This window comes from Mesoplodon mirus (genome assembly GCF_964341445.2).
Source record: "Mesoplodon mirus genome assembly, chromosome: 20".
In the NCBI taxonomy this organism is placed as follows: domain Eukaryota; kingdom Metazoa; phylum Chordata; class Mammalia; order Artiodactyla; family Ziphiidae; genus Mesoplodon; species Mesoplodon mirus.
The window spans coordinates 27,030,807-27,997,568 of record NC_138996.1 but is presented as its reverse complement, the minus strand read 5'-3'; the positions used below and the strand labels follow the sequence as shown (position 1 = coordinate 27,997,568).

The 966,762-nt window shown below is 40.2% G+C and overlaps 14 protein-coding genes and 2 long non-coding RNA genes across 35 annotated transcripts; 8 read left to right on the top strand and 8 right to left on the bottom strand.

Moving 5' to 3' along the window:
• The first annotated feature begins 59,985 nt into the window (after positions 1-59,985).
• Positions 59,986-64,185, top strand: SLC25A4 (solute carrier family 25 member 4). The gene is made up of 5 exons (XM_082608779.1): positions 59,986-60,119; positions 60,472-60,666; positions 61,956-62,442; positions 62,968-63,108; positions 63,996-64,185. Exons 2-5 carry the CDS (start codon positions 60,556-60,558, stop codon positions 64,151-64,153), a joined length of 897 nt encoding a protein of 298 aa, XP_082464905.1. The 5' UTR covers positions 59,986-60,119; positions 60,472-60,555; the 3' UTR covers positions 64,154-64,185.
• Positions 64,186-73,992: 9,807 nt separating this feature from the next.
• On the bottom strand, positions 73,993-107,658 carry CFAP97 (cilia and flagella associated protein 97). Of its 2 annotated transcripts, none has more exons than XM_082608356.1 (5): positions 107,565-107,658; positions 99,115-100,172; positions 84,338-84,606; positions 76,853-77,003; positions 73,993-75,496 (listed from the first exon to the last, which is right to left on the bottom strand). In XM_082608356.1, exons 2-5 carry the CDS (start codon positions 100,166-100,168, stop codon positions 75,369-75,371), a joined length of 1,602 nt encoding a protein of 533 aa, XP_082464482.1. In that variant the 5' UTR covers positions 100,169-100,172; positions 107,565-107,658; the 3' UTR covers positions 73,993-75,368. The 2 variants fall into 2 exon arrangements, with proteins under 2 accessions (XP_082464482.1, XP_082464483.1); XM_082608357.1 differs by having other exon boundaries at positions 107,463-107,624.
• A 10,013-nt stretch (positions 107,659-117,671) lies between these two features.
• SNX25 (sorting nexin 25) lies at positions 117,672-232,970 on the top strand. Of its 5 annotated transcripts, XM_082608473.1 has the most exons (20): positions 117,672-118,135; positions 144,512-144,596; positions 148,450-148,666; positions 153,202-153,374; positions 154,498-154,684; positions 182,094-182,164; positions 199,571-199,752; positions 203,320-203,451; positions 205,708-205,980; positions 208,914-209,078; positions 211,942-212,073; positions 213,407-213,523; positions 215,174-215,314; positions 217,721-217,834; positions 221,811-221,975; positions 223,760-223,877; positions 227,526-227,592; positions 230,356-230,537; positions 231,029-231,129; positions 231,617-232,842. In XM_082608473.1, exons 1-20 carry the CDS (start codon positions 117,770-117,772, stop codon positions 231,695-231,697), a joined length of 3,069 nt encoding a protein of 1,022 aa, XP_082464599.1. In that variant the 5' UTR covers positions 117,672-117,769; the 3' UTR covers positions 231,698-232,842. The 5 variants fall into 5 exon arrangements, with proteins under 5 accessions (XP_082464599.1, XP_082464596.1, XP_082464595.1 ...); XM_082608470.1 differs by lacking the exon at positions 213,407-213,523 and having other exon boundaries at positions 215,174-215,218; positions 231,617-232,372; XM_082608469.1 differs by lacking the exon at positions 213,407-213,523 and having other exon boundaries at positions 231,617-232,372.
• LRP2BP (LRP2 binding protein) lies at positions 230,428-272,948 on the bottom strand. Its single transcript, XM_082608797.1, has 12 exons — positions 272,928-272,948; positions 271,506-271,632; positions 270,665-270,774; positions 267,662-267,775; positions 255,254-255,396; positions 255,067-255,172; positions 254,869-254,959; positions 253,906-253,957; positions 252,809-252,983; positions 235,009-235,121; positions 232,755-232,800; positions 230,428-230,557 (listed from the first exon to the last, which is right to left on the bottom strand). Exons 2-10 carry the CDS (start codon positions 271,609-271,611, stop codon positions 235,056-235,058), a joined length of 963 nt encoding a protein of 320 aa, XP_082464923.1. The 5' UTR covers positions 271,612-271,632; positions 272,928-272,948; the 3' UTR covers positions 230,428-230,557; positions 232,755-232,800; positions 235,009-235,055.
• Positions 272,949-281,299: 8,351 nt separating this feature from the next.
• ANKRD37 (ankyrin repeat domain 37) lies at positions 281,300-284,077 on the top strand. Its single transcript, XM_082608765.1, has 5 exons — positions 281,300-281,539; positions 281,745-281,897; positions 282,755-282,846; positions 283,390-283,593; positions 283,845-284,077. Coding segments are annotated over exons 1-5 (477 nt in total). The 5' UTR covers positions 281,300-281,512; the 3' UTR covers positions 283,846-284,077.
• A 69-nt stretch (positions 284,078-284,146) lies between these two features.
• UFSP2 (UFM1 specific peptidase 2) lies at positions 284,147-307,916 on the bottom strand. The gene is made up of 12 exons (XM_082608390.1): positions 307,863-307,916; positions 299,761-299,839; positions 297,033-297,216; positions 296,885-296,951; positions 294,136-294,293; positions 293,556-293,748; positions 292,094-292,240; positions 289,279-289,443; positions 288,944-289,068; positions 287,669-287,745; positions 286,639-286,763; positions 284,147-284,313 (listed from the first exon to the last, which is right to left on the bottom strand). Exons 1-12 carry the CDS (start codon positions 307,863-307,865, stop codon positions 284,227-284,229), a joined length of 1,410 nt encoding a protein of 469 aa, XP_082464516.1. The 5' UTR covers positions 307,866-307,916; the 3' UTR covers positions 284,147-284,226.
• Positions 307,917-308,077: 161 nt separating this feature from the next.
• CFAP96 (cilia and flagella associated protein 96) lies at positions 308,078-454,126 on the top strand. Of its 4 annotated transcripts, none has more exons than XM_082608353.1 (8): positions 308,078-308,374; positions 309,617-309,804; positions 311,044-311,263; positions 313,065-313,202; positions 313,303-313,378; positions 315,771-315,950; positions 319,793-319,962; positions 321,520-321,714. In XM_082608353.1, the coding sequence occupies exons 2-8, from the start codon at positions 309,705-309,707 to the stop codon at positions 321,566-321,568; spliced, it is 933 nt and encodes a 310-aa protein (XP_082464479.1). In that variant the 5' UTR covers positions 308,078-308,374; positions 309,617-309,704; the 3' UTR covers positions 321,569-321,714. The 4 variants fall into 4 exon arrangements, with proteins under 4 accessions (XP_082464479.1, XP_082464478.1, XP_082464481.1 ...); XM_082608352.1 differs by having other exon boundaries at positions 308,078-308,399; XM_082608355.1 differs by lacking the exons at positions 319,793-319,962; positions 321,520-321,714 and adding an exon at positions 453,872-454,126 and having other exon boundaries at positions 308,078-308,399.
• On the bottom strand, positions 330,810-342,691 carry CCDC110 (coiled-coil domain containing 110). Its single transcript, XM_082608635.1, has 8 exons — positions 342,609-342,691; positions 342,159-342,269; positions 335,828-335,883; positions 335,497-335,562; positions 334,084-334,194; positions 333,925-333,984; positions 331,179-333,249; positions 330,810-330,872 (listed from the first exon to the last, which is right to left on the bottom strand). Exons 1-7 carry the CDS (start codon positions 342,616-342,618, stop codon positions 331,225-331,227), a joined length of 2,439 nt encoding a protein of 812 aa, XP_082464761.1. The 5' UTR covers positions 342,619-342,691; the 3' UTR covers positions 330,810-330,872; positions 331,179-331,224.
• Positions 355,440-385,507, bottom strand: PDLIM3 (PDZ and LIM domain 3). Of its 2 annotated transcripts, XM_082608350.1 has the most exons (8): positions 385,348-385,507; positions 376,396-376,547; positions 374,683-374,767; positions 366,225-366,292; positions 361,221-361,484; positions 359,485-359,612; positions 357,750-357,861; positions 355,440-356,415 (listed from the first exon to the last, which is right to left on the bottom strand). In XM_082608350.1, exons 1-8 carry the CDS (start codon positions 385,438-385,440, stop codon positions 356,226-356,228), a joined length of 1,092 nt encoding a protein of 363 aa, XP_082464476.1. In that variant the 5' UTR covers positions 385,441-385,507; the 3' UTR covers positions 355,440-356,225. The 2 variants fall into 2 exon arrangements, with proteins under 2 accessions (XP_082464476.1, XP_082464477.1); XM_082608351.1 differs by lacking the exons at positions 361,221-361,484; positions 366,225-366,292 and adding an exon at positions 366,678-366,865.
• On the bottom strand, positions 428,916-638,319 carry SORBS2 (sorbin and SH3 domain containing 2). Of its 4 annotated transcripts, XM_082608349.1 has the most exons (26): positions 637,256-638,319; positions 601,825-601,961; positions 524,420-524,469; positions 519,552-519,644; positions 514,873-514,899; positions 514,507-514,631; positions 499,423-499,561; positions 495,618-495,790; positions 489,914-489,980; positions 489,164-489,208; positions 486,439-486,628; positions 483,881-483,995; positions 476,153-476,311; positions 475,379-475,462; positions 473,531-473,587; positions 469,271-469,320; positions 466,400-466,587; positions 462,482-464,062; positions 460,025-460,113; positions 458,609-458,655; positions 454,358-454,472; positions 454,144-454,272; positions 452,578-452,781; positions 436,559-436,608; positions 432,757-432,863; positions 428,916-431,050 (listed from the first exon to the last, which is right to left on the bottom strand). In XM_082608349.1, the coding sequence occupies exons 3-26, from the start codon at positions 524,427-524,429 to the stop codon at positions 430,989-430,991; spliced, it is 3,906 nt and encodes a 1,301-aa protein (XP_082464475.1). In that variant the 5' UTR covers positions 524,430-524,469; positions 601,825-601,961; positions 637,256-638,319; the 3' UTR covers positions 428,916-430,988. The 4 variants fall into 4 exon arrangements, with proteins under 4 accessions (XP_082464475.1, XP_082464472.1, XP_082464473.1 ...); XM_082608346.1 differs by lacking the exons at positions 462,482-464,062; positions 475,379-475,462; positions 476,153-476,311 and having other exon boundaries at positions 637,256-638,308; XM_082608347.1 differs by lacking the exons at positions 462,482-464,062; positions 473,531-473,587; positions 475,379-475,462; positions 476,153-476,311 and having other exon boundaries at positions 637,256-638,307.
• A 166,278-nt stretch (positions 638,320-804,597) lies between these two features.
• TLR3 (toll like receptor 3) lies at positions 804,598-836,216 on the top strand. 3 transcript variants are annotated; one of them, XM_082608671.1, is made up of 7 exons: positions 825,309-825,331; positions 826,550-826,641; positions 827,387-827,838; positions 829,344-829,535; positions 831,966-833,818; positions 834,057-834,225; positions 836,006-836,216. In XM_082608671.1, the coding sequence occupies exons 3-7, from the start codon at positions 827,395-827,397 to the stop codon at positions 836,018-836,020; spliced, it is 2,673 nt and encodes an 890-aa protein (XP_082464797.1). In that variant the 5' UTR covers positions 825,309-825,331; positions 826,550-826,641; positions 827,387-827,394; the 3' UTR covers positions 836,021-836,216. The 3 variants fall into 3 exon arrangements, with proteins under 3 accessions (XP_082464798.1, XP_082464797.1, XP_082464796.1); XM_082608672.1 differs by lacking the exons at positions 826,550-826,641; positions 836,006-836,216 and adding an exon at positions 804,598-804,680 and having other exon boundaries at positions 825,240-825,321; positions 834,057-835,179; XM_082608670.1 differs by lacking the exons at positions 825,309-825,331; positions 836,006-836,216 and having other exon boundaries at positions 834,057-835,179.
• A 10,905-nt stretch (positions 836,217-847,121) lies between these two features.
• On the top strand, positions 847,122-877,416 carry FAM149A (family with sequence similarity 149 member A; the record flags this gene model as incomplete). Of its 4 annotated transcripts, XM_082608666.1 has the most annotated exons (15): positions 847,122-847,813; positions 857,262-857,372; positions 857,659-857,797; positions 860,038-860,180; positions 861,507-861,632; positions 862,607-862,777; positions 863,360-863,550; positions 864,361-864,515; positions 868,017-868,120; positions 868,590-868,799; positions 872,103-872,223; positions 872,771-872,831; positions 873,452-873,579; positions 873,666-873,744; positions 876,043-877,416. In XM_082608666.1, 15 exons carry the CDS (start codon positions 847,122-847,124, stop codon positions 876,114-876,116), a joined length of 2,505 nt encoding a protein of 834 aa, XP_082464792.1. In that variant the 3' UTR covers positions 876,117-877,416. The 4 variants fall into 4 exon arrangements, with proteins under 4 accessions (XP_082464792.1, XP_082464793.1, XP_082464791.1 ...); XM_082608667.1 differs by lacking the exon at positions 872,771-872,831 and having other exon boundaries at positions 873,409-873,579; XM_082608665.1 differs by lacking the exon at positions 872,771-872,831 and having other exon boundaries at positions 873,388-873,579.
• LOC309795847 lies at positions 873,752-880,985 on the bottom strand. Its single transcript, XR_014292378.1, has 3 exons — positions 880,882-880,985; positions 878,913-879,030; positions 873,752-875,719 (listed from the first exon to the last, which is right to left on the bottom strand). It is a non-coding gene; the product is annotated as an uncharacterized lncRNA (long non-coding RNA).
• A 15-nt stretch (positions 880,986-881,000) lies between these two features.
• LOC309795844 lies at positions 881,001-934,638 on the bottom strand. The gene is made up of 3 exons (XR_014292377.1): positions 934,519-934,638; positions 919,378-919,429; positions 881,001-882,073 (listed from the first exon to the last, which is right to left on the bottom strand). It is a non-coding gene; the product is annotated as an uncharacterized lncRNA (long non-coding RNA).
• On the top strand, positions 882,862-900,028 carry CYP4V2 (cytochrome P450 family 4 subfamily V member 2). Its single transcript, XM_082608547.1, has 11 exons — positions 882,862-883,421; positions 888,162-888,274; positions 888,662-888,747; positions 889,547-889,737; positions 890,121-890,190; positions 891,671-891,797; positions 893,745-893,930; positions 897,043-897,145; positions 897,953-898,087; positions 898,181-898,360; positions 899,592-900,028. The coding sequence occupies exons 1-11, from the start codon at positions 883,208-883,210 to the stop codon at positions 899,762-899,764; spliced, it is 1,578 nt and encodes a 525-aa protein (XP_082464673.1). The 5' UTR covers positions 882,862-883,207; the 3' UTR covers positions 899,765-900,028.
• LOC309795843 (coagulation factor XI) lies at positions 906,834-928,893 on the top strand. 3 transcript variants are annotated; one of them, XM_082608663.1, is made up of 17 exons: positions 906,834-907,093; positions 908,155-908,210; positions 914,854-915,016; positions 916,293-916,399; positions 917,072-917,231; positions 918,463-918,572; positions 919,277-919,436; positions 920,848-920,877; positions 921,530-921,639; positions 921,732-921,894; positions 921,985-922,091; positions 924,600-924,768; positions 925,993-926,168; positions 926,744-926,839; positions 927,404-927,543; positions 927,817-928,012; positions 928,088-928,893. In XM_082608663.1, the coding sequence occupies exons 2-16, from the start codon at positions 908,156-908,158 to the stop codon at positions 927,976-927,978; spliced, it is 1,908 nt and encodes a 635-aa protein (XP_082464789.1). In that variant the 5' UTR covers positions 906,834-907,093; position 908,155; the 3' UTR covers positions 927,979-928,012; positions 928,088-928,893. The 3 variants fall into 3 exon arrangements, with proteins under 3 accessions (XP_082464789.1, XP_082464788.1, XP_082464790.1); XM_082608662.1 differs by having other exon boundaries at positions 927,817-928,893; XM_082608664.1 differs by lacking the exon at positions 920,848-920,877 and having other exon boundaries at positions 927,817-928,893.
• Positions 934,639-966,762: the final 32,124 nt, after the last annotated feature.

The following is a 966,762-nucleotide window of genomic DNA, read 5'->3' as shown; positions in this document are numbered from 1 at the left end:
ATTTGTGAGGAAAATTTTTTCTATCACATTTTACAGATAGAGAAACTAAGGCACAAGGACTTTAAGAACTGGTTTATTTGAAGTCAGACAATGACTGAAATAACTCCTTCTTCCCATTATGCTGCCTACTCTAATTAGAAAGAGTTGCTGTCTAATTTAGCACTGTCCAACTGGAATACATTACAAGCCCCATAAGTAATTTAAACATTTCTAATAGTACATTTTTAAAAGGTTTTAAAAAGGTTAAATTAATTTTAATAATTTATTTTATGTAACCCAATGTATCCAAATAATTATCATTTCAACATGTAATCAAACATAAAAATCATTAATGAGATATTTTAACATTATTTTTATTTTTTTATTTTTTATTTTTTTTGCAGTACACGGGCCTCTCACTGTTGTGGCCTCTCCCGTTGTGGAGCACAGGCTCCGGACGCGCAGGCTCAGCGGCCATGGCTCACGGGCCCAGCCGCTCTGCGGCATGTGGGATCTTCACGGACCGGGGCACGAACCCGTGTCCCCTGCATCGGCAGGCAGACTCTCAACCACTGCGCCACCAGGGAAGCCCTTAACATTCTTTTTTTAATGATACATCGTAGAAACCTGGTATCTTACACTTATAAAAATTATCAATTTGGGTCTAAAAAATCATTAATAATAAGTGGCCAAAAAACATTATTTCCTTGGAATCTCTGACTGTTTTATTTCATGTACTCAATAGCCACATGTAGCCTTACTGGTTAGTACAAATTGCTCCTACTTACTGTCCACAGAGGCAGGGTAGTATTAGGAATCAGCCAGGCTGGATTTGCATACTGGCTCCATCACTGCTAACTGGGTGACAGTGGGTAACTGACTTCCTATGCCCCAGGCTTCTTATACATAAAATATTTAATAGGGATGTTTTAAGAATGAAATGAGTTAATATTTAGTGCCTGACAAATAGCAGGCATTAAATGTTAGCTATAGTTGTAGCTATCTCACAGAACACATGGGAACTCTTATTTGTGCCTTCCCCCAAAGAAATCTGTAAGACATCCAACACATTAGGTCTGTAACAGGATTTGTCATGTGTTGAATTATCGCCAAAAAGATATGTTGGGGCTTCCCTCGTGGTGCAGTGGTTGAGAGTCCGCCTGCCGATGCAGGGGACACGGGTTCGTGCCCCGGTCCGGGAAGATCCTACATGCCACAGAGCGGCTGGGCCCGTGAGCCATGGCCACTGAGCCTGCGCGTCCGGAGCCTGTGCTCCGCAATGGGAGAGGCCACAACAGTGAGAGGCCCGTGTACCGCAAAAAAAAAAAAAAAAAAAGGTATGTTGAAGTCCTTACCCCTAGTACCTCAGAATGGGGCTTTATTTGGAAATATGGTAGTTGGAGATATAATTAGTTAAGGTGAGGTCATACTGGAATAGGGTTGGCTCTTAATCCCATATGATTGGTTTATAAGAGGAAAAATTAGAGACAGAGACATGCAGGGAGAACACCATGTGACAACAGAGGCAGAGACTGGAGTGATGCAGTGTCAAGACAAGGAATGTCAAGGATTGCCAGTCACCACCAGAAGCTAGAAGAGGCAAGGTAGGATTCTACGTAGAGTCTCAGAGAGAGTAGAGCCTTGCTGTCACCTTGATTTCAGAAATCTAGCCTTCAGAATGATGAGAGAATAAATTTCTATTACTTAAAGCCACGCAGTTTGTGGTACTTTGTTATGGCAGCCCCAGGAAACTAATACAGGGTTCTTCACCCAAAAGGAAGCACTTTGTCTTACAAACTGCCAAGGTCTGGATGACTGACAACATGGCAACTGCAAAGTCTCCCAGAATCAATGGAGGCTTTTATAAAGTCTGGACAGTCCCATGTTCCAAAGGGATCTTAAGCTGGTCCCTAGCTCCATATATACACTTTCGAAGGAGAATCCTGCCCTTGGAGATGGTATCTTAGTGGGACAGCTGCCTGTAAAATGAATGAGCTAAGTCACAAACCCAGAGAAACAATTCCATTGGTTCCTTGGAAACCATACTGGTGTGAGCACATCACAAAGTCTAGCTTTTGTTTTTAATGGACTTGGTAATTTTTTGGCCACATTTTTTTCCAGTCTATTTTGACCAAAACATATTAATTTTAATTGGGTTCTTTACGAAGTTTGAGTATTTCTGTATATCCTTAAAAACTAGGGTACTAAAAGGTGGGGCATACAAATAAGTTAAAAAGAATAATCTAAAGTGATATGGATTTTTATATTTTTAATACTCTCGGCACTGTTAACTGTTCTATAGTTTTCTACAGTTCTTTGTTCTCCTAAATTATTGACAGCTCCATTCCTTTCCTCCACATATATATACATTAAAAATATTTTAAAATTATGCAGGTTTTGTGACAAAATTAGCAAAGAAATAATTTCTTTAAAAGAAATATTTGTTTTCCCGATTCAGGAGTGCTTGACTGACTGAAAACCCAGAAAATACTCAGTACATGTTTACTGTATTGATTTTAATCTGGTGATTCTAAAATACTTTTATTTCAATGTTATGTTTTGTTAATTCTTTGTATTTGCCAGGAAAACATGTTTCTACTAGAGCATCATTTAAGTATATTAAATGACCCCTTCAAATCTCCATTAATATTCATAAGAATATAAACTGCTTCAATCCTTGTTTTCTTCCAAATTTGAATGTAGTTTTGGAGGTGCTTTTTATAAGAGGAAGAGAGGTTTGAGACAGCTTCCCCAGACCACTCCATGGGAACAGATGAAGATTATCTATAAAATCTTTTTTAAAATTAAAATATATGTGTGTGTATATTTTATATATAAATGTAAGGAATTTTTGAATAAATATGGTAAGGAAGAAAATAAATAAATAAACTGCTTCAAGCAGAACTTTAAACCTAGAAAGGACTTCGGAGATATTTTGACCTAAACTTTTCATTTTACAGATGAGAAAACCAGAGCAAGGAAACATTAAAGCCTTGACCAACGTCACAGAGTTATTAAATGAAAGTTCAAACTATAACTCCTATCACCCAAGTCTCCTGAACCCCAGTTCAGGGGCCCTTATCCGACAACACCAAGAAATAAATATGATCATCCTGTCTGGCAGATGAGGTGGATAGCTAGCAATCAATCAGTGAATTTAAGCAGAATTTAGAAGAACGGTCTCTACCATTAAATGAAATAATGCATGTATAGCTCTTTGCACGACGTGGGGCAAATTATAAACACTAGTTAAATGGAACTTCTCTCGTTGTTGCTGTGTAATTCAGAGTTACACTGTGGAATAGTAGAAAGCCTGTGGACTTTCAAGTCAGATGGACCTGGGTTCAACTGGCAGTGTCTACTCACTGTTTTATGTCATCTGGGAAAATCACTTAATCTTTCTATACATCTGTTTTCTCACATGCAAGATGGCAATAATAATGAGATAACGAATGCCAAATATCAGATTGGTAGAAGTATTTGTTAATATCAATAATGAAGCTACAGTCTGTTATTTGGTAACTTTAATCAAGAATATAAAGAATGAAGAGAGCTGTCTCCTGTCATTAAAGCGTATCCACCCGAAATGGAAAAGGCCAGGCTGACACCAGCTGTACCATCATTACCCCTCTACTTCACTCCTTCGCCACCTCACACCATTCCTCTGGCACTGACACTTCAGCCTAAGTGCCCTTACACTGCTGCCTGAGTGTTCAGGAAACGCCCCCAAAGCACCCTGCTTGAGTCTCTCTCTGTAAGGCTCCATATTTTTTTTTTTTTTTGCAGTACGCGGGCCTCTCACTGTTGTGGCCTCTCCCGTTGCAGAGCACAGGCTCCGGACGCGCAGGCTCAGCGGCCATGGCTCACGGGCCCAGCCGCTCCGCGGCATGTGGGATCTTCCCGGACCGGGGCACGAACCCGTGTCCCCTGCATCGGCAGGCGGACTCTCAACCACCGCACCACCAGGGAAGCCCAAGGCTCCATATTTTTAAAAACTCTCTGCCTTCCTTCACTTCATTTTCTCAGACACCTGATCTTGACTTTCTAAGGTAAAGACTACTTAACGGATTAACTTGTCTAACTACGGTAGCTTTCCCAAATTATGTTCTGTGGAAAACTAGCCTCTAAAATGCTCCATGAAAGAAGGTCAGGTAAGTTTGGGAAATGCTGTGTACTGAATCCCACTGTAGCAGATGCCACACCTTTAGACAAGGCCTACCCATATCTCCTCAACACCCCCAGTACCCTTTTACACTGAGGGCTTTCTACTGCAAGCACCTATGGACTCGGCCTCAGGACACTCTCTGACTAGGAGCACGTTCTGCCAGACTCTGTGCAGAGCCAGGTATTTATGCTGCCGAGAGTAGCCCTCAACCAATGGCAGGTGGGAGTTGATGGAGATCTACTCCAGCTTTCTTTTCCTCAGCTGGCACAGCTCTGAGACAGTTCTATACAGTTTCCAGAGGTCGTTGGCAAGAGAGAGCCCCAGATGCCCACGCCAATAACCTGCTCATTAATGAATCCTACACTGGCTTTCTTCTCTTCCCTGTCACTTTACTTCCCTGATAACTTACTAGTATTTCCTGGGATCATCGTTGACAAAAACTACTTGTCTTAGGATCTGTTTCTTCTCCCTTGGAGATTCACAACACACGCTAGCAATATTAAAGGTTATGTGAAGCCTTCGTTTTCTTTCAGGAAACGAATTCATTTTTAGAAACTTCATTTAATAAGTTTCTCAAACTTATTTGGGCACGGGAACCTTTTTAAGGGTCAGAGCTTTGACCATCCTATGAAACCAGTGTTCCTCTGATACACTTTGGGAAATGCTAAACTAAACATTAAAGACTGACAAATTAAAGTATCACCCCTCTCAGAGATATTAGTATCTTAACAGCTTCTTCTGCAGATCAGTACCTTCTGACTCCAAGAACTGGGTCTCTTAAGGTGAGAACTTCAGACCCTATGATAGGGATGATAGAAAATAATTTTGGAGAGATGTGTCTTGTCATGCCCTTCAAATCAAATCAGGTCTACTCTGCTATCAAAAAGCTAACAGGAAATGATGGGTGGGTTTCATGGTTAAGGAGTACAGTTATGTGATTTGGAAGATGGTGTAGGAGGTTTATGGGATGAAGACAGTTATTTCCTGAAATTGCCTTGGAGAAAAGAATTGCCTTTAGGAAGAAGGAGACCACCTTTCAGCGGTCTCAGCCAAAAAACAGCAGATGTCTGGGACTGCAATATCCCTTACAGTATTTGATGAATAATGGTCAATACTAATCAGAACTTTTAATACTTAAGCTTTGAACTACTCTGTGAAATAAAAGATTTTAGAAAACAGTTAGATTGGGAATATTTTAGGAAGCATTCTTGCTCTGCTTTTAACACAATCATTGGCAATAGCCATGTACTCTACTGTCCAACCTGGACTCCACTGGAAGGAAGTAGTAAGAAGTCTTGTAAGTGGGTAGCACCTGGGAGGTAAGTGAGGGGGCATCTCTAGGACTTGACTTTTGCCACTTACAATTCTCTTCCCAGCTCTGCAGTTTACACTCCTCTCCCTTTGTGACCTCTGTTTCACTATCCCTTCTCATCTCAGTTTTTCAGATGTTGAGGTATTAAATATTTTTAAATGAATTGCCATGAATTGATGTTAAAAGATTCTACTTTTTTGTTAACATTGCTATTTCGAAAATCTTTGTCACTTGTAAAATATTAATAAATGAGATACAAATCCATAAAGAGAGTTTTTAAATAACCTTAATTCTTTTGGGGGTCTATTCTCTGAATTAAAAACATCAAGAATAGGGAGTTCCCTGGTGGTGCAGTGGTTAAGAATCCACCTGCCAATGCAGGGGACACGGGTTCAAGCCGTGGTCTGGGAAGATCCCACATGCTGCGGAGGAACTAAGCCCGTGTGCCACAACTACTGGGCCTGTGCTCTAGAGCCCGCAAGCCACAACTACTGAGGCCGCGTGCCACAGCTACTGAAGCCTGAGTGCCTAGAGCCTGTGCTCTGCAGCAAAGAGAAGCCATTGCAATGAGAAGCCCACGCACTGCAACAAAGAGTAGCCCCCGCTTGCTGTAACTAGAGAAAGCCCACGTGCAGCAAGGAAGACCCAAAGCAGCCAAAAAATAAATAAATAAGTAAATAAATTTATAAAAAAAGAAAAATAATAAAAACATCAACAATAGAAAACTACTAAGGAATGAGAAAATGTGAAAGAAGAGTACCGCGAATCAAACATGGCCATGAATTGGAGGTATCTGACATTTCCATCTTCATCAAGGGGGATTCTGTCAAGTAGCAACTCAAACTCTTCATCAGTAATCTCCACACCAAACGTGAAACAAATAGCAGTTAGCATCAGTCACCCCCAAGTTCACATTTGGGTCACCCATAACCACAATACCCTAAGCATATGGTTGCCATTAACGCTTTGTGACTGCTGCAGTCCTCAAGATCAAGAGCACCACGTGAATATCAGAGGTTAATCAGGGTTTTGATCGCTTCAGCTTTCTCAAAGAATGAGAGTCTACCACAGAATCCCTGCGTTGGTGGTGCACAGAAATAGAAATACCGGCATGCTGAATTGTGTGTGATTGTCTTCTATAAAAAGTTATTCATTACACTAAAACACTGGTATTGCTTAAACAACTCTGAAAGGCCTTTCAACTGGACTGCTTAGCATGAAAGAAAAGGTAGGAAAAAAAAGTGCCTTTCGAAAAACAGCTTCCTAATGCTTTTGCAAAGCATTTCATAATGGCTTTAAAGACATTCTGCATACAAATATTTTAAAAGTGGCAGTGTTTATTCATCAGCAAGAAAGTGTTTTCATCTCTCAAGAACAATCAAAACATAATCCTTGAATTACTGGCATAAATAAGAATGACCTAAGCAATAATAATGAACAAGGCATTCATTCATCATTTTGCAAAGCTGATAAGACCCAGCTGACTTTTGGAAAAGAGAAGAATATATTTTCTTTCAGCAAGAACATGAAAAAGTTTTTTTTCCATTTTCCTTATTAATTCCTCAATAATTACAAAAGAAAACATATGTGTCATCAAGAATAATGCAACAAGCAAAAATGACTTTCTCATAGGTTGCAAAGAATTAAGTTATCACATTATTTGTATTTCACAAGTACGTGAATTTGAACAGCATCTCAGGGACTTTGCAATTGGGTGTCCTCTTTTCACTCGCATAAAATTAGCAAAAAAGGATAGAATCAGGTATTTAATGAGACATATAACACTTCTTACCTTAGTCTCTGTTATTCTCTTTTCTTTTTCGTTTCTTAACAGTGAAGTTACCTGTACTAATGAATAAACTTTGCCTGAGAAATTAAAACTAATTCTCAGGTTTTATTTGGACTTAAACTCAGTACTTAAACTCTTAAATTCAGTACTTAAAAAAGAAAATAAGTTTTTCATAGACATACTGGAAAAAATACCAGACTAAAAGTCAAGAGAACTGAATCTAGTCTATATCCACCATTACAGAGCTGTGCAATCATGGCAAAATCACTTAACTTTCATATTTCAGCTTTCTCAACTCTCAAATGGTCTGCAAGTTCTCTTTATCTTAATTAGTAGTGGTCACAGGATAATGAGATAATGAAAATAAAAGTGCCTTGAAAAAACAGCAAGTATCATATGAACATTATGTATTGTGCATTTTTATTATTGATATAGAGTACAGGTTTTTAAAAATCCTCAAAAAGATATTAGAATAGATTGCTTAAACCTAACAGTGACACAAGGAGCCCTTTTCCTCAAGAGGCCTTCTTTTTGGGTGGTAGTATGATATGATGGAGACAGCATGGGTTTCAGATTAATTGGGCCAGCAGCTGAATCCCAGGTCTGCTACTTAGCAGCTATATGTGGCTTCAGTGGTTTACTTAATTCCCTGAACCTCGGTTTCTGTATCTATAAAAAGAAAGGTTACTTTTAAAATTTAACAAGCGAATATACATATATATAATATGCACATACTCTCTTTAATGGGAAGTGTATTTTCTTAACAGTTAAACTACCTTCATTTTATTGATAGATAAAATGAGGCTTTCCCTAACACTTAACTTCAATCCCACCTCTGTGTCCTAGTCACTGCCATATCACACTGTTTTTATTATTACTTTCTTTATCACTGCCTGAAATTATCTTATTGGTTTACTGACTACTTGGTTACTGACTGTCTTTTGTTTCCACTTCTCATGTAAGCTACATGAAAAGAGGTACCTTATTTGTCTGGCTCACCACTGTATCCCTAGAACCTATAACAATGACTGGAAGGTGCTCAATAAATATTTAATAACTGAACAAGTGAATAGGTCATGTCTCCTATAAGGGTATATGTACAACTTTTTTTTTTTTTTTTTTTTGGTACGCGGGCCTCTCACTGTTGTGGCCTCTCCCGTTGCGGAGCACAGGCTCCGGACGTGCAGGCTCAGCGGCCATGGTTCACGGGCCCAGCCACTCCGCGGCATGCGGGATCTTCCCGGATCAGGGCACGAACCCGTGTCCCCTGCATTGGCAGGCGGACTCTCAACCACTGCACCATCAGGGAAGCCCTGTATACAACTTTTTAAAGCTACCATTCTATTACCCAGTCTAACAAAAGGTATCTGGATGACCCATAACAGTGAAAAAAATTAAAGTCAGATACGTTTGATTTGGAATACATTTTACACTTCTAATTAAGTATGGATATCTTATATTCACAAATTTAACCAGACTTCTAATAAAATAATAAAACCATATTTATTCATTCTTCTAGCTATTCAACAAATATTTGGGGACCACCTACTATATGTCAGACACATATTAAATGCTTGGAATACAGAGATAAGACATCTTACTCTGTAGCAAGGAAGACAGGCAATAAACAAGAAACCTTTATTTAAGGAATGAACAGAGAACGAGGTGCTGGCAAGAGAATCTAAGAAGTAGTAGAGTGAATGACAGAAAGGAAGCAAAGAGAAATGGTAATGGGAGCCAAGAACACAGAGGGTTTCCAGAAGGAGGCAGTGGTCAGTTGTTTCAAAAGCAGTCAAAAGGTTAAGCAAACTATGAATTTCTATTGAATTGGGACATATGGAGCCAATGACTCTGGTGAGAGCAGTTCTAGTAGAGTGATGGGGTTCAAAACCATATTGTAGTGGATTAAGGGGTGAGTGGAACTTGAGGGAACAGAAACAGAGCATGAAGATCTCTTTCAAGTTTAGATGACAAGGGAAAAGAAAGAGAAGACAAAGAGAAAGGAGAGGTGGAGTCAAAAAGAGAGTCTTTTTCTTTTTTTCCTTTAGATGAGTAGTACAAGCACTGTTAAACTATTAAATGTTGACAGGGGCAGTATCAAGGCAGAAGTTAAAAACAGAGAAGAAAGACAGGGAATTACTGTCGGATCGGTGAAAGAAAGATCAGGAACACAGGGAGACAGAGGAAATGAAGAAACAATAGGCTTGTAAGCTTTTAAATATCAGCTTCCCTTTTTACTGTGAAGTAAGATGCAAGGTTATTTACTGAGAGTGAGGCAGGGAAAGAAGGTAAGTGAGAGAGTATGTGTTTTGAAGAAATTAGAGAACACTGAGAGGGTATATAGGTTAGACAAGTGGGGGGTTACATCACGGGTAGTGGGATAAGAAAAATGGGTGTATGGCCACATGGATTTAGACTTTAGAAGAAACCTTCAAACAGAACCATCCAGCCCGTATTTTTAGCTCATATCTCATTCTGTCTCTACAGGCAACAATTTAAATAAGTAACTTAAATTCTCAGACTGTAATAATAGCCAATATTTATTGACTGTTTACTACATGTCAAACACATTACATGTATTAAGTTATTTAATCCATACAACAACACTAGGAGGTATGTACTGTTATCATCTCCACTGTACAGTGAAATCTTAAATAGCTAGTATCTGGTAGAGCTTGAACTTGATCCCTACTCACTGACTCTGGAGCCCTAAAGCTTACCATGTTGTTATTCTTACTACTTGATCAGGGCTGTCATTTCTCTCCCTACAATTGTCTTTCCTATACTGTACACTTCCTCTAGCAGATAAAGGCCTCTCTATACATTAACATTTAAGAGAAACTTAATGACAGATTATGACAATATCAATATATCTGAAACTAACCTTTAACAATATACTCTATAAGTGGATTTTGAAAAAAGGACAGTCATCTTGGACTTTATCCAAGAGAGCTTACATTCTTCAGCACCGAAAGATATCCCTTACTTAGAAGACAGTCTTAAGGCATATGGACCAAACATAGTACTTTAGCACAGATCTAGTGTGTTTAAAAAAATCATCTGTCACACAATAACTTTATTCTGTCCTCAGGGTGGAAACTAGCCTCTGATATTTTTTGCTGAGGACAAAAAATAAGTTACTGTCAGGCTTGACATTTTAAATTCTGTAACAGACGATGCCTTGGGTTGTTGTTGTTTTCAGCTCCATATATTTTTATGTTTATAACGAAAACCACTATCAAAGTAGCTTTCATACTTATAAAATGAGCAGAAAGCCCATTATAGAAATCCCCCTTTTCTGTTATTTAGCAGTTTTAAAATATCAAAGCACAGTAGTTTCCCCTTATCCAGGGGGGATATGTTCCAAGACCCCCAGTGGATGCCTGCAACCAGAGAACCCTATATATGCTGTGTTTCTTCCTGTCACACATACCTATGATAAAGTATAATTTATAGGTTAGGCAGAATGAGAGATTAACAATAACTAATGAGATAGAACAACTGTAACACTGTTCTGTAATAAAAGCTGTGTGAACGTGGTCTCTCTGAAAATACCTGTTTACTGTACAAATTTAACGCCTTCCCATCTTAACTAAGCACTAATTGTGGCTGTGACGTTTGCAGCCTGAGGTGCGCCTGCAAAACCAGCACAAATTTCTTCCTCCTTCTTCACAATTTCATGGATACAAGATTCAGCCTTACCGTAGATCTTAGCAACCTCAGCATACAATGTCTTTCCTTTCCTTATTACGTCGAAATTTTTCACCTTTTCATTTAAAGGAAGCTCTTTACGGCTTCTCTTAGGCATATCAGAATTGCCAGCATCACTACTCTTTGTGCTTTGGGGTCACTATTAAGTAAAATAAGGGTTACTTCATAACACAAGCACTGTGATACCCTGACAGTCGATCTGATAACCAAGACAGCTACTAAGTGACGAACAAAAGAATTACACTGGACAAAGAGATGATTCACGTCTGGGCAGGACAGAGAAGGATGGCAAGAGATGCCATCACACCACTCAGAACACTGAGCAACTTAAAATTTATTAATTGTTTATTTCTGAAATTTTCCATTTAATATGTTCAGACTGAGGTTGACTTCTGGTAACTGAAACCATGGAAAATGAAACTGTGGATAACAGGGGACTACAGTTGTCTGTGTATAGAATGCAAGAAGTAATAAAAAGTAGAGATTCAGGACTTCCCTGGAGGCGCAGTGGTTAAGAATCCACCTGCCAACGCAGGGGACACGGGTTCGAGTCCTGGTCCGGGAAGATCCCACATGCCGCGGAGCAACTTACTTGTGCACCACAACTACTGAAGCCTGTGCGCCTAGAGTCCGTGCTGCGCAACAAGAGAAGCCACTGCAATGAGAAGCCCACACACCGCAACAAAGAGTAGCCCCTGCTCTCCACAACTAGAGAAAGCCTGGGCGCAGCAACAAAGACCCAACACAGCCATAAATAAATAAATAAATAAATTTTAAAAAGACGTTAATTTAAAAAAAAGTAGAGATTCAGCAAAGAAACAAACCGCATTTCGATTCTAACTATCTTAATGTTGATTTAGCAATCAGACTTTGCTGTAAGTGGGTGGCATTTCCAAGGACTAAAGGACTTAAATAGAAATGTGGTGTGAGGCTTCACACTTCATGAAGATCTTTTATTTACTCCAACAGGTAACTACAATAGGAAAGCTTAAAATTGAAGTATTTATATACCAATTACTTTTGAGCTCTTCAGTAAGGACTATAATTTTTACTAAAAGATCTTCTTCAGAAACAAAAAAGAGTAGAATTTATATTAGCTAAATATATTTTGGAATAGAGATAATATTATGTCTGCTATCATAAATTTAGGTTTGTTTCATTGTATTTTAGCATTTACTCTTCAACCAAATACCTGGGGATGGAACCATACATTTTCCTGATCAATCTAACTTTAACTGGATACTTAAATTATTTTAGTGTGATTAAATCACATTCAATATTCAAAAAGTACTTAAGAATGATACTCTTTTCTTTAAAGCAGTATTTGGTGTTTGTTTTTACAACTTTAACTTCTTACATCAAGCTTTTTTCCAACTAGACCACTTTATCTTTAAAATATAGACAAGGATATACAGTGCAGAAAAAAAAGTGTTCATCATCCCTGTTCCCTTCATTATTGTCAAAGTCCTTAATACCATGTTCTCTCAGAAAACATCTGTGTACTATTATAAAATAAATTCTCGGGCTCCAGAAAAAGTATCTTAAGCCTTTACTTCAAAATGGAGAAATAATCTAAGGTAATGTTCCAGGAATATATTTTGCTAACATTATTAGATGTTAAAAGCACAATATCAAAAAACACTGATCAAACCCAGGGTGACGGAAAACCCATTAACCCAGACCAAGTATGCCAGATCTCCTGGCACATGACATACCCGCTACCTGTCCTGAGTAATATGTATTGTCTTTTCTCCATCCTGTATTCCAAAGTCAAGCTGAACTACCCTAGGAGATCCATGGGATTGAGCTTGAAGGGTTCAGGGGACCAGGCGGAACTGAGCCTAAGATGTGCGAATCACTACTGTGATGCTTGTATTATCAACCACAAATGATCAGGGTCATTCCAAATCCCCAGAGGACCTTCCAGGTGCTTTTTGAGCCATATCACATAGCCAGATAGACAGACAGTCAGACAGACAGGCAGACAGACAGAGATAAGAGATGTATATGTATCTGGGGGGGGTGCTGTTTGCCTTTTTTTTTTTTTTTAATCAGACTACCCTCAAAAAGAAAAAGATACTTGATATTGTAGGGTAGTCTTTTACTGATGTTAACCAAAATGAACACCAGTGAAGCACTTTGAATAATGGCTTCTTTTCTTTTAAGGAATTTCAGCATATGGGTAATACAGTGGGAAGTCCTGGGTTTCAGTCCTCGGTTCTGCCACTTACTAGATGTGCGACTTTAGCCAAGTCTCAATCTCTGACAGATTGCTTCTTCATTTGTGAAATGAGCAAGATAATCACACTTAACGTACCCACCTACAGGATTGTTTCTAGCGTCAAACTAGTTAATAAACATGTAAAACTACTCTATAAATTCTAAAGCAGTGTCTTGATGTCTGACATTCATAATCTTTTTTTTTTTTGCGGTACGCGGGGCTCTCACTGCCGTGGCCTCTGCCGTTGCGGAGCACAGGCTCCGGACGCGCAGGCTCAGCGGCCATGGCTCACGGGCCCAGCCGCTCCGCGGCATGTGGGATCTTCCCGGACCGGGGCACGAACCCGCATTCCCTGCATCGGCAGGCGGACTCTCAAACACTGCGCCACCAGGGAAGCCCTATAATCTTAACAATACCACTGGGTAAAGTCTGCATCCACTTCAACACTATAACTGAAAGTGCGTGGCTAGTTTCCTCACACTCCCTTTGCATTCCCTGTTCCTCCAGACAAAGTAAAACCTGGTTCCTGAAGAATATGATTTAATTTGAGTTACTGGGAAACAAAGCAATTAGACAATGAATAATGGCCCAGACAGGATACAGCTGAGGATCTGTGCAAAAGAATGAGGAGCTGTTTGATTCTGAGCAGGTGTTCTCCCTAGACTGTCTAACCTGAAGATGATTTAATTTGGAAAATAGGGCTTGTTCCCGGGTGGGAAAGCCTTGGGGCCTTGTCTTTTTGGGACTGGGACAGTCACAGGAAACCCTGTGGGAGGAGGTCAGGGAGATTTTCCAAGTATTAAGGGCCTGGGTGGAAATCTTACCTTGAAGAAGTCTTGTTACCACACACAAGCCCTTTTCCTGAAGTAGTGGCAGGAAAACTCCAGTCTGTGCCGGACCGGCCCAGAGACTGCTGTGGAGAGACGCCCCTCAGAGAGAGTCTGCTGCAGCGGGGAATGCCGGGAAGACGCGAGGAAGGCCGGGAAGGTGCAGGGCATGACGGGAAGGTGCGGGGCCTACTGGGAAAGTTATGGGGCCTGCTGGGAAGTCGCCGTGCTAACCCTGAGGGAGGACGAATGGAATGCAGGGCCCTGGGACCTTTACGGGACAGAGATGGCCCTGGAGCAGCACGTAAAAAAAAAAAAAAAAAAAATAGCAGCATTTATCTCAGAAGTAAAATTGGCCTAGTAGTGTCCATTTTAGAGCTGTTCTCACAAGACAGCTTGGATTGTTTCCAACTAGCATCTCTTCTCCAAAGATGTCTCCCCCTTTGGGTTTCCCTAGTACCTCAGCTTGGTCCAGATGCCCCGAAGTGGACTGTTTCCTGTGGCCTCTTCCCACTGTTCCGAATGTTAACGATCCCCGCCTGTACTGTCTTCCTCATCCTGGCTTGTTAAGCCTTCTCTACCTGGGCTCTAAGTTTTTACAACACTGCGGGGAGAAATGTCTCTGAAGTTTTACTTTTCCACCTGAAATGGATAGTCCAGGCCCTCAAAACTTTCCAAAATCATGCTTTAAATCCCAGTGTAAGTTTTTTCATTTTAGAAAAATTCATTTTACGCTTGTGTTAATTTGGGAGAGAGCCCCAGCCCTATGTGAGTGGATTATAGATGAAATCCTATTAAATAGAACTCTATCGGACCTGACTGCAATATGCAAACAAATTGGAACACAGCTTCTGTCTGGGTCATTTTGAACACAATAAAGGATTTACACTTTTTCCTCTCTCTCCTACTTGCTCTTCCAGCATTTTTTTTCTCTCTCTTTTTCTATATGACTGTGCCTGAGATTGACAATGCACTGGATAGATTCTTGGTCTGATTTCACACTGGAGGTTTTCCTAAGTAAGTGGAAGAATATCCTAACTCCCAGGTGGAATTATCATCATTACTCTCTTTTTTATATGTAACCTAATCTAGTTAGTTCAAAATTTAGGGCAATTAGATCCATCTGTACAGATTGATCATTGCAATCCACTTAGCATTTTCTTTCTTTTCTTCTGTTTTCTTAAAATCTGATTTAAAATATTCTGTTCAGTGTAGTTTAATACACTTTTTAAATGTTTCTTGGTTTCCCTTTCCTCTTAGTGCTTTGTAATTTGTGGGAAGGATTGTCTTTAAGTTAAAAGCAATTAAAGTTGCTTTATGAGATTTTAAAAATATAGCAGAAGAGTTGAAGGGAATAATCCAAGTTAATCAGAAGAAAATATTCAATCATTGACAAAGTATTAAATACATCAATAAGTAAGTCATGGATTATGTCTAATATTCTACTTTAGAGTGAATACAGTATAATACAGAACACATTTATAATCATCATCATCATCTATTAAAAGTCTATCACTTGTGTCATTTTAAACTAACAATTTTAAATGCAATTAAAACTTTTACTTTGGGATCACCATTTCATGGATAAAAATATAGATATAAGTATAGATAATAGACACACCTCTGTATAAATTACTTCAATGTTAAGTTTTACTGCAATATATCTCTTCAACTTTACATGTACTGTTTCTTCTTTGCAATGTAACTTATTTCTATACTTGTTATTGATTTTTTTCCTAATATACAATGGAAATTATATGAATTTTATAAAAACTGTCTGGAAAAGCACAAAAATGTGTAATGTAAAACATAACACCCTTCCACAATAAAGGTTCCCTTCCTCACCCAGAAATAACTATTGATAGGGCTTCCCTGGTGGCACAGTGGTTGAGAGTCTGCCTGCCAATGCAGGGGACACGGGTTCATGCCCCGGTTTGGGAAGATTCCACATGCCACGGAGTGGTTGGGCCCGTGAGCCAAAGGCTGCTGAGCCTGTGCGTCCGGAGCCTGTGCTCTGCAATGGGAGAGGCCACAGCAGTGAGAGGCCCGCGTACCGAAAAAAAAAAAAAAAAAAACTATTGATACCTTTGGCTGCTTGATGCTTCATCCTCCAGATTTTTTATCACATATATACTAACGTATATTATTATTTTAAAATCAAATTATACTTGACAAATTATTCTGTCATTTTATTTTTCCACTAAATCAGTCTCCAGATACCTTTGTTAATATTTGTATACTTAATTCTCTTTAAAAGCCTATATAGTATTCCTTGTGTGGATGTACCATAATTTACAAAACCAACCCCTTACTAATGTATATATTGGTTGTGTCTAATTTCTCCTTACATTTCAGCCTCTTGAGCTGTGTCTTTTTTCCTTTCCATTGCAAATCACCACCACCCCAAATTTTGTGTTTTCTTGTGACCAGAACCGCTTCATTCCTTTTTCATCCAGCCTGCTTTCTGAAATGTTTTTCTGACTTTCAGGTCTTGTCCTTTCGTTTTGAATCTTCTCTTTTTATTCTCCTACTTTTTTTTCCCCCATTAAGGACAAAAAACCTCTTATACAAAATCTCTCCTTTCTAGTACCCGTGTGCTCTCTTCACACTCTTCCCAACCCCAGCAGGGAAGAAAAAGAGGTGCTTAATATCAGGTTTCTGATAAGAAACAAGGGGCTGCTACCAGCAGGGAGCCTTGTCAAGATCTCCCTCATTCTGAGCACTCCATTCCCACGTGAACCACAATGAATGGAGATTTCACCCACCCACCCCACATTGTTCAAGTTGTCCTTTGCCCGTCCTGTCAAACCTTGGCACCCAGGAGACAGCAGAACATGTTCTGAATTCACCCCTGGAGAGCTACCAATCCACATCACTTGACTCTTCTTCCCCATTCGTTGTTCTCTTTCTATGCCTGACGTGGAGCGAGGCCTACGCTGTTCTTTGTCGTGGCCCCTTCTCAGTTGGCCCAGCTAACCCCTATAGGGTGGGATGGCTCTGTGCATCCCCTAGGCAGAGTGCCACAGGCAGAGAGTAGAACAAGGGCAAAGTACAAGGCTAAGTCTTAGGACATAGGTTCTCTTACTGCTTCAGCTGCAGGCTCAGAGTCTGTGCAGATCTTCTTGTGATCTTAGTTATCAAATACCAGTTAAGAATATTAACTGTCCACTTAACTCACAGAACACTGTAAGAGTGGAAGTCTATAAAACACTTTGAAAATAAAATTCCAAAGAAACAGTTTCTTATTGTGTATGTCTCTTCTTTTTTGTACATATGTTTTAACTGACTTCCTTTGTTTATATCTGCAACTCATTTCTGTTTTTTCCTGCTATACTTGCCTATTCCTTCCCAGGACTTAGTTCTTATTTATGAAACCCAACAGTATATGTATATTTATTTCCAATGAAACCTTCTTCCAATGAGACCAGCAGAGGTTTTGGTGGCTTTTTCTTTTGTTGTTTGTTTTTGAGGGGAGAGGGGTGGATTCAGAGAGGGAGAAAGACATGGCTGTTGTCATGTTTTTTAATCTAAAATTTTTTTAGGTTCCTCAAATTTCTTTTACATCTGAAACATTCTCTGGAATTTTTATGATTATTAAGGCCTTAGTTTCAACTGGCAATGTTCAAATAAGCAAAAAAACTTTATAGGAGACTAAACTGTCTGATAGTAAGTTAGGTACTTAGAAAATTAGAGTAATTCTTCTAAGCCATAGATAAGTTGGTCAAGAAAAACCAAAACCCTAAACCAACTCGGTGTTTGATTGACTCTGGGCCAATGTCTTAATCTCTCTGTATTTGAACCTTCCAACTTTTTTCTTTTTCTTTTTTTTTTTTTTTTTTGGCTGCATCGGGTCTTCGTTGTGGCATGTGGGATCTTCATTATGGCATGTGGGATATTTGTTGCAGCACCGCAGGCTGCTCATTGCAGCGCGTGGGCTTTTCTCTAGTTGTGGCCTGCAGGTTTTCTCTCTCTAGTTGTGGCGTGCGGGCTCCAGGGTGTGTGGGGTCTGTAGTTTGCGCCACGTGGGCTCTCTAGTTGAGGCGCGTGGGCTCGGTAGTTGTGGCGTGCAGGCTCAGTTGCACTGCGGCATGCGGGATCTTAGTTCCCCGACCAGGGACTGAAGCTGCGTCTCCTGCTTTGGAAGGCAGATTCTTTACCACTGGACCACCAGGGAATTCCCTGAACCTTTGAACTTTAACACTGGTGGAACTTTGATACCAAATGCCAATTGCCTTCTAATAATCAAATGACAGATTGTGGGATGGTTAGAACAAATCTAAATGACACTGAACTCCTTAGGAAAAAGGTGTTTTAATGCTTTTCAGGTTTAAAATAAAGAAACATTTTAGGAATTTAAAAGGGACAAAATTTCAGAAATTCCAGCTCTCATGGTAAAAGAAAAGGATGAGAAATTCTGTTTTAACTGTCATTAAATTTGTTTTTCAATTATAAAAAAGAGCCTTGGCTATGTGTAAGTGTTCTTTTTTTTCCTTAGTTGAAAACAGCCCATTTCTAAGCATCCATTAGTATCACTTCCTTTCTAATTTAGTTCTTCCTTCCCCAGTGAATTTTAATACCATATCAATAAATTCCAACAATACACCATTGTTTTGGCCTTTGATTCTTAAGGAAGGGGGAAAATGCAAATTTGTCTTTTATTACTAAGTGCATAAATTCTAATAGATTATACACAATCTCATAACTCATCTCAGTCTGAATAATCAACGTCATTTGAATTTTCAAAGGTAACACTTCACTGTAATGAAAGAAAGCCCAGTGACTCAGCATTCCGTAGAACTATACAATAGTGGATATCATATTGCTGATTAAAGTGATTAAATTTAATGATGCCACCAAGCATTTCATCCTTGCTGTGCAAACTACAGAGACTCAGGCCATCAAGTAGAAGGAAGGGCCTTAATAGAATTTGTGACAAGTAACATGAGACTGCCAGTGGCCCAAACTTACAGTTCCAGTAAACTATAGAAACTTCATATCTTCCAAATTGGAAAACATTAGCGTATTAAAGATTTCAGAAGGGAGTTGAGTGTAAATAGTGTTAATCACTAGGATAAGGTTCCAGATAACTACATGGCTTTACTGAGGAGATCTGAATTAAGCAGTACCAACAAAAGAGTTGACTACAAGAGTTGATTACATGTAAAATTATAAATCAAGCCCTCACATAATAAAGGGTTGAGGAAGTCACTACAGAATATTCTTTAACAAAGGGAAGACCTTATGAAATGTTGGCAGAGGATGTGGTAAGCCAAATGGCCTGCTAACTGGTTAGATTATCTGAGGCAGTTATGCTTCTGGATTTGTATTTATATTGGTCTAATTTGGCTTAGTTACCCTGGACCCTCCGTGAAGTTACCCAGGCTATCTAGGGGATTAGGAACTGGAAGCATGAACAGCTCCTACAAAAATAAGTCTTGGACCTAATCTCTCTCCTCCCCTCCCTGCCCCCAGTCCCTGCTTTCTCCACACCCTGCCAAAATCTATATTCAATATATCTGAAATCAAATGAGTCCAGAACATGAACAGAGCATCCATGAAGAGCGTGAGTTTGGGAGTTAGACAAACCTCCCTTGGAATCCCAGCTCAGCCACTTACTAGTTGTGGGATCTCAGTCAAGATATTTAATTTCTCTGAACCTCATTTTCCTCATCTGAATATCTGAATAAGGAGGACAAAAATATCTATCAATACTTCACAGAGTCACCATAAGGAGTATTTATTTTAGCCCAGTGCCTGGAATGTAGCATCCAGAAGAATGTACCAATATTATTATTGTTAAGTTTCCTGATTGGTCTTTATATGTCTTCTCCCTGACCCCCGCATGCACACACACAAATAGAATAGAATAGAAGATAGAATTAATACCTAATTCCCAGAAAGTACTCACCCTTCCCACCAAAGAAGGACTTTGCTGATAATAACATATGAGATACTGTGTAATTTTACTATTAATACCACCTTACTTCATCAAAAACAAAGGCTTTATAAGTAGATATGTCCTCATAATACAACAGTTGGATAACATTTGTAGAATTTTGGGATGGCAGCAAAATAGCCTTAAAATAGTTGGAGTTCACAGCACTATTTTAAAATGTGTTCTTCTGTTTCCTTAAAATTAACACTTCTATTCTTCAAAAGATATCATTAAGAAATGAAAAAAGCAAGCCACAAACATATGTTTGAAAAAGGACTTACATTAAAAACTAAATATATAAAGAGAAAACTGGACAGCTACATGTAAAAGAATGAAATTAGAACATTTTCTAACATCATATACAAAAAAAACTCAAAATGAATTAAAGACCTAAATGTAAGACAGGAAACCATAAAACTGCTAGAAGAAAACATAGGCAGAACACTTGACATAAATTGTAGCAACATTTTTTTTTTTTGGATTTCCTAAGGCAAAGGAAACAAAAGCAAAAATAAACAAATGGGGGCTTCCCTGGTGGCGCAGTGGTTGGGAGTCCGCCTGCTGATGCAGGGGACACGGGTTCGTGCCCCGGTACGGGAGGATCCTGCATGCCGCGGGGCAGCTGGGCCCATGGGCCGTGGCCGCTGGGCCTGCGCATCCGGAGCCTGTGCTCCGCGGCAGGAGAGGCCGCAGCAGTGAGAGGCCCATGATCCGCAATAAATAAATAAATAAATAATAAACAAATGGGACCTAATTAAACTTAAAGTCTTTTGTACAGCAAAGGAAACCATTAACAACACAAAAAGGCAACCTACTGAATGGGAGAAAATATTTGCTAATGTATGACCAATAAGGGGTTAATATCCAAAATATATAAACAGCTCATAAAACTCAACATCAAAGAAACAAATAACCTGATTACAAAATGGGCAGAAGAATTGAACAGACATTTTTGCAAGGAAGACATACAGATGACCACAGGCATATGAAAAGACGCTCAACAAAGTTAATCGTCAGGGAAATGCAAATCAAAACCACAATGAGCTATCACCTCACACCTGTCATAATGTCTATCATCAAAAAGCCCACAAATAACAAGTGTTGGTGAGGATATGGAGAAAAGAGAACCCTCGTACACTGTTTGTGAGCATGTAAATTGCTGCAGCCACTTGTGGAAAACAGTATGGAGGTTCCTTAAAAATGAAAAATAGAACTACAATATGATTCGGCAATTCCACTCTTGGGTATATACCCAAAGAAAAGGAAAACACTAATTCGAAAATATATATGCACCCCAGTGTTCATAGCAGCATTATTTACAACAGCCAAGATATGGAAGCAACTTGTGTTCACCAACAGATGAATGGATAAAGAAGATGTGAGATACACACACACACACACACACACACACACACACACAATGGAATACTACTCAGCCATAAAAAGAATGGAATTTTGCCATTTGCAACAACATGGATGGACTTGGAGAGAATTATGCTTAGTAAATTAGTCAGAGAAAGACAAATACTGTTAAGATATCACCTATTTGTGGAATCTAAAAAATAAAACAAACTAGTGAATACAACAAAAAAAAGGAACAGACTCACAGATATAGAGAACAAACTAGTGGTTTCCAGTGGGGAGAGAGAAGGGAGGGGGGAGGTAGGTGTAGGGGATTAAAAGGTACAAACTACTATGTATAAAATAAAATAAATAAGCTACAAGGAAATATTGTAAGCCAGCAAATATAGCCAATATTTTATAATAACTACAGATGGAGTATAACCTTTAAAAATTGTGAATCACTATATTGTACACCTGAAACTTACATAATATTGTAAATCAACTACACCTCAATAAAAAAAGTAGAAAATATAAATAACTCATAATGCAGTAATAAGAAGATAGACAATCCAATTAAAAATGGGCAAAAGATTTGACCGGATTCACAAAAGGAGATATATGAATGGCCAATAAACTCATGAGAAGATGCACAACATCCTAAGTCATGAAGAAAATGCAAATTAAAACCACAATGAGTAAATACCCTATACATCCATTTAAATGGCTAAAATTAGAAAGACTGACAATATCAAGTGTTGGAGGAATTGGATTCTCAAACATTGTTGTGGGAACATAAAATATTACAATATTACATTTGGGAAAACAGTTTGGCCATGTCTTATAAAGTAAACCAATGCTTATCATCCGACCCAACAATTCTACTGCTAAGCACTTACCCAAAGGAAAGTAAAACATATGTCTACACAAAGACCAGCAGCTTTGTCCGTAACAGCCTAAAACTGGAAACAACCCAAATGTTCAACAGATGAATGGATAGACAAATTGTTGCATATACAGGGAGTGGAATGCTACCCAGCACCAACAAATTACTGCCGAACAATGGATGAATTTCAAAAACATGCTGAGTGGAAGAAGACAGACATCAAATAAAACATACTGTGATTCTCTCTCAGATAGATAGATAGATAGATAGATATAAATTTTAAAATATATGTCATAGGGGACTTCCCTGGAAGTCCAGTGGTTAAGACTCCATGCTTCCACTGCAAGGGGCGCCACACTGCACAGCCAAATAATTAAATAAAACACCTTTAAAAATAAATGAAATATATGTTATATATAAACACATATATATATTTATATATATGATTTTTGCTGGGTCATCTTTGCTCTTTATTGGCCATAGTCCCTCCAGCCTTCAGTCTCATCAGCACACAAGTGGGGTGAGGGGTGCAGGGGGCATGGGCAGGCTGCCCCTCGCTGGGCGGGGCAGTGAGGAGAAGTGGCAGCCCCTCTGGCTGGATCCTTCCTGTCCCCTAGGCCTGGATCCTTGCCTCCTTTCAGCCCTCTCATATCATATATGTATGTATACACACACACACACCCCATTGCCACTCAGGCAACCAGTCATGCCAATGTAATGGAACTTGAGTAAGAACTCTGAACCACAAGGCTCAGGCAGGCTTCCCTAGTGGCAATATTCCATGTGTTACACACAGGTACCAGGAAAATAATGCATACAAGACTCCACGGAGAGGGCTTCTCTTCCCTGGTGGCGCAGTGGTTGAGAGTCCGCCTGCCAATGCAGGGGACACGGTGTCATGCCCTGGTCCGGGAGGATCCCACATGCCGCGGAGCGGCTGGGCCCGTGAGCCATGGCCGCTGAGCCTGCGCGTCCGGAGCCTGTGCTCCGCAATGGGAGAGACCACAGCAGTGAAAGGCCCGCGTACCGCAAAAAAAAAAAAAAAAAAAAAAGACTCCACGGAGAGAGGACCATGGGAGCTCTGTATTTAGTACTTTTCCCGGACTCTGCCCTGTGCTCTTCTTCCCATGGCTGATTTTAATCTGTATCTTTTCCCCAAAATAAGCTATAACTGTGAGTTTAAGAGCTTTCAGGGTTTTTTGTTTTTTTTTTTTTTGAGTCCTGCTAGCAAATTATCGAGCCTGAAGGTAGTTTGGGGAACGCTCCGACTCCGCATGTGCAATTAGTGTCGGAAGTGAGAGTGGTCTTATGGAGAACTGTATTCCTGTTAATTCTGCAGTTTCCAAAACTCCCAAAGAGTTAGCTCTAAACTTTAGCAATATCATAAAGGTGATTTTTTTTAAGTGGTCGTTTTCTCTCATCTACTACGTATGCATGTGTGTGTATGTGTTTGCTCATCTGTGCATGTAATCAAGTATACACGCACATACCCACATGGAACACTGTGCTTTTAATGCTGGGAAAGAGAGAATCTCTTAAAAAGGCAATTTTGGAAGCACCTCACTATTTTGTACTTCAAATTTTAAAGGTATAAGTAGATCTTTATAAACTTAGAAGAAATATGAATGAATGAGCATCAACTAATTAACAGAAGGAATCTAGACAAAGTAGGGAGAGAGAAGATAACAAGAGTTGCCATTTACTATTCTCTAAAAATATCTAAGTGGTATGATTAAGGGTCATTTTTGTGTTTTTATGTTTTTCAGAATTTTTCAAATTAATGAAAGAATAAATGTATCCTGGACAAATTTAGAAATATATATATATATATATTTAGAAATATAAGAATTTCACACATTACTTTATGGTCACAGGAAATATAAAACAATTTATTTTGTTTATACACATAAGTGTTGTTCTCTTCTTGTTGCAGAGAAGAAAAATAGGGTGGTCAAATCTTTTAAGCATAAAACACTTTCTATTAGTATAAAATTCTGTGAAGGAAATAACAGTGAAAAATAAAATGCCAAGGAGAAAAAGGAGTGATATTAAGCATCCACCTGTAAAAGACAAGCTCATTTTGGAATTTTTAAAAATAGATGATGGGGCCTCCCTGGTGGCGCAGTGGTTGAGAGTCCGCCTGCCGATGCAGGGGATACGGGTTCGTGCCCCGGTCTGGGAGGATCCCATGTGCCGCGGAGCGGCTGGGCCCGTGAGCCATGGCTGCTAAGCCTGTGCGTCCGGAGCCTGTGCTCCGCAACGGGAGAGGCCACAACAGTGAGAGGCCCGCGTACAGCAAAAAAAAAAAAAAAAAAAAAAAAAAAAAAATAGATGATGGCTATCAACCCCCTACAATATTTTGTATTCAATTAGATTTATTTAAAGGAATGACATAAATTTTATTTTTAAATTTCAGTATTTACAGTTTGCCAGAAGTTACCTCTCTTTAGTTATTTAAACTTTTGTTGAATACTTTTATACATAAACTTAAAAGTTTGTGGAGGGTGTATATGATTTAAAAAATATTTTAGGCATACATGAGTGAAAGGTTTGTAGGCCACTCACGTTAGCTATAAACTACATTTGGCGATCAGTGGAAAACTTCAATACTGTTTAATCTAAGCCAAGGATACTCTGCCACCTGGTGGCTTAGAAATTTTCATGGTCACTAGACAGGAATAAAAACCTCTCCTCAGACCAGGCGTGATGATGAACTGATTCTTAATATACAGAATCAGGGAGATGAAGTCCTTGATTACAAAATGTATGGATACAGAGGAGGAAGCAAAATGATTGATTCTGAGTATTATCACTGCAAATCCAGGGAAGTACCATTGGTAGTTTTTTACAGGGTAGGAAAATATCTAAAATCTCTCACCTAAGATCAACTAATTTCAGAAATGCTTAAAATGATTATTCTGTGAATTTGAGTAAAAGCAGATGTCTCTGTCATTTTATTGTGGAGAAACAGAAAAAAAAGTTTTGATCCATTTCTGTGCACTGTAGAAAATTTAAATTACCAAAGATTCCATACTTTATTGAAAAAAAGTATATATGTAAATTCTTACTACCTGCATTTTTTTTGGTTCCTTGCTTTAATTTAATTTAATTTTTCCATTGTAGGATTTCATAATGAAAACAAGAACTCTCTTCTAGAAGTTGGTGGGGGATTTTTGGTTTATTTGTTTTGGGTTTTGGCTTGCATTACTGATGATCCTTAAAAGAAAAAGCCCAATTTATTTAAACATATTATGTTAATAAAATAATATACTAATATATGTTTATATAGTGTTACATAGTGTGTGTGTGAATATAAACAAGCTTTGAAGGTATAGCTCAGCACTAAATGGGGCTAACATTACAAAAATACACCTGCAAAAATAACCGAGCAAGTTTTAAGGAAGAGTAGTGAAGATGACCAGCCCTACCAGATAGTAAAACATAAAGTTACTGTAATTAAGATGGCCATACTACATGTGACTAGACACCTTAGCAATAGTAGAAAAGGACTGGAGTACATGTGGAGGTGAGTACATGATAATGCTGGCATTGCTGAGTGAAAACAAAGCGCAAAAAAATGTATTGGCACATATTCATTTGTGTATGTGTAGCCGTATAAAGGGAATAATATTTTTAAATTATTAGTGGACTCTTCTCTTTGTCTTTCTGAGTACAGGCTTAGGACACTTCAGGTGTCTACCTGCCCAGGAAAAAGACTGGGATCTGCTTCCTGTGGTAGATGCTATTGTGACTTAGCCAATTACACTTTATCTTCCCCTTCTTCCACGGGGACAGACAGTCCCACAATAGATCCTGTGGAAGTGCCTGACATTTTCTTCCCCAGTCTTCCTTTCAGCTGTGGGTATCCATGTGACATGGTTATGGATAATATGAAATACAGAGAAATCTGTTGGAACTGCTTCTGGAAAGATTTTTCACCATGACAAAAAGTAGAGAGACATGGGGAGATGTTTCTCCACTATGAAAGCCCCCTTTCTCTTGCCTTTGAATGAGGCTGTCTGAAGTGATGTCCAGAGCAGCTGCAGCCATCCTGCGACCTTGAGGTGATAAACCTGAAGATGAGACATCAGCATGCTGAGGATGGCAGAGCACAAAGTGCTCTTTGTGGACTTGACAAACCAACTCTGGAGGCCCTTAACCCTCAGAGTTTTTGTTTTGTAAGATAATTAAATGCCTTCACTGTTTAAGCCACATTTAGTTGATGTCTTCATTGTTTAAGCCACAATTAGTTGGATATTGTCACTTGTAGCCAAAACCATTCTAACTTCTGCATTACAGAGGAATGGCTAAAGACTGACAGAGGTCATGTGCCATTACTGATATATAAAAACAGAAATTTACCGAGAAAAGAATGTTCAAACTCCCTTATCTGTCCCTTGAGTATATCAGCATCCAAGGTCAGAGGACCCATGTTCACTGGGTACCCCACATGGTGAAGAAGTTAGCACCTCTGTCAGGGACAATCAGACCATGTGTTTGTCTTTTAATAAATGACCTCTGGTGCGGGAGGAGGTTAGACAAGCACGGGTGACAGTGAGGGCAGGGGGGGAAGCTGCACCCGCTCCACAATCCTCTGTCTGACTCTGCGAGGCGCCCCCTCACGGGGTGTCCCATTCCAACCTGGTGCGGCCACAGCAGGACAAACACCATCGTGCTTGTGTTCAGGTGGAAGGTCTAACCCCAGGGTTAGCTTTGCTGAGCTGCCCTTGGGTCTCACGTGCTGACAGGCCCCAGAAGTAACTGAGAACCTGGCTGGGCAGCTGAGCCGAGGCAGCTGCCAGGCAAGAGCAAACTGCTGTGGGGAAGGCTGCAGAAGGGGGCATGTCAGCCCAACCCAGGAGGGCCACAGGGCCATCAGAAGCCAGGCTGCACTCAGCCCGGGGCAGCCACCAGGAGTGGTGAGCCAACAGCAGGTCACGGACCCTCCTCAAAGGTCTGCAGGGTAGCCCTGACCAGAGGGATAAAGCTCATGGCCCAGAGGCAGGAGCCAGAGGTCAGCGGACACACACCAAGTGGACTTGAGAATATTGGCTGAAGGTCACATAAGCTGCCCGCTCCCCCTGTCCCCCCGCCGCCTTCCTGAAAGGTGCAGGGTGACGGACAGGCTGTTGAGAGACTGACATTTTTCATCCAAGTAAGGCTGAACACCTCTCCTAAAGGAGCAGCTTAAACTACCAGGTAGACTAGGGTTTAAACGAAACTGGACACTGGGTTAGTTTTTCTGCCGTTAGCCCATGAGTAGGGGTGGTGGAATGGTGGAGCCAGGGCGGGAGCAGAAGGAACGCCAGATTCATTACAGGCAAAAATAAAGAGCACAGGGCTTCCCTGGTGGCGCAGTGGTTGAGAGTCCGTCTGCCGGTGCAGGGGACGCGGGTTCGTGCCCTGGTCCGGGAAGATCCCACATGCCATGGAGCGGCTGGGCCCGTGAGCCATGGCCACTGAGCCTGCACGTCCAGAGCCTGTGCCCCGCAACGGGAGAGGCCACAGCAGTGAGAGGCCCGTGTACGCAAAAATAAATAAATAAATAAAGAGCACACATCTTATCAACACATCTAAATTGTAACGTGAGCTAAATGTATGACCTTGCTACACACAATATTTCATAAAAAAGACCTAGGAAAGTGACAGGAGTTGGCCCTGGGGGAGGGGACGGGGAGGCTGGGAGTCTGGAGGAGGAGGCTGACTTTCCTCTGAACACTTTGTGCAGTCTGAATATCTTTCTGTGTATATATTACTTTTTCAATTAAAAAACAAAAGAGGGGCTTCCCTGGTGGCGCAGTGGTTGGGAGTCCGCCTGCCGACGGATTCGGCGGGTTCGTGCCCCGGTCCGGGGGGATCCCGCGTGCCGCGGAGCCGCTGGGCCCGTGGGCCGTGGCTGCTGGGCCTGCGCGTCCGGAGCCTGTGCTCCGTGGCGGGAGAGGCCGCAGCGGTGAGAGGCCCGCATACCGCAAAAAAAAAAAAAAAAAAAAAGAGTACTTAGTAAAAACCAGTGAAAGTAAATGGTATGGCACTTCCCTGGTAGTCCAGTGGTTAAGACTCCACACTTGACTGCAGGGGGCACAGGTTTGATCCCAGGTCGGGGAACTAAGATCCCATGTGCCATGCGGTACGGCCAAAAAAAAAAAAAAAAAAAAGTAAATGGTATGAAAATGGTAAATAAATAGAAGATAGATAACTAATCATTCTTTTTCATAGAAACATTGTTTTAAAAGCTAGGGGTAAGACGGGAATAAAGACACAGACCTACTAGAGAATGGACTTGAGGACACGGGGAGGGGGAAGGGTAAGCTGGGACAAAGTGAGAGAGTAACATGGACATATACACACTACCAAACGTAAAATAGCTAGTGGGAAGCAGCCGCATAGCACAGGGAGATCAGCTCGGTGCTTTGTGACCACCTAGAGGGGTGGGATAGGGAGGGTGGGAGGGAGGGAGACGCAAGAGGGAAGAGATATGGGAACATATGTATATGTATAACTGATTCACTTTGTTATAAAGCAGAAACTAACACACCATTGTAAAGCAATTATACTCCCATAAAGATGTTAAAAAAAAAAAAAAAGCCGTAGTAGATCAGCCTAGAAATTATGTAACTTGAAAACCACATCTAGCAAGTAAAACTAAACAGTGGTGAAGGAGGGCAGCACAAACGCTCGTCGAGTCACCAGGGCACAGGGAAAGACTCCTGCCTGCCATGCACAAAGGTGAACGGTCACTAGCGGGAGTGAGAACGTCTAACTGCACAGGCCGTGTGGGGAGAGGCAGTGGGCTAGGTGGCTGCACCGATGGACCTGGACACCACTCTCCTTTGGTTTGATCTAGGCTGCCACTTACTAGCGGATAACTCTGGGCGAGTTACTTAACCTCTCTTGCCTCAATTTCCTCATATGTCCATGGAGAATAATATTAATATAGTCATCATAGGGTTGCTTAAGGATTCAATGTAAAGCACTCAAAATTGTTCTTGGCACACAGTAAGCACTCAGCTATCACAGCCATTTCTGGAATTGACTGAGGGGGGAAAAGGTGCTGAGTCTTCCACCTTCTAAGCTCAGAGAAGCGCCATGTCTTGGGGCCAGTCATCATCCCACAGGGGCCAGTCAACAGAACTGGCATCAACACCCTTCCCATCCCCTCAATCCAGCCCCATCAATATGGCAGAGGACTTGGGTTAAGGAGAAAGCACAGTGTCCATGAAGAGAGGCTAGCCCCATCACCTCATCTCACCTGCCCAAGGAGAGGGGGCAGTTTTGTGCATGGGTGGCCAAGGAAATAGCATGTAGAGCTGTGGAGGCCCAGGAGCAGGGGGATCCTGACATCTCATTTCCTGGTGAGGCTGCGGCTTGGCCATGGGACTTACAAGAGAAGGGAGGAGATGGCATGGTTTGACAGCTAGAGAAGAGGGCAGTGAGTGTACCTCCTGGCTCTGAGAAGTGGAAGACGGACCCTGCTCCTGTCTCCAGGCCCCTGGAGCTATAGAAGGCAAGTAAAATTGGGGGCATAATCACCCTGTGCTCTAGATAAATATGCTCAATTAATTGGAAAAATTAAAGTAAAATTTGTAAATCCAATATAAATAGACCAAGTCAAAAATGAATTCAGTCTTTAAGGAGTTTGCAATTTAGACACAATTATAATAGAGTATGTAATGAGTTTCATGAGAGAGTTACAGGAACATGGAGCAGGGTATCTAAATCAGATGGAAGGATCCAAGAAGTCTTCCTGGAGGAGGTGACACTTAAACTGAATTTAAGGGATGAGAATGAGCTAACTAGAAAAAAGGGGAGGGATGGGAGAGTAGTTCAAGAACAGCACATGGAGAGAAGTGAAGGTAAGAAATCATACACTACCTTTTAGCACTTACATCTGGTCTAGAGTGGCTGAGAGGGAGGGTGGATGTGGGAGTGAAAGGAGATGAGGCTAGCGAGGAACGTATATCCAGATAATGCAAGACCTGGCATGCTAAACCAAAAGGGTTTTAATTTGTTCTTTTTAAAAATTATTATTATTCTTTTTTTTGCGGTACGCGGGCCTCTCACTGTTGTGGCCTCTCCCATTGTGGAGCACAGGCTCCGGACCCGCAGGCTCAGTGGCCATGGCTCACGGGCCCAGCCGCTCCGTGGCATGTGGGATCCTCCAGGACCGGGGCATGACCCCATGTCCCCTGCATCGGCAGGCAGACTCTCAACCACTGCGCCACCAGGGAAGCCCTTTAATTTGTTCTTAAATCAGTGGGGAGTAATTGATTTTGAACAGGGAAGCAACACGATTACATTTGCAGTTTAGAAGCATCATACATCCAGCAGTGTGGAGGCCTCCAGGCTGAGGCAGGAAGGCCAGCTAGGAGGCTACTGCTTCCACTGAGGCAAGATGACACAGTGACAACACGGCGCCTGAGTGAAGGCAGAGATGAGGGAGACGATCAGGAAGCAGACTCTATCCTTGGTGACTTTAAATGTGAGATGAGGAAGAATGGAGAGTCTAGGATGCTTTCTAGTTATATGACTTGGACAGATGCCCAGACAGGAAAAGCAGAAGGTGGAGCAGGGATTTTTTTTCTTTTTAATTTATTTATTTTTGGCTGCTTTGGGTCTTCGTTGCGGTGAGCAGGCTTTCTCTAGTTGCAGCGAGCGGGGGCTACTCTTCATTGCGGTGCGCAGGCTTCTCACTGTGGTGGCTTCTCTTCTTGCAGAGCACGGGCTCTAGGCACGCGGGCTTCAGTAGTTGTGGCTCGCGGGCTCAGTAGCTGTGGCTCTCAGGCTCAGTAGTTGTGGCGTATGGGCTTAGTTGCTCTGTGGCATGTGGGATCTTCCCAGACCAGGGCTCGAACCGCATGTTCCCCTGCACTGGCAGGCAGATTCTTAACCACTGTGCCACCAGGGAAGCCCAGTTTGGGGTACTTTTTGTCCAAAGAATATTATTTCGACTTTTGGAACTCTACAGAACAAGGTATCATAATGACATAATTTTTTCCTACATTTCTGAGAATTATGATTGTTTATTTGTACATATATCCACTAAGTTTTATATCAGTAACATACACTCACAAACTCGTAAAGTAGTACAAAGTGTGAAGCAGTCTTTACCAAAAAAATTCCTGAAGGCATTTTCACCGTGATTTAGAGGATGCTGTGGGAGAATCACAGTAAAACATTGGAGAGGCTCCTCTCCCTCAAATCCTAACAGGTAAAATGTTGTGTTTCTGTTAGAAAGATTGCCAGAATGTACTGTAACCTCACACTTAGAGAAGAACTCCTGCCTTCCAGTCATAAACAAAACCGAAAGCACCAAGCCAAAGGCCCCTCTCAGAGCAGATTTCAGTCATCCTCTGACATCAACCAAAGGACATGCATAATATATCACAGGGCCCAGTCTCAGGTGAGGCTTGGAATTTCCCTTCCTGGTTCTCTCTATTGGAGAGCAGAAAAAATAATCCCTCAAGGTTGGAACACACTGTCAAGCTTGACATCACTTCGGGCTGGAAATCTCCAGAGTTTTCTCCTCACGATTCAAAACCAGGGCAGGTATTAACACTGAAAATCATGCTGACAAGTAAATTAGGGGGAAAAAAAAAGAACCGACTGTTAATAAAAAGGCAAGCTGAGTGAGATTCTCCGTGTCCCTCTTCAAACAAAGCCCACATACGATCCGGGACTGTGTGACATCCTCCCTGATGGATGTGCTGTTCTTGGGAGCACTGCCCAGAACCCCGGCCAGGAAAGCAGAAGCAGCCCTCTCAGTTCTAGAACGTTACTAACTAGCTGTTTGACTCTGAGTCCCTCTCTGAGCTTCAGTTTCCCATAAATAAAAAGTCAAAAAATTGAGTATGTGATTGCTAACAGCCCTTAACCCTTAGCTCTAAAAATCACTGATTCTTTTTTTTTTATCATCTCAGGAAATATGTGTATTAAAGTGTCTCTAAATGACAATAGGGCACATGGTAAACTCTTAATACATGTTCTTTGAACTAATTAATTAATTTGGGCACTAAGAACAGGAGGCTCTTCTTTGGCAATTATTTGATAAGTTATAACTGCGGACATTTTTCTCTTTCAGACGAGGAGGGGAGAATGCTACATAATAGCAAGCAGCTGAACTAAAATATCTCTGGTACTCTGTTGGTGACTCCACCCTGTTAGATTTGTGTGGCTCAGGAATCAAGTTCCCCCATTAACCTAAAAAAATCCCTTCATCCTGCCAACAGGAGTCCCATGCCCAGAATGGAAAGTCTTGATCATGCGTGGAATGTGTTTTACAAACAAAACTGAAGCAGCACAATCCCTAATTAAAGTGCTGGGTACTTTCTGAACAAAGAAATAACCTGGGCAGATGATTTTGTTTCAAAGATGAAATGGAATATTAGAAGACACAATTGTTTTTAAACAGCTAAATACAGAGTAGAAAATAAAAGCATTAAAAGGGCTGTAAATTGTGTGAAAGGACTAAATATTTACCTCTGTTACTTATTTTTATATTTGTTGGGCTCACTTTTGCCATTATTTAACGTTTAACGTTGAACGAGTTACTTTTCTATTTCTGGGTCTCTTGTCTAGAAAAAGTAAAGTTAGGGGTGGGGGAAATTGGTCTAGATAAGTTCTAGAGTTATTCTAGCTTCTATGATTCTATGCAAAACTTCTTTTCTGGTTAAAGAGGTAATAGAATTTATACCAAAATTTGGGGCTTCCCTGGTGGCGCAGTGGTTGAGAGTCCGCTTGCCAATGCAGGGGACACGGGTTCGTGCCCCGGTCCGGGAGGATCCCACATGCCGCGGAGCGGCTGGGCCCGTGAGCCATGGCCGCTGGGCCTGTGCGTCCAGAGCCTGTGCTCCGCAACGGGAGAGGCCGCAGCGGTGAGAGGCCCGCATACCGCAAAAAAAAAAAAAAAAAGAAAGAAAAGTGCTGGTGGATGAGGGGAGGAGGAATCAGTGTCCAGTGGGTATGGAGTTTCCGTTTTGCGAGATGAGAAAGTTCTAGAGATCTGTTGCACAACAGTGTGAATATAATTAACACTACTGAAACGTACACTTAAAAATGGTTGAGATGGTAAAATCAATATTATGTTTTTATCTCAATAAAAATTTTTGTTTCAGTATAAGAAGAAAGAGGAAATGTTAAACCATCCAATATTCAATCACTCAGAGGAAACTTCTATTAACCACGTGATACTTATCTGCCAGATATGGTCACGGTCTGTTTTTCACCACTTAATGAGTGCCTACACTCTGGTACAGAACAAAATAGTGGACATGACAGACATAGAACCAGCTCTCATGGGTAAGGAAATAAGCAATTACACTAAAAAGCAATACGTTCTACCGTAAGGGGGCATACAGAAGGCAGTGGAAGAACGGAGAAGGAGCTTTCCCAGGGAAATCATTTTTTTTAATTAATTTATTTAATTTATTTATTTTTGGCTGTGTTGGGTCTTCGCTGCTGTGCGCGGGCTTTCTCTAGTTGCGATGAGTGGGGGGCTACTCTTTCTTGCGGTGCGTACGCTTCTCATTGTGGTGGCTTCTCTTGTTGCGGAGCACGGGCTCTAGGCGTGTGGGCTTCAGTAGTTGTGGCACACGGGTTTAGTTGCTCTGCGTCATGTGGGATCTTCCCAGACCAGGGCTCGAACCCGTGCCCCCAGAATTGGCAGGTGGATTCTTAACCACTGAGTCACCAGGGAAGCCCAGGAAATAATTTTTAAAGGCTGCATGGTAGCTCGTTGTATGGATATTCCATGATTTATTTAACTACTCTTCTATTTTTTGAAGGGAAAAGCTTCTAAGTTTTTGTTATTCTAAAACAAGTGGGAAGCAGCCACATAGCACAGGGAGATCAGCTCCGTGCTTTGTGACCACCTAGAGGGTGGGATGGGGAGGGTGGGAGGGAGATTAAGAGGGAGGAGATATGGGGATATATGTATACGTAGAGCTGATTCACTTTGTTATACAGCAGAAACTAACACAACACTGTAAAGCAATTACACTCCAATAAAGATGTTAAAAAATAAAATAAAATAAAACAAAACAAGTGGGATGAATATTTTTGTATAAGAGCCTTATTCACATTTTAAAAATATTTTCATGAATGTTAAGATTATACTAATCTCTTGCAGCAGATGGCAGAAGAGATGTAAAAGAAAAACCATTGTCTTACCAGACACGCAAGGCAATGGTTTGGTTTTGTTTTTTTGCCCCCCACCCCTGCACCTCACGGCATGTAGGATCTTAGTTCCCCAACCAGGGATCAAACCCGTGCCCCCTGCAGTGGAAGCACACAGTCTTAACCACTGGACCACCAGGGAAGTCCCTAGACATGTAAGGCAATGTTACCAAAGAGGTGTGCGTGCATGAGTATCTCTGTGTGTGTGTGTGAATATAAACCATTTTGCTTTGTCCTAAAAGACCATTCTGGATTGCAGATCTTCCAAAGAAGGCATATCTAACACATACATGCCCTACATTGCACGGGACAGGGAGGGTTATGGGTTTGAGCTCCACAGAACATTGCTCTATCCAGGCAAAAGGTCAAGTGCTGCAGAAGACCAAAGCTAAAAATAAAGTGTGGCGTTGGGAAAATTACGGAGTGAGTCAGACCATATTAGCACTTCTGTATCCTCCCATGCACTGTGGTAACCTCCTCAGCTAGCGAAGGCAGACTGATTCTTCCATGAAAGTCATTGTTATAATAATACTAATAATTTTAGTAACAACGCAGAGTAGTTTCATGTTAACACCTTTGTTCCTAAAGGCCAACTTCTCGTGGACTATCTATGGACCAGACTGCCTCTTGTCCACAGTTCAAGGTCTCTGGGAAGAAATAGCACCACAAAGGTGAGGAACCTAAGGAGCTGAGTCTCCTTGAAAGTTTATCAATAGTCGGTAGGGGGCTTCCCTGGTGGCACAGTGGTTGAGAGTCCGCCTGCCGACTCTCAACACGGGTTCGTGCCCCGGTCCAGGAAGATCCCACATGCCGCGGAGCGGCTGGGCCCGTGAGCCATGGCCGCTGAGCCTGCGCGTCCGAGCCTGTGCTCCGCAACGGGAGAGGCCACAACAGTGAGAGGCCCGAGTACCGCAAAAAAAAAAAAAAAAGTCTGGTAGGACTTAGTGGATTAGAAGAAAGGAAATAACAATATGGAGCATGTGGATGGGTTTAGGGAGGATTTTGTGTGTGATCCCTTCCTTCATCATTGTGATCCTGCATATTTCTCAGAAGATCCAAATAATTAATGCCATTGGGACTATTTACAAGGTTGTATCTCTACAGGAAATTGTCGGAATACTCCTCCTGCAGATGTAAGTCAAACATTTTCAGGACTGAAATCTTTCTTTCCAACCTCCGAGAGAATGAGAGAGAGAGAGAGAGAGAACCACACACTGCTACTTACAGACTTGCCACATAAATCATAGGTCTGGGTTTTTAAATTTTTTCTTCCTGTTAGGAGTCATCGGGAGGATGGTGGGGGACAATTTGGGGACTGCATTTAGCATATTTTTTTAGAGTATCTACTGTGTACATATAAGACACAATAGGGCTGTAAAGTCATAGTGACTATCTTCTTGGGGTTTATATTACAAGTGGAGAATTAAAACTCCATGTTGATAGTCATTTATACAAGATAACAACTACACATAAGATGCTACAACAGTCCAGAGAGGGAGAGCTCATTCCCTGCTAAAACATCCAGAAATAGGAAGGCAGCTGCAAAATTTTTTAGTGAAAGGTTATTTCTTTCTAATTAGAACCTGTATATTTAAGACTAACTTAATTTAAAATTTTATAAAATTATGTCATTCATAAAATGATGAAAGAATATACACAAACAAATGCTCAACACTTAGATCAAGTATCTTTTCCAATTGATAACTTAATCTCTAGGTTCATTCTCAATCTTCATTTAACTCAACTGATTCATACCTTTGGCAGAACTAAAAACCAAAGCAAATTAGGTTGACTTTGCATTTTGTTTACTGTGTCCCCACCTTGCCTAGACTTCTTGAGATTTCTAAAAATCAGGGAAATGCTTTTCAGAGACTCACAGTAAAAGAAGAAGAAAGCAGAACTCCTTGATAAGATGCAAACTGGATAATCAGAATGGGGAATTATTTACATGAATGACAACTATGTACCTTATGAATATTGAAATTAAAAAAAAACAACTTAAAAGAATTTAATAGAATTTTAAGAAATTAATAAAAACAACTTAGAAGAAAATAAGAATTCTAACCAGGCTAAGCCTGCAGAGTCTACTAGCCTCTTTGTCTTCAAGTTGATTCAAAAATGTAATTCAAATGGTAAGTATTTACTAAATGCCAATTATGTGTTGCCCAGTGGGGTCACAAAGATCAGTAAGACAAAGGCCCTAGCTTCAAGAACTACTGTCTAGTATGGAAAATAAATATGTCAATACAGGTTAAATGACACAATACCATTTACAACCATTAAATTGATTTTAGAAACTGTTGAGATTGACAGACCCAAGTACTGCAAGTGTTAGAGACTGAATTGTGTCCTTCCAAAATTCATATGATGCTGTTGATGTTCTAGCCCTCAGTACCTCAGAATGTGTCTATTTGGAGAGAGCATCTTTAAAGAGGTAATTTAGGTAAAATGAGGTTGTTAGGTTGGGCCCTAATCCAATATGACTGGTGTCTTTATAAGAAGAAAGTAGGACACAGACTCTCACAGAGGGAAGACCAAATGACATCACAGGGAGAAGACAGCTATCTGCAAGCCAAAGAGAGAGGCCACAGAAGAAACCAACCCTGAAGACACTTTGATCTTTGACTTCCAGCCTCCAGAATTATGAGAAAATAAATATCTGTTGTTTAAGCTACTCAGACTGTGGTATTTTATTATGTCAGCCCTAGCGAACTAACACAGCAAGGATATAGGCAAAGCAGACAATTTTATACATTGCCGTTGACTAAATTGCACAACGATTTTGGACAATGATTCCATTTGAGGTGTCTACCCTGGAGAAAGTCTTGAAAATGTGCTCCAGAAAATGTATAGAAAGCTGTTCAGTGTAGCATTACCTCTAATGTGAAGAAATTGAAACTAACCTTCCCTTATGAGAACATTGATACAAATAAGTAGAAATCAAAACACTGCAAATAACCTATAAGATAAACCATTATCTTTAAAACCTCTAATAAATAATACCCATGTGGGGCTTCCCTGGTGGCGCAGTGGTTGAGAGTCCGCCTGCCGATGCAGGGGACACGGGTTCATGCCCCGTTCTGGGAAGATCCCACATGCCGCGGAGCTGGGCCTGTGAGCCATGGCCGCTGAGCCTGCACGTCCGGAGCCTGTGCTCCGCAACGGGAGAGGCCACAACAGTGAGAGGCCCTCATACCGCAAAAAAAAGAACAAAAAACAAACAAACAAACACATAATACCCATGTGAATATGTCTTAAAGAAATAGGAAATGAGCTAAATAAATAAATGATTCCTTCACACCACAGAATACTACACAGTAGCCAAAATGACTGAACTAATGTATCTGCATGTATCCACTTGGATAAATCTCAAAAACAATGTTCAGCGAAAAAAATTCAAAAATACTTACACAGTATGATATGTATGTATAATTTAAAAATAAAGTTGTATATATTATTTATGGATATATACATATGTATAAAGTACAAATACATACACAGGCATGAGAAGCATATAAGACAAGACTAGTTAAGAGCATGGACTGTGGGGCTTCCTTACTTACCAGTTACATAATCTTTGATAACAAACAAAAAAAATCTGTCTCAGTTTCCTCATCTGTAACATGGGATTAATAATAGTGCCTACATTACTGGATTTTTGGGAAGACTGCATGAAAAAGTGTACATAAAATGCTTAGTTCAGTGTCTGGCTAATTGTAAATGTTCAATAAACATTAGTTTACTAGATAAAATATTAACTTAGAAAAAAAATGTGTTCAACTATACAGGTAATCAAATGTAAGCAAAGTAAAATAAAATTGAGTTGTTAGTTTTGGCAAAGCTTTATCAAAATGAAAATACTGTGATAGTCTCCAGATCTTAGTGTGCATGCCCTTGTATAATGCCCTCCCCTTGAACATGGGCTGGACTCAGTGACTTGCTGTAACAAACAGAATATGGCAACATCATGGGACATTACTTCCAAAATGAGGTTATAAGAAGACTGAGCCTTTGTTCTTGGGTACTTTCTCTGTCTTGCTTGCTTGCTCTGAGGGAGGCCAGCTGCTGTGTTGTGAGCTGCCCCATGGAGTGGCCTACATCACAAGGAATGAATGTGTCTGGTTAACGGCCAGTGCCTGAACTTGGAAGTGGATCCTCCCCAGGTTGAGGCTTCATTCAGCAGCTCTGGCTGACAGCTGAACAGTGTCTCATGAGAGCCTCTGAGCCAGAGACACCCAGCCCAGCTTCCTGACCAACTGAAACTCAGAGATAACAAATGCTTACTGTTTTCAGCTGACAAATTGGGGTGGGAGGGTTACTTGTTATACAGCAATAGATAACTAATACACCCAATGTAGGCCAGGGAAGCTAATGCTGGCGTATGTATATAGTGTTAGTAAGAATGTGAATTGGAATTTCTAAAGAGCAATTTTGGCAATATTCCTAATGATATTCACAATTTTTTTGTCCTAAAGAAATAAATACACAAAAATTGATGCATATTCATTGAACTATTAAATATAATAAATATAATAGTGAATAACTGGTAATAACTTACATGCCCAACACTAGTTGGAGAATTGTGATGTGATATAATAAGAAACACATATTTTGTCTTTATCCCTGGTTCCTGGCCAGAGGTCCCACAGCCTTTGTAATTTCCTAAGTGATAAAAGTGCTAGGAGCATCTTTTGTTCTAATACATGGTCTTTGACCCCAGTTCCTGACGCAGAGCCCCTGATGAGCCTAATTTTTGGAATGTCCTAAGTGATACAAATGTCTTCTGTTCTAATGAGGTAACTCTTGCTGGGCTCCTAGATGGGGGCTGCTCTCCAGAAAGACCAAGCCATGATTTGAAGCTTGGGCTGCTCAGCCCTGCCCCACCCCATCTTTGGTGAAGCAGGGGCTGGAGATTGAGTTAATAATCCATTATGCCCATGTGATGAAGCCTCCCTAAAAATCCCTAAAGCACAGGGTTTGGAGAGCTTGTGGGTTGATGAACACATGGAGGTGCTGAGAGGGTGGCATACCCAGAGGGGCATGGAAGCTCCGAACCCCTCCCCCATACATTATCTTCTGCATTTCTTCCATCTGCCTATCCCTGAGTTGTAGCCTTTTATAATAAAGTAGTAATCTAGTAAGTAACCTGTTTTCCTGAGGTCTGTTAGCCATTCTACCAAATTCTTGAACCTGAGGAGGGGTCATGGGAACCTCCGATTCATGACCAGTTTGTCTGAAGCACAGGTGACAACCTGGACTTGCACTTGGTGTCTGGAGTGGGGAAAGGCATTCTTGTGAGACTAAGCCTGTAACTCGAGGGCTCTGATGCTATCTCCAGGTAGCAGAATTGAATTAAATCATAGGACCCCCAGTTGGTGACACCCACAGAGAATTGGAGAATTGGTTGGTGTGGGAAAAACCCACACACATTTGGTGACAAGAAGTGAAATATTGGAGCGTAGAGTGTTGAGAGTAAAGTAGAAAAAAGGAGTTTTTTTTTTATGGTCATTTGATAAAATCTTGAGCAGACTTTAAAATTCATGTGAAAATTCTAGTTAGTGGTTTGTTGAAATGTTCACAATATAATAGTAACTATGTTCACAAATAAAAGTAATTGGGGCTGACCCTAATTTTTGTTTTATTTATTTCTTTACTTTTTAAAGGACTTGATAGAAATATACCAACATGGGGACTTCCCTGGTGCGGCAGTGGTTAAGAATCCGCCTGCCAATGCTGGGGACACGGGTTCGAGCCCTGGTCCGGGAAAAGCCCACATGCTGCAGAGCGACTAAGACCGTGTGCCACAACTACTGAGCCCACGTGCCACAACTACTGAAGCCCACGTGCCTAGAGCCCGTGCTCCGCAACAAGAGAAGCCACCGCAATGAGAAGTCTATGCACTGCAACGAAGAGTAGCCCCCGCTTGCCGCAACAAGAGAAAGCCCGCGCGCAGCAACGAAGACCCAACACAGCCAAAAATAAATAAATAAATAAATAAATAAATAAATAAATAAATAAATAAATTTATATTTTTTTTAAAAAAGAAAGAAATATGCCAATATGATAATGGTGATGGTCACCAAGTAATGGAACTATTAGGTGATGTGTATTTTCTTGGTCATACTTTCCCGTAGGTTCTAATTTTTCCACAGTGAATATGTATTATTTTTAACCTGAACTATTCTTAAGTACAAAATAATTAAATGTGGGCCTAGTATGATTCTTAAAACACATGTACCTTACCTATTTTTTCTGGGTCATATTTTTCAAATTCTTCTCTCAAGTTTCTGAATCCTTCCAGCCACTTCTCAGCATCAAGTAAATCTTCTTGTTCTTCCTCTATTCTTGATATTTTTCAAGACGGTCTCTAGATATGACTGAAAAGGAAAAACACCAAAGTAAATCTTGATTTTAAATTATATAAAATCTAGGGGTTCCCTAGTGGTCCAGCGGTTAGGACTCTGCACTTCCACTGTAGTGGGCGTGGGTTCAATCCCTGGCTGGGGAACTAAGATCCCACATGCCATGTGGCTAAAATAAATAAATAAATAATATAATATAATATAAAAATCTCAAAAAGGTAAATGGATTTGACCCTTTGCATAAAGTATGATTTTACTTCAGGAAATAAAGATTTAAATAAGTTTACATAAAAATCCAAAATGTATTTATATAAGTCTGCATTTCTTAACCCAGGCTCCATGAACATCTGGGGGTTCACAAGTGGGTTTTAGGTAGTTCATGTAACTTTACACAAAACATCAAGTGTTATTTGCCTCTTCCTTGGAAGAGAGTTCATAGTTTAAGTAGGTTCTCAGTCGGGGCTGTAATCACAGTGACAGCTGTCCTGGTTCGACCAGCACTGTTGCTTTTAGCACAGAAAGCCCTGAGTTTAGGAACCTCTCAGTCCTAGGTAAACCAGGATGGTGGTTACTCTATCTGAAATCCAAGAAAGACCAATGAAAAATAACACAAAGATTTAATTAAACTCAATTGAATGTACAAGTAAAAATTAGAAGACTACTTCTTAAATCAGAATACTGCCACTTCTTCTTATTAACCCTATGTCCTGAGAATTATTTTGTATATAAACCAAAGCTCCTGGTACCTTTCCTACTTAGTTTCTAGACTAACTGCAATTTGCAAATGACCCCGCCTTGTTACTGTGAACTTGTACCTTTTGTCCTGTGTATTTGGTGGCTCCTGCATTACTAGGTTGAGGTAGGAGTGCCCTGGCATGATCACCCCCAGAGTCAGGCCCGAAGGGAAATGCATGTCATCACATATGAATCCAGATCTGTGGCTGGATGGGGAACTCAGGTGCTTTCCATTGGGTTAGGTGTCGGGGCACTCCCAAATGGTGGATATTAAGCTAATTTCTGCCCTCCTTGGGGGTAGGCTAGAGATCAGTAGAAAGGACCCAGGAGAGGCCTTTCCATTTCTGCAGAATTCCATGTAAGGAAGGATGGGGTCTATGAGCTCCGGAGATAAGCTCTATCTGATTAGGAGTCCTCACATTATGGTGTATCTTTTTATTTCTCTTTTGTAATCCATCGACCTTTGGTAAAGTCTTTTTGAACCATCAGCTTTGTGTCAGCTGTGCCTCAGAGAATCATAGGGGGACTTTAGGCTCCAGCTGGGGAGAGCAGTCCTTCTGGAGGGAAGAGTGGCGGCAGCAAGAAGTAATGAGACTTTGATGCAAAAGTGCGTCTCAGGGGCTTCCCTGGGGGCGCAGTGGTTGGGGGTCCACCCGCCAATGCAGGGGACACGGGTTCGTGCCCCGGTCCGGGAAGATCCCACATGCCGCGGAGCAGCTGGGCCCGTGAGCCATGGCCGCTGAGCCTGTGCATCTGGAGCCTGTACTCCGCAACGGGAGAGGCCACAACAGTGAGAGGCCCGCGTACCGGGGGGGAAAAAAAAAAAAAAAGAGTCTCATGGAAGGGATGTATGTGTCATTGTTGTGGGAGGCCGTGAAGTTGGCACCATGTAACGCTGTTCAACGGATGGGAGGATGCAAAGCAACTGCTCACTAGGTGGTGTACGGGTGATGTGCTCATTGAGTGAACAAGGGAAACAGCTAGCTACCCAGGTGTCTAATATCCTGGGAATGAATGTGTGTGACATTGACCTGTTGATGAAAGACAATGGCTCCTTCTGTGTCTGCGAGGCCAATGCAAATGTAGGTTTGATAAGGCTTGTAATCTGGATGTCGCTGGTATCATAGCGGACTATGCCGCCTCCCTTCTGCCCTCTGGCCGGCTCACCTGGCATATGTCCCTGCTCTCCGCGGTGTCCATGGCCATGGCCAGTGAGACTAGTGAGCCAGAGCTGGGCCCCCCCAGCCAACACTGCTGTCGACAACCTGAGCGCAACTTCCAGTTCTGTTGACAGTGACCCTGAAACCACGGAGCGAGAGCTGCTCACCCAGCTCCCAGGGGGCCTGTTCAACAGGAACCAACCGCTAGCCAATGAAATCAAACTCCTGGTGGAGTGATTCCACCAGTAAATAATTAACCAACAAAACTCTTGTAAAACTTTCGTTTTCTTCTTTCCCTTTTTTTTTTTTTTTTAAGCCAACTTGCAGTGCTGTTCATGGAAAATCCTCAGGAAGATGAGAGAAAATTTGAGTAGGATTAGTTAGGAGGGAAGGAGGGGGAGATAGACGAGACCTTTGCTGCTAAGATGTTACTGACTTTGATTTACAAATCCTACAGACAGAGGCAGAAGAGGTGAGATACAGAAAGATGTCAGGCTCTCATAGTCACCCTTTTAAATTACTCAAAAATGTGTAGGCTCTCAGGCCACGAAGAACATAATTTTTTCATGGTCTCTGGCTTTTGTTTTTGTACAGTTGGTACAAATTTCAGAGTCGTGTAACTTCACATTGTGTTGTAATCCATGAGGAAGACATCTACCTAAATTGTAATTTTTTAAATACAAATCTGAAAATTCAGCCTATACACTATTATCTAGGAGCTTTATGTTCATAGTTATGAAATCTTGAGGAGCTCTTTTATTGACTTTTTCCCCCTTAATTTGGGTAGGAGGGCAACATGAATGTGACCCAATAAAGGTTTTTTTAATGATAAAGTTGGCATGTTTGCATGATAAAAGGGAAATGAACAGTATTGCAATGTCTGGCACACAAAATAACATTTACTCCATTGTGCATACAATTGCACTAGTTAAAAATATGTGCATTGACTTGTATTTGTTAGTGTTTTAGCCTTTTTTGAAAGATATATGCTCTGTTTATGTTGCTTTTTTAAAAAATACATGCTAGTCTTAACATTCCCTGATCTATGCCTGCATCTTTAACAATGCAAAGTGAAGAAAATGCTACCTTTTTTGTTAACAAGACACTGACGTGAAACATGTGCATTTAAAGCCTTTTATTTTTTCCTTTTTTCTTTTGGTGGTTGGGCATCTAAAGAATAAGGACAAGGAAAAATATTTTGGGGGGGGGAATGAAGGGTCTATAAGTTCCTAAGTATGAAGTTGAAGTGATTTCTAATACCAGAGTTATATATCTGCATTTTTCACATTTTAGGAGGGTGTGTGTGTGCGCATGCGTGTGTGCGTGCGCATGCACACTTGCATGTTTATGTGCTTTGCTTTTTTTTTTTTTTTTTTTTTTTTTTTTTTGTGGTATGCGGACCTCTCACTGTTGTGGCCTCTCCCGTTGCGGAGCACAGGCTCCGGACGCGCAGGCTCAGCGGCCACGGCTCACGGTCCCAGCCACTCTGCAGCATGTGGGATCTTCCCAGACCGGGGCACGAACCCGTGTCCCCTGCATTGGCAGGCGGACTCTCAACCACTGCGCCACCAGGGAAGCCCATGTGCTTTGCTTTTTGTTTACACCAACCAATCAAAAAGATTCTAGAAAATGGAGCATAATGGGAAACAGTTTTTTACTTTAAAAAGAAAAAACAACTGAGTTGTTTTCATAACTATAATCTACTGGGTAGAGGTACTCACCTGAAAACATAAGGAGAATAGCTGCTTCTTAGGCTTTTGTGTAAATGTATGTTGTTTGCTTTTTTTTTCTTTGGTTCTAGACTGTTCAGTGTGTGATTTATTCCACGCTACATGCTTTTCCTCTGCTTCTTGCTGTGCATTTTCTCCTACTACACATAGGTTTTGGGGTGGGGTGGACTGAACATTTTTGTTTGGGGACTTATTTAGCAGTATTGAGTCTTTTATAGCCCTACTCTGAAGCCTTCAATATTCTACTCTTTATATTACTTTACTTCTGAATTTATAAAAGCCCCCAGACTGCATATAATATGAGCCTTTAAACATGGGTAAAACTATCCCAGTGAATGGTTTGGAAGGTGTGTTAAGAAATGGAGATGCTCCAGAGCTCTATATAATTTTTTTAAGCAGCTAGTTCCATCTCCCTACAATCCTCTGAAGCTTTTTACCCAAGTCCTTTCTTGTCTCTCCAGCGCTTTTTTCCTTCAGATGCACCTTAAACATAATTTCTTGGACTCTACTAGAGAGACTTCGAGGCAATAAGATCAGTATTAACCAGCTCTAACAGACGTTTGATCATGCTTACTGGCACAGTTTTCCCCCCATTTTAAAAAAGGAATGCAATAAAACTTGTTTTTTCCATAGAATTAAATAATATTAAAATGGAGTGAAAGGTTGATTTTTGACAAACAGAATAATACCTCTGATCTGTGCAGTGTCTCATTTCACCTTAGAAAAAGATACATAAGAGAAGTTTCTAATTTATTTTAGGATATTCTCATCTCATCTAAAAGAATTTGACTTGTACAGGGTTATTGTGTGACATATTGTGGAATATATAAGTATCTCTGGCTCACTTGGTACTTCTTTTACTAAATGACCATACTTTGGAAGATGCACACTATTCTGGTTAGAGAAATAAACAAGGGAGAAGGAATCGTTTAATTAAATCATCATTCATATGTGTGTAGAGACCATCTGGTTGCCACATAGATTTATGATACATATACTTTGAATAGTTACATATCACATGTATATAGATTAGTGAATTTTAAAACACAAATAGAACACCCTCTCTATTTGATGAAAAACTCAAGGCTTCTGTTGGGTGGGATAAGGCACCAGGAAAAATGTAGGTAGCCTTTTAAAAAATTATCAAATTAACCAAGTACATTAGAAGAAATATCTGAGATTATTTCACTGTTAGTTTTACTCACTATCCATCTTTGTGCATACACACTATGTTAAAACATAGCCTTACCAAACTATTTCTGGATCGTACACTGAATGGACAGGAATGGACATCTTAGAGTTTAAAAACATGAATATCCTCTTGAATTCCCTCAAAAAGTAAAGTAAAGAATATGAGCAAACCATACTGGAAGAACCCAAATAAAACAGCCCAGATATTAAGTGAAAGTTAAATATATTTTCATATTGTTTAGTAACTTTCTTAAAATCTTTGCTATTATGAGAGGTAAAAATGTGTATTTATCAAATATGCATAGTTGTTATTTTATCATGCAAAAATCTGAATTATTGTAAAACTATTGTACATTGTTAAAATTGTAATTCTGAATTGTATTTAAAAGTAATTCTTTCTGGGGCTTCCCTGGTGGCGCAGTGGTTGAGAGTCCGCATGCCGATGCAGGGGACATGGGTTTGTGCCCCTGTCCGGGAAGATCCCACATGACGCGGAGTGGCTGGGCCCGTGAGTCATGGCCGCTAAGCCTGCACGTCCGGAGCCTGTACTCCACAACGGGAGAGGCCACAGCAGTGAGAGGCCCACGTACCGCAAAAAAAAAAAAAAAAAAAAAGTAATTCTTTCTGATATTGTTTTTATGTCACCCATGATGAAAAGCAGACTGTATATACACAAACACACAAATACGAACTATTCCATTTAAAATTTTTAATAGTTTTTTTTTGATTGGTCATTTCTGCTGGCTTTAACTCCACTGAACTTTGAAATATTTCTCTATATGTTATCAAATAAGAAAATACCCTGGAACATTAGAAAAATCCATCAAGAGACTTGCTTTCATCAAGCGCTTTATCAGACTTTTGAAAAGGTATCGAAGGCGTTGAAAGAAGAAATTGACTTTCAAGATCATCTCTTCTTTTTCTCAAGAAGAAAACAAAGGAAAAAGAAATTCTCTTCATTCAGTGAGTCCCCAGTTTGGGGTCTGGGGCGCTTAGAGACATTGTGAAATCAAATCTTGTGTTACATTTTTCTCCTGGCTCACTCTTTTTTGAGAAGGTTTATGGGCTATATGGCTGGTGAGACACCATCCCCTCCTAAGAAAATGTAGGTGCTCAGACAGGTAACCTCTGTAGCTACTGTTTTTATTTGTTTTGTTTGTTTCATTTTTTAATAATTTGTTTTTGTTGTACTAGGATATTTTTAAATGTAATATATTGCAGGATTCATAACCAGGTTCACTGCTTTCTTTCCTTTTTTTTCCTTAAAAAAACAAAAAAATTTTTATTTAAGATACATTTAGGTGCCTTTGAAGCTTGGATTTTGGAATGTTTCAGTAGTGGACAGAAATCTGCTGTTGGAATCTTCTAGTCTTCCAGGTTTAATTTGAAATGTTTTTAGTTTTGTTTTGGATTTTTGTGTAGTATTTTATTTCCTTTATACCAATGTCCTTTTGCCATGCTGTTTTGGGGTGGCTGCCTAACTCTAGTGAAAATTCTTTCTATATTAACGAAAATGTGGTGTTTTAAATTCCTTAATGTTTTGCATTTTTAAAATTGTTTTTAAAGAAATATTCTAACTGCTTAAAAAAAAAAAAGGAGTTTGCATGCCACAACTAAGGAGACTGCCTGCTGCAACTAAAGAGTCTGCCTGCTGCAATTAGGGCCTGGTGCAACCAAATGAATAAATAAATAAATAAATAAATATTAAAAAAAAAATTCTTTGGCAGACCATGTGTCCTGATTTGGGGCTTGAAAAAAACATATTATCACTGTATGTGGGACTACATACACCTTTACATACATAATTATGGAGAAGTACAGCCAACTGTTCCTGCTTTGCCCTTACAGGGTGACTAATAAACCTTTGGCTTGTTAGTGGGTTCACTCTGCCCTTCCTGATATCCAATGTATATATATATATATATATATATATATATATATATATATATATATATATGTGAATCATCTTTGGCTTGAAGTCATGATCAGAAATGCAACATATGAAGAATCAGTACCAACACAGTGGTTGAATAGCACAAGCCCTGGAGTTTGACAGTGACTAGGCTCTGGATCTCTGTCCTGACTCTGCAGTTTGTAACTTCTAATTCTCTCTCTCTGAGTCTCAGTCTCTTCACTTATGAAACGGAAGAAATAATACTCACCTCACAGGGTTGTTAAGAAGTAAACGGTATATTGTATAAAGAGCCTAGGACAGAGTGTGGCAATCAACAGGCCCTCAACGAATGGCCTTCATGAACACTATGTTGGAACTAGACTAGAGCTGACCAGAGCTCGAAGCCGAATGTAACACAGGGGCAAAAGCTGAGAGAAAATTACAAAGTAAGGCTAGGATTCATCCGTTCAACCAGCATTCACTGAGGGTCCACCATATGCCAGGTACCACGCTGGGTGCTGGGGTCAGGAAAGAGAAGGGAGGAGTGAGAGCAGAGGGCAGAAGTCTCCCTACCCCGGGCCCTCCCTGTTATCACCTATCTGGATGGGTATGTCCACACTCAAGTCACCTGCTCGGATTCCTCGTGCCAATGACAGGGACCTGGACAGCCAAGGAACTGACAAGGAAGATAAAATTAGGAGCCAAGACCTCACTAGTGAATGCAGTGTGGATGAGAAAACACGGACTTTAGAATCAGACAGACATAATTGTTTGTTTTTTAATAGTTTATCTGCTTACAGAAAAAATGTTAAATTTTTGGTAAAAATTCATTTTAATAAAACTAATTTTAATAAAAGATTAAAATAACAAAAGTAATAAATGTAATTTCATTGCTCAGGGATAATTGATGGTAACATTTTGGTGTTTAGCATTCCTGTTCTTTTTCTCTGCATATTTTTTAATGGTTGAGATTATTATGTATATTATCATAATTAATTACTAATAACTATCATCAATTCATTATTATAATTAATATAATAGGTAAAAATATATCCTAACATCTTGTTCTTTTCACCTAACCTTATTACATGAACATTTTCTCACAGTTTTACAAACTTTGGGGGAAGGATTATTTTACCAGCTGTGTAATATTCCATCCCATGGAAGCTCCACAGTTTACTGTTTCCTAAGCCATTTCCCCAGTATTGGTTACTAGGTTCATTTCACGTCCTACCTGTTATGAATAACTCTCTAATGAAGAATTTTATTCAATAAGCTGTTCTCTATATTTCAAACTATTTTCTTAGGATAACTTTACATTAGTAGAATAACTGAGTCAGAGAGACTGAATATTTAAGCCTCTTGATAACATTTCCTTCCAAAAGTCTATAAATTGGTACTTTCTCCAACAGTGTCTAGGAGTGCCGGGATATGAGTTTGAATCTAAGTCTACTTCTTATTGACTGAATGATTTGAGGCAAGTTATTTACCTTCTCTGAGCCTCAGGTTTGTCATCTGTAAAATGGAGATGCCTGCCTAACAGATTTATAAAATTTAAAAGATGTGACATGTGTAACTTGGCACAAGTTCTGGTACACAGTCTAAGTTCTCAACCGAAATATTAGTTCCCTTCTCACTTTCCCCTATTGCTTTTTCCACTGTTGAGTAAAAAGGAAATACTAAACTTCACGTTTGTTCTATCTCCTATTAGTCAGTCATTTAGAGCACAGTTGAAACTTCTTAACCACAAGGCATCTGAAGTAGTTAACTGTACAAATATAGGCACATTGTTTGTATCTGGTTTATAGAACCCACTAGATGCTGTGTCACTGAACTAGTAATAAATATTTGGTGTATCTGTTACTGTTACTGCATTTCTGAACAAGATTAGTGTTTTATATGTTTTTCTTTTTTATTCTTATGCAAATTATTTACCATCTCTGTTCCCAGTTTCCCCACCAGAAAAATAAAGATAATACCTGTCCTATCTTATTTGTGTAATGAAAGCACTTCTTACTAACCACTGAGGTTTTCACTCACAGATGGACTATATGCACACTGAGTAAGATATGGGTGGGATTTGCCACACATGTCAGAGAGACATGGAAGGAAGAGGAAGGAGCTGACCTTTTTTTTCTTTCGCTGTACGCGGGCCTCTCACCGTTGTGGCCTCTCCCGTTGTGGAGCACAGGCTCCGGATGCGCAGGCTCAGCGGCCATGGCTCACGGGCCCAGCCGCTCCGCGGCTTGTGGGATCTTCCCGGACCGGGGCACGAACCCGTGTCCCCTGCATCGGCAGGCGGACTCTCAACCACTGCGCCACCAGGGAAGCCCAGGAACTGGCCTTTAACCAGAGCCTGCATTTCACACACATTCATCACACACACACACACACACATATTCATCACACACACACACACACACACACACACACACCAATCATGATAGGTGCTTCAGTTTCTCAAATGTTACAGGTAAAGAAACTGAAATGCAGCAAATTTAAGTAATTTCTTCAAGGTCCCAAGCTACCATGAGGTGCAGACACAATTCAAATACTAAACTGTATCCTGAGAAGCAGAAGGGCATTCTTATGCTTTAGCAGCTAAGTCATTATTAACACCGTTGTGGGACTGAATGAGAAAATCGTTTTTTTTAACTTCCACTTCTTTGCTCAGAGAGAAAAACACAAGGTAAATTCACCTGCAAAATTTATTTTGTTAGTTCTGAATATAAAATATGTAAACAAACTCCATCTGGAAGACAGTTCTATTACTGTAGCAAGTACTGAGTATGACCTCTGTGAGGGCATTATGTGCCTGTGACCATGTGTAACCAACATGAGCTTCCTGCTAAGATGACAGTCACGTGCAGCTCTTGGAAAGGAAAGGCACAGAAGGAAAAGGATTCTTATAGTACCCAGGGCTCCCTTCACAAAAGTATTCTTAGACCAGTCAGAGTGATTTCCCCACACCCCAAAAGGAAGAAAGATGCAGGCCCAAACTGGCCAAGACTGTAAAATAAAATAACTAATATCACAGTAAGTTAAGCCATATGAAATTACGGTTTTGTAGGCCAAAATCAGTCAAATGCCATCATTTTCATATGGTTCAACATATACATATGACATTGTTCCAGAAATCGAGAAAGGATTGTTTCTGGAACTGATTTCAAAAGTGACACTTGGTAGTTAGGTTTTGATGAGCTATTCCCTCTAAATTATATCCATCACTTTTATAATGGAACTATGAAATATTTTGATGGATATTTCAAACTACACAAAAGGAAAATAACTTCATTACAACAAAATCTCTTGTTTTCTAAGTCCTAAACTTCTTTAACTTCTGCACCTGAAAAAATTGCATGTATAATAGGTGGAATAGTATTTGTGTACATTGTGATGGCTGAAATGTGTGATACTTTATAGGAATGTCTATATTACTGCAGATATGGGGGGGTATTAAATAAGGAACCAACTGCCTTATAGGTGTGTGACCTTGGGCAAATCTGCTGACCCTCTCTGGGCTTCAGTTTACATCCATGTAAAACAAAGATAATCACCTGCTTCATGGAGCAGCTTGTGATTATGACAGGAACTGTAATAAAGTAAGGGAGAGAGGACTTCCCTGGCATTCCAGCGGTGAAGACTCCGAGCTTCCACTGCAGGGGGGCGCCCACTGGATCCCTGGTTGGGGAACTAAGATCCCACATACTGAGCTGTGGCCAAAAAAAAAAAAAAGTAAGGGAGAGATCTTTACAATGATAAAGTGTTATTAAAAGTTGGTTATTATATGTCAATAAAGTGTAATGCTGTAGATGACTGATGCATTATATCCCTGGTTTGAAAGGAGCTTAAATAGATTGTTTCCAGTCCCCTCTTGCAGGGTAAGGAGACAGCCACCTACAAAGACGGGCTTCTGCTAGATCCCAGTTGCTGAATTGAACGAAATTCACCCTGAGGATGAATGGCGGGGCTTTTAACAGCCGCACTCTTGTGGAGGCTGAGACCAGGCCACGGCTGGAGGTGCTTCACATTTCTGCCCTGGTCTGGAGAGGTCATACAGGGCAAGGGCCTCTTCCCAGACTCGAGCAACTTAGTCCCAAAACAGAGGTAGCACCGCCTACCTGGGTTTTCTGAAAGAATTAAACGCGATGATGGATTAAGAGCCTAGTACGGTGCGCAGCACGAAGTCATGGCTAAATTAAGTTTGTGGGAGACCGGTGTCCTGCAGGGCGGTAGACTCGAAAACCAAATAAAAGAACCTCTGGGGACGGGTGAGGGGCCGGTAGGGAGCTGGATTTAGAGAGTTCGTGATGCCGTTCGTGATGTGTCGGTGTCTCACGGATGCAGGACGACCCCTCCCGGAGGGACCGCGGAAGCTCGGCGGCGTTGACCCCGGGATGTCGCACGCCCGCACCTGTGGGCCGGGGCCACTGGGGGTCAGCCCGCGGAGAGCTGTGGCCACTGCGGGGCTCTCCGGGCAGCGTGTCTCCGGGTCGGTGGCTGCGCAGGGTCCGGGCCGGGCGCCGCGGCGGGACTATGGGGGCGGGAGGGGGCGCGCGCATCCCGGGCCCGCGTTCCAGGTTGACCCGGGCTCCCCCAGCGACCGAGAGGCGCCGCCGAGAGTCCAGGCGCGCTGGGCTGCTTGGGCTGAAAACCAGGCACCGAGAACGTAGGGGGCGCTGATCCTACCCGGCTTCCTTCCAGCCTCTCTTCGGCCCCCGTCGTGCCCCTAGTCCACACCGTGGCCGCGTCCCCGCAGCCGCACGGCTCGGCTGCTTGTTTCCCGGAGTCCGCTCTCCTGTGCCGGAGGAGCCGAGAGGCGCTGGGGTTGGCGCCCTGGGCTCTGCTAGCCGCCGGGTGCGGGTTGCCACGGCAACGGGCCCAGCCCCCAGCCCCCAGTAGAAGCCCGGGGCAGAGCCCTGGGGCTGAGAGGAGGGATGAACGCAGGAGGCCGACCCCCGCACCCAGGGCTGTGTGTCCGCCGCCCCCAGGCCCGACTTCGCCCCCGGAGGCACGGGGGAGCGGACAGCAGAGCGGGCGCCAGCCTGGCCCTCCGCGACCTCCTGGTCGCGCCCCTGCGCCTCGGGGTTGTGGCCCGGGTTGGGGGACCGCGCTTGAGGCGCCTCCAAACGCAGGGATAGCGGGGTTGCCCGAACTCCAGAAAAAGGCCTAGCAAGAGAGGGTAACTGCAAGAAAGGGGTTAATCTAAAGGTAGCTCCGTTCTTTCTACATTAAGCAAATAACCCCGCTGCTCTCTGGGTAAATCAGCCAACGTGGACCGAGTACTGTACCAGGTGCTGCTCGGAAACGCTTTCTACCGCCATCCTAGCCGTCTCTGCTTTCTCAAAACAAATTCTGGGGACTTACTGTGTCCCTCTCTACCCAGCTTTTCGGACGAAGAAGGTTAGAATAGTTAAACAGATCTTCTCTTTACCAGGCCATTCGATTAGCATTTCCCTGCGACGTTTTTTGTATTTTCTTTTGTTTCTCAGCGGAATGGTGGTCGGTGGAGTTAGCGCATGCGTAGCGTTAGCGGGTACGATCAAATATTTTTCCAAAGTGGCTCTGTCGTTTTACATTTCCACAAGCAGTGTATGAGGATTCCAGTTGTTCTGCATTCCTGCCAACGTTTGGCAGTCTGTCTTTTTAAATTTTAGCCTTCTGAGATGTGTGGTGGCATCTCACTGTGGAGTTTTCTTTAGGTTGAATCATATGAAATTGCTGAAAACTGACTTACAGAAATGGCAGTGTTATACGATTGAACCAAATTTGCATTTCCCTGGTGAGTAATGATGTCAAACGCCTTTTCATGTGCTTATTAAACTATGAATATAACCCCTTTAGCGAAGTCTATGTTTCTGTTCAAGTCTTCATCCATTTTTAAATTGGGCAGTCTTTTTTTCTCTCTGATTTGTGGTTTGTCTTTTCACTCTTATTGGTGTCTTATGGACTGAACTGTATTCTTCCAAAATTCATATGTTGAAGCCCTAACTCCCAGTACCTCAGATTGTGATCCTATTTGGAGACAGAGCCTTCAAAGAGGAAATTAAGTTAGAATAGGGTCATTGTGGTAGGCCCTAATCCAATATGACTGGTGTCCTTACATGAAGAGGAGATTGGAACACAGATACACATAAGAACAACCCCATCACAGAGGAGCGATGTGACCAGGACACGGCGAGAAGGCAGCCATCTGCAAGCCAAAGAGAGAGGCCTCGGAAGAAACCAAACCTGCTGACATACTGATTTCGGACTTCTAACCTATAGAATTGTGAGAAAATTAATTTATTGTTTAAACCACCCAGTCTGTGGTATTGATACTCTGTTATGGCATCTTTCACAAACTGATACATGGTATAATAGCTACATGTGATCCCCCCCTAGTGGCCACATTGAATAATGTTATGAAATTCAAGCAATTCTTCCAGAGAGCGTCTTAGGCACAGCAAGCTGCACATATTTGACAACTGTGTCAGTTCCTATTTAATTTGACGTTAGTGTTTTCTGCAGCAGCAAATAAACTGGCATCACAGTCCAGAGAGATACTCAGTGCCTAAATAGACTAAGAGAGGAAACTTGCCATTCTCAGAACCTGGCAAAACAGTTGCCACCTAAAATAATTAATAACCATTATAGTTTTATTAGCACCTTAATATGTAATTCAGAAACATATATAATGGTTGACATAGGATATTCATGGTAGATAAATAATGTAAATGGTAACTTTCAAGGACATGAACAAAGAGGACAAATAGAAATTATAAAATAAAATGGCACAAGTAAACTTTTAAAATATGTGTAGTGATTCCCTTGCAACTTCCTGTGAATCTATAATTATTTAAAAATAAAAATTTTAAAACACCAATGGTCACAACAAATGGAAATGGGTCCAAACTCTCCAGCTAAAAGAATAAGAGTATCAATTTAGACTTTTTTAAAAAGGGGAAAAGAAAATATAAAAGTTTATGGAAAACATACCTCAAATATACAGAATGGTTGAAAGTAAAGGAGTAGAAAAAGATAAACTAGTCAAATACAAACCAAAGAAAAGCAGGTATTGTTCTGTTCATTTAGGGGGTTAAGAATTTAGGGCACAAATATCACTACAGATAAAGAGGACTAAAACTTAATGATAAAAGTTAAATTCACCAAGAAGGTATAACAATTCAAATTTTCTTTGCCTTTAAGAACAAAGCCTTAAAACGTATAAAGGAAATTTTGTCACAACTACAGGAGAAATTGACAAATCCACCACTGAATTGGCTATGATTTTACATGGCGGACACACATTAGAGACAATCATATTTCTGCTAGTATATTTACTCCTACTTTATATGATGAAATTCTATGTACCCACATTTCAGAGTGCTACACAAAAGTTAAGGTGGGTTCCAGGTGCTCCATTATTGAAAAATGTAAGAACTAGTAAACCAGACAGAAAGCGAAAGGCAAATACCATATGGTATCACTTATATGTGGAATCTAAAATAAGACACAAATGAACTCGTCTACAAAACAGATACAGACTCACAGACATAGAGAACACACTTGTGGTTGCCAAGAGGGAGAGGAGATGGGGGAGGGATGGTTTGAGAGTTTGGGGTTAGGGTATGCAAACTATTATATATAGAATGGATAAACAACAAGATACTACTGTGTAGGACAGGGAACTATATTCAATATCCTGAGATAAGCCATAATGGAAAAGAATATAAAAAAGAATATATATGTATATCTGAATCACTTTGCTGTACAGCAGAAATTAACACAACATTGTAAATCAACTATACTTCAATAAAAATAAATAAATAAAACATCATATAGGTTCACTGTAAAAAAAACAAACTAGTGCACTAGAAATTGAAGCTTGATATTTCCCTACTCATTTAAAAAAATTTATTGAACAACTATTGTGTTTAATACATCATGGAGCTTGTATGTTAAACGAGTCAGTTACTGTGCCTATTTAGTTTAGCCATTTAATAGCAATGCAGAAGTTGGAGTCTCACCGAGATTTATAGAGTAAACTGCCCGAAGGTCCTCCCTCTCAACACTCTCTCCTTCTGTCCGTCCCCCTTAATTAAGTCTGCATCTCCTTCTTAAAGAAATGTACTTAACAGAATGAGCAACAGTGGTTTCCGAAACTGTGATATGCCTTAAGTATATATATTTTTTAATTAAGAAAATACTATAGCAAGTACAAATACTGCCCCACGAACTCAGCTGTGCAAAGCAATTTAACTTCTATGAAGAGGCTCCCTTTTGCCAAGTGGTAGAAACTGTTTGGGTCCCCTTTTTCTCTCCACCGCTTTCCGGTGGATTCCATCTACATTCCAGGGATGTCTGTAGCACTAAGGCTGGGGAGGAAGGGCACGTGGCCTGGATCACCCCGCGCTGGCATCAGCTGCCAGGTCCTCCCTTATTCCCTTCTGGTCTTCAGTCATTGCCCCGCCAAGGTCACGCCTGACACTTGCCTCATTTCCAGCCACAGGGCTCTTCAGGTCGGTCTTGCCCTCGGCTGGCTGACTTTGGTGTCCTTGGTTACAGAATGGTATTCCGGTGCTCCCACACCACACAGGGGCAGGAGGAATGTAATGGGTTTTTCTAGGGTCCTTCACCCGAGCAGGCTAACCTGCAGGTGCCTGGGATTTGTTCTGCTCCATTTCATGCTGGATGAACTCTGCAAGGCTGTCTCTGACTGTGTCCTAAACCACCACCCAGCCATGTCTCCCTGGCTTCTCACAGCCTCCCCAGGCTGGGGAGAGTACAGGGCCCCCTCTCCTCAAGACCCAAACGAACATATCACTCCTTGCTTTCTCTCTAACTCTCTTCCTTTCACCTCAGGTTTGGGAAAACTTGAGGTAATCTTTGGAAGGACGGGCTGGGCAGGAAGTTCTGCTTTCCCTCAGGTATTCTTCCAAATCTCCCGTGTAGACGTGAATTCTTTCTCTTCCTTTGGAAATTCGAATGCTAAGAATAGACTGTTTATTTTCTTTGCTTTCTGAATGTTTTCCTTTTCTGAGACCATGACACAGAATGTCTAGCTGACTGAAAAAGGAAGGGTCATGGGGTAAAAGCAAGCATACGGGGGAAAAGACTTCCTATATTAAAATAGCAACATATAGTTATTCAACAGTACAGATGACAAAAATGGACTCCTGGATAACATTTATTAAACACTGATTTAAATAATAACAGGAATAAAGCAAGTATTTAAAAAAAAGCAATTCTAGGATAAGGAAACACTAAATACTGGGGAAGCCAGTCTGAAATGTACAACACTTAGAACACCAGTCAAGACAACTCCAGGTGAGTATTGGTTTTATTCATAGAGGCTGTAGTTCAGTGAAATCAGAAGCCCGTAAATCATGAAGGGTGGATGGTTACGATCAGAAGACATTATTACACATCCATAAAAATAAGCTTGACTGTATCACAGAAGACTGAAAATGCTTACTGGGGTTGCGGATAAAGTAAAGAGGGGGTACTGAGATTGGGTGGGAGAGAAGAGGTTATGGGTCTCTTTAGGGAGGGGGTGTCCAACTCTGTGAGTGGGGGACAGGCTGCAGGGGCTGAAAGCTTGCAGCCTCCTCCCACCAGCAACTGCTGAGCCAACTTCTCCAGGGAGGAGGGACTTCTGGGAGAAGAAATCCCTCTGACCATCTTTTTGATGATTCAGGGGCCTCTCTGCCCCAGAAATCACCTCCTTTAAGTAATAATGCCTAAGAGACTTCTAACAAAACTTTTGTGTCCTAAGCATTCCTAAAATAAAAATACAAGTTCTGACTCAGGTAGCACATTGAAAGTCACTCACCTGGAAGTACAACCACAGCCCTACTTGGACCCTTGTCTCACCACCTTGGAACACCCTTATAGGCAGCACAAGTACGTCTGTGCCTGCCATGTGAGCTTCTCTAGGGCAGCACCCTTACCTTTCTGATTTTTGTATCACCAGTGCCCAACAGTGTTTGGTGTCTAGAGTAGGCATGCAATAATGCTTGTTGAAAGATGAAAAGGAAATGAATGAATGAATGACTGAATGGTGAGTGAATGGTTCAGATCATTTCTATTTTGATGGAAAAGGAAGGAGGAGAGTGGATACCCAAGGGAGTTGATCACTAAAGGGTAAGTGGTTTCTACAATGAACAAATAGGTTAAAAAGGAGACACATTTTGCAGTTGCATAATTTTCTTGGCATGAGCTAAGTAGGAGCTGGTAGTTGGAGTGTTTTGCATGAATACACGTGATTTCTGAAGGCATGTGATGTGTGTGTGCACTTTAATAAGGACTTTACTCTTAAGACACTTTCTTATAAAGAATTTGTTAATTAAGGTATCATTCTAATTAATTAAGCTACCCCAAGTGAGAACTGTGGAGAAATATAGCATTTGTTTTGTTTGGTCTTTTGGAAACGATGCATCAATGCATGAAAATGAATGAGTCTACTTCAATCTTTGATTGAAATTCAGCAATTCATGTATGGTCTTATATGATCAAAAAATAAATTTTCAGAATTCATTCCTCTTTGTTTAAGGCCAGAGTTTACCACATGAACAAATAGTAATAGTGTGTTCTACTTCCTTGCAGTTTTAGAGGTACACCTACACGCAGGCAGTGCATTAGCCCCACCATCACCAAGTCCTTAAGTGTTTTTTTGTTTTTTTTTTAAATTTCTTGTGCCTTTTTCTCTTTAGCAGCTCCCGTTCTCTAGTCCCAATTTGGTAAAAAAGAGACTAATTCTTTAAAAGCTGCCACTAAAATCCAAAAACCCGCTCAATACACTACTCTTATTTCTACATAGCCCTCCCCCCATCCCACCCCAGTCTCCAGGACACCATGCCACATTTGAAAGCAGAGTTTTCTCTCTTATCTCAGATGCCTTGTCCATCCTCAGGCTGGCAGAAAGCCACCAAGTACTGGGATTAGCAGGCAGATGCATGTTCTACTGAGCGCCATTTTCACCCCTGCCTGTGTAAGTGATACCCAGATCTTGTGATCACAGACAGCCCATGCTCCTGGGGGCATCTGAGGCCTCTCCTTTCTGAGAAAGCCCATGGAGGGAGAGGACAGTGTGCAGATGTCCATGGAAAACCTCTTGTCAAGGATTCCAGCTACAGCTCCTCTGACGTGACAGGATAATTGGACAGAAGCCAAGGAGAGATATGATATCTCCCACTTAGGAAATACTAAAAATTCTGATCGGTAAAATTAAGTGTAACAAAGATAATAAAACTTCCTGAATTAATATAAGTTAATATTTAACTTAAATGTCTGTTTTAAAAAATCTTCTTGTGATGTTTAAATTGAACCGCTCGACAGTAAAAATAAATCCAGGCATATAGGCAAAAATTTTTTTTTTGGTTTGGCCACATCTCACAACTTGTGGGATCTTAGTTCCCCAACCAGGGATTGAACCTGGGCCCCGGCAGTGAAAGCACGGAGTCCTAACCACTGGACCACCAGGGAATTCCCAACTTTTTGAGTTTTAAGTGGTTGTGGATTTTTCTGTTTATGCTGAATCCTTGACCTTCTGCCTGCTCTGACCTTGGTAAATTTGCACTTTGCTAGCTTTCATACAGCTCACCTGGATTTCTGGACTCTAGTCTTCTCCAACCTCAGATAAACGTGTACCCTTTGTGGTCCTGGCACCCAACTAAGTGACCTCAGCTCTACTGAAGCCTCCAAACCCAGAGTGACACAAAGCTGTGTCTCACTCAATGCCTAACATGATATCTGTCTGCACTCAACAGCAAGCTTGTGAAAAAGGTGAATAAACTTTGTCCAGTGTACAAAGGAACATTAACAAACACGGCAAGAGAATTGGATAGTGTAAAGAGTTTAGAGCAATCATTCTGGGGGAAGGAACAGCTGTATTTGAAAACCTGTATGATTATATGAACTGTCTAGAAAAAATGTTAAGGAAAATCAAAGCTCATAGTAATATATTTGCTTTAAAAAAACTCCACAAATGAATTGCAATCAATTCCTAGGACTAGATAGCATATATCTCCCCCAACCCAGGTGTCTATTAAAAAGAGGCAAATACAGTCAAGGATTCGACCTCCTCTTACTTAACATCCCGGTCACCCAGCTGCTCCAATGGGAAGGGTAACAGCACTGACCCTCCGAAAGCCGCCAGCTGCCTGAGAACATTCCGCCCAGAATGTGTGCTGAGATTCCATTGAGCGCAAAGTGGAACATTAAGCCCTTAAGTGATTTAAAAAAAAAAAAAAAGGTATCCTGTACCCTATAAGGTCCTTGGGGCTATGTATCATGGGGTCACAGGCTGACCCAATAGAAAAACAGCACACACACACACAACTTGCTAAAATAAGTATTCACCTAGTGGCCCCCTGCACTCGGCCTGTCCTGGTGGCGCAGAGTGCCCGGCACAGAAACATTTGATAGCAGAATGAAGGATTGAACGATTGAATGGTGAGAAGAGGGGATTCAGCAGGTTGCCAAGTTAGATGAGGCAACCATAGCATCAAGTGACGTTAGTGTATTTATTTTGGCGGATCTTATTTGTGAACGCACACAACTCTTTAGAGGCCCACATCCAGGCAGGGAGCTCTGGTGAGGGACACAGTTACAAGGAAGAAGAAGAAAAAGTAGCATTTCAGGCCTTGGCCAGGGGCGGGTCGCGTGCAGGCCCGAGGCTAAAGCGAGCTGGGCTGGAGGCTGCAGGCAGGTCCTGTGTCTGCGTCCAGGTAAGGCCCGGGACTAAGCCTCCTTGTGCTATAAATACAGCGACCCACATGCTGCGCAGACACGGTGTTCCCTCTGCTCGCGGGACAGATAACATGAATTCGCCCTTTAAACGTCCCAAGTAAAGGCACAGTACCCGGCCCACCCCTGCCTCCCGGAAGCGCCTTGCCCCCTTTGCCCTCTGCAGAGGAGGGGGCCGGCAGGGGTGGGGGGGTCCGGCGCACCTGCCCAGCCAATGCGCGGGGCGCGCACGGCCCCGGGGTCCCTACTCCTCTCGCGAGAGGCTGGGCGGGGCATATAAGGCCGGCTGCGGGGAGGGGTGGGGGGAACGACCGGCCCCTTCGCGTCGCGCAGGGTCAGAGCCGGGGACTCTGTGCCTGGCCAGGAGAAGAGAGCGAGAGCGCGGCTACCGGAGGCGGTGTGCGCCCAGCTGTCACCATGAGCGACCAGGCTTTGAGCTTCCTGAAGGACTTCCTGGCTGGCGGCGTCGCCGCTGCCATCTCCAAGACCGCGGTTGCCCCCATCGAGAGGGTCAAACTGCTGCTGCAGGTGAAGACCGAGCGGGCGCGGGCGCGGCGAGCTGGGCGCGGGGCGGTGCGCGCGGAGCCCGGGCGAGCTGCGGGGCGAGGGGAAGCGGGGCGCCGCCGAAAATCCGCTCTAGGCCTGGGCCCGGCGCGCGGCCTGCGAGAAGGGGAAGGTGCCCTCTGCTCAGAGAAAGGTCCAGCGTCAGTCAGTAGCGGGTTCCCGGTGTCGGGTGGCGCCCCGCGTGCGGGTGTCTATATATGGAAACCCACCCGGAGTAGGTTGCAGCTAGCCAGATCCTGCTCGGGGACAGCGCGGGCACTCAGGGTTCTTGGGTCGGCCTCACCTCTTGATTTTCAAAGTCCCTTGCATCCTCTTACCAGCATCTACCTTTTACAAGAAAAACATCAAAATAATTTTTATTATTTGAGATTATTACGATGTCCCGTGCGCTGTGCTATAGGCTGACATATCTATTATTCATTCATCTTTGTATGACCACTGTAAGGTAGGTATTATTTTTCCCCATTTTGCACATAAACAGGTTTTGAGAGACTAAGAAACAATTTTCAGAATAAACTTAGATCGCTTTACTCATCCTTTCCCCAAATCTTTTCCTCCCCAGCCTGGTCTCTGAATGGCTTGTCCTCATCATCCCATGTATCCTTTTTTTTTTCACTTGCCCAAAAGGCAAGGGCCCCTCCAGTGAGGAATTGGGCGTTCTCAATTTGCGAGTCAAAATGATCAGTAACAAGAAAACCCCCAACAAATTGCCCACGGCAACAAACCCCTCAATAATTAATTACTTGGATAATCCTCTTGAAAAATTTCAGGCTTGAATGCCTAGTGGATTCCTTCTCCTGCTGTTAGAACATCTACTACTCAGAGATCCTGGTCTCCAGGGAGACTAGAGAGAGACTGAGGAATTCTCATCTCCTGCCGATTATGTCTGTCAAATCAGAGCAGGTGTCCTTTGGGGCAAGGATCTTTAATCATTTCTGTCTCCCAGTAAGCCCCTAGTATAGTTCTGGCACCTAGGAAAAAATGCAACAAATAAATGACTCCCTTTATGTAATCAAATCATCCTTTCTGTTTATTTGGAGCAGAAACCTTTCTCTCAAATGCCCTGATAATTGAGGCAAAATTGGGTTTGGGGGGCGTATTATCCAAGTAGCTAACACATTTACTCAGTATTCACTTGATTTCCCCATACTTTTTAAACAAGGAAATCCAGGAAGTGCACACCTCGTTCTCCTGTCGTCTTTCCTTTTCTCTGCCCTGCCTGTCCTCAACCACCCTCCTCCTCCCCTCCACAGGTCCAGCATGCCAGCCAACAGATCAGTGCTGAGAAGCAATACAAAGGGATCATTGATTGCGTGGTGAGAATCCCCAAGGAGCAGGGCGTTCTCTCCTTCTGGAGGGGTAACCTGGCCAACGTGATCCGTTACTTCCCCACCCAAGCTCTCAACTTCGCCTTCAAGGACAAGTACAAGCAGATCTTCCTGGGGGGCGTGGACCGGCATAAGCAGTTCTGGCGCTACTTTGCCGGTAACCTGGCTTCCGGTGGGGCAGCTGGGGCCACCTCTCTCTGCTTTGTCTACCCGCTGGACTTTGCTAGGACCAGATTGGCCGCCGACGTGGGCAAGGATATTGCCCAGCGTGAGTTCACTGGTCTGGGCAACTGTCTCACCAAGATCTTCAAGTCTGATGGCCTGAGGGGTCTCTACCAGGGTTTCAACGTCTCTGTCCAGGGCATCATTATCTACAGAGCCGCCTACTTTGGAGTCTACGACACGGCCAAGGGTGAGAGAAGGGCATCAGGGGGCGCAGAGCGGGGAGGAGGAGGGTGTGTGCAGAGAGGATCCTGAGGGATCTCTGACTGATAAAGGACTTTGTATTTGTTCATCTTGTGTGTCTCTTGCCCTGGCCTAAACTGAGGCTTCTCACTGAGGAGGTGTTGAGGCGTGGATCAATAGCTGGGGGATTCTCCTTGTCCTCTACTGAAATAAACTGGCCTTGAGTTATTGGTGAGGACGGGTGAAGGGGGAGCCCAGCTCCCTCTATCAGTTACCAAGTTTAACTTGGAGCCGCTTCAACGTGCCCTGTGCACTGGGCACAGCTCTGGCTTTGCGGATCCAGGGAGGGTGCCACCAGCTTTTGTTGGCTGCCTGGTTACTCATGAGGCACCCCACGAAGGGCGGACTCTTCTGGAAGGGTAGGGCATGGAGTTGGAGGTGTGGTGGCCTGTTCTCCATCCCCACCTGCCTTTTGCTCAGCTGTTCCGAGGAATCATGTCATGGTCATTTGGTTTCTTGGCTCTGCCCACAGGTATGTTGCCTGACCCCAAGAATGTGCACATTATCGTGAGCTGGATGATTGCCCAGACTGTGACAGCGGTCGCAGGGCTGGTGTCCTACCCCTTTGACACTGTCCGCCGTCGGATGATGATGCAGTCTGGTCGGAAAGGGGGTAAGCCTGAGACCTATCAGAATCTTATTTTTCTGCTCAAGGAGAATATTAGTCAGTGCTCTTTAGGGCCTTCACTATTCTAAGTCGTTAAAATTGTGCTAAGAATTTAGGAAAGAAAGATGGTAATGAATCCTCCCCAACATTCTCAACTATTCCTTTAAAAAAAGATTTTTTATTTTTATCAAAGAAATGATAAGAACACCAAAAATGGGATATTTAGAAGTGAACTTAACTAGGTATCTAGCATCATAGAGGCCTTAGGCCCTTTTCCTAGAGCCTGGGTGCAGAAGCAAGGGGGAAGAATTGAAGTAGTCAGCTAGTTTATTTAAAAATACTTCTTCTCTTATCTAGTTATTACAAGTTTTACTGGGGAGGGTGATTTAGCTGGGCGAGAGATGGCCTGAAGCAGTCTGTCGCGATAGTTAAAGTTTTGGCTTCCATAGGTTGAAACATATGAAATTGCCATGTTTACAGTAAAAAGACATCGAATGTTGGCAGTTTCTTATGGTTCAACCTGATAATTGCATCTCTTATTTTAACCTTAGGCAGTATAATCTGAGATTAGGCCTCAGTTTTCTCATCCATAACAAAGGGGACCACCCAGCTTAATACTTCCGCTCCAGCCAGCTCCCTTCCTGTTTCTCTGTTTGACTTCTGTGAATTAGCTCGTTCATCGTCCCCAGTTCTTCAGTTGATCTTGAGTTGAGCTGAAGTAGGAATCACCAGAGACCCCCACCTCAGCAGTTATGCAAGGGGAGGGGACGTCCTGTTGAATGTGCATAGAGCTGGGCGGAAGGCTCAAAGTGACTATGTGGGCAGATGTCTTTTGGAGGAAAAGTCTCTTTCCCCCAGACTTATGGAGCCCTTACCAACATTTGTTTCCACAGTGGATATTATGTACTCTGGGACAGTGGACTGCTGGAGGAAGATTGCAAAAGACGAAGGACCCAAGGCTTTCTTCAAAGGCGCCTGGTCCAATGTGTTGAGAGGCATGGGCGGTGCTTTTGTATTGGTATTGTATGATGAGATCAAAAAATATGTCTGATGTAATTAAAACTCAAGTTCATTGGTTCCAGATCCATTGTGTGGTTTAATAGTCTCTTCCTAGGGGAAGTAATAAGAAAGATCTGGGATGAAACCAGATTGAAAGGAATACCTCAGGAAAAAAAAAAAAAAGGCTTCATTGAGTATTCATTAAACCACAAATGTATTTTGTATTTATTTTACATTTAAATTCCCACAGCAAATAGAAAATAACTTATCGTACTTATATAATTAACTGAAGATACAATAATGAATAACTGAATGTGAAATGTCAGTGAAGACCACTTAATGCATGCTATTTTACTGAATTCTTATCAACTGCCAAATGGATTAAAATCGTAAGACCATCAATCTTATTTTCTAGCATGACTCATTTATAACTCCGTGGCCAAGCTTCTAAATGTCAGATATTATACTGTGTATCATGTGAGCACCTACAGGGCTTAAAGTTCTGGTTTTCAAACTGAAATAGGTTATGCCGTCTCTCTTCACCTTACCTCCTACGATGCTGCTGTAGACTCTTAGTGGTAACACGGATCGTAGCTTCTATAATCTTACCTTATTTTATGCACTTTCATACTGTCTTCAGGAATTCTGAGGTTCCACTAAAAGCTTTAAATCACAGCTTCAAGAGCTTTGCATGATTAGGAAGTGCTCTGTGTTAGTGCCTTTAGAGAACTGTGATACTTGGAATTTTATGACAGGTGGACAGTATTCATTGAAAATCAGTTAGCAAGCTGGTATTTAATGCCTATTAGGTCCTGTGGAAGATACAAAAAGGCAGGAGGCTATTCTGAAAAAAGCTTAAGTGGGGTTAGGAGAGAGGAGTGACATGGCATTGTTAGATTATGTAACGTTTAATGCAGTGAATCCTGGCTGAGTAGGACTAGAAGCCGGGAGATGAACTGGGGGCGGGGGTAGCAGGTGGGCCTTGAAAGAAAATAACTAGATTTAAATACGTGGGTATAGACAGTATCTGCCAGCACTTCTTTTCTGCAACAATTTATCAAGACCTAGAGGAAAAGTCAGTTTTGGGTTTGACTCTCATAAACCTGTTTGCGAGAGGAAAGTAAGCATTATTGGTCCAGAAGAACACACAGTTCATGTGGTCCTTGCTTGCTGGGAGTGACCTGGAGGAAACAACCTGCTGGCGAAGCCTGGAGGGCAGGCACATGTCTTTTATGGTTCTCCTGACGGGTGTTTGAGGGGCGTCTCGGTACCCTCTGTGTTTTTGTTTTTGTTTTTGGCTGCAGGGCCTTAGTTCCCCGACAAGGGATGGAACCCAGGCCATGGCAGTGAAAGCGCAGCGTCCTGATCACTGGACCACCAGGGAAGTCCCGGGACCCTCTGTTCTTTACCCTTCTTCCCAATCTCTTCTCCTTACTCCCGCCTCCCCGGGAAAAAATCGGCTGCCTCGTTTCACTCTAGTAACTAAGGTCTGCGTTTGGCCACCTCCAAGGTTACATCCTTCCTAATCTAGCAGTTGGTCTCTGCCGCTGGAAAAGGCCAGAGAGCTAAAAAGAAAGTCTCTTAAGGCCATCTCGAGGCCAGGCCACAAACGCTGGTTGTTAGGCGCCTTCTGGATACCTTGTCCTCATTGGCTTTCCAGTGCTAAGGATGACAGAAACGGCGCAAGTTCTGTTGCTGATGGAGAGAAAAGAAAAGCAGGGCAGGCTAGGAGGACAGATATTTTTGTGAAGTATATCTCAAAGTAAGGCCAGCCCTTTGAGTAATTTCAAGCCTAAGAGTTAGCCGGGGATGCGGGATGTGGGGTATGAGAAGCAGGTGGGCAGTGTGAGCAGTGAGTGAACAGCGGGCTCTCCCTGGCAGGAGCGGGAAGTGGACTGAACATTTATCAGTGTCACTGTCTCCCTTCTGCACGTGACCCAGATGTTGGCCTCCCCCATCCCCGTGTTACCCCTGAGGCATCCGGAGCGGAGATTTGGGTAAGGAGCCTGTGGAATCTGTCCTCAGCCTGGCTCCTGAGCGCACCCAGAACCCCCAGCCCCCTCAGCCTCTGACAGGCAGTACCTCCGCTTACCGCCCTAGCTCTGTAGTCTTCTCACTGTGCAGAGCTGTCAGGCTTGAAGGTCTGGAGGGCTGAGAAGTGTTTAAAGTAACAACTGGGAATGGAGTGTCCCGCCCCCAGGGATTCCTCACTAGCCCTCTTTCCTGCAAAGCTCTCTCCCTAAATGCACCCCTTCTCTTACCAGCACCCCCAATAGGCCCTTTTCATTTTTTATGGATATTCTCCCTAAAAGCCTCACCTATGGGTATCTTCTGTCTTTTTAGCCACCTTATTTTGTATTTTGAGTGTATGGGAAAAAGTATGGAGGCTGACAGAGAAGAAGGCAGCTCATAAGGGTAACTTTGAAAGAAAGCTCGCCTCCACGGTTTGTGTTTAAACCTCAATTAATGGAATAATGGCTTCCATTCTGTTTTACTTTGTGTAGAATATGGACCATAAACTGTGCTGAGGCAAAATTTAAAAACACCTACAGCATGCAACGCAAACTCTCAGGACAGTGATCATCTTTTTCAATGCCTTGTGCCTGGGACATGGGTGGTGTTTAATATGTATTTGTTGAATGCAAGAATGAATGAGGAAAAGGTGCATCTGAAAAAAACATAGAGAACCTGGGGAGTATTTGGGGAAAGTCGAGTCCTCCAGTTGGGTGGGACCTTTTTTTTTTTTTTTTTTTTTTTTGTGTGTGGTACGCGGGCCTCTCACCGTTGTGGCCTCTACCACTGCTGAGCACAGACTCCGAACGCGCAGGCTCAGCGGCCATGGCTCATGGGCCCAGCCGCTCCGCAGCATGTGGGATCTTCCCGGACTGGGGCACGAACCCGTGTCCCCTGCATCGGCAGGCGGACTCTCAACCACTGCACCACCAGGGAAGCCCCCAGTTGGGTGGGATCTTGAACAAGCAGAGGGTAGTAAGTGGACAACTACGTTGGGGTCACATATTGACCCCAATATAATGTTATGGATGAAAATTTATGGCTGCCTTAAATTCAAATTTCAAGTCCTTAAATACAATTTTACAAAATCTATCATGCCATAAATTCCTTTCATTTTTCTGCTTCTCTTGAATATTAGTTTTTATCAGTGCATGAAAAAGTACACTTGTTCCTCATTTGCAGATTCCATATTTGCAAATTAGACTCCTCTCTAAAATTTATTTCTAACCCCTGTGTGTTCATTCTTGGACATGAACAGAGCAATGAAAAACTTGCCTGACACGTGTCTTCCCAGCTGAGGTCAAACTAGTCCATGACCTGCCTTCGTGTTTCCGTTCTGCTCCCACTCTGAAAACGGGGCCTTTCGTGACCTATTCAGTGCCATGTTTTTCACCTTTTTGTGCTTTCTGTTGGTGATTTCATTGTTTAAAATGGCCCCAAAGCGTAGTGATGAAGTGATGTCTGGGGTTTCTAAGTGCTGGAAGGCTGTGCTGTGCCTTATGGAGGAGATATGTGTTAGATGAGCTTCCTTCAGGCCTGAGTGCTGTTGGCCATGAGTTTAATGTTAATGGATCAACCATATATATTAAGTATGTGGCTTTAAACACAAACACACATAAAACAAGGTTATGTATTGGTTGGTTGGCAAAAATGTGACCAGAAGCTCAAAGGAACCTAACCTGTATTTCCCTTAGGAGCAGTGAACCAGTATTTGCTAATTCAGTGTTCCTGCTAACACTATAGGACATGACTACCACAAATAATGAGAATCTACTGTTTTATAATTGTTAATGTACAGTGTATGTATTAAGGTTACCTATGTCTCATAAGACATTTTGTAGAATATAATTTTTCTGTATTCTATTCATTTTTAATTCTTGTAGCCCTTTACTAGAGCATCTTTAAACATTTTATTGTAGTTCAGTTTCCCTATTTCTTGCAGTTTCTTGCAAATATCGATGAGCTAAATATTACTAAGTGACACCCTATGGTCTCACATGTGCCTGGATGCTGTGGCAGATCCAAAAGCATGATGGGGTCTCTGCTCTCAAGGATTTTCTTTTGCTTTATTTGGGATGTAAAACACAGACTAAAGTCAATACCTGAGACCATGTGACTTAAGTACCAAACCACATGATATATAATCTAAAGTCAGTGCTTCCTAAGCTTTCTCTAGCTAAAAGCCTATTTTAGTAATCCAAATACGATGTGATAAAGGTGTGGATTAGAGTGATGGCAGTGAAAATGAGGAATGTGTTATATCTTGAAGAATGACAGGACATAATTCAGACACTGAAGAAAAATGTTAATCAGCAAGAATGCTGAGCTTTAATGTTTGAGAAAAAATGACACTACCCTGAGGGCAACAGAACTGCGGAGGCAGCACTTGGGAAAGTCAGTGACTTCAGTCTTGGATATAAGGATTCTGAAGTAACTGAAAACATCTAAAAGGGATCCTAAAAGTAAAGGACTATGTAAAAGTAAAGGAAAGAAGACTAGATAGAAATTTGGAAACTATCTTAAATGTAGCATTTTTGGTAAACAGTCCTTAAGAATCAATAAAATGAGTAAGTATAAAAACAACAGAGAAGGGACTTCCCTGGTGGCGCAGTGGTTAAGAATCCGCCTGCCAATGCAGGGGACACAGGTTCGATCCCTGGTCCGGGAAAATCCCACATGCCTCAGAGCAACTAAGCCTGTGTGCCACAAATACTGAGCCTGCGCTCTAGAGCCCGTGAGCCACGACTACTGAGCCCGCGTGCTGCAACTACTGAAGTCTGTGCACCTAGAGCTCATGCTCCGCAACAAGAGAAACCACAGCAATAAGAAGACCACGCACCACAACGAAGAGTGGCCCCCGCTCGCCGCAACTAGAGAAAGCCTGCACGCAGCAACAAAGACCCAAGACAGCCAAAAATCAATCAATCGATCAAATTAAAAACAAAAAACAACAACAGAGAAGATGACCGAGATGGCCTTAAAGAAGAGTCACCACCATTAGGGGTTGGAGAGACAGGTGCTAGTCCCAGTCATCAGGCAAAACCCAGGGAAAGAATTGAGGAAACCCATGTGGCATCAAAGTAAAGCAGAGGATTATTTCAAAGAGGGTCAATAATAGCAGATGCCCCAGAGAGGGTAGGAAAGAAGGAGGTAGAGAGAAAGGTCTTGGGATTTGGCAAGGAGGGAGCCATCAGTGACCTGAACAGGTTCAGTAATGGTGCTGATGAGGTAAGGCAGCAATTTTTTTTTTTTTTTCTCGGTACGCGGGCCTCTCACTGCTGTGGCCTCTCCCATTGCGGAGCACAGGCTCCGGACGCGCAGGCCCAGCGGCCATGGCTCACGGGCCCAGCCTCTCCGCAGCATGTGGGATCTTCCCGGACCGGGGCACGAACCCGTGTCCCCTGCATCGACAGGTGGACTCTCAACCACTGCGCCACCAGGGAAGCCCTAAGGCAGCATTTTTAAGAGGTTATGGAGGGAGTGGGGAGTGGGGCAGAAGAGGGACGACACACATTCACCCCCCACACAGCTGAGCACATGCCAAAGCAGCAAGTCAGGCCCTGGAGCCAGAGTGAATGCCAGACTGACCCAGTCCCTGTCACTGAGGAGGAGTCTTAACAGAGGAAAGAATGTAAATAAATAACTGCAGTAACTTAGAGACTACAAGTCCCAGAGCAGAGGGCTGGTAAGAGAGAAAAACCAAGTGATGGGTTATTGAGTGAATGTGGCAGGCCTGCAGCGAGATGTCAGAGGATTCAGAGTACACACCCTTGGGCTTCTGGAATCCAGTGGACCAGGGGAGACAGGTGGCAGCCAAGGTGGAAGGACCCGTGTGTACAAAGAAAAAATTCTCACACAGCATTCTCAACTTAGTACAAAGAAATAAAAACAGGGTAGTAGCCAGAGGGTCGGTTAGACAAAGGGAATTTTTGCCCCCAAATTTGGAAGGTGGGCTCATTTGAAGCCCGGTGACTAAGAGGACAGAGAACGGTAAGAATAAAGGGAATGGTAAGCATGGACACAACTGTTTGAGCTTATCCACCAGTCCTTTCATACCAGCGTGTGAATACCTACACTGTGCTAGACCCAGAGAACATACAGTTCCAGTAAAACATGACGTCTGCCCTTAGGGAATTTACAGTCTCGGGGGAGGCTGAGCCTTAAGGAAGGCTGAGAGAGGTGTGTGGGCGTGATGAGAAGTGAGGCTAAATAATGAAGCGCTTAGTGGGCTCTTCTGAAGAACTTCCATTTTTCTACAACAGTCTCTCGAGAGCCGTTGAACTTTTACAGCAAGGAAGTGACGTGACCAAGTTTCCACTTCAGCACTTTGGCAGCAGCGTGGAGAAGGGATTGGGGGCGAGGAGACAGCAGTGGAGGTGATAAACGATGACCTGGAATCAAAGCGATAACCGCAGGATGACGTGAAGACCTGTGAGCACGGGGGAAGAGGCTGGGGTTATTCCCGGGACTCAGTCACTGGTGGGAACCAGACGAACAGGGATCGTGGCCACCACCACCCTCAACTCGGGGGGGGCTAGAGGGGGGATAAGAAAACGGGGCTGCTTCATCTGACAGCTGCTCAGACCCCTCCAGGCTCAAGATGAACACGAGTCATTTGGCAGTTTCACTGTAATATCGAAGAATCCTCTCAAAGCAGAGTGTATTTATGATTCATAAAGGATTTCCATACTGGCAGACCAGGTAATGCCAACCAGTGGTCTCTCTGCAAACGACTAGAAAGAGGGTTCAAACGATTAAAAATTTGCTTGAAGGCACCGGGGAGCTAACGGGGCATGGGAAATTGGGGCCAAGATTTGGGGGAAGACATCCTGAGAAAAGAGTCTGGTGTTCGGGGTCCATTTCCCCAGGAGGTGGGAGGTGTCTGAAAGTCGTGGAAATGTGGCCGGAAGGCTGAGAACTAGAAAGCGATTCTGAGAGCCTCTCAGGGAGGGAAGCGGGGCCCGCCCAGGGAGGGAAGCCCTGGGAGCCCTCCTGAAGCAGGAAGAGGGAACCGGAGACCGGCTGGAGACTGGCTGGCTCTGCAGTCACTGATGCCCGCCTTCAGACCATCTCGTCCCTTCAGCTGGATTAGGGCGATTTGAGATTGTGAGCACCCCTGCTGCCTGCCAGAAGCAAAAGTAAATCTCGTCTGCAAGAAAATATCATCCAGAGCAAGAGCCAACAAACGTTTTCTCTGAAGGACAAGGTAGTAAATATTTCAGGCTGTGGCGGTCAGATGGTCTTTGACACAGCACAGTTCTGCCCTATTGCAAAAGCAGCCCTGGTTAAGACAAATGAACCCAGCGTGGCGGGTCCATAGACCTTCATGTACAGACACTGAAATGTGAATTCCATATAATATTCACACGTCACAAGATATGCTTTTAAAAAAACATTTAAAAAGGTAAAAGCCACAAAAATGGGCTCTGGGCTGCTGAATTCGGCTAATGTGCTGTAAGTCGCTGAACCCTGATCTAGAGCTTCTAGTTTTTCCTACAATGTTTCATATAAACTAAACCAAAACCACAAATATAACTTTAAAACATCCTATAAAAATATATTCTAAAGGGCCACGGTGTAAAAAGTGGAAATCAGAAGGGCAACTCGAAAATATTTTGAACTTGAAAATAAAAATACCATGTTATCAAAACTTGTGGGAAACAGCTAAAGCTATGCTAAGAAGAAATTTATAGCCTTTGATACATCTATTGGAAAAGAAGGGCTGAAAATCAGTGAACTATACATCCATTCCCAGAAGTTTAAAAAATAACAGCAAATTAAACCCAAAGAATAAAGCTGGAAGTAAATAACTAAAGTAATAGAATTAATGAAAAAAGAGATAACAGTGCCAGGTGAACTACATATTTAAGTGTGAAAGGCAAAACTTTTAGAAGATAACTGAGCAGCATTTTTTCATGTCCTCGGGTAAATGAAAATGTATAAAGGCCAACATTTTTAAAAGTACTAATCATGCAAGAAAAGACTGACAAACTGGACTAAACTAAAATTAAGAATTTCTGTTCAGAGACACCATTTATAGTGAAAAGGCAAGCCAGACTGAGAGAAAATTTTTCTAACATGACTCCACTGGGATTGATCATATCCAGAACACATAACTGCTCCTGTAACAAGAAAAAGACATCCAACCAACAGAAAAACAGGCCAAAAGCTTGAAAAGGTACCTTACAAAAGATATCCTAGGCTTCCCTGGTGGCGCGGTGGTTGAGAGTTTGCCTGCCGATGCAGGAGACACGGGTTCGTGCCCCGGTCCGGGAAGATCCCACATGCCACGGAGCGGCTGGGCCCGTGAGCCATGGCCGCTGAGCCTGCGCGTCCGGAGCCTGTGCTCCGCAACGGGAGAGGCCACAACAGTGAGAGGCCCGCGTACCGCAAAAAAAAAAAAAAAAAAAAAAAAAAAAATCTTTCATAGAATCTTATTAAAAAGGATGTAACATCAGTTTAACATTTGACAGATATGAAAATAACTCTCAATAAGAACCTTGCCCAGTAATTGTAGACCTTGGATTAGTATAATTCCTAGTTGCACGTGTAAATCTTCCAAATACATCTCTTAGGTACAAGTGAACCAAGTGTAAAGTAGTGCTTGATGATCCTTCACTTTTTTTATGTTCTTGAAAATGAAAATAGTATACTTATGATTCCTTCAAAAAAATACCCCTTAAACCATGACATCGTAGAAGTACCTTGACTTATATCAGAGAATATCACATTTTTCAACTCCTGTCCCTCTATTAATACTTATCATATCAACGAATCATGACAACAGAATTGTAAATTCCACTTTGAGAAGATGAATATTGTTGCTCTTCCTGACTTTTACTTCAAGTTGAACCCCTGTTATCAGAAATACTTAGATGAACCTCCCCTGTTAACGTAGTAAAAACTAAAGGCATTATATTAGTATCTAAAATCAAAATACAAAGAAAAAAATTTTTAATGATCAAAAATAATAGTACAGCTTTATCTATAAAATTGTAATTGTATCGTGACATATGGTAGCAAAAACCATACAAAATGTATTCAGAGACTAATGCTGTTACATAAAAGGTTTCATACTTTTTTTTTCTCTAACAACTTAAAAATCAATTTTAAAAAATTGGCTAACTCGGGCTTCCCTGGTGGCGCAGTGGTTGGGGGTCCGCCTGCCGATGCAGGGGATACGGGTTCGTGCCCCTGTCCGGGAGGATCCCGCATGCCGCGGAGCGGCTGGGCCCGTGAGCCATGGCCACTGGGCCTGCGCGTCCGGAGCCTGTGCTCCGCAGCGGGAGAGGCCACAGCGGTGAGAGGCCCGCCTACCGCAAAAAAAAAAAAAAAAAAAAAAAAAAAAAAAAATTGGCTAACTCACTATTGAGCAGATATTCAAATGCTGAATTTTAAATTCAACATTATCATATCGCTCCTTAAAGACAGGTTGTTATACAAACATTAAAAGTGCAATAAGTTAAAAAACAAAACAGAAACCTTGGTTTAGTATAGCCAAAATTTATATATAAAGCGGAGCACTAAGTGATGGAAAAATCTGTTCACCAGAACAGAATATCAGAGAACAGCGAACGAACATTATAAGCTCAAAGAAAGCAGCAGAAAAACCTCACAGTCAGGTTGTGTTCACACAAATTTTTTAACCCCTTCTTTAATCCCTTCTTCCCACGTTTCACGGGCCCTATCCTAAACAAAATCTATCAATACAAACTAAGACCAAGAAATTCTGAATTGATGTTCAGTAAAATGCAGTTTGGCTTACTGCCAAAGGTATGAAGAAAAGTAAGTCCGGCGTGCACACTACAGAGCTTGAGTTAACCCAGAAAAACAAAAAACAAATCTTACTGTGGTTACAGATCAAATATTCACACTAAGAAAAGGAAAGATTTGGCATTTAATATAGAAACTTTCCGATACATTTTAAGGTATACAGAAAAGGCCAGTAATGAAAACAGTGATAATTAGGACAGCAGAAGCAACATGACCTAGATATACTTTGTTGTATAATTGACATAAAAATATCCTAATTTTAAAAGTCAACTATATTACACCGTACTCGCCATTACTAATTCCATTTAAGATTATTAGGACTTTAAAAGTGGGACTGATAAAAATGATACTTCCAGGATTCAACACAAATGCCCAAACCATAACAAAGCAAGAAAGTTAGCTGACATTTAAAGTAGCCTCAACAAACGTGATTCTTTTCCCCTTTATCATTCATATGTTTAGTTTTCTTTTTCAGCCCTTAAGAACACTAGCTGGAATTTCTAAAGCTGCGAGACAATGCATCTCTTTCTTTTCTCCTCACTTAAAACAATAAACTCTAAGTATCACACAACTCATTAACAGCATCACTTAGAACCCTGTCCTGACACAACTCAGGATCTGCTTCTTGGCTCTTCAAACTGGTGGTGCTACTTTGCTGACTCAACAGATACTTGCTTTTGCTTATGATGATCTGGTCCTTGGACGAACTATTCACAATGCAGTAGCTCTGAAGAAACCTAATTTCTCAGAATCATTAACTACTTTCCCTGAATATATAAAAACATGAAAGAGGAGCTTCTAAGTTGAGCTTTCTAATGCTCACCGTTTGACATAGTTCAGAACGGCTGGTAACGTGTTTGAGATCTAACTCAGTTCTCTTCTACAGAAGTAGTAGGCACCTCTGGTGAATCACAAGGATTGCCCCAGTTCAAGCTTCACTCAATCTGCTCATCAAATCTAAATCAGCTCCACCAATTAAAACAAATTTCAAGATTTGTTTCATAATAACTATCTTACAATTAAGTTATAAGTCACACTGCCCAAGTTCTGAAGCAAAGAGAAAACAAAGTCAGTCAGGAGCTATGCTCATGGTATAAAGCTTACAAGAAATGAAAAAAACAACAAACACGAACTATATAGCTGACATCTTGGGTCCAATGTTCAACGACGCTATCACAACTGTTCTGTCAGTCTGACAGCTGAACCAATTTCTATGTTGAGAAAATACACCGGCAAACCACCATTTCTCTGTACAATACATACAAGTCTCATATAAACTCCTCCTCACAGGAAACACTGATTTTATATTAAATTGTCTTTTTCAAAACAATTTTGCATCAAATTACAATAAATTACAAGTCACTGTTGTACACCTTAAATTGCTTAAAGCAGTATTTAGATGTTTATACAGAGAATGATAGTAATGTACAAAAGCACTTCAATGAGAATTTGATGATCAATGTTTAAAGTAAAAAGAGTTTTTATAACCAAGCTGTACGGACATTAGGGGGCTTAGGTCTTAGCAACAGGCCACTGGATGTGTCAAAAGCTGATTGCTCACTCTTACAACTGAGATCACTGGTAGCACTGGATGTCCTGGAAGCCCCTCCTGAAAATATATAAAGAATAAGAAATGATTTGAATTATTTAAACTAAATATATAAATCATCATCTAATAAACTTCCTCTCCTATCCTGAAGCCCAGAACAAAATTTTCTTCCCTGTCTCACAGGTGTTTTTAATAGTCTAATTTGATTCTCAACCAGGAATGTATTTCTGAATTCCCCGTGGAACTTAAAAATATAATAACAAACATGCCCAAACTCTGTATTAGGGCATTTTGATTCAATAGATTTGGGGTGGGAATAAATGTTTTTAAAAGCTTCTCAAAGGATTCAAGTGGGAAAAAAAATCTCTATGTATAACCATTTACACATTTATTCAACAAATAATTTACTGCTTTCAAGGTATAATGCTAAGTGTGAGTAACTGGAATAAGACCCTTTCTTAGTCATGAACTCTGCCAAGGAAATGATGCTTGAAGGATGAGTGAATGGAATTACTAGTCATTTGAGTGTTTAAGATTACAAGCGGTTCCAACTTTCTCTTAGGATTAGCTTCTACAGACTTTACAGTTTTTTTTCGTTTTTTTTTTTTGCGGTATGCGGGCCTCTCAACTGTTGTGGCCTCTCCTGTTGCGGAGCACAGGCTCCGAACGCGCAGGCTCAGCGGCCATGGCTCACGGGCCCAGCCGCTCCACGGCATGTGGGATCTTCTCGGACCAGGGCACGAACCCGTGCCCCCTGCATCGGCAGGCGGACTCTCAACCACTGCGCCACCAGGGAAGCCCCAGACTTTATAGTTTTGAACATATACACGAATTAACAGCACAGACTTCTGTAAGGAAAAAGGTCTGGCCTTTCCATGCGTCACACACTCTAGCACTCAGTGGTCACCCCCACCTGCGTTCTCCGGGACACACTACCAGCCAGGCATGTAACGGATCATATATTAAGCATTAAGAGGGATTAATCTAATGACTACAGATTGCTGATTCTTCTTTTAGTTGCCAATGAGGAAGAAAAAGCACATATTAGGGCTGGAATATACTACTAAAAATTCTTAACTGGCTAAAGAGAATGTTTCAGCAACTTTTGAATAGCATATCTGTTCATTTCTTCCTTAAATAAACATATTGAAAGTAAAAGTCTCTCCTCCATTATCTAAGAGATAACTGATATTTTCAATTGTTTTTTCTCCTGGTTTCCTTCCTATGCTGCCATTATACACTGTAAATGAAACCTGAAATTAATGAAGTAACACAAATAAAACAAAGCATGCCAGTGAAAAACAGATTGCATTCCAGAAGTCAGCATTTTAAAACTCTATCATAAGAACCGAAGTTATATGTTTTTAAAAGGACAAAAGACACGAACAAGTACAAAATAATTTTGAGTATGCTTACTTAACGGGCTGTACTGGCCAAGAGTGGACCTCACTCGTCTGGAGGTCGGGGATGAGCTGAGATAACCCATGTTGCGGTGATAGTCCATCAGCTGTTCTGAGCGTTTCATACCAACTGTTGGTTTCACAGCTTCAAGCCGTTTCAGTAAAGCCTTCATTTAAAGACAACCAATTTAAAAGCCAACGTCAGATAAATAGCAATAGTTTTTAAAGAAGGCGAATACTTTCTAGAACTTGAAATTCACAAAATAAAGTAGAAAAGACTTTAAGTCACTGTGAAAAAATATTTCAAATAATGTACTTTCAGGAAAATCTAAGGGTTTTCACCTATCTTATGGCTAACCAAAACCGCTATGATTTTAACAACCAACTGTAGGCATATCTCTCTTCTTTGTCGGGTTACAATCTTAGAAAAGGTGCTGTAAGCTGAAATACATTAAACCTGATTTTCTCATAGAAATGACATAATGTGAGCAATAATGCTAAGAGCCCAGTGTTCAACCCTAGAAATGACTGTGAACATATCTAAGCTACTATTAAAAGTTCTATCTATATATGCGCACAGAGTAGTGACTGTCAACCTGTTTACTTTCCAGTGGTGCCTCAGGGCTCCTAGGACGTTGAGGAAAGGCCAATGGGCCGGCCTCTCAGGTCTCCCACTCCTAATTTCTACTGACCCAACTATGCTTTCTGTATTGTCTGTTTTATATATTGAAGATTCTGCATAAAATTGTTTGGGAAAAAAAAGTTTTTGCTCTTAAGAAGTTTGAAATCAACTACTATAGAACATAAAGCTTTTTAAAGATTGTATAAACCAACTAGCCAAGGCAAGACAGTATCCAGTAGCATGGTATGTGCATTAATACGATTCTGTAACAGAGGCTAATGTGTAATGTCCCTAATTTTATTCATAATCCTTCCTTCACAAATCAGAAGGTGAAAGAGTTTCTTTTGTTTGATTTTCACAGGCTTCGGTGAGAAAGGAATGTTTAAATAGACCAAATGGATTGGGGAATTGATCCATGGTTGTGTTTTATTATTTTCTTTATTGACTTAAACTTTCTCTTTAGCAAGTTGATCTTTATTTGAAAAGAGAATGCTGTCCTGCACTAAAATTCACATTATTAAGTTAGCCTCATGAGTTTAGTCATAGGACAAGTCTTCTCTGGACAATCTTTTTTCCTTCTCCCTCAGCTTAGTTTTTTCTTTGCATTGTGGTATAATCCACATAAGATTTACCATTGTAACCATTTTTAAGCCTACAGTTCACCACCACCAACTGTCTCCAGAACTTGTTCTCAACTGTTATCAGCCCCCTCCCGCCCTGCTATTCTGAGGCTCCATTATCAGTGTTCCTGCGTGATTCTAGAGAAGCCAAAATATTCAGGGAAGAGCTATCGAGGAAAGGAGAGCAAGGGTTGTAGAGTGAAAGGAGCTTGCAGACGAAGAACGGCAGAGGCGCAGGACACTGGAAGCAGCAGCCGGACCCACCCAGAGGACTCAGCCTGCCAGCTCATCTTCCTGCATGAAGTGCCCGTCTTCAGTTCTGAGCCTTCAAAAGCTAGAAAAGAGCCAACTCCTCAGTGAAGTCTTACACAATTAGAGTAACGGTTCTCTTTGCTGAGTTCAGAGTCAGGATTTATCTGTGGTTCCACCTGACTATGAAGTCTACGGTCTTTCCATCATAACATGCTGTCTTTCTCTCTTTGTAGACAGAGAACCTGTACAATTTAGGTGCCAAGACCTACCAACTAATATATCTCCTCTACCTGCAGTTTATAACTGAGTAAGAAACTTGCTAGGTATCACATCATCAATGTTATTTTACTGGGTAGAGAACCATTCGCTGTTTTATCTGATTACCCTATTAACTACCCATTGAGCTGTGCACGGTGGGATGGACAGCACAGAAAACTTGGTATTTTCAGTTACCTACTAATTTTGTTTTCTTGCTGGTAGAACTCTCAATGTTTATTAGATAAGCTGCTAATTCCCTAAATTTATTCATTTGGTTGTATGTATATTTTTCTTTTACAAACTTTAAGAAAATTGCAATGCTTATTTATCAGATATAAGACATATAAAGTAATGTGATCAAAATCGATTTTGAAATAAGTTAACAATAAGGCAAAAAGTAAACCCATTCTGTAATGCTATGTCACTTATCAAGTTTACATGCAGAAACCTGGGGAAATAAGAGAGCAATGATTTGGTTCAGCCATCCAAATCACACAGAACCGTGCCATGTATCTGTGTGCGATATGAACACAAGCTCAGCAAAAGCTAAAGGAGTGATTTCAGATACAAACAGCTCTTACTTGTAGAAACAATATTGATAAAAATATGAAGGATTACAGTAGAAACCCTAAAATCAAAAGTATATACATTTCAATCTAGTCATCAATTTACAACTCTTGAGTAAGACTTAAAAATGATAGGTCAAAATACTGTAACACTAGTAATTGAGTGATAAAAAAATATAAGTTTTCTAGTCAGAAAGACCTGGATTTAAACCTTTGCTCTGCCATTGATTGTGTGACCTTGGTCAAATGACTTAATAGTGATATTAACAATGAAATAAAACTCAAAGATCCAGTTTAGGGTAGTAAGTGAGATAATACATATAAAATGCTCAGAACAGTGCCTGGCATATAGTAAGGACTTATTAAATATTAATTGCTATCCTTAATACTGCTTTATTTTTTGTTGTTTGACACACTCTAGTATTAACTTCATAGCTAAGTTATATTAAATGACAGGGCAGTATTTTATATTTTTTCTTATATCCATTCCAGTTTCTTACATAGCTTATAGCAGACATTAAACAAATATCTGTTTAATGGATTGAAAAATGTAAGAATGGTTACTTATATTCCCATTTATGGTTTACAAAATCTTAGAACTGCTACTCAAATCAGATTCTAATAATGAATCTGAACAGTTTGTTCAAATATATCTGTTCTATCTAGGAGGTATCATTCTTTTTCGAAAGAAAATTAACCCAGCCTGAATCCTGTCTGCTGAGGTAGAAAGGTTAAAACAAATGAATGGACAAACAGTGAGTTAATGATTTCTGCAGCTGTTGGCAGAGGAGAGTTGCTTTATTGTTTCTAAAGTGAAAAAGCAAAGACCCTGAAGGACATTAAAGAGTGACAAGTGTCCTACAGTCTGGGACAATCAGGACTGTTCTACATATCTGTCTATAGCTGGAGTCTTACTCAGTTATCATTAGCTTGTTTTCTTCTATGGAAGGAGATAATAGACATTAAGCAGAGGAGGAAAACCAGAGTGAGTGAACTGTAAATTATTTCAAGACCTTGGAACAAAGGTACTGAGTAACCCACAGGTAATACTCATACTTGGTATGAGATTTGCTATAAACCTTCATCTTTGTGACAACATATCACTCTCTCTGTAATAGTTTTCACATCTATCTAAAATTACCTCCCTAAACCAGCAGACAAAGAACAGAAGAGGGAGGAAGGATTTTATTGCTCATTTAATGTTTTTAAGACTGGTTTGAATTTTATAAATTTACATTGGGTTGGCCAAAAAGTTCGTTGGGGTTTTTCTGTAAGATGTTACAAAAGCCCGAACAAACTTTTTGGCTAACCCCATACATGCGTTACTTTTACTTTAAAAATAATATTTTAACACAGTACCTCCTGAGTGGAAAGATCATGGTTTACTTTATTCAATTACTCCTCTCCCCACCCCCTTTTCACAGCTCAGGAAACTGACATACATACATCTAAGAGCATGAAATAGCCTCATTACTTTTAGAGTAAGGTGAAACTATAAAGTAAGTATCCTCACTGACCCCATCTCCTTCTGCTAAGGTTATTCTTGCACTCTTTCATAAAAACAATTCATATTATGTCCAAATGAATATAAAGAGACATAGTTTAACAAGAATATTTCAAAATTCATGAATTAAAAAATTTGTTCCCTTTTGAAATAATGAAGTTCTAATATAATTGAGTCTATATGTAGCAAGCACGCCCTCTACTGGATAGAGGGCTCTCCTTTTCTACCTCTTCTGCACAGCACTACTTTGTCTCAAGTCTAACAGCCTCTGGATTACTAAGGAACTAATTTGAGAGTCCTGGAACAGAACTGCTTTAGTCATCATGCCTGTTAGCCATCTGAACTGGCCTCTGTGAACACGTCTGTACCCATGCATGTGTGTTTTGACTACGAACAGTTTAGCAAACAGGTTAAAAAGTATATCATCGGGCTTCCCTGGTGGCGCAGTGGTTGAGAGTCCGCCTGCGGATGCAGGGGACACAGGTTCGTGACCCGGTCCGGGAGAATCCCATATGCCGCGGAGTGGCTGGGCCCGTGACCCATGGCCACTGAGCCTGCGCGTCTGGAGCCTGTGCTCCGCAGTGGGAGAGCCCACAACATTGAGAGGCCCGCGTACCACAAAAAAAAAAAACAACTATAAAACCTTACTAAGGCAGAGTATAAGAAGGCTTGAGTAAATGGAAAGACATACCATATTTCTAGACGGGAAGGTCGTATTTTAAGAGTGCCAAACACTCTGCAATTAAAATGTAAAGTCAACACAATTCCAACAAAAATTTAATAAAAATATGTTTTATAAAGAAAAAAACCAGTTAGTATGAAGAATAAATGCAAAGGAATAGCCAAGAAAAAATTTTAAAAGGTATAGAATTAGTTTTATTTTGGTATAGACGATGAAGAGTTAAGCATAAATCTGGAAGATAACTTTTCCTTACAATAACATAATAATATTTTATAATAAATTATGTTTATTTTCCTGTTTAGCTTTAAGCTACTTTTTCCACTTTTTATGAATTAAGCTTTTGTTTCAGAGCTGCACTGCCCAAAGCCACATGTAGCTACAGAGCATTTAAAACGTGGCTAGTCCAAATTGAGATGTGCTCTGAGTATAAAATATACAACAGATTTCAAAGACTTAGTACCAAAAAAAGGTAAAATATCAATTTTTTATATTGATTACATGTTAAAATGTAATATGTTTGATTTAGTCAGTTAAAATATTATAGCAGAATAATCTCACCTGTTTCTTTGACCATTCTAACGTGGCTACTAGAAAAATTTAAATTATACATGTGGTTCACATTATATTCTACTGTCCTAGAGTATAACAAATAAGACCTTACTATGAAATGGAGAAAAATATGCTCACATTTACATATTACTAAGCATACAAAGTAAAAAGAATACAATAGTGGTAATTTTCCACTCTTTATTAAAACAGCTGAGATGTACAACTGATATGGGGGATGATAAAAGCTGTAAACAGAAGCTGCTTAACGGTTTTCATCCCGTTCATACTAGTAAAGCCACTAGACAGTATGGCTTCAGCTTCTCAAAAGTAAACCCAAGTTCCTCAAAAAGATAAACACATAATTACCATATGACCCAGCAATTCCACTCTTAGGTATGCACCCAAAGGAACGGAAAGCAGGGACCTGAACAGATACTTGTAGTCAGTGTTCCGTGCAGCATTACTCACAATAGCCAAAATGTGGAAACAACCCAAGTGTCCACCATCAGGTGAATGGGGAATCAAAATGTGGCACATACATAGATGGAGTATTATTCAGCCACAAAAAGGAATGAAGCTCTGATACAGGCTACAACATGGATGAACCTCGAAAACATGCTAAGTGAAATAAGCCAGACACAAAATGACAAATATTCTATTATTCCACTTATATGAAATATCTAGAATAGGCAGATTTAGAGATAAAAGGTAGATTAGAGGTTACCAAGGGCTGAGGAGAAGGGAGAGCAGAGTGTTATTGTTTGGTGCAGAGTTTCTGTATGGAGTGATCAGAAAAGTTTTGGAAATAAGTAGTAGTGACGGTTGCCCAACACTGTGAATGTAATTCATGCCACTGAATCAATCACTTAAGAACAAAATGGCCAATTTTATGTTACATATATTTTACTACAACTTATGAATTGTACACTTTAAATGAGTATAGTATGTGAATTATAGCTCAAAAAAGCTGTTTAAAAAAAGTAACCCCAAAGCTAGGTGACCGGGACATGATTCTGCCACCTGCTCACTGTGTAACCTTGAGGAAGTCCCTGCGCCCTCCTCGGTGTCTCATTTTCTCCTTCACAACAACAGTAACTGTGTCGTTATGTTGCTACGAGGATTAAATGACCTAAAATCGTAAAACAGTGTGCACTATGCAACTGCTTGTGAAATAAACAAAACAGACTCCAGAGCCATGTGGGAGAGCGAAAATAAGGTAAAACCAGATGTTCGTGACACACACTAATTCCAAAGTTTCTTAAATCATGAATGAATCTTGAAACTGCCAGTGACATGCAGGAAGTTATCATGTAGCTCACTACCCACCAACCTCACTTCAACTTGTTTTGCTGTTACCTACTTCCTGCCACATTCAGGGTGACTCTCCTGAGGGGCCCAAGAGTTTACTATTTTTGTAAATATACCAACCCAGCTCACCAACTCCTGGTGGTAGTCATGGTAACAAAGAAATTCACAAGAGTTGTTACTCTTGCAAGTTCAGGTTAAGTACATAGTTAAATAGAACTGTACTGATGATGAAACATAATCAGGGTGAATTTTGCGAATTATTCTCGTAATTTTAATAATAGCTTTACCAATTATTTTAGCTCCAAATGTACGTGCTCATTAAGGGTCTAATTTTAGTTTAAGATGCTACCTGGGTTTAAAATCTTGGCTTAGCCACTTACCAGCTCCTTGTCCATGGGTTAATTATTTAACCCTTTTAGGTCTCAATTATTCCATTTGTAAGATGTGGATAAAAATAAAGTACCTATCTGAAAGAATTATTGTCAGGATTCAATAAGCTAATATTTAGAAGACACTTAGAACAATGCCCAGCATTAAAGAGCTCAATAAATATCAGCAATTACTATGGATTGCATTTTATAAAGAAAATGATATGCTATGAATAAATAGTTTTTAATGTGAAGATTTTCAACAGTTTCCATATATATTCCTTAGGACATCAAAGGGTACTTATATGGTTTGTAACAATCAATGTCTTTCACACATTCAAGCAGCAGGGCAACAAATTTGACCTCTCTGAGAATGTATTTACTATTTAAAACAAATGATACATAAATTATTTTAGCTTTCGAGGATAAAATGAAGTGAAATAGATTTAGCTCTCCAGAAGAGATATGTATCTCACCCTTGGACACCATTTCCTGTACTACTATAGTGATTTCACAGATATAGTCAAATAAATAATGGAGCTTTCAGTATTTTTATTTAATATTCCCTTAAAATATAGTTTCCTGGATAAAAAAGCACACATTGTACCTTCCAGACTCATAGCTCATCATGTTTTTCAGGCCATACATATCTATTCCTACTTTTATATAAGCAAGTTAGAAACTTTAGCTGTATTGGGTTTCCTGAAAGTTGGACTAACAAATCAGTACAAATGCATTTTCTTTGATGACTAAAAAAATCTCAGTTACTTACCAAATTTTCTCTTTCAATCCTCTGTTGTTCCCTCTGTCTGTTGAGAGCACTGTGATATAATTTAGGGGGAGGACCAGTCGATCTTCTTGGAATCGTACTTTTGCTTCCTGGTTTTTCAGCCTGTCTCGACAGTTCTTTCAAAAGCCTCTGATTTTCCCGATCAATCTGTCTCACCTCCTCTCTTGTGAAAGAGTAGTTTTTCCTAGGTGCTACTGAAGGCTGATCAAAGTGATGTTTTTCTGGTACCTTTTTATCTAATTGCAGAAAAGCTACAGAAGTGAGCAAAAAAAGGGAAAATGGCTAAACAAAGTAGCACAGAAATGTGATGGTATATGCTTTAGCTCCTATAAATGGAAACTACATTAATTCATGAAAAGGGATGTATGAAATAATGCCAGTGACATCCAGACTACAATTGGGTAGGAAAAAAATTCAGAGGCAGCTTAGAGTTTTATGCTCGTTGGGTTCTTTGGGAATAAAATGCTAACATAAAACCATGAAAATATTTTAATGAGAAATGTTCAGGGCACTGGTTGTACACTGCCGGTATAATTTATGGAAAATGCCTTTGTCACATTTGTTTTATGTTCTCCTAAGGCAGTTTAAAAGTTAGAAACCTCTGGTGGAGTGCACTGACACAATCCTTAGTTGAGGTGGTTTTTGTTGGGTGGAGGGTATACTTCAAAAAATAAAATGTCCTCAGCAATGCAGACAATGGCCAGAAAATGGCAAAAGCAAACCCAGAATATTCTGAAACCTTCAACTTAACCTGAAAATATTTTACTAAACAAGACTTATGACCTTAATATTGGCATTAAAACAAATACTTGTATTGTAAAAGTCAAACTTTTATTCCTGACTAAACAAAAGCCAAATAAATACATTATATAAAAGGAGTTTTTAACAAAGAAAAATATTTTCCATACTATGATTATCAAATGAAGCTTTTATCAACATGCTAAATTCTTAAATTTTCATTATCATAACAATTTTCAGTAAGTCACAATTATTACTAAACATTTGTCAGAAGTTTCTAAAAATATTAAGCTGGCTCAGTGTTTTGGCTTAAGTCTGTGCTAAAAATGAATACATTATATCAGATTAACAGAATGGTACATTTGTTTTGTTTTAACAATATTTTTTTAGAGTAACCATTACTTGTTTTTATTAGAGTGTAGCTTTATGTAAACTCTTTTACTTCCTTAGTATTTTATACTGTTAAAAGCACAGTGCTGTAAGGCAAAGAGGCATTTTAAACTCCATTTAAAAATGTGACTGGTGCAAAAAAGTTAAATCCTTTGAGCAAAGTCACAAAACCTGTAAATCCACCTCCCAAAGCTTAAACTGAACACTATCAAAGATTACAGAAAACTTAAAAAAAAATGATTAACAGTGGCTTCCTCACAGGAAAAATTAGGAAATTAGTGGTTGGTAATTTGTTGAAAACCATACCACACTAAAGACAAAATCTGAATAGGAACCCATTTAGAAAGATATATATGGGGTTCAAGATGGCGGAGTAGAAGGACGTGCGCTCACTCCCTCTTGCGATGAGAGCACCGGAATCACAACTGACTGCTGAACAATCACTGACAGAAAGACACTGGAACTCACCAAAAAAGATACCCCACATCCAAGGACAAAGGAGAAGTTGCAGTGAGACGGTAGGAGGGCCGCAATCACAATCAAATCAAATCCCATAACCGCTGGGTGGGTGACTCACAAACTGGAGAACAACTATACCACAGAAGTCCACCCACTGGAGTGAAGATTCTGAGCCCCACGTCAGGCTTCCCAACCTGGGGGGTCCGGGAACGGGAGGAGGAATTCCCAGAGAATCAGACTTTGAAGCCTAGCAGGATTTGATTGCAGGACTTCAACAGGTCTGGGGGAAACAGAGACTCCACTCTTGGAGGGCACACACAAGGTAGTGTGCACATCGGGACCCAGGGGAAGGAGCAGTGACCCCACTAGAAACTGAGCCAGACCTACCTGCTAGTGTTGGAGGGTCTCCTGCAGAGGCGGGGGTGGCTGTGGCTCACCTCGGGGACAAGGACACTGGCAGCAGAAGTACTGGGAAGTACTCCTTGGCGTGAGCCCTCCCAGAGTCTGCCATTAGCCCCACCATAGAGCCCATAGGCTCCAGTGCTGGGTCGCCTCAGGCCAAACAACCAACAGGGAGGGAACCCAGCCCCACCCATCAGCAGACAAGCAGATTAAAGTTTTACTGAGCTCTGCCCACCAGAGCAACACCCAGCTCTACCCGCCACCAGTCCCTCCCATCAGGAAACTTGAACAAGCCTCTTAGATAGACTCATCCACCAGAGGGCAGACAGCAGAAGCAAGAAGAACTACAATCCTGCAGCCTATGGAACGAAAACCACATTCATAGAAAGACAGACAAAGTGAAAAGGCAGAGGACTATGTACCAGATGAAGGAACAAGAGAAAATCCCAGAAAATCAACTAAATGAAGTGATAGGCAACTTTCCAGAAAAAGGATTCAGAATAATGATAGTGAAGATGATCCAGGACCTCAGAAAAAGAATGGAGGCACAGATCAAGAAGATGCAAGAAATGTTTAACAAAGGCCCAGAAGAATTAAAGAACAAACACCTAGAAGAATTAAAGAACGAACAAACAGAGATGAACAATACAATAACTGAAATGAAAAATACACTAGAAGGAATCAATAGCAGAATAACAAATGCTGGAGAGGGTGTGGAGAAAAGGGAACCCTCTTGCACTGTTGGTGGGAATGTAAACTGATACAGCCACTATGGAGAACAGTATGGAGGTTCCTTAAAAAACTAAAAATAGAACTACCATATGACCCATCAATCCCACTACTGGGCATATACCCAGAGAAAACCATACTTGAAAAAGACACATGCACCCCAATGTCCATTGCAGCACTATTTACAATAGCCAGGCCATGGAAGCAACCTAAATGCCCTTTGACAGAGGAATGGATAAAGAAGATATGGTATGTATATACAACGGAATATTACTCAGCCATAAAAAGGAAAGAAATTGGGTCATTTGTAGAGACGTGGATGGACCTAGAGACTGTCATACAGAGTGAAGTAAGTCAGAAAGAGAAAAACAAGTATCATATATTAATGCATATATGTGGAATCTAGAAAAATGGTACAGATGAACCAGTCTTCAAGGCAGAAATAGACACAGATGTAGAGAACAAATGTATGGACACCAAGTGGGGAAAGTGGGGGGCGTGGGGGGGGTATGAATTGGGAGATTGGGATTGACATGTATACACTGATGTGTATAAAGTGGATGACTAATAAGAACCTGCTGTATAAAAAATAAATAAAATAAAAAGATATATTTGTACTACATATAATTGAAGTATCTTCTTCCAAGAAATATCCATTTTGTAGAATTTAATAAGGTTTCTTGATTAATTTAGCCATTTATGAGAGCCTTTAAAATTAAATTCTAGAGGGAATTAAAAGTAAGCTATTTTCCTAATATCATTTAAAAAAAGGTTTTAAAAATAAAAGAAGGCAATAGCTAAAAAATCAAAGAAAGGAAGAATTTCAGTCTAATTCATTTAAAAAGATACCATTCTAACTCTCCTTGATGGAGAAGTATATGTTGGATGTTATTTACTGACACCAGGTATCACTGGCACATTTTTCTAAAGTGGCTGCTATGTGCTTTAGTACATGGCAACCTCCAATATATAATCCATTGTCTTTCCAATTAAGATCTAAAAAAAGTTAACCTGAATAAACTTTCAGGGCTACAAACGTATTTATATAAATATGTACATATTTAAAGTCACACATTTAAGAAATATTGCTTTTTCCTAATTTTCTTTCATGAAACAATTTTGCTCAAACTCTTTACAGTATTTCAATATGTCCATCATAGCTAGAGCCACTTCTTGACTCATCTAACACCATTTACTGGAAGTACCAGCTTAACTTGCACCTAAGCTAATTGAGATACGACAGCATTTAAAAATTTTATGTGTAATGTTATTAATGGAAATTTTATCCCAAGCCATATTAGGTCCTTATTCACGTAATATTAGTTCTTTAAAAAAAATCCATCCTGTAGGCATATTCATGACCCCTATTTAAAAAAATCAATGATATTTGCTTTTTAAAATGATTTTTAAAGGTTTAAAAAAAATCCAGCTCTTATAATTGAGAGGTGACAATTCAAGGAATAATAACTAAGTTTACTGAACTTCTTTGTCTTCTTTATGAACATCCTGTCAGATGAGAACTTCTGTGACATTCTTCTGGTCTCCTTCCTTTGCATCTCGGCAGGCCTGTGATGGCATGGACCAACACAATATAGCCCAAGGCTCAGCAAAAATGGAGACAGACAGAGGCCACCCCCCCCCCTTGCTGGCTGGCCCAGGGGCCCAAGCACAAGGATTCCAGCATCCTGGAAGTATCAATGGTTTATTTTACCACAATAATAAGACAGGATAGAAAGAGATGAACTGAAAAAAGGAACTGGGGGGCTTCCCTAATGGCGCAGTGGTTAAGAATCCTCCTGCCAATGGAGGGGACACGGGTTCGAGCCCTGGTCCGGGAAGATCCCACATGCCACGGAGCAACTAAGCCCGTGAGCCACAACTAACGAGCCCGCGCGCCACAACTACTGAAACCCGCGAGCCACAACTACTGAAGCCTGCGAGCCACAACTACTGAAGCCTGCATGCCTAGAGCCTGTGTTCCGCAACAAGAGAAGCCACTGCAATGAGAAGCCCACGCACCGCAACAAGGAGTAGCCCCCACTCGCCGCAACTAGAGAAAGCCCGCGTGCAGCAACAAAGACCCAACACAGCCAAAAATAAATACATAAATACATTAATTAATTAATTTTAAAAAATGGAATTGGTCATTTTTCAAGCAAAATTTAGAGAGAATATGAGCCAGGACTTTTGGGGTTCAAAAGTATAACTACTACTTCAGCTTCCTAGTCTCTCCCAGCAGAAGATTTTCAAAGTACTCGAGCTATAACCGAGGAACCACGCCCGAGGAGCCACAGCTGCACCTAGACTCGATTTAAACCCTGGATCTCCAGGTTGGAGGGATATTTGGAAAGGGGGCACATACTTTTGCACTGGGGAGGAATGTAAATCAGTGTATGGCCAGAGGCTGGACTGAAGAGGTTTTGAAACATGTCCATGTTATTTGACACTCCTCCCATTAAGGAGGGTCTATGCCCTGGGAAGGTTTATAACCATTTAAACCAATAGAACATGGAAGAAATGATGCTATGTGACTTCCGAGGCTAGGTCATAAAAGGTGATGAGGTTTGTGCCTTGTTTCCTGGAACACTGTCCTTGGAGCCCTGAGCCAGCTAGGCTGAGGCTGCGGTATGTGAAGAAGCCAGGCCACGGGGAGAGGCCACACGTGGGTCCTCCGCTCAGCAGTCCTGGTCTTCAAGTCACCCCAAGCCCAGATATCTGATGTGTGAGTAAACCAGCACTCAGATGATTCCAGACCCCCAGCTGTCAAGTCACTCCTGCCTTTGAGTCTCTCCATACCCTAAATGTTGGGGTAATTTGTTATGTAGCAACAGAAACCGATATTTCATCACTTAAAAAATTTTTTTGTGTGATAGACAAACAAAATACCCATGGTCAAGAGCAGTCTACATGCAGGTAGTTTATGTTTTTGGTTTTTTTTTGGTCTGATTTGGTCTAACCAATTTCTTCCACAGTGATTATGGCTTTGTCAATTTGATCATCTAGTTCTGCTTTGCTTTTATTATACATTTTAAATCAATGGCTATTAAATCTTTTTAGTATATTTGGTCAGTTTATTAATGTAAAACACTCTTCTTTGTCCCTTTCAGTTATTTTCACATCCTGAATTCTATTTTGTGTACTACTAAGATTGATATTTCTATTTTCTCCTTGTTACCTGTTTGGCATATCAAAGCCTTTATTTTCATTTTTCCTATACTATTTTAAATATCTTTGCAGGTTGGATTTGATTAAAAAATTTTAACCCCCTCTGATATTATCTTCTGATAAAACCATTTATTATATTGTTTGATCTCTTTTCTCACAATTTTATTTCTTTAAAAAATGCTTTTTGGTTATTCTTTTTTCCCCATTTTTCCCCCTTTTGGAAGACTATGATCAATTTTTTTTTCTCTAATAGACTACAAATGCTATATTCTAATTCCATTCTTCTAGAAGAGAAGTTCTTAAACTTCTTGGTCTCAGAACCCTTTCATTACATCTAAAGATTATTGGGGACCCCAAAGAATGTTTATGTGGGTTACATCTATCAATATTTATCATGTTAGAAATTAAAAGGAAAAAAATTTTAAGATATTTATTAATTCATCTGAAAATAACAATAAATCAGTGATATTTTTATCACTGGTTTACATTTTTATAAAATGTGAACATCACATTTTTATAAAAAAGTTTAGTGAGAAGAGTAGCAGAGTTGAACATTTCTGCAAATATTTTAATGCCTGCCTTAACAGAAGACAGCTGGATTCTCATATCTGCTTCTGCACTCATTCTGTTGTGCTGTCATCGTCATGTAGCCCCTGGAAGACTCCACACGTGACAGGAGAGAGTGAAAAGCAAATCATGCCTTCGCTTTACGAGTGAAAATAGTTCTGTCCTGGCAGATCCTCTCTAAAATCGCTGAGCTTGCTCCTTTAACACTGTTTCAGGCATTAGGTTCTTCACGTGAGTCTGGTGCCTCTGGTGATTTGAGCTTTTCTCAAACCTTCGGTAGTATCTGGTGGTGGACCGAGGGTATCTGAGATTTCCTGCCTGCCTATCTGAACCCCGTCTGCTGCAGCCTGCCAGCAAAGACAAACAACGTGCTGCCAAGGGATGTGCCGGCAGCCACTAGTCCCAGCGTGGGCATCCTCTTTCTTACCGAGGGTAACAGGGTCTGTATCTTCCCCTTGAATAGCGTACTGTTTCATTTCCTCCTAGGCTGCTATCAGTTTAGCAATAGGTCTGACAGGTTTCTCTGCTCATCAATGCTTCCTTATCCCGTTTCTTTCTCTTATGTTAGTTTTTCTTCCCAGGATACACCCTCTAATAATGTATCTAATTATTTCCTACAGAATCTAGGTGGTAAAATCTGAAGTGGTGCATTTCTAAACCATCTCTGTTTCGCCCTCCAGATTCTTCCTAAACTGACCTCATTTTACCGTTACAAAGGATGAAAGGTACTTTAAAATCTAGTCATGTCAACTTCACTGCTCTCCAAACACGAGCCATTCATGCCAAAGCCAATGCCTAACTTTGGTTTCCTCCACTACTCCACTTTTTAATGCTCTCTCTGCCTATTCAGGGATAAACAGCCTAAGGCCAAAGAACTAATTCCAGTCATACCCTTTCGACATTTGTACAGCAAAGGAAGGCTGGGGACGGGAGTGGGAAGTCCCCCCAAAGTAAGATGTCTAGTAATTCTAGTCTCCACTGACTTTCCCTTCTCACATTCTCACAGAACCCCAGAACCCTGAATTTAGAATGGACCTTAGCAACCTATATCAACTACCCCCATCTTACAAATGAAGAAATTGGGGCACAGAAAAGTTACTGCTTGTCTATGTTCACGTGGATGACACCCAGAAGCCTAAAAGTTTCTTTTTTTTTTAAGTATTGAATTTGTAACAATATTGCTTCTGTTTTATTTATTTTTTAAATTAATTTATTTTTGGCTGCGTTGGGTCTTTGTTGTTGTGCGCGGGCTTTCTCTAGTTGCAGCGAGCGGGGGCTACTCTTCGTTGCGGTGCGTGGGCCTCTCATTGCGGTGGCTTCTCTTGTGTGGAGCACGGGCTCTAAGCACACGGGCTCAGTAGTTGTGGCTCGTGGGCTCTAGAGCGTAGGTTCACTAGTTGTGGCGCACGGGCTTAGTTGCTCCACAGCATGTGGGATCTTCCGGGACTAGGGCTGGAACCCGTGCCCCCGGAATTGGCAGGTGAATTCTTAAACACTGCACCACCAGGGAAGTCCCTATGTTTTGGTGTTTTTGGCCCCGAGGCATGTGGGATCTTAGCCCCCTGACCAGGGATCAAACCCACACCCCCTGCATTGGAAGGAGAAGTCTTAACCACTGGACCACCAGGGAAGCCCCAGCCTAAAAGGTTCTGATTCCGCCTTCAGAATTTTCTTCACCCCTCTATGTGAGTATTCAAGTTCAACACTGTTTCATTATTCCATGGCCTATAATTGGGACACTTGATTTTATGTTCTTTTATTATTAACTTTTCTTTCACAGGTTTAATACTTCTTGGTTTGAACTCACAAACTTATTAACAAAACTTTTTTTTTTTTTTTTTTTTTTTTGCGGTACGCGGGCCTCTCACTGTTGTGGCCTCTCCCGTTGCGGAGCACAGGCTCCGGACGCTCAGGCTCAGCGGCCATGGCTCACGGGCCCAGCCGCTCTGCGGCATGTGGGATCTTCCCGGACCGGGGCACGAACCCGCGTCCCGTGCATTGGCAGGCGGACTCGCAACCACTGCGCCATCAGGGAAGCCCAACAAAACATTTTTAAACCAATAAATAATGTTAACACTGTTAGCTAATAGAGGCATCCCTATCTAAAGTCTCGCCCAATATTTGCTGTAATAGCTTGCAAAATATTTACCTCAGAATTCACTATCTGAACAAATGAAGTGTTTTCCTGTAACTGTACTTGAGCTAGTGAGAATGTTTAAACTGAGAGGATGCACAGCAGGCTGTGTTCCTACTCGGATGGGATCACAGGTCCTGCTCATACTTCTTAAAATGTGTTATGCATTATCACTATCCTCTTCCTCTCATTAAGTGAATTTAACTTCCCAGGAAGTGGAAAAGGCTGTGAAGAAATTAGGTGAGCCAAGGAGGCCTAAAAGGCCCACAGAGTGGGGTAAATGTTGGAAGTAATAAGGCTTATTGAGATATGAGTGCAGAGGGGCATAGCTTGGCCATGCACACATCGCATCTCACATGTCCGTGGAAACTGGACATGTGAAAACTTAATGAAAGAAATGAAGAAAACTTAATGAAAATATTATTGGATCTGAAAAGTTTCGCTGGGTAAACCGAGAATGAAAAATAATTTGAAAAAATCTGAAGAAATACCTTATGCAATAGACTGATCTCCATAATTAGTATTTAAAATACTTTACTACTATAAAGAATCTTTGGTGGGTTATTACTGACTCCAATAACAGATGTATCAAGGGGCAAAACGCTGCTTTGTTCCTGTGCCTATAGAAGCCCTGAATACCGCCTACTGGCAGGTCACTGTGATCAGGGCTCCCTACGGTGCAGCAGTATGAATAAAGCTTTCCTTTTACATTTTAGCTCAGTTTCCAAGTTAAAACAGTGTTTCACTGTTTCAATTATATTTGGGAAACGGATAAGGGATTTGGGGTGGATTAACATTTTTCCAACTTAAAAATATATAGGCCTTCTGTATCTAAAAAGTTTCAGAAATGGATTAGATAAGAGTTGTGAGGGATACCCCTTAATTATTTTCAATGGAACCAGGTAGTTTTTTTAATGTCTTGATACTCAGACTAGGATCCTTGAATCAGCAGCGCTGGTATCACCATCGGGCTGGCTAGAAATGTAGCTCCTTGGATTCCACTCAAGATTAACTGAACCTGAATCTGCATTTTAACAGGATCCCCAAGTGATTTGTATGTATATTGAAGTTTGAGAAGCTCTGGCTTAGTGGATAAAGCTGGCTGCCCAATTAGCATATATTCCTACTGTTGGGGTTCTGGGCAGGTCACCGCCAAATATGCCTAAGTGCCATATTGATGATTTTGAATTAAAGTTACTTAAGAAAAAGCTGGTGCAAGAAGGACACTTTGACCCTCCCATCTCCCTGAAAACAAGAACTGAATCTCTCAATGTGAAAGGTGCCCTCCCTGTACCAGGAGGGAGAGAGCCAACCTTATCACCAGTGATAGGGAACTGGGGACCAAGAAGGTTGTATAAACAAGCCTTGTTCTTCTTTGCTGATTTACTACTCCAAGCCCAATCCCTGTTAAGATTCTTCACTAATTAAAAACCCAAACCTAAGTTTCTTTGTCCTGTCAATTCCTCACAAAATTTATTGTTTCTTTGTCTAAAAAGTATGAAAGCTGCCTGCCTTGGTTACTTTTTAGCTCCTATTTCTCTGAGACCTCCGTAAGTACAATTTAAATTTGTTTTTTTCTCCTGTTAATGTTTTGTCTCAGTTTAATTTTTAGGCCAGTCAAAAGAACTCAAGGAGAGGGGGGAAATTTTCTCCTCCCTGACACTACTTTCCTCCTTCTTACTTATTAACACATCCTGATTTTTTTTTTTTTTTTGCGGTACATGGGCCTCTCACTGCTGTGGCCTCTCCCGTTGCGGAGCACAGGCTCCGGACGCGCAGGCTCAGTGGCCATGGCTCACGGGCCCAGCCGCTCCGCGCCATGTGGGATCCTCCCAGACCGGGGCACGAACCCGTGTCCCCTGCATCGGCAGGCGGACTCTCAACCACTGTGCCACCAGGGAAGCCCTGATTTTTTTTTTTTTTTTTTTTTTTTAAGACATCTAGCTCCTCCCCATGAAGCTGTGTCCTTAAGAGGAAGCTGACCTCCCTCTCTGGACTCCCAACCCTGACTCCAGAGTGAGTTTACTGGCCTGGAATAATCCCATTCCCCTTGCCAATCACTGTTTCAGGAATGGGAGTGTAACTCAGTTCTGAGCAATGAGACAAAAGTGGAAGTCAGTTCAAGGTTCCTCCACTCTAAGAGAGCCAGACGCAGAGGGATCTTCCGTTTCTCTGGACACTGTCATGTCTGCATGTGGATACTAAAAGTTGCTGCAGACATCTCCTGGTAGCCTAAGGATGAAGCCAACACCAGGGCTGGGGGAATACAGTGACAGAACCTGGGTCCCTGAGGACATTTTTAAGCCACTGAGTCAGTCAACCCTCAAGCTGGTCTATCTCTGGACTTCCTCTTATGTGAGAAACATTGTTTCATTAGGAATTTCTGTTTCTTACATCCAAAATCACCCTAAATAATATAAAGAGATAGTCATTGATGGTACTGAACAAAAAGCTCAGATATCACAGACTATTTTCCATTAGATGTTTTTTTTTAAACCTGACAATTCCAAAAGGGTCAAATGTTTTCTTCCTAAAGCAAGATTTTTATTGGCTGTGTCCTCTCTCATTCCTAGAATGGAGTGATGCTTATAATTTGTGGAATAAAATAGTACTTATAAAAATAAAAAAATGGAACAGTGGGCCCTTAAAATGAACCTACAAGTCATATTATATATTTTCATTTATCTTCTGTAACATTTATTTTCAATATACTTACTTTTCTAATCTAAGAAAATTTTGTAAGATACTTTATAATGCCAAACGTTTGGCTGCTACTTTTAAACACATATAAATCACAGTAGAAATTATTAAGAACAATGTAGCAATGGACATTTGACACAAAAGAAAAAGCAAATATATTAAGATGCATATTATTAATACAAAATATTAGGAGCAGTCTGCATTATCACATCAGATAGATTTTTATGGTTTAATTTCAACTACCTTCCAATTTTTTGCATTACAAATATGATTTTAAGAAACCTGTCACTTCAAGAAAAACAACTGACAGTATCTGTTGGCAATCATAAAATCTGAGCATTTTAGCAAAAATTAGAATTTTTGATAAACCTGAGTTTGATAGCTTCCCAAGAGCTTTCTAGTGAGATTGGTAGTGATATTAACAACTGTGATATCTGTATGGTGTACTATGAAATATGTCAACATTTATATACTCAGTGAACCAACATTTTCCAAATAACCTATATATCATGTTACAAAACCATGCAAGGGCAAACAATACGTTCAAAATGTAAGACTGAGCAATAAATTCTAATGTAATGGACTACAAATTAATATCAGTTTCAAACTGTACATTGCAACTAACATTTTAAGAAACTACTACTTGTGGAATCTTAGTGTGGTATCAAAAAAATATCTAAAATTAACGGAAAAGGCTATTAAAACACTCCATTTCCAGTTATATATCCTTGTAAAGCCAGATTTTCTTCATATACTTCAACCAAAACAATATATCACAATAGCTGTATGCAGAGGCTGACATGAGAATCCAGCTATTGCCAGGCATTAGAAACTAGCAAAAATCACTAACTTTTTTGGAACTATAGTTATGTTGTATAGAACATGTTACTTATATTAATACATAATGGGTTTACTATTACTATTCTTAAATGAAGTAATAAATATTTTTTAAACTTCTGATTTAATTTCTAATATGGTAAATATTTATATAGATATAACCCACTAAACAAAAGCTTCCTGGGGTCCTCAATAATTTCTAAAAGAGTGCTTTTAGTCTTAAGGTCAAAAAGTTTGAAAACTGTTATGCTAGAGCACTGGACTGATGCTGGAGATCCGGAAGAGATGAAGACAGAGGCAGCCCTCAACCTGACGAATTATCAAACCGACTCATCATACACCCGATCTTACAGACTTCAAAGTGGCCATTACAATTTTTTTTAAGTGAAAATTGTTACACTGAATGGCTTGATAAAAAATTAGAGATATTGGGGCTTCCCCGGTGGCACAGTGGTTGAGGGTCCGCCTGCCGATGCAGGGGACGCGGGTTCGTGCCTTGGTCTGGGAAGATCCCACATGCCGCGGAGCGGCTGGGTCCGTGAGCCATGGCCGCTGAGCCTGCGCGTCCGGAGCCTGTGCTCCGCAACAGGAGAGGCCACAGCAGTGAGAGGCCCGCGTACCGCAAAAAAAAAAAAGAAAAAAATTAGAGAGATTCCCTAGAGAAGAATACTAATCAAACATGTTAAAGATTGTAACGCAGACAGAGGCACAGACTTATTCTGTGTATTTCAGATGGCAAACCTAAGGCTAATGCGTAACTGTTACAAAATCAAATTTCAGTGAAACATGACAAACACTTCCTGACCATCAGAGCTGTGAACAACAGAAGAGCTCTCACAGTCCTTCAGTTAATAAATACTGTCTATTATGTGCCAATACTTGGTAGATTTGGGGATTCCATCACGGGATAAGATGCTGCCCTCATGTTGCTTACACTAATTCCAGAGTCTCATGGAAGGAAATATGTTTTTGTGACAGAGAGGCAGGGGTGGGGTATACAGCTTCTACACAGAATGTTCAGAGAGAGTATCCCTGAGAAGGTGACATAGAAGCTGAGACCCTAGAAACAGACTGAAGTAGCCTCTACAAAGAGAAAGGCCAACGGCAAGTGCAACATGCCTCATGAATGCAAAGTATTCTGAGAACAGTAAGGAAGGAGTGTGACTGGACCAAGAGGTAATGAGAGAGAGGAAAGGAGATGTAGGCAAGTATCCATGTGACGGACAGCAGTGAATCATTCATCACTCTTAACTGCATATTAGACCAAGTGCATCAGAATCTCATGGCAGAGCCTAGGCATCAGTATTTAACAGTTTGTTTTGATAATTTAACAGTTCTCCAGGTGATGCTAATATACTGCCTCGGGTGAAAATCACTGATATAAAGTCTGTTAGCCTATGATAAGGAATTTGGATTTAACCTAAGAGTAAGCCCACTGAAGAGTTAAGAAGGAATCTAGTAGGATTGATTTATTTTTTAAAAGATCACTCTTGGCTGTTAGGGGAAGAAGGAGAGGGGCAAGAATAGAAAACTCAATCCTGAAAGTTTTAAGAGACTGAATGAGCATTTATCAGGAAAGATATATTGAGTAGAGCCTTAACCACTAGATGGTAATAGCCAATGCCGAGAATCTGATTTTTCAGACACACTAAACAATCAATAGGTACGATCAGAGCAAAGAAAACCTATAAAAGAGGGAACATTCACAAGTGTAAACTGCTCCAAAATACACTTCATCAGTCTATGAGACTCATTTGACTAAATAGGGGATTTATTTATGCCCTTACATTGCTACCATATGTAAATTATGTAGCTGAAGATTTATTCTTTCAAATAACATTTCAAACAAACGAAGACAGTGAGTCCTATTTACAACTTAAAAATTTTATCTCCAACTGCCCTAAAACCTAACCAGCAAGCTCAATATTTTTACAGTTTTATATTAACTAGTCAAAGAGAAAGTTCAAAGTTGCTTTTACTTCACCTGGAATAGATTGTTCCTTTCAAACTAAATAATGGGTAATACTACATTGAGAAAAATACAGCAACCAGGATTATCCTAATTCTAAAATACTTCTATCTTAAAGCAACTAAAACTTGAATTATGCTATTTTATCAACTTGGTAATTATTTTCAAGTAATGCTCTTTAGCCTTTAATTTAAAATCTGAATAGTTTCCCACAGTTTACTTTAAGTTCTCTAATTTGTCAGCATTCTTGCCACTTTCCCTGAAACAGGTCAGGTTATTTTAACCCTAGTGCTGCTGCCTTTCTCAAAGAAGAAAGTGAAATATATCTTACGCCTGTGTCTCTACCAAACGTGGGAAAACATCTGGCTCCCCTTCTCTTGTTTACTTTATCCATCTGGTCTCCCCAGGCATTTTGAGTTTGTCAGGCACTAAACAGAATCAGTATGAAGTAGTTTCTAGTCCTAGCTGAGTAGCTTTGCAGTAACAAAAACAATGATATTCCAGATATTCTTAAATGGAATATTGGGTAAAGTTATGATAATATCAATGATCCCAAACAATAAAACGGACCTACTAGAAAAATCAAGGCAAATTCATATCATTTAATATTTAAGCTCAATATAATATTAAGTTTAATATTTAAATTCAATACACAGTTTTTAAAATTACCTTTTAAAAGATGATTCAGGTCCATTGTGTCATGTAAGACTTCTTGCTTGTATCTGTGGTCTAAATTGGAATCCAACACTGCCGACGTTGAGGCAAGACTGGCCTCGTGTTTTTCTTTCTCTTTTTTGGCTGATTTCAAAGACTTTGAATTATTTTTAAAATCCTCGGCATTTTCATATACTTCTTGACTCACGTTCTCTTGCCTTTTAACTTTCATTTTTTGATCGTTTGATGCACCCAGTTCAAAAGACTGAACAGGGCTGATGTCCGGAGTCGATAAAGGAGTGACATCTGTCACAGTATCTTCCGATTCCTCAGTGTAGTCACCGACTTTTGGTTTAGTACTTGAAGTTTGTGCTCCTGTTGATTTTTCTCCCAGTTTATATTTCTGTTTTGGTGGCAAGTGGGTTACACCAGAGAGACGCTTCTTTAATGATGGAGATGAATCAGATAAACAGACATCGGACCCGGTATTTGAACAGTCTGTATCAGAACTTGAAGACGAGGAGGACAGAGAGGAAGAGGAGGAAGAGGAATTACTTCTGGAATACTTTTTACTTATGCTTTTCTTCAAGTTATTAGATGGTTTAGCTGACTTTGACCTGACATGATGCTTTTTCTCATCATCACTGCTTTCCTCTCCATCTGTAGAGTTATCACGTTCACCTTCTTTTACAATTTTGGGAATGCTACTTGGGATGGGCAAGTGTATTTTATGTTCTGTAGCATCACACAATTTTGATCGTGAAGAAGTGGTCAAGGACAAAGAACTCCTAGCTTGTATATTATCATTTTCTGTGGGGTGTTCTTCTGGAGGAATTTTCTCATTTCTTTCAGTTCCCTTCTCAGTAAGATCATTTTTCCTTCTTTGTATTCCAAATTTCAAGCTTACATTTTCCGTATCTTTATCTATTCTCTCTTCAGCGTCATCATTTTGCTTCTCAAAAACTGAGTTACTTTCACATTTCTCTGCTTCTTCAAAGTCACTGTCAAAGAAAGAATGGTCCACTTCACCTTCTGATATATCTCCAAACCGATCCATGACGGCAAACATATATCTGAAAAGAGGGAAAGTGTAACCATCAGATGAAAGAGTAATTTCCAAATACTTTTCATTTTTATACAGTAATTGCAAATTTTCCAAAACTGAGAAGTTTGGGTAATAGATAAAGAGAAACATGAAAAAACCAAAAAAAAAACCACCACCAAAAAACCAATAACTCAGACTTCCCTGGTGGCACAGTGGTTAAGAATCCACCTGCCAATGCAGGGGACACGGGTTCGATCCCTGGTCTGGGAAGATTCCCACATGCCGTGGAGCAACTAAGCCCGTGTGCCACAACTACTGAGCCTGCGCTCTAGAGACCATGAGCCACAACTACTGAAGCCCTCTTGCCACAAGTACTGAGCCTGCACTCTAGAGGCCGTGCGCCACAACTACTGAAGCCAGCGTGCCTAGAGCCCGTGCTCCGCAACAAGAGAAGTCACAGCATTGAGAAGCCTGCGCATCACAATGAAGAGTAGCCCCCACTCGCTGCAACTAGAGAAAGCCCATGTGCAGCAATGAAGACCCAATGCAGCCCAAAATAAATAAATTTATTTAAAAAAACCCCAATAACTCAGTGAAATGATAATGGAGCTACAGGGATAATATCAAGTAGCACCAATGATCTGAACAGTAAGTCAGTCTAATAGTTTGGTTCACAAGAAAATAATAAGACATCATCAGGCATATCACAAACATGGATACCTAGACTGAACTCCAAGGAAAACCTGAATTCTATAAATTAAGTACAGTTAGAATTTAGAATAAGAAAGGATGGTGTTAAAACCTCTTCAGATCAGCCTAGCCAGCCCAAACACACATCATTCTGGTAGAAATAGTTCAATGGGGATTAACAAACTTCCCTGTTTCAGTACTTGTCTTTGTCCTATTCTGTTCCTTCACTGCCCTCACTGGGGGAGCAGCAGGAGATAACTCCTATTAAAAGTAAAAGCTCCCTTTGTCCCTTCTTAAAGAGGAACAAAACCTCTAAGACACATGTATACACAGTACAGGGAGCTCGGAGGAAAAACTTCCGAATATTTAATCACTTATTGTTACATAACCACAATAAAAAGGGGAAAGTATGCATGTCTCACTGTGCTAAAGGGAGTCCAGCGTAAGAGAGATTTAGTATCTACTGAGATAGTAGGCTTCTAAAATGGAAAAATTAAGGCATATTATTTAGACACATGGAGTTAAATATTAGAAATGGATTAAAAAGTTCAAAGCAATTGCTGCTAACGTGGTGCTGGGACCACTATTTTGGTTATAAATCTTAAACTGTTAGTTGACCTGTAAATTTATACATGTACTACTAAGGTAAAAAATCAAAATTGATTTTAAAGTATTTTAATACTTCATGCAATTGGGATTAAACTGGAAACGTCAGTATAAAGTCATAGTTTTCTTTCTCTCTTATTACAGGGGTCTACGCAGCAGTGTCACAGTATCTGTCACTAATAATCTAGAATTCAGAGTTTGACCTCTCTAATACTATTCTCCACTAAAAGCACCCCCCAAAACCAAGATCCTTTGGAAGGCAGTTGATTCCATTTCTGGAGGTAAAGACAAACAATAAGCCCAGAGTAGTGGTAATAAAACAAAGGATTCAGTTTAAAGGGGCTTCCATTGTCCAAGCTGGAATCCTGCACTGAAGAACAAAAAAACACAAAATACACTTAAAAATAAAAAAGGAATTCTGTGGAAAGCCATTAGTTGATAATGATATTCAAAAGAGGCAAATAACATGAGCTATGTCAAGGGAAAGGTATATACAAAATTCCAATAATAGTAATATGTAGCCAACAATCCAATTATGGGTTCACTATATTCAAATCATGATTAATTCCGTTACACTACATCAAGCAATAAAAAACTATGTAATCTGTATCCTAAATCAGCCATGATACTCAGCAGCCTTTGTTTAAGTGACCCTGCAATCTATAAAAACAAGTAAGTAGAGACATGATTTAAAAAGCAACCAAACTTATACTATTAACACTAATGTGACAGATTAATATGATAGGTTAAGGTTTCTGCCGTTAAAGTTTTGAAAAACTTAAGAGATTCTGATATATTAAACTTGCAAAAATTTAACTGTAATCAACTTTTAAACACTTAAGGGAATCTGATTAAATCAGTAAGTTTAGACTTAGGTTTATAAAAAACATCTAAGTACTTAGGTTTCCTTTGTGAGATCTATAAGTGTGTCTTGTTAGCTGTTTGAGGTACTTAAGAAAATCAAATATACTAAAATTGTAATCGTGCCATTAATTAAGCAGGTTTGCAAATGGTATACAGTATTCAGGAAAATTTAAGCTAAATGAAGATAAATTGAGAGGATTAAGTACAAGTGAGTTTTAAAATTCGAACACATTATTATATTTAAACTGAAATAAGATATAAGTAGACTTCAAAGATTTCGGAGAAATTAGACTAAAACTTATTCCTAATAAATATTAAATACAAGAAATATTATTTCCCGTAGCACGGATTAATGCCCTCTTTATGTTTTAAAATTCAAATCAACAGAAGGAAGCCTTCTCCCCAAAGGTTTTACATATGTTAAAAAAAAGAAAAATTCAAACAAGTAAATTTTAAAGAACTAATTGGCTTTATTGAACAATTCATGAATCAGACAGCACCCCACCCAGAAAGTAGAGGGGAGCTCCAAAGGGCTACAGAAAGGTTAAGGTTTTTAAAGGCAAGACAAGGAACTCATATATAAAAAAGACTATTTCAGGCTTAGGTAACCTACCCATGGGGGACGAAAGAGGTCTGTGTGGCAGTTTACCTCATCTCCCTTTGGAGGATGGACAGGGCCCTGTGACAGATTACCTCACTGGTGCTGACCAGAACATTTCTGACTGACCGGTTAAGACTACATTTCTGGGGGAGGTTGAAGCTTCAAGTAGGTTAGGTATGAAGCCCCGGTTCGGTGGGGTGGCCCAGCAGACGTGACTCCATCTGGAGCCTGTAGTTTTCTTTTTAACAACTCCCCTATTTTGATCAGACTCAGCTTAAATGAGAGATTTAAGTGGTTCAAATCTAAGGCATTAGCACCACTCTCAGCTACTGCTCTGAAGTTCTCAAAGTTTGTTGTTCCTTTGTGTGGCATCCAGAGGTTATGATGCTTTTGCTTAACCCCTGTGACATTCACAGGTCACAGCTTCAGGCTCAATCTTTAAGTCAGTCATTTTCTTCTTTACTTTTCTGATGTTCAGTCTTAGGGAGATCATTTCCTTGATGGTTAGTGGCTGTGACTTCAGCGTTACAGCATTTCTTTTAATACAGAAAAAAACTTGAATATAGGAATATTATGAATCCATTAAAATAATTATTTAAATCAGGGGTCAGCAAACTACTGTGCCTGGGCTAAATGCAGCCCACCATTTGTTTCGTAAATAATGTTTTATTGGGACACAGCCCCACTCACAGGTTTAGGAACTGTCTCTGACAGCTTTCCCACTACACCTGCAGAGTTAAGTAGCTGTGACCGATACCATAGGGCCCACAAAGCCTAAAATATTTACCAACTGACCCCTTTAATGAAAAATTTTGTGGACCCCTGATTTAGGTGCTATTATCAGCATGAAAAATGCATAATACAAAATTGTTATCCATCTTAGGTTAATAATACAATTTAGACATTTAAACAAAAACTAGGGGAAAAAAGAACAAAAATGAAGAGTTGAAAAATCAACAATCCCGCTGCGTTTTTAATATTTCCATCACTGTTATTGTAATAGTGTTCATGCAATAAACTAAGCAAGTAAGTGATGACAGGGAGTCTGCACAGTGAAAAAAAACAAACTGAGCCAGACACTCAGGCTCAAAACTTGGTTCTGATGCTTCCCAGTTGTGTGTTCCTGGGCACAAGTACAAGGATGTTCATCACAGCCCTGTTTGTAACAGCACTGACTTAGAAAAAACTCAATGTCTAGTAAGAGGAAAATGGATAAGCAAAATGTTGTATATGATATATTATATATCAGTCAAAAAGGATAAGCTGAGATCTACAAAAATTATGTTTACCAAGAGAAAAGAATTAAATGAATGACAATACAATTATGAAAAACAACACACACACACACACACACAAAACAAAACTAAATTCTCAAGGGCACAAACATATCAATAAAATTCTACAGCACGGGCCGGGAGGACGTACATTAAACATCTAAGAGTCTGAGCCTATAAGCGGGGGAAGGAATGAGGCTGGGAAAGTGGACAAAGGAGAAAAGTTAAGAACCTGGGCAGAGGCCTGTGACTACAGGTCATCACAGACCTAAAGAGTACGACTGACCGTTATCAATCCAATTCTGCCCACCTGAGTTCAAACAGAAAAACAACAAATCAAGTCAGCTACTGAATGATGGACAGCTCTTATTAACAGTCATTAAATTCTCCCCAAAGTCAGCCTTTTTTGTAAGATAATTCACCCTTTAATCCAAAATGTCAAGGGCTGGAGTAAAAGAGCTGTGGTTACTGTTTTTCCCATGGTTAATGCTGCCTTTAGGACTCAAGAAATTTTTTTACAAGTTTCTTAAAAATTTCAAAGCGAATGGTTTCATAGCACAGCCCAGAGCACAAATCTTCCTAGCCAGTTTAAAAAGCAAATCTTTTAAAAAGCTAATCATCCAAATCATGCCAACTTCCATCCCTCTGCAAAACTTGTTTACATTTCTATGGAAATAAAATGACTAACAGAAGTAAGTCTCACTTGTACTTCTGCTGTTATTCTACTACTACCAACAGCCAGAAGTATCGAGTACTTACATGTTAGCATTGTTCTAAATGCATTACAAGTATTAACTCATTGAATCTCTACAGTAACTTTAAGAGATTTCATCCCTCCCATCTGGCAGAGAGGAAGCTGAAGCAGACCAAGAACTTGCCCGAAGCCATACAGCTAAGAAGCGGCACAGCCAAGATTCTAAAGCAGGCTGTCTTGAGGATCATGCTACTAACCACTGTTCTACTCTGCTTCAAAGTAGGGTCCTTCCAAAAGGCTAGGGACTGAGACTTCCTTTTTTGAACTTTAAAACACATTGTTGTGATATCTATTATTTATTTGATGGTAAACAGTGGGCAAGATAAGAAGACCCTCCCCTCCCAGGGATTTTTAAGGGAAATGGGACTTGTTTAGCAATAGAGCTTTAGAAACAGTTCTTTGCAAAAAAGGGTGGTCTGTACAGTTAAAATTAGATACATATGCCAGTGTTTGCCACACATTTTACTAGATATATTTGCTGTGTAGCAGTTTTCCTCTAACAAAGTAATCTGGAACAAATTTCATTGCCATTGCAAATTAAATAAACCAGTCACCTTAGGTAAATTGTTAACCTAGGTAATAAGAATTCAGAACTTTGAATTAACTTGTGACTCTATCCCAAGCTGAGCTTGGGACCCAACCCCCTTTCCAAAGAGAGTACTGAATTCCAAAGGTATTTCTGGCAAGGAGAGTGACATTTCTGGAAGTCATTAAAGCTGGGGTAGCAACATACAGTGTAGGACAACTTGCATTACATTCTCCTTGGTCAAACCACTGGGTTGGCCAAAAAGCTCATTCAGGTTTTTCCGCAACATCTTTTTGAATGAAGCACTTAGCCCTGGGTGCTATGGTGAAGAGTCTAGAACTGAAGTTATGATTAATTGGTTTACAGACCAAGGGCTCACAGGAATAAAAGAAATGACTAAGCGAAAGGGTGTGTTCAGATACTTGAAGGACTGGGATATGAAACAGACTTGAGAGCTACTATTTGTAGCTCCAGAGGTAGAACTTGCATCAACAGATGGAGTGCATAGGAAAGCTGTTCTGAGTTTAACATTAGAATTGCTGAAAAATGGAATGGGCTGCCTTCTAAAATTAGGAGCCGTAAGTCACTAGATAATGTTGGAGCAAAGACTGGATGGCCGTTTGCTGGGATGCTGCAGAGGGAATTTATAAATTTGGAGGCTATGACCTTTCCCCACCCTAACATGAACTAGGTCTAAATCCCAAAGTCTAACCGTAAGCCAAATGATTACAGATCCTTCTTTGAAATCCCTGTTTTTCAAAGCTGTTTCCCGCCTTTCCGGTCTTACCAGACTGGGAACTCCTGGTATCTTGCTCATCTTTATATCCTAGTGCCTAAAGGAGGACCTGACAAATACTAGACATTCAAAGAATGTTTATCTGATGAAGGAGTTTGGAGTTAGGAGATTTAAGGCTGGGCCCTGGTTCTGCTCTTTGCTAGCCGGTTATGTAAGCACAAAAATCACCTCTTTCACCTGAGCTAGTTTCCTACAGCTGTCCCTCATCACCCCCCTCTCACACACACCGGAATCAACTATCCCCTTATCTGCATTTACAAGGTCCCTGTAGTCCCCAGTAGGTGTAAGCATCTGTCTCCCTAAGTGGTCACAGTTCATGAGAGGGGTGCATAGCCCATTGCCTGGGAGACTTTTCAGGTTTAAGTTCAGGTTTAAGTTTAGGTTCATAGCATCCAACAGACCGGTTATTGTAAGGACTTAAACATTCAGGTGATTTAATTAACGGAAAAATTATCCAACTGTCCCACTAAGCAATCCTTTTGATAACATTCACTTCAAAGTTAGTGAGATTCAAATCAACTGACAGTTCATCAGGCTGCAATAACCGTTCTCGTGCTCAGTGAGGACAAGTACTTGCCAAAGGTGCCCGGGAATCACTTGAACACACAATTTGTACAGCCCCTGCAGAACCAGCAATAGAAATACTGATGTTTTCACGTTACATCGAGAAAACACACAAATAGGAATCTGGCATTTTTAACTGCTATTTTGATACTGTGACATTACATTTCTGTAGTTTGACATATGATTTGGTCCAAAGAAGGTAACCGATTGGGTACACGAAAATCTCGGGCCAACGTAAACACCTGTATTCCAGGAACTCAGGTTCCTTACATGACCCCCTCCTGATCCCGCTAAGTAGCGGATAATAACTGACATCCCCCTCCCGCCTCAGGGGTCAGGGTCAAGTCCCCGGGGTGGGCGGCGGTGACCTGAGCCGGGATTCCGGTCGCGACCACGTCTTAAATTCCCGGCCGACCCCGACCCCCAAGCCGCCCGCGAACGCGCTGCAGGGCAGGCCGGGCCGTCCCACCGCGGCCGGCTAGGGCTGCGGGCTGCGGGCCCCGTGGTCCCGCCGGCCCGGACGCCTCCGCGGTTACATCCGCCGTCCGAGGGTCTGCCCTGGCCGCAGAGGAGGCGGGGCGCAGGGCTGGGGGCCCGGCCGGCCCGCCTTCCTAACCTCCCGCGCCGTCTTCCGCATAGCGACCCTGCGTGCTCGCCGAGGCCTGGGCTCCGGAGACGAAAACGGATCCCGGACGGGGGGAGGGGGCTCTGCGAGGGGAGGAAGGGTAGCCCGCCCGCCGCTCACCTGGGCACCGCGACCACCTCAGCAGCCCAGCGCCGCCCGCGGCGTTCCGGCCTCGCGCACGCGCACGCGTTCCCGCAGCCCCTCCACGCGGCCCTGGCGGCGGCTCGAGCTTCCGGAGGCGGAGAGAGCGGAACGGGAAAAGAGGTCGCAGGGGGACGCGGCGAGTCCTGTGGGAACGGGGCGGTGCCAGAGGCCCTGCGCGGCGCCGCTCCTCGCGGCGGGCGTTACAGAGCGCGGCGGGCCGGCCCCGCTCCGGCCGGCGGGGGGCGCGAGGCCTGCCCGACGACCCCTCCTCTCGAATGGCAAGGGATGCGGAAAGAGAGTGATCTCCGCGCCCTCGGCTGCCCGGTGCCCCGCCAGGGTGTTAACTGCTGCTGCCTCTCGGCTGTTAACCGCAGTGCGGGGAGACCTAGTTGTTGCAGTGGCTGATGTCATGGGGAAAGCTGCTTTAATTATCTTGTACCTGAACAGCAGCAATGATAATAATACGGAGGCGGCTGTGTCTGTGATTACTTCTATCAGCAAAGTTCAGTTCAAAGAATTAGTTAGCTTTATGGGCCAGGGGCTGCTAACACATTAGAAAGTCCTCTGACTACTGGTAAATGAGATGGGTAGTTAAAACAATGTAGGAGGGGCTGAGCTTCCCTGGTGGCGCAGTGGTTGAGAATCTTCCTGCCAACGCAGGGGACAAGGTGTTCGAGCCCTGCTCTGGGAAGATCCCACATGCCGCGGAGCAGCTAGGCCCGTGAGCCACAACTGCTGAGCCTGCGCGTTTGGAGCCTGTGCTCTGCAACAAGTAGAAGCCCGCGCACCGTGATGAAGAGTGGCCCCTGCTTGCCTGGCACGGAAACGAAAACCCAACACAGCCAAAAATAAATAATCAATTTTTTAAAAGTTGAAGAAAAACGATTTCTGTCCAATGTATTGAATGCAGCAATTTTTCGCTTTTGAACTCGCAGGCACATAGTAGGTGCAGTAGAACAATGGTGCCCCATAGATGCCCACCTCCTATTCCCAAACCTGTGAATATGATGCTTTACATGGCAAAAGGGACTTTGTGATTAAGGATCTTCAGATGGGAAAATCAACCTAGGTTATCCCAGGTGAGCTCAATGTAATCATAAGGGTCCTTATAAGAGGGGAGGCAAGAAATTCGGGGTCAGTAATAAAAGACATGGCACTAGAAGTAAGAGGTTGTAATACACAGCATGGTGACTATAGTTAATACCCTCTTGTATATTTGATAGTAGCTGAAAGAACTTAAAAGTTTTCATCCTAAGGAAAAGAAATGTGTATATATGTGTAATCAACGTTAACAAGACTTGCAGTGATCATTTCGTAATATGTACATAAATCATTTTGTTGTACACCTTAATGTTATATGTCAATTATACCTCAATAAAACTGGGTTAAAAAAAATTTTTTTAGAAAAAAGCAGCAAGAGGTCGGAGTAAGGGGCCGTGAGCCAAGAATTGAAGGCACATCTGGAAGCTGACAAAAGGAAGAAAGGGGATTCTCCCCCTGAAGCCTCCAGAAGAAATGCAGCCCAGCCCATACCTTGATTTTAGATTTTGACCTCCAGAAAGGTAAGAGAATAAATTTGTGTTGTTTTAAACTGCTAAGTTTGTAGTAATTTGTTACGGCAGCAACAGGAAATTAATACAATAGGTACCCAATATTTTTTACATGAAAGTATAGGGAAAGGAACTCCTGGTTAGCCATATCCTAGGGAGTCTCATTAAGGAATTGGTTCCATTTTTGTTCTTCATTATGCATTTCGTGCTTATTGGTCGTAACTACCAACAAGCACAGAGAATCATTTCTCTGTCGTTTTAGGAGGCTAAAAGGAAGAATTTCACTTAATTTTGCTTGAAAAAACTATGCTGACACCATTTTCCAGGGATGGTTGTCTACCCTGTGGTCAGAAGTTTATTATACAAAGGAGTTGAATAGCCATTTCTCCAAAGAAGATGGCCAATAAGCACATGGAAAGGTATTCAATATCATTAATCATTAGGGAAATGCAAATTAAAACCATGAGAGGGCTTCCCTGGTGGCGCAGTGGTTGAGAATCTGCCTGCCAATGCAGGGGACAGGGGTTCGAGCCCTGGTCTGGGAAGGTCCCACATGCTGCGGAGCAACTAGGCCCGTGAGCCACACTACTGAGCCTGCGTGTCTGGAGCCTGTGCTCCGCAACAAGAGAGGCCGTGACAGTGAGAGGCCCGTGCACCGTGATGAAGAGTGGCCCCCGCTTGCCGCAACTAGAGAAAGCCCTCGCACAGAAACGAAGACCCAACACAGCCAAAAATAAAATAAATAAATAAAATTAAAAGTGTTTCTTATATCCCTTAATAAACCTACACATATACTGGTTAACAGCTGGAAAGAGATTGAAATAAATATATTTATATTAAAAAAAAAACCATGAGATATCACCTCGCACACACTGGGATGGCTATTAAAACAAAACAAAATAAACAGAAAATAACAAGGGTTGGCAAAGATGGGGAGAGATAGGAACCCTTGTGCATATTGCTCCTGGGAATGTAAAATGATGTTGCTGCTGTGGAAAACTATGGCAGTTCCTCAAAAAATTGAACACAGAATTACCATCTGACCTAGCAATTTCACTTCTGGATGTATACCCAGAAGAATTGAAAGCAGAGTCTCAAAGAGATATTTATACACCCATATTCAGAGCAGCATTATTCACAATAATGCTTCCAAAAGATGGAAGCAACCCAAATGTCCATCAACAGATGACTGGATAAACAAAATGTGGTATATACAAGTAATGAAATATTCAGCCATAAAAAGTAACAAGATTCTGGGGCTTCCCTGGTGGCGCAGTGGTTGAGAGTCCACCTGCTGATGCAGAGAACGCGGGTTCGTGCCTCAGTCTGGGAGGATCCCACATGCCGTGGAGCGGCTAGGCTTGTGAGCCAAGACCTCTAAGCCTGCGCGTCCGCAGCCTGTGCTCCGCAATGGCGGAGGCCACAACAGTGAGAGTCCCACATACCGCAAACAAACAAACAAACAAACAAAAGTAACAAAATTCTGACACATGCTACAACATGGATGAACCTTGAAAACATTACACTAAATTAAAGAAGCTAGACAGGAAAGGACAAATATATGATTCCACTTACATGAGGTATCTAAAGTAGACAAGTCATAGCAACAGAAATTAGGGTAGAAATTCCCAAGGGGAGAAGGGAATGGGGAGTTATTGTTTAATGGGTACAGAGTTTCAGTACGCAATGACAAAAATATTCTGGAGGTGGATAGTGGTGATGTTGTGCAACAATATGAAAGCATTAATGCCACTGAATTATATTAAAAATGACTAAAATTGTAAATTTTGTGTATACTTTACCATGATAAAAAATAAGATTATTATATCTCAAGCTTTAATTTTGGCTCTTTTCTGTGCTATGAATTTGTAAGTTTTGCCCTTTCCCTGATTTTCTTTTCCTGAAGAAGCATCTATATTGAATGAATGAACCAATGAACTATATTGTAAATAAGCTCCTTCATGACAGAGATTTTATTTGCTTTGTTCCTCTTCATAGTTCATATGAGGTCATCAACTCATAGGTGAAAAAAGGTCTTTCCCCAAATTCACTGAATCTGGACTCTATTGTCAGAAGAGATATAAATATTATCCCTCCTGTCCTTTTTAAAAATTGTTCCTCACTTATTTGTAAACCTCCCGAAACAATATAGGCTTGACTATTTCTATAGAGAGCTATTAAAAGACTCTTCCATTTTATCTGGCAGTTTTTTCACTACGCTAAACTTCCTTTAGGTTATGAGCAAATGTACACCTATTGAAAGACTTTTGTTTTTTAAATTTAGGAATCAAGTTTTGAAGGGTGAAATATTTACTGTGTTAAAGTTTATAAACCAACTTAAAAATTGTGTAGTGTAGTCCCATATCTTTTGAGTATCTAAAAGGTTAGTTCAACATACCTAAATGCTATAATAAATAGAAGAAATTCAGAGAGCAAAATGACTTAGATTCCCAGGAAAGGTAACATTTGAAATTTCCTTAACTCCCACAAAGCAGAAATAGCTCTCCTCTTGTCACCCTCGGTAATACCTTTCTTATAATATGTATTACATTGCTTTATGCCTCCCTTCCCCACCCCCTTTTTCCTCCCCCCCCAACCCCAATTAGACTGTGAGCTCTTCAAGGACAGAGACCGTATTTTATGCTACTTTCTAGCAAAGCCCCTGGCTAATATTTTTGGACTGAGTGAGAGAATGACTAGAAGTCATGTACTGCCTTTCAGAAGTTTACAATCTGTTTAAAATACAATCTATTTTAAGTATGGAATTCCCTGGCAGTCCAATGCAGGGGGTGTGGTTTGGATCCCTGGTCAGGGAACTAAGATCCCACATGCCGTGTGGTGTGGCCAGGAAAAAAGCCAAATGAATGCCATTATTATTGTATTGGTTTTGTAAGGACATTTTCATGTAATGTAGAAAGCAGTTTGTTTTGTCCTTTGACATTACTTTTAACTATTATATTTGAAGGATAGCATAACGAAGGAGAATCCTATCATTTAGGTCCTACCACCAACTAGCTATGTGATTTTGGGCAAGTCATGTAACTTCTTTGAACCTCAGTTCCCTCATCTGCAAAATGGGATTTTAATATTTAACTCTATATTCCTTTATAGAGTTGTAGTGAGAAACATATGTTTTAAAAAGGATTTCTGAAAGTTAAAGTTCCTGTTCAAATATGAAACATTTTGATTACTGTTATTTTGTCTGTTCAATTATTCTAGATATATTTTCCTAGAAGGATAACATTTATTCATTGAAAAATATTTAAATTAAGGGCCTACTCTGTGCCAACCCCTGTTCTGAACTGTGATTAATTCTCTAATACTAATTTTTACTTCCCCAAAATATGTTCTCTTTCCTATAGCAAATAAATGACAAATCAGAGACACTGACTTCTTTTAGATAGTGTATAAAAGCTTTATATAATCTTAAATGCATAGTGTTAATCTTAAAATATTCAAGATCCTTTCCTAATTTATGCAAGTACGTGTAATAATTGTGCACTGCCTACTTTATATTTTATTCTACTCATGACAAATATGAAACAGCATATAAGTCAGTTCAAAGTTTTTCAGCGTGCATATATTTTGGAGAAATTAGATAAAAAGTAAACAATTTGTTTTCTTTCTCTATAATCTGCTGTCCAATAATACTGGATATCAAAATCTAAATGCGCTTAGAATTTTCTTTTATGCTTTGTGTTTCATAGCTTGAATATGTTAGGGTAAAAGAAAGCTAACGGCTACATCACCAAACTTCCAGCTGACAAACATAGTTGTACCACTGCCTCCTATGTCCCTATCCTTATCCAGGCCCTTTTCTCTATCTCATAGGTAGATGGAAGCAGATTACGAACAAGAACAGGAACAAGAAATGTGAACTTTAACATGTTTGAGGGATAAGTCCTTAGATGCTACTGATTTTGGTGACCAGCCGGATGATCCACCAAAAACTGATTAGTATATTCTGTCAAATTGTGGTGGGTTGTTAAAGTAATGGAACCAATGAATTACACCTCCCAATGTTTAAATCCACGCATAGGCCCCCTCTCCTATTTAACTCCTGGTTGGGTCATATGATTTGCTTTGGCCAATGGGATGTTAGCAAACGTAACACGAGCGAAAGCTTAAAAAGAACTTGAAGTATATATCACATCTCTGAGATTGCCATGGGAAGAAGCCCAAGCTACCTCTTGGAGGATAAGAACAAAGGGAGCAGAGACAAACCATCTCAATGGAGGCCCCATAGCCCGAGCAGCCCCAGCTTACGCCCCAGGAGATCACAGCATTGTTAGTGACCCAGGCAAGAAGAACAGAACTGCCCAATGACCCCAGCCCAATTGCTGGCCTACAAAATCATAAGCAAATAAAATGGTTTTTATTTGGTGGTAGTTTGTTATACAACAGCAGATAATTGACATACTCTGTTTCTCTAAATTTCAGGTAAAACTTTAGTAAATTGAAATTATCCTTTTTTTTTGTGATCTACCCTTGTCAATTCTTTATCTTGATACCAGCTAATTTAGTTTACAGTACTTTCCTTTGTAATTCTTTCTCTTTGAAGATTAATACAAAGACACTTCTGCCTGAAACTTTCCCAATATGAATATTTTTACTTACTAATAAGGAGCCCCACTCAGCATAATTTATATATCTATGTTCTAAAATTTTGTTCAGAGATTCATCTTCCTCTTCAAAATGCTGCAGTATGTTTCCTTTAAGCTTTAACAGTCTACTATTTTTTTAATAAATTCATTTATTTTAGTTATTTTATTTTATTTTTTTGGCTGCATTGCGTCTTCGTTGCTGCTCGCGGGCTTTCTCTAGCTGCTGTGAGCAGGGGCCACTCCTTGTTGCGGTGCGTGGGCTTCTCATTGCGGTGGCGTCTCGTTGCAGAGCATGGGCTCCAGGCGCGGGCTCAGTAGTTGTGGCTCGCGGGCCCTAGAGCGCAGGCTCAGTAGTTGTGGTGCATGGGCTTAGTTGCTCTGTGGCATGTGGGATCTTTCCGGACCAGGGCTTGAACCCGTGTCCCCTGCATTGGCAGGCAGATTCTTAACCACTGCACCACCAGGGAAGCCCTACTATTTGTTTTTAAAGTATTTTATAATTTTTTCACTTTTACTTTTTGAAGTTTGGCCATACTTATATGTGTATTTTCTGTAAACCACACTCTGCTTGAAAGTTACAGAAAAGAGAGGTTAACGGACCTGTTAGGGTCTTGCAGTGAATCAGTAGGAGAAACTATAATGATACCTAGGTCTTTTGATTCATGTTAATACCTATTCACAATTTTACCCAAAGTGGTCAAAGGCAAATACTGTGGTTTTCTCTCTAATCCCGTGGTTTTCTCTCTAATCCTGTGGTTACCTTCAAGGAGAGCCAGGGGGTTTAAGGAGAAATATACTAAACAGTGAAGAGGAAGATGCATCACATATTTTGACAGAGATTGGGTGTTGTCTACCTATTTACACTATCTAATATTTTAAATGTCAATTTTTCACTTAATTTGTCCTTATAATATCCCAGTGAGTTCAGACAGACACCATTCCCATCTTACATAAGAGAATAATGAAGATAGCCTGTGGAGCATTTAATCATAACCCGTCAGAATATGCTGGCCATAAGGAATATAAATAAGGCATCTCTACTTAATTTTGTCTTTAACTTAGACCTGGTAGGACTCAACACCGACTTCTGGGAGGGAACACCGGATTCTAATTTAATACCTGACTTCTCCCTCAATACCTCCTGATCCCAGGCACTCCCTTGTATATCGTACCACCTCTCAGTGTTCCTCAGACCTTGCACAGGGTAGAAACCCAACTACTAGTTGTTAAGTAAATGTTTGAATTGTCAGTGCTGACTTAGCAATACGACATATACTTTAAGGAAGTTTTCTGACCACGAGTGTACATTTCTCCAGATCTGCATTCCTGGCAACAATATACAGGTGTGTTGGAAAGATCATGGTCTTAAGAGTTACAGACCAGGGCTCCCAATAAAAGATAGTTTCCCCTTTACTGATTGTGGTTTTACTGACTTTAGTGATTATTATAAATCACTTTGCACTTGTCAGGGGGCTGGCTAAGATACGAGCCATACTCACAAAGCAACAGAACTAAACACTTTTAAAAGCATGGAATACAGGTACTAAGCTCATGGATTTAAACCCTGTTTTTTCTCCTTTGGAATATGGGATGATGAAACGAGATGGAGTTTTTATGAAGCACCATGGCATAGTGCTTAAATGCACAAGCTCTAGAGCCAGACCACATCAGGGTGGATAACCAAATCCTAGCTCTGATATTTATTAGCTTTGAAACATTAAGCAATTTATTTTACCTTCTGTGCCTGTTTCCTCATGGGTAGATGGAGATAACATTCTAGGGGTTGTTGTGAAGATTAAATGAAGCATGTCTAGTGTTTAGAACAGTATCTGACACAGTAGGTGCTCAGTTAGTTATTATTGTCAACTATGGTAAACCCATATTTTGGAAAACTTTAAATATATATAAAGTATGTAAAGCCCACAGCCCACTGTCCCAGGCATGTAAATGATAAAAAAAATATGGATATGAGTGTTGGTAATAACAGGCTACCATGCTTTATTTGAAATAATTTGGAATTGTAGGTATACTTTGAGGAGCCCCAGTGGGATGAACATTAACTATTTTAGAGGCAAAAGTGCTCCTTCAAAATCAGTTACACTGCTTTATTTAAAACTAAAAAAGAGAAGACAAGGAGGACAGGAAGGTGGTAACTTCTTTTGATGTCTTCACCTGTAATTACCTAGGCATGGCAAAGTCACATCTAGCCTAAGGCACTCATTATCTCCTTGTCTTTGACTTACAAGGAATAAGAATAGAGTGGTCCATGAATACTGATATTAAAAACAATAAACTTTTAAAAAATGACAAACGTGAACATTTATTTTTATATAGGTACATAAAATAATTCATTTCTACAGTTTTGTTAGAGCTTAATATTAGGGCTAATTTTTTTTAGACCTCCTACTTCATCTCCCACTTGAAATCCATGCCATTCCAGGAAAATTTATTACAATGATGTGAATACATGGGTGGGCTGTGTATGTCTATGGACACTGGTGTTTCTTCTTTTGATTAATAACCTCTTCGATAATACTTTGTTTTAAAAGAATAAATATCCTCTAAATAGTTTACTTTGTATGAATGTTGTATTTTTTTCCTCTGTTGAAACGACAGATATTCGTTATAGAAAAACCCAGTAGAGTCACAGTATTTGAAAATATATTTTAATGCTTACTTTTCCTAACTATGTTTCCTGGGAAGCAGGACATAACTCAATTTATTGGGAAACAATAGCGCTTTCAAACTGTTGAAATTCTTCTTGACTGCTGGATGGAGAGAGTTCTGGGCTTTTGCTTTTTAGTGTTTTCCCGTATCCTTCACGGCTTCTCTCATCTGTTTACCTCCCTTTCCCTTTCTTCCCCTTTCTGTTGTTGATTTGCCCTCTCTATCACCCCCTTTTAAATTATCATTAACGTCTTTAGAATTCCTTTATTCATTAAAGATACATCTGCTGCTTTGCTGGCGTTCCTAATTTCTAGTATTTCACATGTTGGCGTCTTCGCAGTAAGCATTATCTGTATATTAACGCTGGGACCATGATAGAAGAAAATATGTACTCTCAAAATTATTTGGACTACTTTCACTTGCGTGGGTCGTAGCATTTGTACTGAATCGTTGGCGACAAAAATACAGGGACTTGGAGCCAGTGACTATGGCAGCTGTGCACACCCTCTGGCACCAGGCAGACTTTTTTGGGCCTTTCCGTAAGTAGGAATTCCAAGCTTCATCTACTGCTCCACACTTGCCTGATTCCGTTCCTGAGGCGGCTGCGTGGGAAAGGGAAGGTGGTTAGGAGAACCGTGTTAAAAGTGAGGATCAGGGACGGTTGTCTATTTAAATAGCAGGTGCAAACGGCACAGAAATTTTGCGGGCTGTAAGCACGCGAGGAGGTTACTTGTCAGTGATGAGCGAGGAGAGGATTAAGGGATCACCTGAGCTCGAGAATTACAAATGCTTCTGACACCTGCAGCAAAAATTTCCATCAACAGACGGTATCCTGGGGGAGGGGCGGGGAGGAGCGGAGGGAAGCAGTTTTCGCCAGGATTGGCGGCGCCCCTTCTCGGGGAAGCGGCGGGTCGGACCCCGCCCCCGCACCGCGGGTGGGCGGCCGGGCGGCGCGGCGCGAGGCGGGGCTGGGCACCTCCCAGCTGTCTCTCAGCCGGCCGCTGTGACTCTCCACCCCCTTCTGACACGCACTCCACGGCCGCCCCCGTCCCCGTCCCCGCCCCCACCCGGTCGGCTCGAGTCCCAGCCGGGTCCGGCTACCTGGGCACGCCCGGCCGGGCAGCTGAGGGCCTGGCGCCGCGTGGCGGCGCTGAGGGGTCGCGGAGAGGAGCTCGGCGGCGTCTCCTAGAGCCGTTCCCTCGGTGGGCCGCCGGCGAGGGCATGAGCGCGGACTCCCCCTGCCTCCAGAGCGGCGGGAGCGGCGAGGGGAGCAGGCGCCGCTTGGAGGCCACCGTCCAGGGCAGCAGCGGGGGAGAGCAGGGCGGGAGATGTGCCTGTCCTTAGCGGCCCAGGAAGCAGCATGCACCCCGATGCCACCGACAGCAGCGGCGCCGGCCTCAGGGGCGCCCCGGGCGAGCGGCGGCCGGATTCCCTGGAGGACACGGCAGCCCCCGGGGGTCCTGGCGGCGGGAGCTGGCGGGCGCCGGTGGCCGTGGCCGCCCTCGCCGCCGTGTCCCTCTGCTTCCTGGGGCCCGGCTGCTGGGAAGCGGGAAGCGCGGGGCCGGGCACCGTCCTGCTCAGGCTCAGCCTGTATCTGGTCTGCGCTGCGGCCGCCTTCCTGCTGGGGACCTTGTTCTCCCTGGTCTGCCGGAGCCCGCGAGCTTCGCCGCGCGACTTCGCCGCCGCCTGGAGACGGCTGGCCGCGGCCGCCCGCCGCCCGCCGGAGGTGAGTACGGGTCTCCCCGCCGCCGCCGCGCGCGCGCCCGCCCGCGGCCTCGCCGGGCCCGCCCGCTTCCGGCGCCCGCCGCCAGCTCCGGGAGGGCCGGGGGTCGCGGCGGGCCCGTCTTCTCGTCCCGGCTCGGCGGACGCCCGAGGGAAACGGGGCTTGGGGTGGGCCGGTCCGGCGGGGGGACGCTCGCGTCCCCTCGGCCCCCGCGCGGGGCGGGCTCCGGGCTCCGTGGGTTTGCCGAGATGCACGTTAGTAGGCGATGTAGTTGCTCGACACCATTCTCATTTCCAGCCTCGGTAGTTGAACAATCCTTCCAGACCTTCGCTGTGGCTCTGCAGCTGGCGAGTGGGAGCGAGGGGAGCGCGGCGGTCGCTGTACGCAGGCGCTGCGCCCTGGGATGGTCATTACCTTGGGTTCCGATAACCGTTCCCTGTCGGGGTGACTTTATGCCCTTTTACAGACGAGGAAGCTTGGCGCAGAGGGGCTGACTTGGCTTAGGTCACCCACCCGGTACCTCATGCCCAAGCCTGGGTACACTTTTTACCACGCTGTCCTGTCTTCCACCATGTTAAGTATCGCAGTTTCAGTGATTTAGGAAGGGGATGCCCGAAATCACTGTACTTTGCATCAAAAGGAAGGCTATCATCAGTGAGGTGTGGCGATATAGTAAAGAACGGTGGTTATATAGGGAATATAGGGAAGGACAGTATTTTAAATGAGCTCTTCGCTTCCTTAGTGCCAAACCACTGCTTCCCCTACCTCCCAGCATCCGTCTCACCGCCCTTTAAAAGAAACTTGAGTCTGTCGTAGCTTTACTCTTCGGGCTTGACTGAATGATACTGTCATTAAACTGAAATTGACCAAGCACTCTGGGGTAAGGGAAATGGCAGTGGCTCAACTTCCTAAGAATATTTGTTGGAAGCGTCATTACCCCCTGGGTTTTGTGTTTGCTTATGATATGACCTGCTTACTTTTTTGTGAAAATCATCACACTCTTCACCGAAAGTACCGTTTCCTCAATGTGTCAGTTCCGAATGCAGAGCTGAGATAATGGCTGAAGGGTTGTAGGTAAAAGAGTGGGGCATCCTCACTGTGTAAGCTGAGCAGCAATTCAGTATAGTAAGGGACAGGAACTTCTGTTTTCATTAGTCTCAAATTACGTAGTTATGTTTATTTCTCTTAAAAACCTTCACTCAGCTGTCCATTTTTTCATATCTAATTTAGCAAGACTTGGTGAGTAGGTGTATTTTTCCTCTTGCTTTTTCTCTACAATGATAAAAAAAAATAAAGATCCCAAGATTTTACTAGTTGGTTTATCGATCTGTGAATGACGTTAGAATTCTTTAGAGTATTGTAAGACGTTGTAATTCATTCAGTACGTATTTATTGAGTATTTTATGCCAGCCAGGTATTATTTTGGAAGCTGGGGTTGAATCAACAAGGCAAAAGCCCTGCTTTCTGAGACTATATACCTATGGGGGAATCAGGAAATAAATAAATAGAGTTACTTTTGGGTAGTGGTAAATGCTTATGAAACCAAAAGTAACTGAGTCAAGTGATTAAGAGTGCCTGGTACGTGAGGGCAGGAAGTTTAGATGGTGGGGTCAGGGTCAAAGCTGTAGGATTGCAGCTCACTCTGAGGATTTGGAAGCCTCATGCTGTGGGTTACCTCCTCTTTTCCTGGAAAATACATCCCCTCAAACCCCCCAGCTCACTTGTACCTCTGGTAAAAACTTGGGTTATCATCCGGGAAGGTGCTTTAGTAGAGAAAGCAGAAAAATACTACATTAAAGGCGACAGAAAATGAAGCAGCATATGTAATCTCTCATGTATACTACCCGAAGATTTCAGGCAGTAGAAGAGGTGAAGTATGATTTAAGGAAAGTAGATTATTGGTCATTCTTTTTGAATTCAGATTCCTACAATGTTAAATAAGAAAATAAGTACACTAGGATGTTTACTTTCTAGGTTGTGTTACTTAGAATTGAAATGCATGTTATTCACATAAAGTTATATATATATGTATTTACAGTACCAGTGCAGTTTACTCAAGCCTTTTGTTGTGCTGTATTTCCAATAATTGATGCTTAAGGTTTTATTTAGTTTTTTAATTAATTTATTTTTTTGCGGTACGCGGGCCTCTCACTGTTGTGGCCTCTCCCGTTGCGGAGCACAGGCTCCGGACGCACAGGCTCAGCGGCCATGGCTCACGGGCCCAGCCGCTCCGTGGCATGTGGGACCTTCCCGGTCCGGGGCACGAACCCGTGTCCCCTGCATCGGCAGGCGGACTCTCAACCACTGCGCCACCAGGGAAGCCGTATGCTTACGGTTTTAAAACAATGTTCTTTATGAATGGAAGCATAAGCATGTGGTGTAGTATAAACTCTCCGTTCTGTGGTGGTAGGAGCTGGACCACACCGGTCATCTAACATAGGTGGAGGGGAGGCTATTTTGGAGTGAACCAAATGGTGCCTCTTATGATACAGTGACTACTTCACTACAGAAGTTTTGATTCAGCATTAAGAAAAGAATCCTCATTTGTTCTTACATATTTTGGGTTCTTCTAGTGTTAGCTAGACGTGTCAGACACGGGGATCTATCCTATCTGTCCATCTTTCCTTCCTTCTCTTTCCTTTTTTTTTTCCTTCTTGGCTTCCTTCTATAGAGGAAAAAAAATGCATACACTATTAAAAGCAGGTAACCAGAGAAGCCTAAACTAAAAGGGAAAAGGTGTTTTCATGTCTAGGAGTGTTCAAATGCTCCTGCATGCTTCACAAGGTAGTTATTGGCTGTCAACTCTATGTGGTTAGGACTCATGACTGACATCTTTTGTGAGTGTTTGCTGATGATAATGAAGAAAGTTATGTCAGTTTGCGGTCACTAACTCTGTGCTTTCCCCCTTCAGTTAATCTAATATTTATTGGGCATCTCTTACGTGCAAGGATTTTGATTTTACGTGGCTGGGAATCACTATTGATTAAAGTGGTAAAACTAAATTTTCATCTTGGGTAGAAATAACATCAGTGGTGTATTCAGGTGGCAAAAAAACTTGTGTAAGGTCAGAAAGGTTGATGGTAAAGTCTTGACAGTTGCTACCTGGGCCCCGCTTTAGAAACACTTGGGCTTTGTTGTAGGCCAGCCGACTGGAGCCGTGATGCTATGGGGCTGGCTTGCTCCTGGGCAGCAGCTGCTAGCCCGCCTTTGCTGAGTAGGCTGCCAGAGTGTGGTGTTCCTAGTCCAAAGTTGTAGTTTGGTCTTGTGCCAGGCCAGTTAACTCACGCAGACCAAGAGCCTTAGATTCACTAGCCACAGTTACTTGACCCTAGCACGTGATCTAACCAAGGCAGCAGCAAGAAGAATATGGGAATAGTGAATCACTAGTTCAGAAAACTTATTTTCATTCCTGGACCAGCAGGATCTAAGTGCATCTTCATAGAATGGGAAAAAGGGAAATGATTTCTTACATTTTGGCAATAGGAATAAGAGGGAATAACTTCTTTAAATGTCAGTCATGGGCTTCCCTGGTGGCGCAGTGGTTAAGAATCCGCCTGCCAATGCAGGAGACACGGGTTCGAGCCCTGGTCTGGGAAGAGCCCACGTGCCGTGGAGCAACTAAGCCCGTGCGCCACGACTACTGAGCCTGTGCTCTGGAGCCCACGTGCCACAATTACGGAAGCCCGCGTGCCTAGCCCACGTGCCACAACTACGGAAGCCCGCGTGCCTAGAGCCCGTGCTCCACAACAAGAGAAACCACCTCAACGAGAACCCTGTGCACCGTAGCGAAGAGTAACACCTGCTCACCGCAACTAGAGAAAGCCCGTGCGCAGCAATGAAGACCCAACACAGCCAAAAATAAATAAGTAAGATAAATAAATTTTAAAAAGTCAATCATTCACATAATAATTATGGATTTTTCTCTTTTACATTGTATTTTATTAGATACTTCTTGATTTACATCCCATTAAGTTAAAAAATAAGCAGTTAACTAATGAGGATTGGGGGGCTGATGCAGGAAAGTCCACAAGTCAGGCGATTAGTAGCATATGGGAAACTGAGGTCCATTGCTATGTGAAGAAAACATTAAAGACTTCCAAGTTTAGACAGATAGTTCAAGAAGTTCAAGACAGATAGTTCAAGAAGTTCATCAAATCTCTTACGCATTTACTGAAGATCTGCTGCATATCTGCTTTTCTGATCTCGTGAGATCAGTTTTGGCCTAGTTAGTTGCTGAGTGTCAGTACCAGGCACATAGTGAGTTCTCTATAGATGGATTTTTGTCCTGAATGAATGGGTTATTGTTTGAGATGAGAACAGACTTGAGAATCCAACTGACATTTTTAGATTTGAAGTTTCAACCACAGTTCCCTAGAGAAGAGATCATAGTCTTGAAGTAGGTGTCACTAAGAGCTTCGATAATTGCTTTCTGTTAAGTGCATGGCAGTGTTTTTAGTGTTGGGGAGGAATCAAAGGTGAACAGGACGCCCCCTGTTCCTGTCCTCTTGGACTGAGTAGATTAGACTGATAGGGAAGACTGGAGGGGAGAGCAGATGTTCACAGAGACAGTAAAAACATTCACACAGCAACCCATGGTGCCACTTGGCTTGGGTAGGGCTTCTAGAATCCCTAAATGAGTTCTTTTTACCAATACAGAAGTTCCTTTGAGTAAAACAAACTTGATTTAGTTACTCGAGGGAAAAAGGAAAAGAAACAAGACTTATGGAGACTATACACAGCCTCTTTGTGACTTTCCTTTATTATGCTAATGTGATAAACTAATCCTCAATAATTTGATAGTGGATAGTGGCATAATACACTTACTGTCTTCAGAATATTTGATTGTATTTTGACCGGGGGATTTAAGTCATGGTGGCTACTGGGAAAAATGTTTTTGAGGAAGATGGCTTTTGAGATGCCCTTAAATCTACCTAACTCTGTAGTGTAAGGTTTGTTTGCTTTAAATTCATTCTAACCATAATTTTAAAATTTAACTTTTTATGCAGGTTTTACAATCACATGGCTTTAATAAAAAAACATGTAACAAGATATGCAGTGGAAAAAAAATCTCCCTTCCTTATAGGCAGCCATTATTAACAGTTAATTATTCTTCCAGAAGTATATTATGTATATACAAGCAAATACTAATATGTACTCAAAAACTGGAGCTTTTGATACCTATACTCTCTTGATATATAAACAGTGATTACACATAAAGGAAAATTATTTTCTGTATCTTTATTATGAAGGAACTATTTCTAAGGGTTAGTAAACATAAGAAGTTATATATGAATAGTGATAACTTCAAAGTAGGAAGCTACAATACACGATTAAACCTGAACATAAAAAAAAATGCTCATCAAAACCAGCAAATGTATTCTAAGAAATGATGAGTGTGTTTTTGAATTTAGCAAAACTGTCTGAAGGCGGCAATATGTATTTTCACAATTTGTACAAAACCGAAACAAACCCAGCAAATCGTTTTAGAGACGGAGTACATGTACTTTTTGGGGTTTGAGTTGCCAGCGAGTGTATGAGATGAATCCCTGGAGGTAGGATTGAGAGGTAGTTTGGGCCAGTGGAAGTCCTCAGCTGAGAGAGTAGGGTTGGATTATAGTCTGTAGTTGGGGCAGCTACTCACACTTTCTGAGCTCTGGAGTAGCATCAGAGCTGGGCTTTAGAAATGTTAAATGGAAATGTGATCGGGAGGGACTCAGGAGAAACGCTGATCAGTTGCAGTGATAAAAAGGGAGAGTTAGTGAAGCTGTGTGAATGGAGTCTGGAGGCGAAAAGTCAAGATTGAGTGAGACGGTTCTTTCCTGTTAATTATCAGTAGTTATTACAGATTGGTTCAAGAACCTTTTCTAGGGTATCTTAACATTCCCTCTAAATAATAAATTGAAGCCCCAAACCAAAGGGTCTTACTGTTTATTCACAAATGTGAAGACCACAGTCTCCAAGCTTGAGTGGTCTGCTTGGAAGCTTATTTCTAACTCCCTTGAATCTTAAGCTGCTTTTTTTTTTTTTTTTTTTTTTTTTTTTTGCGGTATGCGGGCCTCTCACTGTTGTGGCCTCCCCCGTTGCGGAGCACAGGCTCCGGATGCGCAGGCCCAGCGGCCATGGCTCACGGGCCCAGCCGCTCCGCGGCATATGGGATCCTCCCAGACCGGGGCACGAACCCGTATCCCCTGCATCGGCAGGCGGACTCTCAACCACTGCGCCACCAGGGAGGCCCTTAAGCTGCTTTTGATTTGGGGACATGCTGCGATATCACCTTAGTAATTGGATGTTGCCTTCTTAAAAATATCTTAGGTTTCATTTCCTAACCTTATCATTTTGGGGGTAGGAAGGGCCCTAGATTCCTTAGAATGCATGAGCCCTTGTGCAGTCAGAATAGTGCACACAATTGTACTTAAAAAAGGTGACTCAGCAACTTTGGTGCTGAGGGCTTAGGCCTTAGAAAAGGCAGTGTCTGTAGAAGGCTGTTAGATTAAAATGATGGCATACAAACTTGCCTTTTTTTTTTTTTTTTTTTTTTTTGCAGCTTTGCTTTTGAAAGACTTGCAAACTTGGAACTTGTATTTTTACCATCTTCACTGTTAGGTCACTTTCTAAATGAGGGTTGGTTGTTTGGGTGGAGGTGACAGATGACAGGGGTAGATAGGCAGCCCTTCTCAGGGGCTCTGCTGGGTACCCTGGGGGGCCAGGGCTTGGGTTCAGTTACTCACTCCTACACCCTCCTTTAGTCCTGGGGTGTGTTATTTAGTTTCTCTAAACACAGTGGAGCTTTCCAGAAAGCCCAGTGGGGTTTGGTTGCATTTTGCTGGGCTTTTCAGCTCAGGTGCTGCTTTGGGAGAATGCAGTTAGGAGAGTGAGCTGTGCCAGTCTGTCCCCAGGGCTGGCCCGTGCTTATCAGTGACTCTAGGCTCTGGCCAGTCCTGGTACATTTGTCAGTCAGCCTGGGGTTTCCATGTATGAACGCCATGAGCTGGATATAGAGGAAAATGGATATAGTAACTCCAAGTAAAATGCCTCCGAGGCCAAAGGGGAAACCAGAATGAATACTGCATTTTTAGAATAAGATACTGGAACTTGTTCAGGTCACTAAGATCTGTTTAGTAAGCTTTCTATTTTAGTGTAGAATACACTTCTTAGAAAGTTGGATGCATTTTTAACAAATACTCACTTCTAAAGTTACCTGAATTTCTGTAGTTCTCACCCACCTTGTATGTATGAGTGAGTTTACATTAATAGCAGTAACTCAAATTGTATAGGGTTTGCTCCTGTCTGCTCATGCAGGACCGATCCTGCAGCTCTCCCCTCATTTCTGCCAGCCCACAGGCAGTATTTATGTGTTTATGAGTATGTTCACTTATGTTCTTCCGTTCCTGGTGCCTGCAGAACATTTGAGAGAGCCTTCTTTCTGTCACCCGTGCCAGTCTGTGAAAAAGCACATTTCTTCTTGGGCTATTGCTGTCTCAGTCCCCTAAAACTGGATATCCAGGAGTGCTTGGTCCTTCTGTTTTGTTTTTGTTTTTTTCCTGAGTCAAAGCCACTTTATGTGCTTTTTGGAAGTTGAGAATGTAGCCTTGTTTCTCTCACTCGGGTATACTTAAAATTTTTTCTTTTTTACCTTGCAATAGAAGCTGAGGAGCTTATGTCTCTGTTTGCATCTCCTGTGAAGACAGCCCCATCCCTTTTGTCTGGCTCCTTTCTGTACCTGGCTCAGAGCAGCCCCTGGGGTCAAGCTCGGGCTTTCTCTCCTACCTCCAGAGCTTTCTCTGTCTCCAACCTTGAGCGGCTACACACAAGGCACCTCCCAAAGGCCTCTTCCTCGTATACAGATATACTCCAACGAATATACACCTGAGGGCCATGTGCGAACCCTGCCAACTTGTTAGGCGTGGAATTAACACCTTAAACATCCCAGAAATTGTGATGTGTTTTTCCTGAGTCACAGTTGTTAATCTCATATTGTTCCTTCTGATTTTTTTTCCCATTTCACTAAACCTTTCTGAGATTGCAACCCCTAGATTAGCTCAGGATGTTCCTTTGTTTTCTAGATTTGAATTTTGATCATTCTTGAGGTCCCATTTTTGGAAGTATCTCACTCTTAGGCGGGCTTCCCCGGGGGCCCCTGCAATAGCCATCTCTACATGGAGGAGTTGAGATTTACTCCTCAGGCTTAGACTCACTTATTCAGCTGCTTAACTTGACCTTTCCACTTGGTACCCTCAGTGGTGCCTGAAACTCAACAAGTCCAGGGCCCCATCTGTCTTGTGATCAGTGTCTCCGTCCCTCTCCCCTTGCTCCTTGCGTCAACGACTAGCGCCTCAGAAAGTCCTGCAGCTAGAAGCCCGAGTCCTTCCTGACCTCTCCTTCTCCTTCCTCCCCGCATGCAGTCCGTCCTCCAGACCTGTCTCCTTACCTCTTGAGCATCTTACGTCCATCCACTTGTTTCCATCTCTCCTGCTTGGTCCTAGCTGCCATCATGTGCCTCCTAGGTGACTGCAGTAGCCCCTCAGTTCATCTCCCTGCCTCCCTGTCGGCTCCTCCAATTCCTTCTCTTAAAAATGCACACCCAGTCCAACCCCTCTTCTGCAGCGTGTTTAATTAAGAGCTGTCAGCCTCCTGTTCTTGCCAGCTCTCCAGCCTGGTCTCCTGTCATTATTACCTTCACTTCTCATGCTCTATCCTCAGCCCTCAGAGTGCCAGCCTCGCTCTTTGGATGGCAGCTTTGAACATTGCTTGCTCTGCCTGGAGCCCCGCTGCGCCCTTACCTGGCTAACTTCTCCTCAGGCCTCAGCCATCACTTTTGCAGAGAAGCTCATATATTCTTGTGGCACCGTAGACCTTTTCTTCATTGTACTTAGCACAGTTGTGATTTTATACTTGGACGGTTCCTTGTCCGTCTTTCTCATTAACCCTTGAACTCCATGAAGGCAGAAACTCCCCCCTGTGTCTTTAACATCTAGCATGATTAACTAGGTAAGCAATAAATATGTCCGGAGTGACTGAATCACTGGGGATCAGTAGAGCCTAGGCATTGAGAGAATGGTTCTGGGGTCAGCCAGTTATTTGAATTTGAATCTGGCTCTGCTTTAATAACCCTGTGACAGTGGGCAACTTACTTAAGATTTCTAAGCCCCAGTCTCCTTATCTGAAAAGTGGAGATTGTAAATACCTTAAGAGGTTGTTTGGAACAATGCGATAGTGTTTGAATACATAAATACTAGTGTTTGTAAAAGTGCTTTGAATTAGAAGGTGTTAAATGGTAGATGTTACACTTTTACCTTTTTAAAAAAACTTTTCTATAAGAATAAAGACGCAGCTTCAGAAAAATTACACAAAATAAATATATAGTTGGATGAGTGATTATAAAGACAATACCCTTGTAACTTCCAGAAGCCCCAGAAGCCCCACTATATCTCCACCCCAATGGCATTCCCTTCCCTTCCACCTAAGTAACACCACCTTGACTCTATAATAATCACGTCCTTGCGTGTTGTTACAGTTTTATCAGTCAACCATGCATCCGTGGACATTATGGTTTAGTCTTGCCCATTTGAAAAAATCCCAGTATCCTTTTCTTTTCCCTATGGGTTATCTATTGAAGAACCTGGAGCAGTTGTCCTGTAGTGTCCTATAGTCTGGATTTTGCTGGTTGCATATGAATGATACAGCTCAGCTTGTTCCTTCCTCCTTTGTATGTCCTGCAAACTGACACTGGACCCAGAGGCCTGGTCAGACTTGTGTTTGACCCCTTTGGCAGGACTGTAGGTGGTGGTGTGACCTTTCATCAGGAGGCACATAATATCTGATTGTCTTTCTTTTTGTGATGTCAGTAGCTGTTGATCCTCAATACCTGGATCTATTAATTTTGGGGGGGTGACAAATAGCGATGTTTTTAATTCTGTCATTTGTCTTATTTATTGGTTTGAATATTTTTTAAAAGAGACATTTTTCCATCATCTACTATTTGGTTGCACAGTGGTACAGTTCCTATAGAAAAGCAGGATAAATGCAATGTAGATTCTTTCCCATTATCAGTTTTCCAAGATAATGAGTTGGTTCCCCATCATCCTCTGAAGGTGACCAATTAGTTATGTGTTTAAAAAAATATTGTGAACTCATAGATTTGAATGTATTTGATGGGTTTCAATTACTTGTAATTATTATCTTTTTTGAAGCTTAGGCAGTCCCATCTCTGCCCAGTGGGAACCTTTTCAAGTTGGCTCCTGAGTCCTTTTGATATGACCCTACTAAGTCTGAGAGTTTTCTTGCTATCTGGTATCATAAGATATTTCAGGTTCATTTTGAGTGTTTTCTGCTCACACCTGGAATTAGCCACTTCTCCACAAAGAGCCCTGATTTCTTTTAAGGGAAAACAGTATTTCATGAACTCATTCTGTTTCAGTTCTGAGCAGCACAGCCAGACTCAGAGCCAACTGTTGGGATTTCACCTGCTCATTTGTTTGTAGGGTGACCAGTTGTCCTGGTTTGCTCAGAACTGTCTTGGTTCTAGCACTGAAAGCCCCGTGCCCCTGAGAGAGTGGGGGACTCATTCTAGGTGTTAGGGAGGCTCATTGCTGTTGGTTTGGTCATTGTGTCTTGGCCTTCTCTATGGAGAGATTGGAAGAAATATGTATGAGATCTGTCTTTTGCAAAGAATAATCACTCAGTAGTTAGATTTATATACTCTCTGTCTTCTTCAAGACAGGTAGCACTTAGTTTGAACAGTACTTTTCAGTCATCTTTGCCATTTGCTTATGATAGCCTGTAAATTGACATTGTTTATGGGTTCAGGAAAATGGTTTCTATGGCCTCAGTTTGATTCATTTTACTCTAACCCATGGCTGTGAATACAGTGGGCAAATAAATGCACTACAGGAGTCATAATGTGAATGTCATAAAGTGAATGCCTTAGTAATTGCTATAGCTAAACTTAATATTTATTGCATTTACTGTATGCAGGTGCGTACATGCATTACCCAGTTAAATTTTTATATCTTCCACGTGAGGTAGGGACTGTTAATCTCATTTTACAGATGGGAAAACTGAGGTTTAGAGAAGCTAAATCATGTGCCCGGAGCAAGTGGAAGAACTAAAATAAACGAGGTCTTTCTTATTTTGGAGCCTCTGTAGTTAACCACTTTATTACCATTTTAATTATTAAACATTAGTTTGGTCTAATTTAAAACCTGATTCACGTTTTAAAAAACTTGAGACTCTTTGGGCTGGTTCTAGGATCTGTGTAGGAATTAGTGTCACTTTAGAGGTCTCAGAATGATGTCACAGCTGCCCTTTCTATGCTCATGACAGTCATTGCTAATCAAGTAAGGCAGCTTTTTTTTTTTTTTCCCCCCTGAGTCTGGATGAAGCCTAAGAACCCTTTTCAACGTAGCATTCCAGGCAGCCACTAAAACTTTACTAGAGTTGAGATATGACGTGAGACCCATCTGCCATTCTGAGTGAGAACCTCGTAGAACGGCCGTGAAGCCTCTGGGGTCCCACATGGCACTTTCCCTGTGCTACTCTGCTGTCATTATACTGTATCATAACAGTCAGTCATGCATTCTTTTCACCTGTTCTAGGAAAAATCAGTTTTCTAAGCTATGATCCGTAAACACTTAATTTCAGAGATGCTTTTAGGTATACTGCAAAAACAGAAGAGGCAGGATAAGAGGCTTGCGGGGGGGGGGCGTTGCATAAATTTGAGAAACCAAGTTCTTGAAGCTTTACACTGTGTATTGCTATGCTAACGTTGTAAGAAATCCTAGTAAAGGAGCCTGTTTAGCTGTTTTTTAACCCAGTGTTTTCTGAACATGACTTATACCTGTATCCCCACTTTTTTTTTTTTTTAAGCAACAAGGAGATACATAAGAAATGATACATAACCCAGAGGTAGGACAGGCTCAGGAGTGGTAGGACAGGCTCAGGAGTAGTAGGGCAGGCTCCACGTGGGAATATCCAGCCTCAGCACCATCTCTCTGTATCTTTCTTAGCTCTGCCCTCCCCGTGGGTGCGCCTGACGCCCTGGCTAGTGGCTAGATGGCTGCAGGCATTTCAGGCACCATAGCCACACAGGATGAGATCTAGATGGGGAAAGGCCCTTTTGGAACAAGGAAAGTGTTCTTTGAAATGCAGTGGCAGTGTTCCCTTCATGTCTGTCTGGCAAGGTTCGGGTGGGTACCCGCCCGTATGGAATTGGTGGCTGCGGGAGGGGCCGTGATGCTGTGATTGGCCTAGCCGGTCCTTTAAGGAGGAAGGAAGCAGTGGAGTCAAAACAATGAATGTTTCGCTTCATAGCCAAGGTTTTCAGGATAGGAGGAAGCTCTCTTTTTAGCCTTTCGCACCTTCACTTACTCTTCACTTTAACCAAGCTTCTCGCTGCTCCTGAATTTACCTTTATGGGGCGTACGTGTTGCACCCATGGGCCCCTGGGAAGACCTCTGCCCCCATTTCTGCACATTCAGTTCTTGCTGTTAAAGACCTAGTTCAAGCTCTTCCATCCGGTCAACTCTACCACGCTCTTCAGTTCTGCCCAGTAAACGTTTGTGGAGGGAGGAGAGGGAGAAGTCAGGTGAATTCCAGGTTTCTGACTTGGGTGGCTGAATGGACACGGTCCACGTGGGCAGGTTTGGGATGGTGGAAAGGGAGGAGGTGAGTTTTGACCATGTGGATTTGGAGATGCCTGTGGTTATGTTCAGCCTGCAGGTAGGCTTGCAGCTCTGCCATTAGAGGGAGAGATCGGGGGAACAGAGCTGGTGGGGGTCAGTGTGCACGTGCAGTTAGAGCTACAGGTCGAGGAGACCGCCGAGGGTGGCCTGCAGTGGCTGAAAAGCAGCCAGCTGAAGGGCAGGCAGAGGGGTGAGGAGGACGGTGAAGAGGACAGAGAAACCCAGAGAAGCCAAGAGAGCAACAGGGACCCCGTGGCCAGAGGTGTCGGGTGAGGTGGGGGGAGTCCAGAAAGAGGGCAGAGAAGTGTCCCCGGATTTGACCCTGGACACCTGTGCGGGTGGTGTCTGGGGAGGGCAGGGTGGACATGAGGCAGACGTGGTATTGATCCTCTTAGGTGAGGAGTGAGGGACAGGTGAGGAGGCTGAGACGGGGTGCACGGTGCTCTCTGGAAGCTTGGACGAGAAGGAGAGAAGGTGGCACTCACAGGTGTGTGTGGTGCGTGTGCTTTGGGAACTTTTGTTGTTGAGGAGAGATTTAATCACATCTTTGGGTTTAAAGAGAAATCTTGAAGAGTAGAGAGGGAAATCCCAGAGACAGAGGATGCTTGCTAGAGCAGCGCCCAGGCCGACAGGACCAGAGCACCGGTGGAGGGTTTAGGCTTGAGACTGATGGGAAAGAGGTAAAAGCGGGAGCAGAGAGAGAAGCTCGTAGGCAGCCGGCCGGGAACTGAGATGTTTCAAACTGGGTCGCCTCGACTGTCTTGGTAACTGGGAGGCAAATTAATTGCCCACAGTGAGGAAGGAGGATGACGCGTTGAGGGTAATTTTTAAGACAGCTGGAAAGAGGTTGGGTGAATCTCCTGTGACGGCCCCAATTTATGTAAAATGATCGGTCTACTCTTGCATTAAAATAAATCGTCCAAGGAATAAAACTTCTCAGCTCTTTTCAGGGATCATAATCTTTTGTCGTCATGACCACTTAGTGGTGTTTCTCAAGATGTGGTCTAAGGATTTATAAATAACTTAGGAATTCTTGCTAAAAAATGCTGTATGTCAAAGACACACCTTGTAAACTTTCTGAATTAAGAATCTTTGTGGGGGGAGGGAGGAATAGGATCTAGAAATCTGCCTTAGAACAGATTCCCCAAGTGATTCTTGAAAATGAGTTAGTGTATTTTCAGGCAGCGGATGGGGGCCTCCGGCTGTCAGCAAGGGCCGAGGAGCCTCAGAGCCGCGTGCAGTGTCCGCGTCTGATGGACCCACACGTGAGAGTAAGCATCGCTGCATTCTCTCTGCTCAGAGGTGGAGTGGCTCCCACACTAAGGCTTGTCTTTAATACCATGTTTCTCATAAGGGAAGGTTTTATTCTTTGAATTTGAGCACATTTATTTTAGATAGAAACGGAAGAAAGAATTTTTATGATCTAGACCTAGGCTGGGGCAGATAATTTTTACTCTCCAGTTAGGAGGGATGTAAACATCGGCCCGTTTGAATTGTATTTTCGGTTTTTTGCAACTAGCAGTTTTATGGCAGTAATCCATCTCACGCACCTCAATATCTTGTACATGTATGTTATCCGGGCCACTGCCCAGAGCTCAGCTTTTCGCTTCAAGGGAACTATGAAAATAGAAATCCCGCTGGAATTGGAATCAAATTACCAGTGTGATATTTTTCCAACCAGGTCCTTAATATCTTATCACCAGTTTTCATTTAAAAGCCAGTCAACAAATTTAATAAGAATGGTATTATGGTATCCAGGACCGTAACAGAGTTAAAAAAAAAAAAAGAAAAGTGATTGTTTTCATTACTGAAGATCTCTGTGAGAAAAAGCAGTTCTGTGTGACTCATTGAGTTGTTGGGTTACATGATAGCTTTGAAGCAGGGGCAACCACTCTTCTACATTTATATTCAGTGGTTTCAGTGCGAACTCTTATGAAGTGAGAATGATTTTTGTAACTTACTTCAGTGCGTATGAACTTCAGAATTGTTATGAAATGATCTCATGGATTGGTTGTATATTTGAGTAGCCGTTCTATGACCTGGACCGGCGTGTGGAATGTAGAGGAGAATCCAGAACGGGAAGAACGTTAGAATTCCTAAGCAGAGCCTGCCCCATTGTTAGAGCTCATTAGTTACTCGATTATGAGCTTCTGTTCCATCCAGGATAGATTAAGCCCCTTGAGCACAGAGACTGTCATGTATTTACCTGTGTCTCTGGAACCCAACTAAGTGGCAGATGCACAGAGTCCTCGGTATGTGTGAGATGACTGAATGAGTTGATGGAAAAGTGATTCATATCGTGGAAACCTCTGATTTCCCTTATGAGCTCAAAATTACAATGGAAGCCAGTGATAAAATGGCTACAGAATTTTTATTCCTACAGACCTTTGCAGGAATGCAAAAAGCTAACGCCAGTTTTCAGTGATGTTTCCTAAGCCAATGTGCTTTCTCTTCATTCTTCTCCCCCAGCCTTAGTCTCTGTTCTATATCTGCCAGTTTAGACAAACTGCTGCTGCCTGTATACTTTCAAGTGCATGTTATAATTTCAGTTTCCAAATCTGGGTCTGGTTTGAAATATACTTAAATTTCTCTTGTAATCAAGTGGAGAGTGTTTTCTAAGGATCTTCAGTTTTGAGTCCTTGACATTAGAAACGAAGCACATATTTTCTTCCCACGAGTCTAATTCTTCCAACTGAATGGAAGAACAATCCTTAGTATATTAGCCTATCTCAAGAAATACCTCTATTGATCAGTTAATAGAGATTTTGTGTTTGTATTAATAATCATTTTTCTCTTAGCGGATTAATCACCAAGAAACATTATTAAAGGAATCTGCTTGTGATACTAGTCAAATCTGAAAGTAGGATAGGTCATAATACTAATCACATGTACTATAACTATAATCATTCTTTGATTAACATTGTAAAAAATTTGGACGATGACTTGGCACCATAGTAACAATCTATATTTGAATACTGTTTTGTCATGTAAAAAAAAACCCTTTTACATGCATTATCTTTCTTGAGGTGCATAATAATCCTTTAGTATAAATAGGGCAGACATTATTTAAACTGAATCTCAGAGAAATGGACATTCATTATAAGTCAACAAGAAAATGGCAAAGAATCAACTATCGCCTACTTTTATCTGAGTCTCAATTAAGTGCTCTTGCCACTATCATGTGATGTCATATGCTTTTGCCATAGTAATAATAATGGGGTTATGCTCCATCCTGCAGCACATTTGAGTTTCAGGTTTGTTCAGAGAAAAGATCTAGCTGATTTCATGCCCAGTCATAGGATCTAGTCTCAGGATCTATGCTGATTATCTTTCATTGTAGAAATGGAAACAGAACCTTGATTCCTACATCTGCATGCAGGCAGGGGTTGGCCTTTAGCCTGAACACAACAATACTTAGATAACTGGAATAATAAGCTACAGAAGCTACTGATAATCTAATCTGCCATTGATCTCTTGCCGAGTTCATTTTAGGTAAAATCATGATAGAGATGTATGCTTCCGGAGGCCCAAGTGGTTTACTTTACTGTGTAAGTATCCCTGAGGGTAGAGAAGGCCCTGACCTGCCCGTGTGGCCATTACTCATCTCCCCACCTGGAGATAAATACCTTGCAGCGTTGGGCTTTCAAGGCACGTAGGTTACTGTTGGTTGAAGAGTCTGGAAAGGGACTTTTCCTGTTCACCTTTGCATAGTTTGTGCTTTAGAGTGTCCCCTACCCCCCATGCCGTGTTGTCCCTTCAGTTTCTCATTGGCTGATAGAAGACTCTGCTTGAAGCACATCAACATTCTCGAGGTGCACAGTCCTTTGAAGTCAGAGTCCAAATCCACTGTATGGTTCATAGACACTTTTAGTATTTTTTAGAACGTTTTTGGTGGTACTACACTTAGATCAATAGCATGGAAATGAATATGTTTTTCATTTAAAATAGGAAAAAATGGTGAGGCCAAAGTAAATACACAGTAGTTATAGTTTAATTACAGTATAAGTCATTCAAAATAATATATTCCAAATCTTTTATTACATAAAAGATGCTCATGATATAATATTGAGCGTGAAACACCAGGTGCAGGACTGTGTGAGTACTGTGATCCTAATTTCTTCAAAAGTGTGTGAGAATAAAGAAGCACCAATAGTAATTTTTATAATTAATAACGTGATGTCAGGCACTGTTTAAGTGCTGCACGTGTGTTAACTCACTTAATGCTCGTATCAAGCCTAAGAGGTAGGTACTGCTGTTACCTTTGCTTTACAGGTGAGAACATGAGGTACAGAAAAGTACGTTGTCCAAAGTAAGTAATGGTAAGGATTGGAGTCGCTAACTAGGAGGAAGTAGACCAAAATATCAGTAGTGATTATCTCTGGATAATGGTGTTATCAGTTGATTTAATTCTGAATTGCATCTATAATATAGAATGTGTCTCTACACTTGATATAATTAGAAATAGTATTTTTAAAAGAAATTGAAGCATCTTTGGAATCTAGAAAAACCATATGAGAACATTTGTAGGTTTGAATTTCAAAGAATAGCTTCTCCTTCTAATATCTAAAACAGAAATTATTCTTAATTAAGAAGGGTGAAAACACACAAAACCACTACTTTCTATCAATACAGTCTCCCTAAATGATAACCTCTCAGTATATGTTTGATAAGTTTCTTTTATCGATAAGGAGAACAAGACCTTTTTAACTCATGGTTAAACATTATATGATTTCAGTTTTCTTAAATTTACCAAGGCTTGATTTGTGACCCAAGATGTGATCTATCCTGGAGAATGTTCCATGTGCACTTGAGAAGAAAGTGTAATCTGCTGTATCGGAAGGAACATCCTATAAATATCAATTAAATCTATCTGGTCTGTTGTGTCATTTAAAGCTTCTGTTTCCTTATTAATTTTCTGTCTAGATGATCCGTCCATTGGTATAATAGTGGGATGTTAAAGTCCCCCACTGTTTTTGTGTTACTGTCGATTTCCTCTTTTATAGCTGTTAGCATTTGCCTTATGTATTGAGGTGCTCCTGTGTTGCATGCATACATATTTATAATTGTTATATCTTCTTCTTGGATTGATCCCTTGATCATTATGTAGTGTCCTTCCTTGTCTCTTGTAACATTCTTTATTTTAAAGTCTATTTTATCTGATATGAGTATTGCTACTCCAGCTTTCTTTTGATTTCCACTTGTATGGAATATCTTTTTCCGTCCCCTCACTTGCAGTCTGTATGTGTCCCTAGGTCTGAAGTGGGTCTCTTGTAGACAGCATATATACTGGTCTTGTTTTTGTATCCATTCAGTGAGCCTGTGTCTTTTGGTTGGAGCATTTAATCCATTCACATTTAAGGTAATTAATTATCGATATGTATGTTCCTACTACCATTTTCTGAATTGTTTCAGGTTTGTTTTTGTAGGTCCTTTTCTCCTCTTGTGTTTCCCGCTTAGAGAAGTTCCTTTAGCATTTGTTGTAGAGCTGGTGTGGTGGTGCTGAATTCTCTTAGCTTTTGCTTCTCTGTAAAGCTTTTGATTTCTCTATCGAATCTGAATGAGATCCTTGCCGGGTAGAGTATTGCTGGTTGTAGGTTCTTCCCTTTCATCTCTTTAAATATGTCATGCCACTCCCTTCTGGCTTGTAGAGTTTCTGCTGAGAAATCAGCTGTTAACCTTATGGGAGTTCCCTTGTATGTTATTTGTCATTTTTCCCTTGTTGCTTTTAATAATTTTTCTTTGTCTTAATTTTTGTCAGTTTGCTTACTATGTGTCTCGGCATGTATCTCCTTGGGTTTATCCTGCCTGGGACTCTCTGTGCTTACCAGACTTGGGTGGCTATTTCCTTTCCCATGTTAGGGAAGTTTTTGACTATAATCTCTTGAAATATTTTCTCAGGTCCTTTCTCTGTCTCTTCTCCCTCTGGGACCCCTCTAGTGAGAATGTTGGTGCGTTTAATGTGGTCCCAGAGGTCTCTTAGGAGGTCTTCATTTCTTTCCATTCTTTTTTCTTTATTCTGTTCCACAGCAGTGATTTCCACCATTCTGTCTTCCAGGTCACCTATCTGTTCTTCTGCCTCAGTTATTCTGCTATTGATTCCTTCTAGTGTATTTTTCATTTCAGTTATTGTATTGTTCATCTCTGTTTGTTTGTTCTTTAATTCTTCTGGGTCTTTGTTAAACATTTCTTGCATCTTCTCGATCTTTGCCTCCATTCTTTTTCTGAGGTCCTGGATCATCTTCACTATCATTATTCTGAATCCTTTTTCTGGAAGGTTGCCTATCACTTCATTTAGTTGATTTTCTGGGATTTATCTTGTTCCTTCATCTGGTACATAGTCCTCTGCCTTTTCACTTTGTCTATCTTTCTATGAATGTGGTTTTCCGTTCCACAGGCTGCAGGATTGTAGTTCTTCTTGCTTCTGCTGTCTGCCATCTGGTGGGTGAGGCTATCTAAGAGTCTTGTGTAAGTTTCCTGATGGGAGGGACTGGTGGTGGGTAGAGCTGGGTGTTGCTCTGGTGGGCAGAGCTCAGTAAAACTTTAATCTGCTTGTCTGCTGATGGGTGGGGCTGGGTTCCCTCCCTGTTGGTTGTTTGGCCTGAGGCGACCCAGCACTAGAGTCTATGGGCTCTTTGGTGGGGCTAATGGCAGACTCTGGGAGGGCTCATGCCAAGGAGTACTCCCCAGAACTTCTGCTGCCAGTGTCCTTGTCCTCATGGTAAGCCACAGCTGTCCCCTACCTCTCCGGGAGACCCTCCAACACTAGCAGGTAGGTCTGGCTCAGTTTCTAATGGGGTCACTGCTCCTTCCCCGGGTCCCGATGTGCACACTACTTTGTGTGTGCCCTCCAAGAGTGGAGTCTCTGTTTCCCCCAGTCCTGTTGAAGTCCTGCAATCAAATCCCGCTAGCCTTCCATGTCTGATTCTCTGGGAATTCCTCCTCCTATTGCCAGATCCCCCAGATTGGGAAACCTGATGTGGGGCTTAGAACCTTCACTCCAGTGGGTGGACTTCTGTGGTATAAGTGTTCTCCAGTTTGTGAGTCACCCACCCAGCGATTACGGGATTTGATTTGATTGTGATTGCACCCCTCCTGCCATCTCTTTAGGTCTTCTCCTTTGTCTTTGGATGTAGGGTATCTTTTTTGTTGAGTTCCAGTGTCTTCCTGTCGATGACTGTCCAGCAGCTAGTTGTGATTCTGGTGCTCTCGCAAGAGGGAGTGAGTGCACATCATACTCTGCCATCTTGAACCAATCCATGGTTAAACATTATAAAGCACAATCCAGGAAACTGATTCTGATCAAACCAGGTTTTGTTTGAATACTTAAAAACTTCACCAGTGATAGAAAGTGTAAAGGCACATACGCAGTAGAACATCTCCAGGGAGTGGACACTTTGCTCTCTGGAAAGTACAGCCTCAAAAGCAAAAATGCTTTGGGAACACTATGTCCTATTATGCAGTGTCTTAACTTTGGTGACTTAACTTTCAGCCCTTCTCTCTTGCTTTCGTTTCCACTATACCTTTACCTTCAGAAAACCAAGAAATCAGTTGTTAAACCAACCAGCTGATTAGCCTCAACTTGTTGCAAGTTCATAACATTTTGAGTTTTATTAGTGATAATAGCTGTACTTTGCTATATGTGCCAGGAATACTGCTAAATGTTTTCCGTGAGCCAGCAATTACAGACTAGATGCCCAGCGTTCCAATGTGGCTCAGGATTTGGTCCAAACAGTGTAAGCCCACATTGTTTGGAGTAAAATGAATTACTTGGAGATATGATATAAAATTCTTGATTTACATTTTTTGTTGAAAAGAATTGGGACCCCTAGCAATCCCCTTAACTCATTTATTTTCCTTGCCAGGCTCTTGTTGTCTTGTTTCTTTTTTGGACCCCTGATATTATTTTCTTTAACTTTCTGAGGTGTTATAAGCCCACTTCAGCTAGAGAGGGAGTGGCTGGGACAAGGACCTACCATTAGTAAGAAGTCCTATTGGACTTGGGAGCCCTCATACTTCCTCACGGCGGCCACTCAGCTTCCATTCTGACATGACTTGTCATTCATGTCACAGCCTTTCGCCAGGGTCTTAGTCAAGTCAGATGGCCTTTCCAGTTTCTCAGTCCCTTCCTATCTTCCTCAGAAGGGATATGTGTGGGTCCTTTGTTTCTCTGGTTTTGATTAAATTATTTTTTGAGGATGAGACAGAATATGGTTGGTTTGAAAGGAGCCATGGTTTTGAGAATAACATAGTTTAAGAATGAGAATATGAGTCATGAGATCCCAGTAGACTGTCAGATGCTGAAAATACTTGGAAAGACTCGGCCACGTGACAACGCCAGTGGATAATGATGATTGGGGGTTTGTGTTTGTTTTCCTAACGTAAGTCACTCTTTCAGTAGCTTTACAGGAAATTATACCCATCGCTCCTTCAATTGCTTTTCTTTTTAAAATAAACCAAAATAATTTTTTTTTTTTATTGTAGAAGTGTATAGCAAAGGAGAGAAACACTTGTTTATCTGAGTAGCTCAGGTAATCAGCATGAAAGGAATTACCAGTCATGGACTGGCTGTTCTAGCCCCATCTCTGCTCCCACAGGAAGGAGCACAGTAAGCAATGTCATCCTTGTAAACAATGGAAAATGAGGTGTACGTCTCAGCTGGATTCCAGATCATTCCTGGTTGTCTAGTTGCTAATGGTGTCAGAGTAACCAGGTCTCTGCACATGGATTCTCTCCGAGTGTTGTTCCCTCAGGAGAGGGTGTCTTTACTCTGACACAAAGACAATTTGAGTGTATTATGGCTGTAGACTAACAGCTGACGTTCAGGAGTAAACAGAAAGCTGATATGTACTCAGGAAAGGGTTTGTTGATATGGCATCTATTCCTGTTGCTGAGAATCATACGTCAGAGAAGAGCTTTCAGGTTTTGCCCTGTCTTTGGAAAACGTTTTCTTTTAATACATTTATTTATTTATGTATGTATTTATTTATGGTTGCATTGGGTCTTTGGTTTTTATTTATTTATTTATTTATTGGCTGTGTTGGGTCTTCATTGTTGCACACGGGCTTTCTCTAGTTGTGGCGAGCAGTGGTGTGTGGGCTTCTCTTGCTGTGGAGCATGGGCTCTAGGCACGTGGGATTCAGTAGTTGTGGCTCACAGGCTCAGTAGTTGTGCCTCGCGAGCTCTAGAGCGCAGGCTCAGTAGTTGTGGTGCATGGGCTTAGCTGCTCCGCGCATGTGGAATCTTCCCGGATCAGGGCTCGAACCCATGTCGCCTGCATTGGCAGGCGGATTCTTAACGACTGCGCCACCAGGGAAGCCTGGAAAACGTTTTCAAAATAAGCAATTATATGTTGAGGCTGCTCACCTTCTCTCCCCAGGGAACTCACTGAGTGATTAAAAGTGATCTTGACAAGTTGGTTCTAAGCTAGGTTTAAATCCTAAAATGAAGATGGGTTTCATTTGTTTTAATTAAGTAAAAAATAAGGTGTATTTTTTACATGGCAGGGGTTCTGGTTCACCAAACTCCCATCTATCTTAATATTGGGATATGGAGGCCAAACATCAGATGAGGGCGGACTGCTCAGACTGCACTCGAAGTCCTCAGTTCTGGATCGAGTAGCGAAGACTTCTGTCACTTACCCTTTGTGACAGAGGGAGAAGGACGCACACTTTTCCTCTCACCTTTCCTAAAACCGGCATCATTAGGAAAGTGATTGTCAGGAAGAGGCAGGCTTTCCCTGAGGAACGGGAGGGACCTGCGCAGCGCAGAGAGGGAGGTTAGCATTTGCTGTAACACGTCTTTTGGGGAGGTCTCTGCCCTGTGGAGTTCCTTTTTTCAAACCTATAAATGGAAGGAGAATGAAGGCAGGTCTTGCTCTACTGCCCTCTGGGCCGCAGGAGTGCACACGTGTCTCTGTTTCAGGGCCGGCCTTCTCCCCGTCTTTCCCTTCCTCCCCTCCTTTCTCTCTTTCTCCACCTCGGGATAATGATTAATTCGTGAATTCCATCTCTGTGATCTGAGAGAAAAGGAGTATGTAGTGACTCATCTACACTCATGTAGTAGTTTAGTCATGAGGAGATTCTGGCTCCATAAATATTAAAGCCTTAAGAAAGGAATTTCCGTGCATGGTTACCCAGTTACTTTGGGCCCGTGATGCTTTCTTTTATCTTCCTGTTCTTACAGACTCGCCATCAGGCTGTGAGGATGGGACAGGGCTGAAGAACATTTTTTTTTTCTTTCTATTAAGGGCCAGTGACCCCCTGGGGGATGGGGTGCAGGGAAGTCCAAAGTCAGGTTGGAAAATGAGATGGAAAAAATAATAGCGCTTTTAGGTAAAGAACCAGCATAGAAAACGTTATTCTCATATAATCTTTTTAAATTAAAGAGAGTAAAGGCCTAATTCTTCAGGTACAGTGAGTAGTGACAAACATGTTTATTGTAGGTATTACATCTAAGTATGAAGCAGAGAGAGAAAAGAAATATGCAGACAGATGGCAAGAATTAGTAAAGCCATAACTAGGGAGAGAAAGAAAAGATAAAAAGTAAGAAACTGTTTTGAAGGAAGTTGTAACAATAGACACAGGAGCTCACAATATGCTGAGATATGCATGTGCTGTTGTATTCACACCTGCTTCTCTCCCAGCCCTTAAAGACACTTTCCATTTTAAGAACCCAAATTCAGGAACTTCTCAATTAAGTGTTGTTTGGCTGCGGTTTCATCATCGGGTTAGTACTGTGCATGAAAACTGCCATACCTATATTTGGGAAGCTGTAACAGACTGCTGAAGACTTGAGAAGTTGCGATTAAAGTTATTTATCAGTATAGCGCTCTAAAAGTATTAACTCAATTAAAATTTTGTCCCCAGTTCATAAGTTGTTGAAATATCTGCCTGATGTTCTAAAAAGCACTAGAATTTAAAAATTCTCATCTCTTCAATTTTTTTCTTTCACGAACTAAAATTTTTTAAATTGCAGTAAAATGTACTGACCCCTTAATTTTATAGCAAGCTACTCAGAGACTAGAAAATGGTTTTAAACGCATGAGAGTATATTTCTTTTAGGAATAAAGTAGCTTTTGTCTGTAGGATTATGTATGATTAAGGTTTTTTTTTTAAATGATTCCTTGGGAAAGTGTTGAATGTTATATGTTAATTTGTAGCATGAAGGGATTCTTGAGGCTTTTAAAAGTGTTTCAGCTAAGGAATCTCAAGACTATGGCATTTGAGACTTCCCTAGTGGCACAGTGGTTAAGAATCCGCCTGCCAGTGCAGGGGACAGAGGTTGGAGCCCTGGTCCGGGAAGATCCCACATGCTGTGGAGCAACTAAGCCCGTGCGCCACAACTACTGAGTCTGCGCTCTAGAGCCCGCGAGCCACAACTACTGAGCCCATGTGCCACCACTACTGAAGCCCGCGCGCCTAGAGCCTGTGCTCCGCAACAAGAGAAGCCACCGCAATGAGAAGCCCGTGCACCGCAACGAAGAGTAGCCCCCGCTCGCTGCAACTAGAGAAAGCCCGCGTGCAGCAACGAAGACCCAGTGCAGCCAAAAATAAATAAATAAGTAAATTTACTGAAAAAGACTATGGCTTTTGTTTTTTAATAACAGTGATCACAAAAATGGATGATACTCTTGGCATTTGACCCATGGGTAGTGTGAAACTAAGCCAAGGACTAGAAATTCCCTGCTCGTGGTCGGGTGGTCCAGGGCCATGGGGTTGACTGCAGCTGTGTTGGGGTGGCCTGCCCGAGAACAAAGGGATTTCCTCATGCTCATTTGCTGGATGAAGGTGATGCTAACATGAGCCATTTAGCTCTCCTGAGTGACCGTGGCGGTGCTGGTAAAGCACTTGTAATATTTCCTATGCCTAAAGAAGTACTCTACGTTCCAGTACTAGTAGCTTTTTTTTGTGCTCTGTAACCAGTAAGTGGCCCAATTACATTATACATGCTTTTGATCACTTTGGCATGTGATCAATTAAAAGTTTTCCTCTTTAATGTCGCCTTACTAGCCAGATAGTGGGATTTAAATCTGGTACATTGCCTCTCTCTGTTTTTGTTTTGTGTTTTTGCCTGCTAGTATCTTTTTATAATTAAAAATTTTAAATTTACTGTTACACAGACATATGTGGAGGAAGAAGTTAAAATCCTGTGCCTCTGCCTCTTAAAGGAAACCACTTTTAATAGTTTAGCATATGTGCTTCCAAGCATTTTCCATCATGGAAAACTTTCCATGAAGGCATATGTATCCCTAATTCATTCCTTTTAAGGGTTGCATTATATTGTAAAATATGAGCATATCATAATTTAACTCTTTGGCTATCGATATACACTTGGGTTATTTCCAATTTTTTGCCCTTATAATCAATATAGCAGTGAAATTCTTGGTATATATACTTTTTTGCAATGTGGAGGTATTTTATGCTGGCTAGATTCCTAGGAGTGGAATTGCTGAGTGAAGATAGTGCATTTAAAATTTTGACACGTGGCTCAGTTTTCTTAAAAGCTTGTAGAAATGGACATTTCTCCCAACAATGTATGAAAATGACCATTTCCACATATCTTTGCCAACATTAGATATGATGACTCTTTGCCCCTGCTTTGGCAGTCTGATGGTATCTCATTGCTCTGATTTGCATTTCTCTAATTGAAAAGGAGTTTGCATATTTTTTTCATGAATTGATTGGTGTTTATATTTTATGATTGTCCTTTCAATTTCTTTGCTTGGTTTTCTTTTGAGTTACTTTTTTTGTCTTAGGATCTCTGTATATAGGAAATAATAGTCCTTTGTTATACATGTTGCAGATATTGTCTGTCAGTTATATTTTATAGTTATCTTTTGTCAAACAGGAATCTTATATTTTATATAATCATATTTGTCAGGGTTTTTTTTCTCCTTATAACTCTTATATTTTGTGTCTTATTTTAGAGAAATCTTCTCCATCCCAGGATTAAATACAGCATCTCCCTTGTTTCCTTTAAATGCTTTTTTAGTTAAAAAAAATATTTAGCGCTTTAATCACTTTGGAGTTATTTATATATGAAGTGTGGGATAAGACTCTAATCTTTTTTTTTTTTTTTTTTTTTTTTTTTTTTTTTGCGGTATGCGGGCCTCTCACTGTTGTGGCCTCCCCCGTTGCGGAGCACAGGCTCCGGACGCGCAGGCCCAGTGGCCATGGCTCACGGGCCCAGCCGCTCCGCGGCATATGGGATCCTCCCAGACCGGGGCACGAACCCGTATCCCCTGCATCGGCAGGCGGACTCTCAACCACTGCGCCACCAGGGAGGCCCAAGACTCTAATCTTTTTTACCACATGAATATCAGATTGTCCCAACACCACTTATTGAATAGTCTGTTTTCCTCACAGATTTCAAATTCTTTCTCATTATGTTCTTAATTCTCATATATATATATATATCTATATATAGATGTTTTTGTACTTTCTACCATTCTGTTAATTTGTTTATTCCTACACTGATATCATACTGTTTTGATATCTGGTAGGGAAAATCCTTCCTTAATTCTTCTTTTCAAAAATTTCTTAACCTTAAGCATTTATTCACTTTTCCAGAAGAACTTTATAATCTGTTAAGCAATATTTTAATGCCTGTTTAAATGGTTTTTCATACCTTTGGTTTTATTTTTATGTATGATTTATTCATTCAGTAATATGCATCTTTTCTTCTTCTTCTTCCATTTCAGAGTCCTGTGTGTGGAAACTCACATGAGTCAGTTCAGTCTAGAAGGGTAGTCATTTCTCATAACATGGACAAAGCTCTGAAAGAAGGTAAGGATTGAATTAGGATATATAATTACCATGGGAAGCAATTCGTTATGTTCTAAAAGGAAAATAATAATTCCTAGCAAATTTATCAATCCTTGTCTACATGTTACATTTGAATTTTTTCTTCATGAATTTTTACTTGAAGACTTAATAAATACATCCATGTTTTAGTTAAATGGATGGGATCTAAACATTGATTAAGTAGGAATTTGCAGGTCTCATGAAACTAGCCAGCTAAGTGGAGCTAGTTCCAGGATAGGAAGCAAGGATCTGCTCTGTGTTACCTAAAATAGGTATCAGGAAACTTTGTTTCTTTTAGATATAACCTAGAGAAGGTGTGTTGGAGATAAATACACTCAGGCTTGGTCATGGACAAACCAGTTAACCAAATTAAGGGATATCAGTCAACCTTATAAAAGAATGAAGGACATTCACGTGAAACTTGCATTAAGGATGATTGGAAAGGGTATTGTGGCGGGTACAATATTACATGTCCAGAAGTGGGGACAAGTAAGTGTAATTACAAATACTAAAGTTTAAAAGAGAATAATATATTTTGATCAAATTAAAGTTTAAAAAGATATTTTAGGGGCTTCCCTGGTGGCGCAGTGGTTGAGAGTCCGCCTGCCGATGCAGGGGACACGGGCTCGTGCCCCAGTCTGGGAAGATCCCACATGCTGCGGAGCGGCTGGGCCCGTGAGCCATGGCCACTGAGCCTGCGCGTCTGGAGCCTGTGCTCCGCAACGGGAGAGGCCACAGCAGTGAGAGGCCCGTGTACCACAAAAAAAAAAAAAAAAAAGATATTTAAAAAATTAAATTTCTAAAAACTGATAATTTCAGTTATATGTACAGAAAAAAATGTCTGAGGTTTTTCAGATGAAAATACATGGTGTTAAATATGAAGTTAGGAGAGAACTGGCAGCTATACCAGACACCCTTAAAAGGTTTTCTCCTGAAGTTGCATTTCCTAGAAAACTGACAGAAGATAGACTTTTAAAAATCTTTTTGATTTACTATTAAATCTCACTAGATCTATTTGCTGCATTGGGTCTTCATAGCTGCACGCAGGCTTTCTGTAGTTGCAGCGAGCGGGGGCTACTCTTCGTTACGGTGTGCGGGCTTCTCACTGCCGTGGCTTCTCTTGTTGTGAAGCACGGGCTCTAGGCGCGCGGGCTCAGTAGTTGTCACATGTGGGCTCAGTAGTTGTGGCTTGTGGGCTGTAGAGCGCAGGCTCAGTAGTTGTGCACGGGCTTAGTTGCTCCGCGCATGTGGGATCTTCCCGGACCAGGGCTCAAACCCGTGTCCCCTGCATTGGCAGGTGGATTCAACCACTGCGCCCCCAGGGAAGTCCCTCATTCATGACTCTTTACCTAGTGGTATGAAATATCTGTCCGTTTTTGTTGAATGAATGAATAGATCAACCAGTGACATAACCTAATAACCTCAAAATCTTCCCAGAAGATGACTTTCCTTCTGCACACAGAGAGTAATTATTAATTGCATTTTTGAAAACTTTGTACACCGTAAAGGGCCATCTGTATGATCAATGAAATTGTTGTTCTTATCATTATCGTTGGGGCAGTTCCTGGTGGAATGAGGACTGTTTCTTTGTGCCAAGAGACTCAGGTCATGGACATTTACAACCTGCAGGGCTCTACCTCTTGGGCATGGAAGATTGCACCCTGAGTTATCCTGGGGAGAAGGCAGAGATGGAAAATGGCTCTCTTGGAGCTTCTCTCTCATAGTATTTACTTAGGTTGAGTCATTCCTTGTTCTGAACATTTATAGATAGAGACTTACCTAGCATCACATTTTCTAGACTAAATGGTAGCTTTTTAACTGGTCTCTTCACCTCTAGTAATTCTCTACTTTGTTACCCTAAATCCTCTTTTCAGATTAATGTTACCCTAAATCCTCTTTTCAGATTAATCTAACTAAAGCTGAAGTTCTTTTTTTTTTTTTTTTCGGTACACGGGCCTCTCACTGTCGTGGCCTCTCTCCCGTTGTGGAGCACAGGCTCCGGATGCGCAGGCTGAGCGGCCATGGCTCACGGGCCCAGCCGCTCCACGGCCTGTGGGATCCTCCCGGACCAGGGCATGAACCCATGTCCCCTGCATCGGCAGGCGGACTCTCAACCACTGTGCCACCGGGGAAGCCCAAGCTGAAGTTCTAATCATGTTATTCCATTCTCTCTAATCTTCAGTGATTCCCTCTTACCTGCTTATTTCTTTGAGAGCCGTCCTAGAAATTAGATGTATTTGAGTGATAATAGCATCTGAATTTTTGTTGGCTGTTATGCCTTTAGAAGAAAATCTCTTTGCTTGGCAGTGAGAATGTGTGCTTTCACTTCTCACTGTGGTTTGTTACATTACTTATGCTTATTTCTTAATGAAGGCCGTAAAATGATTTTATGATCACGAATTTGTCTCCTTGAATTGACCTGAAAGGTATATTTAAAAACATTTTGTTCATATGTGTACTTGTGTAAGTGAGTGTATGTAGTTAGGTAATACATACTTAGAATTATGGCTTTGTTTTACTTTTTATATTTGTTATGTTTTTATGATACTTAGTTTGAAGAGGGGTGCTGATGAGCTATCGATGGAAGATATGCCTGTGGCTAATACATATCTCTATTACTGAGTACAGATTTTTGTCAGTATTTATTTTTATCCATTTTTCACCAAAACCTATTATCAGAGGAGTACTTTAGGTGTGTAATAATTAGAGTATGCAGTGTGGTTAACAAACGTAGTGAGACATTATGTAGGTGAATATGTCCTTCACATAAATCTTTTAGCATGACGAAAAGATCTTATTTTCAGAGATTAAGTCTCTTATAATTGCTCTTAATTTCCTGCTTTAATTTGAAATTAAATTTTAATGAAAGGAAAAATGCTTCTATTTTTCCAAATGTTTTGGTTTGCAGATTTATTTGCTACTAGCTAAAAATTCTTTAGCATGAAAACTTTGTTTGATACAAGAGTACGAGAGAAAGAATTGTGCGTGAACAAATGAGCAATGTTTTATTGGCAAGGTGTGTGTCATCATGCTCTTGTTGCTTGGCATTGGGGCTCCCAGAAGGAGGGTAAAAGGATATAAAAGCCTGGAGCTCATGTAATCCAGCCCGCCATCTCAGGAAGTAATTTTTCCATGTCATCCTTGTCCATTAGATACTCAGCTTGTTTAAAAATTTCTTATGATGGAACATTCGTCATCTAATATGGCAGCCTCTCGAATAGCTTTAATGTTTTTATTCAGTTCTTCCTTATGTTGAACAGAAAAAAACAACTTTCCTGTGATTTCCACCCATTGGTCCTATTTGTACTGTCTAGAGCAATTTAAAATTAAAAAAAGAAAAATCAGAGTTTGGTACCAAGATAGAATATTTAAAGATTGGGCTATCTGAGAAAATCCAGTATCTACGGTCACCACACCCCCAAAATTCTAGTTACATGAGAATCTCTCATTTTGAAAGGCTTCAAGAAAGAGTATGTCTTCCCTTGTTTTGCTTTCTACTCTCTTTAAATTTTAAACAGTGAGGGACTTCCCTGGCGGTCCAGCGGTTAAGACTTTGCCTTCCAGTGCAGGGGGTGTGGGTTTGATCCCTGGTCGGAGAGCTAAGATCCCACATGCCTCTTGGCCAAAAAACCAAAACATAAAACAGAAGCAATATTGTAACAAATTCAATAAAGACTTAAAAAAAAAAGGTCCACATTAAAAAAAAAAAAAAAAAGTCCACGTATTTTAAACAGTGACTACTAAATAGCAGATGGCCAGCTTCCAGTAGAAAAGCCGTCTCGGTGTCTGCTGCTTTCACCCAAGTTTGACGCGTTGCTCTGTATCTTCCTGGTAGTGTTTGACTACAGTTACAGAGACTACATCCTGTCCTGGTATGGAAGCCTCAGCAGAGACGAGGGGCAGCTCTACCGCCTGCTTTCCGAGGACTTCTGGGAAGTTGCCAGACAGCTGCGCCACAGGCTGAGCCACGTGGACGTGGTCAGAGTTGTCTGCAATGATGTCGTGAGAGCTTTACTCACTCACTTCTGTGACCTGAAGGCAGCTAACGCCAGGTAACTGTTATAATGGGAACAACCTCCCCTTCACCTTTATTCACAGTAAAATATTCTCCTTATTGAGAAAGTGGTTGAAGTCAAGACAAAACTCTGGCATATTCAGCCTCTTGCTGGCACTTGGCTGGAAATGTAGACCTATTGGGGGGGATAATTATAATGTTCTGATAGAGTAGACTTAAAAAATTTTTTAATAGAAAACCACTTTGTAGACTTGTTTGATTTTGTAAATAACTGAAACAGTGAAATGAATTTTATGGCGCCAGCAGCACTGTCATGAATTTCTTTAGACAGTATTAAGGGTACCTAGAAACAGAACATTTAAATATAGTGCTTTACACTCTGAAGAGTGTCCGTGAGTTTTCAGTCTTCAGGAAAGTTTAAATGAAGTTTATTTGTGTGTGTGTGTGTGAGTCCTGTGTTAAGAGCTCTGTTGCATTACAATATCCTGAAAATTGATTTTTAAAAGGAACTCAGTGTTGGAGCATGTGGGCTGTAATTAGAGAAGCTCTTCCAACGTGAAAATTGCTCATATTTAGGCTTGTTAGCCTTTTGTTCTGTTCCACGGGAAAGGTTTGTGCCTGTGAGGTGACTCTGCCTATGGAAGAAGACTTCAACAAGGCCTTTCTGTGCTCCTAACAAATTCTTGCTCTCTTAGGTTTGCTGATCTTAAGTGTTTGTCTTACTCTTGTGTGAGTGACAGCATGGTGACTCATAGCACCTCTAACTGGGACATAAAAAGCAGTCTTACTGCAGTAAGTAGCCTGCCTGTTTGGATCGGGGCTCCGTTGGAGTAGCAGCGGGCTCCCTGCAGCTCCTGTGGCCTCTTCTCACTGATACTGCTCTGCCACTGCTGTCGGGGACGGGGACGAGAGAAAGTATTTGCAAAATGCGGAAGGGGATGAGTTAGCAGAGGCATCCTCGTGGGGCAAGTGGTAACTCACATTCTTCTAAGAAGCCCTGCCTTGTGGCTCCATCAGAAAGCACTCCCTGTCCTGCCTGTGAGGTTGCTCTGGGGCCTGGCTGCCAAGGGCGGTCGGTCGTGCAGCAGCAGCCCTCTGTCCTTGGCTGTGCCGCCTCTTCCCACGAGTCGTCCTCTCTCCCCGTGTCCACCCAGCTCAGGTTCATGTGGCCAGAATCCACAGGGCCGCCATATGCCTATTCTTTTCCAGCTTGCTGCCCCCAGTGTTTTTTGCAAACTTTAAAAATAAAACCAGGAATACATTTTATATTGTGATGCAGTTTCATCAAATAATGCTCAGTACCTGTGAAAACTTTGATATTTTTTGTTCTTTACCATTAAAAAAAAATGGCATTTGAGACTAAATTTTATTTTGTTCCTTGTGGGTCACAACCCATGGTTTGAAAAAATTACTGTAGAGCTACGGTTTTCAGATTTCGTGGTCTCAGAATCCCTCTACACTCTTAAAAGTTATCAAGGACCTGAAAGAGCTTCTGTTTAAGCGGTTAGAGCTCTGATGTCCCAGGGCCGGCTTTGCTGGGTGTGGGAGCGGACAGTGCACATCTCTCAATTCTGAGGTCAGTGATGACCACCTTGTCGGTTTGTAATTGGCCATGGCATGGGTATTACACCTTGAAATCGGCAAATGCTACAAATTGGAGCTTTTTTTCCCCCTTGGAGAGCCAGTTGTTGAACATTTACCAGCTCACCACTCATCCTGTCTGTCAATATTTACCATATTAGATATTAAACTAAGACTTTTTTTTTTTTTTTTTTTTTTTTTTTTGCGGTACGTGGGCCTCTCACTGTTGTAGCCTCTCCTGCTGCAGAGCACAGGCTCCAGACGCACAGGCTCAGCGGCCATGGCTCACGGGCCCAGCCGCTCCGTGGCATGTGGGATCTTCCCGGACCGGGGCATGAACCCGTGTCCCCTACGTCGGCAGGCGGACTCTCAACCACTGCGCCACCAGGGAAGCCCTAAACTAAGATATTTTTTAAGTGTAGGAATACACAGTACATTTTCCACTTACCATCAGAGTGATGATGTCACCACACATCAGGTAGCCTGTGGAAAACTCCACTACAACTTGTGAGAATGAAAAAGACATATGGAAGTTTTGTGTTACTATGAATATGGTTTTGACCTCACAGATCCCCTGAAAGTGTCTTGGGGACACACAGGAGCCTATAGACCACCCTGGGGAAACCATTGTTTTTAGAGAAAGTAACTTCCAATAAGGGGGTATGTGAACTTATAAGGAAAGCAGAGAAATAGGACTCTTGGGTTACCTCCATGGAGTCTCAAAAGCTTAGCTTCTACTTCCGAGTGTTCAGAATCTAATTTGCTGTGGTATATGCCTGGTGGATACTGTCAAAGATTTGTTTGAATTCAGTCAGTGGAAGCTCATTTTAAAGTATTTAAATTATGGTTCAGTAGAGGACAGTATTTTATTATTATTATTAGTTTTTGGCCACGCTGCTCGGCGTGTGGGATCTTAGCCCCCCAACCAGGGATGGAACCTGCGCCCCCCTGCACTGGAAGTGTGGAGTCTTAACCACTGGACCACCAGGGAAGCCCCTACAGGACAGTATTTCAGATCATTGTTTTATTCCAGTTAGAAGACTGCTGAATTTAGGTTTGGGAGAGAAGCAAGTGGTTAGAGAAACTTAGTGTTTTTATGATTATCTGATTTCAACATGAGAATATATTTTTCACTGAGACATTTATTTACCAGCTTCTGAAATTACTGCTTTTGTGGATAATATAAAGATATTGTGATGAGTAAGCATCAGAATAATAGAAACAGAGAATTGATTCCATTTTAGAAGCTCCTTTCCTGTGGAATTCCAGTTTTCTCGTGCCAAGGGTACACTTAGGCTATGCCTAGAAGCTTCTAGTTGATGATTCTTATTAAAGGAAAAAAAAAATCTACCATTGTTCTCTGACATTATGGACATTTGAAAAAGTGCCAGCAGGGTCACTGGTGTTTTGCATGTAGATGATCGTGCCCTGGAGGTGAATGCTGGGGACCTAACATCTGATTGTACATCACCTTCTACAAATCACACAGTGAGACTGGCAGAAACCTAGGTTCGATGGTTATCTCGGTGCTTGCCTGCCCCAGGTAAACAGTGCCATCGCCCTGGAAGTCACCGTTGGTGTACACGTTTCCACGGGCTGCAAAATGACTGTGGCAGCCAGGAAGCACCCAATTGAGTTGGCCACTATCGGGCAAGAGAATCATAAATTGCATTAATAAAAGCAACACATCCTCTGGTTGACTGTCAGGCAACTGTGTGAGGCAGTTTTCCGGTCGGCCTGTATTTATTTCCCAGCTGACGTTCTGTTGGCTGCTTTAAGCCAACCCAGATCACACTTAATTGTTGCCTCTGCTTCCTCGTCCTTTGCCCCATCTGCCTTGTCCCAGCATGTTTCAGGAAAACCTAAAGAAGATTCTTTTTATGCTGTGTTACATCAATGGCATCTTTAATTTCACAGCCTCCTTTTTACAATCTGTGCATTTTGTTTACTGGTCAAGCACAGGCATGTTGTTTAAGGCACAAAATAGTGCTTGTTTTCACATATATTTCTTCTGTATCTCTGAAATTTATTTCCTTTTCACTTTAACAATCTCTGATTGTGGTGTAGCGTTAAAGAGTCTGGACTTGAGAGTCAGACAGAACAGGACTTGAGAGTTATTTCTACCAGTTATCACCTCTGTGACTTTGGACTGTTCACGTAATCATTCCTTAATACTCTCATCTATAAAATGGTGATGATGATACCTACTTCTAGATGTGGGTGGGAAGATTAAATAATACTGCACATATGAAGTGTATTGAAGGCTAATGTCCTTTTGCTCACTCACGGCATGAGAACCCAGAGGTAAGTACTAGCAGTTGGAGTAAACAAGTGGCGGATCCACACTGACAGGGGGACGCTGCCGGGAGCTGGTGACCCTGGTTTAATGCTTTGTTAGATTTTTTTTGTTTTTTGGAGAAATGAAGCTACAGATCACATTTAGGGAGAGAGCTAGGAGACTTAAAAATAATCTAGTTAAAGAGCTACTCACCCCTTTCTAGATTGTTGCTGTGACTTGGGAGTCGTGTATGAGGGCTGATGCTACTTAAGGTTGGAAATCCCGAAAGGCCATGCATTTGCATTTTTCCAGGTTAGTCTGTGGTTGAGAAAATTATTGACTGTTGATATAGTCAAAGAGTGGACATAGTTATTAAAACTGTTGCGTTGCCCATCTGAAATTTTTTTTTTTTTTTTTTTTTTTGCGGTACGCGGGCCTCTCACTGTTGTGGCCTCTCCCGTTGCGGAGCACAGGCTCCGGACGCTCAGGCTCAGTGGCCATGGCTCACGGGCCCAGCCGCTCCGCGGCATGTGGGATCTTCCCGGACTGGGGCAGGAACCCGTGTCCCCTGCATTGGCAGGCGGACTCTCAATCACTGTGCCACCAGGGAAGCCCCATTTGAAATATTTTTTTACCTAATGGTACATAACCAAACTGTTTCCAGAAACGTCTTTCCTTCCCTTTACCTCTCTTCATGTATTTATTTTTTTCAGAAATGAAGAACAGCCGAGGCCTTTTGTGTTGCATGCATTCTTGAGGAACTCAGATGATGAAGTAAGATTTCTACAAACGTGTTCTCGGGTTCTGGTGTTTTGTCTCCTCCCCTCAAAGGATGTCCAGTCTCTCAGCTTACGCATAATGCTCGCAGAAATTCTCACAGCAAAAGGTAGACTTTCATAAGTAATTGATATTACTAATGCGATACTTGTGCAAGCTAACATGCTACATACGAATGTGATAACACTTTATATGACACCTATGCTGACCTTGTATACTGTGGGACATACGGGAATTAAAGTATTTTCAAAAGGTCAGGTTTAAATGTCACTCAAAGAAGGCATCGCTTGGCCCTACGTGATAAACAGATGTTTCATATAACATATTACCAAATACATAGTCCACTCTGCTGTTTATAATAGGTAACCAGTCCTTATGCCCACCACAGTGTAGCATCCATTTGGGATAGATTTTGAGTTACCCAGGCCAGTTATGTGCTTTATGAAAGACTATCTGTACTCAAACTCTAGTATGCATTTGCTTAAAATACCTTTGCTTCAGTATTCATTGACAATGCCTATATGTAACTTAGAGTAAATAAAAGAGGAACTGTACCACAAAATAATGTGGTTATTAGAAAAAAAGTATATCCAAGGAAATGCTTAGCTAGGATAAGAAAAAATGGAAGAAAATATCATCTAAGAGAAACTTTTCCTATCTCAGAATCTCAAACAGATAACGTTGTGTTTGATATGCAGTGATTTAATATCTCATTTATTATCTCAGGATTAGCCAGCTATACCCATTAGCTGATATAGCCAACCACAGAGAAAAGGGGAACTTTTTAACCTAAAGTTAGTAGGATGAATCTGTCATAGTGTCATTGACTTTTTTTAAACAACTTCCTCCCTGAGGTCTGTTTCACCAGTTGGGAGAATGTTAACTTTCATCTTTTGGCAGACAAAACATATTGAGCCTTATAAAAGAAATCAAAGGAAAAAAATGAATGTACTTAATTTTGATAGCTTTGTTAACAACTTGGGTTCCAAATGGCTTTCTTCCATTATTCTTTTACACGTAACTCATTTGTTAAAACAACCACTTGGTTGTAGCCATAACTAGTAGCAAACCCAGAGGGATGGGTGGCTGTGTGTGGGGGTGTGTGTGTGTCTGTGGCCCATGTGGGTAGTTTTTAAATGTTTCCCAGATGTAGTTTCAATTATATAACGTGAAAGCAGTTCCTTTAAAGGAGAATACCCTTTTTAAGTGGTGCTCTCTTCTTTGTCCCACAGTCTTAAAGCCAGTAGTGGAGTTACTTAGTAATCCAGATTACATTAACCAGATGTTGCTTGCCCAGTTGGAGCACAGAGAACAGATGAATGAACATCACAGGAGAGCCTACACCTATGCTCCCTCCTATGAGGAGTTCATCAGGCTTATTAACAGCAACTCTGATGTTGAGTTCCTGAAGCAACTAAGGTATCTGGTCTTTAATTATAGCATATGACAGTGCTACTGATTATCCTCCTCTACCTAGTCAGGTAACAAGAAAAAAAACACTGTGGTTGTCAGGGAAGCGGGAATAAAGGAAGTCCGTAAAACTTACTGACCAGTAACAGCAGACTTTATACAGCTTCTCCCTTGGCAGTGGAATTCGTTCCAAGTATCATGTTTTTAAATAATTAGGCTGTAATAGAAAGCTGTTCAGTTGTTAGAACCTGCGTAGCTGCTCAGATGCTTACCTTGGAAAAGCAGTGGAAGGAAATACTGTTTTTTGGGGTTCTTTTAAAAGGATAACTTTAAATTTTTTATTTATTTATTTATTTTTGGCCACGTTGGGTCTTCGTTGCTGCGCGCAGGCTTTCTCTAGTTGAGGCGAGCAGGGGCTACTGTTTGTTGCGGTGCGCGGGCTTCTTAGAGTGGTGGCTTCTCTTGTTGCGGAGCACGGGCTCTAGGTGTGCGGGCTTCAGTAGTTGTGGCATGTGAGCTCAGTAGTTGTGGCTCGCGGGCTCTAGAGCGCAGGCTCAGTAGTTGTGGCGCACGGGCTTAGTTGCTCCACAGCACGTGGGATCTTCCCGGATCAGGGCTCAAATCCATGTCCCTTGTGTTGGCAGGTGGATTCTTAACCACTGCGCCACCAGGGAAGCCCAGTGCTGTGTTTTTAAAATTACAATGTAGACCATTTGTGTTGATTTTCATTTTTCTTAGAAAATACAGAGGCCCAGGTTTGGGAATAAAGGGTTCTTGACTAATTGTTTTGAGAAAACACATTTGAAATATACCCCAGGAATCTAATTTATAGGGGAGTTCAGTCTCCTTTACGGTACTTGAGATATTTTTAGGGGTGAGTGTGTGTGTTTATTTTTAATTTTTAAAATACAGGTTATACATATACAGTATGATTATATAGTATTGTGTAGTTTGTGGATTTTCTAGGCTTCTGTTTCTCTAGTTACCCTTCTGTTTTAGTGTCCCCAAATAAGCATTCATGGGAAGAAGGGAAACTCTGGCCTGTCAGTTTTGCTTCTGATAGGTAATTTTTGTAAGTCTCTGATGGAAAAGTAAAATATTGGCTGAAATTGGGTCTTTGCACTGTTTGAGGGCTTTGGACTTGCCCCATTTGCCCCTGAACCAGGGTCAACATTAAAGTGAGTTATGCTGCTACATTTTCTAATCTGAATAATACACCCTCTAAGAAGTACACACTGTGGATGCCTCTGTGTTCTCGTAAACTGTGCTGTATCTTAATCTAGGTCCCACAAATGTATAATGATGGGTTCGATTGTATGACTTTGTTTACAAGTAATTTAATTCTTGTGAGATATAGTCTCTGAAGATTTCAATCATGTTTCTCTTTCCATTCATAATCTTGAATAGGCTCTATGGTACTTATTTATTATAGATTTGTGATTATTTATGTCTGAATCTAGAAATTCCTTTTTCATAATTGTGACGCTTGAGCTGACAGAGAACCCAAGAGCCAGTATTCCAAGTTTGGTACCTGAGGCTTACAGGTCACATCTGCTCAAAGATCATCCTTACTGTGGCTTCCTCTGACTCCTTTTGAAGTGTCATTCCACAGAAAGTGAAAGAGCCCACAATGTCAGACACCCTTGTTGCCTCCTCGTCGCCTTAAAATTCTCAACACAACAACACACACACACCAAGATCTGGTTCTAGAGACGCTGTTCAAACTTATACTCTAATATTCCTCTCCCTGGTGCTTTTATAATATCGTTCCCAGATGTGCTGTGTGTGATGTGACCGAGGTAATGTGATGACCACGCTCCATGGAGTTACAATTTCCTCCTAAGACGGTTTATGAGCAGGTGATACCTCACGTTGATAAATTGTGGGTGTATTGAATTCCTGAGCATTTTCCTCTGCCATACAGTCTCTCCACAATGAGGTCAGACATGGACCATTTGAAAACTCCAAGGAAGTTTAAGATAACAATCTAGAATCAGTAGTGGCAGATACTTAAGTGAAGCCGTATTCATTCTTCTTCCAGACTTGTAGCATGAGTGTTCTATTTTCTGAACCAAACAAAAGATTCCAGCACTGCACACATGGTGGCATAGTTAATGGTGTAACAGAAAGGCGCCAAAAGACATCTTTTGATCAGAACTCATTATTTTGAATGATCAGCTGTTGGTACTCTAGCACCATCTGTCATTTTGTATCTGAGCACAGTTCCTCTATTATGAGTGGATCTTGGTAAGAATTAATGGTTTATCTTCTTTAAAATGTACCAGCGAAAGTCTCCAGACTATTTGAAATACTATGAATGTCTTAATGTTGGCAGTTTGTCATCGAGGAGGTAAAGAAGTAGCTCAGCAAGAACTGCCTTTTAGAAGAACAGAAGCATGGTATCTACTGTCCCAGGATGATTGGACAGCCTGCTTTTGTCACAGTCGGAGTGTTATGGATTGCCCTCACCGTGTGGCAGAAGATTACACTGGAACTGCTGCGTAATCATTTTCCCCTTTCCCTCTCGTATGTGATGGAACAAAACCAGTATAAGCACTTAAATCTTTTTTGACATCACTTCCTCTTGATCACACTGAAGGGTAGCCCACTGGGGGTCCCAGGAAGCAGGCCCTCTGTTGAGCGCTGGGAGACTTAAGGGGCAGTAGACAAGCTGAACTAAAGAGTGGCTTTTTCAAAAATTGACATATAAGTCGCATACCGTAGAATTCACAATTTTAAAGTGGACAGTTCCGTGGTTTTTAGTGTATTCAGAGGCCGTGCAACCATACCCACTAATTCCAGACTAGTTTCATCACCCTAAAAAGAAACCTTATATCATTTCCCATTCTTCTCCTCCCCGCCAGCCTTTGGGAACCACTCATGTGCTTTCTGCCTCAGTAGATTTGCCTATTCTGGACATTTCATGTAAATGGAATCATACAATATGTGTCCTTTTGTGTCTGGCTTCTTTCACTCGGCATAATGTTTTCGAGGTTCATCCATGTTGCCGTATATATCAGTACTCCATTTTTTTGGCTGAATACCATTCCACTGTATGAATATACCACATTTTGTTTATCCATTTATCAGTTAGTGGAACATTTAGGTTGTTGCACTTTGAAGAATGCCTTTTGAATGATCATTGAGCATCTTCAGCAGTACTATGAGTGACTGCTGATAAATGAGACTAAAATAAAGTGTTGCAGGTTCCTAACCTCTTCCTCTCACCACCTCCCCTCACTCTAAATACCTGCCACCAACAGGGAGTTTTGGAGTACAGACACCAGGAAGGGGTGTTCGTTTAGTGCATTATTCCTTTTCCACATATTGTCTTCTCTTTTGTGTCCTCCACCCTACTGTTAGAAACACCTTACTTTAGGTTTCAATGGGGAGAACACTTGCAGGTACTTTGGTGATTAGACAAACTCTTAAAGTGCCTTGTCTGTTAGAAGCACAAAGAATCCATTCTCAGATTTAATTAAGTGCATGTGACGACCTATTCTTCTGACCTCCATCCCTTTATAAGCTTTCAGTTCCTCATGTAAATCTTGGGAAGTATGTTGATAACTTCCTTTAGACAGGCTGCAAAATTCTCTTGTAACGAGGGGCATGAACTTCTTCAAAGAGTCAAATGCGCCTGGCAACATCAGCTCTGGGATCGTAATCCTGAAGAATGTATAGTCTTCCTCAACAAGCTTGGCAAAGAACCTTAGGAGAAAATACTGTGAAAGGCATTTTTGTCAAAGGCATTTTTGTCAATGATAGATACACACATCCAGAGTTGCTCTCTGTATACTTGTGTAAATAGTGCATTGTCCTGGGGCATCTTTCCTGGATCTGTGACTACGAGGCAGTTCCTTGGGCATTGCTTTATTGTGACAGTTTAGGTAGTTCTCTTTCATATGGCACTGGTATATCTTTTGTCCTTGGGGCGGTTGTCCCTATTCATTGTATCTGAGGCACAGATCTGAGGACTAATTTTTACTCCCTGCTTCTTGCACTAGAGAGGCTGCCAGGAACAACTCTGTGATGGCAGAGATTGATCTTTTTGCTCAAAGAGTAGGTGCTGCTGCATAAATAATCTTGTTACTTGGCTACTTACTGTTCACCTGATTAAAAAAAATTGCCCTCTATTTAAGGGTCAGTTCTGCTCACTCGTATTGACAGGCAGCATTGCTTTTTATCAGACTTCTGTCTAAAACCCACGTTGATGAGGCCTATCAGCCACATAGCATGAATGGAGCTGCTTCCTTCAGTCATAGTTTCAACTGTTCTGTCCTTTTTCTGGTACAGTTAGAGTCCTCTGCCCTCTGACTTTATTAGGGTTTTAGGTCATTATCTTCAAACTGCTCTCAGTAAAATTTTGGGGTAGGCTGCATAAGCCAGGGAGTGCATCTTATTTAGACTAAGTGAAACCATTCACTTTTATTTTATACATATTTGGGAGTTAGATGAATGTTTTCTAAAGGAAATAGTCATTCAGCTCTGCCAGGCTGGAGTGCATTAAAAATAAACAAACAACAACAACAAACCCTTAAAGGTGCTATTTGTAATTCTGCAGTAATTGTTTTCTCTGAGCGAGCATGAGATCTTTTCACAGTAGGACTATAAAGCTAGAAATATGTCCTTCAGGTATACTGTTAGTGGGGTTTTTGTTTTAACACCTTTATTGGAGTATAACTGTTTCACATTGCTGTGTTAGTTTGTGCTGTATAACAAAGTGAATCAGCTATACGTATACTTATATCCCCGTATCCCCTCCCTCTTGCGTCTCCCTCCCACCCTCCCTATCCCACCCCTCTAGGTGGTCACAAAGCACCGAGCTGATCTCCCTGTGCTATGCGGCTGCTTCCCACTAGCTATCTATTTTACATTTGGTAGTGTATATATGTCGATGCCACTCTCTCACTTCGTCCCAGCTGACCCCTCCCCCTCCCCATGTCCTCAAGTCCATTCTCTACATCTGCGTCTTGATACCTATCCTGCCCCTAGGTTCTTCAGAACCATTTTTTTTTTAGGTTCCATATATATGTGTTAGCGTACGGTATTTGTTTTGCTCTTTCTGACTTACTTCACTCTGTATGACAGATTCTAGGTCCATCCACCTCACTACAAATAACTCAATTTCGTTTCTTTTTATGGCAGGGTAACATTCCATTGTATATATGTGCCACGTCTTCTTTATCCATTTGTCTGTCGATGGGCATTTAGGTTGCTTCCATGACCTGGCTATAGTAAATAGTGCAGCAATGAACATTGGGGTGTATGTGTCTTTTTGAATTACGGTTTTCTGAGGGTATATGTCCAGTAGTGGGATTGCTGTGTCATATGGTAGTTCTATTTTTGTTTTTTTAAGGAACCTCCATACTGTTCTCCATAGTGACTGTATCAATTTACATTCCTAACAACAGTGTAGGAGGGTTCCCTTTTCTGCACACCCTCTCCAGCATTTATTATTTGTAGATTTTTTTAAAATTAAAATTTATTTATTTATTTATTTATTTATTTCTGGCTGCGTTGGGTCTTCATTGCTGCACGCGGGCTTTTCTCTGGTTGCAGTGAGCAGGGGCCACTCTTCGTTACGGTGCCTGGGCTTCTCATTGCGGTGGCTTCTTTTGTTGTGGAGCACGGGCCCTAGGTGCGCGGGCTTCAGTAGTTGTGGCATGTGGGCTCAGGAGTTGTGGCTCACAGGCTCTAGAGAGCAGGCTCAGTAGTTGTGGCATATGGGCTTTGTTGCTGCCGTGGCACGTGGGATCTTCCCGGACTAGGGCTCGAACCTGTGTCCCCAGTTGGCAGGCGGATTCTTAACCACTGCGCTCCCAGGGAAGCCCTGTTTGTAGATTTTTTTGTTGATGGCCATTCTGACCAGCGTGAGCTGATACCTCATTGTAGTTTTTTTTTTTTTAATTTTTTGCTTTATAACAAATTTAATCAGTTATACATATACATATGTTCCCACATCCCCTCCCTTTTGCGTCTCCCTCCCACCCTCCCTATCCCACCCCTCCAGGCAGTCACAAAGCACCGAGCTGATCTCCCTGTGCCATGCGGCTCCTTCCCACTAGCCATCCACCTTACATTTGGCAGTGTATATATGTCCATGCCGCTCTTTCACTTTGTCACAGCTTACCCTTCCCCCTCCCTTTATTCCTGTCTTACCCGTATGTTCTTCATGACATTTTTTTTTCTTAAATTCCATATATATGTGTCAGCATACAGTATTTGTCTTTCTCTTTCTGACTTACTTCACTCTGTATGACAGACTCTAGGTCCATCCACCTCATTACAAATAGCTCAATTTCATTTCTTTTTATGGCTGAGTAATATTCCATTGTATATATGTGCCACATCTTCTTTACCCATTCATCCGATGATGGACACTTAGGTTGTTTCCATCTCCGGGCTATTGTAAATAGGGCTGCTATGAACATTTTGGTACATGACTCTTTTTGAATTATGGTTTTCTCAGGGTATATGCCCAGTAGTGGGATTGCTGGGTCATATGGTAGTTCTATTTGTAGTTTTTTAAGGAACCTCCATACCGTTCTCCATAGTGGCTGTACCAATTCACATTCCCACCAGCAGTGCAAGAGTGTTCCCTTTTTTCCACACCCTCTCCAGCATTTATTGTTTGTAGATTTTTTGATGATGGCCATTCTGACCGGCTCGGACCTGTGTCCCCAGTTGGCAGGCGGATTCTTAACCACTGCGCTCCCAGGGAAGCCCTGTTTGTAGATTTTTTGTTGATGGCCATTCTGACCGGCGTGAGCTGATACCTCATTGTAGTTTTGATTTGCATTTCTCTAATGATTGATGATGTTGAGCATCCCTTCATGGGTTTGTTGGCAATCTGTACATCTTCTTTGGAGAAATGTTGATTTAGGTCTTCTCATTTTTGAATTGGGTTGTTTGTTTTTTGATATTGAGCTGCATGAGCTGCTTGTATATTTTGGAGATTAATTCTTTGTCAGTTGCTTCGTTTGCAAATATTTCCTCGCATTCTGAGGGTTGTCTTTTCGTCTTGTTTATGGTTTCCTTTGCTGTGCAAAAGATTTTAAGTTTCATTAGGTCCCATTTGTTTATTTTTATTTTTATTTCCATTTCTCTAAGAGGTGGGTCAAAAAGGATCTTGCTGTGATTTATGTCATAGAGTGTTTTGCCTATGTTTTCCTCTAAGAGTTTTACAGTGTCTAGCCTTACATTTAGGTCTTTAATCCATTTTGAGTTTATTTTGGTGTATGGTGTTAGGGAGTGTTCTAATTTCATTCTTTTACATGTAGCTGTCCAGTTTTCCCAGCACCACTTATTGAAGAGGCTGTCTTTTCTCCACTGTATATTCTTGCCTCCTTTATCAAAGATGAGGTGACCATGTGCGTGGGTTTATCTCTGGGCTTTCTGTCCTGTTCCATTGATCTATATTTCTTTGTTTGTGCCAGTACCATACTGTCTTGATTACTGTTGCTTTGTAGTGTAGTCTGAAGTCAGGAAGCCTGATCCCTCAACTTCGTTTTTCTCTCTCAGGATTGGTTTAGCTATTCGGGGTCTTTTGTGTTGCCATACAAATTGTGAAATTTTTTGTTCTAGTTTTGTGAAAAATGCCATTGGTAGTTTGATAGGGATTACACTGAATCTGTAGGTTGCTTTGGGTAGTATAGTTGTTTTCATAATGTTGATTTTTCCAATCCAAGAACATGGTATATCTCTCCATCTGTTTGTATCATCTTTAATTTCTTTCATCAGTTTCTTGTAGTTTTCTGCATACAGGTCTTCTGTCTCCACTTGTAGGTTTATTCCTAGGTATTTTATTCTTTTTCTTGCAGTGGTAAATAGGAGTGTTTCCTTAATTTCTCTTTCAGATTTTTCATCATTAGTGTATAGGAATGCAAGAGATTTCTGTGCATTAATTTTGTATCCTGCTAGTTTACCAAATTCATTGATTAGCTCTAATAGTTTTCTGGTAGCATCTTTTGGATTCTCTGTATAGTATCATGTCATCTGCAAACAGTGACAGTTTTTCTCCTTCTTTTCCAATTTGGGTTCCTTTCATTTCTTTTTCTTCTCTGATTGCTGTGGCTAAAACTTGGAAAACTATGTTGAATAAGAGTGGTGAGAGTGGGCAGCCTTGTCTTGTTCCTGATCTTAGTGGAAATGGTTTCAGTTTTTCACCATTGAGAACAATGTTGGCTGTGGGTTTGTCATATATATGGCCTTTATTATGTTGAGGAAAGTTCCCTCTATGCCTACTTTCTGCAGGGTTTTTATAATAAATGGGTGTTGAATTTTGTCAAAAGCTTTTTCTGCATCTGTTGAGATGATCATATGGTTTTTCTCCTTCAGTTTGTTAGTATGGTGTATCACATTGATTGATTTGCGTATATTGAAGAATCCTTGCATTCCTGGGATAAACCCCACTTGATCATGGTGTATGATCCTTTTAATGTGCTGTTGGATTCTGTTTGCTAGTATTTTGTTGAGGATTTTTGCATTTATGTTCATCAGTGATATTGGCCTCTAGTTTTCTTTTTTTGTGATATCTTTGTCTGGTTTTGGTATCAGGGTAATGGTGGCCTTGTAGAATGAGTTTGGGAGTGTTCCTCCCTCTGCTATATTTTGGAAGAGTTTGAGAAGGATAGGTGTTAGCTCGTCTGTAAATGTTTGATTGAATTCGCCTGTGAAGCCATCTGGTCCTGGACTTTTGTTTGTTGGAAGATTTTTAGTCACAGTTTGAATTTCAGTGCTTGTGATTGGTCTATTTATATTTTCTATTTCTTCCTGGTTCAGTCTCAGAAGGTTCTGCTTTTCTAAGAATTTGTCCATTTCTTCCAGGTTGTCCATTTTATTGGCATATAGTTGCTTGTATTAATCTCTCATGATCCTTTGTATTTCTGCAGTGTCAATTGTTACTTCACCTTTTTCATTTCTAATTCTGTTGACTTGAGTCTTCTCCCTTATATTTTCTTTTTTTTTGTGGTACGCGGGCCTCTCACTGCTGTGGCCTCTCCCATTGTGGAGCACAGGCTCTGGACGCTCAGGCTCAGCAGCCATGGCTCACGGGCCCAGCCGCTCCGTGGCATGTGGGATCCTCCCGGACCAGGGCACAAACCTGTGTCCCCTGCATTGGCAGGCGGACTCTCAACCACTGCGCCACCAGGGAAGCCTGCTCCCTTATTTTCTGGATGAGTCTGGCTAGTGGTTTATCAATTTTGTTTATCTTCTCAAAGAACGAACTTTTAGTTTTATTGATCTTTGCTATTGTTTCCTTCATTTCTTTTTCATTTATTTCTGATCTGATGTTTATGATTTCTTTCCTTCTGCTAACTTTGGGGTTTTTTGTTCTTTCTTTAATTGCTTTAGGTGTAAGGTTAGGTTGTTTATTTGAGATGTTTCTTGTTTCTTGTTTCTTGAGGTAGGATTGTATTGCTGTAAACTTCCCTCTTAGAACTGCTTTTGCTGCAGGTTTTGGGTCGTTGTGTTTTCATTGTCATTTGTTTCTAGGTATTTTCATTGTCATTTGTTTCTAGGTATTTTTTGATTTCCTCTTTGATTTCTTCAGTGACCTCTTGGTTACTGAGTAGTGTGTTGTTTAGCCTCCATGTATTTGTATTTTTTACAGATTTTTTCCCTGTAATTGATATCTAGTCTCATAGCATTGTGGTCGGAAAAGATACTTGATACAATTTCAATTTTCTTAAATTTACCAAGACTTGATTTGTGACCCAGGATATGATCTATCCTGGAGAATGTTCCATGAGCATTTGAGAAGAAATTGTATTCTGTTGTTTTTGGATGGAATGTCCTATAAATATCAATTTAGTCCACCTTGTTTAATGTGTCATTTAAAGCTTGTGTTTCCTTATTTATTTTCATTTTGGTTGATCTGTCCATTGGTGAAAGTGGGGTGTTAAAGTCCCCTACTATTATTGTGTTACTGTTGATTTCCCCTTTTATGGCTGCTAGCATTTGCCTTATGTATTGAGGTGCTCCTATGTTGGGTGCATAAATATTTACAATTGTTATATCTTCTTCTTGGATTGATCCCTTGATCATTATGTAGTGTCCTTCTTTGTCTCTGATAATAGTCTTTATTTTAAAGTCTATTTTGTCTGATATGAGAATTGCTACTCCAGCTTTCTTTTGATTTCCATTTTCATGGAATATCTTTTTCCCTCCCCTCACTTTCAGTCTGTATGTGTCCCTAGGTCTGAAGTGGGTCTCTTGTAGACAGCATATATATGGGTCTTGTTTTTGTATCCATTCAGCCAGTCTATGTTTTTTGGTTAGAGCATTTAATCCATTTACATTTAAGGTAATTATCGATATGTATGTTCCTGTTACCATTTTTAAATTGTTTTGGGTTTGTTTTTGTAGGTCCTTTTCTTCTCATGTTTCCCACTTAGAGAACTTCCTTTAAGCATTTGTCGTAGAGCTGGTTTGGTGGTGCTGAGTTCTCTTAGCTTTTGCTTGTCTGTAAAGGTTTTAATTTCTCCATCAATTCTGAATGAGAGCCTTGCTGGGTAGAGTAATCTTGGTTGTAGGTTTTTCCCTTTCATCACTTTAAATATGTCCTGCCAGTCCCTTCTGGCTTGCAGAGTTTCTGCTGAAAGATCAGCTGTTAACCTTATGGGGATTCCCTTGTATGTTATTTGTTGCTTTTCCCTTGCTGCTTTCAGTATTTTTTCTTTGTATTTAATATTTGATAGCTTGATTAATATGTGTCTTGGTGTGTTTCTCCTTGGATTTATCCTTTATGGGACTCTCTGTGCTTCCTGGAGTTGACTATTTCCTTTCCCATATTAGGGAAGTTTTCAATTATAATCTCTTCAAATATTTTCTCAGTCCCTTTCTGTTTCTCTTCTTCTTCTGAGACCCTTGTAATTTGAATGTTGGTGCATTTAATGTTGTTCCAGAGGTCTCTGAGACTGTCCTCAATTCTTTTCATTCTTTTTTCTTTATTCTGCTCTGTGGCAGTTATTTCCACTGTTTTATCTTCCAGGTCACTTATCCGTTCTTCTGCCTCAGTTACTCTGCCATTGATTCCTTTTAGAGAAGTTTTAATTTCATTTATTGTGTTGTTCATCATTGTTTGTTTGCTCTTTAGTTCTTCTAGGTCCTTGTTAAACATTTCTTGTATTTTCTCCATTTTATTTCCAAGATATTGGATCATCTTTACTATCATTACTCTGAATTTTTTTTCAGGTAGACTGCCTATTTCCTGTCCATTTCTTTGGTCTGGTAGGTTTTTACCTTGCTCCTTCATCTGGTGTGTATTTCTCTGTCTTCTCATTTTGCTTAACTTACTGTGTTTGGGGTCTCTGTTTGCAGGTTGCAGGTTTGTAGTTCCCGTTGTTTTTGGTGTCTGCCCCCAGAGGGTAAGGTTGGTTCAGTGGGTTGTGTAGGCTTCCTGGTGTAGGGGACTGGTGCCTGTGTTCTGGTGGTGAGGCTGGATCTTGTCTTTCTGGTGGGCCGGACCACATCTGGTGGTGTGTTTTGGGATGTCTGTGAACTTATTATGATTTTAGGCAGCCTCTCTGCTCATGGGTGGGGTTGGGTTCCTGTCTTTCTGGTTGTTTGGCATGGGGTGTCCAGTACTGGAACTTGCTGATTGTTGAGTGGAGCTGGGTCTTAGCGTTAAGACGGAAATCTCTGGGAGAGCTCTCACCGATTTATATTACATTTGACCGGGAGGTCTCTGCTGGTCCAAAGTCCTCAACTTGGCTCTCCCACCTCAGAGGCTCAGGCCTGATATCCGGCCGGAGCACCAAGACCCTGTCAGCCACATGGCTTTTGCGAAGTCTGAGGTCTTCTGCCAGCGTTCAGTAGGTGTCCTGTCGGAGTTGTTCCACATGCAGATGTATTTCTGATGTATTTGTGGGGAGGAAGGTGATCTCCACGTCTTACTCCTCCGCCATCTTGAAGGTCCTCTCTCTTCACACCTCCTGTTTCTAGAGGATCCACATTTCCTCTGGAAAAGACATAAACCTGGCAGTCTCACTTCAGGCCTAGCCCTTCCACCTTTTTTCCCTTTGTGCTTAGTCTATTTCACTTGCTCATAGCGGGCCCCGTGCAGAGGCCTTGCCCCCGGCCCTTCAGACCAGAGTTCCTCGGGAAACGGCTGAGCCGACACCTCAGCTCGGGACGTGCGCTGAAGCTCCTCACAGGACACTCAACTCCAGATGGCGTAAGTTAGTGGTTTTTAACCCTGTCTGTATGTTAGAATCAACCAGGCTTTAAAACATTACAGTTTGATATCCTGCTGTCCCTTTGAGGTACTTCCTTTTCTAGCATCCAAGATGTCAAAATGAGGATATGGGAGCTAGACTGGTTTAATATTTTGAATTTTCTGGGTCTTCTAGTAGGAGCAGTGGTCAACTCTGCTAACAAAAGAGGAGCCAGAAATCTGAGTGTCATGTTGATGCATGATGTTAAAGGGCAGATGAATAGATTCCCACCTGGTGTGGCTGGTGGGGGGTGGGTGATGGCCACCGTCAAGGAAGGCAGAGCAGTGTTCAGAGTCCAGGTGCATCCATTTGTGAAACTCCACGTCACAGCCATACTAGAGAAAGGACTGTGTGTTCCTTTATTTTGAAGATAAAGCAGCAGTCAAAGTGAATGTTAAGGAAAGGAGCAGTGAAAGGTTTTGCCCCAAGGAACCTCTTGTAAAGAAGTAGGCAGACCGTGGTCCAGGAATCTGGCACATCCAGGGCTGCCTGCATTCTGTAATTCTTCAGCGCATTTGTGAAAAGTACCCTGATGAAGATTACTTGGTCCTCCATGGAAGATACAGATGCCTAGGCTTCACCCCCAGGAACTTTTATGTAACTGGTCTAGAGTGGATCTTGGGCATCAGTTCCCCAGGTGATTATAAAATGCAATTCATACACTGAGAATCTCTTTTAAACGTAATGTGCTTTCACATGCTGCCAGTCTGAAGTCTCGGCTAGATGTCGTGTCATGTGATTCATTATATTCTGATTCTTTGAAAACTGTTGATTACTGTTTGAGATATATGGTAACTCTGTTGAGGAGAATACTGACTAATCAGGACGGCTCATTCTTCTGCCATGATTATTGTAATGAACAGAGGGCATTTTATCGCTGACCTTCCTAAGAGATGTGTTGAACCCGAGGTTTCTCAGCCTTGGCAAAACTGACATGTGGGGCTTGATAGCCCTCTGTTGTGGGAGTTGTTCTGTTAACTGCGGAATGTAAGCAGCATCCCTAGCGCCTCTACCCACTGAATGCCAGTAGCACCCGCACTGCTGCGTCAACCAGAAATGTCTCTGGACGTCGCCAGATGTCCTCTGGGGGACAAAATTGTCCTTTCTTAAGAGCCACAGGTTTAACCCCGTGAACAGTTTGGAGGTACTGTACTTATATTAGTTAGGATTAGATTCAGCTGAAAATTATAGAAAACCCACAAAATAATGATGCCTTGTCAAAGTACAGAGGGTTTTTCTTCCTCCTTGCTTAAGGGAAGTCTGCAGTACCCAGTCCAGGGCTGGTACGGGGCCCTGCCTTCCTCAAGGACCCAGGCTCCCCCTAGCTCACTGCTCCGCCATCCTGTGTTCCGGAGTCTTCCTGGTTCAGGATGTTCTCTAGGATGCCCTCCGTCATATCTGAATCCCAGGAAGTGGGATGGAGGCAGGGGAACATGGTGGCAAAGGTCCTGTACTGCTTGTCTTTTAAGGATATTTCTGGAAGCTGCTACATGACATTTTTGTTTATATTTCATTGGTCGAAACAATTGAGAAAAAGCAAGTAGTCTCATTCTGGGCACCCTTAGGCTTCATTAAAAATGGAGGATTCTATTACTGAGGAAGGAAAAAGAATGGGTATGGAAGAGGCAAATAGCTGTTTTTGCTACAGTACTTCATGTTTTGTAGTTATAGTGAGGCAGGATAGCACTGCTTCCCACACAGGCATTGGAGAAATGGCTGCTTCCCTGGACTGGGCATTTGCCAGGGTTAAAGAGATGCCAAGCAAATGCTCAAGAAAGGAAAACTTTCTTTGTTTTTAAGCTCCCATTTGTTGAGTATCTAATATGTGTCAAGCACAGTGCTAGGTTCTTCATAATCATCATCTGATTGTTATAACCACCATGTGAAGTAGGTACTGTGATTCTCATTATTTGGATGAGGAGAGGGAAGCAACTTGCCCCGGATTACAAAGCTACCAAGTAACAGAGCTGGGATTTGAATTCAGGTCTGTCTGACTTCACACCCCATATGTAAAGCTGGGTAACTTGCTAGCCAGGTGGGCAGAGAACAGCAGTGACACAGGGCCCCAGCCTTATGGGATTTTCTGCAACTGTGGAGATAACTCTCTGCTGTTCGTGAGCCTTTGCAGGCACTAATCCTTGTGTGGGGAACAATACCATCAGAAGTACCATCATCTTTTATTAAGGCAGTGACAGACTGCCAGAGAAACAAGTAGTAAGAAAGAAAATCAGAGCAGCCTCTCACTGCCATAATCTCATTTACCACCAGCCCAAGTCTTTATTAGATTTTTCAGTTCTGTATTTGTTTACTTCTGACCCTCATTTAAAGAGCAATGTGGGGCTTCCCTGGTGGTGCAGTGGTTCAGAATCCGCCTGCCAATGCAGGGGACATGAGTTCATGCCCCAGTCCGGGAAGATCCCACATGCCGCGGAGCGGCTAGGCCCGTGTGCCACAATTACTGAGCCTGCATGTCTGGAGCCTGTGCTCCTCAACGGGAGAGGCCGTGACAGGGAGAGGCCTGTGCACCGCGATGAAGAGTGGCCCCCGCTCACCGCAACTGGAGAAAGCCCTCGCACAGAAACGAAGACCCAACACAGCCAAAAATGAATATAAAATAAATAAATTAATTAAAAAAAAAGAGCAATGTGGAGAATCTAAAAATAGATAGGAAATTCTAATAAGGAACGAAAGGTTTAAAATTAAAGGGATTAAGGATTATTTAGTTTGGAGAAGAGAAGGGGAACCTTTTATGTGGCACATTCTGAGATTGGTGTGGTGCTTTTCAGTTTTACCATTCTAAAGTGGGCATAATGAATGGATTAACTTAAGAGATCATGACTAGCAATGGATTGCTGGGGGGTTGCTTAGTATTTTTTCTTTAGATGTCATAAGGGGGTGGATTTTCAAATCTGAATCAGTTTAGGTGCATTTGCACATGAGGATAATATTAAAAGTATTAAAATTCTTAAAATTGCATGCTTCTGTGTAGGAAGAATTTAAATTAGTTGAATGTGCAGTGTTTTGAACAGTGATTCTGAAAATGTGAATCTTGAAGTAAAGTAGGATTACATTGTAGAGGAGCAAGAAAAAAGAAATCAAGCGTACCTAAGACAGCCTACTGCAGCGTGTAAGAAATCACTGAGCGCGTGTGAACTGCCGAGGAAGGCTTGTGTGGGTGGACAGGGAGATGGAACTTCGTAAGTGTAAAACAGAAGCCTGGCAAATTTTTATGAAAAGAATAAATGAATATAAATCTAGTTTTAAAAAAACACACTAAAATGTGAGGCTGCCTATGAAAAGTGTTCTAAAAGATCTTTCAGTTTTATGAAAAATAAAAGTACGTTGACTTTAGAATATAACTGCTGCTAGTGTCTGAGGAATAGCAGAGGGCACAGAGGTGGGAGTTAAATGTATCTGAGACACAAATTATTTTCACTTAGGAGGAAAGACCGTTAAGTGTTGGCAGCAATGTAAAATTTGGTATGAGAAGGGGAGTTTTGGTATGAAGAAGTTTATGATGTCTCTGAGATGAAAGAATTCATTATGTGCTTGTGTTTGGAGCAGCACTGGTGCCGTGTTAGGTGTGGGTCGAGGGTTACCTGCTTTCTGAACAACCTTTAGGACCACAAGTCAGTTTATGTAAAGCACTTGGCCCAGGATCTGCCTATTCCCAACTGTTAGCTTACACGACACTATTATTGTCATTGTTTATGATCATGAGACTGAGGATCACAAATAGATTTAATTTCTTTGTGAAGACGGGGTGGTTCCTCATGGCCCACTGGGATGCAGTGTCTCATCTTGGGGTTTGAGGAGGCCTCATGAGTAGCAGTGGTCCTCTCTCCATCCTGAAGTCTGACCCATCTTAGGGCCGAGAAATAAGGCAAATGAAGACCACCGCGTCACTCTTATCACTGGAGGTCCCGGACAGTGTGGTTTATATACGCAGGCAGTGTGCTCTCTAAAACTGAGTTGCACAACTAGACATTCTTTCCCACCTGTCGCTGCTGGGTCGGAATCCCTCTCCTTGTCCCCGCTGCTCCCTCCTTCCGTCTCCCTGGTAGGTGCAGTCGACTTGCTGGCTGCCCTTTGGAGGCAGAGAACACATGCCCTTAAGAGGAAGGGGAACAGAAGGGCTGTGCTTCACGGGCCCAGTTCCTCCTCCTCTGCGATCAGATTAGAAGCTTATTCCTCTCCGGGGAGGAGAGGAGAGGCATGAGTGAGAGGTGGAGGGAGGCCAGAGATGGTGCTTCTTGGACTTAAAACATGAAGAGTTGAGGGAGGGGTGAGGTCAGTAGGTACTGCTTGTTTTTTTAAAAAACAAAGACAAAAATTGTGCTGAGTGCCTCCTCAACAGAAAAGAACTTTATGGTTCGCAAGTAGAGAAGGCTGGAGACTTCCCTGTGGTCCAGTGGGTAAGTTTCCATGCTCCCAATGCAGGGGGCCCAGGTTAGAGCCCGGGGAACTAGATCCCACATGCATGCCGCAACTAAGAGTTTGCATGCTGCAACTAAGACTTTGCATGCCTCAACTAAGGAGCCCGCATGCCTCAACTGTGAGCCTGCATGCCGCAACTGTGAGCCTGTGTGCCTCAGCAAAGATCCCGCGTGCCTCAGCAAAGATCCCACGTGCTGCACCTAAGACCTGGTGCAGCCAAAAAAAAAAAAAAAAAAAAAGGTAGTGAAGGCTGGTGGAATGGGTGTAAATAACCTCGAACATAGGTAATAGTAAAATGAATGAAATTATTAGGAAACGATGAGTTTTGAGTACTTTTACTTTTAAAAAACGGTAGGTTTGTGTAATTTAATTTTTTTTTTTCTTTTTTTTTTCTTTTTGCGGTATGCGGGCCTCTCACTGTTGTGGCCTCTCCCGTTGCGGAGCACAGGCTCCGGACGCGCAGGCCCAGCGGCCATGGCTCACGGGCCCAGCCGCTCCGCGGCATATGGGATCCTCCCAGACCGGGGCACGAACCCGTATCCCCTGCATCGGCAGGCGGACTCTCAACCACTGCGCCACCAGGGAGGCCCTGTAATTTAATTTTAATAACGATGGGTTTAATTGCTGAAATGCAACAGCCAGCTCTCCTGAGCGGGCCTAGGCCTCGCAAGCTGACTTCAGCCCAGCACTGAGTAGCAGCAATGCATGCTCTGTCTTGTGATTCCCCAGCGCTTGACAGAAATGCAGTTCTAGAGGCTGAGGCCGAGGAGCATTAGCAGCACAGAAGTCAACCTGTAGTGACCAGTCCAGCACCAAGGCAGACCCTGGCCACGAACACAGGCTCAAGGGTCCGGCAGGCCTGGATTTCACAGACCTGGTTTGCACTGTGGCTTCACTGCTTGCAAAGTGCATGGTCTGAGGCAAGTCATTTACACTCTGAGCCTCAGTTTTAACTGTGAAATGGAGAAAATAGCTCCTACTTCATAGGGTTGCTGTGATAATTAAATGAGATGATGCATGTCGTGCGGGACATCTAGGCTCCCAGTAAGAGCTGGAAAAAGTTACAGCTGTCGGGAGCAGGCTAGAACACGCTCAGGCCCCGACTTGAGTGGGGTTAATGGGTGAGCCGAGGCGGCAGCAGCTTCCTTCAGAAAACTGTGTTCAAGACGTATAAGAAGGGCTTCCCTGGTGGCGCAGTGGTTGAGAGTCCGTCTGCCGATGCAGGGGGCGTGGGTTCGTGCCCCGGTCCGGGAAGATCCCACGTGCCGCGGAGCGGCTGGGCCCGTGAGCCATGGCCGCTGAGCCTGCGCGTCCGGAGCCTGTGCTCCGCAACGGGAGAGGCCACAACAGTGAGAGGCCCGCGTACCGCAAAAAAAAAAAAAAAAAAAAAAAAATGTATAAGAAGTCATTAGGACACTTTAGATATGGAACATAAAACTAGGCAACTGAAGATGATATTGAGTAGCCGTTCTAAATGAAAATGCTTTAGGTAAGGACTGGGAATGGAACATACTGCAGTGGTGCTAAACATACATCCATAAATACTTTATAACTATATTAATAGCTGATGTAGAAATATGAGGAACACAAGTAGAAACTAGATACAGGCAACAGAGAGGAAACTTTGGTTTTCTTGAGGTTAACTAAAGGGCACCAGCTGGCCTGTGGTGACAAAGCTTTGGCCACTTCTGTAACATGTAATTTCTGTAGGCTCTGGGAACTAGAAAATGAATATATGGTAGTTATTTTAGGAAGATTAAAAGATATAAACAAGATTAAGAAAATGGAAGTCACTTATTGCAGACAGATAAAAACTGTGAATACTTGGTGTATATATATTTCCAGATTATTTTCTGTATATATAACATGAATCCTGTATATGTGTGTGTGTGTGTGTGTGTGTGTGTGTGTGCATACACTCAGGATTCCTTAGGCTGCGCTGGTGCAGAACTTTCTAGCTGGTGTAACTCAAATACAGTGCATGGGTGTTCAGAGATGACCGGTCTCTTAAGCCCACGAGGTAGCTGGGTAGGGCCTGGGATGGCTGGTCACCCCAGTGTCCTGATCAGATATTGTCACTTGCTATGTGTGCCACGAATGGAAAAAGGCTGGGAAACGTGCCTTAGACTCTCTGTGAAATCGGCTGCCCTCTGCACACTAGAAAAGTGGAAAACAGGTTTAAAAGCCCCTTTAGTGGAAAGTGCCTCTTACTCCTCTGAGCCCTAACTGAAAATGTTTCCCCTGCTTGTGTCACAGCTCCGGCCACTTCCTGTTTAATACCATTAAATATGCCTCCTGAAAAGATAGCTCAGGACCTTGTTGTTATCCTCAGTAGTACTCAGACATAAAAGCTAAAATGATATACTTTTCTTTGTTCATAATATTGGTGAAGATTAAAAATTTAACACCTAGTGTTATCAAGAGTGTAGGAAGATAGACAACTTCATGTCCTGCTGGTAGAAGCAGAAATTATGCCCTTTCTGTTGCAGTTTTTATAATCTGAACAAAGGTCACAAAGTGTGCATTTTGTGATACACTTTTGTGATACAAAGTGTGCACTTTTTTTTTCTTTTTTTTTTGTGGTACGCGGGCCTCTCACTGTTGTGGCCTCTCCCGTTGTGGAGCACAGGCTCCTGACGTGCAGGCTCAGCAGCCATGGCTCACGGGCCCAGCCACTCCGTGGCGTGTGGGACCTTCCTGGACCGGGGCACGAACCCGTGTCCCCTGCATCGGCAGGCAGACTCTCAACCACTGCGCCACCAGGGAAGCCCAATACAAAGTGTGCACTTTTTGATACATTCATTATTCATAAGAATTTATCTTAAGAAAATAACCATGATTACATGGAAAGATTTTTCCAAGAATGTTTCTTGTAATTTTATTTAAAATAGAGAAAAGCTCGAAATAATTAAAATGTCTAACAATAAGGGTTTGGTTTTAAAGGCTTTGGCTCATGTATACAATGGATTGCCGTGTAGCAATGATGTTGCATCAGAATATTTAATAATATTGGAAGATAGTAACTATACATTTATAAATTAAAAAGGCTCTAAGCCAGTATTTATTAACATAAATCCCATCTTATAAAACAAAAAAAATTGTGTTTGCATAGAAAAAAGGTTATAAAGATATACCAAATGTTAATAGTAGTTAACTTTGAATGTTGTGCTTTGTGTATTTTCCCATTTTCTTGGAAGAGCATATGTTACTTTAGAGAAAGTAAAAATTGGCTCGGACTGAGAAAGTAAAATCTTCCTGTCTGTTCATCAGGCTGGGATAACAGACACTAAAACCAGCTACCAAGTTAACAGGAAACAATATTTCTTCCAAACATATTCAGTGGCTGTAAAACGTCATAATGATTCTCGCTTAGTGACTACTGCTTTCTTATTCACTGAGAAGCATTGCTCTCTAAATTCTATCAGAAACTTTGCTGTGTGAAATTATATCAGTAGGAATGACACATCCTCTCCTTGCCTGGAGGATTTCAGTCACTTTGACACAGAGAAGCAGTCTCATTTTAATCCGGATGCAGAGCTGCAGATAAAGGGTTTCTGGACTCAGCATCCTACATTTATCTTAACTTTGTAGTTTCCAAGGCAATGGGACCCTATATCCATCTGAAATTGACCCCTTTACAAGCCCCGCTTTGAGCCAGTCACAATGCTGCTTCATTTAAATTTCATCCACACCCCACCCTTCCCCAGAATCCAGTAGTACTTTATCTTTTTCTTTGTCTGGGGAGATGTCCCATGGTTCCTCTTGCTGATGGCAGTGGGTCAGTAAACCTGAGGCTGTTGGACTACCGTGACCCTGGTGGTCTTCGATTGATCAGGCTGAGACACTATTATAGTCCGGAAAAAAAGTAAGGTTACTTAAAATGGCTTTTATATATATTTTACAAGCACACACACATACCATTTCCCTAAACAGCACATATCTGAAGAGCCAGCAGCAGTGTTAAGGAACAGTAATTGTTAACGGTCATTAAACTCTCACTGAGGGGGCTTCTCTGGTGGCGCAGTGGTTGGGAGTCCGCCTGCCGATGCAGGGGACACGGGTTCGTGCCCCGGTCCAGGAAGATCCCACGTGCCGCGGAGCGTCGGGGCCCTGGGCCATGGCCACTGGGCCTGTGCGTCTGGAGCTGGTGCGTCCGGAGCCTGTGCTCTGCAACGGGAGAGGCCGCAGCAGTGAGAGGCCTGCGTACCGCAAAAAAAACCAAAACAAAACAACTCTCACTGAGGGCAGGTGCTGTTCCAGATATTTTAAAGGTGTTCTCTCATGTAATCTTCATAGCAACCCTATGAAAAATGCTGTTATTCTGCTTTTTGCAGGTGAGGACTCTTCAGTTCTAAAAAGCTTGAATAATTTTCCCAGGGTGACACAGTAAGTGTCGAAAGCAGCATTTGAACACAGGCCATCTGGTTCCAGAGCTCACATTCTTAGCTACTCTGACCCACTCCCTAAATAACCCAGCAGACCTTGTCAATAGTGCTGTGGATGTGGGAAGCAGCTCCAGCTTAGCTAGCGGAAGTCACCATGGTTTCATTTCTTAAACACTTTAATTGAAGTCTCTTTAATGAAAACATTATTCCTAGCCTAGTACAAAGTAGCCTGTGGCAACTCTGAAACATTATTTTTAAATTCCTGATTTTTTCTTAAACATTTGTATGTATATGGTATTCTATTCCATAATAGATCCTTGCTAATTTTGATATAAAACGGTATTTTAAACCATTTTACCATACGATACACTTAGACTAGGGTTTGTCCAGCCTTTGGCTCCCCTAAGACATTCCAGCATGTGCACACCCAAGACAGCTCTAAAGTAACACTTAAAAGGTGTGCCTGATGAGATGACGAGACGAAGTTTTTTGGTTTGGCTTCTAAATAACTTTGAAATCAGTTCTGATAGCATCCCAAAGCTGTTCTGAACATTTGACAGTAGAAGATGTTGATTTCTAAGGTGATTACTTTGAAGGACTGTGTAGCATTCAGGCGAGATTAACATTGGTGGGAAGAGTTCATCAAAACAGTCTTGTTCCAAATCTGTTACTTTAGCGAAGTGTATAAAACTAAAGAGAGGTGAGGTGGCAACTCAGAGGGACATTTGGCAGCTAGCTTTGTGTGACATTTTCATTATCCAGAGACAAGGGGTGCTCTGGGGAGGATCTTGCCAGAATTGGAAAAGAGCTGAATTCTTGATTCGCTGCTTCCTCCTAAAACTTGAGTTTACAATGTCATTTTGTAAAAACGTACTAACAGTCTCTGGTTTTCTGCTCAAGAGCATGTTGACAAAGATTAGTCCTCCTGATTGTAGAGCCTCACTTGGCACGAGCTAGGCCACGTCCGCCTCTGGAGGAGGAAGGCCAGGTGAGTGCTGGCTGCCCCCGAATACCCCCCAGATGACTAAGAATCCTGTGCCGTCGAGGACGGCCAGCATTTGGACGTATGTGTTGTGTGGTTTTGTTGAGAATGAGGAAGTCTCTCATTTCCTACTTTGCCTTTTGGTATCGAGTGAAAGTGAATTCTACAGATTCAGTGATCATCTTCAGACGCCTCCTGTGCGCAGAGCATTGTGTGAGGAGGGCCTGGTATCTGTAAAGATGAATTGCTTGCGGATCTTTGGATTCTTTCCCCGCCATCAAGGTGTTCCTTGTTCAGTGTAGGAGACCCCTGTGGGTGTAAATAGCTAAGTATGAAGCAAGGTAGGCCAGAAGCAGAGTGTGAACAGCTGAGGAAGTGGGTAGGAGCAAATCTTTCATCCTGTAGCCGAGAGGAATCTATGAGACCTGGGTGTTTGGGAGTGAACAGGATTTCAGCGGGTGACGGGGGAGGCTGTGTATGAGAGGGAGAAGAAGGGGAGCAAAGGCTGGGAGGCAGGAAAGAGCTGCGTTGTGTTTGGGGTGTTGCACGTGGTCTGGTTTGGCCAGAAAATGGTATGTATCCAAGAGGGATGTGGAAGGCAGTGCGGCTGGAAAGATGGTCTGGCCTTGGCCATGCTGATGTGCTTTGAAGGGCCTTAGACAAGATAAAACACTAACCTATATTGAATTTTAGGGCAGCCAGAAAATGGTTAAGAACGTGAGCTTCAGAATCAAGCCCTAGGTTGTAATTTTGGCTCTCGTACTTAAAAGCAGTGAGACCTTGTATGGATTTCTTCATACACTTGAACTCTAATCTCTTCCTCTGTAATGTGGGGTTAATTACAGCACCTTGTGAGGATTAAATGAGATGCTATAAATTATCTAATCAGGTACCTGGTACCTGATGAAAGGACTCTGTTAGGTGGTATTACTTTATAATTTTATGGATTTGTTTGGACATTTTACCTCTTTCTCAGATGGCGTGTATTTTCTTCAGTACCATTGATGACTTATTTGTCCCAGAGTGTGAATCGCTAAGAATATCGAAAGAACAGATTGTTCAGAATGTTATGTGTGCCTGTTAAGTGTTACAGATGTTAACACTTATTAATGTAGCTCATTAATAAGTCAGTTTAGACTGCTATCACAAATATACCATAGAATGGGAGGCTCAAACAACAAACAGTTATTTCTCCTAGTTCTGGAGGCTGGGGAGTCCAAGATCAAGGTGCTGGTAGGCAACTTGGGTTTCTGGTGAGGGCCCGCTTCCTGGTTTATAGACAGCAGTCTTCTTGCTCTGGCCTCACGCGGTGGAGAGAGCTCTCTGGCGGGGGGTCTCTTTTGTAAGGGCACGAACCACCCTCGAGACCTAATGACCTTTCAGAGGTCCCGCCTCCAGATACCATCACACTGGGCATTAGGCTTCACATATGAATTTTGCAGGGGACACAAGCATTCTGTCCCTAGCACTCATTAATATTTACTGCCAAGCTAGGTTCGGTTGGAGAATCCAAGACTCAATCCCTATCTCCAAGAGGCTCATGATCTAGTTGGAGAGAAAAAAAAGGTAGCATATCTTTTTTTATACACAAAGCCACAACTTTGTCTTAGGCTCAGACGTGTGACCATTTTAAAAAGAAGGGTGAGGCCCTGAACACACTGGACACACCGTTCTCTTCGTTCACAACATTCTTTGTGGAAATGTGACTCTTTAAAATAACAGTATAAAATAGTAGGTAAATGGGTACTTTTTTTCTTTTTCTTTTTTTTTTTTTGCGGTATGCGGGCCTCTCACTGTTGTGGCGTCTCCCGTTGCGGAGCACAGGCTCCGGACGTGCAGGCTCAGCGGCCATGGCTCACGGGCCTAGCCACTCTGTGGCATGTGGGATCTTCCCGGACCGGGGCACGAACCCGCGTCCCCTGCATCGGCAGGCGGACTCTCAACCACTGCACCACCAGGGAAGCCCCAAATGGGTACTATTATAGAGCAGAAGTAATTTAGGGTTTCAGCAAGGAGAAATATTAATGTGAATCAGGGGGATTGGGAATGACTTGAGGGAAGAAATAGCGTACGTAAGATCTAATTAGGTGGACAAGAAGGGAGATGGTTTTCAGAAGGAAACAGCATGAGCGAAAGCCTGGAAAGTGACTACAGGCCGGGGAGAGCAGTGTGGAAACGGTGGTGGCTTCAGTCCAGGCTTATGTGGGGGTCGGGTGAGGGGGCCAGTGCCAAGGTGCAGAGCGAGCGGGAGGCTGGAATGGAGGCTTCCTCCTCTGGGGGGGGGGTCCCTGGAGGGGTTGAGCGGGGGTCGAGGAGCTGAGAGTGGTCTTGGAGGAAGGTGTTTTGACAGGGGTGCTCGAAGTGGGCTGGGTGGGAGATAGAAAGCTTGACATCAAGGAGACAGACCGTTTAGCTAATGCAGCTGACCCACGGGTGAGAACGCCTGAAATAGGGCGGTGACAAGAGGAAGAGGAGGAAGGGAACTTATTGAAAGATTCAAAGGACTTTGAGATTCCTATTTATGGGAGGGCAGATATCTAAGATGATGAGATTGCAGGCCTAAAGGAGAGAAGGATGGTGAGGCTGGTACAGAAATGGAGAGGTAAGGAAAGCTTCCTGTGCAGGGAAGAAGGTAAGTCTGTTTGAACTGGCTAAGATAGATGAGCAGTTTGGGAACAGTTTTAAGATGACTTATAATTCTACCATTTTAATACAGTGCCCTTCATTTTTATCTCTGGTTTGCGTTGTAGTCCTGGTTCACATACCCACATCTTTACGAATCTGCAATCCTAAGTGTACACGCCATTTTGCATTTTAGAATCCGTGTGTCATTAAAATCTGTTTTTATGTAGTCTTTCAAATATCATAGGCTGAGCGTTTTCCCCTTAGTCTGATATATCCCCAGAGCTTTCTGAAAGCAGATACCGTATTGGTGTTGTTCATTTCAGTGTGTCTAGAAACTGATTTAAAAAGTGTTTATTTAGTGAAAGCATGCTGACCATACAGATTATTCTCATGCTTTTCTTCGTAGAAGTTTCTGCAACAAGCATATGTTTGGAGTTGGGTGACATGTGTTGGAGTTGAGTGAAAAGTCGGTGCTTTCTGCTTATAGAACCTAAGTCCAAGGTTAAATTAAAGACTTGGTTAAGGAGTGTTTGACTTTGATGATTCCAGGTTTGTGTATGCTTCTTATAAGCTGTTTCCTCATCTGTTCATAGCTGGCAGGAAAAGTCACGTGAAAAGCTACTTTTGTGTTTTACCATTAATGGAGGAATGAAGGCAGTTCCATCAGACAACTTTATTGATCATTAATGTCCTAGCAAGGCCTCCTTTTGGAGAGCATCGCCTGAGTGTGTATTCAGCCCGTAGGTAACTCCTCTATGGATGGAGACTTCAGAGAGCTGTCTCTGAGGCAGACAGCATTTGGCCCTGAGACATGTCGACGCACAGTTACTTAAACAAGTTAGGGATTTATTCTCCTCCATAACAAGATGTCCTGAGATGGACAGGCTGGGGCTGTTATCATGGCTCAGTGATGTCCCTGGACACCTGAACTCCTCCTGTCTTCTCCCGTCGCCACGTGGCTTTCATCCTCATGGCTGCTGTGCCTTCATCCAGCTGCATCCTTGTTCCATGGAGGAAACTTGAGGAAGGGCAAGGACAGAAGACTGAAAGGGCTTTTCCGTGGAGTCTCTGCCCCTTTAAAGAACCTTCCTGGAATCCCCTCCCAGCAAGTCCTGCTCATATCTCACAGGCTAGAACCATATCAGATGGCTGTCCCTAACTGCTAGGGAGAAGGTTCGCGTTTTGAGCTGGGTGCATTGCTTTCCCCCATAAATGTGGTCCAGTTACCAGGGAAAAAAGAGAGGGAAGGGCTTCCCTCGTGGCGCAGTGGTTGAGAGTCCGCCTGCTGATGCCGGGGACACGGGTTCGTGCCCCGGTCCGGGAAGATCCCACATGCCGTGGAGTGGCTGGGCCCGTGAGCCATGGCCGCTGAGCCTGCGCGTCCGGAGCCTGTGCTCCGCAACGGGAGAGGCCACAACAGTGAGAGGCCCGCGTACCGCAAAAAAAAAAAAAAAAAAAAAAAAAAGAGAGGGAAGGGTGTTGGCAACCAGTAGTCTGCCAGAGTCTCCAGGTGACCGCCGGCAGTGCCCCTGACAGCCTGGTCTCTGAGGTGGTGAGAGAAGGCATCGATATTCTTACCGCACAAGTGAAGAAATAAAAAGATGTAAAGTAGTGAGGTGTCCATGAATAGCTGTGACAGATGAATTCACGTCTGTCATCTGGGTTTTAGTTGAAAAGCAAAAGGACATATCTTGTGTTCTGAAAGCCAACCAAATGTAGCATTAAGTCTTAGAATGCTGCAAAGTTTGTGTTCAGATAAAGAGTTAATGTTAAATAGCTTTATTATAGGCAGATTCTTAATCAGTCAACATAATTAAGGGCTGAGAAACACTCAGGATAGATAAGTTTGGTTAGGGCAATACTTAATAATAATTAAATAGCACTTAAGAACTTGGGGTCATAACTCACCTGACTTGAATATGCTCAAAATAGCCCCAGTTCTAGGGTTGTACTTGTCACTAAAAAGACAAGCTTTTCTTTCTCCTCACACAGAGGCGACCTCAGTCACATGTACGTGTACCTGGTGTTCTGCCCCAGTGACCGTCAGCTCTCTCTGTGCACGGGAGTGACCCGGGGAGCTTAGACACTGTGGGCACCAGAGTCCCACTGCAGATACTTTGAATCTGTTGGTCTGGGATGCTCTTCTAAGTGAGGAGTAATGCAGGAAATCACGAAGATGGTGACAGTGGGACTGGAGGGGAGAGGACAGCTTTGAGAAGTGTGTAGGACAGTACCATCCAGTGGAACTTTCTGCAGTGATGGAAGTGTTCTCTTTGCACCGTCCCCTCATGTGGCCCATGAGGTGGCTGAGCACTTGAAATGCGGCTGGTGCAACTGAGGAACTACAACTGTGGTTTAACTTAAGTAGCCCACGTGGCTCGTGGCCACTTCATTGGACAGTGCAGGCCTGGGAGGTGGAGTCAGTAGGCTCTGGTTACTGGTAGCGGGGAGGAGAGCAGAGTTGGGGGTCGGGGAGAGGGAGCAGCTGCTCATAACCTCAAGGTTTCCCTCTTCAGCGGGGGGCCAGGTGGGAGTGTGTCTGTACAGGGAATGGAGTCGGGGAAGTACGTTCACAGCTCTTACATTCCGGTCTCAGAAATGAGTAGCGCATGGCCCAGCACCCGGACCAACGACTTCATCCATGTTGGGTGGTTTTAGTGATACTTGGGCAGGATTCACAGTATTATAGTTGATTAGCACAGTAACGCATCTCTGAAAATAGTACTTTTTTCCTATTCAATCTTTTCTTGTTTTCTCTTTTTAAAACTCAGGTATCAAATTGTAGTGGAAATAATCCAAGCAACTACAATTAGCAGCTTCCCCCAGCTGAAGAGGCACAAGGGTAAGAACCAGTTTGTTTTCTTCACGTACACATACTAAAGGTCCTAGGTCTGTCTCCAGCCTTCTCTCTCCTGTCAGAGCTTTGACAAGTATGAGCATATATTTAGATATTTCAGATTTGTTTAAATAACGGTGTAACAACATAAGAGAAGGTAAGTGTAATTTCATCCTAATAAAAATCTTTGTTTGTAGTTTTGTGTTCCCTTATAAACTTTATTCATCTGTAGTCATAATTTTTAGAATATTAAAGTCAGTGGGTACATATTGCTTCTGTTCTGTTTTTAAACTAAACATGGTTTCATAATTTTTTCTCATATTAAAATTTAATCTTAATATTCATTGATATTTCTATATTGGAACCTAATCTTGATAGTGATTTGAATGACTTTTGTGAGTTGATGTTTCATAATTTACTTAACCTTTTCCTTTATATTTTTATTTATTATTTTTTAAAAAAATATTTATTTATTTGGCTGTGTTGGGTCTTAGTTGCGGCACGCGGGCTTCTCTCTACTTGTGGTGCGTGGGCTCCAGAGCACGTGGGCTTAGTTGTCCCTCGGCACGTGGGATCTTAGTTCCCCGACCAGGGACTGAACCCGCGTCCCTTGCATTGGAAGGCAGGTTCTTAACCACTGGAACTCCAGGGAAGTCCCTCCTCTAGTTAAACATTTGTATCCTGAACATCTTTCCTCCTCTACTCTTGTAGATTTAGAAATACACATAAACATGTTCTATAATTTTTTCCTGTTTGTTTCTCTTCAAATAAAGAGTTGGTTATCCAGGCTTTGATACTGAGGAATAATCAAGGTCTGAAGTTGGCTCCCACCTCCCTACAGTTTGCCCGGTGTTTCATTTATGAAGTTGCAGGACGTGTTACTCTGTGGAGGGCAGAGAAGGTCAGGATTCCCAGCTGACAGGCACCAACACTACTACCTTGTAGGCTAGACTTCCCACAGAAAGCTCCAGGCCCCCTCGAGTTCCTGTCTGGGAGTGGAGGGTCCCGAAAGGACAAGAAGACTTGGGCCAGAGACTCTAACCTGTGCCCAGGTTTCTAATCAGCACAGAGGCAGAGGGGTGCTTGGAGACTTTTACTTGTCTTTCTGAGTCTCTGACAGAAGGTAGGAGCCATGTTTTTTTTTAAAAAAAAAAAAAACAAAAGAGGGTATAGACTCTGAAGAGGCACTTACTCTTAATCTCAGCCCAGTGAGGAAAGTTGCGCAAATGCATTCATTAAAAAATGTTTATTGAACGCTGACTAGGTGATTAGGATTCAGCAGTGGACACGGGGAAATCTCTGCATTCACTGAGTCCCTGAACTAGGCTGGGAGGCAGTCGGACAGTCAACAAATAAAATGCACAGCATTTCAGACGGTGAGACGTGCCTTGGGGAAAAACAAGTTCTCCCTTCTAGTTGAACTGTGGCGAGGTGTGTGTGTGGGGGGGGGTTGATAAGGGATGCTGGCTCAGCCGGAAGGGGAGGATTTTGCACTTGGATAGGGTGACCTGGGGAGACCTCGCCCAGGTGGGGACCTGTGAGCAAAGCCCTAGTGGCCCGAGGGGGTCTGGGGAAGGACAGGTGCAAAAGTCTGAGGCAGAAGCTCGCAGACTTGCTTGAGGGGTGGGTGGGGGGAGAGAAAGCCAGAGATCAGAGGTGGCAGGAGACCCTGTCCTGAAGGGCCTTACTTACGCTATAGGGGCTTCAGCTTTTACTCTCAATGAGGAAGTCTTTGGAGGCTTTTGAGCAAAGGAGATGTGATCTGATTAATTCCTCCAGGAGTACAGGCTCTGGTCCTCTCTGTTTCCTCATGGTTCCTGCAGAGGAGATAGTTTATTTTCAGACAGTTTGACAGACATTTTAAGGAGAATACTGGAGAGGGATTTCTTGTTGCCACCGTTGTCTGGCTTTTCTCAGTGCTTCTCCCTGTTACGTGAGTTTAGTCAGAGACATCTTCCTTATCTTCGTTATTGTGTTAGTTTACTAAGGCTGTGTAACAGAGTGCCACAGAGTGAGTGGTTTAAATAACAAAAACATTTTCTCGTAGTTCTGGAGTCTCAAAGTCTGAGATCCAGGTGTTGGCAGGGTTGGTTTCTTTTCAGGGCAGTGATGGAAGCGTATGTTTCGGGTCTCGCTTCTTGGCTCTTAGATGAGAGTCAAGCAGTACATCTTTGGCAGGACATCTGCAAAGACCTGTTTCCAGGTAAGGTCACATTCACAGGTACCAGGGTTTAGGACTTAACCGTATCTTTTGGGGGGACACAATTCAACCTGAAACATTATAACTGGTAAGTTCAAGATAGCATTGTAGGGACTTGCCTGGTGGGGCAGTGGTTAAGAATCCGCCTGCTGATGCAGGGGACATGGGTTTGAGCCCTGGTCCAGGAAGATCCCACATGCTGTGGAACAACTAAGCTCGTGCACCACAACTACCAAGCCCGTGTGCCACAACCACTGAAGCCCATGCACCTAGAGCCCGTGCTCTGCAACAAGAGAAGCCACTGCAATGAGAAGCCTGCACACAGCAATGTAGAGTAGTCCCTGCTCGCTGCAACTAGAGAAAGTCCGTGTGCAGCAATGAAGACCCAACGCAGCCATAAATAAATAAATAAATTTATTAAAAAAAAAAAAAGATAGCATTGTAGTTCCTCTTTCGTGAAAATGCTAGAAGCATTTATTTTCAGTAAGCTCTATAACCACATTAAGATTTGCTACATTACTCTTCTTTTGGGTTAATTCTGTTACCAGTAGTTGGCTTTTCCTAAATTAGTCTCTTTTAAGTCTATAATGGGGTTTAGATTAAGAAGTAAAATCTCAGAAAAAAGTTGGGCAGCCAAAACCATATAGGCAATTTCAGCTACCGTGTGTCTTCATGTCCAGAACAAAGACAGGTTCCATGGAATCAGTATTCTAGCAAACTGTGTGGGTCTGTATAAGAATGAAGGGAAGTATAAGTGACCAAAAAAAGGTAAATTGGATTTCATCTAAAGTTAAAAACTTGTGTCTTCTGCAAGAAAGTAAAAAAGACAACCCTCAGAATAGGAGAAGGTATTTGCAAATCATGTATATGACATAGCGCTTGTATCCAGAATATATAAAGAGCTCATACAACTCAGTAATCAAAAGACAACCCAATTGGATAATGGGCAAAGGATTTGCATAGACACTTCTCCAGAGAAGATACACAAATGGCTAATGAGCACTTGGAAACGTGGCCTCCATCATTAGACATTAGGAAAACGCAAATCAAACCTAATACGAGATACCACTTCACACCCACTAAAGTGGCTAAAATAAAAGACAGAGGATGACACAGTGTCCAGGAGTGACGTATAGCAATCAGGGTGTAGATAATGGTGTTGAAAAGGAAGGGGTTGATAAGGAAGGTTATAAAGGAAAGACAGCCTAGTTGGCAGCTAATTGGATGTGGGGGGGGATCGGATGGTGGGATGTGATGGCGCCGGTACCACCTGCTGCCTCCACAGGCGAGGACGTGGCTGTCCAGAGCTCACGTCTGAGGTCCCAACAACTCCTAGTCCGCTGCTGTTCCTGTGAGGTTCCGCTGCTTCAGGTTGGTGAGATGAGGTTTGGGTGCAGAAGAAAAAGTGTGGGAGCTGGAGTTTAGGAGGCCTTGGTTCTCTTGCCGGCTTCCCAGTGAAACCTGGGTACGTCCTTCACTTCTCTAGGCCTCAGTTTCCTCAGTCTTTAGGTTGCCCGCTCTTGGTGATCATAAAGGGTTTCTCAGTGAAGACACTCAGAGAGTCAGGGGGTGTGTAGGGGTCTGGGTCGGGGGTGAGAGAGCTCACCGGTCCTGGTGTTGTGGACCTGGGACGACAGCAGGGTGGAGAAGTGCCCATCCGGCGTTTCTAAGCTGGGATTCACGCTGTGGGGAGAGAGAACCCTGAGGAGAAGCGCTTGGAAGTGACAACATAGAGGTGATAGTTAATCGTCTCCTATTTCTGTGTATCTTTGCACAGCCCGTTGTTAGGGGAGAATAATGTGTTAAGAGTCTGAAGTGACTTCCCTCATAAATGATACCATCTGCTGTCTTGCTCTTGAAGTTCATGTGTAGGTGGTTTCAATTTTAAAGAATTAGGTTGTTATAATTTAAGTTCAGGGTTTGTTTTTTTTTTTTTGCGGTACGCGGGCCTCTCACTGCTGTGGCCTCTCCCGCTGCGGAGCACAGGCTCCGGACGCGCAGGCTCAGCGGCCATGGCTCACGGGCCCAGCCGCTCCGCGGCATGTGGGATCCTCCCGGACCGGGGCACGAACCCGTGTCCCCTGCATCGGCAGGCGGACCCTCAACCACTGGGACACCAGGGAAGCCCAGGTATTTTTTTTTAATAAAAAGGAAGGTCAAATTGAACACTCCCCATTGTCCTTTTTCTTTTAATAAAATGTCCGGTAACATATTATTATTGGAAACAGTTCTTATTTCTCTGTGACCTTTAGAGTTTTGATGTACAGCTGTCACATAAAAAGTTACTTTATCTCATTCTTTCTCAAATTAATCTGTAATTTATTTCCAGACAAATGTTTTTCGTCTGTGTGTTTTTTCCTCCCTGTAAAAGGCACTACGGAAACTTTGATTTTTTTTACCATTAAAAGGCTTCCCTCAAATAGAATCGTTTTGTTGTTTTTTGAGGATAGTGCGATCTAGTGAAAATATCATCGGGCGGAGAATCCGGGAGAAGCCTCCGTCTGTGTGTTGACTTCTCGTCACCAGCTGCACCTGTCTGCACTGTTTCCTTAAACCTGGAAAATCGGGCTGTGCTCACAGTGACTGTGTAATGGTGCTGCCAGGTCGTGTGTGAGGTTTTAAGCAGTTTCGTTTCCAGTGTTGTTTCTCCTTATTTCCATGTCCTCCTTGTGAGTGGGAAACTGAAGAAGTTTAAAAAAAAGAATGACCAGATGGAAGATACTAAGAATACTTAGGGTTCAAACTAGAGATGGGAACTTTATTTATGCAAATAGTATATATATGCTAAAGTATAATTTTGTTGCTACGTATAAATATGTTTCAGGCAGGTCTTTTTCAACTATAATTGTTGATGATTAAGAAATGGTATGCAATTGTGAAAATATTTTGAGGATTCAGAGGAAAAAAGGTCGTATAACCAGTGGGGAGAAATTACCTGATTGTGTTTTCGTCTGAAACCTTAAGGAATTAACCAGCTGACTCTGCATTGACTTTTCTCAGGACGATAGACTAGGGTCGGGGGGGGGACCACTTCACTTTGTATACACAGGAAGGTTCAAATAAGGCTTCTGAGCGTCAACAGACTCCAGCAAATTCACACAAAACTCTGTACATGTTTCAGGTTCATAGTAGATTAGTTTATCTTAAATGAAGAGCAAGTTCCTCTCTTTAACAATGTAGACATTTCAATTTGATTCTTTTCTTGATGGCTTTTTTCTTATGGTATTTTGATCTTTTTAAGAAAAGGTATCGAATGATTTTAAAAGTCTTTACAGTGCCTCAGCTAGTTCAACTGCTGATACAATTCTAGGGAAAGTAAATAATCGTAAAAATAAAAAAGTTTTGAGACCATCTAACTCAGATCCTTATCCTATGGGCAAGAAAATTAGGTATGATTAGAGAAGGAGGTTGTTAGAGCAAATTCATAGATATTAAACAATTTGAAGCACTTGGTCTCAGAAGTTTTAAGTCTGCTCACAAAATTTTCTTGCCTCTGACCTTATTTTGTCATTCATTCTGGCCAAACATATTGACGGAGGCCTGAATTTTACCCGCTAATCACATCAACTTCTTGTTGGTGATGGAATTTGGGAAGTTTAGTAAGTCCAACCAGCTAGTTTCAGTGAACATTTTTCCATTTTCATCTTTGACTGTTCGGCAGCATGGGACATTGGTGACTACTGTCTTCCTGAGCTTTCACCTGCCCTGGCTAGCAATCTGTCATTCTAGTTGTTTGTTTGTTTTTCTGCTTGCTTATTTGTCTCTCTTCAGCTTTTAGATGTTGGAGTTCCTCAGGATTTGTTTCTAACTCTCGTTATTTTATACCTGTGCTGTCCAGTATAGTAACCATTAGCATATGTGGCTATTTAAATTAACTGAAAGTAAATAAAAATGTAAAATTTTGTTTCTCAGTCACACCAGTTATGTTTCAAGTGTATGTGTGGGTACCATATTGGAGAGTGTGGAACATCTTCATCACCACAGTTTCCTTGGGTAGCACTGCTCTGTGTTCTTTGTCTGGTTAGTCTTTCCATTATCTATATGCTGATGACTTTCCAAATTTCTATCTACAGAACCTCTATTCTCTGCTTTTCTACTGACCTACTGTTTACTGCACATTTTTATTTGGATATCAAAAGACACCTCCAAATGAAAAGGTCCAAATCAGGGCCCACGTAACTGGTCATCTTCTGTAGTTTCTTGTCTCTGTGAATGGCATTGCCATTCATCCAAGTAAGTCAGAAACCTAGGAGTCCTCCTCGTTCATTCCTTCTCCATCACGCGCTGTATCTAGTCCATTATCGTCCCACAGACTGACCTCCTAAATATATCTCAACTTGGTTCTTTCTCTGAACCACCCATCTCTCTCAGACTAAGGCAGTAGCTTCCTAAATGGTTTCCTTGTATCCACTCCTGCCCTTATTCAATTTATTTTCCATACTGAAGCCAGAGTGATTTTTTAAAAATACAGATCTTAATCATGCCACCCCCATGCTTATCTTTCATTGTCTTCCCATTGTTCTTAGGATAACAACGCTTTGATGTGAAACCTGCAGGGTCCTGCTTGCTCTGGCCCCGTCTCTATCTTCAGCCTCATCTCCCGCCAGACCACCCCCTCCCTCTGAACTCCAGCCACACTCACTTCTCTGTTTCCTCAACTCACCCCAGATCCTCCCGCCTCATATTCTTTGCACATTCTGTTTCTTCTTCTTGGAATGCTGCCCTACACTCAGAGTCACTCTGCCTAGATAACTCCTACTTATCCTTTATATTTTATCTCGAATTTCTCTGCTTTGTTCACAACACGTCCCCCCCCGCCCCGCTCTGATCCTGGGTAGATGAAAGACCACCTGAGTTCACAGAACCCTTCACGGCAGTAGAGAAAGGACTCTGAAGGATATCTTAATCACCAGAAGTAGGTCTTCCGTCACTCAGCAAACGTCTTGCGAGTGCCATTATGTATGAGGCACAGCTGTGCAATGCATGAAACTGTCCCCGACCTTCAGGAGATCAGAGTCCAGTGAGGAGACAGGTGGACACACGAACAAAATCACGATACAACTTGATAAATTCAGTGAGCGTTGCAGGTTCAGGATTGAGTAGTGGCACAGATGTGTGGAGTGTCAGCTCTACCTGGGCCAGAGCTCAAGAAAGGCGCTCTCTTTAAGGGTAGCAGAGTTGAGTCCAAAAGATCGAGTGGCTCTCATCCCCTTTGGGCTTGTTGGGTGGCTGCGGCTGGGTGCTGCCACGTGTGTGTTTGTATGTGGGTTCTGTCAGCTGAGGCACTGTGCAGGTGCTTGGGATGTAATGGAGAGATGAGCCTTGATGGGAAGATAAGGGCCGATCCTAAAGGGCCTTGGGAGCTGTCCTGAGAAGTTTGGGCTTCATCCTGGAGACCAGTCGTTCTCAAACTATAGTGTGTGTCAGAATCACCTGGCGGGCTTGTTAAGATGCAGGTTTCTGGGCCCCAAAGTCTGTGATTCTGTGGCTCTGAGTGGGCCCTGAAAGTTTGCATCCCTCACAGGTCCCCCAGAGATGCTGGTGTTGCTTATCCACTAAGGGCACCGTGAGAACCGCTACTGTAGAGCCAGTGATCTGTTCGCGTTTGCATTTTAGTGCCCAACTCTAGCTTTTTATTTACAGTTAGAACAGCCCAGGTAGTTGAGAAGTGGTCTAGTAAAATTAGCTGGCTGCTAGGGTCTCAGTAATCGTGTTCCCCCAGAATCCTTGCACTGAAATCCTAACATCCGAACTTGATGGTATTAGGAGGTGAGGCCTTTGGGAGGTGCTTAAGTCGTGACAGTGGAGCCCTCACGAATGGACCTGGTGACATATAAAAGAGGCTGCAGAGAGATCCCCAGCCTCTCCCATCATGTGAGGACACAGCGAGAAGGTGGCAGTCTGCCACCGACCAGAGGACCTTCACCAGTACTCAACTGTGGTGGCACCCTAATCTTGGATTCCCAGTCTCCAGACTGTGAGAAATACATTTCTGTTGTGTATAGCCAGCCGGTCTGTGGCATTTGGTTATAGTTACCCGAACTAAGATACTGGCCAAGTGTAGGAATTCTAGTAGTAATTGAACATATGCTACATTTTCCCTACAGGTGGATGTGAATGAGCCCAGTATATCAGCTCCCTTTAAAGCTTTCCCCCACCCCACTGCTGTTCTGGATCCTGAAATGTTATCAAGAATAGTTAAAGTGGGGCTTCCCTGGTGGCGCAGTGGTTGAGAGTCCACCTGCCGATGCAGGGGACATGGGTTCGTGCCCCAGTCTGGGAAGATCCCACATGCCGCAGAGCGGCTGGGCCCGTGAGCCATGGCCGCTGAGCCTGCGCATCTGGAGCCTGTGCTTCGCAGCGGGATAGGCCACAACAGTGAGAGGCCCGCGTACCGCAAAACAAACAAACAACAAACAAACCAAAAAAGAATAGTTAAAGTGATAACTAATTAAGAACCTGCTGTACTGCACAGGGAACTCTACTCAATACTCTGTAATGGCCTATATGGGAAAAGAATCTAAAAAAAAAAAAAAAGGGTGGATATATGTATACGTATGACTGGTTCACTGAAACTAACACACAACGTTGTAAATCAAATATACTCCAATAAAAATTAAAAAACAAAGCAAAACACATAAGCTGTTTTCCCCGGTAGGAAATAAAGGATCCTCTGTGGACAAATAGTTCCTGCAAATTAACAAGACTTCTGATTAATGATACAGAAACATTAAATGAATTGTTAAAGAAAAAAAAGAATGAAGTGATTCAAGAGTACTATTTATTCAGCTGACTGCAGAGAGGGACATAATGTTGATTTGAGTCTGATAGAAACTGCCGTATATAAATACTGCACTCTTGGGGGTGACGTGCTCATAGTGTAGATTGGGAGGTGTTGGCAACATTGTGTGTATCTTGTTTAGAGTGTAAGTAAAGAGTTTTGGAACTGAATGTGTCAAGCAGAAGTGTAGAAGAACTTCAGACTGTATTGAGTATGTACATACACACAGTTACTTGTTGATAAGAACCATAATGATTTCCATTAGGAATTATTTTTTTAAATAGTATTTCTCATCTGATTTGGGATGTAAAGGTGTCCCTGCCTGAAAGAAGGAGCTACTCTGTAGACTCTAGCGGACTTCTCAGAGTCCTTTCTAATGCTCTGTGATCTAACTTCCTAGCATTGCAGTAATTTGACACAGTTTCTAATTTATGAATGACCTAAACTTACAAAACACCCCAGGCCATTGCTGCAGGGCGCTTGCCAGGGTTTCCCTCTGCCCAGCCCTGATGCTCTGAGTGTGGCAGCGTCCAGAGCCTGCGGTTCCTTCCCTAACATCCAACACAGCCCCATCCCTTACCTGCCTTGAGGGACCGAGGGCTCAGGGCACTTCCATTACACTCTCCACAGAGAGTGTAATTTTATATAGTTACATATATATAATTTTATATCCAACTCTCCTCCCACCTCTCTTCTCCCAGAAAACTTTAGTCATCTTCCATTCTAAGACCTGCATTTATACGAATAAAGTTCAGGTCCAGAGATGTTAAACAGGTACCTGGTTAGTCTCACGCTGATCTGAACTTGAACCCACGTCTCCTGGACTTTAGTCCTGGACTCTTCCCACCGCACTGCTCACTCACACAAGGCAGATGCCATGCGAGTCATGCTCAAAACTTAGAAATCGTATGCGTCAGAACTGCGTTCTAAGTGTCTGTCTTCTATCTGTTCAAGTCACAGTTCTAATGTAGGAGAAGGGTTCTCCTGGCAATTTGATGTGTGGATTTAACTGATAGGACGCTATTATTTAAAAAATCGATTGCAAGCATGCTGAGGGCCTTAAACCAAAGGAAGTACTGGAAGTTTCAGCCCTTGAGATGTTTAAAGGAAAGAGGTAAAAGGTGCACTGTAGGCACCCTGACTCGGCCTTGCCTGGCCCGTGAGGCCCCTGTATTCTTCTCCACTATAACGTGAGAGGCTCCACCATCAGCTCCTGCCATAGGATCTCTGCTTATTCCTCAAATATACTTTCTACTAAAGCGGAGTGACACACTCCAGGCTTTGAAATTTCAGGTGTTTGGTGTGGTAAGAGAATCCCACTTGTAAAAAAGAGAACATTCCGGCCTCAAGTTGAAAAGAAAGGTAAATATTGTTTTAGTTCCTGGGCAGCTTTTGAGGTGATTTTCAGATAACTTTGAAGAAGTTTGAGAGGATCAGTAACTACTGAGAATTGCCATCAGCTTCACAGTAAGAAGGAAGCACCATTTCTCCTTTGGAAACTGGACTAGTCCCTGAGTAAATCCATACCTGTTTCTTGAACCCTCTTCTCAAGGGGGTTTATTGAAACTTGCATTTCAATGTACAAGAAAGATTCAAAGACTTGTTAGCCTGTTGGTGACGTTTTCTAGCGAGGAACCCCCTAATCCCTTCCCTTGATTGCGTGGGGTGTGTGAGGAGACCTGTGCATCGTGGGGGACAGAACCCAATGCTGGGGAGTCAGGGGGTAGTGTAGCCTTGCCTTCTGCACTCTCACAGGAGCTGTGCCTCTGTATTAATACGTCTCAGTGGGGTGGGAGGACAGGGGCATTTGACAAGGTCTGGAGGCATTTTTGGCTGTCACACAGGGGGAAAGGGATGCTACTGGCATCTAGTGGTAGAGGCCAAGGATGCTGCTAAACATCCCGTGATACAGAGGACAGCCCCACAGCAAAGATTTATCCACCCAGAATGTCACTGGTGTGCAGGCTGAGAGAGCTTGCTGTGTGTCGTCCGTGGAATTCCTCAATCAGCCTGCCGAGGCTGTTGCAGTTGGGCTATGCCTTGGAATTTGATAGCGCACTATGAGAAAAGAAATACTCTTTGTTGATACTTTTGAGTACTTGAAAAATACAGTGGTGCTATTTGAATCCACTTATACTTGTGCTACTTCTGGAGCCCTTGGTTTGCACTGTAGGTTACTTTACCCTCCTTTGCCACATTGGAAATAGTATCTAACAGTTGTCCCCTGGTGTTTTTGTTTTACTGCAAGTTGCTTTACTCACTTAAGGAAGAACTATTTCATGGGCAGAAGGCTTACAGCAAAAAGCAGTTCTGTGATGTTGTTCATAGGTCCACTGAAATATCCTCATAGGGTTCGCCTAAGGTCTAATCCAAATGTCTTTTCCCGCAAATGACCCCCTTTCCTTTTGCTCTGACCTCAGTAGAATCTAGACTCTCTAGGAAGGAAAACAGTAGACATTTATAATTAATTGTTTTAGAAGATTATATCACTCGTGTGTTCTTCTCGGCACCCACGTAAAGAGCCACTGCCACCCAGTGTGTCACCTGCCGCTGTTTGTGGTCTCGGCCTTCTTTTTTAATCTGGATTAAACATTGTGTGGTTAACCGGTTTTTAACAGTGTGCAGCATTACCTAGGTCTCTGCAGAGGGACAGCTGCAGGAGTCTCGCTTGAGCTGGGCAGTGCATCTTCCACCCTCTTGACTGCGCTTCTCGTGGCGTGAAGATTTCTTGGATGGACGGGTTCTCAGGTCACAAAGAAGTGTATTCATCTGCATCGCTGGATTTACTGGGATTTTTGCACGGCAGTCGCGTGCGCTGCAGGAGCGCCCTGTTAGTCATTTAGCCCTGAACATGGCATTGGTTTTCTGAGGCAAAAATAAACAGAATTGTCTAAGCAACAAGTTGCCGTAGCGTTTGTTAGCAACAAGCTTTGTCATCAGACAATGGCTTTGTCTTGCCCTTAACAAACAGAATGCATTCACGTGAGCAGGGGACATTCGGGCAGGACTCCAGAATGTTTTCTCGGCTCTGCAGCTGGGTTTTAGGAGAAGGTTTATTCTCTTTCTTCCTTCCCTTTGGAATTTGCCTCAGTTTTTGTCCTTTTAGAAAGACTTTTAAGCCTCCCCAGGAGAAGAATTTGGTTGTTGTTAAATGTGTGTCAGTTTCTTTCTCTATATCTTCCTTTTTATTAGTCTGTTTTAACCCAAAATTAAAATTGCAGTCTAGGTTTATTTTATAAAAGGCAACTTTTTTTTTTTTTTTCGCGGTACGCAGGCCTCTCACTGCTGTGGCCTCTCCCGTTGCGGAGCACAGGCTCCGGACGCGCAGGCTCAGTGGCCATGGCTCACAGGCCCAGAAAAGACAACTTTTTGTCCCCCAATTTTAAAGTAGCTTAAATGTTATGTACAAAATTTAGAGTTTAAGGATATATGTTTAGAATGTTTAAAGTAAATGTAACCAATGCAAAATAGTTTAAGGATATATGCTTTAAATCTATTGAAAATAACTGTAATCAGTGCAGAATAGCGGAATATAACTGTAGGAGTTTAAGCTCCTTAGAATCTAAGTATAATGGAAATAACATGAGCTTTGGAGGTAGAAAAATAAATGAAAACTTTTCTGAAAAATTCACTATTCCCAGCATGTATTTCTTTAGGTACACACATGAATAGTTTTAGTTTGCAATAGGCTAATTTGGGGACACACTACATTTACTTTTGTCTTCCCACTAAGGGGGCTCTGAAATATGCTTTTTTCCTCTCGAGATGAGTGCTGAGTTAAGTTCTTTGGTCAGGGCCTCTCTGTCAGCCAAGAATAGGATATGCTGAGAAACCATCATTGAAGTCAAATGAAAATGTCTCCTCAGCACATGTATGAAAAACACCCTGTAATACCTGACAGACCCTCTTGAGCGAGGCTGACTGCTGACTTGAAGTCTGCTTATGACCGTTGGTGATAAATATCAGAAAAAGCTGCTCTGAAAGACAGTGTTTTGTGGTCCTTGCCTGAGTTTTTCCAGTTAATTGTTCAGCCTGCCCAGGCGCTATTATAAGCATCTGCACGATTGACTCTGTGACATGAGGGCGGTGACGACCACCCTAGGGAATTGGAGGTCTCCCTAGGTGTGTAAAACTTCACTTAGACTCCGTGTCCAGGGGCACCGAGAAACACAACACCAGTTGTTGTCTAAGTTTGTTGTCGCCAGTTCCAGTCTAAGTCAGGTGTGTTCTGACCTGCCCAGGAAGGTTTATACACATCCAGAGGTCGCCTCGGCCCTGGACACCACCTGAAACAATCCTGCCGTGTTCCTGAAGTGAGCTTGCTCTTCCGCTTTCCACAGTGGCTTTCACACTTTGCCCACTTTCCTCAGGCCTCTATCCCCTCCCCCTTTTTACACACCTCCCTCTGAGCAGATAACCTCCCTCCCCACTTCCAGAAACCAGAACCTAGAAAGGGAACTGCTCCAGCTCCCCATTTGCTTGTGTCTGCATCCATCGCTGTGCCTTGCGTGTTACCACAGTGGAGGAGGTGGCCTTTCCCAAAGCCAGCCTCCTCAGGTGTCTACTGGGTACCACTCTCCATCTGTCACCGTTTTTTCTTTTAACTGGTTCCTGCTCATCAGCATTAAAACCAGCTCATTTCTTGCCCATTAAAAAAAAAAAAAATGCCTTCCCTCAACCCAGCCCTTCCTTGCCTTCAGGTGTGTATGCAAAGCCAGTCTGTTCACAAGGAAATGCTCAGCACTTACCGTTTTTAAAAATTAATTTCGTGAGTCTTTTGCTTTATATAAGTTATATAATGTCAGCTTAAGGAAACAAACCATTGTATATGTTTTTGAGGTGATTTTCTTCTTTTTAAAATAAATTTATTTGTTTTTGGCTGTGTTGGGTCTTTGCTGCTGTGCGCAGGCTTTCTCTAGTTGTGGCGAGCGGGGGCTACTCTTCGTTGCGGTGTGCGGGCTTCTCACTGCGGTGGCTTCTCTTGTTGTGGAGCACGGGCCCTAGGCACGTGGGCTTCAGTAGTTGTGGCACACAAGCTTCAGTAGTTGTGGCTCGCGGGCTCTAGGGCGCAGGCTCAGTAGTTGTGGCGCACGGGCTTAGTTGCTCCGCGGCATGTGGGATCTTCTCGGACCAGGGCTCGAACCTGTGTCCCCTGCTTTGGCAGGTGGATTCTTAACCACTGCGCCACCAGGGAAGCCCCCTTAAGTTAAATTTTTAAAAAGTCTCACTAAGACCATGTAGCTCGTGGTGGTAGAGCCCGAATTGTAGTCTGATTCCAGACTCTACTGACAACTGTCTACTGCATTTGATGTGGAGGTCCACTAGTGATCTTGGCCACAGCAGATTTGATGGAGGGGAGGGCTAGACACCATAACAGAGTAAGTTGAAGAATGGGAGGTGAGGAGACTCACCCTGGTTCTCTCCTTCACAGCCAGAGTTCTAGAAAGAGCACAATACCTGATCCACAGCAAGCACTCAGCAAAATGTTAGCTGTGTTGTGTTGACCTCTCAGTAACATTTGACACAGGTCGTACATCCACTCAACACATTTTTTGAGTCCCTCATGTGTTGACAGGCACTCTCGTAGGTGCTGATGGTACAGCAGCATGTGAACAGACAAAACGCTACCTGTATGAGGACATACAGGATAACTAAGTCGAATATGCAGTTTGGCAGTTGTGCTGTAGAGCAGGGGTCCCCCAACCCCCTGTCAGGAGCCGGGCTGCCCAGCAAGAGGTGAGCGGCGAGCCAGCGGGGAAGCTTCATCAGCTGCCCCCCATTGCTCGCATCACCGCCTGAACCATTACCCCCTCACGCCCCGTCTGCGGAAGAGCTGTCTTCCACGAAACCCACCCCTGGAGCCAAAAAGGTTGGGGACCGCTGCGCTAGAGAAGGAAAGACGGGAGAAGACTGGTGTTTAGGGTGGAGGTTGCAGGTAGAAGGAGAGTGGCTGGGGAGGTCTTCCCTGAACCCTGAACTAGGGACCTGAAGGGGGCGGGGAACTGAGCCAGGCAGATTCCATTGGGATGAAGGGGCCAGGCTGAGAGGATGGATAGTAAAGCCCCGAGCAGGGAGCTACCCAGTGTGTCCAAGAAGCTGGTCACCGTAGACCACGTAGTGTGTGACTCCATTCATACGAAGTGTCCAGGATGGGCAGTCCAGAGACAGCCCTATAACATAGTGATTCACTATTTTTATAGATTATACCCCATATAAAGTTGTTATAAAATATTGGCTATATTTCTTGTGCTGTATGTTATATCCTTATAACTTATTTATTTATTTATGCCTTACACGGGCCTCACTGTTGGGGCCTCTCCCGTTGCGGAGCACAGGCTCCGGACGCGCAGGCTCAGCGGCCATGGCTCACGGGCCCAGCCGCTCCGTGGCATGTGGGATCTTCCTGGCCCGGGTCACGAACCTGTGTCCCCTGCATCAACAGGCGGACTCTCAACCACTGCGCCACCAGGGAAGCCCTATAACTTATTTATTTTATACCTGGTAGTTTGTACCTCTTAATCCCCTTCACCTATGTTGGCCCTCCACATACTCCTCTTCCCTCTGGTAGCCACTGGTTTATTATCTGTATCTGTGAGTCTGTTTCTGTTTTGTTACATTCATTCGTTTGTTTTAGTTTTTTTAGATTCCACATATAAGTGAAAACATATAGTATTTGTCTTTTTCTGTCTGACTTATTTCACTAAATATAATAGCCCCCAGGTCCATCCACGTTGCAAATGGCAAAATTTCATTCCTTTTATGGCTGAGTAATATTCCATTATATATATTGGGTGGGTCAAAAAGTGCCTTTGTTTTTTTAAGTAAAAATAAAAGACACATTTTTCATTTTCACCAAGAACTTTACTGAACAATGTATTCACCCTTTTGTTCCACTACCTTCTGCCATTTTTCAGGCAACTTCATAATTCCACCTTCCCAAAACTTATCTTTTTGAGCAAAGAACTGTTCCAGGTGCCTTTTACAGTCTTCCAGGGAATTGAAATTGTTTACATTAAGAGAAGTTTGTAAAGACTGAAATAAATGGGAATCTGAAGATGCAATGTCTGCTGAATACGGCAGATGAATCAGAACTTCCCAGCCCAACTGTAACAGTTTTTGCCTGGTCATCAAAGAAACACGCAGTCTTGCGTTATCCTGATGGAAGATTATGTGTTTTCTCTTGACTAATTCTGGACGCTTTTTGTCGAGTGCTACTTTCAGTTGGTCTAGTCAGGGGTAGTGCTTGTTGGAATTAATTGTTTGGTTTTCCGGAAGGAGCTCATGATAGAGGAACTCCCCTCCAGTCCCAGCATATACACAGCATCATCTTCTCTGGATGAAGACCAGCCTTTAGTGTGGTTGGTGATGGTTCATTTCGCTTGCCCCACGATCTCTTCCGTTCCACATTATTGTACAGTATCCACTTTTCATCGCCCGTGACAATTTGTTTTAAAAACGGAACATTTTCATTACGTTTCAGTAGAGAATTGCATGCGGAAATATGGTCAAGAAGGTTTTTTTTTTTTTGCTTAACTTACATGGAACCCAAGCATCAACGCAATTAACATAAAACCAAGCTGGTGCGAATGATTTTCAATGCTTGGTTTGGATATTTTGAGTGTGTTGGCTGTCTCCCACGTGGTATAACATTGATTGTTCTCAATTATTGTTTCAATTTGATTGTATCAACTTCAGCTGGTCTACCCGCCCATGGAGCATCGTCCAGTGAGAAATCTCTAGCACAAAACTTCGCAAACCACTTTTGACACGTTCGATCAGTCACAGCATCTTCTCCATATACTGCACAAATCTTTTTTTGCATTTCAGTTGAGTTTTTACCTTTCTTGAAATGATGAAGAATAATATGCCAAAAATGTTGCTTTTTTCTTCCATTTTCAATATTAAAATGGCTACACAAAAATTCACCAATCTTGATAAGTCTTTTTTTAATGCACGCTGATGTGACAGCTGCCCCATACAATCTAACGAAATCGTTTCAAATGAAGTTAAAGACAACTGAGTGCTGCTGGAGCCATCTTACGGAAACAAACAAACCAACCTTTTGGCCCACGCAATAGATATGTGTGTCACATCTTCTTCATCTGTTCATCTGTTGATGGTCACTTAGGTTGCTTCTGTATCTTGGCTATTGTACGTAGTGTTGCTATGAATATTGGGGTGCATATATCTTTTTGAATTCGTGTTTTCATTTTCTTTGGATACATACTCAGGAGTGGAATTGCTGGATCATATGTTTGTTCTATTTTTAATTTTTTGAGGAACCTTCATATTGTTTCCATAGTGGCTGTCCCTTAGTACCCACTGCTGCTCAGAATGTACCACAGCAGACATTAATTTGTCCCACAGTCGCTGTGCTCCCTCTTTTGTACCTTGTCCTCTGAATGTATACTGTCCCTCTATCTCATTCAAGGGAAAGAAACTGCTGCCATGAAGGCTGATCTCCTGAGGGCCAGGAACATGAAAAGGTACATTAACCAACTGACTGTGGCAAAGAAGCAGTGTGAGAAGAGGATCAGAATCCTGGGAGGCCCTGCCTACAACCAGCAAGAGGATGGGCCCTTAGATGAGGGGGAAGGGCCTCAAAGCCAGAAGGTAGAACTTTGTAGTTTTGCCGTTTCGTATTTGTTATGAACACGGGTTTAATCACATAGACAATCTTTTCACTTCTTGGTATTTAACCTAAGACATATATTCCAGAACATAGACTCACATGTTTACTTTTATGAGTCCAGTAGCTGTATTTCTTGGTGTGGGGTGCATGTGTGTGCACATGCCTGTGTGTGTTTTACTGTCCCCCTTTTGCCCTCCCACAATCCCAGAGGAGCATATTTATATTTTCAAGGGCTTAGTCAGGTTACTCACTACGAGTTGGATAGAAATTACCACCAGTGAAGTAGAAGGTCTTATTATAGGTTATTTTACTTAGCTCTCTACACAGTGCTGTGAATATGTACTCCATATCCCCATTTTACAGGGGAAGAAACAGTTGGTTTAAGTAAATTACCTAATAAGGCCACGTGGATAAGAAGAGGCAGAACTAGATAAAAACCCAGATCTGGTTGATTCTCAAATCTGAGTGTAGCCCAGGACGCTGCACTTGAATGTGATAAGGTTCCCTGACTTTGTTTCTCCCAGAGTTCTTGTAGGGCTCTCAGTCCGTCTTTCCTTCTTGACTTCCATACTGTTTTTAGTTTGCTAAATTTTTTGGCCTGAATACAAATCAGGTAATTTCTTAAAGAGAGTAAGTATTTTATTATAGTTAAGAAGCTGTGCTACAGAATCAGAAAGCCTGGCTTTTAATCCCAGGTCTGCTGGGGATTGACTCTGGGCAAGTTAGTTAGCCTCTCTGTACTCTATTTGTAAAGTAGGGTTAACTGTACATACCCTGCAGGGCATGATAATCATTAAATTAAATAATGCACATAAAATAGTAAGTATGGTACTTGGTGTATAATGAGCACTTAATAAACACTTGTTATTACTGGCAGTAATTATTCGGGGGGGTATGTTTAGTGATGTTATAAATGTAAGAGGAATCCAATTGTGCTCTCTCCTTTTAGGATAAAACATCAGTCCCAAGATCCTAATTCTCCACGTTCTCATTGTACGCTGTAGATGGTCTCCTGAGTGTATTGTAGATATTCGGCAGCTAGAGAATCTTGGGCCTGGGTCCCTCTTGGGAACATGTTGGGTGTTTTAAGAGCACACTTACTTACTCTTCTAGGCCTTTTGGTCCTTTTGAGTGCTCAGGGGATATATTTCCTAGAGAAAAATTAACCTGCTGGTCAAGGGGTAATACACACAAAACATAACACAAAGTTAATAGAGTACGCATCATGAAACCAGATCCAATGGGTTTGGGAGATAGTGAAAAAGCAGTAAATAAAAATCCCTGAGGGGAATAAAGAACAATCTGCCTTCATAGGCCGCCTTCCAGCCTGAAATACTTCATGGTCTTCGGCATATGAGACATCCACCGGGACAATTTTTTGTCTTCTGCCCAGAGATTATTGATTGTGGCATCAGCCCTCCCAGAATTACCAGAAGTTTTAGGACAGAAGGAAACGTGCTGATCCAACAGGAGGAAATTAATGCAAGAGCACAGTGTTTGCTATATGGAAGCCCTTAGTAAACGTTCATTGGTATTACATTGTCTATATATATATATATTTTTTAATCATATATTTAGCAGTCGTGTCAACTTGGACCTACCCAGTCTTTTCTTGCCACTTCCACGCAACAGTCTCAGGATTACTGGGATTAGTTCATCTCAAATTAACACAATGAGATTGAGTTCATCTCACGTTAACACATTTGACCCAGAAGTGTGCAGTCTCCTTATCCTGGTCACCCAGACCCACACCGTTAGTGTAGGTGTGAATCAGTGAAAGGCTTATGCAGGCTTCAAGAGAAAACAGAAAACAAATGGAGTGGAGAACTTGGTTAATTCACCAGCTAAGATATGAGATACATCAGATGTTTAGTTAGACTTGAGATATATTTGCTGTCATTTATTTGTATATATATTTGCACTTTTAGAACTAAACATAAGAGTGTTCATAAGACACAATAAAAGAATCTAAAAGTGGCTAATATTTTAGAAGATGTTTTGGACTTGATTTTGCAAATATGTGGATTTGTATCTAACTTGAAATTCATTTCAATCCATGAAATTATACTGGGAAGACTTGCTTAGAGTTGTTGAGAGTCTTTCCTGCTCAGGTCCTCCCCATGTTAAAAATGGATTGCTGTCTGTCATTCCTAGCCAGAGTCGACATGGGAGCCTTCAGACTTCTTTGGAGCCTGTACAGTTAGGATTTGTACCTAAAAATGCTTCACTGGTAGGTTTACATAAAGTGAGGATACATGCTACGGTCTCCCAAAGTTAGTAAACTAAATCCTAAATATTAATGGTCTGTAGCAAGGGATCACTTTTGATTACTTAGTTATCAAAAGTTGTTAGAAAAATGCCTGCCCCTTTCTGCCCACAAAACAGATTGAGGACTTGCTGTCAGTGGCAGAAAGAGTTGAACATGCATTGATCATATGCACTTGATTTTAGAAAGATCTTAACTGGTAACATTTCTGAAATTTTTCCAATCGCCACAATATTAATTTTAAAAATCTTAAATGTAAGTTTTCTTTTCGTTGCAGTATACATAGACATCTTTTTTTTTTTTTTTTTTTTTTTGCGGTATGCGGGCCTCTCACTGTTGTGGCCTCCCCCGTTGCGGAGCACAGGCTCCGGATGCGCAGGCCCAGCGGCCATGGCTCACGGGCCCAGCCGCTCCGCGGCATATGGGATCCTCCCAGACCGGGGCACGAACCCGTATCCCCTGCATCGGCAGGCGGACTCTCAACCACTGCGCCACCAGGGAGGCCCCATAGACATCATTTTTATTACTAATTAATAACTAAGGATATAGGAGTTAAATTCCTTCTAAATTAATTTGAGGCATTTCTCCTAGCTGAGTCATGAATTATGATCTCATCTGCTTTCTCATATTATAGCAGTCCATACTGAAGATTGATCTCACTGTGTCTTCAGATAATGGTTTTTCTTTTCTGTAAGCATTCAAAATAGTAAACAAAGGAGTAATTTTGATACATCTCTACAGTAGTTTTATGGGCCAATTAAAATGATGCATACAAAAGATTTTTTTAATGAATGTGATATTATAAACAAAAAGACAAGGTATGAAATCATTTGTAGATTTCCTCAGCTATATGAAAATAGGGTGGAAAGCAAAAATGCCAAATTATTAGGCTCCAGCTTCCTGGTCTTTTATATATTTCTCTTCACTTTTTCTATTATTGGCATGATTGCTTTTAGCAATACATCCCATAAGGCAGGGATTTTTGTCTGTTTCATTTCCTAGAAATGTGCCTGATACAGAGTAGATGCCAAATAAATCTTTTGCTGAATGAGTGAATGATTAATAGAAAATTGGTATTTATTGAATATGTGCATTTTGAATATTCAATAAACTTTTTAAATTTAGAATTTAGGAAGGTGAGAGAGGTACTGTATTACATTGACTATGAACTTAGAAAATCAGACATTTTTTCCTGAATGTAGAAATTAATCCATTGGAAGTTAAAGCAAACTGATATTTAAAATTTGATTTTTAAAAACTTTCTCTTAAACTCCCTTCATAGATTCTTCAATTCGAAGATATCTTGGCCAGTACTTCCTACCGAGAGCACTTTCGAACGTACATGGAAAGGACGGACAAGAGAGCTCTGATTAGCTTTTGGGAGTCTGTGGAATATTTAAAGAATGCTAACAAGGTAGGATATATAAGCCCAAAGGAATATTAATCACTAGCTGATGAAAACTTGTATGTTAGGCAGTATGTCTGTGTTTCTCAATCAAGCTGTAAGATAAGATACATTAAAAGAATACTTTAAACCAAATATATTATCGGCATTATGTTCTAGCCCATAATGGTAAATAGAGTTAGATTTCATTTTTACAAAAAGTGCTTTTGAATGTGTAGTCAAGGAAAAAAGATTTACAAATAGACCCAATTACTGAATTTAGTTTCAGGTAGTTATTTTTTAACCCGTTATAAAAAAGGCGTATACTTATTACCCACATGGCTGTTACAATAAATTTGGTCTTACCACCTATACTTCAATCTCATAACCTTATTATTTTTAATATCATAATGTGCACATTTTACACAACTGGCCTCCTTTTATTTAATTTAAAATATGATTGTGTTAAGGAAGACAAAAAATAATTTTTGGTTACAGATGCCTATTACAGCACAAAGCCCAACAATAAGCACTGTGTTTTGCACTTGGCAAGTTCTCAATATATATTTAAGAATTAAATTGAAGAATGTGAAATATAAATGTGTGTATATATATATATATATATATGTCTAAAACATATATAACAATATGTACAACATATATAATACATGCATTTTGAGAGGCTTATTTATTTTTAACATTTTTATTGGAGTGTAATTGCTTTACAATGGTGTGTTAGTTTCTGCTTTAAAACAAAGTGGACCAGGTATATATGTACATATATCCCTATATCTCCTCCCTCTTGCGTCTCCCTCCCACCTTCCCTATCCCACCCCTCTAGGTGGACACAAAGCACTGAGCTGAGCTCCCTGTGCTATGTGGCTGCTTCCCACTAGCTAGCTATTTTACATTTGGTAGTGTATACATGTCCATGCCACTCTTGAGAGGCTTATTAAAGTAAGCATAAACAGCACTATGTACATTAAATTACTCATTTGCACTTCATATGAATGTTGCTAGGGCTGAATACCAACTTAAAATACATTATAAATTACAAACTACTTTGGTTAAGGAATAAATCCAGTCTCATAGTATTTTTAAATCTTCTTAGGAATGTCTTTCATTGTTAATTTATAAGCCACAAATTACCTCATTTTACTCAATATTATATTTGCCAACTTTATTACATATTTTATTTACCAGACTTGACTACAAACTTGACTTTTGGCTGCTCTCAGAGGAATATTGAAAAGAGCAATCTAAAAAATTTTCCTAAACTACTGAAAACAAGTTGAAAAATGTCAGTGCAATAAGAGGATATAGCTTCCTCAAATAGCTATATTTTGACCTAGCAACACTGATTTGGATGTAAAACTTCAGGATTGCTTGTTATATTCATAATATTCATTAAGTCGTTTGTCTTCATTTTTTGCTACCGTCGAAGACTCTTCATAACATTTCTAGAGTTAATAAGTTGTCTGTAGCGGAAATGTAAAGGTTATGTTAGATGTTTGCACTTCTGAATTAGGATTAGTACACTTAGGCAGAGACCTTGTTTAAGACCAAGCTGTGTAATACAAGCTTGATTACAATGTAGTAAGTCATCATTCTGAAGAATATTTCTCTTGCTGTCTTTAATTATACAATTATTATTATTTTTTTTTTTTTGGCGGTACACGGGCCTCTCACTGTTGTGGCCTCTCCCGTTGCGGAGCACAGGCTCCGGACGCTCAGGCTCAGTGGCCATGGCTCACAGGCCCAGCCGCTCTGCGGCATGTGGGATCTTCCCGGACCGGGGCACGAACCCGTGTCCCCTGCATCAGCAGGCAGACTCTCAACCACTGTGCCACCAGGGAAGCCCTAATTATACAATTATTATATTTACTTTCTTCTGGAGTGAGAAGTTGGCATTTCTAATTATTTTTACTAGATGAAAAAGTCATACTGAATTTAGCTGATCAATTGTATTCCTGTGGAACTGAGATTTATGAGAAGGAATCCACTGCAAGAAGAGAACTGTTTGCATTCTTATTTTTTTCCTTCCAGCATTAAAAAGAAATTACATTTGTTAACTGTTCAACGTAAAGTGTTCCTTTTAAGGAACCAGTTGTTTTTTCAGGGTCTGACACTCACCCCTTGGGCCTGAATGTGCCCACAAAAGCCTTTGCACATTCATCCTACATTCTACATGTCTCCCTTCCACCTTTAAAATGCAGATAATTCAGAAGAAAATAGTTTTTCTCAGAGATGGTATTATTTACTTTGTTCATCTTCTTGTCTTTTCAGAACCAAATTCCACAATTAGTTGGTGAAATTTACCAGAATTTCTTCGTGGAGAGCAAAGAAATATCTGTGGAAAAATCACTTTACAAAGAAATCCAGCAGTGTCTTGTAGGAAATAAAGGAATCGAAGTGTTCTGCAAAATCCAGGGAGACGTTTATGAGATGCTGAAGGATAGGTATTACCCTTCATTTATTGTCAGTGACCTGTATGAGAAATTGATGATAAAAGAGGAAGAAAAACATGTCTCCCAGTTGATTTCCAACAAGGATGAAATGGTGAGTCACGTTTAACTTCCTGCTCCCTTTTGAGTGGATAAGCTTTGAATATGATTATGTGGGTGCAGATTGTGTGAGCCAGATTTGGTGTGCACCTTTATCTTTTGGCATACAGCACTTTTTTTTTTTAACATCTTTATTGGAGTATAATTGCTTTACAATGTTGTGTTAGTTTCTGCTGTATAACAAAGTGAATCAGCTATACATATACATATATCCCCATATCTCCTCCCTCTTGCATCTCCCTCCCACCCCTCTAGGTGGTCACAAAGCACCGAGCTGATCTCCCTGTGCTATGCGGCTGCTTCCCACTAGCTATCTGTTTTACATTTGGTAGTGTATACATGCCCTTGCCATTCTCTTACTTTGTCCCAGCTTACCCTTTCCCCTCCCCGTGTCCTCAAGTCCATTCTCTATGTCTTAGCATACAGCACTTTAAGTGGAACTTTAAGTTGAATTTCCTTGTTGCTTCTCGTCCTCACTTCGGTCTTGGTCCTTCTGACCAGCTGGGTACCACCACCCGGTGCTGAGTCAGAGACCGCCCCCTGCTCTGTCTGCCTGAGACACAGCTGGGTTTGACTCCTGAAAAGTGAGGGCAGAAAATCTGTGGGGTGGGACATCTGTGACCAAGTAAGAGAATCATTACCACAACAGTCCAGCTGGAGAACAGACAAAAAGGATGGGGAAGAAATGAGGAGAGGAAGAGAATGCAGGAAGAGTCTGCAGGAAATATTTTGGAGTTTAAAAAAAATCAGATGAAATTGAGATGTTTTGAAAGAAACCTTGTCCAGCCATACCTGAAGTCTAATTTTCTTATAGTGTCCTGGATCATTTTGGATAGCCCCAGTTGACATCTCCCTTTCACTACTAATGACCTATATGAGTTTGAAGGTTTTGCAGGTACAAAGGAAAAGTGTTTTAGAATCACCTTATATAGAAAGATTATAATTTATCTTGGATTATTTCTTTCTGTCCAGTTCACTGTATCTCAAGCCCTGAGGAATCAGGTACTTGTTCATGATGGTATTAGAAGCAGATGTCTCTGAACTGTTGGTAAATTCATTCATTCAGACTTTTGAAAAAATGTTTTGTTACTTGGTTCTTTACATTTTCAGTGTATAAAACCACTGAACTAATTGGTCCAAAACTCGTTACTCATTGCATTTTATTTTTAGGATAGCACAGCTAAAACAAACCGATCTCTCTACCTCAGAAATTAAAATGGTTAATATTCAAATGTTGTGAAAAGTTTGTCCAAATTATAATACCCAACAGATAAATTGAATAAGGAGTTGAACTGACAGTTAATATGAAAGGTAATAAATAGTAAACAAACATGAAGAAATGTGCAGCTTCACCCAACATTCAAAGCAGGTGGTAAATGTATCACTGATCTTTTGAAAGCTCCTACTCTTTGTTCCAGTAGTCCCGCTTCTAGAAATTTATCCTATGAAAAGAACTAAAATGTAGGGGAAAAAAAAGTTTATGCACAGTGGAGTTTATTTTTAGTTTTTGGGAAGGCAAAAAAGCAGAATCAACCCATTGCAATAGGGATATGCCTCAGTATATTATCAATTCACAGAATACTATGCAGCCATAGCAGTTATAACTTTGAAGACTACAATACCCTCAAATATACGGCCTTGTATATTATACGAAAAAGGCAGAATACCCTCTTGAATGTATACAGGGAGTAGGATGATGTCATGATATATATACTCGTGGACAAGGATTAGAAAGAATATACAAAAATGCTTGGTGTTCTGTGATTATTAATACTTTATTTTTCTTTGAAAATTTTCTTTTACTGTTTGTCACAATTAATAAAAATAAGAAGAAAAATATCTGGAAGAAAGTTAAGGAGTAAATGAACCAGAAGACAGTTCTCAGCAGTTCTTTTCATGCTGTTCATGAATCTAATTACTAATATGCTATTTGGTGGTAATCTGTTCAGGTTTTTCCAAATTCTGTAGTCCTTTATGAATCTTAAGTCACTTTCAATGCTAACCATTTTACTTGTAAAATAAGCTACCTGTTGATTAGTAAAAATAAGGACTGAGCAAAGTGTATACTGAAAATACTTTGACTAGTGGGAATTTGGGAATTCTATTTTAATGTATTCATAGGTTCTGAAGATTAAGACATGCACATCTTTTTTAAAAATTTATTTAATTTATTTATTATTTTTGGCTGTGTTGGGTCTTCGTTGCTATGCACAGGCTTTCTCTAGTTGCGGCGAGCAGGGGCTACTCTTCATTGTGGTGCGGTGGCTTCTCTTGTTGTGGAGCACAGGCCCTAGAGCACGGGGGCGTCAGTAGATGCAGCGCACGGGCTCAGTAGTTGTGGCTCGCGGGCTCTAGAGCACAGGCTCAGTAGCGCACGGGCTTAGTTGCTCCGTGGCATGTGGGATCTTCCCGGACCAGGGCTCAAATCTGTGTCCCTTGCATTGGCAGGCGGATTCTCAACCACTGCGCCACCAGGGAAGCCCGGAAATTCTATTTTAAAGGGACACGCATGAATTTTTCATAATAGTCTTAAGAACCCAAAAGGAAGCCAGGCCTCAGTGTTTTTTGTCAAAGTTTAGGCACAGAACATTTGGGTTGAGTTGGGAAGATAACTCAGTTGCCTTCCTTGTTCTGTGCAGGTTCCCTTGGGTATACCATTTGGGAAATAGTGGTGTGGCCTTTCGCTGGGCTATTAAATGTTTCTTTTTTTTCACTGCAATTCCAAATACCAGTTACTTTGATTCTAAATATTGATCCTTTGCTTTTTCACTTAGCTGAGAAAAAACAGTCTACCTCTAGACTTTCTACCATGGATTCTTAGTGGAATCCAGTGCTTTGGAGCAGTGTAATATACCTATACTATAGTTAATACTTAGGGAATATTCCACCACTATAAGTTATGGTGGTTCATGTGATGTTTTCCCCCAGGACCCGGGAGGTGAGGCTGGTGAGGAATCTGTGGATGAAGGCACCAGTCGGATTAATGAACAAACCAGTTTTGCTGTAAACAAACTACGAGAACTAAATGAGAAGCTTGACTATAAGAGACAAGCTCTAAATTCTATTCAGAATGCACCAAAACCTGACAAGAAGGTAACTCTTCTGCTTTCAAGGTTGTCTTTAAAAGTTTCCATTTTTCTAACTTGATAAATAGTAGTTTTCAGTTTATGTTGAGAAGTGTTTCTTTAAAAAGAATTTCAACTCTAAGTTCCATTGGCTTTGTCTGTTTTTTTGTTTTTTGTTTTTGTTTTTGCTTCTAGTATAGAATTAGCAAAGCATTTGTCTTTTATCTGTTATGATTTGGGGTTCTTTCCCATCCTCAGCTGTAACTCTGTGTCTTTTGTCCGACTTGCCTGCAGTGCCTTTGGGGAAGGGGCTGCGCTTCCCCTTGTGCCACAGTTGTTTCTGGAAGTGAGTTAACTCTGCAAGGACAATCTTAAAAATTTTTTTTCTTTTGAACACTGCAAGTACAACTTAGAGCACCTCACAGAATATGCAAGAAATAGATTGTTTCACTAGAAACCAACAGAATTTGAAAGTTTAAAAAATGTAAACAGCATCTCACTCTCTGGCACTCCTCACACCCAAGGGGTGGTGTGGCTTTTTGCTTTGTGTTCATGCCTCTTTGGTCGAAAAAGGAGGTTTCCCTAATGTAGGAATAGCTGGCACTCTTTGCTTTCCCAAAGTGATCTCCTCTGGTACTTTGTGAATGTGCATTCAGAAGCCTGAGTGATGAGTAAGTGCAGGAGGCTATGCTGGTCACCATGAAGAATCAGTGAAACAGAGTCTAACACCTGCCCTTGGAGAGCAAATATGCTGACTGTGGAACCGAACATTACAGCCCTTACTGATAATAAAATGCAGGATGTGCTTCCTGCAGGCTTTCTGAGGAGGGTCCTTGTGGGCTGCATGTTTAGGAGAGTTGAACATGCAGCCATGAGGCAAAGTTGAGGCAAAGCTGCTGTCCTCAAACTACAGAGTTGCATAACCTTATAGGTTTTCTCATTAAAAGAGATCCAACGAGACGGTGAGCATAGAATTTTTAAAAATTATTTATTTTTTTAAATTGTAGCCAAGTATACATAACATAAAATTTACCATGTGTACAATTCACTGGCATTAAGTATATTCACATTGTTATATAACCAGCACCACCATCCATTTCCAGAATTCCTTTTCATCTTGCAAAACTGAAACTCTATACCCAGTAAACAGTAATTCCCCATCCCCTTACCCCCAGTCCCTGGCAACCACCATTCTCCCTTTGCCTCTTATGAATTTAACTACTCTAAGTACCTCCTGTGAGTAGAATCATTCAGTGTTTGTCCTTTTGTGACTGGTTTGTTTCCCTTAGCATAATGTACTCAAGATTCATCCATATGGTAGCATGTGTCAGAATTTCATTCCTTTTTAAGGCTAATATATTCAATTGCATATATATACAACATTTTGTTTATTCATTTATCCATTGATGGACACTGGTTTGCTTCCACATTTTGGCTATGGTAATAAATGCTGCCTTGAACATGGATGTACCAATATCTCAGGACCCTGCTTTCACTTCTTTGGGGTATTGCTTGGTCATATGGTGGTTCTGTTTTAATTTTTTAGGAATCTCTGTATTGTTTTCCATAGTGACTGCACCATTTTACCTTCTCACCAGCAGTACATAAGGGTTCCAGTGTCTCGGTATCCTTACCGGCACTTGTTGCTTTCTGTTTTTTGATAGCGTTTGTTCTAATGGGTGTGAGGTGGTATCTCATTGTGGTTTTGATTTGCATTTCCCTAATGATTAGTAATGTTGAGCATCTTTTTATGTGCTTTTTGGCTACTTATCTGTTTTCTCTGGAGAAATGTCTATTCAAGTACGTTGCCCGTTTCTGAATCAGGTTGTTTTTTGTTGTTGAGTTTTAGGAGTTCTCTATATATTCTGGATATTAGCCCCCTATCAAATAAGTGATTTGCAAATATTTTCTCCCCTTCTGTGAGTTGCCTTTTTACTGTGTTGATAGTGTTCTTTGCACAAAAGTTTTAAAAATTTATGAAGTCCAGTTGGCCTGTATTTTCTCTTGTTGCCTGTGCCTTTGGTGTCATAGCCAAGAAATCATTGCCAATCCCATGTCATGAAACTCCTCCATGTTTTCTTCTAAGAATTTTATAGTTTTAGCCTTACGAGTATGTCTTTGATCTATTTTGAGTTAACCTTTGTATATGGTATTATGTAAGGGCCCAACTCCATTGTTTTGCATGTGGTGATGATCCAGTTTTCTCAACACCATTTGTGGAAAAGACTGTCCTTTCCCACTTATGGTCTTGGCACCCTTGTTGAAAATCATTTGCTCATATATGCAGAGGTTTATTTCTTGGCTGTCTATTCTATTCCATTGGTACATGTCTGTCTTTATGCCAGTAGCATACCGTTTTGAGTAGTGTAGCTTTGCAGTAAATTTTGAAATCAGGAAGTGTATGTCCTTCAACTTCATGGTTCTTCTTCAAGATTGTTTTGGCTATTCAGTTTCCCTTGAGACTCCACATGAATTTTAGGATGGATTTTTCTCTTTGTGCAAAAACATCATTGGAATTTTGATAGAGATTGTGTTGAAACTGTGGATTGCTTTGGGTAGCATTGAGTCTTAGCAATATTTAGTCTTCCAGTCCATGAACATGGGCTGTCTTTCCATTTATTTATGTCTCCTTTAATTTCTTTCATCAGTGTTTTGTAGTTTTCATCATAGAAGTCTTTCACCTCCTTGCTTAAGTTCATTTCTAAGTATTTTATTATTTTTTATGCTATTGTAAATGGAATTGTTTTCTTAATTTCCTTTTTGAATTATTCATTGCTGGTGTGTAGAAACACAGCTGATTTTTGTGTGTTGATTTTGTATCCTGCTACTTTGCTGAATTGCATAGCATTTTAGATGGTTTCATAACTCCCAGGATCTTTTTCCTGTGGCAGATTGTTTCTAAGTTGAAGGAGGAAATAATTCTAATAGATAAAGAACGCACAGAACTTCAGCTGCACATGGCAAGAACAGATTGGTGGTGTGAGAACCTTGGTATGTGGAAAGCCTCCATCACCAGTGGAGAGGTAGGTTTGTCTGCTTTTCTTCCCAGTTTATTAGGTATTTATTTCCAAAGTTTTAAGTTTGACTTTATCAGACAAGATTTTGTTCCAAATAATTAAGGATGAGAATAGAAAACTTATATTCATTCTTCTAGACTGCATTGGTCTTGCCTTCCTCACCCTGTATTTTCACTCTGGTTCATGACTGGGAGCTGTTACTGGGTTGCCTGGTGTAGATCTGATCTCCCTCCACTTCAGACAGAAAGTTGTCCTTGTTCATTGGAAGCATAAGCAACTTTCAGATAGGAACAATTAATGTCCTTGAATTACCAATTTACTTTTCCACTGAGGGTTGAAATAAAATGGAAAGCACTGCTTGAAATTTGAAGATGAAACATTTTAAATGTGTTTCTGATGGATCCGTCCTGCTGACTTCAGTGGCTCAAATGTCAATAGCTCTCAGATCTTTAATAATGAATATTTTTTCCCTTGAAGTAGAAAATATTTTGCTATTCTCTGAGGGATATGAGATAATAGTTTTCAGAATACATTGTATCCCTTTTCTTTTGTCTGTAAAAATAATTTCATTTAAAGGAAAGATATGTCTATGCATTTACATTGTTAGTGTTGACAACTCCTTCCTTCCCACCTGCCCGACTGTCGAAACCTGGAGATGAAGGTCAGGTCCAGCGTACCTAGAGATGATGTTACTAAGTGAAGTAAGTCAGACAGAGAAAGACAGATATCATATGATGTCACTCATATGTAGAATCTGATTTTTAAAAATGATATAAATTAACTTATTTACAAGAGAAACAGACGCACAGATTTCTAAAAGAAACTTATGGTTACCAAAGGGGAAACATGGCAGTGGGGCGGGGATAAAATAGGAGTTTGGGATGAACACACACACACACTACTATATGTAAGGTACATAACCAACAGGGACCTACTGTATAGCACAGGGAACTCTACTCAATATTCTGTAATAATCTATATGGTGAAAGAATCTGAAAAAGAATGAATATATGTATACGTATAACTGAATCACTTTGCTGTACACCTGAAACTAACACAACATTGTAAATCAACTATACTCCAATAAAATTAATTAAAAAAAAAAAAGAAAGTCCAGTCCACCGTATAGCACACAAATGACAAGATCCTGAGTAAGTCATTGTGACGGTTTGGCCCCATCATTGCCTCAAATGGCTTGTCAAATTACTCAGCTCCTGAGATTTGCAAGGGCCCATCTGCCCAACTTGTGTGTCCATCCCTGCTTTTCCCGTCAACTCAGTGGCCTGACACTCTTACCAGGGGAAGGGCTTAGAATTCACAATCTTAAATTCCCTTCTAGTTTAGGCAGCAAAACCGCGCATGTTCTCCAGGAGCCAGCCTGAAAGCACACGCGTTACGTGAGAGCTTACCAGGCGCCCTTAGTGTGTCTTTGGTGCTTGTTGAGCCTCTCTTTAAGGTGAGCTCAGGGTCAGATACCTTTCTTGAGGGGAGGGGAGGGCAGTGGAGAGGGAAGGTTGCACAGAGCCTGGAATACCGTGTGGAAACGCTTGGTCACCGCAGATGGAGTTGCCTCTGGGATGGACATCTAGGAAGGGGGGCTCGGGGGATGTGATGTCAAAAGGTAACAGAGGAGGCCCTTGGAGGGCAGAGAACACACATTCTGTCACCTTCTCACCTTTGCCTAGAGCTGCCTCTGACATTTCACAGTTTATTGTAACTGTCTTCCAAAGGCAAATACTGAGGGAGGGAGGAGAGGAGGAAGAACCCTCCCGAGGCCCTTTGCCCTGGTGATCAGTTGTCGCTCAGGGGCTTGCCTCGACCTTGGTCCCCGAAAAGATAACGGAAATGGACCCAGAGGGGTCACCTGACTGCCGGGAGTTCACGAAGCAGCCCCGTGTGGGAACCTGTGGAGGATGTGTTCACCTCACGCCAGCCTCCCTGGAGCTGTGAGACGGGCTGAGCCGCCGCGCGCTGTGTGCGCGCCTCCACCTCCCGTCCTCACAGAGGGACGGTGATCCTACCTGGCGGGGCTCAGCCAGCGCTCAGCAAGTTCGCGTCTCCTTCCCTTGCCTTTCTGTTGATTCTTCGTCTCTAATTTTGGTTCATGACACTAATTCAAGCTTAGATTCAATGTATTTTCTTTTTGTTTCTTCTCTTACCCATTTACATTAAGAGCAATGGTGGCTATTCTGAATTATGATAGGGTGTGTGTGTAAGTGTTTAAGAATTAAGTTGGGAGGTAGGGGAAATTAGGTCTCCCAATGTGAAATTTCTCGAAAATGGAAATCACAGTTTGTGGAATCCTGTATTAAACTGGGGAAACCCTCATCCTTCTCTGAGAGAGGTTTTGGTGTCTCACACCTGTTCGCTTCCTGTTAATTTGCTTTTTCAAGGAAACCCAGTTAGGATGTTAGCTTTCTATGTTAGTTTTATGTTAGTTAGTTAGCTATGTTAGTTTTCTTTTGCTGCACAGCAAATTACCACACATTTCATGGCTCAAAACATCACACATTTCATGGCTCAAAACATCACCCATTTATTAGCTCACAGTTGTGTAGGTTGAAAGTCCAGCACTGTCTGACTGTGTTCTCTGCATCGTAAGGCTGAAATCAGGTTGTTGGCCAGACTGAGTTCTTGTCTGGAGAATCTGGGGAAAATCCACTTCCAGGTCCATTCAGGTCATCGGCAGAATTCAGTTCCTGGTGGTTGTGGGACTGAGGACTCTGTTCTTTTGCCGTCAGCACGATGCCGCTCTCAGTTCCTGGCAGCCCTCCCAGACCCTTTCCGCATGGCCCTCTCCATCTTTACAGTGGCACAACCTGTCAGACCTTTCTCGTGCTTCCTCTGATTCCTCTTCTGCTACTCGCCAGAGAAATCCCTCTGCTTTGAAAGGGCCCACATGGTTAGGATTAGGCCCTAGTTTAAGGTTGGTTGTCCATGTAACATACCCTAACTGCCAGAATAGAACCCATCATTTTCAAGTCCTGGGGACTATGTGGGGCATACATACCAGGGAGAGGGAGATCCTGGGGGACACTTAAATGTCTTGCCTACCGTATCGCTCACCATGCTTTTCGTTGCTGTTGTGTTTGTATGTTTTTCCAAGGTTACAGAAGAGAATGGTGAACAAATGCCCTGTTACTTTGTCATGGTAAGCTTACAAGAAGTTGGAGGAGTTGAAACTAAGAACTGGACAGTCCCCAGAAGGCTCAGTGAGTTTCAGAATTTACACCGGAAACTTAGTGAGGTATGAATTCTTGTGAACACAGATTTAGAATAACTGAAGAAGAGATTTAAGAGCTCATTTCAATTTTTACACACAAACTGATTCATCTTTCTCCTTTGCTGTTGATACTGGCAAAGTGGCATTTTCAGCTTGACGTTTAGAAATTTACTTGAAGATCAACCATCTAGTCTAGTCTAAATCCTTCAGGATAGATAATTGTCTGACCTCCGTTGAACCCCCCAGAACCCCCGAGCTGGAGGAGAGCTGGGGAGCATCGATGGCCAGTGGTTTCAGAGCTGCCAGTTGTGACCCATTGTGGGTAGTGAGATCAATTCTGGGCTGCAGCAATAGAAAGAGGATAGAATATATTGCATTTCATCACATAAAGGAGTTGAATCAGTGGAGTGCGGTGGTTGAGAGCACAGACTCTGCATCCAGGCTGCTCGAGTTTGGATCCAGTTTGGATCCTCACTTTACTATTTACCAGCTCTGTGACCTGGACCTGTCACTCTGTCTCTTTATACCTCTCTTTATTAATATCTGTATTCTACTGATATTAATAGTGCCTTCCTTACCTATCTCACAGAGCTGTTGTAAGAATGAAGGGAATAAGTGTGTACAGAGCATTTAGAAGAATGTGCGGCACAGAGTAAACATGATTTGTTTTTATTAGCAGTATTTACAGCAGCAGTAATGAGCATTGTTTCATGGTACTTTTGCTTCGGTTTTATGGGTGTGTATATTGCATATATGGATGTGTATATTGCCCATATGGATATGTGTATTGCATGTATGGATGTGTATACGTTTGGGTGTGTGTATTGTTATGTCTAAGTGTGTGTATTATAAATATATGGATGCATGTATCTGCATGTGCATTGTGGGTTGCAATGTGGTGTGTATTTCCTACTGTGGATTTTAGTTTAAAATGTTTGAAAGCTACTAATCTAGGTCAGTTCTTTTATTTGATAGATGAGGGAACGTGATCCCAGAGAGTTTAACTGACTCGTAGTAGGATGTGTACATAATGGCCAAACCAGGACTAGAATCCAGGTTGTCTTAGTTTCCATTCATGATTTTCCCATTTTTCTCAGGAGTTGCATCCTCTCTAACTCTCCATCTACTGGAGCTAATTACCCTTTACCCCAGCAATTAAAGGGTTCTTCGGTTGTTTCTACCTTCATTTAAGTCCATTTTTCTCTTGCTCAGAATGAACTGATGCTGGTAAAACCCTACGGTCACCTCTCAGACCCTTCCTTTGCAAAGGAAATATGTCTGTTTCCTTTCACCTTTTCTTCTAGGGTGATTTTTTAAAAACACTTTCAGTCAGTAATTTCTATCAAAAACAATTGCTCTGAAGCATTAGAGGAAACAAGCCTTATAAAATTTCACATCTGTCCTTTTGTCTCATTATCTTTCTTCCTCTGTGGCCTGATTCCTGGGTTCTTCTCTCACCTTTGGTATTTCCTATTGTGTGAGTTTTTTCTTTTCTTACTTACTTTCTTTTTTTTGGAGTTTTCATTCTTTGAAAGAACTCTTCCTGTTGACAGCTGTGATAGGTCCCTGTCGGGGCTGCTGTGACCCTGAAAACAGCAGGAGGGAAGGCCATTGCAGGCAGACTCTGTGCTCACTTACTTTTCAGCACCAGTGATCTAGTCAGCATATTCCAGTGGCCCCAGTGCCTTAGTGAAGAGGCAGCGTCTGGAGCATTTGGAAGCCACTGTCCTCCTGGCGTCTGAGGGGCAGATGCAGAGTCCTGCGGGCATTGCATGAGACCAGACTTAATGGTCAGATGGATGTGGGTTTCAGTCCTGATCCTCAGTCGTCCCATATGTAAAACAGGGGTGACTCAGAGCTGTTACACACACCAAGCCTCTAGCACAGTGTCTGGCAGAATGCAGGATTTAATTCACAAAGGGAAGTTTATTATCTGTTAACATATTTTATTATTATTAATGTATTTACATTCTGCAGTTTGCCCTTGAAAGGCAGTAATAAAGCTACAGCCTGAGTTATTCTTTCTTTCCATGGTCTTCCTTTGTCAACCTTGATGACTTTTTACAGAGATGTTGTAAACAAAACACATTCTAAGAGAAAAGTTCTTGCTGGGAGCCACGTGTCAGTACCCCAAACAGTGTGCTCCGTGCCTGTGGTGCAGACCCACCTTCCCAGCCCAGCTCCACAATTTCCAGCTTCCAGGCATTTGTAAGTCCAAGGACAGGGGTTAGCTTTTTTCGTCACATGTCCTGTTCCTCTGGATTCCTTGAGCCTGGTTAGAACAGGTAGGTTTTCAAGGCCTTCAGTCTCAGAGGAACCTAGTATAGGAAGAGGATACTCGGTTTGTTCTTATTAAAAATCTAAAATTTTTTTAAAGATTTAAATGTAATTTCAATATATACTAACATTTAATTTTTTTTTCCCTCACAGTGTTTCCCTTCTTTAAAAAAAGTCCAGTTGCCTTCTCTTAGCAAGCTGCCTTTCAAATCTGTAGATCAAAAGTTTATGGAAAAGTCAAAGAATCAATTAAATAAGTTTTTACAGGTAAGCAGACTTTCTGGATATGGGAGGAAAATTAGTCATTTGGGGGTTTTGGGGTGTTGAACTGTCATCATTCTCAGAGTTTGCCTGTTTGCTTCCTGTTCTCACAGGTCAGGACAGATCCTCAAAATATCTTTGGTTTTGGGTTCTGGGGGGTATTTTTTTTTTGGTGATATATATATATGTATATGTGTGTATATATATGTATACTCTACAGACAGAAAATGCAGATACCATGTGTACGGCTTTCTCCAGTTTCACAAACTGGACACACCCTCATAACTAGCACCTAGTCCCAGAGACAGAGTGTCACCAGTCCCTCCAGCGTCACCACAGGTAACCGTGGTCCCGACTCACGACCACGTGCTTACAGCTGGTTTTGAACTTCACGTGAGTGGAGTCACAGGGCGTGGACCCCCTTCACTCAGGATCGTGGGCCTGAGGTCCTCCCATAGGGCTGTTTCAGTTGCAGACCGTTCTTTGATTTCATTTTGGTTCTCGTTTTCATTGTTGAATGGGCTTCTCCTGGCGTGAACCTCCTGCAGTCTGTTCGTGCTCTTGTTGATGGGCATTGGGAGAGTTGCCAGGTGGAGGCTGTTAATAAGCTGCCAGTGCTTGTCTTTTGGTGAATAGCTGCTGGGGAATCCCCGGGCATTTGGGGTTTTCAGTTTTTCTGAGTGGTCGTGGCGGTTTGTACACTCTCACCAGTGGCATGCGGGCTTCTGTTCACTCCACACTGGACGGTTTCTTTTGTGAAGTTAAAGTTGTGTCTGCTCTTCTGTCGTGTTGCCTGTCTTTTCCGTATTGCTTTGCAGGAGTTTCGTGTGTGTTTTGGATGTGCATCTCTTGTCAGAGCATATGTGCTGTGGCTATCTTCTTTCTGTGGGTTGCCTTTTCGGTTTCTTAATGAGCATAAGTTCTCAATTTTAATTTAGTCCAGTTTATCCATTTTTTTTTCCTTTTGTGGTGAATGCCTTTTGTGCTCGTGGAGAAATCCTTGCCTGCTGCAAGGTTCTAAAGACAGTCTCCTTACTTCCTCTAAACGCAGAACTGGTTTCTTTCACTCTATCCGTAGAGCGTAAGACCGGACCAAGGTATACTGTCTCCAGTAGCAAACCACTATTTATTTTTTCCTTAGCTGGGGCCTCTGTATTCAGGGTATAGTTAAGTTGCTTACACCATGGCCCCCAAAGCCCGTATAGTTCTCGGGGGGGCATGGACCTTTGCCTTGTGAAACACTTTTTGCCAATGCAATAGTAGCTAGAAATCCTGAGACTTAATAATGGATGTTGCCAAATTCTTAGTAAAGGTTATGTTATATTCAGTTGGATCAGGGTGTGAATCATAGTTAAAGTAGGTACATTTTAGCTAGAGTTCCCTTGCAAGTGTTTCTATTTTTCTCTCATATATTCATCTCTCTCTAAATATATATGTATTGTTTATAAATATATAAGTGTCTGTGTGTATGTATATATATGTGTATGTATATATTTCCCTCAGGAAATAAAATAATTGCACCTGTGAAAAACGTTCCGAGTTTAATTATGGCAGAACTGGGATAGAGAATCATTAACGTTTAAATGCTGTTACAGGAGGGAATTTAAAACTGAAATATTACCATCGTTGCTGATTCAGAACATCTAGGAAATATTAAACCCACTCAGGCATTGTACCTGATTAAATTGTTCAGATGAACTAAAGGTCTTGTTTGTGAAACGAATATGTATTATTCAAAATCCAAGCTTGTGAAGCCCCACGTGTGTAGCTCTGGGATCTTGCAGCTGATGCTTCCGTTTCCTTCCAGCCTCTGCTGCTGGGGGAGGGAGGGTCTCAGGTTGTCCGGCGCTTCCAGCCCTTCAGCTGCCTTTCCAGTTGTGCTGCAGAGACCAGGGTGCCCCCTGCACTTTTGGGGATGCGGGGAGGGGTCACTCGTGCCCCTGTTGGGTTGCTGGTGATGGAAATGGGTTAGTGATTCCTGCCCTGGTGCCAAGAGAAGCATGTGCTCTGCGCTGCCAGTAGGTGGCGTGGGCGAGGCTGGGGGTGGGGCCCATCTGCCTGAAGAGGTGGAAGGGGCATCTCGAGGGGCCATTTGTCTTTTGATCAAGAGGACCGTAAGTCAGAAAGTAATGGTTTAAATTGCTTTTCATGTCCTCAAAGACTTTATGTGAAAGTGCTCACTATTGAATAACTTTAGGTAGATTACACAGCAGACTGAAGTTTCAAAATATCATCCCACCAGCTGCAGACAGGAAAAGCAAGATGCAAAAGGTTTAGTCTGAAAGGCAGATATTAGGTCCACAGGACCTTCCAGAAAAGAGGATTCCATTGAGTGTATGTTTGTGTGAGTGTTTATAAATGACACACGGTTCCCTTCGAGGTGTACTGATAACAGATGAGAATCCAGCCAGTCGTCCCTCAGACACAGGCAGCTTCTGGGTGTGCACGCGCTGTTCGCTCTTCCTGGAATGTCTTACTCTCCTCACCTAACACTGACTAGTCCTCTTAGAGGCTCCACCTGTGTAGAGCAACGTGCTCTGAGCCTTCTGGGGGAAGGAGTGGGGATTAGGATTATATTCTCAGCTTAAAGATGTGATAAAATCCCAGTTATACCTTGGCCCGTAGACATAATCTTTGAGAACATTTCTAACTTCTCCTACACGTTCACTTTGGTGATTTTCCTTCATGATAGAGTCTAACTTAGTCCACAGACTTGTCATCCTTCATGACTTCCTTAGTTATGTTGATTGCATTATTTGAGACTTTCCGTTGGTTATCATTTGCTACTATTTGACAAGAGTGCTGGAGTGGAGATGAGCTAAAGGAAGTCCAGGTGGAGGGAGACCGTCTCACTCCTAATCCACCCTCACGTGCAGCTGAGCATTTAATGCTCTACAAAAAGGAATAAAGGCTCAAGGCCCTGCCCCGGAAGGCAGTAGTGACCCCAGCTGCCTGTCCCCTAAATCTCCTTGCTCACGTCTGAGGCAGAACCTCCATCTTCAGGCCAGTCTTCCGCAGGACACAGGAAGCTGACAACCACTGGAATGCGGGGGGTGGGGGTGCCCCAGGACCCCCGTCCCCAGTGTGGCACTATTGGGCACTCTCGGAGGTGCTTTTCTAGGGAGGGTCACAGGGTTTGTCAGATTTCAAGTTTCGTCTGAACAAATATAACGTGAACGTCATGGACCAGCTCCTCTGGGACCAGAATGTAACCTGTTCTCCCAGCAGAGAGGGTTCTGCCATCAGAACCCCAGTGTTCCACCCCCCAGGGGGGTTACATCATCCATGGGGCAGGATTTCTCATTGGTTCATTTATTCCTAAACCCTGTATCTGTGGGTACCAGACACTTACACATGCTTGTGGTCACACTGTTCATGTGCCTGTCTCACCGGTAGCACCTGCTTTGTACGTAAGCTTGATGCATGTTCTCCTGTCCTTTCTCCTAAGGCCAGAGAAGTACAGAGAACTTGAGCAAATTTCCACTTTATGGGCCAATAAAAACAGTTATAAAATTATGTAAACATACGCTGCCTGTGGAAGGTGGAGCACAGGGACAGAAAACTACTGCCTGGCAGGCAGTTACCACCATGTGACAACCCAGAGCTCTTTTTTCAGCTGATGTACAAAGTCCGCACGTAGCCATGAAGGGGTTGGGTGGGACCCTTGTGTGGTGTGTGAAAAACACCCATGACTTTCCAAGGCGGCAGCCCCTGGGCCTGCGGGCGGTTTGTACGGTGAGACTTCACGTCACCCTGAGCACGATCAGGGCGCTCCAGTTAACCCACAGAGTGCTGTTTGCCATCAAGCTCCGTGAGAACTCGTCTAATGTATTTCATTTCAGGAGGAGAGGGAAGTGGTTTTAGGTTCAGAATTGCGATGAAAGTCAATTTCCCGGGACAGCCGACTCCTTGCCTTCACTCCTGGTGGCTCCCAGCTCACAGACGAACCACGCAGGAGGAATTAATCCTCTTTCTCCCACAGAATCTGCTTTCAGATGAAAGACTGTGTCAGAGTGAAGCACTTTATGCCTTTTTGAGCCCTTCTCCTGACTACCTCAAGGTCATTGACGTGCAGGGGAAAAAATCCACTTTTTCATTATCCTCATTTCTGGAAAGACTCCCTCGCGACTTCTTCTCCCATCAGGAGGTGAGCCGTCTGAAGGTTGTATGTTTTTGAAGCATATTTAAGCAAACGTCTTCTGGAAGGCTGTTTGATGTGGCAGGTATTTGTGGAAGGCCTGCTACACATGGGGAGAAAGCAAATACCTTGAGTCACCATTGCTGTCATATTTGGGGACAGGGTTGATTACAAGGTAGGTGAGGGGCATGTGGATGGCGGTTCTGTGGGAGGCCCTGTACGGAAGGTGGCCTGGCCGGTGCCCGGGACGGGGGCGGGCACTGCGGAGGGGTTGGAGCTAACGTTGAGGTTCGGGAGAGGAGGGTGTGTGTGGGGAACAATCAGCAGGCCTCTGGGCCAGGGGAGGGCTTTGGGAGCGCGCGCTGGAGGAAGTGAGGCCAAGGGTAGGAGGAGGGTCAAGGCCTCGACGCCACGCTGAGGAGTTTAGGTTTTATCTCAGGGAATGGAAAGCCGTGTCAGGTCCTGGAGCAAGATGCACCTCGCAGTGATGCGGTGGGTGAAGGAGTGAATAGAGAGAGGCTGCAGACATCTGCCATCTCATACCTGGCCCTCGGGCTTCCCTCCGGGGGCTCCTTACTTGGCTGAGGCCTGCGACCCCTCGTTGGCTCTCCCACAAGTTGCCCGAGACCATCTCCGAAGTGTGGCGTCTCCTTAGTTCAATGCCAGACGCCACCGCCTCTTCACCAGAATTGGTTTAATGAGCTTGGACAGAAGGAAGTAACCATGGAAAGGCGCGTCTGCGTTACCGCGTCCTGAGCTGGAGCGGAGCCCGCGACCCACAGGGGGTCCGCCCGCCCGCCCGCCTCCCTCCTGGGCGTCTCCCCGCCTCTTCCCCGCACGCCACACGTGTCTCGTCTGGCCGCACTTGGCCTCTCCCCTCCGTCACCTCCCGTGTATCCCTGCACCTCTTGGGATTCACCCTGTGGCCCAGTCACTCCGGGAAACTTCTCGGAAGGAGGAAGGCCAGTGGCCGAGCAGCAGCCTCCTCCGGCCTCTGCGGCCTCTGATGCTGCTGGACTTGCAGTGAAGCCGTGAAGTTGGGGGTACCCCTCCGGCCTCTGTGACTTCTCAGCCCCCTGCTCTGCTCGTCACGCCCCCACAGCCCTGTCGTCAGGCCGCTGCTCGTTCCCGCAGCTTCAGCTGCCCCCCCGCACACATCCGAATGAACTTCCTCAGCTGTCCTCCACTGCCTCGTGCCTGCACCCCTGTTACAGCCCTTCACCCTGCTTGGAGAAACAGCCACGTGTATACTGGCCGCCTCCCCGCAGAGCTAAGGGCCTCTTAAAGTCGGGATCCACGTCACACTCGTTGGCACTAGCCTGGTGCCTGGCATAAATGAGTTTTCAACTGAAATTTGCTGATATGCAGATCAAGAAGTGAGACTAGCTGAAGTACAGAATAAAAGCTTGAATCAGAGCTCTAAAAATAACTAAATTACTTTATATTATACATGTCTTTAAAAAAAACAGTGAATTTAAAATATTTCAAGTTAAAAAGCCTTCCTTTAAAAACTCAAAATGGTTAGAAAGCTCTTTTATCATCTCCAAATTCACTCCTCATTAATACAGTGACAGAAGCTTTTCAGAATTATTTTAGACCCTGAATAAGGCTTTAGGATCAAACTATGCCCTGAGTTTAGATACACTGTGGCCTCTTTGTGAAAATGCATAGGTTTCCGCATGTAGGGAAGTTGAAGGATTGTGTGAGGTCGAACTATAAGTGCATCGTTCGGAATTGACACAGGGAGAAGGAGAACGTACCACCTGCTTCCCGTGACTTTACTGTTCCCCCAGGAGGAGGCAGAGGAGGACAGTGACCTGTCAGATTATGGTGATGACGTGGATGGAAGGAAAGACTCCTTGGCTGAACCGTGTTTCATGCTGATTGGGGAGATTTTTGAACTTCGAGGAAGTAAGCTGCTTTATTACTATTCAGTGGTGTTTGCTGGTTAAGTGGTTACACACACACACACACACACACACACAATATCCCTTTGTTCCTGAATCAGACATGTATTTATATTCATTCAGCAAATACTTTCACAGGCCAACCAGATACCAAGGCAGGATCTGAGGACACAACCTTAGGACAGATATCCCTGTACTCATGGAACTTAGGGTCCTGCTTTACCCTGCACCATGTTCCTCTGTATACAGAAAGCTGGAATGCTTTGAATTTCTTTTTATGTGACTTAGCATAGTCTCATTGCTTCATCACCAGAAGGTAGACAAAAATTAATTTTGCATAGCAGAGGAAGAGCCCTGTTGTTAGAGGTGGGTGTGTGGCCAGGGACACAGGGCTGCCCAAGCCTGCTCTCAGCCTCCCTTCCTCCCTAGAGGACTGGTCATCTGTGGAGGCGTGGGGGAATTTCGTCCCCAGGGGACACTGGCATGTCTGGAAACATTTTTGGTTGTCACAGCTCGTGGGAGGGTGCCACTGGCATCTTGTGGGTGGAGGCCAGGGATGCTGCTAAGCATCCTCCAGTGCACAGGACAGCCCCACAGCAAAGAGTTACCCTGTCCCAAATGACAGCAGTGCCAAGTTGAGAAATCCTACCCCAATAGTTCCTGAGGGAGATGTACTTAGAAGAAACAAGAGCAAAAAGAGGATCAAAATACTCTTTTGTTGAGACCTGCACAAGTGCCTCTCTCCCGAAGCAGTACCGGGGTGAAAGGTCAAACGGTACTTCTTGGCTTTAGTCTTGAGTCCTGAATAGGACTCTCTGCCCACCCTCACCTTCCACAGTCCCCAACCTGTAAATCACGCCGCCAGCACACTCGGTCACACCTGGAGCCTCGAGTCCTAGCTAGAGATGTGCCGGGTGCCTAAAGGCACAGCTGAGCGCCTAGCAGAGCAAGCGCACGAGAGGAGCAGGGTTTCGCGAGGCACAGCAATGCTCCAGCTGGTAGCACGTTGCTCGGAGAACGTCCTGGGCTCTGCCCACTTGGGTGAGCATCTTCTCCCTTGGGGCAAAGAAGGTGGGCTGGGAGTTGGTCCTGTACAGGAAGCCAGCTGTGCATTGCTTCTTATTTATATATCCCTTAACATGTCGCTTAAAGAATTCTTTGCAGATGAAGAAACTTCAAGTGCTGTTATAGGCTTGAGCGTGTCTTTTATGTCTTTTAATCCTCGGAATCTTTACAATGATTGATCCATAGTAGGTGATCAATGAAAATGCTTGGATGGATGGATGGATGGATGGATGGATGGATGGATGGATGGATGAATGAATGAATGAATAGGCAAGAAAATTTTCAGTGCTGGGATTGTTTTGGTCATTGAACTTTTTCTTCCTCTAAGCCAAATCTTAAAATAATCAGCAAATACTTTGGGAGCTTATGTTTCAGATATAGCTCCATAGGGGAAACAAAAATATCTCAGAGGTAGATTCTTCCTTCAGTGAATTTACAACATAATGGTTTCAAAAATGTAATTCACATTAAGCAATAGACACAAATTCTAAACTCCAGGCAGAGATTTTATATATAAGCATGTTCATTTGAGCATAATTACAGTGAGGAAAATTGGAACTAAGCTAAATTCAGAAATGGGTGATAAATTAAGAAATATCCACATGATGGAATATTGTCCAAGTATTAAGGATCCTTTCAGATGAAAAAGCTATAGCTGGTCCGTATTTTCGACACTTTACGATGTGTGCTGACGTTTAACTTGGTTCAGTACAGGCAGGAAAAAGCAGCTCTCCCCCCACCCCGGAGGCTGGCTTCTCCTCAGTGAAGTCTCCCATTAAATCATGACCCCTCCCCGTCTCCCACAGAGTCGATAAGAATGAGGAAGCCCCGTCTTGGCCTTCGGTCAGCGTGTTCTCTGCGACACAAAGAGACCGAGAAGCCTGGTGGACGTGTCAGAGGCAGGCAGGGCAGGAGTAGGGCTCCAAGTTCTCTCTGTGGTGTGCATTTCCTACCTCATGTGCCTGCTCAGAATATTTGGTTTTGCTAGTGACTTTCCAGAGGGGAATAAACAGAACATCACTGACAATGAGATGTGATATATTTGCCATCAGCAAAGTCCTAGGGTTGCTGCAGCTGCCTCCATGGCTTTGAACGAATGAGTCCTTGGAAAGAATAATGGGGCTGTTCTGTGTTGGAGCGGGGACTAGGGAAGGGTAGGAAAATGTCGTAGAGTCAGGGCCATCAGTGATGGGAGAGAATCTGTAGCAGAGCCGTTTTGGGTTCCTGCTCTAGTTCAGTTTATGAAAACGGAGCTACCTGTCTGCTGCCTGAGAAAGGTGGAGCGAAGTTCTCATCCCTGCCAGACACACCCCTCCCAGCCGGAGCGCCAGCCTCAGATGGGCACGCCTGCAGTGCACTCTGAATTCCATCAAACACTTAGGGCACTTTTGAGGCGTGGTCCTGACTCCAGGACTTGACGCTCACTTGAAGGATTACCACCACTGCACCTGGACACTTAGATCCATTTTTAAAGTTAGAAGTGACTTGAGAATGTGTTAAAGTCTAGTACCAAGTCTGTATTAACTGTTGATTTCTGCTTGTGTGCCTTCCCTTGTACAGAGGTGTTTGTGAATTTACTCCTTTTTTTTTTTTTTGGTGCAGGAGCCCTGAATTCTTGGCCCCATCATAGCCAAGTCATGTATCACTAGCTAAACATTGCAGTGGATGGAAGTGAATATATAAACGGAATATTTGGTTTCGATTCCAATTTGCAGACCAAACATATCCTCACAGCATTTCTTTGCCTTCTTTTGGTTTATATTCATATTCTACACTTATAACAATGTGTCTCCTAATCTAATGCCAACAGTAAAAGTTTAGATATGTAGGACCTTCACAAAACTCTTTCACACAAAGTATTGCCATGACTCTCCAGCAAAATGAAAGTACATGCTAACACTGTCCTTTTCCAGATGAGGACACTGAGGCTCAGAGAAGGTGATGGTGGCCGCCTGCTCCGGGCGGTGGCGCAGGAGCAGTGAGTCCATGGCTCACTCGGAATCCTGGGGCTTCCCAGTTGCCCTTTCTTCCCCCACGGGCATAAAATATATAAAAATGCATGATCTACAAACTACTGTTCAAAAGGGAGCAGTTAGACCCATCAATTTGTTAATATTTCAAAATATTTGTGAACATCTGACTACAGATGCTTCTCGTTCAGAGCCGTGTATTAGAACATTGGGTTCAACAAGCCAGGCACAGATCTAAAAGGAATTGCATTGTCTGCTAGTGGAAAACAGACGTCAGTAACCCGGGGACACGTGAAGTGAAGTTTTAGTTCCACTTGGTAGCTCAGCTGTTGTTAGGCATATAAGCTGTTAAGTCTTAAGTCTTCTTACATGAAAAGCTGTAAGAAGTCTTAAGTTTCCTGTCATCAGTTGCTAAGTAGAAAATGAAAGCTTATTCATTAGTGTATACCTGGGCAGGTTTGCTAACCTAGACCCAAATTCTGTGGATATCAAAGCCCCTGACTTAGTGTCCAGACTTGGTTTGAGTGACGTGGTTAAGATTTATGCTTTGTGCTGCTATGAAAATGTCACGATTGTGGTAGCCTGTGGTAATGCTTTTCCTCTGATTTATATTTTAGTGTTTAAATGGGTGAGAAGAACATTAATTGCTCTCGTTCAGGTCACTTTCGGAAGAACCATCAACAAGTGAGTTGCACGAAACTAATGTTTGAATTCATGCCCTAGCCTTTGCCTTAATAGTCCAATTACATCCCCAACTCAAGGTTTTTTCGTTTCTCTTACTTTTTTATTTCTGATATGATTTTAAGATTGGTTAGGGAAGCAGATTTCTACAAGACTCTCTCCCCCAGAATGTGTGGTGCACCAGATAACAGAAGCTTGGGCTGGCTCTGGCAGGCTGGTTGACGAGGGTCAGAAGATTGTTCTGGAAAGTTCTCTGTTGACCATGATGACTGGTTTTAATATCTTGGGCACAGCATTTTTATGTCACATGATGGGGGTCAGTTTAAGGCTTAGACTCTGAGCCAAAATGAAAGTAGGATGAGCATCGCACGGCAGGTATTTATTTGAAGGGAAATGCAAACCATATATTTTTTTAGAGTTGGGGTGATACTAAAATAGTAATTCCTCTTGTTAGTTGATAGCTAAGTATCCATGAGGGGTGTGTGTACCCTATAACACTATTACAAGCCATATGTGTATTCTGAATTGTATCACGTTACCCATATCCCTGAGGGTTATACTCTATGCCCAGCACCCAATGCTTACGAGGCTGTAGCATTATGACTTCCCCACACACAAACTGGGAGTCAACTGGTAGAACTAAGGGGGAAAAATCAGTTACTGTTGTACAGCAAAATATGTTTTACGATGAAACTGTCAGAGTTTTCCAAGTGAAAGATTAATTTAGTTGTCAGATGTATGTATGAAGTTAACATTATAGTTTTATCACATAAATCTTATACATTTTTTGGGGAAGCATAATGAAGATCATATTATATTTTTATTCAGTTGCAAATCGAATATATTTTCCTTGTGGTCATAAACCAAGATTTACTTCTGTTTATTTCTAAGATTTTTTAAAAAAAATGGTGTTAGTGGCTTGTTTAGTTGACTTTTAGTATCGCGGGCTTTGAAGCAGAAAAATGCCCTGTTTAACTTACAGTTTCAGTCTGAGGCAAACCTCTTAACCTTAGTACTGACAGGCCTTGGATAAAGACGTTTTCAAAATGGCCCTATTTTTCTCAGAACTCCAGACTTGCTCATTTATTTTCTTTTTCAGTTTCAGAAAATTATGCATGCATTCCCTGCTCCTATTTATGATATTGGCTCTTAATTTTGCGACGAGCAGCTGTGGTTTGAGAGTGGTGAATACATTAGGCGGTTCTTTACATGGGGCTGGGGGAGGGGCACCCTGTGGGGAAGTTTCAGCCTGTGGGTTTCAGTGGGCTTTTTACCGGGGAGAGAAATTACGGAGCACCTGGCCCTGTGCGGCTTTGCCTCCGGCGGGTGAGGACACATCGTAAGCTGACGTAGCGGTACAATATGTGCCTCTCGCCTTGTACCAACTGTAAGTTCACATCCCAGAATTGCTGCAAAAGCTTCCTCCAGTTTTGGCTAATACAAAGCCAGACCTAAATTGATAGAAAATGCTTAGGTGATGGCCTTTGGTAAGTCGCTCACCTAATTTTAAGTTGCAAACTGAAATTTTCCTTCTTCATTTCTTCACACAGTGCTGGTGAGTAACCCGAAGACTACAGGCAAAACAAGCTGTGTTTTTATGTAGATTTTACTTAGGCAGGCAGGTCAGCAGGTTCTCAAAGCCAAAGTCCCATTGAAATAATAAAATTTTATTTGATCTAGATATGAATTGCACAGTTCTAAGCAGTATTGGGAAGTATCTTAGGAGACATGCAGTTACAAACAGGATTACCATGGTTCTGACTCACAGTGGAATTTAGACTTCATTGGTGACTAGTTACTGTGTGCAAAGTGCTGGGCTTGAAACATCTATTTCAGATACTATTTCTGAAAACCTCACATTGTCCCTTTAAAAATCTGGTTGAGAAGTCAGATTCTTAAAGGGCTTTTTGATTTATTATTCGTGAATTAAGTTTGAAACTTCAGGTCTTTCTTGCACCATTAGTCCAAGGTGATTCTGCTCCCATGTTCTGCAGAGAGACTCCCCCCCAACCTCAGCACTGCTCCTGGCTCTGTGCGCTGTGCTGCTCTCTGCAGCAGTCCTGTGGTTGGCTGGAATTTGATGAAGTAGGGTTCATGGAAGACCTGGGTAACCAGATAAAAGCCACTTATTTATAACCGTGCAGGTCAAGATCTACCCGATTTTCACTCCTGTGGGAAGGTGACGTGGCTGGGTAGCACTGTATCTTTTCAAAGTCCCCCCCTTTGTGGTGAAAGGGGGGTGTCTTTTCCCCCTTTGCCTCGTGAGCATGTGAGACGTTTCCCGGGTCGGACAACTCTGCCCAGCGTCCTCTGCCGTGGCCGCCCCAAGGGACAACTAGTGAAGAAGCTTGGTTCTCCCCAGGACTACCAGAGCTCAGGGAGCTCTTCACAGCCTTTAAAACGGATGGATGCTTTCAGTTTATACCCCTTCATGGAGGAATTAGTATGTTAAGTACCGTGCACAGTTAAGAGTAGTTGCAAGCTTCAAGCAAATCAGTCTCCTCTCAGTTCTTGCTTTTCCAGGTTGAAAGACACCGTGCAGCAAACATTTAAAGAATTCAGTACCGGTGAAAATGTGAGCTCCAGGAATGAATGGCTATCAGTGTTATCAAAATTAAAAAAAACTTTCCGAGTCAGAGTTTAAAAATCCAATTCCTAGTTTATTCATCAAACGCTTATCTTAACCTACCCATTGATAAATGCCTTGTGAGAATAGAGAATAAGATTTTTAAAAACCTCACCCGAGAAATATTTTGCTCTTGAAAGACAACTCCGGGACGCGGTGGACTGGGCTCTCAGCGAGCAGATGGTGGTCTACTACATCGGCGCCCTCCGGGATGCTTTGTGGCCCGGTGGGAATTTGGCGCCTCCGAACACAATCCCAAGTGAAGAACAAAGCCAGGAAACAAAGCGGAGAGCACAGCAGAAGCTGCTTGAAAACATTCCAGGTGAGGCCTGGGCTCTGACCCTGAAAGTCAGATGAAAAGGGAGTGTTGATGGCCCTTCTCCTTTTTCACTTAGGAAACATTATTTACAGTGAAAAAAGTGATCATACTTTTTCCTTTTAAATCTTGTCTTGTCCCTTGCTAAAAAATTCTGCTGAGAATCCCAATAAGAACAGTACTGGTTATAATTTAACTAGAAAAATGTTTTAGAACAGATAATAAAATTTTATGCTTTAAAAACCTTGTTAAAGTACCCTATTTTGAGAGCTCAGTTTTTAATTGGGGATCCACATATTAAAATTAGTTTGTATAAATGCCTTATATTGAAAAATTCTGAATTTTCTCCTTAAACATTGGAAAGAGCTGGTCACTCCTGTTCCTCACGTCTCTGTGCCTTTATGTGCTGTGTGTGCATATGTCGTGGCCCCTCACTGAAGGTCCATGCAGGGTGCACTGTATCAATAGCAGTGTGGAATATAAACTTAATTTTTCAGATATGCTTCAGAGCCTTGTTGGACAGCAAAATGCCCGTCATGGTATAATAAAAATATTCAACGCACTGCAAGAAAAGAGAGCCAATAAGCATCTGTTGTATGTGAGTAACTTAAAGCCTCCCAGAGGATTCAGTTTCTTCAGTTCTACATTTCTGTTCATATACGGGGGTAGATTTTAACTCTTTATATGCTTAATCATTCTTATTGCTTGTAACTCTGAACCCATTCTCTCTGCTTCATTTTTGTTCAATTTGGTTAAAAGAAAATACTCCCCTGTGGGTGCAGCATCCCCCTCCTCGCCTGCTGGTTGTTTCTCTCAACTTGTGCTGTAACATTTCTGCCTGAGTGCTTGGTTATTTCAGCAAAGCAAACTGTTTCCCAGTAGTCTGATAATACTGTTGATGGTTAACGGACCGTGAAATAAGTCAATCTGATGCTAAATGGAGTTTATAGAATACTAATTCCTTTTGAGAGTAACTTGTTCACTGAGCATCATCTCAGACTTAAAGTTAGACTTTTGTCTTAGATGTAGCTAGTTGAGTAAACCCTTAGAGAAAAAGACATCTTTTTCTTTCTTTCTTGGTTCAGGTGCTGATGGAACTGCTGCTAATTGAATTGTGTCCTGAGCTGAGAACTCATTTAGATGAACTTAAAGCTTGTCAGGTTTGAGACTACACAAATAAACCACCAGAGAAATGTCTGTAATAATAGACATGAAACATTTTCCTCTTTTCCACAGAGGGCTTGACTGAGAACCATGCCGATCTTTTAGTTACCTCCCTCTAGTTTTATGCGAATTAAGCAGAATTGGGGGGAAAACTTGATGCTGTATATTAGGCAACGGAAAAAAACACTTGTTAATTATTTTTATTTTAATATAAGTCCTTTAAAGGTCAACATACTACTGACTGAAATATAAGTGTTAATACGTGATAAGAACCTAGGAAATATTTTAAATATTTATGAAGTTTTGTTTTAAATGAAGAATTATGAATGTTGTACAGTTAATTTCCTCACTGAGGATTCTGAACATTCCTATATTCATGTGTATTGAATATTGTTGTGCAATGCTTTGTGTGAAGTTATTGTGAAAATTTTATTGTCTTTATTTTTACCAAAGACTTCCCATAGTTTGAAGCATCTGCAGCAATAAAATATAAAAATGAATCATAGCGCTCTGATGTTTAAGATGCTTACATCTCAAAACAAGTTGGAACACTTAAGGTAGTTCAGATTCTTATCCAGTGCCTTGTCTGTAGAAACCATTGCACGTGTAAGTACTTCCGTAAGGAAGTATCAAGTTTGTTGCCTTTCTCCAGACACAGTGAATGTGAAAAGTATGACTTTTAGCGTGAATCGGTGCTTGAAGTGCTGTATTAGGGAGGCGGGCTGGATGGGCCGGAATGAGATGGGAAAACAGAGGAGGGAAGCTACTTCAGGCTGTTCAGGACTTGATTGTGTCATCAACTCTTGCGGACTAGTAGGGGCATCAGGCGAAATCCAGGGTACAGATGTTGCTTTGTTTTTAGTAGTGGGACCATGGACAAGTCACTTAATTTTCCTGGGTTTTACCATTTATTATGCAACACTTTCCCCTTTCTAACCCCCAGGAATACTGAAAGCAAACCAATTAAGCAGAAATTCAGTTTGAAATCCATGAAGGAAACATACTATGTATATATATATATGTTAAAGTGGTATTAATTATATCATTGTTAGATCATACCTGCTGAGTTCCTAATATGCCAAGTTCTTGATATGACACATAAGTGCTGAAAGACAAATGATTAAAAATTAGTAAAGCAAATTTTATCTTTGATATTCTTTTAGCTACAGCTCTTTGATCCTTATTTCAAACCAAGATATTTGATACTTTCGAAAAAACTCAAAGTTGGCTATTTATATGGATAAGAATTATCCCACATAGGGATGTAGAAAAGACATTCAGGAGAAAAGACATTCAGAGAAGAGAAGCAGTGTGAAGCCACCAAGCCCCAGGAACTCATAGCAGTTACTAAAAGTGACCATCTTCTGCATAATTAAACCATGGCTGTTAGGACTCCTCAATCCTTAAGAAGTCGTCTTACTTTTTCATAAGTTATCAACTATAAGGACTCTTACAGAAGTTTTGATTTTTTTTTTTGAAAAAAATTAATGACCTTGAAGCTTCACCTCACTTAAAGGGTGACTCCAATCACAGGTCAAGGTGTGCACCATGGTTGGGAGTAGTGGTAGTTTGCAGGGGCTCACCTGTGCCAGGTATGCCAGCTTTATGGTAACTAGAGTAAACTGAAATTTTAAATTCTGTGTTGGGTTCACTTAGGACATTTAAGCACAGCATATTACCAAATATGACATGTCAAATTCCTACCTTTAGGATTTCTCAAACCGTGTTTTAATGGCAGTTAAAGTGGCCTTCACTTTGGGGATGTAGAGCGAGCTATGCAAAGTGCCATTACAGTCCCCATACACTGCCTTATTACATTTCTATTTTAAGATTCTTAAAGGCTTAAGGAACTGGATTGAGTGTGGAGAAGAGAATACCGTTGGGAATTTGGATCTTCAAACCACTGAAGGAATGTTCTGTGGATGGTATTAACAAGAGCAAAAGCAAGTGGGCTTGTATTGTAGAACGATTTATGTTAGGGCTAGAGACATGGAAATGTTACTGGGGAAGAAGAGTCTTCAGCAGAGATTTTAAAAGCAAAGGACTGGGTTTCAGGGATGATTTAAGTTTCTACTCTAAGATTTAAAGGAGAAGTATATGGCCTATGTTTGTCTTTAGATACAGGGAAGAAATTTCAACAAAGTGAAGTTCAAATAATATATAGACAAACCAGAACATAAAACAAGAGCAAGTAGTTTTGTGCCATATAATACTTCTTTAATGACAGGCACCTATATATTAATTGCATTTTCCCAGTGCTAAGACTAGATCTTGTAAATCACTTTGGAAAGGATGGTTGTGATTTTTAAAATAAAGCCATAACATTTACAAAGAAGGTATTGTTCAGGTATCTTAAACATTATTTTTAATATCTGTTTTCACAGATGTATATTTCTTTAGAATCTTTTGCATATGGATTCTATTTTTACTGTCAGATTTTGCCTCTGTAGATGTAATTGATAAGGAAAGCCTCTTGCTAATTTAACAGTTTAGTTATAGTTATATTGGTAGATGATTTGAAATTTTATCTTGTTTTGAAATACATTGAGGGTTTTTAAAACGTAGAAAAAGACCTGAAGCACAGGGAAACATCTTGTTTCAATTGATTACCAGGAACATAGCAGTTTTACTCATTAACATGTTTAGGGGAAGATATGGAAAGGCAAGATTGTAAGCAATTTCTTAAACCCACTATTTTGAAATTTAGATTTTTAATTTTCAATGTGGAATTTTCTATTTTAGAAGTCTTCGATGACTGAAATAAAATGAAAAGTTATTCAAAATTCACAACACTAAGGATTAAAGAAATTTAAAGAATTAAACTTCAGATTTTTAAAAAATAAGTTTGTAGCATTTATACTTCTGAAGTTATTAAAGCTAAGATTACACTAAGTCTTTCAGGACACTATTTAAGAAAGGAAAAAAATACTGGCTTTATGGAATGGTTTTCAATATTTGACATGGTCTTGGTCAGTTTCTAGCCTAAGAGCTGGATCTTTGAAGACTCTTCCTGCAGTTCAATCCTGTAGCTACGTTTCAAGTTGCAACATTTTACAAATTCAAGAGGGGTGGGATGGGGAGGGTGGGAGGGAGACACAAGAGGGAGGAGATATGGGGATATATGTATACGTATAGCTGATTGACTTTGTTATACAGCAGAAACTAACACACCACTGTAAAGCAATTATATTCCAATAAAGATATTAAAAAAAAAAGAATGAAGGTAACCTGTCATCAGTAAAATACCCAGGATAATGTAATGTGGGAGAGAGAAAACAAACATAGCTATTATAAAAATTATAAAAATACATACATTCTAAGTTGTTAGAATCGATGATCTTTCTTGAAATACATTGTAGTCTAAATTCTTTGACGAATAAGTAAAGTGTGAAGTTCATCTGCCAATGAAGGATTCAGACGACAAGCCTTAAAAATCAAAGAAAAAGTTATTTAGACATATTTTGAATTGTTGGATCTTTTGTTTTTAAGAAATAGAGTGGGGCTTCCCTGGTGGCGCAGTGGTTGAGAGTCCGCCTGCCGATGCAGGGGATGCGGGTTCGTGCCCCGGTCTGGGAAGATCCCACATGCCGCGGAGCGGCTGGGCCCGTGAGCCATGGCCGCTGGGCCTGCGCATCCGGAGCCTGTGCTCCGCAACGGGAGAGGCCACAACAGTGAGAGGCCCACATTCTGCAAAAAAAACAAATAAATAAAAAATAAATAAATAAATAGAGTGCAATGATTTAAGGGAATTTCGTAGTTAGTGATACATTTCTATTATGATTTCTTAATTAGGGAGATTCAAGTTAACCTATGCAAAGTATTAATAGATCATAACTAAAAATAACCATGCTATTATCCTTTGGGAGAGAAAATTCTCAGTGCCAAAAATAATGGATTTACACATTGATAGTATTCTAAGTTATGAATTATCAAAATAAGTAAAATAGAAAGCATTAACATTTGGCCTCAAACCTGTTATGTGAGTAGCAGCATGTATAATTTTTTAAACATATGATTTTGTTATGCCTAAATTAGCAATAAGGTACATAATTTCATAGTATGTCAGGAATTTGAAAGACAGAAGTTACCTCTTCCAGACCTTACTCCATGCAGAAATTGTCCCTTTTAGTACCCATGACAGTTGGTTACCAGATATTTGCTTGGTTGCTTCTAGTGGCAAGAAGTCAGCACCTTGGCTTCTGCACACAGCCCCCCAAGCTGAGGTGTTGGCACAGCCATTTCACACTAGGTTCAAGGCCTCTACATGTGGCACCCTATGAGCTAGTCAAACTAGACTAAGCACAAAAGGAAAAAGAATGGGACTTACACCATTGGTTCTCCTGGTTCACAGGCCTTCAGACTCAGACTGGAACTAAACCACCAGCTTTTCTGAGTCTCCCGGCTTGCAGATGACAGACGGTCTTAGCAGTCTCCATAATCATGTACAAATTAGTATATATAGGGGATAAGGATAAGATGGCAGACTAGAAGGACCTGAGCTCACCTCCTCTCACAAAAACACCAAACTCACAATTAACTGCTGAACAAGCATTGACAAAAGACTAGAAGCCACCAAAAAAGATACTCTTCTTCGAAAAACAAGCCACAACAAGATGGTAGGAGGGTTGCATTCATGATACAATCAAATCCCATATCCACTGGGTAGGTGACCCACAAACTGGAAAATAATTATATTGTGGGGTTCTCCCTTAGGAGTGAGAGTTCTGAGCCCCCATGTCAGGCTCCAGTGGTCTGGCATTGGGAGGAGGAACCACCAGAGCATTTGGCTTTGAAGGCCAGCGGGACTTGATTGCAGGAGCTCCAGAGGACTGGTGGAAACAGACACCACTGTTGGAGGGTGCACACAAGGTCTCATGTGCACCAGGACCCAGGGGAAAAAGGAGTGACTTAATAGAAGCCTAGGCCAGACTTACCTGCTTGTCTTGGAGGGTCTCCTGGGGGAGGTGGAGGGCAGCTGTGGCTCACTGTGGGGACAAGGACACTGGTGGCAGAGGTACTGGGGAGTACTCATCAGCGTGAGGTGTCCTGGAGGCTGCCATTGCAATGCCAAGACCTGGCCCCACCCAACAGCCCAAGGCTCCAGTGCTGGGAAGCCTCAGGCCAAACTACCAACAGGGCAGGAGCACAGCCCCACCCATCAGCAGACAAGTTGCTTAAAGTCTTCCTGAGCCCACAGCTGCCTCAATACACCCCTGCCCATCAAAGGAACAAGACCCAGCTCCACCCACCACTGAGGAGGCATCAGTCCCTCCCACCAGGAAGCCTGCACAAGCCTGTTAGATCAGCGTCACTCACCAGGGGGGCAGACACTACAAGCATGAGGAGCTACAATCCTGTAGCCTGCGGGACGGCAAACACAGAAAGTTAGATAAAATGAGACAGCACAGGAATATGTTCCAGAGGAAGGAACAAGATAAAACCCCAGAAGAACTAAGTAAAGTGGAGATAGGCAATCTACCTGAAAAAGAATTCAGAGTAATGAAGTAAAGATGATCCAAGGTCTCAGAAAAAGAATGGAGGCACAGACCAAGTAGCTAAAAGAAATGTTTAACAAAGAGCTAGAAGATTTAAAGAACAAACAGTTGGACAATACAATAACTGAAATGAAAAATACACTAGAAGGAATAGCAGAATAACTGAGGCAGAAGAACAGGTAAGTGAGCTGGAAGACAGAGTGGTGGAAATCACTGCCCCAGAACAGAATGAAGAAAAAAGAATGAAAAGAAAGCAGGACAGTCTAAGAGACCTCTGGGACAACATTAAGCACACCAACATTTGCATTATAGGGGCCGCAGAAAGATAAGAGAGAGAGAAAGGGCCTGGGAAAATATTTGAAGAGATAATAGCTGAAAACTTCCCTAACATGGGAAAGGAAACAGTCACCCAAGTCCAGGAAGTGCAGAGAGTCCCATACAAGATAAACCCAAGGAGGAAAATGCTGAGACACATTAATCAAATTGACAAAAGGTAAAGACAAAATATTAAAAGCAACAAGGGAAAAGCAACAAATAACATACAAGGGAATCCCTATACAGTTATCAGCTGATTTTTTAGCAGAAACTGCAGGCCAGAAGGGAGTGGCACAATATATTTAAAGCGATGAAAGGGAAAAACCTACAACCAAGAATACCCAGCAATGCTCTTGTTCAGATTTGGAGAAATCAAAAGCTTTACAGACAAGCAAAAGCTAAGAGAATTTAGCACCGCCAAACCAGCTTTACAGCAAATGCTCCAGGAACTTCTCGAGGTGGAAAAGAAAAGCCCACGACTAGAAGCAAGAAAATTACAAATGGGAAAGCTCACCAGTTAAGGCAAACATACAGTAAACATAGGAAATCATCCACACACAAATATATCGAAACCAGCAATCATGAGGAGAGTACAAATGCAGGATATTGGAAATGCATTTGAAATTAAGAGACCAGCAACTTAAAACAATCTTGTATATATATAGCCTGCTATATCAAAACCTCATGGTAACTGCAAACCAAAAATGTACAATAGATAAACATGCAAAAAAGAAAAAAATCCAAACACAACACTAAAGTAGTCATCAAATCACAAGAGAAGGGAACAAAAGAGGAAGGGAAGAAAAAAGACCTACAGAAACAAATCCAAAACAATTAACAAAATGGCAATAAGAACATACATATCGGTCATTACCTTAAATGTAAATGGATTAAATGCTCCAACCAAAAGACACAGACTGGCTGAATGGATACAAAAACAAGACCCATATATATGCTCTCTACAAGAGACCCACTTCAGACCTAGGGACACATACAGACTGAAAGTGAGGGGATGGAAAAAGATATTCCATGCAAATGGAAAGCAAAAGAAAGCTGGAGTAGCAATTCTCATCTCAGACAAAATCGATTTTAAATAAAGACTGTTACAAGAGACAAAGAAGGACACTACATAATGATCAAGGGATCAATCCAAGAAGACATAAAAATTATATATGCACCCAACATAGGAGCACTTCAATATGTAAGGCAACTGCTAACAGCCATAAAAGGAGAAATTGACAGTAACAGTAATACTGGGAGACTTTAACATGCCACTTACCTCAATGGGCAGATCATCCAGACAGAAAATCAGTAAGGAAACACAGGCTTTAAATGATGCATTAGACCAGATGAACTTAGTTGACATTTACAGAACAATCCATCTGAAAGCAGCAGAAGCCACGTTCTTTTCAAGTGCACATGGAAAATTATCCAGGATAGATCACATGCTGAGCCATAAAGCGAGCCTCAGTAAATTTAAGAAAATTGAAATCATATCAAGCATCTTTTCTGACCACAATGCTATGAGATTAGAAATCAACTACAAGAATTAAACTGTAAAAAGCACAAACACGTGGAGGCTAAACAATATGCTACTAAACAACCAATGAATCACTGAAGAAATCAAAAAGGAAATCAAAAAATACCTAGAGACAAAAGAAAATGAAAACAATGATTCAACCCTATGGGACTCAGCAATAGCAGGTCTAAGAGGGAAGTTTATAGCAATACAGTCTTAACTCAGGAAACAAGAAAAATCCCCAATAAACAACCTAACCTTACACCTAAAGCAACCAGAGAAAAAGAACAAACAAAACCCAAAGTTAGCAGAAGGAAAGAAATCATAAAAGATCAGATCAAAACTAAATGAAGTAGAAATGAACAAGAGAAAAGATCAATGAAACTGAAAGCTGGTTCTTTGAACAGATAAACAACACTGATAAGCCTTTAGCCAGACTCATCAAGAAAAAAAGGGAAAGGGCTCAAATTAAAAAGGAGAAGTTACAACTGGCACCACAGAAATACACAGGATCATAAGAAACTACTTACTACAAGCAACTTTATGCCAATAAAATGGCAACCTAGAAGAAATGAACAAATTCTTAGGAAGATACAATCTCTCAAAACTAAACCAGGAAGAAATATAAAATACGAACAGACCAATTACAAGTACTAAAATTGAAACTGATTAAAAAACTCCCAGCAAACAAAAATCCAGGACCAGATGTTTTCACAGGCAAATTCTATCAAACATTTAGAGAGGAGTTAATACCTATCCTTCTGAAACTATTTCAAAAATTTTCAGAGGAAGGAATACTCCCAAACTCATTCTATGAGGCCACCATGACCCTGATAACCAAAACCAGACAAAGATACCACAAGAAAAGAAAATTACAGGCCAATATCACCAATGAACATAGATGCAAAAATCCTCAACAAAATACTAGCAAAGCAAATCCAGCAATACATTAAAAGGATCATACATCATCATCAAGTGGGATTTATCCCATGGATGCAAGGATTTTTCAATATCCGCAAATCAGTGTGATACACCATGTTAATAAATTGAATAAAAACCATATGATCATTTTAATAGATGCAGGAAAAAGCTTTTGACAAAATTCAACACCCATTTATGATAAAATCTGTTCAGAAAGTGGGCATAGAGGGAACCTACCTCAACATAATGAAGGCCATATATGACAAACCCACAGCTAACATCTTAGTAGTGAAAAGCTGAAAGCATTCCCTCTAAGATCAAGAACAAGACAAGGATGTCCACTCTTGCCACTTTTATTCAACATAGTTTTGGAAGTCCTAGCCACAGCAATCAGAGAAGAAAAAGTAATAAAAGGAATCCAAATTGGAAAAGAAGTAAAACTGTCACTGTTTGCAGATGACATGATACTATACGTAGAAAATCCTAAAGATGCTACCAGAAAACTACTAGAGCTCATCAATGAATTTGGTAAAGTTGAAGGATACAAAATTAATAGAGAAATCTCTTGCATTCCTACACACTAACAATGAAAGATCAGAAAGAGAAATTAAGGAAACACTCCCATTTACCATTGCATCAAAAAGAATAAAATACCCAGAAATAACCTAGCTAAGGAGGCAAAAGACCTATACTCCGAAAACTGTAAGACACTGAAGAAAGAAATCGGATGACACAAACAGATGGAAAGATATACCATGTTTTTGGATTGAAAGAATCAATATTGTCAAAATGATTATACTGCCCAAGCCAATCTACAGATTCAATGCAATCCCTATCAAATTACCAATGGCATTTTTCACAGAACTAGAACAAAAAAATTTTAAATTTGTATGGAAACCCAAAAGACTCCAAAAAGCCAAAGCAATCTTGAGAAAGAAAAACGGAGCTGGAGGAATCAAGCTCCCTGACTTCAGACTATAGTATAAGGCTGCAGTATGGTGCTGGCACAAAGACAGACTTGCAGATCAGTGGAACAGGATAGAAAGCCCAGAAGTAAACCCACGCACCTATGGTCAATTAATTTACAACAAAGAAGGTAAGAATATACAATAGAGAAAAGACAGTCTCTTCAATAAGTGGTGCTGGGGAAACTGGACAGCTACGTGTAAAAGAATGAAATTAGAACATTCTCTAACATCATACACAAAAATAAACTCAAAATGGATTAAAGACCTAAATGTAAGACTAGATACTATAAAAGTCATAGAGGAAAATATAGGCAGAACACTCTTTGACATAAATCACAATATCTTTTTGGTTCCACCTCCTAGAGTAATGAAAATACAAACAAAAATAAACAAATGGAACCCTAATTAAACTTAAAAGCTTTCGCACAGCAAAGGAAACCATAAACAAAATGAAAAGACAACCCACAGAAATAATATTTAATCCCTTGTTGGTTGCATCATTTGTAACCTCCAAAATATATTGGGTTAGCCAAAAAGTTCATTTTGGTTTTTCCATAAGATGTTATGGGAAAACCCAAATGAACTTTTTGTCCAACCCAGTACAAAATAATTGCCTCATGCAGCTCAATATGTTAAAAAAAAAAAACAATCAAAAAATGGGCAGATCTAAGACAGACAGATGGCCAAAAAGCACATGAAAAGATGCTCAATGTCGCTGATTAGAGAAATGCAAGTCAAAATTACAGTGAGGTATCACCTAACATCTGTTAGAACAGCCATCATTAAAAAGTCTACAAAAAAAAAAAAAAGTCTACAAAAGGAGGTTGGGGGAAGATGGCAGAAGAGTAAGATGCGGAGATCACCTTCCTCCCCACAAATACATCAGAAATACATCTGCACGTGTAACAGCTCCTACAAAACACCTACTGAATGCTGGCAGAAGACCTCAGACCTCCCAAAAGTCAAGAAGCTCCCCATGTACCTGGGTAGGGCAAAAGAAAAAAGAATAAACAGAGACAGAAGAATAGGGACGGTACCTGCACCAGTGGGAGGGAGCCGTGAAGGAGGAAAGGTTTCCACACACGAGGAAGCCCTTTCATGGGCAGAGACGGCGGAGGGGGGAGCTTCGGAGCCGTGGAGGAGAGCACAGCAACGGGGGTGCAGAGGGCAAAGCGGAGAGATTCCCACATGGAGGATCGGTGCCGACCGGCACTCACCAGCCTGAGAGGCTTGTCTGCTCACCCGCCGGGGCAGGCGGGGCTGGGAGCTGAGGCTCGGGCTTTGGTCGGAGCGCAGGGAGAGGACTGGCAGCGTGAACACAGCCTGAAGAGGTTAGTGCACCAAGGCTAGCCGGGAGGGAGTCCGGGAAAAAGTCTGGACCTGCCAAAGAGGCAGGAGACTTTCTTCCCTCTTTGTTTCCTGGTGCGTGAGGAGAGGGGATTAAGAGTGCTACTTAAAGGAGCTCCAGAGACGGGCACGAGCTGCAGCTCTCAGCGTGGACCCCAAAGATGGGCATGGGACGCTAAGCCTGCTGCTGCCGCCACCAAGAAGCCTGTGTGCGAGCACAGGTCACTGTCCACACCTCCCCTCCTGGGAGCCTGTGCAGCCCGCCACTGCCAGGGTCCCGGGATCCAGGGACAACTTCCCTGGGAGAACGCACGGTGTGCCTCAGGCTGGTGCAACATTACGCCGGCCTCTGCCGCTGCAGGCTTGCCCCGCATCCATACCCCTCCCTCCCCCCGGCCTGAGTCAGCCAGAGCCCCCGAATCAGCTGCTCCTTTAACCCCGTCCTGTCTGAGCGAAGAACAGACACCCTCAGGCGACCTACAAGCAGAGACGGGGCCAAATCCAAAGCTGAACCCCGGGAGCTGTGCAAACAAAGAAGAGAAAGGGAAATTTCTCTCAGCAGCCTCAGGAGCAGCGGATTGAATCTCCACAATCAACTTGATGTACCCTGCATCTGTGGAATACCTGAATAGACAACGAATCATCCCAAATTGAGGAGGTGGACTTTGAGAGCAAGACATTATTTTTTCCCCTTTTCCCCTTTTTGTGAGTGTGTTTGCGTATGCTTCTGTGTGAGATTCTGTCTGTATAGCTTTGCTTTCACCATTTGTCCTAGGGTTCTGTCCGTCCGTTTTTTTTTTTCTACTTAAAAAATTTTTTTTCTTAATAACTACATTTTGTCTTTTATTTTAATAACTTTATTTTATCTTACTTTATTTTATTTTATCCTCTTTCTTTCTTTCTTTCTACTTTTTCTCCCTTTTATTCTGAGCCGTGTGGATGAAAGGCTCTTGGTGCTGCAGCCAGGAGTCACTGCTGTCCCTCTGAGGTGAGAGAGCCAACTTCAGAACACTGGTCCACGAGAGACCTCTCAGCTCAACGTAATATCAAATGGCGAGAATCTCCCAGAGATCTCCATCTCAACACCAAGACCCAGCTTCACTCAACGACCAGCAAGTTACAGTGCTGGACACCCTATGACAAACAACTAGCAAGACAGGAACACAGCCCCATCCATTAGCAGAGAGGCTGACTAAAATCATAATAAGGCCACAGACACACCAAAACACACCACCAGACGTGGACCTGTCCACCAGAAAGACAAGATCCAGCCTCATCCACCAGAACACAGGCACTAGTCCCCTCCACCAGGAAGCCTACACAACCCACTGAACCAACTTTAACCACTGGGGACAGACACCAAAAACAACAGGAACTACAAACCTGCAGCCTGCAAAAAGGAGACCCCAAACACAGTAAGTTAAGCAAAATGAGAAGACAGAAAAACAGCAGATGAAGGAGCAAGATAAAAACCCACCAGACCTAACAAATGAAGAGGAAACAGGCAGTCTACCTGAAAAAGAATTCAGAATAATGATAGTAAAGATGATCCAAAATCTTGGAAATAGAATAGAGAAAATGCAATAAACATTTAACAAGGACCTAGAAGAACTAAAGAGGAAACAAGCAATGATGAACAACACAATAAATGAAATTAAAAATACTCTAGAAGGGGTCAATAGGAGAATAACTGAGGCAGAAGAACGGCTAAGTGACCTGGAAGATAAAATAGTGGAAATAACTACTGCAGAGCAGAATAAAGAAAAAAGAATGAAAAGAACTGAGGACAGTCTCAGAGACCTCGGGGACAACATTAAACGCACCAACATTCGAATTATAGGGGTCCCAGAAGAAGAAGAGAAAAAGAAAGGGACTGAGAAAATATTTGAAGAGATTATAGTTGAAAACTTCCCTAATATGGGAAAGGAAATAGTTAATCAAGTCCAGGAAGCACAGAGAGTCCCATACAGGAAAAATTCAAGGAGAAACACATCAAGACACATACTAATCAAACTGTCAAAAATTAAATACAAAGAAAACATATTACAAGCAGCAAGGGAAAAACAACAAATAACACACAAGGGAATCCCCATAAGGTTAACAGCTGATCTTTCAGCAGAAACTCTGCAAGCCAGAAGGGACTGGCAGGACATATTTAAAGTGATGATGGAGAAAAACCTACAACCAAGATTACTCTACCCAGCAAGGATCTCGTTCAGATTTGATGGAGAAATTAAAACGTTTACAGACAAGCAAAAGCTGAGAGAGTTCAGCACCACCAAACCAGCTTTACAACAAATGCTAAAGGAAGGTCTCTAGGCAAGAAACACAAGACAAAGAAAAGACCTACAATAACAAACCCAAAACAATTAACAAAATGGGAATAGGAACATACATATCGATAATTACCTTAAATGTAAATGGATTAAATGCTCCCACCAAAAGACACAGATTGGCTGAATGGATACAAAAACAAGACCCATATATATGCTGTCAACAAGAAACCCACTTCAGACCTACAGACACATACAGACTGAAAGTGAGGGGATGGAAAAAGATATTCCATGCAAATGGAAACCAAAAGAAAGCTGGAGTAGCAATTCTCATATCAGACAAAATAGACTTTAAAATAAAGACTATTACAAGAGACAAAGAAGGACACTACATAATGATCAAGGGATCGATCCAAGAAGAAGATATATGCACCCAACATAGGAGCACCTCAATACATAAGGCAAGTACTGACAGCCATAAAAGGGGAAATCGACAGTAACACATTCATAGTAGGGGACTTTAACACCCCACTTTCACCAATGGACAGATCATCCAAAATGAAAATAAATAAGGAAACACAAGCTTTAAATGATACATTAAACAAGATGGACTTAATTGATATTTAGAGGACATTCCATCCCAAAACAACAGAATACACATTTTTCTCAAGTGCTCATGGAACATTCTCCAGGATAGATCATATCTTGGGTCACAAATCAAGCCTTGGTAAATTTAAGAAAATTGAAATTGTATCAAGTATCTTTTCCGACCACAACGCTATGAGACTAGATATCAATTACAGGAAAAGATCTGTAAAAAAATACAAACACACAGAGGCTAAACAATACACTACTTAATAACGAAGTGAGCACTGAAGAAATCAAAGAGGAAATCAAAAAATACCTAGAAACAAATGACAATGGAGACACGATGACCCAAAACCTATGGGATGCAGCAAAAGCAGTTCTAAGAGGGAAGTTTATAGCAATACAATCCTACCTTAAGAAACAGGAAACATCTAGAATAAACAACCTAACCTTGCACCTAAAGCAATTAGAGAAAGAAGAACAAAAGCCCCCCAAAGTTAGCAGAAGGAAAGAAATCATAAAGATCAGAGCAGAAATAAATGAAAAAGAAATGAAGGAAACAATAGCAAAGATCAATAAAACAAAGCTGATTCTTTGAGAAGATAAACAAAATTGATAAACCATTAGCCAGACTCATCAAGAAAAAAAGGGAGAAGACTCAAAGCAATAGAATTAGAAATGAAAAAGGAGAAGTAACAACTGACACTGCAGAAATACAAAAGACTATGAGAGATTACTACAAGCAACTCTATGCCAATAAAATGGACAACCTGGAAGAAATGGACAAATTCTTAGAAATGCACAACCTGCCAAGACTGAATCAGGAAGAAATAGAAAATATGAACAGACCAATCACAAGCACTGAAATTAAAACTGTGATTAAAAATCTTCCAACAAACAAAAGCCCAGGACCAGATGGCTTCACAGGCGAATTCTATCAAACATTTAGAGAAGAGCTAAAACTTATCCTTCTCAAACTCTTCCAAAATAGAGCAGAGGGGGGAACACTCCCAAACTCATTCTACAAGGTCACAATCACCCTGATACCAAAACCAGACAAGGATGTCACAAAGAAAGAAAACTACAGGGCCTCCCTGGTGGCGCAGTGGTTGAGAGTCCGCCTGCCGATGCAGGGGGTGCGGGTTCGTGCCCCGGTCTGGGAGGATCCCATGTGCCGCGGAGCGGCTGGGCCCGTGAGCCATGGCCGCCGGGCCTGTGCGTCCGGAGCCTGTGCTCCGCAGCGGGAGAGGCCGCAGCGGTGAGAGGCCCGCGTACAGCAAAAAAAAAAAAAAAAAAAAAAAGAAAACTACAGGCCAATATCACTGATGAACATAAATGCCTAAATCCTCAACAAAATACTAGCAAACAGAATCCAACAGCACATTAAAAGGATCATACACCATGATCAAGTGGGGTTTATTCCAGGAATGCAAGGATTCTTCAATATACGCAAATCAATCAACGTGATACACCATATTAACAAATTGAAGGAGAAAAACCATATGATCATCTCAATAGATGCAGAGAAAGCTTTCGACAAAATTCAACACCCATTTATGATAAAAACCCTGCAGAAAGTAGGCATAGAGGGAACTTTCCTCAACATAATAAAGGCCATATATGACAAACCCACAGCCAACATCATCCTCAATGGTGAAAAACTGAAACCATTTCCACTAAGATCAGGAACAAGACAAGGTTGCCCACTCTCACCACTCTTATTCAACATAGTTTTCACAGTTTTAGCCACAGCAATCAGAGAAGAAAAGGAAATAAAAGGAATCCAAATTGGAAAAGAAGAAGTAAAGCTGTCACTGTTTGCAGATGACATGATACTACACAGAGAATCCTAAAGATGCTACCAGAAAACTACTAGAGCTAATCAATGAATTTGGTAAAGTTGCAGGATACAAAATTAACGCACAGCAATCTCTAGCATTCCTATACACTAATGAGAAAAATCTGAAAGTGAAATTAAGAAAACACTCCCACTTACCATTGCAACACAAAGAATAAAATATCTAGGAGTAAACCTACCTAAGGAGACAAAAGACCTGTATGCAGAAAATTATAAGACACTGATGAAAGAAATTAAAGATGATACAAATAGATGGAGAGATGTACCATGCTCCTGGATTGGAAGAATCAACATTGTGAAAATGACTCTACTACCCAAAGCAATCTACAGATTCAATGCAATCCCTATCAAACTACCACTGGCATTTTTCACAGAACTAGAACAAAAAATTTCACAATTTGTATGTAAACACAAAAGACCCCAAATAGCTAAAGCAATCTTGAGAATGAAAAACGGAGCTGGAGGAATCAGGCTCCCTGACTTCAGACTATACTACAGAGCTACAGTAATCAAGACAGTATGGTACTGGCACAAAAACAGAAAGATAGATCAATGGAACAGGATAGAAAGCCCAGAGATAAACCCACGCACATATGGTCACCTTATCTTTGATAAAGGAGGCAGGAATGTACAGTGGAGAAAGGACAGCCTCGTCAACAAGTGGTGCTGGGAAAACTGGACAGGGACATGTAAAAGTATGAGATTAGATCACTCCCTAACACCATACACAAAAATAAGCTCAAAATGGATTAAAGACCTAAATGTAAGGCCAGAAACTATCAAACTCTTAGAGGAAAACACAGGCAGAACACTCTATGACATAAATCACAGCAAGATCCTTTTTACCCACGTCCTAGAGAAATGGAAATAAAAACAAAAATAAACAAATGGAACCTAATGGAACTTCAAAGCTTTTGCACAGCAAAGGAAACCATAAACAAGACCAAAAGACAACCCTCAGAATGGGAGAAAATATTTGCAAATGAGGCAACTGACAAAGGATTAATCTCCAAAATTTACAAGCAGCTCATGCAGCTCAATAACAAAAAAACAAACAAGCCAATCCAAAAATGGGCAGAAGATCTAAACAGACATTTCTCCAAAGAAGATATACAGATTGCCAACAAACACATGAAAGAATGCTCAACATCATTAATGATTAGAGAAATGCAAATCAAAACTACAATGAGATATCACTCACACCAGTCAGAATGGCCATCATCAAAAAATCTAGAAACAATAAATGCTGGAGAGGGTGTGGAAAAAAGGGAACACTGTTGCACTGCTGGTGGGAATGTGAATTGGTACAGCCACTATGGAGAACAGTATGGAGGTTCCTTAAAAAACTACAAATAGAACTACCATATGACACAGCAAATCCCACTACTAGGCATATACCCTAAGAAAACCATAATTCAAGAAGAGTCATGTACCAAAATGTTCATTGCAGCTCTGTTTACAATAGCCAGGAGATGGAAGCAATCTAACTGTCCATCATTGGATGAATGGATAAAGAAGATGTGGCACATATATACAATGGAATATTACTTGGCCATAAAAAGAAGCGAAATTGAGTTATTTGTAGTGAGGTGAATGGACCTAGAGTCTGTCATACAGAGTGAAGTAAGTCAGAAAGAGAAAGACAAATATCATGTGCTAACACATATATATGGAATCTAAGAAAAAAAATGTCATGAAGAAACTAGGGGTAAGATTGGAATAAAGAGAGAGACCTACTAGAGAATGGACTTGATGATATGGGGAGGTGGAAGGGTAAGTTGTCACAAAGTGAGAGAGTGGCATGGATATATATATACTACCAAACGTAAAATAGATAGCTAGTGGGAAGCAGCCCCATAGCACAGGGAGATCAGCTCGGTGCTTTGTGACCACCTAGAGGGGTGGGATAGGGAAGGTGGGAGGGAGGGAGGGAGAGAGACGCAAGAGGGAAGAGATATGGGAACATATGTATATGTATAACTGATTCACTTTGTTATAAAGCAGAAAGTAACACACCATTGTAAAGCAATTATACTCCAATAAAAATGTAAAAAAAAAAAGTCTACAAGTAACAAATGCTGGAGAGCGTGTGGAGAAAAGGGAACCCTCCTACAAAGTTGGGGGGAATGTAAATTGGTGCAGCCACTATGGAAAACAGTACGGAGTTTCCTCAAAAAGCTAAAAATAGAGCTGCCCGGTGCTCTGTGACCACCTAGAGGGGTGAGATAGCGAGGGTGGGACGGAGGGAGATGCTAGAGGGAAGAGATATGGGAGCATATGTATATGTATAACTGATTCACTTTGTTATAAAGCAGAAACTAACACACCATTGTAAAGCAATTATACTCCAATAAAGATGTAAAAAAAATAAAAAAATAAAAAAAATAAAAAATAAAAATAGAGCTGCCATGTGATCCTGCAATCCCACTCCTGGGCATATATCTGGAGAAAACCGTAATTCAAAAAGAACATGCCCCTCAGTGTTCATAGCAGCACTATTCACAATAGCCAAGACATAGAAACAGCCTAAATGTCCATTGACAGATGAATGGGTAAAGAAGACGTGGTACTTTAGTTGCAGCATGCCAGGTGTTGAAGATGCTGCAACTAAAGATCCCACACACTGCAACGAAGATCCCACGTGCTGCAACTAAGACCTGGAATAATGGAATAATTCCATCTGCAGCAACATGGATGGACCTAGAGATTATCATACTAAGTGAAGTAAGCCAGAGAAAGACAAGTATCGTATGATATCACTTATCTGTGGAATCTAAAAGTGTGGTACAAATTAATTTACTTACGAAACAGACTCAGACTTCAGAAACATACATGGTTACCAAAAGGGAAAAGTGGGGCAGGAGGGATAAATTTGCAGGTTGGGATTAACATATACACACAACTATATATAAAATAGATAATCAATAAGGATCTACCGTGTAATACAGGGAACTCTACTCAATACTCTGTAATAACCTATATGGGAAAGGTATCTGAAAAAGAATAGATATATGGGGCTTCCCTGGTGGCACAGTGGTTGAGTCCGCCTGCCAATGCAGGGGACACGGGTTCGAGCCCTGGTCCGGGAGGATCCCGCATGCCGCAGAGCAACTAAGCCTGTGCGCCACAGCTCCTGAGGCTGTGCTCTAGAGCCTGCGAGCCACAACTGCTGAGCCCACTTGCCGTGACTGCTGAGGCCCACGCACCTGGAGCCTGTGCTCTGCAACAAGAGAAGCCACCACAATGAGAGGCCCACACACTGCAACAAAGAGTAGCCCCCACTCACTGCAACTAGAGAAAGCCCACACGCAGCAACGAAGACCCAACACAGCCAAAAGTAAATAAATAAATAATTAAAAATAAACAAAAGATATATGTATAACTAAATCACTTTGCTGTCCATCTGAAACCAACAACATTGTAAATCAACTATACTCCAATATAAAAAAAATTTTTTTAAGTCACCACCTTGGGCTTTCCTGGTGGTACAGTGGTTAAGAATCTGCCTGCCAATGCAGGGGACACAGGTTCGAGCCCTGGTCTGGGAAGATCCCACACGCCACGGAGCAACAAAGCCCGTACACCACAACTACTGAGCCCACGTGCCACAGAAGACTGTGCGCCTAGAGCCCGTGCTCAAGAGAAGCCACCGCAATGAGAAGCCTGCAAACTACAATGAAGAGTAGCCCCCGCTCGCCACAACTAGAGAACGCCCACATGCAGGAACAAAGACCCAACCCAGCCAAAAATAAATAAATATTTAAAAAGTCACCACCTTTAGGAAATAAAAACTAAGGTTTTACCTATAAACAGTTATTTTAGAAGATTCTTTGTATTAAGCTTAAATCCCCCACCCCCGACCCTTTAGAATCGTTGACTGTTCCTAGGAGGACATACATTGCTGGTTTCCTGGAAACTGAGAGGCAGAGGAGTGGGTAGTCACCCAGCCTGAGGGTGGCAAAGCTGAGACCAGGCCTGGGGCTCCTGACTTTCAGCCCAGGGTCTCTTCATCTGCGGCCTTATCTTTCCTGTAACATACTGCCGTGGGCTGTCATTCTCCCTTCCCTACAGTGCCTCTTTTGTAGGACAGCCTTTCAGTCTGATGAAGACCACTATCAGAAGCCCCTTAAGTCTTTTCTCTGAGTAAAATACTCAGTTTGTTATTGTGCCTCATCTGACATGATTCCAGATCCGTCACTGGCTTACTTTTAAAATGGAGAAAACTTAGAGGAAGTATCTCCCATAAAATCCAGTGGCCAAAATTGAGTAATGGGGCTGTATTATCTCCCACCATAAGGAAAATAGTTTTAAAATTGTAATCTGTTTATTATGCTCTTTTATTTAGGATGAACATATACCACATTTCAGGATATTTTTCACCCAGAGCTCTCTGCTTATGTTTACTTGGAAAGGGTACCAAAGATAGCATAGAATTTGAAATTGACTTGGTTTGGAAATTGGTATAATATACAGAACATTTAGATTAAACAAAGACAGCTGTTATTCATACTAATGGTATAATGGTAAATATCTAAAAGGTTAGTTTTTTTTTTTTTTTGGCTGTGCTGGGTCTGTGTTGCTGTGCATGGGCTTTGTCTAGTTGCATCGAGCTGGGGCTGCTCTTCTTTCAGGTATGTGGGCTTCTCATTGCGGTGGCTTCTCTTGTTGCGGAGCTTGGGCTCTAGGCCCGCGGGCTTCAGTAGTTGTGGCTCACGGGCTCTATAGTGCAGGCTCTAGAGCGCAGGCTCAGTTGCTTCACGGCATGTGGGATCTTCCCAGACCAGGGCTCGAACCCGTGTCCCCTGCGTTGGCAGGTGGATTCTTAACCACTGTGCCACCAGGGAAGCCCCAGGTCAGTTGTATTTTTGTACTGTGTTCCTATATTTGTGTTGGTATGGGTTTAATACTCTGGAAGTTTTAAATTTCCAACAAAATAATTTAGGTTCCAAACTTGCCTACACATTGGAACCTCCTGGGGAGCTTAAACAGATCTGCTTGTGTCCCATTCTGGGAGATGGTGATTTAATTTTTCTGAAATAAGGCCTGAGCTTTAGGAATTCTTAAGAGATTCCCCATGTGATTTTAATATGCAAATAATTTTGAGAACCACTGCTGTAACGTGATCAGATTTAGGCAAGGGACTTAGAAAATTGTTCCTTGCCTTGTTCCCTGCTCCAGCTTGAACATTTTGGCATTGCATGAAATTTTATGATCTAATTCTCATTTGGACTTACGGATGTCATGGACCTAAGGTGTGCAGTTTTTGTTTTCTTTTTTAAAAAAAACTTGCAGTTACTATTCATGATTCCCTTTCACACTCCCTCTGCACTTTTTAACAGTTGATTTTAGATGTGAAATCCATTCGCTATCTAAATAAACTGATCACATGGATTAAAACATGAAAAGGCTTATTTAAACTGGTTAACTCAAATTCATCAATATCCACCTAAGTGTGGTAGATGTCATGCAAAAAGAAACCTTAATGAAATGTACTCTAATGTACCAGAATGAAATAGAGATTCACACTTTTTCTGGGTGAAAGAAGGCATGCTCGTTCTGGGTTTAAGGTCTTGGTGCTGGGCCTTAGGTGGCAGACAGTGAAATAGAATAATTTGCATCAAAAATAGAAATTTTACCATCTGTGCTTAATTATTTAAAAAAATGACAGAATTGTTTTCAAACAAGCTGCATGTCTGACAACCTCTTGGCAGACAGAGGTTATCTGCACAATAAGTAGGAAAAAAAACACTGATTTAAAAAGATGTCCAAGTCTTAACTAAAAACCCAGAAATTTCTATTGAGTCAATTTGTATTTGTTGTCAGGCTTACTTTAGAATAATAGTGTTTAGCTGTTGCTTCATCCTTTGTGATACCCAAGCCAAGCTGCAGACACCGTCCGTGGTAGAAAGAGGCCATGGCTATGCCTCTGCTGATGAATTCTGGGAGACAGTCTGTGACCTGGGCTATCATGGGGATGTCATGAATCTCATCGTAGTCAGCAATCCTGTTACAACATCCAGTTGTGAAATTAAAAACGGTATCAGTTACAGTTTACATTTTTATAAACATGCCCAGAAACTGTCCATGTGCCCCAAGTGGTTTCTCTATTATTTCTACCAGTTTGAGAACAAAATTGTTTGCTCTGTGGTGAAGGGTAAACAGAATAGTCAACTGACACCAGAAGAAGAGGAACTAACTACAGTGGTTACTATATGGCTTCCTAGGATTATACTGGTCAGGCTTAATAACCACTAAAAAACATTAAGTTTAAAATATTACAAGAACTCATCACTTTGCAGATTTAAACAATGGGGATAAAAGCATTTTTCTATCTCTTTGGGTATTTAAACATCAACCTTGAATTTGGACTTTAGTCACACAGGACCAGAAAACACATTAACAAACTTGCACATCTATGATAATGGGCAATAAAAAGTCCTTCTCTATAACCCAGATACAGCAATGGAGAACTACATGAAAACAAGTCAACTCCACGTCAGCCGTAATACTGTGGGAAATAGGAACATGGACAATGATGGAAAGTTCCAAAATTTTTTAAAGAACTGTTTGAAGTCTTAGTTTTAACCATATGGGCACTAGAGGATTTGAGACATCAGAGACCACACCTTTAAGTGGCCTGCTGCCTGGAGGCCATGATGTTGGGCAGGAGAGGGTAAAAGCAATTCCTTCATCCTGCCATGTGGATGTCTGCCTCACACTGGGCTCGGGGTGAGGGGAACCTGTGGGCTCCGTGGGAAGGGCATTATTGAGAGGGAAATGGCAGCATGGCCTTAGAGCCGTTTTAGAGGACACCCAGGTCTGCTGCATTTGTACATTGTGGGTAAATGCAGGAAAGTACATGGCCTCAGAGAAGAGAAATTTCCATATACTTTATGTTAGTGTTGGAGTCTTTTAACCATTCTCACTGTCCAGTCCTCATCAAGCTATACTGCAATTGTGCAGTTATAGAACCTATGGCTAAGGGTGTAGGAAAAAAAGTTTAACATTTCTCATGCGCCAAGCTGTGTTAAACACTTTATATTCACTATTTTTTTAATCAAGAAGAAAATGCTTCTGCAGGATTACAAAAGGACAATTGATGCCCCAAAAGTTACACTTGTGTAAGATTACTTAGCTGGTATATGGAGTAAATAGCACTGAAGTTCTGCAGACTAACAGATGTACATCCAATAAAATGCCTAGGAGAAAGCACAGTTCCCTAGTACTCACAAGGTGGATTATAAAGGGAATATCTCTATAAGACAGTACTATTAATTCATCTCTAGGACATCGTTCTAACCCCCTGAACGTATGTCAGGCTAGCACCAACTTCGCATGCCTGAGAGAGGGTGCTGAGGGGAGCCCGCCTGTTGTCTGCCCACAGTACAGGCGAGGTTACTGGCTCAAGCTCAGCTGTTCAGGTTTCAGGATTTTCAGATTTTCCAGAGGAAGGACCAAGAAGGTGGGAAATAGGAACCAAGCGTCTGAAAGGCTTTGTAATGGGGCACAGCAAGGAGAGGAGAGCAGCTGATGTTGTGAGATTGCGGCCATCTCTCAGATCCTCTTGGAGCTCCAACGGGATCAAAGAAAACCAAGGATAAAAACCTGCATGTGGTCCAAGCACGTTTGCTCAGTACTCAGGTACAGTGAATCTGAGTTAGTTCAAACCGATTTCCAAGTAGCTGCTCAGTTATCTGACAAGGATCTTGGGGGTTACATGCCTCCTACAAGTTTGCCCTTAATGCCTCATTTCCTTCTCCCTATAAGATTTCTTGGAAAGGGTTTCCATCATTGGTGATTAAAGAGGTTGTACTGACTCTCCCTCCTCTTTTACCTTTTATGGTAGAATATTTTGTATGTGTGCTTTTTATAGCATACAAAGTACTCACATCCGTGGTCTCCTTTGGTAGAGGCAGGGAAGGCAGCATTCATAGTTGAGGAAGGGTGAAATGAGCTTGGAGATCCTAAAATGTAAGCTTTCTTTACATTGAAAGAAATATAAGAAATATTCAAGACTACATACTTACTCCTCACCAAATATTAATCTACACAGGATGCCAGGATTTAAACAAATAAATCACTGTTACCTTCTCTAACTCTCTGGGTTCCTTTGTTGAGTAATACAATCCTAGGATACTTTGAGCCTTCACACTAGCTTTTGGATTTCCACTGTCTGCAGCAAAAAGCCACAGTCTAGAAGAGAAGGGCAAGGCAAGTTATTCTTTGTTTAAAGCATTTGATTAAAACAAAAATCTTGTTCTCAGGTCAGATTACCTTTCAGCTTCCTCGTCTGATTGTTTAACACCTTTTCCTTCATAATAAGCTCTTCCAAGGTTATAAGCTGCTGCAAATTTTAAGTGTCTTGCTTTGGGACACGGAGAATCAATAATTTTCTTCATATATTCCACTCCTTTTTCCTTCCACAAAGGAAAAGAACAAAACAGAAAGTCCTAGTTTAGTTTTCTCCCAATAATGCTGTAAAGCATTCACCCTCCAACATGAGGTAGAATGTCATGAGTTTATACCTAATAGGTATGATTGTCCTGGACTCTGCAGGGCTAGAAATAAGTAAAAGTCCATCTCCTGGGTCAGCGTTCCCAGGAGCTCTGGGATATAAAGCATTCCCTTCATTTTATAGCTTCCACATTTGCATTACATCTCAATATGGTTTCCTTCTTCTCTCCTCATAGCCCTTATTCTGAATCAGCACAGTTCTTAGAACTTAAAGTGTAAGAATAGCCAGTAACTTCCACATTTTTAATCCTTACAGGACACGTGTGAGCCCCAAACTCTGTCTTCTCTCTTCAAGCACACTTTCCCTAGCTGTGCTCAGTAATAAATTTACGTCTACTACACTCATCTTCATATGACATCTGCATAGTCACAAAACACAGAAGACATTCTAACCACCAACAAAAGCTTTCCTCCCTCCAAAAACCCAGACACAAACTGTTTACTAGACTATGTTCCTCTTGTCCAACGCACAGCAAGCCAAAATGCTGAGCCCACGAGGTTTGCAGCAAAGAGGGTTTACAAGGCAGCCAAGTAGGAGATGGGAGAACAAATCTCAAATCCGCCTCCCCAAAGGCAAGGAGCTCGGGGTATTTATAGGATAAAGAAGAAAGCAGCTGGGCAGTTGGAGGTGTGGGGAGCGTGGAGAAAGGCGATTGGAAAAAGGTGCAGGAATCTCTGCTCTGCACAGGTGTAACTAAGCTATAGGCCTCTGCACGTTCAAAAAGTCACTAAGCAACAGACACGCACGCCCAGTTGAAGGGTCGGTGGTTCTCTCCAGTCTTAACCAGCTCAGCTCAAACTAGACACAGCTGATTCCAAGTTCCTAGAAAACAACCCGGGCATTTTTAGGCTACATGCTGCTTGGAGCACGAGTCTTAAAAAACCACCTTGATTAGTGAAGGCAGGTGAAGTGGAGTTGACCCACGGTTTCAGTCCCCCCTTGCTTTTTGATCATTCCTCAACTCTTGAGGAAAAAGGGTAAGGACAGCTCTGGCTAATTCCTGCTGAAAAGGGACATAGGCCTAACAGGGGCTTGAGGAATCAAACTATTTAGCACCCATTTGAGAATATTCTCTTGTTCCTGGTTTCAAGTTAACATTTTGATCCCAAACAAATACCACTTATGCGCCAGCTGTCAAGGCATTCATAGGCCCAAGATTGGTAATAAAAACTGTAGACAAATAGGTACGGGGTGGGGCAAATATGTACACTGTGAGGGCATACAGAATGCCAGACATGCGAACATTTCGACTCTCATTTTTTAGGGATTTTACCTAGGACACTGGCGAGCCAGGGATCGGGGTCTTACTTTTTTACGAATTGGAGTGTGTTGATGATTATCACCTTTGACTGAAACACTTAGATAGTATCGAAGGAACATAGGCTGAGAGAATTAAGTGTGGTTTCTACAATATCCTCACCAAATAGAACCGTGACAAGGGTAGGTGCCAGGGATTTTTGTTTTTTGTTTTTTATTCTGAGGACATGAGGAGACCAAATTTTGGCTTATTCAAGAAAAAAACGCGACAGGACATTTTGTTGATTAGCCTAATTTGATATGTTCACACCTGAAGTCACAGTGAAGTTAGGGATGGTCAAAAATTAACGACAGGCACAACCAAGGGGTCAGCATGATCAAATACAGAAGGTTTTAGATGACATATCCAAAAGCTAGAGAAATTACCTACTTTTGCCAAAGATTGAAAAATCCTAATCACTGAATTGTCCAAGCCTGGGAGGTTAGAAACAAAGAGAAGGCAGAACAAAAGAAAACAATCAATCTGGTTACTAGCAAATTATTTAAATTGCTTTCTAAATTTTACTTTTCAAAGCCACCACTGCAGCAATCCCACTCACCTTAATTTATTTCCCGTGGCTTTTTTCTGGGGGTTTGCTCGCCCACTCGGGAAAGTCAGCATCAGGGTTGGAACCACTGCGGTATTCCTCCTGCAATGTGCTTTCCCTTTCTCAGTGCATTCCTCATAAGGTCCCAACCGGCGAAGATGGAGCTGGTCTTCAGGATGTTTATCCTCCATGATTTCAGTATAGATGTTCATTGTCTCCTTTAAGAGCTTCCTAAATGGGTTTTGCTATGAGTCCAAAGTTGGGGACCCAAATACGGCAGAACCCAGCCATTCCCAGAAATTCCTGCAATTATCTCTTGGTGGGAGCTGCAGCCCTAGCTAGAGCTTCCCTTCCATTAGAGGGCAAGTCTCTCTGTCCTTGTGAGTTCAAAACCCAAATATTTAACAGAGGGATTGAGAACTCTGTGCTTTTTCTTGGATACCTGATAGACCTGTTCAACCAAAAACATTGAAATCAAAACCATATTCTGAAAAAAAAAAAAAAAAACCAGAAAAACCCATATTCTGGTCTCAGGTGTCCCTTGTTTTACTGGTAATAAGTATCAACCACGTCCTGGAGCAGCGCTCCCTCATTTAGTTGAGGGTCCCTCAAATCTCTTGCCAGGATGTCTCCAAACATCGCGGGTAAAGTTTTAAATCCCTGAGGAAGTAACTGTCCAGCAGTACTGTTGTTTAATTCTTAGTACCTAGATCTTCCCATTTGAAAGCAAACAATTCTTGGGATTTAAAACAAGGATATGCAAGAAAAGGCATCTTTCAACTCTAATACAGTAAACCAACAATGTCTGGACAGATTAGTGAGCAGAGTATATGGGTTAGGGACTACTGGATTAGTCTCTTTTACAATCTAATTGTTCTTAAATCGTGTACAAGCTGACCTCAGGTGGTGCCCTAAGCTGTATAGGCCTAGCTCTTTGCTATTCCCAGCCTCCCGTCTGCCCAGGTCCTTTGGACTCCTCTTTGCAAATCTCTTCTGGAACAGTAGCAGGCTGTTCTTTTTGGGATTGGAGTAACAGAGCCTGCAATGCACAAGCCTGCTCTGGTGGTACTTTAATGTCTGTCCACTCAGGGGCAAAGGTAACGCTGATATTTAGTTAGTAAATCTCGTCTCAGAAGCGGAATGGGGCATTCACGCATGTATACAAAGCTATGCTTCAGAGGCGTTTTCCCCATCTGACAGTTTAGCAGCTGGAAAAAAAAGGCATTTTCAAGGTTTCTTTGTACACCCCAGTTACTAACAGTTTTAGAAGGAAGCTTAGAAAGCCAGGTATTTAAAACTGAGTAAATGGCCCAATATCTATCAAAATCCACAAGTTAATTTCCCACGGTCATAGTCATCCAGGGCTCTGCTTGGAAGATGATGGACTTCACAAGATTTAAAGGAACCCCTAGGGCCTGTCATTCTTGGTCACTGTCTTTCTCAGCTAGGGCATCTGATGTGCCAGCTGTTTACCTTCAAGAGTCTTACTTAGGATGGGACCCTCTTTTCCAGTGTCCCTCCTGTTTGCAATATGCACACTGGTGGGGTCCCGCTATCGGGTGCCCGTTGGAGTGGAAGCTTTTGCCGAGTCCCTTGTGGGAGTCCTTGATTCCAGCCAGCTCTTCCCGGTGTTAAGGTAGCCGCCCGCAGAGCAGCCTCTTTCATTCTCTATTGTTCCCTTTTCTCCTGAACCTGGTCTCTGCTATTAGAAACTTTGAAGGCAGTTTCAACAAGTCAAGACATAGGCATTCCTAAAGGCCCTTCCATCTTTTGCAGTTTCTTCTGTATACTGGGTGCGCTCTGACCAAAAAATGGTCACTCTGACTTTTATAAGTTCTCTCTGTATGTTGCCTATAGGCTTTAAAGACCCTTTCTGGAAATTCTGAAGGATCCTCACTTGGTTTCTGTTTTACCCCCTGTACTTTATTAAGGCTTGTTTTGGCATCCCTCTTCGCAATCCTGCAAGAATGAAATCTCAATAATTCGGGCCTGTCTCCAGCATTCACATCCCCATCAGGATCTGCTTTTGGTGCAGCCCCGCATGCAGCAGCCCTCACCGGGTTGCCAGGGGTTTCTGCACGAAGCAGATCTGCCTCCTCTCGAGCTTTATCCAGCACCATCCTATGCTCTTCTGAAGTGAGGAGGGTATTTAATAAATTTTGAACATCTGCCCAGGTTAGGTTGTGGGTTGAAAAAAAAAACAATCAATGAAGGTTTTCCATTCTCGAGTCATCTCCATAAGTTGGCATATTGTTCTTCCAATTAAATAAATCCCAAGCGGACAGGGAAGTGGACCCAGATCCATCCCATCAGCTGCCCAGTCTCAGCATTCACAGCCCCAGTGGGGACTTGCCTTAAGGGATATTGCCCTACCCGCATTTGGGTAGCGCCCTGGCCAAGCTGCACACCCTGTCAGGTAGTAAGAGGGGAGGCCATTCCTGTTTCTCAACCCTCAGAGACTGGGGTGGGGGGAGGGCACAGGGGCCCAAGAGCCTGAGGCTCAAAGGCTGACAGTGAAGGAGCGGCAGCGCCACCCTGTAAGGGTGGAAGAGGAGAATCTGAGCGTCCACTCAGTCCACAGCAAGTCACCCTCCTTTTCATTAGAATCCAGCAAAACAGGTGTCTTTGCTTTTCCTTCCTGTTGGACCATTACCTTACATCTACTCTATGCAGGTTTATTCTGATACAACAACATAAGAGACTGTACATAAGGTATTTCATCCCATTTTTATTCCTGTTTACAAAATAAACCTACTTGCAAAGTTTTATTGTAATTTAAGGATCCATTTTCAGGCCATTGTGCTCCAGTGTCTAGAGGATATTATGGTCATTTAGTGTTACAAAAAATAACCATCTTTTATTTTTCCATGGATTCATAACTGAAAGTCTCCCAATTTTGGAGAATGTAGCCTAGAGGGCTGTAAGAGGGAACTGAATTAACATTGCCCATTTTGAAAGGGCTTTGTTCCCAGGTGGGTGCAGCAACAAAATCTAAGGGTCCTTGCTACAGTCACCAAGAAGCTCAACCCCTGGTAGCCAATTCCTAACAATTAAGACAATCAGACATAGATAGACATGGACAAACAAGACCAAAACAAAACTAAAAACCAGAGCCCTGGGCCTTTAACTCAGGCACAGAGTACCTCAGCAGCTATAACCTTTTATATTGTCTGCCAAAATCCCATCAGGTGGGCCTCTGACCCATGATCCTTCAGGGTTCCCAAGACAATCTAGGCACAGGTGCATTTCTTTAACGAGGTTTACCCTAAAAACATCTTCCAAATCCAAAAGCCCAAAATCCCAAAAAATGTTACTGAAAGTCGGGTCCACCTGCTCGCCACTCAAACGCCAATATTCGAGAGGCAAGGCTAGTGGAGAGTTTGCTTTATTTCTGAGGCCAGCAGCGGGGAGAATGGTGGACTTACGTTCAGAGACTGACTCCTCACTGACAAATCAGTGGGAAAGCACTTTAAAAGGGGAGTTTCAGGGGTGTTTAGGCGGAGGGAGGGACTACATGCAGAAACAGCCCAGTCAGCTCCGGACAGTCACCTGGAAATTGGTCACGTGGTGGTCTGGTCGGCGTCATCTTCATTGTTTTAAGTATAGTTAGTCTTCAGTGCCAGGGTCGGTTTGTTCCCATTTCTTTGAGGCCAGTTCTCAGAACTGTGGCAGCTTAGGTCATGGCTACAGCCTGGTCATCATGTAGTTAATTTCCTTCACCTAGTGGGGGTTTCAGTAACTATAAAACAGCTCACAGGATACGGCCCAGAGTATGATCTACAGCCCTTGAGGAGGGACTCATGGTCCCTGACTTCACTCAGTGACTCAACTATTATTTCTTGGTCTTGTTTTCCTTCGCTTCTGCACCGTCTCACTTCTCTGGATTTATTCTTTGACTAAAGGCAGGCAGAGGACATGGAGGGGAAGCACCACAGGGTCCTGCTCCATTTCCTCTCTTTGCTACAAGACGAAATTAAGCATGGAAGGTCAGCAGTGCCTCCCTGAAAACCCAGGGTCAGTCTGGGAACGGACACGCCAGGGAGCTGCTCGGGCTGGTCCACAGGTCCTCAGTGCCTGCAAGGGGCCGACGAACCATGGGCCAAAGGTTCACCTGGACTCACCTCTTGGCTGGCTCACCACATGTGTTACCCAACCAGATCTGTCTTGCCATACGCACAGCAAGCCGAACACGGAGACACCGAGGTTTGCAGCAACAAGAGGCAGCCAAACCAGAAGACGGGAGAACAAATCTCACACCAGCCTCCCAGCAGGCAGGTAGCTCGGGGTATTTATGGGATAAGGAATAAAACAGCAGGGCGGTCCGAGGCATGGGGAGCGTGCGGGGCGTGGGGAAAGGTGATTGTGAAAAGATGTGGGAATTGGCGGGTAATCTTCTCTCTGCGCAGGTGTAACTAAGATGCAGCCTCTGCACGTTCAAAACATCATGAAGCAATGGACGCCTGTGGATGCCCAGCTGGAGAGTCGATGGTCCTATCTAGTCTTAACCAGCTCAGCTCAAACTAGATGCCACTGGCTCCAAGTTCCCAGAAAACAACTCAGGCAAACATCTTATTGTTTATGCAAGTGCAGCTTGGAGGACACATGAGTCTTAAAACGACTTTGATTAGTGAAGGCAGGTGAAGTAGATTTAACCCACAGTTTCAAAACCTTCAAAAATCACTCCAAAGAAGAAAATAATATTTGACAGTCAAGTACATTTGTATACACTGCATTCTAACTTTTACTCCTCACTAGTCTCTCAAAGTGCTATTGCTGGCTAAACAACACAGTAATAGATGAGAAAATAAAGGTGTTTTACTGAGTCCCAGATCATGTGGATTTACTTCTGTGAGTGTGAGGTAGGTGTCTACCATTTTTTTCCCCAACTGGTTAGTAAGAGAGAACTTCCGGTATAATGGTAGTAGAGTGAAGTGTTCGTGTAAATCCTCCCACAGATAGCAGTGATTAAATCAGGACCAAACATAAAGAACAACTTTCTAAAGGCACTGGGAGGGGCTTCCCTGGTGGCACAGTTGCTAAGAATCCGCCTGCCAAGGCAGGGGACACGGGTTTGAGCCCTGGTCCGGGAAGATTCCACATGCCGCGGAGCAACTAAGCCCATGCGCCACAACTACTGAGCCGGTGCCCAAGAGCCTGTGAGCCACAACTACTGAAGCCCGCGCGCCTAGAGCCCATGCTCCGCGACAAGAGAAGCCACCACAATGAGAAGCCTGCGCCCTGCACCAAAGAGTAGCCCCCGCTCTCCACAACTAGAGAAAGACTACACGCAGCAACAAAGACCCAACGCAGCCAAAAACAAATAAATAAATTAATTAATTAAAAAAAAAAGTTCTTAAAGGCACTGGGAAGTTTATCAAAGCAAACACAACTGGAAGAGGAATGACTCTTGAAAACTGCAACTGAAAGGGATCATTGAAGTTCAATGAACCCCAGACAGGATAAACAAAAACCCTCTCCTAGGCATGCATCATAGCCAAACTGCTAAAATCCATAGAAATCCTGCAAGCAGCCAGAGAAAAAGGACACATTATATACAGGGAACATAATACAATCAGAGACTGACTTCTTGTGAGAAGCTAGAAGATTTTACAATGGCATTTTTAAAGTGAGGAAAGAAAAAACCAGCAAAACAATTCATCAAAAATGAAGGCAGACTGAAGACATTTTCAGGTAATTATAATTGGAGATAACTCATCACCTGCACACTTGAAAGAAATGCTCTTTAAAGGAAGTTCTTCAGGTTGAACGGAAAAGGAATATGGTGCCAGATGGCAACGCAGATTGATAGGGAGGAATGAAAAGCCCCAGAAATGGTAAATATGTACAAATATAAAAGGATACCCAGGCACATATATACATACCTGTGTATTTATTTTTTCCTTTCAATTTCTTTCAAAAGATATATGACTAAAGCAAACATAATGCGGTTTTGTATCAATATTTTGGGGTTTATAACATGTAAATTTCAAGACATTTCAAACCTACCACACAAAGTATATTTGGTTCAACCAGACTCTGGACCAAATTACTGTCAAGAACTCGGTAAATTAATAAAATGATAAACATTAAAAGAATTTGCTCTTTGCCCCTTTACCTTGGGTTAACTGAACAGACCTACAGAGAACATCTTCTTTTTTGCTCCTCTGGCCTCCATATGTAATTACATTCAAGCCATTGTATTTTGGAGTTGCCATATGCCAACCCGTTGAATCTACCAATTTTCCTGGTCTTTCTACACCTTCGTGTTCTTCCCACATCAGCTTATTCTGTATCTGTCACCGTACTCATTCCTTTGTCCCTCTTTCCCTCCATGACACTCACTCATGTGGCAGATATCTTATTTCTCCAGCTACTCTGCTGTACTTAAACCACTGAACATGGCTGGAGAAAAACATAACCATGCTGACAGGTCCTTCTTACAATTTGTGACTTCAAATTTCAGAGCGAGCTCTCCCCTCACAAGCAATACTATCAGTTTGTCTCATCAATGATCTCTCCCACTTCTCTGGAAGAGAAGATACTACTTCAAACCTTTTCCTTTCTCTTCAGACTTCTGCTGTCCCCTCACTCCCTCTCCTCAGTCTCAGCTCATGGCTTCAACTTTTTAAATATTTTTATTAAAAATATAGAACAGTTCATGAATTTGTGTGTCATCTTTGCACAGGGGCTATGCTTATTTTCTCTGAATTGTTAGAATTTTAGGATACATGCTGCCACAGCAAACACATGGCTTCACTTTTATATCACTGAGAAAACAGAAAGAATTGAAAGAAACACCAAATCTATCAGTTTACCTGATTCATCATCAATTTTTTCCTCTCTACCAGATCTTGTGTGTCAATTTACAAATAACACTGTAATATCTTTGATCTGGGAGATAACTCTCCCTTGATCCCATGATCCCTCCCAGTTATTGCACATATATTTGTTCTACTTTATAACAAAGCTCAGTGCTTATCTCCACTTCCTTACATCCATATGTCTCCTCCACCCACTCCAATCTTGGTCCCTTATGACCTTGGTCCCACTGAAATGCTTTTGTCAAGATCTCCAGTGAAATTCGTCTTAGTGTGTCTGATAGTAAGTGCTCAGTTTTCATTCTACTCACCTCTCAGCAGAATTTGAGACAGATGATCACTCCCTCCTTCTTTTTTTTTTTTTTTTTTTGCGGTATGCGGGCCTCTCACTGTTGTGGCCTCTCCCGTTGCGGAGCACAGGCTCCGGATGCGCAGGCTCAGCGGCCATGGCTCACGGGCCCAGCCGCTCCGCGGCATATGGGATCCTCCCGGACCGGGGCACGAACCCGTATCCCCTGCATCGGCAGGCGGACTCTCAACCACTGCGCCACCAGGGAGGCCCACTCCCTCCTTCTTGAAACAATTTCATCGTTTGACTTTCAGATCACCACACAGTCCTCATTTTCCGCTGTCCTCCCTGTCTTCTCCTTCTCCTTCTCCTTTGCTGGCTAGCTGTTCTTTCCGTTCTGACCATGAAATACTGGAGGGCTTCCAGTCCCTGGCCTTGACCTTTGGCTCTTGTCTATGATACTCACTCATTCTGCAATCTTATCCAAGCTGGTGCTGTAACTCCCACTGCTCCACAGATAGACCCCCACTGATTTCTCTAGTCCTGACGGCACCGTTGAGCTCCAGACTCTCTACCTGACATCTCTACTTAGGTGTCTTAACAGGTACTTCAAATGAAACATTCAAACATAAATGTTTGGCTTTTCCTCCTGTACGCCAAACGTGCTTCTCCCTCAGTCACCCCATTGTTATTAAATGGCAACATCATCCACTCAAGACAAAAAGTAAGAATCACCCTTGACTCCTCCCCTTATCTCTGCCCCTCTCCCAATCCATCAGAAAGTCCTGTATCCTCTTAAGAGCATATCCTAGATCTGTCCCCTTTTCTCTGTTCCCACCACTATAATTCCAGTTAAAGCTGCTATTTTACCTGAACTATTGCAGTGGCTTCCTCACTGGACTTCCTGCTTCTACTCCTGCCTCCATTCAATCCATTCTCCACACAACAGACAAAATGATCTTTGAAAATGTTCATCATATTAATTGCACTCCTTTTTGGTGTCTTCACACTGCATTGAGAATACAATCCATTTGGCCGTAGTTTGCCAAGTTCCACGTGGTTTGGTCCCTGTTTCACTGTTTTGACTGTATTCCAGCTGTACCATCCTTCCTCAGGCCTGAACACTAGCTATTTCCTCTGCCTGGAATGTGATTCACCTAGACCTATACGTTGCTCCTTCTTGCTGCTCAGTTCTTCATTCAAGTATCAGATAAAATGGTGGAATGACACAGGGAGGAAAATGTAATCCCAGAGCCAAAGTCTTCAGGTTAACGTTAGAAAATCACCAACAACCAGGAAATTGATAGAACTAGGAAAGCAATGAGTTGGAATGAACTTCAAAGTAGGTATACTTTGTGCCTGAGGTGGAGGAGAAATAATAGCTAGAAAGTGAATTGGGAAATGAAAATAATACCAGCTCTACCTTTGAGCACTATGGTACTTTGGGAGGTTGTAAGGAGAGCCGTCCTCTAAAGAGGGCTGCTTGTGGGACAACCAAGTTTCTGATAAGGCAAGGAAGTGAAGGAAGTAGTCTGAGAAAAAGGCTGAGAATACAGAAGATCTTAGAATGGCATACAGAAAAGTAGAAAGAATATTACATAAAAATTTGCATAGGGCTTCCCTGGTGGTGCAGTGGTTGAGAGTCCGCCTGCTGATGCAGGGGACACGGGTTCATGCCCCGGTCCGGGAAGATCCCACATGCCGTGGAGCGGCTGGGCCCGTGAGCCATGGCCGCTGAGCCTGCGCGTCCAGAGCCTGTGCTCTGCAGCGGGAGAGGCCACAGCAGTGAGAGGCCCACGTACCGAAAAAAAAAAAATAAATAAAATAAAAATAAAAAAATTTGCATAACTACCACATAGATTGTCAGTAATAACATTTTGCTATATTTGCTTCATCTGTCTTTTTTGGTGACTTGTTTCAAGTTATATGCCGATATGAAAATATCAGGACACTTCACCCCTAAATATTTCAGTATGCACTACAAAAGAAGACATTTTTCTGCATAAGTACCATATAAGTGTCACTTCTAATAAAGTCAATATTATGAAAAAAAGGCAGGAGAGAGAATTAATCTAGATTAAAGAAACTTGCAGATATTACAACTCAATGCATTGGGTGGTCTCTGACTGAATGCTGGCTTGAAAGACCACTTTGGGACAATTTGAGAATTTTGAATATAAACTGGGTATTAAATGGTATTAGGGAATATGTGCTGGTTTTGGTAGATGTATTCAGTATAAATTCTATTTTTGGAAAGTAAAATTTTTAAAGATTTGTTTTCACAGGTTTAAGTTGTTTCATTGCAATTTGTTCCCCAGTCTTCTCATGTTTGATTGACAAAATGTGTTTTCTTAACTTTTTGAGACTAGAGTTCAATTGTCATCTAATTTCTATTGTATTTCTTCTGGTTAGGCCCTGTCAGAAATTAAGCATTTTATTGCTTTCCTCTTTATTTTTGTGCAGCAAATATTTTTCACTGGTATTATTATATTTTTGGTAAACTCAAATTGTTGATTCTTTTTGTTTATGTAAATTCTTTCTGGTTAGATTGTTTAAAAGTTTTAAAAAGATATAGTGATGAATATTATCCTACTGTTATTACCATTTTCCAAGGACCTATTTCTAAATTCCATGTTAAATAATCCTATAACTTGGGTGATGGTGCAGTCATGATACCATTTAAATAGAAATAGGGGACCACTGAGTTAGAAAGCACGAATAAGTATAAAACCAATTTTTCAAAAAAATTCGCATTCTAGAGAGAGACTTAAGAAGTTTCATGGCAAGTGTGACTGTCTAATGAACACATTCTGGTTTCAGCTTATCTTTTTTTTTGCATAGGGCAATACATGGAAGAATATACTCTAAAATAATAACAAAGTTCATATTTGTAGTAAAATTTGGAGTGATCTTATTTTTGCTTATTTTCTAACTTTTCTCCATGTTCATGTAGCTTTGAAGTAACTTTTAAAAACAAAGGAAAACATTTTAAAGAAAAAATGTTATTGACGGCTAACAGTAGCAAGGAGAAGGGCAAAAAGAAATTTGTTTTTCACGTAAATGTAAAAATGACAACTGCTATCCTTTAAATGCTGAAAGGATAGATAATTATTTAAATATAAGTATAGAAATATATTATTAAAATATAAGTTTAAATATATCAAATAATCCATAAACAATGAAATCTTAAACACTGTGAACAAAACAACAACTTACAGCGTCTGCGGTCATCCCCAGGCCATCATAATACATCACTCCTAGCTGGTAAGCTGCCTGATGATCCTTTTCCTTGATTTCTTCAAACTGTTCTAATGCTTCTTCATACCATCCCTGTAAGCTCCCAGGAAATACTGAATTATTTTCATTATTACCTTAAAGTAATCCCAAATACTTAGTTCCCACCTAAATCTAGCTAGCAGCACCAAAACACAAGACAGCAACAAATTTATGGAATTTGCAAGTAAGCTATTGACAACAATCAACACACTATAAAATCAATAAAATAGACCTAAATATGGCAACTGAGGGAACTGACCGGGAGGAACCTGGGTCAGACTCTCTTTAGCTTTCACTCTTACTCTTGGCTATTACCAAACTGCTCTCGAAATGATAGCCTAGCCCTCTGCCCATTCCAGCCTGCCATATCACCCGCTACTCCTGGAGCCTGAGAAAGTTCAGAGCTGGGGCCAAAGACTATGAGAAAAGATAAACATCAGGATATCCGCTACTACTAAATATCCACTATGATATGGCTCTTCCAGTTTTGCCATTTTCTAGCTAGGGAGAAGACACAGAGAAACAAACGTGATTCTCCAAAATTATCTTCCTCCCATACTTCCTATAAAAACCTACATGTTATATGTCATTCATTCAAGGCTCCTCAGCGTTATAGGATATAATAACAAATATGCTAAAGTGTAAGGAACAAAAATGGGGCTTGGGCTTCCCTGGTGGCGCAGTGATTGAGAGTCTGCCTGCCGATGCAGGGGACACGGGTTCGTGCCCTGGTCCGGGAAGATCCCACATGCTGCGGAGCGGCTAGGCCCGTGAGCCATGGCCACTGAGCCTGCGCGTCCGGAGCCTGTGCTCCGCAATGGGAGAGGCCACAGCAGTGAGAGGCCTGCCTACCACAAAAAAAAAAAAGAAAAAAAAAGAAAAAATTGGGGGCTTATGTCTTAATCCACCATGGAAAATGCCTTACGCTAAAGAATAAATCATTTGTAACAGTGGAAAGAGAGTCTCTGAGTTGGAAGGTCATTACTAGGAAGAGCAGGCTAGAGAAAAGCAACTTTTGGAAAACACAGAAACAACTGAATTTCTCTTTTCATAAACTGTAATTAATCAACAAACTGATAAAATTAATAAAAACGGTACCAAAATGCTAACAAATATTTATCTTAAAGAACACGTAACAATGAGTAAATGACTGATTTGTAAAGATTCATTCTCCTTTCTGGCTAGTGTTTGGCCAACATATAAGAGGGCTGGAAAACTTAGAATACTCTATACAGAGGAAGAGAAAGGAAGTCCTTTCAGTTGTTCATGATTTTAAATACCATATACATGCTGGAAAATCTCAGATATATACTTTCAACTCAGACTTCTCCTTTGAGATCTAGAGTCTTACATGTAGTTTCTACTTTGAAACATGTATACTTGGATGACTGAGGGAAATCTCAAACATAAAATATCCAAAAACTGACCTCCTGTTGGTTCCCTCAAAACTCACTCCTCCCCACTTCTCTATTTTTCAGTCCATGATGCCATTACTTGTATCTCCAAAATAAACCCAGGACCCAGCTCCACTGCTGGGTCAAGAGCACCATCCTCTCTTGACCCAACTAGTATAATTTTCCCCTAAACTGGTCTTGGTTCTATGCTTCCCTTCCAATCCATTCATCACAGTCTCAAAACACTTCAATGGCTTCTCACTACATTTTAAACAAGGCTTATCTAGAGTCATTCTCTGCCTTGCTGACTATGACATTGGTCTGTTAATTCCTAGAGCTCACCAAACTCTTCCTCATCTCAGAAACATTGCATTTGTTCTCCCTTCTACCTGGAATGCCCTTCTCTGTGGCTGTTTGCATTAACTGTTTCCTTCTCTTCAAGTTTTAGTTTCAACAACAGGTATTTCCGCCCTATCCCTAAGTTATTCTCTCTCAGAGTACTCAGTTAATTGCTTTCATAGTACTTTAACTTATTTTTAATTACATATTAATTTAATTTCTTTCGCTAGACTGTAAGCTCTATGAAATGGGGACCATTCTAACTCCCTCATCACTGTATAGCTAGTACCTAGCATAATAGTAGCAAATACTTATAAAGCACTTACTAGGTGCCAGGCCCTGTTAGTATTTTTACAATTAATATACCCTCATAATAGCTCTATGAAATGCATATTATTACCCCCTTTTACAGATGAGGAAACTGAGGCACCAAGAGGTTAAGCATTTGTGCCCAAGAATACACTTAACAAGCAACAGAACCGTTTTGGAACCTATGCCCAAAGCTGAAAGATCATTCTCTGAACCATTATGGTACATGATCCTCACAGTGACAGGTGCATTATGAGTCCTCCACAAATATTTGTTGCCAGAATGAATGAGGGAGCCATCAAAAGATAAGTAAGTGGGATATAGGTGAACAGCTGCCCAAACATTCAATGGATAGTGAGGGGTTGGGGACAGCTGGTCCCTTTTCACATCTTCCCTTGGGGTTCAATGAACAACTGAAGCTATATTGCTGAAGTTGGAGTGATAGTTTGCATAGGTCCTCCTAGACCTACTTTGCAAACCTCAGCATAATGTGGATAAAGAGGGAAATTCCCTCCTTACTCCATATAGGAACATATAAAGCTGCCTTTAAGTACTAGATAAGAATCAGGATTTTTAATTGTTAATAAAATGAAAATATTTTATAAATGATGTTGAATATATCAGGCAAAATATAAAAATTAGATTTTTAATTTATCATGTGAAAATGGATTTCATACCAAAATGACTCCTGTAAATGACATTAATTAGAATGACTTTTATGGAGAAAGGATGAATATCTCCATAAGCTGGGACCAATTTATCATACTTAAATCCACAACCATAATCTATGGAATTTGACAGAATTTCCCTGGTTTTAACAATGTAAGGAACTCTATAGGAAATTTTGCTATGAAGATCTAACAGCAGCTTTATATGAAAACAAATCAACAAAAAATGATACCTCTTCAAAATACAGTTGACCTCGTAGGAAATACGCCAGAGCATCCCCTCTTCTTATTCCTTCCTTCAAGAGGTGCAATGCCTTATCCACCAAACTAGCATGGCTGTAATGATTTGATTTTTTAAAAAGTAAAGAATTCCATCTTTATCTATAAAATATGAATTTTCTCTTAAAGTAATAAATTAAATAGAATTCATCTGACACTGTTTATACTAGTTTCCTTCCTAGTTCTCATTCCTAAAACTGACCTCCTTAGTTCAAGGAAAAAGCACTACCTTAGAAAAAGAAAGCACTATCACAATACCTGACACTGTGGCCTTATATAATTAAGAAATATATTGGCTGTTTGTCAAACTAACCCTCTTTCCTACTAGGCAGGAGCTCTAGCAATGCAGTCTATGTGGAATTCTTTAGACAAAGCTGGCCTGTGGGTGAGTGAAATTCTTAATTTGAGCCTTAATTAGAACTACTCTAACTGGATGAGCTAACCATCCCCAATTTAATTTTTTTAAGTCTATAGAAAAAAATGGTAGCTTTAAATGCTAATTTCAAGTAAAGTATGGTACTATTCTCTTTAACAGAACTGACATCTGGCTTCTCTGTTCCAGAAGGGTGTCCTAAAGTCCTGAGAGTAAATCAGGATCAGGATCTCATTATGAAATCTCTTCACTGATGATTTGCTACCAGGTAGGTTCAAGCAATTTCACAGATTCCTACAGAAAAGTTAGAAAGGACTGTAAACTTAACCACTTTCTTGCCAGCAGTAAGACTCATATTTCTTGTCTCTTTTGCTCTGGTGTACCTAATTAACTTTTAGTTAAAATATTATCAGGATTTATACCAGTCTTTTCCTTCCTCCATTGGAAGAGTTTTTGGTTCTTAGCAGCATAGTGGGATAGAGAAGTATAAAAGGGGTTCTTGGGCAACTTTTCACTGGTCAACTTCATCCTGTCTCCACAGTGGGTATTCTGTAAATTAAAAAATTATATTAAAAAATAATATGGTAGAATCTTCCCCCAGAAAATGCAAAAAAAGACTCCACTCCAACTTGGCAGTCATTATAAAAAGCATCTTCCTCTCATCACCTAGGGATAGGGCACCAAACTACCAGCTCTGGGATGTGAACATTCCTTCTTAGGAAACCAGGACCCTCTATAGCTATGAGAAGCACAGCACTCCTCCATGTCTGTTTCCACAGCATGGGATTAATGATCAGAGCTGTTTGCAAATCCTTTCTGGCTATGAGATCACACACTCCAGTGAGTCATGTCACCCACCACAGCTGCTGCCACTAGTAGGAGTTGGTGACACTGCCCATAGATGCAGTTCCTGTGCACTGGTACCTTCCTGTTGCCTTGTAACTGAAGCTCATCAAACTAATCCATTTTAAATGAAAGCATTTGTCTATTTTACCTGGGAATACACTTTATTTTAGCTGTGTTGTTCAGTTTTATCTTCCTGTCTGTATTGGATTGCCATGTCATAAGGTGGATCACAGTTGAAGGGAAAATCAGAGCCTTCATATAAAATGTAGAGGCCACCTCATCTGGGATGAAGGAGTCCAGGTTGGCCTAGGCTCAGGGTAGTGAGACAGCAAACTCAGTTTTTGCTATGCTTTTTTGGAATCCTTGGAATTCCACTGTTACAGCAGGCTTTCACCAATCAGGAACAAGCTTCCAGTAAAGGTTCCTGATTGGTGGTGAAGAGAACTCAACAGACCTTTAGTATTATTGGAAAGCAGCATTTATACAATTTTATGATACTATTTTCGACAATAGAGTGCTTCATTAATGAGAATGAAGTGCAGAAAAGGTAGATAATTTAGTATATCAGAGAGAAAAAATCACCGAAGTATCTGTGATTTTGGAAGAGTCATATAATCTTAAGAGTCAAGTTCCTCACCTGTAGTTTAGACTATAAGTAGTTTGAACTAGAGGATTTCAAAACGTCTGTCCCTAGATATGTAAAATTCTTTGATTATAGAACTCCAAAAATCTATGGTTGCACTAGTAAATATAAAAGCTTCCAATGAACTTTAGGGTGAAGCAATATTAGGTGAAGTATTTAGAAGAAAGACAATCCAAACAGGATGATGTCCATAGCACCATCAGTTTACTCAGAAACTGGTTATAGAAGTCTTTATTTCACTGGAGACTTAAGCCCATGTGCTATTGTATCCAAAAAGGCTAAGAAAAAAGTTGACACATTCAGGAAGGTCATCAGAAAAGAAACAAATCAGAAAGCAAAATCCATTTAAACTCACGTTGCCTTCTGTGGTTACAATACTCCACAGGGTTTCTGTTGCTGAAGCTTAAAAGAATATTTGGGGAGGACCTAGAAAATATAAGCAAAGATTTATTGAGCTCTTACTATAGGCCAGGATTTGTTCTTTGTTCTAAGTGCTTTACAGGTACAAACTCCTACAAAACTTTATGAAATACAGGCTGTTATGAGGCCCACTTAATGTGGGAGGAGACTGAGGCACCAGTGAAGAAGTTAAGCAACTTGCCTCAGATCACAGGGCTGGGAGGTGGGACAGCTGGGATGCCAGAGCGCCTGTGTACTTCATCATTATTCCATACTGTTCTCCAAAAAGCAGAGCTAACATGATTGTTTAAAATGGCAGGACTCCCATAAGAGGGTAAGCTAAAATTCAGTACTTTTTAATTTCAGAAAATGAGAACTAAGAGAAGATTTTAAACAGCAAGAGTATATGTTTATTTCTGCCAAATCTTGGGATAAGATATAAAATTATAATTTGAAACTTGACAAGTGTTTGCATAGCATGCAGTGAATTTAGAAAATGCTATAATAGAAATTATAGACCTTAATCGATGATGTAAAATCTGAAAGAAAGATATGATTTTAAAAGGAAGGGCAGGTGTAGTAGACACTGACGGTGACCTTCCCAGACCCTCTTTACTAGTTAGTGCCCTGTCTCCAGTGCTGTGAATGTTAACTGTTTAAGGTTGTGCAACCACCACCAATATCTAATTCTGGAACATTTTCATCACTCCAAAAGAAACCCTGTAGAAATTAGCAGTCACTCCCCAATCTTTTCCTCCTTTCAGCCCCTAGCAATCTCTAATCTACCTTCTGTCTCTACAGGTTTGTCTATTCTGCATATTCCATATAAATGGAATCATACAGTATGTGGCCTTTTGTGTCTGGCTTCTTTTACATAATGTTTACAAGGTTTGTGCATGTTGTAGCATGTATCAGTACTTTGTTCCTATTTTTGGCTGAATAATATTTCATTATACGGATATAACACATTTAAAAAAATCTGTTCATCATCTGATGAGCATTTGAGTTGTTTCTAGCTTTTGGCTATCCTGAATAATGCTGGTAGTTTTCACGTACTTGTTTTTGTGTAGACATAGGTTTTCAATTCTTTTGGGTATAAACCTAGGAGGGGGATTGCTGGGTCACATGGTAATTCTATGTTTAAGATTTTGAGAAATTGCCAAACTGTTTTCCAAGTGGCTTTTTGCTTTTCCACCAGCAATGTGTGACGGTTCCACATCCTCACCGACACTGGTTATTGTTCATCTTTCTGATAATAGCCATCCTAGTGGATGTGAAGTGTTATCTTGTGGTTCTGATTTGCATTTCCATAGTGAAAAATGATGTTGAGACTCTTTTCATGGGCTTATTGGCCACCTGTTTATCTTCTTTGGAGTGATGTTAATCCTTTGCCAATTTTGTAGTTGGGCTGTCCTTTTATGGCTGAGTTATAAACATTCTTTATATATTCTAGATACTGGACTCTTATCAGGTATATAATTTGCAAATATTTTCTCCCATTCTATGGGGTCTTTTCACTTTCTTGTTTCTTTTGATCCCTCAATTTTTTTTAATTTGATGAAGTCCATTTAAAAAAATATTCCCACATCTTTTCTTGTAATTTTTTTTAATCATTTTGAGGTGTGACTGACATATAAAAAGCTGTATATATTTAATGTGTACAACTTGATGGGGTTGGACGTAAATAGATACCCATGAAACCATCACCACAATCAATGCTAAGTATATTCATCATCTCCAAAAGTTTCTTCCCACCTAATTTATTTGAACACTAAGCATAAGATCTACCCTCTCAGCAAAATTTTAAGTATACAACACAATACTGTTAACTGTAGGCACTGGGCTGTGCAGTAGATCTCTAGTGCTTGCATAACTGACACTTTATACCCTCTGCCCACCACCTCCTCATTCCACCCCCCCAAACCCCTAGGAACCGCCATTCTCCTCTCTGCTTCTATGAGTCTATTTTAGATCCCTCGTACAAGTAGGATCATGTTATATTTGTTCTTCTGTGTCTGGCTTATTTCAGTTTGCATAATGTCCTCCAGGTTCTAAGGCTGAATAATATTCCATTTACGTAGCTACCACATTATCTTCTCATTCAGTGACAGGCATTTAGGTTGCTTCCATGTCTTGGCTACTGTGAATAATGCCACAGTGAATGTGGAGGGAAAAATCTCTCTTTGAGATTCTAATTTCACATCCTCTGGCTATATGCCCAGAAGTGGGGCTGCTGAATCATATGGTAGTTCTATTTTGAGTACTTTGAGGAAGAGCGATAGATACTGCTTTCCATAGTGGATGCACCGATTTACAGACCTAATTCTCAAAGTATTTTGGTTACTTAGTTCTTAAAAAACATTAAGCATGTAAGAAATTTATCAATGGCACCTGCATAAAATAATTGGATAATAAAAATGATTTATTAGATAATTTTGGAAAATGTGTCAAAAGTTTGAAACTCAGTTGTTTTACTTAAAAATTACACATTATTTAAAGTAGCTGGAAAATGTAGAATATTAGATATATGCTTTGAGTAGAACTTATCTTGACATCATATATTACTATTATTTAGTTGTTTTAATTATTACTTGATTAGTAAAACCAACATTTTATCTATATATTTTCTCCTCTTAGGGACAAAGATTAATTTGAGTAGGATGTTAACAAATTTTGACAAATCTGAGTTACTCTAAGAAAATGAGTTTCAACTTTCTACACTAGATAAATTATATATCAAATATATCAATTAGCTATGGCCTACACAAAAAATATAATGCATGCTTTTTCTGAAGGTATTCTATATATTCAGCTACTCTGTTTCCTAAATGAAAGAAATAGGTTGCACAATGAATGCAGTAAGAGCCCTCTTATCTGGTATTATTGGGACTTGTAGTTTATCAATTAAACAAGAATCAAGTGGAAATTAATGTGAGTATACAAACATATTATATACATTTTAACTTAAAATATGTAAATATATAGTTATTTTCCCACCTTTTCACTTAGGGTCAGAAGCTATTTCTTTAAATAGAGGATGAATGTGAGAGTTTGGAACTGTCTTTCTTGCATAAACCATATGCATACAAATTCCAGATTACGTTTCTTTAAAATGGAATATGAATTGACAAATGCCTGTGGAACAATTTGAGGGTAGAACTCTTTCTCCCCATCCTTTACAGTTGATTTATCCTCACCTGCTTTGAAAGCATTTTTCTTAGCTACTTGAGGAATCTGAAAGCATTCAATTTAGTCTTCTTAAAAATTATAGCTCTCACTTCTTTTTTTTTTTTTTTGTGGTATGTGGGCCTCTCACTGTTGTGGCCTCTCCCGTTGCGGAGCACAGGCTCCGGACGCGTAGGCTCAGCGGCCATGGCTCACGGGCCCAGCCGCTCCGCGGGATGTGGACGAGGACACGAACCTGTGTCCCCTGCATCGGCAGGCGGACTCTCAACTACTGCGCCACCAGGGAAACCCTATAGCTCTCACTTCTTACCCATATCTCGCCAGTTATATAATATTTAATTATATTACATATTATAATAATCCTTATAGTGTGAAAAAAAATTCAAACTGATGTGATCCCAAGTAACTGAGTATTCTACAGAACAGCCTGATAAGATCTCCCAGTGACCAGTGCACCTGGCAGTGTGTTTTACAGAGGAACTAAAGTGTATTGGTTAATCAGAATAAGAAATTAAATAGTGATCAGAATACAAAGTAATAAAGTTGTGAGAAATTGTGAGATTTTTCATTCCTTGTTTTATTAAAACTAGCTTCATACTGGTTTAGGTCTCTTCTGTCATTACTAAATCTAGAAAATTAACTAAGTGTAACTTTTGCAGTTTGAGGTACGACAGCAGAACTAGCATAAATTTTTTTCCTTCTCCACAATTTCACAAACAGGAAATTTGTTCCTACTGTTGATCTCAACAACCTCAGTGTTTGATTTCTTATCTTTCCTTATTACATCAAGGATTTTCACCTTTTTACTTAAAGGAAGGACTTTAGAACTTCGTTGGCACATCTGAATTGCCAGCATCACTACTCTTGTGCTTTGGGGCCATTATGAAGTAAATAAGGGTTACTTGAACACGGTAACCCAGTAAATCTGATAACCAGATGGCTACTAGGTGACTAACCTTGACAAAGGGATGATTCCCCACCCAGGAGGGATGGAGATGGAGTGAGACTTCATCATGTTACTCAGGGCGGCATGCAATTTAAAATTTAGGAATTGTTTATTTCTGTAATTTTCCATTTAATATTTTCAGACCATGGTTGGTCTGAAACCACAGAAATTGAAAATGCGGATAACGGGGGACTACTGTAATTTTCTCTTTCTGTTCCAGGATCCTATCCTGGTTATCACACTACATTTAGTCATCATGTCTCCTTAGCCTCCTCTGGTCTATGACAGATTCTCAGGTTTTCCTTGTTTTTTTTATAACTTCGACAGTTTTGTACTGGCCAGATATCCTGTAGAATGTCTCCCAACCTGGGTTTACCTGATATTTTACTCATGGTTAGACTTGGGTTATGGACTTTTGGGAAGATGCAGAGATGAAGTATCCTTCTCAACACATCATATCAGGGGTGCATGCTATCATCATGACTTATCACTGATAATAGTAACAAATACCTGGCCAGGGTAGTGTTTCACAGGTTTCTCCACTGTAAAGTTACCTTCCCCTCTTCCTATACTCTTACTCTTCAGAAGCAAGGCATTATGCATAGCCCACACTCAAGAGGACAGGGTGGGGAGAGGATTAATCTCTATTTCCTGGAGTGGGGAGTGTCTACATGAAGTATTTGGAATTCTTCTGTAAAGAAGAGTTGCCTTTTCACTCCTTCTCGCCTTCCTTCCCTTCCACCTATCTATCTGACTATCTAAATATCTATCTATCTATCCTTTATGCCACAATATCCTGGAGCAGCAGTTGTTTATAATAACTATATAATTTATCACCTTCTCCAAGAAGTTTGAGTAAGCAAGGCTGGAAGGGTTTATATAATAAGGCACAAGAAGAATTTATTTGTGGGAAATCTTTTGCTTTTACAATCATCCAAGGATCATACATGGATTTCCTGACTGCGCATGCCAGTGAAGGCAGAATTACATTTGATTAGTTCAAACACATCTACCAGCAAATTAAACATAAGTAGAATCAGCAATGCTTGGAAGAGTGACTGCTGAATATGCATCTTAGACCATCTTCCACTTTAGAAAATTGATCCCACTTGCTACATGTTCAGTAAAATCTCCAGTTACTTGCCAGTAAGATATTGTCCCCCAAATGTATTTATTCTGTATATTTTTGTACTCTACCAGCTTTGTTCAGTTTTTAGACGGCTTTTAGGCCCATTTTTAAGACTAAACCAAATACTTACCTGAGATATAAAGAATTTTTTGGAAACATTATGAGCAATGGACAAATATGCAGTGATTAAAGGGACAAAAGCTTTAACAACTACTCACAACATTCCCTTTCCTTCTGAAATTTAAATATGTCACAGGAAGTTAACAATAATTACCAGATTTAATGCATGCTGAACAGAATCTTGTTTTCAAGAGAAAGGATGTAACGTGGAAGTGCATGCATCACACAAATACCCCACTGCATAATATGTTAAGTGCAAAACCTATGTTTAGAACCCTAGGAACTTCTTTGATAATACCTTGTATTAGTTAGGAAATCCTGAAAATGAACATCTGTGCAAATTTGAAGCTTTATTATATGCTTTGAAAAACAGTACCTACCTAATTGAAAAACATGAGAAAAGGAAAATTGGCAATATGGACATGTGTTCTCACGTATCTCTGACATTCTTTAAATAGCATAAAAAAGGTACTGTGAATAGTTTAAATATTAAAAAAAAAAGAACACAAGTACGATTCTATATATGTGTTTGAACATAAATACATATACACGTTTATGTTCGAGTATGCATATAAACAAAGACGTTTAAAACTACCTCTTTGCAAATAAAAGAGCAAAGAGCATTTTGCTCACCATCCAAGTCTTCAAAGATTAACCCGCTGCAGCCGCTGAACAATAAGGCACTGGATGCTTCAGATGAAGAGATTAAGGTGATAACAGGATGGGCACTCTGTGCTTCAGAGGAAATTTAAAGATGAAAACGGGAGGCTCTGTGCTTTGGACAAACAGGCCCTTAGACAGATGCATTTCACGAAGTTGTTTTCTTTTTTTTTTTTTGCAGTACGCGGGCCTCTCACTGCTGTGGCCTCTCCCGTTGCGGAGCACAGGCTCCGGACACGCAGGCTCAGCGGCCATGGCTCATGGGCCCAGCCACTCCGCGGCATGTGGGAACTTCCCGGACCGGGGCACGAACCCGTGTCCCCTGCATCGGCAGGCGGACTCTCAACCACTGCGCCACCAGGGAAGCCCTCACGAAGAGGTTTTTTTTTTTTTTTTTTTTTTTGCTGTACGTGGGCCTCTCATTGCTGTGGCCTCTCCCGTTGCGGAGCACAGGCTCCGGACACACAGGCTCCGCGGCCATGGCTCGCGGGCCCAACCGCTCCGCGGCATGTGGGATCTTCCGGGATCGGGGCACGAACCCGTGTCCCCTGCATCGGCAGGCGGACTCTCAACCACTGCGCCACCAGGGAAGCCCCACGAAGAGTTTTAATGAACCCCGCTTCCCATACATAGAAAAGCCCTATAATCATTAACTTGGGATATCTGTGACCTTTTACCAAGATACATTTGACTGCACGTGTTCCCTAACAACAACAACAAAATCACATATAAAGTAGCCTCCCCCCACCTCTCTGGAGCAGTTCCTCAGAGCTATCCGAAGGCTGTCTCTGGGGCTACAGTCCTCAGTAAGACCCTGAATAAACCTTAACTCACACCTCTCATGTTGTGCATTTTTCTCTCAGTTGACACTTTGGATCACTGCATAAGTCTAGTAATATGAATTACTGCAAAATTATTTTATGGCTCTTATTACAAAATAAACAATAAACCGTAACCAAAATTAGAACTAAAAGGCCACCTATCTTCACAGGACAATGAGCTCGCCCTCTACAAGCATAACAAACTATCTTTCAGTCCTGCTCTCAAAGGTATCAGCAGATAGAAGGGAATCGCTGAAGATGTTAGGGAAAATACATATATGGCTGGAGCTTTAGCTTTCAGCTAGATTAACCCGAAAAAAAAAGTGCTTAGGAAAAGAGTCCAGAGATTATCTGATAGGCGGTCATTGGCTACGGTTTGAAGTCAGGATGTCTGTCTGTTCCTAAAGTTTTACAAAAACGAATGACTCAAGCTAAAGGAATGGCTCAGCATGAAGAGCTCCGGGGAGCCTTCCTCCCGCCACGCCCCACCGGTTCAGAGCAAGGCAGCCCTGCCCACGGGGAAGAGCCCCACGGGTCCTCAGGGTCCACGGCCCGGGCCCTTCGTTTATCCCCTAACTCTCCACATGATGAGTGGGGGGCTCCCGCCTCAGCAAACTCAGGGCTAAAAGCTGGGGACCCTCAACACCTCCCTAGGCGCCAAGGCCAGCACTGCGCCTAACCCACTTCCAAGAGGGGACCCATTACAGTGGTTGGCTCGTTTTACATCGTTCCCAGAACGGACGTGGTATAATGTTAAACCCGAAAGGGTGGGGTTTGATAAACCATTTAAACCAGATGTTCAGTCCCGGGAGGGCGTGAGCCCTGACAAAGGCGAGAGGGGTGCTGGAACTGAGGGTGGGGGTGGGGGCAGTCCCTGCGGGAAAACCCATCCCCTTAGCTCACCTTAGCCGCCCCTCCGCCTACCCCCCACATCGCCCCCCCAGCTTCCGCTTTCCTCCCTAAACGTCCAAGGCCTTGAGGGACAGAGCCAAGCCTGGGGCGACTTTGAACGTGAGACAAGAAGGAATTTTCATTCCTCAGGAGCCGGAGGTTGGGACCCCGGCGCCAGCACCAAGCGTAGCAGCTTCCAAAGGTCGTGTTGCAAGCCGAGCTCCTTGTAGCTCCCTGGTTTCCTGGTTACGTGCGTGCCAGCAAAAACCAAAACCTCCGCCCGTGACTTCCGCTTCCCCCAAGGGCGTAAAGAGGTGAGCACGACAGCCTGAGACGTGTCGAACTCAGCGCGCCTCATGGCGGCCGCTGAAGCCCAGCTGCCCGGAATCCCGTCCCTCACGACGCACGCGCACAGGGGCTCCGGGGAGCGGCCCGGGGCCCCGCCCCAAGGTGGGCGGGCCTGACACCTCAAGCTGGGCCAATCAGCTGGCAGACCCGCGCTGCCTCCTCCTCCTTTCTCCCCGCCGGCCTTTCTGGGTTCCCGGTTGCACGTGTCAGTGTTTGTGTACGTGCGGCTGCAGCTGGGCGGAGAAACCCCGGCAGCCCAGGGTTGGGCTGCTGGGGCGCAGCCAGAGCTGTGGCGCGGCGGGGAGGGGCCGGCCCGCTGGCCCTGGGGATCTTTAAATTCTCCTGCTCTTGGGCGGCCTGTGCTCTTACCTGTTTGTCTGCAGCGAGCGCCTCACCGCTCTGCTCTCCCAAGCACTCCAGTCCTCTACTTTAGGTGGGAGATGCTGTTGCTCGATTGCAACCCCGAGGTGAGACTCAGGCTGCTTTTGCCCTGCAGGCTTAAGTCTTCTAGTGAGGGCTAGCTAGGGTGATGGCTTACTGACCACTTGGCGTTGCCAAGTCAAGCCTCTTCAGAGTTGGAAGGTTTTTGGAGTGGAGGAAGATGTTCAATCCCGGGAGGGCGTGAGCCTTGACAAAGGCGAGGGCGGTGCTGGAGCTGTTCTTTTCTCGCAGGTGGATAGTCTGAGTTATCTGCTGGAGACCGGGGCCTCCGTCAACGCACCCCCGGATCCCTGTGAGCAGTCGCCTGTCCACTTGGCCGCAGGTGGAGGCCTTGCTTGCTTTCTTCTCTGGCAGCTGCAGACCGGCGCTGACCTCAACCAACAGGTAACTAGGTAACTGATGGTTGCCATGTGCAACCCTCCCCCTCCACCCCAAATCCACACAAACACTTCTTAGACGCCGAGATATTCAGTCGTTTCGGTTATTAGAAACATGACTGTCGCAGCGATGTCCAATAGAAATATAATGTGAGACACGTATGTTAAGATTTTCTAGTAGCCACAGTAATGAAGTAAAACGAAACATGAAAATTTTAGTAACCTAACCCAATTAATCCAAAATATTATCATTTCATATGTAATCAGTATAAAACATTACTGATAGATATTTTACATTTTCTTTTCATGTGTCTTCTCCATCTGCTGTGTATTTTACATTTACAGCACATTTCAATTCAGACTAGCCACATTTCAGGTGCTCATTAGCTGGATATATGGTTGCTGGCTACTACATCGGACAGCATTTACAAGGTCCACAGTTCATTTCCAAAGGAACAATTGCTCCATTACCAAATTAAAAGTCTCAGGATCGCAATACTTGTGAGGCATGCTCACAACCAGTACAATTCTGTACAGAACTTTCTTAGGGTAGTTTGCATCTTCATTGAATATTAAAGTATGGTGAATTTTAAATTGTAATTTTTTTACTTCTGTAGGATTCTATTTTGCTTTTATTCACTTAAAATTTAATGTATGTTTGTAGCTGTGGCTGCACATATTTTTATTAATGACAACTTTGTATTTATTAGGGCACTAAGTGAATTTTATTTTTAAAAAAGAATTTAAAAATTCGGTCCAGTACACTGTATTTCTAACCCCGCTTCCTCAAACAATAGACTTGACCCACCAACTTCCACTAGAGTGTTTCGGGGAGAGACTAAAATGTGCTGTTTTGTCTGTAAGGATGTTTTTGGAGAAGCTCCACTACACAAGGCAGCAAAAGTTGGAAGCATGGAATGCCTCAGCCTGCTTGTAGCCAGTGATGCCCAAATTGAGTAAGTATGAAATCAGTGGCTTCAAATTTTATATTTTCTTGGATTAAACTAATCAGACTCCTACAGCTTACTTACATGATGCTTGCCATTGATAATTTAATGTTAACATTTAAATGTTAACTTAGGCTGTTAATGACATCTAATACTATGTATTCGTCAATTTTAATAAATAAAAAATGGATCCTAAGCAATCAGAGATACAGTTCTACTCATCTGTCATGGCAGTGTTATATCTTAGTTTTGGTTTAGAAAAGCCATTCTATAGGAGTTCTCGCTGACTTCCTTTGCGTACTTAACTCATTGTAGTGAACAAAGAATACTCTTTCATTCGTGCAAAAGTAAAATGCCCACTCTGTGCTGTACTCTGTGCTAGCCATTGAGGATAAATAGTGAGCAAAAATGGAATTCCTCTATGCTTCCTTTACCTCTTCTATTCTGCAACCAACATTTGTATGAGCCCAAAGCGCCTTTGTTAGGAAGATATAAAAAAAGGCTAAACAATTGTCAACTTTTACTTAACTAAATTTTTTGTCTCAAATTCAGTTTATGTAATAAGAATGGGCAAACAGCTGAAGATCTTGCTTGGTCATGTGGATTTCCAGAATGTGGCAAGTTTCTTACAACAATTAAATGTATGCAGACAATAAAACCAAGTGAACAATCCAATAAAGATCATTGTGTTCCAGTGCTCAGACAGAAACGAAGTTTTGCAAGTAAAGAAGATACAAATGGGAAAAGGAAGTGTTGGTACGGAATTCATAGTTTCTTCTTTCTTCCTCCCTCAAGGATCTCTTATTTAGTACAGAATTTATTGTTTCGTTTAAATATTGGCAGTCTTATTTCTAGTATAACTTTTCATTCTCATTAACACATTTTAATACTGGTTGTAGTAACTACTACTAGATTCTAGAGACCTAAAATTGTCCTGCATCGTGGAAGATTGGGAAGGAAACCTTTTTTAAAAAAGTTTTTAATGTTAATATGTTTTTTAACAACAGATGTATTGGTTATGAAGAGGTGTGGAGAAGGTCTTCACTTCATGCAGATTTACTGCTCAGCTACAAGCTATGGCTTTTGGCTCATCAAGTGTGTCTAAACACCTTCTAAGAAGGAGGAAAACTTTCTTCTAAGGGAAGATAACATTCAAGAATACATGTATTTACATGCCTGTAACATTCTGGTTGTGCATGCTTTGTCTTTTAATTTATTAAAGGAATGTCTAAAGAATAAATTCTTTTCTTTGTGTAATATTTACAACCTTTACCAAAAAATCATAGAAACCATCACACTACACCCAGGATTTAATTTGAAATTAAATTTATTCTTTATCAACAAATTTATAAAGTACAACTTTACTACAGTCTTTGAGTCCAAAATATTTTAAATAGTATTTGGTCGCTGAGGAAGACATAAGTTATAGTAAGCATCGTTGTTCCAGAAGTCTGGACCCTTCCATCCACACCAGCCCTAGATTTGGGAGAAGGGAAAGGAAAACCTTTTACAAAGCTATAGGACTACATAATTGAAACTGTAACATTTTACAATCCTGCTCTGTCAGCAGGGTCTTGGAATAAGGCTCTAAATACCTATATAATTCAAATATTTGAGTTCCTGTAAAACATAGAAAAGTAGCTTATTTGGTTCCATTTCAGACAGAATTTAAAATTTTTTAATTCTATGATATTTAATCATAGGAATCATTAAAAATGAAAAGCTTCATTATGGTACTGTTACTCAATACCACATTTTATTGATCTTCAGATGCATAGTTTTATAATTCTGTCAGTCGATGGCGTGTGATAGTTTAACTGGCATCTGTCCATAAAAAGACTGTATAGACAGTGAAAAAGACTGAACTAGAAAGTGGGCCTCCCCAGCCACCAAATCGGCCACTGCCTTGATCCCGATTTCCCAGCAGTGGCATCTGAGCAGTGATACGTGGCAGTGAGAAATCTGAGATTGCCCTTGGAGTTGCATTCTATGCCCTTCATTTTCCTCAGGCTGTAATCATGCCACTTTCCAATTTTATGTCAGTATTAATCCTTTTCCCCAGCAGAGAAAATTGCTTTCAAACAAAATCTCATTGTGAATATAGAAGTTTATCAAATTTCTTCTAAGGCCATTGATTTATCAATATTTTCTTAAAGACCCAGCTCACAACTTGTCTGTGTTACATCATTCTGAAATGAAATGCTTTGTTTGCAAATACTTGTGAGGAGACTAGTGAGGATTCAAAATGCCACCATGTGAGTGACAGGTGGTAGTTTTACCCCTTACCCTACCTAACTGGGAAGCTGCTGGGCATTCTGGCAGCGACCTGAAGTCAAAGGTCATAGTTCCTACAAGAGAGGCCACCGCAATGAGAAGCCCGCCCACTGCAATGAAGAGTAGCCCCCGCTTGCTGCAACTACAGAAAGCCTGCGTGCAACAACGAAGACCCAATGCAGCCCAAAATAAAACAATTTAAAAAAAGAAGATTATTGCTAATCACAAAAAACAGACATCTCAAGTTAATGCTTAAAAAAAAAAAGAAAAAACTAGCAAAGCAGAGTGCAGTTCTCAGAGAAAGCAAGCAGGGACAATGCCTTACTCTATCTGATCGCATCAGAAAACTCTACCTAGATAATTCCATTTAGTCCAAAGTCTGTCAAGCCAGCCAAAAAGAAGTAATTTTCTTATCTGTATTATGCCTCTAATTAAAATCCTAAGGCGTCTCACTGCCTTTAAGATAAAATCTGAATGCCTGGCTCCTCTGCCTGGCTCCCGGCGCTCATCCTCCATTTACCTCCTGCCTGTCCCTCCAGCTATCAGCCACACCGCTTCACCAGCTCTAATCATGTTAAAACAGCCACAGCTCCTGGAACATGCCCTGCTTTCCTTTCACTGTCTCTAAGTGATGCCTCTGCAGGAGCAGCCTTGTGAGCTCCAAGACCCAATGCAGCCAAAAAAAAAAAAAAAAAAAAAGAGCAGAGAAACCTTTTTATGGGTACTAATGATATTGACTTAAGTGACAACATGACAAAAATGAAGGGTAGTGGATAGCATATATTCACTGGCTTATAGCTGGAAAGGCTGTATGCATTCTTTGTAATTTTAATATATTTGGCAAAGAATATAAAACTTATTTAAAACAAGTGTTATGTCTTATAACACTTGCCTCGTAAAGACTTAGTACTGAGTTTCATGAAAATTTAGTACTAATTTCTCATGAAAACTCAGTACTAAGTCTGAATTAGTTGCCTATAAATTAACTTAAATTTATACCTCCTTTAGCTGGTAGTTTAAGCATCAACAAATACTCTTAAATCTGTTTCAAATATAACTCCTTCATAGAATGAGATGAAGTTATATGTAAATAAATTAAAGGCAGTCAAGCCTCCATAATGTCCAGCATACTGCTCAGCTAATTTCTGGTTAATTCTAAAATTATAAAGATTATATACTCCACTCTATTTCAAGGCATTGATATATCTCACTATATTTATATTTATGCAAAGCTGTAAGTCTCCAGACGAATATATTTATGACTTTCGCATTCTATTAAGTTTAATAACTGAGAAAGTCTTGATAAATCTAAGCTAAATTTTGTCTTTCACAATTTACTTTAGTGCCTCCTTGTCCTCTGTATCTAGAGAGACAGTTACTCATCTCATCACAGCCTTAGAATACCTCCTTACAGGGAGGACCCCTGCCCTCACTTCATAATCCATCTTTCTGTTAGCTGCCAGTTTTCTATCCTTTGGTTCTGGGTTCTTTGCCTTGTATGTAAATTTGTGTTAAACAGACACTTACCTTTTCTAAAATAACTTGCAGATCTTCAGCGCCTGTATAATGCGGATCTAAAATCAGAAATTTTATCTGTCCTGTAATCTCATTCCATGCAACTCCTAGTATTGTGTGGGCCAAAACTCCTCCCCCTATTGAAGAGGAAATATGAAATGAGAGGGCATATATTAATCTCAACTTCCCATTCAATTTCAATAGATTATTTTGCCTATTGATTGATCTAACAGCATTAAAATCAACTGGCGTACACTGTAAACGACACAATGTCAAATATACTCTGAAAAGATAAAATTACATCTTTAAGACAGAAAAGAAACAATCGTATCTGTCATCATATTAGGTTTATATTTCACTGCAATATCCATGGAATTACCTAGACTGAATTTCAAAAGGGCCACAGAGGGTCTAAACTCCACCCAACGGAGTAACAGTCGCTGCTGTTGGTACCTCTCTCAGCAGCTGGGCAATGCTGCCTCTGCACTGAGTACCTCCAATGGTGCTGCCCATCTACTCTTTCAATACTTTCTGTATTTTGCTGAAATCTGCCTACCCACGTTTCTTACACACCAGTCTTACCTTGCCTTCTGTCATCACAGGACAAGTCTTATTTCTCACAGAATCGTGAATCTTTAGATCAGCTAATCCAATCTTCTTATTTTACAAATAAAGCCCGAGAGGTTAAGCAATTTGCATAATGTCACACAGCCAGCCAAGTTAGTGCTAGCCATGACTTACAATGCTCAGCTCAGGGGCCACTGCCTCTTTTCCATTCTGCTCTCAACTCTTCAAGTATGTGAACACAGTTTTCATTTCTCTTCTGAGCCTTTACTACTTCTGGTTATTATCCTTTTTGTAACTTTCCTCCTGCCTTGGAAATTTTAAAATAACATCCAGAGGACAGTATGCATGATGTAAAAGCTAATTTTAATATGTTTAAAAATGACTGATTTTATATGCCATTACATATTTTTATTAACTGTAAGTTTCACATACTCTCCACTCTACCAAAAGAACCCGAGATATCCAAACACCTTACCGATCATTACTGGCGTTCCTTCACTCTGGAAATGATTAACCAGTTCCCGTCCCTGAGAGGCCATTTCAGAACCTTGGCTAGAAAGAAACCATCTTCTATCAGATGAACTATTTCTAAGATAGTTGGGAATGTATGAATAATGTTTTGCTGTGCCAAAACTCATTTTTTAATCACCATGTGCTTCACTACTTAATCTATCACTTATTTGTTAGCACTGATTTCCACAGCCAATACAAACTGCAATTGTGAAATCAGAGGTATTAAAGTACTTGGACAATAAAAAATAATAATAACACTATAGTTAGCAAGGTTGTTGTAATAGAAAATGTATTGAAAACATAAGCTCATAAAAAGGAGTAAGCTAGTGATGGTCATAGATATCTATCTTATATTAATATTTGCTCATATTTTAATATTAGAATTGTGATTAAAATATATTGGAAAAGATAAAATGAATGTATTATTTGGACACATTATTAATTTATTAAAATCTTAGGAAGAAAAAGAGTAGGAGATAAACAAAAAGGTCAGTCATAGATCAACATTTGATTTTTTCCTTTCAAGATGTCTCTGCCTTAAGCATTAAAAAATTAGACTTTCTGGGGACTTCCCTGGTGGTGCAGTGGTTAAGAATCCGCCTGTCAATGCACGGGACATGGGTTCGATCCCTAGTCTGGGAAGATCCCACATGCCGCAGAGCAACTAGGCCTGTGCGCCACAACTACTGAGCCTGTGCTCCCTAGAGCCCGCGCACCACAACTACTGAGCCCACGTGCTGCAATTACTGAAGCCCGTGCGCCTAGAGCCCATGCTCCACAACAAGAGAAGCCACCGCAATGAGAAGCCCGCGCACTACAATGAAGAGTAGCCCCCGCTCACCACAACTAGAGAAAGCCCATGCACAGCAATGAAGACCCAACGCAGCCAAAAAATAAAATAAATAAAAAACTAAATAAAAAGAAAAACAAAACAAAAAAACTAGACTTTCTGTAACTCTACTCAAAACTGACATATTTGCAACTTTTCCTCTTCCAGACTAAGATTAGGCCTAGAGCATATACGCAGATACCACAAAGTTTACTCATAAACTCAAACATCTTCTAAAAAATAACAAAAAAATTTAGGGCTAAAAAAATGAGATTTATAAAGCAAGGAGGCAATGTGGAGGAAGAGAAAAGAGTGACAACAAATGTGGGGGAAAATGCGCTTTTTCTTTTAATAAAAATGACAAATTCTCTTTGAAATGATTTCTCAGATTTCTTAAAGTGTCCTTACCTGACAAACAGTATTTTTGAAGTTATACCAATCAAATGGTTCAGTACCAGCTGCACCTCGATAGATCCAATCCACTGCCGTGATCCGACAAATGTTGCTGGTTTGTCCCCAGCATCAACTAGAGCCTTTGTGTATTTAAAAATACAAAAAGATCCATACACAAGATAGCTATTAAAAATTACGTTTAGGGCATTTTCCCTGATTACCAGTATTTATATTTTTTTCCTTCAAAACACAAATAAGTCTGCACCATGAGGTAGGAATAATTATTAATGGTATATTAAGGGTTAATGAAACATCCAACTGATTACAATTCAAAATGGCATGTTCTGTACCTGCTGAATTTCTCTGTGTGTTGGAATGGATCTCTCTGTGTATCCCTGGTGTTTGAACCAAGAGCAGATAGTCTGCAGAGACCGATAAGCACAGCCCCAGCCATTGTCATCTATCCGATCCTGCATATAATGATGGTAACCATATATGCCCTGGACCACAGAAATCTATATAAAAAGAAGAAACATAGTAAAATATTAACTTAAGATAGATGTATATATTATATTACACATACACATACCAAGTCATTTTACTATTCTCGGAGCTAGACTTACTTTAGTTCCTTATAAACATTTTTTTTTTTTTTTTTTTTTTTTTTTTTTGTGGTACGCGGGCCTCTCACTGCTGTGGCCTCTCCCGTTGCGGAGCACAGGCTCCGGACGCGCAGGCTCAGCGGCCATGGCTCACGGGCCCAGCCGCTCCGCGGCATGTGGGATCTTCCTGGACCGGGGCACGAACCCGTGTCCCCTGCATCGGCAGGCGGACTCTCAACCACTGTGCCACCAGGGAAGCCCATAAAAATTTTTTTAAAGAAGAGGAAACACTCCCCAACTCTTTCAATGAGCCAGTATACTACTGATACAAAAGTAAAGTAAGAACAGTATGAGAAAAGAAAATTATAAGACAATATCATTCATGAACACAGATGCAACAATCTTAACAAAATATTAGCAAATTAAATCCAGCAGAGAATAAAAAATAATAATTAATCATAACCAAACTATCATAAATGCAAATCTAATATTGTTTGGAGATTTCCATTGGAAGTATTTAGGAGTAAATAGCATGATGCCTGTAATTTTCTTTGAAATGGCTCAAGGGGAAAAAAGGAGAAATGAAGCAAATATAGCAAATTGTTGACATTGTTGCATATATGTAACAAGAGACATGTACAGTAACGTTCATAGCAGGGTTGTCTAAATAGCAAAACAACCTGGGAAAAAAAACATACCAAGGTATATTATCCAGCAATAAAGATAACTGAACTACAGTTATACACAATACCATGGATAAATCTTAGCTACATGATATTGAGTGAAAAAGCAAGTTGTAGAAGACTACACACAGAATGACACCATTTTGGTAAAACTCAAAATCAAGCAAGACTAAAAGCAACATTGTTGAGAGACATATATGGTGAAACTATTAAAAGAAAGCAAAGTGAATGATGAACCCCAAACTCAGTATAATAGTTCCTCCTGGTTGTCGGGGAGGCAGAGGAGTGGATAAGAAGGAGAACACAGTCAGACTGGCCACGTCCTAGTTCTTAAATGGGGCAGGGAGCTCTCCAATATTGATTTCTTTACTGTGCTTTATAACTTACATGTATGTTACATGCACACATTAAGTATCATATAATAAATATTAAGAAATATATAAATGCTTCTTGCATTTTTGCAATACAGATAACCAACCCATTTCATTGCCAAAAAACAATCAGTATTTATTCAGTACCTTCTGAGTGTCCCGGCGCTTAGTAAAGAACTATTAGGAATGAAAAATGAATATATGATATAACACTTACCCTAGAAGAGTTCCAAATATAATCTGAGAGAGAAAACATTTATGTAATAATCTACGGGAAAACCATCAAGAGTTATGTTGCTTGTTAGAGACTCTACGTTTTGTATTTCCTATTCTATGATTCTATGACTGTGACAGAACAAGATTTTCAATCAGGAACAGGTCTCTCAAGATTTCCTCCCATATAAGCAGAATAAGTGAAATCATTCAATGTCACTGAAATGTTGACTAAAGTCTCATTTGTATGCATGTAACGGTGAGTGCCCAGCCAGGGCTGTTCTATGCGAAGCTGGTCTGCCCATAGCTCTCGCAGGTGAAGCTGCTGTCCCAAGTGCTTGCTGATGGCCAGAACCGGAAGCAGGCCCCTAACTGCCCTAGGGTCAACGTTGTATCACGTACTCATCTTTAATTCTTAAGATTTCCTTACAAAGCACCTGGAGACTCAGCAGGTATTGAATAAATGCCATGACAAGATGGGCCAATCAAGTTTTCTCTTTTGGGAATTTGAATTGAGAGGTGCAGAGTGAATCAGGCAGTAAGTGCAAGGAATGAAGCTGAAACAATGCATGCAATGAGCAGCTCTGAGGGAGAGTAGGAAAAGTTATGTCAGGCTGAAAAAATGAGGAAACAGAAGACAGGGCTGAGAAAAGGTAGAGTAAAGGGAAGGAACAGGCCAGTTAGGATCAAAAGCACCCCCAAAGAAAGCTGAGAAATGCCATCCAGGAGTGAGAGTAGGCCTTGAGACCGAGGCCAGTCACAGCGCTGCTTTGTTCTAAGAGGCCCAGCTGTACAATTCCTATTCTTGGTTGCCCATGAGATCCTCTCTTACTAGCCTGCATGCATCCTTAAAGGAACCCTTCCCCCACACTCCTTTTCTGAGCTACCTTTAGTGAAAAGATCTACCCCTTACAACTAGGTATGTGCTGTACAGGAAACATGTAGTGCTTTATTAGCCTTTTCCTACAGTGTGAGTTGTGTAGAAATATGCCCTTAATTAGCATGATTTCTCAGGTTCAGAATGGAAATAAAGCGGGACAAGCCTTTAAAGAAATTAAGGAATGGAATTTTAGTAAGAGAAATGTGCTACACACTATCTATTCCTAACCTTTTTAGACCACTGTGAATTACTGCTATCTTAAGCAATGATCATTAAAAGAAAAAGGTGGCAAAGTATGTTTTAGGGACGATGATACCCATTATGAATTGATCCTTACAACTTCCACTGGGTACAGACAAAAAACAACTAATGACACTTATGATCAATTGACTCACATAAAGAATTATTAAACTCACCATACCAGTCTCTATGTTAGGTGGATTGAGATAAGTATGTGGATTTCTAATGTAACCATCTTTGTATGGTTCATCTGGAAAGTGATAAGCATTAGACCTTTTGAAATAAGGTCTGTCATGAGGCAGATTGAAGAGATCGTGTAACTCCTAAATGAAATCAGAATCAAGAGGAAAGAAGAGAAAAAAAGTTAAATGATTAGATTCCTAGTCAATAAATAAACTCAAACTAGATACAAAACAGAATATTTACTATATATTGGTTATAAACGTTATCAAACGCACTTATGATTTAATTCACTAAGGTCAAAGAAAGTGAGATTTAAACTAAAACCAAAAAAGATTTATTTTTGTTTATCTATGTATATGGATAGAAACTGGAAGGGAATGTAGAAAAATGATAATAATTCGTTAGAGTAAGAGAATTGAGATTATTTAAAATTACTCACTATAACACACTCTGTTAAAATACATCCAGGCTAAAGACTGGTTTTGAAACAGCCTCATAAATTATAATTAACAATGATATAATTATATCAAAATATTAAAAAAAATCATGCTTAGAGTACTTAACAAATAAAAGGGGTAGTGATTATAGAGATTGGTGGCATGAAACCAACCAATATGGCATCAGAATAAAAATACACATACATGTTTAAAAGGCAATATATTCCTGAATGTGTAAAAACATGTAATAGTTACTTTGAAAAGTCTGACATCTTCTTTTGCTATTTCCTATGTATTCTAGCAGTTTGAATGGGATCATTAGCTTATGTAACTGTTGCCTCTGCAAATCAATTCATCTGGCACTTACAGAGAGGTACAGAGGGTTACATTGTTATATCTCTTTTCAGGGACAGAGACTGGGAAGATAGTCCCATGGTATAATTTGATGGATGCCAGGCAAGGCCACACATCAAAAATATGTACTCCCAAACCAGTTATTTTGCCAAGAAATCTCATTTCTTTGAATGCTGATCATGTTTTCTTCAAAATGCCTCTAATAAAACCCAAATAACCCTGGGATGTGGGGGATGGAGTAATACTATAAATCCTCATTAGAAATAGCATAAATCCTAATTTCCTTTCTCTGACTCTAATCTTGTCTCTTTCACAAATCTGGAAGTAACGGAAGAGAAAAGGAATATATTAAATAACACTCATCAGCTGCTCTAGGCATGTAAGCATCTTTTCAGTTCTAAATTTCATTACAGAAAAATAACATATGAACTACACTGAACATATGAAATTAAAATGTTACATATGGTTTAGCAAAGTATTTTTTCATTAATAATACTTAAAAAAAGTTATAGAACAGAAATTAAATAAGGTGTAAAGCTAATAGTCTGCGTCCACACTTTAAAATTAAAACACAAAACAATGTCCATTTATTAGAAACACATAATTAAACACAAAATGAATCATAGCTGTATTTTTTTTTTAAGAAAAAACGAATTGGTTTCACCTTTCTATAGGCCTGCAGCTGATCATCTGGAATTCCTGATGGATATGAAATTGTTACAAGATTTTTTTCCCCTGGTAATAAAAAGTGCAGTGGTTCAGGGACCACGATAGATGTTCCTTTCATGTATTTCAAAATGCATTTTTCCATATCAGTTAGTTGATTATGAATTGCATCAACTAGACATTTACGAACTCTGAGGGGGGGAAAATATACAAGTGCATTAACAAAGTTATAGTAGTTTATGATACATGAAAGTGTTGAGTGACTATATTCCTAATATATCCTCGATTGGACCAGGTTTATTAAAGGAAGTCTAAAAAATGCAAAGTTAAATGTTAAATAAACTAAATTTCCTCTGTGTAGATAAAGGGAAAACCCTACAGGTTTTGCATATTACTCTACTTCCTCCAATAAACGTCTAATTACTAGATGACTCTTAGTTTAACAATAAACAAGGAGTAAATCACAGTAAAGACAACAACAACCCTGAATATGCCTATATGATAATTTAAAATGAGCTCTGATTACTTTGGGAGAGGGTCCTCATTTAAACATGGCAGTAGTATTAGAAAATACCTACTTTCCCCACGTTTCTTCTGGAGCAACAGATACAACTGCATCAACTGGTAAAGTCATATTAACATAGTGGTGTCCTCCACTTTCTCTTTCAATGATGGGTGTTACAGCTGCCAGAGGGGTTGACATTTCCAGCATAAGATCTATATTTACTATTTGATGCTATAAAGATAAACAGTAAAAGTTAACTTATAGTACACTGAACAATAATATAAAAGGTAAGTAAAAGGACTTTTTAAGGACCATATAAGCTATATTACAGTAAATTACCGAAAAGCACAAATCTTAGCTTAAAGAAAAAATCTTCCCTGCTTCAAAACAACCTGAGGAGAAGGGGAAAGTGAGTGGGAAGTGAAGGTGAAATCAGATTGATCACGTACTGATAAACATTAAAGTTAGGTTCACCAGGCTTCATTTAACTATTTTCCCTACTTTTGTATACATTTAAAAATTTCAAAACAAAACAAAAAAAATCAAATGAACAAGATACAGTAACCACACACTGAAGCAACTTTTAAACATATATTATGACTATATACCTGTGGTCTAAAGACATAAAAAACTATAAACAAATACTGAACTCTATTAGTAGGTTTGATTTTGATAGTGGTATGGGAAAACAATTCTGAAAATGATTTCTGTATACTAAACAAATTTAGCAAAATATTAAGAGTACTGGAAGCCAGGTTTCTCACTGGAAAGAGGTCAGGAATTGTGTGAGGCTGAAGTAGAACTGGAGGTATAATATGATTTACACAGATAAATATGGATGTATGTGTTATTTATGTATAGTATGTATATATACATGTGTGTGTTCCTTGGGGAAATGGCTGATTCCTGAGCTAGAACAGGGCAAGTACAAGATGTGTCTGGAACATCCTATGGAAAAAGTAGCAAGTACTCAAAAATATGGTTTCAAGAGGACACCGGAGCCAGCATGAAATTTCTATTGGCCAAATCTTAGAAAATGTGAGCATCAAAATAACTAAGGACAGTAACAGTCACAGATAACTCTTGGTATAAAATAGGAATCCACGCTTCCATGCAGTTAATAAACAAACAGGGAAATGGAAAATCTCCCCCTCACAGTATAATGTCATCTAATAAATGTAAAAGGAAACGATAGACTTAGAAAAATCACTATTTTGCAACCATCAGATTAATGCTAAGATTCTGGCAAAAATTATCAATTGATGTTAGAAGTGATGGGTAAAAACGTGATGAGGAACAGGATATATATATAAACTCAAGGTATCTTCCCACAAAATACTTACTAATTATAAGGGCAAAAAATAGTACCCTCACCGTGGAGAACACTGGCAGATACCACATTAAATGATCAAAGTTACCAGCACTAATACAAGAGCCAACTGAGCATATGCTTCTTTCATACGACGTGCTGAGAAGGACACACATTACTTCTGTGGTATTCCTACCGACAATGACCACATGAATCTATCATGAGGAAGCCTAAAACAAACCCAGACCCAAACTGAGGAACATCCTGCAAAAGAACTGACCCGTATCCCTCCAAATGTCAAGCTCCAACGACTGGTAATTCTCAAATCCTTACCCATAGCCCACAGTTTTTTTGTACACTCCACATTTATAAATCTAACAGCTCATGTGGACCCCCTCACTGCTGTCTAAAACATAATGTGACCGAAACTGACCTCATGTCTTCCCCATCTTCCATCTTTACCCAAGCAAGAAGCTGGTCATCCCACATCCAATTAGTTTCCAAGTATAATCTATTCGATCCCCTAAATAGTTCTTGTATCCATTCCCTCCTCTTTATTACCGTAGCTACTGTTTTGGTTTGGCTTCTCCTGAGTGGTCCCTGCCCACATCTCCAACCTCACGTCCACTCTATTTTCCTTACTGGTCTGGAAAAACACTAAAGGTATACTAACTTTGTACAACTTCCTGCCTTGAAGCAGCAGCTCCATTTTTCATCTCCAATATCTGGCAAAGTTTGTGGCATGTGGCAGGTACTCAATAGTACTGGTTCAAAAATCAACAGAAGCAAAACAGTGTGAAGAAAAGTAAATCATTTATTATTTACTACCTCATATGGCATAATGTGTCACTGTCATGTTTCGGAATGATCCCTTTTTATTTGTTTTTAAATAATTTGTAAACGGACTCAAGCTGTTTTATTTCTGTGGGAGCGAACAAAGCATCCAAAAAACCCATTTAAGATATATATTATAATGGGACAAAAGTTTAGATATGTACACCAGAGATATAACCTCTGGCAAGTCGCTTAATTTTTCTGGACCTGAATAATCTGATCTGTAAAAAAAAAAATAGGGCTTCCCTGGTGGCGCAGTGGTTGAGAATCTGCCTGCCAATGCAGGGGACACGGGTTCGAGCCCTGGTCTGGGAAGATCCCACATGCCGCGGGGCAACTGGGCCCGTGAGCCACAACTACTGAACCTGCGCGCCTGGAGCCAGTGCTCCACAACAAGAGAGGCCGCGATAGTGAGAGGCCCGCGCACCGCGAATAGTGGCCCCCACTCGCCACAACTAGAGGAAGCCCTCGCACAGAAACGAAGACCCAACACAGCCAAAAAATAAAATAATAATAATAATAATAAACCTTCTTGATAGTTCTTAAGTATTTAAAAATAAATAAATAAATAAATAAATAAATAAAATAAAATTGGGTTAAGTAATTTCTAAGATCTCACTCAACTCCAAATTCAAGGATTGAAAATTTTTATCACTAAGAAGACAGGTGATTTGCTTACCATGTCTGACAACTTTTTGTCTTTCTTCCTCATGAATTTTCGTTTTGTATCTTCTTCCTGTTCAAATCTAAATTTTTAATACACAAAGATGTTTACCATACGAAATGATGTTGTGAAAACACTTCTAGCCATCTTCAAGCATACTCACTGAATAAAGCGCATTATGTTCTTACAGGTGGAACTATCAGTCAGTTCTCCTGGAATGGTGTTCATGTCACTGTTAGGCCATATGTACACTGAACTGTGGCAGATTCTGAACACAAGTGCATTTGAAGAAAGCTTGGTTGACAGGTCACTCAACATATGTTTTAGTGCTTTCTTGATAAAAATTTCTAAATTAAAAGAATATAAATAGAATAAGAAAAATTGTAAAGTTTTCAACATGAATGCTTCCAAGCACACAAAAGTACAGCACAGTAAAACTGACCCCAAATATCCATTCCCTATATTCAATACTATAAAAACATTTTTTTTGCCTTTTCGGGCCTCTCACTGTTGTGGCCTCTCCCGCTGCGGAGCACAAGCTCCGGACGCGCAGGCTCAGTGGCCATGGCTCACGGGCCCAGCCGCTCCGCGGCATGTGGGATCTTCCCGGACCAGGGCACGAACACGTGTCCCCTGCATCGGCAGGCGGACTCTCAACCACTGCGCCACCAGGGAAGCCCGCACTTCACTCTTTTTTATGGCTGAATAACACTCCATTGTATGAGCAAAACATGTTTTGTTTATCCATTCATAAGCTGATACACATTTGGGTTGTTTCTACTTTTTGGTTATCATGAATACTGCTGTTATGAGCATTTGTGCACAAGTTATTGTGTGGACATACGTTTTTAATTCTCTTAGTTGATCACCTAGGAAGAATTGCTGGGTCATATGGTAACTGTCTTTTTGAGGAACTGCCAAACTGTTTTCCAAAGAAACTGCACCATTTTATATTCCCATCAGCAATGCATAAGGATTCCAATTACTCTCAAAATACTTTATTATTTATAGCAATAAAACTGTTGAATGAAATTTAAATTTCTTTATAGTTCTATTCTTCCTTGGACTATATCCTACTAAGACTGTACAAAGTACTGTGCTCTGAAGTTACAGTTTTTTTCTCTGTGTGGTATGTCATCAACCTGATATTTGTCTGACTTCATTTTCAGGGATTTCCTTTTTACTTTATAGAATTTTTTAAATATGAAAAACATTTTCATGGTTCCAAAGTCAAAACTATAAAGAAGATATATCTGAAGAAGACAATATTTAAATACTTGTCCTAGCTTTATACTCCTAAATCCTAAACCTACTTAACCTTGTGATTAAAATATTTATTTAACTATCACACTGATATCTTGATAAATAAATACCTTGAGACTGTGGTAGAGAAAAGATTACTTATAACAAGTCAGATTAAAAGATATCTTGATATGTTTCAGAAAGCCAGATTTAAAGATTTTTAGCTGCACTACAAAAGACAAACATAATTCCTGGATTACCTTCTGTTTATCCCTGAAGGACCATGAGGTAAAGTACCTAAATAATTGTGATGTCTTTAAGTTAAGCACCTTCTTCCCCTCAATTTCCTCATTAATGATTCCCTTCATTGAGTGTTTCAAAGAGTTTGATACAGGAGGAGGAATACTATCAAGTCAGAAGACAAGCTCAAATACATTAATTACTAGGTAAAAAGTATCTGTAGTCTTTACATTTGAAATTACATCATTATATTTGGTGACTAATATATTAGTTATACTTTGTGATAAGTTCATAGCAAAATATACCTTCAATTTTATTAAGTTGTAAAATGTAAGGCTTTATCCATACAAGTAACATATTAAGGAACAACAATACTTTATTGATAAGACAGGCCTAAAAGTGAGTTTTAGTCCTTGCAAAATGATTCTCATCCGGATGGCACATTAGAGAATCACCTAAAAAGCTTACTGATGCCCGAGTCTCTGTCCTTAGAGACTTTAATTGGTCTGGAAGTGGGAATTAGAATGTGGACCAAGATTGAGAACAATTGTCTAATATGAAGGGATGGGTCAGAAAGAACATTCAGCATTCACTCCCTCTTTCCAAAGAGCCAGTAAATAATCGCCAGCTGGTGATCTCCTTCAAGGAGCTCTGACACTGCTTATTCCTTATCTTTCTCAACTTCTTTGTGGCTCCTGACACCATTGATCATGCTTTTCTTGAGTGATTTCATTTAGTATCAAGGTATTAACTATCATCCTTGAGAGACATTAAGTTCTCTTATCTCCAGTTCTGACCACTCTCCCCTAAGTTTCAGACTCAAATTACCAAATGCCTGTTGGGAGTTGGCACTTGGCTTACTGTGGCATCTCAGATGAAACACATCTCAGACACAGCTCCTCATCTTCTTCCTCTGTTATTCTTTGCCTCAGTTTGTAGCAGTAGTCAGAAACAGGAAGACATCCTAGAATTTGGTTTATACAAACACTGCTGATTTTTCTCCCGTAGAGCTTGCCTACCATTCCTAAACAACATGACATTCAAGAGAGTGGGCTCTGGAGACTCAGGGTTATGTACAGTTGTAAGTCTACAATGTACAAGTCTGGGCACCTCTTTATATTGTGCTCATGGTGGATATTTATATTTATCATGACAATTTTCTTTGAGAGGGCAGTAAAATTTCTTAAGTAAGGGGATACTTCTTCCTAATGTGCACAGAGAGCCCCATGGGCTAGAGGTGGTGGGGAACAGTGTCTAAGTTTAAATCCTATTTATATCACTTACTAACTATATGACCTTAGACAGTTTATTCATCCTATCTCTCAGTTTCATGTGCAAAATGGTAAGAATCTCACTATATTTCATAATCAACTTTATAATAAAAAAGCAGAGTATTTTAGCAGACCTACCATTAGGAGTAGCTAGCTGAAAAGCTAGATCAAGGCCACCTCTCATTCTGAAGAGTATATCCATAGTCTCTGAAATAACCTAAGACAAATAAAACCAGAATTTCATCGTAAAACAAAAACTCATCCTCATATAAATTACAATTGAACTGAATTTAGGTTTAGGCATTAATTAACCTTGATTTTTCAACTTATTTCACGAGTTAATTCCTTGTTTTATGGAGAAAAACAAAACACTCTAAATTCTAAATTAGAGGTTCTCAACCTTTGTTCCACATTGAAATCACCTGAGAAGTTTAAAATACTGATTCCTGGGCTACACTCCCCGAGATTCTGATTAATTGGTCTGGGGAGGGTTTGGCACAAGGATATTTAAAACGTCCTCCATGTGAATGAGTCTAATGGGAAAAGGTTGAGGACCACAGCTCTAAGAAAGTATTTCTAAATTACAGTTTTAATAATTATAGGGTTTAACAATGACATGAAAAGATCAATGGAAAATAACTAGTTTAAGAATGGGACAAAAACACTGACCCTATTATGATAAGAACTGATGGTCAGGACAATGAGAGGAAACTAATATATCACTGACAGTGGGAGTATAAACTCTTAGAATTCTTCATAGGGTGATATGGCAATAAGAATCAAAAGCCTTATATTCACGAGCAGAAGCAAGAAGAACTACAATCCTGCAGCCTGTGGAACAAAAACCACATTCACAGAAAGATAGAGAAGATGAAAAGGCAGACGGCTATGTACCAGATGAAGGAACAAGATAAAACCCCAGAAAATGAAGTGGAGATAGGGAACCTTCCAGAAAAAGAATTCAGAATAATGATAGTGAAGATGATCCAGGACCTCGGAAAAAGAATGGAGGCAAAGATCGAGAAGATGCAAGAAATGTTTAACAAAGACCTAGAAGAATTAAAGAACAAACAAAGAGAGATGAACAATACAATAACAAATGAAAACTACACTAGAAGAAATCAATAGCAGAATAACTGAGGCAGAAGAACGGATAAGTGACCTGGAAGACAGAATGGTGGAACTCACTGCTGCGGAACAGAATAAAGAAAAAAGAATGAAAATAAATGAAGACAGCCTAAGGGACCTCTGGGACAACATTAAACACAACAACATTCACATTATAGGGGTCCCAGAGGAGAAGAGAGAGAAAGAGGACCAGAGAAAATATTTGAAGAGATTACAGTCGAAAACTTCCCTAACATGGGAAAGGAAATAGCCACCCAAGTCCAGGAAGCGCAGAGAGTCCCATACAGGATAAACCCAAGGAGAACCATACTGAGACACACAGGAATCAAATTGGCAAAAATTAAAGACAAAGAAAAATTACTGAAAGCATCAAGGGAAAAACGACAAATAACATACAAGGGAACTCCCATAAGGTTAACAGCTGATTTCTCAGCAGAAACTCTACAAGCCAGAAGGGAGTGGCATGATATACTTAAAGTGATGAAAGGGAAGAACCTACAACCAAGATTACTCTAGCCGGCAAGGATCTCATTCAGATTCGATGGAGAAATCAAAACCTTTACAGACAAGCAAAAGCTAAGAGAATTCAGCATCACCAAACCAGCTCTACAGCAAATGCTAAAGGAACTTCTCTAAGTGGGAAACACAAGAGGCAAAAACAAACCCAAAACAATTAAGAAAATGGTCATAGGAACATACATATTGATAATTACCTTAAACGTGAATGGATTAATGCTCCAACCAAAAGACACAAGCTCGCTGAATGGATACAAAAACAAGACCAGTATATATGTTGTCTACAAGAGACCCATTTCAGATCTAGGGACACATACAGACTGAAAGTGAGGGGATGGAAAAAGATATTCCATGCAAATGGAAATCAAAAGAAAGCTGGAGCAGCAATACTCATATCAGATAAAATAGACTTTAAAATAAAGAATGTTACAAGAGACAAGGAAGGACACTACATAATGATCAAGGGATCAATCCAAGAAGAAGATATAACAATTATAAATATATATGCACCCAACATAGGAGCACCTCAATACATAAGGCAATTGCTAACAGCTATAAAAGAGGAAATCAACAGTAACACAATAATAGTGGGGGACTTTAAACCTCCCTTATACCATAGACAGATCATCCAAAATGAAAATAAATAAGGAAACAGAAGCTTTAAATGACACAATAGACCAGATAGATTTAATTGATATTTATAGGACATTCCATCCCAAAACAGCAGGTTACACTTTCTTCTCAAGTGCGCACAGAACATTCTCCAGGATAGATCACATCTTGGGTCACAAATCAAGCCTCAGTAAATTTAAGAAAATTGAAATCATAACAAGCATCTTTTCTGACCACAACGCTGTGAGATTAGAAATGAATTACAGGGAAAAAAACATAAAAAACACAAACACATGGAGGCTAAACAATATGTTACTAAATAACCAAGAGGTCACTGAAGAAATCAACGAGGAAATAAAAAAATACCTAGAGACAAATGACAATGAAAACACGACCATCCAAAACCTATGGGATGCAGCAAAAGCAGTTACAAGAGAGCAGTTTATAGCTATTCAAGCCTACCTCAAGAAACAAGAAAAATCTCAAATAAACAATCTAACTTTACACCTAAAGGAACTAGAGAAAGAAGAACAAACAAAACCCGAAGTTAGCAGAAGGAAAGAAATCATAAAGATCAGAGCAGAGATAAATGAAATAGAAACAAAGAAAACAATAGCAAAGATCAATAAAACTAAAAGCTGGTTCTTTAAGAAGATAAACAAAATTGATAAACCATTAGCCAGACTCATCAGGAAAAAGAGGGAGAGGACTCAAGTCAATAAAATTAGAAATGAAAAAGGAGAAGTTGTAACAGACACCACAGAAATACAAAGCATCCTAAGAGACTACTACAAGCAACTCTATGCCAATAAAATGGACAATCTGGAAGAAATGCACAAATTCTTAGAGAGGTATAACCTTCCAAGACTAAACCAGGAAGAAATAGAAAATATGAGCAGACCAATTACAAGTAATGAAGTTGAAACTGTGATTAAAAATCTTCCAACAAACAAAAGTCCAGGGCAGATGGCTTCACAGGTGAATTCTATCAAACATTTAGAGAAGAGCTAACACCCATCCTTCTCAAACTCTTCCAAATAATGTGGAGGAAGGAACACTCCCAAACTCATTCTATGAGGCCACCACCACCCTGATACCAAAACCAGACAAAGATACTACAAAAAAAGAAAATTACAGACCAATATCACTGATGAACATAGATGCAAAAATCCTCAACAAAATACTAGCAAACGGAAACCAACAACACATTCAAAGGATCATACACCATGATCATGTGGGATTTATCCCAGGGATGCAAGGATTCTTCAATATACGCAAATCAATCAATGTGATATACCATATTAACAAATTGAAGAATAAAAACCATATGATCATCTCAACAGATGCAGAAAAAGCTTTTGACAAAATTCAACACCCATTTATGATAAAAACTCTCCAGAAAGTGGGCATAGAGGGAGCCTACCTCAACATAATAAAGGCAATATACAACAAACCCACAGCAACCATCATTCTCAATGGTGAAAAACTGAAAGCATTTCTTCTAAGATCAGGAACAAGACAAGGATGTCCACTCTCACCACTGTTATTCAACATAGTTTTGGAAGTCGCAGCCATGGCAATCAGAGAAGAAAAAGAAATAAAAGGAATACAAATTGGAAAAGAAGAAGTAAAACTGTCACTGTTTGCAGATGACATGAAACTACACATAGAGAATCCTAAAGATGCCACCACAAAACTACCAGAGCTAATCAATGAATTTGGTAAAGTTGCAGGATACAAAATTAATGCACAGAAATCTCTTGCATTCCTATACACTAATGATGAAATATCTGAAAGAGAAATTAAGGAAACACTCCCATTTACCACTGCAACAAAAAGAATAAAATACCTAGGAATAAACTTACCTAGGGAGACAAAAGACCTGTATGCAGAAAACTATAAGACACTGATGAAAGAAATTAAAGATGATACAAACAGATGGAGAGATAGACCATGTTCCTGGATTGGAAGAATCAATATTGTGAAAATGACTATACTACCCAAAGCAATCTACAGATTGAATGCAATCCCTATCAAATTACCAATGGCACTTTTTAAAGAACTAGAACAAAAAATCTTAAAATTTGTATGGAGACACAAAAGATCCAGAATAGCCAAAGCAGTCTTGTGGGAAAAAAACGGAGCTGGAGGAACCAGACTCCCTGACTTCAGACTATACTACGAAGCTACAGTAATCAAGAGAGTATGGTACTGGCACAAAAACAGAAACATAGATCAATGGAACAAGATAGAAAGCCCAGAGATAAACCCATGCACATATGGTCAACTAATCTATGACAAAAGAGGCAAGGATATACAATGGAGAAAAGACAGTCTCTTCAATAAGTGGTGCTGGGAAAACTGGACAGCTACATGTAAAAGAATGAAATTAGAACACTCCTTAACACCATACACAAAAATAAACTCAAAATGGATTAGAGACCTAAATGTAAGACTGGACACTATAAAACTCTTAGAGGAAAATATAGGAAGAACACTCTTTGACATAAATCACAGCAAAATCTTTTTTGACCCACCTCCTAGAGTAATGGAAATAAAAACAAAAATAAACAAATGGGACCTAATGAAACTTAAAAGCTTTTGCACAGCAAAGGAAACCATAAACAAGACAAAAAGACAACCCTCAGAATGGGAGAAAATATTTGCAAACGAATCAACGGACAAAGGATTAATCTCCAAAATATATAAGCAGCTCATGCAACTCAATATTAAAAAAACAAACAACCCAATCCAAAAATGGGCCGAAGAGCTAAACAGACATTTCTCCAAGGAAGACATACAGATGGCCAAGAAGCACATGAAATGCTGCTCAACATCACTAATTATTAGAGAAATGCAAATCAAAACTACAATGAGGTATCACCTCACACCAGTTAGAATGGGCGTCATCAGAAAATCTACAAACAACAAATGCTGGAGAGGGTGTGGAGAAAAGGGAACCCCTTTGCACTGTTGGTGGGAATGTAAATTGATACTGCCATTATGGAGAACAGTATGGAGGTTCCTTAAAAAACTAAAAATAAAATTACCATGGGCTTCCCTGGTGGCACAGTGGTTGAGAGTCCGCCTGCCGATGCAGGGGACACGGGTTCATGCCCTGGTCTGGGAAGATCCCACATGGCATGGAGCAGCTGGGCCCATGAGCCATGGCCCCTGAGCCTGCGCGTCCGGAGCCTGTGCTCCGCGACGGGAGGGGCCACAACAGTGAGAGGCCCACGTACAGAAAAAAAAAAAAAAAAAATTACCATATGATCCAGCAATCCCACTACTGGGCATATACCCAGAGAAAACCATAATTCAAAAAGACACATGCACCCCAATGTTCATTGCAGCACTATTTACAATAGCCAGGTGATGGAAGCAACCTAAATGCCCATCGACAGACGAATGGATAAAGAACATGTGGTACATATATACAATGGAATATTACTCAGCCATAAAAAGGAAAGAAACTGGGTCATTTGTTGAGACGTGGATGGATCTAGAGACTGTCATACAGAGTGAAGTAAGTCAGAAAGAGAAAAACAAATATCGTATATTAACACATGTACGTGGAACCTAGAAAAATGGTACAGATGAACCGGTTTGCAGGGCAGAAATAGAGACACAGATGTAGAGAACAAACGAATGGACACCGACGGGGGAAAGGGGCGGGGAGGTGGGGATGGTGTTGGGATGAATTGGGCGATTGGGATTGACATGTATACACTGATGTGTATAAAACTGATGACTAAGAAGAACCTGCTGTATAAAAAAATAAATAAAACAAAATTTAAAAAAAAAGCCGTATATTCACATTCTTGGCCTAGTAATTCTGCATTTAGAAATTTATTTTCTAAGGAAATTTGCAAAACACACAAAGATTAGGGTTTACAGATGTTAACCTGTCAACAAGAGGAGACTGATTAAATGATTATGATTATACAGTAATGAAAAATAATGCTTTATAAGAATATTTAATGTCATAGGAAAATGCTTGCAACTTATAAATGGGGAAAAAAGCACTTGTAAAGTGGAATCTATTAGCAGTTCTTAATTTGGGTCCATACATTGCAGGTAGTTGACGTATGACAAAGACATATATCATTTTGCTGGGGGAGAGGAGTGGGAAGGAGGAAGGGGCTTCAAAGATTTCATCAGATACTCAAAATATGTCCCAAACAGGCTGAAGAACCATACTACACAGTAAGAATCCTATTTTGAAATAAATGAGTAAGTACTAACATTTACTGAGCCCTTAAAAAGAAAAAGGCACTATGCTAAACGCTTGGACATATATTAACTTTGATCCTCAGAACATTACAAAGTAGGTACCATTACTATTTTTCTCATTTACAAGTCCTTGACACATTGTTTTTTTTTTTTAGCCGCGCCACGTGGCATGCGGGTTCTTCCCCAACCAGGGATCGAACCCGTGCCCCCTGCATTGGGCGAGGAGTCTTAACCACTGGACCGCCAGGGAAGTCCCCTTGTCACATTTCTTTAAGGGTGACTGATTTTATTTTCCATAAATTGTAACCTGTTGAAAGGCCATGCCCTTTTCCCCAATTATACTTCGTGGAGTTTATCCTAAAGAAATAATCAAGAAAGTTCAGACAAATTTAGTTTGAATGTTACCCACTTATCATAGTGTTATTCATCATAGCAAAAAGCAAGCAAACAAAAAACCCCACCTAAACACTATCAATAACAAGTCTGTTAAGCAAATAAGTCAGTTAAATACTATGCACCTATTTGAATAAAAATATTTACTGGCACCGAAAAATACTAAAGATAAGAGTTATAAAGACAGGCAACAGCAACATTTAACTGTTACTTTCTGTATGACCTTGTAACTAATCACTCAAGTCTGTCTTCTCTTCTGTAAAATTGGAAAAATATACAACTTCACAGGGTTGTTGTGAAAGTTCCATAAGAGATCTTATGAGAATGCACTAGAAGCTCCTTACACTTCTGAATTGAGATCCTTTCTGAAGAAATAATATTTAAACTGAGATCTGAGGGGTAAGTACGTAAGAGGATGAGCAATTCCAAAGGAAAGATGGGGGTGCAGGTGGACAAGCCCATTCCAGGCAGGGGCTCAGATTGGTGAAGGCCTGCTTAAAAGACCACTTAAGAGACCACAGCAGATGGTTAGATCTCCCGGTGCCAAGGACAAGGATAGTTAGAGACAGTGACGACTGACAGCCATTTAGAAGTAGATTCCATAGCATTTGATGAGTGAACAGATGGTCAGGAGTTGAGAAAAGGGCGATGTCAAGGATGATTTCCAGGGTTTTGGCATAACAACGGTGGGGTGGATGGTAGCGCAATGAACTGAGATGGGGATCACTGGAGGAAGAGCAGGGGTGGGACGAGGGGAGGTGGGAATGGTGAGTCAGTTTTGAACTTGCTGAGTCTGAAATACATATGAGCCATCCAAGTGGAGGTACAGTTTAGTAGATATGAGGATCTGGAGTTCAGAATACATCTCTAAGCTGGAGATACAAATTTTGGACAAAGCATAGGGTGTAAAAAAAAGTACTTAACGCCACGTCTAGGATACGGATTGGAGGACGTGCTTGAGCAATTAAGAGGGAAACCAGGGGAGTGTGACATCACAGCAGCTAAGAGAATACAGTATTTGCAAAGTCACTCGTATCTTTCCCAGGTCCAATCCTTCCTCGAAACCTTCAAAAACGCCTCATAATTCTCTCGTTCTCAAAATGCATGCACAAGTAGAAGGTGCAGGGAGCGCGTATCCAAAGGCGGCTGCGCTGGGGCCGGGGGTTCAAGGTTGTGAGGGGCAGTTTCCCTCCGGTCCTACCGGGAGAGGCCGAGGACAGGACGGCCCAGACCACGGAGTTCGCAACTACCACCGTGGGCCCCGGCAGAACCAGTTATTTCAAGGGCCATAAAGGCTCGTAGCAGCTAGTGAAGTCTGAGGGGAAACGCTGGGGTGGGGGACGAGCACGGGTACTCACCATGGCGGGTACGTGGAGCTGAGAGGGGCGCCAACAGCCGGCCAAGCACAGGATGCTGGCCCGGAACTGGCGTCATCGGGGGCGGGGCTTGGGAAGACCGACTACAATTCCCAACATGCCGTGCAAACATACGTCACGGGGCGTACCACCACGCCACATCTCGCGGATGGATAAAGGGCGGGAAGCAGAAGTCTCCAGTTCGGTAAATTCTGTTGAGTGCGTCATTCGTTTCCTGCAGACACTCTTACGTCTTTCTTGATGCGGATTCGAACCCTCCACGTATCCTCCCGTAGGGTTCGTTCTTGGAATGGATTCTTCCATAGCCGGGGTAACGCGCCGCAATAAACCCTGCGGCGAGCGGAGCGTGCGGAGCAGCCTCGTAGCGAGGTCCAGAGCGGGAAGCACTCTTGAGGCTATGGCTCGTGTTCTCGGTTGCTCCTGCGGCAGACTTAGCCCGGGCTGGAGCTGCGACGCTTTGATCTCGCTAGTCGGATTGGGTGCCCTTCTCAGAGGTGACTTGGTCCTCGCAGACGTCAGGTGTTTTCCTTTAGATACCTACATACTCTGAACCTCCGTTTCCCTAATGGGACATCATTTTCCTCATCACCTCAGCCAGTTTTCTGTCCTTCCTTCACACGCCGCCCCCCTCCCCCCCCCCCGGCTCTTTATCCGTACCTTTCGAAGGGAACTTGAACTGTTCCACTGTGTTATATTTAATTATGTTTTGTTTACTAGAGTGTAAGCTCCCTACGGGCAGGACCTATGCCTTTTAAAATCTCAGTTTTCCTAACTTCTACCAGCGAGTCCTACTCAGAGGAGGGGGTTGCAAAACGTTAAATAAATGAGTGAGTGGTTTTGTAAATGTTGCTCAAGAAGAGTTAAGTAGTGGACAAATTCAAGGCAATAACTCCTTTCCTTGTCTCCCCCTCCTTTTCTTTTTTCTTTTTTTTTTTTTGCGGTACGCGGGCCTCTCACTGTTGTGGCCTCTCCCGTTGCGGAGCACAGGCTCTGGACGCGCAGGCTCAGCGGCCATGGCTCACGGGCCCAGCCGCTCCGCGGCATGTGGGATCTTCCCGGACCGGGGCACGAACCCGTGTCCCCCGCATCGGCAGGCGGACTCTCGACCACTGCGCCACCAGGGAAGCCCCATTGTGGATTTTTGTTTTGCTGATCTTTGTTTTTATCTTGCCTAGACAGTTGTCCTCTCTTCCCATCCCCTTTGTGAACAAATTTCACCGGGTGGCACATTTCTTACATACATTTAAACTTGAAAGAATTCAAGAACTATAGGGTAATACCTATGTGTGTGGTGCATTCTGAAAAAGTAAGTTATAAATTTTAATACAAGGGACAATGCAGTATGTTTACATAAAATGATTTAAACTGAAAATGACTGCCTTACGTAATTAAGATCTTTGAACTTCTCAGAAGAAGGATGTTGTTTACACAGTATTTATACCACACTGTACAGTAATAATTTTATTATCTAAGACAGATGAATGGCAGTGCAACAGATACGCATTTCCTTGTAATTTGTTGATACTTCACCTGGACAGTCAAGGGGAGGGTTTGTGGTGATAATTTTGAATCCCCATTATTCCCCCTCAGCCCCACAAAGTAGATTCTTTCCCCACATGGTTTGAGACTGTTGTTTTATGATGTAACAATATGCATGTTAACTCTCAGACTGCAAGTAATTTGGACTGAAATTTAGTAATCACCTTTTCCCTAAACTTTTCCCCTGTATTTTTCAGTGTAGAGTAGGATTTTGCTATAGAAGAAGTAGCCCTCAGGGACCCATTGAAGTTACCTATATAGAGCACAGCACCACAAGAAGCAACCATGCCTGTGGAAGGAGGGAAAACAGATATGGAGAGGATTGGGCTCTTCAGTGAGATGGAATATGTTACCGTTGGTGATAAATATGTGTCACAATTTAATCGTAAGTATATTTGGTTTCCTTTACAGCCTAAGAGTGATGTTTTCTGTATAAAATTTTGGCTTTAACGTTTGTTAAATGATATTTTTTAATGGTCTGTATTTTATGGTCTTAATTTTATAAGAGCAGGAAGCTCATTTTATTGGGCTACCCTACCTTCATATATTCTCCTCACAGGTAATTTTATTTCTTTCCAAGGTGCATGGCAGTTTTCTCCCAGAATATTTTGTTTTTAGCTTTTTTTGTTCCCTTAGCTGGGACACTCTGCTATGCAGACAGCATTAACATTTGCATCTGAAAAGGCCATCCATGATCACTTTCTCGAAAAATGAAATGCTAAATGAAAAGCTGAGGGATTTTTAGAAGAGTCATAAATAAAACAATAAGAAAGAATACACTGATATGAAACATCTCCAAGATACACTATTCTGCACCTTGCCTTTTTATTTAATAATGTATGTGGTATGCTAAACATTGAAAATGGAAAAGGATAAATATGAAAATATTCACTGGAACATGCCTAAACATTCTCTGGAAAGCAAAATTACTATCATGGGTGCCTGTGGGAAAGGAACTGGGTGACGGAATGTGGAAGGAAAATTTATTGTAAAAATATTTATACTATTGAATTTGGAACCATGTGAATATATTATTTCAAAAACCTAAGTTAAATAAAAATCAGTGATACAAATTCACATTTAGATAACCAATTGAATTAAGGGTTATTTGCACTTTAAAAAATTCTTTCACGTTATGGAAGGACTTTACAAATTGAGTTCTCCTAGATGCAAATTACAAAAGAAGTTCTAAATATTCATAAAACCAGCCTTTTTTTTTCTTTTTTTTTTTTCTTTTTTTTTTTTTTTTTGCGGTACGCGGGCCTCTCACTGCCGTGGCCTCTCCCCTTGCGGAGCACAGGCTCCGGACGCGCAGGCTCAGCGGCCATGGCTCACGGGCCCAGCCGCTCCGCGCCATGTGGGATCTTCCCGGACCGGGGCACGAACCCGAGTACCCTGCATAGGCAGGCGTACTCCCAACCACTGCGCCACCAGGGAAGCCCTCTTAGTTCTTATTGTCAGTGTAGCCTTTGACACAGACCTTTCAGTAAATGTTTTGAAATAGTGTTTAAGAGCTCAAAACTCACTGGTCCAAATCACATTTTGAAACTTTTCAAAGTCGTTTTTCAAGTCCTTTAATTACTAGTGAGCTCAAAATTGTGATATTCCTAATTTATTTTTAAAGGGCCGTTTAATGAAGCTGCAAGCAAAAACAGACAGATGCTACCTGGGGGATCCAAAGAAATGTCAAATCTCCAGGCAGGTTATTTTGATCCCCATTTTGTAAGGATTTTTGAAGGTGAAGGCTACGTAAACCTGAATCAAGTGAGGAGACAGCATATGATGGAAGAAGCCAAAAAAAATCTAGGCAAAGCGTTCCTTCCTAGTAATGGAGATAAGAAGCCGTAAGTATTTTGGAAAAAGTCTTAAATATTGATATATCTCCTGCATATCTCTCTCTCCTCCATCCTAAATTAAGTTTTGGTTTTTTCGTAGGACTTATTTATGTATGATTCATTTTCAAAAATATGATTCTTAGGTTAAGTTTGTCTTAGATGAAGACAATTATATTGGATGATTTAGGTTGACAGGTAATTTTGATTAAGTAGATTCTCATCACATTAAATTTTTGGTTATCTCTGTCACTATTCTCTATCAGTTTATACTAATGAAGTCAACTAAATAATGAAAATAAGTTCAGTTGAAAACCTTGCAATAGTCAGATTAGGAAGAAAATTGCCTTGGGCCATCATATCTGTGCCCTTGACTATTTTATCTGCTTTTTAAAACTTTAAGAAAAGTGTAAATACAAAATGTGAAATTAGGAGAAATCTTTTTTGGATAAAGAGGATAATTTATCAAAGATACGTTATTTAAAAGTCATGCATGAAGATACATGTATGGGGTTTAACAATATTTAAGTTGTGAAAATTGTCAATGTGAGGTTCTTTTTTTCTTTAACCTTTAAATACTTAAGATTGTGTAGTCTATGTGATATCATATAATATAGCTGAGCTTTATAATATGATGGTAATTCACACTCAATAATGTTGACTCTCAATCTAGAGTTTATGACAGACGAGGATTGGTTGAAAAATAATTTGGGGCTTATTTATGGTTTTGAGATGAGTAAAGCTGCGGTCTTCAAAGTTAAATTATTAAGTTTTTAGTAAGAGTAGAGAATGTCTTCTGTTATTATAGTTTATCTTTTTCCACCTTTTCACACTTTTGAGAGGTTTGAATTATTTATTTTTTAATTTATTTTATTTATTTATTTTTGGCTGTGTTGGGGCTTTGTTGCTGCACACAGGCTTTCTCTAGTTGTGGCGAGGGGGGGCTCCTCTTCGCTGTGGTGCGCGGGCTTCTCATTGCGGTGGCTTTTCGTTGTGGAGCGCGTGCTCGAGGTGCGCGGGCTTCAGTAGTTGTGGCACGTGGGCTCAGTAGTTGTGGCACATGAGCTTCAGTAGTTGTGGCACGTGGGCTTAAGTAGTTGTGGCTCATGGGCTCTAGAGCGCAGGCTCAGTAGTTGTGGTGCACGGGCTTAGTTGCTCCGCGTCATGTGGGATCTTCCCGGACCAGGGCTTGAACCTGTGTCCCCTGCATTGGCAGGAGGATTCTTAACCACTGTGCCTGGAGGGAAGCCCCTACTTATTTTTATTATTACTACTTTTTCTTGGGTTTCTTTGTTTTCTTCTTAGATATAAATTCAGACGTGCATTTATTGGGTCACTACTTCATTTCTTTTTCATGTAATAGATGTATTTTATCCTTTAAATAACTGTTTTGTATTTTTCAGCCTCCCCCACCCTCTGGAACTAATATAATATTGTAAATCAACTATACTTAAATAAAAAATAAATAATTTTAAGAAAACAAAGATTCTATTTGTTGTTATAGTTAACTGAATTAATGTAAACTCTTCTAACTTCCTAGAGATTATTAAGTTTTGTTTATGTAGAACATTTAAAATAGGCATAAAAATTAAAAATATTATCTCAAAATCTGTGACTTTGAAAAATAGGGTAAATTAGATTACAAAATAAGAAGAAAAATTTTTTTCTTACCGAAGTTAGGCAAGTCAGTTCCATTGCATATATTTTGCTCCCCTTTTAATAATATTTTATAAATTATGGTAAAATATGTATAACACAAAATTTGCTATTTTAACTTGCTCCTTTTTGTTTTTGTGGTTAAACTGTATTTAAGATGTGGATTAGGAAGTTACTATGGAACAATAGGTAGACCAGTCCCATTTTTCAGCGCACAATCAAAACCCAAAGAAAAATATGAGCCACCTGGAAAGAATTTGTACACAAACCCAGGAAAGAAAGGAACTGGATATGGGTAAGATATTTTTAATACTTTTGTATCATTTGTTTTGAATTAAAAAAAAATTTTATTTCTGAACCCTGAAGTCATCATCATTATTGTTTTCCTTCTTTAGCTATGCAGATGTTACCATAGGTAAACAGTTTTCACACTCTGCTGATTTCTATGATGCAGCAAAACTAAATGACAAGGTAAAAGAATCTATTTTAACTTTTTCCAACCTTTCTCTTATTTAGTTGACTTAGAGAATTCACTTGTGATCTAATTAGGGTTTGTTTTGTTCTATCTATTTGTATTACTTGGGCAATGGCAGATTGATGTTTATGAATTGTGATAATTTTACCTTTCTGATATTAGATTCCCAGAATGAACTTTAACCCCTGCTATAGTTTACCACGTCTATCCTTTATCTCTCCAAACCAGCTGTGAGACTTCTGTTAACTTGGCCTGATCAACTATGCTCTATTTTGATTAGAAGAGTCCTAAAAGTATCCTGGTCCTTAGCCGTGTTCCCACCACACCCTAATATATTGTGCCTAAAAAAGTAGTGGTAGTGGGCTTCCCTGGTGGCGCAGTGGTTGAGAATCCGCCTGCTAATGCAGGGGACACGGGTTCGAGCCCTGGTCTGGGAGGATCCCACATGCCGCGGAGCAACTAGGCCCGTGAGCCACAGCTACTGAGCCTGTGCATCTGGAGCCTGTGCTCTGCAACAAGAGAGGCCGCGGCGATGAGAGGCCTGCTCACTGCGATGAAGAGTGGCCCTCGCTTGCCACAACTAGAGAAAGCCCTCGCACAGAAACGAAGACCCAGCACAGCCAAAAAATAAATAAATAATTAATTTGAAAAAATATCCTTACAATCGAGATATTATTAAAAAAAAAAGAAAGTAGTGGTAGTGCTTTTGGGCTGATCAGGCCATTATGGTGAATGAATGGGATGGAGGAGTGATGGGGAGAAGGGAGGGAGTGGAGAGTAGAGAATGAAAACCTACAGGAGAGAAAGTGAAAGGACGGGAGAAAACGACTCACTTTATTACATGGCAGAAATAAAAACTGAGATGTACTGGCATAAGCCTCTTACACTCACTTTATACAATATTTGACTTACAGTGAAGCATATTCACATTTCTGGAGAGTGCCTACATGTGAAGGAATAGAGGAACCTGTAGAAATTTTGGAACCATATCAACATAATTTAACAATATTGATATAACTTAAAGAATGCTGGTAGTAATGAAAAGTCAAGTTCATTTGGATGTTAAGAAACAGAAATTAAATGGCAACTATTTTATAAGTTTTTAAATTTTTGTTTTTTTAGGCATGCAGTCTTCAATAATTTTGGCTGTGGTGATTTTAAGTGGCAGTGAAATAGAAGGGTAGTAGCCAGTTTTGCAAATGGGCATGTTCAAACCCAGGAAAAGTTTTCTATTAAATTGGGCAGAAACCTTGGTCATTTGAAAATAGGCATCTTTTGTTTCTATGCATGGATTATTCACTTTATATAAAATTCTATGTCACCTACTTTTTATATAGAATAGGAATAATAATGCATAATATTCTGTAGGAAAAATAATACATAATTTATAAATACATACAAGGCAATTTTATCAATGGCTCAGTAATTAGTCTTTCATCCAAAGTGTATGGGTATAAGATACTTTTCTCTCTTTAGAATTCTTACTTTTAGAACTTATTTATAAGTCAGAAATTTTATGTCCCTGGATTTCCTAAAATACTATTGTAATATAAAAATGTTGTAATGTAAAAAGTAAGTATTCCTTATTCTTAGAAGTAAAAGCTGACATTCTTTTGAAGCCCTATCATATGCCAGGTACTTTGAACACATAATCTCATTTAATCTTTACAACAGCATTAAGGGTGGGGGGAATATTATCATCATTATTTACACTTAAAGAAAATGTGATGCTAAAAAAGTAAGTAGGGCCTCCCTGGTGGCGCAGTGGTTGAGAGTCCGCCTGCCGATGCAGGGGATACGGGTTCGTGCCCCGGTCCCGGAAGATCCCACATGCCGCAGAGCGGCTGGGCCCGTGAGCCATGGCTGCTGAGCCTGCGCATCCGGAGCCTGCGCATCTGGAGCCTGTGCTCCGCAACGGGAGAGGCCACAACAGTGAGAGGCCCGCATACAGCAAAAAAAAAAAAAATAATAAAATAAATAAATAAATAAATAAATAAATAAATAAAAAAGTAAGTAATTTTCCCAGTGTCCCTGAGAAATGCTAAAAAGCAGGAAGGAGTTAGGGTTTGAACCAGAGACTGACTTTTTTTTACTGCCTTATATCACCCAGATAGTTGATACAGATTTGTTCAAGTGATAAATAAATCTCTATACATCAAATAAATTTATATCTAAAATGAACAATCATAGCTGTGCTTATTCATAAGTAAGCATATCTTCTGTATCATAAAAATAGAACATAACAAAGGAATGTTTCAAAAAAGTGAACCCAGCAGTATATATTAAAAAATCTACATGCTTATATGAAAATTTAAAGGTATATTAACTCTACATTACTTCCAGTTTGAGTAATTTTTGCTATATAATTTCAAACTCTTTAATTTACAGAAAGAGAATGAAGAACACCATCGTTTACTTAAAGGGACACCTTTCAAATTAAATCTTTACCCAAGGGAATATTTTGATACCAATCCTTATTTGTTTGAGAAACCTTTACCACCAATTAAAAAAGCAGAGAAGAAAGAAGCACTTGCAAACCCATTTAAGCCCTCTTCTCCTGGTAAAAAGGTAAGTTAAAAATTTTAGAATGAAAAAACATTAAGCATTATAAAGAAACGTTGCCTCTTGCTGTCATATTATTTTATTACCCATGTAAATAATAAACTTTTGTTTATATTCATGCCATGAATCATGAAACTCGTTTTTATGAAATTATGAAAAGTCATAAAACTAGATAGCATAGGGAATAATGAAGCTCTTATAATGATATAATTATTAACCATTTCATAACCATTTCAAAAGTATTTTACTTTACAATGAAGTTTCTAAGTGCCTCTCTAGATTTAGGCATAGTTTTTCTCAAAACCATAAAAAGTCAGATCATCTTTAGTTTTTGAAGTGGCGATTAAACTGAACTGTCTCCCTTCTGCTGAGGGAGAAGTGTGAATAAAAATGAAAATGCTTCTAACAGTAAACCTTAGTTTATGCTTTTGTTTTTCTTCTGTGAATTGCCTGTTAATTTTCCTTGCGAATGTTCCATTAGGATATTTGTTTTTTTGATACTGATTTGTAAGATCTTTTCATATATTAAGGATATTGTTTTTTTGTTGTTGTTGTTGTTTTTTGCGGTACACGGGCCTCTGACTGTTGTGGCCTGTCCTGTTGCGGAGCACAGGCTCCGGATGAGCAGGATCAGCGGCCATGGCCCACGGGCCCAGCCGCTCCGCGGCATGTGGGATCTTCCTGGACCGGGGCACAAACCCGTGTCCCTTGCATCGGCAGGCAGACTCTCAACCACTGCGCCACCAGGGAAGCCCAAGGATATTGTTTTATCATTTGTTTTTAAAATAATTTTTCTAGTCTGGTAAATCTTTGACTTTGGTTATAGTGTTTTGTGCTATTCAGAAATTTAATAATTTGATGTAGTCAAATTTATCAGTCCTTTGTGCTGAGTTTATGTCATTCTCAGAATGACTTTTCTTCCCAGCAGTATTAGAAAAATATGCATTCCTGATTTCTTTTACTGAAATGTATTTTGGTGTAAAGAGCAAGGTAAGGATCCAGCTTTTATCTTTTTCAAAATTCAGTTTTAAGGGCAGAAGGAAGCTTTGTGGGAGGACACGTTCTGTGCCTTGACTCTCGTGGTTTCAAGCGTGTATACATCTGTCAAAGCTCATAGAATTGTAAACTTAAAATGGGTGCAGTTTATTATACTTAAATTAGATTTACGTAAAACTGATTTTGAAAAAATTCAGTTGTTCCTGATCTCACCGATAGGATAATTAGCACCCCTGCTTTGAAATGCCACCCTTATCAAATCAAAATTCCCACTTTTTACGGGTTTTTTTTCCTGAATTTTCATGTAATTTGATTGATGTTTATTTCTGCCAGTACCAAACTACTTTTAATTATTTTTGCATTTTAATATTGGGTGGGTCTAGTCTCTTCTTACTCTTTAAAAAAGTTATATGGCTGTTTTCCAATATTTATTATTTAGAACTTTGGAATTATTTTGTAAAGTGCTGGGGAAAAAAAGACCTTTGGTATTTTGCTCTAAAATTAGATCTTTAGATTTTTGCTTGTATTAGCATATTTATATTTTGAATCTTCTGATCTAGAATTCAGCTACTTACAAAAACCTTTATTTGTCTTGTAGATTTTAATATTTTACTTCATGTAGATTTATCTACTTATATTTATTCCTACTTATTTTAAGGTCCTGGTCAATGCTTTTTTCTCCCATCAATCCACTTACATTATTTGTTCTTATTAAAACATCTGGTTTTTTAAAATAACTGGCCACTTCATTAAAGTTTCTTATGTCCTAATGGGTATTCTGTTGATTCTCTTTGGATCTTTAGATATATGATTATATATCTGCAAATAATTTTGGTCCTTCCTTTCTAATATTTATATCTCTTATGTCATGCTCATTCCAATATTTGGATATGTAATGGGGATCATGGGAATTCCTCTAGTGTTCATTTTTATAGATGCCAAAAATAAGAATAAATCAAGAATGTATGTAGAATTATACTGAATGTTTTGGTGTAATCTGTTTAGACCATCTTTTTTTTCTCCATTGACTTGTTATGAGTAACAGTAATAGATTTCTTGGAATGATTCCCACTTGACTGTGTTGTATTAATCTTTAAGTGTAACATTGTGTTTTATTTGTTAATATTAAGTATTTTCACATCAGTAATTTTAAGGGTTGTGACTGGTCTGTAATTTTATTTTTATATGCCTTGTTCTATTTTGGTATAAGTGGATGCTAGAATCTTAAAATAATCAGGAGATTTCCTTCTTTTTCTATGTTCTGTAAGAGTTTAATAGCACCAGAAATATCTGTTCCTTGAAAGCTTGAAAGAATTCTCATAGGAGATGTTCTGGGCTTAACGTCTTGCATGATGCCCATCTGTTTTCCGTAGGTGGTCTCTCTCTTTTTGAGTCACTTTTGACAATATTTTCTTCAAAAATCATTCATTTCATTCAGATTTTCAAATTTATTAACATAGAGATGTACAAAAATACTATCTTACAGTTTTTGATATTCCATATATGTACAGGTTTCTTCCACCCATTTCTCAATCTTAATTATAATATAGACTTACCTATTTATTTTTTAAGTATCATCTGGTGGGTTGGTTTATTTACCATATATATTTTTACATTTTCAATTCATCTGTTTTGCTTTTACATTAATTAATTAATTAATTTTATTTTCTTAAGATTCCTTATTATTTGTTGCTCTTAAAAATAATCCATGTGTCTCTATCTGGAAAACTTGAAAAATTATAACCATATCTTTCAAACGAATCAAGTTTTCATGTATATCTGACTTAGACACTGTAAGAGAAAGGATGCCTAATTAAATGGGTTATTGTGATTGTATAGAGTTTTCTTGGTGACCATATATAATATAATAAAAATCCTGTTAGTAAGTAAGTTTAAAAGGTCAAAGCAAATGTTTTGTGTATAGCTTAAAAAATATTTTGATTGACTTCTCTTAATAGATTACAAGAAAAGTACAGTATATGGTACAGTATCCATGGGGGATTGGTTTCAGGACTCCCCCCGCCCCCCCACTCTCAGGATACCAAAATTTGAGGAAGCTCAGGTCCCTTATATAAAATGGCGTAGTATTTACATGTAACCTTTGCACATCCTCCTGTATACTTTAAATCATCTTTAGATTACTTATATCTAATACAATGTAAATGCTATGTAAAGCACATGTCAAGTTCAAGTTTTTCTCTTTGGAACTTTCTGGAGTTCTTTTTAAATATTTTCGATCTGAGGTTGGTTGAATCTGAGGATGCAGAACTTGTGGATACGGAGGACTGACTGTGGATTATGTTTTCCTCTCTCTTTTTCTATGTGCTCTTCCTTTATTTTTATCAAAAAAAAAAGTTTTTATTTCTGTTATCTTCCCCATCATTTACTGACATTTAGTGAACTCATGTTGTGCCAGGCTCCCTGTTGGACAGACCTTACCCTTGGCCTCTTCTCTCATCTTCTGGTTCTGAGGCCTAACTCCTTTCTCTGTCAGAATACATGTGACCTAGGTCTCATTCCCTCAGTAATGGGCTCACCTCCTATGTAGATGATAGCCTGATCTGATAAATTCTCACTAAAATATTAACTGTTGGCAACAGTTTAGAATATTACCTTCTTATAAATATTTGCATTTTAATAGAGAACTTTTGGAATTACAGTGTCTTAACCCCATAGAATTGGTGGTAGGGAGACACTTTGGTGATATTTGAATTAAACAGTATAGACAATTTTCTTTAAATGTAAAACCAACTCCATGTACAATACACAAATATGTATGAACTTCTTCAAATCTAATTTTGTTAGAAGCATTTTTACAAAACCACATTAAAATGTCTCATTTTTATTTGTAGGCTGGTGGAATGAAGGCAGGAACATTTGATTCTTACCCTTCACATTCTGCTGACCCTTATGGGGTTAAATTGACAAGCCATATTTCCAGCAAAGGTGCTAAGGTTTTCCATCCACCAGGTGGACCAAAAAGCAGACCAACTGAAAGTATAATGACTTTGAATGTCAAAAGGTAGTAATGTTACATTTAGCCCATAAACCAAGACAAATTATTTTCAGCTTTTAGATTTCTTCAAAATAATGTCTTTTATTTATACATACTTTAAAACATGACAAATTTGGGTGACTTTAGAAATCTCAGCTTCTTTCGTATACCTGCAGAAGTTCTTTCCCATCTTCTGAAATTCCCAATTCAAAAAGCTTAATTTATCTGTACCAAACTATTCTGTTCATAATTTTTAAAGCAAATCTATATAGCACCTTATTTTGAGTCATTTGAGACTTTAGATATATACAGTTCAGTTAGCAGTACATGTTAACATTGTCTGTTTCTCAGTCTTTTGACCCTTGTTAAATTATTATCTCTATGTGGGCCCCAGGATCTCAGTAATTGTGTGGAATCCTAATGACACTTATTCTGTTCTTAACTTTCAAATAACCTATGAAAGCAGGAAATATTGTGATTAATTAAAAATGCTTCGAGGAAAAGTATATGTATATTATTAATGTATCATGGAACTTCAATTTTACCTAGATTTTGAGCACTCTCAAAACTGAAAAGAAGTTCTTAGAAGTTCAGAGTGTAATTTAGAATAGGACAATCCATCATTCTTTTGGTGTGTGTGCAAGATCATAAATAACTGAAGAATTCATTTGATTACCTTTCCACCTATTCATTGGAAAACTTTTAATGCCAATTTAAAACTAACTTACATATTTCTAACTTCAGTGTAATCATAGAATGGATTAGGTAAAGGACATCAAATTCACATTCTTTCCTTTTGTAAAAGCAGTAGTACATCTTCATCACTTGTGGACAGTGATTGTAATACCAACATCATTATTATGTCACAAAAGTAAGACCTGCCCTTCATTATTTATGTAATTTGACTGTTGTCTATAGGAATAATATTCTTTGTGGGCTAGTTGGTAGATGATTGGTCTGGGAAACAAAGATATGGAGCCTTTTTTCCATGTGTTTGGACCTTTATCCTTTGGCAAGTTACCTATCAGTACTCTGGCCAACTTTAGTTATACAATAGAACTGACAGTAAAATTGGAATTTTCCTCACAACACTCACCCTCAAATAGATGGAATTCTTTTGGTGCAGGGTGGTTTCAGGTTTTCTGGCTATCCAGAGGACATATCCAAGAAAGCTTTATGATGCCCTAGCATATATGTTTAGAGCAGAGTAAAGAAAAAAGTAACTGATTGTTCTTTGGGAAAATCAGAAGTTTATCTTTTGTTGAGTAATTTTGAGTTTATTCAATCCCTCTTTTTTTACATGATCACAAATATTATCCTAAATCAAGTTTTAGCTTCTTTTATCCTAATTTTAAAACTAATAAACCTTTGGGCAATAGCATTTAAAATTGGTATCATAAACCAGTTATTCCCTCTTAAGTTACATTTTAAAAGTATATCTGACATACAAAGTGAAGCTTTTTATTTGGTGAGAAAATTTGGTTTCAGATTGGTAATTTTTTATTGCAAAATGTTTTTACAATAATAAACAGATGTATTACCTGCACCTATAAAATTAAATGTGCGTTTATTTTCCAATTTTAGGGCACTAAATATGAAGAACTACAAGACTGCTTCAGTACAGTCCTATTAGCATCTGGAAGACAAATAGCCTTATAGGTCCTGACAACCAAAGATTCATTATCAAGTGCTCATTATTTGAAAAGATATAAGATATTGTGGAACAAATAGCTCCAGCATTAAAAGAAATTTAGGGCTGTGACTCTAATACTCTTCCATCTTTTAGTACTATTACATAATAAATAAATAGTATTTGTTAATAATTTAACATATGCTTGCTGATCTGTGTTTAGATCTGTGTTTCTGAGGAGATGTTTAGGAATGTTTAGAAATGTTATAAAATCTTGAAGTGTAGTCTGTCATTTGAAATATTTTGCTCCTAACGTTAAAAAATTGCAGGGTTGGAGGGTAGGGGTGGAAATGGGGGCTGGAGGGGTAGAACATGCACAGTGAATTCTTAATTTGCTGTTCCTTCTTGGAGGTATTTGAAGGTTGCGTTGATAGTTATCCTAGTGTCATAGCCCGTTAAAGCATTCTTAACATCAAAGAGAAGTATTGATCCAGTCATATTGCATAGATTCATGTATACACACATTATATAGTGAGGCAGATAGCTCAATTTATGTGGTATCGTGCCTTCTATTTGTGGCCTATGTAGAGCATCAGATCAGCCACTGGCAGCCTCAGGATGAGCAGGGGGAAGGGAGAGTGGGGATGTACTTTAAGTTCAGTATCTTACAAAAAATGGCCAGGTTCCAAGATAGGTGCAGTTGGTCTTTGGTGTCCTCTCACGTTCCTCGGTAGCTGCTCAGAGCTGCCTCTCTCGTACCTGCCTCTCTAGGTCTTACCCTCTCCTTCCCAAGTTCTCTCTTCACTCGTCCTACCACTTAAAAATATCTGTTCTTAAAAGATATGATTTAAATACATTACTGTAATTCATAGTGAGGTCTCTCTCAATAGTCCTCATTCAGTTGGGGCAGGGTGGCGGTGGTATTTAAAAAGAGAAATTTACAATATCTATTAATATAATGTATTGCGGGAATTATTTTTGATCCGTGGTTTTTTCTTAGTCCTTGTCTCTCTGCCATTCTAGACCTGTCAGAGCTGAAAACCAGAATATATAGGGGTGGCAGTAGTCTCCTTCTGGACCCACTTTTTTTTCAGTGGGGGGAAACCATGTCAATCCAGATCGACACCTGGCTTTTAAAGGGGTTGCAGATGGTACAGAGAATTTTTAATGTTGTCAAAAATCTGTTTTTATTTCCATGCCTCATAACCGTTTACTTTTTTCTAAAAGAAAATATTTTTTAAAAGATTTTTTTAAAAGACTTAAACTTTTCTAAAATATTTAAAAATTTTGTTTCCTATCCAAAGGACAGTGTGGAATGAAGACCTTGAAGACATTGTCAGGGGTATAATGAGACTCAAAGGGGAATACATTTGTCTTCAGAATAGCAAAGGTTTTGCCAGGTGGACAAAACTGAATAAAAACTCATTTAGTTGCATATTGATAAATGTTACCAAACAAGCTTTATAAGTATATGCATTATTTTGAGGAAGAGGTTTATATATTCAGATTTTATTAAAATCTAAATAATTGCTCATTTTCACCTCTGCCTTTTGTTAGCTATTTATTTCATTAATGTGCCTCTCATAACAATGCACACTTCATATAATTAATTCATAGATGCAAATACTAATCTAATGCCTGCTGAAGGGTGTAAGAAGCAGTGTGACAGTTGACAGAGCTTATCTAGAGTTTACATAAATATATTGTGTCAAATAGAGAAACCAGTAATAGGAATAGTGAAGCCTATAGAAAAGTTAAGATCTTTGAAATGATCAGAAATAGAGGAACGTTAATTAAAAAAAAAAAATTAGGGGCTTCCCTGGTGGCGCAGTGGTTGAGAGTCCACCTGCCGCTGCAGGGGACACGGGTTCGTGCCCCGGTCCAGGAGGATCCCACATGCCACGGAGCGGCTAGGCCCGTGAGCCATGGCTTCTGAGCCTGTGCGTCCGGAGCCTGTGCTCCGCAATGGGAGAGGCCACAACAGTGAGAGGCCCATGTACCGCATAAAAAAAAAAAGAAATAGAGGAACACATACAAATTTGATTTGAGGGGCACAAACTATTTACGATGCCCATTGTTTTCTTACAATTAGTGTCTCTCCTTTTAGTTTTGAAAATATAACAATACAATACAACATTAGGTGGTTTCCTGTGAAACAACTTTTTTCCCCAGAGTCAGATGTGAAGAGTTAACATTAATGGACACTGGTGTCCTGTCTCTTGACAACTCAGGCGTCTAGTTATCTACTGCCCATTAGGATGCCTGTATGACTTGAGTGGTTTTCTGCATCCACCATCAGAGAATAAGGGAAGAAATAATATGCTTGCTTAGTAGTTGTTAATCTCTGTTATGAACCATCCAACCACACCTATTTAAGGCTCAAAGTTGAAACAAAGATTAAGGATGTTAACCTGATCATGGAAGAAATGCTTAACTTTGAGAGAGACTTAGATCAATAAGAAGCTCCAACAGGAACTGGAGGGAATGTTAAGCAGTAGCATAGTGTATTTTTGGAAACCTTACCTTGCTTCTTCAGAGATTGCTTGCTCCTTTTGTATGCTAATATTGTGGACTGTGTATTAATAATAAGCCAGGCTCAACCTCTGACTAGCTGGGTAAATTGGAGCAATTTAATTAAGCTTTAAACCGTATCTCCAGCTTACAACATTATCCTGAATCAGAGTTCTATTTATAACTGCCTACAAGACGTCTTTTCTCTTTTTAAAATGATCTCCTAGAGAGCTCAAATATAATGCTTCCAAAATGAAATCTATCATTTTTACCTCTTAAATTAGCTCCTCATTAATTATTCCCTCTCTCGGTAAATTGTGCTTCCAGATATCATGTAACTTAAAACAAATCTTGAAATTATTCAGAAATCATCTCCCTTTACCATCCAATCCACTACTTCACTAAGTTAAAAACCCTTTAGTGGATTCCCATTATCCTTAAGCTAAAGGCAAAATCTATATGAGTTAAAAGGCTCTTCAAGACTTGACTCATTTCTTTTCCTTTATTTCTTGTTACACTTCTTTGCTCTTTTCATTCTACCTAGGGTAGACTTATTTCACTTTTTATAATGACAGACATGCTGTCCCTTGCCTGGGAGGGATTTATCCACTTTCTATAGCTTGGAACCTTTCCCACCATCCATCATCTTCTTACCTTACTAACTCCAATTTGTAGACTTTCAGATCTCTTCTAAAACTGTTTCTTCCTTAAGTAAGGCCTTCCTGATCTTTGAGAGGAGGTTGGATCCCCTTGTTAAGTATTCAGATAACACCTTCTAACTTCACATTTATAATATTTATTAGCCTGTATCTTCTGTGATATTATAAGTACTATAAAACCATGTCTATTTTGTTTATGGTTATTAGCACCTAGCATGGCACTTGACACTTTTTGTAGGCACTCAGTAAATATGTGTCGATTGAATGAACGAATATACTATAGTGGCCATATTTAATCATCTTTCCCCTTCACCTTGAATTATTTGTAATTCCTTGAAAGTGACCTGTTGTTCTGAGCTATTATGATGGCTCACATGCTTTTCCTTTCCTGGAATACCCTATGCCTTTCATTGTCTTGCTAACTTCCCAATTATTACTCAAAACTGAGATCAATACATAATAAAAAACCAAAGCTGCATAAACAAGATGAGAAGACAACCCTCGGAATGGAAGAAAATATTTGCAAATGAAACAACTGACAAAGGATTCATCTCCAAAATTTACAAGCAGCTCATGCAGCTCAATATCAAAGAAACAAACAACCCAATCCAAAAATGGGCAGAAGACCTAAATAGACATTTCTCCAAAGAAGATATACAGATTGCCAACAAACACATGAAAGGATGCTCAACACCATTAATCATTAGAGAAATGCAAATCAAAACTACAATGAGATATCATCTCACACTGGTCAGAATGGCCATCACCAAAACATCTACAAACAATAAATGCTGGAGAGGGTGTGGAGAAAAGGGAACCCTCTTGCACTGTTGGTGAGAATGTAAACTGATACAGCTACTATGGAGAACAGTATGGAAGTTCCTTAAAAAACTAAAAATAGAACTACCATACGACCCAGCAATCCCACTACTGGTCATATACCCTGAGAAAACCTTAATTCAAAAAGTGTCATGTACCAAAATGTTCATTGCAGCTCTATTTACAATAGCCAGGACATGGAAGCAACCTAAGTGTCCATCAACAGATGAATGGATAAAGAAGATGTGGCACATATATACAATGGAATATTACTCAGCCATAAAAAGAAACTGAGTTATTTGCAGTGAGGTGGATGGACCTAGAGTCTGTCATACAGAGTGAAGTAAGTCAGAAAGAGAAAACCAAATACCGTATGCTAACACATATATATGCAATCTAAAAAAAAAAAAAAAAAAGTCATGAAGAACCTAAGGGCAAGACAGGAATAAAGACACAGACCTACTAGAGAATGGACTTGAGGATACAGGGAGGGGGAAGGGTAAGCTGGGACAAAGTGAGAGAGTGGCATGGACATATATACACTACCAAATGTAAAATAGACAGCTAGTGGGAAGCAGCCGCATAGCACAGGGAGATCAGCTCGGTGCTTTGTGACCACCTAGAGGGGTGGGATAGGGAGGGTGGGAGGGAGGGAGACGCAGGAGGGAAGAGATATGGGGATATATGTATATGTATAACTGATTCACTTTGTTATAAAGCAGAAAACTAACACACCATTGTAAAGCAATTATACTCCAATAAAGATGTTTAAAAAAAAAAACACCAAAGCTAAAGAATTAATCAGACGGAAAATTTACAGGCTTACACGCTGATGTTAATATTTGAAAAGATTGAAAATCAAATCGAATAATTCAAAGAGAGAGAAAAACAACCAATTGAAAAGTAGATCTGAAAAACTTAAAATTGGTTTTTTGAAAAGCCACCTAGAAAAAAAAGAGAGGTGAGAGAGAATACAAACTATACTCTGAGTAAGGAATAGAATTAACCACAGATGTAGCAACAGTTAAAACATGTACAATTCCATGTCAAATACATTTGAAAATGCAATGTTACCAGAAGTAATTCAACAAGAACTGAAAACATGAATGGACCAATAAAGGTAGAAAAAAATGGAAATAATAGTTAAACTTAGTAGCCAAAAGGTACTGTGTCTAGATTATTAAGGAGCTAAATCCTATCAAATCTTCAAAACAGAGAAATCTTTTGTTATTTAAATTGTTTTGATCATAGAAAAATATGAAAGAGTTTTGATTTATTTTATGAGGATAGCATCAGTGGACAAGGATAACATAAATAGGAAAATAATATTCTAACTCATTAAAAAAAATCCTAAATCAAAAACAAGCCAATGGAATCCACATTTTAAATGAACATAAAATGATTTATTATTCTATGACTCCTAAAATAGCTTGACATGAGTGAATCTCTTATTATAAAGTTCTTTAATATATTAAAATGAAAAAAATACATGTTCCCCTAATAGATGCTAAAAAGCCATTTGAAAAATTAAATACTCTTTCCACTTAAAACCTCTTAGGATGTGACAATTAGGAAGAACTTTCCTTACTTTCTAAAGGATATCTATCACAATCATAACAGACATTAAGCTTGAGCCATAAACAAGACAAACACTGCCCTGGAAAATATATTAATATAAATATATTAATGCAGGAAGACAAGAAAAAAATCCCAAGAGGAAATAAATATTAGAAAAAGACAATATTATTGCTTGCAGGTGATATATAGTTATTTACCTACAATGTAAAAAGAATCTATTGAAAGATATTTGAACTAATAAAATTGTACAATAAACAGATGTATATAATGATCTGCAAAAAAAGATAGTCTTTTCCATATGTCCATTAGGAAATGTGAAAACTATTCTATTTACAATAGGAAAAACACTGTGGAAACTTAGGATTAAAATGAAGATATAAAAGGAGGCTGGAGCAATAGACCATGTTCCAGGGAGACTAAATATTGTAAACTTGCTGTTTATCTTTAATATATCAATAAATTTAATGCAATTTACTAAAAATCCCTACAGAATAAAAACAATAAAACTTGACTAGCTAATTTTAAATTTTATTTTGAAGACAAAACATGAAAATATGTCATGAAAATTTGAAAGAGGATGTTTGTTCTAAGCCAAAATATACTAAAAAGCTACTTATACTATAATCAAAAACACTAATGTATTAGGGGCTTCCAATTAAAACTGGCAGGCAGAACACACTTATTTGCTGGCTCTCCTCTGACCCTAATAACACAATAGTAAAATAATGAGTCCAGAAAAATGACTCATAAGGGGATCATCAGAGAATAAGGAGTTTCAAAAAAATTCTGTAGACAAAAAAAGTAAGAATAGAGCCAAAAACGTTTAATTAAAAGTGTGTTTAGGAAAGACTTTTTCAGTCAGTTTCTTTTTTTCCTCCTACCTCCTTCCCATCCTCAGTGCTTTCCCAGTTCAGGCAACCCAGAATTTTACCCCCAGATGAAAAACTAAGCATCTTGCCTCTGAACATTCTGAAGAGCTACCTAAGGAGAATTGGGACTACAAGAGTAAGGTTCTTGTTCTGGCATTATTACTCCAATAAGAATAATTCTGGTTCTCTTCTGGTCAATAGCCCTGTACACACATACTCCATAGTTACAGGCATCTTCTTTATAGTTGGGTGAGATCTGGTGGAAAAACATACCTACATATACCAGCTACCTAGAAAAGTTAACACTGTGTTCTGTCTGGTCATAGGACTTGATTTTCCAAATTTCCCAAACTTGACTACCCAGAAATGGCTTCTAGCCAAGATAGAGTATCAGGAACCAGATTTATGCTTCTTCTTTAGGCAATTAAAAACTGTACAAAACATACATAACAACTCTTTTTAGATACTGGACACAGACAGCGCAGGATTGTGATCCGTGAGGAAAAGGAAACAATTGAGGTGAGCCCTGCAATTGCTTTTTGTCTGGAGGCACTTTTGGACCAGAGAGGATGGAGGACTTGGAATCTCAAAGTATAGTAGCCTTGCTGAGTTGAGACAGAAATTGGAACCCAAGGAATCTAAAGTGGCTCAAATTTGTGGGGTTGAGTTCTAGAGAGGAAGGATCTACACAGGAAGAGTTCAGAAATCCGCATAGGTATCCCCTTAACCATGCTGACATCTAAGACAGGCATGCATAAGGTTAAATTCCATGAGGCAGAACAAAGAACAACATGGACCTGTCATGGTTCCCACAGCTCACAGAAGGCCAGGAACCATTCAAGGCTGGGACATTCTCACCTCTCTGCATTCAGTGGTGGTTCCAGAGGATCTAGAGTAGACTAGAGGCTACTCTACACCCACCCTAATAAAAGTTTAAAAAACAAGCCTCAAAAGCATCAAATTGAAGCAGAAGTAATGTAATGCCTAACACAACCAATTCCAACAATCTGTAAAGGAATCAACAACATTCGGACAATCAACAATGTAAAATTCACAAAAACCCATCTTCCAGATGGATTTTTGGCATACTAGGTATGCCAGGAAGCCAGAAAATATGACCCATAACAGGGAGAAAAATCAGTCCATAGAAATAAACCCCCAAACAGTAGAGAAGATGGAATCAGCAAATAAAGACATTAAAATAGCTACTTGAACCATGTTAATGTATTTAAAGGAAAATATGAACATATTGGAAAGAAAAATGAAAGTTATAAACAAGAACCAATGGAAAAGAGATGAAAAATAACTGAAATGAAAAACTTCAGTAAGTGGGAATAGTAAAAAATGAGTCATGGCAAAAGAAAACACTAGTGAACTTGAAGATATAGAAAGTATCCAAAGTGAGACACGGAGAAAAGACTGAAAAGCAAATGAAAATAATACCAGTGAGCTCTAGGACAATATCAGACAGTCTAACGTGTGTTATTGCATCTCAGAAAGGAGCAGAGAGAAAAAGATTTAAAGAAATAATGGCTGAAATTTTCCAAGTGTGATGAAAATTATAAATCCACATCCAGGATGCCCAAAGAATCACAAGAACCCCAAATTATCAATGTCAGAAGTGAAAGATGGGACATCACAGGTCCTCTAGACATTAAAAAGATAATAAGGAATATTATAAACAACTTTATGCCAATACACTTGAGAACTTATGTAAAATGTACAAATTCTTCAGTACAACAAATGATCAAACCTGATTCAAGAAGAAATAGAAAATCTGAATAGTTCTATATTTATTAATGGGGTTGATTTTGCAGTGTAAAACCTTTCCGTTTAGAAAACTCCAGGCTCTCTGGTGAATTATATTATGTATTTAGAAAGGAATAATATCAATAATACCAATTCTACACTAATCCTTTCAGAAAATAGAGGAGGAGGGAACACTTTCCTATTGGAAAACCTGACCTTATATTTTATGAGGCCAGGATTTTCCTGACACCAAAATCAGATACTAAGACATAAAAAGAAAATAATATAGATACCAATATCCTGAACATAGAAGCAGAAATCTTTAACAAAATATTGTCAAATTGAATCCAGAAGTATGTTAAAAGGATGATATCTGATGAAGTTTATCTCAGCAACTCAAGGTTGGTGTAATGTTTCAAAATTAATCAATGTAGTCACCATATTTACAGATTAAAGGGGGAAAACACAGGATCACCTCAATAAAATGCTGAAAAAGCATTTGACAAAATTCAATAAGTTTATTTGTATAACAAGCAGTCTTGGAAGCTAGAGATAGTGTCTCTGCTGGAGCAAGGGCAGATATTCTAACTGTCCTGTATAATAAAAGTAATGTTTCCATCTAGAGCAAAGGGCAGGCATGCTTACTGCACTCAGAAAAGTAATGGTTCCCTAAGCTCAGAGTTTTCTCTTGTAATGCAATCACTGTATGACTCTTTTCATGTTGCCTATAGGAACTGGGGCTTGGAGAACCCATGCAAAAGTGCTGTTACTCTGGCTCCTGCTATTGCTGTGAGCAACAAACTGTCCTTTATCTCTGACCCAGGAATCTCATGTCTTCCACTAGAACCCATGAAACTGTCAGGCTAACATACTAGCTTACAAGTTGGATAAAGTCTCAGAATGTTTACAGTTCTTGACAACATAAAAATATATACCTAATTCCAATATCGAATTTAAAAAAACTAGTCTAATCAATTATAAGGTAATTGTAATCACATGTAAAAGTGAATTTAAAATTTTTTGTTGAAAAAAGTACTTGGACAAAGGATTTTGAAACATTGATTTTAGAAATTTATTTACATGGTTTGGATGGAAGCAATTGATATGGTTTACTTGGAATTCCTGGAAAAAAAGAAGAATTTTTTAAAAGGTTGGACTTCTAAGTGTATTACAGAAAAATAATAATTAAAAAAATCCCTGTTTGCTGCCAAAGTTGCTTTGGTCATATACAATGTATAGAAGTAGTATAATAAAATAATATGAATTTTATCAAAAGAGCAAAATCTAAATAATCACTATATAATAAATTGGGTACAAATCTCACAAAACTGAATTGTACTCACCTTCTTATTACTGTCCTCTGGCTAATGCCCAATAGGCTAAAAGAATCTTAAACATATTTCTGCTAACCCACCACAATATACATACCTTTCAAATCAGGGGCTAAAGGCCTACTCCTAGGACTAGAGGTGTCTTATTGAATACCATGGATGGCAATACGGAGTTCCTGTCTTCTTGAAAGGTGACACATTTTTGATAGGTCAATATGATGATTATAGATTTTTTCACTTAGATTTAAATATTCTCTTTGAAGATTCCTCATCTCAAATTCCAAGGTATCCCTTTCATTCTCTGTACTTACATAGTTTTCTAAACGTATTTTGTCTTCCTCAGGTCTACTGATGCTGTTTTCAAATTTTATACTTTCTTGACTATGTTCTTTTAGTTCTTCTTTTAGAATCTGATTATCAGTTTTAATTTCCATTAACATTTTTGATAACATTTCACATTTTTTGCCCATTTCTGACAAACTATTCTTATAAATACTTGCTTCTGATTTTGCATTTTTTATTTCTTGCAGAAAATACTCTTCGGCTGTAGATTGGTATGTTTGAATATCCTCAATTTCTCTTTGCATCATTTCTCTCGCAGCAGTAGATTCTTGTAAGGTTGTTTCAAGATTAAGCTTTTCGTTTTTAACTGTTTCTATTATTTGAAGAAGTGTCTGTTGTTCAGATTTGGCCAATCTTTCTTTCTCTTTTAGCTGCATTATCTCTAGCTGGTTTTCTTTTCGTTCATTTTCAAGTGAGACTTTTTCCTTTAGAAGCTGGTATGTTTTTTCCTCTAACATTTCTTTTTCCTCTTGTATCAATAGAATATTTGTTTTCATTGATTCCATTTCTGTGATCAATAGTTTATTTTCATTACTGACAATGGCCATGTCATTTTGAGCTTTGTGTTCCTTACTTCTTAGTTGTTCTAATGTTTCTATCATTTGTTGCTTCTCCAAAGAAAGTTGACTATTTTTTTCCTCTAGGGTTTTATTTTGTCCTTGGAGAACATTATAGTTACTAATTATTTCTTTCAATTCTTTAAGACATTCTTTGCCATCTTCTTCTGTTTTAATTAACTTGGACTGAATAGTGTTCTGTTCTTCAACCAATGTCTTAAATTGTTTTTCATACATTTCAATTTTCTGTATCAGAGATTGTGTGGTAAAGACAAGAGGTTTAATTTTCATTTTAAGGGTTAGGTTTTCATTCTGTAGTTTCAGTACTTTTTTCTGTATCTGCATAAATTCTTTCAGGTAATTCTGTAAGTACTGAATTTTTGCTACACGCTGTTCAGTAACAGAATTGACTTTGGATGTCTTCTCATTTTCAAATATTATTGATCCTTCTTTCACTGCTAATGGTTGTCTTTCTTTGTCTTTCATTGCATATTTTGTTGGGTCAGAGAATGCCAGTGTATGTCTTGGAACTCTGGAATGGAGTTTTAAATCTGCAATATTCTTGTCAGTGATAGGAATTTCTTTATTATTTTTCTCATTCTTTTCCCCGCTGTGTATTTCACTCTTAGATAGTTTTGTATATTTCCTACAAAAATTCACATGGAATTTTGACACTGTTTCCCTAAGTGGGGGTAATTTGTTTACTAGTGCCTCTAATTCCAAAATTCTCTTTGATTTTATATCTTCATTTAAGTTACTTTCAATATTTTCTTCCTTAATAAAGTTAATTTTTTCCTTGTGAGTGGGGGGCAGGTCATAGTTACCATTCCTTGGAACAGCTTTTAAAGTTTGCAGTTCATTTGTAAGTGCCAGTTCCCTGTCACGTGACTTTTGAAGCTCTTCCTTCATTTGTTTGATAGAATGGCAAATATCATCTAAATTTTCACAAAATCCATGCTTGAGAAAAGGCACAGTAATTCTGGACTTATCCAGAATTACCATATCAGCTTGAGACATCCCGTTTTGAGGTACATTAGGTAGGAAATTATAAAGGTTATTATAATTCTTCAAGTCAGAATTTTCTGAAGCTGGATTATCTGTCGAAGTTAATATGTCCTTGAAATGTGTCTGGCATGGGATATTTATACCTTGAGAGAGACTGTTAACACTGTCACTACTGAATATTTCTTCTACTGAATGAAGAGTCCTAGGATCCTCAAAATGCTGAATTTTCTCCATAGAAAGGGTTTCTTCTTGATTCTCTGTAGGCTAGTAACAATAAAAATCACACTATAAATGTACTATCATTTGCTACATGACCAACAAATTAAGATAATATTTTGTGGAGGAATTGTTTTTACTACAACCAGCATGAACGTTCTATCCATTTCTGCAGCAAAGAGGCTGACAAGTATGATTCATTTTCTCCAGAAAATCTACCCTTATTTTGAGATCTGTAACTCTGGTCTTCACAATTTGCTTAGAAATTGCACTTATTTCCTTAGGGGGTGAGATAGAAGGGCCAACCCCTCAATTCCAGAAATACAAATTCAGCATTTCTCAAGAGACCATCATAGATAGGTGGGGAAGAGAGAAGCAATAGTTCAAAGGGAAGTTTAAGGAAAATGAAAATTTCTACTTCTGGGCTATTTGTCAACCTTAGCTTGTCTTCCTCATTTCAAATGGATCTAGGGTTGTGACTCTTCAGAGAAAGCGTGAAGTTCTAATAAGTATAGACACAGTGACTCTAGTTTGGACCTGTTTTAGAGAACTCAGTCTAGGTGTAAGTCAGTCCTAAAAGTAGAAAAACTCAAAGTGGACAGAAAAACTGCCGTGTATTTCAGTTTACGTGGGAATCTTTAGGTGTATGGACTAAGTCAAATGCCCCTCACACGCTCTCCTAAGAGAAACAAGAAAATTGCAGAAGTACAGAGGTAAACGCACATCTTTTAGAGTTTTCAGGACAGGAGTTTCCTTATTTTCATCTTTGACAATCCAGTCGCCCTGTGAAGAAGGGGAGAAGGTAAAGGTGAAGGTAAACTGGTTGCAGTTACATTTCTGAAGTACCTAAATGTAGGAATGATTTTGTACGGAAACACATACCAAAGCTTTTTCATTGCGTGTGCCAAATACTAGATTTTTTTCTGAGCTAAGTTGTGGGTTTTCTGCTTCAACAATACTTTTGTTCAATATTTCACTGATTTTAGACTGCATCTTTAAAAGAGAAATTAAGAATGTCAGACTTTGATTTCACATTTATAAAGTTATGAATGCACAAGGATAATAGATATTATACTTGAAAGATACCGTTAAATTTCCTATGCATATTCTTTTCCATCATATAAAATAAAAATTAAATTTAATTTATTGTAATCTCTATCACTGAAGGAATCTTTAAGAAAAGTATGTCTTTACTATGAGATTATAAAATCAGAAAGACTTAATTTAGGAAAACAATAAAATCTTATGAATTAAAATAATTTTAGATGTTTGATTTTTACACTGTTGAATAAATCAGCGGTCTTTGATCTCTGTCATCAGAATGCAATCTATTCTGTCAGCCTCAGGAGGATTTTATCTTCTCTTCCCATTTCCCTGCAGTTGCTTCAAGAATATCAGGATGAAGTTTATATTGGGTCTTTAGTGACTATGCGTTGTGTTATGTGCCCCCAGAATCCATGCCCTATCCTTCTGTTAACACTACCCCTTACTTCTGGATAAAGTCCATGTGCCTTTGGTGATACAGATCCCTCCTCCAGCTCCAAGGGGTGGGCATGTGACCCAGAGCTAACCAGTCAGAGCGCTGCCTCCCTCTCAACAGTGATTGCTTCAAGCACTGCATGTGGGGCTGTCAGAATCAGGCCAAGAACTCAGTACACACTGTTAAGAGAGAAAAGCATGGTCTCATCTCTGTCTAACTGGAATCTGGAAGGATAAGGTGTACCAGCAGTACACCTCCAGGTACTGCTGGTGAAGTTTTTGCTGGTGTTCCGGCAGGTTTTTTTTGTTCATGTCCTTTTGTAGTGGGGGAGGAACTTCTAGCAACCCTTTTGCTACCACATGGAGTCTGAGAATACGTTACTGTCAAAAGCAGAACCAAGATGAGGAGTGAGGCTGGTTCCCTGATGACGTGAGTCCTGATCACGTGGATGAAGCCATCCCCAAGTGAACTGTACCTAGGGTTTGCATTACTAGAGCTAATAAAGTACACTTTTCCCTTGGTCAGTTTGACTTAGATTTTATATCACTTATAATGAGAGTCCCTATTTGTAGACTATATACAGGTAGCACTTTAAACATATGTTTTAAAAAAAATCAGTGAGTGTTATTTCTTTTGGCTCATATCCAAATGCAAGTATAACAGAATATAGTTTCCTGCCAATTTTGTGTCTAGAATAGGTTGTGGCTTTATTACATTCAATACCAACTAATCAGTTGGCTAGTGATCATCAGCTTAGAAGTGTGTGATGGTATTCTAAGTTTGGATATTTTCTATGTAAGTTAGAAGAAACATACCATGCTAACATTCTGCAAAGTCTGTATTCGGAGAGCCTGAAATGATTCCAGCTGATGCTGAAGGGCCTACAACAAAATTACACAAGGTATGAAATTGAACATTTTTAGGTGAACATACATTTTGTTACAATTAAAAAAAAAATCCCCCGAAGTTGCCTGTTACAAGGATCATGTGAGGGTCAGGTGACTCACATTCTTCATCATTCTTGCTCACTCTCCAGTGCACTTTGATGAAGACTTTTGTGGAAAACCCGTATATATTTAGGAAGTATTCTGAGAAAGATCAGACTTTACACAGATTTTCTGAGAAAATAAAATGAAATATACTCACTTTCAGTGCTGATTGTGGTTGGATTTGATTTTCTGATTCTGTTATGCAGTCGTATTCTAAAAAGTAAAATTGAAAACGATGTGATTTAATTCTGAAGTGTTATTTTTAAACAATGTTGATGGAAAGCAGTCTCCTATAGCTTTCCTGGATGGTGAGGCAAAGAGATAATGAGACGGTTGATGTTCACATTAAGAAAAACCCGATGCTAGCTGCATAGTGAGTTTAAGAGATAATTCTCATCTGACTTACAATACTGCACCTACCTAAGGTTGTAATAGTGGTTTTACTTTTATAATAAACCCTTAACTTGTAACACCAAACTGAGAACTCTCAGGAGCTCACTTTGTTTGTTTCTGGGATATAAACTATATTTTTTGGTAAAAAAATTAACAATTCTTATGTTAAGGGAGACCCTTGGCAAAGTCCTATATAGGCCTCAGTACCTACACAATGGCCATGTGATGTTTTTCTTCCTTAACATGGAAAACAATTTGGATTAATAGAACATAATTTTTGTTATGCTCTTAAGCAAAGTGCTATAAGGATCTGTGTGTTCCTTCCTAGAAAATAGATTTTAGATCTGCAATAGGGGAGAGACTATATAACGTTTGCAAATTTCCTGACATACGTTCCTCTTTTTTCCCAAATGTTAGGCTACTTGCTTTGTAAATTTTTATTTAAAAAAATTAAAAAACATGTCCTGAGTGAAATGAGAGTTATGTTAGAATTTGCCCCAGGCTGACAATTTCTGCTGTAAGAGAAGGTTTTTAAAGAAGTCAGTGCATCTCTTTTGGAATGGCAGTCTGCCAGATGTTATAGAATCTGGTTGCAAAGTATACTTCCTTCCACCCAGTCCCAATGTGGCCCTCATCACTGAGAGAGCTGCTGTGCTTCAGAGCCTGGAGCCATTTGGCCAGTTGAAGAATCCCACCTTCATCACAGGGCAGGGATGGACTGTGTGTGGGGGCTGGGCAGGGGGTGCATTAATGAGTATCTTCAGGATTCTGGCTTTCTTTATCGCCTCTGAAAGTCAGAGGGAGCTATGAGCCATGCTATAGATAGCCTTGCCAGCATCATCTGTTTTTATCTTTGGCCTCCACTCTCCAATTTTATGTCCTGAGGGGGTGCCCCCTTCCTTCTCCAGGTACTGCTGGTGACATTTTTGCTGGTGTTCTGGCAGGTTTTTTTTGTTCCTGTCCTTTTGTAGTGGGGGAGGAAGGTCTGGGATCTTCTTTGGCTCTAAAATCTCTACCTGAAAGTCTAGAATAATTTTGATAAGTTCATGATTTGGCCTTAAATATTGTTTCATGTTCAAGTGGTTCATTCCTTCAATAATATCACACATTCAGATTTTGAGTGTCTACTATGTGGTGTGCCCCACTGTAGTTACTATAGACACAGCAATGAATAAATCAGCCGGAGCTCCTGTTCTCACTATGCCTACCTTCTAAAAAGAGTAAACAGAAAAAAAGCAAACAAAGATATAAACAAGATACTTCCAAATAGTGATAAATAACACAAAGAAAATAGGCTACTGTGACAGTGAGGGGGGGATGAGGACAGCACTGGGGAGGGCGGTTAGAAAAGGCCTATCTGGTATTTTGTGGCTTCAGCCGAGACTCCTACGTGATAAGCAGGGGCCAGCCGTGTGGACATCTGTAGGAAGAGATTCAGAGCAGAGGAAACCGCAAGGTCCTGAAGCGGAGCACGTGTTACCTGTGTTTGGAACAGAAAGAAAGCCCATGTGGATGCAGCTTCCTGAGCAGATGGGAGCACGGTGTGCTGAGCGTTCAGGGGGAGACGGGGGTGAGGTTAGAGAGAATCTGGCAAGCCATCCTGAGGGGTTTGGCTTTTATTTTAAGAGAAATGAGAAGCTTTGGGGGGTTTCAATCACGAGAATGATTTGATTTGACTAAAAACTTTATAGGACACTCTCCAGCATGGTAATGGATGAGAAGGTAGCAGTTGCAGGACTATTGGAATAATCCAAGGGAGAGACAGGTACCTTGGACTAGAATGGCAGTGGGGGAAAGGGAGAATAATAGGTGGATTCAAAATACGTTTTTGAGATGAAGCATCGCTGGAGGATTAGATGTGGCCAGTGTCGAGGGAGGAAAGGTGACTCCTAGGTTTTTAGTGAGAGCAGGTGGACAAATGAGGATGCCATTTACTGAAATGGAAAAGAGTGGGGGAAGAACATATTTTAGGGAAAACTCGTTTAGGTCTGTTAAAGTTAAATTTTCTGTTGGACATCAAAGTGGAGATGTCAACAGGCTGTTGGATAGTCCAGGCTCTGGGTCAGGGGAGTGCTTATGAGCACTGTATTGGGAAATATGGACCCTGCTGCTGGCCTAGACAGGGGCACTTTCTGTGCGGTGAGCAGCTCAGAACCCCAGATGAAGTGGCTCGAGGGGAGATGGAACGTGAAGGTTCGTGGGCAACGCTTTGTGGTTTTACTGTGGCAGGGGATAAGGTGCCTGGTGGGGATAGGGGTTTTTGGAAGAGACGTGAAGGTTAAGAAGAACTTTTTTTTAACCATGAGAGAGTCTAATGTGCCTGCTTACTGCGGGAACCATATAGTGGAAACGGAGGACAAGAAGAATTCTGGAGAATGAGGAAGGCTGATGGCCAAAGCTGAGTACTTGAGAATTCCAGGAGAGGTACGATCTGGAGGAAATGACCTGTGATTGAGCAGGGACAGGCCTTCCACTGAAGTGGGGGACAGCAGAGAATATGGAACACAGGCGGTAGGTTAGCAAAGTTTAAGGTTGAAGGTCAGGGAGTTTGGGTCTGATTGCTTCTAGTTTTTTCATATAGTTTGAGGTCATGTTACATATTGGGAGGCAGCGGTGAGAGGTGTTGGAGATTTGAGGAAACCAGAAGAGTGGACTAGTTACCTTGGACAGGGCTTGCAGAAGCATTTACTGGGGAAATAAAGTAACTTTTCCAAATAGCATTGAGATCCGTGGTATGACTCAGAAGTGAGTGTTTTTCTCCAGCAAAGTTCATATGATTCAGTGAAGATACAGAGTAGGCAGAGAGTTGGATTCATCTATTTTTAAAAGCTACGAAAATAACTTTTTGTTTTTCTTATGAGTTTCAGAGACATTGGCTACTGCTTATTCCCAAAGGGAAGATAATTTTAAAATGCATCAGTACTTAAAGAAACACATAGGATTATGTGATTCTAGAACTGGAAGGGAAATTATCAGTGAAGCACAGGAGAGGGAACACAGTCACAGGTCACCGTTTATTAAGTCCTTGCTAAATGTACAATGTTGGGAAGTATTTAGACTAGGTAGTGGATATGGTGCCAGCCCTGAAGAAGCTTATACTCTATTCAGATTGCAAGAAATATTATTCAGATTATATTCAACTTAAGTTCTCTAGCTGTTTCATATTTAAGTGTCAAAATTTAAAAACAAGATAGTTATCAGCAGGATGACTTTTGAGGTAATTAAGGTAAAGATATAGGGAATTCTGAAGTCTGCAGAAGATTATGTCATATTCAATGTATAGAGAAAGTTTTAAGGGCATACCTGTAGCTAACAGAGCAGGGAGAACAAATGAGTTTTAAAAATGCAGCGTCATAACGATTCTGTATAGGATGTTAGACACTCTGTAGTCAACGCCTTTTAATTCTCAGGTTCAAATACTGAGTTTTGCTGTGACAATTCACACTCACTCCTAGAAGTAACTGTTTTATTGAAGCCTTGTGAGCTGTTCTACCCAAGCCTTCATTCATTCATCTAACAACTATTTTTAGGCACCTGCTATGTATCAAGTACTGTCCAAGGTGCTGGGGATCCTACAGTGAACAAAATTTGCAAAATCCCTGCCCATGTGAGGGGAACAAAGGATATTGTGTGTAAGATGGGAGTGAATCCTATGGAGAAGAGTAAGGCACAGAGCAAGGGAGTGTGCATATCTGCACGAGGCTTTGTTATGGGAGCTATGGAGCCAGGCTGCCTGAGCTTGAATCCTGGCTTTGCCACATGCGCTCACTGTGAGGGATCAGTGTCTCATTTGTAGGTAAAGCCTTCCACAGTGCATGGCACACAGTAAATGCTCAAGAAAAATTTACTTTCTTACTGTAGCAGCAAGGGTATTATCAATATGATGATGATTTGGTAAATGTAAAATTTCTAATAGAGATGGAAGGGAGGGATGACTGCTCAGATTCTCCAGTGCTTCCCATTTTGCTCAGAATAAAACCGCACATCCTTACATGGAATTACAAAGCCCAGTGTCCTCTCTGAACCCTTCTCCTGTCCTCCTCCTTGCTCGTTCTGCTCCCGTCACCAGCTGATCCTCCAACATGCCAGGCATCCTCCCACCTAGGGACCTTTGCAGCTGCTGTTCTCTCCGCCTGGAATGTTCTTTCCCCGGAAATCTGCACTGAGACTACTCCTTTACCTCCTTCAGGTCTTTGCTCAGATGTCATCTGCTAAGTGAGGTCTCCTACCATCCTATTTGAAATAAAATTGCACACTCCCCACCCACCTCTGACACTCCATATGTATACTTCACGCCATATACTAACTCCTTGTTCTTTTAAAATCAGAGACCTGAGAAATATATACGACCTTGCAATTCGGCACTATTTATGCAAATCATGTCAGTGTTCTGTTGGTCAGTACCCAGCGAATGGATCACTTGGTGACCATGACGTGTAGCTAAGAGAACAGAAAGTGGGGAGGGCACAAGGTCACACCGCCTAGTTTTGCCTTGAGCTGTAAGCAGGAAGTCCCTGCCATCCTTGGTGGCGCCTAACTTAGAATATCTCTCACCGATTGAGTCCCTGCCCTTATACCCGCCATGCTCTAGCAAGAAAGACTGTAACTCTCACACAAGCATATGTGCTATTTGGTATGTAACTTCATTTTCTGTGAACGCTGGCATTTTCCTCCAGAGCCTTCCATCTCACTCACATTAGAGAACACACGGTCTTGCCACATGAAGCTCTCTCAGTCTCTTCTGACCTTAAACACTCTCTCTTGGTATGGAGCTGTCTCCGTGTCTAGACTCTCTGTGAGGGCTTTCTGCCCCACTCAGGGCTTCTCGTCGCCCCTCCTGTTGCACAGGGATGCCTGCCTGGCCTCATGCAGGCGGGCGGGGCACAGAAGAGCAGAGAGGGGGCAGGTCAGTGAGGTGTGGCTTAGCCTGGTGGTCACTGGGCATCCAGTTGTCTTGTGTTTTTTGTCTGCCGGGTGTGGCTGCTCCAGCCCTTTTTTTTTTTTTTTTTTTTGCTGTACGCGGGCCTCTCACTGTTGTGGCCTCTCCCGTTGCGGAGCACAGGCTCCGGACGCACAGGCTCAGCGGCCATGGCTCACGGGCCCAGCCGCTCCACGGCATATGGGATCCTCCCAGACCGGGGCACGAACCCGTATCCCCTGCATCGGCAGGCGGACTCTCAACCACTGCGCCACCAGGGAGGCCCTCCAGCCCTTTTTTTTAGAGCCCTTGACAAGGCCGTTGTGAAGGTCCCCGGTTCATGGAGGTGGACAAACCCCAACCTGACCTCAGGTCTCGGGCTCACCACTTGTTGCAGCACCTCTGCGTCTGGATTGCCCACGTGTCCCGCGTGGCTTACGGGCAACTGTAGGATCCCAACGCGGCCCCTCAGTTTAGATACTGCCTTCCACCCACAGCGCTCTGCTTCTTCCCTGGTGTCTCACTTGAACACCAGGCCCCTCTGAGAGCTGTGTAGCCTCCTTCAGCTTCTCTCAAGGAAGCGAGACTCCAGCTTCAGTGTTCTCAGATCCTCCACACATCTTATTCATGGTTTATACGGAACTTGAAAACTGCAGCTTTTTAATGATTTCAAACATCCTCCCTATACAGTATCCTGTAGTCCACAAATGTTTACTATAAAAGTATTTCTTTTGGAAAAAAATAGGTATCTTTTTAGTGACTGTCCAAAAAAATCAGCAATTCTTATTTGGTATTCAGAGAAGCAGTACAGTGTAGCATGGAGGTTAAGGCCTGGACCCTGGAGCTACCCTGCTGAATACTGGCTCTGTCAGTTGCTGCCTGTGTGACCTTGGGGAGTTAGTTAACATCTCTGTGCCTCAGTTTCCTCACTTGTAATATGAGAATGGTAGTACCTACTTCATAGGCTTGTTGTGAGGATTAAATAAGTTGACACATTTAAGTGCTCAGAACAACATCTAGCACAAAGTAAATGTCCCGTGTTAGTTATTATTAGTATCTTACGAGTAGTCACCGGAAGCACACCAGTTGGGCCAGTGGATTTAGGTAATGTACCGGTTGCCTCTAGTAAAAGGCAGAAACATCACTGCCATCGGAGCTTTGGCCTGGGAGGTTTTACCTGTTTCACTGCCACCATTTTCCTTTACCCCCTCAGGGGAATTTAGGATCTTGGGTGCTGAAAGGAGAACGCAGTCAACCTCCTCCTCTTCGTCAGGATGCTTTTCTGTAACTGAACAGTACGCGGCTTTTGGTTTTGCTGGGAGAAAGGAGGCAAGGCGTGGGGATTCGGGACGCGGGCGCGCAGAGCGGCCACGGGAGGGCGCGCTGGGGCCACGCCGCGGCGGAGGGCCGCGCTGCTCCAAGGCTGGAAGCAGGGCAGGCGCAGGGACGAAGGCGGTGCTTTCCTCCCGGGGCGGGCGGAGGTGTGCGGCTTGTCTAGGAGATCCGCACTCCAGACGGGGCCCGCCCCGCGGGGGAAGGAGCCGGGGCGGGGGGAGGCGGCGCTCCCCACCACGCGTCCACTTCCCAGGGCGCCCCCTCCCAGGGCAGCCCTCGGCCCGGCTCTTACCCGGGCTCATTTCTGCTGCTCAAGCTCCCTTTCCAACCGCCTTCCCCGAGCAGTCGTCTCGGTTGCTTCCAGCCTGGGCAGCTCGTTGCTTGGTAACGGGGTGGCCGGGACACAGCGAGCGGCAGCGGGGCGCGCGCGAGGGTGGGGGTGGGGAGGAGGAAGGTGCGCGCCGGGGGGCGGGGTGCAGTACGCCCGCCCCGCCGGAGCGGTGCCCGCGACAGCTGCGTGCTACCTTTGTTGTGCCTCCCAGGCCCAGCGACAGTCTCACTAGGGTGTGTCAACCCCCCACGCCCCACCCCCGCCGCTCCCCTGCTGACCCAGAACTTGATCTCGATCTGACTCTGATTTAACACAGCACCTGTTGGACCCAAGCTGTGTGGAGAAAGGGGAATGTTTGGAGACACGCAGACACCTAGGAACTTCCCCCTCCCCCTTTCTGATCGCCATTTCATTGTTTTATTCTGTTCTGTTCCTCTTGTTTCAACCCATCGGTCGAATTAGTTTCAGCGTTTGGGGATTTGAACGGTCCTAGACCATTATTGTGAAAGGACGTCTGTTTGCTGTGGTTAAAAGAAGACCCGTTTCCGATAATGAACTTTCAATAACCGTGTATGGAAATGTACACATTAGAGCTGTCGCAGAGGCACCGGTCTTCATCTGTAGAGCATGCTCATTTCCTGTGCACCTGGGCAAACCGCTTGCAAAAGATGAATGTTGCGTTGGAAGCTGGGGCTTGTTCAACTGAGGACTGGTTGGCGTGGCCGCAGTCAATCCCTGTGCCCATCAGGAAATGGAGCTCTTTAAGTAAAAATTTTAAATGAGTGTATATTATTATTTTGTGATAACAACCGTGACAGATAGAATATAAAATAATTGAAAATTCAAATTTTAAGTCACAATAAGGAATTTAAAGTCATGATGACATAACATTATATAATAATTATGTGGCTTGCTTTCATGGAAATGAAATTATCAGAGGTTCAATGTTGCTGTAATTTCTTGTTTCTTAGCCTATAGAAATGGTCTCTAGAAGATTCGACAGTCTTGTGGTGTTGCAGACAATTTCAACAAATTGTAATTTTGAGAACTTAGGTTCTCCATTGATGATTGATATTGACAAAGTTAATTTTTTTCCGAAGAACTACGAAAGTTTTCATCAATGTGTCTGTTAAATTACTATTCTGAATAAATTACAGTATTTTGAAGGGAGAATGTAGATAAAAAAGCATTACATTTTAGTAAGCTAACTTCCATACTAATGAAATTTCCATAACAAATAAGAACTTACTATAAAATATTCTATTTTATGTAACATTATATTTTAATATGTAATAACCTGATAATTAACATAATGTAATATTCTATAATAACTAATTTGGCCATGTAATATTTGTGGATTATTATGGCAAATGTATACAGAGAAGTTACTTGTGGATTTAAATTAGAGGATTCAGCCACGCCATTTAGCACAGAATATAAAAAGCAGATGATAAGAGCTATAATATCAAAAACTCAAACTTAGCCAGTGTGCTAATTTCAGTAGAGAACCTACTCTAATTTTAAGATACTTCCCAATCAGTTCATCAGTTAGAGAAGCAGTTCTTTACTTAGAAGGTCAGTTGATTTTAGATGTTAGGTCAACAAGATCATTTGATTATCAAACTCATTTCTCTTTAGTAAACTAAATCACATATGTGTATTCTCAGGATAGGAGTAATTTATTTGTCAGAAAATTATTGTAATTAATATATAAAAAGCCCATCTTTGGAGCCAACAAAGATAATAAATTTAAAAAATGTCTTTAGTAATTACAGTGTCTATGATATGAATGGCATCCCCTCAGAAAAGGCCCCATGTTAGGGCCTCACATCAACAGTTGCACATGGAGACCCTGTTCTTTGGTGAGAGAGAACCTGGAAGGGTAAGAAGAGAACATGAACCCCCAGAATAGGGGTGGATGGTGGACACATCATTCTGGGGGTGTTCATTGCATTTGTGAATGTATGTCGAGGGAAGTCTTTTCTGATTACTCATGGCCACTTAAAACTGTTGTCACCAATCACACCCTGCGTGAAACTCCCTCCATTCTGAACTTTGCAGGTAATGGTGACTCGGTGACTTGCCGTCTCTGAGCATGAGTTTACTTATCTCCACAACAGACCAGGATTGTTGTAAAGGGTCCTACTACAGTAGGTTCAGTAGTTACATAGGAGGCTGCCAATGATGGCAGCTCTAGACCCCAGAGTCTCAGGTGAGATTCCATTAAGAGTGCTGACATTTTTTCCTGTGATTCATTCTTATTTTTAAAAAATTGACACTTTAATTGGAAAAGATTCAACTACTTTAGCTCAAATACCAGAACACGTATATATTTTAAAGAGATAGTTTGTGTTGTCTAATTTGTATTGTGCACCCACTTTGTGATGAGCTTGCCAAAATTCAAAAAATAAAAAAATTTATAAGTTTCTCAGTCAATGCACATTTATATGGCCTATAAAATGTAAAGTCCTCATTACGTTTTATTTATTAAATTATTTTTTGAGAAATTTAAAAGTGATGGAATATGCAGAGAAGGCTATAATTAACCCTTTGCTTCCATCTCCCAGAATTAACAGTTATAATTATATCGGCATATTTGATTTTTATTTAGAAAAAATAAAGAATCACATAGGATGGAACTCCCCACCACTTCCTTTTCTGTTCCTTCTTCCCTACACTCCTCCCATAAGAAACCATTGTCATGAATTTAGGGTATAATTTTACAGTCCATTCTTATATTTTTATACTAATTATAATGAGTAATAGAGATGATTGCCTTGTTTGTTTTAAAGTTTTTCATAAATGGTATCATAGTTTACGTTTTATTCTGCACCTTGCTCTTTTTCTTCAACAAATATGTTTTTTAGGTCTATGCATTTTTAAAGAATAGATCTTTAATTCAATTGTAAAAATGGACTTGAGATACCTTTCAGTTCTTCCAGTGTTTTTGCCCTTTTGGTCTCCATTATGTTTTAAATTTTGAAATGAGATCACCAACTTATAATAAAGTTGGAAGTATAGTCTGATACATATTTCATTTTCTCCTGAGCCATTAAGAGTGAGTTGTTGACATGTTGTCCCGTCACTTCCGAATACTTTGATGTGTATCTTGTAAGGACACTCCAACATAAGTACAATACAGCCATTAAAGTCTGGAAATTAGCATTGATACATTACTGCCATCTAATCCTCAGACCCCACTAAAGTTTGACCAGTTCTTCCAATAATGTCCTTTACAGCAAAGGGATCCAGTCCAACATCTTGCTTTCCATGTACTTGTCATGACAGGTCTCTTTACTCAGAGTCTCATGGACCCAGAGTTGCCTGTTTTATTCAGTGGGTTAGAATGGATTATCTCCTGTTGCTGACATGATTTATATTGTTGCTTAAATTTCCCTAATTGGGTCAGTGGGAGTGTCTCCAGCTGGCCTCTGCGTACTTTTGACACATCTCCTTCATTACTAGAGCACTTTTTAATTTGCTTGACACAGTCAGATGTTTCAGGCTTATCCTGTATTTTCCCTGCCCTAGCCCTGAAATCAGCCAATTCTCCGAGGAGTCTTGGTTTCTTTTAGAGGAGAATGGTATTTAGAAGCCAGGATGTGAGTGCTAAGTTGCTATCTAGGTGTAGCTGCTCCCAGGCCATCTTAGTAGATAGAGCAAGGGAATGTCTGCCTGGGTATGTATATACATATACACAAGCACACATGCACATTCGCATCCACGTTTGTTTATCTATATTGAGAACCATGAGTTCACAATGCCTCCAGTTCCAATGCAACATCACATTTCTAGTTTTCTCCCTTTCCAGATGAGAAAGTTGACTTCCATTATCCCTTATATATTTACTTATATGCTCTCTCATGCCAGTCTTTCACCATCACCCCCACGTGGATGCCCTCGTTATCCTACTTAGGTTCCAGTACTCTGTATCGCCCCTTCCCAACTCTGCTGAGACCCTGAACCCTATGCTGGGCCTCCCCTCCACCTAGACACACTCCTCATCCCTTTGGGCTCTGTCACTGTAGGCTGGACCTCCTCTCTGTGGAGAAGACCTTCACGTCCTCCCTGCCTCTGACACCATGCACCGCCCAGTCCCATGCAGGGCCACCCTCTCCACCTGCTTGAGCTCTGACCACTGATGCCAGTGTTCCCACCCATGGGGATGCTTTCTTTTCCCACCTTGGGATGGGACACCCAAAGCCTGCTTTTGCAAGGTCATGAGATGATTCTTCCATGCTTTTTTTTTTTTTCTAAAAGCTTTATTGTTTTACCTTTCATTTTTAGACTCACTATTCATCTGGAATTGATTTTTATATAGAGTGTGAGGTAGGTAGGTGTCAGTATCCATTTTTTATATGCCTATCCAATTGACCCATCATTTATTATAAAGAATGTGATTTTCCATACCAGCTATATATTTTAATATATTTTACAATGTGTTTTTCTTTTGTGTGCTTATATTCTACTAATCTTGAACCTAAAGTTCCTCATTGCCAAGTTGCTAAAGTCAGGTAAAGTGATTATTTGCTTACCCAGCATATAGATTAGAGTTAGATAAAAGGAATAGTATAGTGAAATTTCCTTTAGACTGCAGAAATGGGGAAAACCCCATTCTCCTGAGTGAGACTAGGAGAACCCTGGGTATCTGAGATTCTCTGTTGAGCACCCAGTGTTTTCTATAGCACTCAGGTTTTCAGTACATAGAAATGAAGGCTCAGTGATATTCAGAAGAATCTGGCAAAAATTTGCATTACACTTGCCCGGCCCTACCTATCATTGTTCCTGCTCCTGTGACACGGAATGGGTTCATTATCCCATTTGAAATCGGTAAACAAAGTTGAGAATTAAAACACTTACTCTGGTGGATGTTCAATTTTCTCCCTCCCTGATGTAATTATCCCCCCCCACCAACCCCCAAATTAAGTTTTTGGTGAAATATTCTTGCTTTTACTTAATGGTGTTGAGAATTGTGGAATTTTATGGAAAAAAGTTATTTTCAAGATTTCTGTGGGGAAAACTGAAACATGGGGAGGTTTAGGAACTTTTCAAAAACTCTCTTAACTGGTCAGTGCTAGACTTCCTGATTCTGAAACCCTGGTTTTGCCCAAATCAGTTTATTTTGATGTTTTGTCCCCCATAACAAGTTATAATTTTATGAGATAGGACAATATTTCATCTAAATTTTCCAAAAGTATAAAGGAGTATAAATATTAATGCTAGAAACTAAGAGTTCCTATTTCCTGATACGGTGTCACACATCACCTGTACTACTTTCTCAGTGTAGTGAGATTGTTTCTATTTCATTCGACCTCATATCAGATAGACAGTGGAGCATTTTCTGTCATGGGGTATGCTTTCTCTGGCCACATATGTCAGTCAGTCCAGCAACTGCCCTGAAAAAATCTGACTTATTTTTTTATTGTGAAGTTCATTGCGAAAGCTTGGAATTAAAATCTGTACTGCCAATCTTTTTTTAAAAAACTGTGAGTCACAATATTTCAGAGTCTTCAAAGAGTAGCTCTTCTTAGAGAATCCATTTTCATCTGTTGACTAACAGCTGCAGATTCAAGAATCTGGAACAAATTCAAGAGCTTGGACAAAAACAAGGTAGTCAAATCTATTCTTAGCAATTGATGATCAGACTAAAATACTTCTGGGTTTTTCAGCTTCAGGGGATCTTTTTTAAAACCTGAGATCACAAGGCTATCATTAATCATAGCTGAGATCTATAGTAGTGTGAAAAAGTGACCAAACCACTCCTAAAACATAACAAATTTGGGCAATTGTCATAAGGTTGGTGCTTTGGTCAGAGACTCTTGGATGGGTAGTGGGGCCTTCAGCAGCTTAAAGGCTTGGTGCCACAGCCAGCTTTAAGCTTCTTTTAGAGTTAATTTTAACCTGATTTCATCTATATAAGAGAATGAACTCCACAACTCACTAAGAATAACCACAAGCTTTGGCTCTTAGGAAGTTGGCTGCAGTCTTAGGGGACTTATTAATATATACTATAGTGGGGATACTAAGAAAGTGAAGTCCATCTACCTGTATGAAGTTTGGTGTGCTCAAGGGTAGGCAGAGGAACATCAAGGGAGCTTGAGAAGGAATAGATGTTCGGGAAAGAGAGATTTCTGGGCTGGTGTAGAGTACTTGAGCACGCTTGCAGGCTGAGAAGAGTCAGTGACACAGAAAGACTGAGTGGGAAAAATAAATTGGAAAGAGAACTTGAGGAATAGAGTGATGGAGATGAGTTGGACCAAGAAGAAAGAGGGAAGAACAGTCTCTTTAAACTTGGGAGGGTTTGGTCGTTCTATAGAGATGATAATATAGAGCTTTCCTCCCTCTGACCAAGGCAGAAGTGATGGGGAATGCACTTTCTCTGGACTGAGGCATGTAGGTCAGATAAGTGCTGTTTGTGAAGCTTATCGAGGCTACGTGGGTGTTTATTGGTTTGAATAAATATAGCGGTCGGAGTCTCTGTAGCTTCTTGTAGACTTTAATTCAGCTCGCAGTATGTGACCTTCTTCTTCCTAATGCTAAGCTGCTTTATGCTTTTTAGATACCGAAGGAGCTGCACTAACTCAGGTCACTTGATCACACATTAATAATAGGAGTTCGTTTCCCTTGCTATATAAAGATACCTAGAATATGTGCTTCCAATGGAGCTAATGAATTTGCAATGATAAATTCATATTCCTTGCTTGATTTCAACTGTGAGCTATGACATGAGTCAGAGGTGGTATCCGTGACCATGGAACAGAATGAAACTTCTAAATTGAACCAAGAGCCTGGTCACATTGACAGCATGCCTTCACTAAATTGAATGTCTAGCCAGTTAACACCAATAAAGACAATGTCAAGAACAGATCAGTGACTTTTTGAGCTGGTAGAAGTCTCAGGGGTCATCCAGTCTGTTTCCCTCATTCTGCAGAAAAGAAGTTGTAGCCCAGTGAGTCCAGTCTTTATCCAGAGCTATTTTCATGACAGTCTTCTTACTTACGCCTTACTTAATCATATCATTACTTAATATTTTTATTATTCCACACTACCTTTTTCTAGCACTCATGGAAGAAATGATTTTTATTATAAAGAGAACAAACATAGACTATAAGTAAATATCGATGTAAATAAAATAATACAATAGAGAATTATAACAATGTCTAGGATTCATAGGTTTAAAGATTTCCAAGCCGTATGACTTATTACTGGGGAATATTAGTGAGGTTAAATGCTATTTTTTCCCCTACTTGTTTGGTCCTGTACCAAAGTTAAACTCTGAAACTTCTCATCTATAAAATATTTAGTTGGCAAAGTTGTAAGGAAAAAATTACATTTGAATGTGACCAATATTATGTCAAGAATTTTGTAAGCATTCAATTAAAAATATATATACTAAATAAAATAGATGTAGGCAATTGAGGGACCTTAGTTTTCTTTCTAGCTATAAGATTATAATGTAGAATATTGCCAGTGAGTCTTTGGTGGGGACAGGTTGCTTGTGAGCTCAGGCTTTTAAAATTGTCCTCCTCAAATGAAGAAAAGTTCCAGTGGACTTCCTGAACCTGATCTGTCTTCGTGTGAAATGTCAGTTCTCCTGGGTCACCAAGGATAGGAATCTAGTTCTGGGACTCTTCCAATTTGACACAGTTGTGCTCATTGTAATTGGACCCGGATTTCCAACACCAAAGAACAATTAGAAGGAATAAAGCCACCATTTTGAATCTAGGATTAAACAGTGAAAAGTATACATAATAGTTAGGTGCTTACTTACATATTACTTGCTAGGAAATTTGTTAGATCTTTTGATACGAATTATCTTGATTTAATCCTTATAACAAACCTGTAAAGTAGGGATTATTGTCCTCATTTTATGGTTGATGAAACTGAGGTCTGGAGAGATTTCATGATTTCCCTGTACCTTACAGCTAGGAGATTGTAGAGCTTGGTTTCAACTCAGCTCTGACCGTGTCCAAAGCTCATTTTTGTAACCACCAAGCTCTAATACCTGGAGTATGTTATACTGAAATGGAATCTAGGTGATAATTTTTACAAAGCTTACTGAGGGCTTTGTTGTCCCATGAAAGCCTTATAGTCATCTTAAACTAAAAGCTACTAAATCTCTTGTGCAGAGATAATGTGAGGTGGTCTAGAGCATGGATTTGGAAGCCAGGCCACCTGCGGTCAAATTCTGGCTCCGTCATTTACTACAGGAGAAACCTTGGATAACCTCTTTGTGTTTCAGTTTCCTCAACTGTAAAATGGGAAGAAAAAGAGGACCCACCTCACAGGGCTGCTGTTAAGATTGGATGAATTAATATCGTTAAAGCACTTAGGACCCTGCTTGGTACATAGTAAGAGCGATATAAGTGCTGGCTATTGCTGTTGTATCAGCAGTGATCAAGCATTTTCCAGAAGATGAAAATGAAGCATCTAAACAAGAACGAACATTCCTACCCATGTTGTTTCTTTTGCTCCTGTGCATTTCTAGTCTTAGGACTCTATCTAACGGATTAGTGACAAATACATATTTATATTAATAGTGTTCTTTTTAAAAATAACAGCATTGTTGAGATATAATTCACATACCACATAATTCACTCATTTGAAGTGTGATTCTATGATATGTAGCATATTCACAGAATCGTGCAAACTGAGTTGAAGACTCTTCAGTCTAGAAGAGGCTACAAGACCCCCCAGTGCTAAATTTACTCAAACCAGTAAACACCTATGCACCCTCAGTGAGATTCACAAACGCAGCACTTACCTAATCTAAGTGCCTTGTTTCAGAGAAACTGCATTCCCCATTGCTTTGGCCTTGGTCAGAGGGAGGAAAGCTCTAGATCACCTGTACAGATCGGCCAAACCTTCCCAAGGTCCAAGAGACTGTTAGTCCCTCTGTCTTCTTCTTGGTCCAGATCATGCCCATCACTCTATTCCTCAAGTTCTCTTTCTAACTTTTTTTTCTATATCTAGAATTCCTACCCTTGAAGGCATTCCTTTAGATTAAAGGGCTGTCTCCAGAGCAAAACACAAGTATTAGACATAAAAGGGGCAGTAGACAATTATTAGTACTTGTTAGCAGGAATTAGCCTTTTCCATTGGCTGGCAGAGCAAGCATTAATCTGAGGATTGGGATCAAGGACGGTGTTCATGAGGAGGACTGAGAAGGTTTGCAGCGTGAAGCAGTGTTCTGGAAGGGTCATGGTTGGGAGCTTTGGGAACTTGGACAGCAGCATCTGGAGCCCAGATGTGTGAAGGGGCAGGCAGGGCAGCGTGTGCAGCTGTGTGTGGCATAATGGTCCACAATGCAGGCTCTTGCATGGGACGTTGGTAGCATAACCCTGGTGTTTTAGTGAACCACAGATATACGTGCACTTTGGCATTTATACACGTGATGAGTAATTCACACACCTGTGTTTTTCAACCCCCCCCCCACTTCAGAAAAGGAGATGGAATGGGAATTTGGTCTCATGAGAGGTAGTTCCGAAACTCACAACATAGTTTTGCTCTTGGTACAGAAATAATGACTTGTGTGTACTCCTTCGCCAGATGAATAGTTGAATAAATAAATGAATGGAGTAATTTTTAACCCAAACAAATATTTGGCATTTTGTATCTTAATTTTAAATCTATATGCTTAATATTTCTGATAGGGATAGCAATTAGGTTTTAAGAGCAGCTCTTGTATTATTCTTTGGATAATGGAATTGTGCTTTGGGTTTTTCATAAGTTGAGGTGTGCTGACATGCCTTATTCTTAGAGGAAGGAAAACATGTTGTTAGACATTCTCTGCATACTTGGACAAACTTTTGAGGTAATTCAGAAGATAATGTTAATATCTCATTTTATGTTCTTCTGATGTGAGCAGTGATGAATCATAGTACTACAGAATTTGAAAGAAAGAAATTATGATAAAGCAACCACTTCTTCTAGGTGCTTTGTTTTAAACTTAGTTGCATGAAGCATTCTAATTAGCTTGAAAATGTCAATTTGTAAACATAGCCAACGCATTCAAAAATCCATTTTCTTGTTGTGCCTAGTATTGAACATCTCTTACTGGTAGGTGCTCAACTAAATATTTATGAGTACTCTACAACATGAATAGATGCTTAAGACGATTATCTTGAAATAGTCATGTAGATCAGGTAAATGATTTATTTACTTCAATTATCTGAATACCCTCAATCTGTCTCCAATTTTCCTTTTTTTATGCTTAAGATTCAGATGGCACAGCATTTAAAAAAAAACATTGGCCATGATAACAGGATAATACAGAATAATGGTTGTAAGTAGTAGTCTCCCAGGACTGAAATAAATCTGTTCAAAGGACAACTTGACAAACTTTTGCAACTCAAGTTGTTAGTACAAGAACCCCAAAGCTCCATTCTGCCTATCTTGGGATATTCCTGTGATGGACAAACTTTAGATTAGCTTATGTAGAGATAATCTAAACTGTTTGCACGTCACATTAGCCATTAGTTTTACCTTTGCTTATACAGGTGCAAGTGTATGTGATAACTAGAACTGTTTTTCACTCAAACAGTCGTCCTATTGGTAGAGAGTGTAGCAACTCTATTCTGCATTTACTCTGAAAAAACAGCAATTTAGTTAATCATGAGTCCAAAGTTTACAGATGCCCAGTTCTGTCACGGATCATTTCATTGCTCATTGCTAGCTTTAATAAGCTTATAAATATAAAAACAGTGACTACTCTGCTTTCTAAGAAGACATGGTATTCTGAGAGCTAAATAAAAACTAGTTGGCATCCTTTGTTCATGGCATGAATTCCTATATAAGACCTGGTATGAATTCATTATTGAAGGACAAAGTGCTAGTATGGGGGAAATCCTGTTATTTGTTTGCTTTTTAAACAAAGTTTTAATTCCTTTCCATTTTAACATTGCTATTTTCACCCTGTATGTTACATATTTTAAAACGATTTTTATATTGCATTCATTTCTATTGATTAATTCTGTCATAAATTCCTCTATATGTTTAAATTTCTAGATTTAATCGTCAAAAGAATAAAAATAATGAACATGCAATTTTAGAGTATGCTTCACAAGCCTTAGTCACAGAGACTGAATTATCAGCTTTAAGCCCTATCTTTCCTGAATTTCAGATTAGAACTATACTACTACTTTTTTTCAAACTGTACTACTTTTTTTTCTCATTATTGAACATCTGAACTTAAGTTCATTATGTACTCTACTACATATAAAATGTGTAAAATATAATTTTAAGGAAAATACTGTCTGATATCCAGCATCAAATGTACATTAATGTACAATATACTGTCTAATCTACACTTTCCTTCTCATGCGTCTTTCATTCTTATCTAACTTCTTTTTAGTGTGGTACACATACCTTCAACGGCACTTCCTGACTCCAGAGATGCTGTTTGACCTTCTCCAGATAACACCAGGCAGACTTACACTGACAAGTGCCTTGGGTGTGTGAGGGGGAGGGGCAGAGAGGAGACACAGTGGGGATTAAGCGCTTTTCAAACAGCTTGTATGTGATCCTCCTTATCATAACTCTGCCTTTATCCCCTAGTCCAGAAATGCCTGGTGCTGTCAATTCCCATGCTGTTTCAAATGCTGGAGAGTAAATTGGGTTGGTTTTCAGTTTTCTCCCGTTGCTGCTTTGGATTTTAACTTTCTCAGGTTTCCTAAGTCAGTTACCATGCATTTGCCCTCTAGCTTCCAAACTTTTAAGATTATATCCTTACCAGAAAAAATATTTTAAAATAATATCTGAACAAAAAATGTAATGTATTTGAATACATTGATTTCTTTGATTGCAGAATTTTCTATTTTATTGGAATAGCTTTGTGAGTGAATTTGTGTTTTGGTTCAGGGGTTCCAGTTGTTTTTTTTTTTTTTTTTTTTGGCTCACGGGCCCAGCCGCTCCGTGGCATGTGGGATCTTCCCGGACCGGGGCACGAACCCATGTCCCCTGCATCGGCAGGCGGACTCTCAACCACTGCGCCACCAGGGAAGCCCAGGGGTTCCAGTTTTGATCTCAGATGCCCATAGGGGCCAGGCAGGTGTTCTGGCTCCTCTCACTGGTTCAAAACCTCAGACAGGTCAGGGTCAGAAATAATTAGTTAAGTTTGGGAGAACCCCAGAGCAATACAACCTGGGCCCTATTTTCCATTTGGGACAATAGGAGAATCCTTGCTCCAGGCCCAGAGGCAGCAGCTGCAGTAGGGTAGAGATGACTTTGTGACACAGTGGTGAGACTGAGGGCTTGAGACAGTCCCCACCTCCCCAGCCTGCTGGTTCCCATGTTTGTACTTGGAGAGGACAGTTTAATCAGCTCCCCTGGGTCCCCAGTGAGGATCATGGGAAGTAGGTAAGACATGCAAGTAAGGGGGCATTGCCGTGGAGCCACCATAGTGAGAGGCAAGGTGACAAAGCAGAGCCAGGGGCCAGATAGCGTTCATGTCTGAGATGCAAAGGATCCAAGAATCCAGGGAAGGCTGAGCTGAGACTCTTGGACGTGGTGGTAGAGGTGGGCTTGTTGCCTGGTCCCAACTATGTTGAGAAAACAGAGCACAGGTGGAATCATGGATTTCAGCAGAGAATACAAGCAGGACCCCAGGAGACCAGCAGACCCCTCCCTTCCTCAGGGGGTCCCCTAAATGTCTCCTCTTGGAGGTGCCATCTTGGGAAGGAGAAGGTGGTGGTGGTCAGCCTTGAGAATAAAGAACTAGCCTTGATAGAGTCTGAACCTTGACTTTGTATATTTATCTGAAAGAGACATTTAAAATGAAAGAGACTATTTCAAAGCAGCAGAAACTGTTTTAATCTGAAAGAGACTGCATCACGTTTAACTAGCAAATTTAAAATTTCCCCTCCTATCAGCAGAAATTGTGGGTTCAGAAGAGTGAATGAGTTATGAAAACTAAAGAAGCCACATTTTTCTTAAAATACCTGAGTTGTTAGTGTACACGACGAGATATGACTGGGCCCTCTCATTGGAATGTTGATTTTATCTGAATTCACTGAGTGCCACTTCGTTAGGTATTTTATTTTATTATTATTTTTTTAAATGTTTTATGTATTTATTATGTATGCTGCATCCAGTAGTATAACTGTTTGAATATGAAACTAGAGAGATCTAGGGAATTTCTCCCTGACATGCACTATTATAGTTAAAACAGATAACAGACACCTGCAGGCGGTCTTAGAATACAAGATTGTCATTTGTCGTAAGTACTGTAATTGCAAAATCAACTGGTTAAGGAAGGGCAATTAGACTCCCCCTAAAATCTTGATGTTTACATGTTTGATGGTCATATTATAAATGTAAAATATAGAGTGTGACATAAAAATTATTGCTCTAAATTTCATTAAGTTATTGCTAGCCCCAAAGAGAAACACAGTTGAATGTATGTTTCTGTTAGCGCAGGCATCTGCCTCCCATTCCTTCTCCTGAGGATACAATGAGATAAGTGTCTAAAAGCTTGGTTCTAGATTTGGAGTCAGCCCTTTGCGCTACTTCTGCCCCGAGCCGTTAACGTCTGCCTGTGAGGGTGCGCCTGGGTGAGTGCGTGTTCCGTCTGCCGGAGACTTAAGCTTTGGGATAAAGAGTGACTGTGTCGTAGCCCTCTGGGGGCCTCATGCGGGCCCGCGCGTGGGTTTCGCAGTACAGCTCCCCCTCCACGAAGAAGTAGCCCTTTTGTTTGAGGTTGAGGTTACAGTCAGCACACACGAAGCACTCTGGATGCCGATGCTTGTCCCTTGCCTTCACAACCGCACCACTGTTGGGGGAAAAGGAGGCCTCATGAAAAAAAACCCCACAAAGCCAGAAACATGATACAAAGGCAGACAGCACTACAGATAAGGCAGGTGTTATCTGTTTCACGTTCAGGAAACAATAGCTGCAAAGCTGGGCACAGCTGTGGAACTGATGTAGTTGTCAGGGAGAGCCAAGACAACCATAGTAAACCTTCACATGTGTCTCTCTGTCGTTGACATGTGAATATTTTTCAGATCTTTTTCAAACGGGTTTTTTTTTTTTTTTTTTTAGAAAAATGATAGGATCCTTACTTCATGATCATTCCCCGTTGTTTCTTTGAGAGAGGGAGAGATGATACAGATAAAACAGACACCTCTGCAAAGGATTCTGACTTTGGCCAAGGTCGTTGTCTACACAACTAAAAGTCCCTCTGCTTACTGTCTAGCTTGGTGGTCCAGCCTCTATTCTATGGAACACAGAGAGAACAGATCAAAGGGCAGAGATAGAATTTCCCCTGGTGGGTGGACTTGGCCTCTACCGTCAAACCAGTTTAATTCCAACTTGGGGGCAATAATTGCTTCGGGTAACATCACAACCTGTCGTATGTTTTGAGGTCCTGTCTGCTCCCATCTCCCTGTCCTGCTTGTTTCTCTGTCTCACAGCCCCTTCTGTGCTGTAACCAGGCTTATCTCCCACTGCCCTCCTGGGATGAGTCCTGGGTAAGTAGACAGATGGTGCCTCAGTGTGTGAGCTAATGACAGAGGAACAGAAAAAAGGGATGGAAGAGGCGACCACATGGGGCATGAGGTGGAGAGACTGAAATGCTCTGGTTCACTTGAAGGTTTGAACTGGCAAGTGTGGCTATTCACACATGAAGTGCCTTGAAATGGAAGCTGACTATGTCTAAAAATCATATTTCAATATTTCTGCAACTTAAGAAACCACGTAAAGATAATGTGTTTTAATTAATAACTGGGTGACCCCCATATTTGTTTTCCTGTGTTTATACAGAAAAGGAAGTGTTCAAAGACTATATACATTAACAAAGGGAGGGCTTTTTGAAGTGAAGTTATTCTTGGAAATGGCTTTGTAGATATACTTCTGGGGCAGTTTCTTTTCACCAGAATATGTCTGAAATTATAAGTCAAGATATCCGACTCACATTCTATGCTAATTTGGGGGTACATCGAAGGAATTCTGGTCAAAATGTGCAGACATTATATTTCAAGTCAATGAATAGAAATTTGTTTTTCATAAAACTTAAAACCTTTTCTATATACGGAGTCTTAAAGTACAAGAAATAGAGAACTGACAGCAAGATTTATGATGAATTTTGGGGTTGAAAATGAAACTTACACAATGCCACTCCCACATTTGTCACAGAGTGTCATCTTCTGTGTGCTGCCAGCACCGCATGGGACTTTTGTAACTGGAGCTCTCACACTCCGAGTTCCAGCAGGACGGTCATCTGAAAAACAGAGTGTTTCCATTTATGGCAAGGGAACAGCTGGCAACAGTTTATACTTTGCTTCTATTTTAAGGTGTGCACTTTAACCTGAGGAATTCTTAGTTGCGCCCACAATATCATTTAGGAAGAAGCAGGACTGGTTCAAGCATAATTTGTCTGAAACGGGACCTTACAAAACAAAATTAGTTAAAAATTGTCATAGTTGTTGTCACAGGGAGCTGTTACAAAATGCCCAGAGGGGCAGAGAGCATTTTGCATTCTTCTTTTTTTACCTGTGGTTAAAATATACATAAAATCGACCATCTTATCTATTCTTAAGTGTGTAATTCAGTAGCATTAAGTATATTCCCAATGTTGTGCAACCATCACCAATATCTATTTCGAGAACTTTTTCATCATCCAAAACAGAGACTCTGTATCCAGGAAACATTAATTCCACATTCCCCCCTCCTTCCAGACCCTGGTGACCTCTATTCTGCTTTCTGTGTCTATGACTTGCCTATTCTAGGGCCCTCATATAAATGGAATCGTACAATATTTATCCTTATGTCTCTGGCTTATTTCACTTAGCAGAATGTTTTCAAGGTTCATCCACGTTGCAGCATGTATCAGAATTTTCATTCCTTTTTAAGGCTGAATAATACTCTACTTTATGGATATAGCACATTGGGTGTATCCATTCATGTGTGGATAGACATTTAGGTTCTTTCCACCTTCTGGCTGTTGTGCATAATGCTTCTATGAGTGCTGATGTACGAGTATTGGTTTGAGTCCCTGCTTGCAGTTCTCCTGAGTATACACGTAGCAGTGGGATTGTGGATCCTATGGCAATTTGAAGTTTAACTTTTTGAGGAACCACCTTACTGTTTCTCACAGTGGCTGCACCATGTTACATTCCCCATCAGCAATGCACAAGGGTCCCCATTTCTTCATACCCTCACCAACACTCATTTTCCTTTTTTTTTTTTGATAGTGGCTATATTAATGGGGCATTTTGCATTTTTGTGCAACTTCTGAAGGACAGTATATCTTTTGGAAGTGGAAAAACATTGGTAAGAGTATGAACTCTGAAGACAGCAGGAGTGGGCTGGAGACCCAACTCTGTTTCTTACTTGCTGTGTGACTTTGTACAAATCCACCCTCTCTATGCCTCATTTTCTCTTTTGTTAAATAGAGAAAATAATAGCTCCTACCTCACTGAGTTATTGTGAGGATTAAATGACCATGTGTGCAAAGCACTCAGCACAGGATTTGGAACACAGTAAGGGTTCATTCCAGTGTTATTTAAAAATTTTGATGATCATGATACCCTGGAATATGGGGGAGGCTGAGAAATTTTGCAACATTTTATGATCTATAAGCTGAGCTAGCCCTTGACTACTGTGGATGGGATTTATCTTCAGCACCCTTTAATCACCAAGTTGGTGGCTACCTGGATATGTCTGGAAGCTACTTTCCTTAACCAAGCACCACCTGAGTCCTTTTCAGCAAAGAAATCATTTGATGACTGATTAAAATCGGGTTTTAGACTCTCATTCCCATTATGCTTGCTGCCCTCCCCCACCCTGCTCCTTCCAATAGCCTCTATCAATAACGTTTCAGCAGATGTTCACGACTGCTCACCATCGTTCACTAGTTCCTGGAGCACCCTGAAGGAGCCTGACTGGCGAGGCTGAGTCGGTTCATTCCGATTGTCGTGGAGCATCCGGTACACATCCGACTGGGGGGGCACTGGGGAGGCCGTGGGTTCACTGGAACACAACACAATGGTGGGTGAAGCAGCATCAGGAGTGTGTGTATGTGCAAGAAGCCACAAGATATCAACAAGCAGTGATCACTATATTTACAGCAACTCCTGGACAGAAGTTCAGTATTTTCAAGTTAATCTCTGTTATATCAATAGCTAAAAATATAATGTGAATTCACACGGGTTGCCTTAAAAATATCAGTAATTAACCTGGGGGTCACATCAGCATTTCTCCATGTGGCAGAATCCTTTGGAGGGCAACTAAAATGTGATTGTTAGGAAATAGTAATTTAAAAAATAGTGCTTATATCTGATGGATATATAATTATAATGTGAACAAAATTAACATTTCTCAGAAAAAAAAGGACAACATACACGTGATAGAAAGTGCACGAGTGAGCCCAGTTTGATTATTCTCAGTCATAAAGATGTCAGTAAAATTCAGATTCATTTCTGATATTAAACCAACAGTGTATGGTTTAGTTTTGTTAACTCCTGTAGACAACAAAGGTATCATTTTGCTTGTAAATTGAAGAAATTCAACTTGTCAGTCTTTGAAAGTGCATAATGTAGCAACTTTCACATAGAAGTCAGCTTTGTTGGCTACTAAATAGCCACATTATAATTCATTTACAAAAATGATAGAAGCTTTATTTTAATAAACTTTCTACAGATACATTCATGATGAACAATAAAAAATGCCACAATAAAAATAGATGTCAGGCACTGAGTTGCTTTATTATTTTATGTCATTTAATTGCATTATCTAGATAAGGTAGTTGCTATTTGCACATATTTTTATTACCATTGTCATATTTGGAAATAATCATCTTATATATCTGAAACTCCTTGCAAATGGCTTTGAAATACATTATGGTATTATTATCACATTGTATTCATCCCAAGAGTTATCTTTGGGATATTGTTACATAGCATTCATAAGCATTATCATACTTTATAATGGCCCTATAATATTGAAAGAAGTAATAAGATTTTACCTTATAATAAATATTTTTAATTGAAAGTGCTTGATGGCAAAAGTACTTTGAACAAATATGCATACTAAAGGAGAAATGAGCCAAAATAGCGATCAATGGAAATTAAATATCTATAGCAGTAGCTTGAGATATTCACTTATAAACCATTATTCATGGCAAAAATTTTAAATGAAAAATAATTAACTCTCCACAAGATGCCATTAGAAGAAAAAAGAGGTATCATCTCTTTTAAAACTTCTCTGAACCTCCCATCCCTTTCCCAGTTTTTGACCCCCAAAGGAGAAACATAGATTATCCCAGATTATAAATCACTTTTAAGAAGTATTGTACCAGACATTCGTAAACTACACTGTAGTTTTTCAAAAGACATATACATTTGGTCCTTCCATGATTTCAGTTTATTGCGATCTGTCACATAAAACTCTACTTGGTTAATTTTTCAAATCGCCCTTATCATTAGGCCTAGGTATCTGCAATAAATCCTTAGTATTTTTTCTGAAAGCTTTTCACAAAGCTTTCTTTCAATGATAAGACAGTGTTACAAGACACCAGTAAAGTTGACATTGCCCATGTGTTTAGTTAATATGCCAATGGTTCAAAAAGACTCATATTACCTCATTGAGGGTGTTTCCCCTAGAGCTGTTGAAACCTGACCCTGAAGTGTTTCCATAATATTGTCATCTGAGTACAACTGCATAGGTGTATTAAACTGAGCATGTATAATCTTCACACCAGGAAGTTCCATTTCCAAAGGAATGTTAGGGGCCATCTTAGCAGCAACTTTCAAGTCACCTGGGTAAATAGTACTAAGAGTACTGACAGAAGAAGGGGTGCTACGTCCACTGCCACCGTCAATACCGGACGGAGTACTGCATCCACTGTGTTAATGACCACGTTACACAGAGATGACACAGGAACCAGAAAATCCAGACAGGAGAACACAGAGAACAAGTACAGAGAAGTTAAAAGTAAGAGGTGAATTAAATCAAATGAAAAAAATATTTATTTCTGGCTAGAAGTTATTTTCAAAAGGGAAGACATTTAAAAATTCATGATTGAAAAACGTTTTAACAAAATTAAAAGGTACAGGTGATATTGCATTGTTTGGCTCTGTTCTACTAGACAGTATGTTCTACAAGACGAAGGCTTCATGTAAAAAGAGCTGTGCATAAAGGAAGTGGCTCAGGGAAATTACATTAGCGGGACATCCTTTTACATTTCTGAGCTGCAGTTTTTAAAACTAAAATATTAATGAATGATCCTTCACAAATAGTAATATGAATATGCAGCATGAAGATCCAATCAAATATTTAGGCTAAACATTTCAAAATAAGAAGTATTTTCAGAAATGCAGTTGGGCCTTAATTGAATAGTAATTGGCAACTTGTAGGTTATGTGATAGAGATTATTTTTTAAGACTATTTTGTAAATATTTTATTGTTACTATTTTAACTTTTTCTACTTTCATTCTTTCATTTTGTGAAGACTACACTTTAAAAAATTGTTCGGTGATTTGATATAGGCTCTAGAAACAGCCAATAAATGCCTGTCACCTTGAAATGAATGATTAGAGGGGAAATAAGGTGATCTCAAACTCTGTGAATGCTACTTAGAGCTAAGATATATATATTTCTTTTATACATAGCTATTTCTTGTAAAATTTTGGAAGCACGCATATATTTCCATGCATAGTTCTCATTTCCTTTTAAAGACAATTTAAGGCAACTCATTATTAAAACATCAGAAAGGCCAGTCATGCAATTTTAAGGACAACTACAGAAATTTCTTATTCTCTATGAATAGAATTTGCTGTGGATAGGAGGTTAGTCATAACTGAAGCCAATGACTAAAAAATCATTTCTCTACATGTATTTTAAGTGCAGCATGAGAAATGCATTTTTTGAGAAAAGGAATATATTGTGTTTTTTTTAAGCACAGTCATTTAAGACAAAGCTAAAAGAAATAGTAATATTAATGTGAACTTCAGTCATGCCTGCAGGTTAGTGCCGCTGTAAACTGAAGGCAGAGAACAATTTATATAGTGTGTTTACCTGAAAGTCAGTGTCCTCTGAGGGCTCAAGTATGGCCTCATACCTGCATTTACTCTCTAGGGCTACTAATGCCAGCCTCAGCCCCGTTCAGAGAGCAAAACCCAAAAGCATATATTGGGCATTGATTTTACTGACTTCATCAATGCTGCAGCCTGGATAGTCTGGGCAACCCATGTCACTAGATGAATTAAAATTTTTTGTTGTGTTGTGTTACCCAGTTCAACCACCTGCAGAGACTGAATGGGGCAGGTACATATGAACTTGCTCCTTCACTTCCCGACTACTGAGAACTTGTTTGAAACTTAATCAGTAAATTGGTTGATCACATACAAAAATGTCAAATGGTTTATTCACCATTTTCATAGGCTCAACACTCTGCTGAAATTGACTTCAGTTGGTAAAAGAAGAGAAATAACATTTCAGTTATAGTGCAGTTTAGTCAGGATCGTATTGATTTGACCTCAGTATAATGAAGCTTGTTAAATTGTAATTTAGGGATTTGAAACACTGAGTTTCAATATTGGGAGGCTTGGGCTTAAAATAGCGGACCTTTTGAACAAGGATTTATAACTACACGACCTTACTGTGTGCCAGGCATGGTGCTAGATAGTGGAGAAGTAAACTATGGTCAACTCAGAACTTACAGATATACCTTATTTTACAGTTGTAATTAGTATTACATTTTTTTCTGTTATTAGTGTTCTTATACACATGCATGCTTGTGTATATAACTTTATTTAAGCAGAGACTGTGTCTTCTATTTCCTAGTTTCTTTATCATTCTATGTAGGGGCCCGTGTCTATTGAATAGATAGGAAATAAACCCTAAGCAAAAAACAATTATTTTTTTATAAATTTCTGGGACAATTTTAAAAGAGCTCTTGAACTGACGCTTTAAATAAAATAGTTTTCATGGACTCTAGTCACTGTGGAGATCATCATGGGTCACCATGACCTATTCCTGTGACCTGGAAAGGTAGATACCATTGAGATTTCTTGACATTGACTTACTGGCTTGGCAACGTGTAAGGTTGATGATATACTCAATTACTATCATACACCTGGATAGATCATTAGACAGAGAACTGACTTCCTTGGTGTGTATATAGACTTTTGGGGACATGGTTCCAGAAGCGACTTGTCCAAAAATCACTCACCAGATTGTATTTTATCATTTGGATCTAGCCTTATATGTATTTTTAATGATAGCTGTGGCTTTAAACATTTACATATTTTCATATGAAAATACTGGTCTTTTAATATGCTTCAATTAGGATGAAACCATTGAAAGAACCCTAACTAATAGTAAGACCCAGGGAAATGAATATATTAGCATCTCCAACTTACTTCTGATTCAAAAGTTGTTTATTAATGGTGTAGTTATTGCTTGGTAAGTAGCCACTCAAAATTCCACCTTGATGAAGAATCATTTGGTAAGAACAAGAAATTCAGAAACTAGAGCAAATAGTGAGGGGGCACAGGAAGAAAGGAAGGATAATAGAAGCATTTTTATAATTTTTTTAAAATTTGTGTACTGGTACCTGTTTTTTAAGTAGATCCTCTCATCTCTGTTTTTCCACTCCCCTCTTCCAAATTTAGCTAGATTGAAAGGCACCAGCTTACAATGACAGAATTATGAGTGGCTTATTATTATCACCATGTTTGAATTAAAATGAAAATGTAAAAGAAGGGCATTACATACCTGAATCTCCTTGACTTTCCCTGAATTTTTATAAAATTAAATGTTATTGGTCTTCAGCAAAAGCAAGATCTGTGTTACTCTAATGTATCATTTTATTTGAGCCTCGTGGAGTCCTATAGCTCAAGTTAGTGAGCTTACCATTATGCTAAGCTCAAAAGAATGCAAGTACATCCATTTTACTCTGCTTCTCTGGGAAGATGTATATATTATGTATATATTTATTCAATAGTAAAAGAGCATTTTAACTTTTAATCCAGTTTTTTTAATGTTATTTAGAGTGGGGTTGGGAAGCTGTTGAATGTGGAGAAATAGAGAAAAGATACAGAGGAAAATGGAATATGAAGGAGGCAAAAACTAAGAGAAGCAAAAAAAGGATTGTTCAGAGTTGCCAGTATGAGGGAAGGGTAACAGCTCCTGATTCTTCTTGCTACTCAGGAAGTCTGATTAGGTCCTCTTGGGCTTTTGTTCCTTTACCTAATGAACATTTGTTGAGCATGTACTCCGTCCCAGCCCCTTTTCTAGGTGCCGGGGATATAATATGTAGTGGGGGCAGATGTATTTGGTAGTCATTGCCTTTTTAGCATCTTTCTCCTGCTCTTTTACTCCACTCCTTCTTTCTGAGTCTGATATCACAAAATCGTCTGACTTATTTTGAGGTAATCCTCCGGCCCTGACTGTAGCTTATAGAAAGGTCTGCACACGGAAATCATATATCAAATGATGACTGACCGTCCACAGCAGGCATCATAAACTCAGATGTCTCCAGGGGCCAGGAGGGTCACACATATATGAAAATGGGCCAGGTATCATACGCTTAGGCATGATGGGCATTTTGGCAGGATAGAGAGTAGATGTTCCATCTTAAACTTAAATTCAGTATTTTTAAAAACGGGAGGGTTAAATAAAACATTGTCAATTGACTCCACCTATGGACCCCTATTAGTGACACCTGATGTAGATCATTATTCAATGATCCTAACCTGTTAGGATTGATCCAGCCTAACCCCCAACTTCCTTCCTCTGGGCTGATGGATGTAGCTGAGGTCAGAGGAATGTGTTTGGGTTTGAGGTTTCCCGAAGTCACTATTTCCTGATGTGGCAAGACAGGGCATTGATTTCTTTCCTCGTAGGTTGGAATTCAGTTTCTAGAGAAGATTTGAAAAGGATCATCTGAAGATGATCTGTTTCTCTAACTGACAGACAAGAAGAGATCTTGCTCATTTTTATTCCAATGTGTGCACAGTTATCCATGAGGGTAACCCAGTAAATCCTCTGGCTCCAACTCTTTCTTTCTTTATACTTACTTTCCCCAAGTGGAAAAGTTCCTTTTCAAGTGGCTTCTCTTCCTTTGCAAGTATCCATAAGAACGCAAATTTATTTTTATGTAAGAGCTAGAATGAGTGGGGTTACCCACTGGGCTCTGATGGTGCAATGTGAATTAGGTGCTGAGATGAGATGATCAGAGACTGTCAAACATGGAAAGCTACACCAGCCTTTCCACGTTTGCCTCACCTGCTTCCTTACTCCTGACTGGGGGCTGGTTTTCATTTTTGTTCCTGCTGACTGGGGCTTCCTGCCCTGGGATAGGGTATGTCTGCCTGCCTCAAAAGGTCACTGTGTTCTGGATGGGATCCTCAGAACAGCAGTTATAAATACACACAGGGATTGCATAATATTTCACAGCTCTATAATCTGGTCAATATTTATTCTCTTCTCTGCTAAGTGAATTTGTTTCTTTTGCTTTTGAAATAAGCTTCAAAATGAGAAAAGTCACTCCAAACACCTAAGAGTTATGTGTCTTGGTGATTAGTAGGATTTATTAAAGATGCATGCACTCCAAACTTCACAATCTTAAAGCTTTATGACCTGCTTCGGCCTGGGATTGTGAAAGGTTTGGGCCGAATATTGTGCTTGTGTTCAAAGTAGTTCACAGCCTGTAAAAACAAAGGGTTAAAAAAGTCCCTCAGTGGAAGACTAATATATATATATATATATATATATATTTAGATAAAATTAAATGAACAATAATCGTATAGAAAGGATTATTTACCACCAAATATTGACATGACTAAGAAGGGTGATGATGGAACCAGAGCGATTTCTTCCTTTTAACCATCTATTCACTAAATGTTCTGGAACTGGCAGATTGGACTCCAGAACATTAGAACCATGTTCTAGATGCTTGTCTTTAAGATAAAAATCTGATCGTGCCTTCAGGAAAGTAAAAATAAAACAGCAAGAGCTGGACTTTTGAAAGGAAGAGAAGCCATACTATCACCATTAAGAACATGGTGGCCAGAAACCAAGTGGAGTACTTACCTTTGAGGTGAGCTAGGAATGAGCCCGCGCAGCTGCCCGTGAAGCGCATCTTGTATATTGCTGGTTGAATAGAGCCCAATGGGTGAGTTATAGGAAGCGCTCACTACCTGTCTTTTGTCATCAATGTTTGCTGCTGCAACAAAAGGCTGGGCCCTTCTGTTGTACCCGGCACCAATGGGTTTGAACTCCTGTACAATGGCAGACAAAATACACAGAGCCACAGAACGCACAACAAAGCCGTTAATGCGCAAATCAACAGCATCGCTCTTGTTAATCAAGGTTTCTTTACCACTACGAGATTAATGGCCAGGTTAAAGGAGGACTGCATTCGCCGTGAACTTTACATGTGCTGTAATCACCCACCAGATGTTCAGGGGCAAAGGAACTGACCTTATTTGAAATATTATAAAATAATTCGAATATTAAACCTCTTGTCTGCTCCCTACTGACTTCTACATCTAGAGCTTTTAAGAAATTCTCATAAGACTCATTTGAATCCAGAAATTATGTGTTGGAAGTGAGATTTTTGGCTTAGAAGAATTATTCTACTTAACATTGTCTTAAGTAGAACTTACATATGCTGTCTCTTCTAGTAATATCTTAAAATTTCCCCCATTTTAGAAAATGGGAGAATAAAACAATCAGAAAGGGAGTGAGCATTTATAAATAACTGTACTGAGTCATTATAACTAATCCAAGTCTTTTTCTTAATTCCTACAACAAACAAAATTCTTAATTTGCATTAAGATATAACCTTAAATTTAGAAAAAAATAATAGGAATTAAAAGACTTTCCTTATGAAAGCAGGAATAACATTTATAGAAAACCCTCCCTTTCTATTGTGATGATTTCATGTTGTACGTTCATGTTTACTCTAATCCCAGAAAGACTTAAGTCAGCAATTTAGAGAGAGCTAATTTATATGATTCACAAAAGTATTTTCACTTCATTGCTTTGGGAGAAGGACCAAACTTCACTCCTAAACTCTGGGTGTGAAACATGCCTGAATGATCTGAAACTCTGTATTACTGTCTTCTAATGTAGGAATCACTTTTTCCAGTTTTTATACAGATTTATAATTTCGTAAAGTTCATTAAACTTTTTTTTCTTCTAAGCAACAGAAGAAAACCAAAAGGGAATGCTGAAATACACACAAGCTGGTTCTCTTTCCAAATCTTTTCATTTGGCAGAATTAGTAAGATCAGTCTTTACAATATTTTTGCTCACACATTCACATCAACTTCCTTTACTTTTGACTGTGCCGCCAGTGTTTCACATGGATCTCAAACAGCACAAACATTTATGATTATTTGAAATGGTTAATGGAGACTGTTTTGATTAAAAGAAGAAAAAGGTCTTGTAATATTCGTATCTTTTTTTTTCTTGTCATTGTAGGTGAGTAAGGTGTGGGATGGTGCTTTTAAGAAAAGAGATTGTATTCCTTTCTTAGGGGTGGAACCACAGTTTTGCGTGGTGATTCCAGAGAACACCAATGACTTCCTTTAGAGACCCAAGCAGCACACCGCTTCCTTTTGGTTCTCCTGAGCAGGCAGTTGTCACACACCCACTCCCTATTCCCCCATCTAGGCCTGTTGGCAAAGCCCACTTAAAAAATCGTTATGACAAGGCAAATGGGGTGCAGCTTCAAATACTAGCCCTGCAGAGTCTTTGACTCCAGGTGCCCCAAATCTCATGGTACCTAAAAATCTGTGATGTGGTAAAGAGGAGCTTTTCTCTCATCAACATTGGGCAGCAAAATTTAACAGCCTCCTGAACTTGAAAAGGTCTGAGTTGAATACAAAGCCTGTGATTCTATAGTATGATTGAATTGACTAATATCTTATTGATTCAGTTGTTTTATCTCCAGAATAATGACTCACTGCCTAGAAGTTGGTTGGGTGACAATGTAGTTGCTGATATTAGATAGCAGAATGACTGAAACAACCGAATACGGCTTTAGAAAAATGCTGAATCCCAGAACATGTGAAAATGTGTGCAAACATCTATATACTGGTACAATCTGATTGCTTTGGCTGATTTAATAATGAATTTGGGGTGGCTGTGTTTTTTGATTAACCATTATGATTAGCTGTTATTATGGCATGAAAAAAGTGAATGGCAAATAATCGTAAGTAATGACAATGGCCATGATTCAAGCCTTTGCTCCTCTTTTGGATATGAAAGAAGACGGAAGACTAATTGCCTAATTTAGTTTTGGTGGACTATAAATCTCCCAGGTTAATTAAAAGAGTGAATCAGGAAGTACTGAAGGAATCAAGCTTTGTGGAATTTAGCTTTTGTTTTTTTTTTAACTGAGAGTGATATGCCTTAAAGATCTTCGTATATAGAATTGAATTTACAAAAATTAGGAAAAATAATGGGATGGCTTTATGGGGGAAAAAATGTCTGCCCTTATTTCTTCTGTCTTAAAATTATAAATAAACACGGTTGGCAACTGTCCTATAAATGAGGCATCTTCTCTGAAAATATTTGTGCAATAATAGTCTCTAGTAGTACTTCCAAAAAGCAGCACTTAGGTTAATTAGCTCCAAGCTTTTTCTTTGCCATTTTCGGTTTTAGTTACATATTGCAAAAGTCACAAAAGTGTAATTTGTTAAAATAAAACAGTAAAACTCTATTTTCCACTCAGATCATAATAGGAAGTGTTTCTAATACAGGCTTCAAACATTTGTATTTAGCTTTTGCAAAGCATTAGTTTATGGGCTGCTGTAGTCATTCCAAAAAAAGCACAGTGAAGTGTATACACTAAAGGTAAACAAAACATTTAAATATGGCGCAGAAAGGCAACATTCTATCCAAGTCTTACATCATTGTTGATGGTCAAACAGAATCAAAAGACAAAACCAATGGGAAGTTTGCTATTCCACTTTAATTCCTTTTTATATTTTCCTGGAAAATCATTAGTAATGGAAAATACTAGTAAAAAAAATTATGTAGCAGTTAATAGAGTCCAGCTCTTGTGTTTATTCTACTCAGACAAAAGCATCTAAATGATTCTTACGTCTTAAGAATTCAACAAATAATCATTGCAGTTAACTAGATTTTTAAATATTATTTTTAAGTGTTAGGAGCTCATATTAAGGAGTAATATTCTGAATTAATGGAATGCTAGAGCTGCCAGAATCAAAGCTAAGTAACTTGACAGAGATCCGCTGCCATTGGGAGAATATGCACCTCTTGACAGCAATCTCCCACGTCCTTGAAATGACCTCAGCAATGATGTCATTCAAAGACAGTTCACCTTTCAGTTTCTTACTTGGATAAACATTCAGTCTGAGAACTGAGACAATAACCAGCTCCAACAGATACAACATGTTTGATACATGTGTGATAATATACAGATCTATTTATTTATACGAAAAAAATGCCTGTGAAATAAGGGAAACTATGTCAAGTGATCATATATTTGATCAAGCCACACTGAGTAAATGATGATATTTTATCATGTTTGGAATTTATGAACAATCCCTACCCCCCTCCTCATGCTAACCCCTTAAATGAAAAATAAAGCCACCCTTATAATTATTTTTTCTTCAGTGATCTGTTTCAAGTGTTCCCCATATCTCATTGGGGAAGAGTTTGGGGAAATGGGGATTTTATGAAAATTTGTTTTGTATAGGCTGCCGTCCAGTTATGAAAACATTGTAGAATAAAGTTATTTCATGAAAATATGACAATTTAAACCCATACCCCACTTGATTGTGCATATAGTATGTCTTTATTATCAAATCTTTTATGGAAAGGATGCAATCCTTTCTCATTTAGAAAACAGCATTTTTATTTCTGAAAAGCATCTTTCCTGCCTTGTGGTAACTGCATTATAATTTTGAATTGTTCAGCGAATATTAAACAAAGATGAGGGTAATGTTTTATTGGAGAATATAAGCTTTGAAGAAGGACAGAGAACTCTAGCACATACCTTTTCTCTAGAGCAATGCGTTGTATAGAAAAATGCACCTGCTCATAGGCCATGTTCAGGACTGTCTGGAAGGAGTTTATCCAATGGCCGGGGGTTGATCTAAACAACCTCTAAAGTTTCTTTTAAGCCTAAGATTCGAGTCTAAATTCATAAAACCAAAATTTAGCTATTTAATAATAGCATGGAAATATGGAAAAATCTAGATATTAAAATTTTGTATCATTATTACTATAACTGTGTCAGAAAAAGTCCCTAAAGCCTAAACCTATTCCTAGGGGAAAAAAAAACTGGAAAAAATACACTAACATTTTATTATTTGTGGCTGTACTCAGATGGTAGGATGTAATGGGTGTTTTTTCCCAAAGACTATATATTGCTTTTAAAATGAAAAATAGTATTTAAGTCCAATAGCAAAGGTCGGATAACTTACAATAGAAGTTTGACTTGGGTTGAGAAACGCGCTCAAATATTGTATCGCTCAATGGCATTTTACTATTCATATAAGATGGCATTTTATTTTATTTTACTTTATTTTATTTATTTATTTTTTGGCTGCACCGCGTGGCTTGTGGGGTCCTAGTTTCCTGACCAGGGATTGAACCCGGGCCCTTGGCTGTGAGAGCGCGGAGTCCTAACCACTGGAGTGCCAGGGAATCCCCTCATATACGATGGCATTTTAAACATTTAACGGTATTTGTTTTTCAGACTGACACACCTTTGTTGTCCAGAAGGGGTTGCTTTATTTGTAGAAAGAAAAGACATCTCTTTGCATAACTTTGTATTAATTAAAAAAAAATAAAGAATACAAATATAACCACAGTTTAGCCTTTCTCCAATCTCAGTCTACAAGTTAAATTCACTGTTTGATATTTATCAGTGCAGTTTGTTCTAGTTTGTACTATAAGGATTTTCAGATAGGAGAGGTTATGCTGAAATTTAGCTATATTTCGTGGGGAATGTCCTGAAGTGCCAAGTTATGTGAACTGGTCATGCATAAATCTGGCCTGAGGTTCGTAAGGGGTAGGAATATTTTGGTCCTTTAGGGGAAGAACTGAAATGGTCCTTATCTCTGAGCCCTTCAAACGTCCACCCTTGGAGAGGGTGCAAGTAAGAAATTAGTCATGACTCAAACTAATAGAATGTTCAAAAGCTCCATCTGACTGACTTCTGTAGCCCTTAACCCAATCTTCACCTTTTTTTAAAAAACCTATCTCATTCTTTATCTTTTCCCCCTTTGCAGTATCATAAATATCCATACTGTCTGACCCCAAAATTCAGGACACATGGGCTAATAAATGATTGACAAGAGGCCAGAATATTTAAAATCTGGATTATCTTTTAAAATTAGTTCTTAGAATAACCATACTCATAAATTAATACTCCTAGATCTGCAAAAGGGGGCTCTTCTAGAGTAAAGCTCAGACAATTGCCTTGAAAACTCCAATTCTGGAGAGATGTTAGCAAAACACAGGCTCCAATCATGCGTGCTCTAAGCTCACCCCGTGCTTAATAAAATACATACTTGCTGAGTCACCCACATGCCAGAGTGGGCGCTGCAACATGATCAGGGATCACTGGAGATTTGGTACTTTGGTCAAATATGTGTAGTTGGTCCCATATCTTAGCATCTTGTATTGATGAAACCAGGTTTCAAAAATTAGGAGAAATTGTGAATGGAAATGTGCAAAAGTGTGCAGTACAATTTTGGATGTGTACTCTATATCAGGGGTCCCCAGTCCCCAGGCCACCGACCAGTACCTGTTAGGAACCGGGCCGCACAGCAGGAGGTGAGCGGCAGACGTGCGCGAAGCTTCATCTGACGCTCCCCATCGCTTGCATTACCGCCTGAAGCATCCCCCCCCCGCCCCCGCCGTCCATGGAAAAATTGTCTTCCACGAAACTGGTCCCTGGTGCCAAAAAGGTTGGGGACCGCTGCTCTATATGGAAAAAGGAAACTCAGAATTCTGTGTGGTTTGTCCTAGTGATGATGAGAGGTTGGGGAGGTCAATATATGCGTGCACGTGAGCCTTAAATTTCCCTTTTCTGTCTTTTAAAGCACCACGTGATCTCTTTCTCGTGTGTTGCCTCTTAAATGATGAGTTGATGAGGGTTGCAGGAGGCAGGTAGGCTTGGGCATTCCTGCCAAGGGCTATCTACAGGTGACAGCTCTGCCTGGAGAACTTTGTTCTTATTCCTTCTTGCAGTCTTTCTTCTGTCAGGAAGACGTCGATTAGAGACATTATTCGCCTACCCACCTTGGATGTTGGGGTAAGCCACCATCAGCATGCAGAGCGCTTCTCACCACATTGATTACCTGTCTCGTCCATTTTACCTTTTACTCACCTACCCTGAAGAGCGGCACTCTTACCTGACCTAAATATCCCCCTCAGCTTTCGTGATTTCTTTGCCTTGCGTGCAGCCCCTGGGGGTGGCAGTCTGAGAGTTGGTTCCCAGGCCTGGGGTGTTCGAATGAAGTTTATCTTTAGGGCCTCCAGTTCCTTTCATTCACTTGTCAGCTATTTAGTGAGCACCTGCTGTGTGCCATGCCTGGGGGACTCAGAGTAAGGAGAATAGACACACCGGTTCCCCCTTCTTGAATATTCCATATCCTGCTCACTCCCTTTGGGGCCTGTTTTCTCCTCCTTTTGCTTTTAGTAATTTTTAGGCTCAGGCTCTACCTTCCCTCCAATCAAAGTCTAGGACAAGGATCTAACAAACTCATTCCCTCTAAAAGTTAGACTACTTAGTATGTTTTTTTCTCCTGGGGTTGGGGTGGGGGTTTTATTTTAACTGAAAATAAGGTTTGAATCCAAAGTAATTTGTAATGACCCTTGGATAGTGATGAGGAAGACATTCCTGGTCTCCAGGGAGCTCTGCGCCGCCTTCTATCTCACTGTCAAGAAAGTCCAGGAGGCCTTCTGGTCACAGGCTGGTGGGAGGGGTGCCATGCCCAGCGATAATGAGAGCACCCACTTAACTGAACATCTCTGAGAGCAGTTCATTGTGCCAAGTTCTTTTTCTATATTATTTTATTTAAATTTTTAGAAGCTCTATGAGACACATGTACATATGGACTCTCCACGTTTTTACCAAGAGTAAAATGAATGGGGGCCTATGGGGGTAAATGGAAAACTTGAAGGACAAATTCAGGAGTTGATGGTCCTGAAAGGGGAAATCTTGCTGAAGCATAGATTATAAATATACTTTCAGTTAGTTTTCATTAGATATATAGAAAAACTACACTTTGGGAATGTCTAATCAGTTTAGTAGGGATACTTGTTTAAAAAGGGATATTCGATTTATATATCTCTGTCTCATTAAACTTGGGGAGCTGCTGACCAAGCAGAGGTTCTAAAATCCTTTTCTTGATTACATTTCCCATATAGCACAATTGAGGGTTGGTTTAATTGCGGTTTTTTGGAGGTTTTGAAAGTAGACATGGATAAGCATCAGATTATTAGATTAATTTAGCTCATTATATAGAGTTGCCTGAAGGGAAAATCCTTTATCTTTTGTAATTCAGCAGCCCAGGCAGCATATCATCATGATTACATAACGCAAAACTCTTCTCCTAGAGTAAACTTAATTATAGAATGCCAGAACTGATAATTAAAGAAGGATGTAACATAAGAGCTGGGTGAAGACCTTGAGGAATTGAAGTTCACAATAACTGTAAGATTAGAGACACCTGTTTCAAATGGCTGACCCTATTTTTGTTTTGCTTTGTGTTAACATCTTAAATTTCTTGGATTACCTCATGGTCATTTGGCAGATGTCCATCATAAAAAATGAAAAAGTAAGTGGACTATACACAGATATAGCTGACTTTTTCCTCATGAGAACATATTTGTCTTTTAACAAGGTGTTTGCCTAGGCATACTTCTCTTTCTTTCTTAATGTAAGAAGACACGGATAATATAAATTAATCTCGGAGAGTAAAGACAACCACTTCATCAGGTGGCTTATTCCAGTTTTTAAAATATTTGCCACTTTTCCCTCTTGGAAGGTATCCACATCATTTAAAAGGAAACATAATGTGAACATTATTTACTCCAAAATTCATACCTGTGGTTCTGATTCTAAGTTGATTTTGAAAGGATGAGCCTTTCCATCTTCAGTTACCTGTGGAGACCATAAGCGAGTTTCTGCCCTGTAAATAAAAACAATGTTTGTAAACCCCAAATTCTAATGGTACTTCTAGTTTTAGTATACTTTAATTTCCTATGTTTCTGAAAATACTAACAACCCTTGCAAAAGCAATATTCCTTGCTCATTATCCTGTATTGTCTTATTGAATTAGTCTTACGTTTTTAGTGTACTTCTGGGAAGACTTGAATGGATCAAAATTGCTTGGAGGACTGCTATGGACTGAATGTTTGTGTCCTCGCCCCACACCCCAGGTTCAAATGTTGAAATCCTAATCCCCAGTGTGATGGCCTTTGGAGGTGGGGTCTTTGGGAGGTAATTAGGGTTAGATTAAATCATTAGAGTAGGGCTCTCATGGTGGGATTAATGACCTTATGAAAAGAAGAGGCATGAGATCTCTTCCCTCTCTGTGTGAATGCACCAAAGAAGGCCACGTGAGGACATGACCAGGAAGCGGGCTCTCACCAAGAACTCGACCATGCTGGCTCCCTGACCTTGAACTTCCAGCCTCCATAACTATGAGAAGTAAATGTTTGTTGCTTAAGCCACCCAGCCTATGGGATTTGATTGTAGCAACCTGAACTAAGGCGAGGACATTGTACAGTGTCTGGAGAAAGTGGGTCTCCAGTGCATGTGGGAAGCAGTACAGGACAGGGAGATTCTGGAGGCACACCCTGCAGATGACCACAGGACAAACTAGATCCCTAGATCTCCTCAACTTCCTTCCTGTCCTACCTGGGGCACCACAGGAGGCAGTGAATGATTTGCCAGGTGGATTTGCTGTTGGCATCAAGGAAATGTGCTTTGTCCAACGCTTCTCATGTATCTACTTGGGATCATGTGGCTCCTACGGGACTATGTGCTTGGCAGGAACACAGGTTATGCATAGATAGGGAAAGAGTCAATTTCACCTCGTGAAATGGCAGATTGGCTGACTGATTGTGCCTTTGGACCACAGCAGGGAAAATTGTGAATACAACAGCAAGAGGATAAACACACATGCTAACAACCACTATAACAAATCATTATTTTCACAATTCAGTTTCAGATCACGAGTCTGATGGCAATAGATCAATTTCCTAATGTTGTTTTTGGTCAGAAATGTCTCATTGTCTAAAACCTTCATGTACCTTGTGGGATTCTTCTGGGCTGAATTCAGTACAAAACAGCCAATAGCATACAGGATATTAGCAACCAGATTTTAACATGATCACATCTTGGCAAGCACGAGATTCTTTTAGGAGCATCTCTAAATTCCACTCCATGTTCTCTACCGTGTTTAGAATAGCAGTATAACTGGACATGCTATTCGGTATTTATGTGGCCAATACCTTAAATGGTTCAATTTTCATGGTCAACTAACTGCGTTAGTACAGGAAAAAAGTTATTTTAGCCTCTTTCATTATTCTGACATTCCAGAGGATTCTTTTTAGAAACCCTTTGTTAACAGCTACTAGATTGACTGACTTCAGTGAAGAACAGAGCAAAGTGGCTGATACATTAAAAAAAAAGCCAGTCAAAATTCTGGGTCCTTGATACTCCTTCTCACTGGGAAGATGAAATCATTTATACTTCTGGTTCAGGTTCGTCTGCAAAACAGATCAAATTTTAACACCATTAATTAAAGAGCACCTGTCAATTTTGAGACACAGCTGGTGTGCTGCTGCTTTAATCCTGTCCTGTGCATCAGCATGAGTCATGGACTCAGTACCGAAGCCATCAATAGCCAGGATGACATCTCCGGGACACAGGTTGGCAGCTGCCGCCTTGCTTCCTGGAGTAATCTGGAAGAAATCATCGCACATTTAAAATCAACACCCTGCAGCATCTTGAGTTTTGTGCCCAACGTTTATGTTTCACCTTGGTAACATTTTAGATGCTTCACTGGGCAGGACATATTAAATCTCACTTAAAATAACTCTTAATTGATCAGTTGTGCTATTTCTATTTTCCCATTATGTGAAATAATTTTGTTTCTTACTAACCACATTTCCTCCATGATGACATCTCTGATTCTCTTTTAAAACATCTTCCATAACTCCCTGTTCGGATCATATTTTCTTTGCTTTAAAGAAAATAATTTGTTTCTTAGGATTTTTTGTCACCCAGAACTCTCTATTTGGGAATAGAACTTTACTACATCTGGGGAGCCTTAATATTTGAACTGAAACTACTTTAGCATCCCTATAATGTACCTGGGATACAGAAAGCTGGAAAGAGAATCACTCTTGTATTAACAAGAAGAAGCCAAATAATATGCAAAATTATGACTTTTCGTGGACTCTTCAGAGAGCTGAAGTTGCAGGGCAACCAACTAGCTTGGAATCTAAGGAAAGATGGGAGTCTCCAAGGAAAGACAAGCATGGGCTCACCTGTACCAGAGCATGGAGGAAGATGGGGCCAAATGCACTATTTGTTAAGAAGAGTTTAGCTAAAATTATGAACAAATTGCTAAAGGCCAAGTATGAGTTAAGCATTGAGGGTCTAGAACCCGTGGGAACCACAGATACAAGAGAAGTTTGTATCTACTCACAGTCTCTTCTCCATGAATGAAGAACAGATGGAACAAATAGAAAACAACTAACAAGATGGTAGCTTTTAATTAAACCATACCAGTAATTACATTATATGTAAATGGCCTAAAAACACATCACGTTCTGTTTTTTAGCAGAGTTTGTCAAACTAGGTAAAACAAAAAAAACAACAACAAAAAAAGCAAGATCCTACCTTATGCTGTCTACGAGAAATCCACGTGGGTTTCTTTTTTGGAGGGGAGGTGGGGAATGATATGAGAAATGATAAGGGGGAAATGATATGAGAAATGATATGAGAAAAATATGGTTGTTAAATGTTTAGAAAGTGGCATATCTGAAATTATTTCAGATATTTCAAATTATTTCAACAAAAACATGTTGAGTATACAGTTAAAGGCGATGATTGTTTTGATGGGTATCTCCCAGTTTTTCTGGGTAAATCCCAACTATTTACAACTGCCTAATAGTCCTCACCCGGTCTCACCCTGCCTACTTCTCTAACATCATCTCACACCATTCTCGCTCCTCCGCCCCTCCCAATCCACTGCTCTACAGCTAGTCCGATTTCCTTTTAATTCCTCAAATAGGCCAAGCTTGCACCCTCTTCTGGGCTTTGTGCACACTGTTAACTTGCTCCTGAAATGCTTCCCCGACTCTTCACCCGGTTGCTTCTTCTCCTCCTTTTGGTTTAGGCTTAAATGTCATGTTCTCAGAGAGACCTCCCCAGACATCTGACGTAGTTTCTCCAGCCCCCTCCCCATCATTCTCCACTGTTACACCCTGTTGTTTTCCTTTATGAAGACAGTTTGTACTTTCATGTTTGTTTATTTACTTGTGTAGTGTCTGTTTTCCCAACTGGAAGTTCTTGAGGATATCTATAATATTATGTATATTCCTAATGCTTCACAGTGTATACTCAGTGTTTGGAATTGATGGATAATTACTTGAAAAATGAATGAAATGGACATTTAAATCAGAACTTGTGAAACAAAAATAACTAGTCCTTATATACCCAAAGATTATGGCTATTAATGTCAACCTGTCATTGTTCCTTTTGCAAGTTCCCACTGTTTAGATCAGAATAATATGTAGAACTTGACTTAAACCTCAAACTGCTCCAGGAATAAACTAGATCATTCCTAACGTTTAACTTGAAGATCAGTCATTAATTCATTTTTCGTCTCTGCTTAATCTAGTCATCGATTCGATTTAACTCTGTGGCTCTAAGAGAGATCCAAGATTCATATAAATGAATAAAATTGCTAAAATGACAAATTCTCAGTCTAGATCTTCAGTCTCATCACTAAACTGTTTATTGTACTCATTTCATGTCTGTGATCACCTCACTGTAGCAATCATGATAATTTCCAGAAGGGACAGATGATGGGGGCTGGGTGAAGACAACTGGAGATTATTACATCTCAGCTTTTAGGAGGCATTTCATAGATGTTTTTCCATTTAGAAATTCTCCCACACTCAGAACTGTTAGAAGAATAAAAGTTTCCATCCCCAGTGTGACTTGCAGTGCTAAAAATAACCTCAAACTTTTAATTTTCTCTAGCTATAGTTCATCAAAATCAGTACCATCTATTTTTAAACTTCTAAGACCAAAATGTTTTTCTTTGAGTTAAAACATGAGAAAGCATGGCTCAATGTGTTTGCTTTTAAAGCCTCACCTAGCTTTTCTAATATAGTTTAATTTGGTTTATGTATAATACTCGATCTAGGTTTAGAAGAGCCTAACATTATTTCTTAGCTCTGGTTCAGATGAGTGGAAGGTAGGGTTGTATGTATCTGTCTATATAAATTTTAAATGGAGATATCTGGGATGCTGAACTTAGATACTGAATATTACTAAATGTTATTAACAATGTTAATATGGACGTTAATAACTATTTTATATTAATGCAAAATATTACATTTGCAAAGCTCTTTCTAATAACTCTCACCATTACAACTCTAAGATAGTCTGGACAAAGAAGGCTGCTTCTCTTTTTCAGAGAACCTGTGGCTTCTCACTAAGGTGGTTGCAGTTGTACAGCTATGTCACCAGAGGTTTCATTAGTTAAATAGGAAAAGTGGTCGATAGTGATGCCAGAACCAACTTCTGACTTTGCGTTCAACCTGGAGATTGATGTCCTGGGACCTCCACATTAGGAGTTGATAAGAAAGAAAAAAATCTGTAGAGAAATGGATGAGAGACAAGGAGAAAACATGATCCTTCACTTCTTAGTTCTCAAGTTCAGGGAGGCTAGTGATCAGCAAATGACCACTAAACTGGCCTGGTTTTAGTAAGGTAGACTATCTGTTTAATCATAAGAATGTATTATTTTCCAGCATGACTTTATATTATTTCTTTGCAGTTTATTTATATTACTTTATATTATTGCTCACAGTTTATTTTTAACGTTTTCCCAAATGATGAGAAGAGAGAGCTAAAATGAGGCCAAGAGTTTTTCAGTGGATTCTTCATTTTCAGTTTCATTAGGGTCTCAAATGTCAAAAGCATTCGAGAGATCATTGGAAATAGTACTGCTGTCAATCACTTAGCACGTGTTTTCTAACTTGTCTCATTAGAAGGATCACCGAGCGTCTTTGCTTTACATAAAGATTCCAGTCCAATCCAGATGCCTGGAATCACAAAACAGAAGCTGCAGCAGAGGAACTAGGGAATTTGTGTTTTTAACAAGTTCCTTAAGATGATTTCTGTTTTTCACATCAACCTATTACTTGGGTTTATTTGGAAAATACTAACTTAAATCACAGGTAAAGCATCTATCAATGTCCTATTAACTGTGGGAAACATAAGGGAAGTCCAGAATATCGCCCTGGCGGGATTTCTGTATTAAGAATAAAAATGGTTGAAATAGTTATGGAGCAAGACAAGTATATACGGAAGGGCTGTCCTGTGGGGTGTGGATCTAAATAATGAGAAATCCCATTGTTCAGTTGTTCTCCATTGCCTGCAAATAAACTTCAGTACCTCACCTGGCATCAAAAGCCCTTCAGCACGTAGCTGCAGTCTACATTTCTAGTTCAATCAGAATCGCTGCAAGTAGCACCTGGGCATGGGTATTTTCAACTTATCTGGGTTAGGCTAATGTGCAGCCACAGGTGAGAACTATTATGGTGTTGTTATAATGTTGGTATTGGTATCTTTTAAGATGAGAAAACTGTTGCTCAGAAAGTATAAGAAACTTGCTTAGGGTCACACATCCAGTGAAAATTTGAAATTCCTCGTGGGTCTGTCTAACTATAGCTCAAGCTCCTCCGCTATCCCAAAATGCCACCCCTGCAGGCACTCTCTCTCCCCTGACTCCGCCCATCTCTTTGGCCATACTTTTTTCATGGAATCCTGGACAAGTTGTATCATGGTCATTTGTGTTCATGTCTCTTCTGCTGATACATGAACTTCTCAGGGGAGTAGAAACCCATTAAGTGATGACTGTATCCCGCACAGTGCCTTCCACATACAATACCTTCTGCGCTTAGTAGGTACTTGTGGGATGTATGAATGTTGGGAACAGATGAACCATCGCTTCCATGCAGACACGTCTTTGTCAAAACACAATTAAGTACAGTCACCCCTCTGAATCCGTGGGTTCTGCATCCAGGATTCAACCAACCGAGGGTTGAAAATATTTGAAAAAAAATTCCAGGGAGTTCCAAAAAGCAAAACTTGAATTTGCCACATGCTGGCAACTATTTACATAGCATTTACATTGCGTTAGGTATTAGAAATAATCTAGAGATGATTTAAAGTATAGGGGAGGATGTACCTAGTTTATATGCAAATACCATTTTATATAAGAGACTTGAGCATCCTGGGGTTTTGGTATCACTGGGGGGGTTGGGGGCATAGAGGAGTGGGCGTCCTGGAACCAATCCCTCAAGGATACAGAGGGCTACCTGGAAAAAGACTGTATTCAACTGTAAACATTTCTTCCTAAAAGTTCAAATTTCAAATATAGTTTATATTAAAGTACTATTCAGTGTTAAAGCCTACAAAACTTAAGAATACACTAACATTTTCTATGTTGGTACCCAAGTCCATATATAGCATTCTCGGTTACAGTGATCTTGATCCTGGGTGTGGTCTGTATAGAAAGGAGGGAAGAGGAACTGAGTGGGAAGGGACATAGTGGCATGAGATGTGTACAGTAGTTTTACATCGTGTACACAAAAGAGGCTGTGCTTTATTCCAAATTGGACCATTTATGAAAACAAACCATCTGTAACTTGGCTGTGATAGTAGATCCACCTTCTGGGTGGTCCAAACATTTAAGAAAGAAAGAGACTCCTTAGAATGTTCTTGCCAGAAAAAAAAAACAGCTGCTCGCTTAGAGATGTGAACCTTAAACTTTATCCTGTGAAATGCCTAGGCCAGTTGTATATGGTGTTTGCAGTAGCAACACCCTGCTGCATGCTGAACATCCGAAACTTAAATTCATATTGCACGCAGTAGAGCACACCCTTGCCTAGAAACTGCTTTCCTACAAATCGTATCACGACCAATGGCTCAAAAAATTTTTTGAGATTGTCTGGTGTTTGATTTACCTTACTTCTAATGTTTTTTATGATACAAAGTTTCACCCAGCTGATTAACTGGATGGTAAACAATTGTAGGGTGGGGACCCTTTGTCCTAATTTTGTGAATTGTAATTTCAGCTGATGGAGAGAATTACTTTGTCAGTCCTGCCCCCGGCAGAGGGTGGAGCAAAGGACCACGGTCTAAGGAGCATTTCTATAATCTGCTTTTGTAGAGTGGGAGGAAGGGAGGGGAGGGCATTGCTTATAGGACGAAAATTGATTTAATTGACTTGAGGACTGTATCTCATTCATGGGACTTTTTGTGGTGTTAAGTGAAGGCATTGGCATTTTCATTCTTTGTATGCTTAAGAACTTATGTAAAACAGACAAATCAATGAACAATAAAACAGTTCTCCTTTTTCTTTATTGTGGAATACTTCTGAGGACACAGTTTGCACCTATTCTGAAAATAAATTGATGTCAAAAGTGAACAATTTATTCACTCATATTGTGTCTATTTGTATTCTGTGACCTGTATGAGGTACTAGACACTGTGCTTGGCACTGAACAGCCCCCACATTTGCCAGTTGTTGCCCTGAGGGGGGAGCATTCCATCTGTGGGATACAGATGTACTCAACCTTCTGTGGTACAAGGCATGTTATAAGGAGAGGTTGTAGGTCAAGAGCTACAGTAATTAAATGGATGACTCCTGGAAGAAGGCTGGAGAAGTGGTATTTGAATGGGTTCCCACAGGCACAGAGGACAGTGGAGTGGGTGGGGAAGAGAATTCTGGAGAAAAATGATAGCAGGAGCAAAGCCATGTTACAGAAATCATAAGTGGTCCAGAGTATGGGCACCACTACCTATTTATGGAGTGAGAGGAGGAAAGGAGAGAGGAGGAAGAGAGGGAGGAAATGGACTTGAAAACCTGAGCTGGCAGAGAGGGTGAAAGCCATGAATTTCATGCTACAGACCACACATTTTATTCTCTATAAACTGTGGATGCCACTGAAGGATTTTTAAGAATGGGGAAGATAGGAGCAACCAGCAACCGTCTCAAAGATGGCTGGTGAGAATATGCAGGGTGAATTGGAGAGGGGAGACAACAGCTAGGTGTGAAATTAGGAAACCTTGCCTGGGGACAGTGGTAGAAAAAAAGGAAAGTGGTAGATCTTAAAGATGGAGCGTCAGTAGGACCAGGTGATGAGTTGCATGGCACAAAACGCCTGTTTGGAGATATCTGTACAATAAGCAGAATCTTTCACATGTGTGGGCTTCAGGATGCAGGCTTTGGAGGCAGGTCGACCTGCATCAAATTCTGCCCTGCCACTTGTGGTCATGGACAGGTTAATGAATCTCTTGAAGCCTCACTCTCCTCATCTGCAGAAAGGGATATTACTACTACTGCTCTGATAGGATTATTGTGAGATCTAAGTGAGTGTATACATAGGGCTTAGAAGAGTACATAGCAGGCAAAAGAGTATACTAACACACACACAGCCTCATTCACTACCTTTTAACACAGCATAAAAATATTAATAGAATTATTCTACTACCTAATTACAACACTGATAATTATGTTTGTGTAATATTTTTTAGTCTTTTTTCCAAATGATTTTTAGTATTCTTATAATTTCAGAGGAAATACTCTCACTTAGGTGTTCACTAAGGCAAAAAAGTTCACATGAATATGTTTTCATTTATTCAACAAGAATCTATTTATGTGAATGGCTTTGGGTACACTTGGAATACAAAACAGTTTAGTTCACCCGCTCTCCTTGAGTTAAATTAAAGAGAAAAGCCATAGTCAAATGAAATAATCAGATGTGTTCGTGCACTGTTATTGAACCAAGTGTCAATATGAGTGATACAAATTAGTTGAGTTAAAAATTCAAACGGAATTGGCTTCCCAAACAATAACTGTCATCAGATCAAATATATTTACCGATGGCTCCTGCAGTCAACTGCAAAATGTTAAGTTCTGCTTTGAAATAAACACTGTTTATAATGTCAACAACTCAACATTTCAAACATAAGATTAATCATATTGACATGTTCCACAGTAATAGTGAGATATTTCTTTTATAAATCACTGACAGGATTTCCGTAACAAAATTATTCCTTTAAGGTTTAATATAAATATGGTTTATCCTTTGTAAGGATTCAAAAGCTTATTTCATTTAATATAAACAAATGAACACTATACTTCAGAAACTTTAAAAATATTTATTCGTAGAGATAATGGAAACTGTTTCCTTTGGTAAATCCATAAAAGGCATTGCTTGGCCCAGGTCACTGAACCATTTTCTGCCTAATTTACTTAGGAACATTTTTGGGGTATGTTAAGTTTTCATGTCTCATATGAAAACACATGTCAGATATGTTTATATGTTTTCAAAAATTGTAAAACAAAGCTTGAAATGTTCCATGGTATGCATCTGTTCCATGGATACATGTTTTGAGATATTATAAAAAGCCATTCATTCTTAGAACTCGTAAGTAGAACAGAATTTAAAAAGTATTACCTTGTTCAAAGCCTATGTGAGGGTATCAGATTATAAAGTATACATTTATAAAATATAGTATAAGCAGTAAGGAACAAAATAAAGCATAGTAAAGGTATAAATATTCTGAAAGTTTATGTTTTAAAATTAGGTTTAATAGGCTTTATATGTGATAATTGAAATAATAGTAATTTTCTGTTAAGACAAACACATGTTGGAAAAAAGATCAACTAGACCATCTAGAAATTTACTGACGACAGATCCTGATGTATCCATTTTCTTTTTTCTTAATTAGACAATACTTTAGAGAATATTAAGTAAGGAAAGCTTGACTTTGATGGTCAAGTATTCAGAGCTATTAGGCTGAGGATGGTTCTCCATCAGGTAAACGAAACTATCTGACACATTTTCTTTGTAGTTTGAGTTGTAGATGATGATTTCTAAGCCAAGTTCCAGCTTTGGAAAATATTTATTCAAAATGCCTGGAAACCTAGGAATACAGATAAGTGAAATTGTCCCTGTCTAGGCTGATATGAGCGCCTCCAACTTGGCCAGCCGAGGTCTTGCCCTGCGAACAGCGCCCTGCTGAAGTTTTCCTCCAGACAGGGAAAGCGCTCAGTTGCCTGTCTCTCTCCAACAAACAGCCACCACTGTCTCTCCTTCTCTGGACCCCATCTCATTTGTTACTGAAAGGAGACCCGGAGTGGAGGGTGAGAAGGCAGCCCACCTCGCAGCCTCGCCTTCTCTGAGCGCAGGGAAACTGCGCGCCGTCCGTCCGTCTCTCCTCGGAAAGTTGCTGGAGGCCAACAGGTTGCAGACAGAGACCATTGGAACTGACTGGATTAATTCTCTAAGCTGCTCTGCATCCTCCAGACCTAGTTTGCCAAGGTGCTGTCCTCCCTCGAATCGTGAACCCGAAGCCGAGGCCCCACCCAGCGCACCCCAGTGCCTCTCCAGGGGGGCCCGCGGCACGCCAGAGTCCCCGACTTTCAGTAGAAGAACGGAAAACACCTACCCTGGTGATGATCAAAGGCTGGTTGAAGTCTATGCCCCCCGAGAGTCTGAAGCCCCAGGGCGCAGGGCCCGGCAGGACCACGTTTTGGGGCATGGTGCCTCCTGGCACGGCCTTCCTGGAGCGGGGGCGCAACGAGTGTCCCCGAGCGGAACAGCCCACTCTGCTCCTGGGGCAGTGTCCTCGCCGGACCGCGGCCGGGGAGCTTTATCCCCGCTCCCCAGTGACGTCACTGACCTCCCCTCCTCCCCGCCTCCTCCCACCAAGGAGAGCTCCAACTTTGGAAGAAAGAGACGCGCCAGACCCGCGGGAGTTTACAGACGCGCACCGGGCCGGCGCAGCCTCCCAGACCTCTTGGGCGGACGCTGAAGGAGGCTTCGGGTTACAAGTCCCATCACTCTCCCTCTTTTTAACATCTTTATTGGAGTATAATTTCTTTACAATGGTGTGTTAATTTCTGCTTTATAACAAAGTGAATCAGCTATACATATACATATGTTCCCATATCTCCTCCCTCTTGCGTCTCCCTCCCTTCCACCCTCCCTATCCCACCCCTCTAGGTGGTCACAAAGCACCGAGCTGATCTCCCTGTGCTATGCGGCTGCTTCCCACTAGCTATCTATTTTACATTTGGTAGTGTATATATGTCCATCCCACTCTCTCACTTTGTCCCAGCTGACCCTTCCTCCTCCCCGTATCCTCAAGTCCATACCCTACGTCTGCATCTCTATTCCTGTCCTGCCCCTAGGTTCTTCAGAACCATTTTAAAAAAAATAGATTCCATACATATGTGTTAGCATATGGTATTTGTTTTTCTCTTTCTGACTTACTTCACTCCGTATGACAGTCTCTAGGTCCATCCACCTCACTACAAATAACTCAGTTTCGTTTCGTTTTATGGCTGAGTAATATTCCATTGTATATATGTGCCACATCTTCTTTATCCATTCATCTGTCGATGGACACTTAGGTTGCTTCCATGTCCTGGCGATTGTAAATAGAGCTGCAATGGACATTGTGGTACATGACTCTTTTTGAATTATGGTTTTCTTAGAGTATATGCCCAGTAGTGGGATTGCTGGGTTGTATGGTAGTTCTATTTTTAGTTTTTTTAAGGAAGCTCCATACTGTTCTCCATAGTGGCTGTATCAATTTACATTCCCACCAACAGTGCAAGAGGGTTGCCTTTTCTCCACACCCTCTCCAGCATTTATTGTTTGTAGATTTTTTACTGATGGCCATTCTGACTGGTGTGAGGTGATACCTCATTGTAGTTTGGACTTGCATTTCTCTAATGATTAGTGATGTTGAGCATCCTTTCATGTGTTTGTTGGCAATCTGTATATCTTCTTTGGAGAAATGTCTATTTAGGTCTTCTGCCCATTTTTGGATTAGGTTGTTTGTTTTTTTGCTATTGAGCTGCATGAGCTGCTTGTACATTTTGGAGGTGAATCCTTTGTCAATTGCTTCATTTGCAAATATTTTCTCCCATTCTGAGGGTTGTCTTTTGGTCTTGTTTATGGTTTCCTTTGCTGTGCAAAAGCTTTTAAGTTTCATTAGGTCCCATTTGTTTATTTTTGTTTTTATTTCCATTTCTCTAGGAGGTGGGTCAAAAAAATCCTTTTTGACCCATCACTCTCTTAAAGTAATGCCTGTCCTCCTGTTCATCTTCTGCTTGGAGCTCAGCAGTGAGCTTCATTCGAAGTTAGCACAGGGAACTCTACCTAATGCGCTGTGGTAACCTAAATGGGAGGGAAGTCCAAAAGGGAGGGGATATCTGTATGTGCATGACTGATTCATTTTGTTGTGCATTGGAGGCTAACACAACATTGTAAGGCAACCATACTCCAATAAAAATTTTTTTTAAAAAAAATATCTCCACCAAAAACAAAAAAGCAGTTAAACCATGGCCTTCTGATTCCCAAGGAGAGGGAGATGGATGAGGGATGAGAAGTGTGAAGTGCTTTAAAAGCCCAAGAATGAGAGTCTTGGACTTCATGCCCAACATGATAGGGCTGTATCAGTCCAGGAGAGCAACACACTTGATTAACAGCATAGTCTGTTTGGATGTGGTTTTAAGACTGATAGAGAAGGGAGATTCAGGAAGCTGTAAGCAAAGTGGACTAGCCTGGTGATAGTGTAAATCACAAAACCTGGATTGGAACTACTTTGTCCACTGTGGTAGATTATATAAAAGTCCCAGGGGGATAGGTGTTTTCTAGTCCCAAACATTTTCCGGTGCCCCACCTATGTTGGGTTATCAAGGAAGTAATCATATATTCTTGTTGATTTTTGCCTATTTGGGCTGGCTATATTGTCACAAAGCACATTTCCTTTGTCAGTCACTGGCTGTGTCTGCATGATAGACACACACACACACACACACAGGTCAATTCAGGAAAGAAAATCAGCTAAGTTATTTAGTATTGTGTAATTGTAACAATCAGTTGTCTATACCTTATCTCATGAGTGGCTTATGTAACACGTTGATCGTATGTTTTTATTTTTTGTCATTTTTGTTTTATTTTTCTGTCTTTTTACCGGTCATTTTGGCATCATGTAGATATAAGCAACATCTTACAATATTAATATAATACCTGATGAGTTTGTAAGGCTTTGCAGAGAGCATGGAAATCAGGGACCTGAGATAAGCAGTTTTCCTATATCCTACGGTTCACTGACATCACCAGAAAGGTGTTCAGAGGTGACTCTCAAGGTGGAGGTGAGAATAGCCATGAGGCAGTGTTCTAAGGAAGAAAAAACAGTGACCCAGTCCTAACTAGTCCTAGAGGTTCCTGCTTTTGGTTTGGGTACTGTCCTAAGAAGGAGTTCTTTCTGGATGAGGCTTTCATTTATTTTCTTTTTTATATTTGCCTTTTGAAAGGATTATGATAAACTATGGTTCCATTAAATATTACTTTTGTGATTATTATTTGAAACTATGTTTAGAAAGCCCTTTAAGGTTTTCCTTTTAGAAAAAGTTTAATAAAATTGTTCATTCTACTCTAGTATAATTGGAAAACTTTTCTGTTAGTTATAATAATCATCTCATCTATTTTAATCCTCAAACCTATAATCTTAACCTTGAACTTTCATTTATTTTCTGATCCTGTTTTTCTAACCACCTCCTGGTACAAATACAGTTCAACCTGTGAAAAACCAAATCCATCCTTTAATCACCTCAAACTGAATTCCTGGCCTCCATGCCTTTTCATTTTCTCGTTTCTGTTCATTTTTCTACTACTGTTCCAGGTTTCTAGGATAGATGTTGTAAATTTTCCCTCTTCTTTATTTTGTATATGTCAAATATCACTATGTATTGTGACTTCTTTTATTCATTCATTCAACAAACATTTATTGAACATCTGTGACATACCAGGCACTGGGAATGCAAAGATAAGATGAACTTTCTGTCCTCTAGGAGCCAGTAATAAAATAAGGGAGATGGAGATGTAAAATGTGATCACATTATGTGTTGAGTGCTGGGACAGGATTTTGTACAGTGATGGAACAAGAGTAAGTAATCAGCTCTCCTTGAGGAAGGTATCCATGAAGGGATGCTGGATCTTGATGGGTAAGAGTTTTCCAGGTGATTGGGGAATGGAAAGGGAACAGGAAGGAAGATGTTCAAGGCAGAAGGACCTGTAGAGGATGTGCGGTGGCAGGGAGGCAAGAAACAGGTGGCAAATTAGGAAATAGCAAGTGATTTGTATGGACAGAGTTTAGCCCACTAGGTAGGAACTGGAGGCCAGGGTCATAGCAGTCAGAAGCCAGATAGAGGGAATTTTGTGTGTTACACTAGCATTTTGACTTTATTCTATTGGGAGCTTTGGAAGAGTTTTAAGCAACATGTATGATCATCAAATTTGCATTTTATTGTCATCATTCTGGGAGGCGGGAGGATGAATCACACTTGCAGGAGATAGGAAGCAAGGAATCCAGTTAAAACTTAACGGCAATGGGCTTCCCTGGTGGCGCAGTGGTTGGGGGTCCGCCTGCCGATGCGGGGGACGTGGGTTCGTGCCCCGGTCCGGGAGGATCCCACGTGCCGCGGAGCGGCTGGGCCCGTGAGCCATGGCCGCTGGGCCTGTGCGTCCGGAGCCTGTGCTCCACAACGGGAGAGGCCACAGCGGTGAGAGGCCCGCGTACTGCAAAAAAAAAAAAAAATGGCAATAATCCAGGGGAAGACGTCCATTTGGGTAGTGGGGATAAAGAAGTGTGGCAGCTGTGAGGACCTTAAGTAGGTTCATTGACACAGTCTGGGAACAGTTCTCACATGGGAGATTAGGGAGAGGCTAGGCAATGGCTCCCAGACTTCATTGCATGTTACATGCATGGTGGAATTATTAACAAGGAAAAAATATATAAGAAGGACAGAAAGACATTTTTGTTTTAATGAGGGAGTGGTGGATTGAAGCACAGTTTTTGTCATGCTGGGTTTGAAATACCTGTAGAATATGTGTGCTGTTTAGTGTACTGGTTATAAGACTACAATTTGGAGCCAGACTGCCTGAGTGGTATCTTAGTTCCATTGTAGTTGTTCTGTGAGCTTAGGCAAGATTAACATTTTTGTTAAAATGATGATAATAATAGTACTTGCCTTCTAGAGTTATTGTGAGGTTTATATGAGTTAATAAGTACAAAATTCTCAGAACACATGCTATGTGTGTATATTATACGCACATGCTCTGTGTATATATTATACGCACATGCTCTGTGTATATATTATACACACATGCTATGTGCGTATAATCCCTTGCCATTTTTAGTGGTAGTAGTGTAGTAAGCAACTGGATATATAAATTTAGAGCAATTAGATATATTAATCTAGAGATCTCCACTGGAATAGTTTGGAACTATAGTAGAATCTGTATCTATGAGTGCTAGGGGTTTTTTAAAAAAAATTGGTTGCAGTTTCTTTGACATTCCTCATTTTGAGAGATGGAGTTGATGTTCCCTCCTCTTGAACTTGGGTAATTGTATGTGACTCATGTTACCAGTAAAATGTGCTTGAAGTGACATTGTGTGACTTCTGAGGCTAGGTCAGAAAGGGTGATCTAACTGCTGCCTTGTTGATTGTAATACTTGTGCCTGAAGCCCTCAGCTCCCATGTAAGAGGTCTGAGGTTCCATGCTGTAAGGAAGCCCAAGTGCATGGAGAGGTCACATGTCAGTACTACTATTCGTAGCCCCAAACCAGACCCCAGACGTGTGAGTAAAGATTCCTCCTTCCAGTCCCCAGCCCTTAAGTCACTCAAGCTTCCAAGTCCCCTCAGCTCAGGCTTCAGACATCGTCAGCTGAGGAGAGTCCTCCCCACTGTACCCTTTCCAAGCTGTTGGCCTGCACAATCTGTGAATAATAAAATGGTTGCTTTAAGCTTCTAAATTTTAAAATAATTTGTGACATAGCAATAGTAACAGGATGAAATCACCCAAGGAGATTAGATGATCAAGGCAACAAAAGAAGATGATTAATGATTACGCTCTGAGGAACAGCAGAAATGGGCGTTTAATGGGCAGGAGAATAGGAGGATCATAAGAGAAGAAGAGGCTCTTCCTCTTACAAAGTGTTTAAAGGAAACTGTGAAAGTGGTGGCATGGAAGGCAAATGAGGAGAAAAATTCAAGGAGAGAAGGCAAATATTATTGGGAGGTGAAATGAAAGTTGTCAGAGCGCCTATTAGATTTGGTAATTGAGGCGTTCTAGGTCTGAGAGCAGTGAATCACTTTGCCCTACACCTGAAGCTATAACACAACACTGTTAATCAATTATACTCTAATATAAAATAAAAACTAAAAAAAACATTTAAAAAATGGTGAGGACAGAAGCAGACTGCTGTGGTTTGAAGAACAATGGGAGGACAGGTGAAGATGGACTATCTTTTTAAGGAATTTGGTAATGAAAGGAAAGGGGAGACCGAGGATGGTCAGCTGGGGGGTGGTGCAGGTCAAGAGAAAGAACTTTTTTTTTAAAAGATGGGAAGCTTAGCAATATTTGCTGAAGTCAGAGAAAAGTAGATGCTGAAGAACCATGTGGAATGTGGAGGAAGCGGCTTTGACACGAGAGGTGGAAGTAGATAGAGGTCATGAAGAGGACAGACCCTTTTCTTCTGAGGGTGGATGGACTTCCCCTAAATTGAGGTGTGTTAGCAATAAAATAGACTACCTAGTTCTCTTCATCTAAAATTCTCCCTGCCTGTTTCAGGCACTCAGTGGCTTCACCTTTTGACAGTGGCAAGTGTTCTGAGACTGCCTCCTTGCCAAAAGAATCTCTCCTTCTCTTTCTACCTCATGGTCTACTGCCAGATTGAAATCCTGTCTTTCTCTTGGATAGGAACCTACAATAGCACTTCCCTGCCCCTAGGACGGAGCCAAACTCTGTTAACGAAGGGCTTTTATCATCTGACGCATGCCATGGATGCTGTTCAGACTTGGTCTCCTGATCACACACAGTCACTGTGGCGCCTGCATGGTGGGCTCTGACTCCCCTTCTCAAGCTGTTTTCTATAGTTAAAAATGTTTTTCTCCCTCCCTCCCTTCCAACCTTCATCTCTTCTTCCTTCCCTACTTCCCTTCCTTTCTGTCTTTACAGGAGGAGTATGTGTTTGTCTAAGTCTGAGATCCCTTAGCCAGTGGTTCTGAATTTTGATGTGCATTAGGAGAGCCTAGGCGCTTATTAGAGATGCAGATTGCTGGGCTCCACTCTCCAGAGATCTGAATTCAGTTGCTGGGGCCAAAATCCGTTGTGGGTGGTCTGTGGACCACACATTAAGAAAAAGTAATTCAAATCAACACATAGGATTATAATTTCTTATACTGTGTTTTTATATGTGTGGTTCATCCTTTCTGGAATGTTCTCTGTTGTCTATTGCATCCCACTCTCTTTCCACATTTTCTGGGAAGACTCGATTGGCCACCAGTATCTACATCACATTTTTTCTCTACTTAACTCTTATTTCTTGTCAGTATATCTCAAGTTTGAATTTAGCTGTTCTCCAGTATAATCAAGCACCTGGCAATGGGATGGGTGCTGGGGCTAAACAGTGACAAGGCATGGATCTGGATTTTGAGAGGCACATAATCTTACAAGGATGACTTTTTCATGAGAGCTGTTTTTGCATTTCCAACCAGACAATAGGCTCCTCCAGGTAAAGGGTCTTATTTCTTTGGAATTTACCATAACTACCATCCAATGCTGGGCCCTGAGGAGGTGGTCAGTAATTACTGATAGGTTGAAACAAGTTTTGGTCTTGATTGGAGTTGGTCGGGTTGGGGAAGCTCATTCCTCCTTCTCAATTCTTCCTTCTACAATTGTCCTGCCAAGAAGCACCTTCATGGACAGTCCCTGTTATGCCCGTTGTTTACGGTTGCAGCTTCCCCAACTCTACCTTGCTGTTGCTGTATTTGCATGTCCTTGCTGGTTTGGCTGCACAAACCAACTTTTCCAGGGGCCGGGCGGCCAGCCAGAGCTCCCAAGCCTTTCCATGCATTGTCCCCGACTTCCTCTTTGGTAAGAGCCTGTGTGATTTTCATGCTTTGGAGGATTTGGGCCCTTGTGAAATGCCTTCTGGGGAATTAGCCACACTGAATTCCATGCTTTGTGTCTGCCCTCAGTGCTGTCAGGAGCCTATATTGTTTCATTCCCACGTCGTCACACTCCTTGGGACAATGTGACGGTTCAGCTCAAGTTCATTTGGTATTCCCCTCTGAAATGTCACTTTTTCCCACCGTTTTTACTGAATTAACTAATAACAATCAAGGGACTCATCAGTATGCTGGAAACATAAACTGAGGCCTTGTAGAATGAGCAGCAAATAGGGGTGTCTCCTCTGTTACTGCTGATGGCTGCCATTAGTGCTAAGAGCCTTTGCAAATTGCAGGGTCAGAGAGAGAGAGAGAGAGAGAGAGAGTCGGTCAGAGTAGGGGAGATTTTAACATGTTTTCCCATTGAAGCAGCTTATCTGGGGCATTTGTATCCTTACTAAATTGTCTTCTGGGTGGATTTCAAGCTGACTGAAGGCAGGTTGCTTCCTGCCACTGGCAGGTTGAGAAAGATGCTTCTATCTTTGTGGACTATTTACCTGTTTCTGATTCTGCTAAAGTGATCTTGATCAGGAGAACTACTATGGGGTGTCAGGCATTGTGCTAAGCATTTAACATGCTAGTTATTTCTAATTCTTAAGACAATCCTGCGGAATAGATATTACTATCCTAGGATACAGGGCCTGTGAGAAGATGAGGAATCTGCCCAAGATCTTATACCTGGTAAGTGGCAGAGCTGGCTTCAAACCTAGATCTGCCCCTTTCTGCCACTTCCTGATTCTTCTGCTATTTCATGTTGCCTCAGTGCACATTTGCTAAGGTTTATTGACCCCAGAGCACTGCTAACAACCTCTACAGACTGTTTGGTGCCATAGTTTGAGGTCTTCGAAGAGCCAGCAGGTCATTTTCCCTGGGGACCAAGGTGGCGTCACAAATCCCAGTGGAAAAGGACTCCTCAGAAAGTTGGAGTTGCCCTCACTCACTGCAGCCTGTTATTGCTGTTATCAGGATCCTAGAAATTCCTGCCTAAACGTGTCTTGGAAAATCAAAGACCTAATCTTCAGTCGAATGGTATTTTACTTGGTAGGGTTAATTTCCCTCAGATTCTATCTAGATGTACCTTCACATTTTTCACAACATTTGCAAGCAATCAGAAGAGCCAGGATGCATAGTTATAATAGAAACACATTGGAACCCATTCTTTGGTAACAGAGACCATGTGTTTCAGGGCTTTTCTATTTGGAGTCGGTTTATCATCACTATAAAAACATTTCAGATGAGAACGGAGTGTGTGGAAACCCTGGGGAAATGTACAGGGAGCTCTAGATCTGGATGGCTGGATGCCTGGCCTGGGTTTAGTCACTCAGAAGGTTTAAAGCGAAGCACTAATGCTAAAATTTAATCTATCACAGACGCCTTAGCCATGTCCCTGAGCGTTTCCACCTGCTTCACTGCTGGGCTGGTATCCTAATAAATAAAATGTGTGTGTTCTGTACTTAGTATATCAGTTTAGTCAAGAGAGCACTGGGTCCCATATATAGTCATCTTAGTGGGCCCTCGTTTTCTTTTTTTTAATCTTTTAAAACTTAAGATGAAAAATGGGGATAATAACTAATGAGTAATTACTTTATATAGTCCGTGTTTATATTATCTGGAAAATGTTATTCCTATTCTAGAATACTGGGCTCAGCCTCCTCTTGTGTGGGAGACATTCAGGAGTGGAGGAAAATTAGTTCTTCTGCCCTGTTTTTCCCAGTTTTCTGGTGACACTGGGAAGGAAATGAGCATTTTAGGTTCCAAGTCCTGGCAAGTGGTAGCGGTTGGAGGAAGGCCTTCTCTCTACTGGAAAGGCATCTGCAAAGAACATACATTTGTTGCTCCCCTAGAATAATGAACTCACTAAGTTTTAGACATAGAATTGGATGCTCGAGGTGCAAGTTAAAACCAAACTCAGCAAAGGCTCTGGGCCGAGGCGTCCGGACCCTGTCATACCAGAATCTTCTGGATTTTCTCTGACATACATCACTGGAAGCCCCTTAGTTCCTTCAAAGGCCTCTTCGATAATTGCCTCTTAAATGTCAATGATTCCCAGGCTTATCCCGTGTTCTGGAATTTCACTGGGTGGTTTCATGAAAACCCATGGCTTTTTTACTTAAAAATTAAAGCCTGTCTCCCCCAGTCCTTTTTTTTTTTTTTTTAACTGGATGCAAGATCCATATATTGAAATACTGAAATGTCTGTTAACTTTTTCCCTCAGAGAAACTCAGGCTCGACTTTACCAAAATTCGAATCTTTTGCTTCTTTCCCTTCCTCTCCCCTCTGTTCTGGTGAAGAGCTCCCCCGGGGATTGTTATTCAAGGCTCAGACCTGAGTGTTATCTTCCCCTCCTCCCCTCAGCCACTCTGAATAATGAGCGCTCCCCACATGTTGTTTGATTCCATGGATATGCATATTCAGAATAGGCAAGTCCATAGATACAGAAAGCAGATTAGTTATTGCTGGGGCTGGAGAGTGTGGGAAATGGGGAGCGACTATTTAATGGGTGCAGGATTTCCTTTTGGGGGTGATGAAAAGATTCTGGAAGTAGACAGTGGTGATGGTTGTACAACATTGAGAATGCACTTAATGCCACTGAATTGCATACTTTAAAATGGTTAAAGTGTTAAGGTTTATGCTGTGTGTGTTAGCTTGGGCTGCCATATCAGAATACCACAGACTGGGAGCTTTAAACAACAGAAATTAATTTTCTCATGATTCTGGAGGCTGGGAAATTTAAAATCAAGGTTCCAACAGGGTTGATGTCTGGGGCTCTCCCCTTGAGTTGCAGATGGCTGCCTTGCTACTGTGAGCTCGCATGGCCTTTATGCCCTGTGCTTGGAGAGAGGGTGAGCAGGCTGCTCCCTGGTGTTTCCTCTTATAAGGACGCTAATCCTATCAGATCAGGTTCCCACCCTTATGACCTCATTTAAACTTAATTACCCCCTCACTCCACATACAGTCACACTAGGGGTTAGAGTTTCAACATATAAATTCTGGGGGGACACAATTCACTATGTGACACATAGCATTATGTATATTTTACCACAATAAAAAATATTATTTGAGCTACTGTGTGGAGCATAGATTATAGTGAAAGGAGCGAGACTAGTTAAGAAACTAATACAGTAATCTAAGTGAGAGATGATGGCGGTGGTAGAGAGGAGCATTTAGTTTCTACCCTTCTTATTTTCACTTGGAGAGATTCGCTACTTGGCTTCTCACCCCACCCCTTCCTCTTCCTGTTTCCTAACTGGTATTTGAAAGCCGTTGGTCCACATTTCTTAATTGGGTGGAGTTACTCTAAGGATGGGGGATTCTGTGCCTTTTCTTCCCTCTGCTCTTCAGTGTGAGGTAGTGGTCCTGTTCTGCAGACCCCAAATTCCCCCTGGAGCACTGGCCGTGCCCAGAATGGGGTGCGATGGGGTGGGGGGCAGAGAGTATCAGCGGGCTCACTTGACTACAAACCAAATCTCTGACTCTAATCAGCTTCATCATAATGCAGGTGATATTTTGGTTTCCATCTTCATGGCTCGTTTAGCCTGCTCCACAGAGCCTTCAGATCGCAGCTCCAGTGTTACTTTTCTCTGAGCAGTATTCCCTGGCCACCCTCCACCCCCAGTCTCCAGTATGGTTTCTGTGCATAGGCCCATGTGCATTCCCCTAGCTTAGCACATAACAAACCATACGGCAATCACTATTAGTATCCTCCCCGGGAGAGATAAAGCCACTGCATTCCACATACACATCATACTTCATGCTATTTCAATGCAGGGGTCTAAAGACATCTTAAGGGTGAGGTCAGTCTTACTTTCCATTTCCTGTGCCTGACATAAGGTCTGACACACCGTAAGCGCTCAGTACGTGTTTGCTGACTGCACAGCTCCGGTAGCAGAGTTGGTGTTCCTACTCCACCGTCTTTAAACAACAGAACATCAGAAAGGCCCTAAGCCTTTATAACTGACCATCAAAAGTTGACTGCTATCAAAATCCGAAAGATAACAAGCATTGGAGAGAATGTGGAGAAATTGGAACCCTTCGACACTGTTGGTGGGCATGGAGAATGCTGCAGCCACCATGGAAAAGAGGATGGTGGGTCCTCAAAAATTTTAAAATAGAATCACCATGTGATCCAGCAATCCGACTTCTGGGTATATACCCCAAATAATTGAAATCAGGGTCTTACAGAGATATTTGAACTTCCATGATTACTGCAGCATTATTCACAATAGCTGAGATATGGCAACAACCTAAATGTTCATTGACAGGTGAATGGATAAAGAAGATGTGGTATATACATACAGTAGAATATTATTCAGCCTTGAAAAATAAGGAAATCCTGCCATATGTGACAACCTGGAGGAACGTGGAGGACATGATGTTAAGTGAAATGAGCCAGTCACACAAAAGGACAGATACTGCATAATGTCACTTAGATGAGGTATTTAAAATAGTCAAACTCATAGAAACTCAGAAACAGAAACAGGGGCCTGGGGGGAGAAGGAAATGAGGAACTGCTCTTCAGTGGGTATAAAATTTCAGTTATGCAAGGTGAATAAGTTCTAGGTCTGCTGTACAACACTGTGCCTGTAGCTAGCAATACTGTACTGTACACTTAAAAATTTGCTAAGGGGGTAGATCTCATATTAAGTGTTCCTACCACACAAAAAAGTTAACTTGAATCTTCGAAGAGACTGGATCCATAATTCACATGTAAATTAGTCAGCTAACAAAAGATGGTCAGCGAGGCAACTGGAGTTCTTTCATGCTTTTGATAAACTCTCCACTGTGATACTCAGCTGGAGTTTGTAGTCTTCTTTGAAGGTTTTCTGAATTCCTACATTTAAGGAGTGCTATTATCTTCTTGGAGCTGATTGCCTGAAAGTTAATCAGCACATGAAACTGGTTTATGTTTTCTGTTCTCAGGACAGTGAAAGGTAGCAATATTCTTGGGGCCATCTATAGTCTCAGAAAATTGAAAGATGTAGATACAAACTATGCATTTCTTTAGGTGTAAAAATGAATTCCGTTCAAGAAGTCATGGGCTTTGGGGAGTTTTCTACCAACAGTTATGAGTTTTTGCTGTTCTGTACGTATGTTCTCATCTAATTTCCCTGTAAGTAGTGTCCTGCATACTTTAGGTGGTTGGCTGGGCTCATGGCTGTGGTCTAAGGGCATGACATGGGTTGAAGCCAGCTTGCCAATATGACAGCTGAATCCTTTGATTTGTATTTCCTTAAGTTCCATTCTCCAACTAGCAAATTGACCTACCGCGGATTACAAACATCCTGAAAATGAAACCATGAAATGATTTAAAAGCTATTTTGAGATGTGTCAAAAATTGAAAAATGTTAGTTGATTATGTATTTCTTAAGATAGTGTGCTGCCTAAAAATATCAGTGAAATACTTTGAACATTATGCTAGTCTGCAAGTGAAACATAAATAATGAGTTGTACATTTACCTGGCATCATGGCATTTAAAAGAAGCCAAAATGAAAATGAAAAAGTTGCATCTGTGGTATCACAGAGAAACTACTGAAAGACTGCCTGCCATTCATATGCTACATGTTCATCTATTTAGTGGAGACATGCTCCTTTGTCCTAGGAAAATGCCCTGTTTTCTCTCTCACTCTTTCATGGGTTAAATGTAGCACACCCCCAGCCCCAGTTTTACAATGTACTTTTAAATAACACAGGGCCTCATTGGAAGCAATATATCCTTTTAGCTAAATATTTTTTGAAGGTGGATGGGATGGTGATTGACTTGAGAGGTTGGTAGGAGGCTTAGCAGGCATTCCTAGAATTGCAGGCATGTCTGATTACATTTTACAAAGCAGTTTAAAATAGATGACAGAGAATTAGTGTGTCTGGGAGCTTTCATATTTCCTGGTCATCCTGCTGTGATGGGGAGGCCAGAGCAGTAGCAACCAGGGCATTCAGAACCCTCAGAAGTATGTTTTCTTCTGGGTCTTTCACTGGGGTCCTCAAGTTAGAAAAGCTCTCTTTATCACAGAGTTGTAAAGGGAGTCTTAAGATCCTTACATTGTGATATCCAGTTATGAAATGCAAATTCAGTTGATTACTGCAGTTTTAAATGAATTGTCAGGAACTCGAAACTTCGTTTCTTGATATTAAGTATTTTACCATCTCCTGTTAACGTTTGGAGGGGTTCTCTTAGAAGTAGGACACAGATTTTCACTTATTTAAAGAAGGTCATGAGGTTACTTCTAGAGACACAACAAAAGAAAACAAAGAAAAACAAAACTACCAAGTACTCAAAATTGAGCTGAAGCAACTTAAGTTTTGAACTTCTAGGTTTGTCCACCACTTGGTATAAACAAAGGTAAGACCATTTCTTATTGTCTTTGACGTAAATACTCTCAATAAAAGAAAATACATATCTGCAGCAGGCAGGTCCTGGAATTCAAGATTATCTGGGCATATGTTAAGGACTTGTGAGCTGAGCGGGTACTAAGTGGATTTTTAAATGAAGAGTAGTTGCACGAGTAACCCCTTCTGAAGAATCTGATCCCAGGGGAAGAGAGAATAAGAGGTTGATAAATACTCAGAGGTTGGTGCAGGTCCATAGACTGGTTTAAAAGGGCAGGGGTGTTGTACCCAGTAGTTATCATTCCAGATCAGCCACATCACTGTGTTTCAAAGCCCTAGGGCAAGAAGTTATAAGAACGAGAAAGAGTGGTTTCATGAAAAGATCGATGTGATTTAAGCACACATACTGCCAGTTACACTAGTACCACCAAACTGGTGGCTTCAGAGGTCAACTTCCTTAGCCAGAGGCACCCTCAGCACTGGGCATGGCCAGCTGCTGGGGATTGGTGGCCCAGGAACATAAGTAGACGTTAGCAGCAATATCATTGCCTCTGGGAGGGAGCACATTGCAGACTTGGTGCAGCCTTATTGTCCACTTTCCTTGGAACTGTTATGGGGATCAGTGACTTCAGTGGGCATAGGCAGGAGGGACGGCAGCTTCTCTGGGCACTGGCGGTTTTGACTTCATCATGTTACGGGAGCAGAAGCTGTCATTTTTGGTGTAAATAGTTCTAGGAACTAGACTATGAAAGATGGCATCGTGGAGTATATGTGAGCTACTACTCCTGGGAAGAACAGGGAAATTGGCATTACTACACAACTGTGGGGACAGACCCAGGTTGTAGTCTTCTGCCATTGATTGTGACCTTCTTTTTATCCCGGGTTAAAGCAACCTGAGAGCGAGATTTGACCAGTTTGGGCCAGATAATCAGTTTACATTTTGATGTTTTGAAGTTTTAGACATTTAGAGGGAACCAGTGAATAATTGAGAAAGGAGAATTGTAAAGCATTCCTTTCCTTTCTGTTTTCTTTCCATCTTCCTTCTATTTATGTTAAAACTGTTTAAAATTTCCTTAATTCCAAGATTTTCAACTTAATTTTGTTAAAAGAAGCTTTTGTAAATATTGTTTATATTCTTTCCACAAATGTAAAAAGAATATAAACAAAGATAAGTTTTATTGAAGCCCTACAGGCCAGAGTCAACTAGATAGATCCTTTAAAAAATATATGATGGCAGTTACTCTGGAAATTAAGCATCATTATTTTCCATTCTGTCATTTTCTTCTCAGTGGCTCGGCTCCATATTGATCCTTAGAATCAAGCGTCATCTCTGAGTTTGGCAAACAGCTGCCCTTACTTGGTTTAGGGCTAAAGCCTATTTTGGCAAAGAAGATGGGGCTGCTCATTCCAGATGAGATTTGGATGGAAACGGTGTGGCTGTCTGCCAGAGCTTTGGGGATCAGAGTGAGGGTTGAAGTACACGTATGTTGTGAGCTGGACCCAGGAGTGTGGATCAAATCTACAGGCACTGGAGCCTGTTTGCTAAAGGAGCAGACGTCGAGTCCTCCAACCAGCAAGATCCAACCATGGAACAATTGCGTAGTCTTGAACCTAGGTGTGTTGCATCATATCCCCTGAAAATACTTACACGTGGCAAAGGTCAGTTATATTTCAGTTCTCGTAGCGGAGGAGAATTAGCCTGGTTCCTCATAAAATTCCTTGTCCGTATATCATACTTAATGATAATAGAAATAGTGATTTATTATTCCTACTAGAAATATTTTTGGATAGTATTGTGTTAGATTAGCCATTAAGTAGCCATTCTGAATCTACCAGCTTCTCACTTATTCATTTATTTAAAAAACTTCTATATGTCTAGCATTGGGTGATGACAGAAAAAAATGTGACAAGAAATGACACTCCCTGGCTTTGAGAAGACAAATACACTTGTATAAAATAACTTCAGGGTAATAAACAGGTCGAATGAGTGTTAGAGGTTTCAAAAGTTAAAGAAAATTCTGAAAAACAATCTCAGGGATGGGAAATAGGGAAGGATACCTGAATGTTTTGCACATCGTGAGGAAAATGTTTGATCTTAGTTGGCAGAGAAGAGAGGATTTGGCTTTGCAGGCTGGTAAAGATTAGCAAAACTATGTAGGTGGAAAAAAGCATCTTGTATGATTGAAGGTAAAGGAAGAGACAGTGGGAAGCTTGGATAATGGTTAGAGTGGTAGGGGAAAGAATGAGTAACAAGAAGACCAGCCTAAAATTTGTCTTGTTAAGGTTATTGGAAGGGAATGTTGGATAGGATGAGTGGATCCATCAGATGGAGGTTCTTAAGTGTCTGGCAAGGGCCTTTGTGTTATCATTCATTTATGCGTTTGCTCATTTATTTATCAAATGTTTATGGGTTAGGCACTGGACTAGACATTGGAGATGAACAGACCTGTTGCTTGCTCTAAGGAATTCACATGAGGGAAAAGAGGCACATAGACAGTCATTACAACATAATAGTGGTTCTAAGAGAGGTCTGTAGGAAATAGCCTAGTAATAATGCAGAAGATTCATTTTGCCTGGAATGGAGTCAGGGCTGAAAAATCTTGGGAAAATATATGTTCTCACGCAGATGGAACTGATGAAGCAGCTCTAGAAGCTGTTGCAGAACGATCGAGACACAATGAGAGGAGTAAATGCTGTAACATAAATTGGGGTGGGGGCCAGCAGCCAAGGAGGACAGCAGAAATACCTTCAAGATGCACGCAGCTTAGGTGTGAGTAGGCCTATGTTTGGGCTGCTGGGAAGAGGCAGTGACGCAAAGCAGTTTAGCACTTACAGTTAGAAACTGCTGATGTTGTAAGCAGAGATGAATTCCTGGCATCACTGCAAGTAGCAACACGCCGTGTGGGATGACTGTTGGACTGTCACCCAAGTTCCCATTCACAGAGACAGCATTCTTGGTCATTTTCTTTGCTGGTCCTCCAGCACTTCAGACATTTTTTTGTGCCTCTCAATCTGTGGATATTTTACTCCTTTCCCCTTCCACCCCCCAAATGCCCTTCTTCTTCTGGAGAAATCTTACTCATCTTTCAAACGTCATTTCTCTGACACCCCAAGGAATTCCTCATTCCTCTTGGTAAATATCTCTACTTTGTATATATATATTCTTCAAGGATAGGGATTATGTCTTATCTATAGCAAAAGCAGGATTGAACCTAGTCTTGGCTTCGAATCCCTGTTTTACCACTTACAAACTCTGAGACCTGAAGAAACATGGTTAATCTCTCCTTACCTGTGTTCCTCACTTAAAAAACAGGGCAAATAATATCTACCTAATAAGGTTACTAATTAAAAACTAATTAGGATAATGTATGTGAAACACCTATCAGAGTGATTTATTCATGAAAACTCAATAAACATTAATTTTTTTCTTCTTCCTTTCTTGTCATTTGTATTCACAGTGCTCGGCACAGTGCCTGGTACATAGTAGAAACTCAATAAATTTTGGTTGAATTTACAAACATTAAAGTTTACTGATAGTTTACCACATCCAGGCACTGTTCTAAACCTTACAGATATATACTAACTCATTTAATACTCTCCGTAACACCATGAAGAAAACATTTAATATCCTCCTTTTATTTATGAGGAATCCAAGACACAGAGAAGTTAACTACTTACTGAAGCAAGCCCAGAGAATAAGTGGCAGAGGCAAGATTTGAATCCAGATAGATGCCACCCTGAAGCCCATGCTCTTATCTTAACCTTAATTCTACAGGTTGATTCTACATAGTTTACATATGATGTGGAACCTTCTGAAATTTTCTGATGGTGATGATCTGGCCCACTCAGAGAGTTCCAAAAGTAGGATTGCCCTATGCCTTGAACAAATCTATTCCTAGTATACTTCTACAGGGACTTCTGACTGCTCTTAAATTCTTGAGAAATTCTTTCCCAAATAAAAAAGAGCCAATTCTTTCTTTCATGGGAACTCCAGCTAGTATGGACATCCACAGAACTTATTCACGTGAACCATACTTAGAGGCTGCTTAATTGTTGTTAAGCCATAGAGGAGTTAGACATGGCAGTTGCCTTTGATGAATAACTACCACCAACAGCAAACAACTACCATTTCCTGAGCTTCTACATGGAAACACTACAGAGTAAGTCTTGCTATAGCTTCATTTTGCAGCTGAGAAAGCTGAAGCTCACAGAGGTAATTAATTCGCCCATGGTCGTAGAGCCAACAAATGTTTATACCTAGGTCTTCCTGACTCAGGCACTATTGGGGAAGCAAGAGCAGCAAAATTAGAGAAGCTGAATGATGGCTCCATAGTGGCTTGTCCTTGATTTGTCTCAAGAGGAAAGAATGCAATATATGTTATCAGTACTCTCCTGGGTAGAGTTTTCACTATCTGTGTGGCCTTCATGAGACTCTCCTGTTATTTTAAGTTAGTAGCAGCGCAGAAGAGGAGCAAAAGACATAATGCAGGACGTCTTGGGTTTGAGGCTGGTTCCCCACTTAAGTCACCTAACGCCTCAATTTCTTACAAAACTGAGAATAATAATGGTACTTGAACTTCCCTAGCTGTCCAGTGGTTAAGACTCTTTGCTTTCACTGCTGAGGGACCGGGTTCAATCCCTGGTTGGGGAACTAAGATTCTGAAAGACACTCAGCCCGGCCAAAAATTAAAAGAAAAATTGGTACTCACCTCAAAGGGTTGTTGTGAGAATTAGTTGACATTACAAAGGTGCTTCAGTAAGGTAAGGCGTTTTGAGGACATCTATTGTTTTGTCTGCCCAGCTTCTACAAGACAGAGAGAGACATTCACTTATGAGTGGGAGCATAAATAGAGAAGACACACAGGCAGAGAAGCAAGGATGTGGGCTGTTTATCACACACAGATTGGTAGCATTGTCACATGTATATCCCTGAGGGGCAAGAAGGTAACCCAGTGCATTAATTTTCTATTGCTGAATAACAGGTGACCACAAACTCAGAAGCTTAAGACGTATAAATTTATTTTACCACAATTTCTGTGTATCAGGAGTTCAGGCACAACTTAGCTGGGTCCTGTGCTCAGGCTCTCACAGGCTGAAATCAAGGTGTCAGTCAGGGCTGTGGTCAGATGAGGCTCAGGGTCTTCTTCCAAGCTCATTGCTTGTTGGCAGAATTCAGTTCCTATGGTTGTAGGACTGAGGCTCTCAGCTCCCAGAGGCTGCCTGTCATTCCCTGCTGCATGGCCCTCTCCACACATGGTAGTTTGCTTCTTCAAGGCCAACATGGGGATCTCACTCCAGTCTTTTACTTAGGTGTCTTATGTAGCAATGTAATCAAGGAGTGACTATCTTACCATAGTCACAGTTCTCTCCACATTCAAGAGGAGGGGGTTTTACAGGGTGTGTACACCAGGGAGTGGGAATCTTTGTGTCCATCATAGAATCCTGCCTACCACACCTAGTCTTGTCCCAGGGTGTCCCTAGAATCTTTCAGTTCTTGATCTGTATTCCAGCGTCCTGGCTTCCCACACAATTCCTGTGTCTCTCATTGCTAAATATTATAATTCCTTGAGTGAATCAAAAGACCCTATTTAACACATGTAAGAAGGAAGCATAAGAAAAACTTTCTCTCTTGCGATCTGAGAAATGAGCATTTCTAGTGAAAAAGGAAAAAGTACACATCAGACATTTTAATTACTCCTGATTAAAATATTAGTTTAATATGAATTTTGATTTCAGAAAAATAGTGATTACATGACCTAAAACTATAGTTCCTCTAAAGTCAGACTTTTTCGTCAAGAAAAATAGAATGCTTCAAAATCAATTCATTTTCTGACTATTTAGATGGAAGGATATTTTTCTATGATAAATTTCACTTTAAAATTAGCCAATGGGACTACAATAGTTTTCTCTTTTTTCCTAACTCACTATGTAGTTTTTCAATTTATGGGGAAGCCAGAAGATGAATTTCTTTGTAGGAAGTGAAACATAACATAAATATTTTCTCAGAAGAGGCCTGCACAGACAATATTAATTATAAGTGATGAAATGGTATAACCTTATGACATCTAATTTTGGCTGTGTTTTAGTGTATTGATTGATGGAATTCAATTTCCTTTTTACTTTATTTAAACCCATTTTATGGTTCCTGAGCAAAAGCCTGAAAGCGAGCAAACATGATAAGGCTAACATGCACAAAGTACACATTCCTTTCCAAACTGGAAAGTACATACATTCCTTTTTTTTTTCCCCCTTTGGTTACTTGGCCAGATAAGCACAGACTGTACTTGTGAATAAGTCAAGGACAAAGTCATAAACTTCAGGAGTGCAATGTTGAAAATTAATTGATGTATGTGAATTTCCACGTAGATGAGATTCCATGGGAAGTCAGTACTGATGCCCAGCACAGAGATGACTGTGCCTCTCATCCCTGGTTTGGGTCTCCTTGGGGCCCTTCCTTTCCTCCTGGCATTAGTGGGCTGCAGGAATCAGTGGATGGTGAGGCCACCTCTGTCGCTGGGAGAACGTGGGGCAGACATGCTCCAAGTTTTCTAATGTTATTGTTTTTGCAGTGGATCTGGGTCTCTTTTCCTCAGATACTAACCCTCAACACAATAGGATCAATCTGCCCAATTTGCTCTTTCTTGTTCTCTTTCTTTCAATATGAAGGCAGCCCAGATACAGGTGGTGAGCAAACACTTGCTTCTGTTTTGCTACGAGTCGTACTGGAACTTAAGTGATGGTATCTATATTACGGGTAGACCCATGGGGTTCCTGGGAAGATGGAGCCTCTGAGCTGGATGCTAGCACTTCTGGCCCTGTAAGGCTGGCCCCCGCACCCTCAGGTCTCCCTGGTCACCAGCATCTCTGTTTCCCAGGGGACTGAATGGACTTTTTACTTCTGGTGGTACCTCAAGCTTATGTTCAACCAAGAATATCCCACAACAAAACTCCTTGAGTCCCAAGCCTTACAGCTCTTGGTGATGCATCTCTTTCCATTACCATGGGTAGCCATTTGCCTTTTAGCACATACACTGTGACAGCATGGCTGGAACATCAGCTGCACACTTGGCCCAGGATCCACAATTTTTCTACCTAGGCCCTGCTGTTGTGTCTGGATCCTTCCTCCGGGCACCCTTCTCCCGTCGTTATGATAAATGTCTCTATGGTCCTTTGCTGTTCTTGGGATTCACATAAGGTTATGCCAGTTCATCAGGCATATTTTGAAATCTTCGGCTTTTCAACAGAAAAGATCAAGACACTCATCAGTTTTCTTCTAGGTCCTCTGCCCCTTAGTAAGCTCATGGTTGTAAAATGATACACAGGGAAAGGCAGCACCCAGTCACTTTTACAGCTGAAATGCAGATAGATATGTTGATGGGAGCTGACATCTATCTCCTCAGCCAGTGATGTCCAGGACTCAAGATCTTGCCATGCTCTACATGATGTAAGGATAAGGAAGGGATTTGAATTGGATCCATACGGTGATGACTGAGTGCTCACAACATTCTGGGTTTAGTGCCACTTACTTGCAGGTAACAGTGTTTCTGCTCTCAATGGTCCTCTCTGACTAGATTCCATTTATTTCTCTTTATGTGTTGAAAAGTTCTGCAGTTGCCTAGAGGGCTTGTGTGACTTGTTTATCAAGTGGTGCGATGACAGAGGGATTTTTCTCCAAAGCACTGCCATTATAGGCAGGGTTCTGTCACTCTCTTGATTCCAGAGCAATACCTTCATGTTGAAGTGACATTTCTTCCTGGAACATTTACTAATTGTCTCCTTAGGAGTGGACCTGTTTCTCTGAGTGATAAAATTCAGGTTTGGGGGCCTTAACAACATTTTCTTCAATGTTTCTTTCCTGTATTCCTGAAGCAAACCCCTTCTGGTTCTGAGGGAACCACACATCTCTCTGCATGCCAGAGGGTGTTTGCCAGTGCCTGCTCCTTGGAACCAGAGATGAGCTTCTGGAAAAATAGAACCATCCTGGGGCCAGAGAGGAGCTAAGTCAGAAGTTGCCAGATAGCTTGAGGAAGGAAAAGTACATTTATCAGGATAAAATAGCGTTAGCCTGTCAGTATACCTCTCTCCCTCTTTTTTTTTTTCTGTCTCTATAGATTTACTTTTTCTGGACATTTTACACAAATGCAATCATACAATATGTGGTCTCTTTCCAAGTTTTAGAGGAAAAAGCATTCAGTCTCTCACCAATAAGTATGATGCTAGCTGCAGGTTTTTCATAGAATCCCTTTATGAAGTTTAGGAAATTCTTTCCATCTCTGGTTTTTGAAACTTTTTATCATGAATGAGTGTTTGATATTGTCAAATGCTTTTTTTTGTCATGTATTGACATGATCATGTGTTTTTCATCCTTTATTCATATTATTATATTAAAATGATTTTACATTGATTTTTAGATATTAGTCAACTTGTATTCCTAAGGGAAATTCTACTTGGTCATGGTGTATCATCCTTTTTATATGTTGTTGGATTCGTTTTGCTAACGTTTTGTTGAGAATTTTTGCATCTAGACTCCTGAAGAATATTGGTCTGTAGTTTTATTTTCTTGTGATGTCTTTGTCTGGTTTTAGTATTAGAGGAATACCAGCCTCATGAGATTAGTTGGGAAGTATTCTCTCTTACTTTTGTGGGCTTTCATGCTATGTAAGATGTTTAGCAGCATCCTTCCCTGGCCTTGGGCAACCACTCATCTGCTGTTTTGTCACTATGGACTTAGTTCACATTTTCTAGAATTTTATATAAATGGTATCATGCAGTATGGACTCTTTAGTGTCTGGCTTCTTTCATTCAGCGTAATGATTTTAAGATTCACCTATGTTGTTGTATTAGTTGTCCAACCCGCCTCCTCTCCTGGCTTTTTTTTTTTTCCTAAGTAGTATTCTGTAGGATGGATATTCCACAGTTTATCTTTACCTGTTGATGAAGAATTGAGCTGTTTCCAATTTTGGGTTATTATGAATAATGCTGCTTTGAACATTTATATATAACTCTTTGTGTGGACTTATGGTCTCATTCCTTTTGGGTGAATTCTTAGGAGTGGACTGACTGGATCCTATGGAAGGTGTATATTTAACTTTTTAAGAGACTGACAAATAGTTTTTCTATGTGGTTGTACCATTTTTCCTACCAGCAGTGTATGGGAATTCCAGTTACTCCACATCCTTGACAACATTTGGTATTGTCAGTATATATCAAATTTTCTTAAAGTATAAATTCATGTAAATAAATGGTTGCAAATGTAAACAGTTATGTATATTACAGGTAATCCTGAAGAATTATTGTGTTTTAGTAACTGTAGTAGTTTTTAGATCTCCCCCTCCTTTTCTTCTCTTATGTTGTATTAAATTGGACACTTAGGAAAGGAAATTCATATGCTAGTCACTAGTGGACAATTTAACCCACTATAGCTGAAGTTAACAAAAGGCACAACTGTTAGTATCCTGGCAGGAAAAAATGTATTTCTCAAATCTCTAAATTACAATTGGGGAAGAATGGAGAAGAAAAAAAAGTGATTAAAAAATTGTATGTGGAGGAGAGGGACTAGGTTGGAATATGGTGATTTCCACAATAGTTCTAATCATATATGGTCACATTGTTGTCCTCAGACCAGAGCTCCACCTTTAGATTTCAAAGGCTGGGCAGCCAAGTTGTGCCAGACCGTATCTATTAACCTCGAGTATGCTTTCCCCTCAGTTTTCCATTTTCCACCATCACTCTCTGGCCATGTTAAGAGGGCCTCCTAGGAGATCGGAGGTCATGAGAAGTTGGCAGTAGCTGTAACTGATACTCCAGTTTTCTCTGTAGGCCTTGATGCTGCCCATTGCTGCCTTTACTATTAAGTTATCAGCAAACAAAGCAGCTGGAGTCGGGCTGGGTGAGTCGGAGGATGTGGGTAGGGTGATCACTACCGGCCATAGCGAGTAACCTGGGAAGTCGTGAGTTCACGCAAGCTCCCCTGTGAGGGTGTCGCAGAGCGCGTGGGGCGCCAATGTAAGATGAGTGTGTAAAAGTGGAGAGAAAAAGGAGAAAAGAGGAAGAGGCAGAGGAAGAGAAAATAAAAGGAAACATTTTGTGACCAAAGAAAAGAGCTTTTAAAAATACAAACAATATACAACAAAGTTTCCCATTTTTACAGTAAAAATACTCACTGTGATGTCTTCCTGCTCGTGCAACGGCATTTTTTTGGTGGTGGTCGGGGGACCAGCACCGTAGGAGGCACCTGTTATACCCACATGTGTCAATGCAGCCTTACCTAACTCACAGAACGTGCAAGATGGAGGCTGGATGAAGAGGAGAAGCGGTCCTGACTTAGATCGGAAGCCTGGCTCTGCTGCTTACCGACCTCAATTCCTCTGGGCCTCAGTTTCCTCATCTGTAATGCAGTGGAGATAATATCCTTATCAAAGGGCTATTGTGAAGATCAAAATGAGACAGCGTGAAAGTTGGCACTCGATATAAAGGCTTTCTGTTTACCATATTTTTGCATTTTCCAGTTTTGAAACATTATTCATGAGGGTTCAGTTTTGAATAATCTCTTAATTGTCATATGTCTTCGAGGACCTAGTGAGAAGATAGGATTAAAATAATTTCTTCTGGGTGTCTTTTACTTTAATTGCTTTGATTATTAGTAACCCTGATACTTGCAGACAGGCAGCACTTAAAAGATCATGGCTCACAAAGGTTTAATTCTTTCCACTCAATTACTGAAGCTTAGCATATTTTAGTTACCCTCATTTTAGATTTCATACTATCTAGACTTGCAGAATTGCACCAAACTGTCCTTCCCTCTTGAGGATTCTCTACAGTTTTTCTCCAATAAGCCCTGTAATGAGTTTTGTTACCAAGATGCCTGCTGTTTCCATGCCTATAAGTCCTGTTTTCCAAACTGGCTGTTCTCAGGCTGGCAAGAGTGAACCGATTTAACTCCAGAAACATTGTAAACTTCCTGAAAACTTCAGTAGCCAGGGGTGCTCCCACAGATCCTCTACAGTATTCTTTTTTTTTTTTTTAACATCTTTATTGGAGTACAATTGCTTCACAGTGTTTGTTAGTTTCTGCTTTATAACAAAGTGAATCAGCTATACATATACATATATCTCCATATCTCCTCCCTCTTGCGTCTCCCTCCCACCCTCCCTATCCCATCCCTCTAGGTGGTCACAAAGCACTGAGCTGATCTCCCTGTGCTATGCGGCTGCTTCCCACTAGCTATCTATTTTACATTTGGTAGCGTATATATGTCTATGCCACTCTCTCACTTTGTCCCAGCTTACCCTTCCCCCTCCCCATGTCCTCAAGTCCATTCTCTACGCCCTTGTCTTTATTCCTGTCCTGCCCCTAGGTTCTTCAGAAACTTTTTTTTTTATAGATTCCATATTATGTGTTAGCATACGGTATTTGTGTTTCTCTTTCTGACTTACTTCACTCTGTATGACAGACTCTAGGTCCATCTACCTCACTACAAATAACTCAATTTCGTTTCTTTTTATGGCTGAGTAATATTCCATTGTATATATGTGCCACATCTTCTTTATCCATTCATCTGTCGATGGACACTTTGGTTGCTTCCATGTCCTGGGGATTGTAAATAGTGCTGCAATGGACATTGTGGTACCTGTCTCTTTTTGAATTATGGTTTTCTCAGGGTGTGTGCCCAGTAGTGGGATTGCTGGGTCGTATGGTAGTTCTATTTTTATTTTTTTAAGGAAGCTCCATACTGTTCTCCATAGTGGCTGTATCAATTTACATTCCCACCAACAGTGCAAGAGGGTTGCCTTTTCTCCACACCCTCTCCAGCATTTATTGTTTGTAGATTTTTTGCTGATGGCCATTCTGACTGGTGTGAGGTGATACCTCATTGTAGTTTTGATTTGCATTTCTCTAATGATTAGTGATGTTGAGCATCCTTTCATGTGTTTGTTGCAATTTGTATATCTTCTTTGGAGAAATGTCTGTTTAGGTCTTCTGCCCATTTTTGGATTGGGTTGTTTGTTTTTTTGATATTGAGCTGCATGAGCTGCTTGTAAATTTTGGAGATGAATCCTTTGTCAATTGCTTCATTTGAAAATATGTTCTCCCATTCTGAGGGTTGTCTTTTCATCTTGTTTATGTTTTCCTTTGCTGTGCAAAAGCTTTTAAGTTTCACTAGGTCCGAATTCTTTTCTTTTTCAAAGTCAAAGTTTCTGCTGTCTTTACAGATATGACGTTTTTCTGTCTATAATGTAGCATCCATCCAGGCTGTTCCGCAGTTGTCAACAAAAAACCCTGTCTTCCCACTCCTCCTCCTTTCCAGAATCTCTTGAATGCTTTGATCTCCAGCTGCTTTTTCAGTGATTTTGGTTTCCAGAACTTTTACCTGTTCTGGATGAACATGTAATCCTTGAACTGCCTTGGCGATGACTTCCCATGGCGTCTGACACTGAAGACTAAAAATAGCAAGATGAAGCCCAAAGCATTCTCCAAGGAAATAAGGTCGAATAACGTAACTGGATTATTCTTGGTTATCTTGCAGATATCCGTGTGACCAGACGTCTGCAAATGGCGGTGAGATCATTTCTAGTCGCCTTTTTAATCTGTTGGCAGCTGGCTTCTGAAAGCTTCTTGAGAGTTTTTTCCTTTACTTCTCCAAGCCAAAGGCAGCCAGCAGTTTTGAAATTTTCCATACTGGATTGTCATTTTGACTTTCACATGTAACTTTGTAAGGTTCCTTTTCCTTTCTTTCCTCATTTCAGGCTTGTTTTGGGGGGGGGAGGGGAAGGTAGCATTCTACTTTTTCACAGTGGTTGCTAAGAAAGCATCTTCTCTTTTTATAGGTCCCTAACAAATAGTGACAGCTGAGAGACAAATATGGTGTGGTGTTTGCAGGAGGAGGATGGAAGGCGGCCAGCAATTAGCAGCCTCTGAGCACCAAAGCTCACAATGAGGCTTTTGAGAGCGGGGGCTGGCATCATGCTTCCACAGATTGCTTGCAGTAATTTAAAAAGGTGCTTACCTCATGCCTTCAATGACAAATGTATTTCCAGAAATCAGCCAGGGTTGTATAACTTGATAGGATTGTAAAATGACATCGTCTTTTCTTTTTCAAAGAAGCCTTTGCTTATGAACAGGAGCCGAATCTCCATAAGGTCTATATCTATTTTTAGAACAGGGTTCTCGGACCTTCGGGTCAGAGGCTGGAGTGTCACCAACCAATAAAGGGAAGCCAGGAGTAGTTTCATTCATGTTCACCCTTTGTTTGGGGGTCTTTAGTCCATTCTGGTGGTGTTGCCCTAGAGCAGGATGGTGCCAATTGGGCTGGAGTTTGGAAAAGCATTATGCAAAGAAAAGAGAAAGTGAAGTTGTCTTTCTGTCTAATATCTCTGTGGGTATTTGGATTCTTCATTTCCTAATTGCAGTATAAAAGAAATGGTTACCTGGGATAAAACAGAAGGCCCTGAAACGAGGCTTATTGTAAAGGAGGCCTCGTGGAAGGGGGGTGAGCATCTAGTCTTCTTTCAAGGAGAACAGAGAGCGATGGGTGATGGCGGGGATGACAACAGTGAGGGCCTCGTCTAGTGCCCTTCACACATGTATCCGCTCATCCAGTGCCCGCCACAGCCCTAACGGGTAGGCCCTGTAATGACTGCAGTTTACAGGGAAACAGAGGGCATATGTAACTTGTCCAAGATATGCCGTAAATGGTGGAGCTGTGGTCTGAATCCAGGCAGCTTGGTTCAGAACCAGTGCTCAGAACCATGGCACTCTGTTGCTTCTACTGGGAGGCCTCGGTTCTCAAAACCTCAACTCGTGTTCTCCATCTTTTAGTTTGACCGACAGCACTTCTGGTTCGGGGGAGACTGCACTGAAAAAACCTTTCCACCGATTTAGTGGGGAGAATGCCTTGCTTGCCTCTCTTTTTTCCCCTAAACCTCCTCTAAGGGGACACTGTGTGTGTAAAATCCTGAAATGACTGTGGGGGAAAAGCATGAAACTTGGATATGCTAAGAATGGTAAAAGATTTAATGTTAATTTTTTCCCCACCTCTGTACACAGTACACGATGTGAGCTTCTCAGTTCAGTACCACTATCTCCGGATTTTCTTGAACCCAGGAGTGCCTGGATTTATTTTTTCTGGGGTCTAAATTATGTCAGAAACCATCCATAGGCACGTGGTATCAGGTCATCAGTGGAGAAAAATTCGAGTTCCTATTGGAGGGACTTCAATCCCACTGGAGAGCTGAGATACATATATGTCAATAGAAAACTGATTAAGCAGGGTTTGTCCTTGGCTTCAGGAGGAAATTCAAATTTCTAGTCATCAAGGTCCCTCCTTGCCTTTTCATACTCTTGTCGATGATTCTGCAAATGTGATTCTCTCCGCCTTTAATCCCTTCTTGTCTTTCTTCGCTTCGGAACCTCTAGTGTGAATTTTCTCCTTTACTAGCTCAGATGATTATACAATAATTTAATACTTATTTAAAAATAAACCTGAAGAGCAAAATACTGGGAACAACATAAATTCCCATAGACAGGAGCCTACTTGAAACTGTTCGGGGCTGAACGGAGACTTCTTTTTTATTTTATACTCATGTGATTATTTTGTAAAATTTGCATGTTATTTTTTAAAAGAAATCTAGCTAATTAAAAATGACAAGGCTTCAATTACTTTTAATGTTTATTGAGCATACCTTTTATGGGGCAAGGATATGAGGGAGGCCTTGGGAAGCTTCTCCCCTGGGCAGTGAGGGACAGGTGGGATTTATAACATATGAGAGATGATACACATACAGTGGCTTATAATACAGCCTGAAGATGCTCCATTGGCAGCAAGATTCACTTGTCATGGGAGCACAGAAGAAGCAGTGGAGGGTGAGGAGGGGTGGGAGCATTAAAGAAAGGTTTACAGAGGAGATAATATTTTAGCTGAATTTTGAAGGATTTATTCACCCATTCAAAAAATATTGTTGAGTGCCTACTATATGCTAGACTCTATGACAGGCTCAGGGTGGACAGTGGAAAAAAAAGGCCCAGGCCCACTGTCACTGTGGACACAGAGGATCGTGAACTGGCAGAGGCCAGGAGCTGGCAAGAGGAGGCTGCCATGGGCAGTGGTCTGGGTGGCTGAAGGCAGTGTCGGGCTCAGATGTCAGCGGCAAGGGAAGCCATCATCTGCCAAGAGTCCAGTTGGGACCAGCTGTGCCGAGGGGCACAGATCCAGAGCCCAGCGTTGTCAGGCCACTACTGTGCAGAGGCCAGCAGAGGAGGACAGCTCCCCCCTACCAGGGCTAGGAGGACTCCTCAGGTTTCTGCTATACCCAGATCGATGTGGGAAGGAAGAAGGAAGGGGAGAAGCAATCCGTTAGTGAGTGTGCTTTAAGCTTAAAGAGTCTTTACCAAAGTTAAATTCTCTTAAACTGGAAACGTCTGAGATATTAATTGCTAAATTTGAGCGAAAGTAAATTTTTACTGCCACCCAATGGGGTAAGAGTTCATAGGGGCAGTTTGGTTGGTTACACAGTGTATGATCCAACTGGTATGAAATAGCTAAAATGGGCAAATGCATAGAGACAGAAAGTAGATTAGAGGTTACCAGGGGCTCGGGGGAGGGGAGAGTGGGGAATGACTGCTAATGGGTGAAGGTTTCTTTTTTTTATTTTATTTTTATTTTTTAACATCTTTATTGGAGTATAATTGCTTTACAATGGTGTGTTAGTTTCTGCTTTATAACAAAGTGAATCAGCTATACATAAACATATATCCCCATATCCTCTCCCTCTTGCGTCTCCCTCCCACCCCTCTAGGTGGTCACAAAGCACTGAGCTGATCTCCCTGTGCTATGTGGCTGCTTCCCACCAGCTATCTATTTTACATTTGGTAGTGTATATATGTCCATGCCACTCTCTCACTTGGTCACAGCCTACCCTTTCCTCTTCCCATATCCTCAAGTCCATTCTCTAGAGAAAACCATAATTCAAAAAGAGTCATGTACCAAAATGTTCATTGTAGCTCTATTTACAATAGCCAGGACATGGAAGCAGCCTAAGTGTCCATCAACAGATGAATGGATAAAGAAGATGTGGCACATATATACAATGGAATATTACTCAGCCATAAAAAGAAATGAAATTGAGTTATTTGTAGTGAGGTGGATGAACCTAGAGTCTGTCATACAGAGTGAAGTAAGTCAGAAAGAGGAAAACAAATACCGTATGCTAACACATATATATGGAATCTAAGAAAAAAAAATGTCATGAAGAACCTAGGGGCAAGACGGGAATAAAGGTTTCGTTTTGGAGTGACAAAAATGTTCTGGAATCAGACAGTGGTGATGGCTGCCCAACTTTGTGAATATATTAAAAACCACTCGATTGGACACTTAAAAGGGACACGGTATGTGAATTACATCTCAATAAAAAAATACATGCAAAAGATTAGATCAGTTAAAGAACATAAGGAAGCTACGACTTTCTTTATACATCTGAGTAGTTATATGAGTAAAGTCCCCTCCAGATGATAATTGTTAATCAAACACTGATTTTCCAAACATCCTAGTCTGGTACCATGTTGGATAACAGTCTACATATAGCTTTACATTATTTCTACCAAAAGAATAAACTTCAAGAAAACCCGAAAAACTCAACTAGTAATCAGAATTCAACTCAACTACCACTTGGAGCAAAAAGTACTTAGATAACTATGCAAAAATAAAGCAATCCACAAGGTGTATAAACTCAATGTGAAATGACACTTGCAAATTCAAAAAATTTTGGTTAAGTCAGTGTTTTATCTTTCTGATTTCTTTTATCCCTTGAAGATAAGAAATGACAAACATGTTCTAAATTAGAGTGCTTCTTACTGCTATTAAATGTACTGATTCAGAACAAATTTTTGAATTTAAAAAATTTTCCTTCTTTACTTTTACGTCTATTGATATTGTTATCACAGAAAACTTTTATGTGGAAAATAAATTACCATCATTCTGTTTTAAGAGCAAGACTGGAAGTGGGCCATTTCTCATCTTTTTTTTTTTATCATTCCTGCAGTTGGCTTGGCTTGGAGCCTAATAGTTGTCACGGACCCCACCATTTCCTTCCATCCTTAATCCAATCATTGGCCAAGTCTTGCTTATTTTATTTTTGTAACTCCTCTCACGTGTATTCCACTGCTGCTGCCTTAATTTAGACTATCCTGGGGACTTCCCTCGTGGCACAGTGGTTAAGAATCCTCTTGCCGATGCAGGGGACACGGGATCAATCCCTGGTCTGGGAAGATCCCACATGCCGCGGAGCAACTAAGCCCATGCACCACAACTACCGAGCCTGTGCTCTACAGCCTGGAGCCACAACTACTGAAGCCCGCACGCACAGAGCCTGTGCTCCACAATGAAGAGTAGCCCCCACTAGCTACAAGTAGAGAAAGCCTGCATGCAGCAACGAAGACCCAACACAGCAAAAAAAAAAAAAAAAAAAAATTTAGACTATCTTTTCCCCCACCTGGACCAGCATGGCTGCTGGCTTCTTGGCTTCCATCTTGCTCCCTCTAAAGCCTCCAGGGTCGTCTTCTTAAAGCTTTGTGCCACCCAGCTCACTTCCTACACACTCTTTTTTTTTGAATTGTTTTTTTTTATTTTATTTTTTATTGAGGTAGGGTTGATTTACAATGTGTGCCAACCTCTGCTGTACAGGAAAGTGACTCAGTTTTACACACACATATATTCTTTTTTTAATATTCTTTTCCATTATGGTTTATCCCAGGTGATTGGATATAGTTCCCTGTGCTGTACAGTAGGACCTTGTTGTTTATCCATTCTAAATGTAATAGTTTGCATGTACCATCCCCAAATTTCCAGTCTATCCCTCTCCCTCCCCCATCCCTTGGCAACCACAAGTCTGATCTCTATGTCTGTCCCATACACTCTTAGACCACGCTTTCCTTGATTAAATCATCACTTTCTTCCATACCTCGGTTTATCTTCTTTACAAAGCTATATCATTTTCAACATTTCTTTCTTAATTCTTTTTCTGTGTGAACTAGAGAGTTTACACCTTTAAATGCTTCTAAAATGAAGAAACAGTCTTTTCTTTTTTGAAGTTCCTTAATCATATACCATTCATTTTTCGTGTAGGGTGAGAGTTATCCCTGTCAGCTGCTTGGAACCCTTTCTGGAACAAGTCAGTAGAGAAATAAACTACAGACACTGGTGTCTTGATTATTTATCTTGGTCTCCAGAAAGTTTTATGCCTGTAGCAGGAAGATTGTGTGTGTGTGTGTGTGTGTGTAGCATAATTATTTCTCTCTGAAGAAACTTGAGTACGTAGAGAAATATCATATTACAAGCACATAGGACATTTTAGTTCTTATCTCTCAAATTTTCTCTATATTTTGTACTGGTTTCTAATTACCTTCATTAACTTTTAGTGTCCTCCAAGTCTCAGTTCACCTTTTCTTGGTGTCTGTTTTATCTAGGTACATACTTAGGCTGACTCTTTTTCTTAAATAACTTTATAATGGAGATACAGTTTTAAAATATTTAATTTTTTCCTTTCTTGAGTCAAAAACCTTTGCCACTTCTGCCCTCAGTATTCATTTACATATTTTTTAAAGGAGAAATGCCAAGAGAAAGACCAAGGTAATATTCATTATTAATATTATATGATTGAAAAACAGAAGGATATAAACTATTGTTTTTGCAAGCTATCTCTTGAGAAAGGCTTCCTACTTCCCATTATCAGATTAATAACTGAGCATAGATGCCTCTGTTCAGAGAGTTTTTTAATAGTGCAGAGAGAGAGCCCGGCATTTAGCTGGAGTAGGTGGGGGGAGGGGCTGGGTATAATGGAAGTAAAAGCAAAGCTGGGCCATATTCTGTCCTGGGAAATGGAGGAAAGATGGAGAAGGAGAGGAAGAATGGAGAGAGTCGGGTGTCTCTTGATTTCCCCCCCAGAGGCCTATGATTTCAGGTGAATTAACTTCAAGAGAGTCTGGACCTCAGGCACATCAAAGTAGGCTGGGCAAAGCAGTGTGATCAGGCAGACGGGGCCCTGGGGTTTAGTTTTGCCAAGCTACCGTCATTCTTTGTCCGATGGGGATGCAGAATTGAGAAGTGAGGAGACTACAGTGGTGCACATGATGGTAGGGTGAGGTGACCCCACAGCAGAGGCTGGAGGAAGGGCACGACAGATGTTCAGGAGTCTGCAGCCTGCAGAAGGTAACATGAGGCTGACTCAGCCAGGAAGTGACCATCCTGAGCAAACCAAGGGTGATCAGGTCGCCAGTTACACCATCCTCAGATTTCAGCCCTGAAGGCCAGGAGACCCCCAGGGGACAAGGGACACAGCCCTGGAGACCAGAAGAGGTAAAGGACATCCTGCCCAAGACCCCAGGTCTTTCCCACTAACATGAGGACATTAAACCCTCCTTCTTCGCATTCATCTGGGAACTATCTTGGGAAGGAAGCATAGGAGGGGAGGCTGTTCAGAAGGGCTAAGCATTTTCATCCTGATGAGTGATTCTTTCCTAATATGAGTGCCTAAATCTTTGGAACAGATTGCATTCAAACAGTGTTAGACATTTGATTAATTTTACATATGTATTTACATAATACATAAATATATATTATGTTATACATATATATACACAGATTATGTGTATGTATATATATATATTTCTATTAACCAGAAGGTGGCGATTTGAAAGCCACAGTAGTTAAGAAATTACATATTTTAGGCTTTTTTAACTTGTGTGTAAATTAAATCTTTGACTTCATTACAACTTTTTCCTTACATCAAAAGAAATACATCTTAATTATAAAAAGTTTAAAAAATAAAAGTATCTGTAATCACTGAAGATATGGCCATAGTCAACATTTTTGTGAATATTTTTATAGTCTTATATCAGTGTCTATACAGTCATGTGTTAGGTTGAACCCTATGAAATGACTGGTGTTTGACTGTTTTTGTCTTATAAAATTGTTATTTCATAGGACAAACCTAATACATTTGTTTTAGGTACACACACACCCCTCTATTTTCTAGGCATATGTAAAAATATACATTCTTACAAAAATGGGATCACATTGTTTTGTAGCATTTTTTCACTTAACACTGAATTGTGAACATGTTTATACATCATTAAATATTGTTCCATGAGGCTTTTTAAAATGATTACATGGTATTCTATAGTAAAAAGTGCCACAATTGAACAATTCCCCTATTGTTAGATATTTAGGTTTTTTATAATTATTTGATGTCAGAAATAACATGACAATCATATTTGTAGCTAAAAATTTGAACTCATTCATAATTATTTGTGGTGACTAAATATATATAGAATAAATCTATAGAAATAATAAAGATATATTAGAAATATATGTATTTATATTTATTATTATTTATTATTAAATATATATATGTAGAATAAATACAGTGAAATGGCATTATTAGCAATGATTATATAGTACTTACAAGTGTTTGTTATGAATTGTCAAATTGTCATTGAAAAATTTTATCTAAATTGATAAAATGTAAATTTATTCCCACAAACATGATAAGGAAATGAACTTTTGCATGGTTGCCAATTTGCTAGATAAAAAATAATAACATTTTATTTTTGATTCCTGGGGTTGAATAATTATTTATACACGTAATAGTTTCATGTTTATTTTGTCTTTATCTTTTAAAGAAAACTGTCTCCTCCTGCCCTTTGTTTTGTGCTGTATGAATCTGCCCACAAAGGAGACTGAGCTCATTGTCTGGCCTCAAGTCACTAATTCCTGTTCCCTCCCCAAGGGCAGAATTTCTTGCCTCAGAACCAATTTTTTTTTTTTTTTTTTGCGGTTCTCGGGCCTCTCACTGTTGTGGCCTCTCCCGTTGCAGAGCACAGGCTCCGGACGCACAGGCTCAGTGGCCATGGCTCACAGGCCTAGCCTCTCCACGGCATGTGGGATCTTCCCGGACCAGGGCACAAACCCGTGTCCCCTGCATTGGCAGGTGGACTCTCAACCACTGCGCCACCAGGGAAGCCCAGAACCAATGTTTTTGAATTTCCATTTCTTTGAGATCCATATCCAGTTGCCACTCAGTCTGCTGGTATTTCAGGAAAACATTTCCCCTAAAGATTTCATGGATGGTTTAGAAATGGAAGGAACTTGATGATTCAATAGATTTTCTTCATTTTACCAATGAGGATATTGACCTTTTGGCCATTTCAGTAGCTTTCAATGTCACAGATCACATGAGGAGAATTCAGGGCCCTATAATGGCGCTCTAGGCTTCTAGTCTGGTTGTATAATAATATATCCATCACCCCCAGTCGCACTGTGGTTTCGGCAGATAGACTAGATCTCTGTGTTGGAACCGTCAAAATAGCTCATGGCTGGTAGCACTTTATCCACATTTCCTGCTCTGTTCTTTTTCTATTTCTAGCTTCTAACTGTTTTTATGTCACTTCCTTCTTAAGAACAATTAGCTTATATGAAAAATTACAATACCACCTGTTTTATATGATACAATATATGCTTTAAAGATCTTATTAATTAAAAACATTTTTTTACGCTCTATTCTGACTGCCCCCTTCAAACATCTAGACTCTAAAACTTGGTAGTGCAGCCAAGAGGAGCATTTACAAGTAAATCCAAATGTTTGATGCTAATTAAATCAGTGAAAATGGTAACTTCAAAAGGAAAAGAAGGGCAGGGAACTAGCCTTTATTTAGTGCCAACTATGTGTTCAATTCTGCTTTTATATTTTTATCTCCTTTACTCCTCAAACATTATGTGGTTTTTTAAATTGTATCCATTTGCAAGCTAACTGAAGTTGTCACAGTTCAGGGCCACTTCCTTAGAAACCTGAGTCTGAATTTGAACAATATGCTTTTCATACTGTTTTACTGATTTGTGTTGGCAAAGCAAGGCATTTGTTCTATTATACTTTTTCTTTTGGTAAATCCTGAATTCCAGAGCGATCCTCAAATAATATGTCATTATCAGCACCCACACACAGTCAAAAAGGAGGCTTAGCTATATTTGGATTTGAAGTTTACACTGTGGTCTTTGTTGTTTCTTTAAATCTTTTCTTGCCGGGAAAAATAGCTCCTGAAGTAGGGATATTATTCACGACCCCGTTTAGAAAATAGGTCATTTCATCTATGCATCATCAGTGTTGAGAAGTATGCTGTGGTTTTCAATACAGCTGTCTAGCAATTTATCTTTAATAGTGAAAGAAATACTAAGCCCATTAATCCCAGGGCAGATGTCTACTAAGCATGTTGTCATATCATCTGACAGCTGACCAAAGGCATAGCTGTGTGTGTTGAGGGATGTTGGGTGGGTGGGAAGACTAGATAGCACTAGCTCAGAGTTCATAAGCATTTTGAGATTCTTTCATTAGAAGAGAGAAGGAGAGAAAGAGAATGAGGGAGAGGGAGAGAAGATTATATGTTAGAGGCCTCATTATAAATACTTTGAACAAGTAGTACAGTGTTTTTCCTAGGGAGTAGGTCAAAGATCAGCTTGCTAATTCTAACTCATTTCTGTCTGCCAATAACTATCTTTCTTAGCTGAAGAGTTGGGGAGAAAATGCCAGTAATTCTAGGCAGAAGCCTACACTATCAGCAACTCTGATAAGCTATCTAACAACTGCTTTGTTTGTACAGGAGCAGCCTTTGAAGGGGGTATTCTTACTAAAAAAGTAAGCCTACAGATGGCCAACAGGCACATGCAAAGATGCTCACCATCTTTGAATTAAACATCTTCTATCGATATTGAGTCACCAAAATGAGCTCAGTGGAATGATCAAAAAGAGTTGTGTCTTGCTGTGTCAGAGCTCTGTGTCTCAGGCCCCAGGGGTGCTTAGTTGAGAAGTTGGCAGCATTCAGTCAGGAATCTTCAAGCCAGAATGCCTTGAATGTGTGGTCTTGATATCCTATTCCTTGTATCAAAACTCATCTGCAGAAAAGCCTAGGGATACTGGCTCAAATACAGGCTAGCGTTTTTTGAGCAACAAAAGTAAAAAAGTGCTACGGGTTGGCATTGCATTAGAGACCCAATAAAATCAATGTTTATGCCAATCTAATTCTGAGACCAATTTTAGTTGATATAGTTAAAGAATAGTGAGTGAGTTTTTAGAAAAGGTATGCTGATTCCTTGCCATTTTTTGTCCAAGGGAATTTTTCCAGGATAAGTATTATCTATAAATTCTTGAGCCTATACCTCATCATGACCTTATCAATACTCACACCCTTAGGAAAAACATTGATATTTCATGAGTATCCAGTCAACAACTTCTGATATCATTAGCTTTCATTTTCTACCTTTTTGTATTTTAATTGTCCATATGTATCATAGTGCATATCTCTCTCTTTCTCTCTCTCTCTCTATATATATATCTAAATATCTATAGATAGATAGATAGATATTTATAGATAGATAAATAGATATTTACTCACTGGCAAACAGAGTTGATTGAGTGTTTCAATACTATCTTCTGTCCCTTGTGGCAAGAAAACTAGCAGGCTGCTGACACTTCCTTTGAAGGGTCTTTTGAGTGTGTATTTGAGATTACTTCTTGAAGATCATTGAGAACATACGGTGAAACAAAGTAGATCAAATAGTCTGGTCTTGTGGAATTAGGGGCCAACTAGAGATCTCAAAGGAGCCTGAGAGCCCGAGGCATCATCTGAAGAGACATCGGTATCTGTGTCCTTTCTCTTTTTTGTCTCCTCACCTCACCCTTTCCACGCTGTACAATTATAATTTAGAAATGTTCTGTGCTTCTCATTGAGGGTGTAGCCATCATGGAAGCAGCATTTGCAAAACTTGGGAACCCAGGGTTTTGAAAGGTTAACAAGAGAATAATCCAGAAATCCCTGGAGCCTATGGAGACCTAAAAGTCTTTGACTGTCTTCTCAGTAGACCCCATACAGAGAGCTTCAGCCACTAAGATGAGGTCAGCCAATTTGTCAGAAGGAGATGGTGCGTCAGTACCTAGTCTTATCTTCTAAAGATTCAGCAAAATGTTGTTTAATGACTCCATAAAGTATTTTATTACTGAACTCACTGGAGGTACTGACTGGGCTCTGATTAATGTGCAGTCATGTAAAAGACAATGGAGAAAGTTAAGATCAGAGATAGGGACTCATCTCCCTATGAAGGATATCCTGTAGACTCAGAGCCTCTGCTGTGGGATGGCCTGATTGTGAGTTTCCTAGTCTGTGCAAGTTTGTATGTAATTAACAACGAGTAAGAAGATCTTGGTAAAATTTTACCTGTCGGGGAACTAGAATTTTTTCTGCATTACTGAATATACCACTGGTTATTTTTTATTGGGGTGTCTCTTTATGTGCATGAGTGTGTGCGTGTGTGTGTGTGTGTGTGTGTGTGGTATGTGTAGGGGAGAGGATTCTGTTCTCTGTGAAGGCATAAGCTGAACTATTTAACAGTTATCCTCTGTTATATCTTGTTTTTATATGCAAATTTCAAATTGAGGATGGGGGTGGGAGGATGGGGAATTTCCATGTTGTCACCCTCTGGGGAAAGATATTTTTTCTGTATTTATCACCCATCAACAACTGGGGAGCAGAGAAGGAGTGGGGATGAGCAACCCAAAGAGAAGGACTGTACTGTTTTCCTAGGGCTGCCATAACAACATACCACAGAATGAGTGACTTAAAGAAATTTGTCTTCTCACAGTGTCTGGAGGCCAGAAGTCCTAGATCAAGGTGTTAGCAGGGTTGGTTTCTTCTGAAGGCCTCTCTCCTTGGCTTGTAGATGGCCATCTTCTCCCTGAGTCTTTACATGGTCTTCTCTCTGTGCTTATCTGTGTCCTAATCTCCTCTTCATGTGAGGACACCAGTCATATTGGATTAGAGCCCATCCAATGATCTTATTTTAACTTAATTACCTCTTTAAAGCCCCACCTCCAAACACAGTCACATTCTAAGGTACTGAGGGTTAGGACTTCCACACGAATTTGGGGAGATACAATTCAGCCCATAACAAGGACTAAGCTCCTCGTTTTGTATTTAAACACAGTCACTATTACTAAAAATGTTGACTAGAGATGAGAATATTCCCACCCTTTTATTCACCAGGAACACAGGTGTGACTCTCATATTGTAGATGGTGTGAATAATTAGAGGGGCACAGTTGGATGCCTCAAGGGAAGCCTAAGGAGGTGGCACTGTCAACTTCTCACTCAGAGCTCAGGCTAGTCTTGTCATAAGTTCCCTACCATCTGTGTGTCTTTGGGAAGGAGGTGAAGTCTCTCCTTACCATCCATGGGACCTCTGATCAGGTGACTGATTTCCAAACTTAATCTACCTTCCCATGCCCAGCCCTTGACTCCATCGTAGGAGAGATCAGCCTCTCTGCCCTGGATGGGCTTCAGTATCAGGCTCAGATGCTTTCACAGAGGCCCCATTTTGCTCAAGGAGATTTTCCACAGTTTAGTGTTTATCTGTAAGCACTTGTTGGTACCTTGCGCAACCTCACTGACAATCTCACTCCTGGCATCCCTGGCCTTTATGTACCAGATGCCAAGAGCACCTACATTTGTGACAACAAAAAATGTCTCCCTGCATTGCCTTATGTCCCCTAAGAGAGGGACAAAGTCACCCTGGGTGAGAAGCACTGTGTTATACATTATGAAAATATTTTGGATCTAACTTTTCTGGAATGTATCTACTTTCAAAATAAATTATTATCTGTTCTCTCAGTTTTGATTCAACACTTGTACACTTAGCTAACTCCCAGGATGGTTTGGATGCTGTATCCAACTGCTCTGCAGTTTATATATTTCTCATTTTAATATCTCTCTTCCTTTAGCTACCCCTTAGCTATAAAAATGCCTAATGCATGTGGTGGCTTATGGCAAGGAGATGATAAATACTATTTTCTTCTCTCTCTTTATCTTTTCTTTCCTTCCTCTACCAATTCCTCAGATTGCAACAGATTTTCTAGCCTAGTGGTAATTCTGTAGTTCTTGCCTCTTGGCTTTGTATTAATTGCATTTTCATGAATCCTGGGGATTAACTTTGGCTTTTTCTCACTTTTTATAAACCTTGGTAATGTTGAAATGACTTGAAACATGATTTATTCACTTTATTTCAGAGTCCTGTTCAATGTTAAATGTAGGTTGTAAAATAATATGTTCAGTATGATTCTACTTTTGTTCACATTACTAAACACACACACACACACACACACACCACGCTGATACACATGTGTAGAACACACTCTGGAGGTATATATTCCAAATGGTAATCTTTACCCTAAATGAGACTCTTAGTGATTACATGTTTTTTTCTTTTTACTCATTTGTATTTTCTAATTTTTCCTACAATATACGTCTGTTGCTGGTGTAATTTAAAAAGACAAAAATGCTTTACAAAGTCATTCTCAAGCTTTCTGTATGATCAGGGCAAGATTTGACACTCATCCACGTGTGCTGTTAATGGTAATAAGAGTTTTGTTTGAAATGGCACTTATTTTTGGAAGACACCAGGACAACTGAGTCACCCGTTGTATTTTAGGGAAAAGGATGAAACAAGAAACCCCAAAGGAACAGGTGAAGATTCACTAGGCAGATTTCTGTCTTGTACTGAAAGTTTTTTGGGTCAAGATATATGTATGTGCATGAGCTCAGATGGAACTTTCCTGAGCTACGGAGGGGCTGAATTTAGCAGTGAGCTAAAGCTCTCAGTCACTCAGCACATCATCCAGCAGAGAATGGCTAGTGTGTCCTGGGGCTTTGTTTACTGGAAAGAGGCCCAGTAAGCACACCATGTTCTTAGAGCATGCTGGCCTTGCCTGTCGCCAAATGGCTCCACAATAGCAAGCATTTCCCAAAGCACCACCAGCTGCCAATGTGACTCATAGGCAACAACCTCTAGGATCTCCATGAATCACAGCTCATGGGCAGGCTCCTGTTCAGCTGAGACATGTCAATAATTGAAATTATATCCTCACTGGTTACTGTGTACTTTTAGAAACCCAAATTAGCTTTCCTCAGGGAAACACTGTTGTGCTGGGCAAGGCATACACCTGTTTCTCATCATCTTGTGCACAGCTCGATGCTGTTGTGAGTGCCTGGCCATTCATGATGGCAGAATTTGTGAGAGGGAAGTGGTGGAGAGGGAGGGAGGTGGATGGATGTAGTTGTCTGACTCGGAGTGCACAACTGACCAAAAGTGTTTAGCACCGGCCTTGGCTGGCTTAGAAGAAAGAGTACAAGCTTGTAAATAGATACCAGGTTTTGAATCCAATTTCCATCACATATTTTGTATTAACATCTTAGAGCCTCAGCTTCCTCATCTATAAAATGGACACAGAGCAGATTTCCTCTTAGATTTGTTGTGAGGATAAAGACATGGAATACTTGTAAATAACACATACAGCAGACAGATATAGCAGACATTCAGTGTTTCTTTCCCTCTAGTCACTTTCTAGGTTTGTTGCTGACAGTTGGAATAGACCAGGGGTTCACAGGTTGTTTTTTCTATAAAGGGACATATAGCAAGTGTTTTAGGTTCTGTGGGCCAGGAGGCAAGATTGAGGATATTATGTGCATACTTACGTTACAGAGAGAAAACTAATTTCCATCAATTTTTAATTGATGAAATTCAAAATATAATAATAATAGGTTAAAGTTTTTCTAATATAGACCGACCAGTGAAAAGAAAGGGATTCTTTTTCTGGGGACACAGCATTTCACTTAATTGGGGCTCAAAGTTATCATCAAATTTATTGCCCATGTTCATCTGTACAAACCATTCTTAACTTGCAGACCAAATAAAAGCGGGTAGCAGGCTGAATTTGGTCCACAGGCTATAGTTTGCCAATTCCTGGTGTAGTCCGTTTACCGCTAATGCCAGTCTCTGCTTGTGCTCTAAACCAATCATCCATGATGAGTAAATAATTTGAAATCATAACTGCTACATAAACAACTATTGGAGGGCTACAATCTGGAAAGGAAGATGAAATGATTCAACCTTTAAATAAACAGGCTTTTAGAAGCTGACCGAGTGCTTATTCTATTTGATCAGCTTGTGGCTGCAATCTGGAAAACAGTGGGAAGAAATTATCAGGCCACACAAAGTGACCACCTACGCACAGAGATCAAGCAGTGGACCATCATGGAAATAGTTACTCAAACGGGTTCTTTCTGCTTCCTGTCAAATAAGAAATGGACATGCCCGTTTGTAGTAATCCCTCTAAAGGGGGGATAAAAATTTGGCACATAAAATAATGAGGGTCCCTTCCTGATGCCCTTCCACTGACCTGGCTGGCCAGTTAGTGGACAGATGTGAGTCCACAGCAGATTGGGGCTGGTGAGTAGAGACGGTGCTTTACGGGGCTCGTTGTATTGGATTCCCAACGATGGATCTGACTCCACCTACCAAGGTGGCCATGAGTGGCATAAATGAGACACACTAAGGAATTTTTGGTGTGTATTGATGATCGTGCACTGACATAAAATCAAGTAAAACAGGTCACTAAGCATCCATTTTTGCAGCAAAAATAAATCCGTTCTACCCAGAATCCTGGCATTCACAGTGAGGAAGCACGGCAGGAGGGTCGAACTGTGGCTGTAGCTGTTCTGGACCCTACAGCAGTGCCTGGCTGGCTGTGACAGAAGTCTAGGCAAAATGAAAAGCTGTCTAGGGGTTCTTCAGCTCGGGGCTTTGACAGAGTTTCTGCTGCATCTCAGCAGACTCTACAGAGAAGCAGATGATAAATTCTCAGGTGGGACAAGGGAATCCAGATTTTGATGCATGTGGTTTTAAAATAGCAGATTTATATTTTTAGTGTGCCGAACACTTGGCAACAGATTCTCTTGAAGAGGGTAATGACAAGCAACCTCTGAGTACACCAGCAGCATCCTCCGTCTGATCAGATTCAGACTCACCTATAGTTAAATTACCCATAAATGGTCTCCTGAAAACAGGGGCGAAAGAATAACATGGGTCATATTCTTCCTACAAAGGGAACGTGTGTTTGTGGAAAGCTAATACATAGTGGAAACTATCCAGTGGAACAGAGGGGATCAGGATGGGTATTAGGATGAAGCAACATGATAAGACATTGTTGATAACTGAATTGCCAACACAGGAACGTACGTGTTTCTAAATACATGAGTGACAGATATGGAAGAGGGCTGAAGCACATAGAGCAGAAAGGACTACGCTTTATTAGAAAGGATCCAACTAGAAGAGCTAGTTACTTACTATCTGTGTGACATAAAGGATGACCCCCAACGGCAGTACATAGTTTGAGAGTCATGGAGAGCTTGTGAGTATTAACAGAGTCTGCCATGCCAATGGTGATAAAGCTTTTTAGGGCAACCGAAGAAAGGTGAATTTGGAAAGTGCTTACAACTTCTTGTAATTAACTTCTTCTTAGAAAAATAGCTGTTTTTGAGGCAGAAATATTTTTAAATGTGTTGTTTTAGCTGAAGAGCAATGTTTAGCCAAGGAGTATTTAGCAAATGAGCTTTGGTGATGGGTTTAGAAAATATTTCTTCTCTGAGCTTATGCAAAGGCATCTTTCCTCCATTTGTGTGTCCAGAGAACACAGAGCAAATGCATTTCCTCTGAGGTTTATCTAACAGATTGGGATAAAATACACAATTCATGTAAGATTAAATGTCAAGAAGAAAAACTGAAGTATATTTCCAAGCCAAATTTATTAGATGTCTATTCAAGAAAAACACAATGACCTTTGCTTGTAAGAATTCAAAGTCAATTACCTAAAAGCTAGGTATGAATATTTTTCCTTTTAAAATCAGATACAGAGAATAGAAACATTAATTTTTCTTCAATATGACAGGCAACAGATATTGAATTTTTTCTCATAAATGGCATCAAAGGTAATTATTCATTTATCAGCAAAGCTGCATGCAGTTGACCTAATTTCAAACCCAAAGCCTTTAAAATATAAAGCTGGCTGTGAACTTGACAGTAATCAAGGTAGTAATCAAGGCTACTCAAAGATGTTTCTTTACCTTCTTTCTAATGAAATTCCTCTCTAATGGGTATTTATATACATTTCAGTTTGGCTGCTAAGATGTTTTATATTCATAAACTTTTGCAGAAGTGCTATCTTACAGAATTGCACTGTCAAGGCATAATGATGATTTGTGGGAGATGTAAAGGGTAATCTGTTGAAAGTGTTTTAGCTTAGTTTAAAGGAAGGATAAAGACCAAATTAGGAAATTCCCCTGTTTTCTCAACAACTAAATAGTCCATACAAAAAATGAGCAAACATATGTACAAAATTCTAGAGTCTACATGCATTGTGAAAAGATCAAGCACTGTTCACAGAAGAAATGTCATAAAAAGTTTTGTCTATAAGGTGCTCAAGATCCAAATATGAATAGTTCTTATGCAAAGTCATAAGAAATACAAAGCTAGTTCTCGGGGTATGTGTAATTCAGGCACTGTTAACCACATTAAATCTTTCAGGTCCCAATATCATCTTCAAGGTTTCTACTTCAGGGCAGAAAATTTAACCTGAATGATTTAACATTGCCTCTAAAAAGTGCCTAATGTATTCTGAGGAAATATTTTACACACACGAGGAAAATCAGGCTCAACATATTCCTGTCCTCAAATGTAGCCAGGATTCTGAGTTCCAGAGAAGAAAAATAATTATCATAGTAAAAATAATTGTACTGATCATAATCCTTACTAAAACCAGCCTTAATACTTGTGATGCTTCTGAAGTACTCTATTTCTATAAAATAATATGTGAGATTCTTTTACATTTCCATAAAATGTACAACATATCTTATGGATTGTCCTCATACAATCTCAAATGTGTATGTGTACACACAGTGAAATCTTACCTATGAATATTGCTTACAGATGCTTTCAAGTGTCTATGTTAGAATGATTCTTTGCACCTCTCACTAACACTGCTTTTATTTAACTTTTATCAGATAAATAAAACACTAAGAGCTCATTGTTCATGATGCTGATTATTACATTTTAATATAAAATAGCAATGCAACTTTACAACACAATAGTTTTCTGTAATCTAGCTAAACCTCTTATATTCTCCTGATTATTACCAAAGGCTCTTATTCACTTATTGTTTGCACTTCTAAAAAGTACAAAAAAAAAAAAATCCTGCAGAAGACCCCTATTTGAAACTCACATTCAATTCAACAAAATCACACTCATTCGAATTAACTTTCCTACTCTCGCTTTAGATTTTGTAATCACTGTGCATATTACAACATATAAGTGCAGGCAAACAATAGCTGAAGTACAGTTGTCATATCGTGTAAACCAGGACACTAGGCAAACTCGTGAAAGGAAAATATACTGCCAAGCTAAGAAGGTGAGAATGCAAACCCCAGGAAGTAGTAATAAACAATCTTCTGGTTGCCTGAGGGGAGAACATCTTCCAAAGGGGACAAGAGAGCCTCCTTGAGACACTTACTTTTTTGCCTCAACTACTCAACCGTTATTAAGTATAATGATTTTCTTTCTGCTGCCGCATATTGACTTTCCAAAGTTTAGAGCAGACGGCAGGAATATGCACTTTCACACGGAAGCAAATCCTCCAATCTCCCCACTGCAGCGGCAGTTCCATTGCTGGTGGTTTGGTGGCAGATGGAGATGGTGATGGTGGGTGACTTCTATTGGAAACCAGAAGGCATAACAGCAGGAGGCCTGTGGAGATCTTTCAGGCAAGGTTATGCAGATGTGGTGCTGAAATGCAGCATAAATAATGGGGAGAGTGATTCACAGCCTCTTGACATAGTTCCCGGGAAAAGTACCAAAGAATTTGGTTCTTCTTGAGGTTCCTGAAAATAGAAGTGATAAATGAAAGAGGGGTAACAGCCATGAAATGTCACTTCATATATGTGGGCTTGAAAACTCACTAAGAGAGCAAGCCCTCAGGGTTTGGAAAAGAGAGAAAACTCAACTTGAAGAGATGGGAAGACAAAGTAAACAGTTTTATCTGTATTGCCTGATGCCTCTGTTGCCTCTTGAGCTTAAATGCTGTGCTTCCATCACACCGGGCTGAACAGAAAAGCTCAGCCTCTCAGTCTGAGGGGAGGGACAGTCTTGCTGAGGAGGTGGGCTTTTAAGTACAATGATACTCAAGTCTGATGAGGCTCCATCACCGAGGCTGCTAGACAAGAGTGAGGAGTGGAATAGGAAACGCATCTGGGAAGTGACATTTTCAAATACAATCTTCTCAATTAGGATAAGGCTGGCCATGTGATAAGGTAGGCTGGAAAAGCACCACAGCAAGGCTTGGTTCTGGGAGCAGGACGTCTGTCACAGCTCCTCGGCACAGTGTAATGTGAAGGCTTTATTGGGGATGCCATCACTATCCAGTTTTATTATCTCATACAAGATCATGCTGAACGCCACAGCCTCCATTTACAAATAGCGCTGCCAGGGTCCTTAATAAAATATAGAAAATTTGAACTATTTACCAAGTCGCTAAAGAAAAAAAAGATAGACCACTACTAGCGGGTGGGGGTTCTATCACTGAGCATGTTTCTAATATGAGGAGTAAAACCAAATGCATAAACGGCCATCATTATGGTCACCTTTGGATTCGAATAACATGATTTCTTTGAAACTGTTTGGAAGAGCTAGTGCACTAAATTCTTCCTTATGATTTCCAGCTCACATAGAGCGAACAGGGTCTCTACACTTCCCTTTTGCATTTACCCTCTGGAGCTTACTGTCCTGGTTTGATGACTGATTTTCTTTATCCCTGTGTAGGTAAGCCATTTTACCTTCTTCTAAATGGGAGATTAATATAAACAGAGGCAGAGGCTGTGGCTGCTAATGTGGCCTTTGCTCTTATATTTCCCCACTGTTGGCCTGTCTACAGAAAGCCCTTATTCCCTCATCTTTTGTCTCCTCCATCCTCCTATGCCTGTTTCCTCTTTACCTCTTTCCTCTGTGACTTAATATATGATACTCTCATCTACAAAATTTTTCTCAGAAAACCTCTAGTTTTCTTTTAAGACAGTAAGAATGGGATTGTTCTTTAAGTGGTAGGAATGGAACTTCTACTTGGACCACACATTAAAGCTAAGTGAATCACTGGTGTTTTAGGCACCTACAGCAGACCTAGTCATGGGTGACTTGTTCATTTCATCTTGTTTTCTCGAGTTAGATCCTCACTGCTGACCACTAACATTTACCACTCAACAGAGTATTGGTATTTTGCATCTAGGGAGCAGTTTCGTTGTTTTTGTTCTTAGATCTCAGTCTTTCCTGGTTGGTGCTATTTAAAGAAATTTTCTTACTCTCAGTTGAACTGGAAATAAAACCAGCATAAAGTCACGTATACCTGAAGCAGTAAATACTAAACTATATTAAAAATGCAATTGCCTTGGGATTACGTAGTGCATATGGATGTGTGAAAGATCAAAGGCATTATGAAATCAAAGAAAGCTTGACTATCACATCCAACTGTGCAAGGGAGCAAACATAAGCAAATTACAGAATGGCCAAATGTGTCTGAAAGGAAATATACACATACCCACAAACCATCCATCATCACATTTTTCCATCACATCAATGACATCACTTTCTCTGAGCTCCAGCTCATCTTCATTCCTAGGAGTATAGTTATACAGAGCCTGAAACCTTAAACAGGACAAATGGATGTGTTAAACAAAATCTTTATGCCTCTGTGAAACTACAGAAGAGAGTATAATATTTATTTTACTTTTAACATTTCTATTCTTATTAACATACTAATTAGGTAGTATAAGTCTTTGGTAAGCATGTAAAGTAAGTAGAAGTAGTTAGGCTTTCATGGGAATTAGACCACTCTAATAGCATTTCAAAACTCATAATGAGGAAAATTTATGGAAGATTCTAATATCCATAGTTGGATTAAAACATTTATAAATTGGGCCTGCATTTCAATTGTCCAGTCATGGATAGCTATCATTCGGACATTAAATGATAGTACAGAATATAAAAGAAGTGATATGTGCATTATTCAGCTATATAAAAACAAGAAGGAATTACAGTTTTAATTAGCCATAATCAGAAGCAAGTAATTGCGGCTTGCAAGTGGAATTTTCAAAACATTCTAAATTGAGATGCACAAAATGTCTCAGATACAACTTCTAAATCACTGTATGGGAATTACTATAACAGAGAAGTGGGGTTTTTTTTGGTTTTTTTTTTTGTTTTTACCAGGAGGAATTCTTTAAAGCAGTTTAGTTTCATAGTTTGAGTCAGTGTAAGTGGTGATCTCAAACAGTAGGTTAGGGACATACGTTCCTTTTTAAATGGGTCTCAGAGAAATTGTGTTCAATGTAAAAACTCTGAAAATAATCATATAAAAAAGAATTACTGTTAGAATGCTGCCACTTTCTCTGTCTGAATTCTTTGAGAACACATATTTTGTTGACATTGATCAGTAGCAAACTCAGACATTGAATTTTTGGTAATAAAATAGCATGCATATGCATATGGACTGGTATTTTGGAAAGACACAAGTTCTAGCAGCTCGGGGTCAGGAAGCATTTGATATGCAGTGAACATGAAAACTTCATATTACCACTAAAATATTACCAGTATGTGAGGGGGATTTTTTTTTAACAGTTAGTGAATTTGTTTCTGCCGTTCTTCATAACAGTTAATGTAATTCTGCCAGTGTAAGAAAATAAGAACCACATTTCAGGGCACTGTGAATTTTTTCAAGCCAACTTTAAAAGGTTGATAATATTGGTTACTGCTCAGGAACAAGAATGATTTATTTTAATTACTTCATTCAGTCAGAAAATCATACTTTGGTAGAACAAAACTATTCTGTCATGTCACCTGAACTCAAACATCATGTGATAAACTGGGGCCTCGGCTGCATTGGCTTCTTGCCCTGTCCTTGAACTTTTTCACATTGGATAAAGTTGAATTGGGGGAGGGTGTATTGGGGAAAGAGCTGATAAGATGTGGTGCCTAACAGCCTCTCCTAGAAAACATTATCTTCCCTGGCCTGAGAGCAAAGCCTGAAATTCCAACATTAGAGATATCTTCCCCTGTTAATATTTTGTCCTCCTAGTAAACCGTTTTAACCACTTGAGCTTTTGAGGTCTTCTATGGAAAAAGGATTCTGCTTATGGGGAAGGACAAAGAAAGGTAGCCTGAATCCCAGAGCCGTGGCGAAACAGACAGGAAGGTCTTGAATACCGACGTTCCTTAATTTGGATGTTTGCATGGGCCAACCCTGGTTGGAGCAAATTATTCTGCTGTTTGATTTGAGGATGCTCAGGTGAAGGAATGGTATCTCTTGTCTATCCCTGGAGAAAGTTAATTTCACCATAGTTCCTTTTACGATCTCACATTTGAGGGAGATAGGCATTCCTGGGCTGTTAATTCCACGGATATACATTGCATCTCTCACTTTGGGAAACACTGATTCTCTGAGCTTTTCAGGCTTCAGCCTTCACCCAGGCACATCTCCAGCCACTTACAGAGACAGGCCTATTTAAGGCCACAAACCCCAGCTGCTTGAAGAATCTCAAGGTCCCAAGAGACTAAAAAAAAAAAAAATTGGCACGAACTCCTTCACTTTGATATGATGAAAGCCACTGTGCTTATCAGAGTTTACTTACCATTCTGGTTTAATTAGACCACCAAAAAAAAAAAAAAAAATTGGAAGTTTCATGGAAACATAAACAAACCTTCCGGAAATCCTCCTGCCTCTGCTGGCTTTCAAAATCAGTATTGCATGACAGGAAATGCAGTCGAATTACAATAAAAAAATGCTGTTTTGAAAGATGTGTTGGTGAGATGAATGATGGTGGTGGGGTCAGGATGCCTCAAAAAGAAATCTGTCTTTTAAATAGGAAATGCTCAGCCAAACTTGAAGCTACCTCTGTAACTTGCAACTTCTTCTATAACATATTTTATCGTACTTCTGAATTGCAGTGACATTATAACATTATGTTCCTATTTTCACTCAAAACCTGTTTCTTAAATGAAAGAGATTAAGTGATACCCATATAATTGGCATTGTGATCAAATAGAAATTTAATAAAGAATGTTTTATAATGTCCAAAGCAGGACACTGAAAATGTGCCTTTTTCCACCTGTGAGCTCATAAACACGAGGAAGCATTAACTTCATGACATGAAACAGTGTGACATCACCTACATCTTGATTCATAAATTCATTAAAAGCTGCTGATATAATGTGTTGATAATGCAGTAAACCTAAGCAGCCTTGGGATTTATTTTTTGTGACGTGATCCCTTCATCATTTGTGTAAATAAGGAAACAAAACAAACCTTTAGAGTTACAAGTTATATTTAACATTTTTCCAATTAAATGAAATTTTAAATTATTTGTACCTCCAAGCTATTTTTTTCATAGTCTTTTCCTTAACAAATAAAACCTTTCTGGCTGTACTTCGTGAGGGCCAGTCTCAGGTTAGAGGTGGTTTCCGAGGAGCGTGCTTTTAGCTGAGCACCAGGTCTGTGAGGAGTGAGGTCACCAGGCCACACCCCAGGCCCCCCTGGTTTGCTCTGCTGCAGGGGAGCGGAGCTTGGACAGTGGGCAGGAGGCACACTGTGTGTGTGCTCAAGTCAGCCTGACATGGTTTAGTCCTGTAAGTGTTCCTTCCCAGGGTCTGGCTCTGCACTCAGAATAGGCAACGGCCAACAGGAAGTGGATAATCTCTGAATATCTCTCATGGACAAAATGGAGCAGAAAGAGAACCTAAAAGACAATGTGTGACACCTTCAGATTGATTTGACTTAGAAAGGAGAGGGGATTTGAAAGAAAGTGTGAAAAGGCATTTTCCTGGTCCTCTGGGTAGTGAACATCGTGTAACTGAATGACAGTGCACGTTTTAATACTGCCATTTCCAAAAGAATGGAACTTCGGAATTATGCTACTAACTTATCACTGTAGGTCTACTTTGACATTCTCCTGCTCTTCAAATATGTGTAAAAACAACGTGAGAACATTTTCAGTGTATCTTTAAGGCTGTAGTTACTAGAATCTACGTGGTGAGTAGAACAGAGTGGGAGACAGATTCATGAGTCTTAGGAATCACTACAGCATTGGAAGGTTTTTTTCTTAGTGCATAAATCAGAGTGTTCTCCACAAAATCACGGATTTTTTTTTTCTTAAATTAGCTTCTGTTCTCTGTTGTGAAAGATGGAGACTATGGCAATTTCTCTTAATCTGGGAGATGTCATCTCATGTTAGTTACTCTGATCTCTTTCACTTGCAAAGTTGTACCATCCTCGCTTATGGTACATCAGTGGTCCATTTTGTGGGTCAAGGTTAGTCTCGAATTTAGAAGATAAGAAGAATACTTACGGTTCCCCCCCACCTTGAATGTTTTCATGAGTAAACACAGGACGCTGTGGCTGAAATGAAATGATTTTCAATGTAATCAGTGTTTAAACTGGTACTAATTAAAAGATAATTTGGATAATGGCATGGCACTTTTCTTGACATTTAATATTTCCTGTTGTAAAAAACCAAGAGGAAGGAAAAAAAACCAAATAAAGGGTTTCTGCTGGATTAATAATTAAAATATTTTGAAAGGTGCTTTAAATTAAATCGAAATAACCAAGGTTCAATTGTTTTGAACATATCTGCAATCTTGTCTGCTCAAGCTTTAAGGAAGAGTCAGGGTTTAGTCCCATTGATTTTTCAAAGGCCAGGAACATGGCAAGAACATAGACACCAAATCACTAGACTGGGAAGTCTGGACACCTTCATACAACCTTATTCTTCAGCGTTTTCTCAAACAAGCAAAGAATAAACCACATTTAGTCTAACAGCAAAGTATCCACATTCATTCTAATATACTTTTCCTTCACAGACAACATTTTCACATACAGTACAGATAAACATGTCAAGAGGCAGACATGTCATGCTACATTTGAAGTTACACTCTCTGTTCTCAATGTGGAGGAAACACATGCATTTTTAAAAAGAGAAAACAGAGAGTATGAAATAGCATGTAACAAACAATATCCAGGTAACATGTAACATTTTACCTTAGAAGAGACATATTGGTAGAAATTCCCAGTGCACTGAACTCTCAAAAGAGTTTCCTTTCTTTTTAAACTAAGCATCAAGACCAGTATCTGTAATAGATACTTATAATATTGGAAATGACAAGCCTTTGCATCCCATATATCCACATAAATATTGCAATGAATGAAAGTTAACACGTTTCTTGAATATGTAAACTCAATGTAGTTTATACCGACTACCTAAACGTTACCTTTTAAGGGGGAAAAAAAGAATTTCAGTTCATTCATAACACACTTCAAAAGCATTCTCTTCTAAATGATGGCTGCGTGGTAAAATGAGATAAACCAGAGTTTGCATGGTAATTATAAGTGATTCTTTACTGATGACTGCTTTAGTTTTTAGATCCATGTCTTTAGACCTCAGGGCTAATTCCTGGATCCCGGAGTTAGGAATGGATTACTGAGAGCCTGGGAATTCCCCCTGCAGACTGTCCATAGAAACCCCATTGGTCCAAGAATGGAGGGGGACTCTGGGGCTCCTCTGAGTCTTCGAGCCTATAATCTACTCCCTTCCTGCGTTCTTTATCCACTCCCTTCCCATTCAAGCTGTCTGTCTAGCATAGTAGACTAGGTGCTTACTACTAAAACTTTAAGGTTTCAGTTATAGTAATTGGAAATGTTTACGAACAGTATTCTTAGAAATTTCACTCAACAGTCTGTGCATGGAATATATAAGCATAAGATTAAAGAGTGGATAAAAATTATCAGACACATGTATGACTTAAGAGTATAATACTTACCCTATAAATCAACATAAAATAACTAACAATGTATCTATTATTAGAATTATAACGTATACTATTTTAAGAATGATTAAGACTAAACCATTTTCCAGCCATTTTTAAGGTCATTTAATTCAACATATTATTGAAGTCAGTTTAAATGTATGAAGAGGTAAAATAAGTCATTCATAAGCCTATATCCTACTACCTTTCTACAAGTTCTCATCCAGTCATATATATATGATATATGTCATATATATCTTATATATATATATATATATATATGTTTTATGCAGAAATAAGATGTGTATATATCAATTGCTATTAATTTTTGTAATTATTTCCAGTCTTCTTTTCTCAGTTTTCCTTTTCATTTTAAATCACTGCAGAATATTATTCCCTCACATATATGTCTATATCTTTTTTGGTTGTCTTAACCATTTCTCTCTCTCTTTTGTTTTTGAAGTTCAGATTGATCTCGCCTTTTTCACTCTCATAAATAACAATACTATACACATTTTTATACAAAGAGCTATTTTCTTGTTTTGAACTATCTCTTAGGACACATTTCCAGGAGTAAAATTTTGGGCCAAAGATTATGCATTGAAGCCGCACGATATTGAAAATGCTGGTGTTAATTACTCAAACACACTATATTTAAAAATGCAATTTAAAAAAATCTAAAATGCCATGTTTTGAATCACATACCAAGATAGCAACGGTTCTCTCACAAAAACAATCATAGCGCAGTTTACAGTGCACAACAAAGTTATAAATAAGGAAATATTATTTGTTCTTGTCTTAAGAGAGAATGTTTTGTAAAATATATTTTATTGTGCTCTAAAAATGGCATGCCTATTTCCACATATTTAAGCCATTCTAATATTTTTGAGTTGAGTAGAAGTTTCACTTTGATATCACGGCATCCAGTGCTTGGTAAAACTGGCTGGTCTAATTTCATTGCTCCCTTACGTTAAAATGTGACTGCATGGTTGAGAGTCCGCCTGCCGATGCAGGGGGCGCGGGTTCGTGCCCCGGTCTGGGGGGATCCCGCGTGCCGCGGAGCGGCTAGGCCCGTGAGCCATGGCCGCTGCGCCTGCGCGTCCGGAGCCTGTGCTCCACAACGGGAGAGGCAACAACAGTGAGAGGCCCGCGTACCGCAAAAAAAAAAAAAAAAAAGTGACTGCAACTTTAAGGATTAGACTGTTCATTAACATAAAACAGCCTACTTATAAAACCCGTATAGCACCTTTCCGTTATTGTGATTGCAATTCCACTGGTTTAATTCCTTTAATTCAACTCATCTCACAAATCATTTAAATGAACCATCTCTGTGGCAATTATGAAAACTGGGCTATTGCCAAAAGTATGTGGCTTCCTTAATTCTACAGGCTCTATGTCTTAAGAACTTGTGTTCCAGGGTGTGTCAGCCAGTAACATCCTTGTTTTTACTCATCTTTCTCAACACTTCCTTCATACGCTTTAAAAGGATCCACCCCCACTGTTTTTCTTTTTCTGAATCACTGGTTTTCTATACTGTTCACATACTGAGGCCAGGATTTATCACAGCTTTTATTAGCAGAGAAGTTGTATATCTATTATAATGGTGACTTTTAGAACTTTTCTGAGGTTACTTTTGATAGGAATCATCTCCATGTGAATATGGATAACTAGGAGCCAGTTTTGAGGAAAGATGACCAGTTATAGCAACTGAAATAATTTATTTTAAAAGTCTTTTGGGACTTCCCTGGTGGCACAGTGGTTAAGAGTCCACCTGCCAATGCAGGGGACATGGATTCGAGCCCTGGTCCGGGAAGATCCCACATGCTGTGGAGCAACTAAGCCCGTGCGCCACAACTACTGAGCCCACATGCCACAACTACTGAAGCCCGCGCGCCTAGAGCCCGTGCTCCATAACAAGAGAAGCCACTGCAATGAGAAGCCCGTGCACCGCAACGAAGAGTAGCCCCCGCTCGCTGCAACTAGAGAAAGCCCGCGTGCAGCAACGAAGACCCAATGCAGCCAAAAATAAATAAATAAAATAAATAAATTTATATTAAAAAATAGTCTTTGGTCAATAGAGGAATAAGTAGCACAGATACTTATGAGGGCATGTTTGTGTCTTTCCAGTGTTGGCGATGACTAACTATATGACCTTGGATATGCACCTCAGCTTCCTTATCTTTAAAATCAAGGAGGTGGACAAGTTGATGGTTTAGATCTTGTCCCCCTCAGGGAATCCATAAAGGAGTCCACGTTTCCACAGATATATTTCCTCTGATACTCATTCAGTTGTCAGAGAGCTATGACAACTGGCATTGGTTAATTCCCAAGTGTCTCAGTCATGTAAAAACAATTAATTTTAAAACAATAATTAAACTTCATTTTTCAGATCAGTAAACCAAAACCCAAAGATAATTTCTTAATATCGCAAATAGGCAAGAAGAAGGAACAGAATTACAATTCTGACTCTCACTCTTTATTGCATAAAAGCTTACTATGATGGAATAGGTAGTGCGGGCTTTTTAAAATCAACACCTTAATTTTTTTCCTTTAGGCAAGTGTTTATGTTCTGTATGGATACCCAAACAAATTGTCGTAGAAGGTTGTCTTTTGCCTTTCCCCCTCCTTATAACTGGGCACCAACCCTGGGGCAAAGACCTGTGAGGTATCTGCACTCTTTTGCCACCTAATGGTGAGTAATGGCAGCAACATGTTAAAAGTTGTTTTGCCTTTGGACAGCTCTCACCAAGTTGCTTCAGCCTGGATTCATTTTGAAAGGATATTTTAAAGACCACAGAGCGATGTGGAATACATATTCATCTGTTTTTCTGACCATGTTCTTCCTATCCCACGTTTTAAGTTCTTGAGAAAGGATCAGTCTTTAGCCACCAGTATTTTTGGTCTGTGTTCATTTGTATTTTCACTATCTGCTCAGGCATTTCTATTACTCATAACTTCTTAGCGGTTTTGTGATAAATATAGAAGATACATTAGTGACATTCAAGAAGCTCATATGAGCTATGAGTTTAAAAAGATGATTTTGAAGTTAGCAGATTACAGTCACTGTGCTGGAAATTTTAAGCGAGAATTATGTCATATTTATATTTCCTTAATGAGTCTTAAGAGCACAATAAAAATTAGAAAACCCAATGAAACATGCTGTTTTTATAGAATCCTAAATATTTAGCTTTTTCCCTGGCAATGCAACAATCTTTTTTTTCTTTTAGTGTAGCTATTTTTTAGTGTTGTCAAAAACAGACACAAATGAGACAGGTTTTAAACACATGCTAATTTTCAAAGCCAGAACCAATCACAAGCCACTGCTCATAAGAAAGTTGATTTGAAATATCCTAGAAGCTTAGGTATCAGTAAAATATATACTCTTCTAGCTGAGATAGTAAGGCACAGTCTATCCTAAACCTATCTTCTTATCTGTGCTTCTGCAGAGGCACCTGGAGGATTAACTATATCTAGTATTAGGTAATTCTTAGCTAAGGATTGACCATTTCTTTAAATACTAATGTGGGAAAATCTTTGGAAGAGCTATTAGCAGTTCTAGAGTTCTTTTTTTTTTTCCCCAGAAAATGTTAGGTGTGGTACTTGCCAACCAGAATTAGATGAAATTCTCTTAATAACAAACAGTACCATGTTCATGTTTCTAGGTGTATTTTTCTTTCTTACATTATACAATTATTTTAAATATTTAAATTATTTTTTAAATTGTGAAAACACAACTTTGCCTAAATCTAAAGAATATAGAATATTTGTGTTCCACACAAACACATATAATAGAACATGTAAGTACATAATGTAAAAATCTGACAAAAAAACTTATGGTGACCCAAAGCATACCATCTCATTGACACATGGGAATTTATGGATGGGCCATATTAATTTTGGAAAAAGTTTTCTTTGTTTTTTGTTTTTGTTTTTTGGCTCTGGAAAGCCCTTCTGTGAGAATCTCTCCCAATCAACATTCCTCATTCTCTATGGCAACACAAATCTCTGCCTCAGAAACAAAATCAGGTCTTATTAGGCAAGGCAAAAAGCACAAAAATGGCCTAAATACAAAGAAGTATCTACATTTCTTAAAAACGGAAAAGGAACTCTGTCATCAAGCCCTTACAAGCTTGCAGAGCCATAATCATGTAATGAAGCATGTAAGATTAAACCAGTGTCCATCAAAATAGAAATGGGAAAGGACCGATTCAGGCAGAGATGAAAATTCTCAAACTCCTCGGCTGCTGTCCTCAGAATTGATGGTACCAATTAGAATCCATTCATTTTCAAGGGCTGTCGATGCCATAGAACTAAGTAGTCAAAGGGAAAGTAATCTGACCTTTAAGTTCAATCAGAGCTGTCAAGAGACTGGGAGCCCCTGGAGTCCAGAGAAACAGAGTTGGCTTGAAAGGGTCATGGAGTGAATGCGGCACATGTCAGCAGAGCAACAAGATATTTTACAACAAGGGCCATGGGTTAAAAGAAATCCAGATAAACTGAACGACACAGAAGCAAGCATCCCTGGAAGGGTGTGAGTTCAGTATATGATTGGCAGCAGCTTTATTCTTTGCACTAGAAATAGTGATGGGAAAGCAGTGATTTACACGAGATGGATGTGGAAGACAACATATACCACACCCTTATTTGTACAGAGGAGAATTGAGGCATGTCTTTGTCGCTTTTGGAAAGCTTACGCACACACATAAAGGGGAAGCTCATCATCATCAGAAAGGTCATTTCCTTTCAACGGTACCTCCAGCCCTACTTCATTGGCAAAGCACAACAATGACAACTAAGGAAGAGCCAGCCCACTGATGGTGGAGGGGTGGCCAGGGTGCCTGGCTCAAGGTGGGGCGTCTGATCCTACCCTGTGGGAACCGCTGAGCCCTCTGACTGGTGAACTGCAGGATCTCCAGGACATCACTGGGCTACGCGGAGGCTTACCCAAGACAAGTAGATCGCTTTTTAAATCAGCCTGGAAAAGCCGTAAGAAGTTAATTAGTTCTCATCTTCATTACCCAGCCTTCGGAGAAGCTTTCCTGTTTTGTTTTTTTTCCATGCACACACAGCATGCCAAACTCCCGAGTAAGAGCAGAGCAGGAAGGGTTAACAGTCTGCAGACAGCTCTTCTGGCGGCGCCGAGTTTTCACAGCACAGGCATCAGTCGCTGCTTTACTAGGGAACTCACAGGCAGAGCAGAGAGAGACTTACAGAGGGAAGTTGGCATAGGGAAGACGTTTGAATGCAGTGTGGATGGCTAAGAACACTTACAAGAAATTTTATGTCTTTAATAGAATGCTTAACAATTGGTTTCAAGATACTCTCAGATCTGACCTGTTTTCTTTGTGTTTATTTGAATAGATGCAAGGTAAGAGCCAGGGAAATTTTGCTTCATATCCATCAAATTTCATAGACAGTGTCAATCATTTGTCACAGGTAAATTTTCTAATAAAACACATACAAAGAAAATATGGGGAATTCCCTGGCGGTCCAGTGGTTAGGACTCTGCGCTTTTACTGCTGAGGGCCCAGGTTCAGACCCTGGTTGGGGAACCAAGATCCCACAAGCCTCGCAGCATGGCCAAAAAAAAAAAAGGCTTTTCTGGGGGAAATCGTGAAATACTGTATAATTAAATACAGAATATTGTTCTAACTCCAAACACCTTGTGACTATTTTGGTGTTCTTTCAAAGTAAGATTTTTAATACGACAGTGAGTAAACTAACCTTTCTTGTGTGTATGTTTTATTTTCTGTCCATTCATGGACAAGACCTAGCAATGTACTGTCTGGTATATGATTTGGCTTATGGGAACTTTAGCAGGACTAAAGGACTTTTAACTAAAAGCATGTGCTTTTCTCAACTCTCATTTAGGAAAAAGTTCATAATAATTAGTAATGATTGACCTCATATCTTCAGTCTCTGGGGATGAAATGCATCAGGCATTTTTTTTTAAGGCTTGTGGCAGAGAATGCTTCATGTTCTCCAATATCCATTCTCTTCTTTGTCATCCCGGTAACGGAATCCCAAATGTTAGGTAGGCATACGGCCATTCTGAATAAGGTCTATTTTCCCAACTTCCTTGTATCTAGATGTACTTATGTGGTAAGTTCTGACAGATGGTATATGTGCGGTTTCTGGAAAATGCCCTTCAAGGAAGAAGACATAAGCTTCCCTCCCCTTTTTTCCTTCCTGCTGGCTGTAATGAGAAAGGGACTGCTGGAGCTGCTGCAGCCACTTTGGACCATGCAGTGGAAGCTTTTCATTGAGCATGGTGATGTGCCAAAATAAAATGGAATCTCCTGGGATCCCTGATGACTGTATAGCCACATACCAACCCTGGATGCCCTACATTTATGCATAAGAAATATATATTTCTACCTTGTTTAAGCTCTAATTATTTTGAGTCTTCTGGCACTGCAGCTGCCCCAATCTTGACTAATACAAGGGTTCTATAAACATCAAGACTCATAGAGAAAAAAAAGTAGCTGTTGGAATGATGTGGATAAACAACTGGAAAGATCATTTGAACATATTAGGAAGAATCAGGGCTTAATTTCATGTTGGAAACTGTGCTCAAGGGGATTACCTTCCAGTGGGATGGCTTTAGGGTGAGGAGACTTCCTTTTGGGACCATAATAACTGAGTTTCTTGGAAGAAACCCAAGAAAGAGTCTTTCTCTCTGTTCACAAAGCGCTTCCACTGCAGCTTGAGTCCACATTGCTGCAAGACTCTTTTATAGAATATTCTTAGATGGAATTGGAAGCTCAGCTTACAGCAAAGCTGAGGATTATAATAATTTGTATTATGAAAAACCAATATTTAAAAGATGCTCAAAGACTAGAGAAAATATTGGATTCTGATTTATATATCAAACTCATAATTTATATGTACATTTCAGTCTTCCGTCATCTATAAAGTCGTGGTAACTTTTACTTCCATGGAAGATTTTGGATTGCATATGACAGACTTACATTATCTCAGAAAATACTTTAAAAGAACAAAATTGCATTAAATTAACATGAGTTAAGTAAAACAATGGCTGATAGGGGTTGATAACGTTGTAATGATTTCATGCATACTATACTCTGCCTATTAAAACATTATTAAAATTTTATTTTCTCTTTGCTTTTAGTGCTAGGTTACTTTCCTTCTTTGTAATGAGCAAAATTTCTAACATTCTTGAAATGAGAGAAATAGGAAGCCTTCTTAAAGGATTCACATCAGTTTGTTACTGTGTCAGATGTGGATTAAACTATAATAATGCCTAAAATTTGTAGTTGGTTCAATTTGTATGTATACTTACAAGCATAACTTCAGTCAACTTATATTCTTTCTGTGAGTAAAAAATAGGTTTATAAGGTTTTCAGAAAAAGTGGGGGATTAAAATTAATATTTGCTCTCAAATATGAGATAAAAAAGAGAAAAAAACCTCATTTTTCTGGAGTTAGTTTTTTGATGTAGTTATTAAAGTATTCTTTTAAAACATGGTTACTGTGAATATCTCCATTCTCTCATACCATTCTGTGAACAACTGAAACATACAGAATGTATGAGATGAGCTTGGTTCTTGCAGGAGAATAAACCTGTTTAAATTCTGGTTTTGTCCTTGACACTACAGTGGTGTGTTCCATCTCTCTACATTAGAGAAGGCCGATTCTCAAGTTACTTGCCCACTTATTGACTGAGCATAAAGGCTGAAGAACAAGTTAGGGAAAGGCAAGGAATAAATATTTTGGCCTTAAAAAGAGAACCACAGAGAGAGAAAAAAAAGGCAAATTCTTAGTCTCAGACATTATCTAAAGAATTATTATTATTTAAAATTTTCCTAATTATTTCCTGCCAGCTAAGATAAAAACCTCAAAGGGCAAAATGCCTTTAAAATATACTACATTTTTTTCAAAGATTCCTTTTCTACGTAAGATAAAATTCATGTAGATGGACTATTTTGGTGGATAGATTTGGTGATGGGGGTTTGGAAGATTGCATAAATGGCATTTCTCAGGTGTTGGTGCTTCCTAGTTCAAAAACATGACTCTACCAGAGCCTTCGTTTTGTTTTGTTTTTTTACTTATCTGCAGAGGCTCTCATTTCAAGTTGAGAAGATTGAGTGTGAGGTTGAGTCGTTATTTGAAGTCCTTTTGTCTAAAGGAAAAGGTTTCAGGATCATTCTGGACATAGAAGTAAAACTTTTCTGAGATGGATTGATTTCATGCCGTGGCGGTCATTGAATCTCTTTCCAAGGCCAGTCATTAACTTTGTTAAAAATCTTTTATTGGGCTTGCCTGGTGGCGCAGTGGTTGAGAGTCCGCCTGCCGATGCAGGGGACACGGGTTCGTGCCCCGGTCCGGGAGGATCCCACATGCCGCGGAGCGGCTGGGCCTGTGAGCCATGGCCGCTGAGCCTGCGCGTCCGGAGCCTGTGCTCCGCAACGGGAGAGGCCACAGCAGTGAGAGGGCCGCGTACCGCAAAAAAAGAAAAAAAAAAGAAAAAAAAAAATTTTTATCATGGTATCCTAAGAGGGAGTTAAACACCAGCAGAGCTACCAGCCAGCCAACGAGTCTCAGAGATGGATGCTTTGTTAACTGCTACAAAAGAAGCCTCCTTTCCACATCCTCATTAATTTACTTCAATTTTGTGGAAGAACAAGGCTCAAGACAGTGCCAGAGATCATCCACCCCTTAGGCTCTGCTGAACCTGCTGATTAGTTGGGGAACTTGGGAGGCAATGAGCCCACTGAGAAGTGACAGAGGGTGACAGGCACAAAGCTGACACCTTTGAATGGGATGGTTCTCCTGCTGACCCTCAACTTAAAAAAAAAAATCCAATAATCACTTTTTATTCTTGTATGAAGTTGAGTTTGTTTTTCTCCTCAATCTGAGTGTAGCTGCTATGCAAATATATCTTTCAAATTTTTGGACAGAGGCCATGCTAATGATGTTAAAAGTTAGCAACCAATATCGAATGACTTTTTAGATCTTGTAAGATGGCACGAATCTAAAGACGTACATCTAATTAATTAAGTTCATTGAAAGACATGCAATAAACCACACTCAAGATGCAGTTACCTTTAATTTGGGTGAGCTTATCTCCTGTTGATAAGAGTATTTAGGGAGGAGTGGAGATGAGTAGGGCTGGGTAGGCTGAGGAAGTGTGTGGACCAGGTCAGAGACAGTGGCCAAGGAGGAATGAAAGGGAAGGGAGGAAAGCAGACAGCTGGGAAAGGATGCAGATGTTCGATCTCCCGAAGAAAATGAAGATGGCTTAAATATTGAGGAAAGACAAGATGCAATTATGCTTGTGTCCAGCATGAGGTTACATGCTTTTTAGAGAGTACCCGCCGCACCTAAATAATTTTAAAGTTACTAAATACCCTGCAGCGTGTGACATTTATGACAAATTCTTGCTTTGAAAGCACTGACTTTTTCGTCTGCATTTGATTCAAAATTCCCTGGGGTGTGTGACATTTATGACAAATTCTTGCTTTGAAAGCACTAACTTTTTCTTCTGCATTTGATTCAAAATTCCCAATGGGTATGATCAGTTTCACTTTTTTCTGATATGAGCGGCTGGAGATAAGAACCCCCATAATCTACAATTGAATAATGTAATTTGTGGGATGGGTCCTTCTAAACATTGAGGAAGAAAGTGTAAAACCCTGCAATGACTCTTTGTAACTTGCTTGTGAAGTAGATCACAATTTATAGTCAGTTTGCTGCAAAGCTAGGGAAGTTACGACCCCTGTCTGTGCGTGTGCATGCATGGTGGGAACTGGCTGTGAAACTCACCCCCTGAGCACCACGCTGTGGGTGCTGCCTGCAGCCAGCAGTAGCAGTTCCTGGGAACCAAGCCACATGTCTAATCACATCTTAAACTTGATTAAATTGAAGGGGAAATTAGTTATTTAAGTAATTGACTTAGAAATCTGTTTGACTTACTGCAATGAATGAATGATCTCTATTACTAAGCAGTGTGTTTATTTTATACAAATGCAGACATGGCTATGTTCTTTGTCCAGATGACATTTTCTCACCTGGTTAGGGGACAGCCAAGACTCAGGGTTTTGTGGGTGTCCGGTGGCCTAATGGGCACTCACCATTATTTAATCCCAAGAATATCCCATATAGACCAAATGCCTCTATGTTTGTTATTGGTAAGATCTTAATTGGAAATTATGGGGGTTTTAAACTGATTTTCATTTAAAAAAATTTCTAAATAGAGGAGCCATGGGGGAAAGTGACTTGCTTAGTGGCATAATATGAATCATTAATTTTGTTCCATAATTTCAATATTTGCCAGTAATCATATTTGCTTTTTAATTCACAGATTAAATATTTGAGAACCTTGGTTCTTTGTTTGTAAGGTGAATATGTAGGACTCAACTCTTAGGTCGTCACCAACTTAAAGCAATTACCTCTTCAGAAAGAGTTGAAAGGGAACTGCAGTATATTTTTCTTTTTTGTTTTGTTTTCTTTCTCTTTCTCTTTCTTTCTTCCCTTCTTTTTCAAACTGCTACTGCTACAAAGATATGGTGTATAGTTTTCTCACCCTGGAGGTGAACTAATCTCTCTGTGTAGGAACTTCCTCATCCTGAAAGTGGGAATAATAATATAACCCACCCTACTGAGCTTTGAAAAGTAAAGATGTAGCATTCTTAGAAAGCTGTCTGACACTCAGTAAGAGCTCAACTATTAGCTATTATTATGAATATTAAAATTAGAAAGACTTTAAATTACAAAAATGTTTAAATATGGATTTATAGTAATAAATAAATAATGGAATAATACCACATATTTACATCATCTTGTTAAAATTTGGTGTATTTCTATCCATCCCTCCACCCCTACCTCATATAGTGCTGTGTTTCTTGCATGGAAACCTTCTAAGACAGTGTCAAAATTGATGTTTATTAATATGGTTAACTGTACTAGCTAACCGTAGTAAGACTGGTTAGTTCTTCAGGAATTAGGCAAAATTAGAGTACCTCTTCACTGGTTTTTGCTGCATCGCTGTCTTCCTTGGGGCTCCTAGGGTCTGTGGGGATTGCTATTGGAAATTTTAAGCGGTCAGCTTCCCTCTCCTCTTCCTCCTCCTCTATGTGCAGGAGTGGTGTCACCTCTGTGCCATCATGGCCACACCACAAGGCATCTGGCTCTTGAGATTCTGGCCCTCTTCGGATACCTGCCATGACCCCCTCATAGATTTCCTCATCTTCTTCTCCAATGACGGGGAGGGTTTGGGGCAAGGGACCCACACTAGCGTGTGCAGAGGTCACGAACTTATCACCTAGGACCTCAGGTACTTTTTCAGGGCCTGCAGAGCCCTTTCTCATTGTTGTCAGATCTGCAAACTGGTTTTGAGGTGTCTTTCTGGAATCCTGAAGCGGCGCTGCCTCAGGGGGCTGGGCTGCAGCTGAGGTCACACCCAAGCCGGGGAGAGGTAGCAGCGAGGAGGGTGGCTTGGCAGGTGCAGATGCTGTCGGCAATGGGAGGACAACAGAGGGGTCCTCCTTAATTTCAAGGGTGATCTCCTCTGGGGTATTTGGTTTGGCTTGGTCAGCAGGTAAAACTAAAGCACCAAGCTTCTCTAATTCATCCAAGAAGTTGTCCAGAAAAGGAGGTAGTGTTGGGGCCAAAGGCTTTACCAGTGGACACTTGGCTGTCAGGGACAGCCACCCCGGGGTGATTCCCTGGAGAGCTCCTTTATCTGGGCCACATGAAGCTTTGTGCAAGGGAGGGGGGACTGGTTCGCTGGAAGCCAACTTAGAAACGAGCAGGATATATGAAGTTAAAAAAAAACATGAAAATAATAATAATGCATTAAAACACAGAGACAGAGAAATGCAGAAAGGTATGATGGTGAATATAAAAAATATTTTATGCTATGGTCTAGATTTGCTTATAGTTTTTGAATTTAAATACATAAAATAATTAGTATGTTAATTAAAGATTTATCTGAATACTTTATACTAGTATTTGGAAAAGGTCTATTAAATGTCAAATGACAAGATAAAGCTGTCATAGAGATTGTAAGAACAGACAGCAAAATCTTTAGAGATTTAATTTAATAGACTACTTCTTTCAAAGCAGGTTTCCAGATATTGATTTAATATAAATGACTCTGAAATAATGTTAATGTAGAATGAAAACCAATAATGAAACCTTTTTTATTCCCAGAATCTGTTTAGTGTTCTTTTGTCCTGTGCCAAATCTTTTGAAACCTTCATCATTTTCTCACTTGGGTTTGTGAGGTGATTATAACACATGGCATAAAATATTTTTACATCATTGTATGTTAACACATTTCTAAATGAATAAGTTCTGCGAGATATTTTTTAAGAACAGAAACCCATGATCAAAACGAGACTGAACTTACATAACTACTATTTCAAAGTTTTAAAAAATCCAAAGTAAATGTTGACATAGAAAGGGAGCATATGATGTGAACAGGAATAAACTTCTGCTAGGGCTTCCATTCTCATTTTCAAAAGCTGGATATTTTATATAATCTAGTGGAGGTCTAATTTATGAAGCTTAATCTCCTGAAGTAAAAAAATACTTCTGTATATCTTAATATTATCGCTATATTTTGGATACATTGAACAAAACAGAATTTTTAATGTAAATTCATTAAAAGTTATTCTAGAAGTGTTGCCTAGAAACACTCTAATACATTTATATATTGTTTTTGGACTAGGAAGAATGCTATATGCTACACATATGAAGGCCTTGAGAGAGGCTGGTGGGAGACATTTTACTTTGGTTCTTTCCAGGTCGATGATTTGGGTTTGGAAAGAAAAGATCTTCAAGAAAGATTGCTCTTGCTGGTTGACTGTTTAGGCTGACACGTCACTGGTGCGCTCAGCACTCTTGGTCCTTGGGCCTTAGTATGGATCAGTGCACAGTGCACGCTCCACTTAACTTTTGACTTCTGTCCTATGATAGGAATGGGGCTGTAATAGAATTTATTTAGAGTTTTTAAAAGCAGAGATGTGATGCCGTGTCGCCATGGGGTGGGATAGATGAGATTAAGTGTCACAAAGCGCCTGTGAGCATCCTTACAGAAGACTCAAGACTGAAGGCTACATAGCACCTTTAGTGCTAGGAACCTCATGTGGCTGAGGAGGAGAGGCCTTTGAATTCCATTATCGTCATGGCTGCTGCTATCCCATTACTACCTGCTGCTACTTCTCCTCCAGCTGCATGACCGCCACAGTCACGAATATACATGTTAATGGGTTCAAAGTGCTTAGCCTTACCGTGGACTTGCTTCTACTGAAAGTTAATTTAAGTATCCCGAGATACCTATGTCACAAAAATATACCTATAATACAAACATCATATAATTGTCTTGTCTTCCAAAAGCATTAGAATTGGATTCTACTATGTTAAAGGCAGAAATATCAGAAATAAGGTCAACTTACATTTGAGTCCCTCCTAAAATACAGATAGTATGTCAAGAAATGTGATTTGAGTATGTCCAAGAGTGACTCATAAATCACAATGAATTCCCTCCTCTATTTATAAATATCAGTCAGAAAATAGGATATTTAACGTTTAGTATATTTTGGGTATCATGGTTTTAAAGTACATTACAGTTCTTTTTCTGAAAATGATTCAGTTCAAAAACTACTGAGAAGTTCCCTTCATTTAGCCAATGACATCATAGTATACATTACCAGTTGATAAAACCATTAAATATTTTTCAAAATTTATGAACGTAAGCTTTTCAACGTACTTTTCCCCAGCAGTGAGAATAAAACACGAATTAGTTATTAGTGAAATTTGTACACTTCTCGATTTATAAAATGTAAAATCTGGTATTCTAAGAGAAAACTTAGGAAACTGAAAATACGTTTAAATCGTATTCTCAGCAAAGATTAAAACATTGTGATCTAAAATATTACATTGCCAATATTATGACATCATGTAAGAATTTCTTAAATTTTAAATAAGCCTTTGTAGATACATACTTATTCTTCCTTATAAACTTTTATTTGAAAGTACAGTCGCTTTGAAATTTATCTGGTAGTTCTTTTAAGATGACTGAATGGTGGATAAGACAAAGATATGGATGAAGATTCTTTCCTTTCTAGCAGTAGGAACTACTGAAGGAAGGATGTTGCTCTCTAAATGCTGAGCTCTGCTAGTGAAGTAAATGTACCTAAGAAGATTCTGGAAAATTTTATAACCAATCAAACAAAATTGGAAAGTACCAAACTGTTCCATTATCCAGTGATAAAGGATTGAGAGTAATTGCTCAGCAACCCAGTCTTCAAAGAAAAGTAGAATAAATAAAATGCCTATCCTTAGCCCTTTAAAAGAAAATGCTTCTCTTAAGATAGTAGATTCTTTATGTAGTTTCCCTTTATGTAGCTTAAACCTTTATGCCAGCACCCATAGGAAAAATTAAATTATATTGGTTTGACCTGGCACTTAGAAACATAACATGTAAATCTTTTGCTTTGCCATAGATATGATGTTGCAATCTAATGTCCTAAAATCATGTACCGGTTATGTTACTCTGAGCTCCCCAAAATGATACTTAATATGCTAGAATGTCTTCTTACCTTATTTGAACTTAAGCTGTGGATTCTATCACTAGAATAGCTGTGGGGTATTGGAGGGTCAGGGTAATCCTCAGCACCTTTGGTTGTATTCTTCTTGATGACTTCTACGTAGGAAACAGGGAAGATGCCTTGTCTGTTGGTTCCTGGAATTTTACCTTCATACCAGTTTTGATCAACTCTTTTAAGAAGAATAATTCTATCTCCCTGTAATGAATATTAGGAAAATGCATTAGAAATAGAGATGTGATAACATAAAAATTATAATTGTCAATGTTTTCTAATAAACAATAGTTTTCCATCCGGGAAAGCCTTATACTTCCAGTGTTTTGTTTTCATTATGAGAATGCAACTAAAGCCTCAGAGCTTACTCCCAAATTATGGCTTATCAACATATATGTGGTTTAATCATCCATTCACAGCATTAGAATCTTTCCTAAGGATATTTGGCCTTATACATGTTCATGTTGGTACTGTGGGAAATGACATGTGTAAGTTATTGCAAAAAGCACAGTAGTTTAACCTGCAGTGTGTCGATGACAGTACCATCATCTGATCACTGACAGATTCAAGGGAATGACCTTATGTAGGAGGAGCTTCACAAAGTGCACTATAGGGGCTTCCCTGGTGGCGCAGTGGTTGAGAGTCCGCCTGCCGATGCAGGGGACGCAGGTTCGTGCTCTGGTCCGGGAGGATCCCACATGCCACGGAGCGGCTGGGCCCGTGAGCCATGGCTGCTGAGCCTGCGCGTCCGGAGCCTGTGCTCCGCAGCGGGAGAGGCCACAACAGTGACAGGCCCACGTATCGCCAAAAAAAAAAAAAAGCAAGTGCGCTATAGCTTGCTGTGATGATGTATCTGAAATGGGTTATAGAAGTCAACCCCTGCAAGGGATGAAGTTGGATAGCACAATATTTTTCTTCTTTATCTACATGTTCTGAGTTGTAACAAAGAGTGAGGCTAACAGGACGGGGCAAAGCTAGCATCCTAGATTATGCATAGCTGTGGCCAGGGCTGACATCCACCCGGTCTGCATCAAGATTGGCCAGCACCAGCATCCATTCTGATTGTTGGGTGGCCATGCCATAGCGGTCAATAATATTTTTTATAAAACCCCTTTTTTGCAATGATAGAACTTTCTACAGTCACTATTCCTGCTGGCTGCAGTATCAAGCCAATGCCACAAAACCCAGTTTAAATTTTGAATTTGGTATAATTTTTGAATAATAAGGCAGCAGAAGAACACTATTTTGAACTGTATTAAAGTGCTATTTTCTTTTGATGTTTCCACATGTACAGCTCCTGATATTTAGCCCGAGGCACCCCTTGGAGACAATTTGGAGCCTCCCAGGCTAAACCACAGAGCGAAAGTCTCTCTGAGAAGCTTTGCATCCCACAGGGACCTCATCTGGAAGGACACAGGAGTGGCAGGTAACAGTGACTCAGGGCAGCCTGATGGAGTCCTTTGCGGAAAATGAGGGAGACACAAAAATATCTAAGGAAAAAGATGACCTATCTTAGTCGTGAAAATATACAGCCTTTCAAATGCACCAGTGAAGAAAGCAGGTTACCTTTCTCAGCGATAGCTCTACATTTGTGTCAGCGCTGAAATTGTATTTGGCTACAGCTTCTCCGATTTCTCCAGGCTGGGCAGGGGGAGGTGGTCTGGCAGGCTGTGCTTTTTCAGGAGGTGTGAGTTTCTGTGAAGGAGAACAGTTACTTATGCTTGACCTGTGGTAACCCTGGAAACAGCCACCACGTAAGGAGGAAGGGGAAGGGACTTACCTCTACGTATGAGATTGGGAAAATGCCCACTCTCCCGTGGTGCTCTCCCTCATACCAGTTTTGATCAATTCTCCTGAGGATGTAGACAGTATCTCCTTTCTTAAAGGACAGCTCCCTAGAAGAGATACATTTGAATGTTTTTTTTTTTTTCCGGATGTATGGCGATTATTCTTAAGATCAAGATTCTCGCTAGATCTGTATGTGGCTGGGAAATATACTTCCAATATTGAAAAAAATCTGTTGAGTCCAGTTAGATGAGGCTTTTCCTTGAAAATTTTTAGAATTCCTTTGAAACATTGTAACTTTAGAAATGATTTCAAAAAGAACAAATGTAAACATCACATCTGATTTAAATCACAGGCAGATTAATATGAAATTTAAAGGCGGGGACAGACTTGCTGTCTAGTCATTGGTTTATAGTAGAGGAGTCCGCAAGCATGCCATAAGGCTGGATTCATTCTGCACCGAGTTTTACTTGTCCTGAAGCTAGTTGGTTACTTACTTACTTCTCTCTCTCTCTCTTTCTGTCTCCTTTTGATATGTTAAAGCTTACAATAAGGAAACCAGTATCATTTAGCCTTAGCACAGAAGTGCCAACATGAGAAAAAATTTTATTTGTGGATCCTTGAAGCTGGTTGATAGGCATTTAAGTAGAATATCTTGATAATGAATTTATATTGTGAAACAGAAAAGATTTTATACTTTGATTTTTCAGTGAGGCACAAAGATAAACATTTTTAAAAAGTGGAGTATAATTGACCTGTAACATTATATTAGTTTCAGGTGTACAACATAATGATTCAGTATTTGTATATATTGCAAAATGACCACCACCATAAGTTGAGTTAACGCTGGTCACCACATATGTCACAATGTTTTTTTTCTTGTGATGACAACCTTTCAGATTTACTCTCGTAGATACAGTACAGTATTATTAACTATAGTCACAAAGATAAACGTGTTTCAAGTGCAAAGACATGCACAGATTGCTTGTAACCGCCTTTATATCTTTCGTTTTTTAAATAGAAAAATATTTTCAAGAAACTAACTATGCTTTTCCATTTGGGCTGTTTCTAAGGAGATAGTAGGTAAATTGGAGTATTTCGTTTTAAGTTATAAAGACATTAGTCATCATAAATAACTCACGCCTAAATTCTCACCCTCACTGCTTCAGGTTTTCATGGCTTCATCCCCCAGGTAATTGTGTCTCTGTGTTATTTTGCCTCCACAATTATGTCTTATTGGAGGGTACTTATTTCACATCTTTTGCCAAGAGCCCCATTTTCACACACATCTGCCTTCCCACTCCCAAATCTTCTGCGTTGCTTTGTTCAGAATCTTGAGTTGGATCATTTATGTGTGCAGAATACATAATGGAGAGAGGTTTATATCAGATGTAGAATACTTCGTGTTGATCAAAAGAATTAATTGAAAAAAGTTGCATAGTAAAAAGAATTATTACACATTTAGAAGTGCTAAAACTTTCACATTGAATCTGTGTTAAATTTTCAGTAACTCTAAAAGCAAACAAGATTCACAGGGCCTTACATCCAAATACAGTACTTCCCTCTTTTATGCAAGTGCCTAATGTAGAAGATAAAACCCAAAATGTTTAATGTTTACAATCCAACTGTTTTATTTATACCAGGTATGTTTTATTTCTGGAAATGAGAGTAGGAAGCTTAGCTTAAAAGAAAAATAATTAGTTGTCTCTTATTTACTTTTTTTTTTAAGTGTGAAAAGATGTCTTTTCTACGTGTAAAGACTTGTATTTAAATTTTTGAAGTCATCTAGAAAAAAGGACAGTGGTCTCACCCTCCAGTTTTCAAAATTATGTTCGTCTCATCTCAGAACTAGAATTTCTAAGAGTCCCATTTTGACCAGTTTGCTCCAACCAGTGCCTACCACCTTTGAACAGTGGCCACTGACAACCTTTGGGAATAGCATTTTATCTCGTTTTCCTCCTTAACAGGTGAGACATTATGTTTGGTGAGTTACTTAGGTGTCTTTTTGAAAATTAAACTTTCTTGTGTTAGGTAAAGAAAAACAGCTTTTAAAACAGATAATTATTTGAAACAGAGATATCTGTCTCTTGTTTGTAAGATGTTAGGCACAAAAAGCACTCACATCTCTTGCAGGACATTTGGTCCACATGAAAAGGTCCTTGATATTTGGTCCTGTCCAAAACAGCTCGGCATGAGCCAAATATGCTCATGGACATTTTGGATAGGACCAAATATCTGCTAACCCTCACATCTAGCTAATGATTGAAATGACTTAAAAATGTGGCTAGTCCTCCCTCTCTGGGTGTGTGAATCTTTTTTTTTTTTTTTTGTTGCGGTACGCGGGCCTCTCACTGTTGTGGCCTCTCCCGTTGCAGAGCACAGGCTCCGGATATGTAGGCTCAGCGGCCACGGCTCACAGGCCCAGCCGCTCCGCGGCATGTGGGATCTTCCCGAACCGGGGCACGAACCCGTGTCCCCTGCATCGGCAGGCGGACTCTCAACCACTGCGCACCAGGGAAGCCCTGTGAACCTTTTTTAAAAGCTGCATGAGTCATCCATAACCTTGATTTTTGTGTCAGGTACATAACTGCATTGGGGGTGACAGACAACCGCTCATTACATCTCCTGAGAACAGAACAAGAGGAATGTGATTAAGCTGAAATCAGATAAATTTACTGATGGTATGGGGGAAACAATTTTTTTTCTTACTAAAATTATGGGATGGTTTCCATGGGTGATTGTTCAGTCCACTTCTCTGGAGGCTTATAATACAATTAGATTTCGTTGGTTGAGGAAGACCTTTGTGAAAGTGGGATGGTGCAAACGGCCCTTCAGAACAGCTGTGTCATTTACACTCCCACGGGCAGCGTGTGGGAGAGTGGGTTTCCCTGAACCTTTGCCAACATCAGACGTTCACAATGAGGATGTGGTCTTGGAGGAGGGTGAGGGGCTGGGCACTTGGAGCAAATGCAGTCCAGTGACAGAGTCAACAGCACAAACACCCTTCCTCTGCACTGTACCTCATCTTTCTTTCAATGCCTGTTTCTAATTAAGGTTTCTCAAAAAGCTTGTGAGCCCTGGGCATATTTTATATGCCCTGTTATTCCTCAGGGCTTCATACATCTAAGGACACTTTTGATTGATTGTCACAAAGAAGAAATGAAATTTACATGTTTTATGTCATTATCTTATAAAAGTGACATGCCTTGTACAAATTATCACACCATATCCAAAGAACAGTAGCTAGGACCATAGTGTAGTAGAAACAGAGCAGATGTTACTTATCTCATCAAAAAAAGTTGTAAGCTTTCCTTCAGGACTTTTTTAAACCCCAGATTTAAACCATGTTTGACATCTTCACTTCTAAAGAGAATTTTCTTATTTAGTTAATCTAATTCTCAAATTCTGAGTGATTTTATTTTTATGTCTTCTGCCAGAGATAGATTCTTTAACTACTAATTCATATAATATGCATTTTTATGAATAAATGCTTTGGTTATTGTATATATATTCAGCTAAACAGCATGGTATAATTTAATGCCAATATCTTGAATTCTAATGGAGACCAAAGTTTCTTAAGTAACGTCTGTGACATGGGCCATAACAGAGCTGGAAAACTCACTCCTATTTAAGCCTCCTCATGTGCTTAGTACTAGCCTTCCCCAACCCCATGCTCACCTGATGAACAAATTCCTAAAAAAAAGGTAAAAAATTTACGACACAGGAGTATGAAAACACCAACATCAAAAGACCACAGGATAGAACTGTGCTCAGAGTCTCGAAGCTCTGAGTATTGAGAAATGGAGATTTTACTGCAGGAGTCTTCACACACAATTCTAGTCTTTAACCACAAACTATCCTTAATATAGTTGGATAAATAAATGATATAAAATTCTCCAGTTAAGTGTTACTCCCCCAACAATTTATTTTTACTTCATTCTCCACATGAAAATTGTAGAAACAAAGATCCTTAATTTCGTTTTGTTTTTCCTATCCTTTTGAACGCATTGTGCTCTGACATGTTTGGTGTAATTTAAAACTCAGTGTTTCTCAACTAAACTCAAAATGAAAATAAAATTACCCACATCCCAATCAATTCAGAAGGAACCATTTAATTAGAGTAGATTGCTGAATTGGGAATTAGGTCTTATTTGTAACACATCCCAGTGCAATATTTGTCTTTTAAAGTATCATTAATGTATTTAAAGTCAACTTAAATCATATGACGAACACTTATCTTACTTACTTGGATGTCTGAGCCTTAAAATCGTAAACAGCTTTTGCAGGCAATTTCTGAAAATGAAGGAAATGGTTAGCGCTAACTTAAAATTATGGATTTCCTATAAAAAAGAAGTTTCACGTGAATTAAAGAGAAATGAAACCTCAAGGAATGATTAAACATATACAATTTAAATCATTTATGCAATTTATAAATAAATCAATTAGTTCTTTATTTAGATATTTAAACTATCACAGGAATGTAACAGATGACTTATTCACCCTAACTATTGAATATGATATTTCATCTTAGGAACTAAGGTAAATGAATGCCATAAAAGGGGACTAAAATACCTGCAGAGGATTCAGTCCTAGGTATAATTTTGGCTTTTCCTGGGGTAATTGTGGGAGGTCAATTGCTCTATGTCCTAAGTATTGACACAACTTCTGAATCATAATAAAAGGACTGGAAAAAGTCATGAAGGAAGTCATTACCCCTTTTACTAAACACTAATTGACATAGTAGCGGAGAAATATTAGCCCACTTATCACTGAGAGGCTCGTTAGTGGCCAAAAGTATAGGCTGGTCATTTTATATTCCCTGGAGAGTTCAGGAATGCCTCAGCACACAGTAAACCAGCTGCTCATCTTTGAGTCGTGATACGATGTGACTCTTGCCCACACTCAAGCTTCGGGGTCCACAGATCTGCCTGGGCCACCTGTAGCTGCTTCCTCTCTGATTCCAATAATCCCCTCACCTCACTCTCTTTCCCCGTGACGCTGGTGAACTTTGGGCAACCTGGATCATTTCTGACTTCTTTGGGGGTCCACAGGCCCTGGACTATGTCAGACACCTGTAGAGAACTTTCTGGAGTGCCTGCCAGTCCAAGACCAGCCTTCAGTTTCTATCAAAACTTCATGGCTCCAGGATAGTACAAGCCATACCTCCAGCCCTGGCTCAGGACCATGGACAAGAGCCAGTAGGTAGGTGGTTCTCAGGGGCAGTGTTTTTTTATTTTTCAGGGATCCTCTCTAACAAAAGCAGGCCAGCAAAAATTGTTTCTATGGAATTTGTATTGATTGGCAGCACGGCTGACCTAGGGCTGTCCCCTACATCACTGGGCCAGAAATTTGTACAGGGGAAACCTTCTTCCTCCAAGGGGCGGCCCAGCTCAAGACTCTTTAATTTATGGGTGTCAGGTCAAGACTCAGAGAGTCACTGTCAAAACTGGATTACAACTGGGGGAGGCCTGCCGCTAGGGTCAGAATGCAGCTGGCTTCAAGTCCTTTGCTTGGGCTCCAGGGAAAACTGTTTCTAGTTTCTCTGCCATCACTTTTGTGTTTTTAATCTGGGTTCTTTACTGGTTTTGGAGGTAACTTCGGCTGGCAAGTGCTGTATCAAGTATATTGGTGAAAAAGACTCAAATGATACTAAACAGACTACCTCTTTTTCTGGAGTTCCTCTTCTTTCCCTTGGTACACTTCTCCCCAAATCAGTCAGTGTGGATGAGTAACTTCTAGGGGACTCACGGTCTATTGGAAAGGACAGGGCCAGAGTGAGAATCCACTTAATCAAAAGCAGACTTGTTTAGCCATTTTCCCTGGTGGCAACTATTTACCCTTCACATTTGGAGAGACACCACAATGGAAAACATGGGTCTAAAACTTATGGGTAATTATAAAGTTGTGATATAAGACAAAAACAGAGCATTTTAAGAGGAAAAATGGATATTTTTCCATTTTTTCCTTTTTCTGTAATACAAGATTGCAGAAGTATTATAATCATAAATATAAATATAACTGTAACATTGCTGATATAATTATACCGTAGCACCTGGTATAGACAATTTGAAGTTACAGGGATTGTTCACTTCAAAGATTTAACACTTTCTATTTCTATTCTTTTTGCCACCAGTTAATGATTACTATGATAGGGCCTGGAGAAGATGGAGAAGGTAGCAACGACTTATAAAAACTGAAACATGCTGTGGAACAATTTAAGAACATAGTAATGAAAAAGAGAGAAAACTAAAGTATGATGATGACAGAACTATGTCATGGCCATTCTCTTCCCTCTTTCTCTCTGTTTTTAATTACTTTTTGAGTCTGAAGATGGCATCTTAAAGCTTAAGGCTTAAAAGGCTATTACCTGTTGCCTTCCTTTGTGCTCAACTATCTTATTAGAAAATGAATATCTATTCCAATAAACAAAGGGATAAAAATTTTCTAAACAGAATGTGTTGCATTGGTTGCCATAGTACTTATGAACTATTGCATTGTTTTTGTTCACCTTAGAACAAAATATACATGACTAATTACATTATAAAATAATGATTGCAAGTATCTATTAATGGTATCTTATATCGCATGCATTATACGGAGAAATGTAACTGATATTGAATAACTGGAAAAGTAACTAATTTACTAAAACATTAGGTTATGACATGTCTCAATCAGTGAAAATTTCAAATTGTTGGCATTGATCTAGAAAATTTGAATTTACTGTTTTTGAAGCATGTCGTATAGTATAAATGAAAGCAAAGATAAATACTAATAAGATAAACAAATTTGTGCAATGGTAACTAACAATTGGGCTATATATAGTACATTAATATGAAATCTGAATTATGTCTCTTTTTTGCCTATAGAGATTATATTCTTTGCTACAAATCTGAATTACATGAGTTTGAATCTTGTTTCTGCTACCTACTGTCTGTGTGACTTTGGTCAGATTTCTTGTCCTCTTTGGGTATTGATTTCCTCCACTGTAAAACAGTATTTACAATAATATCTATCACCTAGGTTTATGCCGTGTTAAGTAGATAATGTATGTAAAGCACTTTGCAGTGTCTGGTGCATAGAAATCTCTCTTGACAATCCAAGTTTCAGCCTGGAATATTCATTCCAGCTTCCTAAAATTTACACAGTAAACAGATGTACTTTAAGCATTAATGAAAAGAATTGGATAAAAATAATCAAAACATCCTGTGTTTTTCAGTAACGTAAACCTGAAAAAATATCCTCTGTATTTGAATTGCTATTTGTCCTTGTGTTCCACTTTCAGGAATAATCCATCTATGAAAATGAAGTTGAGAGTCACTTTTATCCTAAATAGTCTAATTCAAATGTCAGTATAGGGTTGTTTTAGCAGAAACAGAAAATAAATTAATTAAATAATGGAAGGGAAGAGAAAATGAATACAATGAATGATGGAAATGAGACATATATAGAGAGAGCTTAAAGATACATTCACAAAAATTTTATCCCAATTGTATCTCTTAAATGGAGAAAGTTATTAAACAAGTCCTATTCTCTTTTAATCGCCAATCAATTACTATATTACATATTTTGGTTTGCTTCCTGAGTGTTATGATTTAGTATCTTCTCTATGGAATGTCAGCAAATTATTTATTGAATGAATGACTATAAAGTTAATAGAAGAATCAAGGAAAAGACTGTTAAACTATTGGTTTTGATTCATTTTACAACAAAAAAAGAGCTAACGCAAAGTTGTCAGTTTCTTAAGGATACTGATATTCAATTATGATTTTTGCCTTGAAATTCTTTTAAATTGGTAAAATAAGTTTAATTGGTTGTTTCTATGTAACAGTTGTTTCAAACCTAACATCAAGCTACAAAATGGTTTTTTCCCTTTCGATTTTGAATGAGTAAATTTTTGTGAATTGATGATCACTTTAAGCCACACATCAAGTCCAAATATCCCATGAGTAAATGAGAACTATTCAGTAAGGCATGTTTGCACAACAAGCATTTGCTTCACAATACATAATGAATCCAAGTGGTCTCACAGCTCAAGAATGATGAATGTAGGAATGGAAAATGAAAGAGCTGGAGGGTGGGCATCTGAACCACAAGGGAAAAAATAGAAAAGTGGATCCACCTTGGAGGCTCAGTGCACTGTCGTGGTCTTGGAGGTGGTAGTTGTTGTTGGTGTCGTCTTGGAAGGAGGCACTGTGAGGCATTCTCCCGCAATCGTTCTGGTACAATGGACAATGAATAGCACCTTCTTGAGATGGTGGGTGGAAAGGCTGGTGCACGGGGCTCCTTTTTAGAGCTTTGAGTGATGAATTCCTTTCAGGAATATCTGGCAGCAGTTCACTGATAAGACGGTGCAGTATACTGTTGTCTGGCAAACTTCCCCTTCTCTTTTCAGCCTTAATTTGGTCACAGATGTCTTTAAGGGCAGAGTCCAGAGCCTCAAATACAGACGTTTTACATTTTGCCTTTTCCATCTGTTTTTTGGGAGTTGAATTTTTTTTCCTCCGGAAAGGCACAGGACTGACTAGAAATGCCAGTTTAGAAAGGCCAGGGTCCGTTTCTTGTCTTCTGGGCTCTTCAGTATTTTCGTGTTTAGCTCTTTCATGTTTTAACATTGTTGTAAAGCGAGTATAGGAGGCAGGGCATCTGCCTTTGCAGGAGCTGATGAGGTGCCGGTGATGGTGGTGGTGATGGTGGTGGTGATGGTGGCTGGATCCATAAAAACTTTCAGAGGATGTGAAAGAAAAGTGATCAAAATCACTCTCACTGCAAAAGGACGATCCTTCTACATGAATGTAATCACTGTGGTCAGACACAACTCCATCCTGGTCACTGTCAGAAAACTCCATATGAGTTCTCGGCTGCTCATCACTGGTGACTTCAATGTGGATCGGCACCAGGGTTTTAGACTTGTAGCTTCGTTGTACCTGAGAAGGGTGTCTACTTTGATTTTCTTCCTCCAGCAAAGACTCAATGGAAAATCGCCTTTGGGGACATAAACCATTTTGTTGTGGTTCTAGGGTGACAGGAGATAACATTTCATCTCCTAAATTTGGCATGGATTTTGACTTCTGAATCAACTTTTCAAATTCAGAAATGCGGGTGGGTACCATGTCCCTGGGCACCTCCTCAGTGGAGGACTGGCTGCATCCATGGAGCAGACCCTTGTGTTGCTGCTCCTTTTCATACTGCATTATTCTTGACTTTACAGAGCAAATCACCTCTGAATTCATTAAATCCTTGCGGTTGATGCGGTGCATTTTCTTGTACAATTTTAGGAACCCTGGGGCATCGTGGGCTGACCTGTGTCGGAGCCTTGATCTGCTATTACTGCAGCCCTCCTGGATGTAGGGGGAAGCCCATGTTACAGGGCAGCTCTCCTTGGAGTCCTCTTCACATAACAGAGAACCCATACTTTCTGACTTGGCTTTCGGATCAGGAAAACTATCGCAGTCATCGTTCAAAAGGTCATCGCAACTACGGGATTTGATTTTGGGGGAAACCGTTTCTTCAGTGCTGCTCCAGATCTCTGCGTTTTGCCGGGCCATTTGCCAGCCATTTTTGAAAGTAATGGCCCTCTGTGAGTCATGTGGGATGTCCAAATGCTGTCTGTAAGTGTTACAGTAATCTAACTCATGGGAGGGGTTGCCGTTGAGCCCTGAGTAACTGCAAAGGGATGGACATATTTTGCTATCGTCCCCACCTTTTATTCCAGGGCAGCGTGGTGGAAGAGAGACGGAGAAGTTAAAAGGCTCATAAAGAGGAGAGCATGTCAGTTAGCATCAGATAGCACAGCAAAGAGAAAGCAGTTAGTGGAGTTTAATCTAGACACTGATTGTTATACGTGTAGCTTCAACTTTAGAGAAAAAAGCCTAATTCTAAAGCAAGGCAATACTTAGGCAATAAATGTAGCTTTGCAGATGATAGTTAACAAAACCATGTATAAAAAGTAACTGGTGTCGCTAATACGCCTATTTCTCTTGCATATTTCATCCATCTTTCTGCAAATATGGTATTCAAAAATCCAGTAGTCCCTTGTAAGCTAATAGCATGACCTGGTAGTGACTTAAAGGTTTTGTAATTAATACCAAAAATGCTATAGATTTAAACATCTGAATAGGGTCAGGATTTGAATCTTATTTGATTTATAATAATAAAGAGGTAAAGAGTAACTTATAAATTTACATTTAATTAATACTCCCATAACCGTATCAAATAATTTTTCATGGGCATTAGATAGAAAAAGCTGTAAGACAAAATACTTTCCCAAATTGCAAAATCAAGTTCAGTTGCTGTGAACTATTGCTGCTAATATTTTTCTAAGAAAAAACCCAGCTAGCACCTCTTTAAACGAATGAATTTACCTCTTTAATTTCTCTAACTTCAACCTCTTATTAGGCAGTTTCCCATAAGGATAACTGGATATAATGTAAAACTTTCATCAGAGGTAAATGCACTTGCTTTTTTCCAGGAAGGGTCTTTTTAAAAAATCATTTGCAATATAATAATGTAGAGCTAACCCTGACATCAATTTCGAATATCTGTGGAAATTGTTTTTTCTTTTGTGTTGCTGAGTTAATTAATACATGAGAGGCCAAATTACATCTGATGGGACATTTTCTTCTTAGAAAATAAGTCTAGTGGAGGAAAATAGCTCTATTGACAGCTCCTGCCTTCTCCAAATTCTTCAAAAGTAGATAAGCACATTAAGTAGTTATGTAGTATTTGAGAAAGGAAGTTGACTTAACACCCCCTAGGATAAAAACAAATATCTAAATTAATCAGAACCCTTTTAACTTTTGGGTGGTATCTAAGCATAATGAGTCAATGGCATTTCATGACCTGTTGGTTTCCTTGGGATATTTGTTTATGTAAATGAGTAGAATCTGATACGGGTACTTCTGTTAATTTGAGGAATGGTATAGTGAAAGGGGATCCCTCCCTGTGAATCTCCCAGTAAGCAGTCACAGCTTTACTAGCCCACGGACAAGAGCTAGCACCTCCTGCCTATCCAGAGCCCAATCATCAAAACCAAAAACCTTTTGCACACAGACCAGCTAACTCTAAGCTTTAATTTCATGTGGCAACACTTTCAGTGCCTACATTCAATATGTGTAGCTGAATCTCTGCTACTTTATGGAAACTTCAGTTACAGCTCACTTTCTTCACACACTTCAAATTTCTTCTCTCTTATATTTCAACCCCAGAGGATTGGAGGAGCCCCCGAGTCCCCAAATCCTAGGTACCTATGGATACTGGTTCATTCCTAGGTCTGTATCTTGGGAATATTCCTGCTACAGCTGCAGTAATGTGTAACTAAACAGAGACTTGAAGGAGTGACATCTTCCTTTCAACACAATTCACTAAATTTCCAAAGAGGAGACAGGCCATACAGAAAATTGGCTTGGTGATATCTAAACTTTACAATTATGGCCTGAAACCAGTTAGCTCTTACTAGTGGACTGTTTTGAATTGAACACTATGTTACATGCAGAACATGGATATTCTACTGTATGTATAAATATTGACCAAAATATAAAGCAAGTGATTAAAGAAGCAACTTTCATAGGTTAGACAAACTTTTGTCTAGAATTAAATAATTTTAAAAATCCAAAACCAATTTGTGTTTTACGCAACAACATTCTCTGTTGCTACTTCTAGTTTCTATTCTATATATCTGATTAATTTTTCTAGTTGTAGTAACATTAGAAAATGTTGAGAATATGCAAATGTTTGGAACTGTAGTCTTTTAATAGCCTGACAATACAATATTTGATACTTTAAATTTGTTCCAGAAAACACACACAATATATTTGGAGAAAAGAAAGCATTAACAGATGATAAGAGTCCTTTAAGCCACTCAAATGGTTCACCATCCTGATTTAATCTGTGTATAAAGAAAGCTATTGTTCTGAAACTATATTTTATTTAAGACACTATTTACCTGCTAGCTATTTCTGGGTAGTTATCATTGGAGCAGCTTTCCCCAAGTTAAAACTTAAACTAGTAAATTGTTTATATGTCATTTGTTGCTGCTCACCTTTTGCTCTTGATGGGGAAGAAGGAGAAGAGCTAATGAAGGACTTTGTCAGGGTGGGGCTTGATCCTGGGAGGTCTGCTCGACCTGGGCTAGTTCTGCTCGCAGTCGGATCCCCCAAGCCCCTCGGCTGCCCCACCGCAGGCTCGCTCTTCCTCCTTTTCCTGAAGTCACTGGCCATGCTTGCAGAACTGAAAGAAGGAATCAGCTTCAGTTTGGTTGGTGTTGCAGGGGTTTCAACTCTGAATCAGAAAGACTAGTGGAAGGTGCTGGTGGCCATGGTATGCCTCTTATCCCCCATCCCCCAAACTGCATTCTTAGGAATTCATTCCTTGATATTAAAAACTATTTCTTTATAATCAACTCTTTGAAAATTAATAGACTCATCTGCAAACAGCGACAGTTTCACATCTTCCTTTTCAATTTGTATTTCTTTTATTTCTTTTTCTTGTTTGATTGCTGTGGCTAGGACTTCCTAGACTTAATTTTTTTAGAGCAGTTTGTTTTTTATCTTAAATTCTTTTAAAGCAGTTTTATGTTTACAGAAAAATTGATTGGAAAGTACAGAGAGTTCCCATCTGCTCCCTTTCCCTTGCACACATTTTCTCCTGTTATTGACATCTTCTATTAGTGTGGTACATTTCTTACAGTTGATGAACCATATTGATATATTATCATTAAATGTAATTAAAGTCCATTGTTCATATTAGGGTTCATGTTTTCTGTTGAACATCCTATGGGTTTGAAAAATGTATGATGACATGTGTCCCTCATTACTGTATCCTATAGAGTAGTGTCATTGCCATAAAAGTCCCCTGCGCTCTACCTCCTCATCCCTCCCTCCCTGTGAACACCTGGTGACCACTGATCTTTTTACTGTCTCTAGTTTTACCTTTCCCAGAATGTCATATATTTGGAACCAACAGTATGTACCCTTTTTAGATTGGCTTCTTTCATTAGCAACGTGCTCTTAAGGTTCCTCCATGTCCTTTTGTCGCTGGATAGCACATTTCTTTTTATTGTTGAATAATATTCCATTATATGGATGTACCACAGTTTGTTTATCCATTCACCTATTGAAGGATACCTTGGTTTGCTTCCAAGTTTTGGCAGTTATGAATAAAGCTACTATAAACATTCATGTACAGGTTTTGTGTATGAACATAATCACCTTTTAAAGTAAAAATTCTCCTATTAGTGTAATATTTTGTTACTGACAATTCAGTGTTAAGATTTGTACCATACATCTCTTCTCTTTACAGAACAGTTGCAACAACATGAACATATCCGGAGGAGGGATGCCAAAATGGAGGAAAGGATTGGAAAAAAGAAGGGACTCTGGTAAGACCAATTTTTCTTACCTCGAGCTTTCCCTATGGCTTTTCCTAATAATCTTAGCTTTAAAAAACTTACACTGCAATTCCAACATTTTTCTCTTTAAATAATGAATGACCAATAATCTGGTCATCAAATAAACTGTTAGAGTCCTTTTACCCAGTTGTATTAAAAGGTGTCGACAGTCTGTAAGGGCAGGGACTTTATATCAGGGTTCTGGATCTGAGTGTAGTATCATTTAAGACAAACATGGGTGAACGAATATCTCCCTCACATAGCATGCTGCCTGTCAAATCACTAGACAGAATTCCACCAACACCAGCAGCAACAGCACGCCAGCTCCACTGAACCAGCAGTGTGCTCTTTGCTTTACCGTCATTATTGCCTTACACAGCGTGCCCAGCAACCGCTGAGCTCTGTGCTGCCGTCACTGTTCTACAAATGAGTAAACGTCAGCTGCAAGCTTTGCACGTATACAGGTGGAGCCAGACCTCAGAAGTTGTCTGCATTCTTCTAAAGAGGACGCCCATGTTCGCCTAGACCTGTTTTTGCTGTCATTATCCTGTCACATGAGTGTCTGTGTGTCTCTACCTAAATCCTTAGATCAGATTAGAACTAACTAAAATTCAAACATTTCAGGTGCATACATAATTGTAAAAGATATAAAAGAAGGGGTTCAGGGTGCTCCTTTCTCAGCGACATTAATGCTGCTGAATGGCACACATGAAACCAATGTACCAAGGACCCAGTTTACTTTTCCATTTATGATGATAGAAATCTGTAGAAGGGCAAATTATTGTTATATAAATATTTGTTGTTGATGATGTGATATGGCTGGGAGTTTGCATTATTCGTTATTGTCAGTCTACTGTGTCTGAACTTCTGTAATATTTTAAAGTAAGAGTGATATTTAAAGCCTACGAACAGAACTTGCCTTGGTAGACTCTTAACGCAGTTAGGACCTACAAGTTATTTTGGTTCGATTCTACTTTGTCCTTTGCCAACTGTGTAAACTTCGTATGTTATGGAGCCCAAGTTTCAGTTTACTAGAGATAAAATCTTAGGGATTGAGTATGTTTCTGTACTTAGAATGCCTGGTATATAGTAAGTTCTCATTTATCAGTTGTAACAGCATTCCTGATTTGTGTGGTCAGAGTATAATGAACAAACATATGTAGAACATAATTTACAAAAATTTTTCTAACTTATTACAGTTTTTTCAAATATATCATCACATCATCTAACAATATTGAAAATTAGATGTTTATTATACTTATCTAAGGAGAAGAAAACTGGGTATGGAGGAGACAGGGAAGGCAAGAATTTCTCAGCCTGTAATGGAATCTAGAATTATTTTACTTAATTTTTATACATTCTTGAATATGGTCATATAAAATGATGCAGAAACAAGTTAAAACAACTTCATGAATTATGGTGCTTAAAATAAAGATGAGGAATACATAATTTTTCATTTCTATTTCACTGAAAAAGAAACCACTGGTATAGGATATCCTGGTTACATAATAATGAGACTCTTACCTAGTGGGTCTTTCCAGGCTCCTGTCTATAGAGGATTGATACAAGGAGGCCTGTTAAGATAGAAAGATAGTTCCATGAAAATTTTTACCATAGCAAAATTTTGTTTGTCTCTGGACATTATATTAGGTATCCTAAAAAGAAACTGTCAAAATTGAGGTTAAAAATACCATTTATTTGGGGCATAAAAGTGTTTTCCCAAAGAGAAATCATGCAACCTAATTTCTACTTTCTTCTTATCTACTTCTTCTTCTGATATACAGTCATCTCTTGTGGTATCTTATGGGAATTGGTTCCAGGACCTCCCCAAGGATACCAAAATCTGAGGATGCTCAAGTCCCTCATATACAATGGCATACTATTTGCATATAACCTACCTACATCCTTGCATAAATTATCTCTAGATTACTTATAATACCTAATACAATGTAAATGCTATGGAAATAGTTGCTAGCATGGAAAATTCAAGTTTTGCTTTTTGGAAATTTCTGGAATTTTTTGGGGGGGAATATTTTTGTCCCTAAGTTGGTTGAATCTGTGAATGTGGAAACCACAGATTTGGAGGGTCGACTGTACAGCACCGCTCTTCTCCGTGTAACTCAAAATATTCATAAATCAAACATTGCCTGAGGGGGAAAAAGAAAAATTAATAAACACTCCTTCATGTAGAAATAGACTATAAATAGAAATTTCTTACATAAAGGAATGGTTTGATGTTTAAAGAAATATTTGTAGTCTTTAATCCTTATAAAACATAACCTTCTTTATAAATTTTTGTCATGTTGCCAGGTGTTATTTTTATGTAGACATAAAATGTAAGCAGAACTTCTTTCATCTGTCAACATAGACATGACTTTTTAATAAAAACCACAGAATTTGGTTTGAAATTAAACTAGACTACCTGGTCCTTAAATCAGGTACAGATTTATATCTTTGAAATTAGTTATGTTCAGGGTTAGTTTAAAATAAATGATTTAATGAATCAAAATATAACCTTTTTTTAGAAAAGTGTACTTTTAACATTTTAGTCAGAAAATCAGTTCTCAGTTATCCATGGTTTTAGGGACAAAGAAAAATAGATGATACAAATTGATAAATAATTCCAAATGCTTGTCGTACACACCATTTTCATACTTCTTCATTCTGAACAATACAATGAAACAGATATTAAACAAAAATGTTAGATATGAATTTGAGATGAAAGTAGTTGTGGTATGACGTATGATGTCTAGGATGTATAGGGAAATGCCTACCAAGTATACACACACACACACACACACACACACAATCCCCCTTATGCATAACTCTAAAATTGCTTCTATTAACTAATATTTTCATTTTTACTGAATGAGAATGGAATTGCCCAAAAACAAACAAAAGCTTCTCTCTGCAAGAGAATATTACCCTCTCTTTTCTCTAGACAGAGAAAAGCATATTATAGTACTTTTAGTTCCTGTAAAACATTTAGATTCTGAATTTCTCAATAAATATAAAGATAGAAAAAAATTGGTCTGCTAATCGGATAAGTTTACATGACTATTTTAACTTGCTACTCTGAATTGGACACTGGAAAGGTGGAAAGATAAATACTAAATAAGAAGGATGGCAAACAAGTAAATAAATAAAACCAGACAATTATATTCTGATTTTGAAATATTAATTCTACATGTTTGCAGAAGAGCAACACCAAAGAGCCTCAGAGTACTGCCACCTGTGTGGCTCACAGCTTTCATGGGACATCCAACCACAAACCACAGTTGGCCATCAAAAAGTATCCATTGTGGAACACTCTTAGAATACCCCTAGAGTGATCAGAAATTTTGAATCACCAGCTAAATGATTTTGAATCATGAGCCTAAACAATACTGTAATATGAAATAAAACATAGTGTAAGAAGTGAAGGCTCTATACTGATAAATTAATTGTGTTTTAGACTTAGGTTAAGAAACTACAATTACTCCTCCTTCGGCTGGTTTCCACAGCCTAAAATAAACTGAAACCAGTATTGTGATGGGTGTTCAAAGGAAAGGTTCAGTATTAAATTATAAGGAAACAATAAAAAGTTTAGATAGATGACTAAGAGAAAACCTTGTATGAAAAGTATATGAATAGTACTCATTCTGAAATGGAAATTGTCTCCAGAAAGGAGGTAGCTATTTTGCCTATTATGATCTATTGAGTATTTACATATTACCATTATTTTAATACGCCTAAATGAAGGTCATTTTAATAAAATACAGACACTGAATTGCTCTTTCTGCTATGTGATCATGTGATTAAACTTTGCTTAAAAGTCCTTAATTGTTCCTTATTAATGCCAGCTTCTCACTTATATTTATGGATTAAAAAGTATGTTATTCATAGCATATAGTAGGCAATTGATAAATGGCAGCTAAGATAATGTCTAATCAATTACAAATTTTACCAGAAATGTTTTACATAAGGTTATTAGAGACAGAATCCAGTACCTTATCAGAGGATTTTTTAACACTGAAAAACCATGATGTGAAGTTAATAATATAGTTAATATGCTATCAGAATATACAGCACCCCCTTCTCAATCCCTAAGAGATAATGCAAAATCAGTTTACCATCAGCAAAGTGCTTCTTTATGTGATTTTTTTTGCCACTACCATTAACATTACAGAATGCACAGAATTAAGTTTCTACTATTTTTATCCCGAGGATTATTGTGTAATGTTAATTATAGAAAAGTATTTCACAGAAATTAATGGTTAATGAGAAATAGTATTAAGTAAATAATTTGTTTCTAAAAGATTTGAGCTCTAAATATATCTTTTGGAATTGCTAAGAAGTATGGTATAAAGGAAATAGCACTGAAGTGAAGGTTGAGAGATCTGTTTTTTAATTTGCCACCATATTATCATTGGATTTTGGACATATTTCTTAAAATAGTTGGGCTCTACTTTTCTTGACTGAAAAATGAGTGAGTTAGATATGGTGATCTCTAACTCCATTTCAGTACTCACTGAACTAACTGTCTTAAAAATATCTTGGAAATATCTGACCAAGATATCTGAGAGAAATATCTGACCAAATTGAATTCCAAAGTAAATTCTTTGGCTGTTCGTATGTTTAAATGATACCCTTTCTTCAGATCTAGAGGTAACATGACACACAGAATAGAACTGCTTGTTGTATTTGATTTTCTTCAGATTATACACCTATCTACAGCAAATAAGCCTTTAGAAATGATTGAATTCAATAACCCAGAATGTTTCTGGTTACTCTATTTTACTTTTTATTTAATATATAAATATTTCAACACTTCTCTGTTTTAACATACACTGTGATGCATACCTCAGGGGAAATAATTTGGAATTGCAACTTGGTCTAGAAAGTTGGGTATTTCCTCCTGAGACTGTGCCTGCAATTCCAGTTGTCACCATCGTGTGTCAGTAGTATATCCTGCAGCATAGGTATTCTACTAGTTTTGTTTTCTAGTTGCACACATTTAACTGAGTTAAGACTTTTCAATGAAAATATTTATTTTTCATACTCTCTTTGACTAATTCAAATAACACTTTACATTGCCAGGCATAAATTTTTTTTTTTTTTTTTTTTTTTTTACCTATCAGATTGTCATGAGCATTCCTATACAGAGATGGAAAATGCATTTCATCTCATGTGCCAGTGATAATCTATTGGAGTGGCTGCCTGGATTATAGCATTGAGAAGGATTAGTAATGTCTGCCAAGGATGTCTGACTGGGAAGTTGTGACATGTGTGCCAGTTATTTGTCAGCCCTATTCTTGATTTTATCTGATGCTAAAGTCCACAAATTGTATTTAGGAAAATGAAAGAATTAAAATAAATTTTAGGAATATGTGAGGCATAAAAATCTGATTATCTAAGAATATAAACTGTTATTCTACACCTCCAAGCATGATGATAAAATGGCTCTGAAGAGATTTCTAGCAGTATTTTACTCAGTCTAATCAAATATATGCACTAACACTACTACTTTTGCGTTTTGATTATCACACTCCTGGATACCAGGATGCATTGAATAGTTCACCTGAAAGTAATGATCGGAATGATTCTTCACCTACGTTTCAGAAAGAGCCAACAATTTTGGTATAATTAATGTCTAAGCAATGATACTGGATACAATCTAGTGATGCAAAGACAGATTTTCAAAAACAGCTCAGACACTTTAGCGAACTGTAAAACACGGATGTTCAGAATCACAGTAACAGGTCCTAAGAGAGAAATCTGAAAAAGAGAATAATTTGTTTTTACCTCATTGGAAACACCAGAAGAATGATCTTGAACATAGTCCAGAGCCTTTTTAGGAGGCTGGGTGTAGATGCACCACATAAGCAGAAGTGTAGAGATGGAATGGAGGAGAATCAATGGCAGCAAGGAATGAACATGTGGAAAAGGTGACAACAGTTAGAAATTGAGCGCTGACAGTATCAGATACACATATAGAGTGACATGAATGGAGCAAAATGGGTGTAGCCCAGGAGGAAGAGTGCGACGTTCGTAAATATTCTCAAGCACTGGGCAAAATTACTAGTGATTTGATTAGTATATTTATAAACTCATTTCATCAAATCAAAATTAGCATTCCTAGTCTCTAGCCACGGAGGAATGCAAGGTACATTAAAAAAACACCAAAGGAGCAGGTGGATAGCATGCTGGTGAGTTTCCATGTGTGGCCTGAAAATGATTGTAGAAAAATGCTGATAATTTAGGCTCAAAACAGAAATTGGTCCTATCCCTATAAACTGTCTAATCAACAATAACAACACATATAAATGAAAGCTAGGGAATTTTTTTTCTCTAAAGTAAAATGCATTTATGTGAATACTTGGATTCAAATTAGGAAAAATATTCTTCCTATTAGTTATAGAAATGCTAAAAATATTATTTGGTTTATACTCATTTACAGTCACTTTTGATCCAGTTCAATAAGATACAATGAATCTAACCAAGTCTCCTTTGCATTTTAGGGGACAAAAGGGACTAACTACTATAACCACCTAGTATATAATATATGGTCAGTATATGACTGTATAAATCAGTCTATGACATGATAAAAGAAAGATTGTACTCTCTGATCTTTAATAAAACTTCTGTGCGGTGTATTCGGTATGTTCTTTAAGGGTTTAAAATTCAGAAACACTAGTGAGAGTATAAAAACTATGTAACTGACAGACATCAAATGCACTGCTGTCGGCAGCTGCAATTCCCCAGTAAAACTCGAGTTAATAAAGGAAATTGCTATTTGAAGCTTGGTTTGATGCTTTATCCCAAACAGATTAAGCAGTTCTCGTAAGGTCCACCTTTGGTGGAGGTCTGGGGACTAGAGGAGTTGTGGTAGTTTTCAGTAGCAGGAGGAGAAATCAAGGTCCACAGGGTTTCCTCATTTTTCCTTTTCCTTATATCCCTAAGAGCAAATGAGACATTTTATAGTGGGGATATTCTGGCAGTATATTATAGTGGGGATTTGCCACAAGTTTTTGTTTGTTTTTGTTTTTTTGATAGGTCTGAGTTTAACTTCTGACTCTGCCACTTAACTCTCTTGGGCAAATTACTTAACCCCTCTGGCCTCCGGCTTCTTACTAGACAGACATTGTGAGGACTCAGATCATTAGTATGGAACCCAGCCCTCTCCAGGTGCTTGGTGATTCCTCAGCAAATAGGAGCTGTCGTAATAGTAAGTTTTATTATTGTAAATTTCACAGTGCTTTTCTGATTGAGCTAGATCCAAATGCACTGTAAACAAATACAAATCTTCTATAAATCTGTAATAATTGTCTGACTATTCTAGGACAGATACTATCTCAACATTTTGAATCTGTAATCAATCAGATATAAAATAATCTAATGCATGATTTGGTGGGAAAGAAAAACTATATAGGAAGTGTCTGACATGTTTAAATGTTTGGTAGAGAAGTGAATGCGGGATAAGCTGTACCAAACTTGTGTGTGTAGAATATACTTTTTTCAGAGTATTTTTGGTGTACATAGTATTCAGCTTTTGTTCTCTAAATGACACCTATCTCTTCTGATAACGATATGTTTTATAAATCAAACAACATTCTCCTAATTGTTTTATATTAACAGTCTAGCCTCACTTACCGGGCGTCCAAACTCCAGTTCTGAAAAGAATTTATACCAGGGCTCATTTTCTAAATCTATGTCATCTGGATTTATGCGATCAGTCTGGAGCAGATGTGAAGGAAAAGGGAAGGAAAAGTCACACTGAGCTAAGTGAGGGCAACGCTGTGAGGCATGAAAAACACCACATTCGCACACAAACATGCATCAACTCTCACCCAACAAATCTCAGCCAGAGAGAACAAAGGAAGTAAAGTAAAATGGGCAAAATTAGGATATGAAGATAAGCTTTGATGGCATCACTTAGGCCCCTAGTTATTTTCTCTGCCATCATTTCTAGTTTTCTCCTTAGCTTGATGCATAAACTATGACAAACTCTCTGTGACAGTGAGATTGAGCATTGATAGCACAGCAGGATATTAAAACAGGCTCAACTCAGTCACCAAGTAGCTCTTCTGGGCGAGTCACTCCATCGCCCCTGCCCTCATTGGTCCCAGCGTGTAAGCCTGGAGTCAGCAGACAGTTCGCTCAGGTGCAGGCACTTGGAGAGCCTGGGGGAGGCAAGGGGTAACGTGGGAAGAGATACAGGGTGGGGGAGGAGTGAGAAGTGCTGGGAGACTGTTAGCGGGTTGTTTGGCATGAAGAACCCGGGGTCTCGGTGAGAAAGAAAAGGGCAGCAAGGTGGGGGTGATGGTGAGTAGCCAGCCTCTGATGATCTCCTTAGCCTCTGGGGAGCAAGGGCTGCACCTGAACTTCCCGACAGCATGAGATAAGTTAAAGAAGGAAGGAGCTCACCCAGATGGGAGAGAGAGCCGGGGTGCACGCGCTTGGTGTGGGAATGCTGGTCCTGGGCGGAGGGGAGGGGCTACCAGTTACTTCTCCATATGGTGACAGAGAAATAGGCTTCCGGCCAGGGTCCCTTGGAACAGGTGTCGGAGTGGTTGGGAGAGGGGGCTGTAAGAAAAAGGGGTGAAGGAAAAACTGCTTCATTAGATGGAGGTTCTTGATGGAACCAAGAGGACACCAGCTAGCAGCACTTTGTGTCCTGCCTTTCGTAAGGCAGGAGGAAACGTTCGGGAAAAGTAAAATGTCCCCAGGGTGTCAGATAATTTAGGAATGGTCCGGATCACTGAAAAGGTGTAAAGACAAGGAACCTTCACAAAGTGAAGAAAGGCCACGTTTTATGAGATACCCCGAGTATCATCTTCTACCGGTCCACCTTGAGCTAGAGAAATGGACCTGGGTGGAGTTAGGTTTTTCATATTACTGTGGTCGGTCAAGGTTGGGGAAGAGAGAGGGAGAAAATCCCACCCTAGTTTGGTTAACACTTTAGAGAAAAAGTTAAAAAAAAATTTTTTTTTTGGTAATTGACTTATACCCCTCCACTGGTTTCTGAATGTCATATTTAAGATACAAAACCTAGGACTGTTAATACAAGCAGGTTGAGAAAATATATACATATTATATATATGCTTTAATAATAGAAAAAAAGACAGAGCATTTATTTTACCCCGTGATATCCTTAATGCTTTTAAATAATACATGCCTGACCAGATTCATTCAGGCCATTGATTTTACATTAAAAAGGGATGCTTAAAGTACTACATATGGGTTATGACTTCTTTGAGAATTTATTACATGACACTAATTAAGCGTGGAATGACTGGACAGTAATATTTTAAGTCAGGGGAAAAATAAAAAAACTCCAGTTCTCTAAAAGCCATTCACCTGGGCCAGGAGAGGACATATTCCAGGAGATATATGATGTGCTCATGGCCTCAAAGCAGATCTGTATCATTCCCTTCCAGTTCCTAAAGAACTCAAGGACCTCCATGGAGAAACTAACTACATCTCAGCTCCAGAAGAAATGCTCTACAACCTTGTGATACTGGGTGCTTTGAGATATGCTATATTCAAACAAAAGCCGTTATTGGACATTAGCTTGTCCGAGTGTTTTGTTGGCCTGTTGCATTCCCAAAAGTTTTGTTAATAACACACAGTCTGTATTTAAAAATCAATTATATCCAAAGCCTTTTTAGAGATGTGCTTTTTATTTCAGTATTTTGTGAGATTATAATAGTAGTTACAGGCGGTGATAGAAAAGTTTGAGACATCATAACACAAGAGCGAAAGGGCCTATGGTATCCAGAATATGTGGTGACCATAATGATAAAGGCCATGTAATAACCCTGTGACATGTTTACCGTGGAGCACTAGGGGATTAAAAACAGACTATGATAATAGTTGTGGTGGTGTCACAAAGCCTGTGTCTGGACAAGCACATTGAGATTGTTCTGTTCTTTCTTTTAAAATATTATTCTCCTTTACTGTTATAACGTTATGGAGAACATCGTATAATTACTATGAGAAATGTTACAGAAATTTTAAGATATATTCTCTTACTTAGTCAACATTATATTTGGTTTACATTTCAGAAGTAACAGTGAAATTGATTGAAAATATTCTGGTAATTAATTTACCATTTTCTGTTTAATTAAAAAATTTGTTTCAATTTATCTCTGGTTCAATAGTGCAAAAGTAGTAACTGAGATTCTGATAGTACTGAAATACTGTTTTTCTCCAATCATCATTTAGATTATAGCTGCAGTATGTAGGTATTTTGTGGAATAGTTTGGCTGGAGCTGATATTTAAGGTAGTTGACACTGGAGAGAATTTTCCAGTAATTTTGTTCTGTCTGTAGAGACCCAGGACTGCTTCCACAGGAAAACTAATCTTTGGCTTTTTCAAATCTCGCTGTTTCTAATGTTATATCCTTAATAATACTATTAATTCTTGATTTTATAATCTCTGTTTTCATGTACAGTATTTTATTTTGCTAAGGGGAGATAGAAACTTCTCTTAGAGGAAACATTTGTTTAAAAAACATTTTGAACAGTAGAGGGCAGCAAATTTACTAGACAAATAAGTATATTTGGTTACAACTTCACTTTGATTTCCACCTTAAAAAATAGATACAACAAACAAATATACTAAATCCTGATTTATAGAAATCTATTTCTATGATAGACTATGGAAAAGGGAGAATACCTACCATCCTGCACCCTACCTTAGAATGGCAACTTCCCATGAATTACGATTTTGTAGATTAAAACTTGAATTTATCGTCTCAATGGGCAGCTGTCTAGAATTCATGCCAATAGATATTAGAAGAGAAAACCCCCGCAAGGATAATTGGTAATTATCCATAACTTTGGAACTTAATGAAAGGCACATGCTTGAGCAGAGAGCCTCGATGGTAAAGAAATGGTAAGTGGCAGAACTAGAATTTTCTCTATGCCTTAGTTGACCTTTCGAATCCCTTTAGTCAGGCAACAATTAAATGTATTATGTAGCAATCTTGAGTCACTCTAAGGTACGCAGAGGCCTCACAAAAGTCAGTGATACACATTCAGATGGTCGGCCGACAGACAGACAGACATACTAATGATCTCACTAAATCAGCACTTTCCATGAGGGACTTGAAAGTTTTTTAGTCGTTCAACATGACTGTTAACATTCAGAAACTCATTTAGGAAGCATGATCATGCTCATAACAGACAACAAAAGAGCAGAGATACTGCTGCGCCTCTTTCTGCCCTCTTTTGATCTCTTTTCATTTTGAAAAACTCAGCACACCTGGGCGGGCTTACAACCAACACCGGGTCCTGAGCTCAAGAGGAAGTTAAGAAAACATAAAATTATAAATCACACACAATTCTTATTTAAAGGTAACCTATTTTTGAAGTTTTGTTTTCTACAGTTTAAAAGCATTTTGTTGCTTTTCAGGTTATAAAAATTCTACTGTTCTCAGAATTCTTATTGTGGGCATGGGATTTCTATGTGCTGTTCCGAACAGAAAAATTGCCAACATCATTTGGTCCTTTATAACTTATGCTCATTAGATTTTTAAGCTTTAATGACATTGGCTACTGTGTTTTATATTTATTGAGATACCACAGTAAATGCTCTACACATTGTTAGTTGGAATAATTTTTTACGGTTCAAACCAACAGATGAAAGTCTCAGACTTTTTATAGCTTAAGCTTTAAGTGACAGTCTTCACTGCTAAAGAAGCTTAAGTTTACTGAGGGTTTAAATTGCATTTCAACTCTGCCCTGTGTTTTCAATGCTTTTTCTTTTCACTTTTAGCATTATGTGCAGGTTTAGTTATTGTAGAGGAAGATAACATCTCCCCATTATTTTCTATTTTCAAGCATAAAGGTGTCCTAAATAAGTGCTTAATTGAATTTATATTATTTTATTTTAATGTGGTTCACCTATAAACATATCCAACCCAGATGGGATGTAGAATTTTTATTAATATAATCCAAGCAGAGAGTTTGCATGATTGTCTCATGGAATACATTGCGGTTCAAATCAGTTTAAGATAAATTCCTGGTGATGGCAAAGTATTTTTCTAGATCAAACATTTGGCCCATTTAGTCATCATTTCTAAATTTATAGTCAAATGAGCATCTAGGCACTTCAAAAATTGTATTCATTTTTACTTTCCTGTCAAAGAATATAAATGCCTATTCCATTGATTTCTAAGGAAGAGGAGGATCCTTTTGGCCAGGGTTGGGGGAGGACTTCTCTTCCTCTACCCGCTTTGTATGCTAGGGAATCGTGGAATTCGGGAACCACAGTTAACTAATAGCAGTGTGTGGAGTTCCCCGTGTGTGCTTTGATGGAGACCCATGGTGCCTTTTGTCACTAGAAATGTACAGACTTCATAGATAAGCAACAGAAAAGGATTAGGTCCCACCAACTTTACCCACTAACTGCAAGGGTAAAACCTATACTCATTCCCTTACTATTAATTCAGTGTGTATTCACCGAACACCTACCATGTGCCAGGCATTGCGCTAGGTGCTGGGGATTCGACTGGTGCACCAGACGGGGTCCCTGCCTTCAAGGAGCTTAAAGTCTAGTGAGGGACACAGACAAGTAAACAGGCCATTACAATTCAGGGTGGTGAGGGGTAATGCAGTGTGCTGTAGGGGGGCTCACAGCAGGCAAAGCTTGGCCCCAGTAGTGTCCAGTAGTCGGGATGGTGCCCTGGGGGAAGTGAGACAGGCCAAGGAGGAGATGGGATTTTCCACAGGAAGAAAGAGATGGTGGAGAGAGCATTCCTGGCAGAGACACAGCCTGTGCAAAGGTCCGGTGGGGGGGAAGATTGAGAGCTCTCTGTGGAGCTGGAACATGGTGAGTGAAGCAGGAAAGGCAGGAAGATACTTGAGGCTGGAGAGGTCAAAATGGGGGCCAAACCACAAGGTTTTTTGTATATTCCATGAAGGAACTTGGATTTTGCTCTAAGGACCCTTGACAGCTGGGAGAAAGTTTTGAGCAGGAGGTTTTCTAAGATTGCCTTAGCCGTGGTGTGGAGACTAGATTGGAGAATTAGGGGAAAGAGTTAGTGGCTGTCATTCTAATACAGGCAATGAACAATTGTGGACCAGAAGAGAGGAGTGGCTGTGGCATTTCTCCTGGAAGGCAGGACTTCGAGATGGCTGGGGAGAGGGGAATCTGAGATGACACTGGGAAAACTGGGCAGACGATGGCATCATCTTGGAATTCAAAAGAGCAACAGAGAATAACCCAGTGGCGGTGTATAATTTACAGACCTTAAAGATGAAAAGAGCAAAGGAATGCTCACAGACCGTCTTGGAGGAAAAAGACATGAGAGTGCCTAAGTCTTGCGGTCCTTACGTGTTGTCCACATGCTGTTCCATCACCCTTATTTAGCAAACCTGCTTTCTATCCTCTCTCTCATGTGTGTCCAAGACACTCTCGAATCTTACGTAAACTCTATCAAGATACAGCCACTCTCTGCGACAGCACCATGCCCTGAGCCCTTTGTTTCTGTTTTTCTGATTTAGAGAGGCAGCTGGAACGGATTCAGGGTTGATGAAAAGAAAAAGATAATAGTCGAGTCCTGTAATAAAAGACTGGCCAAAATGATAAAGATGATTAGCTCAAATCATTTTGCATAAGGCTGGCCCTCAGCAAAATGGTTTAGGAGGGATAAACATTTTGGTTCTTTCCATTTCTTCATAAGATCTCCATTTTCATTTCCTTCCAAGCTTCTAGGTTCCTTCCACTGCTCCTTTCCTGTGGCAGCAGAGACCCATGCATACCCAAATCTTCAGCCATACCCACATTCCAGATCTTTCCATTCTTCTTAGAGCTAGTTAAGTATACTGGTCTTGTGTCCTAACTACTCAGGGCCCAGGTTGCTGGTAAAATAAATCCAGTACACTAATTTATTATAAATGAACAAATAAACTAACTTATACTGCAAAATAATTAAATAATCAAATACTCTAATTAAGGTGATAATGGCTACCAGCTAAATGTGTTTTCGATTTAGCTAATCCTGGGTGTGCAGCAGTAGGGTGGTACTTAAGTGCACCAGGCATGAGTCTGCCTGGGCTCAACTTCCAGGTCCCGCGCTCACCAGCCACGGGAACCTGAGCAACGTTACTTAAAATGTGCTCGGCCTCTCTCTCTGTAAAACGGGAATTACGTACATGTACGTCGCTGGGTTGTTGGGATCATTATCTGATATAAGGCATAAAGTCCTAATTATTAGGCTTGACACATAGGTAAGTGCTCAGTAAGGGGCTACAACTACTGATATTGCTGCTGTTATTCTTACTGCCTTTTTTTTTTTTCCCGGTACGCGGGCCTCTCACTGCTGTGGCCCCTCCCGCCGCGGAGCACAGGCTCCGGACGCGCAGGCTCAGCGGCCATGGCTCGCGGGCCCAGCCTTCAAAGCTTTAACCCAAAGACATGAGTAAAGTGGAAATTTCAGTCACAATGACAGGGCCTGTGAATAAGCTCTTGATGGGGCGAATTCATTTGGTGTGTCTCCATTTTAACCATACAGGACATGGTCTACTTCTCACAAATGTGGCGCTACTCTGCATGTTAATTAAATGATAGACTCCAAGTTCCTTGAGGTAGAGACGATGTTTTGCTCACTGCCGTGTCCCTCACACGTAGTACGATGCCTGGCACGTAGGTGGGGCTTCACGGGTTTTGCTGCATGAGTAAATACCAGAAATATCCTGACGGGATTGCTTCCAAAATCAATCCTGTTTCCTGACATCACAGCTACAAAAGCATTCCAGGACAGTGACAACCCCCAGCATCCTAAGAGTCTCAGACATGGTTAGAATGATCATTAATGTTTCGTTATTTACATTTAAATTTGAGACTCATTATTTTGCATGATTATTTTGTGATTTTAAATTTTATGCAATGGTGATATCATGGTTCACCCAGTTCTCATCTTAGAAATTTCAGAGATCATGATATTCAGTCATATAACTTAGTGAGTGGGTTATATGTTTGCAATGGAACCTGCAGTTCGGTGGTGTTCCTTTTTTTTTCTTTCAGTTTTTCTGGTAAAGTCCTGTTACTCTAAAAGATATGAGTTATTTGAAGAAAGGCAAAGAAGGCTTAGAAAAATATCCTGTATGAATTATGTGATTATAAGGTTTTTGAACATGTTTCTCAAGAACATAATCATAAGTACAGGGTTTCAAAAACTAAATCAAGGACACTTATTTTGGGTGTGGTGAGCAACGGTTTCTAATCAAATTTCAGGGCTGGCCTTATGTTATATATAATAATGTGGTTTCTTGGATACTCTTAAAGGCACTAACAAAGAAAACTCTCTTTTTCCTGTTCACTGACACCTAAAATTCTTTTAAGACAAAGACAAGAGCAAATCGCAGCCAGGTTTTGATAGAGGGGATGCAGAGGAATTATAGAATTTCAGAGAGATCCTGAGGGCATTGGTCTAGAGGAGAAAGTGAGGACTGGGGGAATCAAAACAAAAGAGGGCCAAGGAAGAGCCTATTTGTTCAATGGTACTTTGAGGAGGCAAGTGGTTATTTACAACTTTCTATGTCTTTTCCTTTGCTTGTAATTAAAATATATAATTGGGAAAAACACTGCAAAGTTAAATGTAATCTTGATCCATTAGATTGACAATCAGTCAGGAAACTTGAGGCTTGGTAACCTGAGGGAGATTTAATAAGAATCAATTAAAACAACTTGTTATAACAAAGGACATTTGGAAAATTTCCCTTTAAGCCAAAGAAATATTAAGAAACCAAAATGGAAACCAAGGGATGGAACTGCCTGGTCCATTTGTATCAGAGAGAATGAATGATTGTTCTCATTAGCAATGTAGACTGGCAATTCAGTGCTGCATTTGAGAGTTGTTCTTTTTCTTCTTTTAAAAATTAAACTCAGGATCACGATTAGGCACATTTATAGTTACATGAGAATGAGTCCTATATTTGATGAGTAGGGACAATATAGAGACTGTATCTTTAATTCTGAGATAAGATACACAAATCATGATACAAAATAAACATGATTTCTAAATAATGCCAAATAAATAAATTACCTTTGTGATTAAAAAATTGCTAAACGGTATGAAATTCAGGTTTATTTGGGAACCCAGGAAACCTAGAGAACTGGCGTTCTGTTTAATGACAAGTGCTTACTGGTCTTTCGTGCTGTAGAATGGATGACTTCCCAGGTTCATATTCAAAAATACTCCTTGGCTCAGAACGAAATTTCCTTGTGTCCACTTTTCTGTCTGGAGGGTCCCAGTCATGCCTAGAAATCAACAACAAATTACATATTAAAATAATTCTCTGTGCTTAAAACTGTTGTATAAAACCACTGATTATCTGTTTTCAAAGCTAATTTTAGTATAGACTTTTTTTTTAAACCGTCTCAGGATAAAATGTTAATATGCAAAAAAATACCGCATTTGTGTTCTGTTTTTCATAAATGATTTAAAGAAAGCCATTTCTTTGATTTCCTTTTATATTTTCCTCTACTTCTTTTCATACAAGGACTATTCTCCTGCTGGCTCAATAACTCACATGAGGGGTTTGTATTGATAGAAATGCAGCCAGTTAGCTGCTGGTGAACTCTGGGGTCACAAATGGCAGCTGTGTATTTTTGTGTTTAGAGGAAGTGGCGGTTATGCTCCATTAAGTTATGTGAGTTTATCCCATCACTCTGTGACCTGGCGTCCTTCATCCGAAGTGACAAGGAGTAATGTACACATCATGTTTGATCTTGTTTATCTTGCAAGTGGCATCATAGTTTGTCTGTGAAAAGTGCAAAAGTATCACTTGGGCTGCCATCCATAAGAGCAAGTTGTATGGCAGCAGAGACCCTCCATGGTTTTACCCTTGAAAAACCAGAGGCTGGCATCTATTCCATCGCATAGGAGACCCTGGAATCAGCTCTTTTTCCTGAACTAATATCCCTCAAGAGGCAGGCAAAGAGGGACTTCAAAAGTAAAGCTTTTCTAGGTAGCTGAGGCTGAAGAAGGCTTCCTTTGGGAGGGTCATATTTGAGGAAGAAGGATTTTCTGACTGTAGATGGAGGCAATTCTTTTGGTTTTTTTCCTTTTTTAAAAAAAAATATTTTTTAATTTATTTGGCTGCGTTGGGTCTTAGTTGTGGCATGCGGGATCTTTGTTACCTGTGAGGGATCTTTGTTGCAGCATGCGGGATCTTTAGTTGTGGCATGTGAACTTCTTAGCTGTGCATGTTGGATCTAGTTCCCCGACCAGGGATTGAACCCGGGCCCCCTGCATTGGGAGCTCGGAGTCTTAGCCACTGGACCACCAGGAAAGTCCCATGGTGGGGGCAGTTCTGACCCATAGAGTGGGATGAAATTCTGACTCCATGCATGTTGGAAATAGAAGTTTCTACAAGACAGGAGAATTAGGGGCAGGCAGGTCCTGGCTTTTTAGTAAATTGATGAGCAATATTCAGCAGACGTACTTTGAGCATCACATAAGACAATGTATATGAAAACATTGTAGAAAATTTTAAGGGATTATCATGTTTCTCAATGAAAGATTTATTTTTACTAGACATATAGGACAAAATGCATTTAAATCTGAGTTCACTTTGGTTCTTTTTTTATGGCAGAGATAGCATTTTGTGTCTAGACAATTATTTCTCAAATTTAAGACATAACACCTATAAACACATAATCATCATGAGGAGACAGGCATTAAAATAAGAACTCTTCACACATAATGTATGTCTATCTTTGTGATATCTTATACCCTATATGATCATCAGTTACTTTTAATGGTACAACAAGGTGTGGAATATAATATTTCTGGGATGGGTATGATAGATGGATGCTTAATAACCATATTAATACTGAATAATCCTTATATTCTTATTTATTATTGCTGGTATAGCATGAACTATGGCTTTAGTTAGAGCTGAGTGTGAATCCTGGCTTGGACATACTAGCTGCGTGAGCTGAGCAACTTACTTTAATTTTCAAAACCACAGCTTTTTTTTTTTCTCTCTCTAAAATGGGTTTAAAATAGAACATATCTCATTGGGTTGTTCTCAGAATTAAGTAATATAATACAGGAAAAGTGCTTAGATTAGTGGCTCATAGTGAGGTCTCAATGAAGGTTACCTATAAGTGGTACTATTAGTCATTATCCTAATAAAAATGGCCCAATAGAAGTGTGTTTATAAATTTTTATTTTTGTTTGAATAGTTTCTATAAAAATATTTCAGTGGGGAAATTAAAATTAGTGTGTGGAAATGAGTCACAGGTAGACACATTAACTAATGCCTTACTTATGATTTATGAATAACCTTTTCTGTTTTCAAAAAGATACTTCTGTGATCAGAGGGGAAATTTTAAATCATTAATAGTCCTAACATTTCAAATCTGAGGAAACTGGAAATTAACTGCATAGTCTCTGACCTGCTATGCCAAAGGGAGTGTCAATTATTTCTATTTATTTGTCTCATATGCATTTGTTGATCAAAGAGTGGAGATGACGCTCAGTTACTTCAAGTCTAACTCAGGTGACCCTGATATTATGAACCAATATTGTGAAAGTGTTTGCTACACTCTTGATAGGGGAGGTGAACATGGCACCTTTATAAGACTGTACATATACTATCTCAGAAAGGTAAGCAGTGATTCTTCTGCTGCATGCCCTGTGGGCTTATTTTTATCCTAAGCTAAATACAGGACACTTTAGGGGAAAATGCCTTACTTTTCTGTTGAAGACCGATCTCTTGGTCGAAGTGGTGGGACTGGAGGAGGAACGTGCGGGGGAGGGACAGGAGAGGAAGCATCCTTAAAGGCATCAGTGCCATTGTCGGAGTGGCTTTTGGAGAGGGGTCTGTAGGTCTGGGTCTTGGCAGCAGGATGTGACTGAGCTCTGTAGGGTGAGTTGTACAGGCCTATCAGGAAACACAACACAGCAAAACAAAAACAGAACAGAAACAAATAACATTTTGAAAGTGCGTTACATTATTTATACCCCACAAAAGTATCCCATGATTTTACCAAGATTATTATCAGTAAACATATTCACAATGCATGCATTGGATGGTATGCTCTTGATTTATTAATATTATTAATTTATTAATCATTATTAATTCATTAATGGATTGAATACACGAGCAGTTGGTTACAGTGAATCCTCATCAATTATTATGGAATTAGTAATAATTCCAACTGGTACTAGAAACAAACTTACAGATACTTAGCAAATTTTCTCGTGGATGATGTAAACTAATAACACAGTTAAGATTTTAGAAGAAGATTAAAAATACTTAATAGAACCGTTTCCAAATATCTTCTATTACTTTAAAAGCTCTGATTTGCATATGCTCATTGACATGTTAATTGCAATCAAACAAAATATTGAGCAAGTTAAATACATGCGGTGCAAGGCAGAAGGAAACATCAACTCAGTGAGCTTATAACACATCTGGGGAAAAGAGACATGATTCGAATTGTGATCGAACATAATTGGTAGCTTATGATAAAAGCCACATGAGGAGAACATAGTTTAGGCATTAAAGAGTTTAGAAGATGGTGATTGGTCGGAGAAGATATCACAGAACTGATGACACTAGAGTGAGCCCTGAAGGATTGGTTTGGGTGGGTCGGGGAAGAGGAGGTGGCAGAGGGAAAAAAAGCATCAGAAAGTGCAAGGCATAGAACAGCGCGACGTAAGGTTAGTAGGAGGGGAAGAGACTAATCAGAGTTTCTTTGTCTACCGATTAAACGGTAAAACTCTAAAGGGCCCTGCAAGTTTATATGTAACTACCGTTCAATTGACTAATTCTAATGGATGCAAACTTCAATATGAAAAATAATTATAGAAATTCTGAATTTCCTGCCACCTCTATCTTTTGAGCTAAGTCTATTTTCATTCATCTGCTTCTCCTGAAGTTCCATGCAAATTGGCTATGACAGATGAGACAGTGTCTGCACTTCTGTTTTGCCTCAGTGCTACAGTCAGACTTCAACTTGAGCGCTTGTTCAGAACGAAACAGCAGACCCAAAATGGAGTTGCTCATGCTAAGCCCCACAGCACCAAACCGAGACTTAACTTAGTTACAGTTTTGACTCTGCCAGAAATGGAATCTTCAAGCAGTCCATCAGGAATGGCCTGGCCAGCACGAGTTAGATACTCTGCCTGACAGCCCCCTGCCCTCCCCTCGGGGGAAAGGGACCTTGCAGTAACCCACCCGCTGTTTTTCTTAGTCTAACTTCCCTGTTCCTGCTCCCTTCTGCCTATTGAAAGCCTTTTGTTTTGTTCAGCTCCTTGGAGCTCCTTTCTATCTGCTAGATTGGATGCTGCCTGATTCATGAATCGTTTAATAAAGCCAAGAAGATCTTTAAAATTTTCTCAGTTGAATTTTGCATTTTAACAAGCTAAACACAGCAGAGGAGTTAGGAGAACTGAGACCAGGAATAAAAGTTGAGGGACTCCTAGCAGGCCACCTGCTATCATCTGGAAGAGTGAGGACTGAAAACCAGATTTTTGCAGCTTGCTGAGCTTGTTCTGCTTGTTTTTCCCCCTTACTTGTCGTCGGACACTAGTAGCAGAATCCTCAACAGTGAAAAGGCCTGAGTGCTGGCCTTCAGGCCTCATGGAGGGGACAACCCCATCCAGTTTGGGGGTGTGGCTGGCAAGGGGACCTTGATGGGAGGCGGCAGCTGCTGAATGGGACGTGGGCCTTGGAGACTGCTCTACAGAAGGGAATAACAGGCACTGTGCAATCGTCCTGAGCCTGGGGCCGGGAAGTGACAGGCGGCCCCGTGTGGGGTCCCCTGATGTGACATTTAGGAGAAAGCGATGATGGAAACATTTTTCAGGGGTCCCTCACTCCAGCCTGCAACGATTTCACAAGATACCAACTCACTCAAGTTCAAGTGGAAATGCCCGGAATTGAAGTCGATCCATTATGACCGCTGGCAACTCTGAGTCAGAAAAGTGGTCCAGCCAACTGGGATGTTTAAAAATCCTTCAATGAATGATTGCATTTGGAGCAAAAGCATGGACAGGGTCACAAAATACTTTGCTTGACTTGTTTTTGGGGAAGTGTATCTGAAAGATCTTACGCAATTGTAATCATTCTCTCTACTGATAAAAGGAGATCTTTATCTTATTTTGTACCCCCTGTTACAGTATGTTCTTTCCTGCTGTCCTTCACACTTTGGTTAAACATTCCTGAAGCCGAGAATAAACTAACAGTGGGGATGAAGGAGGTAAAATAGTATTAGTTCTCATTTCCATGAGGAAAGATCAAATCTTTCTTTATACATGCTGAGAAAAGAAAAAAAAAAGCATCTTCCTAATTGTAGAGACTGAAATCGTGCACTCAGAGTGGTTAAAAAAAAAAAAAAAAAAGTGACTGGGAAGTTCTTCCAAGCATGGGAGGGCACAGTGTAGTCATGGCAAGCAAGGAAACCCATCCTACCTGCATTATATGTATAAGGAGTATTATACATGTCTGTGTCATCATCTAGAAAATGAAACATAAATATTATGGTAATACAGATTGGTCACCACATCCTAACAAGATAGCAGAACTTCAGAGAAACAACAGATTTGTTAGAAAACCAACACATTTTGCCTAGTTCATAAAACCATTTTTAAATTTTCAAATATTATGGTGTTTTTTGTTTTTTTTGTTTTTTTTTTGCTGGGCCTTTGCAAATTGACTTCTCTTGGCTGTTAACAGGTTTGCTCTGCTGCCCACTTCACAACATACAGATATCAGTCCCTCTTCCTCCTTTCCACCCGTCCTGGATCATGAATTTCCTTTAGTAAGTGCTTTAAAGATCCCTTGTCAACTCTGTGAGACCCAGCTACAGTCACTGTCTTGATATGGGGCAGATACACGTGGACAGAAGAATAATGCGTCTGTTTAAGCAGATAATACACCAGGCCAGTTTATACTGTGGATAGGGAAGGATGGAGGCATAAGGCCAGAGCCCCTGGCACTACTCCAAGGGCTACCTTCTAAGAGGCTTCCTGGCAGCTCAAGGGTGAAGCAGGAGTGCGGGTGTCTGGGAGTTGAGGGGTGATCTAAGAATAAGAAGTGTTGAAAAGAAGGGAGGGCCATGAAGTTTGCTGGGGTCTTGACAGTTTGTGTGAACCAGAACTACACAAAAGAGTATACATCCTTCAGCCCACAAGGACCTGATCAGAGAACAGAACTACATACCCGGCTTGTGCACCATGTGGATTTGCTTAAACATGGTCTTGTACCAGTCCTTTGGCCTGTCAACTGTCTGTAAAAGAAAATGTCCAACAGTTACAAAACTGGTTCCAAATAAACATTGTTCCTCTTTGTATATTATATCTTTTTAAATAGCAGATGTCTGTTCTGACTCTTTACTATGTCATGATGACATATCAGTCGTTTATCCAGGGATACATGCAATTTGTAAATATATTACCCTTTGTTTGAGTGGAGGCTGAGTTGGAATGTTATACTCTATGGTTTTATTTCTTCCAGGTCACAGCTGTGCCCAGCCCTAGATAGTTGATATTTGTGCAAGCTTATGTATATAAGCTTTTATATGTATATAAAATTAACTGAATAGAAGTTATACTGTTGTAATTGTTTGCTTTGCTCCTTTTGGTGATAATTATCATTATCCATAATAACTTGTTAGTGAGTATAGTGTTCAAGACATTTTTTTTTTTTTTTTTTTTTTTTTTTTTTTTTTTTGTGGTATGTGGGCCTCTCACTGTTGTGGCCTCTCCCGTCGCGGAGCACAGGCTCCGGACGCGCAGGCTCAGCGGCCATGGCTCACGGGCCCAGCCGCTCCGCGGCACGCGGGATCCTCCCGGACCGGGGCACAAACCCGTGTCCCCTGCATCGGCAGGCAGACTCTCAATCACTGCGCCACCAGGGAAGCCCTCAAGACATTATTTTAAAAATTAACTAGAGAATATTTTGGACTCGAATTGTATTCTGATCATCGGCTTAGAATTAAAGAAATAAAAATTTGGTATTTACTAGTCTAAGTTACTAAAATATTGACTATAGTAAACAATCTAGTGTCCTAAAGCAAGTCACAAAATATAGATATTGTTTCAAAATTTCTTTAACGTGATAATAAAATGTTGGCAACATTTGCTGTGCTAAACTGTAAGTTCCTTAAAAGCAGAAGCTCCTTATCCACCCCGCTTTTGACATAATATAAATAGTAGGCTGCAGTGGAAAGCTGAGATTAATGTCAGATCAACCTAGATTCAAATCTTGGTTCCTTTCATTACTGTTTAATACTTCCAAGCAATAAGAATTTGGGCAAGTGAGGTAACCTTTTAGAGCCTCAGTTTTCTCTTCTCTAAGATGAAATAATTATATCCACATCGTAGAATTGTTACGGAAATGAAAGAGACAGTGTATACAAAAAGACCTAGAACAATGCCTAGAATATACGAAATGCTCAATAAATCATAACAGTAGGAAACCTCAGATATTTACAGAATAAAACAATGAATGAATCCAGGTTATTGGATGGAAGTCTACCTAATTGTATACCTGTGAAAGTGGACATAGGCCTTTTTAATCATAATTCAAGATTTTGCTTGGAGTGTCTTCATTTTAACTCTTCCAGGGTTATTCTGGTAAGAAACTTGACCATTCTATATATAGTGACTAAATATACAGATTTTTCGAGGCAGTTCTCTTCATAGAAAATATTCTGTTAGGAAGGCCACAAAAGTATTCTTGTATTTGTTAGACTGAGCTTTGGTGTAGATTTTACATCCTGATTTTTCTTTCCAATGTGGTCATCGTGTTTTCCATCTGGAAACTGAGGGTTTTGTGCTATATCTAGACTTATTTTGATCTCTAAGAATATATGATTCTGGTAATCACCACAAATACAGAGTAACATCAAGGGCTAATTGACTTTGTTGGGAATCACTTCTTCACTCATTCTAGGCTCTTTCTACAATGGAAATATTGAGTGGATCACTGGTGGACTTTATACTCAAATGGTGGGAGCTGGTGGGAGAGGCAGTGATAAAACAAGAGTCTAGCTGTTATTTGCTGGGTTAAACAAAGTACATGAACACGTATCTTTAAGGGACATTTACTTTCATAAAAGATGGATTTCTTTTTCATTAAGCTTGAATTCCTTTGCAGTCTTTAGCAATAAAAAATAAGACATAATTTTGTGTAAAAATGTTGCCCAGCCATACCTGGACACAACCAATGGCAATGAGGAAGCTGAATAAGTGAGTTATATCGCTGTATATGGCAATGCATCCTGACAGACAGGAGTTTTTCCTTCACTTGCTGGAGGGCACATATCCGGCAGGACCTCTGTTGTGCCATCTGCTAGCTTTATATGGTGAGCACAGAGATGCCAGGAAATGCCCAGGTTGCTTGGCAAAGAGGAATGTGAAACTGATAAATGGGAATACTAAAACTCTATGTCCCTTTCTAAAAGAAGTCCTCTAAGCATTTAAAGTCCCTTTTATAAATGCCACCATGTAGGTTGTTATGGCAAACATTGAGATTAGGTAAACGGAAGTCTACTCAAATTTCAGGAAGTTTACTTGTGTATTTGTTCTTCAAAATGATTTTGCATGGACAGTAACTACTAGTAAATCACTATTTGGTTGTTTTCTATAACTTGGCTGCATAAACCTGAAGTTTTACACTCCTGTAGTTTACAAAACATCAGAACTCTACATTGATTTATCGTGCAGAGATTTCCAAAAAGGGAAAAGACACATATTTTCTACAGTTTTGGTGATAATTATCATTATCCATAATAACTTGTTAGTGAGTATATTGTTCAAGACATTATTTTAAAAATTAACTAGGGAATATTTTGGACTCGAATTGTATTCTGATCATCAGCTTAGAATTAGAGAAATAAAAATTTGATATTGGGCTTCCCTGGTGGCGCAGTGGTTGAGAGTCTGCCTGCCGATGCAGGGGACACGGATTCGTGCCCTGGTCCGGGAAGATCCCACATGCCGCGGAGCGGCTGGGCCCGTGAGCCATGGATGCTGAGCCTGTGCGTCCGGAGCCTGTGATCCGCAAAGGGAGAGGCCACAGCAGTGAGAGGCCCACGTACCACAAAAAAAAAAAAAAAAAAAAAAAAAAAAAATTTGGTATTTACTAGTCTAAGTTACTAAAATACTGACTATAGTAAACAATCTAGTGTCCTAGAGCAAGTCACAAAATGTAGATATTGTTTCAAAATTTCTTTAATATGATAATAAAATGTTGGCAACATTTGCTGTGCTAAACTGTAAGTTCCTTAAAAGCAGAAGCTCCTTATCCACCCCGCTTTTGACATAATATAAACAGTAGGCTGCAGTGGAAAGCTGAGATTAATGTCAGATCAACCTAGATTCAAATCTTGGTTCCTTTCATTACTGCTTAATACTTCCAAGCAATAAGAATGTACACCAGTATACATTATTCTATTCTATTTTTGCCCCTTTCCAGCTTGGAAAAGACTCAAACGGTGTTATATTTGAACTAGAAGGAAAGAATCTTACATTTCACTTAACTACTCGCCTTAATTACACAGTCTCGTGGTATCTGAACCCTAGCGTTTTTTGTTGTTGTTATTTTTAAGGATGGCAGTAAAAGGCTAACATAGACGTCCCAGGTCCATGAGAGAGGGCAGTCTGGGGAGCTGCTTCCCTTTCTGCAGATAGCTCAAAGGTACATTTGGTTAATTCTTGGCTTTCTAGAGTTTCCATGTTACTTTTTGAAATTGTTTCCTTGGTCTCTGCTGGTTGTCTAAAATGAGACTCTGAGATGATACACTGGGACAGTACTGCCTTTGGTGTGTACACTGAGCAGAAAGCCCCTGTGAAGCAATGTAAGTCTGATAATCATTACTTTCTATGTGGATGAGAAAGAAAAACAGCCTTGGAGATTCTTGGCCTGCCGTGGCTCAGACATGGCGAGACTCCACATTTATAAACACAGCTATACTTGGGGATGTGCTCTGTGGGGCTGACAGATAAGAAATGTGAATGAGTCTTCAGACCTGTGCCTTCTCTGTAAACTTTGAACAGTCTACATAAGAGCACAGCTGTACATAAAAATGCTGGTTCCTTATAAGGAACTTCTGAGTTGCTTATATTTTTATTTTCTATTTTATAGAGGGGGAACTTGCATTGAATGTCTAGTATCTGCGTTTGTTTATGCATATCTCAACATGCTTTTGATTTGGCAGTAGATTAAAAATATATAAATTTTTAATATTTCTTGATTTTTCACTAACCATCTATAACATCTCAGTTTTTTCCTTTAAAACGTAAAAAGCAAGGTCTTGCTATTTAAGAAAATCATATCTTACAGATAAAGACAGTTCCAGCTTTGCATGTCCATTTGTGTCTATCATATATTGACTTAAAAACATACCTAGAGGTCTCAGATAAAATCAGACAATCTATAACTACACAGAATCAGGGATCTCCTAATTTGTCAAGGGTCAATTAAACAAAACCAGTGACACTGTACCTGTCTGACACTGTATCCTTATGTTATTAGGAAAAAAAAAATCAAATTAAAGCATTTTGAGTCAGAAATCTTAAAAGAGAAACAAACAACAAAGTGCCACCACCAGAAACATGCAGCCACCCTAAGATTAAGAATGTTAGTCACAATCCCTGAACTTTTCCTGTCACTTAAATATGACAATCATTGGTTCCAACAGAGATTTTTAGGACTTTATAATTAGTCACATTCAACATCCCCAGAATCTAATGAGTCTAAAGCCCCAGCAACTGCTCTACAGATTTACTTTCTGGCTTCCAATTCTAATACAGATGCTTGGAATAATCAATTTTCAACTCTCCTCTCCGAGCACAGGATCCCCATATGATGAATGCAAATCCAAGGAGACAAGAGACCCCCAGTCTTTGTCTTTCGTTCTTTCTGAGCGATTCCAATCGTCCCTGATCTCTTTTTCTGATCTCTTGCCGGTTCTTTTCCTCTCTCCACCCTTGTCTTTGGCCCCCCAGGTTTGCCTTCCAGGCCAGTAGCTCTCGGCACCAGCCCAGCCGCATACGTGGGTGTTGCAGACCGAGTGTATGCAGTCGGCGCTCCCTTCTCTCACCACCCCCCAGTTTCACCTGCAGAGGTGCTGCCGCTCTCATCCTGGCGCCCCCAGTATTCCTTCGCGCAGGCCAGCACAGACCTCCTCTGCAAGTGGGCTGGATCAGCAAGCAGCTGCCTGCCCAAGCTCAGCCTCTGCTGCTGCTGAACTTTGCCAGAAGGGGCTGCCCTGAAACACCGAGCAATGTTCTGGCAGAGTTTAAAGACTTCAAAAAAAAAAACCCCGAACACTTTCACTTATCGCCCCGGAGAGCTCTCAGCAGGCACAGCTGACGAGGGACACTGAAACGTGATGTGTATTTTCCTCAGACAGTTTTTCCTTTCCACGACATGAACTCCCTTCCCTCCAATCATCTCGCTGCCCAGCACCCAATTCACAGCTCCCAGTCTCCTGGTGGTAACACACACCATCCATCTCAAGAAACAAATCACCGGTTTATTCGCAATGCACATGGGAATTCAGTGCAGCCAAAGAATTCACATTTTCTACTTCATTCTCTTTTCTCTCTCTATTGCCCCAACAACACTCCGTGGAAGAGGTAAAACCAGACAAAGCCTACTTTTATCGTTTAACAGAATCACAATTTTCGTGATTTTTTTTTCGTGATTTTTAATTGAAATGGAAAAACAGATTGGGTCATTATCTTCAATCGACAGTTCCATTTCTCTGCCACACACAGCATAATATTCATGAGAACTCAGATGGCACGGAGGGCAATCCTCATTATATAAGAGCATAGGAATGCACAAAGCCATTGACAATCCATCCTTTGTGGAGCCTGTGCACAGCCCGGGAGCAAGGCGCGCTGGCATTTCCTACCGTTCTAATTGCCGTGGGGATTCCGGATTCATCCACCGGCCCGATTCCCGGGTAGTGCGGTGCTTTGATGACTGTCACTCTCTTCTCCTCCTCTGAGGATCTGTACAGTGGTATCGAGCTGCCCATGCTGCCGTCCAGAGACTGTGCATGCTGGGGGTATGTCTCTGAGGAATCTGCGGAGAAAATTTGGTGACATATACTTGATGCACGAGGAATCAAATTAATGGAGCCTCATGCCTACCATAATATAATATATTTAATTACATGTAATTACGTATAATTACATAGTTATATGTAAATATATAATACTATATTATAATATATTTATAAATAAATATAAAGTGTATTTCTATCACTCTATCTTTTAACTCATTGACCTTAAATTTGAGCCACTCATTGGTAACATGTAGGTATATACTGAATAGACCTCTAACAACAAGATCCTCATCTTTCAGTGATGAGGGGAAGGGCAAGAATAATATCTGTTGAAAGACCATGCGGCCACGTGGCAGCCACTGTGTTAAGAAAGCATTGTACCTGCATTACTTCATTTTATCCTTCTAGTCATCTTGGGTGAGGGTCCATTTTATACATGAGGGGGCAGAAGCTGAGACAAGTTTAGTCATTTCCTTCAGGGCATCATTTACATTACTATTATTTTGGTGAAACTGCTGACTACCATTTTCTTAAAGTACTAAAGTGTACTTTTAGGATGAAAAATATGACTATTGAGTCTATGACAGTAATCTTATAAAAATAAAGTGAGGGCTTCCCTGGTGGCGCAGTGGTTGAGAGTCCGCCTGCCGATGCTAGGGGACGCGGGTTTGTACTCCGGTCTGGGAAGATCCCACATGCCACGGAGCGGCTGGGTCCGTGCGCCATGGCTGCTGAGCCTGCGCATCCGGAGCCCGTGCTCCGCAACGGGAGAGGCCACAGCAGTGAGAAGCCCGCGTACCGCAAAAAAAATAAATAAATAAATAAAAATAAAGTGAAAGCAAAAATCACATAAGGAAATCTTCACATCCAAGGCTTATGGGTAGAGAAATGATCGTAAGCTATTAATATTAACCTTTATTTAAGTCTCCATGATGGCCACTAAACTAAAGTAGCTTCGCTTTTACTTTAAAGTAGCAAAAACCATGACTCCTCACCCCTTGGATGTGAAAATTGCCCTAAGCCTACATTGTGACTGAGATTTATCATGCTCTTTATGCCATCTTCGTTAATTTTTGGTATACTTTCATAAGAAACAGAGAGGACATAGGTGTACTCTATATTCCACTTAGAGTTTACAGGTATTTATGAAAATCTACATTATCGTGTATTTAGTACAGTTGATAATATGACCTCCTGTTTTTCTACAATAAATTTCAAAATTTCGCTGACCAAGAATGACTCTTGGCCATGGTTTGTCAGATCTGTTAGTCAGGTCTCTTTTTATGTGCATATGGAAAAGTCCTTATGTCAGGGCAGCAGTCATTGATTACGTATAGGTATAGATATAAATATAGATATAGACATTTAAAAAGATATGACTGTTTTTGTAGCAAATTTATACACAATTTCATAAGATTTTTTAAAAATTTAACTCATCATTATAAGGATAAGTAGAGATAAGACCTTTGTAAACTCATATCCATTATAATATTTGTAACTGCTGTTACTATGACTGTGTTTTAGTTTGCAACAGAAAAGCATTTTCAATCCATTTCTGATGAAGAATGAATAAGGCTAGGAATAAAACTGCTTTACATGCCATTGTATGTAAAAGTAGTATCTTTTCCAAGCAACCCTGAATTAAGACGCAAAGTGATATTTGACTCTGATTTTCCATTTAATTACAGAAAGGATTTGATTGGGCAACCACGATGCTAGTATTTCTATCAAACACTTTTTGAGCACTGAGTATTTGCCAAGGCCTAGCCTAAACAAACAGTGTTAACTCTCTTCATATGTGGGTCATAAGATTCTATGAACTTATAGCTTACAAGTTAACCCTTTATTTTATTATGCTCTTATATGGTCCACTAACTCTCATTTTTGCAGCTTTGTCCTCAACTTTATAAAGTTCCTCTAAGGCAGAATAGATTTGTGTATATTCCTCAGGACCTATCTCAGCACTGGCCAATTGGAATTTGTTTAGTATTTATCTACAGAATTTCTTTCTCTGTAGTATACTTTATATGTAAAATCCACCCATTGATATGTTCTAATATAAAAGCCTGTCCATACTTAAGTATTTATATATTTTGTTTGTTGGGGTGGGAGGGACAAGACTGTGTTCATTAAGACAGGCAAAGGGGACAGAGTCCAACTTTGATAATAATTATTTGGAAAAATATTATGACTGGGATAATTTGTAGAGTTTTACTATAGATGTGTAATCATGCATAGCTCCATAAAGAATCTAGATATAATGGACTCCTATTATAATACTACACCAGGGACTGATTATATAAGGGCAGTATTTTGGCACAAAGCCGTTCTACTCTCTTATACTGTAAAAGGACATCATTATAAGATTCACAGATGATCCCAGGAGCAGCCTTAGAGAAGGTGCAAGTATATTTAGACTTTTCTTTGAGTCTCATGGCTACATGTAAGTCTTATAGTTAGAGAGGCTTTGTTGGCTATAGAAGTTGAGTTCCACAATCCATAGGCTGGGTGTTCCTGGGTAAACTAATAGCCTCATCTTCTTTCCATACACAGTGTCGGGGAAGAGAAGGCACTGTCTGCTGTCAACGAGGACATGGGAGTTAAAGCCCTGTGTTCTAGTTTCTTTCTCTCTGCTGGTTGGTGGTGGCCAGAGGATCGGTTTGCTTTTCTGAGAGGTATGTTGTGGTCACGTGGTCCTGCGCCGTCTTCCCTGTTTCTTGCTGCCCTGCAATCCTTCTAGTTGCTCAACATAGAACCTTTCTCAGCTTGAATTCAGATGATGGTTCGATTTGGGTTGTTTTTCAATGTTTGTTTGTTTGGGTTTTTTTACATTTTTAAAAACTAAGAAATATTTATTACGTTATTTTCTAAATTGTCCTAATATATTTTGCTGCATAAAAATATTTCTAACATTATATAGCACAGCTTCTTTTCCAGGAAGCTTTAAAGAGTTCATGAGCCCCATGAAATCATATGTTTAAAAATTTATATGAATGCTCTAATGTTCATTTTTCTTGGGGAGGAAAAGAGCTCTATCTTTCATTTAGTTCTTAATTCCCAAAGGATTAAGAACTATCTTTCTATAAAATTCTGCATCATTATTTAAAGGAACTCACATCCCTGACTGGTGGTCTTCTGGTCTCAGTTTGAATAGTAGTTTACTACTTTGGGAGGCAGCCTATCCCCTTGTTAAACTGTTTTAACTGTTAAATAGTTCTTCTTTATATATATCAAAATAATTTTCTACAATGAAAGCTTTTCCACAAAAAGAAAGGACTGTCTCGAACATGGATGGTATTTGCCACCCATGGAAATTCACTACATGAATGTTCTCCTGGTATATATGCACACTCCTCTCCCCAACTGGCCATCTTCTTCTTTCTGTCCCATCATCCCAAATATCTAATAGCCTTCTCCAGACTCAGATATAGATGCAGTCATCGTCTTGGAATAGCCGGGTCCCTATTTTCTCCAGTGTTAAATCCTCTGCCTTTGATTCCTCCCCTAGGAGAGGCTCATTAAATAGTGGAGTATTGAATGTTTCTGCTTCCTTTTCCAAAAATTACTTGGATGCTTTATATTTTTCTCATTTGGTTTGTACCTGTTATATTGAAATTGTCATGAAAATCGTGACTGTCAGATGACTTACCAAGTGACCGGCCATGCTGCATGATAATGCTTGAATTGAGTGAGCCTGGTAGCGAGTAGGCGGAAGGGGAAAACGGCCTTTGATAGTAACTCAGTGGACTCACGGTGCCTCCAGAGTTTCCATTCACTGTTATCTGGCTCTGAGAAAAGTGCAGAGACATCCTGTTAAAGCGCACGGTCCCCTGTAAACATCACTCCTTTAGATGACAATAATGGCTTCCATTCACATGACAGTAATCAGCTGTCAACTATTTATTTACTAACTGATGTCGAGAAGGGCATGGGACGTCTTTTTTCAGTGTCTTCTCTATCTTCCTTTACTCTGAAAATCACTCTCTTTGTATGTCAGAGGGCACAGGAGGTGATTAGGAGAATGGAAGCAGCTGACCAGTGGGCATATTGCTCTGCCAACAGTGATGTCCAAAGATACCAGAGGAGCCAGTATAAAATAAACGTGGAGGGTGAATCTGCTCTAATGTCGTGACTTAAATCACACTGCTCTGGGTGTAGGATTTTAAAAGAACATTCTTTGAAAAGAGGAAAGTGATCGGTTCTCAGGCTTAATCAGGGATATATATCCTGTAGCGAATCAAGGTTTCCAGGGCAAGGTGACTGACATAAGGTGGACAATTGTTTGGATTTATATATGTCATGAAGCAATCTATCCTGGAAGAATCAAATACCTGGCAAAGCATCAGAAAATGGTGTTAACCCCCCGGCTTCTTCCTACTCATGTTTCATTTAGCACGTTATGGGCCTCTTTTTGGTTCCTTAATAATTTATTGTTTTGATTGCTTTATATTTGAGTATTTTCATAGCCCCAGTGGTATTTCAAGATTCTTGTTGAAGATGGTCGTATATATGCTTTTTAAACATATTTTTCTGTATAACATGCAACCTGGTGCTAATAGGATAGTAGATATTCAATAGATACATATTCTAATTGAATTGAATCAGCTCAGTTAGAGAAGTTGAGCTCACTATTAAGCATGCCTGTCTGTCCACAACATAGCACTGAGCATTGTGGAGATTGTATAATGCATGCAAATAAGATAAAACATTAGTAAGAGCATTTAGTTGAAATACCTTACAGCTGAATACACACAAAACACACATATGCACATAGATAAAGAACCATAATTTGTGACCTTTATCTGCTTATTTGAAAACAAATTAAACTTCTGTCGTATAGGCCTGAAACATAGGTAGTCAATTAATTGAACATTTCCATGACTTTTCACTTTAAAGCAGATGTTTTCAAATAATGTAGAATTAATCTAGTTTCATTACTTTATAGCCATACCACATCTGTCCTAAAGTCAGTAAGCGTATCATTACAATGATTGTGCTTAATGGTGAACTACTGCTCTTGAGGGTCATCTACCTTAGAGCACTGGCCATTCAGATCAGTGTGATGCACTGATCTACCCAGATGCTTCAGAGTGCTTATATATCTTTGATGAATTATTCGAGACTGTTTTTGCCTCCTTGCCCAAATCCAGTTTTGTTGATCTTTGTAAATATAATTTAAATATTATTGTTATAATTAATGTTAAAGGCAGGAGAATTCTTCTTATTAAAAACTATCATGTTACTATGTAACTAAACTTAGGAAAGTTGCCCTGCCTCCTATTTTGATGGTTCCAATAACATTGGTTATGGGTTAAACAAAATAAAAGCTGCAAATAGATTTAGTCTTTCATCATGCTAAATCAATTAGGATTTTACTAATGAAATAATACTACTAGAATTTTAGAAAATACTTGATTGTTATAGTGAAATAATTATTAGGAAAACCATCTCATGGAGAAGGTACGTGCAATTTAAACTGTTACTTGAAACTAAGTTCAGTTACAGTTGGCTCCACAAAGCTATATGTATGCTTCTCAGGCTCCTGAAGAGTCTTAGAAACAGTAAATTAAATAGGCCCATACATAAATAAATACACTATCACTGCTTTGTATTTTTGGGTAAAGGCATTCCTTAGAGTTTTAAAAGTAAAGAACCATTGAAAGCATAGTAGAACATGGAGAGGCTCATGCCTGTTGCGCTCCAGGTACTAGTGGCAGGGGAGGTATTAGCCGTGGAAAAGGAGGTTCCTTCCGTAGCTAGTCTCTGAATGTAACATTTCAGGGGGAAGTTTTATACCCAGCTGTTGAATGAATACTGAAACCCATCTAAAGTATTATTAAGTATTTAGTAAAGATACTAAAAAGTATCTTTTGTCTTCTGTAATTGCAATGTCTTGAAAAACATATAGTTTATAATATTTCTTCAGGCAAGAAATTCACAGATTTATGACCTTGATGCAACATAAAAATTATGTAGCACAGCTAAAATTTTCTCTATGACAATGCATATTTAGAACTTCATTATGAAATCAGTTTTAGAAAAAAATACCCTTTATTTTGCCTAAAGTTATGTGCCTTTCAAATTGAAGCTATTATCTATACTTTATATGCAATAGAAAATCTGCGCCATAAAATTTTGAAACACTTTAGGCATTTATAAATCATTTATTAGGGACTGCTTGTCAAGTAGATATATTTAGATGAAATAAATATGTATGGGAAATATTTATTTATTGCTCTAAATGGAAGACAAATTATTGATATATAAAACAATAAATATTCATAAATTTCTATACTGGGGTGTCTTGGGAAAATAATTCCAACAAAATCCTAGGGCTAAGTTTCTGCCATGTAGATTAAGGTTATTTACATCTTTCACTCCTGTTGGATAGGTGGGTTCAAAAGATGTAGCTGTTAATGAAAGGGGAGCAAGAAGAATTAACATCATACAGTGAGTAATCATGTATGTGACAAATAAGGAGATGTGAACAGTTCACACAGGGCACATTCATATAAATCTCTGAAGTAAACTGTTATCTACCAGGGTTTAATACTGTATTAAAATTTTAGACTTTCTCTATTAATCATCATCATATTATATGTATACCTATCTAAATTTCTGAGAAAACTTCTTATTAAGGCAAATCACTGTACAACTCATTAGCTAGAGCAACACAGTGTAAACATAAGTGACTCTAAAATGAATGAAGAGAATATAATTGACCTTTTTAGCCCAAAATAGGTTTATGAGGATGAATGTAATGTATTTCCATAACAGACTGTACAGAATCGGTTTAGATGGAATCAACATGTATGCAAATAAAAATGCTTGGCTGCAAAATCAGATGGCAGACAAGAAATTGGTCCTTTCGGTCTTTGGAGATCTGTTTAAAAATGATGGAGCATAGGAAAGAAGAATAATTACATGCATGATAGCAGGGGTGGTTAAAGTGATGCCATCTGTCATGGCAGACTGCTGACCCAAGGTTGGGGAAGGTGTTTCAGAACAGTCAGTTTGTCAGAGTCAGCTATCTGCAGCTCATCTGGGGTGGCTGGGGAGTACTCCCTGGAGGAGCAGGAGGGGTGCTCGCCCTGGGAGGTCTGTAGTGAGAGAGCCTGTGGCGTTGCTGTGGATAAGGCAGGCAGGAGCAAGAAGAAGGGGTTTATAAAAACAATGCAAAAACATCGGGGGTCTTTGCAGGTGTGAAGGCCCCAAATCAGCAGGTTGTAGCAGGGTAAGTGATGCTGGGCTGGAGCCACTATCTGGTGAAAAAGTGGTTGGGTTAAAAGGTACCACAGAAGGAGGGCATGAAGAAGAGGCTTCTGGTAGGGTTTGTCTGTGTGTTTGTGAAGCATTTACCTCCAGCACATTGGCAGTTAAGTTCTGGTTTCCAAGCTGGGTTTGAGGAAAAAATAATGAGAAGAGATATAAATGATCCAATTAATAAAAACATCTCTTTTTGCAATGTGGCAGAGAAGGCAAAGCATCGGCTTTATTTGCAAGCACTCTAAGAAATATATTCAGAAGAATTAGGTGCCAACCACACAGTAGAGGAAAAGCATGAAAACATGCAGAAAAGGAATCCAGTAAATGTTTTTTGGAAATAAGACCAGTTTTCACACAGCTTTAGTTTTGGGTGAGGGCTTAAGAGTGTTGGTATAATGGAATTTTTTTTTTCTCCAAAGTTTTGGTTTTTGTACTTGTGACAACAAATTAATATCAAGCCATTCATTGGTTGGCAGAATTAGTTTTCCCTTCACCAGAAAAATCTGATAGCGGATTTCTCCCCACTGCCTCCTTGTTGGAAAATGTCCCCCAAATATAAATCAGTTTGCCTCATGTTTTTCTGATTTTCAGATCTAGAGACTGATCAAATTAAAAACAACTAAATGGAAAGGGAATTTTGTTTCCTTTCCACTCATTGAATCTCTATGTTAATTTCACGATAAAATACTAAAGGAATTGAACTTTAAAATATCCTAGCAGTGCAAATAGTGGTACCTTTGTGTGAAAATGAAATGAAAAAAAACAAAAACAAAAACAGCCACTGATGATGTTAGAGTATGCCCTAGCTGGTTAGAACTACTGTTGGCTTAAAATCTTAGGTAAAGGAGAAAGAAACTGAAGGAGAAAGAAAAGGTTTAATACCTCCAAGGCTAAACATGGCGGAGGGGTGGTCTGTAAAAGGAAGAGAGTGGATGGCCCATTAAAGATGTCATAGCTATCCATTTTCACCTTCATGATAGCTGACCACACAGGGCAAATATGATGATAAGTGAATTCACTCAACATGAGTGAATGAAACTCTGAAGCAAATTTTTTTTCTTACTCCTCACCCCCACCTCCAAAATAAAGGTTTTTTTGAGTGTTCAGTATGGGGCCAGTTGTAGCATAGATAGCCAAAGTATTATAGGATATTAATACAAGGATGGGGAATGTGTTAAAGAAAACTGTATAAACTTAAAAATCTTGCCTAGTAAAGATTTAAGTGATTCTTGGCCAGCCATCATCTTCCTAACAGTTGATGTCATGCAGGCTGTTGATCTCATAAAAAGTTGTAATTAATTTTTGTCCTCAGAATTTTAATTAGAGAGTTTTAAAAAATCCAATATATAAAAAGGTCTCTTGGCCACAGATACGTTAAAAATCTGAGAGCTATTGATCCTTCTCTTAGGAAAAATGCACAAATTCATGTATGCATGAAATTTGCATCAACTTTAGGGGTTCGTGGATACTTGAAAACACATTTTTAATCTAACAGGTTAAGAAACTCCAACCCTGGATAAAAAGACAGATTTTTCTATTCTATTCTTATCTAGTGAGCTTTTGTTGTTGTTGTTTAAAGACACACATTTTAAATGTGATACTTTTATACTCATATGTGGGCATTGCAAACTCAGGTGCTGACCCTGGGCCAGGAATGTATCCAGAATGTGCAAATCAGGCTAGGGGTTAGATAAGAGGGAATGATGGTCCAATCTCTACGTCTGCATCTTTATTGCTGTCCCGATACAGGGAGGGGGAAGGGTAAGCTGTGACAAAGTGAGAGAGTGGCATGGACATATATACACTACCAAATGTAAAATAGATAGCTAGTGGGAAGCAGCCGCATAGCACAGGGAGATCAGCTCGGTGCTTTGTGACCACCTAGAGGGGTGGGATAGGGAGGGTGGGAGGGAGACCCAAGAGGGAGGGGATATGGGGATATATGTATATGTATAGCTGATTCACTTTGTTATAAAGCAGAAACTAACCCACCACTGTAAAGCAATTATACTCCAATAAAGATGTTAAAAAAAAAAAAAAAGAGGGAATGATGGAAACTGGTAGAAGGCAAAGGCCATGTTGCCCCAAGGCAGCCAAATTAAAAATTAACTCAGTGGCAACCAAACAAAGAATATCTATAGTTATAAACCCTTAGGCCGTCTGTTTTTTGGCTCAGTAAATGTAGAATCTGGAGGTGGAAGGGGAATAGTTGGATATGGGCTTGGAGTGGAGCTTGGGGTACAGAGAAAGGGAGCTGAGTCTGGCAGGGCCAGGCTGAGGGTGAGGTGAGCAAGGCACTTATCTTGGGTGCAAAATTTAACGGAGTGACAAAAACTAAGTCATGGAGATAAACACTATTTTAATGCAATCTTATGAAAAAAAAATCAAAGTCAATACAAAAAAAATCCAAACTGAGGAAAATATCAAAAATTTAAATAATGAACAGTGCCATGCCAGGTCATATTGAAGACTGAGGAAGAAGGAAAAATTTGTAGCCTGGATTTTAATGGAAGCAATAATATTATAATAAAATAATAATATTTTCAAAATCTGTTTTTTCCTGATCTCATTTTCAGTTGAGATAATAGCCATGCCTGACAAATTTCCCTTGGCCAACGATGATCTTAAACAATTTTTAACCAATTTAAGATGAAGTTAAAATTGTAATAAATTCTGTTTTGGTCAAAATAAAATATTTAAACTTAAAATAATGTTCATTTTTGATACGCTTACTTTTCAACTTTTCAATATTTTTTAAACTGCTGAAATGTCCTAGAAAAAAATGACATACATACATAAAAACATACGTATATGGGGGAAATATTTTTCTTTCTGTCTCAGACTCTAATTGGCTTGCCATGGCACTGTAGTCTGGGATCTTAACACTTCCCTCTTGAATGTCTTTAGTGGTTGAACTTCTAGGCCTCATTTCTCAAGAAACGTATGAAATATGTCTTAAATATCAAGTGAAAGGATGTGACAGGTTTTGTTCTCTACTTTTCAATAGAGCTGATAGTAATTTACTTGAAAAAAATATCTAGGGGAGAGTTATACAAAAATCAATCTTTATATTAAGAAATTATTTGTATCTTATTAGGTGTCATAATGGTATTTTCATTATTTTTTTCTCTTCACCCATTAGATAAAGGTCCTAAAATTTCTACAGACCTAAGGATATCATACCTTATATTGGCTTTAAACTACTACCAGGATAATTGAAGTTGACAGTTGAAAACAAATGACAAAATAATGAAAATTGCTGAAGGCTTGTGATGGGCTAATTAAAATGAGTTTTATTCTATAATTATCCATATCACTGTTAAGATTTACAATTTCCATGGTAACTTTAAAAGAACCAATTTAAGACTTTCTCTGAAAAAAAAAGTTCGCTTTTACATACCACCCCATCTCCTTCCTTCTGTGATAATCACCCCCCTCTCTCACAGCCCTCCTGAGGGGATGAGGAGGAAGTCCCTGGCTGCTGTGTTTGTACCAGGCAAGCCCATTTTATTGTTTAGGAGGGGGAATAACTGAACTTAAACTGGGTCAACGAGGCACTGACTCTTTCCAGGGCATTTGAATTAAATGATACTGAATGCCCCAGTCAGGTAATCGTGTACCCCACAGTCCCAGATGCAAGTTCACACATAATCAGAGCCAGGGAATGTCATGGAAATCCACAGGCAACTTGGAGAGATGAGAGGGCAGAAGCTAAGAGAATGTGGCCAACTTGCAGGGAAGTGAGACAGAAACTGGGTGGCCTCTAAGATGGACAAAGAGAGTAGCTAACTGGTCATTCCCCAGGCCCCCTAGGACCTGGCTTTACTGCCTGCATTTGATGACACAAAACTGCCCTGTGGCCTCAGAATAAAAACCCTTTTTACCAGAGGTCTTAGCGTTATAGTCCCTACCCACAACCTGAGTGACAAGTGATCTAAGATGGTCACACAGATTTGGGCACATTGATGGAGTGTGTTGTCTGGATCAGGGGAGTGGATATTTCCACTGTGCTACTCAGATCAAGAATATGATTTTGACTCCGAGAAGGTGTCACATCTTAAGAACATTGCCAGACATGGGGTTCAAGTGTCAGATTATATCAGAAACTAAAGGCACTTGAACCTCCTGGTTGAGCTGTGGGTCTGGAGTCAGACGGACGTGGCAAGCTGTCTACCTTCCCTTGGCCTCAGTTTCCTCATGTGTAAAAATGCAGACATTAATAAAACCCAACTCCTAAAGCCTGTGAAAATTAAGTGAAAAAATATATGTAAAGTGCTAGTCCAGCATTTTGTGTGCTGTAATAGCTCTTAATAAATGAGAGCCATTTTTTAAAAAGTAAAATGCTTGGAAGGCATAGGAATGCTTTGCCCAAAGCAAAGAGCAGGGTAGAGAGAAGAGTAATATGAAAAGGGAGAAACTTCATCTCTTTTGCTTCCTGTTGATGAAGTACAGAAGTTAAGGAAGGCGGAGTGCCTCAATATGAGAAATACTTTCTAATACTTAGATCTGAGAATTGCCCAAGCCCTGACTAGCTGTTCCTACACTAACTGAGCTCTCCATACCTACGTGTATTCAAGAAGAGGCAGGCTGCGCTTCTATTTGGAGGTGTTATAGAGGGGCTCCTAGGTGATTTCTAAATTCAGGCTGGAATCCCAAATATTCTCTACTGTTCAGTCATTCAAACACACACACACACACACACACACACACACACACACACACACGTCAGGTGGAGGATTTGCCATAGACCTGATCAATTGATCTCATAACAAACCCATAAAAAAGAAGTCATGAGATATTGGCTGGCCATCCTAATAGAACACATGAGTGATTAGAGCTGGTGTTGATGGGGTTGGTCCAGAAAGCATACTCTGTATTCTACACCTTTTCTATCATCCCACACTGCTGACATTTATTCATGATTCAGCCTTCCTTAAAACTTCTACATCTTGATCCCATGGAGCAAAAGAGACGAGTTTTCTCCTTTGTCTGCATGACACTGAGACAAAGTCCCCTCTGAGTCCCCAGCATATGTGCCGGAGGAGTGTGAAAATGAGGCTTTGGCAAATGCTTGATGACATTATTTCATAATAGAAGGGCCAAGTTTATCCTCCTGAAGCAAAGGGCACAACACTAACAAATGCCAGAGAAAATGTCTAGGGTGTAGATTTTGCTGTCTTTCAAAGCTTCTGGTTTAGACATTCACTTATCTGACACTGAGAACAATGTGACATTTTTAGCAACAGGATGTCTGTTCACACAGTGACAGAGGGCAACATACCTCATTTTGTGTTCTCTCTCTCTATTAATTTGTAGGAGGTAAATTAAAACATACACAACTTATAAAACAATATGTTGTATTATCAGATACAGAGAGAATTAAAATTCCTAATGGTAGGCTGCAGTTTTCTTCTTACACTAATGGTCAGACTTTAATGAAAACAGCAAAAGTATGTAAATGAAACTTCCAGAACACTAAAGTTTCCTTTTCACCTCTCAGTGTAGAGCATTTTTGTTTCTTGGGACTGCTAATTTCTTGGGAGGATAATTCTTTATAATAGGGCATATATTTGGCTAATTCATGATGTGTAGCTGACAGCTCTTGGCATTTACTGAGACTTCTTGCAAGAATGTGGAATGTAAGTATTTAAAACGAAAAGGTCACCACCATGAAAGGCCATTAGGTGGAAAATGAGACAAAAGTAAAGTGTATCACAATAGGCAAGATGTGCAAACATGTCTAGACACCGATCAGTGGCTGAATGGATAAAGAATATGTGGTATATACAGACAATGGAAGATTATTCAGCCTTAGAAAAAGAAGGAAGTCCTGTTATATGAGACAACACGGATGAACTTTGAAGGCATTATCCTAAGTGAAATAAGCCAGTCACAGAAGAAGAAATACTGCATGATTCCACATATATGAGGGCTCTAAAATAGTCAAGCTCATAGAAGCAGAGAGTGGAAAGGTGGTTGCCATGGGTGCGGGAGATGGGGAGATGGGAGTTGCTGTTCACAGGTGGAGTTTCAGTTACGCAAGAAGATGACGTGATTACATTCTAGAGATCTGTTGTACAACATCACGCCCATAGTTAACAGGACTCTATTGTACACTTTAAAATGTGCTAAGTGGGTAGATCTCATGTTAAATATTCTGACACAATTTAAAAAACTCAGAACTGCAACAGTTTTATGCCACCTTTTGAGAAAGTGTTATAAAAGACTATACACTGGGGCTTCCCTGGTGGCGCAGTGGTTGAGAGTCTGCCTGCCGATGCAGGGGACACGGGTTCGTGCCCCGGTCTGGGAAGATCCCACATGCCGCGGAGCGGCTGGGCCCGTGGGCCATGGCTGCTGAGCCTGCGCATCCGGAGCCTGTGCTCCGCAGCGGGAGAGGCCGCAGCAGTGAGAGGCCCGCGTACCGCAAAAAAAAAAAAAAAAAAAAAAAAAAAAAGACTATACACTGTAATCTCGGAACCTACTGTTGGTTGGATGAAACAAACTTTTATCCACCCATTCAAAAAATGTACTATTGAAAATAATATATTTCCTTTTCCCAGTCAGATGCATAGTTTGGAAAAAGGATATTATTTTAAAATAACAACAGTTACTCCATAGTGAGGGATAATTATGTAGCAGGCAGTGTGTTATTCAAACCCCACAGCAATAGTGTGAGATGAATGCTATTATTATCCCCATTTTATAGATGAAGGAAGTGAGGCTCAGGGAAGGGGAATAACTAGATGAAAGATCTTACATTAATAACCCCTTAAGGAGCTGATTGTCCAATTGTTCTCCTCCCAGTCTCTCTTAAACTCACAAGAAAGTTCCCCTCCCCACTTCTAGGTCAGTGGTAGGTTAGCAGACCTCATCGTACACATGTACTGTCAGCAGCATTTATGCAGTTAACCACCTCTCCTCGATATACTTTCCTCACTTTCCTGGATTTCCTCCTCCCTTGAATCTCCTTAGCTGATACCTCCTCTTACTGTTGGGATGCCCTTGGGCTCAGTCCTTGGGCCTCCTCTTTTCTCCGTAGTCATGCTCTGGTCATCTCATTCAGTCTCATGGCTGCAAAACCATCTAGAAGCCGATGGCTTAGATCTCTAACCTGGACCTTTCACCTGAACTCCAGACTCATGTATCCAACTACATAGTGGACCTCTCCATGTGGATGTCTCATAGACACCTCAAACTCACCATGTCCCAAATGGGACCTCTGATCTTTCCACAGACCTGCTCTACTCACGGTTATCCAGCCTCAGTGGACAAAGGGTGGCAAATTCCATTTTTCCCCGTTGCAAAGATGCAAAACTTTGAAGTCAGTCTTGACTCCTCTCTCTCCCTTACCTCCAACATGCAATCTATCAGGAAGCCCTATTTACTCTACTTTCAAAATACATTCAGAATTCGATTTCTCACCACCTCCACTGTTTCCACCCTGCTCGGAGCCACCGCCATTTTTCACTTAAGTTGTTGCCATAGCCGCCTACCTACCTGGCCTGCCGACTCTTCTTGCCCTACTATAGTTTGTTCTCCACTGAGCTGCCAGAATGATTCTGTTAGAATATAAGTCAAATGATGACAGCCACAGCCTTAAAATCCCCCAATGACTCCCATTTATATTGGGAGTAAAAGTTGAAATCCTTGCAATGGCTTCTAGGAGCATCTGGCCTCTGGCCTCTGTTACCTCTGACTTGACTTCCTCTTACCTACGCCTCACACCTATGACTCCCTTGCTGGTCCTTGAGCAGCCCCAGAGTGCTTCAGCCTTAAAGCCTTTACACTAGATATTCCCTCTGCCTGGAATGTTCTTCCCCCTTCAAAGCTGTTCTATCTACTGCGTGAAGACCCTCTGACGATCCTATTTAACATGTTCTCTGCTCCCCACATCCCTGCGCAGTGCTGCTTAGTTTATTTACATAATCTCCTTCTAATGTATGTAGTCGTCTGCTTATCTAAGTTTTTATTAATATTTGTCCCCTCTACCCCCGACAAGACTTTAATCGTCAGTGGTTTCAGATGCAGCTCTGTGACCAGAACAGACGACGCATGCCCAGTAAATATTTGTTGAATGAATAAAAGTGACAGCATCTCAGATCTTCACTTGTGGCTCATGCTGATCCCCTGAGGACTGTATAAGGAAACCATCCGTCTCCGGTCAGCCTGGACGGTGACAAAGCCATAGGGAAGAGAGTTATCAACTTAAGTTTCCAAACATAATAAAATGATTTAGAAGAACCAAACTATGTCAGATGAGTGAACTGAGCTGTGAACGTGGTAGCATTTGCTCTGATTGCTCCTACACCTTCTTCCAGGGACACGTCCTGGGGCACAAGTTAGTCTGCTGTCTGACACTAGCCCAGCCCTGTCTGTGGTGTCTCAGCTTGACTTTGCTCCCTACCTCATGGGATTGTGGAAGTTATTAATAAATGTGAATAAGTTGGAACAGCATCTGCATATAGTGAACTCTTAGTATTTGTTAGCTGCTATTGTTATTATTTCATAAGGGCTTTTAGAAAATACTACCTTTATTCAAAGAATTTACTCTAATGAATGAATGTTGCATATCATGATCAGCTGATGAAGGAAATGTTTTAGCAGAGGTATAGAAATACCCACTTGTCTTTTTAATCATCTAAGCTTAAGGTTTCTGCTCTGTGGGTGTGGCGGGGTGGGGGAGAGGATTTTCGTGTCAATCAGATGCCTGTTGAAGATTTTCTATAAGGCTTAAAAATATATCCCTTCAAGGATATGTCTTGAATTATCTTTAATAGCACAGCTACAGGAAGTAGTATTATACAAATTATTTACTCAGGTGTGAGTGTTTTCTAGACTCCCACTACTGCTGCAGTTTCTAGTGTATCTTTATAAATGGCTACCGTTTACGCAGGGCTTGCTCTGTCCTAAGTAATTCACCTCTACTATCTCCCTACTCTTATCACAACCTAAGAATTAAGGATTAATTAATATTCTCATTTCTTTGTTCAGACTCACAGAGTAGTTAGGATGGTTGCCTCATCACATAGCCAGTGATAGAGCTTGGATTGAAATCTACAGTTTATCATTAAAGCTTATGCTCTTAACATTACATCATTTTGTGGAAAAGCCAAGAAGACAAACACATTTCTTTTCTAACTAGATTAATAAATATCAGCAGAATGACACTATGGGAGAATTTTACGTATAAGCAAATAAAGATTTACTTCTTAATAGTCTGAGTACTAAAGATTGATTAATATACTTTCTGAAACTGTAAACTTAAAAAGGTAGAAATTGATCAAGTTTCAATGAAAATGTATATTGAACTACAAGAAAATAAACTCTGGTGGAATTAAGATGAATGTTTCTTGCCAAAGTGAATTATAATGGACAATTATTTTAAGAGATTTTACACATGTAAATAAAGTACGATCTAGGTACTCAAAGGTCTGGCATGAAAAATATTTCTTTAAAACTTAAAAGTACTTTGCAGTCTTAAGTGATAACCAATCATCAATGATTTCTAATAAATACCTAGAAGGAAGAAACTGTTAAAACATTATTTCTGGATAAAAGATCTGTAGATATATATTTTTTTATGTAGATTTTTTTTTTTTTTTTTTTCTTTTTGCGGTATGCGGGCCTCTCACTGTTGTGGCCTCTCCCGTTGCGGAGCACAGGCCCCGGATGCGCAGGCCCAGCGGCCATGGCTCATGGGCCCAGCCGCTCCGCGGCATATGGGATCCTCCCAGACCGGGGCACGAACCCGTATCCCCTGCATCGGCAGGCGGACTCTCAACCACTGCGCCACCAGGGAGGCCCTGTAGATATTTTTTAATTAAAAAATACCTAGAAACTTGTCGATGAATTTAGTAGGGTTTTAAATAGGAAGATGGTTTCTTTCTCCTTTCCTGATTGCAAACTAACAAAGCATTGGATTATATAAGAAGCCCAAACCAAAGGAGTTAGGGTCTCTACAGAATGCTCTAAGAAGAGATTGGAAAGTGTAAGGTACCACTTGGCAGTCTGAGGACTGAGAGGCCGCAGCAACTGCAGGTTTTTGTCTCTCTGGCTGAAGAGGTATCTTTGCAGTCTCTGGAGAAAGCTCAGGTGGCTGTTTGTGGCTTTCAGGATCGTGTCCTGAAAGGGGAGCTATCTGAATGGAAAGAGATGCTGTGTGTATCTCAGGCAGTGGGTTAGGGGGTGGTGAGCAAGGCCTTTTGTGAAATGATGGTACTTCAACAGATTTGGAAAACTGTGGAGGATTAAAGGGGATGCTACTTCCTGGATCCTGGTTATGGATTAGTTTCAATGTAGAGATTCTCCGAGTCTGAGAATCTTGCATGTAGTCCTCTTGTAGAAATGGGGTACTCATGTCAGCTTTTGGTGGGGGACCTGTGCTGGAAGGTGGTGGTAGTGGATTAGTGATTTTTTGTGTATACGACACAGTTGTGTTAGATTCTTCAGAATATACAACTGTCTGGCTGGACTCATCATTAGAATACATAGTTCCTTGAAGAGGTGTTTTGTTAGTAAAGAACTCTGTACAGGAGGGAATTTGTGTGTTAGTTACTAATTGGTCTAAAATGTCACCCTTTGTGTGACTGGTTATCAAGGAGCTACAAAAGCTCTCTTTTCTGGGTGGTGGAAGGGGTGCCTGGATTACCAAAACATCCGGAGAAAGAAATAATGTTGAAGGGAAAACAGAGAGAAAGTCAAAGTTAATCATTAAACCAGTGTTAACTCTACCCTTAAAGAAAGTAAAGCAACGTGATACCTTCTTATTATGCTATACATTTTGATGGCCAGATTGAATGATCATTTTTCTTTTGTTTAGAATATGTTTTAATTTATTATCAATAGTTGCCCTCTGGAGGAATATAGTTTTATAGAGAATACATTATAAAGTTTGTCTCCATCTACATTCTGGGAAATTAGGTTAAAAGTGAACATATGTTCTCTTGGCATATTTTTAGACCTTGAGGTGTGTGTGTGTATATATATATATATATATATATATATATATATATATATATATAGTATTTACTCACATTGTTTTGGTAACACTTTTCATGCCTGTAACACAATTTTACTAATATCTCCAACACAGAGTTTCTTTAGTTAATATAATGAGCAGTTGTATAACTCATATTTATTGAGTAAATAATATATTGCTGACCTCATAACTTTGAAATCCAAATCATCAGCTGACATTTTTTTAAGAATTAGAAAATATCCTAAAAATTATGTCAGAAACTGACCTGCTTTTATCAGCTGAATGAGAAAAAATATTCAGACACCTGTTTTGAACTTAAGACTTGTCTTCCATGTTGTAAATACAAGTCAATATGAATACAAAAGCAAAACCATATCAAAAATGAAACATATCAAGGTATGCATGTTACTAGAAAAGAGGCTCTAGAGCAGTGGCCTAATAGCTGTGCTTTAAAATAACACAGTAGACAACAGTGTGCAAGATTACCTGAGCTGGTGATTTTTTTTCTTGTAGATTTGGTCGAACGCTTCTAAAACCTTTTGCTGCAAGAGAGGAATATGTAGCATCTCCAGTCAGTGTCTCTTGATTTCGATCATTGTAACATCTCCAAGCTTTTATTAAGGGAAAGCAAATCGGATACAAAAATAGCTACATTCACTTTTAACATTTTTTAAATAGAATTTATTTTTTATTTCCAAAATGGAAGTTTTCTTCTTTCTTTCTTAAAAGTTTAATATGCATAAATGTATATGCAGTTTAAGTTTACGGTAGGATTAATAATGTGGCTATAAATATATTTTTAAAAAAACTCACAACAAATGTAGTGGTTATTCAGAACAGTTTTTTTTGTACCTGAGTCTGGTGACTGAGAATCACGCCCTAAAAGAAAAGGAAATGTTGAAATTAATACTCCGGTAAAAGAAACGAACAGTCACGTAAAGATCATTTGGCCAAGAGCTACATGTATTTTTTGGCAAACATTATCTCAGTTCTAAAACTCTGGGTACATCAAATAAACTAATGGAAGTTTGTGCATTTATTTTTACTCCAATTAGAATGTAATTCATTAAAAATCTATAATATATAATTAACACATATATCAAACACTGATTTTTCCCTCAGTAATATTGCAGCCATTCAATTTTATCTTATTATTGCTTAAGCTGGATGAATTTCTAAATATCAAATTAAAGGATCAAATGGTTTGTAAACAATGAATGCTTCTCCCAGCAGTGAATCAAACCACCAGATCCTTAGCTTTCAATGCCATCGATTTTTTGTAGTTTGCAGGGTTTTTTACCTTAAGAAAGTGTAAATACCCTACCATATTATGTGATATTTTCAAATTATTCTCTAGACTTTGAATTTTCTTCTTATTGCCATTTGAGTCATTTTATATTCAATTCTAAAAGAGCTGTTACAAGATATTCCATTGTCTTGCAGTAAGCATTTCAGTACTAATAAATTGCTTTTGATAATGCAGTTGGGAAGTGGCGCAATGACATATTTACTCTCAGTTTTATTGGAATTATGCATTCAATTATCTCCTATAACTTATGAACAATTTTATGTAATTAATTTATGTTGCTTGGCTCTATTATAACACATGGCCAACTTCACCTAGAATCATAAAGCCTTAATTTTGGAAAGGATCTTAGGGGTCATTCAGCCTAACTTTCTGTCCAGGTCCTAGATTCCTTCTGCATGTTCCCTGAAACCATTATTAATTGCTGTTATTTCAATGCCTAATAGAACATGAAAGTTGTGTGTAAAAAGGACTCTCTGTTTTCTTTCTAATGCTTAAGGAATAGTTATTTTGAAATCTAAATACATAAATTTGGAATGATAAACATTAGTTGAGAAATACAAGACTTTGATTTTTAGATAAAATATTTATAATAGATTCTTTCCAAATCAAAAGAAGAAAAATAAGTGTGAATTGGTACAGAGTACATTAGAATGACTCCAGCTTTAGGTGAGTTAGAGGAGACTAATAAATCTTCATTCTTTATGATAGTTGCTAGTTTAGTATGGACTTATCTCCAATGAACTCAAAATCAGAGTAATAAAATGGGTACCATGAAGTAAAAATAACTTTGAAAAGTTATACATGAAATATTTATTAGACTTTACTTCTAGAATTTGATGGAAGCAGAAATGATTGAAATTCTCAAGCACTTAATTGATGATGAGGATGCTCTATAAAGAAAGCAAACACAGTGTAGCAATACAGAGTGATCAGAGGTCTGCTTTGGGGCACCCAAGGAGAGCGATTTAATAACCACCTGGGTGCCACATACTGTTTGTGGACAAGGAACAAGTTTTGGGATTCGGGGAAGTGGCAATGAAAAGAGAAGCAGCATTAATAATAATTATTATTACTTATAGTGTAATTATTTGCTTGAGAATAGGGAGTTAATTTTACTCTTGGTTTGATTAAACTGAGCTTATAAACAAGGGTACGTGCTGGGGATAGATGTGATAGAAGCCAGATGCTTGGAGGTGTGAGAGGTGTAGACTTGGTGAGGAAGAGGAGGGTATATTGAGCAGACTTGAAGGACACTTGAAATAAACTTCCTGTAACTGACAGTTTGTAGAGGGCCAGTTTTGTTTCTTCTTACTGGTCACCATATTGGAGGTTATGGAACCTTCATTGGGATAAACATTAGGTGCAAGAATCAGAGGATAGTCACTCTAGGCTCAACTAGGGTCTATCCCTTTCCCCTCTTACCAGGCCCAAGTATCTCCAAATGAAACTGTACCTATGCTACAGGAAATATGAGATATTAATAATGGTGAGCTCTACGGAAAAGCCCTGCTTTACACTGTAGACACAAGTGTGTAGAATTTTGAGAAAGGAGAAAGGATAAAAATGGCCATGGATCAAAACTTCAGGACAAAACCATATTTTAATGAAGCTTACATTAATGATTAAAATCCTAGATCCATGTCAAGTAAAGAGAATAAAGTTTTTTTTTAAGGGTTGGGCCAATAAATGACTTGGAAAATGCATGGAGAAAATGGTTTTGATCGATATCATGAATATTATTCATGACCATTCACTTGTGAAAAAAACAGAACTAGAATTCTAGGGATCAGAGCCCTTAATTTCTAGTATTCTTTAGTGGGTAGTCATTGCTTCTTTGAAAATTTAAGAATGAGGAAATGGGACAGATTTATTGTTCCCTGGCTGTTCTGCATGTGAAAATCAATAGGGTCTTTGAGAACTAAGAACTATAACTGCTTTTCACTCTTACAATGAGCACTCCCTGTGTCCTGGCAGAAGGTAGGGAACACCTGTCAGAGAAGTTGTCAAGGCATTCCTGGCTTGGTGTCGGGCATTGGACTTGACGTCCTTATAGGTCCTTTCCAACTTTATGATTCCAATACATGAATTGTCCACTGGGACTCTACTTCTTGTAACAGCAAAAGAGAAGGATAGACTGATTTAGTGGACAAATAGTTGATGACTAGCAGCTCATATTGACTCTCTGATCTGGGAGGAGAGATTGGGAAGGTTAGAATCTTTTGTGGAGGTAGTCTAACAGCCTCTACCTAAAGGCTGTTCTATGTTAACAATATTTAAAGCAATAAATATTTATTAATCTTCCTTTGATTCACAAAAAGACTGTCAAATAAGTTCTTATTATGAAGGCTACCATATAATGTGAGTGGGCATACAAAGAGGCTGATTTCTTTCTTCAAAATGTAATTAAAACTTCTTTGAGAAGGGGCTCATACCTTACATGTCTAATTAATACAAAAGAGATCTATTTTTAATGTAACAATTAAATCCAAAATTGAGGGGACCTCATTCTCTAGAATTCTTACTCCTATTTGATATAATAGGAGTGATACGAAATTTAAAATGGTCCAGAGCGACTACTAACTTTTATTACTGAAGATTATTTTATATTCCCAAAGTATTTAACATTTTCGAATATTTTGATTCTGAAGCATTAAATATATTATGTTAAGTTGAATGATATGAAATTACTAATCTTCTAGCTTTGACTCTCCAAAATGGCAGTCTCTAGTTCAACCTAATAGTATTCTTTCTGTGGTTACTTTTATAAATAACAACAGTATGGCATTTTTGAAGCATTGCCATGTTCCCTAGCATGTGCCTTAATGGTCCACATCTGAGTAGCTTGGGCTAGAATTTTACTTGGTTGAAATGTCAGTGATATTCATGGTATACACATTCCAACTACCTGATGTCCCTGGACTTTATTTTATTTACTTTCTTATTTCTCTTCATTCTCATTTCCCTCAGGTGTCCAATGTAAACATATTTGTAGTTTTCCTAACATTTTTCATGCTCACATACACATGAACAAACATGTACAAATACATATATAAAGAGAATTTTTTTCAAACCAAAATGAGATCATACTGCATACATTGCAATGCAATTTACATTGTTTTAAAAAATGTAATATATTATGGAGCCACCTGGCTTCGGATTTAAACTTAGACATTGAAATCTATTTATGGATTGGAGGTGGTGGGCAGGAGTGGAATTCTCCACATGGAAGCTTGTTTTTTCCTCGACGAAGCTGGGTAGTTTAGGATCAAGTGGCTTTAAAGCTAAGGACATCCTGACTATTTAATTAACAACTAAATGTGTGTGTGTGTAAAAGACACTAATATGCACTGTGAGAATTAGAACTATTTAAACACTCTTCATCCCTTTCCCACTTCTGCTCCAAAAGCCATGAATATTATAAAAAAAAAAAAAAACAAGGAACCCTCAACTAACCAACCAACAATCAAACCAGCCAACCAACTAACCAGTCACCAAAACATATGGGTGTATTTCAGGGTCTAGAGAGGCCGGGGTAGAAGTCATGAGAGATTATTTATTATAAAGAGACTCACTTTAGTGGATGCTGAAATATCACACCCCCAGTTACTTTCTAGAGTATATTTATACTTGTGGGTGCATGTTAGTCTTAATTGGACCAAGGTGTTTAAAAATATATATTAGAAGGTTCTCTGCTTATTGGATTAAAGGAAGGTTTAAAGTCTCTTTCAAAACTAATATTCTATCATTATATTTGCAACCTCTGGTATAGAAGCAAATTAATAAAGATTCAGTTTCCGGCAAATCCCACTTCCTGACCCTCTGTGTCCCCACCCCCCAACAATTTTTAGGTAAAAAACAACAAAAGCACCTGTGAGTTATCTTAATTAAATATTATGTTCCTTTAGTTCATGCGATACAAAAACTTCAAGGGTTATTAACACTTGCATTTACTTAACACATTTTTGGCAAGTGACTGTTGTTTTTAATTAGATTTTTAAAATGTTTTCTACAAGATATCAGTTTCCTTTGGCTTTTTTATTTTTAGAGCAAAACAGTCATAAGGGATAGGAGCTATTCTTGAGACAAGAAAAATAAGAACTTGTGGGGCATTAGAAAGGTATTTACAGCCACTTTCATCATCCAAACAGGGTAATTCTGGAAAGAAAGAAAGGTCAGAGAAAGGCATTCAAGTATGACATTCTGTGAGTTAGTGATATTATACCTGCAGCCAATAGGTTTGGAGAACTTTGAACTCTCTTCACAGATGTTAATGTAACAGACATGGCAGCACGTTTGCGAGCACACCCACCGCTATCTGGAAGCAAAAAAATGATATAGCAGAGGCCACAGCAAAGGATAAAGCACATGCAATATCATGCATTTTCAGTGAAAGGTGGCAGACATCCATGAGAAAGATGGTCAGAACTAGTAACCATGGAATACATCTGCAGAATTTACACCCACCCCAAACTAAAACAAAACAAAACAGAAGAAAAAGCCAGGGGTCTGTCTTAGAAATAGATACCAATGATTTAATAAAAAATCAGATTTTATACTTAACATTTTATGGGTTTTCTTTAAATAACACAGCTATAGAATTCAACTTTGTTTATACCAACTTTGTTTTAAATTCAACTATTAAATTTACAAGCAGTGTAACTAGCTTTTAGAGTTATGAATAACCTGTATTTCAGGATTAAGAACTATGGTATAACATACTTTTGTATCCATCATATAGGTTTTACTGTATTCTAGCTATTATGATTCCTGCAAACAGCTTGAAGAACCTCTTGAAGTAAAAGTTGTTAGCTGTTATAGGTATAATATATTTGATACATAAGATTCATAAAGAAAAACAAATGGTGTTATGGCAATACTGTGTCTTCCCATGATTATTATTAGTTATGGGAATAATTTGCCTAATTGAAATAAAAAACAATGTTGATATATACAGTACTGAAATGACCATGTTTTTAAAAATTAGTTTTCGTACTTTTGAAAAATATGTATATGATCTATATATTTTCACTTATGCAAATCACAACATGAAGCAAAATAAGTGAAAATTCATCAGGTATTTTAATATGATTTGAGAAGTTTAACATAACAAGACTTCTAAAATTGGAAGGTTAGTGTTCTATTTACGGACAGATTCCAATTCCATTCCCACATTCCTTTTTATTTGGAATGTGCAATAAATAGTTTTGCTCATTCCCCTGCAACCAAAAGAACTTAAACTTAATTCTTTTTGAAAGTTGTAACAAGAAGATAAATTCTTTAACCACCAATATTAAACATAATTATTATATATTGCTGCATGCTAGTCTTATATATTATTTTTCTTTATTTCTTAAGGAGTGTATCCACTTTGTTTATTGGATGTGAGAGAATTTAAGAGTGCTTGAAGGTATGATTTGGACTAATTGTTGGTAAAATCACAAGTAGTAAGGTCAGCAGACCTAAAAATTGATAGAATCATTCTCATGTCAAAATATAATTTCTTAAATATTGATATATGCTTAAAATAACAATTTCGTAATGCAGATAATAATTAAAACAGAAAAATGACTTGAAACAGCATACGAAAGTAAATCAAACAAATCAAAGACCAAATACAGAAAGACATAAATGGTAGAAACATACAACAAAATGTATCTTCAGGAGAGGCACCGATAGGATTTTAGCAATCTCTGCAAACTGAAAATAGCTACGAGGGATGAGTGTTTCTGATAAAATGGAGGTAATATAATTGAATGTGCAGTATATAGCAGCTATCAATGTCTAAAAGGGTTAAGTAGTCCAGGGTGTTGAAAGTGTAAATGGAAAGCTCTCTAAGAGATTTAATTTTCTAGTTCTTTTAATTTTGAACATCTGAAAACAAGCAGAGATGCAAAGGGAAAATTTCAGAATGAGGAGACCCAAGGTCACTGGTTAAACCTTTGGTTTCCAAAACTCTGTGTTGAGCACCCACCTCAGTGGATTCACAAGGGTTTGGGGACACAGTTCACATTTTTGAGGAAAACACAGCGATATCTATCAGACAGACTGCATACACCACTGTCCTGAAGTAGTTCCCAGTTTCAACATGAGAGGTCGTGTTATCTTCCTGTAAATGATGTCACATCTTTGTAAAGCTGGGTTTTTGGTGATTGCTGTGATGGAAAGCAAGTGCCCTGTGAAAGTAACCTGGACCAGTAAATGGGAGTGGTGACGTACAATCTAATTCCAAGTCTGAGAAGTTTTGTAGCATCCAATACGCACAGACATCCCAATAACAAGTAACTGTGGTTATAAAGAATGAGATAAAGTGATTACTTTTCAGTTGAAGTATATTATTTTTTCAGATTGCTTCCAAGTTGATAGAACATGAGTACTTACTAAGTTGTTTGCACCTAACTACTTAATAAATACAACTGTTAGGTACTTCTTTTGGCTTCAGAGTGTGGTGGAAAATTACTGAACTATCTTGGCACCGTAAACCAAGAAAGTGTGGGAGCCTCTGGGTTAAATAATTTTTGTATTCTAGGTAACTCTAAGAACTAGATAAAATGACTGGAGAATGAGTCTTTATTAACAGGTTAATAAAGAGCTTAATTTGAAAAGTTGAGGCATTTGTGAAATCGCTGGAACAGAGAAACTATTCTATTCTGTTTCTACTTATTGTGTCGATACTTTCTGCTATTTATTGAAGATATCTTTAAGATCACAAAATGAGGGTGCTGTCTTACATACTTAGGTCATCCCAAAGAATCCTAATGCCACCGTTACCTTCACACTCATTAATGACCTGCACATTCTTCCAGGCAGCGGCAAGACTCTTAGTAGCTGTTTCTACTGTTGGAAAACACTCACAGGAGTAAACCACATACAGTGAATCATTTGATGTCTTACTCTCTTTCCTCCATAGCTAAGATTTTCCTTAGAAAATAGTGGATCGAAAATTCCAAGAGTACAATATACAAAACATGCTGTTTTGTATATTTTTATACATTATTTAGATACTTCAGTATGAAAAATGTATCACAATTCCCTTGGCTTGTTTATTATGTATTTGACTAAAAACAAAGAGCTGCTTTAAAAGAATCTTTTTTTTAAAACATTAGTGATGGAACATTGAACACTTAAATAGTAATATATCCCTTTAATGATTGATAGGTATTTAAATAATGAAGACCCATTTTATTTATTGGATATTTAGGAACTAATTTCTACTTCATTTTGAGATACAGTGACAATGCTTTTTTCAACTTCCTACAGTATTATTTATATATATTTTCAAAAGTGGTATGTTTTTAGAGCAACATTATAGTATTTTAACATTTTAAACAAAGGGTTCCAGTCACTTCTAATTAATTATGTATGCGTATGTTTGAATATCATATTTTACATGCATATATAGATGTATAAATTCACTCATATAATCAAAATATCTATGCAAATTAGCATTCCATATAAAGCCCAGCTTATTCCTTTTAATGAGAGGATGTTTAGAGGGTTGTATTCATGCTGCTGTAACAGTAACTTGGCTCAAGTACCCTAGAGAACTAAACAAATTTACAAATTTCTATTTGCCTACTTTGTTATTATGGACTGAATTCTATGAATAGAAAGGTTAATTACTAAATGCATTGTAATGAATATGGCATATTTAGTATAATCACATATTATACCTCTGTCATAATAGGGTTATAATAAATAGGAAAATCAGACTCCACAAAATGAAGGATATTGGGAAGTTATGCTCAACTTAGGTCTGCAGGAAAATGCTGTAGAACAATAGGTAACTATAATTTCCTCCTGTGCATGTCCTGCTGGAGTGATTTTGCAGTTTCACAGCATGACTTACCATAGCTCAGCTGTGGGCTCCCTATTCTATTTGCTTTCTTCAATCACTTTTGCCTAATAATATTTTCCTTTCATTTCCCATGTATAATTCTGTCATCTCCAGTTGTCCAAATGACTTTTCTTGGTTCATTTCCAGGGTTATAACTTCTCTTGATTTCTAAGCCTTCCTTGTATATTTCAACGGTTTCCAATATCCTCATCTTGCCTGGGCTCTACACACCGACGGGCTGACTGCATCTTCAGGGGCCAGCCCACCTCGAATTCTCTGAGGTCGCTTACGGCAGGTTTCTGCTAAGGGGCAGCCTCAGCATCATGTTCAATAGCGCATGGCTCTACACTTGATCTAGGGATTAGATATTGGTTTTCACCAGTGGTTGTTAATCATCCCTTGAGGCATTTTGATAACAAGAGACAGCAAAAAGGCAACCAGCTTGACGTGAGGAAAATGTCTTCCACTATCCTTTCTCCTTTGCTGTGGAGCGACAGCACTAAAACAACTTCCCAGTGATCACTTGTGGGTAGGCAGTGCTATTTTTAAAATACAGGTTACAAAATTTCAGTGAGACAGTCGTTTTCCAGAATTATTCAACACTGAATATAAAAATTTCAGGGGGAGAGGAAGGTGAAAATATAAGCTACAATGCTTATATTGTGGAAAAAAATCATATGTATCAAGCAAGTATCACAAACATTTTTACAGTTAATCTGTATACAGCACAAGAGTTCAGAGCATCCCTGTTATTAAGCTATTTGGAGATACTGTTCCCACATCAAAAAATAGAATGCTTAAGACTTTAGGTGTATTGTGTCTGTGGATTAATGAAGCTGATTTCCTGTGAAGCTTTGGCACTCTATCTATGGTCGCTGTCAACATAAAATGTTTACAGAACGGGGGGTTTTAAATATTTTCTACTAGAGCAACTTGCCTGTGAATTTAACCTATTTTAAGTGAGAGATTTCAAATGTATGCATTGAATGGCATACCTCTTCCTAGGGTTTACAGGAGTTAATGTCATGATGTGATTACAGAGAAAGGGAGTAAGAATAGACAGCAAAATGGAAAAGTCTACTTTTGATAGCTATAAGATTAAAACACAAAAACAAGGCAATCAGGTAATGAATTTAGACTATCTAAGAAACTCAGTATCACATTTAGGATCAGCAGAGTGCTAAACTAATGATTTAGGGCCAAGATGATATTTAGAGAGCAAGGCTGAAGAGTTAAAACTAACAGAGACAGCATACCTGTGTTCATTTTGACCTTGGAGGGTTTGTTATTAAAGTCTTCAGTTTTCCTGTAGAAAAAAAATGATGTATTAATTTGTTCACTAGCATGGGGAACAAAATATCATGAAAGAGTGTTTTTGTTTTTGTTCTGTTTTGGTGTACCTGTGAGTTAATATCACATGATCATTAGTCTTATTTAAATTACAGTTTAATAAGGTGGCCAGAATTTATAATTCTATTCAAGTTAAACTTCAATTATTATTGGTCTTATTATCCTAAACATAAACTTATGTTTTTGTTTAATGGTGACCATTGACGGATGAAAATGGAGTGGGGTTTTCATTGTTAAAAATTAAATTGCTAGGGGCTTCCCTGGTGGCGCAGTGGTTGAGAGTCCACCTGCCGATGCAGGGGACACGGGTTCGTGCCCCGGTCTGGGAAGATCCCACATGCTGCGGAGCGGCTGGGCCCGTGAGCCATGGCCGCTGAGCCTGCGCATCTGGAGCCTGTGCTCCGCAACGGGAGAGGCCACAACAGTGAGAGGCCCGCGTAGTGCAAAAAAAAAAATTAAATTGCTTTCATAAACATTTATAATAACAGTTTTTGTTCTCTAAGCCAGAAAGGATCACTGGTTGTTAAGCGTCCTCTTCCAGAATTTTAATAAGCACTCTGGTACTTTGAAATCATTACCTTACATTATTCAATTTATTATACTCAATTTGTTAGAGTTAATTTACTACCAGGGAGTGTTTAATGTATTTAATATGTATGTTGAGCAAATAGTCAAAGAAGATAAGATTCATATATTTTTACAAAGATGCAAGAAATAAATGATTACTACAAAACCCACTTCTGTTTCAGTATCAGATATGGTGGGTTTTCCCATTGAAGTGTTTGCTGTATAGCAATTGAGATTAATTCATTAGAAATGGTGGGGAAAATGGTGCTTGTTGTAGAAAAAAATTTTTTAATATTTGTATTATTTATTGATGTGTGAGATGACTTAGTTCTTTCTCTGCGTATTCTCTTAGCCCATTTTTAGAGTTTCTTATTTATCCATACCCTACAACCAAAGAGAAAGGATAGGCTCTTCAGGAAGCAGTTCTTTTAAGAGGAAGAGCTCTCTGAAAGATGTTTAACCCTGGCCACTTTGCCTTGGCTCCTGAGTAGGGCCTTGTTAATGAACGTGAACTTCCCCTGTACCACACATTCAGTTTCCATGTGCGTTAGCACTCTAACATCTGATAGTTAAAAATTTTTTTATCTATACCTCATGGATGAGTAGGGATAGGGTTGAAATGAAATCATCTGTCATGACCTGTCAAGAAAGACCTTCAGTAAATAAGTTTTTCTTCATTCTCTAAAAAGAGCACCAAATGAGCTTCCTGGCTTTCTGGTGTTTGCCCGTCAGGGTTCTGGCCCTGTCCTCTTTTCTGACCATGTCTCCGGTCCTCATATGTTCTGCTCTAGTCACCATTCATCATTTTCTTTCAACATGGCCATCGAAGTTCACCTCTTATAGAAAGCCTGGTTCTATTTATTACTAATGTGAAATTCTAATCATAAAATTAAAGTATCCAATTGGGAAGACTGGACAGCTACATCAAAAGAATCAAACTGGACTACTTGCTCACACCATGCACAACAATAAATTCAAAATGGATTAAAGACTTAAATGTAAGACCTGAAACCATAAAACTTCTAGAAGGAAATAGAGGCAGTATGCTCTTTGACACTGGCCTTCATAATATTTTTTTTGGATATGTCTCCTCAGGCAAGGGAAACAAAAGCAAAAATAAACAAATGGGACTACATCAAACTAAAAAGCTTTTGCACAGCAAAGGAAACTATCAACAAAACATAAAGACCTCCTACCAAATGGGAGAAGATATTTGCAAACAATTTATCTGATAAGGGGTTAATATCCAAAATATACAAAGAATTCATACAACTTAACATCAAAAAAATCAAACAACCCAATTAAGAATGGGCAGAGGATTTGAATAGGCATTTTTCCAAAGAAGACATACAGATGGCCAACAGGCACGTGAAAAGATGCACAACATCACTAATCATCAGGCAAATGCAAATCAAAACCACAATGAGATATCACCTCACACCTGTCAGAATAATTATTATCAAAAAGACAACAAATAACAAGTGTTGGCAAAGATGTGGAGAAAAGAGTATACCCTCCTGCACTATTGGTGAGAATGTAAATTGTTGCAGCCACTATGGAAAAGAGTATGGAGATTCCTCAGAAAATTAAAAATAGAACTACCGTAAGATCCAGCAATTCCACTCCTGGGTATTTATCCAAAGAAAACAAAAGCACTAATTAGTAAAGATATACACACTCCTATGTTCGTTGCAGCATTATTTACAATAGCTAAGATATGGAAGCCAACCAAGCACCCATCCATACATTAATGGATAAAGAAGATGTGGTATATATGTACAATGGAATATTACTCAGCCATAAAAAAGAACGAAATCTTGCCATTTGTGACAACGTGGGTGGAACTAGAGGGTATAAGTGAAGTAAGTCAGGCAGAGAGCCACAAATACTGTATGACTTCACTTATATGTGGAATCTAAAAAACAAAATGGAATTCCCTGGCAGTCCGTGGTTAGGACTCTGCACTTTCACTGCCAAGGGCGTGGGTTCAGTCTCTGGTCGGGGAACTAAGATCCCACAAGCTGCACAACATGGCCAAAAAAAATTTTTTTTAATAATTAAAAAAACCAAAACAAATGAACAAACATAACAAAACAGAAACAATCACAGATACAGAGAACAAACAGGTGGTTGCCAAAGGGGAGGCGGGGTGGGGAGAAGAGAGAAATAGGTGAGGAAGATTCAGAGGTACAGACTTCCAAGCTGCAAAGTAAAGATGTCACAGGTATGAAATGTACAGTGTGGGGAATACAGTTAATAATTATGTAATATCTTTGTATGGTGACAGATAGTAACTAGACTTAATGTCATGATCATTTTGAAATGTATAGAAATATTGAATCACTATGTTGTGTAACAGAAATTGACATAGTGTTGTAGGTCAACTATACCTCAAAAACAAACAAATGAACAAACAGACTCGTAGAAAAAGAGATCAGATTTGTGGTTGCCAGAGGCAGGGAGTAGGGGGAGGGGGAATTGGATGAAGGAAGTCAAAAAGTACAAACTTCCAGTTATAAGATAAATAAGTACTAGCGATGTAATGTACAACATGATAAATATAATTAACACTGCTTTATGTTATATATGAAAGCTGTTGAGAGAAAATCCTAAGATTTCTCATCACATTGAAAAATATATTATTTTCTGTTTCTTTAATTTTGTATCTATATGAGATGTGGACGTTCACTAACTTATTGTGATCATCCTCTCACGATGTATGTAAGTCAAATCATCATGCTGTTTACCTTAAACTTATACAAGTGCTGTATGTCAATTATATCTCAATAAACTGGAAAAAAGTTTTTTAAACCTACAAAAATTTTTAAATGTGAACACCAGCTAATTATAATGATACCTTCTACCCCAGGGTAGGGGGAGAAATGGGGTAATAAAACAGCATGAAAAAAATACACATAAATGATATGAGATGTATATACAAACCAAGTAGAGAAGGATTTTATCTTTTTTACACCTAGATTGAATTACTAATACCCGGTACTCAATAAATACTAAAGCGATGAGCATATAGAATGGATAAAATCACAGTACTGATGTTCATCCCAGTTTATATTTTAGAGCTATAAACTGAAAACAACACAGATGACATCCTCATTATGTAGTGTTTTGGTATCACCTGATTGTGTATAGTGTCACATTCTGGCCCATCCACCCTGGAAGGACACTGCAGCAGTGTAGGAGAAGCAGGGCAGGAGTAATGTGTACGGTTGCCACATCTAGGACTGAGAGAATTACCACAATGTTACACTGAATTTTACAGTAAAATTTCACAGGCCAATTGACGTTAAATAGTGAATGAAGGAATCTTTATTATGATGAGTTTTATCTCTTATTTTTCAGCTGGTATAAAGAAAGAGGCACATTTCTATTTTCTTTTTCAGAATACAAAAATAAATGTGGTACATAGCTAAGTATGTAGCCTTAATACCTAATGTAGCCTACTTGGTAGCCTTAATACCGCCTGGATTGAAGGGAATGCCAATGAAGTCAGGGAAGAAGGCAGTGGTCAGTGCAGGAGCCTTGAGAAAACTCCATCAGATGTATTTATTTTAATGTCTCAGTAGCAAAACTCCTAATACGTTAACCTTAAATGGACAAAATAAATGGAAAAGTAAAGCCTCAGGGGATGTCTGTGACCACGGCTGACCACGGCTAAAACAAGAAGGAATAAACAAGTCTCCAGAAAAATGAGGACTGTAAAGACATTTCCCAAATTCTATTTATCACTCCTTTTCAAAACACTTGATGTTTAAAGCTGTTTTAAGTTTTAAAACTGAATGACAAAGACAGTGTTTGAGCTGGAACAATACTGATTGATAAAGAAAACATCAAACAGAAGGAAAGTTAACTCTCAGAACACAAAACCTGCTACTCTAATAATGTTTTTTTACCAAGTTAGGGAGCTAATAATCAGCATTTGTTGTTTGAATTCAAATGCCGATATTTACAAATATCTGACACTGAAAAAAGTAAAATAGGATTAACGGGAACAAAGAAAGGCGCCACAAATCCTTGAGCTTTTCATCTTTAAAGTGATGTATCCTGTTACTTATAAATGTAACACGTGAGGTTTTTTAACTTCGCATTGTTTTAGATGTCAAAATGTGAAATGACTAACTTCCTAATCAGGCAAGACATTTTCCAAGTTTTAAAAGAAGAGCCACAGTGATTGAGCTCTGCAGAAGAACCCGAAACCGAAGGCTTCTTGGGTGACTAATAAAAATGCATGATTCTATTTCCATTATTTGTACTAAAGCCATTAACAAGTCCACAACTGAGAACTCTCTTTAGACAGTTTGAACTAAAGCGAATCTAATCTCTTTTGTTCTGTTCTGAAAAAGTGTCTTTGATTGTACTTACATAACAAGCACAGATTATTCTGGAAAGCATCAAATTCCTGGAGTGTTTGCATGCTACTAGGAGAGACAGTATTTCAAGTATTCTCTTAAATTGGAAGTGAACCAGGTCCAAGACTATGAAAACTGACCATAAAATGCAGACTACCTTGAACCTCAGCAGATAATCCACAGAGCAAAAACTATCTGTACATTAGAGTATCTAAATGATATTCAACAGGTGGACCAGAGATGTATTTACTTAAGTTCAGTTCTTGCTGAGGTTTTTATATAAAAGGCAACATTATATGTATCCAATTTGTGTATAGCAATGGATTTGTTTTTCTCATAGGTCAGAGTAGGGTTCTTTCCCAATATGCATTGGCGGTAGATTGTGCTGGTTGTTTGTGCATGGATAAGACATGATTTGGTGGCTATGGTCTTTTAATTCTGCTTGAATTTCAGTGATCAGATCTCTCTCTCTCTCTCTTTTTTTTTTTATGGATCAGAGTCGGCTTTATTTCCAACATGCGTATGACAACAGGTTGGGTAATTTAAGTTTTGAATGAGGATCCTAAGATGTTTGATTGTTCATTCATGGGCACCAACATGACTTTGTGCCCATAATCTTGTAATTCTGCTTGAAATCTTTTGCTCATGAGGCGTCCCATTCTGAAGAGGAGCAGAGGCAAATTCCCTCCTCAATTTTGGCCAAGAATTCTGTGTTAGTCATTTTGTTTTTATAGACTTGATTTTAAGCACCAAGGCCAGCTATACAGCTATAGGACTACATTTTAGCTCGGCTAATGTGAGGAGTTTAAGATTGGAGCCCAAAAGATTTTCCATGGAATAATTTTAATCCAGTAAATTGCTAGGTTATTTTAAATGTGAATTTATTCTATTCACAGTTCATATATAATTCAGAAAAAAAGGACTCACAGATAGTCAAAGTGGTGGGAAAACATTGAGGGATGTTAGATCTCTTAGAGATATTTTAAACACAAGAATAAAAATACGGTGCATATTAATTTTATGCACCAGATTTTAGCCTGAATTTACTTTGAAATGGTATATGTACCACTCTTTCTGCATAAACTACCCTGAGTGGTCAAATCCTTTCTCTCTCTGTGGTAGGATTAGCCCTATTCATAAATGCCAAATGATTTCACTTTTCAATTATAGCCAAATGACTTAATTTAGGTTGTTGACAATTATCTTTAGTTATCTCTTCTAATATATTAATGTGCTGCTTTGAAATGTTCATAGGAAATACCCTAAGTAGTTTATTATGTCCTTTACAGTCCCTGAGCTTAGAAAAATGAGAATCCACGTCTCCCCCTTTTCTGAATGGTTTCTCTGCGTTAACAGCCGGTATATGACGTCAACTCAGGGACTCCTTTGCCTCTTGAGTGGGTGGTACAAATCATCTCAGTCAATAATGAGGGCAGGGCTTCCCTGGTGGCGCAGTGGTTGAGAGTCCGCCTGCCGATGCAGGGGACACGGGTTTGTGCCCCGGTCCGGGAGGATCCCACATGCCGCGAAGAGGCTGGGCCTGTGAGCCACGGCCGCTGAGCCTGCGCGTCCAGAGCCTGTGCTCCACAACGGGAGAGGCCACAGGGGTGAGAGGCCCGCGTACCGCAAATAATAATAATAATAATAATAATGATGAGGGCAGCCTCCACATAAGAACTTAAATCCCTCCCAACATTCCTGAGCTAATGGTGCCTGAAGATGGGTCCTTAGTATTCAGAAGCCAAATCATCCACAGCATTTATATGTGAATGGTGGGATCAGAACACATATAACATCATTTCTAGGAATAAGGCAAAATCATTACTGTGAATAGTGATGAATGAAAGGACACGAGGCCATTGACTATTTTCATAAAAAATACACAGTGTTCTTTCTCATTATACCAAATTTCATGATACCTGGAAAAACTTCCTGAAGAGCACCATATGTTTTTCAAGGAAACTAGCAATTTTCTTTCTGAGACTTTACAATGCAAGCTAGTCAAAATGCGTGTAGATTTTCTGTAAAATGTATACTAGTTAGAAGTCAATCCTGGTAGATAATTTTCTTTCTGATGCTATTCAAAGCCTCAAAGTCTGTGATTTACTCTCTTTTTTAATTATAAAAGAATACTGGTTTCTTTTTGCACTAAATTGTCATGTGATTTAATATTGCTCTAGTATCCTGCTTTCATGGTATCTTTTACTTTTATACTACAATACCTAAGGATGATTATAGGATACATCTAAGTACTTACAAATGCATTTTTTCTAAGACAAAATTATTGATCAACTTGATAGTACAGTACTAGAAAATTTCCATTGGTTTCTATTCTATAAATCAAAAGCCAAGTGTATTCCTAATGAAAATAAGCCAGAACCTTAATGTGGATCTGGTGAGTCAGGCACATCATCAAAGAAACATAGAAAGAATTAGACTATAGAAATACATGTTATAGGTGAACTGAATAGTGTTGGAAGGATAGGTCTTGAAGTCAAGTGGGCCTGGATTCAAATCCAGTTTTGCCCATTTCCAGCCATCTAAATGATTTATAGCAACATTGTTATCATCTTCGGCAGTAGCAAGTAGCAAGTAGGCAGTAGCAAGATCAACCCCCCTCCCCCCAGTGCAGCAAACCATCCCCGAATTGGATAACTGGCATCATGCCCAGTCACCAATATTTTGAATATTTTGAGACAGACTTTTACCTTTGATTGAGTCATGAGAGTATAATCTAGACTTTCCTGAAAACACACAGACTATATTTTATTGCTTTAAATTAAACTAAGCCACCACAGTTCGTAAGGTTTATTTGTATGTATTTTCCCATTACTCAATTATTCCATGCCCAACTTAGCAACATACTGGAATTGAAAAGGAATTCTGCTTTCCAGGCAGCTTTTCTTTCCTCCTTAAACAGAGCCTTCTTTTAGCAAAGTTCTCCCCCTGCCCCCCTCCACTGCAGTGAATAAGAGGAGACAGACCTAAAGAAATGGTTCAATCAAACACTTGCCTCCTATGCCAGCTAAGTCATTGCTATTGAACCTAAGGGAAAGTGACACTTAAAGGTTGTGATAATTAGCCTTTAAAAAAAGACTTTCCATTACCTTTGACAGCTTATAACCCAAGGTGATGGTTGGAGGAAAGAGATGTCTGTAAAATGTCACATAAAGAATTGTGTGGCAGATTGCAGAGTGATAGCATCCTGATGACAGCCATTCCTGTTTAGTTCACTAAGTGAAAGTATCTCCCCTGCTTTCCACCATTGCAGAGAGTACCATAAATTTCTACTTTGAGGAGCAAATCTTTGATCTTTGGGAAAAAAAACGTTTACTTCTTTCTTTCTGATTTGGAAGAAGTAAAACTGTCTCTATTTGCAGATGACATGATATTACATATAGAAAACCCTAAACATTCTACCAAAAAACTTTTAGAACTAATAAACGAATTTGGTAAAGTTTCAGGATACAAAATCAATGTGCAAAAATCAGTTGCATTTCTATACACTAATAGCAAAATATCAGAAAGAGAAATTAAGAAAGTAATCCCATTTAAAAATGCATCAAAAAGAACAAAATACATAGGAATAAATGAAACCAAGGAGGTGAAAAATCCGTACACTAAAAACTGTAAGACATTGATGGAAGAAAAGGAAGAAGAAATGGAAGAAGAGATAAATAAATGGAAAGCTATTTCAGGCTCATGGATTGGAAGAATAGTGTTAAAATGTCCATACTACCCAAAACAATCTACAGATTCAGTGCAATCCCTACCAAAATTCAAGTGGCATTTTTCACAGAAATAGAAAAAACGGTTCTAAAATTTGTATGAAATCACAAAAAACCAAATGAATAGCCAAAGCAATCTTGAGAAAGAAGAATAAAACTAGAGGCATCACACTTCCTGATTTCAAACTATATTACAAAGCTATAGAAATAAAAAAAATGGCATTGGCATAAAAACAGATACATAGACGAATGGAACAGAATAGAGAGCCCAGAAATAAACCCATGCAAATATGGTCAATTAATTTATGGCAAAGGAGCCAAGAATATACGATGGGGAAAGAGGATAGTCTCTTCAGTGGTGCTGGGAAAACTGGCCAGCCACATGCAAAAGAATGAAACTGGACCGCTATCTTATACCATATACAAAAATCAACTCATGGGAATCCCTGGTGGTCCGGTGGGTAAGATTCCATGCTCCCACTGCACGGGACCTGGGTTCAATCCCTGGTCAGGGAACTAGATCCCGCATGCTGTAACTAAGACCCGGCACAGCCAAATAAATAAATAAATATTAAAAAAAAAAATCAACTCAAAGTGGACTAAAGACATGAATGTAAGACCTAAAACCATAAAACTCCCATAAGAAAACATAAGGCATAAGCTTGACTTTGGTCTTGGCAATGATTTTTTGTATTTGACAACAAAAGCAAGGCAACAAAAGCAAAAATAAGCCAGTAAGAGTACATCAAACAGGCTTCCCTGGTGGCGCAGTGGTTGAGAGTCCGCCTGCCGATGCAGGGGACGCGGGTTCGTGCCCCGGTCCGGGAAGATCCCACATGCTGCGGAGCGGCTGGGTCCGTGAGCCATGGCCGCTGAGCCTGCGCGTCCGGAGCCTGTGCTCCACAACGGGAGAGGCCACAACAGTGAGAGGCCCGCGTACCACAAAAAAAAAAAAAAAAAAAAAACCAGTACATCAAACTAAAAACTTCTGCACAGCAAAGGATATCATCACAAAAGGAAAAGACAACCTGCAGAATGGGAGACAATATCTGTAAGTCATATATCCGATAAAAGGTTAATATCCAAAATATTTAAAGAACTCATACAACTCAACTGTAAAAAGCCAAAAACCAGATTAAAATAAAATAAAACTCAAAAAACCAAATTGATTTAAAAACAGGCGGAGGCACTGAACAGACTTTTTTCCAAAGAAGGACATACAGTGGCCAACAGGTACATGAAAAAGTGCGAAACATTACTAATCATCAGGGGAATGCAAATCAAAACCACAGTGAGATTTCACTTCACACCTGTCAGAATGGCTATTATCAAAAAGACAAGAGATAACAATTGCTGGTGAAAATGTGGGGAAAAGGAAACCCTTGTGCACTGTTGGTGGGAATAAATTGGTACAGGTACTATGGGAAAAAATATGGAGGTTCCTCAGAAAATTAAAAATAGAACTATCATGTAATCTAGCAATCCCACTTCAGGGTATAAATCCAAAGGAAATGAAAACAGAATATTGAAGAGATACCTGCACTCCCATGTTCACTGCAGCATTATTCACAATAGTCAAGATATGGAAACAACTTATGTGTCCACCAACTGACGAATGGATGAAGATGCGGTATATTTACACAATGGAATATTTATTCAACCGTGAGAAAGAAGGAAATCATGTCGTTTGTGACAGCATGGATGAACCTTGAAGGTATTATGCTAAGCAAAATAAGTAAGACAGAGAAAGACAAATACTGTGTGGTATCACTTATGTGTGGAACCTAAAAAAGAAAAAAAGTCAAATTCATAGATACAGAGAGTAGGAAAGTGGTTGCCAGGGGCTGGGGGGTGGGGGAAATGGGGAGAGTTTGGTAAAAATGCACAAACTTTCAGCTATAAGATAAATAAGGTCTGAGGATCTAATGTAAAACATGATGACTATGATTGATAACACTGTATTGTATAATTGAAATTTGCTAAGAGAGTAGAACTTAAATGTTCTCACCAAAAAAAAAAAAAAAAAAAAAAAGATTAATATGTGAAGTGATGGATGTGTTAACTAGATGGGGAGAATCCTTCCACAGTGTATACGTATATCATCGCTATGTACACTTTAAATATGTTACAATTGTATACGTCAATTATAACTTCCATAAAGCTGAAATTTAAAAATGTTAATAACAGTTATGTTCAATGTAAAAACATTGAAAATAAAAGAACCATTTTTTTAAAATTTGAGCTTTGCTAAATTTCCTTTTTTTAAAAATTAAAAAACTTTTTGTATTGAAGTATAGTTGATTTACAATGCTGTGTTAATTTCTGCTGTACAGCAAAGTGACTGAGTTATATACATTTATAGATTCTTTTTTGTGTGTGTGTGTGGTACGCGGGCCTCTCACTGTTGTGGCCTCTCCCATTGCGGAGCACAGGCTCTGGACACACAGGCTCAGCGGCCGTGGCTCACGGGCCCAGCCACTCCGCGGCATGTGGGATCCTCCCGGACCGGGGTACGAACGCGTGTCCCCTGCATAGGCAGGCAGACTCTCAACCACTGCGCCACCAGGGAAGCCCTATAGATTCTTTTTTATATTCTTTTCCATGTGGTTTATCCCAGGATATTGAATATAGTTCCGTGAGCTATACAGTAGGATCTTGTTGTTTATTTATAAATTTCCTCCTATTTTTAATTTTAAAACCTTTCATTTTGGGCTTCCCTGGTGGCGCAGTGGTTAAGAATCCACCTGCCAATGCAGGGGACACGGGTTCGAGCCCTGGCCCGGGAAGATCCCACATGCCACAGAGCAACTAAGCCCGTGTGCCACAACTACTGAGCCTGCGCTCTAGAGCCCGCGAGCCACAACTACTGAGCCCGTGTGCCACAACTACTGAAACCCACGCGCCTAGAGCCTGTGCTCCGCAACAAGAGAAGCCCCCGCAATAAGAAGCCCGCGCACTGCAACGAAGAGTAGCCCCCGCTCGCCCCAACTAGAGAAAGCCTGCGCCCGGTAACAAAGACCCAACGCAGCCAAAAATAAATAAATTAATTAAATTTTTAAAAAACCTTTCATTTTAATTTTTATATATTGATATCACAAATCATCGGATATAAAAAGAAATTATGTCATCTCATTTAGTTTTTTATATATCATATTTAGACTTTAAGTGGAAACAAACATTAAATGCTGTGGCAGTAATAAAGATGTATCATTTTATGTGTGTTTTATTTCTTAAACCACAACTTCTGAAAAGGACCTTGGATCAATCATCTTGATTTTTAGATTAGGCTTTTGAGGATAAGAGAAATGACTGCTCCAAGATCAAACAGTAAAAAGCTGACCCTCAAAAATGACTTAGCTTTCTTGACTGTTAGTGAAAAAAAGGCGTCTCCTTTTAAGGCATCTTGAAATGTCAACTGAAATCAAGATAATTCCCCTCAACACATTACAGTTAATTATAATACATTACATTAGGCATAGTTGCCTAATTGAGTGGTGATATGTTGGGGGTTCCAGGAGAGAAGGAGGTGTGGTACGAGGCAGGCCTGGCTGATGAATAAGTAAGGGCTGTTAGCAGAGGACCATAGGATTTATTCTTCTAGAACTAATATGGAAATAATGGTTGCTTATGACAAGGATTTCTTTTGCCCGACGACTGCACAAGCCCAAATAGAAGGCTCTATTTAGACTTAAGCCTAGACCAATAGCTATTGCTATTTTTTTTTCAGAAAACGTCAGGATTTTAAGTTGAGAATGTTTATTTTAATGTATTTCCATGGCAATGTTATTTTATGAACTAACCGTTAAATAATTCTGCTTATTGTTAATTGACTATTAAAGAAACAGTCATATTTTTTCTTTTGATTGAACGAACACACCTGCTTCCTGAACACCTGAAATAACGTTTACATAACTTAGCAAGGGCAAAAGCCTGCTGTATACCGCCAGTGGTGGTACAAACCTGTGTTTGTGTGTGCCTCAGATATGAAATGGTGGAACTCTGCTTGCTACGTGGAATTTGAATTTTGGGGGGGTGGTGGTGATACGAAATTTGCTCTAATTTGGTCATATAACATTTAAAGAGTATTTCTCTTGCAAAGTTTATTTAGAATGAAAATGTATCTCAAGTCACTTCACATATACCTTAAGGTCATTGGACTAATTTGTGAAAATCCAAGGAAGAAAATAAGAGACCACTGGGGGAAAATACTGCCTCTGAAGAAATTTTGAATCTATTAAAATTTGAACCTTTTGATATTTTTGTTGGCAAAAATATCAAAAAGTGGGCAGCTTATGACACTATTCATTCGGAGCCAATGAAAATAGATAATAAAGATAAATATCTTCCCTTTTCATTGTTAAAATTATTTATTTCTGTAATATTTGGAGTGCAAAAGTAGTTCACTAGATCTTTAACGAGAAGTCTGGCAAAATTCTTCATGACATCTCTAGGTACTAACTGTAAAAGTGTTAGGTGGAATTAGAGGTGAATGAAAAATCATTTTCAGTAGTGCCTTCCCCTGCCCATGTATCTTCAACATTTTTATTTTGGGGAAGAATACCTGGCATGCTTATCAGTTCTACAGAAGGCATACATGCGAGAGAGGATAGGTAATAAGTAGAAAAACAGATTATCTTGACAGGCTGAATTAAACTTCAACAGGGATAAATAAGTCTTGCAATTTAGCTAAACCAAATTATTTCATGATTAGGTTGAAAAGATTGATTTCTCAAAACTTTATCTGAAATACATCTAGGAGCTTCAGTGGGCTGTGAGCTCAGTGTGACATAGTGCTTTAAAATATAATTATATAAAAATGAACAGTGGTTGCAGAAATCAAGGAAGATTATGATCCCACTTTTATGGCCATGTTGGCACCTCCTCACCGCAATTTTAAAATGTCGTCTTTTTGCTGTTGTCCACGAACCAACTCGGTATGGATGTGAGTGTCTCACCAGGTTTTAGGGCCTGGCACTGAATGCTGAAGGGAGGTGGTGAGGCCACTGTGTGATTTGGTGGAAAGAGCTGCCACGAGAGTGTTCGCAGCAGCAGGAAAGTTACTGACCGTACCCTGATTTGTTGTTGTTGTTATTGTCTTATCTCAGGGAAATCATCCCAGTGGCTTTTAGGATTCATGCTCTTAAATCATCCACACTTATGCTTTGCACTGACAGGGAGACAGATAACAGTCATAACTAGAAGTTTCAATATTCCCTTCAGATGTCCCTGCATTTAAGAAAGATGATATACAAATGAGACTGTTTTCTCCGTGCTGGGTTTTTAACAATCTGTTTTACAACTCTCATCAGAAAGGATGTAAATGACTCCATCCTAGAACTAAGTGCTTTAATAATTCGGAATTATACAACAAAACTGGGGTTGCTATCTATTGCTCTTTTGCTCAGCAAAATGCCAATCCAAATGACCTCACTTCTAGGTCTTACCCAATTCACATGTACCCAGCATTCTTCATTTTTTATACCTAATATAGTTCTTTGTACCCTGGCACTATTTAAAGCTAAAACTTTCACTGAGTCCACCAAAAATAGGCAAAGAAAACAACCTACAAATTCATACTTAAATTATACTTCGGAGAACAGTGAAAATTATTTGAACAAAGATTTTGTCGTTTCATAACACCTTTACCTGACACATTTGCTGCATCTAGAAATGGTTGGAATAGTCTTTTAGATGATTGTTGGGCATATTTTAACATAGATAGTTAAATCTTACTTGATCTGTTCTTTATTAGTCTTTTTTCCCCCTTTTACCTATGGGAACAAGCCTTCCACTTCCTTCCTTTTATTTTGGACTGCCGCTGCTCTTTGAAAAGCAGAAAGACTTCATCTTGACATCACAACTGCATGAGGAGAGGAACTCTTTCAGGGCAGGCTGGGTTCCCCTGCAGGGTAAGCTGTGGCATGAGGTCATGACCTTAAGGACCCACCCTGGGCTTTTTGTTCACGCTGACTCTACTGTGTTCTACTTCAGGTTCACAGGTAGAGACTCTCTGCCATGAACATTCCCATGACAAAAGTCTGACACTCACTGATTTCAATATCATTTCTTCTCTGTTAATACAGAGCAGAGCATTCCCTCATTTCTCTCGCAACATTTGGAAACCTAGAAACGGTGTTGTGCCCATGTGCTATCACACCGATTCTAGCAAATATATTTGAGGAGAGCGATCACATTTCTATTTTCTAATGTGAACTCATCCTTGTGGGAATGGTGCCTGTCTGCCCTTCCTGTGTCAGGGTAAGAAAACGGAGCTCATCATATTACAATTCATAAATGTATCAAATCGACAATTTGTACACCTTAAGCTTACAAAATGTTGTATGTCAGTTACATCTCAATTAAAAAAAAAGAAAATATAGCTCATATTGGGAAGGAGCAAAAGATAATGGGTGGGCCAGAACGTTAGCAACTTTCTTTTTGTGGGAGGGGCGACTTCTGAAATATACATATACCCTCATCAGCAGCTAGTAAGTGGCAGAGTCAGGATTTAACAACCCATGTTTTAGGGAACTTTCAGGTACATGCTCTTAACATTCCATTATATCCTTCACTGTATTAAAGTGGGTATCAGTGTTTAGTCTTATGTGTGTATATGTGCTTGGGCAAATCTCTGTACTTCTTTCTGCCTGAGTGTTTTAATTTATAAAATGAAAAGCTTGTTTTAAAATTCAAAAGCATTTAAGGTCCTTTTATGGTGTGAAATTTTCTTAAATCCAAGAAGGGTATATTTAGCTGACTTATATTTATTGCAAACCTTTACAGTGCAAACCAATATGCTTACTAATATGATTGTATATAATATAAAGCAGAATCTTACTGGAAGTCAATATTTTAATGACTCATTTACACATTAAAATTCAGAAGAAAGAGATTTTAAAAGATCTGTATTTCTAATAGCATCAGTATGAGATAGATGTGTATTAGTACAAGTCCAAGCCATCATCCAAGGATGTTTTCCTCTTAGCTGCTTAGTTTACTTAAATCCAGAAATGAGATCTATAGACCTCTTTCTATATAACATGTCTTCCCATATTATCTCACGTGTCCTTCAATGGAGATGATCAATTTTAGGATTTCATCTCACCTAAAACAATATCCATTTTATAAATGTACATCCAAAACTATTTGTCTAAAATTAAACTTCAGTCAATAAATTATTACCACCTTTTTAAAGCTTTCTTCATTATGGGTGGTGTGATGGTGTCAGGGATATTGGGAGTGACAAGAATCATTGATTTTTTTGGTTTTCTATTAGGATTTGCAGTGGAAAAAACAGGTCAAGAATGCGGTTTCAAATTCCAAATGTTACATTATTTTGCATATCTCGTATTTCAGAGAGTAAAGTCTGTTGACCTTTGAGGAAACAAAAGCCTAAAAGATCTCAGCACATTGTGTTCCAAACTAGTATTTTCATTACATTTTCTTACTGACTGAATTAGTCATGTCATCACTTGCTAAACTATAATAGCATGGGAAGTACAGTGGTATTTCACGTTATTTTTCACGTGGATGATTGCTGTTACATGCTTTGGTTAATGTTGAAGTTTGGCATCAGGCTCACAAGCAAGTTGCCAAAGTCTTATGACCCACAGAAATTTCAATCAGCCTGTTCCCCTTTTCAGAATCTTTGGAATTTGAATGTTTACTTAGCATAAATTATGATTTAATATATTAGGTTATTTGTATGGTAACTATGTGATAAATGTGTCATTAAGTTAAAGTCATTGAGAAAGACAATCAAATTAAGGAGAAGTATGAATTAGCGAATGTTTGTGCAGAAACAATTTATTTTCCTTTAAAAACATGGATTAACTCTAGGTCCAGGAAATAATGCCAAAACTGGGTTCTTTGGAGTCCTAGTTTAATAAACACATAAGAATGATTAGTATATATGGCATCAAATTACATGCAGTAAATGTTTCATAAAAGGTTTTTTATGTAGTTTAGGTATTTATGCTAGCATTTTCTTTAAGAACCTAGCTTTTAATATCATCAAAAGTAAATGGCAGCCTAGACCCTGATTATCTGATTATCCTCATTTGTAAATTGATACATTTAAGTTAAAACTCAAATATACTTCATATTTATTTCCCATTTCATGCTGGGTTCATGGTATTCCCCTCTCCCCAAACCTCACCCCATTTTCTAGCATGCCCTACCTCAGAGAACGGCAGCATTCATTCATTATTTAATGCATTAATTCATAACTCAAAAAATTTGAAAGGCAGGCACTGTATAAGCAGAACTTGGGGTTCACCCTTGACAACTCCCTCTCCGTCTCCCTCAACTCTGTATTAAACAAGAGACATTTAGCCCTGGAAAGGATACTATGCCTCTATCTCAGCCGCACAGCTCATTTGGCCAAGAGATTTGGGTGTGAGAGGATATGCATTTTTAGCTCTCTGGACTTTACAAGGGCCAGATACAGGTTAAGCATAATTTAAAATCCAGAGTCAGGAGATGGGAGTGCATGAGGGTTAACAGTGATACAGGGACTAATATTATTGCTTCGTGTTCCTAGGACAGCAATGAACACTAAATGGATATCTTCCAGTGGTATATAGGTAGGGGACAGCAAGGCAGATAATATCAGCTCTTCATATCTAGCTTACCACTCCTTATCCCAACACAATGATTGCTGTTACTTTGTTGGGGGGTGAGTGGGTCTCAAGTATACACAACTGGATAAATTGTAATCCTTGGCTTGTGACAAGGTCTAATCATAATCCATGTACATCTCCTTCCCACCCTCCCTCTCTTACTTATCACTAAATACCTACATACCCACCATCTAAAACAAAAGATAGCCTTTGAAAGGAAGCTACATCTAACCAGATGGTCTTGGCCATTATTCTATCCTTTGCCTCCGGACACCTGAAATAACCATCACTCTGAATTCCATGTGGGTCATTCTCTTGCTTTCCTTATTATCTACTTTCATTGAAGATATATGTTTATACATCTTCTACAAGTACACTCATTTTTGTTGTTTTTATCTTTGTAATGATGTCATTGTTCTGGATATAACCATATTCCTAAGATTTATCCCTATTGCTGCCTGTTTCTGTAGTGTGTTCCTTTTGCCTTCCCTATAATAGTCTATTGTGTGAATATACCACAGTTTATATATTTGCTTTCTTCTAAGTGAGCATGTGGGTTGCTTCTAGATTTTTGCTATTCTTGTATAGAGCTGCCATGAATATTTATATACATGTTTCTTATTGCTTTGCTTATCAATGAACTCCTTGCCAGAGAACTTAAATGATAATAATAGCTCCTATTTAAGTGCTTTCTATGTGTTGGGAACTATTCTAACAATATTACATACACAGTAATTCACTTGAGCCTCACAGTAACCAAACCAGGTAAATACTATTGTTATTTTACTGACTAAAGAAACAAAAACTCAGAGAAGTTAAGAAACTTGCCCAAAGTCACACAGCTATTAAGTAACAGAGTCAAGCTTGGGAACCTAGGCAGTTTGGCTTCAGAGTTTGTGTTCTTAAACACTGCACTGTAATGTCTCTCCTAGATCTAAGAAGCTTTAGAATTACAACAGTTTATAATATATAGTTTGGCTATTGACCAAAATTTGAGTGTGGGACTGTCATAATTTGGATTGATCAATGTACAGTATACCTTGTAATGAACAATACTGAAAATGCACAGGCCTAGCATAACTACTCTAAAACACATGTTCATGTAAACTTCCTTGTATATCTTTTATCATTGGCACAAGGCTCTTGGCAAATTTGTTTCAGTGGGATGAGCCCTGTTTTTGATGCTGAAGGTATCATTGCTTGCCCCGCCAACCCAGTGGTGGCAGTTCTTTGATGCATTTGTCACATCTCTCTACATCTTTTCATCCCTCTACATCACAATCAGAGGGTGCTCATCTTTACAGTCACCCTGCGCATCTTCATCACTTTAAGGTGCCCAGGCTTCCTCTATGCCTTTGTGCTAAGGGCACAGTCTGGACCCTGGGTGGCTCTCAGGGAATCAGATAATGAGCTTAAAGCAGAGACGACTTGGACTCTTACTTCCTAGAGGAGAAGACACTCCTACATGAGGAGTAAAAACGCTCACACCCCAGTAAAGCAGCATCTTCAAAAACGTGTGGACATCCTGGCAAACAAAAGGTTACATGTCTCTCCTTAAGTTTACATATGTTACTACACAATAACCCATAATAAATAAATTTGGTCAAGAAACTCTATTGCCATAAATACACATAAAATATCAAAGACAGGAAGCACAAACGGCATTTGAGTCCTTTGCCAGCACAAAAGCCATCATCAGAGCCACCATGTATGGCTCCATTAAGCCCTTGTTCATCCTGATTCTGAAGGTTTAGTCTCAAGAGGAAGAATGAACCATCAGATGGATGAGTCATATTTTAGTTAGAATCACAGGAACATTCAAAAATGAAATCACTTTATTCCACTGAACAAACCTTATAAAAAGTAAATTACTGCATATACGTTTGGCAAAAGACTAATTAGCTATTTTGGTTCTCCCTGGAATTATCTCACCCATTCTTTCCACCCTCTGTGATGCCTGCTTCCATCTCTCTCCTTTCCCAGTGCTTTCCTGGTCACGCCAATAAAACAGGAAAAAAGCAGGAAATGTGGTTTTGACAACCTTCACATCGTTGAGGTGAGAGGGAAAAGGTCCCACAATCAGTAATCTTCTAAAAACAAGCATCTTTCAAAGAAACAAATACTTTCAAGACAGTTTAATATTATCTTTATCATTGCTTTTATATATCTGAACCTTTAAAATCTTCATCTTTTAAAATCTGAATTAAAACACTATTTCTGGATTTCCAAACTTCAGCTACATCCGTACCTATCTCTACATGTGTAAGAGTGTACAGCTCCCCGGCTCTCCTCTCCCTTTCTTCTCTTTCTCTCCATGCAGGTTTTTCAATATTTATCAATACTTTATACAAAAGGCTGAGCCGATTATGCTTAAACTTGAATTCCTCTTCTTTTGTTCATCAAAAATTTCAATTCAGTCCTTCTGTGAACCAAAGAGCTCTTCAGGTTCTTTTTTTTTTTTTTTTAATAAAAGGAAACTAAATTTACAATAAAACAGCTTACATTTTGCTGAAACTAAATGGCAGGTTTCAAAGACAGACTAATCTTTTATATTAGGGTAGGGGTAATTATTGGTGACTTTCTTCTGCAATTTTCCAAGAGTTTGTGATGCATTTTTGTTACTTTTAAAATGAAATAAACATAAGCATAAAAGTAAATTATAGCACACCCACACACCTACATTTAAAAGAATATATCCCTGTGACCCGGCAGAAAAATTCCCTAACATAAACCTTCATGCGCCCTTTAATATCTTTGATGACCTCAAAATCCCGTCTTCCTTTATTGAAAGCATGCTCACTTGCTTTTCAAAGTTTGGTTCAAGCTCTTCATATCTCCCACTCTGGCCCAATCACCCACATCTTTGCATACTTCTACAGGCTCACCACATATGCCATTCTTCTGACACTGAATCATAAACTCTCTTGCAACATTCTGATATGACTGCCATTGTATTTAACTTTTTAACTTTTTACATGCATTGCCTTTCCAGCAAGTTGTAAGTTCCTTCAGAGGAGAGATGAAGTCACTTAAAGTTTTTGGCCTCAGTTTCCTCATATGTAAAATGGGGGGGGGGGGATTTGACCTCTGATTTTCCTTACCTCTAGCATGCTGTGCCTCTTCTTCCCAGGACTGAAAATCATCATTATTATTTTAGCTTTGCTTTCACAAAACTTCCCCTAGCCCAGAGATCTTAAAGTCTAAACTAGAAGATACAAAATACTGCCTCAGTCTTGAGGCCTGCTGGCTGTGAATGCCTTTCTTGTTCCTCATCTTGGGACACAAAATAACATCATGTTAGTGGACAAAAAGTATGAAGTGTTTAAATTTATTACTTACATCATTTTTTTATTAAACAGGCAAAAGGGAATTTTTCTACTGCTGATTAAGTGTGTCTGAGTTGTTTTGTTTTTGATTAGATCTACATTTACCCCCAAACTGTCAAGATGGATTAAATGTGTTTTGCCCAATATTTACCACTTAAGTTCCTTCCCGCATGATGGCATGATACCTGTCTTTGTATTATGGTCGTTAGTTTCCAGCACTTGAGTTGTTTTTGTTTCTGTCTTTGTTTTCTGTGTGAGATATACAGCTGCTTTTGTGCTGTGGGAGCCCCTGTATTATGAGTTATGGACCTTGTGTCATATCATACATTAGCGGGGGATGCTAATGGCAAAGTGAGCACTCACCAGTCTGCTGCCCACACTGCGTGGGAACAAGCGGGTCCACTGGCAGTGGAGATGCAGAGAGACCATGTGCCTGATGGGGCTGGGAGGAAATAAGCTCTTCGGGTAAACGCTCATGGGCCATCAGAGATGCAAAACTGAGTCATAGCTCTATTCGTAAATTGCAAATAACTATATCCCAAACATAGCAAGGATCCTACTAATTAGATATTTGGCATTATTTTAAAACCAATGTAATGCCTTCTACAAAGAGATAGATTTATGTAACAGATCTTGACAACTTTTTATTACAGATATTTCATTTCTCGAGTTCAGCTAGAGCAATCTGCAGGAATTTACAGGTGTAACCAGTGTTTCAGTTCACACAGTCTCTTGCTGCACAGCCTCATCGAAGTGAGCTCTAAGGGTCAAAGCACCTGCAAAAATGGCAGAGCCGGTGAAGCACATCTCTGGTGTCCTTCCACCCTTGGTCTGTGTTTTTACCTCCATCATCTTTTTGTATTATTTTTTTGTTTCATCACAATTGGGCCTACACTGAACCCAAGCAAAATTCCCCAACTTATGTTGGGGTTTAGGCAATCATACTTGAAACTGTGGCAGAGTAAGATATGAATGTGTTTGAAAAAGGGACTATGTAACCTAAAATTACAACCATTTGAAGATTCCTAAATTTACTTCTCAAGCCCCTACCTGTCTTCAGCATGCCAGGCTTGGAACATCACCTGCCTATTGACCGTGTCCACTTGGATGTCCACCAAGCACATCAACCTGACCTTTCATTTCACCTCACCACCCAGCCTCTCCCCCTGCAGCCTTTCCCTTCTCCGTAAACAGCGTCACCATTTCAGTTACTCTGACCAACAGCAGTGACATGACAGTTGACTCATATTTTCCCTTCCATCCCTGACCCTCATTTATGAGCAGATCCTACTATCTCTGCCTTCAAAATATATCCAGAATCCAAATACTTCTCACCACCTTCTCCACTACCACCTTTCACCTTAGTCTAAATCCGAACTATTTCAGGAGGCTTATGATTGGTCTCCTTTTACCTGCTTATATCATCTGCATTCTCCTGTTCCCTAAGTGCTCAGAATGACGTCTCCAGAGCCCGAGAGCGATCACTCAGTCCCCCGGTGGAAACCCTTCATGGCCTCTCCCCTCCCATGCTTACCACCGCCTGCAGGGTCCTCCACGTCCTGGGCCCTCACTAGACCTCAGGCGCCATCCTGCCACTCCCTCCTTGCTTACTCTGCTCCAGGCTTGCCACCCTCCTCCCTGCTCCTTGAACATGCCAAGCTCAGATGGTCCCAGGGTCTCTGCCTCTGCCTGGAACACTAGGTCCTTATCCCCGGCTCTCTCCTTCAGCCCTTCAGGTCTAAGTTCACATGGCACCTTATCAGAGAGATCTTTCCTAACCACCCCATATAAAATTCCTCCTCCATATTTCCTTTACCCTTTACAAGTATTTTTCTTCAGAACCCTTCTTATCTCTCATCTTCCATGTTTGTTTATTACCTCTTTCCCACCTTAAGAATGTAAGCTCAGAAGACCAGGGACTTTTATCAGGGGAAAGTGATTCAGAGGCAGGAAATTCAGTCATGGGGTGGAGCTTCCAGAGAGGTTCCGCCTACACACTGGCATCCTGTGGCTCCTCACAGCGTAGTTAGGGGAAAAGGGAGGAGATTACAAATTCTTGAAATCAATCTTTTTTCCCCCCTTTAGTAAATGCAAAGAGGTAGTCAACGTTTCCACTTAGGCAGCAGTGACAAACATTGCTGTTGTGGACCAGAGTGCAAGAGAAAGTCAAAGAGTGGACAAAGTCAGTGTTTTATAATTGGATCAATAGAAACTATAATCATTATTATTTGCTAATTGCTCTGCTGTCATTATACTGCAGCATTGCACAGATTAATACTGTTCATACTGACCAGTATGAACATTATTTGCCTTTGTTGTCTTCTCATGTGAAACCAGACAAACAATCACCATCCAACTTTGGACTCTGATCACGGGCATTGATTCCACACAACACTGACGCCGCAATTCAGTGAAATTTAGAATCACTACCACTACTTGTGATCTTAACTTTCAATTCTATAAATGGGATAGATAGCTATCACCTATCCTAAGTATAATGGTAAAATTACTTTCTTGGTGGTAAGAACCTTCATTATTTAATTGGCTGTATGGCGGATGTCCTATCTTACATTATCAAAACATCGAGTTTTGTTAAGATTCTGAGTGGTGAAGTTTTGCCTTATAAAAATAACCCATTTAAATTTTATCGGGTTGTCTTCAATTTCTTTCCAAAGGAGTATCTCGAATAATGGGAGCAGCCAACAGGCTGGAGTGTAGTATATTTTTGAGCAATGTCTTACAGTGAACCTCGAAGCACCGCTGGTCCCCATAGCTAGCCCTCTGATTCTATACTCCATCTATACATGGTCCATACCAGGTCTATACTGGAGTTTCATGGATACACTGAGCTGGCATCACGTAGAATGATGGCAGATTACACAGACTTAATGTTTATTTAAATCTGTACTTAAATTTGCTTTAGGTCCTTTTCTACCTCATTACCACAGAGAACTTGTATCCTAAAATTTGCACAGAGATGTGTTTTACAATAGCAATAAGTAATACCATCTTGCTACCTGTGTATCTCGAATGATTTTAGACTTTCACTTAAGTCAACTTCAGAACACATGATTCTATGACAAGATAAGAAATTGTGTTTTGGGACCACAAGTTAAAGGCTTGTAAATCATTGTCAAAAAAAAAAAAAAACAAAACAAACCTACTTTACAGTGGCATTTTTCAAGAAAGGTTTCGGGAAATATCAAGATTTTCTAGTAAATATACATGAATTCATTTGCAAATAAAAACAAACTTACTAATCATTAGCTTTATACTGCTTTTGGAAAGCATGTCTATATAATTTGCCTAAACAGAGAGCAGTGTTAAGAGTGAAAGGGGGTGTCATTCATACTTATGTTGACATAACAGGCGTAAAATGAAATTATCCCAGACAATAAGGCAAAAAGGGTCTTAACAAAATTCATTCTATTTTAATATTCATTTAGTCTCCAACACTTTATAGCTTTTCTCTCCAGGAAATATTCCTGCATGCTAAGAACGAGATAACAAAGTTAAGAAAAGGCATAGAGCAAGACCAGAGGGACAGATGTAAAACAAAATAAAATAACTTTTCAGATTAAAGAAGAAACATTTTAATTCAGCCCAGAGTAATCAAGGCTGAATAAAAATGGGACTGAAATTTTAAAATCAGAAAAAGCACTGGTAAAATTAATTCTACTTTTCCCCTAAGCCCTCACTTAGCAGGATTAAGACACTCCTTGCGTTTCAAAAGGTTTTTTTTTTTTTTTTTTTGATAAATGTAGACGAAACACTGTTTTATGTAGTGAGCAGAAAGTTCCTGGGGCTCAATAATTTGAAATATAAAGACTGAAAATGTAGACGGAATTAGAATCCTCACAAGTATGCATGAGTGACAGCCCCATTCATGTTTCTCTCTTGAGTATAAATGGCTTAAAGACAGAGATCATAAATAATAAATGAAAAATACTAAATGCTCAAAAGATAAATAATAATACTAACTGCTCAGTAAGTGTTTTTGGAATATCTAACAGAATATTTTTAAAAGAAAGCTATTCATGCTCACTGCACAGTGTCCTATTATGCAACTCTACTGGGGGGGGCACCGAGAAAACCTAAAGTTGATTACATCTTTTAGTCTGCTCAGAACAAGAATACTGTTCCATATACAAACCACAGCAAGAGACCTAAAAGAAAGCAGTCCTCTTCCTTTTCTTGAGAGAAAGAGACGTAATTTCTGCATCAGAGGATTTCATAGAAAAAGTATTTCAGAACTAATGTTTACGATCTGAATTATGAGCACTTTCAAGAACTGTAGCATCATTGCCTTCTGCCCTCAGTTTCCAGACAGAGAGCTGGGGTCGGTGCAGGATAATGCCTGCTGCTGGGGTGGGGGGGTTGCTAGTGCGGTGATCAGGACTTTGGGGCCAAGCCAACTGGGTTAAAAGCCCATTCTACCATATCCCCGCGGATACCTTCTGGCAACCTACTTATCCTCTCTCTGAACCTGAGTTTTCCACTCTGTAAGTAGGAATAACAGTGGTGCCAGCCTCCTAACGGTGTTAAAGATCCAATGATTAATATACATAAAGCATTTGAAAGTGGATCAGTCTGGCACATCATGCCAACAATGTTACTCGTATCACTGTTGATTCTTAGGTGTTGATTCTTAGGACTAGTGGCTGACTCATTTCAGATGTGGGTCCCTTTCTTGCCATGGTCATTCATTCAAATGAATTCTCTAGTAGGGTTTTCTCTTTTTATAAACTAAAAATTTTGAAGGAGTGTATTAACTCCTGGATTGATGAGATGACGTGAATTCTCCTAGCGTCACATTTGCTTCTTTAGTGCACAGATGGCCGAATAAACTCTGCTTTGATTGCCCCTTCATTTGGCACACGAAGGATCTGGGAGCAGTGGCTTCGTCAGATTGACAAGGAGCCGATTTTGACTGACTGGTCTCATCAGCACACCAGACTGTGCCAGCAGAGAATGAAGCCCACCGGGAGGACACCTCAGGGAGGGCAAGGATGCCGTGACGCTGTCCAACCCTAGGCGACAGATGTCCCTTTATATGAGAGAGGCAGGGAACGGGCTTCGGCAAAGGGGAACCGCAGAGCAGCAAGATGATCTTGATGACTAGTGACACTGCACTGCAATTAGATTTTTAAAGACAACGAAAAAGATTATAAAACTCTTCAGTTCCTTTCACATAGAACTGCCCCTGCTTGGGACATTTTGGTGCCCGTTCTTCCCGCAACGTCATCAAAAACGGGTTCATTGTATCTGCAGGGTACTGAAAAGAGTTAATGGCCAGAGCAGGAGCTCTGCTGGCTTCAAAGTTCAAAGTTACATGCGCTCAGACTCAGCCACACAAATTGTTCCCTGGGAGTAATCTTCAGTGAGTTGCTAGGAGATGACCGGTTTATGTTTTCCTTTGATTATAGGGCATAACCGCCCCACTGTCAGAATGCCAGAAGTTTAAAAAAAAAAAAAAGGCAGTGATTGCTTAAGAATCAGTTTTTCCTGTTACTTGCAGTGAAGTATTGAATCCTGGGCCGTTTTGCATGAAGGGAGGAGATTAAGGGAGCCACGAAGATAAATGTAGTAGAATTTTAAGAATTGTTATCTGAGCAGGGCCATTATTTCTCCACATGCCAATGTGGTTGGCATGTTACCAGTGTTTAATACATATTATTTGTTTAATCAAATGGAATCATAATTTTTAGTAATTTCTTCAAAAATAGTATACTAGTATCACGCATAGATACAGTGGGTGGCTTATGGCTTAAAAGAAGTGCTTACACGTACATGTAGGAGCCTAGCATGGGTCAAAAGAGATATGGTTCCATGCACTGAGGAGGATAATTAGCTCAATCCTCTGGATTGAAGTAAAAGAAAAGACTGTAACCCTTCTGGCCCCAAGACTAAGGCTCATTTCATTATGTCATACCATCTTCTGTACAGCTATATATGCTGTGAGCTATAGAATTCTTTTTCTATGAGAGCTAACATGTTGTAGTGACTGAAACTGACAACTTGGGTGTAAACAATAACTCTTACGATGTATTAGCTGCGGGACTTGGGGTGAATTACTTACATGCTCTGTGCCTCAGTTTCCACAACTATAAAATGGGGGAAATAACAGTACATACCTCACAGGATTAGTGTGAGGACGGAATGAAATAATATATGTAATATACTTAGAAAATAATATGCTTAGGAAAGTCCCTGGCACTAAAAATGATTAAGGGAATATAAGCTATCATTTTCACTATGATTATGAGCATTATTTTATTGTGCCCAGAATATAGCTCATCACCACCCAAGAGTTAGAGGATCAGGTATATGAAACTTCAAAAGGTTGGAAAGCCACACATTTAGATAAAAAGAGCAGACTCGCCAAAGTAGGAAAAGCTCAAGGAAGCAAAGAGAAAGCTGAGGTTTTCTTAAATCTCCTGTCTTGGTAGCTGTTGCCTATCACCTCATTCTCAGTGACGGTTACGAATTTGGTATATACGTGCTCCAGGCTACCTAAGGTTAGCTACATATTAATCAGATTCTGTGCACAAGGACATCTATGTTTATTCCACTTAAAAGTCATGTGGTCCCGAGTGTTAAGCAACAGACAGTGCACTTTTCTGGGATTGGGGAGAAGCTGGGATCCAGGTTCTGTTTGCTAACTGGGTGGGATCTTTCTACCTCTGTGGACTTCCGTGTGTCCTCATGTGCAGATCAGAGAGTTGGACTTCTAGACGATGTTTCCTTGATCCCCACAATTCGTAATTTTCTGATTCCTCTTTGGAAGAGCAGTCCTGTGCTACAATTTCCTTTGCAGGTTAGTTCTAAGCAAACCTGCCCATGTGGAAACGCAGACTTTGAAATCAGGAACCATTAGATGATTTATTTTTGCTCTACAGATGAGTCATACTCTCTACAAATGTATTATCAAATTCCATTAAATAGCGAGTTTGCCCAATGACTCTAAAAGAGAACTGGTTTTCCAAAAATCAGCTTGTCTGTTGTCTATTACATAAATAAAGGTGTGTCATAGAGTTCTTAAACGGTGCATTTTAAAAACTACTCTGGCAAATCGTTTTCTTAGAGGTGACAAAGAAAGGGAGGAAGGAAGGGAGGGAGGGAGAAAAGAAGGAAGAAAGGAAGGAAGGAAGGAAAGAAGAGAGGGAGGAGGGAAGGAAGAAAAGGAAAATTCAGTCTTTTCTGATTTGGAGAAGCAGCAGGTGCAAGTCACAGCTCTGGTACTAAATCGAGAAAGCTCCTTAGAGAATGACATATACAGACTTGCCTGTAGTATTTTTATAAAGGCTCTCAAACCAGCATGAACCACACACCGTAATTAATTATTAAATGTGATCCAGGCTGGGCAGTCTATGCTAACACAATTCAGGTACGTTTTTCCCTCCAGCATTTGGTTATCAGTTATGTGATGTATAGAGTAACAGTTATACGGGATCAGTTTCTGCAACTCCATCCCTCAACCTACTTTTATTGTAAATAAACCAGACAAGGGGGGAAAAAAGGCAAAGGGAGAAAGTGCCATGTTTCAAGAACATTTGTCTTGATATTTTAGTGACAAGCTTAATCTAATTAATTGTATTTGGCTCTGACTAGCTTAGCATAAGGTGTTAGCTTTCAGCTGCAAGAGGGTAGCACTTGACGAAGTGAGAAATCCTCCTTTGGTTGCTGAAATCATCCAGGATGCATTTCTCATCTGTTTTTGAGAATGAAAGCTCTAGTAATATGTGGCCAAAAAAGAAAAAGATCACTTTTCTCATCCATGGTAATGGAGTTCGGTAGGAGACTGTAGCATGGTTACTCGCCACGGCAGACACCTAGCTGCCCTCTCACGCCCAATCTCTCCAAGACTACATTTCTCAGTGTTCCTTCCTTTGTGATTAAAGTTGGCTGGTGAGTGTGAAAAGAATTATGTGTGCACCCGCCGAGGAGCCAGGTTCTTACAGGGAAGGGGGTGCCTTCTGCTTTCCCTTTGTTTCCTCTCTGCTGGCTGGAATGCAGACCTGGAGCAGCCATCTTGACCATAAAAGGGAAGCCGTATGTTGAGTGTGGAGGAAAGAGACTGGGCCCCTGGTAATTACAGCAATACCAATCTGCGCTTTCATATGAGTGGGCAATGAACATCTCCCTTAGTTAAGCCTCTGTTATTTTGGATCTTTAACAGCACTGAGCTTTTATCCCAATGAGTGGACTACCAGGGTTGGAATCCAGCAAATCATAACTTCTCATTCAATTTATATTCATGCATAGTTATAAGGAGAACGTCTCCAATTTTATAGTAAATTTTATTTTCCTTCTAATTGTCACAGATTGAGTGAAATGTTGGCTAGCAAATATATCCCTGGTGGCACTATAACCCCTGCATCTGTTTCAAAGATCTTATTTCCTTCCTTCCTTCTTACCTTCCTTCCGTTTTTCCTCCTACTCTTCCTTGAATGTCTTATCATCTCCATTGGACTATAGATTCCTTCAGGTCAAGACCTACATTCCATGTTCCAATGTTTACTATCCCATGTCTAAACACAATGTTTTGTACATAAAAAGTTTGGAGTGAGCCTTTGTTTGAAGAAATACTCCAAAGACATGCACAGAGCTGTATTAATTTTTAACATTACTATGCATTAATTGAATTCCTGAAATGAACAATTTGAAAACAAGTGCCTAAATTAAATATAAAATTTAATTTCTAAGTTTCCGGACAGATATTATTAATCACTAGTGATAACACATTTAAAGAAGAATTTCAGTGGAGTTTGAAGTGATTCAATACCTCAAGAAACAGCCCTAGGCACAACAAAGAGGTAGCATGATATATTAAATAAGATGGAATTCTTAAGTCCATAAAGCCTTTAAGTATAAAGCACTTCAAGCCCATTATTTATTCCCTTATTGATCATTTCCAGTAAAAATTATTTAAAGATTAAGAGGGCCAAAAACCATAAAAGGCAAAATATCCATGGAATGTCTTAAGGAAAACAAAATGATTTATTCTGAGGTTTAGAAAATAAGTTCTAAAAATGCCTTAAATTCCTTATTCTTTCCTGAATTCTTCCTTTTTCCTGAGTTGATATTATAACAGTAGATTCTGATTATTCACATATAATGTAAACATTCTTTACAAGTGAGAAGATTGCTACAACCAAACAATTAATCAAGTTGTATTTTACCTTGTGTGTACTGCATTGTGTATAGAGTGTATTCTGTCTTTGCAATGAAGGAACAGGGACAAAGTGAAGGTTTCTAGACATTTGGAAAATTTTTTCAGAAACATTTCTCAGCCAAGAAAGGCATTGCCTTTGCAGTGGGGATGATTCTAGAGTTCCTGGTCTGTCTCCCTCATGCATGGGGTTGGTCAGAGGCTAAAGTGAGACAATCTAGGACAATGTACACTGTGAACAAAAAATCAGCTGCAATGAAAACTAACTTCCTAATTCCTTCTCCTCCCTCCAGCCCCACCCTGCACTCTTTCAAGTATGATAGAAATGTTTGATCTATAATCTATTTGTAGACAAAAATCTCCACGGTAATTGAATTGGTGCCCTAACCTTCTCAAAGAATAACAACAGGTAGCAGCTCTTTGAAGCTTATGTAAGCAAACTTTCTGGAGCAACCAGTGAAAGTCTTGCCCTCGTCCCTGTTTTGTCACCTTTAATTGGAATTTTGATCCAGATGTGAAATGCAAACAGAGTTGAGAACCAAACAATTATGGAGAAAGAATTTTGGGGGTATAACCAGAAGATGAACCCGAGACCACAGTTTCAAATAAACCAAGTACTTTACCGTAAAGTAGAAGAAAAAATACCTAGATCTTTCTGGAGAGAAAAATGGTTTCTGAATTGACATGCACTGAAAAAAATGAGGAAAACAAGAACTTTTTTAGGAGATTAAACCAATCACCTGAGGAAAAGCCCTGTTCCAGAGAACTGAGGTCTTCCTCTTAGAAATTATAGACTTTTATTCCTATGTTGCTCAACTTCCAAATAATTTAAAGAAAACTATCATGCGAGATTATAATTTTTCTCCAAAACAGCTTTCTTAATGGTAGTAGAATGTAGTAAGGGAGAAAAACGAGAAGTTGTTTGGATTTTAGCCAAAACAATAATTAAAGTCCCACGTAATTATATAAATGGGCACTGTTGATACCTGTCAAAAGGTCATGAGTTCTGTAACAGCTGTTAGAACAAATCATACTTCAGAATAATCTGCAAAAGATAAATAGAAAGGAGATCATGTTTTGTCACTGGCTCTAGACAGGGTGATGAAACAGCTATGACCGTGTTGTCAGGGAAGAATGTGTTACTTTTTGAGGTTTTTTTTTTTTTTTTTGCTGTACGCGGGCCTCTCCCTGTTTTGGCCTCTCCCGTTGTGGAGCACAGGCTCCAGATGCGCAGGCTCAGCAGCCATGGCTCACGGGCCCAGCCGCTCCGCAGCATGTGGGATCTTCCCGGACCGGGGCACGAACCCGTGTTCCTTGCCTCGGCAGGCGGACTCTCAACCACTGCGCCACCAGGGAAGCCCCCGAGTTTTTTTTTTTTTAATGAAAAACATCCATGAAAGTCTAATGAGATAGGAGAGTTCCTAATTCTTTGGATCTCAAAATGCTTCTTCAATCCTCATTAGCTATGAACAATTAGATTTATTTTAAATTATTATTATTCACATGGTTATTTAATTAGAAAGTGGTATTATTTGGAAAAGTGTTTCTGGAACTTATTCTAATTGAGTTTAGCATGAGGCAGCTAGGTTGCCTTTCTGGATATCTTTAGAGGTGTGGAAATCCTGAATATCACTTCAGCCTTGGCAGAATTGTGCTCTACGATTAGTCTGTTTGTGGCATGTGATTGGTGATAAAAAATAATCAGGCATGGATCATAAGTTATTCTGGGACAGAATTTTGGGAAATCTGTTGAAAGAGTAGGACTTGGAAGAGAGCAGAGAGGTCCTATCCCTTCATCCCTGTGTTGGGCCTAAGAGCTTCATCTCCTGTTTCCTTTAACTAATGGCTGAAGCATTGAGAATCCTTGATATTAAGTGTCTGCTCACCAGAAGCACCTGAGCTTTTCTTAACCCTCCTTTACTGTTACCCAAAACTCTACCCAAAATGGGCACCCAAAGTGCCAGAAAAATAGCCAGTTTTGTAAGACTCAGTATAATTTTATTTTGTGTAATAGCTGAAGTGGGTCAGAGCTGAATTTCACATCATCATGGAGGGAAGAAGGAAAATATCTGAGAAATTAATCAATCCCAGAGCCACTTAAAGGTATATTGTATTTTGGGCACAACTTTGGCCATAAAGGTAAGCACCTGAAATAATACAGATGCCTTCTTGCTGGAGCGTAGCAGCAACTTCACTGAAAACACGAAGAAAAGGATTCTTTTGCTCTATCTCCCTTAAGAACTTTGAAAACAATCTTATGTTTTTGGAGAATAAGACCAATTTAATTTGAATTACAGATCACATAGAACAGGGTATGTTCTAATAATCTTAAACCTAGGTAATAGATGTTAACAGAGCAATCTGTTTCTATGAGGATGGTGAGAAAATAATTATGAAGCTTTAAGGGAAGCCAGGAGGAAAAAAAAGATCCATTACACCAGTATAAGTGTTCAAATACTGAGAAGCAGCAGAGATGCTGATTTGCCTTAAGAACTACCAAGTCTTATTCCATTAATTTCCTTAGAATAATTTCCAATGTTTGTTAAGGCATACAGAATCTGGAGGCTCGAGGTGGGAACTGTGTCTTATTCACACTGGAAATTTTACAGCTTTGGGGAGTTTTGTAGTGCTTCCTCTTTAAGCATGCATCTTTCTAGTTCAGTGGTCTCTGTAGAACTGAGCATGAAACAGTAGAGTTCATAGTCACAGAGCAGGACGTTAACCTTGCTTCTGTGATGTAAAGGTCCTGGGTTTATAAGGAGCGAGGAGAAAGTGGCAGTATATTAATCCATAGACTAGAGGTTCACTGCAGCCTCATATTTTTAATCACTTTACTTACTTTAAACTTTTCTTGGTGTGCCATGTACACAAAGGGCAGATACCCAGGAAATAACAATTTTCAGTGTTTTTAGCATTTCTGTGTTAGCAAATTACTTGAATATTCCAGGTAATTTCACTCCTCTATTCTGAAGGCCAGTTTCTTTACAATTGGACAGCAGGAAGCTGTTTTGAGGGTATAAGTTACCTTTCATTGTTTCAACTTCCAGGTAAAGTTAACAATCCAAGAAGCTTAGTATTAAAAAAATCTTGGGAGAAAAAAGAAAGGTCTTGGGCTTCTTGACTTACATATAACATCTTTGGCTTTTTTGGAGGATGCTTGGGTGTCTTAAGAAAAAAAAAAGACACCATAAATTTAGATCTTAAGCTGTGCTGGGACCACTTCGGTGTGTTTTTATGGATTACTTGGGAGTATTTTTATGCACAGAGAGTGAAAGAAGACAAAGGAATGAGCAGCTAGTTAATGGTCTTCGTAGCTACCAGAGGAGGTAGTTATCCTTCAACAGCAAATATTTTCTGGAGTGCTGTGGTACTTGCAGAATTGACCTAACAGTTTCCTAATGCAACATCCGATGATCAGATCCATACTTTGTCTCTGAGATCTCAGGTAGAGGTACCCAACCTAACTCTCCTACTTCCCCTCGCCATCATTTACCCTGTTGCCAGAGGGCTCTTCCTAAAACGTAGCCCAGTTATGTCACTCCTTCCAAAACTTCTCAGGGCTCTCTGTTGTCCAAGGTCAACTTCTAACAATTTAGTGTGACTGTAAGGCCATCCCCTGATCTGACGCCATCCTTCTTTTCCAGTCTCATCTTCCACCATGCCCCTCATTTCAGCCATGTCTACCTGCTCTTCCTCACACCCACCATGGATGGTCATGCTGTTTTCCCAATCTGGGTATAGAATTTCCTTAACCTTTTGGTTTCCCTAAATCCCATCCATTCTTAAAGGCTTCCCTTTCCCTAATTAATTACTCTTTCTTTCTGTGCTTTTTAAAATGTTTTTAATCTGTGTAAATCCTGTAACATACAATTTATTTTCCCCCAGGCAAAAATAGTCTCTGAAATCATGCATGTATTCCTCATAACCTCAAACACAGAAAGAGACTCTAAAACTGGCTTGTTCATATGCCTGATGCATTGACTGTCATTATTCTTTCTATGTTCTCAAAACACTCTCCTTTGGCAATACTAGAATACTTATCTATTTCATGTCTGTCTCTTTCTCTCACTGTGATACATGTGAGATTAAGGCTAATTTCTTTTTCACCGTTTATCTCGCATTCCTTCTAGTTCAGCAACTTGCACACCTTACATGCTTAGTACATTTTTTAAAAAAATGAACCACGTATAACGTTGTGTTGCCAGTTTATATTTTAATGGGGAGCTTTATTTTTAAAAGCAATTACAGTAAATCTTTGACTATTTCCATAAAAAGATTTAGACATCTATTTTCGAGCATTTCTCCTGTTAATATTTACAATGAACTTCAGCCTTCTGTGGGTCAACAGCTATCAACCATTACAGCCTGCTCTCATCCAGTAGTTACAAAGGGGTGGGAATTATCCTGCAAAAAGCACCGTGCTGCAGAGATTCTAGTTTGGAATTATTACCACTGGTGCTGACTACTCTAGCTAATTATTTGTATTCAAAAGAGAAGCTTCATTTGATAAAGCTTCTAAATGTGGGTTTCTGACACCTACCACATAGAATTCTGTTCCAGAGGATGAAACAAAATGTGACATCCTAATACAGTTTCTAGAAGAGCTCCTTTGAGGGAGTTACTTAATCTCTCCAAGTCTCAATGTCCTCACCTATAAACTTGTGAATTACAACTTTACAGTAAGAGTCCCAAAAGGTAAATTAATAGAAATTCTGACTCTGTGCCTGGGTATAGCATTGATCATGAAATATTAGCTACTGTTGTATTTATCACTTTTTTGCTATTGTTCATAGAGTTCTTGTAACTACTTCTGTTAATTTCAGGGTCATCATCTCTGTCATTTTAATTCCATTTTATTAAACAAATTATCATCTTACTCTTTTGACTGGTTTTCCCGTCTCTAGTCCTCCCTCTCATCTCTCTCAGTCCCTCTTTCTGTCTCTCTCTTTCTCCATTTGATGGTGCAACTGTTGCAAGGTTAATCTGTTGAAAAGGACCGGTGACTTCACATTCTCTGTTTATACATTCCAAATCAAGCCCAGCACAGTATGTTCCCATCATAATTTTCAAGATGTTATATTCCATTTCCCTTCTCATATTCTGTTCTTTAGCCAAACTGGACTTTTTGCTGCTCATTTTTATGCACATTTTAAGTTTCAGCCTTTGAGTTAAATCGACACATTTTAACTGGGCGCCTACCATGTGTCTGACATAGTTCTGGGTCTCAGGGGTGCCCAGATCATCAAAACCAGTCCCTGTCTCCCAGGAACGCATGACTGGTGTGGTGAGGCAGATATGATTTTGAGTCACATCTTTTATATGTTTCCTCCGTTGGGATTACTCCTAATCGCTCTTAAAATCACACCCATTCTTGGAGGTCCACGTCAAAGTTGCCTGCTGTATATATAACATAAATTGCCTGCTTTCACTTAAGTGACTATAATTCCTTGTCTTCACCACTTTGTCTTGTCTTACTTTCTGTTATTTGTGTTTATGTTTTCTTGAGGGCAAGGACCATGCTCTATTCACTTTCGTGTTCTCCATTGTGCCTTGTACATAGTAGACTTTCAGTTAATCCTGGGTGAATATCAAAGGAACGTATTAGTAGAATTTTATTTTAAATAGAAAAAAACCCAAAGTTTTCATGGATCATTTTTAAAAGATCTATCCCCAAAGATACTTAATCTAACAAAGCTTACTTGATAGGAACTCTGTGCTACTTAAGCTAAACAGATGATAGTTTTGGAAACCACGTAGAGACATAAGTATGGAGAGATGTATAGACACATATAACTTGACTTAGGTTGAGTGAATTAGGAGATTGATTGCCTATTTTCTTGATGTTCTTTTCTTGTCTGTTTGTCCTACAAGTGTATATGTATTAATATATTAGAAAATCATGGAAACAGATGCAAGGTAAGTATTATAGAAAGACACAAACATAAAGATAAATATAGTATGGGAGCCTGGAGATTGACCAGGGATTTCAGAAATAGAAGTAGTAAAAATGTGTCTGGGAGGAGGTCTGTTTTTAGCACATTTGCACACACATCTTTAAATATGAGACACATTTCTGGAAAGAACGTAGGTTCCTGTGAGTGAAGTATTGGGTTGCCTTGTTTTATATTTACTTGAGGCTATTCTAGAGAAACAACAAAAGTGTGAAGGGAAAGCAGAACCAAATGAGTTTGGGTTTTTGAGACATTAAATGTGCTTCTAATCAGATTTGGATCCCTGAACAGATGCTGCCACAAAAGCAGCAGCATCTGGAAGCCTGCACACTTGTTCCCCCCTTCATACTCCTCGGCGTTATTCCCATGGTTACTAAATGAGTCACTCACTTCAGTCAACACTGATGTGATAGATATAAACAGCCTCATCAAAGCAAATTCTCTTCCCCTCTGAAAAGTTGACAGATTATTAAGGAATGTCCTCAGTTTGCATCAATGGTACTATTACTTCGGCGCTCTCGATTACACAATTATGGCTAGCTAAATAGGTGTGTCGGAGTCAACATATTGTGTTAATGACTTACTATCAAAGTAACAGTACTCACATACAAGAGGAAGTTAAGAGGATTTTTAAAACTTCATTAATTGGCTTTTATTATACTCTTGGCATTTAAATGAGTCAATTTTATTTGTTTATTTCAATACTTTTGATTTTTTCAAAGTTAGTGAAAAATTAATGATTTTTGTTACCAGATTACCAAATTAAGCCTTTTATGAGATCATACCTACATTAAGAAAGAAATGCCTGAAGAGATTCATTTCACTTCAATAAGCTTCTTTAACCAAATGTGTTCATTAGGACACAAGCCTTATTTATCAAGGTTATTAAACCATTATGCAACGATAAAACTTGATTTCCAATTGATGTCCCATGATTAGGCATATTTTATTTTGATAAAACCAAGTTTGCTATACATTTTAAGATAAAGTAAGAGGAATAACTTGTTCAGGAAAAATAATTAAACCCAAGTAAAATCACCTCAATCACTGTTTTGAATTACTGATTAATGTTTGCCCCCTGAATCTGCTCCAGACAGGTTTTATGCTTTCTTTGATGACTAACTCTCACAGAAATATGATTTACTTTTAAGATTAAACACACCCTGGTGGTACAATCCTTGACAAGGGGTCTGATGTTAAAAAAACACTTGAAATATACATGGTCAATGCCTTAAAATTAATCTGAGTTTTAGTAAACCTATGGAGAATAACTTTTGTGGACATTTTTAGAAAGTTCAAAAAAAGATTTTTATTCCAAACATACAGTGCTTGTATTTTGGGTCTGTGGGTTTATCCAACCAGCCCAAGAATAGGACTCAGATAAGGTTCTGTCTTGCATTATGGGGACCAGAAGATCTACCATGGTGTCAGTGCCTGCGTTCCCTAAAAAAGCCCATTGCATGGTATATGGAAAAATGTGGCCACGAATTGATGATTGCCTGGCTCTACCATCTGTCACCTAGGCAAACGTTTTCACCTGCTGTGGGCCCTTGACTTGCCAAATAAAACTGTATTTGTGGATGGGGATCACTTGAAAATATTTTGCTAAGGTTCTGTCTTTTCCATTCTGTCTAATTCTGGTCATCGGGATGAATCTTGTGTTCTAGGTAAATACTGGTGCTATTTCTTTTAGCGTAAGCATTCTTGTCTCTTCCGTGGTGGTTGATAAGACTTTTCGGTGAGGCAGCAAAACTATAGGGCTTTATTTCTAAATCTGGTTAACCAAATGAATCCTGCCTTCATCTCGTCATCACAGAATGACGCACAGTAGCACTAGTTATTTTCATTCCCAGTTCTCAGGTGAATCACGGTGATTCTCAAATCAGGAAGAAAACAGCTCAAGATACAGTGCCTCTTGCTGGCCTCCTGGGAGACTGCGCACGTCTCTCTATTAAACAGCACCGTTAGTGTTGGGTTCAGTGCCTTGGAGATGGGCAGACATGCAAATCCCTGGCCGCTCGGGAAGGAGGCAGAGGGGATGGCTGTGTTCCCGGCCACGTTCCCCCGCATTCACACCATGGTGGCCACACGTTAGGAGCTAAATGCATGTTTTCTGAGGGACCAAGTGGGACAGTAGATGAAGTCAGCCCTCCAGTCTTTCCTTCCTCAGCTGCGGAATAGAATGATGATATCTATTTACCACTGACTGTGTGAGAATTAGATAATATACGTAAAGTGTTGAGCGCAGGGTATAGCATATGATAAGAATTCTGTGACTGGGGGTTGCTTATCTTGTACATCAAGGCCTTATCTCCGATTCATAGAAATTGCTTCTTTATTTCCTAGTCTCCTTTATTTTCTTATGTGGTAAAGTATAAGTTCTACCAGTATTAAACAAGTATACTCAGGATAAAGCTGCTAACACTTTAAAGTCTGTATACTTGAAAAACAAAAGGACTCTAGATGTTTCATTGACTTTCTACCCAGCTCTCTCCGAGCCAGCCAAGCAAATCTCTACTCTTTCAGAGGACTGTCCTCTAAGGGGCTAGAGACAGGATTTCCTTCTGCATTTTCTCTGTCCTTCCAGTTTCTGAATAAGTAAAGAGCAGAGCTAATTGCTTAGTGCTTTCTCTGTGTGCCTTGTCCTTATGTTAAACTGATTCGGGGAGAACACCCCTCACCCTCAGGTCAAATGATGGCCGCAGTTCTGTAGGCAAGTGGATCACAAATACACAGGGTCAGCTAATTCTAGAGAATCATCCGATCTAACATTTGCCCAGATCACTGGTTTCCAGCCTGTGAAATACAAGGGATAATGCAGATCTTCAGTTTCCTGGGAAGACACTTTATTGCTCTTGCTCTTTTTCTTCTTACTTAGTCTAATGACTCATATTCCAGGTGGTTCTGCCCAATTTTAGAATTATCATGATCTACTTGGTAGGAAAAAAAAAACCCCGTAACATTTCATGTACGGTATAACTTAACGCAGTTTTTTTGAGGGAATGAGCAAAATCCAACACTCAATGCAGAATTTCTGGCTCCTTTAGCATTAAGAGATAGAAATTTTTAGTATTTATCATTGGGTTGTATTGTAATTTACTTATTTAGTGTAAACTCCCTGTGCAGCTAATTAATTTACATTTTCAAAGAATACTTAATGAATGGGAACAATATTCTCAAAACAGTGAAGTAAAGTTGAAGATGCAAATCAATGCAGTGTTAATTCCAGTTTTGTTTTTTTTTTTTTTTTTTTTTTTTTTCTTTTTGCGGTATGCGGGCCTCTCACTGTTGTGGCCTCTCCCGTTGCGGAGCACAGGCTCCGGATGCGCAGGCCCAGCGGCCATGGCCCACGGGCCCAGCCGCTCCGCGGCATATGGGATCCTCCCAGACCGGGGCACGAACCCGTATCCCCTGCATCGGCAGGCGGACTCTCAACCACTGCGCCACCAGGGAGGCCCACCAGTTTTGTTTTTTAAAAAGGTTACTATGAAATTTTTTTAAGAGCAGGAGAAAAATATCTCCAAATGTTCATTTCATCATCCCTCGGGTGGGTTGAATTTTTGTAGAAGTCATCTTTTTCTTTTTTGTGAAGCATGCCTTCTTCCACTCAGGGGGACTGTCAGGACAGCCAAGAAACTTTAAGAAGTCATGCTTTAGCTCTTATGAATCTCCACAAATAAAGGCAATGTATGCATGTGATGAATTGTAATAGAATACTGATGACTCAGCATTTCTGACAAACAGTCCTTGAGCAAGTCCCTTTTAAGTTCCTCCAAGAAAGGACAGTCAGAGATTCCTCATGTGAACTGCTGCAGCCCAGCTTGCAGTAGGCGGTTTGCAGCTAGAACCCAGGAATAATAGCTCAGCTCACGACCCTGCCCCAGAAGTCACAGGCTTGAGGAGGTCCAGGCTTTAAATGCTGTCCCACCTTTGGAGCAGGGCTTCCAGGCACCTGCCCTCCTGCTGGAACAGGTGAGCAAATATCAACCATCTTGAAACCTGGAAGGGGCTTTATCCTGACTTAGCTGCACATCAGTGTTCTACCCAAATTCCATTGTTACTGACACATTTTTTTTTAATTGATGTTATCTGCTTACTGGATATTTTTCCTATGAAAACCACTAAACAGTTCATTCCCTTCTCTTAGGGAACAAATGACTCATGCCACTCACTATTTTATATCTTTTTCTGATGGTCAAGTATCCATATTCTTTAACTGGCTGCTTAAAAAAACCAAGTCCCATTGGTTAATTTAAATCCTTCCCTCACCTAGGATATCTAAAACTTACTTTGATACACAGTGGCATCTGGACAGATTCGAATACAGAGGCTCCAATGCTGCCCACCTAATATGGGAGGAGCTGGAACTCACAACAGAACTTTCCTCCAAATGGAAAACAGCTCAGATGGTTAATGCAAATGAGGAATTTCAGTTGTCTTTGAACATAGCATAATGCAAAATTACCGTCTCACAAATCACTTTCGCTTGTACCTATGTATGAAAAATTTATAAAATGTCTTGCATTGTCATACCTAACTAAGCCTCTTGGTATTTACTTTTTCAGTAGGATTCTTTGTCTTTTTTTATTTCCTTTATTAATTAATTTAGTTTTGGCTGTGTTGGGTCTTCGTTGCTGCGCGCGGGCTTTCTCTAGTTGTGGCGAGCGGGGGCTACTCCTCGTTGCGGTGCGCGGGCTTCTCATTGTGGTGGCTTCTCTTGTTGTGGAGCACGGGCTCTAGGTGCACGGGCTTCAGTACGTGTGGCACGCGGGCTCAATAGTTGTGGCTCACGGGCTCTAGAGCGCAGGCTAAATAGTTGTGGTGCACAGGCTTTGTTGCTCCGCAGCATGTGGGATCTTCCTGGACAAGGGATCAAACCCATGTCCCCTGCATTGGCAGGCGGATTCTTAACCACTGCGCCACCAGGGAAGTCCCATTCTCTTTGTCTTTACACAAAGTCTGATGCAATGACTAAGCACTGACTTTTAGAAAGTGGAATTTCTCTCTCTGTCATTCTGCCTCTGTCTCTGTCTCTTTCTGATGTACTGTCAAATCATTGTGCAGACGGAGGACTAAAAGTGTCACCCAGATTGTTACTGTAGATCATGGGTAATCAATTCCACAGTGTGATATCTGTGCCCTGATATCTGACCTGCTTTCTTGATAAATATGCACATTTAAAACCCAATTTACAGTTGAGGAAGTCAAAATTTTCCTTTTCAAAGTAATATAGGAGTAGAAAATGGAAAGTTCAGTGGAGATTGGTGATCTTATAAGTTGTCTGCATAGGGATAAGTAACTCTAGGGCATTCTGCAGCTCTCCAAATTCAGAACAATTAAGGGGACCCATGAAGTTTTAGGAAAACTCATTCCCTTGGAAGAAAATCTCAATATTGTGTGTGGATTGGAAGGGCATCTAAGTGTGACAGAAAGAATGTGAAAAAAGAATGATCTATTCCAAGGATGTCATAGTACTTAGGAAAAAGTAAGTTTCGGGCTTAAAGTTCAAAGTAGACCAAAGTGCATGAGTGATAGTGAGGGGTGATTAGTCCTCCGGGCTCTGACCTCACTCAGAAATAGCCTGGACCAGGTGGGCCCGTCCTGCCAGTGAGACATTAGGCCACAGCCCTGCGTGGACCCCACAGAGCAGGTCAGTTGCAAGGATGTGGGAGGGGGTGAGTGCTGAGTCTGGGGACTGAAGGGTGTGTTTTGAGCTTGCAATACACACTTAGAAGCTGCTTCTTGCTCGGAGACCCAGTGCCCAGGAGTGGCGATTGTACGGTGAACTGTGTCTCCTGAACAGTATGATGAAGTCCTACTCCTGGTACCGTTGAAAGAGACCTCGTCTGGAAATAGGGTCTTTGCAGATGTAATCAAGTTAGGATGTGGTCGAGAGGATTAGGGTGGGCCCTAAATCCAATGACTGGTGTCCTTTTAAGGAGAGAGAGATTTGGAGAGAGACAGACACACAAGAAAAGGGACGCCACCGTATGACAATAAAAGCAGAGGTTGGAACGCAGCTGCCATCAGCCAAGGGATGCCGAGGGTTTCTGGCAACCACCAGCAGCAAGGAAAAGGTCAAGAAGGGTTCTTTCCTAGAGCCTTTAGGGGCAGCACAACCCCACTGACACCTTGATTTTGGACTTCTAGCCTTCAAAACTGCGAGACAAGGTATTTCTTTAGTGTCAAGCCACTCAGTTTGTTGCACTTCTTTATGGCAGCCCTAGGAAACAGATACAGCGCCTAGGATATATCCTTTAGACATCTCTTCTTTTGCAATTCAAGGCTGCAACCATTTGTCTGAAAGGGGTAGAGGAACTACTTAAGTTCGCCCTTTTCAGGGGGTAGATTTGGGTTGATTCCTCCAGGATGAGTTAGATGAACACCATCTGGTGGAACAAAATCCAGACAGCATTTGGCCAGGGTGCTGTCAGAAACAGAGAGAGAGCCAGCATGCCTGGGCATCAGCAGGTGGAGCAACCTAACTAGCCTGAAGCAGCAGGCAGGGACATCGGAAGTGGGGCCCTGCTGTCCTATCCACCATTGGAGCCCAGCTGCACCAGGGAAAATTCAACATAAGTAGGTGGCTTGGAGGGCCTTAGAAGTCCTGCGATCAGGGGTGCTTGTGGCGATCAGAGGATTCCCTGTGCTCCGTGAAGTGTCAGTGAGCAAGAGACATCCACTCACTAGAACAAGTAGGGACCATATGGGCGTGGCTGTAACTGAGAAGAGCAAGATGGGAGGATCTTTAGGACAAGGATGGGGCCCGGTTATAGATTCCTCACAGTATTCCTAAGACCCCCAGCACAATATTCCACTGTGAAATAAGGCAGAGTCAAGAATTCCAAAACCATCGCTCTGGCCTCCCCGTCTCACTTCCTCTCATTTCCCCACTGGCCTCCTGTAAATCCGTCAGCTTAAATCAAAGGTATCTCTGCAGAATCTCAACAGAATTCTGCTGGGACATGATAGGAATGAATGGTAAGGAGAGGTCAGAGTAGCCTCATATTCTTTGGTGCCCATCATTTTACTTCCTTAACTTCCCTGGTAAATCTTTTTGTTAAAATACATGCACAGATTTCCTCCTGGCCTTGTCAGCCCCAAGCCCAGGCAGCCGCGGTTCCCCGTGAGTACAGCATACCTTCTGAAGAAATGCACCCAGATCAGAATGGTATATGAGTCTGTCCTATTCTGGCTCTAGAAAAGAAACGTTACAGTAAATAGGTGGGTGGGATCGGCTCCATGATCACGAAACAACCAAAATAGCAATGAAATCAAACTCAGGAAAACTTCACTTTATCATTGTATATACACTTTCTCCTTGACCAAGTTTGATACCTTCTTCTCAAGAAACAGCTGCAAAAAAGAAACTGTGCAAATACTTGTCGTTATTTTTAGTTTGTTACATACCACAGTTCGCCACCAGAATTACATAGAATAGGGTAGATTGGGGCTTTTTTACCCAGGGTGGGTCTCAGGTGGGACTGAAGCAGGCAGTGTGACTTTGGAAGCCCTGATTTGTTTTGCTGATTTATTTTCACTTTCCTTGCCCCTTTTGTTTAAAACAAACTTTCTCTTACAAAGCTTCATTACCACGCATGAGTGTTTTAATAGAATGGAAGTAGGCAGAAGAGCAAAGACTATAGTGTTAGTAGATTTTATACCCACCATTCCCATCTCCTCTTTGCTTTCTTTTCTAGTTCCTCCCAAACCTATGTGGAGATAGGGGAGGCGGGAGATATAAAGGGTAAGAGTGAGGCAACCCCATTTCCTGCAGGATCCAGTCAGCTCTCTGGAGTGTTCTCCCCCTGCGCCCACTGCGTGCCCTGCTATCTTCCCTCTACCCACAGCCAACTCATCCTGCAAGGAGACCCCATTCGGTACCCCTCCTCAAAGGATCTTTCCTCGATGTTTCACCAGCTATTGATCCTTTCTTTCTCTACAATTCAAATTTCCATTGCCCAGATGCTTTTCACAAATTGAAAATCACCTCTCGGGGACTGCTCTCTGTACCTTGAAGGGGTGCAGTAGCTTATCTGACCATTTAAGGCTCTAAGAGATGCTAACAGAAGTTGAACACACTCTCCTCTCTCAGGTAAATTCTATTTTAAGCAAGCTATCTGTATCTTTGAAACATAGGATTGACCCTGTGGGCAGGAATTTCAGACCAGCCAGAAAGCAAGGGTCATGGGATGTGGGGAGCTACTTGGGGGCTAGTGAGGACTTGTCAGGGGGCCTCAGATCTTGTCAAGAGGCATTGCCTAGTCAACCTGTTTCAAGGGAAGGCCTTGATTTTAGGGTGAGAAGAAATACCTGTTTCTGCAGATAAATCAATCTTCTCACAGCAATAAGTACTCCCTTTTGACATTCTAGGAGATTTGCTTCAAATGAATCATAGTAAGCTATTTTTTCCCTTCTGGGCAGAATACTATTTGCAGACATCTGCAAATTTGGGAAGAAAGCTTGTTTCCTAAATGGAACCATTCTGACAAGGGAAAAGGGCAAACTGCACGCGCGCACGCACACACACACACACACACACGCATGCAACCCTCCCCCCAAATCTCTCCAAGTCTTCATTCTGTTTAAACTACCTGTTTATAAATAATATCTGATGAAACCTCATTTAAAAAATGCATCTGCTTCTATGTTAAACTTTAGTTAAATCACCATTCCTGGACTATATCTTTAAAGTATTTGAGTGTGTGTGTGTGTGTGTGTGTGTGTGTGTGTAATTTTGTCCCCTTCATCTATCATGGATCAAAATAAATGGTTTACCTGCAGAAAACTAAAGTTCTGTGCACGTGCCTCGAAGTTCAGATTATTTAACAGTTGCAATGAACAAATATCTCAGAAAATATTTAGAATTTGATTTTTAATACAATACTAATGTTGCTGAGTTCCCAGCAACACAAGTATAGTATCTATCGCAGCCAACACGTGTGTCAAGCTCTTTTCCAAACGTTTATAGTAACTTAGCTAATCCCCCCGCCCCCGCCAATGGTAGGGCCATTGACAGGTGCCCAGTTACCCAGGTCCAGGCCGGGGAGGGGTGGGGCTGTGTCTCCCACACAGGCAGGGCTCAGATGTACTCTGCTGCAGCTGCATTAAAACTGCCCCATCATAACGGTTCCAAAGGGTTTGCTCCTCATGGCTTCTTGAGAGCTTGGATACTGAGTCAATCAAGAGCCATCTCAATAAACTTTGTAGTTGCGTCAGCCTCACCAATCACTAACCTTCATGCAGCTGCTGTAGTGCAAGTCTGGGTTTGTATGAAACTAAAAGGAAAAGTATGCTTTGCATCTAAGGCAAACAAGTAGCATATTGGTGTTGTCATTCAAAAGTGAACACTAGCAGAATATCCTATCCCAAGATATGCTGCTTTGGTATGTTCATGATTTTGAGCTGTAGGCACTTGAAAAACAGCAAATGCAGGGAGAGGCTTTCTCTGAACTCACTTGTCTGTCTAAAGACAGATCCTCTGAAAGGAACTCAATGGTCACAGATCCCCTCTGAGAGTTTCATCAACCAGGAAAGAGGGACTCTTCTCACCGGAGAGGAGACTAGAAGTCAACACCACACCCAGACACATGTTGTCACAAACTATCACACCTCCTGTCTATTCTAAGGGTCCGTTCATTGTCCTAAATATCATTTACCATCCCCTCAGAGGCCCACATCCTCCCGCCCCTTTCCCTGTGAAGATGGCATTTAAGCCTGAATTCTAAGCCACCTTGGAGAGTTTCTCATCTTTCCCTGTGTATCTCCCACATGTATGAGGTATACATGTTAATAAACTTCTGTTTGTTTTTCCCTCGTTTATCTGTCTTTTATTACAGGAGTCTTAGCTAAGAACTCAGAGGATAGAGGGCAAATTATTGTTTCTCCCCTACAAAAGTCTACCCTTGTCTGAGAGTGCCCTGGGACTATTAAGGTCAAACTATATGGAAGTCTGTACATGAAGGAACTGGGTATTCTGGAGGTCACGGAGCAGACCTGGGACTCAGGAGAAATAGGAAGGGAGGGTGAGCTTTAAGGGGAGGTTGAAGCTAATGACATTCCATGACCACAGCACTTGGGGTTCTGTTTGCGTACTTTAACACAAACTCTGAAAATGAGGCTTCAGACAAAACGCCTTTTGCAAAGGAGCCAAGGCTGACTGGTCACAGCACAGGGTTTGTACTGTGGGTGACTCCCAGCCCCCATGTTTTCCAGTTGTTTCTGATAATAACAGGGCCACTCTGACACAACCCGCTCAACCCAAGGGTCCTCCAGGACTGGGCTCAAGAACTGTTCATTCAGAGGTGGCTCATCCACACAGTGACCCTCTCTCAGCAGTGACTTGGACTCGGGAACTGAGAGCCCATATTGAGGTAAAGTGGAGGGTTCCCCAACAAGAAATCCTGATCCATTTTACCTAACAGTACATGCTTACCTAGCAATACTGTAATTTCTCCCTTTGCTCCCATCGCTAACATTTTTACTTCAAGTCACAAGTCGAGTAAAGCATAGTAAAAGCGTCTGAGTCCTGGGTCACTCTTCGCAACCTTCGTGAGTCTGAGCTTCTCACCCCATTTACTAAAGAATAGTAACCAGGCTAAGGACTGGCAGCATTCGTTGCTATTGAGATTGCCCACGGTTTCTCCCTTTTCGGCAGTTACTTAAGGGCTTTCAAAGCACTGCTTCTTTCACTGTCTTTCAGGGCAAAATAGGAGAGGTTGATTTTCCAATGATTGTTTTGACTTGGCATTTATACCTAGAATTTCCACTGCTTTCAGGTCTCAGGTTTGGGCCTTAAAGAGGTTTGGGAGGAAGGGTAGTAGCGACGGACACCCCCCCAGGACCGGAGGAGAGAGGAGGGGGAGGACCCGGGGGATCCGCCAGCAGCCGGGTCTCCCTTCCCGCAGTCAGCGCAGTCTGCGTCCAGACTTGGTCTGCTGCTTTAGAACCTGCGCCTCCCCTAGAATGGCTGTACTGTTTAGGGAGATCTGTGCTGACAATAAGGTGCGATTCCAAAGAAATGAGGTGGTGTTTTTCTTGTTGTTTTGTTTTCTGTTTTAAAGTTAAGGGAGGGAGAATGGAGGTGAATTCTATCGTTGAAGAATAAAAAATAAGAAAACACTTAAAACTTTGTCTCCTCAAAGACTCTGTAAGACCCTTGACAGTTTGAAGGTTCTGATTCTGAAGCTTGGGTGGGAAGGTGAGGTACATATGGTATCTTCCCAGCATCGGAGAAAGTAAGGCATCTTTATGAGGATTTACGTTTTACACCGTGGGAGGAATTAAAGGACTTTCCCACAGATAAAGCCAAATCTCCACAAAATCAGGTACTGTCTGCTGCCTAAAGACCCAGACCTCTTGTTGAACTCAGAGGTAAAATGGAAAAAGAAAAAAATAATAATACTGTGAAGTTTCCTTTCAATAAACAAACCTTTCCACTCTCCACTCAGCAGATAGAAACACTCTTTGTTGACTTTAAATACGAGACCAAAAGAGCACAAGGGCTTACTAGTTTAGAAGAGCTACTTTTCTAGTTGCTTAATCATCTCAATGAAACTGCTTTAGGGAATACAACACACTAGGGGACAAAAAGCATGGAGAGAGAAAAGCTATGGCGTTAAGAAGGAACGGTAATAGCACATTTTTTGTGATTTCCATGCCTTCTTCTCCAGCCTCTGCCTACGCTTCTAATCCAATCAGGGCAGCTTGTTTGTGCAAAGCTTTTAGCAGACACAGATTCTCCGCGGTCCCTGGAAGGACACATGATCCACATTTGAAGCAATTTTTGTATAAATGATTGTGCTGTTAACCTCTGAGGGTCATTCAGATATTTTCTGAGAAATTGGCTGCTTTAACTTCTTTCTCAGAATGCCATGTGTTTCATTTGGGGTCAGGACAGATGACAGCTTAGGCATTCCAACAGGAGCGGAGTTAATGGAACTAATTCCTGTCAGGGGTTGGGAAGTGATGAGACTCATAAGCCCATTCCAGACGAGGATTTTCCTTCTTCCCAAACAGAAAGGCAAAACACGCTGTGTGGTTTTGCAACTGGTCAAGCTGGGAAATATTTTTAAGCTTTCTGCTTGGCCAAGTGTTTCAGAAAAAAAACAAAAAAACAAAAAAAACCAACTATTTTCTTTCTCTTTCCTGCCAAAAAATGTTCCCCCTTAAATATTTTTTCCCATATCTGGCTACATGTCCAGGATTTCTTCTTTTCTAAGAATAAATCGTTTTTCCGGGGTTTAAAAATGCCACTTGCTCTATCAGATTAAATGTCTCTTTGTATAGAAAAAGCACTTGAAACATTCCATCAGTGGGTCTAAGGAAAGATCCTTACTTAACTTGATTTTGTTAAATTAATTTTGATTAAATTTTTGGTCTTTTAATTCTTTTTGTGACCCTCAGTGGAATGTTCAGGCTTGTTTTATAACACTTCCAATTCTCCTTTTTCTCTCACTGCCCTCATACTATTCCCTTTTACCAGAAAGCAGTAAACATGAATTAATTTCTGTCTTTGACCAAAATAATACCTTGGAAACGATACCAATGCAACGGCACCCTCTGGGTTCCATTCTCTATTTTCATACTTAGCTGGAGTTAGAAGGGTTCAGCTGTCAGGGTTTCAAGAACTCTAGCATTAAAAAAGTGTGAACTTGCAAATTAGCTGTCAAGTTTAATAGAAAGTGAATAATGCAGCCCAGAGCTGACTTGTTTCCATTCCTGGTGTCCTATTGATCTTGCTGTTAGGTAAAGCACAGACACACAGGAACACTGAAAAATAGCAATTCATATGGCTTGGTTTGGTATTTTCTTTTTTATCAGCTGAGAATGGCAGTTACATTCACAAAGTCAAAAAGTTGAATAGTGTTAGAGTTGAGAATATAGGACAAAGTAAAAACAAGCTTGAAAAAGCAATAATAGCTATACACCTGAAATGTGATAAATATTCATAGAGAAATAAAAAGCATTAGCTTTCATAAAACCACAAACGACCTGATGAAATACACTACAGATTTAAAGCTTAACATTGGGCAAAAAATATGGTCATTTGTTATTGACATTTAGCGAATTATTCTGCATAAATCTACTGTAAGCAAAAAGCATTCTAGGTTGATATATAATGTTATTGCCAGTTAGCTAGTTAATTTTTAAAATCTCTTTGTGTTCGTTAGTGTGTGAGGGTGTGTGAGAGTGTTTGGTATGGGGGAAGGGCCTTATGGTCCTTTATAAATGGTTCTCTCTAAATTTCCTGGTTTGCAAATCTTTATCACTCTTTTTAAAGTCTAAAAATGCAAGCTTATTCTATTTGGAGACCATATAAAGATGAGGATATGCAAACATTTCAGAGAGAGCACATGACAATATGATTCTGAAAATCACAAAGCTGCTTCAGAATAAACTACGATTCTCTCAGAGGTTAATGATATACTGAGAAACTGGAGGATGCAGCAAATTATTTCGCTCGTCTTCAAATCCACTGTCGTCCTGCCACCAACTGTACCAAATAAAATTTCCATCCCTATTCCATCTTATCACATGGCCATTTCCCCTCATGCATGGGGAATTCGTTATTTACATTTTTAAAAAATCAGCCATCTCAAAACACTTACGTTTTGTTGAACTGGGTCTCCCATGGTAAAGGATAAAACCCAACTCAGCGAGCCTTCTTCTTAGGAACGGCAAATCAGCATGGTGATGCACCCAAGCCAGAAAGAATACCCTTCATTTGCTGCAGTTGGTTTAGTATCAGTGCTATAAAAAATAGATGATGGAAAACCAGAGCCCTTGACAGAAATACAAGTCTGCTGTGTGTGGCTTCTGCCGGACAAGCAGAGCACAGTGTCGGTCTTGCCTACACATCGAACTTGGACTTCGCCTGTGCTGGTCAGCAGATGCACGTGCACAGGGTACTCATCAGGGCATCAGCGTTGTAGGCCCAGCAGCGCTTGCTTCATTTACATAAATGACAGAGAGCTATAAGCATATATGCACCCCTGAAAGGAGTCAACGGGCACAGAAACTTCAACCTATGGAATATCACTGTGGGGTGGGCAGGCCAAGTTATTTATGGTGCTTGGGTTTTCCTCTTTGCTTTTGCAAAAAGGTACTTTCAAACACAAGAATGATCTGTGGCTTTGGCATAAGGAAAGCTGGAAGTCAGTGAAATAAAGGCTTGAAGGTCAACTCGTCTGCGCTGCAGCATGGAGTGATGCTGAGAGGCCAGAAATGCAAAAGAAGCACCTCAGACCAGTTCTCACTGCCAGTACTGGTCGTGTACTGGTCCCGTGGCACAGAAATGGAACCCAAAAATGTGTAGAGAAAGTCTAACTGAAAACTGCCAAATTAGGACCTGTGGTCTGTGCCTTGCCTGAATACGACAAGGTCCATGAGTATAAGACATGAAAGAGAAACGTGGTCTGTAAACTTTAACATTATTTAAGAGAGAACAAGAGGAGTCAAGAAGGAAAAAGGCAGAGTGAGAAATAGAGAGCAAAGCATGAAAAATACCTTTCATTTCTCCAGTCCTATCACTGCTTTAGAACCAGGCTCGCACCTGAGACCCACCCCCCTTCTGACCTTCATTATGCACCCTTGCTTTTGTGGCCCTGATTGGACACTGCACTAGATTCTACACAAAGCAAACTAAAAATACATTTTTGTTTTTGTTATCTGCTTTATTGCTGGTCCTTTACGTTGGACTAAGCCAGCCACAAATCATACAGTGACCAGCAGACAAGAGCAAACCTGAATGCTTGATTTTCGAGGTGATTATTAAGATGCTCACCACCTCCCACCCAACCTGGTCCTCGTCCTGATTGTGGTCTGTACTGGCTCGTCTTATCTCCTGCCTTGAAGAACCGCTCCAGTCTGATGCAGTCTCTAGTCCCTCCAACGTTGGCGGCCTTCCAGATGCCCCCTCCCGCCTTTCTCGGAAATTGGTATCTCAGCCCCCTTGCATTCTTTCTGATTTAACTTGCCCCACTGGCTTCTTTATTCTGCTCATTCTCGGGGAAGAAAACAATTTCTAGTTCTTGGGGGCCAGCCCTGGCTCCAAGAATTTGGGTGTGGGATTCAAACAACCCTTGAGAATCTTATCTTTCAAGCCCGCCAGCTGGCATTTTAGGGCAACTCAATTCCTAAAGCAAGCAGTGAATAAAAATAAAACAAAACCCACTTGATGTAAAGGTGGTACCAGTACACATCAGGAAGACTGTCTGTGGAGACAGACTGCCTGGCTTTGTATCTTGTTCCCCCCATCGATTGGCCACTTAACTTTGCATGTCGCAAAATGGGAATAATAATAGTACCTGCTTTATAGGCGGCTCTTTCACTCACTCATCCATTTGTTCATTCCTTCAGTGAAGATTTATCGAGTACCTACTACCCCCCAGGCAAAAGGAATCCAGAAGACTCCAGAACAGCGTCCGTGCCCTCATGGAGTTTATATCCCAGTGCAATTTACTTTCCAGGGTTGTAAAAGATAATCCACCAAAACAGCTCACAATAGTGTCTTTGACATAGAAAATACTCAAGAGTTGTTAGCTATTATTATAATAACAGTAAACTTTTTAGCAAAGGTTTAAAATCGGAAATAGAGATATATCTGCTATAGTAAAAAGGAGAGAAAATATAGGGAAGTCAGGAAAGAGGAATATTCACTAAAGGCATTCATGAATCTGGCATTAAGTAGATTCTGAGTGTTTCCTAATCCGTGAGCCGTGCTATGGGATAGGGTGTTACACACCTGGGAACTTGTATTTATAAAGCCCCTACCTGTGCGCACACCATCTGACCCCGCTCCCAGCCGCATAGCCCGCAGCATGTGTCGGCGCCCCCTTAACTCTAAAGGGCCTTGGGCAGCATGGCAACAAGTAGCCAGCCATGAGCCCTCTGGGCATAGTTGGTGCCAGCTGCATTTTTCTGAGGATGGATCTCTTTTACACCCATCTACAAAATTGCACCCTAGATCTGAACCTCAGATCTCAAGATCATACGGTGGGTAAGACTGAGGTTCTGTACTGTTACTCTTTATCAGATACACTTTCTTTTTAAAGTGTATCTTAACGGTATTTTTACAATCATGTTCATTTATTATTGCTTTTTTGTAGCATCCTAATGAGCAGGCTTGTTTTACAATCTGCTGCTTAGCGGAAATTTTCGATAAGTCATTTGACCTCCCTTAATTTCGGCAGAGTGAAAACCTAGAGTGTTGAACTCACTCTGTCTCGTGTACCCACTAGATTCCTGATACCACTGCTGATTTTGCAAAGGCTGCTCACCTTGCTCCCTGCCTGCTACCTAGGATGCTGAAGACCAGGACCAATTACAGGCTGTGAGTCTTGTAATTGTTTCTTCCACATCGTCCTTCAGGCCTGAGGATGAAGTGAAGACAGAGATCTAAAAAGTGTGATATGCAGTGATGTATTGCCTCCTTTCAGTATGTACCCCCAGTAGCTGAGAACTCTGTTTCTTTATTTCATAATCTACTCAGTTTCCTTGCCTTCCCCTCTCCCACTCCCACAAGTTCCATGTTAGAGAGGGTTCAGGTATCAAATGGGTGGTCAGACAAGGCAAACTTAAGATTCTTTGTATTATTTGTGTTATTTCTCTTCCACCTCCTAATTCTTCTTCCTCTTCCTCTCTTCCTCCTCTCCTTCTTTTTATTTTTTTGTTTTTCTGTCTCACACTTTTGCTTCCTATAGGTTCACATGGCTGGATACTATTGTAACTATACAGTTACACTATGATCGTGTCAGTGCAGGTGGTTTCCAAACAGTATACCCCATCATGTAAGTTACTGTATTCCTGTAGGATTTGGAAACCTAGTAGTTCCAGGCAGCCTTTTTTCCAGGGTCTCCAAGAACACTTGGTGGGTATGGAATCCAGTTTCTTGTATCAGTCAATCAGTGTCTTACCCTATCTAGAGTGTACTCTGTTATATTTAGTAGAAAACCAGCTTAATACTTGAGGAGAATTTAAATATTATTTTCACAGGTAAAAAACAAATTCGCATCAGACAGATGGCGTTTCTCTTTTCGGTTCTCTTTAGATCTATGTTTTATTTTTAGGCATAGACTGTCCCCAGCACCCACACACGGTTTGAAGACACCAACTCAGGTGCCTCAAGAGTGCCTATGATGAAAACCTGTTTCATCCATCTCTTTGGTTTCTATCCCCTGGCCATGACTCTGACTGCTGCTTTGGCCTTCCTGAAAAGTGGGGCAGCCCCAGCTGTCACAAATAAGTCTTCCAGATCATATTTTTAGTTCTCTCCACTCATCAGCAAAACCTCACGTCTGTCTTCCTACATTATAAACTAGGGGAAAGGCAGCAGAGGGAGAAATCACAGAAGGAATAACAAAATGACAGACACTCGGGGAAGAACAGCAAGTGACTTTTCATCAGGGTCACCTTTAGGTAAGATTTACAGAAGAGAATGTTTTCTCTACACTTAAGTGGCTTGAAAAGTTATAGAAAGATGATTCCCTGGTGACATAATTCAAACACATTTAGTTGTTTCTGAAAAGTCCTCCACTGACATCACCATCAGGCATGTTTTTAGGGATGTTTTTCAGAACTCTGATGGATTTCTATGGATCCATGCGGCCTCTTTTACCTGATTTGAGTTGCTTAAGTGGGAATGGAAGCTGTGGTTATAGGCTGGAACAAACTGTGACAAGCTATGACAAGCTGAGTTCATCCTGGATTGATGTACGGCTAGGAATGCCTGGTAAAATATTCCTGTGTGGGGAGATTTTCTTTCCTCATCAACCAGACTGTCTCTCCTAAACTAGTGGCAGCCTGTAGGCTTTAAGCTAAAAGGAAGGGATGCACCTTTTTGTGTTGCAGCAATGTGCATTTATCACGTGTTTGGATGTGAGCTCAAACAGGCTTTCGATGATCTATCTGATAGGAAAGGCCTGGAGGGTGGTAGTTAGTGGGCAGTGTGTTCATAAGAGCCCCATAGAAGAGAGGGCGTTCTGTCCTCTCTCAGGGACAGCCAGAGGTACCAGACTGTGCCATTGCTGGTCCCTGCTGGTCCCAACCTGGGCCCCCAGACGGTGAGTTAGACTCACAGGTGATCAGGGCAATGGCTTTCCCCTGTCCTCTCCCAGCATGCACTGCTCCATGCCTGGAGGGGGAAAGATGTGGTCTCTGCCACCTCCTGGACAAGGGATCCTTGCCTTTCTCCCCAGTTGTAAGAGCTGGTAACAAAGCTTTCTTCTCTTCGAGGCACATTTTGTGAGTTCTGGGGCAGTCCACTCTGAGGTAGAGAGGGCTTCTCTTGGTGACACTGTGGAACTGGGAAATTAGTGTCAACCCTACAACATCCAAGCATGTGGCCTTGGCCTCTTCAGTGATGACTGGGCTCCAGCGAAGTGAACTGTGGCCCAGGGCCTCAGGGTGTGAAGCAGGGATACTGGGAATGACTGGCTAGGTTTTCAGGACCTCCTACGAATCCTTCACGAATCCCACCCGAGACCGCTTAGTCATTCAGGGAAGCTCTTTTTAATCATGCTGGCTTTGATTTTTAATCATGCTGGCAATTTGTTCTTGAACATATTTTCAGAGTTTAGTGTTCATCAATATTACCCTTCTGTATTGACGTTTGCTTCTGGGGTTTGAAGTAAAGTGAGATGGGGAGCAGAACACTGAAACCTCTTAAGGACTGGTACAGTCTCCCTGCACATTAAAGCAGGAGCACCCTCTACAGCCAGTCCAGGCTGTCAAGGCAGGGCCCCAGGGGCAGTTTTAAGGAGCTAATAATGGGTGGGAGAGATTTATCATGGATTTTGTATCCGCAGTTTTGATATTAGTGACATTTGAAGCATAAAGTTGATTTGTTCACCACCTCAAAGTAATTTTCTGATCCTATTAGATTTTGTTAGTGTATTGATTCATCAGTTTTTTGTAATCCAAGTAACATTCTGAAAAATGATAGGCAAACCTGGCTTATTATCAGAGCTGGTTCACCTTTTACCTTTGGCAACTATAGGATTTCCCTGGGCTGTTTCTGGAGCCTAATTTATTGATGAGCTCCTGTGCCCTATTGCAAGAAGCAGCATCTTTCCACCTGAAAAAATGAGGGGTGGAGCCCTCATTTCTTGGAAGAGAACCTGAGGAAGAATGAGAGAGAATTCCAAGCTAAGATGTGTTCTTTTCTCAGAGGGGAGCAAAGACCAAAAAGTTGTTTAGAAATATGGCTCTGCTTGCTGTGGTTATGACTTTAAAAAAAATGCATATTTAGGAAACTTTGAGCAAGACTTTTTAAATAAAACTGATCCTTGATAAAGCCATGGAATTCCACAGTCACCAGTAGGGATCCGCCACCACTGCCATTAATCAACCTCTGGTGGTGGTGCTGAGGGCACTGAAATATCCAGCCTCCCCAGAGGCAGAAGCCGCTCCTGACCATCTGAGGAGAGGAACACTGAAACAGTGCATTATGGGAGTGACCCTAGCGCCACAGCCAGGAGGCAAGACGGCGTGATGTTGCCAAGAGCAAAGGGCTCCCAGGAATTGCCCCTGCTCTGAGCCACCTCTGGGAACAGAGGAGATTTAATTGCTCTGAGCTTCCTGCCTTGTTGATACCCCACTGAGACTCAGCCTTGAGGGAGCCAGAGACAGAGCCCTCACGCTGTATTAAGCAACAGCAAGAAAGCAGAAAAAAGACATTTTTTTTCATCTGAAATCTTGATGGGATTGGATATCAGAGCTAATTATATACCAATTAATTAATCACATGGACCTCTGATTCCTGGCCATTCTGGGTCAGAATTACAGAGACAAATGTGTGAAGTTGTGTAACCTTAGGGTAAATGGACTTTTAGGCCAGTGGAATTTCAGGAAGGGAAGAAACTGTAAAGGTACATTAGTTAACGTATGCGTTAAAATATAAGGAAATACTTTTGGAGATGTTGCCGAGGCAAAAGCAGGATGAGCCAGAGTGGACTCGTTTGCCAGGAGTTTACAGATCTAATGGAAGACTTCCTGTTGCCCGTGTAGACAAAACAAATACGGAAATGGAGATCAAAACCTTTGATGCAACCCAAAAAAGAAACTCCGTATCTACCCAGCGTACACCCATTAAGCTCCTTAAAGACAAAAAATGAGAAGCTATTCTTTGGGGATTGTTGCTCACCTGCTGCCCCAGCTGGGTGCTGTGGCTTCCTTTTCTGTCTACAAACACTGGTTGGGCTGGGTGCTAAATGTATTCAGTGGGGCACTAGTAAACTGTTCAAATGTAACCACTTATATGGCTACTTGCAAATACCTCCCTTTAATCCTGTCACCATACTATTGAGAGATTCCCTGTGGCAGGGGACCAATCTCGATGCTGGAGTGTCACACAGACCCAGGTTAGGGTCCCTGCCCTGCCACTCACTAGCCTTGGGACTTTCATAAAGTTTAACTCTTCTGAAGCTCTCCCTCATGTGTAAATGAAAAGGATGATACAAAGTATCCTTCTACGTGTCCACTGTGTATATCAAATATGTACAAATTATAAAATCCAGCTTCATTTCATCACCATCAAACTGTGGGTTTAAATTTCCTCATCATCCCAGCACTACTATCTCTTTCCCACTGGAAAATATCAAGAACATAGAGCACATCTGCATTCAGAATCGAATCATATATTTGAAAAGGATCTCGAAAATTCAAAAGCAGCATATCACCTGTCATAACCTAATAGCTCAGATGACCAGCACACACTGTCCCAATCATACGGCACAACAGAAAGCTGCAGAGTGGACCAGGGGCTGCCGTGGAGGCCCCAACATTTGATCTTTATTGGAGTTTCCTGATAAAGTTGGTGCACTCTTTGCATAGTCATTTTGTACCATGTGGAAAATAAATGAACTAATTCCAAAGTAACAAACAAGCCCCACTTTCACCAGCGTTTCCTGAGTCACTCATTTGAGAATGAAATGCCCCCTCTTTGAGTAGCAAGTAGTGCTAAAGAGTGATAGAGAACTTGAATGAGAAAACGTGGCCCCTAACTTTGTCTTTTGGTTTTTATTTATATTTTGAAACTTGGGGGTAAACTATAAGCTACTTAGGAGTGCTTAACTTTTTTCTTCTCTCTCTTTTTTTTCCTTCTGATAGCATTTCTCTCTCTTCTCCTTGACCTTACATGGGTGTTAAAATTCAAATCACAAGAGCAAATAGCAATCACTTTCCCAGTATATATGAGGCATTGTATCAAACATAAGGCACATCAAGGGATGCAAACAATTTACAACATGGTTTCAGTCTCAAAAGGTTTGTAGCCTTGTTTGGGGAAACAAAACATACCACATGAAAAGATCGTGATGTAGGATGCAAACAAGTGCTCAAACAAATCATGGATGGATTGTTATATCACACGGGCACTTAAATAAATTGCTTAAAGGAATGCCATTAGCTCTCACTACTATATGAATTTGGAAAAGAGAGGAATCTGTGAGCTTTCCAGTCAAGACTGAGGTAGAGGGCAGGGCAAAAATGAACTATTTGAAAAGAATGTAGGTAGTACAGTCGATCTGGATATAAGAACTAGTGCTGAGAACCAGGAGAGGAGGAAGACCAACAACAAACTGAAACAAGATAGGCCTGGCCTGAGAAAAAGTGAGATGAGCAGAAGGTCGGCCATCATCTTTGACCTTTTGCTAAATTAGGTGGCAAAGGGGCAAGAATAGGCATCCTTAGGCAAAGTCAATCTCTGACCAAGCTTGAGGAGGCTGGATTGAGGGCTGGGAGGGGCAGGAGGGGCAGCTGCCCAGTTATCCTCAGAAGATAGCTGAGACTTTCTGAATGCAGGAGATACATATTGACCACAACAGAGGCAAAGTGTGTGTGTCCACATGTACACGTGCATGTAATAGGCTGGGATATCTAAAAGCAGCAGGAATACGGAGAGAAAGGAGGCCAAGGAAAGATGCCTGACATTCCCCAGAAGCTTAGGCACTGGAATGATTGGGACAAGTCCAAGTTGCTTTGGAGAAGGGTTTTTTACTAGAGTCTGTGTCTACAAACAAGTAAAAATCACCTTTACATGGAGGTGAAATGTAGGGATATTTTATTATCTAATGCAGTGGTTTTATTCTGTAAGGCCATGGTGATTTTGACATAGGCATATTGGACAATCTGGAGACATTTCTGGTTGTCACAACTGGGCGATGGGGGAGGATGCTAACGGGCTTCCAGAGGGCAGGGATGCTGCTAAACACCCAACAGCGTACAGGAGAGTCCATCACAACAAAGAATTATCTGCCCCCAAATATTCACAGTGCCAAGGTCGAGAAACCTAATCTAGAGGATCCCAGTGAAAAACAGAACACGATCTTAAAAATAAACGACACTACTTAGTTGCAAATTAGTACTGCACAGTTGAAAACGTTAGCATTATGCATTTGCTAAACATGAATTTAAGCAACAATTATTATCGTGGCTAGAATTTAATATATACATTTACTATAAGAATTTTAAAAGCATATATTCAATTTCCTCACCCTTTTTAAAAAATAAACTGAAAATACTCTATCAAAATCATGCCGATGGAAAGCAATGGTATGCTGAGCTTAGCCCTTTTCAGAAAGAATTCAGATACAATGAGTGGAAAATAGCCTTAAAGAAAAAGTTGAAAGAAGTGACAACTTAATTAAACTCAGCTACTGGTCCCATTTTATATTTGTCTTTCCAAACTGCTAATGAATTCTGGCCCATTTAGTCATGAAAAAATGTATATCCTGAAGAATCTGTATCCCTTCTGAGGTAATTAATGGATATTTATTAGACAAAAAATGCATGTCTATTATTCATAATATTTGATTTTTAAATTGGCATTAACATGCTACATTTGGACTAGTAGGGGAAACCCCAGCCAAATTATAGAAAGCAGCTACTGAGATGAAAGACATTCCACAAAGGGGGACCCAATCTCAGAACCAGTTAACACAGCCACGAGTACTTTATGGGTTGCTACAACACATCAGCCACAAACAATTTCCAGCCTAGGAAATACACTCAGTGTAGCTACTGGTGCATAATATATATTTGATCCTAATTAGACCTAATGAACGAATTTTAATTCTTTATCTGCTATGTTTTGTAGGACACCGACCCACAAATACAAAAAAAAGGTTTTGGGGAGTGGGTATAGAGCTAGGGCCATTTTAACACCAGCACTAACATCTTCATTTTCCTAAGTCATTTCGTGATGATGAAGGATTGTCTGGAATTCTTTTTTAAAAATAGGTTGTGGTAAAAAACAAAACAGAACACATTATCAAGAGGACTATAAATTGCATAAAGATTCAATAAGATGTACAACTTCATAATAAGAAAGTTTTAGATTTCCTTTGTTTATTTTAATACATTGAGGAGTTCAAGGTAACGTATGCTTTCTAAAAATCTAATCTGAAAAATTTTAATTGGGGTACTGATTTGGAACTTGACAGGTTCAAATCTGTTTTTAAAGATTATTCATAAAAATTCTCCTTTCAGATAAAGTAGAAAGGATAACAGTTTCATTTGGGGGAATTAAAAAAATAAATGCCTTGTGGATTCTTCCTTATGATAGAATAACTCTTATCCTATTAGAAGGCAGAAATATTTAATGAGCATTGTCCAAAAGACATAAATGTAACTAAAATATTTTCAAATGAAGTTAAAAAGTTAAATTCAAAAAAAAAGTTAAATTCAATGATTTTAGAAATTCTTTTAAAATCATGGAACCACTTCATTTGAGTTTCTGAAATTATTCACCTACCTTTTAAAAAAGACTTCCCTTGAGAAATATCTCTTCATATATAATCACAAAATCTATTAGGATATGTTGACATATTATACTATAGGGTTATGTAGCTCTATAGTTTCATCAGCAGTGTAAGGTTGGCTGATGTCTGTAATTGACAGGCCCTAAATTTTAGTGGCTTAACACAAGATCTAATATCCAGTGCAGGTCAGTGGAGGGTGGGAGGTGAGGGTGAGGCGGGAGCCCTCTGTTTCAGGCAGTCAGTTAGGAGCAGACCTAGTCAGTTATCATGCCCAGGCCGCCCTCTTGGTCTTCTAAGCAATCATGCTCCTTTCCTTCTGTGATTGACAGTCTTGCTTCCAATAGCAATCATGTCCAGTTCATGAGAAAGATTTGATTAGTGTCCCCTGCATCTTTGTCTTAACGTGGGGAAGAGGCACTGTCACCTGGAATGAGACTATAGATTCTGCTATTCGTAGACTATATCAAAATTATGCTCCTTGAAAGTATTTGAAGAGTCATGAGAAAATAGTAGGCCCCAGAAATATCACAAATGTGAGGAGTTTAACATGAAAGACAGTTCTCCAGTCAAAAATACACAACTTGAAATTTGGTAAAAATATCAGATCATGAATAATCCAGTCACATTTTGACTGGCAGACATTATCAGAGGAGACATTATGATGAAAATTGTCATAGAGCTTGGAAGTAGCACAAAGTCTTGAAAAACCAGATTGGACTATCAAGAGGGGCTAAAGCATCCATTAACTTGGATCACAAGGGCTAAAGTTCTCATTTGGAACTTCTTCTCATTCAGCAAACATCACTCTGTTCAGAACCCACCATCAATATAATTTTGGACTAAGAGCAATCGTATTCATTCTTTCGAGACCTTTCCTTCTAATTATATTTAAAGAAGGAAATGGCTTCTCATTCCTCATATCTCATGGGTAAAAGTCTTTTATTTGTTCATCACACTGATCCTGATCTCATACCCAGTTACATTTACTAAAAGAACAAATTTAACTTTGAATGTTAGAAAATAGATCTGAAGTAAATATCAGTGTGTATATATCATATATCTATATCTATATCTATTTAAGCCATCCAAAAACTCAGGGCTTACTCATTGTTGAATGTGGCCTGAACTCTGCGTAACTTTAACGACATGTGGTCAGCCTACAAAGATTTATCTGCTACATATGCTTATAGGTAATACAGGTAACACCCACGGCTGGGTCCTGAAGAGGGTTTCCATTTCTCTACTTTTGGCATGGTTTCCTCATTGAACTGCATGGAAAAACAGGAGGTGCACTGCTCAGGGGGCTTGATCTTCTACTAGAAGACTTTAGGATACTGTCAAGTTTAGTTCACTTTTCTGGACTTCAGTGACTTCTATTACAACATAAGATATTTAGAGTATGCAAAGCCCCTTCAAGAAACATAATTTGACACAGAGTAATATCTGATTGATTATGCTGTCATTTCATAATTAGCCTCAGAAATGAGACAGGAAATTCATCTAAGTGAAGAACACAGAGCAGGGCAAAATACCCTTACTGCTTTTCAAATTTTGATATCTGGGAAAAAAAAAAAACACACAACTAAACCTCATATCAAATTTTAGTCTTTAATTTTTTATTTAGACTAAATATAAACTTTTAGAGATTTTTGTTAATGTTCCTTTTCATTGTTAACTTGATATTCAAGAGAATTCAGAAGCCAATGTCTTTATAAAATAATTTCAAGATATGAAAATAGCATTTATCTTTAATGTCATTTGCTTTGTACCAACATCACAATTCTATTTTAACAATTATTCTGAGTCCTTAGAAATTAAACCACTGTATTAGCTACAGAGACAAGAGTATAAATTAGTTCAGCTATTTCAAATCCTTAAACTATCTGCTTTCCTTCCAGTTAGATCTGTACAACCAGATGGTAAAGATCAGGCTTAGGTGTTTAAAAATGATCTTCCTAATGGTGGCTTTCTTATTTTACTCTTATTATAAGAGTTGTTTGCAAGCAAAGGTTATACGAATTGGTTGGTTCACTGATATGATTGAGTGTAATAAATGGAAACTGCTATAGATTGTTAACATAGAGGTTGATAACCAGAATATCATGTAGTTTTTCATACAATTAGTGAGAACTGGTGATGCAGAAACTCTCAGGCCCTAAACAACAATTCACAGATTGCCAGTAAATCAGCATGAATTTGCTTGTGTTATGCTTCATTTTTGGAGTAAATACATTTATCAATACCCATTTTATATAGTTCAATGAAGTAATCTACAAATATAAAAGCATTTTGCTTTTGGGTATCGCCATGGTCCATGTAAATGCTCAACAGTCAGAATCGTCTGCAGGAAGCACTCTAGGTCACATGGTTTGGTTTACAGACCTGAATATACATATTTCATTAAACACTGGCATTTATGTGCTCAAGTGGTACAGTGGCTTTGGAATCTACGGTCAAGTGGAGTAAAAATAATGTGGAAGTTTAAATCAATCGAAAAGGTATCAACCACCAATAAAAGCACTTCCGTTTTTTTAACTTAAATATCATGCAAAAGACTTTCCAGAATTACACCATTCCACCAAATTGCTGTTGTCAGGGTCACTAATGATCTCCAAATTGTGAAATTCACTAGCCAAGTCTCAGTTGTCATCTTACTTGATCATTCCTCCTCCTCTGATATAATTTCTTCTCTTGGCTTGCGGCACACTGCATCCTCTTGCTTTTCCTCCTATCACCCCAGATATGTCTTCTCAGCTTCATTGATTTGTTTCTCCTCTTCCTCCTGACCTCTCAACCTTGGAATATCCCAGGGATCTAGATACCCAGGGAGAACCAGTCACTTCTTGTCAACCTCCTCCATCCCCACCTTGTCCGAAGGCATCATCCTCTCTCACCTGATGATTGCACTAGCTTCCTACTTAGTCCCCCAGCTCCCACCCTCCCCTTCTTACAGACTCCTCTCAACAGGGCAGCCAGAGTAAGCCTTTTATAGTGTAAGTGCCTCTCTGATCTCATCTTCCAGTTACTCTCCTTCTCTCTCGGCTGCAGCTGGACCAGCCTCCTTGCTGTACCTCGAATAGGGAAGCCCTGGCTGCCTTGGGGTCTTTGCAGGGGCAGTTCCTTCTGCCTAGAGTATGTCTCCCTCAGAGAGCCATATGGACAACTCCTCACCTTCAAGTTTTTTGCTCAACATTTAAAATTCTAAGCTGCACTGTCCTCAACACATTCTCCAGACCCTCTTTACTTTGCTATATTTTAAATTTTTTTATTTTTTTATTTTTTTTTTGCGGTACGCGGGCCTCTCACTGCTGTGGCCTCTCCTGTTGCGGAGCACAGGCTCCGGACACGCAGGCTCAGCGGCCATGGCTCACGGGCCCAGCCGCTCCGCAGCATGTGGGATCTTCCCGGCCCGGGGCACGAACCCATGTCCCCTGCATCGGCAGGCAGACTCTCAACCACTGCGCCACCAGGGAAGCCCTACTCTACTATATTTTAAAAGCACTCTGTTACTTTCTTATCTGCTATGTAATTACTTATTATGTTTATCTTATATTGTTGGTTTCTTTTCATGGGACTGTAAGCTCTTTGGGTTAGGAATTTTGATCAGTGTTGTTCATTGATGTGTCCCAAGAACTCAGAACAGTGCTTTGCTCTTAGAAGGTGCTCCAATTGCATCCATGTGAGTGAATGGTGGTGCTATATCTAGAGCGATCAGGAGGTCAGTCCTTCTAAGTCTGGTATGCCAAAAGCCGGAGGAAAGAACAGTTCCTTGGTTAAAGATATGGAGTATGAGTTAAAACTATTTTTGCCTAATATAAGGAAAGCACCTTTCAAGTAACAACCTCAAAGCGTTGATTGCTTTTTTCTCAGTAATTCTCACAATACCACACATTATCATGTTCATAAATCAGGGTAAGGTTTTCCATTGATATATCTAGAAATCAAATAAGGTTTGGTGTGTGTGTGTGTGTGTGTGTGTGTGTGTGTGTGTGTGTGTTGGAAGGGAAGAGGGGGTGTCTTTTTCTAAGGGATGAGCTACATGACTGTAGGATAGGATAGATTTAATGACAGTGGGTAGAGAGAACATAATTATAACAATTTACAATATCTCAATAGTGAAGGAATCAAGTAGAGAAGACCTAAGAAATATCTGAAAGTTGAATTTCCTATGGGTTGAAAGATTTTCCTTCACAATTTTTAAGGAATGTGAAAAATGGAATAATTTGATAAAATAGAGCTGCGATTTGCATGAGTGCTCTTAGAAGTTATGCTCTAAGTATTCAAAGGTAGGTGATGATATTTCAGATGGTAAGTCAATAGAATAAATCTATATTCTATAGTAATAATTCTGTAATTGCTTTCATGGTCTTATGTTACTATTGTATTAATTATTTCAAAGTTTATCACATTTTGCAAAAATCCTGTATTGTTATCAATATTCTAAGTCAACTTCAGCAATCACTTAAGGTTAGATCTTCAACTTCTATAAAACACTCTATGCCACAGCACTTTCATATTCCTACGGAGCAAATTTCTGTTTTCCACTGCAGGTTGGCTCATTGAAATGGCATATACTCAAGGATAGCTTAGGGGACTCCAGCAAATGTTTTGATTCTACTTTATTCAACATACTTTTATCACCCGGATTTCCCAGCTCTCGGGTTCAACTCTTACATCAGGAATATAATATTCATTGAATTGGAAGTGCTTTGTTTAATACTTTGTATAATACTCATTGAATTGGAATACTCATTGTTTATTATACTCTCTTTCATTCCCTTTTGTTACCATTCATGGTTAAGCCAAACATGAGGAAGGAATAATCTGAAAAATTAAAACGTATCTATACAGATACCCACTTTGTGATTTCGAACAGCATTTTCTAGGGCAATACTGATCCCTGGAAAAGAAATGTCAGAAAAGTGCTCAGCTACCTTTTACAAATCTAAGGTCATGAACATTTCCAGAAAAATAAAAAGATGTAATGCACTAAAAGCCATGTTTCTCTATTTTTAGTTGCATGCAGATATTTTTGTTTGAAAGCACTGAAATTCTTAAAATAAATTAGCCATGTTGCTGATTTCAAAAATGTGAATGAGGGTATAAGTAGCAGGAGAAAAAACTGTTATCAATCCTACTCTGAATAATACTATTAAAGCAGAAAATATTTTATTTTAAATAATTGCCATTTCAGATACATAATAAAAATAATAGGAATAACCCCAACCACAAGATTTAATTCACACACACATATTTGTGTTGGTCCATGGAGGAAATATATGTTTTATGCTGAAATTATATATTTCTTTGAAATGTAGTTCAAAATAAGAAAGAACACTTTAAACATCTTCTTTCACTTTTAACTCCTTACATGCCTCAAAGCAAACACCTGAACATATGTCAAAATACTCCATAGCTACAAATCAGTAAGGTCTTTATTCATTGAGAAATTTCATTTCCATATCCCTCTTGTTAGATTTTCCTTGGGTGTTTATCTTGAAAATCCTACTCAGAGCTCAAATAAGTTTTTCTCAAAGTCACATTCATCTTTCATAGATCATTTCAGAAATCATACTCCTTCAGTATTTAAATAGGAGCAAAGACAACACTATCTCCATAACCCATGGAGAATTTATATGTACTAGCACAGCTAGCTATCATTCTAAAGATATTTTCCACAGGAGACAAAGTCCATCACATAAACTCTCGTGCATTTAGAGGGTGGATATTCACAGTGATGCCTGACATACCTGTTTTTGGAGGAATCATGTCCACATCTCTTTATTCTTTACCCTCAGTAATTGATAAAAGGGGCCATCATTCTGGGCACAGGAAATGCCTCTTTTGATTGCTACCCCAAGTAATTAACCTTCCTAACAATTTCACTAAATTCCAAATCTAGCAGTCTTTTTGTCATTGACCCTTGGTTCTCAGAACTGTAGATCCTGCTCTTCTAGCCTCCTTTGTCTTTCTTTCATGGCTCTTATTACAATTTGAATTACAAGACTATTTGGCCAATTACCTTTCAATAACTACCTCCGACTGCACGGAGGATGGGGGCGGGGATGACTAGTCCACAGGGACTATCACAGAGGCCAGAACAGACTACCGAGTAGACTTTTTTTTTTTTTTTTTTATGAAGTGGGTTTATTTAGAGAGAAACACACTCCACAGAGTGTGGGCCATCTCAAAAGGTGAGAAAAAGCCCCGAGTAGACTCTTAACAAATGATTATTGACTAGATGACATAAAGACCAATGGTGCCATAAATGTTAAAAGATCCAGAAGTTTGGTATTTAGAATTTCACCCTTTATATTATGCTTTTCAGATAAGTTACATTTACTGAAATTATGGCAATAATTCAATGCGTGGGACTTTATGCTGTTCCAGAATATAACTCCATACCTTGTTTTTATATTTTTTACTGAATATTAGAGCTTGGTACATTTAACCCTTGGCTGTGCTTATATTTAAGAAGAGCGTTCTCACATATAAATCAGAAAGGAAGGAAATCAGGCATTTACCAGTAAAACCGATTAGTGTTTTAAGTGACCATGGATAATGACTTTCAATACCTTAGGCTATTTCATATTTATTGAGTGAAATATTGTCATAAGAATCTTTTTATATTTTCAGTCATTTCTTTTTTTCTATTCCGTTTTGAAGATATTCACATTTTTTAGAGTTGAATGGCTATCATCAAAAAATAAGAAATAACAAGTCTTGTTAAAAGAGTGTGGAGAGGGGCTTCCCTGGTGGCGCCGTGGTTGGGAGTCTGCCTGCCAATGCAGGGGACACGGGTTCGGGCCCTGGTCTGGGAAGATCCCACATGCCGCGGAGCAACTGGGCCTGTGAACCACAACTACTGAGCTTGCACGTCTGGAGCCTGTGCTCCGCAACACGAGAGGCCGCGATAGTGAGAGGCCCGCGCACCGCAATGAAGAACGGCCCCCGCTTGCCACAACTAGAGAAAGCCCTCGCACAGAAACGAAGACCCAACACAGCTAAAAATAAATAAATAAATAAATTTATAAAAAAAAAAAGAGTGTGGAGAAAAGAAACACTTGTGTACTGTTGGTGGGAATGTAAACTGGTGCAGGCACTATGGAGAACAGTATGGGGGTTCCTCAAAAAATTGATTCTTAAAGACTTCTTTCACTGTCACATATGAATCATATGGAGTTTCTGGTTTAAAACTTTGTGTTCTTACTATGGTCCGATTTATTTTTAAACAAAACGTTTATCATTTAGCATTTGCCTACAACCATCACATCAGTACATAATAAGTGGCAACGAAACAGGTGATTGGCGAACGTTGTCATTACTCTGTTAGAAGGAGAGTGAGGAAAAGGGCTCTTTGAGAGAAGTAACAGGACTGACACTGGATCTGCGTTCCATGGCTGGCACAGCGAGCCACACCCTTTCTACTAATGAGTCTAGAAGGGTTGCCAGCTCTGCCTTTTATCTGGGAAAACACAGGGCTATTTATGCCTGAACATCATGTACTGAATTTACTTCCATTGGTAAACATGGTCACCATTCCTGGTCTTCCAAGCCTGAAAAGAAAGCAAAGTGAATGTACTTGCTATATGATAGGGGAGTTTGGTAGTTGGGAAGTCTACATGCAAAACTTGTTTATTTTGACAAAATGACTCTGACTTCAAGGGATTAGACTGGAAGGCAGAGAAAATGGATGTCAGGAGTGATCGGGACAGTACTGAGAAATCCTAGCCAAGAATGTTGCCCCAGCCTTTAATCTAGGGCAAGGGGGGATATTGAAGTTGCATGTGTAGATAGAATCAACAGTGACTACGTTGGTATGAAGGAAAATTTGAAGGCTTGTTTAAGATTCTAATTCTGAGTAACTGGGTGACATGATTATATTAAAATATAGCCCTGGGGAAGAAGAGCAGGTTGGGAGTCGGAAGATGATGAGTTTTAGAAGTTTTGAGTTTGAAGTACACTGAAGATATTCACATGCGATGTTTACCAGTTACTTGGAAATGCGGGTCTGGAACTGATGAGAAAGATCAGGGATAGAGACATAGATTTTAAGATTTTCATAAAGGAGGAAAAGGTGAACTGAGCGGAGATTAAACAAGAGGGACAGAACCCAAGGGAATACCTTTAAGGTCAGGCAGAGAAAGAGGCACCTGTAAGTGAATTCAGGAGTGATCAGAGAGATTGAAGGAAAATCTTCCAGTGTCACAGAAGGCAAAGGAGAAGAGATTTTAATGGTCAGGGAGCTGACAGTGCCTAGTGCTAGTAATCTGAAAGCCTTTTTCTCACATTTGTTTCCAAACATTACTTTGTGTTAATTATGTAATAATTGGTTTCTCAGCTTTAGTAACAATGACATGAAGAAATTCAAAGTAACTCTTTGTGTTATTAGAACTGCACAATTTCTTCAATGTGTTTATTGTTTACCATTCAAATATTTGACATACTTTACCTAGAAACCTAGAAAATATATTTTCTTTGAATTTTATGATTTAAAATAAGGAACTTTGGGCTTGTACTGAATTTTCAGACTACGTGTAAAATTACTTGTAATGAAGAAAAGGAAAAAAATTATTCAGTATAATCCATCATTTATCAAACCCCCTAAGAAAATAGTGATGTCTGCCAGCTTTCCATTTTAACATTTTGGGATAACTCTATGAATAAAACAAACAAAAAAATCAGAATAAAAATTCTCAAAATTAAGCATTGATTCCTGTCAAATGATAATGAAAAATCACTAGGTTTCTTTCCCTGTGATATCAAAGAAGTGTTAAGTGTGAAAATTAAGGAACAGTTGTGTGTATGTAAATTTTTTGAATAAATTAAATTTTAAGAAATGTGTTATTAAGTTACAGAATGAAGTCGTTATGTTAAATATAGGTAATCCTCACTGTGCACAGGATAACTTTAACTGGAAACTCAGGCATAGCAAACCACATTATTGCTTTCCATGGTCATGGTGCCTGTCCCATGGCCACTGAGAGGACTGCCTATATGTTATAAAATCACTTTTCATATGTTTATTGCATAGAGCATCTTGAAACAGAAATCCTTTCATCTCAATATATTATCCTAAAACCAATGTTAAAGAGGTAAGCTAAAATATACTTATTCACTGCTACATTCAAACCCCGTTGCAAATTCTCATAAAGCAAAATGACAAATTATTCACTATTTTAAAGAGCAAATATCACATTTAATAGATTCTAAGAATTGTATGTAACAATGCCTTGTGGAACAATACACACTACAAAAGTGATCTTGAATGTAGGTTTACAATAGACATTTGCATGCAAAAGAACTAAATTCATTGTCTTTTCTAATTCACCATTTATAGAAGTTTTGGGCCCTAGGTAAAAATATAGAAATATAGGCTAAACAAGACACCACCTATTGTATTGCTTCTTTGTAAATTTTCAGAAAATCTGCTCTGCTTTAAAATTAATATTGTCCTTCAATATTATCAGCTGAGAAATGTATTTTAAATTTTTTTGGTATATACAATGTATCTTAAATTTAAGGCATGGGAGATACAGGTCTTTACTCAGACATTCAAAAGATAAAAAGAATAATATAACAAATATCCATGTACCCACCATTCATCTTAAAATATAAGATATTATGAATTCAATAACTAATAAGAAGCTGCTGTATAAAAAAATAAAATACAGAGTCCTAAAAATATTTTTAAAAAGACATTATGGGGGCTTCCCTGGTGGTGCAGTGGTTGAGAGTCCGCCTGCCGATGCAAGGGACACGGGTTCGTGCCCCGGCCCGGGAAGATCCCACATGCCAGGGAGCGGCTAGGCCCGCGAGCCATGGCCACTGAGCCTGTGCGTCCGGAGCTTGTGCTCCACAACAGGAGAGGCCACAACAGTGAGAGGCCTGCGTACGGCAAAAAAAAAAAAAAAAAAAAAAAGACAATATGAATTCAATTAAAGCCTATCATGCACGCCTCTGATTGAAATATCTTCCCTAACTCCCCCGAGGTAACCAGTATCTGAGTTTCATATTTTTCAGTGCCCTTTTATTATATTGGTTTTTAATTGATGCTTTTTTTTTTTTTAAGGTTAAAGCGATTCTTTCCTGTGTCTGGTTGTGAATTTTTATTTTGAAAACTTGTTTTGGGTTTTATCAATGTTTTCTGCATTGAGATTGATCTATAGTCTGTGTCAATTGTAAAGTTTTAAACCTCAAGCCCCATATGATTCACATATGATGGTGAAGGGAGTCTTTAAGAAGTAAATGACTGAAGCAATAGAAAAAGATCCTTACGAAAATATTCACTCAGTAAATATGAAAATGCTTAGAGTATTAAAAGTAGTTATTTGTAGGGGGACTTCCCTGGCGGTCCAGTGGTTAAGACTTCGCCTTCCAATGCAGGGGGTGCGGGTTCGATCCCTGATTGGGGAACTAAGATCCCACATGCCTCGCAGCCAAAAAACCAAAACATGAAACAGAAGCAGTATTGTAACAAATTCAATAAAGACTTTAAAAATGGTCCACATCAAAAAAAAAAAAATCTTAAAAAAAAGGAGTTATTTGTAATTACTTAAAACACTATTTGGGGCTTCCCTGGTGGCGCAGTGGTTGAGAGCCTGCCTGCCGATGCAGGGGACACGGGTTCGTGCCCCGGTCTGGGAGGATCCCACATGCCGCGGAGCGGCTGGGCCCGTGAGCCATGGCCGCTGGGCCTGCGCGTCCGGAGCCTGTGCTCCGCGGGGGGAGAGGCCACAGCAGTGAGAGGCCCGCCTACCGCAAAAAAAAAAAAAAAAAAAAAAAAAAAAAAAACACTATTTGGTTTTACTAATAACCTCCTAATTTCCTTCCTTTTTGATTTATATGTAAGATCATTCTTCTTAAATTAATAAGCACAGTCAAGTGTTAAATGTACAAAGCTATAATGTTCACTGAGAAATACAAACTGGTCTTCTGTCAAGTGTTTTTATATGTATGCTCTTATATAGTCATTCAGAACACTGATTAGGAAAAGGATGTAAGTGAACATATATAATTATGATTTAGGCACATGTGATTTTTAACCGTTAATGCTTTTTGTTTAATTTCAATATCCAAAATAGATAAAATATGCTAAGGAGGATAAAAATCTCACTGTAATCAAATTTTCTCACCTTAGCATAACTATTATCACTTTATTTTCAGACAAGTTTTTACACAAACTGTGGCTATTAAGTGATGGATCTCACCGCATGAGACAAAGCCCAAGTGCCAACTTTAAATTAATTTTGGAATATGAAATTCATCCATTGATTTTTAAAGTAAAGTAGCTCAAACACAAACTAAAATGAACTATATATTGAAGACCAGTAGTCATCTTAAAAAAAGTTTTTTTGGTTTTTTTTTTTTTTACAAAATCAACTTTCATTATTCTTTCTACAAAAATCATCTCTTACTGAATTTACCATTTCACTCAGTTTTTCAGTCTTTTTTTTGTTTGTTTTTTTTGCAGTACACAGGCCTCTCACTGTTGTGGCCTCTCCCGTTGAGGAGCACAGGCTCCGGACGCGCAGGCTCAGCGGCCATGGCTCACGGGCCCAGCCGCTCCGTGGCATGTGGGATCCTCCCGGACCGGGGCATGAACCCGTGTCCCCTGCATCGGCAGGCGGACTCTCAACCACTGCGCCACCAGAGAAACCCAGTTTTTCAGTCTTTTACTTGCTTTTTAAAAGTCTCCCCTCAGGATTTCCCTGGTAGCACAGTGGTTAAGAATCCGCCTGCCAATGCAGGGGGCATAGGTTTGAGCCCTGGTCCAGGAAGATCCCACATGCCGTGGAGCAACTAAGCCCGTGTGCCACAACTACTGAGCCTGCGAGCCACAGCTCCTGAAGCCCGCGTGCCTAGAGCCTGTGCTCCGCAACAAGAGAAGGCACCGCAATGAGAAGCCCACGCACCGCAATGAAGAGTAGCCCCTGCTCGCCGCAACTAGAGAAAGCCCGAGCGCAACAATGAAGACTGAACGCAGCCAAATAAATAAATAAATGAATAAATTTTAAAAAAAGGAAGTCTCATCATAAGCCACAGTCTTTTGTGATATCAATATAAAGTTTAGAAACTTGTTTACATCTACTTTTGGTTTTATTCTGCCTTGAATGAAAATAATCATATTTGATATAAAAAGAAAATTTCAGTGATTTAATTTTATGTCCAACAATAGTAAATTATTGATTTTTATAGTAAACAATTTGTAAACAATTGTTTACATGTTAAAGCAATTTATATTTCAAATTTTAACACAATTTATAAATAAAATAAATAGAATAAGATTTTATTTATTTAAAACTTTATTTTATTTAATTAAATAAATTAAAAATATTTTCAAAATTTATATTTCAAATTATAAAATGATTTTTATTGAAAGCAATTTGATTTTTTATTTAAACTCAACCACTAAGAAATGATACTCTGTCAACTATTTACTTCTCTCCAAAGTTATCATTTTACTTCCCTGTACATTCAGGGATAATGACCACTTCTTACTTCAGAATGAGGCCTGGATCTCTTAGTTTGACATTTAACATCCTTCTTGAATTAGCACAAAACTTCTTCCTTTATCTCCAACACTCCCCTGCTGAATCCTTTAGTACAGGCCCACCGTTCTGGACTATTCACAGATGGGCACATGAAGGTCAACCAGATGCCAGATCATGCCTTCCAACACTTGGCTCTGCTGGTACCACGAGGATGCGGTTTCTATTCTAACTGCACATTTACACAGCCATATTTGTTTCTTGGATAGTTTTCCATTCTTTTTTTTCTTTTTCTTTTTTTTTCAGGGATTTCTGTTTTGGCCATGCCCTGCAGCTTGCAGGATCTTAGTTCCCCGGCCAGGGATTGAACCCGGGCCCTCAGCAGTGAAAGTGCAGAGTCCTAACTACCGGACTGACAGGGAATTCCCAGTTTTCCATTCTTTTTTTTTTTTTTTTTTTTTGCGGTATGCGGGCCTCTCACTGTTGTGGCCTCCCCCGTTGCGGAGCACAGGCTCCGGATGCGCAGGCCCAGCGGCCATGGCTCACGGGCCCAGCCGCTCCGCGGCATATGGGATCCTCCCAGACCGGGGCACGAACCCGTATCTCCTGCATCGGCAGGCGGACTCTCAACCACTGCGCCACCAGGGAGGCCCTACAGTTTTCCATTCTTAACCATGATCTTTAATCTCAGTATAATAACAATTTTTTAAAAAGTGAATACTTTCATAGTAAAACAGCTAAATGTGGAATAGAAAATAGTTTTGATCTAGATCACAACTGTATTGTTAACTATATTTGGTTGTTCATTAAATTTGCAGACAATGTACTTATATATAACTTTTTCAATGTTCTTAAGTGTTTTTAGCATTAAGAATTTGTTCTAAAGTTTGAGTGCTGTGTAGTTTTAAAATATTTAAATGGTCAGGTCAAACAAACACAAAACTTCTGAACACTGCTTGGAGCTAAATTTGAAACCAACCAAATTTCTTAGGTTTGCAAAATTGAACGAGAGAAGTACCACTGAGCTGAATGCATGTCAGGAGCAACGGCTCCACTAGAATTAAACCAATTCAAAGTTGTACTTGGACCAGGATTTGCAACAGGTCAAAGTAGCCAAAACACAACATTTAAAAACACATGCTGTACATGTGTTTTTCCATTAAACTAAATTCAGTTTTCTTTTTTCAAGCCCAAATTTATCTTCAGAACAAGAGATTAGTGTTTCTATTCTATCTTTTCTAATACTGAATTGACCTTTCATTAGAGAGCACATTATTTTAAGCTGTGTCTTTACTAACCTGATTCTTTTTGCGGACCTGTATCTTTTGTTTCAATCAACCAAGTCATAACTTTTGGTTCATTATACCACTGGCACATGTGTGTCTTTCTCCGTAATCCTCATCCCTCTTTTGCTTACGTTTTTCTCTCAGTGAAGTATAGAAAGTCAGAAGTTGTTATGACTTGAAATAGCTCTTTCATTGCTTGGACCCGTCATTTTCTTACTATCCTTTGGCTATTATTTTTAACTTGTACTTTTTTTTTTTTTTTTTTTTGCGGCACACGGACCTCTCACTGTTGTGGCCTCTCCCGTTGCGGAGCACAGGCTCCGGACGCGCAGGCTCAGCGGCCATGGCTTACGGGCCTAGCTGCTCCGCGGCATGTGGGATCTTCCCAGACCGGGGCACGAACCCGTGTCCCCTGCAACGGCGGACTCTCAACCACTGCGCCACCAGGGAAGCCCTTTTAACTTGTTTTATGTCTTTGTATTTTGCAATGGGGTGGAATGGTACACTCTGAAAGCTCTTGACATGAGAGCCAACCTGCCATTTGCTATTTACTAGGAATGCTATTTACTAAGACATGAGAACCAACCTGCCATTTGCTGGATGATGCAGCAATTTTGGGGGTCAGTGCCTCACCTGTACATTGGGAACACAATGCCTACATGACCAACCCCATGTTAATAGTAATACCACCCCACCTTAAGATAGATGATCCAGGAAATCAAAGTAGTTACTGAATGTGAAACACCTATGCACTGGGTGAAATAAAAATACAATCTGTTATCTCTGATAATCCTGAGTATTAAATAAAATTCCAGGTGTGGGTACTTTGCAGGTAGAGTTTTAGTTTCTAGGAGAAAGCCTGGTTAAAGAAGGCAGCACTGAGCCATCCTGACGCTTCATCCTCTACTCCAGATGCTCTCTTATTTCCACTGCTCTCGTCTTTGTCCCCTTCTTCTCAGTTGTTTTTGGTTTAAATATAACATATTTGCTGAACAAAGCTTACAAATCCCCTCTGCCTTTCCAACCACTCAACACACACACACACACACACACACACACACCTTCACCACCCAGCCCATTAGACTGTCACACAACAGCTCTAGGTAAAGCTTTTCTGAAGAAAATAGACTCTGCTGAGTACCCCTTTATCCTCAGTATACATTACATTACAAGTATCAGTACTGAACTTTTTAATGCTTACAGTGTTCCCTAGGAGTATATCAGTTAAGCGGGCAAAAAAATATATATCTGGAAGTTTATTATTTTTCCACCAATACATTTGACACCACCTTTGGAGAGCGAACAAAAGGCATACTGTCAAGCAGATAGACCTGGACAAAATGTTATTCTTTGTTCCACACAAGCACAGAAGTATATTTAAGCAAAGAAAGACATTCCATGACTCTCCTGGGACTTCCTTCCTCAGCTGAATTATACCAACATGTTCACACCACTTGGTTCAGACTGTGTTGGAATTTAAAATGCAGACTTCTATTTGCCAACGCTTCAATCCCACAGCTATAAAAATTCATATTAGGATTGACCCTGGCTTTAAAACATCATAGAACAAATGGAGGTTTATTGGAAAAATGTGTATACACATGAAATTAGTCGGAGATATGAAGATAAGGGGTGTCCTTGTTTGACAGATGCTGTACTTCTACAGGACAGCCTCAAAGTCGCCAGAAGTCACCTGGTTTGGGATTATGTTTCAAATCCAGGCTCACTGACATTCATGAAACTTTTGGCAAAACATGGGCCAAGTTTCAAGCAAGGCTGGGTAGAATACTTCTTTCATGTGGAACCTATGTGAAACTCAGTGGTTTTGGCGAGGTTTCTCCTTGAGTTTCACATTCAAACAAGCCAAAGTTTCAGAGTAAAATTAAGGGGCAGAGGGAAACAAAGAAACAAAAAAACCCAACAAAACACGAAAAAAATGGCTTGCCTAAGAATTTAATGGCCTCTATCATGTTCCAAACCTATTTCATCCTTTGGATTCTGCAGCTGAACTTGTATTGCCTTTTAGCAATACATTTCTCCCCAGCAATGCCAAATCAAGCCTTCCTAGTATTAAGGAGGAGAGTATTCTAGAACCCCCCAAGGCAGGGAAGTGTATGCTCAAAATAACTGGAGGATTTCAAGTTTTGACTGTACACACATCACAGAAATGGGACGATTAAAAAGCTCCATATTATGCAGATCTGAAGGGAGAAAGTTAGCAATTAAATGTCCAGCTTTTGGAAATAAAAATTTAGACTGAATAGCTTCTAGGTTCTGCTACTATCTTAGTCCCAGTTCTAGAGATCATACTGCATCTGCTCCTAATCTGGGGGACGTCTCCCATAGCTGACTCCCTACTCCACCCCTCTGAACAGGAGTCCTGCAGCCACTGGCGTTCTTCCTTGTCAGCAAGGTGCAGAGCACGGAGCACAGTGTATCCGTCCCCACAGTCGGGGACTTACACAGAATCCTGACAGGATCAGGCTCGTTCTACTCTTCACATTCACCAGGACACAGGGACAGCTTGCTCAGTATCTGGCTGAGGACTTTGAAAATATCCTTTGCTTGTGGTGAAGAAAAGAGTGACAAACAAACGTAATATACACATGAATTTTCTCCAAAATAAAGAATTTGACTGAATGACTAGAAAGTGCTACACTCTGTCTATTTTAGGAAATACGTTTTTTTCATTCCTTATCCCTCATTCAGCAGAAGTTTCACTACCATAACAGACTTCTGGCTACAGAGGATTTTTCTTTTCCTTTTCTTTTTTCTCTAGTTCTCTTTTTTTTAACTTTCTTTTTTTCTCTTTATTTTTTCTTCTTCTTTTTCTTTCTTTCTTTTTTTCTTTCCTTTTTAAAAAAAAGTTACCCAGAAGATGTGTGTTTAAAATGCATTTTTCTTTTGACATATGGTGTGACACCAATAAACTTCTTTGGAAACAAAAATCTCTAAATTCCAAGGACTTCAGTGTCCATGTTAAAAAGCAACAGTAAGTCCCCGAGGCACATGGTAATTTTGGAGGCACTCAAGTGAGGGGTTGATAGAATCTGGTCTGTGCACCGTCATTTGCTGCTTGATTTTAGACATCTGCTCGGAGGGCAACAGAGAGCTCTCATAAAGTCTATAATGGTCAGAGAAACTTGCCATAAAATAGTCTTGGCCTCTCAGTTGGGGGTCCCTGTACTGATAAAACCTAACACATATCAGTGAGAGAAAACCAAAGCCCAATAGCTTATTCAAAGGAAATAATACAAAAGCGTTCAACCAAAAAAAAAAAAAAAAAAAGACTTTTTACTGAACACAGTAAATACTCATAACGAAAGTAAATGCTGTGTTTGAAGTTAAAGTCCACAGATCAAAGTACTTTGCAGAATGTCAAGACCAAGCATAAGGTAGGGGAGGGGGAGGCACAGAAAACTCTCCAAAATATTATATTGTCACATTGGAGAAACCTGCTAGCCGAAGACAGTCAGCTAGTTAAGGAATTCTCAAAACCGAGTCACCGAATTGTGCTAGGAGTATACAAAAAAACAAAACAAACCAACAAACAGAAACTGTTCTCATTCTACGCTAGTAATGAACAGCACAGTGATGAAAGAAGGTACTAAGGTAGAGCTATCTCCCTGTCCTTAAAATAATTACTAATATATCTCCTTTCCTCAGGTAGTTGCATCTTTTTCCTTAAAAAAAAAAAAAAGGCCCTTAGAAAGTTAAAAATAAGTAAGCCGTCTAAACAGGAAAATTAGGATGTCTGCAAGGCTCTGGACGACTCTGGCAATGAGGCTTAATTAGCGTTCTGCTGCAGCTCAATCACAGGCGGGTCTGTACTGCAGGTCAACATGACGGAGTGCGTTCAGCACAGTTTAAAATTACAGCCACAGAGATGCACAGATGCTACTGCTGTATCCTGGAGCACCGTATTTACCTGGAAATCGTTCAGCACCCCCGTTTATTCTCCTGGTTAACAAGTTATTTAAAAGACATTAGTCATAAACATCATAAACCAATAACATCACTCCAGAATTAAAGAAAAATCTTACCTACAGGCAGCCGGGTTCAACAGTTGCTCTGAAGAGAGGTAGGAGTCATTGGCCTTTTACACGTGGAGATTGTTTATTTAGCCCTTTTTAAAAGGTCTTGAACTCCAGAGGTTTAAGATTAAGTCCAACCCAAGTGTCTGAAGGGAAAAAAAAGGCAAGAGAGAAGGCAAATGAGAGACGGAAAGAATCCCAGCTGCTGGGTGGTGCTACTGTTCTGAGAGCGTTTGAGCTATTTTCAGCATTAACAGCAGCCGGGGTTGTCTGCAAGGGATGAAAAAACCTTGCCGAATCGCCACAGCCCCCCTCCGGGGAAGGGGGGCGGGACACAAACCAGGAAACCCACAACAACTTGCTTCACTGTGCAAATATTCATTTACATTTTGAGGAAAACTGCCAGCACGATTGAAAACAAAACACAATAAAACATTTCGACTGAAATCTTACAGAAACATAGTGCTTTGCCATAATCCTCGTGTTTTCAAAATGATCTACCTGGTTTGTTGAAAATAAGATGTTCTATTTATGCCTTATTGAGAGGAAAGACTTTTCTTCTGATAGTTCCTTGCTTGCTTATATGGGTCTTAAAAAATATTTTAGATCTCTCTGGGAGGAATAGCTGTTATCATCCTATCCTTCTTAAGACTGAAGACAAATGGTTTATTTCTAGCCCACACCCAAATTTCCAGTTTCATCAACTATGCTATTTTTGACAGCTACTGGGTTAAGCTGTTGACATTTCTTATCTGTTGGCAGAGATTGAGGTCCATTCAGTGACAAGACGCAGACAGGCACCCATCCCCTGCCTCTCCCTCCAAAGGCCAACGAAGAAATATTTCAGATTGGGTCACCAGCAATGACTGGCAAACTCTGAGCTTTCATTTTGTTTGTAGAATGATGAATTAAGATCTACAAATTGGATTCATTCATTCATTCATTCAACAAATATTTTTTGTGGCAAGTACTGAGTCTACTATCTGCCAAGAACTCTGAGAATACAATAGTGGACAAAATTAACAATGTCTTTGCCTCAAAAGGCTTACAGCACACAAACGCAGCAAGAATAAGGACAGAATTTGCTACAGACTTTTACAGCTTCTTTTCCACAGTCTATTCAAACCATAGCAACTGGAGATGGAGATCTCTTTCTACTCTGACTGAAGGAAGATATGCGTCATCAGACCGACTCCTGACTTCCATTGCTTCATTATACCTTTTGCAACACCCCTAAGAAGGAAAATTAGTTACTTCCTACCAAGGAAACACTTAAGTATTTTTTATAAAAGCCTTTATTCTACGTAGATGAAATCCCTGAATCCTCTCAATTCCCTTTTCTTCATAACAAAGAGAAGGCTTGCGCAGTCAGAAAGTACTGCGGAGAGGTGAAAGAAGATTCTCTGATCTTAGTCCAGTATACAAACCACCTTGATATATTTTATAGTTAATATTATGAAGGTTGGTTACCAGAGGCTCAGATCAATTCAACTCTTTCCTTGCAACTGATTAGAGAAACTAATAGAGGAAACTAATTAGAGGAAAGAAATAGGTGAGGGAGAATAAGAGGTAGGGACTTCCAGTTGCAAAATAAATGAGTCACAGGTATGAAATGTACAGTGTGGGGAATCTATACAGTCAGTAACTATGTCATATCTTGGTATGGTGACAGATGGCAACTAGACTTATTGCAGTGATCATTTTGAAATGTATAGAAATGTGAAATCCTGTTACACTATGCCGTGTAACAGGAACTAACATCGTGTTGTGGGTCAATTATACTCCAGAAACAAACAAACAAACAAACTCAGAAAAAGAGGTCAGATTTGTGGTTACTAGAGACGGGTTGGAGGAAAGATAATTGAGTGAAGGCAGTCAAAAGGTACAAACTTCCAGTTAAAAGTAAGTACTAGGGATGTAATGTACAGCATGATAAATATAATTAACACTGCAGTATTTTATATATGAAAGTTGTTAAGAAAGTAAATCCTAAGAGTTCTCATCATAAGAAAAACATTTTACCCTATTTCTTTAATTTTGTATCTATATGAGATGATTGATGTTCACAAAACTTATTGTGGTCGTCATAATGTACGTAAATCAAATGATTATGCTGTACACCTTGACTTATACAGTATTGTATGTCAATTATATCTCAATAAAACTGGAAGAAAAAAGAAAGAAAATACTGAAGACTATGCGTGATATGTTTTTTTAAAAAGTTACACGACTGCTATTTCAACTACTGCGGTAAAATAGTGAAATCTTTTGGCATGATACGCTCATGTTAAAACTATGCAGATATTTAAATTTAAAAAATTATAAATTACATTTGAAACATGTAATCAAAATTTAAAAATACGATTAACCTTATTTTTAAAATATGAAGCAGGGTTTTAAAAAAGATCTCTGTAGAATAATGCATTTTTCTGTTCATTTATTTTAAGCGGTCCCATTTTAATATGTCTTAAATAACTGTCAGTTTAAAATCGGATATTTACTTTACTTGGTCAAATTATAAATGGTAATTCTGGCAAAAAAATGGAAGACTAGCCTCAGAAAAAGAATTTTAATTGTTTTTACTTTTTCCTCCTTACAGTAGTTTATAATGAAGAGGAAAATACATTTTTAAATTGGCCTTCCTTGAGAACCTATGGAAGTTAAGGGGACAGATAAAGATTAACTCTTTGAGTACTAAGTCAACCATTATTTTTAAATTCCAAACTACCTGCTTTTCACACCAATACTGAGAGAAGCCCGCTGCCTCCTGTTTAACTATTATTAATCATTTTATGTCAATCTGCACTTGAATGAACAGGTTATGACCCTGCTAGCTCCCCATTTAGGATGAGTCCTACACTGCCAGGTGACTCACCCAGGTCTCCTTTGTTCCCCAAAGACCCTGACTGTCCAGACAGCCTGTCCATAAGCACCTTTTGACAGATTTGATGTCACAGAAGAGTGCAGATTGAGGCATATTTTTAAAGGTTAGAAGACTAAATTTTGGACTTTTCTACTTTTGCAACCACCATGTCTTTTATAAGTTATTAATGCCTTAGCAATTGTACCAACTGTACTACCGTTAATGATTTTATTTATATTCTTTCTTTTTTTATTTTTACAAATAAATTGATTTAAAATCATTGGAAAATGCTTATATTAGAGTTGGACTTCTTATATTGGCGTAGCACTAAATAGGGCTTTGGCATAACCCTTCTCTTGTATAAGATGGGGATAATAACAGTACCAATCCACAGAGTTGTGGGAGGGTTTACATGATGATGCACACAAAATGCTTAACTAAGCAATGCTGATGCATAGAAAGCATAAAAGTTAATGCTATTATCACTAAGTCTAGAGCTTGGCTATCCAATATGATGGATACATATGGCTGTTGAGCACTTAACATGTGGTTTGTCAGAACTGAGATGTCATATAAGTGCAAAATGTACACCAGACTTTGAAGACTTAGTATGAAAAAGAGACTGTTGATCATATGTTGAAATGGTATTTCAGACATATTGGGTTAAATAAGATAAGTTGTTAAAATTAAGTTTACCTGTTTCTTTTTACTTTTTAAAATGCCAGAATCTTTTAAATGTACAAATGTGGCTTGCATTCTATTTTTATTGGGCAGTGCCATCTAGGCCAGTGATTCTCAAACTGTAGCGAGCATCAGAGTCTCCTGGAAGGCTTGTCAAAACACAGAATGCTGGCTCCTACCCCTCGTTTCTGACTGAGTATGTCTGGGAAGGGGCCTGAAATTCTAATCTCTAACAAGTCCCCAGTGATTCTTGACCACACTTGGCGAACCACTGGTCTTGATCCATGCTACTTAAAAGAGTGATCCATGGGTCAACAACTAATTCTTGGAGGAATTAGAACACTTGGCAAGTTTGCCGGCAGAGATGCAGGCTCCAAAGACTAAGATAAGGACCTAGTTACAAGAACCCTTGCAAAAGGCATGAGTGGGACCGGCCGCCATGTTCACTGAGGTTCTTAAACTCTCCAAAAGGACAGGTTTGGTTTCAGAGGCTCGAGCAAGAATAATCGTTCTGAGATGAAGAGGGGGAAAAATGGATGGAAAGGTTGGAAGTCAGTCTAGCTGTACATTTCCTTCTCTCCCTCCATAGCACATAAGAAAAACTGAGATTGTTTTCGGCTAAGTATTTGTCTAATTAACACAATGTAGCTAAGGCACAGTTGATGTAGAACAAACCATGCTCAAAGGTATTTATGTCTCAAGAAAGGATCTTATGAAGTCAGATAACACTCCACTTGTTAGAACCATGAGAAAGATTGGTATTTTAGAGTGGAGAGGCTTCTGGATCCTCTGCCCACCCTTAAATAAGGGAGCACACTATTTTGAATGACCTCACCAGTTTGCCAAGTGACTTCTCACTTTTTCAGGTGGCACCAAAGCCTTGTGGGCTCAAAGGGCTTCCTGAAAATAAAATCCTCATTGTAAGAGAGAATGCGGACCCACACTGGTAATACTTAAAACTCCCAGTTCTGTATGCAGCGACCATTTGTAGCTTTATGTCTCACAGGTTGGTTGGTTGTTTCAGAAAACTTTAAGATATGTGTAATGCCTCACAGCAGAGAGTCTGGAGCCAGTGTGTCTGGGTTAGAATCCCGGTCAGTTACTTCACTTCCCTGTGCCTCTGTTTCCTCCTCTTTAAATAGGACCTATCTCAGTGGGCTGTTGTGAGGATTAGAACAGCTGTCATTTGAAAGGAATGTAGAAAAGTCTGGCACGTTGGAAATGCTATTATTGGTTAAATAATTAAAATATAGTAGAATCTGTGCAGGTTAGTATATATGGCCAAATGTAGTAATTTGTTTTCAGATACCATGATGATTTCTAGGGACTTTTATGTGCATGGGTTCTTGAGTACACGTATTTTGAGGGCTTCTTTGAGAGCTGTTTAAATTTTTTTCCCAAGAGAACTCCGAATTCTCATTTGATTCCTCATCACTTCCTATTAATTGAGAGGATCTCAGTAGGAAGGAAGTGAATGTAGTTTTCCCATGAATATTGTTTTCCAGGTTACATTTTTTTCCCCTCTGAAGTCCTTTGAAAAGTGAGTTGCAGTATAAATGTTTGAAGGTTTTCGTGGCCATGTCGGTTGGGTAGCATTGTCTAATATTCCAGGGGAACAATGCGTCATTCTCTTAGTCAAATATCTTAGTGCTTAGGGAGAGGCAGCACGACCGTCTGAAACAGTGGCATGAGTTTCAAAGATGTACTGAAAGGGCAGTCAGATTCTCATACTATAGAGACGATAGACATCAGATAACGCTGATCAAAGGAGGGGATAGACCCCCAAAGTCTGGCATGTTGAATGCAAAATGAAGGCTAGATTAAGTGTACTAACATCTTTTACACTTGTCTGCTTAGACCACATGAAACAGAGTAAAGCATGCTCAACAAAACTGGTGATGCTTGGAAGCATCATGCCCTTAGTAAGTGTCAGCAGGGCCATCTCCAGGAACCTCAGTGTTACACGTGTGGAACAGTGAATAAACCCAAGCCCAAGAGGTGAGTGGTTTCAGACCAGTCACACAAGCCCTCGGCACTCATGCCCTGAAAGGGAGGGAGAAGAATTGAGCTATAAACCCCTTCCTAACTCTAACATCTCAACTTTTGCTTGGACTTAACAGAGATGCCATTTGGCCATTCCCCCTCGCCCCCATAATCTACATCTAAAGTTGTCAAATCATATGTCCACTTATTTCTGCTTCCTGGTTACCAATGTGAAGCGAATGTGTTTTAGGAGGTGATTTGCCATCTCATGTGCCATTATGCAATCTGGGACTGAATTTTACTAAATAAGGTGACAGTCTGAAGGAACGATTAAATAACCAGTATCAAGTGCAAGAGATTCTATAGAAAGAACTTCTTAAAACCTTTGTTACAACTCACTTTTCTAGTTAAAACCTTATTGTTTTTAATCTTACTGTCTGAACTCTATGTGTATTTAGCAAGTGCCTCTGCTGTTTTATATAACCATGACTAAGCTTTTCTTGATATTTATATGCCGTTGAAATTGAGCATATGCAACAGTTGCTGCATATGGTAGAAAAATCGTTAAGATAAACCTTCGTAAAGGGGCCTATTTAAGGCTCTGCACGACCTGCTATCTTCTCACATCTCCACCCACATCTCCTACCCTCCTTCTAGCTCCATTTCTTCCAGGTTCTCTGGTCTTCTCTCAGTTCTTGGGATGGGCCGTGGTCAGGGCCTGTGCGTGCATTATTCCCTCTTGCCGGGAATAATGCCCTGCCCTGCTCAGCAGTGGATTCGTGCGCCCTTCAGCCCTCAGCTGAAGTGCCTTTTCCTCAGGAAGGGTTTCCCTGCTCCAGCCAAGGTCAAGCTTTTTTGTTGGCTTTTTTTTTTTTTTTGGAGTATTATTGCTTTACAATGTTGCGTTAGTTTCTGCTGTACAAGAAGTGAATCAGCTATATGTGTACATATATCCCCTCCCTCTTGGACCTCCCTCCCACCTCCCCCGATCCCACCCATCTAGGTCGTCACAGAACACCAAGCTGAGCTTCCTGTGCTTTACTCACGGTAGTGTATATATGTCAATCCTAATCTCCCAATTCATCCCACCCTCCTCTTCCCCCAGCCCCCGTGTCCACATGTCTGTTCTCTACATCTGCGTCTCTATTCCTGCCCTGAAAATAGGTTCATCTGTACCGTTTTTCTAGATTCCACATATATGCGTTGATAGAGGACCTAAAAAGATGGAGAAATATCCCATGTTCTGGGATTAGAAGAATCAATGTTGTGAAAATGACTGTACTACCCAAAGCAATCTACAGATTCAATGCAATCCCTATCAAATTGCCAATGGCATTCTTCACAGATTTAGAACAACAAAAAAATTTTTTTACAATTTGTATGGAAACACAAAAGACCCCGAATAGCCAAAGCAATCTTGAGAAAGAAAAACAGAGCTGGAGGAATCAGGCTCCCCGACTTCAAATTATACTGTTTTTAACCCTTGAAGAATCCCATTCCTCACATTCCCTCCAATGTCAAACGTTGCGTTTGTTTGAGTGATTGATTCATGTAGTTCTCCTATTTCCCCTTCTCGTCGTACCCCTGACATGTGTGTTGTATTTGTGCCTTGCACAGGGGAAGGGCTCAGTGTGCATTTGATTAAATAAGTCCTGCTCAAGGCATTAAGCAACACACGATGGCATTTTTGCTGTATAGTAACGAGAATTTGTAAAATGAAAGTATCTTGTAGAAAGCAAAAACTCTGTATTCTAATTAAGCAGCTGCTTCCAACCAAGAAGATGCTCTGAACTGTATTGCTTTGTAGTTACGTATTTAATTTAAAAGCTTTTTGAAGTATCAGATAGCACTTATTTTCCCCCTCGGGATATAATATATTCTATTATCTTAATAATTTGCATTTATCTTCTAAAATAGGCTTGAAATAAATCAAGTTACCTGCATTCTCACATCATCTCTCCAGACCTTTTTCAGAACTATGTAATACACCATTAGGGTGTATTAATCACTCACTTGGGGTCCCTGATCAAAATTTCTTTTGATTAGGGTTGTTGGAGAGAATGATATATTTGTCTGTATATTGCTAGACAGTTATAACCACCTGGCTCTCTACAAGCCATAACTGATGTTGTTTATAGGTACCTGATGAGCAGACACACAGGCAGACAGACATGAAGTATCACACCAACAACACTGCCTGGTCAGGCCATTGTCATTCCTGTGACTTGAAACCCTTTCTCATGTCCATACAGTGCATTAGTTATAAACACACAAGGAATGACAAGCCATTGAGAAACTGGGAGATTTGTGATCTTGTTCTCTGGCAAAGGCGAGGAAAGGAGAGCTTTGTGTGGCCTGGGCTACAGAGCAGAATCAGAGACTGGGCGCTGGTCTTTGCCCTGTTGCCTGGGAAGAGGCTGTGTAACGCTTTCTTCTACCATGGGCACAGGGATGCTGGTTATGGCCTAAGCATGTTGGAAGATGTACTGTTTTGTATATTCTTTTCATACATTTGTAAAACACTTTGAAGTCATCAAAGCACAGCATGAAAAGTATCTTTTCTGAGGCATTTAAAAAACAAACTAATTAACCCAACAATCCATGGCACATTTCCATGGTTACTATGGCCACAAAAGTTAATTTTGCAAGGACAGTCATATATAAGTAATACACAAAATGTTAGAAAAGTTTTCTTGAAACTCACAGAGATGAAATATGAGTGAAGAATAAAAAGGAAGAGTTGACCAGCATTCAAGGGTTAGAAGGAACTACAGATTCGTTATATCAAGTGCATAAGAAAAACCTCTTCCTAAAATGAATGCAGGTTAGAAATGGCAAGCTTCAGATATTGAACATGTTAATATTTTCTGTGTTATCTGTCCTCTAATCCAGACCTTCCTACCTCTTTGTGTGACCTGTTGGTGTGTCCCAAGTGAATTACAGATGTTGCTGCAATATTAGCCCTTCAGTTGTCACCTGACCAGACCATACCTGGGGTGGCTGGAGCTTCTGGACCAGCCGCCTCTGGCTATTAGCAACCTCATCTGTTTACCTCAGTGCCAGATATAGAAAAGTTTGGGTGGGAACGGTCTAACCAGCAAGGTCAACCTCCTAAAAATAGCAACAATAGTCTTATTAACAAAAAGGAAGCACAAGAAATAAGATGGTATGGGAGAGGCATGTTAGAAATGTCAAGAAATGAGTAATGATATCTCAATTTTACAAAAAAGGGAGAAAATCACTGTTCAGACTCCAGGCTGAGCCAGGACTGGCCTGGTCCCCAGAGGAAGGTGCTAGAGGGCCTCTCCTGACTGTAGCAGTGGGTAGTTTGTGTTCAGGCAGAGGGGTGGGGAATGGACATCTGAGTCAAAGTAAATGCTCACATTTTTACCTTCTAGCGAGTTTCCTCTTTTTCTCAGCAAGGGTTTCTTTCAGGGTCATTTTCGAATGAAGTTTCCCTCTGATACATTTTATTTTACTATTTCCAGACTCATTATTTCCAGAAATAAATAATGTAACACAGTCCTGGCAGACACAGTTTTCTACCTGTGGAGGATCCATTTTTGCTTTCAACTTTGCTACAGACTCCTGGTACCATGTCTATTTAAAAACTTACCTTCTCAGATTCCCTTGCAGTTTGTTCAGGCTGATAAGCTACAGGCAAGACATTTCACACGCACGATAATAACACAGAACCTCCTGAGGAGAAGGCTGCTCTGCCCTTTGCCCTTTAACCTGGCATTGCTCCTCTAGGCTGATGGAAACGCAGATGCCCTTCTGGGAGGCACCTGCTGAGGCAGAGTTGAACCCATCCTGGGCTTCTCGTTGTTTCAGGGAAACCAACCCCTCACCTGGTTAAAGGTAATCTGTTGCTTGAAGCTACAAACATACATGACACAACCATCTAAGGACAACTTTCTCACATCAGGCTGGCTGAAAGATAGCAGAAGACAATTAGGCCGGCTATTAAGAGGTCATGTACATGGGACTCCCCTGGTGGTCCAGTGGCTAAAACTCCACACTCCCAATGCAGGGGCCAGGGTTCAATCCCTGGTCGGGGAAATAGATCCCACATGCCACAACTAAAAGATCCCACACATGGCAACTAAGACCTAGCACAGCCAAATAAATAAATAAATATTAAAATAAAAAAAGATATCATGTACAAAATAGTTTCGGAAGTTCTGAAAGTACTTCTGGATATCAACAATCAGCCCTCACAAGAGTTGCTGTGTTCAGTTTCAGGCCCCTTATCATTTCCTAATGGATTGAAAATTGCAGTGAAAAACAGAGCTGATATGTTTGAAGCCCTTGGAGCTGCAGCATTTGAATCTTTTTGGCTTTAAATAAATATAGTCAAGTAGTTGGCTCTTTTTTCTAAGACTAACATTTAATGATCAGTGATATCAAGAGAAATAAGAATATCATAATAATATACAGGAAATGCAAAACAGGAACCCATTGTTTATCCTGTTCCAGTGGACATTGCCAGAGCATTGTTCGGAAAACTTTGAACAGGGTCACTTCAATGTAGTTTACCGAGCTTTCAAAATCTAAATTGAATGATGGAGTTTGTCCTTGTTACAGAAAAAGTGATTTTGAGAAAATATTCAAGGCTAGGGATGTCTTGAGTTTGAGTATTAAATGACCTTAAAGATTTCTACTTATGATTTATTAAAATGGTAAATGCTCTCCGTCATAATTGAGGCAAAAGCATGTTGGATTAGGAAGCCAATAATTTTCCAGTTTTTAAATAAAACTGAAGATACACATACAATGTGGAAATTATTTTAAGCGTTCTTGTCTCATGGCTTCTGGTTAAGTACCATAAATTGAGGAAATGAATATAAATTGCAATACATTCCATCTTCTAACAAGCAGTCACGTATAAATATTTTATCTTTCTATCCATATCTGTGAAGAACATGATGGCTGAGAGGAAGGTTCTGGAGGCTGTCTGCCACCATCAAATCTGACTCCACTGCTTCCCATAGCATGGTTACTCGAATCTCCTTGAGCTCCAGTTCTTGCATTAAGAAAATAAGAACTATTGCAGTACTTGACTCATCTGACTGGTATGAAGATTGAATGAGTTAATATACGCAAAGCTCTTAAGACAATGCCTCATACACAACAGGCATAAGTGTTGGTTGTTGCTGTTGTTATCATTATTTTCTCAATGATGCATGACATGTAGTTAAAAGCATGGGCTTTGAGGATAAATAGTCCTTAGTTAATTTTCTGGTTGTGCCCCTTATTCACTGCTTGGTTTGGGCATGATCTCTGAGTCTCACTTCCTTCAGCTGAAAAGTGGGGATATCATTAGTTACCATAGAGCATTATTAAGGGGATTGAAGAAGATACTGTATGGAAAAATCACACCTGGCACACAGTAACCATCAGTTATTTTTTTAAATCAGGTAGAAAAAAATTATTTGCAAAAGTATTCATTGATCTTTGCAAACACATGTACTTTCACTTTGCTGATGGGGAAAAGGAAATGGATAGGACACACCGAGATACTGAATTTAATTTCCTGAAATTTATTTCAGATAGCTCACGTTCAGACTTTTATGGGGTTTAAAAAATTTTTAATTTTAAATAAGCATTCATGGAATTGTCAAACAGCTGGATTAAGAAAACGCCCATCTTTGCTAATGACTTTGCTAATGACTTTCTCTATGGTTGATATTTTCCTCTTTAAAGCAACAGCATTATCATCATCTTATTCAGTGAGTAGAAGGTGGAAGAGGAAAAGATATTAGCATTAAAATGAATAACCCAGAAGAAGCAAAAAAGAATTGACTTTGTAAGCCCCTGTGAGCATCTATCATTCCCTTAGCAGGTGGGAGGAACAGAGTCATAATTCTATCCATCTTTGCTAAAAACAAACATACACTAACTTATATCCATTGACTACAATTCTGATGAGTGATAATTGAAGTATAAGTACCTCTATTATGCAATAATTACATTGCAAGAAAAAAGAATCAAGGTTTGGAATCGGGCTTAGCTTGCCTAGTAACAAGCCCTGTCACTTTTAGCAAGTCACTCAATCTGTCTGAGCCTTGATTTTCTTATCTGTAAACTGCAGACAATATCCCCTACCTTTGGGGGAGCCTTTTGAGAGGATGAAATGAGACTGTGTGAGAACCAGTTAGTTAAGCACCTGTTGTGGAAAGATGTTTGATGTATTGTTGTTGCTGTTTGCTGTCATTTTCCTTCTAGACTGCAGGCTCCTTGAGAACAGGCTTCCCTTTAAAAACACAGGTATCGTCTGTTCCCAGCACAGTGTCCAGTCCCTAGAATATACTGAGTGACTATCTAATTAAACCAGGCAGGGATACCCTGCATTAGAAACTGAAACAACCACAATCATACATAGAAGGCTTGACTTAAGTGAAAGAGCTGAGAGAGACAGGCATTGACCAATCAAACTTCTGTTCTGGGGAAGAGATTTAAGTAAAAAGTAAATAAAAGACAACCTTTTCCTCACACATTTGGAAGGGAAAGATAAGCTCTAAGGAATAGAGAAGTGTTGTCACAGTGATCATTATGCTACCTGAGGGGATTGTAAATAGCATCGTTAAATAAGGCTATTTCTCTATATCACCTATATTTTCTTCTTTTGTAGAAAGATGGTAATGACCTTAGTCCATGATTTCTGTGAGTTGTTGTCTGATTTCTTCTTTGAGTCGTAGGAGTTTTTATGTATAACTCAGATCTTCTGATTGCTCTTTGATTCCCCCTGCCCCCTCCCACATTTTCTCTTCCCTACACTGAGTGTCTCCACGGTGGGGACTCAGAAGCTTGATGCCTACATCCAGTCACACTGATCCTGGAGAGGTGGGCTCTATGTATTGGCCTTATCCTAGGTCTCTGCTACAACACACATATCCTCAGAAACGGTATAGTCAGCAGATTTGGGGCACCAGTTTTGGCTTCCCATATTTCTTATCTTTCATTTAACCTTGAATCATAACTGGAAAGAACACTATAAAACCTACCTAATCATCCCCTTTATATTTTGAAAATTGGGATTCAGAGGATCACTTTATAGAGAACCACTAGGATCAGGGTCTGAGACACTCTATCCCAGCGGGGCTGAAACGGCATAAACAGCATCAGCAGCAGATTCTAGATCTAAGTTGGGATGAGAATTCCCACTGGGTCCTGTCAGTCTGTACCACGAGCGCCAGGCCTACTCCATCACCGACGGCTACTTTCTTTTGCCTGGGAGCAGCTTTGATAGAAACTTGTGTTCAACCCCCGATGAACTAAATTAGAGGTGAATGCTACCCACAATAGTAGACTCATTAAAGTATCAGGTGATGGCTTCAACTGCAACCAAAAGAGGTTTTTAGAGATAAAAAGAAATAGACATCAACAGTAGAGAAGATGAGGTTTGCAATAATTCTAGTAAGAAGGGATTCAGTGGTGGAAAGAAATTAATAGACTATATCCTAAAGAGAAAAGAAGTAAAATTTGGAGCTTCCAAGTTCAGTATTAGGTATATTGTAATTGAGGTATAGTCAGACACGTAAGTAGAATAAAGTGATCTTGGAATCAATAAATTATCAAAGGAGAATAATACCATTTAAGATAATTAGAAAAATGACTCAAAAGTAAGATAATTCTCAGTAAGAAATTATTTTTATTAATGCAGGGCTTGCTCAGTAAAACTATTCTAAAAAATGGAACCCTGAGTTCATTTTATAGCATTACATTAGGGTACACTTATTTGCCCAGTTTTGCAATTATACTCTGTAATGAATCCTACCTGCAAAGACAGATAAAGAGGGCTAAATTCAGGTTGCCTTTAGATTTGCATATATAACGTTGGGTAAGAGAAGAAGGAATTGGAAAGGCCTTAACAAACAGTGCCCATCACCTGTGGCCAAACCAAACCTGAGCTATAAATTGCAGTGGCTCTACCATTCTGTAACGTGAACTCTGTTTTCTTGTTCCTGATTAAGATCTATCCACTTGGCCTCTTTTCAAAAGACTTGCGCGTGACACGTATACACTGATGTGTATAAAATGGATGACTAATAAGAACCTGCTGTATAAAAAAATAAATATAATTCAAAAAAATTTAAAAAAATAAAAGACTTGCGCACATTTGAACACACCTTTGAGACTCCAGACTGGACTTCTGCACCACGTTCTATTTGGGTAGCCACAAAGGTGCTGGAAATTTCAAGTAGTAACAAACGCCACAGCCTACAAACTGAAGAACATGAGCTGGTGAATACCTGATTCCCGAGTGTCAGAGCACCCCCTGGCTGTGGGCTCCAATTATTCTTTGGGGTTAGGGTTGAGGTACAGATTTAGACCAGGTTAGGTCATCTTTGTTGTGATGATTTTATTCTTCCAGTTAATGTAATATTGCTCTTTTTTTCCCCCTTGAATCCTCAAAATTCAGTTTAAGGTCTTTTTTAAAAAAATTTTTTTATTGGAGTATAGTTGATGTAAATGTTGTGTTAGTCTCAGGTATATAGCAAAGTGAATCAGTTATACATAGACATATATCCACTCTTTTTTTTAGATTCTTTTCCCATATAGGCCATTACAGAGTATTGAGTAGAGGTCCCTGTGCTATACAGCAGGTTCTTATTAGGTATCTGTTTTATACATAGTAGTGTGTATATGTCAGTCCCAGTCTCCCAATTTATCCCTCCCCCCCTTATCCTCTGGTAACCATAAGTTTGTTTTCTACATCTGTGACATGCACCCCAATGTTCACTGCAGCACTATTTACAATAGTTAAGGTTCATTTTCAAAGCTCGCTTTTGTGCTGCCCTGGGATGATTATTAGGTACTTTCACTGTTCATAGGAAATGGTACTGCCCACCTTCTACTAACCATCTCCATGGAGAACTCATTCTCACTCATAGTAGCTCATCTTGTGTGGATTTTAATTGAATACAGAGTTATCAGAGCCTTCATGTTTCATACAGAAATTATTCAAAATACAGTCATAATAATTTGACTATTTGTCAAAATATAATTTATCAAGTCAGTGATAAATTACATTTATAATTATAATTTATATATTATATAGTTATATAAATAGGTCTATTTATAGAAGGATAAATTTGTGTGGTGCCTTCAGAATATATTAGTTTCTTACAACAGAATCATTCAAGACAGACATAACATTGAAATTGTCTTGATTTTTAATGCAATATTTCATAAATCTCCTTTCTAAATACTAAAGAATCTTGAAAACATACAAGGTGAGGAATGTTTATGTAATTTTGCTGCTATTCTTGCCTCTCAACCGTCCTCTCACTGTCTTAGTATATTTAGAAGTTTTGAGTTTCAAGTTTCTTTATATACATATAAATTCATATAAATTCTTATACTGTTTCCAAATCAAAGTGAGCAGTGCCTCAAGGGCTGTGTCTGCCATTTCTGTTTCGACGAAAAACAATATCCATACAGTGATTAAAAGGTTTATGAACGGCCCTTGCTAATTTCTAGGCTGATGAAACATGGCTCTAGTTTCACACACTTCAGGAGGCAGGAGGTTCGAGGTCTTATTTCCTACTACTTATCTCCAGTCGCTGCTTCAGTGGTTTTGTTAACTTTGTTCTGAGAGGAACTAGCATTGGGCTAAGATATAAAACACAGGAACAATGAAGTGAGTAAATCAGTCTATTAACACGTACTGATTAGTGCCCACACTTGTACACAAAGTAACATTTATACTAAAACATTCCTGATTCTCACTTACATGATAATCACTGGCTCTACAAGTAAAATAAATGTATCTTTGTCATTTCATCTGTTGGATATGTACTAATGGCTTCCCCCAAATAGATAAGGACTATAAACTTCGGGAATTATTATAACAAGATACCTGAGTAGCTGCATAGCTCTAAAATTGGAATGATCTCCACCTCAAAAGAGCCAAGAAATCTATGGACTCATATTTCACTCCATTTTTCTGCATAGCCAGTCACAGTTACAGGTGACTCTTCATGTAAAAGAAACTTCAACATTTTTTAAAATTGAAGTATAGAGGGAAGGGATATGGGAACAGATGTATATGTATAACTGATTCACTTTGTTATAAAGCAGAAACTAACACACCATTGTGAAGCAATTATACTCCAATAAAGTTGTAAAACAAAATTGAAGTATAGTTGATTTACAGTATTGTGTTAGTTTCAGGTATACAGCAGAGTGATTCAGTTTTATATATATATGATATATATATACAGATTCTTTTCTATCATAGGTTATTATAAGATATTGAATATAGTTCCTGTGCTATACAGTAAATCCTTGTTGTCTGTCTATTTTATACATGGTAGTGTGTATCTCTTGATCCCACCCTCCTGATTTATCCCTCCTTCCTCTCTTTCCCCTTTGGTAAACATAAGTTTGTTTTCTATATCTGTGAGTCTGTTTCTGTTTTGTAAATAAATTCATTTGTATTATTTTTTAGATTCCACATGTAAGTGATATCATATAATATTTGTCTTTCTCTGTCTTACTTCACTCAGGATGATAATCTCTAGGTCCATCCATGTTGCTGCAAATGGCAATATTTCACTCTTTTTTTATGGCTGAGTAGTAATCCACTGTGTGTATATGTACCACATCTTCTTTATCCGTTCCTCTGTTGATGGACACTCAGGTTGCTTCCCTGTCTTGGCTATTGCAATTAGTGCTGCTGTGAACATCAGGGTACATGTATCTTTTACAGTGAGAGTTTTTGTCTTTTCCGGATATATGTCCAGGAGTGGGATTGCTGGATCATATGGGAGCTCTATTTTTAGTTTTCTAAGGAACCTCTATACTGAGAAACTTTAACATTTTAAGGTCAAGAATGTTAACTTCCTTATTCTTACAATAGTCCGTTGGGCGGGTAGAAAGCATTTCTCATTTCACAGATAAATACTCTAAAATGCTTTTATCACTTAACAACTGACTTTATTAATTTAGGGCAGAACTCAAGATTCCCTGATCACATTTTCCTGAAATGAACGACTTTTGTAACTCAGCATTAATTCTGTTTCATTGAAATTGCTTTCCTCTTTCACATGACACAAATGGAAAGAAGAGCTGATTTTGGTGCCTGGTTATAAATATTCCATAATGTCTAGCCTCTGAAAAAGTTTGAACATTGAGTTGAAAACCCTGAGTGTGGGGAAAAGCAATAAACGGTGTCAATGTGATTTAAAAGCATAGCAATGTGCTGCTTTTAATGATGTTTATTAAAATGGCATTTTTCATAAACAACTTTAAAGATTTTTCTAAGGACTAAGTCTGAAAAGTATGCTTATTTTCAATGCAACTTAAAAATGATATCTATTTAAATTAGAATGAATATAGTTTGCTAATGCCCCATTTAATTATCATCCAATGGTATGCCTAAATTCACCACCTATATTAGAAAAAAATTGGGAAATATATTTATGAATACAGTAAGTATTTAAGAAAAAACGTTTCCACATTTCATATCATCATATGTTTTGTTTGTACAGGCTCATACATTCATGAATTGAGCCATTCAGCCTCATATACAAAGTATAAATAGACCTCAAGCCTATAAGCACCACAAGGGCAAGACCTTCTGTTTTCTTCATATAGTACAGTGCCTAATTCATAGAAGAAGCTTACTTAATGCCAATGAAAAGTGAATGACGGAATAATGGGAGAACCAAGTCAGGCAAGGCAGGTCATGTAATGTATATTGAACAATAAATGTTTTGGATATGATCTTTTGAATTGTTTTTTCCCCCTTATTTTTCTTATTCTAAATGCTCTGGATAATCTATTTCACCTAGTGTGTTAGGACTTCCCTGTGAAATGTAATTTGTCATACAGGTTAGGACTCTTACAGGCTATCTATCATACTAGGTACTACCTTAAAAATGTGAAGAAGACAAGATTGTTTTTCCCCCAAAGTACATGCTCTCAAAGTGGCCACCTTCTTCTTTAGATCACAGTGCCATGGTTAACAAAGGGAAATTGTTCCACGTGTACGTAGCCACGTGTATGTGACAAAGGGAATTGTTCTTAATTCTTTTTGAACTCCAGTTGCGCTGTATTTGGTTCCAAAGTAGAACTAGTCATTCTTAATCCAGAGGTAAAACCATCACTGCCAGTAGACAGGCCCACTGACACTGAGCACAGAAAATCAAGATGGCAGTGATCAATTTTCCAGTGGGACATATTCCAAATAACCTCCCAAATTAAAATGGAGGCGAATTATGACAATAAAAGGGAATTGATAAAATATTTATATCCAGAGATTCATTTCGTTTTGTTTTTCATTCCTATTGCTTAGCATTGTAGCATCAGAATTAGATGTCTAAACATCTAATTCTGATGTTTAGAACATCAGAATTGGTGCCCCACAAATTTCCTTTGGTCCTCACCTATATGCATCTCCTTATTTTGAAAGTTTCAAAACTTGATGTTGATTTAGAAAATATGGACAAGCAAAAGAAGAAAAGAAAAATCATCTGCAATCTCACCACAAAGAAATAATCATTATTGGCCTCATAGATTTTTTTTTCCTCCATACCTCTATTGTTGCGTTGTTTCTGGTCTTTGAGAATAAAGACACTTGGTGTAGTCTTGTAAATAAATGTTTCCATAGCGTCCACAAAGAAAAATATAGAGAAGGATAACATGCGAGTTATAATATTTGGGGGGGGGGGTGGTTGCTAATGAGAAGTTCCCACAAAGAAGCAGAAAAATATTAGAGCACAGGGCTTGGAATCTGGCCGACCCAAGTTTGATTTCTACCTTCCCCACAAGTGTGACCCAGTTCAAGATGTTTAACTTCTCAGAGCCAGTTTCCTCTTCCGTAAAATGAGAATAATACCCTCATCAGAGTGTTTTTGTGTACAGTCAATGTGAGGTATTTAAAGAATTTGGCAAGCTGCCTGACACAGTATGCATTCAGGGAATGGTAGCGAATATTATTATTTATAAGAATACTTACAGTTATTTTACATTCCTAACTAACCTTGCAGATCACAAAGCTCAACACCACATGACATGAAGATTAATTTTAGATCAGCTCAAGAAAAAGAAAATTAAGCAGGTAAATCTATTGGCAAATGACCGTATAATACATTCTGAAGCAAGTACTTTAGGATTGTAGGATTAATTAAAATTCTTCTCTGTTAGCTTAGTTAATGGTAGGATGGCTCTTCCTTGGAATTAGGATCTTTAAAATGGTGATCTCCCTCGTTCTATCCTAGTATTATGTTCACAGCTAATACTCTGCATAGTTTGCCTTAGTGTGATATAATTCAGGCAAGACCAGAAGATACAGTAGTGTGTTGTTAGACTCTTCTAGAAGTTTCTTTGAGTTTTAAATTAAACTTCAAGTTTAAGAAATATGTGACCATCGAAAGTCTGGTGGGTTTTATATTTAGAAGTTTTAAATTATCTATTGTGGAAATTCATTCTTATATTATGTAATTTTTGCTCTGGGCCCAGTCGGGCTTTATTATGTCAAGATCTCTGGTAGATCCCCATTACTCTTTCATCCCAGGCAAATTTTACTGACAGCATAGTTGTCATTTATTGAGAGCCAGTTATGTGCTAGGCACTGCTGTGGGTACTTTGCATGAATTATTTCATGTACCAGAACTAATGGGCCTGTGACCTAGGCATAAGAGCCTCATTTTTCTGGTTCCCAACCTGTGGTTGAAAGATGTTAAGTCACATGCCAGCTCTTACATCCTCGTAAAGGGCAGGCCCACGACTGGACCTTCCCCTACAGCTCCCCGCACGCTTCTCCCTGCCTGCTCCCTCCTTTCCTGAAAAATCCGAGGGATTTTCGTGCAGAATTGGAGAAAACTTGTCTTTGACAAGGATCATACACAGGGAAAAGCAGTTATGGGCTAACAAAACATAAAAAGTACTTAATTCATACTGTTATTTACTGACCTTTAAAAAGTAGCAACCAACAATAAGTAACATAAAATTGTTTACTAAATACAGTAAATGGCACTTCAAACTATAATTTGGATTTTTATAATAACCACATAAAGAAACAACACTGACAAGGAAAGGAGAATGGAGAGACACATGGAGGAGAAGGAAGGACAAGGCTAGACTGGAGTGAGGGGGACCGTGGGGGAGGTGCACTCACATTCATGAGTGTCTGGGGTCGTCTTGGCGCCTGGTGCTATTCAGTGCGGCAGAGCTCTCCTTTCATATGTAACATACTACAGGGAAAGTCTGAAATTGATCATTATATTGACATTTTTAAGGTCGGGGGAGTTCCATTCACAGAAGGCCATAGATACAAAAATCCAAACGTGTCTTCAAGCATTAGCCCGGACCTGGAACTGCAGACACATCAGCCTACTCCAAACTCTCTAGCTATTCGGCTTATCAGAGGGAATTCCAGATTATGCCTCCTTGACCCAGTGCCCCTTCCCCCATCCTCTGAGGAGGCTCGATCTTCTGCTTCCATGTTGGAATGTGCTCTTACCATGGGAAGGGGTGAGGAAAGAGGGTTTTCTAGAAGGTAGAGGAAACTGAGGAGCTGCCAGATCCCTCCCACATTGGGGACTTCACAGGCCCCCTCGACATGATGCAGGGATCTGGGTGATGGTATTCTGATGACCCAGGTCCTGCCCGTGTGGGGTATAGGAAGGGTATGGCAGGACTCATGCATCCCAAGGGCCCCAGCCTGGGGAGAAGCTGCATTTCCTCCATGCAGGAAGAGATAGTAGATACCAGTAGAGATACCCCACAGTAGCTCAAACTCGTTAATCATCTTATTAAGTCCATTGCGTTTGATGCACAAAAGGCAGGAGTGTTCACATATGATGAATAAAAGTGCAAGTCGTGTGCAGGGTTGGCTTTATGGGCCTGTGACCTGAGCATTTACACCTGACCCTGTGCCTAGAAAGGCCAGGTGCTGGGTTTAATACTCTGTATTCATCATCTTGAAATTATCAATAATTTTTGAATAAGGGGTCTAGCATTTTCACCTTGCACTGGGCTCTGCATATTGTACGGCATTCCCTTTTGTATGAAATTTCAACACAGATAATCAAAGTCTCCTGAAATGTCCGAGACTCCGGTCTCATATCTCACATCCTTAAGAGATAAAAGATCAAGGTCAGGGGCAGCGTTCTTCCTGTAGTTTACACCGTCCTCCTCTGTGAAATCCTTGCATTTAGTCTCACCCTCCTTCTCAGTTGTACTTTATACCAGAGTAGAGGTTTTAAAATGGAAATCTTATTATTTCACTTCCCTGCTTGAACTGTTTCAGTGCCTTCTCGTCTACCTGAGTGTGAAACAGTGATGCCACAATCTTGCTCTGGTCTGCTTCTCCCTTTTACTTTCTCTCTCTCCATATCAAGCACCCTGCGTTCCAACCACACCCAACGACTTGACTTTCAGTCCTTAGAACATGTCCTTCTTGCTTCTGTGCTTTGGCACATGCTGTTCCTCAATCATGGGGGCTCAGCACATTCCAAAGCAAGAGCCCACATATTCTTTATACCCTAAACTCTTCCTCAGTGATGCCTCGGGAGCTCCTGCACAAGCAAAGCAGATCCTGTGCATGTCCTCCATCTCTATGAATGCAATACCACACTGAATTAGAATCACCTATTTTTAAGACTGTTGAGCAGTCACTGTTTGAGACACATTCCAAACACTTAGAAGAGTTAATTGTTATATAGTAATCTTGACTATAAAACCCTCACTTTTCTCCCTGACCCACCACTTTCATTCATGCCTATTGTTCTCTTGCCTCAGATGTTGAAACTCTCTATAACCACTTCTTGCTCTTTTCATTTAATTTGATAGACTCTTACCAGGTGTATCTTTTTTACACATAAACATAAGCATTACTTTTTCCCATTTAAACTCCAAGGATAAGCTGGGACGAAGTGAGAGAGTGGCATGGACATATATACACTACCAAATGTAAAACAGATAGCTAGTGGGAAGCAGCCGCATAGCACAGGGAGATCAGCTCGGTGCTTTGTGACCACCTAGAGGGGTGGGATAGGGAGGGTGGGAGGGAGGGAGACGCCAAGAGGGAGGAGATATGGGGACATATGTATATGTATAGCTGATTCACTTTGTTATAAAGCAGAAACTAACACACCCTTGTAAAGCAGTTATACTCCAGTAAAATGTTAAGAAAAAAAAAAAAGGAACTCCAATGGTTCTCTTTTTTATCTAAAGATTTAATCCAAACTTTATCATAAGGCTGATCCTGAGGCTGGTGGTGTGGCTACCATTCCTCCTATGTTTTTGATGTGTTAGGTGATATGCCAGTCATTTACCATAATCCCATTTAATCCCAGTGTTAATCCTCAGAGGTGAGTGCTATTATCTCTGCTCTGAAGGTAGTAAAATAGAGATCTAGAGAGGCTGGGGGTCCTGTCCCCACATACTCAGCAGTCACAGGGCTGGAAAAGAAATCCAAGTCCGTGTGACTGCAGAGCCCATGTGCTTGCCCCACCCCACGCTAGGGTCAGTTCTCCCTATGGTTCCCTCATTCCAGACCCACTAACCCACCTCCAGCGTTCTCTCATGCCCACTCTTTTGTACATGGTGTTCTCTCCATCCAGAACCTTGCACACTTCTGAGATCATCCAGGGAGATCATTCACACTCTATTCTGAGTGCTTGCTTACCACTGTATGGGTATTTGTGATGCTATTTGGTCATCATTAGCTTCCCCTCCCTCAACCCTGAAGACTGTGAACAGCTCTCAGGAGCTAAGACTCTGGCTAGTCACCACTGAACTTGCACAGCCTGGAGAATCACAGCACATGCCTCTCTACTTAACTCATTTATATAAAAATGATTGCAGGGCTTCCCTGGTGGCGCAGTGGTTGAGAGTCCGCCTGCTGATGCAGGGGACACGGGTTCATGCCCTGGTCCGGGAAGATCCCACATGCCGCGGAGCGGCTGGGCCCGTGAGCCATGGCCGTTGAGCCTGTGTGTCCGGAGCCTGTGCTCCACAACGGGAGAGGCTACAACAGTGAGAGGCCCGCGTACCGCAAAAAAAAAAAAAAAAAAAAAAAAAAAAAAAGATTGCAGACTTCCCTGGTGGTGCAGTGGTTAAGAATCTGCCTGCCAATGCAGGGGACACAGGTTCGAGCCCTGGTCTGGGAAGATCCCACACGCCGCGGAGCAACTAAGCCCGTGCACCGCAACTACTGAGCCTGTGTTCTAGAGCCCGCGAGCCACAACTACTGAGCCTGCGTGTCACAACTACTGAAGCCCGTGTGCCTAGAGCCCGTGCTCCACAACAAGAGAATCCACCGCAATGAGAAGCCCACGCACCACAACGAAAAGTAGCCCCCGCTTGCCACAACTAAAGAAAACCTGCGCGCAGCAGCAAAGACCCAACTCAGCCAAAAATTTTAAAACTTTATTTAAAAAATGATTGCTAATAATACTTCCTAACACTTCTTGAGCATCTTCTACATGCTGGGCCCCATTCTACACACTTAACATGCATAACCCAGTTAAACCTCAAAAACTCTTTGAGATAATTTATCTTTTTTTTTTTTTTTTTTTTTTTTGCGGTACGCGGGCCTCTCACTGTTGTGGCCTCTCCTGTTGCGGAGCACAGGCTCCGGATGCGCAGGCTCAGCGGCCATAGCTCACAGGCCCAGCCGCTCCGCGGCATGTGGGATCTTCCTGGACTGGGGCACGAAGCCATGTCCCCTGCATCGGCAGGCGGACTCTCAACCACTGCGCCACCAGGGAAGCCCTAATTTATCTTTTTAATCCTTATTTACTTTTCCCAGGAAAATTAAATTGGTAGTGCTCCTAACTTCAATAGGAAAAATAACTTTTGCTCAATACCAAACTACACAAAGTAACTAATGTTGGTCTAATAGGCCAGTGTTTGTTAATTTGCATTATTTCTTCTCAATAACTGCATTTAGACTAGTCAAATACCATATCTTTTTTAAATGAATAAAAAAATTAAAAATTATTATTTTCTTTTAAAATTCATGTGTGAGATGAAAGGAAAAAAAATGATGGAGGCAGTTTAGACATTTTGACCTAAGTATACTTAGCAACCATGTTCAATGACTTAAAAAAAACAAAAACAAAAAAACACATTTTCCGAAATGTGGATATTTTCTGTAGAGTGGCTAAAAAGACATCATTATAAACTTTTATTAATTGAACATGTTGTAGTCAGAAAAATGGCTTCAATGGAGGTAATCTATAACAGAGGTAATAATATAATATTAATAAAGGAAAGATAGTCTCAGGCTTTATACAGTCATTAGTCCATTCCTATCTTGAATTAGACTACATCTGAGGTCCTGATTTGTTCCAGATTTTGCCTCACTTTTTCCTGATAGCTAGAAGAGTATTTCCAACTGCCCACTAGGCATCTTCATCTAAATGTTTCCAACAAATGTGTCAAGTCCAACATATCCAAACTCTTTTCCCCCACATAAAAAACAAAGCATAAAGGTCTTCTCCATTCCCATTTTGGTTAAAAGCATCACCATCTACCCAGTTACCTGATCTCCCTTGAATTCCATACCTTTTAACAACCTAAATTGATCAATTGCTGGATGAGCATTATAGAGTCCCTCTGAGATTCATGAGTCTTAGATTTCAAAATATACCTTGTAGAGGTGACTAGGATCCCACTGAAAAGCCTCAGTAGCTATGGCCCTTCAAAAAACACGTATGCATGGCGTCAGAAGACATTAGAGGACTCAGGCTAAGTAACTGGACCACACGTTAGGAGGAGAATCTTATTATAAACTTCCAATCCATGAACAGCTGAAAACGGCAGTAGTGGTTGACATTTATGGAATGCTTCTCGATGTCAGACAATGTGCTATGTACACTACACAACATACCTAACTTTAATGCTCTGTGCCTTGCTTATGCTCGTTTTAGAGGAGAAACCACATTGCAGGGAGGTTTTTGTACCTTGGTCTATTTCTCAGCAGGCGGGTTGCAGAGCCAGGACTCCCCCCCGCAGCAACGTGTAAGTCCAAAATTTATGCTTGTAAACACTGGCCCCCAGCCTATGACACCCCACTTCCTATTCAAAGGACTGGATTGGAGAAGTCTCACCTACATCAGTCGTTCAAAGTCAGAGAAATTTATATGAATAATTTTTAAAATGTGTCTCTGGACATTTAGAGCAAGGACGTAAAGGTGGCCAGAGTGTGAGCCAGGGCTCTTCCCGATATGCCCTCGCTCCTGACTCGCCCCACTGGCTTTTATTTCACCTTTTGTGCCTCCTTGTTCATTCGCCACTGTGGATAAGACAAGGCTGCCACTCCATCTCACGTGCACACTGGACCTTACCCATACTACAGTGTAATAAGACTGTCCTTTGAGATTTCCCTTCTAGCTGTCAGGAGTTGATCTCATTTCTCAATTCCCGCTCATGGTACCTAGGTCCCAGCCTCCCCGGCTCCCTTGGAGGCTGGACTATCCCTTGTCCTTGAGTCTTCTCTCTCTTTGCTGCCCCCTCTCTGAGGTCTTGCTCCTGGAGAAGCCCTACTTCCTCTAGCACCTTCCTTCTCTCCTGCTGGTGCTTTCTCCATGGCTGCAAACAGGCTAAGCTCTTTGCCAAAACAAACAAGTTTCTTCATTTTTCTCCCTCCCTCTTTGATTTTTCTTTCTACTGTCTTATCTGGAGTCTTCTCCATTTATTTTCTAGTTGTACCTGTTGCTTCCACATCCTTAAAAACATTCTCACTTCTTAATCTTTGGATGCGCCTTTATCCCTGCCCTGGAATGAAATGCTTCTCAAAGTCAACAACTGACCTATATGAGTAAAATACGATAGGCCTTTCACCTATCGTATTGGTGAAAGGAAGAAATGAAGAAGCTCCATTTCTTCTTTTTTCATGTAAAATGGTGATGATAGTACCTACCTCACAGGACGCCTGTGCAGATTACATGACATGTGAAAGCAGTGAGGGGATGCTAAATAAATTAGTTAGTGGAGTAAAACAATTCAGGATGCCTACAAAGCTTACTTTTGCAAGCTATTATCAAAATCCGACCCCATTCAAGACCTAATTCAAATATCATTTTCTTTAAGTCATCTTCCCTGATCCCCTAAAAAACCTCCCTTTCCTGAGCTAGTTATTACCATCTTCTAGAACTTTATCTCTTAAAACAGTTAAAGAACTTCTTTATCTACATCATATGACAGTTACTTTTGGGCATGTCTTTTGAAGAAATTATAATAATTAGTGTTCCTGTCATCTATTTTACTAAATTGTAAACTTTCTTAATGGCTTTCTGTTTCATTTTCTATTTTTCATCTTTTTATCCATGCTAAACACATAGTAGGTCCTTGATGAGTGTGATGTATGTGAAAAAGAATGATATGAAAATTCAAAAATTATTTTAAAATGTACAACTACAACTTTGATATCTGTATTTGGGTCTGGTCTCTCTTTACATTGATCCCAGAACTTAGGATCTCTCTCATTCTCTGTTTTCCCTATCAAAGCTTCTTTTCAATATCAGATAAAATCAGAAGCCAGCTAACTTATATGAACATACCAACAACTGAGACAGCAATCTTCAAAAGTCTGGAAAAAAACAGACTTAGAGAATCTTGTCAGTGTATGGTCAAGCCCAGCTGCAGGGACAGGTGACTCTAGATATTCTGGTCCACTTAGCAGTTATGAACTTGTGGTTCTGATGTGTTTGTTGGGCAAATATAGTTTGAGGATAGTTTTAAAATCATTTGTCCCTGGCATTATACTTGTCAGATGCAATTCTGATTTTATTTCCTTAAAGAACGCACTGACCAGTTAGTAATCTGACCTTTTGGGAAGTGACATTTCTCAGTGTCAATCAACAACGGGCCATTCTGTTTTGTTGGCCGGATAAAATACTCTCTCTCTGTGAGATGCATTACATAGAGTGTGTACAGATTTTTCAAGAAATGCTTTACTTTTGGTTGGAAATCAGAACATGTGACTTTTCCTAGTTTCTCCTGAACTTAAAACTCTTTTAGTTGAGTGACCCTACTGGGGGGGTCATTCTTGGAGGATTGGGGTCGTCCTGTTAAGCTCCTGTCCTCTCCACCCCACAGGCTTTATCTAGACCATGGAAGCCAGCACTTCTTCTAGGCCAGGTTAGAAGCAGATGCAGTGAAATGACAGAGGAGTCTGGAGACGAGACAGTTCATAAATGGAACATTCCCCAGGAAACTCAAGTTTATCATCATAATCTTTTAGTTCTTGACAGCTGCAAAGTTAAATATGAGCATCAAAAAGAGTGAACCAGAGTTTCCGGGGTATGTTTTCCCAATTCATTCCAAAGGAAGTAAAAGTTTAGGGTTCCAAATGATCATGATGTGTTAATACACCACATAATAATATAGAGAGCAAGTGAAATTATTTTACCAGAGAACTGTCCATACGAGGCCCTGAGAGGATATTTGGGACTTTGGGTCAAAAGGAAGGTGATTTTCAAATTAAGTTATGGCTTTGTCATTTACTTTTCCTTATAAAATGAGATTATTTATGGCTTTCTCATTTACTTTTCCTTATAAAATGAGATTATTTATGGCTTTCTCATTTACTTTTACTTATAAAATAAGATTATTTATGGCTTTGTCATTTACTTTTACTTACTAGAGTGATGACTCTCCTCTCTGCTGCCAATAAATCTAAAAATTAATTTAACATGTATTAAAAGCACTTTGTGCACTTCCAAAAGAAGGGTTTTTTTTAACTCAAGAAAAAAGTCATATTAATTATATAAATTGGATATGTTAGTCTTCTAAAATTAAATTTATGATGGAAAGGAAGTCAGTGATATAATCAGCTTTTAGACCACAAATCATATTAAAAAAATCATGTTTCTATGTAAATTCATTGTCAAAGAATTCAGGATATATTACCAGTCATCTGAATTATTGATCTAAGAAAACCCTTTTCCCAAAACAGATATATTTTCAACAAATGAGTAACAGTTTTTCCAGTAAAGAAGGTAACTGTGCTTTCCCACATTTTTATTGTTTCCTTGATTGTCAGAGAAAACAAACATGTAGTTAACTTGTTCAGGAGGCTAAATTCTGGGGAAAAAGTCTATAGTGGCTTAAATGAGCTGGATCATTTTTGGTTGTGTCATGATTTCCTCTGTTGAGGAAGTCTGATGTCTGAAAAAGGATTGCTCTGACATTTAGCTTTGTGTTTTATCAATACATGAAAAGCATACTAACCAAAAACAAAGAGTAAAACTATAACAAAACAAAACAACACATGTTTAAGGATTTGTGGACTGAATTAATTTTCTCATGATGGTTACATGGAATTACATACAGTTTTTATTACCTTGACTCCATTTCTTTTCCTTGGTGCCAATTTTATTTGTTGACATTTGATTCAGCAGCCTACTCTTGGGTTAATCATCCAGACTCATCTATTGCTGGCCATTCCCATGACAAGATGATGCAGGTAAAAGTAAAAATAAAACACTATTGCTCCCTCATGGAGTTCACTTTCATATGGAAAGATTAGATACATATAGAAAAAACTTCACTAAAATGAGATTTAAAAAAAGAATATAATTTACAAAGTGATATGAGAGCATCTAAGAAAGAGCAACTAAATGTGCTATTCATTCAGTCCCTCTTTGGGAACTAATTTAAGATCACGTTCTGGAAAATTCCAGTTCAAATACCTTTAAAAGCTTTGTAAATTCCCAGATCCTTCACTGAAAGGAAGCTTTAATATATGTAAAGCTCTTGGGATAGTAGCTAGGACAGAGTAAACTTCATGCAGAGTAGCCAGATACAGAAGCAACCTAAATGCCCATCAAAAGATGAATGGATAAAGAAGATGTGGGGTGTGTGTGTGTGTGTGTGTGTGTGTGTGTGTGTGTGTGTGTCTGTAATGGAATATTACTCAGTCACAAAAAAAAGAAAGAAATCTTGCTGTTTGTGACACATATGAATGGAACTAGAGGGTATTATGATAAGTGAAATAAATCAGACAGAGAAAGACTAATACTGTATGATTTCACTTACATGTAGAATCTACAAAACAAAAAAAATAAGTAGACATCACAAAACAAAAACAGAGTCATAGATACAGAAAAACAATAGGTGGTTGCCAGAGTGGAGGAGCTGAGGGGAGGAAAAAAACAAGTGATGGAAATTAAGAGGTACAAACTTGCAAAATAAATGAGTCACAGGTATGAGATGTACAGGATGGGAAATACAATCCACAATTAAGTAATATCTTTGTATGAGGACATAACAACAAAATATTAATATCTGTAAGGCTCTTCAGATAGTAGCTAGCACAGAGTAAAGTATATAATTTTTTCTTATTAATATCTTTTGGATTGAAAAAATCAAATAATTTTTTTCTGTAGTTTATTGAAATCTTGTTATTCAGGTTTTCATTGTTTTCTTGAGTTTAATCAAAACAGATATTTTGATGGGCCTTGGAAGGTCTCCCAATTCTTACAGTTTTTAATTTGAAAAGATCTCCCAGATGGCTACCTTTTTCTACACTGAATTCTCTGTTTAACTATATTCTAAAGCCTTAAAGTAAACCTCTTAAATTTTGTAACTCTAGGTTTTAACTTTTCTCTCTTTCACTTATCTAAAAAGGAAAAAATTACTCTTTAGCGTTGATCATATTGTTTGATGAATGTGATGATAACCTGAGACTCTAAGGAAGTTAAGAGTAGAAACCAAATATTTTTGGTGTCTGAATTATTCACTAAATGATGTGTGTCCTTTGAGTTTTATCTAAGTTTCTGGTTATATTTCTCTTTATATCATTGTTAGAAATATAGTGCTTCTCACCAGGAAGACTATATTTTATTTTTAAAAATAATAGTGTTTTCTAAAATCTTCGTCTTTTTTTCCTTCTCCTCAGTTTCATGACTTCCAAAAAAAAAAAAATCAGAAAATCTTGTCAATTACCATTTGATCTTTAAATTCAAGCAACATCTTGTATCTTGTAATCCATGTGTTGCCATTAACACAACATCCAGGGGAAAACTGTGAGCCGTTCATTCATTCCACAAATACTGACTGAATATTTAATAGAGTGACTTGTTTGCTATGTGCCTACAAGGTTTCAGCTGCTATTGTAAAGCAAGCTGAGTTTTCCCTGTAACTTTAATTCTGCCCAAGCAATCCGTACCTTTTCCTGTACTTGCTACTCTCAGGATCTCCCTTTACTTAAACTGGTTCAAGCCGGTGCTCGAGGTATATCAGACAACACAAGTCTATTCACGCTGTTCCAGAAGAACTCAGGGGTTATAAAATTTTTATCTTCACTACTAGTAATGCTATGCCGTATACGTCTCCAAATCTAGATATTGATATTTAATATCAAATCTAGATATTAAGTTATTTATCCCCACAGGATATAATAATATTTACTGTACTGCAATTATATATCTGACAGATTAAGTATACTTGCTTCAGAAAGTGCTCAAACAGCTCACCAGATGACACAGTTAGCACCAGAACAGCTGAAACTGTTATCTCTTTTCCTTTGTGAACTTTAGTACAGAGAACTGAAATCATTAGATGTGAAGGCATCCTGATAATCTACGAAATAGCTCACTTTTAAACAACCAAGTGTTGCTTTCTTAAATTTTTTTGGTTAATAGCGTAAAGTGAAGGAAAACCTTATAAAACATTAAGATCTGATATTAATAGGATCCAAAGAGGCAGAAGTAGCTGACGTGTCCATAGGTGGAGGATGAGGCCCCCACAGTCAAAAGCTTAAGCATGTTGCTTGCCATCAATGAGGCTGTTGTCTCTACCAATGGTCACCTTCATGGAAGACTAAATGTCTCTGAAGAAGTTAACTACCCCTGACTAGAAGTAGGGACAGGGACTTTTCAGAGGAGGACAGAATGAACATTTATACTAATGCATTTTCTCCAGCATGGCCAATTATTCCTTAGAATGTCTCATTTGCATATTTTTTGTGTGTATACATTTAAAAAGTTCCCCATTCTTCATGCCATTCCCTGCTTAGACTCTTAAGGATTTTTGTAACAAGTGCTCTTGGTTAGAAGCCTATTTTTGCTACAGTTTGTTTGGATTCCTTATGGCTGATCCTTAAAGCCACATTTGTCTCTACAGGATATGGAATTGAGTAGAAGATCAGGTTTAGAGCCTGAGAGGTTTATGCTGACTCTCATGTTCAGCCATTCCTGAAAAAATTGATCAGGAAAAGGAATCTAAAAAGGAGAAGTATTTCCACATGGATTGGACTAACTTTCCTACCTAAAGCAGAAGATACAATTCATTATAAGAAAATATTTTTGACATGCAATTTACACCAACCGTTGAGGGAACATCTCAAAGGAAAGTTAGAAGAATTGAATGTCTAGGTTATACAAAAAATCAAAAATTTAAAAAGTAGGCAACTGCAAATTAAAGAACCAAAATATCACTAAAATGTTCAAATAACGTTCTTACTAAAAATAAAATTTCTTTAAATTCTAACATGGAGAGAAAAAATTTAGGAAATATAATGAGAATATGGCTAGATTTTTTTTGTTTTTTGAGGTAGGAAAATTTTCTTTGAAAGTGAGATCTTTGGTTAGAGGTAGGAAAAGAGAAAGTTTTCTGGATTTTTGTTCAAATAATGCTTTTCAAAGGTGCAGAATTAATGCTGGATCTATGCATACCAGACCTGTATGGGGAAGAGGAAACTACTGTCTTTTTGGCTAAAATTCCTGGTTGGCAAAACTTCTGTTTTGAAGACTAGGGTAAAGTGTAATATAGATCTACATGGATATATCATGTTGCTGAAACTCAAAATAAAACCTTCTCTTTGCTGGTTCTCTGTCATTTATTCAAATAAGATCATCTTCAGTGAGCTTAAGCTGGAATGAGGTTTCTTATCCATTAATATTTAGAACTCAATAGTTATAGAAGTGTTCCCTTGTAGTTAAATGTATATTTCTTAACTTTTTCAGAAATGTTGTAAAGAGATCTTGAAAATCTCCATATAATTCTTTGCAGTGATAAGTTAGAATTTAATAGACATCTATGATTAAATTATTTGAGGAACTTTTAAAATATTATCTAATACAATTATGTACTACTATACTTCATTATAAAATGCAACAAGAGCTCACTCATTTCATCTGAATGTCAACATAGTTATATATAGTTTAGGCCTTCAAAATATTATAAATTACTTAAAATAGAAAATCTTAAAAACGATGCAGAAATACTATGGAATCATGTTTCCTGAAATCTAATTACTATATACAATTTAAAATAATTGATTAAACACGATTAGTCTTTAAGATGCATAGAACCAATTTCAACTTTAGCTATTATTAAATTAGCATGTTATACATTAAAATCAGCTGGAAGATAGTCAAAATAAACCTTTAAAGGACAGCGTGACACTTAAGAGTTGCTATATATCTTACTTTGATTATAAAATTCAACGCTGGAAGATAGTGTAAAAGTGTCCAGAAATATGAATTTAAATGGTTTACTAAATATTTTGCTTTCTAATTCTTAACATCTGGATATTTAAAATTTCCTAATCTTTGCTTACTTTATGTACAAGAATTCATACTATATTAAGTCCAACTTTTGCTTTTTAGATGGATATCTTAGAGATGAGGGATTATATAGTTATTAATTCTTAATGTAATTTTTGATACATTCTTACTTTTTATTACAACATTGTGATAAATTTTCCATAAAAAGGGTATAAAAATTTAGGCTTTAAAAAAATAATAATCATGCCATCTAATATAGAAAAACGAGTGGGAAGTCTCTACAACCAAAAGCATATCTGTATCAAGAGTGATACTAACATACTATTCTCTCCGTCACCCAGGAACTCAAGTTATGGGGAAGTATAATGTAACCAGTTATTACCAGTAACCTTTCAGGTCTATAAGGAAAATCAGAAGAAATTCTCCTATTGTAAACTTTATTTTAATCCTTTGGTCTCTTTCCAATTCATGACCTCTACTTTCCTCTGGCTTACGGAAAACAATTCCGTAAGTAACTTTTTTATAATCAACAGCGAATCAACATCAGTTCACCATTAATTTTAAATGACCTGATTTTAGAGCACATTTCTAATAGGGATACTTATTGTACTTATTTTCCCCTGCAAATTTTATAATAGCTACAAATAGAAAAACAATATCCTCTAGATATTAAAGCTTCTAAGCTGGTTTTGTTTAAAACGTATATGCTGTAAATTTTTCCTTGAGAAAATTCTGATATATTATAGGACATTTATAGCTTTTATCCAGTTGTGATCTTGAAACTATAATTTCATATCAAGGAAATTAAAGCCTCATATCACTGTTTGTATATGTTTTGAGTTTCTCTGATCAAATGCAGTATAATAGATAATAGGACTTCTTTTTCGAGATCAAGCCTATATTTACGGTAACTAATAGGAAAACAGTCAAGTCCGAGGTTACCAGTACAATGTCTGAATGCCAAGTTCTAGACACTGGACAAAGTACAGTCAGAGGTCAGTAAAACTCTGGAAGCCCATGAGCAGAGACAAATGCGCTATGGTGCAATAACCAGAACTACAGACATAAGATTCAGATGTAGCCGAAGCAGAAGGCGAGGAAGTGTCTGGGGAGACATTCTAGTTGGATTTTGAAGGATGCATGGCAGTGGCTGCCGCTGCGGGGGAGATTTGAAGGAAAAGCCTATATAGAGGAGACTGGCTTTGCAAAAGTTTGGTATAGTGCGTTTGGGAAATTACAAAGTATTTGCTATTGCCAGCAGCTGAGTTGGGAAGTGGCAGAAATTAAGAGTACCTAAATAGATAAAAGCCAAGGTTCAGAGTCTTGAAGGATAGGGCTTATAGCTCTGCGTCTGGTTCTCAAAATTGTTGCATTAATAACTACGTAGATGTGTGGTGCAGAAGTGCACTTACAATGCTAATCTTTCATAGCATATCACCTTAAAAGGTTACTAATGGCGGGAAAAAATTACAGGTATAAAGTTTGTGTGTCACTCTTCCCAGTGGGGCTGACTCCTGTCACATATGGTGCCACCACAAAGGCAACAGGGTACAGCCTTCGGTATTTTTCCACACTTGGTTCTTCTAAAAGCTCCCCCAAGAAAAACTGAGGCAAAATCATTTTCTTGCTGCAGGACTTTTCACTGTGTTAATTCTAGAAATTCCTTTTGCCGTGTAAAGCTCTGACAGGAATTAAATTGAAGAGAGACTTTTTCCACCTTTCCTCCTGCTATAGCAGAATCACTTCCTTGGTTGATATCTTTACTTATAAAATTTGACTTAACGCTAGGTCTGTTAGTTCAACTTTCCTTTGAAAGTTAAACGTAAGTGAAGTACCATGCTATCGTTTCACCATTTTATCCTACCCAATGTCTCACACACATGAATAGACAATATTCCTAGTTAGAGCTCTTATTATTAAATGTTTGGAGATGATTTTCTGGACTGAGATTGCTTGTACCTTGAATTTTTTGAATATTTTTATACCTTGAATATTGATGACATTAGAACAGAAGTTTTGAAAAATATTCCCCCCATGCTTTATAACTGTCTTATCTGAGGGCATAATGACATTGCTGTATTTGTGAAACAGGTGCTGTGTGCTCATATGTAGCAATGAAAAATATATTATTCTACTTAAAAGGTGACTCCTATGTCATCCATATATTGGGTAAAAAGAAAAGAAAAATATATTTCTTAGAACTAGATCTTAGATCCTATTTATTTTATATTTCACGGTAGATTTCATCTTTAGCACATAGAGGTTTTTATTCAAAGTTTTCAACAAAATATTTTTCCCTAAATATTTTCCATAGGATTCTAAATGATCTGACGTTTCTGGTAGACCAACAATAGAACTGATTTACGTAAAACCGAAATGTTGCTGAAACAATTTAATCATTATTTGGTCATTTCCTTACCAGGAATTTTGATTTGACTGACCAATTTCAATCCACAGTAACAGCTTTGTTCCTAAGAGACTATAAATCAAAGAAACACTCAGTAAGGAGCAATTCCTACTGCAGTTCAAAGTCTGTGCTATTATCACGTAGTGATGGACAGCAAACATCCATTGCAAATATTAGTACATTTGTTGGAGGAGGGTCGTGTTTTTGGTTTCACTCTCTATCTCTGAAACCTATCTGCTTATGAGAAAAGTTGTGCAATAAAAGAAGTTTTACCGACACATACTATAGCTATGCTTGAACTCAATGCAGCGATTCACTTCCTTTCTTTGCCTGGATTCCAAGCCAGGGAACAACAATGAGGGTGTTGTGCTCTGGGCTAGCATGGCATGCATGATACTCGGAAAGGACGTGTGAGCAGCTTCCAGTACCTACACTATTTGCTTTACAACTACCCGCAACTAAATCAAACAGCACACCACGACTCTGTGCTCAGAGTACGCAAGGGCACAAGCCACTGGCTCTTATGACCTACATAGGGAACGGAATTCCTTAATTTAAACGTATATAGAGGTGTGTTAAGAGTTAAATACATCATTTCGGAGGCTTAAAAATAAATGCTTCACAATTTTCGAGCTGCCGATTTTCCATGTAATTCTCTGAATGTATGTCAAAGTGCAGGTCATAAAAGAATCCATTGTTTCTAAGGGAGAAAGATTGTTGCTGGTTATGAAGGCTGTCCAGAAGGACAAGCCATCGTGGTTTGTTAAAACAGCAAATATTTATTTTAAACCCCAAGGCATATTAGTAATTTTTTAAAAAATCATTACAATTTCTAGAACCTGAACTTACTGAAACAATTCTAAGTCTCTGACACTATTTTGTGTATGTGTGTGTGTATGTATGTGTGTGTGTGTGTTTGTGTGTATGTATTTCCTTGGCAAATCCAAAGAACACAATGATTGTAAATGTTTAGGTTAAGTTTTGCTCGGAGTTATTGTTATGCTGTGCTTGAAAAAGGACAAAAAAGCTTACCTCTGTCAGTCAAGTGGCTACACAGGGACCTCCTTCTCAGCCTCAGCTTCAGCATGCAGGCAGATGCTCTCTGAGCCAACAATCTGTTAACAGGAAGCAGGTAAACCCGAGAGTGTCCGCCTGCGTTACAGTCCAGTGCCCATCCGAGCACACACCTGCTTTTTCAGACCTGCCACTCATATGCTACAGCCACGCACAGGACCTGCGTTTGCAGACGAAAACACCTCCTTTGGGGTCACTCGTTTTCAGGGTAAGCAGCTAGAGAGCTGCTGAGATAACACTGCAGGGAAGGCGAGCCTTCCCAAGACAAAAACCTTTTCTGCTGTCTGATAGCAGATATGCAGCATTATCTCTCTGCATTCCACGTTCTCAAATCAGCTACTAGGAAAGGCAGTCGACAGCTCGTCCAAATGGCAGCTGGCAGGCATGCTTGGCTGTACTAATTGTATACTAACATGCCCACTACTTCTCTCTTCCCTCAATAGATTTTTTTAAAAATGCTTCTTCCAGGGTAAAGCTCAGCGGAATATGCCACACTGTTTTCCATAAGTAAAATGGCTGGTCCTCCCAGCACTGCTGCAGACAGCTCATTGGGTTCCACTGGCTTTTCGTAGTCATAGCAACAACCAACAGACAGACTTAGCAAGCATGGCTGATCACGTGCAGTGCACGACACAGCTTGTTAATTTCTTTTCACGAAACTCATCATTTTGGGAAGAGGGTAGCTTCTTTTAGCGTACTCAATATTTCACTGATAGTGCAAGTGCTCTGAGTTTTCAACTTTCAGGAGGAACTTTTGTTATATGAGCCAGTGCTTCATGTGAAATTTAGAAAGGGAAGCCCTTCTCAATAGATAGATTCGGGTCTATCCAGTTTAATAACATGCAAATCACTGTAGAGACAGTAATTGGAACCATTGTTAAAACAGCTTCCACCTTCGCGTCATAGCGTAAAGGAGACTGGCAAATGTGGACAGTTATACTTTATGTTTTTCAGTGATAATCTCGTAGCCACTTAGCTGAAACAAAGCCCTATGGCTCATTATATATGGCCAAAATAACCAAAGATGTTACCTATGGATCCATGTATTTAATTATTTTAATACACTTTTTATGTACTACAGAATTTAAAATTCTAAAAATTCCTATTGTTTCCTACTGCAGAAAATGATTAACTCAATTATAATTTATTTGTAATATTAAAATACTTTAGGAAATCCAAACCAAATTAAAAATGCTTTGCTTTAAATCTCACCTTTGAAGCAGGAATAGTTTTGCTTCCTCAGTTAGATGGATCACATCCCACCCTTCCTTAAAATTTCACCTCTTCAGGGCATTTCTCATAATACATACCATTAACCATTTATACTTTCTGCAAAATCCCCACCCTTTAGTACTGTCACCAGTCATATTCTGTTTGATATATTTTCAAGACACCATCCCATTTATTTTTGTTTCTAGCAACTTGACTGAAATCGTTGTATTAATACTTTGGACTTGTAAACATAGATACTTCCTTCATTTGCTGGTAGTCATCGATTTACTGTTTTGTGAGTGTTGCATTTCCCTACCCATGTTAGGACTCCTGCTTCAGTAGTAATTCCCTAACTTTACTATGCATAAGAATCTGTGCATGCAGATTTGGGGATCCCATTTTCCTTCTGTCTCCAAACAGATTCACAATTGGAGGGTTTGAGCCTGCTCAGGTTAGCATATCTGCTGAAGAAAAGTGGGTGGGCCTTTCCCACTCCATATTGTTTTCAGCCTGCTCTGACTTAAGGTACTTTCCCTTAAGTTATTCTGAGTTTGCTACTCTTGAACTTGCCCCTGCCTTCAATGTCAGCCTCCTATTCTACTCTGCATTCCCCAGGTTTCAGCAATTTTGAATGACATCCCATTTCTTGCTTCCTTGCCTTGCAGATGTTCTTGCTTCCTAAAAGCTTCTCTGCCAGATCCCATCCCCCCCAGCACCTTTTGCCTCCATCCCAATCTGCCTCCGACTTTATCTTTCAACACCTTGCTTAAACAGACCACCTCACTAAAGACAGCCACGGGCGGAGTTTGTAGGGGGCTCCTCTGTGCCTCCAGTGTACCTGGAATCTACCTCTACTATTACACATTTGTCATGCACCGTAGATTATTAGCAATTTTCCTTTCTTGTCTGCCTTCTCCACTGCTCTGTCTACTCCCCAAAAGCCAACCTGGTCCATGTCTTATTTGTCATACTTGGAATATTCTAAGTTTTCAGTACATTTTGAAGGAGAACCTAAAACACTGTCTGAACAGGTGCTGAATGACTGGGTAGTGTGAGGTCTGGGTTTTAATTCATCTTTTCAATACCATGCATTATTGACTTATTATAACTACAGAAGAATTTAAGTGATTTTGATTAAATGTTGGCATTTTTAAAAAGTTATCAAGAAACATCCTAAGTTCCTATGGTGTTTTAGGGTAGCTTTTCTTTTCATTGTATGTTTGAAAATGTCTTTATTCTACCCTTGTACGTGATTGTTTGGCTAGGTTTAAGAATATTTGGGGTCATTTTCCTTTGGAATTTTGAAGGTCTTCTTTTATCTTGTGTCTTCTTGCCCTGGTACACCGTCAACTATACTCCACTGAAGAAGAGAACTAGAAACTGCCCAAAGCTGCTCAGGATTAGAAACTGGGAAGCTGGTAGGAACTGAGACAAATCTTTTTGCTTCCATGGTGTCTCTCATGGTACCTCTGTTCATCATTATAAATCACTCTGTGTGGCAGGGGGTGGGGACTGGGGAGGGATGGATGAGTGTTCTTTGCATGCTCTGGCTTCATCACCTACCCCAAGCCTCTCCTCTCATATGTAACTCTGGCTGCCATGACCCATCACTGTTGCTCTGGCCCTCTGGTTCTGCTCTACCACATGTAGAGCAGACTTTTTTTCTCCCTTCTAACTTGTTCATTGCTAAATACAGATTCCCAAGAATCAAATATGATCTTCCCACCTCTTCTTTCTGAGCCAGAGGAGATACCTCGTAAGTTGCCAGCAGCTGTATACCTGGACTGCCCTAAGTCAGGTTCCAATCCTTGATCCCATCAGCTAGGGACACTTGGCATTATATAGTTTTCAAATATTTGCCAATACAATAGGTGCAGAGTAGCAGCTCATTATCATCTTAATTTGCATTTCTTTAATTACTGATGAAATTGAACATCTCTTCATGTTTTTTTTTTTTTTTTTTTTTTTTTTTTTTTGCGGTACGCGGGCCTCTCACTGCTGTGGCCCCTCCCGTTGCGGAGCACAGGCTCCGGACGCGCAGGCTCAGCGGCCATGGCTCACGGGCCCAGCCGCTCCGCGGCATGTGGGATCTTCCCGGACCGGGGCACGAACCCGTGTCCCCTGCATCGGCAGGTGGACTCCCAACCACTGCGCCACCAGGGAAGCCCTCTCTTCATGTTTAATGGTCTTTTGCATTACCTCTTCTATAAATTTCCTGTTCATACCTCTTGCCTGTTTCTCTATTGAGGTTTGTTGTCTTAATGTAGAATTTTAAACAAAATGCCATGAAAGGTATTTTCAAATTTTTTATATATTTAAACATTACAATTAAATTTGTTACATAATTAAAAGTTAGTAAGTTACCCATTGATATATAAAGGGGAAACAGTAATCCACTGCTAATTGTTTTGGTTGTTATTATGCAGAATGTGGGTAAAAATCCCTGTTCAGAATTTTTTTTCGGTATGGAAGTATATACTACCACAACCATGATATAAGAATGATTTTCTAAGACAAAATCTAAAGTCATATAAATCACGTCCCCCTAAAATGTTGTCAGCAAAAGTGCCTTTCCAAATAAAGATTACTTTTATTTTAAGAATAGCAAGTATCATGAAAGAAAAAGAAAGGCTGAGGAACTGTTGTCTGCAATGAACATGTATTGCTTGTAAAAAATGGAAAAGAAAAAAGGCTGCGGAACTGATATAGATAAAACAGATAACTGATGTAGAAGAAAAGCTTGCGGGCTCTAGAGTGCAGGCTCAGTAGTTGTGGCACACAGGCTTAGTTGCTCTGCCGCATGTGGGATCTTCCCGGACCAGGGCTCGAACCCATGTCCCCTGCATTGGCAGGAGGATTCTTAACCACTATGCCACTAGGGAAGCCCCATTTTTCAAACTTTTTATCTTGAAAACAAAGAACTTCAAACTTACAGAAAGATGGAAAGAATAATAAACTAAGTTGGAAATATCCTTCACCTAAGATTTACCAGGTGTTAGTATTTTGCCACATTTGTGTTAGCCCTCAATAGATAGACAGAGAAATAGGTAGGTAGAATGACAGATATAGATGTACACAGGTTATATAGGTATAAATCTATCTTCTATCTCTTGTTATAAGAGCTAAATTATACCGCAAACACACACACATAAGACATTATTACGCATTATTATTCTTTCTGCTGAACCATCTGAAAGTAAGTTGCAGAGCCCCTGGCCCTTTACCCTAAATACTTCAATATGTGTTTCCTAAGAACAAAGACATACATTTTTAAAACCATAATATAGTATGAAATGGAAACATCACTGTTATATACCATACAGTCCATATTCACATACACCTATTGTCTCCATGGCAGACTTGATGGCATCTTTTTTTCAGATCTAGTGCCCAAGCCAAGATCACACACTGTTTTCAGTTTCTCTCTTTATCTACATCAGTTTATCTAAATAAATAAATAAAAATTTTTAAAAGTTTGAAAAATGAAAAAAAAAATGAGAATAAAATAGTGTTCAGAACAAACACAGGTTTAAGATAAGATTACTTGATGAGAACATTTATCAAAGTTAAAAGTAAAGTTGATAAGTTATAGACTAAGATGATGATGATGATTAATATTATGAAGGGGCTATTTCGGTAGAGAGTATTAGAAACATTTTGCACTTTCTTATTTATTTATTTATTTATTTATTTATTTATTTATTGGCTGTGTTGGGTCTTCGTTGTTGCACTCGGCCTTTCTCTAGCTGCAGAGAGCAGGGGCTACTCTTCGTTGCCACACGTGGGCTTCTCATTGCGGTGGCTTCTCTTGTTGCGGAGCACAGGCTCTAGGCGGCCGGGCTTCAGTAGTTGTGGCACGTGGGCTCAGTAGTTGTGGCTCACGGGCTCTAGAGCGCAGGCTCACTAGTTGTGGCACATGGGCTTAGGTGCTCCGCAGCATGTGGGATCTTCCCGGACCTGGGCTCGAACCCATGTCCCCTGGGCAGGAGGATTCTTAACCACTGCGCCACCAGGGAAGTCCCATTTTGCAGTTTCTTGAAAGAAGTTTGATATTTCCCTACATTTACGGCTTATACGGATATAAGCCACTTATCCCTTGGTTCCCATATTGAAATCCTTCTTTTTTTTTTTTTTTTTTTTGCGGTATGCGGGCCTCTCACTGTTGTGGCCTCTCCCGTTGCGGAGCACAGGCTCCGGATGCGCAGGCCCAGCGGCCATGGCTCACGGGCCCAGCCGCTCCGCGGCATATGGGATCCTCCCAGACCGGGGGGCACGAACCCGTATCCCCTGCATCGGCAGGCGGACTCTCAACCACTGCGCCACCAGGGAGGCCCTGAAATCCTTCTTAATCCGGCTTCACTGCTGTAAAAATTCAGCAGGATCACTGTTGACTGAAGCAATATATTCTCCAGTCACACCTACCCCTGCAGACTCCACAGCTGGGTGACAGTCTTCCAAGGGATCCTGTCCCTGATATAGCAGAGAAGTGCTTTGTACAACTTAAAGAATAGAACTTGAGCATGGTTTGTTTAATGGGGTAGCACAGACTGTTATAAAGCTTAGACTGAATTTTCTAATTCCTAGCAACACATAGAATATGCCAAAAGCTCTTTCTAAATCTTGCATAATTAGATATGTTAGCAATAACATGAAAAATGTGCTGTTAAATGGGACCAAGATGGGAAGTGTGACAGCTACCTTGGATGGGATTAGAAAGAGGCTTGGAGGACCTCTGTGAAGCAAATGGGATTTATTTCTAAGATTCCATCTTCCAAGAAACATATGCTGGGAAGCCAACTGAGTCACAGGCTATTAATCAAATGCCTTCATATCCTCTGAGGAAGTCTGACCTTGATTAGGATCCAGAATGACCTTTATAAATGAGAGATACCTGAAACCAAAACAAACCCAGCAGAGTGAAAGCTTTATGGAAATCCACTTATTGAATGAATTTCAAATGAGAAAACGATTACTGAAGAACAAAATCTTGCCAGAGGGCAAGGAATAAGAATATAAATGTCAGCTACATAAAACTGTTTTTAAAAGCCGAATATGAAGTGAAATCTATTAACACAAAAATACCGTATGTGCACCACAGAAGTAAATTTCATTCGTAGTTACCAGAACCCACTAGAAATTCTGTATCCCCTCTAGATTAAGAGGAAGAGGAAACTGTAACAGAAGGTACAGAAAGAAGATTTGGTCAGGCTTCAATCCAGAGAACTTGGTCTTGCTGGCTAATAATAACAACATTGTTTTAAACATTTCAGGTTTATCAAGCTCTGGGCTTGCAGATGCCTATAACATCAGGAGCTTTCCAGAATGACTTTATCTGAAAATATCCATTAATATGTGTCAGTACCAGGTGGCGGAAAAAATTGTAGTGTTAGCCAATAACAAAAGAAAAAGCTAACCTACAATGAACCTTCCACACTCCCCAGTCCCCCAGCCCTGGTAACAACCCCCCTGACAAACACACACACACACACACACGCAAATGTATCTTGCTTCCCCCCGCTGCCCCCCAGAGAAAAACACACTTGGCTTTTATTAAGCCCACAGGGTGAGAGATTCTTTGAGCCATATAGAAAAAGCTGCACTGCTTCCAAGGAATTTGATTGTTTATACTTCATAATGATAAGCTTAAAAAGCTACCTAGAAGGCTTCCCTGGTGGCGCAGTGGTTGAGAGTCCGCCTGCCGATACAGGGGACACGGGTTCGTTCCCCGGTCCGGGAAGATCCCACATGCCGCGGAGCGGCTGGGCCCGTGAGCCACGGCCGCTGGGCCTGTGCGTCCCAGAGCCTGTGCTCCGCAACGGGAGAGGCCACAACAGTGAGAGGCCCGCAAACCGCAAAAAAAAAAAAAAAAGCTACCTAGAAAGAGGAGGCTGGTGGCTTTTACTGTCCTACAAGGGGCTGTGCTTTGTTCTCTGAGAGGCACTCTGACCAAATTAACAAAGTATACACAAGGGACCTTTTCCGCTTACTATTGTTTCCTATGGAAACAGTGGCTCCCAGGTACCTTGTGGCGACGTGGCATAGTGCCTGACTCCACAGAAAACCATCGGGCTCTGCCGTCACCACATTATTGAATTAGTAACAGAACACATCAGCCTCAGCAAACAACGCCTGGAGAGAAGCACTTTAAAACAAACGCTGTTGGTTTCACCTGAGCCACTGAAACAAATTATGATGCACAAGGTGAAACTTGGCAGCCTCTGTAAACTCTGAAGAGGCAGCTGCCAAAGCCCTCAGCAGCCAAATGCACAAATCTCAGAGGAATGAAAATTAGAGTGGGTCACCCTTTGCCCTTTAGAAGTACTTCTGATGCAATTGTTCAGTGAGATTTATTCATCAAAATGAGCAAATAATGAGGTCTGTGTAATACATGATTTGGTACATGTTTTAGAATCCAAGTGTCTGATACCAAATGAGAAAAATGTTGAAAACAAACAAACAAAAAACCAAAGGCACAAAATGTACTGGACTTGGTAGATGCAGTTAAAAAGCCTCCCAGTGATACAGTGACAGCAGACACAGCTAGAAAAAATAAACGACCTGTGCGCCCTTGCAGGAAACTGGATGGGAGCTCTTTTATCAGGGTAGGACTGTACCCCAGAATGGTGATTATTTTACCAAATCTATCCAAAGCAGAATTCATTTCCTATGCTATCAAAAGTAAGACTTAGGTCCTAATTGCTGGATAGTTTCCTTGAACTGATAGTTGGGTAGAATGTTCTCCTTTTGGACGTTTTCTATATCAAAGGAAGAAGATTAACTTTGTAAACAGTCCTTGTGGGTTTAAATTAGCACAAAATATCATTTCACAAACCACTTTACTATGGGCACGAGCGGGGATAAAGAATTCTAAGAGTTGATACCTAAACTGTATGTTGGAAGACATGGAGGCCCTAATGAGGGAAAGATATAGAAAAAAGTCTGTAAACCAAGGGAATAACATGTGTAAGTGTAAGGTGTGTGAGGGACTTTGATGGATTTTCTTTCATAAATTGGGTGAAATGAATGTATCCCCTGAGTGCCTCACAGGACTTTTATGAGGATCAAATAAGGTAATATGACTCAGCTCAGGGTGGCCCTCTCAGGAAAGGGTCACATTTTTCTTCAAGGCTTCTACAGCTGGACTTTGAAAGTGATGCTACCCACAGACAGGGCCCTGGGGCAGCCCAGTTCCTGCTGGATTATACACTTCATGAGAGCAGGAATCATTTCTGTTTAGTCTTCACCCTATTTCCGTTGCTTAACATAGCACCCAGTATGCAGAAACAGACACGATGAATGAACAAATGAATGAATGAACAGGCTGGGGAAGTCGCGGGTGAATTGTATCTTCCTTCATGGCCGCTCCTCCATTCAATCCAACAAGCATTCCTTGAACCTGTACTACCTGCCAAGAACCTCATCCGGTGTCGGGTTACTAACTTACAAGTTCTTGTTCTGAGTGCAGGAAAGTACAAGTGCCCTAAGTAGTTACATTACGATGTGATTTGCTCTTCGGTACAATTCTACCCAAGGAGCCAGAAAAATATGACTAATCCTGGAGCTTCTTGAAGGGGCTCTACTTGAAGTGGACCGAGAGGATTAGGAGGGGTGTGCCAGTCTGGGAACTCAGGGAAAGGGTTGCCAGGCTGAGGAAGCAGCACGTGTGACAGAGACAGGAAAGCAAGTTCAAAGTTCGTACAACCTACCTTGAGTGTAGCTAAAGCACAGGCGGGGGCAGGCGTGAGAGGAGATGAGGCCGAAAAGGTAGACGTGGGACAGTTTGTGAAATGTTTTGTTGTACACGTTCAGGACTTTGGACTTTATCTTTCAGGAAATGGGAAACCATCAGAGGGTTTTAAAAAGAACAAAGATGTGACCATATTTGTACTTTAGGAAGATAGCTCTGGGACACGTTTACATAGGCAATACATTTTTTTTTTTTTTTTTTTTTTTTTGCTGTACGCGGGCCTCTCACTGTTGTGGCCTCTCCCGTTGCGGAGCACAGGCTCCGGACGCACAGGCTCAGCGGCCATGGCTCACGGGCCCAGCCGCTCCGCGGCATATGGGATCCTCCCAGACCGGGGCACGAACCCGTATCCCCTGCATCGGCAGGCGGACTCTCAACCACTGCGCCACCAGGGAGGCCCGGCAATACATTTTTAAAAAATATATTAGTAAATGCTTTTTATATTTATTTATTTATTTATTTTTGGCTGCATTGGGTCTTTGTTGCTGCGCGCGGGCTTTCTCTAGTTGCAGTGAGCGGGGGCTACTCTTCATTGCGGTGCGCGGGCTTCTCATCACGGTGGCTTCTCTTGTTGCAGAGCATGGGCTCTAGGCACACGGGCTTCAGTAGTTTTGGCTCACGGGCTCTAGAGCGCAGGCTCGGTAGTTGTGGTGCACGGGCTTAGTTGTGGCATGTGGGATCTTCCCGGCCCAGGGCTTGAACCCGTGTCCCCTGAATTGTCAGGTGGATTCTTAACCACTGCGCCAGCAGGGAAGTCCCTAGGCAATATATTTTAATGGAGCAACTCATAGGGCTGTATGTTTTGATTACTTTTTATAACTCATCATTATCAGACATTTATTGAACATCTTTATCGGACGTATTATATTAAGTGCCAAAGACGTGCCAGCAAAATGAAGGACTCATAAATCATAAGACATATCAATATTTTATGTTCCTCTAAAGAGAAAAAAACCTCGCCAGTAAAATTGTAACACAACGTTCTGTTTTATGTTCGGATTTTTATTATTTGTAGGAAGAGCTCTTTTAAATATATGTTGATTAAATTTCATCATCTGTCACTCTGGGCATGCAAAAAAGAAAGAAAGAAAAAGATGGGAAAGTAGTTAAGATGTTCTTAAAATTCCTCACGCTCAGTGTTAAACTCCTCTGAATGGCCTTTAGCTGCCCTCTCTCCCTCCCTGCAGCACACACAGTATTATCATCTATTTAGTAGTTTTCAAAATTTGGCATGTTTCAGAACCACTTAGAAAAGTGGTAAAAATAGAGGCCCAGGCCATGCTTTGCTCCAGCAAGCCTGGGCTTCTGTATTCTTCGCTGTGTTTCCAGGAGAGTCTATGACGCCCAAAGTTTGAGAAGCACTGCTCTATGCCATCAGGAGACCTGCTGGCACAGGTGCACTGCTTAAAGTGGGCGTGCATCTTCTGTGTTTAGGACTCCCTGACACTCAGTGGGTTTCGATATACGCGCACATGGCAAGGGTGGCATGACTGCTGCTGCCTGGCTGAGAAGCATATCGTTTCCTGGGATGTTTAAATGGCAGAAATGTGCATCTTAGGATTATTGAAAGATGATATTTTCTTTTAGAAATAGGATGGGAATTTTACAAAGTAGTCAGGGAGTACATTAAAGAGGATGATTACTTGATTTCTGTCATAGGGAAGTGATTAAATAGATCATGGTTCCTCCACACCATGGGAGATGTTCAGTGTTTAAAAGTAATTATGTAGTATGATATTTCCAAAATGTGTTCTGTGAGAGGCTATTCAAAAAGGGCACACAGGCCAAAAAAAGTGTGGGAAAACCTGCAAACCATGTCTCTTTCTTAGTTTCATGGTGAACTCATACATCTTGAAAGCTCTGAGAAGGCCTGGAGTAAAGATCCTATTTGACTTTTTAACAAAAAAATGTTCCTATTTATAGCACAAAAGATGCTCATATTATATTTAAAAAATCAGCAACAGCAATAAGCCCATAAAAATGTGCAGTAACACAATTCCATTTTTGTAAGTAAAATCTGGGACATAGTGTCAAGGAAGAAAGGCAGTCAGGATTTACACTAAACATTAACCATATTTAAAAATGAGTGATTGGATGATGTACGAAATTTCTTTGGATGATGTATGAAATTTCTTTACTTGTGTTTGATTGTATACTCTTCAATAAACTGACAAACTATCTATAATAAAACAGTTATTAAAAATAGTAATAATGATCATGAAAAACATCAAAGAAAGATTTGAGTTTTACTGATATATTCTCCAGGGGAAGCTTTGATGAATGTAAAGGTAATTTCAATGAGAAGGTGGGAATCTGTTTTATATGACTTTTTCAATTCACATGAGACTGAGGGGAAAAAAATGTTAGCCATAAAGTATAGTAAGAGCAGAGAAGAACAGAATAAATGTAGGCATTGGGTGCAATTTTTATTTGGTCTTTTTTCAAGGTCATATATTTATGGAATCAAGATTTTTAAACGAGTGAGTCAGACTATTTTGTCTATGGTTTGATATAAAGGCCAAGTAGAGAATTCAGTGTATTGGATCTCAAAGTTTTGTTCAGCTGTTGAAGAGAAATGACCTGAAATGAACAGTCTACAGCCTGTACCTCCTCTGAGATAAGGAGTAGCTCTAACTAGTTAGGTGATCTTGGGTAACTTGCTTAACCTTCATGGGACTTGTTTTTCACACTGAAATTGTTATGGTTATTGTATTCGTTTCTTAGGGCTTTGTAACAAAGTACCACAAACTGGGTAGCTTTCAACAACAGAACTATATCGTCTCAGAGTCCTGGAGGCTGGAAGTCTGAAGTCAAGATATCAGCAGAGCCGTGCTGTCTCTGAAGTCTCCAGGGAAGGAGACTTACCGGCCTCTATTTAGCCTCTGGTGGTCGCCAGAAATCCTTGGTGTTCCTTGGCTTGTGGCAGTATAATTCCAATTTCTACCTTGATCTTTATAGAATCATCTTGTCTCTGTGTGTCTGTGTCCAAATTTCTTTTTCTTATAAGGACACATCATTGGAGTAGGGCCCACCCCTATGCTTTATGACCTCACCTTAATTTGATTACATCTGCAAATGCCCTATTTTCAAATAAGGTCACATTCACAGGTTCTGGGGCTTAGGACTTCAATATGTCTGTTTGGGGAACACAATTCAATCCATAACAGTTATGGTGTTATAATTATTCTTTTTGAGGAAAAAGTTGTTGCTCTCAATCCAGAGTTGGGGCTGTGAAGAACTAAAGCATGGACAACTCTACTGAACTGAATTAATAAATGAGTGAATTCCCAGGAAATTGGTGGGAAATATCAAACAAGATGTTTATTTAGATGCTTTTTTTTCCTCTGCTGAACTGACTAGAAGATTCTTCTACTGGATATAGACTGAATCTACCATTATAAAGTTGAAACAGAACAACACAAAGGGATATATCTGATATGTTGAAGAGATCCTACCAGATCTCCTCCAGATTGATTGCTTTTTCCAGGAGAATCTTCCAAAGCAAAATTCTCCAAACCCACGTTCTCACTTCAAAATGCGTCCTCCCCCGCGTGTGGGTGGTGGGCAGTCTGATGCCCAGGTATGGATTCTGAGATCCCTCTGTGGACTTGCATGTTCTCTTCAGTCATCAATTTCTGAGGAAACATGTATGATTTCATTGTATCTACAAAGGCATTGCTTCTTAATTCAGACTCTCCCAGGCTTTACTCCATTGTCTGGTTATAGGTCAAGTATAGCAGCTTCAGACCACCCGTCATCTAAAGCAGTTATTGCAGCTTTCTAAAGTGACTAAAATCTCAGAGAATTATTAGACACATGGAGAACATCTTTTTTGTTGTTGTTCATTTTGTTCTGTGTGGTTTTTTTTAACTGTGTTGAAAATCATTTGTAATTTCAAAGCATAGTGTAATAGTCCCATCGCTGCGTCAATGTAATTTATTGAGCAGATTACCGTGTGCCAGGCACTATGCTACAAGTTTTATAAATATTAAATCTGTTCTTCATAGTAGACCTGCCAAGTAGGAATTATTTTCATTTGAGAGATGAGAAATTAGGCTTCAAAAAATCATAATTTCCGATGTCAGAGAATTACATGATCTTTCTTCCATACTAAATTTCTTATTGAAACACTTTGTAAATTAATTTTCTGTACATGTAGAGACTCCTGTGCTTTGTTTGGGTCAGATTACTGGAAGTCAACTATAAAGAAATCGTGATGTTTTCAGGGATTTTTTTTTTTTTTGCCATTTAGCCAGGATAAATCATCTTGATCATTCTCATTATAGTTTCTGCATCATAGAATAAAGTCTTATATTTTTTCATTGCTTTGAGGTACTGCACATAGGACTGTGGCAAGGTAGAAAGAATTATTAGAATTTAAATTATTATACTAGGAACAGATATCACTTCAATATCAAACTAGAGAGTTGCTCCTGACATGAATGATACAATTGCTGCTTCCAGTTGTTCTATACACTGGGTCTCAGTCCACTGTGAAGAAAGAAGAACAAAGGTTTTGATTTTCTCTCAGTTGCAGTGACCTAGATTGCTCAAGATTTCTTCTCTCTGCTATAGAAGATCTTCACTTAAAACTCCTAAAAAGTGAAGTATCTTAGGTCACCACAGGGAGTCTTTCTGCAGTTAATTAAACAAGTTAACCTGAAAGCATTTAAAGTCCATGGCTTAAAAAGCCAAACAAGAACTTGATTCAAACAAAATTGAGGTAGGCGGAGCAGCGTTTTAGTCAGCAATATTTAAATCAGTGACACCTCATCAAATGTGAACTCAAATCCTTGTAAATTCATTTGCCACATCAATGCATTTATAGCATAATAAACATTTCTTAGAGCTCAGATGCTCTGCACGACTAGGGGAACTTTCTCGAATGTTTTTCTTTACATTTAGGACTTGGTAGAAATATATTTTTTCAGAGTGACCCATAAGGTACACTCATCAAGCTGAGGTTTGTGCACTTATTGACCATTAATACCTGCTATTCCAGTTATACTGGTCTATGATATACATCACCCCAGGACCACAGCACTGTGGGTCAGCATGTCATGGAGATATTTCTTGAGTATCCATTTGAAAATTTTCTTTTTCTTTGCCTTGTGCATTAGGCTTATACAAGTCATATTTTTGGAACCAAATAAGTTGGTCTTGTCAGCTGGTGAGTATAAGCAGATTTATTGAAAACAGAATTCAGAATATTTGAAACTATGATTATCTTGCAAAATCAGATAACATTCTATCTTTTTCTGATTTGTAGGGTCAGTGGGAGAAAAGGAAGGATAAAGGGCCAATGAAATCACGCTCATTTATCCCAACAGATATTTTTCTGAGTTCTGTGAAGTGTCAGGCACTATAATTAGGTGAAATAACATTAAAATAAGAGCCATAAGGCAAGATTTACCGTAAAATTTATCCCTAATTATGTGATCATGAGCAAATCACAGACTATGTTTCTCAGTTCCCTTATTATATATTGGGAATGGTTTGGGTTCCTGCCCACTCCCAGGTTATTATGAGGTCAAATTAATATTTTCATTTGCTAGTATAAAGGACAATGCAAATGAAATGCAGTTGGTTTTCCTTCTCCACTGCTACGGCTACCTGCCCCCCACCCCCCATCAGCACCATCATTATTGTCATCATCATCATTAGCACTGTGGTTGGTTCTCTAGAAACAGATGATAAGGAGGGGATTTATTCAAGGAGGTTTACTGGGGAGTACCCTTAGTTATAATACCCGTAGGGGAGTGGGAGAGGGAACCTTGAACAAAGAGAGAAGGTGAACTCTCGTGAAGTTTCAATAGAGAACACAGAAGCTATGGTGCTGAGATAAGACTTCCAGTTTGTCCCAAGTGAAGACACAGGGACTGGGCCTTTATACTCCCGCATCCATCCTGCAGGCTGCCTACATGAAGGGGGCATAACTTTGGGTGAAACCATTCTTGGAAAGAGACTCAGTTGTGAGCTTTCAGCAGTACATACTCCTGGGGGCTGGGTGGGTGAGCACTTGGTCCTGATGGGGAGATAGGAGGGATTTTAGCATCCTCTAAAATTATCATCATCATCATCATCATTGCCATCATTTGGGGCTTGAAATAGCCTTTACGAAATCCTTGGGGGCCCAGTCTTTTCATTTCTCTTCTATAGCACAACAGAGAAAGAAAAGATAAAGCTGCCCTGATAGCAGTTAAGCACCACATTATAGCTGAACCTCAAGAGCATCCTAGAAAGGCATGGAACTATGACCCACCCACAATCGTGGCAAGATCAGATACTACATGGTCCAAGAAGCAGACACATAACATAGTACATCAATTCCGTATCAAATATCTCTTGTCTCCACATTGATTGCCCTTTAATTTTCATTTCTTTAATTGAATGATAGCTTCTCAGGGTGGGAGAGGGCTTTTTGCTGGTCAGTTGATTTAAGTGCTGCCTTGGGCTTGAGCTCTTCTTAGCACCCTGGCAAACACTACCCAGCCTTTACTGGATGGACCAACTCCTGTGATGAGAGCTCCCTACATTCCCAAGCAGCCTGTTCTGTTGTCAGGGACTTCATATGTGACTGGAGTCTGCTTTCCCAGTTTTTTACCAATGGTCCCATTGCTGTGTTATGGAACAGCAGAGCAGATTTAACCTACCCTCTACGTGTTCCATACACATTCTTTCTGAACTAAGTGTGCCTAGTTCCCAAAACTTGTTCCCAGTTTTTTGTTTTGTTTTTGTTTTGTTTTTTTTGGCCATGCTGTGAGGCATGTGGGATCGAACCCGCGACCCCTGCATTGGAAGCACGGAGTCTTTAACCACTGGACCACCAGGGAAGTCCTGTTCCCAGTTTGTAATAATTTTAAAACCTGTATCTGGCCTCTATCTTTTGAATATCTTCTTTTTCCTCTTAAACTGTGAAGATTGCTCCAACTTTTCTCTAACCCATGCAAAGAATGAGACAATCTTCATTCTTGCTACCATGCCTCTCTATTCATGTGACCTAGTATTAAAATACTAGACTCTAAGCTCCATATGTGAACACTGTGATGTGGTTGCTAAATAAAGCTCTGTTTTAAAGCCATTTATCTCTTAGTCTTGTAGGACTCTGCATAGACCTCAATAAAACTTAATTTTGTCTCTCATTCTAACTCTTGGAGATCTTGGTGGATCCTAATTTTGTTCTGGAATTTTTTTCCAGTACTATAAGGTGATGACACAAGCAAATTAATGAAAATATTGGACAGAACAACATGGAATATTTAGGGAAAGAGAGAATGAATGAGAAAAAGTAATCCCTATTCCATCCTCATCCTCACTCCCACCAGACACACAGACAGACAAACCAAGAGATGACTTTGAAGGACTATATGAAGCAGATTGAACATCCCACTTTCCACAAGGTAGGGGAGTGAGTTTTCCTTTAAGTTTTGCTCCCAATTTCTGTCACATAGTCTTTACTTATAAAATGTTAACAACTACCCCGTACTTACGCACTGGAATAAAACATCCATGAAAAAATTATTTCATAAAGAATGTCAAGATATTTTTTCATTGATTATTAATTCCATCCATCTGCTTTGTACAATTCATACTTACTTATTTCTCCACCCAACTTTTTGAGTGGTACCAAAGATGTATCTCTAAAGAAGATCAAATAAATCATTTGATTTTCTGATTTAAATCTTCAGTTGAAATGACTTTACCGAATTGGACTAAGAAGGGGAAGAGAAGTATAACTAACACTTTTGCAGTCTATATCTTTTAATTTGGTAGTTTTCACTATAATTTTCCCAAGGGTCCCAAGTCCATGTATGATATAATTTTAAGAGGCACAATTGTAATTGCATATCACTTGATTACACATTTATACTGGCAATTTTGCAAGTCAAGTTGTATTCTTTTCACTTCACATTTTTTTGTTATTTCTATCTCTGATTACTGTTATTAACTTAGATGTAGCAAATTGAAAGAAAAACAGAAAGAAAATTCACATTCTCATTGGCCATCTAGGTGCTGTCAGATCATAGTTTGAAGAATGAGATGCTGAGCTATTGGAGGTTTCCCAATTAATGAATCTGCAGGATAATCATATATAGGCAGGAACTCCAGCACACATGTGAGGGACTACGAGATGATAAAGCACATTTTTGCTGAATTGTTCTTTGAATTACCCAATATCTGATTTTGAGTCTGCAAACAGAAAATGGTTATGGGAGGAAACAGCTGAATAAACATCATCATAAACACTGAAGAAATAGGGGCATATCTTCAGTGTGTTGGAAAGACCTCTTTTTGATCTCTGAAGTGCAGCCTTGTCGAATTTAAGAAAGGGAGTGGCTTCTGCAGTAAAAGTAAAGAAGCTGAGGTCCAGAGGATAAAGGAAAACTTCTCAGGATGGAGTCTTGCTGGTACTAATGCTTCTTTTTTTGAGGCACAACCTGAATAGCTCAGATTACTGCTGTTTGTCGAAGTAACATGGTTAATTATTTACCTTTCTCACCATTGGTTCAGATTCTTTTCCTATCAGACTGCTATGCCCAAACCCAAAACAAACAACCTCCCTAGAACAGTTAGTGATCATGTTAAACTGGATTTGTGTGATGGTGACAGAACATTTTTCTATTCTTTCCCTCGTGGTTTCTCTTGCTTCCAGTAACCATTCTGCTAGCGAAGGTCAGGAATAATTTGTGCTTCTATGTTGATTGTACTTATGACTCACTGTGACTTGGTTCTTTCTGATCTTTTAAACCTGCTCTTTAGACTTCTCCCTTATTTTCTGAGCTATCCTAATTCCTTCATCCAGTAGGGTGTCTCAGATTTCACTAGAAAAAGAAGCCTGTTTTCCTACCCAAGGTTTTTCTGCTGTCTGGGTTTTTGATCATATGCTCTAAAACAGACCTAACATCATCATCTAGAATTGGAATGATTTAATGATTGAAAATAATTAGACAGCAAAGCTGATATTTTGGGCCTTTCTCTTCTTTTCTCCAAGAATCCTTCCAGGAGCAGAATGCTCTGTCCAAATGTGGCAGAAGAAGATTCGGTAGGTGGGGTGGGTGCAAGCAGGTGCTCCTTTTCTGTAGCAACTTTCAGTCTCAATTCCATGCTCAAAGGAAGCAGCCATTCTTATCGTTGGTTTGGGGTCTGGCTTTTCCTACTTAAAGTATATCACTCTTGATCTTTTATCCTTACTTTAAAGGTCTTATGCAGTTGTATCTTTTATTATGACACCTGAAATCATTTTTGGAAGCAAGGAAGATATAAAATAGGAAAGAAAGAAGAAAGGAGTGGAGCCCAAAGGGGTTAAACAACTTGGCCGAGATTATACACTGTTAGCAGCCCATTCATTCATTCATTCGTTCAGTCATTCTAAAAAGGCTCATTAAGTATTTATTATGTCACATGTATTAGGAGAGGTTTTGGGCATAGAATGGTAACCAAGACAGAGTACTCAGGGAGCTTACAGTCTAGAATAGAAGGCAGGTCTCTTGAGTCGCAAAGTTCTGCTCTTTCCACTGTACTCTGCCATGTTATTGGTGCTTGAAAAATGCATTCCCTGTGTGTCTACCTAGGGCTGAATGGAAACAAAACTGTGAAGCTAGAAAGACCTCCATTTCCTCCTCTCTAAATTGGAACTAATAATAGTATCTAACTAGCAGGGCTACAGTTTAAATGAAATAATTCCTATGAAAGGCTCAGCACAGTGTCTAGCACATACTAACTGTGCAATAAATGTTAAATATTATTATTACTGTTATTGATGTTCTCTGGTTATAAATATAGTCAATCTTATAATTATCATAACCCATTTTCAAAATCTAAGTTGGGAATCGTTGCTGAACCAAATGAAATTCTCATCAATAATCATTAGTCTGAATTCAAGCGTGATGGTTGAGGTTTAGTGTTTTCTGAAATTTACTTCTTTGAAAAAATTCTTTTCCTCTCATAAGAGCAGAGTTTAGTGGGATTGATACTTATAAGTTCTCACCTTTCTAGCTGTTACGGAGTGTTAAAAGTATTACTGACAAGCTGGAACATTTTTCTAAATTATGTTTTTCTCATACATGGTCTTAAAATGGCTAATTCCAAAGAACAAAGAATAAGTCATCCATGGAGAGTGAAGTCATAATTTTATTTTTATCTCTCCTGTCTGAGTATAACTACCACAGCACATCATGTCCAAGTAATGCGAACATGTCTGGTTGGCACAGCTACAATAGGAGGACTGATAAGTAACTGATCAGCTTATTCACAGAATTCTTTTCATGGGGAGGTCACTGTCCCCTTTGTTCCTGAATGTTTCAACAAAGCTTAAACATTCCAGAAACTGGTCATTGAAATTAATTAAATGGCTTCATGTACACTGCTCCTGGGATTATCTTCTTGTAATACTGTGGCTTCTGTGCTTTTAAGTTTGCCTAATTAAATCCTTTCAAATGCAAGAAGTTAAGCAATTAGCACTACTAAACCACATAATTAATATATGCCTTAAACACATTTTTAAAAATAAAATGGTTTGGGAAAGAAAAATTTTGAGTAATAGATTATTACTACATATGAGATACAAAAGGATTATCAGTGTCAATAACTATATGACTGTGGAATATTATCTTCATGTTTTTTTCATGTATAAAATGGGAATTACAGCACCTATTCACAGGCTTTTATAAGGATTTTCACAGGGCGCTTAATTGAATTAATATTTAATTTTGATGTTTAATTTTCAATTAATATTTAATACTAATTCTCAACTAATTTTCCTTTCAATTAATACAAAGTTAAATGTAATAAAATTCAATACTATAATTCTAATGGAAATACTTATTCTTAAATTTTGATTCAGAAGGCACTTGATGTTTTTGCATCACATAGATAACATCTAACTCCCTCACTGGACAAAAAGTTCCAGGAGTGTAAGCCTGCACCAAGTAGCACAGTTCCTGGCACGTAACCCACACTCAACAGGTAGTTATAGAATTAATCAATGGATAATAGGAATATAAATTATGACATTAGAAATGTCGATTAACAGATATTCAGGTGATAAAATAATGGGTATACCAGCTTCTACAATATAAGTAAACACAAAATACAAAAAGTATACACATGAGACCCTAATTAGATAAACACATATATTTTAGAGTGTGCTTTTAGCATCTGTACATTTCTATGATGTGTTTAGGAGCGAAATATGCCCCCTTGCTCTTGAAAAGTTTAGATTTATGAGGTGAAGAAAAACATATACACATATTATTCTCCAATCAGTCAGGATTCGATCAACACTAAATGTGTATACCCCTCTACAAGATACATGCCACTAGATCCTAAAATGAGAATTACTCTTCATGTTACCAAAATAGTGAATATAAATATTTCTATCTAAAATAATGTCAAGGTTGGGCCTTAAACATTTTAACACCAAAAATGACTGAGTTTAGATATTATGGAATATTAGTATACATTTAATTTGATTTGCACATGAGAAAAAAGGAATCATTTTTTGCTAGCAACTGCACTACTGTTTTCAAACATATTCCCAAAGTAAAAATGTTTGTAAGTTATAAAATAGCCTAACCATGGAAGTTATAAAAAACATCAAAAATATCTCCAAAAATAATTTTCAAGAGTTTTATGGGAAAAGGTGAAATGAAATAAAGCATGCAAGTTACTATAAAAATGTTCAAGGAAAATAAAAGAATATTTCAGTTCCAGTGGAGCTCAAAATTTTATTGACTTACAGGAAAAGGAATGAAACCATATCATCTTTTTTTTTCATATATCCTCTTTTTTTTATGTTGGGGGTAGGAGTTTTATTAATTAATTTATTTATTTTTGCTGTGTTGGGTCTTCGTTTCTGTGCGTGGGCTTTCTCTAGTTGTGGCAAGCGGGGGCCACTCTTCATCGCGGTGCACAGGCCTCTCACTATCGCGGCCTCTCCTGTTGCGGAGCACAGGCTCCGGACGCCCAGGCTCAGTAGTTGTGGCTCACGGGCCTAGTTGCTCCGTGACATGTGGCATCCTCCCAGACCAGGGCGCGAACCCGTGTCCCCTGCATTAGCGGGCAGATTCTCAACCACTGCGCCACCAGGGAAGCCCCATATCATCTTATATTCAGGTGATCCATTGACATTTTCCCCTGAGGAATCTAGACTACAGTAGAAAAAGAATTTCTCAACAGAACATTAGAATGTGCTTACATAAGTAAAAATTTATATGGACATTGCTCAAAAAAGTGATAAAATGGAGAGATTTAAAATTTTGGTGTGTGTGTGTGTGCATGTGTGTGTGTGTGTGCGTTTGCAGCAGTATTCAGCTAAGGGGCATTAAGTAATAGAAAAACACTTTGGTCAGTTCTCCTCCATCCAGAAACCAACATAATGGCAGGGCATTCAAACTTCAATTTTTTGAAAGCCTCCCTTGAAGGTGGGAGACTGGTTTTCTTCACAAGACGAAGAATCTCTGAAGAGACTCAGCGTGCCCTGTTGCCTTGAAGTTCCATAAACAATCTATTGTAGACTCAAGGGAAAATACAAAGTCTCTTGACATATTCATATGTCTCTTACTATGATAGTGAAGCTTAATTCTGGGAAACCTAAGCAAGGATATAATAAACAATGACTCAGGTCTCCAGCATGATGCTGCTAAAAAGATTCAGGTGAAGAGCTATAGCTGCCTACCTGGAACTCTGATCATGAATCCATGTTAAAAAACAAAAAAAGCATAATTAAAAAGCATTAAGGGCTTCCCTGGTGGCGCAGTGGTTGAGAGTCCGCCTGCCGATGCAGGGGACACGGGTTCGTGCCCCGATCTGGGAAGATCCCACGTGCCGCGGAGCGGCTGGGCCCGTGAGCCATGGCCACTGAGCCTGCGCGTCCGGAGCCTGTGCTCCGCAACGGGAGAGGCCACAACAGTGAGAGGCCTGCGTACCGCAACAATAAGAACAACAACAACAACAACAAAAGCATTAAAAGCATCATCCCAGAGCATTTTACTAAAATAGTTGGAAAATTAATGTGTAGAAATCCATATTGACACAATGAAACTAACTGAATGATGACGCCCTGTAGGTTTCCCCGTTTTACAGTTCTCAACATCTCCTTCTACACAAGCTTTATTTTCCGCTTTGAAACAACAGCTACACTGCCAGGGTCTTTCCTGATCAGAGCACATAAAAGTCAGCTTATAAAAGAGGCCAGGTGATATACAGAGAAAAAATAGAGATTCTGAGGGTAAACATATTATAAAATTATCTCATAAGTTTATTAAAAGCAACTTAAACAATAATAATAACTTTAAAATCAATTATCTATTAAGTGCTTACTATGTACTCATCACTAAGTGCTTTATAGAAGTCACTCATTTAATCTTTACAGTGAACCTAAGAGGTGGGCGTGAAATTTATCCCCATTTTATAGGCCAGGACACTAAGCCTCAGAAAGTTAGAAAACTTGCCAAGGTCACACAACTAGTAAGTGGCAGAGCCTTGATTCCAACCCAGGGAATGTAGCTCAGAGCCTGACACCATAATGTCAGTAGCACTCAAGGATCAAACTTCTCTTATCCAAATAACTCCGTAGAAAAAAACCCTTATTTTGAATTTTAATGCCTGAAACTGCAGAGATAAGAAGGAATTATGTGAGTAGTCAGAGTTTTGAAAAGATGCACTTTTGCCTAAAACTGGGTGTGTGATGTAAGGACAGTCAGCCGGGATCTTTTGATTCTAGTGTACTCGGATAACAAACATGGCTAAGCTCCTACTTCTAAAACTGTATGGTGCTTATGTCCACAGAACACTCGGAATAACCACCACTTTCCACTGCTTAGTAGTGGATATTTGATTGAGTCTATCTTACCCACAAGGTGTTTTAAAAAAGAGATCTTACATTACTCCTATTATATCTCTTGCCTATGCATACTGAGTTGTTGATGAATTCATATATATATACATACACATATGTAAGAAAAAATACATAACTCTAATCTTGCTTATATGCAGAAATTGTTAAATTTACATGGATTTAAAAATTTTTACATAAAAGAAGAATTCATCAACTCTTTATGCCCAGAGAAATGCAGGCCCAAACACAGATGAAGGCCAAAGTATTTACTGGAGGTTGCAATGCCATTTACTCCTGAGCCAAGGTGAACCAGGGGATCTCAACCTGAAAAATGTTTTTGAAATTGTTGATTTTGGGCTCTAGTGTTTTCCACATTTTATAAACAAGGAGGCTATTGTTTTCAAAGGTCTTACAATAAATACCTTTCTTTTTCCCCTTAAGCATTTCAAAAACCTCAGAAGAAAAGCCAAGTATAAGGAAAATTCTCATACAATCCTTAATCAAATGTAACTAGGTTACTTGAGGATATGGGGAGGGGGAAGGGTAAGCTGTGACAAAGCGAAAGAGAGGCATGGACATATATACACTACCAAACGTAAGGTAGATAGATAGTGGGAAGCAGCCGCAGAGCACAGGGAGATCAGCTCAGTGCTTTGTGACCTCCTGGAGGGGTGGGATGGGGAGGGTGGGAGGGAGGGAGATGCATGAGGGAAGGGATGTGGGAACAGATGTATATGTATGACTGATTCACTTTGTTATAAAGCAGAAACTAATTAAAAAAAATGTAACTAGGTTGAAAGAAGATATATGTGTATTGCTTTGCTGGAGTGGCTTTCATTCTAATTAAGTTGAGGTAGATTATTCTTCTTTAGACGTATGAGCATAACCCCTAATATGATTGTAACATTCCTGCAGTCAGATCTTTCCATATAAATATAACTCTTCGAGACATCTTGAGATACTGCTTTTGAAAAGCTTGTAAATCTCTATGTAGTGAATCATCATAAAAGTATTAAAATATGCAATCATAAATATGAAAAAGATGTAAGAGAAAAATTACCTAAATTACTCAGACTATCCCCAAAAGGTATAGCTTTTTAAATAATAAACAAAACAGCATTGCTTTGAGAAAAGGAAGGATTCTGGATTCTTTTGCAGTCTGCATGGGCAAGTCATCTAACCTCTTCCATTTGAAGTGTTTTAATGTGGAGATGGTCTCTGACAGCTCCTCCACTTATCCAAGTCTAGGAGTCTGTATCCCTACGGAAATTCTGCATCTTCCTTTGTAATGTTTCCCATTTGATGCTAATTTCTGCCATGCCAGGAAGCGCACAGTACCCATATTATACGCACCCTGGGTCTGGTGGGCCCCTACTGTCCCATCAGCCTCAGCTGTCTTCCTGGCCTCCCAGCTGCAGTAGTCCAGCCGTAACTCGCGCCATTCCTGTGGTTGTAAAAGCACAGCTGCGGCCTCTGCCACCTCATCTCCTCACCCGCAGACTGCCTCCCGCTCCCCCAGGGCTTAGGCAAAACCGCCGTCATAGCCAGTGGGGTTGGGGTCACAGCACATCACCGCCCAAGTCTGGCCCAATTCAACCCACTGACACAGTGGTTTCCCCAGGGGAGAAGCTGGGGGAGTGGGGGGATTAACACTGACCAAGGGAGAAAAGAGAACGAAGAGCCAGCAGAGCTAAGATGTAGTAGCGCACTCCGCGTGACCTAGCAACAGCCCATATTTCCTTGAGAAACTCCGGCCAGCTCAGTAATGTATCACCTCATCTTAGCTTTTGCTCTTTCCCGGCCTCACTTTCAGTTTTCCCTCACTCTTACGTCTTGGGATTGCAGAGCTCCATCCCTCCCCCATAGAGTATTAGCTTAGTACATAAACTCTGCCGGGCTCTGGGTTTTAGAAAAACTGATTAAGACCTAGTAACAGTAACCGTACAGACTTCTCTGTCCTCACCTTGACACAGACCCTCTTATCACTAATAGCTCACCATGAGGGTCTGTGAACCCCTAACATCTCACATATGCTCACAAACAGGTCTGCTCAGCTACCTCAGAGCATCTGGTGGTGTTGATTTACATGATATACATTTGTCCTTCCAGCAGGTCCCACTGTCTTCCATGGGGCATCAACTGGGCATCCTTTTCTTGCCCTGGCTTTGAGGCACAAAATCTTCAAGGTCCCAGTGCTACATGGTGGTATTTTTCAAGGGAGGAGAGAACATTTCTCTTTTTTATATTGTGCAGTCTGTCTTTAGAGAGATCCAGTAACAGTGGGGCCCGTGCTCTGTTGTGAAAAAAATGTTTTTTAACTTTCAGAAGGGAACTGGGTCAGAAGACAAATTCAAGAGGCAAATGCCCAGGATAACCCCGATACAACCCTCGGATTCAATTTCTGTCACTGGCTCTAGGCAGAGAAAGAGGGCACATAGACATGAATAACTTTCTGAGAATTTCCAAATGAGTCTCTCGACAAGGACCGAAGAAGATCTGGGAAAATCAGGATATTTTACCCAAGGTTCATACCCTTAATGCAGTTCTAGGGACTCTGGCAGTGGCCCCAGGTATCAGGTAGGAGAGCGGCAAGAGACTGTTTTTTATTTTTATTTTTTGTTGATATTTACTACATCCATGTGTCCTGCAGTCACTATTCCAAAGAAAAAGCTCTAGAGCACTGGGTGTTCCCTAGGGAAGAGGCATGAGGGAGAGGCCAGGAGAAAAATGGAGCTTCTTCCCATGCGTGGCAGTGCTTCATGTGCTTTTCTTTCTTTATAGTGTTGTTAAGAGTTGTTTTTTGATGGGATTGTCTTCTGTGTCTTGTACCATAAAGGGCACACTTATAAAACTCTAAGAAGCAAATTAAAAGCCAGTGCACCATAAAATACAGGCAGTTTGTATGAATTAAAATGTGGTGTGCTTTCAGTCTGGAGAGGTGACACAAGAAATCTTAAGTTACTACCTAGGATCATTAGGTATTTGGCTTGATCAAAGAAGGGCCTTCAGAGGGGCAGAGTCATAAAGGTAGGGGGCACTGGCACCAAAGAGAATGGAGAGCATCGCTGAGCATCAGTGAGTGGGTGGAGAAATGAAGCATGGTAAAGTGTGTTTATTAGGTAGGATATAACCTGGCGCTCACCCTGAGTCATTGCCCGTGGAAGGAGTGGGAAGAGTAGAGAAGAGAAGCTGAGCAGTTTCACACCAGTGCTTCCCTGTAAGTGCAGACGTACCTGCTGACAGCAGCAGAGCCCAGGTGTGGCTCACCAGTTGTGAAGCTCGATAAGGAGGTTCTGTGCTGTTCAGCTTACTGGTAGAGTCGGGGTATTTCATGGATAAACAGGGCCTGTTCATTTTAAGCATATTGTTTAGGTAAACAGAGAAAAGTCAGATCTTCCTGTATTACAGAAATGCTCTAAGAAGAAAAGGCAACTTCACGTGAATGGGTCAAAGAGAATGCCAAAGTATTAAACACCTACTTATTTGTAGACCAAAAAAAAAAGTCTCTCATTCAGGCTAGATGGAATCTGGCTGGCTTTTGGCGTGATTCTTTCATAAGCATCTCTCTTGTGTGGCCAACTGCTTGTACTCAGAAGAATAACAATGCTACTATCTTGCATATCTGATCTGCCGCCCCTGCTATTAATTTCCTCTAAGCATGTCTGTAAGTTATCTGAGCATACAAAACCCTTTTAGTTCCATTCCAATCTTCTTTCTTCATCAAATACAAGTAGGCAGGAGGAAAGAAAATGTGTTACTCTTGGAAGAGAAATCAGAGATGATCTCTCAGAAATATGAAGTCCTGATCACTTGTTATGTACAACTGTATTGCATTTCTCTGGGAATTCTTTCTTTGCATATACCCAGTCTTTAAAAATAATTAAAGGGACCAGATGCATGTAGTACTTATGCGTGCATGTATTCATTCATTCATTCAACCATTTATCAATGTTTGCTGTGTGCTCTGAATTGTCAGGCACTTGATGCCAAGACAAGGTGGCAGAATCCATCCTTTGAACATGATCGCACTCTTGCAGGGAAGACTGATTCATAAACTGAGTTGATCACATGAATAGGAGCATCAAGAAGGTGCTTCTAGCTCAGACTGGGTATGGATGTAAGCAGAGGGGGAAGGGAGAGGGAAGGGAGAGGGGGTGAAGCAAGGCTTCCTGGGGAAGGTGACACCTGAGCTGTGTCTTAAAGGATAATTGGGCATTAAGTGGGAGGGCAGGAAGCATACCGGACAAAGTGGATGAGAAGAAGAAAGGCCAAGCAGTGTTGCAGAAGAATAAAGGATGTCAAAAGGCCAGGCCTTCGAAGGAAGGCCAGCGGAAGCGCTGTTATGGAACTTGAATTTACCTTGTAGGTGATGCAAAGCATTTAAGACACTTGAGCTAGGGAATAATACAGAGTTATATTTTAGACAGATTATTTTAAGAAACAGGCTGAAGAAAGGAACACCAGTTAGGCTGTTGCAAAAGATAATGAGGGCCTGAATGGAGGCAAGACACTTGAGGTCTTTGAGGGAAGTGCAGCAGTGAAGTCTCTAGCACTTGCTCGTGTATTGGAGGTGGGTGAGTTCGGGGGCTGGACTGTTAGTGTTTCAATACCGTTCTTTCCTTCTATACTCTTCCCCTATATTGAAGGTGTGAGAGCACTGACATTTTTGTCACTCTTTATCCAGCAGGGTCTCATGCTAGGTTCCCACAAGTCATACTCAGGAAAGATTTAGAAGGCAATAGAGAAGGAAAACGCATTATTATTCCAGCAGTGGTGAGCAGGAGCATGTGTTTTGGTGGATGGCAGAATGCCGTTTTGTGAGTAGCTCTTGGGTAATCTGCTGAGGATCACTCCCTTTGGTGTTGTAGACAGCTGAGATCTTTGGTGGAAGTTCTTTGAAATTCCTATAATTTATTTTCTTAAAGGCTAGCAGTGACTTCTCTGACCTTTGTTTCTTTAGTGCTTCTAATTGATTCTGTAATTTCCTAATTCCCTGTATTAAATTCTTTCCTGCTTGAAATACCTAGAGTGGTTTCTGTTTTACTGAGCAAACTCTGATGGATGATACCCAGGTTTCTGGCTGACATAACCAGGTGGATGGATGAGTGAATTATAGAATTCATCCATCATTCATTTCTTCAGTATTGAACATTTACTATCTGCCCAGGCATTGGTATACATGCTAGAGATACAGTCACTACTATCAAAATGATCAGTGAGCCTGCCCTCATGGAGCTTACCTTTTAGAGACAGAAAAAAAAGAGTACCAGAAACCAATACTTAGGCAATGTCATTTCAGATGGTAGTAACTGTTAGGAAGAAAATAAAATAGGACTGTAGGAAAGAGAATGTGTAGGCAGTAGAGTGACTAACTTAGACTGAATAGAGAAAAACGTCACTAAGGAGGTCACATTTCAGCCTGAATGACCTCAATGACCAAAAAGCATTAGTCATGCAAAGATTTATTTCTGGCATAAGTAGCAGCAAACTTGATTGGCTCAAGGAAGAGGATGGAGACCCCTGTGGCTAGAGCATAATGGCAAGGAGGAAAGTGTTAGGAGATGACGCCTGAGAATCAGGTAGGAGTCAGGTCATGTAGGGCCTTGTAAGCCCTTGTGAAGAGTTTGGAACAAGGCTTTAAAAGGTTTAAGCAAAGGAGCAACACAATCAGATTTGTGTTTAAAAAATTAGCACTAGAGAAAACAGCTTGTTGAGGCATATGGAGAGGGTTGGATGAATGGAGTAAATATTAGAAATATTAAATCTGACATGCCTCTGGGACATGCAGTTAGCATGAAGTTGGATAAATCAGCCTGCTGGGAAAGGTCTGGTATTGAATATGGAATTAGGAGTCATCTGCACATAGGGGACTGTACGAGGTAACACAGGGAGTGTACGTAGGAAGAACAGAGCATCTGGTTGGGGCAGACTCTTTGGAATCTATAAGGGTAGCTGGAGTAGGAAGTTCCTACAAAAGAGATGCAGAAAGAAGCTCCAAAAAGGTGTGGGATCACGGAAGTCAAGAGAGTTTCAGTAATGGGAGTGACTACTTAGTGGTATGGGGTTTCCTTTGGGAGTGATGAAAATGTTTAGAACTAGGTTGTAGTGATGGTTGCACAACATTGTGAGTTTACTAAATGTCACTGAATTGTATACTTAACATGGCTAAAATGGTAACTTTTATATTATATATAATTTATCAAAATTAAAAAAGCTAAAATAAAATATAAAATAAAAAAAATGCTGGCAAGGATATATTAGAACAGTAACTCTCATTCACTAGTAGTGGGAATGCAAAATGTACAGCCACTTTGGAAGACACTTTGGCAGTTTCAGATATAGTGAAACATAAATTTCATGTAACCCACTAATCCTACTCCTAGACATTTGTCTAAGAGAATTGAAAACATGTGTCCACACAAAAACCTGTACATGAATATTTCTAGGGGCATTGTTTATAATCAGTAAAACCTGGAACAACACACATATCCATCAGCTGGAGAATGGATAAATCAATTATGGTACATGATACAATAAAATGCTACTTGGCAATAGAAAGTAAAACTACTGATGCATCCAAAAACATGGGCGAATCTCAAATGCACGATGCTAGTGGGAGAAGCCAAACACAGAAGGCTACATGTTGCGTGTTTCCATTAATAGGACATTCTGGGAAAGGCAAAATTGTGGGGACAGAAAGCAGATTAGGAGTTGCCAGGGGCTGGCGTGTGGGAAAGACACTGACTACACGAAGACACAAGGAACTTTTCTGGAGCGATGAAAATTTTCTCTATCTTGATGTGATGAGAGTTACACGACTGCATGCCTTTTTCAAAATTCATATCACTATACACCTAAAAAGGGTGAATTTTACTATAATAAATTATACTTTTATAAACCTGACTTGAAAAAAGGACTGAGAATACCAGTTGCTTAAGCCAAATGAAAGGGTATTGGCAACCCTATTAAGAGCAATTTCACTGGTAGAGCCCGAAGCAAGAATGAGATAATGGCACCCGTTTATTCAACGAGGTAGAAAAGCAAGGCCTTCTGTGGAGAATGAGAGAGTGGGCCTCTGCTGAGTGCTACATGAATCAAGTTAAACTGCTGTGTGTCTTTTCCTCTAGGATTGTAATTCAAAACCAGGAAAGTTTGGGGAGCAGGACAGAAGGAGGGGGACATGGGGTAATGACTCAGACTCTCCAAGGGCATTTGTGTGGGAAAAATCTTACTTACGATATTTAATTTGGAGAAAGAGCCCTATTTGTCAAATAAAAACTAGGGAAAGTAAAGCTTGACAAAACCTTTTTGTTTGATGAGAATACCCGGGGCGGGGGGGAAGACTCACTGTAGGAGCATGATGCCTGGGAGGATTCTTCAGTGTGGCAGGAGAGGCAATGGAGATGAGGTATTTTTTGACAAGAGGGCACATAGGCTAAGACAACTAGAGAAATTCTGCCCCATAAACTTACACTCATCTTGTAGTTAGCAATAGGCACAATACTGATATTATTTTAATTCTTCTTACCAGCGCATATTTGAGTCTTAACTAACAAGAAGCAATTTGTTTTACGATAAGAAAAAAGACTTACTTTTATTTCTACCTACTGAGTGAATGGTGAAGTAAGTCAGTTTCTTTGGGGTTGGTTGGAAGAAGTGATCTGATTTCGTTTCCCTGTGAAAACACCCTCTGTATCTTTTGGATTGATGCACCAAATTCTCACCCTGCCCAGCGTGGAGGTGACTGCTGAGTGCTGAAATGCTGGTACCATAAAATCAAGCCAAATGAGTGAGTCATGGTGACCAATTATAGCTCAGAATCCATCCTCACAGGATCTGGGGTCCCCGTGTTTGGATTGTCCAGACATATCTCCCCTACTGCCACGGCAGCAGGTCCAAGCCAGACCTCGCAGAATGAGAAAGCAACACGTGGCATGTGTGAAATTCCCCTCCACTCTGTGGCCCTTCCCAGAGCTGCTGTAGTGACGATTATAGTAACCTTGACTCCATGAACAATGTGACAACTTAAACCCCATAGACTACTTAGCAATGTGTTATTCCGGAGCAGTAAGTTGTACCCTAGGGCCCTGGAATGATGACTAAACTGCAGAAGCTCACATCTAAGGAGACTTGTTCATTGGGCTTAAGAGACAATGACTGAAATGTCTAGAACAGGTGGTATCTCTTACACAATGGAAACGATTTTGGAAACGATTTTTTTACTATCATTTTTGACGGCTAGTCTCATCAAAGAATAGTTAACTCATCTTTCACATTAGAACTAGCTGGTTCTTTGTCATTCCACACACTTCTCACGTTCATGCTGGGATGCAGGGTGGACCTGGTCGATACTCTAGGATCTGAACCATCCAGAAGTTTAAGAATGCCAAAATTTGTCCCCAAGTCATGGCTTGGGATTGGGGCAGTCCAGAGAATTTGATCAACCTCAGAGGCCCCTGGGGACTATGCTTTAAACTCTAGCCTCGGATACCTCCAAATTATACAGGTACAGTAGAACGGAGGCAAAGAGGGTGTAGCTATGGCAGTTTTTTCATAAAGGCTCTAGGATTCAGGTCAAGTTTAATGGTCTCCATGGTGATTCAGTACTTCAAGGGAATTCTAGGGAAGTCATGTGTCATGTGGATAACAATCAACCTATGTTTCACCACAGATCCCCTAATATCATGAAATATAAATGGAAGTGGAAGTCAATGCACTGGGAGGTGACGGTGGGTGATTTTTCAACCCATGAAATCCCACTGTGACACACAATCTTAAATTTTGCTTTGGCAGTTTATTTTTTCATGTCAATGACTTCTGTGACTTTGTGATTTTGAAACCAGGAGATCAACCTAAAGGGAAATTCGAATGAACAGAATTTTATGAAAAGTAAACTTTAAAAAGTATTAGGAAAATTGTCACAGAAGTGAATATTTTCATGGTTCATAATTAAACCCAAGTTTTATATGTCCTTTATATAAGGACATCTATATCTGTATCTGTATCTATAACCTTTTTACAAGGACTCCTCCTGACAAAGAGTTTGGGTCTCTCCTCTGACTATTAAATCCAATGGGTACAGTTCCAGGCTTCATTCCTACAGATAACATATTCTAAACATTTTCAAGTTGCTTGAGATCATTAGATACCCCCAGATGAAGCAAAGTAAAACATCTACTGTGGCATTTCTACCACTGTGACTTATTTATATCAAAGAAGCAAATAACAGTGGCACACCCATGTCATAGTGACTTTGCCGCTAGCTGGTCTGGAAGAGTTTTGTTTTTGTTCTTTTGGATAAGGCCCTTCAACCGTGAGAGTGGTATCTGAATCTCCTCTTTAGTACAAGGACCACTGGTGTTCCATTTATCGGATCCACAGAGCAAGTTCTTCCTACGCAGGGTCAGTAAAGGTCCTTCCACCTTGGCCCACGCCTGTTGATCCTGTTGCCATTCCAGAGATCAGGCACCGTGTGATGGAGCCACGGGAGCTTCCCAGGGCCACTGTGGATTCTGGCTTGAGATCTTGCAAGACACCCTTTGTATTTTGGAGTAGGATTTTCCTTAATAGAAAAGTCTTTCTTCATTAGGTCTGTTCAGTTGACAAGTAAAGAATTCACGAATTCAAAGTGACACTCTGAATTGACTGCTCAAACTAGTGGTTAGGTTAGATTGTCACTTACAGGAACTTACAGTTCCTCCCCTCACCCCCTTTTTGTTGAGAGTCTGGTAGTATTCCCGTGATAAAATAAGTCGTCTCCAATGCAAGGATAATGCTTCATTCATACACTCTGAAATTCTTGCTCCTAAGTAAGCCCTCTCCTGTCTCCACAATTATTTTAGACGCAAATCTTTGATGCTTCAGCCCTCATTGAAGAATAAGACAGTAACGCAGCATGCCATGCTCTCACAGTGCAGGCCTGGGTCTTTGCCTATAAAAATGGAAAATTAGCAGCCCATTATTTCAATTCTAATGAATGTGTCAGGACTATAAAAAGCCCTATTCCATCTGGTCCTCTTCACAGGAGACTGAAAGAAGACAGGCAGAATGTTGATGGCCAAAACCACTTAATTTCTATTGAGACGAGAAAAGAAATAAAGAGCAGATCTAGGTTGCCAGAAAACAGAAGACAAGCATACGGTTGTTAAAATTACACGAACAACTGGAGTAGGGGAGGCAATCTGCTTTCAGCAGCATCAGGGTTTCTACGTTGCTTTTTGATCCACACATACACTGGCAATTACTGCACTGTATAAGCCTTCAAATCTTCAAGATTGTACAGATACTAATTTAGACTCGGTCTCTGGTTTGTTAAGAAGTGAAGCTCGTTCACAGCATTAAGTGCAGAGTAGAAGAGAATCTGATGTGAAGATGCCTAGGAGACTTTTCTTCTCATCCTGCCTCTCAGGCGTGAGTCACCATTCCCTCTTAAAATAAGGAGAAGTACTAAATGTGGCTTTCATGTGGGTTGTACAATTGGTAATGAGTGAGTTGGGAAGAATGCACAGCTCCCTAACCATCCACGTGTCGTGGGTTCTCACAGCAATCTTGAGAGATGCTGAGCTATAAGAGGAAGTTTAAGATTCTGCTCCACTGGCTTGTCCCATATGTCAAGTCTAACATCTTTGTGAAAAAGTTTCTAGAGGGAAATAGGACAGTTTCTTCATGGTTGTCAGAGAAACACAAGCAACTGACAGTGTGTAGTTCTTTAATATCCTGGCATTGTTGGTTTTAGAAAACGCTTACCCCAAATGATAGCTGACTGTAGTTGCCAAGTTCAAAATCAACCAAAAAATGGAGTTTTGGATAAATATATCAAAGCACCACAACCACCCATTTGGCGGGTGTTATACAGCTAATTTTATGGGTGAAGAAATTGAAGCTAAAAACAATAAAATCACTTCTCCAGTGTTTTATAGGATGAAGTATGTATCCTTTTCCAAATATGTAATGTCAAACCAGAAAGTATGTTATCCTGGTATTCTTTGAGGCATGATCTTGGCTTCATTTGTTCATAGATAGGATTCCTACCACACCCCAAATGTGTGCATTGGGATTGCGGTCCAGTGGTGATGGATGAAAGCAGCTGTATAATTCTTTCTTTCTTGTGGGTATAATAAGGACAACATAAGAAGGATACATTAATGAGATATATCTCCTGTCCACCTTTGGGGAGAAATATGCAAACATCTGATTTTTCAATGTGAGATATAAACTAACTGTCAGGATTTTTTTCTCTCTATTATACTTGTAAAAGTTCTCAAACATTCTCCTAGCTATATACATATGGTATTATCCCATCATCAGACGAGGAGTAGAACCACACAGAGCGTGCCAGAAGATTTCTTGGTGATGGAGCTGAAACCTAGGAACTCTGAACAAGGTCTAAGAAGGAAATGGAAGGAAAATCATTTTTTTTTCCTATGGTGAAGGCAAAACTATAGAGTGTTTGGTTTGTGTCTTGGATTGTTTTTCATGCTCTCAATGACTTTATTATTTTTTTTAATTGAGGTATAATTGACACGTGTCTAGGACTTTTGGTAAGGCTTTTAATCAGCACCAAATAGGTAAAAAAAAAAAAGAGAGACATAGATTTGTTATTCAGATGTTATTCTTAGGTTACTTATAGAAGTCAGCCATCTGTGCTACTGGGCTTATCTTAACATAAGAGTTTAAGAAAATAGTCTCTGAAATAAAATAGTTAACACGTAAATCATCCATTACAGTCTTTAAACAGGTAATTATACTAAAGGGTGTGACAAGTGCTTTTTTCAAGTATGAACAATTAGATATTACTAAGTAAAGAGGGGAGGCGTTGAGGAAGGCGTCCCAGGGAGAGTAGAAACCTGAGCTGAGCTTTGAAGGTGAGCAGTAGCTGGTCAGCGAGAGTGTGGGGGAGGGGATGGAGGGCAGACACATTTGTGTCTGAATTTTCACAGGGAATATGAAAAAGATTAATGGTAATAATTTCTTGTTTTGAAGTTTAGCTGCGAAACGCAGTGGTCCCATTTGAATTGAAATCTCTTTAATTATATAAGGTCACCGAGACAGGCATATTGAATTTTCTTCACCTCATCCTCCTGGGCAGGGGTGCCTCTAAATGCCTACTGTTATAATAGCAATGCAGCATATTCATACCACTGTGATCTTGAATGCCTGGCTACAGCTGACTGCTTCAGGGAACAGCAGCTGTCCCAAGCTAGGCCAGAACACAACTGTTTCAGTAATGAACATCTGGGACACTACTTTAGCATTAAGATTTCTTTCAGTCACTTGAGGTAAATTTGGCTCAGTTGTCAAAAGATGACAAGGCACTATCTTGGTTATCCATTTTGTGGAACAAATCACTACGTTTTAAAGAGACAGAATGTGTCTATTGTGAATCTAAATTTGGAGCTAAAAGAATCTATCCTCAAAATAATTCTCTTGGGGCTTCCCTGGTGGCGGAGTGGTTGAGAGTCCGCCTGCCGATGCAGGGGACACGGGTTCGTGCCCCGGTCCGGGAAGATCCCACATGCCGCGGAGCGGCTGGGCCCATGAGCCATGGCCGCTGAGCCTGCGCGTCCGGAGCCTGTGCTCCACAACGGGAGAAGCCACAACAGTGAGAGGCCCACGTACCGCAAAAAAAAAAAAAAAGATTCCCTTGATAAGAAAGAGGCACAACTGGAAATTCTTGTGGTGGCCAGAGAACTCCTGCACAGTAAGGAAGAGGAATGAAGAAGCTGCTCAAAAAGAAAGAGATGCAAGGATAAGAGAGAGAGAGAGACAGAGAGAATGAGAGAGAGAATTTGCTCATCTCTGATTCCAAAAGTATCCTTGCCCGTGGGTGCCATGAAACTTCTCCCATAACATTAAAATGCTTTCTGCTAGTTTCAAACTATATAGTACTAGCAGATTCCTCATTCTTAAATTTAAAGCATTTTATATGCACACATTTGTATGAAGACATCTTAAAGACTATAATCTCTTTATATACTTATAAATGCATTTACATGGTGGCATAATAAAGACCACAGTCTAATAGTTTACTCACCCCTGCAAAAATCATCATAGATTACCAGTTTCTCCAAGAATTAACTACTTTATTTTATTTGGGGCATAGTTTTTCCTCACATTACCTTCTTACATTCTCTCCCAGATTTTAGGAGCTAAAATGAAAACTTGTTAGCTGTTTTTAGGCTAACAAGGATGGCGTTTCCTCTCTGAAGTCCTAAGACTTATGGAGAGTTCATTTAGGCATGTGCACATGGTAAATTTAGCTTTATCTACACAGTCCAAGTATGTTGGACTTTATGTTCATAAAGCTTTTGTTTCAATACTTATTGTGGACATGCAAATTCAGCTATTTGGGGGGCCATCTTTATGTTTGTAGCAACGTTTGTGAAGTGTACCTCAGAACGCACAGAACAACAATAAGCACTTTACACAGAAAGCACTAGATTTTATTAACCACTTGAAATCCCTGGGGGGGAATGTCATTTCCTTAGGAGGCTTCTTGGCAGCTAATCAAGGGCTTTTCACTACCTTAAGCACATTGATCTGGTAACAACTTTCCTTCTCTGAAAAACAAACCATTCGGGAAGGCACTTTCTGAGAGCGAACTCAGAGAGGTCTGTTTGTGTTTGGTAAATATAAACACTGAGGAATCATCAGGAACCAAAGTAGAAAAAAAACCCAGCATCTGTAGCCTGATTAGATGTCAGTATTCATACTAAATCCTTCACCAGTCTCACTACCCACCACAATGCTACCTGTGACATGTGCTGTTATCATTTATACCTGCGCTCCTAGTTTAGCATTAAGATGCCATTTTCCACGGAAAGGAAATCCAAGGAAGAGGGGCTATATGTATACGTGTAGCTGATTCACTTTACTGTATGGCAGAAACTAACACAACATTTTAAAGCAACAATACTAAAAAAAGATTCCATTTTCTTCTAGTCCCTTGAAGTAAACTATGGTTGGTTGTCAAAAGATGATAAGGCACTGCCTTGGTCGTTGGGTTTGTGAAGTGAACCACTTTTTTCTAATGAAAAAGCATGCCACTGTGAGTCTCAGCACACACTCAGCACTCAGTAAATGTAAATCAAATATAGGTCTGCATTGTAGATTACAACACTATATTTCCACTCAAATTGCCGTTTACTAAAAAGTATAAAATTCAAACAAATTAACAATAGGATACAAATCAGTGCATTTCTCACAGTCCTTTGTTACTCATTTAGTCCAAAGTCTAATTTAAATCATGCATCTAAATTCGGATATTCCTCGTTTAGAATAAGAAGCAGTGTCATGAAGCAGAAAGGTCACGGGCTTCTGGATCAGGCTAGATTCCAATCACATCTCCCACACTTCTAGGTGACCAGCTCAGGTTACCGACTCCTTGAGTTTTAGCTTCCTTATAGGTAAAATCCCAATAGTACCATCCGACTGTGATTCAAAATCATGGGAAATAATAAATAGGATTATGCATTAATATGGCCAGGTCACTGCCTGGCAGGTAGAAGACACACAGCAGAAGTTACTTCCTCCTTCCTCCCATCTCCTCCCTTTTACATGTTATCTACAGCTAAGACCTTTGTGAGTTTCATAATTCTGTAGATTTTTCCCTGGTGGATACTCTGTTTTTCTTTACTACTTATTTTCATATTTCCTATTCTCACCTTTTCTCCACATTCTCCTTACACAGCAGAAATGCAAAGGCTTTGGTAAGATAAGGCACTCTGCATTTGTTGGGGGTTGCAGATTGCCACTTGACACCTTTTCTTTCCACCAGGTCCATAAATCGCATTTTTGCTGAGGTTGCCATCAGCACTGGTTTCTCTTAGACAAGCCTGCATTTCAGAGCATGCCACTAAAGGGGAGGCACAGAAAGCTGAATACGTTTTTATTCAAAGAATTAATTGGCTTCATGAACTTACTCTATGTAATAATTGGATAAAATCCAAAACATAGGGGCAAGCATATGACAACTTTCCAATTTCTTTCCTTGTGACAACTGCATCTATTTTTACGATAAAAGTAAGCAAGGCTAAGGACTGTTAAAAGGAGTCTAGATATTTACAATAGTCTCCAATGATGCCTTGAAATTACTAATTATTTATTAGTTACTGTAAAACCTTTAAATTTTCTCAATATTGGGTTTAGTCCATTTATGCATTGTAACACATGTATACTAGGTTTGGGTGAACCCCAAAGTCTGGGGGAAGACAAAGACAGGAGAAAAAGTGCAGGAGGTTGCCAACCAGACAACAACTATCACCTCGCTTTATTTTGTTGTCTGAGAGGCGGTATCTCCCAAGTCTTTAAAAAATACAGTATTGGCCTTAACAGGACTTACTTTAGTCAAAAAGACTGAAGAAATAAAACTCATTCTGAAGATGGACTATGGTTTTTTCAGAATTTCTTGGGGTAGAAAATAAACACCATTTTATTTCCATTTCCATTTTTTTCCGAGGGATAAAACTCACATGTTTCTGCAGAGCACATCTCATCCTCCTCATGTCTCTGCTCCCTGCCTTCACCCACTCCCCTCATGCCCTACACCCCAAGCTCTGTGTGGTTCTTCCAAGTGCTGGACTAGTTTACAGTTTCCACTTTTACTGGCCTTGCTTCCTTGCTAGGAATGCCTGTTTCCTCTGTGTAAGATCCCTGTATGGTCACCTCGTCCCCAAAGCATTTCCCAACCCCCGTCGTTGCTATGGAAAATCAGCCTGTCCCTCGTGATTTCACCCCACTATTCCCTGCACATACTTATATTCTAGACCCTATGACACCTATTGCTCTTGCTTGTTTCCATACCATTCTTCTCTAGTAGACTGTAAGCTTCCTGAGGCCAGGCCTCAGGCCTGGTATGGAAACCAGGTATGGAAACATTTTTAAGCCACCTTTGAATTCTCAGTGCCTAAGAGGTGACCAATAAAAGATGGCGAATAAATGGAAAGAGAGTGGAGTGGATAAGAACTTGAAGCAAGAGGTGTGTGGATAATGAATAAAACCTAAGGCTCCAGTGGCTGTTATTTCCAAGAACAGCTGCTTGGAAAGAATGAACAGGTAAAGAAACCAATACTATGAGTCCCTTAGATGAATGGCAGGTAAAAGTGACACTGAGTCTTTACAATTTTTACCATATGCGAAAGATTCTTCCATACTTTATTGACTTTTTTTTTCCTGTTTAACTTTAGAGGTGGCTTGAAGGTGGCCCATAAATAAAAGGTCATTGGTAATTGCACAAGCAGCTGGGGTTCTGGGAAACTTTCCACTAGAGATGAAATAGAATTACACAGAATTATAATGGCAAATGAAAAAGGAGAAGAGTGAGAGAAAGAAGATTTGCTCATTAAATCAGGAAACAGTTGTTAACTCTTTATAAATCACCATCACTGCCTCATATGAGGCACTGGATGAACAAGATGGTCAAGGTTCCTTATCCTAAGGAGCTTGCATCCCAGTGCAGGGGGAGATGGACAAGTAAACAAACAAGTAAACAAATCAATGGCCAATAATTTCAGATAATGAGGAGGGTCAGGAAGATAATAAAGGGTGCCATGTGAGAAGAGCATAACTCAGTGGTCCCCAGCGTTTTTGGCCCGAGGGGCTGGTTTTGTGGAAGACAATTTTTCCATGGAGCGGGGAGGGGGGCGGCGATGGTTTCGGGATGATTCAAGCGCGTTACATTTATTGTGCACTTTATTTCTATTATCATTACATTGTAGTATATAATGAAATAATTTTACAACTCCCCATAATGTAGAATCAGTGGGAGCCCTGAGCTTGTTGTCACTTGCCACTCACTGATAGGGTTTTGATATGAGTCTGCAAGCCATTGATTTATTACGGTCTCTGTGCAGTCAAACCCCTCTGCTGATGATAATCTGTATTTGCAGCCGCTTCCCAGCGCTAGCATCCCCGCCTCAGCTCCACCTCAGATCATCAGGCATTAGATTCCCATAAGCAGCGCGCAACCTAGATCCCTCGCGTGAACAGTTCACAGTACGGTTCGCGCTCCTATGAGAATCTAATGCCGCCACTGACCTGACAGGAGGCGGAGCTCAGGCGGTAATGTGAGTGATGGGGAGCGGCTGTAAATACAGATGAAGCTTCGCTCGCTCGCCCGCCACTCACCTCCTGCTGTGCAGCCTGGTTCCTAACAGGCCACAGACCGGTACTGGTCCATGGCCTGGGGGTTGGGGACCCCTGGCATAACTGAAGGACGACTTTTATTTGGCAGATTAGAAAAGGTCTTGCTGGGGCTTCCCTGTTGGCTCAGTGGTTGAGAGTCCGCCTGCCGATGCAGGGGACACGGGTTCGTGCCCCGGTCCGGGAAGATCCCACATGCCGCGGAGCGGCTGGGCCCGTGAGCCATGGCCTCTGAGCCTGCGCGTCCGGAGCCTGTGCTCCGCAACGGGAGAGGCCACAACAGTGAGAGGCTCGCGTACCGGAAAAACAAAAAAAAAAAAAAAAAAAAAGAAAAGGTCTTGCTGAGGAGTTGACATTTTTGCTGAGACCTCAGTGAATAGAAAAGCCATGAGAACATCTGGGAGAAGAACGTTCCAGGCAGATGGGATGTGTGTGGGTTCCTGAGCTCAGAGGGAGTTCAGAGTGCTTGAGAAATCAAGAGACGGCTAGTGTGGGCAGAGCAAAGAGTCGGAGGAAAACAGTGATTCATGTAAGGAGGCTGGAGAAGCGGAGAGGAGTCTGGATTTGATTATGGCAGAATTTTAATTAAATAAGTGAAAAGAGCTCTGATTTCTATTTTATAAAGAACACTCTGCCTGCTGTGTAGAGGCTTGATAATAGGGAAGCAATTGGAAGCAGGGCAATGACAGCAATCGTCCAGATGAGAGACGGCGGGTTGAGCAGGGTGGTGGTAGCAGAGAGGAGAATATTGAAACCGCAGGGATTTGCTGGGCACAGAGGGTGGAGAGGAGCATGATTGCCAGAAATAGTGTACAAGGGGAACAGAAAACTGTGTGTGTGTGTGCGTGTGTGTGTGTGTGTGTGAGGGGGAGGGGAGAGAGAAAGAGGGAGAGAGAGAGGAATTAACATTAAGTGCAATTGAAACCTGGAGATGCAGCAGGAGTTGGGTAGTGACTACAGGTTAGATCCGAAGAGGCCAGATCATGCAGAGCCTTGAGCCTTATAGGTCATGGTACAGAGTGTAACTTATCTGAAAAGCAGTGAAGGTTTTCGGCAGGAGAGCGACATGATAAATTTGACTTTGAGCGAACGTTGCATTTCTGTGACTCCAGTGAAGACAGGGGACAGGAAGGCCATGAGATCTGGGCTCACCGTGGTGGTGGGAGAGCTCTCTGAGCAGTTTTCCTCTTCTAGACACTAAGCCCATCGAGATCCCTCATGCGGCTGAGATCACTTGCTTGCCTTGGTGTGTGATTATTTACACATAGCCCTCACCTCCCGAACTCAATTCTTTGTGCATTAAGGGTAGCAGCTTATGTGACTCATTTCTAAAGCATTTAACAAGGTCCAAACAGTGTCTGACACATAATATGCAAGAAAACGTATTTCTTGAATGAATGTTCCAGTTTTAGGGTCATTTTTGCCTGGGGTGAGGCTTGGAGACTAGGCCTCTTCTTCCTCTGTCCCTCATTCCCAGGTCCCTCTCGTGTTTCCCTTACTCTGGGGATGATGACGGGGTGTCCGCCCTTCTCACATACACCTGCCACCTTCTGGACAGGTGGTTAAGCCTGGACTTAATTGCAATTGGGCAGCTGGTAAAATTCCTCTGTGTACCCACCTACCCTGTAAGAACCCTTGCACCTTGCAGCTCATCCCACTCAGTGGTCCAGAGCTGTTTTCTGTACACCCTGTTATCCCTGCAGGGCCCACACCCTGCACCCCAGGCCAGTGGTGAGATGGGCCAGGGACAGGGTGGTGAGAAGCTCTCAAATAGCTTAAATTATCTGTTATCCTAATATGTTCAATGCTGATTAGACTAAATGCACAATCCCCTCGCCCCTCCACATGGCATTTGCATTTTTACAATAGGAGAAGCATGGTGCTAAAAACTTTTTTAAAGAACAGTGGGCTAGATTCAGAATTATAGGATCTGCCTTCTTTCAACAATGTGTGTAATCTGAATACCAGTAAACCTTTATCAAGTGCCTGTATGTGCCAGGCAATGTGCCAGATACTGAGGTTGAAAAAAAAAGAGATAAAAAACTATGCAGTCCTATGAGGATATTTTCATTTAGTTGGGGACACAGATAGGTGAATAGACAATTACAATCCCAGGCAAAGTCCTGTCCTCATTTCATGAGGGAATTTATCACTATTTGTGATCCACCATCCTAACAGATTCAACTCATAAACAAAAGACCACATGTTAAATGTACTGCTTTCATATCCACTTGGGATTAAGTCATTTCATAAATTAGTTTATAAATATCAGTGCTGTTGCATAAGATTATTATAATCACTCAGTCTCCAGGTTTCGTATTTAGTCAGGCGCCTTAATTTCATTTATTATTTTTCCTTTTGTTTGGGAATGAAACTCCAAACAGCTTTAATGGTATTTCTGTAATTTTTAAACAGAATAGGATCCCACAGGAAACGTGGAGATATGCGTCACTTCCAAAGAGAAAGATCAGCTTGTCAGCTGTCACATTTTTATTAACCTACGGAATGTTATGATTATGAATTAAATGTGACCTCTTCATTAAATGTGACTTTTATTTTTCTCTTCATTTTAGTGTTTTTTAGAAAGGACTATATTCAATGATACTGGGTTCTTTATTTAACTTTTTAGCTGTGAAATAAAGCATAAAAGGAAGATAAAAGTCTCCACAGGAACACAGATTATTATTTACAAAGACTTCAGAGCAAGCGTCACATGTTTTCCATCCTATTTATTTTGCTCCACAAGATAAGGCGAGGCATGCAATGGCTAACTCTTGCGTTACAGTTAATTTTAACTCCCATATCAATAAGCAGATGCCTTTTCAAGTTATAAAAAGTATGCCATTATTATCAACTGGAGAGAATGAGATCATTGTTCTTATCATACTATAAAAAGCCAGAAGAGCAAAAACATACCTCAGGAAAAAAATCTCATCCAACCAACGAAATACCTTTGAGGCAAAGAATATCACATTGAATTTTCCCCACGAGAAAGGGTTAGATGCAAACAAAGAGATTTTAAAAGCCCCAAACGAGTCACAGGAATGTAATATACAGCTTAGGGAATATAGTAAATATTTTATAATAACTTTGTATGATGTTTAATCTATAAAAATATAGAATCATTATGTTGTACATCTGAAACTAATATTATAAGTAAACTATACTTCAATAAATAAGAAATAAAAATAAATAAAAGCCCCGAATGGAAGTGATCTCTCAGAAATGAAAGGATTGTTGTACGTAAGTTAATTTCATGATGCCCTGTTTGTTATCTGTGTGGTAAGATTTTTTTTTCCCCTGTTGATTTGCAAACTCTTCTACAAAGCAGAAACATTAGAATAGAAATATCCAGTTGAAATTTGGATTATTATCACATTTGAAGATTTGAAATCATCACTCCTAACTATCACTAGATTTGTTCAATTGGAGTAAGTTCTAGGGAATTGGGAGGTGGAAGTGGGAAGGGAATTATTTAACAATTTACCAAAAGAAAGTAACTTGATGGGGGCAAAGCAGACATGCTGTAGAAAGTGGGTTGTATGTAATGAGAGCAGGAGAAAACATTAATAGAAGTTGGCACACAACAGAGGAAGTTTGGGTGGGTGCCTTAGGATAAACCTTCACCTTGCCCTGCCCAGTCCATGGTCTTATAGCCCTGCTATCTCCCCAAATAAATGCTTAGTTTAGACATTACCTAAGGCATTCTTTCTGTTTTGTATTTTCCTGTCTTTGATGTGGCTGCCAAGGTGGAATAATTTAGAATTGCCTTTAATAGTAAAAGAAAATAATTCACATAAGTTTAATTATCAACCTCCAACTCAAGTGACCACTATGTAAGCCACCGTAACAATGGCACACTGGCCCTTCCCCTGCCCGGGAGCAAAGAAGGCCACAACCCACATGACTCCAGGACCTCTGCAGCTTCTTTCCTGTTGTCCCTCTGTCCCCTGCCCTTGCTACTCCAGCCCTCACCAAGACCCACTAATTAGCTTAACTAGGTTGGAAATAATCCTCTTTGCTGAAGTGCTGTATACAAACCTCAGACCTAACATCAGCAGATTTACTATTTCCTGTCTCCCCTGAGACCCAGAAAAAAATAAAGCTCTAAGGGATTTAGAATATACATATATATATAGGCTTTGAGGGGTATTACAGTCTGGGGTGGGAGCATTGAAAATCGCACCACACCACTTCCAAGAGCATCCTTACTAAAGGAATTATTCACCCACTCAGGAAATATTCATCTTATTCCTACCTTGACTCCTAGGAGTCTCATTCCATTTCAAACACTTTGTATTTGTCTCTAATTCTTTCTGATGTAACCTCTGGTTCTAGTCTCAAAGAAGCCTAGTCAAGCTGTAGCACCATCAGATTTTAAATTCGGCTCCCAATTTTTATCAGATATTATGCAAAAATTCTAGCTCTTTCTTTCTTTCTTTTTTTTTTTTTTGTGGTACGCGGACCTCTCACTGTTGTGGCCTCTCCCATTGCGGAGCACAGCCTCTGGACGCGCAGGCTCAGCGGCTATGGTCCATGGGCCCAGCCGCTCCACGGCATGCAGGATCCTCCCGGACCGGGGCACGAACCCGCGTCCCATGCATCAGCAGGCGGACTCCCAACCACTGCGCCACCAGGGAAGCCCCTGTAGCTCTTTCTTGATAAACATAACTTAGTTTCTCTTGCCCATGGTGCTGAGATTTTTATTTTAGCAGTGAAACAAGTTTGGCCCTGAAGTACAAACTGTTCACAAACTGGTCTCAAATGACATGATTTAACTAGGCCTTTGCCATGTGACTTCTTGAGCTCTCACCCAGAAAATGCAGATCATGATTCGGACAAATTGCCAAGGGAAATTCCAGGTTTAGAAAGTCTCAAAAAGTAGTCATATTTGAGAGGGTTTTGATGTTTGCTAATCCCTGCACAGGTCTCTGTAGTTACCAGCCATTCAGCATTGTAAGACACGATAACTATTACTAAAGGGCGGCTGGGGGAAGTTGGTGTTGGGTGGGTACCAGTCGAGACAAAACGGGCCAATGTTTCCGGCCTCACAGCAAACAACCCAGTGTATCAAACAAGCCAAAAAGGAGGATTTGCTACACATCAGATTTTATTTCACTTCTAATTTAATTAATCCAATTATTAGTAACAACATTTCATCAAGATAAAACATCTTACATTGGAAATGAGTTTGAGTTATATAGAACTGTCCTTGGATGCAAACGGTTAAACCCTCACACAAATATGTGACATTTAATGCACATTCAATTTTAAAAGGGCCATGAATGTGATTCAAGGGCATAATTTTTCTTCTGCCTGTTTCTTGTCCTATCATATATAGTGGAAGTAATAACAGATTCAGTGAGCCTGCATTACATAAATTGAGGCTGCTCTGTTTTAATGCATTTAGTTCAAATCACTTAAAATTATTTCCTGGTGAGAGAGTCAGTTAGCTTTTTCTTATTTCCCCTTCTTTCTCCATCTCAAAATTCTTATTTCTCATCTGTACAACAAATCATATTTTATGACAAATTTATTTGTTTCCCATCTTGATGGTTGGCTAGAAACCTCCGTAAAAAACACAGATTCCTGGGCTTCCCTGGTGGCGCAGTGGTTGAGAGTCCGCCTGCCGATGCAGGGGACGCGGGTTCGTGCCCCGGTCTGGGAGGGTCCCACATGCCGCGGAGCGGCTGGGCCCGCGAGCCATGGCCGCTGAGCCTGTGTGTCCGGAGCCTGTGCTCCGCAACGGGAGAGGCCACACCAGTGAGAGGCCCGCGTACTGCAAAAAAACAAAAAAACAAAAAAAACAAAAACCACAGATTCCTGCCACCTCAGAATTTATTTTATCACTAGTACTACTATCCCTGAACTGCCAGCTTCAATGAATGTACGTTTCTTAACCTGAATTGTATATTTCAGCTGGTTGTTCATTTCAATTTCAGAATTGCCAGAATAAAGGCAGGATTCTGAGTTCTGAGGAAATGATACTGGCGGTGCTTGAATGAGAAGAGGTCTCATTCAGGTGTAGTGCAATGTATACTAAATATTGAAGTTTATTTTAAAGCTTCAAATAGTACTTCCTGTTAGCAAAGGGTTAAACAAATATTCTTAACTAATCCAGACTGTGAATGATGTCAAGATGATCCCTATTCACCTCGTGAGACACACGGGCCCAAATAGAGCCAAAAGTGTAGGGTCAGAGGGGACTTCACATCATGACTGCGAGATTTGTATTTGCCGATCTTTCATTTCCTCTAGCGACGATATAGTAGGTGAGAATCTCTGTCCAAGAAGTCAGGCGAGGAGGAATGTTCACATTTCTCTTTGGTTTAAGTCAACTTAAATTTTATTTCAACCACTGGACTAGCAAGAGTTGAAACCTCAGTCATTACTAGAGCTTTTCCTTGAGCCCCATCCCTGCCGTGCAAAGACGCTGGTGTCTTTCTAGCTCCAGAATATGAGAGGCCCCAGTCCTGAGTACAAATGCGTCCATTATCTAGCCTTTCTGTATCACCTTTAGGTCTGGGCACTCTACTGCTTATTGCCACACTGGGCTCTGGATGTCCCCCGTGAAACTGGAGTCCCACTATGCCTTGAGGTCCCACTAACTCCTCAGGCTACTCACAGGACAAACACCACCCACCTCTATCTCATCTATTGGGAAATCTCTCCCTCTGGAGGCCTTCAAAGGCCAAATCCTTTCTCCCCTCCCTTTGGGACACCTGCCTAATTTCAATTCATTTATCCTTCTACGAAAAACAGGAAGTGCCCCTAACATTCAACAGGAAGTCAGAGAAGTGGCATAGAGGAGAGTAGCATTGAGTAGTAGAGCAAAAATAAAACGCTTCCACTTTCTACAGAGCAAAACCCTCAAATCTCGGGAAAAAGGGATTCGTGTTGGGGGGAGGGGCATGGAGGGAAAAAACATAGAGAACACAGAAACATTTAATATTTCAATAAATTACCCCGCCACTATTTAAGATCTTGATTCTTGGCTAAGGACCAACTTTTTTGTTCTGTTACCTGTTGTAATTTTTTCACATTGACCCCTTTCTCTAAAGCCTGCTTAGAGGAAGAGAGAAAAGCTAAGGGTATGGGGCAAAATTCAGAGGCAGGGAAATTGACTCCATAACTAGGAGGATGTCACATTGTGTCCGATACCCACCAAAAAGCACTGGTTCTGAACCGGTATGTAAAATCCTTTGTCTCGGGCAGTGGCTGGACAATTTGTCAGATAGAAATCTGAAGCTCATTCAATATAGGCCAGAAATGTTCTGCTGTAAGTACACAGTGATAAGGACAAACAAAATCCTCTGGAGTTAAATCTAGAGGAGAAACAATGCTGATTTTATGGAGCATAAGATAAATACACAATCACCACGAAGTTCTGGATGCTCAGACTGTTGGGAAAGAATTTGCCTTTGGTGGTGAGCAAGAGAAAACACAATGGACATGCACACTGGGGAAGGATGGGGACCACATCAAAGATCCAGGGACAATGCTAGGCAGGTAGTTTTCTATTCCAAGCAGCAAAATCTACGAGCAAAGATGACATCAATAATTGATTTTAAAAATGCTATTTTTCTAATCTTTCTGATTTACTGAAGGACTGCATTGGGATACGCGTTTGGTTAGGATAGGCATTCAATTGATAGAAGAAACCTGAAAAACTGCAGCTTAAATAAATTAAGGTTTTGGTTTTTTCTATCAAAAGTAGTAAGTAGGGACTTCCCTGGAGGTCCAGTGGTTAAGACTCCACACTTCCAATGCCAGGGGCGAAGGTTCGATCCCTGGTCGGGGAGCTAAGATCCCACGTGCGGCGCGGCGGCCAAGAGAAAAAATAATAATAAGTAAGCAAATCAAGACTTATGTGAAGAATCTGCTATGTTATTACTATTGCAGTTTCCTTCTATCTTTGTGTTTTGACATCCTTAGTATATGGCCTCCTACTTGGCTCATACAGGATGGCTCCTGCACCCTCAACTATCACATTTACACAAGAAGAAGGAGAAACAGGAAGGGCACTAAGGCACGTTACCAGCGTTTCATGAACCCCATGTAGTGACTGCAGCTCCCATTTCATTGACTCAAACTGGCTGCAGTAGATGCTGGGAAATGTAGTTTTCACTTGGGCATGTTTTTCACTTCAAATGCAACTGGGCTTCTCTTAGTAAGAAAGGAGATTGGATATTGGGTAGACAACTCGGAGTACATGCCATAGTCACCAGGCCCAGAATAAAGTCTCATAGACAGATCCATGAACTTGGAGATGGAGCCTCATTTCTGCTTTTGACTCTGCACATTTAGCAAATTTCCCAGCTATAAAAGGAAGGGGAATTTTTTTCTGGTTCTGAGAGAATGGGTTTCTTTGAGGAATCATTTAAATGTGTCAGTTACTTTATTAATATTTTCTTCAAATAAAAGATAACCATCAAATATAAAGGCCCTTAGTACCATTTTGTTTATAAGCCTCTGGGGAATACAAAGTTGAAAATTCTTCCTTAGTTGTTTACTGAGAGAGTAACACTCTCAGTCAACTGTACTGTACATTAGATATGAAATAATTATAACACCTGGCCACTATAGTAATTTACAAGCAGTACATTTTCAAACTTGTTGGGCCATTGTCAGGTTGAAACTTCTGCCTTTATCTGCCTTTTAAGTGAGGAAAATATAATTGTTATATATAGTGCCCATAATGAAAAGTTGGATTCCCTGCTTATAGGAATTGCAAGGTATGTGCAATCTTCAAGAGATATAAGATGCCACAGTGTAACATACCACCGCCTGCCCTGGGGCTCTCACAGAAAACCCTTTGCTCTCTGGATCCGGCCTCTCTTCTTTTCATGACCCACCATGGGCTTCCCAACTCTTTATCCCAACAAAGGAGACTCATTTGAACTAATCAGAGGCCGCAACCACTTCTTACGGTGTTATGTTTCAAACGGTTTGTCTCTCAACCCATTTGAACTCTGATCACAATAACTGTATCTCTAATGAGAGCAAACTGCTGGCAGCATCAGAAAACCCAGCCCAGTAAGTTTCTGGGGTCAGCATAGTTAGACAAATGTTGTACTGATAACTCAGAGAGGACCATAGTGGCCCCTGCTTTGCTTTCTCAGGTGCCTTCTTATCACCACCTTTCAAAAAGTTTTTGGATCACAGTTGTTGCCAGGTGAATCCGGGGACCAGGCCTTTTTGGAAAGTTTTAAGGTTCCACTTTGGTGAGGTGATGCTATGGGTTGGAAGGAATACACTGTTGTCCTTTTTAAAAATAAAACTAGTGTTAATCAAGAATTTTTTTTCTGAATAATTCCATGAACATTAAGGAAAGAAGTCTCATTCATTCGTTTAAACTTGCTGAGCACCTGTTAAGTTCCCATTCTGTGTTAGGGTTTGAGGGAACATGGTTAAGTGACATTGGTCAGTCTCTTTCTTTAGCTTCTTTCCATGCACACGATGGTGAGTACCAGACCCTCTAGTACATTTTAGGGACTCAAAGGAAATAATTTCCCAAATGGAAAGTTAATGCAGCAAATCAAAACCAAAATGAGATATCACTTTGCACCTGCAAGGATGGCAATGATGAAAAAGACAAGAAAAAAGTGTTGGAGAGGATATAGAGAAGAGGGGACCCTTGTGTTGTGCACTGTTGGTGGGAATGTAACTGGGTGCAGCCACCACGGAAAACAATATGGAAGTTCCTTAAAAAAATTAAAAATAGAACCACCATATGATCCAGCACTGCCACTTCTGGGTATATATCCAAAGGAAGTGAAAACAGAATCTCAGAGAGATATCTGCACACCCATGTTCACTGCATCATGTTCACAATTAGCCAAGATATGGAAACACCCTAAGTGTCCATTAATGGATGAATGGATAAAAAATTGTGGTCTATAGAATGGAATATTATTCAGCCATAAGAAAGAAGGAAATCCTGCTACTTGTGAACATGGATGGACCTTGAGGGCATTATGCTAAGTGAAATAAGTCAGATGGAGAAGGACAAACATGGTGTGATAACATTTATGCATGGAATCTTCTCTTCATCTGAAATAGTAAAGAATTGATTGAATAAACCACAGTTCACTTAGACATTAGAACATGATGATGCCAGGAAAATAATGCTGTTGAGAAATAATAATGTGGAAAATGTGGCTACATTATTTTAAGTGTAAAACACTCACATCATGGTTTCAATTTTGTGAAGAAATACACACATAAATGCAAAGAGAAAAGGTAAAAAAGCTATAGCCCAAACTATAAACTTTAGTTTTGTGTAAGTGGTGGAATTATGGAAAATCTGTTCATTAGAATGTAAGCCTCCTGAGGGCAAGGATTTGGGTCAGTTTTGTCTACTGTTTTGTTCGGCACCTGGGACAGGACCTGGGACAGTGTAAGAGCCCGATAAATGCATGTTGAATGATTTTATATTTTTAGTTTTACATATTTATGATTTTTAAATTTCTACTGCTTATTGTAATTGAAAAATGCATTTTAGGGGCCTGCTAGAGTTAGGCATACGCTTTAGGGCCGCATCATTCTCTGATAACATCTCCCTACACACATTCAACTCCCTATTGCTATTTTTAAAGCTTTTATAAAGGACCTAATTATAAATGAATTCTGCTATATCATTAACTATTCTAACAATTGTTTTCAGTTACTTGTTGACGTTAAACTTCCATTATTTGCCCTTGACTATAATTGTGTGAATGACCTTGCTACTAATGTAGGGACAAGGCCATTTATTTGATTCCAAAGTTAAATAGTTATTATCACATTTTACCCTACTTTGTTTTTTGCATGTTACAGGATATTGTGTTTAGTGTAAGGCTTTGCATGTGCAAACGTTCATATATTTTAAGATCCTGGATCTTTTTATTTTTATGACTAAATACCTGGTTGAATGGAATCAGATTTCATCATAAAAGTGTAGGGGTGATTTAGAGAATATGCTAGAGATATAGTGTTTTGGAGATCCCCTAAAAGCTCTCACACCAGAACTCAGTGCTGAGGCACTTGTTTTATAATCTACCAAATTCTGAGGTTAAAACTCTCCTAGATAAAAACCAAACCAAACCAAATAGACAAAAACAGCAAAAAAACCAAAAACCTATCTTAGAGCATTGTAAGTCCCCTTGTAGTCAATCCATGTTGCTGTAACTGAGTGAATCTTCATGTTAAGGACATTAGTTGATGGCCACAGTTAACAGAGAGTGGCTTTTCTTTATTCTGTGTTCAGTTTTTAAAAATCATAAACGAGATATGACTCTATTTTCTCTGATAATGTCTCAAACAACATAGAAACGGAAAGAGTAAATATGCAAGTCACCCCCTTGGTGACTGCCTTTCACCCGCTTCTCTCTCCAGACACAAACACTGTGAACAGTTGTGCCTGGCTCCTTCCAGGAGTTTATCAGGGAGATGCTTACATACACATGAAAACTACACATTGACACATGTATACAGTTGTTGCTTTGTTTATCATAAGTGTCATCCTAGAACCTGTATTGCTTTTATCCCTTGCTGCTTTTCATTTAATAACATGACTTGCAAGAATTTTTTTCTTACTTCACTATACACAAATCTAGTTGTTTTTAAGAGTTGCATAGTATGGTAGTATGGCGTAATATGGAACTGCTATTCTTTAATACCACCACCTAACCACTGGTGGTGGTTCATATTCTTTTCCATTTTTCTCCATGAGAAACATTTCTCTGTATTTGTTCCTCTTCTCCATATACCTTTTGGCCTGGGTGTAAGGTACTTATGCCTGACAGAATTCTAGAAGAATTGCAATAACTTTTATTTTAAGGTTTAAACATTTTATGCACTTTAAACTTTGACCTTTACTGGCTAAATGCCCTCACACTCAAAAGGGGATTTACTAATTTATACTTCCACCAAAACTGGAAGGAGTTAGCTGCCCTTGGCTGTCTCTGTCCCTGCTGCACTTCATTCTGTATTTGAAAGGAAGGGATTGGTCTTAATATGTCCAAAAGTTTTTCTAAAACACAGAAGGGTTATCACTGGTCTGCTTTCAGATTTAGCCCACTCTAAATGAACCCTCTTTTTCTGCTTGTATTATCTTACACACTAATAGACCAGACCATGGCAAACCTGGAAGAATAAAGTCTAAGGTGTAAGTACTACTGGCTTATTTAAGTGCAAATGTTAATAACAAATGTTATTGCAATGCAAATATTAATACATTATGATGTTAACAACAACAAAAATAACAATTCAGTTAAAATGAAAATTCCAGGACAAATGCTAAATAAGATAGGATGCTGGAACAATAGGCATAAGTTTTGTTCTGCACAAATTGGAGTGTTATCAAACTCTTCATGTCCCCCTAAAACCAAACTCTAAGAATCAGAAAATATGCTGATGACGTTAAAATAACATGGTAATTTTTTAGTTGATTAATTCTTTTTAGTCATGATTGTGTTTTAGGATTTTTTTCAATTTTGAAATGCCATTTCTCTTGGACAGTGAGACCCTAAGTCAGAGATCTGCTTCAATAAAAGAATAAAATTATCTGTAATAACCTCTGGACCATAAAGGATAGAAATATAATTACATTTTCTTTAAAAATGTCTCCTGCGGCACAAACAGCGGCCATAATAATGTCATATATATAACTATCCATGAAAGAGCCACAAAGAGAAAACCTATTATTACAATTTGCAATCTGTTAAACACATTAGCTATAAAATTAAAGGCTGATTTTAAAAAAACTTAAAATTTATCTTTTATAAAAGAGCCGAGATAAGCAGAAAAAAAAGAGATTTGTTTAATAAGTTCCTTTTTCAAGAAGTTACTGCAGTTACATAACGATTCAAATGCATTTACAAACCATATTAAACATTAATACTCTCTAACTAGTCAGTGTAAACCACGAATCAGTATCACATATAGTTGATTTGATCATTTTGAAAGTACAACTATCTCTCCTAAAAATCATAAAATTAAAAAAATTAGATAATCATTGAAAAGGCAGAATTCAGCAGTTAATGTTCATTAAAAATAGAAATAAGTGGAGACAACCAAATACAGCAACTCTTTACCAAAAAAACAAAAATACATATTATCCAAAGGCATGACATTAAAGTATTTTCAACTAAAATAAAGAACTAGACAGGAATATTTCCTACTAGTATTATCACCCTTGAAGGTTGTAGTATATATCATTAAGGTATAAAGTAATTATATAAGCATTGAAAAAGAAAAGATCAAACTGTCTCTTATTTCTGGTGATATTTTTTGTATTTAGAAAAATCAGGTGATTCTCCCTAAAAAGAAATGATAAGATTTTGCATGTATATCAGATAAATATTAAAAAATAGTGTTTGCTCTACTTGAGCAATTAAGTAGAAGTGGGAATGTGAAAAAATTTATTAATGTAATTTGAAAAGCTATAAAATTTTCAGGAAATCCATATATGAAGATCACTCTAAAATCTTATGAAAAGAACTGAAAACAAACAAAGCATTTGATCCAAGCCCACCCTCTTCCCACCCCACCCTGTCCCTTCCTCCTTCTCCCCCACCTTGGTAAATGACACCTCCATCTACCCAATTTCTTAGGCCAAGGATCCCAGAGCCATACCTGGCTCCACCCTCTTTCTCATCCCCACAGCCAAATCCTCAGCAAGTTTTACTGACATCGTCTCTAACTACTTCCTGAATATAACTACTTCCCATCACTTCCAATGTCAAAACCTTAACTCCAGCCATTTTGGCCCCTCCAGGATCATGGGACCACCTCCTAGCCAGAGTATCTGCTGACACTCTTTGCTTTTTGGGTTATGTTTCCATCTAGCAGCCAAAGTAACCTACAGCTCAAATCTGATTCTATTGCTCCCCAGGGAAGACCCCAGTTGTTTTTCACTGTAGTGGAATAAAATTCCATCTTCTTATCTTAGCCTACACCATCTGGCCTCTGCCTACCTCCTTGACATCATCTCTTACCCCTCCCACCTCATTCAAGCTGCTGAAGCAGCACCTATCTTTCTGTCCCTTGACCAGGCCAAGTTCATGTCTATGTCAGGTCTTTCTACAACTGCAGCAGCTATTTTAATACCAACTCTCCAATCACTTTTTGTTTTCTTCATGAGGACTTACAGCTATCTGAAATTATCCATTTATTTCTTCCTGGGTAAAATATCTACCATGAACACTAGAAAGTAAGCACCGCAAGCACAGGGTGTTCAAGTATCTGTCTTATTTCCTGCTTTACCCCATGCTTAGATTTACTATGGCTTATAGTGGGCTTTCAGTATATACCAGCTGTGTGACTGAAAGAATGAATCAAAGAAAACTGGAAATGTTCCCACTTTACATTACAGATTGAAGATTTGAGGTTTGGCAAGATATGTAAATTGCCCATGATTAAATAGCTAGGATTTGGCCAAGTTCAGACTCAAAACCAGTTTTGTCTAATTCTTGTGCATTTCCCCTCTGCATGCTACCTCCCCACTCTACTTCATTGCTGTAAGTAACTTGATTCTTCAAATTCCATCCCTCTACGAAAGGAAGAGGAGGCCTGTATATCTTGTTTTTTAGTGAACCCAGCTGCACTTAATGATTTTAGGACAGACTGTTTTAAGTGTACTTTGAATCTTCAAATCAACCGTGGGTTATGCTGACTCTGCATAGTTGGGGAGCATGTGAAGTTTGATATGGTTTTCAAATGCATTTGGATTGTTCTATAATTGCACTGATTTCTTGAGAAAAGCAATCTTATTAAGATAAAATGAGGAATATTATGCCCTGTCAAAACTGATCTATCATATTAAAACAATTATAAAGTAATGAATGGTGTCTTAAGGAAAAAATACTGTTTTATTATTTGGCAGTTGTATGTATGTCTTGAAAACATATTTCAAACAAAGAACTCAAACACTGAAAACAAACCTTCTACAAAAATAGCAATATAGGGCCTCCCTAGTGACGCAGTGGTTGGGAGTCCGCCTGCCGATGCAGGGGACACGGGTTCGTGCCCCGGTCCGGGAAGATCCTACGTGCCGTGGAGCGGCTGGGCCCGTGAGCCATGGCCGCTGAGCCTGCGTGTCCGGAGCCTGTGCTCCGCAACGGGGGAGGCCACAACAGTGAGAGGCCCGCATACCGCGGAAAAAAAAAATAGCAATATGGTATTCATAAACAACTAGGATAAATGCAAATTTCTCATTGATATTTTCTAACAAACATTGTGCTTAGGGCCACTTGGCACCTTCCTTTCTTGCCAGACTCTCAAACTACAGGGAACTAAATAGAACAAAATAGCCAATTTTCAACTGATAGCCTAGGGGCAAAGAGAACTTGAAGATAAGAGCTGATAAGGGGTAACTGGCTCAGGACCCTTTCCCTCATTCTGTGATAGTGAGTGAAAGCTCTGGAAGGTATTGTCTATGGTGAGCATAAGCATCATGAAAAATGGGATGATGGCTATACAAGCGCAGCACTGAGATGAAGGAGGAGGAGAAGGGGGGTGAGGAGATACAAGGGGACAAAGGAAAAGGAAAGAAAGAAAGGAAGGAAGAAAAGAGGGAAGAAAGGGAAGGAAAGGGAAAGGAAAGAAAAAAGAAGGAATTCAGTGAGCACAAGTCTGAATTTATAAAACAGTAAAATTTAAACGGCGTTACACAATGATACTCCTTTCAAATTCTTAGCACTCTAGAAGGATCTAACATAACTTCAGTAAAACGAACTTTAGATGGTCAGATAACAAAACTATGATATAAAGAGGGATATTGCGAGTTAAGCAAATTGACAAACAAAATAATAGACCTTACAGAACAGTGCATTAGAGGCAGCAATAAACAGATAATGAGAGTGAAAGCACAGGAAAAGAGATTAAAGCAAATGGAGAGAAGATAATAGCTTTGGAGACTAGACAACAATGATCCAAGTAAACAGTATTTTGGGAAAAAATATCAACCAACATATCTTTCTATAAGAATTTTGTACCAAGGAAAATTATCTGAAATTAGGGACAGAAACTGTGTTCCTGGGAAAATGCATATAGAACAATTGATACCAAAATATATCTTTTAAAATTATTTAACATCAAATATGAAAAAAAAAATTTCAGATATCCAGATAGGAAAAAAGGAAGTCATCTACAAGTGATTAAAAATTTAGGCAAGTCACAGACCTCTTCAGAATTTAGGAAATATGGAACAAATGAATTCTTGAAAAAATGCCAATGACTTTTGACCATGATATCTGGCCAAATATGTTACTAATCAAAGCAAAAATGTCAGTAATAGAAAAGCAATTATGAGAGGATGGGCATGAGGCTGTACTTTTTTCTTACTATAACACTAACATTAAATTATGGTGGGAATTTTGGTTACAGAGTTTAAGGTGTTATAAATCTTGGCAAAATGAATATAACAACATAACCAAAGAGCAGCACATAAGAAAAGAAAGTATAAAATTGTTAATTTTCTTAGTCTTTCATATGATTGAGTTCATCAATAATATCTAAGTTTAAAACAAACATATAAAAAACTTAATGAACCTAACTGCTTAATGGTTTTCAAAACATTTTTTTCATTATCTTGATGTTATCTTTTAGACACTAATATATCATGTGACAAAGAAATATTTATCTGCATTTCTGCAATTCATTCAGCTTTATATAATTTCTCCCTTCCATCAGTGCAAAATTACATTTACTACCTTTTGAAAATTAAACTGGTGAAAAAGAAATGAAAATCATTCTTTCTTCCTGATTGGAAAGGAAGCAAAACCTGTCTATATTCAAAAACAATATGATTGTGTGCATAAAAATTCCCAAAGAGTCTACGAGAGACTACTATATTCATAGATAATGAGACAATACTAAGATGTCAGTTCTTCCCAAACTCATCTAGAGACTGAATGCAATCTCAACAAAAATTTTAGTAGGATTTTTTGTCGATATCAACAAGCCAATTCTAAAGTTTATATTGAAAAATACAGGACTGGAATAGTCAAAATGCATTTTTTCAAAAAAGAACAATGTTGGAGGACTCACACTACAGAATTCCAATACTTCCCATAAGGCTTCAATAATCAAAATAGTGTGGTATTGACAAAGGGATATACACATGGGTCAGTAGGATAGAATAGAGAGTTTGAGACTGCCCCCCCACACATATACGCCAGTTGATTTTGACAAAAGCACAAAGGCAGTTCAATGGAGAAAAAGGATGTTTTTTTTTTCAACAGATGGTGCTGGAGCTTTTGGTTACTCCTATTCCAAAAACATGAACCTTGACCCATACCTGGCATCTTATACAAAAATTAACTCAAATCGATCATAGACATATATATAAATCTTTAAAATATTTGAAGTAAGGCTCATGATGGCTCAAGGAATTCAGCCCATTCCAGCAGAAAGTGGCCCAGGTTCCTACAGGTCCTTGGAGCAGTCAGCGAGGGACTTCTGCACCTCTAGGGTAGGCTAGGGTCTGCGGCCCCTGTCCAGAAGGAAGAAGTTTCAGAAGAAGAGACCTTCGGCCCTTTACCCGTTAAGAATAAGGGTGTAGAGTCTCTCAGGGAGGAATGAGACAGGCTGGGACCTGGGACCCTTTGCTTCAGTGCTGCAATGCTTGCACCTGGACACACCTCTTCTCAAGCAACAAAATACAAAGAAACTGTATGGGACTAAAAATAACTGTGCATGTGCAGTTGGGGCAAATTCTGGACAAGAGATACAAAGAGACCAAAAAACCCAACCGCCACTTTTGAAGAGCCTGGAGCAAAAGCAGGGGGTCAGGAGCAAAAGCAGGGTACTGCGCATGCCCCCTGCACAAAACACCACCTAAGGTGTGAGCAAAACACCTAAGCCACCCCTCTGGCCTGACCCCTGGACACACCCCTACCCTCACCCCACATAAGGAACAAGCTTGCCCCCCCCTCAGGGAGCGAGCAAGCAAGGGAACCTGTTGTTTGTTCTCGCTCCCCACTGCTGCAGCAGAGGCCCCAATAAAGCCTTGCCTGAAAAAAAAAAAAAAAAACTTATAGAAGTACAGAAGAATAATCTTTGTGATCTTGGATTAGGCAAAGATTTCTTAGAAACGATAACAAAGGCGCAATCCATAAGAGAAAAAAATTGATAAATTAAAAACTTCTTTACTATGGAAGACACTGCTGAGAAAATTTCAAAACAAGCCAGAGGCAGGGAGGAAATACTAGCAAAACACTTACTGGGAAAAGAACTTATATCCATACTACAAAAAGGACTTTCAGAATTCACTAACAAGAAAACAAACAACTCAATTTGGAAAACGGGCAAAAGCTTCGAAGATATACTTCACCAAAAAAGACCTTAATAATAAATGAAGCACAGGAAAAAGATGCTTAATGTAAGTCATCAGGAAAATGCAAATTAAAACCATAATGAGATACCACTATGCACCATTAGATGGATCAAATTATTTTAAAACTTGACAGTACCAGTGCTGGTGGGGATGCAGAGGAACTACAACACTCATACATTGCTGGTGAGATTGCAAAATGGTTCAGCCACTTGGGAAACAGTTTTCTAGTTTCTTGTGGCATAAAACATGTACTGACAATAGCAATTCCACTTCTAGGTTGTTACACAAGAGAAAGAAAATTTATATCCAAAGTCCTGAGTACAAATGTTCAAAGCAGCTTTATTTATAATAGCCCAAACTCAAATGCCCTTCAACTGGTGAACACATAAACAAAATGTGCTACGTTGGTATAATGAAATACTATTCAGCAGTAAAAATAAAGAAACAAACTATTGTTAACATACAATATCAAGGAAGAATCTCAAAAGCATTATGCTAAGTGAAAGAAATCAGACACAAAACTACATACCTTGTGATTCCATTTATAAGACATTCTGGAAAAGCAAAACTATAGAGACAGAAATCAGATCAGTTTTTCCAGAAGCTGGGAGAGGGAGGTGATTGACTAGAAAGGGGCATGAGGGGATTTATGGGGTGAGGGTGACATTCTATATTTTGACTGTGGTGGAACTTACAGGATTGTATCTGTCAAAACTCACAAAACTGTACACATAAAAAGAGTGAATTTTATTGAATGTAATTATTCCTCAATAAGCCTGACTTTAAAAACTAAGTTGACATGTTTATAGTTCCTATATATGGAAATTATTCCCAATTTATCTTTTCTATCTGGATGTCCTTATAGAGAGATAAATATTAATATTAACACTAAAGATAATTATATATCAAGGTGATGGGACTTTGGGTGACATTTTGCATTCTTTATACATTTCTGTACTGCTTGATTTTTAATATAAGTGCACACTATTTTTAAATAATAATCATTAGTCTTTTGTTTAAAGTTCAAAATAAAGGCTCAAAAAATATAAAGGATCAATAAGATCTGAACAAAGGGAATCCAGACCATCACTGAGGTTCCTGAGAGGGAAGATATGATTTCACTGGAGAATCGAATCACACTTCTTTCTGGGTTTCAGGTCATGAGCTGAGCAGGTACTTTGTAGATGAGTCATCATCTAGATTGTGATTTCTTCAGAATAGGACCCAATTCCTACATGATCTCTCAACATTCTTTAGTTCCAAACACACTCTTGACTCATAATAAGTTTCTAACATTTAGTCTTTTATGAAGTCAGTGTATGCCTGGAATGCTCATATAATGGAGAGTTTCTTTAGATAGTTATTTTATTTTATCTACACAATCTTTTCTCAGTCCTTGGAAGAAATGATTACATGTTATACATGGGCATTTTATTAAATATATAACAATAAATAAATATATATTATTATATATACAATAATTTTAGTAATGAAGTTATAGTCATGCTACTGATTTCCCTACAGAAAAGCCAGGCAACTAAATTGGTAGCACTGAATAACTTGATATATCAAATCCACCATCTGTTCTCAGTGTGTGCATCAGCTCTTCCACACCTGTCCTGCAATTATCTTGGGAATGACACCAATAGGAAGAAAAAAAATCCCCAAATGTTCAAGCAATGTTGCTAGAAAAGAAGGTGCCATTTAGCAAAACTGAACTTAGAGATCATTGGAACCAGTTCACGGGCTTCTCCTTATAGCTATCAAGGCTTGAGCGAGAAGTAAGTAGTTCTTCTTTGTAGCCTTCCGATGGGATGCTGGGGATGGTAAAATGCTGTTACGTGAGCTACATAACCTGAGAGTGAGGTCCAAGTCCACTCTTGCCCTTCCACATTCCTGCCTGGGAAGTAAGATGCAACCCCCTATGGCACTGGTTGCTTTGCCTTATGCTGCTGAGTAAGCAGGCCTTTCGGCGGTGGGGAGGGGCGGGGGGCTGTTCAAAACCATAATGAAGGCTTAGTTCAGAGTGCTGGAGTGTTCAGGGCCACCCAAATCTTACTCCAGATCCCTTCCAGACTCATAGACCCCACTCAGCTTATGAGATTACCTCCATTGCCAATTACACTTCAAAAGGCTAGCATTTCATAGTTTACTTTTCAAATTCTCTTTAGGCCTACCATCTACATCACCATATATAAACTCAAAAAAGAACTAACCAGTTATTTTTATAACTTCTCATCACGCTCTTCAAAATTTTTAGGAAAAGAAAATATGTAATAACGTAGACATGAACTTGAACACTTGGCTCTGTGTTTAGAATTTCTCTAGAATATCCTTGGCATCTCTGTAGAGAAAAAAGGGTAGTGCGATGAATGCCAGATCGTGCTTCACACACACCCACTCCATTTTCCATTACACTTTTCGGGGATATCTTTTTTAGAGAAAAAGAATTTGGTCTTATTCACATACGTTTCCATAAAGCAAAGGATTCTTGATTTTAAAACTTTATATTTTTTTAAACTGAAGTATTTGTTTACAATATTGTGTTAGTTTCAGGTGTACAGAAAAGTGGTTCAGCTGTATATATATATATTTTTTTCAGATTCTTTACTATTATAGATTATTACAAGATATTAAATATAGTTCCCTGTGCTATACAGTAGATCCTTGTTGCTTATCTATTTTGTATATAGTAGTGTGTATCTGTTAATCCCGTACTTCTAATTTATCCCTCCCGTTGCTTTCCCCTTTGGTAACCATAAGTTTGTTTTCTATGTCTGTAAGTCTGTTTCTGTTTTGTAAATAAATTCATTTGTATTATTTTTTAGATTCCACATATAAGTGATATATAATTTTGTCTTTGTCTGACTTACTTCTCTTAGTATGATAATCTCTAGGCAATATTTCATTCTTTTTTATGGCTGAGTAATATTCCATTGCATATATGTACCACATCTTCTTTATCCATTCATCTGTCAATGGACATTTAGGTTGCTTCCATATCTTGGCTATTGTGAATAGTGCTGTTGTGAACATTAGGATGCATGTATCTTTTTGAATTAGAGTTTTCCTCTTTTCCAGATAATATGCCCAGGAGTGGGATTGCTGGATCATATGGTAGGTTTATTTTTGGATTTTTAAGGAAACTCCATACTGTTTCCCATAGTGGTTGTACTAATTTACATTCCCACCAACAGTGTAGGAGGGTTCCCTTTTCTCCACACCCTCTCCGGCATTATTGTTTGTAGACCTTTTGATGATGGCCTTTCTGACCCTTGTGAGCTGATACCTCATTGTGATTTTGATTTGCATTTCTCTAATAATTAGTGATGTTGAGCATCTTTTCATGTGCCTCTTGGTCATCTGTAAGTCTTCTTTGGAGAAATGTCTATTTAGATCTTCTGCCCATTTTTTGATTGGGTTGTTTATTTTTTTGATATTAAGCTGTATGAGCTGTTTGTATACTTTGTATTAACCCCTTGTCGGTCACATCATTTGCAAATATTTTCTCCCAATCCATAGGTTGTCTTTTCATTTCGATCATGGTTTCCTTTTCTATGCAAAAGCTTTTAAGTTTGATTAAGTCCCATTTGTTTATTTTGGCTTTTATTTATTTTGCCTTGGGAGACTGATCTAAGAAACTACTGCTACAATTTATGTCAGATAAAGCTTTCTATTTTAACGTATAGTTTCCAAAAGGCCACTCTCTCAACTTATCATTCCTATTTAAAAGTTCTGAGGAAATCCAGGGCATTAAACATTCCTTTTTTTATATAAGTGACTGTGCTCCTTGGTAAACCACCTGACAAGCTGGTAAATACAACTATTTACAAGCAAATACAATGTGTCACAAGTGAACACAGCAAGTCCGTGGGCAAAGATAGAAAATTATGAACTGAGAAAGCATTTAGGCTGACTAATGACTTGTTCCCTGACTATGCCCAAAGAGTTTTAAACCCCTGCTAGAAATTGTTTTGAAAGAAAAAGTGAGGAGGGCATCAAAAAGTCTAGGGTATTTTAAGCTGTATTGAGAGACATACTGTTAATGTGGCGTGGTCTGGTTCTGCTCCACATCCACTGCTCAGGCCAAATCTGGGACATGGGATTCAGTGTAGGGAAGCACACACTCAAAGGGATTTAGGACATGTGTAGCAAGAAAAGGAAACAGCCTGATGAGAGGACTGGCACTTATGAGGCACAGAGGATGATCGGCGCGATCTGGGTCATTTAGTCTGGAGCAAACTCAGTGTGGCAGAAAGGGACATTGTCACCACCTTCAAATATTTCCAAGCTGTGCTTTGATGAGAGTTACATATTGTTCAGTGCGCCCCAAATGGTATAACTTAGACCAAATGGTTGGAAACTGCAGAGAAACGGATTTCAACTCAAGAAATACTCAAGCAACTCAAGAAAAACTCAAGTGAGAGGAACCTTCCAGCCAGTCTAAAAATTTTTGGGAGGTGAGCGTTGACTTTGTAGGCGCACTTGGGTCACATTAGCAAAGACCAGACAGCCATGCAGTGGGAGCAGTAGACAGTATCCAAGGAGCAAAGGGATGGAGTCCATGGAACAAAGCGTGGTTGTTGAGTAAAAGTGTGGATGTACTCACTTAAACACTCACAGTTCAAGTGATGAAAAAAAATACATTTCTTTCTGCTAGTAGAATGCTGTATGAGCTGGGGAGAGAAGAAGGTGCTCTGTGTACTGAGGAAGGTTTTGAGCAAGCCAAATGAGAGTCTTTGAAGAAACACACTTCCCTCTTTTCCACAGTTCCACAGCTGTTATAAAGATTTAGTTGTTTGAAGAATTGAAAAACTACTGCTTAATTAACAACCAGTTTGGTTTCAGGAAGGGGAAATCACAACTTAGGGGCTATCGGAGACCTTGGTTTTTATTATTTAAGAGTTTGACACTGTAAATTCATACCAGGCAGTATGCACGCTTAAGGACTAGAAACGTTGTGGTTTGTTAAAAATATTTTTCTTGCAAGTGATTTGAAAAATGTTATTTTTGATATTTCAGCAAAATGAGCGACTATAACCTAAGTAAAACAGGTTAGCATTCTTAACACAGGGAACCATAACCTAGCAAAGTTTGGAAAGCAGCAAAGAGACTGTCCCTCAAGCCCTCCTCCACACATGCTCCCAAGGTGAGTCCTCCCAGAAGCCTCACTCTTTCCTGCCTTCCTGTCCTGATCATGTTCCTCCTCAATTTTCTCATCTCTACCTATTCATCTACATCCTTTGAAGCCTGTGGACAGGTACTAGCTCTGTCAGGAAGTACACATTTTCCCCTGATGGATGTGAACCCTGAAACCCTTTCAAGTCCTCACTGTGCCCCAAGGCCTCACCTGGGCCCTTTCTAACAGTACAGAGTATGTGCATCTTGTCCCACTGTTGGCTTGCATGCTCACCAACTCTGGGTCTGCCTTCATTCCCATTCTTGTATCTTCTTCAGTTTGGGGCACATTGGCCTGAACATAGTAGTGATTCCATATTTGTTGAATTTCAATGCCTAGAGTGTCTGTCCTGCTAGAAGATAGGCTCTTTAAGGGTAGGAACAAAACTATAAGCAACTTGTGTATGTTTTATAGTTTTGGACACACCGCATCATATATATAGTTGACCCTCAAATATTGAATGAATGATGAATAAAAGAATAGAGTGAAAAAAGAAATCACATAATCTCTCCGGGTTTGTTCAACTATGAAATAAAAGAATTGAGGTACGTTGTCTCTACAATTCCTTCCAGATCTCAAATGTTATGAGGTTAAGATTCTGTATATTCTAGTATTTCTCTTTTGCACCAGGCAACAAAAAAAGTGAATTTTTGTATCTCCTGAAATTTAATCTAAGAAACCCGTATAACTCTTTTTATACTTTATGTTAAATTTGATGCCAAGTTAATTTCTTTACTCTTGTTTATACCAGAAATCCTTAAGCATCAGAGTAAACTAGAATGTTGCAATTGCCTTAGAAATTAGCCTGAGTATACAGAAGAATAAAGATTTTAAAGAAAATATTCAGCAATGAAAGAACTTTGAAGCTGTTAATGTTTTATTTATTTTTTATTTTTTAACTTTTTTTTTTTTTTTTGAAAAATAGAGCCCCTTTATTGGTACCTGTAAGCTCAGGTACAAGGTATTCCCACAAGCTTGCAGGCTGGCAAGGCCTCCTAGGCAAGAGGGCAGGCCCAGAGCCTGGGCGTCTTGGCACAGACACAGAAAAATGAATAAATTACAGTTCCAATACTCAGGGACAATATAGAAATTGTGATGCAAAATTCAACATCTGCAAACAAAGGGCATGAAAGCCATAAGGAGCCACCCCTCGCCCCCGGCCAGCTGGCCTTAGGGTACAGGCAGGTGGACCAGGCTGGAGTACGGTGCCTGGAAAGCCCTAAGTGGGCAGGGGCACGCTACGGGCCCTGGGGCAGCCCCTTGCCCTCTCTGGGCCTCCTGCTTCCCCCTCCTACATTGATGGACTTGGAATAAAAGCTGCAGTCTTTGGGGAGGGGGGAGATGGGGCAGAGGGCAGGAAGGAGAGGGGTTTTTTATTTTATTTTTTTATTTATACATTTTTTAACATCTTTATTGGAGTATAATTGCTTAACAATGGTGTGTTAGTTTCTGCTTTATAACAAAGTGAATCAGTTATACATATACATATGTTCCCATATACCCTCGCTCTTGCGTCTCCCTCCCTCCCACCCTCCCTATCCCACCCCTCCAGGCGGTCACAAAGCACCTGATCTCCCTGTGCTCTGCGGCTGCTTCCCACTAGCTATCTACCTTACGTTTGGTAGTGTATATATGTCCATGCCTCTCTTTCGCTTTGTCCCAGCTTACCCTTCCCCCTCCCCATATCCTCAAGTCCATTCTCTAGTAGGTCTGTGTCTTTATTTTTTTATTTTTCTATTTTTTTTTAAAGATGTTGGGGGTAGGGCCTCCCTGGTGGCGCAGTGGTTGAGAGTCCGCCTGCCGATGCAGGGGATACGGGTTCGTGCCCCGGTCTGGGAGTGATCCCATATGCCGCGGAGCGGCTGGGCCCGTGAGCCATGGCCGCTGGGCCTGCGCATCCGGAGCCTGTGCTCCGCAACGGGAGAGGCCACAACAGCGAGAGGCCCGCATACCGCAAAAAGAAAAAAAAAAAAAAAAGATGTTGGGGGTAGGAGTTTATTAACATTTATTTATTTTTGCTGTGTTGGGTCTTCGTTTCTGTGCCAGGGCTTTCTCTAGTTGTGGCTAGCGGGGGCCACTCTGCATTGCGGTGCACGGGCCTCTCACTATTGCGGCCTCTCATTGCGGAGCACAGGCTCCAGACGCGCAGGCTCAGTAGTTGTGGCTCACGGGCCTAGGTGCTCCGCGCCATGTGGGATCCTCCCAGACCAGGGCTCGAACCCATGTCCCCTGCATTAGCAGGCAGATTCTCAACCACTGCGCCACCAGGGAAGCCCGGTCTGTGTCTTTATTCCTGTCTTACCCCTATGTTCTTCATGACATTTTTTTTTCTTAAATTCCATATATATGTGTCAGCATACAGTATTTGTCTTTCTCTTTCTGACTTACTTCACTCTGTATGACAGACTCTAGGTCCATCCACCTCATTACAGATAGCTCAATTTCATTTCTGTTTATGGCTGAGTAATATTCCATTGTATATATGTGCCACATCTTCTTTATCCATTCATCCGATGATGGACACTTAGGTTGTTTCCATCTCCGGGCTATTGTAAATAGGGCTGCTATGAACATTGTGGTACATGACTCTTTTTTTTTTTTTTTTTTTTTTTGTGGTACGCGGGCCTCTCACTGTTGTGGCCTCTCCCATTGTGGAGCACAGGCTCCGGACGCGCAGGCTCAGCTGCCATGGCTCAGGGGCCCAGCCGCTCCGCGGCATGTGGGATCTTCCCGGACCGGGGCACAAACCCGTGTCCCCTGCATCGGCAGGCGGACTCTCAACCACTGCGCCACCAGGGAAGCCCTACATGACTCTTTTTGAATTATGGTTTTCTCAGGGTATATGCCCAGTAGTGGGATTGCTGGGTCATATGGTAGTTCTATTTGTAGTTTTTTAAGGAACCTCCATACTGTTCTCCATAGTGGCTGTACCAATTCACATTCCCACCAGCAGTGCAAGAGTGTTCCCTTTTTTCCACACCCTCTCCAGCATTTATTGTTTCTAGATTTTTTGATGATGGCCATTCTGACTGGTGTGAGATGATATCTCATTGTAGTTTTGATTTGCATTTCTCTAATGAGTAAAGATGTTGAGCATCCTTTCATGTGTTTGTTGGCAGTCTGTATATCTTCTGTGGAGAAATGTCTGTTTAGGTCTTCTGCCCATTTTTGGATTGGGTTGTTTGTTTTTTTGTTATTGAGCTGCATGAGCTGCTTATAAATTTTGGAGATTAATCCTTTGTCAGTTGCTTCATTTGCAAATATTTTCTCCCATTCTGAGGGTTGTCTTTTGGTCTTGTTTATGGTTTCCTTTGCTGTGCAAAAGCTTTTAAGTTTCATTAGGTCCCATGTGTTTATTTTTGTCTTTATTTCCATTTCTCTAGGAGGTGGGTCAAAAAGGATCTTGCTGTGATTTATGTCATAGAGTGTTCTGCCTATGTTTTCCTCTAAGAGTTTGATAGTGTCTGGCCTTACACTTAGGTCTTTAATCCATTTTGAGCTTATTTTTGTGTATGGTGTTAGGGAGTGTTCTAATACTTTTACATGTCCCTGTCCCGTTTTCCCAGCACCACTTATTGAAGAGACTGTCCTTTCTCCACTGTACATTCCTGCCTCCTTTATCAAAGATAAGGTGACCATGTGTGCGTGGGTTTATCTCTGGGCTTTCTATCCTGTTCCATTGATCTATCTTTCTGTTTTTGTGCCAGTACCATACTGTCTTGATTACTGTAGCTTTGTAGTATAGTCTGAAGTCAGGGAGCCTGATTCCTCCAGCTCCATTTTTCGTTCTCAAGATTGCTTTGGCTATTCGGGGTCTTCTGTGTTTCCATACAAATTGTGAAATTTTTTGTTCTAGTTCTGTGAAAAATGCCAGTGGTAGTTTGATAGAGATTTCATTGAATATGTAGATTGCTTTGAGTAGTAGAGTCATTTTCACAATGTTGATTCTTCCAATCCAAGAACATGGTATATCTCTCCATCTGTTTGTATCATCTTTAATTTCTTTCATCAGTGTCTTATAATTTTCTGCATACAGGTCTTTTGTCTCCTTAGGTAGGTTTATTCCTAGATATTTTATTCTTTTTGTTGCAATGGTAAATGGGAGTGTTTTCTTGATTTCTCTTTCAGATTTTTCATCATTAGTATATAGGAATGCCAGAGATTTCTGTGCATTAATTTTGTATCCTGCTACTTTACCAAATTAATTGATTAGCTCTAGTAGTTTTCTGGTAGCATCTTTAGGATTCTCTATGTATAGTATCATGTCATCTGCAAAGTGATAGCTTTACTTCTTCTTTTCCAATTTGGATTCCTTTTATTTCCTTTTTTCTCTGATTGCTGTGGCTAAAACTTCCAAAACTATGTTGAATAAAAGTGGTGAGAGTGGGCAACCTTGTCTTGTTCCTGATCTTAGTGGAAATGGTTTCAGTTTTTCACCATTGAGGACGATGTTGGCTGTGGGTTTGTCATATGTGGCCTTTATTATGTTGAGGAAATTCCCTCTATGCCTACTTTCTGCAGGGTTTTTATCATAAATGGGTGTTGAATTTTGTCAGAAGCTTTCTCTGCATCTATTGAGATGATCATATGGTTTTTCTCCTTCAATTTGTTAATATGGTGTATCACATTGATTGATTTGCATATATTGAAGAATCCTTGCATTCCTGGAATAAACCCCACTTGATCATGGTGTATGATCCTTTTAATGTGCTGTTGGACTCTGTTTGCTAGTATCTTCTTGAGGATTTTTGCATCTATGTTCATCAGTGATATTGGCCTGTAGTTTTCTTTCTTTGTGACATCCTTGTCTGGTTTTGGTATCAAGGTGATGGTGGCCTCGTAGAATGAGTTTGGGAGTGTTCCTCCCTCTGCTATATTTTGGAAGAGTTTGAGAAGGATAGGTGTTAGCTCTCCTCTAAATGTTTGATAGAATTCGCCTGTGAAGCCATCTGGTCCTGGGCTTTTGTTTGTTGGAAGATTTTTTATCACAGTTTCAATTTCAGTGCTTGTGATTGGTCTGTTCATATTTTCTATTTCTTCCTGATTCAGTCTTGGCAGGTTGTGCATTTCTAAGAATTTGTCCATTTCTTCCAGGTTGTCCATTTTATTGGCATAGAGTTGCTTGTCGTAATCTCTCATGATCTTTTGTATTTCTGCAGTGTCAGTTGTTACTTCTCCTTTTTCATTTCTAATTCTATTGATTTGAGTCTTCTCCCTTTTTTTCTTGATGAGTCTGGCTAATGGTTTATCAATTTTGTTTATCTTCTCAAAGAACCAGCTTTTAGTTTTATTGATCTTTGCTATCGTTTCCTTTATTTCTTTTTCATTTATTTCTGATCTGATTTTTATGATTTCTTTCCTTCTGCTAACTTTGGGGTGTTTTTGTTCTTCTTTCTCTAATTGCTTTAGGTGCAAGGTTAGGTTGTTTATTCGAGATGTTTCCTGTTTCTTAAGGCGGGATTGTATTGCTATAAACTTCCCTCTTAGAACTGCTTTTGCTGCATCCCATAGGTTTTGGGTCGTTGTGTCTCCATTGTCATTTGTTTCTAGGTATTTTTTAATTTCCTTTTTGATTTCTTCAGTGATCACTTCGTTATTAAGTAGTGTATTGTTTAGCCTCCATGTGTTTGTATTTTTTACAGATCTTTTCCTGTAATTGATAGCTAGTCTCATAGCATTGTGGCTGGAAAAGATAATTGATACAATTTCAATTTTCTTAAATTTACCAAGGCTTGATTTGTGGCCCAAGATATGATCTATCCTGGAGAATGTTCCATGAGCACTTGAGAAAAATGTGTATTCTGTTGTTTTTGGATGGAATGTCCTATAAATATCAATTAAGTCCATCTTGTTTAATGTATCATTTAAAGCTTGTGTTTCCTTATTTATTTTCATTTTGGATGATCTGTCCATTGGTGAAAGTGGGGTGTTAAAGTCCCCTACTATGAATTTGTTACTGTTGATTTCCCCTTTTATGGCTGTTAGTATTTGCCTTATGTATTGAGGTGCTCCTATGTTGGGTGCATAAATATTTACAATTGTTATATCTTCTTCTTGGATTGATCCCTTGATCATTATGTAGTGTCCTTCTTTGTCTCTTCTAGTAGTCTTTATTTTAAAGTCTATTTTGTCTGATATAAGAATTGCTACTCCAGCTTTCTTTTGGTTTCCATTTGCATGGAATATCTTTTTCCATCCCCTTACTTTCAGTCTGTATGTGTGTCTAGGTCTGAAGTGGGTCTCTTGTAGACAGCATATATATGGGTCTTGTTTTTGTATCCATTCAGCCAATCTGTGTCTTTTGGTGGGAGCATTTAGTCCATTTACATTTAAGGTAATTATCGATATGTATGTTCCAATTCCCATTTTCTTAATTGTTTTGGGTTCATTATTGTAGATCTTTTCCTTCTGTTGTGTTTCTTGCCTAGAGAAGTTCCTTTAGCATTTGTTGTAAAGCTGGTTTGGTGGTGCTGAACTCTCTCAGCTTTTGCTTGTCTGTAAAGGTTTTAATTTCTCCATCAAATCTGAATGAGATCCTTGCTGGGTAGAGTAATCTTGGTTGCAGGTTTTTCTCCTTCATCACTTTAAATATGTCCTGCCAGTCCCTTCTGGCTTGCAGAGTTTCTGCTGAAAGATCAGCTGTTAACCTGATGGGGATTCCCTTGTGTGTTATTTGTTGTTTTTCCCTTGCTGCTTTTAATATGTTTTCTTTGTATTTAATTTTTGACAGTTTGATTAATATGTGTCTTGGTGTATTTCTCCTTGGATTTATCCTGTATGGGACTCTCTGTGCCTCCTGGACTTGACTGACTATTTCCTTTCCCATATTAGGGAAGTTTTCAACTATAATCTCTTCAAATATTTTCTCAGTCCCTTTCTTTTTCTCTTCTTCTTCTGGAACCCCTATAATTCGAATGTTGGTGCATTTAATGTTGTCCCAGAGGTCTCTGAGACTGTCCTCAGTTCTTTTCATTCTTTTTTCTTTCTTCTGCTCTGAAGTAGTTATTTCCACTATTTTATCTTCCACGTCACTTATCTGTTCTTCTGCCTCAGTTATTCTGCTATTGATCCCATCTAGAGTATTTTTCATTTCATTTATTGTGTTTTGAATCGTTGCTTGATTCATCTTTATTTCTTCTAGGTCCTTGTTAACTGTTTCTTGCATTTTGTGTATTCTATTTCCAAGATTTTGGATCATCTTTACTATCATTTTTCTGACTTCTTTTTCAGGTATACTGCCTATTTCCTCTTCATTTGTTAGGTCTGGTGGGTTTTTATCTTGCTCCTTCTCCTGCTCTGTGTTTTTCTGTCTTCTCATTTTGCTTATGTTACTGTGTTTGGGGTCTCCTTTTTGCAGGCTGCAGGTTCGTAGTTCCCGTTGTTTTTGGTGTCTGTCCCCAGTGGCTAAGGTTGGTTCAGTGGGTTGTGTAGGCTTCCTGGTGGAGGGGACTAGTGCCTGTGTTCTGGTGGATGAAGCTGGATCTTGTCTTTCTGGTGGGCAGGTCCACGTCTGGTGGTGTGTTTTGGGGTGTCTGCGGACTTTTTATGATTTTAGGCCACCTCTCTGCTAATGGGTGGCGTTGTGTTCCTGTCTTGCTAGTTGTTTGGCATAGGGTGTCCAGCACTGTAGCTTGCTGGTCGTTGAGTGAAGCTGGGTGCTGGTGTTGAGATGGAGATCTCTGGAAGATTTTCGCCGTTTGATATTATGTGGAGCTGGGAGGTCTCTTGTGGACCAGTGTCCTGAAGTTGGCTCTCCCACCTCAGAGGCACAGCACTGACTCCTGGCTCCTCAATTTGGGATGATTCGTTGTCTGTTCATGTATTCCACAGATGCAGGGTACATCAGGTTGATTGTGGAGCTTTAATCCGCTGCTTCTGAGGCTGCTGAGAGAGATTTCCCTTTTTCTTCTTTGTTCTCACAGCTCCCGGGTCTCAGCTTTGGATTTGGCCCCGCCTCTCCGTGTAGGTCGCCGGAGGGCGTCTGTTCTTCGCTCAGACAGGACAGGGTTAAAGGAGCAGCCGCTTCTGGGACTCTGGCTCACTCACGCTGGAGGGGAGGGAGGGGTACGGAGGTGGGGCGAGCCTGCGGCGTCAGAGGCTGGCGTGACGTTGCGCCAGCCCGAGGCACACCGTGTGCGCCTTGCGCTCTCCCGGGGAAGCCGTACCTGGCTCCCGGGACCCCGGCTGTGACGGGCTGCACAGGCTCCCCGGAAGAGGGGCGTGGACAGTGACCTGCGCTCGCACACAGGCCTCTTGGCGGCGGCAGCAGCAGCCCCAGCGTCCCACGCCCGTCTCTGGAGCTCCTTTAAGCGGCGCTCTTAATCCCTTCTCCTTGCGCACCAGGAAACAAAGAGGAAAGAAAAAGTCTCTTGCCTCTTCGGCAGCTCCAGAGTTTTCCCGGACTCCCTCCCGGCTAGCTGTGGCGCATTAGCCCCTTCAGGCTGTGTTCACGCGGCCAGCCCCAGTCCTCTCCCTGCGCTCCGACTGAAGCCCGAGCCTCAGCTCCCAGCGCCGCCCGCCCCGGCGGGTGAGCAGACAAGCCTCTCGGGCTGGTGAGTGCTGGTTGGCACCAATCCTCTGTGCGGGAATCTCTCCGCTTTGCCTTACCCAGGTACGTGGGGAGTTTCTTGCCTTTTGGGAGGTCTGAGGTCTTCTGCCAGCGTTCAGTAGGTGTTCTGTGGGAGTTGTTCCACGTGTAGCTGTATTTCTGGTGTATCTGTGGGGAGGAAGGTGAGCTCCGCGTCTTACTCTTCCGCCATCTTCCCCGGAAGTCTTTAACTTTTTATTTTGGTTTTTGTTTGTTTGTTAACTTAATTTTATTTATTTATTTATTTTGGCTGCGTTTGGTCTTCGTTGCTTTCTCTAGTTGTGGCGAGCGGGGGCTACTCTTCGCTGAGGTGCGTGGGCTTCTCATTGCTGTGGCTTCTCTTGTTTGGAGCACAGGCTCTAGGCACACGAGCTTTAGTAGTTGAGGCACGTGAGCTCAGTAGTTGTGGCTCACGTGGCATGTGGGCTCTTCCTGGACCAGGGCTCGAACCCATGTCCCCTGCATAGGCAGGGGGATTCTTAACCACTGTACCACCAGGGAAGTCCTATTAATGTTTTAGAATTGTGTCACGTATCCTTAAGGGGCAAAGGGTAGACATAACCTAAAATATCCACTCAGGCAGCTCTACAACATTTCCATTTCGCAAACACCAAGCAATCAGTGTTAGTTATTCCTCATTTGTTATGGCGGCTCCAGCTAGCTCATGCATGTTCTAGAGACATGTATGGTAAGAACGCTTGATATAGGGTCCTGACATTTGCACCCTTGTGCCTGGTTGAAGCAGGATGGACAGTTGAAATACAGCAGACACAGCTCCCACTGTCACATCCAGGTCAAGGTGCCAGGGACTGATGGCTGGAGCTGGAACACACCCACTAAAAGGGCTTGAGTTTGTACAACTTCATCCTTTGCTGTGATCCTGAGGGATCTGGGCCACTCAGCACCTCATTCATGGATATTATGAAAGTCTGTGAGGGAAGGAATCGTGGGAATACATGTGCATATTTTTAAAGAGTACAAATAGTATGGGAATATGTTCAAGGAGAAAAGATGAAAAAGAACAGAGCAAAAGGATCAAATGCAGAAGAAAACGTTGGCAGGAGATGTGGAGGGAAAGTGGGAGTAAACTTGCCCAATGCTTCATGGCCCCCAGCAGCTTTGCATAACATTAAAATTTGATTTTGACTGATTTTCCAACATAGTACTTGGCTGCAGAAGTAAGAAACATAAAGAGATAGTCATTTCTGCTCTTAGAAGTCTTCAAAACTCAAAATAGATTTGAAAATGTCAGTGTATTTTTCCGGTCCACAGACATCGTCTCCAGCCCCTTTTGAGACTGGTCTTGACCCCGAGCACTTCTGTCCATTGCAATTAAGCCACATGTTCCATTGAAGACTTGGTCTAGGATATCACAGGCACACGGATGTCTTAGCCACAAAGCAGCAATTTCCCCCATTAATTGTTTGCCTGTCAGAATCAATATCTCTCTGGGGTCTGCTTTTGGGGCCCAGCCAGTCAGCTCCATTGTGCTGACACAGCTCAGCTTATGCCAGTGGAGTTGCTGCCTCAGTCCCCATTAAGGGAACAAAGCCATCATCCCAGACATCGCACCCCATTGCTATGGCAGACATCACTGGGACTTGAAAATCATAGACTGTCAGAAAATGAAGGGGGCCTGGAGACCGTCTCACCCGAGCCCAGCATCCTCCTGAGACAGAAGGGGAGCCGTCACACAGGGAGCTCCCGACAGAACCTGGACGCACCTGCACCTTCTGATTCTCAGGCCCCTTCTATCAATATTTCTACCCTACCTAGTCCCCCCTTAGCATCAGTTTTTAAATGATCTCTCCATCTGATCACATTGCACATTTACCTTTAATTCTGGACCTGATAAAATGTGATTTACTAGTTGCATGCTTCCAAGAACCCAAGACACAGAAAAGAAAGAAGAATGGTTTAGGGCTCACTGGAGACCAAAATTCTGACCATAGGGGCTTCCCTGGTGGCGCAGTGGTTGAGAGTCCACCTGCCAATGCAGGGGACACGGGTTCGTGCCCCGGTCCAGGAAGATCCCACATGCCGTGGAGCGGCTGGGCCCGTGAGCCATGGCTGCTGGGCCTGCGCGTCCGGAGCCTGTGCTCCGCAACGGGAGAGGCCACAACAGTGAGAGGCCCGCGTACCACACACACACAAAAATTCTGACCGTAAACCAACCTCTTATGAATGACAGGGCAAAAAAGTGATGTCATTGAAGCAAAGGCAACTGATTATATCAAGGTCATGGGGTAGTCGACATTGTTTTGGCAACACAGCAACTTCTGAACTCAATGCCTGTTTGAGCAATTCCCTTCTGTAGGAACACCTACTCTATTAAACCATTCCAGTAAAGAATCCAAAAAAAAAAAAAAAAAAAAGCCAGGTACACACTTTCCCTGGCTCTTACCTAGCTCAGCCTATGCTCCAGCCTCAGACTTTGCTTAAGGGACAGATAACCCAGAGAGGTGAGGTCTGTGGAGGACAGGTCAGCAGTGGCATGAACATCCCTTCTCCAGGCCACAATGATCCTGGTGCCAAGGGTGGCATCTGGTGTTCCATGGTGATAGCACCACACCTGTCAGGAACCCTAGTAATGCGGTCCCAGAGCCTGGCTGCTTTCTTGCTCAGTGTCCAGGTCTCAGTGTTCTTGGTCCCAGGTAGTACTTTGACTGTGACTGGCCCAGACAAGGCAGCTGAGAATGAAGGCCTAGGGTTCTTCTCCGAGAACTTGGCCATAACAGTAAGAAACTCGGATATTGTGACTTCAGCATACTGTAACATTAATACTTTTCTCCGAGATATAAAATACAGGCAAGCTATAGTTTGTCTTTTCCTTTCAAAAGTATTATTAATGAAAAAGTTTGATCACTAATTTGTAGCACAAATCTTCACTTGGATTGTAAATAGTCAGTAAGGATTGATTAAAAGAATGTATTAGAGTGATGAGAAATCTCAAAAAAGGTATGGCCATAATTATTCATCTCCGAAGAAGAATCAAATGATCATTAGCCCCCCAAAAAAGGTTTGGATTAGTCAAAGTGATCTCATTTAATGAAATTGGGTAAAAGAAATACTCTAATGGATTCCACAGCAATTTTCTTGTGGAATTTGTTGTGGGAAGCAAGTGGAAAAGATAGATTCCAGTGGATTCATGCGTAAGGAAATACACTTAAAGAAAATGGGTAATTTTATGCATCGATGGATTCTGAGTTCAATACAATCTCCAAGAAGAGATTTAGACACATTTCAGTAGGTGTCAAGGATAAACAGGCTGTTGGATTAAAGGGAATAATAGTAGTTAATGATGATTGTATTAACACCCTCCCACAGAGCAGGGACTGTATCTTGAAGTAGTTTTCAAAGTAAGAACAGGCTGTAATGGGGGCTGACGTCCGTGGGGCTGGAAAAAAAGATCAGGGAAAAGGGAATGCCAATGGCCTTCTTTTTTCATTTAATCATGGACACTAACATTGAAAGTTAATTTTGAAAGCGAAGTGGAAGTTGTGATAATGGGCTTTATACCTTCTCAAACAATTACAAGAATGAAAACTCTAAAAAGGGAAGAATACCAGAGAAATATAAATATTTGAGATATTATTTATACTGAGATTAACTAGAACGTTAATATGATGATAAGGTAAAACTTCAAACAGTGGAATTTTCCTGAGCTAGCTTCTTTCGGAAATACAAGTAAAATTTAACTTGCAGGATAATATTTATGTCAGTTATACTGAGGTTACACATTATAGAATAATTTTCTTTAAACAGTTAATAACTGGTTTTTGAGATATGGAAATCCCTTCTGACTTCAATTTACTGCTCTGTTTCTAAACACAGAACTACTGTGGTGTAATAAAATGATTGACAAAGGGTGTTCTGTGACACCCCCCCGACTGGGTGTTCTTTGTACCCTTTTCCTAGGCCCACGTGTCTGCAGTGTGTGCTCACTTACAAAGAGCCATATCTTCTGTAAATGCTGCAGCCAGAGGGTTCTTATTTGAAGGATGACTTCACTGGGAAGTAACATCAGTGTGTTGATGAATTTCACTCAACAGTTCCCAGCTACTCTGATGATACCTGTCCGCCATTACAAGTACTGCTTACGCGTTGGGGGGAAAAGTTACCACATGCCAGTGATTAGTATGTATTACTGAACCACTGGAAAAAGTGCAGTCATCTGTAGCAACCATAAATATTGACGGTTAAAAGGATATGCCCCACAATCTCCTCATGTAGCCCTGAGTAAATAAAGTCATGGAACACTGATGGATATGGGTTCAAGTCAAGGTATGAGAGAATTCAAAGAGCTGAAGGGTTAACATTCTACCAGAGGCTAACATTCTATCTAAGCACAATGACTATAATACTATGACTTTTTGACATATAAACTCTGTGTCTTTAATGAATGTTTTCTTATTAACATCCCATTCCTGCAGGAAGGTAGAGCAAAGATGATAGGGCAGGAATCTGATAATACTTTTACTTGTGTGATATCCAGGAAACTCATTTGTATCCTAAGCCACTGAAAGTTTTTAAATTTATATTCTAAATAGATCATCCTAGCAACCGAACAGTGGGTAAATGAAAGGGGGGGGCAATATAAGGGAGATTACAAAGGAAAATATTTCAGTAGTCTATGTCAAAGATAAGAAAGGCCTGAACGAGTACCATGTGTGTAAGGAAGGAGAGAAAGGGAGTTGTTGTTGTTATTTTAATTTAGGAGTTAAATCTGTCACACTCAATGATTCATTGAAGTATGGACTGGGTGAGAAAAATGAAAGAATCAAGAATAATCCTTGGGTGTTTCAGAAACAGTATTCCTTTGGGTTAGTCAGTGAATGGTGGCAAAATAGATATAAAAGAAAGGCTACGAAGCAATAATTAAACTAACTTGTGACTACATCGATCTGGGTGTTGGCCCTATTGCTTAGTCTTTATCTCTGGGAAAAAGTCAAAGATGGAGTAGGAATAAAATGGAGAGTGACATGGAAAAGGAGTCAGTTCCAAGTCTTCAGGAAAAGCGAAGAGAATATTATTTGGACGCCGTGAGCTTCACTATAGAGGCCAAGGCATCGTGTGATTTAATTAAGGTGCACTGAGCATAAATCTAAAAACTGATTGTCTAGGATGTCCCACATGACATTGTGCTGATGTGATCAAATAGTAATATCCTGAGCAACTCTTGCCTAGGGATGGTTTAATGGAGCCACACAAAGAGTACCAGGCTTTGATTCAATTTGCTGCAATATTCTGTATATATGTGCAAGTGTGCATGTGTATGCTGAGAGAGAGAGAGAGAGAGAGAAGAAACATTGCAACATTTCAGACTAAGCATCTCATTCAGTAACTAAAAACAAGGACTAAATTTAATCCAGAGCCCAAGGATAGTCCAATGAAAGCAGTGCAATGACCAAGTTGTCTAAGACACCATTTATGGACGTCTGTTTTTTCTGGGTCAAGGCTGACCTCACTTGGTGCAAATCCAGCATTCACAATCTCAACCAAATGAAACAAGATGATAAATTAGGTTGCATTTATTTATTTTCCTGAAGAATTAGCCCTGGAATTCCCTTAGTCAGTCTAAAATGATGAAGCCATTTATACAATTAAATTCTTATTCATCTTTTCAGAATACATGTGTTGTGCAAAATGTTTCCAAAACTAGATTTTTTTCCCCTTGCCTTACCCAAAAATTTGAAGAGAAAAATTTACAGTAAAATAATTTATGACAGAAATGTTTTTAAAATGTTGAGGGGCTATTTGGGGGTTATTATACCTCCATACTAATCACTCAAATCCTCATGTCTATAGAGTGTTCTAGCAATGGTTATAGGATCTTTGGTTAGCATGCAAAGATAAATTTATATTTGCTAAATTATTCTTATTAAGGCAAATGTTATAACACTTATCAGGGTTTCAAACAATGAATTACAAGCTCCTTAGCATGTAAAGAAATGTCTTTACTGGACAATTCTTACAAGGCAAGCACTGAAGCAAACAAAATCTCAAGGTTAAAGTTTAATTGGTCAGAAAATTCATGTAACCAGATCATTGGAAACCCGAATTTTGTGGTTAAAAGAGCTTCATGCTTTCTGATTATTTTAACTTTTAAATCCTCAGTTTTACAAAATGTGAAATAGTAGCTCCTTAGTAAAAGTGTAGGTATCATAAGAAAGACCTATTGTAAAAAGAGCTGTTTTGTAGATTATCTGTCAATCAGAATTATTAGTAGTTTGCCCTCTTCTTTGTAAATTATATCAGGAAATAATATTTTTCCTGCAAATAATATTTTCAATGAGCATATTATACTTCTATCCATTCTTCAAAATCTGGGTTAAAAGTATTACTTGAGATAGAACTGTTGAAGAAAATGTCACTTTGAAATAATATTACTTTTTCAAAGCTCAATTTCTGAGTCTCTCTTTGAGGAAGGCAAAAAGATAAATTATTTTAAAATCCTTAACTTACATTTTTTCTACTATATTAAGGTAACAATGATAATATTAGAGGCTACGGTGTCTCAAAGAGTTATTAAAGACAATATAAAAAGACCATATTTGGCAAGGCTGAGATTAAAAAGGAAGAGCTTCTAACTTGGTAGTTGGAATTATATATATGTATACAGAGATAATTATTATATAAATAGCATATAAATTAATATTACATAATAATTTATGTGTATAAATCAGTTATACATATGCGTCATGCATGTTCAATCCTAATTGCTTTCTGTATCTTACTAAAGCTGCTATAATGCCTCCTAAGTTGTTGGTTTTGTATTCTGTAAATTACTTCAGTTCACCTCTGTTGAGAACAAATGGTTTAGCTGTTCTGGGCTTTATGCAACATTCCCAAATGACATATTAATTCTGTGACAAAGTAATTAAAAGTTCCTGCTCTGAAGCCGTAATTGCCGAGTTGGAATCTGGCTTTGCCATTAACTAGTTGCACACCTTCAGAGAAATTACTTAACCTCTCTAAGCCTCAGGTTCCTCATCTGTGACCTGACAATAACAATAACACTGATTCCATGGGGTGTTTTGAGCATCACATCCATGGAAGGTTCTCAGTGTGGTGACTGCCTGGTGCATAGTACGCATGCAATCAGTATCAGCCATCTTCACTATTATTACTAAGATCTAAAGAGAATGTAACATAGCTTTATTTTTTCTAGTGACTTTCTGTGGGATACACCATAAAAAAATGATTTGGTAACTCTGGATCTAGAATTCAAAATCCTTAATCCTTAGAGAATAAACCTAGGCTCTGTGAAGTTTAGAGATAATCAATGTGAAGCATGTCACCTACTGCCAGGTACTCAGTAAGTGGTAGGAGATGCTATTGCTATGGTTATCATCATGATTTCATAACTTAACTTCTTGTCCATTTTGGCTTGACACATAGATGATTGAGGCCCATGGGCAGAAGTTACCCATGGCTGTTTGGGACAGTACTGTGAAGACGGCTAAGGCTGTGGTTAGTAAAAGTCTTTCTTTAAATTCCTTTTCCCCTCAAAAGGAGTTACCCTTTAGCTACCTGCTTATCTAGACCTCTTCCTTCCCCCTCTGGCAAATATGTTCTTGGAAAAGCATTAGTTAATTAACTTAAATAATTGAGTTTCCTATATTCTTTTCAAGCTAAATTTTTACATGTTTTACACAATTCACTAAGCCAAGATAACAATGGAATGGCCTGCGTGAAAATCTTTCTCAGAGCCTCTCAAATTGCACTATAACCTTGAATCTTTCAAAGCTGGCTCTGGTTATACAGGAATCATGTTCAAGGGACTTGCTCAATGCAAGGTATCAAAAGTATTAAAATCTATAAGGCATGCAGAGAACTCTAGGATAATTTCAGTGGCGTATTGTCAAGATCATATTCGATTTCGAAAACTACTGGCCCATATGATTTTGTCTTGTTTGCATTGAGAAATACTAGGAGTATTGAGCAAAAATAGCCCATCCTTCTAGAAATTGACTCCCTGGGCAACAGTGTGATGTATTTTTAAAAATTAATTAATTTACTTATTTTTGGCTGCGTTGGGTTGCTGCTCACGGGCTTTCTCTAGTTGCGGCGAGCGGGGGCTACTCTTCGTTGCAGTGCACGGGCTTCTCATTGCAGTGGCTTCTCTTGTTGCAGAGCTCGGGGTCTAGGTGCATGGGCTTCAGCAGTTGTGGCACGTGGGCTCAGTAGTTGTGGCTCGCGGGCTCAGTAGTTGTGGCGCACGGGCTTAGTTGCTCCTCGGTATGTGGGATCTCCCCAGACCAGGGATCGAACCCATGTCCCCTGCAGTGGCAGGCGGATTCTTAACTACCGCGCCACCAGGGAAGCCCCAGTATGATGTATTTTTTAAAACTCTAGAAACTGTACTGTATTCATTAAAAACTACATTGAGACTGGAATTTTATTTACCTGAGAACTGTGGCCTCCTATTGTGACCCCAATTTTATAAATTTAATTTGTAAGCATATAACTCATATAGTTAATTTTTGAACATGACTTCCAAGGGAAAAAGACCTGCATACATATCTACCACCCTTACAATATAAGAGTAGCAGGATCTCTGTTTATATGCAAGAAGGAATGCTCCCACATTGGGAGACTATATTTTTGTGCTTTAGAAATGGAGACAGAGATTGAGAAGAATGTCTAGGTTTGTAGACACTGATGAAGTACGCGCGTCCACTTGTTGCGCTACAAGTTCCACTGCGGTGGTACTGGACGGACTCCGGAGGGGAACAAAGGAAGAGGCTTCTTTGGTGACAGTAGCCTCTCAGCCTCAGGACTGTGGGGGGACACTGTCTCTCTGTGAGAAAGTAAAAAGCCTTCCTTGGGTGACTCTCTGCCTGCATGTGACACCAGAGGCAGGTGGGAATAAAAAAGAATGTTCTCTGACTCAGTATTTTCTCTGAAATTTTTGATTAAATCGATAACATTACATGCAGCCCAAAGACAGAGGCAACTTGTAAACATCCAGTGTTATGTGAGACAACCTGAAATCTGACTTTGATGTTGTAGAGTGAACTTGATGTTTCATCGGACCAAGAAGATGAGAGGGCACAACAAGAAGCAGCTTCCCAGGGAGTTATGGCAAAGCTCAGGTCTTTAAACAGAGACGTAACCACCCGAGGAGTGCAGCATCTTCTAGGGACAAAGCAATAATGCCAGCCTACGGGATGACCTAGCTGTGTCACTCCAGTAAATCAGCTGTCCCCAGTCCACTGGCTTCAAACCCCTGGGGATAAAGGATAATTTCGAGGAGTTCACAAAACATATCTAAATTGAGCTTGTTTATAAATGATTGAATACATACACATATATACATATATATACACAAAAACATATATAATACATATGCATATGCATAATACTTTTATTGTGTGTAGAAGCTACTTGAATATATGGTCAACTTTAGAGTAGTGTTTTATTTTCTCAATCAAGAGATACTAAAAGTTATATGATTTTCATTACAGAGATCTGCCAAATGTTTTGGCTCAGAAAAATGACTCTCATGTGAAAATGCTGGAAGCCACAGCAAAACAGTATTCCATTACTAAAACATAACACTCTTCCACTTCTGAAGCATAGTGACATAAACCTTTTAAAATGGTTAACATTTGAATTTGAATTAGGTTTTAATTGTCCTCTCTGTCTTTTTGTATGTGTTCATGTGTACTAAATAATGACCTCATGTGAACTGCCAAGTCGAAGACCACAAGGGCAAGACAGATAGCATAGTCAGGGCCCTTCAAACAAAAATGAGTGTTCTCTGCTGTCAGAAGAATAAACAAGCTCTTCTGGGAGAGAGAGAACGACCCTCTGCTTCCTTCCCATATTCTGTCTGGGGCCAGGGTAATAGTCCAAGCGATTGCAGGACAGGGCTAATTTGGGACACGCCTCACTGTCCTTGCCGCTCTCACACTTACTCAGGTAAAAACAGAGCAAAGTAAATATCAAAGTTATTTTAGGAAAAAACTGGAAGATTTTGATTAAAAATGCTCAGACGTCTCAAGGTCAGGAAGGTGTGTAGAAAGGGGAGTGAAACCTTATTGTCTGCCCTGGAGATGGCTGAGTGTGGACTGTGGGCATTATCCTCAAGCAAATGCTTTGGAGGAAATGATCGCTAAAGGGGAGATAGGAAAACATCAGCTTAGTTTATGCCCAGTGTTCACACGCCGACTATAAAAGCTATCTCATCTGTATAGATGCAAGAAATTATTGCTGTTTGCTCTTACAAGCAATGACTTGTTTTATACCTCTCTAGATTTACTATGCCGCTCCACCCAAAAATGGAACAACTTTTGTTATTTATTTATCAATTCTTATTTGAATTAACCTTTTACAGACATTGGGAAATTAATTATAATTATTTGTTAAGATATCTGAGTCCAAACCAGAAAATTTTAAATCATTTTTTAGCAAGACTATTTTTGGGAAATGAAATAGATATTATTGAAGTTATTTGTAAAGTTGTCATTCATAAAGCATAGCTTAAGGAAATACCTACTATAGCACGCTATAAAGAAATAACCATCAATAAATAAATAATGAAATTTGCCCATTCTTCATATGATTCTACACGTATCTTGGATTATATGCAGGACTCTAATACATATGAATATGATAATATTATATCTATATCTATATGAAAAGGCAAAGATCTTCCTTCTAATAAATGGTTTTTAAGTATTACACCCCAAATCCCCACTTGAGAGAAATATTCAGTATTTATGTGGAATTGTTGGGAAGATTCGTTGTCCATCCATTCCTTCAGACACTCACTGGTCATTGTTGGTTGAAGCCAGACCATGGGATAGTGGAGGTTCAAATTAAATTTCCTTGGTAGTCTGTTTCCCAGAGTTGCCTTTTGGTGTTACAATGTTATTTTTTTTTTTTTTTTTTTTTTTTTTTTTTTTGCGGTACGCGGGCCTCTCACTGCTGTGGCCTCTCCCGTTGCAGAGCACAGGCTCCGGACGCACAGGCTCAGCAGCCATGGCTCACGGGCCCAGCCGCTCCGCGGCATGTGGGATCTTCCCGGACCGGGGCACGAACCCGTGTCCCCTGCATCAGCAGGCGGACTCTCAACCACTGCACCACCAGGGAAGCCCAAGAGCTTTAATTTTTAAAAAAATTTTTATTAATTAATTAATTAATTTTTTGGCTGCGTCGGATCTTAGTTGCGGCATGTAGGATCTTTGTTGAGGCGTGCGGGATCTTTCACTGTGGTGTGTGGGCTTCTCTTCTCCAGTTGTGGCGCGCAGTCTTCAGGGCACGTGGGCTCTGTAGTTTGCGGCAAACAGGCTCTAGTTGAGGGGCGCGAGCTCAGTACTTGCGGCGCGCGGGCTTAGTTGCCCCGCGGCATGTGGGATCTTAGTTCCCTGACCAGGGGTCACACCCGCGTCCCCTGCGTTGCAAGGCGGATTCTCTACCGCTGGATCACCAGGGAAGTCCCAAGAGACTTAATTTTTAACCTTAAATTCTAGAACCAAGGATCGCTCACTGTGGCAAATAGTCGGTGAGCCCTTTACATATTTTATGATAAAGCTAATATAGTATAATCCTTTTATTCTTAAAGCTTTCCACTTAAATTCATATTTTCACTCTCATACTGTATCTACTGGGCAGGTATTTTATTCTGAATAAACAGATGAGGAAAATGAAGAGCACTGGTTTTGATCAAACAATAAAAGTGCGTGTAGAACTGTCTGTCTTGATCGCTAGTCCTATTAAGTTAATTCCTTTCTGAGGCAAAATAAATTAATAAAGAAGTAAAATTTGATGTAATTAATGATATAAAGTTATCTCCTTAATTCTCAAAAAATCTCTTTGTTGTTTTTATGAAGAACTGATTTTGGTTCTACTTGGAGATTAAGTGTAGCAATTTATGAAAATTAGTAATGTGGATATAAAAATACTTCGTATACTTTATCCTTTCTCAACTGGAGTAAGGAAGAAATTTATTTTAGTAGGACAAAACCTCTAGGTTATTCTAGAGTGTTAAAATATAAGTCCTATCCATATGTCTTAAGAGTCAGGAAGGACAGTATGTATTGTTATAGAATGTAAATATTCTGCAATGCAGTTTAGTTGATATACTTTATAGGTACCTAAAGATGGGTACTTTCCATCTTTAAGAGTTTCTACTTGGTCAAAGTAGGAGAGGTTGGAGTGTATCTAAAAGGAGAAGCTTAACCTAGGTGGAAAAAAACCATGATTACCACTGAGATCCTGGCGGCTGCTTTTTTTTTTTTTTTTTTTTAATCCTCCATTTCACTATGTTGATTATAAAGGAAAATAAACTTAGATTTTTTTTTTTTTTTTTTTTTTTTGCTCTGGAGAATAGCGAGAAAAAAACTTGACCCATTGACTAAGCACTTGATAGCATGAATACTTTGAAATGTTAGACAACACATGGAAGCCTTAAGCACTAACCTTTCAGTATTGAATGCTACCAAATAAACAGCCAGATACTGCTGACATTAACACCTGTTATTGTGTCGCATTAGTTTTATGGATTCAATAAACCCTCCTGGATGATGAACATTTTGTAATTCAAAGAATGACTCATGAAAAATATAGTTTTCACTTACTAAAGTGCTGTAGGATTGAATTTAGAAAGGTCTTGCTGTGTTGAAATTGATTCAATTTGAATGGCAATCCAAACGCTATAATAAACTTTAAAAATGGACAAGTATGTTTTGCTTCTTTCATCTATTTGGGAAAACAGAAGCAAACAAATATAATAATGTTCCTGGGACCCACCGTACAGTTATATCTTATTACATAAACAAGCATTATATAAAACAGTCATGGTTATCACTTCTATTTATGGAACAAATAAACATAAATGAAATAAAGCCAGTTTCTAACAGATGTTAAATGGCATCCAATAAAGCATTTTAACTGAAGTTCATTCTGACCAAAACTTTTTTGAATGTTTGTATACCTTGATTTAGATTGACCTAATGGGACAACATCTGGATTTCTTTTTTAAGTATCTGATAAAGCCATATCTAAGGATTCACCGAGTGATTCTTTTAAGACACATCTAAACCAATATAGTTAGGATAGAATTCAGTTTAAACTCGGAATCTGTACTCTGCTTTTATCTGATCTGAATAATTGAATTAGAAGCCTTAAGCAGTCACCTACCACTAATGATTTTCTCATTTCTTCTTGAGGATTTAATTAGATCAGGCTCTAAAGAGCATGATGATTTGTTGGTCATCCCAGCAAGGCAGCAGTTAGAGGGAATGATTTCTTAACAGCAAGAAACGTCTTTCTTTGGGACCTTAAAACTAGAGTTGATTTCATCATTCTGGATTTTAGGATGTATGAACAACTTTTCAAAGACTCATTCATTGCAATTATTTACTTTGAATATATTCCCAGAAAAATATTTTTTTGAGCTTTGAAGGTTAAATTTTTTAGAAAGTTCATGTAGCAAACATAACTTAATCTTTATAATACCCCCTGTGGGAGATGGTTAACTCTAAGTCACACTGAATTTAATTGTAGCAGCTCCTCATAAAACTAGACACTTTACCCAAGGTTTTCAACACACATACCTTCAAATATGTACAACTATTTATATACAAACATTAACAAAAAAAAAAAGAAAGAAAGAAAAAGAAAATTTGGAGTACCAAAGTAGATACGTCTTAAAGTATTCCCTTTCTAGTCTGAAATTCCATGAGTCTGTAACTGGGTTGTTTTCACCGTGGACAATAACAGGCTTGACCTAGCTTTGCCAAAGTTGCAACAGCCAGCTATAAGCAAGGAAACACACAAAACACAAAGATTAAAAAACCAAACTGAATGTCCATTTTTTTCTAGGCAACTTAGAAATGAGTATATTTTCTTTCCTTTTAACTTTGGAAAAAGAAGAATAATCTTGTATCATTGCATTTCATTGTTTCACTAAATCTCAGTTGCAAAATTTGTTACAGTATCATTTTCCCATTCCAGTGTAATTTCTATATACAGAATGTCTTCATTATTTCACTCTTTCTTAAAAGTATGCTTTGATAATCTAGTCTACAGAGTTGCCATTCTAATATGTTATCTTAGAGAAGCCACACATAGCCTTGTTTTCTAACAAGTTATATAGGCACATACTGGAATGTTATTCAGCAGCTGGTTCAGAGATTGAGGGTTTATAAACGTGCAAATATCTGCGATTTGGGGATGAAAGGCACTGTTATGTTATTACCATGAATGTACGATCACAGTAAATACTGTGGTAACCCAGGCCTGAAAGAATCTATTAAGTTAACATTATGCATTCTTCGGGTTTTGAGGTTTCTGAAACTCACCCATCATTCAGCGCCAATCGACATTTATAAATACCACGAAGCCTGACTATCAGGCGGCTTTGTTTCACTTCTCTGCCCCTCCCTTTCCCTCTTCCTGTCCCGCCATCTTTATCTGACCTCTTAACCAATCACAGCTTGTTTATAATCATTTGAAAAATAGTGTTGAAATGTCTATACACAATCAATTTGTAATTAATAGGAAATGACTCTATAAGGCTGTTTGATGCCTGCTGGTAAAAGAAAGCCAGGCTTGTGTCTAATGGATTTCTTTCCACTCCTTCAGCAACAAGGCGTGGCAAAAGGATTGTAAATGAAGATGGACTGTGTAATGAATCACAGCACTCGAGATGGACGTGAAGGACAAGGAAGACAAAGGGCTTTCGTCTGAAAGGATGTTCCGTAGAACAAGGCCCCAGGTATCACTTTTCAATTTTTCACATTATTTTGAAAGGTTTTTTTGGCCTTTATACTGCTTTCAACAAAATTTTTATGTAATCAAGTGAACCAAATGAACAGTGGCTTTAAGAGAGATCTGAATGGAGCATTTGTTTTCAAAGTGAGTTTTGCTGTGTTCAGTTTCATCTCCTATGAGTCTGTCTCTAAGGGCATTCACATACGCTCCATACATGTTTTATCTAACACCTTGCAAAGCACTTTCTTAAAATGTAAGTCTTGGGAACATTTTGCCTACTGACTAGAGGCCTAAATGATAATCAACTCAAAAGATCATTATGATGGCATGGAAAACTCATTGTGCATTGAAAAAAAAAATCATCTATTTAGTGAGGCTGTGTAGGAGCAGTAAAGACAAGCAGGTTGGACTGCAGTCACACACTGACATTTGACATCTTTTTTTTTTTTTTTTTTTTTTGCTTTGCTTTTTTACATTTCTTCCCTTTCTCTTCCCTCCATCTCTTTTGCTCCTTCTTTTCTTTTAGAAAATACTTATTAAGAATTTCCTATGTGCTAGACTTATACCAGAGAGAAAAAATTAATAGGTCTTGCCTGGAGAGGCTTTAGGGTCTATTGGAGGAGAGACATTAATCAAATAATGGCTCCAGTGAATGTATAATTGCAGAGCAAAATAAATGTTCTGAATGAAAGAGACATAGCTCTATAGGAGAGTTAAACAAACAAACATGAAAACTAACACTGATAACTTGACTGGTTGACATCTGGCCATCTTGTATGAGGAGCAACATTTGAGCTGGAATATGAAGAGTGTGGAGTTAACTACATGAAAGGAGGTTGGAGTAAGAAGTAGCACATGCAAAGGCCCCGTGGTGGGAGGTTTCTATGAACTTGTGTACCAAGGTAGCAGTGAAATGACAGGTGGTTTAAAATGAGATTGGATAAGGTGTATGAAAAGGTACTCAATATTACTTGTCATAAAGAAAATGTAGATCAAAACCACAATGAGATATCACCTCATGCCTATTACGATGGCTGTTATAACAAAATTAGATAAGTGTTGGTGAGGATGTAGAGCAACTGCAGCACTTGGGTACAGTTGGTGGGAAGATAGAATGGGGAAGGCACTTTGGGAAACAGCACGGGGGTTCCTCAAAAATTAAAAACTGAGGGCTTCCCTGGGGGCGCAGTGGTTGAGAGTCCGCCTGCCGATGAGGGGACACGGGTTCGTGCCCCAGTCCGGGAGGATCCCACATGCCGCGGAGCAGCTGGGCCCGTGAGCCATGGCCGCTGAGCCTGCGTGTCCGGAGCCTGTGCTCCATAACGGGAGAGGCCGCAACAGTGGGAGGCCCGCGTACCGCAAAAAAAAAAAAAAAAAAAAAAAAAAAAAATTAAAAAATTGAACTACCATATGATCCAGCCATCCCACTCCTGCATATAAATCCAAAAGAATTGAAATCAAGATCCCAGAGAGATATCTGCATACCCATGTTATTTGCAGCACTATTCATAATAGCCAATATATGGGAACAATCTAAATGTTCATTGATATATATGATGAAGGAAAGGGAGTATATATAATGGAATATTCAGCCTTAAAAAAGAAGGAAATCCTACCATTTGCAACAACACGGGTGAACCTCGAGGACACTAGGCCAGGTGAAATGAGCCAGTCACAGAAGGACAGATAGTGCCTGATTTCATTTACACCAGTGATCTAAAATAGTCAAATTCATAGAAGCAGAGAATAGAATGGTGGTTACCAGGGACCTGTGCGGGGGTGGGAGGAGAAATGGGGAATAGTTGCTCAGTAGGTGTAAAGCTTCTCTGGTGCAAGATGAATACGCTCTGAAGACCTGCTGTACAGGTCACAGTGCCTATAGTTAATACCCTACTGGGCACTTTAACATATTAAGATAGAACTCATGTGAAGTGTACTTACCACACCAACACACAACACAAAAGAACACAAAGAAACTTTTAGAGGTGATGGATATATTTAGTATCTTGATTGGGGTGATGGTGTCACAGATGCAGGCATATGTCCAAACTCATCAAAGTATACACACATTAAATATGTGCAGATTTTTGTTTATCAATTTATACCTCGATAAAGCTAAAAAAATGAATAAAATGAGGTTGGATAAATAAGGAGAGGCTAGATCACATAGGGTCTAATGGGTCAGAAAGTTGCTGAAGGGTTTCAAAACAGAGAATGACAAGGCTCTATTTTTTTCATTGTAAAAGGGCCATTATGTTGCAATATGAATAGTGGACTAGATGGAAACAAGGGTGAATGCAGAAAGACTAAACTGGGAGGTTATTTCAGAGTCCAAGCGGAACGTGGTGGCCGCCTGTTCCAAATCACTGGAACTAAATTAGAAAAATAGGGTCATCACAATGTTATTTGGCCTGTTTCCGTCCAGGAAATGTTTGTATAGGTGCGGCTTCCCCCCTAGGCAGTGACCAGAAGTCATAGCTGGGAGAATGGCCTGCAGAGTTATCCTGAACACATCAGTCTTAGTGCGCGTCATGCCCAAGTCACCTGCTCAGAGGAGCACAGTGAGGCAATTCTTTAATAATTATTATCAGAGTTGATCAAATTAGCCACCTAATTCAAGGAGGCTCTTTTTATAGGCTGATTCTTGAAGTGGCCTGGTATGTGAATGGAGCATTTGATGCCCAAGATATGTCACTCCCAGTACATCTCCCTTTGATTAGTGGTTTTCAATGGGAGCAATTTTACTGCCCAGGAGATGTTTTCAATGTCTGGAGACATTCCTGTTTGTCACAACCTAGGAGTTATCCAGTATGTAAAGGACAGGGAAACTACTAAACATCCTACAACATACAGGATGGCGCCACAGCAAAGAATCAAGAACAGAACTGATCGAGACTTCCGTATATCATGAGTATGGCAGACAAAAACCAGTTCCTAACTCAGTAATGGAAACTACACGAGAAATGTGATGATTAAGGAAAACAGTTGAGACATAATCTAACAGTGTAAGTTATCTGCAGTACCTTGGATATTTATTCAACCTTGTAACTGATACACAAATGACATGTATAGCATGTCCAAACAAATTAGGATGAATCCACAGAGGCAGCATTTCATACATAAGACTCTAAATGAAATCAAAGCATAAGCCAGAAGAAAAACTTTGTAACTCTTTAGATGATTCCAGGGGTCAGTATAGCATTTGCGTCACCCTCTTAAAACAAGGGACATTGTGGGGAATCTTGAAGAATGAATTCTTCCATGAACTTATTTAGCAAAGTCGAGTCCCTTCTCTTATGACCCAACATAGTCAACTTGTTTCCTAAAGCATGAGTTTATGATCATTTAATTCAAGCTCAAGCTCCAGCTTCCCTGAAAAGTATCTCTTAGATATTTTTAGTGCATAAGCATTCTGCCTAGAAGTGTGTCTCAGGTCTTACTCTCTCCACTGTCCTAGGCTGTCCTGCTGAAAGCAGACGCTGGGCAGCTCCATGGGGTGAGATGGGCACAGGCTCTGCATCCAGACAAAGTTTGGTTCATCTCTCATCTCAGCCACTTATTAGAGCTGTGGTTGTGAATACACCCCTTAATCTTTCTGAGCCTTAGTCTTATGATCTGCACAAAGTAGTTAATAACTCTTCCTAAGCATTTGATAATTAAATAAGATAATATAAAGTTCATGAGCCATTTGTCTGTAGAGTTTTTTTTTAATTTATTCTAATTTCTGGTCTGGAAAATCAGTCAAAGTGAGAAAAGTAAAATACGTACTATACTAGAAGCAATTTGACACATGTAGGCTATTTAACCACTTCACAGAGATATGGCATTATATTGAGATTACTTGAAAGACATGGTACAGTGGGCTTGCTTCACTCTTATTAGTAGCCTTTTTAGCTCCTCTTTAATTTTTATTTCAGTGGTGTCTTCCTGTCATCTTTCCACACTGTGCACCTCTGGGGAACCCAGCCCAAGGTGACACATATCTAAGGCTGAAAATTACATGTTGAATTACATAAGTGAACTATTGGCTTTGCTTTTCCCATGTCTTACCTTTCTTACGTAGTCACAATGACATCTACCACTTTTATCATAATGTTTCTAGGCTCACTTGCAATGCCTTTTACATGTATAATTTCCCATCAGCTTGATATTAACTCAGAAAATAGAGTAAATGATTTCTGACAGTATGAACATATATTTCAGATTCTACTAACATGCAAAAAAATTCGACTACTATTCTGAACTGTTAGTCAAGGAAATGAATTAACTTCAGATGTCACCTTCCTTATTAATCTTCCTCAATAACACGGACAGTATTAGCATTTCCATTTAAGGAAATGCAAACCGTATGTCATTCGCATTGGCTTAAAAGCAATTCTAAGAGGAAATATTATAAAATTAGATAAAAATTGATACGCAAATTAGATTTTTATGTCAGAGTGTTTTAAATATTAAAGTAGCAAAATCTTAGACTCATAGTTTTAAATTCAGGCTGTTTGGGATATTTAAATTGGTCTTCATACTTTCTATAAAAGAAAACTTTTAAATTCACTCCTTTTACAGATCTTGAATAGCCAGATAAAAATCAGAACTCAAACCAATTCCCACCATCTCTGATGTGAGCTCCCATTTTGTGAGCCGGATGACTTAATGGAAGCCTGGGGCAGATCAATTTACTGTAGCACAAGGTGTCTCTGTCCCAGGATTTGTGTCCCTGTATTAGTAGCAAGTCCAGTCATATATTACACACCTACTTTGGCTGTAACTGGAGACAGCTGATGTACAATAGTGCTGAAAGAAGGGTACTTTTTCAACCGGGGAACTTGTAACAGATCCTGCTTAGTCTAGCATTGCCACACAAAGTACACCCCTTCCATCCTTCCTAAAAGTGCTCAAGTGGTTGAAAGGGAAAGAATAGAGCAGAATAGAGTGTGTATGTCTGAGAGAGTCTGGCCACTCAACATTCCAAGTGTGATGTAACTTAAATCTTGACTATTTTAATTTTATTTTTAAATTGGCAACTCAAAAGAACATTACGAGAAAATAGTGTATTTGTGAATTTTCACTAGTTTCCCTCAAGAATCTAGGCTGTTTCAGAGACTCAAGACATTAAATCTTGGAACTTAATCAAGTTAATTTTGAATCAATTCAAAATGTTGAATTTTGAATCAATGCAACATTTTGAATTTTGAGTCAATGCAACATTTTAAATTTTGAATCTTGATTAAAAGGAAAGGAGAGAATGTTACTATTCTCTCTTTTTCTGATGAGAAAATTATAAGAAAAGTCACCGGCACAAATTCACAGAATATGATAGTTCTAAAGATGGGTCATCAAAATGCTTTTCAGTGATCCATTCAACGAGACTTGCTGTCATGGGGGTTTGAATATTAATATGAAAGAAAGCTGGGCGACTTCCAATTTTGATAAGAGCCCCTCAGCCCATGAGAGGCAGAGGACTTGGAGGAAAATGCTGACACCTTTCTCATCAATAGCCAGTCTGACTTCCGCCTCACTGAGGATGCAGAAGGTCAGAGAGGCAGAAAGCAGGTAAACCAGATAGCTCTTGGCTTAAGTAGTATTTCTGTACTATTTGTGGGTTTCAGTTTTCCATGGTTCTCTTTCCCAGAGACATTAGACAGCTACCCTTTAATCTTTTCCTGGGCAGCTTTAATCTTTCTCCACTTAGCCATTTCTAAATTGGGGATAACACCAATACCATGAGGATTAGCTGAGCATATTTGTAGGTACTTAACAATCAGTGTAGGGTTTTGTTTTTTTTACTTTTTAAAATGTCACTTGAAAATTGAATCTCATCTCTTATGGAGCTGATCAAGTTAACCATCTCCTAGTAATGAGTTGTCTACGGACGTGAAGATGAGAAACTTAAATCCTTGGGAATGGTGGCTTTGGAAAAAGATTTTATTGAATGTCTCCCTATTATCCTGGAAGAATATGTCTAACAACAAAGTCTGGAGAGAGAGGGAGAGAAAAAAGGAATGGGATCTATTTTAATGGGCATAGTAAGAAAAGAGAGAATATCCACTGGAAGACACAGGTTTATAACGATCCTGAGCTCACAGGCTACCACAAAGCAAATGACCTTTATTCTTTTATCAGCCTACCACCAACAGGTTGCTATTTTTAGCCAATTCTTTAATGCAAGAACTACCATATAAGGGCTTCCCTGGTGGTGCAGTGGTTGAGAGTCCGCCTGCCGATGCAGGGGATGCGGGTTCGTGCCCTGGTCCAGGAGGATCCCGCGTGCCGCGGAGCGGCTGGGCCGGTGAGCCATGGCCACTGAGCCTGCGCTCCGCAGTGGGAGAGGCCACAACAGTGAGAGGCCCGCATACCGAAAAAAAAAAAAAAAAAAGAACTACCATATGACCCAGCAATCCCACTACTGGGCACATGTACCAAAATGTTCATTGCAGCACTATTTACAATAGCCAGGACATGGAAGCAACCTAAGTGTCCATCATCGGATGAATGGATAAAGAAGATGTGCCACATATATACAATGGAATATTACTCAGCCATAAAAGGAAACGAAATCGAGTTATTTGTAGTGAGGTGGATGGACATAGAGTCTGTCATACAGAGTGAAGTAAGTCAGAAAGAGAAAAACAAATACACTATGCTAACACATATATATGGAATCTAAGAAAAAAAAAAAAAGGTCATGAAGAACCTAGGGGTAAGACGGGAATAAAGACACAGACCTACCAGAGAATGGACTTGAGGCCACGGGGAGGGGGAAGGGTAAGCTGGGACCAAGTGAGAGAGTGGCATGGACATATATACACTACCAAATGTAAAATAGATAGCTAATGGGAAGCAGCTGCATAGCACAGGGAGATCAGCTCGGTGCTTTGTGACCACCTAGAGGGTTGGGATAGGGAGGGTGGGACGGAGGGAGACGCAAGGGGGAAGAGATATGGGAACATATGTATATGTATAACTGATTCACTTTGTTATAAAGCAGAAACTAACACACCATTGTAAAGCAATTATACTCCAATAAAGATGTTAAAAAAAAAAAAAGAGGTAGTCCTGCATTCCTTAGCACTTCGAGTAACGATATTCTTCAGAGCCTTCGCTCCTAGATATTAGCGTATTCAGATGCTCTACTTTTGGATCTACCTGTTACAGGAACATCACCAATTGCACTAAGCCACTCTATAGCTCAAAACACTAGTTAGCATTGGGAAAACAGGAGTTGTTCACGTCATGCAAAGCATTCTTCATCTTATGAACAGGTTCAGTTAGCAACATAGTCCCTTAATAAGTGAGCTCTTGGTGCAGCTACCAGTCATCACAGCCCTAATCAGGCACAAGATAGCTACATACAGTGAAGTTTACCTACAGTGGTGGCTCTCTGGGGGGTCATGCACTTAGCTTTAAAGGTCATGGTTAACTCTACTGTGTGATTATTCTTCATTATAAAACAATTCTAAGACATCAATTTAATTTTCTTCTGTCAGGTTGTTGATAATGGTGGTTCTCAGTAATCCCTCTCACTGCCTCAGCCCCCATCACCAACCATTACTTGAAACGATTTATAATGTACTAGTGGCTGGGGGACCACACCAGGGTCTTGATTCTGCCTCTGGCTCTGAGCAAGTCATGGAACGCCCCCAGACCCCAGTTCCTTCTTCGAAGTTTCCTTCTAAGTTTTACACCTTGAATTCCTAGGAATGAATAATATTCTGGTGATTTTCTAATTTTTTCCGGGACCCATCACAACCAAGATACCACATTTCTGCTGCTTTCCTTCTTGTTTTATTATTTGTAATTAATGACAGCTATTGACCCCCTCCTTCCTCCATAAATGTAGTTGATTATAAGTTCCTCTCCATTTTTTCAGAAAACCTGTTTATTTTAAACTTTATAGACTTTCTGTATTTCTTAACATGTAGTAATTGTTATAGCTCTTACAAAGTGATTTCACACAGCTTTTCCTTTAAAAATTGATATTCTCATATGAAATAGATATTATTATTCTCATTTATAAATCAGGAAAGGAAGATCTAGGAAGTATAGTTACCTGCTTAAGGCTTCAAGATCATAAATTGAGAGAAGTGAAATTTAAAATTCACATTATCTTACTCCTAGCTCAATAAGTTAGGACTTTGAAGTTAGATACAAACCCTGGCTGAAGCTTTCTAACTAAGTACAAGGAAAAGGGAAAGCTACTAATCTCTCTGAGCTTTAGTTTTCTCCTCTGTAAAATGGCAATAACAATGACTAACTCTCACTGAGGGCATGAGGATTAAAGGAAATAAAGTTGAATGTCCATCCTGCATTCTTCCATATTCTTCTATTCTGGCCAGCCTTAGATCTATGTGGCTCAAGTTAGAACAGTAAGCCCTGCATCCTTTCCTGAAGAACTTATTCTCTTGGATCAGTCATGATACATTTTTATATAAACCTTCTTATAAAACATTTATGAAACTCTGCTTGAGATCTGATAGTCAATGAATACTCATTTCCATGGTGATGATTACTCTGGAAAGTAGGCTTAACAACATACTACATTTATAAGTAAAAAAGGCACAAAAGGAGACAAAGATCTCTACCTACTTCCTTAGATATGGTATTAGGGTTCTAAATTAGCTTCTTAAACTTAAACAAAAAATCTAAATTTTATTTTTGAAAAACCAAGAAAGAAAAAATGTCTCTTATTTTCTTAGATACTTTCCTAAATCCTTAAAGCATTTGATTCTCAGGACAAGAATTTCCTACAGAAGCTCAATCAAGAAAGTACCATAGATTAAGAGGTAGAAACTTCCAGTTATAAAATAAAGGAAGTCATGGGATATAATATACAGCATAGGGAATATAGATGACAATAGCTTTAGTAATAACTTTGTATGGGACTGATGGTAACTAGACTTTTTCTGGTGACCATTTCAAGATATATAACTATCAAATCACTATGATGCACATCTTAAACTAATATGATATTGTATATCAATTATATTTTAATAGAAATTTTTTAAGGAAAAAAGAAATTACCACATATTAATTCATTCCTCTGTAATATGTGTTACACCATTAGAATGCAAGCAGCACAAAAGCAGAGACCTGGTCTGTGCTGTCCTTTACTCTGGCTCCATAGCCTAGGGCACAGCTGTGAACCTAGTCAGTGTCTATAGATATTTGAGAAATGAGAAATGAATGAACAACGAAAACGCAAAAACCCTCTATGTGTGTGAGGATAGATATACAGAGATATAGAAGATGCTCTTCTGCCCTCAAGGAGCTTGCTGTCTACTTCAGGAGACACAGCTGACAGAGAAGAGAGGAGTACGTACTACTGAGTGTAGGGGTGGTGTCAATGAGTGTCTAGAGAAGATACGTGCCTTAGGAGTTCAGGGAAACAAAGGTTTACCGTAGGGATGGAAAAATCACAATAATCACGCTGACCAGGCTTTTAAATAGATACACATGGCATTAAAACAATGACCATATTCATGCTCAAAAGATGCCACCGTTTAAGTTCAAATGAATGCTGAAATCAGAAAAACAACAAAGAAACTTTCCATGATACGAGAAGACGGCTCTGTTTGCCTCCATGACATTCAGTTGTCTTATTCTTAGTTTAACTTCCTGGTACACAGTGGGATTTGTTGAGGCCACTTTGGACTTTGTCCCAAAAGCAGTCATTCTGCTTTCTGAGAATTGACACATCTACTGATGTCACTGGTCCATAAATATGTGTATGTACAAATATGTGTATGTACATAAATATGTGTATGTAGATTGATAAACACAGCATCTTGGAGCCCTAGCCCTAGATATAGCATAGGATATGACAGGTGGTCAGAATTCAGATTAGTACAAGAAAGGGACACACTTTAAAAAAATAGAACATTGTTTCTAATTTGAAAGATGAAAATACTCAATGGGTAATTGGAAAACAGAAATGTATTTTTAAATGCATACTACTACTTAGAGATAACCATTGAAAGAACTTTTGCTTATGTTCTTAAAGTCACAGTCACATGTTCAAAATATATATAAATAGGTATATCTATTAATGTATATTTGAAAGGTACATTTTGGCAATATATTATGATATTTACTAAATGTCAAATGTCATTTACCCATTCTACACACTTTACTGATTGACAGTTGTGTCAGGCTCTGTACTGTATCTGTAGTTCCAGGGTACAAGGGAGCAAATATGATTCCATCTTAATGGGGTTACAATATAATGGGTGAAGCAGATCTTAATGTGATATCAAATGATATTTTAATTACAAAATGTACAAGCAATATTGAGTCCAGATGCAGGGTTATAAGGTACTATAAGAAAGAACAAATTAGGACATAATCCATATCACAGAGCCTGGAAGTTTCCTCTGACAAAGTAGGATTTAAGCTGGGAGGTCAAGGATAAGAAGTCACTCCCTTGATAGAAGGAGAAGTGGTATATGGGAGGGGAGGATTCCAGGCACAGGGAACAGCATAGAGAAGACTTTAAGGGAGAACCAACACTTGCTGGAGGGCAGGAAGTAAGATGGAGAGTAGGGTGAGATGGGATTGAAGATCGAGGCAAGGACTCCATCACCCAAGACTGCAGGCCCTGTTTGGGATATTGTGTGAAGCAAATGGAGGATCATGGATGGATTTAAACACAGGAGTGGGTAGGGCCTGACTTACATTTAAAAAATTAATATCCTGGCTGCAATGCCATGAGGGTATTGGTAAGAGGCTCCATCATAGTTTCCAGGGAAGAAGTCACAGTGTCCTGACTAGGGTGATGGCAGTGGAGGAGATGGAGAGAAGTGGGTGAGTTCCTGATATGTCTTGGAGGTAGTGCCTTGGGGCCGATAGGATTTGCTGCAGTATTGGGTGTGGGAGGTGAAAAGCCAGGGAGGGAGAGTTATAGAGGGCAGTTTTTAAGTTGCCGGTATGATCATCTCAGGGGTGGTGGAAATACTGAATCACGTAGATGTTGAAAGGAGATTTGGTTGGAAAGTATTTAGTTTGGGACATGCTGAGTTTGAAATGTCCACGCTACATTTTTTTTTATAACCACACAGAATTCTATTGTATGAGTCAAATTTAAAAAACAAATCTACTAATTTTGGAATATAGTTTGTTTCTATTTTAAACTAGTTTAGTTTAAACATTGCTCTGATAAACATCCTTATAGGTTTACCTTTGCCAATATCACTAGTTTTTTCCTTAGGAAACGTGATAGATTAATTGGCACGTTTAAAATTTTTGATGCATCACAAACTTTTTGTTTACTTCTAAGTGAGTGACTTTGACAATCCATTTTGAGTACATCGTGGGCTCCCCTTGGACACTCACCCATTGTTGACCCTGACATTAACTCTTTCAATGAATCCTAATCACAAATTAAGTAGTCCTCAACCAGTAGAGGAGATATGGAACTGCTCTTTGTAAGCTCAGAAACCAAGGAAAAGTCTCACAAAGAAGGGTATACCATTTCTTACTCTCCTTCTTATTGAATCTGTTATACTACTTTAAAGTCATGTTATTTTATTTTCAGGTATATATTTGGTTTATTATTTGTTTAGTTTTCTTATTCAAAAAACATTTTTCAGCACTCAGTACTTGACTGAAGGCTCCTAATTAAGTAAAATATGAGTCAAAATCCCATTAGGTCTTAATTTGAAAACTACGTATATTTAGTTGGAAAATATAAGCCTAATTACTTCTCATTATTGATTGAATAAAGTTAAGGTTATATGTCATGTTTATTATTTTTTCATTAAGTTGTTTTAATTCATCAAGTAGGTCATCTTTTCCCCCCAAAAGTACCTTGATTAATTTCGATCTAGCTCTTCTTTCCAAAGCCATTATACCTACTGCTGTTATACTCTAACCACTTAAGGGGTACATAATTCCTATAATTTTTATCACCAAATGACACTGAAGTCTGATCCATTCTACCTGCCATGATGTTTCCTCAGTTTAATGTAAATTTTGTTTCTCTTCCTCTAGTTTCTGAAAAATATACATATTTCTAGTGTATTCTTTCCCTTCTACTTTATCAAAAAGGGTTGAGCTCTCAAATGATATATGAGGATGCCCTTTGAGTCATTTGGGGAGGTAAGAAGAAACAAAGAAAAAGTAAACATCCTTCCTTGTCTAATCCCACGAACAAAGAGAAAAACTACTATGGAGACAAGTCAAAAGCACTGTGGGGGGGCCTCCCTGGTGGCGCAGTGGTTGAGAGTCCGCCTGCTGATGCAGGGGATACGGGTTCGTGCCCTGGTCTGGGAGGATCCCATATGCCGCGGAGCGGCTGGGCCCGTGAGCCGTGGCCGCTGAGCCTGCGCGTCCGGAGCCTGTGCTCCGCAACGGGAGAGGCCACAACAGTGAGAGGCCCGCATACCGCAAAAAAAAAAAAAAAAAAAAGCACTGTGGGGGAAAAAAAAAAAAAAAAGCACTGTGGGAGAGCCAGGCGTACAGGGCCCCAGAAGGGACATCAGTTACCCCAGCATCCCATGGATTCCATTTAAAAGGACGTTCTTCTTTCCAGCCATCTCCAGGGATTAGGCAGGAGTCTTAAAAGTACAATGTGTTAGGAAGTCGTGGGCAGTGTAGCTTAACAGGAGGTGCGCACCCCACGTACAGGCACTTAAAGTCTCTTTAAGAGAAAACCACACACTCCTGACCCAGTCAAAAACTACTAGTTTGCAACTAGTTTGCAACTCCAGGTATATCATAGTTACTGTGATTTTCTTTTTTTTTAAATATTTTTTTGATGTGGACCATTTAAAGTCTTTATTAAATTTGTTACAACATTGCTTCTGTTTTATGTTTTGGTTTTTGGCCATGAGGCATGTGTGATCTTAGCTCCCCGACCAGGGATTGAACTCACACCCCCTGCTTTGGAAGGCAAAGTCTCAACCACTGGACCACCAGGGAAGTCCCTATAGTGATTTTCTTTTAAACTTAAACATTTGAATGAAATATTTTCCTGCTTCTAAAGAGAAGGAAACCATACTTAAAACAGTGGCTTCTAAATTTTAGTTTATACAAGATTCCCAAGAGGAGCTTATTACCAATGTGGGTTGCCGGGTACCACGACCTTGCAAGATTTCTGATTCTGCAGGTCTGTGGACAGGATATTTGTGGCAGGTGGCCCAGGCTTCCATGGGCACCTCATCGATCACTGTGCATCCATTTGATCCAGTTCACACCAGTTCTTCAAGGACTGAATCTCACATGATGTAAAAAGGCTCCAACCTCTAAATCATCGTTGCTCCAGCTTCCAAAGTCTTTTATAATTGAGTTTAAAATGAGTTTGAAGTAGCCTCCCATCAAACACCCATTTTTATGTTCTATCAAAGGTCAACTTTTTTTTAAGACATCAAAGAGATTTTTAACTGCCTGACTTTTGATGTTAGAGAAACGGGGGTTTGAGTCCCATGTTCTGCCATTTAAAGAAGAATGAACTTGGGGAGGTCATTTTACCTCTCAGCCTCAGTTTTGTCACCTGTAAAATGGAGCTAATAAGAGACCTGACCTCATGATGTGATTGTGAGGAGTAAATGAGATAATATGTGCAAAGCACTTAGCACTGTACCTGGTGCACAGAATGCAGAATCAATACTTGTCGTTATCATTATTCTTCTTCTTTAAGAATCAACACATTATGCTGATAACTTACGAGAGTGATAGTTTTGCGCTTATTTACTGGAGTGTTTTACGTATCTACCTCCCTGTTCTCCAAATATCACAAAATAACCTACAGTTGTAGTTTTTATTATTTCATGTCACTGGGGAAGAAAAGTGTGTCTCTACTATAATACTAGGATTACAGTTTTAAATTGGAAGACTTCAAATCTCTTGAGCTTTCTGTTTCAATAAAATATTTCTTCTTGGCTTCCCTGGTGGGGCAGTGGTTGAGAGTCCACCTGCCGATGCAGGGGACATGGGTTCGTGCCCCAGTCTGGGAGGATCCCACATCCCACATCCCACATGCTGCGGAGCAGCTGGGCCTGTGTTCAGGTCTCACCCTTCCTATGACTTATCCTCTAAAGGAAACACACCCTTTTCCAACCGCTCATGAAAAGTTTCTCAAAACTTTTATCATCCATTATAAATACAGATGTTTAGAAATCACTTCGTCAACTATCCTTCTGTGATATTTTCAATGCTCTGTAATCGATACCTTGGCACACATGGGGAAGGCAGAATTCTTCTTAAGGCTTCTGCTTCAGAACGCTCCTAAAAACGCCTTCCTCTGCCAATTGTTTGTGTCATTACCACATGGAGAAAGCAGGTAGATTCCGTGCACTCAATGCTCTGATGGGTATTTTTAGCCTCTCAGAAAGACAAAGTTGATGAAACATCACTGTAACTACTAACGGCCAGTTTCCTCAAGGAAGGTGTGAATCACTAGCACCAGTACTGTCTTCAAAGGCAGCCCAGAGCACATGGATAATTATATTTTCATGTGGATAAAAACGTCCTCCACCCAATGGTCTTGTGTCTCCATTAGAGTGACAGCACCTCTACTGTGTTATTGCAGAATTACTATGAAGTGTGGGGTTTAGGAGTAACCATTAAAGTAGCAGAGCCATGACAATAATCTCTGTGGGTCTCTTAGTTTCCTCGAGCTGCTGTAATGAAGTACCGCCAGTTGTATGACCTAACCGACAGGAATTTATTATCTCACAGTTCTGGAAGCTAGAAGTCCAAGGTCAAGGTGTTGGTGGGGTTAGTTACGGTTGGTCCCTTCTGAGAGCTGGGAGGGAGAATCTGTCCCAGGCCTCTCCCCTGGCTTCCAATGCTGGCAATCTTTGGCACTCCTTGGCTTGTAGATGCATCACCCAATCTTTGCCTTCATCTTCACATGGTGTTTTCCGTATGTGTTTTCCATTTGTGTGTCTGTGTCCAAATTTCTCCTTTTTATAAGGACACCAGTCACATTGGATTAAGTGCCCCCCCTCCTCCCAGCCTGACATCATCTTAACAAAGTTAACAACCACCTATTTCCAAATAAGGTCATATTCTGAGGTCCTGGGAATTAGGCCTTCAAAATAAGAATTTGGGGGGGGAACACAATTTAACTGATAACGGTGGTTTTATGGTAAAAGTAGGCCACCTGAAATCAGAATCTTTCTTGAAAAGATTATAAAAGGTATAAAAGGTAACCTCTGACTGGCTCTTAACTCTCTCTAGCCTGCAATGCTGCACACTTTCCAAAGATTCTAGTTTTGTTCTAAATCAAAACGTTATTCTTCAAAGCATTTTTCCGCAGAGGAAATAATAAACTCTTGAGGGAAGACACATCCTCAAACTTTACCCAGTAAGTTTCATTAGAGGACCTCTCTCTAGTTGGCAATTTTGCTGATTTTTCCCTTAACCCTCATGTTCTCATTGGATAATATAGTAACTCAAAAACTATTTGAATAAGGGTCTAGAGAATGAAAGGACTTTCCTTCTTTTTTTTTTTTTCTTGCGGTACGCAGGCCTCTCACTGTTGTGGCCTCTCCCGTTGCGGAGCACAGGCTCCGGACGTGCAGGCTCAGCGGCCATGGCTCACGGGCCCAGCCACTCCGCGGCATGTGGGATCTTCCCAGACCGGGGCACGAACCCGTGTTCCCTGCATCGGCAGGCGGACTCTCAACCACTGCGCCACCAGGGAAGCCCTTTCCTTCTTTTTTTCATGTATTCATTCCACAAATGACTTTGAAGACCACTCTTGATGATATGACCTCTGCGGACCCTTAAGGATAAAAACACAAATAAAGGACTCTCCTTGCTACGGAGGCTTGTACTCTAGTGGTAAAGCCAAATAAAGATACCCTTCTCGAATAAAGACAACCAATTTGCATTAATTTAGAAAAATTTCACCCTTCTACAAAGCAATGTGAGATTTTACACAGTAACAACAACAACAAAAAACTTAAGGAGGAAAACAAGGCAGTGGTCTGACCAGATGCTCAAAACTAAGTCCCTTTTCCTGAAAATTGTTCCATGGTCCCCTACATGCATCCCTAGATGACTCTAAAAATAAGGCACCTGATCTTGACTCTTGCAGATAGTTTGTTACACAGTTAGACAGTTTCCCCATTTGCGTTTTACATGTTTTGGTGGCACCTTCTGTGTATCAACTGTGTTTTATCTATCTCAGATAAATGGTTAAAGATATCAAAATAAGCCAATAACCAAAGGCTATTGTTCTTCTTTCTCCAATTCTTGAGAAAATTTCAATGAAACACAGTTCATACCGGCAAACCAGTGGGCAAAGTACCAATTGCCCAATAGGCCGTGTAATAAAACCCAAGCCAAATTCAGTAACTGAGAAGCTTTGGGATCTTCAAGGCACAAGGGGCTTAATCCAATATATCCGCCATGTCCATGTCCCTCTGCCCTACCATACAGGCCTAAGCGACTACTTCCAGTGCAAAATTTCCCATATTTGATTTCGTGCTTAAGCACCACTTGTCTGTAATGGCAAAGGGGAAGGAAAGCCATGGGAGACTGTGTGCTAAAGAGATGCCTTGACTTTGTATCAGTTTGCTTTTGCCTCACATGCTTGTTGAGATGAAGAGACAACAAAATCATAACAAGCACATAAATGGAGTTCACTAGGTACCTGCACCTTTCCAAGTGCTTTACTGATGTTAAGGTATTTAATCATCAGAAAACACGCCACAAAAAAGGACAGCATTTTTACCACTGAGTAACTACTGTTTGTACCCAAGAATGAATTCTTGAGACATACTGACTTTAACTAGGATATTGAAACTGTTAATTACCATCAATTTGAAACTATCCAGTTAAAAACTAGTGAAGTGGGGCTTCCCTGGTGGCGCAGTGGTTGAGGGTCCGCCTGCCGATGCAGGGGACACAGGTTCGTGCCCCGGTCTGGGAAGATCCCATGTGCTGTGGAGCGGCTGGGCCCATGAGCCATGGCCGCTGGGCCTGCGCGTCCGGAGCCTGTGCTCTGCAGCGGGAGAAGCCACAACAGTGAGAGGCCCACGTACCGCAAAAAAAAAAAAAAAAAAAAAAAAAAAAATTCCAGCATGATCATTTTAAAATTTCTAAATTTCATTGAAATTCTGCTCGCAATTATCTTCTTGAATAATAAGTTATTCTATTCCAAAATGGCATTTGATTGATTTTAATTATGACAGAATTTACTGTCTGCTTGTTTCTTTAATCCAATTTTAAGGAAAATTCACTAGTCTTACACTAGTGTGAGAGTGAGTGCTTTAAGGGATTTAGATGAAAATGCTTCTTATACCTTTGAGAAGTGCATTCCCTGTCCACCTTAATATCTTTTTGTAAAATGTATTATGTTCTGCAATTTACTAGCTGTCCATTTGTGGGTGAGTTAATGTCTCTCAACTTCTTTTTACTCAGTCATACAGTAGGATTGATAAAAAAATTTTAACAGAGATATTGTAAAAATTAACTACAATGGCAGCTGAACCATCTGCCTGAATTCAAATCTTTTGCTTTGGCAACACCATAATGTGTTAATCTCAAGGTCGATGGGCTTTTACGGTTATGATCATGACAAGCCCTTCAGAAGTGAGGAACCCCATCCATACCTCCTGGGCATAAGAACACACACTCTGCCTTTCTGAAAAATACCTCTAGGTCTGTCCTCCTGCCCCAAAGTGGTAAGAGATATATTTAGCAGGACTCCACATTTTTGATTAAATCCTCCTACACTCTTCTCATTCAAGAGCTCGTCAAGTGATGCCTAATTAAATCCATAAGACATAAACCAACACTTTGCTTTAGTAAGAAAAGGAAGAGAGTGGAAGTGATGATTACAATATGGTGTGGAAGAAGGCTGCTGCCTCCGATGGCATTGAAGTCGGTCCCAGAGAGGTGTTCTGCACAGTCAGCTCCTGCATCTCCCGCTTTCTGTGCACTGTCAGTGGAGAATTGCTTATCTCTTTTTACACAGAATATCTCTTCTCTCTGCCCTTTCAAACTCAGTCTCATTTTTCTAAATAGTACGTTTGTTGTACTGCTCCTGCTCAGATATTTTCAATGGCTGCTCACTTCCTAGATTCTAGAGAAGTAGTTCTTAACATTTTGCAGTTCAGATATGGTTTTGATAATCTCAGAGAACCTAGGATCCTCTCTCCCAGAAAAATGTACACACACACACACACACACACACACTTTTATTTTGACTCTGTGCTCTAAAGCCTGTCCATAAACTCCAGGTTAAACCATTTGCTCAAGAAAATAAGAGCCCATATTTCTTACCCTAAAACTCAAAGCTCTCTATCACCTACCATTCATTTCCAACGACTTGGCCATTGCTGAAATCTCAGTTGTAAAGTATCCACTCTGACAATGATCACTTATCCTATTAGATGACTTGTTCTAGTACTGCTGCTCCGAGAGTTACTTATGTCTCTGAGAACTCTAGGGCACTGGCACTGCTAAGTTCTCGCTGTCCTCAGCTCTGCTGCCCATGGGCCACTTTTCTATTCAACAGCATCGTTGCCATTACCCATTCGTGCAATCATTCCCCTTGTTGTCTTCCTTAATTCCCTTGTCCTTTAATTTTCCCTTTGTATACTTGTCCAGCAATGTACCCATCTGGTTAAACCCAGCTCTCTAACTACTTTATGTCTGCTTCAAATAATGAATGCAGCTAAGGAAATGCGCACGAGCATGCTGATAGGTCTTACTTTACATATACGACTACACATTTCAAATAGGTCTTGATATTGTCTGGCAGTTCTAACAAATTTCCCAATAAATGTTTTTGTTCACACTCCTAGAGGACTTTTAATCTTCTTTGTAAACTTCCAGCTTCCACCCTCCAGCCACTATCAGTTGATGATCTTGCTTTATACTTTTTTGAGAAAACAGAAGGATTCTGATGAGAATTTCTTCATCTTCGACTGCAAATACACCACTTGACCTAGAATTTCTCTTCTCTCCCACTTTATTGAACTATCTCTCCTTCTCTCTGTAAAAGACAAGCCATTCCATTGTGTACTGGAAGTTTTACCTCTTTCACTACTCAATAAATTCTGCCATGCAAATATTTCTAATGTCTCCCAGGACCATCAGTTTCTTCCTCTTCGCTGGAATGGTTCCATCAGCGTTCTAATACGCTATAATGCTTCCCATCTTAACAACAAGATGGTGCTTCCCTTGGCCCCCATTGCCCTCTAACTGCTGCTACTCCATCTCTTGACTCCCTTTCCCAGCAGAAATACCTACACGGTTTGTCTCAATTTTCTTACCTCCCATCCTCTTGATAATACACTCAACCCTTTCATTCCCATCATGTCAATGAAACCATTCTTGTCATAGTCACCAACTCTCTCCATCTTGTGAAATCCAAATGTGAAGTCAAAGCCCTCTTCTTCCTTGACCTCTCAGTAGCATTTGACCCAGATGACATTCTTTTTCTTGATCTTCTAGGACACCACACACTCTCTGGGTTTCACTCCTACATCACTGACTGCTCCTTCATTCTCTCCCTCTACCTCAGGGATGCTTCAGAACTTGGGCCTTGGTTTTCCACCTCTTCCCCTCCTTTGGTGACCTCACACAGTTTAAATGTCACTAAACACCGATGACTGCTAAGCATGTGTCTCCAGCTCCAACCTCTCAGTTTATCTCCGGTAGAGTCAACAGCACCGTTACCACTGGGATTACTAGTGGGAGTTCACACTTTCACAGGCCTGGACAGAACAACTGCTGTAGTAAACACCTTCCCCACAAACCTCCTCCTTGCCCACCCATCTACCCTCTAATCCTCAGACACTTAACCCGTCCTGTAGGTTCTTCCACAGAACATAGCAGCATCCTATTACATCTCGCCGTGTCCACAACCAGGACCTCTAACGACCCCCGTCCAAGCCTCTCGCCTCTCACTGGACTCTGCATTCATCTCCTCGCTGGTCTCCCTGCTTCCACGGCTGCCCTTCTGCAGTCCAAGAATAAACTTATAAAACAGAAATCGACTCATTTCATTCTCCTGTTTAAAATTCTCTTAACATCTTCTCCGCACATATAGAATAAAATCCAGATTTATTACCATGATCTTTATCGACTTTTATACTGTGACCCAACCTACTTCTCTGACATTTCCTGCACCCCTCTCCAGCCAAGCTGGCCCCGCCAACTTGTTCCTGCACGGGGCCCCTATCCTTGCTGAGTTTTCTACTGGAACACTCTCCCCCGGGGTTTTGCATGGCTGCTTCATTCCCATCATTCGGGGTTCTGTTCTTGTTCCTCTTCAAAGAGCTCTTCTAGATCACCCTGTCTGAAAACACTACACCTGTTTATCCTCTAGACGTGTAGTTCTCAACCAGGGGTGATTTTGCCACCCAGGGACCCATTAACAATATCTGAATACATTTTTGGTTGATGCTACTAGGAGGGTGCTACCGGCATCTAATGGGCAGAGGCCAGGGATGCTGCTTAACTTCCTACAAAACACAGGACAGCCCCACAGCAAAGATTTATCTGGCTCCAAATATCAATAATGCCGAAGTTGAAAAACCATGCCATTGCTCTGCTTTATTATTATCACAGCACTTACTAGTATAATAACGATAGCTTACATTTGTTTTAGATTTACCATGTGCCAGACACTGTTCTGTAAATACAGTAAAAATTATAAAGCTTTTCATGTATTTTTCTCATTGATCCTCACACCAACCCTACGAAGCAGGTACTGTTATTATCTTCATTATATAGACAAGACACTGAGGCATGGAAAGCTTAAATATCTTGCTCGAGGTCAAACTGGGGAACTGGGATTTGAGTCCAGACTGTCTGGCTCCAAAGCCTACCCCTTTAGCCATTACATTATAGGGCTGTGAGATTGCATTTCTGACTATGTGTCTATTATCTGTCTTCTCCCCCTAGTATATAATCTCCATGAGAACAGGGTCCTTGGCTGTCTTGTTCATCCCTGGACCCTCTCTATCTAGACATAGAGTAGGCACTCAAAACTCTTGAATGAGTGAAGGGTCCCATGTACCCTACCAGCATTACTTCCCATGATTTTCGCAAACAAACAGAGACAATTTCCCAGATAACGACATCCTTCCTCTCTATCCTTGAGGCATTCCTCTTTCCTTCCTTCTCTGTGACTCACCCCACACTCTCTCCCAGGTCTGGCTTGTCCTCCTTACCCCTTTCCTCAATCCTTGCACAAATGGTACCATTTCTCCAACCTCGCCTCAAATCTTACATCACACATTTCAGGTCCCTATATACATATTGTCTTCTGGTGGAAAGAATTTTAGAGATCATAAAGTTCAAATGACTTATTTTACATTTGAGAAAAGTAAAACTCAGAAAAACTAAATAAGATACTGACAAAAAGCCCCCTTTCTCTTTCTTCTGTTTGGAATTGGCATATAACTGAAATGCTGGTGGGAGGAGATAATTTGTAGAAGCTTCTGGGACAGCATGTCCCCTATAGCTTAGCAAAGTACTTTTCTTCAACTACTGCCTTTACTTAGCTGACTACATTTCTCCAATTTCATATTTTCTTCACTCCTAACCTTCAGGACAATGTGTCCTCATGTTCTTATTTAGAATAATTTCCACCTGTGCCCTGATTTATTTTAAAAAATATCAGAAGTATGGTTCTTGCCTTTAGGGAGTTTAGAATAGACAGGGAAGAGACAATGTATGTTTTTATCTGAGGTCTTCCTTTGTGATTCATGCTGGTTCATTTTCTGAAGGAGTTACTGCAAGAGCAGGTCGTGGCTCTCCAAGTTGTTCTGATTATTTCTGGGAGTGTAACAGAAGAAATGTGGTTTTGATTTACACCTAGCTGATGGACAGATGTTGGCATACTTAATAATTAGGACAAGAGAAAAGAAATTCCATAGTTAACCTGTATGATATCATCAATTTGTTCTATAATATACATGGTTTAATTCAACAATAACTTATAGAAGGTTTTTGGCACCTCTTCTGATGGAAAGGAATTGGATAATTGGTGTTTCTGGTGAAATACTCTCTTCTTAGGTCACTGAACATGTGCAGGAAAGATATACCTGGAAAAGACTCTTAGGTTGTTTAAGGCCATTTCAATGTGGACAAACCTAGTAGTTAGTTGGAGAACAAGATATTCCACAGGGTAACAAATTACCATCCTTCGGACTATCTGAGGATTCAAAGAGGAAAACCTTTCTGTATAATAGGAAGATCTGGCAGTCACCACCTTAACCAGAATATCCAGTGCAACGTGACTGAAGTTGGACATCATTGAAGTGTGTGCCTCCAGATGTGATGCCATGTAAAGCATCACTTAGGACATGGCCTTCCCCCAGACGGATAAACAGTTTCTACTCAAGCTGAAAGAACTAATTTCCAGTTTATAGGAAACAAAGGGAATGAGAAACAATGTAAATGTCATCACAAAGAGACAGCCACACAAATACTGATTGTGGAACATTTTACAAGACAACTAAAGGTCAATGTCATGGGGAAAAATAGTGGAGGGCAGTATATTAGATTAATAGAGACTAAATGCATGAACCTCAAATATAACCTGGTTGAAGAACAAAAGAATAAAATCATTAATAAGGAATAATGGAAGAAGTTTGAAAATGAAATAGACATTAGATGATATTGGCAAACTACTTATTTTCTTGGTTGTATTATAGCATTAACGCTGTGTAGAATACTGTCCTTATTCTTAGGGTATCAATATCTATGAGAGAAGTGTGTCATGGTGTCTGCAACTTAATTTCAAATGCTTCTTCAAAATGCACACACATGGGGATGTAGCAATACGGCAAATGTTAATAATTAAATCTAGGTAGCAGATACCTTTCAACTTTTCTGTTTGTTTGAATGTTGAATGTAAAAATGTTGAGATGAAGCTAATGGTGGTCTTCTGGAAAATTACCCACTAAAGCTATGTCCCACTCACATTTGTTAGCCTGCATTCTTTCTTAGGAACCATTTTATGAAAATTTCCTATCCTGTAAAATTACTTAAATAGCCATCTACTTTCCTTTTCCAAATCTGCTGCAAATTCTAATTAGTGATTGGCAAAAAGTATTAGAGTGCCCCCCAAAGAGATATTAGGTACAAGATCAAAGCCATTGTATAGATACTGGCTTGGGAGTATCACGATCTGGATTCCAGCACTTATACTTCCATTAACGTGTATGATATTGGCCAAACCACTTAAATACCTACATAGATTGAGCCTCAATTTCATTTTATTTCAAAGGATCTGGATTTTGTGGTCTTCCATTTCTAAACGATGATTCCAGGCTATGAATTTGTATAATACAGTGAAATTAGATACTATAAAGACATGGCATGTCTAGAACTTGGATCTGCAATGCATAGTGCAAAAATCACACAGCCCTTTGATGCATTTATACTTTTCACACTGTAGAAAATTGAAATGTGGCACAGAGTCATAAGTATTTAACAAGAAAAACTAGGCATACGAAAAGCATTCAGCAATACATGTGTGTGAAGCTTTGCTGAAAGCAGTCATTGGACAGGCGGATCAAGTGACTTTATGTCCTGGAAAATGAAGACAAGTATAAAGGAGTATGAGTCTGTGAATTTTTTGAAAGTCATTGGTAAGCCAATAAATATTATGAAGAACCTAGGGGCAGAACAGGAATAAAGACACAGACGTAGAGAATGGACTTGAGGACACGGGGAGGGAAATGGTAAGCTGGGATGAAGTGAGAGAGTGGCATTGACATATATACGCTACCAAATGTAAAATAGATAGCTAGTGGGAAGCAGCTGCATAGCACAGGGAGATCAGCTTGGTGCTCTGTGACCACCTAGAGGGGTGGGATAGGGAGGGTGGGAGGGAAACGCAGGAGGGAGGAGATATGGGATATATGTATACATATAGCTGATTCACTTTGTTATACAGCAGCAACTAACACAACATTGTAAAGCAATAATACTCCGATAAAGATGTTAAAAAAATATTATGGTGTGTCTAGCAAGCATGAAACGTGTTTTCCCATTAATCCTATGACACAGGTAAATGTAGGATTAGTACCACCATCAACAGCTGAGACATTTGATGTCAAATATCTGTTACAAATCACCGTCTTACTGAATTCTTCAAATGCAGCAACTAACAATTCATGGGGAAAAGGGCCCTGATCTCAAGGCTTTCAAGGATGCTCTGAATATATGATCATTAGTGCTCTGGGGACCTTGGAGATTATGAATCACGTTGAACTACGTAGTCATACACACCAATGTGTTCCACATTGTACTCAAAAGTTAGTGTTGATTTGGAAAGGGCCCTGAACATTAAATAGAATATTGACCTTTAGCAATTATTAAGCTACGTGCTAGAGCAGCATTTGTTTGATTGCTTGGAGGTTTACTCCACCTCTTTGACTCTGTCAACTAGTTGATACAGTGACAATTGCATTGAGTGGTTGACCATTTTGAGAAGTTTATAAACCCCATCAGATCTCTTCTAACAGGGTCATGTTGAATAAATGGGGAAGCCAAACCAAATGTACAGACAGGACTATCCACATGTAAAATGTATGCCATGTTAATTAGCAAAAGTTTAAACTATCCCTTCAAAATTTTGACTCAGGTTAGGTCAAAAGGAAGCACATTTAATGAATGGCATTTTACATCAAGAATGAAAAATGATGGTAATTCAAATCCCAAGTTATATCCTGATCATTGCACAATTCTGGCAAACCTCAAAGGATAGTTGATTTCATGTACAGCTCCTCTTATGGCATTTCATTTATTATATTTTTATAGGAAATAGGTTTTTCTTTGCCACTTTTATTACAGAGGATTTTTGCTTTTCTCATCATTTATTCGTTCAACAAACATTTTTGGAGAACCAGGAAAATATAAAAAAATAAACATGGTCCATGTGTTAGAAAGATGAACAGGAGGCTAAATGAGATTGAGAAAGGACATCTAGCTCATGCTGGGTAAGCATGTAAGCTGTAAAAAGGATGAGCAGGGATTGCTGCAGGATGTGACACACCAAGACGGAGGTGTTAGCGGTAAGAGTAGGGAAGTGACACGATGGAGGGGGTGGGGGACAATGAACCAGGTAGAAGCAGCAGCGTTTCGAAAGGCTTGAGGTGGTGTAACAACAAGATATGTTTGACAAAGTACAAGTAGCTCAAAATGCATGAAATACAGAGTGGGGTGTGCAGAGGCAATTAGGAGAAAATCTCACGTATTGAGAGGTGATCAAGAAAGATTTTGTAATGCACGAGGGAAGCTGGACTTTATTCTGAGAACACAGAGCTATCTAGGAAGTTACTAGCATGAATAAAGTGTGTTTTAGAAGGAGAATGCTGGCTCTTATGTACAAGTTGAACAGGGTGGGTCTAGAGATCTGTGCAAGGTTGTTGCCATAATCTGAACAAAAAAGAAATCTGAGAATGTGAATTAAGGGGGTGGTGAGGATGAAGGAAAAAGAGGTAGTTTGAAAAGAGCAGTAAACCCACAAACGTGTGTAAGTTTAGCTATCTGAAAAAATCTGAACTGTGTGAAGCATAAAAGTTATGATGAGAGTTAGCTATAGATATGAATTCCAGAAAAAAATCAATACATGACATTTAGTGAACAGTCACGTTTCGAAATATTTTCCCTCGGTAGACAATGTTCTAATCAAAATGTCAGCAAAGGTTATACAAACCAAACCAAACAAAATGAAAAACAAAACAAACTTCCATCTCCTCATCCACGTTATTTTCTCTCCTAAATAACGGATTCATTCTTTATAAAATACATCAATTAAAAAAAAAAAAGGGGCCTCCCTGGTGGCGCAGTGGTTGAGAGTCCGCCTGCCGATGCAGGGGATACGGGTTCGTGCCCCGGTCTGGGAGGATCCCATATGCCGCGGAGCGGCTGGGCCCGTGAGCCATGGCTGCTGAGCCTGCGCATCCGGAGCCTGTGCTCCGCAACGGGAGAGGCCACAACAGTGAGAGGCCCGCATACCGCAAAAAAAAAAAAAAAAAGAAAGAAAAAAGGGAGTTCCCTGGTGGCCTAGTGGTTAGGATTCCGGGCTTTTTGCTGTGGCCCGGGTTCAAACCCTGGTTGGGGAACTGAGATCCCACAAGCCTCACGTGAGGTCAAAAAAAAAAAAAAAGAAAAAAAAATACATCAATGGAGGAAGTTCAACGCAGTGTATGTGTGAGCCTGGTTTTGTGAACAGGACATACTTTACAACACACATCTTTCTTTTCTTTTTAAAGAAGATTTTGGGGGTAGGAGTTTATTAATTTATTTATTTTTGCTGTGTTGGGTCTTCGTTTCTGTGCGAGGGCTTTCTCTAGTTGTGGCAAGCGGGGGCCACTCTTCATCACGGTGCGCAAGCCTCTCACTATCGCGGCCTCTCTTGTTGCGGAGCACAGGCTCCAGACACGCAGGCTCAGTAGTCGTGGCTCACGGGCCCAGTTGCTCCGCGGCACGTGGGATCCTCCCAGACCAGGGCATGAACCCGTGTCCCCTGCATTAGCAGGCAGATTCTCAACCACTGCGCCACCAGGGAAGCCCCACAACACACATCTTTAATATGTAAAATGTAAAAGGGCTGAATAAGATAATAAAACCTTCTCCAAAATGTCACTTAGCTTTTTATTTTATCAAACAGATAAAATATAATTCAGTAATAAAATGCAAAATTATGACCTGCTGGACTGCTCTCTACTCCAGAACTTGTCCCTCGTCAGTGTGTCAGGGTGATAAAACCAGACACCTCTCCCTGGGCAGTAACCCAAAGTGGGTCCCTGGGCTATAACTTAACACAGTCACTCCCCCAATTTCTACCCCACCCTCCAACAGTCAGTCACACACCCAAGTAAGGACGGGGTCAAAGGACAAAGGAGAGTGTTTCCAGAGTTCACAGTCCCGGCGTCTATAGCTTTCCCCTTCCAGTCTGCTTGAATTCCCTTCCCATCCTCTCCCTACTCCCTCATCCAGAGGAATGCAGCCCCATATGAAGTTAGTTTTCAGAGTCCACAGTCATGGGACTCTTAGGGGATGCTCTATAGATGGGGAAATCTCACAGCCCCTCGGTTACTTGAGCATGGAATGGAAGATTTTGTCTCCTCTAGTACCTAAGTCCCCTTTGCTTTCAATTTCTTAATTTTCCTCTAGTTCCAAACTTTGGGAATGATGTCATGTTTTTTCTTCTAAAGTAATTCACCTTTCCTCTAGCCTGAGCCATCTCCCACAGTTTACTTAAAGAGCCAGAACAGCAGAGTAAAAAATGGTGTGAGCGCTAGAGTTAGGCAAACAAGTTCAAATCCAAGCCTTCTCATTTCCAGCTCTATAGTCTTACACAAGTCTGGCCACTCCTCTGTCGTCTCATCTGTAAAATAGGGATTACAAAATCCTTTTTCCCTTGGGGTTTTTAAAGTACATTTAAATGAATCAATTCATATAAGGTACTGAGCATATGGTCTAGCGCTAAGGAAGTGCTCATGTGAATATATTAATTCTGGAAGTGATTGGTTCTTTATCTCTCTAGACCTCTCTGGTTAGTTTCTTTGGGAACTGAAACTCATATTAATGCAGTCCTAGACTCCTTCCTCAGGAATTCCCTGATCTAGCTTCTCCTCTGTTCTTATTTTTAATGTTTTCTATCAGACCAACTCTACTTACCCGAACCTCTCCAATCTCGATCAGCCCATTCTGGTTTGACTTTGTTTTGCTTTGTTTGTTTGTTTACATTGTATCTTCTCTGATCCCTGGGCTTCATTATAATTTCCTCCCTAAAATACTGGCCCATCTCAGGGAACAGTTTCACATCTTATAACACACATTTGTCTTCCCTATCTTCTTCTACCTGTCTACCTTGCTGTTCATTCATTCATTCAAGCTATGCTAATCACTTTTCTCTACATTCAAGGAGTTCAAAATGTAATGGGGAAGATAGACAATATATTGTGATGAGTAGAATGATGAATTCCAATATTAATTAGATAATGTGTAAAATGCTCACCTAAAAGAGCGCCTGGCAGATAGTAAGGATCATCAAATATTAGATATCTGATTATAAGGTATAAAGAATATCACTGAAATGAAGCACATGACTCCAGTTCTGTGTTCAGTGATGAACAGGAGATATCTGGGAAATGGGAGGAGGAAGAAATTCTGCATTCCTTGTCAAGGAAACAACACGTATAAAGGCAAACATGGTGGAATGCCGACTAAAACAGCACTTGGCAGACTCCAAGAATTTCTAGGGAATAAGGGAAGGAGGCAGTCGACTGGAGGGGCAGGAGGTGAGGCTGCTAAATTAGGCAGATGTCAGATAGTAAAAGTCCCCTTTATACTATGCCAAGTCATGCATTTGGACTTGACTCTGGAGCAGAAAGAATTATTTGCAAATTATTAAATGCCTACTCTGCAACAGATGGCCTCATAGATACTTGACATTCATTATCCTATTTAAACTTCAAGTGAAATACAAGGTAGATAGATATCAGTTTGGTTTCATTGTTATGGAAATCAAAGGGTCAACTGAGAAAATAGTACAGACAGGATTTGAATGAAGGTCCACTGGATTGAAATTTCATATTCTATTACACCACATTTTGGAAGAGGTTGGACTAAGTTAGTGGGAGGTGAGGGGTAGCACTCGGATATGTCTTAAGAAAATGAATAATGTGAATAAATTTGATTTTTAAAATCATAACTTTGCAGCAGTGTGGAGAATAGATTGAGGAAGGAAGAACCTAGAAGCAGAAAAGCCCATTAAAACCTGAAGCAGTAATATGGTGAGAGGTGTAGGAGTCTAAACAAAGATAATGGGAAATTCAGAGAAAATGCTGAATCTAAGATCTATTTGGTAAAACTAACCGACAACATCAGCATTCTCAAAATGCTCATTGACATTTCATCACATGAAGCCCAAGTTATGGAGGCTTAACCATCGCACCGTAATGATCAGAGGACAAGAAGAGGGGAAGGAAAGACAAAGAGTTTTTGCTATAAGGGGTAACTGGCCCTGATAAGAATATTTTGGGAGTTCCCTGGTAGCCTAGTGCTTAGGATTCCAGGCTTTCACTGCCATGGCCCGGGTTCAATCCCTGGTCGGGGAATTGAGATCCCACAAGCTGTGCAGTGCAGCAAAAAAAAAGAATGAGGTTTTTAACATCCAGCTACCATTCAAAATTCAACCTATTTTTTATAACAAATAAGGAAGCACTCCCAGAGCTGGTGAATAAAATGAAATTAGAGGCAGGTAAAGGGTAAATTCTTGGAGAGGTGCTAATCAAGGGAGAAAGTTATGGTTTTGCCACAGTAACAGGGGAGACCAGCGTGGGCTGTAGAAGCTCTATATTAATGTGCAGGCCGAGGGTTTGGAGGCAGTTTTTATAGGTTATTTCACAGAGATTCTTTATTCAACTCAAATATTTACCTAGTGCTTCTGTGTGCCCAGTAGCATGGCCGGGCAGCGATAAATGCCCCTTCCAGGATCCCAGTAATGATTTTTTTTTAAAATGCATTTTTGTAGGCTTAAGAAATGTAAGACCATACTGGGGACAATACTTTTAATTTTTAATACACATTTTGACTTGTCGAGAATTTGTTTTTTTTTAAATTCGTGTTTCCTGTTTTTCTACTAAGACCAGGCAGAGGAGTGTGCTTTAGAGAGAGACACTTCAGAAGTTCACAGGGACCTCTACAAGGGGCGAGCCTCTCCATAGTGCTGGGGGGGAGGGAGCTTGAAAGTCCCCGTGAACAAAATATGAATGGACTAGAGTCCCGGATGGTTCAAGAAGAAGCTGAATGTCCACCAAACAACCATACAAATGTTTCCCTGTGTCTGCCAGTAGGAAAATGTCTAATGGTACAGTTTAAAGAGGAGAAAGAAGGATGGTACCTTAGACTGATTGATTCCCAGGTCATAAACCCAGACACTCCCTTCCAATGATCCCATACTGACATCATACTAACACACAACCAGGCGACCTTTTTTGGTAGCCCTCCAGCAGAATCCCTCCCTCGTTTTCCATGACCTACATCAGAGGGATTTTGTAATAACACAGTCCTGGTTGTTCACAGGCAGGTACCATCACATTCCCACTCGGCCATATTAAGGAAAACTTACACTTGGCTTCCTTTCTCAGTCCGTGACAAGGATTTTGAAAAGTCCTAAGAAGGGTTTACAAAATCATGAGGGATGGACCTGGACTGCTCATACAATGCCTGTCATATGGCTTTATGTGTTCCCTAATGATGAGGGTGTGGCTGATCAGCCAGCTCATTCTAGACGCCCAGCTCGATGACAGGCTAGCGCTGTCCTATAGTCGCTGCCCTTTGTCCCTCTTAGAAACCAACCTCCACCTCCCAGTGGGTGGCAGGTACTCCTGGTGTCCTTTGATGGCTGTCCTCACCAGTCCTCCCCGACATGGCACATTCTGGACTTGGCTCCTTCATGAATGAGAGGAAACTATTACTTTATCAGAGTGGACTTATCAGATTTGCTTGGGCAGTTCCCGGGTATCAGCAGTACCACGAGGGTGCCAGGACACATTGCCCTGAGGCTTCGGAGAGATGCTGAACAAAAGGAAAATTTTCCTAATTCACAGATTTTATTGCAAGGTCAAATGGAGGCTATTAATTCAGCCACTTTACTCTTCACGGAACTTAGGTAGCTTGGTAGCTCAAAGTGCACACATCGATCAGCTCCATGGGAAATAAATTGTGTCAATAACTTGAACAAACACTCGTGTAATATTTTCTATGAGACAGGCCTTTTGCTAGGCAATGGTAAATTTGAAGTCAGACTCTAACTCCAATCTGGGGAAGGAAACAAACAAACATCCCCAAAACTCTAAAAAGAAGACAGAGTATTGAAAGAGGTAAAAGAAAAAAGTTAAAAGAACTTTTTATAATGTTACTTTATCCAGAGGTGTTTGCATTTCAGTGGTATCACAGGTGGAATTTAAGACGCTGGCCAGTGAGTGGGGGGTTTTTGACCTTGGGAAATTCAGGACCCTCCCATTAGCCACACGGCCAGGGCAGCGCCCTAAACGTTCAGTCCTCAAGTAGCAGGCAAGCAGGTGCGGGAAAGCAGTGAATGGGAGTTCATTTTAAGTTCAAGAAAATCAAGGAGGTACAACTGAGTTCCCTCAAATGGGGAGAGTTTGAAGGGCTTCACAGATGAGAAGGTCACTCCTTTTCAGAGGTTGTTTTGATGTCCTTTGTTTAGATCTAAGCTGAGCATACAGACAGCCAGAGTTCGTTATCAACAAAGCCATCCTCCACATTATCTCCTTACATGCATCCTGGCAAAAATAATCATCATAAAATAAACATTTTGCTCTGTCCCTTAGATTTTATTTTCTGTCCCCTTGTTTATTCCCCTTCAAGCCAGTAGATAAGTTCTTCCTAAGAACAGCATGAGGTCACTGCTTGCAGCAAACATCCTCAGAGATGACCAAGGAAAATGAAGTGTGTATGTATCATGTTTCTCACCAACATTGCTGCCTACCTAGGCTTTCTACTTTATTTTGGACCCAGAGACCAATTTTATGTTCCTAGTCAACCAGGTCTGTCTGTAAGCATTAGTAAGTTATCTTGGTGCGATAAGATGTTTTCCAGCTTCCAGTGAGTGCTTCTTCTCTCAGTAGCATCCCTTTTGCCTGGACTCTCCACCTCCCCACATTTGTTTTGTAATCTCTCTCCTACTCAGCAGTCCCCTATCAGCATCTGCTCTTAGGTCCTGCCCAAAGACCAAGGTGTAATCATATCTTCAAGTAGTCTTGCCAAGGCTATTTGCATTTAAATGGGATTCAAAGCATTATACTGAAGGCATTGCTCTCACAAGGCAGAAATTTAGACATTATTGGGGAGATGGAAGAGAATGCAGGGGGTGGAGGACAGCGATGAACTAACAAGGGCCTTTCTCCTGCTTCTACAGTAGTCAATTCCCTCTTTTTAAGTGTAAAGAGTAATCTCGTCTATACCCAGTCAACCTCAAGGAGGTCAGACTTGACTTTGACATCATACCTTTTCAATTACACCCTTCTCCTATTTACATAAACTACGTATAATTATGTGGATTCCTCTAACTCTCACAAGCCAGCCAGGTAGAGCTAATCTGCCCAGGTTCACAGGTAGGTGGCAATGCTGGGACTTATTAAGCCAGATCTGTCTGGAACCAAAGGCCAGTCCCCATGTATTATTTTACCCCCATACAGCTTCAGAGGAAAATGCCCCTTCCTTGCTTTAATTCCATCCCTTTAACCTGTCTCTTGCTGACCTAAAATGCTTTATTGATTCCAACCTTATTTTCTAACATTACACTTTTATTCTTCCTTTAACAGAAATATGTGTTACATCATGTCAGGTGTAAGGACACTTCTTATAGTTCAAGTACAAGATACCACCCTTCTATATTCTCTTCTGCAGAATAACACTAATTCCTATATTCCCATTACCATTCATCGAAGTTGCTACTGAATTCCCTATGGCCATCCAATTAATTGGCTAATTTTGCATTCTCCAAAGCCGTGTCTTTTAAACATAGAAATAAAAAGGCAATAATTTCACATGTATAAAAAATATTCTTATTTTTATTGTATAGTTGATTTTTAAATTTTAAGACTTAGAGTTTTAACTTTTATATTATTTTATTATGATGAACGTATTATAACTAAATGGTGACTTTTCAAGTTTAAACAGTGATTTAAAAATATTAGCTATACATATTATTTTTATTGTTTATATGATATTCTATAAATAAAATCATGCATCTTATAAATATTTATAGAACCTGAAAGTCACAAAGTGTATCATAATACATAATTAATGATGTTACAGAGGCAAAGTATATTTAGCGCCACAGACCATAATTAATAAATAAATGAATAAAAGCAAGGGTAGAAAAATACCACTGGCCTAGAAATTTAGAAACTATAACCAATGCCTTAATATCCCCCCTCTTTTAAAAAATACACAAAGAATTTGCATTACTTAAGAGAGCTTTCAGAGACATAATATGAAAACGTTAGTCCTGATAATTAGCTATAGAGACTAAAATGTTAACGGGCCATGCTTTTCAGAGGTAACTGGAAAATGAAGCAAAGCACTTCGTGCATTCATTTCTGCTCCCTGAGACAACAGTGTATCTCAACTTCATTCAGGCCACCATTGATAATCCACCAATGTGTAATTTCAAATGTCCCACAGGGGATAACATACAACTTGCCAGTGAAACCTTTCTAGATGACTAACAATTTAATGTCTTAGCAGTAAGTTCAGTCTTGCCTAATGTATGGTAAATGATGGAAAGCCCCTGCTATATCCATTCCTTCCAACAGATAATTGATGCAGAGGAGAGACAAAAGAAGGGGCTCACTCTAAAAAGTAAGTGCTCCACAGAGCAATCTCATGCCTCACCTAATGCAATATGTTTCTCATGGGTTTTTGTTACCCTGTAGCATATTAAATTATCCTCCCAATTACCTTGGCAACTAACAGAAGAGCTCCTAATATGCTGACGACTTTTGGACGATTACACCAGCTGTCAGTAAGAAATGATAATTAAGGTATCTTAATTATTAAGCACGATGAGAATATGCAACGTGTTTGTTTTTTTATAAAACTTGTGTCTAAAGCACAGAGGAATCCTCGTACTGACAAAATTCTCTTTCTCTACCTGAGATCAGCATTGTGGTCCCTTTTCTCTTTGGGGCTGGGAGACAGCCAGATAAACTGCAGCGACCTTTAAGATATTGGTCCCCCCTTCCCGTCCGCCCCCCCAGTTCTTTCCCTGGGTCTCTTTAGTTATAAAGGTAGCAGAATGTGATGATTTAAAGCCACATTTTTGGCCAGCTTACCTTCAGAACAATAGCAACAATAACAAAGAGTCAGTCCTAATAAAGGGTCTTTGAACAGTCAGCTTAAGCCACGTAAAAGTGTTCCTTTATGCTGCTTATTACCGTCTCCCCCAGAGGTTAACCATCTTAAAACGGCTGGCATTTCGACTGAGACCAGGAACAAAGCATTACTAGAAAGCAAAGAGATCCTCCAGCGCCAGCATCTCTGCTTCCCGTAATTCGCAAGAAATAGAACAACTCAATGAAAAAGAACCGGTACCTTTGAACGAGAACATTCCAGCACAAGAATATCGTCTTGTTGGCTGCTGTGCAGAATGAGTTGCTTGGGCATATATCTCTCTCTTCTTAGCTACGGGGTCTGTTTGGTGACTGCTGCCAACATAGGGAGCGTTACAACATGTATGTGGTGTTCGTCCGCAATAAAAGGAGACTAACCAGCCCAGCTTGGCGCTGCTCGCCGGAGGCATCAGATCTTTAGACCCTCGCCATCCGATTGGCTGCTTGCTAGTCTCACTGTACTCAGCTGCCTTAACCTTCCACTGTGTTCAATATATTTTCCCCAGGGATATAGTCAGAGAATTGCTGGTTAGGGAATTGGAGGCAGGTTAAATTGAGCTGGTTTTAAAAAGCAGTGACATGATTTCCTATGAACATGTCTAATGTTTAATTTTCCAAAGTTCTACATAACCTACCCGGGAGAAACCTAATAAAATGGATATAATTTAACAATAGCAGTTTTATGTTTCCTCTCTGAAAATACCTTGAGCTTAATGCATGCATAACACAGCACCGAAGTGATCAGGTGGCATCTTGCAGCGTGGCATGTCTGTATAATCAATATTAAATCAAAACAGATGGGGATGACAGAATATATTAAGAGGGTTATTAAAAATACCAGGCAATGCTGTTGAATAAGGCTGCTGAAGCCATCTCAAGAAAGTGTTATAAATCACTTACACAAAATGCTCTTACAATATTTATGGTTGACTTTATATATATAGCTATGATAATGAAAACCTAAAGATCAATGACAAGCAGTAAAGGCTTTGTTACCATCTCTAGAAGAGAAGTACCAGAAAGAAATATCAAATCTTGTATTCTATGAAAGCAGGCCAAATAAGGAAAGAATTAAAAAGTATACCTTTATCATCTCCTATCCATATATTAGGTTCAATTTTATACTTGACTTTGGTCAAGGATTTAGAGCAGAGTATTTAAAAATAGCCATTGGTATATATATATTTTTAAATGAGAGGCTTCAAATTAAAGATAGTGAATTGACTGCGTACATTTAACTTTCTGTCCCTCGCAAGACCTCACTAATATGACAATAAAGTTTTTATTTTAAAAACCATAAGCCGGGCTTCCCTGGTGGCGCAGTGGTTGAGAATCTGCCTGCTAGTGCAGGGGACACGGGTTCGAGCCCTGGTCTGGGAAGGTCCCACATGCCGCAGAGTGACTGGGCCCGTGAGCCACAGCTACTGAGCCTGCGCGTCTGGAGCCTGTGCTCCGCAACAAGAGAGGCCGCGATAGTGAAAGGCCCGCGCACCGCGATGAAGAGTGGCCCCCACTTGCCGCAACTAGAGAAAGCCCTCGCACAGAAACGAAGACCCAACACAGCAAAAATAAGTAAATAAATTAAAAAAAAAAAAACCATAAGCCCACAAAGACAAAGAAACGGGAAATTTGCAACCAAATTTAGAGAATTGGAAAGCAGATGGATAGGTGGGAAGCAAACAGGGAAAGCAGGGAAAGCTGAATCCCAAGATAGTAATGGAGAAAGTCAAGAAATGACAAAATGACACCAGCCCAAACAAGCTCTGGAATTAGTGACATAATGAATATTTGGAAGTGGAGATAAGGTGGGGCTAAAAACAGCAGGTGGTCTGACCACCCATCCTTCCCCGTAATAGAACACTGGAGGTGTATTCTCTGGAGAGACTAAAACAGTCTCTCTGAACTGTCATGGGTTTTAAAAAGGTACTGAAATGAAAATATGAGAGTTAATGGGAAATGGGTCTTCTTTCCTGCACTCAGCTCCCGGGAGACAGGTAGCAGTGTGTAGACTCTTCAGAAAGGACATTTGAAGAGTGCGCTCTGGGGACTCTAACCAGCCCAAAAGATAAGACTCAAAGGAGCTAATATTGGACACTCCCTAACAAATGGCACAACCAGATGACCCAGCAGTGAAGCCACATTACTCAGCCCTACACAAGAGACTTTAGTGCCTCACTCTTATGTATGACAAATACCTAATATCAAAGCAGAGACCAGAACAAACAAAAAAGAAGCAGGCAAAAAACAGGCAGACAAACAAATATGGAAAAAGTAAATGGGAGGAAACAATGGGTGTATAGGGAGAACAGTTAAATACTATCATTAATGCCCCTATCAAAATAAAAGATGCACAGGCAGCTCTCACTTTGCATGGTTCCAATATGCAGGAATGTCAGTTACACAGTTTAGTTTATAGTACCATTCCCCTGGTAATACAGCTCAAATTTCGGTTACCATGGCATATTAACTAAGGGTAATTGTATAGTGTACAAACTTTTCTGTTCGCTCTTCTGCCCACAGTCGCTAGTAGTAATAGATGCACATCATGATCAGTGACCAGTCATATCACTTCTTTCAAAGTCTGTTGGTGATTGTGACCAATCACAATCACTGCTCATCTGTTAGTTCACACACAGACTGCAGAGTATGTAGTTATGTCACCGTGTTGTCTCCGACTGATAAACCCATGTGACATTTTCCAGAATGGATGATGGAAAGAGGAAGTTGGCCAACAGAGATAAAATGAAAAAATGATAACACAGGAAGTGAAATTCAATATGTTTAGTAAATGGAGGTACCAAAGCAAGATAGGAATGGGTTGCATAAACTATATTGCAAAAGTCCAGTGAATATAAAAGCCAAGGTAAAGTTGCTTGAACACCTTTTTTTTTTTTTTTTTTTTTGCGGTACGCGGGCCTCTCACTGTTGTGGCCTCTCCTGTTGCGGAGCGCAGGCTCCGGACGCGCACGCTCAGTGGCCATGGCTCACGGGCCCAGCCGCTCCGCGGCATGGGGGATCTTCCCGGACTGGGGCACGAACCCATGTCCCCTGCATCGGCAGACGGACTCTCAACCACTGCGCCACCAGGGAAGCCCGCTTGAACATCTTTTAGTTTAAATTTTACTAGGAACAGAAAGCTGCTTACAGTTAAAAGACTGTAATTTAAAAAAAATTAATTCGGTTGGCAATCAGGTCAAAGTGTTAATGGTAGTCGCCACATTAAAAGAAAATGATAATTACAAGAGAATGGAAGAAGAAACTTTTATCACCAGTAAAGGCTAGTTTCATTGTTTCAAAAGTTGGCATAAATTGATTAATGTTAAACTATCTTGTGAAATTGCTAAAACAGAAAAGGATGTGGCTATGAAATTTGCACCTAGACTCGAAAGATTGGTTAAGGCAACTGGGTATGATAAATTGGCAAATATTTTATATAGATAAAAGTGTTCGTGATGAAAAGGATGAAGATGTTTGAGAGGAAAATAATTTACATTAAAGGCTCTTGGAAATATTTCATGACACTAAAAGCACAAAGGATAAATGGTTGGAAGCTAACACAAACTTAGAAAGGAGTATGACAATTCACCAAGACGTGGAAAAAAATGCCCATTTAGTGTTGTAAGTTACACCATGAGAAGGAGGCAAGCACTGTTTTCAGAAAGAAAACACTTTGATGTTTAATCTTTTTAATGTTTTAAATTACAGTATACTAAGTAAATATTAGTTTTATCATTTTTAATTTTCTATACATTTAAAACTGTTAGCATGAGTTTTAATGTTCTGAAAATATTGTTCCAGTTCACAGAACCATTGTTATTTTCCCCATAGATTATTAAGATGGCTTTGCATGGTTTCTGCCTGAATGCTCATGCTCATTTTTACAATTCTGTACTACCACGCAAAGTGAAGACTGACTTTATTTTACCTGATATCCAAGAACAGGCGGTTACAAGAAAGAAATACATGGAATAAAAAAAGCTCTTGGGGGGGCTTCCCTGGTGGCGCAGTGGTTGAGAGTCTGCCTGCCGATGCAGGGGACACGGGTTCATGCCCCGGTCCGGGAGGATCCCACATGCCGTGGAGCAGCTGGGCCCGTGAGCCATGGATGCTGAGCCTGCGCGTCCGGAGCCTGTGCTCCGCAACGGGAGAGGCCACAACAGTGAGAGGCCCGCATATCGAAAAAAAAAAAAGCTCTTGGGAAATCTCAAGAAAAAATATTGGAAGATAAAGTTGAAGAAATATTCTTGAAAGTTGAGTAAAAAGGTAAAAAAAGGAAAATCATGAGAAAAAAGGTAAGAAAACTAGAGGTTATAGTTTAGGAATCCAACATCTGGAAAACAAAAGACCTAGCAAGAGAGAGTAAGGAAAACAAAAGGAAGAAAACCATCAAAAAATAATTCAAGAGAAATTCCCATGAGTTTCCAGATTGGAATTACACCATTAAAGCACATGATTGCCTCATGATTGTGGAATGTCAGAAAACTGAGGACAAAGAAGATCCTATAGACTTTTGAAAAGAAAACCATGCATTTCATGTAAAGGATCAAGAATTAGGATGGTATTATTCTCCTCATTAGCAACACTAGAAGCTGGAAGGCAATGGAAAAATGTCTTTAAAAGTCGGAGGGAAAATCATTTCCAACCTAGAATTCCATATCCAGCCGAATTATCTCTAAGAGTTCAAACAGAATAAGACATAATTTTTTGATATCTAAGGTCTTTAAAATTTCCATCTCAAAATTTTTTTTCTCAGGAGTTTAAGAGGATATGCCCCAGCAAACTAAGAGAATAAAACGAAAAAGAGGAGATGCAGAATCAAAAGAACTGGGATCTAACATGATAAAAAAGTCAAGGAGCCAGCCACCCATCCCCCAAGATGGTATAGGAGTAAGATTTTAAAATAAATGCTATGTAGCCAATCCAGGGAGCCCCCAGCCCAAATTAGAGCAGGCCAGAAATTTCCAGGAGAGATGCTGTTGGAAGATAAATCTGATAGGATGTATAACTGATATTTTCAGAAAGATGCACAAGAAAATAATCCGTTGATGATGGTTGCCTCTGGAGAGCCAAACTGGAGGGTCCAAAGTGGGGAGGGGAAAACATTTTTTCCTATACATTTTCTATACTGTTAAGTTTTCATCATAAAATTTTTAATGAAATTAAGTAATTTTCAAATGCCGTAACTTTTATCCAAGAAGAAAAAAAGTGCACTTTTGCCATTTAAGTGCTTGCACTTCTATAGTAACTTACTAATTTGATCTTCATCTTGAACTTGTTTTCTAGTTTACAAAAAATAGGACTTTGATCAATATAAAAATTAGAGTAATGTACCAAGCTAAATAAGCATGTATAGTGTTTGTTACACATCTCGTGTCACAAACATAATGTATTTCAATAATAGACATAAATTACTCCTTAAGATTTCCTTGAACAGTGAATACTATATTTGTAAGATATTCCTTGAAAACCCTCCAAGGCACTTACTATGGGTAGAACTCCTTGGGGGAGGGCAGGTGATGTGGCTGTCAGTCTCTGGAGGTGGAACTAGAGATAAAGAATTCAGAGATGGCTGCCAGCGAGATGGCTAACATCCTCTCACTAAATCAGTAACATTACTAAATTTATGTAGTACTTCCTAGGAATAGAATTTTCATGAAGGGATTGAAGAGGTTGCGCTTCTGGTCATTATTATGGGACGAATAGAAGCAGGTCATATTGATACAGAATCTCGAATGCAGAGAAAAGAAGTTACAGGGACTGAGAGAAATTGTGTGGAATGCTTTTGATGGTAATTGCAGCGGAATTGTAGTTATGGTCAGGGCTGTTCAGGGTCTTCGTTGCTGCGTGCGGGCTTTCTCTAGTTGTGGTGAGCGGGGGCTACTCTTCATTGCGGTGCGCGGGCTTATTGCGGTGGCTTCTCTTGTTGCTGAGCATGGGCTCTAGGCACACGGGCTTCAGTAGTTGTGGCACACAGGCTTAGTTGCTCCGCAGCATGTGGGATATTCCCGGACCAGGGCTCGAACCCATGTCCCCTGCATTGGCAGGCGGATTTTTAACCATTGCGCCACCAGGGAAGCCCAGAAAATACTTTTCAAATCAACCTTTTTGGTTAGAAAATAAAATAAGCATTCCTTTAGCATGTACCTTTACCTTCAGAATATAATCTGTAAGACTAACTTCTTATAAAAGATGGCTTTTCACAGCTGACATTTCTATCCAATCATATATTCATTTAGTTATTCATCAAACATCGTATACCTCCTTCATGTTGGTACCCGGATTTGTGTGGAACTGGATTTCAAGGTATAGAAAGGAAGACTGGAGGGAAGAGTATTAGAAAGAAGAGACTGATCCATCCTATAGTGTAATCCATCCGGTCCATCCTGTGCCCTCTGCTTCATATGATATACCCAAGGATATTACATACTCGGAGGTGCCCTTTAAGTTTGCCTCTTCCTATGCCTATGTAATCTATACAAGCAGATGCTAAGTGATCATGGACTTTTCCTTAAATCTTGGCTTTTAGAAAGTAATTGAAAAATAAAGTAACTTCTGCTGTTATGGAAGTGAAATAGCTAACTTAAAATGGCAGACTGCCGATTTAACTAATTGAATTTATACATTTCTAACAGAAACTTTACTGTAAAGTAAGGGGATCGCTAAAGTTTTGAAATATACATGTTAACTGAAAGTTCCAAATCCAAAGACAAGGATACAGATGATTTTGATAATCAACCAATGGTATGAAAAGGCAGCCCCTTTCCTTCCTCAGCACACTCTGTTTACAGCAGTTGAGTTCTTTTGAGTCTGTCACTGCTTTTGTCTTCTCACTTCAAAGCCATATTCAGCTGCAGATCTCAAACACAATGCAGAAGGCTGGTGTCTGCTTACTAGAGCTGAAATGCTTTGTTTCAGAATTACCTTAACATCTAAACTTATTGGTCTAGATTTACCACCTTGACCTACTTCATTCATTTATTTTCATGAAAATTGAGACTTCTGGTGCTGATTCATTCACATGAAAGGCATCCTTTAGACCAGTGTGCAGATAAAACTAATTATTATTCTGGTAAATTGCTCCATTCATGTTAGCTCTTCTGGTCAATAACCAGAGGAAATAAAATACTTATATCTCTATAAGTTATTTTGGGGAGCACTGAGGTTTCTACTTTAAAACTTGTTTTAAAGCACCAATATAATCCCTGATAAAAAAAATAAATCATCCCTCAGCTAAACTTCCTATTGTCTCCATCTCCTTCAGATACATTTAAATCATAACCACCTGATGTTGACACTTGCCCCTACCCCCCCCCAATAAAGCAAAGGAAGATAGGGAAACAGGTGGAAATTGAACTGAATGCATTTTATTCAAAGCATCTTCCTTTTTCTTCCTTCTACTCTGGCTCAAGAATAAGAGGGTAGAGAGAAGTTTAAGGAAGGCCAACTCAGATACTGAGAATCAGAGGAGAAATAACGAAAATTCATAGTATGTACTTTCTAGGAGAAAGCTGGTAAAGATCAAAACACAACAAAACTGCTATTGAGGGTCAACGCTTCCTTAATACCCAGAGAGGTCCCTTTTATGGTGTTATGGTTATGGTGTTATGATGAAAGCATTCAATATCATTGGTATTCAATACCAAATGAGTTGCATCTATTAGATAAAAATTCATTTGTCTTTAATAGATCAAATATAAATATAACTAACCAGTAAAGCATAAATCAGCATGAGGTAAATGGAAACACTTTGGTTAGTTGATATGATTCCAGTCAAAAGCTAGAACTTTGAAAATTTTATGTCAGCTTTTGCTGCTCGGTCACAGGAAAATGACGATATCCATTATATTTTTAACATATTGAACACTTTTGTAGATTCCCATTCTTAATTTATCAGATTAGAATCCCAGAATGGAAATCAATCCCTGATGTAAACAAAGGATCTGGTTATGACCTTTAGGTCAGTACTTGACAAACTAACTTTTTGCCAAAACTATTCAACTAGAATAGCTATGGTCGTATCTGTTTCATGAACAGGGGTTCCTGGTAAGATTTCATTTGAAGAAAGGAGTCTGTTGCTAAAAAGAGGGTTGAAAATCACAACTCTAAAGTGGTAGCGTTGGAATCTAAGTGGCAAAGTACCAATATGATGTCAAGCATTATCTTTTCTTCCCTCTCAATGTACTCTTGTAGTTACCATATTTATCTATAAAATCAATTCATTTATACACTGTGCCACTCCAAAAAACATTTTGAGGCAGCTCACTTATTTCTACTTTGTAATTTAGTTGATGTGTATGCACCTTCTCCACTAAGTTATGAGCACATTAACAGTAGATACCTCCCATGCTGAATAAGTCAATGGAATGTAATCTCTGGAAGCCCAGTGAATAATTTCAGATTCACAGACTCAGATTTTAGACTTGGAAGCTTAGATTTGAGATCATTATACACAGTTTGATAGTACAACCTTATTTTTATTAAAAATAGTATGTTGATGCATGGAAATCTCTCTAAAGACATTTGAGTATATCCTTTTTTTAAACCTTAAGAATTTGAATGGTATTAGGTGGGTGTTCACTCATCTGTTGCCCAGTAGACAGTGAAAGTCTTCTGCTTTAAGGGTTCTTGTGTTCTCCTTGACCCTTTGCATGTTCCAATACATTCTTTATTATTTTACTTTTTAGAATACTTTTTTGAGATATATTTTATATACAGTAAAATGCTCAGCTCTCTGTACAATTTGACTAGTTTTGAAAAATATATACACCCTGTAACCAATCACCAGAATCAAGGTACTGAACATTTCCATCACCTGTCAAGCACTTTCATTCCTCTTTTCATTAAACTCTCCTTACCCCAAAGCAATCACTGTTCTATTTATATCACTAAGAACTAAAACTCATATAAATGGAACTGTATAGCATGCAGCTCGCGTAGGGTTTCTTTTACTCAACATAATATTTTGGAGGTTCATCCATGTCGTTGCATGTATCAGTAATCCATACCTTCTTTATTTCCATACAGAAATCCATACCTTCTTTATTTCCATTAAGAAATATCAAAACCGATGATCTATTTTCCTACTGATGTACATTTGTGTTGATTCCTGTTTGGGGAAATTATAAATAAAGCTGATAAGAACATTTTTGATTAAGTCTTTTTATGACATATGTTTTCATTGCTCTTGGATTAATATCTAGGAGTGGAATTGTTAGGTCATAGGATGAGTGTATATTTAATAGGGATGTTTAGTTCTTCTCTTTTTTTACTGATTTTTTGCCTACTCCTTGTAAGAATTTTTGATAGGTGGAAATTAAAATTTCCCACTATGGTTGTACGTTTTTCTATTTCTCCATTTCATTCTGTCAATTTTTGCTTACTGTATTTTGAAGTTCTACTTTTAGTTACAAATATATCTATAATTTTTATGTGGTAAATAGACTCTTTTATAATTATGAAATGTGCCTCTTTTTCTTTTTTAACATCCCTCATCATGAGGTCTATTTTGTCTGATAGTATAGCCACACTAATGCCTTTGTGATGAATGTTTGCATGGCATATTCTTTTTCATTCTTTTATTTTCAACCTATCTGTGTCTTTATAGTTGAAGTATCTCCCTTGTAATTGGATCTTGTATTCAGTCTTGAGTAGAGCCTCAGCTTAATCCTAAAGGGAGTTCTGCATCTTGAATAGCATCACAGAGTTGTCCCACCTTGAGGCAAAGGTGCTGAGGTTCTTAGTCCCAGAGCAGCCCGTCACCTTTGGATGTTGGCTACCCTTAAGAGGGGAGGCATAACCTGTCAGACATTTCCCAGTGAGGTGTTTCCTGTCATCCAAGAACAATGGTCCAAAGGAGGTACATCTGGGAGCCCTCGGGAGCCGACAGTCACAATTAGAGGAGGAGTGCACTGTCAGCAAAGGCTGGTCTTCAAGAGCATCCACTGTAGAGGCGTGAGCAAGTCATGGAAAATGAAACAAGCAGAAACAAAGATATGGGAATTTATGGACGAGAAGTCATAACACAAGGTGGATAAAAGGAGAATATCCAGCTTATACCTAGTGGAAGTTCTAGAAATAAATAGGTTAGCCAGAATGAGGGTCTACAATAAGTAAACATATATGGTTATTCTAACAAATGATGAACTGGGCTGATGTGGATACCTATTATAAAATATAATAAGTGCTGGAAAGAGAGGATTTTTTAGAACTAGAGGAAGACATGATTATTTATATAGAAGGCACACTGAATTCTGAGCAGGATGAATATATCCATACCTACACTCATATTAAAACTACATAAAGTCAAAAATAAAGATAAAAGATAGGGAGAAAAGACAGTTTACCTATGCAGGCGAAATAATTGAGTAAACAGCACACTGCTCATTAGAAAAAGAAATGTGGAAAGATTATAGAACAACATCTTCAAACTGATGAGAGAGGGAAAAAAAAACACCTCTCAACTTAAAATTATAAATACAGCTAAAATGTTAATTAAAATAGAGGAGAGTGAGCAGAAATGAGGATAAACCCCAAAAAAGACATCCAGAGCTCAAAGCAGAAATTCATAGCCATGGTGCTAATTGTTGAACACTTACCAAATTCTATGATCTGTATCATGAAAGACAGTTAAGCCTTTGAGAAGCTTTTAATTTAACAGTCTTTTAATTTATCTGTATGGCTCTATGTCCAGAAATAGCCTTTGAAAAATGTAGTATACTAATTATACTTCATGCTCATACCAACTATTTGTTATTTTAAGTACAATTTTATTGTAAAACCCTATAACGGAAGAGACCAGGGCTGTCTCATTGAGGCGCACAAACTCAGTAGTTGTGGCATGTGGGCTTAGTTGCCCCGTGGCATGTGGGATCTTAGTTCCCTGACGAGGGATCAAACCCAGGTCCCCTGCATGGGAAGGCAGATTCTTTACCACTGTACCACTAGGGAGGTCCCTGAAAAAATATTTATATGGAGAATTCCAAACTAAATAAGCAGCTCTTGTCCATAGTATTAGAAATCTTACCCTATTAAGAAGACGGGCAAAGTCTCAACTAAAGAATTAGCAACCAAATCAGCATTAAATTTTACTTGAAACATTTTATATAAGCAATCTGGTTCTCAATTCTGCAGAAAATGAAAACAAACATGTTTTGGAGGTTGTTTTGAATTGAACAGAATGGTGCTCACGCCTATATTTTCCGATCCTTGCCAAGCTGTGGAAACCACTCTAGTTAACGTGATTGAAACCCTCAGTGGTGGAGTTTCTTTTGCTTCAGTTTCACTAGAGCTTTACAGGCAGAAAATATTTCCAAATGGATGGAAATTTCAATTACTGACTACTTTTGGCCCTGCATTCCTGGAAAAATCCATATCAAATTGTCTAAGGCATTTCTGGCACTATTATCAGGCAAACTGTGAGCAAGTCACTTATGCTCCCAAAATGAACTTTTAAGGTGAAGCTGGGCTGAAAGTAAATGAAAGGAACCAGAGACAATTTTTAAAAAATGAAAAACACACAAAGTTCAAATCATTTTAGAAATTCAGTTGCACAGATATAGCAATTGTTGCCATTTATTCTTGAAAAGACTAGAAGATAATTCTTCATTAATTGCTTTCAACTGGACAGGTCAATCGCTCCCTTGACTCATTTTAAAAAAAACACTGACAAAACATTTTTGCAATTCATTCCTGCTGGTCTGCTAAGGCATGCTGCTTTGCCACTTATGTCATTCTCTGAGCTCTTATAAGGTGGTGGAATGAAGTCAGGTCTAAAGCTTATTAGGGCCTTGGAAAGGGGAGTGAATGTTTAGGGCACCAAGAGAAAGAATCATTTCTTTCCACACTAATACAGTCCTCAGAGAAGGTTTGTTATGTTTAATCGAGTTGAATTGCGATGAGTTGAATCAAATTGAATTCAATCTAAATGAACCAATTGTAGGTCATACTGTTGATTTTTAGAGTAAAATTATTTCTTTCTGAAAGAGTCCTTGAAGCCTGTCTTTCAACAAGGGCTAAGAACGTCTGTCTGTAATGTCTTCCTGGGAACAGTTAACAGATTTAATTTAGGAATGGTTCCTCAATATCTTTATTATGCAATATTAGTTATCTTTCATATCCATTTCTTTTTTTCAGTTTGAACCACGAACAAAATAATGTTTCTTGCTTTGCTTCTTGTTAGCATCTGACTCTACAACTCAACTATTAAGATCTGGGAAGACAGGGACTGTATCTGTTTTATTCACCCCTCTGTCCCAGGACTGGCCTAGTGCCTGGCATACAATAGCTGCTTAATAACTACTTAATAATGGATTAATTAATGAATGAAAGTAACCAGAAAAATAAGCTATTCATAATTATGTAATTATCATGGCACCTGAAAAAAAATCTTAAAGGAAAATGTTAGTTTTTACATTTATTCTTAACAAAGTTGTGGTAGAAGTTGTTTCTCTCAATATTATCCTCTAGTTTTAGGTATGTAGAAGTAGTTGATGTCTTTGAAGTTCACTAGCCATTGTTGACATTGATATTTACAACAGGAACAAACTGGTTTGAGAATTTGCCAAGGAGTTAGGGCATCCAATATATATACTGGAAAAAATGGAATAGAATTGAATTGATTTAGCCTTGACAGTGGACATATCCATCTTATGGGTGAAGAAACTAAAGCCCAGAGATGTTAAGAATCTTGTCCAAGGTTAATGGCAAGGCTGACGCATCTGTTCAACACTTTGGCCAGCAACTGTTCTGCCCATATGCCATTGCTTTCGTTGAGTGCTGGATGTTACCCTGATCATCAATAGAGTACAAACAAAACTAGGACTCCAAATGCCCTGTTCTTTCCAATATTCTCTTTTGCCTCCCACCATATTTTGAATTAGGAAACCTGAATATAATCCAAGATCTCCTGTATATTAGCCATATATTCCCTAAGGCATTTCTCTCCTCTAAGCTTCAGTTTCTTTATAAGTAAAAATGGAAACAACAAGTACTTACTTTATCAGATTATTGTGAGAGTTAAACAAAAACTCTCTGCGAAAGGTGACACAATGCCTGGCTCTCAGGGGACATCATTCAAATCCAAGCCTGTTGTGAATTCCATATATTCGTTGTTTGATCCATATTTTCCAAACATCACCCTGAAATACATTGTCTAACCCTTTCTTCAACATCAAAACAGTTGGGATCTATTAAGTCAGTTTTACCTTATTCACTGTCTCCCGAAGTGCCCATGGGATTGAGCCTCAGTTGCCCACAGTGGTAACGGCTGGACGGCATCCACTTTATTGGCTTTTGACCCTTGCAATTCCCATTTCCCCACCTTCCTAGGCTGCGTCCCCAGATTCACCACATAAACTACTTGCATTTAAACTGCTTGTCTGGTTATGGTTAAGGGGAACCCAATTCAAACAGGGCATGTTGGGCTTCCCTGGTGGCGCAGTGGTTGAGAGTCCGCCTGCCGATGCAGGGGACACGGGTTCATGCCCCGGTCCGGGAAGATCCCACATGCCGCGGAGCGGCTGGGCCCGTGAGCCATGGCCGCTGAGCCTACGCATCCGGAGCCTGTGCTCCACAACAGGAGAGGCCACAACAGTGAGAGGCCTGCGTACTGCAAAAAAAAAAAAAAAAAAAATTAAGCATCTATAAATAGAAAGATAAGCAATTCTAGAATCAGATGGTTCTGGATTCCATTTCCAGTTCCACCATTTATATATATCTGTGTGATTTTCAGGCACTGGTATAGATGGGGAGACTGCAGGCTTGTCAAGAAGTCATGGATGCAGGGGAGGCCTCAGTGGTACTGTATCAGTGACTGGCTTGTGGTCCAGGCAAGTGGGTCTAGGAGTCAGCTGGGCATCGACACCTAATAGGTGGTCACTGCACACTGCTTTACCTGACAGACGGACCAACCTTTAAGTTTATTTCTCTTTCATATAACAGCACTTAGTGAACAGTGCAGCCCAGTGAGGAACAAGCTCCCTCCCATGTTGTCTTTAGCATCCTCTCTCCATGACCGGGGCTGAGGTTAGGTCACCCGCGGGCATCAGCGTGAGTGAAAGGAGAGAGAGAAGCACATGCTCCATGTTTTAAAGCCTGATCCAGAGGCAGATGTCACTTCCCCTCAAAGTCCACGGGGGAACTTAGTCACGAGGCCACCACTATCTGCGAGGGAGGCTCAGAAATGTCATCCGTATAAAGGGCAGCCACGAGCCAAGATGTTGCATAGTTTCTAAAGAAAATGTGGAATAAATCTTGGTGTATAACTAGCTGTGTCCCCCTCAGACTCTTCCAAGCATCACCCAAATATTTGGGTGTGCTTTTTCCATTCACAAGACACATCCCTCTGCTCTCCAAGGGGACTCCTAGCGTCCCACCTGTCCTGGACCCAGCTCGAGGTCTGGTTTCAGATCTAGGTCAGGGGCAGTCTTTTTGATATGGTCCAGAGGTTGTCCAATGACCTATAAACTAAAAGGCCAGTTCTCTGTGTCCCCTTCACATACACGTGCCCACACAGGGGTGGGGCAGGAATAGCATTCCCACAATGAAGACTTCAGTTTGGAAAAGGGAGGAACAAAATGCGGATTCACTGATGGTCCTTAACTGGGCAGGAATTGTGTAGATTCTCTGCCCTGACCATCGACTGTGTCCTTGGCTAGTTCATCCTGTCACAGTGGGTTCTTCTCTCAGAGTAACTCTAGATCGTCATCTTCCTTAGCCCCTGGCTGTGCCATTTGAGGAGGGTCTTCTGGTCTTCCTTGTTCATTGTTTCCATGTTGAATCTGAAGTAGGTATGGAGTGGATGCTTGCTTGGAGTTTAAATAGTCACAGGCATTTTTGTAAGCCAGGTTTGTGATTTCAAAAATTCAGCAGGCTTCTAAGTCGTTTTATTTCTTCCCATCAGCCCCAGGTTGCAGTCACCATACACAAAGCCCTTTTCTGCACATAATTCTCAGGCCAGCCTTATTTCCTGGCTTTGGGACATTCGTCTCTTCCTTATTTTAGAGGGACCTATTTTGATGACATTTGAAACAGCAAGTTTATGTGTAAAGGCAACACTCCTAATCTGATCTTTTTTTGCTTTTGCTTAACAGTAAGTCTTTGAGAAAGGTTCTGAGAAACAACAGCTATGAGTCTACTGTTGTTTGAAGTATAGACGCAGGAGGTATTTCCAACCCCATCTGTTCTATTTCATCTCTGCTTTTAAACTTGCCAATTCTTGCCTGTGTTTATTTCTTTCTTGTAATACCTTGCTAAATGCAGCAAGGACTAACCAACACAGATTAACATTCTAGCACTCTGGCTACAGATTTGATAGGTACACGTGGTCTGTCTTTCAAGTTATCACAAGGGTGTAATTTTACAAATATTTTACCAGAATATATCCAGTCTCCTAACCTGGTATATACCTGCCCTCACCTCCCACCACGTGACTGCTAATCACACCTATTTTAGGTCCTGTTATGTTAGCATCCAATTCCAAGTGCCAATTTCTATATTGGTTGTAGAGAAGCTGGGCTACTAATATAAAGAAGTAGCATGAAACATTGAACTAAAACAGGGTTACCATGTAATTTATTTTGATACAGTGAAAGAGAACGCCATTTATAATTATGCCAAGGCAACAGGCATAAGACAGGACTGTCCTAAGCAAATTGGGACTATATTCACGCTATTTAAGGTTTAAATGTTTAAAGTTGGAAAGTTTGTTTCCCCCTCTTATGAGAGGATTGAGGTGCGTGGTCTGGATTGGCGGTGACTCCTCTCTAAAGCTCTAAGCAGGCCTTCAGGGAGCCAGGTTCCTTCCATTTTCTTTTACCTCCATTCCGTAGAATGCTTTCCTCATTAGTTCAGTGATTCCTCAGTGATTTAGCTCAAGAGAAGAAGTATGGAAGTGTCCTTACCCAATATTTTAAGACAAAGATCAAGTGGCAAGCAGGATCACTTCATCCATATTGTATTGATGAGAACTGAGCTCCACGGTCACACCTATATGCCAGGAAGACTTGGAAATGCGCTGATTGGGCAGTTATGGGTCCAGCAACAACTCCAGTGCTATGGAAAAATAGAGGAGAGACTTTGTGCTATGGAATAATGGGAGAGGGATTTTGGTGGATTTTCCTTCTTTATAAGGAATTATTTCCTCATTTGCAATTTAAAGGTAAAATTCCCAGTGTTCCTAGGCTTTCATGAGTTCTCTCTGATGAAATCTACCTGTCTTTATAACCTCCAGTTCATTTACTAAATATCCTGATTTGAAAGCTCAGGGGCAGAAGACCTAAATAGACATTTCTCCAAAGAAGACATACAGATTGCCAACAAACACATGAAGGATGCTCAACATCACTAATCATTAGAGAAATGCAACTCAAAACTACAATGAGATATCCCCTCACACCAGTCAGAATGGCCATCATCAAAAAATCTACAAACAATAAATGCTGGAGAGGGTGTGGAGAAAAGGGAACCCTCTTGCACTGTTGGTGGGAATGTAAATTGATACAGCCACTATGGAGAACAGTATGGAGGTTCCTCAAAAAACTAAAAATAAAACTACCATACGACCCAGCAATCCCACTACTGGGCATATACCCTGAGAAAACCATAATTCAAAAACAGTCATGTACCACAATGTTCATTGCAGCTCTATTTACAATAGCCAGGACATGGAATCAACCTAAGTGTCCATTGACAGATGAATGGATAAAGAAGATGTGGCACATATATACAATGGAATATTACTCAGCCATAAAAAGAAACGAAATTGAGTTATTTGTAGTGAGGTGGATGGACCTAGAGACTGTCATACAGAGTGAAGTAAGTCAGAAAGAGAAAGACAAATACCGTATGCTAACACATATATATGGAATCTAAAAAAAAAAAAAAAGTTCTGAAGAACCTAGGGGCAGGACAGGAATAAAGATGCAGACATAGAGAATGGACTTGAGGACACAGGGAGCGATAAGGGTAAGCTGGGACGAAGTGAGAGAGTGGCACGGACATATATACACTACCAAATGTAAAACAGATAGCTAGTGGGAAGCAGCCGCATAGCACAGGGAGATCAGCTCGGTGCTGTGTGACCACCTAGAGGGGTGGGATAGGGAGGGTGGGAGGGAGACGCAAGAGGGAGGAGATATGGGGATGTATGTATACGTATAGCTGATTCACTTTGTTATACAGCAGAAACTAACACACCATTGTAAAGCAATTACACTCCAATAAAGATGTAAAAAAAAAAAAAAGAAAGCATCTCAGGGTGAAGCTTTAACCAAACTTATTGACATATGTGGTCTTCCACCATTATTTTTCATACTTATACTTAGTTTTGTGATAGTTTCATAGTGTACTATCTATCTTTTCTAGGTTATCTATCTTTGATAGGATATCTATCTTTGATCTCTTTTCTGGGGGAGTTGACATTACTTTCAATTATTAAATACCAAAGTCTTCATTGTTACATTAGTAAAAGAATCCTGGCTTTTCCTACAGAAGGAAAATCATTTTTTTATCCTTCTCTTTTCCCTAATACCTTAAACATATTTTATATTTTTCCTTGTAGTGCATAAAAGTTGAGAGACTATTTTAAGAGGAATAAACATCCAGTGTCCTTTGCTGGCTTTTATTGCTTTCAAAAAGTTACTGAAACTTATCTAAGAGTAATAATCATTAAATGATCTTTATTCCATCTTAGTAGGAGCACAGACATTTCTTTCTGTGGTGGATTCTAATCCCTCTATGCACCCAGTAGGGCTAATGGCTGATCTGATTCTTCCTGTTCCCAGGAATGAGGACTTTCCAGCATTTTTCATTACCCTCATAATTAACTTTGGGGCTTAGGGATTTACTAATTGGAATCTTGACAATCTCCTACTGGTAGAGAGACTTGTTTTGGCAAAACCACTTAGAGGCAGTTTTCTCGGGATTGGGACGACTTAAAGATTTCACTGTATTCTGAGGGTGCTGAGGCTCCGTTCTTAGGACTTGTTAATCCTTCAACATTCCCTATTTCACTTCTACTGTTAGGAACCAAAGAAGCTCCAACTGCCTCCTAAAATCTCCATGTCAGTGGAATAATAAGTGCAAAGTAATCAAGTACAGCAAGGTGCTTTTTCTCCTTTAGCTTCTCTGGGGCACATTATCCATTCTAGAACTCAGTTAACTCTTCAAGTGAGCCAGCCAGTGTAGCATTCAGACTAGGTTACTGCTGCAATAGCCTGAAAGAGCCGGTATACTTTGCAGAAGTTAGGACGTTTAGAAGTAGAAACAGCTGAGGGAGTCTGACTCTGTTGTGCTGAGATAAAATCACTTTGCATAAAAACAGCTTAAAGGTGAAAATGCCAGTTTATTAATGTATTGTACAAACATGAATTTATGAAATCACTAAGTGTGAAATGAATGATTAATGAATAAAGGCTGAAAGACTCACACTTATACATAGATTATAGTCACAGTAAAGGTGACATCTGAGGGCACCCTTCTGATCCTGCTGTTTTATTTCCATAAAATATTATCTGAATTATCATGGTGCCTTTTTTTCCCTCTCTTTGGATTTCCCTAATACAGTATAGAAAAATAAAGCCTTTCATGGGAATTAAAATGAAAGAGTCCTTTCAGAGTTCCAAAAATATTACCCAAACTCTGCCAAGATTAATATGGTCAAAGTTTCCATGAAAAGCATAATTTCATGGAAGTTATTCCTGTTCAGATGTGTACAAAAAATACCAACTGAGTACTCCTTTCTGATAGATACGCACCTGAAGAAAAGATGAATTTGGTTCATCCTACTCTTCATATTTCCATGGGTGCTGTTACGGCAGGATTTGTCATTAGAAGGTTGAAGTTTAACGTTTTTTGGTTTAACATTACGCATAAGAGTAACTTGCGTTTTATAAGTCTTTATTGTTTATATGTTTACATAGTACTCACACGTTGGAGGCAACTCTGGCAGGTAGGATTATTATTTCTTTCCCAGTTTTTAACAACTAAGAAAGCAAAGTACAGAGGACTTCAGAGACTTAAGCAAAATCGTACAGCACGTAAATGGTAAATTAAAATTCAGGTCTCCAAGTTCAGTTATTCAGCAGACAGAAAATTTCTGTCTACCATATGCCAAAACTGTAATAAACTGAATAATATGAAACAACGGGTTGCATTTAACGTAGTTGGAGTTAAGGACCTCCACCTTTTTCTAATGTCGCACCTTAATTTCCAGAACCTGCACTGGCCACGTCAAATGGTAAAGAAAAAAAAAACCTCTTGAAAAACAAGGTCAAATCTAGACTTGGAGTCTCTGGGTCTGCCCGGGAGAGCTTGAAGAGGAGGAGAAGATGATTGGAGCATTTACGGTAACTATGCTGCCTTTGAGAGATACCATCGTTGTAACCAACACCGCGGTCTCATTAGCGCAAAGTCTCATCTGGCTTTGTGTGAGATTTTCCATCCAGTCCTTGGTTATTGTCCTTTGGTGGAGAGATCTGGCAAATGATATTTGAGTGACCTCATTCCCCTGAAACATGGGCTTAAGCCAGAAATTGAGTTCTGCAAAATGGACATGGCTTGGAGGGAAAGGAAAATATGGAGACGGTGCTATAAATGAGAGGTTGTCGAGTGAACAAATAAAAAATATCGCAACCTTAAATATGGCATCCCTTTTTAGGATCAATTAACAGGTGATGCAGTTCCAGGTGGACTGGTTAGAAAAAGAATTTGCCAAATATAGAAGTGTTACATTTGGTCAGCTGTAAACCAGATTTGTTACCGAACCCAGGTCCGGCCGCTCGCCGCCCGAAAGCCAATCCTTGAGAGACAAGTGTTGGTAGGAAAGGACAGGTCGCTTTATTTCAGAGGCTGGCAACTGCGGTGAGGGGGAGGGCGGACACCTGTCCAAAGGCCAACTCCCCCCACCCCCCGACAATCAGGGGGCAAGAGCTTTTATAGACGGAGGGAGGGGCTACATGCAGAAACAGCACAGTCAGCTCTGACAGTCATCTTGAACTTGGTCATTGGTGGTCCGGCCAGCATCATGTCCATTGTTTTAGGTACAGTTAATCTTTAGTTCCAGGGTCGGTTTGTTTCAGTTTCTTTGAGGCCGATTCTTGGAATTGTGGCAGCTTAGGTCATGGCTACAGTCTGGTCATCATGTAGTTAACTTCTTCCACCTGGTGTGGGTTCCAGTATCTACAAAACAGCTCACAGGATACGGCCCAGAATATTATCTATAGCCCTTGAGGAGGAACTAAAGGTCCTTGACTTTGCTTAATGACTAAACTATTATTATTTGGTCTCCTTTGATGGTTTTCCTTTGTTTCTGCATTTTCTCACTTCTCTGATTAAACTTATTCTTTGGCTAAAGTTTTTCTACAGACAAAAGGCAGGCTGAGGACCTGTTGTGGGGGGCGGGGGGAGGGCAAGGACTGTAGGGTCCTGCTCCGTTTCAAATTAATGACAAATATCCCATAAAATGGTCATTTAAATGTGGCAGAACATACATAAGACTTGCATCATACTCTACTTGAATATATTTAAAATAAACTATCAATAATACCTGTAGGTAAATCAACTATACTCCAATAGAAATTAATTTTAAAAAGACCTGTAGGTAAAAGAAACTTCAAAAGCATCACCAGTATATTGACTTAAGTAAAAAGCAAGAGTAAATTGTCTCTTGGAATATCCTACCAATAGAACTATAATGTCTCAATTGTGATAGGGCTTACCATATGATGTCTTCTATAGAATTAGATCAGAATGGTAAAGACAGACACATACATACATACTCATACAAAAAGGTGTAACAAATGAGTCTAAAGTATTTATGGAAATATATATACGGAAAAAGTAATACATCTGGAGTAAATTTAGGCAGTAATGAGTATCAGCATACAGAAACCAGGTTTTCTCTTTGTAGAGAACAACAAAAAAGTGGTGCTCAGTGCACCTTGGTGTGACATGGTATGGCAAAAAGGACAATCCAGCTAGACCTCTGTTCACATTTCAGGTAAGTAAATTTTTATATGACTTCAGACAATTTTCTTCATCTTCCTGATCCTCAGTTTCCTCATCTGTGTAATGGGGTTGGTCATAAAATAAGAAGTGCTTGACATTCAGCAGGTATGTTCCCATTCTTAGTCTTGGTATAGTTGTTGCATATGGTGGAATAAGTTTTGGCACCTAATACCTGATTTACTAGCAGGGTAGAACTTTCTAAGTTCAATGCCATAGATGAGTGTCCTGTAATATTTTTAACAACCATAGTTTTTGCAATTTAAAAATTTTTATGGAATGTAAATTTACAGGTTAAGTGTATAGCACTTTCTACCATATGTTCACAGATTGACTCATCTCAAACTACTGAATTTTCAAGAGTCAGAAATTTAACATAGCTCTGCAAATGATATAGAAAAAAATACTATTCACAAACGGTATTGCTTGTCCCCTAAATTTTCAATACTTTCAACTAGCTCTCTTCTGTGTTCAGGTCATAAACCAACCCCCTATTCATGTGTCAAAGATGGATAGGAGGAATGAATGTACACTGGATTATACCTCAGCAGAGTAACTAACATGCTCTTGTTTGGTTAGAATGAGACCGTGACTATTGCTGATTTTAGGATGTTAGGAGCCACATTCTCTGAGTTGACAACATAATTGCTTAAAGTCTGAAAAACAAGGATTCGGATAAAACCGATCACTCACAAACACAACATTTCATGCTCTGGACTTTTTCCTCAGTCATAATAATGCTGTGGGAGCTGCCAGGTTTCCGATATGGGTCACTGGAAACTTTAGGGCTGAATTCCATTTAGCATCTTTTCATCAGCCCAGTCAAGCCCTGGAGGCATGTCCTAGTGTCTAAGGTTCCTTGGAATGGCTTGTGTTTAAAATTTACAAAGCTGTTTTATTTGCACTGATGTGTAAAACTCTAGGAGCCATTCCTTAACCACTTGTCTTCATGCCCATAAAAATCCTAAATATTTTTCCTTTATTCTTTAGGTCAGTTAATATGTGCATATTTTCAATTAAATATATTGACTTTCAAGCTTCATTATTTTCAGCATTATACTATTGCCTTTGGCCTATAAAAATCTGCTTTATGTATAACTGTAGAAAACAAAATATTATTCCGTAATTTATAAGACGTTTGGGTTTTCCTTTAAGTTTACAGTAGCAAATTAGCATGATTATTTGTGGGTGAAGTGAGCCCAAATCCAAACACCCTAAACGGAATAACTTTTCAGTGATTGGAAAGAAGATTCAAGTTAGCTTGAAAAGATCTTCTCTTTTTGCTGCTCATTCAATCCCCTGCCTTTGATAACAGCGTCCTGATTTTCTTTTGGCAAGCCATGACTTTCCTCTTTACTCTCAGCCTTGTGGACTGGGGGTTCCTGATGCCATCCCCAAGCTCCAGGTTTGGGGGTTAATCCTGCTCTGGACCATGGGCATCTCCCATACTTCTGGCTACAGTGATTGCATTAAGGATGGTCACATGACTTAAGCTGTTCTAAGGGGAGTTGATCTCAGGATTGTTATTGAACTATTAGGGGAAAAGTGTCTTTCTTTCCTATGGGGCTGCTGAGCTGCTATCATAAGTCTGGGGAAATGAGAGACATCTTGCCATCACGTTGAGAGAATCTGCCCCAGCATGAAGCCTGCATCTTAAAAACCAGAGCTGACATATAAAGACAGGCTCCTTGCAACAGGATTTATTCTGGGTTTGCCTGAAATAATAAGACAGAATTTCTCCTGAGCCTCCCTATTCCATCTATTTATTTTTGAAACGTTAAAACAATTCCATAATAAAAAGATACAAGTATAAAATTTAGAAACTTTGAACCATCCTGAGTGTAGTCTCATTTTAACAAAGTGATCACGTAAGCACTGCCATCTCTTCAATTTCCCAGTCTATAAAAAGAGGGAAGCCATATTGAGATTTATGCGTAATAACAAGCCTATTTATCTATGCTGAATGATAGAGGTAAGTGGTGGCTTTCATACCTCCAGTGTAGATGAGCCCACAGACCTTCCTGACAAATTATTGTGTGCCTAAATCATTCCAATACTTACCTATATACTTTCTTTTTTTTAAAAAAAAATTTATTTATTTATTTTTGGCTGTGTTGGGTCTTCGTTGCTGCGTGCAAGTTGCGGTGAGCAGGGGCTACTCTTCATTGCGGTGAGCAGGCTTCTCATTACGGTGGCTTCTCTTGCAGAGCACGGGCTCTAGAGCACGGGCTCTAGAGCTCAGGCTCAGTAGTTGTGGCGCATGGGCTTAGTTGCTCCATGGCATGTGGGATCTTCCTGGACCAGGGCTCGAACCCGTGTCCCCTGCATTGGCAGGTGGATTCTTAACCACTGCACAACCAGGGAAGTCCCCCCTATATACTTTCTTTACTCTTTGTCATCCCTTCCCTTCCTCACAATGTAGTTCTCCTGACACTTGTAAGACACCTGTGACATAAGAACCTGTTCTGAGCATCTCTTGCAAAGTCCTCATAAAGATGGCAGCTACTTTGAGGATGACATCCCCACTTAATTCTTCTCCAAATGTTCTGAAGGGGTTTCTTCAAATAATTTAAAACCATCTATATTTAGGAATAAAAACTCTGAAGATGACTTCTGAAGATTTTCTTCCTTCTGTTAAGAGCAACTTTAAGAGGTATATTTTCATTCTCATACTGGATGCTCCCCTACTTCTGGTACCACTTCTGGGTGTGGGTGTGGGTGATCATGATTGACAGTTGACCTGCTATTGCATAGATGTTCATGTTTGTGACTAAAGAAATAATCAGAGACTAAGGTGGCCACACAGGTGGCAGTGATATGATCTGTAACATTCACCTAGGGGTGTTTTTTAGAGCTTTTAAAAAATACATCAAGTGAATAATAAGTTAGGTAGGGCCTCACTTGGAAAAAACCTAATGGGAGCATAATCAAAGTAAATAAAACTGACCAAGAAAATTTCTGGAAGAGAAGCTGATTTCATGGATCATCACACTGCATCTACCAGAGTAGTAACTAATGGTCGTGAGGAAACTACCTGGTCCTGATGTATCACGTTAACAATATCTGGAAGAATCTTTAACCTTATTGCTTTATGAAGCTAATAGAAATACTTGAGAAGATGTTCAAAACCACGCCAAGGAGTAAGAACGACCTTCAATATGCTGTAGAGTTTACTTCAGTGTGAGTCAGCAAAAGCGACAAAAGCCAATACTGTAAGGTTTTTAAATTTCCAATTTCTCCATATTGAGAAACTAGAAACAGTCTTTAGTCGAGTTTGATATTTTACTCTACATTCTGATTGTGTCAGGATTCCTCATTGTTTTTCCTTGCTCAAATTCTGCTCATCATCAATTTATAGTCCAAGTTTGGCCCCATGTCAGTATACGGCAGGACGTGTCTTTGTTGATGTCATTTCCAGAAGATCCTCATCCTCTACATTGGCCAGACCTTAACCCTATTTTAAGTACCGTGTCTGCCACTCCTGAAGAGGCTTGCTCTTTCTAAAACTGTCTTCAGAATGTCTCCTGCTAGTTGGTGGATTGACAGGGAATGGAATTTTCCTGTGTTTTCAATCTTATAGCTCATTGTTTTCTGTAAGCAACATTCTACCCTCCTATTTTCCTTGCACCTGTTTGACATTAAATACCCCTCCAATAATTTTTATTCATTAGGAAATATATTACAAGCATTCCTTCTGTGTTTTATTTATCGTATTATCTGGTCTTCGAATAGGACACTCTACTTTTTCTTTTTTTTTACATTCTTCCTCGCTGCCAACTAGCCTTGAACATATTCTCTGCGGTATGTGGAAGATAATGTTTACACTCCCAATCTTGAAAGAACTTCTCCCTAATCATTTAATGAACTATAATTAACCAAATGCATCAATGTTGCAAGTGTAACATGTGACACTCACATAGAATGAAGACAGTAGAACTAAAAATATTCACAGATATCCAGACTTTGCCATATACTTTTGCAATTGGTAACTTGGGTTGCAGGGCCAGCTTTACAAATGGTTTTGATATAGCTGGAGATGAGAACCACTAAAGGGAGTTTCGTTGAGGAGCACTTCTTCAAAAAGTTCAGCACAGCTTAGCCTTCCATCATGGGCCCCGGACTGACTGCAGCGCCCTGGGTGCCCCGGTTCAGGAGTAGCTTGGGCCTGTGGGTCCAACACTGGTCTCATACTGAATCCCCCAAGCGCTCTCAGAGAGCACGGCCCAGCCCAGAACCACACGCACATACCAACGTTTCTGGGCTTTACTGTGCATCAGAATTGTCTGTGGATAGTTTAGAAACCATCTCACCTCTTCAGAGAGCCTATTTCAAGTGGTCATGGGTGGGGTCAGGTGACTAAATATTTTAGAACTGGGTAGGTGGTCCTAGCAAGCAGCCAGCATTCAGTAGCACTGGTGTGTGTTTGCCTGTGCACACGTGCACATGTACCATATACGTACGTGTATCTACTGGAGCCTCAACTGAGAGTGAGTATGGTTGTGTGGCTCCCTGTTGAGGCCTCCAGAGGTCTGTTTATCTGAGGAGCCAGTTTTAAGGGAAGAGGGACCCACGTAAGTTAAGCCTTCGTCCCAGGGACAGATGGAGCGAGTCTGTGTGCAGCATCATGTCCACTCTTCAGCTCTGGCCCTGCCCCAGTCCCACAGGCTGAGTCCCGGGACAGGGAGAGCTTTAAGGGAAAAACAAACAAAAAGGAACAGCTATTTCAGGTTGCACCAGGCAACAGAACGAAACACAGGGCCATCTCCCACCTCACAGATGACCTTTTGCTTGGCTTTTGCGCAAGGAGGCCGCCCGTGCACTGCAGCAGTGTCTGAGGTGTGGAATACGGGCATAGCTCGTGGCGCACAGCAGGATGTGCCTGGCAGAGGTCTCCAGGCATCCGATGGACAAGGAGACCCACTACTCCACCAGTGACCTGTACATACGCACCTAGTGCGTTTTACAGGTGCCTTCAGAGAACTTGGCAGGATGTTCCATGTGATCAGGTGTAACTAAGGGAGGGCTAGTGACACTGCTATTATTATTATTATTATTATTAATACTTAGCGTGACCCTATTTATTCAGGCTAGAAAGAACCGGATCACACGCGCGCACACACACACACATACATATACATGCATATATGTATACACGCTTGTGTATACATATAATACACATATACATAAATGCACGTGTTGCGTGCGTGTAACACGTGTGTGCACACACATGTTTGTGCGTGTAGCACATGTGTGTGCATGCATAACACGTATGTGTGTGCACACATGTGACACGTATATTGTGCTGTGTGCAACGTGCCTTGCATGTGTGTGTGCGTGTAGCACATATATGTACACGTGCATGTGTGTGTACATGAATATATCTACACACACACACACACACACAAAAGGGCCACCATTACATGGGAAGATGACTGCAGGTTCACACTCCCCTAAGCAGGAGGCAGAAAGTCAATATGGAAGCTGCCCTCCAAGCAGAAGATGATGAGGAACCTAAGACCTAGTGGACTTGGCCCTTCTACAACCATAAGAAGTCTTATGACATGAAAATGGACCAAATCTGCAACACCAACACTGGAGTCATATCTTGTACGGTGTGTAAAGACATACACACACACACACACACACAACTATAGGTTATATGAGTTTGTTCTGGTATTGACCGAAATCCCTTCTCTCTTGGAACTGTTGAAAATTATAACCAAGAATATATTTCTGACCAGGTATATATATATATTTTTTTCATTTTTAAATTCTTTGTCATTTCTAATCTGTCTACAATGGACTAGCTATTTTCTCGTTAAAGGGCATTTCCTACAGCTATTGAAAAATCTAGTAATTGTCTATAGCAAATAAGTCACACCTCAAGCATTGAACACCTACTTAGGAATTTGCCTCTGCCCACTTTCATGTAATGCTGAGGCCAAAGTAGATCTGCCACCTTCCAGAGCATTCTACAAAATAAATGTCTCTCAAAGCTGCACATTAGCCAGAAATGTCTTCTCTCCATGTGAACTGTGACAGAGCATGATTGTATATAGATGGTCCTAAATTGGGGTGAGAAGGAAGTCACTTCACCATTAAATACTTTCTGAAAATGTCTCTCCCACATTGCAGACAATGTTGATTATATGTTACTTCCTAAACATCACTATCAGATACCCTGGTCGTTTCATCCAGGTTTTACTACTTAACTCTTCAGAGTTATACACGCAGAGAAAGGATTCAGAGTGCAATGAACATCTCCTTTGAGACGTTTTTAGGAGAATTAAATTCCATAAGAAGTTTTGAAATTTTGTAATTTAAAACATCAAGTCTATAAATTAATGACACATCCGGGATTAGCCACTCCGGATATGTGGGTCTGATGTTGAGCTTGTTTTCCAAGCTCTCTGAGGAGGACATTCCACACACTCACATATTTTGTCATGAGATTTTCTTTATTAAGGAAAGAAGCTCAAGCATTTTCAAAAAATCATTTCAAACAACACAGAAATTGGATTTACTTTCTGTTTCCTTATTAACTGACAGCTCCCCCCTTTCAGGTTCCCACCAAAGAAATTGGTATCAATTGCACGCTGTGCTAAAAGAGATGAAAGATGTGGGCTTCCCTGGTGGTCCAGTGGTTAAGAATCCACCTTCCGGGGCCTCCCTGGTGGCGCAGTGGTTGAGAGTCCGCCTGCCGATGCAGGGGATGCGGGTTCGTGCCCTGGTCTGGGAGGATCCCATATGCCGCGGAGCGGCTGGGCCCGTGAGCCATGGCCGCTGGGCCTGCGCGTCCGGAGCCTGTGCTCCGCAGCGGGGGAGGCCACAGCAGTGAGAGGCCCGCATACCGCAAAAAGAAAAAAAAAAAAAAAAAAAAAAAAAAAGAATCCACCTTCCGATGCAGGGGACACAGGTTCGATCCCTGGTCGGGGAACTAAGATCTCACGTGCCACGGGGCAGCTAAGCCTGTGCGCCACAACTACTGAGCCCTTACGCCTCAGCTAGAGAGAAGCCTGTGTGCCACCACGAAGAGCCTGTGCACTGCAGCTAAGACCCCATGTGGCCAATAAATAAATAAATAAATAAATAAATTTGGGCTTCCCTGGTGGCGCAGTGGTTGAGAGTCTGCCTGCCGATGTAGGGGACACGGGTTCGTGCCCTGGTCTGGGAAGCTCCCACATGCCACGGAGCGGCTGAGCCCGTGAGCCATAGCCGCTGAGCCTGCACGTCCGGAGCCTGTGCTCCGATGGGAGAGGCCACAACAGTGAGAGGCCCGCGTACCGCAAAAAAAAAAAAAAAAAAAAAAGCGATAAAAGTTGTTTTTATCAGGAAATTCCCTGGCAATCCAATGGTTAGGATTCCATGCTTTCACAGTCAAGGGCGTGGGTTCAATCCCTGGTCGGGGAACTAAGATCCCCCAAGCCGTGCAACCAAAAAAAAAAAAAAGATGTTTTTATTAGAGTTCATGAAAATGACTTAGATGTTCAAGTTTTGAGGCCCAATAATATTTTCACCATCCACAAAATTTTTATGGATTCCACACAGACTTGTCAACACCTTCATTACTCTTCCTTTCAAAGGTTACATGTGAATATTCCATGTGACTCCAACAGACTGGTAAAATACAAGAACTTGATGTTCTTGGATTTTTATTTTGTTTTCCACAGATTCATTCTTTTGAGAATCTAGGGACATAGAATATACAAATTTGGATGGCTGTGGGTTAGATTAATTTAGAGTGGGGAGAAATCATCTTTTACCCTCTCTTTTATACTCACACACCTAAACACACACATACACAATTTTAACTCCATTTTTTTTCTTGTACATAAAGGTATAAGAAGTAGACCAAGTGATATCTAGACTCCTGGGACTGAGGGTCTATAATTTTATTAAATGTATCACTCATCAGTGATCATGATCAGATGTACAATTCTGCCTTAATTGGGAATATAGAAGGTAGCACTCTATAATCAATAAAACATAATTTAACTGAGAGCACATTATTAAATTTACCAAATAGCTAGAATTTTTGCTCTTCATTTATTTAAAAAAATCACGACAGTCAAATGATAAGCGGGATTTTTAAATGCATATTTTAAATCCACGATTTCCTGACTATTTGATTTGATCAGCATGTAACAATCCTTTCCTCTCACCTATTCTGTATCTAAACTATTGCAAGATAATAGCCTGTTAAAATCTGATGACTGTCAGATCACTTAGTCCTGTACCCTTATTCAGAGGCAAACTAGTAAAGACTAAAATGAAGGGACTCAGTAAAGGTCACCTTCAGCTGGATCAGGTCAAATGAGGACTTGAACACAGGCCTTCAGGACAGAGGTATTTCTTCAGCATTGGCTCACCCCAGCACAGTTAACCTTCAGGTTAATGCTAATGAAATACTACCACAGTATCCGAATACAAATTAATCATACTCAGCATATTATGCTATTAAGGAAAGAAGTCTATTTAAATACTTTAAAACTGTTTTTAACAAGGGAGTCATTAAAAAGGATTTTCTGGCAAGCTTATCTTAAGTAGAGAAATCTATTAATCTGAACGTTTGCCTCCAAAGTATTCTTATTATTCACAATTTGATTCATCGCAGACAAGACCACAGGTATTAACCTAGTACATCTAATCCATGCGTGTTTCAGATAAACAAACAGCTGGAAGCAGATTGCTTTTTGTCTGCTTCTGTGATTTTCCTCTCTCTAGCTCTTCAGCTTACCTGCATGCAATAAATATCACACACCCTTGCTAAATGTTACCACCATTCCTCCTCCTGAGACTCACGCTAACTACCTTGGGCCCATGGAGCCATACAATGGGCAACACAGGGAACCATGTGACTCACTGTCTTCTCTTCCCTATCTCCTGTGTCCTCTGGGGAGATCACACATATTTCTACCATTGATTGGTAACAGCTCTGTTAATTCCACACCAGGATGTTCTTTCTCATAGATACTCATTCATTCAGTAGGGTTTATAGAGCCTCTCCTTGGTGCTGGGCACTCTCCTGTTCTGGTGTTACAGCAGCGAATCGATAGACAGGTATCCCTGCCCCTGTGCATTTGTATTCCAGAGAGAGGGACAGAAAAATACATCACTGGATATATAAAAGTGATTAGTACCATGGAGATAAAGAGAACATAGATAGATTATAGGTAACTCCTAGCAAAAGGAACACTTTCCAAAAAAAGAAATGTAATCTCACTACATGATTATTTTCTGCAGTAAATCAAAGCTACAGAGTCACGATCATGTAAATAAGTGTTAATACAATTAATAATCGATACATATTGCAATGGTGGAATTGGGGATGCAAAGAGCATAGTAGTAGGGCATTAGATAGCTAATCTAGCAGCTGAATCCTCATCTTCCGTAACAGTGAGGTAATAGATATTGTCTAAAACATATTGCCTAATTGATTAATCAAAAATAACAGCATAGGGCTTCCCTGGTGGCGCAGTGGTTGAGAGTCCGCCTGCCGATGCAGGGGACACGGGTTCGTGACCCGGTCCAGGAGGATCCCACATGCCGCGGAGCGGCTGGGCCCGTGAGCCATGGCCACTGAGCCTGCGCGTCCGGAGCCTGTGCTCTGCAGCGGGAGAGGCCACAACAGTGAGAGGCCCGCATACCGGAAAAAAAAAAAACCAGCATAAATATATTAGTTTCTATTTGGGAGTATTAGTTAAGAAAGTAAAAAGTGGCTGCCCCTGGAGAGTACATTGATGAGAGGTGAAGAGTAGGCTGGGGTCTGCTGTTTGCGTTATAAGCCTTTAGGACTTTTGACTTTTTTCACAAACTCTGTGCATCTATTGCTTTAAAATTTTTTAAAGATAAAAAGTAAAAAAATGAATAGAAAGAAAAAATAGACCTTGATGAAACTGACTTATGACCTACAGAAGGACGAACTGTTTTACTACTGACTAGCAGAATCAGAATTAGAGGCCAGGCTACATGAATGCAGGGTCCACGTGCTTCATTTGTGTGATGCACCGTTCTATGTGGTTGAATGAATACAATAAAATAGCATCATTGCACTATAGGAATCAACCAATAAATGACAACTCTTAGTATTATAATTCAGTGCCACTGATTTGATAATTGTGTGGTCTTAATCTCTCTCAATCACATTTTTCTCATCTGTAAATTAATCACACCAACCTTAAAGAATTTTTGTGGGAATTAGGGAGTTGTCTGAAGATCACCAAGTCCTAGAACTCCAGAGAGGAAGGAGGATAAAGATTTGCCTTCGTGTTGCTTCCCCAAACCTGTCCATTACACACCTCACTCAGCTGAGCCCCAGGCAGGGGCAGGTGGGCAAGTGGAAAGTAGACTTCAGGAGATTCCTTCTGAGTCCGACATCTTTCCTCTCATCGATGGCTCTGCTCTTTTCTTCTTATATGAATTACAGATTTTTCATTCTTCCAAACCCCATTTGTTATTAATGTAGTAGTTGGGGGGATTTTGGGGGGGTCTTTTTTTGTTTGTTTTTTTGTGTGTGTGTGTGGTACGCGGGCCTCTCACTGTTGTGGCCTCTCCCGTTGTGGAGCACAGGCTCCAGACGCGCAGGCTCAGCGACCATGGCTCACGGGCCCAGCCGCTCCGCGGCATGTGGGATCTTCCTGGACCGGGGCATGAACCCGTGTCCCCTGCATCGGCAGGCGGACTCTCAACCACTGCACCACCAGGGAAGCCCTAGGGAGACTTTTAATATCGAAAAGTATTATCCCACTAAACACTCTCCACATTTTGCAACACGGAGCCTTGCTAATCAAGACCATCAAGTTATCGATGGATATTTTGTTGTAGTTGTTATGGAGTTTCCCTTATATGTGTCTCTGCATTTGTAAAGTATGAATGCTTTATATTTTATAAATGGTTTGAATGCTTGACTCTGTTGAAAGAGTCCTGCTGTGCAAATTGTTTTGAAATCCCTGAACTGATCAACCTAGAAGCTTAGCTAGTTCCAGGGCCTTCCATGATTCCAATCCCAAAGTCTTCATATCAAAGCATCCTTTGCTTCTTTTGCTACCAAAGAAAATTGCATTTAAACCATTTCTGGAAATTTTTAACAGGTGGTAAGTTTCTGCAGGCTCTTCTGGCACCATGTATAACTGACCCTTGACCCTCCATTTTCTTAAACTGATGAAAACATAGCTGTGTTAATACAGATAAACAAGTATTTCTTAACTGCCCACTCTGGGAAAATTCTGTGTTAAAAGCTTGATTTACTAATTTATTCAACACATATTTAACGTGTCAGACACTTTTGCAGGCATTGAGGCTACAGTAGTGAACAAAATAGACAAAAGCTCCTTTATGGAGCTAATTTCTTATTTGGGGGGGCTGGCCATAAACAAAGTAAAAATTGACGGGGTGTCACAGGGTGCTAAGTGCCACGGGGTAAATGAAGCAGTGGGGAGGAGGCTTGGGGAGAAAAGGTCTGTGTAGAGGTGACATTTTAGCAAAGACTTGAAGGAGGCATTGGAGAGGATTGTTGGAGATGGGAAAGGAGATGGAGGGAGCTGGACATATAAGAGGTGACAGTTAGAACTTGGGGTGCTTGAAATGGAGGTTATGCAGAGAGTGTATAACGGCGATCAAATCCATCCCCTGACCTGCAGAACTTTATGGTCTCATTGGAGAGATAAGGTTGATTAACATGAAATCACTGGAAATCGGTAATTAAAGATGGAGTCTGCGGTATGGTTCACACAAGCAGGTGAATTCTGTGTTAAAACACTAAAGGATACTTATCTTAACATTTGCCAGAATAATCATTAACCAGATGACAGGCTTGGTAACCCCTAAAGTTAGGGCACTTTCCCACACTCATCATCACGTCTCTCTTCAAACATTTTCTCAGTGTTTACTACGTACAGTTTATTCTGCCAAGTATCGGGAACTGGCAAAGCCATGCGTGTGAATTTCCTGAAGGAGGGTATCTTTTGTGATCCGTCCCTTGTGGGGGAATGTCCGGCATAGGCTGTGATGGAATTTAGAGGTGTCTGAGACGACAGCTCAGGGGAGGTCTGTGGCTGAAGGAGAATGAGTCAGGAGTTGTCACAGATACGTGGTGATAAAGAGAGAGGAGGAGGAAAGTTTAGCTTTGATCGGTTGGTCCCTCAACCTGGATGTATGGGGAGAGATTGTATATAGGGAGAGATTGTGGGAAAGGACAACTCCTGGTCTATTGAAGACCCCAAGGAGAGTCAACAGCTCGGGCTCCCGGGGACACAGCTCCCTTGTCACTGTCCTCTTCTGTAACACGGGCAGCAGCCGTAGAAGGAAGCCTGGCTCTCACGGGGCTTTGAGGATACAGACGTGAACAAGGGTGGGTGTGCAAGGCAGAACCTAGGAAGGTGTTGCTGAAACAGCTCCAGGATTCCCAGCAGTAGCTGAGGGAAGCATTGGACGTCGTAAGCAGGGGGCTGCCTGGAAAGTGTGTGTCTTCCGGAAGCTGGACCAGCAAAACAGATCATTGCTGTCAATGGGCTGTCGGAAGAACTCACAGCCTGGTTAGCTCTGTAGAAGCCAGCGTCTTATATCAATATATTTCAGTTCATAGCTCAGCACTGTGTAAGTCATTTGAAGTCAATTTTTATTGAATGGAAACAAATTATCAATCTAGTCTCTCTGGAAATTGCCTTAATGCACAAGGTAGCAGAAGGGATACAGCCAGAGGGATACAGATACTCAGTTCCAAGGAAGGTGAAACCTTGAAACTCCAAATATGAGTGAAGACTTCACCTGTGAGATAGAAAGTATGGCCATGCATGGCTTCGTCTTGCTGCAGAAGCTTCGTAGACCAGTAGTTCTTATCTGCTGTCAGCATCGTAACCACAGCACCGGCCATGCTGGCAGCGAAGCCAGGCAAAGTTAGGGATCATTACTTTCCACAGTAAAAACTTTTACAGGCTACTTTTATAACCTCCTGGAAACACTCAACTGTTGTGCAATCATCAGAAGCATCTTTCCACCTACACACCCGTAGAAGCATTTTGAACATCAGTTAAAATACATGATACTTGAGGTAGTACGATATGTATTTTTACGTGGTAGTTTTTAAAATAGTATGTTTTATGCAGTAGTTAATCACAGGAGCAAAGTTTTTTCTCTCTCTCTCTTCTTTTTTTTTTTCTTTTTAACATTTAGAATTTTTTTCTTTACATCTTTATTGGATCTCTCTCTTCTTTTCCTACCCTTTATAATTTTTTTGTTGCCTAATAGTGATCACAGCAATCCATTCACATTTTCTTTTCTCTAGGAAATGAATCAGGCTGAAAATCTATGAGCCTGTGATAACAATTACTCATTGATAGATTAACGCTTAGGAAGGAAACGAGGTTTTAAAGACTTAGTTGGAACCCAAAGTAGAGACTGGTTAACGAAAGAGAGTGTCCTCCCTCACCCAAACCGTACCACCTGGTGTAGATGTGCTAGTGCTTGGGGCTGGCAAATGAGACACTGTCTAGAACTGGGGATTCCTGACATTCACCTCTTAGGTGCACCCTGTGAAGGGGTGGGATAATTTGATTGCCAGGTTCCAATCTTTCCTCTTAGAACAAGAGACTGGCAAGACGTGCAGAGAACGATACTGCACTCTTGTGGTCAGAGGGAGAATTGGACATGAAGACACGTTTTTATTTTCCTGACGGATGCTGTCAGTAACTCCCAGAGCAATCTACTGCTACGAAAGTGAAGGAAACAAGTGATACAATTTACAGGATAAAATCCAGGCCCAAATAATCCTGGTTTTGTCTGACTTGTCTGGGTCATGTCTACTGCCTGGTCTGATTCAGCCTTTGGGACAGTGAGTCGTGTATCCATTTTATTCAGAATTCAGATTTTCTAATGGCAAATTCAAGATGTTTCTATCTCCATTAAGTATGTATGTAGCTTTTCATCAGTTAAATGAGGAAACAATGTCTCCTGTCCACCTGATGGGCTTACGATGAGGATCAAGTAAAAGTATATGAAAACAGTTTAAAAGTATAAAGCTCTGAACAAACGTTATTATGGAGGAAAATGCATGTTTATCTGTTATTATTGAAAACAATTCTCTAATTCAGTCCTGTGTTTTAGAATTTTCACCTATAATTACAACATAATAATGAAAAAATACATGTATATGTACACACACAAGTAATAAAAAAAAATTTATATTCTATGCAATTACCTCCCTTCTAGACCTACTAATGGAAGTTTCTCCAGGAAGAAAATTCTTTATTGGTGATTTTTTTTTAATTAAAAAAATTTTTTTAATTTATTTATTTTTGGCTGGTTGGGTCCTCTTTGCTGTGCATGGGGTTTCTCTAGTTCCGGCAAGTGGGGACTACTCTTCGCTGCAGTGCGCGGGCTTCTCATTGCAGTGGCTTCTCTTGTTGCGGAGCACAGGCTCTAGGCACATGGGCTTCAGTAGTTGTGGCTCGTGGGCTCTAGAGCACAGGCTCAGTAGTTGTGGTGCACGGGCTCAGTTGCTCCGTGGCACGTGGGATCTTCCAGGCCAGGGGTCGAACCCGTGTCCCCTGCATTGGCAGGTGGATTCTTAACCACTGCGCCACCAGGGAAGCCCCTTTATTGGTGATTTTAAACTTTGAAAGATATACGTCCTTACTCTTTTATGATTCACCCAAAGGGATTTTCTTTAAGGACTGTATAACCCACCTTTTCAGAGCATCCTCACAGTATGGTGCAACCATTATTAGAAGCACCCACATACTCGGTATGGAAGGAAATGGACAGTGGAGAGAGTTAGCCCTAAGACAGTGACATAGTTTCCTTCTAAGTATCACCACCAGCTGATCTTTTAAAATCACTTCCAGGTTATTAAAATACAAGGAGGGGAATGATCATAAATAACAGCTTGGATTGCTGAATTTTTCACTACATTAGGGTTAAAAATTGGGTGGTGACACTTAGGTTAAAATTATTTAATGTGGTAATTTTTTTTTTTTTTTTTTGCCTTCACTGGAAAAATATTCTCAGTAAAATCTCAGATTCAGAACCAAAACAAGAGGAAACATATTCTCATATGCTGTGCTGGGAAGATGGAATATGAAGGAACATTTCCAACCAGGAAAACAATTACTTAAGGTAACTTGGGGTGGTTTCTTTTATAATGATCCTCAAGATATTGAAGAGCATGTCAGGCAAATGTTGACAACTATTTTACTTCCTGCTTATTTGAAAGTTCAAAATAACAGCAAAAGAGGTCAAAGCAATGCTGAGACAACCAAGAATGAACCAGCTGTTAATTTTCACGTGGAATTAATTTTCAGTGTGCAGGGCTCAGCCCACCCAGCCCTGCCCAGGTGGAACCTTAAATACCAAGGAATGAGGACAGTGGTGTGTTTACAGTGCCAAACTGGGGGATTTTCTACGGCATCATTTTTTCATTCCCTTCTATAGTCTGATACTCTCTCTCTTCACCAGCTTGATTCTTTAGTCAGTAAAGAAAAGGGAAATTTTTCACACGCTGAACTATTTTTCTCTATTTTTAGAATAAAACGTTTGTCCCTTTACTATACATTTTATACAGTTCAAAAGTTACTCTTCAGTGTGTATCGCCATCAAGTTGAATATTTTAAAGTACATCCTACAGCTTCCCGAGCACACAGACTCACGCACATTGGCTGTGCTTTTCTTGCTCTGTATTGTTCTGCTTTGGAACTTGTGGCCTGTGTGTTTTTGTGTGTATACTGTGCACGGCTTTCAGAAATGCTATGCAGATGCCAGTGGAGACCGAGCAACGGGGCTGAGTCTGGTGGCCTCCAGACAGGCTCTGCCGATGGCTCACGCACTTCATGAGACCCCCCTGGGCAGCCTAGCTTCCTGGCCGGCCTCCTGTTCCTGTCCTTGTCTGTGTCACCAGCTTCTGATCTTGGGTTTGTCCACAGACTGATCGATCACTGTGCTCACACGCCTGGGAGTTGACGTCTTCTGCTCTGCTAATATTCTGACTACTGGCGGCCTAGGTCCCATGCTGTCACTCGGGCATCTGACTCTGGCCAGCCCCTGTTTGGCTCCACTAGTCCTGTCGTGGCACTGACATATCATACTGGGCTGAAAGAGGCCCCAAAAGGAGAGCTTTGGCAACTGCATAGCATCACTTTTCTTTTCAGAGCAATACTGCCATCTCCTCCCAGTGGCCTGAGAAACCGGTAGCCAGACACCCAACCACTTGGGGTACAACACACCTAGAGGTTCAGAAGAATATAAAGAGGGCAAGTGTGAATGATAGCATCCTAGATATTGGTTTCAAACTTCTGTTGTTTTAGAAAAAAATACTGATTTTAATCATATACAATCTACTAGATTCCCTTTTCCTAGTCTGGTCGACCTAGAACCTGCCGACCTTGCAGAAGTGCTGAGATCAGTCAGAGCTGAGCGTGACTAAGATGGGTTTGACCCACTAGACCTCAAGAAGAGAATTCTGATCCGGGCTAACCCTGGAATAAGAGGAAGAATTCCATTTCCTTATTTGTGAATGAGAAATGGAAGGAACACTGTTCTGTGTCTGTCTCCTCACCTTTTCTGTCTGGAAAACTCTTGCTCAAAATTTCAGAAATAACTCAAATAATTACACTTCCTCGGGGCCCATAAGTCCTATTTACTCAGGTCCGTATTCCCACCGGGTTTGGTTCCACTCCTATTACGGTCTTCCCCACTTGGCTTCATAACGCTTGTTTATGTGCCTTTGCTCCCTCTGGATTGTGAGTAACTGCAGGGCAAAGACTGTGCCTTCTTCCTTTTGTAGCCTCAGCTCTTTACATGGTGATGTGCAAATAGTAGATGCTTAATAAATGCTCAGTGAATTAACAGATGTTTCACATCGGAAGCTTTTAGCCGTGCAGGTGCTTTGATCTCTTGCCAGGGAGAGAAGCACACTCCAGACCCCAGGGCTGGATCTCTAAACAGAAACAGAGAATTCTGCTTCCACTTAGCATGTGGAGAGCTTCAAGAAGTTGTCTCCCCCCAGGTCAGCCATGAGAAGAGGGCAGCTAATCTACAAAATCATTCACATTTGGGGGCACATCAGAAAGCAACCAAATGAAACTCAATTCTGAAGAGTGACAAAGCCCATGGAGGGGAAATGGGTGGCAAGACTCACCTTGACCGAGCGCGGGCGGAGGATGGAGCCGCCATAAAAGCAGGTTGGAAGAAAAGAGCTAAAATGTTCACAAATTCTTAAAGACCAAGGACAGGCTAGTGAGGTAATTTGGAACGTCTGGGAGCCGGAGCCACAGGGAGCACGTGCCCTCACGTCTCTTCTCCACGTGTCCTCCCTGTGGGCGTGTGAGAAGGATGGGGGGGCAGAGCAGGAAGCAGGCCCTGACACCATGGTCCGCTTCTGAGGGAGCAGCAGAGGCAGACCTGCTGCCCTTGGGGAGGGGCCAGAAGATGCTCAGGAGTAGGGCCTGCCCTGGGCACAAAAGCAAGGAATGTACTTTTTTTTTTTTTTTTTTTTTTGCGCTACGCGGGCCTCTCACCATTGTGGCCTCTCCCGTTATGGAGCACAGGCTCCGGACGCGCAGGCTCAGCGGCCATGGCTCACGGGCCCAGCCGCTCCGCGGCATGTGGGATCTTCCCGGACTGGCGCACGAACCCATGTCCCCTGCATCGGCAGGCGGACTCTCAACCACTGCGTCACCAGGGAAGCCCCAAGGAGTGTACTTTTTATGGCTGAGTAATATTCCACGTTTCCTTTATCCATTCATCTGTTGATGGGCTCTTGGGTTGCTTCCTATCTTGGTTACTGTGAATAATGCTGCAGTGAACGTTGGGGTGCAGGCATCTTTTCAAACTAGTGTTTTTGTTTTCTTCGAATAAATACCCAGGAGTGGAATCGCTGCATCATATGGTAGTTCTATTTTTAGTTTTTAAACTTTATTTATTTATTTATTTATTTTTGGCTGTGTTGGGTCTTCGTTTCTGTGCGAGGGCTTTCTCCAGTTGCGGCGAGCGGGGGCCACTCTTCATCGCGGCACGTGGGCCTCTCACTATCGCGGCCTCTCCTGTTGCGGAGCACAGGCTCCGGACACCCAGGCTCAGCAGCCATGGCTCACGGGCCCAACCGCTCCGCGGCATGTGGGATCTTCCCGGACCGGGGCACGAACCCGTGTCCCCTACATCAGCAGGCAGGCAGACCCTCAACCACTGCGCCACCAGGGAAGCCCTATTTTTAGTTTTTTGAGGAACCTCCATACTGTTTTCCATAGTGGCTGTATCAGTTTACATTCCTACCAAGAGTGCACGAGGGTTCCCTTTTCTCCACATCCTTGCCAACACTTGATATTACCTTTCTGATGATATCCATTCTAACAAGTGTGAGGGGGTATCTCATTGTAGCTTTGATTTGCGTTTCCCTGGTGATGAGTGATTTTGAGCCCCTTCTCATGCACCTGTTGGCCATCTGTATCTCATCTTTGGAAAAAAGTCTCTTCAGGTCCTCTGCCCATTTTTTATTTGGGTTTTTTGGGGGGTTTTTTTGACATTGAGTTGTGAATCTTACCATTTGCAGCAACATGAATGGACCCGGAGATACGCTAAGTGAAATAAGTCACACAGAGAAAAACAAATGCTGTATGATTTCACTCACACGTGGGATCAAAAAGAAAAGACAAACGCACAGACCTATAGATCCAGAGAACAATTGGGTGGTTGCCAGAGGGGAGGATATGGCGGGGGGGACGGACGAAATAGGTGAAGGGGATTAACAGGCTCAAACTTCCAACTGTAACATAATTAAGTCATGGGGATGTAATGTACAGCACAGAGAAAATAGTCTATAATATTGGAACAACTTTGCGTGGTGACAGATGGTAACTAGAATTATTGTGGTCAGCACTACATAATGTTATAAAACTGTCAAATCACTATGTTGTATACCTGAAACTAATATAGTCTTGTGTGTTAATTATAACTCAATTTAAGAAAGGAAAGGAATTGCCTTGGGGTCATTACCTTGGGGTAGTTTACATGGGGAAAGGGGCAGGGATGTCTCTCGTGCCAAGGCTGTCAGAAGCTTTGCCATCAGGAGCAGCAGCTGGGAGAAACAACACAGCACAGATGTGTCCCTGTGTTCACCTTACTGCCACCGCCTGCCTCTCAGTATCCATAATGTGGAGATGGGACAAAGAGCTTCTGGTCAAGCGATCTGGATGCATCTAATGCTTCTGCCCCCAGACTGGCTGCAGAGCCCCTCTCCTCACTGCCTGGCGCTGCTCATTGCCCCTGTGGGACCACAGTCAGACCTTAGCTGCGAGGGAGTCTGGGGAGTGTCATTTGAATTTTTTATTTTTTGGCTTTTGTGCTCCTGCAGTTCAAAGAGGCATTGTAGCTAGAGTTCAGGAAGGGATTCTGTAAGTGGGTTGGAATAGGAGTCAGAAAAGCCAGTCCATAATATGTACTGCCCCTACCATCCAACTAGATAGATTTCCATCACGCTGTTTATTTCCTTCTAGTGCCAGAGCCCTCAAAACGAAATAAAACACTCATGGTGGTTTGTTGATTTTTATCTGCCCCATGCCTCCCTCTACCTCATTCCTTTACAATTTCCACTCATGCAGGGACCCTGTCCCCCCCTTGCCCTTCAGTGGATGCTCAACTATAAACCACAGTGCCCACCATATAGCCGGCCCTCAGTAAATACTGGAGAAAAATCAGCAGACCCTTTGAGAATTAAATAAAAGCACGCGATGACCCTTTCCATGGAAAAATACTTATAGGCACGACATTTACATTCCACTTTCTGAGATTCCCCAGGAAGAAAGTATAGTGAGGAGATGAAGATGAGGTGTGCCCTTATTACTTTGCTGTAAATGTAGTGATTTTGCTCTTAGAATGGTTACACTGAATGTGATACCAAGAGTAGAAAGGCCAGAGTAGAGATGTTTCAGGCCTCGGTGCAGGTGGGAGGGGCCCACGTGTCACTGGCAGGCCACTGCCCTAAAAGTGCAGGCCAGCAGCTAGCACCATGTTTGGAAAAGCCTGGGGGCCGGCAGAAACTGCAGCGTATCTCCATCTGGCATTGACACAAATTCCTGGAACCCGGGCCAGCTCGTTTTTCACACTGATTGGCTGGCAACAGAAAAGGAAGAAAAAGAAGTCTTAGGTCTTAGGGTGCATTCTTTTCCTTCTCTTTCTACAGCTTAAAGGAGGCTCAAAGCCTAAGAAGGGATTCGCAGTCCTTGAATAATAGCCAGAAAAGGAGATTAATAAGAAATGAAGGCATGTGAGTTTCAGAGCACTGGGGGATTTTTCTGAGTTTTAGTATTAGAAGAATTTAGAGCTCTGCCTGGCATTCAACTTCCTAGTTCTATTGGTATCGCCCACCGCGTAGCTCAGGAGCCCCCATTTGCCTTCCCTTTTCTTTCACCAGAAAGGAGCTGAAGTCAAGGTCAGTCACAATGTCACAGTGAGGTGGTCTCCCAGCCCCGCCCGGGAGGGGTTAGGGCAGGGACCCTGTCCCAGGCTCTCACCTCAGGCTGCTGGTGGGAGAATAAAGAGGAGGGGTGCTTTGCTTGATCTGGCTACCCAGGGGCAGGGGGGAAAGTTCTGGTGCCTTTGAGAAACCTGAACTTGGCCCGGAGACATACTCCTTTCAAGTGATGAATTTGTCAGACTTCCATATTTCAAAGGAGAGTCAGCAGTGAACAAGCAAACAAGTGTTCAGCAAGTTATTCAAATGGTTCCAAACTCCTTGATAACAAGTGGCTTTCTGCATTAGTTCTCTTTTTCCAATGGGGATTCTTCCTTATGATCTTCCCTCCTAAAGCTGTGTCATTTGGCCAATTTAACAACCCTTATAGATTCATTTTTCTCCATATGAAATATGGCAATATTCTTGAAAAGAAAATTCCTTGTACTCATCTCCCTTCATATGAGGGATGGTTCAAAATGAGTATGATGTTTTTTGAAATGTATTTTCTGAGCTATTTCCTTTCAGACATCATTTCCATTTCTGGTAAATCTCAATGGCTGGGCACCGCAGCCTTTGAGGTGGTAGGTTTCAGTGCTGCAAGGGTAAAGTGGATTCCTGCTTGCAGCAATATGCTTTAACAGTGGAATTGGAATTTTGTTGCTGTGGGCTGCAAGACAATAAGAGCAAAGGCTAGACTTTGGAGAGAAGAGAATGAGAAAGAAAGAAGAGTGAGTCATAGAGAGTGAGAGAGACAAGGAGATGGAGACAGATGAAGAAAGCTGGGAAAAGAGAGGGAATGAATTTCATGAATCTCTTAAGTATGTAAAGATGCTGGCCTCACAGAGCTTCTGCCCTGATGGTAGAGATGTTACCTTGTGCCGAGCAAGGCATGGTCAGGAGACCTCTCCCGCTTTACTAGGAGGATGTGGTGGACGTGGGGAGCTTTGAGGGGAGGGAGCGAACAGCTGTGTCTCTCCCCTTGGTGTTGGGAGAGGGTGGTAAGAAGGAGAAAGAGGCAATCTGGGAAACTGAGCATCGACTGAAGGGGGATTTTAAATTAAAAAGTCAGGTTGAACTAAATCTGGATTCACCATCCTGTCCCATCATCACCAGCCCCAGCAGACTGACACTCCTGAGTGAGAGGTATCAGTTATGGAGAAATTGAGAAGCCACATTTTCTTTACCCACCTGAGTGCAATGTGGATAATTTTGCTGCCCAGTCACACAGTTCAGCTTAGCCAGTGACTGCATGTCTACTTTGTTGATGAAGAGTCCTGTGAGAGGCAAAAGGAGACCATGAAATGATATCTGAAATCATCTTGATGATCAAGTCCTTTCTTTTTACTACAAGGCACTGAGGCAGAAAACTTAAAAAAAAAAAAAGAAAGAAAGAAATTGGGCACATCAGTTTCTCCCTAACCCATAATCCCCCACAGAGGGGCAAAGTTTTCATCCATCTGAACTCCAGTCAAGCCCAGGTCAGGTCAGTTCAACATCTTGAGTTAATTTCAGCCATGATGGGTGTTGAAATTAATTTCCAGGCCCAAGATGCAGCCACTCCTGCCCGGGTGACACATCAGTAAACCAAGACATAGATCACTTTTGTGTCCCTGTAGATGCTCCTCTTGACCAGAAACGCAGTCTATGCAGGCAGCCAACTCCCAAATGCCAAGGTGACTCTGGGCTCTCTACTTACTTCCTATTCCTTAACTCATTTTCTGTTTTCTCTTCCATGTTCCTTATTCTTTAACCTATAAAAGCGTCCTGCCTTCTGCCACATTTTACAGTTCTGTGGACGCTTGGGAACAGAGACTTCCCGTTCCTTGAAGTGTTAAAGTTTGTTTCTATTACCTAAATTGTCTTCCTTAATCATTTTTAGCATCTGAAAGGACTTTGCTTTGGAAGAGCAGCTCATCAACTTTTGTTTCTATTTTTGGAGAATCCCCAGATTTATATTAACCAGTAGAACAATCAGCCTTCATCTCATAACTGACTTCTTTGCTGTGACTTGCAGACTGCTATAAAGACTAGAAGATACTCAAGAAAACAAGAGCAGGAAACCCAAAAAGGCGACTAACACACTCTGAGGGAAATTAAACCAACTACCTAAAGCAGATTCTAGCACCCTCTAAAGAACATAAATATGTGGTGAAGAAAGCAGAGGAAATTGTACTTGAAACAGGGAAAAGCCAACCAACCAACCAAACAAACAAACAAACCCCAAACCTATCATTTATTTTAAATAAATGTTAGTTCATTCATTAAAACAGTACCTATATGCATGAAGATTGCTACGTGCATATGTTGGGCTGCACCCTGCAGGCCTGCAAACTCTGTACTTGCCCAGCTCAAGACCAAAGAAAGAGTGCAGAGTCACTGACAGAGGCATGAATGGTTCGCTAGATGCGGGGGTAGGGATGGGGTTAGGGAGGTTACCAGTGATAGAGGGAATTGACAACTGAAACCAGCAGAGGAGCATGGCCCTCACTGCCCCTTGGATAAACTATCATAGTGGGGATAGCTCTGATCCAAAGATTAGAGCAGTCGCTAGCTGGGGTCGGGGGCAAGTATGTAGGCAGCTACTGATTAGGCTCTATGAGTAAGAGGGAAGGTCAGTCAAGTGAATAGGCTGTAGGTGAGGCAGGGACTGGTCGGGCAGGGGATGTACAGGGAGCAAGAGGGCAGCCATCTTGAGTGGCCTGACCATACAACCTACAAGTGTTATTATTTATTCAGTGTACACATTATTCTTTTCTTTTTTAAGAGTCTGGGGGTTTTTTTAAGATTTTTTTTTTTGATGTGGACCTTTTTTTTTCTTTAAGTCTTTATTGAATTTGTTACAATATTGCTTCTGTTTTATGTTTTGGTTTTTTGGCCACGAGGCATGTGTGATCTTAGCTCCCCGACCAGGGTTCAAACCCGCACCCTCTGCATTGGAAGATGAAGTCTTAACCGCTGGACCACCAGGGAAGTTCCCATAATTCTTGATTAACATATGGATTCCCAGTCCCCTGCTGTAGCATTGTGGTTCATCCCATTCTCACTTCCCACCCCGCCCCACAGAGGTAGGGAAATACTTCTAAAGATTTATGATGATTCTTAAAAAAAAAAAAAAAAAAAAAAAACCCACAACATTTCCGACTATTTTCCTAATTAACATCTAAACGTATGCCCATTTACATTATTACAAGTGGAATTAAACTGTTATGAAACACTTTACGGTGTGAAAAAAACCGATATTTTTACACATATCAACTTTTTGATAAATAATTCTTAAATATACAATTACCTATCAAGAACTTGGTCATTCTTAGTTTTAAATATAAAGAGGTAAATATGGGGACTTTCCTGGTGGCGCAGTGGTTAAGAATCCACCTGCCAATGCAGGGGACATGGGTTCGATCCCTGGTCCAGAAAGATCCCACAGGCCATGGAGCAACTAAGCCCGTGCACCACAACTACTGAGCCTGTGCTCTAGAGCCCAGGAGCCACAACTACTGAGCCCACGTGCCACAACTACTGAAGCCTGCGTGCCTAGAGCCCGTGCTCCACAACTAGAGAAGCCACCACAATGAGAAGCCTGCTCAACACAACGAAGAGTAGCCCCTGCTCGGCGCAACTAGAGAAAGCCGACGCGTAGCAACAAAGACCCAATGCAGCCAAAATTAAATACATAAATAAATAAATTTATAAAATAAAAAAAGAAGTAAATATGCTTTTGTACATACTCGATGGCTATTTTAATGGACTGGCACATGATGGGAGAAACTTTTCTCCCGACATTTAATATAAATAGTGGGAAACAGGTAGAGAAATTATTTCTCTACATTGCAGAACATCAGTTATCTGTTGGTAAAGGCTGGGTGGAGGTGACCAGCAGGCTCAACTCTGTAATGTTTTTATTTGCATCTAAGACTGTTGACCCATGGACTATCCTCTGAAGAATTAAAGCCATTTCATTTCCTATGTTTCCCTGATACTCCCCAACGATCCAAGTTACCAGTTCAGTTTTATTTTTACAAACTTACTACTCAGATTCAAATTTCCTTTGCAAGCTGAGATGAATCCAAATCTGCCATTTCAATAAGTATCGCAGTTAATCTATTTTAGTGAGCAGAAATGTAAGGCATGTAAGCCAGAGATAAATGTGGAAAACAAAATACAGAAACACTAGCAATTAAAATGACACAGCAGGGGAGCAATGGGAGAGCAACAGGAAAGATTACACGAATGAATTAATTTGAAAGGGAGGAATTTGAATGAGGGCCCTACATTCAATTACTGGCAAAGGATGATTAAATGATCAGGACAAGCAAATAGAATGGGAGGTAGGGGGTCGGGTGGGGCGAGAACAGGAAAGTATTAGAGGTGGAAGAGGTCAAGGGAGCTAGTCCTTCATCCAGTTAGCAATTCCTTCATTGACTGAACAAGTGCTTATTTAGAATAAACTTTGTAGAAGGTTATGTGAGAGATGAAATACAGGAAACAGAAGGGAAGAAGAACAAAGGGATAAACTGGTCTTGACCAAGGATTATGGGCTCTTTAAATTGGGAAAGTGAGGGTAGAATAATCTGATTCAATTCCTCTGTCACAGGAGGGAACTAATGAAAAGTTGTGTTCTTCTAGGCAAGGATGTAGATAAGAGAGATGAAGTTGTAGAAAAAGGGAGCAATGTACATGGAAGGCTGGGGGAAAATGGGAGGGAGCAACACCTGTGCTACAGACAGGCAGGCTTACTGTTGAACTTGACCCAGTGAAGGGGAAGGGAAGGATGCTGAAGACAGAGGTTGGCCACAAGCACAACATACCAGCCTTCCAGAATTTAGAAGAGAAGCAGCCCAGCATATGGATGTAAAGCAAATGTAGACATCAGTCCCTGGAGTTTCCAGAGACATGGGAATATCGGCCCTGTGCACGCTGCACTTACACCTGGACAACCAGTGGGAAAACCCTCTCTTTTTTCTACCACTGCAAGGGAGCCCAAATCTCTACGCTGCTGCAGGTCCAAACAAGGAAAACAGAGAAAAGGAAAGAGGGCAACAAAGAGCAAACTCAAGGGTCTAAGTACTCTAATCTCTGAGTAGCCTATTCAGTCACTGAATCTTAAAAAGAAATTTAATTTTGCCAGTGTTTAGAATTTTCACGTAAATGAAAAAAAAAAATTGATCTCTTCGCTCCATCTAGCGGTGCATCTTGAAATGACATGCTCCTCGACGCCTCTCACAACCCGAAGGAACTGCAGTGATTCACAACCACAGAACCGGAAGTTGAATGAGGGACACGGTCGGATGAGCCTCTTCTGCTGCGTAACCCTGAGAAGTGCTCCAAAGCAGATCGTGCATTCCACGCACCAGGTGAGTTTTCTCCATGGTATCCAAGGATATCCCCAAATCTGAGGCAAGGCAGTAACTGTGATCCAATTACTGACTTGGAAGTTCAGATACAGGACACGACTCTAGATCCCAGTGCAATGAGAATAAACATAGCCTACGGGTTAACTTGAGCATCAGCAACTATGTCGTAGATTATAGAGAATTATGTGTAATTCTAGAAGGAAGGACGAAAGGGAGGAGATAGAGCATATCATACCTATGTATATAACCGTATCTGGTAAAAACAAACGAATACATTGAGTAAAATATAGAGTCATAAGGCTATTTAATTGTAATAAGCATATTGCTAAAAAGTATTAAATAGGAAAGTAAAATTATCACCAAGAGATGCTAATAATAATGACCATTCATTGAATATTTACTATATGCCAGACATGAACATACACTATTTTATTTAATCCTTACAATAGTCCTCTAAAGTAGGCATCACTATAACTGTTATTCAGATGCAGAAATTAAGGCCACCCAAGGTCACACATAGTCATTAACTGACAGAGCCATGATGCGAACCTCGATCTTTCTGACTGAGGTTAAAAAACTCTGGTTCTCACTGCTGTGCTATGCTGCCTCTTTCTGTCAGAAATGCTTTGCATTCATGACTAAGTATAAATCTAAAAACTCAACTTCCTCTTTATCTGTTTCCTATTTCCTTAATCTGTTACCTATCATTTTCATTAGACTAGTGTAAAACTATATCCAGAAGTGATCATTTGATGTCGTGAAGAGTGCAATGCAGCTGAAATGATCATTGAAAACCTGGACCGCACCTAAATTGTGAGGCAAAGGAAGAATATTTTCATAATTTCATATCTCATTTGCACATGCCGAGGTGCAGATCTCTGCATCTGATTGGCTGGTAGTACCGGGAACTAACATTATCAACACATCAATCGTGTGAGAAGCAGGTACCTTACAAATGAGTCTTTTCTCCAGAAACCTTGACTCACTGACCCCATGAAGCAACAGCGGATCTGCAGTCTCAACACAAAAGAGAAGATTGTCAAATTCTCTCCTTGCTTAGCAAATTAGCCAATTCCTAAGGATCTTGTCCCTTTTGCTATGCCTCATCAAGAACTTTCCAAAAACGTAAACCAAAAAATGGGAGAAATGTTCTCTCAAGTTTCATTTGATTGGTTCACAAACACTCTTTAAATGGTCTTAAGTTAATTACGTTCCTGCTGAGAAGAATTTTGTTCTGTACATGGACCAACCATTCCATAATGCTCTGAGTCATTAAACCCCTCAAATTTGGGGGAAAAAAAGAAACATTTTCTCTGTGAGTGGATGTAAAAGAGCGTTGGGCCAAAGTAGCATTTTTTTAGGTCTCCAGAGCATCCTAGAATAGTTTGATTTAGGATGAAAGTATGTTTATTGCTAAAGTAGTCAAGCTTGATAGTAGACCTTTTATGGCAGCGAAATGTTAAAAGATCTCATCTACCTCTTCTAAAACTTTCTAGTTGATTTTTCTCATACTTTAACGGTAAAGACATTGGTAAATTCAAGTCAGTAAGAAAACAAAGAAAGGGTTATTTCTTTATTATTCCTGGGTTTATATGAGGGGGAATTTTAGGGCTCTGGCTGAATGTAAACTTCCACATCCATAAGCTGAAAGTTTACTTAGGTTTGTCAAATGCCACATCCCTCTAATTTCTTCTGCGTGGATGCTTATATGATGCTGGTCTTATGGATGTTGATAGCTTATCTTCACCCTCTGATACTTTGCCAACTAGTTTTGTTTTTGATGCGGTCCATGGATTGGGGGTTTTGCTATCTAATTGCTCTATCTGCTTTTAATGTGATGATTCAGGGAGGATCAAATACTGTCTGCTGCCACTGCCGTATCTTCAAGGGCTGTGCATCTTAATAGTCATTCTTTATTACAAAAACAGAGCATGGGCATGATAAAAGTTTAAACAACATGGAAGAGTTTACTATGAAAATTAAATCCTTTTTCCTTTCCATACATACCTGGAGTTTTCCCACCCCAGCTCTCTGGAAGTAACTACTATTCACAGAATCTTATTTAACTTCCTAGACCTTTTCTAAGAATATAAAAGAATATAGTTTAGAGATATAGGTATTTTTTCTCTTTTTACACAAATGGGGTCACACTATACATTATTTTGCAATTTGGCTATATCACTTAACAACATAACTTGAAAATCTTTCTAAAATGGTAAATGTATATATACCTACCTCATTTTTTTTTTATACCTACTTCTTTTTTTTTTTTTTTTTTTTGCGGTCTGCGGGCCTCTCACTGCTGTGGCCTCTCCCATTGTGGAGCACAGGCTCCGGACGCGCAGGCTCAGTGGCCATGGCTCACGGGCCTAGCCGCTCTGCAGCATGTGGGATCTTCCTGGACCGGGGCATGAACCCATGTCCCCTGCATCGGCAGGCGGACTCTCAATCACTGTGCCACCAGGGAAGCCCCCTACCTCATTTTTAACTGCTCTGCAAGTATTCTGTTTATTGAGTTAGCAAATAGTATTGGTCAATACCATATTGGTACAGTGAAAGTTTTTTTAACATAATGTTTTCATCGTTTTGGAGAGTGTATTAGGGGCCAAATTCCCTGAATGAAATTAAAGAGTATGGAGTGGAAAAGCCTTTCTAAGCAAGAAACAAAATTTAGACGCTGTGAGCAGATGGATAAATATGATTTTACTAAACTTTTTTATGGCCTAAAACAACACTAAAAAAAAAATTAAGACAGATAACAAACCAGGTAAAAATGACAGGGTGTATAACAAAAAGTTAATTTTCTTAATATTAAAAAACTTACAAGGGAGTTCCCTGGCAGTCCAGTAGCTAGGACTCAGCGCTTTCACTGCTGCGGGCCCAGGTTCAGTCCCTGGTGGGGAAACTAAATCCCACAAGCCACACAGCACAGCCAAAAACAACAAAAAGCAAAAAAACCCCAAAAAACAAAAATGAAAACAAACAAAACCTTACAAGTAATAAGAAAAATATGTAAAAACAGTAGGAAAACTGGAAAAAGACAATCAGATACTTTAGTGAAAAACAAATAGAAATAAACAAAGATGAAAAAATGCTCAGCTTCACTCATAACATTTAAAATACGCCATCAAACAGCAAGATGCTATTTTCCATTTATCAAATTGTCAAAGTTTAAGTATCCTTGAGACTATCTGAAAGCAGGAACGCTCAAGATCTATTTGGCAGGAATATAATATGGTGATTGATATGACATTTTGGATGAAGATTGAACAATAACTATCAATGTTAACAGCATACCCTTACTTTAAAACATACACTTTCAAGTCTCTTCATATCTTCAAGTAGAGTCTTTATCATTGATATCTCCTTAATCAGTCTCGCCTTTGATGTGCTGGTGGTGTGCCCTGGGACATATGGGCACTGGCTATACCAGTATCTGAGTGCCACCAGATGATGATTTTACAGATAAAATCAGGTACTATTTTCCTAGACTGTATCTAAGCCTACTCCTTGAGAAACACGACAGTGTTAATCTGATGCAATTCTTCTTACATGCTAACAAGCTGTTGTACACAATTAATTTGTTTTGAGTGTTCAAAACTCAGAGGTACAGCCTATCTAGTTTTCTTATAAGAATTACTTGATTTATCTTGGGCTTCCCTGGTGGCGCAGTGGTTGAGAGTCCGCCTGCCGATGCAGGGGACACAGGTTCGTGCCCCGGTCCGGGAAGATCCCACATGCCGCGGAGCGGCTGGGCCTGTGAGCCATGGCCGCTGAGCCTGCGCGTCCGGAGCCTGTGCTCCGCAACGAGAGAGGCCACAACAGGGAGAGGCCCACGTACCACAAAAAAAAAAAAAGAATTACTTGATTTATCTTAATAGTAAAAACAATAGCTATAATTTATTGAGTACACTCTATGTGCCAAACTGTTAGTTTAATTATCCCTAATCTTCACAATAATTCTGTTAGTTGGTTACATTGTCTCTAATTGACAGAGGAGGAAATTCGTGCACAGATGAAAAAAATTGTCAAAGATCATAAAGCTAGTAAATGTCTCAGTCATGATTTGAATTTAGGTTTGATTAGCTCCAAAGTATAGCCATATTTGCCTTTCTCAATAGTTGGGAATCATATTTTGGAACTTACATGTGGTAAGATATCTACTTTTGTTATTGGTTAGACTTACTAAGTTTTTTATTCTTTTTGATGCTATTGTGAATGAATTTTTTTTCTTTTTTTTTTTTTGGCCTCGCGGCTCACGGGATCTTAGTTCCCCAACCAGGGATTGACCCATCACCAACCAGACTGACAATGGAGGCAGAGGGCACCTAGTCTTTGGCTAAATTAGAGCACCTGCCAACAGACTAATGCTGAAGCTCCAGCATCAGACAAGGATATTTCAGTTGCCTAACCACCTGACACCCTGTTAACCACATGCATCCAAATCAGGCCATTGGATTTAAATCCTATTTGCAGTAAAGTCTCTCATCATCTATCTGGGCAAAACCTTGGATTATTGGGAGCTTTTAGATTCAGCCACCCTTAATTAGGATAGTAATTGTGCAATTGCCAGTTAGGTTCCAAAGCTTTGGTCCAATTACAAAAGATCACCAATACTGGCATCACTTTTGCTAGCTGTGATGCACCCAGAGAGCCCCTTGATTTAAAAGATATTTACAAGCTCCCAAGCCCAACATTGCCTTCAACTTCTATGAGGGGCTCAACCTTGTTATGACACCATATGGTCACAAAAACATGACCTACATCAACCCAAGTGGGTGTCCATGTGGGAAGGATATCCTGGTCCCACATCCAAAACAGCATTGCCCTGGCCCAGGAGCTTGCTGCTAAAAATAACATTGCCCTCCACGACAGATATAACTTCATCCCGGACTCTCAGATCATTGCCATGGCTAATCTCTCGAAGGTGCCCACAAATTGGACATGGGACATTGATTGCTTTCTTCCTCTGATACTAGAGATGCTATTACAGTTCCTGACCTCACTGTCTGCTCACTCCATGATCCTCGTATACACCTTGCTCGCTGCCAAAACCCCTACACTCCCGTGCCTCAAGGGAAAACTTATCAAGGTTACTACTAACTGTGCCATTCTAAATATAAATGAAAATTATTAGTCCAACGCTCGACTCCCTGGGGAGAGGCCTCCCACTTTCCAGTGCCTTCTCTTACTCTCTCTCCCAGCTTTCCACCACGACTTCCCACTCTGCATTCTGACCACCCCTTCCCTTTGGTTATAAACAAATACCATTAACCTTTACATATACCTTCCTAAATGATTAATTTATACCCTCCAACAATGTAACTGCCAGACCCCCCACCTTGACCCAAGAAATACACCAAGATATTATTGTCACAAAAATTACAACTCATATTTTAACACACTCTTTAACTCCACCAAGATATTTTTACAGACTCCAGAAATTTCAATTCTGTTTTCTTGGCTGATACCATATAAATGAGGAACTTGGTGATAGTCTGGCCACCAAGACTCCTTGTACTTCTTTTCTTTTTTTTCTTTTCTTTTTTTAACATCTTTATTGGAGTATAATTGCTTTACAATATTGTATTAGTTGCTGCTGTATAACAAAGTGAATCAGCTATATATATATACATGTATCCCCATATCTCCTCCCTCTTGTGTCTCCCTCCCACCCTCCCTATCCCACCCCTCTAGGTGGTCACAAAGCACCGAGCTGATCTCCCCGTGCTATTCAGCTGCCTCCCACTAGCTAGCTATTTGGGTAGTATAAGTCCATGCCATTCTATCTCTTCATCCCAGCGTACCCTTCCCCCTCCCCGTGTCCTCAAGTCCATTCTCTACATCTACATCTTTATTCCTGTCCTGCCCCTAGGTTCTTCATAACCATTTTTTTCCTTTAGATTCCATATATATGTGTTAACATACAGTATTTGTTTTTCTCTTTCTGTCTTACTTCACTCTGTATGACAGACTCTAGGTCCATCCACCTCACTACAAGTAACTCAATTTCGTTTCTTTTTACGGCTGAGTAATATTCCATTGTATATATGTGCCACATCTTCTTTATCTATTCATCTGTTGATGAACACTTAAGTTGCTTCCATGTCCTGGCTATTGTAAATAGAGCTGCAATGAACATTGTGATACATGACTCTTTTTGAATGATGATTTTCTCAGGATATATGCCCGGTAGTGGGATTGCTGGGTAGTTCTATTTTTAGGTTTTTTTTTTTTTTTTTTTTTTTAAATTTTATTTTATTTTTTTTTGCTTTATAACAAATTTAATCAGTTATACATATACATATGTTTCCATATCCCCTCCCTTTTGCGTCTCCCTCCCACCCTCCCTATCCCACCCCTCCAGGCGGTCACAAAGTACCGAGCTGATCTCCCTGTGCTATGCGGCTGCTTCCCACTAGCTATCTACCTCACGTTTGGTAGTGTATATATGTCCATGCCGCTCTTTCACTTTGTCACAGCTTACCCTTCCCCCTCCCCATATCCTCAAGTCCATTCTCTAGTAGGTCTGTGTCTTTATTCCTGTCTTACCCCTATGTTCTTCATGACATTTTTTTTTCTTAAATTCCATATATATGTGTTAGCATACAGTATTTGTCTTTCTCTTTCTGACTTACTTCACTCTGTATGACAGACTGTAGGTCTATCCACCTCATTACAAATAGCTCAATTTCATTTCTTTTTATGGCTGAGTAATATTCCATTGTATATATGTGCCACATCTTCTTTATCCATTCATCCGATGATGGACACTTAGGTTGTTTCCATCTCCGGGCTATTGTAAATAGGGCTGCTATGAACATTTTGGTACATGTCTCTTTTTGAATTATGGTTTTCTCAGGGTATATGCCCAGTAGTGGGATTGCTGGGTCATATGGTAGTTCTATTTGTAGTTTTTTAAGGAACCTCCATACCGTTCTCCATAGCGGCTGTACCAATTCACATACCCACCAGCAGTGCAAGAGTGTTCCCTTTTCTCCACACCCTCTCCAGCATTTATTGTTTCTAGATTTTTTGATGATGGCCATTCTGACTGGTGTGAGATGATATCTCATTGTAGTTTTGATTTGCATTTCTCTAATGAGTAAAGATGTTGAGCATCCTTTCATGTGTTTGTTGGCAGTCTGTATATCTTCTGTGGAGAAATGTCTATTTAGGTCTTCTGCCCATTTTTGGATTGGGTTGTTTGTTTTTTTGCTATTGAGCTGCATGAGCTGCTTATAAATTTTGGAGATTAATCCTTTGTCAGTTGCTTCATTTGCAAATATTTTCTCCCATTCTGAGGGTTGTCTTTTGGTCTTGTTTATAGTTTCCTTTGCTGTGCAAAAGCTTTTAAGTTTCATTAGGTCCCATGTGTTTATTTTTGTCTTTATTTCCATTTCTCTAGGAGGTGGGTCAAAAAGGATCTTGCTGTGATTTATGTCATAGAGTGTTCTGCCTATGTTTTCCTCTAAGAGTTTGATAGTGTCTGGCCTTACATTTAGGTCTTTAATCCATTTTGAGCTTATTTTTGTGTATGGTGTTAGGGAGTGATCTAATCTCATACTTTTACATGTCCCTATCCAGTTTTCCCAGCACCACTTATTGAAGAGACTGTCCTTTCTCCACTGTACATTCCTGCCTCCTTTATCAAAGATAAGGTGACCATATGTCCGTGGGTTTAACTCTGGGCTTTCTATCCTGTTCCATTGATCTATCTTTCTGTTTTTGTGCCAGTACCATACTGTCTTGATTACTGTAGCTTTGTAGTATAGTCTGAAGTCAGGGAGCCTGATTCCTCCAGCTCTGTTTTTCTTTCTCAAGATTGCTTTGGCTATTCGGGGTCTTTTGTGTTTCCATACAAATTGTGAAATTTTTTGTTCTAGTTCTGTGAAAAATGCCAGTGGTAGTTTGATAGGGATTGCATTGAACCTGTAGATTGCTTTGGGTAGTAGAGTCATTTTCACAATGTTGATTCTTCCAATCCAAGAACATGGTACATCTCTCCATCTATTTGTATCATCTTTAATTTCTTTCATCAGTGTCTTATAATTTTCTGCATACAGGTCTTTTGTCTCCTTAGGTAGGTTTATTCCTAGATATTTTATTCTTTTTGTTGCAATGGTAAATGGGAGTGTTTCCTTGATTTCACTTTCAGATTTTTCATCATCAGTATATAGGAATGCCAGAGATTTCTGTGCATTAATTTTGTATCCTGCAACTTTACCAAATTCATTGATTAACTCTAGTAGTTTTCTGGTAGCATCTTTAGGATTCTCTATGTATAGTATCATGTCATCTGCAAACAGTGACAGCTTTACTTCTTCTTTTCCAATTTGGATTCCTTTTATTTCCTTTTCTTCTCTGATTGCTGTGGCTAAAACTTCCAAAACTAGGTTGAATAAGAGTGGTGAAAGTGGGCAACCTTGTCTAGTTCCTGATCTTAGTGGAAATGGTTTCAGTTTTTCACCATTGAGGACGATGCTGGCTGTGGGTTTGTCATATATAGCCTTTATTATGTTGAGGAAAGTTCCCTCTATGCCTACTTTCTGCAGGGTTTTTATCATAAATGGGTGTTGAATTTTGTCGAAAGCTTTCTCTGCATCTATTGAGATGATCATATGGTTTTTCTCCTTCAATTTGTTAATATGGTGTATCACGTTGATTGATTTGCGTATATTGAAGAATCCTTGCATTCCTGGAATAAACCCCACTTGATCATGGTGTATGATCCTTTTAATGTGCTGTTGGATTCTGTTTGCTAGTATTTTGTTGAGGATTTTTGCATCTATGTTCATCAGTGATATTGGCCTGTAGTTTTCTTTCTTTGTGACATCCTTGCCTGGTTTTGGTATCAAGGTGATGGTGGCCTCGTAGAATGAGTTTGGGAGTGTTCCTCCCTCTGCTATATTTTGGAAGAGTTTCAGAAGGATAGGTGTTAGCTCTTCTCTAAATGCTTGATAGAATTCGCCTGTGAAGCCATCTGGTCCTGGGCTTTTGTTTGTTGGAAGATTTTTAATCACAGTTTCAATTTCAGTGCTTGTGATTGGTCTGTTCATATTTTCTATTTCTTCCTGATTCAGTCTTGGCAGGTTGTGCATTTCTAAGAATTTGTCCATTTCTTCCAGGTTGTCCATTTTATTGGCATAGAGTTGCTTATAGTAATCTCTCATGATCTTTTGTATTTCTGCAGTGTCAGTTGTTACTTCTCCTTTTTCATTTCTAATTCTATTGATTTGAGTCTTCTCCCTTTTTTTCTTGATGAGTCTGGCTAATGGTTTATCAATTTTGTTTATCTTCTCAAAGAACCAGCTTTTAGTTTTATTGATCTTTGCTATCGTTTCCTTCATTTCTTTTTCATTTATTTCTGATCTGATTTTTATGATTTCTTTCCTTCTGCTAACTTTGGGATGTTTTTGTTCTTCTTTCTCTAATTGCTTTAGGTGCAAGGTTAGGTTGTTTATTCGAGATGTTTCCTGTTTCTTAAGGTGGGATTGTATTGCTATAAACTTCCCTCTTAGAACTGCTTTTGCTGCATCCCATAGGTTTTGGGTCGTCGTGTCTCCATTGTCATTTGTTTCTAGGTATTTTTTAATTTCCTCTTTGATTTCTTCAGTGATCACTTCGTTATTAAGTAGTGTATTGTTTAGCCTCCATGTGTTTGTATTTTTTACAGATCTTTTCCTGTAATTGATATCTAGTCTCATAGCATTGTGGTCGGAAAAGATACTTGATACAATTTCAATTTTCTTAAATTTACCAAGGCTTGATTTGTGACCCAAGATATGATCTATCCTGGAGAATGTTCCATGAGCGCTTGAGAAAAATGTGTATTCTGTTGTTTTTGGATGGAATGTCCTATAAATATCAATTAAGTCCATCTTGTTTAATGTATCATTTAAAGCTTGTGTTTCCTTATTTATTTTCATTTTGGATGATCTGTCCATTGGTGAAAGTGGGGTGTTAAAGTCCCCTACTATGATTGTGTTACTGTCGATTTCTCCTTTTATGGCTGTTAGTATTTGCCTTATGTATTGAGGTGCTCCTATGTTTGGTGCATAAATATTTACAATTGTTATATCTTCTTCTTGGATCGATCCCTTGATCATTATGTAGTGTCCTTCTTTGTCTCTTCTAGTAGTCCTTATTTTAAAGTCTATTTTGTCTGATATGAGAATTGCTACTCCAGCTTTCTTTTGGTTTCCATTTGCATGGAATATCTTTTTCCATCCCCTTACTTTCAGTCTGTATGTGTCTCTAGGTCTGAAGTGGGTCTCTTGTAGACAGCATATAGATGGGTCTTGTTTTTGTATCCATTCAGCCACTCTGTGTCTTTTGGTGGGAGCATTTAGTCCATTTACATTTAAGGTAATTATCGATATGTATGTTCCTATTCCCATTTTCTTAATTGTTTTGGGTTCATTATTGTAGGTCTTTTCCTTCTGTTGTGTTTCTTGCCTAGAGAAGTTCCTTTAGCATTTGTTGTAAAGCTGGTTTGGTGGTGCTGAACTCTCTCAGCTTTTGCTTGTCTGTAAACGTTTTAATTTCTCCATCAAATCTGAATGAGATCCTTGCTGGGTAGAGTAATCTTGGTTGCAGGTTTTTCTCCTTCATCACTTTAAGTATGTCTTGCCACTCCCTTCTGGCTTGTAGAGTTTCTGCTGAGAGATCAGCTGTTATCCTGATGGGGATTCCCTTGTGTGTTATTTGTTGTTTTTGCCTTGCTGCTTTTAATATGATTTCTTTGTGTTTAATTTTTGACAGTTTGATTAATATGTGTCTTGGCGTATTTCTCCTTGGATTTATTCTGTATGGGACTCTCTGTGCCTCCTGGACTTGATTAACTATTTCCTTTCCCATATTAGGGAAGTTTTCAACTATAATCTCTTCAAATATTTTCTCAGTCCCTTTCTTTTTCTCTTCTTCTTCTGGAACCCCTATAATTCGAATGTTGGTGCGTTTAATGTTGTCCCAGAGGTCTCTGAGACTGTCCTCTGTTCTTTTCATCCTTTTTTCTTTATTTTGTTCTGCAGCAGTTATTTCCACTATTTTATCTTCCACCTCACTTATCCGTTCTTCTGCCTCAGTTATTCTGCTATTGATCCCATCTAGAGTATTTTTTATTTCATGTATTGTGTTTTTAATCGATGCTTGATTCATCTTTAGTTCTTCTAGGTCCTTGTTAACTGTTTCTTGCATTTTGTCTATTCTATTTCCAAGATTTTGGATCTGGGAAATAGAATCTTGGATCATCTTTACCATCATTATTCTGAATTCTTTTTCAGGTAGACTGCCTATTACCTCTTCATTTGTTAGGTCTGGTGGGTTTTTATCTTGCTCCTTCTCCTGCTGTGTGTTTTTCTGTCTTCTCATTTTGCTTATGTTACTGTGTTTGGGGTCTCCTTTTTGCAGGCTGCAGGTTCGTACTTCCTGTTGTTTTTGGTGTCTGTCCCCAGTGGCTAAGGTTGGTTTAGTGGGTTGTGTAGGCTTCCTGGTGGAGGGGACTAGTGCCTGTGTTCTGGTGGATGAGGCTGGATCTTGTCTTTCTGGTGGGCAGGTCCACGTCTGGTGGTGTGTTTTGGGGTGTCTGTGGACTTTTTATGATTTTAGGCAGCCTCTCTGCTAATGGGTGGCGTTGTGTTCCTGTCTTGCTAGTTGTTTGGCTCAGGGTGTCCAGCACTGTAGCCTGCTGGTCGTTGAGTGAAGCTGGGTGCTGGTGTTGAGATGGAGATCTCTGGAAGATTTTCGCCGTTTGATATTATGTGGAGCTGGGAGGTCTCTTGTGGACCAGTGTCCTGAAGTTGGCTCTCCCACCTCAGAGGCACAGCACTGACTCCGGGCTCCTCAATTTGGGATGATGTGTTGTCTATTCATGTATTCCGCAGATGCAGGGTACATCAAGTTGATTGTGGAGCTTTAATCCGCTGCTTCTGAGGCTGCTGGGAGAGGTTTCCCTTTCTCTTCTTTGTTCTCACAGCTCCTGGGTCTCAGCTTTGGATTTGGCCCCGCCTCTGCGTGTAGGTCGCCGGAGGGCGTCTGTTCTTCGCTCAGATAGGACAGGGTTAAAGGAGCAGCCTCTTCGGGGACTCTGGCTCACTCAGGCCGGAAGGGAGGGAGGGGCACGGAGTGCGGGGCGAGCCTGCAGCGGCAGAGGTCAGCGTGACGTTGCACCAGCCCGAGGCGCGCCGTGCGTTCTCCCAGGGAAGCCGCCCCTGGATCCCGGGACCCCGGCAGTGGCGGGCTGCACAGGCTCCCGGAAGGGCGGCGTGGGCAGTGACCTGCGCTCGCACACAGGCTTCCTGGCGGCGGCAGCAGCAGCCCCAGCGTCCCACGCCTGTCACTGGGCTCCGCGCTTTCAGTCGCGACTCGCGCCCGTCCGTGGAGCCCCTTTAAGCAGCGCTCTTAATCCCCTCTCCTCGCGCACCAGGAAACCAAGAGGGAAGAAAAAGTCTCTTGCCTCTTCGGCAGCTCCAGAGTTTTCCCGGACTCCCTCCCGGCTAGCTGTGGCACATTAGCCCCCTTCAGGCTGAGTTCTCGCCGCCAGCCCCAGTCCTCTCCCTGCGCTCCGACCGAAGCCCGAGCCTCAGCTTCCAGCGCTGCGCGCCCCGGCGGGCGAGCAGACAAGCCTCTCGGGCTGGTGAGTGCCGCTCGGCACCGATCCTCTGTGTGCGGATCTCTCCGCTTTGCCCTACCCAGGTATGTGGGGAGTTTCTTGCCTTTTGGGAGGTCTGGGGTCTTCTGCCAGCGTTCAGTAGGTGTTCTGTAGGAGCCGTTCCACGTGTAGCTGTACTTCTGGTGTATCCGTGGGGAGGAAGGTGATCTCCGCGTCTTACTCTTCCGCCATCTTACCCGGAAGTCCAAGAGCATGAATTCTCTATTTTTAGTTTTTGAAGGAACCTCCATACTGTTCTCCATAGTGGCTGTATCAGTTTACATTCCCACCAACAGTGCGAGAGAGTCCCCTTTTCTCCACACCCTCTCCAGCATTTATTGTTTGTAGATTTTTTTTTTTTTCTTTTTTGTGGTACGTGGGCCTCTCACTGTTGTGGCCTCTCCCGCTGTGGAGCACAGGCTCCGGATGCGCAGGCTCAGCGGCCATGGCTCACAGGCCCAGCCGCTCCACGGCATGTGGGATCTTCCCGGACTGGGGCACGAACCCGTGTCCCCTGCATCGGCAGGCAGACTCTCAACCACTGCGCCACCAGGGAAGCCCTGTTTGTAGATTTTTTGATGATGGCCATTCTGACTGGTGTGAGATGATATCTCATTGTAGTTTTGAGTTCCATTTCTCTAATGATTAGTTATGTTGAGCATCCTTTTGTGTGTTTGTTGGCAATCTGTATATCTTCTTTGGAGGAATGTCTATTTAGGTCTTCTGCCCATTTTTGGATTGGGTTGTTTGTTTTTTTGATATTGAGCTGCATGAGCTGCTTGTAAATTTTGGAGATTAGTCCTTTGCCAGTTGCTCCATTTGCAAATATTTTCTCCCATTCTGAGGGTTGTCTTTTCATCTTGTTTATGGTTTCCTTTGCTGTGCGAAAGCTTTTAAGTTTCATTAGGTCCCATGTGTTTATTTTTGTTTTTATTTCCAGTTCTCTAGGAGGTGGGTCAAAAAGGATCTTGCTGTGATTTATGCCATGGAGTGTTCTGCCTATGTTTTCCTCTAAGAGTTTTTTTTGTTTTTTGTTTTTTGTTTTTTTTGTGTGGTACGCGGGCCTCTCACTGTTGTGGCCTCTCCCGTTGTGGAGCACAGGCTCCGGACACGCAGGCTCAGCGGCCATGGCTCACAGGCCCAGCCGCTCCGCGGCATGTGGGATCTTCCTGGACTGGGGCACGAACCCGTGTCCCCTGCATCGGCAGGCGGACTCTCAACCACTGCGCCACCAGGGAAGCCCTCCTCTAAAAGTTTTATAGTGTCTGGCCTTACATTTAGGTCTTTAATCCATTTGGAGTTTATTTTTGTGTATGGTGTTAGGGAGTGCTCTAATTTCATTCTTTTGCATGTGGCTGTCCAGTTTTCCCAGCACCACTTACTGAAGAGGCTGTCTTTTCTCCATTGTATATTCTTGCCTCCTTTATCAAAAATAAGGTGACCATATGTGTGTGGGTTCAGCTCTGGGCTTTCTATCCTGTTCCATTGATCTATATTTCTGTTTTTGTGCCAGTACCATACTGTCTTGATTACTGTAGCGTTGTAGTATAGTCTGAAGTCCAGGAGCCTGATTCCTCCAGCTCTGTTTTTCTTTCTCAAGATTGCTTTGGCTATTCGGGTTCTTTTGTGTTTCCATACAATTTGTGAAATTTTTTTGTTCTAGTTCTGTGAAAAATGCCATTGGTAATTTGATAGGGATTGCATTGAATCTGTAGATTGCTTTGGCTAGTATAGTCATTTTCACAATGTTGATTCTTCCAATCCAAGAACATGGTATATCTCTCCATCTGTTTGTATCACCTTTAATTTCTTTCATCAGTGTATTATAGCTTTATGCATACAGGTATTTTGTCTCCTTAGGTAGGTTTATTCCTAGGTATTTTGTTCTTTTTGTTGCAATGGTGAATGGGAATGTTTCCTTAATTTATCTTTCAGATTTTTCATTATCAGTGTATAGGAATGCAAGAGATTTCTGTGCATTAATTTTGTATCCTGCTACTTTACCAAATTCATTGATTAGCTCTAGTAGTTTTCTGGTAGAGTCTTTAGGATTCTCTATGTATAGTATCATGTCATCTGCAAACAGTGACAGCTTTTCTTCTTCTTTTCTGATTTGCATTACTTTTATTTCTTTTTCTTCTCTGATTGCTGTGGGTAAAATTTCCCACACTATGTTAAATAATAATGGTGAGAGTGGGCAACCTTGTCTTGTTCCTGATCTTAGTGGAAATGGTTTCAGTTGTTCACCATTGAGAACAATGTTTGCTGTGGGTTTGTCATATATGGCCTTTATTATGTTGAGGTAAGTTCCCTCTATGCTTACTTTCTGGAGGGTTTTTATTATAAATGGGTATTGAATTTTGTCTAAAGCTTTTTCTGCATCTATTGAGATGATCATATGGTTTTTCTCCTTCAACTTGTTAATATGGTGTATCACATCAATTTATTTGCATATATTGAAGAATCCTTGCATTCCTGGGATAAACCCCACTTGATCATGGTGTATGATCCTTTTAATGTGTTGTAGGATTCTGTTTGCTAGTATTTTTTTGAGGATTTTTGCATCTATGTTCGTCAGTGATATTGGCCTGTAGTTTTCTTTCTTTGTGACATCTTTGTCTGGTTTTGGTATCAGGGTGTTGGTGGCCTCGTAGAATGAGTTGAGGAGTGTTCCTCCTTCTGCTATATTTTGGAAGAGTTTGAGAAGGATAGGTGTTAGTTCTTCTCTCAATGTTTGATAGAATTTGCCTGTGAAGCCATCTGGTCCTGGGCTTTTGTTTGTTGGACGATTTTTAATCACAGTTTCAATTTCAGTGCTTGTGATTGGTCTATTTATATTTTCTATTTCTTCCTGGTTCAGTCTCAGAAGGTTGTGCTTTTCTAAGAATTTGTCCATTTCTTCCAGGTTGTCCATTTCATTGGCGTATAGTTGCTTGTAGTAATCTCTCATGATCCTTTGTATTTCTGCAATGTCATTGTTACTTCTCCTTTTTCATTTCTAATTCTATTGATTTGAGTCTTCTTCCTTTTTTTCTTGATGGGTCTGACTAATGGTTTATCAATTTTGTTTATCTTCTCAAAGAACCAGCTTTTTGTTTTATTGATCTTTGCTATTGTTTCCTTCATTTCTTTTTCCTTTTTTTCTGATCTGATCTTTATGATCTCTTTCCTTCTGCTAACTTTTGGGTGTTTTTGTTCTTCTTTCTCTAATTGCTTTAGGTGTAAGTTTAGGTTGTTTATTTGAGATGTTTCTTGTTTCTTGAGGTAAGATTGTATTGCTATAAACTTCCCTCTTAGAACTGCTTTTGCTACATCCCATAGGTTTTGGGTTGTTGTGTTTTCATTGTCATTTGTTTCTAGGTATTTTTTTATTTCCTCTTTGATTTCTCCCTTGTACTTCTTTTCTTCCTTTCTACTCTCATGATAAATTGTTTTCTATTCAGTTTAGGGCAAATTATGCCCAATCTCTAGAAGCCCTCAAATATCCCCCCAAAACTGAACTCAAAACTAATGTCAAGACATCAAGGGGTCAATTGTAATATAGCTTTAAAAAATGCTCTCTTGACCCAGTTTTGAGGCCCTGGCCAGGGGTCGGTCAGCTTCTCTTCTTAAAGAACTTACTCATTTCCCTTGTGGGCCTTTCACACTCCAGGCCACAGGTAATTTAAACAGAAAGAAATGTTACCATTTCTTTTGAAATGGTATTGATGTTAAAGTGTACATTCAACTCTTATATAGGCCTATTTCTAGGTAAAGTAAAGAATAAGATTAACATTTTATACAGGCTGTAAACTCTAGCTTACAGCTTTCTGAATTTCCCTAGGTTTATGTACTTTTTCTCCAAATCTTTAGGCTAGTAAACCTCCCCCTCCCCACCTTCCTTCCACTTGTACTTCTCATTTTTTAAGGACCAGTTCTCATATTCTTATTATAAATCCTCCCAGATACAGATACAGCTTCCTGTTAGGAGAAAAGCAAGAAGCATGTTCAAAAGCAACTGCCTATCCTTTTCAACACTGGACACTCTCTTTAATTTTCTGTGTTGATTCAAAATTTGCATTATAAAATGGAGATCGACCTGCATGAGCATTAAACTGTCACCAATGACCAGTTTAATCTGATTACAGTAAATTATTAGCTGCTTTTGATACTTTGAACTTCTTTGTGTTAAGTGTGATTGTTAATGGCTTTGTTTGACTTTTATGACTCCATTCACTGGATGCCCAGTAGGCATCAGTTCATTCAAATTTAATTAGGATATTTAAAGTGTAGGATGATATCATATTGTATATCAACTATACTCCAATTTAAAAGAAAGGGAAAAAAGAATAGCAAGGGCAAATGCTCTTAACAGCAGGTTTTGATTTGAAATCAAGCTGCTCCTCACATAGACAGGGGTAGTACTATAGGGTTATTTATTTAATCATGACTCTGTAGAACAATTCCAGGAGGCCAATGTACTCATAATAAATACCGGGAAAATGTCCAAGTTGAAAGTAAATAAATAAATAGAAAGAAAGTAGGATGATAGTGAAGTTTGGTCTGGAATTTTATTTTATTCTATTTTGTTTATTTTTTGCTGTGCCACGCAACATGCGGGATCTTAGTTCCCTGACCGGGGATCAAACCCATGCTTCCTGCAGTGGAAGTGTGGAGTGTTAACCACTGGACCTGGAATTTTATTTTTCATATTAATAAATGAATATCAAATTTAAGGCACAGAGTTTGAAGAGACCTTCACCATATCCTGAGACTGTCAGTGAAGGAGAGTGAGACCCACTCACACGAACCCACCTCCCAGATTTACAAGAGAGAGGAAGATATCACCACTTTTCATCTACCACATAAAAGTACAAAAAAATAGAAAATAAGGAAAAGCTCAAGTTAAGCTAGAAGCTCTGTGTGTCAAATGTTGGTTTCTTTTTCAGAGGGGAAGTTCAAGTTCAGTCCTGCTCAGTGGACATGAGTGAGAGTAACAGGAGGGGCACAGTGTTTTTCTTCTCATTAAAGTTCTTGCTGAGTTTGTTGTCTGGCTGACAACAAACTTAATTTAAACCAGCTGAAGCTCAGTGAGCAGAAATGGAAATGACACTGGCAAGAGGAACTGCACCTTTACTTTAGAGAAAGAGTTCACAAAGAAAAAAGAAAAAGAGATGCGTTCTGGAATTTCAGACAGTTCAGAGCAGGACCATGTCCTTTCTGAATGGTGGCTGTGAAGGGAGACGGGTCAGCACAGTTCAAAATGATGGTCTATCTGATGTAACTGTTTATCTAGGTCCATACTATACTCATGACATTGTAAACCCATGAGAAGTTTTTGTTTGTCCATTTTGGAATCATAGTTAACATGCAGTATTATATTAGTTTCAGGTGTACAACATAGTGATTCGATATTTTTATACATTATGATCACCACAATAAGTCTAGTTACCATCTGTCACCATGCAAACTTGTTCCAAGATTATTGACTATATTCTTTATGCTGTACATTACACACCTGTGACTTATTTATTTTGTAGCTGGAAGTTTGTACTTCTTCATCCGCTTCACCTACTTCATCTGTTCTCCCGCCTTCCCCCGTCTGGCAACTACCAGTTTGTTCTCTGTATCTATGAGTCTGTTTCTGTTTGGCTTGTTTGTTTGTTTCTTTCTTTGTTTGTTTGTTGTTTCGAGTCCACATATGGACATATATCATAGTTTTGATTTAATTCTCTTAAAAAAGGAAAAATAAACTTTTTCACTGTAGCACCTACCACCATAATAGCTAAATAAGTTAATGCATAATTAAGAAATATACACTGGAGAGAAACTGACCTGTGTTGTATTTAGAAGCCAACATGAATTGAGGACTATTAATATCTGGATGAGAACTGGTATTATGCCTAAACTGATTATTGCATTATGAGACTACCAATAAAAATTATTTTTTGGAAGCCATTCTTTAGTTCAACCAACATTATGGAAAACCTGATATTTACAAGAAGTCCTAAGGCATAAGAGATGGGTGTGTAGGGTTGTGGGGGGAATGAATTTCATTTATCTGATGATACCTAATACATCACTCCAAAATTTTTGGTTTAAAACATGAGTCATTTATTTGTTCACTCCTCTGGAATTTTGGCAGGACTTGTGGGGACAGCTCATCTCTGCTGCATGGGGCATCAGCAGGGCTGACTCAACTGGGATTGGAAAATCCACTCCCAATATGGCTTACTCAATGGCTGTCTTCTGGGTGCTCAGTTGGAGCTATTGGCTAGACCCTCGGTTCTCCTCCGTGTTGCCTTGCACAAGGCTAGGCTGGGCATCTCACCACACAGCGACTGGGTTCTGAGAGGAAGAGGGACAGTCCTAATATGCAAATACTTATCCATCCTTGGCTTGCTGCATGCTTACTAATATCCCGTTGGCCAAAGCTAGTCACGTGGTCAAGTCCAGGGTCAATGTGGAGACCACACAAGGGTCTGAATACTGAAGAGCAGCCTGGTTCATTGGAGCCCAAAGTGACAGCCTACCGTGGAAGACTGGCCAGAGAGTCACACACAAAGAGCGCACCCTATCCTGCCTTCAGGGGCTCACAGAGAAGAAACCTTTTGAATAGTAGTAACGTTTTACTGCACATCCCAGTGGGTAGATGTGGGGGACAGTCGTTTGCCTGCTTATGCCATTATATCATAGATGTGATGGCAGAATCAGAAAAGTGTAACCACAAGGTGGTCCAGCTAAGGCTGGAGCCCAGGAAAGGGCATTTTGCACCCTGATACCAGCGAACTTCTTGCTCTCAATTCTGCAGTCACGTCAAGCTAATGACATGTTTGAACTGTTCCAGGCTGTTTTCTTACTTTACTTGTATAACGCATTAAGGCAACTTGTGGTATGTCCTCAGGCAAATCCCTCACCTAGCTCTGTTTCGTTTTCCTCACTTCTCAAACAGGGAGCTGGATTCAGTGATCTCTACAGTTCCTGCCAATTGTTATATTTTACTGTATAACATTATAGTTATCCTATGATGTTATATCAACAATGAAAACGTGTTACTTTTTTTTTTTTTTTTTTTTTTTGCGGTACACGGGCCTCTCACTGTTGTGGCCTCTCCCATTGCGGAGCACAGGCTCCGGACGTGCAGGCTCAGCGGCCATGGTTCACGGGCCCAGCCGCTCCGAGGCATGTGGGATCTTCCCAGACCAGGGCACGAACCCGTGTCCCCTGCATCAGCAGGCGGACTCTCAACCGCTGCGCCACCAGGGAAGCCCAAAATGTGTTACTTTTTTGACAAGCATGTTCCTTACACTAGTTGAAGTCAGTAAAGCTAATTGATAACTAAATAGTGAATCTGAACTCTCTCCAGGCTTATCAATTTTTTCCCTTACAGATTCCGACCATGTAAAGTGGAACAGCATGTGTTAGGACCGGCTCCTGGCTTTGCCAAGGCCAGCTCTTTCTCTGCTGTGAAACCTGGTGTCTTTGATCAAAAGGTTAATTTCTGCATTTTTTGTCTTACAAAGTTGCTAAGAAGATAAAGTGAGATAAGAGAAGTGAAAGTGCTTAGCTTTGATTAGGGACTGAGTTTTTTTTCTGTCCCTCTAACTGATTCTGACAGCCATGAATCAGGCTTTGGTTGAAAAAAAAAAATAGAGGAATTCGCTTTCAGTTAGATATTCATTAACCACTAGAGCCCTGCCCACATCAACGGACGAGGTCTTAATTCTTTCAACTTTCTCTGTTGCTAAATCTGTGACCCTCTTAAAACCCAAGGGACTGTACAGAAGAAGAAAAAACAAGACATTTTTAAGAAACAATTTAAAATACCTCTTGCTGAGATTGTGATTTTTTTCCTTGGCCCTTCTTAGAATGTACCAAGGAGAAAAGGTTTTTTGTTTTTTTTTTTTAACTTTAGTTTCACTTTCCAGATTGCAGCAAACTTCCTCACTTCCCAGATGAAAACGACTGGATATGGACTAATGAAAAAAGGAACGGTCAGCTGCCGTCAGAGTAAGTGAAGGTGTGTATTTTAAATTCTTCCTGGGATAGGATGTCTCATGTTGGGTACAGCTAGAATGCTTGTTGGCTTTAGCATTCTTTGATCTTTCTTGGATCTGGTGCTTGAGATGGAGTCAGAATCATTCCACATGGAGAGTAGAAAAAGGGGAGAGAATATAGGTGTGAGGAGACTTGTATCACAACTCAGAGGACAAGGAACAGCAACAGTTTCTCATTAACATGATAAAACGTTTTATGCAGTATTTTTTTTTTCCTTTGTAGTGTTCTCTAACTGGGAAAGCACATTAGGGAAGCGATGGAAATGATTCGGCAACAGCCTTTTTTAAAAAATCACATCTTTGTCTCAAAGATGCAGAGGCCTGTGAGCTTTAAAGAGTTTATCTCCTTTTCTCAGTTTTCTTGGCTGGAGAGGAGACAGGGGCTGGCATTTTATAATGGGCTTGACAAGGAGAAAACACTTCAGGTATTCCTAGGAGTAAGAAAATGGCTTTCTCTGGCCTCATAAAGGAAAACAGAAGACGATGAGACATGGAAAGATCTTCAGATGTGTAGGAAGGTCAGAAATGAGCAAATATGGGCTGGGTGGCCTCGGGCGGTACTGGTTTCAGGAAGTTGGCTCCCAACTTTACAGTAGGATTATGTGTTAGTGTGTGTCTGCAGACAAATGTGCCTGCATAAATTTAGGGGAAAACATATTGTGAATTTACAAACCAAACTGTACAAGCCAAACTGCAAATAACGATTAAGCACCCTGGCAGCAGATGCCAGGTCCCAAACATGATGCAATATTGTCTTTTATTTGGACAAAGAAATGTGTAATCCTAGGTTTTCCAAAATTGCAAGGCCCAGTGAATCTACTTTTCATCTCTTTTTAACTTCCTTTGTTTCTGTTACGTCTCATGAAACATCAACTCTTCACTCCAATTTCATTCTCTCACTTTTTTTTGTTTGTTTTACTGTAGCACATTCTAGAATAACTTTTTCATGCAGATTGCCTACTTATAAACTTACTGAGTCTGTGCATATCTCAAAACGCTTCTTCCCCTTATCTTTAATTGTTCAGCCTCATATGAAATTTGGGGTTCAAAATTATTCCCCCTGCATGTTTTGAAAGCTTAGCACTATTGTTTTCTAGTGGCTTATGTTGCTGATGAAAAGTTTTGTGGCAATCAGGATCTCTTTCCTCTGGAAGTAATTGATCATATGTTCTCCTTAAAAGGTTTTAGGATTTTTTTGGTGGATGGTCACAATTCTGACGTTTCAGAAGAGTCTGTGTCTTTTTCCTTTTTCACTCATCCTACCTGGCATTTGGTGAGTCTCTTCCATCAGGTGAAGTGTATCTTCATATCTGGGAATGTCTTTCAGTCCTTACATGTTTTGTAAATGGCTTAATCCTTCTCAGTAATTCTTATCTCTAGCTACAGCCCTTCCAGAAGAGTTAAATGTCACCTAGGCAAGGAGGAGAATATATTTCGGGGACTATGCCTGTGAGTTGGTACATAGAGGTAGTACCCTTATGGTACTGGAAAGAGAGTTTTCAGAATAGTCTTTAGAACTATAAAGAACAATAGATTAACAATAGATTGTAACAATAGATTAAATGAAATTTAAATATAACTAAGGAAAAATGTGAAGAGGATGAGGAAACAGTATAATTAAGTTCCTCATCTTTTTGGTAGGAAGAAACTACTTAAAGTCCAGAAATGAAGAAGTAGAAGCATAAGCATATTATTTAGGTTTGTGGAAGTGACCATGAGAATTAAAAGTAGAAACAGTCAAGAGGTTTACCTTGGAACGTTGCAGCTGGGGTGGAGGTGAAAAGCGAGGAGCGAGTTTGTTTTTTGATCCTTTTTTGTGCTGATTGAATGATTTCCATTTGATGTATTACTTGTATAATACGTACTTGTATAAATGTTACAAGTAATGAGATCACATTTGTTACAAATATTACATATATAGTCACATTTGTTACATATATTACAAGTAATAAGCCAATGCATATGGAAGCACATGTTATTAATGCTGCCCATTACTTTGTATGTTTTTCTTTTATAAGGCAAAATCATGAGCAGGTATTTGCTTTATCATATCTACTCCGTTTTGGGACTGTTGCCCTTTTGGATACTGTGTACATCTTCTACCAACAAATGTACCGTTAGACATGAAATAGCTGACTGCAGTCATCTGAAGTTGACTCAAATACCTGATGACCTCCCAACAAACATAACAGTGTTGAATCTTACCCATAATCAACTCAGAAGATTACCACCTGCCAATTTTACAAGATACAGCAAACTTACTAACTTGGATGGAGGATTTAACTCCATCTCAAAGCTGGAGCCAGAATTGTGCCGAAGTCTCCCTTTGTTGGAAATTTTGAACCTCCAACACAATGAGCTCTCTCAGCTTTCTGATAAAACCTTTATCTTCTGCATGAATTTGACTGAACTCCATCTAATGTCCAACTCAATCCAGAAAATTAAAAGTAATCCCTTTAAAAACCTAAAGGTAAGATGGAAATGAATATTTCCAGTTAAGAAATGAAAAATATGTTATCGAATATTGTTTTCAAGTCATTTATGCATCTTTAGACTTCATATCTAAATATCAAGGTGAAGAATAAGAAATCTGATCTACCCAAATGGGAAGGGGGGCTCCACACACAAATATGGCCATTATGATTGGAAATATTTTCAAGAGAGCAAATACCATAATTTTAAAGAACTCTCCTCTCTTGCATCCTTCCACTAGAAATAGAACTTAGATTCAAGAGGTAGAGACCAGAGAGGAATCAGAATATCCCATGAAGAATGGCAAATAAACTCTCCACACTGCTGATTTAGTACCTGCAATAATGAAAAAATATGTCGAGTCCAAATTCTAATTTAAATAAAATTAACAGATTGATGCATGATAAAGCCAGCTGTTCAGCTAAAAACTACATACTTTTGATTTAAGAAATCTTCTACAGTATTGCTTTTCAGTAGCTACCACCTTTATCTTGTCAGTACTTTGCTTGCATTTAAATCTGTGAAAAAATATGCTGGTGTCTTTAAATCTGAGGCAATTATTAAGTGCTTTTCTTATATCAAAGCTATTTTCAGAACTCTGTTTTCTTCATTTTGTGGGCTTATAAAAAACTGAGCATTCCTCGACCTCAAATACCAAGAATAATATACAAATTTAAATATTCTTAGAAACATTTATAAAATGATTTGCTTGCTAGCTAGGGATTTGAAATTCTTTCCTGTGCCTTCTTAGATTCTGATGTAGATGACATGATGTCTTTGGGCACAAAGACCTCAAAATCTGGTTAATTGCTGGCAAAATGTTATTCTTATTTTTAAAACATAAATAGAAGTCTTAAGCTCTTTAATAGACATTACATAAGATATTGCCCTAACATACATCAGTTTTTCCTTACATTTTACCAGAGTGGAAGTTTACGTTTTCAAAGGTAGCACAAAGTGACAAAACATCCTACAGCACAGACAAAACAAAAAAATAATATTCTGTACTAGTCATGATGCAAAATTTACATAACTACCAATCTTTCTCAATATGAAAATCTTTTAAAAATTTCATGAACAGCAACATTCTCCTCATGCTTCTTAAGAAAATATTTCTTCATCATTTTTTTTGTTGTTTCAAGGTTGATGCATGACACTATGTTTGATAAGCCACATGAATATTTCTTACATCATAAATAAATGCTTATTATAAATAAATAAAAATTGCTTATATGAATATTCCTTACATCACGAATAAATACGCTGAAGTCATTTTATTTTGGTAAGAGAAATAAAGTGATTCTTTGAATTAAGAAATTAGTCTTTGTAGCAGTGGTATTTTTGATCACAACCAAGATTTTTTATTACTCCTACCGTCAGTTTTCTATAGAATAATAAAGATGTGACATTTTGCTGTCCAGTTATTTCTAAGATTCATGTACATTTAAAAGAACTATTTTTCATGGCAAGACTGTAACCTATATACATATTTTTTCCCCTCAGAATTTAATCAAATTAGACCTAGCTCATAATGGTTTATCATCTACTAAATTAGGAACTCAGCTGCAACTGGAAAATCTCCAAGAGCTTCTACTATCAAATAATAAAATTTCTGCACTAAGATGTGAAGAACTTGATTTCCTTGGCAACTCTTCTTTAAAAAGATTAGAGTTGTCATCAAATCAAATAAAAGAGGTAAGATAAAAAATCTTGTGTTGTACTTTTAAGTGTGGGCAGTCCCTAATTGTGTCACGTGGGTAAGAATCTAAAGGTAGAGTTAGAGAAAGAGGTGATAACCTTTGTCACGTCTTCTAGAAATCCTTCACACTTACTGCTTAGGGCCATTGATGTCATCCTCACAAGAAAGGGAGTTTGGTAGCAATTTGGAGCTGGAGCTCTGCTGTCAAACAGAAGTGGGTTAAAATCCTTGATCCATTACAGACCAGGACTTTGGCCTTGGGGAACTTAACCTCTCTGGGTCTAGTTTCCTTGCCTGTAAAGCGGAAATAATACTATCTATTACACAAAATCCCTGGAAGAATTTAAATAGTATGATGGTTAAGAGCACAGGCTTTAGAGTTGGGTTAGCTGACTCCCTATCTGGCCTTTGTCTGTTAATAATTGTGCAATCAGGCAAATTATTCAAGTTCTCTCTGCTCCAGTTCCCTAGTTTTAAAATTGGTATAATAATAACACTTCCCCATAGGCTTCTGTGGCAAAGAATTTAGCACAGTGCCTGGCATTATAGGTAAGTGCTCGATAAACAATAACTAGCATTATATTTTTACAAACACCTTCCTATATAATGGAGTAAACCTAACCTTCTCTTTTTGGGTCCATGATCTTCAATTTGTTAATTAGTTTTGCATACAGGTGTGTCTGTATTTTATTCCTTTACAAGCCAAGAATAAGAATATTGAGAATTCTAAACAAAATCAGATTTTTAAAGCTATATTAATTTTCAGATTAAAAAATAGACTGTGAATGAAATTATCCTGAAATAATAATTAAATATTTTATGCAAGCTACTCAGGTTCCTTTTTGAACAGCATTTGTTTTGTTGTTTAGAACATTTATTGTAGAAATATATAAATAAATGTAAAATATATAAGTAATGAGGAGAAAAATAAAAATTATCCAAAAGCTCATAGTCCCAGGACAACCAATGTTAACATTTGAGTATGTTTGTCTCCAGCTTTTCTCCATGTAATAAAAGAAAAAACAACAGCAACTGAAATTCATAGAGTACTTAACTGTGTAGCCAACAGTGTGACAAGTTCTTTTTTAATACAATTTTGTCTAGTCCTGTAACCAACTTATGCTTATCATCGTTTTACACAAGAGTAAATTGAGATGAAGAAAGAGTAAGGAACCTGTCCATAGCCTCCCAGGTGATGGACTGGTGACAGAGCTGTGTTTCTGGCAGTGTTAGGCCAGGGCCCCACTCTCTTAGCAGCTGTGCTGTGTTGCCTCTCTGAGAATGATGGTATATCCTGCCTTTTAAAAGTAATATCATAACACAGGCTTCCCTGGTGGCGCAGTGGTTGAGAGTCCACCTGCAGATGCAGGGGACACGGGTTTGTGCCCCGGTCCAGGAAGATCCCACGTGCCGCGGAGCGGCTGGGCCTGTGAGCCATGGCCGCTGAGCCTGTGCGTCTGGAGCCTGTGCTCCGCAACAGGAGAGGCCACAACAGTGAGAGGCCCGCATACCGCAAAAAAACAAAAAAAATTTTTTTAAATAAAATAAAAGTAATATCATAACATGAATATCCTCCATGTCATTAAGAATTATTCACAAGCTTAATTTTAGTGACTGCAAAATAATCCTATTCTATAGATTTACCATAATTAATCTAATCATTTCCTGCTTTGTATTTTGACTCACTTTCTTCCACATTTCTCTCATGTCATCCATTGGCCCTAACATCTCACAAGTGACACAGTAGAAATCAGAGCCTCTTTGCTCTCCCAGGAGACTTGACCTCTACCCTCTCTGGATCCCTCCTGCCTCTGCTGTCTTGCTCCAGCGCTGAGTCTCATAGCAGCCAAGGCTTCTAGTGAGGGACTGGGGGGCGGAGCGGAAGGGAGCTGGAAACACGGTAATGAAATAGTCAGGAGAAAACCTTGGTGGGAAGACAGAGAGGATCGCTGGAGCTCATAGAGTCATAGAAAGGAAAGTGCATGTCAATGTTTCATAGTAAAATCCACCCATTCATTCCAGAATGTTCACTGACAGCAGTGGTCACGAAAAGAGAAAAAGGATCTGCCCCAGAGGTGACTTTACAAATAGTTTATTAATTACAATAATACTCAGTGTGATGAAGTAAAAGTACCAGGAGACTTAACCTAGCCTGGGAGATCAGGGAAGACCCTCTGAAGAAGTGGCATCTAAGCTGATACATGGATGCAGAGTAGTAGCCAGTGACCAGGGGAGGCAAGGGCTGGAGCAGGAGGTGGGTGATACAGGTACAGAGGAAGGAGCTGGGAGACAGAGGGATGGAGAGAAAACCTGGAGAAGGTGGTGAAAGAGGAAAGGGGATTGAGGAAAGAATATGCCTGTTTTTCAAGGGTCATACAGACTCGTTGTGTTTTGGTTATTAACCTCTTTTCCCGTCCCACTCTTAGTTCTCTCCAGGCTGTTTTCATGCAATTGGAAAATTATTTGGCTTCTCTCTGAACAATGCCAAACTGAGCCCCAGTCTCATAGAAGAGCTCTGCTTGGAATTATCAAACACAAGCATTCAGAACCTGTCCCTGAGCAACAACCAGCTGTGCACAACCAGCAACAGGACTTTTGTTGGGCTGAAGCAGACAAATCTCACAATGCTCGATCTTTCCTATAACAGCTTAAGTGTGATTGGTAATGATTCCTTTGCTTGGCTTCCACATCTAGAATATCTCTTTCTGGAGTATAATAATATAGAACATCTATCTGCTCGCTCTTTTTATGGGCTTTCCAATGTGAGATACCTGAATTTGAGACGATCTTTTACTAAACAAAGCATTTCCCTGGCTTCACTTCCCAAGATTGATGATTTTTCCTTTCAGTGGCTAAAATTTTTGGAGTATCTCAATCTGGAAGATAACAACTTTCCAGGCATAAAAAGCAATACTTTCACGGGATTGACAAGGCTGAGATACTTAAGTCTCTCCAACTCCTTCTCAAGTTTGCGAACTTTAACAAATGAAACGTTCTTATCACTTGCTGGTTCTCCACTGCTCCTACTCAACCTAACAAAAAATAAAATCTCAAAAATAGAGAGCGGTGCTTTTTCTTGGTTGGGCCACCTAAATGTACTTGACCTTGGCCTTAATGAAATTGGGCAAGAACTCACAGGCCAGGAATGGAGAGGTCTAGAAAATATTGTTGAAATCTACCTTTCCTACAACAAATACCTAGAGCTGACTAGCAACTCGTTTGCCTTGGTTCCAAGCCTTCAACGACTGATGCTCCGAAGGGTGGCCCTTAAAAATGTGGAGAGCTCCCCTTCCCCTTTTCACCCTCTTTCTAACCTGACCATTCTGGATCTGAGCAACAATAACATAGCCAACATAAACGAGGAACTGTTGAAGGGTCTTGAGAAACTAGAAATTCTGGATTTGCAGCATAACAACTTAGCTCGCCTCTGGAAGCATGCAAACCCTGGCGGTCCTGTTCATTTTCTTCAGGGTCTTTCTCACCTCTGCATCCTTAACTTAGAGTCTAATGGCTTTGATGAGATTCCAGCAGAAATCTTCAAGGACTTACGCCAATTGAAGAGCATCGATTTAGGACTGAATAATTTAAATATCCTTCCACCATCTGTCTTTGATAATCAAGTGTTGCTAAAGTCATTAAGCCTTCAGAAGAATCTCATAACATCTGTTGAAAAGAATGTTTTTGGGCCAGCATTCAAGAACCTGAGTAATTTAGATATGAGCTTTAATCCATTTGACTGTACATGTGAAAGCATTGCCTGGTTTGTTAATTGGATGAATAATACCCATACCAACATCTCTGAACTATCAAGCCATTACCTCTGCAACACTCCACCTCAATATCGTGGTTTCCCAGTGATGCTTTTTGATATATCACCCTGCAAAGACAGCGCCCCATTTGAACTCCTTTTCATGATAAATACCAGTATCCTCTTGATTTTTATCTTTATTACACTCCTCATCCATTTTGAAGGCTGGAAGATATCTTTTTATTGGAATGTTTCAGTGCATCGAGTTCTTGGTTTCAAAGAAATAGACAGACAGCCAGAACAGTTTGAATATGCGGCATATATAATTCATGCCTATAAAGATAGGGATTGGGTCTGGGAACATTTCTCCCCAATGGAAGAAGAAGATCATACACTCAGATTTTGTCTGGAAGAAAGGGATTTTGAGGCAGGTGTCCTTGAACTTGAAGCAATTGTTAATAGCATCAGAAGGAGCAGAAAAATTATTTTTGTTATAACACAGAATCTACTGAAAGATCCATTATGCAAAAGGTAGGTGAACACTCTGAAATCTGAAGTGTATTCTCGTTTTTAAATTGAGCTTTTAAATATGACTAGCATTATTACTCACAACTCAAAGTATTTTAAAAATAAAATTAAGAAGAAACGTAACCTGATTTTTAGTGACAGATTAAAGTTAATTACAAGGGAAAAGTTAATTTTAGAGCTTTGAGCTGTTAAAAACTGTATACTGATATATACCTTAATTCCATTATTTTTTTTAACTTAGATTCAAGGTGCACCACGCAGTTCAGCAAGCCATTGAACAAAATCTGGATTCCATTATATTGATCTTTCTTGAGGATATTCCGGATTATAAACTGAATCATGCGCTCTGTTTGCGAAGAGGGATGTTTAAATCTCACTGCATCTTGAACTGGCCAGTTCAGAAAGAACGGGTAAATGCCTTTCATCATAAATTGCAAGTAGCACTTGGTTCCAGAAATTCAGTACATTAAATTTATTTAAAGACTAAATTAAAGGAGTAACTTTCCTAATTTAAAAAAGGCCCATGGTAAATTTACATTTTACTTGACAATAATGTAAATCTGTTCATTCATATTTATAAATAAGAATACCACAAGTATCTCTCTTCTATGGAGATATATCTCCCTATTTCAGACCTTTCGTTACCAATCGAGTTAATTTGACCCAAAATGAACAGGTAAGAATATCCTTTACTAGTGAATACACAATTGGGTTACTGAGGCCTATCAAAACAAAGTTTTAAAGTATTCCTCATTTAAAGAAAAGTTAGAGGTATATGAGTGTTTGTGATAATTATATTTGGGTTTTTCTTCTGGATGCACTCAGAATAAAATATAACTTTTATGGGTACAATGCTACTTCAGTTGTGAAAGAGTAAAATATACAGCCATATTTTTAAAAGTTGAATTACAGCAATTTTTCAACTGAAAAGCTTTGTATTTTAGTGGTGCCTGTCACAGTGTTGATTTTGTTAAATGTTAAATACCATTTTAATATACATACTCAGGACAGAAAACGTTTTCACTTCATTTTGATTACTTAATAAATAAATATTTTAATAAATACTTATGTTTCCTGATATTTGGAATTCTGCTATATGAGGCATTAGAAGACACTATTCTTTTACTTAGAAGTATTGCAGGAAGGCTTATTTCCTAAAGGTTAATTAGTAGATCGGCTTTGTGGAAACAAAATACTGTCTTCCCCTGGTCACAGACTCAGGAGACGGCCCTGGCCAAATCACGTGGTTCTACTGGGATTTTTTTTGACTGCTGATATTGAAAATTACAGTGATAAACAAAATCTTAACTATTTCCAAATCATTACTGATGATGTTCCTGGTTTAATACATTCCCACAGTATATATTATTATACCATAAAAAAGTAGGCTGTGTGTAAATCAGTCCTTATGATTATTTTAAGTTTTATTTTCATTTTACAATAAAAAGAGTCTGATTATTGGAAATAGACATGAATAGCTTTTTAAAACCTTTATACTTCTGGTATTCAAATATAAAGGAGAGTTGAAATGATCATGTTGAGATAATTTCTATACTTGAAGCATTCATTTGTCTGCTGAATTTAGGGAGCATTTGAGATGTCACACTTTGGAACTTTGATTTAAATAGTTCCGTATTCTCAGGGCTAAGTTCACATAATCCTAAAAAAACGTAATACCTGCTGTACAGCTGGTTCTGAAGGACTCTGCAACAACATGAATATACGGAGAACTCATTTTCAATCTCTCATTATACACCACCCTCACACTTGAGACGTGTGTTTTAGAGTTTTTTTTGTTAAGATTTGTTTTCTAACTGTGAAATAATCCTGTTTTATTTTGGCATCATAAAAATCACAACTAGTTTTTTCTTGATGCACTGTGTATATTACCTATCAATATTCTCAACCTCACTGAAATATTTCTAAATCTATTATTATTATTATGAATTTATCAATATATTGTCAGTTTGTGGAAAGCAGAGCAGGAAATAATTTTGCTTTCTTTCTCTTGTTTATTTGTTTATGAGGTAGTTGATTACATGGGCACAATTTAAATTGAGCTCAAATGTCATTTTTTTAGAACTTGCTTAATATTTATGAGGTTAGGTTATACAAGGGGTGGCCTGTTTAACTGAATATAATTAAAACTAGTAAAAGGCATAAGCCTTGACTTGTGTTTGACCCACACAGGAAGCAGCATCCTGAACTCTGCAGGCTATCCTCTCTAACTGTTCTCAGGAGGAGTCCATCTCCCTTGGGTTCAAGACAAAGGGAGTGCAGAAAACGATGTTTGTCTGACCTGTTGGGTTTACACACATGAACTGACTTGTCTGAATTCTCTCAGGATGTCATCAAGTAATCGGTTCACCCCAACTCCTTCCCGTTTTCACCTTTAAAACAAAATCCGGGGCTTCCCTGGTGGCGCAGTGGTTGAGAGTCCGCCTGCCGATGCAGGGGATGCGGGTTCGTGCCCCGGTCTGGAAGGATCCCGCGTGCCGCGGAGCGGCTGGGCCCGTGAGCCATGGCCGCTGAGCCTGCGCGTCTGGAGCCTGTGCTCCGCAGCGGGAGAGGCCGCAACGGTGGGAGGCCCACATACCGCAAAAAAAAAAAAAAAAAAAAAAAAAAAAAAAAAATCCGGCTGAATCAACAACATGGAGTTTGAAATAAATCTAGGAATTTAGATTTTACCTAAAAATGACACCTTTTAGGCTGTCATAAGAAGTAGATGCAATCAATTTGTTAGTGAGTAGGGGGGTTTTCAATGCCATTTATTTAACAATGTTTACTTTTCCCAATGTCTACCTTAGATTATTTGTAGAAAGGTCTCAGTAGTAAGTGATGGTGATCATGAGAAAATGTAAAGATGTTCCAACTCAAGAGCTCAAAATACATTTCTTGTGATCTGTAGAGACAGTGGGCATCAGAGATCTTTGGGGGGGTGATGAAAATGTTATAAAATTGGATTGTGGTAATGATTTCACAACTATGTAAATTTACTAAAAATCATTGAATCATACACTTAAAACAGGTGAATTTTTGGTACAAAATTATATATTAATTATATATTAATAAAGCTGTCAAAAATTGTATTCATTGGGGAGCTAGCTACATGTGCCTAGCCTTGTGCTAACTAAGCACTACTGAGTATGATTGGATATGAAATGTATTGTAGGAAATGGGGCAGTAGGAGTTAGGGTGGGAAGGGATTCTTGGAGATAGACCTGGACAAGGAAGGCTCCATGGAAGAAGATCAGACCTTTCAAAGGCGGATAGGATTTTGGTGAGTGAGGAGGAAGATGGGAAGGAGGGAGGGAGACATGAGTCGGTGTTGGGAGACAGTGGAGATACCGTGGAGGATGGAACCATGTTGCAGAGGGCGTGGCAGAGGAGTTTAGATTTAAGGGGTGAGGTAGTTTGAAATTGTAACGTTATAGGTTTCTATTGGCAAAACCAGAAATTGTAATAAAATTCCCTCTTGGGTTCTGTTAGTTAGATTTATGTGACACCTAGTTGAATAGAGGAGCATAACTTATCATTTCACAGTCCAAACAGCCAGGCTTACTTTCACATAATAGAAGGGGATTTCAAGTGTTTTTTTCCCAATAAATATATAAATCTGTATTAAAATAGCAAAGCATGACAATCGATTGATCATTAGTTACTAATTACACCAGGTGATATGTTAGCCATTCTTAGCTCTTGCAACTGAGCTTTGATCCATCTTCCTGTCCAAGGAAGAAACTGGTTCTGTTATGCGACTTCTCCCCCGCCCAGTTTACCAAACAATCATGTGGGAGGAGTCGTGGCACGTTTCAATAGTGGAACTTTTCCAGTTCTGTGTGAGAATTTCTGGGAAACCTGTTTTGAATTCTTAGCTTGCTTTTATCTTAAGTCAGTTCCCCGGGAAACAGACTCCAAGATGGAGATTAACTGAAGCAGCTTAGGGGAGGGCTCTGATTTACAAGGGAGTGAAATAAGCTGTGTTGGGAAGAGAGAGACTGATGAGCTTTGAGTCAATTGCAATTGCAGCTGAGGCCTTAGTGGACCCCATGAGGAGCTCTGGAGTGGGAATGGCCCTACAGAGTTGACGCAAATCTAGGCGTAGGGGCTAGACTGCTATACCCTCACATCAACCAGTCATTGGATGTAGACAGCCCCAGGAAGGAACTATGACTTGAGCAAAAAGCTTTGCTTTAGCTTTATTTTTTATTTATTTATTTTTTTGCTTTGCTAAAGCAATTCCAAAGTAGGGGCTCAGTTGTGAAACATCAGAAGGCAACACTCTGGGCACCTGGAAGAATAGATGCCCGAGCCCTTGACGGGGAGAGCTTGGTGGTTCACTACAGCATCCACTACACCTTCTAAGGTATTTATCATTCCATTGGTTTCTTTAAGCACTTCTGCAAGGTTGCAGCCATTTTTTCTTTTTTTTTCTTTTTTTTTTTTTTGTGGTACGCGGGCCTCTCACTGTTGTGGCCTCTCCCGTTGTGGAGCACAGGCTCCAGATGCGCAGGCTCAGCGGCCATGGCTCACGGGCCCAGCCGCTCCGCGGCATGTGGGATCTTCCCAGACCGGGGCACGAACCCGCGTCCCCTGCATCGGCAGGCGGACTCTCAACCACTGTGCCACCAGGGAAGCCCCCATTACTCTTATCACTAAGAAAATTTCAAGGACTTTAGCTCTGTGCCAGAAATGAACAAAGGCCAAATATTTCTTACTATACATCACAATATCACAACCCGTTATCAGATATATGGTTTTCAAATGTTTTCTCCCATTCTGTAGGTTACTTTTTACTCTAGTGATTGTATCCTTTCCTGTGCGGAAGGTTTTTGGTTGGTGTAGCTCCACTTGTCTATTTTTGCTTGTGTTGCTTGCGCTTTTGGTGTCAGATCTGTGCAATCATTGCCAATACCAAAGTCATGAATTTTTTCCCCTGTATTTTCTTCTAGTAGGCTTACAGTTTCAGGTCTTAAAAGTTTTTCATCCATTTGAGTTGACTTCTGTGTATGGTGTAAGATAAGTTCAACGGGTATATGAAAAGATTCTCAACATCAGGGAAATGCAAATCAAAGCCACAATGAGATATCACCTCACATCTGTTGAAATGGATATTGTTGAAAAACCAAAAGACAGCACGTGTTGGTGAGGCTGTGGAGAAACTGGAACGCTTGCACACTGTCGGTGGGAATGCAAAATGGTGCCGTTGCTATGGGAAATAATATGGAGGTTCCTCAAAAAAATTACAAATAGAAATACCAAATGATCCAGCAGCCACTCTTCTGGGTATTTATCCTGTAAAAAAATTAATAAACAAAGACCAGAAGAGGGAGCTCGCATACCCAGTGAGGATAGCTGAGCGCAGCAGGAAGAAGAAAGACTCTCTTCTTTCCTGGCAAGGACTCAGCCAATGAAAAGCCATGGACTGTCTTTACTACAGCACTCCCGACTTCCTTTTCCACCCTAGAAAGATGGTCTCCTTTCCTTGCTGTGTGGGGACTTGCACGCAGCTCACCATGGTTACAGACCCCAACTGCGATCCTATGCTGATCCCCAATAAGCTCATTTTTGCTGGAGAAATATCTGGCAGTCTATTTGTTTCAGGTCAACAATCCAAAAGCCTTAAAATCAGGATCTCAAAAAGATATTAGCACTCCCAGGTTCATTACAGCACAATAGCCAAAATGTGTAACTGATCTAATTAGATATTATAATAATCTAATATATATGTGTATATCTATATATCTATATATATTTATGAGCCTCTTAAAGGTAAATTTATTTACATGCACCCTGGATGGTAATTAACACACTATGACATTTTGTCCATGCTATATAAGAAATTACTTTTTAAAAAGGAGATATTCAAAACTGTCCTTGAACTCACATTTCTGTGACTCCCTTCTTAATCCTCCTCTTTTCCTTTGTGTTCGTTGACCACAAGGCTTTAAGCAGCTAGGGAATGTTTCTTGCCAATTACCATAACAACAAAGAAATGACTGCTAGAGGAATACAAAGAAAGAAGGTCCTTGACTGGATTCCTGGCAAACTGATGAGTCATTCCCCAACAGTGCTGTAATTTAAAGAAACTGTTTAAATTTATCATATTATCACTGTGCTTTTTAAAACTTGTTTTCCTCACAGTGACCTTTTCTTGCTACACCTTAAAAGTCAGGACTCTAAGCATCATATCATTTATAATCTATTGATACACTGAACTTTAAACAATCAAAGTGTTATAAGTCAGTATAAGGTAAGAATATTTTATGCCCATGATGCATTGTATACCACTCCAAAATGTGTGACTCTGGTATAAGGGTTATTTTGAGCTGAAGAAAATTGAGAAAAAGCAGACCCAGGATGAGCAATCTGCACCCCACTCCCCATCTGTATGAAAGCAGAACAGAAATTCCCCTTGTGAAGGTCAGCTTCGTACCTCCCACACCAGGAGTGGGGAGAGGGGAGATGGCATCACGAAAAGGTCTACATTAACAAACCTTACTGAGCAGCCTTATCTTCCATTACTTTCCACATATATATCCCGACCCACAATTTGCTGTCCCTAGAAACTTGAAGTCCTTTTCCTCTGTCTTGTTGATCTCGAGTGGCCTCAGCCTGCAGTGGCTTGAAGCAGGATCTCAGTTGCCAGCCAGAGACTGACGTCAGGCTGCGGCAGTGAAAGCACTGACTGGTGGCCGGTGACAAGGCCCCTGGCCCATCAGCTTTGTAGAAATGAATTCCCACAAAGCAACGGAAAGTAGTGAAACAAGTAAAGTGTTTATTAGGAGGAAAAAGAGTACTTGTGAATAGGCACGCACGGGCGAACTCAGAGAGAGAGTCGCTCCCTCATAGTAGTTTGACTCACTTATATGGGGCATTTCTTCCGGGTTTCCTTTGGCCAGTCATCTTGCTTTGCCTGGTTCTGAGTCTGTATTTGGTTTAACTCAGGGTCCTCCCATGTGTGTGTGCATCTCTTAGCCAAGATGGATTCTAGCCAAGAGGCCTATGGGTAGGTTGACATCACTCCCTTTTTGACCTCCAAGGAGCCTTTCTGCACATGTATAGTCAGGAAGCTCTCCTTGACCTTGAGAATCAGAAATATGTGGTCTCTATCTTTTATCTGGGCAGGTCTCGCCTCTCCTATTATCCTCCTGCTATGATCTTCATCTTGGATTATCTGTCCACAGGGAACAAACTCCAGCTGCTCAGCCGGGGGCCCATCTATCTCCGGCCTCATTGTCACTTCTCTTTCAACTTATTTTTCTTTTGTTAAGATGTTCTATAAGCCCAATTTCTAACCACCCTTTTGAGCTACTCATCACTGAGTTCTCCTGTGTGTATGTGAAAGAATCTTAAATTGGGCACACCCCCTGCCATGTCTGTTCCTTCAACTGAGTGCTGCACACCAAGGGCTCTGTCTGTGAGAGAAATCCCGGTGCTTGGTGTCCTCATGACATGGAGTTTTGCATGCAGATCGATTTAAAATGTACCTCTTGTTTACATAATTTGCATGGTTTAAAAACATAATGTTGCCAAACTTTGGAAATGTTAATGTTCAAACTGAAAATCTCCACTACCTATAACTTTCCCTCTGGATCAAGTATGTGGTTTATAATCCCAGCCAGTGGTTTGATCTGTTCCAGTGAAATTTCCATGAGCTTTGCTTCAACTGGAGAACTAGTATTTGTGAATGTTTTGTACATAAGTGTCTGTTACAAATATTTTAGCAAACACTTTCTATTTCTCTGGCTTGTGCATATCTTGGCTGGCATTACAGAAAAATAGTGCAAACATTATTCCCTTACTGGGAAACTTTTTAATTTTTCTCTCGTTAATCTACCTTTTGTCAGTCTTATTCAGGGCGCAGCCAATGAACCTAAGGTGGGTAGAGGGAAAAAATAATTTCCTTCCTCTCCTACAATTGCAAAGTTTTTTTTAGAACTCTTAACCAGTTCTTCAGTTATGAAGTTTTCCTCTCTGTCCCTCTTTTGGAGCTTCTTAGTTTGTGAAATGTTTTTCATGAAGAGTCAAGGATTTTTACTCTTTTTTCTCCCCAGCAATTACCTTGCTTCTGTGAATTTTTTCAGATTTCAATTTACTGGACTGACACGTATTGTGGAACACCAGTTCTTGTGCCCGATGCAGAGTAAGGCCAAACAATCTGCAACATCGGAGTTTGCAGCAGAGGAAGGTTTACTGCAAGGTCAAGCAAGGAGAACAGGTGGCTCATGCTCAAAAAACCCGAACTCCCCAATGGTTTTCAGGAAAAAGGTTTTATAGGCAAAATTTAGGGTGAGGGCTGTAGGGTGTGCAACTTTCTTCTGATTGGTTGGTGGTGAGGTAACAGGGAGGTGTTCCAAGACTCAGCCAGAAGTTACCATCCTCCATGTGGATGGGGGCCTTAGTGCCTACAGAAGAACTCAAAGATATTGTTATGTGTATCCCTTGAGGGGGAGCCAGGACCCTGCTTTAATGGCCGCACTATTGTTTCTTGATTGTTCCTCCTTTGTTTCTGCATTCCCTCATTTCCCCCATTAGTAACTGTTTGAATCAGCCTTTTGGAACCCAGGGAGGGTCTAGGAGGCTGAAGAAACCTTTTCCTACAAACAAGAAACAGGGGACATGGAAGGATTTGTACCCAGGAGGACCCCACAGGGTCCTGTTCTGTTTCATAAATCTTGCACACCAGCTATTATGTGCTAAAACTGATGCTTTATTCTGAATCAAACTCTCAAGCACAAGGCTGCTGTGTACCTCCAAGTTCTCTTTAAGCACAAACTTGGACGTGCAGACCCTTGAAGTGGACAGAGATCTGCTGATGAGACCTAATGCCATTGAGCTCAGCAGCCCTACTGCACGCACGGATTTCCTGTGCTTGGCTGGAGGGCGGCGCAACCCAGGAAGGGTCAGGGCACAGCTTCAGGTGGCTGCTGCCTGAGTCCTGGGCTTCATTTGTGCTGTGATAAAGAGCATCCTTTCAATGTAGCCTGGTGTCACATGTGATGAAAACTAACATCTACTCAGAGCTTACCCTGTGCTGGGCTCTGGTCCAGTTCCCAAGCATGTATCAATTAATGTAACTATCAAAGTCCCATTATTTGAGATAGGAACCATTATCACCCCTGGATTACAGGTGAGGAAACTAAGGAACACAGAGAGACTTGGTTGTTGGCCAGTAGCAGAGATAATATGAACCTAGGAAGTCCAGCTCCAGAGGCTCCCATACCGTACCATCTTCGTCAAGGTAATTAGTAAATATTTGTTGAATCAGCAAATACCTCTCCTTGTCCAGAAGTTTAGTGTTTTATTTTAAGAATAAAATTTGATAGTACTTTTCTTTATAGAATATTGGCCTTGGTGTCGTGCTAAGTGAGACAATTTAAATCCCTAAACAGATTAATTCCTCAGGTTATTTGTTTTAACTTTCAGGTTTTCAAAACAACATTTCTTCATAGCAACATGGCCATCACTTTCTAATACTTTCTCAGTGATGTAGCCAAGCATTATTATACACATCAGAAAACCAGTTCATTAAATTGTTAACTGACCGATGTAAGCATAAGAGTTTTATCACATAAAACATGGCTGTGATATTTCTAATAAAGTCCGTCTAAAATCAACAAAGTTAGAAATAATGATTTACTGCATTTACTTTCACTTCCTTACTCTGAGCCAGACCATCGTGGTACATCACCTGGGGCTCATGTTTTGAGAATGGCATGCTACAGGTAATTAACAGAAAAGCCTGGTAGCATCTAACATCTGTCTGAAAGCCTGTTGATGGATGAGCAATGGGTATAAAAGACCTAGCTTCTTGTGAAGAATTGGTTATCATGTTTGCAATTATGGGTCATTTTCAAAGGACCCTCAAACAAAAGGATCAATCATTCATCCATTGTGCATTCTTCATGAAGCTGGCTGGCCAGAAGTTTACATCCACTGTTTAACCCACAATGATATTTTTCCCCGTCCTTTTTATATTTTCTGTCATCCTCCCTATAGATTTTTTTTTTCTGTCACACAGCGCGGCATGTGAGATCTTAGTTCTCCAACCAGGGATCGAACCCTTACCCCCTTCAGTGGAAGCACGGAGTCTTTTTTTTTTTTTTTAACATCTTTATTGGAGTATAATTGCTTTACAATGGTGTGTTAGTTGCTGCTGTATAGCAAAGTGAATCAGCTATACTTATACATATATCCCCATTTCCCCTCCCTCTTGCGTCTCCCTCCCACCCTCCCTATCCCACCCCTCTAGGTGGTCACAAAGCACCGAGCTGATCTCCCTGTGCTATGCAGCTGCTTCCCACTAGCTATCTGTTTTACATTTGGTAGTGTATATATGTCCATGCCACTCTCTCACTTGGTCACAGCTTACCCTTCCCCGTCCCCGTGTCCTCAAGTCCATTCTCTGCATCTGCGTCTTTATTCCTGTACTGCCCCTAGGCTCTTCAGAACCACTTTTTTTTTTCTCTTAGATTCCATATATATGTGTTAGCATACGATATTTGTTTTCCTCTTTCTGACTTACTTCACTCTGTATGACAGACTCTAGGTCCATCCACCTCACTACGAATAACTCAATTTCATTTCCTTTTATGGCTGAGTAATATTCCATTGTATATATGTGCCACATCTTCTTTATCCATTCATCTGTTGATGGACATTTAGGTTGCTTCCATGTCCTGGCTATTGCAAATAGAGCTGCAATGAATATTGTGGTACCTGACTCTTTTTGAATTATGGTTTTCTCAGGGTATATGCCCAGTAGTGGGATTGCTGGGTCATATGGTAGTTCTATTTTTATTTTTTTAAGGAACCTCCATACTGTTCTCCATAGTGGCTGTATCAGTTTACATTCCCACCAACAGTTCAAGAGGGTTCCCTTTTCTCCACACCCTCTCCAGCATTTATTGTTTGTAGATTTTTTGATATGGCCATTCTGACCGGTGGAAGCATGGAGTCTTAACCCCTGGACAGCCCAGGGAGGTCCCCTCCCTGTAGATATTTTTAGAGAATTATGATAATTATTTTAATTTGTAGCCAGCTTTTTAGACCCAAATATACCCACTGAAGACTTTCGTAGAGGTACCAGGAAGATTCTATGATCATGAAGCACCCTAAATATTAACTACTACCCCAATAGTGTATTCATTTTCTATAACAAACTGTCACAAACTGGGTGGCTTAAAACAACAGAAATGTATTCTGTCATATTTCTGGAAACTAGAAGTCTGATATCAGATGCCCGCAGAGCCACGCTCCCTCTGAAACCTGTAGGGAAGGCTCTTCCTTACCTCTTCCTAACTTCGGTCGGTGGCCTTCACAGCTTGACATGCCTCGGCTTACAGCTGCATCACTCCAGCCTCTGCCTCTGTCATTACGTGGTGTTCTCCCTGTGTGTTTGCATTCAAATTTCTCTCTTCTTAAGGGTATTGGATTAGGGCCCACGCTCATGACCCTGTCTTATGTTGATTTTACCTGTAAAGATCCTATTTCCAAATAAGGTTACATACACACAGACTGGGAGTTAGGATTTCATCATATCTTTATGGGGAACACAATTCAGCCCATAACAGATAGGATACATGCAAACACACCTCAGAGACAGACTGCTTTCAAGGCTGGGATTTGCAAGAGGAGGAGCTTTTCTGTAGCCTTACTGACAGTATCTGCATACTTAAAGAAAATCATGTGTGTAGAGGGAAGTGGTTAGTAATGAAAGCATAGAAATGTCTAAAGTTAGAGAGCTGAAGACAGGTGGGTGAATCCCGCACTGTTCATGTCGGGTTGCTCTTCCAAGGTGGAGGAGGGTGATTTGCTCCTATGGTTACGGCCCTCTGTATATGAAATATATATCATATATATGACTCACTCCCCTTGCTTTGATTCTGTGCTTACCTAACAATCTTCCAACTTAATTTGACCTCAACAGGAATTCCTCCCCTAGGGAAAGAGCAGAGGACAGCACTGCAGTTATTAGTTAACACATTTGAGTTGGGGCTTATGCATCAGTAGTTTTTTTTTTTTAAGTTTTTCTTTTTTTTTTAATTTATTTATTTTATTTATGGCTGTATTGGGTCTTCGTTTCTGTGCGAGGGCTTTCTCTAGTTGTGGCAAGCGGGGGCCACTCTTCATCGCCGTGTGCGGGCCTCTCACTATCGCGGCCTCTCTTGTTGCGGAGCACAGGCTCCAGACGCGCAGGCTCAGTAATTGTGGCCCACGGGCCCAGTTGCTCCGCGGCATGTGGGATCTTCCCAGACCAGGGCTCGAACCCGTGTCCCCTGCATTGGCAGGCGAATTCTCAACCACTGCGCCACCAGGGAAGCCCTGCATCAGTATTTTTGAGTCATGTTAGTGGGGCTCCATCCTAAGAGGCTGGTCAGCTATGAAGGTCCTGGGCCTGTAAAATCAGGAACCGTGAGGCATGGCAGCAGACAAGGGCTGCTCCCAAGGAACCGGGTGAGTTGAACCAAGCTTCACTCAGCAATGACCTTTTTTGCTGCCTGTCCCTTCAAGTTAAATTACATATGTTCAGAATCAATCAGATGATTAGCAGCTTAAACCTGAAAGCTCCAGAAATGATCTGAATACATGTTTTTATTAACCTTCGCTCCTATCAGAGAGCTGGCCATGGTTCCTTTGGTCTTGTCAGATTGGGTAAGTCCCAGATCTTTTGGAATCAGGGTTATCGTTCCCAGGTTTATGGTCAAATTCCTCACCATCAGCCCAGAGTTCTGCGAATCTGGTGAAGCTCTAAGGGTGATGGAGAAATTGGAGAGTGTTCCTTTAAGGCACGGATCAAGGAGGGGAGCCAGGTGTCGGTTGTAGACGCAGCCCCAGGCTGCAGTCTGGGGCCCAATTAGCAGCAGTGCACTAAGCAGGGTTTTTGTTTAGCTTAGCAACCGCCTGCGCGGGCCCGGGGGCCCGTCGGGGTATCTGCGGCGGGCGGAGGCCCGGACTTCTATCCTCAGCTCGCGGTGGCGCTGGCAGCTGCAGAAGTCGCCTCCGTGGGCTCCCAGACCCCTGACCTCGGGGTCTCGCAGCCCTAGGGCAGAGAAGGGACTGCTCCCCGCGTCGGGGAAGGTCCAGCCAAGCGGGGCCGAGCGCCCGGCGGGGATCCTCCGCGTGGAGAGAGCACCAGAGTCTCCCAGGGTGCGCGGCTTGAGGGGACCCCACGACCCCCGTCCCCGCCCCGGGCCGCCTCGTCCCGATCGCTGCGGGCGGCGGTGGATGGAGCCCCGCAGTCCGGCTCCCCGCGGACTTGAGGTTCGGGCAGCAGCCAGGACAGCATTTCCAAGGCCAGGACATGAAGGTCGCTGTGTTGGACCTTGGGTCTCTCTTTGCCAAAATCTTCAAGACCTCGACGGCGCCCGCGGCCGTTCCCTCGCCGGTCGCCTCCTCCTCCTCCAGCCACTCGCGAGGCGCAGCCACCGCAGGGCCGGCGGGCATTGGGGCGGGCACCTGGCTTGGCACGGCCCCGACCTTGGCCCTCTTTCCAGCCCTGGCGCGCGACTCCCGCTCCGGTTCGCGGGGGGCGCCAGCCCTGCAGCAGCCGACACCCGCCCCGCTCCGTCCTCTGCTCGCCGCCTCCCACCCCCGGGTCTCGGTCGCGAGCCGCACGGCAGGAGCGGGAGGGACCCCCCTCTGGCTGCCCGGTAGCCCGAGAGCAGCCAAAGTCCGGTCCTCGTCCCCGCCCCTGCCCGCGGCCCCCTCCAGCGGCGTCTGCGGTGTAGCCGGCTCCCCAGCCTCCCTGGTGGCCGTGGCGCGGCCGCACCCCGGCCCTGGCGGGGTCTGGGCGGCGCTGCCGTCCATCGGGGGCTCCGCGGGCAGCGGCAGAGTGACCGCGAGCGCACGGAACCCTCGACCGCCCGGCCCCGGGGAGCGAGAGCCCGGCGCTCGGGTGCCCCCCGGGCCTGGCCCCAAGACCCTGTTCTTCACCCTGCCCGACGTCGGCGAGGGGTGGGCCTCGGACAGCGACTCGGAGGACGGCCGAGAAGCGTGAGTAGCGGCTGGGGCCAGGCAGGTCCTTCTTGGGTTGGGACCCCTGCGCCACCACCTGTCACACCCACCTTGCCAGGCGCCCGTTACAAAACTGCACTATTTGCAGTAACTTGCACTAAGTGCCCTGGGTACGTCCCTGCACTTTTCTTGGATCCTTATTCCTCGGCTTGCTTTTCTTTTCAAACACAGTCTGTGACAGGCGTTTGATCGACTTTCTCGGAGGTAATCCTCTGCTGTTCGCTAGCGGAGAGGGAGGGAAGAGGAAGCGGGACTTGAAGGACAGGAGGACACAATTCTGTTTCTTTTCTAGCCGAAGCTTTGACTCAGCTCATTTGATAGTCAGGTTTCCTTAAGGACTTTGAAAGGAGCCTTTCTCTAATGCAGGATACGGCGGACGTGCAGGGTACCCGATACCTACACTGGCCGCTATAATTTTAAGAAATGGTGAGACACACGGCGCCTCCCTCCTTTTCAAGGTTCAGCCCCAATTCTCATCCTAAGTGGGATTTTTTGTGTGTGAGACATCGAGTTGATTTACATATGTATAACATCATCTGACACAAATGGATTTGTATCATATAGCCTAGAGCTCCTGTGTTACTGCCCTGGGGCCCTGAGGTACTCCGGAAACGCTGACTGACTTTGTGGGAGCCATCTCAATGGGAATTAGGGGACACATCCCTCAACATACAGACACACACACACACACACACTCACACACTACCCTTTCACCACCAGGAGCAGTGATGAAAACATTCCTCTTGTAAAATGTGGATTTTAGAACAAAGGCAAATTTTATTTTTTTAATGAGAAGATATAGCTCCTCTTAAGTGGGTATAAAAATGTTCAGCCTTCTTGAATTTCACAAAAGGATAGTGAAATGTTCAAAGGCAAACCAGAAAGTCCCATTCACGGATGGAGATTTCTGTATTGTAATCTAGCAAAGGAAGAATGGTCAGGGCTGTTAGCAGAGAAGCTCTCTTCTCCCCCCAAAAATGGACAGGAAAACTTTTGCATTAAGACTGATTCTAACTCAATCAAAATTTAAATAACTATTTTCACAAAACTGCGTGACGTTCATCTCAGTGCTAAAGTAAGTTACAGAGTAAGTTGTTCCTTTTCATTTAAAATATTTTATTATGAAATAGATGAATCAACTGATTTTTTTCCCCCTAAGGAAAATCAGTTGCATTTGGATAAGTGGCTAGAATACATATGTCTAAGGAATTAGGCCTTTGTTATTGGCTACTGGTCCTTAACATTTATGCCATTAATGTTTTATGAGCAAATAGATATACACACTGACCTTAAACTCTAGTCTTAGTGTTTTTTTCCAACAGGCACTGAAACATTCAGCATGGCCAGTGGAAAGCACTGGTGTTGGTTTCCGGTCTTGAACATCTTAAACCATGTTTGCATTGTCCAAAAATGCTTAATGGATACTTTTTGAATAACACTGTATTTGGCACTATTTACAGTATGCTAATCTACATTAGCAAAGACATCCAATTGTACTGAAAGGGCAGACATTGAATTTTACACAATTGCTTTGAGGAATAATAGGTACAGATATGTGTGTTCAAGGATCTGCCTAATTATGTGCCTTTGTTCTCTCCATGGGACATCCAACAGCCCTTCAAGTACATTAGTTTTTTTTTTTTTACATATGCAAATAGTCATGTTCCCTTCCTTCCATACCTCATTTCTTTTTTTAATCATGAAGTTTACAAACGGATAAGGGAAAAGAAGAAAGAAAGGAATTTTTCTTTCAGTCTTACAGACCTTTTGCATCTTGAAGTATATTTTTTTCACTTCCGGATTTCTGGGGTGGCTATTTACAACACTGAATAAACAAACATGCTGCAGCACTGGATTTAAATTTTACAACTACTACCTTATCTGTCAGTTTACAGTTAGCTGCTGCTAGTTATTAGCCTGCCTGATTAATAACAAAATCGTGTACTTGGTTTTCTCAAGCCCAGGGATGCAGAGAGTGGAAGATGGTTAAAGTAAGAATAAGGGAGGGGGCGGAAGCACAGCTAGAGAGAAAGTGGATACATGTAAAACAAGTAAAAGCAAATCTTGAGAAACATGAATCTAATTTGAAGACCACCACACTCATTTACAAAGAAAAGTCCTCATTCACAGTTTATATTTTTTGGGAGAAAACCCATGTATTTTACCTTTGACCTGATTCTGTCCTTGGCCTTCGTTAAAACTAAAAATAGTGAAATTAACTTGAGTGGGGACATATGCAAACTTTCAGTTCAGAGCCTTTTCATTTTTCACTAAGGTGCTATGTAATAGCATGAGTTTTGATCTCTGATTCATGGATTAAATAAATGACTGGCCCACGGAAGAGGGGTTCACCCTTTTCAGTCCACAAGACATACTGGTGGCCACATTTGAACCAGAGGCAGAGATACTGAGTGGCCTTATTTACCTCACTCTCCTGCACCCCCAGATGTGTGATTCAGCACTTTCGTCCTCACCTTCACCTCCCTGTGTCTTTCACATATAACGTTGTCCCTCATTCACACTGGTTTCTGGTCTCCCCAGCCCTCTTTCCTACCTCGTTTTGCATTTCCGGTTTGAACTACACAGTTATCACCTTGTAAAAGGACTTTTCGTTTGTTCTGCAAATAGAAGAATTTCTAACAGTAGATAAGGTAGATAGATGGAGAATTGCTGTGTATGAAGGTTGGTAGAGTTAAACTTCACGTGGTCAGGAAGTATTTCTATCTTTTAAAAATTATCGCTGATAACAGAGAGTCATTGCTCTTTTGAGTGATTTGAGTTTTCTTGTTAAAGTCATGTAAGTGTGGAAATATCATAGTTGGTGCCTGAAGGACTTGTTAACTTGACTGCCAGTAAAATGAATGCAGGGACTTCTCTGAGGCAGCCCAGAGTTGGAGTGATGCTTAAGAACCCAGGCAGGAATCCAATGAGTTGGATTCCAATCTCAAACCATTTGCTAGCTGTGTAATTCTGACTGCTTTGATAATGGAGAACGTTGGAAATGACAGTATGTCTGCTCAGGGCCAGCCTTTAACAGAGCTGACAGTTTCTGCCTTGGTTTCTTGGAACCTTGAGCTGCCACATAGGAATTCTGACCCCCCCCACCACGGGAGCAACTGCTTGGGGGCAGTCTTGAGACTACATGGGAGAAGGGCCCAGCTGCGCCCAGCCTTCCAGCCATCCCCATGCCCCAAAGTGCTAGTATGAGGGTGAAGCCCTCTTGGACCCTCCAGCCCAGCCCAGTGGCCAGTTGAATAGCACTGAATAACCCAGGTCAGTGCCACATGGGGCAGAAGAATCACCCAGCCAAGTTCTCCTGGCATCTCTGAAATCTGTGGCTTGTGAGCATAACCACAGGACTGTTGTTTCACCCACTAAGTTTGGGGCGGTTTGTTAAGCAGTAATAGATATCTGGGACATACACGCAGGCCACATCCTAGTTGAGTGACCTCGAACATGTCATTATAAGGTGTCTGCCTTCAGTACTTTCATCAGTAAAATTGGATAATAGTATCTACTTACCATGGGTGTTAAAAAATTAAAATTAAACAAATTAAACAATAAAAACATTTTTAATTAAAAAAATTAAACAACAAAAAAATTTTTAATTAAAAAATTAAACAATAAAATTTTTTTTTAATTTTAAAAATTAAACAAATTAAACAAAAATAACATATAAAGCAGCTAGCATATGCTTGGATCATAATATTATTCTTTACTTTTTTTTTTCCTGTCATGTCTCCTTTCATATAAATAGTATTAGCAGATATGTGTTTATTTTAGGTACCATCAGTTTTCCTGATCCACACACAAACACACACACCCTACATGTATATACATATGTATGTATCATTAATTTCAGAATTTATAACCACTTACCACTTTAAAGCTAATGATTTGTAAACATGGTGAGGACCTTAGTATCCTTAGTTCAAGAAATGGATCATTGTTTTGCTGTTGGTAGCTGGTTTCTCAGATTCAAAATAAAATCAAAATAAAATCTCAGATTCAAAATAAATAAACTGGATTTTTCACTATTAAATGTAATAGTCATGGTTTACCTCTGTAAATGCTGAGCTGGAGGAATAGGTGGGTTTCTTTGTACCTATTCAGATTTAGAAGGCCTTAGATCTCAAAGGAGAATGGATGGCCACCGCAGGCTGGACTGTGTTCCAGTGTCCCCTTTATTCATTGTAATTATTAAGAATTTCTTACTGGGAAAAGGCACGTGACAGGTGGTGTCTGCCCTTGGACATGTTACTTTGAAAATGTGTATTACTTCAGCCAACTCACCCGTATTTCTCTCAGTTTATGAAAATGGTGGCCTGGCCATTTTGCTATCTCACGGCATAGAATCTGGTGACTCTAGTCCTGGTATTATTGTATGACTTCAAGATTGAAACAAGCACATATTAATAAACCAAAACACTGTAATCTCCAGTTTGTAGAAAAGTTATTGGACTGTATGAGATAAAGCATCTATTTGAAGATGGGAGAGACAGGACGATAATCTTCGGTGCCTAAGTAGACCTAGAGTTCCTGTTAATCAGATTAGCATCTTGCATTTACCAGGCTGAGACTTGAATTTTTTTTAAGCCTCCCTCTACCTCCCTGCCCTCCCCCCACCACGCCCAACTAGGAATCCTTCGATGGGAGGAGGGGTGTCGGTGAAATTGTCTGTATTTCTCCGGTTCATTCAAATTCTATTTAAAAGGATTAAGGACAGAAAACACCTGTCTGGGCAGCACCGGGGAAGGGGTGGGAAGGCGTGGGAAGGCCAGACCGGTGCGCACTGGAGGCCCAGAGAGGGCAGTGGGGCCGGCGGGTGCCCAGAGGCCTAGGGGCCCGTGGTCAAAGCTCAGGACACTGGGTTATAAAATGTGGCCCCTGGCAGCGGGAAGGGCGCACGGCGTGCCTTTCCGGAGGTCGGGATCCGCGGAGAGCGGGACGCGGACCGAGGGCAGAGGGCGGCGGGTGGGAGTGGGGAGCGCCGCCAGGCTCCAGAAGAGGGGACGCCGCGGGGAACCGCCGACTGGCCCAGCCCGACCCCGGCGAGGGGCGCGGCGGCCAGCGGAGGAGGAGGAGGGAAGGGCGAGGGCGGGGGCGGGGGCGGGGGCGGGGGCGGGAGCCGGGAGGCGTCGTCGCGCCGCGCCGCGCCGCGCCGGAATTTGGCGCTTTCGGCGCCGAGGGAGCCGGGGCGGGGGAAGCAGCGCCGGGCGAGCGGAGAACACCGCGCCCATGGACCGCGCAGCCCGGGCCGGGAGCGCCCCTGGCCGCGCCGCTCGAGACTCGCGGTTCCCAGCGGTGCCGCGGCCGCACGTGCAGGGCTAGCGGGCGGGGGCGCAGGGCTGGGCGGCCGGGGAGCCCGGGCCCCGGGGGCGCGGGGACGCCGCCTGCAGGGGGCCGGCGCGCGGTGGCAACGCCGGGCGGCGCCCAGGCCTCGGGGCTCTGGGCCTGGCCCGCGGGACGTGAGCCCAGACCTGGGGCTGATGGTGATTGGGTGAGTCCTGATCTGGGAAGGGCAGGGAGGGAGGATGAGCTTGCCTTCGTGTCACCTTTTTGTGCCACGCGCGTGATTTTTTCCTGCTTGCAAAGTCAGAGTCCATCTGGTCTGTTTCCCTGCATCCATTCCTGAAATCTCGTGCTGACGCCATCAGGCCCTCCGGAGCCAAGATGCTCACTTGGTCTGACAAGCGTTCGTGGCGTCTGAGATGACTTCTCTTCAGTCCCGAGAGCCCGGAGCCTCGGTTGCTTCTAGAATGAACTTGTATAAGTCAGGGCTTACCATCCTGCGTTCCAACCCATTCAGAATGCAGTACTCATTTCAGACAATCTTTTTAAGCAGAAATATAAATTTTTAAAGCTGCCATCACGGTTTAATAATTGAATTTCATTTTTTAAAAAAAATTATTTATTTTTGGATGCATTGGGTCTTCATTGCTGCACAGGCTTTCTCTAGTTACTTCGGGGCTGTGCAGTGTGCGAGCTTCTCATTGCGGTGGCTTCTCTTGTTATGGAGCGCAGGCTCTAGGCACGTGGGCTTCAGTAGTTGTGGCATGCGGGCTCAGTAGTTGTGGCGCACGGGCTTAGTTGTTCCGCGGCGTGTGGGCTATTCTCAGACCAGGGCTTGAACCCATGTCCCCTGTACTGGCAGGTGGATTCTTAACCACTGTGCCACCAGGGAAGTCCCTAATAATTGAATTTCTATAGGGCAAAGTGGCAGAGGTTTGTGAGCTATCAAGAGGCAACTTTTAAAAAGTAGAAGTAGATAATCTAGTAATTTCTTTGACAACTGGAATGGAGTGACTCGGGGAGATTGAGACTGAGCTTTAATTTAACTTTGATGCACCAACAAATTAGTACAGTATAGTTTTGTGGTTGCACTTCAGTCTACCCTAAAACCCAGATCCTGTCCTGAAATGAACAGCCTTTAACCTACCGACTAGCAGCATTTTATCGTCTCTAAACTGTAAGCTGTATGGACAGGAACTAGTGTAAAACTGTTATGTCTACGTATTATGTAATAAAAGCTTATTAGACATCCCAGCACTTTCAAGTTTTAAGATATTTGTAAGACACATACTGTAAATTGTGTATACTTTCCTAGACTCTATAGATTACATGAGTTGATAGTTACAGGGAATTAAAGATGTTCAATATTATTCCTGAAATAACTCTACAATGCATGGTTAGAGGACAGAGAAACCACAAGATTCAACACAAAACGTAAAAAGAAAAAAGGCAAGTTCTATACATTCTGTTCTTCATTCACAATGTCAGTGATGTGGTTCCTGGAGAGACATGGAGATCAGAGGGCCTGGGTCCTGGAACGAGCTGCAGCCCTATCTGCTTTGTGACCTTGGAGAGTCATTGAGTTTACTGGGCTCAAATTCCTCTTCAGAATTCCTCTGAACTTTGTGGTCAAACGTATATGTTATTAAGCTGAGCTCTGACGTTTAAGACATTCCACAGAAGTATAGGGACTTCGAAGGAGAGGAGGCAGGGAAGAGCCGAGGAGAAAAGAGCTGGAGAAACGGTGTGGAGGCAGCTAGTGTTTTCAGGCATCTGTTTTATGGTAATCCGCCCCCTACCCAGCATCCCTGAGTCTTGAAGACCTCCTGTCCTCAGCTACACTTTGAAGTGCGTAGGAATGCTGATTTGCGCAAGGATATGATACAATGTCAAGAGAGGAATTCCTTCTTCCATTTTGTAAACAGCTTTCTTCTTAGTTTGAAAAGTCACCCCTTTTCCCCCCTTAGAAAAGGGCGAATTTTCTGAAGGAAGAAATTATTGTTCATTGAAAAAACAAACTGGCATGAGTCTGATGAGTGAATTTAGCTTTCAAGTTGCACAAAAGGCAGAGGAGAAGCTCAAAGAAAGAAAGGTGGATGTGAGTGGATTAGACACTCCATAAAAAGTCATTTTTGGAGATATCTGCTTCGCTAGGAGCTGTGGATCTTCTTTCTTCAAAAAGGATGAAAAATTCTCCGGCAATATCTTGGATGTGGAGGATATTTTCATGTCCAGTCACAATGTCATCTTTTGTATTAAGCACGAACATTCTGAGTAATTAGAGGGCCAAAGCACGCTCTTTGTTTGAGGTACTAATTTAATCTTTGCCTAGTGATTCTTCCAATAAACAGAGAGCATCTCTAGGTGTCAGGCAGTATTTTAAGTGCTACAGATAGAAGATATTAATAAAGTATCAGGAACATCCCAATAAAAAGCTAAAGTCCCAAGAGAGATGTATATAATAGGAAATGCCAGGAGAGGTGAAAAAAAAACAAGAAAATGGTGTTTTCATCGTGTGACGTATGCCAGCAATAATAACAGTGAAAGCAACCTGATTTACCTGGCGTGATTATGTAGACACTTTGCAGACTTCATCTAATTTAAGTCTCACAACAACTGGAGAAGTGACTTGCTCAAGCACACAGCCTGTCAGTGGCTGAGCAAGATCCTAATCCATGTTATTATTCTGTGGATATTACAGAAGAACAATACTTTGTCTAAGTCACCACTCTGAGGCTTAAAATTCTTCCTCAATAACAAGCAAATTAACTCATATACCAGTATATATTTTGTAACATTCAAAGCAGATCTATTTGATGTAATTTTTTGTTGATTACCTCTTTTGTAAAAGCATTTTTATGTTTATCTAGAGTTACAGAGTCACGTGGAAATGACTGAATAGGGCTGGAGGTAAAGCAGTTTATTAGCATAAAAGCTTGTCCTGTATTCTTTTCTCTGCTACCCTTTCTTTAACAGCTTTATTCTCAGGATTGCTTGGTGTACTTACAACTGTTGAGCAATAAAGAGAGGAAAAAAATCCTATAATTCTGTTATTCTCTCTTGTAAAGACATCTATATGATCGCTCACCTCTGTTTATAGTAATTAATTTGTTTTAAAAATTCTCTTTTTTGTGGCGTACTGTAGGTATACAGCTAAGGACAGAACTGATTCTCTGATTAATATTTTTTTTAAACTCTATTTACATACAGAAATATAAATGATGAAAATTAGGTACCATTTAATTGAAAGCAAAAGCAAACGTTTTAAATGAGTGGTGTCCCTGTTAGAAATATTGAAAGTTGACTTTTTTCCCCAAATGACTATCATATCTTAAGTTAATATAAAATATAAGTGATTTGTATGGGAAAATATTCTTTCTATAAAAGAACAGAAGTTGTTTACTGTTAAACGTTAGGAAGGTATTTGACTAGAGGGAAGTAAATGTTTTAAGAGGTTCAATGAAAGGACATTTTAATGATTAACACTAACTGGGCTCTACCAGCCAGGTTTAATGCCTTGTTTAAAATTGAGAGATTTCATCTGTTTTAGTTTTCCATTACTCTTAATATTTTAAAACTCTCTACAAATCAGGCTACAAGCCAAGCTAGAATGCCAAACTAAAGTGAGTTATTGTTTGTGTGTTTCAGTCATTTATTTCTTTATGTGTTTAGTGATTCAAACGGAGTTGATATATTTCGGAATTAATAAGGAATTATCGAGTTTTTTTCGTGCAAGGCTGGTTGGCTTTTGCAAGCTCCAGGGCACCTGGTCAAGGGATACGAGGTACCTGAACTCTAGCTCATGTTTCCATTGCCGAGTTTTGGAGTGAGGCTGTATCCACCTAGGTTTGGAGCAACTTTTACCAGTCTGGCTGAGTCACGAGAAGTTGTTTTTTCCCCCAGTTTACATAACAGTTCATGTAGATTAACAACAACCTTGATTCTAAGAAAAATAAAAATGGTAGGGAACTAAGCTCAGTGTCTTGAGGTGTGTGGGGGGTGTGTGTGTGCACACATGTGTGTTTAGGGGGACATGGTAGGAGGAGAGGGGCAACTTCCTACAAAAGGAAATTTTAAATGTCTTAATGAATACACTTATTACAGATACTTTTCATATTTTATTTTATTTTTTCAGAAGAGGACTGCCAGAAGGATCTGGAAAGCAGACTTTTGCTGTGAAAAGCAAAGATCCTTTACCTACACATTTTACAAGAAATGTACAGAAAGCCATTGATAAATATACCCGGTAAGAATTAGTCTGTTAAATGTGTCTGATTGCAGAATGAAAATGTGCCCATAGTGAATATGGGAAACAAAGTCACTGATGGGCCATGAATTTCCACAAGTAAAAGAAGCAGTTTTATTTTTAGCCAACTGAAATGTTGCACTGTATAAATCTTTTAAAGTCAGTGTACTGTGAAAATGAACCAATATATTTAAATAAATAAAGAGGAGGTAGGCACAAGGTCAAGCCACTTCCCAGTATGACCTCTTCTCAGTAAATGTTATTTATGTTACATTTCTTCCTACAGTAAATCCGTGTCATCATTTTCATCAAGTGGAAGCCCCATGCCCACAGAAGCTCCCAACTCCTGGTCTGGGTCTGGGACACAGAGTTCAACCACAGGCTTATCAACCGAGAAGAGCTCCATTTACTCTTGGAGAGATGACGTATGTCCCACAAAATTTTGGATAATCCCATGGTTACAACTTATAATGATGACTTGCTTTCTTATTTTAAAAAAAATCTTTTTACCAATTTTAAAAGCATTACCTAGTCCACATATACATAAATATAAAAGCACTTACATGTCACGTGAAAACTGAAAATACAGAAACTCTAAGGAAAAATAAAAATTGCCCATAATCGCATAATCTAGAGTCTTAGATGTTGTTAGTTTTGGTTTTTCCACCTCCCAACCCTCCCCCTCAGGTTGTTATATATGATTTCTTGTAGAATACCTATGGCTGGAGATTCAGGAGAGACTGACAATTACGAGCTTGAGTAAGAGAAAAATTGGGGGAAAGTAAAAGCTGTAAAGAAGAAGAATCACCACGATTAAGGGAATTTCCCCTGAATATTCTAGAATATTCTAAGCCAGATATTTTACTTCCAACGCTAGCTGGAAGATGTTAACCGTAACCTTTTAGGGCGACTCCGCTGGGTGGGCCTTGAAGTCTGCAGCCCAGGCTCACGTTCAGATCTCTGCGATTGCGCGGTGGCCGACCTCTTATCCCCTCAAGAGTCCGTGAGAATTCGCGGACACAGGCTTTGGTGAGGCCCCTGTGGCTGTGGAAGAGTCCCCAGGGTAGCTCCTTGGATGTTCTAAGTCCTGCTCCTTTCTCGTTTGTGTTCTGGTTTTCATTGCCTTCTTTAAAGGCCGCTCTCACCCGCACGGCGCGCAGGGGTCTGCTCCCAGGGATGGTTTTGTGGTAGCGATTGTGCAAGGGGCCAGAGGGAGAGGGCCGTGCTTGGGGGGGAAAGACTGAAGGGGAGCCAGCTGTGAGTCAGGCCCTTTCAGACAGGATGGGACTCTGTCACTTGAATGAACAGCCCGCACCCTCACGCCCGCGCCCTGCGGCCCTGGCTCTTTGGTCAAAAGTGTGCCGCTGGGAAGACGGCTGAGGACCATTGTTTTATGAAGCAATACGGTCCAAATTCTGGGATTTCTTTGGTACAAATTTTCAGGTAATTATCCATGGAGAGTCTTATGCCTTCCATGTATAGAATTTACTCCAGCCCCTAGACAGTAAATTTTGCTTTGAATCTAAAAACATTCATTTACTTTTTGATAGGGTAATATTTGCAAAAGCAACAAAATACAAAAGATCAAAAAATGAAAATAAGCCCTCTTCCACGCTCCAGCCACCCAGTCTCCTCGTAGGGGGCAAATATGCTTCTGAGTTTTCTCCTTATTTTCATTTTGAAAGGGGTAATTCAACTCCCCTGCAGTCTGGGAATCTAGTTTGTTATCAGTTGGGGGGACGAAGTAACATGGAAAATATTGAATTTTCGCTGAGAAAATCTATGAAAAGTCTGTGAAAATCAACCTAAATTGACCATTTTGCATCAGGTATGTCAGGCCGAATACGCACTTGGTCGCTCTGAGTTGTGGGTTAGATTTCGGGTTCACCTGCCACCCCCCAACCCCCGGGGAGAACACTGAACAGGGCTCTCGCCCTGCGGCCCCCGGTGCAGTGTTGGCTCTTGCAATTGTAGTTATGTTCATTTTTTCCTCACTGGCTGTGGAGGCAATAGGTCTGTTACTTCTCCATCATGGAGAATATACGGAAAGGCTGGAGGGTTTTCTCACTGACCGTTCACTGTGGCCATAGCCCAAGAACCTCTTAAGGCCACACAAGAAAAATGAATGCACTGGCCCCGCCCTAATAACCACATCTCTTACGATACCTAAGGTGGGTTTCTTTTTCTGTTTCCATGATTAAAAGAAAGTGCATGGCCCTTTCTATGAAATAATTTTCCTTTTCATTAGAAAAAAAATAGTTTGTAATTTGCAGATGTACTTAGGTGTCTCATGCCCAGCTACATGAGGGACACGTCTGTGTAAGTATATGTATGCACGTGTAAGTGCTTAGATATATGGTGTGTGTGTCTGTCCTTATCAATGTCTGTGTCAATATGTATGTTCATACCTGAAACTACGTCTATGTACAATCTTGAATAGGTCTCATAACTCCAGTTATGAGAATTTCTAGTAGTAGAAATTATCTCCATTTAACAGTTAAGGAAACTGAGTCTCAAAGTGGGATGTAATTTTTCGAAGAGTAAAAATTGGAGCCCTGGTATGTCTGGGAGGGCTCCCTCCTATATACATTTGTAAGTATCATTGATTCTGAAGCCTGTATTTACAACTTCTGGCCTTGTAACTAAATGTGCATTTCTATTTTAGGAGTTTGACAAAGCCAGTGCACAGAAGGTACAGCAGTTATTCTGGGAGGTCGAGGAAATGTTATTTGAAGGGAAAGTAAGCCCTCAGACCCAGAATCTACAGGCTGAATGCAGTGAGTGGGCAAGAAGGTCCCTCCATCTGAGGTAAGGAGGCCGTTCCTAGTAATTCTCCAGAATGGGTTTGGGAACCGCTTACCCTTGACCTGTTCAATAAATTGGGTATATTTTGAGTAAAAAGCACTTGTCAAAATGTGTATCTGGAACACACGTCCTTTACTGAGAAATCACATCCTTTGCAATGGTGTCTGAGGAAATCTGGAGACATTCCAATACTCAAGTGCATTTTAATTTGTGAGAAGCAAATGTAGCTCATCCCCAGAAAGGCACTGCATGCATCACAGATGCGAGAATGGAAGGAGGGCAGGAGTTATCCTTTACCTTCACACTCACTAGTCTGTGGGCAACGTGTATCTGCCCTTGAGAGCAGTGCACAGGGCGGGGTTGGGCAGGGGAGGTGAACAGAGTGATGGTTTGCTGAGTGATTGGACAGATGAATCTGGCCATCTCACCAAGGTTCCTTATGTAGGAGGGATCATCTGTTTTTTTTATATCAAAGATGAAAGATGTAGATTGAGTAAAAAGGGAAGATCTTCTTCCTTCAGTTACTCAGCCAGACCTACTTAGAGGGAAAAACATAATCCATGTCAGTTATCAGAAGTTCCTGTATATTATATCCGGGGAGAATAAATTAGAACACTCATACAAATGTTAATAGGTCTTCTGGTTACCTCAACTAAGTAACTTTTTAAAAATCTTGACTAAACAGGTTTTTATTTTTCCTCTCCAGTCCTTTGTAAGCCCCTGCCTTAGTGTGCACGAGTTATTAATGATGGATGCGGACTTTTTTAGGCATCATGATGCACTTGCCTAAAATCCAGGAGCTCAGACCTGTTTCCTTCAGTGTTGTCTTACATACTTAAGATAAAAATGAAGGAGGAGAGGGTAGAAAAAAGAAAAGATGACAAGGACTGTAAGCCTAGGGTATATATTTACATGTTTTTCTGCATTATGTATATATCAGCTAACATTTATAGAGAGCTTCTGTGTGCCCAGCAGCACCCTACTTGTCTGAATCTGGTTACATTATCTATCAGCCACTCGTTAGTCCTACAAGGGCACTATTATTCTACTTTGCATACAACATCGAACTGATGAAATCAGTGGCTCGGGGAGCCTGGAAACTTTGCCTCAAGTCCCTTCATCAATGGCAAGAGCTGTCTGTCCTCTTCCCTCAAAGCCTGTGGTTTTCCTGTGATCCCGTTACACTGCTCGTGTACTAATATCTACCTTATCACTTCATACACGCTCCTTCAAAATACCATAGGGAAGTCCATCACCCACCTTTTAAAATTGCAAAACATCTTTCCCTTTCCAGTCAAAAATATTAGTTTCCCTTTTCTTCACTTGCAGAGTATTAGGAAGACAGCTCATCCTGCCCACTGATGACGGGGTCCAGCATTTCCAGGGCAGCAAACCTGCTTCTGCCGTCCACAGACCCGTCTCTGACGACTGTGAACCCAGCAGCAACACCAGAGAGTATGTTGCTAGAAGTTACTTTTGAAAAGTATTTTAAATTGCATTTTAGTTATACTTTTTCGTGTCTGTCTGAGTCATGAGCCTTGGCTCCAACAATTTGGAGGTTTAGATTTCAATGAAGGGCAGGTACAGAGCATTTCTTTTTACCCAAGATGCTTCTGATGTGCAGTTGATGATGGTGATGGTATGTGTGTGTGTGTGTGTGTGTAATACAAATATCAAGGGAGTTAACTTTTAAACTGTTTCAAAGACTCTGAAAGGCAGCCTAGATGCAAAATCAAAAACTGCTTTATTGTGATGGATCCTAAGCCACAGGGCAGTAGCAGAATAAATAAAGCTCTATTCCATTTTCTTTTGCTCACTAACATTTTGGTAAATCCCTCTATGCCATTCACACATACTCGGGACTATGCCGTGATATCCCTTCATTACAGCAAAGAGGATACAAGCTTGTAGAATAATTTATAAATTTATTTATTTATTTATTTTTGGCTGTGTTGGGTCTTCACTTCTGTGCGGGGCTTTCTCCAGTTGCGGTGAGCGGGGTCCACTCTTCATCGCGGTGCGTGGGCCTCTCACTGTCGTGGCCTCTCCCATTGTGGAGCACAGGCTCCAGACGCGCAGGCTCAGTAGTTGTGACTCATGGGCCTAGCCGCTCCGTGGCATGTGGGATCTTCCCGGACCGGGGCACGAACCCATGTCCCCTGCACTGGCAGGTGGATTCTTAACCACTATGCCACCAGGGAAGCCCCTAGAATAATTTAGACTTTTAAGAAGCCCTTAAAAAGTTGAATGATGTCTGAGCCAAAATGTTGCTTTTAAGTGTATGACTTTTGTCAAATGTAATATTTAGTGATTTTTAAAATTTGGGACTCTGTGGCTTTATGGATAATTTAAAGACCCACCATGATCATGTAGACATTGTATTGTTGACGTTCTGCAAACCCTCACGGAGAATCTGATTTTCCCCATAGGCTGTGCATCTCCGGCTCTCAAATAGTCCCAGCCGCACTCTCAGCCCTCACCCTGCCTGGTCCTGTTGGCCCAGGGGTTGCGGACCTCACGGCATGTTCATCCCTGGAAGAAGAGGTTTATGATGTGGATGGAAAGATTGAAGAGTATTTCGCTTTTGACAGAAAAGAAGAGTAAATAGAATTTTATTTGATATTGACTTAGTACAATAATATTTATTGGGCATGTATTTTGATTATATGCTCATTTAGTGTTTTGTGCATTTTTCACTTATCCAAAAGATTTTCCATCCTTTTGAGAGTAACATGCTCCCCAAAGCTTTTAGATTCCTGGCAGGATGTGGATATCCTAGAGCAGCGTTTCCCTTTCTTACTGACAACATGGCTCAGACAGAAAACAAGAATTGTGTTCAGCATGTTGTCGAAAGTGGAAAGGCAACTAGCGGCCTTTGTCCCCCGGGGCTCCAGGTGCACTATACCTGGCCACCCAGGGGGGCAAAGGGGAAAGTCCAGTGTTTACACCAAATGCCTATTTGGTTCTTAGACAAAAGCTATCAGTATTGCATAATAAATATTTGCCTCCTGATTGAAAGCTATTAAAAAATAGCAAAGTGCTGTTTAAAAAAGAATGTTGGGTTTATTTATAAATGTATGATGTATATATGTGCGTGCATGTTGGATAGATAGATAGATAGGTGGCATTATTTGAACTTCAACCTTTGATACTTTAGTAATGAGAATGGGTTTTGTCCTTAGTGACGAGGACTGTCTTGAACAAAACCCAGCTCATCATCACAGGACGTGGCATAAGCATGGACTTCCTCCCGTATCCCTGCATGACTGTGTCAGAGACGCGGTGGCTGCAGAAGTGTTTGATCACGTCTGGACAACTGTGGTGGAAATACTGGAAAAGCTGATTAGAAAAAACTGGGAAGTTACACTCACAGGTACTTAATTTGTAGAAGTTGACCTAATGAAAAGAAAAAATAACTCCTGTTCCAAAGCTTTCTGCCCCACCAGTTTGGCCAAATCTAGGACCTGACTGGGGTGAGAAGGGAAGTTGGGCTTTCTGCCTTTATTCACAAGTGAGCTTTAATCACTTCAAAAAGGACATTCTCGTTTTTTGAGCTACAAAATAAGGTAGAGGCATTCCTGAAAAAAACACAGAAATACACAAGAAAAGCTACAAGTCACTTTTTAAATTCTGGCTTAAAAAATTACCTAACCTCTAATAATGGGATATTGTTTTTTATTTATAGATGACATTATTTATAAAATAAAATGTAAACAAAGCTAATTTATTAATCACTTCATCTACCTGTATAAAATGTTCTCTGAAGTACTTGAAACTGAGCAGAAACAAATTATGGAAATGTCAGTGGTGGACAGTAGTGACTAGTATTAACCAGTTTGTATAATAGGGAAATAATCATTAAATATTAATAATTAAATTTTACTTGTTACTTTTTCCAATCAAAGGGATTAATTGGGACATTATAAAATACTAAGAATCCTTCTTGCCCCAGTGTATAATCCCGAGTTTTCTATGTACCACTGAAATGATAGTCATTTCATTAGATGCTCTTGGAAAAGTGTCAGCCCATTGCTTTGTGGGGTCTGTCCTCTCTATAGTAAGGTTCAGCAGCCACAGCAGACTCATGCTATCTCAAGAACAAATATTCTCTTTGAAAAGGGGATTTTAAGTACATGTATTTGATAGTATTTTTCTTAATAATATTGATTTTTCTTTGGCACAGAAGGAAAAAAACAGAAAGAAAAATTGAAAGTAGCTGAGAATAAATCTCCACCTATGGTCATTTCCTGTATTAATGCTGATGTGTCCAGTGTTCCCCCATCCAGAAGTTCTGAAACTCGAAGTGTATCCCTGGCTTCTCATCTTAACCCACCTCAGGTAGATGCTTTTCCACTCTCTCTTTCCTTCAATCTTTATATCTCTGGCCTCAGTTTGTCAAGAGTGCCATTCTATTAAATTCTATTAAGATATTTGGGTCTGTTGGCCAATAAGACTAAAATTTAAAAATAATTATTTCATGGAGTTGAATAGAATTGCCAGATTCTTTGATAGAGTAGGGACACTGAGATTTGAGACTTTCCACCTGCTTTGAACTGTAGAGCTGTTTCCATATTTTTGAAGAAAAAACATGCTTTCCCCCAATAGTTCTAGCCAATTTGAAGGTTACAGATGTTCTCCTGTCCTCCCACCAAAGTGATAAAAGACTCAATCCATGAGTATACGTTGGGTTCATTCAACATTAATTGAGTTTGTATTAAGTGAACTGTATTAGGTGTTTTAAGGAGATGTAGAGAGGAACACAGCATATTCCCTGACCTAGTAAAGTGAAGAATATGATACAGGTCAGATGCAAAGTCTTCTGTGAGCGTTGTACAAAAAAGAGTTGTAGGAGAAGCAGGGAGAAAATTATTTATTCTGCCTGGAGTGAAGCTTTATCTTTTTTGGTTGGAGGTAAAATTTGAACAGAAACATGAATGAGTAGGCTTTCCTGGATAGGAATTCTAAGTGGGTCAATTCAGACCCACATGGAGGAGTGAGGGAGGGGAACAGTGATTGGACTGAGGCTTAGAGGATGGGATACTGGGACAGGCAGAGTGTCACTGTGGCAAGACCAGGGCGTTTGGAATCAAGAGACCTATGAGGGGAATTATCTTGGACACGTTGTTTAACTTCTCTAAACTTCAGTTTCTTTTTCTATAGAATGAGGGTAATAATATGTTGTGCAACGGATTGTTGTGAGGATAAAGTCATATAAATATGTGAGAGCTCCTAACACAGGTATATACTGGGAACTCAATAAATTTTTCTTGAATTGTGTCCCCATTCAAAGATCTAGTGGAGGGGCTTCCCTGGTGGCACAGTGGTTAAGAATCCGCCTGCCAATGCAGGGGACACAGGTTCGAGCCCTGGTCCGGGAGGATCCCACACACCATGGAGCAACTAAGCCCGTGTGCCACAACTACTGAGCCTGTGCTCTAGAGCTCGCGAGCCACAACTACTGAGCCTGCGAGCCACAACTACTGAAGCCCATGCTCCTAGAGCCTGTGCTCCACAAAAAGAGAAGCCACCACAATGAGAAGCCCATGCACCACAACAAAGAATAGCCCCCCTTGCTGCAACTAGAGAAAGCCCATGCGCAGCAACGAATACCCAACTCAGGCAAACATAAATAAATAAAATAATTAAAAAGAAAAAAAATGATCTAGTGGAAGGTGAGGCTGGAAAGGATGAGCTTGCTTATGGGAGACCTTCAGGAGTGCTAAGGAGTTTGGACTTTATGTTTGCACAGCCCGTCTGCTGCGGGGAAGCAGAAAAAAGATAAGACAGGATTCCTGGTCCGTACAAGTTAGTTGGAGGGAGTCAAGCCATACCAAATACTCCTCCTCCTCCTCCTCCTCCTCCTCCTCCTCCTCCTCCTCCTCCTCCTCCTCCTCCTCCTCCTTTTCCTCCTCATCCTCCTCCTCCTTTCCTCCTCCTCCTCCTCCTCCTCCTCACACACACACACACACAAAGAGGCAACCTAGAAGATATGTTTAGAGTGGATGAGAGTTTGAACTCTGGATATAGACTACAACTCTGGAGTCCAGTGTCACAAGCTATTGACTCTGTGATCTTGAATCTGCCCCTTTCTTTCAAAGCCTGTTCCATTATCTACGGGATCTATGAAATAGGAAGCCATGCGAATTAAAGGAGATAAGACATTTAGTACCGTGTGTGGCATAGAGCAGACTAAGTGTTATTATAATCAGACGCTAATTATAAATCATATCATATTTTATTATGTTATATATTGTAATTAGATGTCTTTTAGCTCATTAATGCTGTGGAGCTCAGAGGGAAAATAGCATACCCTCACAAAGTAGAGTAATACATGAACTAAATCCTAAATGACAGGCAAGATTTATTCAGCTGAAAAAGAAAAGGGAGGATGACAAGGCAGAGACAACAATATGCACCCAGCATAGGAGCAATAGGGCCCGAGGTTCACGGAGCAGTGGATTAAAACAGAAATATCTAATCGGATTGTTTTACCCTCTAGTTTAAGGGCTTTACAATTAGTCTTTGTTCGTGCTGTTCAAAAGAAACTTTTGGAATTGCTGCCAGTTTAATGAACTTTTTGGTCTCTTTAAACTGCTCTGACAGGCTCAACAGTATTGTCTACTTTTCATATTAAAATGTGAAGTATGAATCGCATATAAAGGAACAGTTGATGACAACCTAGAAGAGAACATTTAACTATCAGGCAATATAAATACACTTGAGAAATACGGAGATTTTAAAATCTAAGGATTTATTTTAACAGATATTTTGTTGTGTTTACAGTTTTTTATGGTTTTTTAAAATGCTTTTTACGGCTATTTTGTTGTTTGCATTTGGATAAAAGTTAAAAGAAAGTGAATGGGCAACAAAGTTTAAAGTAAAAGTAAAATACTAGTAGAGTTTATTTTGAAATAGTCAAAGCATTTTAGTGATAATCACAATAGGTCTTAATTTATTCCTCTAACATTTACTTTTATATATATTCAATATGAGGAAAATGTGATTAGGGGTGCCACATTTTTCTCGAACTGTAATTCTAGTTTCAGAAATCCTGTTTGCCTGAAGCTATATATTATTTTAAATCCTAGTTGGTCATATTATGGGATGGAATGGGAAATTAATAATTATTTAGCCCTTACTTCATGCCTTCACCAAGGTTGTCGAATTGAATTCTCCTATGAAGTAGGAATCATCATCCCCAGAGTAAAGACTAGGAAGTTAAAAATCTTTCCAAGATGACCAAGCAGGGGGCATTGAGAACTGGGATTCAAATGCAAGCCTTTCAGACTCTGGTCTCGGGTTTTCCCAGGCTCTGGAGCTGGTCCGGGAAGCTCACTGGGGTGAGCTGTGAAGGGCTGGGTCGGAGGAGAGGTGCCAGGCAAGCTGACCCGTGGGAGCTGGGACACCTTTTCTTTGCTTCTCCAGACTCTCTGTCTACCCTCTTCACCCTGGTGAAGGTGAATACACAGCTTTTGGGAGCTCAGAGCATGGAGGAGAATGAGGCCTGGCTTGTTTCCTCCTGGCCGTTCTACCGGGTCACAGTGGGTTGGTGGCATTTCTCCATCAGCTACCCTGTCCAGATTCCAGAAACCTCTCCCTCACTTCTTGCTGCTCTGAGCCTAGGTGTGGTAATGTGTCCCTACTGTTAACAAGCCTTGGGGAATTGGTCATTCCTTATTCATTTCTCTTCACACGTCTTTAAAAAGTATAGTCCCTTTATTAAATGCACCTCAAATTAGCCAGTTCGAGGCTGCCCTGTGTTTCCTGCGGGTTCCTGACAGGCATCCGTAATTGCAATGGCTCTGGATGCTTTTTAATTTTTATTTTCACTTTCCTCAGATTCATCGCTTCTCCAATAATTTTTATAGTGACTTGAATGGTGTGATGACAATTCAAGCAAAACCACTTCAGCAGAGACCTACCTATTTTGCAGATAGAACACAGTACGTATAAAAAATAATCACCCAGCCTCTTCCCTGCACTGGACACACTCGACCACTAAAGACCACAGAGGACGAGATGATAAGAATTGCATTTAATCCCATGCTCCAGGTGTGTCTGAGCACATACAGCCAATGTGTAAGAGTGAAAACAGCCTGTTCTAATGACAACCACAAAACAATTCCTGTTAGGTTAGGGCCGATAAGGAAAGGGGACTGTAGCTGTGAATTCTTAACCTTGTGGGCTACATGGTTTGATTACAAACAATGAGAGACTTAAAACAGTGAGATCCTTCCCCCCCGTCGATGATCCTTCACTGAAATTAAAATGGAACTGGAAATGCTGGTCTGTCCATTCATTCAACAAATAGGACTAAGTTCTATGTGCCAGGCTGTGTTCTAGACAAAGTCTAGTGATGAGCAAATGCGTAGAGCTTACATCTGAGTAATGAACTTGACTTCCCTCCCCCAGGAGTGAGCAAGAGGACAAATCACTGGGTGTAGGGGCCGGTGCCCTTTCCTCGGCCCAGCACCGTCTGGCACGGATCTTGGATGCTCGCGGACTACAGACTCCTGCAAAGAAAACACCGGCATACAGGAGGCTGCCTTCTCTTACCTCAGAATCACAGAGAATAAAAATCCCCAGTGTGTACAGCGATGAAGTTCTTAGGGGAACAAAACTGTAAGTCTTGTTTCTCTGGTGGTAAAACAAAGGTCACGGAGGACAGAGATGCTTGTCAATTAGGGTTTATGGTTTATTCTGGACAAAGCATCCCCTGTCAAATCTTATGTGGACAGTTTTCTAAGTAGCTCATTATTTGGATATTTAACAGGAATTTGTTCCAGTAGTATACTTAGCTAGATACTAGAATATGAAGTCAGGCCATGTACCTACGGCACAGGCAGCTAAGCGCAATGAAACTCTTGACGGAGAGGGTCTTAGATGGGTTTCAATGGCTGAGTCTGTAAAACTAATCATTAGCTAATGCTTTTATATATACATAATTAATACTTTCATTGTGAGGTATAGAAACTGATGTACGTAAGATTCTGTTAAAATAAAAGGGACATATACCCATTAGTTTTTATTTATCTTGAAGGGCGAGTTTCATTCTGTGTAGGGAATTTCAGAAAAGCTTTTGACCTTAGGCATCAACATCAAATCATTGCCTTATTAGAAAGGAATTTCTCTTCCTTTATTGTAGAATTACGAAGGAGCTTTCCAGTTTTCTCACTCACTCAAGTATGAGGCAATACTTATGTTAACAACAGCCAGTGTTTGTTGACTGCTTTCATGTTCCCAGCACTAGCTAAATGGATCACAGTTATTATCTTCTTTGTGACCTACCACAAACCTTTGAGTTGGTACTCCCATTATCCCAAGTCTAAGATGAAACAGAGGCTGAAAGAAGTTGAGTAAGTGGCCAAAGGTCATCCCACGAGGGAGAGACAGAGCTGGGACTCCCCACAGGGCTGCCTGGCCTTGGAGACCAGCTCCTGGACCGCTGGGCCACCAGGCTTCCTGCAGCACGGGAGGCAGTTATTACAGGGACCGCATCTAGGTCCCCCTGAGGCGGGGGGGGGGGGGGGGGATGCGTAAGCAGCTGCCAGTGCTTAAGGAGTGGCTGGACTCTTTAGAGATGCATTCCACAGCACCCTTTACAGCTTGATAAGTCAGCGTTTCTTTCACTAGTCGGAAGTGCTCTTTCCAGCTTTATTTGAGTCTGCTCTGTTAATTCTTTCAAGATCTCACTCCCTCCTCCATGTCACTTTGGCCACCTGGGACCCTCTTCGTCATCCTCTGCCGTGTCAATAGCACATTACTGGCTCTCTCCTCTTCCTCCCAGCCCACCCGGGTTCCACTGTCAGGCTTTCATCAAAAACATTTTCTATTTTTTATTGAAATAAATTCAGACACCTCCAACTGTACATTCCCTTCCTGTCTTGTTCTGGCCTCTCCCCATTTGTAGATCCATGTCTTTCAACGTTTTTAAAATTATTGCCATGCTAAGAAGCCCTTTTAGAGTATCTTTCCTAATTCCTCCCCCGCCTGTGAAAGCTTAATATAGTGTAGAGTTTTGTACGATTTTTTTTTTTTTTTTTTTTTTTTTTTTGCGGTACGCGGGCCTCTCACTGCTGTGGCCTCTCCCGTTGTGGAGCACAGGCTCTGGACGCACAGGCTCAGCGACCATGGCTCACGGGCCCAGCCGCTCCGTGGCATGTGGGATCTTCCCGGACAGGGGCACGAACCTGCGTCCCCTGCATCGGCAGGCGGACTCTCAACCACTGCGCCACCAGGGAAGCCCTGTACTATTTTTAATATCTTTTTTATACATAAAAAGTAAGATTTTTGCTGTCCCACCAAGAGCCAGCATTTGCCCTTTGGGGGCAACATCACATCTTTGATTATGGCACCTGCTTTCCGTTACTTCTCATCACTCACCTTGCTTCTGGTCAGCATTATCTCCTCTCTGACCCACAAACATACCAGCTATGCATAGTCTTACTTCTGTGATTTTATTCATGCTCTGTCTTTCCTTTTGATTAACATACCATTTTTTTCTAATTATCAAAGTACTACACGTTCACTGTGGACCAGTAGGACAGTACCAAAAATATAAGTAGAAATCAAAGATCCCCTGTATGCTCAACACATAGAAATATAAAAATGACAACTGTTGGTAAATTTACTACTAGTTTTGTCTATGATTAAATTTCTTCTTTCCTTTCCATTATCGTTTTTCTAATGCTAACATTATCTTACTATTTTATAATGTAGCTCTTTTTCATATACTTTTCACTTAACATTATTCATATTTTCCATGTTATCAGACATTTTTGAAAGCATGATTTTAATGACTAAAATATAATTATGTGGGTATATAATAATTTACTGTGTTGCCCTACTACTGAAAATTTTCATTTCTTCTATATTTTCACTATTATATTGTACAGTGAACATTATCTTACATAAATTTTAGTAAGGATGTCTTTAAACTGTTTCCTGGTGGTGAGTCCTAGAAGTAAAGCTACCAGGTCAAAGGTTATGGATATTTTTAAGGCTCTTGAAATATTTTTCCAAAGTCCTTCTAAGAATGGTTCTACCAATTTATAGACCCACTGGCAATCCACAAGACTCTTTCCTTGCGGCCTGTAAACTTTCGTTAGTATATGTATATTGTAAAACTTGATGAGTCAAAAATTGTCAGTTTAATTTTCATAAATTTATTATATATAAATAAATGAATTAGAATCTGTTTCTAGAATATCCATCTCTATTCTTGTGCACAAATTAGACAATTTAATTTTTCAGCGTCACTATGTGGTAGGGAAGGTCTTTATCATCATTACTCTTCCTTTGTTGAAATTACTCACCCATGTTGACAAATAAATTTTACAATCTGGTTGTCAAATTTTAAAAAAAGTATCACATTGGACCTCATAGCATTACATCTATTAAAAATGTAGGAATAATCGACATTTTCACAAAACTTAGTTTTCCCATCAGAGAACATATTTTGCCTTTTATGACCTTACATAGATTTTTGTGGTTTTCCTCGTCTAGGCCCTGCACATCGAGAATTAATTTCATCCTTCATTGATTGCTCTATTCCCTAAATTTCTACAGTGCTTGTATTTAGAACCAGACACCGTAGCACTATATCAACTGCATTGCATTGTAATCTAATTACTTGATTTGTTTTCAGTACTTTGTAATCTTCTTAAGGAGAGGAACTAGATCTTCAAAACCTTCCATGTTCTGCGCAGGGGCTGGCATAGCTGAGCACTCAGTGAATACAGGCTCACAGTCCTCACTAAACACAGAGGTGACTGGGGCTGGGGCTCAGCCCCCCACCCATCTTCCAGAAACTCAGCTCATCCTACTTGGCGTGTCCTTTGGGAGGCAGGTTGTGATTAACAGCTTCGCGGTAAGGTCTGTCCGTCTCTGTACCTGGGTGCTCAGGTCATGTTGTTGTGTTTACAGGCAAACTGGCATGGACCGCACGGCCTCACCACCAGTTCAGACCTCAAGGAGCAGGTTGCCACCAATAGGCTCAGAGACTGGGGAGCAGAATATGGCAGTTCCCGGATCGCGTCCTGTTTCTGTAAGACAGATTTCTTAATATTTAAGTGCACCATTTACATTGTTTGTTGGAAAACAAACAAACATAATTTGGACACTTCCACATGAACACGGTAGCATAAAATGTCTCCATGATCTGTTTCTTGAAAGTAACTGGCTTAGTGAGAATTTATAGGAGGTGGGAGGATTAATTCAATAATTTGTGAAATAAAAACACGTCCCGAACTAAATCAGAAATTCCAGGTGTCAAGGCAATATCTGATGGTCAGGATGGTGTAGTGAAGAAAATAGCATGAAGGTTACGTCAGGGGACAGGCAGCTCTGTGCTTGAATCCTGCCACACAAACTCTTTATATGATTTGCTTCCAATTAACTTCCCTGAGCCTTGATTTTCTCACTTTTAAAAGGGCAATAATGATTCCTACCTCAAAGAATTGTTATAAGGATTTAAATGAATTTATAGATGTTACATAATGCCTGGCATAGATTAAGAACACAGTAACATACCCTGCCATTTTTCCTAGCTCTCATTTTTACAGTTAATCTTTGCCATGTTCACTGGAATGTAGGCCCAATGTCTTCTTCACGCAAGCTCAACTCAGCCAAGCAACCACAGAAAGTCTGGGGAAGGTATGCTGCTGGTAGAAAGCCTAACCAGATCTCCCCCAGATTTATGATGACTGCTCACTTCACTCCAATACAAGTAACTTGTGTCTATTTTATAAAACACAGAAGACCCCCAAGTGTGAGAACATAAAGCCTAGAGAGAGAAGAACCAGCGGAGGCAAGGCTTTCTCTCGCACTCCTTCTGCCTCCTTGAAGATAACAGTAAAACTCATTCTCAGAAGGCAAGAGTTGCAGAGCTTTAATATTTAACTTTAGGATATTGTGGCTTAGAGTGGAATCCTAAAAGCAGTCAAATATCACATTAAAAAAAGTCAGATGCTTCACAAATGCAGAATAACATTTCTATCATAGTTTAATGTTAAGAACTTTATGCGGTTAAGGTTTTTAATCCATATTTACGTATTAAGGCCCTACCACTTTACCGGGTTAAAAACTACAGTTACATAATTAAATTAATAGGTGTGTTTAGTGGACCTTATACTTAGCAATATCTAAATAAAAGTTTTCAAATAAGCAAGAGAATGAATGATAAACAAGCGGCTGATTGAAGCATATATAGATTTTCTTTTGTCTTTTTAAGGATTGCATTTATTTTAAACAAGAGCATATCATCCTTCATTTAGTTCAGAGGAAGGCATCCACAAAACCATGTGCTGAGCACAGTACCTGTCCGTGTAGAAAGATCACCCCTTCAAGAAAGATCTCTGGCGGCGGAACAGTTTTCAAGCCCAGCACAACCCAGACATTTCGGGTCGGTTCTCTGTTAACCATAACTTTCATTTTTAAAAGTATTTGAAACAATAAAACTCATCCCTCATTTTATCTTTCTTCTAACAGTCAGATACGCCTCGAAAAGGTTCACTGACACTGAGGGAATTTGCTGGTCACACATGGACAGGTCAAGGTTTTTTGACAGGTCAGTGTTCTCCATATACAAATAAAATGATGTAATACGTGAAGTTTCAAGTTTTGGGAAGGGAAATTGGAGGTTATCGACCTTGAGAGGACAGTTTTGACTAAGAGTTTGTCATCTATGGCTATATCTCAGGAATCTCCATAAAGAGCAAAACTGCAAAGACAAGCACTTCTCTGCTGTTGGTTAAAAAACAAAAAGTAACTGAGTAAATCTGAAGATCGAAGTGGTTTTGGTAAACGATTCATGAATCAATTGGGCAGCATCTCATGTGGCAAACAGAGAGATATTCTGAGGAGTTGCAGGGCATGGAAGGCTTTTATAAAAGGAAGGCAGGACAAGGAAAGGAGATCATCAGCAAGGAAAAAAGGAAAGTTCATTGGAGGAAAGTAAAAGTTCAAGCGATGATAGCTTGTCTTTGGCTGAGCTGCCGGGTTTTCCATTGGCTGGGCTTGTTGCTGGGCAAGAAGGAAGTCTTCCTTCCTCCTGCTGGGGCAGGAATGTAGCTGCGCTTCCTGTTTGGGAGAGCAAGGTAGTCTCTTCCTGTTGGGGTCAGTCAGTTACTGATGTCTTCCTGGTGGGGTAATTAAAGGTGAGTGGTGGGCAGGGCATGAGAGCTCCCACTACTGGCCTTCCGACCCCAACTTCGGCTGAGGTTTCCTTTTATTAATTTGCACAATCTTAAAGGAGAAAATGCCCAAAGTTTCCTCATAATTTAGAGCCTCACCCTCATAAAAAAGAAAATGCTGTTTTGAGTCTTATGAGAAATCAATGTCTCTCTCTGCTGTAGAGTTTCCATGCTTTTCTTCTGAATGAAACTGTTTTTAGATTCTCTTTGAAGATCTCATTATAAAAATGCTTCACAAAATTAATACAAATCTTCTAGTTATTTTATGATGTAGAGTTTTACAGATAAATACTTATTCTCAGGTAGTATGCCATTTAAAGAATGAAGTTTCTAGACTGAATTCAGGCCTATGATGTTTTAATTTTCAAAACCGTTACCAACATTTTTGTTCAAGGAGGCAATGTAGCATCGTCATGAGGTGTGCCACTCTGGAATCAAATGCCTTGTTTCCATCCTGACTCGAGCACCTACTAGCTGAGCACTTTAGGAGAGCCTCAACTGCTCCGGGCCTCAGTTCTTTAACAGACTAGATGGAGAAAACAATTATTGGAAAAATGTATGGAAAGGACCTAGCTAGATGCCAAGCATACGCTGTTTGCTCAAAAAATATGAATCATGTGTATTATAGATAATCTCAAATGTAGAGGATAATTTGTTGTTTTAAGGGAAATAATATAACTTTAAAATAAATCTAGTATAATTCAAGCACTGGGACAACTCAGGTTTATCACTGTTTATGTCAGCCCTTCTATAGTTCTATAGCATAGTGATGTCAAAATTTCTTTATTCTTTTGAGATTTTTCTCCTATGCTCATAGCTCTAAGCTGCTGTGTCTTTTTGTTGCCTTTTGCCTTGTGCATTCCCCAGGAGTATTCTCTGTCATTTTCAATGACAATAGTTCTTTCTCTAAAAGGCAGCCATGGTATGTGAGAGAACAGTGATGGTTGATAAATATGATTCTGCGGATGGCCAGTAGACAGTGGCTAAGGAGTTTCGGAGATGTTGACTGCAGCGTGCTAAGTGGAGATGCCTAATAGTTTGTTGGGCGCACAGTAGTAGAAGTTAGGAGAGGAAACTGGGCTCTGAATTTGTTTAAAATCTGCACTCTTAATTTTTCACCAAATACTAAGTCACTGTATTCTCTTATCAATAACTTTGTGAGAACTATCATTATTGCTGGTTGGAGGCCTTTTTCATGTCTACAGAAGCGATTGAGGGTACATAAGAGAGATGTTCCTGTATTTCTAAAGATTTATTTTCTTCTTCTCTGACAAGCAGGCTTGTGGTCTCTTGCTTACCTTTGCTTCCAGGTCCAAAAGTGCAGGGGCTATTAACTTATCAACATTATTTCTGTAGCAGAAAAAAAAAAGAAAAGAAAAAAGAAAGGAGAAGCTGAGGGACCAACAGTGGGAAGGACTTCTTACGGTAGCTGACAGAGTTCTCTGGGGGAACTCATGGCCAGGACCAAGGCCAGTGGAGGGGAAGCACCCCTCTTTCTTCTCAGCACCCAGAATGGCAGTTTTTCCAGATGACTATTTCCTGATTTGTGTACAAGGGACATTAAGTTTTTTTTTTTCGTTTTAAAAAATATCATCTGCATGGAACATATAACACGATCCTTTTGGGACCTGGGATTTGTAACATTTTAATGAGAATTTTGCTTGGTGTTTCAGGTTCACAATTTCCACCTAAATCTTTTCAGAGGACAACTTTGACTTTCAGAAAGAGATTCCAGGTGGCGTCTTGATGTGACTTCACCAGGACTACACACCTGCTGGAGCATTCAAAGCCTCAGTACACCATTTATCACTTGAAAAATAGAAGAAGTATTGTTATTTATCTGTCTGACAGTCTGAGATGTTAGACTACCTGAGAGAAGTGCAAACAAATAAACAACTTAATTTTGAACACTTTGTGCTGTAAAGAGGATACAAGTCAAACTCACCAACCTTCTTCATTATCGGAAGCATTCCAGTAAAGGTTCTTTTCTTTAGGCTTTGCTCAGAAGAATCTAATATGTGTTTATAATTCATCCTTTTATTAATTATACACAGACACACACATGCTTATACTTTCATATATTAAGTAGTGTGTATTCACACACTACTTAATATATGAAAGTATATTATCTAGGAATATGCCATCTTATCTAGGAGTATGTAACTTTATGTCTTGACATTTTTTGTCTCATTCTATTATTAATTCCATCAAAGTCCTAGTCACTAATAGATATTACTCCCTCCTTTAGAGCATAGCAAAGTCATCATTGGTACAATATGACAGGTTGACTAATAATGTTCAGATTGTTCTAGTCATTGTGCTGACTTTCTTATACCTTTTTTAAAAAGCACTTTAGTCATGAACCTCTTTGAGGAATGTCAGTGGCTTTCTTAAGCCAATTTTGTTGTACTAGTTTTCATGCTCAAATTCAGGCAGTCTATTTAAAATATAATAAAATAAAATATAAATGAATATAAATGTAGTTACAATATATTGCATATGTGCTCGTCCACTGGAGGGAAGGCTTTGCAGCAGCATCTTCCTTATTTCATTATAATCTGATCTCTGCTCAAATGTCACCTCTGCAAAAAACCTTGCCCCCAGATTCCTCTGTTTAAACAGCATCTCTCCCCTCCCCCTGTCCTCTAGCCCTGCCTTATTTTCCTTCAGAGCATGTGTCCTGACCTGACATTAATACAGAAAATGGAACAGAGAAACCACAGGAGCAATGATCAGTTGAAGGCAACCCTCTAGGGTCCTTTATCTTGTGCTGCTCTTTCCCCCTTACCTACCGTTGTTTTCCTTTATAGTGATCGAAACCCTTAGACTCAGTTTGATATTCTCAGATCTCAAATGACCACAATTTCCTCTTTTCTATCAGATAATTATATTCTGTGAAGCTAACTTTCATTAATCCAAAATGAGACTTTATATATATATTTAACCATATAAATGTATGATAAATCATTTTCAGACATAATTCTGGTTGTAAGAAGAGAAGATTATTGCCAACTAATAGATGTCTGGAAATTAAAAAGTACATTGGGGCTGGAATTCGTGTTGTCCTTTATCACAGAGTGGACAAAACAAAAATGAGCTGAGAACCTTGCCTCTGAGAGATAACTTCTCCTTTTCATCCTTTGCTCCATTTTCCATGGTAGTGGAACCAGTTAGGGAGCAGACATGAGGATGGTCACTGTATCTATATCCCTTCTGCATGGCCGCAGGTCCGTAACTCCAGGTAATATCCCTAGCACTTAGTTACCTTCACTAAGCAGACCAAATCACTTTGAGAATTTTCTAAACTATCCCCAAACATTAGCTATAGAAACTTTCAAGAGAAAATATCAGTTTGAATTTCATTGTTGGCAAACATGAGGGATTTCTAGACATGTGAGCAGCCTGGGGCCCCTGTTCCTAAGGGTCTGTCGTCAGGTGCGATCTGGTCCATAATTACTGCTAAGTGTGCCCTTTGTATCCACCCTCCTCTTTCAGAACCATTCAGGCTATTTTATATCAATTTCCAGGAACCATCCAACTCCTTCCCTAATCAGCCCAGACTTCTTAGAAGGGAACCTGACTGATATACATCTTAAACTAACATTAAGGTAGACTAGCCAAGACTGTTTTTTCATAGAAAACAACTGAATAGATTCCATGGTAGCTTTACTTTATCGGGCTTCAGAGTTTTGCAAATAAGAATCTATTATTATATATATTGACAAAAATACTTTAAAAAACAGAAGTACAGTGGTCTAGACTCATACCTTATAAACATTTTCTATTGGAAAATAAAGTACTATTTTAGAGATAAAGTCTTGGCTCTACCACTCACTTAAAAAAAGAACAACCTGCTCATGCATATATTTTAACACCTGTATTAAAGATAATACAGATAATAATTTAGAGTTTATTAAATAATGCTTAAATCAAGGATGGCGCAGGGCAGTGTTTTCATAATCATCTACGTTGATAAGTGAGTCTCATCTTAGAATTCCCCTAACAAAGTTTGAAAAAGGCAAATCAAATTACTCCTGAGATCAATTTTTAAACTAAGGTTAGTGACTATATTAATTAAAATGTCAGTTTATCCAAAACCAAAGAAGAAATGAAGGAATTTAAAAATAATATAAAAACATGTAAAATACCATAGAAAACTACTAGATTGTATGAATTTAATACTAAAGGAAGTATCCATAGAGTTGTTATTCTGAACTAGAATGGGATTTCTATACCAATTAAGAGATACATTTTTATATCATAAGTCATTTGCATATTATATTTTTATTGTCATTGTTTTCTTATGACTACAGATCATGGTTAGGATGTTTAATTCTTTAATTTTTAATAAAAAGTTGAGTTTTCAAAAATTCATTACATTTATAAAATCTTTAGATTCCCAATTTTCAATATAATTTGTGTAAATCTCTCTATTCTGCTGTGTCTAATACACAGGTTACTCATTCACTTATTTCCAACTCCATAGCAAACTTTTCCCTGTGAATTCAAAATATATATCCATATATGTTTGTGAGGGTCTTACCTCATTTATGAGTATACCAATTTAATCTTCATTTCAGAAAATGGCATTCCTGTGCGGCAATCATACTTGACGTTTATCAAGCACCTCCTTTGTATAAGATTCTGTTCTAAGCGTTGGGCTGAACAAGACAAAGTTTTGCCCTAAGAGAACTTATATTCTAGTGGAGTGCACAGACTGTAAACAAATCAATAGAAACATCAGGTGAGATAACAATCAGTGCTATGAAGAAATATAAAATAAGGCCATGTGACAGCGGAAAGAGTTGCAACTTTAGATAGAACAGTCAGGGGAGGTTTTATTGCAGAGGTAGTCTTTGAACCAAGACTCAAAGCAAATAAGAAAAGAAGCTACGTAGAAATGAAAAAAAGAATTCTAGACAGAAGAAAAAACACAGCCCCCAAACAGGAGCATACCTGGAGGTTTGAAGAGCAGCAAAAGAGGCCAGTGGGACATGGGATGGAATTAGCAAGGGGGTAAATAATAAAGAATGAGATCAGCAAAGTAACAGGAGCTGAGGGTTTAAGATCCTTTTTGGCCTTGGAAGTTGTAAGAAATGGGGAGCCACTGGAGAGCTTTGAGGACCCAGTGATGTCATCTCACACGAGATGATGTTTCAGGTCAGATGACAGAGGTGCAGCTGGGGAGGAGTCAGGGGCTTCGGGTGTGTCCTCAAATTTGAGCCAATGGGATTTGCCATTGGATTGGATGAGGAGGGTAATAAAAAAAGAATCCACATTGACTCCAAAGCTCTGGCTTAACACTTGGAAAGATAGTGTTGGCCTTTACCGAAATCAGAAAAAATTCAAGAGGAGCAGATTTGGAAGCATGTTGAGACATGTTTGTTTGAGATGCCTTAAGTGGAGATGTTGAGGCGTTTGGATATCTGTCCCTGGGGTTTAGAGAGGAGGTACAGACTGGGGGGTGGGGTGTGTGTGTGTGTGTGTGTGTGTGTGTGTGTGTGTGTGTGTGTGTGTGTGTGTGTGTGTGTGTGTGTGTGTGTGTGTGTGTGTGTGTGTGTGTGTGTGTGTGTGTGTGTGTGTGTGTGTGTGTGTGTGTGTGTGTGTGTGTGTACATGGTATTTAAGTACTGAAATGGATGAGATAACCAAGAGAGTGAGAATTTAGAAGCAGGGAAAAAAGAGTTTTGAGCCCCGGGCATTTTAACATCTGGAGGTATGGGATGTGAAGAGAAACTAGCAAAGCAGACAGAAAGAATGCCTGGTAAGGGAGAAAAAAATCAAGATAATATGTTGTTATAAAGCAGAAACTAACACACCACTGTAAAGCAATTATACTCCAATAAAGATGTAAAAAAAAAAAGATAATATGGACTCATCAAAGTCAAATGGGGGCGGTGGGGTTCAAGGAAGTGATAAGGACTCAAGTATGTTGAATGCTGTTGATAAGTCGATTTAGATAAAGTCTGAGAAATGACTTAAAGATTTAGCTACATGGGAGATACTGGTGATCTTGACAAGATATGTGCTAGAAGAATGGACAACACAAAAGTCTGAAGAGGCTTCAGGAGAGAATAAGAGGAGGAATTGAAGACAGTAGGAATTTACACTGATCGTTTGATGTGTGTGAGTGTATAGATAACATAGTTCTATATCCAGTGAGAATTTTTTTTAATCTAAATTAGATATCTTTTTCATACTGGGAAGTGAGATAAAATTTAAGGAAATCAGTGTTAACATTTACAAAGCCCTTCTGTAGTTTATAACACATTCTGGCCCATGAGTTTAACTTTCAGAAGCACTTATTTCAAGCTGGGGAGAGTAGCAAACAAAGACCTTCCAAGTGGGAAGGGATTCGTCCTTTACTGTCAAATGAATCTTCAGGAGAGAAAGTAAGTTCACACCTTCCTACTCAGTTGGATTAGTTCCATGAAGCTAACAATGAATGTGGTTACAAAGGCAGGCAGACTTTTACCTTGGCACAGCACTGTTTCCTACACAGAGCATCCTTACCTTTTATGGTGGACCTTCTAAGATGCAGCCCTGTATGCTTTGCTACCAGGAGAGAAGGATGGTGCTGTGCATTTCTTGCAGGCCTGGCCATCTGACTGGTTTCCTCTGAAATGTAAATATTCCAAGGCAGTATGAGAAGGGTCCCATCTGGTAACAAGAAAACCACAGGAAAGATGAAAGGGAACAAAGGGATAAGGCTTTTATTTTGTTGACCCTTAAAAAAAATCTTCAGTGTCCTCTTCCTCACCCACAAATTGCCTTCAAAATACAACTAAACCGTGTACGCCTGGCAGTCAAGGTTTATTTCAGCTCGCTCCATGCCACCCATCAACATACTCTTGCTCTAGGCACTCTGAGCTACCTTGTGCTCCAAGCAGGGGCCCCTACACTGTGTCCTGAACCCCTCATACCCTTCCCTGAGCTGCAGCACTTCTTCTCTCATGCTGCCTGGAGCACTCACTCCCCGCACCCCGCCCCACCCCATTCCTCCCTCTTTCTCGACTTCCTGAGGTCTGCAGTTGTATGTTGTTATATCCTTGTTTTGTCCACAGGGATTAGCAGAGAGTCAGATATAGACAAATCTTGTACTTTTATAGCCTTAATTGGCCTTGTGGCTCAGCCTCAGTCCTTTAGAGAGAAGGAAATGAGACCCCAGAAGATATACTGAAAGATATTACACAGATATATTTTTTTAAAGTCTTAAAGTAATTCAACAATATGGAAGTGAATAACATAAAAACTGTAAGTTCTTCTTCATTCCCATGCAGTCGAGTTGATCATTATTTTTCTTCCCAGGTATTAGTCTAGCTGCAGAGAAAAAAATTATCCCAAAGAGGGCATTACATTATATACTTTGTTCTGCAACTTGTTTATTATTTTTTTCCACTTAATATTTCATGAACATCTTTCTGTGTCGGTATATATAGATGACTTGAAGAAATTCAGTTGGAGAAAAGTCTTAGGTATGTTTTCCTCTACATCAAAGAGGCTCTGCAGGTGGCTGCGAGTAAAACTAATCCTAAATTAACTAAATTAAGCAAAATAAAAATGCAGGGTATTCTCAATATTCCATCTTCCTTGGCACTTTTCCTATAGCTTAGGGACGTGCTGCTGGGAGAGGGACCCTCCATCCCAGCTCCTTTGTGAAGAAGGATCAAGTGTAGACAAGGGAACCAGAGTCAGGATTGGGTACCTGGAGAAAAGAGAGAATTTGGTAGTCAGGGAAACCAGCCCCTGGGCGGAAGTGGAGCATCCTTCTCACTGTCCTTACCGTTTCCTTCTGCAGGCTCAGAGGTCTGTCGCCTTTCCCCTTTGAGAGCACTCCATAGCTACTGTCTCCTTATCGAAACCTCCCCTCCCAGCATCACTTACCCCCACTGCTTTCAGAGAACGAGACCTCCATCCTCTCCCGCCCGCCCTTGCCTTGTTCTCTTGGGGTGCTAGCTTTTCTTGTTCCCAAAAATATTTTGAAAAACATTTGGATCACAACAACCTTACTCAACTCCCCTGTGTCGCAATCAGCCATCCGAGGCAGACTGATAACTGGTGCCCCTAAGGTCGCGTCCCTAAGGCTACTCTGGATCAGAGTAGGTAGCTGCCCGAATGACCCCGATGCGGATGCCAGGATGCAACCCACCTCCGGAGTGGACCACTGTCGGATGCACAAGAAAATGAGCTTAGGTACCCAGCCGGGAAAAAACGAGCTCCAGAGGCTGAGTTTCAAACCAGACACTTCTTTATTTCCATTTTAAAACATCCTGCGCACTCTAGCCTGAGTCGTCCCGTTCCCATCAGAGGGGGGCCTATAAGCCAAAGCTCAGCCCCCTCTGGCCCCGGGGCGCCTCTCCGTCGCTAAGCTGCCTTCCGTTTCACCTTCAGTGTCCTCCCCGCTCCACCCACGAACGTGCCACCATTTACATCAGCGCAGCCCACAGAGCAGCCCACTGAGCGCTCGTTTCCCGTACTTTCGTTTTCTGCTCGAAGCGAACAAAGAGGCCGGTTACGTCGGCTTGGGCCCCCTCGGTGCCTGGTCGAGGAGCCTCGGAGGCTCCAACCTTGTCCCGAGAAGCAGGGCTGCCCCCGCTTCAGGGCGGCCAGGCCTGTGCCCACCTCCGGCCGGACGGGGAAGTGAGCGGGGCCGCGACGCCCCCTTCTGCTCCCGGAGCCCCGCACCCTGCGAGGCGCCGCCCGACTTTCCGGAGGCCAGGAACTCCGCCCGGGGCCGGCGCCCTTGACCTCCCGGGGCTGCACCGCGCCCGCCGCCCCGGGCATCCCGCCCCGAGGTCCCCTCAGCCTCAGTCCAGGTGCAGAGCGACCCGCAGGCGCGATGCTGGCGCTGTGGCTGCTGAGCTTCGGGCAGAAGCTGCTGCTCTGGGGCGGGTTGTGCGCGGCCTCCCTGGCGGGCGCCATCCTCACCCTGAACCTCCTGCGGATGGTGGCGAGCTACGCGTGGACATGGCAGCAGATGCGTGCGGTCCCAACCTTGGAGGGCGCCTACCCCTTCCTGGGACACGCGCTGATGTTAAAGCCGGACGCGAGAGGTAAGGGCCCGCGCCCAGGCCGGCCATGTCCCCGTCCCAGGGATGCGGGCTCCCGACCTGCGCCGCGCCGCCGGCCTCCTTACAGCCTGGACACCAGGGCTGGAGGTGCTGACGCTGGGAGAGAGAAGGATTTGTCACCCGCTGGAGGATGGAGTCCCAGTTCTATCCAGTTTCCCTATGACACCTGGCAAAATTGCTAGTGCCCTCTGTTCCCAACTAACTTTTTCTTTGTGTACAGCGTAGGTTGCAGTGTCTCTAAGCTTTTGTCCTGCATTTTTGCTTCTTCTCTTCCCACCTCCTACCTGCTCCTGCCTCAGAGCACTGCAGTCTTTGCTTCTGTCTTGGCTGTTAAAGCCTTAAAGGCAGAAACTTCCCTGGAACAAGGCAAATCCTTAGAACTTAGAAATCTCTCTCTCTCCCTCACTCTCCCTCTCTCTCTCCCTCTCCCTCTCCCTCTCTCCCTCTCCCTCTCTCCCTCTCCCTCTCTCTCTCTCCCTCTCTCTCTCCCTCACTCTCCCTCTCTCTCCCTCTCCCCTCCCTCTCTCTCCCTCTCCCTCTCTCTCCCTCTCCCTCTCTCTCTCCCCCTCCCTCTCTCTCCCTCTCTCTCTTCCTCTCTCTCCCTCCCTCTCTCTCCCTCTCTCTTCCTCTCTCTCTCCCTCTCCCCCCCTCCCCCTCTCTCTCCCCCTCTCACATTTATTTATATGAAAACCACATATGTAAAATCATCTTGGATGATACTAAAAGCAGAGCTAACCTCCCCTTCTATCCTAAGGCTTTATAGTATTAAAAAATAATTATGTAGAAATATCAACCCTCCCATCCCCCCAAAAGAAACAATATACTTGAGGAGTCTCATCATATTCTTTTTGGGAATTTTTCTAAGAATTGAAATCTCTATTGAATAAGACCTGTTTCAAAACACACTGTGAGTTGACTGGAATATTTAACATAATTCTCTTTGGAATTACTTTCTGAGTGAAGAGAATGACAGTGTACTCTCTTTTATAAAGGGACTTTTTAATCCGTCATACAAGTACTGGATTTTGGCAACAGGTAAACTTTTGCTCAATTTCCAGCTTTGCAACCAAGTTGTTAGATTTGGGGAAGTTGTTTGAAACTCTCTAAGTTAGAGGGGTTTTGTTTGTTTGTTTACCATTTACTTGTAAATGTAACTGTATTACAGAGTAATTTTAAGGATGAAATTTAATGCATGTGGTTTCTAGATCACTGTCTAGAACTTGGTTAGACTAAGTTAGTTAAAGTTGTCAGTCAGCCATTTATTGAGCCCTGCTTTGTACCCAGAATTGAGCTCAGCAAAATTGGGGATATCAGAATATTCTGAGAAATATTCCCTGTTCTCAGCACCTTTGTCTCTTATACAGGAGGCTGTACCTTTCATTTTGTGGCTACTGTCCAAATTCTGCCCTCAGTAACTCCACCTGGAGTATTGCAGTTGCTTTCCCATGAGCCCTTTGAACTCTAATCTCTTGCTTTTGCATCTATGTCAGCACCCGTCTTCCTCAGCTGCTACCTGCTATTGGACCTGATATCTTCAAACCACAGATTCAGACTTCCCTGTCTCCTCTGTCAGACGAGACCAAGGCAGGCAGTATATTAGCACGAAGCCAGATATTTTGATACTGTTGACCTGACCCAGCTCTTTTCATGGCAATGTTACCAACTGTCTTGACCATAAGACATTTTGAAGAAGTGTGGTAATATGGTTAAGGTGGTGCATTCTGGGGTCTGACTGCATTGGGTACAAAGCCAGATTCCACCATTTAGCAGCTCGGTGATATACTGGGCAAGTTGCTTAACTGTGCACAACTTCCTCAATTGTTTAATGACAGTAATAACAGCGTCCCTCCCCATATAACTGTGGTGAGGCACAAAAGACATAATACACCTGAAACCCTGAGCACTAGATCTGACGTATAATAACCTGCCATAGCAAGTAAATATGACATAATGAATGTTAATTATTTTAAGATTATTATTATTAGGTTTGGTGTGCAAAACGTGCAAACACTTTTAAAAATCATGACTATTGATTTAATTTTATATGCAGTGGACATCCCCAGCCTTAGCCCTTCTCCAACTTTGAACAACTTGCCCTGAAGCTCAGGGGTGGCTGAAGCTTAAGGATGGAAGAGGACCAGGGATGGACTGAGCATGGGCACATTTTTTGACATGGAAAAAGAGCTGAAGAGCTTAATGGTTCTGTTTTTTATGCCATACCAGTTTTTCCCCTTGCCCAAATTCCCACGTAAAAAAAAAAAAACCCTGTCAAAATCTCAAGCATCATATTAGTAGCCTCACAATGAGTTTAGGATGAATCCCACTGTTGTCAATTAGGCATTCCCATTGCCCAGGAGAAGCCCTGGATACCCATATATATGCCTCCCAACTAGCCTTCCCCTCCACAAAATTGGAAAGGAAGAAGTAAAACTGTTACTATTTGCAGATAACATGATATTATAGAAAACCCTAAAGACTCCAGCAAAAAAAATTATTAGAACTAATAAACTACTTCAGTAAAGTTGCAGCATACAAAAATCAATATATAAAAATCAGTTGTGTTTCTATACACTAATAATGAACTATCAGAAAGAGAAATTAAGAAAACAATCCCATTTACAATTGCATCAAAAAGAATAAAATACCTAGGAATAAATTTAAACAAGGAAGTAAAAAAGGTGTACACTGCAAACTAGGAGACACTGCTGAAATAAATTGAATAAGACACAAATAAATGGAAAGATATTCCATGTTCATGGATTGGAAGAATTAATATTGTTAAAATTTCCATACTATCCAGAGCAATTCTCAGATTCAATGCAATCCTTATCAAGCTTTCAATGACATTTGCCACAGAAATAGAATAGTACCAAATTTTGTATGGAATACAAATGACCTCAAATAGCTAAAGCACTTTTGAGAAAGAAGAACAAAACTGAAGGCATCACACTTCCTGATTTCAAGATATATTACAAAGCCATAGTAATCAAAACAGTATGGTACTGGCGTAAATGCAGACATATAGATCAATGGAACAGAATAGAAACCCAGAAATAAACAGATGGTGGTCAATTAATTTACCACAAAGGATCCAAGAATACATAATGGGGAAAGGACAGACTCCCAATAAATGGTGTTGGGAAAACTGGACAGACACCTGCAAAAGAAGAAAATTGGACCACTATCTTACACCACGAATGATAATAACTCAAAATTGATTAAAGACTTAAGTGTAAGACCTGAAGCCATTATACCTCATAGAAGAAAACATAAGTGGTAAGCTCCTTGATTTTTTGGATTTGACACCAAAAGCAAAGGCAACAAAAGCAAAAATAAACAACTGAGACTACATCAAATTAAAAAGCTTCTGCACAGCAAATAAAACCATTAAGAAAATGAAAAGGAAACCTACAAAATGGGATATATGATTTGCAAATCATATATCTAATAAGGGGTTAATATCCAAAATATATAAGGAACTCATACAAGTCAATAGCAAAACACCCTGAACAATCTCATTTAAAAATGGGCAGAGGGTCTGAAATAGACATTTTCCCAAAGAAGGCATACAGATGACCAACAGATACGTGAAAATGTGCTCAACATCACTACTCGTCAGGGAAATGCAAATAAAAACCACAATAGGACTTCACCTCACACTTTTTAGAATGGCTATAATCAAAAAGACAAGAAGTAACAAATTTTGGCAAGAGAGAAGGGAACTCTTGAGCACTGTTGGTGAAAATGTAAATTGCTGCAGCCACTGTGGAAAACAGTATGGGGATTCCTCAAAACATTAAAACATTAAAAATTGAACTACCATATGATCCGTCAGTTTCACTTCTGGGTATATATACCAAGAAAATGAAAACATTAACTTGAAAACATGTATGCACGCCATGTACACTGCAATATTATTTACAGTAGCGAAGACACGGAAGCAACCTAAGTGTCTGTCACTGGACGAATGGATAAAGAAAATGTGGTACACACACACACACACACACACACACACACAGGAATATTATTCAGTCATAAAAAAGAAGGAAATAGTGCCATTTGTGAAAACATGGATGAACCTTGAGGGCATAATGCTCAATGAAATAAGTCAGACAAAGCAAGGCAAGTATTGTGTGATCTCACTTCTGTGTGGAATCTAAAACAACAACAACAGCAAGTATCTCTCTGGGAGATATTAAGTGACTTGTCCACAGTAAAACAAAAACAAGAACCCCAAGGAATCAAAAGACACAATAAGGAACTTATTACAAAATTTTTGTCTCTTTAAAAATTATAGGGCTTCCCTGGTGGTGCTAGTGGTTGAGAGTCTGCCTGCCGATGCAGGGGACACGGGTTCGTGCCCCGGTCTGGGAAGATCCCACGTGCCGCAGAGCGGCTGGGCCCGTGAGCCATGGCTGCTGAGCCTGCGCGTCCAGAGCCTGTGCTCCGCAACGGGGGAGGCCACAACAGTGAGAGGCCCACGTACTGCAAAAAAAAAAAAAAAAAAAAAATTATAATTGGAGTATAGTTGATTTACAATGTTGTGTTAATTTCATGTGTACAGCAAAGTGAGTCAGTTACACATATACATATACCCACTCTTTTTTAGATTCTTTTCCCATATAGGCCATTGCAGAGTACTAAGTAGAATTCCCTGTGCTGTATCCTTATTAGACAAAATTCTTGTCTTGATTGAATTTAAGATTAAATATTTTCTCCCAGATTTTTTTCAGCAGATGATTCAGTACTCTGAAGAATACCGACACCTGCCACTGCTGAAACTCTGGCTCGGGCCCGTACCTCTGGTGTTCCTTTATAACGCAGAAAATGTGGAGGTGAGTATGTGGCAGATGTGATCAATATTCCACTATCTGTCTGATGGTGTGGGAATCTCATTAGATGTGGTCATCCTCTGGATTCACCTGCCTCTCCCCTCTCCCCTCAAGAAATGACTTTGCTTGGTTCCTAGTTTGTGGCAGGAACCAGGAATCATCTTGGACATTTTCCTTCCTTTCAACTCCATTTAGTCCTCAAGACTGAGTGACAATTATACGTTCAAAACTCTAATTGCATTTCTTTGAGGCACAGGAATGAAAATGAATCACAGAGAAATAACAATTATGAAATCTTGCTTTAAAAAGTAGTTGTGTTCTAGCCAGGTGTTCTTATAACTGAAATTGTTTTGATGTCTATATCTCTCAATTTTTTTTTCTCTTTTAAAGGTAATTTTAACTAGTTCAAAGCACATTGACAAATCCTATATGTACAAGTTCCTAGAACCGTGGCTTGGCCTAGGACTTCTTACAAGGTACCTCAGTGGAAATTTGTAAAGCTGTCTTGTAGAAACAGTTACTTCTATGGGTAACTTGTTATTTCAGGAACTGACACAAGGTATTCTTCCAATAGCAAGATTGAAGTATTGGGAATTATGGAAGAAGCTGGAAGGAAAGGTCCAGCTAACAATGGGCCTTTGATAGATAAGGTGTATGGTAATCTCCAGCCACTATATTCAATAATGATAATCACTAGTGTTCCAAGAAAAATGAGGAGGTACTGATGTATGAATGGAGTAAAGCCAAGGATAGTTTGGAGAAGGGAAATCTTGAAAATATAATGAAAAAGGCAGTCACCCTCAGAGAAGTGTATCGAACACAGTACCCTCACTTCTTGAGTTGGCACCCAGAAACAGGACTCCATCCTCTGAGAGAGGGCCTAGCAAGAGAAAGGCAGGACCCTGGTGGGGGCTTCGGAGAATTCAAAGATAGTAGAGATTAAAGAAAATCATGGAGCAGTGGATCATCTGAGGACTAAGATGTTGATAGAGGGGAGAAAAATTCTAATTTTTAGAAACTCAGAGCTTAGAAATTTAGAAAAATTCTTAAATGTTTCCATTTTTAATGAATACTCTTCTAAACATTAGTAATATAGAACAGTATCCAAAATATTCACATTCTGTAACTATACATGAGTCTTTGTCATTCTGACCAAAGCATTTGAGAATCTGTAGATTAAGCTGTTTCAGGAGAACTTGATGATGACTGTATTTATATTTTATTTGTTTCAGGTGTTGCTTCTTTTTTCTTTGTAACCGTGTATTTTATTTCTAGTACTGGAAACAAGTGGCGCTCTAGGAGAAAAATGTTAACACCCACTTTCCATTTTACAATTCTGGAAGATTTCTTAGATGTCATGAATGAACAAGCAAACATATTGGTTAATAAGCTTGAAAAATATGTCAACCAAGAAGCATTTAACTGCTTTTCTTACATCACTCTTTGTGCCTTAGATATAATCTGTGGTAAGTCTCACTGATTTATTTTTGATGATAAAATGGCACAGATAGAAAATAACAGTCCATAGGGTGGGGCGGGGTGGGGGAGAAAGGACATTGGGTTCTTCTGGAAGGTCCTATTGCTAAATTAGCCACCTGAGAAGCAGCAGCCATTCATAGGACTTTGGACAAGTGGTCACTGAGCCAACAAGACCAGAAGGTCCGAGGGAAGGAGGGGCAGGAACTGGGAGTAGGAGAGGCAGAAGATACAAGAGAAGAGAGGAAAGAACAATTCTACAATATATATGAACAGAACAGGACATAACGTCTTTGTTCAAGTGTCTGCCACTGGAAAAGGTACCCAAGATATGTGCATGAATTGAATGGTTGCTTCTCACTATATTTTGCAGAAACAGCTATGGGGAAGAACATTGGTGCTCAAAGCAACGATGATTCCGAGTATGTTCAAGCAGTTTATAGGTAAATGAAGTCCTAATTATTTCTAAAATTGTTATTGGGAATTCCCTGACAGTCCAGTGGTTAGGACTCCGTGCTTTCACTGTCAAGGGTCCAGGTTCTATCCCTGGCCAGGGAACTAAGGTCCCTCAAGCTGTGTGGTGTGGCCCCAAAAAATAAAATAAAATTGTTATTGATCAGGGCTTTAAAAAATTCTTGCTAATAATTTCTGTCTGTACTGTAGCTTTTTCATAATTTCAAAGTGAAACATTCTACTAAAAATTAACCTAATCATTTAAGCATATGTTTCAACAGTACAGGAATGGTTATGGCACATCCAGATTATGCAGTAATTTTAAATGACTATTTTATAATATATCGAGAGATTATATTATGATGCTAAGTGATAAAAGAAAGACATAAATTTTTTTGTAGTTTGATAACCACTAGGTATAAAAAAATTATTCATAGAAAAAGCTAGGAGATACTATACCAAAATGTTAGCTGCAGTTATTATTATTTTGTGTGTGTGCTCTCTTTCTTATTGTGTTTTGGTTTTGTTGTGATTCATTCTCCTTTCCTATATTTTCTGCACTGAGTATGTATTACTTTTTAATTGAAATAATCAACTTTACTTTTAAAATTGCTTGTGATTATTCAGCTATTAAGAGGCAGGGCCAGGATTTGACTCAATGTATCCTGTCTTTAAGTCCACGGCTCATTTCACTTCATCTTAACAACTACTTGTTGAGCATCTATCATCTGCCATTCACTGCACAAGGTACTGACTAGTTTTACATGGGCACGTGAAACAGAATAGCAGGGGAGACAGGCATTGAAGCAAATGAATATAAACTTTTAAATTATAATAATTGCTTAGAAAGAAAAGATCAAGTTGATATGAGAGAGGAAAACAGGGATGTGTTTTACAGATTGCGTGGTCAGGAAAGGTCTTCTCTGAGGAATTGGCATCTAAGCTGGTCATGAAGGAGGAGGTCGTGTAGAGGTCTTTCTGCTTCTCACTGGGAATAATGAGGGTGGTGCTCGTGACAGCTATGTGACAGATGGGTATTTAATGAGCACTTTTCTGTGGAAGAGGGCAACCCGCTGTTTACTGGCGCTACGGAGGAGTGAGAAAGCAAATGAGTGGACATTATAAAGAGGAAGATTTCATATCAGCTTGTGCTACAAGAGCCACAGGCAGCCTGAGGTGGTCAAGAACTCTCCCTGGAGAAAAAGCAGCAGAGATCAGATGACCGTTTAGTAAGGATGTTTTATAACAGATTCTTCATTCCTCTAAAGAACCCATCAAATGCTTAAGCTTCACTGGATGTGTAATACCCCATGCCTTCATTGTTGAGTGTAAAGCCTGGATCTTAGTAGCCTCTAAGACGAATCATTATCATCCCTACATATTACCTTCATTGAGAGCGGGCATCAATTAGGTGCTCAAGAAATACACATTTTCAGTGTATCAGCTGATGTGTTTTTATCCTATTTATAGGATGAGTGATTCAATACATCAAAGAATGAAGATGCCCTGGCTCTGGCTTGACATTTTGTTCTTTATACTTAAAGATGGATGGGAACACAAAAGGAGCCTAAAAATTCTACATAATTTTACCAAAAATGTAAGCCCTTGATTTTTTTAAATTGTGATAAAATAAGCACAACATAAAATTTACCATTAACTGCAAATCCAGTGTTCTGAAACCATCACCACTCTCCATTTCTAGATCTTTTATACGTCCAAGATTTTTATGCTGTGTTAACATACCCTGGAGCCTGTGTCTCATAAAATAAAAGTTGAATAATAATGTAAAGAAGGAGACAGTGTGATTACATTTTAATTATGTACTCACCAAATATTAAACAAACACTTGTTAGGTGCCAAACACTGTACCAAGTGTTAAAAACATAGTAATAAGTAAGATATGTATGTCCCCTAAGAGGTTAGTCTAGTAGAGGAGGTTGTCTATTAAAAAAATTACAAAATGTGATATGAAGTATAAATATTTATTAATAACCAGGGTGCTATGTTGAATGAATAAAGAGGGGATCCATGTTATGAGAGTCTTATGGAAAATGTTTGGATTAGGCAGTAGCTTTCAAAGGCAAAGGGCATTTATAGCAGTATCTCAAGTTGGAAGGGATTAAAATTAAGTAGATGTCACTATTTTACTTCCAATTAAAAAATAACAAGGAGACAGTGATATTGTTTCAGATACAAGATGTCAGTCTTGTGTTAAACATGTGCTTTTGACAAAGCAATATTTAATTGAAAATATACATCAAATTATGATGTAAATGTACTGATAAAAGTACCAATTTAAATATACTCTCTCTTTGCTGTCAGTTTCGGTTTAAACTATATTGGCATTGCTTCCTTACAGTGAGGTACAGCCTGTTACCAACAGATCATGTGGTTCCCAGTCAGGCAACGTGGGATGAATGAGGTGTTGGGTTGAGGTGGCCACAGTGGAGGACAGAGTTACCTCCATTACTGGGCAGTAGGCGAACGACCAAATGTTTCCTCAAATTACATGCATTACTATCAATATCAATAATTAATGGAGTCCACATTGGATGGACAATATTATTTATTTAATAAATATTGAAAATTGCATACTGAGTGCCAGGCCTTAGGGGGTTCCCCCAAGAATGAAAGGAGATATGGTGTTTTGTCCTCAAAGCACTTAGGATCTATTCATTCAAATCACTTAGTAGCAGGTTTGGTCAACTGCCTGATAGGAGAAGAAAGCTGAAATGTATAGCCAAATTAAGTTTATGGGCTTTAATTCTTTTATTCATTCAGAAAAGATCTAAGGAACGTCCTTAAAATGCCAGGCAGTGTTCTAAGGGTTGGAATTATATCAATGAACAAAGACAAATTTGCTGCCACATGGATGGTACATTCATGCATTATATTATATAGCAAGTATACTATAATGTCAGGTGGTAAGTGAAATGGAAAAAAAATAAAGTAAGGTTAGGAAGATAGTGAGCGCTAGGGACCAGGTTAGCAGTGATCCGGGAAGGTCTTTCTGATGGTGTGAGAAGGGGCCAAGACCTTAAAAGGAGGGAGGGAGTCAGCCACACTGGCATCTGAAGAAGGAGAAATCTAGGCAGCAGGAACAGCAAGCACATAGGGTGAACTGACTGATCTTTTCTCCAATGCAACTTGTAATGAGAGCAATCCATAATTAGTCTGTTATATAATGATTGCATTCTCTCCACCACCGAAACTTTTTCTCATTAGCTCATCCAAATCTCTAGGGCACCACTTAGGGGACTACTAACTCTATTCCGTGTTTGAAAGATGGCAGAAATAGCACTTGAATATACTGAATTTGTCTGACATTAAATTTGTTTTTAAAAGTCTTATCAAATAATGCCCTAAAATGTTAACAGGAAGCTTCACTATATTTTCCACAAGAGCCTAAGTTATTGTTGAGTTAGAACAGGAAAGGTTTCATGGGAAAAATCCATGAAAGAAGCTAGTATATTTTCATAAGAAAATATATTATGAGACTACATCAAATTCCAAACAAGAGCATATGATTGTTTAAATCACACAGGTCATCACTGAACGGGCCAATGAAATGAAGAGACATGAAGAAGGCAGAAGTAATGACAAGGACTTTCCTCCAATCAATAATAAACGCAGGGGTTTTCTTGACTTGCTTTTAAATGTGACTGATGACCAAGGGAACAAGCTGAGTTACGAAGAGATTCGAGAAGAAGTTGACACCTTTATGTTTGAGGTATTTTATCTCATCACGTTATTTTCGGGTATCATTAAACAAAATGCAGTTCTTTTCTAGAACCTTTAGCATTATTTTTAAAAGTTTATTCAAGTTTTAAAGTAGCTTCATATAACTGAGGATGAGTCGCTACATTATAATTAGAAATTACAAAATTTAAGAACCTGATTAAGTACCAGACCAGCTTTCTTCTTCAGAAAAAGCCTTTGACTCGTGGTGAGTATAGCACTAGACACAGTGTTTTCTCAGGAAAACCTAAAACCCATTGGATTTTTCCAAGTAGAAAAGAAGTCAGAAATTGCTCTCATTCCCTATATTGCTTCATGCTTTTTAAAAATCTCTGAAACCCACAAGTCTGTCTTTTCACTACCTCCCTTTTGAAGTTCTAGCAAATGAGTGCTTAGCTCTTGCTTTGAGCTGCCCAAACTAGAGAAGATAGCAAGAGCCCTCCGACAGAGAATTTAACTAGTTTGTGATTCTAAAGGGATTTCTGACCTTCAAATAATGAAAAGAAAGATGCAGTTTTTACAAAAGGTAATTCTAGCATTATTAAATACTACAAGGAGTGAATCTCTCAGTGTGTGGATTGCCAAATAAAGATGAAGAAATGGTTTTAAAAAGCTCCCTGTGGTAGTATGCTGGAAGTGGAGGAAAGTGGAGGGCATGGGTGGTTTTGGATGCCTCAGTACACGCCAGCCATGGATGGCATGAGCAGCCCTGCTGCTTGTAGGCACCTGGGTACAGCGTACCTCTGGGTACAGTGTACCTCTGGGTATACTGCCAGATTGCGCATTCTCCCGAGGGCACAGTATAGGAAAGCAAGCTGTGTCAAGGATCCCTAGACCTGAGTTCTCATTCTGGCTCCATGCTGACTAGCCTTATGAGATGGTGCCAATCACCTCAGATCTCTGTCACAGCTTCCCTGTGTATAAAATAGAGAGATGGATTAGATCAGTGGTTTTAAACTTCTTTTTTAAGCAGAGAGCTTCATTGAAAAGAAATTTTATGCAGAAAATGGACATCTAAATTATCTAAAAAGTGGAGCAGTGTTGGGGCTTCCCTGGTGGCGCAGTGGTTGAGAATCCGCCTGTCAAGGCGGAGGACACGGGTTCGAGCCCTGGTCCGGGAAGATCCCACATGCCGCAGAGCAACTAAGCCCGTGCGCCACAGCTACTGAGCCTACACTCTAGAGCCCACAAGCCACAACTACTGAAGCCCGTAAGCCTAGAGCTGTGCCAGCAACAAGAGAAGCCACCGCAATGAGAAGCCTGTGCACCACAACGAAGAGTAGCCCGTTTGCTGCAACTAGAGAAAACCCGTGGGCAGCAACGAAGACCCAATGTAGCCAAAATAAATAAATAAATAAATTTATTTAAAAAAAAAAAAAAAGTGGAGCAGCGTTAAGCTGGGGTCTCTGGGGCCAAATCCCACCTCTAACCTGCACTAGAGGTGGGACCTCGGGTAACTCATGGAGCCTTTCTGGGCTTTGGTATCCTCACTGTTATAGCACGGGCCTCGCAGGATAATTTTAAGGATTAGATGAGTGATTTTTTAAAGCGCACGAAGAATCTTGCCTGGCACATGGGAAGGGTGTGGTGGATATTGGCTATTATCATTTGATGTTAAAGTGGAGAGACCGTCTCACATCTCTGCCCTGCATACACACGTACACACACATGCCCACATACATACACTCTCATGCACACATGCACACACACATCCTTCTACCAAAAACCTCTCACTTTCATGAAAACAACCAGAATAATGATCTGTTTCTTCCAGCTCTAACACTGTTTGAAATTCTGCGTTTTTTCTTCTTTGCATCAAATAGGAGACACACCTCGTATGATTATAATACTGTGACCTCCTCCATAAAGAGGTTGCAGGTTATTACGACCACACCTTTCCTGCCCCACGTGCCGACCACTGGATACTAAGGTTTCTGCCCCTGCCCTGTCCCACCAGCCTGCTTCTATAAACTGTGTGCTTTGTGCTTTGCTTAGTCCTGCTTTCTTCAGGTAGCAGACACGTGGAAGTAGGAAGTTCAGCAGACATCTCTTACACATTTGGATCAGGCTTCCGCTTATAAATTCAAGAGAAGTTATTAAGAATTATTTAGCAGGAGCACTTCGTCCTGTGACTTTGCTAAACGACTGAGTGAAATGGGCCAGATCTGGTCCAGAGCTCAGGGTAGTTTCTGTGAAGGAACAGCAAGCCTGAGAAGAGGCAATGACAACAATATCAGAGACTTGGAAAATATATATTTTATAAAATTGCAGAATAAACCTCAAAAAATTCAACTTAGAAGCTGTTTTATGAAGCAAGTGCTTTGGAGATTTCTGCCCAGAGAAAGAAAAGTTACAACCATCACTTGTGTTCCATAGGGAAAATGGAAAAGTAAGAAGTTCCATAGAGGAAACAATTTGTTTTCTGTTTAGTTCCCCTAAAAGTCTTATTCATAGAGTTATAATTTTATTATTGATTTTCCAAACTTTTTTTTTCTGCAGAACTCATGTAAAAAAAATTCTTAGTCTGTTTTTAATCTCTAAAATGTAAATATCTGTATCAAGTATTTCAGAGTTTTTCTGAAGGATAATTGAATTAGTTTCTGCAAAGTACTTAGTATTTTGCCTAAAGCTCAGCAAGTATTACGGGAGGCTATTTATCAACTTCCTGACATGCAGGATTTACTCAGAACCACACATAGACACCCTGGCGTCCAGGGTTGACAGGTAAAGCCTACGTTACAAATGCTAGGAGGTGGAGTACAGATCTGGTAAACTGGCTCATGAAAGTCAGACTTTTTCCCCTTAAAAACAGTCTAGAGCACCTAGTTCCCTTGGAAGGCCCCCTTATTAGCACAACCTAGCCACTTCTCACCACGTATGCAACTCTGTGTAGTGTTGAAATATCTATCTAAGCATGAACCTTCCCTTTGAAGGGATTGTTTTATTTGTTTGTTTCTCACCAAGATGAAATACTGTACCAAGTTAATTTATTCTGTTTGGAGTCGCAGTGCAGCTGTCAAATCCAGAGACAATTCAAAATAGAGTTCTCTCTTCTAATCTTTGCAATACTACTCCGCTAAGTTATTTTTTCCTTACATTTGTAGGGTCACGATACGACCGCAGCTGCAATAAACTTGTCCTTATATCTATTGGGTTCGTATCCAGAAGTCCAGCAGAAAGTGGACAATGAACTGGAGGAAGTGTTTGGTATGTTTTGTCCCTTCACTAGTTACACTGTGGGTACCATGTCCATGGAAGCAAGTATGTTCTTGCTCATGAAGGGTAAACAGCAGGGCCTGTTCTAAAGATACAGCAACAAGCAGGAAGGCTCCCCTATGGGATCCCTGCCAGTCCCGGTCTTCTTAGCAAAGCCTTATTCATCGCTTACAGAATACAGGCATTTGCTAATTGCATGGCATGTGACTGCACTGGGCTAGATGCTGGGGATGCACAGATAAATGTTACTGTCCTCAAGCACCTCACTGCTTAATAGATGAAGCAGACGTATCTACACAAAGCATTGAGTCATGGGGTCAAGGAAAACTGTTTCCTACAGCATTGCATCTGGCCACGAATAAGAGAAAAGACGCATTAATCCGGTAGGACAAACTTTTCTATTACGCAACCAGCAGTCCGCAGGTAAGCTGTCCTAGGCTGATGCCAGCAGTGATGTCACTGGAGTCCCAGCACCCCAAAAGCAAACTCTGTCCCATTAATCAGCCACTCTCCTCTCTTCCCCCAGCCCCTGGCAACTGCTACGTTACTGTCGGTCTCTATGGATTTACACCTGTTCTGAATACTTCCTATAAATGGAATCCCACAACATGTGACTGTTGGTGTCTGGTTTCTTTTACTGAACAGATCTCATTTTATTTTGATTATGGGTAATACCAGAAACTCTACTTTAGCTGTAGGTATTTAACATGTTTTGATGCATGTATTCTTCTTCAATGTCCCATCCCTCAAGCTCAAATAATCCTTTCCTTGTTATCTCATGTATTTACTTAAAACCAGGGAGATCGGATCGTCCTCCTACCTTAGATGACCTGAAGAAACTTAAATATCTGGAATGTGTTGTTAAAGAGAGCCTTCGCCTTTTCCCTTCTGTTCCTTTCTTTGCCCGTCACCTTAATGAAGACTGTGAAGTTGGTAAGAGTTCTATGAATTGAATAGGAGGGAGAGTGGATTAGTTTAATGTCTGTCTTGCTCCATCCTCATGGCCTGTCGACTACTTCTTGACAGCGGGTTACAAAATCGTGAAAGGCTCCCAAGTAATCATCATGCCCTATGCACTGCACAGAGACCCAAGGTACTTCCCCAATCCTGAGGAGTTCAAGCCAGAACGGTTCTTTCCCGAGAATTCGAAAGGACGTCATTCATACGCATATGTGCCCTTCTCTGCTGGACCCCGAAACTGTATAGGTTTGTATCCGTCAGAACTTGTTTGACCTTTCAGGCCTGCAGAGTAGGGGGTTTCACACAAAAATTTCTTGAGATGTAGCAGCCCATAGGCAACTGTCTTAAAAAAACTGGCTTCCTCTTCCCTCCACTTTACTATACATTATTGTTTTAAAATATGACTGTCATAAAGTGTATTAGTTTGCTAGGGCAGCCGTAACAAGGTACCCACACACTGGGTGGCTTAAACCACAGGAATTTATTTTCTCCCAATTCTGAAGCTAGAAGTCCAAGATCGAGGTATCAGCAGGATTGGTAATAAATACCTGCTTAGCTTGTAAGTGATCTTCTTCCCCCTATGTCCCTACATGGTCTTTCCTCTGCGTGTGTCTGTGTCCTAATCTCTTCTTTTTATAGGGACCACCAGTCAGATTGGATTAGGGTCCACCCATCTGATTATTTTATTTTATTTTTGACCATTTTAATTTAATTACTTCTTTAAAGTTCCCATCTCCAAATAGTCATATTTTGAGATACTGAGGTTTAGGACTTCAACCTATGAATTTGGGGGGACACAATTTAGCCCATAACATAAAGCATAAATAGTTTCATGGTAGAGTTTGAAAATGTTGTAGCTTTTAGATTAAAATAGAACATACTTCATATGGTACAAAACTTATTCATAACAGTTAGTTATATTTAGCTTAATTTCTGTGTTTGTTGATTTTAAGAACTGCATTTTGAAAAACCAAAACACAAAATGCTTACCACAAGGCCAGATGAAGTGCTTAAGCAAAGTGAATGCACATCACCATGCATTATAAACACTTTCAGCTTCAGAATCTCTAGCATTTTATCATTTATGTAAATGCAGACATTCGTAAATTAAGGCCAGATTTAAATGGATGAATCTGACGCTTATTTAGTACCTCTCGAGTAAATTAAATTTAAGTTAAAGGCCCAAATAAGAAATCAGTCGAGAGTAGTGATTCTCATGCTTAAACGAGCCCAGGATTCATCTCAGGTTTTGCTAAAATACAAATACCTGGCCCACTTCAGCTGTTCAGATGCACTGGGTGGGAACAGGACGGGCACTCAAGAATCTTCATGTTTTACAAGCAACCCAAGTGATTCTGATTCTCCCAGGGCCCACTGCAAAAATATAAAATTGCTTGCTTCCTCTAACTGGACTTGTGATTTCTCACATTTGAGATATACCTATCATTAAAGTGTTGCTATTTACATTCATTTGAAGGTCAAAAGTTTGCCATGATGGAAGAAAAGACCATTCTTTCCTGCATCCTGAGGCATTTTTGGGTAGAATCCAACCAAAAAAGAGAAGAACTTGGGCTGGCAGGAGAACTGATTCTTCGTCCAAGTAATGGCATCTGGATCAAGTTGAAGAGGAGAAACACAAATGAATCCTAACTATACTATTGGGCTGCTCTCTTACCACAAAAAGGTCTTTCTTTAAAGGAAGCTTTGCATTTACAATTCGTAGATCATGAACTCAATATTCTTAATCCCTAAACCTAATTTTTTTCTTGTCCCCACTTACTTTGGGGTCAAGTCTACCAAAGCGAGAGTTTTCATATCTCCATCACCATCATAGCTCTGACCCCTGGTCTTGATCCCAAAAGTAAACTGATGACTGTACCCAAATAAACACATAAAAGCTTCTCAACAGAGGGATCCACAGGCCAATCCAATTTCAATCAATGGACCCAAAGGATATAATTTAATTGAAGTTCCAGAATATTTTTAAGGTATTCTTGTAGACTCAGGAACATATACATTCATGTATATATATACATTTGTTTGAAAAGGGTGAGTAATTAAGTACTTAGACATAAGGAGCTTACGTTTCAAGAATTATATCAGTGGCATCAATTATGAGAAGAATAACCATTATGATACTTTTCAGATTTAATCATCTACAGCACATCATTTATAAGTTGACTCAGAGGTTCTGTTCCTATTTCCCTTTGGACGGTGTACTTATAGCCTTCCTTTCATTCCTCAGAGCATCACAATTACCTTTTTATATCATGTATTATTGGAAAAGATTCCTCTTGGTAATCTCACATCCCTCACAGTGATTCAGGGAGTTGATTTATGGCTTTTGGAGCTTGAAGGACCTTAGAGTTTATCAAGTTATGCCATGGGCTCTCCCTATCCACGAATTCTGAATCCATGGATTCAACGAATGGCTGATCGAAAATATTTGAAAAAGAATTCCAGAAAGTTCCAAAAAGCAAAGCTATTTACATAGCATTTACATTGTATTAGGTATCATAAGTAATCTAGAGATGATTTAAAGTATACAGTTGGAGGTTCAAGATGGTGGAGTAGGAGGACGTGCACTCACTCCCTCTTGTGAGGGCACCGGAATCACAACTAACTGCTGAACAGTCATCGACAGGAAGACACTGGAACTCACCAAAAAAGATACCCCACATCCAAAGACAAAGGAGAAGCCCCAGTGAGAGGGTAGGAGGGGCACAATCACAATAAAATCAAATCCCATAACCGCTGGGTGGGTGACTCAGAAACTGGAGAACAGTTATATCACAGAAGTCCACCCACTGGAGTGAAGGTTCTGAGACCCACGCCAGGCTTCCCAACCTGGGGGTACAGTAACGGAAGGAGAAATTCCCAGATAATCAGACTTTGAAGGCTAGTGGGATTTGATTGCAGGACTTCGACAGGAATGGGGGAAACAGAGACTCCACTCTTGGAGGGCACACACAAAGTAGTGTGCGCATCAGGACCCAGGGGAAGGAGCAGTGACCCCATAGGAGACTGAACCAGACCTATCTGCTAGTGTTAGAGGGTGTCCTGCAGAGGTGGGGGTGGTGGCCGTGGCTTACCGTAGGGACAAGGACACTGGCAGCAGAAGTTCTGGGAAGTGCTCCTTGGCATGAGCCCCCCAGAGTCCACCATTAGCCCCACCAAAGGGCCTGCAGGCTCCAGTGCTGGGTCACCTCAGGCCAAACAACCAACAGGGAGAGAACTCAGCCCCACCCAACAGCAGACAAGCAGATTAAAGTTTTACTGAGCTCCGCCCACCAGAGCAGCACCCAGCTCTACCCACCACCAGTCCCTCCCACCAGGAAGCTTGCACAAGCCTCTTAGATAGCCTCAGCCACCAGAGGGCAGACAGCAGAAGCAAGAAGAACTACAATCCTGCAGGCTGTGGAACGAAAACCACATTCACAGAAAGACAGACAAAATGAAAAGGCAGAGGGCTATGTACCAGATGAAGGAACAAGATAAAACCCCAGAAAAACAATTAAATGAAGTGGAGATAGGAAACCTTCCAGAAAAAGAATTCAGAATAATGATAGTCCAGGAAGCACAGAGAGTCCCAGGCAGGATTAACCCAAGGAGAAACATGATGAGACACATAGTAATCAAACTGATAAGAATTAAAGACAAAGAAAAATTATTAAAAGCAACAAGAGAAAAATGACAAATAAAATACAAGGGAACTCCCATAAGGTTAACAGCTGATTTCTCAGCAGAAACCTTACAAGCCAGAAGGGAGTGGCATGATATATTTAAAGTGACATACAATGGAGAAAAGACAGTCTCTTCAATAAGCGTTGCTGGGAAAACTGGACAGCTACATGTAAAAGAATGAGATTAGAATGCTCTGTAACACCATACACAAAAATAAATTCAAAATGGATTAAAGACCTAAATGTAAGACCGGACACTATAAAACTCCTAGAGGAAAACATAGGAAGAACACTCTCTGACATAAATCACAGCAAATCTTTTTTGACCCACCTCCTAGAGTAATAGAAATAAAAACAAAAATAAACAAGTAGGGAGCTTCCCTGGTGGCACAGTGGTTAAGAATCCGCCTGCCAATGCAGGGGACACAGGTTCGAGCCCTGGTCTGGGAAGATCCCACATGCTGCGGAGCAACTAAGCCCATGTGCCACAACTACCGAGCCCGCATGCCATAACTACTGAAGCCCGTGCACCTAGAGCCCATGCTCCTCAACAAGAGAAGCCACTGCAATGAGAAGCCCGTGCACCACAATGAAGAGTAAGCCCCGCTCGCCGCAACTAGAGAAAGCCCACGCACAGCAACACCCAACGCAGCCAAAAATAAATAAATAAATAAATTTATTAAAAACAAACAAAAAAACCAGATGGGACCTAATGAAACAAAAGCTTTTGCACAGCAAAGGAAACTATAAACAAGATGAAAAGACAACCCTCAGAATGGAAGAAAATACTTGCAAATGAATCAACGGACAATGGATTAATCTCCAGAATATATAGACACTTCATGCAGCTCAATATTAAAAAAACTAACAACCCGGGCTTCCCTGGTGGCGCAGTGGTTGAGAGTCCGCCTGCTGATGCAGGGGACACGGGTTCGTGCCCCGGTCCGGGAGGATCCCACATGCCGCGGGGCGGCTGGGCCCGTGAGCCATGGCTGCTGAGCCTGCGCGTCCGGAGCCTGTGCTCCGCAACGGGAGAGGCCACAACAGTGAGAGGCCCGTGTATCGCAAAAAACAAAAACAAAAACAAGAACAACAAAAAACAAAAAAACAAACTTTCATTAAACCGTGAGCCACTTTCATTCACATCACATATAAACGGGCATTCAGTAAACGTCCAATGAACGAGTACATCTTTATTCTCAAGATGAAGCAATGGCAGCTCAAAGAAGTAGAGAGATTAGTTCAAGGTCACTGGCAAGGCCAGAGCCAGGACTAAGCTTGCACTCATATCCCAGGTTATGTCTTCTAGGTTAGTATCATGTTGTCTCATGTTATGAGGAAGATAAAATATGACAGGAGCATGTATAACAATTATTCGTTATTTTCACTGTTATCTAAAGCAGTGGTTTTTCAATGGGAGACACTCCCACCCAGGGGACATTTGGTAACATCTGGAGACATTTTTGGTTGCCACACCTGGGCAATGGGGTGCTAGTGGGTAGAAGCCAGGGATGTTGCTAAACATCCTACAATGCACAGGACAGCCCCTTACATCATAGAATTATCTGGCCCAAATATCAGTAATGGCAGGGTTGAAACCCTGATCTAAGGTCAGCATTGAAACTTTGTCATGAAAAGGGGATATTTCAGGGACAGCAAGAAAGAGGCTGTAGGACATGGGAGTCTGTGTTTTTTTCCGAAGCAAGTCTTGATAAGACAGAAGGAACTCCAAGGGAAGGCTGACCGTGGCTGTGACTGAGACGGGGTCACCAGTACACGTGTGTGGCCTTCCCTGTCCCAGACAGAGGAGTTTAGGTTACCAATGATCCCAGCTTCTGACTTGTTCTTGGGTCCAGTAATTCCCCATTTTCATGAAGGTTCAAAAGCATTTTATTTCACTGGGAAGAATAAAGCTTTTTTTGAATAGTTTTAAATGAATGAATTAATTAATTTTTTGGCTGCGTTGGGTCTTTGTTGCTGCACGCGGGCTTCCCCTAGTTGTGGCGAGTGGGGGCTGCTCTTCTTTGAGGTGCGTGGGCTTCTCACTGTGGTGGCTTCTCTTGTTGCGGAGCACAGGATCTAGGCATGTGGGCTTCAGTAGTTGTGGCTCGTGGGCTCTAGAGCGCAGGCTCAGTAGCTGTGGCGCACGGGCTTAGTTGCTCTGTGGCATGTGGGATCTTCCCGGACCAGGGCTTGAACCCGTGTCCCCTAACTGGCAGGCGGATTCTTAACCACTGTGCCACCAGGGAAGTCAAAAAAAGCTTTAAGATAAGAGTAGTCAACATTAGAATTCTAAACTGCAATGCATTAGTTGAAAATAATTTTTAGAATACTTGGTATCAGTGTGAAAAGATGGTCCATTTGATCTCAAAGAGTTTCTATGTAGTTAAGACTCTTATTCTACTTTTATTTGACTGGACAAAAATATTTTGGAATCCTTATATTATTTCAAAGGCTTTAGAGATTTCACTAACTAGCTATACCAAATTTAGGAACATATTATTTGGTTTCCCACTGAAGTATATCTCTCATTAGAGTCTTTCTGTTTCTCTCAATAAAGTTGGAGGGTTATCATTATAATCTTTGTAATGAGGCTTTAGGATAGAGATGGGGTTTCATGGAGTAAACAATACAGGGATATAAGGACCTTACATAATCTCACATATCAGTTTTCCATGAAAAGCTTTCTTGGCATTAATTTTCTATTTTATGTTCGAGCTTCATAAAAAAACAGTGCATTATAGATACGTGCTTTTTGTGTAGCAGGAATGTACTTTCATTTTTATTTTGTTTATTTATTTTTGGCTGTGCTGCATTGGATCGTAGTTCCCCAACCAGGGATCAAACCCATGCCCCCTGCATTGGAAGCGCGGAGTCTTAACCGCTGGACCACCAGGGAATTCCCTGGAATGTACTTCTAAATGGGAAACTCAAGAAAGCAACTAAGGACTCTTTATGTCAAGAGAGGCCAGAAAGCACTGGCAGCAGATCAAATAAAAGTATCTGAATAACTGCCTTCCAGATAGACTGTTACAACAGTTCCTTAGCATTTTGCATAAAGACGACTTCTAAGTTCAAATCCCCCTTAATTTTCTACCCCAGGGAACAAAAATGCTGGCTTCTCTCTTCTCAAAAAGTCTCCAACTAGTCTACATGGGGCTAAGCTTCAAATTTACCTTTTCCTTACTGTCTCCTTCAGTAAGTTCTATTTCCCCCGTATGTCCCTTCCTGTAAGAGCTTTGAAAGGATCTGGGGTCATCTTTCTACATAGGCATTTGGCCACCAGGCACTGGCTATTCCACACCTTCAGAAACCATTCAGATAACAGCAACGTTGTTATGATAGACGTAAAATGAGATTGTCTCTCTCTGTCTCCAAATATTGAAATAAGCCAAGTAAACTGGCAACACTTTCTAGATTTGGAAGATCACACTCATATCAGCAATACTGTCCCTGAACAAAACACAGTATTTCCTCTGGTACCTATAACTTCAGCAAGATCTGAAATGGGGACTGACTTGTCGTTTTATTCTTCTCTTTGTCTTCAGAATATTTTTTTAAAATCATGACTCCATTTATAAACCTAAGATCTTGTTTTGCTTTTCTCTGGAAAACATGAAGTCTTCTCTGAACCGTAACATCTTTCTCCAAAATTTATTTAACTCAAACGTATTTTAAAAGGTTTTACATTTTTTATTTCTTTTAGGTTTTCAGGGGACCACATAGAGATCCTTAGAGCTAGTTAGTGTTTAATGTTCTAAGTGAGGACCTGAAGTTTGGAGAGAGAAAGCAGCTTGGCCAGGGAAGCACAGGTAGATAGTGTAGGTGCAAGAGTCTGGTTTCTGCTTAAGTTACATGACCAATAAACTAATGAAAGATCTGGGTAACAGAGGACATGCACCATCTTGATTTCCATAGAGCTTCTAGCCCCTCTTTAAGGTCCATGGGAAGGCTCTGGACAGAAACATAATCAAGTGAAACCCCACAAAGTATTTCACAAGCTTTCCTCTCTATGAACTGCAACAAGTCCTACCGCTAGGAGGTGCCCTTATGGACAAAGGGAACTGACCTGCTGTTTTTGGATTGCTTGTCACTCAACACCTAGACAGTCACTTCTTAGCTCTCCATTGGTGTCTTAGTGCACTGAGATCTAAAGAAAGTTATGTGGACTTCCCTGGTGGCACAGTGTTTAAGAATCTGCCTGCCAGGGCTTCCCTGGTGGCGCAGTGGTTAAGAGTCCGCCTGCCGATGCAGGGGATACGGGTTCGTGCCCCGGTCCAGGAAGATCCCACATGCCGCGGAGCAACTAAGCCCGTGTGCCACAACTACTGAGCCCACAGGCCGCAACTACTGAAGCCCACACGCTCTAGGGCCCGCATGCGGCAACTACTGAGTCCATGTGCTACAGCTACTGAAGCCCACACGCCTAGAGCTCGTGGTCTGCAACAAGAGAAGCCACCACAATGAGAAGCACACGCACCACAACAAAGAGTAGCCCCCGCTCACCGTAACTAGAGAAGCCCATGTGAAGAACCAACGCACACAAAAATAAAAAATAAAAAAAAGAAAGCTATGAAAGTCACATATTTTTCCATTTTTCAAAAGAATTTTAAAGTCTAAAGGCATTCAGTATTTGCAAGTGGGATAAAAAAGAGCTGGGCTCATTAGAACGAATCCTACCTTCCTAGGCCTCTGAGGAGGTAACACTATATAAATGGCAACTGTGATTGCAGAAAAGCAGGGCATCTACAATCGGCCCCCTACTTTCTACCCACTCTGTAACCCCCGAACAGCTGAGTTTCACTTCTCTGCTATTCTGAGCATCAGCAAGTCCATCAAACTTCCCTTGTTTTCTTTTTAAATGGTGAGACTCAAGTTAGCCTGGAATTAATGATTAACAGTTGCTATTTGAAAGTGTGGTTAAGTGCAGCTTTGGCCAGCAGGCATCCTAACTGTGAGTTTGACCAACTGCTAAGGCACATGGGCAAATTCAAGTTCTCTAAGCTTCTCTGTATGTCACTTGTTTGAATGCATAGTAAAATGAGAGAGAAAAAAATTAATGTATTGAAAAAACAAGCATCTCTACCAAGGTATGTGTTTGATATGCAAAGATTTTAAGGACTTTCACAGGCATGCTGTACAAAGAGACAATGTTACATCACACTGGGAACCAGTAAAAGTAAATATTAAAGTTAAGTGAACATTACCTGCAAAATCTCATTTAGAGGAGGATGAAAACCATTTTGGAAAAAGAAAGACATTCTTATTAAGAATTGCAGTGAACAAGGAGTTTCAGGTATGATTTCAAAAATTATTATTTAAGATTTCCCTCAAGCAATTATTCCTTGAAGTGCCTTTTTCTATTGTACCATGGGGTTTTAAAATTTTATTACAATAGACAATGATTGATTTTTAAAATGTGTCTGATTTAACATTTTGGAGGTTTTTAGTTAATAACCATAAGCAATGTGGGAGGAGATGCAGAACGGAAGAAGAGTAATAGTTTGTACTCAATAGCAAGTATTTTACAAATTAAAAAGATTTTCAAGAGCAATATGAACAAATCAGAAGACTTGATTTGTCTCATAGCAGGTTTTTCATAGAGCTGTCAGCTCAGGGCTTTGTGGGGATAAGTACATGTATGAGTGACCAAGACAACCTAGGAATAGATTTGTAACATAATTTTTAAATTAGAAAACTTTGTTAGTAAAAAATCATTTATAGCTTCTTTGATAGATTTAGAAAAGAAACTTCAAGATGGAAAGAAAGGAAATGAATCGAAAGAGAAGAAAGAAATGGAAAAATTGGGATGGGGAGAGGGTCAGATGATGGCATTGAGAAATTTCTGATTAATAGTGAGCTGGGGCTTCCCTGGTGGCGCAGTGGTTGAGAGTCCGCCTGCCGATGCAGGGGACACGGGGTCGTGCCCCGGTCCAGGAAGATCCCACATGCCGCGGAGCAGCTGGGCCCGTGAGCCATGGCCGCTGAGCCTGCACGTCCGGAGCCTGTGCTCCGCAATGGGAGAGGCCACAGCAGTGAGAGGCCCGCGTACCGCAAAAAAAAAAAGTGAGCTGGAGGTGGAGGAGAGGGAGGGAAGGGAGGAAAGTGAGAGGACCCTTCCCTTTTAGACCTTGGTCCTTCCCAACCATGAACGTGTTGACCACTGCACATACGACCATGCTGAGGAACGCTCTAGGGTTGGGGTAAGATAAAATTCAGCTTACGATAGGAGCTCTGTGAACACTACTGAATTAACTACTCCTCTCCTTCCGTATTTCTTGTAAACTCTGATATCAGTAAATTAATTATAAATTCACATTTTGTATTCTAAACACATGTACATTTTTCTTTTTGTAGGATGACTTTATTATATCAAATGGTACATTTCATTTTATTTGCCTCAGTTTCTGGTGGTAAGTAGAGTTTTATCTTTAGTATGGACTGGGAATAGCTTGGTTCCCTGATTTGTGGATGAGAAAACAGAAGGGTATAAGCCCAGAGAGGAAAATCACACTACTGTCCCCATAGATGTGGGAGAATTCCATGCCATCTACTCCAGGGAAGGAAATAAAGTCTTTTTATTTATTTTCTGCTTAAGCCTTCAGGGTTTTTCAAAGCAGGGAAGGAAACTGAGGTAAAGGAATTGTTCATAATACTAAGAATCTATGTCTCTATCTCTATCTATATCCATATCTATACTATGTTTATGTCTAAATCTATATCACACATTTAAATGATATTTAAGACTAATATTAAAAGGCAGAAATCTTGACTTGCCTCACTGATTAGTCAATTTTCCATAAAGCAGTCAGTTCAATGCAACACACACACACACACACAGAAGCAATTTTGGACTGAAAAATGTCCCCCAAAATGTCCAAAAATGCAAATATTCCTACATAGTTTATGTATTTCAATAATTTAATCACTGCTGTGAATTCTCCACTCTACATCATGTCCACTAAATTTGTTTATGAATTACTTAACCAATATTCAGAAGGACATATCAGTTCAAGTATTTTTAGCCCTTATATTTATTCTTTATTTAAAATGAAAGTTTAAGCATTCCTTTTAAAAAAACCTTACATATATTACATTTAATTTCTGCTACTGTTGCTAGCATTTAATGCACAGTAAACTTTTTTTCTAGCATATATGGAAAATGGTAAATCTAGGTAAAGAGATTTAAAATAAAACAAATTTCACTACAGTTCATAATTTTATTTTTCTTTGTGACAAGATTCTTATCCAGGTTATTATATTCCTTCATTGTCATCATTATGAAATAGTATTGTTATTTAATTGATAGGTCAGTAGTAACTCAATGGGCATATTTTGAACACTGGACCCAACAACTGCATCTCTACATATATACATTCTTTACAAATGCATATGGAACATTTACAAAAATTGACCACATAAAAGGCCCTAAAGCAAGTCTCAACAAATTTTAAAGGATTAAAACTCTACAGAGCATGTTATCCAATCACAATCGAATTGAGATAAAATGCAAGAAAAGACAACTGGAAAATCACAAATGTTTCAAAATTAAATAATACCCTTTTAAATAAATATCGGTCAAAGAAGAGATCACAATGGGAATTAGAAAATGTATTGAATTGAATAATAATGAAAATATGGCTTATCAAAACTTTGGGACATAGCTAAATTGGTGCTGAAATCAAGTGTGTACACTTACATGCATATATTAGAATAGGGAAACTGTAAAAATTAATGATCTAAGAATCCAGTTTAAGATGATGGAAAGAGAATAGCAAACTAAATGCAAAAAAACTAGAAAGAAGAAAAAAATAAAATAGCAGAAATTAATTAATTGAAAAACAAACATATATTAGGGAAGCTTAACTTAGTCACAGTCTCCAAAGCATTTTGTAAGGCCAGTGTGATCTTGATGCCAAAACATGACAAGGACATTGAGACAGGGATATTATGACATTTTGACAAATCATAGGCCTTTTTTCCTTGTGAATGTAGATGCAATTATCAGAAACAAAAAAAACTACCAAACGTCACCCAGCAGTATGTTAAAAGAAACCCAAAAGGGATGATTACATTGTGACAAGTTTGGGTTTATTCCAGGAATGAAAAATTAGTTTAGTGTTCAAAAATCAATGGATGAACCACTTCTGGTTATACACCCAAAAGAAATGAAAGCAGAGTCTCAAAAAGATATATTCGTAGCAGCATTATTCACAATAGCCAAACAGTGGAAGCAACCCAAGTATCCATCAACAAATGAATAAACAAAACGTGGTATGCACACATTAATAATGAAATATTATTCAGCCTTAAAAAGGAAGGAGGGCTTCCCTGGTGGCGCAGTGGTTGAGAGTCTGCCTGCCGATGCAGGGGACACGGGTTCGTGCCCCGGTCCAGGAGGATCCCACATGCTGTGGAGCAGCTGGGCCCATGAGCCATGGCCACTGAGCCTGCACGTCCGGAGCCTGTGCTCCGCAACGGGAGAGGCCACAACAGTGAGAGGCCCGCGTACAGCAAAAAAAAAAAAAAAAAAGGGAAGGAAATTCTGACACATATCACAAAATGGATGAACTTTGAGGATATTATGCTAAATGAAATAAGCCAGTCACAAAACAAATACTGTATGATTCTACTTATGTAAGTTATATAGAGTAGTCAATTTCATAGAGAGAGAAAGTAGAATGGTGGTTGCCAGGGTTTGAGGGGAGGAGGGATGGGCAGTGTTTAATGGATACAGACTTTCAGTTGGGGAAGATGAAAAAGTTCTGGAGACATATATGTTACTACAATAAAAAATAATAATTTAAAATACATGCAGAAAAAATATATGATAAAATTCCACTTATGATAAAAATTCTTAGCAAACTGGAAGTAAAAGGGAACTTTCCTCTTCTGTTAAAGGATATCTTTAAAGAAACAAATAGACAAAAGTCTAAACCAAAAATCTTCACGAAAGCTAATAATAGTGAAATACTGAAAGTTTTTCCTAGGAATTGATAATAAGACAAGAATACTCGCCATTACTTACATTAAACATTATACTGGCCTAGTCACTGCAATAAGAAAAGAAAAGAAGTAAAAGGTAAAGGACGAGAAAGAAACTCTCATTGTTCATGGATGATATGATTGTGTCCCTCAAAAAATCCAAAATAACCAACACATAAATTAGTTGAGCCAATAAATTATATGAGCAAGAATTCTGGAATACAATGTCAATATACAAAAACAGGCACTTTGTAGTTCACTAAAAACAGATTAGCCAGTTTTTACTGGCACTAAGAAGCTGTGTTTGGATTTTGAAAATCAATCTGCCTTGTAAATTTAAATGATCCAATTAGTAGGTGGTATATTTTAAGAAATACAGCACCTATATTAAACATGTAAAATCTGTTTAATTTACCAAATAAGTAATAAGCTTCTTAAAAGTAACATTTTAATATAGCATGCTTGCTTTGCACTAAGCAGCGGGATTTCCTTGGTCAATGGGACTATTTCGAGGTGCGAATAGACCCTCCATTAATGGAGGCTGCCATACAGCTTCCTTAGAAGCAACACAGAGCCTGGGGAGAGGAGGAAGATTCTGTTCACCCACAGGTCATTCTCAGGGAGCTGCCAATTTTGGAGAAAATCATGTTATATACAGAGGTTATAGATGGGTAATATAGAAGGCATATGGGGTGGATTTTTGAGGAGAGCTGTGGCAGGGTCCTTGACTCTCTTCTCCCATGTATCCCTTGGCAGTTTAGTGAACTGGACTCTATCCTCAGAATAATGTTTTAAAGAAATAGTGAAAATACATAGGATTACCAAACAAATAAACTATATTTAAATATAGTTAGTTAAACTGTAAAAAAAATTTATATAGAAATAGATGTGCTTCTTATTAACACTTTATGTAGTAAGATTTAGTGGTGGGTCTAAAACTGCGTAGTAATTAACATCAAACTAGGAATGAGTGATAATGATATTTTGAGATATCTGCAACTATAGTGTTTTTAAATCTGTGATTTTTATTATGACAAAGGCACAGATACTGTGAACCCTAATACAGTTTTTTCTTACATTAATAATGGAAAGATATGCCATATTTTAGTTAGAAGCTAGGGAAAATAAAGATGAAATTTGCCCCCATTTAAGTCCATGGACTGTATAATCCTATAAGCCTTAGTGATAATTTCTACTGTTTTTTACCTATATACTTTCCCACATATTTATTGGTATGTTGGTTATTACTACAATAGAAATTAGTTATTTTTAATTTTATTTATTTTATTTTTGCTACAATAAATTTGAGTGATATTTTACTCTGTCCAAATATTTTATTTTTGTTATATATATTTATATATTTGTTTTTATATTAAGAAAACTAAGGGTTATATTGTAGTATTTGTCAATAAAAATATACCAAAATTAAAAACTACAACACTTTTATTCAGTGGCTAAGTAATAATGACCTAAAACTCCACAATCTGGAATATTCAATATCTCTTTCTAGAAACAGAAGAAAATTTTAATTTTATGCAATTTAGCTTTGTTTGTATTTTTAACTTACTTATGGTTTCAGTGGAAGGGGATTCAATAATTTTTCCAAGAGTCTAAAGTTCCCGTTCCTGCCTATTTATTTGTTTGTTTTTTATTTTTCTTCCAGTTTTGTTAAGGTATAGTAGACATACAGCATAAGTTTAAGGTGTACAGCATGATGATTTGACTTACATACATTGTGAAATGATGACCACAATAAGTTTAGTGAACGTCCATCATCTCATAGAGATACATTAAAGAAACTGAAAAAAAATGTTTTCTTATGATGCAAACTCTTAGGATTTCCTCTCTTAACAACTTTCATATGTAATGTACAGCAGTGGTAATTATACTTATGTTGTACATTATGTCCCTAGTACTTATTTATCTTATAACTTGAAGTTTGTACCTTTTGACTTTCTTTATCCAATTCCCCTCTTCTCCAATGTTTGCCTCTGGTAACCACAAATCTGATCTCTTTCTAAATGAATTTTTTTGTTTGTTTTTGAAGTATAATTGACCCACAAGACCATATTAGTTCTTAAAAAACAAAACAAATGAACAAACATAACGAAACAGAAACAGTCATAGAAAAACAGAATAAACAGGTGGTTGCCAGAGGGGAGGGGGATGGGGGGAGGAGAGAAACAGGTGAGGGAGATTAAGAGATGCAAACTTCCAGTTGCAAAATAAATGAGTCACAGGTATGAAATGTACAGTGTGGGGAATATAGTCAATAACTATGTAATATCTTTGTATGGTGACAGATGGTAACTAGACTTGTCATGATGATTACTTTGAAATGTACAGAAATATCCAATCATTATGTTGTGCGACAGGAACTAACATAGTGTTGTAGGTCAATTAAACTGGTCCATTTAGGAAATAAAAACAAACATAAACAAATGGGGCCTAATGAAACTTAAAAGATTTTGCACGCAAAGGAAACCATAAACAAGACAAAAAGACAACCCTCAGAATGGGAGAAAATATTTGCAAATGAAGCAACTGACAAAGGATTAATCTCCAAAATTTACAGGCAGCTCATGCAGCTCAATATCAAAAAAACAAACAACCCGATCCAAAAATGGGCAGAAGACCTAAATAGACATTTCTCCAAAGAAGATATACAGAGTGCCAACAAACACATGAAAGGATGCTCAACATCACTAATCATTAGAGAAATGCAAATCAAAACTACAATGAGGTATCCCCTCACACCAGTCAGAATGGCCATCATCAAAAAATCTACAACAATAAATGCTGGAGAGCGTGTGGAGAAAAGGGAACCCTCTTGCACTGTTGGTGGGAATGTAAATTGATACAGCCACTATGGAGAACAGTATGGAGGTTCCTTAAAAAACTAAAAATAGAACTACCATACGACCCAGAAATCCCACTACTGGGCATAACCCTGAGAAAACCATAATTCAAAAAGAGTCATGTACCACAATGTTCATTGCAGCTCTATTTACAATAGCCAGGACATGGAAGTAACCTTAGTGTCCATCGACAGATGAATGGATAAAGAAGATGTGGTACATATATGCAATGGAATATTACTCAGCCGTAAAAAGAAATGAAATTGAGTTATTCGTAGTGAGGTGGGTGGACCTAGAGCCTGTCATACAGAGTGAAGTAAGTCAGAAAGAGAAAAACAAATAGCATATGCTAACACATATATATGGAATCTAAAAAAAAAAAAGGTTATGAAGAACCTAGGGGCAGGACAGGAATAAAGACGCAGACCTACTAGAGAATGGACTTGAGGACACGGGGAGGGGGATGGGTAAGCTGGGACGAAATGAGAGAGTGGCATGGACATATACACACTACCAAATGTAAAACCGATAGCTAGTGGGAAGCAGCCGCATAGCACAGGGAGATCAGCTCGGTGCTTTGTGACCACCTGGAGGGGTGGGATAGGGAGGGTGGGAGGGAGACGCAAGAGGGAGGGGATACGGGGATATAAGTATACGTATAGCTGACTCACTTTGTTATAAAGCAGAAACTAACACACAAAAACAACAACAACAAGAACAAAACGCACACACAAAAAACAAACCAAAAAAACTGGTCCATTTAATATAGTGAGGTGATGTAGTACGTTATCACATCCAGGGCCATCAGATGATACCCGAAGATGATGAGTGTGGAGCCTTTGTTTCATATAAACATGGAGTTTAGACACGGAGCAGCGCTGGGGAAAGGGAAAAGCAGAGGTCCTTCTAGACCTGTGAGCATTTTTGCCAGTGAAGATCTGAGAAACGAATCAATTGCTCACAAAGCACCGACGTCTCCAAGACAATCAATCAGAAGCACCATTCCATTGAGGCACACGTGCCATTTAGTGATTTTCTTTTCTATCTGGGGCTGCTTATCCAATAAACTAAAAGCTTTTATTGCCCTGATTTCCATGTTCAGGCATATTTCCTGTTAAGTAGCCCTACTTCACTTGCTTTTGTGAGATTATTACCTGATTGGGTATGTGCTCACTAAAATCCCAAATAACACGTGTCATGTATTATAACACAGAGTGTGTGACCAAGCTGTTCCAAGATGCCTACTTTAAAGGAGGAGACATTACTGTTGTTTTCACACCAAATGCCAAGCACTGCCAAAGAGTCTGCACCCACCATCCAAGGTGTTTGCTCTTCACTTTTATGGCTGAATCATCATCTGAAGATCCTACCAAGTGGTAAATGTTTGCTTTTCTACGTAGAGGAAATAGATTTTATACAACAGACGGACAGACAGACAATTACCAACAATAAACTGCCGTCCACCATTTTATAAAATTTAATGTTAACAATGGGAAAATGTATTTTCCTTCCATTGAAATATTAAATATTACAGAAAAAAGGGTAGTGTTTAGGCAGGTCAGGAGGAACAGACACGCCCCTCAGTGTGGTTTCTTGTGGTGTCAATATTAACGATACTTCCTCTCTGATTTGTTTCTACTTTAATGCCAATTAATCATTTTGTTCTTTGGTTTTCAATTGATTATTTATATTTGCTATGATTTAAACTGGTACTTTTCCCTCAATTATTTTATTAGAAAAAAATTTATTATTTATAAAGGTAATTTGAAAGAATAGTACAATGATTTCCTATCACCCCCAAGACTTTTTGCCATTTTTGTCTTCCCTATTATGTATGTGTAGATGTCGAACCATTTGAAATAATTTGAAACCATCATAACACTTCACCCCTAAATATTTCAACATACATTATCTTACACAAAAAACATTAAAAATTAATAAGAATCCCTTTATATCACCTCAATTGTCCCCCAAGTGTAATTTATAGCAATTAACCAGAATCTTATTAAGATTTGCAAATAGCATCTGGTGGTTTTGTCTCTATAGTCATATTCTTAAAAATTTTAGGACATTCCATCCACCATTTTTGTTTCCATATTGAGCTTGAAAATTTAATGATAAAGCTTTACTGCAGAATGAAGTTATTAACATCTTTGTGCATTATTACTGCATTCATAGTATTTACATAGTGCCCTGAACTTATAAAATTTACTATTCTAGAATCTACAACAGAGATTGGCAAACTTCTTCTTAACAGGCAGAGTAAATATTTCAGGCTTTGTGGGTCCAGAGGCAAAATCAAGGATATTATATAAATACTTACACAATGATTTAAAATGTAATCATTAAAAAGCATAGAAACCCTTCTTAGCTCATTAACTGTACAGAAACAGGCAGAGAGCTGCATTTAACCAACAGGCCACAGTTCACCCACTCCTGTTTCCAGTTAGGAAGGGGCATTACATGTGATCTTTTCAATGTCGGGATGTTGGAATGGAAAACAAACTCACAGTATTGCTAAGAATATATTTGTTTTGGCATGAGATAGAGAAGTTTGTTTCCTTCTCTTTGACCCTCTGTGTGCTGACTTTTAAGACCCATTATTTTAAAACATAGATTTTCACCCAGTACTGTTATTTTTTTAAAAAACAGGTTTACTTGCATCCTGAAAGACAGTGTTGCAGAAACACTGCCAATGGTCAATATGACGGGAGCAATTTCTGGATATTCTTCCAAGCAATGCTCAGACCAACTAAGTGGTAAGATGTCTTGCTAGAATTGATATATACTAGTTATTGTGATGTGTACGTGCAGTTACATCAGGTATGGTTTTGTGGCTATGAAATAAAACCCTGCTATATGGAAACGAGGTCTCCTAGTGAAGTTCTTTCCTCATAGAGTAAAAACTAGCATACCTGCATGTCCCCCCTACCCCATTATAGTTCATTAAAATTTATCTCATAGGACGTATCTAACTACACCAGTTCATCATTCATTTATTTTCTTTCTCCTTCCCAGTTTAAAGTTTTATATGAAAGTCCTTATTAAATATATTAATTCAAATCAAAGGAAGCAACCATAAAGGTTAAGATGACCCTTGTCTTAATGGTGAGATATTCCAGATACTTGAATAGGTTAATTAGTGAATCAGTCCATCAGTGGAGTTAAGGAGACAAGAGACGCCAGTTCATAAAGCTGAAGCAGAAATATACAAGTCTAATATTGCTGCAGTGTAAAAAGGACACTGACATTCTCTTACTGTTTCCATGTGAGGGTAGGAGTTGAGCAGATTAAAATAAAACTAGAGGCCTTCTGAGGAAAAGTCAGGGAAAGAATTGAAAGAGCAACTCTGGAGGGACGGTTGCTAAGACAGAATTATCAGATGCCCCCAGAGACTGGAAGGTAACCATATTTTCTGATTTTATTTCCAGCTTGCAACAAAGATATTTATGTGGACCTACATATGAAGGGCCTGAACCATAACAGCTCTATTACCAAGAGTGCTCAGGAATGCCAAGAGAGGTGTACGAATGACATGCACTGTCACTTTTTTACATTCGCCACAGAGCACTTTCCAAGTGTAAAGTATCGGTGAGTGAGCTGTGGATTGAGCCCAAGGACCTTAGATTATCCGATAGAAAACAAAATGGGATCCTTTTTTTTTTCTCCTTCAATTGTAGGCGTTAAAAATTTATTTTTGACCACTACAAGACAATTCTATAATAAGTACTCCCAGTTTTCTTGATGGAAAATGCATTTAAAGTCCAACTTGGATGCATTTCATTTTGTAGTACAGCGGCTGTCTTCCAATGATGCTTTTAAAAAATGTTTAATACATCTCCTAGCTAATTTGAAGAGCGCTACATTTTTAAAGTGGCAATTTTGCAACAATTACAGTGGTCTGACAGTTCCATTCTCAGCCTAAAGGATGCTACAGTATGAATCTATAGAATCAAAATGAAAAAGCTACTCAGATATCCTTCCAAATAACAGTTCCCCACCTGAGACAAAGTAACTGAAACCAATGTGAAGTATTTTAAAACTTGCCCCCTACTGGATTTAGAAATATTCCAGGTATAAACCTCCTGTGTAAAAATATAAAAGGATCTGATCTGTAATTGATTAATCTCTTTTCTCTTAAAAAATATTTTTAGGGAAAAATATCATTAACTTTTTTATTTAGAAATATTTGAGATGTTCTGGATTCGTATAGGAAACTACACTTATCTGAAATCCAACAATGAAAGGAAAGTTCAAATGACTGGTATTTGGATTTTAACATTCTGCTCTACACGTTCACAAAAAGGAGATGAGTGGAAATAAAGCGTCAAAGATTTGTTTGAAGAAAAGCAATGATAACACAGAATGAAACCCTCAAATTAATAATTAAGTTTTCATGGCTTTTCTTTAGCTCAGCTCAAACTACACCTTTTTACATATTTTACGTCTAAGATTCAATGCAGCATGAACAGCAAGCCAGGAAACTGAGTTGCTACGTACTATAAAAAAGTTAAAATGCTAAAATTGAGAAGAGCTTCAGAAGTCATCAATTCCTACACCTCTACTCTTCATGTCACCACCCATCTAAAGCTGTCATTTTACTGATGAAAAAATAAAGTTGACAAAACTCACAGGACCACCAGCTCTTGGCAGAGTTGGGACTCAAAACCAGCTGTGCAGTCTCTCAAACCAATACCTTTCAGAGCAATTCTTTAGCTATCATGCCCAGGCCGTCTCTAAATGTGAGTTTCTTATTATCTTATGTTTTTCCTTATTTGCATTTGGAGGGATAAAATATTTGTCCATTTTGTTCTTTATTTAGTAACATCTGTCTGTTGAAGTACACCCGAACGGGGATGCCAACCAACATAACAAAGCTCAGTGAAGTGGTGTCTGGATTTTCACTGAAGCCCTGTGCGCTTTCTAATCTGGGTAACTATTATTTTCTTAATGAGGTAGTTTAGCCATTAAATAGTAGGTGCTGATTATGTGTATGATGGGCATAACTTAGGATACCAATTTGTGCTTACTGATGAAATGGACCCAATGATCTTTCATCTTCTTCATGAGAAAAAATTCATTATGTTCTATATGATTAAAGCTTATATTTGAATTTAAGGCAATCACTTCAGTTATCCTAATTTTAAAAAAGGTAAAAGATCTTGGGATAAACTAACTTTTAAAAATTACTAAGACCTTGTTTCTTTAGTGCAGTTTTAGGTTCGCAGCAAAATGGAGGGGAAGGGATAGAGAGTTCCCATATACCCCCTGCCCAGACACATGCACAGCGTCCCCTATTACCAACGACCCTCGCCGGATGGTACATTGGTTACAACCGACGAACCTACACTGACACACGTATAGTCACCCAAAGTCCACAGTTTACATTACGATTCACTCTTGGAGTTGTACGTTGTATGGGTTTGAACAAATATGTAATGGCATGTTTCCATCATTACAGTATCATTCAGAGCATTTTTCACTGCCTTAAAGTTCCTGTGTTCTGCCTATTCATCCCTCCCTCATCCCCCAACAAACTTTTTATATGGAATTTACAAATACCATGAGTGGGATTTTACCTTTACCGATGCTACTGGCGAACTGACTTTCTAAATGTGGTTTCTTCTGTTGTACAGCTTGTATTAGGGACATTTTCCCTAGAACAATGTTTGCAGACAGTAACATTGACAGTGTCATGGCTCCAGACGCTTTTGTCTGTCGCAGCATTTGTACTCACCATCCCAGTTGTTTGTTCTTTACCTTCTTTTCTCAAGAATGGCCAACAATATCTGAAAGGTAAGGAGTTAAGATTGTGTCACGTGTTATCTTTTCAAACAGCTGAGCAAAAGCCACCATTAAAAACTCTGAGCAACTATAAATTTTATCTAAATGTCTGTCAAGGATACATAAAAGTTGCAAAGAAGAATTCCTAGTTCCTCTTTCTTTCCATTCCCCACCTATTGACTGCAAATCTGGTGTTACCCAGGACTCTTGCTTTTCTTTATGTTAGGGAGGTCTCTGCCTTCAGAGAGTTGTTAGTTCTGAAAGGAATGAAGAAAATAAGGATGGTCATTAGGAGGCATCTTAGTTCGGTGCCTGGTTAAAATAATTGAACCTGGAGCAGAAACAATTGGAAATATCAGTGACTTGTCATATCCAAAGTGGAGAGGGGTGGAACAATGGCCTTCATCAACAGAAGCGTGGGTAATGGTGGAGGGAGATTTGAGAATTTAGACCCTGCTTCCCTACTGATGGGTGTTAACATTGGAAACCACAATAAAGCACAGGAAATTGCTATGATCATCAAAGGGATGTTTGCTGGGGTTGCTGCTCCTCATTAACAAAATTCACTAAAAAAAAGAAGAAATCTTAAGATTATTTGCTTAAAAATCTAGATTGTATGGATTATCTTAACCTGAATTCTCAGAGCCCTTGTTATTTGCTTGACATTGCTGTTCATTGTTGGGGAGAGTGTCCCCCAGAGCCATCCAGCCACAGTAAGCCCTTGAGTTCCTGTTTATCAAGCAAGACTGGTTTTTTATCAAGTGAGGATATAATTCCGGAAGTATAATGCTAGGTTTGTCACATGAGAATATATCTGTTACTTTCATTTTCTCAACATGGTTCTAAATGTGGGGATACCATTGGTCAACTCAGTAGATTAAAAACCCTGCACTACTTGGACCAGAGTGGAAGTAAAAGAGAAGTGATTAGATTGGGATATATTGTCAATGCAGAGCCAGTAAGATTTGCTGACGGACTGAACACCAGCTGTGAAGTAAAGAGTCAATGATAGCTCCAAGATTTTTGGCCCAAGAAAATTGCGAGGATGGCAATGCCAATGAAGAGATGGGGGAAGATTTCTTACAGAGATGATTTCAAGAGGCAAGAGGTGCCTGGTAGCCATCCAGAGAGAAATATTAAATTGGTGGTTAGAAAGGGAAGTCTGGGATTTAACAAGGGAGGTTTATGACCTAGATCTGTGTTAGGTGTCACCAGGATACAGCTGGCAATTAATGCCATTGAAACTGGTGAGGTCGCCAAAAAATTGAATGCAGTCAGAGAAAGAGAGGAGGTCAAAGATTGAGCCTTGAGGCATTATAAACTTCAGAACTCAGAAAGATGCCTTTGTAATGTGTTATTTTGTCTTAATCACTGCTTTTTCTTTTTTATCCCTTTTATAAAATTCCCAATCAATACCTATAAGAGGAGCAACACATTTAATCCTCATTACAAGGTGAGAGAGGAACATGGGTGCTACAAGCCAAGACTTGGCTTCTTAAATTTACGTTAATGAATATTAAATAAAACTAAATATCCATTTCCTCAGCTGTATTAGCCACATTTCAAGGACGCAGCATATGGCTGGCTAGTGGCTATTGTATTGGCTGGCATAGACGTGGAATATTTACATCACTGCAGAAAATTCTGTTGGACAGCACAGCTCCAGACTGTGATTTTGTGCTAATTAGGAAAAGCTACTTCCTCCCAGAAAGATGCCGCCTGGGTGTGGAATCTGTAGTGGATTTTGCTTATCCCTGTCTACGCCTACAGCAACTCTGGGTAGCAGATTTGTAGGTAGCATGAAAATTCTTGAATCGTTGAGATAGTCTAGGAGAGTTGAGAGAAAGGAAATAAAAGAGGAAGGTACTAGGAACAGTGATGTTGAATAGAGCAAGCTTAGAAAATTTAGAGGCAGTTTGGTAAATTTGTCTACAACCTATGGATCATGAAGTCTGAGTCAGTGATTTATGAATAGTACTTTCAAAATGGGAACAACTTCCCTATTAAATGCCAACAGCAGCTGACTTGTATATGTGCTGTGAAAATGTCTTCTTCTTTGATATGGTTTACATGATATCTCTGTATTTCCCCTTTTTTACTGTTAGAAATCTGTGTCTACTTAAAACGTCTACGAGTGGGCTGCCAAGCGCACGCATTAGAAAGAACAAAGCTCTTTCTGGTTTTAGTCTACAAAACTGCCGGCACAGTGTCCCAGGTAAACGATGAAAGCTCTTCCTTCTGATTGAGGATCAACAAACGTGTGCTAGGGTTTCGCCTCTCATGTCTGATACATGCTTTGCTGTCTAGTGTTCTGCCATTCTTCGTTCTACCGTGACACTGATTTCTTGGGAGAAGAACTGGACACTGTTGACGTGGACGGGCACGAAGCCTGCCAGAAAACATGCACCGACAGCATCCGCTGTCAGTTTTTTACCTATTCTCCACCTCAGGAATCTTGCAACGGAGGGAAGTAAGACGTATGATGAGCTCCACAGATGCTCCTGCCCCGTCTAGCTGAAGGGAGGAATTATGTTTATACCATTTTGTTTCCAACCTGCAGGGGTAAATGCTACTTAAAACTTTCTGCAAATGGATCTCCAACTAAAATACTTCACGGGAGAGGAAACATCTCTGGATATACGTTAAGGTTATGTAAAATGGACAATGGTGAGTTTAATGTCACTTGAAAAAATACATCCCCTGTATACTGACTACGTCATGACTAAGAGAGTCAGTAGCAGCTACAGAGGGGAGAAAATTAGTAAAGTAATGCACTTAGATGCAATTTTCTGTTATTTTCACTGCTATCACTCAGGCTGACCTGTTTTAAAGGTAAATATTGGGCTTTGACTAAACTCTGTGTTGCCTTGCATTAACTGAATATGTGTTATAATTTGATACATTTATATAACCAGTATTTCCTGGTGAGACTCAGGCTCAGCCAAAATTTTTATGTCTGATTGTTGTTATCAAGGTCAATAATCTTTCTTAGTACCCTTTACAATAGAAATATCAACCAGCATCTTGGTTAATCAGATTAGTCATTTTCTTTCTATTGGCTATTACTTGATCTTTAATTCAAATATAGTCATCATATGTTTGGAAAATTATGTATCTGTGCAGGAAATACTCAAGTGGCTCCTTCTCCAGGGCCTTTAGATTTCCTGCATGTGTTCTGCATATTTATGAATATTAGCAAAAGTTACAGTACAACCTTATTAATTTGTAACAATGAGTATAGTAGGGTGGAAATAAAAAGACTGTCTATATTAAACAAGACCTATAATAACATAAAAATTATAATACACATCAGATCAGCAGTGCTTCCATTCCAGTGGCCAATTTCTGAGCATAGAAACAAAAGGTGGTTTGTAGGCAAACAACACTGTGTAAGGGATGAAACAGGAAAGAGCCTAATACACACATTCCTCTCTAAATTATTGTAATAACCTATTATGACTTTAATGTTCATTGACTTACATACACTACATGTTTTTAGACTTTTATTGCTTACCGCCCAATATTATAATGCAGTATAAATTAAGTTGCAACTGAGATTTAATGAGTGAAATGGAAGTGATAATTATGCTTTGTCGTAGATTTCAAAGTATGAAAATCTTCCGTGTCAGAAATATTGACTCTACTGAGAGGTGAATAAATCCTTAACTTCTGAGAACTTGTTTTGTATAATAGAACATACAATATTACTGTATACTGTGTCCAATACTAGCATCCTAGCTGGGAAACTCTGCCTTTCTAGGGCTTAGAGGGGCTCTGATGGGAATCTGGATGGCTCTAGCTTCTTTAAAAAGACAGTAAATTGAGTTGTATCTCATACATTCTCTGTTTTTCTTACAATAAACTTACCTAAGAAGGAGTATTTACAATCATTCTGTTGTCTTGGTTCTACCAAGCAATAGAAAGGATGCAGCAAATTTTGCTGTTAGTGATGTTGACATAGTTTAAAAAATGGGAACCAGCACTTATACCTTTAATTGCAGAATTCATTCTCTACCCTCCTTCCTGCTCTTTTCTAATGAATCTAGGGACTCTGGTCTCTAGAGGTTACAGAATAAATCAGGTGTAGATTGATAGCTAAAGCAGAAAATATAAGATAAAGGAAAATAAAATCTTATGTCTTTTTAGTGCATCTTCTGAAATAAGTGAAACTAGATAAGTAGGTTTTGCTGCATTATATTAGATGAAATAATACCCTAATATGAGAGGGAATATCTAACTGAGATGTTTATCATATCTTGTCCTGTCATTTGTCTACACTGTAACTTAACTTTGTGAAGATACAGAGCAATTGCCATTCAAAGAAACATCTCTTAACACAAAATGTAAGGCTAAAAACAAATATTTAAAGCATTTTTTTGAACTGAGAAACCAAATAGAACGAACACCAAGACCTATAACTCATCTTAATAAGGTCTTTACTTAGTTGTTCTTAATATATTTTAGTTACTGATCTATTCGTTTTCTAAGACAAGAAAGAAAACAGAAGGGTGAGTTTGAATCAAAGTCCTTGGAAACATCAAAGGTGGAGCAGAAAACCCCAGTCTGTCAACAAGACCAAAGGGCAGATGCAGCTCACAAACAGAAGAGCAGCCAGGTTTGGGTGTGGGTAGGGCAGGAGGGCAGAAAGGGCAGCTGGAATGGAAGGGGATGGGGAGGAACTGGACAAAGGCCACAAACGGAGTGGAAGGTGCTGAACTTTTCTTTGTAACAGTAGTTCTTGCACGTTAGTGAGGCTGATTAAAACTCAGATGACTGGGGTCCACTGTCAGAGTTTCTGATTCACTAGGTCTGAGGTGGCGCTCACGAATTTGCATTTCTAACAAATTCTCAGGTGATGCCATTGGTCGGGGGCCACACCTGACAACCACTGCTTTAAGAGAACCATTGAGGTTAGCATTTGATGGAGGGTAAGACTGCCTTGCCGCCCCAGATGAGGCATTACTTGGGGGCATGCGATTACAAGGTGACTCATCATTCAGTTTTTACGTGCATGTTGTGCTTTGCCAACTTGATTCTAGACTGTCTTCAAGTCAAGGTCATGGTAAATTATTGAATCCAGGGAAGGTTTTTTTTCCCTGTGTGCCTGAAGGAACATAACCACTGTTGGAAAATGAAGATGTTAGGAACCAACTCACTGCAGTCCTTCTGTTGTAGCGTGTACAACGAAAATCAAGCCCAGAATTGTTGGAGGAACCAAGTCTGTTCTTGGAGAGTGGCCGTGGCAGATAACTCTGCACGTCACGTCACCCACCCAGAGACACCTGTGTGGAGGCTCCATCATCGGAAACCAGTGGATATTAACAGCTGCTCATTGTTTCAGCGAGTCAGTACCACTGCTGTTTTTACTCGTTCACCATACTCACACATATATTAAATCTATCCCTAGTATTTTAGTACAATTTTAAAGATGTAAATGATCCTATTTGCTAAATTAAGTTTCTGTCTTTAGTGATTAAAAGCAAACAGGAAGAGCCGCTCATGATCTACCAGCATCAGGACAGGTGCAGGAACGTGGCCGTTTGACTTCATAATATTCCACTTTTCCAGTGAAATGTATACACATCCCCAGGGGAGTTCTGGTTATTTCCTATTAAGAGCGTATCATCTTCTGTGCACTGTCTGGGCATTGGGTCCAGAACTAAACTCGAAGACAGTTTCCTGCTCCCTGAATCTAATTTCCCATTTATTCCCCCTCTGCTTCTCCCTCTCCCTCCTCCCCACCGTCTTCTCCTCCTCCCTTGTCCTCCTCCTCCCCCTTCCTTCTTCTTCTTCTCTTTCTCCTCTTCCTCTTCTTCCTCTGCTTCTTTCTCTCTCTCTCCTCTCTCATTCTCCCTCCATCTCTCTCTTTCTCTCCCACTGTGTTTCTAGACCCATAAGGAAGAGTTTATTGTACATCATCAAATTGGATTCCCTACTTAAGTCAATTTTAATACTGGTAAACTTAACAGCTCCATCGGGAGAGCATTCAGAGTATATGTAACCCAGGGAATTTTAGCTGGCCAAACTTCCTCTTTGCACCTCAGTATCTTCTGGGTTGTTTCCAGACACAGTTTTGTGTTTTTGTTAGTAGGTTTATTTTATCAGTATGCAACTTACTCATATTATTACTCAAAGATTCATTTGAGGTCAATAGTCTCTTTTACCCTTTACGTATGGGAAAATGGAATACCAGAAAGTCCAAGAGAATTTCTCAGGGTCACAGCCAACGACCCCAGCAATGAAACTAAAACCCAGAACTTTTTTTCTTGTGTGTGTGTGTGTGTGTGTGTGTGTGTGTGTGTGTGTGTGTGTGTGTTGAAAGGCAGAAAAAGTATTCATTGATTTTTGTGTGTTTAATATAAGGCAAATGATAGCCCAGGACATTCCATATAGGAGGACTATGTGACTGAAAAATCTTAGCATAAAATCACTTCTTTCCACTTAAAAGCCCACTGTTGGCAGAAAATATTACATAGTTAGTAACAGTCAGTTAAATAGCACTGTACCTCAAATGCTTGGGAATTATTCGGTAAAGGAATTTTCTTTTCCTCGATTGCTTACTCCTTAGGGTAGAGTCACCTAAAGCTTTGCGTGTCTATAGTGGCATTTTAAACCAAGCAGAAATAAAAGAGGATACATCTTTCTTTGGGGTTCAAGAAATAATAATTCATGATCAATATGAAATGGCAGAAAGTGGATATGATATTGCCTTGTTGAAACTGGAAATGACAATGAATTACACAGGTATGGAGAATTTTAAACAGAAAGTTGTCTACAGTGATTACATGGAGACGATGTTTCACACTCCCAGATTCAAGGCCAGACCCTGGCAATCTCTCCATGTGTTATTATCATGAAAGGGGGAGGGGGATGCCAAGTTAGTCTTAAGACTGATGTGCTTTCCTGACGACTGCATCTTATTTTGGGGTGTGGGTGAAATGGTAAGTTGTCCCAGGCTTCCTCAGATGCACAGAATGACATAACTTTGTAATATACTGGAATATTAAAGATGATTTTTGTCTGCTTTTTAAGGAAGAAAGGATTGTGGGTCAGAATAATGAAGCAATTTCTACAGGGTCACAGACCTCGTGGGAGTGACGGAGTTAGTGGAGAGGGCTGTGGCTTGTCTCCCTCGTTTCCTCATCCTGGGATGTGTGACAGATAACGCTGAACACGAGGGACGAAAATGTATGACAAGGAGGCAAAAAAATGAATATAATAAATAGGGAACACACTACATAATAGAACGAAGGAAGTTTTTCCTGGGAAAGAAGATATATTTTGTTTCTGATAATTAAACTGTGATTTTTAAAATTTAGATTCTCAACGACCCATCTGCCTACCTTCCAAAGGAGATAGAAATGTGATGTATACTGAGTGCTGGGTGACTGGATGGGGGTACCAAAAATTAAGAGGTAAGAAGTGATGTTTCTCTCTGTGCTCCAGCTCAAGATACAGAACACAATTTAGTCATAAGCTTTTCTGCTACATCAATTCATACAGCTAAAATGAGAGTAAAATAAAAACATTATTCAATTGCAGAAAGCACATTAATAAAGATGGAAAGACAAAAATCACTCAAGTGAAGATGACACCTCGTCTGCTTGACTGGAAATTTTAAATATGATAATCTCTTTAAAGACATTATTTTTAATGCAGTTTAATTCGAAACCTAGCACTTTTCAGTAAATGTCTTAGCCTGTTATCTGATTATTTTCTCTGGGAAGTAATTCCAGTTAGAGCCGTAATTAATTTTGGACTTAATTAACATTAACAAAACGGTACTCACAAGAGTGAGAGTAACATCTTCTCTATACTCTGTAATTATAAAAGGTCTACGAAGTAAACCTAATATTTTTGTCCTTCTAGATTTTTACATAGGTATGGTTTTGATTTTAAATACATATACTTATATTTAAATTTCTATATATATTATATATATGTGGTTGTTCCATTAACAAACAAAAAATTTTTTTCAGACAAAATACTAAATACTCTCCAGAAAGCCCAGGTACCCTTGGTGACAAATGAAGAATGCCAGGCAGGATACAGAGGGCATAAAATAACTAATAAGATGGTCTGTGCAGGCTACAAAGAAGGAGGGAAGGATGCCTGCAAGGTAACAGTGTTCTCAGCCAATTGAATATACTCACATTAGAATGTTTAATGCATTTTTAAAGCAGTCTTCTGCCAATGAGCGGGGAACACAGTGGATTTGTTTTCCTTACCCTGAAATCTGATAGACTGAGGGAAAAACCAGAAATCCGGTTCTTTGAAGTTTATTAAAGGGCCAAGACAGAATTTTAGGTGAAATCACTCTGATGAAAACGTATTTAAGATGAGAAGTGTCTGAACTGATCTGCATGCCTTTTCTTTTCTCCCTTTGTCATAGGGAGATTCGGGGGGCCCCCTGTGTTGTAAGCACAACGAGGTCTGGCATTTGGTAGGCATCACGAGCTGGGGCGAGGGCTGTGGCCAAAGGGAGCGGCCGGGTGTTTACACCAACGTGGTCGAGTACGTGGACTGGATTCTGGAGAAAACGCAAGCAGCTTGAAAGAGTCCCCAGATGCCATTTGACTCCCTGAAGGGTAAGCCAGATTATTTCCTGGAAGAAGGTTTGGATTTCACCGAAGAAGACACTGCACCATCATTTTCCTCCATAGGCTACAATTCTGAGACCGTAACAGACTGAAGGGGCGTGGTATTGGTAAGAACACACCAGAACTGTCATTCTCAGAACTCCCAGTCCCACCGTCATCAGAGGGTGATCAGCATCCAGTCTCTTGCTTGTTGGTTACACCTTTCCTGAGCCAAACGAATACTATAAGATTAAGATGTTTGAAGATGAAAACATACCCAGATAGACCAGAAAAGAATCAAGTAGTGGCACCAAAGGATCGGGTAGGACTGCTCAAAGAAACCACTGTAAAAAGATTTGTTAAATGAAAAATGGGAACTGGAGACAATAGAAACAAGGGCAGCCACCATCACATCGCAAGACTCTGGGCCCTGCGCACATGCACACAGCTCTTTTGTAAAGAAAGAACTTGACTGAATTTGATGGCAGGTTTTCAGAATAATCAAGAATTCTTGTCATGTCATTTTTTAATATTTTTTAAATTAGTTTGGGTAGAGACAAGCTATGAGTGAGTGTGAATATGGGTTCCAGAATTTCTGTATGGGAAAGGATTAAAAGCAGCAATTCACCTGGAAGTGGGACCTTAGGGGACAAATCTTAAAGGTGTTCTTGCCTAGAAAACAATTTGTGCGTGGATTTCATATTTATTTGCATAGTTTTGGGTAGGGGAGGGCTGATGAAGATGAGGGGGTAAGCTAAAGACCTCCTAAGATAAGCTGCCTCTGTGAGTGTGGGTTTACAAATCTACGTTTATAGATGATAAATGTACTGACAGAAATCAAAATAAAATACATCCATACTACAGGGAAAACGATTTGGGAATAAATGGATGGTTACAGTAACGTCTTCGGCATCTTGAAAGTGGCTCCCTGTATTCTCAGTACTGGGGTGTTCCCTGTACATATTTACCTGGTTATATAGTGCAAATATTCACCTGGTTATTGTTGCTGATATAGTTTAATAATCTAGAATTTTCGCTGTCTCCACCAGTTTTCAATCCGTGTCAACAACTTATGTCAATATTCAATCTAATATGTGCAGTATTTCTTGAACAGACTGAGCTGGTGGGATACCGTAGTGAGCCAATAAATAGATCCCTACCTTCTTGAAGCTTCTGGTCTAGCTAGCAGGAGCCACAAAAATAAAGTAATTACACATGTATAAAATATATAATTTTAAATGGAAATGAGAGGGAGGCACAGGGTTCTATGAGAAGTTAAGGAAGAAGAGAGTTTAGGGAAGGTTCAAAGACTGGGATAAAAAGGAATTTGTCTGAGGAAGAAACAATAAAAACAAAAGCAAGCAAACAAACAAAACCCCCAAAATCAAAAAATTGGAATGGCATTAAGGCCTTAGCTACTGTCCTACCTCATCAAAGACTCAGGGAAACTTTGATCCATTCTGATGAAGAGGCATGTCCCCAACTGGTCCTGTTCAGACCCACTTCTCCCTTTACCTTGTGGGTCCTGCTTTGTCCTCTAACATTCCTTTCGTATGGGCTTTTCCCACATCCTCCATCACCATGAGTCAGAATGGGCCTTTCCCTGTCCTTGTGAGAGAGAATTTTCTACATTCTGGTTAATGTCTTTAAAATTCACATTTAGAGAATTTACCTACTGCCCTGAGGCTCCAGCAGCAGTGAATGGTGGTCCTGTGCTGAGGCAATGGTTTCCTTTCTTAGCCTGCCTCTCCGTGAGACGTTCTGAGGCCGCCAGGTACCCTGAGGAAGGCTTCTCTGGGGGCCTCTCCCTACATCCAACCCATTTCCCTCACGGGGTATGTACACGGTGCTCATTCATCAGAGCGGGGCAAGCTTCTATCTTTCCTTCTCTCCTTCCCAAAGCCATCGACAAACTGAAACTAACTCTTCTGAGCAATTTTTCAGTTAGGAATGTGCCCGTGTGTGTGTGTGTCTGTCTGTCTGTCTGCCTGTCTGTCTGTCTGTCGGGGGCTGGGGGGAGAAGAGTTGGGGAGAGAGACGGAGAGAATGAAAAGGAATATTTCCAGTAACCACAATACTTAACAGGCACTCGGCCTCACGGCCTCTCCTGATGATCCCTCATCTTCAGATACAGTTTTAATTTCCTAGGGTTTCAGTAACAAGTTGCCACTAACTGAATGCTTTACAACAACAGAAATTCTTTCTTTCTCAGCTCTGAAGGCTAGAAGCCTGAAATCCAGGTGCCCCTCTGAGGCCCTCAGGGGAGGCTCCTTCCTGGCCTCTTCCTTCCTTGGCTCGTGACAGCACCAGTCCCATCTCTGCCTCTGTCTTTACGTGACCTTGTCTCCTGTGTCCCTCCGCCTCTTCTCATAAGGACACCAGTCATATTGGATTAAGTGCTCACCCAACTGTGTAAAAGCATGTGCTACATGACGTATAGAAACTATTGTCATTATCCATTTAGTTCAGACTTTCCGAGAAGAGACTATATTCAAAATACCCCCTGCAGCAACTGGCACAAAACAGATAGTCAATAAACACTTGTCTCTCTTTTGCCCTTGAGCATCAGACAATTTTATTATAAACATAGTAGTATGTTGTGGGATTCCCAGGTGGAGATTGTGATTGTGCACATGTGTGCTTGTTTTACTTGCTCTTTCTAAAGAGGTGTCAACATTTATCTTTTATCTACCGAGGCAGCTTCCCCACTGCACCCAACACCCCCGGGGAACGTGTGCACACTTTGTAACTCCAAGAAACTTTCAAAGGACACTGTGCTGTACCCAGGCAGAAATTTCCATATCCTGTGAGGATCTGTGTTAATGCTCGGACATTGTGAAATAAACAGTCAAGTGGCACTCATGACCTTGGTTGGGGAGGTACCTTAAAAAAGAATACAGGGGGACCTTCAAGATGGCGGAGGAGTAAGACGCAGAGATCACTGTGGAATCTGAATGAGAACCAAACCTACTCTTGGTTGTAGGTTTTTCCCTTTCATCACTTTAAATATGTCCTGCCACTCCCTTCTGGCTTGCAGAGTTTCTGCCGAAGCAAGGATCTCATTCAGATTCCACGGAGAAATTAAAACCTTTACAGACAAGCAAAAGCTAAGAGAATTCAGCACCATCAAACCAGCTTTACAACAAATGCTAAAGGAACTTCTTTAGGCAGGAAACACAGAGAAGGAAAAGACCTACAAAAAAAACCCCCAAACAATTAAGAAAATGGTAATAAGAACATACATATCGATAACTACCTTAAATGTAAATGGATTAAATGCTCCAACCAAAAGACACAGACTGGCTGAATGGAGACAAAAACAAGACCCACATATATGCTGTCTACAAGAGACTCACTTCAGAACTAGGGACACATACAGACTGAAAGTGAGGGGATGGAAAAAGATATTCCATGCAAATGGAAATCAAAAGAAAGCTGGAGTAGCAATTCTCATATCAGACAAAATCAACTTTAAAATAAAGACTATTACAAGAGACAAAGAAGGACACTACATAATGATCAAGGGATCAATCCAAGAAGAAGATATAACAATTGTAAATATATATGCACCCAACATAGGAGCACCTCAATACATAAGGCAAGTGCTAACAGCCATAAATCGGGAAATCGACAATAACACAATCATAGTAGGGGACTTTAACACCCCACTTTCACCAATGGACAGATCATCCAAAATGAAAATAAATAAGGAAACACAAGCTTTAAATGATACATTAAACAAGATGGACTTAATTGATATTTATGGGACATTCCATCCAAAAACAACAGAATACATTTTCTTCTCAAGTGCTCATGGAACATTCTCCAGGATAGATCATATCTTGGGTCACAAATCAAGCCTTGATAAATTTTTTTTTTTTTTTTTCTGTATGTGGGCCTCTCACTGCTGTGGCCTCTCCCGTTGCGGAGCACAGGCTCCGGACGCACAGGCTCAGCGGCCATGGCTCATGGGCCCAGCTGCTCCGCGGCACGTGGGATCTTCCTGGACCGGGGCACGAACCTGTGTCCCCTGCATCAGCAGGCGGACTCTCAACCACTATGCCACCAGGGAAGCCCACCTTGGTAAATTTAAGAAACTTGAAATCGTATCAAATATCTTTTCCGACCACAACACTATGAGACTAGATATCAATTACAGGGAAAAAAATTGTAAAAAGTACATACACATGGAGGCTAAACAATACACTACTGAATAACCAAGAGATCACTGAAGAAGTCAAAGAGGAAATCAAAATAAAAAAAGTGAAAAGCTTGTTATGTGGATATCCTAGGCTTAAAATTCAGTGGGCCCAGCAATTAGTATTGTTAATAAATATAGTAACACCATTTTGACTAACAAGAATAAGAAAAGATGGGCCTCCCTGGTGGCGCAGTGGTTGAGAGTCCGCCTGCCGATGCAGGGGATACGGGTTCGTGCCCCGGTCTGGGAGGATCCCATATGCCGCGGAGCGGCTGGGCCCGTGAGCCATGGCCGCTGGGCCTGCGCATCCGGAGCCTGTGCTCCGCAACGGGAGAGGCCACAACAGTGAGAGGCCCGCATACCGCAAAAAAAAAAAAGAAAAAAAAAAGAAAAGAATGCAAGTAAGAATATTACAATATGGGACTTCCTTGGTGGCGCAGTGGTTAAGAATCTGCCTGTCAATTCAGGGGACACGGGTTCCAGCCCTGGTCCAGGAAGATCCCACAAGCCGCAGAGCAACTAAGCCCGTGTGCCACAACTACTGAGCCCGCATGCCACAACTACTGAAGCCCGCGTGCCTAGAGCCTGTGTTCCGCAACAAGAGAAACCACCACGAGAAGCCTGCGCACCGCAACAAAGAGTAGCCCCCGCTTGCAGCAACTAGAGAAAGCCCGCGCGCAGCAACAAAGACCCAATGCAGCCAAAAATAACTAAATAAATAATTTAAAAAAAAATTACAATATGTCCCTCTCGTGGAGTGCCTGCTGTGTGTTTTACTCCTTGTACCACCATGCAAGATAAGGTATTATTATTACCATTGTAACATAATATCATGTTGTTGCTTTTACAAGGGGAAAAAAAAAGAAAGAAAAGACAAAAAGTTTTGCAAATATTTTCTGCTCAATTCTCCACTTTCCCTCTAGATGGCACTTTGATACCTCCTTTTGCCACATTTTAAACCATAGCATCTGGACAGAATGCATTTAATTTATAAGTAAACAAATTCTATGTATATATAGTAGCTGGAAACATTAGATCAAATCAACTGCTTCAATTCAAATTCGCTTGACTTTTCAAATATAATTGTTGTAAATATCGAGTCCCTAGACAGTAGTTTGTCCTTTAAACCACGTGCTCCAGCCCCCACCGCCACACCCCACCCCCACCCCACTCCCGCTTTAGGGACTTCACTTCCCCTTAGTGACTAACTACAGGAATCCTCAGCAGTGGGTGACACTGGGTCCTGGGTACCAAGGTGTGCTCCCAAAGACCTCTAGGACTGCAGAGGGAGTGCTCACCTGTCTTCCACCAAGCCATCCCCCTTGTCACTTGTCACCTTGCTGAGTCACAAGGCTCAGGATTTCTTGCGATCTCTCTGTGGCTTCCCTTCAGCTGTTGCAGCGCTTTCTACCACCCCGCAACCGTCTGGTCATTTCCAGTCCCTTCCCCACCCTTGCTTTGCTCCACATGTGAACGGAATCCCCTCCCTTAATTACTCAGAGTATTGTAAAGATCACGTTGCAATATTTAAAACCAACAAGCAAAAACCTTTGAGTTCTGAGGGCTTGGTGATAGGAAAAAAAAAAAAAGAAAAATACACCTCACCTCCACACACACACACACACAAATTCCACGTTTGGAAGTGGATGGAGATACAACCACTCCAAGACTCCGTGAGTCAAGTTCCTCCTCAAGGTTTCCCTTCCAGCTGTGTGTTTCCCTGGCCCCCCAGCTTGCAGAGACCAGCTGGCTTGGGGCTGAAGCTTATACTATTTCTTGACTTTGACAAAGAAACCCTCTTAGGGACAGAATGTCCATCAGTATTTGGGTTTGTCCACTATGTGTGGACAGAGAAAAGGCCTGGGCTACAAATCTGCCCTGACTTGTGGACAGTGTCTAGTAAGTTGGCCAGCTGGCTAGTGACTTCAAAAAAATTTTAAAAACTGGTGGGAAGAAAATCTAGGGAAGAGCGATGTAGGTGCAAGTCGTGGAAAGGGCACAATGTGAAATCGTCAGAGCTTCCACATGTGCCCACCAGAGGGCGCAGCAGTTAGTCTGTGAACGGAAGACTAATTCTAGACTCTAGAGTCTAGAATTGAGAAATTTCTTGAAGCCTTAAATGTCATTTCCCCTCGCAGTCCTACCTTAGCGTGTCTTCAATTTGTAGCCCTCGAGCTTTCAAAAATTACTGGAGTCTAATGTTAGTTCGAGCACCCTATAAAAAATTGTTATTCCTACTAACTAACCAGAGATACTTAAGTATTGTCAAGGGCAAGTTGTGCAGAGCCCATGAAAAGTGACAGGTACTACCTACCCGTCTTTATCTGGCTCCCACGAAGCTCTTTAGAAACTTCTACCCACAAGCTGTGCCTGGACATCGCAGGGATGGGCTCGAAACGCCTCCCCAGTTCGGCCACTACACCATTAAAGTAGAATCACCATCTGTGGAAGAAAAAAGATAGGTCCCTTCGTAAAGTGAGTCCAGATGGTGGCCCTCTGCTAAGAGGTGCCTGTTGGGCAGATATTTGAGTGCCACATACTTCGGGGGGAAATGAGGCCTTAGGAAGTCATATTTTATTCCAACATAGCCATTAAACTGTTTATCTAAGGAAGAGAGTATAGTCTCAGAGTACACAGCAAACTTTTACATAAAAGTATTATTTCAGAGTGAATTTCAGCTCAAGATCTGCCTTCTAAAGTTACCCCAGGCAACAGTAGCCACAAAGCAGAGGACTCAAAGATGCAAATGCCAAAAATATTCGACTCTTAGCGACAAACTAACAAAATAAACTGTTTTGCCAACTAGCCAGTTCAGCCAAGAATAATCATTACAGTGGATTTTGAGGCCTATAACTGTCATATTTTATTCCTGAGTGTAAGAGATTGGGAAAGAAACTTTTAAAACGCAGTTGTTAATTATATGAATGGGACATGTTAAATGATGTTTCATTGGGAGAACTTATTAAAATGATATTATAGTTCAGATATTTTAATTTTTTTCTTTCAAAAACAATGAGTGAATCTAAAACATAACTAATTAATGAATTTTAAAATAATGCCAACTTTTTTTTTAAACATCTTTATTGAAGTATAATTGCTTTACAATGTTGTGTTAGTTTCTGCTGTATAACAAAGTGACTCAGCCATATGCGTATCCATGTCCCCATATCCCCTCCCTCTTGCACCTCCCTCCCACCCTCCCTAACCCACCCCTCTAGGTGGTCACAAAGCACTGAGCTGATCTCCCTGTGCTATGCAGCAGCTTCCCACTAGCTATCTATTTTACATTTGATAGTGTATATATGTCCATGCCACTCTCTCATTTCGTCCCAGCTTACTCTTCCCCGTCCCCGTCTCCTCAAGTCTCTAGAGAAAGCCCACACGCAGCAACGAAGACCCAATGCAGCCAAAAATAAAAAATAAATGAATAAATAAATAAATATTTTTAAAATGAGATGAATATGGAATTGATAAGCTGGGACAGGAGCTCCAGCACCACCCGTGTCCCTGGAACAGAGACTGAGAAACCCCTGGGGCACTTTGGAAATAAGTTTCAAACCAAGAATAATCAATACTTGTAAGAAAAACAAATCCAGAAAGCTTCCAGGGTCAGCTGATGGTCCCTCCACTGCACCCAAGGCTCCAGCACTGCAGTGAGATGTCCTGCCATTATATATATAATGTATAAATACATATAATGGAATATTATTTAGCCATAAAAAAGAAAATCCTATAATTTGTGGAAACTTGGATGAACCTTGAAAGTATTACCGTAAGTGAAATAAGTCAAAGAAGCACAATTACTGAATGATCTCAATTACATGTGTAATCAAAAAGCCAAACTGACAGACACAGAGAGCAGAATGGTGGTTGCCAGCAAGTGGGGGAAATGAGGAGTTTTTGGTCAAAGGATACAAACTTCCAGTTACAAGATGAGTAAGTTCTGGGGACCTAATTCACAGCATGGTGATTATTGTTAAGAACACTGTATTGTATCCTTGAAAGTTGCTAAGAGAGTAGTTAGGGAAAACATCAACGCTCATACATCAACTACATTTTACAGATGCAGAATATGAGGCTCAAGAGATTAAGTGATTTCCCCATAATCACAAAGCTAATTAGTGATAAATCTGAGTTTAAACAATGGATCTAAACTTCAGTTTGGAGCTCATTTTATTATACATGCTGCCATCGTGATCGCCAGTTATGGTAAGATTTTCAAAATCCTAAAGACCACACACTTAACATTAGAACAAAGAGAACTTTGTTCTTTCTTTTGGAGCATCTCCTCTAAGCTCCAGAATCATCACCTTTTTATGGGAGAGCATTTCTAGCTGTTACTCTGTGCAGACGTTGCTCACGTTTGCTGTTCCTTCTATGTTACAGTAAATACTTAATAAAAACACTTGCTTCAGTGTCTTTGTTTAGCTGAAGAAATAATGTCTTAATACTAACTCTTCAAAGATATTGGATAATGTTTGCTGAAGACAAAAACTATATGTTACCTACAATGAAGCATAATAACAAAAGGAACACCTGTGAACTCCTCTCGTCCCCCAAATACCTTCAGTCAACCTGTGTGAATTTTCTTCATTTTATTACTTCCTCTTCCCCCAAGACAATGCTTAGCATTATCTCTTTAAAAAACTTTTTTAAACATTTAGTCACAAAATGGAAAAAATTATATTTAATTTTGTTTTTAAGTTACATAAAATATTTTTCCTAGACTGTATGCAGTTTTCAGAAAATTGCCATTTCATTCAATATTATATTTCCAAGATTTTTTCAAGTTATTTCATGTAACAGGAGCTAACTGATTTTCTGCTAAATCATGTTCTACCAGGCAAAATACATTTATTCATTTTTTTTATCAGTGGATATCAGGTTATTGACAATTTCTATTGTGAACAATGATATCATGACACTTTTATGCTAGTCTACTAGGCAAGTATTCAAATTTATGAGATACTGCCATATTGGTTGTTATAATAATTTATTATATAAGTTGCTATAACAATTTGAATAATCAGATCTTTATTTTTCCAAACTAATGTTTATAAAATTGTGCTTCATTGAGATCTCAAGATGTATTTCCTGAAAAGTTAGTGAGGGTAAATATTTTGTAGTTATTTGTAATTTGGCTTCCTTCTCTTTGAAATAACTCTTCATGTCTTTTGCCTGTTATTCTACTTGTTTTGGGGTTTTTCTTTTTGATAGGTAGCAGTCTTAAATATGATTCTTTTCTCAGTTATATGTATTGCACGTACCTTCTCCCAGCTTATGAGTTGTCCTTTTTTATTTTATTTAATTTTTTGGCCATATTGTGCAGCTTGCAGGATCTCAGTTCCCCAACCAGGGACCGAACCTGTGCCACTCGCTTTCATGGCAGTGAAAGCGAGTCCTAACCACTGGACTGCCAGGGAATTCCCAATGGGTTGTCCTTTTAATGTTCTTTATAAAGTCTTCTGATGTACTTTAAGTAAAGAATTTAATATAATTATAGTTATCAGTCTTTTATTATTAGTAGTTTTAGGTCTTATTGAAAGCCCTTCCTCACTATTAAGTTTATAAAATGATTTTCCTAATTTTCTTCTAAAAGATCTGAAGTATTTTTGTATTGCATTTAAGTCTTTCATCCATCAGGAACTTATTTTGGGATATGGTATGTAGAAGGGGGTCAATCTTCCCCACATGGGTAACCAACTGTCCCAGGGCTATTTTGAAAACTTGATCCTTTTTTCAGTTATCTGCAATGCCACCACTGCTTTCTTATTTCGGTTTTTCATATATGTGTTAGTCTAGTTCTCAGATCTTTATTGTGTTCCTCTTCTCAGTTTGTTGATTTTAGTGTCAGCACCACATTTTCTTAATTGACCATTGCTTTGCAATATGTCTTCCTCTGTGATAGAAAATGATTTCTCAAATTCTCTTTCTTCAGCATCTTGTCTATTCTTATGTGTTTGCTGCTCCATGTTAATTTTAGAACCGTATTGTCAAGTTTCTCAAAAAAAAAAAAAAAAAGAAGAGAAAGAAAAAACAGAAACGATAGGGGTTTGACTGGAATTGGGTTGAATCTAGATTAATTTGGAGAGTGAATACTATTGAGTATACTGCTTGGAGCTTTATGATATTGAGTTTTCCTACCCAGGAACATAGAATTTCTTCATTGCTTTTGTCTTTATTATTGTCTTTCAGCACAGTTTTTTAGTGTTCTCCATACTATTTTTAAACATTTCTCGCCAGATGTATTTCTGAGCATCTGGCTTTTGTGGAAGATTTTACTTGTAAAGCCATCTGGGCCTGTAATTTCTCTGTGCAAAAATTTTGATTACAGATTCAATCATTTTAATGCAAAAATATTTGGTTTAATTTAATACTTGAAAAGCCTGAGTGGTTGCAATGTTTTTCTTTAGAGAGGAAATGCGTTTTCTTTTGCCAAGAGCCAGGGAGCACTTCTGACTTAGAACCACTTGAGCTTCATGGAGGCAGGGGTGGGAGGGGAGGGTAGTCCTGGGGTACCACTCACCTTTCTGGTCCTGATTGCTGTACCTTAGAGGGACTTTGCTTTTATGTGAATAAAACTTAGTACTTATAGCTCTGAAAGATGTTTAATGCAGGACGCAGGTGTTTTCCAGTGAAAGGGCCCCTCAGAATATCTAGTCTGACATTCTGCCAAAAGCAAACATCTCAAGGTTGACTCTCAGGAGGCCACTTAGCATCATTCATGGCTCCCAATTGCTACAAAAAATAATTTAGGAATGTTGATCCTGATGGAAGGTGGCTGAAGGGCCTTCTTTTCTTTTTTTTTGCGGTACGCGGGCCTCTCACTGTTGTGGCCTCTCCCGTTGTGGAGCACAGGCTCCAGACGCACAGGCTCAGCAGCCATGGCTCACGGGCCCAGCCGCTCTGCGGCATATGGGATCCTCCCATTCCGGGGCACGAACCTGCGTCCCCTGCATCGGCAGGCGGACTCTCAACCACTGCGCCACCAGGGAAGCCCCAGGGCCTTCTTTTCTACATAGAGGGTATGCTTATTTGAGGTAGGCATCGATGAAGGCATCCCTTGACACTGCGGCTACCCTCTCTGGTTTTCCACACATCTACGAATTGGGGAGTGGTGAAATGAGGCTATTTCAACCCGACCGCGATGCTTGTGGGAGTGCTTAATGCATTTAGGCACCATATAAAGTCATGTGATTCCTAGTTTTTCTTATCAATGTACTCACTTTTGCTGAAAGAATAACCTTGTAAATGGTTACTGAACTCCAGTGAGGTCTGCATGTCACAGCCTTGACCTTGGAATGAGCAGCGATGCTATTATTTGTCATTAGGCTCCAATCTTTCCTCTGCTCTCCTTCGTTTATGTGGACCTGCACTTGAGCATCGCTCTCCAGCATTTTTTCTGAGAGTTCCTGTCACCCACCAATAAGGCATGAACAACTATGCCTTATTCATCTCTATGTCAACCACTTAGGCTGGCAAATGTTTGGTGTACTGAACTCTTCAAAGAGTGGGGGAGTGAAGAGTACAACTTGTCCCCTTTCTACATAGTCTTGGTTATACATACTGTTTAAAATCAGATGTAACATGATCCTACCTACTCATTTGTAACTTGGTTTATATATAACCTTTTATTGAGTACAACAAATAAGCCGAAGCACAAATATCTTTGGGAGCATCACCCACAGAAATATACAAACTTGGCAAGTAGATGAGTTGCAGCTCATTCTAAATGTCAGAAACCTATTGGAAATTACTCATCAGCCTCATCTGAGAGGCGAGCTCCACCTACACAATGCAGCCTGATTAGCAGTCATGCTTGTGTTCTCTCTGATTTTACACTACATGCATATACAGTCTGGATTCTATCTTATCTAATTCGTGAAATATTTTCACCATTTCTTCTTTCAAATAACAAACATATAGTGATTCTACTAAGTGTACACTATGCTGGATATTAGGAATACAATAAAATGAAAGAGACCAGGTACTTAACCCTACGGGATCTCAGAGTCTCCAGGAAGAGACAGATAGACAGTTGTAGGAGCATAAAAAGTACTTTGAAAGAGGTACATACACAATACCCAGGACAATCACTGAGAGTAATGAATTCTGCCTGACAGTCAAGAAAGGCTCAACAGAAGAAATTATATTTGAGTCAGATGGCAAAAAACTATGCAGAAATTTTCTGGGATGAGCACAAGAGGAACATCTCGGGTGGAGGGACAATTATGATGTGGTGGCTGTGAGGACAGTGGACTGGGAAGAGAAAAGCACGAACTCACATTCTGGCCCATTGCTCCTTGCGCTTTCATTGAAAACCATTTTCCTCTGAGAGAATAACTTCTTCTTTGCAAATTAGGCATAATTACCTATCACACAAGGCTGTTGTAGGCTTGATTGAGCTAAATTTAAAAGTGCTTAGCATAGTACACTGGCTCATAAAAATCAGTCAAAAAGTGGTAGCTTTAACTCGCAAAGACAAATAAGTCATGACAAATCATTGTCAAGAAACGAAATGCAGGTCAATCATTGTTTTTAATATTTTCCAACGAAGTCCAAAGTGTTCAGAGACCCATCTCTCATTGCTAATTTACCACTGCTTTTTAATCTGATTCTAAAAAGATTCTAAAAAGGAGGAGAGAAGAGAGTTTTTTCTTCCCCCACACTTAAATTTATCTTAGTTTTGATTCACTGTGATATCAAGCAATGGTGATTTTTTTTTTTTTTTTTTTTTTTTTTTTTTTGTGGTACGCGGGCCTCTCACTGTTGTGGCCTCTCCCGTTGTGGAGCACAGGCTCCGGATGCGCAGGCTCAGCGGCCATGGCTCACGGGCCCAGCCGCTCTGCGGCATGTGGATCTTCCCGGACCAGGGCACGAACTCGTGTCCCCTGCATCGGCAGGCGGACTCCCAACCACTGCGCCACCAGGGAAGCCTAAGCAATGGTGATTTTAATACTCTGCAGCATTCAGGTTAAAACAGACTGGAACATAAATGGTTGACACTTGATAGCACTTGATGTTCTGATAATAACTGCTGGCTGCTTTGTATTTCAAACGTCTTTGAACTTCCAGCTCACTTCTCCTCATTCTTAGGAAGGAAAGGGTTATTAGCAGGTCTGTAAATAATTTCTCCCTATTAATGAACACCAGAAGCAAACCTGGCCATGAGCAGAACCCTGTGCAAAGGTGAACTGTTAAATCGGGGTCTCTCAGGGTTGCCATACACGGATTACTCATCCAGTAATGCTTTTAGCAAGATATGCCGTGTCTGTCTAGAATAGATCACATACTGTCAATAAACTTGCAATGTGTGGGCTGCAGCTGTGTTGAAGAATAAACACTGGAACCAGAAAAAGCTATATGATATGGAAGATAAATAAGCTGAGAGACCCCTAAACGCAGCTTTGTGTTACCTATTCCCCACAGATTTCTCTCTCAGACACCAAACCTCATCCTGGCAGAAATGGGGACTCAGGAAGCTCTATGTCATGGGTTTGGGCCCTCCTGGGTACCAATGATGCACATACTATTACTTTTATTATATATTTTACTAATCATCAATAACAGTCTGTGCTGGGTACGAAATGTATTTTGTGTGAGTCTGATTGACAGGTAAGGGCTTCGTGTTCATTTGATTTAAAAATCATAGAGAAATTCAACCTGAAATTGTCTTCACACAAAGGAATGACTCTAACCACACCTCAGACTGAAAAAAATGTAACAGTAGGTTAATATACTCTTACTGTTGTTTGGACCCAGAAGTTCTGGAGCTGCGTCTCTGCTCTGCTGTTACCTGCTTCTTCTGTAGTGTTATTAAGCGTATAAGAAGTTCTACTGGAACAAATACTTTACATTTACCAGTAAAAATAGCTGCTCAGGCTCAACTTTTCTGATAACAGTAATGATCTCATCAGTTATTTTAATAGTTTAAACAGTGCCTTGGAGAGTAAGAAGATCTGCCATTAAGAGAAGAAAAGGCACAGCTGAGTTGTCTCAATGAGTTGAGATGCTCATTAGCTAATCTTCTCCAAAGTCTCTAATGATGTCCTGTTTAATGGCCACTAGAAATACAGAAGCATTTTAGTAGAGGATTCTCAGTCTAAAACCTTTTTAGCTGTGACATCAATTACTTTGTACATAATAATAGTAACACACACAAGAGCAGCCAACTTTTACTGAGAGCTTACTATATGCCAGATACACATGGGAAGAGAGAATCCCGGAAAAGACATACCACATTAGTTCATTTGGCTAGCCACTGGATGTCTAACTCAAGTTATATGTACATTTATTAAGTTGGGTCAATTGACATAATTGGCCAACTGTTCAAAATTGTGCAGATGGCAAGTACAGGCAGGTCCCAGAAGATCTGATTTATGAGAAGATACATATCACATCCTGCCTCGATAGAGAAGAAAACTGCTTTCTCCCAAGCAGCATAAGTCTTCATCCTGGGGTAGTAAAGGAGAAGGTTTTGTTGTTGCTCTTATCATTTTTATTCTTCATCTTCCTCACTTGGATTTCAAACAATCCAAAATGAACAATGAATATTCACTGACTGAGGGTAATGCTCTAGAGTTGGGTGGGATGGAAAACAGAGAGTTCCAGAGTCCTTCAGTAAAATCCCCAACAACCCCAGCAGGTGATTCGGATCATCTAATTCTCATCAAATTCTTAGCAGGACAGAGGTGGTCAGAGGATTCAACCGCTAGTGGAACCTGGGAGCACGGGTGTGGACAGTCAGGAAGAAAGCCTGCGCTCCAATCCCAGCTCTGCTGGTGTGACTTCACCCAACTTATCAAATCTTTCAATGTTTCACTTTCCTCATCTCTAAGAGCAGAGACACTAGTAACTACCACATTGGGTTGTTGTAAAAACTGAATCCAAATGAGATGATATACATAATGTGCCAGGACACACCAACGGTCCACTACGTGGCAGCTGTTATTATTTTTATGGTTATTGTTAACAACGGGAGGACCACTTGGGCCAGTTCATCGCAGTGACATTAGGCCTAAGACTTCAGTACCCTTCCTGCCGACTCTGACTTGAACCCCGCCCCAAATCTCTATTCATCTGCCTTAAGCTCCCGTAGCCGACCCTGCTTCCTTTATACCTGTCCTACCAATACCATATCTCCTCCCTCCCCCACGGGCTGTATTTCTGCCAAGGAGTAAACAGTCAAAATGATGCCAGTGCTCGCTTGGTTTTTTAGTATGAGCTGACATAGTAAGTTTCTTCTCTATTGCTGCCTTCCTTAACAGCTGGACATCCTTAGATCTCAGAAACAGCCTCCACCAGGGCTAAGCTTGCCTTTTGTACAATTAGTTACTTGGGGGCTATACTTGCTACAGTTGGGGGCATGAATTGGATTAGGCTGTGCTTCCCAGGATCCTTGCTTAGCTTCGGTCTCCTCCCTGTCTGCTTAGATCCTGGCATGCGACACATGTGAACATTTTATATATAAGGACACGCAAAGGAAAAAAATCACAGCAACTTCAGCAAAGAAACTTACAATTTACTTTTCAACATAATCTTATCATTTACTCCAAAAATACTTGAGTAACTGACACAAAACCTATTATTATTTTACTACTATTTCTGTATAGGTAGAATTCTATTGACAAATGCCAGCATAGCATCCCATGCAAACCTGTGCTTTATCCTACCGTATACTGCTGCGCTAGTGTGGATACATGGAGTGTGGTTGAGTCGAAAGTAGAGGTGTATCTCAAATCCTCAGTGTATAGGAAAAGTATAGCAAAAACTGCATTTTAATACCACTATAACGTGTCATTAATAATATTCAGCATTATTTTAGCAGAAGGAGTTCTGGGTTTTTTTCTGAGATAAAAAATGTGCTTCTACGGGCTTCCCTGGTGGCGCAGTGGTTGAGAGTCCGCCTGCCAATGCAGGGGACACGGGTTCGTGCCCTGGTCCGGGAAGATCCCACATGCCGCGGAGCAGCTGGGCCTGTGAGCCATGGCCGCTGGGCCTGCACGTCCGGAGCCTGTGCTCCGCAATGGGAGAGGCCACAACAGTGAGAGGCCCGCGTACCACAAAAAAAAAAAAAAAAAAAAATGTGCTTCTAAGTAGAAATCATCATGTTTCCCCCCCAACCAACTCATCCTCTAGATTCTTCGTTTCTCAATAGGTTTTATTTTTGTCCTAGTCATGCAAGCTTATAGCCTTGGAGGCATTCGAATATTGTTGTAGCAGAAGATACAAATATACAACTGGCTGTGTCTTTTAGATAGCATTGTATTGAAACTAGCCAAACATGATGGCTCATATAAACATCTTCTTTGTGTGTTATGCCTCATAAAAACCTTTTAAAAATATTTATTTATTTATTTTGGTTGTGCTAGATCTTAGTTGCGGCTCGAGGGCTCCTTAGTTGTGGCGTGCAAACTCTTAATTGTGGCATGCATGTGGGATCTAGTTCCCTGACCAGGGATCAAACCCCGGCCCCCTGCATTGGGAGCGCGGAGTCTTATCCACTGCGCCACCAGGGGAGTCCCTAAAAACTTCTTTTGAGACAATTTTCAGAGCAATTTTAGGTTCACTGCAAAACTGAGAAGATGCAGTGATTTCCTGTGTACCCACCTGCCCCCACATATGCACCACCTCCCCCATTGTCAACATCCCCCCACCAAAGTGGTACCTGTGTTTTAATGGATGAACCTGCACTGATGCATCATAATCACCCAGAGTCCACAGTTTACGTTAGGGTTCACTCTTGGTGTTGTACGTTCTTTAGGTTTGGACAAGTGTATAATGACATGTATCCACCATTGTGGTATCATACAGTGTTTTCACTGCCCTAAAAATCCTCTGGGGGCTGCCTATTCATCCCTCCCTCCACCTCCTACCCTCCGCAACCACTGAACTGTTTACTGACTCCATAGTTTTGCCTTTTCCAGAATGTCACATGGTTGGAATCGTACAGTATATCGCCAGTTCACATTGGCTTTCTTTACCTAATAACATGCCTTCTAGTTTCCTGCATGTCTTTTCATGGTTTCGTAGCTCATTTCTTTTTGGTGCTGAATAATATTCCATTGTCTGCACGTACTACAGTTTATCCATTCTTCTCCTGAAGGACTTCTTGGTTGCACAAAGGCTTTTGGGACTGTATTTAGTGTTAGACAAATGATATTCCATAATCAAAGCAGTATCCCCACTTCTCCATACGCTGTAACAATTAGTTTTCCTTTTATTGAGGCTTAGATTTACTCTAATAATGTCAATATGTTGTATTGGGACAGACACAGGCGTGAATTAGGCAATGTTTTACTGTACAAACTCCATGAGAGTAGTGTGTGGTTTTTTTACACTTCTGAAATATCCTACATAAAACCACTCATGCTTGTAAAAGGCCTCTATGAAAATGGAATTCCCCCCACCCCGAGTGGGTATAATTTTGAGCACTGCAGGATGAGGGAACTTTCTGAAGCAATTGTTGACATGGAAATAAACAAAAAGGCTTTGTGCACCGGTGACCAAAAAGAAAAATCCAAACAACTTTACGAAGAGACGCGATGGCTTCCCAGTTGCAGGCACACTGAACACACATTCTACCAACTATTGGCATGTTTTGTTTTTCTGTAACAAAAAGCTTCTTTATATAATATAGGTAATTAGTCGTACTCAGTTGGGGGTTCAGCTCAGCTTCTGTCTCAGTAAACAGAACCAGGGAGGGATTAGCTCTGGTGCAGGATGCCTGCCAAGTGCTAATCCCTACTGGACGGATGAAAATAAAACATTATTAAAAAGTCTTGTTCTGGCCTTAAACACTTCCCTACGTTTTCGCTGTACTGACGCAGCTAACACACATGGGTCCTCAAACTGCGTCATCCTAGGGGGCGCTATTCTCCTGGGACTAACTTGTTTCCCACACTGTATTTGTATGTGGGAAACCTTTCGGTTGCTAAGTGTGTTTAGTCATTCCAGAATGGTCTTTTCATAAAGAAAACCTGAATATGTAATCACCTGGCTTACGACACTTTAACTGGTCCTCAGTGCTTTTAGGATAAAGATCCCAGTCCCTCCTGTGGCCTCTGGAGCCTATCATCTGGCCTCTGATGGTCCCTTCAGCCTCCTCTCATATCACGTGCCCCAGTCCCTTGCCTTCTGTTCTCAGCATCCACCACCTTCTGTCACCTCTCTCCACAGCCCTTTCCCATCTCTCCCAGGAACCTGTTCTTCTTTCTAGTTGTAGCTCAACTGTTTCTTCCCCAGGAAGCCTGTTCTGACTCTTCAGAGTACACGATAATCCCTGGTGTATGCTTTCTTGGGGATGTACCACTTCTCTGCACCTCTTTTCATCACGTTTCATATGTACATGTGTCACACAGAGATATATGTCACACATGGATATCTGGCATAGAAGGTAGTGACTAGGGTGGAGTCTGACTTTTTTCCTAGATATTTCTCTGAAAACTGCAAGGGCTATTGGTGAGAGCAGATTTGCGGTGGTGCCCGTTGGTCTCTGCTTTACAGAGGTTTTGTAACTCCTTGGAAAGAATAGAATCATCCTCCCTTTCAGTAGCTAGAAATTTAGAGTAGTTGAAATATGTGGGAATGAACCTCTGAGGGCCGAAAATGCGACATATTTGGGAACAATTCTTAAACTCTGTTTACCTGCATAGAATATAGTTTTGTGAACTCACTGCACTGATGCTGTAAAAACTAGACGTTGTGGTCTGTCTGTCTCTAAATAAGTGTTGTTTTCTCCCCTTCAGTATTGCTGTAAACAGTGGCACCCATGTAGCATATGTTTGATATTTTAAATGTTTCATATAAAAACTACAAACTACCTTCCTGCAAATAAGCTTACCTTCCTATCCTGACATTTTTGTTGCATACGTGTTCTACCAATTAAATACTTCTGCAGGTTTAATCCTGTATTATTTCTTCTATTTTGTTTTGAGTAAAAGGGGGAAAAATTAAAAAGCTGGAATTCCCCTCCAAAAATGTGATGTTAAAAAGACATATATAGGTTACGCATATCTGTGTGGTTAATATTTGTCTCATGTCCCAAACTCCAAGCTTCACAAAGCAGGAGACTATGTGGATTTTGCTCTTCATGGCGTTTCCAGGGCAAGCCTAGTTCCTGGGATGTAGCCGGCCCCCAGTCACACATTTCACTGAGGACAGGGAAGGATTAGAAGTTAATCAGCCTTTTCTGTAAAGAGAGCATGGTCATTCCAGTCAGCACCTCCCAGGTCAGGTTCTAGCGCGCTAGTTCTACAACTTTCTGCAGCTGTGCCCTGCTGTTGGCTACTCACTCTTGGTACCCTCATTTCTCCTGCCAATTTTGCTTGCATCTGTCTCACTTCTATTTATTATCTTGCCTGGTAACCTGCAAATCATTGATCCCTCATTCAGGCAGGCTCTAGTCCAGGTCACCTTCTGTATGTGCTGAGCTTGACACTTCATATTTCATATCGTTACCAGGAAGCGCTGATGAAGCCATGCACAAACCCAGGTGATGGCAGAGGCGAGGTCGGTTGTCCTATGAAGGCCTCCTGGACCTCAGCTGTTTCACGGCAGGGAATGCTATGCTTTCAGGTTTTTGCCTCGGGCAGTGATTCATGTCTTTTGGGGCATTACCTGTACCAACTATTCTGACACTCTTTCTTTACACACTTGCATTAATTAAAAAGGACTCTTAGGGCTTCCCTGGTGGCGCAGTGGTTGAGAGTCCGCCTGCCGATGCAGGGGACACGGGTTCGTGCCCTGGTCCGGGAAGATCCCACATGCCGCGGAGCGGCTGGACCCGTGAGCCATGGCCACTGAGCCTGCACGTCCGGAGCCTGTGCTCCGCAACGGGAGAGGCCACAACAGTGAGAGGCCCGTGTACTGCAAAAAAAAAAAAAAAAAAAAAGGGACTCTTAGGTTTGTCAAGAAAAAGAAATCCATAAACTTCAGAGGTATTTGGATTGCTCAGAGATGTAAACTGCTTCCTCAAAGCTTTGACAGGCAAAAACACGATAGTATTTACATGTAGACAGATTCTTTGGGAAGGTCAAGGGTACATAATTTCAAACTAAGTGTTCTAAGATGTTAACTGCCTTCTTTTTTTTAACCCTTGGTATCATAGGACTCACCAGTGAGGCCCCAAACAGTATCTATTTATAGAGATGTATTGATAGTCCTGGTTTATTAAAGTGCAACTCAAATACAGTCTGAACTTGACCTAAATTCTAAGTGAATTCTGTACCCTCTGCATAACAATCCATTGGCCTTTGGGAGTGAGGGGAATGGACAGTCCTAAGTCACTTGATTGTTATGAAAGTCACTCACGGCCAAGTCAACAAGCTGGTCAAGTTGCCATCATTACAACTACATCAGAAGAAAGCTAGGAAAAGACTTCGTTGTTTTTGAGATTCAACCCAATCAAGATCTGAACCTTAAAATTTAAGTAATAATTCAAAATAAATGTTCCTGAAGTAAAAACAAGACCAAAATCTATGAAGTTGAACCACATTAAGTTGCCAACATTCAAGAATAATTTACCTTTACCAATGGCAATTTCATCTTACCGAATACTCATTTAAAGAGCCTACTAGGATCTGGGCAAAAAAGGACCCATAATTCTCAACCTTAAAACATATGCCAGTAAAATTACTAATGTTTATAGATCAAGAAAAACATATTTCTGTGCCTCTAAAAAACAAACACAAAAACAAAGCCATTTACAACGGAAAGAAATCTTGATTCACATCAGATTTCTCCGTGGCATAAACAAAGCAAAAGAACACTGAAATAACATTTTCAAGAAACTCAAGGAAAGAAAGTATGACTCAATTACTTTCTATCCAGCGAAGTTTTTTTTTTTTTTTCCAACTTCCAAGGCTTTGGAAAATAGTTTAAAACATACATATGCATCTGGAATATTGCAACCATAATTTTTTTCTGAGGAATCAACTACAAGACAAGCTTCATCAGAACATGTGGTTATAGGCAGAACTTGAACAAAGTACTGAGCATTAAGTATCTTTACATGTAAATCTAAGATTAAAACAGGATTAGGATAAAGATGGAAGAATAGTGTGCAGATGTTAAACGCTCCAAGAAAGTGAAAACGATTCCACTTTAAAATGAGAGAAGGAGGGAGAAAACAGACTAAACCCATTGCTGCATGGAGAACAGATAATAGAAGCTAGTGAACCAAACAGTAAACTCCTAAGTCAGGAAAAAGGAAACTAAGGGGTTTATAAGAGATATTAATGTGAAAGTTACCACCAGGAAAAAAAAAAGCAAACCTTTCTAGAATCCCATAGAAATACAAAACCCAAGTATAATTTTATTTTTTAAAAAATATGAGCAAAGGAGTGGTTGCCAGAGGTTATGGATGAGGTGAGAATTTACATATAAAGGGTTAGCAGAGGGAGTGTTTGGGGCGGATGGAACTGTTATGCATCTTGACTGTGGTGGGTGTTATACAAATCAATGCATGTTACGGAACTGTCCACCAAGAGAAAATGTCTATGTTACTGTTTGATTGATTCATTTTTTATTTAAAAAATATTATTTAAAAATATAACAAGGGCCTCCCTGGTGGCGCAGTGGTTGAGAGTCCGCCTGCCGATGCAGGGGATACGGGTTCGTGCCCCGGTCTGGGAGGATCCCATGTGCCGCGGAGCGGCTGGGCCCGTGAGCCACGGCCGCTGGGCCTGCGCATCCGGAGCCTGTGCTCCGCAACGGGAGAGGCCACAAGAGTGAGAGGCCCGCATACCGCAAAAAGAAAAAAAAAAAAAAAAAAATAACAAAAGCATGTTTGTCAACTTACTGGATAAATAAATGAATAGCCACCTTTCCCACTATCCCCCCAAAATGAGCCAAGAAAATAGACGGGGGACTTCCCCGGTGGCGCAGTGGTTAAGAATCCGCCGGCTAATGAAGGGGACGCGGGTTCGTGCCCCGGTCCGGGAAGATCCCACATGCCGTGGAGCGGCTGGGCCCGTGAGCCATGGCCGCTGAGCCTGCGCGTCCGGAGCCTGTGCTGCGCAACGGGAGAGGCCACAACAGTGAGAGGCCTGCATACCACAATAAATAAATAAATAAATAAATTAATTAAAATAAAAAGTAAACAATAAAGGGAGCACACCTTTCACGTCACAGTGCCTGAATGAAGATAATTAAGGCATAGATGAACATGCACCGTAGGTCCCACAAGGCAGTGAACCTGCACCTGTCTATGTGAATATTTTGTCCAAACCCTGCTAGTAAAAATGTCTCCCATCTATTTAGCATTCTTTGGCTTAACAATTCTCCCTGAACTATTCCATTTTTATGAGATTAAAGTTCTGCCTGTTGACTGTATTCTGTGAATTACACTTCAGTCAGTGGCAGTGAGAAGAAACAAAGCACTTCCATTTATACTAGTGATCATTTGCCTTGGAAAATAACATGTCTATTTCTTCCAAGTGAAGTGAACATTTTAATCTTGCGCTTGAGATGTTTTATTACTTTCACACACGCCCTGCATTGCCTCACTGCCCCAGAAGGATTTAATCCCCCAAATATTCTTGTACTGTTTACATTTTATGCAGACTTGCAGTGGTGAATAATATTAGATATGGCAAATAAACAGATTCCTTTTGGTGTTTCAACTTCCCATACAGTTGAAGGTAGAGGATCCAGTCTCATCTTTTACTTGTATGGTCTCTTAATAGTGTCTATTGTACAGTAAATAAAGTGTCACAGATTACTTTTATCGCAAAGGAAGTCACATGACTAGACCACAATTCAAGGAGGTGGTATGGCATGAAAGTGTAGTATTTCCATATGCCTGAGGGTAGAACTGGAAATATTTGGTAGATGACACTAATACGCTCTTGTATCTACTGAGCTTGAACTTTGGGACCAGACTCTATTACAGGTGCTAAGGATACAGGGGTGAATACAATAGACAAAGTATCTGTCTTCAGGAAGATTCCATTCTCACTGGGGAGAGACAGTAAGTAGCATTTTAGCCAAGAAGGATACACAGTTCCAGAATAAACTGTAGCCCTAGAACACTGCCTTCTATCAGAAATCTCCTTGGACAAAACCACGTCCCACCAGGAAACGATTTAATCTTCCCTCTAGAACTGACAGGAAAATTGAACAATAAAGCTAAAATTGAAGTGACTTTGTGATGATTTTATAGTCCAACTTGGTGGCAGAACTGATTGAAATAAAAACCCAGAACACTTCTTTTTTTGGATTTAGAATTCTTATACAGGGAACATACAGTGGCTGAAATACTCCCCCATTGCTTAGAACATGAAGTTTGTGGTATGAATCAGCACTTATGAGTCAGTCACACTGTGCAGGCTTCTGATCCGAGTTCTTTGAGAAGGTAATAGATCCACTGTCACTTCCTGCACAGCACTACAGATATATGTGGGAGTTTCACTTGAGCACATCTCATTTGATTCAGAGGTAAAATAGCAAAAACCGTGATATCCTTATTCACTTGCATTACCTTCAACCCTAATCAATCAACGTGTGTAGGATTCTGTAATAACACAAGCATGCCAAGTTCAATTCCCATGTGCTCTCCTAATATTTTCATTTATATCCGAGTCCAAGCATCATCATTCTGCATTGCTAGATTTCATTACAAGATACGTGGGAGGGAGTTTTTGAAAAAAGATACTGTATGTGTTGTAAATGAAAAGATATAACTCTTATCAAGTCTATTCTCATTTACCGTTAACAATCAAATGACCTGGGCTTTATACTAAACTATACAAGCTAACAACTTACATTCCCTTTCAGATAAGCAGACACATAACAGCTTGGTGCCAACTACCACTGTTTCCGTTAAAGAACAGAGTGAAACCATAATAAATAGAAGGCTTCTTGTATTAGAGTTAAACTGGACTCAGAGAAAGAGTTGCGGATTATCGCCTCCTCCTCTATTTTCTGAAAGTTTTTTTCAATGACTTGTTAATTTTTCTTTAGATATTTGATTTAAAAAAAACTCACTTATGAAGCCACCTGGAACATTGCCTGCCACTGATGGAAAGGAAATCTTTCCATTTTTTCAAGTTGCATTTTCAAAGGAAGATTATGGACTCCTTATTCCCAAGTGGCCAGTTTGTGCGGCTCCTTCACAGCTGGCATGGTTCCATAGACTTCCTCTGCCGCCTCAACCTGCGGAAACTCCAAATTCCTCTAGTCTTCGTTTGAAAAATATATATTTGTTGCACGTGTTTACCATTTTTGTTTTCATTTCCTTATAATTTATTTTACTACTTCTTAAATTTTATTACTACCCCCCCAAGAATATAAGTATCCCCCAGACGGCCGTAGGAGGTGCCTTATAAGCTGCTGTGGCCTCACAGCACAGCTCCACGTACACAGGGCATCTCAAATGATGACGATGAGGTTGAGGATGATGGTGACTTTAACTAGCGCAACCCACATTACTCGTTTATGGTATAAATGTGGATGAGGTTCTTATTTTTTCTGGTCACCAACTTTTTTTTTTTTTTTTGCAGTACGCGGGCCTTTCACTGTTGTGGCCTCTCCCGTTGCGGAGCACAGGCTCCGGATGCGCAGGCTCAGCGGCCATGGCTCACGGGCCCAGCATGTGGGATCTTCCCGGACCGGGGCACGAACCCGCGTCCCCTGCATCAGCAGGCGGACTCTCAACCACTGCGCCACCAGGGAAGCCCTGGTCACCAACTTTAATTCCCAAATGGCTTATATAAAAAAGCACACTTTCTTCCTCTCTGAGGCCATGCTCCTAATCCCACAAATTAAAGCCCTGGCTGGGAGTGTCATTAGGCCTAAAGGGTCAGCTCTGAATTCCAACGCCACAGAGCGAGAACAAGAAGGAAGCCTGATTTATCTAATTGCACAGTGGTTGTGGTAGTTTTACTTGTTCAAGAGCAGTACCATATGGTCCAGTGAGCACATCTCCACTTGCCTGGTGGTCCTTGATGACTTGGCCCCCATCCACACTACAGTTATGCCCTGTGCTGGGCTTCGCAGCGAGGGCTCCCAGGCTCAGCCTTTGTTCTTGATCTGTCATATGTGTTTATTACAGGGTCTCGGAGCGCTTCCGGTGGGAACATGGGCTGTGCTGGAACTGGGTCTCCACGGGATCCTAACCCTTTCCGCCAAGTCCAGCACTCTCTTCCCACTGTGTGCCTCCCCTTTTTGATTTTACTGAGCCTGATGTTCTTTTCTCTCAGCAGGTCTTGGTGAGTGCCTCTCTGACGCCTATGGATTTTTCACTTTCACTTTCACTTTTTAAATTGCAGGACTTTATGTAAAACTATAAGTATGATTACTGTTTACTAACTATTCCTATCATCCTTGTGTTGTAAATTAATGCATGAATTTCATTGGGATTGATGAAAGACAAACATTTAACATCTTTAGTGTAGTTTACGAGAATTCTGGCCCCAGCCTATCTCTAAGCTTGATTTTCACCCTCTTTCTCCTTGCTATAGATAGGAAAGTCAAGCTGCACTTCATTCAGCTTCGTGAGCACTCCACAGTTTCCCTGAACTCCCAGCCTTTGCTCACCATCTTTCCTCTGCCCAGAATGTTCTCATCCATCCTCATCTTCACCTGGCAAAGTCTTGTCCCTTCTCTAAGACTTAGTGTCACATTAATCAATGTGACTTAAATGTCACATTATCAAAAGCCTCTCACCTCCCCCAACCTCCCCACTCAGCCACTGCAACCATATTAAGTCACCCCCTTATACGCTCAGAGCATGTAACTTGATCAATGTCATGTGCCCGGCATTAAACACAGTCTCTGGCACATGTTAGGTGCTCAAGTAAGCATTTCTGTCACATAATATCAATATGGTTCCTTAGGCTAAAAGTGGAAAACATATTTATTACACAATTTCGATTATATAGGACAAATAATCTTTGATCCCAAATGCCTTTGTCAGTCAAAAACCATCACGGGCATCTTGTGCTCCGCAACAAGAGAGGCTGCGATAGTGAGAGGCCCGCGCAACGCGATGAAGAGTGGCCCCTGCTCGCCACAACTAGAGAAAGCCCTCGCGCAGAAACGAAGACCCAACACAGCAAAAATAAATAAATTAATTAATAAACTCCTACCCCCAACATCTTCCAAAACAAAAAAAAAGAATATATATATATATATATATATATATATATATATATTAAATACAGGGCAGGCCAAATAAAACACATGGATGGGGGAAATCTGGTGCTCAGGCCTGCAGTTTGTGACCTTGTCCTGAAAGGTAGATATTTATGGAAGAGGGAGGTGGCCCAGAACAGGGGAGGACGGGATACTCGACACAGCAGGCCTAGGAGCCCAGGGAGAAAGCAGCTAACAGCTCACTGCCATGCCTGGTGTGCCCCGGGGGACCCTGTGCGAGAAACAGGGAGGCAAGACACGTTGGCATGGGGCCCTTTGGGGAAGGGAGTGCAGGGGACCCTTGAGGGGGTGTGCAAGCGTTTTCAGAGAGGCTAGCACATCCCCGGCAGAAATGGTACTACCAGGATAGCATTTCCTCCATGACAATGCATGGGAAAAGAAAAGCAGTTTAAGACAACGCCCAGACGCCCGCTGACCTGTTTCTCCTCTGGCATTCTGGTTTTCATTCACTGTGGCGAGCACGCACCCACACCCCAAACACTGGGTGTCCTAGACGCATCGTCCTCACCCCCTCCAATCAGGACCCACGTCCACCACCCCTGGCTCCTGAAGAATCCTCGAATCCAGCTCCTTCCCTCCAGCCTTACCACCACTGCTCCGGTTCAGGCTCCCTTTTCTCCCCCCCGGATTACGGCAGTGATCCCTTCTCCAGCCTCTCTGTCTCCAATCTTTCCACCTTGACTCCTTGCAATCTGTTCCAGAATATTCTTACAGGCAACTCCATCTGGAAAGATCTTTCCAAAAGGAAATCTGAACCACAGTATATGCCTGCTTATAACCTTTCAGTGACCCAAAGAATAAAGCCCAAGGTTCTCAGCAGAGCATATAAAACCCCCAGGGCTGGGACCCACTTGCCCCTGTAGCCTTCTCGGTCTTCTTTGCCACACACTTGACGTTCTGGAAACACTGAGCTGGGTAAAGCTCTCCTGCTCACCCCACGCTCGTTAATGCCTGTGTGTTTCTGCTCCAGTTGTTCTCTGCTTGGAATTCCCTTCCCACGTTCCTCCAGCCTTACTCATCCTTCAAAACGTCATCTTTATGGAAAAGTGAGCACCCCGTCTCTCAGCTCCCCTAAGCCTCTGCACGCCCCTCTATCTTATAGTGATTTAAGATCTTTCTTCTGTTTAAAATACAGGCATTTACTATGTGTTTCCCTCTAAACGTTAGATACGTCCTATAAATTTTGGTATCTTGCATTTTTTTTTTCATTTTCTAATTTCCCTTGTGATTACTTCTTTGATCCACTGGTTTTTTTAGGAGTATGTTGTTTAATTTCCACGTGTTTGTGAATTTCCCAAATTTCCTTCTGTTACTGATTTCTAATTTCGTTCCATCATGGTTATAAAACATACTTTGTATGACTTTAGTCTTTTTAAATCTATTGAGCCCTGTATTACAGCCTAACACAGGAGCTATTCTGGAATGTTTCTACTACACTTAAGGATGCACATCCTGTTTTACTGGGTGGCGTGTTCTCTAGATCTCTAGGTCTAGTTGGTTTATAGTGTTGTTCAAGCCTCCTCTTGCCCTGTTGATATTCGGTATAGTTGTTCTTTCCATACTGAAAGTGGGTATGTATTAAAGTCACTAACTATTATTGTTGAATTGTCTATTTTCCCTTCAATTCTGTCAGTTTTTGCTTCATGTATCTTGTGGCATCATTATTAGGTGCATATGTGTTTATAATAGTTATGTCTTCTGGATGGATCCTGACCCTTTATAGTTATAAAATGTCCTTCTTTGGGACTTCTCTGGTGGTCCAGTGGTTAAGACTCCGCATTTCCATCGCAGGGAGCGTGGGTTCGATCCCTGGTCAGGGAACTAAGATCCCACATGCTGCACGGTGCAGCCAAATTAAAAAAAATTTTTTTTTAATAAAATGTCCTTCGATCAAGTCAGAGAATAAAAGAATATAGTTTGAAAGAAGGAATGAACATAGTATACTCACCTGCCATTGTCCTCATTATTTGGAAACAGAACATTTGATTAAACAAATAATAAAGTGTCAGTTCATCTTTAACAAACTACGGTTCCATTTAAATATGACGTCAGTCTAAAGAAACAAATGAATGTCTAATGTGCTTCTGCTTATGACATTTTTATGTTATGTGATTCTTTTTTTTTTTTTTATGTTATGTGATTCTTGATCACTTCAAGAACACTGCAGTCTGTAGACTTTGTTTAATGGCCCCGAAATGTGTGGTTGGCTATTCTAATTTTAAAAGCCAAAAACTACTGGAGCAAGAACAGGAGTTCTTTCTACGAGGGTGTCTTCATAGGAGGAATTCAGGGTTGTTTTTTTTTTTTTTTTTTTTTTTTTTTTAACTGTTAGTGAATTGAGATAAATATTTCTATATGAAAAAAAATGGAGTTAGTGGGAAACAAGGTAGATGGGAAACGACTTCATTGAAGTAAAAAAAAAAAAAGTTTGTGAAAAATGATCGAATCCCTATTTGGCAGGTCTTGAAGGGCTGGACACCAGCCATGCTTCTGACCAGTTCTTCTGAAGGGCTGCGGCTGGCCCTGCCCGTCCCTGCTCCTCTCTTCAGCTCTCCCCCCACAAAGTGCTCTCTCCTCTCAGCCAATGCCTTAGTCAGCGTCCTCCAGAGAAACAGAACCAATACGTGCCTGGCATACACTGGGTGATCAATAAACATGTGAATGAATGACACACATTTCTTTTATGCATCTATTCCCCATGTGGGTGTTTTGTATCGTTCACTTCATTCTAGCTTTATTTTTTTCCAATTTTTATTTCCCTCAGTCAAACTTCTCACACTTTACCAAGATATTATCTATACAGAAAATTGTCCTTATGACTATTATGTAATGATTCAACACTGCACATGTATAAACATTGCTAAAAACCACAGTCTCCTTAAGAGCTGTTTCCTATAGCTGATTTGATCTATAAGACTCAAGACTACGCTTTCACTTACTTAAACGGAGTGGTTATCCCAGACAGATGGTCTTTACCAATAACAGGAACCAAGTTATTATAAACAACATCTAATTGCAAAAACAATTTTTGCTCTTCCACTACATTTTCTTTTATATCTTTTAGTTATCCATTTTTCATAACTATAGTGGAAAATCATATGGTTCAAGTACCTTATTTTATGTGCCCAAGTTATTTAAGGTGAGAAAGAAGATATTTTTTGATTCCCATTTTGAGTATGTACTAGTTATTGGAAACACAGCTGTAGAATAGATACAAGGTGTACTTTAGGAAAGTACAAGATGAAGCTGGAACATCTAATACCAGAAGATGAAGAAGTGCTCAAACATGATGGGACATATCAAAAAAAAAAAAAAAAAAACCAAACCAAACCAAAACAAACAGAGAAGACAACTTTGATGGGCTCCTATTTGCCAGACTGGGGGCGAGTGGAGCATTAAAATAAATAACAGCAGTAACAAACTCTATCCATTGAACTAAACAGGAAAATATGAGTTCATCCAAATATAAATAAATGAATATTTTGAAAATTTGGTGAGGAATGGGTATTTATATAATCTCAAAGTACTTCTTCACAAAAATACTAATTATAAAGAGTAATTCATCAAGTGTTCAAACGGACATCATTAGTTTTGGGACAAAGTGAAATCCTGTGACACCTAATAGGACGAAACGAAATAGGATTATCATGTCCAGGATAATCCTGCCAGAAAGCATGACCTGAACCTAGTCAGGAAGAGACCACGGAAACCCCCCAAATGAGGGACACAACAAAATAACTGAAATCTTCAAAAGTGCTTAAGTTATGAAGTCAAGGAAAGACTGGGGTATTATCCCAAACTTAAAGACTTAAGAGACATGAAGCATAATTCTGAACTGGATCATATGGCTAAAAAAGAGAGGAGTAGATAAGAGTAATGTTTCAGAGTCAGCTTCCCACTTGTCATGGTCCTATTGTAGTAACACAGGAGAATATCCTTGTTTGTAGGAAATACAGACTGAAGTATTCAGGGGCATTAGGTCAGCAATTTCCTCCCAAATTCTTCATGAAAAAATTTTTTTGTACTGTATTCACAACCACAGTTTAGTTATCCATTCTCCTACTTAAAGGCATCTTTGTTGCTTACAAGTTTGGCAACTGTGAATAAAACTGCCCAGTTGTCACACAAGAACTGTACGTGTGCTTTTAGCAGTAAACTTAAAGCCAGCAGTGATACACATCATAATTAAGCCAGCAGTGATACACATCACAAGTAATCATACTCTGTGATAACTTCCCTAGACAATTTTTTCCATCCTGAACATTAGGGGCAAAAATAGTTTGAAAACAAAAAATAGCTTTCCACTAGAATTCTTTAAATTTCTTACCCAATTCAGCAGTATGATCTGAAAGTTATCAAATGTTTTCCATATGATTTGTCCCTTCCCCAGAAGCAACCAACCCTAGGACAAAATTACTATCATCATTTTTCCTCAACAAAAATATTTCCATTCTTTATACCTTCTCTTGCTGACAACACATATCCTACTTGCTTTGCACACTGAAATGCTTCCCTTATCATTTTTAGTAGCTTTAATTACATGTTATAATTTTTAACCCTTAAAAGCCTTAACCAAACCAAGAAACAAGTAATTGAACTGTTATACCAGCATTTACTTATTGGCAAACTTAAGCACATATTCCATAACCTCTAAAACCTTACATTTTTCTCATAGCATAATTTCTCTTTAATGTGGTTGGTACAAGATGCGTATTTAATAAACCCAAACATCTTTTGAAGTTCTACTAATAAACCCAAGACCAAAGTCTAAGGCAAAGTGGGCTGTGTTTGTATTTTAAGGACATGATAAGAGTTAACTTCAAGCTTTCTCTTAGGCATATTTTTGTCCTCTTCGGGTCAGAATTTTGAAAACAGTATTTTATCAAGCTAGCTCTCTTTAACTGCATATGCAAAAAGAACCAGTTTTGGAATTTCAAAAGAGTTTAATCTTAACCATTTTTTTCCGGAGTCTAAAGACTACTGTCGTCATATATTGTTAAAAAAAATTATCTTTCATTTTCTTTAGTCATAATCTCACAGCTAAAATTTTTCTAATGAAGTTAACCTGAATTTCCCGTTTTACAAAAAACAACAAAGATACCAATCACACAAATGGAATATACACTCACCCACCAGAAGACAGAACTGTCACAAATCTCAGGAAGAGGAAGAGGAAGACCCATACGGAGTCCCAAACAAATACCTCCCAGACACAAACGGTCCTCGACATCAGACACACATCAGAACCAACTGGCACAATGCCCAAAGGTGCTTCGTGCTCAGAAGATAAGTTAGCCTGGGTACACACTGGTGGACTTACTCGCTCTTGGAGCTCATCAGCTTGTCCAGACGCATGTCTCCGTTCCATCAAGGAAAAGCGTACACTGGCAGCCAGCGCCCAGCAGGGGAGAAACAGGGAGGATCCCCCGAAACAAATGTTTTTGGCAGCTGCTAGGAACGTCCCCCCAAATCCCCTTCTCAGGGCCAGCGAGCCACGGGTAGCGGGCTCCTTGCAGCCGTCGTGGCGTGTTGTCATGGCCTCTGCGGCTCTGCTGGGGCTGGGGGTTGGGAATCCCGGGAGCCAGATGTCGCGAGAGTTCAGCCCCACGGTGGGTGCCAAAAACTATGACCGGAAGTGGGGTCTGGCTGCCCACTGCGCAAAAGCAATAGAGAGACAAGGCTGATGGGAAGGTTAAGTCCGCTTTATCTCAGAGGCTAGCAACCCGGGGCGGGGTGGAGGGCAAACTCGCGTCCAAAGGCCAGTTCCCCCTACTGGCAATCAGCGGGCAAGAGTTTATCTAGACGGAGGGAGGGGCTACGTGCAGGAACAGCAGAGCCGGCTCTCACAGTCATCTTGAAACTGGTCCTTGGTGGTCTGACCAGCGCCATCTTGTCTTAAGTATAGTTTAGTCTTCAGTTCCAGTTCAGTCCCAGGGTCGGTTTGTTCCCATTTCTCTGAGGCTAGCTCTCGGAATTGTGGCAGCTTACGTCATGGCTACAGCCTGGTCATCATGGAGTTAACTCCTTCTGCCTGGTGGGCGTTTCAGTATCTCCAAAACAGCTCAAAGAATAAAGCTCCTGGGCTTCCGTGGTGGCGCAGTGGTTGAGGGTCCACCTGCCGATGCAGCGGACGCGGGTTCGTGCCCCGGTCCGAGAGGATCCCACATGCCGCGAAGCGGCTGGGCCCGTGAGCCATGGCCGCTGAGCCTGCGCGTTCGGAGCCTGTGCTCCGCAATGCGAGAGGCCACAACAGTGAGAGGCCCGCGTACGGCAAAAAAAAAGAATAGAGTTTCTTGAGGAGGAACTAAAGGTCCTTGACTTTGCTTCATGTCTAAACTATTATTATTTTGTCTTGTTGGACTGTTTTCCTTTGTTTCTGCATTTTGTCACTGAAATCTGATTAAACTTATTCTTTGGCTAAAGTTGTTTTGTTTTGTTTGTTTGTTTGTTTTGCGGTACGCAGGTCTCTCACTGTTGTGGCCTCTCCCCTTGCGGAGCACAGGCTCCAGACGCACAGGCTCAGTAGCCATGGCTCACGGGCCCAGCCGCTCCGCGGCACGTGGGATCTTCCCGGACCGGGGCACGAACCCGTGTCCCCTGCATCAGCAGGCGGACTCTCAGCCACTGCGCCACCAGGGAAGCCCTTTGGCTAAAGTTTTTCCATGGACGAAAGGTGGGCTGAGGACCTGGGGAGGGGGGCGAGGGCTGAAGGACCGACCATCGGGTCCTGCTCTGTTTCAACATCAATTTGAATATCTCCTAATGTACTTGAATACAGTGACAAAGTGGAGAGCAAACACGTGCACACACACACACACACACACGCACACACGCAAAAATCCCCATGGCCCATAGTCATCAAGAATTTTCCTATAGCTTAAAGCAACAGACATTTGTCAAGAATTCAGTCAGCTTGGTCTTCCTCATTGTAGTATTGAATACAAGACAATACAAGCCCTGAGTTCTGCTCTAGCAAGGCTAAGACCTCATCTTAAACCCCTACTTAGAGATTTCAGTCCATTTGATCCAAATAGGAATCATGTTTCTCCAGGGGGGGCTCCACCAGCTTGTATTGGGCCCCGGGCCTACATTCCAAGAGTAATTTTATGGTAATATTTACCAAGCACTTCTGAAAAATTTCATTAACTCAGAAACTTAACAACTCATTAAGTCAGAACCTTAACAACTCAGGAAGTACGTTTGTGTAAATAAGAGGTTTTACCACACACAGAGATATGAAACAGCAGTGTGTGCGTGTGTGTGTGTGTGTGCGCGTGTGTGTGTGTTCTGGGGAAGGCCACTCATTAAATGGGGCTCACCACATGCAAATGCTATAACAGATTACAATGCTTTCACATTGACACAGGCAGAGTTCCCTAAGTAAACCATTTCCCTTCCCACCTCTTTGGCTGTGTTAACGTTCCAAGCCAGGGGTGCATCAGCCTTGTCCCCATTATACATGTTGACAGCGGATAAGTGGTTTCACTCTGTGTTCATACCTCCTTTTGTGAAGGAATCAGAGCATCTGAAACCCACGAGGGGAGAAGTTGTGTTTGCAATTACATCTAATTGCAAATTACTTAACAAATAATCCCTGTGCCCCATCATGGTTACTGCCGAGGTCCTCCAGATACACAGGACTGAATCAGAATTGCGCTGCTTGAATTTCAAGTTAACATATAGGAAACTCGTAAGTCACGAGGAGACGGTTCTGATTTTGATCTACTCTCTGTTACTCCAAGCATATAACTATTATTTCAGCATTAACATATACTAGAGCTTTTTAGGAGTGGGGAGAAAAGAGCGCTAAAGCATCACAGTTCAGTTTTTATTAAATATGTTACTTCATAGCATGCAACCCTGGACCACCCTGAAATATTTGTTTCTCGGTCAAAGGCCATGACTACTCATAAGCAAGCTTTGTTCACTTTTATGTGCAAAGGGTCGAGATTAAATTAATATATGTTAATGAAACCCACAAGATAAATTGAGCTGAGTGAATCAAAGAATGAATGGATGTATGAATAAAAGAATGAATGAATAAACCAGACAAGGGGCAGAGAGAGAAGGGGCACCTGAGCCTCGGGAGCACCAGTACTTGGGCCAAGATTAAATGGAGAGTATTATTTTTATTTTGTTAAATGAAGCAGGTGGGAGAATGAGAGGGCACAGGATAGGAGGTTGTGAACTTGACCCTGAACATTCTCATCTTATTCTTCCTGAAGAGGAGGGACTTGATCGTGTTCATTCTTCACCAAATGGCAAACATAATGCTTCTGGCATTCACTGACTGGAGTAGATACTCAGAAATAACTTTTGGCTAATGAACAGCAAAAGTGGCATCTTGAGACTTCATTGCACCCACATCCTATAGAATCTCCAGGGTTCAAGGCACTGAGTTGGTGGAAAACAACAAGGATTCAAATGAGCAAAGCTCTTCTGCGTTAGTCAATCAGTCCAATGATCTAAACTAGTGGTTCAGGAAACTTCTTTGAATTATAGCGCATCCTGTAAAGGCATGTTTAAAAATGTAAGAGATATGTTTTAAAAATAATAAACTATTAAAATGCATATTTGAAAATTGGGGTGGGAGTGAGGGAGGAAACAGTAACAACCATAATAAATCATCTATTGAGCATCTATTTTGTGCCAAAGCTGCTGGCACGAGGGGCTTTGCCCTTTTGCTGTTGGATTCACTTCCGGAGATGCTGTTCAGAAAGGTGGTCTGTGGGAAGAAGATTTGAGGCCAGAGTACGGGCTTTGACCTTTAGCCTTAACACTGACCTCTGGAAAGTTACCTTGTCTGTGTCTTGGTTTCCTGAAATGAGGATAATAAGGAGGGTCACAGGATGGGTTCAGAGAGTTACTAAGTGCAGAAGGCTTGGAATGTGAGAAGTTCTCTCTCAGACTGTTTGTATGGATTCCACACCATACCTGTGGGGTATTAGCCACCCCTCCTTCTCAGCTGAGGAAACTAAGTTAAGTAAAAGTTAAGGAGTTGGTTCAACATCATATAGCACCAGTGACAGGGCATGATTTTGAACTCAGGTCTGTGGCTCAAAGCCACTGATGCCTTGAAAATGTGGGTGTTTGAGAGTGTGCCCCGAGGGTCCTTGGTTTAAAAAGTAGCCCTCCTTCAAAAAGCAGAGTGAGAAGGACTGAGGTTTGAGCTATGAAATTAACTGATCCTGAAGGTTGCACAGCTACCCAGGCAAGGGTGTGGACGACTGTCCAATCCAGTCATGGAACATCCCGCCTGAGAGAAGAGGGCTTCTGCCAGGTGCAGCAGGAGGTCTTGGTAAGGAGGATGGGCTCCCAAGGTTGAAGGGGGCATTCCCACGTGCCAGCTTTGTCATCATGGACAAATGTCTCAGCTTTTCTTATATAAAAGGGGGATGGATGATACAAGATACTCCCCATACCAGAGTTGTAAGGCTTATATCGCTAAGCTCATAGAAGAAAGCCTGGTGCATAGACTCAGCACGGTTTGTTGTTGTTATTATTCTGGTAAAGAACAAACCTAGTCTTGTCGTTCAGTGTGAGGGGGTCTCCTGAAGCATGGATCATTCAAAACCACAGCACAGGCATTATATGGGAGAACCATGACCTGGGGGTCTTTTTAAATTTTGTGAAGTTCCCCCTTAGAAGTAAAAATGCAGCATTTTTATTATTAAAATAAAAACTCAGAATTTATTATGAATAAAAACTATCTCAGTCCAATAAGTGCTTTTGGTTGGAAAACCTTTTTGCATTTTGAACATTCAATTTAATTAAAGGAATTCACGTTTTTAATAAGATTTACAAATAAAGCTTTATTTTGTCCGTCCTAACTTAAAACATCTATTTGAAAGTATGCTTATTTTTGAAAGAAGGGGAAAATACTCATTTAAGGTAAAAATTTAAATCACAAGAACATCATTTTAAAATGTCTGTTTGTAATCCTAATTTGCAGGTGGGTTAACGTTTCAAACTTGGCAAAGAAATGGAGCCGTGCTTCTAAGTCTTGACAGACATGAGGGGGTTGACATGTCCTCCGGGTAGATTATTCGTTCCTTTTCTTATATTCTCCCCTCATCCTAAAACTGTTAGGTAATTTCCATAAGCATCAAAATGAATGGAAGCAATAGTTATGAGACATTTTAAGAATTTCATTTTACCCTTGAAGATAATTGGATAATGGCTCTGGTTTAGAATCACTGAGTTCATACTTCTCATCTCTTCCTTGTAGACCCTGCACAAGGTCTTAGCTCTGTCCAAGTTATATTCGGTCCCATGACATTTTCAAATGTTATGCATTTTCTTTCTCCTCTATGTCCAGCCTCCTCTGAAAATGGAGGCCCTTCTATGGTCACGCTTTCCAACAGCACAGTGACAAGTGCATTAATTTCCTAAGTGTTCACAGAAGCAGAGGTTTTTCTTGGGGAAAAAAAATTACTGTCATTCTTTTCAAGTGTCTCATTCTGTTTGCAGTAGAGGCAGTAAACCGCTGGTGAGGAAATTAAATCCTGACAAACAACTGTCTCTCATCTGGTGCACTAACTGAAATTGAACCTCATGCCTTAGATGAAGAGCAATCAGAAAGTTCACAGAATGAATGCGAGTCTGCAAAAGAGAAAGAACAGCCCACACTGACCTTCAAAAAGTTGCTGACCAGACTCAGGAGGGTGGTGAAAGTAGGGAATGACAGATAAAGGGGAACCCATCAACTGAAAAAAGGCTGGGGGCGCTGGGTAGGGGGTTAGGATATTTTTCCAGATCTGATAGCTTATAAACCTAAATGTTACATTTATATGGAGTCCCTGAAAACTGAATGGAAATCAAGGCTAATTCTATGAAGGTGATTGGTTCTCATCTAGACTTTTTCATAGAAATAAATTCACAGGAAGAGAAAAAAGAGCAGGATTATCCAGAATTCCCTAGATCAGGGCTTTCTTGTAGATGCTGACCCTCCAGCCCTCTGGACAATTGGGAGGAGCCCGGGGCATCATAATACACAGCTGGAACTCCTGGTTTAGAGCAGCTTAGTCTCTCACGCCACTGAGCCATAAAAACATCATCTTCTACATGTGCCGTGACATGGAAGAGGCAGGGGAAAAGCACTGTCATAGGAATATCACAGCAGAGCACTAGATTGATTGTTAAGGAAATGTAAGAATGCCCGTAGAAGTTCTACCATTTTTGTTGTCTTAGGTCTAGAATTTTGTTATATGCAATACTTTGAAAATAAGTAATCCACATATCTAAAAATCTGTCCTGAAGAGGAACAAAAATGAATATACAAAGACATTAATGTTGGTTAAAAAAAGACATTAGTGTTGGGATTGCTGTGAAAAAATCATAAACGTCTTAAAAGTAGCAAAATAGATAGGTTATAAATCCATACTATGAAACATTATGCATCTCTTTAGAAAGGCATTTTCTAAAAAGGATCATTTACACTGTAAAGTGGGAAAAGCAGGGGGCAAAACTGGATACAAAGTACCAAGTTTGTAAATCAATCTTAGGCAGCGCACTCAGAAAATAAAATCAGACTATACACACAAAATGATAATGGATTTGTTTCTGCGAGATAGGATTTGTTTCTGGGAGATAGGAATCTAGTAGTAGATTCCTATCTACTTTTTTCAAAAACTTTTTACTTTTTTAAACCAAAAAATATAAATAAATAAATAAGATTTATAGAATGGCAGATTTTAAATGTTAGATTGATTGCATTCCAGAAATCTTAAGAAAATGTGTCTGGAGTGATCATTGCATTTCTACTCTATGTGCCTATGAACTACACGATTGGGATAGAGATGTTTTTAACGTTTTTTTTAAATTAAAAGATATAAAACATTTCAAAATACTCTCTTTTTATGCAGGCGAAAGACAAAATGAAGAGACCAACAGCCCCGTCCAATGTCGTCTGGTGATGATTTGAACAGAAATAAACTGTGCATAACCAGAGTGTCCCCATGACAAGACCTAGAAAGGGCACTGTGTTGAAATTCTGTGCTTGTTAGGATGGCCCACTAGTAGAGGAGAGCTGGTTCTGCATCATCCCCCAAAGCAGAAATGCTAAAAGGCAGCAGAGGAGGGAAGCGGGTGTTTTCCCTAGTCTTGGAGTTTATTAATCAAGTGCAATAAGCACGTTTCAATCTCCTATAATGCTTATATTTAAATGTTTTAAAACATTAAAAATTTTGAACTATTCTGCTTAGTAAGAAATCACCCCAGAATCTTTAGAGGAAACCAAGAAAAGAGACACCAGGGAGTATCTTCAGAGCCTGGCAGCGTCTGGCAGGAGGCAAAAGTTCAGTGACTATTAGATGGCAGCGTGGATGAACACACCCAGAAACCCTCGGTTTACATACAGATAGGTTCCATGAGAGGAACTCTCTTTCAGCAACGTTCTTCAAGG

Excerpts from the sequence above, each read along its gene's own strand:
- SLC25A4 (XM_082608779.1), top strand. The coding sequence starts at position 60,556 with ATGAGCGACCAGGCTTTGAGCTTCCTGAAGGACTTCCTGGCTGGCGGC. Across the intron at positions 60,667-61,955 it reads GGGTCAAACTGCTGCTGCAG|GTCCAGCATGCCAGCCAACA; the intron begins GTGAAGACCGAG and ends TCCCCTCCACAG. Across the intron at positions 62,443-62,967 it reads AGTCTACGACACGGCCAAGG|GTATGTTGCCTGACCCCAAG; the intron begins GTGAGAGAAGGG and ends CTCTGCCCACAG.
- CFAP97 (XM_082608356.1), bottom strand. The coding sequence starts at position 100,168 with ATGTTTGCCGTCATGGATCGGTTTGGAGATATATCAGAAGGTGAAGTG. Across the intron at positions 84,607-99,114 it reads CCTGAATCATCTTTTAAAAG|CTTTTCTGCAATTAGATAAA; the intron begins GTAATTTTAAAA and ends TCACTTCTGTAG. Across the intron at positions 77,004-84,337 it reads GGATTGAAAGAGAAAATTTG|GCTTTACTGAAACGGCTTGA; the intron begins GTAAGTAACTGA and ends CTTTAAATGAAG.
- SNX25 (XM_082608473.1), top strand. The coding sequence starts at position 117,770 with ATGCACCCCGATGCCACCGACAGCAGCGGCGCCGGCCTCAGGGGCGCC. Across the intron at positions 205,981-208,913 it reads TTTCCAACAAGGATGAAATG|GACCCGGGAGGTGAGGCTGG; the intron begins GTGAGTCACGTT and ends GTTTTCCCCCAG. Across the intron at positions 217,835-221,810 it reads AATTAAATAAGTTTTTACAG|AATCTGCTTTCAGATGAAAG; the intron begins GTAAGCAGACTT and ends TTTCTCCCACAG.
- LRP2BP (XM_082608797.1), bottom strand. The coding sequence starts at position 271,611 with ATGAAGTTGACCAGTGAAAAGTTGCCCAAGAACCCCTTTTATACTTCT. Across the intron at positions 255,397-267,661 it reads TGGGGATGACCGCAGACGCT|GAAAAAGGAGTGGAATATAT; the intron begins GTAAGTTGTTGT and ends CCTTTGTGGAAG. Across the intron at positions 255,173-255,253 it reads TCAGACGAGGAAGCTGAAAG|ACTGTGGCTTTTTGCTGCAG; the intron begins GTAATCTGACCT and ends CTTCTCTTCTAG.
- ANKRD37 (XM_082608765.1), top strand. The coding sequence starts at position 281,513 with ATGCTGTTGCTCGATTGCAACCCCGAG. Across the intron at positions 281,540-281,744 it reads TGCTCGATTGCAACCCCGAG|GTGGATAGTCTGAGTTATCT; the intron begins GTGAGACTCAGG and ends CTTTTCTCGCAG. Across the intron at positions 282,847-283,389 it reads GCCAGTGATGCCCAAATTGA|TTTATGTAATAAGAATGGGC; the intron begins GTAAGTATGAAA and ends TCTCAAATTCAG.
- UFSP2 (XM_082608390.1), bottom strand. Across the intron at positions 294,294-296,884 it reads ACAAAAAGTTGTCAGACATG|CATCAAATAGTAAATATAGA; the intron begins GTAAGCAAATCA and ends TTATCTTTATAG. Across the intron at positions 292,241-293,555 it reads AGCTGCAGGCCTATAGAAAG|GAGTTACACGATCTCTTCAA; the intron begins GTGAAACCAATT and ends GATTTCATTTAG.
- CFAP96 (XM_082608353.1), top strand. The coding sequence starts at position 309,705 with ATGCCTGTGGAAGGAGGGAAAACAGATATGGAGAGGATTGGGCTCTTC. Across the intron at positions 313,203-313,302 it reads AAGAAAGGAACTGGATATGG|CTATGCAGATGTTACCATAG; the intron begins GTAAGATATTTT and ends TTCCTTCTTTAG. Across the intron at positions 319,963-321,519 it reads ATGACTTTGAATGTCAAAAG|GGCACTAAATATGAAGAACT; the intron begins GTAGTAATGTTA and ends TTCCAATTTTAG.
- CCDC110 (XM_082608635.1), bottom strand. Across the intron at positions 335,884-342,158 it reads AAATGGTGGCAGTGAAACAG|AATACGACTGCATAACAGAA; the intron begins GTAAAACCTCCC and ends TTTACTTTTTAG. Across the intron at positions 335,563-335,827 it reads AACCACAATCAGCACTGAAA|GCCCTTCAGCATCAGCTGGA; the intron begins GTGAGTATATTT and ends ATTTTGTTGTAG.
- PDLIM3 (XM_082608350.1), bottom strand. The coding sequence starts at position 385,440 with ATGCCCCAAAACGTGGTCCTGCCGGGCCCTGCGCCCTGGGGCTTCAGA. Across the intron at positions 376,548-385,347 it reads AGCCTTTGATCATCACCAGG|ATTACTCCAGGAAGCAAGGC; the intron begins GTAGGTGTTTTC and ends GATTTCTTCCAG. Across the intron at positions 361,485-366,224 it reads ACAATCCCAGGCCGAAGCAG|TGGATGCAGTACTCCGTCCG; the intron begins GTCATAAAGCTT and ends TCATTAACACAG.
- SORBS2 (XM_082608349.1), bottom strand. Across the intron at positions 460,114-462,481 it reads CAGTGCACTGAGCCTCCAAG|ACCGTGAGTCCCCTAGAAGT; the intron begins GTGGATCCACTT and ends CCTTTCCAATAG. Across the intron at positions 432,864-436,558 it reads ATTCAAGGTGGGGGGGAACC|GTTTCAGGCTCTGTATAACT; the intron begins GTAAGTATTCTT and ends GTCCTGTTTAAG.
- TLR3 (XM_082608672.1), top strand. The coding sequence starts at position 804,615 with ATGAGCCTCTTCTGCTGCGTAACCCTGAGAAGTGCTCCAAAGCAGATC. Across the intron at positions 804,681-825,239 it reads TCGTGCATTCCACGCACCAG|ATTGCAGCAAACTTCCTCAC; the intron begins GTGAGTTTTCTC and ends TTCACTTTCCAG. Across the intron at positions 833,819-834,056 it reads AAAGATCCATTATGCAAAAG|ATTCAAGGTGCACCACGCAG; the intron begins GTAGGTGAACAC and ends TTTTTAACTTAG.
- CYP4V2 (XM_082608547.1), top strand. The coding sequence starts at position 883,208 with ATGCTGGCGCTGTGGCTGCTGAGCTTCGGGCAGAAGCTGCTGCTCTGG. Across the intron at positions 888,275-888,661 it reads ATAACGCAGAAAATGTGGAG|GTAATTTTAACTAGTTCAAA; the intron begins GTGAGTATGTGG and ends TCTCTTTTAAAG. Across the intron at positions 897,146-897,952 it reads TGAACTGGAGGAAGTGTTTG|GGAGATCGGATCGTCCTCCT; the intron begins GTATGTTTTGTC and ends ACTTAAAACCAG.
- LOC309795843 (XM_082608663.1), top strand. The coding sequence starts at position 908,156 with ATGACTTTATTATATCAAATGGTACATTTCATTTTATTTGCCTCAGTT. Across the intron at positions 926,169-926,743 it reads AATGACAATGAATTACACAG|ATTCTCAACGACCCATCTGC; the intron begins GTATGGAGAATT and ends TTTAAAATTTAG. Across the intron at positions 927,544-927,816 it reads GAGGGAAGGATGCCTGCAAG|GGAGATTCGGGGGGCCCCCT; the intron begins GTAACAGTGTTC and ends CCTTTGTCATAG.